The sequence below is a fragment of the Lepidochelys kempii genome, chromosome 5 (genome assembly GCF_965140265.1).
Source record: "Lepidochelys kempii isolate rLepKem1 chromosome 5, rLepKem1.hap2, whole genome shotgun sequence".
NCBI lineage: Eukaryota > Metazoa > Chordata > Testudines > Cheloniidae > Lepidochelys > Lepidochelys kempii.
Genome location: NC_133260.1, coordinates 17600978 through 18754410, shown reverse-complemented (window position 1 = coordinate 18754410; position 1153433 = coordinate 17600978). Strand labels below are relative to the sequence as shown.

The 1153433-nt window shown below is 41.1% G+C and overlaps 1 protein-coding gene across 1 annotated transcript; it reads right to left on the bottom strand.

Moving 5' to 3' along the window:
* Nucleotides 1-184006: 184006 nt before the first annotated feature.
* DCC (DCC netrin 1 receptor) lies at nucleotides 184007-1142224 on the bottom strand. The gene is made up of 29 exons (XM_073343560.1): nucleotides 1141560-1142224; nucleotides 822896-823216; nucleotides 715522-715806; nucleotides 683386-683536; nucleotides 682839-682975; nucleotides 560774-560928; nucleotides 558273-558393; nucleotides 473063-473219; nucleotides 456344-456498; nucleotides 431105-431253; nucleotides 429318-429456; nucleotides 417585-417634; nucleotides 346183-346324; nucleotides 343035-343145; nucleotides 334885-335079; nucleotides 305810-305905; nucleotides 301807-302045; nucleotides 294193-294331; nucleotides 287508-287615; nucleotides 280187-280381; nucleotides 263709-263741; nucleotides 244063-244128; nucleotides 236964-237126; nucleotides 230498-230724; nucleotides 226988-227104; nucleotides 221057-221212; nucleotides 211504-211716; nucleotides 186978-187120; nucleotides 184007-184379 (listed from the first exon to the last, which is right to left on the bottom strand). Exons 1-29 carry the CDS (start codon nucleotides 1141648-1141650, stop codon nucleotides 184290-184292), a joined length of 4344 nt encoding a protein of 1447 aa, XP_073199661.1. The 5' UTR covers nucleotides 1141651-1142224; the 3' UTR covers nucleotides 184007-184289.
* Between the last annotated feature and the right edge of the window lie 11209 nt (nucleotides 1142225-1153433).

Below are 1153433 nucleotides of genomic sequence, written 5' to 3'. Positions count from 1 at the left end.
GCCATCACTGCACTATGATAGGGAGACAACGTGGTCCAGTGGATAATGCACTGATCTGAGTTTCAGGAAACCTGGGATTGAATCCTGACTCTACCACTGACCTGCTGCATCATCTTGGACAGGTCACAAAATTTCTCTGTTGCTGTTTCCCCTCCCCCACTTTGTCTGTCTTGTCTACTTAGAGGATAACAGATTTGGCATGCATTGTCTCTTACCTACCACAGTGGAGCTCTGCTCTCAGCTGAGACTTCCAGCAGCTACAGTAATACAAATGAATAATAATCAATGGGGCTATTCCTGGTTTAAGCAGAATGACTGAAAGAAAAATCAAGCCAGCTGAGTTGTTTAGATTGGTAGCCTTTCAAAAGACAAAAAATCCCATGTTAATGCCTTATTCTTCCTTTGGCACATGCCACCTACTCTAGAGTGTTGTGAGCACCCAAAGCACTGTCTAAACAGTACATCGTTTGTATCGTTGATAGAGCAGTATAAGTGTACACACAGCCAGACTGTATTGATCTCTGCCAAATACTAGGCACCTGGCCCAAAGAAATCTAAAGACAAACACAAACACTACCAATCAGAATAGCATGCACATATTGTGAGACATGACAACTCTAGCTATCACATCTTAATGAAGAGGTGGGGATTGTTTTGAGTGGGGGGAGAGAGGTATCTTGGCGTATAATAAATAGGAAGCCATTTCTCATGTATGAAAGAAAGCATGGACTAAGGACCTGAAGCAAGGAAACATGCACAGATCATAGAAAGCAGAAGGAAATGCAGGAGGAGATAAAGGCAGAAATATAAGCAGGGTGAAGTAACAGAGAGCTTTGAACGTAAGGAGCTTGAACTTCATACAGAAGGAAAGTGGAAGCTAGTATAATTTTAGGGCCAATCTGGCAAAACAGACAGGAGTAACTTTACTCATCTGAGTAGTTATTTTACCACCAAAGTGTTTGCATAATGGAGACTTTAGAATAAAAAGTAGGAGGATTGATTCCCCCCCCCCTCTCCTATCCGGTTGGAATTCTCCTGTATGTGATTCTTCTGTCATTTATTTTGACTTGGTGTTATATATACTTTTTTCTGGAATTTCTGCATCTCTATATTCTTTTCCATATCCCCCTTTTCCTCTGTGTTGATTATAAAAAAGCACTGAAAGTTCTAAAGGTGATAAAAATCACAGCTGGTTTCTGCTAAGTTTACGAGCTTATAATAAGTCTTAATAAAAGTAAAGTGAGAAGTTCAGAATACCAGGGAGAGAAAAAATAATATATTAGGAAGGAAAATTTGATTTTAGTTGTGTTGTGAATATTTTCTTAGGGATGCTTTCAACCCATTCCAAGTAAATGGAGTGTTCAGCAGATGGATGGCTCTCTGTTGGCTGGCATACACCCAGCTGGGCATGTCTAACAAACAGGTGCTTCAGTTTATAGTTGTTAGCAGGCAGAGTGGTGCCAAAAGTTTTGCATACACTCTCCCTGTGTTTGCAAAGCGGGTGTTGGGGGGTGGAATTACTGAAGAGACATCTGGCAGTGTTATTGTTTGGTTGATTTGTGAAGTTACCTATGAGTGAGTGAGGTGAGAGGTTGGGCAAGTTGGTCATGAGTTGCTGAGTTTACAACTGAGGTTCCGGTTTGGGTCATCACTGGTGGAAGGCGGAGACAATTTATTGTTCCTTAGGGCAGGTCTACACTTACAATGCTGCATTGGTTCAGCTGCAATGCTTAGGTGAAGATGCTCCTATGCCAACAGGAGAGCTTCTCCCATCGGTATAATTAATCCACCTTGTGAGAGGTAGGAGCTATGTCAATAGGAGGAGCTCTCCCGCCGACATAGCACTGTCTACATGGGGGGAGCGAGGGAAAGAGTTAGGCTGGTATAGCTACATCACTCCAGAGTGTGGATTGTTCGTGCCCCTGAGCAACATGGTTATACCAATATAAGTGTGTTGTGTAGATCTGGCCTCATAAATTTAGGCTTCAGAGAACCCAAGAATAGCACTGGCTGGGAATTATTTTTTTCCCTGGAAAATTTCAGATTTTTTTTTGTCAAAAGCCCCCAAATCAAAAGCTTTCTGCTAAAACTTTAAAAATCCATTGGGAAAACTGAAATGGAATATTTTGTGTCAGGTTGACCTAAACAGAAATATTTTCATTTGGTGAACTGAATTGAATTGCTTAGTTTTTGGAGTTAGTTTGACATGCTCCCAATTTCCCCTGTATGCCAGGAACCCTGGCCAGATTTTATCTTCCATTGTGCACCACAATCTCAACTCATTGTGACCTACTGCGGTGTATCATAGGACTCGTACGGCTGTGATTCATCAGGGGAGATGTAGTCTGGCCAGGGAGCCTGGCCCATAGAACAGAAGGGGGACCTAAGGCTCCCAAACTACAGCTCCCTTTTGGGACCAGGGGAGTTCAGGAGGACACGGTTTAATGTTGAACCGAGCTGAAACGAAACATTTAGATTCACAAACACTGAAATATTTCATTTTGATCAAAAATATTTAAACCAAATGTACAGATGTTTCTGAACAGAAATTTTGTTTTTTGTCTGAAAACAAAAAGCTTTTTGTTTTTTGGGGTGTTTGGGTTTTTGCGGAAAAATCAATATGTTCTACTGAATGCAGCCAGTTTTAGTGAAAAAATTCATTTAGTTAGAAACCCAATTTTCCATGGAAAACACCCTTTCAATGAAAATTTTCCACCACTCCTACCCAAGATTTTAACCATAAAGTCCTGATCAACATTCTTGGGTTATGCAGGCAAGACCATGTTTTCCTCTTTCAACTGGTGGCTGATCTCCTGTTTGTAATATGATTAAGAAGCTGACATCTGATTTTTCATTCTGCTTGGCACTATATCTTACTCAATTAGTTTGCTTTAGGTCTGTGCTTCCTTTTCTTTTCTACATACAAACCAGCCAAGAATAAAAGCCTCACAAAACTAACTAGTATATAAAGAATAGAATAGGGCCTCTTGCAGAACAAGCAACATACTCCCATGTTTTTCATGTTTTTTATGTTTTTCCACTGAATGCATCCGATGAAGTGAGGTGTAGCTCACGAAAGCTTATGCTCAAACAAATTTGTTAGTCTCTAAGGTACCACAAATCCTCCTTTTCTTTATACTCCCATTGCGTGTCAATAAGAAAAATAAATCTGATGGCATTATAAATTGATTAATTATATTTAATCAGGTTGCAAATACACTGCATTTTTCTTTTTCTTAAATATAGTCCCAGACAAATAGGAAAATGAATCAGTACTAATTGTGTACATTGTATATGAAGTGAACTTGAAGACAACTAAAAGTCACACAAATCATCAATCTGACAGGTGATGATAAATGACAAAAATAATAGTAGCTGCTTTGAAATTATGAATATATCAAGTATACTAAAAGAGAAAAGTTAGTTCATGAAGTTGGTGTCACACTGCCTGGAGTGGCTCACGACCGTGAGTACCTACATCAGGACAGACTGTCAAAAACAGGGCAGACTCCTCAAACAGGTGGTATGTTCTCTCATTAGATTTCACCAAGCCAGTGATAAATGTGAACTCCTGGATCATTGTAACAGTCTTAGCATGGAATCACTGACAGTCCCCTTCGACTAGGGTGACCAGATAGCAACTGTGAAAAAATGGGACAGGGGCTGGGGGGGTAATAGGAGCCTATATCAGAAAAAGTCCCAAAAAACATGACTGTCCCTATAAAAACAGAACATCTGGTCACCCTACCTTAGACTCTCCAGTCTATCTCACCACCCAGGCAAGCTGGCCTTAGTGATGAATGGTCACCTACACCAAAAATCACAAAATATTCAGGTTGCTTCCAAGTCCATAGAGACCAGTCACTTACCCCAGATCAAGTGGTACCTGTTCTTACACCAAAGACAAAGCCTGTAGCCAGTCCTATAATAAACTATCTAAAGGTTTATTAACTCGGAAAAAGAAATGAGAGCTATTTATAAGTTAAAGTATAAGAACATGAGAATGGCCATACTGGGTCAGACCAAAGGTCCATCTGGCCCAGTATTCTGTCTTCCGACAGTGGCCAATGCCAGGTGCCCCAGAGGGAATGAACAGAACCGGTAATCATCAAGTGATCCATTCCTTGTCACCCATTCCCAGCTTCTGGCAAACAGAGGATAGGGACACCATCTCTGCCCATCCCAGCAAATAGTCATTGATGGACCTGTCCTCCATGAATTTATCTAATTCTTTTTGAACCCTATTATAGTTTTGGCCTCCACAACATCCTCTGCCAAGGAGTTCCACATATACACACAAATGAGTTGCAATCTAAATCCTATTAATGACAGAGTTGTAGAGATCTGTCAATTCAAAATATCTTTCAGGGCGGATTCCCCAGGTAACCCCGGGGGATCTCTAGTTCAGTTTAGTATCTCTGGCCATGTGAGAGCTCGAACAATAAAGAGATGACAAATTTTCATGTGTCTTTGTTTTTATTTCCTTCATTCAGGACAAGCTTCCATGCATGTAGCTTTTCCAAGGTGTGATAGGGCCATTCACTGATTCTTTGTATTGCGATGTTCCTTGATGGCCCACCTGATTTTGATAATCCTTCTGGATGGGTGTGTGGGGGGGAACACTCTTCCTATCTGAGTTTACAAGTTTAGAGTGAACATTTTCAAAGTTATAAAGCAAAACTTACAAACATTCCATTGAGTTTAAACACTAAAAACATTCTTATAAGACTAATACGTATTTTGAGCAACACTAACACATAAGTGAATTGGTCTGGTCTCCAGCTATGAGTTTATCAATTCTTAGCTAATGCCTGCAGCCTTGGCAAGAGCTGGCATCTCGCCCGCCACACTCCTGCAAGAAGAATCACATGGTTCTCTACTTAACTGGGATTGAGAGCTAATCATAGAATCATAGAATCATAGAATATCAGGGTTGGAAGGGACCTCAGGAGGTCATCTAGTCCAACCCCCTGCTCAAAGCAGGACCAATCCCCAATTAAATCATCCCAGCCAGGGCTTTGTCAAGCCCAACCTTAAAAACATCTAAGGAAGGAGATTCTACCACCTCCCTAGGTAACGCATTCCAGTGTTTCACCACCCTCCTAGTGAAAAAGTTTTTCCTAATATCCAACCTAAACCTCCCCAACTGCAACTTGAGACCATTACTCCTTGTTCTGTCATCTGCTACCACTGAAAACAGTCTAGATCCATCATCTTTGGAACCCCCTTTCAGGTAGTTGAAAGCAGCTATCAAATCCCCCCTCATTCTTCTCTTCTACAGACTAAACAATCCCAGTTTCCTCAGCCTCTCCTCATAAGTCATGTGTTCCAGACCCCAAATCATTTTTGTTGCCCTTCGCTGGACTCTCTCCAATTTATCCACATCCTTCTTGTAGTGTGGGGCCCAAAACTGGACATAGTACTCCAGATGAGGCCTCACCAATGTCGAATAGAGGGGGACAATCACGTCCCTCGATCTGCTCGCTATGCCCCTACTTATACATCCCAAAATGCCATTGGCCTTCTTGGCAACAAGGGCATACTGTTGACTCATATCCAGCTTCTCGTCCACTGTCACCCCTAGGTCCTTTTCCGCAGAACTGCTGCCTAGCCATTCGGTCCCTAGTCTGTAGCGGTGCATTGGGTTCTTCCGTCCTAAGTGCAGGACCCTGCACTTATGCTTGTTGAACCTCATCAGATTTCTTTTGGCCCAATCCTCCAATTTGTCTAGGTCCCTCTGTATCCTATCCCTGCCCTCCAGCGTATCTACCACTTCTCCTAGTTTAGTATCATCCACAAATTTGCTGAGAGTGCAATCCACACCATCCTCCAGATCATTTATGAAGATATTGAACAAAACCAGCCCCAGGACTGACCCTTGGGGAACTCCACTTGATACCGGCTGCCAACTAGACATGGAGCCATTGATCACTACCCGTTGAGCCCGACAATCTAGCCAACTTTCTACCCACCTTATAGTGCATTCATCCAGCCCATACTTCAACTTGCTGACAAGAATACTGTGGGACACCGTGTCAAAAGCTTTGCTAAACTCAAGAAACAATACATCCACTGCTTTCCCTTCATCCACAGAACCAGTAATCTCATCATAGAAGGCGATTAGATTAGTCAGGCATGACCTTCCCTTGGTGAATCCATGCTGACTGTTCCTGATCACTTTCCTCTCATGTAAGTGCTTCAGGATTGATTCCTTGAGGACCTGCTCCATGATTTTTCCGGGGACTGAGGTGAGGCTGACTGGCCTGTAGTTCCCAGGAAACTCCTTCTTCCCTTTTTTAAAGATTAGCACTACATTAGCCTTTTTCCAGTCATCCGGGACTTCCCCCGTTTGCCACGAGTTTTCAAAGATAATGGCCAATGGCTCTGCAATCACAGCCATCAATTCCTTTAGCACTCTCGGGATGCAACGCGTCCAGCCCCATGGACTTGTGCACATCCAGCTTTTCTAAATAGTCCCTAACCACCTCTTTCTCCACAGAGGGCTGGTCACCCACTCCCCATGCTGTGATGCCCAGCGCAGCAGTCTGGGAGCTGACCTTGTTCGTGAAGACAGAGGCAAAAAAAGCATTGAGTACATTAGCTTTTTCCACATCCTCTGTCACTAGGTTGCATCCCTCATTCAGTAAGGGGCCCACACTTTCCTTGTCTTTCTTCTTGTTGCCAACATACCTGAAGAAACCCTTCTTGTTACTCTTAACATCTGCTAGCTGCAGCTCCAGGTGCAATTTGGCCCTCCTGATTTCATTCCTACATGCCTGAGCAACATTTTTATACTCTTCTTTATAGTCCAATCTTCCACTTCTTGTAAGCTTCTTTTTTATGTTTAAGATCCGCAAGGATTTCACCGTTAAGCCAAGCTGGTCGCCTGCCATATTTACTATTCTTTCGACACATCGGGATGGTTTGTCCCTGTAACCTCAATAGGGATTCCTTGAAATACAGCCAGCTCTCCTGGACTCCTTTCCCCTTCATGTTATTTCCCCAGGGGATCCTACCCATCCGTTCCCTGAGGGAGTCGAAGTCTGCTTTCCTGAAGTCCAGGGTCCGTATTCTGCTGCTCTCCTTTCTTCCCTGTGTCAGGATCCTGAGCTCGACCATCTCATGGTCACTGCCTCCCAGGTTCCCATCCACTTTTGCTTCCCCCACTAATTCTTCCCGGTTTGTGAGCAGCAGGTCAAGAAAAGCTCCCCCCCAGCTGGCTCCTCTAGCACTTGCACCAGGAAATTGTCCCCTACGCTTTCTGAAAACTTCCTGGATTGTCTGTGCACCGCTGTATCGCTCTCCCAGCAGATATCAGGGTGGTTGAAGTCGCCCATGAGAACCAGGGCCTGCGATCTAGTACTAGTAGTAATAATGGATGACATCAAGCAGGCTGAGGAATTTAAGGCCTATTTTGCTTCAATCTTCACTAAAAAGGTATATTGTGACCAGATACTTAACCCAATTAATATTAACAACAAGGAGGAAGGAACACAAGCCAAAATAGGGAAAAAGCAGGTTAAAGAATATTTAGATAAGTGAGATGTATTCAAATTGGCAGGATCTGATGAAATTCATCCTAGGGAACTTAAGGAACTAGCTGAAACAATCTTGGAACCTTTAGTGATTATCTTTGAGAACTCATGAAGGACTGGTGAGGTCCCAGAGGACTGGAGAAGGGCAAACATAGTACTGATCTTTAAAAAGGGGGAAAAAGGAGGACCTGGAAAATTACAGACCAGTCAGCCTAAGTTTGATACCTGAAAAGTTACTGGAACCAATTTTTAAACAATGAATTTGTATGCACCTGGTGATAAGTAATTTGCCAAGAACAAATCATGCCAAACCAACCTAATTTCCTTGCCTGGCAGGGTTACTGGCCTACTAGATAGGGGAAAGCTGTAGGTGTGATACATCTTGATTTTAGTAAGGCATTTGAAAGTCCCATATTGCATTCTCTTAAACAAATTAAGGAAATGTAGCTAGAGGAAATCTCTATAAGGTGGTGTCAAGGCTGATTTCCCACTCTGGCACTTTGAGTGCAGAAGGTGGGGACCCGCAAGGACTCTAAAAATTAATACTTGCCACTCCAGGTTTGTATTAAATTCTCAAGGTTACAGCTTTTTCTGATCTTGGATTGGTAAATGCTCCCACCACCCAAGTACAAAACCCCTCTGAGAACACAGGAAGGCGCGCTTGGTAATTCCTTCCTGTGGGGTACCCTCAAGCCCTTTTACACACACCCCCACCACTCCAGGGAAGCGCTGAGAAAGAAAAACAAAGGAAATCAGCTGTTGCCACCAGCTAATTAAACAACATCTGCGCAAACTTCTTAGGACACAAAAACCCAATTCTGTTTTTAAAAAAGGTAAATTTTATTAAAAACAAAAAGAAAGAAAATGCTAGATTAATCATCAATTTATCATTTTTTGAGGTCCAGCTTAAAGGTTACAAGCAAAACAAAAGCATTTGGGGTTAGCACAGAGGAGTCCACAAGCCATAAAGAAATAACAGGAGATAAACCTGATCGTGTCTTCCTAGACATTTCCTGATCTACTTACATATCTGGGGTTTCAAATGAGTAGTTTCTAGGTATGATACCAATGATTTTTCATGCCTGGCCCCAAGTTTCTTACAGCATAGTTGCTCTGTGTCTGTTTCTCCCTGAGAACAAGAACAGACAGACAAAAGGGGAGGCTTGTTTCAATTTTAAAAAGTTCTAGCCTTCCCATTGGCTCTTTTGGCCAGGTACCCACGCAATTCCTTTTACCTGTGTATTGCAGTGACTTTTAACCCTTTACAGGTAAAGCAAGTAAAGAATAGCTACTAAGAGGGATTTTATAGCTAAGTGGCTGGCTGGGTCCCTAAAAGGGAGCTGCCTCCCTCCCCCCTTCCTTTATCACAGGTGGTATCATGGTTTCAGTTGAAAGACTGTACTCAAAGACTAGTTATCAGTGGTTCACTGTCAAACTGGGGGCACATATCTAGAAGGAATGCTCAGATCCTGGATCTAGTATTATTCAATATTTTCATTAATGACTAGGATTATGGAGTGGAGAGTACACTAATAAAATTTGCAGATGACACCATGCTAGGAGGAGTTATTAGCACTTTGGAAGACAGGAATAGAGTTCAAAACAACCTGGACAAATTGGAGAGCTGAAATCAACAAGATTAAATTTAACAAAAACAAGTGCAAAGTAATATACTTAGGAAGAAAAAATATAAAATGCACAACTATAAAATGAAGAATAACTGGTTAGGTGATAGGACTGCTGAAAAGGATCTGGGGGTTATGGAGGATCACAAATTGAACATGAGTTTTTGGGGAGTTAATTTGGGAATGAATAAGCTGCCATCATTCCACTAGTTACAGATGAAGGGATTAAACTGCCATCTCATCACCATTTGTACAGAGTGGTAAATGTACTTTTTTTCCCTGTATTCTATATAGTGCTGTGTTAATCTTTGACTAATCTCTGAATAAAAAATTCCAATTGAGCTGATTATTTTAACATCTTGAATTGTTATTAAATTATTATTTAATTCGAACATTTAATTCGAACATTCAACATATCATTGGACATTTTTATGAACAGGTTGGACAAACACCAGTCAAGGATGGTCTAGGTTTACTTGGTCCTGCCTCACCACAGGGGCTGGACTAGGTGACTTATCAAGGTCCCTTCCAGCCTGACATTTCTATGATTCTATGGACAGACTTCTGGGGCTGGGCAGAGTTCTGCTAACTTTACTGGGGATGCATGTGAGTGCAGGGAACTGCCCAGGAAGTTTTCTTTGCAGGATCAGGTTTTTCAGCAATTTCTGTGGTTACCATAGACTGGTAACAAAGCTAAAGATGGGGGGTGAGGTGGGGGACTGGTTTTCAAAAGATTCACTTTCGTGTCATGGGTTCCTCTTGGGAGCGAAGTAGTTTTATCTCTATTTTTACTCTAGCAATACAACATATACACAATAATAATTTGTCATGATATAGCTTACTTTAAGGTATTATGTCTGATGTAACAATATTGTAGCAGGTCTCACATTTGTGAGAGCTCAGTGAATAGACAGAAGAACTTTAAGTGCCCAGATGCCAAAAGCATATATGCATTTGTAGATTAATAAGAACCTCAAAGGTTTTCATGCTAGCTAGTTCTTTATGAGCCATTTTAGAGCAGGTCAGTCATTTTTTCATAATGGAGCTAGCTAAATATTATTGCATATGTGATGTATTCACTTAATTTTGCCTACTGTTCAATAATTATTTTGCATTATTTGACCTTCAGTTAGCTGATCAAATACTATTCATGAAGTGATTCAGTAAATATTTTTATTAGATTAGCTCTAATTATGAATCATGTTTATTCATATTAATCCATTCTTCTTGTTGCTTAGCAAACTATCTGCAAACTGATCATTGTTTACTTTGAACACATTCACTGTTTCAAAGGGTGTATTTAATAGCTTCAAGGATTGATTCTTCCAGATATGGGCTATTTGCAAACTGCTCACTTTGACTGCTTTCCATTGGTTATTCTTGTTGTGTGGTTGGTCACTTAAGTCACATTATCATTTTTGTTCTTTCTTTGAATGATTGAAACTTTTTAAACATGAAAACAAGTAACAAATATTTAATAAGGCACTTTCAGTATGAATTCATGGATGAATAGTATTTGTGCTAAGAACCCAGAGAACCAGGCGTTGTCTATGTTCTTGTGAATAAGAAATAATGTGACACTATGAATCACAACAGACTGGGTTTTTTTTGGCTTTTATTTGTGAAAATATTTGCAAATTTATTTAGTACTGTTTGATCAATTCTAGTTGTTACCAGCTAATAGCAGATGGGCCCCATCTTGCACTGGGACTCTTCAGTGGATCATAATGAAAAGCTGTACATGTGACGGCAGAATCAGTAGAAAATGGTTGGTTATGTCAATTCAATTAACACTTTCCCTCAGGGCCACAGGGTACATTTCCTGGTTGGTATGACTGAAGCGTGGGAACTAAATCACATTCTCATAACTGAGCAAGACAGATCTATGGATTTACAGCTTCGTCCTATAATTGTAAGGAAACAAAGGTTTAGTTTCAATGCAATGCTCCCTATTTCATTTTTAAGACTAGGATTTTTAAAGGAACCTAGAAGAACTACGCACCCAAACCACACTGAATTTCAACAGGAGTTGGGTCTTCAACTCCTTCGAAAATCCCAACCTAAATCATTGTTTCTAAACATACCCCAAGGAACAGCCTGCACAGTTCCTAAATAATTAGAATAAAAAACCTGGTCACAGTTTCAGAACCATGGCTGTAATATGTGTTTAAGGAAAAAAGGACTTCACTGAAATTGGTGCTTCAACTTTTTCTCTCCAATTGTCTTTAGCACATATCATTTACTGGGATATTGTGTTTCCTAATGATGCATGCCATCTGCTTTACTGTCCTAGACTTTATTTCCGAGGCAGTGATCACTCTTTCAACCTATTCAGCAGAAAAGTGGTCTTACTGCAGGGTCTTCTTAGCGAGCTCTGCCTGAAGGTCACCCTGAATATCATTAAAATATTTCTCCCTCCTCCTTTGTCAAGTTCTTAGGCTATGTCTACACTGGCGCACACACCTGAATACTGGATTGTGTTCATGCTCGCACGTGCTCCCCTTACTTATGCCGAGAGTCCACCTATGCCATACTAGACACGGGTACAATGCCATGTACATGTGTATACTCGCATCTGTGCTGCCTCTGTAGGTACACAATGTTAGTGCTACCATTTAAGGCGTGGTATCTCATGATTCTGTGCATCACAGGGAGACACTGAAGGAACAAACTTCTTTGTTGTGCTTTGTTGGTACTATTCCCTGCTTTCACACATTTGCCCATGCTAGTTCCTGATCATGTCATGCCTCACTATTATCTCTGCAAAACTGGATGGAAAACATGGAGCAACTGGATGATGATCTGGTTCCAGTTCTGCTCCTGCTCCTTTATGCTGGACAAAAGGTTATGTAGTGGCGTAGACGCTTGTCAAGATGTTGGATGGAATTTGGGCAGCATTTTCTGACACAGCAAGGATGAATTACATGACAATTCATTCAGCTCACACTGTACCGGTATAGCAAATGCTGGTATTTTTACGGTGTGCCCTTTGGTTGACTGTCGCCTTTGGTGTAGGCGAACCAGCACAGTATGGCGGGATCACATTGTTTTGGACACCTGAGATGACCAGCAGTGGCTTCAGAACTTCCAAATGAGGAAACAGACCTTCATGGAGCATGAACCAATCCTTCAACACCAGAACACTCAATACAGGGAAGTCATATTGGTGCAGAAGAAGGTGTCTATTGCTCTGTGGAAGTTGGCAACCCCAGACAGCTATTGATCCATTGCAAACCACTTTGAGGCTGAAAAGCCACTGTCAGGTCCATGGTTGTGCAGATTTGCAAGGCAGTTAACATTGTGATCTATCCATGGGTAGTTGCCATAAGAAAAGTTTCAGATATAATAGCTGGATTTCAGATGATGAGGTTTCCAAACTGTGCAGGGGTCATCGATGGTACCTGCATCCCAATATTTTGCTCACCAAAAGGGGCAATCTAGTATGTGAACCAAAAAGATTATTGTTCTGCAAGGCTTAGTGGACCAAAGATGCAGATTCATGGATCGCAATGTGGGAAACATTGGAAAGGTTCATGATGCCAGGCTGCTAGGGAGATCAGGATAGTACTTGAAGGGGGAAGGAGGGACTTTGTTCCCTAGAAACAATATGGATCTCTATGGTGTGGGTCTGTGCCAACTGTATTTTGGGTGACCTTGCATACTTACTCCTCACTTGGCTCATGAAACCATGCCCCCATATCAATGACGCTGTAAAAAGGGAATTCAGTGACAAACTGAGTGGCTGCAGAATGGCCGTGGAGTGCTCTCAAGGTAGGCTGAAAGCATGTTGGTGCTGCATTGTGCTGCTCTTCTAAGGTCTCCCATGTAGTTGCTCTATGCTGATGGGAGAGAGCTCTCTCGGTGGCATAATTAAACCACCCCCCATGAGCAGTGGTGGTGATGTTGGCAGGAGAACATCTCCCGCCAACATAGCACGGTCCACACTGGCGCTTCTGTCAGTGAAAATTATGTTGGTCAGGGTGTGTTTTTTCACATCCTTGACTCACAAAAGTTTTACCAACTAAAATGTAGACATAGCCTAAGATGCAACTGCAGCATCACCTATACCAGGAGGGTCAAGTAACCAGTCAGGGAGGGTCACCTCCTCCGCTAATTGTTTACACAAAACTAACTGCAAGCACTTAGCATTGTACAACCTAGGGAAAGACAACAGTGGACCATTAAAGTTAATGGAAGACAATGAAACGGAAAAGAAAACCCCAGTACTGGAAAACTAAGGAAGAAGAGAGTTTTCCCTGCTCTGTGTAACCATGAATTACGATAGTCTTAGGGCAAGTCGACACTTAAAATGCTGCACTGGTGCAGTTGCACCGACTCAGCTGCGTCACTGTAGCGGTTTAATGAAGACACTCCAAGCCGACGGGAGAGAGCTGTCCCATTGGCGTAGTTAATCCACACCCCCAAGACGTGGTATTCTCACGCCGACATAGTGCTCTCTACACGACGGGTTAGATCGGTACAACTATGTCACTCAGGAGTGTGGATTTTTCACACCCCTGAGTGACCTAGTTATACTGATATAGGTCTGTAGTGTCGACCAGACCTGAGAGAAAGGGAAAAAAAACCCTTGCAAACTCTTAAAAGGGAAGAGGGTTTGAAGAGAAGTCGATCAAGAAACCAGGGGCCAGCATCTAAGCAGAGTGCTGTCCAGCGAAACACTGGATCCCTTCTGGGGCAGAAGGCATGCTGGAAAATTGTTCAGAGGCAATAGGGAACTTGTATTAAAAAGTGAATTTAGTCAACACAGAAGTGTAAAGCCTGTGATTGGATCTTTATGTTTATTTTCTGTGTATATTGTATGTGTTTGCTCTTCCTTAATATTTCATCTCTGAATCTATGATTTTCTATTAAATAAACTTCTTGTTTATTTTTACCTCAGCCAGGTCTCTGATGTGCAAACTGGGTGGAATGTGGGTGTGTCAAAATGAACTGATAGCTGGGGTGCAGGTTTCATTACTTCAGAGGTGATGAACCAGAAGGGAAAAGTCTGAGTGTCTGGTAGTTAAGAAATTGGGGAGATGGATTTGGGGATCACCCAGACAAGGAAGGGTTCTGTCACCACCTGTCTACTGTAACTCTGAGTGCCTTAATGTTGTTGTGGCTTAAAGCTCTGACACCAGTAGCTAGCTTACAAGCATAAGGTCTCCAGCCTGGCTTCCCCCTGCCCCGTTAACTCCTTGCAGCATTTCCCCACTAGCCCTTCTGGTCCCAAGTCCCCCCAAATCCATCTTCCTGAGCTCTTAACTACCACTTAGACATTTCCCTTCTGGTTCAGCTCTCCTGAAGGAGTGAAACCTGCCCCTAGTTATCAGTTCACTTTACACATGTCACACAGGTTGTGACTGATGAGCTGGTTCTGGGGTCTTGGCAGCAGGCAGACGCTGTACTCTTTTGGTCCCCCATTCAATTAGCTTCTCCCTTGGGAACTTGGAGAACATAGCGATTTTCAAAGTACCAGAACTGAAAAGAGAAGTGGCTTACCACATCTGCAAAGGAGATCCGATAATCTGTGCCAGAAAGATGTTTCTGCTAAAGGTCACCCCACTGCATATGGCAGAATGGAGTGGTTTGGTCAGCTCTGAAGGTAGACAAGGCACATTTGTACTGTGGGTGAACCTGAAGAACCAGGTGGAGTTTTGCTGTAATAGAAATTTTCTGAAATATGCTTGCACGATTGGGAGATAGTTCAAATGGAAATTGACTATATTGTCAGCTACCATATGGAAATTTCATGCAGAAGGAGATCTGAACCACAAACCACCACCACCTCTGGGTTTACCAGGAATACCTGTGCCTACTTATGGACAGGGAAAGAAAGGGACATGCTGCAGCTTCATTAGGTTTTCTGAAGATTCAGCTGAGCATCGCAACCCTCACCGTAGACAACTGGAAAGGGACACTGTTTTTATCCTAATGCCAGACTGGATCTTTCTCCCACCCCTGCTACCGCTGGCTTGTGTAACATGGCTCTGTGAAGGCAAAGGGACAGAGAAAGACTTCATAATCTTCCAAGGGAGAAAAGACTGCTGTAGCTAACTTTTCCTTGGACAACCACTTGTAGGTTTTCTACAACAGCATTCTGTTCCCTTCCTCATCTGGGACCTTCCCTCTCCCACTCCATCCCCTGTTCTATGTGGCTCTTGTTTGGAAAGAGACAGGTTGATCAGAGGTGTGGGAGAAGACCTGAAACTGTGTGATCTTTAAAGGGAGAAAAAAGACTAACTTTTCCTTAAACAACCAACTAGGTTTTCTACAACTAAATTCACTACCCCCAAGTAGGATCATTCAAAACCCCTGCCCCCTGTCTGTGCAGCCTCGGAATCAACACTACCTGACTGCCTGCTGAAAAATGTGCAGACATGGGCACACTGGTTGTTTTTTTCTTTTATAAAGCTTTTGGAAAAAATATCTTTAGTTATGTAATGCTGCGGTTCACAGAAATAAATAAAGTCGTTGATTTATAACTGTCTCCCTGGAGAACCATTTCAGGGTGGAGCAGTAAAAGGGCCAGATGGAGGAAGGAAATCTGCAGGAGTCTGGTAAGAAGATGGAGCTTGACAAAGTACTGGCTTCAGCACTGCATGGCATACTATCCAGGGAAGAAAAGTCAGAGTACAGTACTTCAAATACCCTGGATCTTAAGATCAGGAATTTAGCTCCAGCACAAGAGGAGATATTGGTGCGGGGGGAGGTTGGGAGACCATTGTAATTTACCAGCCTTGAGTTCCTGCTGCAGTGTAGGGTTCTCCTCAGGTTTGTAATGGGGGTGTGTGGGGGGGGCTTCTTCAACTTGCTCCTCTGGATAAAGGAGTAGAATAACATGCTTCTCCTCCTCCAGGTCTGGGGCACCCTCTATGGTTCCTGCTGCCTCCTTATCCATGTGCCCTGATCAGTGTCCTGTTGGACAATGAGGTAGGTGGGGCTGAGGAAGGGATCATAAGCCACTCCAAGTTGTGTATTGGGACCTTGATAGCACCAGTCAAGCTCCTTGTAGAAGGGGCATTCACGATGAGCCCTCCTGGACCAACTGTTGGAATCTTTGACCTTCTTACAAAGGTTCAGTACGTTGTGGTGATGGGGATGGAGGACTATTGAAACTTGAGAGTACATTCCTGTTACCCCCGTTCACACTGCAGACTGGCTTGGGTATGTGGGCATGCCACAGCTAAGGCATGGACTTACCCACACCCCTCAGGCATGCTAGCTTACTCGCCCTCTACTCTCCTTGAGACATGTTTCAGGGGTTTAAGTGAGGATCACAGGAGGGTTCTGGCACAAGCCCACTCAGGGACATATATACAGTTGATAGTGTAGACATACCCATAGTTTGACTAACTAAAAGGCTCAGTTGCCTACGCCTGCAAAAAAATTCCAGGGAGGGGGCTGAAGCAGAGAACATCTCTGTGTGAGTCTCCTTGTGGTTTTCTGCCCACTCTTTCTGGTGCAAGAAGCAGCATTTGCCTCCCTCGGTGCCCTATTGAAAAGGTCCTGAGGCCATTCTCCAAACCCCACAATTGGATTATAGGAGATCAGTTGAAGTCTAGGGCCATTCCCACTGAGTGGCTCCACACTGGCTCTCACTCCACACTGGCTCCAAGTCTCTGGTAGAAGTTTAAGCAGAGACAAGAGGTAGCTGTGCTGACATTCCATATAGCCATGCTGCCTGTAGCGATCCTGCAGCCAGTGGTTGCCCCAAAAATGCCTTTTAAGAGGACTTGCCAACATGGAAGGGCAGCACAGACTTCTTATTCAGCCTATTGCTGTATTGTCTTTTTGTTCACAAGGCTGATGGGTGGGAAACAACATGCATTTTTCTCTGTGGCCACCTAGGCCACTCCTGACTCTCCCCCTTCCATCACATGACCCTTTGGACCTGCAGAATGGATCCCTCTGGCATGTCTCAATGGAAAATACCAACACCTCCCTACTCCTCCCCTCCCCAAAGCCAAACACAGTCCTTTCGGAATGGGAGCAGGACTGCTAGACAGTATGATCAGGTCCTGAATAAAGAACAGGTTTTTAGTTGGCAAAATGATGCCCTTTCTAGCTATCTTGAAATTATTGCATTCAGCATTCACAGCTGGTTAAACACGTATGATGTCCTGGTCCCCAACGTCCATGAATATGAATTGCACCAGTTTCATCAGGACAGTGAGTAAAGCTAACACTGTTTCAGTTCCCTTATTGGTGAAAGTGCTATTGCATTCATACACCGTGTTTCTTTACACTTCATCGTTCTGGCTGTCATTTTATGCTAAATCAGAATATTCAAGCAGTGCAAGAGGAGGAGAAAAGGGTTTCACAAGCACTTGAGGATACCAAGCAGACGTGTTATCACAGGGCGAGGAGAAAGTGTCAGGGATAGGTCCTGTGCCGGACACGTTTGTCAGCAAAAGCTGCAGCATCACAGAAAAGACACAGCATCTGGCTCTCTGTATAAGAATACCAAGCTTATACAAGGACATTCCCGAACATGGCTCTAGGGGATAAACTCAAACATATAGGAATCTAGGTGACATAAATTGTAATGTGCAATGACATTTTGCTTAACAAGTATCTAAAACAGTACTGTTGGGAGAAAGATTAAAAAATATAGTGGAGCATTCTCATCAGGTAAATAGCTTGAGGCAAATAAACGGAACAAGAGTTTGCACCAGTTGTGTTCATTGCCTTTGAATATAGGACACATGAATAAAAGAGAGATTGCCTATGTGGATTCCACCTGTGCTTACTGCCTTCCCCAGTGCCCTGACTGATTGGGGGCATAGTCACAAAAAAGAGCCCAGAAGACAGATTGCCTTGCTGTAATCAGGCAATGGGCAAGTGAGAGTTTGCTGAAACTACCGTGATCCAGAGCTGAAATTGCTTGCAACAGCAAGGAGGCTTATGTAGTTATGCTGAACTTCAAGTGGCTCAGTTCACTCTGGACAAGCATCCCAAAGTACAGATTCTTATCCAAAACTTTCTGTTCTGGAAATCAGTCTGGGAAGCTTGTGAGAATAGGGTTTCTAGGGAATTGCTAATCACTTGCTGAATTCATCTGGGTTAATACAATAGGCTCTGTGACATTATTTTAATATTTCCTGTCCTGAAAAAGAGGGCATGCAGAGGTGCACAGAGATTTGAAAAAAGGATGTGATTTTTTAAAAGAAAATTTAACCCAGAATCCTTTCTCAACAGCAATTTTGCATATGCAATTATTTGCAAGTGCAAATGAGGGCATCAGCTGTAGATCTCTAAGTACCTGATCTGCATGCACAATCAGGTTGTTAGAAGTCTTTTGTGTCTTCATTTGCCCTGGTAAATAGTTGCACTTATAAGATTGTGCTGGCCATTTGGGATATAAATTCTGGGTGTAAAAATTCTGTTTTTGAAAACAGGGTCCAAAAATTTGCTGACCTGTTTCTACCTAAAAAATGGTACTTGTTTCAGATTAAGGCATAAACTGCGGTTCAGACTTCATTCTAACAAGTTCACACTTCCTTCAACCTGACCAGCATTCTAAACAAAATTATGTTTTCTCTTTAAGGCAGTGCCTACTAAGGTCATTCCCCAAAGTGAGGCTGTCACAACTCTTTTGACATGAATTTGGCTCATTTTTCAGTACGTCATCCAGGAAGGTTTGCATTGTAATGGGACAGACTGTATGTATTCAAAGGAAGACTGGGATTAGAGGAAAGCACCATAAGTGACAAAAGCACCATAAGCACATAAGCACCATAAGTGACAAAATATCCAGGAAGGTTTGCATTGTAATGGGACAGACTGTATGTATTCAAAGGAAGACTGCGATTAGAGGAAAGCACCATAAGTGACAAAATATTCATTTATATCTCTTGAATAAGGATTAAGCAGTGAAGTTATAGAAGGTTCTGGTGACTGCAGTCAGGGTACTGTAGCTGAATGTAATACCTCTGTATTTAAACATTATTATTGGAATGGAACCAAATTGTTTGACTTTCAACAACAACCACCATCAAAAAACCCACCCTGATTTAAAGTACCTCTTCAATATTTAATCTTTTTTCTGGTGCTTTTATTGGCTGATGATTTCAATTCCTATTAATTCATTAGCATTAATGAAAAGAATCTCTTCTATTTTTAATTATTAAGTTTTCATTGGCCAAATTCTGTTTGGGGTTGCAGCAGTGTAAATTGAGAGTAACTGTAAATAATCTAGAAAAATCTAGATTTTACCTCAGTGGTGTAACTGAGAACAGGATTTGGTCCCATATTTCCAGATCCATATCAACTACATGATTTTTATTTCTCAGATCTGCAGACCGTATATTTCAAATATAAACCTGGATTATATTAGCACTGCAGACCTAGGCAGAAAGCATATGTCAAGAGGCCCATCTTTAGTAATATTGGAGCCTTCCATATGGTTCATTCTTTTTTAGCCCACATGAGAATTTAGTGCTGAGAAGGAACTAGTATCACCGAAGTACCCTCACATGTCTGCCTGTTCATTTTAATTCTGTCCCGCCACACCAATGCTCTTTTAGTCCTAGGCTATTCTTGAATTTTTTGACCACATCAGCTTCTATAAATTCTCTCATCTTTTAAATCTATAAGGGATCCTATATATTTTCATCCTTTTCTTTCTTAGGCTGCTTTCTATGGCTCTCCAAGTCTTTTTTTTTTTTTTGTTTCTTTGTAAGTCACGTACAGTGTGATATGAACAAATAAATATACTCAAAAGTGTTGAAGGCTTTCTCAGGTTAGTCATGGTCAGGTTAGTTAGATGAGTTAAGTTTAGAAGGAAAATGATATAGTCTTAACTTATTATTATTATTATTTATTAATGTGTATTACGTAGCACCTAGAGACCTAAATGAGACCACCCCCATTGTACTAGGTGCTGTGCAGATACATAGTAAAAGACAGTCCCTTTCCTGAAAAGATTACAGTCTAACAAGACAAAGGGAGGAAGAGAAAAGAAAGGCACAGAGAAATTAAATCACTTGCTAAGGTACCCACTGTGACCCTACACCCCATATTCTTCATAGTGTTATTGTTATGACACAATATGACAAGTGGGGGGGGGGAGCTGTGCATATCTTCCTCTACATTGAGGGAGGGAGCTGTATAGATTTCTATGCAGCACAAGGCAATACAATTTTGGGTTTACAACTCCAGAGCAGGTGTGCACTTGAGTGCTGGGCAATCCCTGAGCTGAGTCATCCCACACAGAGCTGATCTCAGTGTCTGTGTCCTTTTGCAGCTGGGTGTGGCCCTACCTCTGTGTGTGTGCTGGAGGAGGCTTGTGGGCCTGGCACAGCAGGACAAGGTGAGGGAGCCCAGGCTGGTGGAACAGGTGGGCTCAGTGGGACCCCAGGACATCAGGTGGCACCCTGGAATGAGGGGGTAACCTGTCACACCCTCCACTAATACCCACACCTTCATGTTGGTCCACTGAGTCTTTATTACACATTTATCTATATGGTTCCCATCACCACAGTATCTGAGCATCTCACAGTCTTAAATGTAATGTTATCGCACTACAGATGGGGAACTGAGGCACAGGTAGACTAAGTGACTGGCCCAGTGTTATATAGGAAGTCTGCTGTGGATCAGGGAATTCAACTCAGGTGTCTCGGGTCCCAAGAAAACATTCTAACCATTGGCTCATCCTTCTTCCCCCCTCACTATTGGGCTAATTGTGTATAAATTGTGCTTGATAATAGATAGCTTCCCTGGCACATGTCCCCTCCCACTCTCAGGCACACTTTCAAATGGCCTATTTGCAGTCAGCCAATAGGATAACTGAACTGAAAAAGAAGAAGAAGAAGAAGAAGAATTAGCCTGAGCAGACCTACAATTCCTTATATCACTGGGTGCCTCAAGACATGGTAGCCTGGTAAGAAATATTCTTACTGTAACATCATTTGTATGGGAAACTGTAGGCTAAAACACAATTTCTAAAAATTGATGGGGTTTGACTGGCTTTACAAAAACGGCTTGCTTATTGCATGAAACAGCATCATTTCTTCTACTACTTAATGAGAAAGGTAAAATGGTACCTTTTGAAATTATGGGATACTTGTGGAATGGTTACCCTTCCCTATTACACCTGCTATGACTAAAGTTGATCAACTTTTGTCATGCAGAATAAAGAAGACAGTGGGCATATTTTTAGGCTTGTGAGGAGATATTTTTCAAAACAGTCTAGGGGACTTAGAAACATGTAATCCATTAAAATTAATGAGAAGGATGCATCTAAATTCCCTAGACTATTTTGAAAATCTCAGCTGATAACTGCACAAAAGTTTTCTACAAGAAATAGCCTTGTCAAAGCCTGAACGTTTTTTTTTAATTTTTGTAATTTTGAGCTGAGCTGTCAGAGTTCAGAGATCAACTGAATTAAGTCTAAAATATCTCAAAAATTTGAAAACTGTCAGTGGAAGCCCAATTTTCCCAATGGTCTGTATTCCTGAAAATCTAAGAATAGCTGTGTAAGACAATTTTCTGCATTAGTAACAGGATTTTAGATAACTCTGCTAATGAACTATCTTTTGTTGCTGCAATAATGAAGCAAGTCTTTTGTAGTGTGCTAAAAAATACCACAAAAACAGTTGGGTTCAATTGCAAAGTAAAATATCGAACTTGTTGAGATAGAGTTTGAATCTATAATTCTAATGAAAAATAATTAAATTTCGGTATGTAAAAGGCCATTTTTATCAGCATTGTCTTGATAAAATGAACTGACAGCTGGTAACATTTAGCTATACCTTCAAAAATATGCAGCTTTGACAGGAAGTTTGGTTTTGTGATTATAATAAGATCATTAACAACCCTGTCTGCTGTTAACAAAGGACTGAGATTAAAAGAATTCTGGAACAATATTCACTAAAGACTGGACTTTTCTTTACTTACAGGACAAGGATCACAGCCAAGATCTTCATTCAACTCTCCCCAGTTCCCATTAGCTTCAGCCACGTTGACCTGCACCTGCCATTTCAATGGAATACCATTTGGTTAAACAATGTGATCCTATGAAGAGAACAGTTGGAGTAATGGTTGCAACTTTGGTTCAAAATGTATGGCAGACATTTCTGAGTGAAGATTGTGGTGTCAGCAAAATATAATTGGAACAGGAGAATGGAAAAGTTCTATCCACTTCAATCATTCACTATTATTCTCCATATTCCATCTGTATATGCAACCCACCTTTCAGCATTTGTTACACATCCCTATCTGTGCCTGACCCACAGCAGATCTTACTCTGCTACTGCTCTCAGCTAGAGGAACTCGTCTTTTACCTCAGGCTGTAGAAGCTCTGGCTCAGGATCAATCTCTAGTGACAACATGGATAACTGGTTAAGGGTTGAACAAGGAGATATTTTCTCCTCTCCTCTTCATCACAGGCTAGCCATGTGTACGTATGCATACCTTTGCCTTATACTAGATGGAATAATGATGCAAGCAGCAAAGATAACTGGGTGCCTAAATGTAACACACTGACTTCATTGGGATAAAAAGGCTGAAAACTAAGATACAGAAAACTCAGATTCATCAGAAATTCACAGAGAGTAAAAATGAATCCTTGTTCAACTATACATAAAATAAATAATGCAGATTTTCTGATTCCCCTCATGCTGCTGACTGTATTTGGGCACTCACATGTAGGAATTCTATTGCAGCCTGACAAAAATATAATTCTTGATTCAGTTCAATGCCTGTATTTAGCACATGAGTAATACATAGGGTTCCTCTGGCCACAATGCTGAAGAGAAACAAAGTGTAGCTATATAGTATAGATAGAAAAATGTAGGAGTTGAGACTAAGGCCTGGCCTACATTACAAAGATAGGTTGACGTAAGCCTCCTTGCATCAACCTAGTTGTGCATGTGTCTACACTTAGATTTGTCTCCCATTGATGTAAGATCTCCATTACACCATCATGGTAACACCACCTCCCAGAGTGGTGCTGAGCAATGGTTGATGTATTGAGGTCAATGCAGTGCAAATGTGGACAGTGCACTACCTATGTCAATCCTAACAGTCCTCCAGCAGCTGTTCCACAACACTGACCACACTGGCCACAATTGTAAATTTCACTGCCCAGGGATCATGAAGAATGGAAAGCTCACTCCCTCCCCTGACCCTCTCGTAAAGCCCTGCAAGTTTTAGAAATGCCTTTTCCTGATTGTCCAGCATGGTGAGCACACCTAACAGCTCTCCACTGCTGTGTGCAGCTGACCAGGCTGGCTATACACTTCAGATATGTTCCAACTTGGAGCTGACAGGAGGTATTGGATCTCATGGGTGTGTGGGGAGAAGATGCTGTGCAAGCACACCTCTGGACTAGCCATGGAAATGTGGAGCTCTACAAACAGATTGCATGAGGGATGCATGAGCAGGGATACAACAGGGATCAATAGCAGCGGCACATGAAAGTGATGGAACTGCAACAGGCATATCACAAGGCCAGGGAGGCCAACAGTTGATACGGGCCTGAACAGCAGAACTTTTACAAAGAGCTGCATGCCATACTTGGCAGAGACCCTATCCCACCCCCACAGCACTATGGATACCTCTCAAGTCACAGACCCTAGTGAGGAGAAGGAGGAGGTGGAGGAGAATGGGGGACATATGACCAAGGGGTCCAGCTATGCTGTGAGCCAGGACCTGTTTCAGACTGCACTGCAATACAGTGCATTCCAGACATCAAACATGAATGAGCCTGATGCAGAGAAAGGAACTTAGGTAAGTGTGTACATTTATTTCTCATTACAGAGATGGTACCCCCAATTTAGCAGGACACACCTATTGACTTTTCATTAATTTACTGATGCTAGAAGAGGTGTCGGTACAACAAAGAAAAGTGGAGTTGTTATCTGTTTTTCATTCCCCCTGTAGAGTTAGGCAGTGGGGCCACGTGGAGCAGTTTGTTTTTGTACACAGGGATGTCCCTTGAATCCTCCTGAGAGATCTCAATGAAACTTCCATGGAGATATTGTGCAATCCTCTCCTGCAGGTTTCTAGGAATGGAGCCTTATTTCTTCCACTGTAGTAGAACACCCTCCCATGCCAGTTGGCAACAATTTTAGCCATGAGCATTGCAGTAAACTGGCTAGCAGCATATGGGCCAGAGCAGTTCAGCACGCCACCAGGAGCTGTGGTACCTCATTGTACCTTTGTTACCCCCAGGAGTGAGCAGTTAGCTAAAAACACCACAGGCCCCATAAAATTGTGCCAGTATTCAGTCCCATCACCCTGTACTCAAAGTTGCATGCAACTGAGCAATTCCCTCCTCATTTCTTCCTCCCTGGTGGGCCATACTCACTATGGCTGAAGCTGTGAGTGATGCTGTGCACAAGCACGCCAAAGCAGAAGTGTCACTAAGCTTGTCTTGTTTAAAACTTTAGGGAGCACGAGAAGGGAGTTCTGAATCTTAACTTTTGCTTTCCCCTGTGAATATACTGACAATGGCACCTCTGTGTGTTTTATCTGTAGCTGCTGTTGTTGAGGGCTTGAGGGATTCCCCCTCCACACTCGTGGAACACCAGAGCCAGTTAAGGAGAGGAAAGAAGCGGACTTGGATGACTCATTCAGTGAGATCCTGCAAGCCAGTGTGGCATCAGACGGTGAACAGCAGACCGGAAGGATGACTATTGTAGGCTGAATTGAAAAGGAAAGAGTGGACAGGAGAAAGGCCCAGGAGTCAGAGTGGGAGATGCACCAGGACATTATGGGACTTCTCTGGCAGCAAACACAGATACTTCAGACTCTTGCGGACCTCCAGGTTCAACAATCCTGGCCTTGTCTCCCTTTGTGGTCCATGGAGAACTTAAATAAGCACCTTCCTGCACCACCTCAACATTCCATGTGGCATCAGGGGCCAAATCCCTACCTCATCACTCCACATCAGGGGACATTAAGGACAGCCACAGCTTCACATACACGGACCTGTGAGTCATGGTTGATGTATGTGTAGCTAAAATGGACATGAATATTCCTTCCCCTTCTTTAAGCTCTGTTCCATACATTTGTCAAGGATTTAATGTATTTGCTTTTAACTGGCGCAGATTTTTTGAAGTATTTTTGTTACTCAGTAAAAGTCTATTGTTTGGAAAATAATTTGCCTTTGTTAGTTTTTAACATATGCTACAGAATGCCTAGCAGTAGTGAAAGCACCCACTTAGTTGTTATTGTACATTGTGACACAACTCAGGGAATCAGTGACAAACACAGTGTAATAATCATAAATGTACAGCAAGCACCACAACTTTAATAGTTGCATTATCAGTGTTATATTCATAGATGTGCACCAAGCGCCATACAGTTCGTAACAGAGCTCCAAACTGCAGGGCCACGCAGAGAATGGTACACTTGAATGCATTACCGTGGCTTATTGTTAAAGTGCTCTTTCAAAGTCTCCCGGGGCTGTATAGCTCCACACTGAGCTCTTCTGTTAGCCCTTGTGTCTGCCTGTTCAAACTCAGCAGACAGATACACCATCTCTGCCCCTCCACCATGGTGGCAACTTCTCCCTTTGTTTCACAGAGATTATGTGGGACACAGCAGGCAGCTATAACCATTGGGACATTTTTGTCACTGAGATCTAATCTTGTAAGTAAACAGTGCCAGCATCCCTTCAATCTACCACAAGCACATTCAAGTGCCATTCTGCACCTGCTGAGCCAGTACTTGCATCTTTCCTTGGTGCTGTTGAGGTGGCCGGTGTACAGCTTCATAAGCCTGGGGAGTAAGGGATAGGCTGGTTCTCCAGGTTCACAATTGGCACCTCAACAGCGTCAATGGTAATCCACTGGTCAGGTAAGAGAGTCTCTGAACAGTTCAGTGTTCTTAAACATGTGAATGTCATGCACCTTCCCTAACCAGCCACCACGGATGGTGGTGAAATGTCCCAGGTGATCCACACACCTAACCACAGAAAAGTAGCCCTTTCTATTGATGTACTCTGGGGCAAGGTGGTCTGGCGTCAAACTAGAGATATGTGTGCTGTCTATTGCTCCTCCACAGTTCAGGAACCATCCACTATGTCCTGCATGTTGCTGAGAGTCACAAGCCCTGTGTAGCAGGAGACAATTAATGGCCCTGCATGCTTGAATGACAACAGCTCCCACAGTGGATTTTCCGGTTCCAAAATGATTTCTTACTGACCAGCAGAAATCCAGCACTGCAAGTTTCCACAGTGTGGTCTCCACTGTCTTCTTCACTGTCAGTGCAGCTCTCATACTGGTCCCCTGCAGTGAAGAGCTGGGGCAAGCTCAACACAGGAATGTGGCCTTTCTCATCCAAAAGTTCTGCAGGCAAAAGTTCATAATCCCAAGCCTGCATTACGATGCAATCCCATCAGTCAGTGCTCATTTCTTGGGCCCAGAAACAGCATTTGCAATTGCTCTGTGGACAACCTTGAATTCTTTCTTGCTATGGCCACAGCACTCTGACTTCCAGGAAATCATCATGTTCCTCACGGCTTTTCTTGTGGCTCTGCAAATAGTGGAGGATTGTGTGTCCTGTGCGTGCGATGCTCTTGACAATAGTGCTTCTGTCAGAAATGGTGGACAGCAACAAGTGCCTCGCGGGTTTGTGGGATTTTCAAAATAGACACAAAAATTATGGGATAGAGACGGCATTATGCGGTGGAGAATGTCACATGTTGGGAACTTGACCCTGCAGTACCAGTCACCCCTGCACAACTCATTTCTGTACCACCATGCATTGCCAAAACTTCCCAAAAGACAGTGCACTGGACAGTGGTATGTTGCACAGTGGGATAACTACCCCTGGTGCACTGCATTGTGCATCAAAGCAACCACGCCTGCTGATTATGCACAGTATCGGCGCAATGTACGATGTACTAACTGTGGCAGCTTTATGCCAATGTAATTGCATCAGCAAAAGTTAATAGTGTAGACACACCCAAAGGCAGAATTCGGTAGCATCAAGGTAAGGAATGCATTTTCAATACAGAAAGAGATAAAGACTTAGTTCCAATGCTGTAAAGATATTCGTACAAATTACTAAGGCCTTAAAGAAAGTGTAGTAGCAAGTAAGAGATGTGTGCTGTGAAGGTGAGCAAACAGCACACAAAACAAGCTCAAGGATATAATTGGATGAAAGATGAGAGTCTGTGATAAATGTCATTAAATATAGTGAACAGTGAAACACTATGTTGGAAAAAAGATCAGAAATGCTGCCTGAAAATAGTATATTGACATGATTTACTTGTGCAGTGTTCTCCACAGCAAACAAGGTGCTACCAGACACATGAAATGAAGCATCTAAGAGGCACTGAGCATAGCTACCAGCACCCATTTAAAAGCTAATACCAGAGTTTTCCCAACAATTGGAAAAGTTTGTTGAATAGCTGTGTTACCAACTCTAGCAATTTGATTGTGAGTCTCACAAAAGGCTGAAATATTCAGGAATAAGTTAGTTCTCATGAGACTTTCAGCCCAGCACCTTATAGTGGTTTGGATAAGGTTCAGATGAACACTTGGAATTGTGAGCACTGAACTTCACACCCTATTTTGGTTTGCCTGTGATCAGAGAGGAAAGGATGAGATTTACCCATGCATACCTGGGAGAAAGCATAATCTAGTCATCAGAACATGGGGATTTGGTTTCAAGAGTTCTAGGTTTAATTCTTGGCTCTGCCACTGACTTGCTAGTGTTGTTGAGTTAATCCATCTGTAAAATGGCTGAAAGAGTACTCACTTACCATATGGTGGATTTGTGAGACCTAGTCAATCAGTGATTGTTAGAATGCTTTGAGATCCTCAGATGAAGATTATAATCGGGGTTTTCATAATAGATTAGTTATAACCATGCAGAACAGTATTTGATTTAGTGGCAACTAGCCAAAGAACCTTACAAGAACATTACTATCTTTATTCCAAGCTCTTTGGTACATGTTTTCAATGCAAACAATGCAGAGAACTGGTGATGTCTGAAAGCCAATAGGTAAAAAGGTAACACATATGGAGAATCAGTTTTAGCCGTGGGTTAAGATAATGGATTAAATGAAAATGGAATGCCTAAAATTAGGCACTTAAATCTACATTTAGGCATCTAAAATAAGTGACCTGATGCCTGCAGCTCCCAATTAATGTCAACTGTGGTGGTAGTTTTATTATATGGATATATATCCCCTAGGAGCTAGATTAAGATATCCCAGTTTATTTCCCATTGTCTATGAAAGATCCAAGGTCTGGTCAATGTCAATCCAGTTTAATTTGAACTGGATGGGTAGATGTTATGTCCTATGTCTTATGGACTGAGACAGTCAGTCCAAATGTCTTCTTTCATCCGAGATGACATTAGCTTTCTGTCTTTCATAAACAAAGTTCCAATTCTTGTGTTGCATCAGTTAGGCCAAGGACATAGACCTGGCAGAAGTAACCTGGCAGAGCAGTATTGTTTAAACTGAGTAGGTTTTACAATATATTTACAGAGGAAATTATTCCACAAGTTCGATTTTTGTAATGGATTTCATTCTTGGTAGTGCTGGTAATAGCACACCTTTCCTGATCACTCTTGTTACAGTCTGTATGGTAACATCCATTGTTTCATGTTCTCTGTGTGTTCCCTACTATATTTTCCACTGTATGCATCTGAAGTGAGTTGTAGCTCACGAAAGCTTATGCTCTAATAAATTTGTTAGTCTCTAAGGTGCCACAAGTCCTCCTTTTCTTTTTATGGATACAGACCAACACGGCTGCTACTCTGAAACATGTCAAAAGTTTTAGAAGTTCAGTTCACTTTGGATACACACTCAAACTTCGAAATCTGGTTCCACTCAAATCTAAGAACTACAGAAATATGTCAAAATTAAAAATAAAATAAAGTCTTTACTAATTTTTTTTGAACATCTAAAAATTCTGGTTCACTTAAAATTTTTGGCAAAGTTTGGGCCGATTTTTTTTTTTTATTCAAACCAGTTTTTCCATCCCTAAACATTAATCTCAAGTGTATTCACATGGTTGTTGAAGAGGTAACTTCAGGGGTATTTCATCTGAAACACTCTTTAACTATACAAAGAAGAATTCATAGCTTTACTCTATCCTTGTGTTTAATCAATTCTTTTCAAAACAGAAACTTATTAGCAAATCCCTGGAGTAATGGTTCATGTTTGTGTTGGAAAGCAAAATAAACTTCTTATACATTCAGTGATAATGGTTTAGTTACACGCCAGGTTTTATGAAGGCCGTAATCTCTAATGTATGTCATTCCAAACAGACTAGAATATTCATTTATTTTGAGGGTGATAAATGAGTTCTAGAAGGTGACAAAGATTTGTGTCTTGCTCTGTTGATCTAACAACTCTCTGCATTTCTCTGAGCTAAGAAAAAAAAACGGAGTTTTGCCAGCTTGATGGGGGAATAAAAATGCCATGGACTAATGAGTACCAAAATGAACTGAACTGAACTGAATCCAAAGCAGCTCAAACTTCAGGCAGTTTAGACTCAGAGCAGACAACTAAAATTTGCAGTGTGACATTTGCCAGTGTGCCACATTTGGGGCCACATGGGACATGATGATTTTTTGTCACAGAGAAATGTTTATTAATGAAAAAGAGAGTTACTTCTTAGGAAACCATTTCCATACCATTTGGGATTAGTTGGCAAGGAGGATGAAGGAAGAAAGTTCCTGGGGTGGGTCAGTTTAAAATTAATTGATTTTGCTGGACCATATAGGCTTGTAAAGCATATGATACAGAATTGAAAATGTGAGATATAGTCACATATGGACAGACATTTATTAGCTATTGCCTAGCATTGTTCTTTTATTTTTCTAGATTTGCAAATGCAACTAGATTTGAGAGACACAGATACAAAGAAGGTGATTACTATAAATTATTTTTTTCCACCCTCCCGGGGAGGGGTGGGGGGTGGAAGACCTTCGTGGCTGAAATATTCAAAGCCTAATCTTTGTACAAAGATGAGGTTTTTTCCTTTTTTTTTCATTTTTTCAGCTAGCCTTGACTTTATTGGGGGGTAAAAATATACATTCCCCATTCCCATATGATAATTTCTTTCCATACAGTGTGAACGCAAAAACAGATCAACATGAAAACTTGGGGGCAGGCTGTGAAATCCCTCCTCACATAGAATAGTATCTTACTCCATGAATAGTCACATTGATATCAGTGAAAAGTACTCAGAAAAGGGTTCACAACCTGACCCTTGGAAGGTAAGTAATCTTCTTAAGAAAATATATCCACAGTTTATGTTTGGAATAATTGGTTGGAGAATAAGCTAGGGTTGCCAAGTGTCCGGTTTTCAACTGGAATGCCCAGTCGAAAAGGGACCCTGGCGGCTCTGGTCAGCACTGCTGACCGGGCCATTAAAAGTCCAGTCAGCGGTGCAGCAGGGTTAAGACAGGCTCTCTGCCTGCCATGGCTCCGTGCAGGTCCTGGAAGTGGCTGCCAGGTCCCTGCAGCCCCTAGGTGCGGCCGCTTCCGGGAGTCGAGCGGAGGCAGGGCAGGCAGGGAGCCTGCCTTAGCCCCGCTGTGCCACCAACTGAGAGCATTTGAGGTAGCACCACCTGGCTGGATCCCACACCTGAACCCCCTCCCACCACCCAGTCCCCCTCCCAGGTCAGAACCCCCTCCCACATCTTAACTCCCCCTCAGAGCCTGCACCCCAACCCTCAGCCCCAGCCCTGGGCCTCCTCCTGCACCCCGAACCTCTCATCCCTGGCCTGACCCCAGAGTCCATACCCCAGCCGGAGGCCACACCCCCTCCCAAACACCCCCTCCCATACCCCAGCCCTGAGCCCGCTCCCGCACTCCAAACCCCTCGACCCTAGCCCAGAGCTCCTTTCTGCACCTCAAACCTGTCGTCCCGGGCCCCACACCAGAGCCCGCACTCCAAGCCAGAGCCCTCACCCCCTCCCGCACCCCAACCCCCTGCCCCCAACCTCCTGCCCCAGCCTGGAGCCCCCTCCCGTACCAGTTTGATTCAAACCAAAAACAATTTTTTAAAATTTTTTTTGTCAAATTGAAATACTTGATAAAATTTTTTTTGTATCAACCAAAACATTTCAGATCAACTCAAAACTATTTTTAGGTTGGTTTTTTTTTTTCATTTAGAGTCAGATGAGTCAGAGTCAACTTGAAACAAAATTTTTTGTTTGTTTTTCATTTTGTTTTGATTTTGAAAATGTTTTTTCATTGTCTTGAAATTAATTGTTTTTGTCTTAATTTTTTTATCGAGGTTCTGCAATTTCCAGGTGTCTTTTGTTTTATTTTGTTTTTTGGATTTTTTTGTTTTAAATTGACCAATTTTGAAAACGAAATGCCATTTTGAAATGAAAAGTTCATCAGAAACATTTTTGAAAAAATGTTTTCATTTTTTCAGCCAAAATTATTCATCAAATTCAACCTTAGACTGCAAATAGTTTCACTGCCCCCCAAATGCATTTTTTTTGCAAAATTACTATTTGTTGAAATTTTTTTGGCCAGTCTTATGTGTGATTAGTAGGATCTGCTAAGGGTTTACCTAAACCTATTGAAACCCTGTCTCCTTTGTGACATCCCAAAACAGTGTGACCAGAGACCCAAAAGATACAGGGGCTCCTGCTGGGACTGGTACATGGGTGACTGTAAATGTCCCATTGAATACATATAGCAAAACCTTCCAAAAGAAGCATAAACCCTGTTTATGAAAAATTGATTTTAAATTTGCATGACTAAATGGAGTAATTGCATCACCGTTATTGCTGTAGCCCTCATCCTTTTATATCTTCCGTGTGATTTGTCACCATCAGTTGTATAACATCTAAAATAAGCCCTTTGAGGCAGGGATATGAAGGTGTAATTCTGTCTTGTGTGAAGCACCAAGCATATTTTTGGATGCTATAAAATAATAAAAATGATAGCAGAGGGTCTCTTTGAAATTCTGCTGCTCTCTCCAAACTCTAGGTTTAATATAGATATAGATATATATCTTTCCATTACCATGATAACAGGTGTGCTGGGCATTGCTTAAGCCTTGCTACATAGGTGCTACATATGGAGATGTCTGCCTATTGAGAAGCCTCATGTGGGTGTGTCTGCAGCCTCTAAAAGGGTTTCACAGCAGCCCTGCATAGCCCAGTATGGAGGGCCACATTTATGGTAGGTCAGGTAGGGGCATTGAGTACTGGCTTTTAAGGCCCAAATACTGTTGTGGGGGGGTTGCACTTCCTGTTCTAATCTATAGGCTGGGACAGTGGCTGTCTGGAAATTGCACAGCAGACCCACACCCAGGATTTCACCTCTACAACCATCCTACACTCCACCTACATACAGCTGGATTACTATGGTTCTATGCATGTGGGGTGAATCTTCTCTCTGTGATACTCCTGCCTGTGGCTGATCTTGGAACATTCGAACATGGAACATGGGTTTGTTCCACAGTATGAATAGAGAAGCTGCACAAGTTACGGTAGACTCTGTTTGCCCTGAGGGGTTGGTGAGATGGAGAATTCAGAAGAGACTTGATCCTGTCTCCCATATATATATATGCATGTGTTCTCTCCTGGTTCCATCCACCTTGCAGAGCTGGAAATTAGAGGGGTTTCTACAGGGTTGGAGGAAAGCGGGTGCATCTCATAAAAACAACAATGCCCTTTGCCTTAATACCATACGCATCAGCCAGGATCTGTAGGCACAGGAAGTCTACTGCTTGTGGGAGGGAGTGGAACATGGGGACTTCACATTTCAGCATATACTCCAATCATTCAGAGGCAGATTGTTCTTGTGCAAAATTAAATGGTAAATCTAGATGCAAACTTTCCCCCTCCACCAGCGTACTATGAGGTGCTTGTGCTTATACTAATTCATTTGTGTCAAGTAATATATTACTTAACCTGATTCGAAGACAGGTGGGTGAGGATTCCTAATAACTAACAAAATGCCATTTCTTTAAAAATGTCATCTTTATTAAACTGAAGGTGGCATCTGCAGACCCTGATCCATCTGCAGAGGCAAATGTCTTTAGTTATTACTGGAATATGACCAGAGAAGAGAGAGAGGTTGAGGGAACAATGAGTGACAAATGCTGAATGTTCAGTGAAAGAATAAGCAGCGTCTTGGCAAAAGTCATTTATTTATCCAGCCAACAGGAGTGAGATAAGGGGAATCAAATCCTCTTGATGTAGGCACATAATGCATAAATGGGCCCAGGCCTTGATCTCTATGAGAGGTTGGGGCATGCTTAGAATGTATGATTAGCCTATAGAAGGGAAGCGCTTGCTAGCGGGGCTGCCCTGTCATATAGTGTCTCACACCCCCTTTTTCATTTCTCCACTCCTAGCACAGTAATAGAGTAATTCAGAGTCAGGCCCATAAGATCCAACCATGAAGTGCAAAGTTATGGAGACTGTTACTTGTTTGCCAAGTGATTTTCAGGGCCTCATGTTATTTTCCTGCTGGAAGGGAAATTAGTGACAGAGTCCACGTAATTTTTACCATTATTTGTCTATTTACATTCATCCTTATTCTAGGAACAGAGATGGTTGCAAACTGCATATAGGCCAGTCCGTCTTGTAGAAACCTCAGCAAAGACACTGCTTTCCTTCAATCAAGAAGCAGCTGTCTTAGGTCTCTGTCTCTTTTGGGCCCTGTCTACACTTGGAAAAAAAGGTGTGTTTTTACACTGAAAGCCAACACGCTGTAAAATCCTAGTGTAGACAGCAAAGTTGCCATTTTACCTCCACTTTGCTAGGGTTCCCAGGGAGGTTCACCTCAACTATCTAAATTCAAGTAAAATTACAACTTTCCCAGTCAACAATAGGGTTTTACAATATGTTACCTATCATGATATAAAAACAAACCTTTTACCTTGTGTCACCATACACCTGGAATCCTACTGCTTAACACACATTCTTTTTGCCTTCTTCAACCCCTGTGTTTTACAACCTGGAAACAACCCTAACATAAAACCTGCTCATCTGGGATCATGTAATGTTCCAAAGTAGCCAGATGATTTATTTGTCTTTTGTGAAGCTTCTCTGCAACACACATGGACTTAAGCATGGTTTAATTGCCCCTCAAGGGATTTCTTTAACCACACACTCTCCTTAACAAAATTCTGAGTGTGGCTACTGCATGATTACTTTAACTTTTTCTATGGAAATGTTTCATCCCGAGGACTTGTACATCATTGACTCATAACCTGTGTGACCTGTTGTCATGACAATATAATATCAGTGACGATATTAATGAAACTCCATAGGTGAAGTTGAATTTAACCATAACCCATACTAGGCTGCAGAGGTGATGTGTGTGTGTGAAGGGGGCATGCGGGGTCACGTGCCCCTCCCTCCCCCTGATTTGCTGCTTGGCTTATATTGAGCATGCTCACACTCTGCCTCCCGCTCCCCCATCTGCAGGCATGGACAGTCTGTAGAATTATACTGGGATGTGCTCCATTCCCTGCTAATGGTCAGTTCAGATCCTAACTTAACTACACAGAGAAATCTTGAATTCATTTGGATACCTTCACTGATTTCAAAGGAGTTGAACCCTTCATTGATTAAACTGTAATGAACCAGCAATTACTCTGCATATACACAATTCTTAGGTCTCAGGTTGTTGGTTTTTTTAATAGCAAAAAATACCAAAATAGATCACAGGCTAAGTACTTGCCAAGATCTGCATCTGAAAATCAGCCCATATTAAAATACTAAATATATGAAATTACCATTGTAATTATTTCAAAGTATTTTCCTGCTTTCAGACTAAATAAACAAACCCAGCTCATCTTTTTTGTTATTGGAAAGGGGGATGAAATGCTCTCAGAGGATGAAGATTTCTATGGCAACTGCCAGCCTGAAAGGAACATTTTGCAGCATTATGAACCTTCTGAAAATACATTACTTTCAAACCACGTTGTATTTAATTAGTTGGCCATGCCACATTTTCCTCTATCACTTTTTCCTTTAAAAGAGGATATTGAGGTTGTAAAAGAGCAGAACATGTATAGTCATCAGATTAAATTGCAGAACACTGAAAAGGTCAAAATCATTGCAGTATAGTAATATCTTTCAGAAACTGTCGCCAAAATGGAATGGCCGTATTTGAATGCTTACTCATGCAGACATTTCAACCAAAAGTTGAAAGGGAAATATGAATTACTCCTCAAGTCGGGACTTGATCATAGGACTTTACAAGTTTCTTGCAAAGAGAATCAGAAATAATAACAAATGAAGTCCCTTCTCATTCTAGAGTGTTGGTGCCACCCCACAAGGCTTATCTTTTCTTTAAGATGTGGGCAGATCTCTTCCATTGACTTCATAGGAATTATGTTTGTTTACATGAACTGAAACTCTGCCTCTCTGTTTCTGTGTCCAAATTTAAGAGATCAATCTTACCCCAATCATTTACTGAAGCAATTTAGATAGCACCATATGGAATTTACTTGTATCATTTAGCTTCCCCAGTACAGACATAACTCTCAGAATCTTTCTTGTGTGGCAGTTGTACTTTGGCTGGGGAATGATCATTTACCACAATGGACAAAATCAAAGAACTATAGTTTGTGCATTTGTGAGTTAATATTTTCTCCCTGGCATTCACTTGGAACTGTCCCAGTTGTTGAAAGCTTGAGTTGTTTATTAGGCCAGCTTCCCTATTTAAATACAAGCTGTCACTTTTCATCTGCTTCTGTCTTAGCGGCTGGTTAGTCATTTGGTCACTTGATTATCAAGGAATGGAGGGGGAAAAGAAACAGATTGGTAAACAAATTGAACTGCTCAATATTTGAAGAAGATCCAAGGGTGAAAAAGACTCAAAATATTCTAAAATCTGCTGGCTTCCACAACATCAGCAGTCTAAACTATGTTAAAGGAAAACCAACTGTTAGGATATAGATACTCAGGCCTGTCTGCAAAGGCCTGTACTTTAAGAATTTAGGGGTATTCTTATCACTTGGCTAGTTCTAGAGGTATAAAAGAGAATCAAAATCACTGTCTGCTGGTGTAAGGGCCTTCTCTTACTGTGACAATTTGAGGCCTTGTTCTTAGGCTAAGGCCTTTGGCTAAGCAGCAGAGGCAGCCATAAGCTAGGAAGCAAACAGTCACATCCTCACATTCCAAACTAGTCACATTGAAATAAGGTGCTATTGGGCTGTCAGGCACTATCAGGACAGGATTGTATTCCTATCACCTCCAGAGAAAGGGAAGTGCCTAGAAAATGTAAAAGGAAACTTAGTTTGATAGCATCCTGTCTGGCAAGAACTCACTTATTAATAGCTGGGATGTGAAATCCTCACTTCTGTATTGTTTTGTCATTATAGTTCCCACTTTGCTATTGTTTGTCTGTATAATCTCTGTCTGGTTCTGTGATTGTTTCTGTCTGCTGTATAATTAATTTTGCTGGGTGTAAACTAATTAAGGTGGTGGGATATAATTGGTTAGCTAATCATGTTACAATATGTTAGGATTGGTTAGTTAAATTTCAGTAGAATGATTGGTTAAGGTATAGCTAAGAATATAAATTAGGGGCAAACAGGAAGTAAGTTGGGATTCGAAAATAAGGAAAAAGGAACTTGTATTTAAGCTCTCTGGAAGTTTACCCCAATAAACATCGAATTGTTTGCACCTTCAGACTTTGGGTATTGTTGCTCTCTGTTCATGCGAGAAGGACCAGGGAAGTGGGAGAGTGAAGGAATAAGCTCTCTAACACCAACGTGTTTTTAAGTATAAAGGGAGATAAGATTAACTGATTTATATGTCTAGATGAAGCAGTGACTTATACTGGAGTGTTTCAAAACAAATTGATTAATTACACCTAAGGGTATGTCCACACTGCAGCTGGAAGCATGCCTCCCATCCTGGATACACAAACACGAGCTAGCTCCATGTGAGCTAGCATGTTAAAACTGGCAGTGTGGATTATACAGCCATCTACACCTAAGCTGGGGTCAGGTAGACATGTACTCAGGCAGCAGCTGACCTCTGCTGCTGCCCATACCATAACATCCACGCTTTTATTTTTAGCGTGCTAGCTCAAGGAGAACTAACATGTGTCTATCTACCCGGGATAGGAGCCACAATCCTAGCTGCAGTATAGACCTACCCTAAGACAGTTTAGCAGCTTCTTTAGTATAAAAAGGTTTGTATCTCATTGGTTGTTCATTATGTTGTGTGAATAAACAGATTATTTCAGAGCTAATGAAAGCTTTACCTTAACAACCAAAGAGCCATAGAAGGCAGGGATAGGAAAGAACTATTAGCACAGTCAATCCTTCTCTCAGCCAATGCAGGTTTGTTACCTATGGTACATTATCCAGGGTTTTATCCAGCATAATTTTAAATATCCCACACAATGGACTTCTGCCACTTTCTTTCCTAGACTATTCTATAGCCTAATAGCTGTTGAAGCCACTTATGACGAGATAACTGGCTCTGTGGATGAAGGGAAAACAGTGGACGTGTTATTCCTTGACTTTAGCAAAACTTTTGATACGGTCTCGCACAGTATTCTTGCCAGCAAGTTAAAGAAGTATGGGCTGGATGAATGGACTATAAGGTGGATAGAAATCTGGCTAGATCATTGGGCTCAATGGGTAGTGATTAATGGCTCCATGTCTGGTTGGCAGCCAGTATCAAGTGGAGTTCCCCAAGGGTCAGTCCTGGGGGCGGTTTTGTTCAATATCTTCATTAACGATCTAGAGGATGGTGTGGACTGCACTCTCAGCAATTTTGCAGATGACACTAAATTGGGTGGAGTGGTAGATATGCTGGAGGGTAGGGACAGGATACAGAGGGACCTAGACAAATTAGAGGATTGGGCCAAAAGAAATCTGATGAGGTTCAACAAGGACAAGTGCAGAGTCCTGCACTTAGGACAGAAGAATCCCATGCACCGCTACAGGCTAGGGACCGAATGGCTTGGCAGCAGTTCTGCAGAAAAGGACCTAGGGGTTACAGTGGATGAGAAGCTGGATGAGAGTCAACAGTGTGCCCTTGTTGCCAAGAATACTAACGGCATTTTGGGCTGTATAAGTAGGGCATTGCCAGCAGATCGAGGGATGTGATCATTCCCCTCTATTCAACATTGGTGAGGCCTCATCTGGAGTACTGTGTCCAGTTTTGGGCCCCACACTACAAGAAGGATGTGGATAAATTGGAAAACGTCCAGCAGAGGGCAACAAAAATGATTAGGGGACTGGAACACATGACTTATGAGGAGAGGCTGAGGGAACTGGGATTGTTTAGTCTTCAGAAGAGAAGAATGAGGGGGGATTTGATAGCTGCTTTCAACTACCTGAAAGTGGGTTCCAAAGAGGAAGGATCTAGATTGTTTTCAGTGGTAGCAGATGACAGAACAAGGAGTAATGGTCTCACGTTGCATTGGGGGAGGTTTAGGTTGGATATTAAGAAAAACTTTTTCAGTAGGAGGGTGCTGAAGCACTGGAATGCATTACCTAGGGAGGTGGTGGAATCTCCTTCCTTTGAGGTTTTTAAGGTCAGGCTTGAAAAAGCCCTGGCTGGGATGATTTAGTTGGTGTTGGTCCTGCTTTGAGCAGGGGGTTGGATTAGATGACCTCCTGAGGTCCCTTCCAACCCTGATATTCTATGATGCTATGATTTTATGAAGTAAGGAAGTTTTTCCTAATATTCTGCCACAGTTCTCCCTTTCTTAAATTCATCGTGTTACTTTTAGATCCTTGTGTTCTAAATGATCTTTCTCCATGCTTGTTAACATTCTTCTGGTGTTTATAGACTGCGGTTCTCCTTTCTATGTTGTTCAGAGAAGCTAGACATAGTGAACTTTTCTTGTCTTTTCTCATATGTCACTTCTTCTAGAACCTTGATCATTTTGCTGTTCTACTCTGAACTTTCGCTAGTTTGTCAATACATTTCTGTTCATGTGGTTAAACTATGGTACATGGATAATGAATTTATTTGTGTGTATATACAAGAGGTGTACTAGTGACTTCCTCTGGAAATTCATATATTATAAGGCCAGAATGGACCATTGTGATTATCTAGTCTGACCTCCTGTATAACACAGGCCATAGATCTTCCCCAAAATAATTCCTTTTGAATTAGAGCATATCCAGAAAAACATTCTTTCTTGATTTAAAAATTGCCAGTGACAGAGAACATACCACAACTCTTGGTAAATTTTTTTAATTGTTAATTACCCACACTTTAAAAAAATTATACCTTATTTTCAGTCTCAATTTGTCTAGCATTATACCTATCTCTTCTCGACTGAGAAGCTCATTATCAAATATTTGTTCCCCACATATGTACTTATAGACTGCAATCAAGTCACCCCTTAATCTTCTTTTTGTTAAACTAAAGAGAGAGGCTCAAGGAGCTCAATCACTATGAGGCACATTTTATAATCTTGTAATCGTTCTTGTGGCTCTTCTTTGAACCCTCTTCAATTTATCCACATCCTTCTTGAACTGTGGTGACTAGAACTGGACACAGTATTTCAGCAGTGGCTGCACCACTGTGAAGTACAGAGGTAAAGTAACCTCTCTACTGTTACTTAACATTCCCCTGTTTATGCATCCAAGGTTTGTATTAGCCCTTTTGGCCACAGTGTCACACTGGGAGTTCATATTCAACTGATTATCAATTGGGTTTGAGCACCTGTGGTTCTTCTCTTCAGCCTCTAAGACCACTGGTGTACAGTAACCAGAGAGCCTTCTTAAAATGAAAATACTGTTTATTTTACAGTAAGAACTAAGTATTTAGAGAAAAAGCATATTAAAACAACAGTCTACATACATCTATGTTTTACCTAAAGACTTACTATACCCTGATGGTAACCTAGACAGGCCTAACTTCTTCAGACATCCCAGTTGGTGCCTATATCCCAGTCTTCTTCCCTGGAGCATCTACCCACCTATTGATAGACAGTCCCTTCTAAACTGATATAGTTCTTTTGTTTTTTTACATTCCAGGGCTTTGGCCCTTCTCATCAAAAGCAGTTTTGTAGGTTGACTGGAGCCAGAGGTAAAATTGTCAAAAGAAAACTGATCTGGTGTTGTCTCTTACAACTCTTAATGTTTGCTGAGACATGGCTTATCATGAGCCATTCTTTTTTCTTCCTGCTTATTTTTCCTGACAGCCCTCTCTTAAACTAAACCACTATATTCACACTGTAAACATCCCGTCAACAAACAATATTCATAAATTATTACAGAGCAACTCCAAATCCATCACATTTTTGAAATCTAAGGATTTGGTAGGAATGGAAACGGAAGTTCTCTGACTCCAGTGGGTACTGGATAGGGCCTTTCAACACCTTCAGTGTAAATTTCCCAGTGCTTGTTTCTTTCTCTATTTCCTTCATTAGCTTGAACTTTTAGGGATAGTGGTAACAGTTTATTCTATATCTTAATCTTAATCCTGGGCCTTCCCTGATACTAGTTCTGAATCACACCAGATTATGGTAGTTGTGTTATATGGGATACTTTCTGTATGAGTCCATGAGACACTGGACTGAGTCAGATCAAACTCATTTTACATTAGATCTTAGATCACTGTGAAACTCCAACAGCTCCAGCCTTCCAAGGGGAGCAATGGGGACAAAACATGTAAATGGCATCCAGATGGAGCTTGATAAGTTTATGGAGGGGATGGTATGATGAGACTGGCTACAAGCCATTGTAGGCAATCAGCAGCTGCTAGTAGCAAATATCCGCAATGGCCGGGGAGGGGGAACTAGATGGGGAAGGCTCTGAGTTACTAAAGAAGATTATTTCCCAGGTATCTGGCTGTTGGGTCTTGCTGAAATGCTCAGGGTTCAACTGACCACCATATTTGGAAAGGAATTTCCCCCCAGATCAGTGTGGCAGAGACACTGTTTGTTTGTTTTGCCTTCCTCTGCATCACTGGGCATGGGTCATTTGCAGGTTTAAACTAGAGTAAATGGTGGATTCTGTGTAACTTGAAATTTTTAAATCAAGATTTGAGGATTTCAGTAAATCAGCCTGAGGTTATGGGCCTATTACAGGAGTGAGTGGGTGAGGTTCTGTGGCCTGCAATGTGCAGGAGGTCAGACAAGATAATCAGGATGGTCCCTTCTGGCCTTAAAGTCTATGAGTCTGTCAACTGCTTGCAAAAGGTGACCATACTGGAGCTGATCCTCCGCAGGCGTAAATCAGCATACCTCCCTTGACTTCAACGGATTTACATCTGTTTATGACAGCTGAGGAAATGAACCACTATCTTTGAGTCCGAGACTGCAGAAGTAATTATCACTATAGGAATTGGAAAATATGTTTCCTATACATTTAAAATCTACATTGCTATTTTTCATTGCACAAAAACAGATATAAACAACTATTCTTATTTTGAAAGCAATTATAAGACAATAATTGTAGGGGGAAACATTCCAGCTGTAAATATGTAGTAGACAATGGTACATCAGACTTAGCTAAGAAAATTAATCTGTAACTTACCCAATGAAAAATTACTTCAGCAGTAGTTTAGAAACATTGCTTAGGAAAAGTTCTGTAAAGAGCAGTGACTTTGGAGTTCTGCTCATATCTGAAAATAGAGCTGGTCACAAATGGTAAGTAGATTCATTTAGTGGAAAATGTTTTGTACATTTTACAAAAAAGTGAAGAAAATATTGAATTTTTCCTCATTTTTTTTGTTCAATAAAAATGAAAAACAGTGAGAACCACTTTTTGTTTTTTGAAATTTTTCCCTCCTTGTTCCATTCCCCTTGTTTTCTCACTGGCAAAATGAAAAAGAAGGGCCTAAAGGGGCTTAAAAAGGAGAGTGAAAGAGGTATGGAAAATGGAAAACTGGGGGTGGGTGGAAGGGGGTTGGTTTTGAAAACTGAAAAAATAATTAGTTTTTTGGTTGCTGGCATTTTTGCTGAAAAATTAGAAAACTTTAAAAAAAAACAAACCCAAACTTTGTCACTAAAATTTTAATTTTTTTAAAAAGGCCATTTAATAAAAAAAATATTTGAATTGATAAATTTTGTCCAGCTCTATATAACAGTTTTTTTCAAATAATGGGGCTACTTCTACATTTCATTGAAGAGAGGCCTCTGGTTCTGGACACATCCTGGTTCTTCCTTCTGGGGGAACCCATCTGCACCACTCTGTTCACTCAGGCTTGGAGCACAGTGGAGGATTTGGGCAAAAGTCAACATCAAATACAGGGTGTGCATAAATATGCTGCCATACATTGCATTCTGGGTAATGTAGTCTTCACTTTTGTTCTCCATACTGCTCATTTAGATAACGCTTGCTGTCCTCTTTATTCTTCCAACCATTTTCCACCAGCCAGAAAGGGAGACAAACAGCTGCCTCCACAGCTGATGCCAGCATCACTCTCCTGATGCCTGGCAGGTGTCACTTATGCATAAATGGCTGCATTCCATCCCTCCAGCAAACTGGGTGCCTTAGCACTGAATTGCACTTGGCATATATTGGCCCACAATTGTTCCATCATTAATCCAGTTTGTGTGGAATTGGTAAACTCTAGTCTCTGGAGTCCAGCTGCAAGATCAGGCCACAGGTATAAGACTTAAAGCACAGAGATGGAGCTCAGAGTTCTTGCCATCAGAAACCTGATCTCATCTGGAAACGTTCTTGACCATTATGTAGTGGTTACACATAAATAAAGTTATGCAAGAAAAGATTCTCATGTTGATACCACTGGAATAATTTGCTCTGAACTATAACATTAAGAACTTTGAAAGAGGCTTATCTGCAACACTGGATGTTTCATAATACTGCAGAACTTAGAACTACTTTGGCTTTTGTCAGCCACTTAACAACCAGCGGGAGTGCTCACTGGCTCCAGTTTTGACTTAGGGATCTTAACTCCTTCAGCCAGCTACATACTATTAGATGAAGGACAAGTAATGTAAAAGAATAAATAAATCATGCAACATGGAATACACTTCCTTGTAGCTGTGAATCAAAATATTTTCAGTATTTTAATGTGTACTTATATATTAATAATCTTCCTTTTTACAAGGATTATGATGAAACAAATTCTATCCCTTTGGGCCTGATTTCCTAGACTTCAGAGGCTGAGCTCCAGCCCAAGCCAAAACTTCAAAGTACCATCTACACGGATATTTTTAGAGCTCTAGTGTGAGCCTCTCGGAACTAAGTTTGTTGACTGGGGCTGGGAGGTTCACTCCCACAGGCTTCAAACTGCTGTGGGTAGGTAGACTTACCCTCTATGAACTTAATGGTCCCTTATGGGCCTTAAAATATGAGTCCATGTAATCAAGTGTTCCTTTCACTATTACCTTTATCTCCCAATGTCACCCAGTTATTGCACCATTCAGTTACTACAGGTGGGCGGATCCCTACACCTATGCGGAACCCCTTGGAAGCCAACGGGACCTGCAGGCACAGCATGTGCCAGTATGCATCTGTCAAGGTTCCTTCCCCACTCTGAACTCTAGGGTACAGATATGGGGACCTGCATGAAAACCTCCTAAGCTTACTTTTACCAGCTTGGCTTAAAACTTCCCCAAGGTACAAGCTATTTTACCCTTTGCCCTTGGACTTCCACTGCCACCACCAAATGTTTACCTGGGTTTATTTTTATTAGGAAAGCGTTGTTTGGAAACGTCTTTCCCCCCAAAATCTTCCCAACCCTTGCACCCCACTTCCTGGGGAAGGTTTGGTAAAAATCCTCACCAAATTGCACAGGTGACCACAGACCCAAACCCTTGGATCTTAAGAACAATGAAAAATCATTCAGTTACTGAAAAGAAGGATTTTAATAGAAGTAAAAAGTAAAAAAGAATCACCTCTGTAAAATCAGGATGGTAACTACCTTACAGGGTAATTAGATTCAAAATATAGAGAATCCTTCTAGGCAAAACCTTAAGTTACAAAAAGACACACAGACAGGAATATCCATTCTATTCAGCACAGCGTAATTTCTCAGCCATTTAAAGAATTCACAATCTAACACATATCTAGCTAGATTACTTACTAAATTCTAAGACTCCATTCCTGTTCTGTCCCCGGCAAAAGCATCACACAGACAGACACAGACCCTTTGTTTTTCTCCCTCCTCTCTGCTTTTGACAGTATCTTGTCTCCTCATTGGTCATTTTGGTCAGGTGCCAGTAAGGTTATCCTAGCTTCTTAACCCTTTACAGGTGAAAGGATTTTTCCTCTGGCCAGGAGAGATTTTAAAGGTGTTTACTCTTCCCTTTATATTTATGACAGTATCTAATTGCAGCATCAGAGCCTTAAACTGTGAGCCAAAACCTGCTGTAGTCAGAGGAAAGACTCATTTTGATTCATTGGGCTTTTGAGCAGGTCCTTAAGACTATAAGATTTCTGAAATGTGGAATCTCTCTTTCATGGGTTTGCACAGCACCAGACACAATGGGGCCCTAATCCTGACTGGGACCTCTATGTGCCAGTATAATACCCATAATAATAATAATTAATAATAAAAGCCCTTTGATTAAATGCAAAATTATAACAATCTCTGTTTCAATGTAATAAAGTGCAATATATTGGGTTCCATTCTCCATAACACCTATGCGAGTGTAGGGCGATTCCATTGAACTCAGTATGGTTACTTTGAGTCTTCACCAGTGTAACTGACAGCAGAATTTGGCCCAGAATTTTTCCTCATCTTATTTTGCATCTCTGGGAAGACTGGAGGCAGCCACCCAGTTTTTAAATAAAACCCAACACAGTTATTTTTCCTTCACAGGTAGCCTCCTCACTTCCGGTGTTGATGTCATTAGGAAACAAGGACACTTCTATACAGCAAGATTTCTGTAATCACAGAAACTCGAGGCTTACAAAAGAGGAGAAAGGTAGCAAAACTATGGTAATCAGAACACATTAAAGCAGTGGCCTTTCTAATCCATTATTCCATCTGGGACTGTGGTCAGTACCAGCTGCTTCACAGGAAGGTGCAAGAAACTCTGCAGCAGGCAGTAATTGGGTAACTTTGCCTTAGGGAAAATATTCCAACTAACCCTTTGAAATGAAAGATTGTCTATGACAGTGGCTCATTCAACTGTCTTGTAATTTTTGTTTCCTTAAAAACCTTTCCACTCCACATCTATTGCTAAATTTTAGAGGTGAAGACATTTGGAATGACTTGCTCAACAAAGTGCCATTTCAATCTGGGATTTAAGACCCCCAAATGTCCATGTTTACCAGGGTTTGTTTTTTGTTTGAGTGTCTAGACTGAGAATAAAAAGTTTGCATATGTATTTTATGCCTTAATTGCCTTGAGAAATTAAGTCATGTTAGTAGTGATAGAAAGTCAATTTTCCTTTAATTAATTGTACTTTATTAGTCCCATGATGTCCTGCTATTGAATTAAACTTTACATCACAGGAAGAGTTATTATTTTTCACATTATATGCATTCCCACACCCCTCCTCCTCCTGGGAAGCCTGAGGATTTAAGTCCTGTACCTTCACCAGAGATCTTGTTAGAGAGAAATGTAATTATTTTTTGGCACATAAGTTGGACTTTTTGGGACACTCAATTACAATATATATTAAACACAAATGTTTTACTACTGATAATTTACATTTCAATTAGAAACTGCATGACTGTGCTTATTTAAAAAAAAAGCTGATTGTTAGGATATAGATATTCTGGCCTGTCTGCAAAGGCCTGTACTTTAAGTATTTAAGGGTATTCTTATCACTTGGCTAGTTCTAGAGGTATAAAAGAAAGAATCAAAATCACTGTCTGCTGGTGTAAGGGTCTTCTCTTACTGTGACAGTCTGAGGCCCTGTTTTTAGGCTAAGGCCTTTGGCTAAGCAGCAGAGGCAGCCATAAGCTAGGAAGCGAACAGTCACATCCTCACATTCCAAACTAGTCACATTGAAATAAGGTGCTATTGGGCTGTCAGGCACTATCAGGACAGGATTGTATTCCTATCACCTCCAGAGAAAGGGGAGTGCCTAGAAAATGTAAAAGGAAACTTAGTTTGATAGCATCCTGTCTGGCAAGAACTCACTTATTAATAGCTGGGATGTGAAATCCTCATTTCTGTATTGTTTTGTCATTATAGTTCCCACTTTGCTATTGTTTGTCTGTATAATATCTGTCTGATTCTGTGATTGTTTCTGTCTGCTGTATAATTAATTTTTCTGGGTGTAATCTAATTAAGGTGGTGGGATATAATTGGTTAGCTAATCATGTTACAATATGTTAGAATTGGTTAGTTAAATTTCAGTAGAATGATTGGTTAAGGTATAGCTAAGAATATAAATTAGGGTCAAACAGGAAGTAAGTTGGGATTCGAAAATAAGGAAAAAGGAACTTGTATTTAAGCTTGCTGGAAGTTCACCCCAATAAACATCGAATTGTTTGCACCTTCAGACTTTGGGTATTGTTGCTCTCTGTTCATGCGAGAAGGACCAGGGAAGTGGGAGAGTGAAGGAATAAGCTCTCTAACACTGATTACACTCACAAAAAAAGCTAGTCAAATCAAGTTAAAGGTTGACACTAATGCACAAAAGTCAGGAAATGTGTTACCAGTTTCTTGTACTAAGCTGCTGATCCAAACCCTAGCTTGATCCGATGGAGGACCTGATTTTTAAAAGTTCACCTAGGTGCATCTGCCAAACACCCTAGGTCTGATTTTCCATTGCCCTGTACCTTGTGGAGTCTTTGAAACCTGTGCAAAGTGGGTGTAAAATGCTACCAGATCAGAATGTCAGCTTTTTAGATCAAATTTGTGCTGTTGTTAGAGACTACTCAAGGCCCAGGGCAATGGATGACTATGGGTACATGTACCCCACACAAGCCTAATATGGAGATAGCTTTTTAAGTCATCTAAAGAGAAGAAGTGTGTGTGTGGAGGGGGAGGAATGAGATGTGTCTGAGTCATTGTTGCTCCACAGATGCAAAATTAGCATTCATGCCCAGAGTTTCTGGGCATGCTCAATAGGTTCCCTGTAGCTGGACTAGTAGACTCTATTGAGCAAAAGCAGACAGGGCAGCTGCTTTACAAAAGGACATGTGACCAGCATGGGTTGGGAGAAGTTCAGCTATCAGAGCAGAAAGCAGTCTGTTTTCCCTTAACTTTGAAGCATTCTGCAGCAGATTGATAATACTGTTAACTTTCCCACAGGGAAACCTTGTTAGTTATAGAAGGGGAAAATTGGGAGGAAAATTAACTTTTTTCATTTTAATTGAATACCTTGAATGTTGTTCAATTTTCACCATTTTTATCACTACGGTTCACCAACTATTTTCTTATTTAAATGTGAGATGGGGAAAGAGTCCTTTATGTTTTGCTATTCTCAGTTCATTATTTTTGTGCTGTCAAGGATATTCATTTACACATTTTAATCAATACTGATTATAGAATGAGTCAGTTAATTAGTTAGCTGATTAGCTAATTGCGTGATTCCGCAGTCCAGCAAAGGAGGAAGAAGAGTCTGCACGGGTTCCAACTGGAAATTTCTGTAAGCCAGAGTAGGGAAGCTCCTGCCACCCTGCTTTTGACCCAGCAGACTGTGTCGAGCTGATGAATAAGGACTCTGAGACTCAGGTGAACTCAACCTGAGCTTTTGGAACCCTGAGTTACTTCTCCCTGTATTTCTGCAGGGACTGACCTGTTTCAATTTATTTTGTTATATATTTCTGTATAACTGTGAAGATAATGTATGTGGATCATAAAATAGCTTTTTTTTGTAGTAGAAATTAAGCTGTTTTTTTTCTTCGCTATAAAATGTTACATAGTTGGTACTTGAGAATTAAGTGCATTCATCTTGTTTTTCAGACTTGATTGTGGGCAGGGTGACCCTCTGCAATCCTTGCTCAGAATCCTCCGTGTCTGAATTCTGGGTCTCCATGTGCTTTTCTAGCAGAGTTGTGTTGAAGCATTAGAAGAGGAGTGGTAAAGTTAACTCTGGACCACCCAAAGATTACTCACACAGTCATATACATGCAAATTGTCACAGGCCCTGCACAGGTTTCCCCTTCAGAGATTGTTTTAGGTTCTCAGAAAGGGCAGCCCATCATAAACACGTAGGCATGCACAACATCTATAAAAAATTAGATATTTCTCGGTTTTCCACGCAAACTACCTAATTTGTTCATGCACATTGGGCATTTGGGGGCTGGTTCTGCTCCCACTGAAATGAATAGGCTGTTTGTGGGCCCAGCTGAAGGGTACAGAAAAGAGTGCCCACACTTTTTAGCTGTATGTGGGACCAAACACCCTGCATTCTAAATGGAATAGTAAAAGGGAAATAGTAGCTAATCAAAACACAACCAGAACTCAGACTCCCCTGATGTTTCCCAATTATTCGTTAGAAATGTTTGGAAACCACAAGTGTTAGATCTACAGGAGGTGGTTTATTGGCCACAGAAACTGAGAATAAAGGGATATTAAATGGGGAGGCTGAGAAAAGATTTATTAGCTAAGGAAAATCAGTATGAGTAAACAGTGTGTGGTAATGAGCTAGAAGGAAGGAGGGGAAGTTTACAGAATTTCCCTGAGAGGGGGCCCTGTTTTCCAATGTGAAGAGAAGAAAAAAACATGTTGAGCAGATTGTAGCAGAGAGAGTGTGAGCAATATTAAGTGATACAATGTATTATTGTGAATAATTAGCTACATTTAAAACTTTCTCCATTAACAGTTCTTCAACTAAACGGTGACTTGGAGTTGGGAGCAACAGGCCCCCAACTGCAAGAGTGTTGTGTTGTGTGCATGTTCTCGATGATTTTTATTGCAGCCTCAGCAGAGACACAGGATCCGATTTTCAAAAGAACTGGCCTCATTCTGTTCCCATTGAAATCAGTGGAAGATTTACTATTGACTTCAATGGAAGCAGAGTTAGGCTAAAGTGGGTGAGTTTAATCCCACTCAGTGTCCAGACTGCTAAAGATATGTTGTATGAGACTAAGAGGGCAACCCCCCCAAATATCTACCAAACCCTGCATTCTCTATCTTATATATCATGTAATGGTCAATCAACACAGGACAGTGCTTCATTACAATCACATTATTTTGCAAACAATAAGGTCATGTCCAAAATCTTAGATTTTGTAAACTTTTGGGGGGCAGTGCCCTTCTGAAAAACACCTGGTACACCTCTAAGGGCTCATACATACAACTCTGTACCAACATCGTTTATAATAGGTGGTTTTGCAACAATGAGTTTGTTATTAGTTGTCATTAGTTTGGATAAAGAAAAGGAGTACTTGTGGCACCTTAGAGACTAACCAATTTATTTGAGCATAAGCTTTCGTGAGCTACAGCTCACTGCATCGATGAAGCGAGCTGTAGCTCACGAAAGCTTATGCTCAAATAAATTGGTTAGTCTCTAAGGTGCCACAAGTACTCCTTTTCTTTTTGCGAATACAGACTAACACGGCTGTTACTCTGAAACCTGTCAGTTTGGATAAGTATCCAAAATGTTGTATATCTATGTGAGCTCTGCTGTGTACCCCAATAACTGTGTACCCCAATAGGCCCTGGCTTTTCCTTGCTGTTGTTCCCTTCTGAGGGAAGATCTGGTGGCTTCCTTTCCCCCCAAAACCTTTGGGGTCAAATTGCAGTATGGTCCTTTTATGGGGCATCTCACCCTCCTCAGTCCTCTCCCAGTGTTTTCCCCTTCTCTTACTCATTTCCCTGAACTTCCATCTGGTTTGGACTCCTCTTCCCTGTTAATCTATCATACCCTCCCCTGATCTTTGTAATAAAAACATGCTCCATTCAATGGTATTCATGGCGATGCGCAACTAGCTAATAGCATGGCTTAGCTCACATAATTCTCAGAAAAAATGCTTGATCACACCATTTATCACCCACAAAGTCTGTCCTGTCCATGGTGCTATAACAGTAGTAGCAACTGACTCTTAAACTCCCTTTTCATGTATCAGAGTAACAGCCTTGTTAGTCTGTATTCGCAAAAAGAAAAGGAGTACTTGTGGCACCTTAGAGACTAACCAATTTATTTGAGCATAAGCTTTCGTGAGCTACAGCTCACTTCATCGGATGCATACTGTGGAAAATACAGAAGATGTTTTTATACACACAGACCATGGAAAAATGGGTGTTTATCACTACAAAAGGTTTTCTCTCCCCCCACCCCACTCTCCAGCTGGTAATAGCTTATCTAAAGTGATCACTCTCCTTACAATGTGTATGATAATCAAGGTGGGCCATTTCCAGCACAAATCCAGGGTTTAACAAGAATGTCTGAGGAACAGTGGGCGGGGGGGGGAGAATGAATAAACAAGGGGAAATAGGTTGCTTTTTATAATGAATCAACCATTCCCAGTCTCTATTCAAGCCTAAATTAATTGTATCCAATTTGCAAATTAATTCTAATTCAGCAGTCTCTTGTTGGAGTCTGTTTTCGACGTTTTTTTGTTGAAGGATAGTCACTTTGAGATCAGAAATCGAGTGACCAGAGAGATTGAAGTGTTCTCTGACTGGTTTATGAATGTTATAATTCTTGACATCTGATTTGTGTCCATTTATTCTTTTACGTAGAGACTGTCCAGTTTGCCCAATGTACATGGCAGAGGGGCATTGCTGGCACATGATGGCATATATCACATTGGTAGATGTGCAGGTGAACGAGCCTCTTGACAGTGTGGCTGATGTTATTAGGCCCTGTGATGGTGTTCCCTGAAAAGATATGTGGGCAGAGTTGGCAACGGGCTTTGTTGCAAGGATAGGTTACTGGGTTAGTGGTTCTGTTGTGTGGTATGTGGTTTCTGGTGAGTATTTGCTTCAGGTTGGGGGGCTGTCTGTAGGCAAGGACTGGCCTGTCTCCCAAGATTTGTGAGAGTGTTGGGTCATCCTTCAGGATAGGTTGTAGATCCTTGATAATGCATTGGAGGGGTTTTAGTTGGGGGCTGTAGGTGATGACTAGTGGCGTTCTGTTATTTTCTTTGTTAGGCCTGTGCTGTAGTAGGTGACTTCTGGGAACTCTTCTGGCTCTAGCAATCTGTTTCTTCACTTCAGCAGGTGGGTATTGTAGTTGTAAGAACACTTGATAGAGATCTTGTAGGTGTTTGTCTCTGTCTGAGGGGTTGGAGCAAATGCGGTTGTATCGTACAGCTTGGCTGTAGACAATGGATCGTGTGGTAAGGGTGAAAGCTGGAGGCATGTAGGTAGGAATAATGGTCAGTAGGTTTCCAGTGTAGGGTGGTGTTTATTTGACCATCGTTTATTAGCACTGTAGTGTCCAGGAAGTGGATCTCTTGTGTGGACTGGACCAGGCTGAGGTTGACAGTGGGATGGAAATTGTTGAAATCATGGTGGAATTCCTCAAGGGCTTCTTTTCATGTAGTCTTTCCAATACTGGGAGTTCATGATTCAGTGGTTGAAAATATTGAATTGGTTTGATTAAATCAGTTCTTGTTTTTACACTTGTATATTCTGCTTTTTAAATAATTAGGGATTTCTTTCCTGGAATATTCTTTTCTTGATCAAATGCAAAAGCGAACAATTGTCCCAAAGAATACTTAATCCCACTGACATGAGACAGAGGTGTAGTAACACAAACCTTTTCCTGGTCTATCAGTACTGGCTTCAAGCTATGCACCCCGAGCTGTTGAGTGTCTCAGTAACTTCCTTTACCTTGGGTAGCTAGGTGCAGCTGCTGCCCTGCATCGTTGCCACCTGTGTTAGACATAATTTTCAGGGTTCTTGTTGGGTTTCTCCACCTTTCATAATGCCCAAGTGATATTTCAGACCAGCCTTCATCATTGATGGCATAGCTCCAACGAGCAATCTTCTACTTCAGATGTTACACCCCTCCACAACAATAAGGTACAGGTCAGACTTGGAATGGCGGGGGATCGGCCGCGATCATGAGGCATATTATAACCAAGTGGCGGATGATGTTCAATTTGGCTTAGCCAGGGGAGACTTAAAGCTGGTACTCCACACAATCCACAACCTCAATGGTCAAGAGGTAGTCATTACAAACAGCATCCTGAACTACAGCCGGGCCATCCACATAAATCGGATGATGACATCCTCTCACATTGGGTGGAAAATTATCACAGTGCCCTGCACCAACCTCCAGCTGCTGCTTGTTCAGAGCTGGACAATTTGGCAGCCACTGTGGTTTCGGACCCTGACACTTGTACCTATGCACCAACGTTGGATGAAATGAAGGGTGACATTTGCAAACTGAAAAACGGACATGCAGCTGGCACTGATGGCATCCACCGAGAGCTGCTACAATGTGCTATTGACCCTGGAGCGGAATCACTTCTGGCCATCTTTCATCTTGTATGGAGAACTGGAACCTTCCAACCTCCCGGAAGGACAGTTTTGTGATTTCACTTTATAAGGGCAAGAGACTGTGTGGTGAATGTAGCAGCCACAGGCCGATCACCTTGTTGTCTGTGCCCTGGAAAGTGTTTGCACATGTTCTGCTGGCGCATTTGGAGCACCTGCTACATTGAAAGTATCGTCCTCAACAGTCAGGCTTTACGAGGAACAGGTCCATTTTGGCCATCCACTTGTTGTCGGAGATACATCATGAGTTCAAGAAGCCTCTGTATGTAGCATATATAGATTTTTAAGGCTGCGTTTGATTCAGTTGATCAGGTCACACTATGGGTGGCCTTAAAGGGCACTTGGACTTGACTAGTGAATGGCATAATGGAACGACTGGCTGTATACGTCTAGGGAATCAGATGTTGGCACCTTTTAAATCAGTATCTGGTGTCAGACAGGGCTACACTCTTTTGTCGGGCAATCGATTTCATAATGTATCATTCCGTCAGGTCCATAGGCATTAAGATCAGTGATCTCTTTCTCTCTCAGACCTTGACTGTGCTGATGACATTGTTCTTCTAGTACAGAACCCCAACAGATTTTGGGAGGCACTCCAGCACATGAAGGAGTTGTCCATGGTTGGTCTCCAAGTTTTACGGTCAAAAACAAAGCTGCAAAATCTAGGACCAATCTAGTCCATCTGCGACTCCAATCTCTTTGAATAATGAAACTGTCGAAGGAGTCTCCAGCTTTTGCTATTTGGGTTCTATGCTCACCAGTTCCTCCAACTCTCACACGGAGGTTCTCCATTGGATTGGCATCGCAGCGTCTGCCATGGGTCATATACAATGAGTATGCAATCAACATAGGGGAAGGGATAGCTCAGTGGTTTGAGTATTGGCCTGCTAAACTCAGGGTTGTGAGTTCAATCCTTGAGGGGGTCATTTAGGGCTCTGGGCAAAAATTGGGGATTGGTCCTGCTTTGAGCAGGGGGTTGGACTAGATGACCTCCTGAGGTCCCTTCCAACCCTGATATTCTATGACTCTATGATCATATCAGCACACCAACTAAGTTCAGGATCTATTCAAGTTGTATCCTCTCCGTACTGTTGTATGGTTATGAAACATGGACATTATGCAACTCAGCTGGAGGCTTTCCACACAAAATGCCAATGTTGTCTATTGGGCATAAAGTGGAATTACTTCATTTGTAATGCAGATGTTTATGGTCACTCTGGTCTACAGACTACTGGGGTCATTGTCCTCAGACAGCATCTTATGTTTTTCATATATGTCGCAAGAATGCCACAAGACGTTCCAGCAAATGCCATTGAAGGTGGCTTGTAACATCTGGGATAAAATTCCACCAACTGAGGGGTGGAGGCGGCCTGGAGGCCATGGGTTCATCAAGTCTGTTCCAATCTTGGACATTCGGGCCATCAAGCCTTTGCGGCTGCACCGGAGGAGACCAAATGGTGAATGATTGTTACAGGCGACTGTACAGCGTCGGAGAAAAATATATCTTTGTGAGGAGTAATCAGGATTAAAAATTCCTTTTTGGTAGGTAGTGTAGTCCTGCGAGGGAGCATAGGATTGGGACTCAGATCTGGGTTTTATCCAGACATCAGCCAAGTCATGTGTGGTGCTGGGGACTGAGTAACCGAGAGTCTAGCTGGGGCATTTGGAAGTCCTTGAGATTATGCACAGCCGGTTGGAACCAGATACTGGAACCTGATAGAATAAACCAGATCTCTTGCAAGCACCTTAAGCTTGCAAGACCCTGATCCTCAAAGGATTTAGGCACATAACTCCCCTGGGAGTGAGATGCCTAAATACCTTTGAGGATCTGGGCCTGAGAGATCACTGAACACAGCATCCTGTAACCCCTTTGTACTGTGGTTTACCCTTCTGTAAAATGGAGATGATTTATTTCTTTTTAAGCACTTTATTTTAATGTTACTGTATAATTTATAATTCTAGGTACTCATCCTGTGCTGGCATAGCTTAAAACACAAACAATAACTGTCCCCGATGCATATAACCACCCCAATCCCCTCCCTTCTCAGTAGCTTGAGAAAAGATAAGGATAAAAAGTGCTGCATAAAAAGCTAAGTAATACTGTGTATTCCTTTTTTTCTTCTTTATTTAATAGACCTCTGATTTGTTTCTTTCACAGCTGTTTAAAACCTGTAGAGGTTTATGTTTCTCTTCACCCAAATTACCACAGTGAAAATACTCTGGTAAGCAGAGCCAAAAGCAGAAGAAAGTATGTTGAAAGGTTACATGCACAGAGAACTTATGAAAGGAAGAACGTTCTTCAAATCTGCCTGCCAAGGAATTTTCTTTTGTTAAAATTCAGTCTCATTTTGAGGGGGGAAAATCCTTTTTCCAGGGTCAGAGCTTAGATTCCCTTGGGGAACTTCTAAAATTCCAACACTAAAATGGTGGCTCAGATTTCTCAAATGACATGTCTTTCTTTTTACCAGATTAGCATTTTTTCTCATTACTGAAAGGCTCACAAAGAATGCTTAAATAGGCTTTTCTAAATTTGCACATCCAATAGAAATATGGTTAGAATGTTACAGCATCTGGTGTGCCTGATGATTATTCATATACTCCAGAAAGATGACTATCACATGTGTCCTTACTGTTGTTTTTTAAGGAGTCTTTTGCTATTACATATGGTTGAACTCTAACTGGAAATAAGGGATAAATTAGGAAAAAATATTGATTTCCCATCTGGGCAAAGTCAGTTTCTGAACTGGATGGGCACATACCATATCAGGCATGAGCACCTAATGAAACTGCAGGATTTTGGGTGGGGGGGGGGTAGCAATCTTGATGAACTTTAACCTTTTGCAAGGTCCCAGTCTTTTTTTGCTTTGCAAAGTGTAGACAATAACGATTAAAACCTTGGTCTGACCGAAGTTGTTGGCAAAACTCCCACTGACTTCACTGGGACCAGAATTTCACCCTAACGGTCCTAAGCTCTGTTAGTATCTGTTGGTAAATATTAATCCTCTTAGTCCTTTTCTGCTTCCAAATCATATTCTAATTGCCTCATTTTCTCCTTCATTTTACTAACCACGTTACTTAAAGCCATGCAGGTTACAACAGACCTTGTATAGCCATACCTTTTAACTTTCTTTTTCCTTTTTTTACCTTTTCCCTCTGTCTCGTCTTCAAACAACTTACACACGTATTTCCAAGGATCACTTTCATTAATTGCTTTTAATGCAAATAAAATGGTTCCTTGTTCAGTAACAGCTTATTATAAAATCGTCCAGGGTTTTCCACTTGTCGGCTGAGATTTTTCTTATTTAACCTATTTCAAATTTTTCTTCTTATTATTAATCTTACTTTATTCTTTCCCCCCAAGGTACCTTACTGCCAAAGTACCGCAGTGTGCTATGCACGTAGGCTTTAAAACAGTAAAGAAAAACACTCTGTTCCTAGACTTTTCCAGAAAACATAGTTTGCAACCCCAGGTAATCTGGATCCAAATGATACTGTTATTGACAATCACGTTGGGGGTCACCAATTTTTTGTGTGTGTGAGTTAATGGCGACTCCAGATTGTTGAATAACAGGCTCAATTGGAATTATTTAATCAAAAATGATCAATCAGGGATTAGTAAATACTCTATAGATTACAGAAAAAATAAATACATTACCACCCTTTTCTTGTAAAATCAAGAGTTGGGTCTGTGTCTCTTCTTCATTGTAATTGGAAAGATGAATCAGGTTTCATTCTCCAACTAAATTCCAGCACCAGTGTCATTATATAGAGTTCTCAAACAAAGAGACCTTCTTTGCTAAAAGAAATATATGTTTTGATGTCATTTCTATACATTCTCAATTTACCTAATTTATGTGTGAAGGAATAATTTTCAGCTCAGAGGACTAACAATTCAAGATAATATCTTTCAGTGAATCTTTCTTCCCCTGTAATCATTCTTCCCTGTTGATTCCCTAATAGGAAACATCTGCTGTAGCAATTATCCCTTATCAGTTTCCCAGGTTTATATATGCTTATGTAAGCTGTGTGTGTGAAGGGGCTGCTTTCTCAGACTACCTTGAGGTTTAGACATAGAGATGCCATAGAATATTTGATACAGTCTAATGCACAGAATTTCTGAATAGGGTTATTTATTGTTCAAGGACCAGTGATCTGGGTCTTAGAATTCAACATACTCTTTGTTACTATCCTACAGATTTTAAAGAATAGATAATATATAAATTAATCAAATATACAAAAAGAAAATGACTAAAAAGATGAACAGTGAATAATTTACTATTATTAACAGATACAGCTTATCATTTCCAGAAACCTCCTTTTATTTTCTTATCTCATGCCTAAGCCTTGGTGGGAATCACAAAGTAGGTCTTCCATCTCAAGAAATTGCCCAAATGACTAGATTATGGGAAAATCTCCATGTATCTCCTGTTGACGCTGTTTAACTGTGTATAAATAAATACATATGCAGTGGAGTAGAGGGATTGGAACCTGAGTGTCCCACAGCCCAGATGAGTGACTTAAATATGGGGCTACCAGAGTCATTCTGACTCCATCTTCCTCTGGAAGTTTTCAGAGTTTTTTCCCATGGCCTATCTCTTCCTAGAAGGGCAGATAGCTAGAGCTCCTTGAATAATAACAGAAGTGATTTGTGGGACTTCACTCCATTGTTATCCACAGAGATATATCATTTGTTCATGATTATTTAGATGTGACTAGTTTATTTATGAACTTACTTGTGAATCCTGGAATCCCACAGTTTTTAGCACAAATGATCATTCACTCCATAGAGAGAAGTATTTTCTTGTTCTCCTAGAGGCAGAGATAGTAGCTGCAGGAACTGAAACAATTTAGGTGGGCAAAAACAATAAGTGTAACCTTGGCCCCATTCAAGTCAATAGATGTTTGCAATTGACTTCAGTTGGGCCAGGATTTCACCCAATCTGGCAAAATGGGAGAAGACTGATTTCCCTGCTGTAATGACTTGGAAAGTGTCACTATGCTATAATGACTGAAAAATCTATTTACTGGAAAGAAGAAACACCTAAAACGTTGGGTTAGCACTTGAGCATCTCACTTGACTGCTTTTAACTGCAATGCTTTTACTATGGCTGTTTATATATGTATGTACAGAGCCTAGCACTGTGAGGGTTTGATCTCCATTTGGACTGCTAGACATTACTACAATGCAGACAATTAACAATAATAATACTCAGCAGTAAAGGTCTGGAGGCTCAGACCACATATGTTTAATACAAAAGCTGCCACCCAAGGGATGAAGGGTGGCCTCGCATTACACACCACACTGAAAAAACTAGATATTTTGATCAACAACACAGACACTAAACCCTAAACAGATCCCTGATTTTTTTTTTTTTTTTTTAAGGTCAGAGCACAGAAGAGAGGGCGCAAGGGTAAAATTCACCTCCGTGCAGAAGTTCAGCTCGAGGCCTATGTACCACTTAAGCCCTGTTTTTGAGGCCTTGTGCTGGCTGTCTGCATAGAGGTAAATTTCACTTTTTATATCTCATTCAAAACACCTCCTGTACAGTGGGTGAAATCCTGGCCCTATTGAAGTCAATGGCAGTTTTGACACTGACTTCAGTGGGGCCAAGATCTTACCCTGAATACTTCAATCAGACTTACTGAAGGGCTGTGTCAGTCCTTCCAGGACTGGAACCTGCAATTTCAGGGACTCCTGGTTATTCTTACCTGATACTTAGAACACTATGTTTCATTCTTCAGGGGTGTATATTATAGGCTGTATGTTTTACCTGCTGCTATGTACACACATGTAGGAAACAGTCAGAAGGGTGGGAAAAGGCAATTTTGATACAAATTCCAAAGATTTGTTTTAGTTTTTATAGAAACAAGACATTGGAAATAAGCATAAGATTTGAAAGTTCATTCTTCATGATTAATGCTTTTGAATATTTACATTTAGCTTTGCAAGAAATGAGAATCTTTGGTTTCCTGTTAGATGGCTGTCGCACGATAAAATATTTTGAAATTGGATGTTACCGGTCATGGGTTTGTATTTATATATCCATTTCATGCTTCAAAAAATCAGCTTCTTAAAATGTAATACTTGATTACAGAAAAATGCTGCCCAGAAAAATAAATAAATAAAATCCTGATAGATGTTGTTCAGCTGTCTGATAGGAAGGGGAGGAATGTGACAATCTGGGAGAGGTACGAAAAGTATCATCAAAATAGCAGCTGCTTTAATTAAGTCATTACACTTGGCCCTTTTTAAAAACAAATAGCTAGTTCTGTTTAAAAAAGAATGAGCCCCAGACAGGTGTTGTGTCTGTAATAGTCAGATGCACAGGAGGGGCTGTGCACCACGAGAGGTTTTGAAGTGTGTAAGTGGGGGGAATTCTTGGGGCTAACTTCATTTTCCCCTCACGTCCTGCCTGCCTCCCCACTCGAGCCAGCTAAACTGTTATGAGACGCCTTTCACCTTAGGGGCAATTCTTGCTTCCATAGAAAAGATTCCTTCTCTTCCTGCTCACCTAAGATATATCCCAGCAACCCCACCCACGACTGGCCTTCCCACCATGAATGCTGTAAGAGACCTGCTGAAAAGAATATTCTCCCCCTGCCATGAGACTCATGATTGCTGGGCTCTCCTCTCGACAGATTTCCCACATTATTTTCCCTCTGTAAGACATGGGACTTGCCTCAGTGTACCAGAGCTCTACCCTGCAACCACCCCATCTTCTCACAGCTAATGAAGAGAAATGGCTGCAGCCCGCTGTGGTCCAATCCCAGACTCCAATCAAGTAAACCAAAGGCTTCTCCAACCATAATAATTTCTAAGGCCTCATCTACACTAACAAGTTAGGTTGACTCAGCTACGTTGCTGGGGGTGTGAAAAATCCACAGCAGTGAGCGAAGTAGTTAAGCTGACCTAACCCCTGGCATAGACAGCACTAGGTCGATGGAAGAGTTCTTCCACCAACCCACCCACAGCCTTCTGGCAAAGCGGATTCCCGACACTGATAGGAGAACCCCACACTAAAATGCTACAGCAGGGCAGCTGCAGATGTGCCACTGCGATGTTTCAAGGACAGAGAAGTCCTGATGTCCTCTTCAGCTCATAAAGCTCTTTTTGCCTGGTTTTCCACTGCGCTATGTGAAGAAGCAGCAAGTGTGGATGGCCACTTCTGGGCCAGTCTTTCCCTTCTGCGTAGAGAAGGAAACCAGGAAAAATGTAGCTTTGTGCAGCCCAAACTTTTCCCTTGGCCGCTTGTTGAAGAAATAAGATGGTGTAGGCGCTTCCCAGAGTCTGTCATATATTCTCGCTTGAGGAACTGTGGGAAGAGGTGGCTGCATTTAGTCTGATACGTTCCACCCCAAAAGAACTTTCGTAGATGATCCAAACCATTTTGCAGCAAAATCCTCGGTGGGAGCAGCACCACTCGAATTAATATTCTGGAGGAAGAATGAAAGAACAAAGACATCTCATCCTAGCCATCTGCTGCAAGAGAGAGACCTTTTTTCTATTACCTTCCTCTGTGCCTCATTGTATCCAGTGTTGTTGTAGGCGTGGCTGTCCCAGGATATTAGAGGACAAGGTGGGTGAGGTGATATCTTTTATCTGGCCAACTTCTGTTGGTGAGAGAGACAAGCTTTTAAGCTTTCACAGAGCCGAAGAAGAGTTCGAAAGCTTGTCTCTCTCATCAACAGAAGTTGATCTAAATATTACCTCACCCACTTTGTCTCTCTATATGCCTATTGTCGGTTAAGCTCTGAACAAGCAATACTTGATGTGGATAAGGACAAGCTAGCAAAAAGATACTTGCATTTATTTTTAAGAAGGATCTTCTTTATGTACATGCCAGAGCAACAATTTAGAAAAGAGTGTTCAACATCAATAGCTTCACCATAGCTGAGTGCTACTCCAAGGGCAAGCTAACAAGAAAGCTGTCTCTCACTCATTTCATTTCCTAGTGCCAGTTACTAAAGAAGTCTTCTCCTCCTGCTCCTCGTTTTGCTCTTGGTAATGACAAAGAGAGCAGTGAGGGAGGCTGTGAGTTGTATCGGGCTCACTATAGACCTGAGTAAAATTTACCCAATTTTGTCTAGTAAAATTTTATGTCGACATTTTCATTATTGTGAATGATTTCATACCCTTGACATTTCACTGTATGCAAAAATTTCAAGCCCTCTGGCTAATTTTATATCAAAAGAATGTGGTAAAAATGTAATTTTCCCCCTTGAAAGTGAGCCTGTTTTCCCTTGAAAACAGGGTTCCATTTCACTGGGAAAAATTTTAATATTTCTCTAAAAAATAATGTGTATATCTCAGTAAAGCTGCCTGTGTAAATGATCACATTTTGAGGACTTAAAGAGAAGTGTAAGGAAAAAAAGATGAATTTTGATTGGGTGCTGCATCTCATTAGAAATATTTCACACACCTCTCATCAATATGTGGATAAAGGGTACAATGTGTAAGGAACTGGGCTCATTTGCTTTCCAGGGAGAGGTTGTACCCGGAAGGATCTCTTTCATACCATCACACGGAATTGCTAATGCAATCAGTAGAGAGCAGCCTCACCTTTCAGCCTGATTCTGGAGGCATAATAAATTCTGAAGCTAATTTCTACTCTTTTTTCGGTGACAGCAGTTTGAAATAGATCTTCAAAGGAATCACAGCCGTACTTTTAGCCTTTGGAAATTACATTTTCCTGTGTTTCAAGTATGTCCCATCCTTAACCTCCTCCCGTGTCCTTCCTCTCATTTCTTATGCTGGCAAGTGCTAATGCTGCCACCATGTGAGTCTTTGATCCAAAGACAATCACAGACTTTGTTAAAGTCAATGGACACTCTTTCAGACTCAATGGGAGGAGCAATTAGGCCTCTTTATGTAGTGAGATAACTGGAAACAATGGAGCTACTGTCCAAGGCTGAAGCAGAGCTAACCCATGTAGATTCGCACAGCATTCCCTGACTGAAAACACAGGAGGCTCGGAGTTTGAATTTACAAGGTATCAGTGGCAGAGGGAGAAATGTGCCTGCTCACAACTGCTTCTCCAGGCTAAAAGGGTGCAGAGAGACCGATCTTCTTGGCACAGAATTCACTGAGCAGGCACCCAGGGTATTTCTGAAGAAGGAAACTACCTGCTGTTGTTTGTTTCCATTGTGTTCATGGAAACAGGACATCTTTGTAAATAAACAAGATTGCACCATAAAAATACACAACTTGAGATTTCTCAAGATTATCAATTTCTCCTTCTAACAGAAGCAAACCTCCAAGGCTCCCCATAATGGCTAACCACTGAGGCCAAAGGGTTAACATTATAATTGCAAAACAAAAATATATTAACTAAATTATGTAACAACCAGGAGATAAATGTACATATGCGTTGTATAGCACTATATATAATAAATATCTCACAAAAATGTTGCTTATTCAGTTTTTAACATTATATTAAATGGAGGTATGGAATTTCAGGCTGCTCCTGGCACCAACTCAACTTCTGATTTGCAACTTTTGTATGAGGTGATGGATTTTAATAGTAATGTTTCTTTCTGAATGTTCCTCTCACCACTCAAACTTTACATGCCAGAAGAGGACAATCAGGTCTGTCCAACTTTGATTAGATATGTACTCGTCAATCTATATCTCACTGTATAACTCCATCACCATCTAGCCTTTCCCCCAAATAACGACTTATCTTCCTATTTGGATTAATTTCAATAGCTTGTACTGATGAGTTGGCAACTAGTTCCATACATCAAATGTCCTTGCTTTTTATGCTCTTGCTTTTTAACTAGTAACTATAATATTCAGGTGATTTGCATGAATCTGTCCTGTCCTTTTAGGATCTTGAAAACCTTTGAAATTTCCCCTCTTAATTTCCTTTTGAGGTCTGATCTGCCTAATCTTTCTCCCTGAATCTGTTTGATTGTCTTCCACTAACCTTTTCAAGCTCAGCAAAGTCCTTGACCAAAACTGTAAACTACAATTCTAATCTAATCTTGGTCTTGCTAGTAGTTTAAACAGTGTCAGCAAAGCTGCTTCCAATTTATAATATATGTCTCCATGCATACATCTCAAGATCTCATTTACTGTTGCTAAACATTGTGCAGATGGTTTTAGCGTATTATTGATGATCTCTCGCCAGTCTTTTTCTTGCCCTTAATAAGTGCTGTGTAGATCTGCAGGGAGACTTTATTCACAAGGGAAAGCATTGAGAAAGTGGCTGGGGTGTGGGACTAAAGGTTGCTTGCACTCTAATTAAACAAAATCTTAAAGTCAAGAACTGGATTCTGTAAGTAACAAACCAAGTTCTGTTTTTACTACTACCAGCTCAACAGGTAAGAGACAAAACATAACTAACTCGTCGTTCATGACCAGCTTAATTATACTGAATACCAAAATAATGTACTATGTATCATAGGTATGTATGTATCATAGGTTTTATCAGATGCAATAGCACCTTTCACAATAAAATCAAGTGAAGCTTGAGTGATCAATTGAAAACATGCTTGAACACAACTACGAAAATAAAAATAAGTACTCTAATGATTTGGGGAATTCTGGTGGAATTTATGAAATTGCTGGATCAATGACTGGCTCAGCAGGTGTGGGGTCGGCCATTTCTTAACAGGGGTTGTGTCATGTGCCTCCCAGATGGGGAAATGGAAAGTCATTAACATGAATGGATCTCATTCAGGTGGGAGCGTTTTAGGAAGATGGGTTGGCTGTAGCCTAGAAAAACCAGTTGGACTATGTTTGTATACAGTGAGCGGGTTTTGCAGCAGTCCAAACCCATCCCCCCACCCCTGAAAGGGGAAACAAAGAAAGAAATCAGTGCTAGGGCTTAAAAACTCAGAGGGATTGACAGCACTAAAATGGAAGTTTGGGCAGAAGCAAGGAACAAAGGGGAATGCTTTTGTAGCAGAGGGGTTCTTTTGACTGTGGGACCAGCTAGGGAACAAGGAAGCTCTCTGCAGGAGTGAGAGATTTCATTGTTCAGCGGAAAAGCCATATTCAAGAGGGGGACTGAGGTACAATTTCTGAGTCCCAAAGAACACTCAGGAGTGGTGAGCAAGCTGAGGCAGGGAAGGGCTTGTTGTTTTTACCTAGATCTATCTTTTGTGCAATCTAAAGTAAAGAGTAATAATTGTGTTACAAAACTTTGCAAAGCTTATGTGTTTTGTGCTTCCTCTATCACATCTCCCTGGAGAGGTAGAGTGTAAACCAGCATGCTCACGTGGTTGGAGTTCTCAAAAACAATGTGCTTAAGCAACAGCGGTGGTCTTGAAGGGGGTTCTGGGGGCCTAGAGCAACCGGACTGCAAGGTCCTGCTTCTGTGAAGGGATGATAGAGTCTGTTCCCAGGAAGTGGGCCAGAAAGGCCAAGGGGAGAGAAAGTGCTAGAGCCTACCCAGACCAAGGGAAGCTTAAGAGAGGCCTGTGTGATGGGAGCCAAATGCAGCAGCCTGGTGAGTGTCCAGCAGAGGGAGCTCAACCAGGGCTGTGACAAATGCGCATCAGCACATAAATTAATCTTAGGTTAAAGTTAAGCAATTTATCTTCCATAGCTATTACAATAGCTTAGTACCTCACTTTGCAGGCAGCCTACTCTTACAAACAGAAATGGAATTACAGCGATGTCAGTGTGACTATAGTAAAGCTGGCTGAAATTTGCTGACAATCTTGGTAAATTTTGAATTTCAGGGGGAAAGTGGGATAGAAACACTCTGGAAAAAATGGTCTCAAAATGTTTTCCCCCTTTCAACTAACTATAAACGTAGGGTCTAGCTGAATAAAAGCTTCTGGTAGGAATATCATATATATTGTAGGTATGTGTTTATGGCTATGTGTATATCAGAAAACATCTATGTCCAGGCTCTTATTTTGTTAGCCTTTGTTCCTAGACAGGATTCCAAGGCTGGTGATCAGCCGGGCTTGTTAGGCTGCTCTTGCCTTAGCTCTGGTCACATACATTGTTGTCTTCTTCCTTCCTTTTTTTGGTCTGGTCAGGAGTTATCTCAGAAATCCACAAACATTCCTCCTCCCACAGTTTCCACATTTTGGAATAATTTAAAATCCTTTAGAGAAAAGGAGATCTACTCCAGTGCTGTTCATTAAAGCTGGTTGGAAAATGGTAAATAAGTGCTGCAATTTTTTCTTAAGTTTTCCAATTGTTTTTGATTAAAATCTATGGGTTTGTTTTTTTCACTTTTCATTTTCTTGGGTTTTAGGGATCTTCCCCCTTTTCTCTCCCTTTTGTCCCTTTTCAGTGGCAAAATAGAAAAAAAGGGAGGAGGAGAAGGGGAAGGAGAGTAAAGGGACAAAACAACCTAAACCAGAAAAGGCTGAGTTTTGACTTTTGTAAACCAAAACATTTTTGATTTTGTTGTTGTTGCTGCTGAAGGATTTCAGTTTTGGAAAACTGGCCATTTTACAGCTAAAAAAAGTTACGACTGGAAAGTTTTTAACAGTTGTGCTGTTAAACTATTCTTTAGCTTTCTCTCTCAATTGAGTTCTCAGGACTCAAACAGAGCTGCACAGGTTATCAAATAAAAGCTTTTTAGTTTTCTTTTTCTCTTGTAATACTTAACTGCTGCTCTTTCTTGTCTTACTGCGTTCAAGTTAACTATAACCAATTTCCTTTTTGTTATTTCAGTCTTTACTTCTGACTGTCACACACTTAAAAAATATAAGAATACCTACCAGAGATATTTCCAGTACTGCTGCTGTAATCGAGACACCTACTCTCAAGCTATTACTATGTGGGCTTCACAGTATTAGCAAGTTAGGAAAGCGAATAAATTAATATATTTAATATTAACAAATGGAAGGAAAACTTCATTTATTTTCCAGCTGTTACTCTGGTGTGGCTTTTGTGAGTCATATAAAATAAAGAATAATAGAAAACACTGTAGACATGCAAGCATCAGCCTTGCCTCTCATGCTGTGAAATATAATTAATAATATTTCTAGCATGTACCTGTCTCTCTTTTGAAAACAATTTGGTAATAATAAGTGTGACTCCTTCAGTGGCTCTAAAGAAGAAAAGTAAGGGTTAGGAAGTATATGAAAAGGGGGAAATAAATCAAGGGAGAACTAGAGAACATCAGTAAGGATGAAATGAAGCCATCACAAAAGGCCCCGAGTTTAGCGCTCAAGCCAGATCCAAATGTTTCTAAGTCCAAACCTGAACCCAGTGTTAAGGAACATTACATGCCTCTAGCATCTGTAAATACTTGTAGTTTCCTGGAGAACTGTGTGAAACATTTCATATCAGTGGGAAAAGTGAAGAAATGTGCCTTTGCTGTTTTCAGTACATGCAGAAAAATATATTTCCATCTGGATTAGTTTCACCAAGTGTGCCATAAAACAACTTATTTTTCCATCTGAAGACTGCTTTATACACTTGGAATTGTGCGAAATGCACAGCCCGCTTACAGAGGAAGTTATAAAATACAGCTGGTTGCATCTCTCAAACTTGATTGGAATGTCGTTACCTACACCCTCACTAAAGGCTACTGTTGCAACAGGAAGTCCCCAGCAAGTTAAAAAAAATATATGGATACTCGAAGTTCAGATTGTTAAAATGGACAAAAAGATTCCTAGTTTCTCTAGAGTTCTTCTGTTCATGTTATATCCCCAATTGCCAGAGATTAGCAGTAAAAGACTTTGTTGCTGCTGCTGTGGGAAATAAAGGGGTGCTGTGAAAATGTTAGGAGAGAAATTGGATCTAAGTCAGAAGAGCACCCCAGAAAGTGAGGAAAGAACACACAAAGAATAGAGCCAAGGATCATCAAAATCCTTCCCTCTGATGCAGCATATATTGATTCTGATATTTCTGCATGTGCTTCTGAGGACAATATGGGCACTTGGACAATACCAATGCCCTTAGAATTGTGCAAACAAAATTAAATTTGTCAAAAATCCAGACATTTACAGTTTGTTTAAAATGTTCAAAAATAGTCCATTTTGTGAAAACCATACAACTCATGACTTCAGTGTATTACTGTGGTATATGAGCCTGCACCTTCTGTAAAAGGGGCTACAAGTTATTTGGTAAATAGACATGGGTAATTCCCTATCACAGATATACTGGCTAGAGTGGAGTTCTTTAGGCCCTTGAAGGTGTGTACATGAAGTGTACACTTGATGTGGTGGACTGAGTGGGAGCCAATGGAGGGATTCAGAGAGATGGTTGGTTGTGGTGATGTGGAAAGAGACTATGCAACTTCATATTGACCACTGGATCCATTTCATGTTCCCAACTTACAATTTGGACAACTATTTTCCTCTACAGCACAAGAACTTGGAACTGTGGACCAACATTTGGAATTCTACAGCTGAGCATCCCACTTAATAAGTTTCTTGAATGTAGGACTGATACTCTTTGTTATATTCCATTGAGATATTGTACATCCTTGACTTATTGATTCTTGACTTATCTTAGTGGTGTTTTTTTTCTTTTATTTCACTTTTATGTGTTTGTTCTGATAAAAGTAATACATTTATTGAACAACAATGGAAGTAATGAAGAAAGGCCTAGAAAAGATGTGTATGGCTGAAATTCATCTCTTTGCAGAGAGCCAGCAAAAGGTCTATGCACCACTGAAGTTGTTTGCCTTAGCAGGCCTACACTATTTTAAGCATAGACAATAACTATACTATCTGTTTGTACCACACCTAACATATGGAGCTGTAATCAGGGCATCTGGGTGCTACTGTCATATAAATAAATAACAGTGGTGTTTAGGCTTTGCTCTGGCCTTCTGCACTGGGGTGAGTTTCGCCCTGTATGTATTGGCAGTGGGGGCACGAGCAAGAGCTATATTACTGAACATGCCATGGTGAGGCTAATTTTTTTCCAGGGAAAAGACATTGCATGCATGGGAAAATCTACTTTAAGAACCTACTTGCCAATGTGTCATGGGGAAGCATCTAACAATGAGGAACAGGTCAGAGTAAGGAAAAATGAGTCACAGAAGCAAGACAGGAGTAAGTTAGGGAAAGGCACCTAACTGAGTTTTGTACATCTATTATCTTTTTATTGTCGTATCCACTTGTCACTGCACTAGATAATAAGGGAAGCTATGTGATGTATTGGGCAGTTGCTATAAGTAAGGTGGCACCTAGCCAATATGTCTATCAGATAATACAGCCTATTGCTGAATCAATCAGAAGGATGACACACTTACCACAAGGAACACCCTGTCAAAGGTGGCTAGATTTCTAGTTCATGACCACTGTCCTAGTAAATAAGTGGCTCTTTCTGTCGTTTTGAAAAAGCCCTTACTGTAGTGAATCTGAAGGAAAAGCTGTTTGACAAGGTTGCCATGTGCTCTGCTGGACAGCACATTTGTCATAGTGACAGGGAACGTTCACATAAAAATAAAGAATCAGAGGGGCCTATCCTTCATTGTCTATATGGCTGAAACTCACTTGCAAAGACTGTAGCCAAAGCAACTTGGAACAACACAGAAAAATTCTTATGTTTAAGGCTTCCAACTTAATATCAGAGAATATTAGTGAGAAATGAAGATGAAGCTCCTTCACTATTAACTAGGAGCAGATCAATGAAAAAGACCCGAATGGCTGACTACTCCCCCCTCTTCTTCATAGAATTCTATACCCTCAACATGCTCTGGGAATGGGAGCTTGGTCTGCAGATGGTAGATGTATAACATGGTTCAAAACTAGATAAAGAACTTAGCAAAGGAAAATAGATTCCTGACCGCCCTTCCTGTGTTGGTGTGGGGGGAGCCCCGGAAGGGGGTAGTAGACTACGCCTCCACCCGCACACTAGTGAGGAAGAGTCTAGCGAGGGCACGCTGGATGATTCCAGGGGCAAAAGTGGCCCTGCGATGCGTCCATGGCGACACCCGGAGCTACCAGATGGCCCGGGTGCCTTTGGAGACCCAGGGGCACTTCCAGTGGCAGCAGGTAGGGGTAATAAAGAACTTACGCTACCCGGTCCTACTGGGAGGTGATTGGGGACCCCCTCCAGGCAAAGCCGGGAGTCGGGGCATGGATCCTGGGGTAGGGGGGAAGGAGGAACAAAAGGGGGAGAAAGGAAGTTTGAATCCCCAAAGGGGCAAGAGCTCCCCATCGCGGCAACAAAAAAGGAAACTCCTAGACAACCGGTCAAAGAACTTGGGGAATGTTTGTTATGAGGCAACAGGGGATCCTCCGGGCAGGAGTTTGGGCCCCGAGAGCCTGAGGAAGGCCAGGACCTGGAGGCCAGAGAGCCGAACCCAGAAGTGGGGTACCTAGGCCACCAACCACGGCCCGAACAAGAGTGTAAACTCTGCCGGGCCAAGGGACATAGAGGGAGGCCTGTCCCTACCGCGGAGAGGGGAGGGGGGCAGGAAACCCCAAGGAGGACCCGCAAGGGTAGTAGAAGCCCCGCCAAGGGCTGGATATGTCCGGCTGCAGAGGGTTGGGAGCAGGAGGAGCCTGGCAGCTCATTGAAGCGGGGAGACGAGTGGCAGGGCAGAGGGAACCCCATGAATGCCCTGCTAAAAGGGGCTGGCCGCACCCTGCTTCCTGGCAGGGTGGCTGGTTATGGGGGCCCAGGCACTCAGCAGGGGGCCCAGCTGCAGGCCCTAAAGAGGGCTGGCCCAGAGGAATAAGCTGAGCCAAGTGGAGGCAGCTGTGCTGAGTACTGGGATGATTATATAAACCCTGAGAAAAGCTCAGTCAGGGCTAACCTGGTAGAGGACAGGAGGGCTGTATTTCTGCCTCTGTACCAATCTAAGGACGGCTCAAGGGCCAGAAGACCCTGGGAAGGGTCTGTCGGGGGATAGCGGCTGGGGGAATTGGGGGCTAACGGGAGCACTGTAAGTAAAAACACGAAGGTGAATCAGCACAGGAGGGCATTGAGACTCTTTATTTGACCAGTCTAAGCACAGGGTGCAGCTGTGAGGGAGGGGAAGCCTGAGCAGGCCCTGCCATGATCTCTGAATCAATGGAGTATAGTAATGGAACATTACAGTCAGGAGCTGAAGTTTTAGCATCTACAAGCTAATTAGATCACATTGTTGAACCTCTCCTCTAGTCTATTTAACATGGCTTTGCTAACTGTCTACAAGGAATGGCCCCGTTTACCATTTCAGTACTTTCTAATATGTCCTTAAATATTGCTTTTAGTTCAACCAGCTTCCTGGTTGCTTAACGCTCATTGGCTCAGTGTCACACAAGTATTCAGACATCTTCACACAGGTTTTTATTATAAGCATGCTTTCACTGATTCTGGGGCCAGTGTAACTGACCAGAGGACTTGTTTGTTTACGACTGTTGTCAAACTAGTGACATTCATGAGAATGAGCATTCACCTTTCACCTTCACAAGTCATCATTAGCTAATTTAGTACACCGAGCCAAGTGAAACAGGTAATGACAATGGGGAAAGTACAGAAAGGTTATTTTGTCACAAGAACTGCTAATATTGAGATGCGAAGCTTTGTAGGATGCAGAACTGTACATTATAATCCTCAAATCTGACCTAGGTTAAACATGGTGTGACTTGCCTTTTACTCACGAATGCCCATCAACCCACAAGAAGACGTGCATTTGTTTTAATGCTTCACTGTGTTGTGACTACTATGAAAATTACCATAAATATATTTCAACATCTGGTGATTAAAACACTGTCATCTAAGTGGATGTTTGTTGTCTGAAAAATGCACAGCTTTGTGAGCTTCCACAGCTGGATTGCTGTGGTGACATTTCCATTATGGCTATGGTCTTTTGTGACTTTTTGGTTTCACTGTGAACATTTGGCAAAAGCAAAAACTGCAAGTTTCACATGTCGCTATTTCTTAGCCCTGGTATCTAACACGACTTTACAATGAACTGCAAAAGTCATTTCTTATTCATGATGGGTCTAAGCTTTCCTAATCGTTTTGAAATGTTTTCCTTTGCTTCTTTAATTTTTTTGCCTTTACATATTAGTACCGCCCCATCCACAAGTAGGAAAATAGTGGGGATATTTATCAACCTCCAAATTATATTAATTGCTTGTTATGGTTATTCATTAATAACTATTTGTATTGTGGCACAAGTCATAGATTAGGTGCTATATTAATGCATAACAAAATGATGGTCCCTCCCCTGAAGAGCTTAAGTGGAGAGTATTTTAGGACGTGCCCAAACATACCTGTGTTTCTCTCAGCAGTGCACGAGGAAAGATCTGGACCATTCCAGATTCCTCAGCCACATCACAATTCTACTGGTTCCAGGTTTTGGTATTCCTGGGCAACACAGTATGGGGAGGAAGGGAGCAGCCCTCAGTGGTGAAAATACAGGTTAAGGACTATTTAGAAAGTCCATGGGTCCAGATCTGATGCATTCAAGGGTACTGAGGGAATTGGCTGATGTGAGTGCAGAGCCATTGGCCATTATCACTGTTTTCACTAACAAGGTCAGCTCCCAGACTGCTGCGCTGGGCATCACAAAATGCGGAAGAGATGGCCAGCCCTCTGTGGAGATAGAGGCGGTTAGGAACTATTTAGAAAAGCTGGACGTGCACAAGTCCATGGGGCCGGACGAGTTGCATCCGAGAGTGCTGAAGGAATTGGCGGCTGTGATTGCAGAGCCACTGGCCATTATCTTTGAAAACTCGTGGCGAACCGGGGAAGTCCCGGATGACTGGAAAAAGGCTAATGTAGTGCCAATCTTTAAAAAAGGGAAGAAGGAAGATCCTGGGAACTACAGGCCAGTCAGCCTCACCTCAGTCCCTGGAAAAATCATGGAGCAGGTCCTCAAAGAATCAATCCTGAAGCACTTGCATGAGAGGAAAGTGATCAGGAACAGCCAGCATGGATTCACCAAGGGAAGGTCATGCCTGACTAATCTAATCGCCTTTTATGATGAGATTACTGGTTCTGTGGATGAAGGGAAAGCAGTGGATGTATTGTTTCTTGACTTTAGCAAAGCTTTTGACACGGTCTCCCATAGTATTCTTGTCAGCAAGTTAAGGAAGTATGGGCTGGATGAATGCACCATAAGGTGGGTAGAAAGCTGGCTAAATTGTCGGGCTCAACGGGTAGTGATCAATGGCTCCATGTCTAGTTGGCAGCCGGTATCAAGTGGAGTGCCCCAGGGGTCGGTCCTGGGGCCGGTTTTATTCAATATCTTCATAAATGATCTGGAGGATGGTGTGGATTGCACTCTCAGCAAATTTGCGGATGATACTAAACTGGGAGGAGTGGTAGATACGCTGGAGGGGAGGGATAGGATACAGAAGGACCTAGACCAATTGGAAGATTGGGCCAAAAGGAATCTGATGAGGTTCAATAAGGATAAGTGCAGGGTCCTGCACTTAGGACGGAAGAACCCAATGCACAGCTACAGACTAGGGACCGAATGGCTAGGCAGCAGTTCTGCAGAAAAGGACCTAGGGGTGACAGTGGACGAGAAGCTGGATATGAGTCAGCAGTGTGCCCTTGTTGCCAAGAAGGCCAATGGCATTTTGGGATGTATAAGTAGGGGCATAGCGAGCAGATCGAGGGACGTGATCGTTCCCCTCTATTCGACATTGGTGAGGCCTCATCTGGAGTACTGTGTCCAGTTTTGGGCCCCACACTTCAAGAAGGATGTGGATAAATTGGAGAGAGTCCAGCGAAGGGCAACAAAAATGATTAGGGGACTGGAACACATGAGTTATGAGGAGAGGCTGAGGGAGCTGGGATTGTTTAGCCTGCAGAAGAGAAGAATGAGGGGGGATTTGATAGCTGCTTTCAACTACCTGAAAGGGGGTTCCAAAGAGGATGGCTCTAGACTGTTCTCAATGGTAGCAGATGACAGAACGAGGAGTAATGGTCTCAAGTTGCAGTGGGGGAGGTTTAGATTGGATATTAGGAAAAACTTTTTCACTAAGAGGGTGGTGAAACACTGGAATGCGTTACCTAGGGAGGTGGTAGAATCTCCTTCCTTAGAGGTTTTTAAGGTCAGGCTTGACAAAGCCCTGGCTGGGATGATTTAACTGGGAATTGGTCCTGCTTTGAGCAGGGGGTTGGACTAGATGACCTTCTGGGGTCCCTTCCAACCCTGATATTCTATGATTCTATGATTCTATGATTATCGTTGAAAACTCATGGCGATCGTCCCAGGCGATTGGAAAAAGGCAAATATAGTGCCCATCTTTAAAAAATGGAAGAAGGAGAATCCGGGGAACTACAGACCAGCCAGCCTCACCTCTGTCCCCGGAAAAATCATGGAGCAGGTCCTCAAGGAATCCATTTTGAAGCACTTGGACGAGAGGAAGGTGATCAGGAACAATCAACATGGATTCACCCAGGGCAAATCATGACTGACCAGTCTATTGCCTTCTATGACGAGATAACTGGCTCTGTGGATATGGGGAAAGCAGTGGACGTGATATATCTTGACTTTAGCAAAGCTTTTGATACAGTCTCCCATAATATTCTTGCCAGCAAGTTAAAAAAAGTATAGATTGGATGAATGGACTATAAGGTGGATAGAAAGCTGGCTAGATCATCAGGCTCAACGGATAGCGATCAATTGCTCCTTGTCTAGTTGGCAGCCGGTATCAAGCGGAGTGCCTCAGGGGGTCTGTCCTGGGGCCAGTTTTGTTCAGCATCTTCATTAATGGTCTGGATGATGGGATGGATTGCACCCTCAGCAAGTTTGTGGATGACACTAAGCTGGGGGGAGAGGTAGATACACTGTGGGGTAGAGATAGGGACCAGAGTGACCTAGACAAATTGGAGGATTGGGCCAAAAGAAATCTGATGAGGTTCAACAAGACAAGTTCAGTGTCCTGCGCTTATGACAGAAGAATCCCATGCCCTGCTACAGCCTGGGGACCGACTGGCTAAGTGGCAGTTCCACAGAAAAGGACCTGGGCATTACAGTGGACGAGAAGCTGGATATGAGTCAGCAGTGTGCCCTTGTTGCTAAGAAGGCTAACGGCATATTGGGCTGCATTAGTAGGAGCATTGCCAGCAGATCGAGGGAAGTGATTATTCCTCTCTATTCGACACTGGTGAGGCCACATCTGGAGTATTGCATCCAGTTTTGGGCCCCCCCCCAGTACAGGAAAGGTGGAAAATTGGAGAGAGTCCAGCGGAGGGCAACAAAAATGATTAGGGGGTGGGGCACATGACTTATGAGGAGAGGCTGAGGAAAATGGGCTTATTTAGTCTGCAGAGGAGAAGAGTGAGGGGGGATTTGATAGCAGCCTTCAACTACCTGAAGGGGGGTTCCAAAGAGGATGGAACTGTTCTCAGAGATGGCAGATGACAGAACAAGGAACAATGGTCTCAAGTTGCAGTGAGGGAGGTCTAGGTTGGATTTTAGGAAAAACTATTTCACTAGGAGGGTGGTGAAGCACTGGAATGGGTTACGAGGGAGGTGGTGGAATCTCCATCCTTAGAGGTTTTTAAGACCTGGCTTGACAAAGCTCTGGGATTATTCAGTTGGGGTTGGTCCTGCTTTGAGTGGGAGGTTGGACTAGATCTCCTGAGGTCTCTTCAAACCCTAATCTTCTATGATTCTATGATGTTAGTGGAATACTCCAGATATTGTGATTCTGAGAGCACAGAGAACTGGAGAGAGAGAGAGACCAAAATGCAGGTGAGTGTAAATCAGTGGTTCTCAAACTTTTGTACTGGTGACCCCTTTAACATAGAAAGCCTCTGAATGCAACCCCTTCTTATAAATTAAAAACACTTTTTATAAATTTAACACCATTATAAATGCTGGAGGTAAAGCGGGGTTTGGGGTGGAGGCTGAGAGCTCATGACCCCCCATGTAAGAATCTTGTGACCCCCTGAGGGGTCCCAACCCTCAGTTTGAGAACCCCTGGTGTAAATCTACCTGGGGTGAATGCACTACATCAGGAGGTTAAGATAAGGGTGCCAACCTCCAGGATTGTCCTGGTGTCTCCAGGAATCGAAGAATAATCTTTAATTAAAGATTATGTCATATGATGAAACCTCGAGGAATATGTCCAACTAAAATTGGCAACTCTAGGTTAAGAGGGTGTTAAGAATTTAAGTACCCCATATTTGGAGCATTTCAGGAAAAAAATATTTTGAAGGACATTTTCAAAAAGAATGAAAAAGGTATGTGTGTAGAGAGGAAAACAGTCAAAATATTTTATAATTACCATGTGTGTTGAGTCATCTGCCCCACACTGGCCTATAAGGGGCCATAGGGAGCCTGCACAGAAAGGAGCCAATTAGAGAGGGGCTGTGAGGAGCAGCTAATTGGTGCCGGGCAGGCCCATATAAGAAGAGCTGCAGGGCAGAGCAGGTTTAATTGCTCCCTGGAGCTCAAGGAGGGACGACTGCTGGCCTTGCAGGAGGACTAAAACTAGCACCCTGGACAGAGCAGTGCTGGGCAGGATTAGGTTAGTGAAAGCGAGCTCCTGGCTTGCTGCTAAGAATGGTATGCTGGGGCCCCTAGGTAAGGGCAAAGAAGGTGTGGGGAAGTGGCACAGAGAAATAGACTGAGAGGCTGCAGGGGATGCAGCACGTGGCTGCCATCTACAGGGTCCCTGGGCTGGGACCCAGAGTAGTGGGTGGACCTGGGTCCCCTTGTCCACACTCGCCACTCAGGAAGTGGCTGGACTGTCAGACTGGTATTGTCTCCTGCAAGGGTGGGGTTCAGAAGGTAGCACAGCTGGAGGGCTCTGTCCTGAAGAGGATGCCATGGTCCTTGGAATGACACGGGTCCAGAAACGGAAGTGATAGTGGGTGAGACACCATCGAGAGTCAGCACACCAACCTGTGGAGTTGAACTGCAAGATGATGAGCAGGAGGTGCTAGTGTGGTGAGTCGCACCCCGTCACTCCATGTAACAGGGACTGATAATTGTGCAGAGTTCTCTTATAGCAGCATTAATGCCATATTTCAGAGTAACAGCCGTGTTAGTCTGTATTCGCAAAAAGGAAAGGAGTACTTGTGGCACCTTAGAGACTAACCAATTTATTTGAGCATAAGCTTTCGTGAGCTACAGCTACATCTTATTAATGCTATAGCTGAACTGCTTGCAGTGAATATAATATAACAAATGCAGAAGAAATACAAGGAAAAGATATTGCACTGCAAGCAATTTTTAAACTTTTTTGATCTTATGTACAGAATAAATAAGTTTGTCAAGCTTCCTTCCCCACTCTGAACTCTAGGTTACAGATGTGGGGACCTGCATGAAAACCCCCTAAACTTATTTTTACCAGCTTAGGTTAAAACTTCCACAGGGTACAAACTATTTTACCTTTTGCCCTTGGACTTTATTGCGGCCACCACCAAGCGTCTAACAAATATATAACAGGGAAAGAGCCCACTTGGAAACGTCTTTCCCCCCAAAATCCTCCCAAGCCCTACACCCCCTTTCCTGGGGAAGGCTTGATTAAAAATCCTCACCAATTAGCATAGGTGAACACAGACCCAAACCCTTGGATCTTAAGAACAATGAAAAAGCAATCAGGTTCTTAAAAGAAGAATTTTAATTGACGAAAAAGTAAAATCAGGATGGTAAATACCTTACAGGGTAATCAGATTCAAAACATAGAGAATCCCTCTAGGCAAAACCTTAAGTTACAAAAAGACACACAAACAGGAATATACATCCCATTCAGCACAACTTATTTTATCAGCCATTTAAACAAAACAGAACCTAACGCATATCCAACTAGATTGCTCATGAGCTCTTTACAGGAGATCAGACCTGCATTCCTGCTCTGATCCTGGCAAAAACAACACACAGACAGAGAGAACCTTTGTTTCTCCCCCCCTCCAGCTTTGAAAGTATCTTGTCTCCTCATTGGTCATTTTGGTCAGGTGCCAGCGAGGTTATCCTTGCTTCTTAACCCTTTACAGGTGAAAGGGTTTTTCCTCTGGCCAGGAGGGATTTTAAAGGTGTTTACCCTTCCCTTTATATTTATGACAAAGGTGATAAAATAATTATTTAAATTCAGGAAAAAAGAATACTAATGAAACAATCAGTGATGAGAACAAGTACAATATGTCGATGCTGGGTAGCTCTTTGTTTTGTTTTGTCTAATTTATTCTTATAGTATTTTCTGAAGTTAGATTACACACTTTAGTGTAACACCTATGGCCCCAAATGTGCTAACACATATATGTGAACATCTCATTAAGGAGACTATTCACATACTTAAAGTTACAAACATGTTTAAAAATTAAGCACATGCATAAGTATTTGTAGGATTGGGGCCGAAGCTTGTTTGAACAACCGCTGAAAAGGAAGGAAAATAGAGTAAAATAATTAATGGTGCTCCAAACATTCAGCTCCAAAGGTGATCTCAAAGACACAGCATGAAATCAAATCACCGGCTATAATTAATCACCAGACCCTCTAAAATGATGAATAAATGTGAGACTCTTGGTTTTGCTAGGAAATGATTACTAACAAAACCCAAATATCCAGCTGTAATTCGGAACACATCACTCAAAAGGCAAATGAGTACTAGGGAACTCTGAGAAAGAAAACAAGTTGGCTGTAATTGTGTGCATTTTAACAAGCAATCCTTCTCTGACATGAGATTTTTCAGGATTTTTAGTTGATGAGCCAGTTTTCCAGATGGTAGAAATCAGTGTAACTGAAATGAATTGCCATCAGTAGAGATCTGACCCATATTATAAAACCACTTATTAAACTGTACATCTCTGAAGCGCTTTTCTTTACATGAGAAAATGTTTCAGAGGTGATATCATTTCTTGTTCACTTTAGAAAGCTGTTAAAGATTGCTTTAAATTGTGCAGATGAAATAATGTTAATAGAAAATAATAAAGTAGATACATTCTCACTAATTTGGAACTCAATAGTTTGGAAGAAAAGTCAAGTAGTCTTTAGGTTACACAGATATTGCTTAATAGTCATTGAATTCTATGGATAGTTCTAGTCACTGGAGAGCTACCATATTTTTCCAGTCATGTTCTAGAAACATAATGAATTCCTTTTAATATAATAGATATTGGTGATGTGGCTGAGGAATGTGGAATGGTCCAGATCTGCAAGACTGACTTCCATGTGCACTGCTGAGAGAAACATAGGTGTGTTTAGGCACGTCCTAAAATACTCTCCATTTAAGGAGTATTCATCAGAAAACTCCAATCCAGATGCATGTTCATACTGGCAGCAGTGAGGCGGTTATGAATTAAAGAGTCATTTCTTCTCAGTCTGCAATCTGAAAGGTCAGCAACCTCTATCTTTTAGATAGCTGTTTTCTTCTCTTATTGGAGAGAGAAGCTTTTTGCTCCAGCTGGTGTTAGCCTCCAATCTGACCCCACTAGTGTTCCAGTATTGTAGTTTATTTCCCATAAGACAATGATTGCAAGATAAAGAAATGATCTTTTTTGTTCATTTTTATGAATACCTGTTGCGGTGGGCTAAAACCATCCTCCCCAAAACTCTGAATTTTCTGGTATTGGTAAATTGCTTTGGAGAATTGCAAGAACATTCTAAAATCACTGTATTAATAAACCTCCCCTTCAGTCCCAGCTGCATTCAGGACTGTAACATAGCTCAGAAATCAAAATGGGTACAAGGATTGTCCATGCTCAAACCTGTCACTTAGGCTCAGGATGGCAATCGGGTGGTTTGCCCATCCACTCCTTTGTATGTGCAGCAAAATAAAAGTACAGGTGATTGTATTAGAGCTAATTGAAAAATGGAAGGAAGGGGAGACCATGAACATTTCATAAAAATCTCTCCCCCCATCCTTCCATGTTTTTGTCAACAATTCAGCAACATTTTGGATTAAAAAAATACCACATCTCTCTCTCTCGGCCATACAGCAGCATCTGTGGCCAGAAGAGGTGCTCATGCTGGATTTCCCCTTCTAAAAAAGAGGGGGGTTTCTGAGGTCTCTGGAACTTGCTCCTACACACTATCTGAAACAGCCCGAATCTGGTGACCTTCTGGTTATGCTGCAAAAGATACCTCTGCAATACAGTTCTTGAAGAGGGCTGAGGGTGTGTTTCCTGGAATGATGAAGGAGTGCAAAGGAACTTTTAGGAAGGAGGTTGGTTGGCAGAGGGCCTGTCTGAATGATTGTTTTAATGCTGCAATATTAACATTAGGGCAAGTAAGGTGAAATGGCCCCATTGCATTCAATGGGAGTTCTGCACCTAAAGCCATAAATAGACATCCTTTTGATTATTTATATAAACATTTAAAAATATTGACTGTACAAGCAACAGTGTCACTGCCTCTGGATTTTGAACAAGAGGAGAAGAATCCTAATACCATTCTTTTGCTCCCCTTATTTTCTCTCCTAATCAAATCTTTATTTTCTGTCCTCTTCTGATTTTATTTTTTCCCTTCTAAACCTTTGTTCTGCTGTCATGCAGTCTGTAATGGGGTGTCCACCCAAGACAAGGTAAGCAGGTTAAATTAATTAAATAACCAGAGAAGCTGCGCCTAGGAGAGGGCCAGGGATTGAAAGGCTGATTGATGATGGAGTCCAGCTGAGAAATAACAAGAGGGACAGGGATGAAGCCAGGAAAATGGCAGCAGAAAGGGGCTGCACAGGAAGTAGTCTGCAGTCACTCCCTGGGAGAAGGGAGGTGTGTTCGGTGCTACGGAGTTAAGTAGTCTGAAGTTACTCTGTGGGAGTAAGGATTTTGGGCTGATAAACTCAAGGAAGAGGGAGCCAGAAGATGTCAGAAGGAGTCCAGGGAAATAGCAAAAGGTCTGGGAGCAGTTGCTAAATATAGGGTCCCTTACCAGCCCCTGGCGAAGTGGCACAGTCTTGGATGTGAAGGGAAGACTGCTATTGTTGTTAGAGAGACTTTGATACCCCGGATGGAGCGGACTATGGTGACCTGGCTGGAAGGCCAACACATGAAGAGGGAGCACCCTAAGGCGCAGAGACAGAAAGAGAGACAGACGGACAGAAGGCAGGGTGCATGAATGAGCAGTAGAAGGGAGCATTGGACCTGGAAAGCGCTAATCCCCACAGCAGCCAGGAGGAGGTGCCCTAGTAATGAGTAAATCCTGTGACGCAGTCACATCTCTCCTTTCTTACTGTGTTTGCATAGTGGCCAGCACAAAGGGGCCAATAGTGCTATGTAATACAAATAAATAATAGGGATATTTGAATTTTTTTATTACAGTTCATTTGATCTATGACTTGGACCAAAATAGATTCTGCTATTTAAATCACCCCAAAATTTTGGGGGGTTAGATTTGGACCACTCCTGGTTGGGTTTTGCTTTTTCACCATCTCTGGACCATCTCTAGTTTTCACAGAGTAAACCCCTGACTGCAGTAACATCTGCTTCAGCATAAGTAAAATACACTACGTAGCGGAGATTTTGGTCATTACTATCCATTATAAGGGAATACCAAGAAAACCTGGAACCAGGAGAAGTGTACTTGTTTGTTTTCACGAAGAACCAAACTCAGTGCAGGCTTCTGACAAAGAACCTTGCGCAAACTTCATACACACTATATATGGCAGCAAACTGGCTTGCAGTTCCAGGAATCTAAAAGGAATTTTAAAGAGCTTTATATTTAAAGAACAAAACAAAAAGGCTTGAATAGTTCTGACCAGGAATTGTTACAGTCCTTTTTCTATACAATAGCCAAACTGTCCATTTAAGTCACCTGTCAACGTGCTGGTAGAATGAGAAAACCCAAGCCTCAATTTTGTCCCTCTTCCTAGACAAGCAGGGTTAAAGAGCAACTGATTGACAAAAATGGGGGAATGAGCAGGTTCTCCATTGCTCTTTTGTAGTGGTTTATACGAGTGCAAAGTGGGTGTAAACTGTTACCACTTTCATTGAATAGTGTTTTACCTACACTGGTGTAAATGTCTCCACAGGTGCAAGGCAACAGGCAACCCAGCTCAGATTCTCTAATTTACCTTTATATTAGACCAACTCAATTCTATGTACATTTTTGTAGTGAATTTGGTAATACACAATATTTCATGCAGCAGATTTGGTGGGAGCACTACTCCATTATACTACTCCATTGCTACTTAGAACAGTAGTTTCTGAGGGCTGGTTTACACTGAAAAGTTACATTGGCATAGCTACATCTCAAAGGGGCGTGAAAAATCCATACCCCTGAGAGATGCAATTAAGCTGACCTAACCCCAGTGTAGACAGCGGAAGTGGATTACCTACAGCGAAGGGAGAACCCCTTCTGTTGCTATGGTATGTATCTACACTTAAAACTCTACAGCAGTACAATGTAGACATAAGGCTATGTCTTGTTTTTAGAGCAAGATAGTGAACTGGAGTTTGCTACCTAACTATAAAATCCTAGTAGACAGGGCGCAACTAAATATTACCTCAGATGAGGGGTATAAAGTTGTCTTGACTACCTACATTGAGGTAAAAAACTGTCTGTGCCTTGTCTCCACCAGGATTTTACACTGAGACAGCAACTTGAGTTTGCCATCTCACTGTAAAAACACACCTCTTTGGCACACAACCTGGGTAAGTCATGCCATATATGCAGCAGTGCACTTGATAAAGACCTGTGCGGAAGAGATGCAGGATTGAATTCATGCAGGGGATGGGAGCGGAGAATAGCTGGCAGCTATTCAGCCACCCCCATACAAAAATATTACAAGTTTTGAAATGCATAGTAGGCTTACTGCCCCTGAAGAAATATTTCACCAAAGATAAAATATACAGCAGCATATCCAGTGCAGAGAATGTGCCTTGGTTTCATATTAGCTATTCTGCTACCATAGGAAGGGAAGATACTATTCAGCAATATTCAAGCTGTCAAACCCAGTGCGGGCTGTCTTTGTCCCTTTTAATCAGAGATTCCAGTACATTTTTCACTTAGGAAACTAATTGACAGATAACACATTTATATGGACATATTTTAAAACTGGAAAGACACACACATTTTAAAGCAAAGCAGGGCCCTTATTCTAAATTCTGCCAAAGGCTGCATTATTTTGGGGGGTGTTGTTTCTCAAAAAATAGGGGCAAATAAGTAAAAATTCTCCCATTTGGATGATAGATAGATATAGGTAGTAACAACTCTTTGCATGAATAAACTTAATCTCAAAGCACTTGACAACTATTTTACTTGTATGTTATATCCGGTTTGGGTTTTTTCTTTAAATTTTCAGTTCTTGTGTCTAAGAACTGTCTTCCTTCATGTTTGCATAGTGTTTAGCACAATGGTGCCCTGATCTTGACTGTATTTCTTAATACAGAAATAAGAAACAATAATAATTAATAAAAATAACTAAATCTATGAAAGTTTACAGCATCCTTGTGAGGTAGGTAACTTATAGGAAATTCCCTTCACTCATCACTGAAATGCAGCTACCTCTGTAATAGACTAGAACATCTGTTTAATTGATGCTCACAGCAATATAATACAATAGTTTAGGAGAGAAGGGGTGTGTGTGTGTGTAATGTATTGTAGCTAAAATTAGAGTAGGTATCTAGGCAGGCACAGAGTAATTACTTAGGACAGAATTTGGCCTGGATATTGGTGTGAACAGCTCTGCTTTTATGAAGCATTCCATGGACTTGTTAAAGTCCATAAATAGTCAGGACCTCCTGTTTATTGCTCTCTACAATAGATGAGTTCTTTTGAGAGATGTACAAATATTGTACACATTGTATAATATCACACAGTCTAGCACCTTGGAGTGGGACCTGATGGTGCAGGCCTATCAGGACTCGAGCAGACCAGCAGAGGCGAGCCAACCCCCAATGCACCTGACTACCACTGAGACTAACATTACCTGTGAATGAAGTATTATTTGGATGGGGTTTATGGTGAGAGACAGTTCTGGACCTCCATAAGATGGACAAGTAGTATCTGGGACTTGGGGATTGACCAAATTCCAGATGTATTGATTTGGATTGCTTAAATACTTGGATGTATATATATAATAATGAGTTTGCATGTTTCTTTTGACTGTTTTCCTCTTTTTCCCCAAATAAGATGATACAGTGTTCACAAGGACTCATAGTGCTTGCGACTGGGGAAAAATCTGCAAATGTGACCAAGTTTTATTTAATGTCCCAGAGCCAAGAATAAGACTAAGGTTGTGAGTGAAGGCTTGAACCACAGTTTTATTTATTTTAGAAATGGACCACAAGATAGATTGTTGTAGTATTGGCACCTGGCAGATGGGTTACACATCTATATGAGCATGGATGATAAGAGGGGTATTCAGTGAGAGAGGCTGGCAGTGTGCAGCAAGGGTCCAGAATGCCCTAAATTGAGATGGGGGTAATTTGGACAAATTATTGGAGTGCCAGGTTCCAGAGAGATGAATGCATCTGCAAGGGTATATCTTCTGCAGTATCACAGCTTCACACATTGTTAACAAACAAGCACACTTTGCCTTTTTGTTCTGTGGCTGCTGATCAAAATGGGACAAATGCATCCTTAAGAGCAGTGGAGTTAGTTATACCAGGAATGAACTTGTCCTCATTGAGGACTATACCCATGGCAAGTTCCGAATTTTGAAAAGAAGAAATTTTTGAGTCATTAGCACACAAAAAATACTTCTGAAATATTTTGTGCCTAGTGAAAGAAAACTATGTGCCATCATTGCAGGAATAGCAAAAGAGACTATTGGGTGTGACTGCAGCAGGTATTAACAGGGTGGTCGAAGAGAGGGAGATAATGCAATTGGCTGTTCAGTGCCTATGTTTATTCCTGAGGGTCAGTCCTAGGCCAGGTCTACATTAGCGACTTGTGCCATAACAGGTATGCCGTAGAATCATAGGACTGGAAGGGACCTCGAAAGGACATCTAGTCCAGTCCTCTGAACTCATGGCAGAACTAAGTATTATCTAGACCATCTCTGGGAGGTGTTTGTCTAACCTGCTCCTAAAAACCTCCATTGACAGAGATTCCACAACCTCCCTAGGTAATTTATTCCAGTGCTTAACCACCCTGACAGGAAGTTTTTCCTAATGTCCAACCTGAACTGCCCTTGCTGCAATTTAAGACTATTGCTTCTTGTCCTGTCCTCAGAAGTTAAGGAGAACAATTTTTCTCCCTCCCTCCTTATAACAACCTTTTATGTACTTGAAAACTGTTATCATGTTCCCTCTCAGTCTTCTCTTCTCCCAACTAAACAAACCCAGTTTTTTCAAGCTTCCCTCGTAGGTCATGTTTTCTAGACCTTTCATCATTTTTGTTTCTCTTCTCTGGATTTTCTACAGTTTGTCCACATCTTACCTGAAATGTGGCTCCCAGAACTGGACACAATACTCCAGTTGAGGCCTAATCAGTGCAGAGCGGAAGAATTACTTCTCATGTCTTGCTTACAACTGTCCCATTAATATATCCCAGAATGATGTTTGCTTTTTGAGCAACAGTGTTACTGTTGACTCATATTTAACTTGTGATCCACAATACCCTGAGATTTCTTTTGGCAATACTCATTCCTAGGCAGTCATTTCTCATTTTGTATGTGAGCAGCTAATTGTTCCTTCCTAAATTGAGTACTTTGCATTTGTCCTTATTTACTTCAGGCCATTTTCCAGTTGGTCCAGATCATTTTTCATTTTAATCCTATCCTCCAAAGCCCTTGCAACCTTTCCCAGCTTGGTATCATTCGCAAACTTTATAAGTGTACTCTCTATGCCATTGTCTAAATCATTGATGAATATATTGAACAGAACTGGACCCAGGGTTTACAAAAGTGGCATGTTTTGTGTGTTGCATTGTACTTGTAATTCAGAGGTGATTTCTTTTTAGATTCAAATTAGAAGATTATTCATGGAAAATACTTTGTATTGAGAGTTAAAGATGAAATAAAAGTAATAACAAAATGTATGTGTGGTAAATGTCATATATCTTACAGCCAATGTGAACTTTCATAAAATAGCCTGAATATTGAGATGCAGGAGAAGAAGAGGAGTTTTCAATGATTTGATATTCCCTTTTTCATCACAGATGCATTTTCTGTCTAAAATTAATGTTTGATTTACTTGCAATTGATTTGATTTGAAACCTGCTTCTTAAAAATAAACCTTGACTGTGAAATAAAAGCAAAAGGGAAAATCATCTTGGTCAAATTGGTTTAGTGTTATCTGCTGCTACCTTTGTCATACTATAACCAGTGTCAATACATTTTCACTCACCCCTTAAAGCTTTACCCTTTATCACCCTCACTGTTATCCTTAAGGATCAAAACTCCCATTGATCTTTACAAGTGATTGGAAGGTCAGTGGCCATCTTACCTGATTAAAAATTCCTGGTTGGGGCCCCAAAGTGAAATATAATAATATCCATAGTTCTACTGCCTTTCCATTTGAGCAGTGCACCTTGACACAAATTTCCCCTGGCATTTAATAGGGGCTAGTATATCCTTAACTCTATCCAGTGACTGCCTGCAGTGTCTGCTTTAGTTTCTCATATGGTATAAGGTACACATATGATGTAGAATTCTTCTCAGTGAAAGTGCACTTCAGCTTACTGCAAGGAAGAACATCAAATCTTGATTTAAAAGTTGTCAGTGATGGAGAATCCACCATGACCCTTGTTCAGTTGTTCCAATGGCTAATTATGCTCACTTTTTAAAAATGTACACCACATTTCCAGTCTGAATTCATTTAGCTTCAACGTCCACATTTTGGGGCTCCCCGGGTCTCTCCTGTTGAAGCCGTTGCACTTTGGATAAATACAAAAAGAGTAGTTGGGCCAGAGAGAGAGTGAGTGGGAATGACGCTAATCCAGTGGATGGGGCACCTATCCAGGGAGGAGGGGTGCAGGAGCCCCCGGGTCAAATCTCCCTGCTTCACTCACTATCTTTATTTATCCAGAGTGGACCAGGCTCAACAGGAGAGACTGAGGAAGTCCCACAGCTCAGTGATTAGAGCCTTCTCCTGAGAGATGGGATACCCCCTGTTCAAATCCTTTCCCTTCCTCTGCCAGGGAAGGGGGAGTTGAACTTGTATTTCCCACATACCAGGTGAGTATTCTAACCACTGGACTAATGAGTAGGGCACCACCACCTCCTCCAGCTGTTTTGTGTGGAGTGAGGCAGGTGCCTCAGTCATGCCTGCAAGAAACAACATAGGCACCTAAGTCAGGAGAGGGGTTCCTGTTTGTGAGTCTTCAGCAGAGCTAGGCATGTCCCTGCATCCTGGATTTAGGCACCTATGGCTGAGAAAGTGCAGGGCTTGATACGGCATCTCCCGCTGGCTAGCTTAGGTGGGCGGCCACCTAGTGTAGGTGCCTATCTCTCCCCATTCTTTGTGGAGGCACCTCGGTGCGCAACTCTGCTTTCAGAGGAACAGCCGTGTTAGTCTGTATTCGCAAAAAGAAAAGGAGGACTTGTGGCACCTTAGAGACTAACCAATTTATTTGAGCATGAGCTTTCGTGAGCTACAGCTCACTTCATCAGATGTTTACCGTGGAAACTGCAGCAGACTTTATATACACACAACTCTGCTTTGTGGATTGCAAACAGCACTGCAGAATTGTTCCTTTGAGTTTCTAACTTTTAGGTACCCTGACACTCAGTATTGCAGCGCCTAAGTCCCTGTATGAATTCCACCCTTACTGTCTGTACTGTGACTGCTCTTATGTATAAAGAGAATTTCTGTTTCCAGAGGTATTGTGCCATCACTTTTCACCATCCCCAACTTCACTAAGAATGAGACATTATAAAATAAATTAGAACACTGCTCAGCCTTGCTTTTGCAGACTTATTTGAAGGTTACACCTAATTTGATGCAATTTTGATGTTCAGGCTCCCAACTGTGAGGAAGCCCACTAGCAGTACATCATTCATAACGAACAAGCTGCTGAGAAACCAAAAACAGCTTTAAATAACAGTTGGTATATTTAAAAAGGTGTTTTAGGTCTCTATGCAGAATAAAATGCACGTTACTGCAGCCTCTGGCTTGTCACAAACTTTAAAAGTCTGAAGATCCTGGCTCTGTGGGAAACTAACCTCTCCAGGCAAAAGATCGGCCTAATGCAGAATCCCAGTATGAAAAGTTGCATTAAGATAGTGAATGAACTCCTCTCTTCAGGCTAATTTTTGCTTATCCCACTTCACTGCTGACTGGACAGTAAACAAGAATGACAACTGAATTTGATAGTGGAATCTAGTCTTGCAGGTCATGCAAGACACAAAATCTTACATTAATATTTCCCTTCATTCTCCATAATATTCTGTATTAGGGAGCATGAGGGACTTATGTATCCCCCTCCCTGGGAATTACTATTTTTGAGAGTTATGTCTAGTCTAGCTTTAAATTGTTTGAGTTAATTATCATTACTGAAATGAATTAGGCAATTTTATAAGTAGTGTTACTGTAACATATAGCCATAACAAGAATAAAATTCAGAATGGAGGCTAAATTCCTGAGTTTTGCAGCATACATAGCTCATAAAATCTCATATTTTCTGATATTTCTAAAATGTACTGCCCCCATGCATGAGTTCAGGACTGAATGACATTTTGAATTATTGTCCATGGCTCTGGGAATTTCCTTAGCATTTTTGTAGATCCCACTAAACCTCAGACATTTAACTTTAATATTAGCCATATCATCAGTTGTTGCAAATCTGCATACTCGCATTCAAGTCAATGGCACTATGCTGTTTTACATCAGCTAAGGATCATCCCCAATATATTTGGTCGTCATGGAAGACAGGTGTCAGTGTATAGCAAATGTAATGTACCCAGCTCACAAATAAAGGACTGGATATGGAAGTTAAAGAAAGTTTTATCTGCATACAGTCTTGAGCATTAGTTCCAGCGTAAATTGTCACTGAAGAATTGGTATTTCCCAGCGCTGGTGAAAATGAAAGCAGCAAAACACCCAAATATGCTTCTAATTATGCCATGGCCTTTCTCTCTACAGGTTCTTCCCACTAGTCCTAAATGAGCTGTGACAAAGCAAGAGGAGTGAAGTACTGCTTCCATTGAAATCAATGAGAATTTTGCCATTGGCTTCAGTGGAGCCAGGATTTCATCCAAGGTGTACAGGGCTCATCTGAAGCCAATGGAAAGACTTGGGTGGGCTTTAACAGTCTTTGAATAAGGCCCAAATTCAGCAAGCTCTCTGTATGAATATGTATTTTCATTTTTTTTACTTGATATTATACATGTGGGAGCCAGAATTATTTTCATTGTTATTTGTGTTTGTTAAGGTTGTGTCTAAAGGCCAATCAAGAGTGGGGCTGCATTTTGGTAGGCATTGTACGGCCACAGAGTAGTAGATAGTCCCTGACTCAAAGAGCTTATAGCCTAAGTAGAGAAGATGACTACAAGGTGCAAGCAGAGGTATAACAAGCAAACAATGTGATGGCAGCAAACATCATGTTAGAATCCTTGAGATGCAGTCATGGGTTTGTGCAGAGAGATAATAGGTTTCACTGGGACAAGATGGCTTTTAGCAAGCAATATACACAAGATTCTGCTTTATGTTTTAAGGAAGAGATGAGCATACTCAGATCTGATAACTGCCTTCCCCCGCCCTTGCTCTGTCCCCCATATATATAGGACATATTTAAAGTCATGTTCATTGATCATCTTTCTATTTCTCTTGGCCGGTTTTCTTAGACTTGCTGGAAGCTTAGCATTCATCTTGCTGGATACTGTCTCCCTCATTTGCTTTAAATAGAGCTGTAGCTAATTGTTCATCAGCGTTGCCACTCACTTGTGGAAGTTCATGAGCTATCTGCCGTTTGTCAGAAGCTTTGCTCTTCATCATCGTCATCCTGAGTTTGCATGTTTGGCTTAACAACCTCCCTCCCATCCCCCAAAATGACCATTAAAAATATCATACCACTAAGAATGAGGAAGCTAAGCAAGCTGCTTTGTTGGTTAATGAGAAACAAAAATAAAATTCCCATAATCAAATAGGTCAGCTGATGGGCAAAATAAAGCATTTTTGAGATTCCTGGGTAAAAATATGGAGATGGTTCAGTAAGACATATTATGCCAATTTTTGATGTACATTTGATCAACATTAATTGGATAGTTTACAATGAAAGCCATTGCCTGTGATATTCTAACTCCAAAGATGTTCCAAAAAAGCATTTTAAGTGTTTCTTAATTTAGTTTCTATATATGACAGTGGTAACAAGTGATGCTTAAGACTGAAATTATAGGTTTTAAAAACTGGAAATGTTTCTAATGGCACAGGCATGGGATGCAGAGTCAAGACCAGGTTCTATTTGTAGGCAGATATTTCTCTGTGCCTAAGTTGATCCATCTCTATAATAGGTATACAACCGTAGTTATTTGTATTCACTTTTTTAAACGCCATGCATTCTTTGTTCTGTATGTGTTCTCATTTATTTTCATGCAACACTTTTTTGCAAATGTCACCAGTTCCTAATTATTGTTACAAAGGATGAAGTTTTTTATTCTAAATTTATTTTATGCATTTTCCAGATGTGCAAAAATAGGGAAAAGTCAGTACTAATGTTAGCAGTGCTGGAAGGGTCTCAGCAAGGCGCTTGCTGGAGGCATGATCCAGGAGCTCCATCTGAATCCGTATATCATGTTGGGGGTTGGTTTTTTGTGCGGTTTTGTTTCACTGATGATAGAATTGAAAGGTGGAATTTTCAGAAGTGCTAATTATTGGCCTAATTCAGCTCCCAGTAAAGTCAGCGGGAGTTTTCCTCCAAACACATAAAAGATGCTAAATCTGGAGAAGCAAAACATGATCATTTTTAGTTTTACTTTTAATGGACATCTGGACTTTAATCTAAGGTCTTTTCCAGTAACATGCAGGTGGCTGCACTCTCAATCAGAGGCTTTTTCTATCCTGAAATAAAACTGACTGGATTAATTCCAAGCAAGACATTCTCTGCACTACCTTCTCAGTGGAAAAGGCAATTGGTATTTCTCCAAAATCTGCTAAACTAAAAGCCAGGAGGGTGGCGGAAAATGATGGCAGTGCACACTTTAGGTAGTAAAATAAAATTATCTGAAAATCTCCTCTTTGAACTACTCAGGCAATTTCAAAACTAGTGAAGTGCACTGCAGCACTTAGAAAAAAATATTACGATCCCAAAAGGTAAAAGTGGCAGGTGTCCCGCTAGGGGAAGTGATTTGGACTTGTGTTCTTTTATAGCCAAAAGAACTTGAGCTAAAAGTTCTGGATATGGATATCAAGGATGATCTTGCAGAAAGCGTGTTGGGTTCCAATGTTGGAAGCCTCTAAAACACCCAGGAAGGAAGCCACGTTATCATAACTTTGTCTGGTCAAAGGGCTCAAGGCATATTTCTGCATTTTGCACTTACTAATTTTTGGGTGAGTTTGTGTGGTTGTTTGTGTTTTTCATTTTCTTTCAGGTTATTTAAAGTTACGGGGTCAGCTGAGATTGTGAGTTTGGGGACTATTTGAGCCTTTGTTCCCTGGATCATCTTTGATCAGCTTCAATCAGCCTTGTGATCACCTTCCCCCGTGTGAATAATGAGGAGGTAGGGCTGACCTAGGAGAGAAGGCCTTAAAAACCAGAGGCTAAGCAACCATGGGAGGTAGCAACCAGGGAAGCTTGTAAGAGGGAGTCTTAATATAATCACTATGGTTAGGAAGGGCCACATCACCAGTGCCAACGCTGCTCCTGTCTCCTCCACCTATGTCTGTATCTAGAGAACCTGACCATGGCTATCTCTACCCAAATCCTGGTGTGGATTTGCAGACATCGTTGCCCGCATTTTCCACTCTCAGAAAGCCAGGCTGGGGGGAGCGTCCAGAGTGAAAGGTGCCTGCTGGTGGAATCTCTCAGGGAGAGCTACAGGAGTAGGTGGCCAGGCTGAGAAGCATCTGTGTGCCCACGAGGAATTCCTCAAGAGTATTCCTATGGAGACGTCCAAGGCTGAGGAAGCTATCTAGCTAAAAAGGACTGCTCTCATGCCACCGGGGGAGGAGGAAATAGCTCTGCCACAGGGAGGACACCAGCTCTTGGTTACTTCTGGCAGCCTGGAGCCTTGGTTAGCTAGAAAGATGGGGGGATATTCTACCCTGCTTCCAATTGCCCGCTCTCTTCCAACTGAAGGGTGGGGATGCCATTCAAAACCACATACTGTATATGTTGCCGGAGATGGTATATTCTGCTACTGCAGAGACAGCAAGCCCAAGCAGATGCTTATCTTGTGGATGAGGGGCAGGCCCAGTTTGAATGCTTGATCCCTATGAGCCAGCACGGCATGTAAGAATTGGTCACTGCCCAAAGGGAAGGAGGTGCCTTCATCTGGGACTAAGGAACCAGGGTTGGAGGGGCAGTTGAGACAGTTTGTGAGTGATGGAGGTAGCGTTCCTTTTAGGTATGTGGGATTTGTTATATTCCGATTGGCTAGTCTTTAGAATGACAGTCTTTACAGTGTCTGTGCTGAAAAAGGTGTTGGGATAGCTCTGTGCTTTGGAGTGAATCCTGCAATCTATCCTGTTAGACCTATTTGTGATGTGAGCATATAAATGGTTTATATTGTGCCATTTAGAAGTTGATAGGAGGGTATATTAGGAAACTATAAAACACTTGCCCTCTGAAAACCTAAGGGGTCTTAGGTTGAATACCAAAAACTTGAGCCACCCAAAATCACTAGCCAATTTTGAAAATGTAGGCCTATAATTGATTATTTACCAAATGTTCTTTATTATAATTATGTAAAGCAGAGGTTAATTTTAATGTTAGACCACAACTTTGTCAAGAAGAATTTTCTTCTCTTCTTGGATTATGCTGACTTTTTCTCTTTTGTGCTAAGAGACTGAGCAAACTGTGGATACCACAAAACAGTAAAGATTTTGGGAGGCATTAAGGGAAAGGAAAACTCAGCCAAGATACCCTTACGTCTACTGCTACTGCCTACACCTAACACCTGTTTATGTCCTGACTTCAGCTTGCCTAGTCATAGAATCGTGGGACTGGAAGGGACCCCGAGAGATCATCTAGTCCAGTACCCTCCACTCATGGCAGGATTATCCTCTGCCTTGTAACTTACCTGCTGATTGATAATAGGGTTGGCAGGAAAAAGGAAAGTACAGTGGAGGCCCTGTGTTTTTTAAATTTTGGTTATAGTAATGAGTACTTTCAGATAGTTCTGCACCAGAATTATGTGGTTTCTCCAATGTCATGTATTTATTTTGTTTTTACTGAATAAAGCATTATTGCTCTATTCAGTAAAAATTACATAAGAATGGCCACACTAGGGCAGACCAGTGATCCTTCTTGTCCAAGTTCTATCTTCCAACAGTGGCCACTGCCAGATGCCTTGAGAGAATGAACAGAACAAGGCAATTATTGAATGATCTAGTCCCCAGTCCCAGCTTCTCGCAGTTGGAGGTTTAGGGACACCCAAAGCACGGGGTTGCTTCCCTGCCTATCTTGGCTAATAGCCCTTGGTGAACCTCTACTCCATGAACTTATCTAATTCTTTTTTTTTAACTCAGTTATACTTTTGGCCTTTGCAACATCCCCTGGAAATGACTTTCACAGGCTGCCTGTGTGTTATGTGAAGTACTTCCTTATGTTAAATTAAAACCTGCTGCCCATCAATTTCATTGAGTGACCCCTGGTTCTTGCGTTATGTGAATTAATAGATGGACAGTGGATGCTATAGTAATACTTACCTATCTCACAGGGATGTTGTAAAACTTAGTTAACTAACATTTGTAAATCACCTTGCAAATCCTTGAATTCAATGTGCTATAGGAAATCAAAATATTATTGTTCAAGTATCAGTTGGATGGAGACAGTCCCACATAACTGCAGTCAGTATTTTAAGGGAACTTTTTAATAGGCATTATAAAATGGCTCATTTAGTTCTCAAATTTATAGCACCACCTAGAACAGTGTCTGAGAATATCAAGGTACCAGCCAACTCTCAGTTTTAAAAGCAGAGGCTTTCCTTCTGAAAGGAGGAAATGTGTTCTTGATAACTCCATTTTGTCAGAAGAGGGCCACAGTTCTCCTAAAAGATACTTATGATACACATTTCTGTTCTTTGTGAAGAGGTACTAGCTATTAGCTAGGATAGGCAGGGATGGTGACCCTCGCCTCTGTTTGCCAGAAGCTGGGAATGGGTGACAGGGGATGGATCACTTGATGATTACCTGTTCTGTTCATTCCCTCTCGGGCACGTGGCATTGGCCACTGTCGGTAGACAGGATGCTGGGCTGGATGGACCTTTGGTCTGACCTAGTATGGCTGTTCCTATGTTCTTAGGAATGATTCCCCCAGAGGAAGAGGAGGAGTCCAATATGATGAAGTAATATGGTACTGAACAAGTCATATTTTTAGATGGAGGGAAAACATGAGTTGCTTGAGGAAAAAAAAATCCAGACACTTTGACTGCCCTTGTTTTCAGTTGGTTCTGGTTGCTGTTCCAGCTCCTAAGAGGAAAATGTCTCTTGTTGTGTGTCCTTATTTGGAAGGAAATGTAGAGAGTCAATGGAGTTGTAAGGAAATCAGTGGAGCTGCACCTGCTTACACTAGGGGTGCATTTGGCCTGATGACTGGTGGAGATGAGAAATACATGCCTCGTAAATGATATGTCTTGAATGACCTTTTACAAATATAGCAAGATTCTTTTGAATTGAAGAAGTGAATACATTTATGCTAGTGCTTCCCCATGGAAATGGTGATATGGAAAAAGCATGTAGTGTAATCAGGAAAAAAACAATCAGACTTTAGATTATTTCAACAAGTCAAGGTTACTCCAAGGTCGCTGCTGCAGTTAAGAAATTCAAGGAAGAAGCTAAGCACTTCTGATCAGTGAAAGTGAGTGATAAAATTTACAAAGAAGTGGAAAAATAGCTGGTGTTGAGCTGATACAACAAATAATTAGGTTCCACAGTAGTAATAACTTGCAACTAGTTTCAAAGCTATGTAGCTTTCAAATGTTACAATAAAGTGGGTGAACCATTACAATTCACTCAAGGGCATCCTGATCCTCAGGTCTTTCTCATATGATTTGAATGGGGGTTGCATGGTACCTGGGGTGCAGATATAAAATAAATTGATTACATATAAGTTTTCTTCTATTTTGGCATTTCGTGCTTGGCTGCCCCGCAACTATTATTGAACAGCTATATATGCTTCCTTACTGGTTATATCAATTACTTGGTGCTTTGCAGTTAAATTGGTGTCAGATAATGAGTTATCGATCATTAACTGGACTGAAAGTGAGGGGATGGATGGCCTGGAGGTTTATCAGGATAACCTCTAACTGCCATGTTTGCATAGTTATCTGTCATGCTATCATGAAAGCCAGCGTTTTTAAAAAACCTACTAGGTCATGTAACTTCACTACCAAAGTTTCCTACAAGAAGAGCTGGTTAAATTTTTTTTTTTGAAAGAACATTTTTGCATCAGAAATTTTTTGTTGTTGTTGAAATAGAAATATTTCATGGGAGTGTGTTGATTTCAATGATTCAAAATTGAAACGGAATGTTTTGTTTCATTCCAACTGCCTTCTTTTGTTTCAACTTTTACGTATTGTATTAATTATAGTTTATATTGTAGTTTTGAATTATTGGAAAGTTTTATTTTGATAAAGTTGTTGCAATGTTTAAACATACCAATATTCCACAATTTCCATTCTAAGACTTTTTGTTCCGATTTGGGATAAAAACAGATTTTGAAAAGTTGTTGTTGTAATTTCCCACGAGACGGAAATTCAGTTTTCCAACCAGAACTACCTACATGTTCATTGTCCAGTCTGGTAGGTATGCTGAATAGTGAGGCTTCCACCTCTTCTCTAGAGAGATTACTTTACCCTATAAGTTTATTGCTCTTAGAAAAGTTTTCCTAATAATCAACCTAAATTTTCCATTTCTTAATATCATCCCAAGGGACCGCCATACGTTTTGTTTTTCCTACTGGTTGGAATGGACTTAACTCTTGATTTATACTCCAGTTGGACGTATGCACACACTCACCAAATTATGCACAGAACCTTCAGTTTGTTGTTGTTCTGACAGTAAGGCAAACACTATCTCTTTTAAAAATTTTCCTATTGGCTGCAATGATCACTTTGAAAAAATGATCATGAGAAAGAGTACTTCCTGATGGAACTGCAGCCAAGGAAAGGACATTTTTGTAATAGCAGCTCCAACAGTCTCTGCAAACTTAGATCTACAATGGACAGCCATGCCTTCATGCTCTGTCTTCTGGACAGCTCACATTTCTAAGGCTATGTCTACACTACTGCGGTACGCTGACCTAAGTTATGCAACTCCAGCTATGTGAATAACGTAGCTGGAGTCAATGTAGTTTAGGTTGACTTACTGCGGTGTATGCACCATGCTGGGTTCACGAAAGACACTCTCCGATCAACTTAGCTTACTCTTCTTGTTCTGGGTGGAGTACCGGGGTCAACCGGAGAGCGCTCTGCCATTGATTTACTAGACCCGCTAAATCAATTCCTGGTGTACTGATCGCCAGCGCATTGATCCAGTGGTAGTGTAGACATAGCCTTTAGTAGCTACTACTCCAGGAGTCTGTGGAGCATGTAAAAATAAAAGGTACATCTTGATTCAGCTGATGAGGCGGAAGATTGCTCTTATATATAATACATGTTTTTAAACATTTAATGGGGCTTCTACAGCAGAAAAAGACTGAATGTTTTCCCCATTGAATGAATCTGTTTTGTCTGCTTCTTTCATTCTGCAGGAAATTATGTATAGCACATTTCAGTCAATACATGAAGCTGCTCTGCTTAAGTCACACATGACATGCTGGCTCTGTTTAGGAGTGGATAGAGTATGGTGTGTTTTTATTTTTGTTTTAAACCTCAGAGGAAAAAGAAACCCAATTTGTTTGTTCAGCTATTTGGAACAAAATATGAGCTGCTCTAGGCTGGTGAAAATATTATTTTTAAGCTTTTTAAAAAGATTTATTTGCGCTGTCTAATTAAAATACAGACATCAAATAGCTGTTTAACAGAATTGATACCTTATCCTCATGCATGTTTTTCATTCAGTTTGAATGAAAGACTGATCAAATGCAGCACTCCCGTGAATTCACTTCAAATCAGAATTACCCCTCGGTAAACTTTTTTCAAATCAAGCACTGAAATAAAGGATCTTTATGTAATGGTTGTGTGCAGAGATTTCTAAAAGGAGCTGGAGAGTTTGGAAAAGGAGGAAAATGGGCTCAAACTAGTACATTAAAATCTCTGAATGATAGAAAAACACTTTTAAAACAAATGAGAGTTCATTTAAGCCTGCCTGCAGGCAGCTTTCTCTTGTGTGACTTACTCCCAAGGCCCATCTGTACATAAACATGAACTACTCTTGAACAATTTCTCTAATGTAGTGCATGAGATAAAAATGTATTTGCCTGAAACCATTGGGCATGAATTTTGTTTCACCATTATTCCTCAACAAACCATATTTATTATGGCAAACACTATAAAAACCTCTGTACGCTCCTAAACTGCTGCAAAATTGCGCTAAGTGCAGAAGGTGCTATGATTTACATCAGTGTGAGGATTTGGCACTGCAAGTCTCTTTAAATACTGTACCGGTAAGACCACAGATAAAGTATCATGTTCTAAACTCCCTAGGAAGTAGTAGACAAATTAGAAATTAATGTAGAGAAGTAAAATGGACAAGGAGTTGATGGGGCAAATTCACAAAAAAGAATGATAGGATAGCATTCTGTATGTACTGAACACACATTCATCCAGTAACTCAGGAGTTAATTACTACATCTGTTATGGATGTGTTAATATGTACACCACAAGTTAGTTTTTGATATCAATTTCATCTCCAGTGGAAATCAAGAGCAATTTGATTGAACTGAATGGAATTAGGAATGATGTACTCCAGTATAATTTAGACCAGTAGGCCCAGATATCTGCTGCGCTTCTGTTGTCTAGAAGTTTCGGGAAACAGTGTAAAGGTTGTGAGAACTGGTTCTTTCCCCTGCAGTCTAATATCAGCCTTCATCTGGAGAAGTGCTGTGCTCAGAGTGATTTAGCGGTAGAGTGCTGACCTTTAGCAGTGGCTGAAGGATGGCCTTGTGATTAGAGTGCTGGCCTGGGAGTATCACACTGAGTTCCCTGCTCTGTCATTGTGTAATCCAGGGCAAACCACTCAGGGCTAGATTCACAAAGAAATGGAGGTGTGGTGCTGCTGGCATCACTTTTAAGTGCTAAAGCCTGAGTTTGGTGCTAAACTCTATGCATGGGGAGAGAGACATGGCTTAGAATGAGATTCACAAAAGCCAGCATGTGAGATGGCTCCCTACCTGAACTAACCAATGGGAAAGGCCAACCTGAGGGCTGTGTGCTGAGCCTCACCCCTGTCTTGGAGATAGATGCCTGGGGGCAGGGAGGCACCTCCCTCCATCTGGGATTCTGAGCTGAAATCTTCTCATAATGTTAGGTTCCTGTGCCATTTTAACAAGAAGCCAGGGGAGCGTGGGAAGGAGGAGAGGACTCCCCTCATAACTTTTAGCCCAGGGGTTAGGATACTCGGCTGGGAGGAGGAAAACTGCCAGTTCAGATCCCCCTCCTTCTCCTGAGGGGAAGAAGGGATTTAAACTGGGCTTTGCCACTTCTCAGGTGAGGCCTTAGCTACGGGGCTGTGGTATATTTGGATATAGGGCTTCCTGAATCTCTCCCGTTGAAACTATTCCATTGTGGGTTCAATAACTTTAGAAAATCGTTGGACCAGAGAGAAAGGAAGACTGAGGCCAACTCTGATACTGTAGTCTGGTGGTTAGAGCACTCAGCTAGGACATAGATTACCGAGGATCCAGTCCTTTCCCTGCTGCTCCTCAGAGGGAAGAATGGACTTGGACTGGGGTCTCCCACCTGAACACGCTCACCACTGGACTAAAAGTTATGAGGGAACTCCCCACCACAGCCATTTTGTGTAAGCTTCCCTATAGGGGCCCTGTCTGGTAGGCGAGGTCTGAGCACACTTACTGGATTGAGCCCCACCGGCAGGTTAGGTGGAGGAAACCTATCTTCTCCCAGATAGTGCATCACTCTTGGGCGTAGGCTTCTGGGTGCCTGGCATAGGGCTTCAGTGTGTATGCTCAGAGGCAGAGACTTAAGTGCTTAGGGAAATTTAACTTCAAAAACTGAGTGAGTTTAGGCATCTATGGGATTCAGGGAAAACAGCAAGGGCTTGTGTATCTCAGTGGGGCTTGATTAGGCAGCAGTTAGGCACCTAAATCCTTTTGTTAATCTAACCCTTAGTCTCTCTGTGCCTCTGTTCCTCATTTGTATAATGGGGATAATAGCACTTCCCTGCCATGCAGGGTTGTTGTGAGCATAAATTAATTAAAGATTCTGAAGTGCTCAGATACTACAGTAGAAGACCATGTAATACTAGAGAGTGCTGTGTTAATTTTTTTTTAATTTAAATCAAAGTTAAGTATTTTAAAGGAGATTCAAGTGGGCTCTTGGCTATTGGCTACTCTTCAATGCTTGAAATATACCCAGATTTACCCAAATGTAGCCAAACTTAAACCACACACCAAAGAACTTTGGAGAGTCAGAATTTGAATCCAGAATCAAAATGTTTTGAAAAGCTAGATTGAGCTGACCACAGTTTTCCCATCTATGGCTTACGCTAGGTTACAGCACAGTCTCTTGAAATATTTAAGACTTTGGTAAAAGTGTCAAAATTTTATAAGAGCATCTTAAGGTAAGTCTTTCCATACCATTAACCTTTTCTGTCTCTTCCACCTTCCCCCGCCTGTTGTAAAGGGACAAAAATATAATTAATTAGCTGGTTCAGAGCACAAGACATTCTATACAAAATACATAAAAATCCTGAATTGTGCATGGCCCCATTCACAGGAAATAAAACAAACTTTATAGCCAAGGAGAAAAAATGCAGTTTCCAGGAAGCTAAGCGTCTGGAACAACATTGAAGGAACACTGTCCACAGTAGCAAAGCAAATGGCATAATAGAATAAAGGACTCATTGCCTGGAATATTGAGCATCATGTTGTGAACAAATGCGAGAGAGTGTAAAGAATATATATGTGTATATATATAACTGGGGAATTGGAACTCATTGGGCAGCATTGCCAACTAGGAACAGGCACCAGGATGACGGGAGGCTAGTGCTGGCCCTAACTTGACTTATGTTGCTTTAAGTAAATTATTTAAGGTCTGTGTGCCTCCCTTTCCCCATCTGTAAAACAGGGATGCTAACACTTCACCAGATGTTAACTGTGGAGAAGCCATAATATCTCCATAGTTAAGCATTAAAATGTCTGATAAAGAGGCAACACTTTGTTATGCTGCCCCAGTAGCAGACTGGGAGTAGATTGCAACTCCAAAAAAACTCTCTCCTACTACGTGTATGTACAGCGGCTACCAGAATACATCCTTGATCTCAGCTGTAGCCTCTAATGGTATGTCTACACTACCATGAAAGACCTGAGACACTGAGTCTCACAACCCAGTAGGGTTGCCAACCTTCTAATTGCAGAAAACCAAACATCCTTACCCTGCCCTTTGCCCTGCTCCTTTCCTGAGGCCCCCATCCCTGCCCCGCCCCTTCTCTGAGGCCCCGCCCCTCTCATTCCATCCCCCCTCCCTCCATCGCTTGCTCTCCCTCACCCTCAGTCACTTTCACCAGGCTGGGGCAGAGGGTTGGGATGCAGAAGGGGGTGAGGGCTCTGGCTGGGGGTGCAGTCTCTGGGGTGGGGCCAGAAATGAGGGGTTCAGAGTGTGTGTGTGGGGGGGTCTGGGCTATGGCAGGGGGTTGGGGTGTGGGAGGAGGTATGGGCTCCAGGAGGGAGTTTGGCTGCGGGAGGGTGTTCTGACCTGGGACAGGGAGTTAGGGCAAGGGAGGGGGTTTGGGGTGTAGACTCTGAGCAGTGCTGACCTCATGCGGTTCCTGGGAAGTGGATGGCATGTCCCTCTGGCTTCTAGGTGGAGGCACAGTGAGAGGGCTCCTTGTGCTGCCCCCACCTGCAGATGCCACCCCCGCAGCTCCCATTGGATGAGAGTGTGCCTGGATTCCTGGCACTAAGCTCTCACCTAGCAGCATTCATGAGTAATGGTTTCTACTGTCTCTGGTGAATATGAGACTCTGTCTCACCCTGGTCACAACTTCACTCCACAGACACTATAGAAATTGTGCAATAAGGGTAAAGCTTGTTTGTGCAGGAGAAAGAGACTACTTTTGTATCAGTCTAAGACTGTGGAACGAACTCCCACAGGGTCTGAGGACTATCACAGACCTCACCACCATCCCCTCCAAGTGAAATATGCACCTCTTTGACCTGCCTTCTCTAACATAAACAGCAGCAAATCATGACAGGGTAGTTGCCCCTTAAGGGCACTACTGCCTATTGGTTAGTTCACCCCACTCCTGTTATGGCTCTTAAGAACTGAAAGGTCCAGTTACAGATGCAAGATTGGGCAGTGGGCAGACCTGATGGGTCTGTATAGGAACAGTGAGACACTGTTCCCCTCCACTAGTCTTGGGCTAAACTTTGGGTAAGTGTGGATAACCCCTAACTTTCCCTGCTAGGGTTACAGCAAAGTCTTCATTGGCTGACTATGCGGAAGAACACTTTACTGTCAATGGAGAGGAAGGTGATGTAGCCTTTTTCTCCAATTTCTCCACATCTTTCCTGAAGTGAAAGATTTGGAGAAAGGCCAGAGGACCAGAACAAAAATGTTTAAAGGTCTATTAAACATGACCTAGGACAAAAGACTGAAAAAAATTGGGTTTGTTTACTCTGGAGAAGAGAAGACTAAGAGGGGATATAGCTGTGTTCAAGTACATAGAAGGTTGTTATGAAGAGGAGGGTGATACAATGAAGAACCACTGATGGGAACAAAAGGCTGCAGAACTGCAGGAAGTGGCTAACAAGCAAGATCTGAAGGCCTTCTATGAAGGTGTCTGTGCTGTGTTTGGCCTGAAATTCAATGATACAGCTCCTGTCCTCACAGCAGATGGTAACCAGCTGCTCACAGACAAAGGCAATATTCTCTCTTGCTGGGCAGAGCACTTTGATAGTCTCCTGAACTGTCAATCCACTATGTCCAATGAAGCCATCAACTCACTCTTGCAGCGTCCTGTCCTGGAGGAGCTATCTGTGGATCCTGCTTTGGATGAGGCTTCTGAGGCTATCAAGCATCTGGCCACAGACAAGTCTCCAGTGTGCAAATATGGAGATGCTCACCTGTTCAGGAAAGTCAACAGCCTTTTGAAGACTAACGGGAAAAGGGAACCATGCCCCAGGAGTATAATGGTGCTTTTATAGTCCATCTATATGAAAGGAAGAGAAGCACATCTAGCTGTGACATTACAGAATCTCACAGCTATCTGTATCAGGGAAGATCCTTGTATGGCTTGTCCTCAACAGGCTTATCTCTCACCTACTTGATTTGGTGTATCCAGAGTCTCAGTGTGGTTTTTGTGCTGGCCGTGGTACCATGGACCATTTTTGCAGGCCGAAAAGTACCAGGGAAGGATCATTAAAAGAACAAGGATTTGTACATGGTGTGTGTTGATATGACCAAGGCCTTCAACACAGTGAATCACAAGGGTCTATGAAAACTCCTTCATGAATGTGGCTCCTTGGAGAAGCTGATTGCTATCATCTGCTCATTTCTCAGTAGCATGATGGCCAGGGTGTGGTGACTCCTGGCAAGCTTTCCCTGTTACCAATGGCACCAAATAAGGATGTGTAATGGCTTCAGCTGTCTTTGCCATTGTCTTTTCAGCCCTGCTCTTGTTTGCATTCCAGGGCTTTGACAAAGGTGTACACATCTGGTTTTGATTGGGTGTCTAGTCAGGCCATAGTGACTCAGGGCCCACACCAAGATAATCAAACAACTATTAAGAGAGCTCCTGTTTGCTGATGACTGCACCCTCCATTGCGCGCACGCACACACACACACACACACACACACACACACACACACACACACACACACTCTTGCGGATATTCAGCTTATCATGGATCACTTTGCCTATGCCTCAAAATGCTTTAGCTTCACAAACAGCTTGAAAAAGATGGAGGTCATGTACCAGCCAGCACCAGGCCACCAGCATCACGAGCACCATAAGCCCATCATCACAACTGACAATACACCCCTCAACTTGGTCAGGAAATTTTGCTGCCTGGATAGCTGAAACCTGTACTTTCTAGGGTGATCAGATTCTTCAGCGCCTGGCCAAGGCCAGCTTGGTATTGACAGGTTCACCCACAGGCTCTGGAGGGAGCGTGTAGTCTGCTTCAGAACGAAGACAAAACTCTATTGCACTGTTGTACTCACTACTCTCCAGCTGCAAGTCACAGATGCTGTACTGACACTGCATGAAATAGCTGGAGAGCTTCCACCTTCACTGCCTAAGATTCATCTGCAATGTCAAGTGGCAGGACAAGATCCCTGGCATTGAGATGCATGCTTATCAGGGTTCAGCTTTGCTGGGTTGGACATGTGTCCTCATAGAGGTTTCCTATATGCCAGTGGTCCTCCCTCTCCGTGCACCACAGTCTGAGGACCTCTGCTATATACTAAAGCAATTCTCTACAGCCAGCTGAGCACAGGAACTCACTCTAAGGGTCGACCCATCCTCAGCTATAAAGACACCTTGAAGGCCAAGCTCAAAGCATGCGAGAGGGACATTAAAGCATGGGAACTCTGCACTGGACAGCCTGAGATGGAGAAGTGTGTGCCATGAGGCCATGTCCACTTTTGAGGAATGGCAAATAAGGTCTCGGTGGGAAAAGAAAGCACAGCATAATGCCAACATCCCCCACCTTCCCCCAACAATGACTACACTTGCAAGATATGTAATGAAATGTGCAAATCTGAGATCAGACTCACTTCCCATGGGAGAAGCTGTAAAAATAAAATAAACCCTGAACTCAAGTCAATAGTAGCTGAACACTCCTCCGCTGAAGTGATGGGACAGTCCATCACAGGCAAGGACCCTGGAAACAGGGAGCGTTCCCAGGAGTAAGTAGGGTTTGGAAGGAAATGCTGGTACTACTGTATTTCTTTAAGGGCTCAGGACCAGGAGCCTGGCAGACAGGATGGAGCAAGGCTCTCTTTTCTCCCAGCTCACCCTCAATTGGCTGGGAGAAAAGGGGAATAAAATGCTGCCTCCCTCATAACAGGGCAGATGCCTGTAGATGCGAAAGGGAGTAAAGGGCTCCTGCAGGGTCCTCAGTTAACATAAGAACGGCCCAGAGGGAATGAACAGAACAGGTAGTCATCAAATGATCCATCCCCTGTCACCAATTTTCAAGCTTCTGGTAAACAGGCTAAGAACACCATCCCAGCCCATCCTGGCTAATAGCCACTGATGGAGCTATCCTCCATGAATTTATCTAGTTCTTTTTTGAACCCTGTTATAGTCTTGGCCTTCACAACATCCTCTGACAAGGAGTTCCACAGGTTGACTGTGCAGTGTTTGAAAAAATACTTCCTTTTGTTTGTTTTAAACCTGCAAACAAGGAACAGGAAAGTAGTGACAGGAGAAGGCTGCCAAACCTCCGAGCCTAAGGACTAAGTGGGCCAGCTGAGGATCACAAGTTGCAGCCCAGCTCCAGGAGGAGGGCTGGGGCACCTGCCATAAGGATAAGACACAGAGAAGATAACCCTGAGGGGGCTCGTAACAGAGCTTAGAAGGCAGACTTCAGAGGAATCACTTTTGAAGAAGCACTTTTTTTTATATGGGACTTTTAGTTATGGATCCTTTTGTATGAGGTTTTGTAATAAACAAGCTCCAAAAAGGGTATTATTAAGTTAAGCATCAAGAATGCCTGAAGTGGAATTATTGTCTTCCTGAGAAGGGAAACTGAGGCAGGGAGTACACACAGTGTCAGACTAACTTAGCAAGGGGTGCAACAGGGCTGGCACACCCTTTGACACATGTACATTTAGAGAAACAAAATCCCCAAACAAAACCCTACCCAAACTCTCACCTACACACGTATTTCTTTCCCTGCAGAGAGGATGAGAGAGAGAGAGAATGAACCACATGTGAAAAAATGTCAGTCACGTCACTTAAAGTACTATTGGATAGTGCTCAGATACTACCAGGATGCGGTGGCATAAGGACCCATATAGAATCAAGTGGTAGCATGCTCTGTAACGATGATCAATATTCCATGTAAAAGTTAAAATTAAAAAAAAATTGACCCCAGCTTGTCACCACAGCGGCACCATCGCTCAGTTGCCGCTCTGCAAAATTCTGCTCTCACGCCCCCAAGATCAGATAACACAGGCAATGACAAAACTGAAATTAGACCAAACAGATCTTTAGCGCAGCTTTTACTGCTTATGTCCACAAATGAGTCTTTAATAAACCTCGGCTGAGATAAGGTTCCAACGTTGCCTCTTTAGGAAACTTCAAGGGATTCGAACTCACAATATCCCCCTTTTTTTAAATGAGTGCATGTTAAGTGAGTGGGTGTCTGTAATGAAAGTGAAATATATTGTAAAATAAACGTTTCCTAGGAAAAATAAATTAAAATGGTTGGCCATATAATAAATGGCTATAGCATAGTTACCATGGTATCTTGTGAGAGCCTCTCTCTGGTCATTCTAATTTCACATCAATAGCTATCACCTTATCAAAACATTTCAGTGCCTCAGGTGGTCTGGCTATTTCAGATACAAGCTGAGAACCCTGGCCTTTTGGTCAATACGTCGATTTCAACCAATAATTTCTGATGTGTGGAAAGGATCAATATTTAACGCCATCAGAAGTACAGGATTTCACACTTTTTAACAGCTTATGCCTCAGTCCTCTAGCATCACAGATTTAAATTGTTTGGGCTAATCTTATATACCCCAACAGCAACCAAGCTTTTCACTTAGGGGAGTGGGGGGAGCTGCATCTGGCAGACCCAGATTGTCTTAGTCCTGGCATGAGCACGGGAAGGAAAAAGGAGCTATTTGTTATGCTGATCCTCATGTCAGGGCTAAAATAAGTAGCAGGCCCCACACTCCAGAGACTGCTGCTCTGTGCACCATGTGATTAGAAGTTCCCTCAAAGTAGGTAGGAAGGAGACACGGCTGGCATGCCTTTGTCTCCCCTTTAGTAGCCCATGGAGCTGGTTAGGTGAAGGAGGGGAGCATGCTTTCCCATCCTAAGGCAACATCTACACTGCACATGCCTTACAGCAGTATTTTGAGTATATACATTGCATGCCTCATCCCCCTTCCCCGGGTGGATATAAATAGCAGTGTAGATGGTGAGATATTGCTTGGGTGAGGCATGCCTGACCCCTGTGGGTCTGTACCCTCCATGTTTCTCTACATGCCCAAGCAATGCCTCCCACAGCTACACTACAGTTTTTAGCAGCATAGCGTCCTGCTGATTCCCCGCTGCTAGAGCCTTTGTCTGCCACAAGAAGCTGCTGGAGCCTTCCCTGCTGCTTCCCCCTGCGAGCACCTTTCACTGAGACGTGTAGCTTCATAGTGTAGTGTGGACGCAGCCTGCTTTTCACTGAGGCGTGTAGCTACGCATACCCTATGTGCTGCCACCAGTGGTTTGGAATGTATCCATACCTATGTGATGGTTTGGCCCACGCACTCCCCTGTATGTTGGCAAGTACCATCCTGGGAGGTACAATCCCTGGAGTTTCCTTGCGAATGGGATAACGCCACTTAATGATGCAATTTGGTGACATCAATATAGATTCTTCCTAATGATGGTTCATATAAGCAATATACATTCGTTATCTAATCTCGCAACAAAGAGTCTACAATGCAACTGTATTCTGAGACCCACACAATGTAGAAGTAAGTAAGATTGCATGAGAATAAAGTTATAATACATTTATAAGCCTAAGGTGCAGTGGTAGGAACTACAAATGGTGGACTACACACGACTGCATGTTAGGAGAATTTCCTCGTTTCCTGCCAGGAAGACCCGCTGCCCTCCCAGCAGGAAGTTTAAGCACTGAAGCTGGGAGCAGGAGCTGTGCAGAGAGGTGGCTGCAGGACTGGAATCCTGTTCTGTGTTTTGTTACAGAATAAAACTAAAACTTTGTTCCTGGTGGTGTGTCTGGTTTGTGGTGAATACACACTGGCACACAACGCAGAGCCCCGTCCCCCAGAGTTGTGTAAAAAGTCACAAGGCCCTATCTTGAGCAAATCCTACAGGGATGGTGAACAGGAGTGTGTGTGTGCATGTGTGTAGGGGGGTTACACATTGATGATAATATTTATACAGATGTAGCACCTTACATGCAAAGATTTCAACATGCTTTACAAAAACTAAGATTCACAACACCCCTAGGGCCTATGTAAGTGCAATCGCTATATTACAGATTTCAGAGTAACAGCCGTGTTAGTCTGTATCCGCAAAAAGAAAAGGAGGACTTGTGGCACCTTAGAGACTAACCCATTTATTTGAGCATGAGCTGGATGAGGCGAAATGGGGTGTAGATGGGGGGAAAAGAGGATAAGTGGCCTTGCCTAAGGTCACAGACCAAGTGAGTGATAGAGCTGGAAACAGAAGCTAGGAGTCCTAATTCCCAATCCGCTGTTCCCACCACTAAACAGCATAAAAAGAATAATTATATGAGGAAACCTCTTACAGCTGGGAACTCTCATACCAGACAGTTAGTCTGACTGCAGCATCGTATTGTGGGCTGATACAGCAGTGGTGCAGAGAGCGCACTAGCCTTCCGGCATTAGGAAGGTGTCTGATTTAGCGCTAGCCTAAAAAAAACAAAAGGGAAACACGCAGTTGGCAGTTTCTGCTCAAGAGCCTCGAGACTGGCACGGCAGGAGCGTGCAGGTGAGGATGCAGGTGGCTAGGTAGAGTCAAGGGGGGCTGTTTGTGGAACACTTGCCTCCACACGGCTCTGCCTGGTGTTATGCTAGTGGACGTGGGAAATATGTAACCCACTGGTCACTGTGTGTTACCTTCCATGTCCCCACCTGACCCTGATCCACGTAGGGTATGGCTTTGGTTCAGCTTGAGACCCATGCCCCATGAAATGGCTATGGGTAAGTAATTGCATATGAGTCTATTATGGGGTTTCTTGGACTTTTCTCTGAGATATTTGGGGCTAGGCATGGTTGTAGATAGCATACTGCACTAGAATGGCCCTGGTCTGATTCCATATGATAATTCCTGCATTCTGTTCTCCTTAGAAAAGAGACAACTAAGGGGGGATATCATCAAGATGTATAAAATCATGACTGGTGGGGAGAAAGTAAATAAGGAAGTGTTATTTACTTCTCATAACACAAGAAGTAGGGGTCACCAAATGAAATTAATAGGCAGCAGGTTAAAAAAAAAAAGCAAAAGGAAGTATTTTTTTCACACAACGCACAGTCAAGCTGTGGAACTCCTTGCCAGAGGATATTGTGAAGGCCACGACTATAACAGCGTTCAAAAAAGAACTAAATTCAGTTCATGGAGAATAGGTCCATCAATGTGTATTAGCCAGAATGGGCAGGGATGGTGTCCCTAGCCTCTGCCGGAGGCTGGGGGTGGGTGACGGGTGATGGATCACTTGATGATTACCTGTTCTGTTCATTCCCTCTGGGGCACCTGGCATTGGCCACTGTCAGAGGACAGGGTGCTGGGCTGGATGGACCCTTGGTCTGGCCCAGTATGGCCATTCTTATGTTCTAAATAAAAGCAACTGAGTGATTTCAGAGAGAGAGAAAATCTGTCCTTGCTCCTCTGCATGTTTCCGTAACATCTTCATTCGTATGCAAACTGGTCTGTCTCTTTCCTTTTAATACTTCTTCCATCGATATGCAACAGCCATTATAAAGAATCTGGTATTGGATTCCCAGTTCTCATCTTGTCACAGGGTTTCTAGACCTAGAAACTCCATGTACTATAATTCTGAATCTTGATTAGACTGATATTATTGGGAAGTGAATTTATGGCTTTCAAGAGTAATAGGATCAATATCCATAGAGTAATGGGTTAGGTAACCATGCCAACGCAATTTACCTGCAAGACTTGAGGGCAGGTTACTTTTTAAAACACTGAACATAGAAGTAATTAACTTGATCCTGACAAGACATACAAACAAATAAGGATGCACTTCAAGTCATCTGGAAATTCTTTAGATGAAGAAATAAGGCTAATGCTGAAAACAAAATGAATTCAGTAGGTGGTGTGCGAAACAAAGTTCCCCAGCTTGAGAAAACATCAGAAGAGTTTCTTTTTCTTCTGGGCAAATATTTGTCTCATATTGCGGTCTCCTTTCTTTCAATAGGTACCTGAACTTTCTAGGTGTTGTTTGCCACGCAGCAGCACCCATGTGTAGTGGTGTCACTCAGGGTATCCTGTCACTGGAATAATGGCGTGCTAGAGATTGAAGGATGGGGCTATTTCTTCTTCTGTAGTTTTCTAGAGAGGGAGATCCAGTGTCTGCCAGGAGAATTATCTCAACCGCACTTTTCACCACCCACAATTTCCACTGAAAATCAGGCCACAACTGTGAATGTCATAGCAACAATGAAGCTCGAATTCAGCCTGTGTATAAGCAGAGTCAGTGGAGATACATGTACTTACACTGCGTCTGTACCTTTACAAAGATGCATGCTGTGATAGGCTTATGTGAGTGTATGGTATGCATCTTTTGCTAGAGATGGGAAAATGTATCCGCTGAATGTCCTGTAAAATGCAAGTATCCTGTGGGGAAGTATTCTTTCTATCCACACTAAGGTGAGTAACAAATAATCACCTGCTTATTACATTGTTAGCACTGAGAAATGCTGATTTGAAAGGTTGGAGAATTGCTCTGTAAAGACAGGCACAGCACATTGAACAATTATTGTTGTTACTTACAATTCACAATACAGCAAAGGTCCATATCACTTTACACATATGGGCCAAATTCAGATGTGGTGTAAGCCAACACAACGTAACGTACTAGGAGTGGCTTTTGGCCAAAGTCCTGGCCACAAGGAACTTAGAAATTGACTCAGACCTATGCAATACTCTGGATAACAGCTAGGTAGTGATAGGTGCAGCTGTCAGTGAGAAAGATCATGAAAAGAGGAGCTTAAGGTAAGTGAATAATTAGTTTAGAAGAAGAAAGGTGCATAAGATACATAAGATGAAGAAGGCCGTTTCAAACACAGCAGACAGTGTGAAAGGAGGCACAGAGGCAAGAGTAGGTGAAGGACACAAAGGAACAGTTAGTAGGCAGCCTTGGGAGGAGTGTTGTGGGAGATGGAGACACTCTGGTGAAATGACAAAGCAGTTGTGATGAAATGATGGAGCTTCATGTAAATCCTCTATGATTCCACCTGTGTTCCCACCCTTATCTACCCATTTGTCACCACCTTATATATTCACCTTCAGGTTTCTTCTGTTTCCCCTCCTCCCCCAGCTCACTCACAAGTGATGTTTCCATTCCCCTAACCTCTGTCTACTGGCTCTGTCCCTAAATTGTGAGCATCTTATGGCAGAGATCGTCCCTTCTTGAATGTCTGCATAGCACCTAGCATGTTATGGGAACTATCATAAAATAATAATGGGGGTGCTGCACATGACACAATAACTATATAAATTACACATCGCCCATGTGGATGCAAACTTAGAACTCTGGTCCTTCAGTTCCAAAACATAGGATACTAACACTTAACATAAAGGAAGAACATCAGTAGCAAGTTACTTACCCTTTCTGTGGGCCATCCTCAAGAAGGAAACATCAAAGAAACCTACAAATCTTGACAGACAGTGATGGAGAGAGAGACATGTTAGTGAAACAAGGGATGGTATCTTGGCAGGAAAACATTTTTTTGTCAAATGCATTTTATTCTCCAGTTGTGTATAAATTATTCTGTGTAATGCTTTTGGCTCCAAACTCATGCTGTAAACATAATGCTAACAGCTGGCAAATCTGTCGTGCCCTGCTTCTGGTTTGCAGTATTGAATTTTATTTAAGAATAGCATCAGCTCGAAGCTGGCAAAGTGAATCAGAGTTATCATGTTTTATCTAGTGGGCCCATAAAATCACAACCTGGATCAGATCACTGGAGCCATGCGCGCTGGCTAATGAAATCACATTTCTTTACAATGGCCATATGGGCAGAGTTAGAAGATACAACTCTGTGTTAAGGAGGCAAAGAGGTAAATTATGAACACATTCTACTTGTCATACTTTGAATAGACATCCCCCCCAAAAGGGAGTGTTTTCCACATTTAAGACTCAACCTTGAAGTCCACGTAAAACAAAATTCCCATAAAAGTAAAAGAGATTTTTGCCTGAATAAGGGCTCCAGAATCAAAGTCCATTGCAAGCTGGGGCAGCCTCTGATCCAGATGATCTCAAGTCTGGGCAATTTTTTTTGGCCAAAACTTTTTTTCTCTGAAAAATGAAAATTTGGGTTGGCTAAAATATTTAGCCACAAATTGTTTTGGTCAAAAATATTTTTTGAAAATAAAACCCAAAATGTTTCATTTTGACATTTTAAAAATGTTTTGATGTTTTTCATTCAAAACCACTTTGTTTCAACTATTACTTTAATTTTCTTTAAAAATGTTAAACTCTAAAACAAAATGTTTCATTTTGGGTGGAACAAAAATTATTTTTTCCCCTGCTCTTTCAGTTCACAGAAGAATTCAACTACTTTTAGTTTTGGGTTGACCCAATTCCCCCCCCCCCCTTTTTTTTTTTTTTTTGGCCAGTGAACTGAATGCTGGAGTCCTTACTTTTTATCTCAGTCCTAATTCAGGCAGACATAAATTGGACTGAGCGGGGTTTGGATTTAAGGGCTTGAGTCAGTGTCCTTTGAAATCAATGGAAAGACTCCCACTGATTTCAGTGGGACTGGATCAAGTCCCTAGACCAGTATTTTATACATGTTAAGGTTACTCCTTCTCATTCGTGACTCCTAAAGAGAAATAATACTCTCCTTTCCCCCTTTAAATGGCTTTTTGCTGATCTTCACAGCATGTGGAGTAGGCTTAGCCAGTCAGGGAACCTGAACACCATATAACGAAACCAGGTAATGAAAACTATGCAAAGCAGCTTGCAAATCAAAGATGCACTACAAATAAGAAATTGTTTCTGCCAATCAGTGAGTGAAAAGCAACAGGCAAAACATTTCTCAGGACATACAGAGCATTTTCACAGAAGCGCCGCTGGACTTGAAAAGCACGTTTTAAAATGTAACAAATAGCAGAGCTCTGGAGTTAATTACTTGCAATCTGGAGCTTTGGAACACTGGACCAAGATCAAACACATTAAACTTGGATCACTGAATGCACAGAGGGGGCTTTTTAGTTCAAAGGACTTGATCGCACAATTTGTTATATGACGGCTGACAGCTGAACTCATATGGAACCCCATTGATTTGTTTTATTTTTTTACTTCAGTGTAGTGCTGTCTGGATACAGCAGTCTGTGTGCATGCAACACATTGCCGGATCAGGGCCTAAGCATCCTCTGTTCTGATGTTACTGTTTCCTGATCTTTCTCTATTACGTTTACCCCTTTTTGTGGCTTTCTTAATCAACTCTAATTCATTCTCTGAGCCATTTTTCCTTGTTTTGTAGTTTTTTCTCTCTGCGTTTTAGGAAACTGCTGTCCTCTGAGCCCTTTCTTCTATACTCTTCCCAGCTCTCTCATTTATATAACTGCTCATGCTTGGCTTTGTAATTGCCCAATCATGTACACTCTTTTTTTGAGCAGGCTTGAGGTAGAATATAAATAGATATTTCTTTAGAGTAATTTGATTTTACAAATGTAGTGTGGGTATCTGTAACATTGTTCTTCTAAATCCTCAGCTGTACCCAATATAAAACAGAAGTGTGTGTTAATCCCTTCAGTTCCTAATCCACACATTTATAAATGGTAACTTCATATTCAGACATATTCCTGCAAACATAGGCACTGATGTAGTGCATCAGATTAGTGGGCCATCTAATCCCGTATCCTGTCTGCACCAGTGGCCAATAGTAGATGCATCAGAAGAAGGTGCAATAAAACCTTGCAGTAACCAGTTTTGGAACAACCTGACCACAGGAAAAAAATTCTTCCTAACCTCTATTAGTTAGGAGTTGGTTTGCGCCCTGAAGCAAGAGAGTTCATATTCCTTTCAAAATGCCTTTTTTCCTCTTTAAAAAATAGCCTTACTGTTCTAGCTCTGCAGCTTCTTCTGATCCATATAAATGTCCCTGGTATCCTTACAGCAGTCTTGGTTAAAATTAAGAACATTTTTGGTATTATTTGGACTTGCCAGTGATTGTACAAGCATTTATATTTATTTATTTGTATTTGTATTTATTTATACAAGTTTGGAACACATTAAAATAAATATTGTAAATCACTCATGACTAATAATAATTAATAGGCATTATTAATACTCCTACACTAAAATATTTTATATCAATTTACTATTTACCATCCTAAAGGCTCACAAGACATGTAGATTACAGCTATTGTTAACCTACCTACATTACATATCAGGAGTAGGCAGTACTCTGGTCTCCAATGATTACTCTTCAGTAGAAACCACAAAGCAGTGATGCATTACTGCTCCTCTTCCTCAAAGATCCTCCTTTGTAGGGTCCCATGGGACTCAACACTATTCTCTCTTCTCTTTGGTATCTACACGAAACCATTTAAAAATACAGTGAGACATCATGGGATTCACTACTAACAATATGCCAATGATGACACTGAATTGCAGATCTCATTCTCCACTGATGCGCCAACCATTATTACTAAAATGTCCCCATGCCTACAAGAGATTGGCTCCCGGAGGAATAGCAGCTGGCTGTAACTGTACCGAAGCAAGACCAAAACGATGCTACCCAAGAGAATCAATGTTTGCAGGCTTAGAGGGTCTAGAAGAGCAAACGATTAATTATGCTTTTCAAAATTTGCCCCCTAAGAACCATATTTTGACATGAACTACTTATAATGCTTGGAGTAAGAGCCCCCCTGCCCAACCCAACCCTGTAGATTTCCTAAACAGACTACTAGACCTTGGCTCCAGAAGCATAGAAGTAAGTCAGTCTAGATGTCCACTTACTCCTGCCTTAGAACGCATGGGTTGCCTGAGACTGAGCAGATAATGGGCGGAGCCATAGCTCCAAGCCCCAACTTGCTTCATAGAGTAGCTAAACCAGCATATTGAGGAGGGTTAGTAATTTACTGCTGGCCTGTACATCAGAAGCAAAGTGGAAGCTGGGGAGGAATTTTGACTAAGGGGTCATCTAAGGGTTTCAGGGGCTAGGCCTAGGATGGCACAAGCTATGTGTCACCCTTTATTCAGGACTGTGCCTAAAGTCACAATCAAATCCACTGTGCGTGTGTATGCAGGCTAATGGGGAGAGAGGCAGTTATCAATGTCCTCTGGTTCTGTGTTGTTTTTTCTTCAGCTGTGTAGTTTATTTAGCTGGGCATTTTATGCCTGGGGGATTTTTATTTGTTGTTAGTACCATTTGTGAGAGCTGTTGTTTTTTAAGTCTGTCTAAGAGCAGCTGGCATCTTTGTGGAGCTATTGCTGCATGGATGGTTTGCTGTGTATCTCACACACTTCCAAAGCTGTGCAGTGTGATACTATCTTTATTTTTTTAAATCACCATTCCTTTGCTGCAGTTTTTTGCAATTAATCATTGGCTGTTTGCTGGTATGTTGCTCTTCTTTAAGTTTTGGTATCCATAGAGTTGCTGCTCTCGCCCTGGAAATATTTAACAGGTGGTTTAAATGTTGCGCTGAACTCTTTTCTATGGAACATTTGTTTTCTGTATCCTTGTCTCACTTTCCACTTCTCAGTGGTACCTGTTGCTAGTACTGTCTAAAGGACACTGAAGGATATATCTCCAGCTGAACTTGGTGAGAGGCAGGACAGCTTGGGCACTTGGGATTGCTTTCAATTCTGAGGTGATGAAAGTTAATAGTTCTGGACTGTTAATATTAATGGTTACATCTTTATCTGCTTTCCTGATTGACTTTTCCCTCTGCATTTCAGCACTGGAATTTAGACTGTCTTAAGCTGACTTTCAAGAACAGTAAAAGATTGAAAAGGTTAAAATAAATTATGGTTTCCATGATTTTTATCATCTTTTATGGTTCCCTGTTTATTTTCCCCCATTTATATTCCAGCCTCTTTTTTTTTATTGTCTGAGGGTATGTCTACACTACGAAATTAGGTCGAATTTATAGAAGTCGGTTTTGTAGAAAGCGGTTTTATACAGTTGATTGTGTGTGTCCTCACACAAATGCTCTAAGTGCATGTAGTCGGCGAAGTGTGTCCACAGTACCAAGGCAACCGTCGACTTTCAGAGCGTTGCACTGTGGGTGGCTATCCCACAGTTCCTGCAGTCTCCGCCGCCCATTTGAATTCTGGGTAGAAATCCCAGTGCCTGATGGGGCTAAAACATTGTTGCGGGTGGTTCTGGGTACATATCGTCAGGCCCCCGTTCCCTCCCTCCCTCCCTCCCTCCGTGAAAGCAAGGGCAGACAATCGTTTTGCGCCTTTTTTCTTGAGTTACCTGTGCAGACGCCATACCACGGCAAGCATGGAGCCTGCTCAGCAAACCGTCACCGTATGTCTCCTGGGTGCTGGCAGACGTGGTACTACATTGCCTCACAGCAGCAGTTTATTGCCTTTTGGCAGCAGACAGTGCAGTATGACTGGTAGCTGTCATCAACGTAGTCCCGGGTGCTCTTTTAACCGGGCGCCTGGGCAAACATGGGAGTGACTCAGCCAGGTCATTTCCCTTGTTTCGTCTCGTGGCGATTCAGTCCTGCACTGTCTTTTAATCTGCAGCTAGCAGAAGATGATGGCCAGTAGTCATACTGCACCGTCTTTTGCCAAGCATCCAGGTGTTGACGATGGCTAGCAGTTGTACTGCACAGTCTGCTGCCAGCAAGATGTATAAAGATAGATGAAGTGGCTCAAAACAAGAAATAGACCAGATTTGTTTTGTATTCATTTTCTCCTCCTTCCCTCTGTGAAATCAACGGCCTGCTAAACCCAGTTTTGAGTTCTATCCTTGAGGTTTTGAGTTCTATCCTTGAGGGGGCCATTCAGTTTTTCGCAAAGCCACCCCCCTTTGTTGATTTTAATTCCCTGTAAGCCATGTCGTTAGTCGCCCCTCTCTCTGTCAGGGCAATGGCAGACAATCGTTCCGCGCCTTTTTTCTGTGCAGATGCCATACGACGGCAAGCATGGAGCCCGCTCAGATCACTTTGGCAATTAGGAGCACATTAAACACCACATGCATTATCCAGCAGTATATGCAGCACCAGAACCTGGCAAAGCAATACCGGGCGAGTAGGCGACGTCAGCGTGGTGATGTGAGTGATGAGGACATGGACACAGACTTCTCTCAATGCACGGGCCCTGGCAATGCAGGCATCATGGTGCTAATGGGGCAGGTTCATGCTGTGGAACGCCGATTCTGGGCTCGGCAAACAAGCACAGACTGGTGGGACTGCATAGTGTTGCAGGTCTGGGATGATTCCCAGTGGCTGTGAAACTTTCGCATGCATAAGGGCACTTTCATGGAACTTTGTGACTTGCTTTCCCCTGCCCTGAGGTGCAATAATACCAAGATGAGAGCAGCCCTCAAAGTTGAGAAGCGAGTGACAATAGCTCTGTGGAAGCTTGCAATGCCAGACAGCTACCGGTCAGTCGGGAATCAATTTGGAGTGGGCAAATCTACTGTGGGGGCTGCTGTGATGCAAGTAGCCAACGCAATCAAAGATCTGCTTATATCAAGGGTAGTGACCCTGGGAAATGTGCAGGTCATAGTGGATGCCTTTGCTGCAATGGGATTCCCTAACTGTGGTGGGGCCATAGACGGAACCCATATCCCTGTCTTGGCACTGAAGCACTAAGCCGGCGAGTACATAAACCGCAAGGGGTACTTTTCAATAGTGCTGCAAGCACTGGTGGATCACAAGGGACGTTTCACCAACATCAACGTGGGATGGCCGGGAAAGGTACATGACACTCGCATCTTCAGGAACTCTGGTCTGTTTCAAAAGCTGCAGGAAGGGACTTTATTCCCAGACCAGAAAATAACCATTGGGGATGTTGAAATGCCTATAGTTATCCTTGGGGACCCAGCCTACCCCTTAATGCCATGGTTCATGAAGCCATACACAGGCAGCCTGGACAGTAGTCAGGAGCTGTTCAACTACAGGCTGAGCAAGTGCAGAATGGTGGTAGAATGTGCATTTGGATGTTTAAAAGCACGCTGGCGCAGTTTACTGACTCGGTTAGACCTCAGCAAAACCAATATTCCCACTGTTATTACTGCTTGCTGTATGCTCCACAATATCTGTGAGAGTAAGGGGGAGACGTTTATGGTGGGATCGGAGGTTGAGGCAAATCACCTGGCTGCTGCTTATGCACAGCAAGACACCAGGGCAGTTAGAAGAGCACAGGAGGGCGCAGTGCGCATCAGAGAAGCTTTGGAAACCAGTTTCATGACTGGACAGGCTATGGTGTGAAAGTTCTGTTTGTTTCTTCTTGATGAAACCCCCCGCCCCTTGGTTCACTCTACTTCGCTGTAAGCTAACCACCCTCCCCACCTCCCTTCAATCACCACTTGTAGAGGCAATAAAGTCATTGTTGCTTCACATTCATGCATTCTTTATTCATTCATCACACAAATAGGGGGATAACTACCAAGGTAGCCCAGGAGGGGTGGTGGAGGAGAGAAGCCCCAGGAGAGGTGGTGGAGGAGGGAAGGACAAGGCCACACAGCACTTTAAAAGTTTAAAACTTTAAAACTTATTGAATGCCAGCCTTCTGTTGCTTGGGCAATCCTCTGGGGTGGAGTGGCTGGGTGGAGTGGCCCCCCCACCGCGTTCTTAGGCGTCTGGGTGAGGAGGCTATGGAACTTAGGGAGGAGGGCGGTTGGTTACACAGGGGCTGTAGCGGCGGTCTGTGCTCCTGCTGCCTTTCCTGCACATTGGTTTGAGCCTCCAGCAGCCTCAGCATTGAATCCTGCCTCCTCTCATCAAGCTGCCGCCACCTTTCAGCTTCAGCCCTCTCTTCACCCACCACTTACTCTCTTCAGCCCGCCACCTCTCCTCCCGGTCATTTTGTGCTTTCCTGCACTCTTACATTGTCTGCCTCCACGCATTCGTCTGTGCTCTGTCAGTGTGCTCAGAGAACATTTTATCACAAGTGCCTTTTTTTCTCCTTCTAATCTTCGCTAGCCTCTGGGAAGGAGAAGATCCTGTGATCCTTGAAACACATGCAGCTGATGGAGAGAAAAAAAGGGACAGTGGTATTTAAAAAGACACATTTTCTAGAATAACGGGTACACTCTTTCACGGGAAACCTTGCTGTTAACATTACATACATAGCACATGTGCTTTCGTTACAAGGTTGCATTTTGCCTTCCCCCCAGCACGTGGCTAGCCCCTCCCCCCTCCCCGTGGCTAACAGCGGGGAACATTTCTGTTCAGCCACAGGCAAACAGCCCAGCAGGAACGGGCACCTCTGAGTGTCCCCTTAAGAAAAGCACCCTATTTCAACCAGGTAACCATGAATGATATCACTCTCTTGAGGATAACACAGAGAGATAAAGAACGGATGTTGTTTGAACGCCAGCAAACATACACTGCAATGCTTTGTTCTACAATGATTCCCGAGTACGTGCTACTGGCCTGGAATGGTAAAGTGTCCTACCACGGTGGATGGAATAAGGCTACCCTCCCCAGAAACCTTTTGCAAAGGCTTTGGGAGTATATCCAGGAGAGCCACAAATGCGAGGGCAAATTAATCATTAAACATGCTTGCTTTTAAACCATGTATAGTATTTTAAAAGGTACACTCACCAGAGGTCCCTTCTCTGCCTGGCGGGTCCAGGAGGCAGCCTTGGGTGGGTTCGGGAGGGGTACTGGCTCCAGGTCCAGGGTGAGAAACAGTTCCTGGCTGTTGGGAAAAATGGTTTCTCTGCTTGCTTGCTGTGAGCTATCTACAACCTCATCATCATCATCTTCCTTGTCCCCAAAACCTGCTTCCGTGTTGCCTCCATCTCCATTGAAGGAGTTAAACAACACGGCTGAGGTAATGGTGGCTGAACCCCCTAAAAAGGCATGCAGCTCATCATAGAAGCGGCATGTTTGGGGCTCTGTCCTGGAGCAGCTGTTTGCCTCCCTGGTTTTCTGGTAGGCGTGCCTCAGCTCCTTAAGTTTCACGCGGCACTGCTTCGGGTCCCTGTTATGGCCTCTGTCCTTCATGCCCTGGGAGATTTTGACTAATGTTTTGGCATTTCGAAAACTGGAACGGAGTTCTGTTAGCACGGATTCCTCTCCCCATACAGCGATCAGATCCCGTACCTCCCATTTGGTCCATGCTGGAGCTCTTTTGTGATTCTGGGACTCCATCATGGTCACCTCTGCTGATGAGCTCTGCATGGTCATCTGCAGCTTGCCACACTGGCCAAACAGGAAATTGAAATTCAAAAGTTCACGGGCCTTTTCCTGTCTACCTGGCCAGTGCATCTGAGTTGAGAGTCCTGTCCAGAGCGGTCACAATGGAGCACTGTGGGATAGCTCCTGGAGGCCAATACTGTCTAATTGCGTCCACAGTACCCCAAATTTGACCCAGCAAGGCTGATTTCAGCGCTAATCCCCTTGTTGGGGGTGGAGTAAGGAAATCGATTTTAAGAGCCCTTTAAGTCGAAAAAAAGGGCTTCATCGTGTGGACGGGTGCAGGGTTAAATCGATTTAACACTGCTAAATTCGACCTCAACTCCTAGTGTAGACCAGGGCTGAGTTATATTAGTAGCCATTGGCCGTTGGCTGCTTTGGCTCACTGGGTCTGAACTGACATTCCAAGCTAAAAAACAGGGAGATAGAATTGAGGAAAGGAGAAGAAAAGAAATGGAAGTGAAGTATCAACATGAATATGACATATGAAAGAAGGGAGTGACATGAGAGAGAAATATAGGCAAAAATGAAAAAATAGGAAAATATAGGTGAAGAATGGGAGAAGAGGTAACTTGGTGGATATGTAGCCAACTAGATGGCTCCTTCTCCATTTACAGTGACATTTGTGATAGCTTGGAGCTTGTCTCTTCACAGTTTGAAATAAGCAAAAGAGCTAGTCAAGAATTTTCCACCAAAATTTTTTTTTCTCTGTAAATGGCTTTTTGATGATATGGAATTTTTCATATAAATTTCTGGGTTTGCAAAAAGAAAACCACCTCAAGACTGAAAACATTGTGGTTCTCATTTGTTAAAACTTGGTTTTCAGAGAGGATATTTTTTTCCTGACAAAAACCTGGAAAATTCAGCAAATTTTTTTTAAATTTTGTTTTCTTTTTGGAATTTTTTTGTGGTAAATAAAATCAATTTTTCCACCAGCTGTACTAAGCAGGAATAGGTAGAAAGAGACAGGAGTAATTCTTTCTGAGTGAAATCCAGCTTTGGCCAAAGTAGTACATCTTACAACACTTCAGGAGTTTAATTTAATGTGAACGGCTTGTTCAGCAGCCTTGTGTAAGCATAATTATATTGTATGGAACAAAATTGTATGTTTCCAAAGAAACATGGGCAGTATCACATTTGTCTGTTTTTTTTCCAGCAGAAGCAGAAGAAAATTCCTGCAATTAAAGGCAAAATGTTCTGTAATTTTCCAGCGGGCCACTGCCTTGATGCTTTCACACATTCTGTTCTACCTCCTGTGCCTCTGGATGTTAGGGACTCCATCCTCTCCCCAGTTCACCTCCCACAGCTGGGTCTTTGCGGGGCTAGTGTGAGTGATTACATTTTCTATGCTCTCTCTCTCTCTCATTCATCTCTTTCTCTCTGTTTTGGGGCACTGTGAGAAGGAACTAGAAACATTATTTCTATATACTGCAGTGGGGTCTTTTGGCAGTCAGTATAGCTTCAAAATCAATTTCCCTGTAGGTTCATACTTACAAAGTGTTATTCACATGAGTAATATAAACAAACTGTGGTCATATGTAGTATCTATAAGCCCCCCTCTTCATCCACTAGAATTGAATCTGGGATTTTCAGCCACTGTAGCATGATCGAGCCCCTGCTCCTTTAGCAAAAGGAGAATTCCTTTAGGAATGAATCAAGAACAAGTTGCCGTAGCTGCTTGGGACAGCTAATAGAACTAAAAGATATGATTACATATGTGAGCTCAGTACAGTAGTTCAGTGTACTTAAGGACTACTCACGTGAGTTAGGTAGAGAATAAGGGTCATCTATCATACCAGGGCCTGAAAGAGAAAATTTCTGTATCCTAAAGAAGAGACTTAAGGATAATTGATTTAAACCAGGGGTAGGCAACCTATGGCACGCGTGCCGAAGGTGTCACACAAACTGATTTTCAGTGGCACTCACACTGCCCGGGTTCTGGCCATCATTCCAGGGGGCTCTGCATTTTAATTTAATTTTAAATGAAGCTTCTTAAACATTTTAAAAACCTTATTTAATTTCCATACAACAATCGTTTAGTTATATATTATAGACTTATAGAAAGAGACCTTCCAAAAACGTTAAAATGTATTACTGGCACGCGAAACCTTACATTAGAGTGAATAAATGAAGACTCGGCACACCACTTCTGAAAGGTTACTGATCCCTGATTTATACAGTGCTTTGAAATTGTAAAAGATACCGTAATGGCCAAGAAGTAGTGTTAATAACTGTTGCAATGTATTTGGAGATTTGGTTTCTGAAATTTTGAAATATCTTTGTACCAGATAGTTATGAGCTCTCCAGCAGTGATGAGATATAGCACTGTGGGGTTTATGTAAAAAAAAGACAGGATTAAATACCACTGACACTGTTTTGTAAAAGCTTACAAATAATGTAGTGCATATTGAGGCTATCCAACTCCATTTTTCAGGAGAGACAATGTGACGTTACTGGGAACAGTGGAGTCAGACGCTTTCGCTATCCAGATGGATCTACTAGAGCCTGACTACAGAAAATTACAACTTAGTGAAAAACAACTAAACAAACATCTAATCTTTCCTCTGCTTAATAAACTCACCAAGCCAAACCCTCCACACAAACCTTGACAACTCATTGGGGGTGGGAAAAAGATGGGCTCTAGCTTTCATTCTGCAGGGAGACCATGCAGCTGAAACAATACCTGTTTAAGAGTGGGAATAGTGACTTCTACCTATCTAGATACTTATCTGACCTCATCTCTCTAGTATCTGAGCACCTCGCCATCGCTAATGGATTTTATTTTCACAACAATCCTGTGAGGTAGGGAAGTGCTTGTCCCAATTTTTTTTAAAGATGGGGAACTGAGGCACAAGGTTCATTAAGTGACTTGCCAAAGGCCAGACAAGAAGTCTCTGAATGAGCCAGCAACTATATGCAAAAAGAAAAGGAGTACTTGTGCCACCTTAGAGACTAACAAATTTATTTGAGCATAAGCTTTCGTGAGCAACAGCTCACTTCATCAGATGCATTCAGTGGAAAATACAGTGAGGAGATTTATATACACACAGAACATGAAATAATGGGTGTTATCATACACACTGTAAGGAGAGTGATGAAGATGAGCTATTACCAGCAGGAGAGTGGGGGGGGGGGAACTTTTTGTAGTGATAATCAAGGTGGGCCATTTCCAGCAGTTAACAGGAACGTCTGAGGAACAGTGGGGGGTGGGGGGTGGGGAAATGAACATGGGGAAATAGTTTTACTTTGTGTAATGACACATCCACTCCCAGTCTCTATTCAAGCCTATCTCCTCACTGTATTTTCCAGTGAATGCATCCGATGAAGTGAGCTGTAGCTCACGAAAGCTCATGCTCAAATAAATTTGTTAGTCTCTAAGGTGCCACAAGTACTCCTTTTCTTTATGAGAATACAGACTAACACGGCTGCTACTCTGAAACCTGTCAACTATATGCAGGTACAAGTACATGCTAGACCATCTGTCCTAGCCACAGTCCTTCTGCATCCCTTAGACAAATTGGGATCACTGGATTAACATGTATGCAGATTCACTTAGACCAGCTTTGCTAGAATTCACAGTAAGAATCCTACGAAGTATTCATATTAGTGTTTATATAGCTAATTGAATCATCACTTTTTTCCAGTATTGCAATAAATAGATTCCTTGTTATGAAAATGGAACAACTAAGTGATACTGTCATTGGAAAGGAATGTTGGAACTGAGTAATGATTCCCGCTGAAAGGTAAATACCAAGGCATTTGGAGAAAATAAACTTGTGAGAAAGCAGGGAAATGGGTTACTGCATTTTGTAAGTGGCAAGGAAACCTTCAGCTGGGCCCAGATTTCAATTCCAGGAACATTATTGCCAATCTACTTGTTAGGGGGCTTATTCCTTCACCCACTTATTTCCCTGGTCCTTCTCACATGAACAGAGAACAACAATACCTGAAGTCCAAAGGTGCAAACAATTTGATGTTTAGTGGGGTGAACTTCCAGCAAGCATGATTCCAGTTTCCTTCCTTCGTGTCCCCCTTCCCAGCTCTGACACCACAGAGCCTTACACCTGCGTCCCTGTTCCCATTTCGCCCTTTAGCTAAACATGATTCCCATTTCCCCACCCCCATTCCCTGTTCCCATTTCCCCTCCCCACACGCACCCACACACCCACTTCCTGATTGACTGCAGACTATATAGTAAAACTTGAGTTCTGCTTTGCTATACCTTAACCAATCATTTTCCTGAAATTTAACTAACCAATCCTAACATATTGTAACATGATTATGTAACCAATTATATCCCACCACCTTAATTAGTTTACACCCAGCAAAATTAATTATACAGCAAACAGGAACAATCACAGAACCAGACAGAGATTATACAGACAAACAATAGCAAAGTGGGAACTATAAAGACAAAACAATACAGAAGTGAGGATTTCACATCTCAGCTATTGAAAAGTGAGTTCTTGCCAGACACGATGCTATCAAACTAAGTTTCCTTTTACATTTTCTAGGCACTTCCCTTTCTCTGGAGGCAATAGGCATTATCAGGACAGGATTGTATTCCTAATAGCCCAATAGCACCTTATTTCAATATGACTAGTTTGGAATGTGAGGATGTGATCGGTCACTTCCCAGCTTATGGCTGCCTCTGTTGCTTAACCAAAGGCCTTAGCCTAAGAACAGAGCCTCAGACTGTCACAGTAAGAGAAGGCGCTTACACCGGCAGACAGTGATTTTGATTCTTTCTTTTATATCTCTATAACTATCCAAGTGATAAGAATACACCTAAATTCTTAGAGTATAGGCCTTTACAGACAGGCCTGAATATCTGTATTCTAACACTACTGATTGAGTGAAAATAACATACAATAGAACAGTTCTAAAAGACTAACAGAAGAATGAGGTTGCAGCAGGAGTGAAAGCTGCTACCTGTTCCACTGCTTTTAGAGTCTGATCCAAAGTGTGTTTAAACCATATAACAACACAAATTGACTTCAGTGGACTTTGGGTAAAGGCTCCTAGTGGAAAACTCTATTGCAACTGCCTTAGATGGGACCTGGTAGGTTGGGGCAAATGTCCAGCAGTGTATGAGCACATGTAAGGCCCATAAGCTTTGGCATGCAGCTCAGTTGGTTAGTATCATCTGGGTGTACATGAATCAGCATTATTGAGCATGCACCCATTTCATTTGAGAGCTTAGACTCCTGTATTTCAGGAATAAAGAAAACAGCTTACTCATAAAAGTGCACATTACTATGCTGATCTATGTTGGCTGAATTCATCCATTTGTACAGTGCTAGCAGCCTTTCTAATCCCATTGATGTGGTGTTTGGGGAAGATAGTTACAGTGACTGAAGCCCTTTGTTTTGCTATTGCCATTCCTAAGGTACAGGGTGAATGGGAGAACTGGAAAGAGATATTTGCTGTTTTGCATACACTAGGGAAGATATTTTTATGTTGGCATATGTGGTTTTGGCTATAAAGACAATGGAGCATATAATATGGAGTCTCCATTTCATTGAATCAGACCTTGAAGTTAGTGCAAGGAGTTGTCTGGAACGTGACTGTGATGCAGTGAATACTTTAACTGACTGAGCAGAACTGACAAATATTGCACCACAGGAATGGACGGATGCTCATGGCATGGTTACGTCAATGCTTGGCAAACTATATAGCAAGGAAATAAACCTCGTAATGGCAAAATGTCAAACTTGGGCTACATCTACACTCGGAGCTAGGGTGTGATTTCCAGCTCACATAGACAAACATGTTAACTCTCATCTGAGCTAACCAGCGAAAAAAAGCAGTGTAGCTGTTTAGCATAAGCTAGCTGCCTCAAACTCAACCCTCCTTCTCCCCCGCCCCGAGTCCCATGGATACATCCTCAGGGTGGTTAGCATGTGCCGGTGCTGCCCAAACTATCACAGCTACGCTACTGTTTATAGCATTCTAGATGAGAGCTAGCATAAGTATATGTAGGCAAGCTGGGAATCACACCCCCTCGCTCATAGTGTAGACACAGCCTTGGAGTCTTAAAAGGCCTTGAGTGCATAGGAAGAGGTGAGGCTACTTTCATTGGTTATCTCTCCTCACAATTTCCATAATTAGATCAGATGCATAATCTTAAGGCTAGGATGGACCATTATGATCAGCTGTTCTGATCTACATAACACAGGCCAAAGAATCTCATCCAACAATTCCTGCATCAAGTCCCTCACTTCTGTTTGAGCTACAGCATATTTTCCAGAAAGAGTCAGGAGCCAGGGCTGCTTGCGGTTACAGTGGTTTTTCTCATCAATTTCCATCTCAATAGTTTCCGGAGGGCTGATTGGACTGAACAGTCTCTTCTTAAAATAGATGGAGATCTTGACTACAATAAAGTATTATCTTCAAGGCCCTTTAGCCCTACAGATGTCTCCATTAGCAGCACCTCTGAGGTTACAACTGTTACAGCATTTTCTATTTTTACAATCTCTTTATTAATTTTTAAACAACTCTACAAAACTGCAGAGTGGACTTGCTAAAAAATCCCCACAAGCCCACAGCTAATAGAACCAAAATACGACGTCCAAACAGCACTGAGACAAGACATAGTGTTCATTTCCTTTCACAGATAACTTCTCACATTGTTTGTCCCCTTTATACTTTCAACATTTTTGAATTAGAGAGAGACTACGAAGGTCTCCCCTACACATGTCAGCAATAGGGAAGGGGTAGCCCTATTCCCCATGAACACTGATGGACTTGGGGACTGTCAGAGAGCAGAGCTGACCTCCTGTGGCCCCAGCTGGCTACAGAGCTGGCGGGAAATCCCACCCATGCTTCCTGCCACCAGCTCTCTTCCTGTTGAAAGATGGGGATGCCATTTGATAAAGTGTTGCATGGGCTAGAGGACAGATACTACTCTAGGGAGACTGCAAGTCCAGAGCCTGAGTCAGGGCTGTTGGTCAGGTCTAGAGGGCACCCTGGGTGCGCGGCTAATAGGAACCTGCATTGCACTGTATGCAAGACTCAGGCTGAGCACAAATGTGCCCTGATTGGTGACTAAGGGAGGATTTTGGAGGGACACTTGGCCTGTTTGCTAGCAATGAAGACTGTTTGCTCACTAATAAGTGTATTGCTGTAACGTCTACAGTCGAGATAAAGTCTTCTCCACCCAGAGGGAAAGGATGGGATTGGAACAAACTACCAGAGAGGACAGCTTCCACCACAAACACATGATATAAGCAGATACGCTATTATTAGTTAATGTATTGTGAGTGTCCAGGAGCCCCACCATGGACCAGAGCCTTTCTGCTAGGTGCTGTATAACGCAGAGCAAAAAGACATTCCCTGCCTCCAAAGGGCTTACAATGCTCAGTTACAGTGGCATGGGGTGACTTAAAGACCTATACAGACATATAACTTGAAGTGCCAGATTTTCAGAGTTGTATTCTGTGAACCTAATTTACACCTTTTTTTATCTGTATTCCAGTAGTACCTACAGGCCCCATTGTGCTAGGTGTTATACATACACATGCTAAGAGGCAGTCTATGCCTTGAGGAGCTTACAGTCCAAATCAGCAAGACAAGCCAGACAGTCAGTGGCAGGGGAACCAGAAGTAGACTGACTTGCCCAAAGTCACACAGTTGATCAATAGCAGAGGCAGGAATAGAACCCTGGTGGCTTGAGTCATAAGCCATCACCCTATCTAGTGGCCTGTGCAGTATAGGGTAATAGTGTGTGAGAATGAAGAGCTATTACTACTTATAGAGCACCAAGGATCAATTCCCTGATCTGAAGAGTTTACAGCCTCTGTCCCCAATCCTGCTATGGGATCAATACAAACAGTCCCCACACAGAATACGTCAATAGGGCTCTGCACAAGTGCCAGAGTCTGTTTGCACAGATCAGATTGCAAGAGGGAGGCCTAAATTAAGACAAGAGCAAAAGGACTTAATGGCAGAGTGAGAGGGAGATGAAGACAGGACAATTTTACCATACAATTGCTTGGGTGATTAGTGCTTGCACTGTGTTGGCTACTTTTTTTTAAGGCTGTAATTTACAAGCCACTATGATCATTTGCAAATGCACTTATTGCAAACAAACATACAGTAATGGTAACAGTGCCTGGAATTTAAATACAAATACTCAGTTCTGGAAAAGTCTGGTCCTAGAAAGGTTGCGTAGAGTTGAACTAGCTGGGCATGCTGATAAGATATAATAAAGCAAGTTGGAACTGTTAGTCAAGCGGATCACTCTCCCATTTAATTACTGTTATTCATCAAGGCTTAGGATCCTACAGCATATCACAACAGTACATAGTGAGCGAGGCCAAAAGCAAAGTGATTTCAACTACTCAAAAATGCAGATTATTAACAGCTACACTTTTTTTGGAGCATGTTATTGGTTTTATAAATTGTATTAACTGTTTCTTCTCTCATTTTTGGCTCTTAACCTGTGGTTATTTCAGAAACTCAGATACCTACAGAGTTGCAATCTTGGACAATCCTTTTCTTTTTAAACACAAACAAGCAAAAAACATTTTTAAAATTCTTTTTAACAGTCAGAATTAATTCTGTAGGTAGGAAAGGCCTTGTCATGAATATCAGTGTGATCAATAGTGATCCATCACAGCCCAAGCTGTTCTGATATCCTGCATTTATATTGGCATAGCAGCATCTTAAGTCGCCAAAATGTATTGTGGACTACATGGTTGACTAGAATTGGTGCTCATGGCCATCCACAGTTATTGGGGGGAGACAGAGAGACAAAGTGGAAAAATTATTGAAACTGAACTCTGCTCACAGCTACTTTTTATTTGTGTTCTTTCGCTAGGCTCTAGCAAAGCATTAGATGCTGCACTAGTTAAAAGTTTGCTATACATAGTGGTTTGTTTATGTTCACCTCTGGATGCACGCTGACCTATTCGAGGCTTTACCATGGGGGCAACGATTGCTTCTCGAAGAAATCAAGAAAATGCCACAACTATTCATCACTGATAAAGATTTGTTTTGGTTGCAAGTGGCTTAACTCTGATTTTGGAGCCCAAAGTTCTATATCTCACAACACCCACGTAGCACATAGGGTTACTGTGAGTCTTAAATTATGTTTGCATAGCTTTTTGAGATCTCAGGTGATAGGTGCTAAAGAAATGCAAATGTCAGCATGATACAGACAGAACACAGTTGCAAATAACAACTTGTCTGTTATCTACAGTGTATGCTCAACACAACTGCCTATTTTATAGGAGAATTGACAGGTGATATCACTGTGTGAAAGCTTGTAATGGTTCTAGATTCTATTATTGTTTCCACTCAGAAACACAAGTCTTGCAAAACATAATTAAGTTGTACAACTTCCTTTGCTGTAGGAAAAGACTGTAGCCTACTAAATGTAAAACTATTGCTGTGAGGCATTGATTATGGCTGTGCTAATTTTAACTGACATTTTCAGTACTTCTGTATCATCAGTACAATGCTAATACATTCTGAGCAATTACTTCAGCGCATAACCATAACCAGTGATGGATGACCCTTGAAAGGGTCGAAAAGTTGGTACACATAAAGCAGATCCACAACTTTTTTCATTCATCTTCTTAGGCCTGGAGCAACTTCAGCTCACACTTCTTTAACTTTCTGTACTGAGGCTCCTTCTTTTAGTCAGCCTTCCACCAGTGATCTGCACCCTGGGCTTCGCTCCAGACACCGTCTCCACCTTTTAATCTGTTCAGTGTCAATGAAAGCAAATTAAAAACAACAACAAATAAACCCAATAAGGAACTACCAAAATAAGTATGTAACCTTAAACATTTCTCATGAACGTTTAACTATAGAAAAGCTCTCCTTTTCCTTCCTGGTATACGTATCTGTAGCACACATTTTTTCCTGAAAGAAAAGTTTGTAGGTTATAAACCTTTCTACAGTATTTAAAAATTCATTTCTTGTAGGTAATGATCATTGGAACAAATGACCAAGACTAGATGCCTTTCAGGAAATGAGCTTTAGCCACACAAGTTATTGGTCTCAATTCCGGAGTAACTGGATGAAAATTATGTGGCCTATTATGTACAGGAGGTTAGACCAAATGATCTGATAGTCCCTTCTGGCCTTAAAATCTATGAAAACCTCTCTCTCTCATGTAATTTATCTTTTATCTACCATCCCCCTTCTCCCTGCAGCCTACATTCTCAAAGGTATTTTAGGCATCTAACTCCCACAGAAGTTCGGATCTGAGGATCTAGGCCACAGATGCGTTTTGTTTTTCTTTTAAATGAATCCGTTAGTGGTTGTGAAAAATGCTGTATTGACATGCCTGGAGATGGCTATCTAGACTTTGGCATGAGGGCCTGGCATCAGATTGGAGTTGAGGGTGTTCAGCACCTTGCAAATCAAGAGTGGAACAGGTACATCTTAGGTAGTGGCTACTCAAGCTTCCCTACTCCTTTCTGTCTATGGACTTGTCCTTGCAGGGAGTGCCAACAAAGGTGTCTATTAGTGCAAAGGGTGATGGTAGCTTCACTCCACCATGAGCTGAACTGTGACTAATTCACTTTATACAGATCTCTGAAAATCCTTTAGAAATTAATGACTTTGAATCATTTCTAACCTGGGTTACCTAGCTGGGTTGGATTTCAAGCAGTCTGAAAGATTCTTTGGCCTGTTACCAATCCCCTGAGCAATCTCGGTCTCCAGCACACAGCAGTTTGAATTAAATAAGAAGTGAACTCATACCACATCAAACTGTCTCAGAACGAAATTGCTTGATTAAACAAGAGTCACGTCCTAGTGATCTGAACTCAGGACAGCAAGCCAGGAAGTCGTCCTGAATTTTAAACCTTCTAAACAATGACTCTGTCTGTGGCCTGGGACAAGCAAAGTAGGCCCCGATCCTCAAATGTAATCCAGAATGTTGGCACAAAAGTTGTGATACAAAACATCTATGCTTCCAGATAGACTGCGGAAATAATGGATGACTTTAACTATCTAGGCAATAAATTGTCATCAAATGAGCGCAGCCAGTCAGTCATTCTAAGGAGAATTGTTTTAGCAGCCTCAGTCATGAAGGACCTGCATAAGGTCAGGTGCCAAAAGAAGACAAAACTATATGCAAAAGTATGGATTTAATCAAACCTGTGTACTTCCAATGCTCTTATATGGGTTTGAAATATGGACATTGCTTAGAGAAGACATCAGGAAGCTGGAGGCATTTCATATGTTTCTTCGTTGCCAGTGGTGACTACAGGATATAAACTGGTTTGACTTTATCAATAGTAGGGGTGTATCGTTGAGAATGGGCCTTGAGAGGACTGCAATCATCATTGACCACAGGCTCTTTTTGGTCATGTTGTCTGCCTCAGAGACAAGGTCCATGCACACGGAGCTCTGAAGATCAGACTTGAGGTCAGGATGGGGGGGAGAGGGTCACTACCTGCCAGCAGTCATGTGGTCACCCAGGATTAACGTGGCTGAATCAGATCAGTGAGGAGCTCTTGGAGCATTGGAATAAAGCCGTAAGGCATGGTCATGGACGTTCGGTGCTATGATCCTTTGCTGTCTAACTGTATAGTTGTTACTTGATGATTCTGTACCTTTGAGGAGCTGGCCTTTAGTGCCTGATCCTGAAATTCTTACTCATCTGAGCCATTCGTACTCATGAGAATACTGTTATTGAACTCAAACTATTTTTATGTGTCGGAACTGTTAAGGATTTGCAAAGTTGTGCACTTAACACTCTCTAACATCTGTAAAATGGGAACATTAATAATTACATATATATTTTACGCAACAGCAGTTTTGCTATATATGTGCTAAGTATTCATTCCTTAATTAAATTTGTTTTTCTGACCATAACTAATTAAATCATATTCTGTCTTCAGAGCCTCTGATTTAATGTGTTTACTCTTTTATATTAACCTTCAGAAATATGAATTGATGCTCCAAGAGTTAAGTGATGAATCCATTGCAGTCCCTGTAAGTCAATGTACAATGCTGTTGCTTGCCTAGAAGTTTTCAGGGGCTACTTTGTTTTTTTCAGCTTCTAAAGAGGAGTTCAACATTTATTGCCACTTGTTTTAGCATATGTTGGGTTGACATTTTTAAAAGAGTTCCCCACTGAACTTCCAAGAAGTGTAAAGACACCCAGTTTTCTTTTTTGGAGATTTCCAGCCTGGATTCTCACTTGGCCAGAGAGCTCTAGCAAATGTAGATTTTGCTTTCACTTGCCTGTATTTGTCAAGAAGGCTGTGGTTTGAAGTATGAACCTTGGTTCCCCGACATCTTCTCACCACACTGAAGCTACGCTTTTTGATTCCAGGAAAACTTATATTTCAAACTAGAAAAAAATAGAGGGTCTGGGAGTAGTGATGTGGTTTAGTCAGTCAAAAGGCCTAGTGGTCTGGGCCTCTGATTCAGTCTTTCTGTCAGTTCAGGGTGTCCTGGCACTCAGGATGAGGTCCAAGCTGGACTGACCTCTCTGCTGGTAATCCATAGGTCTGCCTTCTGTTACAGCGACTAAGTCTCCTTTGTGACTCGCACTTAGAGTTCCTATAAACCACCATAGTTGTAAGTGCCAAGGATATTTCATGAAAATATTCAGCCTTGTCAAGAAAGCTCCTGAGGGTTAAAGCTTGGTGAAAGGGAGGGAGCACCCAAAGTTATGTCTGCAAACATTGACAGTGTATAGTGCTACTTGATCTATCACTCCAAAGGATCCCAAAATACTGTGCAAATAGTAATCTTCCTAACTTCCATGTAAGGTAGTTACTATCCTGTTTTATCGTGAGGGAAACTGAGGCACCGTACTTCTGTGTGCATTTGCTCAAGGTCACTGGGAAAGCCAGTGGGAGAAATAGTTGCAATTTTGTTTTAAATTGAAAATGTTGATGGCATTTTTTGACATCTCATGGTTTGAAATATTTTCATAATATTTGTTTCCCTGGTTTTTAACTAGTAAGGCCCAGGAGTCCCGAGTCTTGGCTCTTTGTCCTATATATGCTCACTCATGTCCTTGGTATTTTGTGTTAGATGGGTAAAGGCACAAAACAAATCCAGGTTTAGGTAACCCAGGAACAGGCTCATCACGGTATAACAATCACAGATGAGCAAACTCCCTGGCTGACTCCTGCTGCCTGCACCCCCACAGAGCCACAGGGAAGTTCAGCTCTAACAGAGACAGACATCCCAAACAGAATATTCAAACAGACTTTTTGAATAACACTGACCACTGTGCAACAGTCATTCATTCTGATAGCAGATTGAAGGAATGATATGTAAAGGAACAGCGTAGTTGGCAACAAGTCCTCACTTATTAATTTCAGGCCCAGAGAACCTCCCATAATGCAAATATAACTGCCTACCTTCCCAGTATTTTGGTTTGAGATTCATTTTGTGATCACAAACTAGCCGCAGCCAAAGGCCAAAACAATATGAAGGATAACAGCTGTGACTACAGGGGAGAGAGAAAGAGATTTTTTTTTGTTCAAGAAGCCAGTTAATATTTTTTATTTGTTCGTTTAAAATACCAGTGCATCCTCAATTCCGGCAGAGCCTGTTTTGTTTGGATTAAAATCATCAGACAGTTATATACTATATACTTAGTGTACAGAACCATATTGGCACTTATTTTCCAGAGTGTCACAAGCTGGAAGGTTAATCTCAGCATATTTAATTTTCAAGATGTAAATTTAAAGGGGCAATTATGTTTTAGTAAGCTGTAAAGCATAAATGCATAACTCTGCTGCTACCATGCATTGCCCTATCAAATCCATTTGCAGCCTTCCCCTTGTCATCTGTATAGAACTGAAGCTGCTTATGCTAGTTCTCACAATTCAGCTTTAGCCTTATTCTCTATTCTCCTATCTGTGGTACTTACGTGGACCTCACCATTTTTATCTTATTTGTCCCCAGAACACCCCTGTGAGGGAGGGAAATATTGTTATCCCCATTTTACAGATGGGTGACTCATCCTTCATTCCATAATTTACTGTTCCCATTGTGTTCTTCTCCCGCTCTTGTCTCTGTGACTTCTACTAGACCCTATATGCTTGAGATCCTGCTTCCTCCATCCTTTCCCTCAAGTGATTCCTGAAATGACAGCTGTTTGAAAGGATAGTCCAGTGATTAGAGTGCTGACTTGGGCTCCAGCCCTTGCTCTGGCACAGACTTCCTGTGTGATACTGAGCAAGTCACTTAGGCCCAATTTGGAAAGGGGTTTAGGCATTCCTGTGTCAGTAGTATAACACCTAGTTGATTTAGGAGGGTGTTAGGGGAGAAATATATCAAAGATTGTGAGGGGGGGCATCTAAGTACTTTATATATAGAAAAATTTGCCTCTAGGCTTTGAGACATTGAGGAAGGATGACCTGGGATTTTTCTAGATCATCATTAGGCACTATTGTTGTTCCACACCCATCCAGCAGACAGTATATTTAGTGGGCAGTTAAACAGTTACAAACTGTTAAAGAAAGAAGTTTGGAATAAGCCAATACGGGCTGCAATCTAAATCAAAGCTGAGTGAGACAAAGGTTCATGCTTTCTGGAATACCGCATCTAAACTAGATAAAAAGGTACTGACAAAAGTCTTTAAATAAATATTAAAGTGGACTTACAATCAATGTTGCTTTGATTTTTTCCCCGTTTCTTCTAATGCAAACACTAAAGAAAATAATGCTGCAAATATAGGTATAGATTTTTCTTCCCTAAGCAAATACTGTAGAACAAAGGTTTAGAATTTTTTTTAAAATATGAGCTTCCTCAATAAACTAAAGAATTTCCAAACAACTCCTAATATATTCAGCTTTGAAAAGGATTTCAAAATTACAAAGAAGCGATAATCTGGAATTTATCGAGCCTAATTCTAATGTACACAAAGGCCCCTTTTTCATCATTTTAGCAAAGTGAAGGATCCAAAATGTATGTGCAAATATAATTTACTTCCACTTTAAGGACTGTTGTATTAATTTAGATGGAATAAAGAGGCCCAAAATGTCAAAGGCACTAACATAATCCAGTCACTGAACAGCATTAAACAGTTTTAAATAAGATTTCGGGTTTGGTATACAGAGATCTCAGATTGCTTAGTACCACAGCAAACACACCATTAAAAATCCTTTTAAATTTTAATTAAAGATACAGAAAAGAAAGAAAAATAGTTAAAGCATTTGAAATGCAAAGTATTAAATAAAGGCTTTCATTTTAACAACATCTCTTGTTCCCTTTCCCTTTAGCTCGAAGGAAAAAACCTTCCTTTGACAATCTCTTAGATTTTATTAAAGATAGTAATAACTGTCCTTTTGGAGAAAAGAGAAGTTAGTTAAGATGGGCTGGAGTTTTTATTGTTGCTGTTGTTAAAGTCCAATCTAGTTTACTAAGAGGACAAAACAGGACAAACACATACAAAAGGGAGAGAGAAAAGAACAGCAATGATAGAAAATGCAGCTTCTGTCTCTGGTGTTGACTCTCATGTGCAACCTCGCTGCTGGAAAAAGACAGGCACAGCACACTGTCCTAACAACCACTCCAAGACCTGGCCAACTTATACAGTGTCAAGCTGTTTAGGGTGTTGCTTTTAGCTGCCTTTTTATTCACAGGCTTGTAAAATATGTAGTCTTGCCTGGCTAAGCCAGGCTCTTTTTAAACAGAAGGAAAAAGGAGAGGGAGAGAGTCTATCATCCCAGGTGTTTGAGATTCATACAGAACTGGTAGAGGTGGTGAGGTCATCTGGCTTTGTCTCTCTGGCCCAGTCTGGTCAGGACATCTCTCAGGATCAGGATGATGAAGGTCTGGGGTTGCAGCAGATGGTGGGGGTGACAGACAGGATAGTGAAACTTGCTCCAGTATCCAGTTTTATTCCTCAAAGTCTCTTGAAGGACACCAAAATGGAGTGATGGGTGAAACAGCTCATTATTTCCACCAATTAGGCCTAATTTCTGACACATCAATTTTGGTTTACTGATTTCTGGTTCCACACGTATCGTGTTTACCAAGCATGACTGTAACACAGTCCATGAGTTAAATCAGTAATCCTTTTTCTTTGGACTAATTCAGACTTTCTGTCTTGCTTTTGCACCTTTACTTATCAACATTTATTGTTATTTATTGTTTATTTATTGTGACATCTTATGAATTTACACCCACTTTTCTGCAGTAGAGCTGACAATTAGGGTAAATTTGTAGGACCATTTATCACAACAGAACCCTTTGCATTGCCACAGAGAGGTGTGAAGTAGCTTAGGGCTAGATTCACAAAGGGGATCTATATAGACACATAGAAGTAGAAGGAACCACAAGGGTCATCTAGTCTAATCCCATGCCAAGAGCCATGATTTGTTGTGTCTAAATCATCCAAGAAAGATGGCTATCTAGCCTATCCAGAGAAGGAGCTTCCATGATCTCCTAGGCAGTCTGTTCAATTGTCCTATTGTTCTTACAGTTAGGAAGTTTTTCCTGCAATTTAATCTAAATCTGCTATGCTGTAGTTTGAACCCATTGCCTTGTGTCCTGCCTTTTGTGGCAAGAGAGAAATTTTCTCCATCTTTGTTTATAGCAGCCTTTCAAGTACTTGAAGGCTGCCATCACGTCCCCTCTTTGTCTCCTCTTTCCCAAACTAAACATACCCAGTTTTTTCAGCCTTTGCTCAGATAGCTTGCAATCCATCCTTTTGATTAGCTTTGTCACTTGTCTCTGGATCCTTTCCAGTTTCCTCCAAAGTGTTTGAATCTTCCCCCCCCCCATCTTTGTCATTAGCAAGTTTTATCAGTATGCTCTCTATTCCTACATCCAGGTCATTCATAAAGATGTTAAATAACACCAGACCCAGAACAGAGCCCTGTGGAACCCCACTTGAGACCTCCTTCCAATCTGACATCATTCCATTAATAAGTTACACTTTGTTTGTGGTTGTTTAACCAGTTATGTATCCATTAAATGGTAGTTTCACCAAGCCTGCAATTCTCCAGCTTACTTATCAGAATGTGCCTAGCTGACACTTTAGGCACCTAAATTCAACATTTGGGTGTCACTTGCATTCACAAAACCACTGCTCAGCTACTGCCTAGTCCTATTTGCACTTAACCTCCTAGGTACCTAAGTTTCCATGTGTAAAGTCTCCTAGGGGCCTAAGTCCTGACACCACTGAGCTGCTCAATACCTAACTCACACCTACGCCCTGGTAGGATTCTCAAACAAGGCATTCCTCTATCTCATCTCCGTGGCCAGATCCAGCAGGCATTCTTCAACATCACCTGTCCTGCACAAAAGGCAGCCAGGAGGAGGAGGAAGAGGAGGTGGTGGTGATGTGCCCTTTACCCAGTGGCCCAGTGGTTTGGGCACTGAGCTGGGAAGTTAGAGATCTGGGTGTATGTATCTGCTCTGAATCAGATACAGATATTAATCCAGGTCTCCCACATCCTGGATGAGAGCTCTAACCCCTGGGCTATTGAGTAGGAAGGCGGAAAGGGTTGCACCACTACCATCTTCTCATTATAGCTTTGCCTGGTTTCACTCTGTACAGTGTACACGCAGATTTCACACAACCTTTATAGAAGCTGCATTGGGCACCCTGTGCATGTTGTATCTGAACTACAACAGACCCAAAGAAGGTTAGCTATTGCCAGCCAATTTCATTGCCTTGCATTCTTCATCTTCTGTCGGTGCTACCTCTTGTGAATTCCATTTGGAAGAGAAAGGATCAGATTCTCAAACCCACTAAAGCTTTGATTCTTGAAGATGTCGGCTGCATATACTTAATTTTACACATGAGTAGCTCATTGACTATAAGGTTAACATATGCATGTGTTTGCAGGATCAGGGCCTACATTTGATTTGACCTGCTCCCAGGGCCAGTTCTAGGTTTTTTGCCACCCCAAGCTCTGAGAGCCCAAGCAAAGACAAAAAAAAGGGGGGGGGGGCGGGGGGGAAGTGGCCAGAATGCCGCCCCTGGAATTGAGCCACCCCAAGCACCTGCTTGCTTTGCTGGTGCCTAGAGCCGGTCCTGCCTGCTCCATTTGCTAATGGAGGCTTTCATAAATACCACTGAATTTATGTCTCTTTTTGAATGCATCTGCAAGATATTTTGAATCCCACTCTCTTCCCCTTGAAGTTAATGGGAAAAATGCCATGAATTGAAGTTCAGTCCAAGAGACTAACTAAAGCAGAAATCTCTCTTTTGGACCAATTCAATTTCCTCATCGAACTGCACATCTAGGCTATTTTATTAGCTATTTAGAGTGGAAATTCGTCAACAGCATTCCCCCCCTGGAATGGTGCTTTCCTCATTTGCACTCACCTAATTTAAAAATAAAAATGATTCTGACTGTGGAGTTCTCCAAAGGACACTTTTACCCAGAAGGTTTCTCCTTTCTTTGCTTCAACAAAACACCTGCAACCAAATCATTATTTTGTCTTTTCAAGCTACAAGTGCTGGGTTTTTTCCCCCTTCCACTTTTCATCCACAGTGCAATCAAGCATGTAGTTCCTAATCATATGGAACATTTGAAAACGATGATTCATTGTTAGGAGCACCGAGCTGGTCATTAAAATTTAAAGCAAGGTTATCAGAGTTATTTCAGTTGTGGTCTTTGAGGTAGATTTGAGGAATGACTTCCAGCCAATTACTGCACTGCCTGACTTGTGTCTCTTCAACTCTCCACTCCTCTCATCCCTGTCTTTTTCTTAAAGCAAGCCGTTGGGATGACTTTGCCATCGGATCAAGTGAAATTCTGAAGTCTCCATCTGACTATTAGCCAACACCTTTTGTGAGCCAATTGTAATATGACAGCTCTTTGTTCATATTTTAGTGTTTTCGTTACTTTTTTTTCCCCTAGCAAAAGCAGAGTTCTCTAGCATTATATTCCCAAACACCAATAAGAGAGACTAGTGTAAAGACATTTTCAGTGATCCTTTAAAATCAACCCTAAAAACTAAGTCAATGAAGATCTTTATTCTGTCCTAAATTTGCTGCAAATATACTGTCTATGGGTTTTTGAATATCCATAATAAAATATTCGTATATATTTATGTAAAACATGCAAAACTCCTTTCATCCAGAAGGATCCTAAAGTGCTTCACAAACTATGGACCCATTGTTACAATCAGACTCAGTCCATGTACCTTTTCAGCTGCAGGGAGCCACACTAGTTAGTGAGGCTCTGCATAGGTGCAGGGGTCCTCAGTAGCAAAACTAATACAGAATGGGGCATGGACGAGTGCAGCACCAGTGAAGATGCTTCTGCCAGCATTGGCGCTGGATAGTAGAAAACTGATTGACACACAGAACAGTTCCCCCTGGTTGGCTGAGGAGAAATGGCTGATCAAGCGCCCTTAACCTTAGTAACAGTGGCATGGGATCGTTAATGCAGAACACACAGGACCTCTCTTTTTTAAAGTTTCATTCAAAAATCCATCACTAGCTTTGAAAGTGAAATAGAGCACAATGGCCACATCAATGCAAGGGACTGAAAAGTAGTTTTACCCTGGCAGTCTGAATTTTTAACCTTTGAGATCAATAGCAAAAAACCCACAATGGGGGGAAAATACCTGGGGAGAGTGTGCGAGTTCCCAACTTTGTCGTTTCTCCACAAGCCATTCGTTTGCTGAACTTTGCAAAATGAAATATTTATGCAAACACCCTGGTGGCTTTCCTTTAAAGGTGGTTGTGTTTGCTTGGGAAGAAGCACAGATGGCTCTATTCACTCAGGCTACATTCTTTGCACATCACCAGTTAATTTGCTTCATTCTCATTCCTCAGCAAGCCTTTCAGCATCTGTAGTTATCAGACCTGCAAGGGTACACCTGTGGCTGGGCACAGCTTGCTCAGTGCTTCAGTCTCTCAGGGGAAGGGCTCAGCACTCAGGCGGTGGCTGGGAAAGTGGGTTAGTGCATTCCCTGTAATCTGAACTGCATGCATACCACACGTCAGTGAATTGTAAATGCAGAAAAACAATATTCCCTTGGAGAAAGCTCACACAGCAGGAAGGTGACAGTTTGAGCAACAGCAAATATTTCTAGTATAACCCTGAAACAGAGGGGGCAGAGGAAGTAGAAAGGAGTATTGTTCCAAGAATTGGGAGGCTTTCTGTGTTGATTGTTAGGGGCTAATTGTCTTGATGAAGGGGTGACCCACAGCTGCACTGCTCCAGAAGCAGAGCACAAGTTGAGACTCATGGAAAACTCCTCTCCTGTGCTCCCTTCATTTCTTTTCATGGAGCATCTTAGTCCCCTAATGTGCCCAGCCAACCGCCTAGGCTGGCCAGTAGAGGGGGTGGAGCCAGAGCTTCTACTTCTCATCCATACCCACTTGCTTGCAGTATTTGAATAGCCCTTGTTCTTCCCCTCTCTGGCTGGAATCACAATCTGAGCAGGTCCAAGTAAGGGTGTGGGGGAAACTGTTGTCGTCCCCCTTACTCACCTGCAAAGCTGAGTAAGGCCTGCGACTATCTAGCCATGTATGGTGCAGCTGCTCTCTAAATGCTGCACTAAACATTGTTTGTCCATGCTTTACCTGAGCAGATATTGGTTGCATTAACCACAAGCTGTAAGTCAAATGGTAGTAAGGAGAAGCTACCTGGATTTACATCCCCTGTTGAGTTGCCAATGTTTTAAGAAGATTTTTCTGCTAGAATGCAACCTCTGCTCTTACCAGTGGATTACTTTGCAATCCTGCAGTAAGAACTCAGCAAAAGGGATTATCTCCAAGGACATTATCCTTGCTATGGATTTTGGAAGAGTATCCTTCCTGCATGACAGTACTGCTTGCTGTACATGAGTAATGGTTTCATGTGATTCAGTTTTTAACAGGGGCCGGAGTTATGTAAAGATAAACCTGTTGGTGCACAGTTCTCCTCAGGCAATCAATATCTGAACTCTATATCAGGGTAAACCATAGACAGGCAGAGCTGGGGTTGACTTTTGAACAGGAAAGTATCACTGAGCACCAGCTATTTGAGAAAGTTGCTCAGATAGATCTGAACTCTTTCTAGACCTAATACTGGCAAAGTAATATTGAAATGAATGAATGAGCACCACTACATAGTGCCTTCCTCCTGAGAATCTCAATGATTAAATGATAGGCTGCCAGAGACTGAATCATTACTCACACTGAGTAGCACCTCACACTGTGAGTATCCATGAAAATTAATCCGCAGAGTGAGGTGCTACTTAATACAAGGGTGTTAAGAAGGTGGCCCAAACTAAACCCTTCTGACACCTCTGTGAGAGGTTCTTATTTCCACTCAGGCCAATTGAGGCAGAGAGGCAGGATCAAAAGCAAGTTATTATCTGTATTGTGGTAGAGTCCAAAGACCCCAATCAAGAAACAAGATGTGACAATCAATAGGTGGGAAGAGGGAAGGAATAAGGAGGTTAATAGTAATAAGGTCACATGGTTACATAGGTTAGCTCTGCAAAATGTGAAGGTTGAGTCAATGGAAGAGTAAGGAACAAAACACAGGAATTCTGAGTCTGTACTCTAATCACTAGATCTCTTTTGACCTACATGTCAGTGGAGCCTTTTAATGAATACGAGAAATACTGAATATCCACACTGCATGTTTTTCAGAGGAGTGTGAAGTGTGTCCAATACCGACTGAAAGTCAGTGGGATTTGGGAAATTTACTCAGGCTTCTTTGGGTTAAAAAAAAAAAAAAAGCACAGTTAAGAGTTACTTTGGTTTGCTGATTTCCTGTGTGTATTCTGGTGGTACGTGGATCTGTATGTCAGGGTGCATCAGATTATAGTTATCTGTAGTCAAGATGAGAGCCAAAAGAAATTCAGTGTGTTGCTTCATAAGGGTTTCTGAAAATGTTCTCTTTGGTTTCGATCCACATGGTTTCACACCTTCTAAGTTTCTCTTTGTGTTTAAAGTTGTAGTGATGGCTGAACCTGAAACCCTGGATTCAAACATTCCTAAATTTGTATGGTGATTACTAATCTAATTTAGATCTGGATCAACATTTCCTAAGTGGCCTCTTTCTTTATTTTGGACAGGCCCAAAACCCAATTGTAAGTGTGATTCACCAGTCAGCCTGCCCCCTTGTAGCAGGGTATGGCACAGCAGGGTCTCCTCCTATTTGGCATGGCTGTCAGCTGACAGTCACACCAGCCCTGAGGTAGTTTGCTTCTTCTTGAGATTCGGCCCTCCATCCAGATTATATATAATCCCGCCATTCCAGGATAAACAAACAGTCCAACAACCAATAGTCCATCAACCTCCCAATTCCAGGCTCTCTAGTCCTTACCACTTGTATCAGGGAGTTTCAATAACCCTTCCCTCTTGTGTCCAGAGGCTTCCATCCTATCTTCCTCAGTCGGTCAGTAGGGAAACCCAGGCCCCAGCCCCTCCTCTGGGTTCCGGTCCAGGCACCCTTTAATAAACAGTCAAGGTCTGGCTACATGGACCCCTGACTGCCTCCTGAAGCACTTCCTATCAGCCCTATCTCAGGGCTTTCCAAAAGCCTTTCTCTGGGCTTACTGTGCATTTGCATCACTCTCACTAAACCTCCTCTCCAGGCTCACTGCAGAGCTTCTTAGTGCTTTCAGCCATCCAGCTGGTTCTGCTGCAGGAAACTTTGCTCCATTCAGAGGTGCCAACATTTCACTTTCCCCCAGGGGTGCTGGACCGCTGCTCCGCTCCATGCCATGACCCGACTCCACCCCTTCCCCCAAGGCCCCAAGGTTAATGAACTGGATGCAGGAATCATGGAGTAAAATTCAAAGGCCTGTGTTATATAGGAGGTCAGACTAGATGATTAAAATAGTTGCTTCTGGCCTTAAAAATCCATGAAAAGCCCTCCTTGGCTGGAGAGTCCAGAAATATGATGAATTTTCTTGCTGATTTACTTGGTAAGAAAATGAAGTGTTCTGTAGATCAATTTCTAACATAAATAAAAAAACAAACAAACAAAAACGGACAGCAAATAACACACAGAGAATCAAATCCAACAGATAATACAGTGCAGCCCGATTACCCACATTGTAGAGTTGGAGGCAATTTTTTCCTTTAACAGGCTCATTCCTTTGTCAGATGATATTTATATTTGGTGTATGGAAAGTTCACAGAACATACAGCACGGATATTAGTGCATAGCAGCATATCGCATTAGCTGTTCTAATACTCATTCGTGAGTCCGCCCAAGTTGCTCCATGCATCTGCAACCATAATTGAGAAATAGGGCCTAATATTAACACATTAAAACTGGGTTCCATTGCCAGTGCAGGGAATCCTGGCTGTACCACTGACTTAATCTCTGTGCCTTGGTATAGCCACCAGTAGAACAGGAAGCTTGTTTGCAAATTGCTGAGCTCTTTGCTTGACAAGTCCTACTCTCATAAGTGCAAAATATTTGACTTCTGAACTACAGCTCATGATTGAAATGTGCCTCTTGCTGGTTGAAGGTGCAAGTTAGGTAGTTAAAGGAGACAGTGCTAGGGATTAACACCACCGGGCATTCAATTTTAGCTGCAAATTGTTCTCACAAAAACAGAGGTTGGGCCTCAGCCTGAAGCGTTACCTGAAAACATTCACTTTTCAGCATATTCTGAAAGAGAGTCTGAGCTCATAATTCGTATTGAACAATGTTCAGGGAATCTGACATGACTTCCTAGGAAGGGAAAAAAGGAAGGACAGTTAGCAAACGCAGTCTCTGGTAGCAGTGGGCTGTGGATGTAGACTCAGTGATGGTGCACTGGCTGGCAGTTTTGCTGTGTGCATGTTGAGGCAATTTCTGATCAGTCCTCTGCTGGTACAAAAGGCCCTGCCTGCAACTTAAGTGGGACACTAGAAGTGGGTGAAATTTTTCCACTGAACAGTTCATATTTGGGTCAACCAAAACATTCCGCAAATTCGTGTCGAATTTGCTGAGTTGTTTCATTCAAAGCCACTTCCCCCCCCAAAAAATTGACATTTTTGTAACGAAATGTTTCTCAATTTGAAAGTTTTTTGTTCCAAATTTTACTTCAGTTTTTATTAGGAAAAAAGGTTAAAAACCTCTTTAAAACTAAATGTTTCATTTCAGGTCAGATGAAACATTTTTGTTGACTGGAAATGACATTTTTCAGTTTGCCAGCAAAACAAAAACAACCAAAAAAAAACCCCCCTAACCAACCAAACAAAAAATAACCCAGCAACCCACACCAGTTATTCACATAGCTCTCTAGGGTATTCCTTCACTGAAAGAGGGCAGTTCTTAACAACCTGGGTGGGTGATATTCACTTCCCAGGTATCCCAACCCTTGGGGAGTGCCCCAGCACATGGCTGAACAGCTCTGACTTTGGAGTAGGGCCAGCATTTCCTTGAAGAGCAGGGCCATACAGGTTGTGCTGGCCTATATGTCTAAAACTCTTGCTTCTCTTTAAAGTCCTTCTTCAGAGACTAAAATAGGGAACGAACAAATTAAAAACTACTTAGACAAGTTAGATGTCTTCAAGTCACCAGGGCCTGATGAAATACATCCTAGAATACACGAGGAGCTGACTGAGGAGACAACTGAGCCATTAGCGATTATCTTCATGGAAGATGGGGGAGATTCCAGAGGACTGGAAAAGGGCAAATATAGTACCAATCTATAAAAAGGACATAAGACAAGAAATAAGGACAACCCGGGAAATTACAGACCAGTCATCTTAACTTCAGTACCCAGAAAGATAATAGAGCAAATAATGGAGCAATCAGTTTGCAAATATCTAGAAGCTGATATGGGGATAAGTAACAGTCAGTATGGATTTACAAAGAACAAATTGTGTCAAACTAACCTAATAGCTTTATTTGAAAGGGTAACAAGCCTTATGGATAGTGGGGAAGCAGTAGATGTGGTACATCTTGACTTTATAAGGCTTTTGATACGGTTTCGCATGACCTTCTCATAAACAAACTAGGGAAATACAACCTAGATGCAGCTACTGTAAGGTGGGTGCATAACTGGTTGGAAAATCATTCCCAGAGAGTAGTTATCAGTAGTTCACAATCAAGCTGAAAGGGCATATCAAGTGGGGTCCTGCGGAGATCAGTTCTGGGTCCAGTTCAGTTCAATATTTTCATCAATAATTTAGATAATGGCATGGAGAGTACACTTATAAAATTTGCAGATGATACCAAGCTGGGAGGGGTTGCAAGAGCTTTGACGGATAGGGTTAAAATTCAAAATGATCTGGACAAACTGGAGAAATAGTATGAAGTAAATAGGATGAAATTCAATAAGGACAAATCCAAAGTACTCCATTTAGGATGGAACAATCAGTTGCACACGTACAAAATGAGAAATGTCTGCCTAGGAAAGAGTACTGCGGAAAGGGATTTGGGAGGGTCATAGTGGATCACAAGCTAAATAGGAGTCGTGTGACACTGTTGCAAAAAAAGCACACATCATTTTGGGATGAATTAGCACGCGTGTTGTAAGCATGACACGAGAAGTAATTCTTCCACTCTAATCCAAACTGATTAGTCCTCAACTGGAGTCTTGTGTCCAGTTCTGGGTGCTGTTTAGTCTGGAGAAGAGACGACTGAGAGGGGATATGATAACAGTTTTCAAATACATAAAATTTTGTTACAAGGAGGAGGGCGAAAAATTGTTCTCCTTAAACTCTGAGGATAGGAGAAGAAGCAGTGGGCTTAAATTGCAGCAAGGGCAATTTAGGTTGGACATGAGGAAAAATTTCCGAACTATCAGAGTGGGTAAGCACTGGAATAAATTGCCTAGGGACATAGGTGCTGGAACTAGTGGTGCGGGGGGTGCTGCCACACCCCCTGGCTTGAAGTTACATCAAACCCATCATATACAGGGTTTACAGTTTGGTTCAATGGCTCTCAGAACCCCCATTATCCAAATTCTTCCAGCACCCCTGCCTAGGGAGGTTGTGGAATCTCCATCACTGGAGACTTTTAAGATCAGGTTAGACAAACACCTGCCGGGGTGGTCTAGATAATACTTAGTCCTGCCATGAATGCAGGGGACTAGACTAGAAGACCTCTCAAGATCCCTTCCAGTCCTATGGTTCTTTGAATAGGCATTGTAATCACAAGAGTAAGTCACCACATTGACACCAACCAACCATCCCCTGAAATAAATCAAATCCTAAACCTAAACAAAAACCAAAGTAGCACTACCCCCCCCCCCCCCCGCCCCAGCACACAATTCCTTCCTCTCCCCTCCCTCCCCCACTTCCAAATGGTGAAGTGTCAGAGATTCTGTTAAATCCTCTTGGGACTTTGTTGCTGCTGTTGTTTTTACATTGAAGATGTTCAGATATTACAGAGATGGGCAACAGAATAAAAATTCCCCTGTATGTTTACATCCAATGGAAATGCATGAGCCTTCCGGGGTATATTCCGTAGGCAGATTTAGTAGACTTTTCACATTTATTTGGCTAGAGATATAATTTGAATGTGGAGCTCTCAGATCCGGGTATTCTAAGTATTTCTTAATGGCTCACGCATAGTTAAGGCTGATTGTAGCTATATATGTGAAGCATGAGTCACATGATCTGTAAAGCTTTATACCTTCTCCCCGCCCCCCCCCCCCCAATACTTTTTTGTTGTAACCATTTTGTTGCAGTTGGCTGGGTATTTGTGTGTCTGCCTTTTCCATTTACAGAAATGTAGCAGAGAGTATTGCAACAAACAACATTTTCAAAATGAATTAATGCTCAAATCTTCCCTTGGGGAATTTGATTATTAGGAAATTGGAAACAAAATCTGACAAGTAAATAACCAGCTTTTACTTGTATGTGCAAATACATTGCCTTAATTTAGGCAACAAGGTAGGTAGCTGATCATTCTGAACATGCATTTGAGTGTATAAACTGATAGCCTTGTCCCCTCATTTCATTCCTCCCAGCTAGACAGCTAATTTTTAATTGTATCTCATTTGGATGTGCACTACTAGATTTTCTTCTCTGAAGTATCACGGTCAAAGATGTTCTAGTACAATGAAAGCAGAATTAGGCCAAAGGACGGGGCTTTTTAAAAATGCCCCTCTCCTTTGCAGTTTAAAGCTGTGGTGTGTCATGTGTCTTTTGCAAAATGTAGCCATCAGGCATGATTTTTTAAACCTCAGCTGCCGCTTTTGCATACACAAATAATCATGGATGCAAACGACTAAGCCCACAAATCAGCTAGCTGGACATCCAAGACTAGCAAATGAAGGCTGTACAATGCGAAATTGCAAGTACATGGGGGGGGGGGCTATTAAAAAACAAACAAACAGGACCAAAATGTTGAACTGATTAAGTAATAGGGAGTGTGCTTGTTTTGCTAGAACTTTGAGACAAAGGCATTTTCTCAACCTAAGCTACTTTAGAACTGTATAGTGACCCTTGTGACATTAATTGGTAATCTCAGCATTGCTCCTTGTGGAGAAGTATCAAAAAAATATCGTGCTACTAGGCAGCAGCTGGCACCCTTATTGGTAGTCTTATTAAAGGCAAGGACTGAACTGACCATAGGAACTGAACTCTAGCCACATCACCAGGTCAAGCTGGAGAGGAGGTGAAGGACCTTGCACTGCTTTGCTTGTGCTACCTCCAGTGTGAATAAATGGAGGATTTTTTCTCCAAAGGAGTCTTTCTGACTCCCCTCATTCACAGAATATTCATTTTAAATCTCCCTACCGTATACTGTGGAGATAATAGTTTAAAAGGGTATCTGGCTTATAATGAGCCATTCTGAGTCTGACTGACCTCCTCCACCAGGCACCAGGATCATTCTCTTTGGGAAAGATGCCCAGAACGGTTGTATCTGGAGCAATTTTATTTTTGCCATCTGGTGGATTATAGATGTAACTGCAGCAGCAGGGGTCCACATGTTCCAGGGATACATTGGCAAAGTTGGAAAAAATTAAAAAAAGACACACACTCAAACCAGAACATCAGATCTGAATCCCTTCGAGTTTTGGGGAAGCCAGTTTTAGGCTGAGGTTTGTGGGTTGAGTCACCCCCCCCCACACAAGGTTTATTTAAACCTTTTACGTTTTTAACTGCGAATGAAAGTGTGATGCTCCAGCCAGTAGGACCCAAAGCAGAGAAAGCTGCATTAGGAGGAAGGAGGTAAAATGGGGCCCATTTAAGGCTACCCTTCCCATTTAAGGCAAGTGAGAACCCCCCACTCTGGTGATATTAGGGTCCAGTGGTGCATCCCCTCTGCCCTACCCTGTGGCCTTGGGGGACAACTGCAGAGAGGAGCCAGCCAGAGACTCCAGCCTTACAAGAAGCAGCCAAACCTGGGACCTCTGGGAATTCTAGTTAAAACAGTAGAATGGTCTGAATTTCCCTGCCCTGTGCTGATTGGCTGTTTGCACCAGCAATCCCAATAGTCTTCACCTCAGCTGCATGCCACACCTGCTCCTCCTTCCCCGCTCCATTCCCCTCTTCCCCCCTTGCTTCCCTTTTTTCCCCACTTAGCTGATCCCTAGCTAAGTAAACCCCCTGGCTCCCCCCAAAGAAACACTTATCGTGTAACTAACATGCTAGTCGCAGTCATCACATTGTTCACTCTGCTTGTGTTTTACAGTGGTGGTTCTCAACCTGTGGCCTAAGGGGTCTGCAAAAGACAGACTGAAAACTGACTGAACAGAATTCAACTACATATACAAACAGTAGATTTCCAAAGGGGTCCACACCTTCATTCAAAAATTTTTAAGAGCATGCAAGTGAAAAAAGGTTGGCAACCAGTGTGTTACAACCCTTCCCCATCCTGTGTCTGTCTTGTCTAGTTAGACTGTAAGCTCTGGGGAAGGGACTATTGTTACTGTGTTTGTACAGTGCCTACCACAATGGGATCCAGGTCCAGGAGTAGGGCTCCTAGGTGCTGTGGCAATACAAATAATAATCATAACCCTAACAACAACTTCTCTGCAATGCTTGCCTGCTTTTTGGTTTTTGTAAGCAGTCAATGAAGAACTATTTGTCAGGGAATGTTAAACTGTATTATACTAAAAGCAGCAAAGAGTCCTGTGGCACCTTATAGACTAACAGACGTATTAGAGCATGAGCTTTCGTGGGTGAATACCCACTTCATTGGCTGCACCCACGAAAGCTTATGCTCCAAAACGTCTGTTAGTCTATAAGGTGCCACAAGACTCTTTGCCGCTTTTACAGATCCAGACTAACACGGCTACCCCTCTGATACTTGTATTGTGCTAGCGGCAAAGAGTCCTGTGGCACCTTATAGACCAGGGGTCGACAACCTATGGCACACGTGCCAAAGATGGCACGCAAGCCGGTTTTTAATGGCACGCTGCTGCCTGCTGGGTCCGAGTCGCCAATCCCCGCTCAGTGCGCTGCCGAACCCAGGCTGGGACCCCGGCAGGCAGCAGTGTGCCATTAAAAATCCTGCCCGCCCTGGCCCGCTCTTCTCCGCCTCCACCACTGCAGGGGCAGGGTGAAGAAGCTTGGTCCTGCCAGCTGCTGCTGCAGGGCAGGCAAGGTCCCCCCACTCCCCTGCCATGCTGGATTCCTGCCCCTCCTCCTCTCTCTCCCTGCTGCCGATCAGCTGATGGCCCTTGCGAGGGAGGGGGAGAAGCGGAGCCGCAGCGCGCTCGCTGCTCCAGAGAGGAGGTGGGGAAGAGGTGGGGACGGGGCCTTGGGAAAGGGGGATAGAATCAGGGCATATCCCCTCCAGCCCCCTGCTGTGAGCCAGTCTGGGCAGGGAGCTGGGAGCACCCCCACAACCCTAGCCCACACCCACACCCCCAGCCCTCTGCCCTGACCCCTGCACCCCCCTCACACACACCCCAGCCCTCTGCCCTGACCCCTGCACCCCCCACGACCCCCAGCCTTTACTCCAGCACCCCCACACATATCCAGCCCCCCCACACCCCATGCCCTGACTCTTGCACCCCCCACATTCTCACCTCCACCCTCAGCACCAACCGGGAGCTCCTGCACCCCCCCCCCACGTTCTTACCTGCACCCCTCGCACCAAATGGGAGCTGCCCAAGTAAGCACTCCACACCCAAACCTCCTGCCCCAACTCTGAGCCCCCTCCCTCTTTCTAGTTCCTGGCCAGACCCTACACCCAAACCCCAGCCTGCTCCTTCACCCCCAGCCCTGTGCTCAGTGCACTCCCACCCTCAGCTCAGTGCAGAAAGAGAGGAAGAGAATGGGCTAGAACCAGGGAGAAGGTGGGTACCCACTCTATGTGGGCAGGGCAGGGATCCCAGACCGCTCAGCCTGCTGCCGGTCTGGGGTTCTGGCTGCCAGCCCCTTGCCAGCCGGGGTCCCGGCCGCAGGCCCCGCTCAGCCTGCTGCCGGCCTAGGTGAACGGAACCCCAGACCAGCAGTGGGCTGAGCGGGCTGGCGGCGTAAGATCAGCATTTTAATTTAATTTTAAATGAAGCTTCTTAAACATTTTGAAAACCTTGTTTACTTTACATACGACAATAGTTTATTTACATAATATATAGACTTATAGAGAGAGACCTTCTAAAAAAAGAGCGTTAAAATGTGTTACTGGCACACAAAACCTTACATTAAAGTGAATAAATGAAGACTCGGCACACCCCTTCTGAAAGGTTGCCGACCCCTGTGATAGACTAACAGACGTATTGGAGCGTAAGCTTTGGGTATTCGTCGGATGCATCCAATGAAGTGGGTATTCACCCATGAAAGCTTATGCTCCAATACGTCAGTTAGTCTATAAGATGCCACCGGTCTCTTTCTCGCTTCTACAGATCCAGACGAACAGGGCTACCCCTCTGATACTTGTATTATATTATTCAGCCACAAGGTGGCACTGTGTGTAAAATAGCAGGGATCTTATGATGACCACATCTGGTGTGTATAAGCAAGCTCTGTAGCTAGACCATATCTGGTCCAGGAACACAACATGGTGTCAGGAGTAAACTAAAAACAGAAACAGAAAGAGCAAAGGTTGCAGACAGAAGGAACAGTACCAAAGGTTGGAGGATTTCATCAATATGCCACTCTTCAATGCCCCAGAGAACTTCAGCTTTGACAAACCTTCACAATGGACAGACTGGAAGCAATATTTTTCAAGAACTGGAATTGCAAGAAAACTCCACACAAAAACTGAAAGTATACAGGTATCTTCTTTAATTTATACTATGGGGAAGCAGGCAGAGAATATCTTTAAATCCTTTGAAGACAGTCACAAAGATGATGATGAAAGCATTCTGGCTAAGGTTGATGCATACTTTATACCTGAGAGAAATGTGGTTTACGAAAAACATGTTTTCACCAGAGAATTCAGGAACCAGGGGGAAATGTTGAATGTTTTATAAGAAGCTCTGCATACACTGGCTGAAAACTGTGATTTTGGGAATGCAATACATGAAAACATCAGAGACAGGCTGGTTATTAGGTTAACATATAAAAACTTTTCACAGCAGCTACAGCTGAAGAGAGATTTAACACTAGCCACAGCTATTCAAAGCAATCAGAGTTGGTGAAACAGGAGCAACTTGACAAACGTGAAAAACCTGAAACTAGATTAGCAGCTATAAACAATCACTTGTATGTCAAAAATCATCATCATAAAACTCCTGAGGCAAGGACAGAAAACTCCCAGGGACAAATTCCAGTCTACATGCACAAAGTGTGGAAAAAATCATGTCCCAAGAAGTGATGCATGGCCAGCCAGAGGCTCCTGACATAATAATCACTTTAAATATGGAGATTTTGCAACTGTTCGATGCACCAAAGTGGTCAGGGAGATGACATATTACAAACAGACAATCAAGAACCATTCTTTCTGGGGCCTATCACTTGTGATGTCATACAACCTGCCTGGAGAGTGAAATTGAATATTCATAGCAAGACTACTGACTTTAAAATAGACTCAGAAGCTGATATCAGTCATCTCAAAAGGGATTTAAAATAATCTTCAACACCTCCCACAGCTCAAGTAAAATGACATAGCTCTAAACTAGCCCTGGAGGTATTCTTAATGGCATAGACCAGTTCATGCAATGTTGATGTAGCTGTGTCCGTCCCAGGATATTAGAGACCAGGTGGATGAGGTAATATCTTTTATTGGACCAACTTCTGTTGGTTAGAGAGACAAGCTTTAGAGCCAGTTCATCACATAAACAACTTAGAAAGACAAAAGCTGTGCAATTCAGAGCATATATGATTAAAGGACCACAGACTAACAGTCTTCTCAGCCACAGCGTGGCAGCCATGATGGGCCTAGTGAGAAAGGTGGAAGAACTCAATGGAATATTTAGTGAAATTGGACTTTTGAAAGCAGATCCTGTACAAATAAGCTTAAGAGACAATGCTGAACCATACAGCAGTGGTTCTCAAAGCCGGTCTGCCGCTTGTTCAGGGAAAGCCCCTGGCAGGCCGGACCAGTTTGTTTACCTGCCACGTCCGCAGGTTCGGCCTATCGCAGCTCCCACTGGCCGCGGTTCACTGCTCCAGGTCAATGGGGGCTGCGGGAAGAGCGGCCAGCACATCCCTTGGCCTGCGCCACTTCCTGCAGCCCCCATTGGCCTGGGGCGGTGAACCGTGGCCACTGGGAGCCGCGATCGACCAACCGTGTGGACGTGGCAGGTAAACAAACTGGTCCGGCCCCCCCAGGGGCTTTCCCTGAACAAGCAGCAGACCGGCTTTGAGAACCACTGCCATACAGTGTACATACACCTCACAGGATTCCTTTTGTTATTGCACATGCACAAGCATAAAATTATATGTGCAGATTGAAAAGGAGTGCCTGGCAAGCATATGGGCTTGTGAGGCGTTTTACAGATATTTGTGTGGACTGGAATCGTTTACACAGATAACAGACCATAAACCACCTGTAACCCTCATTGATGGACAAGACCTGGATCAGGAAGCTGAGATGCCAGTATCTATTTCTCTGGTTAATGAGATTTAACCTCATTTCTAAATATGTTCCTGGGAAAAATCTGGTAGTCGCAAATGCTCGGTCAAGGAGCCCACCATCACACTCAACTACCCATGAGCTCAAAGATGAAGTAAAGGCATACGTGTATGCTGTGGACACAGACCTATGTCTGAAGAGAGACTATTCCAGTTACAAAAAAGCAACTTTGCCACACAATTCTAAGTTACATTAGGGGTGGCTGGCGTAAGTATAATAAGAGGTCACCAAGGAAGCGCCTATACTGTGTTGTGGTGCATGGACAATTAAGTGAGTCAAAGGGACTCATGATTAAAAGCAATTGCGTCGCATTTCCAAATGAAATGAGAGGAGAAAACATAAAACTCATCCATGAAAGACATCAAGTATTAATGGAACAACTAGTCACTGTGGTGGCTGGGCATCAGCAAGGACATAAAGAATGAAGTGTCTGCATGTGAACATTGCAGAACTAACAGGCCAACACAACACAAAGATGCTTTAACACCACCACCTTTCCCAGACAAATCTTGCTGCAGATTTATGCAAATTCAGAGGACATTATTACCTGGTGGGCATGGACTATTTTTCCAGGAATATAGAACAAATGTGTTTGAGACAAAAAACGTAGCTGTGTTATCAAGAAACTGAAAAGCACTTTTGCTCATTTTGGTATTCCAGAACAACTAGTGACAGACAATGGACCACAATTCACTGCAGCAGAATTTAAGTAATTCCAAATAAAATATGATTTTGATCATATTACTAGCAGTCCACGTTACCCACAAGCAAAGGCAGAAGCTAAGAGAGCTGTATAGACAGCCAAGAAAATCCTACAACAGGAAGAGACATTCCTTGCTTGTTTGAGTTACAGAAAACCACCAGTAGCAGCTACTGGATATAGTCCAACACAACTCCCTATGGGAAGACAACTCAGAACTACTGTTCCAACTTTGGAAAAGAATCTATCTCCAAAGTGGCCACACATGAAGAGAATAGCCGAATCAGCTAAAAGAGTTTAGGAATACTTTTAGAAGAGATGTCACTCGGACAGCTGCTAATTCTAGAATACCGTGACTATGTTGATATCAAGCTTGGCAACAAGAGCACATTGTTGACTCATATCCAGCTTCTTGTCCACTGTAACCCCTAGGTCCTTTTCTGCAGAACTGCTGCCGAGCCATTCGGTCCCTAGTCTGTAGCGGTGCATGGGATTCTTCCATCCTAAGTGCAGGACTCTGCACTTGTCCTTGTTGAACCTCATCAGATTTCTTTTGGCCCAATCCTCTAATTTGTCTAGATCCCTCTGTATCCTATCCCTACCCTCCAGCGTATCTACCACTCCTCCCAGTTTAGTGTCATCTGCAAACTTGCTGAGGGTGCAATCCACCCTATCCTCCAGATCATTAATGAAGATATTGAACAAAATCGGCCCCACGACCGACCCTTGGGGCACTCCGCTTGATACCGGCTGCCAACTAGACATGGAGCCATTGATCACTACCCGTTGAGCCCGATGATCTAGCTAGCTTTCTATCCACCTTATAGTCCATTCATCCAGCCCATACTTCTTTAACTTGCTGGCAAGAAAACTGTGGGAGACCATATCAAAAGCTTTGCTAAAGTCAAGGAATAACATGTCCACTGCTTTCCCCTCATCCACAGAGCCAGTTATCTCATCATGGAAGGCAATTAGGTTAGTCAGGCATGATTTGCCTTTGGTGAATCCAAGCTGACTGTTTCTGATCACTTTCCTCTCCTCGAAGTGCTTCAACAGAGCAAACTCAAAATCTCAAATAGATGGCAGATGCAGACCATGAAGATGACGACTCTTATTCCAAACCAACTGGAGACAGTCATTGTAACTAATGGATAGCCAGATGACCAAGTTGTTAGTGTTCAGGTCGTGTAATTAGAAAACCAGTACAACTCAGAGATACTTAAGAGATTGCTACCTACTGAACTTCAAAGACAGCATGCTAGTGTAAATATTGTAAATGGTCGGAATGTAGAATTTAAGGGGGAGATGTAATGGAATGCTAAATGTATTATACTGTTGATCTGCTAGGTGGGACTGTGTGTAAAGTACCTTATATAAATGAACCTCAGTCATACCTGGCAGAGTAGTAAAGGAACTTGCGATGAACACAGCTGGTGTGTATAAGCAAGCTCTCTAGCCAGTCCATATCTGGTACAGGAATATGACACCATTCAAAAGAAGCCAGTTGTTGGAAGCAGGCCAAAAATCAGGATTATTACTGCAAGTTTCCCTTTACTGCCAGGAAGTGTGAACAAGAACAAAGCAGATGCAAGCACAGCATGAACAGCAATAATGTGCAGATGCTCCCTGTAATGTATGTGTTAGCCAGTCTCGCTGCTATCTGTGTTCTAGTAGCAGGAGACTGATGGCTCGTTAGAACTCGGCAGGGCCTTTTTGGAAGGACAATTTGCTGCGGGGAGTAGTTTAGTGCTAGGAATGATGCCTCCTGGAAAAATAGATTCAGCATGTATTCTCCCCCAAGTGGGGCTGTCTCAGCTTCAGTAATGGGTGCCTGTGGTGAAATTCCCAGGCCTGCTGCATGCTACTTGCCTCTCTAATAATATTTATCTGGGGGCTTTGGAGGGTGCAGTGAAGTGCAAACTTAAAAAAAATAAAGTAACTGGTCTGCTTTTTCTCTGCCACAAATACACAGGTGGAGATGTGGACTAGCTGGCTGCTCTCTGAAGAGAGAGTCATGTAAGAAACTAGCAGCCATAATAAGTGATGTAAAGAAGGGGAATAGAATGCCATTAAGAATAGACTACGCCCCCCTCCTAGAAGACATCTCAAGAGAGGTGGGGCCTAGGTACTATAATGGGAGGACAAGGAGTCCTCTAGTCAGAAGACAGTGGGAGGGTAGGTCATTATTCAGACAGTGATATTTGTGTTCAGAAGTCCCAATATCATAGATGTATATTTAATACCAGAAGGGACCATTGCATCTGACCTCTTGTATATCACACGCCTTTACATTTCATCCAGTTACTCCCGTACTGAGCCCAATAACTTGTGTTTGGCTAAAGCATCTCTTCCAGAAAGGCATCCAGTCTTGATTCGAAGGCATTAAGAGATAAAGAATCTACCGCTTCCCTTGGTAGTTTGTTCAAATGGTTAATCACCCTCACCATTAAAAATGTGCCTTATTTCTAATATGAATTTGTCTGTCTTCAGCTACCAGCTATTGGTTCTTGTTATGCCCATCTCTGCTAGATGAGAACCCATTACTACCTAGTATTCTCTCTCGGTGAAGGTACTTCCACACTGTAATCAAGTCACCCCTCAACCTTTTTGATAAGCTAAACAGATTGAGCTCTAAGTTTCACTGCAAGGCATTTTCTCCAGCTGTTGAATCTCCAAATTTTCAACATCCTTTTAAAAAACATGCACATGAGAACTGGGGGCATTATTCCAGTATCGGTCTCACCAGCACCATATACAGAGTTAAAAATCACCTCCCAACTCCTAATTCCCTGTTTATACATCCAAGAATCACATTAGCACATTTTTTGCCCCAGCATTGCACGGGAAGCTCATGTTGACTTGCTTATGCACTATAACGAACCTTGAATATATCAGTATACAGTAGTATTTAACCATCCTTCCTCTCTACTGAATTCAGTACAGCCTAAAATTGCAGTGGATCTGGCCTTCATGACAAATTCACATTGTCCCTCATTGCCTCTTATTTTTATACCCCCACGTATACAACCCTCTACCACATGCAGACTTGTCTCAGACAGAGTCCTTTCTTTCCTCATTGACTCCCACAAAGGTGCCTTGGTAGACAGATCTGCACACAAGCAGCACAGGGGATTACAGATCACTGGCGGCCTTGAAGGGAGGTCTCAAATCACTTTAGTAGTATTTTGTTTTTACATCTTGCAGAAATGTGCTTTTTCTTCTTTGACCTATAGCAGGCCAAATTCCACCACCCTTACCCACGCTGAGCAGTATTTTATTCCATCCGTGAAGTCAAGGGGACTCTTTGCAGAGTAAAGTTCTCAATATTACAACCTTAATGTAAGCGCAATGTGATGGCCCTGGATTGTCAGCAGCAGGGATCAGACCCAGAATCCTCTGCCTTCACCAGCATGAGTTTCTGCTGCCTGAGCTGAAAGACTGATCTGTTAGCCAATGCTATGACAGCCTCTCCAATCTCTATAGCTGGCCCAGGGACAGTGCACCACACTGAGTGGGAGTGGGTTACGCACACACCCTGGCTGGGGAAGTTCATCTTGGTCTTCAAAGTCCAAAATCATCTTGTCCCTGCCCAAATCCCACTGGAAGTGGGGAATCTCAGCTTCTACTGTGGAGTGACTCCTGGCCAAGTGGGGCAGGGATTAGCTGCAGGCCACCAGATTGATTCTGGGCCAATCATCTGCACAAGGGTAGACTGAGTGATGGGAGATACACAGCTAAAGCCTAAAGACATCTTATTTTGCAGCTGCTGGAGGGATCAGGCCCAAGAGCAGCTTTACCTATGGTGAGCAGGCCAGGGGAAGTTTAGACCTAGCACGTGTCCTGACTAGCACAGTGGCCATGAGGCTTGGCACCAGGTAGCGCAGCAGCATTTCCAACTCTGACAGTTTTATTGTGACTCTACCAATTCTGGGGTGTTTTACCTGACAACATGATGAAAGGCTGCCAACTGATGCGTTTTCCTCATTCAACATGGCCACCATCCCCTCTTACTGCCAGTGGGGTTGGAGCCAGCAAGATGGCCGCCATTTCCTTACAGGCTAGCTCGGGGTAGGCAACCTATGGCACGCGTGCCAAAGGCGGCACACGAGCTGATTTTCAGAGGCACTCACACTGCCCGGGTCCAGGGGGGCACTGCATTTTAATTTAATTTTAAATGAAGCTTCTTAAACATTTTAAAAACCTTATTTACTTTACATACAACAATAGTTTTGTTATATATTATAGACTTATAGAAAGAGACCTTCTAAAAACATTAAAATGTATTACGGGCACCCGAAACCTTACTCAGCACACCACTTCTGCAAAGTTGCCGACCCCTGGGCTAGCTGTATGTGACTGTGTGTTAGTGGGCTTCTTCCTTCACGCACTTACTTCCCTGGTCCTTCTCACATGAACGGAGAGCAACAATGCCCGAAGTCCAAAGGTGCAAACAATTCAATGTTTATTGGGGTGAACTTCCAGCAAGCATGATTCCAGTTTCCTTCCTTAGTGTCCCCCTTCCCAGCTCTGACACCACAGAGCCTTACACCTGTGTCCCTGTTCCCATTCCTGCCCTTTGCCAAACACGATTCCAATTTCCTTATCCCCATTCCCTGTTCCCATTTCCCCCTTTATCAAAACATGATTCCAGTTCCCCACCCAGTTCCCATTTCCCCTCCCCACACCTACCCACTTCCTGATTGACTGCAGACTATATAGTAAAACTTGAGTTCTGCTTAGCTATACCTTAACCAATCATTTTCCTGAAATTTAACTAACCAATCCTAACATATTGTAACATGATTATGTAACCAATTATATCCCACCACCTTAATTAGTTTACACCCAGCAAAATTAATTATACAGCAGACAGAAACAATCACAGAACCAGACAGAGATTATACAGACAAACAATAGCAAAGTGGGAACTATAATGACAAAACAATACAGTAGTGAGGATTTCACATCCCAGCTATTGATAAGTGAGTTCTTGCCAGACACGATGCTATCAAACTAAGTTTCCTTTTACATCTTCTAGGCACTTCCCTTTCTCTGGAGGTGATAGGCATTATCAGGACAGGATTGTATTCCTAACAGCCCAATAGCACCTTCTTTCAATGTGACTAGTTTGGAATGTGAGGATGTGACCGGTCACTTCCCAGCTTATGGCTGCCTCTGTTGCTTAGCCAAAGGCCTTAGCCTAAGAACAGGGCCTCAGACTGTCACAGTAAGAGAAGGCCCTTACACCGGCAGACAGTGATTTTGATTCTTTCTTTTATACCTCTATAACTAGCCAAGTGATAAGAATACACCTAAATTCTTAGAGTATAGGCCTTTACAGACAGGCCTGAATATCTATATCCTAACACTGTGATTCAGGCACCAGACTACTCAGGAGATCTGGGTTCAGTTCTCGGCTCTGTCACATTGCTGTGTGATCTTAAGCAAATCATTTAGTCTGTGTCTCCGTTCAGCTCTCCTGCTCATTCTCTGTCTACGTACAGCACAAGCTGTTTAGGGCAGGAAGTGTCTCATATTTTGTGTACTAGCAAATGGCCCCCTGATTTCAGTTGGTGCTTCGGGGTGCTGCTGTGTGTGTATATATATATATATATATATATATGGTGACAAAGTTCCTCCTCTGCCTTGGTGGGTCCTGCGCTTATTGATGGATTTGCTCACCTCAGAGGTTCACGGCAGCCCTCAGTTTGGCCACTTTCATGGGTCAAATCTGTCATTCACTCAGTTAGCCTCATCACTGGCCAGCATGGGGAAAAGGAAGAAGAACAATCCCCGCAGTCTCTGCTGATCCACCTAGTGGATCAGGGAACAGGCCAGAGACCTTCCCCTCTGGTGGAACCCACAGTCCAGGTCAAATCCTCCAGTATCAAGTAGGGAGTTGGGGGGATGGAGGGAACCTGGGCCCACCCTCTACTCTGGGTTCCAGCCCAGGGCCCTGTAGATTGCAGCTGTCTACAGTGGCTCCTGTAATAGCTGCGTGACAGCTACAACTCCCTGAGCTACTTCCCCATGGCCTCCTCCCAACACCTTCTTTATTCTCACCACAGGACGTTCCTCCTGGTGTCTGATAATGCTTGTACTTCTCAGTCTTCCAGTAGTACGCCTTCTCACGCTCAGCTTCTTGGGCCTCTTGCTCCCAGCTCCTCACACGCACACCACAAACTGAAGTGAGCTCCTTTTTAAACCCAGGTGCCCTGATTAGCCTGCCTGTCTTAATCCATTCTGGCAACTTCTTGATTGGCTGCAGGTGTTCTAATCGGCCTGTCTGCCTTAATTGTTTCCAGAAAGTTCCTGATTGTTCTGAAAACTTCCGTTACCTTACCCAGGGAAAAGGGACCTACTTAACCTGGGACTAATATATCTGCCTTCTATCACTCCGCTGTAGCCATCTGGCCTGACCCTGTCACAATATGTGTGTGTGTGTGTGTATATATCAAGGGGAAAGGACCTATTCTGCCAGGTTCTAGAATTTTGATGTTTTGGGCAAATCCCAATCAAAATAATGGAATGGATGATACAGGAATAATTAGACGAAGAATTAATGGAGATTAATGTAATTAATGCCAAGCAACAAGGGTGTATGGAAATAGATCTTGTGAAATGTACCTGATGTCTTTTTATGATGAGATTACATGTCTGGTTGATAAAAGCAAATAGTGTTGATGTAATATGCTTAGAATTCTCTAAGGCATTTGACTTGGTACCACATGACATTTTGATTAAGCAACTAGACTGGTACAACATCAACAAGGCACACTTCAAACAGATTAATAACTGGCTAACTGATAGAATATCCTCAACAAGGAACAGGAGAATCCTCATCAACTGAATGTTTCTAGAGGGGTCCTGGAGGGATTGGTTCTTGGTCCTTTGCTATTTAACATTTTGTATCTATGAACAGGAAGAAAACAAATCATTACATATAAAGTTTAGAACATAAGAGTGGCCATACTGGGTTGGACGAATGGTCTATCTAGTCCAGTATCCTGTCTTCTGACAGTGGCCAATGCCAGGTGCTTCAGAAGGAATTAACAGACCCAAATCATCAAGTGATCCATCCCCTGCATCCACTCCTGCTTCTGGCAGTCAAAGGCTAGGGACACTCAGAGCGTGGGGTTGCATCCCTGACCACCTTGGCTAATAGCCATTGATGCACCTATCTTTCATGAATTTTTTAATTTTTTTTTCAGATGGCACAAATATTGGCAGAAAATTATAAATAATGAGGAGGCAGGTCACTAATATAGAGCAAACTGGATCACTTGGTAAGTTGGGTGCAAGCAAACAATGTGCATTTTAATATGGCCAAGTATAAAGTTATACATGCAGGAACAAAGTGTAACCCATACATGCAGGATGAGAGATGATCCTGGGAAGCTGTGACTCTGGAAAAAACCTGGGGGTACATGGTGCATAGTCAGCTGAACATGAGTTCTGAACATGAGGCTAATTCATCCCCGGATGTATGAACAGGGGAATCTTGAGGAGGAGTAGAGAGGTTATATTAGCTATGTATTTGGCAGAGAGGCAAAAGCTAACGGAATACTGATTCCAGCTCTGATGTCCAGAATTCAATATGGATGTTGAGAAATTGGAGCGGGTTCAGAGAAGAGCCAAAGAATAATTGAAAACATGCCTTAAGGTGAAAGACTCAAGGAGCTTAATCTGTTTTGTTTTGTTTTGTTAAAGAGAACATTAATGAGTGACTCCGTTATAGTTTGTAGGTACGCATATGGGGAACATACATTTGATAATAGAGGCTCTCTTCACTCTAGCAGACAAAGGTATATAACCCAATCCAATGGTTAGATATTAAATCTATTCAAATTGTGACTAGAATAAAGTTCATATTTTTAACAGTGAGAGTAATTAACAATGTACCAAGGTTGTGGTGGATTCTCCAACACTGAAATTTTGAAAGCTACAAGCTGCGCTCTAATTAAAATGACAGGTTTCAGAGTAACAGCCGTGTTAGTCTGTATTCGCAAAAAGAAAAGTAGTACTTGTGGCACCTTAGAGACTAACCAATTTATTTGAGCATGAGCTTTCGTGAGCTACAGCTCACTTCATCGGATGCTGTAGCTCACGAAAGCTCATGCTCAAATAAATTGGTTAGTCTCTAAGGTGCCACAAGTACTCCTTTTCTTTTTTCTAATTAAAATGGGAATTAAATCCAGGAAGTCCTATGCCCTATGGTATGCAGGAGGTCAGATCAGATGATCACAGTGAACCCACTGGCCTTATAAAGCATGCATCTATGAGTTAGAGATCTGTTTTATACTCACACCCACATGCCTGAGTTCATGAAGGCAAACACCCCTGAGCACTAGTATGCTATTTTAGTGCTAAGCTGGAGGTGGGCTAGAGTCCCAAGGTTTGGATTTCCATCTGCAACTGAATCAGAAGTTCATCACTGTTGGTTTTGCAGGGATGTGAGCCAGATAGGAAGTTTGTTTCTATCGGATGAAGCTTGTGCTTGTTTCTAGCGTAAACAAATGAAAGAAACCTGCCCTTCCCCTCTACTCCATTTACGTATCTTCCCTTTCTTTTGGTCTTTTCCCACTCCTAATTTCCTTGCACCTATTTACTTGCTGGCCTTTCCTCTTGGGACAATCACCTGGTCAACTTCTGGTTGCCAGTAGCTTAGATTGTTATAATAATGAGGCAGTAGCTTTCCACTTTCTCCGTATGCTGTTGTGTTAGTTACTTGTCCTGCTTTAATTATCCTTTTAAAATGCCTCTAACAGCCTTGTGATTAATCTACACTGTGATTATTCTGTTTCCATCTCACACTAACTCTTCCTTGGTTACTGAAATATTCATGTCTGGAGCGGGTTGTTGTGAGGCTGGATAGCACATTGTCATAATAAAGCTATATGGATTTTACATGGTTGGTGCCATTTTCTTTTCACACATTCCAAACCCTATAGATTATGTTTACTCTTTCAAAATTAAAGAGTAAATAGTATTTTTCAAATTTTAGAAGTTAAATAATTTATCAAAAGAGTCTGCTTGTTATGAAAATTATTTCCAGTTATCAAGGATAATGTATACACCAATACGTATAATCATTTATACGTCAGAGCCACAATGCAAAGTGGAACACTAAGAACAAAGTAACTCTGACCTAAATTCATAATCACACCATTACCACCAAGATGAATCAAGTGATTGGATGAGATCTGCTCTTTAATGAAGAGCAGCAAGCTGAAGCTGAAACTGAGTAAGTCAGAAGTGATGCTCGTGGGCAGAGGACAATACTTTGAAGAACTTGCAGCCACGGTGCAGTCTCTGTTGGTTGAAAATACAAACCCACAATTGGTGATATAGTGTGTAGTCTAGAAGTACTCTGATTCCTTACTTACACTGTGCTCTCACATAGACTTGTAAGACCCCCCTGCACACATGGCAGGACTAAGTATTATCTAGACCATCCCTGACAGGTGTTTGTCTAACCTGCTCTTAAAATGATGGGGATTCCACAATCTGCCTAGGCAATTTATTCCCATGTTTAACTACCCTGACAGGAAGTTTTTCCTAATATCCAACCTAAACCTCCCTTACTGCAATTTAAGCCCATTGCTTCTTGTCCTATCTTCAGAGATTAAGGAGAATAATTTTTCTCCCTCCTCCTTGTAACAACCTTTAAAGTACTTGAAAACTTATCATGTCCCCACTCAGTCTTCTCTTCTCCAGACTAAACAAACACAGTTGTTCAATCTTCCCTCACAGGTCATGTTTTCTAGACCTCTAATAATTTTTGTAGCTGTCAAGGTTCCTCCCCCACTCTGAACTCTAGAGTACAGATGTGGGGACCTGCATGAAAACTTCCTAAGCTTACTTTTACCAGCTTAGGTTAAAACTTCCCCAAGGTACAAATTAATTTTATCCTTTGTCCTTGGAATATCCTCTGCCACCACCAAACTCTAACTGGGTTTACTGGGAAACGTAGTTTGGACCTGTCTTCCCCCCCAAAATCCTCCCAACCCTTGCACCCCACTTCCTGGGAAAGGTTTGGTAAAAATCCTCACCAATTTGCATAGGTGACCACAGACCCAAACCCTTGGATCTGAGAACAATGAAAAAGCATTCAGTTTTCTTACAAGAAGACTTTTAATAGAAATAGAAGTAAAGGAATTACCCCTGTAAAATCAGGATGGTAGATACCTTACAGCGTAATTAGATTCAAAACATAGAGAATCCCTCTAGGCAAAACCTTAAGTTACAAAAAAGACACACAGACAGAAATAGTCATTCTATTCAGCACAGTTCTTTTCTCAGCCATTTAAAGAAATCATAATCTAACACATACCTAGCTAGATTACTTACTAAAAGTTCTAAGGCTCCATTCCTGTTCTATCCCCGGCAAAAGCAGCATACAGACAGACCCAGACCCTTTGTTTCTCTCCCTCCTCCCAGCTTTTGAAAGTATCTTGTCTCCTCATTGGTCATTTTGGTCAGGTGCCAGCGAGGTTACCTTTAGCTTCTTAACCCTTTACAGGTGAGAGGATTTTTCCTCTGGCCAGGAGGGATTTTAAAGGAGTTTACCCTTCCCTTTATATTTATGACAGTTGCTCTTTTCTGGACTTTCTCCAATTTGTCCACATCTTTCCTGAAATGCGGCACCCAGAATTGGACCCAGTACTCCAGTTGAGGCCTAACCAGCATGGAGTAGAGAGGAAGAATTACTTCTCTTGTCTTACAACACTCCTGCTAATACATCCCAGAATGATGTTTGCTTTTCTTTGCAACAGTATTACACTGTTCACTCATATTTAGCTTGAAATATCAGCATCTGTAACACTTTCTACCATGTCCGCAAGGCAAGGAAACTCCACCCTTTCCTGGTATACAAAGATCTGGCCTCAGTTATTCTTACCTTCATCACCTCTCAGCTGGAGTACAGCAAAACAATATTCCTGGGCATGCAGCCTTCAGCATATAAGAAACTCCAATGATTCAGAATGCTGCACCATGTCTCCTCAGCAACACAGGCAAACCTGTCCTCTGCTCTCTACACTGGATTCCTATAGAATTTTGAATCCATTTCAAGGTCTCAGGCCTGATCTTCAAACCCAGGGCCCAGACCAAGATGTGCTATCTAGAAGATAATCTAAAGCTCTGGGATGAAGACCATGGTGTGCTTATAGCACAATGGAACTCTCAACAATAAGAGTAAAGCTCATCTGTGCAGGAGACAGAGCTTTCTCTGGAGGCAACACACAAGAATAGGTATGTTTATATTTTAAAAAAAAACCAAACCCCACATCCTGCTAACAAGACACTCCACTGCACACATTTATCTCCCTTGGGAGAGGATGAGAAAACCTCCTCACATGTGCCACATGTGTAGTCATGTTGCTTAATGTACTACTGGAAGGTGCTTAGATACAACAGTGGTTAGTGAGGTATAAAAACCTATACAGAATAGAATAGAAGGTCTTGTGATTAAGGCACTGGACTGGGGAGACTTTGATTGACTTTAGGCAAGGCACTTAATCTGAGTTCCACATCTGTAAAATGGATATAATAGTAGTAGAATTCCCAGATAGGCAAATTTGCCTTTCATGTTAGAAACGTGTACGAAAGACCTGAAAACACTGATCTGCAGCATAGCATTTGTGTCTAACTGAACGGCCTTGTCAAGCTCATTTGTATCTGGTAGCGTGGGTTCAGACTATTTCCAGTCAAACAGCTTCTCTGAAGGTTAAGAAAGAAGAGGGACACTGCTGGTATTCTGTTCAGTTCTGCCAGTCAGAGAAGCTTGGATAGAAGTGCTTATAAAGCCAAGCCATTTAAACAGCCAATGTAGCTCATCCTGGATTAGTGACCGCTTTACCCACCCTACTACATAATATATGGTAGAAGATCAAGTGAGGCCCACTGGAGACAGTACACACAATTCTTGTTCTTGCTTGAAAGAGAAAATATGTTCAAGGAGGATTCTTAGATACTATTCACTTCTCTCTCTGTGTAATATCTTGTTTTGACTCCCCAGTCACCTTCCTTTTGTCCAGGTCTGTGATCTTCTGCAAGTGTTATGACCTGCTCCGCTGAGCTGGCCAGTGGACTTAGTTACATGGTAAGGATCGACAGGCAGGCACCCATTGGAATCTGTGAGGTTCCATGCAGGCGCAGGTGTCTGCTAATTGCAGGACTGGGTAGAGCTGTTAGGAGACTAGAGAATTAGAACAGTTCAGTCCAGGCTTTAAGGAGAAAGGTGTTTCCAGAAGCATCAATTTTCATAATATTGTTAACAAGGATGGAAGGGGAAAAGTCATTGAATTGTAGAAGTCCAAAATGGTAAGAGACCTATTCTGGCATCCGGTCCATCTCCTGGCCAATGTGGGATTCACTTTCTATGGTATATCTAGCACTGAGTTCTAGCTTGTTTTAAAATATTTTGAGTGATGGGGCTTCCATCACATCCATTGATATCATTTCACAATTTGTTCAGATTTCCCCGTTTTGAATTTTTTCCTTATTTTTCCCAGTTTAAGTTGTAATTAATTTAAATATCAAATAAGATCAGTACAGCCAAATTTATCACATTGATATAATTGCCATAGTATCTGTAACAGCCTGGACATAGAAGTATTTCTTTTAAACAATGTTTCTGAGGTTATTTCACATGATCCTGACTCTCTCCTCCAAAATATGCCAACTAAACTAAGTCATTATTTTAGCACACATTAATAATGAAGCCTTTTCCTCTACAGAGGGATGGATATATGGCCAATTGAATACTCAATGTTCTGTCCTTGAACAGAGTTCATATCCATAACCATTTATCACATGCAACAACCAAACAATTTCAGTACATTAATTCTGCCCAAATCAGCAAAAGATTCATTTCTGTGTTTAGTAGATGGGCTTAAGATGGAAAAATAAATAAAACTTATCGATACAGCCCATCACAGAAATGGCCTTTATCAAGCTAGAGTCATTGAATAAAAGCAGGCATATCAGAGCAAGCATTCTTAGGAGGCATATACAGTGCCATGGGGTGATTGATTTCCTCAGAGGTTGCTGATTGTTAATGTTATTTGTGTTTGAATATTTAAAACTGTTTAGGAATAGAACATTACGAGAAGCAACTGATGATTTTGACACTCTCTGTAATTCTCCTGGTTAAAAAAAAGTGAAGGAAAAACAAAGTTAGGTTTTTGCCCAATTGTGCTTAGTTCTGGTGTGCATAAAAAGGCCATTTCCCCCTTAAAGCTATAAAGAATATCAGGAATTTTGTTATTGCTGCTAGTGAGCTCCTTGGATGACCAGAACTTTTAGTTACCATTTGAAGAGGTAAGAGCACTGAATCCCTGATAGAGATGCCCAGTCCCAACAGTGTTGCAGTTGTTTGCTTGTTGTTAACCAAAACAAAGGAAAGGTTTTTAAGTCTGACTGTGAATTCCTTCCCCTCAGTTACTCAGCTTTCCCCTTCTTTGTCTTTGTGATGTCATTGTGTAAGTTCTCCCATATTTACAGGTGGATTAGAGCAAGCTGGCTGTGTGGTCAAGGCACTGGCCTCAGATTCAAGAAATCTTTGTCTTGTCTCTGCCACAGACTCCCTCTGTGATCTTAAACTAGTGGTTCATCATAAAACAGGAACAACAACATTTCCCTTTTCTTGTCCAGTTAGACCAGTGGTGGGCAACCTGGTGGGCCACCGACAGTTTGTTTACATTGATTGTCTCAGGCACAGCTGCCCACAGCTCCCAGTGGCTGCAGTTCTCTGTTCCTGGCCAATGGGAGCTGTGGGAAGCGGTGGCCAGCACGTCCCTGCAGCCTGCGCTGCTTCCTGTGGCCATTGGGAGCTGCGGATGGCCATGCAAATGTAAACAAACTGTCTGGCAGCCTGCCAGTGGATTACTCTGACGGGCCATGTGTGGTCCATGGGCTGCAGGTTGCCCACCACTGAGTTAGACTATAAGCTATTTGGGGCAGGAATTTATGATTGTACAGGGCTAGCACCATGGGGGCCATATCTCAGTGGGGGGTCTTTAGGAGCTAGTGTAATGCAAATAAAAAATAGCAACAAGACCAGAATCTCAGATGAAAACACAAACAGAAAGAGGAAAAATACCTTACAGGCATTCTTTATACACAGCCAGCCAAAGAGGAAACCATTCCCTTTTCCTTTTGTAGGGCACCTTTAAGAAACTTTTGACCTCCCAAGCTTTGTTTCTGTATCCAAAACTGTTTCAAGTGGAGACCCAATCATTCTGCCCTGGCTGCTGAGGCGGATAATATAGTCTTCATCTCTTTCTTTGTGCCACAGGTAACTTGCACTGACAGACTTGAATCACTGGGCTTAGGACATCACTACATCTGTTAAACTGGCATGTGCCAAGAAGCCTCAACCCAACTCTTGTAGAGTCAAATGAACACCAATGACTTTTCGACTGTATGTTACCAGGGAACGCTCCAGGCATGGGACAAACAAGCAATGAGGAGATAAATTTCACTTCCTCAGTCTATCACCCCCATGAACCCTTTGCTAGTGCACTTTGTAACTTGAGATGGGAATTTTCCAAAGTTTGCCGAAGCCCAAGTGGTCCACTGCGCACTTGACCGGGGGCTCAGCATATATATGGGGACTCCAGGCCTTTTTGTAGAAACAGTCTGTTGATGTACGAAAGTCTCCTGAGATCTCCGGGTGCTGAGTGTTCCAGGAGGCTGTGCCATACATGATGTGTGCTCCTGCAACATTCACCCATGTACTCAAAGGGCCCTACATGCCCAGTCAGGTACTTCTGAGTGAGTGGTGCCAAAGGCACAACTAAACTTGAAGGTGCATGTTTAGCCACTCAAGCACCAGTCATTTGCTCATTGGTTTCCTGGATTCCCAGTATAAACAGATTAAAGGCATCAGCTGAGTGGGTGGAGGCTGAGAGAGAGTGTATCAGAAAAATGGCAGGGAACAGGGTATGTGCCAGACAGGGCAGGGAGCCTGAGAAAGGATTCCTCTTGAGTTTTGCACTTCTGGGTAGGGGCTTCACCAGCCACTGGTTTAGCCCAGTGCCCAACCCTGCTAGGGTGCATATGTGGAGTAGGAGGAGGGAAGATTTGTTCTGACTCAGAGACACAGGTGGTACCAATGTCCTCCCAAAAATGAGTCTGAGACAAGTACCAAAAGGCACTGGTAGTCCAGTGGTACAGATTCACTCTGGATGTCATCATGTGATGAGCTGAGGTATGGTCTGGAGAAGGCAACACAGGGGTCATAACTACAGAACCTCCCACCACCTCCCTGCAGATAAAACTTGTATAAGCTCATCTGCTCCCTCTTTCTAAAAGACTTAGTATTATGGTGAGAAGGGGAACACATAACACCCCCATGGACAAATATCTAGGACGCAAGAATTCATTTTCTGTCCATGCTAGACAGGGTGGCTCACTGATCAAATATGCAACATACAAAAAAAAAACACCCATGCAATCATATATATGTTATTTCCCATTGTTATTCATATAATTGGTAGACTATCATGCACATCAATTTTATTATGATTTTATATTTATATGTTGGTGAGTCCCCAAAACCCAATGTGTTAGACCTAGTGCAAGATATGGCCCCAGCGCTGCAGAGCTTCCAAAAAAGCATTCGCTTTACTTTTGTGCAATGCCCTATTCTTACTCGAAAGATTTTGTGAGGCACTGTGGTTCCTTCAAACTATGAGACTAACGCAGTAGAGCAGCTCTGTGTTCCCTGTTTGTCGCTGTGGATGACTAGATGTACACAGAGGCTCACTTGAGGTTCATTTCCTTGGGATGCCCTTAGCTCTGGGAGTTAAAAGCACTGATGCATGAGTAATTACATAGCTCTCAGTGCACAAAGTAAAGGTTAGTTTTTCTCTCGGGAATAGGGGAAAGGGTGGGGGACGGAGGGGGAAAAAGGGAAATGGGTCTTAAAGAAAAACACTTAGTGTTCCCTGGAGGACTTCCTGAGCCAGCCAGCACTATTGGAATTATTAGGATGCTGTAGCGAGGCGGTCTGGCTCCCCGCCGCCCCGGAGAGGGATGAGCTGGCCGAAGCCCCCTACAGATGCATAGGGCAAACACTGACAGGACAGGAAGCCTGTACTGGCACCAAGTACTGCAGTGACTCAACGTGCATCAGTGACTTCAAAGGATGCTGCACAAATACATATTCAGCAACTGAACTCTATGCATATAAATAACCTCCTCCTCCTCCCAAATATAAAGGTTTTACATGAAAGCACATTGATGTAACAGTGTCAAGTTTGACTTTAAAAAAACACAAACCAACACCCCAAAACCAGATAGCAACATTTTCTCTTTAAACTCTATTGATTTATTTCCCATACTGTTATTTTGTTACATGAAACTCTCAACTGGATTTAATTTATTAGGCCCAAGGGAGGACAGCATCTTTTTGTGCCTGAAATAAAAATATTCCCACTTGGCCAATAAAATACTGAATCATGATCAGTTTATTAGTGAGCCACTATTTTAAATTCAAAGTAAAACCTCACACATACAATTCATCATGGCTTGGTTTACCCTACACTCATATTTCTCTGCCCTTAAATGTGATATAATAGAAAAGGCTTCCATTAATCCCGACTGACAGTCCCAAATAGATTTTTTCAAGGACTCTAGCACAAAAATAAAAGCAGTGGTTTAGAACATGTCCTCAGGTTTGCACCTGGACCATCATTTAGAGATAATGATCCACCTCTTTCATATGCTAGGGCAGATCGGGAGTAATTCATTGAAATCAAGTTATAACTGTGTGAGAGGAGAATCTGGCCCAGTATCAATAGACAAGAACATAGTCACAGATAATGGTTTCCTGTTGCTAGGTAAGTGCTGAGGCAGGGAAGAAGAGATGGCATCAAGGCAAAGCAGAGATGTTTATTTTCAAAGCCAGGCACGTTTCTTTTGCTGATCACATTCTACTCCAGGAACTTCCCTTTCTGTCTACAGAAAAGCTGGGGCCTGACTTTCCCCACCCTTGTACCTATTTACACCAGCGTAACACGATTTCAGTGGCATTGCCACTGTAGTGTGTACTGGTGTATCTTAGGTACTTATGTGGCCCCCGTCAGCAGAGAATATAAGCACCTCACACTGCATTTATCCTCACAATAGTCCTGTGAGGTAAGGAAGTGTTATTATCCCCACTTTGTAGTTGGGGAACTGAGGCACAGGGAGACTTAGGGCTTGTCTTTGTGGACACAGTTTGCACCAGTTACTACACTCCAAGACAAGCCCTAAGTGGTTTGCTCAGGATCACATAGGAAGTCTGTGGCTGAGCAGGGAAATGAGCAAGGTCTCCCAAGTCGCAGGCTAGCATCCTAACCACTGGGCCAGCCCGTCTGTAAAGACTTACAGGCCCGCTACCTCATTGACTTAAAAATGGGTTTATTCTACTAGTTTGCAAAGTCGGAAGGGACAGCTGTGATCATCTAGTCTGACCTCCTATATAACACAGCCCATAGAACCTCCCCCCAAATATTCCCTTTTGCTTTGTGTGGTCCTTTATTCTCCTGGCTGTGTCTTACTACACTCAAAGCAAAAGGGAATATTTTGGGGAGGTTCTATATAGTGTAGCGAGACAGCTCAGAGGGCATGGTCTCATATCATGCTGGTACTTTGTCCTGTACTTACTAGCTGCCTCCTTTTTTTCCCCAACAGCAAACAAGCAGAAAGATGTTAAGACACCTGTCCCTTTGGCAGGTTACAAAATTCATGCTTTCAATGCGGCCAGGCCTAAAGTGTCTGAGCCTGCTCACCAACCAATATTTTTAAGAGCAGCTGTGGCATGGGAGAGTATATGAAAAAGACAATTCCCCTTGCCCTTACCTCAGTGGCAACCAGTGAGAATGACCAGAATAGTTCCTAGAGTTATAGTAGGCGAGTTTCCTCTTGTGTTGGTAGAAAGGCTTTTTGCTGTGACTCAAGAGCTGATGAGAAGAGTCTTCAGTTGGAGGAGATCTTGGCACTTCCCATCCTGTCTGATTGCTTTTCCCCCCTCAAGCTGCTGCATGTATGGGCTGGTTTCCAGTTTACTGCTGGTTATATTCCTCCCTCCTTCTCTCCTGCTTCCCAAACACACAAAGGGCAATCCCATGCTTTCACTTGGAATGATTTAGTTTAGATTAAAAGCCGAATAAAAGAAAAGTCTCAAACAGGGAGAGACTGTTCGTTTTGGTGGAATAGGGGGGCCCAGAGAGTTGAAGGGTTAAACGGGATCCTGTCACTGTACAAAACAAAACAGTTTAAATGGGTCAGGGTTAGGCGGGCCCAAGATGCCCCCATATTAATGCACCAGTTTGACTCCTTTGTAAGATACCCCCTTTTGATTCCGTTCACATTCTGGATCCCTTGGGGAAAGGCTGAATTTTTGCTATCCAAACTGCAGAATGCTAGCAATGCACAGTGTAGGCTAGGGATTATGGATTACTCTACCAGCTGGCTGTTGAACGAAGTAATACAGTGTCTTCCGCTGGCTAGATCCTTTCCATCCAGCTCAGCACGGGCAGAGTCAGCATGTTTGCTACACTGCACCACAATGATTCTTTAGTCTATCAGTTAAGTAAAGGACTTGTCATATAGCAATTTTGATGGCTGGAAGGGATTTCATTTAACATATCATGTACATTCCTGGGTCCTGTTTGACTTGTCCTGTAGATGATTTCCTACCCTGCAGGATAAATTCTATTGAGTAGTTCCTGTAGAAAAGTCTCTTGCAAGACAGGAGGGGCTATAAGCCTCTACAGCTGCAGCCCAATCATATTTAGCACCAATGGATGCTTCCAGAAGGAAAGTCTAAACTATCACCTCCAACCTCTGCACTGACTCCACACCTGCATTCCTGGGGCAGTCATTGACTCTGGTGAGAGATTGGGAATGGGCAGGGAACTCAGGATCATGCACAAGGTATACAAGCCCTCATTTTTCCACAAAAAAACTACAATCTTTTGTGCTCCAGAGGCTGTGGATGTTGGGCTGTGTGTAGGTGGTCAGTTCCAAAGCTCTTACTCACATAAGTAAATCTTTAATTGGCTAAGCCAGCCTCTTGGAGTCTTAAGAGTCTCAGGCATGTAGGGGAGTCATGCGGGTGGGTCTGCTACTGTTAAATCTCAGGTTTGCCTCTTGGCTACTTGGGGATGCGGAGCCTATTTCCGTAGCAGAAAACTTGTCCAGGAAGTGTCTCCTCTCTGCCCCCATTTCTCCCAGTGGCTGCTGTGATGATTGGTGCCTCCCTTGTCACTAGTGAAGTTCTGGTGCAGGGATAAGGGGAGGATGCAAATACTCCCCCAACTTGGCTGATTGGGGTGCTGGCATAGGGGATATTCATCTTTAGGTTGAGCTGGTTAGCCTTTCAAGTTACTCTCTCTAATACAGGGCCCATCACTGCGGTATCTAAGAAGCCCCACAAAACTGACATCCCGAATTGATGTCACCCAGGGACCTCACTACGGTACGCAAGTCACACACTACCCAGCTCAAGAAAGTTATGTGATTGGATGCTCTGCGTGCCTCTTGCTGTCTCCCCTCTGCCGAGGGGCATGAGAGTTGTTTTTATTCTGTTTTAAATCCAAGGACATTAAGTTGTCCCTTCTGCAAATTCCATGGTTATTTGTTTCTCTATATTAACTTTGAAACTTTAAAGTCTCCTACCAATTTGATATTATAATTTGGCACTGCTTGGTACCTGCAGCTCCTTAGCAATTATTCAGTACCTTGCATGGTCTCCAAGGCTGCAGAAGTTTGCAGTGATTGACATCTGAGAAGACTGTGTGTGTGTGTGTAAGTAAGAAGGGCTGTGGAGAATGGGCAAAATGACTAAGTCTTCCAAAACCAAGACAACTTATGGGGTTCCACTCACCACTAGGCACCTCCGCCTCTCTGCTCTGGAGATGAATTCTTTCCAATATGCCATCCCTTTCTTGCAGTTGCTCACTCGATCACTTTGTTATGACTCAATTGCTCCCTCTTTTGTGCTTGGCCCTCCAGCCAGTTCACTGTAGTTTGCCCCTTTGGGGGGGATGAGGTTGTGTATCAAAGTCTCTCTGTACCAACCAGCCAACCCAGGCAGTCTTCCAATTCACTGCCTTTCAATGGTGCCACTTCCCTTGTGGCTGGTGGGGAACCCAGGCCCACTCTCTTCTGCTGATTCCAGTCCAGGGACCCTACAATCAGCAGCTGAGGTCTGCACTGTCCCACACATTGCTGCTCCTCCCCTGGACTACTTCCTACAGTGCTTCTCTCAGGCTCTATCTCTACGCTACCCAGGTAGGCCTGTCCCTCTGGACCAAGCATCAAAGAGAATAACTACAGAACTCCTCCTTACCACCCCTTTCTGTGCTATACCTGGCTTTATATAAACCCCAACTGTTGCTGTCCAGGTGAGCTTCCTCCTTTAATTAGTCCTCACTGCTCCTTGACTGCTCCTCCAGGTGCAGCCTAGACAATTAATTGGCTCATCTAGCCACCTTAACTTTTTCAGAGGCTGGTGTTGGGTGACAACCCCATCATAAACCTTTAACAGGATACATGAACCCAGGGGGATAATGTTGTCCCTAGTGATTCCCCATCAAATGTCAGTGAAGAGAACCACAGAGACTCTGAGAGGCTTGGGGGTTTTTTTATGGATTTTAATTGGAAGGGGAAATACTAAAATACTAGAGGTGAGCGCTTCCTAGATAGTGTATTGATGCATTTCTCATGTTCATTTAATCCTAATAAATCTAATATCAGCATTTCTTTTTCTAAGGACAAGGTGGAAATGGAAAAAACTGGTTGATGCTCTAGATTATAGAATCTGCAGGAACTATTGGACTAAAGGAAAGGCTGGAAAGCAAGAAGCTTGAGGGATTTTTTCAGGGGTCATTTATTAAACTGCCTGGGCTGGGCTATTTCTTGATAGGTCACGATAGAAAATTGCTATTTATTGAGCAGGATCGTGCCATAGAGAGAGGCTGTGCTGTCTCATATAAATGCTTAAGTATTATTTTTTAGAGCAGGTATTTGCGTAAGAGCTTTCTGACCCTTATAGCAGACATTAATTTTCTCAAACAAGTTTTTCAGAATGCAAAAAAAATATTTTTTTTTGATACATTACACTGGATCACATGGCCTCAGAAATAAATACTTCAGGGAGAAAAAAGAGCAAATATTTTGTTCCACTGAAACACCTCCCCAAATTACCAAGTCAAGACAAACACTGTGAAAGAGAAGAAACACCTTTAGGAATAAAACGCTGCTTTTAAACAAGACTGAGGCTGTGCCAATGCCTCAGGAATAAGGCAAAGTGGAAAATATAATAGGAGCTAAGGATATCAAGTCTAAAATGGCTGCCTCTCCAGCTACTTCCTCCACTTTCTGGACCAAAAGTTGTCCCTGATACATTCCAAGAACTTATTGGCGATTTTGTGTTTTGCTGTATTACTTTCTCAACAGAGTCTGGGTGGTTAAAGCCCGCTCCCCATCCTGCCCCGCATTAGTACCAGGTCCTGTGTTTGAATATTTACATTGTTTGTTTTAGAAATGTTGCATATACTGCCTAATTCTGATTTGGTGGTCTATGACATCACCCCTATTTTTTAACCCTTTTAGCTTCACCCAGAGACACTCAACTGGTCTGCCTCCCGCTTCCTTCTGGCCCTCAGAACAAGAGCCTATATCCTTTATGTAGCATACAACACCTTCTCCCTTTATTCCCTGCCTATTCTTGCTGAACAAGCTATACCCCTCTACACATGCAGTGGGTATAAGAGGTGAAGGGAGGCTAAGCCTCCCCAAACAACTGGCCCACCACCTTTGGAGCACACCGCTGCTGAAAAGCGCCCCAGCCATGCTCTGCCCCGCTCCTCCTCTTCCCACCTCTGCTCTGCTGGCATGGGGGCCTCACGTGAGGAGGTGAAGAAGCGTGCAAAAGCCGTGAGTGGCCAGCCATCAGGTAGGCAGGGGGCAGGCCCTGGGAGAGGGCAGCGAAGAGGTGTGAGTGGCAGCAAGGGGGGGTCTCGGGAAGGGGGACTGAGTGGCTCTGGGTGTGACGAGTGGGCAAGGCTTTAGGGGGAGGAGGCTAAGCAGAGGCAGGCCTCAGGGTGGGGCCACAAACCAGGCACGCGCAGCCTCCCCAAATGGAGGAGTCACGCGCTGCCCATGCCTCACTATACCAATATTCCAGTCATGAGACTTAGCCCACCAAGTCTCTGCGACGCCAGTTAAATAATAATTTAGTTTATATATACCAGGGAAATGTGGTCTAGCTGAAATTACTATAAGGTGGGTGCACAACTGGTTGAAAGACTGCACTTAAAGAGTAGTTATCAATGGTTTGCTGCCACACTTGGAGTCCCCTGTCCAGTGGGCAGAGCCAGTGGGACCCTGTAGTGGGGTTAGGCCTGGGTTTAGTATTATTCAGTATTTTCATTAATGACTTTGATAATGGAGTAGCGAGTATGCTTATAAAATTTGCAGATGACACGAAGCTGGGAGTGGTTTGCAAGAGGACAGGTTTAAAATTCAAAATGCCCTTGACAAATTGGATAATTGCTTTGAATTCAACAAGCTGAAATTCAGTAAAGACAAGTGCAAAGTAGTACACTTAGGAAGGAAAAATCAAATGCACAGCTACAAAATGGGAACTAACTGTTTAGATGGTAGCACTGCTGAAAAGGATCTGGGCTATGATTCTGGCATGTTGTATATAAGACACAGAAGGTAATTGTCCAGCTGTACGTGGCACAGTTGAGACCCCAGCTGAAGTAGTGTGGCCAATTTTGGGCACCACCATTTAGAAAGATTGTGGACAAATTGGAAAGAGTCCAGAGGAGAGCAACAAAAAATGATAAAAGGTTTAGAAAACCTGACCTATGAGGAAAGGTAGAAAAAAACTGGGCATGGTTCGTCTTGAGAAGACTGGGGACCCTGATAGCAGTCTCCCAATCTGTTATAAAGAGGATGGTAACAACTGTTCTCCGTGTCCACTGAAGGCAGGACAACAAGTAATGGGTCAGAAAGTTTTTCCTCCCATGTAACATAACTATAAGGGCATTAAGCTCTGGAATAGGCTTCCAAGGGAGGGCATGGAGTCCCCATCATTGGAAGTGTTTAAAAAAAAAGTTGGTCAAACACCTGTCGGGGTGGTCTAGGTTTACTTGGTCCTTCCACAACACAGGGGGCTGGACTGGATGACTCCTCGAGGTCCCTCCTTGACCTGCATTTCTATGATACTTACCAGATGGAAAGGAGAGAGCCTACAGCAAAGACACCTCATTACAGGCTATATCTTCTGTTGTTGCTTAAAGGATCAGAACATGCCGGGAAAGTATCTAGTAAAGGCAAAGATGAGAACTAAATGCTACCTAGGAATTTATTAGAGGGAAAGGGCTAAGCTCCTAACTCTAAGGGTTGGGGAATCTGTGCAGAAGACCACGTTCTGATGTGTTCAGAGCTAAATGGTAGGGTGTTTTGAGATATTTCATGTAATTTCAGTTTCCTAAAACATGTTTATATAATATCAATCTGGATGCCTTTTTGACATCAGTTACTGCCCATGCTTAAATTTAAAACCAGCTCATCATGACTAGTAATAGGAATGAGGCAGATCTACTTATCAATTCTCATAAAGAGAAGGAGTACTTGTGGCACCTTAGAGACTAACCAATTTATTTGAGCATAAGCTTTCGTGAGCTACAGCTCACTTCATCGGATGCATTCAGTGGAAAAATACAGTGGGGAGATTTATATACATAGAGAACATGAAACAATGGGTGTTACCATACACACTGTAACGAGAGTGATCACTTAAGGTGAGCTATTACCACCAGGAGAGTGGGGGGTGCGGAACCTTTTGTAGTGATAATCAAGGTGGGCCATTTTCCAGCAGTTGACAAAAACGTCTGAGGAACAGTGGGGGGGTGTGGTGGGGGAATAAACATGGGGAAATAGTTTTACTTTGTGTAATGACCCATCCACTCCCAGTCTTTATTCAAACCTAAGTTAATTGTATCCACATCACCTTCAGCCCCCAACTAAAACCTCTCCAACGCATCAGCAAGGATCTACAACCTATCCTGAAGGACTCTCTCAGATCTTGGGAGACAGGCCAGTCCTTGCTTACAGACAGCCCCCCAACCTGAAGCAAATACTCACCAGCAACCACACCCCACACAACAGAACCACTAACCCAGGAACCTATCCTTGCAACAAAGCCCGTTGCCAACTGTGTCCACATATCTATTCAGGGGACACCATCATAGGGCCTAATCACATCAGCCACACTATCAGAGGCTCGTTCATCTGCACATCTACCAATGTGATATATGCCATCATGTGCCAGCAATGCCCCTCTGCCATGTACATTGGTCAAAATGGACAGTCTCTATGTAAAAGAATAAATGGACACAAATCAGATGTCAAGAATTATAACATTCAAAAACCAGTTGGAGAACACTTCAATCTCTTTGGTCACTCGATTACAGACCTAAAAGTTGCAATTCTTCAACAAAAAAACTTCAAAAACAGACTCCAGTGAGAGACTGCTGAATTGGAATTAATTTGCAAACTGGATACAATTAACTTAGGCTTGAATAGAGACTGGGAGTGGATGGGTCATTATGCAATGTAAAACTATTTCCCCATGTTTATTCTCTCCCCCCCCCACTGTTCCTCAGACGTTTTTGTCAACTGCTGGAAAATGGCCCACCTTGATTATCACTACAAAAGGTTCTGCATCCCCCACTCTCCTGCTGGTAATAGCTCACCTTAAGTGATCACTCTCGTTACAGTGTGTATGGTAACACCCATTGTTTCATGTTCTCTATGTATATAAATCTCCCCACTGTATTTTCCACTGAATGCATCCGATGAAGTGAGCTGTAGCTCACGAAATCTTATGGTCAAATAAATTGGTTAGTCTCTAAGGTGCCACAAGTACTCCTTTTCTTTTTACAGACTAACACAGCTGCTACTCTGAAACCTGTCATAAATTCTCATGTTCTTTTAAATTTGTGAACCCATTGGTGTAGCCAATTAGCACGAATCAGGCTGTAACAGTAGCCCTGTACTCAGGGGATGATGACTCTTCTCATGTCATAGGTCCTTTCACAATATTAGGGAGACAAATATTATTGATGGGAGATACTGGTTAGGGCCTGATTCAGAGGTACTGAAAGCACAGCTTCCACTGATTTCCGCTTTGGGTGCTCAGCACCTTGAAAATCAGTCCCCTAGATCATTTTCTCTGCCAATACAGGAATATTCACTATGGTTTTTTAATAGTGCGTTGTCCATTCTAAGGCCCCCCAACCATGCAAACACTTATTTGAGATTACTAATCTAAGTAAGACTTGGCCCTAACTGTTCCAAGCAACAGGATTTCAACTACTTCCCAGGGCGGATTCTCACCCCACTCAATTGAATTAGCTCACTGTCAAGAAGTGTTCCCTTATATTCAGCATAAATCTTCCCTTTTCTTAATTATGCGCTATTATTCCTAGTTATACCTAGTTTCCCCTATTTCCCCTAGTTATATTTATTCTTATTTCTATGCCATCCCATTTTCCCAAGTTCTACCTAAAAAGTTCCTCTCTTTCTTTAGGTCTCAATCCTGCAAACCCTTATGCACAAGCTTAATTTTAAGCATGAGTAGTTGGGTTGAGTTCAGTAGGATTCTCCGTGTGTTTAAAGAATGTACCCATGTGTTTTCTATGATCAGGGCCTTACTGTTCATAATTTTCAAAGAGTTCTTGCCTGTTATTTATCAGCAGTGTGCCCTTGTTGCCAAGAAGGCCAATGGCATTTTGGGATGTATAAGTAGGGGCATAGCGAGCAGATCGAGGGACGTGATCGTTCCCCTCTATTCGACATTGGTGAGGCCTCATCTGGAGTACTGTGTCCAGTTTTGGGCCCCACACTACAAGAAGGATGTGGATAAATTGGAGAGAGTCCAGCGAAGGGCAACAAAAATGATTAGGGGTCTAGAACACATGACTTATGAGGAGAGGCTGAGGGAACTGGGATTGTTTAGCCTGCAGAAGAGAAGAATGAGGGGGGATTTGATAGCTGCTTTCAACTACCTGAAAGGGGGTTCCAAAGAGGATGGCTCTAGACTGTTCTCAATGGTAGCAGATGACAGAACGAGGAGTAATGGTCTCAAGTTGCAGTGGGGGAGGTTTAGATTGGATATTAGGAAAAACTTTTTCACTAAGAGGGTGGTGAAACACTGGAATGCGTTACCTAGGGAGGTGATAGAATCTCCTTGCTTAGAGGTTTTTAAGGTCAGGCTTGACAAAGCCCTGGCTGGGATGATTTAACTGGGAATTGGTCCTGCTTCGAGCAGGGGGTTGGACTAGATGACCTTCAGGGGTCCCTTCCAACCCTGATATTCTATGATTCTATGATTCTTTCCCACCCACCCTTTGTCCTCACCAAGCTAAACTATCTAGTCTGATTTAGATCGTGCAAACTTTACTTATACTGGTGAACAATTGCTTATTGGAGGAGCTCAAAGGACTTCTTGGGTGAGTAAGTGCTTGCCAGTGTATCTAGGGGTTGTACTGTCATCCTCACTCAAACTCTTTAATCTTTCTTCATAAATCAGTCTCTAGCCTCCTAATTAATTTTTGTTGCTCTCTGTGAATTCAGCTGGATAAAGCTTACAGACTTTTTACCCTTTCTGTGTTGTGACAAACAAAAATCCTCACAAAGCTAGTCAATGTTCTTGTTTTCACTTTGGGTCACTCAGTGCAAATAAAAAATGCCTGAACTTTATACACCATACCACACAGGAGGACGTTTGTATCAAAACTTTATTTATTAAACAAAAAAATGCACCATTGGAATAACATTTCTATAAAAATGAATATGAGACTGTTCTACAGTGCATTACAAAACCCCCTTTTTCTTCATGTAGCAGTATACAAGAGTGTGTGTAGAAACAGTCATTTATTTTTACATCGTAAGCAAGTTTCCTTTCGCATAGAACGAGATTTACACTTAAATATTGCAGTCACTAGTCTAATTTGGTTAACAATGCTAGAATTTGACAATTTAAAGAAACTGTTTATAGGCTCAAAATGCCATTTTTAGGCCTTTTGTAACAACAAGATTTTTTTTTAAACTAAGGCTAGTTAAAGCTGTAGTGTAACCCATTTCGACCAGATTAAGGTATCACTAGTAGGATAACAATTTGTTTGAATTACCTCGCAAAGCCCTTTAAAGGAAGAGAGAGCACTGTTTTCCTTAATGTTGTAATGATTAATTAACAGTTTATGTCAGTGTTTCACAGACACCATCTTTTGTGTGACCTCAGTGGCAGATACCAGTGAATATTTAGCAAGATATCTTTGCCAGTTACTCTTGAGTATTCTTATAGTTAGGTCTGAATAATATAGTTTCAAAACACAACACACTGAGACATGGGACACAGCAGCTTTAACAGCCAACTCTAGGTTTCCAACCAGATCTCCCTTTTATCATAAATTATCCAAAAGAAAACACTCTAAATAATAAATTAAATATTACTTATAAAAAGTACACCCTTCCCCCCAACCCTCCCATCCTACACATGGTGACAATTCAAAAATGTAGGAATTGCCAGGTATATTTTACAATAATAAAAACAGCAGTTTTCCCTTCTTCTACCAACATTGCTTTCTTGCACTTCAAAATACGTGTACAGCATACAGTGAGAGACTCTGGCCTGTGCTGCTTTATGACAGATGTACTGTATTGTTATTGTTTCTCTCCAATCAAAAAAGGTCAGAATGAAGATGCTTAAAATGCTGTCTGCTGAGATCTAAAAAGAAAGACTGAGCAAATTCAACTTGAAATCAGACAGGACACTTGCTGGCCAACAGAGAGACAAGTCAAACAGATAAGAAAAATAATCTCTGAACACTTTCAGTAGTTTGTGGCTTTGCTAATAATCAGCTTCCTTTATCCAGTTTCCAGTGCTTCCATTTCTGACAGAATATTGAATGCTTTTCATCTTATCCACCCTTTATGTTACTTATTTACACTGTACAATGTGTATGTTTGTGACCTGAAATATTTTTATTTTCCATATTTTTACATGCTTATATATAGATTCAATAATGTTTAACACCCTGACTCTGAAAACACATATGCATGTGCTTAACTTTATTACCGTGAGTAGGCTCAGCAGTAAGTTACACATATGCACAAGTGTTTGCATGGGGTTGCCAATCCTCCAGGATTGTCCTGGAGTCTCCAGGAATCGAAGATTTATCTTTAATTAAAGATTATGTCATGTGATGAAACCTCCAGGAATACATCCAACCAAAATTGACAACCCTAAGTTTGCAAGATTGGGACCTAGCCATTTTTAATAAAATACAGATTTGGCATGCCTATTAAAGGATTCAGTGAAGATATTTGGCTGTCAAATAACAAGGGATAAGGGGCTACTGGAAACAGGATCAGAATGTTCTTATGGAAATAATCATTTCATTATGAGGTTGAGTCTTGATACAGTAAGAGACATGATTTTCTAAAGTATCACAACTGATGCCTTGGTTCTCAAGTGTGTTACTCTAGTTTTTGTTGATTCAATTCTGTTGATTGCAGTGAGTCTGCATTAGTGTATAACTGGAGTAACACTGTGGAAAATCAGACTTGAGAATAATATTGCATTTAAGAGAGGACATTTTTATAACGCAATATAAAACTCACCAGCTCCCACCAAACTCGATGACAAAGCTCCCATTCACTTCAGTGCTGAGCAGGACAAGGCCTTTTATCAACACAACAGTTCACCAAACGATTCTTACAATAAGGATGTGGGATTAGTAAATTATGATTTTGCTCTTCATGTTAAAAAAATTCTTAGGGCAAACTTTGAATGTACAAATAACTTGGCCATCATACTTCTTCCATTTAAGTTAATGGAGTTTTTCCTTCAGTGGAATCAGAGAGGTGCTATTTATGTTTGTGGTATATTTGTATATTAGTGGGGTGGTTTTCAGATTTCATTTGTTAAACAATACAAAGTTGTGAGACTAACCTGGGAATTGTGTTCACAACTAGGGGTGGGCTAACTGGTTTGGAGAAAATGAGTAATAACTCCTGAACTATTGGTAACATTGTTTTGAAACTCCAAAAAGGTAAATTAGGCCTTTGAGACTGCAATCTCAATCACCTGGGTGGCCGCTGTACTCATATGGAGCCACAATGATTTCAGTTTGCAATACTTTGCAATTCATGGCTTCTTCTGGTCAGGAAGCAGAAATTCCCATACACCATGGTTTGGGCAGCTTTTGCAGTATTATCCAGCCCAAACCATGAAGTAATGGAGATCATATGGGAGTACACCAATTTTTCTGCTAGTTTACCAACCAAAAGGATAAATGGCCTTAGATAGGTAACTAAATGTTTGGATGGTTTCCTGAACTAAGCCTTCCAAAAAAAAAAAAAGCCAACCATCACCAAACTAACTTTGACAGCCAAGTTCTCAAGCTAGAGGATTCTTAAACAATGAAGTTCTTGGCAGCATTTCATCTGTGAAGTCTTTCTCAGAAAAATGAATATGATACAAGATGTACAGCTGCAGAAGTGTTGACTGCAAAGTCTATCTGCTACCTGTAATGGCAGCCAAGGAAACCATTCCTAGGTGTGAATAGCTAGCTACTTCCCCATGGCAGCTTTACAAATTCGTTACAAGTTGATTTATCTTTCTTTACATTTACGAGGGTGTTTGTGGTAGAGAATGATTCAGTGTCAATAATTTTTCATTTTAAATATTCTGAAAGCTTAGGAATCAGTCAAAACTGAAATAAATTTTACAGCTGAATTCACTGCAAAAGTAGCACTATCAAAATATGCCTTTAAAGGTTCTGTGCCATTACACTCATGTGAGTCTCCCATGTTTGGATGTTTATGTAGAAGGTCAATATCTTTTGAAGTCCTAATGTGGGCGTCAGTCCTTCAAACCCGTCTGTTTAACTTTACGGAAGTGAGTTGTCTCATCTAAGTCAATACAACTTTGCAGGACTGCGGACAAAGTCTGAGCTAAAATAAATTCCTGTGTTCTCTATCCTATAAATAAACTATGGGAAAGAACAGCTCATTCTATTAGCTAATACCAAGAAATGCTAAAACTTTTCATTCTAGTTAGTAAGATGCTTCTGCTGCAAGTTGAGTTTAAAATTTGCCAGGAAAAGTAGAAGTGTGCCTATTGAATACATATTTCACATAAAAAAGTAACCAACTGAGTTTTTGGATTAATTTTTAATTTCTCCATTTTCCAAATACTCTAGCCAATTACTAAGCTATGAACATTGGTAGATTACCTCAATTTGTTCCTCTTGCCAATCCAGTTTATACAGTTTAGGTTTTGCACATAAGTCTCCTTTAAGATTTCACTTGATAGCTAAAAAAGAAGCTGTAGCCCTGTGACTTATATCAAGCTAAATGAAAATAAACTTGGGTCTACAGGAAAAATGAAGGATCTCTGGGCAATAATGCCCTTCAGAAACTTTATCAGAGGAAGTCCAGAGATTCTGAGTAGGATTATTAAATAAATAGCTACTTTATATTTGCAGGTATGACTGCAAATGCCCACAAACTAGGGATGACTGAATTACTATGTAAAATTTAAGAATCTCCTCTTCCTGAAGACTCACAGATATCTAAAACCAAACCTATTCTGAATCTTCTTCAGGTTCTGAAATTTTGCATTTCTTTTTCAATTTCCATTTTCTCACTGAGTTTAGAGATGGCAATGCTTTACAATTCACAAGAAAGGCTGTCCTCGAGAAATCCAGACCAATTTTTCAGACATACAAGGGTCTAACATTTGAATCAGTGGGAGTTGCACATTCACAAAATGAATATGATAATCCATGTCACAGGACAGCCAACACCATAACCAATGTTCAAATAAGCATCTGAATATCAGGATGCTTATCCAAACAAAATCCAGCTGTCAAAACTTTTGGGGTTCACCCGTCACATATTTTAGGTAATTTTGTACCATGGATATATTCAGTTTTGGGTTAATGTTCTATGGCTCAAAGCCCCTTGTTAAAGTCCTGTGAGTCAGATACTGTTTTCCAGAGTAACTTAGACTTATTCCAGAAGAAGGGAGTGCAGAATGTGGCCCTATGGTCCCATTTCAAAATAATTGACAATCTGTGCTAGAAGGGAAGAGGCTCTTTTTCAGAAGCTGTATTGAAACCTGCCTTGCAGAAACAAGGTAGTAGGCTGGACATTATAGAATCCAATACCAAGGCTATGAATTTGGTTGTCATCATGACAGATTTGCTTGCTTTGTTTTCAGTGGAAGTTCTTAGTTACAAATCTAACAGAACATAAAAACTCACCTTCTTAACTCTTAGGAAATATCTGACTAAAATCTTAGTCAATTGAATAAAAATATATTTTGGTAAGGAACATTTTCACAAACACACTAGAGTTCCTAATGAAGCATTTGAATTCCATCCTTCACATCTGATTTCCTCTCCAATACATGACTGTAGAAAATAATCTGAATTATTACTTCTGTTACAGTGCCATTTTATGCCAAATATTTTATTCAGGGATTCACATATAATTACCCACCTAATAAAAGGAACTATTAGGTTGTAAAGATCCCGGCCCTTCCATGCTCTTTTAAAATTATGACCTACTCAAGCTTGAAATCAAAGGCAGAACTGAATTGAGTAATTCATCTGAAACTCTCTTATTGAGTTTTGCAGCCTCCTAACTGATAAATATGCAAATTAGTTCCCTTTTGGTGATTCAGCTGCATAAACAGGGATTAACTCTGAATGCAGCTCAAAATTCAGCAATAAAAAGTATGCTCACAAAATTTAGTCAATTCAAACAGTTATAGTTATCAATAAACGCTGCAATATGAAGCTAGACTACTAGAAGAGGGAGGAAAACACTGAAAGGGTTCCTCTAAGTTCACAGCAGTGTCCTGATGCTAAATTATGATTGGTTGGTTGTTTTTTAACTATGACTGAACAAGGAATATTTTACTGCAATCAAGCACCTGTAATTTGTTTCCCAATTATGCAACACAGTTTCTGAATTCATTTTCTTGGATTTGTTGCTTCTCTGTAAAAACTGTGATATGTCCATCACTGTTAACCGATAAGTCTTATCTTTCACTGTGCCTGACCGAGGGTTGCTTTCCAATTTCTGCAGCCTTCACTGAGTTAAGGAGAAGCCATTGGTGACTGAATCACAGAGTTAATGGAACCGAGCAGTCTCAAACAAGAGGTGGAGCAGTAGAGAAAGGATGCGAGGAACTTCACCCCGTTTTCCTCTTTGCTGCTGTGAAAGGTGGCCCTGGAGGAGCTTTCAAATGTCATCACAGTGCAGTCTGGCACCAAGGCCACCCATATTTAGAAGTGTTCTATTCCAAGTTTAAGCACATCATTAGTGTGTGTCAGAGAAGATTGCATATCATATCTTCTTTTTGTAAGCATACGGCAGCTGGCAGCATGCCACCAATGCAGGTTTTTTTATGTTCCCATTCTCTGTAGCCAGATATAAAATGTTACCTATGGGAGGATTTCCAAATACTTGCAAAAATGGGTGGATTTTACAGCAACTCGCTAATGCATACCGCTTGTGCAAGATGAGTGATTGAAATGACAAAAGAAATGGGAGTTATTTGTCTGGTTTTGTGCTGTTGGTAACACTTCCAATCCTTTGGTGCTATGTCGTGATTATTTGTTACAGGTGCTTTCATGTAAAAAAAGTATATAAAAAACAAAAAAAACCCAAAGAGTGAACTTCCACCCTGACAAATTATGGCATGGTATATGTTTAAAAATACATTTGACTGACGTAAAACTAGATTTTCACCAAGAACTATACACCTCTATTAAGTAAAATGTGAGATAGTCATGACACCTCAAGTATTACAAAGGCTAACAGATCAAAATGAGCAATCAAGTGGCATCACCTTGGTCTCTGCTGTAGTTGTTTCACTTATTTGCAAGGGCTGCACTTTAATTGCTTTAGATGCTTGATCTATCGTAACGTAGCATATTTTTTGTTATTTAATTTTTAGGACTCATCAAGACTCTTCCTTACGTTGAATGAATGGTACTGCAGAAAGGGTGGTTTTATGGGGTTGTGTATGTGTGTGGCATATATGAAGTACTTGTATGCTGCAATGTTCCTGGATAACACAATTTATCTATTCATCAACAGCTGTTAGAAGGCTGAGCCTGTAATAGCGTTAAGTTGCTTCATTAACCCCTCCAAACTGGCCATTTGTTCACTCAGATCATCCTGTTCATATACCTGCAAAAAACCCAAATCAACAGTCAATGTGAGCAATAACCAAAATCTGTTTTAAAGGACACAGAAAAGACAAGGAGGGGCAGAGCCACTTGAAACAATGCATTAAAACAGTTGTTCTCAGATTCATCACTTTGCCCAACGGAGACCCCGTCACCTCCTTGCTCCCCTTCCACTGCAGTCAGCAACCTCCTCTCCTAGGTATCTAGTTGGTGAACTCAAGGACCAAACTCTGTGATGAGTCCTAGAGTTCCAGTATATGCCGTCCAGCAGAGGTGTTGCTTGCAGTACTCCAAATCTTGGATTATTCCAGACTGGCATGAGACTGAACGAAGGACTGGGAATGCAGCCATGGTGCACTGGGATGTACTACAGAGGCTGCTCCTGGAGTTCATAATGAAGGGCCTGATTCTGCCAGGAGCTGAGCACTCCCAACTCCCATTGTAGCCAGTGAGTCTTAACTCTTACCATTGCTGTTAACGGGATTTGAGGGCACCCAGCGCCTTGCAGGAGGTATTCAGTACCCTGCAGGATTAGGGTCTGTGACAACAGTGGAAGGGGAAGTACATTGGACAGCCGACTGAGTACCTGTCATGAAACCTTAAATGACCGGCAAATGTACCTATCATTGGGAACCACTGACCTCAAAAGTTATAGAGACAAGAGTAAAATGAATGATTCTCCGCTTTTGATTCACTGAGTGAGAACTCAAACACTAGTTATTTATGTGGGACTTTTCAAAGTAAATGATTTGAAAGCACTGTGGGAAATCTGCAGCCTAAAGGTCTGGACAAAGTTAAGGATCCAATAACATAATCGTACCTCTGCAGAAATAAACTTAAAAAACTCCCACAATTCACCCCTCCACCCCCAAAACTCTGACTACCTGAAGAGCCTATTAACTCCTGTCATTATTTCCACCAAGTGCTCACACACTTGCTGAGTTTGAAAAGTGTCCCTCTTGGGAAATAAATTGCGCTGCTGTTATAAGATGTTTAGAGCCGAAATAGCATTTCATGTAATCAAATGTTCTGTGCTAAATTACTCTTTATGTCAGTAATTTTACCAAGTAAGTCATTTTCATTTCTCTTCCCCCAATACAAGACTCCGTGTCCCTTATCTCCTCTCTGCGGGAGAGCCAGCAGGGCTTGGAAGAAGTTCAGAGAAATAGTAAGGCTGCAGTAATCCACAGGACTGCTCTGTGACCACATTGTTCAGTACTGGATTTTACCCACTGGTGCACTGGCTCAGCACTACCCTTCATTCCAAGCACTAGTGGTTTCAGTCCCATTGCTGTTGTAGGGTTAGACTCTAAATCATGGAATCATGTTACACTTGTTGAACGAAGGTCCAGGTGATTGCCAGAATCAGGAAAAAAAATTCCCAACTCAGCAAGGGGAGTAAAGAAGTTTGAAAAGAAACTTCTTTAGTTAGACGAGGATATTTATCTTATCTGCTTTGGAAAGAGCTTTGAGATCTGTGGATAAAAGAACCAGGGCATAAATCCTGCAAGTAAATCTTGCATTTACAAGAGTCAGTGCTAAGCATTATTATCAACGTTACAAAGAGCCACTGGCAGCATAAGCATCACTAGAAAAAAAGCTACTGGGTTAGGAAAGGGTCAGGTAATAAAAACCAGTTTTTTGGAGATGGCTCCACACTTTGACGGCCATTACTCTAACATAACATGAGACGAATTCTCTCAGAACAACACAATAGCACATTGCTTATGATACTACTAACAATAAGAGGGAACATAATTTAACTGTTCTACATTTCTATGGGCAGCAGACCAAAAATCTCTCTGTGCATGTCAAAAGCAGATTTCTTGCTTTTTCCCTTCCCCAAGGTTTCAAACATAAGAGGATTAGGTGACAAGATGCCAGATGAACCTGTCTCATGATGCCTAGTAAGCCACTCTCACATGCAAGGAAATGAAAATAGATTGTACATAACAGTCTGTCTCCCTTATTTTTTTCTTCCTATTTAGTTTCTTTTGCTCTTTCCCCACCTTTTGTGAAGTACTGCATCTAAGATTGGTATCGTTTTAAATTTTCTGATTATTTTTTCAGACATCTTTTCCCTCTGATCCTTTCTTTTCATCTTAACTATCCCTTTCACATTATTTTCTCTCTCCATTGTCTGGTATTACTTTATAATCTTTTATTCCTTAACTTATTTTTTCTGACATCAGTTTTCTCATTCATTCTCTCTTCCATCAGTCCCTTTCTCCTTCTGGATCCCATGCTTGACAACTAGAATTGTTTTGATCTGTTAGTCGGTACAAAAGAGATCATGTAAGTAACAATATGAATTATATGTGCACAGAATACAGGTTATCTGTCCATCTCTATCAGACAGAGGCCCAGATCCGAAGGCCACTGAAGTCAACAGAAAGAATCTTACTCACGCTAGCAGGCTTTGGATCAGACCTGTTGTTCCTTAACTGCTACTCACTGGTATAACCTAATACATCAAGTAGGCAGAGATGAAGCTGTTCAACTAAAATGATTGCACAGAATATGATTTACAACTATGACCCTTCACTTAAAGTTAATATGATTTGCGATGAGACTCTTGTTTTTTTAAGATTGTTCTTACGTTAGCTGGATCCTCTGTCTGTTTGTGGCCCTCTTCTGACACTTCTGGGGCTGTTGGCACCGAGACTGGAAGCAGAGGGGATCGTGCTTTTCCAGCTAATCCAAGTGATGCTGTTTTAACCTGAGCCTTGGGAAGATTAGGCCCTGAAAGAGGAAACAAATCACAATAATAATGTATGAATAATACATATAGGGGAACAATGAGGTTTAAGCCTTCTATGCAAAATGCACTTGATTTAACTGGTTATAATTGGTTTTATATTTTCAATCCTAAATACAGATTATCTTTTCCAAATGTTCTTATATTGCTTCTTTCCTGAAGGGAAACCAATGCCGATTGGAACGCTCTTGTTAAAACTCTGTCAATTAGATTTCACTGTGAGCAAGCTCTAAATCCTATTGCTGCCATATTCAGATTGTCAAGTATTTTGGGATGTCTTTGTAATCCAGATGGCAGCTGTTTTTGCCACTAGGCCAGACCACGGTGGGCTCATCTCCCAAAATAGGACTTAAAATCCTGCCCAGTACTAACACTTCAGCATTGTGGGTGGTGGGAGAAGTAAGGGTTGCTACTTGCCACTCGTCTAATGAGACATTATAATGAGGTCCCCGGTGGTTTTTCTGGTGGAAATTAAAGGTCCTCTCTCATGTTTTATCTTTTAAAACAACTGGTAATAAAACCAGTGTCGTGGTCAATGTGTCCTCTCTACATACAATAACTTCTGATGCTCATGGATATGTGGAAACTATTGCTGCTGACATAATGTCTGGCTACTGCACAAAGTGTATGACTGATTTTAAAGACACTGGAATGGTTTGAGAATGAACGGTACAATATGAAATAAAATGTACAGTATTCATTAAAGAAATTGGGCACGTATAAAGGACTCATACTATTAGAGGTGAGGTTTTCAAAAATGGTCAGCTTTGGCATAACTCTGCTCCCACTGAAGTCACTGGTAAAAGTCCCACACTACCAGTTGTGTAAAGCCAACTCAGTCCATTGCATCTACTTTATCCCTTCTCTTGAATATCCCTTAATCTGACTCTCTTCTACCTTGCCTCTATGGACACTCAACCACTGCAATGCATATTTGCTTCCTATGGTACATTTTAGGTTGATATGCCCAGGTTATCAGCACTCTCCAGATTGAAATTTGTTTGGCAGAGTACATTTCTTGCTAGGGTTGTGGAATCTCTCTCAAAGCATGGTTGCTATCAGTTGTCAGGAGATCACTGCTAATACAGATGATCCTGTTAGGGACAATGCTCCATTTTCTATACTGTGCAAGACATTTTTTTATTCAGTTCATTTGTCTCTCTGGGAATCAAAACCAAAAAAATATATGAATGAATGAGTCTGGCCCACCAGCCTCCCCTCCTTATCTCCCATAATGTTACTAGGAGCAAGGCATTTAAAATGTCTGTGTGTTTGTCTACTCATGTGTAAAATGGGTACAATAATAATTACTTACCTCACATAGGTGAATTATATCTAGATATGGTCTTAAAACCACCACTATCTCTGTAGTATCGGAGTCATGTTAGGCTTAATTAATTAATGTTTGTAAAATGCTATAAAATACTTGTATTAAAGATGCTAGGAGAAGGTGCAAGATGGCATTATATAATATTTTCTATGTCTATTACTACATCAGTTTGCTCTCCCTCCTCCATATATAGATTAAATCATTGGGAGTAAGGTGCCTAAATACTTTTGAAGATCTGGGTTTATCTTCCCAGATTGGATTATCATACCATCCAGTCTGATATCCTGCCTCTAATAGTGGCCTATGTGTGATGCTTCAGAGGAACATGAACATCCCTCCTGGCCAAATAATACACCAATAATACCATCTTCCTGATGTCCTGACCCTGGTGGGAAATATCTGACATCCCGAGGCATGAGAACTGATTATCCTATTTTAACAAGCAAATATCAGTTTTGGTCATACAACTTATCCAGCCTCTATTTAAATCCAGACTGTCCTTTCTAAATTATAGGGTTTAACTTTAATCATTCATTGCTCTTGTTCTTCCCCAATAGGTTCCAACCTGATGAGCTCAGTCATTGTAGATCATTAATAGATCATGAAGAGTAATTCTCTGGGGCCATCAGTTGTTCTACCAAGAGGAATAACTCTACTATGGTAGGAAAGGCAGCTGCTGCAGCTGGAGCAGAGAAAGTACTCCCCTACTCCAAATAACGGATTGCAGTCATGATAGCTTTTAGTATTTTTACAGCTCTAGTGAGTAGCCTGGGGACAAAAGCTGCAGATTAATTCCCTTGCATTTCAAAGAATTGTTTTTACATTTTTAATTAGTTTAAAATGTGTATAACAGAACTAAAATACCCAGGACCCACAGCAGAAGAAACACAAAAGAGCAAAGAGAGAATGAAATCCCCCCCATTAGAGACTCCCCTAGCACATTAGTTATAAGTAACTTCCAATAAAGAATTATAAGACAAAGACTAAAAGGAAAAGAGACCCATGTATCAAGCTCTTTGATAATACAAGTTTAACTGAAACAACAACAAAAAAGGAAAGTCAATACTGACTAAAAGAGATCACTAAAAAAGATACAAACCCTTTGCTTGCTCCAGTTTAGTAGCTAAAAAAGTTCTTTAATAACTGGTGCTCCAAAGTTCCCAGTACTTCAAAGAAAGAGTAGAAGTCACAGATATCTCCAACAGATAAAATCGCTTAAATGTCACAAATCCAAGTTTCAGAGTAGCAGCCGTGTTAGTCTGCATCCGCAAAAAGAAAAGGAGGACTTGTGGCACCTTAGAGACTAACCAATTCATTTGAGCATAAGCTTTTGTGAGCTACAGCATCTGATGAAGTGAGCTTATGCTCAAATAAATTGGTTAGTCTCTAAGGTGCCACAAGTACTCCTTTTCTTTTTACACATTCAAGTAAATTTTTTAAGAAAGAAAATTTGTTTAGCTTCCATTTCCTCAGAGAAAAGTGATTTTCAAAAGGAAAGAGGCTTTTTTCCCTCTTTTTTTGGCTATTAAAGGATTTCTGCTGATGTTGAAGTGAATGCAGACACCCTCATTTGCATTGATGGAAGCATTCTTTAACATTTGTGTTTGACCAAGCAATTTCTGGACCCTGGCTGTGGCATCAGAATCCATTTGACATTATAAGAAATCAGTACGTTTTGTAAGGCATGCAGAGGAAGAAGACAAAGCTCTCAAGATAAAATGAGAAACCATCCAAACCTGAACTTTTAAATTCTATTTACACAAAGAAAAACATTATGAGTCAGAGGACATACATGGGTGTATCTATATTGATTTAAATGGAACTGTGTCCATTTACACCAGCTGAGAATCTGGCTCTATAAATTATTAATACCCTTTTGTTTGTAGTTTCAAAATGCGCTCTGTAGGTATCTGTCCGTATAAAATAGCAGGAGCAGAGACCAGAAACTGTCTGAGAAGCCTGGATGACCCAAGCCCACAATACTGGGGGCCTTTCACCAATGGGTCACAGGTGTGAATTTTGCCAGTGTTTGTAGTGATCAATGTTCAGTGGTCCACTATATGTGAAACAGTAGAGTGGTTTCAGTCCAGTTGTGAAAGGCTGGGGCCCCAACTGAGCAAAGCGCTTCAGCATATACTGAACTTTAAACACATGACTAGTGACTTCAGTGTGGCACACACATATTCTGAAAGTACATCGGCCTCCATATCACAAACCCACAATTATAGCTACCACTCTTGTTGGAGGTCTCACTGAAGAGACCAATGACTGATTGCAATCACAAAAGTGATTCCTCTGGGTCCCGGCTGAGGCACAGTGAAGGGTCCTGTGCTATATCTGTTGTGAATAAAACAGGATTTCTGTTTCCAGTACTATCCAGGCAGCGCCTTTTGCAAGCTCTGAATTCAATCAGCATTTTTTTATTTATGCCTGGCTGCCCTTGACTCCTATAGGCTTTTAAGGGACTCAAGCAATCCCGGTTCAATTCCTAGCCCTGCCACTGGTTTCCTGGGAGTCTTGGGCAGGTCATTTCCCTCCCTGTGCCTCAGTTTTACCATCTGTAAAATAAGAATAATTATACTGATCTCCCTACGTAAAGCGCTTTGACATCTAGAGATGAAAAGCACTATATAAGTGATAGGTCCTCCTCCTCCTTCCTCTTCTTCCAACCAGTGCTCACTGGAGTTCAGGAACAATTTGAATGGGAACATATCCTTGATTCTGCTGATGTGGTACAGAATAAAGTAATGCAAGCCTGTTCTCCCAATATACTGTCTGTACAATACATAACATATTGTTGTTACAAGAACTTGCTTGGTCTTTGTGACCATAGCATCTGGGCCTCAAGCCATGCATCCACCTAGGTTTAGAGCTTACTTCAATTGTTTGCATGTTGATGTGCAATGCTGCTGAAATATAAAGCAGAGTAATATAAAGTGTTCAGTAATGCCTTCTGAAACAAGACACTGCCTGGAATGTGCATCTGACAGTCATATAATACATAACTAATGAGCAAATTAAGTGTTTAATATTTTTAAAATATTAAAGATTTAAAAAGGTAAAAACACAATTTAGGTGCTGGTGTGCACAGACTATCATGCTGACCGATACTGTCTTATTGTTCACTCATACTCCCTGATCTGTCTGTATCCATCTGTTGTCTCTTGTCTTATACTTAGCTTGTAAGCTCCCTGGGACAGAGACTGGTTTTTGTTTTGTGTTTGTACAGCGCCCAGCACAATGGAGTTCTGGTCTATGACTGGGGAGTCCAGGTGCTATGGTAATACAGATAAAAAATGCAATAAACTGTAAGCTGGTATGGGCAGGGACCGTACCTTCTTATACATTTTTAAAGCACTAAGAGTAACCTATGAAGAAAAAGAGTGCAACTGTGACTTCTGTAACTGTATGATTTATTTTTATTTATATTAGCACCCAAAGGGCCCAATAAAAATATATTTATTCAGATTCCTATTGCAGTACAATTTGACTGGAACCTTTGGGTACCACTGTAACATAACAAAGAATAAAACTAAACAATTGCTAGTCAGACTTGCACCATGCTTGTTTACTGGTTAGCACAGCTATACTGTATAATGTTTCTTTCAACAAATGACTTCATACTGTGACTTGCTTGATCTTCATGGATTTGGGGAGAAAGTAAACATTTTACATGGAGGAGAATGAGTTTATGTGAACTGCAGAAATATTCTGCTACAATATTCCTGCTGTAATGCATATTTGTACCTGTAAATCCCCTGGTAAAAATCCTGTTACTAATATGTAACTCATTATAGTAATTGGCCTTAAAGAGCTGCTTTTCTGTACAAAGACAGATGTTCCCTCCTGGATATTGTTAGAGAAAAGCCAAATTGACAATTAGCATTTTGTTTCCCCTTCAGCTCACAAAAACAACAGGCAATTTCTAAAGCTTGTAACTAAAATGACAACCAGAAAATGTTACTTAAGTAACCCTACATTTAAAGTTCCCCAGTAAATGTTTACAGACCATTATCAAACCACACACAGTATATAATTTCATGAGTTATACATACAAGAAAGAAACAAAGAATATTAAAAAGACCAAGCAGACCTTTCAAAAAATACACTGGACACAGAAGGTTGATGTGGTAAGTAAGCTCATATATGCAAATGAATTACTAATTAAATTAACAACATTAGTTTCTAATGCTTCCAAACCCAGCAGGACCCTTAGAAGAAAAATAGGAACTGCCAGCTCATGAAGAGAAAAATGACAGCGCTCATCAGGTGTAGTTCTAAGTAGCCACAGCATGAATTTACTGTTTTAAAGTTTTATTTCTCAGAAGGGTTATTAATTAAACACTTCATTTGCTCATTAGTTATACAACATATGGTTGCTAGGTGAAAATTCCAGCTAGTGTCTTATTTCAGAAGGCCTTATTGAGCACGTGACGTCACTCTGCATTATATTTCAACAGCACTGCACATCGGTGGGCAAATAAGTATTCTGTAACATCATTAAATGAAGATAACTGTAAATATATTGCATGCAAGAAGCAATATCTCAGATGGAAAGATAATTCCATAATTGTCCACTATAGGATTTCTTGCACTTTCTTCTGAAGCATCTGGTTCTAACCACTGTAAGAAAAAGGGTCCCTAACTAGATGGACCACTCGGGTGTGATTCAGTATGGCAGTTCCTACGTCCCTTTCTTATATTCTGTTCTTCCTACAAGTGTGCAGCCATGAACATCAATGCAGGCTGAGCAAGGTATCAGGATCTGAAAAGAGAATTTTGCTCTAAGAGGTGTATGGGCACACTTTAATGGTTTCAGTTTTTAACTTACTAATATTGAATCCACTGACTCCATAAAGAGTATTGGAGGGCAATAACATGCTGTCAATTTTAATTCTGAATGAATTCCCCACCCCCTTCTCCATTCCAGCTAGTATAGCTCATGGAATTTTTAGGGTTGGATCAGACCCTCAGTAAGACATGTAGCCAATTCCTCCGCACTCAACCCCCAGGACCCTAACATGTCATGTGTATAACTCATACATTTAGAGTCACTCTCTTTTTTTGAAAATAACTCTTTCATTCACAGACATGCAGTTATTTAAAGAGTGGTATTTTCCCTCCACCCCCATTTACACAGAGAGTTTTTAAAACTTACTTTTAAGGTTTCATTGAACAATACTGAGAATGAGAGGAAATACTATGTTTGATGAGGTTAACAATTTTTATCTATTACATATTGTATTTTCCCAGTTTCACCGTAAAGTGGGAATTTGCAATCTGGGAATCATTTTAAAGTAAGAAATTGCTAGGCTCAAAAGGCAGAAGCTGACTGAATGTTTACATGTTCTTGAGGAATTTAAAAGCTAATTAGGCAGACATTCAAAAGACCATAAGAAATAGACCAAGTGAGCTCAGGTAAAAGTCAAGCTGTTAACTAATTAACTAGCCTGTTACCATTGCAGGAAGGATCAACACATAACAGCAGGTTTCAGAGTAGCAGCTGTGTTAGTCTGTATCCGCAAAAAGAAAGGGAGTACTTGTGGCACCTTAGAGACTAACAAATATATTTGAGCATAAGCTTTTGTGAGCTACAGCTCACTTCATTGGATGCATTCAGTGGAAAATACAGTAGGGAGATTTATATACACAGAGAACATGAAACAATGGGTGTTACCATACACACTACCAAGACTATGAAAAGAAGGATTCTGGGTGGACTCCTCCTGAAGGTCGAAACAACAGACTGGACTTCTACATAGAGTGCTTCCACCAACGTGCACAGGCTGAAATTGTGGAAAAGCAGCATCACTTGCCCCATAACCTCAGCCGTGCAGAACACAATGCCTCAGAAACAACTCTGACATTATAATCAAAAAGGCTGACAAAGGAGGTGCTCTCATCATCATGAATAGGTCGGAATATGAAAAAGAGGCTGCTAGGCAGCTCTTCAACACCACTTTCTACAAGCCATTACCTTATGATCCCACTGAGGGTTACCAAAAGAAACTACAGCATTTGCTCAAGAAACTCCCCGAAAAAGCACAAGAACAAATCCGCACAGACACACCCCTGGAACCCCGACCTCGGGTATTCTATCTGCTACCCAAGATCCATAAACCTGGAAATCCTGGATGCCCCATCATCTCAGGCATTGACACCCTGACAGCAGGATTGTCTGGCTATGTAGACTCCCTCCTCAAGCCCTGTGCTACCAGCACTCCCAGGTATCTTTGAGACACCACTGACTTCCTGAGGAAACTACAATCCATCAGTGATCTTCCTGAAAACATCATCCTAGCCACTATGGATGTAGAAGCCCTCTACACCAACATTCCACACAAAGATGGACTACAAGTATCCCCGATAATGTCACGGCAAACCTGGTGGCTGAACTTCGTGACTTTGTCCTCACCCATAACCATTTCACATTTGGGGACAATGTATACCTTCAAATCAGCGGCACTGCTATGGATACCCGCATGGCCCCACAGTATGCCAACATTTTTATGGCTGACTTAGAACAACACTTCCTCAGCTCTCGTCCCCTAATGCCCCTACTCTACTTGCACTACATTGATGACATCTTCATCATCTGGACCCATGGAAAAGAAGCCCTTGAGGAATTCCACCATGATTTCAAGAATTTTCATCCCACCATCAACCTCAGCCTGGACCAGTCCACACAAGAGATCCACTTCCTGGACACTATGGTGCTAATAAGCAATGGTCACATAAACACCACCCTATCCCGGAAACCTACTGACCGCTATGCCTACCTACATGCCTCCAATTTTCACCAGACCACACCACACAATCCATTGTCTACAGCCAAGCTCTACGATACAACCGCATTTGCTCCAAACTGTACAAACACCTACAAGATCTCTATCAAGCATTCTTACAACTATAATACTCACCTGCTGAAGTGAAGAAACAGATGGACAGAGCCAGAAGAGTACCCAGAAGTTACCTACTACAGGACAGGCCCAACAAAGAAAATATCAGAATGCCACTAGCCATCACCTTCAGCCCCCAACTAAAACCTCTCCAACGCATCAGCAAGGATCTACAACCTATCCTGAAAGATGACCCATTACTCTCACAAAGCTTGGGAGACAGGCCAGTCCTTGCTTACAGACAGCCCCCCAACCTGAAGCAAATACTCACCAGCAACCACACCCCTCACAACAGAACCACTAACCCAGGAACCTATCCTTGCAACAAAGCCCGTTGCCAACTGTGTCCACATATCTATTCAGGGGACACCATCATAGGGCCTAATCACATCAGCCACACTATCAGAGGCTCGTTCACCTGCACATCTACCAATGTGATATATGCCATCATGTGCCAGCAATGCCCCTCTGCCATGTACATTGGTCAAACTGGACAGTCTCTACGTAAAAGAATAAATGGACACAAATCAGACGTCAAGAATTATAACATTCAAGAACTAGTCGGAGAACACTTCAATCTGTTTGGTCAGTCGATTACAGACCTTAAAGTGGCAATTCTTCAACAAAAAAAACTTCAAAAACAGACTCCAACGAGAGACTGCTGAATTGGAATTAATTTGCAAACTGGATACAATTAACTTAGGCTTGAATAAAGATTGGGAGTGGATGGGTCATTACACAAAGTAAAACTATTTCCTCATGTTTATTGCCCACGCCCCCACCCCTGCTGTTCCTCAGACGTTCTTGTCAACTGCTGGAAATGGCTCACCTTGATTATCACTACAAAAGGTTTCTCCTGCCCCGCTCTCCTGCTGGTAATAGCTCACCTTACCTGATCACTCTCGTTACAGTGTGTATGGTAACACCCATTGTTTCATGTTCTCTGTGTATATAAATCTCCCCACTGTATTTTCCACTGAATGCATCCGATGAAGTGAGCTGTAGCTCACGAAAGCTTATGCTCAAATAAATTTGTTAGTCTCTAAGGTGCCACAAGTCCTCCTTTTCTTTTTGCACATAACAGCAGTGATTCATCATGTAGAGAGTAGCTGTGTTCGTCTGATCTGTAAAAGTGGCAAAGAGTCCTGTGGCACCTTTTTGACTAATAGACATATTGGAGCATAAGCTTTCGTGGGTGAATACCCACTTCGTCAGATGCATGTAGTGGGAATTTCCAGAGGCAGGTATAACGGGGTTAGTTCAATCAGGGTGGATGAGGCCCTCTTCTAGCAGTTGATGTGTGAATGCCAAGGGAGGAGAAACTGCTTTTGTAGTTGGCTAGCCATTCACAGTCTTTGTTTAATCCTGAGCTGAGGGTGTCAAATTTGCAAATGAACTGAAGCTCAACAGTTTCTCTTTGAAGTCTGGTCCTGAAGTTTTTTGCGGTAGGATGAATCATAGAATCATAGAATATCAGGGTTGGAAGGGACATCAGGAGGTCATCTAGTCCAACCCCCGCTCAAAGCAAGACCAATCCCCAATTTTTGCCCCAGATCCCTAAATGGGCCCCTCAAGGATTGAACTCACAACCCTGGGTTTAGCAGGCCAATGCTCAAACCTTTAAATCTGCTATTGTGTGTCCAGGGAGGTTGAAGTGTTCTCCTACAGGTTTTTGTATATTGCCATTCCTAATATCTGGTTTGTGTCCATTTATCCACAAATCAGATATTAGGAATGGCAATATATAAAAACCTGTAGGAGAACAATTAAGTCTCCCTGGACACACAATACCAGATTTAAAGGCAGCCATCCTGCAGCAAAAGAAAAGGTATTCACCCATGAAAGCTTATGCTCCAATACGTCTGTTAGTCTATAAAGTGCCACAGGATTCTTTGCCGATCATATAGAGAGTTTGCCTGTAAAAAGGAAACAGCTTCCAACAGACTTGGCAGAATTCCAGTTAGTCCCCAGTCCAGCAAACATTTATACATGTATTTGATTTTCATGGGACAATTAATAGTAGTAAAGTTAAGCACATGCATAAATGTTTACTAGGATCGGGGCCTTATTTCCTATATAGGCTCCCGATTTTGCAAAGCATTTAAACACCTGCTTAACTATAAGCATAAATAGTTTCAGTATAGAATATTAATATATGTCATCTATAATAGATATTCTGTATACTGGGGCTGAATTAAGTCTTTAGTTTTGTAAGCACTGAGCCATTTCCTTGCAGCATTAACAGAATTGTGAGACACTCTGCAGGATTGGACCACGAAGGACTAAGTAAGGTACTACAGTCACATTAAAAGATATTTAAGCTTTCATTTAATTCTTTCTTCAGTCTCAGATGCTTCTGACTATAAAGAAGGTGACAGACAAAACTTGAATCTTTATTTTTTTAATTTGTAATAAATAAATGTAATGTTTTTATTGTTATGAATTAAATATTTGTAGAGGGGTTTCTGGGGACGGTTATGTATACTGCAATGTGAAGAGGTCTTTGTTTCCCCTTTCAGTTCCACAACAATCACAAAAGGATCAAAGACAACTAACGGGTTATTTGATACTGACTGTACTAAAGTGTGTGTTCTAGCTGTTTAAATGTAGTTCTGAGCTTGCTTGTAACTACATGGCAGAATGCCCCCATTAAGTGAGATGGTGCCTCTCAAGGGAATGGAATATGAAAGCATATGAAAAATATTTGAAGACTAGACTGTTTTACACTATAAGTAAAAAAAAAATGAAAGAAATAAAAAGATATTTACATCATCGGTAAAAATGGAGCTTTAAAAAATGACTTTCCCAGATGATAATGAACAGCGGCTTGACTCATTCTATAGGGGAGATGCTTTTAAAAAGAGCCAAAGTTTCATTTGGGTAACTTTGATATTGTGGGGAAAGAAATTCAAACAGGCAAACAGAAAAGAGAAAAAGGAAGAGGTCATTTTGTGAATTTCAAACGTACAATACCAGCTATTTCATGGAATTGCCAATTGGGAAGACTTTTGAAGGATGTTGATAAGCCTTATTTTTAATGTAATAAGTCTTCATGATAGATGTAACAAATGGTGGGTATAGAAAGGACACTTGAAGATTAAAACAATCACAGAGAATGTTAACACGTAGAAGATGAAAGTCAAAGCCTTGAAACATACGAGATGTTTGTTCTGTCCTTTCAGGGCCTCTCCATCAAAATTACAGCTATAAACTTTAAGACCATGAAGACACTCACAAATTTCAATTGGGTATTATGATGTTTTCTTACAATTCCGTTATATGAAGTTAACACATTTGTCAGAATTCCATGAAAAATCCGGTGACTGTTAGTGTTTTACTTTACATCATCACATTGATCCTCTTTGTCTTTTAATTCTCAACAAGGAAAAAGGCTTTTCATCTCTCCTCAGGAAATATGCAATGAGATCAGTGAGCTGTCAGTATAAAATGGATGTTGCTGATCAGTGATAATGAACACAATCTCAACTGCATATTCATACATCCGAAAAAGATTTTCCTCCTCCACCTTTGTGACACTGAGCCAAGCCATATTAGATTGACTCACGCTTTGAAATGTAGACTTGCATTCTTAGAAGAATTGGAAGAAGGTAGTGATTGTATTGGTCTATTTACATATATCTTGTTAGAGGTTAACAATGTAACCAGATGGTTCCTGTCTGTTCCTGTCTTTTATCTTCAACTCAACTATCTTTACCTCAGCGAGCAGCCCCAGTGGTGCTCCCCATGCCTATATCTCCCACCCTTGGTGCAGCACCCCAGGGGGTCTTGCGAGCCATTACGGCAGCACCCTGCTAGCCCAGTGGCAGCCCACCACCTCTCCAGCAACCTTGCAGCATGTCCCCCAAGATGCTTTAGCATGGTGAGGGTACCTTTGCCCATGTGTCTGCTCTGGGGACCTGTGCTCTGTACTGTGAATAGCAAAAGCACTTTGCCCAGGCAGGAGCTGGCTGCAGAGGGAACTGGACTCAGATTCTCCGGTCCCTCATCATCTGGATAAAGGTGTGACACTCTTCAGCCTCGGCACATGACGTTATGGCCAGTGGCAGCCAGGCTGGGTCCTCTGGGGCTGAATATGATGGGGAGGAAGGGGAGAAGAGGTAGAGAAGGGTAATGGGCCAGGATCGCCAGTGGAGTCATTGTTGGGGCCTGGGCTGTGGAGCCTGTGGCCCAGAGAAGGCCAGCACAGACCCAGAAGCGGGGAAGGTGGGATCAGAAGGTGCGCAGATTCAGTGTGTTTCCCAGAGAGTCTTCCCCTGACAGCAGAGCTCCTCTGGAGCCCAGAAGGAACTGAAAACCCTTGATGAAGGGGAACCTGGTGCCACTATCTGGCCTCCCCTTGGTTTGGGGGGGGAGGTGGGGGTGAGGGGGCTCCTCCAGGGCAAAGCAGCAGCAATGGCCAGGAGCCAGAGGGATCAGTTTAGAGAAAAAGTTCAAAAGAGACTGAATTTCTAGAGCTGAGCTCACAAAGGGTGGACGGGGAGTGGCCACGAGAAGTGACTGCAGGCTCCTGGAGGGTGCAAATGCCGTGGAGCAGGGTGGATAAAAATCAATTATTCTTTTTTTTAAAAAAATCAAAATCAGATTTCTTTTTTTAAAATATCATATTTAAATGAAATAGAGGTTCAATTTTTAAAAGTAAACCTATTGTAAATTAAGTTTGAAATTTAAGGCCTAAATTTATTATAATCTATTAAAATAATTTAAATTAAATACAAAAAATAATATTCACCAGTACAGCTTTGCAGCCAAGCTTTTAAGCAACTAACATTTTTAAAAAGATAAAAGTTGAGGCTGTCACTACATTTTCTTTTTTTCCAGTTAACAACCACTGTAGAACACAAATGAATCCTAATTGTGGAAGCATTTACCTATATCACAGAGATTTCTAAGTTTTATGATATGCTTTGTACTGCAGATAATAATGGTGTTGGTTACAGATCACTGTGGTCTGCTAGCAGGTTGGCGTTATGCTGAAATATTTCATAATTGACCCAAGAAACTGATATTTAAAGGCAACCTAAGACCACCTGCATGCATGCAATATGTAATTTTTTCTTACGCTAGTGTGCACACCTTTATTTTGTTATATTTGAACTTCTTGAACCACTTGACTTTTGGAAAACTATTCTTTGTAAATGTCTATTCATCTTGCAAGGTCTTTTCTTAAAATATGAAATATTTCTAAAGCAGCTTGAACAAACTTGACAGGACATTAATATTAAACTTCAAATAACAAACACTGGTTTTTAAAAAACATAAATGGTAGTTTGATAAATTGTATGAAATCTATTGTTTCCACTTGTATAATTTCCTTACGCTTATTTGAGACAGAACTATACACTTTTTAAAATTAGATTTCAAGATCAAGTTGGGGACCTTATCTGCCTTGTGGTTTTACTTTAACACAATAGTGCCCAGACCATGATGGGGCCTCTTGATGTTAATGTAATATAAATAATAACTACAGTTGTTAACATTCTGAGCAGTAAAAATAATATTTGCCTCTAAGTTGCTTGCAAGCAAGTCTTTAAACCACAATTTGAGGACTTCAGTAGCTCAGACATAGGTTAGAGGTTTGTTACAGGAGTGGGTGGGTGAGATTCTGTGGCCTGCGTTGTGCAGGAGGTCAGACTAGATGATCATAATGGTCCCTTCTGACCTTAAAGTCTATGATTCTATGATTCTATGAACTCAAACTGCTGAACTGGTGTAAGTCACTGACTAGGCACTTGGAACCAGAGTTTGCTGAAGTGGATCACTTGATGATTACCTGTTTTGTTCATTACCTCTGAGACACCTGGAATTGGCCACTGTTGGAAGACAGGATACTGGGCTAGATGGACCTTTGGTCTGACCCAGTATGGCCTTTCTTATGTTCTTATTGATTCAGAGATCAAAAGGGGATATTAATATTAAGATGGAATTTGGGTGTAATAATATCACTGTCTATGTTTCTCTTTGAAATTTGCACTCAACTGTCTATGAACTGCTTAATGGATAATTACCTTATGCCGATGAATGCAACTAATTACCTTGTATATATAGGATACAAAAGGTTTTACTTCAAAGCCACTATTCTTCACCCAATGAATATCTGCTGTCAAGAGACTATCATAGCCTACCAGAGATCTATAAAAGTATTCTAGGGCCCTGATCCTGTATCTGAGATCTACTTAAGCTTTGTCAGGAGAATTTAAGTCTCCTCAAAACTGAGCTCCAGTCTGGATCCCCCTGATATTGGACATGGTTTGCCTATTTTGGACTATAACCTGATGACCTGATGCTGAAAAGAACTTTTTGCAACTCAAAAGCTCACCATCTCTACTATGAAACGGACCTAAGAACTTTACTCATATCTGTATGTATAATGATCTTTCAACCAATACTCTCTCTCCTTTTCTTTTTTAATAAATTTTAGTTTCGTTAATAAGAATTGGCTGTAAGCATGTATTTGGATAAGATCTGAAATATCCATTGACCTGGTGGGTAATGTGTCTCATCCTTTGGGACTGGCAGAACTTTATTTTCGATGAATAAGATTTTCAGTAATCCCCATCATATTTGACTTGGATGTCTGGGGTGGAGGCCTAAGGCTGGGCTGCTTTAAGGGAGCTGTGTTTTTGGCTTCTGGGTAACCAGCAAGGTATTGTAGAAGCTGTTTGGTTGCTGGATTGGTGAATCTAATTATTAGAAATAACCATCAGTTTTGGAGATCACCTGCCACCCCATTCTTTGCAGTTTGCTCTCATTAAGCAATCTCAGTGTACCCCCCGGACCCTGGTCACAACCTGAAAACCAGGTGGTAAATAAGCCATCCATGCAGTCTTTTTATGGATTTGTAGTGGATCTTTTGGAAAAACACCCAACATTTTCAAAGAGAGTTTTTTAGAGAAGATGTAGTGATTCTCCAGAAAACCATTACAAAAAAAAAACCACCAACTTGACAAAACGTGTAATCAATCAATTTATTTCTATAGGGGCTTGATCCTGCAAAGCACTTAAGCACATGGTAAATTTTAAAACCTTAAGTAATTCCAGTATAGTCAATAGTGCTATTCAGTAGTTAAAATTAAGCAGGGGCTTAAAGTGTTTTGCTGGACTGCGGCCAGACGTCTCATTAACATGCATGATTAAACCCCTGTGATCCTTCATCACTGAAGTATCCGAGTTGAATGGAGGAAGCTTGATTTAATAAAATGACATGGGAGCCAAAAAGTTTGAAAGGGTTTTTAGGGGAGAGGGACACGGTATATGGGGGGTGGGATTTTGAACATAAATGACAACAGTCTTTGACTTCAAAAGTTGTGGTTTTTTTATCTGATGCTAATGTGAATTAATTTAGGATTCCAGCACCAAAAGGCTGTGAATATGCCATTAGTTTACCAAAAAAAGTTTCTAACATACCTCCTGCCCTACCAGTGTTTGCTGCAATCTCAAGACATCTGTTACTCTGTATTCTAGATAATTTATCAAGAGAAGAATCTAAAACTGCCATTTCCAGCCAACATTAAAAGATGAAGAACTGGAACTAGAAGGACCACAGTTTGCATAGTTTTTATGCAAAGAAGCTGAAGGCTCTCTTTAAAAACTATTAGGTGAATTGGTGGGAGTTAGAACTATATATAAAACGACAGTAGGATTTTATTTAAATTTTCCATTAGCAATGGGAAATATTGACTCTGAGGGGTAAATTTCTAAAAAAAGCACACAGATTTATCTGTACAGTTAATTAATTAGTGTCAGTTGGATTCATGTGAATAAATGCCCCTGTTCCATCACTCGATTACACCTCTCTGCTTTGTGCTTAAGTACAGTTCTGCTCCACAGGGTGTTAGATTTATAGTCTCCCCCAATTACTTCCTGATCAGATTTGCTTTGCTTACAATTAAAGAGTTGCCCTTTCCCTTGGAACACAATTAGCAGTTAACAGCTATTAATTATTATTATTATTATCATTCATATAGTAGTAGTGCGAAGGAAGCCTAGTTCTGGACCAGGAACCCCTTGCCCTAGGTGTGGTACAAACACAGAACAAAATGAGAGTCCGTGCCCCAGGAGAATCGAGCTTGCTCTCTCATAGCTTTGTTGGTTCTGCAGTGCCAACAAAAGCAAAACAATAGCAGCCTTTTGTTTGTCTGTTGCTATATTAAGCAGCTATGATTCTAAACACACAAAAGTATAATGGAATGCTAACCTGTATGATACTGTTCAGCTACTTGGTGGCATTGTGCAAAGCAGATCTTATTTAAGGTAACCTCAGCCTGTATTTGTTTTCTCTTTTAGGTATTTAACGGGGTCTGTGGAATTGGTGATGCCGCAGAAGAACAAGGTGGTGACAGTGCACGAAGTGGAGACTGCCATCCTAGCCTTATGGTTCTCGGGTAATCATGTCGGAAAGCCGAAGTGTTCTGGTACAAAGTGGATTGCAACCAAGGTGGAGGATCCTACAGCAAAAGCAACTCCCAGGAGCAGGAATATGGCCTGGGGGACCTACAGGGTGTGGTGTGTTTAAATGGAGTGCAGGTAACACTTGGAGGAAACTTTACGGTTATTTTAGTAGATCACTGAACTGTCGCCCATGAATTCGCCCACCAAGCCAGGAAAATGACTAAGGCCATGTCTACACTTAGAGCGACACAGCTGTACCGATGCAGCTGCGCTGCTGTAAGATCTCTGGTGTAGCTGCCCTCTGCCAACAGGAGAGAGCTTTCCTGTCGACGTAATTAAACCACTCCCAACGAGCAGCAGTAGCTATGTCGGCAGGAAAAGCTCTCCCGCTGACATAGCGCTGTGCACACTACCACTTATGCTGGCAAAACTTACGTCACTCAGGCGTGTGTTTTTTTACACCCCCGAATGACATCAGTTTTGCCGACATAAGTAGTAGTGTAGACATGGCCTGAGACTTTGACCTGCTCTCTGAATGTGATTAAGGACTGGAAGAGTACCACTCGTGAACATACTGGAGTAACAATGCCTCCTACTCCAGAATTGAATCAAGATGATGAACCATACCTAGAAACACAAGCAAGACCTAAAAATGGACTAACGATAAATCGTGAACATCAGATTATATATAATAACGTACAGTACCAACTGATACCAGTAGTATTGAATTTAACCAATTTTTCATCTCAGCAGCTCTGTCATGGAAAATATGTGTGCCTCTATGTGCAAACGATGCAGAGTTTCAGACAAGCAATGGATGGGGTGGAGTTGGAGGAAAGTTGGTGGTCTGAGAAGGGAAAGAGTCCGGGAAAGAGAGATAAAAGAGAGACATAGGAACAGTGTTGGGAGTGAAGGTATGGGTAGAGTCTGATAAAAGCCTGCTGTGAATGTTAAGAGTCTGTTCTGATAACATTTAACAGCGTAAGCATAAGTAGAACTGCACTTATGTGAGAAATTACAGAATAATCATGTTTGTGAGAAAAAGAAAAGATAAAGTAACTAAAAAACTAGAAAAGACCAATTTAAACTAACACTAGCTCTGTACTGACGGGGGAGGAGAGTTAACAGGGAAATGTGAGATTAATACATATGTATAAGAGAAGATAACAAAAAGTTATAAATAAATTTGTGTAAAAAAGGGAGGTCAAAACTGTACTGTCCTGTGCTGGAAGTGACTGTGATGAGATCATCCCGATGAACTTTCCACTTGTAAGTGATCACCACTTGCTGAGTGTCTTGCCTTAATAAAGATGTTAGACCGACCTGCCGAGTAAGTGAATCTCAATCCAACAATATGTGGCAGAACATTAAAGGGTCTGATCCTGAACATATCTGGTGTGTAGCTCTGTAGCCAGTCCATATCTGGTACAGAAGCCTGATTTGCTAGTAGCAGCCCTGCAACCTACTGTGTACAAGAAATACATGACAGGGAGCAGATCTGTTGAATAAGATGGTGTCACTTTTTACAGTCATTTTTCCAAACACAACAGCAACTTCTTAGGCTACAACTACACGATGAGCTAGGGGAGTGATTCCCCTTGTCATATACATGTATTTCTGCTAGCTCTCATCCCGCGAGTGGAAGTATAAATAACAATGTAGCCACGGCAGCACATGGAGGGGCAGCGGAAGCACAGGTGAGCTGTGCTGAGAATGTACCCACTGGTGTCAGGCGGGTTTGCCATGACGCCCCTGCCTGTACTCTGTTGGCTGCACTGTAGTGTTATACTCATGCTAGGCTGATAAGAGGTAGAACAAGCGTGTGTACGCAAGCAGGGAATCACACCCGAACTCATAGTGTAGATATAGCCTGTAATTATGTCTTCTCTGGCCAAAGAGGCCTTTATGTATGTGTGAGATTACTATGGCACAGGATTAATTAAGTTATATTAAATCCATTGTTTCATATTGATTTTACCTCTCATTTCTGTGGGTGTGATTTTTGTTTTTGTTTTTTCAGTTTTCTCTCTTGTTTTTCTGGTTCTTTCTTTGAAATCTTCATACAGAGGAAGAAAAGTGGCAGACACAGCAACCATCAGACTGAGCTGATTTCCTTAGGCAGGTATGCTGCGGTAACGTCTAACAAAGACAGTTAATGGGTGGCTATAACCGGGCACTGGTAGGGACTTGTACTAATGTGCTGCCATAATTTATTACTTTTTTATATTTATAGGCATGCATGCTCAACTACTTCTTGCAAAAAAAAAAAAGTTATGCCAAGAATACATGATGTCCTGACGAGCCAGAGAACATAAATCAGTCCACATTCTGTGCAACCCTCCCCTACTACTTCCGGATTATATCCAGTTTAAATCACACCTTACAGTGTGTAAGGAAGAAAACAATATCAAACTTAATTTTTCTGTACAATGATGTACTTTTTAGTTCTGTCATTTCCCCTGGCATATTGGTCCATGGGAGATTGAAAAGATGGGAATTATTACTTCTGTATATACATATTATGCAAAAAAAAGGAAAGTGGCAATAGAATACAGCACTTTTACAACTGCAAAAAAATACAAGGGCTAAAGTTATAAACCTGTGATACAGTATAAAAGGCTCTACTTAAGAGGTCACATTTTCTATCCCGCTTACAGCACACTTCCAGCTACAGAAGACAAATGGCTTGCTAATCCAGGTTCATTTAAAGTGCAGCGGATCATTTCAACAGTTAAAAGGAATTTCCACTTGTCAGGAATTTAAAAAAAAAAAAACACTCCTTTCCTGGCCATTTGTAGAATTTATGTCAGATCCATCATGCAATAAGCTCAACACTCCATCAAGCATTTTCTATTTAACCTGAAAGGGGACTAAGTCAAATCGCTTAAATGTCTATGTCCATGATTTGCAGGGAGAAATGACTGCAGCCACAGTGGAGCGTGGAAAGGAAAGATTGTGCAGTGGCTCTCATGTCTTCAGATTTAGTATTAAGAATCTGAACCAGTGTATCATAAAGCGGTGATGAAACGGTGTGATCTACTATAAAATATCTATGACATGGGCCATCTTAAAGCAGAGAGCAAACTCAATGGCCTCAAGTAAAAAGGAGTAAATTTCAGCTTTGGGGTATGTTGCATGTATGACCTGAAAAACTGGATTGTGGCCTTTTAAGTAATTTATTAGTTCCCTTATGGTAAAATACTATAGAACTGAATAAATGATGTTAATCTTTCTACAGGTTTGTATGTACTAGTTTATAGATGTTAATAGCTAATTATAACACTTCTGTATGTGTGAGATTACTATGGCACAGGATTAATTAAGTTATATTAAATCCATTGTTTCATATTGATTTTACCTCTCATTTCTGTGGGTGTGATTTTTGTTTTTGTTTTTTTCAGTTTTCTCTCTTGTTTTTCTGGTTCTTTCTTTGAAATCTTCATAAAGGAAGAAAAGTGGCAGACACAGCAACCACCAGACTGAGCTGATTTCGGTTGGCTAAAATGCCTGTAGAAAAGATCTTCTATTAGGGCTTGTTTCAATGCCCACTGGGAGGGGGGGTGTCAACAAAAAGACTCCCATTGACTTAAATGACCGTGACATTTGGCCCTTAAATTCTGTGGCCATGATTTTCAAAAACAGGGGCTTAAAGTTAGTCCCCTAAATCCACATTTATGCATATGAATAAATGGTCTGATTTTCAAAAGTGCTAACATACACAAGCTTTCACTTCATCCCAGTTCATTTAAATAGGAAGTTTCCATCACTGTTATTTTTGATGGGATAAGCCACTTGCCCAACATGTGTTTGAGAAATGAGAGAGTGATGTTTTCCATGACACTCACTTAAAGTAATAAACATTTTCCTTGCTCTAAGTCAGGGATCGGCAACCTTAGAGAAAGCCCCTGGTAGGCCGGGCTGGTTTGTTTACCTGCAGTGTCTGCAGGTTCAGCCAATCGCAGCTCCCACTGCCTGCGGTTCGCCGTTTCAGGTCAATGGGGGCTGTGGGAAGCGGCGCGGGCCGAGGGATGTGGTGATCCTCTGAGCTCCATACAATTATCAGGGACTACCCACAAATAAGCCAGTGTGTCTCCACCGTGGCTCTGGTACATGGCAGCCACCTCCTCTGGAAATGTGGATCCAGTGGTCATAATTAATGTTAACTTTTGTCTAATTAACAACACAGCCTTATACAGCGTAGGGAACACAGCAAATTCTGAGGTAACATAATTACAGCAATTTTAATGGTGATCACTGAACTTTATATGGGGACGGCTAACATGCCTTTACTTCCCCCCACCACCAAATCATGAAGATTAAGTGCAAAAACCTGATTGCCAAGTAGTTCTACTGAAGTAAGTAGGCTTATTCACACAATAAGGTCAGTAGGATTTGGCCTTAGGTAAACTTGTGGTATTACATAAGGATGAACAGACCCTAACACATATAAAAATATAATTCAGTTGTAAGAGTTGGCCAAAAAAAAAAAAAGACTTTCCAACATTGTAGGGTTTCTCTGCTTCTGTCTGCTGTCAAAAATTGAATTACCTGGTGATGGATAGCAGGTGTTCAAAGTAGAAACATGGTGCTTTTTTGGTAGTCCTGTAATCACTTACAGTTAGGTAACATATGCTGTGTGGCAAGAACACTATGTTCAGAGAGCAACATCTGAATATAGAACAGAATTCAGTAGAGCTGAAATTTCTGAACTGCAGGTAATTGTGCCAAATTGAGCAACCCACCAAACTGCACAGCGTGAATTATCAATATTTTTTAGTTCCCATCCTGCAAACATTATTCACACAGGTAGTCCTTATTTACCAGATAACGCTATTGACTTCAAAAGCACAACTTATAAGAATTATTCATGTAAGGATTCTAGGATATTGGGCTTATATATATATATATGAGCCCAATATCCTAGAATCAATATATATATTGTAAGGCTTATGTTATAAAACTCTTCTAATTTTATTGCATTTAATACAATATAGAAGAGGGGTGAAATATGGGGTGGTTTGTAGTTGTGCTATCCGAGCAGCATCCCAAGAAAGGAATCTCTTTAGAAAAGCGCAATTCCCTCTCTCTGTTCCATAGTCCATACTAGCAGCAAACAACTACCTTCCCCATGACAGCTCCAATGTGGAGATGGTGCATTGTGGAGAATGGACCTAAGATTCTACTCTTTCCCCACTTGCTTGTGACGCAGGATAGTTGGTAGATCAGGTCAATTTTTTTGGCAAATAGTGTATTTGCCGAAAAATGCAGTTTCAGTCAACATGGAACTATTTGTAAATTTGAACCAGGCCATAGATTATTTTGGGATAGGGGCACACTCAATCTCTCCTTTTGAAGCGGTTCCTCTTCCTATAAATAATCATTGGAGCAGGGATTTAAACTTGAGTCTCCTTCACCTGAGTGAGTGTCCTAAACACCAACCTAATGACTCTGTAGTGATTCTCCTTCTCTCTGGCCAAATGACTATTCAAGTACTTAACACAAAGTGGAGGAGCTTCGAAAGGAGAGGCTGAGACAAAGCCATCCCTATAGCCTGGAATAGGATGAAGCCTGGGTTCAAATGCCTGCTCCAGAGCAGGGATTCAAACCTGGCTCTCCCAATCCCAGGAGAGCACCTTAATCACTGGGACACAAGCTCTAGGGAGGTCCACCACCAACTTCTCCTCCTCCAACCACTTTCTGTATCTAGTCCTTTTAAAATGACTGGAAACAAAATATTTCAGGTCAAACTTTTGTTTGACCCAAAACAGAATTTTTCAATTTGCCAACGTTTTTTGGCATTTCTGGATTTGGTTTGATCCAAACTGATTTTTCCACTCCTATTTTTCAGAACTGCCAAGAGAACAAAAAAATCAGGTATTTGTCCATCTCTAGTAGTGAGGACTCCTGGCCCCTTACCTCTCTGCACCTGGACCCATGGTGCAGGGAGGCAACGCAGGAATTTAAAGAAGGGTCTTACTAGCATCATTCTCATCTCCTAGTGTTTTTTTCGTGTAACTGTTTTCTATTTCTTTCCATTCCCTGCAAATTTATTTTTTATTTTTAACGAGTTTGCTGTCAGGACTGCATTCCAGACAGTTTTTCTGGCAAATATACATAATCCTTTCATTATCAAGAAAGTAAACCTTGAAACAGGAGCCAAGAATTTGGCATTGGTTTAATTTATTGTAGCAAATATGAAATTTGAAACAAGACCAACTTATTCATTTGGCTCCTGATTTATTTAATTCTCCTCCCTTATTAGTTAACTCTAATTTTAAACTATTGCCTTATTCTGAATTCCCATTCCAGAAAATCCTAATGAAATGCTGGAATATTATCATAAAATTGTCTGAATTCTTTTTTCATTCTACAAGAACTTAAAGAAACTTTTTTAAGATACAGGACAGTCTATATTTTATTTCTGACAGTTAAAGCATGTCTTTTTCTTTCAAGTGAGAACTTAACTGAATTTAATGGAGCTTCCCTGTAGAGGATAAGGAATTTTAAATGTAGAGGACTGCAACTTTTAAAAAAGTCAAAATATAGGTAAGGGTTGACCTTTAATTCTACAATTCTCACCAGGATGTCACTTAGTTTCAGTTCTACAAACCGCCTCAGTCCGCAGGCACAACCATCACTGATGTCAATGATGTGACTGGCAGTGGTGTGTATAGATAGAAGGCGCAGTACATGGACATTACAATTTATAGCCAGATTGTGCCTATTAGGGTCTAGCCCAGGTTGCTGGCAGAAAAGAGCTGCTTTGTTCCAAGGGGCACCTCTGAAAGGCACTGGAAGCCTGATTTGCATTTACACTCAGGCCCCCACTTTACGCCACTTTGGAGCACTTAAGTGGGCATTAAGGACATTTATGCTCACTTCAAGGCCCCCTCCAATGGCCAGAATGATGTAAAGAAACTTTAGTGCAAATGAGTGTGAGGCTCATCCCTTAGAGTACAGCATGTGCTCCTCTCCACTGCTGCTCCTCCCACTCTCCTTTGTGGTGCGTAGCCCTCCAGGGAGTGTTGAGAACAGTCTCTGTATTTAGGAGAACACAAGGACCGCAACTGTGGCTGGCTTCTATCTGGGGTTCTGCAGCAGGAGGGAAGGTCTTTGCGTCCTTCACTTTCCTTGCACATCCATGCCGGGTGCCGGCGCAGTGCAAATTAAATGCAAAAAATAAAATGGTGGCAGTCAATGGAAAATAAGCAGAACAAAAATCAAAGCCCTACTGCAGAAAGAGGAAGGATGGTCCAGTGTCTAGGTCTTGGAATATCTGGGTTCAAATCCCTAATCTGCCCACAGATTTCCTGCATGGCCTTTGGCAAGTCACTTAGGGCCAGGGCTAGATAGGTATTTAAGCTCCTAAAGATGCAGATAAGTACCTAATGGGATTTCTCAAAAGCATCTAACTAGGTTCCTGTGGGCTTGTGAAAATCTCACAATGTTCCTATCTGGATCTTTAGGCACATAAATACCTTTAAATATCTGGCCCTTATTTCTATGTGTCTCAGTTCCCCACCATTAAAATGGGGAAAACAGCACTTCCCTGCCTCACATGGGTATTGTGAAGATAACTAACTTAAAATTATGAGGTGCTCACAAACTATTCTGAGGGCAGAGGTCAGATAAGTACCTTAGACAGTTAATCCCTGCATCCAGGCTCGGCTAGAATACTGCACCTTGGTGGCTAATAAATAATACCAGTCATTCTTTCCTGAATTATTACCTGTTTGAGACAAAAGTGGTGTATAAGGGACTTTCGGTTCTATTGCACTCATTGGTGGAGGTAGCAAGGGGTTGGCAAAGCTGCGGAGAGGGTGCGTAGGCCGGACACAGGCTGTGGGAATCGTTCTGCTTGGGGCGTCCTCATTGCTGGCATGTTCAGGCTGTGTCTGTGGCAGCATGGATGGCTGTTGTGGGACTGGTCCTTCACTCACCGCTGTAAGGGAATAATAAAATGAACTATTATTGAGATATTTTTTCAAATCCTATTTCTTACTTTTGTGATCATTTCCCAAAGAACGGGAAGTGCCAACCTTTAACCTTTGAGGAGCTCTAAGATATATGTAAACATTTTTTTTTCAAAAGATATGAATACATGAATTAGAAACAAGACATTCCTAAAAGCAGACATGTGCCAGAGTGCTGCAATAAATCTTCCTTCAAATAAAGTACAGAAAATGACATTTTTAGCTCCCTCTGTATATTTTATTTGTATACAAACTTCTTAAGTTCCCATCACTATTGGATCTAGGTGCCTTTAAATTGTAAAAATCAACCAAAATCATAAGTATATCATATGGATAGTGACACAAATCCCAGTTGCTGGAACTCATTACATTCTGCCCTATATTATTATTATAGCCACAGCTAATGAGAGTTGAAGACAAAAAAGGGACTTAATTTCTATTTAACCAAATACCAACATCATTTTTCCTTGAAACAGCGTAATATTCACTGTGCCAAAGCAGTCAGTTGCTGTTTTATTATCCTTTACTCAAAGTCAATTTTTCTGTGATTTAAACACGCCATGTCAACCTTCAAACATAAATCAAGGTTACTCTATGTTCTAGAGCGTTTCTTATAAAAGGCTCTCAAAAATTACCTCTCTCGTGAACTTTCTATGCCAGAACAGAGTTACAAACTTGACTAAAGTAATGTGAAAGAAAAATTAACAAAAAGGAAAACATTTCAGTGGATGAAATAATCTCTTTTTTTTGTCTGCTTTGTATCCAGACTGGTAATTACAACTGTTTACGCATTTTCATCACGGTCACTGAGCAACAGCATGGTCTGTTACTGAGAATATGCACATATTGCAAATGGAACTACAGAGAAGCTGCTCAGTGATGTTTTCAAAGAACAGTGTCAGGATAAAAGAGATGCCATGTGACAGTGCCAAAGCTTCTGAACACGTTAAGGGCATTTGTATTAATACTGTCAACTGGCGCTACTCAAAGTGGTGGTCCGCGGGCCGGGGCCGGCCCCCGAGCCATCGGCTGCCGGTCTGCGTGCACATTGGAAAAAAAATTGCTGGTCCCCCGCATCAGATAGCTTGAGAAGCACTGCTGTAAACCACTTTATTTGCACAGTCATGGGCCATGTGTGAAAGTGATAAATGCTCTGGGTTCATTTTTTTTTTAAACTGAAAAATTTCAGTCAAGACCCCAAACAGCTCATCCTTCTCCTATAGAAAACAATCTTCCTGACACTTAGATATCAGATCTAGTTGTTATACTGGGAATGAAAATACTCTAGAGGATCTGGTTGCTTTCAAAATCCAGAACTCATTGTCGAAATAACGTAATTACAGAGCCAAGACAAATCTCAAGGCACTTTATAATAATGAATGTCAATGTATATAAGTAATTACAACCTACTAGGTGGCAAAATTATTTTGAAAAACGGAAATGAGGGGTTTTGTTCCAGAATCCTGTTATCTGTTCCCAATGCAATATTGCAGACCTCTCCAGCAATTTGGAACTCCAGGCAGAGGAGACTAACTACAGGATGAGACCAAGGTCACAATCATTTGTAGTTTGTAAAAGTTTACTTGGATTGTAGTGAAGTTTCCTTGTCCTCACCTTCAGTGCTCTCTGAATAATGATGCCACTTCCTGGCATCTCCACTCTTCTTTCCTTCCACTCCCTTGCTATGTGCACCCTTTCTACTCTTCTTTCCTGACTGTTCTCTTTGGACTAGGATTTGACTTGGACCACATGCCAGTGCAGGAGAGTAAAAACACCCTTTAAATCTCTGACTTGGTGCACAGAGGTAAACTAGTGCTGTGGGAGCAGGCTGGGAAATAGTAGGGACAGAGAATGGGTGGAATGTTGGCTCCATCTCTACTACCTGCTGGCCAAGGAGAAACTGGAGAATCGTGACTCAAAGGTATGTGTCTCAGTGGCAAGGTCTTTGAGGGTGACTCCTCACTCACAGCGGTGCTTAAAGGAAAAAAATCCAGCCTTTTGTCTCTTTCTCCTGCTCTTGGCCTCACATTTTCTTTCATGATATTAGGAACAGCCTGCTTCTTCTACTGTGCCCAAGGCTATCATGTCCTTCAAATCCACTTCTTTTGGGAGTCTGCTGGCTCGCATGCACAGACAGGAGAGAACAGGCACATATTGCTAACCTCCACTGACCTGCCTGATATCTTCTGAGTTTATGATCTCAGAGAGAAAAACTTGATCAGCTGGCACCAGCAGTGTAGAGAGTGATATTTTTAACATTAGATTAATGGGCATTAGATATAGTTCCTGAGAAAGTTTTTGTATAAATCCAAGTGGGCTAGAAATGAAAGATGGTGATGGATATTGGAAGGGAAGCACAGTTGTAAAATCTGAAGACTACAATAACTTTTATTATACAAAAAACTTGATGGGGTTGAGCACTCCATCTACAATTGAAGGCAAGGATTCCATAAAAATTAGAAGGTTAAACTGGGCTGTAAATATTGAAAGTAAGTTGTCTGAGGAAGATGTCTAGTATTTGAGAAGGGAGTTTTAAAACAATAAAACGTACATGCTTGAAAAACTAATGAGAGCCATCAATTCGCAGTTAGTTCAGGTTCCTGAGGGAATGGAAGATGGAAGCTCTGAAAGTTTATTTAAATAATGGATGAAGATGAGTCCGTTGCTGGTACCACATGATCCAGTTACCTCAATTTCCGACTTAGAAGCTAGACATTTGTCCTTATGAAACTCAGCATGGATGTCTAATTCCAGAAGAATTCTGATTACTTGAACAGATATTGTAGTTAAAAAATAAGATTTTAATGGAAGCTAGGCTCTCAGACAACCCTGAATATGAAAATCATTGTAGTGGGTCCCAACTGTCCTCACTGCTGAAGTTAAGAGCTTTGACAAGGTAAAAAAAAAATTGCTGTACCTTGGCACCTGATCCAAATCCCAATGAAACCAATAGGAGAGCCTTCCACCGATTTCTAGGGGCTTTGGATCAGGCCCTAACTGTATGATGTCAGATGTATGAATTGTTCATTGCACATTTTTTACTGAGTGATATCTTTGAGAAGGACTCCCACTTTGAATGTGGCTGTTTGCCCCACTCTGACATGAGATAAGCCCGGGCTATCTAGCGTATGTTTAAACATGAATGGCCATCATGACCCAGAGGATGACCACGGTATCAGACTGGGATTTAGGAGGTGTGAGTTTTATTCCTAGCTCTGTATGACCCTGGGCTGCACTTCTCTGTGTTTCTGTTCCCCCTCCCATCCGTTGTCTGTCTTTTCTACTTAGATTATAAACCCTTTGGGGACAGGTTCTAGCTATTTGTACAGCACCTACACAATATGGCCATCATTTCAGTTAGGGCCTCTGGATTTATTGTTATCCAAATAAGAATCATAAATTTGCTAAAACATCAGTTTTATTCTCAGGTGAGAAGTTTAGGCATTTATATTTATATTCTTGGGGAAAAGGTGGTGTGGGTGTTGGTTTTTGGTTTTGTCTTATTTTTTTTTTTTGCATTTGCAAGAATAAGACCAAATCCAGCTTCACTGAAGTCAATAGAAATATTTCTGAAGTCATTTATGATGGACCCCCAAATAATTCATTTCTGAAAAAAAATTACCTTTAAAGCTATTTTTCTTACTTATCCAGTCGATAAAGAACAAATATAGAAAATGAGGGAGAAAGAAGAGCCTCAGTCAAAACTCAAGGATTGGGCCCACAGTTACATTGGGTCATGTCACACCATCATTTGTACGTGCAACAGTCCCCAATGAAATCACAGAGAAGGCCTGCCTAAAATAGAAGGCATGATATAGCCCAGTATTAAAGTATCCTTTCTCTCCTCTCTTAAAAAACTGGTTAAACTGAAATATCAGTGATTCAGCTTAACAATACTTCCTACCTAAAATCCAAGAATTAAATATTCACTGTTACAGTTAGCTCCAAGAGGAAACACTGTCAAGAAATAAGATTTAGTTTAATTAAAAAATGAGTATAATTCACTTTTGCACTTTGAGGTGAAGCTATTTTAGTTCCTTGCTAATCACGTATTGTTACCTCAAAATGGTGAGGACTGTTTCTTTCTTTCTTTCTTTCTTTTTTCTTCTTTTCTTTAGCTTTTTGTTTGGTTGGTTTTGGTTTTACAACTAACAATCTTGCCTTTACTCATATTTTCATATTACTCATATTTGGTGATGATGATCTGCCCCTTAGAAGGGAAGCTGATCTATATTGGACAAGTGGAGGCGTCCATATGACCTTCAGAGTCAGCCAAGTCAGAGCACATTACAATAGCTCAACCTAGAAGTGATTAAAACGTGTTGTGGTCATGTTCACATCTGAGAGGGAAGTCTCCTGGACAGCATCATTTTGAAAACTGGAGAACAGACCTCCCCCTTGCCCCCAGTTGAGGGAGACACTGCAGCTCCTACTAGTCCTTAAAACTACTTCTTCCTGACCAGTACCACTTCAGTGTTTTTCCTAGTTGAGGATGAATCATCAGGTCTCATCCAGTTGCTCATTTCTGTCATATTCTGAGACCTCAAAGGGACAGCATTGTCTGTGCTTGATGGGGAGGAGACAAAACTGAGTGTCCTCTGCAAGTTTGATGACAGTGCAGTCCACGGCATTTCACAATCTTTCCCCGGCATCCTGAGGTACACGTTAAAGAGCTCAAAATACAGACCAGACAGATTCCTCAGGTGAAGGCTAATGGTTAGGAGGAACTGCTGCACAGAGTGAAGCCACCTTAATATGGCACTGATATATTTCCTGGGAGCAAGGATAGAAAAGCAAATGTATAATAATTGGCTTATATAGATTTCACTGATAGTGTGAAACAGACAAGCAGATCTATTATTCCAGGAGGTTCTGGTTGAGTCTGATTTAGCCCTTCATTTTTTTTTTTTTAAAGTTTTCTTTTCAGTAGAAGATGAACGGTAAAACTTGGCTTAAGGAAGATTTTCAATATTGGAAGCTTTGAGGTCAACCATGAAGAGTTTCAGGAACAGAAAGAGGTGTTGGAGCATGGTCCACTTGGCAGAATGCACAGCAACCCCCTCCCTAATGACATTGCACAGGATGTATTCAAAGATTGCTACCTCCTGATCAATAGCACGTTCAGCCATGCAGTACAGTAGGTAGAATTCACTGCAAAGGAATTACTGCAGTGCATGTATTTTATTTTTTTTAACTTTTACTGCAATGGGGCAAGAATATCATGGCTTTTTCACTGTGTAGTTCAAATGGATACAAACCTACCTTATGCACCTTCCCTAGTATGATCTTCAATTGCCATTCACTGTCAAGAAAACCCCACATGATCAGATGAAGACAAAGAAGTGGGTATGACTGAGTCAGAATCCTAGATTAATTTTGCTGAAACCAATTTCTGCAGAAGAGAAGCCGTATGGGAGACCTGGTAAGGTGATCCAAACATAAAGCAGACGCTCCAGCTGCTTTTTAATGTTGTCTGCTGGACGAGCGTGTGGGAGGGAAATGTGAAACAAGGAGTACAGCCTCTCTTTCATATGATGTGTTGCTGCCAGTTCCTGTGTCAGTGGTGGCAGCATTAGTAGCGATAGCAGGTATGTACACACACACACACAAATCTATCTAGCCCCCCCTCCATTCTACTCAGGCAGAAAGCTAACCCACCATGCTGTTACAGAAAGCTAGGCAATTGCTTGGCTGGTTGTCTGCATGTCACCGATAAAACAAACAACATATATAAAAATAGTTTCTGCCTTATGGATTTTTTTGTGTATGGAGTTTTGTGGCACTTCTTTCTGTCATATTTTGCAGCTGAGTTTCCTGCATCTCTGATGGATGCTGCAGAAGTAACAATGTCTTCTTTGATTTCCCACCTGGTTTGTTGCATGTGTGGGAATTTATCCATAGATAAGAACATAAGCATGGCCGTACTGGGTCAGACCAAAGGTCCATCCAGCCCAGTACTCTGTCTGCCGACAGTGGCCAATACCAGGTGCCCCAGAGGGAGTGAATCTAACAGGTAATGATCAAGTGATCTCTCTCCTGCCATCCATCTCCACCCTCTGACAAACAGAGGCTAGGGACACCATTTCTTACCCATCCTGGCTAATATCCATTACTGGACTTAACCTCGATGAATTTATATAGTTCTCTTTTAATAACTCTCCTCACTTCTTCTACTCTGCTGTGTAAAAGCGAAATATTTGAAAGTAGTGCCTCACAATTCCTACTGGAGAGCTGCAGAAATATCTGCTTTGGCTCAAACACTGCTGTACAGAAATGCTCAGCTGCTCTCACTGCCTGCTTCGAGTGGTGATTCCAGGGTGGGCAGGTTGGTCAGACTCAATTCAAAAATGCATTTTTTCCCCAAGAAAAGGGTAAGCTATTGATCAGATGACTGAGGTGTGCTATGACATCCTCTGGGGAGAAGTCTGGCAAAGTGGGTGCCATGTAAAAGGATTGTTTGTGGATGGAAGCACTTGATGGGGTGAATGCTGTGAGAGGTCACAGGAGAGGTCTGGAGGTATTAGAAAAAAGATGAGGTAACGCCACAAGGAGGGCAAGATGATAGCAGCTGACCTAGCAGAGTTCAGAGACAGGAGAAAAGGGCTTTCTTTCAAAAGGAGGCAGTCATGTTTCAATCCATCCTGATGGAGGCCATCTACAAGATATGGGGGAAAGGACACCAGCCTCCTGACGAGTGCTCTTCAGGGGAGTGTCGAGTTTGTGCATGCCTTACTTTGTGTTATACTGCTGACAATTTATTAAATATATAATCCCTTGTGAAATGTACCATGCAATATACTTATGAAATGTACGGTCCCTGCTCCACATTGCTCCTGTGAACACTATTGCAGTGCCTATCAGAGGTGCAATTGCCCATGCATTCACATTTTGTTCAACTCTCCAGGATAAAGACTACACATTCCAATCTGTCAATCTTCTCTTCCATCTCCATGGGTAGGCAGAATCTAACACCTTGTAATGTGAAGTTAAAATTCTCCCTCCAAGTCTGGTGTCCATACATCACCGAGCTGTGCTTCCGTGTGTTAAATCTGTGATTATTTTGGGGTGAGGGAGGTCTATATTCTCAGAAACATCCAGCCAGAGTTAGTCACGCCCTCCAGAGGCAACTACCACCTACCCTTGTATTGGACCCAGTCATTGTAGGGGAAGAAGGTGACAATGATACTGGGTTCATGGATAGAACATCTAGGCCCACAGTCTACCCACAAGCCTTCTACTGAAATGTCAATTGCCAGTCCCTCTGGGCCTGACCATAATGACTGAAAGCAAAAATCAAACAGGATAAAAACCACTCATGGAATTTATTCTCCATGAACTAGCTGCACAGACTGCCAGGAATATGAAAAATGTGTGTGATAGATTGACATAAATATGTCAATAATTCATACCGAAGAGTAGAATAAAGTTAAGAGGGAATTATAAGAAAATATGAGCCCTCCAGCTATGATAATTAGCATGCAAAAGCATGGTCATAGGCTAGAACATATGACCCATGATGTTAGGACTGCTTATTTAAAAATAAAGTGTGAAGGTGAGGCTGATGGACAACTGTTGTGTGCATATGCTTTCCAAAGAGCATTATAAACTGTAAAGTGAGTACAGGACAAAAAGACCCCAATCTATTTCTCTAAAGAATATAAGTCTGGTAAATGTATGCCAAGGCAAGCAGTGTGGGCTAGTGGAGAGTGCAATAGTCTGGAACTCAGAAAACATGGATTCTATTCCTGGCTCTGCCATTAGCCTTCTGGGTGACCTTGCACAAGTCATTTCAACTCTGTGTGCCCCAGTTTTCCCATCTGTAAAATGGCAATAATGATACTGACCTACTTTGTAAAGTGCTTTGAGATTTACTGATGAAAAGTGCTATATAAGAGCTAGGTGTTATTATTTCATGCAAGACTGTTATATCCTTCCTGAAGGGTCCATATGTGGTAATATCTTTGTGGAAGATGCCATAGAAGGCAGTTTAAACTAAAGTGAGAGGATGAGGGGGCAAAGGATGGTATGAGATGCCTGAGTCTAAGAAATGCTGCTCTGTCAAACCATCAGGGACAAAGGGGCAATCTGGTAAAGTATGCATTCTCCAGAACAGTACAAGATTTCTTCCAAGTTTAATGGCATGACTTGGACCTATCTACATAAGTTGGTGCAGAGTTTAAGGCTAGATACATTATGCAGATTGCTTTTTTTTATTTTGATCCAATTCTCTTTCAATTCTTAATAAATCTCATTTTGGTACAAACCAAAGGGTCTTAAAACTTTGGGGGATTTGAAACAGATGATCCTGAATAGGTGCAACAACTTTCAACCTCTAAGAAGAGATGTGAAGCAAGGCTGTCTGGTGTCGCCCCTGATCAGTATTCTCAGTCCACCTGGTACAAACTAACGAGCTCTCTACCATAATGTTTTGATCCTCCAAATGCACAAGAATGCCTAATTAAACACAGATGAACACTGAGTTTAAGGAGTATATGATGACAGTGTTTTATAAGGAGCAAGTCTGCTGGTAAGAAAATATTAGTGCAATTTTGGCAAACCTGGGTTTAATATAGAGAATGCTGGGTGGGATTTTGAAGACCAATCAACATTGGCCTAATTCCGTTCCCATTGAAATCAATGAAAATGTTTCTACTGATGGCAATGTGAATTTTGACATTGATTTCGAGTTAGACCAGGATGGAGTGCTTTTTGAAAATGCAACCCACAATGTATTCTTTTTATATTGTCTACTGGTTAACTTTGAGAAGAAGAAATTAACTGCAAAGACCGCATGTATTCTTACTACACTTCAGAATAATACTGTACTACACAACTTCAGATATTTTCCTTTTTAGTACTGGCTCATACCAGAAAACATTCAGAGGAACCCAGTCATGAGGTGAGATGTCATTTTGTTCAAATGAATGTGTACACAAACTCTAAGCTAGTTATAAGCCTTCCTTTACAGTATACTGTCCTCCTGAAAAGAAAATAATACTGTGTTTGCCATTTCATAGATTCATAGATTCTGAGACCACAAAGGACCCATTCTGATCATCTAGTCTGATCTACTGCAGGCCACAGAACTTTCACAAAATTATTCCAGTTTGCACGAGAACCGATCTTTTAGAAAAGCAGCCAATCTTGATTTAAAATTTGTCAGTGATGGAAAATCCAACACAACCCTTGTTCCAATGATTAATTACCCTCACTACTAAAAATGTATGCCTTATTTCCAGTCTAAACACCACTTCAAAACACTTCATCAGAGAACAAACATCAAAATAAAAGGTAAGGCATTGTACTGACTTCTTCCTGTTCCAAAGGTTCGGTCAACAGAGAGTGTTGGGAATGGCACAGGCCGGAGGGTGAACTGCGGGTGTGGATATCCACATGTTGGCGATGGCAGAATTCCTGGGTACTGGGCACTTTCTAGTGTTGGCACTGGGATGGCACTGACAACAGCTGAAAAGAGAGAGAAGGAGAAAGAGAATTAAAGATCTCTTAACATTTGTAGAAAGTTAAAAATAAATGGATGGATCTCGCAGAAAACTACAAATGGCCACATTTCCAAAGCAGGTGCCTAAATTGCAGCCACAAAATATGTATTTTGTACAGTGCCTGATACAGTGGGGTCCTGATCCATGACTAGGGCTCCTAAATGCTATGGTAATATAAAAGATAAATAAATAAACAAACAAACAATGTGTGTATGCTCTTTCTAGACAAACCAACACACATACATACACCACATTTGTATACAGAAATAGGCATGTTTCATGTGACTGGGATATTTTCACATATAAAAAGCCGCTTTTATGTATGAAACTATCTGCACACATAAATGCCTGTTTCAAGGGTGCAAATTAGGCAGACAAGTTTGAATATTTTCCTGTTAAGTGACAAATATTTGAAATGGAAATGGATGAATCAAGGCTCCAAGAGCCAGGATATGATCTTAGTGACTCTACTAAAGTTATTCCTGCTTTACACCAGTGTAACTGAGATTGGCCTTACTTCCTCAGGGCTTGGCTACACTTATATTTTATAGCGCTCTAACTTGCTGGCTCAGGGGTGTGAAAAATCACCCCGCTGAGCACAGCAAGTCAGACCGCTTTAAAGCGCTAGTGTAAACAGGCTCCGAGTGCTGGGAGCTGTGCTCCCAGTGATCGGAGCTAATCCCCTCCTGGAGGTGGATTACCAGGAGCGGTGGGAGAGCTCTCTCCTGGCGCTCGCACGCGACCACACTCGCACTTCAAAGCGCTGCTGTGGGAGCGTTCCCACAGCAGCGTTTTGAAGTTTCCAGTGTAGCCATGGCCTCAGTGTGTACATTTAACTCTGAGTGTTCTAATGGGAATTACAACCAAGAAAGAGAGGAAAGAGAAACAATGCGTTATGCAAATTAATCACCTGAACATTTAAGGCTTCTCCAAAGCATATGAACCATTTTGGTTTGGAAACTGGCTCAAAACCTAATGAAATCAGGATTTCTTGTGAGTGAGTTCCAGTATGTTCTGGTTTTGAACAATCCAGGAACAAACAACCAATAACAAAAACAATGGGCCAAATTCTGAATTCCTTTACCGGTTTTTATGCACTTCTTACTCAGGGAAACTCCCACTGACTTTAACAAAAGTTTTGCCTGAGTAAACACTGAGTAGTAACTTCAGGATTTGCCCCAATGATGATATTTTTGGCTTATGTAGCACTTTTAGCACGTGAATTGCAAACAATATAATAAATATTAAAATAGACATTATTATTACTTCTAGCCCTTATTAAATCCACCACACAGAGTTGTAAACTGGGCAATTTGCCCAAGGTCACACAAAGAGTCAGTAATTGGGCCAAAGCTGATTCCTTATTACTTCTTTAAGCACTAAACAACACAGTCTTTGTTGGGCATTTCTGTACTTCCAGAGGAAAACGGGAGGTGTAGAACCGCACAAAACTTTTATTAAGAAATGATAGTCGTAATATTTTGAACGTTCAAAATGTCTAGGTTCAATTTACCCATCCTCAGAATAGAAATCTTACTATTCAAAGATTTAATTTCATCCGTGGAAATCATTTTATTCACACTTTTAAAAGGTTAAATAATAGTCTTCCTGTTTGTAACATTGTTAATGCACTGCAAAAACAATCATTCTGTATTGAGTCATAAAAAATCCAACACATTTATTGAAGGCCATCCCTTCATTCTTCTCCAAGATATAAGTAATAAGAATAAAAAAAAATCAGAGTATTCACTGTAATATTATATTTATGTAGAGAAGCTAAGGGAAAAGATAGCTTCAAGCATTTTCAAAAAGTCTCTGCAATATGACAAGAAATTTGTTCTGACATAGCCTAACAAGAGTTGAATTTGTATTTGATATGGATGCTTTAGGAGTTTGAAAGCAGAAATTCCCTTACCAGATTTTGGAGCTCCCTGATCACTGCCCTTCTGCGTCAAAAATTTTCAATATGTCCTATAAACATGTAATCTAAGTATGGCTTATTGAATTTACAAAGTAGAGATGCCAAAGCTGTGCTCAGTAGCCCAAAGTCCACAGATGTTGCCAAACACAGTATCAACATGATTATTTCCACAACTTGGGAAAACATACTTAAAAAAAATCAGTGATAATAAACCCCCAAAAGTGATTCATTCTATGAGCATATTTCTTCCTCACACAGATGTATTATAAAAAATAAATATACTGGAATTCTGTAGGTAAATCACAAGAACATAAAACTAAGTAGTCAAAATTTTTCTACCTCCTTTTTAAAAATCTGCCCTTATATAATGATACACTCTTATCAAGTTATTTGTTATCTCAGCACCTACCCTATTATAACATTTTGACTAAGCCAATCAGAAAATGGAAAATCTGCTGTGGTGATGCTAAGAAGGAGCACAGGTCTTTCACCAGTAGATAACACTCTGAATTCAACTGTCCTGTTTTCCAAGATTTTACTCCATAATTTGTCAACATTTTGATACAACAAATTGTGATATAGCCTCCTGCACAAACAGACTTGGGATCAAAATCCAGATCTTTGATTTTAAATGCTTGGGGAGAAGGAAGGTGTTTAGGACTATGTATCAACAGCTAGATTTCAGCCTCTTTTCTGGTTCTCAGCTCAGCTCTCAGCTCTTTGATCTGAGTATTTGACATCAATTGTGTTAGTTATGAATTGGAAACACTGCTCTGAATTGTTTTTCAATTTTGTCCTTGTGTGCGTCCAGGTCTTCGTTATTAATGAGATCAAGCCAGATTTCCACTGAGACTGTGACTTTAGCGTCATTGGACTGTAATCTGCCAAGACCCTATGAAACCCCCTTCAATTGCTTTATCAAGTTTAGTGCCTTCCTGTGAAGGAATTTAGAGACTTAAGAGTATCACAATGGCTACATTTCAATAACGATGATGGCTTCAAACAGTCTCACTTGTAGCATCATGAAACTCACCAATGTTTTTCCCTTTCACGTCAATACAAAAAGTTTCATTCAATAGCTTATTTGATCCTGAAGAACCCAAATAAACTGATTTTCTGTGCTTTTTAAGATCAGCTTAAATCACATCTATTTTGTCACTTAACAGTGCCAATGTGTTTATTTTACGTCAGAATAATGACCTCTTTTGATTTCTTCAGTCCTTTCTATAACTTATTTCCTATCACTTTTAATGTTTGGCACATTGAGTCAGATAAATTAAAAAAATACGATAAAGCCCCTCAAAAACATACCGCTTTTATTTTATGGAGAAAGAAACAGGTTTTTTACAACCCAGACTAAAAAGTTCCCAAATTAGACCTAAATGTGAGATCAATTTCTCCCGCGCCCCCATGTATCATTATATAATCTCTCTATTAGACATATACTAGTGGGAATAGGATACAGATAGAAAACAGGACCTCACCCTTCTAAAACTATTTATGATTTGATCCTAAAAAACCCAACAGCACATTTATCCATATACACTGACCTATAAAGCGGACTGATTTTACTTATACCGGTATTGTCCCATTGCAATTATAATGAGTTTGATTCTGATCTTGCCTACAACACGTCGACATCAGTGTAATTCCACTGCCCTTATTCATATCTCCCTTGTATCAGGTAAATCAGGAGTAATGCTACTGCAGCTAGTGCAGTTATTGCAGCGTCAGTCTAGTGTGAGAAAGAGGATTATCAGGCCCATCAACATCAGTGATGTGACTTCTGATTTTCTCTGAAGTAAATGAGATCAGAATCCAACCCACTGAATCTTTATCCTGTGCATTCTCCAATATTTTTTACGTTTACAACTCCCCTTAGGGAAAGTATGTCAGGCCGGAATGTCAAAGTGTGCATGTGACCGCGTTATCTACAAGTGGATACAGCCTAAAAAGGAGACAGGTCCCAAGAATGATTTTTGCCTCTGTATATTTAAGTACTTCCTTACCTTAAAGTACACGTTGTTCCATTGACATCAGTGGGACTGCTCATGTGCTTAAAGTTAAGCACCTGTGTAATGGATTGCTGGATCAGGGCCTTATAGATTACTGGTAATGTAACATATACCAAATAATGTCTAGATTTAATATGTGTTGCGCAGTTCTTTGAAACCAAGGGATTCTTTCCAGAGATAAACATCTCCATCCTGTAGTCCATGCTGAGAATCACACTGCACAGTAATGCATAAAGAATGAGGAGAACTTGTGGCACCTTAGAGACTAACAAATTGATTTGGGTATAAGCTTTCGTGGGCTAAAACCCACTTCATCAGATGCATGGAGTGGAAAATACAGTAGGAAGTCTATTATTGAGTGTCCAGGTTAGTGTTTTTGTTGTGTGATGTGTAGTTGCTTGTGAGTATTTGCATCAGGTTGGGGGGCTGTCTGTAAGCGAGGACTGGCCTGTCTCCCAAGGTCTGTGAGACTGATGGATCATCCTTCAGGATAGGTCTACAACCTATCCTGAGGGACGATCCCTTACCCTCACAGACCTTGGTCAGTCCTCGCTTACAGACAGCTCCCCAACCTGAAGCAAATACTCACAAGCAAGTACGCACCACACAACCAAAAACACTAACCCAGGAGCCTATCCTTGCAACAAACCCCATTGCCAACTGTGTCCACATATCTACTCAAGGGACACCATCATAGGACCTAACCAGATCAGCCACACCATCAGAGGCTCGTTCACCTGCACATCTACCAATGTGATATATACCATAATGTGCCAGCAATGCCCCTCTGCCATGTACATTGACCAAACTGGACAGTCTCTATGCAAAGGAATAAATGGACACAAATCAGATGTCAAGAATTGTAACATCCAAAAACCGGTCGGAGAACACTTCAACCTCCTTGGACACTCAATAACAGACTTAAAAGTGGCAATTCTTCAAAAACAAAAACATCAAAAACAGACTCCAATGAGAAACTGCAGAACTGGAATTAATTTGCAAACTGGACACCATCAAATTAGGTCTGAATAAAGACTGGGAGTGGATGGGTCACTACAAAAACTAAAAACTAATTTTCCCATGCTGATATTTCCCCCTACTTTTACTCACACTTTCTTGTCAACTGTTTGAAATGGGCCACCCTGATTACCCCTACAAAAGTGATTTTTCCTCCTGTTGTTAATAGTCCACTGTAATTGAATTGTCTCGTTAGAATTGGTTTAGTAACTCCCATGTTTTCATGTACTATGTATATCTTCCTGCTGTATTTTCCACTCCATGCATCTGATGAAGTGGGTTTTAGCTCACGAAAGCTTATGCCTAAATACATTTGTTAGTATCTAAGGTACCACAAGTACTTCTCGTTGTTTTTGCTGATACAGACTAACACGGCTACAACTCTGAAACCTGTTGTAATGCATAAAGAGTACATTTGTTGGCTAAATTTTATAATTAAGAACAGCAATGATTATAATAAATATAACTCTTTGTAACATGTGTCCCCAAGTACTGTACACATAGGAAATGTACACATAGGAAATGTGTGGTCTAGTGGTTAGAGCAGTGGACTGGGAAGTTAGGACTTCTTGATTCTATTCCCACCTACTGAATCATTGTGAAGCCTTGGGAAACCATGGTTTACTCCTTTGTAAAATGTGGCTAGTGCTATTTACCGTAGTTGTGTTATGAGGCTTAATTAATTAATATTTGTAAGATGCTTTGCGATCCTCAAATGGAAGAAGCTCTAGATGCACTATTGTTCTCACATACAATTGTAAGAGGGAGTAAGAGATGCGCTACTCACGAGGGTTGTTTGGTTGTGAATCCATCGGAATCATGAGCTTGGCACGAGTGGCTCTGCGGGCAGCAAGCGAGCGCTCTAACGTGGACATGCTACTTCCCACATCCTCCGTGTCAGGACCTAGTGAAAAGCAACACAGTGGCTATGTTAATAACGGCTAAACACCAAACTGTTTCCCTCTTTACCATATGTCTTGCAGTAAAGTGGATGGATATTTTTTCAGACATCTATCATTAAAACCGGTCACTTAAATGGTATCATCTCCTAATTGTTCTGCACAGACTACTTTGGACACCATTCCTGAATAAAATGGTTGTTTCTCATTTTCTTACAACTGTCTTTAAATGTAAATTTCTCCCTTTACAATCAAATCCTGGTTTAACTCCCCTTTCTCCCTGCCACTGAAACAAAAATTGCTTCATAAAAATGACACTAACCCTGTGCCTCAACATTTCTTGTTACCCACTTCCCTTAAAGTTCAAACAAAGTATCATGGCCAGATTTGGGTGCATAAAGTAGGACGTCTAAATCCATAATCTAGCACCTAAATAACTGGCCTTATCTGCAGAGATGCTTTATATGCACCCACCAAGTCCCAGCCAATTCAAATGATTGGCTCAGCAGCTACAAAAATCAGGCATTATACCTAGGTACAAAATATAGATGTAGGTATCTTCAGGTAGCCAAACTGAAAGTTTTAGTCCAATTATACTCATACAGAGATGTTTGGTGTAACCAAAGAAGCTAGGGTAACTATCTCTGGTCACGGAGGTACCTTATTTTCCGTGGTTTGGTACAGTAATTCCCAATGAAATAGAAGATACATTTTCTGGTTCCCAGATTGTATCATATCTCATATGTATATTATATTAATGTCACATAAGTAGTTAAACTACCATGGGAAAACGAGTTTATTATCGCCATAATAACATAAATTGAGTTTATTTGGTATCTTTGAGTAGTTCACCTCCATTTTACCTACTCATCTCCACAGGGCTATTACTTTCTAAACCTCTGAGCAGCTCATAAACTTTTTTTTAAATAAGTGTCTCTACAAAACTATTTCCTTCAAATTATCTTGATTTAATTTTCAGGACTAAAATCTCAGTAACTGTTTTAAGGTCCAAAATCTAGTGATTAAATAGGGCGAGGACAATATGTTTTATTCAGTTGATATTTTAGGATTCCTAGTACTATAAAAGTATTTGTATGTGGCCTAGTTGTTTGCATGTATTTGTATCTAGCTCTTATAGCGAGGCAACTGGTGTGCTGTGACCACTGATTATCTTGGGTTTGATCCAAAGTTCATTGAAGACAGTGGAAAGACTCTAGTTGATCATAATGGGCCTTGGATTAGGGTCCATGATCATCTTACTTATGAACAGATTATAAAGTCTTTGGGGCAGGGATCATTGTTTTGTTGTATGTTTGTGAAGCGCCTAGAGCAATGAAGCTGGGGCCTCTCGGTGCTAATCCAAGACAAATCAAAAAAAGAAAAAAAGACAAACCACTATGTAAGAGTTCAAACCCTAAAATCCTGACAGCAACCTCTGATTTTTAGATCATTTTAGAGGTTTGAAATCCAATTAGGTCTGCCATTTCTTTCACACTAACGCCTGTACCTCCTATGGTAGGTAAGGAATAGAGAGTCACAAACCATAGTAGCAGCTGAAGAAATCTAAGCATTTACCATCATATATATCACCAAAGAATCTGAAATACTTAAAACCCTATGTGATTTTCCAGACTAACTTGCTTCTGTCACTCATGAATGATGCACCCATGCAAACTCATGCCAAATATACTTATATTTTGAATCTATATATTGCTTCTTCTTCCCCACCGCATTACATTTTATTACTGAAAAAAGTTTCTCTAGCAAAAGGGAAGCCTGTACAGTTTAAGGATAGAAAAGAAAAGCTAGGCTGTCTGTATACTACACTGAAATTGCATTCTTTGCATTAGAGTTTTTTTTCTCTCTGGACCAAATTCTGATCTCACTTACGATGGTGAAACTCTTTTTTACTGTGTTGTCTCTCTGCTCCATTTTTCATTTGATTTTTTTTCCATTGTGTTCACCCCCACACTATGTCATTCCCTTCCTCCCCCCGCCACCAATAGGTTCTCCTAAAGTGGAATGCAAACTCACGGCTTGTCTACATGGAGACATGCATTGCAAGCCAGGAATATACAGCATGCTAGCCTGCCGTGTTCACCATGTGGAGCCTGCAACTGCACACTAAAGCACTATAGTACACTTTGACTAGCTGGTTCACACAGTAGTGTCCTCATGACCAGTTTGTATGTGCAGGCTAGGGCACTGAAGATTTACACCCCAGCTTGCGGTGTACTAATTGACCGTGCAGACAAGCTCTCAATAACGTTTGATTTCCAGCGAAGTTCTGAGCCCATCATGAAAGAATGGAGTAGAAATCAAACATAATGCATATTCTTCTCATTATTAACCGATGCAAAGTAGCATGTCATTTTGGAAAAATGAAATGTACCTGTTCTGCAGACACTATTGAATTGCTTAATATTTGATTTCTTGAAAAATCATTCTTATCCATTAAACCAATTGGGAATATTTGATTACGATAAGCTAAAACCTTCCAATATTGTATAAAATATACTCTGCTCATCAATTGTGGGTCCAGGTGATTTTTTCCTTCCCTCAGATCTCAATTTCAACATATGTACTGCTCCACTTGCATTAGAAGCTACCCATGCAGCTAGTCATGCTGTTATATTAGACAGGAAGTATCTGCCACCATGCCCAGTCGCAGTGTTGCCAACTTTCCCAATTTTATTACAAGTCTCCTGATAATTGGTGTTTGTTAGAGCCCCAGTTGCTGGAATCTAGACTGGTTATCATCTGAGAATCCCAGATTTCATTTTTTTGTGGCTACAGAGAAAAGCTTGACAGCATGAACTCTAAATACTCCAACATCAGAAGGCAAATAAACAGAACCTAAAGTTAATTATTTTTAAATCTCGTGATTTTTTTAAACCAATCTGCGGATGGCTTGACTTGTGATTTTTGAATGCCTGGAGCTGGCAATCCCACCAGAACTGTATTGGGCCTGTTAATCACTGCTGTCATTGGTGGAGGGGGCCTGCAGCAGGGGACTCCCTCAGAGGCACATTTTAGAGCAACCACCGTAGCACCCTTTACGCATGTACATTGCACATTTCCACCCCGTGTTGGCTTGATTCTGCCGGCTGCTCCCTTTGGTGGGTCTAGACTCCCCAGTCCTTATGTCTAGGAGTGCAACAATGGGAGGGTGGCAGGCCCATGTATAAGGAATATGAGCAGCCTTTTCTCTCTCAGATAAAACTGTATCTAGCTAGGCCAAATTTGGACCATAGCACCCAGATTTATTGATTTTAGGACTGACTGTGTTATTCTGCCCCCCAAAGAGACTATTTACATATCACTACAGATGCTTGAAGTTAAAAACAACTCCAGGCAGAGCTGGGACATTTCAGTGAGCACAATGGCGGTGCTGTTACCAGACTGTGAGGCACTCTTGCTGCCCAGCTGAGTTTCAGACTGGCTGTGGCTGACTGGTGTGATGTCTTGACAGCTCTGCATCGGCGAGTCTCTTCCTGAGGGGTCAGAACCTGACGGCTTTTCAATATTCTTCATCTCCATCTCTTCATGGTGTATCCAGAGGTCTGGGGGCCTCAAGTCTTTCTGGCTGCCCTTCCTTTTACCAGCACTATGGGTAGCACGCTTTCTATGGAAAAAGTCAAAATTGAAATCTAAGAAAATTGAAATCTAAGAAAATAAAAAAAACCAAAAACCTTAAATATTAAGTGATCTCAGGTTACACAACAAATAAATCCAATTAGGTTTGTCCTACAAGGCTTAGGAACCAGTTATCTTGGATCTGGCTGCTATGCCTTTAGGCCTCTAGAGATAAATGTATTATTGCGATATGTTAAATCCCCAGGGCATGGGGGTAGGTACCACCACATGTCTGTCTAGCACCAGCTGCTTGCTGATCCATGAAGTGGCACTGGCATTAGTTCCAGATGAGGCCACTTGCCAAGCCCTTAGAGCTAGACATAAAGGTGTCTCACTGACAGCATATGTTTAGGAGATGAATGAAAGGGGCAAGTGAGAGGAAATACTGCTGTTTGCTCCAGGGGGTGGACTTGGGTCTCAGCAGGGTAGGTCATCTGTGCACCAGCTGATGTGCAATTGGAGAAAAATTCCTTCCAGAAACAATAGGGGAATTGTGAAGTTCCTCTTGGGAAGACTATAATTTCTGATTTAACTACATATAGCAACAACAATTGAATAGTGCAGAATATATTCCCATAGTGTCCTGCAGGCCTCATACTTTCCATAAATGGCTACAGCATACATTATATTTCTTAAAAGTATATTAAAACATTATTTTTATCCCACAAAAGCTAAGAAATTCAGAGTGATATATCCCACAGCAACATTAACTTTCCTCCTTATGTATATTCATTACAATATGTTCTATCCTTACAAGACCACACAGTGTATGTGTGTATGTACACAAAACATGCACGCACACATATTCAGAGACATATGTGCATCTGCTGTTACAGAAAACGTATGCAACTTAAATATAAATCAAGAGCTCTCTGTTGCAGCTACCTAAAAAGTTTCACTGGGGATGCATTATTTAAACTCACTTTAAGCAATCTAAAAATATGGAAAACGTGCAGCCCCTCTGTTTTATTTTTAATGGTATTAATTGCAGAACAATCTGCCTGAGCATTCACATAGCATTTTTCATCTGCAGATCTCAAAGCAGTTTACATAAACGGATAAGTATAATCCGATTTATAAGTGAGGAATGTGAGATACACCTCGATGAGGCCAAAATTTTCAAACTTGGGTGCACATTTAGTCATCAGAAAAACAGCAGCTTGATTTTCACATGTTGAGCACTCCCAACTCTTATTCAAACTTCAGAAACAGACTTCAAAGAGAAACTGCTGAGCTATAATTCATTTGCAAACTTAACATCATCAGTTTGGGATTGAATAGGCACTGAGAGTGGTTGGCTCACTACAAAAGAAATTTTCCCTCTCTTGGTATTGACACCTCCTCATCAATTATTGGGAGTGTACCACATCCACACTAACTAAATTGGCCTTCAACATTGATTCTCCACTTGTAAGGTAACTCCCTTCTCTTCATGTGCCAATATATATTTATGCCTGTTTCTGTAATTTTCACTCCGTGCATCTGAAGAAGTGGGTTTTTTACCCACAAAAGCTTATACCCAAATAAATCTGTTAGTCTTTAAGGTGTCACCGGACACCTCGTTGTTTTTGTGGATATAGACTAACATGGCTACCCCTCTGATACCAACTCCTGTTGAGCCACACAAGCTATTCATGCCAAAATGCACTTTATACATCTACCGAGTCATCACAGGCCTGATTGAAAGACCATTGAGCCAGGAACTCCTGAGTTCTAATTCTGCTCTGCCATTTATTTACTTGATCAAGTTGCAATCAATAAAACATTTACTTACTGCAACTATCTCGCATGGGAGTCATGAACATTCATTTGTTTGTAAAGTGCTTTGAAGATATCTGGTGCTGAGTGCAACCACTATTAAATCTTAAATGTCTTTTTGGTAATTGAATTAAAAATTAAGATGTACTACTCTTTACTTTTAAACTTTCCAATACACACAGACAGAGTATGGTATTATACAGTACACCTTGTGGAATTCACTAAGACACAGTACACGTTGAATCTTTTAAGAACGCTCTTTCCACTTTGCTGAAACATTGCCTTTTGTTATGCAGACACTATCCTAACCAGCTTGGATGAGGCAAATAAGTGAAGACATAGCTGATAACTCATTAGCATCAGACCTTGGAAAGGATGTTTTGTCCCCTGCAGGAGAACAGCTTTTTGTCTCTGATTTAAACCAATTACTGTACCATATCATAAGTCTTCCAGCAGATAGGGATTCTATCTCCCAGCAGCTGTAGACAAATAAATAGAAGAGAAGCTCAATGAAGCCTTTTGCAATTCACCCCATTTGCCCTGACAGCATCGTACATATAACACTTGTCTGCACTTTTGTTTTTGTAACAGGCTACAGTAAAAGGAACGCAGCTGATATAAAGGTGCTAGTAAGAAAAAAATCTCTTTACAAATGAGAAGTGATTTCACTTTCAGCTCAGTTATTTCCTTCAGGTTACCATGAAAGGAGTGGAAATGACACGTCTTCCCTACCACCATTCACACCACCAACAAATGCAACCTAATGCCTGGCAGGCAAGAGTCAAAAACATAAGATGCAGCTAATGAGCAATGTCAAGGTGGGAGATGCAGAGAGAAAGGAAAAAAGCAGAAGACATATCCCAAGAGAAAACTGCAGAGACATACTGAGGATGTCTAGTGGCTGCTGACTTATTCGCCTGAACTTTATTTTACTTTCTTTAAGTCTCCACCTAGCTTCTCCTATCTCTGTACACATTTGCTACCATCAGTTACAATTGTACCTTGCCGGTAATCTTTATTTATTTCTCATATTTTTCCTTTACCCACTTCAGATGCCTAACATCATATTCTCTACCTGACAACTTCTGAAGGACAACCTCCTATTAGCTAGCTGCTGTGCTCTGGAGTGGCTTAGGAACAGAGGATTTACCTAACTGGATCAGAGTAGAGGTCCACCTATACCAGTACCTTGCTTCTTGCAGTGGCCAGTACCTGAGTTTTTTGAACTTCTCAGGTTTTAATTTACATTGCACATGTGAGATTTCATGGTTTTAGCTTGCTGCAAAGGCCATTAATAAGCATTATATTATACAATCTAAGCACAATGTCCTTTACCATCCAATCCTGACAAACTCCTGCAGCAGTGAAGTTCATGGATTGGCTATATACTGCATAAAGTAGAATCACAAACACATAGGGCTGGAAGGAACCTCAAGATGTCATCTATTTAATCTCTCTATGCTGAGGCAGGATTAAGCATATCTAGACAATCAGTGCCAGATATTTGTCTAACCTGTTCTTAAAAATATCCCGTGATGGGGATTCCATAACTTGTGCTTAACTATCCTTATTGTTAGAAAGTTTTTCTTAATATGTAACCTAAAGTCCTTCAATGCAAACAAAGCTGATTATTTTTTGTCCTACCCTCGGTGGACATGGAGAACAATTGATCACTGTCCTCTTTATTACAACCTTTTCCATTTGTGAAGACTGTTACCATGTCCCCCGAAAGCCTTCCCTGGTCTAGTCTAAACATGGCCAATTCTTTTAACCTTTAGTCCTAGGTCATATTTTTAATATCTTTAATTTTCTCTCTATTTACTGCCCTTTACTTTATGTAATTTTGTCTCATTGTTTACTTGTACTCCTCCATCTGTCTCTCCACCTGTTGTCTCTTGTCTTATACATAGATTGTAAGGTTTTTGGGGCAGAGACCGTATTTATATTCTGTGTTTCTCCAGTGCCTAGCACAATGGGGTCCTGGTCCATGACAAACAAATAAATACATATATTCACACATACATGTGGATACTAGGGAGATGTGTTATATATAGAAGTTAAATTGCCTGATCTTTTATTAATGAATAGTAAGGCTGCACATGAGCATGGGTCACAGGGCTGTCCCCGGCACTGGCCAATGAGGGCAAACAGATGTAGTTCCCACCTGAGGGAAGTACGAGTGCCCATGTTCTGAGTGCATGCCAGGAAACTACAGAGGATATGACTACTGAGATGTTTCAGAATTTGAGGCAATTCAACGTACTTCAAGAGCTGTATCGCCTGCTGTAGGTACAACAGAACAACGTAAACCTGACCTCTTAATCATCCCACTTTCCTGCTTTTTATAGAGGTCTAAATTACTGGAAAGCTAGTATGGCTGATACATTATTCCTCCCTGAAGTCAGAGACAGAAAATAGCTATTAGGTTTCCTAATCCATCCCTCTGTCAGTACAGTGTTTTCCTACAGTATATTTTATAGTGCTTTGCCCACTCATGTTTTAAATGCCTCAAGGATGGCCTTCCCTGCTCTTGGGAGATTACTGTACACTACAGTATTAAAAACTTTCATTGTTAGGAAGGTTTCGCTCATATTCAACATGAATCAACCTTTTCTTGATGTCATCTCATTCACAGGTTTTGAAACTTTGGTTTGGTTTTGGTTAACACAGTCTCCACATCCTCCAATCTCTTTTACACAGTAGCAATCCAATAAGAGCTCTCGGCAGTGTTCAAAGCCCATCGCAGTCAACAGAAAGGCTCCCATTGTCTTGCATGAGCTTCGGGGCCAGACTTTTCAAGAGCAAGGAACCCACAGTTGAAGCGGATTGTCAAAATAACTCAGCATTCAACATGTTGAGCTCTTCTAAAAACCTGGACACTTATTTTGGTGTCTAAATAGGGAATGATTTTTTTTTGAAAATCAGCCTTGAGTGTAGGTACTAAATTCTTTTGGAAATTTGGCTCCCAGTTACTATATTATACTATAAACTCCGCTGCCTCTGAGCTTGATAAGTCAAAGCTAATTTCAGCAGACGGTGAAACAATTTAGTCACATATTCTTATATTCTTATACAGAACAGGTAATCATCAGGTAATCTATTCCTTGTCGCCTCTGGAAAACAGAGACTAAGGACACCTACCCTGTCCATGACCATCCTTTTGTTGCTCGCACTCTTTTTCAAGCATCAACAAAAATCAATGCAATAGACTTTTGACTTGCACTTAGACTAACTATTTGTCATCCTCATACGCAAAACATGATTAAATTTTATATCAAAAAGTTCATTATTTCACAATAGTATAATTACTGTATAATTCTGAATCAATTAACTGGTAAAATCCAACTCGGTGGCAAATTAGGTGACTCCAGTGGAATATCTTCTTCTTATACCAGGGCCAGATGTCACCTTTAACTTTCTGGGACTAGAGCACCCACGGAAAAAAATAGAGCACCCACTGCCAGCCTCCCCAATCAACTCCTCCTCCTCCTCACAGCACCTCATGACCGTTGGTGGGCCCTGCTGATCAGCTCCTCCCGCTCCCTCCCAGTGCTTCCTGCCCACTGCAGTCAGCTGTTCAGTGGCATGCAGAAGGAGCGAGGAGGGGGTGCACTCTGGGGAGGGGGGCTGGAATGGGGCGGGAGCGGGCAGGGGTGGGAAGAGATGGGGCAAGGGTGGGAACTTGGGGGAAATGGGTGACGTGGGAGGCGGGGCCTTGGGCAGAGCGGAGCTTGAGCACACCCCGGCAACTTGGAAAGATGCCACCTCTGGTGCACCCTACACTGTCCCTTTAAAATATATGAAAATGGTCTCAGTGCTGTTTTCTGGCATTTTTTACATATATATGAATAACAGGAACAACAGATGTTAACTTTCTTTTGCAGGACAAAAGCCTCACAACAGGCTGAAAACTGAGCCTGAACTTCTCCATTTTTCAGCTGAATGGGGAGAGGAAGTCAAGTCAGGCAGTCTGGTACCTAGAAGGCATTATCAGGCATGCAGACAGATCACATTTTTCCTTAAATCAATGGAATTGATTGATTGAACAGAGATGGGGTGGGCCATGAGGGGGCTGGGTCTGGCTGTCTGATTCTGAGAAGCAGCCCTCGGCCCCAATAAATGTTTGAGCTACTTTTTAGCATCACCACACCCTCTCCCATTCTACTGTGTGCTCCCAATGTGCTCCATCAAGGGTAGGCCATCTGTGGCAAAGGGACTGGAGTTGGGAATTCCCATATGACAGGGAAATTCTCTCCACTGGCCAGTTGCATCCAGTTTCTGGAACTTTTGCACCCTCTAAGTGGCACAAAGTGGCTGGATCTGATTACATATTTCAGCCTGTGATGCCACATCCTCTAAATGCTCATTTGAGGACCTTGCTCATACCATCTTTGAAACCTAACAACAGAAAAGACATTAAAAAGTGGCCACTTTTTTGTCTGTTTGTTCAGGTATTTGACAGCAACATACTTCCTCTGTTGTGCTGAAGAACGCCTGGTGCAGATCACAGCCACGATCACCACCACCACCACCGTAATGACCCCAACGGTGACCACAATGATTACTAGAAGGTTGCTGTTCTTCTGAGGTGTTACACTGCCATGTGGAGGATGCATCTGCCCTATGGGAGGTTCTGAAAAAATATAAATGACGAGAGTTTCAGCAGCAAAATTTAACAACAGAATGTAAAAAAAACAGATGTCATGTACAACAACAGTTGGCAGAGACTGCTAGATCCAGGGTATAGACCTTTTGCCCATCAGATTGCCTGGATAAGTTTTGTCCCCAGTTGAGAGAGACAAGGAAAAAAAGGTATTTTATGCCACACAAATACTTCTCTGACATAATTGATGAAAGGTCATGGTTTATGAGAAATAGCCAACTTATTTCATGCAGGAAGACAAATTACTTGACACATTATGATCACAATTTACCCCCCTTCTCCTTCAGAAGCCACCCATAAAAAAAGGCACAATTTAAAGCCTGTCTGGGGTGTGTGAATTCTACTTAAAAACAGACAGTGGGTTCAGAATGGTGTCATAAAGCACTGAAATTTATGTTTCACTGTGTTTCAGTGGTATAGCAAACAGGAAAATATTGAAGCAGTAAGGACTGAGGTGCAAGGCGTTTACTGGAGATTAATGACCAGCTGCTGGGAGTTGATGGCTATCAGCTCATTATTGCTATTAGCAGCTAAAACTGAAAAAAAAAAAGCAATATGCATTTTTATTCCTTTCATAGCCTCTATTGATATTTACTGGAAAATTAATGTCTTGTGTATTAGCCAACCTGAATGTGTGATTCATCTCTCAAGATTCCATTCAGCTCATAATCAGCCACACATTATATTCTATTGTATTTATTGATATAGCTCCTCCGATGCAAGGTGTTAATCACGCTTCACTTGGAACATAATAGCAGATACAGAGGTCAATTCAATGGAATGACAAGACTGGACGCCAAATGATTAAGTTACATCATTTCAGGTTTCAGATCCCAATACCACGGACTTCAAAGATTGGGCCCTTGCTCACAAGCTTTTATGGATGCTACTACATGGTTGATGGCACATTTTTCAACTGCGTCGACAGCTTCTTGCATAATTTACATAGAAAAACTCCCCTTGCATACCATCCAGAGATGGCCCAATCATGCAGTCTTTATTTAACAAAATTTGCATTTTGGTCAAAGGAACTTTTTGCCAGAGTAAGGACTGAAGGTTCAGGATCATACATTATAGACACTAATGCAGGACAATATGAACTTTGGTTATTTTGTCTGCTAATGGATCCCATAAAGATTAAGAGCTCAGGAAAACCAAGAGATGATGACACTCAAGTTTGGAGAACTTGTCAATAACTTCATGAGCAGAGTCTGTCAAGAGTTTTCAGACAGCGGCATCATCCCAAAAGCCCATCTGTAACTTAAAAAAAAAGTGATTGTGAAGTCATTTTACCTTCATTAGAACTGAATGAGCAAATGACAAAGGTCAAAGCTTTCTAAATTGACATTTTAGCTAGTGATAAATGTAATTTTATTGTAATTTTCTATCTTCATTCTGTACTGTAGTGTCATTTCTTTATATAACAAATTAATTTGTTTAAATAAATTGACTTTTTCTCATAGTTCTTTTTCAAGCAATGGAACACGACAAGCTCTTGTGAGTTTCATGGCTTTTGTCATTAGAAGACCTAGTACAGGAATTCAGTAGTTTTTCATTTCCATATTGTGTATAAAGAATATGACATGTATAGTAAACACTGTAAAACAAATTAGCCCTTCCTCCTTCCCTAGTTCATGCATCCATCCTCTGTTCTCTCCGCAAAACTCAATTTTTCCATGAAGCCAACAACTATTAACCCAGATCCGTAAAATCCGCTAAACCAAGCAAAATAAACAAGCTGCAAGACAGAACCTTTCTGAAGGCTTTTCAGTAAATTTTGCCTCAAAAGTCTACTTAGAATATAAACTTCACAGAGCACGGACTGTGCCTTCTGTGTCTTGTACGGAGCACATGGGTGCTGCTTAAATAATAATAATTATTCCTATAAAAACAGTAAACAAATGGCAGGTCTGGTGTTCCATTCTTAACTAGTGAAGTAGGGGTAAGTCCATGGATGTAATACTAGTATAAAATTGATACAAGATGGAGGAAATTGTTCACGGCTTATTTTAATTTTTCTCTTGCAACCCAGGATAGTGATTCATATAATAAAGTACTGACTGGATTTGTCTGATCATTATTAAGGTAACAGAATCCATGTTCACACATTTTCCTCCAAACAAGATGTCCTGGACTCTAAACCCCCCTCGACCTCTTTGAAGCCAGGAACAGCCAACCAACAGGAATAGGCACAGGAAACTTCAAAAAAACACCGTAACAACTTAAAAGACATATCCAGACAGCAGTAATCATTTAAGCACACACATTACCTTTACCTATATAAACCACAAATTGATATTTTCTAGAGGCAATAGGAAGGGTTTTCTTTTTTAAAAAATTACAGTATCTCTTACATCTTAATATAACACTTGCTGAAAAAGACTAGAGAAGCTTCTATTAAAAAAGAACACCATGTTAAATAACAGCCTTCATCCTATCTTTCACACAACATAATATCCTTTAGAAACATCCATATTTTCTACAGTTTTCTCAGGGACTTAAGACTACACAGTAAATATGAATTATCTGGAATCAAGAAGCCTCAGATTGATTATTTGGATTTTAAACAAGATTGTTCAGCTTCACAGAAGTGGCATATAGCAATGCAAATGTAATTATTAGGTATTTCTGCACTTCTTCCCCAAGGGTGTCCAATGTCCTCCAAACAAGCCATTATTTTACTGTGCAACTTCTTTCTCTACTACACACTGTAGGCATGTGTCAAGGTTCCTTCCCCACTCTGAACTCTAGGGTACAGATGTGGGGACCTGCATGAAAGACCCCTATGCTTATTTTTACCAGCTTAGGTTAAAACTTCCACAAGGTACAAACTGTTTTACCTTTTGTCCCTGGACCATATGCTGCCACCATCAAAGTGTCTAACAAAAACAACAGGGGAAGTGCCCACTTGGAACCGTTTCCCCTCCCCAAATGCCCCCCCCAAGCCCTACACCCCCTTTCCTGGGGAAGGCTTGATAAAAATCCTCACCAATTTGCATACGTGAACACAGACCCAAACCCTTGGATCTTAAGAACAATGAAAAAACAATCAGGTTCTTAAAAGAAGAATTTTAATTAAAGAAAAAGTAAAAAAAAAAACAACCTCTGTAAAATCAGGAAGGGAAATACCTTAGAGAGTAGTCAGATTCAAATCCCTCTAGGCAAAACCTTAAGTTACAAAAGGACATAAAAGCAGGAATACACATCCCATTCAGCACAAATTACTTTATCAGCCATTTAAACAAAACAGAATCTAACGCATATCTAACTAGATCGCTTACTAACTCTTTACAGGAGTTCTGACCTGCATTCCTGCTCTGGTTCCAGCAAAAGCATCACACAGACAGAGAGGACCCTTTGTTCCCCCACCTCCTTCAGCTTTGAAAGTATCTTGTCTCCTCATTGGTCATTTTGGTCAGGTGCCAGCGAGGTTATCTTAGCTTCTTAACCCTTTACAGGTGAAAGGGTTTTTCATCTGGCCAGGAGGGATTTAAAGGTGTTTACCCTTCCCTTTATATTTATGAGAGCATGTAGGTAAGTCTAGTGGCCAGTAGGTTTCCGGTATAGGGTGTTTATGTGACCTGTATTTACCTACATGCCTCCAGCTTTCCTCCAGACCACACCACACGATCCATTGTCTACAGCCAAGCTCTATGATACAATCGCATTTGCTCCAACCCCTCAGACAGAGACAAACACCTACAAGATCTCTAGCAAGCATTCTTGCAACTGCAATACCCACCTGCTGAAGTGAAGAAACAGACTGACAGAGCCAGAAGAGTACCCAGAAGTTACCTACTACAGGACAGGCCCAACAAAGAAAATAACAGAACGCCACTAGCCATCACCTTCAGCCCCCAACTAAAATCTCTACAAGGATCTACAGCCTATCCTGAAGGATGACCCATCACTCTCACAGATCTTGGGAGACAGGCCAGTCCTCGCTTACAGACAGCCCCCACAACCTGACGCAAATACTCACCAGCAACCACACATCACACAACAAAAACACTAACCCAGGAACCTATCCTTGCAACAAAGCCCGTTGCCAACTGTGTCCACATATCTATTCAGGGGACACCATCATAGGGCCTAATCACATCACTATCAGAGGCTCGTTCACCTGCACATCTACCAATGTGATATATCCCATCATGTGCCAGCAATGCGCCTCTGCCATGTACATTGGCCAAACTGGACAGTTTCTACATAAAAGAATAAATGGACACAAATCAGACGTCAAGAATTATAACATTCAAAAACCAGTCGGAGAACACTTCAATCTCTTTGGTCACTCGATTACAGACGTAAAAGTGGCAATATTACAACAAAAAAACTTCAGAAACAGACTTCAACGAGAGACTGCTGAATTGGAATTAATTTGCAAACTGGACACCATTAACTTAGGCTTGAATAAAGACTGGGAGTGGATGTGTCATTACACAAAGTAAAACTATTTCCCCATGTTTATTTCCCCCCCCCTACTGTTCCTCAGACGTTCTTGTCAACTGCTGGAAATGGCCCACCTTGATTATCACTACAAAAGGTTTTTTTTCTCTCCTGCTGATAATAGCTCACCTTACCTGATCTCTCTTGTTACAGTGTGTGTGGTAGCACTCATTGTTTCATGTTCTCTGTGTATATAAAATCCCCCTACTTAATAATCCTGTATTTTCCACTGCCTGCATCTGATGAAGTGAGCTGTAGCTCACGAAAGCTTATGCTCAAATAAATTTGTTAGTCTCTAAGGTGCTACAAGTACTCCTTTTCTTTTTGCAGATACAGACTAACACGGCTGCTACTCTAAAACAAAGTAGGGTACTTAATAGCTGGATCTGATTTTGTTTAAGATACTATTACTAAGTTCCTTTTAACAGCAGGAGCTATGTCTAAAATATGAAGCATACATTTGTCAGCTGGCAAAATATATTCAAGGAAAGGTACTGAGTTCAGTATTCCCTCCCTATCTGGTCTGTGGAAAGTAATCAGTCTGACTTAATCAGTTAGGTGCCTTGCAATAATTGTGTATTTTCCAGACTGGCTTTATATAGCACCTCAGGTGCTCTGTTCTTCTCATTTGTTCAATAATGTGAAAACTAAAGCTCCATTAGGTAACTGGGGAGGAAAAGGTGTTGATTGTATATCTAAAACTCAGTTGATAGTGGTCAGATTCAGTTAATCTTTAGTAATCCACAGCTTTTCCTCTTGTGTCTTGCTATATCAGCTCAGGTTTAATTAAGATTGCATTTGCCAACAGGAGGTTTAACACATTGAAACAAAATGCCATGAAATATTTTTTATGATGTTTTCCCTTTACGATCTTTTGGTTCTCTGTTTTATTTCTTATACTTCCTTCTTATCATTGTTCTTATGATGTGAGATAAAACTAAAACATCTCCTACGAAGAAAATAGCTCACTGGTTTTACAATAAGCTTCTACTAGGGAAAGAATATCTTTTTGACTGGAAATATGACAGGGGATTTATTTATTTTTTACTTTGATGGTCAGCTTTTGAAACAGTCAAAAAAGATTTTTTTTTAATTTGTCACACACAAAAAAAGAGGACTTCCTTTCTGATATGCTTTTTAAAATGTAATAATTTCCTCTTTCTGTGGTTTACAATTGCTAAATCTACAATACATATAATAACTATTTAGTCATGGTTAGAACCTGCCAAGGGATAATTAAATTTTCTCAATTATCTATTTCATTTTACTCTTTAATCTCCTTTAACCTCTTTTCTCTTGCAGGCTACTTTGCACCAGTGCTTACAGAGGTGCCTCAGTTGGCAATGGAATGTAATACTACTGCAGGCTGCCTCATAGCAAAATCTTATCAATATCAGCCTTGTTTAAATTTCACTTAACTCCACCTGGTCTTCCTCTCTCAAGTGTACTAAGATCCATTAATGTCTATCTAAACTACAGGATCTGAAATATAATTTCAACTCATCAAAACTGTTATTCCTCTTCCTCTACTGGCCTAGGGCATACAGGGGAAGCAGCAGACATGATATATCTTGATTTTAGAAAGACTTTTGACACAGTCTCACATGACATTCTCATAAGCAAACTAGGGAAATGTGGTCTAGATGAAACTCCTACAAGGTGGGTGCACAGCTGGCTGAAAGACCGTACTCAAAGAGTAGTTATCAATGGTGCGCTGTCAAAATGGGAGAGTGTATTTAGTGGGGTCCCATAGAGGTAATTCCTGGGTCTGGTTCTATTCAATATTTTCATTCATACTTGGATAATGCAGTGGAGAGTACGCTTATAAAATTTGTGGATAACACCAAGCTGGAAGAGGTTGCAAGCACTTTAAAGGACAGGATTAGAATTCAAAATGACCTTGAAAAATTATAGAATTGGTCTGAAATCAACAAGAAGACTGAGGGGGGACACAACAGTCTGCCATTCTGTTAAGGTCTGTTATAATGAGGATAGTGATCAGTTGTTCTTCCTGTCCACTGAAGGTAGGACAAGAAGTAATGGGCTTAATCTACAGCAAGAGAGATTTTTGTTAGGACACATGTCTAATTATAAGGGTAGATAGAAGCTCTGAAATAGGCTTCCAGGGGAGGCTGTGGAATCCCCATGACTGGAGGTTTTTAAGAAAAGTTTGGACAAACACCTCAGTCAGTAATGGGCTAGGTTTACTTGGGTCTGCCTCAGAGCAGGGGCTTGATGACCTTGAGGTCCCCTTTCCAATTCCAATATTTCTATGATTCTGTAAAACAAACTATCATACTATGAATGGGATTTTGAAACTCACCCATATATGAATGGAACAATCTTATAAGTGGTGAAGAAGGTGATGGGGAGGGAGAGAGAGGATGGGGTTCACTGCTGAAAATGGACTTAATAATCAAACTTAATTAGATGGAGTCTAGTTTAGTCTATATTTACCATTGAGGCTGCTTCTGTCAATCAAGTTCGTGTCAACTGGCCAATAGGCCCCATCTCCATGACGACCTGTTAACAGAAAAGCATGTGTCAGAAACAGAATGACAGATAAACTGATCTAAGTGTGATCTGCTTCTTGAAACAGAGTCCATCTGACAACATTTAAGCCATTAGACAGTGAGGGGAAAAGTAATTCTGTATGTGCATGAGAAAATCTGTCATAAAAGTCAACTTTTAAATGAAGCTGAATTTCAAGCCTTTGAGAGGCTTGCCTTTTTACATTCTTTCTCCAACAGTCCTTGTTAAAGGGACAAAATAAGGTGAGGCAGTAGTAACAGTCAGAATGTTCTTCCTCAAAAGCTGACAGATCTGATGGAAAAGTTAGTTCATAGCACAGATGAAAGACATAATATTGGGCTTCCCTCACATTTATGCGGCTTATGTTCATTGATGGCTCCCAACTGACATTTCTTTGAGTGCAGGTAAATTGTCATTATTATTCTACAAGGTGACAGTACATCTCATCTAGTGTCTGGGTGTCTAGTATTCCTTCTGTTACTTGCCACAGAAGATAAGTTTAATATTTGATTATATTCTTATATGGGGAAAGTAACCCCTGTATAGTTTAGTTTATAAACTGATGTTCTTTGGGGTGCTATACTTAATATTGAATCAAATCAGTCAGAAGAATGTAAGAACACTGTAAAATTGTCAAATAGTATTCCACAAGATATTAAGCAAATATATATATATATCATTTAAATATATTTATTTAATATCATTTATCATATAAATATATATATATATATATATATATATATATATATCATTTTATTCCATCCCCAGAAATACTATTTTTCATGGAATTGCCATTTTTTACATTGAAAATGCAGGAATTTCAAAATGGATATGAAGTGATTATTGTTTTAAAGAAACTAAAAAATCTCCTTTAAAATTAATATTTGTTGTTGTTTTTAAGAAAAGAATATTTGCCCCATTTCACAGGTTTTACACAAACGTGGAAAATAAGGAAAACTTTGACTTCTGAGAAGTTCATATTTTGAACTTAATTTTTGTATGCTTATACCAGTAAGCAATTTTAGGGGCAAATTCAAAATGGTGGCTATGGCCACCTTGAGCCACCCAGGTGATGGATCTGTGATGTTGCCAAGGACTATGCTTATGCCTTCCCCATTCCTGGTAGATGGGGCATGTCAGGGTTGGTAGGGAGCAGGGTAGAGCTCTGCTATACTATGTTTATCTTCCACTGGTATAGGATCAATCAAGGACCATAAACCACTGGTAGAATGTAGTGCAGCTCTGGTGCAGGACAGAATCTGAGTACTTTGCCAGTCTAGGAATCCTATACCAGTAACATACTGCTCATATGGATGCAGCTTATACTAGCAAATCTGTGCTCTTGGCAGTATTACTTATTCCACCCCCATCCCTCTCAGCAAAACAAGCTGTACCAGTAAAAGTGAAATTTTGCATTTATTACTGCATTTACATTAGGGGCTTCTGCTGGCACATCTACGTTTGTCAGGGTGGGATTGCACGCTTTCACACCCCTAACCATTACAGCTATACAGCAGACACCTGTAGTATCGGCATGGCCTGAGTAATGTACTTTCCCAATAGATAGCGAGGTGACTAAGTAGATGGTATTCTTCCCTCTGAGTTCGTAATAAATCAGCATCCTAGCATGGAGTCATGGAGTCCTGTTACTTCCATTTTTCAGGTGAGACATAAAAATGAGCCGATGACCAATTCTGGACAATAAAAAACCCAGGAGTCTTTTTAGAAAAGTTGTATGGGGGCATTTAACCCCAAATGTTCTAATTAAATTCCAGCTCTGGTATCTAGTGTTTAGTTACTTCGAATCCCTCAGTAGTTGCAGCTGGAAAACATTTTCTTCACTTCCTACCATACACTATTATTATATTTGTGCATTGTTAAACAGTTGCAGCATTTCTTTCCAGAGGTAGCTGCGTTTTGGGGGAGTATGAAGTGATTCCTATGTATAATTTTGTCTATCAATTTGTAAAGTGCTTTGCAACGAAAGGAACTATATAAATGTAAGATCATTATCATCATAGGTGACTTCAACATAATCATCTTTTCAATCAGCATAATTGCACAGCAAGGTTGTACAATATTTAGCTGCAACAAGTACAGGCAAAAGTGAAATGAATGTAGGCTGCACTGTAACTCTATTTACAAAAACTGCACTGTATATAAGTAATATTCCCGGGTTTGCACTAGCAGCTTTCAATATATGGGGATAAATTGTCAATAGAACCAAGTAAATTGGGTGTCTCAGTGGGAGATGCTGGTGGGTACTCAGTATTTGTTTAAAATTTTGTCCTTACTTAGGCATCTAAGTGGGACTTGATCTCTTTTAAAAATCTAGCCCTTGCTGTCTGCTTTAACACCTCTCTACAATTTTAGATATTAGCACTCTTCAAGGCATTACATTTCACATTAATTGATGTACAAATATTTTAGAAACTGGAGGCCAATTTAAGGTTTCATGATCCTCATGAAATCATGGATTGAGTAATTGAGCAAAGTACAAACAACATGGCTATTTCAGAGTCCTAAGGCCAGAAGTGACCTTCAGATCATCTAGTCTGACCTCCTGCACATCATAGGCAACAAAGCGTACCCACTTATCCCTGTACTGAGCCCAATAATCTGAATTAGGCTACACCTAATTTACACCTCCCAGAGACTAAATTACTCTATCACACAGGCAGAGAATAGGAAGGACTGAGGTGCCACAACAGCTAAACCCCCTGCAATGGCAGGGAATTGATTTGGTGAGACTTCTTCTAAGTTCATTTTCAACTGAATTGCCCTACAGGCAAACCCTGGTGAACCTGACCAGAGTAAGAGGAACACTGGGATTCCAAAGATCAAATAACACTTACTACAGGGCTAGGTTAAAGCACAGGTAATATAGGCTTGTACCTAGAGACCCAGCTCTTGAAGTCGTATGATTATAAATAAAACAACTGTAATAGTTATTCTTGAAAATGTGACCCAGAGGTAATCAACACAGTGATGACGGTCTGAGTGGGCACACATCATGAAACAATAGCACTGAAAGGCATAAACGGCACTATACATCTTCCTGGATGTTACCGCCAAGAATTGCTGTGTAGAGGAGGGGTCACCCACTCCTGCCCTGAAGGGCTTGAAATCAGACCTAGGAGAGGGCTGCTGCTAGGGAAAGCAGCAAGCCTCGGCTGATTGGGGAAACAGCCACAGCTGTGGCCAAGCCACACCAGGGCCCAGCTGGCCTTTATAAGGCGACGAGGACACACTCTTTCTCTAGATGTTGAGAGGGAGGGGCCTAACTGTTGGGAGCTGAGCAGGGTACCTAAAGTGGAGCAGGGCTGGGGAAAGGCCAGAGGAGCTGCAGAGCTCTAGCCTGGGCTGATAGCCAATGATGGACCTATTCTCTGAGATGCTTAGGACAGCTCTGAAAACACTCAGTGTATGGCAGGAAGAGAAGAGTGCAGCCATACCCACTTACCTAAGCAAATACACCCCAACTTCTGGGGTAAATAATGGGGGGTCCTCTGCTGCCACCCCTTCCTCTCATGCTTCTGTTCTTGGGGGAAAGGAGGATGCCCCAGGATGCTCTGGTAGGGGAGGGAGAACTGTGCCACTGTGCAAGGGATGGGGGGAACAATCTTATAACTTTTCATAAAAAGAAAGCTTTCATAAAAGGAAAGCTTCTAAAATGTCTTTTTGGAGGGATAATCAGCTTCATGGCAAAGGAAAATGATTTAGTTTTATGCATGAAAGCTAATGTTTTCAAATGGTCTAACTTTTGATAAGTGTTGATTAGACTGATAACAGGGCAGAGAAATAAATAACACTTAAGCCCAGCACACAATATTTCAACAAAACTAGCTATCAGCAGTAGCTAAAATTGGATTTATGGTAATATAGATTTATTCTGGTATTAAGATAAACAAACAAACACAATTATTCAACATTTTGATTATCTTGGAAATCTACACATTTAGGAGGTTGTAAAGCTGTAAGGTAAATCTTCAACACAGCGTGCTGGAAGCTAGATGCTAAAGAGTAAATGGTGCTGGTGCAGGACTATTAATGCTGTACTTCGAGCCAACATGCCTTCTTGGAAGCTTTCTTCATCTAGCTCTGTGTGGAGCTTACCACATTCTTCCTTTTGAAAAGTAAAATGATGCACAAGTCCATTGCTACTTTGAGCCCAAGTGCTTCATTCTGGCTTCATGTCTCATTCTCCCATTAGCCTACATACTTAGTCTCATCTACACACAAAACCACCTCCTTTGTGAATCCTTCTGCACTTACAACATCACCTCCTACCTTGCTAAGCCTGCCTCATATCACTGTGATTTTTTTTCTGCCACACTCAGAACTGTTGCTATTCCCCTGTACAGTCTTCCCCTGGATGAAACCCCACCTTTCTCACTTCTTCTTCTTTAGTGGAGACCTTATATTTCCCCCTCAGTATCTGATCTATGTAGTTGGCACAAGGCTGGGTTCTCGGTACTCTGCAGTTTTTCTCTGAGTTGTGTAACGGGTGGCAGAATTCAAACTAGCAGAAATATGTTCAAGAAGTGCCAACTTTTCACTCAAATTATGCAGAAAGGATGGTTTTAACTTTGGACATCACTTCAGTGTGAATGATTTCTGACATTTCTATTTCCCATTTGTCCTCTGTCTTCAATTAGCTCCTTCTTTTGAATGCTTCTGTGACTAAAGTCCTCCACTGGAAAATGTCCTTCTCCCACAACTATAGCTGAACTACCATTATTTTTAATATGTTTTAACTTTGCCTCATCAAGGCCACAAAACTTGAAGTTCCCCCTGACTACAAATTTTCTTTTTCTTGTCAGTTCTCCAGCATTTGTAAATCTGGCATCAATCCTGCTGTAACTCTAGCAGACTTCTTCATTGTTAGCTCATTTTTCCTGATTTATGCTTCATCATTTATATTTTAACTACTGAAAATCCCTTATCTCCAAACTTCAGATATCCCAGAATGCTCTGTCCAGAGTACTCTCACTCCAGGAATTATTGCTTCCATTCTCCTTAATGTTAACTATATTATACATGGGTACTTGCTATGAAGAGTAGTGACATCATTATAGTATGTCTTGCTCTCCATGAAGGACTCATCATCTGATTCATCTGACCCAGATACATCCTTTCTTTACCAATGTTTTCAGCCCTATACTCATTTAACCCTGGGAAAATTGAGAAGTAGTCTTATTTCAGTTTACAGAAGCTGTAAGCAATTTTCCTTCCCTCCAGGAGCCATAGTTTGAGACATGATGCCAGCTATAAGTCCTTCGGCGCTGTGCATGGATACCAGCCAATGCAAGGCCGTAATATGACCATCCTATTTTACTTCAACAAAAAAACATTTCTTATGGGTCACATGATTTTCCTCCACAGGCACCAGAGCTGCCAAAACAAGCTCCAATACACTAACGGACACTCCTCAGACATAGTGTACAATGAGCAAAAGAAAATGTAAGAGAGCCCAGCTCTGCCATTTCGCGCTTCATGTTATTCATAGACATCTTCATTGCCAAAGTTAGGGATTGCCTCCTGGTTGTTCACCCTTGTATTTCCTTAGAGGTACTGACAGTTTTCAATCATAAAAAAGAAAATTATATTTAGTCAAAGATGTCTCAATTAAACCTCTTCATTGTACCAACACACCAAAAGCAGTTTTTCTGCCATAGGATTGTTAGCACAGACAGCTTTGGATATAAGCTGCAGCATCACCCATTCCAAAAGCCACTGAGTATTCTATGTGCCTGCACCCATGGGTGATAACTTGGCCATGCACTTGGTCTGAGTCTGCAGGCTTTATCATGCACAGAAAGGTCAATCTTGGGACTAAGGCACTGGACAGGTTCAATTCCTGGCTCTGTCACAGTGAGTCTGGTCTCGTCACTTAAGGTATGGCGGCACTGCCCTTGGGTGTGAGCCTCCCACCTTAAGTAGACAGACTTAGGTTTGTGGGGCTCGCGCTAATGTGCGAAAAATAGCTGTGCAGATGTTGTGGCACTGGCAGAGGTTTGGGCTAGCCACCTGAGCCAACCCTATTCCCTGGGTCTGAGCTCAGGTGGCTAGCCTGAGCCTCCACTGATGTTGCAACATCTACGCAGCTATCTGTAGTATGCTAGCACAAGCTCTGCTAACACAAGTCTGCCTACCCAGACTGCAAGGCTGACTCCCACTTGCAATGTAGATGTACCCTTAGGGGCAGATTTTTCAAAACTGATCAGCATGTTGGCTGCTCATTTCTTTTGAAAATCTGGTCCTTAGTGCCAGAATGAGAGCTGCCGGGTGTTAAGTACTATTGAAAATTTGGCCCTTAATTAGGTGCTTAAATGAAGCTGAGCTCTTAGAAAACTTGGTGCCAGTTGAGGGTGCTCAGCACTTGAAAATCTTGCCTTGAGACATAAAGCAGCTGCAAGAGAGAAGGTCTGAAACAACTGAAGCTGGCCTTCTAGTAGCTTTGGAGAGCGAGCTCAAATTGGATTGCCAAGCTGCCACCTGGGAAACTGGCTATGAAAGCCGGCCAGGTGTATATAAAAGCAGAGTAAGGAAGGCTGATGGAGAGGAAGGAGCAACAGGAGTTTGAGCATGGAATTGACAGACAGGAATTTGCAAGAGGAAGTAGGAATCTGATTGCCAGGAAACCCATCCACAGGAAAGCTACCCACAAGGGCCTGCAATAGTTTGTTGTAAACACGATAGACAGAATGTGGGACTGGAAAAGTGGCACACACAAATAAGAAGAGAGATAAGATTAACTTGCTACACTGTACAGTTCAAGGTGGCAACTCCATTAGCTGCTCTTTGTCAGGAGGATTGCTACTCCCTTTTAGACTTAGATTGTCAATAATCAATAGATTGGGAAGATGACTCCGTACTAATCCACTCAGCCAGAAAGAAGGATGCCAAAGTTACTCAATCCAATTCTTGGGACTGAGACAGCCGCTTCTGCACCACTCCAGTGGCTAACCAGGATTCCTTCAGTTTTGGGAAATTCCTACCCCTGTTGCTACAATCCTCGTGTAGGGAGCATGGCCAGGGTGTTACTGAATTCCATCTATCCTCAGCGCTTGAATGGCCTCTTAGAGGTGCTGGGCATAAATCAGGTCAGTTCTGGTGGGCCCCAGGATTAGGCAGAGGATGGTGTAAGAGACATAAATCTATCTGTGCCCCCACCAAGCAGAGTTCAACCACACCCAAGAATGAGGGCCACAAGGGTATCCAGGAAGTGGGGGAGGAGAGAGGCCACAGGGGAGAATATTCACAGGGTCTTAAGTTTGTTTTCCTTCAGCCAATTAGATCCTGATATATTTCCAGGCAGGAAACTGGAGTTTTGAGTAGAGATGAAGTTATCCCTTGACTACATTAGCTATATCACCTCTAGATTTGCTCAACTTTCAGTTTCAAACATTGTAGTGTCTCAGCAAAGCAAAAATTAAAACCAATATTCAGTGATATCTTTTTAGCTTCTTTCCCAAGAATGCTAGCTATGCATTGCTCATTAGCAAAGCTTTCAATGTCTCTCCCATTAAGGATGACTTTCTATGGGCTGCTTCATAATATTAGCCATATAACTGAATCCCTGCTGACTTGGGTGGTGGGGAGATGTTCCACAAACAAACGTGGCATTTTAATTTCTGTTTTCCTTAATCTCCTTGCTTATTATACATACAGAAACAGAGTATTTCAACCCACAGCATTATTTGTTTAGAAATAATCAGACATGCTGCCGAAAATCTGGTGCATATTAAAAGTCATCGTCCTCCCAGCACCTGGTAAAGACCCAAACCAGGCAGCACCACCTGATATTGCTGCTTTCTGTGTCTCAAAATTTTAGAGCACCTAATTTTACAGTGAATAACATGAGAGGTGGAGAACACTTTGAATGTCAAGGAAGGAGACTTTCAACAAGATCAAAGCACATGCGACCAAGTACTTGTGCTAACCACATGAATCCAAAATGGTTTTCAAAGAAACCTGAAAACAGGCACTATTTTCTTTGACCTCACTGCAGCATATGATGTGGTATGGCCCACGGGTCTTCTTGTTAAAAACTAAGAATCCTTCCACCATGGGTCACTGATGTCATCGAACTGCTACTCCAAGATAGACGGTTCAAGGTGCATGTAGGTGAGCAAACAAGTGCTTTGAAAAAACAGATGAACGGGTTGCCCCAGGGATCTGTTCTAGCCCCAACCTTTTTCAATATATACATCAATGACCTGCCACCAACCCAGTCATGGAAGTTCATCTATGCAGAAGACATCTGCTGAGGGCTACAGGCTCCAACTTTCTCTGAGCTGGAGAAGACCCTGAGTAACGAAGCTGCAAAGCTTGAAGATATGGTGCCTTCAGCCTAGCACCAGCAAGACAATCTCTGGCATATTCCACCTCCACTACGCCAACTCTAAGACGGAACTAAACATCATAATAAATGGCCAGAGGCTGAAGCATATCCAGTTTATTTAGGTGTGACCCTTGACCGAACACTGACATACAAAAGCCACCTGAGGAAGATAGCATTGAAGGTCAAGACATGCAACAACCTTCTCAGCAAACTGGCAGGTTCTTTATAGGGCACAAATGCTCCATCCCTAAGGACCTCAGCCCTTGCTATCTTGTATTCAAGAGCAGAGTACTGTACACCAGTTTGGAGACAGTCAGCACACATCACAGCACAGATTTGCTGACTTACAACTCAACTCAACAACGTGCATCATACCAGGAACTCTCTGACTGACTCATCTTCCATGCATAGATGACTTGTGCATCCTAATACTGGTGGGGCACAGTCTAAAGGGGAGGACACATGACCACCCCATGTGTCTCCTGTGCCCAAGGACCCCCCAGCCCTGAGCCCAGCCTGGGGCCACTGTGCTCTCCCCACCCCACCAAAGTTACCTGTGTGGGGAAAGGCTCTGTCCTTCTCCCACTGTGCCTCCCCGTGGCACATTCAGCCACTCTCCCTGGCAGCTGGGCCTATCTGGGGAGCAGAGGTGGTGGGACAGAGTCACTTCTCACACTGGCTGAACTAGGCTGCTCAGGGTCACTGCTCTGTGCAGCGTAGCAGCTGCCTGAGAGACAGCCCAGCCACCACTGCCACTGCCCCAGCCAGACTCTTGCAGGCAGCAGCGGTGCTGCACAGAGCAGTGAACCGAGTGGCCGGCATGAGAAGTGGCTAGTCTCACTGCCTCCACTCCCCGCCCGGACCTGGCTGCCAGGGATGGGGCCAAATGTGCTGGGGGGAAAGGCATGGCAGGAGAAGGACAGAGCCCTTCTCCTCCCTGGTTGTCTAAGCAGAACTCTTGAGGGGCATTTGACCCTGCATACTCCCCCCATGCATGGCGTATGCTTCTATGGCTCCTAGTTCTCAGCCACACTGCTCACCCTTACATAATGAGGGAGATTGCAGCTGGCAAGTTGCTTGAGAAGTTATGTGCCAACCCAAGCTTGCCCTTGTTTAATGACCTTTTTAGTCCACCAGCTATATCTCTTTCATCACGACACCTATTGTGGTTGAGGTTGCCATGCTAGGATGTGACAGCAGAGCCCTGTGGTGGGAAGACTGGTGCTTAACTTCAACCAGCAGTCAGTTCCTTGTCACAGACCCTACTGTCTGCTTGCCCGGCTTTGAACTGCCAGGTCATCTGTGGGCCCTTCTTTACCGATTCTGGACTGGACAAGGCCTTTGTGCAGCCAACCAGCACCGTTGGGGGTCTTTGAGACAATCCAAGCTGCAGCTGTGGTGCAGATCTAACAATGATATACATTGTGGAGGAGTGTCTGCTAGCCAAATCCAGCGGTGGGCTCCAAGAGCCCCACTTAGCCACTAGCAACATTATTGCTTGGCTTGGTGAATATGTAAACCGTAAACAAATAAATAAATTTGTTTAGAAAGCAGCTGTTTGAGATGCTCATGAATTACTCATCTTTTTTATCTCTGCTATGTTCACAGCTTCCAAGAGAGACTTAGGGTAGAATACCAAAAGCCTGGAGCTAACAGAAGCTTCGGCAAAAGGTAAAGAGGAGAGTTAGCTGCCTTCTGCTGTCACAGTATGGGAGCAGGTTGCTGTCTCTAGGCTGACATCAGGCTACAGATGTATTTGCAGTTGTTTTCATACTGACAGAGAGGAAGCAGTAAGCAAAACAATGAGACGGTTTATAGTTTTCAGATTAATGATATTGAACACTGGATGGTTTATGCTTCAAATAGCCAAACCGCAACATGCCCACTGTAATCCAAACATGGCAAAGGTTGAATGACAGAAAGTTAAGTTCTCAGCATGACGAGCCTGCCTTAAAAACCCTATTTCCCTGAAAGCTAAAACAATTAGTGCTCTATTTATTCATGAGCTCAAAACCACTGAGGTGTAAAGTGGTTAGGTGCAAGCCACGTGCAATGCATTCATTCCCTATCCAGAAAAGTCAAAATCCTTTGAATTCACAGGGATCTGTTTGGATGCCTTGCTGAATGCCCTCAGAATGACGAAGGCCACCATTTTCTCCAGGATTTTGAGACATGAGTCTTGGTTTTCAGTCTTGAGTGATCTTCCAGCAGTGCTTCTGATGCTAGACCTATCTGAGGAGAACTTCTTTACATCCTGCCTGATATGCTTGTTAGATCAGATACTCAGCAGGTGTAAATTGGCATAGTTCTTCTGGTCCATTGTTTTTTCAATGTTTATAAACTATAGATAAGGCAGATGGCACTCCATTGGAATTGTACATCGTGAAATTATTCCTAATGGTAGTACATTTTATACATGCCCCTGTAAATCTGTAACTCATGGGCTACCACCAAAAGGGTAATGTTATTTGAAAATCTGACTTCTCCTCAACACACAACACAATTCTAATTTGAAATAACACAGCAGTCTATACTGGCAAATTGAACCTAACCAACTCTGGAAAGCTCAAAGGAGTCATTGCATAGATTATTTATTTGAAGAAAAAAAATCTACTGAACTTCCCCCAGGATAAGGAAAATATCAACTCAAAGACTCACATGTTCCCATTGACCAAACATTACAAATCAATGATAAAACTTACCTAAGTCCACACATAAGAATCAGCTTGTCACCTGAGAAGACATGTTTGCCAAATTTGGAACCAACCTTAATTCTGCATGTAACTGCTACTATTTTCTCATTATCTACCTATATACTAATCTGCTCCTATCCAGAGAAAATATGGAATGAAGAACTTGATATTAGCTTATCATATGAAAACTGGGATAGGATAAAACAAAATAAACCAACCTCTTCATCACCCACTGTCCACTTATTTAAAAAAAAATCTTAAAGAGAAACTATTTAGACTTCAACAAGACTTTGTTACTCAGCAACTCTAACAAGCTGTTTGAAAGTATCTACACACCTCGGATCCTCTTTCATGTGTACTTTGTGCCTCTGACAAAAATTCCTTCTCATATGACCTGGTCTATAATTTTACTTTTACCTTCATATTGACAGTTATTGCCTTGGAACTTGAGCAGGCCTATAAATCTCACACATTCAAAGTAAATAAGGGGAACCTAAATGCCATTTCCAAATGCACCTAACCCATGGCACGAAGGCTCCTAAGGGATTTGGGTACATTTGTAAACTAGATTTTGGCTTCTCAGTGACTTAGGCACTTTTGAAAATTTCACACTCAATGTACATTGCCTTAAATCTCTGTGTACCTCTATCCTCTGCAAAGAGCAAGGGGGACTCCCTATTCCTGGACATTCAGGGATGGATTTTTAAAGGTATTTAGGTGCCTAAAGATACAGATTGATGTCAAATGGAATTTTTAAATGTGCCTAGGCACCTAACTCACAGTGAGAAGTCTTTTGAAAATAAGAAAGTTTTTGAAAATCTCACTAGGCCCTGCTTTTAAGCAGTTCACTGTGCTCTTATTTGTTTTCTTCATCTGCTGTGCTTCTTTTCCCTTCTCCTTTGTTGACAAGTGCCTGCCTTGTGCTCTTGCCTCTTTTCCTAGCTTGCTCTTTTGACCTTTTAGATACTGAGCAGCTGACAGCAGAAGTTAGTTGCCTAGGCTGAACTAGCAGAGTGGCTTTGACACCACCAATGCTCCCACCTACTTCACTGCATGCAGCTCTCATGTTATTAGAGCATGCTGTGATGACATAGCTGTCATTAAGGGTCATGGTTAGGTCCTGCTGAGCCATGTGAGTTTCTCATCCTCCCTCTGTCTCCTCTTTCCTGTAAATCTCTTTTTTTGCTCCATCCAAACCATAATCCTAGTGGAAGGATAGGCAGGGGGTTAATGAAACAGCTGCAGCAAAAGAAATGGGAGGGAGCACAGGCAGAAAATTGAAGGAAAAAATAATGCATGGGCACATTTCTCAGTAGCTGCTTTGGAACCTGGGGAGCAAATAGGTCTCATTATAGGCATGACAGTCTTTCTAGATTCCAAAGTGGAAAACTCTGTGGGAGAAACATTGGAGATTATGTTGGCAGGAACAATCCTGCACTAACAGTAGAATGAAGCAGATGCCCTAATAGGGTAAATTCTGTTATTCTATGAGAAGGACAGATGTGATGGAATACACACTAAGGGCCTGATCCAACACTCTTAGGTATGTCTAGGGTGCTTATCACCTTATAATCAAAACTCAGCTTCTAATTGGATTTTATCTTGGTGTGTGCTTCTACTGGGCCAAATCCTGAGATCCTTACTAAGGTTTTACTTGGTGCTTACTTACCTCCACTGAAGCCAATGTCAAAATTATCTTGACTTCAGTGGGGCCAGGACAAACTGTAGTTTGTGTAAGAATTGTGTGAAAACTGAATAAGAACCTCAGGATTTGGCTCATATGCTTAAGAAATTTATTAGATGACTTTAACGTACCTCTTTACTGATTTAGGACCTGATCCAATGCACATTACATACCATAAGATGGGATCCTTAATGACATACAATACTAAGTAGTCCACAGAAATGTGCTGTTTCTGCATGGTCCAAAAGGTGCAAAAGTCTTACTATTATCCCTAAGTGAGATATCATAGATGGATGGGAAATTAAAGCCTGGTTTTTACATAACACAGTCATAAATAACTCAAAATGGTACGTTAGAGCTACTCTGGAAACATATTTGTGTATAGGTAATACCAGAATGTTTCAAAACACAGAACATGAGCTCAGAATATCCTAATGTCTGTTAAAACAACAAACTACATTTATAATGTATCAATAATGTGGCCCAGTCAAAAAACTCCCTAAACAAACTCCAAATCGAAACAAACTAGGGTATTCATAGACTATGTCTGAAATCTCAATATTAACTTAACCCCCTGAATGTATTGGTTGCACTTGAATCTCAGAATATAGTAGATTAAAACACTTTCTGAAATCTATACCCAACCAAATCAAATTTTATTCAGAGTTTATTTAATCACATATATCACAAACATTCCTCAGATTGTTCAAGGGACCGTATTTTAGCCTTTAAGTTACTTTTAAAATTTAATTTTGTGTTCATGAAAGTTGCTGGATTGAGAGCATTGAAAGACCTACACAGGACAGTTCCAGTATGGGCAGGATCTGTAAAAATCCTGACCAGCTATATGATTCAGAGTTTTTCAGTTGTCAATCCTTGGTCTCCCTTCTGGGATTGAAAACAAGATTGCGGAAATCTGTACTCTAGTAACTGAGCTGAGACCACTAACTCATTTAACCAAAAAGCAATCCAGTGATAACACTTTTGTAGTTGCTGACACTGACTTTCAATTTATGGCCTACATACAAGAGTCTGCATCTCAGTACTCCATGAGACATCCTCAGGTTCTTGTGTAATAATGGTGATTAACTATGGTCTGAAGGAGTGTAACTTTCATGTCTAAGACAATTAAACCTAACTGATACATTTAAAATGTGTTTTGATGTTTTAAGAATAAATTTGTGCCTGCCAGTACCACTGGAAATATTCAAGGTGTCTTTCCATTCTATTTGACACAATTCAGATTGCCATGATACAGTTCACCAACAACACATCTAGCAGGAGCTCTATTGCTATGACTGGCATAGCTCTGGAACTGTGTTTTAGACTATATTTAATTTACGGGACACTTTGGTGGAGAGAATCCCCTACAGGAAGTGATTGGTGATGATGTAGTGGAAGAACAGCATGAACATGATTTCTATATGGGGTTGATGGACTGTGCTTGAAAATGGAAGTCAGAAGAAAGATACAGTTTAGTAACACGAGCCTGAGAATGGGGACCAGGAGCATCTCAAATCTAAATTCGGCTCAGAGAGAGACAATAGCCCCGCCCCGGCAAGTCACTTAGGCCTAATCTTCAAATTAGCATGCATCTAAACATGCAGGTCAGCACCCACAACTCCCATGTCACTGTCAGTTTAAGTACCTAATTTTAACTGCTTGACAGTGAGCCTGACACTAGGTAAGATATAGAGCTCCCTGCATGAGGATCTCAGAGTCTCAGTATGGAGAAAAGGAAAAACACCCCTATCTTATTCTGACTGAAAACTTGAGCTCCTACTACACCTATCCGTCAGCCTTGCTGTGCTATCTATCCATCCTGTTGTTTTTACCATATTGATATACTTTTCTATATCAACTTCTATGTGTATTATATATGGCTCTTCGAAACTAGCTCTCTCTATAAGTTATCTTGAGTTACAACTGTGTTTAGTGCCTATAATAGGACAGAAAGTCCTGCTTTCTCACTTTCAGTTCAAAAGAATCATAGAATATCAGGGTTGGAAGGGACCTCAGGAGGTCATCTAGTCCAACCCCCTGCTCAAAGCAGGGCCAATCCCCAACTAAATCATCCCAGCCAGGGCTTTGTCAAGCCTGACCTTAAAAACCTCTAAGGAAGGAGATTCCACCACCTCCCTAGGTAATGCATTCCAGTGCTTCACCACCCTCTTAGTGAAGAAGTTTTTCCTAATATCCAATCTAAACCTCCCCCACTGCAACTTGAGACCATTACTCCTTCTTCTGTCATCTGCTACCACTGAGAACCGTCTAGATCCATCCTCTTTGGAACCCCCTTTCAGGTAGTTGAAAGCAGCTATCAAATCCCCCCTCATTCTTCTCTTCTGAAGACTAAATAATCCCAGTTCCCGCAGCCTCTCCTCATAAGTCATGTGTTCCAGTCCCCTAATCATTTTTGTTGCCCTGCGCTGGACTCTTTCCAATTTTTCCACATCCTTCTTGAAGTGTGGGGCCCAAAACTGGACACACCAATGTCAAATAGAGGGGAACGATTACGTCCCTCGATCTGCTGGCAATGCCCCTACTTATACAGCCCAAAATGCCGTTAGCCTTCTTGGCAACAAGGGCACACTGTTGACTCATATCCAGCTTCTCGTCCACTGTAACCCCTAGGTCCTTTTCTGCAGAACTGCTGCCTAACCATTCGGTCCCTAGTCTGTAGCACTGCATGGGATTCTTCCATCCTAAGTGCAGGACTCTGCACTTGTCTTCGTTGAACCTCATCAGATTTCTTTTGGTCCAATCCTCTAATTTATCTAGGATAAAAGGATTATGTTTGTGCTGACAAAACCTTAACTGTAACATTACTCGTGATACTACACTTGTTCTTTGATCAGTGAATCAAAGTACCATGTACATTCTCAGCATAGACCTGCACTGAGCCTTGCTGAGCAGTAGTTCTGGGCAAATGGAGCTATTTTCCTATTTTCCTAGCAGATTTATATAAACAAACTTGAAATAGCCTTGTTCATATCCTGGTATTATATTTGCACAGTATTCAAGACCCTATTTGAATCTGTAGTAAAATGCATGTTTATTACAGTGGAAAAGGAAGTGATTAGATCTCTTGGTGATACAAGGAATGTATATTCGTATATGATACACAGGCTAGTTCTACCTTCCACTGACACGCTTATTTAGTTCTTCACATGAATTAAACTACAGCACCATTTTTCAAAGGGGGTGCAACCGGCCTCTCTGCTGAGGCTCTGATCTTTTTCCAAGAGGGACTTGGGCAAGTCTAGAGAAAATGAAAAGAAGACTATACTTTTCCCCCCTACTTATTAATTTTTTAAAAGGGCATAGCCAATGCTGTATCTAGAATATTCAATAAATGTTCCTGTATTTTTGCTGGTTTCTACATGGATACAAGCCAGCAGACAAGAAAGAAGAACACCGCTGATCCTGACTTCATATTTAAATTATGCACCTTTTTCATGGGCAGTAGCTGTGGGACAAATACAGAAGAATCCTGAACTTGAGGTAAGACAGGCCTGGATAACCAAGCTATAGCAATTTTGTACACCACACATTCAGAAATATAACTCCAATGCCCACAGAAAAACTACAGCCCTCATCCTTTAAGTAACTCTAGGAAGGCAAACATAAGCACCAGTATGGAGCCCTACTGGGGTTCCATATGGGTGCAGGTGCCTGTCTGTACAGAGCCTGTTGGAGGGCTGAGGCCTAGATTAGTTATTTGCTATCTGAAGTGACAGCTAGAAGGGCATGACACAAAACATTAAATTGTGCAATATTATGTTATATACATGCAGTTTTACATCTAACTTGAATTAATGCACCATACCATAATGCTTTGAAGAGCAACAGTTATCACTAACCCCCCCCCCCCACCACCCTTTTGTTTTCAAGCCTATTTTATGTTATATTGTTGGATTTCAAGTTGATAATCCACATTTATTATGTGGGTAGCAAGTTAGCTGCACTGTTACCAAAATGATAACTCAAGTTTCCCTCTATTTGCATTTATTTAAAATCATTCCCAAGGTATCTGAGCAAATTGGCATCTTCTTTACACTCCTGATTTTCTATTAAGATCAGAATTGACTGATTACTTTATTGCCTCATTTGTAAACTGGCATCAAAGGTAGAAGGAACATTTTGTAACAGGCAGTCCTGGAGTTATAACAGTTGGGGATCTTACTGAAAATCAAGATGCCCCGTTTGTTTTATCAGCTAAGGCAAGTCTAATGAAATATGCTGAGATTTTTGCAGAGATCTAATGGAGTTATGTGCCCAACTCACATTGTCTTTAATTAGAAGAAGAGTGCCTAAGTGGTTTAGGCCCCACTGAAAATCATAGCCTATCTACTTATTATTCTTAATTGTTCCTCAGTACTGATAATTTTATTATTAGGGCTATCAATTAATCACAGTTAACGTATGCAATTAATGCAAAACAAATTAACTAGATTAAAGAATAGTTCCAATTAATTACCATTTTAATTGCACTGTTAAACAATAATAGAATACCAATTTAAATGTATAATAAATATTTCTGAATGTTTTTCTACATTTTCAAACATATTGTTTTAAATTACAACACAGAATACAAAGTGTACAGTGCTCACCTTTTAGTATTATTTTTATTACAAATATTTACATCATAAAAATATAAACAAAAGAAATAGTATTTTTCAATTCACCTTATACAAGTCCACTCAATCTTACGTCTTGTTCAGCCAATCGCACAGACAAACAAGTTTGTTTACATTTATGGGAGATCATGTCGCCCGCTTCTTAACTACAATGTCACCTATGAGTGAGAACAAGCATTCACATGGGACTGTTGTAGAGGGCGTTGCAAGGTATTTATGTGCCAGATATGCTAAAACATTCGTATGCCTCTTTGTGCTTTGACTTGTAGGCTGTAAAGTTTTACTTTGTTTTGCTTTTGAGTGCAGTTATGTCACCAAAAAAATCTACATTTGTAAGTTGCACTTCCATGATAAAGGGATTGCCCTACAGTATTTGTATGAGGTAAACTGAAAAATACTATTTCTTTTGTTTATATTTTTTACTGTGAACATATTTGTAATCCAAAATAATTAAGAGACCACTTGTACACTTTGTATTCTGTGTTGTATTTGAAATCAATATATCTGAAAATGTGGAAAAACTACCAAAAATATTTATAATACATTTAAATTGGTACAGGCAGTCCTCGACTTTACAACGTTTGACTTACGATGAGATGTTTCTGAATTGATACCTTGATTCGACTTATGACAACTGGTTTTGACTTAATGACGCTCGGTCCCGTAATGGAGTGGATTGCAGTTCCAAGTTACGATGTTTTGACTTACAACGCAATTTTCAGGAACCAATTGTGTTGTAAGCCGAGGGCTGCCTGTATTTTATTGTTTAACGGTGCCATTAAAATTGTGTTCATTCGCAACAATTTTTTAAAATCTCATGCTTAATTGCAATTATTTTTTAAATTGTTTGACAGCCCTATTTATTGCTTGTTAGGCCTGCTTGGAAAGAACAATTATTTTAAAAAGGCAAGGGTGGGGGGTTAATTTGAAACTATTTTGCAGCCCACAATTTTTCACATTTTCCAAAACAAAATAAAATTGTTTTTTCATGTAAAAGCATGAAATTTGTGTGTTCTGGTGAAAAAACTAACATTGGTTGAAATCAAATGTCAAGTTTCAAAAAGATAAATGTTGAGATCCCTGTCCCCAAAGATAAAGAATGAAATCCTGAAACCTTAGGGTGGATTTTCAAAACAGTCTAAGGACGTATCTTCACTGGGGTGGGAGGTATGTTATTACCTTGTGGTAACTTACATGATGTAAAATCCTACTTAAGATACAGTTTATAGCTTTCACAGGTGCTAGCAAGTTGAGGTACAGACTATGGGAGAGCATAGGCTTTACACAAAGCTTACACAAGTGAAAGCTACAAACTGCATTGTCTTCACTAGGATTTTACGTCATGTTAGCTAACTCGAGTTAGCTAACAGAAGGTAACACTGCACCTTTTCCCCAAGTGAAGAGAGACCTATGGGGTTTGGATACCTTCTTTCCATTGAAATTAGTGTGAAATGGGAGTTCAAATCACCTTCTTAAACTTCGTAGCCTTAAACTTTTCAGATATCATTGTGAATATTTCCCCCTCTCAATGTTTTGAATGACATTACTTATGTGGAAGATGCTATAGTTGCATTGGAAACGGATGTCGACAATAAATCAGTTTGGAGTAAAAAGAAGATGAAAATTTCCAAGCAACAGACAACACAAATAATAAAAAAACTGTAGTAAGTTAACAGCAGAAGAAAAATGACTAGTTAGACAACATTTCATATTTGATAAACGTATCAATGATAATGCCTTGAAAAGTTGACTAAACTTTGCTTTTATTAAACAGGGGCTGCTGACTTGAGAAAGAAAATGATTCCTGATTTTTCACTGCAACACTTCAGAACTTTAATCTATAACCCATGAAAGGGTGCAAGAGCGGTCTGAATATTATGCTGAACTTAATTATACTTAACTGTGAATTATTCAGAAATGCAGCAGAGAGAGTAAAAATTTATTTCGTACAAAGAAGCTTGACATTTTAATTGGTCCTTCAGAAAAGAGACAAAACAATTTCCTCTCAAGAAAATTTACATCTTCCCCATCAAAGCAGCAGCCTTTGAGAAGCAGAACTTCATTAACAAGATTAATTATCATGCCAGTGCCTGCCTCATCAGGTGTGCAGCCCAGGTGAAAAACAGAATGCAAAGTGACGAGTAACATCGTTCCTAACATTCAGCACTGATTCTAAGAGAAAACGTGACAGATTGAGGCTACTGTACCTTGGTCATTAGCCATTTTGTCAGGGTGCTCGACTGCAAGAAAAAGACAATATCATTAGACTGTGACAGCTCCTAGTAGGCAAGCTGACATATCAAATCAACAATTTTGTTAGCAAGTTTTCATATCAAGTTGCTGCTCTCCTGCACTTTTGGCAGATTGACTGGGACAAAGAGAGATATTTTACCATTTTCCTGTTCAAAGAGATTCTGAAGAACAGACAGGACAAGTACAAGTCGCACTGTATTTCTCATCAAATGTAGTCACAAGTTCTTAAAAAAATAAAGCAGTGAAAACTATATATTTCCTAAACTTGCTGGTCTATGAACTTAGAAGTATCCCCTGGGAAGTTTAATTAACCTTGGAAGTGAAAAAGAGAAAGAGAGAGAGAGAGAGAGAGACACTGTTCCTTGAATGGTTTCAGAGTAACAGCCGTGTTAGTCTGTATTCGCAAAAAGAAAAGGAGTACTTGTGGCACCTTAGAGACTAACCAATTTATTTGAGCATAAGCTTTCGTGAGCTACAGCTCACTTCATCGGATGCATACTGTGGAAAGCATAGAAGATCTTTTTATACACACAAAGCATGAAAAAATGGGTGTTTTACCACTACAAAAGGTTTTCTCTCCCCCCACCCCACTCTCCTGCTGGTAATAGCTTATCTAAAGTGATCACTCTCCTTACAATGTGTATGATAATCAAGGTGGGCCATTTCCAGCACAAATCCAGGGTTTAACAAGAACATCTGGGGGGGGGGGTTAGGAAAAAACAAGGGGAAATAGGTTACCTTGCATAATGACTTAGCCACTCCCAGTCTCTATTCAAGCCTAAGTTAATTGTATCCAATTTGCAAATGAATTCCAATTCAACAGTCTCTCGCTGGAGTCTGGTTTTGAAGTTTTTTTGTTGTAATATCGCAATTTTTATGTCTGTAATCACGTGACCAGAGAGATGGAAGTGTTCTCCGACTGATTTATTAATGTTATAATTCTTGACATCTGATTTGTGTCTATTTATTCTTTTATGCAGAGACTGTCCAGTTTGACCAATGTACATGGCAGAGGGGCATTGCTGGCACATGATGGCATATATCACATTGGTGGATGTGCAGGTGAACGAGCCTCTGATAGTGTGGGTGATGTTATTAGGCCCTGTGATGGTGTCCCCTGAATAGATATGTGGGCACAGTTGGCAACGGGCTTTGTTGCAAGGATAGGTTCCTGGGTTAGTGGTTCTGTTGTGTAGTATGTGGTTGTTGGTGAGTATTTGCTTCAGGTTGGGGGGCTGTCTGTAGGCAAGGACTGGCCTGTCTCCCAAGATTTCTGAGAGTGTTGGGTCATCCTTCAGGATAGGTTGTAGATCCTTAATAATGTGTTGGAGGGGTTTTAGTTGGGGGCTGAAGGTGACGGCTAGTGGCGTTCTGTTATTTTCTTTGTTAGGCCTGTCCTGTAGTAGGTGATTTCTAGGAACTCTTCTGGCTCTATCAATCTGTTTCTTCACTTCCGCAGGTGGGTATTGTAGTTGTAAGAATGCTTGATAGAGCTCTTGTAGGTGTTTGTCTCTGTCTGAGGGGTTGGAGCAAATGCGGTTGTATCGCAGAGCTTGGCTGTAGACAATGGATCGTGTGGTGTGGTCAGGGTGAAAGCTGGAGGCATGTAGGTAGGAATAGTGGTCAGTAGGTTTCCGGTATAGGGTGGTGGTTATGTGACCATCGTTTATTAGCACTGGAGTGTCTAGGAAGTGGATCTCTTGTGTGGACTGGACCAGGCTGAAGTTGATGGTGGGATGGAAATTGTTGAAATCATGGTGGAATTCCTCAAGGGCTTCTTTTCCATGGGTCCAGATGATGAAGATGTCATCAATATAGCGCAAGCAGAGTAGGGGTGTTAGGGGACGAGAGCTGAGGAAGCGTTGATCTAAGTCAGCCATAAAAATGTTGGCATACTGTGGGGCCATGCGGGTACCCATAGCAGTGCCACTGATTTGAAGGTATACATTGTCCCCAAATGTAAAATAGTTATGGGTAAGGACAAAGTCACAAAGTTCAGCCACCAGGTTAGCCGTGACATTATTGGGGATAGTGTTCTTGACGGCTTGTAGTCCATCTTTGTGTGGAATGTTGGTGTAGAGGGCTTCTACATCCATAGTGGCCAGGATGGTGTTATCAGGAAGATCACCGATGGACTGTAGTTTCCTCAGGAAGTCAGTGGTGTCTCGAAGGTAGCTGGGAGTGCTGGTAGCGTAGGGCCTGAGGAGGGAGTCTACATAGCCAGACAATCCTGCTGTCAGGGTGCCAATGCCTGAGATGATGGGGCGCCCAGGATTTCCAGGTTTATGGATCTTGGGTAGTAGGTAGAATATCCCAGGTCAGGGTTCCAGGGTGTGTCTGTGCAGATTTGATCTTGTGCTTTTTCAGGGAGTTTCTTGAGCAAATGGTGTAGTTTCTTTTGGTAACTCTCAGTGGGATCAGAGAGTAATGGCTTGTAGAAAGTGGTGTTGGAGCTGCCGAGCAGCCTCTTGTTCATATTCCGACCTATTCGTGATGACAACAGCACCTCCTTTGTCAGCCTTTTTGATTATGATGTCAGAGTTGTTTCTGAGGCTGTGGATGGCATTGTGTTCTGCACGGCTGAGGTTATGGGGCAAGTGATGCTGCTTTTCCACAATTTCAGTCCGTGCACGTCGGCGGAAGCACTCTATGAAGAAGTCTAGTCTGCTGTCTCGACCTTCAGGAGTCCACCTAGAATCCTTCTTTTTGTAGTGTTGGTAGGGAGGTCTCTGTGGATTAGTATGTTGTTCAGAGATGTGTTGGAAATATTCCTTGAGTCGGAGACGTCAAAAATAGGATTCTAGGTCACCACAGAACTGTATCATGTTCGTGGGGTTGGAGGGGCAGAAGGAGAGGCCCTGAGATAGGACAGCTGCTTCTGCTGGGCTAAGAGTATAGCTTTAATAGAGACTGGGAGTGGCTAAGTCATTATGCAAGGTAACCTATTTCCCCTTGTTTTTTCCTACCCCCCCCCCAAACGTTCTTGTTAAACCCTGGATTTGTGCTGGAAATGGCCCACCTTGATTATCATACACATTGTAAGGAGAGTGATCACTTTAGATAAGCTATTACCAACAGGAGAGTGGGTTTGTGTGGGGGAGTGTGGAGAAAACCTGGATTTGTGCTGGAAATGGCCCACCTTGATTATCATACACATTGTAAGGAGAGTGATCACTTTAGATAAACTATTACCAGCAGGAAAGTGGGGTGGGAGGAGAGAAAACCTTTTGGTAGCGGTAAAACACCCATTTTTTCATGCTTTGTGTGTATAAAAAGATCTTCTATACTTTCCACAGTATTCATCCGATGAAGTGAGCTGTAGCTCACGAAAGCTTATGCTCAAATAAATTGGTTAGTCTCTAAGGTGCCACAAGTACTCCTTTTCATTTTGTTCCTTGAATAATTGCATACAAATCACCTACATATTGGAATCTAGATCTGAATTATAATGTTATTGTTTCCGCTTTTTACAAAAGAGGTTTTAAATTATTTACACGTTTTTGAATAATAATTACACAAATGATGGTGTGATTTGAAGTGCATCAGACAAGGCTTCAGAATTCAACAGACACACTGAAAGCTCTTCTGAATGGTTAGCAGCTCCCAGCAATTTATTAAATGATACAGAGTATTAACTTTCCCTTCAGATTCAGAAATAGCTATGATTATGAAAAATTATCCAATTTTCTGGTTAATAAAATTTAAGAGAAATTTAAGCTACAGGAGATTTAAAAAAAAAGAGTTTGACACACCTGAGTTTAAGTAGCTGAGTAAGTAGTCTATAAATATAGGGTGTTTTTTAAAGGTTGGTCTAGTCTCCTTTTGAAGAACACTACATAAATTCGTTACCCACCTTCATGTTATGACCACCGTGTTATCCCATGATTTAGCTTACAAGATGTTGCCATGAACAATAAAGGCCCAAGATGGTGGCAACTTACATGTAGCACAATGATATTAGTGTGTCTATTTCTGATTACGTCATCAGTACCTGTTATCATTGTAACTCCCCTCAGTACTTATGAAAGTTCCATGCTTGCAGCAAAGGGAAAACAGACACCTGAATGATCATCATGCACTCTATTATTTCAACTATGTTAACAGAGAAAAATGTACAGAGTTGTACATATTCCCTCAAAGTTTCTAGAAATCTTTTGGGGAGAATGGGTTTCCCTGCTGAGTAATATCTGGGATTATGACCTTCCCCAGAGAACAAATTAATTTATAAAAACATTAAACCCTTGATTGCAACTGCAGTTACTTCATTCCAACTATTTATAACATTTAAAAGCTGACCTCAACTTTTTCTGCCTCCTTCAAGTTATTAAGGAGATGTAACCTGTGATATCTACAGTGTTGTGAAATACTGCTGTGGTGGGTCAGTAGGTAACATTTTTCTCTGGCAGGTCATAAAGGTTCACGTTTTGTAGCTTAGGAGCAAGGATTTGTTTTTTAACCACCACTCCAATACAGCATTAGAGGGCACTGTAATGCTAGAAATGCTGCCCCACATCAGCCTTGCCAAAGAAAAATGGGACATCGGCAATATGTATTCCTGACGTCCTGCAGCAAGTCCCCAAATAAAGACTTTCCCTGCTTATCTTGGTCCAATGGCATTAGTAATATCTGACAAAATTGAAAAGCCAAGATAATTCTCTCTCTCTCTCCTTTTTATAAACAACTGACCATGTATTTCATTCATCCTTGAAATAAAGCTTATAAATGTACTGCACGTACACAGATTTGTAGAAAATGCAGTATGTGCATTTTCATATTGTTATCTATGCATGGTGGTTTATTTTTGTGTGCGATATTAATAAACAGTTCAAATACTATTATTTTATTTGCTTCATTTAAAGTTCAGTAGACAATTATGGTTTGTTTCTAAATTGAAGCTGAAATTTAGAATCAAATTATGTTTCAGTTGAAAAGGGGGTAAGTACAGTTCTGGGATTTATTAGTTTCTGCTACAGGTGAAAAACATAAGTTATTAATAAGTTAAAATTGGAAAGAATGAGGGGATCTCCTACTGATCGGACACTACTACATTCAGACTTTCTTAGCTAGCCTTTTCATAAGGCAGTCAGAAGTAAATTCCAGACTGGAGTTGCTTTCCTATCTTGCTAAATAGTTTCCAGTTACTTTGCTTCAGAAATGTATCATTTAATGTTATTAATTTACATACAGTAAATCTAGTGGAACATTGAGATTGAAGTTCTGCTCTCCCACTTGTTACTGCATGCATCTTTAACTTCTAGAGGAATCCATGTCAATATGCAGTTTAATATTTCAACATATAAAAATATAATTTACTTCTAATTTTCTTTATATTTTTTCAGGACATCTAATGAAATCAACTGGAACCTGTTCACATAAGAACTAAATAAAACCTGAATCAGGTGATTCCGGTTTTGGTCCAACATATATAACACCAAAAAAGCGACGCACTCCCTAGTAATTAATTACGGGGTAGATAATCACATCTCACACCCTCATCTCCTCCAGGCACATAAGAACGACCTGGTAATGCCTGTATCCAAGGAATTATGTCTTAAATGGTGAATATGACCATACCCAGCCAAAGAACATGCAGGCTGATCCTCAGCTGGAGTTATGACAATTTAAAACAGCTGAAGATCTCTCCTTGGATTACATTTTGTTACCAATGGATCTAAGGGGGAAAAACCATAAGCACTTTGCTCATGTGGCAGTGATATGGATGTAAGCAGTGTCAGGATGAGCTCCACCCTGACATCTGGTGGTGAGGTGTGGCAAGTTGTGGAAAAGAACTTCAGGGGCCGATCTCATTTGCATAGGCACACCCACCACGCCTAGAATGAGACCATAGCTGCCCAAATGGTCACTTTGGCTGCTGTGGGATCCCCAGTGTCTCTGTTATTGGGGCAGGAAGAATAAATTGTTATTACCCTGATTATGGGAACTGTGCTTGGAACTGTACGTGGCCTTTTGTTATGATGGAGGGATTCACCATCAACTAAGTAGCACTCGCTAGGCAAGGGTCATGGGTTCCAAAACTGTGTGAATGGAGAGAGGCTGGGGACAAGTAGTAGTACTTGGTGGCATGGGCCCCTTGGTGAGGGCCTTACATGCTGATTGCACTTCCTCCTCTCTCCACTGTGGAATATCAGAGCTAATTTTGATTTCATTAGAAGTCTAGTTATAGGCTGCTGAGCTCACTTTGGGCTGACAGTGCACCAGCACTGGGGCTCCCCTACTATAAGCTGAATTCACCTAAGAGCTGAAATCACTGAGTGTTGTGTTAAGTAGTGGGGGAGCCTGAAGATATATTGTGGAGCAGTTTGCGGGACGGCTGGTGAAGCAGTTCGACGCGGAGCAGTGTGTGGATGGCAGGAGCTGCTTGTGGGCCGTGGAGCTGAATTCGTGGGGCAGCTGAGCGAAGGAGTTCGTGGGGCGGCTGACGGAGCGGAGTGCAGCTGAGCGAAGGAGTTCGTGGGGCGGCTGGCGGAGCGCCGCTATGGGGCGGTCAGCTTCAGATCACGTAAGGTGCCTCTTACCCCCGTCCCATTTCCACCCAGGTTGGGAGGTAAAGCTCCGCCGATAAACTTTCGAACTCTGGGGCTGCCCTGACCAGGGACAGAGACTTTTGGGGCATTGGACTTTTGGGACTTTGGGTGATTTGGGGTTGCTGGACTCAAGAACCAAAGGGAAAAGGGCATGCCCCAATTTGCCTGGGGTGGGGTTGTTTTTGCTCATGGGTTGTGTTATGAATCCGGTTGGTGGTGTTTCCCCAACATAATGCCACATTGTTTCTCTCTGTTATTAAAAGACTTTTGCTACACTCAGACTATGTGCTTGCGAGAGGGGAAGTATTGCCTCTTGGAGGCGCCCAGCAGGGGTGGTATATATTTGTCCCAGGTCACTGGGTGGGGGCTCGAGCCGGTTTGCATTGTGTTATTGGAATGGAACCCCTAGATATTGAACCCGGCCCTTGTTGCTGCCAACTCTGACGGGCAGAAGGGTTACATTTTTGGGGGCTCGTCCGGGATCGCCTGGGTCAGTACCCCTCGCAAGCACCTGTTGAGTGATCCACTACATTGGGAAACAATTTATATTTTTTTTTTGTTTGTGCTTATATTTTGAGGAAATTACTGTTTGTATAATGGCTAATATGTCAGGTTTGTTGGGCCCTGGCTCAGCAGCTTCTAGCTCGGAGGCTGCAGCCTCGGCTGATGATTGGACAAAAGCTCTGGGGCAAATATTGGAAAAGGTTGTGCTGCCCCATGCTGAGTCAGACTCTTGTCGTAAGTTAAGATTATTTGCTGGGGAGGAGGAGTTTGAACCCTGGTTAGAGCATACCACTGAAATGCTGCAAGAGTGGGCCGTACCAGATGCAGAAAAGCGAAGATGCCTTATAGAGAGCCTTGGCGGCCCAGCATTAGATGTGATTCGCACCCTGAAGCTCATTGACCCTGGGGTCAGTGTGAAGGACTGCCTAGAGGCCCTTGAACACAACTGGGAGCATAGAGGGCCCTGAAGACAGCTACTGTAAGTTCCTTAATTCCCGACAACAAAAGGGCGAGAAGGCTTCAGCCTACATACAGAGACTGGAGAGACTGCTTCAGAGAGCTGTCATGAGGGGAGCAGTGACTGCTGAGCAGATGGATCAGACCAGACTGGCTCAAATTGTAAGAGGAACTCAGTATCAGAACCCGATTCTACTTCATCTCTGGCTAAGAGAACGACGGGAACATCCCCCAAGTTACTCCCAGCTGATAAAAGAGGTCAGAGAGGAGGAAGAAAGGCAGGCTGCCAGTGAGTTTTGGGAAGCCCAAACATCGGAGCCAGCCAGCACAACACCACTGCAAATGGCCAGTGTACTGATGGTGAGCACCAGAGAGGAACTTGCCCAACAAATGCAGGTCCTGACGGAACGGATAGCTGAGCTGCAAAGTACCGTTGACCGAGTTAAGACTTCTAGGAATAAGAAGCCTCAAACTGTGGCGATTGAGAAGCCCGCACTTAGAGCCACCATCCCCCCCAGGCGAAGGGGGAAAGGTCAATTCTTCTGCTACCGATGTGGTCAGGATGGACACAGTGCTGCCAAGTGCCGTAATGAAGAAAACCCCTCCTTAGTGTATGGAAAGCTGAGGATCAGTTGGGAGAGATCCGGTAGCTGCCAGAGGGTCTGGGGACGGGGACCCCCCAGGTCTGCAGGATTTGAAGATTCCCCTAGAAAAGACTGTCCAGCTGGGATCCCTGCAGGACTGATAGGGCCTCGAGCAGAGGTCATGGTGAGGATCGAAGGGGTGGAGTGTAAAGCAGTGCTTGACACTGGATCTCAAGTGACTATTATATTTCAGTCATTCTACCAACAGATGCTTAGGCACCTGCCTATACAGCCACTGACTGGCCTTGGCCTATGTGGCCTCAGCATGGATGAATATCCCTATCAAGGGTATGTCATAGTGCACCTGGAATTCCCAGAGGAGGTTGCTGGGGTAAGAGAAGAGGTAGACACAGCTGCCTTAATATGCCCTGACCCTAAAGGGACTTCTGATGTGTCTGTGCTGATAGGGACCAACTCCAGTCTCTTCAAGGTACTCGCGGATTACTGCAGAAGGCGGGCTGGGGACCAGTACCTGAATACCCTGATGATCCATACGCTTTGTGCTGAAGCCTATAGGAAAATTGAGAGCGCTAAAAGGGACACATCTGAGCTACCGCTTGGGGCACTGAAGTACGCGGGCACAACCCCCTTAGTAGTGCCTGCAAGGACGGAGCAAGAAGTGCTTGTCATGAGTACCTGTCTGAAAGGCAGTAAAGGGACGTTAGCAATGATAGAGCAGCCGATGGGAGGAGAGCTCCCTGAAGGAGTGCTGGTCCCCAGTGGAGTCATAACCCTACCTGCTGAAGCCCAGGAAAGGGTGACTATACTGATTGCTAATGAAACGAGTCGTGATATTTTTGTGAAGCAAGGACAAAAGATAGCAGACCTCTTTGAGCCTGAGTCGATTGTAAAACCCCAGTATGAAACTCCAGTTTCGGCAATAGACCCAGCAAAGTTTGACTTTGGAGATTCACCAGTGTCCGAGGACTGGAAAGATCGCCTGAGGAAGAAACTTTGTGAAAGATCCAAGGTGTTCTCACTGCATGAGTGGGATGTGGGATGTGCAAAAGGAGTAGAGCACAATATCAGACTACATGACTCTCGACCTTTCAGGGAGAGATCTAGGAAGATTGCTCTCTCTGAGATGGAAGATGTGCGACATCATCTTCAGGAGCTGGCTGCGAATGGCATCATTACAGAGTCCCGCAGCCCATACGCCTCACCCATTGTGGTAGTCCGCAAAAAGAATGGGAAAATCCGGATGTGTATTGACTACCGCACCCTAAACAGCCGTACTGTGGTCGACCAGTACACTATGCCTCGAGTGCAAGACGCCTTAGACTGTTTGCTGGGAAGCCAGTGGTTCTCTGTGTTGGATCTTCGAAGTGGATACTACCAGATCCCTCTGGGAGAAGAAGATAAGGAGAAGACAGCCTTCATCTGCCCATTAGGGTTTTATCAGTTCGAACGCATGCCCCAAGGGATTTCTGGAGCACCTGCCACCTTTCAACGTCTCATGGAGAAAGTTGTGGGAGACATGAATTTACTGCAAGTGTTAGTTTATTTGGATGACCTGATTGTGTTTGGAAGAACCTTAGAGGAGCATGAAGAAAGACTTCTTAAAGTGCTTGATAGGTTGGAGGATTATGGTCTGAAGCTTTCAATTGACAAATGCCAGTTCTGCAGAACCTCAGTGAAGTATGTGGGTCACATTGTGTCCCAAGAAGGTGTGAGTACCGATCCTGATAAAATAGAAGCACTCACTACATGGCCACGTCCAAGTAACTACAGAGAACTCAAGACCTTCCTTGGATTTAGTGGCTACTACCGCAGATTTGTGAAAAACTATGCTACGATTGTAAAGCCTCTGAATGATCTTACCAGGGGACATCAGTCCAGCAAGAACAAATCTAAGTCCAAGAATAAGGGGAGGTCCCCAAAGCCTCCTGTGCAGAGACACAATGGCCCCTTTGCACCATTTGGGCCACGGTGGGATGAGAGATGTGAAAGGGCTTTTCGAGAAATCATTACTTGCCTAACTCATGCTCCAGTCCTAGTTTTTGCTGACCCAAGCAAACCATTTATCCTGCATACTGATGCCAGTTTGGAGGGTCTGGGAGCAGTCCTGTACCAGGAAGTGGAAGGCAAATGTAAACCGGTAGCCTTTGCCAGCCGAGGATTGTCTGATAGTGAAACTCGCTATCCCACCCACAAGCTGGAGTTTTTGGCCTTGAAATGGGCCATCACTGAGAAATTTCGAGACTACTTGTATGGTGCTCAGTTCCAGGTGTGGACAGACAACAATCCACTGACTTATGTGTTAACAAGTGCTAAGCTGGATGCTACAGGGCAGAGATGGGTGGCCGCCTTGGCTAGCTATGAGTTCAGCATTCAGTACCGATCAGGGAGAAGCAATGTAGATGCAGATGCATTGTCCAGGCGTCCGCAGGCTCCAGAAGTTGCTGTGATACCCACAGATGGAGTGAGAGCTATTTGCAGTGTGAGTCGCCGAGAGCCAGAGGCCCGTGAAGACTTTCAGGGATGTGTTGCAGAAGCTTTGGGCCTGCCCCCTGAATGCATGCCTTCTGCTTCGGTGAACTATATTGCATTAGAACAATCTCCTTTGCCCATGCTCAATGCGGCTGACTGGCAAGAAGCCCAGCGGCAAGATATTGACATTCGTGATACACTACTTGCCAAAAGGGAGGGGCGAAGCCCAGCTGCGGTTGTCCCACCTAACCCGGAGGGTAAACTACTATTGAGAGAATGGACCAAACTAAAACTGATTCAGGGAGTGCTACACCGAATGACCACTGACCCTTTACAAAAACAACGAGCACAACTAGTACTGCCAAAAAAGTACAGAGCCCTGGCCATGAGGGCCCTGCATGATGACTTTGGGCATTTAGGGATGGAGAGGACCCTGGAACTTATTCGTAGTAGGTTCTATTGGCCCCGAATGGCTGAAGATGTTCGCAGGAAATGTGAGACTTGCGCTCGATGTGTTCAAAGGAAAACTCTGCCCACGAGGGCTGCATATCTCAAGAACATCACCAGCAACAAACCTTTGGAGTTGGTATGCATTGATTTCTTGTCTGTAGAGGTAGACAAGAGGAATGTTGGAAACATTCTAGTAGTGACTGACCATTTTACACGGTATGCACAAGCATATCCCACACGTGATCAGAGGGCCACCACCGTTGCTCGAGTATTGTGGGACAAATATTTCTCAGTCTATGGATTCCCGGCTCGGATACACTCTGATCAGGGGTGGGATTTTGAGAGTCACCTTCTGAAGGAGGTGCTGAAGATAGCAGGAATTAAAAAGTCTAGGACAACGCCTTATCACCCCCAAGGTGATCCTCAGCCCGAGAGGTTCAATCGAACCCTATTAGATATGTTGGGAACTTTGCGACCAGAGCAGAAGGCAACCTGGAGCCAGCATGTCGCATTTCTGGTGCATGCCTACAATGCCACAAAGAACGATGCTACGGGAGTCACCCCATATCTCTTGATGTTTGGGCGAGAACCAAGATTACCCATAGACTTGTGCTTTGGTGTATCAGAGGATGGAGATAGCTATGAAACTCATCAGCAGTATGTATCCCGACTAAGAGAAAAGCTGCGGGATGCTTATCGCTTAGCTACCACTGCGGCTCGGAAGAACGCAGACCGCAACAAACATCGATATGATGCTAGAGTGCGTTCGCAGGAGCTCCAGCCGGGGGACAGAGTCCTGCTGCGAAATTTGGGTATTGCTGGCAAACACAAGATAGCTGACAGATGGAAGGCAATACCTTACCTGGTGATGGAAAAGCTGGGAGATCTGCCGGTCTACAAGATCAAACCTGAAGACGGTCCAGGGCAAATAAAGACGGTGCATAGAAACCTTTTGCTCCCTGTGGGGGAATTGGTAAGCACCCCTTGTGAGATGGGCCACGGCAGGGCCGCCGGGCAGAACAGAGGTGCTAGACCAAAGCCGCCATCCAACACAGACAGTGGGCCCCCTGCAGCTAACTTACCCCTATTCTGCACATCTGAGAGTGAGTCTGAGGAGGAAGACACAACCCTGGTGTATCCTGGGATGGAGACAAGATTTCAGTCTCGATCAGCTGAACCAAACGAGAGTTTTCCCTCTTCCGCCCTAAACCCAATGGCGGAACTATTTAGGCCCATTTCTGACACCCCTGTGCCGCTGATGAGACCCCCGTGTGATGACACACACAGGTTATTGGACAATGGGGACAGACAGGTAGAGGATGTCCTGGGCACCTTGGACCCTCCAGCGTTAGAACTAGGAGTGCAGGGGCCTACGCCAGTAGCTGAGGGACCCTCCAGGGAAGCCTCTCCATCCGTCACTCAAGAGGATGTTCCCCCTACCTCGGCAACAGAGATTCTCAATAGACGAGACAGGGTGATAAGACCAGTGAAACGGTTAACTTATGATGCACCTGGGGTGACTAGTGAGGAGCCAATACATTTAGCACACAGGCTTGTGGAAGCTAAAGTGGGCTTCCTGAGGCCCTTTGGAGGAAACCAATGAGTTGGTATAAAGGGAGTGTGATTTGTCGGGACGACAAAGTCTCGGCTGGGGGGAGGATGTAAGCAGTGTCAGGATGAGCTCCACCCTGACATCTGGTGGTGAGGTGTGGCAAGCTGTGGAAAAGAACTTCAGGGGCCGATCTCATTTGCATAGGCACACCCACCACGCCTAGAATGAGACCATAGCTGCCCAAATGGTCACTTTGGCTGCTGTGGGATCCCCAGTGTCTCTGTTATTGGGGCAGGAAGAATAAATTGTTATTACCCTGATTATGGGAACTGTGCTTGGAACTGTACGTGGCCTTTTGTTATGATGGAGGGATTCACCATCAACTAAGTAGCACTCGCTAGGCAAGGGTCATGGGTTCCAAAACTGTGTGAATGGAGAGAGGCTGGGGACAAGTAGTAGTACTTGGTGGCATGGGCCCCTTGGTGAGGGCCTTACATGCTGATTGCACTTCCTCCTCTCTCCACTGTGGAATATCAGAGCTAATTTTGATTTCATTAGAAGTCTAGTTATAGGCTGCTGAGCTCACTTTGGGCTGACAGTGCACCAGCACTGGGGCTCCCCTACTATAAGCTGAATTCACCTAAGAGCTGAAATCACTGAGTGTTGTGTTAAGTAGTGGGGGAGCCTGAAGATATATTGTGGAGCAGTTTGCGGGACGGCTGGTGAAGCAGTTCGACGCGGAGCAGTGTGTGGATGGCAGGAGCTGCTTGTGGGCCGTGGAGCTGAATTCGTGGGGCAGCTGAGCGAAGGAGTTCGTGGGGCGGCTGACGGAGCGGAGTGCAGCTGAGCGAAGGAGTTCGTGGGGCGGCTGGCGGAGCGCCGCTATGGAGCTATGGGGCGGTCAGCTTCAGATCACGTAAGGTGCCTCTTACCCCCGTCCCATTTCCACCCAGGTTGGGAGGTAAAGCTCCGCCGATAAACTTTCGAACTCTGGGGCTGCCCTGACCAGGGACAGAGACTTTTGGGGCATTGGACTTTTGGGACTTTGGGTGATTTGGGGTTGCTGGACTCAAGAACCAAAGGGAAAAGGGCATGCCCCAATTTGCCTGGGGTGGGGTTGTTTTTGCTCATGGGTTGTGTTATGAATCCGGTTGGTGGTGTTTCCCCAACATAATGCCACATTGTTTCTCTCTGTTATTAAAAGACTTTTGCTACACTCAGACTATGTGCTTGCGAGAGGGGAAGTATTGCCTCTTGGAGGCGCCCAGCGGGGGTGGTATATATTTGTCCCAGGTCACTGGGTGGGGGCTCGAGCCGGTTTGCATTGTGTTATTGGAATGGAACCCCTAGATATTGAACCCGGCCCTTGTTGCTGCCAACTCTGACGGGCAGAAGGGTTACATGAACAATAAAACATATCTGTTCTTGTACAGGTCACTGCATAGTTAGTTACTAAAGGCATGTTACGGAGAAAAAAAAATTCAGCTGCAGTTTTATAACCGACTAGGGGTGTGGTTTCCTTGAAAGAGCTTTGTGTGCTATAATATCTTAAATCAGATAAGGGGTGACTTTATAGATCTTTGATGCTTCCTTAGTTCCTTGCGGTTTAAAATATCTTGTGATCAAAACACATATTTGCCAACAGAGCATTCATTACCATAAGTCACATGCATATCTCCTGTTAATAATCATTAAGGTCAGGAAACCAACGTTTCTGCATAATGCAGAATGCACTCAAGCCTTCAGAAGCTCTTTTCGCCTTATAGGTAGAGACAGATTTGTCAAAAAACAGCTGAATATTATTGAACATGACATATTTAGGGTGGATAACATTAAATATTCACGTCAGGGTATTAAACATAGTCCTTGTAGACTATTACAAGATGTAACAAATGTGTAAATTTATCTTTTTGGTATCTCTTGATGCACTCTGATATAGAATTTATTTCCCAAATGAATTTTATGGTACTTTGTGTAAACACTACGAAGTAGGTGATATCTAGTCCATTAATCTTTTTGTTTAGTTAGATATCTGGGTCTCTGTATCTTTTGATGTCTCATTACTCTGTCATTATTATATTTTGATTCTTTGACTCACTTTAAATTCTCTCTAACAGAGTTCTTTTACTTGGCACAAATTGGGAGCATGAAATTAACTTGGCACCCCTCAAGTTGATAGAGACTAAGCACTTGCAAAGTGCTTTCTATTCACATTTCATGGTAGTTGAGAATGAATAATCAGGATCCTACAAATAATTCATTCAGCGTGAAACCAGACTCGGACAAGTAAGTCCTGAAAATCTGGATAGACTGTGATAAGCTCTGAACAAATTAATACATTTTTTTCATTTTTCTGACTCCTGTTAATTCACTAAAACTGTTATATGAGGGTTTTCACACTTAGCCTGAATATTTGATAACATGGTCTTTATACACATAGATAATGGCTAGCCCTCTGCCAATGCTGCTGAGTGCACTGGCCAATTCATTGCAATGCTAGGGACTGACTGAAAATGGAGTCTCCCTTTCCTCCTTCAAAAGGAAAGTAGGAAAAATGACGTTTCTGTTCCAATATTTGTTAAAGGCTGAACTTGCATAATACCTCTTTCCTACAAGGAAAACAAGGATAAGATGTATGTAGATCTACAGAGTATTGCATATGAATTGCCCTTTTGCTCAGTCATTTTCATATATATGTTTAAATTAAAGATAGGCCTGAAGCAGAATATTGGATCCAGACCTCTTACTCCCCACAAATGGAATTGGATCTGAAACCTCTGATCAGAGCTTTTCAGCTCTGGCCCATCTTCATTTTAAGCAGCCTTCTGTGAAGACATTATTTTTTATACTCAAAAGCTTTGGAATTTTTGCTCTCGAAAAGCTACAGCTCTACTACATGTGACCCCAGTTTCCTAAAATAGGCACATAGCTTATGTCACTCTATTTGTTTCTTTAATTAATTGCCTTTTAAAAAAGAAGACTTTATATACTGTCATGTAACTACATAAGTGACAGTTTCAAACATAAGGCACACAATTGCTGCCAGTATCCTTTGTGCCACTTGCAGTAATATAGTCTACCTTTTCATGGCTAATAATGTAGGGGCAGATTGTGACAGATCTTTGCATTTGTGGATTATCTCTCCACTTCCACTTTCAATGGGGCCAAACATGGTTGCAGTCCAGAGTTCCTGTAAGCACAGGCACTGCTCTCCATTAACACGCACTGAGGCACAAGCCATTGAAAAGGTCCCCCTGACCTTACCTTTCCTCCATCCTGGCCAGCAAGAGAGATATCTGGCACAGACGTGTTTAGGCCGACAAATAGTTTGTTCCAAGTAAGAGAGAAAATTCCATATGTATCCAATTAGACTGTGCCTCAGACAGTGTTGCCCTGTTCTTTAATTATTTTGCATTTGTCTGATCAATTAAAAGAAGGAAATCATAATTTTGTATCCCTATTTTCTAGATATGTGAGAGAGTCACTACTAGTTCTTTACAGCCACCAACAGAGATAAAATAAATACCGAGGTGAAACAGTATCTCACTAAGAAATTGCAATCATGTGCAATTAGCTTCCTTGTTCATGGGAGAAAATGGAATGATGTCATAGTTTTTTTTACCCAATGGTATGCGTGTGAATACAGCTGCTGCATTATTATGGCGTTCATTTTTGTCTACTATGGCACTAGTTCCAGTCTCTCAATAACGGTTTCAGAGTGCCTTCTAAAACTTTTGTATTAGTGTTAGCATAAGTGACTCCTAATGTCACTGAAGTAAACTGCAAGCATTGAAGCATGAGCATGTTGTATATCTCATTAATATACAGCTATCTAAGAGAAAAATTCAAACCTTTCAGAGTCCGGAAGAGAATAGGGTCAGAGAGCGGTCCCACTCCTTTGGCATTGCGAGCTTGGATTCTAAAGTAATACACAGTATCTAGGTTGAGGTCCATGATTTGATGAGTAAGTCGGTCACCACTGATTGACTCCATAACCCAGTCATCAATTGGAGCATTCTTGTCCAAGGTGTAAAACAGAATATAAGCTGCATAAACATTGTCTTGGTTAGTACATATAGTGCATTTTACAAACTATATTTAAAATTCAAATTTCAGACAAGATAAATGTTTTTTATTTCACCTACATTAATGACAGGTCTTTCATTAAAATCTATTTTGATGAATGTTACAAGAATTAATGCATAATTTTCCTATTTCCAGATCAGAGTATCAATTGCAGTATTCACTGCAATATAAAACATAGGATTAACAATTAGGGAAATACCTAGCACGCTTTATTGTGTTATATTTGTTACTTGTACATAACACTTGTCAAATTCAGACTCGTGATCCAATATATCAGTCATAAGCCATATGTGATAAGTCTTTAGTGTTTCAGGGCTGTTATAAAACTAAACAACATTGATGATGCACATCATTCACTGGGTGCTCATGAGAAACCATGCAATATTTCCTGGTAACTATACAGTAAATCCATTTGAAAAAACCATGGTAACTCACTGTAATGCTATCACTGTATCTCACAATCCCCAGGAAAATAAAATAAACCACCGCTGTAGGTAATTTGATTTAGTCCTAAATTGTGCACAGGAGCCTGTCCAAAAGGTGAATACAGCTGACTCGCTGAGTAATAATGACCATAATATAATTAAATTTAACATCCTGGTAAGGGGGAAAATACCAAAGAAACCCACCACAGTAGCATTTAACTTCAAAAAGGGGAACTACACAAAAATGAGGAAGTTAGTAAAACGGAAATTGAAAGGAACAGCCAGAAAAGTACAATGCCTGCAAGCTGCATGGAAACTTTATTAAAAAACCATAATAGAGGCTCAAACTAAACGTATACTCCAAATTAAAAAAAAAAAAGCAGTACAAGGATCAAAAAATGTCACCAGGGCTAATTAACAGAGTAAAGAGGCAGTAAGAGGTAACATTCAAAAATTGGAAGTGAAATCCTAGTGAGAAAAATAGAAAGGAGCATAAACACTAGCAAGTCAAGTGTAAAAGTATAATTAGGCAGGCCAAAAACATGTTGAAGAACAACCAGCAAAAAGTACAAACACTACAAGCAACTAAGGACACAGAAATCAGACACAGGAATCTTGCAAAACAGTCAGAGGGGCACTGGATGATCGAGGTGTTAAAGGAGCACTCAAAGAAGACAATGCTGTTGTGGAGAAGTTAATTTTTTATTTTTTTGCATCAGTTTTCACTGCTGAAGATATGAGGGAGATTCCCACACCTGAGCCATTCTTTTTAGGACTCTTTTTTTTTTTGAGGAACTGTCCCAGACTGAAGTGTCAATAGAGGAGGTTTTGGAACAAACTGATAAATTAAAAGTAATAAGTCACTAGAACCAGATGGTATTCACCCAAGGGTTCTGAAGGAAAATGCAGAAATTACAGATGTGAACTTGCAGAACAACTAACTGTAGTATGTAATCTATCACTTAAATTAGCCTCTATATCAGATGACTGAAGGATAGCTAATGTAATTCTGATTTTAAAAAAGGACCCAGAGGCAATCCCAGCAATTACAGGCTAGTAAACTTAACTTATTACCTAATTTCTTGCCTAACTTACCAGGCAAATTGAATGAAATTATAGTAAAAAACAGAACTATCAGACACATAGATGAATACAACATGTTGGGGAAGACTCAGCACAGATTTTGTAAAAGGAAATCAAGCCACAGCAGTTTATTAGATTTCTTTGAATGTGTCAACAAACATGTGGATATGTAAAAACAATGAAGAGTCCTTGTGGCACCTTGGAGACTAACACATTTATTTGGGCATAAGCTTTCGTGGGCTATAACCCACTTCATCAGATGCATTGAGTAGAACATACAGTACGTAGTACATATATTACAGTACATGAAAAGATGGGAGTTGCCTTACTGAATTGGGGGGGGGGTCAATTCACGAGACCAATTCAATTAGAGTGGATGTGGCCCATTTTCATCTGTTGACAAGAAGGTGTGAGTATCAACAGAGGGAAAATTACTTTTTGTAGTGACCCAGCCACTCCCAGTCTTTATTCAAGCCTAATTTGATGGTGTCAAGTTTGCAAATTAATTCCAGTTCTTCAGTTTCTAGTTGAAGTCTGTTCTTGAAGGTTTTTTTTGCTGAAGAGTGGCCACTTTTAAGTCTGTTATTGAGTGTCCAGGGAGATTGAAGTGCTCTCTTACTGGTTTTTTAATATTACAGTTCTTGATGTCTGATTTGTGTCCATTTATTCTTTTGTGTAGAGACTGTCTAGTTTGTCCAATGTATATAGCAGAAGGACATTGCTGGCACATGATGGCATATATCACATTGGTGGATGTGCAGATGAATGAGCCCCTGATGGTGTGGCTGATGTGGTTAGGTCCTATGATAGTATCCCTTGAATACATATGCAGACAGAGTTGGCAATGCGGTTTGTTGCAGGGACTGGTTCCTGAGTTAGTGTTTCTGTTGTGTGGTGTGCAGTTGCTGGTGTGTATTTGGTTCAGGTTGTGGGGCTGTAAGCGAGGACTGGCCTGTTTCCCAAGGTCTGTGAGAGTGAGGGATCGTCCTTCAGGATAGGTTGTAGATCCTTGATAATACACTGGAGAAGTTTTAGTTGGGGGCTGTAGGTGATGGCTAGTGGCATTCTGTTACTTTCTTTATTGGGCCTGTCCCTTGTAGTTGACTTCTGGGTACCCTTCTGGCTCTGTCAATCAAGCATTCTTAAAACTACAATACCCACCTGGGGAAGTGAAGAAACAGATTGACAGAGCCAGAAGGGTACCCAGAAGTCATCTACAAAGGACAGTAACTATGGGGGGTGTGACTGATTGCTGGACCCAGACAAGGAAGGAGTCTAGTCTGTGAAAGAAGCTTATTGGAACATCTCTAAGGGTGAGATTTACCTACATTTAGTTTCCTACTGTATTTGGCTTAGACTTGTGTGGTTTTGTTTTATTTTGCTTGCCAATTTACTTTGTTTTCTCTGTTATTACTTGGAACAACTTAAATCTTACTTTTTATATTTAATAAAATCACTTTTTGCTTATTAATTAACCCAGAACATGTAATTAGTTCCTGGGGGAGCAAACAGCTGTGCATATCTCTCTATCAGTGTTATAGATGGCAGACAATTTATGAGTTTACCCGTACACGCTTTATACAGAGTAAAACAGATTTATTTGGGGTTTGGATCCCATTGGGAAGAGGGTATCTGGGTGCTAGAGACAGGAGCACTTCTTAAGCTGTTTTCAGTTAAGTCTACAGCTTTTGGGGGACGTGGTTCAGACCTGGGTCAGTGTCTGCAGCAGGCTAGCGTGTCTGGCTCAATAAGACAGGGTACTCGAACTCCCAAGCTGGCAGGGAAAACGGGCTTAGAGGTAGTCTCAGCACATCAGGTGGCAGTTCACAAGGGGGTTTCTGTGACCCAAACTGTCACCAGAGATGGTATGATGGGATAACATGATTCTGGCAATTAATTGGTCTTTAACTATTCATGGTAAATAGGCCCAATGGCCTGTGATCAGATGTTAGATGGGCTGGGATCTGAGTTACTACAGAGAATTCTTTCCTGGGTGTCTGGCTGTTGAATCTTGCCCACATGCTCAGGGTTCAGCTGATCGCCATATTTGGGGTCGGGGAGGAATTTTCCTCCAGGGCAGATTGGAAGAGGCCCTGGAGGGTTTTCGCCTTCCTCTGTAACATGGGGCATGGGTCACTTGCTGGAGGATTCTCTGTTCCTTGAAGTCTTTAAACCATGATTGAGAACGTCAATAGCTCAGACAAAGGTGAGAGGTTTATCGCAGGAGTGGGTGGGTGAGATTCTGTGGCCTGCATTGTGCAGGAGGTCAGACTAGATGATCATAATGGTTCCTTCTGACCTTAATATCTATGAGTCTATCTATAAAAGTCATTGTGAATATTTCTCTGAAACCATCTGCTTAAAGTGCAATGGCAATCAAAAAGGCCCACCGAATATTAGGAAAGGGATAGCTAGTAAGACAGAAAATATCATAATGCCACTACATAAATCCATGCTACACTCACATCGTGAATACTGTGTACAGTTCTGGTTGCCCCATTTAAAAAAAAAAGATATATTAGAATTGGAAAAAGTTCAGAGAAGGGCAACAAGTACAAGTAGGGATAGTGGTGTTGGAACAATTTTTATACTGGAGGTGCTGAAAGCCATTGAACAAAACTGAAAACCCCCATATATGATGGAAACCACTACACAACAGCGAGTGCTGCTACACCCCCAGCACCTCTACTTCCAGCACCCCTGATTAGCAGTATGGAACAGGTTCCATTTGAAGAGAGATTAAAAAGACTGGGTATTCATCTTGGAAAAGAGACAACTAAGGTAGGAATTGATACAGGTCTATAAAATTATGGATGGTGTGGAGAAAAGTGAATAAGGAAGTGTTATTTACCCTGTCACATAACACAAGAAACAGGGATCACCCCGTGAAATTAATAGGCAGCAGATTTAAAACAAACATAAGGAAGTACTTTTTCACATAAGACACCGTCAACCTGTTGAACTCATTGCCGGGGTATCTGTGAAGGTCAAAAGTATAACTGGATTAAAAAAAGAATCAGAAAAGTTTATGGAGGATAGGTTCATCAATGGCTATTAGCCAAGATTGTCAGGGATGCAACCCCAAGCTCTGGATGTCCCTAGAGCGGACCTCAGAAGCTGGGAGAGGACAACAGGGGGATGGATCACTTGATAATTGCCCTATTCTGTTCATTCCCTCTAAAGAATCTCACACTCGCCATTGTTGGAAGACAGGATACTGGGCTAGATGGACCATTGAACTGACCCAGTATGGCCATTCTTAAATTCTTATATCACTTATAAAATTCCACCACATAAAACCACAGTAACTGTAAAATAAACAAACAAAAATAGAAATTAAGTATTTTCATATAAAACCAAAGTGACTAAAACCACAAGAATTGTACTATGAGCAAATTGAGTCCCTGATCCTACAACCAGATCTATGACTGGACCCTCATGTTTTTGTGGACCCCGACCAACTTACATGAGACACCACATGGGTAAAGATAGGTGAGGTTCAGATTGCATTATTAAGCCTTATGGTATTATTTTAAAACATAAGATGAAAGCCCACAGAAATAGAAATTATAGTAACCCTTAGAATAACAGAACTAATGTGAAATAATAATTGTCTTTACAAATAATTTCCTTGGCTACTCTAATTCTTGGGAAACTTCTTGTGTCTAAATCCTCAGCTGGTGCAAATCGGCATAAGTATTCTCATCAATATCCCTCTATTCACTTTAAAATAAAATAATCTTTGCATGTCCCTGTTTCCAAATGAATTTGGGGTATTAATGCAGGGAAAAAAATGTCAGAATGAAAGGCCATGATTGTACTTTAAAGATTTTTGGCATTGTATGATGTTTACAGGATTGTATACAGTTATTTAGAGGTTGTTCTAACTATGAAAGTTCTTTGTAGTCATGTATCAGTCAGCCCATTTAGGTTAGTCCTTGTGATGATGATATGAGTGTCATGTGTCATATATTACCTCAACTATGTAACATATTACAAATCATTCAATGGGATTAGTCACATTAATAAAGTTACACACTTGCTTAAATATTTGCAGCTATGGAGTTTTGGTCATTTTGCCTTTGCTTGACATTTCTAAATAACATTTGGCCACTCCTGACTGCATTATAGATTTTCTGTATGTGTCATTTTTCAAACAATTCCACAATGAAGAATAGTTCTCCATGGAAATTTTCAAGCAAAGTCAGCTCTCACTTACAACACTATAAATAAGAAACTCCATTAAAGTTACTGCCTTTGATTCTTCTCTCACTTACACCTATGGAAATCAGGAGTAATTCTATTTAAGTCAATGGAGTTACACAGCAGAACAGAAAGAAGACTCAAGACCACTGACTGCCCATTAATATGACCATTTTTCCCTCTGAAATTGGGTTAATGTCAGAAAAAAACATTTTCTATGACAATGCATACCTTTAACATGCCTTTCTTTTGGATGTGGTCATTGAGTGTAAAGTACTGAATATAATGTACAGGGAAATAATGAATAGAGTATTTCCAACCTGAGGTGTATTATCCCTAGGAAATTTCCCGACAGATCCAAATATATCTTATTTTACTGGTAATACTGGACCAGATTCTCCACTGGTGTAAACCACCATAGTTCTACCAAAGCCAATGGAAATATGTTGTTCGGCACAGGTTAAGAATCTGATCCAATAGGCTTTGAATTACTCACACAGGGTTTATATTTAGAAGTATTCTTGCGCCAGCATTTATAGTTCAGGATGCTTGAGCGGTATGTGTCAGGAATTAGTAGTAGTATTGGTGACATACACAGACTATCTCTGACACACAGAAGATACGCTGCATGACTTCCAGGTGTCTATCCCAATAGTTTGTGTTAATTAAACCATTATGTGCATATTTTTAAATGGAATGATATTTGTCACAATAATTCTATGTCTCTTAGATGTCTATTAAAATCCTAAAGTGATCATTTAGATGCAAACTCTCTGATAGAACCTGTTATATTTTTCATACTAAATTAACATTATGGGCTTGTAATGGGTGTCTTAATTATGCATTGATGTTATCTGCAATATTTTGAACAATAAAATTTGTCATTGTGAAGCATCCATTAAGTTCAGTCCTTGTCAGTCAATATTAGAGTTTTTCTGATCATCAGTGCTTTAAATTGTTATTATAAAGTTAAACATCTACATAAATCCTACCATTTATGAGTTGTACTAAGCAACCTATCATTATATACCTTATTTATTACAATATTGCCAAACAAACTACTTATTATTAGTCATTTCTAATTGCCACCAGAAGACCTTTGCTCAGAATTACTACATTTAGAAAGTATATTAATACCTTCAGCAATTAAAACTAAAGGATTTATATTCTCTCAGTTCTCCATCTCACTGTAACTCTGGCACTGAATTAACTACTAATATAACTCAGCATTTCTATGCAGAAAAAAAAGAAAGTTCAGATGAAATATTATAGTGGAAACAAAGAAAGATAGAAGAAGAAGAATGGAGGAGTGAAACCAGAAAGTGAACAGAGCTGTAAAATAAAAAGATAGACATGGGATAATATAAGCATTTACCAGTAATTTTTCCATTGGCTTCTAATGGAGGCTGCCAGCTGACAATGACAGCTCGAGGCTTCCCTTCCCGAGTAATGACTGTCAAATCCTTGGGAGCAGAGGTTGGTGCTTAAAAGAATGGAAATAATAGAACACAAACCATCAGTTTCTCAGCTATATACTTGTTTTCCTTAAAATGCTATATCAGTCATTCTTTATAACTACTCATTCTGCATTTACTTCTTTTCTTAGATCCTCTGATGCATTAGAGATACATTCTCAGGCAATATATGTTGAGAACTAAAACCTCGATTCTTAAGGGAAACTATTGTATCATCCCACTGGTTATGGGTACTTCTGGAAACGTAGATCCTTTTTATCCCATTCCATTCCACTTTGGTGCTTATCTTTCACACTTCACTGTGGTATTTGAACACCTACTGTCCATGTTAGGGCCTCAAGGCGTCACCATATTTAATATTAATACCACTGCTACTACCATGTTACAAAGATTTTTTTGGTGCCCATCACCATTTATGAAATTAAATTAAATGAAAATACACCTAACATGAGACATTCTGGACATAGTAGCAAAGTCCTGGGAGTATTGTGTAACAATAGTACAAAAGGAGTCCTAAATAGAGCAATATATCCCATTAAATATAGAAGACTGGGTCTGTGAGTGTCTTGTGCCTTCTTTACACTGCATGTCTGTTGCATGTTTGCCACATAATCTTGCAGAGTGGCTTAGGGATGATCATCAATGGGATCTTCTGGTGGTGTACAGACTATCAGCAGAGTGGAGAAAGAGGGGATTGGTTATTGTTAAAGAACATGATGAGGACTGCACTGAGCTATACTGTTCCTGAGCTAGATGTTCAGTGTTTGGGGTATAATATAGTAGGTGTTAACTTAGGGCTTCCTTCACTACTGGGGTAAGTTGATCTAAATTAAGCTATTATGTGAATAACATAGCTGGAGTCGACGTAGCTTAGGTCAACTTACCTCAGAGTCTTCACTGCGCTGGGTCAATGGGAGACACTCTCCGGTTGACTTCCCTTACTCTTCTTGGAGAGCTGGAGTACCGGGGTCGACCAGAGAGTGCTGTTCCATCGATTTTGTGGGTCTTCACTAGACTCAGTAAACTGATCTCCCCGTGGTGAAGACAAGCCCTTAGATTATGTCTACACTGAAGTCTAAGGTGTGATTTCAGCACAGGTATATATAACCACATGAGATTTACCCATGCAAGTATAACTAAAAATAGCAGTGTAGATGCAGTGACATGGGCTTTAATTTGGGCTAGCATTGCAGGTAAGTATCCAGGATCCTGGAGTGCTTGTACAGCCATGCTGAAGACTGTGCCTCTTTCCTAGATTCATTCATAGATTCATGGATTCTAAGGCCAGAAGGGACCATTGTGATCATGTAGTCTGACTTCCTGTTTAACACAGGCAACAGAATTTCCCCAAAATAACTCCTAAAGCATATCATTTGGAAAAACAAACAATTTTTATTTAAAAATGGTCAGTGATGGAGAATCTACCACAAGCCTTTTGTAAATTGTTCCAATAGTTAATTACCCTTACTGTTAAAAAATTATGCCTTATTTACAGTCTGAATTTGTCTAGTTTCAACTTCCAGCCACTGGACTGTGTAATACCTTTCTCTGCTAAATTGCAGAGCCCATTATAAAATAGTGGTTCCCCACACAGACACTTACAGATTGTAATCACATCACCCCATAACTGCCTCTTTGTTGAGTTAAACAGATTGAGCTTTTTGAGTCTATCACTCTAAGACAAATTTTCTAATCCTTTAATCATTCTGGTGGCTCTTCCTTGAACCCTCTTCAATTTATCAACATCCTTTTTGTACTGTGGGCACAATATTTCAGCAGCAGAAACACCAGTGCCAAATATACAGGTAAAAATACCTGTCTACTCTTTCTTGAGATTCCCCTACATATGCATCCAAGGATCACACTAGCTCTTTTGGCAACACCATCACACTGGGAGCTCATGTACAGGTGATTATCAACCACAACCATAAAATGTTTTTCAAGGTCACTGTGTCCCAGGATAGAATCCCCCAACCTGTAAGTATTGCCTATATTCTTCAATCCTAGATTTACATTTAGACTATTAAAATACATATTGTTTACATGCACCCAGTTTACCAAGTGATCCAGATTGCTCAGACCCATCCTCTTCCTTGTTTACCACTTGCCCAATTTTTGTGTCATCTGCAAACTTGGTCAGTGATGTTTCCTTATGTTAAATAGCATTAAGTCAAGGAACTGATCCCTGAGGGACCTCACTGGAAATAAACTAACTTGATGATGATTCCCCATTTACAGTTACACTTTCAGACCTATGCTGCTATTTTTGGCTGTGCTATTGCAGGTAAATCTAATACAGGTATGCCTACACATGCTGTAATCATACCTTGGCTTGCAGTATAGACATACCCTTAGAGCAGTCACACAGCTCATTGTGAAAGGCATGTGCAATATAGAAAAAGAACAGGGCAGTGCAGTGTGACCTCCACAGCTCTATCACCATCTCCTACCTGACTTCCACTATGTGAATTTTCTGAATATTTGAAAATCTGCCTCAAAGTCTTTTTTAAAATATTGTTTCTAAAAATTTCATTGGGTTGATGTTACATCAGAAAAAAATCTATATTAAACAAAGAGGTTCTAACTGAACATCTGACCCAAAATGAAAAATATATAATGGTGCTAAATACTGTGAAACAAATGAACAACCACACACTTAACAAAGAAAGGATCATTACGATATTGAATTCAGGATTCAACAGAATACTGATCAGCTAATCTTCTAATTAATGTATCAAATGACCCTATTCAAAAAAGGATCCCAAACAATCAAGAAAGATGTAAAAAGGAAGATCACATTATAATTAATATTGATAAGTAGCTGAGACGATCATTCACTGATGTTTTGGCTTAGGCCTAATGGCTACTGGATGCTAACTTTAACTATTCCTTTGGGTTTCCTTACAGATGAGCCTGGTCATGTCAAGATTTTTGATCATTCTATTTAGTAAGGCCAAAATATTCGAACAAGGATGTTCAAAATTAGGCACACAATGCACAATTTTAGTTCTTCAAATCTCTTAACCTAGATATATTTACAGTATGACATGCCTGCACACTTAACTAGGAAAATTAGTGTAACAACAATAGCCTCTAATGGGTTGTGCTTCATAAAAAACATTCAACTCATAACCGGTTTATGACATTGGCTCATCAATTTCTGTTGAAGGGCTGAAGTTTGAGTTCTGGGATTCAACAGATTGTGAACATAAGGAATTGTGAGTAAAATTAAAAGACCAAATCTTGCTCTCAGCTCTCACTAACTCCCACTGAAGTCAATGAGAATTATCTGGGTATATCAAGGGCCAAAATTTGGCTCTAATTATTGTTTTTGTATTGTGGGTGCACACTTTCTTTCCACCCCATGTTGCTGATTTCTACTGAATTTTATATGAATATTGATATGAACATTCTTCATTAAGGGAACTTCCACACGCAGAATGGGTATAAAATAGGCATTAACAATCAGAAATACAGGTTCCCTTTAGTTAATGCAGCTGCATCTCCAGCTTAATTAATTGTATGTCAACCATATGGGAAAATCTAAAGATACATATACTTCCACTGAGTTTCCCCCTGTTAAATAACTGATGTGTTCAGCAGTTGCCATTAAAAAGTCTATATTTACCAGCAGACATTTCCACATTTGACATCTGTTGGTAAATGTTGATTTTTAGTTGTAACCATTGTACTTTTGCTGCTTCTTGTCATGTACAGAAAATATCACAGATATTACATAGTCATCTAAGTTTATATATTAGTTTATATATTAGAATCAACAGTCAGTTAAAAAGGAAAATATCATACTCAGAGCTATAGATACACTTTTTATTGAGCATGGGAAATACAATAAAGTAACTAAACAGTTTGGATCCTATCCAGCACAGTATATCTGCAGTCTTCTGAGCCACTCAGTTTGTGGAAGATCTCCCAGCTCTGCAGAAAGCCTACCTATTCAGAAGAAAGACTGGCCGACTTTGGAGTGCAAAACACAAAATGAACAAAAACAGTGAACCGGAGAGCTCAAGTTTAGTAACTGCATTTAAGAAACTTCCTGCCTGCTCTTCTCCCTATTTAGATTCTGCGGATCTCCCTATGCTGAGGCAAGGCAGCTCATTGGCTTGACTCAAAAGCAATTCTTCTGAAGAGCCTCAAGGAGGGAAGATGAATAATTTATTCTAAACACATATAGAATTTAATAGAAAATACTAATCATTCTGTAGAGCAGTGATACTCAGACCTCAGTGGTTCAGGAGCCAAATTAGTGATCAACATTACCCAAAAAAGCCACAGCAGTGTGAATTCATTGTTTCATTTGTATATTTAATACATATTATTCTCACAGCAAATAAGTGAATAACTTGATAAAAAATTTGATAACTTAATTGGTTAATAGCATAGTAAAAGCTGACTGGTTAATAACTTAGATTGGTTAATAATTAAATCACACAGTGTTTTAATATCATGTGCTGAAGAGAGCCTCAGGAGACACATTAAAGAGCCACTTGTGTTTCACAAGCCTCAGTGTGAGTACCACTGCTGTAGAGCATTGTTTTTATCCACTCAATAGAATTCTATACTTTGGGATACACTTCCCCATTAATATCATTATAATATTAATATGACAGTTAAAAAAGCAAAACCCAGAGAAAAGGTATCACTCTCTATTTTTTTAAGGGAGAACAGACTAGAAGGAAAATAGAGAGGTTGGGACCTGACAAGCTCCTTAGCTTCCTTTTCCTTGCAGACAGAAATAAAGGTCCAAGCCAGAGACCTCCTAACTCTATTGCCCTTTTAATATATGTTCATTCAGCTCACTGGAGGTGTTATCTTACAATAAACATTACATGACTGCTACCCAAGCAATACTTTTCCTCAGAGTCTTAAGTAGCCATCATAGTTGTATTCCTGAGAGCCCCCACTGAGCATCTGAGGCCAGCAGTTACATAAAATCCTTAATGTCTAATATCTATTCAATGATATAATAATAGTTCTAATAATAGGGAAAGAATAATGGTGACTAGTAGCGGCCTGAATACAGAAAGGTGTGAAGACAATGGGAGTGTCATCCAGGGCTTAAATTCTCATTCCCACTCAGGACTTGGGACTGTAACCCCATGGAGGGGGCGCCAGGGCTTGAGGCTTTAGTCCTTCAGGGGAGAAGGGGGGTGTTGGGGCTTCAGTCCCCACAGCGCATGCTGAGGCTTAAGCCTCAAGCCCCGGTGCTTCCCGTGGGGCTGAAGCCCTAAACCCCAGGGCTCCAACAGGGCTCTGGTGGGTTCTGACTGAATTTAAGCCTTGGTGTCATCTAAGGAGCCTCATCCACCCAGGCAGGGAGCCGCTGACATGAGACAAGAAGTTCTACAGGTAGAAAGTTTGTATCTGTAAATAACGTGATTTGAAGAGACTGCTCAACTTCGTTGTATATTTTTTGTTTAATTTTGTAGCTGTACCAGCTGCTGTAACTCCAATTCAGGATCTTTAATCCATCTGGGCTGGAGCACATGATTTAAGAGGAGAGGCTGAGGGAACTGGGATTATTTAGTCTTCAGAAGAGAAGACTGAGGGGGATTTGATAGCTGCTTTCAACTACCTGAAAGGGTGATCCAAAGAGGATGGATCTAGACTGTTCTCAGTTGTAGCAGATGACAGAACAAGGAGTAATGGTCTCAAGTTGAAGCAGGGGAAGTTTAGGTTGGATATTAGGAAAAACTTTTTCACTAGGAGGGTGGTGAAGCACTGGAATGGGTTACCCTAGGGAGGTGGTGGAATCTCCTTCCTTAGAGGTTTTTAAGGTCAGGCTTGATGATTTAGTTGGGGATTGGTACTGCTTTGAGCAGGGGATTGGACTAGATGAGCTCCTGAGGTTCCTTCCAACCCTGATAGTCTATGATTCTATGTAATGTCCGCATACAGACACCTCCAGAGCCCACAGAACTGCACATATACAATATAGTTAATAGAACTGTGGGCCTGTGGCTTCAAAAGCATCTTCTCCTCTTCAGCCAAAAAGAATCTCTGTTAGCTGGTATCAGTACTTGATCCATTCCCAGAGGCACTAGGGGGCTGGGACAGGATCACACACACTAGAGCCAGTACAAGTCGCCTTTTATGAATTAATAAATGAGAGAGACTAACAAAGCTGCCATCTTAGTCATAGAAGACTATTTCCATCATTGTTCTCATCTGATATCCGTTTTCTTTGAAAACTGAATACCAACTAGGTCACATCATTAGTGAAAAAGATCTTTGAAGCTCACCGTATTTATGATCCATATTATTGGAAACATGCCATTTACTAAATTCCACATTTGGCTTTGAGAAACTTTAGAGGAAATATTAAATGTCTTCTGTTTTGTTACCCATAGAAAAAAGTGAAGAAAATAAATTTAGCTTTTAATGTACACTGTTGATTTGTTTTGCTGGCATGAAATTTGACAATGCTACCAACTATATCAGCAGTAGTTCAGCAATTTCAATATATTTAGTCAGTTCCAGATTTTGAAAATTCCTAAATATATTTTACTAATATGGGCATCTTTAAACAAAATCACTTTTTAAAGCTATCAAAATATCTAGACATACCTGCTTCATATGTTGTGGCATGTGCAGTCATGCTCCACGTGCTTGACCTTCGACCTTTTGTTACCATGACAGAGAATTCATACATAGTGTTTGGCTTAAGGCCTATTACACTATGGCTCAAAGCTGTTGTATCTGCTGACTACAAAAGGGGGGGAAGAGGAAAACAAATATATGTTTAAGCAAGTAAGACTTGAAAAACGCAATCCTAGAAAACTAACTTCCACACACACTTTCTCCATATAACAGAGAAAATGGAAGAGCATAATAGAGTAACACTAAATAACCTTGGCACTGTAGCATGTATTTTAGTGGAACTATTATTAGTACTATAAATAAGATACTAAACTTGTTTTCTATCATTTAGACAGTTAACTAAGGTATGGAGAAAAAATGTTTAGCAGCCTCTAATGGAAGTTTACAAATACATATTTTCTCACCAGAATGGTTCTAACTAAGGCACTCTGGTCTTTCTACGTTTCTTGAATGAATATGTATTTAATTTCTTATAAAAACTAGAACTGTTAAGTCTTGTATTTTTGCTTGTTTAATTATGCATTATTTATCAGGCTCACTACAGCATGTTAAGAACAGGTATATAAACTAATATTGATGTGCATATTACATTTTTATAATGTAGATTTACCTGATCTCAGCCTGTTCTAAGGAATGACTTAAGAGACACAGCACATTTTTATCACATGAGTAGAGCCAGAGGAAAATTGCAGGATAAAACTGGTGAAAACTGAATGAAACCCTGTCTGTATTTTCAGAGCATTATGAAGCCCCATCATACTGGGCCCAATTTCTGAAGAGTTAGGCACTTCCAGTGAGATGTTGAGCATCTTCCGTGCCCACTGACAGCAGTGAGAGTCGAGGGCATGCCACATCCAGTATAATATGTGATCTCAGCTCATTTATCTGAGCGGTAAATCTTTAACTTGTACGATATATCTGATGGCCTAAAATCTACCAAATGATGCCTGAACCACTAGAGCGGGTGAGTGAAATTTATGCCCAGTTATGCAAAACATCTGACTTTCATCATTAGAATGGATCCTTTTTCACTGTTCGGTAGGATGTGTTTGGAACTCTGCAGCTCTCTGGTATTCACCAATAATGTCACCCATGTGTAGACATTAATCATCAGCCCTAATGATGCAAGTTAAATCTTGTAAAATGTTACAATTAGCTTCGAAGGCAGTGCAGAATACTGCTTTGCTTTGCTACTCCACAAGCATTCACACTGAGGCTTTGCACAGCTGTTAAACAAAGAAGCTTCTGTATTCAGAGACAAATTCCGTCATCTTTGTACTCACTGGGACAAATCGTAGCCCTATGCAAGATAATGAGAGATTTGCAGTTGACTTCTTTGAGACTAGGATTTCACCCATTGAGTAGTCCCCCACTCTGTGAGTAATCCTAGTGAAATCAACGTGTCAACTCATGGAGTAAAAGTGGCAAAATTTGACCATTAACTATGTGACAGATTTCCCTGTGGTGGGAATTACTGTTCACCATAAGTAAGCCACTGACTTAAGTGGGACTATTTGTGGAATGAGGTACTAAACAGCATGACTGAAGGAAGCTAAATCTTATAGACAGCACTGTAGAAATTAAAGTTATATTGGTAGGATGGCCCATGCAATGATCTTTGGTGGAAGACGACCAAGGGGGAGGCCAAAGACCAGCTATGTGGACTAGACATAAGCTGACTTTATGGAGACCAATTTGCATGACAGCCAGGCATACTATCATGAGTTCTGGAAAAAGGCTATAAAAGCCGCCGACCCCAAATAGGAAAGAAGAAAAGGAAGAGGAAGAAGAGCGCTGTAGGAATTAAACTTTCCTTTTTTTTCAAACTTGCCCAGATATTTCACATGCTCAGGATGAAGGGACAGGAATAAAACAAAGGGCAGGTCTCCACTATAGCACTACATTGGCACAGCTGTGCCCCTGTGGCACATCTGGTGAAGACACACTATACCGGTGGGAGAGTGCTCTCCCGTGGCCATAATTACTCCACCTTGGCAAGAAGCAGAAGCTATGTCGGCAGGAGAGCATCTCCCGCCGACATAGCACCAGTGTGGACAGCGCAAAACTTATGTGACTCGGAGGAAGGAGGAGGGAGAGTATTTTTCACAAACCTGAGTAATGTAAGTTATATTGACTTAGGCTGTAGTGTAGACCTGCCCAAAATGTTTGGAAAACAGGCTGGGGTTGAACATGTTCTGGACACAATAGGCTTTGAGTGAACATACATTCATTGTGACTTTTTTTTATTAAAAGTCAAGTTGTGAGATTGCTGCTTCTGGCTGAACTGGAAATAACAAAGGAACAGACTGATGTGACAGATATTGCAACTGTATGCAGACCTTGGGGGAAACATTGTATCAACATTGTATACTGTGATAGACCCAGACCAGTTGGGTACAGAAGAGTAGCCTTATTGGGATCCAGGAAGTGGGCGGGCGAAGCTCGCCCACTGCTAAAGGATTCCCCCACCCGGCCTAAGGGTGGGGGGTCCACAGGACCTGGAAAACCAATTAATTACGGGGGACAACTAATGAACAACAGGGACAAGAGTGCGGTCAAAGGGTCAAACGAAGGGAACTGGACGGGGACACCGAGCAGAGGACCCCGGACAGCGCCCACTGCTCCTCAAAGGCGTCAAGGGAGTCAGTGGATGCTGCCCAGAGGAACTCTGCCCGGAGGCATGAACGGACAGAGGATCGGAAGTAGGCCCCACAGTCGCAGGAGACCCATCGGCCAACCTCCTCACCCTGGTTTTACAGATGGCCACTTTAGCCAGGGCCAGGAGGAGGTTGACCAGGAGGTCCCACGACTTAGTGGGGCCACGGACAGGGAGTGCATAGATAAAGAGGTGAGGGGAAAAGTGCAACCAAAATCTTAACAAAATATTCGTGAGGAGCCGGAATAGGGGCTTCAGCCTGGCGCACTCCAGGTAGACATGCGCCAGGGTTTTCCTCACGCTGCAAAAGGGGCAGGTGTCCAGGATTGGGGTGAACAACGCCAAGTACACACTCGTGCTCACAGCCCCGTTAATGAGCCGCCAACTGATATCCCCGGCGGGCCTCAGGACTAAGGTGGAATATAGGCTGGCCCACTGGGGCTCCTCACCCTCTAGAGGTGGCAGGAGGTCCCGCCACTTTGTGTCAGGGTGGTACAGAAGAGTAGCCCTATTGGGATCCAGGAAGTGGGCGGGCGAAGCTCGCCCACTGCTAAAGGATCCCCCCTCAGCCTAAGGGGGAGATCCACAGGACCTGAGAAACCAAATAATTACGGGGGACAACTAATGAACAACAGGGACAAGAGTGCGGTCAAAGGGTCAAACGAAGGGAACTGGATGGGGACACCGAGCAGAGGACCCCGGACAGCGCCCACCACTCCTCAAAGGCGTCAAGGGAGTCAGTGGACGCCACCCAGAGGAACTCTGCCCGGAGGCATGAATGGACAGAGGATCAGAAGTAGGCCCCCAGTCGCAGGAAACTCCATCAGCCAACCTCCTCACCCTTTATAGATGGCCACTTTAGCCAGGGCCAGGAGGAGGTTGACCAGGAGGTCCCACGACTTAGTGGGGCCATGGACAGGGAGTGCATAGATAAGGAGGTGAGGGGAAAAGTGCAACCAAAATCTTAACAAAATATTCGTGAGGAGCCAGAATAGGGGCTTCAGCCTGGCGCACTCCAGGTAGACATGCGCCAGGGTTTTCCTCACGCTGCAAAAGGGGCAGGTGTCCGGGATTGGGGTGAACAATGCCAAGTACACGCCCGTGCTCACGGCCCCGTGAAGGAGCCGCCAACTGATATCCCCGGCGGGCCTCAGGACTAAGGTGGAATATAGGCTGGCCCACCGGGGCTCCTCACCCTCTAGAGGTGGCAGGAGGTCCTGCCACTTTGTGTCAGAGTGGTACAGAAGAGTAGCAGAAGGCAGATATACTGGCCACTGGATTAACAGTGTTCTGTTCCCTGACTGACCAGAGCAGGGGCTGCTCCAGGCTAATGAGAGCACCTGACTCCAATTAACCTGCAAAGAGTTAGGTGAGGCCATTAAGCTAATGTGACCACCTGACTCTAATTAAGGCCCCTCTGATAATATAAAAGGGCTCACTCCAGTCAGGCAGAGAGAAGCCAGAGGAGAGGAAATGTGGCTGAAGGGCTGGTTAATGAAGACACCCTCAAGTCATTGGTAAGGGAGCCCTGAGGTAAGGGAGAAGCAGGAGAGCTGTGGGGAAGTGGCCCAGGGAAATGTTGCAACTCTGGCAGTAAAAGGTTTGCTTTTTACAGCTGCTACCATTAGGGTCCCTGGGTCGGAACCCGGAGTAGAGGGCGGGCCCGGGTTCCCCCCAACCCACCACTGCAGAAGCACCTCCTGGGAGGGAAAAACAGGCCCCTGTCAGGACAGGAGGCTAAACTGTTTTAGCATGAGGCTGTAGGAGCAACAGAGACTATGGGAATTCTCTCACCAACCTCCATTGCTGGCTTATGTTGAAAAAAGCTCAAGTAGACTGTACCCCTGGCCCTAGAGAGAGAAGGGCTATGTAGTGAGTCTCTGAAGCTCACATAAACCGCCTGGAAGCGCGGGACCCACGGGGACAACTTTGGAGCTCTGCCACAATACATACAATCCCTGTGGGCCAGGGATTGTATGTATGACCGTGTCCTTCTCCACAGGGAAGTGTTACCCGAGCTGCTTCAAGAACTAAAATAGCAGGGGGTTGGGAGGAGGGGCAATTATTAAGGTGAATCACTCAAAATGTAAACTCCTCCAGAGAGATACCACTTTCTGGAGAGGTTCAATCTAGATTTTCCTGAGATTACGAGACAAATACATAGCTTTTGGCATTAAAAAAGCCATGTTTAAATTGACTCAGGGCCTTTGTTCTGATCCAGCTAATGGACAAGACTTTCTATCTTAGGGCCCCAACCCTTGCGGATTGGAAAGACTTTGGCCCTGCTAGGGCCTCAGAAGATTGATGGGTGACTTCTGGTAAGCTTTCTGCATGCGGATTGGAACTTATTGTTTTTTGTATGTTTTCTTAATGCTTTTACTGTAAGAATAAATGTGCTTGCCTAGAGAGTAACTTGTAACTGTTGGCAATACACTGTTCATAGCCCTCAGAGAAAACGCAACACACAGGGGCAAACTTTAGGCAGAGTGCCTTTCTGGGGTATCCGAGTGTAAGGCAGGGAGCTGTGCAGCCTTAAGATCTCCAGGGAGAAGGGAATGGGACAAGGGTCCTTGGTGAACGCTGGAGACCTTAGGCCTGACTGGTCACTCTAAAGCGGACCATGGAGGAGGGGATACAGATGCAGTTACCTGGAAACTGCGACAACTAGTTCATGACACTTCAGCTACAGATTGGCTAAACTAAAATTAAACCAAACCAACCAACAAACAAAAAGCCCAGAGGGGTTTGACTCTTCATCCCCCAATTCAACTGAACTTTCAATGGAAAAATAGCAGATTTGGAGACTGTCTTGAGTTCTGGATCAACTCTAATTTCCATAATTCTCCTTCAGGTGGAATCAACATGAGCCATCTCTTTTGTTGTCCTGTTCATTAAAAATAACCCTATATGATCACCTTAAGTTTTTCCATCAGGCTTGGTTGTCCGTATAGTTACTTTATAGTTACCTAAGCTTTTGTTTCCAGTCTTGACCATTCCTAGGGTTCCTTCCTATATCTATGTGTTGTAATAAGTTAGTTTCTTCAATGAGTTCCACTTATCCATTTTAACAGTTTCCCAGCAAGAAACAGGGTGGGGTGTCACAGGCAAACACAGTTAACCTGTTGAACTCATTTTACATAAGTGTGGTTACTATAAGATGACACTAACAAAGCTAGCTTTATATTTTTTGTTTGGCACCTGCAATTTTCCACTGGGCCTGCACATGATGAACACACAGTGACAATGTGGACAATTTCATAATTGTCTAAAGGTCACGATAAATAATGCTGTGCTCTTTGGAGCCTTGCTCTTACTATAGGAACTAAATTAATAAAACTGTCTCGTTCTACTGTATTCCACATTTTACTGGGAATGGGAATAAATCTCTCAATGGGTACAATTACATCAAAATACAAAACTACACTATTTCAGAAGCCTTAATTTTTCTACACTGGAGCTTACTACACTGCCAACAAGCCCCATGTGTATGCTACATGAGCGTATAAGAATTTGGTGATCTTACGGTTTAACACTGTGGCCCAGAACAGTGCTATCTGAGGTTGAGATAGCTATGATAGTAATTGTGACACCACTCATTCTGTGATACACTTGAAAAGATGTTCAAGATGTACTGTTATATAGTTAAGCACGTTTAACTAGTATCTCTTAAGACATTTAAGATCATCAGCATCTACAGTTAAAAGACAACTGGCCTGATTCTTCTCTCACTTACACTATTGTAAATCAAAAGCAGTGATTACACCAGTGCAAAACTAGTGTAAGCAACAGAAAAATTAGGACCACTGAATGAAATTCTGGCAGATGTGTTATGGTCACTACTAGAAAAATCATGTCCAGCAGGGGGAGTGAGAAAAAAAGTTTCCACAATTATTTTGTCTCCTTTCAAAATCCACTGACACAGTAATATAGCTCAGAGTCTAAGAACAAGAACCAGATTCTAAAAGGTATTTAGGTGCCAAAAGATGAAGATAATTCTCTAGTGGGATTTTCAAATGCACCTAGGTCCCTAATTCAATAAATATTTTTAAAAATCCATCCCTAAATCCACGTTTCTAATCACAAATTCATTTACTCACTAGTGGCCCTGTGATCATAATAAGAACAATCTGTACTAGAGAATTATGTTTGGGGTGGTGACCAGTCACTTATCGGTGAACATATTTACAGTGTATATGTGCAACTATTGGGAACAATTGCATGTTGCTGAAGAAGATAGCACCATATGGCAAGAAAAGTTAATCAGTAATTATGACATGGCATGACAGGAATGGTGAAGCATGTTCACCAGGAGTGATTTGGACATTATAAGATGCAGGATATGAATTGACTATAGTATGTAAATTGATAGAGTTTATTTTTTCAGATTATTAATTATTATTTTCTCTCCTATCCCACATACATTTTAATATTTTGTTGGCATTAGTGTTTGAAAACATCTTTCATTTACAAGCAGTAGGATATTCATCCTATTACAGGCTATTTCCAAATTGAGAAGTTTCCTGTTCACTTGGTGCTTTTTGAGTGTTTGTTGCTAATATAATAAAACAGGGATTTCCAACATCGTGGTTGATTTGAAATTGGCATCCCAGTTTCATTCTTGGGTATTATGCTGTCCAATCAATGACTTTCTAACTTACATACAATATGTAAAATTAAACATGAGAACCTTCAATAATTAGATTTTTAGTGTGGCATTTTCAGGCCAATAAATACTCTTAAAAAACCGCAACTATATATATTTGTGGCCCTATTAACATGCTTGCTATTCAGGACAAATCTCCCATTGACTATACTGGGCGTTTTTCCTGAGTGAAGTACAGAATAGGTAGATTCAGGTTATTGTCAAATAAAATACGAACACAAGAAATCACAGGTCTTCAATTCATATCCCTTTATAACTTCACCTTGTATTTAGCACTTGTAGAATAGCTGGTTCTCCAACGGACAGTGTAAAAGCGAACCTCAGTAGTCTTTTGATTCTTTGGGACAGAGTTGTCTGCCCAGCTGACTCTCACTGCATCATGGGTAAGTGCAACAGCCTGGACACCTACTGGTGGGAGCATGGGGGTGGAGATATCTGGGACTGAGGTAGGGAAATCATCAAGCAAAGGATAAAAATCAACTTCTAATGGATCAATGGGATCTGGGTCAAAAACCACCAAATGAGCATTCAAAAAAAATGAATAGCAGTTAAAACAAAAACAAAACAAAACAATCATCAGTGGATACACATCACAATGGGTTAAATGATGAGAGGGGAACAGGAGAAGAACAGAAAGAGAGGCATTAATTGAAAAAGATAATACCGATATATATATATATATACACACACAATATTTCACTTACATTACTGTAAATAAAGCTAACTAGCAATTAATGTTATTTTGTATGACTTGTTCAAATACTTCCAGGTGTGCTTTCTTTTCTTGGCTCCAAAATGAAGTTGAAATGCATTGTTTCTCCTTAAAATGATTTACTTTGTAGAAAAAAGAAATACATAAATGATACATTATTAAAAACACGTACAAAATAGTGTCATTCTAAAAGACACTCTGATGTGTGTAGGAGTTACCTATGCTTTTCTCTCTCTCTCTCTGCAGCTTCTTTTGTTCTTTTAATGCTATTCAAAGGAGCACTTCTACATCTGCTTAAACATTTGTCAGGCAAAAGAGAACATAATTTTAATGCTAAGATGGAGGTCCCCATTTGTTGATTTAAGAATGCCAGCATGATAAATGTGTGCATCCAGGTATGGATATGTGGATAGTTGTTTTCATCTCTGAGCATGTTTCCTCCTTGAGACATAAGCACACTTCTTTTATGCATTTGGTGATCATGCTGCCTTCAGACAGATCAATAGACTGAACATAATGATATGCAGAGGTAGGTGAACTTAGTACAACATACAGAGGCAATCTGTGGTTGGTTTTATTATACAGAAAAGTTTGCTTCCATTTCCAAAAATGCAGTTCCATATTGGAAAGCCATACTTGGCAGTTAGCCAAATGCTATCTAAAACATCATGGGCCTGATTCTCCTCTCACTTCATTGTAATTGAATTGACTTCAACAAAATTAACCCTGATTTACAACAATGTGATAGGAGAATTGGATTGCATGTCTTTTTTTTAACCTCTGAGTTTTAAGTGGTTAAAATACTACCTCTTAATGCAGAAAATGTTGGTCAGAGCAGAGTCATTATGTTAAAATGTTACCTTTTAAAAATATATATTTGCAATTTAAAAGCAAGATTATGATTTTATCAACCAAAAATTTCAGGCAGCAGTAGTTATGACACAGCACACACCACCATTTTTTTTCCAAAATAACAGACTACGTAATTAATCAAAGCACAAATTAATCTGACATTTCCCGATTGATAATTACTTCAGTTTGTCAGCTTTATATGTATGTCAAACTGCTGACACTCTTTGATCACTTTTTTTTTTGTAATTAATTATTTATGACTTCAGGAGGTCACAGACTTTGGAATAAAATATACAGGAGAAAAGCATGTTTAAAATTTTTGATGAGCAACTAGATAAGCCTTTTATTGCTGCTGTTGTTGCTGCTTCATTCATCATCAGCTTCTTTAGAAGCTTGAAAATAGATGCTTGGGAATATAGAGCAATCTGGTAGTTCACCTACGGTTCCAAAATTCATTCGGACATTCTGCATAGCAGGATGGGTTGAAACTTCTTTGCCTATTCACAAAGAATATTGCTACTCTTAAGATTTCAATTCCCAGTTCTAAACTGAAATTTTCAAGGAGATTTGTCTATAAACAGTGACATAATGAACACTTTTCATTTTTGTTTCTTTTTTGCTTACATAGTTAATGCTGTAAGGTAATATGCTTTCGGTATTTTGGCAAATAAAACACTGCATCTTTTTTCTTTCCCCATAGTGACATACTGAATTCTGAAGCTCTGTTGTACAGAGGATCATGAAGAAAGACTACGTCTTGCAAAATAAATGATTAGATTCAATCAAGATAATTCAGTTCTTGACACATGCCATCACTGAGCTGAGAAATGGTGGAATTTCTATAATCCTTTGGTGTCTGAAAATAGGTCCCTAAACACTTCCTCCACTTTTCAAAACAGAGTTATTTGCTGCTGTTCATGTTCGGACATCTGTCATTTAGAAATTGCATACCCTAGATAAAAAGGTTTCTGCTTCATTTAAATCTTATTTTACTTATCACATCATTTGAGATTATATGTTACACACACACACACGAATTTCTATATCTGTCTATATATACACAATTCTTATGCACTGAAATAAATACAGTAGTTAAATCTTCTTTTTCATTCAGGGCAAGTCAGTTCAACAACCACTCAGGGAGTTCAACTAAAATGCTTCTCACTTTGCTGAATGTAGTTTTTGAAATGTTCTTCCATGAATGACCCAATGGCACTGACCCGCTTCAGAAGCTGCATCCAGAGGGGTAAGAGATTAGATAGGAAGCTCCTTGTTAGAACTGCTCTTAGAAGTAAAAGAGAAGCTGCAAAATGGCATACTTGTAGAGAGTCCTTGGGTCAATTCACCAAAGTAGAATCCAAGCTTGACATACCTTTTTCACATCTGGATAACATTTCATTTATGAGAGGTCACATACATACATACATTAAAAAAAAATTCCCACAGGCTACACATAGATAATTCTTGATCTAGCATCAACATGAAACAAAAGGTCAAACAAAAACAACACATGGATTTTGAACCAAGTTAATCAAATAAAGATTTCAAAAGACACATACTTAATCTCGCAGGCCTAGCAGGAAGAACTGACCATTTCAGATACCACACCAGAAGCGATATTAACAATGTTGAAGTCACATGCTCACTGTTAGATATTACATCTGGATACGGTTTCTCACAGTTGTCTTTGCTTTTACATTGAATGTTTTTCCCCACCTTTAGGACTTTCCAAGATTTCTTAGGGGAATACTTCACAAAAACATACGGACAATGGATGGTTTTCCATTTGGAGCTACAGTGTTGCCATTTGATTTAATTATCCTTAATGGTTCACCCTAGTCAATCTGTCTGTCAATGGTCCTTTTGCTCTCAGTGACATAAGCTTCCTTCCTCCGAGGAAGTTCTTAACATGGTGGGTGAAACACAAGGAAAAACTACCAAATGATGGTGTCACTCCAGAGGAAAATCGTTTTTGTTTTTGTATTTTTTTTTGTTAGCTCTCTTCAGTCTCACCCACTCATCCCCCAACCCCATACACGTACAAAGATCACCAAAGGAACCCTAAACTTAGTGGCACCCTGTTTTTTTGTACGAAGAATACATCTATGAAGAAAAATGTTGCATGGTAAGTGAGTAGCCTGATTAATACTGGGTATTCTGTTTTGTGTGAGTTTATATCATCATTAATTATTTGCAATACTTTCCTTCATCTTATCTGAGACCTGGCTACCTGACCCTATCTATGTCTGTGACTGTTCTTGGCTTTAATTAATTAATTTAAACTTAGCAAAAATTATAAGAGATACAGAAAATAATTAAATTCTGTCCTTGATTTGTTACAGCAGCTACAATTTTAACCTGATCTTCAGATATTCAAATTGCTTTGGGATTCATGCTGCTCCCAAGCCAACTCAATCAAACTACTAACGGATGTGCAAGCATTACATTATTTTATATCAGCTAATGAAAATGTACTGCTGTAAAATATATTTCAGGAAAGTGTAATTAATTCATTATCTTATATCCATGTAGTTCAACCATTTAAAATGGGGTGGAAAAATAATAATGATTTATTTTAGCAGAAAGTTGGATGTTGAAGAGCTCTTTCTTTATTGGCTTCCCAAAATAGTTTGCCGAATATGTAGGTAAGGCTAATGATAACTGATATGGAACAAAATAAAAATCAACATTGCCAACTCACCTGTCAATGATCTAGTGGTGGCACTTTCATAGAGAGGGACTCCTTCACCCACGTTGTTAAAGGCTTTTAAAGAAATTACATAATGGGAACTTGGCTCTGCAGGCAAAAACAAACAAGGCATAACACACATTGTTAAAATCAATGCTCTGAATCAGACTGGATTAGCATTTTCATGAAAAATAAAAAAAATATGTCAAGTGAATGCCTGTTCAAACTAAACCAACAGCTATAGAGCTGCTTAGAAAGCTGTCATGTTTTTGGTTTCATTCCATTCAGGCTTCTAATTTAGGACCAACCTTATAGTCCTTTCTCAGTCTTTAATCAAAGTTCCCATTTAATTCAATGAAAGTTTTGCCTGAGTAAGGACTGCGAGATCAGCCTTTTCTTCCACAAGAAGTAACTACTGATACACAACTCTGCATGGAGTTCACACTCCCCCTGCATGTTGCATGGGGTTTTGCTTTGTGTCACTATGCAGTATGGATTTAGCGATACATCAGGAATTGGATCCGCTGGCCCCTATATGGAAGGAAAGTTGTCAGTACGGATGCTGTGGTTGCCATTCCATTTCAATGATAGGAAACATTCCTTTTTCCCAACCCCTGATGAGGTCCCCAGCTCACCACCCAGGTACTCAGGCAGTGTATTTGGGGAAGAATTTGAGGCCAAGATTTTAAGATTGCTAACTATATATCTGACTTGTTTTTTGAAATGCATGTCAGTGCATTTAAAATGTTCCCCCCACCACCATTTTGCTGGAGATTTTGTTCTGAACCAAAATTCGAACAACTCACATACCATTATAATTCCTATATTGCTGCTGAGGAGTATATCTCACTCACTAACTTTGTGACAGAAAATTTATTGGTAATAGCTATTTTACTACTGTTGATCTTACTAATATTGAGAATTTATCAAGCCTTGAGCTATCTGAATAATGCTGGCATCCTGACTTGAAGCTCAGACATTGTATATCACTCTGGTGTGCAGTTAGCGATTTATAATTTACTAACTGTTGTACTAATGAAGACCACTAATCATCCAGGGATATACATCCAAAGCTATCCAGCTATGCTGTAAATGTGTGGGATGTGAAGGACAGAAATACTGACATACAAGAATTAACTTTTGGCAACATGAATATTCTTTGATAGCTTTCTGTGTCATAGATTGCAATAGGAATATTCTAAATATATTCCCCCAAAGAAAAGAAAGAAACAGAATAGGTCAGTTTTGTAATACTTTTTGCTACTGTTTTCAGAAGAAAATAAAACAATCCATTCTGCTGCATGTTCTCAAGTGATACCTTCAGGGCCACATTTTCTTCAGTAGGGAAGTTGATAGTTATTGTATTGATGTAAATTTTAACCAAGAATGCTGCATGCTCACATATGGGCCAAACATAGGGAACCACTTTCTTGAGATTCTTTATTTCACAGAAACAAATGATTTTAAGTGAGGAGACATGAATTAATGTAACATTACAAAGGAATTGCTGTGGATAATTACTTTATCCACATTAATATTAAATGAGTTAGGAATGATATATGTTGTTATACTGAATGAAATAATAATAATTAACAATGTATTGTATAGTGTTGCTAGTACCCCCGAATTTTGTAATTAATATTATGTTGAGCAGAAACTGTGACATATTTGTTTAATATTCAGGTAGATGCTCTGTTCATTTCCAAAAAGAGCTAAATTTTTAAAAGTGGCTAAAGAATGACTGGAGCATTCTCCATTAATAATGCTCTACACTAAGAGTTCCACAGTGATTACTTCAATTGGTATTCAGTGTAATATCATTCGTCATGATGAAATTATTTAGTATTCATGGAAACGTAATATAGATATGCATGTGATTTCCGCGATACACTACCTTACTATCTTAGATTTCTAATCTTTGTGGGTACCTGACTTTTTTTATCTTTAGGTTCGATATGAAAATATAGTTGTTATTATAATTTTAAAAAATTGCTTAGTATTTTGCAAATTTTACAGTATGATTCTACAAGTTATTCTCTGAAACATATCATGTGATCTACATGTTGAATCAAAACACATCTTGAACCTCCAATATTGAATACTTGAAATTAATTGCTCACAAATAATCTACTGACCAAAAATTATTCCTAGGAATTATTTGGCAAACAATTTCAAACAAATTCTTTGCAGAAAAATGTGATCTGTTCACAGAAAATCCATAAACAGAAGCTATATTCATCAAACACATTCTTCCTTACAACTGTCTATCGAGCTCTAAATTATTATCCACCATCCCTTATTCTCTCTCTCTCACACACACACACACAGATGATACTTTCCTGCTTTCACATTTTAACTAATTTGGGTGAGGGTCTCATTAGCAAACATGGATCATGTTTCAAGAGAACTTGGTTTGATATTTGGCTGTGAGGAAAAGAATTATGGCTTTGAGTAACAAACAAGAAAAGTTCAGAGGTTTCAGTGAAGTCTGTTGCTAATTAGGACAATAAGTAATAGACTAGGTCTCATTTAAAAAAATAAAAAATAACATTTACCATACTTTAAATAGGTCTTCATCCTCTCTTTTGAGTTTCTGCCCAGATGCATTCATAGAGATCAATCATATCCCTTCATTTTGCTATGCTAAACAAGCAAGCTTGTTTAATCTCCTCTCATCAAATAGGATCTGCATTCTCCTGTTTATCCTAATAACTCTTCTCTGCAACTATTCCAGTTTGAATTTACCTTTCTTGCTCATAGGGTTACCAGAAATGTCTTCCAAATGAAGTCTTACCAGTGCCTTGTGTGATGTATTAATTTATCTCTACTGGAAATAACTTGCCTGATAAATTCTGGGATGACAAGGTGGGTGAGGTAATTTCTTTTATTGGACCGACTTCTGTGGGTGAAAGAGACAAGCTTTTAAGCTACTCAGAGCTCTTTAGTTCTGACCTGCAATGAAAATTAATACATTGTACAAGGTCTGACCTGAAGAAGGTAGCTTAAAAGCTCTGTGTAGCTCAAAAGCTCGTCTCTCTCACCCACAGAAGTTGGTCCAATAAAAGAAATTACCTCACTCACCTTGTTTCTCTAATACCCTGGGACCAACACAGCTACAAAACATGGCAAACATCCTGGGACCACATTTGATTTTTTTTTTTACAGCCACATTACAATGGTGGCTCATAGTCATCCTGTGGTTCACCAACACACCAGGGCTTCTTTATTCCTCTGTCACTTTCAAGCAGCTTACAGCAGAAACTCTTATTATTAAACCCTAATGCTGTGGTATTTGAGCTCAATATCAGAGCTACATCCTATTCTGAATCTAAAAAACACTACAGTAAAGTCAAATACTGTTGCATGGCTAAATGTTGCCTTTTAAATTGCACCCACTGTATATTAATATTACTTATGGGGCCACTCTGGAGTTGAGTTTTTTATTTCTGTATTCAATTTGGTTTTAAAATATAAATATTTAAAATGACACTCGGCACCCTTGACAATTAAAAAATACAATCCAAACCAGTTAAAAACACCAGTGTCAAAACAGCAACCATCATACAAGAAGAAAAATTTTTCCCCCCACCTCAGTTTCCACAAACCCCTAATCTTTCAATTCAAATCTACTCCCAAATTCCCCCTCCCACCTAACATTTCAGCTTTTCCCAAATGCTTACCCAATACATGTGCTTTGAAGAGTGCCCTGAAACTCAATACCTTTGGGATATTTCAGACTAAAGATGGAGTCTCTACTTACCCTGAAAAATGTGACCGTTTTACTGTTACCTGAGATGCACATTTTACTATTACCTTCCAACTGTGGTGGCTGAACTTTGTGACTTTGTCCTCACCCATAACTATTTCACATTTGGGGACAATGTATACCTTCAAATCAGCGGCACTGCTATGGGAACCCGCATGGCCCCACAGTATGCCAACATTTTATGGCTGACTTAAAACAACACTTCCTCAGCTCTCATCCCCTAATGCCCCTACTCTACTTGCGCTACATTGATGACATCTTCATCATCTGGACTCATGGAAAAGAAGCCCTTGAGGAATTCCACCATGATTTCAACAATTTCCATCCCACTATCAACCTCAGCCTGGACCAGTCCACACAAGAGAACCACTTCCTGGACACTATGGTTCTAATAAGCGATGGTCACATAAACACCACCCTATACCAGAAACCTACTGACTGCTATTCCTACCTACATGCCTCCAGCTTTCACCCAGACCACACCACACGATCCATTGTCTATAGCCAAGCTCTACGATACAACCGCATTTGCTCCAACCCCTCAGACAGAGACAAACACCTACAAGATCTCTAGCAAGCATTCTTACAACTACAATACCCACCTGCTGAAGTGAAGAAACAGATTGACCGAGCCAGAAGTGTACCCAGAAGTCACCTACTACAGGACAAGCCCAACAAAGAAAATAACAGAACGCCACTAGCCATCACCTTCAGCCCCCAACTAAAATCTCTCCAATGCATCATCAATGATCTACAACCTATCTTGAAGGACGACCCATCACTCTCACAGATCTTGGGAGACAGGCCAGTCCTTGCTTACAGAAAGCCCCCCAACCTGAACAAATACTCACCAGCAACCGCACACCACACAACAGAACCACTAACCCAGGAATCTATCCTTGCAACAAAGCCCGTTGCCAATGGTGTCCACATAGCTATTCAGGGGACTCCATCATAGGGCCTAATCACATCAGCCACACTATCACAGGCTCATTCACCTGCACATCTACCAATGTGATATATGCCATCATGTGCCAGCAATGCCCCTCTGCCATGTACATTGGTCAAACTGGACAGTCTCTACTTAAAAGAATAAATGGACACAAATCAGACGTCAAGAATTATAACATTCAAAAATCAGTCAGAGAACACTTCAATCCCTCTGGTCACTCGATTACAGACCTAAAAGTTGCAATTCTTCAACAAAAAAACTTCAAAAGCAGACTCCAGTGAGAGACTGCTGAATTGGAATTAATTTGCAAACTGGATAGAATTAACTTAGGCTTGAATTGAGACTGGGAGTGGCTAAGTCATTACACAAAGTAAAACTATTTCCCCATGTTTATTCCCCCCCCCCACCCTCCACTGTTCCTCAGATGTTCTTGTCAACTGCTGGAAATGGTCCACCTTGATTATCACTACAAAAGGTCCCTCCCCCGCCCCGGTCCTGCTGGTAATAGCTCATCTTAAGTGATCATTCTCATTACAGTGTTATGGTAACACCCATTGTTTCATGTTCTCTATGTATATAAATCTCCCCACTGTATTTTCTGCTGAATGCATCCAAAGAAGTGAGCTGTAGCTCATGAAAGCTTATGCTCAAATAAATTGGTTAGTCTCTAAGGTGCCACAAGTACTCCTTTTCTTTTTGTGAATACAGACTAACACGGCTGCTACTCTGAAACCTTCCAGCTATATGTCTCTCTTTTGTTTTGTCTGGTCAGAAACAGGGTCATAATCTCTTTGGGACTGGAAGATATTAATGTAATACAATGAATAAATAATAATATAGGTGAATTACAAAGCCAAGAGCCCTCAAAATGAATTCCCTGCCAACAGTACCTTCTCTCATATACCAAGGGAGTTCTAACTCCAGTAACGGCACCAATCTCAACTGTCGCAGTAAGGCACAGGGAGAATGGCAGTAGGGTGACCAGATGTCCCAATTTTATAGGGTCAGTCCCAACATTTCGGGCTTTTTTTAATTTGGGCTCCTGTTACCCTCTACCCCCGTCCCAATTTTTCACACTTGCTATCTGGTCACCCTAAATGGGAGTCTATCAGATAGGCAAGTCACAAGTCATTATGGACTTTACACATCAAACCCACAACCTTGAACTCTGCCTGAGAAGCAATGCAGATCTCAGAGTATTGGTATAATGTGCTCCTGACAAGATAGCCTGATTAACAAATAGGCTGCCACCTCCTGCTCTAGCTTCTTGTACCAAGTTGTTTTAAGATGTAGCCCTGTGTAGAACTTCTTACAGTGTTCTACTCTTGGGAAGACAAAGGCCTGGAGGATCGTAGTGAGGTCTGCAGAAAGGGCAGGTAAACTCCAGCTATCTTGGTCATGGCTGCCATATGACTGTTTAACAAGAAAAAGGATTCTAACAAAGCATCCAAACTGCAAATGTGATGAGTTGAGGGGGGCTGACCTGGATGATACTGAGGAGCTGCTTGAGGGAATTTTGAAGCTGTGCCATTGATATAATGCCCTTAGGCCCCCTTGCTTGTGAAGCGTTGCTGTAGAGACCTCTGCTTCATCACAGCCACTTACAACTCCCCTCCCATCTTCCACCTCTTCTATACCTGGGGTGGAGATGGAAGGCCCAGCTGCACAGGAGGGAGTTCCCCTCCAGCAGAGGAAAGCTATACTGGACAGTCACAGCAGAATTATGGCTCCTTTGAATCATTTGAGTGGCACAAAAGGTACATAACCTGAGCATCTGGCCCATTCTGTTTTCCATATCTTCCAGTTCCCTATCTCAGCCTGCCAACATCACTTCTTTTTCTCTGGATTGAACCTTATCTGCACCCCTTGAGTCCAATGACATGGAGAGAGAGCGGAGTGTTGTCAGCACACTGAAACACTTCAACCCAGGCCTCAGCCCTACTAACAACCCCATGTATAACTTGAACAGGATAGGGGTGATAACGTGGAATCCTACGTGAGTGATCCCTCAGGGCAGAAAATGAAGCACCTAAAATTATTTCAGAGAGAAATGAAAAAGCCACCAAAAAGCAGTCCAATCTGCTCCCATTTAGGTCTGTGAAACAACCACATGCAATGACCAATAGTATCAACATATGTTGACAAATCTACTGACATCAGCATTACATATTGCCAGAAAGAGATCATTAAGCAATACAACAAGTGCCAAATGCAGGTTGAAAACCAGATTGACAAGAGCTATGGACGTCTGAGATGTTGAGAGCCCAGGTTTGGAACAAAGGTTTCCCAGCACATGCAGCAACTCAGTAAGCTGCACCATTGTAATTTGAGCAAAAGAGTCTGAGTCACTGCCTACTTCAAGATTTTGCTCTTTGAGACAACTCAGTGTGTATCTGAAGAATGCTCTCTGTAAAATAAGGAGGAATTTCTTCATAATGGGAGGCACTCAGCTCTGGCTCCGGAGAAAACTGCTAAGATATAGCAAGTTACTCTATGCAGAATACATCTGCTCTTTGAGATGGATATGGTGAAGGCTGCAGAGCTGGTCAAGCATGCCAAGGGAATTCACTGCACTACCTGTAGGAATATAGTACTAGATGTGATTCTCTTGAGGGCTGGAAAGCCCAGGGAGGGATTCTGCTTTCTTCTTGAAGTTTCCTCTGAGGCAGCATGGGTGTGCACCACCACCACCAACACAAACATACTGAACTTGACAAACTGGAGAATTGGTCTGATATCAATGAAATGTAATTCAAGAAAGACAAATGAAAGTACTACGCTTTGGAGGGAAATATCAAATACACAAATAGAAAGTGGGGAATAACTGGTGAGACAGCGGGACAGCTGAAAAGGATCTGGGGATTATGGTGGATCACAAATTGAAAAATGAGTCAACCGTGTGATATAGTTGTGAAAAAGGGTAATATAATTCTTGCATGTATTATCAAGAGTGTCGTATGTAGGATACGGGAGGTAACTGTCCCATTCTATTCTGCACTGGTGAGGCCTCAGTTGGGGTACTCTGTCCAGGTCTGTGCATCACACTTTTGAAAAAATGCGGACAAATTGGAGAGAGACCAGAGGAAAGCCAGAAAAAATGATAAAATGTTTATAAAACCTAACCTATGAGAAAAGGTTTAAAAAACTGGGTATTTTAGTCTTGAGAAAAGAGGGGGGACCAAATAACAGTCTTCAAGTATGTCAAAGGCTGTAAAGCATACTGTGATCAATTCTTCTCCATGTCTACTGATGGTAAGACAAGAAGTAATCAGTTTATTCTGCAGCAATGGAGATTTAGGTAAGATACTAGGCAAAGCTTTGTAATAGTAAGGAGAGTTAAGGACTGGAATAGGCTTCCAAGGGAGGTTATGAAATCTCTGTCATTGGAGGTTTTTAAGAACACGTTGGACACATACCTGTCAGGAATTGTCCAGGGATACTTGATCCTGTCTCAGCACAGGGGGCGGCACTAGACGACCTCTCAAGGTCCCTTCCAGCCCTACATGTCTATGAGTCTATGTGCCTTAATGTTACAATGAAGCCCTGATTCAACATATTTTCACCGCCATTAGGTGCAGTGAGATTACAAAGAAACAGCAAGATTGACAAGTTCTCCATCTTGCACAATCTTATCCTTTCCCCTGTGAACAAGACTGAAAAGTAGACCTGAACCCAGTATAAGAAAATTATATCCTATTTAGAAACAATCTTTTAATCCTATTAGCAGCCTTTAATCATATTAGCTGTTCTCTTTATAAAATATTGTATTAGCATAGCATTAACAACATGTCATGGTGATGCTCAAAGAAGTTAATTTCTTCTTACCTAAACTTCTCCTGTAGTTACAGCTAGATAAATTAATTTTTACTTTCTGCCTTTAACTTCTGCTATGCATTGTATACAAACCACCTTCCACCTCAGAAATGGTTGCATTTCAGTGATGGATAAGATCAACACTAAAGTGAATAAAGTAGGCCAGGTGATTTGGAATTTTTGCTTGGTTGGCAAAGGAACACTTTAAGTGATAATTGTTATTATTACAAATGAAATGGAAATATATGTCTTTTGAACACATTTTCAGTAAACTAAAAGAACTACCAATATATTGGCCATTCTGTAATATACTAGAACTTGCATTTGTTTTTCATCTTTCTGTTAAATTGTATGTTGCATTATAACAGAGAGGAAATTACTGTATTTAAAAAACATGTTAGTACAATGCAATTTAAACTAGCCTTATAGGGTATACTTCAAACATTTCTTCTGCATGTCTATAAAATGTGGGTCTAACTCTCCTATTTGTTTCAGAGTAGCAGCCGTGTTAGTCTGTATCTGGAAAAAGAAAAGGAGTACTTGTGGCACCTTAGAGACTCAAATAAGTTTGTTAGTCTCTAAGGTGCCACAAGTACTCCTTTTCTCCTATTTGTGTACATGAAAAACCAAGGATTTGTGCACAAAACTGTAAGCAATGGGAGCATCTACAAATAGTGAAGGTTGAAGTTTGGCTGCAGATGTGAAAATTCAGCCAATAATATTTTCCTAGGCCAAAAGGTTTAAATTTGGTGCCCAAATTCAACCAGCTAAATACCTATTTAGGCACCTAAGTAAATGGCCTGATTTTTGAGATACTGAAGATATGAGAGTGTGAACCTCCTAAAAAAATCAGTGGCTTTTGTTTAGGTTCCTAAATATAAATGTAGGCTCCTGAATTGAGCACTCAAGCCTGAATGTTTTGGCCTATCAAAATATGACGGGCTGAACTTTCAAACCTGCTGCAGAGGATAAAGAATGATCTTATGATTAAAACGTTGGTCTGGGATTCAGGACACCTGGGCTCATATCCTGGCTCTGCCACAGACTTCCTGAGAGACTTCATTTTTCCATGCCTTAGTTCCCTGATTGTAAAATGGCATTAATCATTCTGCTACCTTTTGTCTCCTCTCTGTTTAGCCTCTTTGCGGCTATGCTCTTTGTACAGGGGTTGCCTCTCACTATATGTTTGTCCAGGGCCCAGGTGCGCTAGGCACTGGTCTCAGTCGGATCATCCAGACGCTATGGTAATACAAATAATAACAACATAATAGTATATAAACACTTGGTTACATTTAAAAAATAGTGTTTACGTTTAATTTATAATGGTGCCCAGGGACTGCAGTGTTACCATGCTGCTGCTGCCCAGGGATTCAGGGGGTGGAGAGAGGTCCTGGCTCACCTGTTTTGCAGAAAGGCCCAAGCTTGCCCTCCGTTCTTCATCCAATGCCAGTTATTAACCTAATCCACTAAAGATGTAATGGGGAGTGTTATAGGAGCAAATTCTGCAGTCTTTACTCAGGCAGGCCTCCTACTGACTTTCCTCGACTGGAGTCAGTACCACAGGATTTGGCCTCTTCTGTGACCTGTATAGTAACGTTTCACTTGGATGACTCCTTCAGCACTCTGCTTCCCTGCCTTCCGAAGACAGTCAATGAATCATTATGAGAATTAGATGTATGCATATCCACAGGGCCAGTGTGTCTTTTCAGACAACAAACAATCCTAAGGCACTGAGGTAGTAACATGACTTTCAACTGGTGAGTTTCATGATATTAAAATATTTCATTGTGATTGGCTGTTAATTGTGCCACAATATATTGGAGTCAATTGTGTATATATAGAGATACATGTACTGCCTCTAGAAATACTTTGTTTCTAAAAAATTAGGGAGTTTGATTCTCATTATAAATTCTCTCTTCTCTGTTAAACAATCATCTGCATTAATTTTAATGCAGCTCAGGAGATCCCATCAAGAGCAAATCCCATGTATACAGCAGCTTTTAAGATGTCATCTCATCATGCAATATACCTGCTCACTGATTTCTCTTGAGTCATGTCCTATGTGCATCATAACAAAGCGTACAGGCTTTCAAAGAATGACTGTAACTTGAACATGCTTAGAAATAGGTCTCCTCCCCTGTGGAGACATGAACCTTTACAACTCCCACAGTGCATTACAAGTTCAGTGCATACTGTATAAGTTATAAAGCTAAATAAGTTTACAAAAATAAATGGCATATGTGTTTGGAATTTATGTTACAAACACAGCTGAAATCAGTAAAAGTTAAACGGTGTAGCAAAAACTAAAGCAAAAGATATATGGACAAATGAATTAAAAATGAATAACTATAATCTACAAGGCATTCTGGCTTCCTCGTAAAATGCACTCACTGTGTGCGTAGTGTAAACTTGGCTTTGTGCAGGATTTCTTTAGGTACATGTACAGAAAGTAATACTGAGACTTTTGGAGCAGGAAAAGGCTGTCTGACTTCACAGAAATGGTACTTGCATTCAGGGAAATGTGAATGTATGTACTTAGGACCTATTTCACAGTTTTGCTCTGCTCTGCATCAGGGCACACCACTGTATTTGGTAGAGATAACAAATCTTTGAGAAAATTCACTTGTCACTTGATTATTACCATTTGGTAATGTAACTAAATTATTCCTTTGTGATATTTGTCTCATTTATGCAGGAAACTGGGTCCAAGGAGTTTATTCTCTGGCATTCTGCGCTGCTGCAAGGAACACTACTACTAAAATCTAGTTCTTATATAATTCTTTTCACCACTAGAGAGCAAAGTGCTTTACGAAAGAGGTAAATGTCATTCTTCCCACTTTACAGATGGAGGCAGCGGGAGATGAGTGACTTTCTCAAGGTCACCTAGCAGGCTAATAGCAAAGGCAGGAATAGAACGCAGGTCCTCTGAATTTCTATCCAGTGCGCTAGTCACTAGGCTACATTGCAGCATTGCCCTAGTCTCTTGTTCTCCTGCTCAACTTTAGTTGCCGTTCTCTTCTTTCACTCTCGCGAGGATTCAAATCTTGCCCTCGATGAGTGAGGAGACAGACTCAGCAACTGCTGCAGGATTTTGGTGCATGGGGAAGAGAGGCAAACTCTGGGAGCTCATGTGAGAAATATGGGTTTGAGGGAAAGCCTGTGCATGCTGCAGTGTCCACCTTTGGTCTACAGTCTGCCCATCCATTCAGAAAAAGGAGTAATAATACTTGCTTTCTCCCACCTTTGTCTGTCTTGCCCATTTAGATGGTAAGACCTTCAAAATGGGGCATGTCCATTATTATGTGTGTGAACAGTGCCCAGCACAATGGGACCCTGGTTTCTATTGACCCACTATTTCTGTAAAGACACTATTGCAAGCATAAGAACAATAACCAGAGTGGTAGGAGCTTGAGAGGAGATATCCAGCACGGGCTCTGTGGAGATATCCAGCACCAAGCCTCATTACACAGGTTGGCAGAAATTCACCCTGGCTGAAGGCCAGGACAAGGCCTCTGTACCACTCAAGACCAGGACTGAAGCAGCACATATGTCTTGTGTTGACCCTCTGCCCCAGAGTGAGGCCCTGTCTACACCTAAAAGAGGATGAACTAGCTCCATCACCCAGGGGTGTGAAAAAGTCACACCCTTGAGAGATGTAGTTAAGCCAACCTAAGCCATAGTGTAGATGCTGCTGGGTCTCTGCACTGAAACCAGGATCTGAGGCCACAATACAGGGAGAAGGAAAGAAGGAAGAAAAATCAGTCTGTGTAATGTTTGGTGCAATGAATCATTTTGCAGTCATTTCTCAGAGGAAGGAAATAGAATGAACAGTCCCTGGAGTTTTGAAATGCTTTTTCTTGCTGCTGCTGTGCTTTAATTTGATCTTTGAGGGAGAAAGTGGAGCTGCATAAAACATAACATGTTTTTGTTTGATTTCTACTGCTCCATTTTGTTTTAAAAAAATGTAAAGGGAAGAAAAACCCTAAACCTATAATAAAAAAAAACACTTTCATTTCCTTTCATGTCTTTGTTGGAATCCAGAACTGTCATCTGCAGAGATTAAACAAAATGAAGAGATCTCTCACTCTCGGTTTGCAGCAAACCAAAATAATCATTTGCTTCATTTATGTATGAGGGTCAAATTTAATCTAATCTGTAGTTAAAAGGGAGGTGAAGTCCTTTGATGTTCCCTATGTTATGTTCATTAAAATATAACTTCAGATCTCAAGTGCTTCATCTGCTTGTATTTGTTGATATTCTCTTTGCTCTCATTCTGTGAGCAATGATGTGATCTCCAATGTTTAATGGATAGACACAGAACTATAGTGCACGACCATAAGGGAACATGGTAGCCGCAGGAAGCACAACTCTGCAGAGATAGCTGGGCATTCCATGTGCCTCAGAAAGGGTCTCTGAACTGGCTCCACATAGGCCAGCACTGAGGCATGTGATGGGGAGAATGCTATGTGCTCCAGGTTTACTTTGAACCAGTGGCTTCAACACCCTCTGTGAGCAGGTTGGCTTGGGTACAACTGCTATTGCTACCATGAGCCTTTGGCTGGTTGGGAAGTGGATTTCACCTCACCAATTTATCTGCATTTATCCTGCCTGGATCCTGACTACTCAAGCTCTACTGGTGAGAAGCAGATTTCAGCCAAAATTAATACAATGTAAAATATAATGTAGTGTTGCAACACATTGAAGAGCGACTAAATCAAATTTAACACATCCCAGAATTTTCTTGTACTGTTCTACTCACATATGATAGATGATTAATGTGAAGGAGTTTGAAATAACTCTAATTCACTTTTTACCATTTATTTTTTATACTCTTGTTGCGATCTACACTTCATTCAGTGTAGGAAACAAAAACTATCTAGTAAGTTTCACTTTGTTTTTCTAGTCAATTTCACCTTCCTGCTCCTCACAGTTATTGCAAATCTGCAACATTTGGTTTGCAAGCACTGTAGGGGAACTAATTCCATTTAACATTCATTTAAGGAGTGAAACTCCGGTTATACATAACCACTAGTTTGTAGTCTTAACAGGGTATATTACCCCTGGGGAAATTCTGCGCCACTGCACATGCGGAGAATTCGTGTCCCCTAGCAGATTTTTTTTCCTCTGCAAAAAATACATTCTGCCAGAGAGGCACTAGAGTTATGCGTTTCACCCACCAGTGGCTGCTGTGGTGCGAGAACAGAGGATAGACGCTCACCAACCGAAACAGCTGATTGAGGAATGCAGCCTCTGCTCTCTCCCTAAGCACCGGTTTCAGAGTAGCAGCCGTGTTAGTCTGTATTCGCAAAAAGAAAAGGAGTACTTGTGGCACCTTAGAGACTAACCAATTTATTTGAGCATAAGCTTTTGTGAGCTACAGCTCACTTCATCGGATGCATACTGTGGAAAATACAGAAGATGTTTGTTTTTATAAACACAAATGGGTGTTTATTGCCCCACCCTACTCTGGGGTTAGAGCAAATGCGGTTGTATTGCAGAGCTTGGCTGTAGACAATGGATCGTGTGGTGTGGTCAGGGTGAAAGCTGGAGGCATGTAGGTAGGAATAGCGGTCAGTAGGTTTCCGGTAGAGGGTGGTGTTTATGTGACCATCGTTTATTAGCACTGGAGTGTCCAGGAAGTGGATCTCTTGTGTGGACTGGACCAGGCTGAGGTTGATGGTGGGATGGAAATTGTTGAAATCATGGTGGAATTCCTCAAGGGCTTCTTTTCCATGGGTGCAGATGATGACGATGTCATCAATATAGCGCATGTAGAGTAGGGGCGTTAGGGGACGAGAGCTGAGGAAGTGTTGTTCTAAGTCAGCCATAAAAATGTTGGCATACTGTGGGGCCATGCGGGTACCCATAGCAGTGTCACTGATTTGAAGATATACATTCTCCCCAAATGTAAAATAGTTATGGGTAAGGACAAAGTCACAAAGTTCAGCCACCAGGTTAGCCGTGACATTATCGGGGATAGTGTTCTTGACGGCTTGTAGTCCATCTTTGTGTGGAATGTTGGTGTACAGGGCTTCTACATCCATAGTGGCCAGGATGGTGTTATCAGGAAGATCATCGATGGATTGTAGTTTCCTCAGGAAGTCAGTGGTGTCTCGAAGGTAGCTGGGAGTGCTAGTAGCGTAGGGCCTGAGGAGGGAGTCTACATAGCCAGACTATCTTGCTGTCAGGGTGCCAATGCCTGAGATGATCAGGCGCCCAGGATTTCCAGGTTTATGGATCTTGGGTAGTAGATAGAATATCCCAGGTCAGAGTTCCAGGGTGTGTCTGTGCGGATTTGATCTTGTGCTTTTTCAGGGAGTTTCTTGAGCAAATGCTGTAGTTTCATTCCTACCCATGACCGCTATTCATGCCTCCAGCTTTCACCCTGACCACACCACACGATACATTGTCTACAGCCAAGCTCTGCGATACAACCACATTTGCTCTAACCCCTCAGACAGAGACAAACACCTACAAGAGCTCTATCAAGTGTTCTTACAACTACAATACCCACCTGCGGAAGTGAAGAAACAGATTGATAGAGCCAGAAGAGTTCCCAGAAGTCACCTACTACAGGACAGGCCTAACCAAGAAAATAACAGAACGCCACTAGCCGTCTCCTTCAGCCCCCAACTAAAACCCCTCCAACTCATCATCAAGGATCTACAACCTATCCTGAAGGATGACACAACACTCTCACAAATCTTGGGAGACAGGCCAGTCCTTGCCTACAGACAGCCCCCCAACCTGAAGCAAATACTCATCAAGAACCACATACCACACAAAAGAACCACTAACCCAGGAATCTATCCTTGCAACAAAGCCCGTTGTCAACTGTGCCAACAAATCTATTCAGGGGACACCGTCACAGGGCCTAATAACATCAGCCACACTATCAGAGGCTCGTTCACCTGCACATCTACCAATGTGATATATGCCATCATGTGCCAGCAATGCCCCTCAGCCACGTACATTGGTCAAACTGGACAGTCTCTACGTAAAAGAATAAATGGGCACAAATCAGATGTCAAGAACTATAACATTCATAAACCAGTCGGAGAAGACTTCAATCTCTCTGGTCACGCGATTACAGACATGAAAGTTGCGATATTTCAACAGAAAAACTTCAAATCCAGACTCCAGGGAGAGGCTGCTGAATTGGAATTCATTTGCAATTTGGATACAATTAACTTAGGCTTGAATAGAGACTGGGAGTGGCTAAGTCATTATGCAAGGTAACCTATTTCCCCTTGTTTTCCTAATCCCTCCCCCCCTTCCTCAGACGTTTTTGTTAAACCCTGGATTTGTGCTGGAAATGGCCCACCTTGATTATCATACACATTGTAAGGAGAGTGATCACTTTACATAAGCTATTACCAGCAGGAGAGTGGGGTGGTGGGAGAGAAAACCTTTTGTAGTGATATAAACTTTTTGTAGTGATACACAGTGCATCTGTGTGTATAAAAACAAACATCTTCTGTATTTTCCACAGTATGCATCCGATGAAGTGAGCTGTAACTCACAAAAGCTTATGCTCAAATAAATTGGTTGGTCTCTAAGGTACCACAAGTACTCCTTTCCCTAAGCACCCTGTCTGCGGGGCCAGAAGAGGAGGCACATATGATGGGGGACAGACAGAGTGGGGCACATGGGGCTTCTGGGGGGGCCACAGACTGTGGTTCAGTGGAGGGGGACAGACTGGGGCAGAGGCTGAATGGGAGTGGGGTGCAGGGGCACATGGGATGGGGGGAGTGGGTGCACGGAGACAGGAGTACAGGGACACATGGGGATGGAGGATGGGTGCAGGGACACATGAGGTCAGGGGAAGGGAGGGTGCAGGGAGACATGGGGTGGGGCAGAGGTGCCTGATTGAATGAGAGAGGTTAGGGTCTGCATGAGGAAGGCTCCACTAATCCCTAATATCCCTCCCCCCAAAAAACCCCCAAACTGTTCCATACTTCTCCCACTCACACCCCAAAAGCCTCCAGCTTCACACCCAGCCTCCTTCCCAGCAATTACTTCCCTTTCCCTCGGCTCTTCCATTACCCCTGACTCCCCCAAGCCTTTGCATTGCTTCTGAGGAGTGCACAAAATGTGTTTCTGTATTGTAGTTTAAAGGAATTATTACTCAAAGTTCTTTATTAATATGCCTAGTAAGGAATCCATTTGTCAAAAAAATTTAAAAAAGAACATTTCCTGAACCTTTTTCATTGTCTGTATTGTTACAGACATACTTGTTGACAGGTATTTTGAAATAAATTACCAAGATAATTGAAACTGGTATGATGATTTATTTTGACAAATAAAATATGCAGAATTTTAAAATATTGTGTGCAGAATTTTTGTGTGTGTGCGTGCAGAATTCCTTCAGGAGTGGTATATGAAAAGCATAGAACTACAGCATGTAAGTGTGGTTAAAATGTTTCTCTGTGTGAGTTTTATTAGTAGTATTGATGCTTATCATTTACAGTTTAACCCTTGTTTTCCAAACTACTGGTTAACAAAGGTTGGTTACATCCCCTAGGCTTACACTGTGGAGCTCATTATTTCCATAGATGGGCAGCTTCAGTCCTACAGAGCCATTAAGCTCTATAGGGCTTAAGAGAACCAAAAACTTCCATAGAGCTGCTCTACTCCACAGTAGTGGAGTCCCTCTTCCATCTATCCTTCTAAAAGCAACACAGGAGCTTAGTTTTGATGCTGCAAAGTTTAACTGAAACTCTCAGTTTTATGAAGTGTTCAAATATCCCTGGGAGATTTTTAAAACCAGGATTTACCTGTAGATAGTGCCAACAATGTACAAATTATTTTATAGGGAAGAATGAAGTCAAAAATAGAAGTTCTTATTTGAGCAGTTTAAATCAGAAAAAAACCCCACATTCTTTAAAAAGTCCTTATCTAGATTATGTACGAGGGCTGTGTTTTAGGAGATTCAGTTCCAGGGGTGGTGAAAAAGCATCAAAGGTTTACATTAAAAAGAGAATAATATTTAAAGGTGTGTACTCCTGTTTCCCAAAGAAACCCTTTCATGTGCTTGTAGATGAACTCCTACATTACCATCACGCTCAAGGAGATCAATTTGATTTCTTTCTTAAGACGCTTAGACATGAAGGTCCATATTTTTAAAATGTATTTAGGCATAGGTGCTGCAACTCTGAATGCAGCAAAGTCTCATTTTCACAAGTGATTTAGGTACTTATGAGCCTTTGAGATTTTGGCTCCTAAATTATGTTTTCTTCTTCTGTTCATAAATAGGTAAAAAGGGAAAGATGTACTTTAAACAATGAAATTCACATTCCTTTAATTTACTGAAATTCAATACTGTGTTCATCTGATACTTGATTAGTAAGAGTTTTTTCAACAGTTAAATCGTAACAGGTGGTTTTATATCGTACTCCTCACACATAGATCTCAGGGTATTTTACAAAGAAAAGGAAACATCATTATCAGGGAAACTGAGGCAGAGACAGTTGAAGTATCTTGCCCAAAAGTCACCCAGCAGGTCAGTTACAGAACTGAGACTAGAACCCATATCACCTGGCTCCCAATCTAGTACCCTATACTTTGGCACACACTGCCTGTCCTTTCATATGCTCACCAAAGTATTGTTTATTTGCTCTCTCACATATGGTATTAACAAAGAAATAAAGCTTTAAAGATCATAAAATGTTTCATTCAGTTTATCATAGTGAATCAGTTGTTCCAGTGCCAGACTTATTCGTTTTTCACTTACTCAAAGTTTTTGCCGATAGTCGCACATTTAGTAAACTCTGGTATGCTTCTTTCCTGTTCTTTTTCACTTTTGATTTCATGAGTAAGTTTTAACACAAAGCTCCATGGAAGTGAGCCCAGTCATCTCATTACAAGGTTTAATGCCTTTTGAGTTGCATCAGTACAAAAATCATTGTAACTTATGCGTAAAAGATTAGAATGGGCATGTGTGGAAGTTCCAGTATTGAGCATTTGTCAAAACATCCATTAATCAGGCAATAACCTTGCTATTTATAATCATAAGGGGGAAAAAAGAGAGCACATTGCAAATGGGCCTTCTTGTTCGAATTATTCATTTGGGAATCAGTCAACCACTGATTCTTTTGACACAGAAGAGGTTGAATGAGAGCAGTGGATGATTGCACCTGAAATTTATGAGACTGACACAAATATCTTTCAAACACCGCAAAAGAAAATATAACAAATTCTTCACTTACAAAGCTGAAGTCATTCCAGATTTTTATATTCTGACATGCCCAAGAAGAGTATTTCCCAGGCAGTATGACCACTTTCTCATGGGATTAATCACTCTGTTTAATTTATGCTGACTTTCAAGTGTTAGTACCCGCCAATCATATTCAAGGCAATCACCACAAGAAAGGGGACCCCCAACAATTATTAAGACAAAGTGAGTGCTGTCCTTTATGCTTTTGAAGTGATTTATTCAATATTCAAACTGTACTGCTTGGGTTACTTCTGGAGCAAGCAGCTGAAGGCTGATTAGGTAATTAAGAAGACTTCTGGGATACTAAAAGTCCATGAAAACCTGAGATGAGGTGCAGGTAGACAGATTAAGGCATAATGTTTTGTTTGGGAGATCACATATTATGAAGAACCACCTATTTTGGTGTGATATTGCCAGTCACTGAGAAAAATAAAGTAATGTATTTATTGGACCTGCTAAAATAACCTATTCCGGGAGATTGTGGGTCTTTGGCTCCATCTAATGGATAGCCCATTAAGAGGTTGATGAGTCTGCTACTGCTTCCAGCTGGTGGATTTAGGGCCAGATTTGTAAAAGTATTGAGGTATCTAATGCTGCTGATAGAAACCTAGTGGGATTTTGAAAAGTACATAGGCACCTAATCCCATTGAAATTGGTACCTATCTGCATCTTGAACAGGAGAAGGAGGAGAACACTTACTGAGGAGTTGCAGGATCCCCCTACTTTAAAAATGTCTAGCTACTTATTGGCTAACTTGGGGAAGAAGGAAGCTGACTGGGTCCTCACCCTCCCTTTTTAAACCCTAGCCTAGGCCATATGGAGCTTCTTTGTGTTCTGTTCCAGCAGCCCCACTCTCTCTGTCCTGAATTGCTAGTTCAAAGCTGTGTTTTGCAGATGTTGTGGATCTGACCAATCACCAGTTTGGGGGTCAGAAAGGAATTTTTGATTCTCAGAAGGACCAGATTGGCAGAGGCATGGAGAATTTTTATGCCCTTCTCACAGCATCTTGGAGACACAGTTAAGTTAAATAGGAACAGTATTTAATTATTGATAGTACTTGGTAAGGATGTTAGTTCATTGCAACTTGTGGCCAGAAGTAAAAAACCTGGGATTTTACTGATGGACCTTGTGCTAATGGGATAGGGATGGTCCTGTGGCCTTTGAGGGCGGAGGTTCCCCCTTTTAGTACCTTGTGCCGTGTTATAGAGTGAGTGGGTGGTAGAACTCAGAAGAGTGAGTGAGTCCTAGGGGTTGGCTGAGGAGAGCCTACCCCGAGTTATGGGTTAGATAGTAGGAGCCCTGTAATCCCAGCACTTAAAATGCCTGGTACGGGCGGGTGATTCCCTCCCCTGTGTTTAAATTTAATTAAGTTGTGGCCTGTCACTTAAAATCCATCCCTGCAATGTCTACATCAATTCCTTTTGCTTACATTTCTAATACTAAAGTTCAGCTCAGGTACTTGGTGATTGCCACTCCCCTACCTGACCATCACTAAATTTAGGGTTACAAGATATTGGATCGTAAGCCTTTCGCTAGTGCACTACTGAATACATTGCCTATTCTGCCTGTCATAAATGTAAAGGGAAGGGTAAACCCCTTTAAAATCCCTCCTGGCCAGAGGAAAAATCCTCTCACCTGTAAAGGGTTAAGAAGCTAAAGGTAACCTCGCTGGCACCTGACCAAAATGACCAATGAGGAGACAAGATACTTTCAAAAGCTGGGAGGAGGGAGAGAAACAAAGGGTCTGGGTCTGTTGGTATGCTGCTGTGCCAGGGATAGACCAGGAATGGAGTCTTAGAACTTTTAGTAAGTAATCTAGCTAGGTATGCGTTAGATTATGATTTTTTAAATGGCTGAGAAAAGAATTGTGCTGAGTAGAATGACTATTTCTGTCTGCGTGTCTTTTTTTATAACTTAAGGTTTTGCCTAGAGGGATTCTCTATGTTTTGAATCTAATTCCCCTGTAAGGTACCTACCATCCTGAATTTACAGGGGTGATTCCTTTAATCCTATTTACTTCTATTTCTATTAAAAGTCTTCTTGTAAGAAAACTGAATGCTTTTTCATTGTTCTCAGATCCAAGGGTTTGGGTCTGTGGTCACCTATGCAAATTGGTGAGGATTTTTACCAAACCTTTCCCAGGAAGTGAGGTGCAAGGGTTGGGAGGATTTGGGGGGGGAAAGACGTGTCCAAACTACGTTTCCCAGTAAACCCAGTTAGAGTTTGGTGGTGGCAGTGGTTATTCCAAGGACAAAGGATCAAATTAATTTGTACCTTGGAGAAGTTTTAACCTAAGCTGGTAAAAGTAAGCTTAGGAGGTTTTCATGCAGGTCCCCACATCTGTGCCCTACAGTTCAGAGTGGGGGAGGAACCTTGACACTGCCTAATTGGCGGAAACTTAACACTAGAGGGGAAAAATGCACAGGAACAAATTTTTTTTAATGGCAGGTGACTGACTAAAGATTTAACATGTCAGAATTAGTGAGCAGAGTGTAGGTGAGGCACTCAAACGTGCGTGACAAATCTAGTTTATCACCTGTCTCATCCATATATTACAAATATTATGTTACCACACCTTGTACATATCTATATAATGATTGCCACTGTCTGTCACTCTGAAGCTTAACGTCATGTTTGAACCCAGAGCAGAGAGAGGTTCCTGGGACAAGAGGTAGGAAAGTGGGGAGGTAGGGAAGTGTTACTGCTGGGTCCAAACAACTGGGAAGGAAGGTTGGTATGTTGCGGTTAGGTAATAAAAGCCAAAGTTGTAACATGTAATGGGTCCAGTACTATTCAACGTACTCATAAATGATCTGGAAAAAGGGGAAAACAGTGAAGTGGCAAAATTTGCAGATGATACGAAACGACTCAAGATAGTGAAGTCCCAGGCAGACTGCAAAGAGCTACAAAAGGATATCTCAAAACTGGGTGACTGGGTGACAAAATGGCAGATGAAATTCAATGTTGATAAATGCAAAGTAATGCACATTGGAAAACATAATCCCAACGATACATATAAAATGATGGGGGGGGGTCTAAATTAGCTGTTACCACTCAAGAAAGAGATTTCAGAGTCACTGTGGATAGTTCTCTGAAAATATGCACTCAATGTGCAGCAGCAGTAAAAAAAATGAACAGAATGCTAGGAATCATTAAGAAAGGGATAGATAATAAGACAGATAATATCATATTGCCTCTATATAAATCCATGGTACGCCCACACCTTGAATACTGTGTGCAGATGTGGTTGCCCCATCTCAAAAAAGATATATTGGAATTGGAAAAGGTTCATAAAAGGGCAACAAAAATGATTAGGGGTATGAAACGGCTAAGGGGGAATATGATAGAGGTCTATAAAATCATGACTGATGTGGAGAAAGTAAATAAGGAAGTGTTATTTACTCCTTTCTAGAACACAAGGACTAGGGGTCACCAAATGAAATTAATAGGCTGCAGGTTTAAAACAAACAAAAGGAAGTATTATTTCACACAACGCACAGTCAACCTGTGGAACTCCTTGCCAGAGGATGTTGTAAAGGCCAAGACTATAACAGGGTTCAAAAAAATAACTAGATAAATTCATGGAGGATAGGTCCATCAATGGCTATTAGCCAGGATGGGCAGGGATGGTGACCCTAGCTTCTGTTTGCCAGAAGCTGGGAATGGGTGACAAGGAATGGATCACTTGATGATTACCTGTTCTATTCATTCCCTTTAGCGCACCTGGCATTGGCCACTGTTGGAAGACAGGATACTGGACTAGCTGGACCTTTGGTCTGACCCAGTATGGCCGTTCTTATGTGCGTATTGCAGGTAGACAATGTGCATGTTTTGCACTTGCATTCTTTCTATGTGTGTTGCCTAACAGTTTCTTCCAGTAAGCTCTGTCGCCTCATAACACGAATTACATCCAGACAACAGTGCAGGCTTTTAACTAGTATAAGTGTATGCACTGGATGCTCGGCTAGTGATTATTGATAAGCTGTACTGGCAAAGTAGATAGGGCTTTTAAACTGTAGAAGCTGAGCTGAAGAGTGGAGGGATGGTTTTATGGTTAAGACATAAGACAGAAATTCTGGGTTTGGTTTCTAACTCAGCCAGAGACACACTGTATGATACTGGAAAGTCACTTGAGGTGAAATCCTGGCTGACAAAACTCACATTGATTTCAATGGGGGCAGGATTTCACTCTTGCGCTTTCTATGCCTCAGTTTGTCATCTGTAAAATAGGAATAACACCACTTCCTTTTCCCATCCTTTGGCATATTTTCAACTGTAAGCTCCTTATGGCAGTAATTCTCATGTACGAGGTGAATATGCAGTGCCTAGCTTAATAATAGCAAATTATAACATGCCCACAAGTTTATGGGTAAAAAACAATAGTAAGTTATCCTCATGTTTACATTTTCATTTGCATCCCATTGTCCATGTCTATCTTTTTTGACTGTAAGATCTTTGGGGCAAGAACTCTTTCTTATTGTGTATTGTACAGTGCCGAACACATAGATAGTTCCTGGAAAGAGGTTTATATATGCACACATATATGGTGTGTACAGAAGTGGTAGCAAAATTGCAGAGTCATGTGATAAACTACATTTATGTAGCACCTTTGACAGCCTCACCTATACAAGAATACTAATACATTCTACACACCATTTCTTCTACTCTTTGGTAGCCTTGCTTATCTTATACCTTGTTATTCTATCCTAATCTATTCCACACTACTCAAGTTCTTATGTTACCCTCATTACCATAGTATCTAAGCACCTTCCAATGGTACATTAATTTGTTGGTTACTTTTTCTGCTGCAACCCCATTCATCTACCAATTGATACTCATGCCCATTTGCATCAACTCTCAAATGTTTCACTTATGCCACTATGTTGCCTATTGGCCTGATTTTCAGATGGGCTGAGCACCTGCAGTTCCCATGGATTTTAACTGGAATTGCTGATGCTCAACCCTTCTGAAACCAGGCCACATGTGTGTTCCTGCTCCAGTCAGAATCCTTCTCTCACTCCCATTTCCAAGCTCTCTGCCATTCTCCCCTAAGATGTCCCTGCTGTCCCAGTTCATGAAGGTATGCATTTTTCTTCATTTAAGAAGCTCATAAAAGCCATTTCCCTGAGGCCCTCAAAAGTGAGTTTATAATGTTATTTCTATTAATTAAATTATCTCCAACCATGGATTTAGGTTGCTAAGGATTTACCACAGAAGTGAGTCAGCATGGATTTGTGCAAGGTAAATCATGTCAGGCAAATCTGATTGCTCATTAATGAACAAACCTATTGCTCTGGAATCCAAATTATACTTAATTAAATATTTAACATATTTCAAAACAACACCCAGAGCATAAACAAACCAAACACACACTACAGTGCATTTCAGTCATAGGGAGGTCAGATAAGTATTAAGTTTGAGCCCTGAAACAAAGGCCTAGATTCTCAGTTACACCGGTTGTCCACTGGGTATAGCTGAAATGGAGGGCCTGAAAGGAGATGGTTGAAGAGCCCCTATTCTGGGGCTGGATTTACAGTGGTCCCATCATAGATTAGAGCATCTTTTGGGCTGCTCTAATCCACAGTGGCTGGTAATGGCCTATACTAGCTGGGGGCACACCCACCAGGAGAAATCCTCTGTTAGGAAGATGCCTGGCCTTCCAGCTCATTTGCATCAGCAGAATGGTACAAAAGGGCCAAAATAAATAATAGGATCTGGCTTAAATAATTTAAAAAAGGGTGAGAGAAGAAATATGTTAATAAATTACGCCTTTAAAAGTTGAATTTAAGTGCTGATATTCATTATTTGGGACCTTGGGCCAAATTATGAAAAACGGCCCTTAACTTAAATTCTTATATGTACCTACAAATATACACTTGGTCATGAAGATTCACAGTCTGATTTGAATATGTAAATATGGGTTCTGAACAGACAGCCATTTTGATTCTTTACTAGGTCCTAAACTTTCAGAAAATGATTATTAGGTCACCATCTCCATGCAGAATCCTCCAGTGCAGGATCATTCTCTGTTGCACACAAGACAGTATAGGATAGTTTGAAATGTGCCAAGAGATAGGGCTTTCCAACCCTTCCACTAGGAGACATCTCTAATAATGCTCATATTCAGGAAGCTTTTTCCTGATATTTACCTATTTTCCCCTTTCTGAATTGTATTCTATTATCCCCAGTTATGGGGTAATTTCCTTTCATTATGCAAAATAATTCCTTTTCCTCCATGAGGTTTCAAAATTTAAGATACCTGTAGACTGTTACTGGTATCATGTTGCCCACTTATTTACTGCTTTGCTAAAATACATATTTATCTCCTTCACTCTTCAACACATCTGGGCTACATGACCATTTTTGTTGTCTTTTTCTAATTTGTCAGTATCTCTTTGGTAACAAGGTACCCAGAACTGAATGTGGTATTCCAGGTCCAGAGCTGAATAGGACCCCTTCCTGAGATGAGGTAAATACCTTTGACTTCTTAGCATCAGGCAGAAACATGGCCACAGAAAGTGACTATCAAGGTCCCTCTCCTGTGGTGTACATCTATATAGATGGAGCTGAAAATAAATTGCTGTAATTGCAACTATTATATCACACTGAAAAATTATGTCTAATGTTCTGATCGCTATCACCCTATGTCAGTATTACTAATTCACCAGGAGTCAGACTCTTGAGAATGTCTGGAGGACAGCATGAGGGTTTGTAGAACTGGGCAGGAGATGAAGGCGGAGAGGAGTAGTCAGAGCTGGGCAGTGAGTGGGTGAAGGTGATGCACCAGGAGAGTGGGAATGCAACAGGTGTGGTGTTTGCAGAATGAGGAGTTGGAGACATTATTTGGGACCCAGGAGAAGTGGAGTTGGGAGAGGGAGGGATGAAAGACAGTGGAGTATAGGGGAGATGGTCTGTGAATGCCACGGTTGTTGAATGGGTTAGTAGGAATTTGTTCTTTGGAGCACAGAGGGAAGTCTGAAGTTTCACCATTTATTTTAGGTATTAGATTTTTATTATCATATTATGTATTAACAATACCACTTAATATGCATGGTTTGTGGGACATTTTACAACAGTTGGGATAAGTCCATCTAATGCCTATCTTTTTTCCTTTCTGTCTGTTAGTGTATTTTGATCCATATCTTCTTGAAAACAATATTTCCATTAGGAAAAGAATTCTGTCTAATCATTTTGTAGTAATTTTCTTGTAATGGTCTCTAATAGAGTTAGGTGAATAACGTAAGAAATTTTGGAAGATGTTTGTTCTAATTTTTAAAAGCATTCTTTGGGCTCTTGGTTACATCACTTCAGGGTTAATTTTTTGTGAACATTTGAGCAACTGAATTTAATTAGCACAGTTGCTCACTAAAAATTATTTTCAAAGTTGTACACAAGAGTATTCACAGACATTAAGTATAAAAAGTACACATGCCAAAATTCACAAAGTTAAGTCCCTCAACCAATTAGGGAACAAATGCATATATCTGGAAAATCACAACTAAATAACACTGTTTACATTTTGAATATTTGTGATCAAACCAGAGTATAAACATCCAAAAAAGCATTTGTCCAATACATTTGAATACTGATGAAATCTTGAACAGCTAAAGAATGTTCAGAAAGTTAAAAAGAAAAAGAAAAAAAAAGGAAGCTACATTCAGCGAATAAGTTATTTGTAACTAAATATTTGCTCAGCTCTAAATAGTTTCCTCACATTTTGGTAGAAGTTTTAGAGTAATTTCTGGAACTACAATAAATTAGAACAATTGAAGCCGCATGATGCCATGTTATGAGGCATCTCTTCAGTTGCTAGTTAGAATATCTATAATGAAAGGTGCTCATTAAAAACTTTCAAGAATTTGGTTGTATAACCATCTTCTCCTGGGGCCTTGCCAAAGTCCAGAGAACATACTGACCTATATAACTCTGTTAATATAATTTCTGTTTCTAATACCTTCCGGTCAGTGGAGGTGAGACACTTCAATTCAATCTCAGTAAAGTTACGAAACGATTTAAAGTAGGATGATTAAATTTGGAAGAATATAAATCCATTTTGGAATCTAGAAAAATGTGTTTAATCATTAACTGTTAGACCTATACAGTCATTAGTAATCACTTTTATCCTTATGTTCCACTAACCTTCTTTGATGGCCCATTCAGACCTCTTTCCATTTTGCATAATAACTTTAATCTCCATCAAAACACTTTCAAGTCAGCCTTTATCTACATAACACTTTGAGTCTTTGGACTTTGGCGGCAAAGCTTACATGTAGCTCCCTGCAAGTACCTTCATGGGCACAATTTTGAGAAATTCTGAATATTATACATTTAAGGGACATGGAATATATTAAATGGATTCAGTGCTGTTCATATGAGTTACTGGGTTGTCCAGAAAAAAACAGCTCTTTTATCATATTGGTGCTGAGAATGGGAAAACTACAGTAACATCTAGCTCTGCATATTTAATTACTTAAGAATTAACCGTAGATGATAATTGTGACAATATTGTCATTATCATCAGTCACGGACTACCAATATTTAAGGGATTTAAAACACTCCTGAGAGATTTTTGATATACGTTTCTATATGTTAGTTTTTTGCATTATGGTTGTTTTTGTTTTTTGTTTTTTTTCTAATTTTTCAAATGACTTTGCCAAGCCAATTTACTTAAAAATACAAATGCCCTAATAGCCACAGAGAAGCCGCTTGGTGAAGTCACAGTGAGCAATTTCTTCACAGTGCCTTTTATTGTGACACCCCCCCCCCCCAAAAAAAACCCCACCCCACCAAAAACAAAAAAAAAGTCCTCCTATGTATAAAGAAAGATTTTATCTGTATGAGATTTCTCTTGAGAACAGGGTGACCACAGAAATTAATCATATCTGGTTTCTTGTGCTACTGGATGCTATTACCAAAAAGGTGTATCTAGTGATCACAGAAGACGACTGGAAGACAAGAAGTTCTATGTTCCATTCCCAGCTGTTACAACAACTATCTGTATAAATTCTAGCGAATCATTTAACTTTTGTGCCCAGCCTTAACATACAGGTGCATTATGAGACTTAATATTTGTAAAGCATTTGAGCAAGCCTAGAGCATCACATACAAATGTTAAATAACAATAATAACAAAGAAAAATAATATCCTTGAAAGAAAAAATGCTATAGAAGTAAAACAAAGAAAACTGATTATTTCTCATGACTTCATTCAAACTGTGAACCCTTTCCCCAATGCTTGAATACCAGTATTTCATCATCAAAGTACCAGTTCCCTGCATACCAGGCCCAGCATCAAGATGAACCATCAGAGTGTGCAATGAATAATGGGATAACAGAATATCTCCTTAAATCTTTTTGACAGATACAAAATATGAGTTTTGTGAGTGCCATTAAATTCAAACACTTGGGCCAGCTCAGGGAATAGCATTTCCAGCTCCTGCTCTCTTCAAAATAGGGGGCCACATGGTGAAGTGCTTATTTAGTATTTAGATTTGCTCTGAAGTGTAGGAGCCAAGCTGATATGCTACCAAAGTTGCAGTCCAAAAATATAAAATGCTGATTATATTTTGGAGTCTATCTTCAGCTCAATGAGCTTTTCATTGGATCATCAGTTAAAGGTCTACTACATGACATGACCACTTGATTAAGAAAACTTGATCCTCCCTGATCTGGCTATTATTATAGTTTTCAGCATATGGTCAAGGACAGAGAATAATTTCAACCAATCGGTGACGAACAAATAAATGCATGATCTCAGTTTAGTAGATGAATTATTTGTTCTAAATTCCATGGAGACAAACGATTTTTATTTCCTCTTTTCCCAACTCGATCATTGATGTATCTCATTGTTTTGTAAAAGCCAAGCAGAACATGATTTAGCAATAATTTCAAACACATTAAGAGAGTGTATGTGCTCATTAGAATCAAACACTGTATATAAGATATTTTATTGATTATTGTTTCCAAAGTTATAAATGTAATGTAACTAAGGTTCCATCTAGACTGTAAGTACAATTTTATTCTGGTAACCTGGTTATAACACCTTCATTGACATTCATGCTACAGAATTATAGTTATCACCTGGTTACAGGAAGATAACCAAGTACCAGTTTTGGTCAACTGCAGGAGTCAAACCTCAGTAGCCAATGCTGTTAGTAGCTGAATATTAACCATTGTTTGTGTTGGCACAAACCATACTATGGCAAACTCAGCCATTAAGTGGCTACAAATTTGGTTTGTACACAAGGACTTAGTGATAGCCTAGGAAAAGTCTCAAAAATTAGTAAACTCCAGAAGAAACTTCTTTCTTTTAAAATCACTAAAAAACAAAGAACTACCTACCCAAGTTTTCAATGGAATAGTAGCGCTGTTTGCTGTCTACTCGCACTGTCTCAGCATATGGGCTGCCCACTCCATAGCCAATGATGTATCCGCGTACAACAATGTTTGGATTCAGCGGTGGAGTCCAACTCATGACGATACTGGTTGTCAATGGCCTGACATGAAGAGAGCTTGGCTGATCAGGAACCTGAGATTCTGGGATACAAATAAAGGATCCATTAATATCCTGCTCATTGAGTTTTACCATTCACAAAGGCAGAGTTGAGATTAAGAAATATGTTATAAGAAAGTAACCAGGAATCTCACAGCTACATACATAGTCTACCTGCAATTTCCCTTCTGAACATTCAGAATTGTTTTGAACTACATTCTTCGGCAACAAGTACATTAAGCAGCTTCTTCAACATATAAGGTCTCCTTTCCTCTTTTTAAGAAAAATAGAATATCCCTCTGTTCATCCCATTTTTAGTGTATGAATACAAAGCAGATCTGAAATTATGCAGGAAAGTGGAAAATGGAAATGTTTGAAATTGATAAAAAATTTTCCATAACAAATATTGAATCTTCCTGGTTTATTTGCAAGTCAAATAAGATGCTGAAATCAACTAGATGACTTATCATGGGCCAGTAGTTTAACTACAGTATTTAATGAGCTGGTTGACTTTGTAAGTGATATAATAGCATTTATAACAGCAGTGACCTATCTCATGCCTGTGAAAACTTAATGTTAATTACGAGCAAGCAAGCTTGAACTTTCTTGGACATGCCTCTCTTGGCTTGGAGGCTGCTCTGAATAATACAACAGCACTCGGATAATAAAATGAAATAATACAATGATATCTTTTATACAAAAATAAAGGGAGTACTTGTGGCACCTTAGAGACTAACAAATTTATTCGAGCACAAGCTTTCATGAGCTACATGCATGCATCCGATGAAGTGAGCTGTAGCTCACGAAAGCTTATGCTCAAATAAATTTGTTAGTCTCTGTAAGGTGTCACAAGTACTCCTTTTCTTTCTGCGGATACAGACTAACACAGCTGCTACTCTGAAATCTTTTATACAGGTTCTCTCAAGGCATATTCATTTCTTATGTAGAACTTAATGACTTGACGTGTAACTAGCACACTTTGTCTTCAGTGAACCCATTTTTACTTTAAAGAATAGATGAATAAATGCCTTTTGTTGGAGTGTATGATAGCTACTATATCACAAGTCTCTTTAGAAGAGCAGTACAGTAGCTTGTCTTTTTGAGAGCAGAAAGAGACAAGCTACTATTTTTCCCCACTGAAGAGGCCTGTAATATAATAGGCAAATGCATGCGGGGAGTGGTACAAAATGCTGGTGTAAAACTCCAACAAAAGATATTTTGAGATTGTGAAGCATTCCCACTATAAACCTTGGAAAAGACCATAAAAAGATGAACTTAACACTTTTCAGTCCTATTGTCATATATGGTACAATGGTGTCTTTGGTATTTGATGTGCTTTGAAATGAATTCTGTTTAATGCATTTAAAATCTTTTGAAGAACTATTGAATCTGATTAGTACATTACCAGTCTGATATACAAGTTTTAAAAGTTCTTTGCACTCAGTTTTCTTAAAGTTGCTATACATGGTCATAAACTTTAAGAATGAAGGAAATGCACTGAAGAATAGCTACTGACAAAACAAAAACCAGATTACACCAGCAGTGCCACAGCAAATCAAATACAATTGTCATTCATCTCCTTCTGACCTCCAGACTTTGCTTCAATGCAGAATCTAAAGTTACTTGAACGACGGTCTTTGAATACTGATGATTTTTAAAATTACAAAAGTGGTTCTTACGTGAAAAAGACATATAGTAGCAGTTTAGCACCTTGTAATAGGAAGTCGTAGAATGAAGTGATACTGGATTCCTTGTGCATGGTAGAAGCAGTAAATCTCAAGCAGTTCATGAAATCTGAACATTCAAAAAGCTCTTGGCATCAAGCAATAATCTTTTCATCTCACTTACATAATATATAGAGATTTTAACACCAGCATAGACACCCCTAGGTAGCTGTTGGGTTCAAACAATTTTATTCTGATAGGCTGAACTGTTAGTATGAAGGAATTCAAATATACGTGTCACACAATTTTAAACAGCGGTGCTACTGTTGTCTCAGTAGGAAAAAATATAAGGAATTTACCCTTCTTGTGAAATACAGAGACAAAAATGAACCTAGGGTGAACTCAACCATTTTGGACTATTTTGCCCACATAAAAGTTTTATGAACATGGAAACACAGGACATTTCAGGGGCAGAATGCATTTTAGAGACAGAAGAATTCTATACATAATTCTAGCTTAAATCTAGCACCTGTCCTACTCCTTTTACATTGTTACTTAGATGATGCCAAAAGGTTTAGGCGAACTGCAAATGTGGTTAACCCTAATCTTTCTGAATATAGCTAAGTGCTTAGCGTTAACCATCCACTCTTGGCAGAGCTTGTTTCCTTCTGGCAAACTCATGGGAACTAAATGAATTGGTTTACTTTTGAAGGTTTTGTTCACAACCAGAAGGAACAGAAATGTAACATCACTCAGATTCTGCAAAAAACCACTGCAAATGCTAAGACTCCACCCAGAAACCTTAATTATATGCCAGGCTGTGGAATTTCCATGCACAGATGCTGGAGCTGGTAGAGCTAGGGGTGCTACTGCACCCCTGGCTTGAAATGGTTTCCCTCAGACACAGGGTTTACCGTTTGGTTCAATGGCTCTCAGCACCCCCGACTATTCAGATTGTTCTACCGCCTCTGTTTCCATGGCTGGTAGTGGTTTAATTACGACTAGAAATGATGCAGAACACAGTCCTTTTGCTTAAACTTATTATCTGATATTTTTCTACCCTGGAGTAAATGAAGCAATCTATCTACACTCCTCATCTAGCCAACTAACTCTGAAATGTATTGCCTTTGGGCTGACTAGACCCACAGTTTCTTTTTGTGATTAAACCATTTCATCACATTGCCAGCCATTATTTCTTTAGGTCCCATATCTAAAATGATCCAAAATACTTCCCCTTACACAATTACAATCCGCCTTGGATATCCAAGTAGGTTCTTTATCTGCTCAAGTAGCTCATCCCAATATCACCCATTGTCAATTCTGAATATAAGCTTCTTGGATGATAATGCACTGTAAACTTCCTTAAACACCAAATATATTACTTTAGGCCAGATCCCAAGGTGGTGTAAATTGGTGTAGCTCCATTGACTTCCATGGAGCTATGGTTGTTTCTGCCAGCTGAGTATCTGGCCCACTGTGTCCACAGCCACATTCATTCATCAATGAATACTTCCTAGTTCACCACTGTTCTCTTTATCTCTTCTACTTTATTAAATGTCTATATCTGTTTACTGAAGCTGGTCAGAAAAATTAAAATGGAACTATTTTCCATAGGAAAATGCTGTTGTTAAAACCAAATGCTTTGTAAAACGGTGTCAATTTTGTAAACATTTCATTCCAGACAAAAACTGAAAAAAGGGCCCAATGTCTTCACCATGCATTAAGCAGTGGGGCCCTTTCTCCAGATGGATGTAGGAGGTAAACTGCCCCTTTCAACTTCAGTAATGGGGTTTGTGCAGAAGCTGGTTGAAAGGGGGCCATTGCCTCTTTAAGGCTCGCCCTCCCCCCCCACCCCGACCTCCATGGATTACCTTTCCCAGGTAGCAAGCAGGAAAACAGTACAGCCAGAAGAGGTCTGGGTGGGGAATGCTGCCCCCTCCCTTCCCAGCTAGCCGGAAGGCGGGGGTGGGGGTGGAGGTTAAAAGAAAGGAGGAGTGTTTATATGCATGGAAATTCTGGAAAAGCCCTCTTTAACCTGGACAAGGTATGCAGCTCCCAGAAGGACTTAAAATATCAGCTTTGGGCATTACACTAGTCACCCCCTTTTCTTGGGGGGGCAGAAGACGGGAGCTGGGAAGGAATTTTCCCTCACCACCAAATTGGCCTAGGTGAGATGGGTTTATTGCCTTAGGTGAGTTGCTGACCTATTGAGGCAGAAAACGGGGAGGGGGGAGAGGCTGCAATGTCACAATTCATTGTGTAATGATGTGGCAGATGTCCAGTGCAAGTATTCCATTGGGAATGGATATGGATCAGATAAAAAATGGATGGGTAAAGGAGCTACAGAAGACACACTTTAAATAAGCAGAAAAAGGGGGTTTGGGGCTCTTACAATTGGTAGGGCAAGAAGTCAACTCCTCCTCCTTCATAGCCCCGCTCTCATATGAGAGGCTCAGTGGCAGAGTCCCAGCAGGAGGGTGGCTGGGACCAGAATGGAAAAGGGGAACAGATGATAGCAGCCCCCAAGAAATGATCATGGAATTACCTGCACTGTACAATTTTATCAGCCAAGTATTCCCAGGTATTTTAAAAATAAAATTGCAGCCTAAATAATACCACATTCAGGGTCTCCTGTCTTCCTCCTATCATAGATGGGCAATGTTGTAACGGAATATTTCAGCATCATTTCCAGAATGAAACATTTCAATTTTTTTCATTGTGAAGTGATTTTTCATTTTGATATTTTCTTTTTTATAATATATAATATGACCTTTTTTAAAAAGTCAAAATTGAAGCCAAAGTATATGTGGTGCTTGATTTGAAATGATTTTTAAAATCATCCCTTGGAGAATTTTTAAAAGTTGATTTTGTTCTGATTCAAAACAACGCCAAATTTCAAGATCTGAAACACTTTGTGCAGCATAATTTACATCCTTCACACAGCTCTACTCTTTACATACCTTTTACATTTAGCCCCTAGTAACTCTCACTTCCCCATCATCTTCCAGCTAAATGCATGTAAACATCTACTTAGAGCGTATAGATACATCTCTTGGTCTCTTCTTTATTGCATTTTTTTGCACTTTTATAGTCAATATCCAGTTATGCCTTTGTTTCTAACCTTTTTTCTGTCTACCTGATATTAAACATGGTGCCAGAGACATTTCCGAAAGAAGGAATCTTGAAATTCTGTTTCTATACATAAATCCTCAAACCTGCTTTGAAAGATCTCCGTTCTACTTCTACATTTGTCAACGCTTCTAACATGAATAAAGATTCCACTCTCATTGCACTCTGCAATTGTGCATGGAGTTTCTCTGACTGTAATTTGATGTCTCCTGTCCTCGTTCATAGAAGGAAAAATTCTATGTATACGTCAGCTGCTGAAGTCACTCAGAATTGCACACAAGTATCTGAAGGCTGAATCTGGCACTCCATGTTACTTGGATTCTGCATTCTTTACCTTCTGCACTATGCACATTTTGAGAATCTTAGGGCTTGTCTACATGGTGCCAAGTAGTCAAGCTAGATTCTCCAAGAAATAAAATCCTATCCCATAGTTTCACTGCATAACGTACTATCTTCTTTGTTTCATCCTTAATCAATTACTCTTTTATGTAATGGTCCAACCACATGTCTTTCATTCAGTGAATGTCGTATGTTTAAAGGTCCTTAATTCCTCAGGCTAACTGACAACACTAAGGAAGTTATTTATATTTGGGTCACTTTAGCAATTGTTGTAGAGGGTTCTCTGGAGTTCATAGTTGTATATTTTACATATTAAATTAAGGCTATCTGATATTATTTTCATTTTCTTCCTGTATTCCCACAATTCATTTTCAGAAGAAACTATACTGTAATATAGGTTTAGCTTGTCATGCTTTTAAACACTAATTCAGAGCTGAAGTTAAACTATATCACTAATATTTATAATAGCTTCCATCTGTTCAAGGCAGTAAGCAGAAACTGAAAATCCTAAACCCATTTTCCTGGAGGATACCTTTGCAAACTTGAGTCTCTTGCATCCTTGCTATTTAAATCAGACCCTATGGGGAAAGCTAAATTTCCATTTTTTAAAGCACAAAATTTGAGGCTCAAAAATAAATATTTAAAAGCTTCCCAGCTGTCAGTAAGGGCACACAAGCTTTCCAGGGAACCTTGAATAAGCAGTGATGTTTGGCTTTCTAATCACTTTAACAAAACACACTAATTAAAAAGAATATCCATAGGGGTTAGTGTAGTTCTCTTAGAAACTGTTCATCTTTGTGTTGCTTATGCCAAGCAGACATACAGTGAAGGCAAGAAAAACTGCACAAACCATAAGAGCAGAAAGGGAATTGCGGTTAACAATCTGTGCAATGGCATTTCTACTATTTAGCTGACAGTTGCAGGACTTTGCATAACTACAGTAATAAGTCGATTTCTCCCCAGAGCTTATCGAAGTATCTCAGTGGTGTATATATTATGCAACACAGAGCACGCAAAGTGTCAGACTGCTGCAGCTTCACTACAGATTTTTCACTGGTACTGTAAATGAAAATATGTGTAGACACAATATATGAAAAAAGTCTTCAGTTTAATTTGATTATCAGGGTGTTTTCATTTTCACTGCATGTCCCCGATGATTACGCTGCTAGCATCTTTGCATGCATATATATATATTGTTGGATGAAAACAAATATGATATTTTCATACAGATTAAATGCAAATAAAAACAAATGTGTTCCAAGAAATGCATTGTGTTTCATTTTGCAATATAAATAAATAAAGTCAAAGGATGTATTTGCTTTAAAAAACAACAACATGATATTAAATATTGAGACGTGTTTAGAATATATTTATTTTTACTTACTAAGATCTACCTCCAAATGAATGGCCAGCTGCTCTCATCTTGAGTAATGTGTCATTTCTGAAAGCGCTATCCACCCAAAATAGTAGTTAGTAGAATGATAGCATACATCACCAGATACCATAGCATATTGTGGCCAGTCAGTATGGTCACATCACTTCCAGAAGTGTCATCACCTCTTTAAAATGTTCATTGGAACCCAGCTGCATTGAATACAATATTTTAGGTGCCAAGTAAGCCAGATAGAGTCATTCCTGGCTCCTCCATAAAAATGGAATTGGACATGCTGGTGAGGAAAAATGCTCAAAGTAGGGCAGGCTGGTTGTGAAATCATGAGAAAAGACTCTTAGTCCAAAAAAAAAAAAAAAAAGAAAGATGACAATCTCTTGTTGCCTGTTTACTTATTGACTGTTTATTCTTTCATCCATTTTACCTTTGTTCCTCTTTAGATGTTTTTGGCTTTATTTTGCTTCTGAGCCTTGATTAGTTTTTTTCCCCTCGTTCAGTTTCCCCATATTTTCTATTGATCTCCTTCCTTACATATTTGCTTCTTGACAATTTCCTTATTTTTTCCCCTCAATTTCTATCTGCATCTTTTTTGTTCCATTTTACTTGCACTTTCTTTACTTTTGAAAGTAGGAAGATGTTTCCATTACTTTCTCTTTCTTCTTTTAGTTCTTCAAATGTCTCAGTCATTGTATCTGTCCCTTTGCTTTCAGTCACTTTTTTTCTTTTATATCAACATCTGTGCTCATTTTTACATTCCATATTTTTCAGGTTCCTGTTTCTATCATCTTTCAGTTATTATGTGCCTTCATTGCCAACCATCTGAAAACAGATACTTCAAAGACAATAATCCTCAAGACATTTGTAGGCACATTTTGTTGAGTTAGAGGCATCACTATTATTTTAAGTGTTTCTCTGATTGATTATGTTTATCGTTCATAATGTTATTGGTTCACTTCCTACTAATTTTCTTTCCAATAGTCATGACACAAGGCATGAAATTCTAATACCTGATAATTACAACAAAGACTTTTGATGCTTTATTGGTGATCAGACCAGAGATACAGCTTAAGAAATATTAGTAGTGAAATCTATGTACGCATTATTTGGTTGGTTATTATCCAAGATTGTTATTGTATATTTTCGCAAGTGCAGCAAAACTGGGGGAAAAAAAAGTGAGACTGAAAATGAGAGTTTTTAGAGTGCCAGTGTAAATGGGGGAATAAAATTAAGTTGTCTTGTTTTGTCCCTTCCACTTCACTTGTTCAGAATGCAAGCAGGCAATCTTAATAATGGGTAATCACTGAGTTCTTCTGCTCAAAAACACCCAGACAACAGCTCCTGCAGCTATAATCACTGGAATCTAACCCAAGACCTGCACAGCATCTGGTTAAAGCTCTAGGTAACAATTAGAATGACACCCGTCAGATAAAAACCTAGAAGGAATGTGCTGATAATGTCTGAAAAGAAATGTAATTACCATCAAGATCATTCTCTGGAGTTTCTGCTGTATACCAGTCCGACGAGGGTCCTGTCCCATTGACTGTCATGGCAGCTACCTGGAAACTGTACTGGCTTCCTTTATCAAGTCCTGTTAAAAACATAAGATAAACCAAATAGAAAAAATAGTTTTATCAAGTTCCAAAGTTTGCAACAGAACTAGAGCAAAATGAATAGTCTCCAGTAAAATTCCAACTTCCTTGCCACATTGAGTTGTGTAGATAAACAGGTCTGCACTAATATATTCATTTACACGAATAGCAATAGTGGGTATGTTCCTACAGACATATTCATTTACAACAGAACCACTGGTCACTCTAAATTTCTATTACTGTTGCTACTTAGTACCAAATCAGTTTAACTCATAGACTCAATTCTGGACCGTATGTGACTATGGTGAAGCAATCTGGCCACCAAACCTCCTATAAGTGTTTTATCATTTTATTTAGCCCATCCTGACCGTAAAGTACAAGAAAAACTGTTATGTTCAATTGCAAACATTCTCTGAAGAAGAATGATCAAAATTAAAAACAGCAATTTAAATTTATCAGTCATTGGAACTTACAATAAAACAGATAGCAGCCTTTTAAAATCTTTGTTGTAACTCTAAGTTACTTTGCTATTACAGGTTTCTACATTATCCTACAAAAATACCTGCCTAACAAATAGAGGATTGTAAAAAGTATTTACAACTGAATATTTAAGTCATCCATTTAAAACAACTGTACAATTCAGCTTCTCTAGCAATGATTTTATTATTTTATTTTTAATATTTTATTATGTTAGAGCCTATAATAATGCGATCTGAAGGAAGTTTTGTTTTTAAACCTGCACATTTAAATATGTATTTCCACTACTTTCCCAAAACAAAATACCCAACTTAATATTTTGAAATGCAGAAAATCTTCCACACATTGAACCCCCCCACAAAGACAACCAGCACCCAGTCCTCTATGCTAGGCATATGCCTACATTTGAGTCTCACTTTACAATTAGAGTCAAAACTTTAAGGACACTCTTTCTTCCTAAGCAATGTTGAATTTTCCGAGGTCAAGGTAGCTCTATTATATTTATATTAGTGTCTACAGTACAGTGTGCGTGCATAAGTATATTTTACAGAGGGATATATCATAAACTGATGATATCAGAGGAACACATTATGGAGTCATGTGATAAAACTCCCTTCATTATGTACCTTTGACCATATCACCTGCATTATTCCTTCTAATCCATCACCACCTGGAGCTCTTTTAACACTCCAAGTCTCTCAGCATCCACCACTTTTTATTTTGAAATCACCTATCAGGTGTTTCATTCTTTCCCAACAAACCTGACATTTGTATCTCCCGAAAACTACCTTGCTCCGAATCCAATAATCACTAGTCTTGCAACCTTTACTCACGTAGTCCCATTATCTTTGAGGCTATTTACATGAGTAAGAACTACTCATTGTTGCATCATTAGGTCTTAATTATGTAAAAATTATCTCCTGCGTTTGGTGTTCTGTGACTCTAAACAAAGTTGGTGTTTTTTCAACATAAATATAATTTTCGTCCCTGACATATGTATTTTTATGAGACAGAAATATTTTCAAATCTCAAACAATACTATTTTATTTTAAAGTAAATGGAATGGGGATATTTCAGGGGGAGAGTCTGGGTTTCACCTATGGAACTTAACTTCCTTCACAATAAACACATATTGCTGGTGCAATATGAAAATATACCTATGAGAGTCTCACGATATCCTGGACAAACTTTATGGAATTAAGATAATCTTTACTGAAAACAAGTTAAATGCTACTCATAGACTCAGACTTTAAGACTAGAAGGGACCATTAGGATTAATACTTTTGGGGGCCAATTGGTATTGCAAATGAAACAGTGTATTGTGGAATTGATGTACCTCCTTGATCAGGGAGGGGGATGCTAACGTACTTTCTCCATTATCAACCCTTTGAAGGCACCTCCCAGGAGAGTTATGCATATACTAGTTCTTCAGGATTTTTGGATAAATAGCCTGGTTTTAAACAGGATCAGTGCCGTCTTTCTAATCCAGAAAATAGACAGGATCCCGGTCCATGGAGGGCCCCAATCTTTAGGGAAGGGTTGGAAGCACTGGGCCTACTGAGGTCCATAAGACTGTGTGCTTATTCTGAGCTGAAGCTGTGAGGAACTTGTAAGCACAAGGAATCCCCTTTGGTGGGGATTTGAAGGACTGCTTCTGCCAGAATGTAATGTTAGGGTTGGGTTGAACCCTGGTAAGCTTATTAGCATGTGTGTAGCTTCTTTATTCTTTTAATGTGTTTTTTCTGTAGCGCTTTTATCTTAAGAAAAAATAGTTTTGTACAGAATAAAAAAACAGTGTGGTGACATATAACTGTAGCAATTACACCTGTTAACTATCTCCGAAGAGAAAGCAAGCAGGTGTGCTTGAGTAGCCTGCCTATGCTGGGAATAACACAGTGAAGGAAGGGAACTGTGCACCCTGAAAATTTACCCCAATCAGAAGGGCATGAGATGCAGGTCTCCACCAAAGGAAGGCAATGACTGGGGAGCTGGAAGCTTGATACTGGGTGCCCTAGCTGGGCCATTGAGGAGAAATACAGATACATCTGCTCTGTGACAACATCCTCCTCCAGAAAGAACTGAAATGAAATTATTCTTTGTTTAATTTAATGTTACCTTGAAAGTACTGATTTGGCTGCTTACACTTAGCATGGCAATTATATTTTTAAAATAGTGTAGTGTTGGGACCTGTCACACTTGGAAGAGAGATTTCCCCCCCATAAAGTACAAGAAGAGGGATGGCGAAAAAATAAGTGTGGTAGATGTCGTTGTACTAAGAGAAAGGATTTGTGGTGGACTCAGTGGTCTGAGAAACCAAGCTAGGTTTAAGATGAACAGAGGGAATTTGCTTTCATTAGGGTGATGAAATCCAGGGGACAAAATGTATGAAAAAAGCATTAAGGAGAAAAGTAAAACAAATATATAAAGGTTGTTCCTGTACAGCCCAATAAATGTCACCTGCCAGAAAAGAAATCAATGTTTCCTTGAAGTGAAAATATATTTTATTCCCAAAGCATTTAATTCATCAAAACCTTGCAAGGCTACACCATGAACACTGACCTGTGAACAAGTACCAGAGGTTGTTTGGCTCCAGTGTTTCTATCTCACCCCTGCGGGTAGTCTTTCTGTGTCGGATTTTATAGCCAGTAATAAATCCATTTTGTGTGCCTGATGGTGGAGGTAGCCAACTAACTTTGATGCTCTGTAAAAACAGGAGATGTTAATGTTGAATTTTTTGCAAAAGAAGATGAGAAATGGAGCCACAATAAATGGAATCACAAGTAAAGAAAAGTGTGGTGGGGGTAGGTGTGGGGAGGAAGAAGAAATAGATGTCAAGGCTGTTTTTTATAACAACATTGATTAATTTTAATTACTACTACTAACTTTAGAACAAACAAATGTAATTTAAACCAGGCACCAAATAAGTTTGAAAAGATTAAAACAATGATATCACAAACTACCTATTAATTGGCAAAATTAACTATACGGATGGTTGAAGCTTGGGAGATAAATAGCACGGTCTCTTGCTAGAAAACTGTCTCAGTTTCAGGAACATTTCATCTCAACAGGCCAAAGGGATGTCTCAGCTCCTTCATGCACTTCTGTGATATTACAGCTGTCATCTTTATATGTGAACATATACTGTGGCTCATCTCCACTTTCTAGTGAACCTCGAAGTTAAAAAACCACCCATGCTAGCTGTACAAATATTTAGAGACAGATTCACATCAAGAGCTTTCTACTTCCATTGACTTCTGTGGAATAATTTCTGACTTATACTAGTCCCCATCAAAAAATCAGTTCCCTTGGTTTTAATCTTATTGATGATTCTAATACATTAGAGCATTTTAGCAGAATTGTTCAATGAAGTCAATAGCACTAAGATTGATCAAAATTTGTGTAAATACATTGGCCTGCCTTTTCCAAAAATGACTTTGATTGTCTCATTTTTGGAGCACCTTAAATGAAGCCTGGTTTTCATAAATACTGACCACCACACCGTCTGAAAAACAGGTGTCTCAAACTGGACATTCCCAATACTGAGGTGTCCCCAAATCATTGGTCCCTTATGAGAACTGAGGTAGTTGCTTTTAGGATTCTTTATGATAATTCACTTTACACCATGTTATCAACAGATACAATAAAATCCCCGAAGGCATGATTGTTATCTGAAAAGTGAAATCTGAGCTACCATTTATAAGGGAGCTTTTGTTGTTCATCAGTATCTCTTCCCCAGGACCACTGTCTGGGAATTCACTCTTTGTAAGATTCTGGTCACGTGAGTACTGAGTGCCTTTAACTCCCATTGACATCACTGGACAATTAGGATGTTCAAGACCTCACAGGATCAGGGCCCTATAAAAGTAACATACCCAGTCTTCAACAGAACCTATGCAGCCAGCTTTTGGACAAAAGGAAGAGTCATCTACAGGGCAGTGGATAGTTTTTTGACCATATACAATTAATTATCATTATTGAATTGCTTAGTCCATGCACAAATATAAGTTATGGCAAATATCAAATTAATTACTGCAATATAAAAATCAATTTTGCACATCTACTGCATAGTGATTTATTGGTCCAAACCAATTATGCATTTCAAAATCAATATGTGGGGTTTTCAATCTGGTAGAACAAGCTACATTTTTCAGTTCAAGGAATGATTGTTTTTTAAAAAATGGATTTAGCAGCTTTGGCTATAAAATTGCATTCATGTAATATAGTTATGGGAAAATGCAACTGCTGAGAAAAGAGATGCTATAAACATAGACGTAATGGAGAACATAAAATAAATGCTTCTGAATTCTTTTGGGAGGTTAACAGTAATTCTGTTAACATTTGCTTAAATGAGGGATTTTAGCTCATATAAATCTGAGAACTCTGTGGGCCCTAAAAACTGCATGGTACTGTGCACCTTTGTATGATCCTGTGCATCTTTATCTCCCTCTGAAGTTAATAGTGATGGCAGACCCTTGAATGATTGGCCCCATAGGAGCAATGGGTTTGATCTCACATTCAAGGTGTAATGCATAAAACTACTTTATAGTTAGACAAGTCCCAGTCCCTTACAGCTCTACCCAAAGCTGTCACTATTATGGTAACGGTTCACTTTCACCTCAGCTCAGTCTCCATGGACACTGCAGCAATGCTTTTCATCAATAGTACTTAACATGTGACCCTTGCTTCTCAAAAATCAATGGCTAAGGCTCTGAAGTGCTTCTTCTCCTTTACTCGGTTTGAGAGAGAATAGTAATTACTCGTACTTTAATCCTTTATGTTTTATAGAAGGGACAATTTACTGAAGGAAAATATTTCACTTCTCTCGTACCAGGATTCCTAAGGAAACCACAAAAAGATTCAGCTATCAAGTTTGTTTCATGAGTCTTCTAGGCATGGCTGAAAAGAAATTTTAATAATGCACTGAAAGGATTTTTCACCACCTGTGTATTATTGCAATAATTCCACTGTAATCAGACTGTGTACACTGGCCTGCACGTCTGTAAGGTCATCACCAGCAGCACTGTATGGGTCTCAGCAGCCAAAGATATCATTGGCTTCATTCAGAGCTGCACTTTTGAAAGTCAGACCCTATGCTTATTGTGGCACAGCAATGGACATGGCACTACCCCACTCATAACGTGGCACAGATTACAACTCTCCACCATAATGTTTAGACACATCTTCAAATGTTTTCAAAGGGCCTATTCTTTTAGTGATTGCAAACTGCACTGCATGACACACATTAGGTTGACTGAGGACCAATAATCATAGAATCATAGAATATCAGGGTTGGAAGGGACCTCAGGAGGTCATCTAGTCCAACCCCCTGCTCAAAGCAGGACCAATCCCCAATTAAATCATCCCAGCCAGGGCTTTGTCAAGCCTGACCTTAAAAACCTCTAAGGAAGGAGATTCTACTACCTCCCTAGGTAACGCATTCCAGTGTTTCACCACCCTCCTAGTGAAAAAGTTTTTCCTAATATCCAACCTAAACCTCCCCCACTGCAACTTGAGACCATTACTCCTTGTTCTGTCCTCTTCTACCACTGAGAATAGTCTAGAACTCTTTGGAACCCCCTTTCAGGCAGTTGAAAGCAGCTATCAAATCCCCCCTCATTCTTCTCTTCTGCAGACTAAATAATCCCAATTCCCTCAGCCTCTCCTCATAAGTCATGTGTTCCAGACCCCTAATCATTTTTGTTGCCCTTCTCTGGACTCTTTCCAATTTTTCCACATCCTTCTTGTAGTGTGGGGCTTAAAACTGGGCACAGTACTCCAGATGAGGCCTCACCAATGCCGAATAGAGGGGAACAATCACGTCCCTCGATCTGCTGGCAATGCCCCTACTTATACATCCCAAAATGCTGTTAGCCTTCTTGGCAATAAGGGCACACATTGACTCATATCCAGCTTCTCATTCACTGTACCCCCAATAGGTAAATCTATTCAGAAAAAGTAGGTATTGACCTGAACTTTCATCCAACATTCATTGTCCTGTTTTATAAACAATGTACACATGTTGTGTGTACGCTGCAGCTGCTGCTTTTCTTCTTCTTCTTTTTCTGTCTTTTTTTTTTTTTTGCAATGCTAATGGATAACGAGGATGCAATTTTCAAAGAAAAGGTCAACTGAACATGCAAAATGTATTCACAATTACACCAACTAGATCCACAAATCAAGTAACTGCACCCAGGAAAGAATCATAGAATCATAGACTTTAAGGTCAGAAGGGACCATTATGATTGTCTAGTCTGACCTCCTGCACAACGCAGGCCATGTCTAACTTATGTCTGAGCTATTGAAGTCCTCAAATCATGGTTTAAAGACTTTAAGGTGCAGAGAATCCTCCAGCAAGTGACCCATGCCCCACGCTGTAGAGGAAGGCGAAAAACCCCCATGGCCTCTGCCAATCTGCCCTGGGGGAAAATTCCTTCTCGACCCCAAATATGGTGATCAGCTAAACCTTGAGCATGTGGGCAAGACTCACCAGCCAGACACCCAGGAAAGAATTCTCTGTAGTAACTCAGATCCCACCCCATCTAACATCCCATCACAGGCCATTGGGCATATCTACCACTAGTAGTCGAAGATCAATTAATTGCCAAAATTAGGTTATCCCATCATATCATCTCCTCCATAAACTTATCAAGCTTTGTCTTGAAGCCAGATATGTCTTTTGCCCCCATTGCTTCGCTTAGAAGGCTGTTCCAGACCTTCACTCCTCTGATGGTTAGAAACCTTCATCTAATTTCAAGTCTAAACATCTTGATGGCCAGTTTATATCCATTTGTTCTTGTGTCCACATTGGTACTGAGCTTAAATAATTCTTCTCCCTCCCTGGTATTTATCCCGCTGATATATTTATAGATAACAATCATATCTCCTCTCAGCCTTCTTTTAATTAGGCTAAACAAGCCAAGGTCATTGAGTCTCCTTTCATAAGACAGGTTTTCCATTCCTCGGATGATCCTAGCAGCCCTTCTCTGTACTTGTTCCAGTTTGAATTCATCCTTCTTAAACATGGGAGACCAGAACTGCACTCAATATTCCAGATGAGGTCTCACCAGTGCCTTGTATAACGGTACTAACACCTCCTTATCTCTACTAGAAATACCTCGTCTGATGCATCCCAAGACTGCATTAGCTTTTTTCATGGCCATATCACATTGGCGGCTCATAGTCATCCTCTGATCAACCAATACGCCGAGGTCCTTCTTCTCCTCTGTTACTTCCAAGTAATATGTCCCCAGTTTATAACAGAAATTCTTGTTATTAATCCCTAAATGCATGACCTTGCACTTTTCACTATTAAATTTCATCCTGAAAGGTCAGTTATACACCTAGTTGGCCATTTTTGAGTTCACATATGTACCTGATTTGCACATGCCCCTTGTTAGAAAACCTGGCCTTGAAAACTGTCAAAAATGTGGGGAGGGGAAATAGAATTAAAACAGGAGGACTCTAGAGTAAAGTTGTGTAATTGTGCTGCACAATACACAGACACATACTGTTAGGGGGCTTATTCCTTCACCCACTTACTTCCCTGGTCCTTCTCGCATCAACAGAGAGCAACAATACCCGAAGTCCAAAGGTGCAAACAATTCGATGTTTATTGGGGTGAACTTCCAGCAAGCATGATTCCAGTTTCCTTCCTTAGCATCCTCCTTCCCAGCTCTGACACCACAGAGCCTTACACCTGTGTCCCTGTTCCAATTCCTGCCCTTAGCCAAGCATGATTCCAACTTCCTTACTCCCATTCCCTGTTCCCATTTCCCCCTTTAGCAAAACATGATTCCAATTTTCTTACCCCCATTCCCTGTTCCCATCTCACCCTTTAGCAAAACATGATTCCAATTTTCTTACCCCCATTCCCTGTTCCCATTTCACACACCCACATGCCCACCCCCAGTCACGTCCTCATTGACTACAGATTATATAGTAAAACTTGAGTTCTGCTTAGCTATACCTTAACCAATCATTTTCCTGAAATTTAACTAACCAATCCTAACATATTGTAACATGATTATGTAACCAATTATATCCCACCACCTCAATTAGTTTACACCCAGCAAAATTAATTATACAGCAGACAGGAACAATCACAGAACCAGACAGAGATTATACAGACAAACAATAGCAAAGGGGGAACTATAATGACAAAACAATACAGAAGTGAGGATTTCACATCCCAGCTATTGATAAGTGAGTTCTTGCCAGACAGGATGCTATCAAACTAAGTTTCCTTTTACATTTTCTAGGCACTTCCCTTTCTCTGGAGGTGATAGGAATACAATCCTGTCCTGATAGTGCCTAACAGCCCAATAGCACCTTATTTCAATGTGACTAGTTTGGAATGTGAGGATGTGACCGTTCGCTTCCCAGCTTATGGCTGCCTCTGCTGCTTAGCCAAAGGCCTTAGCCTAAGAACAGGGCCTCAGACTGTCACAGTAAGAGAAGGCCCTTACACCAGCAGACAGTGATTTTGATTCTTTCTTTTATACCTCTATCACTAGCCAAGTGATAAGAATACACCTAAATTCTTAGAGTACAGGCCTTTGCAGACAGGCCTGAATATCTATATCCTAACACATACAGTTTGTATAAAGTTGAACAAAAATAAAAGAAAGAAGATTGTAAATTCAAATCATCTGCTGTGGCCACATCTGATGACTTCATTCAACTAACAGATGGACTATAGCTCTCTGAACACTCTAGGAGCAAGAAACAACTCAGTTCTAATCCCAAATCTAACTCTGACTTCCTACATGACCTTGGACAATCACTTACCCTATTCATTGAACAGGGCAGGAAATTTGGGAGTCAGGAGACCTAGACCTGGACTCCTAGGCAAACTCTTAACTTTTCTTTTGTTTCCCTGGGGATAACATTTACTAACTTTTGTAAAATGACCTGAGATTGTTGCATAAAAGGCTCTGTTTTACGTATTATTTCTGCCTCAGTCTAACCGTATCTGCCGTTTACTGATATCAACAGCAACATTGTGAAGATTAATTATTTAAAGTTTGTAAGTGTTGTGTACTGTGTGCATTAAATATTAACAATAATTTCTGTTCAAATTGTATTCTTTCAAACTGTGTACTGCACATACTTACTGTGTGCTGAAAATTCATAGGAATGTTATGTATTGCACTTTAGTACATATTCAATTTAAACAAAACTCCACTCTCCCTCAAAATGAACTCAATGTAGTGAGAGATTTATATTAAATAAGAAAGTAAGCCATCATTATGGAAAGTAGAATTTTCTGGAACAGACTTCGAAGCACCAGTCATTCTGAATTTCAAGTTTAGCCATGGTAGTTCCTTCAAAACCAGCATATTCCAGCAGAGTAATTGCATCCTGTCTACACTGCACAGTACCAGTGGTTCCAATACTTCTAGGGAATGATATCTAAATGCATAGGGTCATTACAAAACCTAAACCTAATTTCCCCAATACTAATTTCCCCCAACTGTTCCTCACAACTTCTTGTCAACTGTCTGAAATGGGCCACTCTCATTACCACTTCAAAAGTTATTTTTCCTCCCTTGGTATCCTGCTGTCAGTTGAATTGTCTCGTTAGACTGACCTCACACTTGGTAAGGCAACTCACATTTTTTCATGTATTTTTACCGGCTCCTGTATTTTCCACTCCATACATCTGGTGAAGTGGGTTCTAGCCCATGAAAGCTTATGCCCAAATAAATATGTTAGTCTCTAAGGTGCCACAAGGACTCCTCGTTGTTTTATCTAAATGCAGAATACCATTCACAGCAGACACCAGTTACAAATAATAACAATCTCCTAAACACATTTGATGGAAAGCTTTAAGATTAGTGTGACCCATCTTCAGTACTTAAGAAGGAATTGTCTCATAGGATCAGACTAGCAACAGTAGCCCAGCTAGTCCAGTATCTTCTCTCCAACAGCAGTCAATGCCAGCTGCTCTAGAGGAAGGTACAAGACATTTTTCATTAGGCTTCAGGAAAAGTCTGTCTTCAGAAAAAAATTCCTAACCAACTCCCAATATTCAGATGCTGCCTTATGCTGTCAAGCATGAGGGTTCCAATTTCTACCAAACCCTTTTTAAAAAAAATTACTATTAGAATTCGTGATAGATTTATTACCCATATAAATGTCCAATTGCTTTTTGAATTCTGCTGAGTTCTTGGCTTCCATGATATCCTGTGCCAATGACTTCCATGTGCTAACTGTGCATTGTGTGAAAAAGTGTTTCCTAGTATTTTGAATTTGCCACCATTCCATTTAATAGAATGTTCCCTTGTTTTTGTATTATCAGAAAGGGTGTACCTTTTTCATTACAATTACGTCCAAGTCTCCTGAATAACCCGATAGTTGTTGAGCCAATCAGAGGAGAACATGTAGACCATTTCCTGAATCAAGTATTTTTTGAAAAACATGTGGGACTTGAGAAGAAACAACGATTATATTTGAGAAACAAGTATAGTCTTCAGGTGTATTTTAAGGCAAGTTATTGCTTCAGCTTTCTCAAATAAATGTTTCCTTTTTGCCTGAGAACATGAAAATCAATGTATTATTCGAGCAGTAAGATGTGCTAACAGATGGCATAACTGTAAAGTAATTGATTTCACCAGTAAGTTAACCATCCTGAGGTGAAGGCAGCTTAATGTACTGACACATTGCTACATGTGAATTCGCTCACTTATGGGATAAGATCAATTTCCAAGAAATGCCCATTAGGTTTTATTTATGTGTAATTGGCTTCCATGGGGCAAAGATTAAGATTATATGCAAAATCCAAACTCTCTGTTTAGAAACTGAACTATGGTAGTCTCTGGAATTGGTGTATGATGTTTAGTAAGAAATAAGTGTGTCTCACTTTGAAAGAGGTCACATGTGCTTCAGTTCTGTGAGAATATAAATGAAGCCCAAGTATTACACATGATATCAAGAACCTCAGACTAAATATAGTACTTCAATTGAACACCCCAGTTATTGTGACTGAAAATAATTTACTTGTCCCCTACGTTTCAGTCCTTATCTATATTTATGCATATAAAAGAGTAACCAAACTACGGAACTCCCAGATCAACCAGGCTAGGTCCTGAGGCTCCTTGTGAAGGTTTGGGTGGAGGAAGCTTTCCCCTGAGGCTGCAAATCAGCTAAAAAGTTATCCCATGGCCAGTATTGTAGTCTTCAGACTGAAATAGCTCTCATTTCTCTTTCCTTTGTCACTCCCCTACTTGTGTCTGTGCACAGAAATCCCCATACAGTTCTGTACAGCACACTGGGGGGTTCATCTCCTGCACTGACTCCCCAAATCCATCTCTCTCACACATACATATACAGAGCAGAACCATGATAGTTTTGCCGCATATGGGAACCATTGAAAGCATAAGAGGTGAGGGAGGGCAGAATTCACTCCTTATCCAGTTACTTTCCATTAAAGCTGGTCAGAAAACTTCAGAAGCTGATGGAAAATAGGGATGACATTTTTGTGAACACTGAATCATTTTTCAACCAGCTCTAGCAATTCTGCTTATATATGGAAAGTGATGCAATGGATATAAAGGACCTTAGTTCCAACTGTACCGCTGAGACATCAGGAAAAAAAAATTAATTCATTATGTTTGATCTCCATAATAAAAATATTTAACCCACAATGTCTATCTTGCATCCTGCATCCCACAACATTCACTTCCTCTCTTGTAGAAGAGGTCTAGCAGTATTAGTTAAAAAAAAAAAAATAAAAAAGGAACAGACCCAAAACTTCACTCTAATCTAAACCCAAAGAGAACATTTTTTTTAAAATCCCTAAATTCAGATAACTTGCATTTTCTTCTCACCCCTGAAATCATTGCACGTCTTGACTTTGGCTGGGAGTGGAAGTGTTAAGCTACCTTGTAAATAGACTGTTCTCATGGTAAGCCTGGAATATAAAATACATTCCTTCTCACAAGAGAGCCTGTTTACTCAAGCTTAGAAACCCAATATTTAAGACATTTGGGTGTGTGTGGGGGGCGGGGAGGGGGCAGGTCAGCTAAGCCTTCCTACTTAGAGGGCGGATCAAAACTGAACCTCTGAACATTCAGAGATTCAATTAGAAGTTCAATCACTAGCCGGATGACTTATGTCCCAGGAACAACACTGTACATACAGTGCAAGACACTACAAGGGGAGGGGGCACAGTTAAAGGGGTACTTTACTCCTTGATACATTATTGTAAATGAAATGCCCTGCCTACCTTAACACATTCCCTTGCCCCATTAGTATGTGTATGCACAAGAGGCAGCGGAGGTTTCATGTTTAATATTAAAGCTGCAGTTCCTCAAATATACTTGCTGCTGTCAGATCTCAGTCCTCAATCCTCTTCAGCATCATCGCCACTCCACACCTGACTTACTCTGCACTGTTAGGGAAGTCTTTATTGTACAACTAACTTGGAAACTGAAAATTGATTTACAAAACAGGTCTGATGTCAGTGGACAGTTGCCTTGGATTCCCGCAGTTTTGAAGTCCCCAATCATGCTGTTTTTATCAAACCACTTTTGCTCCACTGTTTATCATAACAAAAAAATTATACGAGGATTTTGACAGCATTAAGACTCTGCCAGTGTGTTTTGGGTATTTCTCTTCTGCAAATATTTCCCCAAAGAGCTCTCAAATTAAAATGATACAGTTAGATATTTAATAGCGTCTCAACACCACAAACGTAAAAAAAATATATCAGGAAAAGAAGACTGATATAACACCTAGGACCTCTTCATGGTTCTCCTGAGTGGCCCAGCCCAGAAAGCTGGTGGGATTTTCCAAAGTGCAACATTGGTTTAACTTTAATTGTATCTTGATTATGCAGTTACTAAGAGGGAGAGAGGGGGGCATAACCATATACATGTGTCTAAAGAGTTTAAACAAGTAAAGAGAAGAATTATTTAGGGTGGCACAAGACAGTATAACTAAGAGTAATGGGATGACAGTAAGTATGGAAAAAAATCATTTCTAATTTCCACTCCCTATTTTCTATGCTTCTGTGATACAATTGCAGTTATTGTATATGCAGTCATATATTAGTCATTCAAATAACTAAATAAAAAAACAACAGATATTGCTCTCATTCTTTCTAAACTAGCCTACTTTACTATTGTATTTAAATACGATGTGGGTAATAAATATGTACAACTCAGTGAAGTACTCTTTGGAGGTAAAAAATATAGTATTAGAAATACTATCTAGCTGGTTGGGAATTTTTCAACAAAAATTTTTTCCAATTAAAAAAATGCTGATTTTTTTTAAAGCGAAACTTTTAATGGGAAAAGGTCAGTTTTGATTAATTTCCTGTTTTAAAAAAAATGGAAGAAAGTTTTGAGGCTGTCAAAAATGGAACTTTGACATTTTCTAAATGAAATGTTCCAGGGGTTTTTTTGGTTCAAAACAACTTTTCATTTAGAAATGTAAGTAAATTTAGTAAAATAAATAATAAATAAAATAATAATAATAATAATAATAATAATAAAGGTCAAAACTGAAGTGAAACATTTCAAAACTGTTGAAACAGAATGTTTCAATTGACCCAAACCGATTTCCAATTTGCAAAAATTTTCAAGATTTTGACTTTTTGTTCCAATTTGGGATAGGAAATTTTTTTGAAATCTCATTTTTTTTCCAAAGAGAGGAAAACCATTTCCTACCCAGCTCTAGTACTATATCACAACAGAGGTAAAATATTAGTTTTTAGTATGAACGCCTTCCCTTCTGACTCAGGTTCATTTATTCCAGTGATATTTGCTTTTTTCCCTCATCAGCATTCTAGCTTCCAAATGGCTATAAACATGTGGACTAATTAACCCCCCATAAAGGCCAATCAGCAAATTCACATTGATACTGATTGCAGCCTCCTGGCAAAATAAGAATTCTATAATTGTTTATTGACTGTCACATTGCATATGTAATGGCCCTGGCATTTGCCAACTCCAGACGTACAGGGACAGCAAAACCATCTGCAGAAAGCCGCTTGTTCTCATGCAAATAAACCTATTAAAATTCAAACACCCATTCAACAGCCAGTCAAGCCAGTTCTGATCTACAGTACCAATTTTATTCATATGAACTGGAGTGGGCAGGGCCATTGATACTGATGTTTAGAGCCAATTTTATTCTCCTACAACTCTGTAATATTCCACACCTGTAAAATGCTCAAGTCAACTTCCAGAATACCAAGAGGCATTTCACTGTTCCAAGGTCCATAGGCAAGTATCAATACTTCAGTTGAGTTTTCAATTACAGATGCAATAATTATGCATTTGATTAACAATTAGCAGCACCTGTAGTTGGCTATCATTTAATTACTGATTACACCAGTGCTGATTACTTAAATATCTGCATGAGAGCCCTATGATTAACAGTTTATAAAACAAAGGGCACAACAATTCCAAAATAATTAGGCTATTAAGATTCAGATTAAAACCAAATCTCTAAATATTTCAAAGAGATTTCCATTTTAAACAATAGTAATGTTCTTTTCCTTAATTATGCAGCACAGATCTGAGGAGCTTCCTAGCAATCACTCTAAGGGAGCTATTCGCCTGCTTCTCTCTTGGATATGGAATATGTAAGTTGTCCATCGGAGCAAAAAACAGAACAAAAACAAACAAAAAACCAGGGATCCCACCCCTTCTAATTTTGTTTATTAAATATTCATACTTCAGCAATGGGAAGTTTGATTTTTTAAATAATGCATTCTGTGATGCTGGCTGATCAGGTGCTAGCTCATGCCAATGTCCCCAAGCCTTAATGGAACACTGAAATCAGTCTCGCTCACCTGTGTGTATTGTTAAAATAGATATTAGAATTCTAAGAATGTGTTTAGTGTTTAGACTTTATAGAATGCTTTTAAGTTTCTGCCTGCATTCATCTCACCTGTAACATCTGTATCCCACATTATAAAATAATATCTGAGTGTTTGCATTGTGAGCCTCTGTCACCATGTAAATCTCTAGACAGGAAAGATACTTTAACTAGCATGAAATACCAATCTCCAGCAGAAGAAAGGCCCCTCAACACCACACAGACTAGAGTGGAACATTAAAGAGCACAAAAGACTTTGTTGTTTACCCCCATGAAGATATGTCTTGCAAGTGAATTCCTCCCATCCAGTGAATTTGCAGCTCAAAAGCAGAATGGGGAAGGGAATAAAAAACTCTAACAAGGAGGAACTGTGTCTTATTGCTGCTTGGACTCTGGGGGCAAGATTTCTGTGCATAAGGAAGAGATCCCCAGCTCCTTAGCCTGGATTAGCCCTAAAGGACATGTAGAGTTTACTTATAGAAGCTTCTATTACCTTTTGAAATTTAAGATTAAAACTCATTTTTGTACATAGGTTTACCTGCTTTAGCCTTGGAAATAACTCATTTCCTTTTCCTATTAATAAATCTGTATATATTTTATTATAGGAGTGGCTACAAGCATTTTTTGGGTGTGAGATCTAAGGTGCAATTGACCTGGGGAAAATCACTGGTCTTTTGGGACTGGACGTAACTCGAATATGACTGTGATTCACAGTGTAAAGGATCATCTATCAGAAAGTTAGGCTTACCTCAGTGGCAGATCGGAGTACACAACGGAACTCTCTGTGACTCCATGTTAAAGCTGTTACAGTGCCTAAGGAGTTTACAGTTGATAATTGTTTGGTGAAATCTAAGTGTAGAACTCACAACCAATTTGGGGTTGGTGCCCAGGTTCTTAATAGCATGCACTGAGGTTGGTACTACTGCTGTTAAGCTACTGCAAGACAGCTTGACATATTCATCAGTCATTCCTTTTCCACAGTGCTCTTGATTTTTTTGTCATCACAACAAAAACCACGTCACTGTGACCACATTAGATGGATGAGAGAGTTCTGCAGAAATCTACAATTTACTGCTTAACTAAGGCCTGATTCTGCACTCTTGCCTTATTCATTCTGAGTAGTATCTCTCTCCACAAATAATCCCTGATGACTGCTACTCAGTGTGAATAAGAGTGCCAGAATCTGGTCTATAAAGGTTAGGGCACCAATCTTGTTCCCACTAAAGTTAAAGTTAAAACTTCCACTTACTACAGTAGTGCAGGACTGAAATTTAAAACTCAGTTGTACTCTCTCTTTTCACTGCTGTAGTTGCTGCCGTGACACTGACTGTGTGTGACCTATAGAAAGTCACTTAACTTCTACTTGTCCCAATGCAGCTGTGTGCAAAATGGGTATAGTAAGTAATTACTTACCCCCACAAAAAGAAAAGGAGTACTTGTGGCACCTTAGAGACTAACAAATTTATTTGAGCATAAGCTTTCGTGAGCTACATCGGATGTTGTGAGGCTTATTTAGTGAAGGTTTATCAAACACGTTGAGAACCTCAGATATAACACGATATAGAAGTGCAAAGTATGACTATCATTACTATTTACTTATTATTAAGGCTGCGAGTCTGTCATGGAGGTCACAGATTCCACGAGTTTCTGGAATCTCTGTAACTTCTACAGAGGCCGGTGTGTCTGGCCTGGGGGCCGCCGAGCAGCTCGGCAGCCCCTGGGCCAGCTGCACCGGCTGGTGCTAGGACAGTCTCGAGCCACCCCCCCGCTGTCCCCCCCCAGCGGGATTCCCGGGCCGCCCTCCGCACCCCCCCTCCCCCGCACCAGCAGGGGGTCCCATGCTGCATGCTGCTGCCCATCACACACCCAGCACCAGCGGTGGTCCTGGGATGCGCGCCGCCAGAGCACACGCAGAGCACCTGGGACACCCCTTACCCCAGAGCATGCAAGATTTAGTCAGGGGCATAAAGTACAAGTCATGGGCAGGTGAATTTTTGTTTACTGCCAGTGACCTGTCCATGGCTTTTACTAAAAATACCCGTGACTAAAATGTAGCCTTATTTATTATCCTGGATGCTGTCTTTCTGGTTCTCTAATTCAAAGAGTATAAATGCAGTTCTCTTGTGAAAGGTGCAAGATCTATACAGGGGCACCATCTTGGGTCTCAAGAGGGGTGGGGGTTGAAGTCTAAAAAATTTAGGGAATGTTTCCCAAAATGTTATTGAGCTAACAAAAATGGCAATTCTTCAGCCTACAAAGAAGTGACAAAACATGCAAATATTATTAAATCATATTTCACTGATAAGCTGTTAATCAAGGAAAATGTCTTGTGAATGAGCTCTGTGGGACTGGGGTGAACAATGGGTTAGAGGTAGTGTGAAGGGGGCTGTTACAAGACAAGGACCACGGGGGAGAGGGGAAGGGGGAGAGGGAGTTTAGGTGCAGGGGATTTGGGCGTGTGAAGTGGAAGTGAGGGGCTTGGGGGGGAGGAGACCCTGGATGAGGGAGGAGATTGGGGCAGCCACTGGTGGGGGAGGGTTTAAGAGCCAGAGTCAGGTTGGCCAAGGAGGTAGGGCTGGGGGTGGAGACAGGCCTTGACAGATCTGATCCTGCATCACAAAGTTGAATCGGTTGGTGGGGTTGGTGCTTTTCTGAGCCGTGCCTATACTGGCAGCCTGACTAGGCCCTTCGCTCCTGCCGACACCTGGGGCTGAGCCATCCCGGCCCCACCCTGAGCTGCCTCAGGAGCTACTTGGATATGGCAGCAGAGCTTGGGCTCCTACACAGGCTGCTTAGTAAGAAAAGGCTGGCAACAGACCACCACTGCCCCCTCCCAAGAACCAGCACCCCAAGAATCTGCATCCCGCCTTCCCCCACAGCCCCTCCCCCACCCCCGCCCCAGCTCTGAGTTCTCAGCATCCTCCCTCCCCATGGGCAGCATGCAAGGAGTCCTGGAGAGGCAGCGCATTCTCCACCAGCTGGCAGCAGTCACAGCCCGCGTTCCTCCGCCACTGCCATTCTCTACAGGCAGCGGGAGGAGACCCGTCGGCATGGCACCACGCTGCCTCTGAGGCCTAACAGCACTCCCAGCCAGGGGATAAAAGTTTACCGAATGTGTCAGGTGCAAAGGGGGGGGAGACGGAAATCTTTGCTCGTTCCCCCCCATCCCCGCCTTGTGGTACCCCTGGAGGTATAGGTATCTTTGCTCATTTCCCCTCCCTCTCGCCCCAACACAATAAAGATATGTCTACACCTGGAGCTGGGGTGTGTGTGATTCCCAGCTCGTGTAAACCTACTCACACTGGCTCTCATCAAGCTAGAGCACTAAAAATAGTAGGTTTCAGAGTAACAGCCGAGTTAGTCTGTATTAGCAAAAAGAAAAGGAGGACTTGTGGCACCTTAGAGACTAACCAATTTATTTGAGCATAAGCTTTCGTGAGCTACAGCTCACTTCTCGAAAGCTTATGCTCAAATAAATTGGTTAGTCTCTAAGGTGCCACAAGTACTCCTTTTCTTTTTAAAAATAGTAGTGTAGTTGGGACAACAGGGCAGCAGCAAGAAGGTTAGCTGTGCTGAGTATGTACCCACAGGGGTCAGGCGGCTTTGTACTCAGTCCGGCTAGCCCATACTGCTTCTGTTGCCACTGGTCATGCTACCCCGGCTACACTCCTATTTTTAGGGTGCTAGCTTAATGTGAGCTATCATATGTAAGTGTGTGCAGCTGGGAATCATATCACTAGCTTACAGAGTAGTTGTAGCCTAAAAAGAAAGCAGAGTGGGACCCAGCTGCCTGCATGCATGGCAGCTTTGAGCTCTCGAAGGAAAAAAAGAAGCCACGTAACTTGCATCAGAGCAGCTGACTGAGGACAATCTACAGTGGGCAAGTCACTCTGCATGGGGCTGAACCAGGAGCCAATCAATGAAGAGGTGAAGTTACAGGTGGTGTGTACAACTGCTGCTGAAGTGCTCAAAGATATAAGAACATGAGGCTGGGAGAAGGTGACCACATCATCAAGCCTGAGGAAACAAGAAACCCTCTTATGGCTGGAAACGGCCAGGAATAATTCCAGACTATTGCACAGTTTAACCAATATTCGGAATGTGTGGTTTTGAGAATGAATGTGCAATTACACATTCACACTGTGCAAACGCATAATGAACACAGAAATGGATTTCCTACCCAACAAGACACTTCCCATGTCTTTTAAAATTTCTCTTAAGAGGCAACATTTCATATGCCAGAGTCCAAGAATACCATTAATTTCTATTGACCTTTGTAAGAACTACTGATATCCTCTGGAGAAACAAAGATGGGGAATGACAGGGCCCCAGAAGTTAATAATTAAACCTTACAGACACAGGTGCCAGCTTCATCTGGGCCCTGGAGGTGCTCAATCTGCAGCCCCACCCCCACCAGACTCCTTCCTCCAAGGCCCCACCCCTGCCCCAGACCCCGCCCCTACCCCACCCCTTCTCCCAAGCCCTCTCCCTCGCCTCTTCCTGTCCCCACTCAACCCCCACCTAGTTTTGCCCCATCCCCCAAGTGTGCTCCATCCCCCTCCTCCCACTCCACCCAACGCATCTTGCACACCGCAGAACAGCTGACCATGGCAGGCAAGAGGCGGTGGGAGGGAGGGGGAGGAGTTTATCTGCAGGGTTGCTGGTGGGCGGGAGGCACTGGGGGGGGCATGAAGGGGGGAGCTGGCTGCCAGTGGGTGCTAAGCACCCGCTAATTTTTTTCCATGGATGCTCCAGCCCTGAAGCACCCAAGGAGTCAGCGCCCCACAGATATTCTTGGGTTAGCATATGAACCAGTTTGTTTATTTCTACTCCAGTCCCCTCCCTTCACAAATGATAACTGACTCATGTCCACTCTTAACATAGCATTGTACACAGGATTGGCCTTAAACCCTTTTTGTGGGGGCAGGGAAATGAAAGGGGCTGACTGTAGGAGAAGTGGAACCTAGGTGTGTGTGCTGGGATCTGCATATTGTTTCTGAAATTTAGAAAAGTGTTTCAATGGACAATCCTCAAAACAAGCTGGGTGGTGTGTGTGCAAAAATTCACCTGAATGAGCACTTATTAGCACCACTTTACAAATATTAACTAAACAAACACCTTAACACCCTTGGGATTGGTATACAATAACATCCTCCTCTTGTAGAGGGAAAAATTAAGGAAGGAAGTCTTAGTGACTTGACAAAGACAGAGATGGAGTCAGTGTCAGAGATGGAATTAGAAGGTACTTGCAGAAGACAATAGTTAGTATTTCCATGGAATCATGGATTTTAAGACCAGTAGGGATGATTATAAACCTGTAGTCTGACTTCTGACACATCACTGGCCAGAGAATTTCACCAAGTGTTTCCTACATCAAGCCCATAACTTCTGAGCTAGAGCACACGTTTTAGAATGACAGCTTTTCCCAGCTGACCATGGGTCAAATTCACCCTGCACAGAATGCCAACACAAGGCATCTGCAACACTTTTAGACCTCAAAGTAGTGCTTAAGTTGGACTTAAGTCCTGCTTAGGCCTTTTGTAGACCCCCTGCTTGAGCGTGAATTCTATCCCATGTGAATAGTTCAAGTGGGCCTAATTTTGAGCTTTTATGAAGTTCTTACTCAAGACTTTAATGTCAAGGGAAATTTTACTTAGCTTGGTCCTTGTTCCAAGTCTTTTGAATTTAGTCCAGTTACTTCAGTGAGGTTTTCTGGCATGAGTGTGTAAAACAGAATTCAGCACTGAGCTATGCATGACTTTTTGACAGGCATAAACCCCCATGCTTTTCAATGCAGTGTTTTTACAACTTGAAACCCACAGTGACTATGGGAAGAATAAGTCCTCTTTGTTACTGCTATTCTCTGATTTCTCTGTCCTGTGTTTTATACAATGTTTTTGATATTATGCTAAATATTATAGACAGATTGGAAATAAAAGACTTCTCACACATTGGTAAAAAAAGACAGGCAAAATGTGAGGACCCAAACCTCTGATACCATCTAAAATTAAAATGTGAAGTTGGCATTTTGGTGAAAAATGAAGGTGCTCGGCCATTTTCCCTAGAGCAAATCAGAATACGTTAATCCATATTGAAGAGCAATTGGCAATCCTACTTTGGGTCTCCTTTCCCCAATAGTTTTTTGTATCTTGGCACTTTAAATCCTGCCCACAGTTCACTTCTCCACATTTTGCATCCCAAGGGTGATCTTATTCATAAATTCTTATTGAACTTTATCTATTCTTTTTGCTTTAAGCTTTTTGAATTCTATAAAACATTGGCTCTTTAAACAAAAGTACTCCAGCTATCCCATATTGCCTTAAATATCTCTGGCTGCAGGCAGCTATGAAAATACATGATCTTTAATAATTATTTTAGTGTTGATCTCTATATTTTCATCTTTAAATTTTAGATGCTGGAGGGTCCTGTAATTATCCTGGGCACCAGACACCAAATTCATCTTGAAAAGGTAAATGACTAGAAGTTGCTAGACAATGCAACACATTATATTGATTTTTAGGATTAATGACTAGGGTCATTCAGCACAGGTCTTTAAATAGTGCACCCACTGGCATCCGTTTAATTAATATTTTTTCCCCTGCTTCTTGTGCACATTCAATAACATTAAGCAGAGTTCTTAAAAAAAATCAACTTTGCCATAAAAATAGATTTTCCTTTTTTCCCCTTTAACTTTTATAGCTGCAGAAAAAAAACAACCCTCTTCAGCTGAAAAAAATAAAAGGACTATTTCTCCAATTACAAACCAATTACACTTATAAAAAACAAAGTCAGACATTTGAAAATAAATTTCACAACCAGACATTTTTTAAATTTGTAATGCTGGTTGAAGAGCAGCAATTTGAGAAGCCAAACAAACTTGTGCAGGACTTCTTTAGCTATCAGCTAGATTTTGATGGTGTCTTTGCAGACAGTCTTGAACCCATTAGGCAAACACATTCTACATATCTGCAACTGATGTTCATAAAAATTGTGAGAACACAACCCTTTCTGTCCATCGGGCTGAGTTCTTTATACGGCACCAATCAATGTAGGATGTAGTCAGGAGCAATTCCGCTTCCACTGAAGGCAATGGGAGTTTTGCCATTGATTTTAACGGAAGCTGGATTTTCAGGGTTGCCAGGTGCCTGGTTATTGACCCGAAAGTCTGGTAAAAAAGGGGACCTGGCAATGTCCGGTCAGACACCAAAAGTCTGGTTACTGCGGATGGGGGGAAGTGTATGTGTGTGCGGGGTGGGGGGTGGGGGGGCGAAGGCACCAGGTCATCAACCTATGCCAGCCCCTGCTCAGCCAGGGGCCATCTCCTACCTGCATCTCGTGGGCAGACAGCAAGCTCCACAGCAGGCTGCAGTTCCTGTCCCATCCCTGGAGCAAAGGGAGCCCAGCTGGGGAGGGCAAGGGAGATGAAAAGGTTTGAGTGACAAAGAAGGGTTGTAGGGGGAAGAGGAGTGAGCAAGAGGCAGGGCCTTGTGGAAGAGGTGGACAGGGGGGCGGGGTTCGTTTTTCAGCCATTAGAAAGTTGGCAGCCCTAAGTGGGGTTTCTTGGATCAGCACTAAAATAAGCAAATTTGAGGGATCTCTCAATATAAATAGTTGAAGTAGGAAGCAGACTTGGAAACTAGACCCAGGGTTTTCAAAAATAAGTTAAAGTTAGGTTCCTAAAATAATAGCCTGGGCGTTCCAAGTGCTGAGTACCCACAGCTTCAATGGGAATGCTGGATACTCTACACCACTGAAAAAAATGGGCATTACAGAGACTTGGTGGGACACCTCCCATGACTGGAATACTGGTACAGTGTGTTCAGGAAGGACAGCCAGGGATTATACAAGCTTGTCCAGAGCTCCAGAAGGACGTGAGAGAAGGACCAGTTGAAAGTCTCTGGGTGAAGACAAAAGGGTAACAAACAGGGGCAATGTCATTGTAGGGATTACCATCATCCACCAGATCAGAAGGAGGAGGCAGCATTTCCAGAACAAACAACAGAAATATCCAAACCACAAAACCTGGTAGTAATGGGAGAATTTAACTATCCAGACGTCTGTTGAAAAAGTAATAAAGCAAAATACAAAATGTCCCCATAGGTTCTTAGAATGCACCTGGGACAACTTTTTGTTCCAGCGGTGGAGGAAATAACCAGTGGGACAGCCATTTTACTCTTGATTCTGACTAACAGGGAGGAACTGGCTGGAAATCTAAAGACTGAAAGCAACTTGAGAGAAAGTGACCATGAAAAGATAGAGTTCATGATTCTAAGGAAAGGAGGGAGTAAGAGCAGTAGAATAAAGACAGTGGACTTCAACAAACTCAGAACTAGTAGGTAAGGGTCCATTGGAAGAATATCTAAGGGATAAAAGGAATTCAAAAGAGCTGGCAGTTTTTCAAAAAGATATTAAAGGCCTGAAATATTAATGGCCTAAAAATCAAAAAGGAATCCTACAAAAAGTCAGTTATTCACTGCACAGTCTCTCTCTCTCTCTGTCTTTCTCTCTGAGTATTGGCATGCTCCCTTTCTTTGTGACTCAGCCCTCTTGCTAGATCACAGATATATAGTCTTATATAGTCCCCTCTTCCGGGATATCAAAGTCCTTCTGGACCAGATGTCCGGTTGGCATCTCCCATACTTCTTTGCCACTTCCTAGTGGCTTATAGGGGAAACCAGACCCACCCACTACTCCAGGTTCCAGCCGAGGGACCTTACAATCAGCAGCCAAGGTCTGCACAATTTCTATCTTCTGGTCTTGCTGCTCTTTCCCTCAGCTGCTTCCTACTTTGCTTCCCAGAGGCTTTCTATACCCTTCAAGGTAAACCCTTCCCTCAGGGCCAGGATCCCAAGGCTTCTTTCACTCCCGGGTTTCCTCCCTTTCCCTCTCTAAGCCCACATTGTGACTGCTGGCTTCCACACTGCAGCCCCTTTCTGCTACAAGCCTCCTTGTTTTGTACCGTGGCTAGCTTCTCACCCACCTGGGTTTTATCACCTGGGCTTTAAATCAAGCCAGATTCTCCACCAGATGCAGCCTAGAAAGTTAATTGGCCCACTGTGTGCCATGTTAACTCATTCAGGGCTGATGTGGGGTTAAAATCCAATCCCAGGTGGGTGCAAAACTAGTTGAACGATGGTACGCAAAGGATAGTTATCAATGGTTAACTCTCTACTGGGAGGGCATATCTAATGGGATCCTGCTGGGGTCAGTCCTATGTCCAATACTATTCAATATTTTCACTGATGACTTGGATAATGGAGTGGAGAGGGTGACATCAAGTAGGGAGGGTTTGTAAGCACTTTGGAGTACAGAATTATAATTTAAAATGATCTTGACAAATTGGAGAATTGGTTTGAAATCACACGATGAAATTCACCTAAAGACAAGTGCACGTACTTCACTTAGGAAGGAAAAGTCAAATACACAGCTACAAAATGAGAAATAATTGTCTAGGTACTACAACTGATGAAAAGGATCTGGGGGTGAATCCCAAGCTGAACATGAGTCAACAGTGTGATACAGTTGTGAAAAAAGCTAATATCATTCAAGGAATGTCTTACGTAAGACACAGGAGATAACTCTCCCCTCTACTCAGCACTTGAGGCCTCAGATGGAATACTGTGTCCAGCCTTGGGTGCTACACTTTAAGAAAGATGAGGACAAAGTGACATATAAGTAAAGGTTTAAAAAAAAAGACTAAGGGGGGAAATCTGATAACAGTCTTCAAATATACTAAGGGCTGTTATAAAGAGGACTGTGACCAATTATTCCTCCATGTCCAGATTATTTTTCTGGATTACAATTTTTGGAAAATAACCCATTATAATAATAAACTCCTTTAACAACCCTGGCTGGATTCCCAGTTGCTGATCACAATTAACTTCCAGAACCTGGAAGAATATTTGAGAACAGTGAAGTACCTCAGCCTGGCAGAATTACCACTTTTGGCAATTTTGCTCCTTATTCTTTGTTACAAAGTTTTTAATACAGAAATAATGTATGTAAAGATGTATTTGAATTCTCACCATCCTCATTCACAGGGACACAATGTTCATGACATTTTAGAACAAGAACTGTTAATTTCTTGGAAAGTATAGACTAGTAAGAATTTACCAAATCACCTCATGGTGTTGTGCAAAGAATACCAATGCATTAAGCAAATTATGTGTCTGGTTTCAGAGGAAGTGCAAGCTTTATCACATCAAACTGCCTTACTAAATATTATCAACCTTTCACAAGAAGGGGATCCTAAAAGAGACTGTTCCTTCCTTCATAACATGTTAGAGTTTAGGGCCTTACTCTCTACTCCATTACACCAGTTTTACATTGGTGAAACTCCAGTGGAGTTTACTTGAGTTAAATACACTCAAAACCAGAGTGAAGAATCAACCCCTTACTTATCTTCTGACCAAATAATTATATGCATAACAAAATGCTGCACAGTGAACCATACTCAATGCCTTGTCATCACTATTCAACAAAGCAAAACCGCAGAAATATTATGATTCTTAATATTTCCATGTCCTTCTCAAAGCCTTAGTGGGCACATCAGGAGCAGTAAATTGCCAGTACATGAGCTATTCTCAGAAGTAGTGGTTTTATAAATTTGCAGAGCAAAGCATCAGAGTTATACTGGATATAAATAAAAGTCAGAGTTGGTGGTGTTGTGCTCTGCTGAGTTGAGGCACTGCTGATTTTTTTTTTTTAAACATAGTGTTTTCGTCAAACGAATGACCAAAGATTGCTCAGGAATGGTCCACAGAATAAGGGAAAATGTTCATTGTAGATTATATTCCTCAGAATTTAGTTTGTTCAATCTTTAGCACCACAACTCTACAGGAAGAAGAAAGCAGCTTAAAAAAAATCTTTGTCACATATTAAATGTGACAAACCACTTCCATGGTTTTTGCTAGTTTGCTTAGTTTTTACCTGATGTCAACTCTCAGAATATTCAGGCTGTAGTTAAGATGATAGTATAAATTAGTGTTTAGGTCCCATTTGTATTTGGCATGGAAACCTAGCTTGCAGAATAGCAAACATACAGAATAAATTGTTGTTCAACAGCAAAGAGTGACATTTCTATGAACTTCCTTAAAAGAGACAAGCTTCAATCTTGCCATCTGGGTGAAAGCACTCGTATGCATATGTGAACCTAGACGGACAGGGTCCTAGCAATGGTAATTAGGTCTTATGTAGAATTTTATAAAGAGAGATCTCAAAACGCTTTACAAAGGAAGGTAATCAGAGTTTTACTGATAAGGAAACAGACACAGGGAGGTAAAGTGTCTTGTCCAAGGCCACAGAGCATATCAGTGGCAGAGCAAGGAGAGAGTATACGGAGAGTGGGCAAAAGAAACAGTGAGGGCAAAGAATACTATGAACCCAGCACATTCACATGCAATGAGGGAAGTAGCTAGTTATGAGAGGAGGGCACAAAGAGGTCACTGGAGGCCCAGATGTAGCTTTAATCTAGTCAACTGGCAGAGTTATCTGAAGAACAGAGATGATCCAAGCCCCAAATATGGAACTAATCCAAATTTCCTCAATGTTTGGGGGTGTCTGAATCTGGGACTTTGTTTTGTACCCAGTACTACTGAAAAGTAATGAGCATGAATAATAATCATCATAAGCACATACACGGGCAGAGGGATTTTACTACACTTGATTGCCATAAGTAGATCTGTTAAAACGTTTGCATTGTCCCTTTAATATAACTAATAAAGATGAATGCAAAAAGGATGTTGTTGGAGATTCTTCAGAGGTTAAAAAAACCCAACCCTCTGAATCTGTTCCTCATGACCCACATTAGCTTAATCGAAGAAACAGTTATGCAAGGATGTGCAGCATATGTTTTTGGTCCATACACATGTGGCTTCTCTGGGTGTATGCTGTATGAATTCAGTTTCAATAGCTCATTTGGACAAGAGAAGCAAGATGCTGAAATACTGCTGTGTTTAAATGAAAAGCATCCAGAAGACACCATAAAAAAATGCAGGGAGGGATGGAAAGTAAGTAACTCCCTGAGCATTCAAAAAACAAGTGGAGAAGGGAAGAAACGTTAAATAGATTGTCAAGTGCAAAGTGCAGTTTAATACATCAGTATAAAAAAACTTACAGATGTGAAGATATTTAGCTAAACACATGATATTTAATATCTAGTTTTTGACTCAAAAAAAGGCAAATAATGTTGTATTTCATGATGATACCAGATCTACTTCTCCCTAATGACAATAAAAAAACAAAGAGGTCAACAGCATCATTTGGTTTCATTATTTAAATGGTAATATGTTATCGGTCTGGGCAGCTGTTGCAGCATCTAAAAATGAGCCAGTTTTGTGTGCATTAAACCCCATATATTTTTCACATCCAGATCCAATGCTCATTGAAGTTAATAGGAGTCTTCTACTGACTTCAGTGGGTATTGGATTGGGCCCATAAAATGGGTAATTGTGGACATAAGCAAGCAGTGAAACCCACTCTTATATACCAAAAATTCAGGTTGTTGTGCATTTGCCAATTGATGCAAACATCAAAACTTCGGGCCTCTTTTAGAGGCCAACAAATCTTTTCTATGATATGTAAAATTACCCATTGCATGGAAACTTTTGAAATATTGTGCGTACAGTAGGCAAATATGAAGGGAGCACAAGTTAGAATTTAGCTTTAGTTCAGAATTTTCCTACATTAGTTGGTTTAATTAAACTTTTACCCTTATTCAAATGTAATTTTGTGGAGACTAAAACTTCTTTGATGATGATTTAACTATTCTGGAAGAAATACAGTCGTATAATTAGCTGCACTGCATGCTGTGTAACGAAAAAGAGTTAGAGTTGTGCATAGTTTCTGTAATAAACTCAAAGATGTTGAAGCTACTGCTGCAATGCTTCTCCAGAATAACTGTGGTGTTGCTCCATGGATAACAAAGAACACCAACTCCTCTACTCTCCTCCACTTGTCCCCCAACTCGTCTCTTCCCCCAAAAAGAAAAACTCTGAATAATACTGGAAATTTCACATACTTTCTAAATTCTTGCTGAAAGATAACACTGAGTTTGTGAAAGGAGTCGATTATGCATTAAAAGGGTACTCTGACAGTTACTTTAGAAATTCGTAGGCAAAGTTTTCCTGGCATGACTGATTCCACTGAGTATCATGTAATTTAGGCCTGAAGACAAACTATACCTTTGAACTTACATGTATTCGTGAGTGTGAAATCTACACCCACTCAGTATGGCATCCATATGTACACACAAATCTACACATAGTGTGCATATCAGAAAAATGTAGTCTCTCAGGATAAACAGTCCTATCAACATGTTTGATTTAAGGGCTAACTCTGGCCCTAACTGGTAATTACAAGCAACAAAAAGCTGAAAGACCATAAAAGAATTGTAAAGTATTCAGCAGTGTGACATTTTATATTATTTTAAAAATAAATCCTAAAATGATTTCCACATTTGGGGGACAGTGGTAGTTCCTTAAATTTTTGAGATGGAAACCAATATCAATAAGAGGAACAGTTTAACTTTATTTTTTCTTTTGAATTTTTCATCCAACCTGACACCTGTCCCATAGATGACATTTCTGCTCAGACCGTCCATTCACTAATGTGCTTTTATTCCAGAAAAATGCATCGCTATTGCAAATGACGTGGACCACAGTCCATAAAGGGCAACTGCCTTGTCTCCCAAAGGTGGTCCTCACAAGCTGGCTTCCTTACTGTCCATCCATCCTCATTTTACACTGATCCTAAACGAACTCGGAGAAACATTTGGCTTTCTTCTTGCTCAAATAAAGTGGAAAATAATGCTGCTGTTAGAATCACTCAGGATATCATCGGAAAGACTCAGAAATAACATGGTAATCATGGTACATTTTAAAACTAATGTAACAGCCTATGTTTGCTGAGTGAAAGTGCTCCCGTTTCTACCAAGCTGACTTGAGCAAGGTCCAGATGTAAATGCTGTCATTTTTTACATATAAAGAGAGAGGACGTTGGGAACTTACATCTACCTAGCTACATTGCTCAGGGCTAAAAAAATCCACACCTCTGAGCATCGTAATCAAGCCAACCTAACCCCCAGTTTCGACAGCACCAGGTTGAAAGACGGCTACCGCCTCTCACGGAGGTCGATTACCTACAGCCCTTCTGTCGGCATGGATAATGTCTACACTGAAGAACTACAGTGGCACCACTACAGTGCTGAAGCTTCGCTACTGTAGCTTTTCAAGTGTAGTCAAGCCCTAAAAGAAGGAAGGAAAGACAGAGAAAATATGTGGCCCAACTAATATAAAGCTGATCTTTCTCACTGGAGACATCTAGAATATTGTTATGACAATTATATTATTCCTCTCCTTTCCAGGGACAAGGATTTAAGTTCAATTTTAACTTCTCCTTCAGGAGCATCAAAACCAGTTTTCAAAAGGATGGGTCATATTGAGAGAACCAAATTAAGAGATACACAGGAGGGTCTGGGTTTGCTAGGAGAATGTCAGATGGTTATGCTTTGTTCCTGCAACGGAAGAAGAAAGTCTATCTAATTTAGTGTGTGTGAAGAGGCAAGATTAGATGAGAGTAAACATGCATGTTGGCTGTTTGTGGTTATAAATGCCTTTTGCCTCTGGTGTAGAGTTCCAACTACTAAATAAAACTACTTTGTTTCAAGAAAGCTGTTGGTCACTGTAGCACTGGTCACAGGTTCCAGAAGACAGGACAGACAGGTGCCCAAACCCGAGTTGGACCTGCAAGGTGATCAAATGGCTGGAATATGCTGCAGAGGTGTACCAAGTTCCCAGTCTTAAAATGGAAAAATTGGTATATTTCAACCGAGACAGGTAAGAGGAAGAGGCCTTACACCTGAGGTGCACTCAGAGAAAACAGAAAGGGGGCTGGGACGCAGTTAGCTTTATATTGTGACCATGGCATGCAAGTTCCAGTCTTTGTTTTCTGCAAAACTGGGTTAACAAGATAGCAGCAATAAAGCAGTTTATACTCTTATGCGGTATCTTTGCAATGGGTGGGGACAAAAACTTGGGGCCTAACCCTGGAAGACGTTAAGCACACTTAATTCCTATAGGAGTCAATGTAATCTGAGGAAACTAAGCACTATATAGGAGATGCTCAGCACCTGTCAGGATTGGGCCTCATGTATTTTGTTTGGTTCTTTGTTTAAATGAGAGCCTAGAATATGACCAAATTTGTACCGTGTAGCAAAAAATGATAATTATGGGATCCATGATTTTTTTTCATGCCAACAAATTTTCTCTTATCCTTAATATGGATTAAAAACAAAAACAAAAAAGACTTAGGGCCAAATTTTCCCATAGAATTGGCACCTCACCTGCTTAGATGCTTTTAAAGATTCCACTAGGTGCCTAGCTGCATCTTTCAGTGCCTAAATACCTTTGAAAATCTGGCCTTTATGAGCCAAGTGGTATTGGCACTTGTTCCTAAGTCTCAAGTCTCTTTTGAAAATGGGACACAGGCAATGCTGAAAATTTTACCGCAAGCACAGAAAAGTTCAGCTCAAAAGGGGAATATTCCAGAATGTTATGAGGCCATGAAAAATGGGATTTATGATAGAAACTGATTTGTAATAATGATAGTAGGCACAACTATTGATGCCTATAATAAATTAGATCATGAAATCAGACTGGTAGCTTATTAAATAGCTTTTGTTTTAGGTATTGTTTATTATGTGTGTTATAGTGGTGCCTAAAAATCAGGGCCTGATACAGTGTACAAACACACAGAAAGAGACAGTCATTGCTCAAAGAACTTTCATTCTAAATAGATAAGTGTGAAAGTGATTTATCTAACCCAGCAGGTCAGTGTAAGAGCCAGCAACAGAATCTAGGCAGACCAGTGCTCTACCTAGTAGACAAACCTGCCTCTTTAAAGGCAAATATGTTGTAAGATTTCATTTCAAAGTGAAAATGTGTGTGTATGTGTGTGTGTGTGTGTGTGTGTACGTGCATTTTTAGTACAGGTCAACATAAATTCCTGTGATTTCTACCTCAAACACTCAAAACTCATGCAACTGCAAGAATGGAAAGTGAATTTCTTTCTCGTTCCTTACTCCCTAAAATAAGCCTCTCAAAGAAAGCTCTTTATTCTTGACAGCTTTTAATATTAATCTTATTCATGGACAAATTTACTTTAGAGACCTTTTAAATACTTATTTCAGTTGTTTGTGTTCAAATTGAAATCAAATATTACAGATGTAATGGAAGCTCCCAGCTACACCGAAGCAATAAGTCTGCTGTACAACTTTCTCGCAGGGGAATCTTTGAGAGTTTCAAGTGCTTTCTTTTTTATAACTTCAAAACAATTATTTCTGTAGTTAGAACACAAAAGAGCCTTCTATAGATGAAAAACATCTCTTCCAGGTTTATCCTTTATTAGAACATTATACCTTGGAAGAATGCCAAGGAGGAATCTAAACATCTCACCTTCAATTCACCAGATTTTGACAAGTCAATGCACATATAGCAACTTTACTTTCATCATCAGTGTTTAAGGTGCATTTAATAAAAAATGCATGTTTTGTAAGGGAATATTTCTACATAAGTGCAGAGTCTGATTTAAGCGAAGAGTCAAGGGGGAAACTAAAACAAACCTCTCAAAATCCTGAGGGTGACAATGTATTTCGGGCAAGCTCATCAGATCCCAGAACACATCATGGGTCATTTTCTACAAGTAGTGACAGCTTATCCTGTAAACTATGCCTCATCTCTGCAGCAGTAAGTTATGTTGCTTTGCTATGAGAGCGATGAAGCTTTGAGAATACATTTTTTATCCAAGGCACCTGACTCATTGAATTTGGATAATAGAGAACTGCGTACCTCTCTTGCAGAAGTCATTGCTACGGAATCCATTGTTGGGGGTCATAATTCGATATTTCTAAATGTAGTAGCTTATTCGCCCTTTTGACTCACAGGAGTCACAATTCCAGACAAAAAAATGAAGTCACATATGTATAATTTGATACAGACCTCTAAGGATCTAGGGCAGCATCTCTATCTAGCACTCAGGTGAGTACTTAAAAGGAGGCTTGGGTTCAACATTAGCCAAAATTCATGACTCCTAAGAGGCATATAGTCTGTGATTGGGAAACATGGTTTCAAAAATGTGATTGCTAGGGGCTAACAACATTGTGCACCTGGCAAGGCATTCGGCTAGCCCAGCCTGAGCCATCTGGTACCAACTTGATAGCTTATTTTGTGCACAGTCAGTCCCAACCCACTCCCTCTGCTCACTTCTGATAGGCTCAAGATTCTCCTTTAGTAATTGCACATCTATAACAAGATCTTACGTTATATAAGATAAGTAGCAAAATTATATAAGTGATTTTGCTCACTGGTCACAGGAATTAGCATGAAGAGTCCTAATATTTTCAGTGATATTACATATTAAACAAAACTATGCAGCCAAAACTAGAAAACTGTTTTATACCTGGATAAACAAATGACCAGAAAACTGCTGATAAATTTGAGGGAGTACAGAGAATAGCAATTCCAGTGATCAGCTAGGGTAGGGGAATTTAGTTATAAGAAAAAGATGACATGAACATGTTCACAAAAAAATGCGTGCATATTTGCAGACTCAGTTAATGTAATCTCGCAAAGTACCAGTTAGGTATCCAAAGTTGTTTGCACATGCAGTTTTAATGCATGTGCATGTCAACAGAATAACTGCCCACACAAATGAAGCACACATTTTTCTGAAATATATCCCTTAAAGAAATGAACATGTATAGCTTGACTAAGTGAGAACAAATGCAGGAACAAGACAACTGTCCAAAAACATATGAAGGCTATAAATGCCAAAGGAGAGGCATAACTAGGAGGAAAAGAATGAAATTAAAAATGAGAAAATTTATGCTGACATTGAAATATTAGCCACTGGAATAGCCTCCCAAGGGAAGTGAGCGATAAGCACTATCACTCAGAACTTCCAAAATTAGATGTCGATAAACACTAGAAAAATGCACGGTAGGTAACAAAGAGTGAATTAGGCAAAGAGTAGGACCTGATGATGTAATGACTCTTTCCATCTACAATTTCAACCATTCTATGACAGAATCACATAACCCAGAAGCCTTTATTTCCTGGTTCACTGTGAATGTAAAAAACCCTCTTACTCTAGATTAATGAACCTCAGAAATAAAGTTTTCATGAAGCCAAGCTTAGATGGACATGGGCTTCATCAAAGGCATTTATTGCCTAATTTGTTTTACACTGTCTCATATTTCTTTACTCTCCCATTGCTGTGCTCTTGTAATTAAAAATAACTTTTCCTAAAAAAGGCAATACAAAAGAGAAAGATTGCACTCAAGATTATGATTTAAAAACCTACAGTACAAATAAATAAATAGAATAAACCCTTATGGTTACAATTCTACAGAACTGCCCAGTCACTTCTGATCCTTTGAGAATGAAGGATTGTCCTATTATGTTCCCGGTCTTAACTGTATATTGCACTGTAAATGTTGCATTTCATTTTCTGGCCTGCTAGTATATTGTGAAAAATTATTAGAATTATGGAGCTTATGGGGAGAGCTCTCTGACAACTAGTTTATAATTGAACAGGGTATGGGAGTAGCATACCTCTCTCACCTCACTCTAAGAGATGGATCATCATCATCATCTCTCTTAAATGAATAGAAGCAGCACAGTCAGGTTCACTATTGACCCCATCCATAAGCCCATGAAAGTACACCATTAATTACAGTTAAACTTTAAACCAAGGGTGGGTACGTGAATATGTTCACTGAATATATTCTACTCTATGGGCACACTGAAGCTATAACTTTTAATCATCTGCTGAGGAGTCCAGTAGAAGAAGTAGGCTGAATGTCGGCATAAACCATGCAAACTACAGCTTGTGCAAGTGTGCAAAAGACGCCATCCATAATTACAGACCCTTCACTCTAAGAGAGCAAAATCTTGAAACAAGCGTTATCAGCGGTACTAGCTGCCTAAAGGTGGGTGAAATCATGGCTATGCCTTCTCTGGCCCAGCCAGTGGAGCTGACATGATATGGGAGGAATGCATGCTGCATTCTTTCAGAGTATAGCAAGCACCAGGTTAGTCTGAATTTTCAGAACCATTTTGCCTATCCCAGAGACAAAGGCACACAAAACATACAATATGCAACTGGTCAAGGCTGATCATTATCCACAGATGTAACAGAAAGGTCCCAGCTCTCAAAAACTGTTCTTTAAGGACAACACTGATTCACAAAATAAGAGCTGTCAACTTATTTCTTAGTGAATTCTCTGTCTGGTTCAGATAAATAATATCTTCTATTTATTCAGTGCTTTTATCCCAAATGGTTCCCGAACACTTTGCAAACTATGAACCAAATTCTTTATCCTAATGTACTTACACACATTTTGTACATGGTATAAATTACAAAGCAAGCTGCAAGGCAGTGATGAATCAGTTCCACACACACACACACACACAGAGTACCACATTTTCCGGAAGTGGTCTCTGGTTATGGACATGTAACTTTATAAGCACAAATACATGGGCAAATGGATTTAGCGCTTGTAAATTCATCTTGGCACGCGGCAGTTAGAACCTACCAACTGTAAACACTAATATTTGTGCTAAAAAATGTGTGTGCAGGTATCTGTACATTACAGATGGAGGCCCCATGCTCAGCATAAGCATCATGGAACATGCAGCCTGGTGCACACTACTACATGACACTGAGGAAGGTGGGGACATTTTTGCTAAGGTCACTTTGGCTGTGCCCATTTTCATTAGATCTTTGGGAGCAGATTTTGCAACAGTCCTCTGTATGGCCACCTTGTGTGCATGCACACATGCACAAACATTTAGCCATGCAGATGATTGCAAATTAATGTGCAAATCCCACTTGTGATTACAAATCACACACCAATGTGTGGATATGAATATAAATTGTTACTTATACACAAAAACTGTGCACACAAATGATTATGTGTTGCAAGCTGTGCATGCACAAATATAGGTCACATTTTGATAATTTAGCCCTGCATGTCCAAGGACAGACATGCCCTCCATTTTAAAGATCTTCTCCACAAGGCCAGCATACAATAAAATCCATCAATCCCTATTTCTTTTCCCTACATCTGGAATTTGCTTCCTTGGGTTCCAGAGACTAAATTTGGAGACCTTCAGAAGAAAGTTTTCTCAAGTATGTCTTTGGAAGAGTTGATAAGCAGCCTTTAACGGGGGGTTGAGTGAGGGACTGATTGGATAGCTGTGTAATCCCCACTTGGAGTTGGCCAGCTCCTGGCACTCTGTCCTGAGCCTGTTTAAGGGGTTCTACGTAATAGACTACAACAATAATGACTATCCCCAGAGGCCTCTGACACCATCATGCCCATGGAGTCAGTGGAGGGAGTTAAGTGGGGACAGAATGGACTTACAACACCGGCTGAGGCCAATTGGGAGGGTTCTGCATGGGGTGATTTGCTCAGACAGTTTGCTAGGCCTATAAAGAGCCAGCTGCAAAGCCCCTCAGTGGGAGGGGACAGCCTGACTGAGACAACAATTAGTTTTAGTTTCAGGTTTGAGCTTTCAGTTTGGGAGCTGTGAGACAGAGAAGCAGAAAAGTTCAGGAAATCTCTGATTAACTCCCCCTCCCCACAAAGTCTTTGATCTGCTGCATGGCTCCGGCCATTCCAGCCCTACAAAGTCCAGATTAGCAGAAATCAGACCTGGTGCTGGCTATCAAGAACCAGCGGAGCTCTCCACAGGACTCCAGAACAGGGAGCCAGGAGAGGACCTTGTCCTGCCAAGGGGAAAAAGACACCGTAAAGCCCTTCTCCCACTCCCGTTTTTTGTTTTATTTAGGCTGGCCAATATTCACATCAACACCCATTTCCAGATTCATCCCCAGAGTACCAGCTGCGTGGGAAGGTGCTAGGGAGGGAGCTGGGGGCTGGGAAGAGTGATGAATTGGGGAAATAGGCATTTATTGTATTATTCATGTTTCAGCATTTATTAGTTAAACTTAACCCCTTTGTTCTCTTTGTCCAGTCCCAAATAAACTCCCCTTTGCCTTTGCTAGAGTGGATTTTTTGTGTGTGCAACCACATGAAATGCCATGCTGTGTTATACTCCTTGTTAAGAGTGATAGCATTTTCCCAAGGAACACCATCCCATGCATAATGGGGGGTTGGGAGGGAAGGGTTACTTGGTAATTTCTGCAGTATCCTGTACAAATCTTATTGAATTAAATTAAACCTTACTGAATTAAGTATCCCAGGAGTTCACTGTATGAAAAAAATGTATGTGTTCATGTGGGATTGTAGATAACTTATCCAGGAGACATAGCTAATACAAACCTTGAGAAGTGTTATGAGCTTCAAAGGACTCTTTGAAACGAATGTGCTGGACAGACAAAATTAAGTGAGATTGCTAGGAAATACTTGGGAGGAGGGGAAGGCAACTTCTCACCTCCTGGACCCATCCTTTTGAAGCTGCGCCCTAAAGAGAAACCATTGTCTACCGATCCCTTGTTACATGGAGGACAAAATCAGAGGCCCACTCTAGATAAAAGAATGACCCTCGGATTCCTGGATATGCTTCTCCTGAGCAAAAGCAGGTATGAACTTGTAACCGCAGAAAACCCCTTAGGTGGAGTCTGAAGGATCATTCACCTGCCAGAGACCTTGCTGGAGTTGGGGTGATTTCAGGTAAGCTTATGCATCTAGGTTCTTTTATTGTTTTTAATGTTTGCTCTATAATGCTTTTACCATGTGAATACATATGCTTGCTTTGAAACAGCTGTGGGATAACTCAGCTGTGGCAACTGTACGATTTATAGTCTCTGAAGAGAAGACTAAACAGGCCTGCTTAGGCAGCCTTTGTTTGAAGGGGAATTCACAGTGAAAGCAGGGAACTGCAGCCTGGAACAACCCCAGTCAGGTGGGAGGAAGATGTGAGTCTCTACCCAAGAGAGGTGATGGCTTCTTACGAGTGAATGCTCTTGCTACACAGAGGGAAAACAGAGGGGCAGTCGCCCTGAACTGTGACAGAGGTGCCAGGCATCACAGCAAACCCAGGACCAACCCCTTGAAAGGAGAAGGGAGAAGCCACTTCAACAACAGATACCAGGGAAGAGGCCTGAGCCACACCTCAGGGGAGGGGCTACAGTGAACCGGGAATAGCTGGTTTGGGTGTTGGTGATATTACAGAAGGTCTTTGTTCTTTTCTTGTATGATCTCAGAGTGGAGGTCTGACCTGGAAAACATTCTATTTCAAATATTATATATAGTTTTGAACTGCAGTAAATCCTGAGATAGGTGCAATGGGTATCCGTGATTGAATAAATATCCTGAGAAGGTTAAAGGATAATATTGCACAATGCAGCTAGGGATCAGTTCTGCTGAAGACCATCACACAAATGTTACCAAGGAGTGGGTTTTCATTATTCTATGCTATTCCAAGTTGTCACTCTTTCAGCACAGGCAAGTTGTTTATCCCTTTGCAGATAAGTTTGTACATTGTTCTTTTTTTACTGTTGAAAGTAGAAATTTCCATTATGGCATTATCTTCAGAGGCAGAACTGCTGCATATTCACTTGTGAACAGGAAAATTTCAGGCACTGAACTTACATTCTGCAATAATCTAGCAGCAAAAACAAATTAAGTCTCCTCCTGTTGGATGTAAAGGATTCAAATTTAATTATAAGAAGGCCAGCATAGCTTAAGCAGGGTATTTGAAAGATTACAGTATCCTAATTCTGATTTGACCAGACTCCCTGGATCAGTCTACCTAGAGGTCTGAGAATATATATTACCAGATCACTTATTACTTCTTGGTTCTGCTTTCCTGAATGTTTCAGTCACTTCTATATTCCTTTCAGGATTTCATGCATGTCTGGGTAAAGGAATTTGAACTCAACTAAATATGAAAGACAAACAAATGAGTTTTTTGTTTGTTTTTTAAAGACACTTTGCATCTCCTAAGTAGAACCCTTGGCCATTATTTTTATTAGGTTTTGGAGAAGATTCCAATACAGCACAGCAACCCTCCAATACTAAGGGGAGAGGAGAACACCAATCCACCTTGCACTGTGGTATTGCAATCTTAGACCCTGCAGTAAGGCAGCAGCGAGGCTGGACTCCACATTATCCTGAGACTCTTTCCCTTTGTTCTCTAGCTATAGTTGCAGAACAAAATAAAGTTCTAAAGATTTTGCACAAAAACAGTTCCAGGATCCTCTCCTTTCAGATGGAGGCAGCAGGCTACACAGGCTGGAAGTAATTAAAATCCCCTCTGAATTCCTTTAGTTCCTCAGAAGACAAAAAAGAGCACAGGGGCCGATTCACCATTATCATGCTCTTAGTGTAGTCATTTGCACCAGCACAAAGTGGGTGTAAAATGCTACCAGATCAGAACGATAGCTATTTACACCCATGTGGCACTAGCATAAATGTCTACACTAAGTGCAAGGCCATGGTAAATTGGGCCTACAGTCTTTAACGCAAATTAGGCTCACTCTGAAACTGGCAGTTTCCTTGCCTAGATCTGCCACAGTCCTAGTCACATTGCCAGCCATTCCCAGCAGGCTCTAGGTGGTAGTTTGTACTTCCTTCTCTATGCTCCTGACAGGGTAATAAGCTCCATGCTTATTCTTCCCCTTCCATTAAACCTTCCCTCCATGGGAAAAAAAACCAATATGGGACTCCAGGGCCTTCTGAACCCATCAGCCCCTTGTCCATCTTGGGATTCAGGAGGGTACAGACGGTACATTGCATCACACAATAATCTAATTAGATATCTAGGTTTCCTAGACACCTGCCAAAATTCATAGCTTCTATCTGAATCACTCTGTTTTCCCACACATATCAAATGTACTTGAAGAAGCATGCTCCATACCCAGCATTCCCTAATATTATATGGTACATAGCCATCCTCTGGTGTCATTCAGTGCCTCCTTGACAGATTCACCATTACAAAAATGTATTGTTTTACTCTGCATGCATGTTTGAGAAAATGTATGTTGTCATCTCCACATAACGGGAAATGAAAAGATCCACCTATAAAAAATGGATACCTCTGATGATCACCTAGTAGAATATGTAGATTCCAGTGGTATAGATAAATTTTACATTCACTACTCCTAGGGAAAATAAGTGGCAACTAATAGATGAGTTTCAACTGTCTCCTATTCTAGGGCTTTGACTTTAATAGCATAGTACAGGTGATAATACCTGTGCACTTTTATTTAATTTTCTCATAGCTTTTATGATTGAAATAACTTTGTTTTTCTCATTCAGTAATTTTGAGTACTGGAAACTCAACTGAGCAATTTTCATCCCTGGAAGAAAGGGTACTATACTAAACAGTTACTAGATGTGCAATGTACATAAAGTGTACTATATTTTTCCAGGAAGTTGACAGGCACTCATTCATTTCAAAGGGGGTTTGTTTTAAACAATCACAAGACCTGTGATACTGTTTCAGTGAGAAGATTGTAGAAATCAACCAAAGTGAAAAGAAAAAGTCATCTCAAGAAGTACAGGTCAGATAAGTAGCAGCACTGTTGACAGCCTATTAACAACCTCGGCTGACTGCATCTCCTTCCTTTATATTTTATAGGAAATGTCTCTACCTTTTGATCACCAAAATGCTTGGCTATATTAAGTTTTGGATGCCAAAAAAGTATTTATCTCACACCTGGAATGCCCAGGAGATACAGTTCTTCAACCATAGCATCTTAGCACTAAACTGGCTTTGAGAGGCATCCTGTTATTTTTATTCATCACTTATATTTGAATAACTATTAATCACACTTTAAATTCAATGGTTTTCTTTTTATGGTATCATAGGGGTTTTCAATTTCTCAAGAGTGAAGAGATAGAAGCTTTCTATATGCTCCTAATAGAATTTTTTGTATTTTACAAAACACTTGTTTGCCCCAAAAACTTGTATTGTGTTTTGATAGCAAAATTAAGCACGTTGCTTACTGAGTTCTAATTTTACCAGCAATTAAAGGCAATCTCACTGACCCCCATATTATAGACTTCTGAGTAAATAAACAAAAAGTAGGGAGAGATAGAACAAAAGTTAGATTGATTTCTATTGAATAAAACTGAGTGCCTACAGTAAAGATACTCCCATTCTGTAGGACAGGTGGGATTTCACAGCTGTGGGAATGAATTGCTAAACCTTGCATATATTGTTTTTACCAGAGGTAAAAAATACTGAAAATGTCAAAATCATGTAAATCTATATGGTGTGCCATCCAAATGTAAGAGAGGAATTTTCTTAAATAGCATCAGTTCAATACATCTGAGAATGCTAAAAGAACATATTGTCAATGTATCCATCTGTATAAAAGGCAATTAAAAATAATGTTAAGAAATATCAGAAAAATGGAAAGAAAGACACCACTGTCTTTTTTTAACACTAAATAATACAATAAAAATACAATACCATTAAGAAACTTTGCAAATGCTGCAAAAATCTTATGACTCATTACACGCCACTGGAAATCAACAGAAGACAGACACCCTAAGTAGTTGACAACCCAAACCAAGTGTATCCAGAGACAGTGGAGGAATGAATTGCCACTGTGTTCCTGATTCAGTCACTCTTTTTATCGTGAGTCAGTGTAAACATTTCCAATAGCTCATTTTATTTTCATTGTGTTTCAGTTGAGGAAAAAAAAAAAACTTGTCATAATGAACGAACAGAAGTTTATAACAAACACCCACACAGCAGCATTTAGCAGGTTATTTGAATGGACACATCACTTTAGGTTGAGCCTTTACCATCTGTTTCAGTCTCTGATTAGCAACACAAAAAAAGAGCAAAATTCACAAGTGCATCATAAAATGAAAGCTAGTGATTGGAATACATGTGTGTGATCTCCCCATGCTTTTTTTGTACATCAGAAACAAATCACTAGGAAAATCTGCTCACTCTGCACTGGTATGCAGACTACTGTATACAATTATATTGACTGGGGAACACTACTAAAATGCTTCTTATCCCAAATTACCTGTTTAATTGACAAAGACATCATTTTGGATATCTTATCTGATGATTTCTGTAATCATAGTGGAATAGTCGAAATATCCACCAAGTGAAGACTAGCTAGAAATAGGTAACAGCTACCTAGGAAGAGTACCCAGAAGTTGCCTACTACAGGACAGGCCCAACAAAGAAAATAACAGAATGCCACTAGCCATCACCTTAAGCCCCCAACTAAAACCTCTCCAACGCATCATCAAGGATCTGCAACCTATCCTGAAGGACGACCCATCACTCTCACAGATCTTGGGAGACAGGCCAGTCCTTGCTTACAGACAGCCCCCCAACCTGAAACAAATACTCACCAGCAACCACACACCACGCAACAGAACCACTAACCCAGGAACCTACCCTTGCAACAAAGCCCGTTGCCAACTGTGTCCACATATCTATTCAGGCGATACCATCATAGGGCCTAATCACATCAGCCACACTATCAGAGGCTCATTCACCTGCACATCCACCAATGTGATATATGCCATCATGTGCCAGCAATGCCCCATGTACATTGGTCAAACTGGACAGTTTCTACGTAAAAGAATAAATGGACACAAATCAGACGTCAAGAATTACAACATTCAAAAACCAGTTGGAGAATACTTCAACCTCCCTGGTCACTCGATTACAGACCTAAAAGTGGCAATACTTCAACAAAAAAACTTCAAAAACAGACTCCAACAAGAGACTGCTGAATTGGAATTAATTTGCAAACTAGATACAATTAACTTAGGCTTGAATAGAGACTAGGAGTAGATGGGTCGTTACACAAAGTAAAACTATTTCCCCATGTTTATCCTCCCCCCTTCCCCCCAGCACTGTTCCTCACACGTTCTTGTCAACTGCTGGAAATGGCCCACCTTGATTATCACTACAAAAGGTTCCCACCCTCCCCCCCACATTGTTTCATGTTCTCTCTATATATAAATCTCCCCATTGTATTTTCCACTGAATGCACCTGATGAAGTGAGCTGCAGCTCACGAAAGCTTATGCTCAAATAAATTTGTTAGTCTCTAAGGTGCCACAAGTACTCCCTTTCTTTTAGCCACCTAGAAGGTATCTGCAATAGAACTTTTAAACCTGGAATACAATGCTTGACCTACCCAAGGTCATGAGACCTGATTCCATTTAATGTAAATATTATTGAATAGAGATCACCATTATCCAAAACCTGTGATCCAAAAAAGCCTGAACTTTGGGGTAATGAGGATCCAGATCCAAACATTGTGGTTTTGGTCCACCGATTATTTAATGAGCACTGACTGCTGCAACTGGTGTGTTAAGCCCTGTACAATACACAAAAGAAGTATCAGCACCTGTCACAAGAAGCTTGTGTTCTAGAGAAGACTTTACTCTACAAAAATGACAACAACCTGCTGTAGCAGAGGGGTATTAGCCACCAACTAAAAAAGGGAAAGTGAATCTCTTGAAAACAAAAAACAAAAAAAGTGTTTTGCACATTTGAGATGGAAAAATATAAGCCATATCAAGTTCACTCAGAAGGTTTCACTGAGTAACTTTTCTAAGGTTCTAGTTCTCTACTGAATGTATTTCCTTCAATAGCTGATAAATTAACTATGCTCTAAGCAAAATGGTCCATAGTGTCATTAAATCATAATATCCTATAAATAACCAAACACTGTCAGCTCAATATACCCTCTTCCTATACACCTGTTGCATTGGCATTTTTTAAGTAATTCTTTTTTTAAAAAAAAGTCATTGACAAACTCAATAATAACTCAAATAATGTGTTTCACAACAACTCTGGATTGAGACATGTCAGGGACAATCATAGAATATCAGGGTTGGAAGGGACCTCAGGAGGTCACCTAGTCCAACCCCCTGCTCAGAGCAGGACCAATCCCCAATTTTTGCCCCAGATCCCTAAATGGCCCCCTCAAGGATGAACTCACAACCATGGATTTAGCAGGCCAATGCTCAAACCACAGAGCTATCCCTCGTCCATGACTCTTTTTATAAACCCATAATTGTTTGCTTTACTGCTGGCAATAACTAGTTGTGTGCCATTCAAAGTTTTGTGTGTGTGTATATTGCGCACCTTTTCTTGCTGTAAACATACAGAATGTCTTCAGTCTCAGATACTATACTACTGGATTAGTATCTTTGCGATTGACCTATAAAAAGCATTAGTAATCCACAAACAGCCTACATTATATTTTCTTTAGCTTTATTGAAACTTTTATCATGCTAAGAGATTCCTATTAAATCGCTTTCTAATAAGCACTTTCTATCTATTAAATCCTCCTTGGTCTGCCTGTGGTCTGAGCTGACGGGGAAGGGTATGAACTCTAGTTGCTTGGTCATGCAAACTTCCAGTTTGTTATTATGTGTCTATATAAACTGTCAACTCTGAAGATGAAGGTCTTAAAATGGGAGACAAAGTACTAATCAGCAAAATGGCAACTACCAATTTGCATGGGGATGTCCTAATAGCCCAACAACCTATCTGTCTACTTACAAGCACATAAAACTGATACATTAATGGAAATCCATTTATTCTCACAAGTACCATTTCTGGACATTTGCATTTCCAGAGATTGTGTCCTTGTGTCAGCCTGATTAGCATCTTTCTGTGCTCCAAGTAACATAATTCCAGGAATTTTCAACTTTCAGGAAAGCTCCTACTAACCTCAATGGGTTTTGGATTGAGGGCTGAAAATATCTAGCCTACCTACAGGCTTTCTGAACACCCTTAGCATTACGACAGGTTTCAGAATAGCAGCTGTGTTAGTCTGTATCCGCAAAAAGAATAGGAGTACTTGTGGCACCTTAGAGACAAACAAATTTATTTGAGCATAAGCTTTCGTGGGCTACAGCCCACTTCATCGGATGCATGCAGTGGAAAACACAGTAGGATGATTTTATATACACAGAAAACATGAAACAATGGGTGTGCCATCATGTGCCAGCAATGCCCCTCTGCCATGTACACTGGCCAAACCGGACAGTCTCTACATAAAAGAATAAATGGACACAAATCAGACGTCAAGAATTATAACATTCAAAAACCAGTCAAAGAATGCTTCAATCTCTCTGGTCACGCGATTGCAAACCTAAAAGTCACAATATTACAACAAAAAAACTTCAAAACCAGACTCCAACGAGAGACTGGTGAATTGGAATTAATTTGCAAACTGGACACCATTAAATTAGGCTTGAATAAAGACTGGGAGTGGATGGGTCATTACACAAAGTAAAACTATTTCCGAAGTGACGAAAGCTTATGTTCAAATAAATTGGTTAGTCTCTAAGGTGCCACAAATACTCCTTTTCTTTTTGTGAATACAGACTAACATGACGGCTGTCACTCTGAAATATTTCCCCATGTTTATTCCCCCCGCCACACACTTCTGTTCCTCAGACGTTCTTGTCAACTGCTGGAAATGGCCCATCTTGATTATCACTACAAAAGGTTTTTTTTCTCTCCTGCTGGTAATAGCTCACCTTAACTGATCACTCTCGTTATAGTGTGTATGGTAACACCCATTGTTTCACGTTCTCTGTGTATATAAAATCGTCCTACTGTATTTTCCACTGCATGCATCTGATGAAGTGGGCTGTAGCCCATGAAAGCTTATGCTCAAATCAATTTGTTAGTCTCTAAGGTGCCACAAGTACTCCTGTTCCTGAGCATTAGAGACTCATGCAAACTTGACGGAACCAATTTTACTTATTTCTTTTCTGTCTGCCAGAGAAAATATTTTTCCAGTGTCTAGGCTATTTGCTGTCTACAGTTAATCCTGATTCCTAATTAATTCTCAAACCCTATAAGCTCCAAAGACAACTAGCACAAAGACTGTCTGAAAGCATCTGGTGCAGTAACTGGCCTGAAGCACATCTCAACTCCTGACTTTAAGGTGCTCCAGAGCTCTCAAATGTGGTAGCAACATGGGATGCACACTGAGGCATTGACTTTTTTAACTGTGGAATGTTTTAGCACAGCAAAGCAATAACATCAAGAGAAAATGAGATGAAAAACTTTGCTTGAACTTAGTTTTCAGACAATATAAATCTATAGTATAAGGGTATTGATAGCCTGAATGAATACATCAAATAATACTATTTGTGATTATATTCTCACAAAAGGCCTTTGTACATCACAGAAGCTGCTCTGGCAGACTCCAGTATTCCTTCTATTGCTGTTCCCTCGAACCAGGATGGCTTAATATTCCTCTTCAAGGCAAGTAACTAACTGAGTAAATATTATATTGAAACTGGTGCAAAGATGTTTTGACTTTTCCAACTACACTGCAAGCACCCTTCCACTCGGTAGTGAGCTGAGGCACATAGGAGATTGTTCAAAAGGCTTGTAATAACTATTTTAACTGTCTGATAGCTTCAGACATTCTTTTTAGCACTTTGGTCCAGGACCTGAAAAACCTTCTGAAATGGTCATGCATAAGATAATCATGTAAAAAGAAGCTGCAGTAAACTGCGAAAAGCCAGCTTATGAATATGGACGACGCTTTCACCTGGTTTGTTCCAGAACAGGTGGGGGAGCGGGGGGAACAGCTATAGTCTGAGAGTGGCAGTTAAAGAGACAGAAAGCAGAAAAAAAATTGCAATGCTTCAGATGAAAAGGACTCGGTTTACTAGTAGAATAATTGGAGGAACAAAGTCTCTTTCCTGACAAAGGGATGAAACCTGTAGAACAAAGAATCTCTTTCCAAAGAGGTAAAACCTACAGAGTTGAATTTTCATCACAGATGATCTACTGAGGGCTGACTGCACCAGCAGAAAGGTGCCTAATGGAGAGTATTTTGGAAACATGAAATACTTGGCAGAATGCCGGTAAAACAGAGCAGGAGACATATTATTCTCCCCCAAGGAGTTCAGTCAAAATTTAATTACACATTTTTTTTTAACTAGCATCATCAGCATGGAAGCATCTCCTCTGGAATGGTGGCAAAAGCATGAAGGGGCATATGAATGTTTAGCATATCTGGCACGTAAATACCTTGCAACGCTGGCTACAAAAGTGCCACGCAAACATCTGTTCTCACTTTCAGGTGACACTGTAAATAAGAAGCCGGCAGCATTATCTCCTGTAAATGTAAACAAACTTGTTTCTCTTATCAATTGGCTGAACAAGAAGTAGGACTGAGTGGACTTGTAGGCGCTAAAGTTTTACAGTGTTTTGTTTTTGAGTGCAGTTATATAACAAAAAATCTGCATTTGTAAGTTGCACTTTCATGATAAAGAGATTGCACTTCAGTACTTGTATGAGGTGAATTGAAAAATACTATTTCTTTTGTTTATCATTTTTACAGTGCAAATATTTGTAATAAAAATAATAATATAAAGTGAACACTGTACACTTGGTATTCTGTATCATAATTGAAATCAATATATTTGAAAATGTAGAAAAATATCCAAAAATATTTAATACATTTCAATTGGGATTCTATTTTTTAACAGTTTGATTAAAACTGTGATTAATCATGATTAATTTTTTTAATTGTGATTAACTCAAAACAATTAATCACATGAGTTAACTGTGATTGACAGCCCTAGTAATTTTATATATATATATATATATATATATATATATATATATGTGTGTGTGTGTGTAATTTTATAGGAATATTACACTAACAATAACTTTCAAATGACAAATGCAAAGTTTTTAATTGTGAACCACTGGCGTTTTGTATTGTGTGTGTGAATATATATATATATATGCGCAAATTTGGGCATGGAATAAATAATAATATTCACATATACAGTGCATGCAAGCACACCCAAGACAGAGAGAGGAAAGCACCTTCAGGAAGAAGCTTAAGAAAGTCAGATCTAGGAAGTATGACCCCATGCCTAACTCTAGTTATGGGAAACTTGGGGTTAGGTTATAGAGTTTCTTTTAAACTATTTAGCCTATCCAGGATATAGTTTAGTAAATATATAGGCTAAATATTATTAAAAATAATATTGTGTATTGACAGATATTTAAAATTAAATATGATGCTTAACTGTTGCCTTGTTCTTTAATAAAATATATTTTATTTACATAATATTTTTCAAGGTACATAGGAATTGTCATACTGGATCAGAATAATTGGACTATCTAGTCCAGTAACCTGTGTCTGATGGTGGCCAGCATCAGAAGAAAGTGCAAGAATGCTGAAGAGGGCAATTATGGAAAAACTTCCACAGAGAGAAAGTTTCTTCCTATCTACCCATGGTATTTATAGACTAGACATGATAAATCAATCCCCGCTGGATCGATTGCTGCCCGCCGATCTGGCGGGTAGTGAAGACATACCCCAAGGCTATGCCTACACTACCGTGGTAACTCGAGCTACACTACGCAACTCCAGCTACGTGAATAACGTAGCTGGAGTTGATGTACATTAGGTCGAGTTACCATGGGGTCTACACCGCGGGCGGTCAACAAAAGAATCTCTCCCATTGACTTACCTTACTCTTCTCATTGGGGGTAGAGTACAGGGGTCGACTGGAGAGAGATCTGCTGACCATTTGGTGGATATTCACTAGACCCACTAAATTGACCACCGGTGGATTGATCTCAGAGTGTCGATCCCGGCTGTAATGTAGACTGGATGAGGAGCCCAGGGAGGAAGATTGTGACTAGAGAAAAACTAAAGCCAGGAGCCTGAGACAGGGTTATCAGGCTTTCTAGACTCCCTGATGGATAGTGGGACTCATTTGACTCCTGAGGACTCCACAGGAGCAACCTAGGGAGTGGCTCTGTTTAATTTTGGAAAAATTGAACAGAAACTTTTCAATTTTTTCGAAACCTAAAGAATTTTCAGAACATATTTTCCACTTGAAGTTTTGAAATTTGTAACTTTTGTTCTGATTCCAATCCAAAATGTATTTGAAATGTTAGCATTTACATTCAGCTCTAATTGGGTCTGGGGCCAGTGGATATGGGGAACGTCAGTGGATATGGGTCAGGGATTGGGTGACCGAGGCCAAAGTATGTTGGGGGAGAGACAGATTAGTTGAGGAGCCAGGATGGGATGGAAACAGGACTAGCTGAGCAGCAAAACTAGAAGCAAGGAGGTGGGGGTAACTAGACAAGGAGACTCAGTGTTGGGGGAACTGATACAGAGGGTCTGGAGGGCTAACACTAGATTTGCTGGGACTGGAATGAAAAACCTAAAGTGTGCAGACTGGGACGAGTTAGTTGAGGAGAACGGAAGTGGGAGAAGGAGCCAGGGGTGAGAAAGAGGCAAATCTGGGACAGGATGGAGGGGAGGAGGAAGAAAGGGTCAGGCTTGGGGAGGAATGCACAGAAAAATCTGTGCCCATCAGAGCCTGAACGGAACCCAGGATTCCTCACCATTCCTCTGCAGGCAGCAAATATCTGTGGAATCAACTGACACAGTCTGTGTCTCATTCTCTTCTAGCGCTGGTACATGTAAAGGATGCTATTAGTTACTCAGTTAACTCAAGTGGCGAGGTCTGACTGGTAGATATAAAGTTTACAACACAGCTGCTGACCCATATGGAAAAAATAGCATGTGATCATATAATTAAAGATTGTACCATAATGTCTACGGACAAGGGGGCTGAATTAAGGTTGCACAAGCAGACTTAATTGTGACACTGTGTAACTTTTGAGTGCTTGATTTTGCAACCTTACAAATGTTCTTTTAAGAGTTTTTTTTTTAATTGTTTTGTTTTGAAGTGTAATTTAATACAGATTACACAGTAGCCTGAAAAGAGTGCTAAACAACCTAGCTATTTTATGGCTAGGACAGGAGATTAAAAACTTCTCCACCTCAATGTACTCTTCTTCCTGCCTGTCATAAATATAAAGGGAAGGGTAACCACCTTTCTGTCCCCAGTGCTATAAAATCCCTCCTGGCCAGAGGCAAAACCCTTTCACCTGTAAAGGGTTAAGAAGCTAAAATAACCTCGCTGGCACCTGACCAAAATGACCAACAAGGAGACAAGATACTTTCAAAGCTGGGGGCAGGGGGGGTGGAAACAAAGGGTCTGTCTGTCTGTGTGATGCTTTTGCTGGGAACAGATCAGGAATGCAGCACAGAACTCCTGTAAAAAGTTAGTAAGTAATCTAGCTAGAAATGCGTTAGATTTTCTTTTGTTTAATGGCTGGTAAAATAGCTGTGCTGAATGGAATGTATATTCCTGTTTTTGTATCTTTTTGTAACTTAAGGTTTTGGCTAGAGGGATTCTCTATGTTTTGAATCTGATTACCCTGTAAGGTATTTACCAACCTGATCTTTACAGAGGTGATTCTTTTACTTTTTCTTTAATTAAAAGTCTTCTTTTCAGAATCTGATTGCTTTTTCATTGTTCTTAAGATCCAAGAGTTTGGGTCTGTGTTCACCTGTACAAATTGGTGAGGATTTTTATCAAGCCTTCCCCAGGAAAGGGCTTGGGGGGATATTTTGGGGGGAAGACATCTCCAAGTGGGCTCTTTCCCTGTTCTTTGTTTATCACGCTTGGTGGTGGCAGCATAGGGTTCAAGGACAAGGCAAAGTTTGTACCTTGAGGAAGTTTTTAACCTAAGCTGGTAAGAATAAGCTTAGGGTGTCTTTCATGCAGGTCTCCACATCTGTACCCTAGAGTTCAGAGTCAGGAAGGAACCTTGACAATGCCTTATAATCAGAATGTAAGGATTAGTACCTGCAAGACAACCACCAGCTGACTGGATTCTTTGCCTATGCGGATTACTTCTAAATTGGTAGCCAGGTCTGCATCGAACAAGCAAATAGATGAATCACTGCAGAGGTGTTCAAAGAGTAGGCAGTATTCTTCAGAAGTTAATTTCTGACTGTGAATGAGGTTATGCTTACTTACCTCATGAGGGTATTGGGAGGATTAATTAGTTATATTTGTGAAGCACATTAAGAATTAATTGTAATAGCTCAATTATTATTAATCATTGAGCTAGCACACTCTTTTGAAACAGGGTTTTACTTCAACCAACATGCCTTTTAGATGTGCATGTTTGAGCATGAGGAGAAACCTAATTTTATATAGTGAAAATTATCTTAATTATCTAATATTTTCAGATAATTGTGCTTTAGAAATTTCACTGCAGCCTCCAGATTCCAGAAGTCTGCAACATAATAGCTCTAATATTTTGCATAATTTGCCATGTAGTGTCATCGTCTAAGTTCTTCTAGTGTCATCATGCAAGTTCTTCTAGTTTACATTCCTGTGATCACTGCAATAACAAAGTGGCAACTTGTGCCAATTTGCTTTATCATACTTGTTATCCTCTCACAGCACCAAAGATGTGTGTGACCACAGGAGCCAAATGAAAGGATATTCACAGCATGGTACTAAGAAAGCCTCAACATCTGATTTACCACAGTTATCAGCCAAATGTCAGACACCCCATATTTACTATGTTTGGATCAATTCATTTTAGTCTGGCTGCCACTCAATTGTGTTTCTCAAGCCACACCGTCAGAGTAAAGTGCAACAGAATTCTCAAAGAATATTGAATATTTCTACTGCAGTCAATTAGTCAGATATTGTCTTCTGGTTCCCTACGTGTGCAGAGGATTCCAACTCATGAAACATGCCTTCAGAGGTTTTCACTGTCACCTACTAAAATGACAACCAGTTTTGTTGTCAGTATAGAGGCTTTGATCCCGGAATACAGAGAAGAGGAATTCACAGTTCAGTTTCACTAGTAATACCGCTAGATATAGTAGCATCAGCATCATTGTCTTACATAAATATGCAGCAATTTAATATCTCATACTCTAATATAGCACAGAAGACTGTAGCAGGCCACACTTGACGGCAGACGGCAGCAATTATTTTCCAAGTTGCCATTGAGCTGGAATCTTGAATTTTCCTACACCCATTGATTGCGGGCTACTAAGATTTAGACATGAAATCTGACTGGCTCATCAGCGGTCATCAAAAAGTCAATAACTATGTGTTTTTTTAAATTGGATCTAACCATTCCAGTGTCATTACATGTGTAGACGCGGCAACAATTTTAAATGAGTATAGTAATTTTTTCCATAAGCCAGTCATGCTGGATAAAAACTTCCCAATTTGGAGAAATTAAGATCATTCAGGGCTACCAGTTCTATTTATTGAATTTTAGCCAAGAACATCTATGTAAGTATCTGGTAGGTGATTACACAAATTACATTAATTTCCATGTTCTCCTCTGTGAGACTGTGGACCAAATTCATACATGACATATAAAGGTGGGTATGCAGTGTAGTTGTAGCCATGTCCGTCCCAGGATATTGGTGAGACAACAGAAGTTGGTCCAATAAAAGAGGTTATTTTGCCCAGCTTATTTTGCTAATATAAAGATGGTGTCAGTTTGCCATCCTTACCCCTAACATCAAGCTACACATGTGTAAGCATCTTTAAAATAAGTGTAACTTACCTGGAGGAGTCAGAAGAAAGTGGAGTTAAAATTACCCTACCTATTTTAACCTGTGCCTTTTACCCCACCATCTAACTTCTCAGCATGTATCCTTCACCAACGTAGACCCCCTGGCATGTCAAAAGAGAGGTGTCAAAGGTGGTCTTAGAAGTGTAAGGGCATTTTAAGTCCGTATTAGGGGGTCTACATTACACCACCTTGAATGTCACATTTGAATTTTGGCCCCATTCATTTGTTCGCAGTCAGCTGTTTGTTGAACTAGTGCATGAGTGAGCAGAGGCCACTATTAAAACATCAATGGCAATATACTGGTGTCAGAATAGTGACCTCTTTATGCACACATGGCCAATATAGCACTCCTAGCTCTGAATCAGGCACAAGCAATAATGTTTGTGTGAAAAAACTAGCTGCTTGACAGTTTTATGTTTTAAAAAGTATGATGAAATTACCATATACAGTATACTCCCACTTATCCCAATAGCCTGGAGGACACAGATTTTATTCAGATAATTGAGAGTTTGGAAAATCCAAAGGGTAGGTGCTATTCAGTAGTGGGGTGGCCTCCCCAGTGGCTAGGGGCTTGTCTACCACTTTCTTCTTTTGGTCCTGGCTGGAGATTTCTGCTCTATTGTCTCACCTCTGCATTAGCGGAATCCCACCCTCATTCTCCAGCATAAGATACATGGGGGACAATAAAGGGATTTGGATAATGCAGATGTTCAGATAATGGGGAGGATACTGCATGTCCCTTCTGCAATTTCTGTATCCCCTTTAAAATATGAAAAAAGTACTACTAGAAGGATGAAGATCTACATATATGAAAAAGGAATTGAGTTTAGTGACCACAGGCTACTCTCCTTGTTTCAAATAAAAAGAGCAAACAAAATTGCAACATTTACAAGCTGGAGCTTGCCCTAAGCAAGCAATGTGTTGCAGCTGCTGACATTGATCACTATCAACTCTAAAAAAATAGTTTCAAGTTTGCAAGACAATTGTCAGCATCTTGACAAAACTGCCCTCCACTTCCATTACCTTGTACGTATGTTTGTACAGCAAACAAGCTCATCCTTCCCCCGCCCCCAGCAGTAGGCCATTATTATACTGACATTTCTGTGATGTCTCACATTAAGACACAGCCAACCATTCAGTGGGTCCAAAGTAACATAAAATCCACAGACCAAAAGTATCCTTGTTTGCTCTCAGCAAGTCAATTCAATAGTGTTCTAGATGCACGGGAAAACTGACTGCTACTTGGCTCTCCTATAATATATTTTTCTATTTGTCCTTGCTTGTGTTAGCATCTTCTGTTCTTTGTGTCTTTTCAGCTGTAATGGCAGTGTTACTCTCATTTACAATTTTGTTGTTCAATTTAAAAATTCTGTTTTTATTGCAAGATGTTTTCTAGTCAAAACAATTACAGAGCAGGCATTAGGTGCAGAGGACTAAGTGATAACAAAAACCAAAGAAATCAGTGTGGAATAAAATCCCTGGAAGGATTACAGAATTAAGACAAAATAAATTAGAGATGAGCGAATAATTCACAATGAGTAATTTAGCCTCCTTTCTGGTAAAAAAAAACATCCATGAGAAACTTGCAATTACCTCATATTTATTCAAAAAATCTTTGAAAAATGTTACTCTGATTTGATTATACACACTGCTTATCTGAACTGTGTAGATTTGCTGTGACTGGTCCTATGTGTCACATGGTATTGTTCCTGTTGCCTGAATGTGTGAGCACACAAACACTCCTGTTGCAAAGACTTGGATGTGCAAGTTTTAAATTTGGTTTCCACAGGCACTGATATATGCTGTCCTCAAAGGCTCACAGAAAAGAAACACAGCCAGAGTAGATTCAGCTTGAAATGAATATGCAAGAAATGTTCTTACTTTTGTCGCCTACCTCTAATTAACACACAGGATGAAGCAATAGGACAACAGGGAGCTGATTCTGCATAGAGAGAAATAGTTGTAACTTTTTCAAAAGCAACTAAATGATTAAGAAGTCTAGGTCCAATTTTTATATATAACTGAACATCAGGGATTTAGGTGCCTAAATCCCATTATTTTCAAAAATAACTTGGGTATTTGGATGCCAAAGTCATCTGGATATTTTTGAAAATTTTACTTAGGGTTTTTTTTTTTCAGATTGATTGTTTTGTCATTAACATTTTCCACATTTAGTGCTCCTGTCCAGTTTTACTGAGCAATACTGGAGGGATATTATCGAAACTGATGGCCAAATATCTTTACTAGATTTTTAAAACTGGCGTTCAGGAGCAATATTGATTGATAAAGGCAGATAAGCATTGAGTCCCTCAGCCAGTGGTAACTACAGTATTGTAAATGTATATCTGAGGGTAGGTTCAAACATTTTCACAGTGATCTCCAAACCACTTAACATTACTGAATTAAGCAGAACAGGACCATTGTTAAATAATATTTAAGACTGGCTGGAAAAACAAGAATTCTGTTTTGTGAAAAGATTTGAAAGTTTTCAATATTTGTTTTAATTTGACATTGGAAAAAAAAGTCTGATTTTTTTTCATTAAAAAAAAACACAGGAGACAGACCCATTCCAGAACAGCCAACAGCCCAATGGTTAGGGCATTTACTTGCGGTGTGGGAGGAGAAATTGTTGAAAGAAAAGTGGTCAACTGCATTGCTTTTACAACATTATGCTTATTAAGATTGCTATTATACTAATCTCTCAAGAGTCAGTATTTTGAGGAGATGTATAAATTGGTTTATGCAACAGGTCAAATTAAGGAGAAATTGTGTTTAGAATCTCATTGCTGATTTAGTTATGAATATATCCTATTTGTTATCCTCAATAGGCATAAGCACAAAAGGATCAATATCAGTTAAAGTAAAAAAAGAAAATTTACTGTAACTCACTGAACTGTAGAATCCAAACAGTTTTGACAGAGACAAAATAAACATTTTTACAAAAACCCAATTTACTAGTTTTTCACCAAAAATAAAAGTTTTAATATTAACTATATTTTTAAAGTCAACAACAGGAGAAATAAAAGCATACTGGAACTGTTTCAGAGGGAAAGTCATATATAACACTTATGCTCCACACTGGAGTGTCATGGGGAGGTTATAGGCTGTGGGGCGATACCGATGGAGCATTAGGAGTATAAACACACATCTTTTCTTAACAGAACAGGAGATAAAATAGTGATAAAATATACTGGGTGAAAACCACTTCCTGTATATAAAGCCTTAGTAATCAGCTCTAAACACGAGAAGTGTGAATGCCCCAGGGAAAATCAAATCTCCCTGTTTAGATTCTTAAGTTACATCCATCCTTGTAGTATTTGAGTATCTGGAAATCCACCCTCTATGTGGGGCCTAAGCCTGTGGGCTGCAGTGCAGTGCAGTCCTCCATGACTGCTACTTCAGCCTATGGGCTAAACTAGCAGCCACAGTCCCTTTGTAATACACATGAGTGTCGGGACCATATGCGGTCTTCAACTGTCCTGCTCCCTCTAACAGTGCTGGCTTAGGCAAGACTAGCTTGGAGACCATCGGGAGCGCCCCACAGCCTATAACCTCCCCATGACATTCCAAGGTGGCGCATAAGTGTTATATATGACTTTGTAGTACAGGTAAATTTCACCCTCAGGGGTCCACCAGTTGGGCAACCCACTGAAGACTGACAGAGAACAGCATTTGGCTCATACTGTATGGGGAAGGATTAAATGCAGTGACCAAAATGATTAGTAAGTTGGATGACTGGAGGGCTCACTGGGTTGGTAATGAGATACAGAGTTTGTCTTCTATCCCACCACTCAAATCCAGTTTAGCACCTGAGTTGCCGAAGCAAAAAAACAACAACTACAAAAAACCGCTGGAGCAGCCAAACCTGCAATATCGGGACAAATGGCGTCCTGACCATGCATCAGTTGGGACGTGGGACAAAGAACTAAAAATCGGGACAGTCCCAATTTTATTGGGACGTCTGGTCACCCTAAATGTAACTACTATCTAACAGCTGATCAGTTGCCCAGATGAAGTGAGTTGGCTGTTTCAATCTGCACCCAAAGGACAGGTATCCACATCACACACACAAAAATACTGCCACAATTAACACCTTTCTGGTAGCCTGAGAGCTCAAGAATGGGATGGACATGGAGACTAAACTATTCTGTAGGTCCTAGAGGTGGTCACTACAGATCAGGACTCAGGCACGCTGGCAGGATGTGTGAGGAAGCTACTGGCAGGGTGTCTGAGCAATCTGCCTCCTTTCCCCAGTACTAAACAACTGGCTTTTAAAAAGATTCTATAATAAAACTAAAACCATGGCTCAGGGCAAAGAAACATAAGAACAATAAACCCATTTACATTTTCCAGCTGCAAATGAAAAGTTTGAAGAATTCTAAATATTGTAATGCCATGGAGAATGGAAATGGATGGATGATATGTTATATTTTTCTTATCTGATTTTTATGCATGAAGATTTTTATTTTCTTGCAGAACATAGTCTCTCTAATTTACTTCTAGAGAGGAGGCTTTTAGCTTTTGTAAATTCAAAGATTTCTTCAGGCTGTTTGAAGACATGTCTTTTTCCAAGAACTCATCAGGCTTGCTAAATATTGCAGGTCACACTGTATTACAACCGTACCTGAGATTAGACTTAAACAAAACAAAATCCTTGTAGTTTTTTATATAGTTCAGCAGAAAGAATTTGGAAGAAAAATATATTAGAGCATTCAATAGTTAGCTCACTCTTCCCTGAATTCTAAAGGTAGGGTTTTTCAACCATGATGTTTACAAAAAACAACAAATAAATGTCACAGTTGTTCTCTGCATAACAAGCAGTCTTAGGCGATCCTATGCATATTTTTAGTGTGTTCAAACAATGTCACTGCACATGTTTATTCAGCATCAAGTACAGCAGTGCCCTGATCCTGATTGGGCTGTCTGGGGACTACTGCAATACAAATCATTCTTTTTTGCGGGGGGAGGGAATGGGGAAGAAGAGGTTGGGAGAGAATTTTATAAGTAGTGAACCAATCTCCAATTAAGATCAATATCTATTGAAGCATGTTAATAGCCGCCAAGGACTCCATAAATATGTGCTATGCTTCAATTTGATCTCTGGTTGTAATCATACCAATCAAAGAGCTGGCTGACTTTGAATCAGTTGAACTTTTTATCTTCTTGTCAATGAGAAAATTTTCCTTGTCAATTCCAATCTGATCCTTTGCCACATTTTATAATAGCAATGAGATCGGGCAATGTTTTTTTTCAGGACATACATTTTATTTTTTATTCTTGAAATAGTTTGTATTTGAGCAATTATATTTTCTTAACAGAGCCATCATCTCCATCATGATTTCCTATTTCAAAGACTCCAGCTCATTTAAAGTTTTCCTTAGCCACAGCCACTTTTGAGAGGCAACTGATTCCACTTTAGTGTCCGTGTAACTCTTTCACCTAATTTCCAGTAGAGCTTTCAAGCAAAGTTTTGTCTCAGAGGACCCAATCCAGCACCCATGCAAATTAGTGGGAATATTTCCATTGCCTTTAACAGAAGTAATTTAAAGCACTTACCAGTACGCCAGAGTCCTGAGCAGGGGCGTGGCCTCAACCAGAAGAGGCGTGGCCTCAACTGGAAGAGGCAGGGCCTTTAAATCAAGATTTAAAGGCCCCGGGGCTCCGACTGTGGCTGGGAGTCCCAGGGCCTTTAAATCACCCTGGAACTACCAGCTGCAGAGGTGGCTGGGAGCCCCGGGGATCAGGGGCGAATTAAAGGGCCCGGGGCTCCAGGCCCCTTACCACAGGAGCCCTGCCACCGCTACCCTGGGGCTCCGGCAGCAGGGCTTGGGTGGCGCTTTAAAAGGCCTGGGCTCCCGGCAGCGGCCCAAGCCCTGGGCCCCTTAAAACACTGCCAGAGCCCTGCTGCCACTCGGGGTAGTGGTGGCAGGGCTCCGGCGGTGCTTTAAAGGGCCCAGGGCTCCCCATAGCAGCTGGAGCCCTGGCCCTTTAAATCACCGCCGGGGAAGCCAGTCCGGTACACCGGACCGGACCGGACCAGCTTACTTGCACTTCTGCAGGATTTACATCAGGATATTAGGAAGCTCGGAATTCAACCTATGCCTAAACCAGAAGTGCCTCATCCTCCATAGCACTACACCATTTTTTAACCAATGTGACTGTACCAAAGTCCAGAATAACAATAGAGTAACACTGAGGAGTATCAGGCCCCAATGTGGTTCATGGGGTAAAATCCTCTAAAATATAGATCAGCACGTACGGCCTGATCTAAAGCCTATTGAAATTAACAGTAAGGCACCCTTTGACTTCAGAGGTCTCAGCAGCTTGCTTGCTTGTATCCTGTCTCATGCAAAGACTCTTAAGGGGCTCGATCCATAGCCCATTAAAATCAGTTTGAGTCTAAATACTTCAGTACATTTTTAGATCAATCCCTAATCTTTTCATGGTTCATATGTAACCATAATAGAACTGGAAATACTTGGGGAAGTGAGATAGTGACTATAAAGGCCAGCTGAATAATGTCATAATGAATAATTTCCACAGCAGTTAAAAGTTAATGAATAAAGATACATTGACAGACAAGAGATAAAAAGGTAGTTGTAAATTCCTTGAGTGCTGGTGGAGTATATTCAAAAAATGAAGGACCTATAGCATTGCATACTCTACAGACTTCAGAGGTAGAGTAGCAACACACAAGTCCTTCCAAATGAGTAAGAGTGACACTGTGTATAGCACCTGTTCATGAATGTAGCAAAGGGCTGACACAATGGTCAGCAAAATTTAGTGAAAAATACAACACAATGCTTAGAAAGAATCTTTAGAGTAAGCTTGAAGAGTCAGATGACCAAATCCATTAAAAGAGATGGCTATGTTGTCCACAATGTACTTAAATGCCTGGGAATGCAAAGCAGGCTTTGGGAGGTTGGACTCCAAAGACTAGAAAGGAATAAACATAGTCTGATGTATGTTTGGACAGTCTTCAGTGCCATTAAATGACCAAAATAAATAAGCACAACCTTGAACAGCCTGCTTAGTAAATAGAATCATGGCATAATTAATGTATTTCATGAAGGAAGATACAAAAATATAGCAAATAATTTATAAAAAGCATATACCTGATTTAATGCCCAAGGGGTTCCCAAACTGTGACATGGTTACCCCTGGTGGTACATGAGCTCAGTGGTCCCATTCATTCATTCTTCACAGCAATTTTTAAGAAGGTGATAATTGAAACAATAAAGTGTGGGAACTGCTGAATGGCAGCAGAGCAGCTTTCCCTCTGCCGATGCTTCAGTGGTTTACCTCCCCTGTAATCTTATTTTATTCTGTTTTTCCCTTCCCAGACCCATTGTCTTCCAAGCAATAGCTGGCTGAATAATGGAACTTGCCAGTTTTATACACTAGTGCAAAATGGGGAAGGCCCCTGGTCAAGATTTGAGAGTTTCAGTTACTGTGTGAATTTCAGACTTAGCAGAAAGTCACCACTGACTTGCCCAAGGAAAATATGGCAGATAAAATGCATTTTCCCCCTTTGCAAAGAATGAAGAAAAAAGGAATAATGGAGTGTAAGACTAACCCACTGTTCATAGTGTGTTTCATGCCCCGCACACCCATGCCTAGCCAAAAGAGGATATTAGCCTGTTAAAGCTGACAGCTAAGGGACTTGGCTCTTTAGATCAAATTGTAGAGGCTCATGCTTTTAGCTTTGGAGAGCCTGGCGGTGACCTTACAACAGTGGGGGCTTCTCTGAGATCCGAGTTGCTGGGGACCTCAGATTGTTGTATCAAGATTCCACTGTCCAAGAGAAATATGCAACTTGTTGTTCAGTGAAACTCATCCCTCTCTGTGCTGAGCCACAGAATATATGAATTTAATATAGCGGGGAAAGCCTCACCTTTCCTAGCACGCAGTTGCTAATGGTCTTCCAAGGGTTCATTAGCTCCAACACTAAGGTTTATGGGACAACTTTTCTCCTAAGCTTATGCAGTTGAGTTTCCCAGTTCCTGCTGCACTATATGGAATGGAGTAGTCACGTTCTAAGAATGCTCTTTACTGGGAAGGTGACCAGATAAGGGAGACGTAGACATACAGTGTCTCCATCAAGGTTTAGAGGATGCAACAGAGGAGTCCACCAGATACCAAGAGTAAGGAGTCCGAGAGAGCCAGCTCTCTTGAAAACAAAAATAGGTAAGAAGAAGGATCCCAAGCTTGAGTGGCGGGGCAACTGCAGGAGATAACTATGTCAAGAAGGAGTGGGCATTCTTCTTAGAAGCACTGCTTCTTTGTAGAAGTCTTGGTCCTAATTCTCCACGGCCCTGCATCTTGTGGAGTCATTTACACCTGTGCAAAGTGTAAAATACTTTTACTAAAGTCATTTATCCCTGTTTAAAATACTACCTTCTAAGAGCTTTCCATTTATTTACATCAACGTCAGCATTCTGCACTGACTTTGCACATTTCTTACGGACTACACTAGATTCAAGGCAGTGGAGAATCAGGTTCCTTACATCCAATAAATTCAACAAGAGGCTGATTTGCTGCCAGATATTGCTAATGGCCCCAACAGGACTCAGTTCACAGATAACTTGAGAACAGAATCCTCTAAGATTCTAATAGTTCTGTCTGCAACGATTTAGGAATAGCTGTGAGCTTTGCGCCCATTTCTGTTGCCAGCACGTGGAACCTTTGGAACTGGAAATTAGACAATGCATCAGCTACATGATTATTCTTTGGTGGTATATAACTGAAAAGTATTCTATGACTATTTTCCATGGCATAAATATCTTGACTAGCTATGAGACTGATTTTGATTAAGGGGGTTGTTTATTCTCAGTCCTGAGTACAGGTTTATTATCTAAATGAAATATCACTTTTTATCCTTCAGACTTTTTATCCTTTATCCCCCAAGTTGCACCTCTATACAAGACACAAAAATTGAAGAACATATAATCTCTTGTAATTCCCAGTTTGCCACAGACTGTTGACTGCTGTGCAGTACACCATGATTCTCAGCAAAGGGGAGGACAAAAGAGGAAATTAGACAAAATAAAGCTACTACCCCATTTCCAAATGTTTGTCCATTTCTAGAACCAAATCTGAATCAAACGTTTTTGAAAGTTCTGACATATTTCGCTGACTCCGTTTTAATATTCATTTTCCTTTCTGTGCCTCTGAACTAACTTCTGCTCTGAATGAAAACCGAAAGTAATGGAATGCTCACAAAAAACACCTTTGGGAAGGTCTGCAGGCAAGTTTTGCAAACACAAGAAGTTGAACTATCGCAGGCATACAAGTGTTTGCCTCAGCTAGAAGGCAGTGTAGTCTGGTGGTGAGTGAAAGGAGGTTGGAGTCAATACCGCAGGGTTGTTTCTGCCCCACTCTGCCTCTTGGTCATTGTGTAATCTCAGGGGAACCATCCAACCTCTGTGCCTCAGTTTACCCCTATGTAAAAAGGGGATAATAGTAATACTCAGCTTTGTAACAATGCTTTGAGATCCTGGGGTTTGATGCATTGTATTACTACCATCCAAACCTAAAGCATAGCTCCTAACATTTCATCGCTATAATGAATTCCAAAATCCCAGAATATTAAAACATGTAGCTCAAGCAAATAAGTACATCCACTTGGACTGAAACAATCACTCTGTATTTCTTATGTTTAAAGGAGATCATCTGAACCATCAAACTTAGGTGTTAGGTTAGATGAGTGACTTAAAATAGAGAGATTTTGGCAATGTGTCTGATAACTTCTTTACAAACTACCTTTTCCAAAGCCTGCACAGGTGTAACAGATGCCTTCAGCATAAAATCTATATGATTCAAGATATCCGAGAAGAAATTTCACTGGCTATTTTACAACTATCTACTCAAGGTCCATTTCCAAGGGTCGGTATAATCATCATCATCTGTCTTCTGTTAATGAGATTCTTAGGTATTGATAATTCTTTTAGATGGTACAATGCTTTCTTGATATCATCATTCTTAGCTGGATCTATAAATGCAATATACGGATATAGTGTACTCTCCTTATAAACAACTTGAATTGAACCTGCCCATTTGAAGGATATTCAGAAGCCTATGGGCAAGGAATTACCAAAATAATATTAGACACTGAACCACATACCTAACAATTCAAAGTCCTTGGGGGACACTGGCAGTTGTCAAAACATTAATTCAATACTTTTTGAATGTTGATGCTGAGTTGCCTAATGATACAGCACTCAGTTATAGTTAGAGGAAGCCATTATCTGATATGCCTTCCAGAGATGATACATGACAGATGTAACATGTATTTTTCCAAACTCCCTTTTTGGCACCAGGCCATTGGTAAAACAGTTAGAATTTGGACAAGAGAAATAATATTTCTAAGCTTAATATATTAAATGTTCTTGTTAAAAATGCTTCAGTCTTCATTCGATGCATTATATAATTAAATGACTTGGCTTTTTAGTTAAATTGTACCATAACCTTGGAGGACATGTGTGCATGGGTGACAGTGAGATACTAACTAAATAGATTTAGAAAATACACTTATAAAGCTAAACCTAAAGCTAAAGAAATTAAACCCATATAAATAGCTAGAAAACTCATTAACAGCTTTAGAACAAAATATTTGAAACACGGTATAATAATGCCACCCTGCTACTGAAACTTTTTCAGTGGCATAAGTGCAAAGAATATTTACCAAGAGAATGACCCACAAATGGTGTAAAGTGTAAAGTGATAAACAAAAGATATGTTGACTTACAGACTATCAGCAAATTTCTCCTTTTTAAAGGTTAAGCTCAATGTTCATTGCTATTCTTCCCCATAAGTAATAGGTTTAAAGGTTAAAGAGCTCCTGCGATGCAGTCCTCTTCATAAGCAATATATTTAAAGGTTAAACCCATATCCTAGGGGTCGCCTCTCTAAATAGTGGTGACAATCATTGTTTTCACTTTTTTGTGTTTTTAAATATTCACTTGACTATTTTATAATACATTTTATATTTGCCCCTGGATCTCATTAAAGTTTATTCATGTCGTCATGGGTCAAAAATCTGCTGAATATTTTGAATGTTTTCAAAAACTAGTTCCCATTTAATTTTATTTTATTTTTACTCTCTTTAGTTCTTCATTTTGCAAGACTGGAGTAAACATTGTATCTTTCCTCCAGTCTCAGTTTTAAAAAAAGCAGCTCACCTTTAGAACTTGTTTCTAATAAGAATATTACTTTGCATTTATGTAGCTCTTCCCAGCTTATTAGTGTTTTAGAAACAACAGTTAATTAAATGAGTCAGACACACACCACAGCAACTTCTGTGCTAAGTTCCAGCCTAACTACCCACCCAAACATTCCTACATCCTTTGATATAAAAATGCTGCATTGTAGAAGCACAGGACAACATTTTCAACTGGGGTGACTAAAGCTAATCACTGAAATTGGTGACTTGATTTGCAACAGTAATGAGCTCCCACAAGCTTCCACTGACTTGAGTGCCTTAGACAAGCCTTCCTACTGGAGACACAGCTCATATAGGCAAAATATATACCACTTACAAAATAAACTATACTGGCAAAGGGACCTTTCCCCCCTCCAGCATTATTATATTTACACTGGTACTTTTGCTGGCATAGCTACGTGGTTAGGAGTGTGATTTTTTTTTATATTCCTAACCAACATAGCTGTCCCACCAGACCTCGACTTGACCACCTGCAAAATGGGGATAACTGCTGCTTAGTGTAGCTACCTGACAAAGGTGATGTGACTGAATTCTAATTAGTTCCTGATCCTAAGACCCTCCACTCCCTCTCAAGTCAATGTATGTGAAAGGCAGTCAGCATCTGGCAGGTTCAGGCCTTAATAGATGGTCAGTGCTTTGTGATCCTCAGATGAAATAAGTGTGCAGTGTAAGTGCAAGGAATTATCATAATTGCTTAATACTCTACTGCAGTGGTCCCCAAACTTTTTCAATCATGCCCCCCCTTACCTGGTCTGTACCGCGACCCTCTCCCCCGGGAGCCAGGACAGAATGTGGGGGGAGTGGGGCAGGACAGTGGAGGCTGAGCCGTGCTTGGGGCAGGACAGGAGAGCCACCGGTACCCCTCTCACTGGAGTTGTCCCTGAGTGCTCCTTGAGGCTCCAGCAGCAGCTGCTTCTGCTTCTCCTCTCCCCACCCCCTGGTGGCAGAGGCCAGTTACTGTGGGTAACTGGACTTTTAGTGTGCAGGCAGCTGGGACTGGTTCCAGAGCAGAACTGGGAGCAGAGCTGGGCTGGGTGGCACTCTCTCCCCGCCTGGGGCTGGGCTGGGCCCACCATGTCCTCCCCAGATGTTACTTTGTACCCACACCCCACACTTTGGGGACCGCTGCTCTACTGGGAGGTGTTCAGACACTACAGTGATGAGTTCAGTGTAAGAACCAAAATAGAATATAAAAGAATAGTATAGAATAGTATACCTGCCTCATTGCTTGGGTTCAGCTGGCCTTGCAGACAGCTAGTGGTGGAGATGCACATGCTACTTCTGGTCCAACATCAGGTAGCAGAATGCATGGAGGTGGCCAGAGGGGAGGAGCAAATATGATATATGCAGATTCAGGGCAAGGACATGACCCTCCACCCCCAGTCATGGTAACCAGTGGAATGCTGAGCCACCATAAGCAATTCCTTGGTGCTTTAACATAAAGGAGAAATTCATCCTAGTAATTTCACCCACTCAGTGGCATTAAAACAGGCTGTGTGGCCTAATATGTCAATATTGTAAGAATGGTTTGGGATGGATTTACATGATATTTCAATGCAGATTTCATAGGAAAGTAATTTTAAACAGTTGAACTAAATGTGTTGTGATAGACCTGTTCATCCCTTTACTCTGCTACAGTATATAAATTCCCTTCAGTACAGAGCAGTCGCCAGACCCAGATGCCAAGCAATGAAAAAAATATTTTTCCACTGGCAAATCTGGCTCCTGTGAGTCTCATGTATGTCACACTGTATCCTACGGCATGCTTCTGATGTCTGCGTCTGTTTAAGTAGCAGAAATTAATTCCAGGAGCAAAACCAGAAACAGAAAAAGTGCAATAGCATTTTAGAGTTACAGCGTTTAAAAATGGTGGCAGCCACAGTTGCATGGAAATGATATGAACAAAGGGAGGGCACTGGCTTGGAGGACTAGAATTCCACACAAAGTGGGTGGCGTGGAAATAGGCACAGAGACATTTGTAAATGAAGCAGGCTAATGGTGCATAAATGCTGGCATCATTGGTGAAGCAGCAGCAACACGAACTTACTGTGCATAACAACCCAAATGGGTCCTATTTCCAGGTTTGGCACTCATTGTGACCATGGGCAAGTCTTCTAGCCCCTCTGTAAAATGGGGATACCAATACCACTCACCAAGCTCTGAGCAGCGTTGCAAGGCTTCAATTAAAATTTGTTATTATTTATACAAAACAACAGAGGTGCCCAGTGCTTTACAAAGGAGCTACGTACATGAGTAAGTAGCACTCAGGGTGAATATAAGTTGTAGAATTGAATTTTAAATTAGACAAAGGAGTGGGAAGGGAAAGAGAAGCAACAAACTTTCATGTGATTTTTTTTTAAAGAAAACGTTTAAAAACCCATTCTGATATTTCTGAACTATCTGTATTGTAGAGTGTTGTTTTTTGTTTTGTTTTTTTATAGGGTCCATCATCCTAAGGGCTCTTTTTCATGACGAAATGCTATTCTGATTGAACATGGTTAAGAATCAAGTTAGCAGACATGATGCTGACTACAATTTGTCCTTCCCTAGGTTGATCAAAGTCAGGCTCAACATTGCGCCAGACAACCATCATGGAACCCTTACTTCTTCAGGTTTAATCATGATTAGCTGACACAGTGCTGAATGTGATTTGCCCAGGTCTACCCTGACTACAAAGTCATGCTCAAAATCATATTAACGAACTTGATTCTTGATAATTGTATTCAAACACATGAAAATTTTGCAGTGTTGACCAGCACTCAGAGTCATATGAGTTGGAGGCAAATCATCAAGCCACAAATATATGGCTGGTGGTGAAAGTAAAGTAATTTGCTAAAGGCAGTGGACCTGATTCTCCACTATTTCGCCCCTTATGTAACCATTTAAACCTTTGCAAACTAAGGACAAAGTGACTGTAAGATGCTATCACCAGTTTATGTAGATATTTCAGATTTGGTAACATTTCACTTCAGTTTTGCCCTTTGTCAAATGACTGCGCCAGGCACAAAGCAGGGGAGAGTGGGACTCATTGAGTGCTAAGTATTATAATTATTACTACTGTAAAGTAAAAGAGACTATTCAACACTTTTGCAAATAAAACATTCAAAAGGATATTCCATTATCATCATCTCTTTATGCCAGCTATTGTCTCCTTCAGCATGGCTGCAACAAGAATCTTATGCTTGTCTTAACTTAAATTGATGAGGATGATCATATTGAAGAACATTCTTCTGAACCTTTCATATACAGTTAAACAACTTATATCTTTTCACACTTTATTAACTGTGTGAATTTTATTTGGGGTAAGATTCTGCAAACAGTACTTGACAGAGTACTTATTATCATAAGTAGCCCCAGTGAAGTCACACTATGCCTTTGTGATAAAAAATCTTTGATGGATCATTTGTGGGTCTTACTGTTGTAAATATTACACCCTAAGCATGGTTGGGTCTGATTCTGCTCTCAGTTACATCAGTATAAAAGTGGTATAACATTGAGTTTCTTCTGATTTATATTGGAATAAGAGAAGAATCAGGCCTGTTACCCCTTATCTCATCTTTTATTTGGAGGAATTATTACATTCCTGGTTCTAAGACCCATAACTATATTGTGCAGTGCCTTACTTCACAAGCAGTCCCAGTCACTTCAGTGGAACAACTTGTGGATGATAATTATTAATAGTAATATTGTAGAGACTAGGAAACCCAGTCATAGGCCACGACCCCCCTTGTGGTAGGTGCTGTTCAACCAGAGAACAAAAAGATAATCCGTGCCCCAAAGAGCTTACAATCTAAGTAAAAAGCAAGAGACAACAGGTGGCTACAGACAGACTGATGGGGGAGTAAAAGGAAAAAATGAGACAATACTGGTGAGCATAATAGGCAGTGGTCTCAGCACACCAGCTTATTGTTAATTTTTTTGTAGGCATCACAGCAAAGGAGATATTTAAGGAGGGATTTGAAAGAGAAGAATGGGAAACATGCCTCTATGTTTGCTGTACAAATCCTTGATGCTCCTCTCATACAGGTCTTTTGAAGTACCACACAGATAATGTAGACATTGAAATATAATACAACTACTGCACACTTTAGTGGCTTTAAAACTGCCAATATACGAACGGGCATCAAAGTTTCTGTGCATCAGAGAAAAATTCAAAGACTGTATTGTATTAAAAAAAGCTCCATTATAACAAAAATCAAAACAAACAAACCAAAAACAGACTAAAATATTTCTCTTCACATAGAAGGGCTCTGTTCAGACTAAAGTACTTTCCATTTTAAAAACAAAATAGGACAAATATCAACTTAATAGCTATTGCCTCTCAGCTAAAATAGCAGCTGGTCTGTCAAAGAAATCAGACTGGAATTCTGAAGTGTTTAGATCCAAGACAGGTCTCTGTCGCTCTCCAAAAGAAGAATTTCTTATAATTTTTACCCAGAGCTAGAGTTATGTAAAGAATTTCACACATATCCTCTCCCACAAGAATAACTAAGCACAGTATTATACCAAATAACTTGCTTTTAAATTAACTTTCTTGGCACATGGCACATTTGTGTAGGTGGCTCATCCTACTGACATCACATTATGAATGCCACAGGTTTTGTTTTCTTCTCCAAGATTTCCAATTTTGTCAGTAAATATGAAAAAGCACAGAGCTGTATATAACTTTATGGTCAAACACTGTTCTAGGATGCATGCTACCTCCCACTGACTAATGAAAGAGCTGCCACGCGCAGCTCTGAGAGCTGAATTTGAGCCATGTAGAAGTTAAACTGAAGGAAATACACACACAAACACTATAAATGCTTATTTTTTGTAACGCTGGGATACCACAATGGAACATGCATTAGTAGAAAAAGAAGATCTGGAACAGTCAAATATTATGTGTAAAGAAGTTATGAAATAAAATTTCATGATAAGATAGACTTTTGGCCACTTAAAAGAAACACAGGCAGTTGTGATTACGGCTACTGATTGGCTAAGAATTGCCACACACAGCTCATCTAGTCTCCGATAAAACATTCTATGATTTTTGTTACTCTGTCTTCCAATAACCCTCAGCCACTTGCTTATCTCATCCCCCAGTAATATCTTGTATTTTAGATTGAAAGCTATTTAGGGGCAGGGACTGTTTTTTACTATTCAGTACCTAGCAAAATGGAATCCTGATCTGACTGAGGCCTCAAGGCACAACCACAATATAAATGTTAATAATAATAATACTCCAAAAATCTTCTATGTAATTAAATGTTTATATCTCTCACCACTGAGGAAAAATATTACGAAGCCAGAAATCTTATTAAAGTCAGCATGAAGTTTAAACAGGTATGGGACGTGTTGAAGCAGGTTATTTTATTAGACAAGGTTGCATTATGAAGCATAGTTGCCTTGTGCAATATTTAAATACAATTTGGGAACTGTGCTGGAATAAAGTTCAGCTATGTTTTTTTTTTAATTTAATCAATTTGTGAAATGGAAGTGTTTAACTGAACTAATTCTCAGTGACTACTGTCAGGTTAGAAGAAAAGAAAGAATGATCAGGACAAAAGCTGACAGAGCGTAGTGTTATATTTTAGATCGTTGCAAAACCGAAGCAATAAAAGAAAAACATTACAAAATTCATGCAGACTTTCACAAGACTGGAAAATAATTTTAAAGTTCAATGTGAAATTGGGAGTTAAATTATGTCTTGGCAACAAATGCCACAAGAATCATATTTCTTAGCTATAAACAAATGCATTTTAAACACAGTCCATGAAACCAGTTCTTCTGCTTGATTAACTTTGTTTTTCTAGATTTAGTGAATTTACTTTTCTTTTTACTGTATTAAGATTGTTCTTCAAAAAACAACCCACATTTAGAAATCTATTCTAGCTTTTTCAAACAGTGCTCTTGTGTAGATATACATGTCTACCAATGCACTTTCTAAAGGTTGTGGGCTTTAATGATGGACAAACATGAAATGTTTCAGAAATTCACTTTGGGACCAATAAGCACTCAGAAGTTGAGATGCACACTCTTGGAATCACTCTTTTTGAATGGATTGCTCGTCAATGGTGCCATACTGATAGCTCTAGGAAGCAGAAATTCCCTATTAACAGAAGAACACTTCAGGGACTATCCACAGAATATTTCCCACACTTCCCTGCCAATGTGCATCAATCTTGACATAGTGGGAGGGCAGTTCAGATTCCATATCCAGCATTCAATCCTTTGCCTTCAGTCTCTTCAGATTGCCAAAAAGTGTGCATGTTACCAGTCATTTGGTTCTGTGATATCGAAACTTGGCCACCGTGAAAAGAACTGGGATAAATTTGTTTTGCATGGGCTACAGCACAGCAGTCCTGTAGGCCATGATTCAGCAAAGCACTTAAGCATGTGCATTAATCCATCCCCATTTAACAGAGCATTTAAATATGTATTTTAACATCCCATTGAAGCTTTATGCTTAAATGCTTTGTGAATCAGAACTAGAGTAGCACCTTCTGATTATGCCAGATATGGAAAACCTAGAGATAAAAGGCTCTATCCTTTAGCAATAGAAACATAAATATCATTACTATAGGAACAAACACAAATAACTTTAAAATGGACTTAGTCCTCCCCATTTCTGTGTAGCATTATTTCCTACAGCATATTTTCCTGTTTTTGTTTTAAATGTCTTATCACTGAATGATCTCTACATAAGGTCACCAAAGATTACCAGCTGCTCTGTGACATGTGTCTTGAGAATAAGTCAAAGATGCACACAAAGGTTTGGAATGAGATATTTCTATACAGCATTGCCTGTGGGTACTATATGTAGGAGGGTTTAAAAAGTGGAGAGTAGTACTTTTTTTAAAATACAAATTTGCATTCAAGAGAACAAGAGATGGAAAATGGAGATCAGCATGACTGAAATTTAAGTTCATAATTAACATGAGATTGCAGAAGTGTTTCCAAAACAGTAAGTTCATCCTTATTAATGAGCTTTTGAATTAACTTGTTGCTTAAGTGTCAGTGGTGCAAAAGGAAATGTCTGAAGGGCATGTTCCATTAGACCACCTGTAAATACAGATTTCACACATGGACACTTTTCCATTATGTCTGATGGCTGCTGAAATTGATAAAGTATGTATGCACATTTCTTTTAATGCTCTGAAGTGTCAACTTCAGGGTCTAAATGGACTTCCTATTGCAATGAGTTACCAAAAAAAAATTTATGTTGCTCCAATAAAACAGGGAAAAAGAACCTCCCAAACACACAGCATAATAAAATAGTACATTGCTATTTATATAATATAATGCTAACAGAATTAATACCAAACATATAAAATATCAAATGGAAGAGACATCACCAACAAAAGGTATGACTACACTGCAATCAGAGGCATGATTGCAGCACACATAAATCTGAGCTAGCTTTGATCTAACTAGCTCGAATAACAACAATGTAAGTGAAGTGACGGCAACGAGGGGTAGCAGCACAGGCTTTACAAGCGCACCAGGGACCCTGGGTATGAATTCATGTGACCAACTAGTGCTGGGACTTCACTGCTATTTTTAATTGAGCTAGCTAGATCAAAGCTAGCTCAGGTATGTCTACACATGCTTCAATCACACCTCTGAGTGAAGTGTAGACAAACCCTAAAGGCTTGCCTACACAGCAAGCTACTGCATGGCAAACTGGTGCACAGTAACTGGCCATGCAGACAAGCCTTTAGTGATCTCTTGGATTTAATTGACATTTGTGCCATTATGAAGGAATTTATTTGTCAACAAATATATTCATAAAATTAGCAAGATGGAAATAGTCATACACAGGACATAGAAACACTGCAAGCCGTGTATGTTGAACATAATTTCCTGGTGAGAGTTTTTCCAAAGGGCACATTTGCCTCTCTGTCTTCTAAGTGATTGTTTCCTTTGGTGATCAGTTATGATTTGGGATTACCTTTCAATTGTTCACCTCGGCTGCACTGACAGTGCTGTTGGCTGAATCCTGAATGAAAAAAATCACTACTTAAGATGTTTTACGATACCTTTCTCCCCTTGCCTCCACCATATTTTTTCTACATTGGATTAATTCCGTTGCTCAGTTACAACTTCTCAGTTGACAACCTTAAAATATCTGAGCAAGAGCTGGGTTTTGTAAAACTGATCAGTGATTTTATTCACTGCCTGTGGGTCTGTTTTGTCTTCGTAAACTAGTATGGCTTCTTATTGCGATTTCTATAGGGGCATGTACAGTGATTGTTTTTATGAGCTAATAAGTGGTTGGCATCAGCTGGTATTAATTCTTGTGTGAAGATCAATTTAACCCTCAGGAAATTAATGTAAGTCAGTCTAATATGTGCTAATATCTCATGTCCACGTTGAAAGGATTAGATTAAAGAACGCCCATTAGGAGATGGTTGAAATTCTGAATTTCTGTCCTGAAGGAAATTCCATGATTTCAAAATGGGTATCATCTCCAACCACTTAGTAAAGGAGAAATGTCAATTTTTTTCATGGAACAAATTATTCCAAATATTCCAATATTTCATTTTGACCTTATCCAAACATTTGGATTCAATAAGATGGAAAAGTTCCATTTCCACTTTATTATTTTGACATCTGTGTTATTTTCATATAATATAAAAGTTGAAACAATAAAATCCAAATCAACCTTACCAAAGCAAAACATTTAGATTTTATTAAAATGAAACATTTTGATAATTTCCTGAAAAAAATAGACAAAAATCAATGTTCCCATTAAATGTTTCAATTTTATCTGATCAGTATTTTTTTTGATGGGAAACTGTTCTGCTGGCAAATTTTTGACCAGCTCTGGCGCCTCATGTACAGTAGAATTTCATACCACTAGGACAAAACTCATCTGTTCAGGCTGTTTCCAGATTGTGGAGCAAACTCCAACAGGAGCTGAGAACCATCAAAAACATCACGCCCCTCTGCTCAAAGTGCAAGACACACTTCTTTGACCTGTCTTTTCTAATACAATCATATAGGAGCAGATAATACATATTTATTAGGACTGTCGATTAATCGCAGTTAACTCACGCTATTAATTCAATAAATTATTCATGATTAAAAAAACTAATTGTGATTAATTACAGTTTAAACCACACTGTTAAACAACAGAATACCAATTGACATTTATTAAATATTTTGGATTTTTTTCTCCATTTTCATATATATTGTGTTGTAATTGAAATCAAAGTGTATATTAGTTTTATTATAAATGTTTGCACTGCAAAAATGATAAAAGAAATAGTATTCTTCAATTCACCTCATACAAGTAATGTAGTGCAATCTCTTTGTTATGAAAGTGCAACTTACAAATGTAGATTTTTTTTGTTACATAACTGCACTCAAAAACAAAACAATGTAAAACTTCAGAGCCTACAAGTCTACTTAGTCCTACTTCTTGTTTAGCCAATCATTAAGACAAACAAGTTTGTTTACATTTACAGGAAATAACGCTGCCCTCTTCTTATTTACAACATCACCAGAGAGTGAAAACAGGCATTTGCATGGCACTTTTGTAGCTATTTACATGTCAGATATGCTAAACATTTGTATGCCCCTTTGTGGTTCAGCCACCATTCCAGGGTACATGCTTCCATGCTGATGATGCTAATTAAAAAACGTATGCATTAATTAAATTTGTGACTGAACTCCTTGGGGGAAAATTGTATGTCCCCTGCTCTATTTTACGTGGATTCTGCCATATATTTTACGTTATAGCATTCTCGGATGATGACCCAGCACATGTTGTTCATTTTAAGAACAGTTTCACTGTAGATTTGACAAAACACAAAGAAGGTACCAATGTGAGATTTCTAAAGATGACTACAGTACTTGATCCAAGGTTTAAGAATCTGAAGTGCCTTCCAAAATCTGAGAGGGACAAGGTAGGGAGCATGCTTTCAGAATTCTGGAAAGAGCAACACTCCAACGCGGAAACTACAGAACCCAAACCACCAAGAAAGAAAATCAACCTTCTTCTGGTGGGATCTGACTCAGATAATGAAAAAGAATATGCGTCGGTCCGCACTGCTTTGGATTGTTAGCAAGCAGAACCCATCATCAGCATGGAGGCATGTTCCCTAGAATGGTGGTTGAAGCATGAAGGGACATATGAATCTGTAATGCATCTGGCACATGAATATCTTGCAACACCGGCTATAACAGTGTGATGAGAATGCCTGTTTTCACTCTCATGTGACATTGTAAACAAGAAGCGGACAGCACTATCGCCTGCAAATGTAAACAAACTTGTTTGTCTGAGTGATTGGCTGAACAAGAAGTAGGTCTGAGTGGACTTGCAGGCTCTAAAATTTTACATTGTTTTATTTTTGAATGCAGGGGTTTTTTTTACATAATTCTACATTTGTAAGTTCAACTTTCATGATAAAGAGATTACACTACAGTACTTGTATTAGGTGAATTGAAAGATTGAAAAGCTAAGGGGACAATAATAAATAGCTATTTACATTTTCAATTTTTTTTTAGAGTCAACTATGTGTTTTTGTTTGTTGAGACAATGAGAATGAACAGAGCAAGACAGGGAATCAGGGAGTTCTGTTGAATGGCCCTTTGCAAGTCACTTAATAGTTTCCTTGTCTGTAAAATATTAATAATTACCCTACTTTGTTAAAACCTTTGAGATTTACAGTGTAATAACAATAATACTTATAACTTACAAAGTGCTAACAATGAAGCACATTCTTAAGCAGGCTGAAGACTCGATTGTAAAGTAGTCTAGGATTTATTCCTCACTTTGCTACAGATTTATTGGGCATGTCTCCTATCCTCTCTGTGCCTCAGTTCACCCAACAGTAAAATGTGAACAACATCTAAGTCACAGGATTGTTGTGAAACTTGTTTTGTGATACAGCAAGTACTATTTGTAAATAAGGAGTTTCATTATATGTGTTGAGGAGAGAGACTAAGTCACGTTCTTCAGGAGAACAGAACTTTTCATGGTTTCCAGAGAAAACTGAACTCCTTTACTAGTGATAGGGAAACCCGTTTGAACGCAGTAGAGTCAGCACTGTGTCAAACTCCAGACTGCAAAATCAAGTGCCACAAGAATGCTGCCTCATTAAAAGCATTGGAAGGAGCAATCCTCTCTTTGTTTGTTAGAATCAACAACAAGATTACAAAGTCTCATTCATTAGCAATGAATACACATTCTCATCTAGATTGTTACTGTAAGAAGTTTGTTGTCTTAATTACACCAACTCAGGTGGACACCTTGGCCTGTGGAAAGGAAAGAAATATAATGCCCACCAAAATGACTGTCACAAAAGAGAAACAGGGATTTGGAACGGTCAGTTCAACTAATAAGGAAGGATAAAAAGATGAATGAAACAAAGCATTGTGTGGAATTTAGAACATTTTCTCTAACATAAAATCTACACATAAATAGGGTGTGTATATACATGATTACCAAATATATATATGAACTCTGACAATGAAATGGTGAACATATGGCAGACTTACCCTTGAATTAACCACTTCCAAGGAGACATTCTGAGGCATTGCACTTGGTACTAAAAGGGGAGAAAAAATTGGAAATATGTAATTAGCAGCAGAGTCATAAAAGGCTATGTCAAATCTCTCTCTTATTGGAAAGAACTAAGTATGGCTTTTCCACACACTTTATAATCTGTTCTTAAATGTGTAGTTAATTCAGGTGGCACTTCAGGGGTCCCCTTGAGAGACAAAAAAATAAATACATCTATTTGTTTCTTCTCATTTTTGGTAGACCTATTAGTGAGCCCCTTAAACAGTTAGTCAGTAGATTTTATGCAGTGATACCAAGTAGCTGATTTCAGTTACTTGTTTATTTCAGTTGATATTTATAACAAGATCTTTCAGGTAATTGCTCTGCTGAGCACCAGGCTATTAGAATACATGCATTTCAGAATTCACACTGCATTAAGATAAATCCGTGCATGTTCTCCTAATTGTTACTAGTTCTGAAGATCTCCCAGAAAATAAAAGAATTTGAAGTCTTTTTCTGATATTAGTAAAAAATTATTTTAAAATATACCATCTTGCTCTAAAAGAAAAGGAGTACTTGTGGCACCTTAGAGACTAACCAATTTATTTGAGCATAAGCTTTCGTGAGCTACCGATGAAGTGAGCTGTAGTTCACGAAAGCTTATGCTCAAATAAATTGGTTAGTTTCTAAGGTGCCACAAGTACTCCTTTTCTTTTTGCGAATACAGACTAACACGGCTGTTACTCTGAAATCTTGCTCTAAGTAATATATGTAACTGGGGAGACACTGTTTATTAATTTCACTATTAATTTTATTATGTCCACACTAGTAAACATACTTTAATTGTTAAACGCAACTAATGCTTATTTAGCACCTCATCTTACAAGCTGCTGAGCACCCTCTTTCCAGCTGCTGATGCCCTTGGCTCCCTCAGAACGGAATCATCAGACCCCCACAGGAGCAGGCCTTTAATTTGAAGAAATAACTGATTCAAGTTCCTATCTAGTTAAAATTAGAACTTCCTTCAAACAATAAATCTATTTTTATTAAACATCCCCAAAGTAAAGCTTTTGTTCATCTAGGACTCATTTCTGCCATCCTCACCCACATTGAGTGATGCCATTGATATCAATGGAATAGTATTGGGGCTTCACCATAAAGGCGGTAGAATAGGTCCTTATTAGCTAAATGTTTACAGAACTGACAATTGTCTCCTTGGTGCCTGTATAAGTGAACCAGATGTGTGCTACAGATCTGGCTGTGGGAGGAGGTTTTCATATATATTTTCTCCTAGCACACAGTCAATGTTCAACCAGTAGCTTAACAGACGATATCTTCAGACATAAATTCTTGCTTTGTGGTGCCTTTGCACATTTTGTTGCCTCCTGTCACTCAGAGATCTAGACCCATAATTCCCTCTGACCTGAGTATACAAAGAGAGTGCTGGATCACATGGTAAGATGGGCTCCCTTAAATTTGAACATACATATTGATACAGCTAAATGACCATCATACATCTAGAAGCCAAGACTGTAGGTCACACATATAGAATGTGGGGGACTGTATTTTCATAGAAACATAGAAATGTAGAGCTGAAAGGGACCGTGAGATGTCATCAAGTCCAATCCCCTGCACTGGACCAAATAAACATTGACTTTTAGTTAGGAAGTTGTTTCTGACATCTAACCAAAATTTCCCTTGATGCAGATTAAGCCCATTACTTCTTGTCCTACCTACAGACGATATGGAGAACAATTCTTCATAACAGTCCTTATCTTTTGAAAACTGTTTTTTTTTTTTAAACAGTGACTAAACAAAGAACTTAGGGACCACAGTGAATAATCATCTGAAAATGAGCTCACAGTGTGATGTTGTGGCTAACAGAACAAATATGATCCTTGGATGTATAAGAAGTAAAATATTTATTAGGAGTAGGGAGCTGTTAATACTACTGTATGTGACATTAGTGAAACCATTACTAGAATACTATGTCCATTTGCATTGTCCACAATTTAAAAATGCTGTTGACGAATTTGAAAAAGGTCAGAATACAGTTACAAAAATGATTTGAGGTCTGGAAAACCTGCCTTACAGTGAGAGACTAAAGAAGCTCAGTCTATTTAGCTTAAACAAAGAAAATTAAAAGGACACTTGATTGAGATCTAACACAATAAGAATAAGGAGAAGATTTCTGATAGTAGAGAGATCTTTAATCTAGCAGACAAGGACAAGCTCCAATGGCTGGAAGCCATTCATACTGGAAATAAGGCATTTTTTTTACAGTGATGGTAATTAAGAATTGGAACAATTTACCGATGGGTGTGGTGGCTTCTTAATGTGTTGGAAGAACAGGATCATAGTAGGGAATATAAATGATAGTTTCATGTATTACCCTAAACAGCTTTGTTCATGAAACTGAGAACTTTCAAAAAAATTGTGAAAACCAGAGAGACCCACTTAAACTAGAGTACCTAATAGCTTACTGGTTAGGTCACTCACTTGGGATGTTGGAGACTCTAATTCAAGTCTCTACTTCAAATCAGGCCCAGCAGATATTTGAACCTGGTTCCCTGACATCACAGATGAGTACTATTGTCTATTCTGGGATGGGTCTCTCACCAGGAATTCCATCCTAGATCTGAGGAAAGTTTAATCAATACAGTTACATTTCTGAAAAAGTTTCAGTTTTGAGAAATCAAAAGAAATGTTGTTGAAAAATTTCTCACCAGCTCTAATTTCTATCAAAGTGTACCAAGAAATACATGTTTTGGATGTATGGTGCAATGAAGTGTTTGACAATGATCTTTGAAACCTTTCCTCAATATATAGCACATCATAGGGGTCTGCTTTGGAAAGGATGATGAGCAATCAAGCATTTGAACATAGCTTCAGGTTTCTTAAAGTGACAACGGAGTCTTTAGACTTTTCCCCAGTGCTATTGAGGTTTGGTATGGTCTTAGGAGACATGTTCTCCAAGAAGTGTTTACAACTGAATTTATGTTCTAGATTGTGGATGTCCATTTTGTGCCTTTTGCATTAGGAGACACAGTATGAACCAATGATTAGGGCACTAGAATGCGAATCAGGAGACCTAGATTCTATTTTTAGCTCTGCTACTGACCTGTTATGTGACCCTGGGCAAATCACCTCCTGCTCTCTTCTCATCTTTTATCTGTCTTGTGTATTTAGATTGCTAAACTTGATGGGACAGGGACTGTTCCCTACTGTGTGTTTCTAGCAGTTCCTCGTACAATAGAGCCCCAGTCTTGACTGGAGTCTTAGGCAGTACCATAATTCAAATACCAATACCAATAATATGTTGGTATACAAGGTTCAGTCCAGCTGCTTAATATCTAAGGAAGCTGTGGTTGCTCATCAGTTACTCCAGAGATCGTATTCATTTCTTCATTTTGACAAATTTAGAGACAGAATCTGTATCTGTATGACACTCAATAATTCAAGTCAAAAAGAGAAGTAATTATGGTATTCCTATGATATTACTGACCTGATCAGAAACAGTGAATAACTGATCTCACACAAGAAAGCCTGTTCTCATGAGCTATTTTACAGAAGCAAGAATTCAGATAACATTTCTATATATAGTATATCAGTATTTGTAACATGATCATCATGATGGTGTGTGAAGGAATTGTACACTTATAAAAACACTATGCTCGCAATCTACACAAAGACCCGATTTTTTTCTTCTCCTCTCCTGCCCAAGAAGCAGGAGGAATGGTGAAGAACAAGGATTGTTTTTTTCCCCCCTCTCTATCTTCTGCTGAGGACAAGTAGGAGTGTTTGTCTGGTTGGTTTTGTCATAGCGCATCTGTGTATAAGCATCATGGTGAGGCTATGACAAAGATGGGTGGATCTTTCACCTTCTCTTGGTGATGGTGGTCAGCATTCACATTTGTGGGTGCTTATATAATCGAAAATACTTTGAGGTCCAATCCTCACTAATCCTGAGGTATTTAAAAATGTGGGATTTTAAAGGCGATCTGATCAGTGCCAAAGCAACTTGTGTCTCCTGAATTCAGGTGGGATGTCTCAGCCCAGGCAGATCAAACTTGCATTTTTTAACTAGCACATTAAACTTCAATGTTGTATATAATTTGCTCTCCATTATCACCTTAGGCCTTTTTTGTCATTATTCCTTTTCCAAGTATTACTGCTATATTGATTGTCAGTTTCAAAAGATTCCTCACCCAAATGCATTAGCCTGCATTTCTCCAGGTTGACTATAATTGTTTTTCCTGTCCACATTGATAACTTTTTCATTATTTCTCTGTCCTCACTGTGTGCAACACCTCCCAATTTGGTTTCGTGTGCAAATTTAATTAATGTGCTGTTTATCCCTTCTTCCAGATCTTCAGTCAACATGCTAAATAAATCCAGAACCAGTACCAATCTGAGTCACCTTCACAGGAACATTGCTGATTGTCTTTACCTTTGTTTACTGTACTTCAGCCAATGAGACAGTACTTATAACTAAGATAATGCGATTTAATATTTTAGGCAAAAAAAAAATCTGTGGGTCACTGTATCAAATGCTTTACAACAGTCTAGAACGATTACAATTGCTTTATTTCCTACTTCTACCAATTTTGTATCTTGATCAAACAAAGCAATTGAGTTTGTCTGGTGCAATTTGTTCTTTATAAACGGATGAGGCTTATTATCTATGGTTCCATTACGTTTGATTAATCATTGGTGTATTATAATCTAGGTATTTAGAGACTTCTTCTTGCTCTTGATCAACCAGTAACCTAAAGTTTAGTGACAGGTTTCAGAGTGACAGCCGTGTTAGTCTGTATTCGCAAAAAGAAAAGGAGTACTTGTGGCACCTTAGAGACTAACCAATTTATTAGAGCATACGCTTTCGTGAGCTACAGCTCACTTCCTCAGATGCATATCGTGGAAACTGCAGCAGGCTTTATATATACACAGAGAATATGAAACAATACCTATTCCCACCCCACTGTCCTGCTGGTAATAGCTTATCTAAGATAAGCTTTACTTTAGATAAGCTATTACCAGCAGGACAGTGGGGTGGGAATAGGTATTGTTTCATATTCTCTGTGTATATATAAAGCCTGCTGCAGTTTCCACGATATGCATCTGAGGAAGTGAGCTGTAGCTCACGAAAGCTTATGCTCTAATAAATTGGTTAGTCTCTAAGGTGCCACAAGTACTCCTTTTCTTTTTGCTAAAGTTTAGTGAAGTCAATGGGAATACACATCCATTAACGTCAATGGTCTTTGGATTCAGACCCAAATTCTTACAATAGATTTCGCAACTCTTTCACATTCATACAATTTTAAAAGCACCAAGTGTCCTCTCCACAGGCAATTACTCTCTGCTGTGTCATTAAACTAAGCAGGTACACAGCACAAAAAACTCCAGATTAACTCTTCCTCCATATTCAAAAACAAATGCTGCCAAGTGCAATTACACTTCAGATCATTAAGCATTGTCTTTTTGCCTTCCTTTGCTGCATCATCACATTTTCCAAAACATAGTACATTACATTTATTTTTGATGTGGCCAATCAAAAACAAACTAATATAACTTCAGATTATATGTAGCATGGGCAGGGGTTGGGATTGCTGGCAGGAGTCATGACTGGGAGTCACTCTGAATATGAATATGAAACTTCTTATCATTCAATAAAAGAACACATCATGTATCTGGAGGCTGGGATTAAGCAGTTTTCTTGTAATCTATTTTTAACTAACTTCAAAATGCAGGGCTAAATTCAGGCCTCATTTACACCTGTGCAATCACATTCAGAAATTTAAGACAATGGGTTGCAGAGTTTAGGGGAGGCAGAATGTTGCCTGAAAAATCTTCCTTACTAGCATTGGTGCATGCACCAGAATGAACACATTTTTACTTTCAAATCCCAGGCTACATTTGTAAATCTGGAGGTTACCCAAAAAAATCATGTCGTATTTGTAAACTGAGAAGATCTGATATGGAATCTTTGAGAGACAATAAACTAATAACCCTACCGACCATTGCTACAGAATCTCTCTTCAGAACTGAACAGAAGCTTGTATTCTGTTTTTGTAGTGCAGACCACACATCCTAATAGACAGATTGTGTTGTGTGCCATATGGATTGCAGTTATTTATTATTTGTATTTTTAAGTGCTGACAATATGCTCAGGGCTGTGCCAAAAAGAAATGAAGCCAGGCCCTGCCTGGAAGAATTTATAATCTAAAATACAGACAGAGATGAGAGGACAAACTGGGAAATCAAGAGGATGGAGTAATTCCCCCACTTTTCAGGGAACAGACTGGAAACATGTCCCTGTGACCCACACCATTTCTCGCTGCTCCCATTGGTCGGGAATGGCGAACCGCGGCCACTAGGAGCTGCGGGCAGTGGTGCAAATGCAAACAAACTGTCTGGCGGCCACTGTCTTAGAGATTATATAGGAAGGAACTGTGAGAGCAAGGATGGTCTAGTGCTTAGGGGCGCTAGCCTAAGACCTGGGATACCTGAGTTCAAGTCCCTGACCTGCCACAGAATGTCCGTGTGACCTGGAGGAAATCATTTAGCCCTCTCTGTATCTCAGTTACCCATCTGTAAAATGGAGATATTAGCACTTCCCTACCTCACTGCAAGGTACTCAGATACTGTGGGGAGTAAAGGGGAGTCCGTATAAAAAACACAGAGAGGTCAGATAATATTCTTTAGTTGGAGCTAACTATACCCAAGAGAACTGGGGTTCAGCAGAACCCAAAGAAGTCCTAAAGCATGACATCTCTCACAGAGTGTTTGCATAGGAGAAATCTGCACTCTTGTGAGTTAGAACCACACAGATTCTGGTAATTTTCTGCATTAAATACTATGAACAGCCTGAATTTCCTCTGCCACTGTTACTTCTCCCCCCACCTGCAAGTAAACACATGAATAGCTCAAGTTATAGAGCCAGCTGTTGATATATGAATAACTTTATATGCTCAGTGTCCTGACTGTGTCAGTTTGATCCTCACTCCTTAATATTTTAAAAAAAAATATTCCTATCATCATTATGGATATTAATTATTTTTGAATCAAATATTAAAAAAGAATTAAAAAAACTGTCTGCCAATTTTTGGGATTAAACATATTTTAAAAAATTCTTAGGCATGATCGTTCAAAGCATTTCTGGAATGGCAAAAAGCCTGACCAAATATTAACTGAGCTGTATATTAAACAGAAAACTAAACATTAAAGAACCGGTAAATTCTATAAGTCTGTGATTCTATAGTTCCTGGAATTGAAGAAGCTATAATAAATCCCTGTGATTAAAGTATATTTCTTAGACTGTACGTTAGATCCCAGAGCTTCATGGATAATTTCTTCCTACAGACATGCAAGGAAATAGTATGTGCGGCTTCTTTATAACATCATCTACTGTATCATATAGTGTGAAAGTGCCACAGAATTTAACACCAGAAGGAACCACCAGATCATCTAGTCTGACCTACTGTGTATCACAGGATATCAATATAACCCAACACACACACACTAAACCCAACAACCGAAACTAGACTGAAGCACTACAGCCCACAGTGAAGGACGCACAGAAAAAAAGAACACAGGAGGTGAGGTGGGGACCTACAGAAGTGATGACACAGCAGTATTACAGCAACAAAGAAAATCAGGTAGAACAACAGTATCAAGGCTTCTTCATCATTTTAATTTTTAGTCCTGTTCAAAATAAACCCTTGGAAGACTGAAAAGGAAATCTGTTTCTTTAACAGAATCCCTATCCCCTTTTTCAACTGTACACCTACACAAGTCTGTTGTAGTATTCATCTTGGAGAAATAAAATAAGATTACATGGTCTTTGCAAAGTGATACAGGGGAAAATGTTGGTCATTAAGTTTTAGAGAGGAAGGTTTTGGTCTTGTGGTTAAAACACTGGCCTAGGATTTTGGAGACCTATATTTAATCCCTTGCTCTACACAGCCTTCCTACTTAATTTCTCTTTGTCTCTGCTCTCCATCTGTAAAACTGTGATAATAATTTTTCCTTTCTCCCACCCTCTGTCTGTCTGATCTATTTAGATCATGAGCTTTTTGGGGTGGGAATGTCTATTACTATTTGTTTGTATAGTACAGTACGTAGCAGAGTAAGGCCCTAATCTTGGTTGTACTCTCTAAATTCTACTGAAATAAAATAATTGTAATAAGTTCTGGTATCACTTTCAGCTTCGCACTCTTTAATTCCCTTCCCTCCTTCGCCGTCCATAGCATTTTTGTGGGAACTCAGATCACTGTATGATATTATACATAAAGGGCCAGATCCCAGGCCCCTCTGCCAACTACTCCTGGGCTATTGTGGCAGTGCAAAACAACTGAAAAGCTGTTCTAAAGAGGCAACCAGAAATCCCAGCATATACTTCCCCCGTTTCCCCCCCACACACACACACACTTTGGGAATATAGTAGGGGGGCAGGGCCAGAAAGCCCGGGCTCCAGCCTTTCTTTGGCCAGAAGAATGGTCCCAATGGCACCACGGAGGCTGGTATAATTTAGTCCAGTGTTTCCCAAACTTGGGACACCGCTTGTTCAGGGAAAGCCCCTGGTGAGCCAGGCCGGTTTGTTTACCTGCGTCGTCCGCAGGTTCAGCTGATCACAGCTCCCACTGACCGTGGTTCGTCGCTCCTGGCCAATGGGGTCTGCAGGAAGCGGCAGCCGGTACATCCCTCAGCCGCAGCCCTTCCCGCAGCCCCCATTGGCCTGAAGTGGCGAACTGCGGCCAGTGGGAGCCCCGATCAGCCGAACCTGTAGACGTGGCAGGTAAACAAACTGGCCTGGCCTGCCAGGGGCTTTCATTGAACAAGCAGCGTCCCAAGTTTGGGAAACACTGATTTAGTCCATAGATTGCTCTAACTTATACCAAAGGCTTAAAAGTCTCCTAGTGGCCCTAGGATCAGGGAAATGGAAAGATGTCTTAAAGACACCTTCCTCTCCTCCCCTCACTACACCAAGTCCTCAGTGTTGCAAAAAGCTACAGTTTACACCTCCCTGCAGCACCAGGGGTAGTTTTGTCTGTGTGTGCTGCAATTGCTATATTCAGTGGGATGAGTTAAAAGGGCAAAATCTAAGTTGACAGGCTCAAAATTTGACTGTCCATGCCACAGAACATTACAATAGTTTTCCAAATATCTCCTGGATACTGAAAACTCTGTTAACTCTAAAAGAAGAGGAGAGGAACCTGGGTAAAATTCTTAATTCTCTGCTGGGCAGCTCACTCCCACCAACAAAACCAAACCAAGAGCGCTGAATTAGTTTGGATTCATGATAATTTACAACACATCATCTATGTCCGCTGCCTGCCTGCTCCTTTCCTGTAAACTGAACCTGCAACTGACAAGAAGGTTGCTCTGGAGCAAAAGACTTTTGTAACTTTTAGTCACCTGCTGGCACCCAAGAATGGAACCCACTTGTGGGGACAGCATGAAGCAAATCTACTCATTTGCTTCATGTACACATATACAAAACAATGCAAAACTGGTACCAATAGGTTTCATTTCAGACCAACACCCTACCTTCTCCCCTTGCTTAACAGCAGAGAAATTAAATGCTTCTTGGGATGCCATATTCTCCATTTTGCTGTTTTCTGGAATAGTTTCATAAAAGCCCTCTCTTCAGTGACATTTTGTGCTCCCAAAGAGGTGAAATCTTCTGACAAAATTTGCAGAGGATAATTTTCAGACTCATGAATAACAATCTCTCCCTTTCTCACTTCTGATGACATTTAAAACCAAAGTGAAGAACCGAGCCACAGTACTACACTTCACAGTCTGAATTATATCTACATAAATTATGCAAAATATTCATTTTCACTTGTTTTCCTTTTGTTTTTATGATTATAAGTGTGAAGTAATTTATTCTACCAAGATCCAATCTGTATTACAAGTGATGACTGAATTAGATGGATAGGCCTAAGTAGTACTTGAAAAAATATTGAAGAGGTATCAAATGTAAAATAATTGAAAGTTGAAGTGCCAAATGAGGTGTGGGTATCACAGATGAACCTTATAAAGGATACTACAATGATGGTCTGAAACACTACAGCCTACAATAATATTATCATAGTGTTTTTACCAATTCTGTAGGATAGCAAATATTTGTTTTTTAATAAGGGAAATATTTGTAAATACAACAGAACTTGAGGCAAGCATCCTTATCTATTTAAATCTTTTCTTCCATCATAGGCACTGCCTAGATTAGGAAAAGGAAATGTTTTTAGCAAGTGTGTTAGCTAATATATTTATAAGCACCATTGTCTTTGTCTCCACTGGCTGCAAAGTGGAGTTTTAAAATGTGTTAAGTAAGTGTTCTGCTAACACGTTTGCTAAACACTTCTGTTTTCCTAAGTTTTGTCTTCACCACAAAAAATGTGTATTTTTTTTACAGCTAAGTAGCCATGTCTCTGTAAAAATGTAACAGAAACAAGGGCAGGTAAGTTCTTCATTTAAATGGAGCTAGTCAAGGTCAACTCTATATCCCCACCTGGGTGTGTGCCTTGTCTCCACTAGGATTTTACAGCAAGATAGTTACCTAGGTGTAAAAAACCACCATTTTTTTGCAGTGAAGACACTGCCCTGGTAAAGACAGCACTACTGTGAGCTTAAGTCAAACAGTGATTCAAATACAGGACAGGAGCAGAGACTGTAATTTGAATACCTAAATTCAGAAATACACAGGAAAAAACCATGGCTATCAGAATACATGCAATTATAAAAATCTCCATCACTACCCCAACACTACCACCACCAATACTAATTATTCCCTTCTAACTTTCAAGGTTCTGTTTTCCTCCAAAAAGTTGTAACAAGTTTCTAGCAGTGAAAAAAATCTACCCAGAAAAGTCATCAAGGTACCACCAGAAGGACACACACATCCATTTTTGTACACCCAATTATTGGGCTAATTCTCCTGTCATTTACACTGTTTTTACACCACTCTAACCAAATTGATCAATGGAGTTACTCCTGATTTACAAGTGTGGGAATCAGGCTCACTGACTTCACCAGGAGTCAGAGCAGCACTTACACATGAATATCAGGCATTAGATGTTTCCAAGCACAAAATAAATTTCAATTTAATACCCCAAGAATGCAGAGACACAAACCACAGTGCAAGCCATGGGACGAGTGACTATGCAATCACTGTGACAGGGAAGAAAGCAAACCAAACATTTTCTGCTCTAGTATTCCAAATATGAGGAAGATCTAGAAACCTGTTTCTTCAGATTACCAAATATAATAAAATACTTTCCATTAAAAAGTGGTGAGGACAAACCTGTGTATAACTTCAGGAACTGGAAAGGGAGGGTAGAGATAGCATCATGCTATGTAACAACCTTCTACCAAACTAGGAAAAATGAAAAGGACAAATGATCATGAGGGATATGACCACAAACACCTGTGAAACGATATAATGGGGAGACAATGAATCTATGATTTCTGCCTCTGAAAAAGACCTGAATATATTTATTTATTTATTTATTATTTTATTTAACAGTTTACATTTTGGTAGTCAATTTTCATTTAGTTTGTCGTGCCTACCATTGACTTGAACTGAGTATATAGTAGAGGAGATCCTAAATTTGTCCTGGTCCAAGGATAAAACTTTTACATAGTGATCTGTGATGTTCATCTACAAAGTGCACATTTTTCTTCTCCTTACATTGTCCATCCTGGCACCTGTAGTTCTAACTTACCATCAGAAAGCGTCATGACAGTAAGATCTTCAGTGGATACCCCAGGGCCATATCGGTTATAAGCCAGGAATCGTAAGGTGTATTCCGTGAATTTTTTCAGCCCCTCCAGTTTGTATGATAGTCCATCAACCTCTATATTCTGGGCACATAAAAATGATAATTGTTACTAAGGGGAAACATTAAAGAAGATATGACAGTAATGCTGAGGGATGAACTGATTACACAGTAGGGCTTTTCTATGTCTAAGAGGTAATGCTAAATCCTTATTTAAGTTGCTGTAAAAGGTAATTTGTAACATAGCATTGCTTGTTACAGCTCAGTTCTCAATAGATTATGATATTAAACTGCCACAGTTCAAGATATAGCTGACTCTGGTGCTTATACCTTTGGTTTAGTTATTTAAAGCACAGTAGAAAGTTACCTTACTTAAATCAATCACTCCTTCTCCCATAAGAAAGTGATAGGGAAAGGAAGAAGGGAAGAGAAGGGAGAAAATAAGGACTAGGAGTCATGGAGGAATTCCAGGAAAAAAAGGAGAGAGTGAAATAAAGAAAGACAAGAGAAGAGAGAGAAGATTTTGGGGGGTGAAGAAGCCAGATAAATCTACCCTGGGATTTATGATGCCTGTGACTGTTACAGGCTACTAATAAATTAAACTGGCTCAGATGGAGAAAAAGGGAGTCCCTATTTTACTACCCTGTCCTCTTCTAAATCTCTATTATTATTTTTTTTAAGTCACATTTCAACCACATAGCATCTTTCAATGACCTCTACAGGATCACTATGCCACTTAACTTTACATCAGCTACTGATGTACTATGTTAACAGTGTGAACTGTTTAAACTGTTTATTTGCTAGAGTGCAGGATCCTTGGAGCGGAGACCATGATCTTATATGTTTCCACATAAAAACACACAGTCATTGCAGAACACCAATAATAATGATGATGCAAATTCCCTTTGTTTATATCTCTCATTTATGAGAAATACAGATAATGCCTAGACTGGGTTTATATATTTTACACTCCTGGAATGGACCTGGCCCTGAGGAAAGGGAAAATGAGCCACTGAGGAAATAAATTAGATCATATCTACCCCCATTTCATTGGTAGAACTTCCCTTAACATCAGTAGTAGTTCTGTGTCAAATATAACAGGGATTCTGTGTCTGAAAAATCTAAAGGACTGTTATAAGGGAAGGGCTCTTTGCTTCGTTTCTAGATTTTGGATAAGAAAGGTAAACTAAGGGCTTGATTCTCTCCCGCTTACACCAATCGTATGCTGGTGTGAATCCATAAGGCCTGGTCCTGCTTCCATATTAGTAAATCATAAGACTAACGTGGATTTCAATAGGCCATCCCATTTACTGCCGTGGAGATACTCCTGTCTTGCACAGTGTAAGTGAAAGAAGAATGAGTTCCTCTATATATTAAAGTATTTTGTAATAGGCCTGTGTAATATTCAGCTAAAGTGGCATGTAAATTCTCACATTCAAACCTGCCAGGGGTTCCAACAACTTGATTTTTTTCAAAAAAATCCCGTCTACTCACTGCCTTTCAATGCACATTTCCAAGGTACTTAACCTGAGGAGTAACCACTCCAGTCTGTTATGCCATTGAAGCACCAAAATTTCCACTATCAACAGGTTTAAAGCTGCTGAACAGATATCCTCGATCACTTGGATTGAACGCTTCTTCTCCTTCCTGTCTGATTTTGTCATGTCATCCAGCAAAAGCCTGCTCTCACAACTAACTGAAAGAAGAACATACAGCTCCATTAACTTGCTCACCTGTTCTTTTCCAGTAACAGTCTCTGTGCAGAACAATCTGTAACCTTGGACTGGACCATTTGCATAGGCAGGGGGTTCCCAGGAAAGAAGAACTGAGGTAGGTGAGGTAGATACAGCCCGCAGGTTTTCCACTGGCCCTGGAACTTGCACTGTATGAAGAAAAATTGCCTGAATAAAAGCAGTCATTTATTGCAGCTCAGTTCCTTAATCATTTCGTTATCCTTTTGATTGCTCTGGCATATCCAGCCCCAATATGTGTCCCCAAAAGCGCACACTTTTCCTGCTATATATGACTGTGCAGAGTTGAATGTTTTTAACATTGGAGTGAAGCGTGTTTCTCTATGAGGAAGCATTTAATAGACTTGAATGGTGTTGGAGCAAAGCACGATTAATCCATAAAGAAGCTCCGCAGAGTGATACAACATTGCATCACAATAACCTTCTAAGTACAGGGGTGGCTTTGTAAAATACTGCCCTTCGTTTAGCATGTTGTTACAAGAAGTATGAGCTATACTTGTGATTAATTCCTAGTGCATGGAAACAGAGAAGTTGCTCTCCTTTCCCTTCCCTCGCATTCCTTCACCTTTCTGCACTTCTGCTTTTTGTTTTGTTTTTTCTTAATATTCTCTCCTGATTTTTCAAATCTATCTACCTATCTAATATGAGGTATAGAAAAAACAGTCCAAATCTGATCAATCCCAAGACTGGTTCAAGAAAAGGAGGAACTTTAGCAGACCCATTACTCTCTACTTATAAAAGAGCAAAACTGAAAGACACACAACCTAAAATATCAACACAAAACCCAGCTTTTCAGAGAAATACAACGTAGCCTTACCATACTTCTTGAATATCTATTCAAGCTCTGTATAGACTGGCTCAACTGCTACTTGTTTAAAAATTGATTTAATGCATCATATATTGGCTTGGCCTCCTATTACCAGTGCAACAATGGGGTTTTAGTATCACTCCTACTTACATTGTTGCTTCATGTCCCTGTATATTTACTTAACCTTAGGTATATTTTATATGCTTTCCTGTAACTATCTCTTTGGATCACAAATGCATGGTTGCTAAAAGTAATCATCATAATAAAAGTAATCTTGGGCATGCACTGAGGGCCAAACTGGGAACTATGAAACACACAAGTAATCCTATTGCCTTCATGGATTCACAGTTTGCCACTGAACATTGCTAATGATTGGTAGGAAAAAATGCAGTTTAGTGTGACTGAGATATAAGTAAAAACTTTCAAACCTGGATGCCTAAAGTTAGGTCCTGATATCCATATTTAGGCACTTAAAGAACTTTCAGGTTTGAATTTCTGGTGAAAGATAATTATATGAATTGGTAAGAAAATGTAGCACATCCCCAGTTCTGTTTCATAACAATGGTTTTGTATTTGTGCAATATCTAGCACTCCGAAGATGTTACTGGAACTCAATACTTATAAAACTAAAAGCAACAATAAAAGTGTTATAAACTGCAACCATCTGACAAAATCTTGCAATTATTGGAGTTAGTGCAACCAGTTCTAACAATACTTTAACCTGGAACAGAGTTATTTTCAGGCAAAGGAAAATCTGGGGCCAAAAACACAGAAAGCTGAATTATTTTCCATTTTCAGTATGATTTCATAAAATTTGGGGTAGGAGGTGAGAGAGGAGATTTTTTTTTGGCATGAACTTGCAAAATGAAATTGCCTGTTTTCTTCACAAATTTCATGGAAAAGCCTCCCCTCCCCCCAGGGTTGCACAGCTCTATGTTTTTATGTTTTATGTTTTTCACTCTTAATTATGATTGTCACACATTATTAATGTTATGCATTCACTGTTGACTTGAACTAGTTACCAAATAACAGAAGTGCTATACTTGGGAAACTCCCTTTACCACTAATAGCCATTCCATACATAATCATTCCTCACATGTCGGGCAATGAGAAGGAACCACTACGCTGACTAATACTTTCAAGTCTGTCTCTACAGTTCATCTGTCCCTTCAGCTGGAACCCAAGGAGAAGAGTAACAGATGAGAGAAAAAGGAAAAAAATTGGCAGAAAAGTCGCAGAACAAGTGGAGAACCAATTCTGAAAATGATCTAAACTCTAAAGACTGGTGTGATCAACAGTGTTTAATATATCTGAGTTGTTGTTGCATGTCTATACCTTTTTCTTGCCTGAATATGAAATGGTCTATTCATATTTTACATATAGAAAATGCCATCAGGCAAAACAAATTTGCCAGTTATTGTGCAGTTGAAAGATAGCAGCATTACAATTCCTATAAAAGGCTTTTCACAGTCAAATGAATGTTACCAGACAATTTCATAGAAGAAAGCTGTTAGGGTAAAACTAACAGGTTTGTGGCAAGTGACAGGGAAAGAACATGATACTTTCTTCTGCTAATACCTGTGTATTTGACAATATACTAAATGCAAAGTGGAGGATATCAAAAAGACTGCCACCCGGCCCAGAGTAAAGATCATGGTTGACAATTTCATTCCTCTGGCCCAAACAGAACTCTGTAATAAGGATAAACAATGGGAGACAGAACTTTCTCAGGGGCTAGACTGAGACGTGGAGTGAACTAGTCCCTCAGGAACCAAGGCTTGTCACTCTCTACTCCAAGTGTAAGGGGCATTTCTTTGACTTCTAACAAATACATAGCAACATGTGTATTAAAAAACCCAAAACCAAACAATTCACTCGGGTGCACACACTGCACCCTCTGGGGAGAGGAGGAAAAAACGAACAACACATGCCAGATGTCTGTCACATAGCTGAATGTACTACTGGAAGGCACTCAGATACTGTGGTGATGAGCATGGTAGGAGAACCAATACAGAATTTGTAGAAAGCTAAAAATCAGTGAAAGGCTGCCAGTGACATATACTTTTAAATGGCTTTCAATATTCACTCTAATATAGAATTAATACATTTTAAAAGGTTTTTTCCTTCCAGCTTTCCATTTCATTATATTTCAGTTTGCCTGACAGGCCCGCTAATATGCTAAACTTCTCAACACTTTGGCGTGCAGAAATTCTTTAGTCTCTGCTGATCCCTGCTGACAATAATGTAGGGGGAAATAGCATTTTGTTTTGGTCCTTGTTTTCCTGTTACTTTTTTGTTTTTGTTTTTTTGTTGGTGGGAAGGCTTTAGAAGTACAGCAAGAGCCATGCAAGCAGCACAAACCACTTCTCCCAGAAAAGTCATTCTCTTTAGATCAATCGGTTTCCTGGCCAAAAAGAAACATACCCAAAGATGGGAAAGAGCAAAGATTGAGTGCTTTTTGCCCCATATGGACTGTGCATAAACTGTGAAGTCATATTTATATTTGATCATTAATACTCACATGAACAAAACATGCTAAGCCTACTTATTCCATTGAGAATTTTCCTCCTGAAGTTTGAGACACTTTTGTAAAATAAAAGCTACATTAATTGTGAAAGAATTTGATTCTACTCTCACATATAGCAGTTTTACACCACTGCGAACCCACTGATTTCAGTGGAGTTACTCCTGATTTAGACCATGTAAATGGGAACAGAATCAAGCCTAAAGCTACAAGTGGCCAAATTCTATATCATTTTCAAGGCTGGCTTTAGAAATATGGTTCCGTTCAATATCTACATAAATGATATTGTAAATAGCATAGAGAGTTCACTTATAAAGTTTGTGGACAATATCAAGGTGGGAGGGGTTGCAAGCACTTTGGAGGACAGAATTAGAATTCAAAATGGCAAATGACTGCCCAAGAAGGAGTATTGCAGAAAGGGGCCTGGGGCTTATAGTGGATCACAAACTAAATATTAGTTAATCACTGAAACAAATTACCTTGAGAGGTCATGGAATCTCTGCCATTGGAGATTTTTAAGAACAAGTTGGACAAACATCTGTCAGAGATGGTCTAAAATACTTAATCCTGCCTCAGTGTGGGGGACTTGACTAGATAACCTATTGAGGTCCCTTCCTGTCCTACATTTCTTTGATCTATAATACCTATAACTGTCTTAATTTCTCCATAACTGCTGAAGGTTCCACTGTTTCTCATTGTGCCTGAGTGGAGTTAATAGGGCCCCATTTCAGCAAAGCATTTCAGCATGTGCTTTATGTCCATTCCTATTCCTATTCAGCCAAGCACTTAAGCACATTGTGCAACTTAAGCAGTTGCTTAAAGTTAGGCACATGCTTCTGGACTTCATTGAATAGGAATAGGCTGCTGAACTGGGGTGTGAGAATTTTAACATTGGTTTCAGTGCGCACAGGTTCAAACCTAACAAAAGCTGCCTTTTTTATTACTTCCAGCAGATTGTCCCCTCTGATGTGGTAGGTCAAGACAAAGGAAACGTAGGTCAGCATTTGAATGCTTAAGGAAGGCAAAAAACATTCACAGCTGCTGAAATAGAACAGTGTTTATTTTTTAAACGGTCAAAACCAATGTTTCTAGATTAGAAGTCAATTAAAAAAACTTTGTGAGCTTAATTTCAGTAGGTGTATAGAAGTAAGAGGTCCAGGACCTGTTTTTCAGTGCTCCATAAGTGCTACTGCCTACTTTGGTCATGCATAACCAGATTCATAGAATCATAGAATCATAGAATATCAGGGTTGGAAGGGACCTCAGGAGGTCATCTAGTCCAACCCCCTGCTCAAAGCAGGACCAATCCCCAATTAAATCATCCCAGCCAGGGCTTTGTCAAGCCTGACCTTAAAAACCTCTAAGGAAGGAGATTCTACCACCTCCCTAGGTAATGCATTCCAGTGTTTCACCACCCTCCTAGTGAAAAAGTTTTTCCTAATATCCAACCTAAACCTCCCCCACTGCAACTTGAGTTACTCCATTACTCCTTGTCCTGTCCTCTTCTACCACTGAGAATAGTCTAGAACCATCCTCTTTGGAACCACCTCTCAGGTAGTTGAAAGCAGCTATCAAATCCCCCCTCATTCTTCTCTTCTGCAGACTAAACAATCCCAGTTCCCTCAGCCTCTCCTCATAAGTCATGTGTTCCAGATTCCTAATCATTTTTGTTGCCCTTCGCTGGACTCTCTCCAATTTTTCCACATCCTTCTTGTAGTGTGGGGCCCAAAACTGGACACAGTACTCCAGATGAGGCCTCACCAATGTCAAATAGAGGGGAACGATCACGTCCCTCGATCTGCTCGCTATGCCCCTACTTATACATCTCAAAATGCCATTGGCCTTCTTGGCAACAAGGGCACACTGTTGACTCATATCCAGCTTCTCGTCCACTGTCACCCCTAGGTTCTTTTCCGCAGAACTGCTGCCTAGCCATTCGGTCCCTAGTCTGTAGCGGTGCATTGGATTCTTCCGTCCTAAGTGCAGGACCCTGCACTTATCCTTGTTGAACCTCACCAGATTTCTTTTGGCCCAATCCTCTAATTTGTCTAGGTCCCTCTGTATCCTATCCCTACCTGCCATCGTATCTACCATTCCTCCTAGTTTAGTATCATCCGCAAATTTGCTGAGAGTGCAATCCACACCATCCTCCAGATCATTTATGAAAATATTGAACAAAACTGGCCCCAGGACCAACCCTTGGGGCACTCCACTTGATACCGGCTGCCAACTAGACATGGAACCATTGATCACTACCCGTTGAGCCCGACAATCTAGCCAACTTTCTACCCACCTTATAGTGCATTCATCCAGCCCATACTTCTTTAACTTGCTAACAAGAATACTGTGGGAGACCGTGTCAAAAGCTTTGCTAAAGTCAAGAAACAATACATCCACTGCTTTCCCTTCATCCACAGAACCAGTAATCTCATCATAGAAGGCGATTAGATTAGTCAGGCATGACCTTCCCTTGGTGAATCCAAGCTGACTGTTCCTGATCACTTTCCTCTTGTGTAAGTGCTTCAGGATTGATTCCTTGAGGACCTGATCCATGATTTTTCCGGGGACTGAGGTGAGGCTGACTGGCCTGTAATTCCCAGGATCCTCCTTCTTCCCTTTTTTAAAGATGGGCACTACATTAGCCTCTTTCCAGTCGTCCAGGACCTCCCCCATCGCCATGAGTTTTCAAAGATAATGGCCAATGCTCTGCAATCACAGCCACCAACTCCTTTAGCACTCTCGGATGCAATGCATCTGGCCCCATGGACTTGTGCATGTCCAGCTTTTCTAAATAGTCCCTAACCACTTCTTTCTCCACAGAGGGCTGGCCACCTACTCCCCATGCTGTGTTGCCCAGCGTAGCAGTCTGGGAGCTGACCTTGTTCGTGAAGACAGAGGCAAAAAAAGCACTGAGTACATTAGCTTTTTCCACATCCTCTGTCACTAGGTTGCCTCCCTCATTCAGTAAGGGGCCCACACTTTCCTTGGCTTTCTTCTTGTTGCCAACATACCTGAAGAAACCCTTCTTGTTACTCTTAACATCTCCTGCTAGCTGCAGCTCCAGGTGCGATTTGGCCCTCCTGATTTCATTCCTACATGCCCGAGCAACATTTTTATACTCTTCCCTGGTCATTTGTCCAATCTTCCACTTCTTGTAAGCTTCTTTTTTATGTTTAAGATCCGCAAGGATTTCACTGTTAAGCCAAGCTGGTCGCCTGCCATATTTACTATTCTTTCGACACAGTGGATGGTTTGTCCCTGTAACCTGAATAGGGATTATTTGAAATACAGCCAGCTTTCCTGGACTCCTTTCCCCCTCATGTTATTCCCCCAGGGGATCCTACCCATCAGTTCCCTGAGGGAGTCGAAGTCTGCTTTCCTGAAGTCCAGGGTCCGTATCCTGCTGCTTACCTTTCTTCCCTGTGTCAGGATCCTGAACTCGACCAACTCATGGTCACTGCCTCCCAGATTCCCATCCACTTTTGCTTCCCCTACTAATTCTTCCCGGTTTGTGAGCAGCAGGTCAAGAAAAGCTCTCCCACTAGTTGGCTCCTCCAGCACTTGCACCAGGAAATTGTCCCCTACATTTTCCAAAAACTTCCTGGATTGTCTGTGCACCGCTGTATCGCTCTCCCAGCAGATATCAGGGTGATTAAAGTCACCCATGAGAATCAGGGCGTGCAATCTAGTAGCTTCTGCAAGTTGCCGGAAGAAAGCCTCATCCACCTCATCCCCCTGGTCCGGTGGTCTATAGCAGACTCCCACCACTACATCACTCTTGTTGCTCACACCTCTAAACTTAATCCAGAGACACTCAGGTTTTTCTGCAGTTTCATACCTGAGCTCTGAGCAGTCATACTACTCCCTTACATACAGTGCTACTCCCCCACCTTTTCTGCCCTGCCTGTCCTTCCTGAACAGTTTATAGCCATCCATGACAGTACTCCAGTCATGTGAGTTATCCCACCAAGTCTCTGTTATTCCAATCACGTCATAATTCCTTGCCTTCACCCGGACCTCCAGTTCTCCCTGCTTGTTTCCAAGGCTTTATGCATTTGTATATAGGCACTTGAGATAACCTGCATTCACTCCCCCCCACTCATTAAACACTATGTGTGCACATATGTAGCCAGACTCCCAAATCCTCTCAGAGCACAATCCTTCTCACAAACCTTCTCAGTTCTTTTGCTCTGCATATCACACAGATCTCCTAACTGCTACCTCTTACTCAAAATTTTGTGCATAGTCCTTAGTTGTTTGTATTGTATCTCTCAAATTCTATACCACTCTTTTTCAGTGAAAGGGTCTCATCTTCTCGAATATGAACAACAAAAAATAATCCTTTCCCATGCATCTAAATCCTGACCTGCATTTCCTTTGTCTCAAACAGTGTCAAGGTGCCTATTTCTATTTTTATTATTATCATTATGTATTACTCTAGCACTCAGGAGCCCCAGTCATGTTTATGATTGTTGGTTTGCTTCTGTTCTTATGCAACACACTTTAAAACATTTTTCTAGTGATTCATTCTTCCTTATGAGATGCAATGATGAAAATTTTATTTTTATTACATTTCACTTTCCCTTAAAACAGCTGATTCCTATGCTGATTCGCAATGAAAACATTTAGAATGTGACACATTTACGAAGCCACTTGCATTTATTGATAATAGAGTGCATGCTTTGATTGTGTCTTTGATTTTTTCCCCCATTTCCCTGTAGTTAACAGCTTTAATGATATTTCTGTAAAATCTGTTTCTGTGCTGTATGGGGAGATGTGACTTCAAAAAGCCTGCAGGCAATGTAATTATTAGCATAATGAAACCCTTACTTCCCTGCACTGTATACAGCTGAAAGATATGACAGCAGTTTGGCAAGAAATGCAAAAACTACCCTGTTTGCCTTGGCTGCTGATCCACGGGAGTTCTGCTGGACACAGGTTTTTGAAAGTAGCTGTCACTTAAAGATATTTTCACATTTTGTTCTGCTTTGCATCGAGTTATTCTGTATTTGCTTAGATGGGTGTGCAACTATATTCCATAGTCAAATATATTAACCTACTGTATAATGTTTTCTTCACATTACTAGCAAAACTATGGGCCAGATCACATATCATCAGATATGCAAGCAGCAGGTCTCTTCCACCTGCAGGTCTCCCACTTTCTCTGTAGAAAGTTGGCTTTGAGGGGGGACGTTGCCTTCCTTGCACAAGCTCTCTGTCTATGGGGATGGGGACTAATTTGTATCTAGTTAGGGGTCTTGGGAAAACACCTCTCCACCCACTTAACTCTACTGCAGGGAATCTGATTTTTTTTAAAATGGGAAAAAGGGAGGTACAGGAGTAAGTGACTTGCTTATTGTCACTGTCAATTGCAGAACAGGACATAAAAAAGAACAGAGGACAAAGTGCACACTTCATTTACACCGCTGAAACTCCCATTGAAGTGAATGAGATTAGAATTCGGCCTTGGTCTCGACTCCAAGTCCTGCACAGTAGTCACAAAACAACACATTATACTAACAAAATATAACACAAAACACATAGGAATACACACACACACACACACACACACATCTCATCTCCATGGAAGGGAAGTTATAGAAAGCTCAGATCAAAGGAAAAGACAGTTTAGATGGAAGAACTTCCCTGCTATCTCCTCTGTGAATGCATCCTTGATTAGAAAGATACAGTGTGTCTACACAGCAAACGTGCAGCTGGCCCAGGTTTGTTGACAGGCTCACCAGAGGGGAGTGTCTCAGAGCCCAGGTTCCAACCTAAGCCTGAACATCTGCAGCCTGAGCCCAAACCAGCTGGCATGGGCCAGCCACAGGTGTTTAACTGCTGGGTAGACATACACACAGAGCATTGACATCTGAAGGAATCATTACCACAGCTTTTAAGCTCAAAGGTTCCTATACTGGTCTGTGGAGAGTTGATCTGGTCACATGGGGACAGATTTTCATTTACGTACCTAATTAAAGACCAGATTTTTTTTTTTTAAAAAGGACTCAGCACCCAGCAGCTCTCCTGGTGACACTGCAGCCAGATTTTCATGCTGAGCTGTTCCAAAAAAACTGTGGGAGCTGATCTGTTGAGCATCTTGTTGGCTCTCCTCATTGTTTGCAGCTGCTAAGTTGTAGTAAGAGACAGCCTAACATATATTAAATGATGTATTAGTATCACTTTTGCACAGGAGTAATTGCTATAGTTGCCAAAGTGAAGCTACCCAGTTGCAAATGGAGGGCGAGGTGGTGATGCAATAGCGTCTGAGTCCAGGAGACAAGCTCTCTCTTAAAATGAAATTATTGTTCGTGGTTCTGTCATCGACTTCCCATGTGAGCCTGGATAAGTCACAAAATGTCTTTGTGATTCAGTTACCCTACAATAAAATGAGGAGAATGTTTTCTTTTGCCCACCTCTAGTCTTATCTATGTAGACTGCAAGGTTTCTGGGACAAGGACTTACTCCAAATATGTAGAGCTCTGTTAGGGTGTGGGATTCACCCCTGCAGCGCCACCTGCTGGTGTCCTGGGAATTAGCTCTACTTTCAGCCTTGGAGCACCCTCTGCAGGCAGGTGTCCTGCTTATGCCGGGCCCCTATGTCCCTCCTGGACCCGGTGCCCCTTGTACGCAGGGGTGCTGCCCCCTAGCAGTAACCTCTCATTTGCAGGGTCTTCCTCCCTGGGGAACCCCAACCCCCTATCGCTACCTCACCTCAGTCGTAGGCTACTGCCAGTCACCAGCTAGTCCCCAAGCCCTGGGGCAGACTGCAGTATAAGTCACTCATCACAGGCAAGGTTGGGTTTGGACCTGCTGCCTCTGTCTAACCTTCGGTTGTCCCCTGCAACCCCAGTACCTGTTGAGCCTAATACTAGGCCACAGCCTGGGGCTTTCCTGGCAGGCGCACCCCCAGCTCCTCAGGCCCTTCCCCAGCCCTGCTCCAATCTAGGTACTCTACTTAGGTCCTTGTAGCCAGGTCCCTCCCTCTCAGAAGCTAGAGAGAGTCTTTTGAGCTTCAGCCCAGCAGCCCCTTTATAGGGTCATCTGAGTCTGCCATGCTGAAGCTGCCTCCCAATTAGCCCAGCCTACGGCTCCCAGATCAGGCCTCTCTAAGGGCTGGCTTTTAAGCCCTTTGGGCCGGGAGCAGGTGACCACCGCGCTACAAGCTCCTAGCACAATGGGGCCTTAGTTTCAGGGTCTAGATACTGTTACAAATACACATGATTTATAGAGGGGACTGCTTTGATAATTATCATTATGGGGTTAAAGGGAGAATGGTGATCTTATAATGCCTCCATACCAATGCCTCCATACCATATGCAATTCAAGCATGGGAAAGAAAACATGTCAATTTGAAGCATCAACAAGGCTCTTCTTTCACTGACAACCCACAATTATGATAAAGTTTTATTTTAGTGGAAGTATTCAGAAGATAAGTTCATTACCACCATAGTGGATGTTGGCTGGTTTAGAGAGAGCTGTATGAAGACAAATAGATTTCAGCAGAATGCCATCCAGAAATAGTTTTGGAATCATTCTGAATAAGCTGAAATTGTTGTGCTCTCATGGTAACAGATAAGATCAATTTTACTTTATAGTAATTCCTAAATCATGTCAGATTACGTCAGACCAATACCAAATTAAAAACATAGGCGTGCTACTCAAGCACTATTAAATCAAAATGATTTTTGCTGGACCTGAAGACGAAGGGAGGAAATTGACCATAATCTTTCTTAAATTGCAAAAGTACTTCACATTAAGGAGACAATTTTTTCTAAGTAAACACAGAGGTTGCAGATCTTATTTAAAAGCTCTGGATGGACTGTGTTCTCTCTTAAGCAGGTCCAGAAACTGGAGAATTTATACAAATAATATAATGCCTCAATTTGCATGTTTGAAAAATATGCAAAATCTCAATTGCATATATATGCATGTACATACATATAGATGCATGTATGTATTTAAAACACTACCGCAGCATAAATGGGAATGATTCGTCTGAGCCAAACCAGAAACTGCCATATTAAGTTCATTGGTGTTTCTGACCCCACAGAAGCCCTGGTGGGAGGAGCTCTGAGATCATTCAAGAGGAGATTCTTTCTTTCTTATATTCACCTTCCCAGTTCACCAAAAGACTCACGGAGCCTGGTTTCAGTCCTAGCCCAGCTGGCTCAGCTCCCATAGTGAAATCCACCCATTAACATACAGGCACTCTATCCCCAATACAGCCCATAAGAACTATGCTCCGAGGTCTGCCGGGAAGTAGCAGTCTATACTTCTAGGCACTAGCCATGGAGCAACCTAGCTGAGACCACAGACTAGAGGTCAAATCCTGGCCCTACTGGAGTCAATACTCCCTGGGGCCAGGATTTTACTCACAAAGTGTTTGTGGGTAGAGTCTAACCCTCACTTACTGTTTACATCTAATTTCCCCAAGAGATTCAGACTCTCAGTTGGGAGGCCATGAGAGAAAGAGTATGCACAAACCTGTGCAGGTTCCTGCACACAGTTAACCTTGTCTCCTGGGTTTGGGCTGAGGAGGTGAGAAACAAATGGAGCATATCTGGCCCCGCTTCCCCATCCTGTCCATTCACACAGGATCCAGAACTTCATGGAAACCTTGTGGAAACCAATGTGAACTCTTACATTGGATTCGGTGTGGAAATGAACAACATGCCATGGAAACAGCTTTTCCCTCTTGTGGGCAGCTGGATCCATGATTTTTGGCTGCCCTCTGCTTGTGGAAGCAGAGAGAAGTGTGGGGCCCTGTACTATTACAACAATACACAAAAATACCAATAATCCTAGCATTTTCTAATGTCCTAGGAATGGGATAAAAAGCACGTATCAAAGGGGACTACACATTTCCATTGAAAAGGTAATATCGGGCACATACATTATCTTTTATATGCAAAATGGCATGTCATATAGAGTGCAAATAACCTGTATTGACGAGAGGAAAAAATGAACTAAAATCAATAGAAAAAAGCTATTTACTTCAGTCTTATTGGAATTCCCTCTGAAATTACTATAATTGACCCTGATACAGTCCATTCAACCAGCAAGAGACAGATTTCCACACTGGGAAGTTTAGGTGTACATTGATATCAGCCATAGCTAGACAGGCCCCATCAAAATGGTGTAAAGAGAGAATTATCCATTTCAATTATCACTGCAATGCAGCATCAAAGAACTGGGCAACAAGGGGAATAAAGGCTCATGCCAAGCCAGTGATTTATAACAAGGAGCAGGAGCAGATGCATCCATTTTGTTTACAGCATCTTGTGTAGACTAACTTCAATGTAGCATGAGGAAGTCTAGAGTAATTGTTCTCATTGCTACTGTTATAATTATTGATGCTTTTGTGGTAACTGATGCTGATATTATACTTAGATAACAGTTACCCTGGAAAAGGACATCACAAGAGACACTCCAGCTCATTCAAGTTCTGGGCCATTTTTATACCTAACAAAATATAAACTATTTTAAATAAATTCTGCAATAAATGTAAAAAATGACCTTTGTGCTCAGAATAGAATCTCTTTCTACTGTAGCGACAACCTCGCTAATCAGGAGCAATCCAATTAAATACCTGTGTGTCTTAACCTGTCACTGATTTAGAGGGCACTTAATAAAGTACTATCAATTCTACCCTAAGTGTGAAGCCAGGGAAATCCCTTTAGAGGATTATTCATAAATTCACTAGTAGAGAATCTCTGTATGCTTCTAATGTAAAATGTATTCCTGGGTTTCTTGCACTGTGGGACACAGGATGCAGGTCTCAGAGAGGGGATATGGAGTCACTCAAAGTAAGTTGTAATTACATATTTAATGTATCCATGTGAGTTTCTAACAAGATTGGCACTTTTCAAAGGAAACAGTAGAATGGTTCAAAAAAAATGTCCAGTGTATTATGCCAGTTAATTAAGATGAATGGTGAACAGTAAATAACTAGTTGGTGCTTCTTAGAATTAAACACAAGGCAATTAAAAAAAAATCAACTTACTTTTTGGTTTTGATGAGTTTTGTTATCTATCTCTTAGTTTACCACTGTGCTCAGTAAGGAAACTGCTCCTAATGGGCCAGATTCTGCACATATGAGGGTGTACCTTACTCCTAGAGCAATTAATATTTAGTTCTGATTCAGCAGTGTACCCAGAAAGATAATGGAGCAAATAATTAAGCAATCTATTTGCAAACATCTAGAAGACAATATGGTGACAAGTGACAGTCAGCATGGATTTGTCAAAAACAAATTGGGTCAAACCAACCTGATAGCTTTCTTTGACATGGTAGCAAGCCTTGTGGATGGGGGGAAGCAGTAGATGTGGTATATCTTAACTTTAATAAAGATTTTGATACTGTCTCACATGACCTTCTCATAAATAAACTAGGGAAATTCAACCTACATGGAGCTATTATAAGGTGGGTGCAAAACTGGTTGGAAAACCATTGCCAGAGTAGTTATCAGTGGTTCACAGTCATGTTGGAAGGGCATAATGAGTGGGGTCCCGCAGGGATCAGTTCTGGGTCCTGTTCTGTTCAATATCTTCATCAATGATTTAGATAATGGCATAGAGAGTACACTTATAAAGTTTGTGGACAATACCAAGCTGGTAGGGGTTGAAAGTGCTTTGGAGGATAGGATTAAAATTCAAAATGATCTGGACAAACTGGAGAAATGAGAAATGGTCTGAAGTAAACAGGATGAAATTCAATAAGGACAAATGCAAAGTACTCCATTAAAGAAGGAACAATCAGTTGCACACATACAAAATGGGAAATGTCTGCCTAGAAAGGAGTACTGCGGAAAGGGATCTGGGGGTCATAGTGGACCACAAGCTAAATATGAGTCAACAGTGTACCACTGTTGTCATAAAAGCAAACATCCTTCTGGGATATATTAGCAGGAGTGTTGTGAGCCGGAAACAATAAGTAATTCTTCTGCTCTACTCTGCACTGATTAGGCCTCAACTGGAGTATTGTGTCCAGTTCTGGTTGCCACATTTCAGGAAGGATGTGGACAAATTGGAGAGAGTCCATAGAAGAGCGACAAAAATTATTAAAGATCTAGAAAACATGACTTAGGAGGGAAGATTGAAAAAAAATGGTTTGTTTAGTCTGGAAAAGAGAAGATGGAGAGGGACATGATAATAGTTTTCAAGTATGTAAAAGGTTGTTACAAGGAGGAGGAAGAAACATTGTTTTTCTTAACCTCTGAGGATAGGACAAGAAGCAATGGGCTTAAACTGCAGCAAAAGAGGTTTAGGTTGGACATTAGGAAAAACTTCCTAACTGTCAGAGTAGTTAAGCATTGGAATATATTGCTTAGGGAGGTTGTGGAATCTCCAACATTGGAGATTTTTAAGATCAGGTTAAACAAACATTTGTCAGGGATGGTCTAGATAATACTTAGTCCTGCCATGAGTGCAGGGGAATGGACTAGATGACCTCTCGAAGTCCCTTCCAGTCCTGTGATTCTATGATTCTGTGATCATCCATAGATCTCAAAGTGCCTTTACAAAGGAGAGTAGGTGTAATTATTCCCATTTTGCAGATTAAGAAACAGAGGCATAAAGAAATGAAGTGAGTTGCCCAGCAGTTGGTCCTCCCATGGGGCTCTTTTTGCAGAGCTTCACAGTATAAGTCTACTACCTCCTGCCTGCAGTGCAGTACTCAGCTCTCCTTATAAGCACCTCCTCCAGCCTGTACATGTGTTGCAGGTGTGTGCCTAAGCCCTGAGCAGTTCCTAAACCCCTTCCTCTCCTATGTGGGCGTTTGTAAACTCCATCGTAGTTGCTTAAGAATTAAGTATTTTCATTAGCCCTCTCTTGCAGTGCATGTTATTTTGATTGGAAAATGGGTTTCTTTCCTCCTCCATTACTACAAATGTTCCAGAGCAGTTGCACGTCTGTGATGCTGATTTGTTTCTCCAATCTCCACCCCATCCTACCAGTGAATGTAATAGCTATAATATAATCACATGATTAAATACTGTGTTTAACTCCAACTGACTGGCAACTGTATATTGTCACAGTGTATAGGATGGGATTATGTGACTGGCATCTGTCATGTAAAGATTTGTTTTATTTTATATAATTTTATCTTTAAATTTCAGCACATGCTGAAAACATCCAGTTAGCATAATCTGTGTGGCCAAAGAGTGAATAAAAGAGTGTATATTATTTATTAGCTTTGACTTTGTCGTTCCCAAATCCAAAGCCCTTTCTTTGAAGTTAAAGGAATTGGCCTTTAGGATGTGTATTCATATATGGTACCCCTTATATATAGTGAATGAGGGGGTGCAAAAGTCAAAGAGAGGCCAGTTTTTCCACAAAGCTAGATTCTTCAAAAGAGTTCAACTACCAGCAGCTCCTATGGTGATGACATTTTTCTTTTGAAAATACCAGCCTCAATAATTAAAAATCATGAGTCAGGCCCCCCAGAATCACTAGATTGTCTTAAATATAGTAAATTTGAGGTTCTTTTTACTTGCCTCCTTGCTTTTGAGCTCTTAGAGTTTTTGTGCTTTTCTCCAACATTGACAGCTAGGAACTTATTATTTTTCTTATAATAAAACCTGATATTCTGACATAATTATATACATCTGGAAGCTGAGGGTCAGATTTTTAAAAGCTTTTTATGTGCTTTTTTTTGTTAATTGAAAGACATAAGATGCTGTGTTTCAATATAACTTTTTACAATGGAATTGAAACAATGGGAGGTAAAATTAAAATGCACAGCATTAAATCTACTCAGCTTGAAACTTTATTTCACCTACAAGGAAGTAGTATTCAGTACTTGGTCTGAATTAGTAGGGCTAGCTAACTTCACACCATTAAGCAGCTCCTGATTTAACTTTAAACAGTTAAACCTGGCTTGGCTGCCTGTGTGGAGTTGTTGGAAGCAACAGTACTCAGAGGTGGACGTTAGAGTAGAACAGGGTTGTGAAGCAGAAGAGCAGGTTCAGCTCTGTGGGAAGGTGTATGCAACTGTACCTTCTCTGGTTATGCAAACTTAACCTTTGGAAGCTTCACCTTGAGAAGGGGACCTTTTATTTTTGGGGAAGTTCTATGGTCTGAGTTATACAGGAGGTCAGACTAGATGATCACAGAGGTCCCTTCTGGCCTTGGAATCTATGAAAAATTCATCCACTGATCACTTATCCCATGAGGACAAGATCAGAGGCTCAAACTGTATAAAGGAGTGACTCACAGATTCTTGCTCTGAGCAAAAGGTGTTATGGACTTGTAACCACAGAACAAAAACCTTGGAGGTTGAAGTGCTGACACCTACCCGAGCCCTTGTTAGAGTTGGGATAACCTCTGCTTATTGGCATGCATGTAGGTTCTTTTATTGCTTTTAATATGTTTTCTCTGTAATGCTTTTGCCTTAAGGATAAATGTGCTTGCTTAGGAAAAGCTGTGTGGTACCTTGTAACTGTGGGCAATTTTGCTGTTTAGAGCCTCTGAGGAGAAAGCAGAGTAGGCTCCAACACCTGGCTCCTGACTTCAAACATGCCCATTGGCCTCTGGTTCCTGAACTCTGCACTGAACACCAAGCCTGGACACCCACTTCCTGCTACTGGTTTTCCACAGATGCTGACCCAGCATGAGGGAGTTACAGCATAGCATTTTGATGCACACACCTCTAGCCTGAACTGTGGGGTAGTGTAGACGTGCGCTAAATCTCTCAGATCAGAATGGATGCCAAGTAGTGCCAAATGTCATGCTGTTTGTGATGGTGCACAAGTCTATTAGAAGGAGGTGGGCCAAACTCACCAGTTCACAAATCATTTTGCAAATGAACATCCAGCAGAAGAGAAGGTTTTGTTCACAGCCAGCCTGAACCAGTGACCTAGAAATGAAAATCACCTTTCCTTCTACCCCACTCCCATTACCAGATCTATCCAGATGTCTGGGAAGAGCAGATTTATAAATTCACTGAAATATTTGACACCTTTCCAAAAACATCCCATGACGGTAATGCCCTGAGTAGATCTAGATGATGACAAGACAACAATCTGTTAACAGTCTCACTCTTACATGTTCTGCTTTGATGTGTTGTAAAAGAGTGAGCCCACTGCTTATCTCCTTGGCACGCAGCCACAATAACTGCAGCAGTTGTTGGTTTTGGATCATTTTTTGCCAATAATGATGATGGTTCCTTCTGGCCTTAAAGTCTCAGTATATAATGCTAGTCGCCCCAGGAATACCAGATTCCTGACATTAAGGGGTTAAGTTACACCTCTCCAGTAAGATATCACGAAAAGCTGACTGGCTGTATAACTTTGCCCTTGACCAAAAGCATACAAATATTGTAGAGCATATGTCCTGAGAAACAGACAGAAGCTTCATGTCATAAAAATGACAGATGGAGATGTAAAAACTACAAGTCCATTGACCCATCATCTACCTATACTGGACAACACATCAATCTGCACTTTCTGGTAAGATTTTCTAATGTTATGAGTTAATAATCCATAGACCAACAATCCACGCATTACACTGAGACATTCTGAAACCCGGGCTTCCATTGTATTGTTGGCTAGAAAAATATGTCATTACTGTTATTATTAATGTTGAAAGCGTGAGCTAGAAATTCTAAACATTGACACCTTAAATGTTTGAATGGGAAATAACTGTGATAACTGTGTGTTGAGCAATGTTGAACATTTGAAGCGAAGGGCCCGATTCAGCATTGCCATGTGACCCCAACCAGCCACAGACTAGGAGAGGTACGAACTCAGTCCCTCCAACAGTATCTGCAAAAGGATGAGTCTGCTCTGACCTTATTTTTTTTCCTATAAAGAAAACAAAATTTGCAAGTTAAAAGGACAAAGGTGTGTATGTGTTACATACACATACGCTTTTGTTCTTTAACTTGCCAATTCATCTCTCTTTCTCTCTCACTCACACACTTATCACTGTGGAGCTAGTTGTGGCTTGATAGTTGAAACTAGGTTCTGAAATGGGCTTAAAATGTGGCACAAATCCCTGTTTTCCCCAACACCTGACCTTTTTATGTGAAATTTCACAGTGTTATTTTTTATGCTCTTTGAATTTTCTAAGATGTTTTGTTTAGATACATTTTTAATAGCAAGTGTTTAAACTTGGTTGTGGCTTACATTGGTCTATGTCAATCTGATTATTGTGTTTATAACTGTTTTAAAATATTGCTTATCTACACAAAAATTGGTTGAGAAAGAAAGCTTGAGTAGATCTGGTCAACATTTTTTTAAAAGTAGTATTTAGGGATGTTTTAGCCATTGTTTGTTTAGTTGCAACGGACAAATAAAATTTTCTCTGTTATAGACATAAAAGGTGATATTTTCAAAAGCACTTGGGGGCAGATTTATAAAGGCACCTAAAGATACAGATGGATACCCACTGAGATTTACAAAAGCATCCAAGCAGGCAAGGGGCCTTACTCCTACTGACTTCAATTAAAATCAATGGAATTTGTAGATATATTTTTCAAAAGCATGTAAATGATTTAGAAGCTTAAATCCCACTGATTTTCAATGGAACATAGGCTCCTAAGTCACTTGTGGCTTTTGGAAATCCCACCCAAAATCTTCTGTTGGCAGCCACACATTTCTGTCCAGTTTTATTCTCTCACAACTACTGTACACTGCAGACCAAACACTGCAACCTTAATTCTGTCCCTTATGAATGTCAGTCTTCTAGCAACCCCTTTACAGACTAACTCATCCCAATATAATACGCTACCACACACAAATCCACAACTAATAGTGCTAGGAGGGAGCAGTTTGGTAGAGCAGTATGACGAGAATAATGAGGCCGGCAGGATTAGGGCCTCAGGAGCCTGAATCTCTGAAGTGCTGTGAACTGACAAATCTCACAGGATATGTGGAGACAGCGTCCTCAAAAAATCAGAGAGCTGGATTGAAAGGCCTAACATAGGCATCCAATTGTGAGAAATTTGGCCTGAGTGTTTGTCTCCTCTTGATAATACGTATGTGTGCTCTGAAATGCTCTCTGAATAATCAAGACAGTTCTGTGTTGTCATTGATGTTTGACCACATATTTGGCTCATTTCAACAGGTGGATGTTTCCCTGAGGAAAATCAAACAACAGATTAAAGACCCACTTAAACGAAAAGCTGGCTTTTCCTTGGCCTCCAGGAAAAACCTGAAAGTAGCTACTCCACACTTACTGTTTCTACCATGGGGACAAAGAGGGATTTAGAACTGAATATCACTCCCTTGATAATCACAGTATGTCCTGTCACAACAGTTATTCATTTGATTATTTTTTATAATAGAAGAAGGCCAGAACATAGAATCAAACACTTCAAGCCTGTTTTTATCTGCTTCCATTACTCCAAAACACATTTTTTTAAAATTAATGGAGATTTGCTTATGCCTAGGGTGGAGCAGACCCTGTAAGTGTTCAAATAAATTACTGCAACTCTTTCCATAATGATTTTTTTTTAGCAATCATAAATATAGTGATAGTTCATCTTTGATACTGAAAATGCAGATTTGGATGATGGATTATAACAGAGTGGATTAGCTCCTCCTGTTTATCAGTTTCCTCCTGATTTATTAGGGAATAATGGTTTTTATCACGAGGCCAAGCCTAAGGCTTTTATTCAGAGTTCGATCCTTCTCCCACTGAAGCCACTGACTTCAATAGGAGAAGGATCTGGCCTCCTATTTTTTACTCAATTGACCTGATCCTGAAAACACTGAGGACTTTCAACTCCCCTTGCAGAGAAGAAGGTGCCCTGCACCTTGTAGAAGAGATTCAGCACCTCAGAAGATCAGGTCCACAACCAATAGAACCAGAAAAGCTCCTTCATCCTGCGACTGCTCATGGAAAATATATTAAACAAATGCCAGTCCTTCCTCTAAATTACATTATCTTTCTCCTTTCTCAAATCTGCCTTGAATAGTGAGAAATGTACTGTTACAATATATTACAGTCAGCCCTGTAGCACTCTCTTCCAGTACTAAGTGACCTCTCAGATAATGGAAATGCACTGCCTTTCAGCTCTGTCATAACGAGGATCACAATAAACTGCCACAGAAAAGCGGTTACACTGCTGAGACCCTTTAAGACCTAGACTCATGGATGTAGAGATTCATATGATTATGTTAAGGAGAACGGATTACCTACAGTAATTCATCTTCCCTGAAAAACTGGCCTCCAGTCCTGCTGACAAAGACCACACAACCACTTCCCTTGATTGCACTTATCTCATTTCCAATCACAATAGATATGTACTGAGATATAGCAATCTTCCACTCTAACCGTAAAACCTTTAGTCTGTGGATCTTTATCACTCACAACATCTGTTGAAAATTACTGATTGTGACCAGTATTTCACTCTTTCATTTCTCACTTCACACAATTGCATTTCTTTAATCTAAAGCAGCAGCAGCAGGCAGTCCTACACTTTTTTCAATAATACATAGTTGATCTGCAAAGTCAGGTCTAGTTAACCATGCCTCTCTGAAATGATATGTTCATCTTACTTAATTTTATAGATGTCGGGCCCTCCGACTTCTAGCAGCAGTGCTCACAGCAGCCACACTACACTGATTTGGCAGCTAGAGGGACTTCCATGGGTGTGGAGAGGCTGGATTGGCCCAGAGTGTGCAGCAGACAGTTAATCCTGTCTCAAGCAGCTATAACTCTTCAGCCTGTGGTTGGTTTGGTTTCTGGAGGAGGAGAATGCCATATAATGCAGCCCCTCCTCCCAAACATTGAGCTCACCCACTTTTCCATTGTCAACAGACTATGTGGCTATTTTGTGGAGGGGGCAAAGTGGCTGGGCTCCATGAATGGGGGCATCCACTTAGCCACCTTCCTCCCTGTGTGGGATCACTGGCTTTTCAGTGGATTTGCTCCCTTCTGCACCATGCAGTGTGTGTGTGTGGGGGGGGGGGGGGGGTTTGAACATATGGCTACACAGATGGGCCTCTGTGCTGCAGTTAAGTAGGTATAATAATACTTCCCTACCTCAGAGGGATGTAGTAAGGCTTAATTAATTATTCCTTATCAAGCCCTTTAAGACTCTTGCATGGAAGGTTAAATGTAATTGCAAAGTAAAAGGATTCCATTAGACTGCAGATGATCAAAGGCAATGTTTACAGGCTGCAAATTACATGACAGTTAAGCAGTAAATCAATCAAATTATTTAACTGTATATTGACACGTCTCCCTATTAATCTTTTCTTTTTCCAACCTCTTCCAATACACACATCACAGAGAAACAGGGTTATTAAAAGGCATGTGTCATAAATATAAAGGGATGGGTAACAACCTTCCTGTATACAGTACTAGAAAATCCCTCCTGGCCTGAGGCACAAAATCCTTGTACCTGTAAACGGTTAAGAAGCTCAGGTAACCTGGCTGGCACCTGACCAAAAGGACCAATAAGGGAACAAGATACTTTCAAATCTTGGGGAGCGAGGGGGTGGGAAGGTTTTGGTCTGTCTGTTGTGTGTGCTTGCCAGACACTGATCAAGGAAGCCAGCAATCCAACTTCATTAGAATTAGTAAGTACTAGCAAGGGAATCGTTAGCTTATTTTTGTTTTGGCTTGTGATTTTCTCTGTGCTGAGAGGAACGTGTATTCCTGGTTTTCTTTTTGTAACTTTAAAGTTTGGCCCAGAGGGAAATCCTCTGAGTTTTTTAATCCAATTGCCCTGTAAGATTATATTCCATTCTAATTTTACAGAGGTGCTTCTTTTACCTTTTTTCTTTGTAATAAAGTTCTGTTTCTTTTAGAATCTGATTGGGGTTTTTTTTAGTTGTCCTAAAAAACCCCAAGGTTGGTCTGTGCTCATCTTGTTTATTCTCAAGCCTCCCAGGAAAGGGGGTGAAGGGGGGGGAGATATTAGGGGGGAGTAGGAAATCCAAGTGGTCCTTTCCCTGAGTTGGTCTAAATCACTTGGTGGTGGCAGCGCTACCTAATCCAAGATACAAGGGAAAATTTGTGCCTTGGGGTGTTTTTAACCTAAGCTGGTAGAAATAAGCTTGGGGGTCTCTCATGCGGGTCCCCATGTCTGTACCCTAGGGTTCAGAGTGGGGAGAGAACCCTGACACGTGTCTTAATAGCTAACGGTGGTGAAGATAATGGAGTTGGTGCCCCAGCAGGGAGGCTACCTTCAACAAACACAGAAAAGCTCAACCCTCCAAGCTAGAACTAGACAAATTTCTGTACTCTCTGCTGCTCGGCTGCTCTAATAGCATCTTGAAGAGTCAAAATAATAACTCACAAAGTCTCCACATGTGGTATGAAAAGATTAGACAACTTAAGCGGGCAGGGATTTAAATCTTGACTGATAATACAGTTGTGAAATTATACACCATCAAAAGCAGAGGAAAAGGGGTTGGAGTTTAGTCCAAAGGAAGATTTAATCTGGAGACAAAGACCTTCATATAAATCCATCCCATATATTTTGGATGATTATTTCAAAAGCTGGAACTTGTGCTTGTTGATCTCTTAAACTGATTACTGAGAAACTGTATGCACTTTTAGAAACAGTCATTGACAGACATGCATTTCAGATGTCCTTTTTCACTGGTTTTTATTTCTTAACAAAGCTAGATTGCATAATACTTCTGATATTTTCAAATAACACAGATATCTTGATATTCAATTTGTAGTGCAGCTGTATATTTTATTGTACAATAGCTACATCATGTTCCAGGAGACAGCAACATAGATACTGACTGAATTCCAGCATAGAAGAGAGTTGTTTTGAAATGATAACATCATTTTGTCAAGGGGGGAAAAATAATGATGGGAAAAGATATTTTCTCCAACCATCAAATTCTGATACTTTGGAGCAACCTTCAAGTTACTGAATAGGAGAGAAATTCTATTAAATACTGTAGGAGTCCCTATGTTATTTGAGCTTCACATACACTAAGAGCAACACTAGGAAGTGTTGGTGCATGTTTATGCAAGGATCTCTTATGAATGTGCTTTCTTGATAGATACATTATTGTAATTTTTTTAATTTATATATATATATATATATATATATATATATATATATATATATATATATAAATTAATGGTTAAAAGGAACATAAAAATGGCCATACTGGGTCAGACCAATGGTCCATCTAGCCCAGTATCCTGTCTTCTGACAGTGGCCAGTGCCAGGTGCCCCAGAGGGAATGAACAGAACAGGCAATCATCAAGTGATCCATCCCCTGTGGTCCACTCCTGGCTTCTGGAAAACAGAAGCTAGGGACACTCAGAGCATGGAGTCGCATCCCTGCCCATCCTGGCTAATAGCCATTGATGGATCTATACTCCATGAACTTATGTAGATATTTTTTCAACCTGTTATAGTTTTGGCCTTCACAACATCCCCTGGCAAAGAGTTCCACAGGTTGACTGTGCATTGTGTGAAGAAGTGTCTGTTTTAAATCTGATGCCTATTAATTTCATTGGGTGACCCCTACTTCTTGTGTTAGGTGAAGGAGTAAATAACATGATAATAACTAATTTACATAGCACCTTGCATCAAAGGATATCAAATTGCTTTTCATATTTATAAAGTGATTTTCAACCTGATTTCTCCTCACTCAGGGCTGAAATGCAGCCACCTCTGGTGGACCACAGCAGGGGAATAACAAGACAAAACAGCACTGCAAAAGAGTTTCATGGCAGGAAATGTAGAATACTTTGCCCAAACAAATCTGCAGTTCAGGAGAACTTTAGGGAAGCTGAATGTAATTTCCCAAGTTGGCATTGGTCCTGCACTAACATCCCTACTTGTGCTGTGGTGGTGGAGGGAGAGAGGGGTTGTTTGTTTGTTTGTTTGTTTGTTTGTAATGATCACAAATGAGAGTATCTTGGTTTTTTCTCCTGATTAACACACCCAGTGTGTACATGTGGTTTCTCCAGTCCATTCCAAAGACATTCCACACATGTTGTAGTTGGGCTGAAGGTAGCCCTTTCCTGGATTTGATTTTATTCACAAAAGGAATGCAGAATTCAACAGTATAAAATCCAGCTAAGCCTTCTCAAGAATCTTGGCATCTCAAGAGACTTGTCTCCAAGACCTCAGTCTATTTCCCCCCACCACAAAAAGCCACGCCCATCTCCTTCACTTAGATGGGCAACAAGTCACTTGCAACAGTAAATCAGGAAACCCCATTTAACCCTTTCCACTGAGGCAAAATGTGTTACAAACTAAAGAAGATTCCCCTTCTGACAATAAAGTTGACCTACCAATTGGTGGTGCTGTGAAAATCAAAAATTGGTCCAGCCTGGGTCCCTTTCTCTGGGACACTGATTGGCTAAGTGGGACAACCCTGACATATTGCAGAATACTCTGAACTAAAGAAAGTTTATCTTCCTTCTGAGGATGAAACATGTGTGCAAATATTTACAGCTGGAGAAAACAGAGAAGAAAGTGCAAGGCCCTGCAAAGAAGCTCCAAAATATACTGAAGACTAATAAAAATATTTCCAATTAACTATGAATAGATTAAACATCTAGCAACTGGAAAATTTTCCATGCCCTTCAAGGAGACTAGTATTTCACCCTGTATATAAAGTGTGAGAAATACTGTGTGTGTGTGAGAGAGAGAGAGACACACACAATACAAAGTCAACACACCAACTAACAATATACCGTACTGTTCAAATCTAATAAACAATTCACTGATCAGATCAAATATTTTGAAAATACATTGTAAGAACATATATTATATTACAATGAAAATAGAGGGAAGTTTATTTTGACCATCCATATGGACTCTGTTACTAATATTTATAATGAAGAATTATTTGTAAACTTTAAAGAAATTCAGCATGACAAATGCAGAGCTGCTGCAGAAGTAGATCATTACTAACTCTATCTAACTTGGAAACACCATTATACCGCATACTTACATTCAGGCTGCGTGGCAACCTTGATGGATTGCGAGCTCTCTCCTGGTCCCCATTCATTGTATGCCACCACTCGGAACGTGTAGGTCTCCTCTGGTTTCAGATTTCCCACTGTAAGCTGAAGTGTCTCAGACTGTGTTGTGTTCTGTGCCCGTTCCCTAAGTAAAGACATTAGCACAGCAAAATAACTTTAAAATTAACATAGCCTTCCAAGCAATACTTATTTAATAATACTTGGCAAGCTAGCAAAGTGTCGCTAATTCTTTTAACTCTGACTTTGGGCTATAGAGTTTCTTTTAGGTGCCTGAAGCATTATATTACAAATTAACTCATGCGACGGGGCCCAAGATAAATGCTGCAAGAACTACCAGAACCTCAGAAATGTTCTATTATAAACACTTAATAAGCAACACAATCTTCTGGTTCCTTCCCTGCCTTAATACAATAGGAAATGGAAACTGATGGGAAACAAATAGCTGTTCAATAAACAGAAACATCTGTGATCTTGAGGGTGAGATGTGTACTGGATCATAAACACTGGGCTAATGACAGAAAAACAGGTTCTGATGTTCTACAACTTGTTTTGTCAGTGCCGCTAACAGATGTGCCTTCTTGATGACAATGGGGACAAAAGTATACCACCACCCAGCTAGCAGTGCTGTGTTCAGTGGCGTCAGTTACTGTAGCTAATGCAAAGAGATCACACAGAGATGAAGTGTATCCATTTGATTGATTCCGTCTCCATTACAAAGGTCTGAAAAGAAGGCAAATTTGTAAAGTTTGCGCTCTGCCCCACTTAGCTCTTTTAGCGTCTTGGCAAAAATAGCACAGAGATTATTAAGTGGTGTTCTCATATCCTAGGAAGACAAACAGTCTCTGATACATATGTGCAATTCCCATGGCTGTCAACAGCAGTTGAGCACACAGATTAAGGGTGATATATTGCAAAAAGTATCTGGGAGTGTGGCCTGTTTACGAACTGAATAAGGATTTTAGCCTCAGTCCCATAAGATAAGACTATGGTTGGTCTTGTGCATGTACCCAAAGCTGGGAGAGAGAATAAAAGGAGTCCTTCTTCCTTCGCACATCTTCTCAGATTCTAGCCACGTTACTGATCCTGGCCTCTAAGTACACAAAGACTAAGGGTGTGTCTGTTGGTGGCACTGGACTCCCTAAATAGGGCAGGAGGAAGCCATTGTTTCATGTCCTTTCCTACTGATCAATAGACAGAAGCCAGCATCAGGAGAGCATGTTACACCTTGAGAAAGGAACTGCTGTGACCACAGCTGTGTGGAAACACCCTGCATTCTTAGAGGCATTGGGAATACTCCAGGCCCAGTGCCTCTGAGGGCAGTGCTCCTCCATACTTCCCTATGCTAGACTGTGGCTTGAAAGCCACAGAGGGATAGACTCTTCTGATTTTGAGAAACAGTGAAGGCTTAGTGGGTTCAGGCTTGGTGTTTGGGCTCCCTAGAACCTCACCTTCACAGATTCCGAGGCCAGAAGGAACTATAGTGATCATCTACGCTGACCCTCTGCATAGGCCAGGCCACAGAACTTCCCCAGAATAATTTCTACAGCAGATCTTATAGGAAAACATCCAATCTTGATTTAAACAAGGTCATTGATGGAGATTCCACCATGACCTTTGCTACATTGTTCCAATGGTTAATTACCCACACTGTCAAAATTTACACCTTATTTACAATCTGAATTTGTCTAACTTCAACTTCCAGCCACTGTATTCTGTTGTACCTTTCTCTGATAGACTGAAGAGTTCTTGTTCCCCATGTAGATACTTACAGACTGTAATCAAGTGATCCCTTAATCTTTTCTTTGTTATGCCAAATAAATGGAGCTCTTTGAGTCTATCACTATAAGGCAGGTTTTCTAATGCTCTAATAATTCTTATGAGTTTTCTCTGAACCCTTTACAATATATGAACATCCTTCCTGAATTGTGAGCACCAGAACCGAACACACTATTGCAGCAACAGTTGCACTAGTGCCAAATACAGAGGTAAAATAACTTCTCTACTCCTATTCAAGATTCCTGTTTATGCATCTCAGAATTGCATTAGCTCTTTTGGCCACAGCATTACAGTGGGAGTTCAAGTTCAGCTGATTGTCCACTATGACCCCCAAATCTTTTTCAGACTGACTGCTTCCTAGGATAGAGTCCCCCATCTGAAAGCATGGCCTACATTCTGTGTTCCTAGATGTATACATTTACACTTAGTCGTATTAAAACACATATTACTTGCTTGCGCCTGATTTATCAAGCGATCCAGACCCCCTGTCATCTGCAAACTTTATCAGTGATCACTTTTTCTTCTACTTTGGCAGGACTATGTCAACACTACTTTCCTAACCACCAGGCTGCAGTGTCAGTCTGTCTCTCTAGATTAGAGCACTTGGGGGGGGGGGCAGGTTCAAGTCCTTGCTCTGCTTCATTCAGACAAAGCACTGGTGAATATAGTCTACGGAGCAAACCAGCAAAGTCCTACATAGGAGATAGTGGGGACCATAGGTCTCTTCTAATGGTGCAAGCAGATAAAAAGCACCAGGTCAATTTCCTGTTACATGGGCCAGAGAGCTGTGGAGTAGAGCTGCTCCTCCAAAATGGGAAGAGGAGGGGAGCTCTCCCTTTGCTTTTAGCAGAGGAAGTAGATCTGTGCTTGACCAACCCAAACCCTCTTCACCCCTGGTCTCTTCCATCTCCAAATTCTATTATTATTCTGGTGGAATCCAGAACCAAGCTACTCCCTTCTTTTGGGAAATGGAATCTGTTGAACTCAAAACCAAAATAAGCCATATTCCAGGCTTATTGACCCTGAGTGCAACTCCGCTGAAGTCAGTGAGGTAGCAAGAGATTCATGTCAATGCAGAATCTAGCCCATAACAACCTTTACATTAATTCTTTGCAATGTGGGAATTCACAACAGTAAAAAATGAAGAAAAAAAATAACTTCAGTGAGCTGTGGGATGGTCAGACACGTATTGCTATTGCCTATGAGAACCACTTTTTTGTGGAGATAAATAAGTAACAGAAGAGGCCCTTCAACGCACAAAACAGTAGAAAGGAAGTGATAAAAGGAAAACAGAGATGAAGCAAAAATGGGAAATTCTATTCACCTAAATCTCAAAAAATGAAACTTCTCTTAAATTCAGCAGCTCCTCTAGAACTTTTGATGTGTGTATTTGCTTTTAATATCTGTTTATCTTCATCTGTGGCAATGCTACCTGCAGTGATGTCCATCTTACACACATTAGGGACAATACACAGCACATTAGGGATGATACACAGCCTCCAGCACTTCTGCAACAAATCTATTCCAAGTAATATGAAAAGGAAATACTTGAATTTTCTTTCCCTGTTATGTAGAACTCCAGTCAAGGAACTGAAGAGCCTATTTTGCCTGCTGAGTACCGTTATTTCCCCTAATAACGGTATAAGTGTATCAAATCTACACTTTAGGCTTAAAGGGCCTGAATCTCTGCTGCTTTACAACTTGTGTAGTCTGTGCAAATTGGGTGCAAAATGCTACCAATGGCGTGCGTGAAAATGCTGACAAAGTAGCGTTTTGTCCTCTGCAAAACAATGAAGAATCAGGCCCATTGGACACAGACCAGGGTGGGATTTATAACTATTTTGTTTCTCAGACCTACATCTCAGCCTACTGTTCACATCTTAATCCATTCAGAATTAGGCCTGTCAGAACAAGTGATCAATACGCAGATAGTGATTCTGGCTAGGACTTTCAAAGGCACCTCAGAGATTTAGGTACACATCCTCCATTGAATTTCAGTGGTATTTGGGTGTCTAACTCCCTTAGGCTCTTTGAAAAAACACAGTCTAAGGTGTTCCCGTTCCTGGCTAGCTTGCTCTATACTAACCAATACTTTCCTCTTTATATGCTAGAAAAGATGGACAGTATTATATTATGGCAGGTTCCATTATTTGTCTAATTCCTATTTTGGGGGGTTTCCAGCTGTCGTATTGAGGATGTCTTCCAAATAAAGTATTAGAAACCTGACATCTGAGTCTAGAAATGTTCTTTTTGCAACTGCAATACATAATTTTCCTATATGTCTTATATCCCAGATTAATGACCTGAGACTAGCTGATGTATTGTTTTATAAAATCTAAGGAGTGCTTTTATGCTTCCCCCACTTTCTCCTAACTTCAAAAAATAAGAAATGTACCATAGCAAAAGTAAATTTTCCAAACTTGACTGCGTAAGGACTGAGTAATAACCCAAGCAAGGACCTCAGGATTTAACGTGGGAAAAATAACAAAGAAAGAAGGGCTGAGATTCATGAAATCCATTCGGGACTTTATAATTGCTTTCAAGTTCACATGGGAGGCAACCCAATACTATGGTGATGGGCAGTAGTATAAAGCCATAAGATAGCTAGACAGACAGCTAGATAGATGTTCAAAAACCGGTGTTCTAAATTAGAATCATAGAATCATAGAATATCAGGGTTGGAAGGGACCTCAGGAGGTCATCTAGTCCAACCCCCTGCTCAAAACAGGACCAATCCCCAAATAAATCATCCAGCCAGGGCTTTATCAAGCCTGACCTTAAAAACTTCTAAGGACGGAGATTCTACCACCTCCCTAGGTAACGCATTCCAGTGTTTCACCACCCTCCTAGTGAAAAAGTTTTTCCTAATATCCAACCTAAACCTCCCCCACTGCAACTTGAGACCATTACTCCTTGTCCTGTCCTCTTCTACCACTGAGAATAGTCTAGAACCATCCTCTTTGGAACCACCTCTCAGGTAGTTGAAAACAGCTATCAAATCCCCCCTCATTCTTCTCTTCTGCAGACTAAACAATCCCAGTTCCCTGAGCTTCTCCTCATAAGTCATGTGTTCCAGACCCCTAATCATTTTTGTTGCCCTTCGCTGGACTCTCTCCAATTTTTCCACATCCTTCTTGTAGTGCAGGGCCCAAAACTGGACACAGTACTTCAGATGAGGCCTCACCAATGTCGAATAAAGGGGAACGATCACGTCCCTCGATCTGCTGGCTATGCCCCTACTTATACATCCCAAAATGCCATTGGCCTTCTTGGCAACAAGGGCACACTGTTGACTCATATCCAACTTCTCGTCCACTGTCACCCCTAGGTCCTTTTCCGCAGAACTGCTGCCTAGCCATTCGGTCCCTAGTCTGTAGCGGTGCATTGGGTTCTTCCGTCCTAAGTGCAGGACCCTGCACTTATCCTTATTGAACCTCATCAGATTTCTTTTGGCCCAATCCTCCAATTTGTCTAGGTCCCTCTGTATCCTATCCCTGCCCTCTAGTGTATCTACCACTCCTCCTAGTTTAGTATCATCCGCAAATTTGCTGAGAGTGCAATCCACACCATCCTCCAGATCACTTATGAAGATATTGAACAAAACTGGCCCCAGGACCAACCCTTGGGGCACTCCACTTGATACCGGCTGCCAATGGAACCACTGATCACTACCCGTTGAGCCCGACAATCTAGCCAACTTTCTACCCACCTTATAGTGCATTCATCCAGCCCATACTTCTTTAACTTGCTAACAAGAATACTGTGGGAGACCGTGTCAAAAGCTTTGCTAAAGTCAAGAAACAATACATCCACTGCTTTCCCTTCATCCACAGAACCAGTAATCTCATCATAGAAGGCGATGAGATTAGTCAGGCATGACCTTCCCTTGGTGAATCCATGCTGACTGCTCCTGTTCACTTTCCTCTCGTGTAAGTGCTTCAGGATTGATTCCTTGAGGACCTGATCCATGATTTTTCCGGGAACTGAGGTGAGGCTGACTGGCCTGTAATTCCCAGGATCCTCCTTCTTCCCTTTTTCAAAGATTGGCACTACATTAGCCTTTTTCCAGTCATCCGGGACTTCCCCCATTCGCCACAAGTTTTCCAAGATAATGGCCAATAGCTCTGCAATCACAGCCGCCAATTCCTTTAGCACTCTTGGATGCAACACATCTGGCCCCATGGACTTGTGCACGTCCAGCTTTTCTAAATAGTCCCTAACCACTTCTTTCTCCACAGAGGGCTGGCCACCTACTCCCCTTGCTGTGATGCCCAGCGTAGCAGTCTGGGAGCTGACCTTGTTCGTGAAGACAGAGGCAAAAAAAGCACTGAGTACATTAGCTTTTTCCACATCCTCTGTCACTAGGTTGCCTCCCTCATTCAGTAAGGGGCCCACACTTTCCTTGGCTTTCTTCTTGTTGCCAACATACCTGAAGAAACCCTTCTTGTTACTCTTAACATCTCTTGCTAGCTGCAGCTCCAGGTGTGATTTGGCCCTCCTGATTTCATTCCTACATGCCCGAGCAATATTTTTATACTCTTCCCTGGTCATTTGTCCAATCTTCCACTTCTTGTAAGCTTCTTTTTTATGTTTAAGATCCGCAAGGATTTCACCGTTAAGCCAAGCTGGTCGCCTGCCATATTTACTATTCTTTCGACACATCGGGATGGTTTGTCCCTGTAACCTCAATAGGGATTCCTTGAAATACAGCCAGCTCTCCTGGACTCCTTTCCCCTTCATATTATTCCCCCAGGGGATCCTACCCATCAGTTCCCTGAGGGAGTCGAAGTCTGCTTTCCTGAAGTCCAGGGTCCGTATTCTGCTGCTTACCTTTCTTCCCTGTGTCAGGATCCTGAACTCCTGATTTATGCTTTCAAATCCTATATTCTTACTTCAGCACCTACATAAGTGATTTGATTTTCATATGAGAAGGATGAGCATCCGTTAGGGCACTAGGCTAGGACTTCGGAGACCTCGGTTCAGGTACCTGCTCTGTGACAGCCTTCCTGTATAACCTTGGGCAAGTCACTTAGTTTTTCTCTGCCTCAGTTCTCCATATATAAAATGGGGATAATAGCACTACCCTACCTCATAGGAGTGTTGTGAGGATAAATACACTGACAATTGTGAGGTGCTCAGATACTACGGTAATGTGGGCTATATGAAGTACCACAGATAGTGAGGAGGATCCAGCAGCTCCCACTGAAATCAGGAGCCTTTAACTTTAGGCAATCAGTTTTTGAAAATCTAGACCACAACATTCATGTGTAAAATAAACAACAGTTTCTAATGTGATTCACTTGTTTATAAGATGGAGCCTACAATATGTAATTTCCAAAGGTGAATGTAGATCATCTTACATAAGTGTATCAGGGTTAATAATGCAATTACATTGTTCCCATACACCTCTTAGGTGAGCAACAAATGCTTTTACAATGTATCAAACACCTAATTAGTTGTTACAAGGTGGAAAAGTCATGTTAATGTTCCTTGCTGTGAAATGCATATTATTAATTTAATAAGGTTTTAGCACCTTAAGTTTTTTTGGTACCTCCCACTATCTTCACTCCTGGGAAGTAGCAGAAAGACATGGATTATAACAGGAAAACAACAAACATGAACAGTGCCTCTGGGAATAATTTTTAAAAACTTTAGGATGAAAATCTTTCTGGGAGATATGTGTTAGTCAGTACAGGGGTAGCTGAGTGAAATTCTATAGCCTGTATTACACAGGTCAGACTTTGATGATCTGATGGCCTTTCTGGCTTTAAGATTTTGCGCCTGTTAATTTGTGACCAAAAAGAAAAACAAATCAATGCCTTGGTCCTTTATAATATTAATGTAGGCCCTGATGTTCCCTATGTAGACCTTTACATCAAGGGGAGTCCTATTGTCTCCAAAAGTATCAATCTCTTTGCAAAATCAGGGCCTTAATTTCATTTATCAGAGAAAAAACTGAGATTTATTAATAATAACTAAGAAGAAAGATGGGCACAAACCAAAATACCAGATCCAAACACAATCAGAATTTGAAGGGTTAGAATCTAAACATGAAGGAAAGGAGTACTTGTGGCACCTTAAAGACTAACCAATTTATTTGAGCATAGGCTTTCGTGAGCTACAGCTCACTTGCTGTAGCTCACGAAAGCCTATGCTCAAATAAATTGGTTAGTCTCTAAGGTGCCACAAGTACTCCTTTTCTTTTTGCGAATACAGACTAACACGGCTGTTACTCTGAAACCAATCTAAACATGGACTTTGCTTCTTGGGCCCATGTCTAGCTGAAAATGTTGGACAGGAATATATATCACAGTATAAATACAGCATTCCTCTTTTTATTCTCCACTGGGAAGACTGAATTCTGTGAATACTGTGCACGGTTAACTAGACATATTCTGAGGTGATATTAGAACTGAATGTAATCTTTTTCTCATAATAACATGCATTAGATCAGTGGTCTCCAAACTTTTTGGATCGCGCACCCCCAGGGCCAGATCTAGGGAAGCAAAAAAAAAAAAGAAGAGCTGCCGAGAGAGCCTGCCGCCGGCCTGCCGCCAAAGACTCAGCGGTCTAGGAGCTCACCCCACTTTGGAGACCACTGCATTAGATCATGAACAAATTGCCAAAAGCAAACAGTGGGTCTGTCCTTGTGGTGACTAATGTAACACCACACAAAGATCAAATGCCTTCATGAATCAATGCCCAAACTTGTCCAGGGTCAGCCTGACAAAGACAGAGATGGGGTGTGGGTGGGGGATGGAAGATTAAAGATGAAAAGAAGAGGGAATGCAAACAAATGGCCAGCGAGCAAATCCTGCATGTTTAAATTACATCAGGAAAGATAACTGAATAAAAGTCCAATCTGGAGGCAGGTTTTAAAAACAGTTCAGCCTGAATCATGCCAACAGCCCCAGTGTTTGGGGGAATACTTGAAATCTGAACCAGGGTGTGGATCTGAATATTGAATCTAACTCCCTATTATTATGAGTGAATTTTCACAGGGAAAAAATGTGCTACACAGTGCCCAGAACAAACAGAGCCCTGCTCAAAAGACCTTGCAATCTATATACTATGCCAGACCTAAAGCCTGTGTTCAAATGCTCCTGAGTTTTGGGGGAATTAAAGAGCTGGATCTAGAGCTAGTTGCTGTGTCTTGAGTCCATTACTAATTTTAAAGACTTTGAGTAAATTTTTCAAAAGCACCTAAGTGACTTGGGAGTCTAAGGCATTGTCTACACTGCAGAGAAAAGTCAATCTAAGCTATGCAATTTGAGTTACGTCAGGGGTTCTCAAACTGGGGGTCGGGACCCCTCAGGGGGTCACGAGGTTATTCATGGGGAGTAATAACAAGCTGTCAGCCTCCACCCCAAACCCCTCTTTGCCTCCAGCATTTATAATCATGTTAAATATATAAAAAAGTGTTTTTAATTTATAAGCAGGGGGTCACACTCGGAGGCTTACTATCTGAAAGGGGTCACCAGTAAAAAAGTTTGAGAACTTAGTTACGTGAATAATGTAATTCAAGTCAACGTAACTTAGATCTACTTACCGTGCGGACCACACTATGTGATGTCGATGGGAAATGCTCTCCCATCGACCCCCTTACTCTTCTCGATCTGGTGGAGTACAGGAGTTGACAGCAGAGTGATCTGCGGTCGATTTAGCGGGTCTTCACTAGATCCGCTAAATCGACTGCCGATGCATGGATCGCCACGTGTCGATCCCCGGTAAGTTTCGACAAGCCCACAGTCCCATTGAGTTTCAGTAAGACATAGTAGTAATAGTATTTACTATTTGTATTATTGTAGCTCATAGGAGCCCCAGTCACAGAACAGGCACTGTACAAGCTGCTCACAATCTAGGTAGGCTCCTAAGTGACAAAGTAACTTTTGTAAATGGGTATATATGTCTACATGGAAAAGTTTTACAGGTTACATAGATACAGCTATCTCAGTATCATTAACTTCTTATCAGTCTAAAAGTGTCTCTTTTTGGTAAGCTTATCTCACTTGGGAAGAGGTTTGAACTGGGGCTGTTGATTAATCTCAGTTAACTCATGTGCTTAACTAAAACAATTAATCATGATTAATCACATTGTTAAACAATAGAATACCAATTGAAATTTATTAAATATTTATGGATGTTTTTCTACATTTTCAAATATATTGATTTCTATTATAACACAGAATAAAAAGTGTACAGTGCTCTCTTTATATTATTATTTTCATTACAAATCTTTGCACTGTAAAAATGATAAACAAAAGAAATAGTATTTTTCAATTCTCCTCATATAAGTACTGTAGTACAATCTCTTTATTGTGAAAGTGTAACCTACAAATGTAGATTTTTTTGTTACATAACTGCACTCAAAAACAAAACAATGTAAAACTTTAGTGCCTACAAGTCCACTCAGTCCTACTTCTTCTTCAGCCAATCGCTAAGATGAAGAAGTTTGTTTACATTTACGGGAGATACTGCTGCCTGCTTCTTATTTACAATGTCACCTGAAAGTGAGAATGGGTGTTCGCATGGCACTTTTGTGGCTGGCATTGCAACGTATTTACATGCCAGATATGCTACACCATCGTATGCCCCTTCAGGCTTGGGCCACCATTCCAGAGGACATGCTTCCATGCTGATGAGGCTCGTTAAAAAAAGAATGCATTAATTACATTTGTGACTGAACTACTTGGGGGACAATTGTACGTCTCCTGTTCTGTTTTTCCCACATTTTACCATATATTTCATATTATAGCTCTCTTCGATGATAACCCAGCACATGTTGTTCATTTTAAGAACACTTTCACAGCAGTTTGACAAAACACAAAGAAGGTACCAATGTGAGATTTCTAAAAACCCAAGGTTTAAGAATCTGAAGTGACTTCCAAAATCTGAGAGGGACAAGGTGTGGAGCATGCTTTGAGAAGGCTTAAAAGAGCAACACTCTGATGTAGAAACTACAGAACCCAAACAACCAAAAAAAGAAAATTAACTTTCTGCTGGTGGGGCCTCTGACTCAGATGATGAAAATGAACGTGTCCATCCATTCTGCTTTGGATCATTATTGAGCAGAACCCATCAGCATCATGGATGCATATCCTCTGGAATGGGGGTTCAAGCATGAAGGGACATATGAATCTTTAGCGCATCTGGCAAGTAAATATCTTGCGATACTGGCTACGACAGTGCCATGCAAATGCCTGTTCTCACTTTCAGGTGACATTTTAAACAAGAAGCTGGCAGCATTATCTCCTGCAAATTGTAACCAAACTTGTTTTTCTGAGAGATTGGCTGATGTAGGACTGAGTGGACTTCTAGGCGCTAAAGTTTTACATTGTTTTATTTTTGAAATCAGTTATTTTTTGTACATAATTCAACATGTTCAATGTTCATGATAAAGAGATTGCACTACAGTACTTGTACTAGGAGATTTGAAAAATACTATTACTTTTGCTTTTTACAGTGCAAATATTTGTAGTAAAAATAATAATATAAAGTGAGCACTGTACACTTTGTATTCTGTGTTATAATTGAAATCAATATATTTGAAAAGGGAAAAAACATCCAAAAATATTTAAATAAATGATATTCTATTATTAACAGCACAATTAATCACGATTAATTTTATCAATCATGTCATTAATCACAATTAATGTTTTTAATCGCTTGAGAGCCCTAGTTTAAACTAAACCATAAAAGCCAGAATATACTTGTATAACAATATCCATTTAAATCTGCAACCTAGTTTACACTGAACAAAGCTTTCCCATGTAGACAATGCTTTAGCCTCCCAAGTGACTCTGGCACGGTTGAAAATTTTACCATTATTTTTAAAAGTTTGACATGATATTTTCATGATATTTTAATGGAGAAGATAAACATTAGCACCCACTAACAGATGTTTATCATTACTTTTGGTCACCTGTTCCTTTGAATCATGTTTATTTTTCCTTTCAATATGTCAGCAGATAGTTTGAAAGCATGATGTCTTTTAAACGAACATATTTTCTCATGCAGATATTCTTTTGGATGCAGGTGTGTTCTGTGGTCTTTATTTATTTATTTCCTAATAGATTTAGGTTTGTTTTATCATACTTATAAGAATAAAAAACCCTGCCCTTTACCTGTAAGTGCTTTCCTTATCAGCAAGCAAAACCATTTCAGTGTTTGATCCCCTGAAGCAAGCCTACCCAAGTGCGAAGATTAAAAAGCAGGCCATCAAAAACACACCAAAGGTGAGGGTATATGATAAATGCTTCACTTCCAAAGGGGTTTCTCTTTAGAAATGTTGAGTCAGGGAGCCCTCTTGTTCAAATTGCAGCCCCACACTACACAAACTTCTCCCTCTCTTTCCCCTTTAGATGTTTTTAGTGTCTGGTAAGGAAAGACATTCTTGAAAAGAGTCCAGCTTGTTTTCAGCAATCCACTGTTCCTATTAGCTCAAGTTCAAAGACTTGCCTGGCTCTTTGGCATCCAATAACAGCATGTAATACAAGAAAGCTGATGGGGAAAGTTTAAAATTCACTTACTGGAAAGCTGGATTAGCAGTGAGGCAATAGGTTCAACCTAGCAAGTGTACAAACTGAGGAGATTTCTCAATCTGCTTCTCAAACCTGTGAGATGGATGTCACCCAGTAGTTACTGTACAACTAAAGGTTTCAGAATAGCAGCCGTGTTAGTCTGTATTCCAAAAAGAAAAGGAGTACTTGTGGCACCTTAGAGACTAACTTGGTTAGTCTCTAAGGTGCCACAAGTACTCCTTTTCTTTGTACAACTAAAGATTGGCTCTAAAGAAGTTTGATGGTATGGACTTATACATATCCCTAGCATTACTGGTACTGTCAATCGTCACACAAAATTACTGTTATTCTCAAACTGGGAAGAGCTTCTTACTCTCGAGTTACAGTAATTTGCCTGACAATTTCTTTGCATGCCTGAGGTTAATGTCAGATCCACTATTTTTGTAAGGAGAAAAATAGCTCTTCTGTAAAAATAACATATAAACAATAAATGACTCAGTAGTCTATGCAAGTGCTTAAAGGAAAACTACATTCATTTGGTTCAGCCTCACAGGCTGAAAGTTCAGAAGACCAGAGGCAGTTCTCGCCATGGCTAAACTGTGAAATTTATTTTTTAAGAAAGTTTTTAATTACAATTGGCATCTTTAAGCTAAACGCTGGAGGCTGCCATCTTGCTAAAAAGATTTTTTTTTAAAAATTTTGGAAGCATGAAAACCCTCTGCAAGGGAGTGTTAACAACTTCCATACCTGGGTTAGGGCTAGAGTCTGACACCCTCACATTGAATAATGCCTTACCCTCTGTGAGTAGTGTTACTGAAATTAAATGGAAGAAAATATTCAACCAGTGTAAGGGAATTGGAGGCCCTTACTACACAGATACAGATATAGATATGGATATATCTTGGAATCTTAAAAAAATAACAGTAGTTTTATATAAATATTTCATATTTAAATACTGAAGTATTCTTTTCAATGTTAAGCTGTTACTGGCCATTGTTGAAAACAGGATATTGGGCTAGATGGACCACTGGTCTGATTCAGTATGGCATTAAAGCAGATGAGAAATAATTGTAATAATGCTTTGCATTGTTACCATCCCTTCCATCCTCAAATCCCAAAGCATTTTATAACATCAGTTCTGAAAGTTCCCATGTGCAGTATGGGTGGTATTATTATCCCTAGTTTATAGTTGAGGAAATTGAAGCACAGATGTTAACATCCATATTTTCAAGAATGTCCATTTATTTGGGAGAATCAATTGTTCGGTGCCCAAACTGAGATAGCTAATGGATAATGCAACGATTTAGTCACAGGTATTTTTAGTAAAAGTCACGGAGAGGTCACGGGCAATAAACAAAAATTCACAGCCATGACCTATCTCATGACTTATATTATAAATACCCCTGACTAAATCGGAGGTGAGGGAGGCGCCTGGGGGCTGCTGCTGTGGGGAGCAGCAGCTGCTCTGGCCGCCCCAGGGACCGCTGCATGCTGCAGGGATGCCAACGTGGCTGGCTGCAGAGCTGCGCCAGTAACGGATGGTGTGGCAGGCTCTGTGGCCACCAGAGCAGCTGACCCAGAGCCAGCTGCTTGGGCAGTCCTGGGGTCAGCCACACTGGCCACTGCACAAGTCACGGAGTTCGCGGAAAGTCGTGGAATCCATGATAGACATGGGGCCCTACTGATGGATTGATTGTGTAACATGCTGAGCATCCGCTGATCTAAATTGGATTTTAAGAACAGTCAGCTCCTCACACAGTGGTTAGCATGTTCTAGCTATCTTAGTTACTTATATATCCCCAATTTCTGTAGTATCTAAGAATACCTTAGAATCTTTAATTGATAGGCCTGTAAATTAATCTTATTTAATGCAAGCGATTAATGCGAAACAAATTGCGACTATTTTTTTAAATCTAGTGAATCAATCACAGTTTTAATTGCACTGTTAAACAATAATAGAATACCATTTTAATTTATTATACATATTTTTACCTAACTGCACTCAAAAACAAAACAATGTAAAACTTAAGAGTCTACAAGTCTACTCAGTCCTACTTCTTGTTCAGCCAATCGCTAAGACAAAAAAGTTTGGTTATATTTATGGGAGATACTGCTGCCTGATTCTTATTTACAATGTCACTGAAAGTGAGAACAGGTGTTTGCATGGCACTGTTGTAGCCAGCATTGCAAGGTATTTACGTGCCAGATCTGCTAAACATTTGTATGCACATTCATGCTTTCACCTGTACACTCTAAAGGTTTTACTAATAATAATTCTAAATTTGTAAGTTGCACTTTCACAATAAAGAGATTACACCACAGTTCTTGTATGACGTAAATTGAAAAATATTATTTTATCTTTTTTACAGTGCAAATATTTGTAATAAAAATAATAATATAAAGTGAGCACTGTACAATTTGTATTCTGTGCTGTAACTGAAATGAATGTATTTGAAAATGTAGAAAAACATCTAAAATATGGCTAATTTAAATTGGTATTCTATTCTTAACAGTGCAATTAAAACTGTGATTAATCACAATTTTTTTAATCGTGCAATTAATTGTGATTATATTTGTAATCGTTTGACAGCCCTATCCATATATTATCTTCACAACACAAGGTCACAGAGAAGTCTGTGGCAGACCCATGAATAAAACCCAACAACCCTGACTCCTAGGGCTGTATTTTCAACAGAAGCCCATCATTCCTCTTCACCTTTATAGAGGCTCCACAGGGCTCCCACAAATGACATCATATTTCAGGAAGTTGTGCTGTGGGCACTGTGTACTTGCAGGGTATTCTGCTGAGCAAAATGGGTGCAGTTTTCCATTAAAAAGAATGGTTTGACTCTTGCTGTAAGAATTTCTGTAATAATTGTAGGTTTCTGTTTGTTCTGTGCAGTGCATAGCACTATTTTTCTTAAAAATCCTGACATTATTGTAGCATCATCAAATAAAACATATAATGCTAGAGATAAAGGGCCAAACCCTGCAGTTTTTTGCACATGCTAATCTCCAAAAGGGGAGTTTCTTCTTTGGTAAGACTGTATTAATTATTATTGATTAGTAGTATTAAAGTAGCGCCTCTGAGCCCTAGATATGGATCAGGACCGCATTGTGTTAAGCACTGCACAAACAAAGAACACACAGTCCCTGCTCCAAGAGGCTTACACTATAAGTGTAAGATAAGAGATAACAGATGGTTACAGACAGACAGGAGAGTACAAGTAAACAATGAGAGAATGGGACTGGGCCCTTCATAGCTAAGCACATACTTCACTGTGGATAAGGCATAGTTCCCAAAAGAACCCAAGGCTAAACCTAAAAATCTCTCTTTGCAGATGCTACTCCACCTCATAAAATGAGATCAAAATGTGGGAAAAGGTTTTTGGGGAAAATGACTATACAAAATGGTCCTGGGGTGCCAAGTATATTAGTTCTCAATGATTCCATTGCAAATTCATTTACTTCTCAAATCAATATAGGTTTCATTCTAATTCACCCTCAGAATCTGTGTTCTTCTGGCTCCTGCAAGAATACCATTAACCATCACACAGTTGAGGTGTATTACAAGTGCAGTTAAGGTGAAAGTGACATTTAGTAGACAATGATGTGAAGGAAGGGAAAATCCATCTTAACTCTCAGATCTCAGGCTGATTTTGCCCATTAGAAAAACAAAACTAAACTAAAAGCATCTTTTTCACATGTACCCTGAGCACATTAGACAGGGAATCGTGTGAGCAACAAACAAGACCCCCACAACATCTTTATTACAGAACAGCTTTTCAATGTACAATTATAAATACTTATGAAACTGAGGCATAGCACAGTGCAATCTCCAAAACACAACTCTGCTGTTAACATCTCAGTTCTCCCCTGTAATACCTGTACCACTCTTGCACCCATTCTTGTTACTCCATTTTACACCAGTGCTGAATTAGACATTGGCTTTTTTGCTGGAGCTATCCTCCTTTATCAATTAAGGAAAGCTCACCAAATTTACTTTCACTTGTGATTTTAACAGAATTTGAACCTGTTTCTCCAGAGGGAAATGAAAGTTAAATGTGCTAATCTACTAGCCATATATTAGACAAGAAATTAAGATGATAAAGTTGTTGCAAGTAAATTGGGATTGCATAAGCTACAATCAATATACTACCCTCCTAGCCAGAAAGGTGCTCTGTTATCAAGGTACTAAGCATGGTATATGAACTTAGATAAATTACAGTAGACAATCTCAGTCTTCATACTGGCTATTATTGTAAAGTATTGTATCCAAAACCTCAAGAATAGTTTGTGAGACACTATTAAAAACCTTGCGCAGCTTTAGGACCATGATCACCCTGATAACAGTAGTGGGCTGCTTAAGTCATCTTAGTCATTGGCACCTACCTGTTGATGCTTTCCCTGGAGAAGTAGACAGTGTATGCCAGGATATTCCCTTTAGTTTCTGCAGGTGGGCGCCAACTGAGACGGACAAATCGACTGGAGACCAAAACAGGGACCACATCTCGGGGAGCAGAGGGGAGGACACTGGAACTTGGGATAGCTGAAGGGGAAGGAGAGGAATCAATCAGAGAGGTTGGTGGAACAGGGGATTCAGGGCTGGTGGGAAGCAGTGTAGTTGGCACAACTGATGTGTTACAAAACAAAGGGCCAATGTGAAATGGAAGTGTGTGAATAAAATGAATGGGAGGGGAAAAAAAGAGAAAACTGACAGTAAAACCACACTTTAAAATACAACATTCTGTGCAAGCAATAATCCACAAAGTTCAAAAATACAACATTCTGTGCAAGCAATAATCCACAAAGTTCAACAGCAACAAACATATATTAGATGAGCTACTGTCCTGCTAATGTTCAGAGCTTCTCTCTTACATGTATGATCACAAAACTCATAAAAATTGCATTGCTCACACAGAGATTTTTAGTTATCTGACAAACAAAATTTTTTTAGCAACTCTTAAAAATCCATTTTCCACAAGAACCACCCTTATTGGACTGGGAAAGGCAGAAACTAAGAACTCTTCTATGAATTACTTAGTGGATGATTGCTCCCAAGTGCAATACAATAAAAAGCAGAATGGAAACTCAGATTTCAGTTTTAATATTGGTACATCTGAGCATCTGTTGTTGAGTTTCAAAAAAAAAAAAAAAAAGTCAAACACACCAGGTGTATAAACAGTAAAACGAGTAAATGGCTAGGTCAGGGTTTCAGGTTGTAAAATTTACAAAAGTATTTGTGTGTGTTGAACACTAAATGTTTGTCTTATTGGTTGCGGTTCCAGCTACATATTGTTTTAGCATGCAAACTCCATAACCAGCATCCACAACCTTTTTTTTCCTTTCTGACCTAATGTGAAATCCAATGCTTAATCTCCCAGGCCGGTTGCTGTTACCACAGTCACAACTTCCTTAACTGTTGTCATGGAGAAGCACAGCCACTCATAGAACACCAGCATATTCTTATAACTTTTTCAATGATCCGTGTTTCTGGTCAAGTGTCCAAAAGGTGTGTGTGGGGGCCCAAAGGGAGTGATTGTTTATGGAGGATGCAAGCTTTGTGGGGAAGTCCCCCTGGTGGGATGTGCTAGGGGTGGAGTTTTCCTCTGCACATTTATTATTGGTTTTGGTTTTGTTGTGTTGTTATTTTAAATACTATCAAATGCCCACAGAGTAGCAGACAGGCATCTTTGATATGTTTTATAAACTTCAATGAGAAAAAAAAAAAGCTGGCTCACCGTAGTATAGTACAAAATAAGCAGACCAGGAGCCTGACATAAGCCACTTAAAGAAACAGAATGCATCATTTAAAATCAGAAATTTGCCACTGATGGTGCACCTAAAGAAATTACTTTTTTCATAACTGTTCAGCTTTATTGGCCACAAAGCAATAAGCCCGATGGCTGTCCGCAACCTCTTTTTATTTTTTGGTGTGTGCTGTGAACAGTGTTATAGACATTAACTTACACTGGGCTGGTTAACAGTTCATGAACTGTGTTATCTAAATGGCATATAAAGGATGGCTTGATGTGTTCATAAAAATGCAAAAAAAAAGTAATTTGCATTGAATATTAGATCAACCAATGAACTTATTTGCATGTCCTCATCCTCAAATTCTGGAACCCTTGCTATTAACGAGATGTCCAAAATATGGCCACATCTTTTGACTATTTTCATGAGAAGAAATACTCCTTTCTATTAAATACAATACTCAGTATGGTGGGGTCCATTAAAAAGTAGTAATGCTTGAAGGATAATTGTCCTCAGTGGAAGAATTGTGAGACCCATGGAATTTCTCTATGATATTCCTCATGCACTATCTGGTGGAAAAGAAAGGCCGTAGTCTTGACAGCTCTTGACACCTGGGGCTGATTAACTAATATTATTTTATTATTTGTTCTATGATAGTTGTATTTCCTAGAAGTCCCAGTCCTGAACAGGGCTGATTTGTGCTAGGAGCTGTACAAATGCACAACAAATGAAATTCTCCACTCACATCTTACAGCGGTGCAACTCCATTTGTTGCAATGGAATGACAGCTGATTTGCAATACTAAGAGAGATTCTGAGTTTTGGTCTAATTTGTATATCAACACCAATGCCACACGCCTTAATCAGGCCTATTAATGAATGCTAGACTGCATAAGTACATTATGGAAGCACCAAGAACCTTTGCTATGTTTTTAGTTGAATGATAAGATAGAAATTTTATTAAGTTGACAGATTTTGTAAGATCAACACCAACTTTGAGTAGGGTAATGAAAGTTCCGAGGGGAAACACATCAAGGTTGGGAGCTGGAGGGTCTACCCACTCCTTATTGCTTTCAGTAAATACTGTAGTGTTTGAAATATGCATTTTCTGCTAACTCCAGTAAAATCTATTTCACTTTTATGGTTGTTAGCAGCAAATAGTAAACATGTATTTATACTTATAATATAGAAATAACCTGTTAACTTGCCATTTATCTCAACAAGTAATATCCTAAAATCCTTTAAAGTTTCATATGAATACACTGGATGAAGTCGCTTGCGTCTGATCAGGGATGAATTTGTCCCATTTGTTCCCACTCTGTAAACAGTGGACATTTCTCTACTGTCTTGGCACCTGGAGTAATCATTTACTCCTATGTAAAGTGAGTGTAAAACATGACAGTTCTGAGCCACTTTGCAGAGGCATAAATTACTACACTAGATTCAGTGGAGACCATAGCAGCGGATGAACATAGGGCCACATTGTCAAGAGAGCTCAGTTCCCATTTAGGCACCTAAATAAACAGGCCAGATTATTAATCTGGCTGAGCTCTTTTGAAACTCTGGCCCCAGTTGTGAGAACTGAACTCCTCTGAAAATTCTGGCCATAGGATCCATCCCTGCAGGACAAAAGTCCTGTGGGAAATGGGAGGTGTGTCGGAGTTAGGTGCACAGGCAGCTTTGACACAGGAAGTTCATATGAATAGGGCATAGGCAGAACCATCTGTATATCACCAAACTATTTTATAGAAATTAAGGGCAACATTTTCTCTGATCTACCCTATGCATTTGATCATGCCGCACCTTTAAGCAGGGAAGATGTTGTCCGGCTGGCTGAGGGAAAGGGAACGGGGCTCTATGGGTGTGGAGGGGAGAGAACAACAAAAGGTGTTGCAAAAGGGGGGAATGGGTCAGATGGCCATGCTGACTCCTCCCCTGGAACCGGAAGGGTTGAAAGGGGACAAGCCCAGACAGGAAAAGCAGGGACAGGGAGGTGAGGGTGGGAGAGGATTCAAACACTGCGAAGCGCAGATGGAGTGGGATTGCGGAGGTCAGTGGTAAGCCAGAGGTAGGACTCTCGCAAGAATGGTGGAAGGTTGGCCCCACAACGGGTGCTGGTGGGGCCCAGGGTGCCGTATTTGATTACCAAAGGCAGCCCCCTAGGCAATAAGTATCAACTGTGGGGGGCTTGGTGGGGTGTGGGGTCTGTGCACTATTTGTCCCTCTAAGGACCTCAGGATTGTAGAGGGTAGCTTGAAAATAAGAAACAAGTGCACCCTAAGGCTGAAAATCCAAAAGGCAAATAAAAATTATACAATATTTATTATCTTTTAAAAAATATAGCATGAATTTTAAGCCACTCTCATGAGTTTGGGGGACTTCACTCGTGATTTTTGAATGTTTGGGGCTGACAATACTGTAGATAGCACCCCCTAGAATACATTTGACCTAAACTACTCCTTTCTGAAAAGTCTAGTAGAAATAGATAAGCTTGCTGGAAAATCAACAGACTATGGCTCTGTCAAACCAAAGTTCAGTGATAAAACAAGTTGTGAAGTCAAGATTCCTTCCTGTAAATGCCTTCCTCAGTCCCAATTAGGCTAAACCAATGTTATGCCACAGCTGATCTCAGCTGCCATGGAGTCCCAGGAGGTGAAACGCCATTGTTCAAATAAGGCACTTACACCGCTATCCATTAAACCAGCAAGTTTATTTGCACCAGAACAAAACTAGCAGTTAGTGAGTAAAGATTTCAAGAGGTCTTCTACTCCAGAACCCTGCACTCAAGGCAGGATTAAATATTATCTAGACCATCCCTCACAAGTGTTTGTCTAACCTGCTCTTAAAAATCTCCAATGATGGAGATTCCATAACCTCCCTAGGCAATTTATTCCAGTGCTTAATCACCCTGACAGTTAGGAAGTTTTTCCTAATGTCCAACTTAAACTGCCCTTGCTACAGTTTAAGCCCATTGCTTCTGGTTCTATCCTCAGAGGTTAAAGATAACACTTTTTCTCTTGTAACAATCTTCTATGTACTTGAAACTGCAACCATGTCCCCTCTCAGTCTTCTCTTCTCAAGACTAAACAAACACAGTTTTTTCAATCTCCCCTCATAGGTCATGTTTTCTAGACTTTTAACCATTTTTGTTGCTCTTCTCTGGACTTTCTCCAGTTTGGCCACATCTTTCTTGAAATGTGGCGCCCAGACCTCGTCACAATACACTGAGGCCTAATCAGAAAAGAGGAGAATGATGTTTGCTTTTTTTGCAACAGTGTTACATTGTTGACTTATATTTAGCTTGTGATCCACTATGACCCCCCAGATCCCTCTCTACAGTACTCCTTCCTAGGCAGTCATTTCCCATTTGGTATGTGTACAAGTGATTGTTCCCTCCTTAGTGGAGTACTTTGCATTTGTCCTTGTGGAATTTCATCCTATTTACTTCAGACCACTTCTCCAGTTTGTCCAGATCATTTTGAATTTTAATCCTATCCTCCAAAGCACTTGCAACCCCTCCCAACTTGGCATCATCTGCAAACTTTATAAGTGCACTTTCTATGCCATTATCTAAATCATTGATAAAGATATTAAACAGAACTTGACCCAGAACTGACCCCTGTGGGATCCCACTCAATATGCCTTTCCAACTTGACTGTGAACCACTGATAACTACTCTTTGGGAACAATTTTCTAACCAATTATGCACCCACCTTACGGTAGCTCCATCTAGGTTGTATTTTCCTCGTTTGTTTATGAGAACATCATGCGAGACAGTGTCAAAAGCTTTACTAAAGTCAAGATAGATCACGTCTACTGCTTCCCCCATCCTCAAGGCTTGTTACCCTGTCAAAGAAAGCTATTCGGTTGGTTTGACATGATTTGTTCTCGACAAAACCATGCTGTTACTTATCACCTTATTATCTTCTAGGTGTCTGCAAATTGATTGCTTAATTATTTGCTCCATTATCTTTCTGGGTACTGAAGTTAAATTGACTGGTCTGCAATTCCCTGGGTTGTCCTTATTCCCCTTTTTATAGATTGGCACTGTATTTGCCCTTTTCCAGTCCTCTGGAATCTCACCTGCCTTCCATGAACACAGAGCAACATGCTCTCTGTGGGAAGCAGCAGTGAGCAAGCACAGCAACCAACCATATTCTGCACTAGCTGAATTTTCCAAGTGGACTTCAAGTGCAGCCCTATGAAGAGAATATTGGGATTTGGGAACTATAGTGAGGTCTTGATCCAGATGGAAGAGTTGCAACCATCTAGCCAAAGCGTAATTGCTGCGAGCAGTGAAGGTGCTGTAGGAACAACAAATAAAATAAACCACCTGTCCACATTTCCACAGATTTGAAGCACAGACACGTCACCTCCCTCCTTCAGACAGCTCTACTAGTTTCACGCTCATTTCAGAATGCAATTAAAAATAATCCTCTGTGTTTAAACCTACCTAATGGACAGTCAACTGTAGCTCCTGGATTTCACTTTTCTACTCTACAAGCACCATTTCGATTTCCACAATCTCGCTATGTAACAGCCACCTTCTCTCCTGTCTTGCCATGTGGAACAGCCTTTCTGTATCTCTGTTTCTTCTCCATTTCATGTATTTTCATGATCTTCATTTAAAACATCTTCCCATTCCTTTGATTATATCACTTACTTTGTCTCTCTGCTATTACATATAATTTAATTCTGGAATGCAGTTTGAGATACAGGTTGTGTGAAACAAATTTATTCAGCACGTGTCTCCTTCTACCCTATATAGCACTTTCTCTCCCAATTTTTTCTGCCCTGCTCAAACTGAGAGTGGACGCAATATCTACCTTCAGATTAAAACTCTCATTTTGGAGTGAAGTATGGTCAGTGGGCTAGCACATTAATTTGTTACCATGCCAACAACCTGGCTAATCTCATTTTTTTAATGTATCGGAGAGGGGAAATTGACAGTAAAGCTGTAAAGCATAAAAAGGGCTCATTGGCGAGAACGGCTCTTGTACTTAAAACCCAGTAAGTAGGCAAATGAAAGGAATAACTACTAGCAATGATTAATTAAGGTAATAAAAACTCATTATGTAATCATAAATCGTGGACATGCATCAACCGCCATCTCATTTACTGTCACTTTAAATAGAAAAATATTAATTTCTGGAGTTTGTGAAATAATGATGTGTTAAATATTTTTCTTAACAAAAATAATGCTTCTGCTGTGAAAGAGTATTACTGTGTGAAAAAGTTACTTACCAGTGACAGGAAACGGCATATAATTGCAGATGTTAAAATTACTTGTCGACAAAACACAAAAAGTTCGATATGCAACATACTCAAACTTTACATAGAGATACAGGAGGCAATCACTCATAATTAGGGACAATTATGCCTATTGCAATTTAGTTATGATTTTTTCTAGATCGATGGCAACATTCTATATGTCTTTATTACTAATAAAATGTACACCCCCTCACACAAAAGATAAAAACGGTTCAAATGTAATTCCAACAGTGGCCAATAACAGCAAATCCAAAAAAATAATTTAAAAAAAATCATGGCCCATATTTTCAGGAGTGACTAGTAATTCTGGGTGTCTCAATTTTTGGGTGTCAGCTTAACACCATAATGGGGTCAGATTTTACAAAACTGCTGAGCACTTAGCTTCTGAAAATCAGGCCACTTAGAGTATGTCTACACTGCAAGTGGACACCCCCAGCTGGCCCGTACCAGCTGACTAGGGCTTGCGGGGCTTCGGCTAAGGGACTGCGGTGTAGGCGTGGTGTAGGTGTTTGGTTTCGGGCTTCAGTCCAAGCTATGGGACTGTCCCACCCAAGCTCCAGTCTGCACCTGAACATCTACACTGCAGTTAAACAACTCTGCAGCCCGAGCCCCAGAAGTCCGATTCAGCTGGCACAGGCCAGGCACGGGTTTTTGTGTGTTTCAGTTAGGATATTTGAAAATAAAGGCACTCAGTATCACATTTTACACTTGGAAATCTTGTTTTTAATAATAGAATCATAGAAATGTAGGACTGTAAGCCCTGGTCTACACTAGGACTTTAGGTCGAATTTAGCAGCGTTAAATTGATGTAAACCTGCACCCGTCCACACGATGAAACCCTTTATTTCGACTTAAAGGGTTCTTAAAATCGATTTCCGTACTCCACCTCTGACAAATGGATTAGCACTTAAATCGGCCTTGCCAGGTCGAATTTGGGGTACTATGGACACAATTCAACGGTATTGGCCTCCGGGAGCTATCCCAGAGTGCTCCATTGTGACCGCTCTGGACAGCACTCTCAACTCAGATGCACTGGCCAGGTAGACAGGAAAAGAACTGCGAAATTTTGAATCTCATTTCCTGTTTGGCCAGCGTGGCAAGCTGCAGGTGACCATGCAGAGCTCATCAGCAGAGGTGACCATGATGGAGTCCCAGAATCGCAAAAGAGCTCCAGCATGGACCGAACGGGAAGTCCGGGATCTGATCGCTGTATGGGGAGAGGAATCTGTGCTATCAGAACTCCGTTCCAGTTTTCGAAATGCCAAAACCTTTGTCAAAATCTCCCAGGGCATGAAGGACAGAGGCCATAACAGGGATCCAAAGCAGTGCCGCGTGAAACTTAAGGAGCTGAGGCAAGCCTACCAGAAAACCAGAGGGGCGAACGGCTGCTCCGGGTCAGATCCCCAAACATGCTGCTTCTATGATGAGCTGCATGCCATTTTAGGGGGTTCAGCCACCACTACCCCAGCCGTGTTGTTTGACTCCTTCAATGGAGATGGAGACAACACGGAAGCAGGTTTTGGGGACGAAGAAGATGATGATGATGATGATGAGGTTGTAGATAGCTCACAGCAAGCAAGCAGAGAAACCGGTTTTCCTGACAGCCAGGAACTGTTTCGCACCCTGGACCTGGAGCCAATACCCCCCGAACCCACCCAAGGCTGCCTCCTGGACCCAGCAGACGGAGAAGGGACCTCCGGTGAGTGTACCTTTTAAAATACTATACATGGTTTAAAAGCAAGCATGTGAAAGGATTAATTTGCCCTGGCATTTGCGGCTCTCCTGGATGTACTCCCAAAGCCTTTGCAAAAGGTTTCTGGGGAGGGCAGCCTTATTGCGTCCTTCACGGTAGAACACTTTACCACTCCAGGCCAGTAACACGTACTCAGGAATCATTGTACAACAAAGCATTGCAGTGTATGTTTGCTGGCGTTCAAACAACATCCGTTCTTTATCTCAGGAGAGTGAGATAAAGAACCTCAGGAGAGGTTACTCTTTACCTCAGGAGAGTGAGATATCATTCATGGTCTCCTGGTTGAAATAGGGTGCTTTTCTTCAGGGGACATTCAGAGGAGCCTGTTCCTGCTAAGCTGCTTGCCTGCAGCTGAACAGAAATGTTCCCCGCTGTTAGCCACAGGGAGGGGGGAGGGTTGAGGGGGTAGCCACGCGGTGGGGGGAGGCAAAATGCAACCTTGTAACAAAAGAACATGTGCTATGTATGTAATGTTAACAGCAAGGTTTACCCTGAAAAACTGTAGCCACTGTTTTATAAAATGTGTCTTTTTAAATACCGCTGTCCCTTTTTTTTCTCCACCAGCTGCATGTGTTTCAATGATCACAGGATCTTCTCCTTCCCAGAGGCTAGTGAAGATTAGAAAGAAAAAAGAACGCACTCGAGATGAAATGTTTTCCGAGCTCATGCTGTCCTCCCACACTGACAGAGCACAGACGAATGCGTGGAGGCAAATAATGTCAGAGTGCAGGAAAGCACAAAATGACCGGGAGGAGAGGTGGCGGGCTGAAGAGAGTAAGTGGCGGGCTGAAGACAGGGCTGAAGCTCAAATGTGGCGGCAGCATGATGAGAGGAGGCAGGATTCAATGCTGAGGCTGTTGGAGGACCAAACCAGTATGCTCCAGTGTATGGTTGAGCTGCAGCAAAGGCAGCTGGAGCACAGACTGCCCCTACAGCCCCTGTGTAACCAACCGCCCTCCTCCCCAAGTTCCATAGCCTCCACACCCAGACACCCAAGAACGCGGTGGGGGGGCCACCGGCCAACCAGCCACTCCACCACAGAGGATTGCCCAAAAAAAAGAAGACTGGCATTCAATAAATTTTAAAGTTGTAAACTTTTAAAGTGCTGTGCTTAAAGTGCTGTGTGGCATTTTCCTTCCCTCCTCAACCACCCCTCCTGGGCTACCTTGGTAGTCAGCCCCCTATTTGTGTGATGAATGAATAAAGAATGCATGAATGTGAAGCAACAATGACTTTATTGCCTCTGCAAGCGGTGATCTAAGGGAGGAGGGGAGAGTGGTTAGCTTGCAGGGAAGTAGAGTGAACCAAGGGGCGGGGGGTTTCATCAAGGAGAAACAAACAGAACTTTCACACCGTAGCCTGGCCAGTCATGAAACTGGTTTTCAAAGGTTCTCTGATGCGTACCACGCCCTCCTGTGCTCTTCTAACCGCCCTGGTGTCTGGCTGCGCGTAACCAGCAGCCAGACGATTTGCCTCAACCTCCCACCCCGCCATAAATGTCTCCCCCTTACTCTCACAGATATTGTGGAGCACACAGCAAGCAGTAATAACAGTGGGAATATTGGTTTAGCTGAGGTCTAAGCGAGTCAGTAAACTGCGCCAGCGCGCCTTTAAACGTCCAAATGCACATTCTACCACCATTCTGCACTTGCTCAGCCTGTAGTTGAACAGCTCCTGACTACCATCCAGGCTGCCTGTGTACAGCTTCATGAGCCATGGCATTAAGGGGTAGGCTGAGTCCCCAAGGATACATATAGGCATTTCAACAGTTATTTTCTGGTCTGGGAATAAAGTCCCTTCCTGCAGCTTTTGAAACAGACCAGAGTTCCTGAAGATGCGAGCGTCATGTACCTTTCCCGGCCATCCCGCGTTGATGCTCGTGAAACGTCCCTTGTGATCCACCAGTGCTTGCAGCACTATTGAAGAGTACCCCTTGCGGTTTATGTACTCGCCGGCTTGGTGCTCCGGTGCCAAGATAGGGATATGGGTTCCGTCTATGGCCCCACCACAGTTAAGGAATCCCATTGCAGCAAAGCCATCCACTATGACCTGCACATTTCCCAGAGTCACTACCCTTGATATCAGCAGATCTTTGATTGCGTGGGCTACTTGCATCACAGCAGCCCCAACAGTAGATTTGCCCACTCCAAATTGATTCCCAACTGACCGGTAGCTGTCTGGCATTGCAAGCTTCCACAGGGCTATCGCCACTCGCTTCTCAACTGTGAGGGCTGCTCTCATCTTGGTATTCATGCGCTTCAGGGCAGGGGAAAGCAAGTCACAAAGTTCCATGAAAGTGCCCTTACACATGCGAAAGTTTCGCAGCCACTGGAAATTGTCCCAGACCTGCAACACTATGCGGTCCCACCAGTCTGTGCTTGTTTCCTGAGCCCAGAATCGGCATTCCACAGCATGAACCTGCCCCATTAGCACCATGATGCCTGCATTGGCAGGGCCCATGCTTTCAGAAAAATCTGTGTCCATGTCCTGATCACTCATGTGACTGCGCTGACGTCGCCTCCTCGCCCGGTATCGCTCTGCCAGGTTCTGGTGCTGCATATACTGCTGGATAATGTGTGTGGTGTTTAATGTGCTCCTAATTGCCAAAGTGAGCTGAGTGGCCTCCATGCTTGCCTTGGTAAGGCGTCTGCACAGAAAAAAGGTGTGGAACGATTGTCTGCCATTGCTCTGACAGAGAGAGGGGCGACTGACGACACGGCTTACAGGGTTGGCTTCAGGGAGCTAAAATCAACAAAGGGGGTGGCTTTACATCAAGGAGTATTTCAGGCAGGACTTCACGGAGAGTTCCAATAAGAAATGGTGCACCTAAGTTATTGTTCTTATTGGAACAAGGAGGTTAGTCTGTCCTCTGATTGATACATGGCTAGATTTACCTCGCTGCACCTTCTCTGTGAGTGGCTGTAGTGTGACCTAGAGGAATGAGTCCCCTAGACGGGGGGGGGGAGCAAATGAGTACAAAACAAATCTGGTCTATTTCTTGTTTTGATCCACTCCATCTATCTTTTACATCTTTGGCTGGCAGCAGACGGTGCAGAAGGACTGCATGCCATCCACATCTCATGGCTGCCCGGCAGAAGATGATGCAATAGGACTGCTAGCAATCCATATCGCCTGCCTGCTCACCATAAGACGGTTCAATAGGACTGACTGCAGGACTAAAGAGAATGACCTGGTCAAGTCACTCCAAATTTAGTTCCTGCACCCATGTCTGCCCAGGCCAGGAGCACCTTGGACATGACGATGACGGCTACCAGTCGTACTGTACCGTCTGCTGCCACAAGGCAAGGGGTTGCTGCTGCTGTGTAGCAATGCAGTACCACGTCTGCCAGCACCCAGGAGACATAGGGTGACGGTTACCTGAGCGGACTCCATGCTTGCCGTGGTATGGCGTCTGCACAGGTAACTCAGGAAAAAAGGCGCAAAACGATTGTCTGCCCTTGCTTTCATGGAGGGAGGGAGGGAACGGGGGCCTGACGATATGTACCCAGAACCACCTGCGACAATGTTTTAGCCCTATCAGGCTTTGGGATCTCAACCCAGAATTCCAATGGGCAGCGGAGACTGCGGGAACTGTGGGATAGCTACCCACAGTGCAACACTCCGGAAGTCGACGCTTGCCTCGGTATTGTGGAAGCACTCCGCCGAGTTAATGCACTTAATGCACTTAGAGCATTTTCTGTGGGGACAGACACACTCGAATATATAAAACCGATTTCTAAAAAAATGACTTCTATAAATTTGACCTTATTCCGTAGTGTAGACATACCCTAAGAGACCTTGACAGGTCACCTAGTCCAGCCCCTGGCACTGAGGCAGGACTACGTCTTACTAGACCCTCCCTGACAGGTGTGTGTTGAAGTTGTTCTTAAAAGCCTACAATGACAGAGATTCCACATTCTCCCTAGGTAATTTCTTTCAGTGCTTAACTACCATTACAATAGGAAGTTTTTCCTAATCACAGAATCTCAGTGTTGGAAGGGACCTCAGAAGGTCATCTAGTCCAACACCCTACTCAAAGCAGGACCAATCCCCAATTTTTGCCCCAGATCCCTAAATGGCCTCCTCAAGGATTGAACTCACAACACTGGGTTTAGCAGGCCAATGCTCAAACCACTGAGCTATCCCTCCCCATCTAACCTAAGTCTCCCTTGCTGCAATTTAAGTCCATTATTTCTTGTCCTGTCCTCAGAGTATAAGGAGCACAATTTATCACCCTTCTCTTTATAACAACTTTTTATGTACTTGAAGACTCGTATGTCCCCCCTCACTCTTCTATTTTCCAGACTAAACAAACCTAATTTTTTTTCAGTCTTTCTTGTAGGTCATGTTTTCTAGACCTTTAATTATTTTTGTTCCTGTCCTCTGGACTTGTAGTGTAGTGTCCAGAACTGGACTCAATATTCCAGTTGAGGCTTTATCAGTGCTGAGTAGAGTGGAATAATTATTTCTTGCATCTTCCTTATCACACTCCCACTAATGCATCCCAGAACGATGTTCACTTTTTTGGCAACAGTGTCACACTGTTGGTTCATATTTAGCTTGTGAACCACAATAACCCCCAGATCCTTTTCTGCAGTATTCCCTCCTAAGAAGCCATTTCCCATTTTGTATTTGTGCAACTGATTATTACTTCCTAAGTGTTGTACTTTGCATTTGTCCTTATTGAATTTCATCCTATTTATTTCAGACCATTTCTTCAGTTTGTCAAGATCATTCTACATTCTAATTCTGTCCTCCAAAGTGTGTGCAGCTCCTCCCAGCTTGATATTGTCTGCAAACTTTATAAGTGCACTCTCTGTACCACAATCCAAATCACTTATGAAGATATTGAATAAAACTGGACCCAGGACAAATCCCAGCAGGGCCCCACTTAATATGCTCTTCTAGCTTCACTGTGAAACATTGATAACTATTCTCTGAATATGGTTTTCCAACAGGTTATGCACCCACCTTATGGTAGGTTTGGCTAGGCTATATTTTCTTTATGCGAAGATCATGTGAGACAGTAGCAAAAGCCTTACTAAAATCAAGATATATCACATCTACTGTTTCCCCCTATCGACAAGGCTTGTTACCCTGTCAAAGAAGGATATTAGGTTGGTTTTACATGATTTGTTCTTGACAAATCCATGTAGACTGTTAACTTATAACCCTATTATCTTCTAGGTGCTTACAAAATGACTGATTATTTGCTTCAGTCTCTTTCCAGGTACCAAAAATAAACTGATTGGTCTATAATTCCCTGGGTTGTCCTCATTCCCCTTTATATAGCTAGGTACTATTTAAGCCCTTTTCCATTATTCTGGGATCTGTCCCATCCTCCATGAGTTCTCAAAGATAGTGTCTAATGGCTCAGAGATCTCTTCAGCCTGTTCCTTAAGGATTCTAGGATGCACTAATTAATTAATTATTCATTGTTATGATAAAATATTATCATTGTCATCAATATTAGTTGTTTATTATTAGGGCTGGTCAAAATGTTTTAATCTAAACTGTTTTTAAGTAGAAAACTGTTATGATATTTTCTCCAAGTGTCTGCTTTACATAGAAATTTTGTTTTTTAACTGAAATGTGGAAAATGGAAAGATGTTTGTTGTTCCCTCTGCAAAAAAACCTGAAAGTTTTATACCAGAAATGGGAATTAGAGTATCTCATGGAAGTTGTAGTTTGCTCCTTATGTCTCCATTCTCCTTTTGGGCTGGGATCTCCAGTTGGACTATGTCTCCCGTAATGTACCATGGCCAGGACTTATGTTGCACAGCTTCTCTTTACCAAAAGGGGAGCCTGTGATGCATTATGGGACTTGGACTCCCGCTGGAGATCCTCATCTACAAAAAATAATGGGGACACAAGGCATAAACTGCAACTCCAATGAGGAACTACCACATCCACTTTTAGACCAAAACTTTGGTTTTTTGGCTGAAATATTTTGAATTTGATTTTTTTTTAAATGAAAACTGGAAATTTCCTGTGGGAAATTTTCAATGAAAATGACAGTTTTTCAATTTTGTCGATATATCCACAGAAATAAATAACTTTCAGAGTAGCTCAGACTTTGTGTTAATTTTACAGAAACTGTGCTAACTGTATAGAACAAACCCAAAGATCTTGCAAGCTTGCCTTATAGTGAGAGACTTAAGATCCATCTATTTAGTTTATCCAAGAGAAGGTTAAGAGGTGAATTGAGCACAGACTCTAAATATCTACATTAGGGAGAGATTTCTTATAGCCAATGGTTCTTCAATTTATTAGTAAACGGTATACAGAGATCCAGTGTCTGGAAGCTGAAGCTAGACAAATTCAGACTGGAAATAAGGCACCTTTTAATGCTGAAGATAATTAAATAGTGGAGCAACTTAGCTAGGAACATGGTGGATTCTCCAGTGCATGTCTCTATATCAAGACTGGATTGCTTTCTGAAAGATATGCTATAGCACAAACACATTTAATGGGCTAGATGCAGGAATTACTGAATGAGGTTCTATGCAGGAGGTCAGAATGGATAACCTTTCGGCCTTAAAAATCTGTGAACCTAAGGCCAAGATCTCCTTCTAGAGACTTCAGTGAGACTCCTTGCGAGTGAACAGGTCTTTTTGTAGTATCAGGGCCAATCCTGAGAAGAGAAAAGGAGTACTAGTGGCACCTTAGAGACTAACCAATTTATTTGAGCATAAGCTTTTGTGAGCTACAGCTCACTTCATCGGATGCATTCAATGAAGTGAGCTGTAGCTCACGAAAGCTTATGCTCAAATAAATTGGTTAGTCTCTAAGGTGCCACTAGTACTCCTTTTCTTTTTGCGAATACAGACTAACACGGCTGCTACTCTGAAACCAATCCTGAGAAGGGTATCCCTGGTTATGTGGAGTCCCACAGAAGTCAAAAGAACTCTAGGCAGGCTTAAAGGTCTGTGCAGTAAGAGCCCTTTGGAGGGTCAGGGCCTTAATTTGCACGATAGGATAAACAGGATGTGACCCCCTGCTTCGATACCCAGAACTGAGAGTCATGGTATTACCCCTCTTAGTCTCAGCAAGTGAGAGCTTTGCTTCTGCTAAGCTATGTGTTAGCTCCCTGACACACCAGCTTGTCTGCCTTACCAGCAAACTCCTCTGGACTCTGCCAGTCCAAATTTTGCCTAGCAGGTAGCCATCAGTGAACCCCAATTCTCCAGTTCCTCAGTGACACCCTTCTTCGTAGTGTCCAGTCCCTCTAAATGTAGCAACCACAAAACCTTACCAAGTTTGCTGTTCATTTAAAGAGACAGTACACAGCCACTTATGACCTTAACTGGAGTTAACAAACACTGTATTTCAAAGTACTGAGTTGGTTATGCTAAAAGTAAAACAAGTTTATTAACAAAAGGATAGAGGTTTAAGTGATATTTAGTGTAAGAAAGAAGGATGGAAATGGTTACAAATAAACCAAAAGTAAAAATATGCTTCCAAGACTAAAACTCAAATTAACAAACTAGAGTTTTTAGTTCAAAGAATTTTTCTCACCACAATCATATCTTCCTTCGCAGGTGGCTAAACCTTTAGGCAGGACCCAACACATAGAGCTCAAAGTGCTTGGTTTCTTTGACTCCTTAGGTGAAGGATAATTTAGGGGTTCTCTCCCCCCAATCTTTATAGTCCATTAAATGTTTGTGATGGATTCTTTGAAAAGTAAGCCCAGACTAAGTTCTCTCTCCTGCTGGGGAATAGATGCTGTCTCCTTCCCCAGTTATTAGCTTGATAGCTTTGTTTACCTTATATGTAAATATACCTTCATTGTCTCTACTTGATGACCAGGCTGATCAGACAAGCAAATACACATTCCTTTTTTGAGGGCAGATTGGGTTTATGAATTGCTTGCCAAATATCTCTTAAAAACATAATTCTAGCACATCTTTATAACTCTTTGTACACACCTCATACATACACCACACAATGATTTTGGGATCAGTGTGTTACCAGTCTGCGTATGATACCTTACATGACATCTTTTAGATAAAGATTATGACAACAGTGTGTTAGGTGTGGTGAGTATGTTAGGCCTGACAAGAGTTGCTGACACAGTGTAATGAAACACCAATGGACTTCTGCATCACATAAGAGTAACAGAGAGTAACTAGCTAGCTACCTAGCTTATATAGCTGCCATCATCATAATACTGTACATGTGCAGGAAAGGGATGGTGTGAGGAATGACATGTTAGGTTCCTGTGACTACTCAGCATGTGCACATCTTGATGGTCAACTTAAAGTGTTTTTAATTATTTATTATTGTTGTTATTGACTCACTTCCTATGGACATTGCAGGAAAAAATGGGAGTTAAGGAAGGAATTGAGAAAAAGGAGGGTAGTGATGAGTAGTTTTGAAGCATTACAATTGAAACCTATGAAAAGACTGAATTTTTTGATTCAAGTTTCTTTTGTTAGTTTATCACCAGCAAAAATTGCCTTGATACAATATAATGGTGGTCATGGGTCACAATCTGATTTTTAAAACTTTTTGTTGCAAGTTATTCTGAATATTCACATTCAGGGGTAGATCCTCAGCTGATATAAATCAGCATAGCTCTGTTGATATTTAAGTAATGATAATGGGCACATATTTAATGACATTCATCCAATGATCTCAAAGCTTTTTACAAATATAATGTGTCACCACACACCCTGTGACACATTATCATTGAAAAGATTTATTATATTAATTTTTCTGGTGGGTATAGAGAGAGTAACTTTTTTGAGGTCATACTATGTTTGAATGGAAGAGGATGAATTTCAATGTTACCTAATTAGTAATGGATTTAAATTTTATCAAGGTGTAAATGGAGCGAAATGAAATCCATCCAAAATATTTATTCTAAATGTTTTAAATTTATAAATAGAACTGCTCCAGAGTAAAGACATCTACAGCATGCTCCCCTCACCCTTGCAATACTGCTCAGTAGTGGCTGAAAAGTTTTGAAATTCCAAGTTTTTCAGCAACACAACAACAATAAATCTATCACATAAAGGTTTATGAAAAAATAATCCTATTTTACAATCAACTCTACTGTTGATATTCTAAACACATCCAACATCCAGATGCAGAAATATGATATTTCAGGCATGACATAAAAACATTAATCTATTCCTACTTCTGAGGCCTCAATGTTAAAAGGAAATGCTACCTAAGGAGAGTGTTAGCTCCAGGAACATTAAAACACATGATTACTACTTATTAATGCACAAGAATCTATACATTGAGGAGGCTTTTGTGTACTACTGTGTTTGGAGAAGTACCCAAAATTTTCAAAACTAGTTTGACCGAACTTAAGTAAGGCCCAATTGTAATAGATACAGGTGAGGGGGGGAAAGCAAGTTGCAGGCAAAGCCATTAGGTTTCTAGAAAGTGAGACATCTTTCCATTAAAAAAAAAGTGTTAATATATATAATATCGGCTATCAGTTTTAACCCACCCTTTCATATTTTAGAATTTATGTATATGTCATAGAATCATAGAATATCAGGGTTGGAAGGGACCTCAGGAGGTCATCTAGTCCAACCCCCTGCTCAAAGCAGGACCAATCCCCAATTAAATCATCCCAGCCAGGGCTTTGTCAAGCCTGACCTTAAAAACTTCTAAGGAAGGAGATTCTACCACCTCCCTAGATAACGCATTCCAGTGTTTCACTACCCTCCTAGTGAAAAAGTTTTTTCTAATATCCAACCTAAATCTCCCCCACTGCAACTTGAGACCATTACTCCTCGTTCTGTCATCTGCTACCACTGAGAACAGTCTAGATCCATCCTCTTTGGAATCCCCTTTCAGGTAGTTGAAAGCAGCTATCAAATCCCCCCTCATTCTTCTCTTCCGTAGACTAAACATCCCCAGTTCCCTCAGCCTCTCCTCATAACTCATGTGTTCCAGACCCCTAATCATTTTTGTTGCCCTCCGCTGGACTCTTTCCAATTTTCCCACATCCTTCTTGTAGTGTGGGGCCCAAAACTGGACACAGTACTCCAGATGAGGCCTCACCAGTGTCAAATAGAGGGGAACGATCACGTCCCTCGATCTGCTGGCAATGCCCCTACTTATACATCCCAAAATGTCATTGGCCTTCTTGGCAAATAATTGGTTGTGTCTTAGTTTCACAGAATTCCTGTTTATTTTAAATATGAAATGTGTCTTTAAATCTCCAAACTCCAGACAACTCAGAAAGTTAGGGGATAGCTTTAGTTCTACATCCATTTATATTTTCATGCCTGACACAAAGAGTTTATAGTCTAATTTGACTTTACAGTTGCAATAGTACTAATATGACTTCATTATTTAACAATTCATGCTGTGATCCTAAGATGGAACGAGCTGTATTATTGTTCTCATGCAATGCCATTCATTCAGAGATCAGAAAGCATGTTGGATATATCAGTAAGCCATTACTTATATGAGGCAAGTGAATTTCACACATCAGTTAAGAGACATGTTCAGTGTTGCACAGTAAATCAGCAAGAGTAAGAAATGAGGACCAATGATGACTCCCAGTTTTTGCTTAAGTCATTAGACAATTCTCACTTTTAAGATACTGTAGATAAATTTTAACCTGGATTCTAATAGCTAGAAAGAAAGCAGATAGGAAAATACTAATGATTTAGGGTCTCATAAGTATATTAGATTAGTCCTGAAGGATCACTAGTTACGATTAGCTGAAATATTACTCTTCTCTGGATGTAAAACTCCCATTTATCTTCAGTGGGATAAAAGGTAGCATTTGGCTCTGACATTTTAAAGGAGAAATGTTCATCCAGCCTATGAATTGTGCTCCATATTTTCAAAGTGCTAAGTGCATGCACATGTTTACACTTGCCCAATGTGGGTGCAAATATGTAATATGCAGCTCAGTTTAGGTTGAGTATATGCCAAAGTGTGAGTAAATATCAGCATATCCTTCCTTTAAAATGTTAGCCTGCGGCGATGATGTTAAAGCAGTGAGTAAAAGATTGGTTCTGATTGCCACACAAACTTCACCTACTTTTGCATTTGAATGGAAATGTGTTATTTCTTGGGTCCATAATGATGTCCTTAGAACTAAGTGGTGCAGTGCTAATTTTTACTATGCCTCCTGTGTGACATTAGGGGACCTGTAAAAAATACATTATTTATGGGCCCATGTTAATAATTCCTGAAGTTACTGAAAAATGGAAAGACTGAGGAATTCACACAGCACCTCTCAGGATCAGACCCAAAGCTCTTTTAAAAAAGAAAAAAAAACAGGAAAAGGAAGCTGTACAAGATTTTTGATAGATCTACCCTGTGCTATAATAACCAGACCAAAACTGAACCATGCACCGCTTTCTCTTTTCCTCCAGCTTCTTTTTCTTAAACACAGAAAACAGAGAAGTACATAAGACTAATAGTTTAATTGCTAAGTTGTGATAGAGTGGAGGAAGGAGGCTAGTTATCTGCTGTACTCTAAAACTAGTAAACATGGACACCTCTGCAGAGAGCAATCTGTGCATTTGCTCCCACTCTTTAGCACAGATCTTACTAGGATTACATGCAGAGAAATTCTGCTAGTGCTCGGAGGGTTCTTATGAAGAGACACCAGATTTGCCCTCTCAGGGCTGTGGAGGCACTGCACCCCATTGGCGTGTTGCTATGTACGACTCTGTAACAATGCTGAAAAGGCAGCTGCCAGGGAGCAATTGGAGTTAGGCTAAAAATAGAGGTATGCTGGGAGCGTGGACTAGCAGTAGCCATTGTTCCAACCCAGAGACCTGAACAATGGGTGCATAAAGACAGTAGAATGTGCCCATGTGTTTGCTGCTCATAGTGAGGTTGAATTCCATCCCCACCAGTCCACATTTAGTGACTTCCACAAAGCCAGGTCATTTTGGTTTGTCTTGGGGAGAACAGACTTCCACCAATGACTGTTTCAGTGCTAGAGTATTAGTCATTCAGGCACCCATTGTTACTTTAGTTACAGCTGAGTAGGCAGCTCTGTTTAAGGAAACTCATCGTCTCCTTAAATTAGTGAGGGTGTGAGGACATGCTGAAGATCTGTGGGAAACAGGGACTTTAGTTTTGTCAGACACCACAATTATGTCAGAGTCAGCAGTCAGTAGTCAGGGGAATGAATTGCAAGGAAAACTTCTCCATCAGGGGTTGTGCCATAGGGTGCATACCCAACTTGGATACCATCTAGCTGCATTTTAGGTTTGCTACAGAATCACCCATGAAGCTACTGTGAGATGATGTGCAATCCCACAAGGATCACCAAGTCCACATTCATAGGTCAACATACAATGGGGATGATGCAGGCATTTTCCCCACACACCCCTCTCCCAGCTGAGGTTCCATAGCGCTTTCATCCTCTCCCATCCCTCTGCACTAGGTTTTAAAGGAATAAAAGGGAACATGGCAGACAAAGGGAGCACTAAGGCAAATGGGCTGGGCATACCACAGAGACTGGGAAGCGGCCACAGGAAATGATGGCATAGATGTGGTTTGGGGTAAGATTATGCATGGCCCTGCAGGTGTGGACAAGAAATTTGAATGTGATGAAGTAAGAGACACAATGCCCATGGAGGAAATCAAGTTATGCAGTCCACAATGTGGAATAAGATAACATTAATAGTGGTCTTTTGCACAGCCTGAAGGAGAGGGTAAAACCAGACAGGAGACAGCTACAGTAATTAATGCAGGAACAGCCAAGGATAGTGTTCTGTAAATTACAAAAAATAACAATTTGGCTGGTTAAGGGTTTTAGCAGTGCAGACTGCGAGCCAGATATTGAAGATTCAGAGGGATAAGAAATGACAAGATAACAGAAAGACAGAAAAGAGGGGAGAGAAGAGTCAAAAGGCTAAGGAAAAATACTGGACTGGTCAATGGAGTTTAGGAAAGGAAACAGCGGAGAGACTGGGAGCAATATGTAGTTCTTGAGGGCTCTTCATTGCCAACATTTACGTGGTCTAGCTGGCATCATTCATGTAAATTGCAAATGTCTGTAAAAGGTTTGTGTCTACATATTATTTACTCTGGAGGGGAATTCTGTGTCACTGCGTGTGCGCAGAATTCATGTCCCCCACAGATTTCTTTGCTTCCCTGCAGAAAAATGCAAGAGCAGTCATACACCATTCCCTAGCTTGGCAGGTACACTGTTTCAGGCACCCAGAGCAGCCGGTGGAGAGGTAAATCAATGCGGGGTTGGGGACACCCCAGACAATGGCTCCTACCCTGAGCTGGGATCAGCTGCTAGTCCCATCTGGGCTGTAGGCAGGAGAGGGTGGGACTTCCTCTTCCCCTGCAAGGAGTAGCTGAAGCTGTGTAAAACCCACTCCCAGAAACCTCCCCACAGCTGCAGGAAGCTCAGCATCCTCCCCTGCTTCCTGCCCCCATCGCTCCTCAGTTGCAGGGGGAAGGGTCACTGCACGGGAGCTGCTCCCCAATCCTCCCAACTCCCCTTGCATCCAGACCTCCTGTACCCAGACATCCCTACCAAGCCTCACCTCTTACACCCAGAATCAACCTAGTCCTCTGTACCCGAACCCCACCCCACTGAACCTCAACCCCTGCATCTGAAGCCCCTGCACCCAGACAACCCTCCACTGAGCTCCCTGACCTCAAACCCCCACCCTGATGAGTCCCACCCCCTGCACCACCCTGAACCTCCATATCCAAAACCCCATGCCACTGACCTCCAACTAGCTGCATCCAGAGCCCCAGACCACCAAGCCCCACTCCCCAGCACCCAGACCCCTCCGCTGAGCCCCAACCACCTTCACCTGGAAGCCCCTGAAAGTCCCATTGCCCCTGGAATCTCCCCAATGAGCCTCTTTGCATCCAGATCTCCCACACCTAGAACTCCCACTGAGCTGCCTGCACCCAGATTGTCTCATGCAGAATCCTCTCACCCCACACCTGGATCACCTCACACTGAGCCCTTCCCCATTTGAATCTTCCCTGGTTGAGGCTGCCTGCCCACACCTGATGTGCCTGGGGCAGAGGGGCAGAGCCCCAGGGTGTTTTTGGGGCAGGGCCAGGCCTTGTGCTGTGTCAGGGTTGGGTTCAGCCTCACCACTGTGTCCGTGTCCCAGGGGTGAGGGTGTTGCAGGGTGATCTCCCACCTTTGTGTAGTCAGTGGCCTGTGCTCCCCACTGCCATGCTGGAGCCTCTGCATTTATTTACTGACAAATAAAACGTGCAGAATTTTAAAATATTGTGCGCAGAATTTTTAATTTTTTGGTGAAGAATGCCCTCAGGAGTAACATATGTAATCAATGCAATGGAATTTTGCCAACAAAATGCTACGTAAGCACATCTCTTTTACAACCATATGTGCATGAAAAACATCTTTTCTATATTATTTAGAAAATCTAGCAATTACAAGACCCTGTAAAGTTGAATTAACCCTGGGTGATCATGGCCACTGGTTATTTTGAACGGCTAAATAAAATGTAGTTAGTGGATGATCAAATTAAGGAAGATATTATTATATGAATCACAGTTGCTAATTTGCTACTACACAGGTGGAACAATACTGTGTACAGCCGCTGCAACTGTGAGGACACATGTATCATTTATTTAAATCTGTCATGAGATACAAGCAGAGGGCTGTGACAAGGATCTAAGCAGCAGCACTACAGCGTAGGGGTGGGGGAGAAAGACAGAGAAAGCACCCTTATGGATAATATTATTTTCTTCGTTGTAATAAAGTTCCTTGTTCACTGTTAGAAAAAGTGAGTTTTCTCTGATTCTTTACCATTTTCACCTGACAGCAATTCTGTCCAAAAACTAGTGTGACAAAGTGCCTCCTCTACCTTGGTGGGTCTTGCGCTTATTGGCAGATTTGCTCGCCTTGGAGCTTCACAGCAGCGCTCAGTTTGGCCATTTTCCTGAACCCACAGTCCAAGTCGACTCTTCCTGTGTCTGACCAGGAGTTGGGAGGATTTGGGGGGAACCCGGGCCTACCCTCTACTCCGGGTTCCAGCCCAGGACCCTGTGGAATGCAGCTGTCTAGAGTGCCTCCTGGAACAGCTGTGCGACAGCTACATTCCCTGGGCTACTTCCCCATGGCCTCCTCCCAAAACCTTCTTTATCCTCAGCATAGGACCTTCCCCCTGGTGTCTGATAATGCTTGTACACCTCAGTCCTCCAACAGTCTGCGTTCTCACTCTCAGCTCCTAGCGCCTCTTGCTCCCAGCTCCTCACACACACACACCACAAACAGAAGTGAGCTCCTTTTTAAAACCCAGGTGCCCTGATTAGCCTGCCTTAATTGATTCTAGCAGCTTCTTGATTGGCTGCAGGTGTTCTAATCAGCCTTAATTGTCTCCAGAAGGTTCCTGATTGTTCTGGAACCTTCCCCAGAGAAAAGGGACCTACTTAGCCTGGGGCTAATATAGCTGCCTTCTATTACTCTCCTGTCACCATCTGGCCCGACCCTGTCACACTAATCTGCTATTATTCTTTTTAGAAACATGCCATCTGTAGTTAATATTATCTACGTTTGTTTATTTTCCTTAAATACAATACTTTCTGAAATGTTTTTATTTACACATTCAAATCCTTTTTAGACACAGTTGTGAGGAGTTTCTGTTTGGGTCTTTAATTATCAAAACATTGCAGTGGTACAGTTGGGAATGTTATACTATTTATAATGTTTTGTTTGAGGTATTTATATATTATATTATATTATATTATATTATATTATATTATATTACATTATATTATATTATATTATATATTTTTCTTCCTCTCAACAGCTGCGCAAATTGTTGTTCATGTTTGCAGGAGAAAAAAACAATTGGAAATACGACCATAATGATTGCTTACTTCTGTGCAGTGACCAGATCTTCGTAATTAACTGACACCACACTGGAAACAAAATCAATGAACAAAAACACCAATGATCAGCTCACCAATTTCAAAAGAAGGACTATTACGTAGATCCTCAGTCCTGCAGCATTGGCTTCATAGCTCAGGTGACAGCTATCATAATCAATTGGTCAACAAGAAAAATTGTGGGGGAGAAAATAGTTTGTTGATTGTAAGAAATTCAATCACTCGCAAATATTTCCTTAGGAAATGCTGCCCAGTTAATCTAGTCAACCATCTTTGATTCATTGAACAATAGCTGCCTTTCACAGTAAAAGCAGAAATAAACAAAAGATTTGTTTCAAGTAGCCATGGGACTTCCAAATAAATTTCACAGCCAAATATCAAAAGCGTTAAATAGAAAATGTAACTGTTATATGTGTTCAGTTCATCATACATAACATTGACTGTATTTATTATTTCTACAGGTCATATTCAGCAATGCTTTGGAATGCTCAGTAAAATGATATTGTGGCTGGAACATCTACCTAACTGTTCCTGCTCCTCATGAGCTTATTATGCATTGTTATATTTTTTTATTGATCACAATCATCATCCTTTCTGTGACTTTGCGCTATGTACAGGTGAGAAGAATCAGTAACACTGTAGGATCCAGGTGGGAATAGCCTAGATTGTTTGCTGCCGCGAAATAAGCTGTCCTGTGGCTGACCAAATTGATGAAAATTATGATGCTTTGTCACCCATCCACAGCCATTCTGTGACTGATGTACAGCCATTGTTTGTAACTTTCATCTCTGTTTACGCATCGCCACTGAATTTGGCCTAGATACTATATTGGGTTTTGTAGCCATATAAGTCAGCCTTCATTTTGATGAAATGGTCCCCCCCCCCCCCTTCATTGTTTGAACAGTTCTACATAAAGTGATATTTATTTGACTTAAAATGTAAGCTACTGGGACCAGAGGACCTTGAAATGCTGGTCCGATTGAAGTCTTTGGGGGCTTAACCACTGATTTCAATAAGAGCCAGGATTTCAACTCTTATCTTTTATGTACTCTATGAAGCATCACATGTACTTATGGTATTCTATAAATAATATATGATAAAATATGTTGTAATCATAGCTATTTATTATTAAGTCTATTTTTGGATGAGTGTCTCATATAATTTGCCAGTTTCACACTTCAAATCTATTGAAAGAACTGGGATCTGTGTCAAATAGAAAATCACTATTTTCTGCAGAAAATTAAGTCTATTGATCTTCTGTGCTGTGGGGGGAAAAACCCAGTGGACTTAACTATAATTAATTATAAGTCAACTAGTCCAAAACATAGACAAATTTACAAAGTCTAACATAAAACGATAATTAAAATGAGAAACATAACAAAATCACTGTAATTAATCTTGATATTCTGATTTTCATTGAAAAAAGTACTAATGAAAGGTATCTAGTATCTACATTCTGGCTGAGACATTGTAATATTGGGGCCAGTAGATCCTAGATTGGTACATACTGGCTTTGGACACAGTTTTCTCAATGTAAGCAGCTGCTCAGCCATTTGCTCACTGCTTGAGTTTGTCAATCTTCAAGTCACTTTTCAAGACTTCCCCCTTTATTCAATGTTTTCCACAGGAGAAACTGGTGTAGGGTAAGATATGAGGCCTTCTGTATTTTTAGAATTAGTTGATACTGACTGAAATGATGAAAGGAAGTATGTGATTATTATTGTTAAGGCTACGTTTTAGTCACAGGTGTTTTTAGTAAAAGTGATGAACGGGTCACAGAATCACAGAATCATAGAATATCAGGGTTGGAAGGGACCTCAGGAGGTCATTTAGTCCAACCCCCTGCTCAAAGCAGGACCAATCCCCATTTAAATCATCCCAGCCAGGGCTTTGTCAAGCCTGAACTTAAAAACTTCTAAGGACGGAGATTCTACCACCTCCCTAGGTAACGCATTCCAGTGTTTCACCACCCTCCTAGTGAAAAAGTTTTTCCTAATATCCAACCTAAACCTCCCCCATTGCAACTTGAGACCATTACTCCTTGTCCTGTCCTCTTCTACCACTGAGAATAGTCTAGAACCATCCTCTTTGGAACCACCTCTCAGGTAGTTGAAAGCAGCTATCAAATCCCCCCTCATTCTTCTCTTCTGCAGACTAAACAATCCCAGTTCCCTCAGCCTCTCCATAAGTCATGTGTTCCAGACCCCTAATCATTTTTGTTGCCCTTCGCTGGACTCTCTCCAATTTTTCCACATCCTTCTTGTAGTGTGGGGCCCAAACTGGACACAGTACTCCAGATGAGGCCTCACCAATGTCGAATAGAGGGGAACGATCACGTCCCTCGATCTGCTGGCTATGCCCCTACTTATACATCTCAAAATGCCATTGGCCTTCTTGGCAACAAGGGCACACTGTTGACTCATATCCAACTTCTCATCCACTGTCACCCCTAGGTCCTTTTCTGCAGAACTGCTGCCTAGCCATTCGGTTCCTAGTCTGTAGTGGTGCATTGGATTCTTCCGTCCTAAGTGCAGGACCCTGCGCTTATGCTTGTTGAACCTCATCAGATTTCTTTTGCCCCAATCCTCCAATTTGTCTAGGTCCCTCTGTATCCTATCCCTACCTGCCACCGTATCTACCACTCCTCCTAGTTTAGTAACATCCGCAAATTTGCTGAGAGTGCAATCCACACCATCCTCCAGATCATTTATGAAGATATTGAACAAAACCAACCCCAGAACCGACCCTTGGGGCACTCCACTTGATACCGGCTGCCAACTAGACATGGAGCCATTGATCACTACCTGTTGAGCCTGACAATCTAGCCAACTTTCTACCCACCTTATAGTGCATTCATCCAGCCCATACTTCTTTAACTTGCTGACAAGAATACTGTGGGAGACCATGTCAAAAGGCTCACAGGCAGTAAACAAAAATTCATGGCCCGTGACCTGTCCATGACTTTTACTATATACCCCTAACTAAAACTTGGGCAGGGGGACCAGAGGTGCTCTGGGGGAGCAGTCTGGGACCCCCATTGGTGCTGTGGGGGAGGCGAGTGGTGGTGCGTGGCCTGAGACCCCCATTGGTGCTGGGGAGGAGGGTTGGCGGGGCTCGCAGGCTCACTACCCAGCTCTGTGTGTCCCTACAGCTCCTAGGGGGAGTGGTGGCCAGGGGGGCTCCAAGCACTGCTTCTGCCACAAGCGCCAGCTCTACGGCTCCCATTGGCTATGGTTCCTAGCCAATGGGAGCTTTGGGGGTGGTGCCTGCGGGTCCGGGCAGCCCGCGGAGCCCCCTGGCCCCTGCTCCTTGGAGCTGCAGGGACATGCCTGTGGGAGACGGGAAGCACCCCCCACCAAGGTAAGCGCCCCCTCCTACACACCCAAACTGCTGCTGCTGGCCCAGTAGCTCCCCGGAGCCAGAACCGGCTGCTGCAGAAGTCACAGAGGTCACAGAAAGTCACGGAATCTGTGACTTGTGCAAGCTCTGTGACAGGCACAGAGCCTTAATTGTTGTACACAAAAATGCCGAGAGGCCATGGTAGGTATATTTTTATACTTCAAACGATTAAGGCATCTCATTTGTCTCCCATCATATAGTCATAGATTTCAAGACCAGAAGGAACTATTGTGATGGTCTACTCTGACCTCCTGTATAACACTGGCCATAGGACTTCCTCAAAATAACTCAGAGAGCATATGTTTTAAAAAAGCCATCCAATCTTTATTTTAATATTGTCATCATGATCTTTGATAAATTGTTCCAATGGTTAAGTACCCTCATGGTGAAAAAATGTCTCTTATTTCCACTCTGAATTTGTCGAGCTTCAACTTGCAGCCATTGGATCATGTTATACCTTCCTCAGATAGATTAAAGGGCTCATTATAAAATGCTCAGAAAGAAAAAAATCAGGTCTTGGGCATCTCACAGTGGGCACTCAACATTAGTGAATAATTTGAATCATAATTTCTCTGCACCACAGTTCCCCATCTGTAAAATGGGGTTAATAATTCACCTTAGAGGGTGTTGCAAAAATAAATTCTTCATGAAGCATTCAGATATTATAATGATGAGCATCAGAGAAAAGCCCAGGAGGAAATTAATAATTCTCTCTTTAGAGCAAGGTTTCAACTGATTTCTGTAAATAAGGCATGATGCCACGCATTGAACATCAAGGAGAAAACAATGAGAATAGATTCTCATTAAGTGAGCACCGTCCATCCTGGGCACAGAATGAGGCGCTGGCAAAAAAGCTGATTTACAATTGCAGATGCAGTAAACCACTATTAAAGACACCGTCTCTCTCCTCAGAAGAAATCAAATCTGTGGTTTGCAGCAGCAGTAAGTGATCAAATTCTAGTTTATTTTATTACAAAACCCAGTCTGGCTTAGTTGACAAATGGAACTGTCCCTGTCCTTTCTGACCAAACATATCTGCCTTTGAACTTTGCGACTATGCCCTATAGTTTGCAAGCTTTATTCTCTCTCTCAAAATCAAATCAACCTGTCTTACAGCAGTTGCCGCTAAATTCACAAGGCTCTACAAGCTGCTATACAGTCTACTCTGGCTTGGAAGGAAAATTAAACTGTTGCCGGACTATCTGACAAAAAGAAAGGTCTTTGGACTGCCCGACAGCATATTCAAACAGAGGCTTTATTTCAAGTATGCTCAGCAGTGCCCTTCTCCTTGGTTCCACCCCTTCTCCCAAAGCATCACTTGCATGGCTGGCATTCGTTAAGCCTATCCCCCCTCACCTCTGACTGGCAGTTTAATTCTTTTGCTCTGCTCAGCTCTCCCCTTGTGACTGATAGCTCAGTTTTATTGCCCTGCTCAGCCCCATGCCTGAGGCAATTCAGCTTCAGCCATCATCCTCTCAATGCTATTGTGCATTATAGTTCTCAGTCAGCTTCCCCTGCTCTCCTTGACTGGCATGCAGGAAATTTGACACTTCTACTTGTCCCAAGGTTTTGGAGGCAATAGGCATTTTCCTGGCCTGCAGGTTTATGATGATTATTGCATAGTGACCTTATCTTTGCAATGAATCTGTTTTTAATAAATTGCATAGCACCTAGCTACTATTGTTATAGATTGGAAACAAACCTATAAACAAATTAATCAAATCTCTCATAGCAATTTTCCTTAGGAGGAATTTTTAATTCCTGAGTCTGTGCAAACTTCACTTCGGCATGCTGCAAAGAACTGGCTGTACCACCATTGCTCACAGCGGAAATGAATGTTAATGTTCCACAATGGGTTTTTAGGCCTCTTGGTTAAGTGCAAAATCTGTATGCCGTTGTCTGTTTGTTTTTAATTGAACATTTACCACATTCCGACTCTGTGAATGCTAGGGAAAAAGCAAAGCTGAGCTGATGAGTGGCTTTACTATAATAAAAATGATTTATTAATAGGTGGGGATAATTTTACCCAAACAGACTGCAGTTTGATCAGAGGAAACAACCAACCATCAAGAGCAGGGTGGAAAAGAGATCATGTGATGAAGGCATTAGGTCTGGCACTCAGCAGAGCTGGGTTCGATTCCTGAGTTTGGCGCAGTCTTTTACTTTCTGTGTTTCAGCTGCCCCATCTGTAAAATGACCATAATAGTCTGTATTCTTCTTCTGTATTTCTTTTAGCATAGCACCTAGAGGTCCCAGCCTACTAGGTGCTGTCCAAATATATGAGAGACATTCCCAAAGAGTTTACCATTTTAGGGTATGTTGACACTGCAGTGAGAGGTGTTATTATAGTCCGGGCAGTCATTTCCATGCTAGCACAGCTAAAAAGATTCGTGTATATGCAGAGGCATGGGCCTCCATGCAGACTAGCAACACAAGTACATACCCAGTGTGCTTGTACAGCCTCTTCTGAAGCCCATTCTGCTACATCTGCACTGCTATTTTTAGCCATGCTGAGATCACACTGCAAGTTGAAATGAAGACATACCCTATATTCAAGTCATGATGCAATAACAAGGTGCAGTGAGGATAAGTGTATTAATGTTTGAGAGGCACTCAAAACGTAGGGCGAGATAAGTACTGACACAGATAGATGGGAATATAAGAGGCCTTCTCCCATTTCTAAGTTCCCAGGTGTCATGCTTGCTTTGCTCTTACTATTACCTTTTCCTGATGGAGGAGCTTCATGAGTTCAGTCATTTTCCATTTCCTTTTGAACCCAACATTTTATTGTAAACTCCTCTGTGTGCAAACAAGGTGGCTAAAATAAATTTTACCGTCTGTGATGGGGTGTACAATCCCCACACTGAGCAACAAGGGCTTAAGAGCTTAGTTTGGGCTCAGCCAGCCACACCTGCAGCAAATGCTCCATCTGCTGGAGGAGTTAAAAGGCAGCAAATTAGCTTAGTTGGTGAGCAGCACTGAAGGTGAGCAGATCTGCAGTGCAGAGTGGAGTAAAACCTAAAGGCTCCGAAGCAGCTGCCCAAAGGGGCCCTGTCATAAATATAAAGGGAAGGGTAAACCCCTTTGAAATCCCTCCTGGCCAGGGGAAAGCTCCTCTCACCTGTAAAGGGTTAAGAAGCTAAAGGTAACCTCGCTGGCACCTGACCAAAATGACCAATGAGGAGACAAGATACTTTCAAAAGCTGGGAGGAGGGAGAGAAACAAAGGGTCTGTGGGTCTGTCTATATTCTGTCTTTGCCGGGGATAGACTAGGAATGGAGTTTTAGAACTTTTAGTAAGTAATCTAGCTAGGTACGTGTTAGGTTATGATTTCTTTAAATGGCTGAGAAAAGAACTGTGCTGAATAGAATAACTATTTCTGTCTGTGTATCTTTTTTGTAACTTAAGGTTTTGCCTAGAGGGGTTCTCTATGTTTTTAATCTAATTACCCTGTAAGGTATCTACCATCCTGATTTTACAGGGGGGATTTCTTTATTTCTATTTACTTCTATTTTTATTAAAAGTCTTCTTGTAAGAAAACTGAATGCTTTTTCATTGTTCTCAGATCCAAGGGTCTGGGTCTGTAGTCACCTAGGCAAATTGGTGAGGCTTTTTACCAAACCTTGTCCAGGAAGTGGGGTGCAAGGTTTTGGGAAGTATTTTGGGGGGAAAGACGTGTCCAAACAGCTCTTCCCCAGTAACCAGTATTAGTTTGGTGGTGGTAGCGGCCAATCCAAGGACAAAGGGTGGAATATTTTGTACCTTGGGGAAGTTGTGACCTAAGCCGGTAAAGATAAGCTTAGGAGGTTTTTCATGCAGGTCCCCACATCTGTACCCTAGAGTTCAGAGTGGGGGAGGAACCTTGACAGGCCCTCTGTGAGGAAAGGGAGGACCCTCTGCAGAGAGGGAAGTATTCTGTGGCCCTGGACAGTGGTGACTCCCTCTTGCTTCCTTGGGATTTGAATTTTGCCATCAGGCGAAGGCCTTGGACTGAGGTGACCGCAGCGGGGGGGGGAGGGGAAACGAGAGGAAGAGGCCCAGGCTGGACAGCCGTAAGTAGTCTTGGTTGCCAGGTTACTGGTAGCTAAAAGGGCCCAGGGTCAGAGCCTGGTGGAGTGGCAGGGCCCGGGCTCCACTCCCCACAACCCCCTTGGCAGTCTGGGGCTAGGCCACGCTTCCCAACCAAACCCTGAGTGAAGACCAATACACCATCTAGCTTCAAAATAAACACATAAAACAAACAGCTGAATTCAGATTGACTGTTAAAAATTTCACTGTTTCAATCTGGCCAGCTCTTGAATGACTTCCTTCACTGCTTGTAATGCACACAACGCTTTTGGTATGACACCGGGCACAAACAGCTGGGATAACAAGATCACCAATGAAATCAGCAAACAGCTCAGAAAATGTTACCCAAAGAGCAGTTCAGGAAGGTCTACCTCTTCCAGATGTACTGGCTGCTTTATAGCTGTCATAAATATAAAGGGAAGGGTAAACCCCTTTGAAATCCCTCCTGGCCAGGGGAAAGCTCCTCTCACCTGTAAAGGGTTAAGAAGCTAAAGGTAACCTCGCTGGCACCTGACCAAAATGACCAATGAGGAGACAAGATACTTTCAAAAGCTGGGAGGAGGGAGAGAAACAAAGGGTCTGTGTCTGTCTGTAGTCGTCTTGGCCGGGGATAGACCAGGAATGGAGTCTTAGAACTTTTAGTAAGTAATCTAGCTAGGTATGTGTTAGATTATGATTTCTTTAAATGGCTGAGAAAAGAATTGTGCTGAATAGAATAACTATTTCTGTCTGTGTATCTTTTTTGTAACTTAAGGTTTTGCCTAGAGGGGTTCTCTATGTTTTTGAATCTAATTACCCTGTAAGATATCTACCATCCTGATTTTACAGGGGGGATTTCTTTATTTCTATTTACTTCTATTTTTTATTAAAAGTCTTCTTGTAAAAACTGAATGCTTTTTCATTGTTCTCAGACCAAGGGTTTGGGTCTGTGGTCACCTATGCAAATTGGTGAGGCTTTTTATCCAACATTTCCCAGGAAAGGGGGGGGTGCAAGTGTTGGGAGGATTGTTCATTGTTCTTAAGATCCAAGGGTCTGGGTCTGTAGTCACCTAGGCAAATTGGTGAGGCTTTTTACCAAACCTTGTCCAGGAAGTGGGGTGCAGGGTTTTGGGAAGTATTTTGGGGGGAAAGACGCGTCCAAACAGCTCTTCCCCAGTAACCAGGATTAGTTTGGTGGTGGTAGCGGCCAGTCCAAGGACAACGGGTGGAATATTTTGTACCTTGGGGAAGTTTTGACCTAAGCTGGTAAAGATAATCTTAGGAGTTTTTTTTCACGCAGGTCCCCACATCTATACCCTAGAGTTCAGAGTGGGGGAGGAACCTTGACAATAGCCAAGGCACAGCCAAAGTCTGTGTGTACCCAGAGCTGCGCTACCATCCCAGCACAACAGTGCATACTGCATCTGTAGTGCACGCATGGTGCAGGGACCTTTTGTGTGGTTCAATCCAGCTGAGCATAAAAGTCAGGGAACACAATAATGAGATCAGGGCAGATAACTGGATGGCAATCACAGACTGGAAAGATTGCTCATTGAAAGCACAACCACTATGATCCAAAAGCACAGATTATATCAGCGTTACTGCACATCAAAGATGGTGTGTGCCAGGGTTCTGGGGGCTTAAATGGTATCTGCGAAAAATAAGATGAGAATATGGCTATAAAGCAGCAACTTTAATTGGCTAGGACATGTTTAATGGTAAGGAAAGAATATCCAGCCAGAATAAAAAGGGGGTATTTTTCCCTACATCACAGAGACGACTGCTTTAATAAAGCCCATACATCTTTGGCAGAGTAAGCAAAATCATCACAGAACTGGAGGCCTTCCAGACGCCCTGTGCAAAATGGATATTATCCAGTAAGGTATCTCAAGAAAAGTGTTTTTAAAAGAGAGAGATTTGCAGTTACTGTGACCTTCAAGACTTTTAAAAATAAACCATATGACTGCACAGAAGGAGAAGAAAGCCTGCCTATGGGTTCTTTGAAGAGGTGTAATGCAATCAGAATGAAGTGTTGTAGTGATCAGCAAGTGACTCAGATGTCAGGGATGTTATCTGTAAGGTGGCAGGTCAGTCTCAACTTGCTGCAGTTAACTTCCTGAATGATCACTAGGGGCACAGGAAAAGTATATCTGGAGCCCTGAGTTGGGATGGGGTTGGGACTCGACTGCAACTTCCATCATCAGCCAATGTCCTTGAAAGGTCAGTGGACCTGGTTTGCAGCATGTCACAGACCGCGTAGGCTCTTACTTGTCTTTTGTTGTAGTCAGGGAGTTAGTAGCCTGAACCATGCTCTGATTCCTCCCTGAATCCAGTAACCCTTTCCCACAGGCTATCCCAAGAGTTCTGAGTGAGCACATTACCACCTCAGACGTTTGGGGCTACTAGGTATTCACCAGCGTCCCCTGATCCCACAGGAATTTCAGGGAGCAGGAAGCGGTCTGCCTAAAGACAGTAACAAAGAGTGGCAGAGGGAGTGTTCCTGTCTTTGCTACTGTGCTAGGAACTAGGGACATTCTTCCTCATTCTCAACCTTCCCAAAAGATGATGTGGATTGGGACAAATGGCAACATGAAGCTGTGAGATGGAGATGGAGCCACTCAGTGACCCTGAAATACCCTCGGGGAGAGGCCATAGGCCCAAAGGCAGGACTGTTTATTTATTCACAAACTTCATTTCTGTATAGATATTTCTACAGCTCTCATCTCCCTCACATCCAACTAAATGGACGAGTGGTGCAGTGTCGTCACGAAACCGCTGATGACCTAGGGTGCACAATGGGTTTGAGGGGAAAGGGAGATGAAGCTGTCTTGAGGGAGAAGTTTCTTGGGGGTCCAGATTCTGCAAAACTCCAACCTCCTGCAGGGAATGGATGGTGCCAAGCCCTACGCACCAACACCGAAAAAAGTCTGATTTGGTTAGCTTATGCAAACAGAACCCTGCAGGGTTTGCTCATCCCATAATAGGCAGATGTACTTCTGCCCCCTAATGACTGGCTTACAGAAAATAAAAGTTCAACTACTGTTAAGAGGTAAAGGAGAATAAGACCGTGATCCTGTAAACACTTGTGCTTACTCTTGCATGTGCTTAACTTCACACACATTGAACTCAATGGACCTGCTCACATATGTTGAATTAAGCATGTGTCTAATGTTTGAAGGATAGGGACCTAAATGATTATACCCTGTGTTTCTGGAGCCAAAAGTTAAAGGCATTAAATGAAATCTGTTCACAGTCTTCCCTTGCAGCTTTGTTTTTTACTCAATCAAAAGATCTGCATGATGTCTATGGCAGTTGATTCCCAGATTTCATGTTTTTGTTTTCAAGTATTAGTTGCCAAAATAAGTAGCTGAGAGGATTCCCAGCCTGAAAGAATTATTGCTTCAAATTTTCTACAATTCACCCAAAATTCTACAAGAAAATCAAGGTACAGTGACAACACAAAAAAGAAGTGACAGAGATTTGTAAGGTCTTGGTACGATGTGAAAAGACACGTAAAAACATTTTCTATTCTACCCTGTTCTCTACAATGATAAAATTGGTAGCTGCAGGTTCTGTTATCAAAATGACACAACGACAAAATGCATATTTTAGTTGTGTTTGCTACATGCTTTCCTAAGATAAAATTTTCCTAGAATATTGAATTTTACAGACATAAGAAGGAAACCAGCTGAGCTAATCTATACCTTAATGAAACTCACTGTGTCCCATTAGAAAAGCAGTTTATTTTAGACAACAGGAAATATATATAGCAGGTTACGACACTAATGGTTTTGTTAACATTATCTACTTTCACATAGATTTTAAAAGAATTAGACATTATAATGGTAGTGGCTGCTATCTTTAAAGTTGCTTCTTTTTATAGGATGTGGAACTTGCCAAACCAATTTGCAGCAGCCTCATCAATGAAGTGCAGACCCCTCAAATCTGGTCAGAGGGCAGTCATCAGTGATGTGTGTGACATTGTCTGTCTTTGGCCATAACCACATGTGGGATCCTCTCACTGGCCCCAAGTAGGAAGATTGGCTACACATTGACCCTGGCCCATTCCAAATCAGTTAAGCAGAGCTCCAGAGTGGTGTGGCAAATCAAAGCTGGGTACATGGTTGATTGGGTCAGTTAGAAGAGACTTGTTTCTAACATCAGCCGCAGACCATTCTTCACAGCATGTTGATATCACAGAGAAATCGGGGCAAGGCAAGTGGCCCCACAGTGGGTGTCTCAATGACAGCGCGCTCTTGAAGGGTCAAAAAAGTCTGTGTATAGTGGGAGGCTCAGTCATCTGCTGTTGTCAGGTCCAGAGACACAGATCCTGTCTTCATTTTTTTTTCTGAAATCTGTTTTTGATTAATGTTATCAAAGCTAGAATTTGTTTGCAGATGGTCTACTTCTCCAAAAACCTACTGGCTCAATGCTGAGTATTGACTCCATTTCTGGAGAGATGCACTAAAGAATGAGATGCTCCATCACCTTGAATAGCACAGACGGAGATATTTGTTGATAGCTTGCAATGTTATGCGGGTCTTTCCCCAGTTTTGGGACAGCAATTTGATATTCGCCATGTCTTCAGAAATTAATGGATCAGTGTTCTTGTTGCACACTCCATGAGTACCTGGTTTGTACTGGGGAAATTGATGATCCAACCAGTGGACCACATTTGAAGTCCTTTTTAGGGATGAATCTTGGTCACTTGCCAATCAAAATTCCTGATGTAATTCAGCTCCTCTCCCCCTCCCGTGTTTCAGCTATTAGGCTAAAGGCAGAGAATAGGGATTGTTGGCAACCAAATGGAGCATTATCAGCAATTAAAAGTTACTGAATGGTTTCCATACTAATTTTCTCCTTACAGTCACTCATAAATTTCAAAATGTTAACCTATCAGGTTGCAATTTTCCAATGCTAGCATCTGCACAACTGTGACTATGTTTTGAGGAGGAGGAAGAAGAGAGATTGGGGTGGGAAGAAACATTTTACTCATTATGGAAAAAAAATCTTCTGACCATTTTTTATTGCAATGAGTTTCATCACTAAAATTGGAGGGCCCGTAACATTGAAATTTGGCCAGGAATGAAATGTCACTGATAAGTGACTTGGAGCGTTCAGAGAATAGGGTTTTGATTAGACCAAATTATGAGGCTTTGAAAGTTACACTCCACCAGTGTGCAGCACATTTTGACTAGTGGGTGCAAAAAGCTTGTAAAGTGTACAGCTATGTAAGGCGGTGTGTACTTGATTAAGAGCTTGTCTACACGATGCGGCAAAGAACACCAGAGGGGTGCGATTTGTGAAGTGCACTAACATGCTGTGCTCAAATGGCCCCATGTAGACCCTGCTGGAGTGCTCTATCTAGTTCGTGTTAACGTAGTTCTAAACGCTGTACCTTTTATAGTGTGCCAGCAGGTCTACATAGGGCAGTCAGAGTGTAACACATTAGTGTGCTCTACAAGCATACCCCTTTAGTTTGCTTTGCTGGTGCTGTGTAGACAAGCCCTACCCTCCTGAATAGTATTGTGTACTGTACATGGGCTGAAGCAAGGGCTCCAGTGCTCTCAGGCTTCCTGAGCCCCCTTCTCATGGACTCTTCAATCCCCCAGGATACTCCTCTTGTTCTGGTTCTCCTAAATGGCTAGGAGTCCTTAGCCGTAGACTTGCTGAGGCACACAGGAGGGAAGTGCCAATTTTTAAGTTCTGTGGCATGCCACCAGAATGTGAGTAGTGCTGCCATGTTGTGATTTGAGTAATGGAGGGTTTCAACCACAGAGGACCCGCTGCAAGAAACTTCATCAACAGAATTCACATCAAGGGCGACAAATCTTATTTGATATATAATTCATATATTAGTGCAATTAATTTTTAAAGAGATGATAAAACAATTTCTTGTCCCCTCCCCTATCTCCAACTCCTTTCCTTGGAGGATCATAATCATAGTGGCTGTGGTCTGAAGTGCTGGTTTTATTTCTTTTCCGGGATAGTGCTTTGAACTGAAATAGCATTTGCTCACAGAAAAATTGGAGGATTCAACAAAATAATCCTTCCCTTTCTAAATATTAAATGTGATTTTATTTTGAACAGTGGTGTCAAAAAATAAAAGTGCTGATGTTTTGGCTGGGGTTACAGTTCCTAATCATCTAAGGAGACAGACTTAAAACAAGTCTATAATAATCAAGGAGTCTAAATAATTGAGCAGAGACACACAGATTGGGGGGATGTTTTTTGTGTAACAGCATCCCAAGATTAATTATTCATAATCATGATGATGATTATTAGTCGTGTAAGTTTCACACTATATCACTTGTAAATTACATCACTGATTCCTATAACCAGAGAGGTTAGAACAACACTGAGTTAATTTTCCTTCTATTTATTATAATCCGCCATCTAAAATTCAATATAGGAGGAAATGGTTCTCTAGCATGTGAAAAAGAAGAAAACTCCATTTATTAAAGTGACGACTTCTAGAGCTCAGGTTTAAAAATCAGATGTTTAATTATGCCCCAGATCCTTTTCCCACTGAAGTTAATGGTGGCAAATCTCTCATTGATTTCTAGGGTGCAGGATAGTGCCTATAAATCAGTATGGAATTAGAAACGACACTAAAAAATGTGATGTTTAGGGCTGAACTGTGATACCCTCATGCACATTACATCATGAATAGTTTGCAGTCAATGGGGCTACTTGTGGTATAAGCTACTAACCCTGGGTAAGAGTTGGAGGATCTGGTCCCAAGTATTTAGGTAAAATATACACTATGCTGACATGAACATTGGTAGTCAGACTTGCATGTTAAAAGGAACAGTTAAATCCATATCACTTGTTGATGCAATATACTACTTATGGGAAAAAACTGAAACAATGGGCAAGTGGAACATGATTTCATTGGTTAAAGAAAAGGAAATCTTCTCAACTGGGATATGTCAAACTGCAGCTAAAGTGGTAGATGGATAAAACAGCTTTCTTCAAATTTCTTATGAAACACAGTTCATCACAAATTGCTGGCAGGTGGAAGCGATCACAAATCCTGCCAGTAAAGTTATTTTACAGCTATTCACTGATGGGAAAAGGGCACGAGGATTTTATTGCCAGCACTTTTCCACTATTCAGCAGATAACGTAATATCTGTAATACAAACTACCATGGTCTCTGTGATATTGAATTCTCTGTGACTCTCGCAGAAAGTAACTACTCAGTTTACAATACAAGACAATGGATTATAAAAAAATTATCTAAGACACCACCCAGGTATTTATGAATGTTTGCTCCTAGCCCTGAATTTTTGAAGTCAATCTGCAACCATGTGTTGTTGGTTTTTTTGCCCCACTGACAAAAATTAGAAGAAGTTGCCCTATAATACATGGGAGAAGTTGCAGTTTTCTTTTTTCAAATGCTTTAAACAAGTCCTTGGCTTTAAGATTCAGACCGGAAGTGTTCCGAGTGGAGTAGTTAAGTCTCCTTGAGATGAAGTTTTCAAATATTTACAATTAAGCAGGGCTTTTTTCATTTTTAAACTATCGGTAAACTTTTTGTTTTTCATTTGCACAAAGATAAAAATAGCTATGCCATTGTTCTTAAAATGTTGGATGAATATTCCATTTCAAAGGGCAATGTAATACACACACAGGCTTTTGGCAAGGGAGAGGGAGGAAATAGGAACATTTTTATAAGGGACCTATATGAACAAACACAGTATTATAGCTTTAGTTTGAATAAGGTGAAATACGTAAGACATTTTCCAGTAAATGAGATTGTAAACAGGCAATTGCTAGAAAAATTAAAGATAATATTTAAGCAAACTTTAGAAAAGACAATGCATTTCATTAGCTGTGACTGACATGCCAGTTGCAAGACACAAAAAACAAAAAAAAAATAAATAAAAGGAATGGAAGCATGGTCTAACAAATAGCACAAAGAAAACCTCCATGGAGAAAAGGGAAGAACCATTAAAAAAAGCCTCTTAAGAGCACGCCAGGTAGAGACATGACAAAGGCCAACACACAACAGATGGAGTTTGCCCAGCTTGTTTTCCTGCACATGCTTGTGGAAGCATGTGCAGGAAATGTAAGAAAAAACAGGGCTTGAGAGGTTGTCTGTTGGAGCAAAGGAATCAAGGAGATAGGTAAGTCATACTTATTTTCAGGGATCTGTGTCCAAAGACAGTATTCACTGTTTAACTCAAGATCTAAAATACTATTAAGTTTAGAACTGATTCAGGAGATTAATGTAGGGACAGAGATGTTTTGTTAGAACAGTCCAAGGTAGTGATCAATAGCCTAAAAGGAGAGATAAGGTTATCTGGGTCAATTAGAAGACCATACCACCTATGGCAGAAAGACAAAGAGCATGTGCTTGTCATTAATTGATCCATGGTAAGTATCCTCCTTGACATGAGCTCCAACCATTGAGATGGGCCTCATAAAAGAGATAGAAAAAGCAAATGTGGTGTTTGGTGAAAATGTCCTGCTTAAAGGGAGAATTAGGGTGGATTCTATTGAAAGAAAGGGATGTACCCTATTTTCTCAGCACAGTATAGAGGATACCAATTCTGCTGTTTCTAAAGCGAAGGAAGAATTGGAGAAGAAGGACAATTTAGTAGAGTGCATAATTGAACCAAAGAATCATTATGGTGCCTATTATGAGAATGGAAAAAGGCTCAACTGGACTCTGATTGTTTCTCCAGGAAGAGGGTTTTTTTTTCTTTGTTTGCACCAAGAAGCTAAACCCACTGAATTTATGGGTAAAGCTCTCTGAAGCTCATGATGGGAAAGTAAATCATCCCCTCACAGGGGCTGAGATCTCTCTCAGTCATTGTGCTCCACTGGAATGATGAAACTGTTAATCCCCAAAGGTCACATTTGTGAATATGGGGCACAGAGTCTTTTCAGCAACTAGTCCAGGACTATGAATCTGCTTTTTGGCAGACCACAGAACTCATTGCCTATAGAACAAAATGTAGGACTTTATTTAGTCTACCCTACCACAAGAGTAAGAAGACAGGAGAATAAAGAGGAGACACACTCACATGTACATGTTGAAAGGAGAGGTGTGAATGAGAGTAATTCCAGCAGCCTCCTACAGAGGAGGGAAAAATACAATCCAGAAACCTCCTAGAGAGGAGGGAGAAATACAATCCTATCTTGTTTTAGCTCTTTTTCTGAGAGGCATTCAAGTATTAACATGATGGGAGCTTTTTGAAAACATAGATCAATTAGAAACTGTAGATTAGACAGCTATCCTATTTTAGCGGATGGGTTAGAAGAACTTCAGAGAAGTCATGTGCTTCTCCTTTGTTGACTGTTCATGCCTGTCACCTAGAGTTATGACAATAGAGATTGAGTCCATTGGAATCAAGACAAAACCTCTTCTTTGATAAAGAAGAGGCAAGTAAAGAGATGGCCCTTGGGAATGATTCTGCAATGGGGGAATAGAAAAAAGCACAAAACATAGCATCTCCAGCAAATGGAAATATCCCTCCCTTCTACACAACCCCAGCAACTGGAGATGGAGGGGTCTAAGCGTGTTTGCTCGTTGTTGTTGTTTTATTTTCTCTCTTTAAACAGGAACCTGCTCATATCATGAGGACAGTGCGCCTGGTTATTAATTTGCAAACATTTTTAAATCTCTTCCCTTAAGAAAGTCTGCAAAAATACACACAACGTTTGAGGTAAATGAGAACGGTAGAGTTCATTTAAACCAGAGTTTATCATGCAAGCCAGAACCTACAGGGGCTCATGCACTAGTACTGATTGCAATGGGTGTGAGCTTTCAAAGTTCAAGGTTATAATTGCATTTGGACATTTCTTTAATCAGATGTATAAAATTTCTTCATGTGTATTTCATTTAGCCCTAAATAAATGAGCTGACTTATTTTGACAAATTTGTGAATCCAGTCAAAATGTAATCAAACAGAAAGGTCTGCAGAAATCTATAGCTTTGGCCTGGTCTATTCAGAGTGATTTGAAGGTCTGACTTATTCTATACAGGAGCAACTCAGCACTTTGTGGATGATCTGCACATAAATAATCTACCACCATGGCTTGAAAGAGTGACCGAATGCTGCTCTTTTTGCAACCCTAGAGAGCCATTTGTTCTGTCTAAGACTATTGCCACAACACTCTCCCTTCTGCTTGCTTTTCAAGGATTGCTTCTTAATTTTGTACTTTTTCAGCTGATTGTTCTAAAACAAACCTCCAAAGTTTTACCATGCACTGCATACCAAAGCAGGAGAGCAAACACATTCCAGTTTACTTTATATATAGAATTACCTCTTTATGTGACTGCTGTTAGTTTATGCATGAGCTGTTTCTCTGGGGAATACATTATGTAGCTGGCAAACACTGGCTATTCCATGGAGCATTAACCATTTTACATAAAATCAAAAACAACTTAAATATTTCCATTGTTGTCGGCATCATATCTGATGTGCAGCAATAAGTGGAAACATTTCATTTAAAATGGATACAGTTCTAAATTGAGGCATTACCAAAATTTGAAACAAATGCTACCAACTGGTGCTACTAATGACTATTTGGTAGAAAGTAATTTAATCTATATGAAAATGAATATATTATGTTTTGTTATTATCACAAAGGGACATTAGAGATCACCAGCCAGTTACTTTGGTTTTTTTTCACTTCTTTTAATAACAGACTCAAAGTGTAGCCATGGTTCACAACAAGGGCATCAACAAATTTTAATCCAGGGGGAATTCTGTGCTATTGCATATGTGCAGAATTGATGTCCCCTGTAGATTTATTTGCTTCCCCATAGAAAAAAATGACTTTCTGACAGGGAAGCAAAGGGAAGGCACAAGAGTGGGCATGTGACCCACCCCAGCAGTATGTTTCAAGTGCCCAGAGCAGCTGGCAGAGAGGTAAATCACTGTGGGGCAGAGTGAGGGAGTGGGGAAGACTCCTACCCTATGCCAGGCTCAACTGCTAGTCCTGGCTGGGCTGGGGAGGACAGGACTTCCTCTTCCCCTGCATGACACCTGGGCCTGTGTCAGACCCATCCCCAGATTTCTCCCCCAGCTGAAGGAAGCTCTGCACCCATTGCTCCTCAGCTGTAGGGGGAGGGATTTCTGTACAGGAAGCTGATCCTCCATCCACCCAACATCATGTATCCGGAACCCCTCATCCCCATACCCTCCTGCTGAGCCTCACCCCCCACACACCCAGAACCCCCCTCGATGAGCCCCACTCCCCCTGCACCTAGACCACCCCAACAAGCCACCCGCACCCTGATCCCCACCCTACTGAGCCCCAACCACCTTCGCCCTGACCCCCCTGCAGAGTCCCATTACCCCTCCCCCCTACAAGCCCCAGTGCATCCAGATCTCTCCTGCGTCTGGATCCCCCACTGAGCCCCCCGTACCCAGATTGCCCCACACAGAACCCTCTCAACCCACACCTGGATTCCCCCCACACTAAGCCCCTTCACACTTGGATCCTGGCTTGCTGAGCCTGCCTGCCCACACCTGTTGCACCTGGCATGGAAGGGCAGGGCCCTGGGGTGTTTCTGGGGCAGGCCTGGTCCTTGCGCTGTGTCAGGGTTGCGTGCAGCCGCACCATTGAGTCTTTGTCTTGGGCAGGGGGGGAAGGACTGCACAGTGATCTCCCACCTCTGTGCAGCCAGTGGCCTGTGCTCCCCAGTGCCATGCTGGAGCCTCCACATTTATTTGACAAATAAAATTTGCAGAATTTTCCCGAATTTTAAAATATTGTGCACATAATTTTTTTTTTTTGGTGCAGAATGCCCCCAGGAGTAAAATTTGAAGAGGCCTGATTCCAATATCACTTAAGCTAGTATAAATTAGGTGGAATATCACTGAAGTCATCAGAATTGTATTGTTGCAAGTGAGATCACAATCAGGTCTTATGTATTTCCACTGAGACTATTAATATGTTGTCTCCAATGCAGCAAGGAAAGGCAGGGACAATAGGGAAGCTAGCAAGTATTGCTCCGAGGACAAGGAAAGTAAGATTGCAACCTACATTGGCCACCAACACAGAATTTAGTGATGCCAAATTAAGCAACATTCTTCAGTAATTCAGTAGAAAGCAATCCAAAGAGATAAGGTTGCTCCTGACTGGTTTTTCTCAGCTTAATATGCCTGCATTTAATTGCCTATTGCCAATTAAGTCCAAATGCAAGGCAGGGCTCTGATAAAGATAAAAGAACATTAAGTTATAACTCTTGGCAAAAGAGTGTATGGAAACTGAAGTAGTCAAGCATCACTGAACTGAGCAAATGACTGGACATATATCTCTAGTTAAGATATGTCTCCGTATGGCTACATTTTGTTTTCTGTGGATACATAAGGCAATTTATTTTTAGGGGAGAAAACAAAGTTTGTATAGGACAAAATAAATCTGTACAACAATATGGTGTAGGATGTTAAAAGAAGAGCACCATTTTGATGGATATTTGATAAATAGTGGGCTAGATTCTCAATTTCACCCAATATCTGTTAAGTACAGCAGTGTAGGGAAAGACGTCTGCTGAAAGGCAGACGTCTGCAGCTTCGTGATACCAGGGCCTGTTCTGTTCAGACCCCAGTATGGTTTCAAGCAGACTCAGAACTATGCTGCTGACTGTGGCTCCTATCAGCTGGGGTTCATTATGCTACAGCCCCACCCTTGCCTCTCTCTGGTATGCCCCTGGCATCCCACTACATAGAAACATAAGAATTGCCTATTTGATCAGACTCAGGGTCCATCTAGATCAGTATCCTGTTTCTGAAAGTGGTCAATAATGTAATGGAACAAGAGGAGGTAATACAGAGGCTGGCTTTGCCTGCTCTATACCCAGTGGGGACTACTCTTGCTTGGGGAATCCCCAATTGTGGAGATCCAGCCGGCTTCCACATGGGTCACACCAAGGGAGAGCATGTGGTCCTATAATAATTAACCTAAGAAAATAGTATTGATTCTCTAACTGTATTAACATAGACAAATGTATAGTCCAGGTGTGGCCAAACCACAGCTCATGAGCCGCATGTAGCTCTTTTACAGTTATAGTGTGGTTTGTGGAGCCTCCCACACCCCATCCCATTCTCCACCTACCAGACTGGAAGGGGGAGCTTGGGGCTTCTGCCCTGTGGCAGGGTGTTGGGCCTAGAGGCTTCTGCCCTTCAGGGAGGGGGTGTTAGGGCTTTAGCCTTGCAGGGAGGCATTAGGGCAGAAGCACCGCACCCCAGCAGGTGCTGCCCTGTGTGGCAGGTTGTGCGTGTCTTGCGGCTCTTGAACTTCTGAAGTTAAAAATATGTGGCTCAGAGAGTCAGTAAATTTGGCCACCCCTGGTATAGTCTCTGGCTGCACATAATATATCTAGATCATTTTGTCTGCTTTATAGTCCATTCACAGAAAAGTCTCCAAAATGAAATGTTACATCTCACTGTATTTGCATCCTGTATATATATATATATATATATATATATATATATATATATATATATATATATATATATATATATATTTAAAAGATAGAATATACATCAGCTGTTATTCTCGTTTAAGCTTAGATTTTACACTGTTTCCAAAAGTACATCCAGTGCCTTGTCATTTACTGGATTTCAAATGAATGTTTAAAATACTATTTTGAACGTTTCATTTTGAACCTGTGGAATCCTAGGAACCCATTTAATGAAAAACCTCTCATGACACAAGCGGTGCATAGTATTGATCCTATAGATCAGTCATGAGCTAGCAGCTCAGCAAGAGAAAAATTAGGCTGTGATCAAAACAAATATCTTACTTCTTTGACATGCAAGTCCGTATTCCAATCTCATTCTTGAAACTGTGAGTACAAATGGCACATAAACAGTAACAGACAATATTTGGAAAAGGAAATTTAAGTACAGAGGGATCGAGCCGGGGGTACGGATGAGGAAGTGTGGCCTTCTATACAGATACCCTTTTTTTTTCCCTTCCTGGATGGTGCTAAAATAACAATGCACAACCAAATGAGTTTGAGGGGCAGATAGGTCTGATACAAAGGGTTAAAATATTTCTATGCCTGAAAGAAGGAGTTTCTATCTGTATCTTAGAACAGTGGGAAAAATTTATTTTTCAGTTAGCTGGCCATTCGGGGGGAAAAAATTGATTCAGGTCAAACAAAACATTCTGGGTTTGTTTGTTTGTTTTTTGTAAGCAAAGCCAACGAAGGGCTAGATTCACCAAGCTGGTGATGGTGGTGCTGCTGCCACCCTTATAACCTTTATCTCAGGGGTTGGATGGAGGAGACCTAGATTTGAATCCCCACTGTTGAGGAGGGCCTTGAACCTAGGTCTGCCTCCTTACAGATGAGTGCCCTAGCCACCAGGCGATAAAGTCATTGTCTCTGTGGCCCAATGACTACTCAAGTATTTACACAAAGAGGAACAAATTCAACAGAATAACCTATGGCCCAGTGGCTAGGGCATTCACCTGGGAGGGGGAGACCTGGGTTCAAGTCTCTGATAGGGTACTTGAAGGACAGGTGGCATAACAGTTAGTACATCTGAGTTGCAGGCCCTTGCTTTTTCTGACTGGGCAGTAGAGGTGCCTGGTTTTTCATCTTTGGCTATGAACCTTCTGGCCTCCACTCACTTCTGGGCCTCAGCCCTCAAGCAGGTGTGATGGGGGACCCGAGTTCTCCCCTCCCCCAGGTTCCAGTCGAGGGCCCTGTGTGAAGCAACACTGACAGGGTCCTTCCTGCAGAGAGTGTAAGGCCACTGCCCTGGGCTACTTTCTACCTATGGCCCTTCAGTTTGGGACATGGCATCCATAGTCCAGTCTGTAGTTTCTCTATCTTGGAAGAACACCCACTTGCGTACCTTTGGCAGCATCCTGCCATGGCCTCAGGTCCCTCTAGGCAAGGTCAGATGTACAGTTGTAGGGGCCCTAGCCCCAGAATGTTCTGACAGTGAAACAGTAAAGTTGTCTCACAGTTGGGTGCTCCTCAGTCTCCCCAACAGTCTTTCTCTCAGTCAGGGACACAGTGCTTTTCTCCCAGTGGCTGTCCCAGCTCCCAGATTTGCAGTGAAGCTCCCCTCAACATACAGAGGCAGAGCTACCTCCAGTCAGCCGTGAACTGAGCTGGGTTCTCTCCTTTTCTTCCGCCTCCAGGCCTGGCATTGGCTGCAGGTTTAGCAGGGCAGGGTTAGCTGGGCCCATAGGCTCTCAGGCTCACTTGAACGCTTTTTCTGATGGTGTGAGGTTTCTCCGCTCCATCACATTTCGCTATTCCAGAGCAGAGATTCAAATAGGAGTCTTCCGCATCCCCCATGAGTGTTCCCACCACTGGGCTAAAGAGCACAAGAAGGACACTACCACCACCAGCACAATGTCTTGTGCCAAAATCCCTTTATAACTCTAGACTGAAAATTTGAAACGTTTTGTTTCAACATTATGGAGCGTTTTTCTTCTTTTTGTTAGGACAGAAACAATTTCTTGAAACGGACATGCATTCAGAAAATGTTTCTGTTGACCTGAATCTGTATTTTTTAGCAAAAAAAAATCCAACAACAACAAAAAATACACTTTTATCCAAAACATTGTAGCCAGCTCTAGGTACTAATATGGCCTAATTACTGTCGGGTCTGAATGTGTCACAATCTTTAATGCATTTACCTTCAAAACATCCCTGTGAGCTATGAAAATGCTATTATCCATATTTTATAGATGGGAAACTGAGGCACAGAGTGTCTAAGGGACTTGAAACTGGGTCTTCCAAAATCTAGGCAAGAGTCCTAAATGGCTAACTTCCTCTCACAATACAGCTACCCCAAGGGAGAGGGGAAAAGAAGAAATTTTATTGTCACAGGGAATTAAAAAGGAAGGAGTCCTAGCTTTTCTATGTGACATTCAATGCTTGCTTCAAGCCCTAGACGGTCCCAAGATAGTTGATATATTATTTAACGTCAATTTTAGATATATTTAAAATATATTAGTTACCCTTTTTTCTCTCTCTCTAAACTCTATACAATTGGACACATGGTAATTCCCTTTGCAATTAAAGCAATACAAAAAATAACCCCAATAAATTGTTTTAAACTCACTACAACATTCCTAAAATACTTTTTGATAACATATACAGAAAATATGGAAGTGTGATATGCTGTGATAGTTTTGTCAATACCCAGGAGTCCCCAGCACTCAGATGCCTCAAATGCATGCCAATAAAACCCTTAATAACTGTCAAGTGTTCAATATGGCTCCTATCCACCAAAGCCTTTAAGCATTGACCTTAGCAGGAGTCCTCACCTGTTTAAAATTAAGGATGTGTTGAATGCTTTGCTGGATTGGGATGTTTAGATATATATAAACATAGAAACAGAAGATCTATATAAATACATGAAATACACTCTCTCACACACACACGCGCAGTAGAAGGTGGTGCTTGACAATAGCTGTTAAAGATAATAACAGTGATCAACAGGGATCAGAGCACCAGTCAAATTTCATTCAGGATGTGTTGATGCTGTCTTCATATACTTTACAGTGGGTACCTAACATAATCCTATGAGGACAAGCTGCAATATAAAGCGTTTGTTTTGGTTTATTTATGAATGACAATGGAGGGAACACAAAACTATCCAGCATACACAGAACTGGCAGGTTTTCTGCTATGTTCCCTAAGTGAAAAGTGAGTGGTCTGATATATTTTTAAAATTCATATATTCAAATAAAAAGATAAGAATCTCTTAATGCAAAACACTACTTTAAACAGTAGACATTTTCTGCTTTACAGATCGTGCTTTCTTTTTCAGGTCATCAGGGTAATGTAAAAAATGGCAGGCAGACAAACTGCCTGAGGCAAAATTCAAGAGTACACCAAAGAGTACATTCAAACAGTGGTCACACTAGAATACTTCTCTGAGTCTGGTATGATGGCAAAAAGCTGAGGTGTTAGAATACAAATTGTCAGAGACTGATAAGAAAATAATCTATCTGCAGCAAAAATGCATTACATTTTCCAGGCTCCAGAAATTCACGTTACATTGAAATAAGAACAGGAGGCAAAAATGGAACCATATAATTTATCCCAAAGTGTAAAACAATAGTTTTGGTGGCGATTAGTTCCATTTAGATATTGGTTTAATTATTTTTTTTAATTTTACAGCTTATTAAGAGTAAATTTATTGTGATCCAATTGCTACAAATTGTATGTGGAAAAATTCCATCTAACCAAGAAGTATCCTGATAATTTATGAAATCTGATAAAAATAATCTGCTTTACTGCCGTTAATGGCATTGCTATACATGATAAAACTGACAGGTCATGGGGATGAAAACCACATACATGACTGTTTTTGTTATGCCTTCGGTCAGCAATCTCAATGACAGGTGTTTGGTTGTGTGTCTGTGGTATGGTTTTTTGTTTATTTAGCAGCATTTTAGACTTCTTAAGAATTTTAAGCTTAGATCAGGAAAAGTTATAGGACCTTTATAATCTAATTTTCAAAAGCTAAACGGCAATCACAAAATATTCACACAGAACTCATTGCATCTGCAATCAGATACCATTTTATCTAAGGGAGTAACTCCAACACCTTTCAGTATGGAGCAGATGCTTATCTTTACTGGTATCAGCCACTAGAGGGAGACACGATCACATGCACTAATCCAGTGTATGACATAGAATCATAGAATATCAGGGTTGGAAGGGACCCCAGAAGGTCATCTAGTCCAACCCCCTGCTCAAAGCAGGACCAATTCCCAGTTAAATCATCCCAGCCAGGGCTTTGTCAAGCCTAACCTTAAAAACCTCTAAGGAAGGAGATTCTACCACCTCCCTAGGTAACGCATTCCAGTGTTTCACCACCCTCCTAGTGAAAAAGTTTTTCCTAATATCCAATCTAAACCTCCCCCACTGCAACTTGAGACCATTACTCCTCGTTCTGTCATCTGCTACCATTGAGAACAGTCTAGAGCCATCCTCTTTGGAACCCCCTTTCAGGTAATTGAAAGCAGCTATCAAATCCCCCCTCATTCTTCTCTTCTGCAGGCTAAACAATCCCAGCTCCCTCAGCCTCTCCTCATAACTCATGTGTTCCAGTCCCCTAATCATTTTTGTTGCCCTTCGCTGGACTCTCTCCAATTTATCCACATCCTTCTTGTAGTGTGGGGCCCAAAACTGGACAAAGTACTCCAGATGAGGCCTCACCAATGTCGAATAGAGGGGAACGATCACGTCCCTCGATCTGCTCGCTATGCCCCTACTTATACATCCCAAAATGCCATTGGCCTTCTTGGCAACAAGGGCACACTGCTGATTCATATCCAGCTTCTCGTCCACTGTCACCCCTAGGTCCTTTTCCGCAGAACTGCTGCCTAGCCATTCGGTCCCTAGTCTGTAGCTGTGCATTGGGTTCTTCTGTCCTAAGTGCAGGACCCTGCACTTATCCTTATTGAACCTCATCAGATTTCTTTTGGCCCAATCCTCCAATTTGTCTAGGTCTTTCTGTATCCTATCCCTCCCCTCCAGCGTATCTACCACTCCTCCCAGTTTAGTATCATCCGCAAATTTGCTGAGAGTGCAATCCACACCATCCTCCAGATCATTTATGAAGATATTGAACAAAACCGGCCCCAGGACCGACCCTTGGGGTACTCCACTTGATACCGGCTGCCAACTAGATATGGAGCCATTGATCACTACCCGTTGAGCCCGACAATCTAGCCAGCTTTCTACCCACCTTGTAGTGCATTCATCCAGCCCATACTTCCTTAACTTGCTAACAAGAATACTGTGGGAGACCGTGTCAAAAGCTTTGCTAAAGTCAAGAAACAATGAGCCAGCGTATCTATTTGCACGCCATGTTACCAATTCTATGGGCGTAAATGCTATCACAGAATTTTGAAAATCCAGCCCTTAATGCCATTGCACAGTAAATATTATAATGTCAGTCCAAAGCCACAGCTAATTGCCAGGAAAAAGGAACTTAGGCAACAGTTGCAACCATCACTATCCATGATAAAAGCTGTCAGAAGTTGGTAACATGTAAAAAGTATTAAACAACAGAGGAACACATCCAGGGTTCAAGTCTGAAAGTATCTTTCTCCCCACCACATTTTGTCAGTGTGTTGAACGAGTAGCATGGATTGTAAAATATTCAGGAAAACACATCTCCAAAATACTGACTTCGTAGAGTAAAAGTTTCAGGCCAACACTCTTACTTTAAGAAAATAGTAGCACAGGTTTTTATTCTCTAATATGGTCATATTCCCTGTCTATGGGGTTAAAGAAGCTGCCTCTCTCCAGGCAATCAGAAAGAAGCACATGTTGCTGGAAATCCACAAGGGGTCAGAATATTTCATGTTCTACCATCTCTGTCCTAGCATGACTTTAGGCTAATGAGCTACAAACGGCCTTGTTTTCAGCTGTGTGTTAACTAATTTGTCCTTTTTGTGTCTTCAATTTATACCATTTGGCTGTTTATCTGATTATACCTGTACATCAGGTACAGTAGTCCAATATGTAGCTCACATTAATTGCACCTGCAAATTGCAGGCAAGAAAAGGGAATCCAGATTTCAAAAATCTAACCCTATCTTTTATCTTAAAACGTTTATCTTATTGTATTTGTGCTGCTTAAACCAGTCATTTTGTGTTATGCTCTAACAAAAGGTTGGAGTCTTAAAATTCCACTTGTCTGGCAGGAAATGAAATCTTTTCTATTTTTTAAAAATAATAATAGTGAATAATAATACGTAGTTCTGATATAGCTCTTTCAATAGATCTCAAAGTGCTATACAAAGCGAGGGAAGTAGCATTATCCATTTTTATAGAGAGGACAAGTGAAACAAGAGAGATGAAATGCCTTGGCCAAGGTCAAAGCGCAGGTTGGTAGCTGAGGTGGGAATTGAATCCAGGCCTCCCTTGTCGTAGCTCATTGCTTTATCTGCCTCCCAAGGAGTCAATGGCATTCATTCCATAGGGCAGATGGTATTTTAATGCTAAAATACTGCCTATAGTTTTGAGTAGCTTTGCCCTTATTTCTTTTATTGGGGATTACTGCAGTGCTGACATTACAGAGTATGACTGACAGAATAACGTGAGCAAGGATTTTAAACATAGACATAGGATTCTTACCATGTGTCCATACAAAGGAATAGTTGTGTGCAAGTCTTATACCACTGTAGTATCCAGTGATAATGAAGAATAGCTACCTTAAATCTACTATATACAATAGAAACTGGTTAGTATTCTGGAAGAATTGCCTCAGTCCACCGCCTGCTAATGTCTGAAAGCTGCCATTTCTAATGCTTTAAAAGCTGCCTCCTTCATAACCTCCACACTTAGGATAATTGCATATGCCCTGGCAATGGGTCAAGAAGGATGCTCATGTCCTATACAAGATGAGGAAAATTAATTTTAATGCCTAGAAGGAAGGAACTGCTGGCAAGCCTGATAATAAACAGAATTGATTCTGTGGCACAAGACTCCTGAAGGCAAAGCCAAAAGGTTTGGAACAACTGTCTAATGCATTGCTATCCTGGGTTGGTGAAAAGGGCATAGGAGAAACTCAAAAATCAGTAGAAAGCGGGCTTCAATTTCTTTTCTTTGCTTCACTACAAAGGTCACATTCTGCTACAAGATAGACACATCACACTCAGTTCCTAATGAAATCAACGAGAACCATGTGTAGGGCAATATTTGGTCCAACATGTTTAAGGAAAAAGTAACTGCTGGAACAAATAGCCATGCATATCTGATGTTGAAGAAAAGCCAGGGTGTGACTAATATATTGGAGAAATTGTTAAAGAGCGTTTCCTCTTTATGCAAAGATTGCCCCTGTGATTCCTCCAAGGTTATGAAGTCCTTGCATTATCAGGTCTGAAAATACTATTAGCTCAAGTAACAGATGTCTGGAGGCGGATCTGCAGATGTAACTTGTGCGTGTAATTTTTTATTTAAACATTTTGTAAGGTTATTTATTTGTTTATTTTTACCTTAAGGGTCAGTGCAACTTGCTTATTTTTTGCCAGCAGCTCCACCATTCCCTCTCACTCTGGCTCCATATAGATTTTGCATACACTATTTGCATAATGGAAGAATTTTCCATAAGACAAACACTCTCATAAAAAAAGGCCAAGCATGTAAATACCAACTGCATATACATTAGATGGGACAATTATGTTCCAGAATTTTGCAATTCTCAGTTACCAGATGAAGGATTTGGTTAGATAGATTACATTCTCTCTCATCTAGCCATCTACAATCTATTAAATCTATCTATGGACAGATCAAATGAATTATATTAAAAGAGAGGTAGCAAATCAGGTGTTTTTTGTTCACCTCAAGGCTTTGGGTTCTCAAAAAATGGTATCTTGAGGTCTGGTTAAAATGTATTATATAGAGAGCTGGATGGGAATTTTCTAGCAACTGAATTTCTGACAGAAAATGCAGTTTCTGCAAAATCAAAATTTTATGCAGAAAAATCTAGACTTTGCTGAAAAAAATTATTTTTCATTGGGGCACTCACAATTAAACACTTTATTTCTGGTCATTTTGACCTGAATAAGAATATTTCATTTTTTGAACTGACCCAGAAAATTTAGTTTTGAATCAGTTCAATAAAACATTAAATTGCATTTTCCTGTTGTGGTGCATTGCCTCATGGAAGTTGTAGTTCAAGTCCTCATTCTCTCCTATGGGCTGAGCTCCCTGGAAGACTACACCTACCATACGCAATGTGGATTTTCTTCTCACCAAGCTCTGTGTGGTGCATCATGGGAGTCACATAACTCTAGAGTTTGAATTTGTGATGCTTCCAGAGTATAAGACCAGAAGGGACCATCATATCATCTATTCTGACCAATAATTTGTGTTTGATTAAAGCATATCTTCCAGAAAGGCAGACGGTCTTGATTTGAAGACAGCAAAATGGAGAATCCACTACTTCCCTTTGCAGTTTGTTCTAGTGGTTAATTATCCTGTTTTCAGGTGTCTAATTTTTATTTGAATTTGTCTGCCTTCAGCTTTCAACCATTGATTCTTGATCATAGATTCCAAGGCCAAAAAGAATCATTGTGATCATCTAGCCTGACCTTCAACCTGACTTTCTGTATAACACAGGCCAAAGAACTTCTCCAAAATAATTCCTTCAGCATATCTTTTAGAAAAAATTCCAATCTTGTTTTACAAATCATCAGTGAGCTCATTATTAAATATTTGTTCTCCATTGTAATAAAATCATCAACCTTGACTGTAATCAAATTTCCCCTTAACCTTCTCTTTGTTAAGTTATTGATTAAGCTCCTTAAATATATCACTATAAGGCAGGTTTTTTAATCCTTTAATCATTCTTATGGTTCTTCTCTGAACTCTTTCCAATTTGTCAACATCCTTCTTGAACTGTGGGCACCAGAACTAGACACACTATTCCAGCAGCAGTTGCACCAGTTCCAAATACCAAGTTAAAATAACCTCTCTGCTCCTACTCAAGATTCCCCTGTTTATACATCTTCCTCCCAGCTGATCTGGCTCAAATTTTTTTTTAGCATTGTGAAATTGGCCCTTTTAAAGCACCAAGTATGGATAGATAGATAAATCTATCCCTGGCCTGGACTTTATTCTATTTGCACAGTATAAATGTAATCAAGTCGTGATCACTTGTACATAATTTACCAGTATTTTTTAGTACTGTGATCAGTTGCTCCTTGTCTGTCAAGATGAGGTCTAATACAGAATTGAATGAAACACTTCTTGAGTTAGGAAATTGTCATCTATAATATTTAGACTTTCCAAGGATGTTTTAGTACTAGCAGCATGAGACCTCTGACATATGTTACTCAGATTGGAGTTCCCCAGGATCACAGAGCTTTTTCCCCCACACATTACAGATAGATGTGTAAGGAGCAGGTCATCCTGTTCCCTAATGTGATTGGATGGTCTGCAGCACCCGATTTTGTGCTTTATCTGTTAAGACAGTGATCCATAAGCAATCAGGATCATTTTCTTCCCAGTGATCAGTGACTTGGAAACAGGTAATGCCTTTCTCCCCAAGATTCAAGAGTGCTTTAGTACCTGGTATTTTCTGTCCATTAAGGTACTGATACCCTGTAATCAAATCATCTCTCAAGCTTCTTTTTGATAAACTAAACAGATTGAGCTCTTTAAATTTCTTATTACAAGGCATTTTTTCAGCCCTCAAATAATTTTTGTGGATGTTTTCGGTGACCTCTCCAACTTTTTAACTTCCCTTTAAAAATGTGTACGTCAGATGCTGTATTCCAGCATTTGTCTCACCAGTGCCACATGCAGAGGTAAAATTCCATTTCTATTCACTACTCCCTGTTTATACGTCCAAGGATTGCATGGCTTTTTTGGCCCCACTGTCAAATTGGAAGATCATGTTATGTTGCTTGTCCACTATGATCCTTAAATCCTTTTCAAAGTCACTGCTTTTTGGCATACAGTCTCCTTTTCTGTACATACGGCTTGCATTCCTTGTTCCTAGAAGTATCATTTTGTCTTTGGTTGTATTAAAACCCATTTTGTTAGAATGGGCCCTGCTTACCTCGTGATCCAGACAGCTCTGTATGACTGCCCTGCCCTCTGTAGTGTCAGGGTTAGTACTAATCCCCATGGAACCCCACTAGAAATATCCTCATTCAATGATGATCCAACAATGACAACTACTTTTTGAGTACTGTCAGTTAGCCAATTCTAATCCAAATAACAAGTATTATACTAATATTGTATAGCACTGATTTTTTAATCAGAACTAAGTCAAATGCCTTATAAAACTCTAAGTATATTACCAAACTTGTAATCTCATCAAAGAATGATCTTAGGTTGCTTGCCAAGACCTATTTTTCATAAACCATGTAGTATGGAATTAACTACATCCCTATTCTTTATCGAGTAAGTCCCACATCCGCTTTTTCTTTATTTTGCTGAGGACTAATGTCAGGCTAACTGGCCAATAGTAACTGGGGTCATTCTGCTTACCATTTTTGAATATCATCACAACATTAACACTCTTCCAATCTTCAGGGATTTACCCAGTATTCCAAGATTTATTAAAAATTAACATCAGGGGGCCAGAGATCTCCTCAGCCAACTCTTCTAGGACTCTTGAGAGCAAGTTATCCAGGCCTCTGGGGAGCATAAGGCTCTCTAACTACTTTTCCCAGAGGCATTGTGACACAATGGAAAACTGCAGTTTAATGTTGAACTGACACAAAATAAGCATTTCTGGGACATTTCAACTAAACTTAATGAAACATTTGATTTCAGGAATGTTTAAATATTTTGTTTTGATTGAAATAATGCATTTCAACATTTCTGGAATCAATTTTTTTAGGAATATCTGAAAAAAATTGAAATATCAACTTCCAATGTGGGCTGAAAACAAATGTTGAAATTTTGAAATTTTGCTCAGCTCTAATGATTTATTTCTTTTAGAGAGGCATCAAATCTTTCCCTTTTCATTTCTATTTTCCCTCCAAAACAAAGTTGAATCCATACAGAAAAGATTGAAATACCAGAAATAAAGCCTGTTTGATAGTAAAAAGTATGTATTGCTTTGTTTACATCAATTCAATTCAAAACTAAGGATATTGTGTCTGAATTAGCCTAAAGTTCATCTAATGACTGCCAGGTCTAAACTGGAATTTATGAAGCCTTCATATAGTGACACCAGGCACTTCTTTGATCTTATGCCATTTCTAGCAGACTAGATAAAATAATTTTTAATTTTTAAGTCAATAAAACAGAGTCTTGCTCTTTTGAAAACACGCAGGAAGCTCAGGTACCTTTCCCACGTTTAACCTTCACTAACACTTTAGGCAGCTGCTAAGTTAATGGATAAAATGTGTTCATAATTTTCTCTTATGTTTTCTCTCATCCTCCTCCAAGGAACTATTTTTCACAATGGAAGAATGCATTACATAAATTCTTTGTTTTAAACTAGCACATTGACTCCTCCTTTAGCTGAGTGCATCTGAGGATAGTGAAGTATTATCCCTATTTTTACCTACAAGGAACTGAGGCCCAAGGTAAGTTAAGTGACTGGCTCAAAGACACATGGGAAGTTGTGCTTTAGCCAGGAATTCAGCCTTGGCCTCCCAAGTCCCAGTTTGTTGCCTTATCCACTAGCCATTTCTTCCATCTTGTCTAGCGTGGCTATTCTTCTTGCCCTTTGCCCAGTCACACCATGGCTAATACAAGAGTCTTCTCCTTTGCAGCCTTGCAATTTTCATTTTTCTCTTATCCTTCTTGAAATGTTTTCTCTCTCTTTCTTTCTCTCTCTCTCTCCTACTCTTATTTACTCATTTACCTATCATAAGAATTTGTAAGGTGGCTGTCACCTTGGTATCTCTTTAAGCATGAATATAAATTAAGATGCAATTAATTTACAACCATATTTTTCCCTTATCTAAGTCCCTTTATTCTCACCCCTTCTTCTCTCTTTCTAATATTGTAATTAAACTTTGAAACTACATTCTTTAATTCTGTAAAAATATTTTAGGAATAAGGTTTGAGTGACAGAAGCTAGATAAATATAGTATTGCACTGCACAGTCACTAGCAAAATTTTAGCATAGTTATTTGGTAATGGTATCATGGACAAGCACAAAAATACAGAATAAACATCCTGATATATTCTGATCATAGGAAAAAGTAATTAACCATTCCCCCAGCCCAAAACAATCAGTGCAGCATTTGGCTGGCATTTAGACATTTACCACACTTTATTGCTCTGTCCAATGTAAAGGACTTAAATATGGCACCTTTTACTGGCTTAAGCCTATACTGCCAAATATCTCTCTCTCTCTCATGCACACACCAGTGGCACAGACCCAATACATAGCAAAATACAACCAAACCCAAAAATGTAATCAATTTTCATCCATGACTCTCCAGCTCTCCCTAGTGGCAAATGGCAGATAGTGATAATCATGTTGATGAAGGAAAAGGTGTCCCAGAAAACCACCCACACACTGCTGGATGATATAACAGTCACTTCAAATAAGCATGAGAAACACAATAACTCTAACCATCATTAGAGCCCTGCAAACACTATAGCTACTGGGTTGGGTTGCTTTAGAAACCATTTTCAAAGCTCATTGTGAAGTGACTCTGTTGTCAGTTATATCAACCAGCACAGCTGTTTGCTTTGTGACTATTTTAGGCTGCCCAAAAGGAGATAATCAAGGCCCACCAATCCTTTGCTTTACTGGAAAACCTTTAAAGAAGATCCAAATAGGACATTGGTACTCAATTAACGAGAGGGGAGCTGAATGAGCAAGAGGAATCGCTTATCAGAAGTGGGGAATTTTTAAATGGCCTTAAAACGTCGTAACACCTCAGTCAAGATCAAGGATGTTTTAGTCCATTGTGTGAATCATTAGAAGTTGTGGGAAGCAAATTCTAGCAGACTGTTCACTTTACACAGAAGAGTGTAAGGTGTGCTTCAAAGATTTGAATTTCAGCTGGTATATAGCATATATGGTATGGTTTATAGTATGATTTTATGTGTTACAATACTCTTTACACGTCACTTAAAGTTTAAGGTTAACTCATTAGTTTGTACCAGCTTTGTCCACGATACTGCCCTATACTTTCCCACATCTCATTTTGAACACTACATTCCAAATGTTGTTAAGCCATGAAAGAACTCTCTAGCTGTACATATTACAAAGTACTCACGCATCTTTGCTTTGAGAAGCTTCCTATTTTCTAATGCTGAAGCTGACATCAGGTTTGCAGAGTTTTGTGGGATGCCTGGCATGGGTGAACCGAATTGTAGGAAGAGCTAATACATTTAGTTAACATAACTTCCCAACACCCACATATATACACTATAGATAGTATTAATACCATGCACATAATACCTATTAATGTGGTATGCCTAACATATATGTATTAGCTAACACAGGGTTTCCTGACCTTGGTGCCAAATGCAATTGCAGTTAGATAACATTTGTCCATAGAGCAAGCAGCAACACTAGCTCAAGTCTATGCTATAAAAAGGCATTCTGTTATATGCGGTTCCTCTGAACTGAAGGAGCTAGCAAAGTGCTGTTGGTGGAAAATAGTGGAATCAACATTGTATGATTTGTGGGACCTAGCATGATGAGTTAGTACACATCTGTTGAAATTCGTAGATGTTTTCAGTATAATTTTTTTGCAAGCCAGACACACATTCTACTAATTCTAGCAAACAGTGAAAAAAAGCCATTCTTGAGTCCTTCCATTGTAAACCAGTCCTTTGGGAAACCAGAATAGCTGCTATTCAGGGATTAATAATGTTTCAAGGCTAAAGTAAACCCGGGGGAAGGGCTAAAACTTCCTGCTGACATCAGGGATGTTTTTGGTGAAAAAGCTAGACTTTAACCTGCAAGGGTGAGGGGTTAAAGAAGTAGGTTAATCAAGGAATTACGAGGAGGAGGAGGAGGAGGAGGAGGGAGAAGCAAAATGACTGCAGATGATAGACATCAGTAATGCATCTCCCAGGGATTAAGCTTCCCTCATAATTTACAGATTTACATGCATACATTCTTCTCACCTCTTCATACAATAGCTCAGTTTGTCTAAGTCGATTTATTGCCAAAGTATTCTATTCCTGTTATGTAACCCATATGGAAACTACAAGCCTAAATGCATCGTCCTGTAGCTAAAGGTTTTAGCATTACAATTTACTTATTGACCCATTTCACTGTGGGATATTAACATTCTTCATGTTTGTCTGATTGTCTTTAAAATTCTCCCTTTGAAACTCCTCACATTTAGGTGTGCAGTGATCACCATTTTTTTAAAAATGTATTCTTATTCTTAAAATGGGATATTCTCTTATTAGTTATTCTCTTAGGCTGAATTGCTTCGTCTATGTTTCCAAGGCAACAGACAGGAAGCAGGAGTTAAGCAGAATCTTTCATCTGGGGAGGGGATGATGGGAACGGATGAGGGAGTTTGAGCAAGGTCAGGCATTTACCGCTGAATACAAATCTGTCACGCCTAATAGATGAAGCTCTTTAGTTTCTGAGCTACTCAGGCTGCTCCCAGCAGCCAAGGAGAAAATAAAAAGACACTCAAGCATGAATGCCAATCAGCTTGTGCTGGCAACAATGATGTATATACATGTGCCATAGCAGCTGTACCAGAGTTGGCTATGGATGAAAGGAGAAATTAAATAGGTGTCAATAATTATAGAAGGTCAGGATCTAAAGCTCTGAATATTAAATATATTTTAATAATATTGGATGAAAGAACAGGGAATAGTAAACCAACAGGCTCAAGAGTCCTGGGCCTAAAGTGCAGGGAGATTATGTAGACGTTATATTGGAAAGGCAGCCAGGCTGGCAGGTGGGAATCGAGAAAACAGAGGGACCATGAGACGTGACTGACCAGCAAGCACATGTTTAGCAGCTGCAGCTCTTCTGGATGGCCTACAGGAGGAGCTGCAGCCATGTTGGCTGGATGGAAAGGGGGAACAACATGATGGTTAGCGTGAGAAGAATTGCAGAAACTGGTCAAGGAGAGCTGGCTTGTGGGGCGCAAGGAGTGGTGAAAAGAGAGAGAACACAGTATGGCATTCATCTCCTGGCTGCTATGTGGTAAATCAGAACGAAAGGGCAAGATGGCACACAAAATATTAGGTATATTAGTGATCCTACACCAATATGGGGAGCCAGGAGTTATGCTCTATTAATGATCACACCTGGAAAACTGGGTTCAAAGTCCATCATTGTAACAAAACAAGGGCAACGAGGCTGGCAGCTCTTACATTCTCCATGACCATTTGTTAGTTGATCATCGCTATAATGATGTGATGCTTTTGCTACCTCTGAATCCCCAGAACAGAGTCCTCACTTAAACTTTCATAAAGAGGTTTTACACAGCTTAATGGCACCTAACATGAATGTCACCCAGAGTTTGTAATTCCAGATTATACTGTCTTTATTCAAAACTCCCGTGGTATTCAACAGTACATGTACCTATAAATGGCCTGTGTAAGGAATGCAGTATTGTGCCCAGAGTAGTGAAAGAAATATATTTGCTTAATTTAACACAACAGTGTTCACCGAGACTCGTGTATTAGAATTAAAATCACAACTATCAAAGAATAAGTGGATCAATTTATATTACAAGCATTTTGCAGTGACTCCCCGCCCTGCAATTTCTTTTGCGAGGAGTTTGTGAACTGCTCATGGGCTGAGATGCTTTATAACATTGAACATGAGATGCTACAACCTGCTTAGGGCAATAATATGACGGCTGACTGGCTCTTACTTGGGTGCATACGGTATGGGGGAGAGGTAGTATGCAAGCAGTATTCCATCCCATCACGTCGTGCACAAGTGCTACTCTCAGTTGCAATTCCTGAACTCCTGAACTCCCCTCTGAATCAATCCACTAAGGAAAGGATTTTGCAGCTCTGCTTAGTTCCTAATGCAGGCCAGTGGATAAATGCCACATATAGGCCCTTTATTTGGTAGAAGACTGAATGAAAAAACTATAAAATGGTGGTTAAGCTTTTTTGGGAAAAAAATCAATCTGAGTATAATCTCCATCCCATGCTAATTATAAGTGATTGCAGATGACGTGGCGGAAATGTACTAGTTAAACTGAACCTTCCTGCAGAGAAAGCATTCACTGTACTGCTATACTTTGCTCACCGATTCATTACCGACATAAGGCTGCTTCCTGCACTTTGTAGAAATTTTTTTAATGGGATTTCAGGTAATTGGAAGCCAGCGAATAAAACATTTTATGGTTTAGTTTTACAGTTTGTAAAGAAGTATGCATAGTTACATAACATAAGCAATGTCATACCACATGCAGGTTTACATTTCTGTGAAACAGCATGGTTTAAAACAAGGCATTGTTAAGCATGCCTTGAACACTGTGCAAAATATCCATGATTTTTATTATATTTAATAGGTTATTTTTGTTCTATATCACTAATATTTACATACAGAGATACATTTCACCAAGTTAGGTGCTTCATAAAGGATTGTAAAAATACTGACAAGGGGTAGTAAAAGAGATTCTGATCTCATTTGCACCAATGTAAAACCAAAGTAATTTTGCTGTTTTCAAGGGAGTTCACATCTGAGGAACTCACATCAGAATCTGACCCATTTCTTATTGCTAGACTGGTTACGCATGGATGCTGAGTTCAGGGCATAGAGAACTCTAAGGCCATGTCTACACTACCTGCCGGATCGGCAGGTAGTGATCAATCCCCGATCGCTCTGCTTTCGACTCCGGAACTCCACCAGGGCGAGAGGCAGAAGCGGAGTCCACGGGGGAGTGGCGGCCGTCGATCCCGCGCCGCGAGGACGCGAAGTAAGTGATTCTAAGTCTATCTAAGATACGTTGACTTCAGCTACGCTATTCTCTCAGCTGAAGTTGCATATCTTAGATCGAACCCCCCACACTCACACCCACAGTGTAGACCAGGCCTAAGACACATAGACCAAAACTGAGATAAAACTGGATGAGAAAAGAAATGGTGTACAAGAAAAAGTGTGGTGTTCCTCCTGCCTTTACTAGCCACCTTCAAATTCCTCTTTCTCTTCCACACCTCTTCTTCAGCTTGCCCAAACTGCATGTGAAAAGTGTGGGTATGGCACAGACATCAATACTCTTGGACTCTGGGAAAATGGCCCATGCCAGCTGCCACTGAAGTCAGAGAAAAGAGTCCTACTGACTTCAGTGGGAAGTGGATTAGGCGCCCAAAGTAAAGGAAGTTACCAAAATATTAGATTCTCATTATTCATTACATAGCATCAGATTCTGCTCATCTAACTCATGCTGAGTAGCACTGCTCCATGAGTAGTCTCCTTCATTACAATAGCACTTCTCACATAGCAAAGTATTACTCATTGAGAATAAGGAAGGCAGAAGCTGATCCATCATGATGAGGTTATCTGGTTCTGGTTTATTTAGTTCCTGTTTCTTTTGCACAGTTAGTATTTGTGACAAATATTTCAAGGTTCTCATTCCAACTGTATTAAAACAGTTGGATCCATAAAATTGTACTTACCAAACTTAAACTGCTGGCACAAAGGCTTATTGACAACAACTGGGAACAGTTGTTGCAGCTTGAAGGATGGCTATAAAGGTTTGGTAAGGAAAATCCTTCCAGTTGTTTCTCTTTAGGGAATCTTTCACATGAGTGACTGACCCAATAATCTACCATACACTGATGGAACAGACTAAAAGACTGCTAATTAAAAGATCTAGATTTTCTTATTCCTGGTTCTAAAAGAAAGAAATGTTATGGGATACAAAGAAAAGCCTTTACAATCCATAGTATGTTTTCTTCTACAATAGAATAGTACATTAGAACCTCAGAGTTATGAACACCAGAGTTACAAACCGACAGGTCAGCCATACATCTAATTTGGAACCGGAAGTATGCAATCAGGCAGCATCAAAGACCATAAAAAGCAAATGCAGTACAGTACTGTGTTAAATGTAAACTACTAAAAATATAAAAAGATATAAAGGGGAAGATTTTTTTAAAAAAAGATTTCACAAGGTAAGGAAACTGTTGCCGTGCTTGTTTTATTTAAATTAAAATGGTTAAAAGCAGCATTTTCCTTCTGCATAGTAAAGTTTCAAAGCTGCATTAAGTCAATGTTCAGCTGTAAACTTTAGCAAGAACCATAACGTTTTGTTCAGAGTTATGAACAACCTCCTGAGGTGTTCGTAACTCTGAAGTTCTACTGTAGTGCCCTTCAAATACTGTATGCTTTGACTTGAAATAGGTTGGTAGCTGTGCTTGAGATCCTGTATTACCCATAACAGAACTCTAGCTGTAGGAAACAAGGAGACCAGAAGAATTTTCAAAAACTTTGAAAGACAAAAATATTGTTTTCTACAGAGGGTACATTATTTACACTGATGAAGTTATGATGACATGTAAGCATAAAGGGCCTTATGACCTTTTCATTTATAGCATTGTAACACCAATGGCTTCAGTGCAATTACTCGTGATCAATACTGGTATAAATGTGAGAAGAATCAAATCCAAAAAATTCTTAAGAGTTGATGCCGTGGGGACCTTATTTAGTGTCTGGCTCTAAGCCAGTGAGGAAATGACCTTCCGAGTAATTTTTGTCTATCTTCTATCAAAACCTTCTGGTAGGTGTGTGGAAATCCAATTCTGCTCTCAATTAAACTAGTGTAAATCAGGAGAACTTCCCTTTAAATCAATGTAGTTACCCCAGATTTACATCAGAATATGTGAGATGAATTTACCCCAAAGAATGGTACTGACAGCCTGCCGATGGAGCTGTATCCAGCCCTCTTACCACACTGGAAAGGATACCATGGCCCTCTCTCTTTCAAGGGTGGTGGGAAGCAAGGGGAATAACTCAGATATCTCTCACTGTTCCGGCGGGGGCTTGCAGAACCCCTCAGGAAGAAATGAAGGTCTCTTCAAAGAGGAGACATCAGAACAAAGGCCTCCTCAGCTGCAGCCACAATGGCACAACGTATCTCAGGAAGAATGTGTGCACAAATTCAGTTTAAGTCTCCTTTGTGCTGTCCCAATGCAGAGTGGACTGTGAACTGGATCAGTCTCCAGGCATACATTAGCACATTTTTAGGCTATTCTATATTACACTTACCAATGGCTCTAAGGGCCCTGACAGTAGCCAAAGATCACCAGGAGATAGGGAAGGGATAGCCATCCCCAGAGGCTATTAATGGGGAGCACAGTGGTGTGGGAGCTCTAATGCCAGCTCTGTACCACTGGAGTCCATCCTCCCACGGATGGCTACATCAGCTTTAGGCCTGCCTTATGCTGGTGTCTGAAACGCAGGAAGAATCTGGCTCAAAAAATTTAATAAACATTGTAACCTAAGAGAGTTACTTTTCAGATTTACCAAGAAACCTCCACATTTCAATTTACTAAATGAAATCCTGTCCCCTTCTATACAGGTATTAATAGTAAATGCAGCTACTTATGAGCACTTAACTGAATGAATTCGTTTTCCTTCTCTTAATGGCAGCTGCAAATAAGTTTTACTCTGAATTTACATTTCAAAAGATTTTTAAAATCAGATACAGAGGTATCATGAGCCCATGAGAAGAAGAAAGATTATGGGCCACTAGAAGGAATCTTATTTCTCACACTCATACACGTGTGCGCACACACAGAGTAGCAGAGGACTAATTTCTCAATTAACTACTCTTCAGAACAGTGGTAGCTGCAAATATGAGAAAGAGATAATACCCTGTGTAAGTATTTGCAGGAAGTAGACACCAGGGCAGCAGAGAAATTCTCTGATGTGAGTAAGAACAGTTGGATGAAATTAAGAAAAGAAAAATATTAAAGAGCTTGAAGGGAAAATCCCCTAGTTGTGAGATCTACTAGCTTGTGAAAAAGTCTCCCAAAAGAATATGTGAAACAAGTGGATTAGGCTGGATGAAGACCTAGAAAGAAACATACTGAGGGAAACAATCCTGCCATGGCCGGTGGCTGAGTAATAGATACCCAGTTATACAGCCACAGCTTGCATGTGGTGAACGAAGTCAGTGTGAGTCCCTCTGCATAATCCAGTCCTCGGAAGTCTTTTTAAGAATTAACTTTTATGATTACATGAATGCTCATAGTAAACTTGGTGACAGATTCTGATCTCAGGTACAATGGTCTATGTTTAGCAATTTTAATGGATTTACATCAGTGCAACTGCAATCAGAAGCAGGTCCTCAGGTGAAAACTGTGATAATTGATGCATCTTTTTTTAAAAAAAAAATCAGAACACAAATATTCCATAGAGTATGTGGCAAGGGCACAGTTTTAGCTTGCATAACTGATAACCCCTATCTGATCCCTCCACTAACATTCCAATTAATATAATTGAAGGGTTCCGCATGTTTAATTTTGACAAAGACAGAGTTTAGATTGAGAACCTGTGGACTATAAATTCTAACCTTTGATAGCTGGTCACCTTGGCCTTCTATACCTTGCAGAATTGGAGTGTATTCTGTGCAAAGAGTGGATTTTACTGCTGCAAAGCCTCCACTCCAGGGGAAGGAATCGAAAGGCGAGAATGTTGCTGAATATAAATAGGAATAAAGCACATTATAATTACAAATCTGGCTATCGGATGTACAGCTCTAAACCCTGAAATGATAGGCTGACACTGTCATCCCAGCCCAGACACCAATTACAATTACATCTAACTGAGGCCACTGAGCCAGACAGAGGAGGGGGCTGGATGAAAGAGGCACCTTCTCAGGGTTTCATCTCCCAAACTTCCAAGGAATTTCATTCTGCAAATTATCGGTGGATCACCCAAGCTAAATAATTAATGTTTAAATAAGGTGCATGAGATTATTCCTGAGTGGTGGGAAGAGGGAAGTGGGAGGGAAGGATGGAGAAGAAAAAGGGTAAATAGAGGAAGCCTGTTTTATCTATCACTCAGAGAGAGAAGATATTTGCATTCCTGCAAGAAATGTGCCTGTTAGGAGATTGCACAAGGCTTTTTCTGGTCACTGTTTGATCCTGCAGATGTAAATAAGTAAATAAATAGACAGACAGGATGGTGATGGGTCACAGTCCACATCAGAACAAAACAAAGAAAACATCATCTTCATGAACAAGAGCATATTCTGAAATGTCAGAATGCAAGAGTGCTGTTTTGATCTTATTAAGAGATTTGCCTGTTCCTAAACTCTAAACTGAGTTTGCCCTGCAAAATCAATTTGTGAGCTCATTACGCAAATCCATATTATACTATTTAGTCTATATTTAACACTATAACAAGGATATTCAGGGTGAATTAAGTAGATTTTATTTCTAGGTTGCAGAGAGCCAAAGCTTGCCCTTCCTCTTTTAATTCTTTTCTAGGCTCTAATCTTTTAACACTAACCAAAAATCTTTTGCATGTAAAAGGAGACAGACTCTCTCTCTCTCTCTCTCTCTCTCTCTCTCTCTCTCTCACACACACACACACACACACACACACACACACACACACACACACACACACGAAATGAGAAGGGAAAACTCAAGACAGTCTTCTATCATTGGATCTTTAAGTGCTACTCAAATCAATATATAACAGTCTTCAGGGTGATATTGACGATATACTTTTTGTTTTCTTATGCTAATGTTCCCGTCCTGTTACAACAAAGTACATCATTGATGCAGTACAATCCTCAATCACTACAGAACAAATAGCCTGCAATATTATACCATATATACGGAGCGCACAAGCATCTGTTACATCAGTGGAAGATAAAAAGGCTTTTCAAGCCCATTATGGAAGAAGATGTAGCATGCTCATTTTGCAAGGCAGAACTTTGCCATCAATTATATGTTAGTAATAACTCCACACTATTGGTCTCCCATGATGAGCACTGTGATGCCACAAAGAAAGGTCTGTTCTGTTGGCTTACTCTGTGAGTAGGAGTTAGAACTCTGAAGAAATCTCCTGGGTAAATATTGCTGATTTTTGATGGGTTTCCCTTGTTAATCTATCAGTATGTGAGGGAAGGGAATATGACTTTCTGGTCAGGAGGAACTAAGGGCTTTTACTGGGAGATGCTAAAGGAAAAAGGTGGAATACAGCTGAGTGAAAATTTTCCAACAATACCCTTTTTGATGGAAAATTTTGTTTTTAATTAATTAAAAATGTTTGCAGAAAGTGTCTGAATAATTTCAGTTTTTTACTAGCAAACCAAAAGAAACAAAGAAAATTATTTTTTTTTACTGTTCAGTAACACCCAAAAATCAGTTTTGATTTTCTGACACAACATTGAAAATTCATGTGGGAATGTTGACGAAGCCAAAAATGTTTTTGTTTTCAATGTAATTTTCCACAGAACAACAACAAAAATTCTTGACCTGCTCTGATTAAGGGCAAGCAGAAGTAGAGGGATAATACAGACCTCTAGGATTCCCCCACCTACCGATGAGGAAAACCTTTGGACCCTGCCTCCTGTAGCAGACACAGTATTGGGTCCCATAAAGGGACATTTAATCTAATTTTCAGAAGGTCCCCGCTTCCTTTAATAGCTCTGCTAGTCCTGGTTGCAGAGTTACTTCACAGCTGTTCCACATCCCCCTCTGTATCATGGCATGGATCCAGTGATTCACCTTAGATTAAAATTCCTACACAGATGCCCAGGGCAAGGTGTGGAATTAGCCCAGTGATAATGATCCTGAACACTTGTGGAAGCGTTTCATTCTCAAACATTAATTCACTCTACCGAGGCTAGATGGTTTCCTCTAAACTTCTGTACCAATCAGTAATATTTTCTTTCATTTTATACCCGAAAGGATGGAGCTCAGGTACAGCTGATCATATGCTGTGAACAAACGCATCACCAGTTTTCGATCAAGCAGCATCCTAAGTGGGCAGCTTGTGTGACGGCATGCTCTCTTCTTCTAAATCTTTTAGAGTCAGGGAGCAGAGCCAGCAACTGAACATTACTGACAAAAAATGCCTAATGATCAGCTTGCTGTTTCCCCACAAGCAAAACATGCTCAGATATGTCTAAGCCTTTCTTGCCTTTGAACAAACAGCTACTCAAAAGAAAGGCTTCCAGCTTTAAATCCTTCCTTTCCCGTTGTGAGGATGACAGGCTAGAACACTAGTTATAAAACCAGTCAGTACTCGGACAGCTTGCAATGAATGTGGTGATCTTATTACAATGGGGCTTAGTGCTGCCGCTCCATCTAAGCCTCCATTAGAAACTAGCATGTTTCGGAGAAAGTGGAGGGTTAACTCTTGGATTAAATTTCCCTGAGCTGACACATGGCATGTAAAGTCAGAGCCCCAGTACATATAACTCAAGTCAGCAAAACGATGTGGTAAGCACACTTGTCTAACCTAGAAGGAAAGAAACAATTTGGAGTAAACAAGTCCACCTATCCTAGGTACTTACATGACCCCACACCTCCATTACTAGAGTATTTGGGTACCTCACAGTCTTTATTGTATTTATCGTCATCACTCCTGTGAGGTAAGGAAATGCTATTATCCCCATTTTACAAAGACTTGAACCCTGGTCTCACAAGTCAGTGCCCTAACCACTGAAAAAGTCTTCCTCTGTAAGACACTGACTGGAGAATGGAGGAGAATAGCCACATGTGGAGGTGGGAAATCCTCTGGAAAGGCATAGATCCCTTTACAAGGGCCACCAGAGTTCCAGAACAGCAAGAATTCCTGCTTCTGAGCAATTCTTAATTTTTTTTTTGAGCTTAAGGAAATTCCTATGTAAAAATCTGCATCACCCTGGAATTAGGGATGAAATAATTTATCACTTCAGCAAATAAACTCACCAGAGAACATTAGTTAAAAAAATAAAAAGTCTGGAAATTCCAGATTCAGATTTCTACTTCAGAAACAAAACGCACAGTTGATGTCAGACAAAACACCTTAACTGCCTAGCACAATGGCAGACAGTTTACAATGAATGTGGTGGGTGAATAAAATATCTTTAGGGCATACCTACTTTATCTCTCTAACATCTTGGGACCAACACAACAATAACAACACTGCATGTCACACAATGGCACTCCAACAGCAACCAGAGAGAACTTCAGCTACCCACCACAAAAGTTTACCCATTTGTGTCCTAGAAAACATTACCTGCAGTACAGTGCTGAAAAGGCAAAGTTAAGGGTGTTTGGATAATCTTGGACCCTTTCAAATGTTTTAACTTGTTTTTGAAAAGTGTAACTTTATTTTGAAATACTATAGCTTTCAAATATTTGTGTTTGTTCTGAGAAATCTACAGTGCTCTCTTAGGGATTTCTTTCATGGAAGTGATAGAATATTTTAATCTTAACTCCAGGTTAGTGAAGTTACTTTACCTGGGGAGATTAAAAATGATCCAGACAAAGCTCTTAAAGGTAGATTTAGCTATACTTGTAAACAATTTAGAGTTTACAGTTGCCTCCAATGTGATTTATATGGAAAAGTATATTACCATTTTGCACCTAGCTATCCCTACCTCTTAAATTTACAAATTATTGTGTGGAAGTTGCTTATGCTCCCTAGCCTCCATATATAATCTTTAAACTATAACATGGCACAAAGGGAAATGCTAGACTTGTTGACACATTGCTGTAATTGTGCATAAATCCTTGTTGAACCTACATTTATTCCTTCCCAACATAACCACTGAAATTTCACATTTTTATAGGTGCTTTTTGTTATTTTCAAGCCTGGGTGCAAATGTCAGCATATTCAGTTCCACATTTAAGAACTCAAGCTAGCACTAAGGCACACAAAATGGGTTTCTAACTACCTGTAGTAAATGTTAACATGGGTACCCTAATTCACCCTATTGATCAAGAAATATTTGTGGAGGATAGGTGGAATATTAAGATTCTAGGAGAACTGTGATTGTCAAGAGGGAATCTTGTGCTTTGTTTTAAATCTCCATTCCCCCCAAAAGGAGCCCAGCTTCCAAACTTCAGTGTATAAATTGGGGTACTCAAGTTAACATTTACTGTAGGTACCCAGATACCCATTTTATGTGCCTTGGTTCTAGTTTGAGTGCTCAAAAGTAGATCTGAGTGCCCTGACATATGCACTTATGCTTGAAAATTGAGATCCAGTTGTGTCACTTCCTGCTTTCAAAATAGGTTAGCAGGATAACAACAATCTCCATGATGACTCCTCTGAAACCTGTACTGGAATCACTGTTCAAGTCACATTCACCTCTACTGAATGTCAATGCAATTTCACCAGCGATGTGTATTAGCCCTTCTCCTTTATCATTTTGTTTGGTTTCTTCTCCTCTTGTCCTTTTTTCCTTTCATTTTACAGTCAGCACCAAACACCCTGCAGAAGCTAACTGTTCTGTTTATGGCTAAAATATGCTGATGCAGCTGGGCTTCCTTTAAGCACTTAATTATGTGATACCTTGAACAAAAGATGCAATGACTACTACATCTTCACTGTGTACTTGATTTCCTTTATGAGTAAATATGTGCACGCGTATATCACATGTATAATGATTGTCTCTTTGTTCTTCACCTGTAATTTAATGTAAAACTCAAAAAATAACCACATAACATTATATATATATTGCTTCATCCATGCAATCGGAAGTCTGCAGTTCACAAGATGGGAAATAAAACAAACCCATCAACCTTCTCAGTGCACATTACTTTTGAGAATTGCCACATTCAGAGATGAGTGGAAACAGATGGATAACTGTTAGATGCAGGTAGCAGTAAACATCAACAATTTGAATTCCCCAAACTTAACTGACATTATAACCTATTAAGGCTTAGCTAAAACTTGACTCAGCAAATTCTGGGGATTTTTTCTACAGTGCTAGATCGCTATGTAATATGCTATATTACTGTAAGTGAAGACGTAAAAGCCTGAGCTTGTGCCAAACCTGAATGAGAAACTATTATATGAGCTAAAAGAAAAGGAGTACTTGTGGCACCTTAGAGACTAACCAATTTATTTGAGCATAAGCTTTCGTGAGCTACAGCTCACTTCATCGATGCCCACAGTATGCATCCGATGAAGTGAGCTGTAGCTCATGAAAGCTTATGCTCAAATAAATTGGTTAGTCTCTAAGGTGGCACAAGTACTCCTTTTCTTTTTGCGAATACAGACTAACACAGCTGTTACTTTGAAACCTGTTATTATATGAGCTGTTTGTCAGTATATAGGTCTGTTTGTTAGTCTGGGATAGAATTTTGGGTTTGACTTTTTGATACTCTTATACTAATATGTGTAAACAAAGGACAAAGACACTGTGATGTTGCTTCTGCCTAGTCAAATGGATTTATTTGAACAATGGGAATAGATAAAAGCAGTTAAAGTGTTACTCAGAGCACACTTTAAGATTGCCTCAACCCCTATCTGAAGGCAAAATCAAGCAACCAGTCAGAGGGGCAAAAAGGCTTGGAGGGGAGGTATAAAACACTAAAAGACCAAAGAAATGCCCGTCCTGACCAGAGCACAACCTCACTCCTTATCCCTCCCATTGGGTACAAAAGAGGTGGGATGAAGACCCCAGACCCAAAATGGAACATGACCCCAAGTTGTAAGGGGTGGGACTGTGGGTGTGCATTTCAGGTATAATTATGCCTCCTGAGGAGAGGGGGATGAGACACTGGGAAACAAGACTCTGTGGCATCAGAGTTATGGAATACATGTTTGCTGGAAACAAACCCCAATAAACATTGCATTGTCTACACTTCAGACTTCTGGTCTTCTGCTTTCTGTCCATGTGACAAGAACCAGGGGAAAGGGTGAAGGGAAAGCACCCTAACACCGTTCAAGGAAACATTTGCTTTGCACACAAAAATTCCTCCTTGGAAAATGAGGCTTCCAGGGGTATAACAGTCTAGTCATCCACAAAATGCTTGAATCATAGAATCATATCAGGGTTGGAAGGGACTTCAAGAGATCATCTAGTCCAACCCCCTGCTCAAAGCAGGACCAATCCCCAACTAAATCATCCCAGCCAGGGCTTTGTCAAGTCTGATCTTAAAAACCTCTAAGGAAGGAGATTCCACCACCTCCCTAGGTAATGCATTCCAGTGCTTCACCACCCTCCTAGTGAAAAAGTTTTTCCTAATATCCAACCTAAACCTCCCTCACTGCACCTTGAGACCATTACTCCTTGTTCTGTTATCAGCTACCACTGAGAACAGTTTAGATCCATCCTCTTTGGAACCCCCTTTCAGGTAGTTGAAAGCAGCTATCAAATCCCCCCTCATTCTTCTCTTCTGCAAACTAAATAAACCCAGTTCCCTCAGCCTCTTCTCATAAGTCATGTGTTCCAGTCCCCTAATCATTTGTGTTGCCCTCCGCTGGACACTCCCCAATTTTTCCACATTCTTCTTGTAGTGTGGGGCCCAAAACTGGACACAGTACTCCAGATGAGGCCTCACCAATGTCGAATAGAGGGGAACGATCACGTCCCTCGATCTGCTTGCAATGCCCCTACTTATACATCCCAAAATGCCATTGGCCTTCTTGGCAACAAGGACACACTGTTGACTCATATCCAGCTTCTCGTCCACTGTAACCCCTAGGTCCTTTGCCTAGCCATTCCATTCCTAGTCTGTACTGGTGCATGGGATTTTTCCGCCCTAAGTGCAGGACTCTGCACTTGTCCTTATTGAGGACCGATTTCTTTTGGCCCCATCCTTTTAATTTGTCTAGGGCCCCCTGTATCCTATCCCTACCCTCCAGCGTATCTACCTCTCCTCCCAGTTTAGTGTCATCTGCAAACTTGCTGAGGGTGCAATCCACCCCATCCTTCTGATCATTAATGAAGATATTGAACAAAACCAGCCCCAGGACCAACCCTTGGGGCACTCCACTTGATACCGGCTGCCAACTAGACCTGGAGCCATTGATCACTATCCACTGAGCCCGACAATCTAGCCAGTTTTCTATCCACCTTATAGTCCATTCATCCAGCCCATACTTCTTTAACTTCCTGGCAAGAATACTGTGGAAGACCGTGTCAAAACCTTTGCTAAAGTCAAGGAATAACACGTCCACTGCTTTCCCCTCATCCACAGAGCCAGTTATCTCGTCCTAGAAGGCAATTAGATTCGTCAGGCATGACGTGCCCCTGGTGAATCCATGCTGACTATTCCTGATTACTTTCCTCTCCTCTAAGTGCTTCAGAATTGATTCCTTGAGGACCTGCTCCATGATTTTTCCAGGGACTGAGGTGAGGCTGACTGGCCTGTAGTTCCCAGGATCCTCCTTCTTCCCTTTTTTAAAGATGGGCACTACATTAGCCTTTTTCCAGTCACCTGGGACTTCCCCCGATCGCCATGAGTTTTCAAAGATAATGGCCAATGGCTCTGCAATCACATCCGCCAACTCCTTTAGCACTCTCGGATGCAACGCATCCGGCCTCATGGACTTGTGCTTGTCCAGCTTTTCTAAATAGTCCCGAACCACTTCTTTCTCCACAGAGGGCTGGTCACCTCCTCCCCATGCTGTGTTGCCCAGTGCAGTAGTCTGGGAGCTGACCTTGTTCATGAAGACAGATACAAAAAAGCATTGAGTACATTAGCTTTTTCCACATCCTCTGTCACTAGGTTGCCTCCCTCATTCAGTAAGGGGCCCACACTTTCCTTGACTTTCTTCTTGTTGCCAACATACCTGAAGAAACCCTTCTTGTTACTCGTAACATCTCTCGCTAGCTGCAATTCCAAGTGTGATTTGGCCTTCCTGATTTCACTCCTGCATGCCTGAGCAATATTTTAATACTCCTCTCTGGTCATTTGTCCAATCTTCCACTTCTTGTAAGCTTCTTTTTTGTGTTTAAGCTCAGCAAGGATTTCACTGTTAAGCCAAGCTGGTCACCTACCATATTTACTATTCTTTCTACACATTGGGATGGTTTGTCCCTGTAACCTCAATAAGGATTCTTTAAAATACAGCCAGCTCTTCTGGACTCCTTTCCCCCCATGTTATTCTCCCATGGGATCCTGCCCATCAGTTCCCTGAGGGAGTCAAAGTCTGCTTTTCTGAAGTCCAGGGTCCGTATTCTGCTGCGTTCGTTTCTTCCTTGTGTCAGGATCCTAAACTTGACCATCTCATGGTCACTGCCTCCCAGGTTCCCCTCCACTTTTGCTTCCCCTACTAATTCTTCCCGGTTTGTGAGCAGCAGGTCAAGAAGAGCTCTGCCTCTAGTTGGTTCCTCCAGCACTTGCACCAGGAAATTGTCCCCTACACTTTCTAAAAACTTCCTGGATTGTCTGTGTGCTGCTGTATTGCTCTCCCAGCAGATATCAGGGTGATTGACGTCTCCCATGAGAACCAGGGCCTGCAATCTTGTAACTTCAGTCAGTTGCCAGAAGAAAGCCTCATCCACCTCATCCCCCTGGTCCAGTGGTCAATAGCAGACTCCCACCACGACATCACCCTTGTTGCTCACACTTCTAAACTTAATCCAGAGACTCTCAGGTTTTTCTGCAGTTTCATACCGGAGCTCTGAGCAGTCATACTGCTCTCTTACATACAATGCAACTCCCCCGCCTTTTCTGCCCTGCCTGTCCTTCCTAAATAGTTTATATCCATCCATGACCGTACTCCAGTCATGTGACAGGTTTCAGAGTAGCCCCCATGTTAGTTTGTATGCACAAAAAGAAAAGGAGGACTTGTGGCATCTTAGAGACTATCAAATTTATTTAAGCATAAGCTTTCGTGAGCTACAGCTCACTTCATCGGAGGCATGCATGAGTCATGTGAGTTATCCCACCAAGTCTCTGTTATTCCAATCACATCATAATTCCTTGACTGTGCCAGGACTTCCAGTTCTCCCTGCTTGTTTCCCAGGCTTCTTGCATTTGTGTATAGGCACTTGAGATAACTTGCTAATTGTCCGTCTTTCTCAGTATGAGGCAGGAGCCCTCGCCTCTTGCGCTTGTTCACACCACAACACATTTCTTCTTTTTCAAGGTTTAAATTAAATAAAATAAAAACAAGGCTTTGAATTTATAGTAAGAGTTCCTATATTAAGTGATAATAATTACACTTAATTGTCTGCAAGTAACTAATACGAGACTAGGAAGTACATCATTTTTCATACTCATAGATAGTCAATTCAGTGCTATTACCTAACAAATTAAATGCTAACAAATCCTGAAGTGTTAAGACTAAGTGCGCACTTATTCATTCCATCTTGTGATTCTTCTGAAGTTACTATGTAAGGTCAATATACAGTAATGGATATTGTAATTAGCATCACTTAATACAATGTGTTAGCAAAATGCCTTCTAGTTTTCTCCTGACTATTATTTATTACTATTATGTATTATTTATTAAGGAAATAAAAAAAACATATTCATTAGATTCTGTAGCTGGGTTTAAGAAAGAACTATCAATTTAAGAGGACAACGTAGCCTTTTTTATAGTTATTTTTAAATTAAACTATTTGTATATAATTTAATAACTAATACTCTACCTTCTAAGCTATAGATAGGAGATTCTCTCAAACACTAAGTTTTCAGAATAAAGTTTGTAAAATTCTATCATATTGCTATTGGGCCTTAATGTTTTCATCTTTGTTATTTTCTAAATTTGAATTTTCAAAAGGTGTCTAAATGACTAAGGAGCCTCAGTCCTGTCAACTTTCAAACAGAATAAGGTTCCTAAGTGAATTAAGTACCTTTTGAAAATGTTACCCTAAAGCCCATTTTCAGAAGTGACTTAGGTGTCCAAGTCTCATTGAGAATCAGTGGAACTTTGGCTCCTAGATAGATAGATAGATAGATAGATAGATAGATAGATAGGTAGATAGATATAGATATATGGGCCCATTACTGTTGTATCTGAGAACCTCTCAATCTTTAAGAACACGCCTCTAATGTAAGGATGTGCTAATATTCCCATTTTACAGATGGGAAATAGAGGCATAGCAACGCTAAGTAACTTGTCCACAGTCACAGAGGAGTCCGTGACAGAGCAAGGACTTGAACCAAGGACTCCCAAAAGCAAAGCTAGTGCCCCCACCACTGGATCATCTGTCCTCATTAAATCACTTTTGAAAATGGACTCTGGAAATTGCTCCTTGTGATGGCTTACTACAGCCTGAAGTTGGCAGCCTTCAGCAAGGCACACATCTTCTATCAGGCTTTCAGCACAGATAGTTTTAGGCTGGGCTCTGTCACAAGGCAACTTAAGTGGAAATGTTTTAAACCAAAAATAATTTGGCTAACTTAGCATTTTTGCATGGCTTCATTATAAATTCACAGTCATGATATTATGGTGAAGGCCATCATAAAATACATAAACAAAATTTATATTTATCCTTATTATTACTGCTTATATGGTGCTTTACATTTGAACAGCACACTAGCTATGCATATTAAAACAAGGGCAATCAGTTCTCAAGTTTCAGGGGATAAACACGTCATGATGGGGTCAGGAAGCCATTCCCCATCTCATTTATGGTAGTGTACACCTGGCTATATGCTTTATGTTAGGATTTTTTGGCTTTCCCCTGAAGCTTCAGTTAGTAGCCACTGATGGAAGCAGGATTCCAGGCTTGATAATGACATAGTAAATTCTCAATACACCCGCCATCAATTAGTATACACATTGAGAGAGATGGCCCTAGCTCCGACCTGCCACAGGTGAGCAGCGGTGATTACACCACACACTCATACAACTCTGCCCCCAAACACCGCTCTGTCTGCAAAGAGAAGGCAAGGAGATAAAACGTATTCTTTTGCAGCGTGCACTGCAACTTATGAGAGCTCTCTTGTCATTCCCACTCCTCCTCCTCCTGTACCACTCGACCTCTGGCTAACTTACAGGAAATAGCATTGTAAACTTTGCTAGTCCCTTTGCACATCACAGATGACAAACTCCAGCTCATTCTTCCTTCCTCTGAGGAAAAATGTAAGGATTTGTCTGTTAAATATGTTGACCTGGAGGAAAAAAATGGGGAAACATGAGTATAAGGCTAAAAACAGCGATGTAGTGGGTGGATGTAGCATCACTGAGCCCGCCTGTCCCACCAGCCTGCATTCCCCTTACTCTGTGCTGCTGTGACAGGCTTTCAAGCCCCCTTCCTGCACACACACAGGTAAAGACACACCCAGATGCAGCTATATTCACACAGATGCTGAGATCAGCTCTGCATGGGATAGCTCAGCTAAGGATTGCCCAGCATGCAAGTGCACACCCCCTCTGGAATGTAAACCAAAAATTGTACTGTCTTGCGCTGCACAGAGAACCATACAGTGTAAATTCATAAAGTTTGCCCTCTCCCTCAATGTGGAGAGATATATGCAACAGCTTTCTGCCCCAAGTATGAGTTCCACATTGGTTTTAGAGACAAAACAAAACAAATATATTAACTACAAAAGATAGATTTTAAGTTGTTATAAGTGATAGCAAACAGATCAAAGCAGATTACCTTAGTAAATAAACAAAAATCATGAAGTGACCTTAACATACTAGATAGATAGGATATAAATTAGCAAATTCTCACCCTGAATGATAAACAGGCTGGCACATACTTAAGGCACAAGCTGCCTTGGCTTTTTCAGGTTTTCATACACAGGATAAAAATCCTTCTAGCCTGGGACCATCACTTCCCACAGTTCAGTCTTTGTTTCTCAGGTGTTTCCAGGTGTGTTGTTGTAGAGAGAGTGAGGTCCCCCCATGATGTCATTTCCCCCCTTTTATATCTTCTCCCCACTTTCTGAAAAGCTCTTTCGCTGTGACCTGGGTCAAACAGTTCCACTGCATAGTGCTATCTCTGAGAGGTTTCTATTGTACACGGTTCCTGGGGTAATCCTTGTTTGTGTGCATCTCCGCAATAAAACCATTAACATTGTGTGACCTTTTTACTGTCATCCGAAAGGTTGCTTGTGGGTGTTTTCAACCTCACAACATGGTTCAGTAACACATACACAGCCAAACTTCACAACTTCACATATGATGATAGCACATACAATTCAACTACATATTACTGTCTAGCAGATCAAGACTTTTAGACACCCCACAAGGCATACTTTGTATAAGGCATATCCTAATTACATGGCAGTGGTGAATATTGGGGTGTCAGGATGTCACCGTACCCTATACTAAATTGCCAAGGGGGCAACAACCAGCTGCAGCAGCACCCTCTGCCCCAGCACTGCAACCCTAAACCTGGCCTAGTTAGAAGGCAAGGCCCAGAGAAAGGGGAGGGGGAGACTTGAGTGTGGCAGTTTCTGCCCCAAGGGGCTGGGCCTGGCTTCCCACTCCAGACATTGCAACCTGGTAGATGGGTATGACCCTACCAATTTCACGGATGTGAAAAATGTGTCATGGACCATGAAATCAACCCTCCCTCATGAAATCTGATCTCCCTTGCTGCTGGGATCCCAGGGCTCCTAGCTGCTAGTCTGGCCATGCTAGGGGGCAATAGGAGTTGTCCTTCCCCTGCACTGCCACTCTTGGTGGGGCGATCAGATCCACCTCCAGAGGCAGTGCAGAAATGAGGGTGGTATATCCTCCCCTGGGGGCTTCCACTCCTGGTGGCTGCAGCTGGGGCGGGGGCAGCCCAGGCTCGGGGCTTCTTCCCCCTGCCACTCCAGCTGGGGGCTTGTAGCCCAGTGGGCTAGCTTGCCTTTATTATAGTCACTGCTTTGCGTTATATTCTGCTTTGCATTATATTCAGCAGTAATGCAACAGGTACATGAGATACATCTAAGGCTCGCCTGCTTGCTTGCCTATATATCTTTTCTTATTTTCTTATGGGCTTGATTATTTGTTTTATTATAATAGGTTTATATTATAGACTATATTTTGGCTGTAATGCAAGGGACATACAAAAAGTCCTGTATGTTGAGCTAAAGCAAAGTTAGCATACATGTTTGGGACCTTTCACCTAGATACATGGTGGTGAGCTAAAGCATGAGGTCCTTATATGGTTGTGACCTTTAACATAAAGGATGCATTGAAGTAGGTTGGCATAGGGGGCTTCCTAAATTCATACCCTATTAAACTTAACAGGTACACCACAACATGGAAGTTGGAAAGAACTGAAATAACCGGTTGGGACAGAAATAACAAATGTGATACCTAACCACAAAAGGGCCATAGTAACAAATTGACATATACGATAATAAGTTGAAATCATTGATACACTACTCTATAGAAAAAAGACACTCCAACATTAGTAAGGTGAGGAAATACAAATAAGGAAAAGGAAAAAAATCCCCTACTGAATATGCATGAAACATAATGGCATCAGCGTAACGTACTATAAAAGTGGCATCCCAGCCTAGGGGTGGTAGGAAAAAGATGTAGCTCTTGGGAAGTGCCGGAATGATGGCCACTGGTGATGAGGGAGAAGGTGATGATGATGAGGAAGATGACGGCTAACATTTCAGGTTGTTCCACAAGGGATGGTGTGAGTATATGGATGTGCAGATGTACATTCTGTAGTATCTCTATCTACTTTACTGAGAGTGTTTGCAACTGTGCTAAATAAACTATATTTGTAAATATAAAAGAGTTCTTACAGTGTAAGTGTTGCAACTGTGCACATCGGGGTTCCCAACTATATAATAATTTAAACAATACTGGGCCTGATCTTGGGACAAGAACCTGTCAACCTCAGTTTAATAACTGGGGATTCCTAAGTAATCAACATAATTAATACACAATCTAAAGATCAGGCAACAGGCTTCCTCCACTGCTCTATCTGGGGCAGCCTGGGCTCTGGGCTTCCTCTTGGGGCTTGGGGTGATCCAGTAGGGACTTCTGCCCTGGGGCTTCTTCCAGTGCTGGAGCACCCATTTTTCCTGAGGTGCCCAAACTGTCAGGGGTCCCTGCCTTAATCTGTCCCTGGTGTGGATTAGCAGCTAGGAGCCCCTGGCTGGGGCACTCCCAGCAGCATGGGGAAGATCCTACCCACCTCCAGGAACCTCCTCTAACTGCAGGAAGCTTGGAGGGTGCTGCTTTCAGAGCCCAGCTCTGAAGGCAGCACAGAAGTGAGGTTGGCAATCTTGGGATACCCCTTCAACAACTTTGCAACACCCTCCCCCCCCCGCCCATGATCTCCTTTTTGGTCAGGACACCCCCACCCACCCCCCCGGTTACAACACCATGACATTTCAGATATAAACATCTAAAATTGTGAAATTGAAGTGAAGCTTGCCAAAAGTTTTCTTTTTAACCCTCAATGCTCCATAGTCTGTAGTTTGAAACTGCCTCTCCCATTTCCTGTAGCAGTGGATGGACACAAAATAACTGATTATTAAAATATTTCCAGTACAGTATATCCTCCTTGTGTAACATAAATAGCCCATGTAGTTTCCTGTTGTCTAGTTATTTTATGTAACAGATGATTTTCTTTATCTTTCTGTTTTCAAATTAGCTACTTCTTATAATGTCTGGAGCTCCCAATGGTAAATAATATTCTCACGTATCCATGGTAAAGTGTATATCCATAAGTTAAAATTTGTTTAACAAGGAATTTATTAAAAAAACATAATTGACAATTATCCATTTATGTGAGTTGATTATTTCAGGATTATATTGATTAGTTTCTTTATCTGTTTTTGCACACTATGGAGTAAATAATTCTCCTCCCGCTGCTCCCTCCTACCCCCACCAAGCTATTTGAAGGATGGATCTGAGTGAAAGTATGGGCATTAAGATAATAATTGTTTGCAGGTTCTTTGGAGAGAATTTTCCTCTGGGATCATGTCCATCATATCTGCGGTCATGCATGTCCATGATATTTATTTTTTTAGATGTACAAATGATGTTTTTTACAGTTCTAAAAATAAACAATTCACTAACAAAAACCTCACTATTAACCATCCTGTTCTCTTCATGAAGTACATACTGGGGGCTTTATCTAGAAAACCTCTAAGGTGGACAACGGATCCTACAGATTATAGAAGGTCCACAGGGATGGTCCTTCTTTAGTGGAAGCAGGAACAAAACAGGGTAGCTTTGGAGCATAGGCGGAGGCTGAAGAACCCAGGAAAGCTGAGCTGTAGAAGATGATAGAGTTAAACATTTTGGAAACAAAGTGATTATTTATTATTTTAAGGGATACAAAGGGGATGGTTATTACAGGAGAATGATTGCAGCCTTCATTATGGAAAGAAGAGCAATTTCTCCAATATGTAATTCAAAGATGATGAAATGTTAAATACAGTGCCTCCATAACTATAATCTCAGCTAAAAGCTAAAATTTCAGTTAATTTTCCCAGGAGGCTCACTTGCTCCCCAATGTCTAACCAATATATATTTAAATAGCATTTAACATTTTAACAATTCCATCTGGAATTCTAGAAGAAAGGTTATAATCTGTGTAAACTCACTACCCATTTAGCTTGCATTACTCATTTCAGTGTTGTCTAGTTTCAACTCAGCATACCACTGTATTTACACTGAACATAATTTATGGGTCTGAATCAGATCTCACACTGGTTTTATAGTTGACATCAGTGGTGTTACTCCTGTATACCAGGAGTAACTGCTGTTTAAGTCAGCTCAGAATCAGATGATCAAGCTACACGTTTGTGTAATGACAACAGAAAGATTTGGTATCAGAGCAGGATCACAGTAACTAGAGACAGAAAAGAATCTTAAGATCTTCTGATTTACCCCCTACCAGACACTATACTGGATATCTCCAATAGACTATGCATCAGCCATTTGAATAGATGACACACCTAATTTTAAGTTCATAGGCTGGCCAAGAATATTTGCAACTAACTAAAATGCCAGTAGCCATGATTTTACGAATCTCATGGAGGATAAATGGTCATCTATTTATTTTCTCCATAATGTTACTTTAGAGAATAAAAAGATTATTAATTTACGTAGGGGCTTTTTGATAAACCTGATCTTGGCTATCAGAAAAAGAAAACTCTGTTAGCTCTTTTACATGTCTTGGACTCTGTTCCCTCAAAATTAATGGTTACAAAAAGGGGTTGGTAACTATTTATAAAAGACTATATTGAAACTTCATTAGGCTCTTGTAAATACTCACCAACAGAGAATACTGGATTTAACAGGTCATTGTCTATGCCTTAACAAGAAGCAGATTGTCACAGTTGCTAGGGGTAACCCTTAGTTTGAGGCCTGTGGACAGGCCAAAACTGAACAGCTGTGCAGTGCAGAGCTCACACTGAGTGTGAAAGATATGGTGACCGTATATTGACTAAATTTAAACAGAGAGGGCTATGTACTTCCCACCATGGTCGGCCCCAGCACTTAATTTGTATTTATAGCTGGCTTCTCTGCCATCTGTGCATGCTGGCCTTCTCAACATCTCGGAGGAATTGGAGTGGCATTGTTTGAAGATCTGATTAAATAGCTAGGAAAAAGTAATCCATCATTTATAAAGGGAAATGGAGACAGTTACAATAGTATCCCGTAGCTCTTTAGGATTTTGTCTTCATTTTCTTTTACTTTCATTCTAATCCAATGCCAAACACAATAAACACTGACCAAAAGTACAGAATTTACTGACAGCATTTGAACATCTAGGTGGAAACAGTAATGAATTCTCCCATTTCCTTCAGACTGGTCCTATTGATAAATAAAACTACATTATAGTTCACGATGGCCCCTTTTCTCCAGGGTTGCACCTGTCTAAATATATTCCAGAAGCATGAGCTAAATGCAAGATTCAGCTTTAAAAAAAATCAAACCCTTCCTCCCCACCCACCCCCACAAAAAACCCTTTTTTCCCCCCATTATGATGTTTAATAGGGATGAAGTTATTTTTAGGTACCATTATATTGTTCTGCTCCCAGCTGCCCATCTTAAATATCGGTGGGGTTATGTGCTATGTATAGTTACTGTGCCAAGGTTTTTTCTTTAAGCACCTTCTTATGTTCATGTTTCCCCCAACGGAAAGGTAACACTCTGCACAGAAGGAGAGAAATACTCATCTGGCTTGATTCTGCACTATGCAGGTGCAGAGTGCTGAGTGCATAAAGGCCAAGTAAAAAAGTGATGAGCCATACCGGGAGCACAAGTGTAGCCTGATCCTGCTGTGCAGACATCCAGTCTATTAATAGCATGAGTCAGGCCTAAGAGGAGAGTTGTACAGTGAAGTGCCTCATTACCACAATGAGGATGAAAATCATGCCTCTGTCCAGGGTTCCCATGAAGCAATGTCACTGCGTAGCTGCATCCCCTGCTAGCAGGCACAGCTCACAGTGGGGGATTACTGCACAAGGGAGCTGGCTTGGGATGTGGGCTGGGAAGTGATCCATGGCTTCCCCAGGTGCTGCCGGAGTTGCATTTTGGACATGGGTTGGTTGGAGAAAGAATGAGTGAATGAAGGAGGGATTGGATAGCAAGGGAGAGGGAATGGGAGTGACAAACTGCTAAGAGGTTTAAAATTTGAGCTCAAGCAGTTATTCATTCTGTACTCAGGAACAAAGATAGAGAAAGGACATTGGTCCTGTTCCCTTTTCTGTTTACCGTGTGTACTTGTTGTGAGGGAAATGCTATGCCAGGGACTCGAGACTAGTGAGGACCTAGCAGTTAACCCTGGTTGTGCCCACCTGGAGTTACCACTTGCATTTGCACTGCAGTGCAACTACCTGGCACATTACTGCCCACAGGGCAAAGGCTTGCAGTATCATAGCCTTTCAGGAAATCAATGGTCTTTAACAACACATTACAATGTTACTAGAGTGTTCCATATTACTTGTCTAAAACACTACAGTGGGTGGGTGTGTTACTGTAGTTATGGCCCACTAGTGGAGAACACTGTTTTTGTTTTTGTTTTTTTCAAATTATGGCAGCGTTTAAGTAAAGCTTTACAATTTTAAAATTATTCTGTGCACACTTTTCAAAACAAATTCTATAGCATGTGCTATAAAACAGGTCAAACAAGATGATGAAAGTGGTCCTTTCTGGTTTTAAAATCTATCAACAACTATGAACTGCCAATTTTCTACTTTTTCCAGTCCAGGTCAGGGTGTGAATGAACTATGGCTGCATCTACGCCACAAGCTAGGGTGGTGATTCCCAGCTGGCAAAGACATGCCTGTGCTAGCTCTCATCCAGCCAGCATGCTAAAAATAGTAGCATAGCTATGGCAGCATGGGTAGCCACCCCAAATATGTACCTGTGGGGTCCAGGTGGGGTTAGTGCTGGGGGCATCTAGCCCATGACACTCCTCATCACTTATCGTACTATGGCAGCTACACTATTATTTTTAGCACACGAGCTCAGAGAGAGCTAGCTCAAGTATTTCTACCTGGGCTGCGAATCACAGCCATAGCGCCAAGTGTAGACATAGCCTATATTTCTGAATATTCACTTGCTCACAGCTTAATGACACAATTCTACATAATTAACAAACACAGCAGAACCCACTTCAAGTAAATAACTATCATATAAAACACAGAAAGCACATTAAAGGCATTTATACATGTTTTACCTTACCTGGTTTAAAATGAATACATAGTTTTTATGTATTTACAGTTTAATATTCCATAAAGAAATAAACCCCATCGGTATTGGCACAAGAAAGGACAATTTATAATTCTTGTGAAACTACTCATTTCTGGGCCACAGAAACACACTTTTGTTCCCTTGTTGTATAAGAGACACCAGCCTTTCAATCAGTCCTCTTTGCTACCCCTACCATCACAGTGCTAAATTTCACCTACCTTTTCCCCTATGACAAATATTCTGAGTGTTCGCTGAGGAGCCATACAATATTTTATTCTCCATTCCATTTGGACTATTTCTTCCATCTCCCCCCTCCACACACACACACTCCCCCTGGCCCTTTATAATCCCCAACCTCTTCTCATATTTCAGCAAGATGAAACCAGTGGTTGAAAGGGAAGACACTGTCTTTGATTTTTCATGCTGAGATTCTGACCTCCAGTGTCACTTCAGGGATGCACCCAGCATCTGTAATTGTCCCAGTGACAGAGAGTCTCAAGGTTACACCAAGACAGACCTGCATCTCCCCTAGTGCTAAGGAACACACTGTTATAAGTCAAGCCAGCCAGCTAGCTAAATATTTTTTAACATGGCTGAGAATAAAGTGTGGGGGGAGGAATAGTAGATGCCCAACTAGGATTTATGCTAATTGTATTAATCACTGATATGATTCTCTGTGTCCTTTGTATCTTACCCGGCTCAGGGATGATTAGCTGTGCGCTGGTCTGTGCATTCCCGGCATCATTTTCAGCTACACACTGGTAAAAACCTTCATCTGACTTTACAAGGCCCAGAATCCGCAAGTTGCTGCCACCCTAGAGAGACAAAGAGGGGAAAGGGAGGAAAATAATTAGAAAAAAACTGTCAAACTGAATGTCGCTTACTAAGGAGCTTCAACAATATTTTGTTTGTGAAACAAGAGCAGAGAGTACTAGGAAACATCAGCCTCCGTTCATAATGTCTTTGTCTCCAGTGGATTGTAATAAAATGCACATTCATCGCAATCAACTGATTCTTTTTGTTCTCTTTGCACCACTCTGTTACAAGGATGGTGCTTGTGCCCTTATTCACGCTGGGACAGAGGAGGGCCAGCCCAATACCTTATGCAACAATTAAACACCATATTAAAAGCTAGAGTGGGACTTGAGTGGGGAACAGGGCTTTGTATTGGCTCTTTGCAGCAGGGGAGATAAAAAAGAACTTCCAACTTTTGTACCTTATGTATAAACAGCATTCTGAAGGTCAGATCCTACATCATGCCATGAGACCCAAAGACCAGCAGCAACAGAAGGGTCACTCATTGTGTGCTGCTGATGGGCAGGATTTCAGTTTTAGCTGCTGCTAGCACTAGCAGAATTAAGTGATGTGGCAAATGTTGGCTTCTAAGGGACAATTCTTTGCATAAGAAAATGCTGCAAGAGAGATTCCCTTGCTATAAATATTTCTTCAGGAAATAAAAATTGAAAGGATAATTCCCCTCCACATTATAATAATAATAAAGGGACTTTCCATTCCTTGGCAAGTACACTGATTGCTGTCTGATCCTCCTCATAACAAACAGTGATGCTGCATAAAGTAGCATGAACTTGTGATTCCATATAACTAACTGAGTAAATCTTCTCCACAAGAAAAATATGGTAAAAACCAACCTTTAGTCATTGGAAGAAGTTTAATTTACAGGAACATAGTCCATTTCATTGATTATAATGGGCATTCACTAGGAAATTGGCACTAAATATTGCAATCTGATCTATATGAATGAGACATGCTAACTTTCTTATACCAAAGTCATCAAAAGAAAAATATTATCTCATGGCCTGTGGATATTTTTATCATGCTGTAACAAAAGATAGATATATTAGGGATGAGATTTTCCAAAGCACTCTACAGTGTCTCAACTCTGCTCCCACTGAAATTAGTGATAAAGCTATCGTTAACTTTCATGAGACTAGTTACGCCAATGCTTTTGAGAATTCCACCATTGATGTTTAACTTTTAATGCCCCACATATAATGCTATTTGGGTAATAAAAGATGGGAATGTGACATGGTATCACACTACCTATTATGTGCTATGGCGACAAACTTGTGTCATATGATAATGGTCATGTCAAATGACCATTATCATGATTAATGTAATTGTGGTGAAAATACTTTGCATTTGAAGAAACTGATGGATCATCATTGAAAGATCAAGTTCAGCAAATATGTTCTAAAACAGATTTGAAAACAATGCAGGGAGGGATGCCAGTTGAATGTCATACCTGTGGCAGAAATATCTGTTTCACTTTTAACTCCTATGAAAAGAAATTGCTAAGAAGCTGCAAGATCTGCACACTTCTGTGAATTCCAAATGGCATTTGTTAGCTCCCTTTTAAGAGCTCTACCTTTCTCACTTACGATTACTTAAAATGCGTACTGCCGTGTATCCTTAAAACAGACGCTTAAGGATATTAAGCCCCGTTTCCCCTTTGTCCGAGTTTATCCCTGTTGTTGCATTGTGGCTCACAGCCTGTTTTCTCTAGCTAGAAAGGCCCCATGCAGATGTGTGAAGTATCGCTAACCTCCATTGTAATTGTTGATCCGCTATCTTCAAATTTAAACATATCTATTTTTAGAAGGACAGATTAAGAAGTTGTGCATTTAACAATAAGTACACTTGATGACTGACCACTGTTGTATTCTTCATCCGCCCACATTCACTTCCTTCCCTTTGTTTGTCATCCCTTACTAACTTATGTCTGAAAGTGTAATCTCCTCGGAGCAGGGATTTATCATTTTTTGTCTGTAGTAAAGCATCATACATGACACTGATGGCACTTTATCAATAATAGGTGATAAATAATAATTTAATTGAAAATATGACATGAAGTTATGGTCAATGCTCTGTTCTGGAGGAGAGCCTAAACAAAAATCTAAACCACTGTTGAATGAAAGAGTAAGGGCCTGATCCAAATCCCAGTGAAATCAGTGGGCTTTGGGTCAGATGGTAACAGTGCACTCTGGTGCTATATCCCCTTTGTCCACCAGGAGGCAGGAGAGATTTTTAATCAGTTTTGCTTAGTTTTGCTTGTTTCCTGCTTCTGCTAAACTAGTTAAAACACTGGTTATGAAAAGAAGGAACAAATCAGAAATAAAAACATACTTTAAAATAAGTCAAATAGTGAATTTGCAATGACAAAAATCAGATAATTACCACTATCTGAAAATAATCACTAGGAATGACCACTTCTCCATTCTTGATCCAATCCACGGTAGGGACAGGCTTACCAGAGACAGCACATTCAAACTCAATGTCCATACTTTCATAGGCATAGAGGTTTGAAGGGTGATTTAAAAACCACGGAGGAACTGCAAAGAGAGAGATAAAAACCAAAACAAATAGTGAGTGGATGTGAATGTAAATTTAGCAACCTAATAATTTCACTAGGCCTGGAAAATATTAGACAGAAATAGAAAACATATCTGCAAATCAAATTACTTCCCCAAGCCCTGTTTTTTTTTTTTTTTTAAAAATCAAATACCAGGGAAAACATTTATTTTAGTGAATACAATTTAACAGTCATATGATTTTTACAAAAAGGAAAGCTTAAAAACCCAGTATGGAGAGTATGTAAGATTTGTGTGAAATATACACAATAAGCACCTTGAGTAACCAGGGGTCTGATCCAAAGCTCATTCAATGGACCAGGTGCCAAAAGCATGCACATTAATATGCAGGTAAGTAGCTTTTAGATAAGTACACAGTGCAGAATGAAGTATATTTAGGCTTGAGAAAACAGTTTCATATAACCAAGTGGAACTTATGACTGGATTTACAAAATATGAGGATTTCACTAATAAGAATGAATTTTGTCCATGATGATAGAAAGAAGAAACAATCTGGATTATTTTTGCTGAGGACAAATGCTTATTAAGATAGCAATTATCTGTTGCCTTGTATTACTATAATGTATTCCCACTTTTGCAGTATGGTATATGATATGCTAATTTAATTTAATTTCATCATTACCATAATACTGGTATGATGGAGATTTGCAATTTGAGGAAAACTGTTAATAACATCAAATTTCTAATGAGATCCCTGTCACAGAAAAAACAATTCACATACAGTTCATCATCTTTCACAGGGGAACAATGTTCACTATTTTGAATATTCATAGTTGCTAGGAAGCCAGATTACATTCATTTCTAGGTAGCATCCATGGCTTCTCATTTGAACAGAAAATGCAATTGTATTTCTCAAGCAACCATTTCCAATGTCTGATTTATAATATATCTAAATCCATTAAAAGCGGGGGGGACTGACATGAAAAGACTATTAAGGTTGCAAAATCACACACTCAAAAGTTAGGAAATATCAGAATTAAGATTGCTTGTGCAACCTTAATATGACTCCTTGTGCTTATACATTATGTGTCTGTCTTTAATTAAATGGCCACAGGTCTCCTGCTTCTTTTAGTGCACAGAATGGACATGACTCGCTTTATTAGCCATTATTCAATATTTTGTTTTCTCCTCATTGTTCAACATGTGGCCCTATGCCTTTTTATTATTTATTTGGCATACGCAGTCCAGTCAAGCCAAGCCACAGAATTCTTATCAAGGATGTTCAAGGCACAAAGACCTCCAGGAAACTGCAGTTCTCAACAATGTGTATCATAGCTTGTGGCTGCCCACATTGACATAGTAGATTGTCTCTGAACCACTACCGACATTCCACTGCAGCCTTATTTACTGCATACTGTTCAAACCCAGTTCTCAACATAGAATTAAAAATTTCCTCCTGGGCTTTTCTATGGCACTCATCACTATAGTTTCTGCCCACTTCAAATTAATTAATTAATTTTCATAACATCCCTGTGAGGTGAGGGCAAGTATCCCCATTTCACAGATGGGGAGCTGCGATACCAAGACCTTTAAGAAATTAAAGGTCAAAGATGTCCAATAATTTTGGTTGCCCAACTTGCAATGCCTAGGATCTGATTTTTTTTCAGAGTATACAGCACTATATAGCACTTTACATGTTCAAAACTCAGCTTTCACAGACATCTATTGCAGTTGTGAGTGCTCAGCACTTCTGCAAATTAGACCTCAGGATCTCAAGTTGGCCACCTAGAAAATGAAGAACACTGTGGCCACCTGTGTAAAGTTTTGCTTAAGTGACTTACCCAAAATCACATAGGAAATCTGTGGCAGGCAGAGATAGAATCCAGTTCTCCAGGGTGGCATTTAATTGCCTTAACCATGAGTCCATCCTTACTCTTCCTGCAATCTCCTGCCTCACTCACTACATACCTTCAACTTGTGCAACAAAGGAAGTAATGTTATGACTCAGGAATCCTATGTTCTACTCCAGGTTCCAAGGAGAATATTATCTAGAAGTTATATAGACTCTTCTGCCCAGGACCCTTGAAACCCTCAGAACTTCTCAATGCCAGGGTTCACCATTCGATAACAGCAACTCCTATCAGACCTGATAAACTCACTACATCTAACATGACCTCCTGAGGTCCCTTCCAACCCTGATATTCTATGATTCTATGACACTTCGATATCATTTATTCACAGATAATATCAAGGCATTAAATGAAAGCCACAGTGACACACTAGTCACCATTAGCATTGTGAGATGTATCTACAGATGGTGTGTAAATTATGTGTACCTACTAAAATATATTTTAAACTGTGTAACAAGGCAAAGATAATAAACAGGTTTTCTGCCAGACAAAAGAATGGCCATTCACCTACTCCTATGTCTGATGTAAATTAAGAATTGTAAGCCAAACACAATGGGAGCTACATTTGCATTCCAAGTCACAGTAAGGATATGATGTCAACATGGGGGTCAGCACACAGGAGAACAAACAACAGAAGGGCTCCTCAAAGGTTTACTGGACTGTAAGGAGGGGGAAAGAAAAGCACTTTGTTATCCATTCATGGAGGAAATCCCTTGAATAGTGTGGGTTGTTCATGAAAATTTGGAGCTTGGTTATGACTGAAAACCAGAAACTCTGTCAAAGACTGAACTCTTGGGACAAAGTCTACTTTATTAAATAGGAGCGGTAACCATTAATAAGTGTAGACTTAGGATTGCATTTTATGTTTTTTTCTTATATGTGTAACCATTTCTGTTTCCAGTCATTATCCTTACTCATTATTTCTTAAGTCTTAATCTTTGATAATAAATTTAGGATTGTTTCACTGTAGCTATATCTCCATGGCCTTGAGTTGTACCAGTCAAGCTGTGTGTATGCTGTTCTCTTGGGACTTACAAATTACTGTGTCCAGTGATAGGGGCTGGACATTACAGAGGGATGCTTCAGAGGAGCTTAGAGACTGGGGTACACCAGATGTTAACCTGCAAGGCAAAGTAAGAGCTGGCAGAGCCATGAGGAAATTATTTGGGTGACTAATAGCCTGGTGGTGTCAGGGAGCTGACACCCAGTTTAGCACCAGCAAATCTCTCTCTCGCTAAGATGGGGAGGGGGTAACATGGTGACACTATCCTGGGCACCCCTTTAGCCTGTCCTTGTCCGTTTCCCAGTTTCTTCTCTACCTCCCCCTCAGCTCAGTCAGGGTGCTTAATGATCGGGAATATCTAAAAGAACAAGGTCCAGAACCAGGATAGCTAAATTAATGCTGATTTTTAAAAAGGCTCCAGAGCCGATCCTGACAATTACAGGCTGGTAAGTCTAACTTCACTACCAGGCAAATTGATCAAAACTATAGGAAAGAAAAGAATTATCTGAGACACATTTCAGAGTGGTAGCCGTGTTAGTCTGTATCAGCAAAAAGAATGAGGAGTACTTGTGGCACCTTAGAGACTAACAAATGTATTTGGGCATAAGCTTTCGTGGGCTAAAACCCACTTCATCGGATGCATGCAGTGGAAAATACAGTAGGAAGATATATATACACAGAGAACATGAAAAAATGGGTGTTGTCATACCAAATATAATGAGACTAATAAATTAAGTTGGGCTATTATCAGCAGGAGAAAAAAAAACTTTTGTAGTGAGAACCAGGATGGCCCATTTCCAACAGTTGGCAAGAAGGTGTGAGTAACAGTAGGGGAAAAATTAGCATGGGGAAATAGTTTTTACTTTGTGTAATGACCCATTCACTCCCAGTCTTTATTCAAGCCTAATTTAATGGTGTCCAGTTTGCAAATTAATTCCAATTCTGCAGTTTTTCTTTGGAATCTGTTTTTGAAGTTTTTTTGTTGGAGTACTGTGACTTTTAGGTCTGTAATTAAGTGACCAGGGAGGTTGAAGTATTCTCCAACTGGTTTTTGAATGTTATAATTCTTGACGTCTGATTTGTGTCCATTTATTCTTTTGTGTAGAGACTGTCCAGTTTGGCCAATGTACATGGCAGAGGGGCATTGCTGGCACATAATGGCGTATATCACATTGGTAGATGTGCAGGTGAACGAGCCTCTGATGGTGTGGCTGATGTGATTAGGTCCTATAATGGTGTCCCTTGAGTATATATGTGGACAGAGTTGGCAACAGGCTTTGTTGGAAGGATAGGTTCCTGGGTTAGTGTTTTTGTTGTGTGGTGTGTGGTTGCTGGTGAGCATTTGCTTCAGGTTGGGGGGCTGTCTGTAAGCAAGGACTGGCCTGTCTCTCAAGATCTGTGAGAGTGAGACACAGATAAACATGGTATGTTGGGGAAGAGTCAACATAGCTTTTATAAGGGCAATCATGCCTCACCAGCCATTAGAATTCTTTGAGGCTGTCAACAAGCATGTGGACAAGGGTAATCCAGTAAATATCGTGTACTTGGACTTTCAGAAAGCCTTTGACAAGGTCCTTCACCATAGGCTCTTAACCAAACTAAGCAGTCATGGGATAAGAGGGAAGGCCCTCTTATGGATCAGTAACTGGTTAAAAGATAGGAAACAAAGGATAGGATTAAATGCTCATTTTTCACGATGGAGAGAGGTAAATAGTGTGGTCCCCAAGGATCTGTACTTGGACCTGTGCTATTAAACATATTCATAAATTATCTGAAAAATGGGGTAAACAGTGAGGTGGCAAAAACTGGAGACGATACAAAATTACTCAAGACTGTTAAGTCTAAAGCTGAATGTGAAGAGTTACAAAGGGATCTCACTAAATGGGGTGACTGGATGACAAAATAGCAGATGAAATTCTATGTTGATATGTGCAAAGTAATGCCCATTGGAAAAAATAATCCCAACTATACATACAAATGGACAGTGTCAACATTTGCTGTTACAACTCAAAAAAGGTCTTGGAGTCATTGTGGATAGTTCCCTGAAAAGATTTGCTCAATGTGCAGTTGCTGTCAAAAAAGCTAACAGAATGCTAGGAACCATTAGGAAAGAGACAGATACTCAGACACAACATATTATAATTCCACTATATAAATCCATGGTATGCCCGCACCTTGAATATTTTGTTCATCCCATCTCATGAAAGATATATTAGAATTGGAAAAAGTACAGAGAAGGGCAACAAGAAGGATTAGAAGTATGGAACAGCTTCCATATGAGGAGGGATTAAAAAACTGGGGCTGCTTGGTTTAGAAAAGAGGTGACTAAGGAGGAACATGGTAGAGGACTGTAAAATCATGAATGGTGTGGAGAAAGTGAATAAGGAAGTATTTTTTACCCTGTCATATAACAAGAACTAGGGGGCACTCAATGAAATTAATAGGCAGCAAGTTTAAGACCAGCATAAGGAAGTTCTTCTTCACACAATGCACAGTCAACCTGTGAAACTCATTGCCATGGGATGTTCTGAAGACCAAAAGTATAATTTGGTTCAAAAAGAATTAGATAAGTTCATCAATGGCTATTAGTTAAGATACTCAGGGATGTAGCCGCATGCTGTGGATTTCCTAAATCTCCAACTTGCCAGAAGCTGAGAGCGGATGACAGGGGATGGATCACTCAAAAGTGCCCTATTATGTTCATTCCCTCTGAAGCATCTGGCACTGGCCAACGTCAGAAGACGGGATACTGGGTTAGATGTTCTGATCAAGAACCATGGCTCTTCTCTGATATAAGAGAATGCTCTGCTGGAAGAGCAAAGCTCATTTGTGCAGGACTCAGATCTTTCTGAGGGGCCATCGAAGGATGGAATGAACTCCTGCAGCATCTCAGAACCACCACACATCTCACCACTTGTCACTCCAAGTGCGAGGCATACTTTAATAAAAATACTCAGCAGCAGAAACGTTTCAAATCCACAGACTATTTCCTCCTCATGAGAGAGAGAGAAAGAAGAACTACATGGGGCAGATGCTTCTTTTTAATGAACTCTTGGTAGGCAATCATATACCCCAGTGATAGATTAGAATTGAAAATAGGTTGTTTTCGGAAGAAATGAAACAGAATTAATCTCCCAGAACACTAGCAGGAGAATGGAAGGGATACAGGTACGAACTGAGCCACATGCAATACTATAAGTTACTTTAATACATAGGATTGTTGAACAGAGAACAGAAATATCATAATATCATATCAATTCATATCGTATTGTATAAAAAGAGCTAGTAGCATCCACAATCTTTAATTTTGTGAAAGCTTCTTAGCGTCAGTTTCCTGTCATGCTTATCAAAATATAGGTGTGATATTGTATAGTTGTAGATAAGGTATTTATTTTAATCCTTCACCAATTACGTAGTCATAGTGATAAATTAAACTAAACTGATTCCAAAGCCCAGATTCATGGCCAGAAATAAATTAACCCCAAGTCCAGCAAACTTCAATTTCTAATCTGAGCTCCCATATACCTCACATTACCTCCAGTGATAGGCAATAATATTTACTAGCTAAAAAGCAGAGAGAAATCACTTTTCAATTCACTTTAGGAACACTGAATTGGTGTTTTGAATGAATGAGGAACAAGAATCTTTTATAACTTCTCAACTCAAATCTGTAGAAGAGGAACAACATGAGGGTAAGCCACATGACTCCTCTAAAGAATAATTTTGTAGAGCTTTTCTATTTATATGAGCAGATAGACTTATGCAATGGAGTCAAGAATAGATATTCACGTGTTTCGCCTACTTGTAAGTAACTAGAAACCATCTTTTAATTCTGGTCTAGGAAGTGGCATCAATGAACCAAAGGCTCCTTTTTTCCACTCCAGCTTCTGTTCTCTAGTCTATGTAAGGTTACGTTTCAATTGCTTTGAAATTCCAAGATTTTCCACCAGCATTTCAGAATGATCTGCTGGAGCTTCTCTCCATAGCACTTCACAGTGATGTATAAAGGACAACAGACTGCCTACAATGTAACATATGTTTTGCTCTATACAGTGGGAATATTCAGCAGCCTGTGGGCAGTTAATATAGGTAGGTGGAAGGGGGCAGTGGGATGAGAAGAGGGGGTGGGGGGAATTTGGGATGTGCAGGACTGTGGCGGCGAGAGAAAGGCGACTTTCCCCAGCTCCAGGGTTGCAGCTGCCAGGGAGAGACGGCCCTCCTTCCCAGCCCCAGCTTGGAGGCTGCTGCAGCGGGAGAGAGAGAGAGAGAGACCCCCACTCCTTCCCAGCCTCAGCTCAGGGGGCTGCCATGGCGGGGAAGAGAGGGCACATCCATCGCATTGGAAAGGTAAGACTACTGATATTAAAATATGAGCTGTGTGCTTTTATTTGTAGCACAGAAAACACTAATGATTATTATTTTTTTATATATAGCACTTTTATCCAAAGCGCTTTACAATAGTTAGCTAACGGTACAAATAACATTTGGAAAGATCATTAAGCAGTCCGCCGAGACCCGCAGCAATTTTCAAGTGGTCCACACAAAAAAAAGTTTGAGAACCACTGGTCTAGTGGGTAGGTAAATTTACTGGACTTCTATGATATCTTGACAGCTGTACTATTGACTCACTTTGTTACCTTCAGCAAGTCACAAAATCTCTCTGTTGGTGTTTACCTATATATATACATATATATATATACACACGGGGAGGGGGGGGGGTAGGGGAGGGGAAGGAGAGGATAATATATGCCTGCCTAAAGGAGTGGTGCAAACTTTTGTTAATTAAACATATAATGCATTTTGAGATTCTGAGATGAAAGATGTTCTTAGTACAATGTTATTATTATTAGAGCTGTTGATTTTTACCATTGCTTTTTCCTAAAAGTCAGTGAACATTTAAAAAAATCTCCATGCACTATTTTGTGGCTGGTTTTGTTTGGTTGTTTTAAGTGTGTGAGAGTATCCTGGCATAGTTCACAATATGGTACATGCACTGTGTGTTTGTGAATAACAAATGACAAAAATCGGATGGGTTTTCATGTGTAGTTTGCAAATTCCCAATTTTCAGCCTGTGACAGAAATATAAAGAACATATTAATATTCAAAGTCCAGGTCATGTTTGAAGCTTCAGGATTTCTATTGTGGCTTATAAAAGGAGAGTTAATAAAATCACTAGCCCCTCCCAACTGGTACTTGCCGCTGTCTATGTGCAGTGGGAGAACATCATAGGGTTGTCTCAGTTAGAATATCAGCGGCTCAAAGGTACCACACCAGGTCCACAAGGAAGCCCTGCTTTGCCTTATCCAACTCACACATTCAGCAGCACTGAAGCAGTTAATTTATTACTAAAATTAGGAGTTTCAAAATAGTTGCTGTCACTGTTCTTGTCAATCAGAAAATCTGACTGAACTTCCATGCCAGCTAAGTCTCACCCAGGACTTTGGGAGACCCAGTGTGTGGTGATTCTAGACAGCATAGGCTGCGTTCTGTGCTAGCCTGGCAGTTAGAAAATGAGATCCACAAGGTCCATATCCAGTGTCCTTCATAAAATATCCCCGCCTTTATAGTCATTACAACAGAGTCCTGAATCTCCTCAGCCACACAGGAGGCTGCATTGACCACTAGCACTGAGCTGTGGGTGTTATTTGTATACTTAATATAAACTGGTTATTTAAAGTGGAAACTTCAAAGTGGGTGAAATAGCCTGTTCCACAATGAACCCTATTACTTGCCATCATAATGAGTTTGCTAGAGTATATTCCACTTGGCATTGGGAATAGGGTTTTAAATGTAAATACTTATACACAAATAGTAAAATATTGGGTTTCTGGGCCTTGTAAATATCTTAACATGGCATGATGACACTCAAAGAAAGACAGGCCACTTAGTACTTTGCAGTTATAGTTTCTATTAGCTGCACACATAATATTTTATCAAAAACTAACTGCTATTGTATACATTTATTTTATTTTGTGGTTAACTAAATAATCTGTCATTATTATTCTTTGTTTTGTGGTAGCACCTAGTGTCCCTAGCACTATTGTGCTAGGCACTGTACTAACAAACAATAGAAAGACATCCCTAGCCCAAAGTATAAGAGCCAACAGACAGATACAACAAAACGAAGGGGGAGGTGAGGGGAGTGCAAGATAATAATGAGATAAGTTGAACTGACTGCAGAGAGCTGGGAGAGATTTAGACCCACTTATCGTCAAAGGATGAGTCTCCCAAAGAAAGCAATCCACTACTTTTATACTTACCTTTGCAAATTATAAAGATAAAGCTTTTGATCAGTGCAGCTATGTTTCATGGGCCAAATTCTGCTTTGATCCCTACTGGGCTGCTGGTGTTTTATGTCAGATTTTGGTCTAATCACTTTACATATAAATAGTTACCCACCTGTCACTCTCTGGTATCTTAGCTATAGCGGCAATGATAGTTCAAGGAACGTACAGGAGTTTAACACTGCAGACCATGCAGTGCATATATCACTAACATCCCAAAAGTCACTCCCATAAGTTACTGGTTTTCATACACAAAGATCATAATTTGATCTTGCCCCCGCAATACTACAGATGCAACTTTCAAGCTGATGCTTTAGGCACCCATTGACATTGTGTAGGTGATGTGTAAGGTGTTGTAAAATAGATTTCGTATAGACTCAGTGGATCAAATTCAGAGATGGGTGAGAATGTAAGTTGCAGATTGGTATGTGGGTGAGACACTGAGAAAGCAAGTAAATCCAACAGATTCTAAATTGTTCCAACGCACACCGTGAGGGGATCAGAAGAAGATACACCAGCTTAGACTCTTCTCCAAATTTGGCTTTGTGATTGTAGTCACTGTCATTTCTCAGGGACTTCTCAACGTGAGCAGAGCTACAAATGGATGCAGAATCTTGAGAGTGGCTTGTGAATTCTTGCTTTGTCGTTTGCAGGAGGCACCACAGACAGTGAGTAAGCGCTACTTTCAAACTTTTTCACACTGCTTTAAAACTTTACTTAAATTAGACAGCTGGGGTGCTGTGACCACTGCCTATCCTATTGACTGATATTGTCTCATTATTTCCTGGTGCACCCCTGTTTGTCTGTCATATCCACCTGTTGTCTCTTGTCTTATACTTAGATTGTAGAGAGACAAGGTGGGTGAGGTAATATCTTTTATTGGACCAAGTTCTGTTGATGAGAAAGACAAGCTTTCGAGCTTCTGAAGAAGAGCTCTGTGTAACCTCGAAAGCTTGTCTCGCTCACCAACAGAAGTTGGTGCAATAAAAGATATTACCTCACTCACCTTATCTCTCTAACATCCTGGGACCAACACAGCTACAACACCACTGTATACATACTTAGACTGTAAACATCTGGGGAGTGATAACACCTTTTTGTTGTATGTTTGTACAATGCCTGACACAATGGGGATTTGATCCATGACTGGGGTTCCCAGGTGCTACCACAATACAAATAACTCATAATAATAAAAGAAAAAGGAAATGCCTCCTGTGATTTGTTTTTCATATAAAAATCCTTAATAAGGGGAACATTGGTGAGTACATTCTAATTCAAGCAATTTGTGGTGGGGTCTTTGTTGTTGTTTTAACTGGAGTTGAAAGAAAAACACTGAGAGCAAATTTAGTGAATGTAGCTGCCTCTGAAGTCAGAGGGAGCTGTGCCCATTTATATCTGGGCTGCATCTTGGTCAAGGAAACAGCAAGAAGATACAAGACGTTTAACTGGATATAAGAGAGTTGAAGGACAAAAATGGGATAAGAGGAAATATATTCATCTATTAATTCTTTTGTCTTATTTGTCTTAGTCTAATCCATGCATTAAAGTCAAATAAAAAATGGGAGCTGTGTAGCTCACAAGCCATGAATACATTTCAGAGTCTGTCAAAATCATAAACCACTCAATCTTTGCTTGTATAGTTTATTATGATGTTACCAGAAACCCACAATGAATTTATAGACTTGTAATTCGTAGATACCCATGAGTTATTCTGTATATAAACACACAAACGCAAGGAGTCTGACCTCTACTTGTGAGACTATTCGTTTTCCACCCTAAAACAGAGTTGTTTCCCTCTCCCCCATTTTTCTTTATTGCTGTATTTTTCTAGTCTGCAAAAAACATACATCCACGTCATTAGGTCTATGAATATAACACCAGGCTCATGCTGGGAAGAAGGCAGTTAGGATACCAGGGTTATCCCCATTTATAACTATGCCAGTCAGAAAATGAAGGAAGAAAAAGAAACTGCCTTGCATTCAGTAAAGATAAGCTAAGGGAGTTACTTACCAGCCCTAAGGGTGCAGTATATTTATCAGTTCATGTTTTCCCATAAGCAAACTATGGGATCTGTACTTTTCTCATGCAAAAAAAGGGTCATAATCCAGATTACATTGTTCCGCTTCGGGAGTTTGGACTGGAGTCAGTGAGAGGTTTATGTGGGGACTGAGAGTAGAATATGGCCTGAAGTTTGTAATCCTTCTTCGATACCCTTGTATCTGCTCATCCATTTCCTTCAGCTCAGTGATGATACCTGGAAAGTACAGCGATTGCTTGATATTGTCTGATATGCTTATTTACGTGTTGAGTTTGGTTGTGTGTGTGTGTGTGTGTGTTTTATTTTGTCTAGGGAGTTTCATTTGTAGCTGGTTGTATATCTGAAGAGGTTTATATACGCACACTTTTGGTAATTTATGTATGTCCCAAATTTTAGAGAAGGATTTCTTTTTACTAAAGATGACACTACCCTTAGTAACATATATGGTTTCTTTGGCAGATACATTGTAAAGTAGTAAACTGAGAAAGATTTAGATACTATAATGAAAACCTTTAAGAATAGTTATGTGCATAGAAAGTTATTGATAGGACCCATAAATAAAAGAAAAAATAAAACAAAAGCTAAGAGCATCTGTATTGTTATTTATATTGCAGTAGTTCCCAGGAATAAAAGGTATCCAAACATTTTCAGTTATTATCTTTTCTGTTGAAATCAAAATGTTCATCTGAACTTTTTGTGGGAATGTTTCTCAAGTACAAACTGGAATTTTTGATCTCAGTCTTAGACTCATAGACATTAAGGTCAGAAGGGACCATTATGATCATCCAGTCCGACCTCCTGCACAATGCAGGTCACAGAATCTCACCCACCCACTCCTGCGATAAACCTCTCACCTACGTCTGAGCTATTGAAGTCCTCAAATCATGGTTTAAAAACTTCAAGGTGCAGAGAATCCTTCAGCAAATGACCCGTGCCCTATGCTACAGAGGAAAGCAAAAACTCCCCAGTGCCTCTTCCAATCTGCCCTGGAGGAAAATTCCTTTCCGACCCCAAATATGGTGATCAGCTGAACTCTGAGCATGTGGGCAAGATTCACCAGGCAGGTACCCAGGAAAGAATTCTCTGTAGTAACTCAGATCCCAACCCATCTAACATCCCATCACAGGCCATTGGGCCTATTTACCATGAATAGTTAAAGATCAATTAATTGCCAAAATCATGTTATCCCATCATACCATCTCCTCCATAAACTTATCGAGTTTAATCTTGAAGCCAGATAGGTCTTTTGCCCCCACTGCTTCCCTTGAAAGGCTGTTCCAGAACTTCACTCCTCTGATGGTTACAAATCTTCATCTAATTTCAAGTCTTCAAGTCCTGATGGCCAGTTTATATCCATTTGCTCTTGTGTCCACATTGGTACTGAGCTTAAATAATTCCTCCCCCTCGCCGGTATTTATCCCTCTGATATATTTATAGAGAGCAATCATATCTCCCCTCAACCTTCTTTTGGTTAGGCTAAACAAGCCAAGCTCCTTGAGTCTCCTTTCATAAGACAGGTTTTCCATTCCTCAGATTATCCTAGTAGCCCTTCTCTGCACCTGTTCCAGTTTGAATTCATCCTTCTTAAACGTGGGAGACCAGAACTGCACACAGTATTCCAGATGAGGTCTCACCAGTGCCTTGTATAATGGTACTAACACCTCCTTATCTCTACTGGAAATACCTTGCCTGATGCATCCCAAGACCGCATTAGCTTTTTTCATGGCCATATCACATTGGCGGCTCAGAGGCATCCTGTGGTCAACCAATACTCCAAGGTCCTTCTCTCTCTCATTCATATATGTGCCATAACCACCAAGCTATTCTGTATGTCTTTCTCTCATATATATATATAACACGTCACCTGGGATATAGAACACCAAGGTTTAAGTCCCTGCTCAGAATCAAGACAGACGAGGGACTTGAGCCTGGGTCTATTGAATCATAGAAGATTATGGTTGGAAGAGACCTAACGAGGTCATTTAGTCCAACCCCCTGCTCAAAGCAGGACCAACCCCAACTAAATCATCCCAGCCAGGGCTTTGTCAAGCTGGGCCTTAAAAATCTCTAATGATGGAGATTCTACCTCCTCCCTAGGCAACCCATTCTAGTGTTTCACCACCCTGCTAGTGAAATAGTGTTTCCTAATATCCAACCTAGACCTCCCCCACTGCAACTTGAGACCACTCCTCCTTGTTCTGTCAACTGCCACCACTGTCAACAGCCAAACTCCATCCTCTTTGGAACCCCCCTTCAGGTAGTTAGAGGCTGCTATCAAATCCCCCCTCACTCTTCTCTTCTGCAGACTAAACAAACCCAGTTCCCTCTACCTTTCCTCATAAGTCATGTACTCCAGCCCCCTGATCATTTTTGTTGCCCTCCGCTGGACTCTCTCCAATTTGTTCACAACCTTTTTGTAGTGGGGGGGCACAAACTGGATGTGATACTCCAGATGTGGCCTCACCAGTACAAAATAGAGGGGAATAATCACTTCCCTCGATCTGCTGGCAAGACTCCAACTAATGCAGTCCAATATGCCATTAGACTTCATGGCAACAAGGGCACACTGCTGACTCATATCCAGCTTCTCATCCACTGTAATCCCCAGGTCCTTCATGGGATTCTTCCATCCTAAGTTCAGGACTCTGCATTTGTCCTTGTTCAACTTCATCAGATTTCTTTTGGCCCAATCCTCCAATTTGTCTAGGTCACTCTGGACCCTACCCCTACTCTCCAGCATATCTACCTCTCCCCGCAGGTTAGTGTCATCTGCAATCAGGTTGGTCAGGCATGACTTGCCCTTGGTGAATTCATGTTGATATATCTTTCTCTCTGTTTTTGTACTGAAACATTTCTGAAGGTCCCCACACACACATCAGAAATCCAAATTCCAAAACCTCAATTTTTTTCATAAAATAGAATTGTTGTTTTTAGCCAGCTCTGCCTAGGACCCCTCCAAGCATGCTAGACACTGTAAGAACATATAATTTTTTAAAAAATAGTCTCGTCCAAAAAAACTTAAAATCTAAGTTGTTTTAGCAATCTAAAGAGTTCTTAGGAACAAAGGAAAGACATTTTTATCCTTAGTAACGTAGAGCTGGAAGGGACCTTGCAGTCATCGAGTCCAGCCCCACCCAGTGAGGCAGGACCACGTATATCTAGATCAGTGGTTCTCAACCTGTTTACCATTGTGGGATGCATATGCAGCTCTCTCTGTGTTTTAAACATATATACTAGCTCTATGACCCTGAGAATGTCACACAGGCCACAGCTGAATGCTGATTGAGCCACAATCAGCACATGGGCTGCAGGTTGAGAACAACTGACCAAAACAATCCTTGACAGGTGTTTGTCTAACGTGTTCTTAAAAACCTCCAGTGCAGGGAATTCCACAACCTCCCTTGGAAGCCTATTCCAGCACTTAACTACCCCTGTAGTTGGAAAGCTTTTCCCAATATCTAACCTAAATCTGACTTGCTGCAGATTAAGCCCATTTCTTAATGTCCTACCCTCACTGAACATGGAGAACAATTGATCCCCATCCTCTTTATAACACATCTTAAAATCTTAAAATATTTGAAAATTGTTATCAGGTCCCCCCGCTCAGTCTTCTTTCCTCAATATTAAACATGCCCAGTTTATTTTTTTTCCTCATAGGTTGAGTTTTCTATATCTTTTATCATTTTTGTTGCCCTCCTCTGGACTCTCTCCAGTTTGTCCACATCTTTCTTAAAATGTGGCATCCGCTCCTGGACACAGTACTTCAGCTGAGGCCTTACCAGGGCTGAGCAGAGCACAATAATTAGCTCCCCCACATGGTTTTCAGCAGTATTACTGCCCCGCCAGTTATTTCCCATTTTGTAGCTGTGCATTTGATTTTTCCTTCTTAAGAGTCCTATTTTGCACTTGTCTTTACTGAATTTCATCTTGTTTGATTTCAGACTAATTTTCCAATTTGTCAAGGTCATTTTAAATTCTACTCCTCTTCTCCAAAGTGCTAGCAACCCCTCTCAGGTTGGTGTCATCTGTAAATTTTAAAAGCATACTTTCCACTCCATTATGCAAACCATTAATTAAAAAATATTGAATAGTACCAACCCAGCACAGACCCCTTCAGCACCCTGCTAGATAAGGCTCCCCAGTTTGACAGAGAACCACTGATAACTATTCTTTGAGTATGGTTTTGCACCCACCTTATAGTAATTTAATCTAGACCACATTCTCCTACTTTGTTTATGAAAATGTCCTATGGGATTGTGTCAAAGGTCTTACTAAAATCAAGATATATTATGTCTACTGCTTCCTCCTATCCACTGAGCCTGTAATCTAAGTAAAAAGTTTTTGTTCTTGATGTTGACATTGCAGTTGGCCTTTGCATAGGGTCAAAGAAAGAATGAAATGGAATTTTAGCCCAGATTTATGTGCCAATGTCCCCACTACTAATGCTGTGGGGGACATTCAGCACAGAAATATGGACCCTAATGTGCAGTTCTGTTTATTTGCTAGTACTCTCATTGATGTAAGTGGGGCCAGTTAAATGAATAATGATTTCAGGATCAGCCTGTCATCAACTAACTTTTTAAAAACAAATACCATGGCTTCTCTTGCAGATATCTGGTGTATGTAACATCATATATTAGGACATCTAGGCACCAAAGATAACCGAGATATTTTATAGAGAGAAAAGAATTTTTAAATGGTTAGTTTATATGTTTCTATGCTGAGTGCACCCGGCAGTCTTGCTGGTGGGGTCACTCAAAGAAAAAAGCTGGGTTTAACTCAATTGTAATGTTTCTTTTGCAGTTCACCACTAAATGTGCCACCAAAATTATCACAGGTTGACAGTCTGGTTCTAAGAAAACAGTACTGCGGCATCTTCCAAAGAGTTTCTTGAAAGGACAGTCAAAGATGTGCCTTTCCTGGAGATTCTACACTGGCTTAGAATGTTGGATCTCATGTCTGAATACTGACAAATGGGGCTTCCTCCTTAAGGTACACAGGAGGATGCATTTACTACAGAAAATGTCAGAGAATCTCTGTAATGAGTCTGCAAAGGAGCCTTAGCGACTAATTGAGTGCTTGCCAGCAGGAACAGCTACTTTAGAGAGCTGCGTGTTGGGATGACCTCAATATTTCTAGAAATACCTTCTAAGAAACTATAGCTGACCTTACGACAAAAGGACACATTTTTAACTCAGAGTAATGGCAGCTTTTCCTAATGCAAAGTGTCTTCTCTTTGTATGTTTGAATAAAGAATGTGTTTCTACTGACCCAAAAAAGATAACAGCTGTCACCCACTGCCCAACCTCTGTCAACACTGAGACTGGGAAGACTCTTAAGTGCATGTAGTTAAAAGGTGGGCTTGTCATCTCATATATTCAGATCTTTTAAAAACATTTCCCTTGCATTTTTCAGTGTTAAATTGCAAAACGTGTGATTTTTTTTTAAAAGCTACATGTAAGCCAATGCACCATAGTCTAACTGTGTTAGACTGGGGTAAATTCAGAGTAGCTCCATTAAACCCACTGGAGTTACTCATATTTACAATGGTATAACTTAGGGAAGAATTTGACCCCTTTATTTATTCTCTCCTCTGTTTGTCTTCTTAAAGTCTGAATAACTGCTTTGTATCATCTGTACATAACATCATTTGACAGATCAAATATCCCCAGGTCACGAGAAGCTATATTGGACTAATGCAGTGAAACTAAAACATAGGACAAAGGAAAGCAATAGTAAGGAAATGCAGGGTTTTTAAATTGCTCTGTAGATATCAACTCTCCAAGTGATCATAACTTCAGCTGGGAGCACACATATCTGACTCTGCTTCCGACCCCCGCCACCTGCATCCATCTCTGCTGCTTGCTCCTGACCAGATAGCTCTTATTCAACCCCATCTGCACCATATCTCTTCCATGACTCTTCCACAAGGGTGGACCCTTTCGGCAGCCAGCATTCTACACTGATCTCGTGCAGCAGAATGAGGTGCAGGATCACTTCTGAAATCACTTCAGGATCAGGGTCTGAGTTTATAAAGTGCTTTGGGATGAAAGGTACCATTTAAAAGATCAGGCATCTTTTCTCCTTGGCTCTGTCCTCAAAACAGGCAGGGCTAGGTCACCACAAGATATCCAAATTCAGGGCACCTTGCAAGTAGCCTCCATAGTCAAAGTTCCTATGGATACCTGACTGGAATTTAAAGTAGTCTTTCAGAGAAAGAATACTCCTCTCCAGGTGAGCTCCATTTATGGGAGTAAAATTGGCCTAGTATTTTGTTAAGGTTGCTTTGTTGAAACTGGGCATTAACATGAGACATTTCAAGATAAATACCAGTGAGTACCCGCCCCCCCGCCACATCCTGCTGTATATTGCAGGTACACTTAATACATGAATCATGTTAGTATTCCTGCAAGGAGAAGCCTTATTACTGAAAATGGTGTTAAAATGCAGATATCATTTCATGGGCTAGCAAATTTTTTTCTTTGACAGGTTAACAAACCTTTGTTGATTTCTTTGACAGGGTGATAACCGTTGTGGATAAGGGGGAAGTGGTAGATGTGGTATGTCTTGACTTTAGTAAGGCTTTTGATACAGTCTCTCGTGACCTTCTCATAAACAAACTAGGGAAATACAACCTAGATGGAGCTACTATAAGGTGGGTGTCTAACTGGTTGGAAAACTGTTCCCAGAGAGTAGCTATCAGTGGCTGATAGTCAAGTTGGAAGGGCATATCAAGTGGGATCCCTTAGGGATCAGTTCTGGGTCCAGTTCTATTCATATCTTCATCAGTGATTTAGATAATGGCATAGAGAGGACACTTATAAAGTCTGCGGACAATACGAAGTGGGGAGGGATTGCAAGTGCTTTGGAGGACAGGATTAAAATGCAAAATGATCTGGACAAACTGCATTTGTCCTTATTGAATTTCATCCTATTTACTCAGACCATTTCTTCAAAGTACTCCACTTAGGAAGGAACAAATCAGTTGCACACATACAAAATGGGAAATGACTGCCTAGGAAGCAGGACTGTGGAAAGGGACCTGGGGGTAACATAGTGGATCACAAGCTAAATATGAGTCAACAATGTAACACTGTTGAAAAACAAGCAAACATCATTCTGAGATGTATTTGCAGGAATGTTGTAAGCAAGACACAAGAAGTAATTCTTCCACTTTACTATGCGCTGATTAGGCCTCAACTGTAGTATTGTGTCCAGTTCTGGGCGCCACATTTCAGAAAAAAATATGGACAAATTGGGGAAAGTCCAGAGAAGAGTAACAAAAATTATTAAAGGTCTAGAAAACATGATTTATGAGGGAAGATTGAAAAAATTGTGTTTGTTTAGTCTGGAGAAGAGAAGACTGAAAGGGGACATGATAACAGTTTTCATGTACATAAAAGGTTCCTACAAGGAGGAGGGAGAAAAAATGTTTTCTTAACCTCTGAGGATAGGACAAGAAGCAGTGAGCTTAAATTGTAGCAAGGGCAGTTTAGGCTGGACATTAGGAAAAATGTCTTAACTGTCAGGGAGGTTAAGCGCTGGAATAAATTGCCTAGGGAGGGTGTGGAACCTCTGTCATTGGAGATTTTTAAGAGCAGGTTGGACAAACACCTGTCAGGGATGCTCTACATCGGGGTAGTCAATTATTTTTTGTCAAGATCCTCATTTCTGGATCAAGGTATAATCAAGGTCAAGGCTCTGAAGAAAATAATAAAAAATACTAACAATAATGATAATAAGTAAATAAAAACATTTTGGGGTCTGTTTAAAAGCATCTGGTGGTCTGGATTTGGCCCACATCTGCCTATTGACTACCCCTGGTCTACATATCCAAACCGAGACAGTAAGTTCTCAATATATCTGCCATCAGACCAGCCTTGGAAACAATAGTGTCTTAAGAAAAATAATACTGATATTCTACATAAAGCCTTGCAGTTCAACCAAGTAAAGATACTTCTTGTCTTGTTTGATGCTTTTTGATTATTTTCATGCTTCTATAGTTTTCAACATAAAGGTCAGTTAGTGCAGAAATTCACAACAGCAGATCTTCACGGCTATGAAGAGGAACAGACTAGAGCCATCAGAAATGAAAATGAAATATCACTGTAGTTACACATGAAAGGTAGCTGTAGAGGATTTGGAAATATGCCAAGTGGTTAGAGCAGGCATGGGTGGTCAGGGCATTTTGAGCTTGATCCTCAATTGTAGCTGAGACATCCTCAGTGCAAGTGGGGAGGTGCAAGTGGGTGCAAAGGTTATTTTTAACCAATTGAAGTCTCCAGTTCTGGAGTCAACCAATGGTCTAGCATAACATAGAACAGCCTCGGAATTTCTCTCTGTTACACCCAAATTTTCATGATCCCAAGGGGTCTTTCCAGCAGCCAGGGTCCACCAAAGCACAGCTATGCTCAGTCAACTCATTTTTTCCCTGTGAATGCTTCCTACATTGCTACAGTTCAGGGTGGTGTGGACTCAGCTATGTCCCAGCTAGTGGAACTCCACAGCCTGGCAAATCTATCAGAGAGATAAGAGGATAGGACAAGAAATTATCATCATTTACCCCTTATTTCCTATGAAAAAAGAGTCAAATTGAATGTCACATTGACCAGTTGAGAAGCTGCCAACCTTTGCTACTGTCTTCATTATATATTGATGCAAAAATCATTTTATAGAAGGGATTATTTTCATTGTCTCCATTTTAAAATAAAAAAAAAAATACCCCTATTAATAGAAGTGCCAGGACCACACGTCAGCATTGAGGGAATATGCAGGGATCATGCCTAGCCTAGCCTAGCCGTAAAGCTCTGCAAGGGTGACCAATACTATACTAGACTTGAGAATATTTTGTTAATTAAGTCTAGACTCTGGACTGTGTGTTATGGTTTTGTTTTATACATAACCATTTGTTTCCAATATTTCTAGTTGCTGCTACTTGAATCTCTATGCTTTGTTAAATAAATTTGTACTTGATTTCACTATAAACAAATCTAAGTGTGGTGTATTAAGCAGAATAGTGAGCCAAGGTGAACCTGGTACTCTGGGGTATACTGTTTCTTTGGAAGCAATGAATCTTACTCTTCCCAGGGTACGCAGGATTGTGAGGCACATTGCTACCACATGCTGTTAGCATGAGGAAACCTTGTCTGGGCCTGCCACAGGTCAGGTCCCCAACTCCTCTGGCTGTGGACAACACAAGCTTTCCCCTCTAGGCCTCGCTGGCCATGCTTTCTCTCTACAGGTTAGTGATTGCCAAACTGTAACCCTTGAGCCCTCTGAGTGTCTCCCTGGAGCATCCAACCCCTGGTCCACTGAACACTCACAGTATTCACCAACCTGCTGCTTCCAAAGAAGCTGTACACCGTGGCGTACCAATTTCTCCTCAGATCACTGCTCCATTCAGCTCACAGCATTTAAATTTTACACTCTTTAATATTATATGCAAGATCCTTGTATCACACATGCGAAATTTCTAACATCAGCATTTCAGTCCCCTAGCCTCTGTTTGTCAGAGGGTGGAGATGGTGGCAGGAGAGAGATCACTAGATCATTACCTGTTAGGTTCACTCCCTCTGGGGCACCTGGCATTGGCCACTGTCGGTAGACAGGATACTGGGCTGGATGGACCTTTGGTCTGACCCAGTATGGCCATTCTTATGTTCTTATATTATGCTGTTAGGTTATGACTGTACACATTCTGCTCTTACAGAAAAGACCAATAGAATTAAATAAGTACGAAATCAGTTGAATAGGGATGAAACTAATAGGGATCTACACACTTTTAATAGGATATACAGAGATTACTTTAAAAACCCATAGAATATCCTTTCTGTAGATTTTATGAGCCATTGTATAGAATTCTTCAGCACAAACAGAAAAGGAGGACTTGTAGCACCTCAGAGACTAACAAATTTATTTGCGCATAAGCTTTCGTGAGCTACAGCTCACTTCATCGGATGCATGCAGTGGAAAATACAGTGGGGAGATTTTATATACACAGAGAACATGAAACAATGGGTGTTACCATACACACTGTAACGAGAGTGATCAGGTAAGGTGAGCTATTACCAGCACAAATGTAATTTTCTGTTAAATTTTAATAGAATGTGTTTTAAATCCTATGGAAAATGTATCCTTTTCTATAAGGACTTATAGAACCAATCATAAATGAATTATAAGAGCATTCTCTTCTAATAATCCAAAATATTGTAATGCCATTTTAAGCAATAACATTCTGGATCGTTATTACAGAATAAAGGTGTAAGTTTTGTTGTAATATGGAGAAGCATGCATGAGGGATTTTGCCCCTATATTCTAGGCATACAAACAGTTAAATCTCACAATACGTTACAAAAAATACTGCTTGTCCTAAGTACAGACTTCAATATGATTCTTGAATGAAGATGCCTGTTTGAAGACCACAGCAGCAGGATGTTAATAAATGTTCTCTCCATGTAATCTACTCCTAATAGGGAAAATAGGGAGAGAAATCAAAGGTCACAGTTATCCGTCACTTCATAACAGCCTGAAGATTTTATTTTAGTGCAGCCTTTATGACTTACAGTACAGACATCAGTTATTGACCATACACCATCTGCACTGTGGATAAATGTGCCTTATTTTTTCACTGTGCACTTTATACCTAACAGTGGGCAAATTTTTGCCCTTGGATGCGTGAACATGATTCCCATTGAGCTCAATAACAGCTGAGCATGTCTCAGACACCAATATGCTTGGAAGCTTCTAAGGACTGGGATTTAGCTAAATTGTGACTAGAAGATGTAATAGGAAAGAAAGATTTAACTCATAAGAAAAATTATAAGAACAGTGGAATTTTCCCAGGCTATTTTATTTTTTCATATCTTGTCTCTGTACCTGAGGATGGCCAATGACTACAAAAAGGAAGACAGACCAAAAGGGACATGAATTTTATATTAATAGAGAATAGCTCAGATATTCACTCCACAAGAGCACTGCAGCCATGGCCTTTCATGTCTTTTAAAGAAAATTTTCAAGCCTTTTCTAAGAGGACTGAAAATAAACACCTACCTCAGGCCCTTACCCCTCCTCTATGCAAGCATAAGCATCCTGGTCCCTGTGTTTTGTCAAAGCTCAAGGAGGAATATTTTTGTGGGATTCTCTTGTTAAGACACATGCACACACTCTGCAACACTTTACACTCATTGCAATAGCACTTTTCACCCAAGTATATCAAAGCTCTTTGCAGATGTTGAAAGTCACCAAGTAGTTTGCAGACGGGTGAACTAATACAGAGAGAGAGAGTGTGTGTAGAGGACTTTCTCAAGGTTGTTCTACGAATCTTGTGCTATGTATCAGTGACAATTATAAAACAGCATAATTAATCTGCATCCCTGTGTGGCAGTCTACACTTTTAAGAACGCTGCCCCTTCCTTACTGGGCATCTGTAGCCAAAGCCGTAAGTTTTTTTTGGTGGAGGAGAAGGGGTTATGAAAATCCTTTTCTGGACTGTCTGCCCCAGAATGTTCACTGTAAAACCAAGTTGTCACTGTGTCTATTACACAGAGCTGCTTGTATTTCACTTACATAATCTCAGACTCTTTTTTCTTTTAAATTGAGGTTCATGGGCAGGTAATCACTGGGTTGAGAGTCCTCCCAAGTCACAGACTCTTATTATAACCATTAGTTCCCAGCAGAGAAAGAAAGTGACCTAGGGACTCTCCTCTCTAGTCAGCTCAATAATTGAGCCAGATCTACAATGTTCTGCTCTCCCCAATACTCTGCACCAAGAGAAGAATATCAGCTGGTATTCTCATTTAATCAGAAATTAAAGAGGCTACAATCAGATGAAAATACTGGACATGTTGGGGGAGGAATAAGAGAGAGAATTTTCCTAACTGCCTCTCTCACAGTAATGTGTGTTTTTAATCTGTTGCTGTCTCTGTAGCAAGCTTTGGTCATCAAAGGGCTTTGTTTGTTTATTATTTTACTTATTTTACAACTAGCACCATCACCAGGCTGCTTCTTGGGATGCAAGTCTCGCACCTGGGAAATGTTCCTATCTCTTGTGATACTGAACGTTTTGCAGAGTAACAGCTGCAATAGAAATTACAGCAGCGTGTCCCTCTAACTCAGGATTTGGTTGATATTACAGAATGTGGCTGAACAGCCTGTGGGAGCAGAAGACAACAGGGTAGCTGTGGATATTAACTTTTTCTTTTTTAAAAAAAACTTTTTTCATTACATCTGAGAGCTATGCAGCCTGTAGCAACAGGTTGTGGGGAGATGAGAGTCCAGTGACATATAAAACACACAAGAAAGAAGGTAGTGTGACAAATTGTAATGATAAGGCTGTGTAGGTAGCTTGCAATGTAGTGAAATGAAATTTATTGCCAGTGCTATGTTCTGCTCTAAGTGATAGGGCTCTATACGGGCCTATTGTGCACACAGACCTTTATGATTCCATAATTAAGGAGTGGGAACAAGGAGTCCGGTGGCACCTTAAGGACTAACACTTTATTTGGGCATAAGCTTTTGTGAGTAAAAAAACCCCACTTCTTTTTTTTATCTGGTTTTTTATCCACGAAAGCTTACGCCCAAATAAATCTGTTAGGCCTGGTCTACACTATGGGGAAGGGATCGACCTAAGATACGCAACTTCACCTACAAGACTAGCGCAGCTGAAGTCGACGTATCTTAGGTCGACTTACCTCATGTCCTCACGGAGCGGGGTCGATTGCCGCCACTCCCCCGTCGACTCCGCTTCCGCCTCTCGCCATGGTGGAGTACAGGAGTTGACAGCAGAGCGATCAGGGATCGATCGATCACTACCCGCCAATCCAGCGGGTAGTGTAGGCGTACCCTTAGTCTTTAAGGTGCCACTGGACTCCTGGTTGTTTTTGTGGATACAGACTAACACGGCTACCCTCTGATACTTAAGGAGTGGGAGTTGTTTTCAATTTCAATCACAGAAGATGTCTTAAGAAAAATAATAGACTCTAGACCCTACCTTAGCTGATTCAGGATTGTTTCTTCTACTACACATACTAATAAACTAATGGGAGCTGAAGGAACACAGCCCCACACAGGACCGGGCTATGGGCAACGTGCCCAAGAAGGTGACATGACCAATATTACATAGGAGGTCAGGAATAGACTCCAGATCTTCTAACTCCCATTCCTTTGCTGTAACCACAAAACCAATGCTTTGTCCAATCTGCTTTTAAAATGTCCAAACAAGGAGGTATCCGCTATCTTCTCTCTTGAGTCTATTGCACAGAGTAACCAACCAAGAAGCTTTTTTTCCTGGTAGGCACCCTGTAGTTTCCCTTTCCTAATTTCATTATGTTAACCCCATGCCACTGGGTGTACCTATTCTAGCATGTCCTGCTGGCCAAGTGTGGCATTGTAGGTCCTCCCTGCCTCAGTTTACTTTAATGTCATCAATAAGTTTAACAAAGCTTTATATAGGAAACAATGCCCCTTCTGAGGGGTCCAGTTGATTTATCAAAGACCCAATGAAAATATAAGAAGGGCTTCACCCTGGGATCTTAGCTAGGAAATAGAATAATTCAGTTTCTCCATCCCCACCTGGGTCCACCACTCCCCTGCAGTAGGGTTCTCTCAGCTCGGGTCCCTTTCCTGGAATCAGGTCTCTTGCTACAACATGGGAAGAACCCTTCCACAGATCCAGGGGGTCTACAGAGATGTGTCAACTGTCGCACCTGTCTGGGGCAGCAAATAGTTGCTGCCAGCCTGGGCTTCCTGCTACTATTTGGGAGTTCCCTCTGCCTCAGAGCAAACATTCCAGGTTCTGGTGAGCACTCCTGCTCAGCTCTCCTGGGAACTTTAAGGCTAGAAGTGACCATCGTCTAGTCTTACCTCCTGGACATCACAAGCCACAGAGCTCCTCCCCTCAAGAGCTTTCTGTCTCTAGCATCCACCTCAGCTGAGACTTTATCAGGCTTATTAACTAATTAGCGAACAATCAGACACTCTGATTGGGGTATACAAAACCTACACTGGAGAAGAAGGGGTTCAGGAGCAGATCTGGGCCCAGGGGGCCCTGCCCCACTGCACCTACAAAGCCTGCATACACTGGAAGTGGAGCTTAAAAAGAGAAGCAGAGCAGCTCAGAAGCAAACACCTAATGGGAGGGAACATCCATGGAGCTCTGGCTGCCTAAAGTTTGGAGATACTGACCTGAACAACCTTGCAAAGGAGGTACTGGTGACTTGTGAAGGTCAGGAACTTTAATGTTGTGTTCAGTTCTTTATTTTTCCCTGCAGGAAGCGGGGATCCTGGTAGGAAGTCATCCAGGGAGGCAACTACATAGCATACCCCAAGATGCAAGTCTTAGCTGGCTACCATTGGGCCCTGGATTGGAGCCTGGTGGAGAGGGTGGACCAGACTCTCCTATCACCCTCTAAGGAGGGGACATTGACAGAAGTCCATCTCTTAGCAGGGAAGCTACCTGGAGTCCAGATTCTGAAGGTGCAAGGGTCCAGATGTTAAAACCCCAACCCAACGAGAGAAGCCCTGAAGTCCTTACTGACTACTGTAGATTTCTGCATCATCGGACTCTTCATGTGTACCCCAAAAGAAGTGCCCTTAAACTTGTGACTGGGATTCTGGCCTGAGTTACTGAAAGGACAGACCCCCAAACACCAGATCTATGGTGAGAAAGGCGAATGCCCAGGAGGAAGACAACCTGTCACACCCCCTGCCATATCTACAGGTGTAATTACTTCCAAATAGGTCTGAGTTGGTCCGCTCTCCCTTGCAGGAGCCTGTCACAGGTAGGCTGGGCCCTGACTTTCCTTAAACGTGCAGCCCCCATGACCCTCCAGTTATGCTATGATCTCTTTTGGGAGATCAAAGTTCCCATTTAATTTGGGCACCAGAATACTTGCAAATATATGCATTAAGGCTGATGAATGGTTGGTGGGGTGTGTAGAGAACAGGTGTGTAGAGCAAACACAAACCAGGAATCCAGTCAAAGCAGCACCATTTGCATTTGCCAAGGCAACTCTGAACATTGCAAGCCAAGTTTGTTTTCTGCCATGCTGAGGTATGGTGACAGTCTGTCAGAGTGCAAGAGCAGGCCAGAGGGACAGTGCTAAAAAAGTTATCATGTACTATTTATATGGCCCAAATCATCATAGTATCTCAGTGCCTAGATGGGCAGAAAAGGAGGAGTTGGATCAATTAAAGAGGCACTATATGTAATATTTACTATATCTAACACTTGTGTTTATGCTGTCTATGCTGTTTTACATGGGCAAAATTCTGATACTGTTTATTCATGCTAAATACATGAGTAAATAATATTCAAACCAACAGGACTATTCATGGAGGGAGGTACTACCGAGCTTGAATAAGGGTGGTTGAAATCTGTCCCACAGAAAGTAAAGTGATGGTCTCTGCCCGACAAATCTTACAATCTAAGATGAGCAGGTCAGAGACAGAACGCAGGACAAATAATCAGTGAGGGAGGAGTTAATGGAAAAGTAACAATATTTTGTCCCTTCCCCATTATTTACAAAGCTTGGGGGAGTCATGAGGCAGTCCTGACTTCTGAGTCATTAACAATGAGTCTAGACAAAGCACTGGAAAATAATACACTGTAGGGAAGAATATAATATAGTCTTTTCCAGCTCTAATTTCTCTGTCTCCCTGTTTCTATACCAGCACATGTCTCCTTTCAAAATGAATTAAACTTGGTTAGGTGTAGACTGATTTCAGTTGTGCCCAGTCAGCAATCAACCTCTTGCCTAACAAAAACCATCTAAAAACTGCAATTGGGTTAAAAAACATGTACTATGCTGGTAACTTGTGAAGTAGGGTTTCTTTTCTTCAATTCCACTAGCTTGGCCAAGATACAATATGAATAAAATTATGCAAAATGTTAAAAACACTTTCAATGGAGTAAAGGTTGTTGGAGGGAGGGAGGGGGAGTTTCTTCCCTGTTCTGCCATTCGATGCTCTGGGGACACAATAACCTTTGTTCTCAGCATTAAAAGTTAAATGCAGATAGATGAGAGGGAGTTAAACAGGCCCCCCCTCAGCTATGGACAGTCCATTACAATACTACCCTTATGCTTTGGGTGAGGCAGTTGTATTTTGATCCGATAGAAAGGAATCAACAAATTCTAATTTGATTAGCAAGGAAGAATGCCAAATAATGTTTAAGTAATCCAAGATTATTGGGAATAAAAGTGTTTCAGTTTTACATGTGGTGTTCAGTGAAGCATAATTTGACAACTATTGTTTCAACAACAGCCAGGTCATTTACTTCAGAAAACTATGTGAAGCCTTTTGTTCAGGAAATGGGCTGTCACACTTTACAGTACCAAGGGGGAAGAGGGACTAAATTGTGACCCCTCCAAGTAACAGAGTGCCTGGTCTGTTCCTGGGGAGGTGCAACTACACACTGCCTCTTATTGTGGCGTTACAATCGAGACCTAAATTACTTGCCCGAGCAAAGGTATCAAGTTAATAAAATGGCAGAGAATAGGAAGAAAGTCCTAAGTCCCTGTCTTGTTTCCTCTCTCAGAATAATAAGTGGTATTAAGATGCATATTTAGAGTATGTATTTTAAAAAAAATACTGCCATAAATCACAAAAGAAAGGTCAGATCAATACATGTCTGCTAAAACAGGAACTGAATAAAATATCATTGTTTTTTGCCAATATGTTATTTGTGGCCAAATGAAATATCATACTTTTTAGGAGCGAAGTCACACACAATGGTTCGGAAACAGTTTCCAATTATTCTAGTTCCACTGTGCATTTTCTGTTTATTGCCATCTTTTGTGTAAAAGTGAAAGCAATTCCACAAAAATTTGAAACTACATTGTGGTATCACTACTTTCCTATCAGTTACCTAAGCTACTCGTCCTTTTGTAGGCAACCTTAGGTACTGTAGAGCTCATAGTTAAATATACATATAAGAGATAATAATACATTCGGTCATATAGCTTGAATATCTTTCTATCATACTGTAGCATCTCTACACTGACTGGAAATATGACCACATGCTGTTCTTAGATACAAAATACTTTAAGCCTGTTATTAGAGACAATGTGGGTGAGCTAACATCTTTTAATGAAAGTAACGAATTTAAGTTACACTCTCGAATGAGCTCACACAGGAAAATGATAAAAGACAAAAACACCCTATCACCTGTGTGTGATTGCATTGTGAAAAGTGTTCACTCTATCTGACTCAGGGCTGTCCTTACCAGGAAATTTGGGGCGTCACATTTCCTGGTGCCCTGCGCAGCTGCATGCTGCTCCAGCCCCTGCCCCGCCTCTTCCTGCCCCAGCCCTGCCCCACTCCACCCCAGCCCCAAAGCCCCCACCCCTACTCTGCCCCCACCCTCATCCTGCCCCTTCCCCGCCCCTAAGGACTGCAGCAGAGCCAGGCCTGCACTCACCATGGGAAGTGCAGGAACCCGGCCCCAGCTGCGCTGCCGGTGAGTGCCGGGGATGGTTCCCCCCAGTCCTCCAAGGCAGTCCCACCCCCCACCAAGGGCCCCACACACACCTCCCCCCGCGCGGGGGCTGCATAGGGCCCCGGAATAGCTAGGGACGGCCCTGATCTGACCGATCAGTCCTCATCCTCAAAAGAAACCTGCACAACACTTTCAAAAGATGAGCCTGGGAACTTAAATTCATTACTCTGCTAGACACTAAAAATCATGAACTGAACAGAGACAAAAAGAAAAGGAGGACTTGTGGCACCTTAGAGACTAACCAATTTATTTGAGCATAAGCTTTCATGAGCTACAGCTCACTTCATCGGATGCACTGGTGCCTCAAGTAGATGTCCAGTACCTATCTCATGCCTAAGCATCAGGTAAAGAAAGGCAGAGCAATACTTATCTCATCTGCAGGGCCTGATCCTGTAGGCATACTCAGAGCCCATCTAACTCCACACAAAATGGCAGGGCAGGAGACCTCCTTCGTAAACTTTATCCCAGTTCTTAGGGTACTCTTATAGGATGTGAAAGACCTTGGTTCAATTTCAACTTCTGCCTATGCAGAAGAGGGATTTGAACAAGGGTTCTCCACTTATCAGGTGACTGCTCTAACCACAGGACTATGGGATATTCTGATGTGGGTTCCTCTTAATCTTTCATGCTGAAGCCATTCTACTTTATATTAAATGGGCCAGGGAAAGAATGAGAATTACTCACCCTAACCACTGGACCGTAACTTACATGAAAAGTGGGACCCCTAATCAAATCCCTTCCCCACAAGAAGAAAACTAAACTGGTGTCTCCCACCCAGGGGTGAAAGTAACTTAAAGGACTTACCAATACTCCAGAGTCCTGAGTGGAGGGGTGGCCTCGACCGGAAGAGGCGTGGCCTTTAAATACCCGGGCCCTTTAAATCAAGATTTAAAGGTCCCAGGGCTCTGGCTGCGGCTGGGAGCCGCCAAGCCTTTAAATCACCCCCAGAGCTACCAGCTGCAGAGTCAGCTTGGAGCCCCAGGGCTCAGGTGCAATCTAAAGGGCCCCAGGCTCTGGCCACCGCTACCGCAGCAGAGCTCCGGGCCCTTTAAATCTCTGCTGGAGCCCTGCCGCCGCTACCCTGGGGCTCCGGCAGCGGGGCTCGGGGGGTGCGTTAAAGGGCCCAGGGCTCCAGCTGCTGCAGGGAGCCCCAGGGGCTCTGGCAGCGGGGCTCGGGGGGTGCTTTAAAGGGCCCGGGGCTCCCTGCAGCAGCCGGACCCCCTGGCCCATTAAATCACCGCCAGAGCCCTGCTGCCGCTACCCCAGGGGCTCCAGCAGCGGGGCTCGGACAGTACTTTAAGGGGCCCGGTGCTCCGGCCACTGTGGGGAGCCCGGGGCCCTTTAAAGCGCCAGTCTGGGGAAGCCGGTCCGGTCCAGCACGGCACACCGGCTCTTGCCAGTATGCTATACCGGACCGGACTGGCTTACTTCCACCTCTGCTCCCACCTCCGAGGTGAGTACCTTAACACTGGGATAAATGTTATAAGGGAGGTGGCTTTCTCCTCCTCAGATTAGAATCATAGAAATGTAGGACTGGAAGGGATCTCAGCACATTATCTAAAAAATTACTGCAGGTAATAAGTAAGTAAGTACTTACTTCAGGTAGTAAGTAAATAAGTAAGTAAGTACTTCAGGCAGGTAGGAAGAATATAAACAAAGAAAACAAAGAAAGTTACTGGTTGCCGGTGGATGGGGAGAGGAAGACAGTATCCTATAAGTAGTTCAGGGTTTGCAGTACAGTTTGATACATCCTTTAAAATGTCCAACTCCACTAGACCAGCCAATTTTTTTGTTTTGTTTACTTGATTGCTTCACCTACCTGCTTATCCTATTGGGATCCAGAAAGTGGGTCATGGGCAGATATTTGAAGTATTGCACCTAACTGCACTTGGCAGAAACCCGAGGCTTCACTCTTTTTACGTGTTAGCCTTGTGCCTGCTAGGAAAATGAACAGTTACTGAAAATGGTTCTTAGCACTGGTTCCCAGAAAAAAGGAATTGAAAAATGATGTACATGCTAGTGAAGACCTGACAAAACTATTTTAACACCATTTCAGAAAGCATTACTAAGATTTGGTAGATGCAAGCTTTAGAAAATTCTCAATTTCCTAGTGTAGACAAGCTTATTGAGATTGGATTGAGGAAATTCTCAATCCAGTACTGTGCAATGGTAATGTAATCTCTTTTGCCTGATCTACCTTAGCACTTAATCAGTTTTCAATATAAGTTCAGAGAAATCAATGCTGAAACACATTTTCAGCAAAAGTTCATTTTTCTGGGTTCAGAAAGGGCCTTCTGGCAACACTCAGAGTATCTCATGACAAAAAGTATTTCTGAATTTGTATCTTCTCAACTCTATAGTAATAAGTGATGGACCTTTCACATTTGGTAGCAAATCTTGTGGCCCTCACTTAGGTCCTCACTGCAGAGTTAGATGATCAAGAAACAAGAAGTTGGCACCAAAAAATCTTTACCTTTTGTTATTTTACCACAGGAATCCGCCTCTAGTTCTGTCTTCATCTCTCTCTCTCTTTTTTTAAGCTTTAGTTTTCTCTCTTTTGATTAAGGTACAGAGCTCTTTTGAAAGGAGAAATATACAATGAAAAAATAACTTGAAAGGGAAAAAACCTGGGGGGAGGAGCAGAGTCATGAGAAACCTTTCACTGAAAATTAAAAACTGATGAAAGTAAAAGAAAAATGTCTCACGTTACACAAAGCCTATCAGAGGGAATTTGTTTTTTATATATTCAGTGCTAACTCCATATTATAAAAAGAATGGATGAATAAGTTGGGATAAAACACAAGCTGATATGATATGTACTGACAGCCAAAACTCAAGCTGAACTTCTCTGGTGGTTTGAAAAAGTTCGGGGAACATTTTTTTAATCTTTTTTTATTATATTTTTGTGTCCTTCCTGATGAAAGTTAGGACCAAGCCATACTTGTGCTAATTTTAGGTGAACTGAAATCAGGAAAAATATCAAAAATCTTGCAAGAAATCCTGTTCTCACTAAATTTCCAATCCAGCAGCTTCTGGCCTGCTTCCACTGAAGTCAATATAAGCATTTCCTCCTCAGTGGAAGCAGGATTCTGCCAATCTGACAAATCTATATATTTCAGATGGTTCATTACATTTTGGAGTTTATTCAAACCAAGCAGAGCCCCTAAATTAGAGATATGTTTGAGCCACAAAATTTGAATCTCCCCCAAAATTGGCAGATGTTTTCAGCCAAGGAATTAACTTCTAATTCCAAACTTTCAAGGGAAGCCCGCTGTTATTTAGCTATCAAAATGACATTTATTATTGTATAGACCAGTGGTTCTTAATCTTTCCAGACTACTGTATTCCTTTGAGAAGCCTGATTTGTCTTTGTGTACCCCCAAGTTTCATATCACTTTAAAACTACTTGCTTACAAAATCAGACAAACTTACAAAACTGGCACAGCACACTATTACTGAAAAATTGCTTACTTTCACCATATAATTATCAAATAAATCAACTGGAATATAAATATTATACTTACATTTCAGTGTGTAGAGCAGTATAAACAAGAGTTTGTACTGACTACACTAGTGCTTTTTATGTACCCTGCTGTAAAACTAGGCAAATATCTAGATCAGTTGAGGTGTTGTCGTCGTCCCCCACCCCCAGAAGACCTCCGCATACCCCTGGCTGAGAACCACTGGTTTCGACCCCAGTCAGTTAACATTCTGTCCCAGCAGCACCTTGTTTTTGTTTCAGTATACATTAGTTTTACTCTTCAAAAGGGCCTCTGAACCACATAATCCCACACTGGGACTGCACAGAGCTGCTCTCAACAGAGCAAGATGTTCTGAGGTGCCTCTGAACACCCTGCACCCCACAATCTGGATCTCCATCCTAGCTTCACTCAGTCCATGACAGAGTGTGGTGATGGAGGCGGAAAAAGGATGAGGCAACTTGTTGTAACTTGTTTTATTAACACATATAAACCAATCCTGGAATATCGGTGTGTGCAGGCAAATAGTGTGCAGGCAATCTTCATACCTGCAGAACTCTCAGCCCTTTCACCCCAACACTCATGCCCAGTTCCAAAGGATCAGTTCTGGCTCAGTTAATTGACTCTAGGTAGAGAAATTAAGGCAGTGAGAAAACACCCTCCTTATTTGCCTCAGCTCCCACAAAAACTGCAACAAAACACACTTTCAAATCTAAAACTTGCTCACATATTAAGACAAAGACTATGTCTAACAGCAGCATCTAGTGACCCCAGCCATAATATTCCTTCCATCTATGCACACTGAAGTCCACTGAACATCAGTGAGTTTGATGCAAAGAAATCACTCCATTTCTGCCCAACTCTAATGATTTATATTCTCTTCTTCTGCTGATGGATCTCAGAAACATCTTTTCTATTTTACTTCATCAAAAAGCTAAGATGATGGCCTCAAGGATTTTCCTATTATAGTCACATGTATTTTCTAGCTTGGTTCATTGCCTCCAGACCTATATCACAGATGTCTATATCACACTATGTTTTCATGCATTTTGCTGAGTCACCACAAAAACTAAGCCCTTCTAAATCTGGCTGCATTATTCCTCATTAAGGACAAAATTGACATTGATCAGAACGCAAGACCTGAACTAAAATGGAGAGCATATTGTGAAACGGAAGTCCTCAGTATAGATTCAAGGTCATAATTCTGCTTTATGTCTTCAAATTTGGTATCATCGGCACATCGAACTGTACCTCTTTCCATCCACCCTATTTAATATCTCTCTATTTCCTATATGTTATATATATACACACAAACATGACAAGGAAGTCCCCAACAAATTACCTCTTGACGTTGTCATGTTCTTTCCAGCTAGAAATAATACTTATGTATTGCCATTTTTCTGAAGTTTGACAATTTTCTGTCCAACATGCAATTTTACCCCCTATGTAGTACCATTACACTGTACCACATCTTACCAGTTATCTTCAATGTGGAACCTTATTTACATATTAAACCTTAGTAAATGGCTTTGGAAAATTTAGCATATATCTCCAACATTATTTCTCTAGTCTACCATGAAAGTAATATCTTCAGAGAACATCAACAGGTTATTTAAGCAAGACTGTCTTCTCATAAATTCATGTTGACTGTCTTTAGTCAGATTATGTTCTCACATTAAATCCCACAAAATCATTTCTAATATCTTTCTCACAGCTGATGTTACCTTCATTTTTCTACTAATACTTACTAAATCTCCTGGCTAAATGTAATATTTTGATGGCTAATTTCCTGTAATTACATTATTAATTTGAATATCTTAAATTTCTGGCCAAAAATAAACAAAACAATGACCAGAATCACATTTGATTTTCAATGAGAACTTCTCTCTAAAAAATGCACTTTATACCAGTGTTCCATGTTCTTATTCAGGGGCCTTATAGAAATTAATGAGCTGTGCATCATTGGGACTGGACTGGATCCCTCTGTGACTATATACTGTATTTGCAACTATACAACCTCATTATTCTCCTAAAAAGAATGTAGGAAGCTCTGAAGAATAAGAATATGCTACTGGAAATAATCTTTTGAATGCTACATCTCTTTTCTTTCTATCAGCTTTATGTGATGAATGAGGGCTTATTTTTAAGTTTAAACCCTCCCAAATAGGGGCCAATCTCCTGGAGAGCTGAGCAAAAACACTTGTCAGAGGCAGGCTCCAATTCCTACTAATGCAACAAGCAAGCCTTTGGAACTATTTTACTCCACTATCCCCATGTTCTAAGGAATTGTTAAGGTCTAAGATGAAAGACATGGAAACTCCAAACAGAACAACAGGGTACCAATTTCTTTAATGTCCTCATTTCCCCTCCAAAAATATTTTATATTAAAATGTTAGTACATTTTTATTTGAATTGTATTTTTATGGATTCAGGAAATTAGGTTGAAAAAAAGGTGTAGAGACCATCTTTGACTGACCAAATATTTGTCCAGAGCAAGTTGGTTTATGCAGTGATAAAGGAAACAATCTGCCTTTCAATCTCCAGGCCAGAGTTTGGTTGCACATTCCACATTTGCTCTGTCTGAGTGGAATTTCTGTTGACATTAGTAGAAGATTTGAGTGCAGAAAAAGCATGAGAGAGCCACGCTACACAGAGGAGAAATTTGCATTTCCTGTGGCTTTATATTTTAATGAATATGTGTAATATTTATCTAACACCTTTCATCTGGACAAATTGACAGATTAATTCTCCACTGAAAGAAATCTCTCCTCTGGTATGCAGTGTGAAAACTAAGTATACCACATTCTGCAGACTGCAAAGGTGGAAAAACTTTTGGCCAAGAGCCGTGGGGCAAACACAACATACTATTCAATCTCTAATGTCCACCCTCACCTTCTGTATTAAGATCCCATCTGAAATGCACACATATGCAGAGAACTGCATGGTAGTCTATGTATTTCCAAAAGATGAAAACACCAAGTCTATACTGCTAGTACTTGAATTTGTGTTCTAGGGAGTTTTGACATTCCATGCCTGATGGTCAGCCTTTAAACTATTCCCTCTCCCAGCTCTCACCTTTACTATTTGACCTGGGAAATTTCAGATTTGCTACGTCCTTTACGCTTGCATACATTCAACTCTTTTGTAAGATTTTCATACAGTAAATGACAGTCTTAAAAGTAAATGCATTTCTATACATACCAATAGCAACCAGCATCATTAACTCTCATATCTTACATGTGTGACAGACGTAATACTTTGGAAACATGGAATATTCAAAGACTATTATACGGAGATGTGACAGATGCTATGGACCCATGGAATAATCAGTGACTATTCTGCCAACTTTATAAATATTATGTGTATCTTCCTGGGAAGGCTAGCAATTACATTGCTGGCTCAGTGGGTGAGCTAAATGATTCTTCATACAGCAATTAAAGTCATTGCAGGAAGGGGTAGTTAATGCAAATTCTTAATGCAGATAAAAGTCTGTGAAAGCTTCATTTTGTGGGGAAATAGTATAGTCTGGTTTGACTTAGTTCAAGGGGCCTTGCAGACAAAGAACTTAAAACTATACAAAATGGCTGCCCCTGACCTAGGGAGGGAAGTCACTCCCACTCGAGCCAAGAGAGACAGGACCTGAGAAATGAGCCTGAAGTACTTGAAACTTCTCCTGGTCTTCATGTGGAAGTTGGATGATTGCCTAGAAAGCTAGACCGAGCCATTTATTATTTGTATATGTTTTCTCTCTAATATTTTTTGTTTGAATAAATAGTACTTTGCTTTTTGAGAACGGGTTGATCACTGGTTAACCCTGTCATTGCCCCTAAGAGAACAGGACTGTGGGTGCTAAACTAAAGTTAGACCTGCAAAGATCATCTCAGTGAATTGCAGCCTAAGTCACAGGTCTGGAGGGCGAGGATTGTGGCATCCTATCTCAAGATAACTAGAGGCCTGAAATCGAAGAGGGAGTGCTCTCAAGTGATCATGAATGGGTCAGAAGTGCAGTTACCTCAAGAACTGTGACAACATGGATGCGCGCACACACAAAAGCCAGCTTTGGCTACATCTTCCTCATGGTAAGGGAAAGAGAATGTACATAAGCTTCAGGGGTTTGCTCTGCAGGCTTTGTAATTAGCACCAGAGAAAAGAAACTGAAGCAGGTTTATGTGACTCTGGAAGTAATTGTCATCCTGCTACAGATGAAGAGCATGGAACCTTGCTGCAAGTGAATGGAGGAATATGAAGAAGCATTAATGTGCAACATCCTTGTTGAGTGGGACAGAGTAACGTCATTCTGCTAACCTGGTTCTGTAAGGGATATTTTTACTTATCGGTTGAACACACAACTGTTACATATGCTTACCATGTTACAATGTATTCAGGTTAAGTAATATTTTGATTTTTAAGTTTGACTTTTATGCTCAGATCTATGTATCTCTTTATCTAGCAAGCTATTACTATGGACTCCATCATCATAGTGCTTGAGTGCATCTTATAACAACAGCTACCTTGACATTTTTAAAGGGTGCTCAGTTGTATATTTCTTTGTTCTCCTCACATAAATATTGCATAACCACTCAACATAATCTCCTGCATATTGGTAGAAACTACAATGAGGAGCCATGTGAATACCATAGATTAGCTATGGCTTTGAGGCTTTCAAGATATAAGAAATGAGCAAACCATTTATGCCATTCTGCTAGCAGGCAAAAGGTTAGAGTTTGGTATTCAGTGACCTTTGGAGGTTAGTGTTTTCTTCAAATAAAAACTGTACTTACAGTGACTGTAAGAGCACAGACTACCGCAATTCCAATGCACTAATGGTTTGTAAGTTACAGGGAGATGCATAGCTATGACCTGCCAGATTAAAAAACCATGACATGACATTTAACAGCTGGATGGTTGGGATTCATGGACTATGGAGCATCCCTCTTGGCAGATACAACAACAGATCAAGAAAATGTTGTGTTTATCTGGAGCTATGGATATTTTGATGGGAGAAAGCTTCAATTTAATTAGTTTAGCTCCTGATTCCAAGGTTTACACCCATTCAATCTTAGGAAAGGAATGCATAATTCACCATCTCTAATGGCCTCTTTTGTTTCCAGGACTGATTTTAATGTTTTATTACTTGTGTTAAAGTATGCGGTCCAGAATCTCAGCTAGCATAAATAAGTGTAGCTCCACTTCAGTCAGTTTGCACTAGCTGACCTGAGCTGAAAGTTTTTGGGCCTCTCTCACTCTTTATCAATGAAGTAGCTAACATTAAGCACCAGTCTGTATGCTGCTTTGTTTACCACTGCTGGCATTGCACCCTCAGGGAACCTATGCTTTCAATCACAATGGTCCCATCAGTGAACACATTGATTAATTTAATCAGGGGTTCAGAAATCAAATCACAGTTTAAATCTTGCCTAAGTCAACCTATTCGTTTCAACAAGCTATTTACAATTACTGGGGCATCCATATTTATGCTCTTTTGAACTCCATTTTTATCAGGTGTACGTTATATTAGTTCGTACTTACTGATTATTTATAAAGTGGCTTGAAACTACATGTCTTAGAAGTGCTATAAAATCAGAGCGGGGTGTTGCTCATGTTAATATCTGCAATCTGTGAAAGCAGGCAGAGCACTAATGGGTTGCATTTCAAAATCTTGCTTGTGTTAAATACTGTAAGGCTCAGGAGCTTATAAATATTGTAGAATTAAATGTTTCAAGCCTCAATTGAACCTAATATAGTGTAATTTTTAAAAAATCATCTTAGTGAGCTCTAGATCTCATTGGGAATTTTCCATCAGAATGATTTGCTGATGGAAAACAAAATTTCCACAAAAACAGAATTTTCTGTGGGAAAATATTGATTTTGCTAAACATTATCAATTTTCCATTGGGGAAATCAAAATGGAATATTTCATTCTAGGTCGGTCCAACCTGAATTGGAAGTTTTTTGTACTGATGCAAAATGTTTTGTTTCAAATTAGTTCCACAAACATTAAACTGCATTTTCCTATCAGTGCACTGCCTTTTGAGATTTGTAGTTTGCTCCCATCCACCCACTGTGTCCTAGGGTTGAACTCCTGGAGGAATACATATCGCATAACGTAATGCAGATTTCCCTTGGATCAAGCTGTGTAGGAGTCACATGACTCTGGGTGCATTAAGGGAGATGTAGTCTGGTCAAGAATCCTGGCCTATAGGAGAGAAAGGGGGCAGAAGGCTCCCAAATTGCAACTATCATGAGGCAATGTGCCACAACGGGAAAATTGCTTTTAATATCGAACTCACTCAAAATTAAATTCTGAATTTTTTTAAAATATCTGTGCTGCAAAACATTACCGATTTCAACTTTTTGTCCTGATTTGGGACAAAAACAAATTTTGAACTGTCAGAATTTCTTTGGGATAGAAGTTTGAAATTTTGCTTAGCTGTAGTCAGTTTTAAAAAATGTCATCTGTTCCCCCACTACCTCCCAACATTAGAGCAAAATTAAGAAATGAAATACGGCTTGTCAGTCATGTTCTTTACCATAATCAGTGCCAAATCTACATGCCAGCTACATACCTGAATTTGAAAGTTATGGACTACGGTGGTTTTTATATAATAATGATGGGATTTGCAAAAGCAAAAGCACTGGCCTGACTCTGGGCCCATTGCAGTCAATGGGAGTTTTACCATGGACTTCAACAGACTTAAAACAACACTGAATACTTTTGAAAAGACCACTCCACTAATATAAATGCCGCTCAAGTTGGTAGCTAACAGAATTAATCACCCATGAAAGCTATTTGATGGTTTATATGAGATAGTATCCTGAAGTGTAAATATTCTTAAGGAATCAGGACAGACTAGGAATGAGCATATCTAGACATATCTGTAGCTTTTCTTTTTTTTTTTTTTTCTTTTCCTTCCGTTATTTTTGTATGTCAACAGCCCAACTCAGTTTTAGGAGTTATGGAGATAATTGGGGCAGCCGGGGGTGGGAGGGGGGAATGACAGCTAAGTCTTTATTGGACTTGTGCCAAATAAGGGAATCTGACTCTTTAATTATTTCCTTAAAGGCTAATAATATAGCTCGACCCATAGTAACAGTCTGATTATTACTAGGCCATTTGGAATCTATTACATTTAATCAGCTACTTAAAGGGTTTGCTTGCGCTTTTGAGTAAGAACGGAAAAATGCCTACATTAATGCAATATTGTAACTGAAAATGTACATGCAGACGTCAGGAATTTCCAAAGTTAAGTTTCCCTGACATATTTCAAGTGAGTAAATGCTGCTTTGGGAAATTTAGGATTAGAGATGAAGACTTAAATAAAACAAAACAAAAAAGAAATTTTCAGGATTATTGGGGTTTTGTTTTTATGATAAATTTCTGTTTAAATATATGTTTTCTAACGCATAACATATACAGACCCACAAGATCCGTGGTCTTGAAGACTGAAAAGAAAATCTGAACAATTGGCTAGCTTCTACTTTCAGCTACACCTTTGTGAATCAAAGACTCAATGTCACTGAAATCATTGGATTTACAGTGGTATAACTTTATTATATATGTAGCTCTGTAGAGGTGTATGATGCTTCAAAGAACCAGTTAATATGGATTCCCTGATCATAACACTTTTCATTCTAATTGAGAGCAAACCAAGTGCAAAACTTCTGATCCGTCTTCATGATGGTAGACTTTCCATTACACTCCCACTGTCACAAGAGTTCATTTTATGTCTTGCCTACAAGATATCTTGTCTTTCTGAAAGAAGAGATCTGAAAGCATCTGAATTTCTGATTTAAATAGTTTGCGTGCTTCTGTAGGCAATGCTGCTATTCATAGGTTTTTCCTCCCCTCCTCCCTTCCTCGGATAGATTACTTCATTCTACATAATTCATAAACAAAGAATTGTTTATGATTTATAACCATGTAAAATTACCTAATCCTTCCACAAGTGCAGTCCCTTTTCTCCAGTACTCCATCCACTACTGGTATATAAATCAATCATCAGTGTGTTAACACTACTGCACATCACAGGCAACTAAGGAGATTACACACTAAATAATACATATACCTCTAGTTGCCTTTTCAATGTAATTCAGCCATAGAATAATATATAAAAAGAACAAGAAAAAACAAATTATGTTATTTACAGACAGCACTAGCGTCTCAGGAATCTTGGAATACTCACTATCAATCCAGCATCAAACTGACACAAGAGAGAAGCCTCTATTAGCTCTTTAAACTGGGTTTCATTTATATTGATGTTGAGCCATCAAACAGAATATAAGATTTTGAAAAGACCACACCCTAAGGCCCCGAATCTCCTCTTACTTACACTTAATGACGTTGCACTGCCAAAGTTAGGACTATTTACCTTAGGTACTCATATCGTCTCCATTTCTAGAGTATCTGAGCTGCTTGCAACATTTAAAGGAGATACGTACCCTCACAGGATCCATAAGAGGTAGAGAAGTCACATTAGCTCCAATTCACAAAGGGGAAGTGAGAGTATAAGTGACTTATCAAATGTAACATGAGAAGTCTCTGGCAAACCAGGGTACTGAACCTCATAAATCCCAGATTAGTTTTTTAACCACTCTACCATTCTTCCTCTAGGTTCTGACCCTCTACTCACATTGAGTAGTATCCTGCTTAACATGTTGTCTCATTCAATGGGCTACCTCTGAAGTATGACATTGTCCGGTGTGAATAAAGGGTTTGCAATCTGGCCATTATTTTGTAAGAAGTTTGCACATTAATTGATTCTAATACTACTTTGCCCTTTCCATTTTCCATTTGTAAATCTCAAAATATTTTACTAAAACTAATCAAATAAATTTTACTATATTCCTCTGAGATAGGTACTGTATTGTTATCCACAGTATATACAGGAGAAGTGGAACCATGGAGATGTTAAATGAATTAACCAAGGTCCTACAAGAAGAAAGTGACAGAGCTAGGATGAAAACCAAGTCTCCTGACTCCTTGTCTTATCTTTTTGTTCTCTTACAGTGCCAACTGCAATGGGGCCCTGGTCCATGACTAGCCTCCTAGGTGCTATGGTATTAAAAATAAATAAATAAATAAATAGATAGATAGATAGACAAATGCTTCCTCTCAAAGATAATCGAGATACCTTGAACAGTGAAACATTTGGGGATTGATCAATGCAATCCACAATACAATCAAAGGGAGTTTCTACTTATTGACCACAGAACTGGACCTACATGGTCAACTTAAACCTTAACTACAGCCATAATTGGCAGGTTTTCACATAAAGCTAAGGTAATTTTTCATATATAACCAGTAGCAGAGGACCACCTGATTTAAATAAAGTACACAAATCAGAACGGACTGAAAACTTTGCCCAAAACTTGAACCAAAGCTTTTCTGAAGTTTGAAAATGAGTATATTTGTATATATCCAAACTATGTGCATTGTCTTTCGGCAATGAAAGAAACATAATACAATTAAGAAACAAAAACAGGTTACAAAAAGCAAGTTATCTGAGTGAGAAAACTCTCCTCCAGTCAACAAAATTAGAGCCTGAACCATTGATTCTCTCTCACCTCACCATAAGAAGAAACTGTATTTCCTTTAGTAACTGGGGAAATACCCAACCAAGAAAATCAAACATACACATTAGGATAATTGACTGGATGTTCTTCAGAGTTAGTATGTGAAGGGTGGGATCAATGGTAATGAGATCTTCTAAAGCTGTTAGTGTCGGTGTATCAAATTGACATGGTAATAACCTTGAGCCAAATTCTATTGTCATTACTGAAGGAAAATTCCACTTCAGTTAGAAGTTTTACCTGTATGGCAGTGGCTCACTAATATAGATATGGCCCATTGATTCTGGATATGGAATAGGCTGAAGACCCTGGCTTTTCAGCATCGACTCTTCTAACAATAACTTCAGAGCATTTACAAAGCATTTAACCACTGGCAAAATTTCCTATACTTATTTCCAAAACAAGAATGTATATTGAACACTGACCATGCATTATCCCATGCTTCTTTATTCTGCACAGTAAATGTTAACAGGAGAAATACAGCAAGAAAGTCTGTTCTGATTTTTGCTCTTTCACTCCCCCGTTCAGCCTTACTGGTTAAAAACTTAGAGCTTTTTGCTCATGAGAGTCTATGTTCAGCTTTAATACTTGAGAGGGTCAGACAGTTCAGATCAGCATCCAAACTTCTGAAAAAGCTACTACTTTATCAGAATCAGAATCTCCAAGGTTTTTGAGGCTTACCTATCATTACTAGAAGGCGGCTGCTGCAACACTACATAGAAACTTGTCACTTAACAGATGAAGGTTGCTGCAACACCGATAGAAACAAGAAGCAAAATCCTGGGTCTAATACTGCACTGCTTTCACCCTATGTAATCCAACTGAAATAAAGGAGATTATGCAGCGTGAAGTCATCAGATAATTTTGTCCACTGTAATTATAATGCAAAATAAAATAATAATAATAGTAAAGAGACTGCAATGAAGTTTTATAACTCAAGCACTTCAATGACCAATGACACTTAAAAGAAGTAATATGGGGAAATTACTGTAATTGCAAACAGCTCTGTTGAAACTAAAAAAATTGTTTTATACACAGATTGGGATACAGAGGAACAGTAATTAAAGTTTGTTGCTTCACATATGTTATCCCTTGGACCGGTTTGGTCCCCTAAGGCTTTTTAATGGGCTAAAAGTTATCACAGTCCACTAGTCAATTTCATGAAGTTACTAGAGCAGCCAGAAATCACTTCAAATTTATATTGCCAGAAGTAAATAGAGTACTTTCCACAGCAGAGGAATGGTTAACCTCTGGCCTTTCACCTAGAACAGTGATTATCAAACTTTTGTACTGGTGACCCTTTCCACATAGCAAACCTCTGAGTGCGACCCCCCCCTTATAAATTAAAACACATTTTTATATATTTAACACCATTATAAATGCTGAAAGCAAAGTGGGGTTTGGGGTGGAGGCTGACAGTTTGCGACCCCCCCACATAATAACCTCACGACCCCCGTGGGGGTCCCGACCCCCAATTTGAGAACCTCTGGCCTAGAATATCCTACTCAGCCAATCAGCGCACATTTATAAAAACAGAGTTCCACCCAATTTTTCTGGAACACGGATAACTCTGGAATAAAACCAACCATACAAAGATATTTCTCAATTTAACTAGAAATGATGCTGAAGCTTCAAAATGACAGTGTGCCTTTAAGTCCCTTTACAGCAGTAAGTAGGGAACTCAAGCCCTGTTGGTACATGAGCTTTTTTTTTTTTTTCCCTTTTTTTTAAAAAAATCTCCACAAGACAGTACTCGGAGGAGTAATAAGCCATAAACCCTCTTGCACTTGAATTTTTTCTCATCTCATAAAAATAGAGATTAGTCTCAATTAGGGCTGTCAAGTGATTAAAAAAATTAATTGTGATTATTCGAACAATTATAAAAATTAATTGTGATTAATCGCACTGTTAAATAATAATATAATACCATTTATTTAATTATATTTGGATGTTTTAGACATTTTCAAATATATTGGTTTCAATTACAACACAGAATACAAAGTGTACAATGTTCACTTGATATTTATTTTTTATTACAAGTATTTGCACCGTAAAAAAACAAAAGAAATAGTATTTTTCAATTCACCTAATACAAGTACTGTAATGCAATCTCTTCATCATGACAGTTGAACTTACAAACGTACAAAAAAACCCTGCATTCAAAAACAAAATGTGAAACTGTAGAGCCTACAAGTCCACTCAGTCCTACTTCTTGTTCAGCCAATCGCTCAGACAAACAAGTGTGTTCACATTTGCAGGAGATAATGCTGCCCACTTTTTGTTTACAATGTCACCTGAAGGTCAGAACAGGCATTCGCATGACTCTGTTGTAGCGGGCATCGCAAGATATTTACATGACAGATGCGCTAAAGATTCATATATCCCTTCATGCTTCAACCACCATTCCAGAGGACATATGTCCATGCTGATGACGGGTTCTGATAGATAATGATCCAAAGCAGTATGGACCGATGCATGTTATTTTCACGATCTGAGACAAATGCCATCAGCAAACGGGTGATTTTCTTTTTTGGTGCGTTGTATTCTGGAATTTCTGTATCACAGTGTTGCTCTTTTAAGACTTCTGAAAGCACGCTCCACACGTCATCCCTCTCAGATTTTGGAAGGCACTTCAGATTCTTAAACTTTGGGTCAAGTGCTGTAGCTATCTTTAGAAATTTCACATTAGTAACTTCTTTGCATTTTGTCAAATCTGCTGTGAAAGTGTTCTTAAAATGAACTACATGTGCTGGGTCATCATCTGAGACTGCTATAATATGAAATATATGGCAGAATGTGGGTAAAACAGAGCAGGAGACATACAATTTTCCCCCAATGAGTTTAGTCACAAATTTAATTAACGCATTATTTTTTTAACAAGCATCATCAGCATGGAAACATGTTCTTTGGAATGGTGGCTGAAGCATGAAGGGCCATACAAATGTTTAGTATATCTGGCACATAAATACCTTGCAATGCCAGCTACAAAAGTGCCATGCGAACGTCTGTTCTCACTTTCAGGTGACATTGTAAATAAGAAGCGGGCAGCACTATTTTCCGTAAATGTAAACAAACTTGTTTGTCTTAGCGATTGGCTGAACAAGAAGTAGGACTGAGTGGACTTGTAGGCTCTTCAGTTTTACATTGTTTTGTTTGTGAATGCAGGGTTTTTTTGAAAGCTGCACTTTCACGATATAGAGAATGCATTACAGTAGTAGGACGTGAATTGAAAAATATTATTTCTTTTATCATTTTTACAGTGCAAATATTTGTAATAAAAATAATAATATAAAGTGAGCACTGTACACTTCATATTCTATGTTGAAATTGAAATCAATATATTTGAAAATGTAGAAAAACATCCACAAATATTTAATAAATTTCAATTGGTATTGCTATTGCTATTGTTTAACAGTGTGATTAAAGCTATGATTAATTGGGATTTTTTTTAGTTAATTGTGTGAGTTAACCGTGATTAATCAACAGCTCTAGTCCCAATATTTAAAAGACTTAACATCCAAATATGAAGCTATTTAAGCAATACTTGATGTCTACAGCATGTGATATATTTAGTTTTAAATATACCATTCATTACAAATTTATTTCTACAAATTAGCTTGTTAAAAGTACTACATACAAACCAAAAATGTCACACAGCTTGCAGTAACATACCAAATGTTTGTACTTCATGGCCCAGTTCTGCTCCCAGTTGTGTAAACCAGGCATATAAATCTACACACGTCAAAAGCAATTTCAGCAGTATAAAACCTGTGAGAGTACAGAATCAGACCCCATACACGCACTACTCTTGAGATGTAGAAAGTATCTGCAATACTCCAATTCATTTCTCCCCTGCCATCTGTTAGGAAAGCAGTGTGAGTATGTGTGAGCACCTGTCTGGTGGGTCATGAGACCAGAGTTCTATTCCTTGGTCAAGCGACTGAACGAAGGAAGGTAAAATGAAATCTACAGCTACAAAATGGGGAATAACTGGCTAAGGGTGGTACTGCTGAAAAGGACCTAGTGATGCCATAGCTGGAGTATTGTGTCCAGCTCTGGGCACTGCACTTTAGGAAAGATGTGGGCAAATTGCAGAGTCCAGAGGAGGGCTACACAAAAATGATAAAAGGTTAAGAAAACCTGACCTGTGAGGAAAAGGTTTAAAAAACTCATCATGTTTAGTCTTGAAAAAAAGATGACTTAGGATGGACCTGATAAGTTTCCAAATATGTTACGGCCTGTCATGAGGAGGACTGTGATTTATTGTTCTCCATGTCCTCTGGAGATAGAATATGAAATTATGAGGTTAATCTGAAGCAAGGGAGATTTAGGTTAGATATTAGGGAAAGCTTTCTAACTATAAGGGTAATTAAGCACTGAAATAGGCTTCCAAGAAAGGTTGTGGAATCGCATAACTGGAGGTTCTTAAGAACAGATTGGACAAACACCTGTCAGGAATGGTCTAGATTTACTTGGTCCCACCTCAGCGCAGGGGTTTGGACATGGTAACTTCTTGAGGTCCCTTCTAGCCCTACATTTCTATTAGTGTGGGACAGGCCTCAGCAATATAGGGGTGATCTGAAGAACAATGTGGAAGAGACCAAGGGCACCAATTAGGTAGGGCTGCCCCCAGAGTTTCATACAGGAAGTGTGCTCCCAGGTGGAGCTCTTAACTGCTCAGAATTAGTGTGGAATGTGAGTTCTGCAGAGAGGTGCTTCTCCCAGCTTGTGTCCCTGGGGCTGGGAGTCAGTGTCTGGTTTACAAACAGAGGCAGGGTTATTAAGAGAAGAAAAAGGCTGGTAATTAAATTAAGGATCTAGAAGTCACTAGATGAACCTGTAAAAAAGGAATCCCTCTGAGGGGAGTGATGGAGGGGAAGGGGGTTTGAAGAGAGAACACAGGGACTCAGAAGAAATACAGCCAAGCCCTTTGAGCCAACGTTACATTCAGAAAAGAGGAAGATGTGAGGAGCATAAGTGAAAAGATGGGGCCAAAACTCAGGGAAGGGATAGCAGTCATATACAGGAGTCCCTACTCTATCTGTGGTACTTATATTGCCCCATCACTGTAGTATCAGTGCCTCACATCACAGCCCCTCGGTGAGGTAGAGCAGTATTTTCAAAGGTATTTAGGCACCTAGTGGGATTTTCAAAAGCACCTAGAAGGTTAGGTGCTTTGTAAACCCCACTAGATGTCTAGCTGCATCCTTGGGTGCCTAAAAACCTTTGAAACTCTGTCCCTAAGGCACTGACCTGAGGTCATACAGGAAGTCCATAGGGGTGAAGGGAGGAAAGTAGAACCCAGGTCTCTCAGCTCCCTATCCACTGGACCAGCCTTTCTCTCTGCTGCATGCTGCAAAAAAAGGCCTCTGATGCATGGGAGAAAAACCAAGAAGGCCAGTTCTCTGAGACTCCAGCAATTGGTCCCAGGTGATTGGGAAGGATGTCATGATTGACAGTATGAAAAGCCACACAGAGGTCAGGAAAGATGAAAAAAGAAAAGAAAGAAAGAATGAGTCAGATGTGAGGAGAGCACTTAACCACCAATGGGTGGCAGGTTCTGCCCTAGGCTGAGTTGTACAGAATGCCTCCTGTACAATTTTAGATTTTAATGGAAAACCATTTTGTTGTTTAATTTTTTTGTTCCGAGTTTGAGAAAATGAAGGAATGAGAAAGTGTTGTATGAGTATCGGATGTGATTATACAACAAATTCTTAGAGTTTCAGCTGTATTCAGGCCAATTTCCAGAACAAAGAACAGAAATTGCATCCAGAGTCCATAAAGTCAATGATTATTGTCATGATTTGTGTTATTCATTGGGCACCATGTGTGTGCTCAGCACTTTTCAGAATATGCCAGAAAATGTATTCCCTGAGCCATTGTATATAAGATGTATAACTCTGGATAAGATGGCTCAGATATTTAAATATGAAGTGTATAGTTATTGACCACACATGTTATCACTTGTTCACTGTGATGTTTATATCTATGAGTGGAGGCACTGATGGCAATAGAAGTTTTACTTGATTAAGTACTAGAAGATTGGACCCTCCTACTTTCTTTCAAGAGGAAGAGCTGCCCAGAGCTCCTGTGCCTGTTTATTTTCCTTTCTTGCCTGCAGTGGCCCTGATATACCTCTGAAGTCTTAATTTTTTCCCCAACTTTAAAACGTTGAATTTTTTTGGTGCTTGATTTAAAATGTTCTCCTGTGAAAACTGCAACTCAATCACTGTAATGTTGTGTTTAAGACCCTTCTGGACCCTTAGGAGTCTTAACCAGAAGTGAAAGCAGTGCTGCCAACTTTCATGATTTTGTCACGAGTCTCATGATAATTATTGTTTTCCTTAAAGCCCCAGATCCTGGAGTCAAGTGATATGTGATTTCAGCCTTCATTCTTAAAGAACCGCAAAAAAAGTGATAGAAAGTAACCTAGATTTTTTTTTCAGAGTAACAACTGTGTTAGTCTGTATTTGCAAAAAGAAAAGGAGTACTTGTGGCACCTTAGAGACTAACCAATTTATTTGAGCATAAGCTTTTGTGAGCTACAGCTCACTTCATTGGATGCATACTGTGGAAAGTACAGAAGATCTTTTTATACACACAAACCATGAAAAAATAGGTGTTTACCAGACTCCAGCAAGAGACTGTTGAATTGGAATTCATTTGCAAATTGGATTCAATTAACTTAGGTTTGAATAGAGACTGGAGTGGCTAAGTCATTATGCAAGGTAACCTATTTCCCCTTGTTTTTTCCTACCTCCCCTCCCCCAGACGTTCTTGTTAAACCCTGGATTTGTGCTGGAAATGGCCCACCTTGATTATCATACACATTGTAAGGAGAGTGATCACTTTAGATAAGCTATTACCAACAGGAGAGTGGGGTGGGGGGAGAGAAAACCTTTTGTAGTGGTAAACACCCATTTTTTCATGGTTTGTATGTATAAAAAGATCTTCTGTACTTTCCACAGTATGCATCCGATGAAGTGAGCTGTAGCTCACAAAAGCTTATGCTCAAATAAATTGGTTAGTCTCTAAGGTGCCACAAGTACTCCTTTTCTTTTTGCTAGATATTTCTACAATTGTTTCAATTATTGTATTCAGGAGTTAGTAACAAATTAAGAATATACATTAAATTTTTAAACCTAACCAGTGTCCCTTAAGTGACTTGACAGAAGATGTCAGAACATGTTAGTATTAGAGCTGAGTGGGTCTAATATTTAATTTTCTTTCTTTATATAGGAATTAGAAATTATTATCTGACAGGAGCACTGTATCTAAGTTATCTGCAAAAAACAGGGGTTTTCAGGTGCCCAAGTATCCTCTGGAATCACAGTTAAAGTTGCCCCCTCACACCAAAATCTGAAATGGCACCCTGGAAGAGACTCAGGACATGGCTTTGGGGACTGAAAGGAGCTAGGAAAACTTTTAGTCCAGTTTGAAGACTGAATGCAGATTTGTGTGGCTCTTATTTTACTGATACAAGTTTACAAATCTCTGCAGAGTTTAGATCGGAGACAGGGCTCATCCCTGACATCCAGGAACCAGATCTGAACTTCAGCTAAGTTTGGCTGATTCAAACCAACTCTCTAGCTTTGATTTAAAGCACAAGACCTTTCAGAAGAGGTTGGCAGTTTGCTCTAACTAAACATCAGCCCTCTTTGGAGGACAAGGCCTTTGCTACACTTAAACCCTATTTTGAGGACTTAAGTAGTGTATAACCCTCTGCACAGGAGTGAATTTCATCCTCAGTGAAATATTAAATAACTACCAGTGCCTCATGGACAGTTATGCTAGAAATAGCTCTGCTTCTATAGTCCATATGTCCCCTTCTTCTCATCCTTTGTTCTTCCTAACTAATGACTTCTGTCTAAAAATGGGATTTTGGTTACTAAAATGTGTCTCTAACCCCTGGTGGCTCATTTCCCTGCTCAAAGTGGAAATCCTTGAACTATCAGAACTGACTGCTGTGGAAGCAATTATGTCATTGTGAAGACAGAATTATAACTTCAGGTGAGAAATAAGCTGTAGGAGTAGATAAACATGAAAAAAAAAGATCCTGTTTTCATGCAGATGTCTTCAATTATAAAAAAACCTAGAAGAAAAATACAGAAAATATAGGACATAAAAAAAGAGTTGTTTTTAATAGAATGTTTATTGAAGATTTTCATGACACATAAATAGCTCTTTAAGTGGCAAGTTACTGGTTTCCTGCAGATTATATGCTTTACAATCCAATTGAATTATTGAAATGTCTTCCATCCACCAATTTATTTACCTTAAGTACATCGTGTTATTTTCATACTCTGATACCAGCCTTTACACAGAGTGTTTACAAAATGGGTTTAGGGCAATTTATTTATAAAAGTGACATTTTCACCAGCATTTAGTGTATATAATCCAGCCTATGAATTCTGTATTTAGTCTTATTCATTACAAAGATTAAACTTTTAGCTATTTTATAGCAGTGGAATAAAATCACACCAAAGCAGGAAAAAAAAACATAAAATGTATTGATATGCTGATAAACATCTTCCTTATTCTCATAGATTCTAAGAGCTAGCAGGGTGATCTAAGCAAGGGATTCAGAGGAGCCTGGAGATGTGGTCCTGATACTACAGCTAATTCACTATGTCACCCTTGGCAACATATGTAGGCCTAATTCTACTCACTTTATGGCCCCTTCACACTGCTATGGGTTTTAAAGTGAGTGTAAATTAAAGCTGATCAAAACGTTGATGAATTTTTCAACAAAAAATTTTGTCAAGAAGTTTTGGGCTTTTTAACCAGTGTTGGTATATTATACTTTAAGGCTCCTTTCATTGGCAGTTGTATAAAGGGAGCCTAGTGTAAATGAAAAACTGCCCCTCTTTGCCTCAGTCATGCCATCTGAGAAATGGAAACAATAATGCCCATCTTTATAAACTCATTTAGAGCTCCTTGGATGAAGGTTTATATGTAATTACTCAGCATTAATTATGAAAGTGCTCTTATTTTTAACATTAAAGGTACACTGATCAGTTTGAGAAAGGGAATCAAATTTGAAAGAATGATGGTATATATATGCCTGATATATTATGGCTGACATTTATTACATCATGCAGAATACTATACTTTCCTGAATCATTAAGAACAAATGAGGAAATGTTATAAGCACCCCAGGCCAGGTTTTCAGCTGATATAGCTTGGCATAGCTATATTGAAGTCAGTTTCAGGGCTCCTCACTCATCTCAGTCCAACCTTGTGTCACACATTGTGACTAATTACCCCTTGGGCCCCAAGGAGCTACTTTTTTTTAGGCTGCTGATGGGAAAGGCACAGAGACAGTTTGTTTCCCTGTATATGTTTCTTTCCCATCTGCATGCTTTGCAGTGAGGCACATTATCTAAATTATTGGTCAGTCCACATATAGCCTACCTAAATTCCTGCAGGTTGTATTCCATCAGGACCAGGTCAAATTTGTTTGTGCATAATTAAAAATAAACTATCTTGAGTATCATAGAGTCTCTATTGGTGGGGGCAGAGGCTAGGACAGTTTTGGCCAGGAACCCAATGGGAGGAGGTCATTAGATACTCAGATTATAGGATGGGACAGAGAGAGAGAGTCATTGGCAAAGGATGGGGTAAAGATTTCAGTGTCTGCCTACTAGAAGAGTTCTAAGCAATGCCCCTATTTTACCCAACTAACACAGTCAAGGTGAAATGAAAAGGATCATATTCATGTGTCAGTAATAATTAAACATCAATCTTACATTCACTCTAATGTATGATGTAAGGGTACATTTACTCGTTTTGCTAGACTTAAGGATTCTGGTTCATCAAAGCCCATATTGCCTCAGTGCTTATGTCCAAACAGTGAGGCATTATGTGTTGTAAAATGCCCCTGTTCCACATTTAGCAAACTATTACAAGAGAAAAAAGTATAACATTAAGAACTGTATGTGCCCTATTATGACAAACAGTCTTCATAATAATTAGATTAAATACATCAGTCTCTAGAGGACATAATTTTATCACTCTATAACAAAACACCATAAACCTGCTGCTATTCCCAATAAGAATAACTGTTCTGATTAGACCAGGGGTGGGGGTGGAGGGTTGCTGCAGTAGATTTAGACAAACTGATCATGGCATGAAAGCAGCCCAGGGACGAATTAGATTTTTGCGAAGAATAACTGCAACATTAACTAAACACCACAGAACTGGTATAAGGCAATATCATACAACTGGGCCTAATCACTTTTTAAACAAATTTAAAATGGTAATAATACTTGATGCATTTTACTTTAAAAAAGCATTTGTCATATTAATTTTAAAGAGATGCTCCTATGGCTTCACTGCATCTTCCGAGAGGATAAAGTACCACTCAGGCCCAGTGTTGACGTGACGACCAATCTCAGTGGCACTGACATTTCAAGTTCTTATTCATTAACAATTGGACAGGAAATAAGCTACTTCCCTCCAGGAAATTAAAAATAAAATAAAATATCAGTCACAACTGGGGATGATTTCAGAACTTTTGATACACTGATGTTTTCATTCAGTTTAGGGATTGTTTGCATTTTCTACTTACTCTATTAAAACATGACAATATTAAAAAAAAGTTGTCTTTCCGCTGGGTACACAGCTGAATAATTGTGATGGACCCAGAATTAGACTGCACTCATCTTCCATCGGCTACAGCTATGTTAAAAGGAATATAAGCCACACAGCTGGATGGCCAACTTGTTTTTTCTTTTAAGTATCTATTCTCTGTATGTAGTGTAGTTGCAGCCATGCCAGTCCATGGCCACTCTATCTTGAATGGTCCCTGAGAATATGTACTAACTACTTATGCTAAACAATCTGCTCTACCTTGCATTTAGCTGTAACACTTGGAGTACTTCTCCCAGACCAGAAGAGCTCTGTGTGGCTCAAAAGCTTGTCTCTCTCACCAACAGAAGTTGATCCAATAAAACAGGGGTTCTCAATCTTTTTCTTTCTGCGGTCCCCCCAACATGGTCTAAAAGCTCCACGTCCTACCTGTTCCACATCAACTGTTTTTCTGCATACAAAAAAGCCAGGGCCGGCGTTAGGGGATAGCAAGCAGGGAAATTGCCTGGGGCCCCACATCGTAGAGGGCATCACAAAGCTAAGTTGCTCATGCTTTGGTTTCAGCTGCAGGTGGTGGGGCTTAGGGTCCCGGGCTGCAGTCCTGCATGGCGGGGCTTTGGCTTTCTGCCTGGGCCCTAGCGAGTCTAATGCCAACATGCTCAGTGGATCCCCTGAAACCTGCTCATGGGCCCCCGGTTGAGAACCACTGCAATAAAAGATATTATCTCACCCACCTTGTCTCACTATTCTCTGTCCTTTTTCTATGCTATTTGGGTTTATTTTTCCCGCTTCTTGTCCACTCCCTGTAGCTCGATAGCAGTGGTAGTTCATGTGGAAATGGAAATGTGAGGCAATATTTTTACTACAAGAATTACCAGCTCCAAGGTAATTTTGCCAAACACTGAAAGGTAAGAAAATAAATTGAAATATTCCAACAATTCCTTGGCCAAACTCATTCTGACACTGTGGTCACCAACTAAGCAAACACATGGATTTGATAGTATAATTTAAAGTGTAGTTCTATTGTGAAAAGTAACTCTTCAAAAGAACAATATAGGGTTCCATGTTTATTATCTCAGTGATATCCAAATAAACTTTGGTCAGTTCATAAGTAAAATTATTCAGAGAAGGGGGTGCAGGGTTCACACTACCAGCACTGCAAATTCCCCTGGGATCTGAATGTCAACCTGCACTCTCTTCTTCTTGCACAATTTCACCAGAAATAAAGATTCTTCAGGCCAAATTCTGTCCTCAGGTAGACCGTTGGCTGCCTCATTTTCTTCAAGTTATGGTCTTGTCTTCTCCAAGAGGGTTGAGACCCACTTTCACTTGTTCTGTAACAACCTAAGATTGTTAACCTACCGTACACAGTGCAAAAACCTTCTTTCTTCACTGGTTCATGGGGAACTAGGAGATGCATAAAGGTCTAGGAGTGGTTAGAGGTAAAAATTCTGGTGATAACTTTGTTAGTGAGGTTTATTAAATGATGTTGCTGCCAAGAAAGCATTATCTGGGAGTAATCGTTGGAATCCATTAATTTTACTATATTCATTTCTAATGTTTGTCAAAGATGTATAGATGGGCAACATTGTTCATTGTAATATAGGCAGGAATAAATAAAATAAATGACGAAGCACAAAATTCAGCCCTGAAATTAGAACTAAATTAATAATTCTGTTGATGGCAAGTGAAAAAAGAAAAAAAATCTCAATTCATTCTCCTATAGCTGGTCTGACTACAACTTAACAGGAGTAAAAAATAAAAATAACAAAACCTCCACCACTTACTTTTGTCACTAAAGTTGATATGGCTCTGAATACACACAAGGAGAAAACCTCTGATCCGTTCCTAACTATACCCACAAGAAAGAAAGAATGGAACTAACAGGACATTTGCTGCCCTCATATTGTTCATTTTGCTTGTGTGTTCCACTCTTCCCCCCATCACATGTCTGTCTTGTCTATGTAGATGATAAGCGCTTCAGGACAGGGACTATGTTTTTGCTCTGTGTTTGTACAGCACCTAGCACAATGGGGGAGCCTTGGTCCATGACTAGGGCTCTGAGGTGCTATGGCAATAAATCATCATCATCGTCGTTTTCAGAGTAAAACAGCACTTTAATAACTTCTCAAATAAACAGTCCTCCATTTGAGCTAAGAACAGCATTAGCTATTGGTAGCATTATCTTTACATCCTCTGAAGGCTGCAGCCACAGTAGAGCAACACCAGGCTGAACTGGTTTGCCTATCTATAAACGTACACAGTAGTGTGAGTACCATACATTGCAGCACATCTGTTATGACAAAGGCATTGATGTGGTCAGGAAAACAATGAGACACAACACCAGAGTATGGTTAAATAGAGAGGCAGCAAATTCAATTAAAACAATTATCCACTTGGGGTAACCATCCCCAAGCTAACCAGACCTAGCACGACTGGTCCAGTGTGAACTACAACCGGCACCAATGGGGTACTACACTTCTCAGGGGTAGTATGAAGGTCATGGCCCCTCTACACCCACGAGCTGCCCAGGAACCTGCCAAAGTTGTGGCAATTGTAAATTATGCCCCCAAAATCAAACCTCCAGGATGACACATGGCAGTTTACAAATTTTGTCATAGGGGAAGAATCCCTTCTAAATCCCAAAACTGGTGATGAATCCAGGCCCTGGCACCAAAGAAGAGCCAATATACTAGTGTAAGGGTGGGGTTGAAATAGAGCCCCCCAAAAAGCTAAGGGTCTATGCAGCAAACCATAACAACTTCCTTTGTCACTCCTTCTATATCAAACTCTGTGACTTGATAGATTCCCTCTTCAAATTCTCAGGTCTTACCAACTAGTAACTCTTGAAACAACTGACAGTTGACAGTAAATGAAATGGTAAACTCTGGTTGGAATGCCATACCTGGCTTCTACATATTCGGTTGACTGACATCCCCTTCTGACATTATTGAAGATTTGCTTTTAGATTTTTCAGTGTCAATTTTGGCTATTACGTTATCAATCTTACCACTCTTAATTATTACATCCAAGTCTAGTTCTCCTCCTGTACCCCAAATTAAAATACAGTCCAATCTTGCTGCCTCATTGCAGATAGCCAAGCAAGGTATAAGTAGTTAAGAAGTTGTTACACAATGACAGAACTAACCTACAGTCCCGATGTGATGATGTGCTTGCACTGAAGTATCCCATTACAATTAGTAAGTCACACTTATGTACATCATTCCTGGCGATTTGGCACATTGAAGGCTGCTAAATAATTCCTCTGACTCTCCAGGGTCATTATCACTTGTCAGGGCACAGCACAAAATTCCTGAGACCTTGTCATGCCCTGATTGAACTGAACCAGCTGCCAGATATATATTGACAGGGTCCATGACTTAAGCTCTCTTCTCACCAGATCTGACAAGGGCAGAGCAGCTCCTGGGTAATATAATAGACCTGATCTGAACAGCTACTGTACAAGAGGGCTTTGACATCAGTCTTTGTTTCTACACTTCTTCCCATATATGTCATTTAAAATGAAAATATCCATAGTATATAAGAAAAGGAGTACTTGTGGCACCTTAGAGACTAACAAATTAAGTACTCCTTTTCTTTTTGCAGATACAGACTACCACGGCTGCTACTCTGAAACGTAGTATATAAGAAGCTCCCACTGAAAACGTACTGTCTGTGCTATGAAGATTTGCTTCTTTACTTCATATTCTTCAGTCAATTTTTGTGGTCACGGATTATCATTATTAGGTTTGTTTTCCCTTTCTGGTCATTGCACTACTTCTTTTCCTAGGCCTCTAAAATGCTTTATTTTCCAAGGTAGAGCTGCTAGCTTTGCATAGGGCTTTTCCATTCATCCTAGCTCAGCATCAACACAGAGAGAATAGATTCATACCACTGATCTTAAGCTAAGCATATTGATGCAGAGGAATAAGCACTGTAATTAAATCAAGCAATATATACCTAGCAAAGCACTAACTGTACACTTTAATCAGAACCAAAAATATATTGACACCTTTTCCAAATATTAATGTAAAGCACCTTGAAAGCTGCTGCTTTGCAGTTTTAACATGGTGTATGTAACCAGTTTGGATGTTCCATCTATTTGTTTATATGATCAAAAGGATTTGGGTGTTCAAATAATAGCCAAGAGATAACACAGCATAAAAAAGGCCTAGGCAGTCATTTTTCTATGATGGCAGAAGGCAAATGTAAACTGGATATACTAAAGCTCCAGCAAGAGCTACAGAGATAAGCTCGCCTGGGTGCACTTTCATTGACTTCATCATTGTCTCCCACCAGCAAGCTTGGCTTTCACTTAATAAATGGCACCACAGTGGGGAAAACGCCATGAGAATAGTATTGATTTTTTTCTTCCTTTCTGACATTTAAGGCACACGGGGCTTTGTTAATGGAAGAACAACAACAACAACAAAAACCCATGATTAGTGACCTCAACAGAAAAAGTACTGCATTTCTGCAGGAAACTGACATGAATTAATTCAAATCCAAATCCTATGGAAAGTATGAATAATTTTACATATGGTAGTACATTTTATTGGAATTACCTGAGACAGTACAGATTGCTAATTAAGGGCCTGGTCCAGAGAGGAGCAGAACACCTGTGATTATATAGGAGTTGTGGGTGTTTAACATACATCAATGTAACAAAGAAAGTTAACCATTAAATACATGAAGATTTCACTGTAAAGCTTTAGGCACATGAAAACTAACTAAAAGAAGCAGATCAATTAGTAGTGAATTTTTCTCCCAAATCTGCTCTCTTCCCCCTCCCTGAAATCCTTTTCAGCTTGATGGGAGCTCCAACGGCATGCTTGATATTCTTCACTTGATGATACCTATAGGAACAGAAGTTAGAGAAACGGGGAAGCACCACACAAAAAAAGCACTGAAAGCAGCAGCTTTGAGACTGAGACGCAGAACTTGGTGGGAAATACAGTTTCTGATAGTCTACCTTCAATATCTTATCACTAGCATGTACCACGACTTAAAAATAATACAAAGGTAAATCAAAGGTTCCTCCTACAGAAGTACTCCCAGTGCTTATTACTGAAAGAGAAAAAAAGGAATCTTTTGCTTCAGCCTGAAGCATACTGTGCACCAGGAAGGAGAAATGAAAATAGCGTGAACAGCAGCGGCAGGAGCTGTACCAAAACTGTTTCACCACAATAACTTTTATGTGGTCAACTAGAAGGCAACTAGAAGGCCAGAACAACAGTGTCCGCCCTATTAAGCTTATAAAAAGATACTGAGACTGTCGGTCTTCTTCACGGAGCAAAAAAGAAAGCTGACTGACCAGTGAATGCATCCAATGAAGTGAGCTGTAGCTCACGAAAGCTTATGCTCAAATAAATTTGTTAGTCTCTAAGGTGCCATGAGTACTCCTTTTCTTTTTGACCAGTGAAATTAAACCAGTCACAGAGGGCAGGAATCATACTGGAAAAAGGATGTCTTGTCTGTTTGCCAGACGGAGAGCCCTAAAGACAAAAGTCCTTCAACAACAGTACAAATATAGCATAGGAGCATTGGCAGTGCAAATTTTCCCTTGCCATCCCATGAGCGATTCCTCATTCCTGACCTGGACAGACCATATACAAGATTAGTGGGGTCCATCAGCACAAATTCTCATTCAAACCTTGGCCTCCTGAGTAAGCTAATAAGAGACAATTAATAGGGGGGCTTAAAGGAGATTAACACCTCGCCACTGAATCCACCAAACTAATTTCCATACAAGTATAGTGAATAACCATGAAGCAACTTTAGGCTGCTACTACTTTGGGGTGGCCTTAACATATGCTTAAATGCTTTGCTGAATCTGGGCCTTAGACACGGCAGGTTCCATTAGTGCTCCCTTTGGGCATGTAGCCAGCTAACAGAACAAGCTTTCCAAAGCATAGATGTAGCAAGAATCGGTGTCTGTAGTGATCATTTTTCTCACTCTTTTTGAATACTTATTTATCCAATTCATGATCAGAGCATTACTCAGTCAGGTGGTAGATCATCTCCTTTTATTATTATGCGGTCATATTTGCTCTTGTATTCTTTTCTGAGCATCTCTCACCTGCCTTTGGTAGCAGAGGAGAACAAACACCATATATGGTGACAGGTTTCAAAATGGTAGCCATGTTAGTCTGTATCAGCAAAAACAAAGAGGAGTACTCGTGGCACCTTAGAGACTAACAAATTTATTTGCCATAAACCCAAATACATTTGTTAGTCTCTAAGATGCCACAAGGACTCCTCGCTGTTTTTGCAAACACCATATAGGTGTTCTCTACTAACTATTTTCCTTTCATTTGTCCCGGCATGATGGAGAGATGCATATTTTGCAATTACCCCCTCTAAGCCATTATTATTATTACACTCCAGCATAATTATTTCCCTGCAAATTTGCACAAGAAACTACTTGATGGGAGCAGTAAACAGTGCTAGATTTCTCAACTTTAATAACAATTATTATAATTTTTGAATGTTTCTAGAGAATGCAACTTCAACTATCCTGCCTATCTGCTTAAGGAATAGCCTCTATTTTTGGGTCCGGATCCCATGCAACTTACAAAGGCAACACTCCCCTGGGAATGAAGAGCAAAGGATTAAGCCTTTTGCCGAACCAAATACATCTCTTCAAGCCTCTTTCCTACTATTTCTATTCTCAGTTCACCACTGACTGGTTCCAGGAAAAAGCACATAATAAAACAAACCTCTCTCTTGCAATGTGGTTCAGGCTCAAGCTATCCTGTTCTCTGTATTTTTGACATTCACATCTTCAGGACCCCCTACTGGTATGTTTAGCCATAGTAACTTGGAAAATCTGCATTTTTCAAAGACTCCTGGGTTTCTGATGCATCCTTTTTTATTCTTTAAAAACAATAACTAACCTCCTTCCTTGCTCAAAAATAACCCAAATTTATTGCTATAATGCTAATTATTCTCCAGGGCCTTTGAAATAGAAAGGTGAAGTGGAAAGGGTATTTATTTGTTTATTTTGTTGGCTAGTTATACTTTGTGAGGGGGGGGTTGAAGTGAAATGACTTCAATAATAATTAAAGATTTACCAAAGGCAGTTAGAACTTGGGACAGGTACCCTTTATAATATTTATAGAAATGAAAGTAAATAAATAGAGATGGGCAAATGGGTTTGAATAAAATGGGAACCAATGCAGACAGGTTTCTGGTGTTGGTAGTAAGTTAAGCTAACTTTTTGCCTCTTATTTTAAAAAAAATTAAAATGCCCGTTTGTCCTGTTTTGGGGTTTATTTGTTTTTGTTTTGTTTTTTTTGGGGTGGGGGGTGGGGGGGAGTGGAAAGCACCAAAATATTTCAAGAAAGGCTGCTTTTGATTTGTTTCTGACCTAAAGGTACTAGAAACTAAATGAAAAATCGAGAATTGCTGGTAATCATCTGGAAAGCAGCATCTTGTGAGCTTTTCCACTCAATTTCCAGACCAAAGGATTCAGATAAGTGTTCAAGATCCAAAGACTAGAAACTGAAACTAGACCAATTCAGACTGTAAATAATGTACACATTTTTAACAGTGAGGGTTATTAACCGTTCATTGAAACCAATGAACCAATTTACCTAGAGAGGTGGGGGGGGGGTTTCTCCAATACCTGAAGTCTTTGATTTAAAGAATGAATACCTTTCTAATGACAGGTTTCAGAGTAACAGCCGTGTTAGTCTGTATTCGCAAAAAGAAAAGGAGGACTTGTGGCACCTTAGAGACTAACCAATTTATTTGAGCATAAGCTTTCGTGAGCTACAGCTCACTTCATCGGATGCTTATGCTCAAATAAATTGGTTAGTCTCTAAGGTGCCACATGTACTCCTTTTCTTTTTACCTTTCTAATGGATATATACTAATTCAACCAGCAGTTATGGGCTTGAAGCAGGAATCATTTAGGGAAAATCTACGGCCTGCCTTATGCAAGAGGCCAGACCATCATAATGTTCCCTTCTAGCTTTAATATCTAAGAGTCTTTGGTTATCCCTCGATGCAAGGATGATGTCTGCCAAGAGGGTTCATTGGTGGGTTTTTAGGTGGCTGAGGATCCCAGTTGGTGCCCTGCAGATTTTCCCACAGAGGTGACAGGTATAATCGTGTGGTGGTTAGCTGGAGTGTTCCCTTCCTTTCCTCCGTTGTCACTTCTCTGTCTCATGAGCACATCTGTTCTCCTTAAAGTGGGCTGTGGTTTGGTGTGTGGTGTGGCACCACTGTGTTCTGTTCCGCACCAAGTCCTCCCAGTTTGTTGGGTTGATGCCTTCCTTTTTAAGGTTTACTTTCAGTATGTCTTTGAAGCACTTCCTCTGCCCTCCGCGTGCCCTTCTTCCCTGACTTAACTGAGAAGAGTGTTTGCTTCAGGAGGCGAGTGTCAGGCATACTTACACAGTAGCCAGCCCAACAGATTTGGTGTTTCGTGACTTGCACTTCTACACTGCTGATGTTGGCTGCAGAGAGAGCGCTGATATTAGTGTGTAGGTTTTCCCAGCTGACCCTGAGAATCCTCCTGAGGCAGAGCTGCTGGAACCTCTCCATCTTCTTGAGATGTCGTCTGTAGGTTACCCAGGTCTCACACCCACAGAGAAGGGTGGGGATGACAACTGCCTTGTAAACCAAGATCTTGGTGCCTGTTTGCAGATCCCTATCATTGAAGACTCATTTGAGTACTATTCCAAGGATGTGCTGGCACAGAGAATCCTGTATTCGATTTCTGTGTCAATGCTGGCTGTTTGGGAGAGGAACGTACGGAAAATGGTCCACTTTTTCCAGGGGTTCTCCACTGACGGTGATTTGTGGAGTATGAAGAGTAGTTTGTGCAGATGAGGGCTAGTGGAGTACCTTGACTTTCCTGATGTTCAGAGAGAGATCCAGGCTGTGATAGGCACCTGAAAAAAGATTTAGGGTGCTTTCCAGGTTGGCCTCTGTGTGTGCGAGAATGACGCAGTCATCTGCATACTGAAGGTCAGTGATTCCAATTCTCATGATCTTAGATTTTGTTTGGAGATGTCGGAGATTGAGGAGTTGGCCATCCATATGATACTCACTCCCAATTCCGTCAGGAAGGCAGTCACAGATGAGAATCAGGATCACAGCAAGGTAAACTGAGAAGAGTGTTGGAGCTATAACACAGCCCTGCTTGACACCAGTGCAAATGAAGAATGGTTCGGTCTCTGACCCATTGCACAGAATGGTGGCAGTCACCCCATCATGGAGTGGTCAAATGATAGAAATGAATTTCTGTGGGCACCTAAACCTGCAAAGCACCTTCCATAGGGCATCATGATTGATAGAGTCAAAGGCCTTGGTTAGATCGATGAATGCCATGAGCAGTTCCTGATGTTGCTCTCTGCACTTCTTCTGAATCTGTCATGCCACGAAGATCATGTTGGCTGTGCCTTGGGATGGCCTGAAGCTACACTGTGATTCGTGGAGTTCCTCGGCAAGGGGGAAAGATGGTTTAGTAGGATCTGGGCAAGGATCTTCCCTGTGATGGAGAGGAGGGCAATACCTCTGTAGTTCCCGCACAAAGATTTGTCCCCTTTCTTGAATATTGTAACAATGTTGGCGTTCTTAAAGTCAGGCGGAATTTTTTCACAGGTCCAGATTTTGTTGAGGAGTTTGCTAAGTTTGTGCAGGAGGTAAGTGTCAGGACTTGGGCCGCTTATCCAAACTTAACATTTTTTTCAGTACTTAACACAAAGGCGATGTGCAATAGAATTCATTTAAAAACCAGAGAGCTGTAGAAAGCTGAATTTTAATACTATCTTCCCCCTACAGTAGGTGATAGTCAAAATGGTTTCTATTACAAAATATGCATCCTCTCTGAGTCCTGGATGCATTCTGTGTAAAAGGTGAAAAGGCAAAACGTTAGTAATCTTATCTTTGTAGCCCATGTGTGAGGTATTACATGATGCTACATAATAATGCACAATATAGATCTCTTTGCTTAGAAACTCTTCATTTAAAACCTTTTCAATCATTTATTGATGGTTTGCTTTCAATAATCCTTTTTTAAAAATTATGCAGCAAGGATTCTTTCCAGCATTTTAAGTACTAAGTAAATGACTGCGTAGGATGTCTCAAGTACCCAAGGAACATTTGAGCTGATGGAAAGCAAACATGCTAGGTAAACTTGCTAGGTACGACTGGGCTTACTGGAAATATCTTGTGGAAGCACTGATTTAGCATTTTCTAGGTAGCTTATAGTAGTTCTGACTTCAAGATCTTACAAATTCATATTGTGCCGTGTCGCTTCACATGTGTAGATTTCCTCATACAGACTCCAACTGCAGCATACACACGCTTCCAGAGTAGTGCTCTCACCAACAGGGAACCCAACTGTACAGTGACAGAAAAATCAGAATTCTGACTGCCTTAAAGAAGCCCCATGCTGGTAGTTTATAGAGTCATGCCAGAGGATCTTGTCCCCCCCTCCCCCTCACACACATACCCAAGCACCACAAACAACAACACGCCTATGCCAACAACATTTCTAAATTAAACAAATAACAATAGAATTCCTTCTCCTTTGGTGAGTTTGAAGGCTATATGCCACTTCTTTCTTGGGTTGATGAAGGTGGCTTAAAAGTGTTAGAGCTAGAGCCCTGTGTAGGAAAGGCACAATAAAGGCTCAAACTTCATTGCTGTACTCTGATAATTCTGTGCAGCAGTGGGTGCTCTAACCCCTCTCTGGCCACGTAGTGAAGGATATTAAATCATACTGCAGAATAACTACCCAGGTATTCTAGCATGTATAGTACACATTGCTGTGAGAAAGACATTGGCGGTCTTATTGGATCAGCACTACTGGCTATACAGAGTCAGAAAATGCTATTAGTCTCATTGGTGAAAGGAGCCACATGTCTGTCTTCCCAACCAGAGGTAAGGTACCATGACAGCAGCAGCTACACAAGCAAAATTGTGCTTCTGAGGTGCAGGGAGGAAGTTCACAGCCTTTTCCTGCATATAAGCAAATTAGGCCTAAAGTTACTGAACATGCCAGCCTGGACATCAGGGAAAAGAAAATGACATATCCAGCAAAGGGTTGATATGAGAAAAACCTGAGATGAGAACACAAATATGAATTTAGAGTTCCCCTGAAATCACACTCAGCAATTCAGTATTATTTTTCATTATAGCCGCTTGATTTTGTTGTGGTAGTGGTTAATGCTAATTGTTGTTAGTAGTTCCCAAAATAATTCTTTCAGATACTCAAAAAGGGGCATTCCCTGCCCACAGATGTTCAAAATTTAAGGACGGGCAGACAATTACACAGTACTTAGTGGAGCGGAACAAGAAATAAGGAAATTTGAATATGAGAAGCTGTCCTTAGCTCATTCTGTAGCATCCTCCCATTGCTTATTTACTCTGAAGGAGAAGTTTCATGCTTGCAGCTAATGTCTGTGGGCTGCTTTTTAACATTTGATATTTCAAGCATAATTAAATAGATCACGAAGAAGATATACAAGTTGGTTAAAGATACATTCAACGTCTCCAAAGAGTACCATCCACATGGACTCTTTGCCGCTTTTATGGAGAAAATAGTTTCTCAGGGGATACCTGCCTTCTCAGTTCATGTTATTTAACAGGACCTCTGAATCAAAGGCAACCTTGATGTCCATTCTAAGCCAAGGTTCCCCTGGGGTGAGCATGATACCAAGTTGGGAATCTCTGGCACTGCATTCCTTCAGTGCTTCACTGCTATCATCCATTGTCACAACAGCTTAACTGATCACTTAATAGGCTACATCCTCTCAGCTCCTGTAAAAGTTTAATGGAATACATATTCTAACAAATATGGTATTTTAACATCAAAGCTTATTATCCTCCTCTTGAGCCACACAGGAATGTCAAAGGGAGAGACACATGCAGAATGGAGGGGGGGAAATAAATCAAGGCACGTATCCCAAATTCATTAATCAAAACAAAGGTCACACTTTATATAATTATGTGTGTGTTCCATTTACAAATACTTTATAAATGGTTAATAAATGATAAATGGATGCCATAAGCATGTTACGGACATGATTTATGTGTGCTATAGATAGTTCTAAGCACATAAGTAGGTGTTATGGATGATTATGCAACATAGTCATAAGTAACATATTGACCTTTAAGTCTCAATAACTGATTACCATTTAATAACATATATGTTAAACAATTATTAACCATTAACAAACTACAGAAATAGAACCTTAATATAAAGTGTGACCAAATTGTGTGGTTCACTTAACTCTGTTGTTCACTCGCATCAGTAGCATGCAAGTATTTTATTCAGGCTAGCTTTCAAATTTCACAAGGAATACAAAATCTTTCTGTCATATTAGACTCTTTAGTATAAACATTCGGAAATGACCTGTAATTTTATACACACAATATTATGTTATACCCACAACATTATACCTACAAGTTTGGAACCGACAATTTTGCGCTTACAACAAGCCATGGCCCCAAATGGTAGCAATTAAACATCCAACTAAATGTGTCAGTCACTTTCATTTGTTGCCGGCACCAAACACCGGGTGAAAAATCAGAAGCTGGTTTGAAGTTTGGCTGAAAGTCAGGCCTGTTTACCTCTGCTTATCTGTGGAGCCGTTTTCTTGCACGTTCACCTTCTGATCTGACTTCTCATGCTTTCTTTGCAGCATTTAATTATGTGACTTTAGCACACGACTCTGGGTTACTTTGCTTTACTAATGTAAATCCACAAAGACAATGGAATTAGCCTCTGAAGCTAGTAGATTTGCTTCAGATTCATGTTAGTATAAATGAAATAAGAATCTAGTCCCTACTAAGGTGGAATTCTCTATCATTTGAGGTCATAATTCAGGTTGCCATATTTCTTCTGTAGTTCAATTTAAACAAATATTTTATACCTATTTCACAGAAACTTGATGGAATAAGGATAATCAATGGGACACAGTAATACCAGGGTTACAAAATATATTGGAAGGACAGAACAGATTGTGCTGGTGGGGGAGTGGCACTATATGTGAAAGAAAGCATAGGATCAAATGAAGTAAAAATCTTAAATGAACCAAACTGTACCATAGCATTCCTAAGTGGAGCACAGGATCACATCCAAGAAATTAATATAGCTGGACCGCTTGGTAATAGTGATCATAATATAATTAAATTTAACATCCCTTGTGGTGGGGAAAACACCACAGTGGCCCAACACTGTAGCATTTAATTTCAGAAAGGGGAACTATACAAAAATGAGGAGGTTAGTTGAACAGAAATTAAAAGGTACAACACCAGAAGTAAAATCCCTGCAAGCCACATGGAAACTTTTTAAAGACACCATAATAGAGGCTCAACATAAATGTATACCCCAAATTAAAAAACATAATAAGAGAACCAAAAAAGAGCCACAGTGGCTAAACAACAAAGTAAAAGAAGCAGTTAGAGGCAAAAAAGGAGCATAAACTCTGGCAAATTAAGTGTAAAAATACAATTAAGAAGGCCAAAAAAGAATCTGAAGAACAGCTAGCCATAGACTGAAAAATAGCAAAAAAAATGTTTAAGTACATTAGCAGGCTTTCTGCTTCTGAACAACCAGTGGATGATCAAGATGCTAAAGGAGAACTCAAGGATGATAAGGCCATTAAGGAGAAACTACATAAATTCTTTGCATCGGTTTTCACAGTAGAGGATATGAGTGAGATTCCCAAACCTGAGCCATTCTTTTTAGGTGACAAATCTGAGGAACTGTCCCAGATTGAAGTGTCATTAGAGGAGGTTTTGGAACAAATTGATAAAGTAAACAGTAATCAGTCACCAGGACCAGATGGTATTCACCCAAGAGTTCTGAAGGAACTCAACTGTGAAATTGCAGAACTACTAACTGTTGTCTGTAACCTATCATTTAAATCAGCTTCTGTACCAAATGAATGGAGGATAGCTAATATGATGCCAATTTTTTAAAAGAGCTCCAAAGGTGACCCCAGTAGTTACAGGCTGGTAAGCCTGACTTCAGTCCAGGGCAAACTGGTGGAACTATAGTAAGGAACAAAATTGTCAGACACATAGATGAACATAACTTGTTGGGGAATAGTCAACATGGTTTTTGTAAAGGGAAACCATGCCTCACCAATCTACTAGAATTCTTTGAGGGGGCCAACAAGCATGTGTACAAGGGGGATCCAGTGGATATAGTGTATTTAGATTTTCAGAAAGCCTTTGACAAGGTCCCGCATCAAAGGTTCTTAAGCAAAGTAAGCAGTCATGGGAGAAGAGGGAAGGCTCTCTCATGGATTGGTAACTGGTTAAAAGATAGGAAACAAAAGGTAGGAATAAATGGTCAGTTTTCAGAATGGAGAAAGGTAAATAGTGGTGTCCCTCAGTGGTCTGTAATGGAACCAGTCCTATTCAACATATTCATTAATGATCTGGAAAAAGGGGTAAACAGTAAGGTGGCAAAATTTTCAGATGATACAAAACTACTCAAGATAGTTAAGTCCCAGGCAGACTGCAAAGAGCTACAAAAGGATCTCTCAAAACTGGGTGACTGGGGAACAAAATGGCAGATGAAATTCAATGTTGATAAATGCAAAGTAATGCAAATTGGAAAACATAATCCCAACTATACATATAAAATGATGGGGTCTAAATTTGCTGTTACCACTCAAGAAAGACCTTGGAGTCACTGCGGATAGTTTTTTGAAAACATCCACTCAATGTGCAGCGGCAGTCAAAAAAGCGAACAGAATGTTGGGAATCATTAAGAAAGGGATAGATAATAAGCCAGAAAATATATTGCTTCTATATAAATCAATGGTACGCCCACATCTTGAATACTGTGCGCAGATGTGGTCACCCCATCTCAAAAAAGATATATTGGACCTGGAAAAGGTTCAGAAAAGGGCAACAAAAATTATTAGGGGTATGGAACAACTGCTGTGTGAGGTGAGATTAATAAGACTGGGACTTTTCAGTTTGGAAAAGAGACGACTAAGGTGGGATATGATAGAGGTCTATAAAACCATGACTGGTGTAGAGAAAGTAAATAAGGAAGTATTATTTACTCCTTCTCAGAACACAAGAACTAGGGGCCACCAAATGAAATTAATAGGCAGCATGTTGAAAACAAACAAAAGGAGTATTTTTTCTCATATAATGCACAATTAACCTGTGGAACTCCTTGCCAGAGGATGTTGTGAAGGCCAACACTATAACAAGATTCAATAGAGAACTAGATAAATTCATGGAGGATAGATCCATCAATGGCTATTAGCCAGGATGGGCAGGGATGGTGTCCCGAGCCTCTGTTTGCCAGAAGCTGGGAATGGGCAACAAGGGACGTATCACTTGATTACCTGTTCTGTTTATTCCCTTTGGGGCATCTGGCATTGGCCACTTTTGGAAGACAGGATACTGGGCTAGATGGACCTTTGATCTGACCTCGTAGGGCTGTTCTTATGTAACAAAGATATTTCCAAACATACTGAAAGAGGGTAGTATTGTAAGTGATAACAGAAAACCTGTTCCCAATATCTTTCCAGGAAAGCACCTAAGTGTGTGTTTAAGTTCATCCCTATTTAGGAAAGCACGAATGCATGTGCTTGACTTTAAACACATGTTTACGTAACATTGACTTCAACGGGATTTAAGCACAGCTTAAAGTACTTTCCTGAACAAGGACTCTTTCTTCAACCAGAACCAATGAACATGCACATAAGAATGGCCATATTGGGTCAGACCAAAGATCCATCTAGCCCAGTATCCTGTCTTCCAACAGTGGCCAATGCCAGCTGCTGCAGAAGGAATGAATAGAACAGGTAATCCTCAAGTGATCCATCCCCTGTTGCCCATTCCCAGCTTCTGGCAACTTACACTTTTGTAAGTTTATCTGAATCCAGTCCTTTGAAGTCTACCCATCACTGCATTACATTTAAAACATGACCCAGAAGATAGCAAAACCATGACATGATCTGAAGATATAAAGTTATTTATATTTCTTTCATAAAATGCAGCATTGTATCATTAGTGTTATGCCTTTATGAAGTTTTTAATCACAGTCCCTACACTGACAGTATAAGACTGTCTCCCCTACGCTTCATCATCAAGGAAGACAGAGCATTGGCCTTGTTCCCGTCTCACTCCTGCTCTGTTCCAGTCCTGCCCTGGTTCTGCCCCTGACTTGTTCCTGTCCTGCTCCAGCACTGCATTCCCTTCCTGGTTCCTAGCGCCAGCTCCCAGTTCCTGACTTTGGGTTCAACTTCTATTTATGGTTTCTGGCTCTGGCGCTGACCCCAGCTCCTATTCTGGCTCTGCTTCCTGGCTCTGGTTTCTAACTTCGGCTCTGACCCTTTGCCCCCAACTAAGGTTCCTGGCTCCCTCAGCCCAGTTCTCACCATTGAGATGAACTGCCAATGCCCACTCTGACAACCTATAGGAATGCAGGGGTGAATGTTTGAGCTTCATAAAAATCAGTGAGTGTCATGGCTCTATAATCCAAAGAGTGTTTTCATTCAGTAAGGTAGTGGTGTAACACCGACAGACCCTGGTCATCCGCAGGCGGGCGGGATCGAACCTGGGATCGCTGAAGCGTAATGCATGAGCATCTACTGCATGAGTTAAAAGCTACATGGCTCTTAGCTAAGGCTGTAGCAGACTCACTCTTCCCTAAGTGGTCTCAGGGCCACTAGAAGAGGACAGAGCACCACACCCAGGAGGTGTGTGGGTTACACTGGTCTGGATTTAAAAGGGGGGAAATGTGAAAATTCTGTTGTTTTTAAGTGACCTTACTTGACATTTTCACATACAAGAATATTGACAACAAATTTAAAATAAATCTTTAAACTAGGTTAACAGTTAATCAACTTATTTTGGTTCCCCTTTAGCAATTGTTATTGATTCTGAAATAAAATAGTGCTATGCTATTAGTTAAAATAATGGATAGCAGGATAGATCAAATTTCTGCATTCAAAAAAAAAATCACTCAGTGAAGCAACTTGTACATTAGTCACAGAACTATTTAATTAAACAGAAATCCTGATGTAACAATGAAGTTGACGTTAAAAAAAAATACCAGCTAAAAATGGAAATGTAAGAGACTAGTCAGTAAGATTCATATGATTCTGGGACAGATACAGAAAATATATACAAAGTACCTCTCTAGAATGATAGCAGAGAGTCCCTATCGCTTTAATTTAATTAGCATAGGTATTATAATAATTGGAAGAAATAGCTTGAAGAAACATATCAAATCAACTATAAAACTTCAGGTGCTGAGCATGATGGACATTTGAAGCCCCAGTCACATGATGAGGACAAAGATTCAAATAGAAATCATAAGCAGACCTACTGTATTAAAGAATAATGCACTAAGATGCATCTAAAAACATATGAAAGTAGAACATCCACATCAGACTACATTAAGATGTGAAGGGACTGCAACCCTTTTGGGGAAAAAATGAATACCTAGAATTTAATTTTGAAATCTGTTTTACTCAAATGTAAGGTGGAATCAGCCTTCCTCAAATGTAATATTAGGTCATTAACACCATAAGCTTCAGTACCCATTATACACGTAGGAAGTGAGTCACCGATAATAACTAGTGGGTATATGTACACATGTGTGCATGTATAATAAAATACACACACATTCACATACACCCAGCAGAATTATGAACTGAATAAAATATATATAATTTCAGCTGAAACATTTAAACTAAGTAGCCATGTGATATTACTGCTATAACACTATTCTTTATCTCCCCATTGCTTGTTACCCAACTTCTCATACCATATTTAAATAAGGACCTTGTCAAGGTTCCTCCCCCACCCTGAACTCTAGGGTACAGATGTGGGGACCTGCATGAAAAACCTCCTAAGCTTATCTTTACCAGCTTAGGTCAAAATTTCCCCAAGGTACAAAATATTCCACCCGTTGTCCTTGGACTGGCCGCTACCACCACCAAACTAATACTGGTTACTGGGGAAAAGCTGTTTGGACGCGTCCTTCCCCCCAAAATACTTCTCAAAACCCTGCACCCCACTTCCTGGACAAGGTTTGGTAAAAAGCCTCACCAATTTGCCTAGGTGACTACAGACCCAGACCCTTGGATCTTAAGAACAATGAACAATCCTCCCAACACTTGCACCCCCCCTTTCCTGGAAAATGTTGGATAAAAAGCCTCACCAATTTGCATAGGTGACCACAGACCCAAACCCTTGGATCTGAGAACAATGAAAAAGCATTCAGTTTTTTACAAGAAGACTTTTAATAAAAAATAGAAGTAAATAGAAATAAAGAAATCCCCCCTGTAAAATCAGGATGGTAGATATCTTACAGGGTAATTAGATTCAAAAACATAGAGAACCCCTCTAGGCAAAACCTTAAGTTACAAAAAAGATACACAGACAGAAATAGTTATTCTATTCAGCACAATTCTTTTCTCAGCCATTTAAAGAAATCATAATCTAACACATACCTAGCTAGATTACTTACTAAAAGTTCTAAGACTCCATTCCTGGTCTATCCCCGACAAAGACAGACTATAGACAGACACATAGACCCTTTGTTTCTCTCCCTCCTCCCAGCTTTTGAAAGTATCTTGTCTCCTCATTGGTCATTTTGGTCAGGTGCCAGCGAGGTTACCTTTAGCTTCTTAACCCTTTACAGGTGAGAGGAGCTTTCCCCTGGCCAGGAGGGATTTCAAAGGGGTTTACCCTTCCCTTTATATTTATGACAGACCTCATCCTTCAATGTTCCCCCTGGGTGGGTTTCTGTGCTTGAACAGGAGTTTCATAGGATCAGGTCCCTAGTCTGTGTACTCATTGCAGCTCATTGTCCCAGTCCTGATCAGCAGAGCTACACCCAAGCTCACACCACTGCAAGTGCTCATAGCAATAGACGTACCCCAGCAGAGTACATAGCACTGTACGCGGTATGAGATTCAGGGCTTCATCCCATTTCCATTAAAGTCAATGGAAAAAAACTCAAGCTGGCAGGTCCTAAATTCTTCTTTTTTATTACAGAAAGCCCAGCACATTTTTAGACACCGTAATAATTTATATTCAAAAAACTGATCAAAATGTGACCATTAGATTGACTTTTGACTGGTGCTGTGTGTATAGCTAAGTTATATCTCCATATAATGTTATGCTACTCAAGATAATTTTTTTTTATTTTTTCCATAGTTTATTGAAAAAAAATTACCACAGAGAATACTGCAAAAAGCAGCAACAGAAAAGCCCTATCCACAGAATCGACATTGAAATAAGACTTCTATTTCTGTAAAATGTCTGTACTGTCTTATTAACAGTATCTAAATTAAAAAAATACAATACATGGGAAGTTATTTCCCATGAGTAGGCATGATGTGCTGCTGTTGCAAGAAATAGCTTAAAATATATTGCTTGTTTCATACCAAGCTTTAAAAAGCCAATATTCAATAAAAAAAATCTGATCCCATTGAAAAATATCTTTTAATAACTATACCATACTACTCACACCTTTAAGGCTACTGCATGGATTTTGCATATTTGATGACAGCACAATCTTAGAAACAATGCTTAAATCATGTAATGGCTGTCATTTCTCCAGCTAAACACCTCTTCTCATACTCATAATATCTGATGGGCTTTGTGACACAAGTCACCACTAATTGTTCCCTTCTGCAGTGCACTGAACCTTTATACTCTTTGGTGCCGTAAGTTCAAGTCCCAAATGGAAAGTCAAATTCACAGTAAGACAGCAGTGGACTTGGGGACTCCATTTCCCTTGACATACAGGTCTTTCTCCTTAGTGAAGATGAGGGAAGGAAGCAACTGGAACTAGAATTGTCCCAATCAGCTTAAGCTTGCCTCCTCCATGCATCTGAGCAAGGAGGAAGTTTTAATAGACATCAGCCAAGACAAAGGCTTCCAGTGTCTCCTACTGATCTCCCCAATGTTAGTTTACAAACATGGTATAAGCATTATAAAAAACAAACATTTGAGAGAATCTAAGAAAGGACTGAAAACAACAGCTTGTGTCATTTGCTTGCCACAAAGATTTTGGGGCAGTGTATATATCTCAAGGGTACCTTGGAAAGTGTGTGAAACTGACTATATATTTAGCAAATAAGGACAGCATTTCCTATATATTATTGTATCTCATGAATAGCAGAGACTCATGACAAGCTCAACATCATCCACACTACCTGCTGGAAGTCAGAGAGAATGCTCCTTATGCAAGAAGATAATGTGGTCCAGTGATTATAGCCAAGGACTGCATTCAGAACTATTCCTGGTTCTTATACTAATGCGTTGTGTAATCTCTCTTTGTGCAGCAATAAAATTTAGATGTTTGGTTCCCACCTCTGAAACCAGTTTGAGATCTACAGATGCAAACTCATTATCTAAGGCTGTTGTCGGTAGTAGAGAATTTAATGGGAATTAAAGTGGGTGTTGGATACCTAACTTCACTTTGTGCCTTTAAAAATCACCTCCTAAATAGTTAAGTATTATTAGTTAATTAAATGTTTGCAATTTTTTTTTAATGATAATGACACAATGTTCATTTTGGCAGCGTCACACAAGTTTATATGTGTTAAAGCAGACCCAGAATTGAAGCATAAATCTCTAACATGCAGTCACTGAAAGCCAAAATTTCAAGTGTAACTCAATTAATAAAAGTAAATTTAAATCACTTCCAAAGGAAAAGGAAAAGATGGGAGATAGAAAGCAGCAGCATCTGATAATAGGAAGAGGTGTAAAGAAGAACAATGGTGGTGATTCCCTCTCCCAGTAGACCTTGCCTTTATAAACACACTAAAATCAACTATGTTAAAAATAAACATACAGCTTGGATCAGCTGCCTTTTATTCCCAAAAAGATAAATAACTTTGTCAGTTGTGAAGAAGCTAGTAATGCATAGCACAGGTGCATAGCGTAAAAAAACATTCCCTGACATAGACTCAGTCTGAAATTGAAATGTTTTGATTCACGGGTAAACAAGATAATAGAGCTGGGCTCATGTTGCTTGCACGTAGTTTGCCAGCAGCATGCAGGGAGGCAAGAGAACTGGGCAGCTGATGTTGGAGTGCAGATTCAAATAAAGTAAGAGTAGAAGTTTTTACGGATCATGGATTGAGTGGGGGGCGGGACGGGGGTCTGAGCTACCTTCATTTTCCTGATGAAACTGGGTGGAGTAGGCACCCCTGACTGAAATTAGCCATGTGCCTGCAGGTCCAGTCTCCACAGCCGGCCAGGAAGAGAGGGATCAAACTAAGACTGGATTGTGGGGAGAATGTAGAAAAGAACCCAAGAGCTAAGGAAGGTGATCATGACTCCCAACTCAAAAGGAAAACACAGAAGTTAAGTACTTTATAACAGTACTGCTTCCTCTCTGGGTTTCACTCATCCTTTCTTCTGAAAGCTATTTTATTTCCTTTTCCTATCACGCTCTATGTAAATAGTACTAAAATAGGGCAAGCAATGCTGACCTTACCCACCTCTATGCCAAATATCAAGGTGCCCAGGTGTCTGCTCATTACCCTGCAGCAAATTATCCTATAGTATCATTCAGCATTTGTGTCTAAACCAACAGTGACAGCTTGGATCACATGTTGTAACTCATCACCGTACATGTTATAAAACATGAGTTCCACTTAAATTGTCCATAGGATCAGATTTTCAAAGACAAGAATTCCTCTGATCCTCCTCCTCCCTCCACCCCAAAAATCCTGCATCTCTCTACTAGTTCATTTGGTACCATTTGTGTACATAAGGAGCAGTGGTTTTCAACCTGTGGGCCGTGGACCCCTGGGGGTCCACAGACTATGCCTAAGATTTCCAAAGGGTCTGTACCTCCATTCAAAAATTTTTAGGGGTCTGCTAATGAAAACGATTCAAAACCACTGCTTTCAAGACAGTGTCAGACAAGAATAGGGCCTTGCTATATCACTGAACATGCTGTACCACAAAGCTTCCAAAATATGAAACACATTGAAAATGCTTGCAAACTTGTGAGTGACCTCCCCTTTCACTCTCAATTGTGTCTATATCAAGTACTTAATTAGAGAAAGCAGCCTAATAAATGATGGCGCTAGATTAAAAGGAAAAGAAATTCCAGTATATAATAGTGAGTCAATGATGCTGAGACTGACACATTGCTTTGTGATAAAATGCAACAGCATGATGTGAATGTTACCTGCAGAAAACCTAACAAAATGAAGGAGAAAATAAAAAGCAAAACAAGGAGAGAAAAATATAATTGGACTATTTGCATTGATAATACCAGGAAACAGAATATATAAACTAGAAGAAAAGACACACTTAGGGGGAAAAAAACCAAGTCTATATTATTTTTTAAATGGCCAAGTGGATTTATTTTCTAGCAGGAAAAAAAAATCATATTGCATGAAATAGGCTCCAAACAGCTCAGATATACAGTGTTTGGTTATGGGAGCAAACCATATGCCCCAGATCTCAACTCCCTCCAAACTCCGGAGCAGTTTGCAGCTAGCTACACACTTTTTAAAAAGCTGAGAGGGGAAAAAAGATCAGCTCCAAACAACTCTAAACTTTGTGGAAGCGTAGATCTGATTCTGGTCTTTGCAGGTCAGACCCAATATCTCAGTTTGTAATACCAAATCACGTCCAAAAATAAATATTACATTGAAGTTATAATTCCTTGCTCATAATGATCCAAAAGGACTTATAACCCATCTGTTCCTGTTACCTTCATTAGTGAACCTCCATTGAAGGGGACAAACCTTCCTATAATCCACAACCACAAAACTAATTTATATAAGAATTTTTAGGTAGATTTTAATTTCAGCAATAGACTCTCACTTAAAGTCCTTGTTTGCATCTATTCCTATTGCATTGCTTCCACTACTGTAGATGGATGAAAATAACCCATGAAAGACACGACAGTAAAACATCTGAAAAACTCAAAACAAAGCTCTCTTCAAGGAAATCTTCCCTCAGATACTGAGAAGAAGCTCCTATTAATTTTGTGGTAGCTATATCTGAGTATTAAGAGCAAAATCCAGCCGATAGTTTTCATGATTGTTGATTCTTCTCAATTAGACTATATGCACGCAATGGCACCAAAAGGGGAAATATATGCTTCTAGAGAAAAGGGAGAATGAAAGCAGTCCACTTTTACGAAACACAATCAAAGTTATTTGGAGGATAAATGTTGCTAGGGATACTTTCTTGATAAATATGGTCTGAAAGTCATGTGATTATTATTTATTATGCACCAAAAATGTGTGCTTAGATTCTGATCCAGTGTCCAGTGAAGTCAATAGAGAAGATTAGAGAGAGAACTGGACAAGACTCAAATACAGATCTAGGATCAGATTCACCACCTGGTTAGCCCACTTTTACACCTAAATATGCTGCTCCCTTAAGGAGCTTGCCATCTGTAAAACAGAAAGATCAGACAAGACAGAAAGATCACACAAGAATGCCTATGACTCAGAGGAAGGTGATGCATAAATAAAATATCTATTTTATTCACAAAATTGAGTTAGTTATGGCACCACAGGGGATAGCTTTTTTTGGTCTTTCAAGGAAGTGTGTTTGCAGTAGGGATGTGAATAAAGGGAGACTGGGATTGTTCTAGAATACCTGTAAGAAGGTGAAAGTTGGAGGATTGAGAAACAAGCTGAGGAGCCTGGAGTATTTGACAGAGTGAAAAGGAAAATAGGTAGGATGTTTCAAGGAAGATGACCAGAGAGGAAGGCATCATTGGGCAGAGCCTTGGAGGCAAAGAAAATAATCTTGAACTTAAATGTGGAAGATGAAGGGAAACCACTGGAGTGAGTTGAGCATGGGAATGATATGGTCCAAACGATGGGCCAGGAAGATTGTTTTGGCTGCTGCCTTTAGGATGGACTGGAGGGGGAAATCATGCTCTCCTGATTATATCAATAGGCATCAATCTGGTGGGGCCTGGGTCATGTTTCACAGTAACAACTTCAAAACCCAGCAGGAAGCCAAATTCTGAAATAACATAAAAAATAAATGCATATTGAATTAGCTATTTAGATCAAAGAAAACGAAGGTCAGAACTCAGGGGATTAAAGAACAAAAATTATTACTTCTTTATCACACAAAGGCTAATCCCTTCAAGACAAGTATGTAGGAGATTTTTTTTCCATATGTTTTTAGAAAAGGAGAAGAAAAATAAACTACAGGGAGGATTACAGAAAAGAATCATCTCTGGGACTGTCAGAGAAAAGATGCTTTTTTAGTACTTCCTCTGACCTGAATGAGTAAAATCTCAGCATTTCTAGGGCAGCCATAAAGATGACACATGTTGGAACGTATTTGCCAGCTTTCCAGCCCTGTCACTTGATTTCTCTAATGGCCTAGAAAATGCACATACTGTGTCATGGACATACATAGTAAAGGACTATTATTTTACACATTTACAAGTTTAATTCAGAAGGACAACACATTTCCATTCACACACCTCCTTCCTCTGCTGGGAAGAAATAAAGAGAGTCAGTTGAAAATACAGGTTATGTTTGTGTTGGTTCCTCCAGCATGTTCATGATATTCTTTTTTCAACCTGACCACCAGTTTCTGACATTCAATATCTCAGTAAAGTGACTACCACAGCATTTATTGGGTAGTCTACTACAGGCTATAGCTCTGTGTTTAGGTGCTATGTTCCTCTACAGGACAATAACATATGTACAAGGAACAAGAAACTCTCCAGTTTTACTCAGAGTTAACTCCTAATTCTTGAATTGGTAGGCAGGATTTACCTCCCTTGCCCCCTGGGGAAGTGACAAAGAGTTCATCTCCCAAACTTTGGAGGAGTTGCTGAGGCCCACAGCTATGTGTGCAAAGACCTATCTTCCACCTCCTTAGCAGTACAGTACCAACAGAGCTACTACTGATCGGGGCTCTTCCATTTCAGAGTGGAAACCAGGAATCCCATCCCCAGAGCAAATGGCATTTAATGATCATTCAATTAGCACATTTTTTTGTTCAAATCACAAGACCTTAATACTTATTTAGTATACATATCACTCTAAACAGGAAGCATCAAACACACAGTACAGAAATCTTCACCACAGTAGTTGCTACTAGGTGTACACTATCCTATTAAAACTCAAGAACCACTGGAGTGATTTGAGCATGGGAATAATATAATATCAAGATCCTAAAATAATAGAGACTGTATTGACAGCTGGTACTAAAAAGTATCATGTCAAAGCTGTAAAATACTTGGTTTTGAACCATATTCTAAATGTTTTCTTGTTTGATATTAAAATGATCCTGATGGATCTTTAAGGTCATTACTCATAATTAGCAATGGGTGAACCAAGGGATAAGTATCCAGAAGTTTAGCTGCTTAAGTGAACTCTCTGGTCTATTATCTGCACGTCTGTACAGTGCCTCGCACAACAGGGCTTTGATCTTGGTTGGGGTCTAAGGTGTTACTGTCATATAAATAGTAATAATAAAATTTATTCAAAGGCTGGAAGTTGAAGGCAGGCAAATTGAGACTGGAAATAAGGTGTACTCTTTTAACAGTAAGAGTAATTTACCATTGCAACAATTTACCAAGGACCATGGTGGATTCTCCATCATTGACCATTTTAAAATCAAGACTGGATGTTCTTCTAAAAGATATGTGCTAGGAATTATTTTGGGTAAATTCTATGGCCTGTGTTATATAGGAGGTCAGACTAGATCATCACAATGTTCCCTTCTGGCCTTAGAATCTATGAACACATCCCTCAAAGATTCCAATAAAACAACAAAAACAGTAAGTCACTCTGGTCATGAGAGGAATAATTCCTTTAAATTCAAACCATGTCCTGAGATAAGGCAAGCAGGATTTGACCCTGAGCATGCCATTCCCTTCCAAAACATTCTGAGCCGTATAGACCCTTACTGTATTACACAATGAATTATTGCTTAAAAAATCCTCATTAAAGTTGAAATCCAGCTGTCCTTACTTGGGCAAAACCCCATTGAAGTCAGAGTGGCTTTTGGTAGGGTATGAATGATTTGGTCCATTATACTTGCAGACAGGTTGTATGGGTCTGGACAAGATGCTATTTCTAAGAAATATAGCAGTGCATTACATACACAACTTTTATGTGAGATCCTTTGTGTTGTTTTTCTAAAAAAACATTTTTGTGCGTCTTAGAACAGATTTTAATTAAACAACCGACTGAAACACAGTAGCTTTTGGTTGTTGCAGTTTGATGGGGAACAAAAAAATTAGCCTAGTACTGCTCATTGCAATGTTAGAAAATAAAGCACAGGAGGCAATGAAAAACGACCAGTCATTTCTTTTCTCCCAGCTGATACATATCTTATTTATTCTTCCTTGTAATGTGTGAATGCTGTGCCATGCCCTATTTTGTCTTCCACCTCAATTAAAATGTTAATTTCTGCAGCCCATCTCTAATTCCAAACTGCTCCAGGCAGGGGAATTTAAACTGCTCTTAATAAAACCAACTACAGATGCTGCAATAAGATTCCTTTCAGACTCTTTGAAATCTATATTTTTAATGGTATTCTGTGTGTTACACAGTTATGTCATTGCTATGAACTTTCCCATAAGAGCAGTATTTGAAGAACTATGCATTGTAGATAAGCACTGGCAGAACTCCATACAAACATGCACACACCACTCCTTCAACAATTACTTATGGCAATTGCTCCTTTTTATACCTATAAAAGTCATAATGAAGTTAACACACTTAGGATTGTATGCCTGAGCTCTGCATCTTCAAAGTTCTCAAAACCTTTTCATGAGCCTAATCTTTACCAAATTAAGTTTTTAATCAGTAACTAACAATCCTACATTGGCAGGGAAATGGACTCAATAACTTTATAGTTTTCTTTCCCCTCTTCTCTGAGTTCTGTGATGCTGAGCTAATGACTCAGAAGATAAATGTCACTCTCACGTTTATGTGAAGCAGTCCTGATGGGTGTATTTCTAATAATGGAGGCTTACAGGAAATCTACTCAGTTAACTCCAGGAAGGGCTGAAATCCAAAGTGAGGATTCAGAATTAACTCCTGTCCACAATATTGCTGTCAGTAAGTCCTTGTGTGGACAAATCTTGACTCTTCCCCCCGCCCCCACTCACTTTTGCTGGCACACAAGAAACAGAGAAAATACCAAAAAGAAAAGGAGTACTTGTGGCACCTTAGAGACTAACCAATTTATTTACATGAAAGCTCATGCTCAAATAAATTGGTTAGTCTCTAAGGTGCCACAAGTACTCCTTTTCTTTTTGCGAATACAGACTAACACGGCTGTTACTCTGAAACCAGAGAAAATACCAAGTTCTCCTGTGGTTGCGGGGAAGGCCATGAACAAGAGATGCAGTGGTCTCCAAAACTCCTGTATACCAAAGAACAGGACGCTCTGTAGTAATAAAGTCCCAAGATCAATTCACTCCTACACAGGATGGAGAACTGACTACATGGATGCACTGCACAAAATTCCACTACAGCCCAAGAATGTTCTGGTAACTCAACTAATTTACCACGCACACTTACACATAATAATAACCCCTGCACAGTGGTCTACATTTCAAAGCTCTGCATGACACATGGCAGTTGTATTGAGAATAGAGCACCAACACTGGTATTCCACATCCTGCCAACACTTTGGAGAGGGGGCTTTTAATCCCCCAAATCCCTGAACAGCTGCATAAAAAAAATCTAGATGAGTATTTGTGGCTCTTGACATATATCGTGAAATGGGAATGTCTCTCCTCTCACTTCCTCTTTCATTCCCCCTTTTTTAAAAAGAAAAAAAGATTATTTGTATGATGCTCTGACAGTTCACATCAGCTCTGATATAAAAATGGGTGTACTTTTGCAGTCCCTTAACTGAATGTTTGTGTGTCCAACAGCACTGTCAACCTTCCCTACTGGCCTAATTCATAAATAGTCTGAAAAATAATCATTATATTTGATCACTCTAACACCTCTTCAAATGTATATTAGTCTTCTCCTTTCCATTCCATTACAATTTTGTATGCATTGGCTCCAGCAGATCTCAGGCCACTGAATTCTATCATGGACAGATCTGAGGACTTGAGAAGTATTTGGAAGATCTCTGTAGAGTACAGCTGACCTTACAGCATCTACAGATTTTTGGAAGTTTTAAGAAAAGGGAATGGGAAATGTCTGTGTTACAAATATTATTTATTTATTTATTTCTGCTTTGAATTTGCTTTCACCTACTGTTCTGACAATATCTCACCATGGAGATAACAACAATCAATCAACCAATTCTGTAAGGCACTATGCACGATCATCTCCAAGTCAAGAAAATCAAGCCACTTTGATTTAGATGCCTATTGCCAAAATTTAGACAGCCAAGTTTAAATATTAAACTCAATGCCCACAGTGTTACCCCACAGTCCATTCATACAGTTTTCTCCCAATTTATTAGTGAGTCATCTGGACCAGAAAGTGAGTCAATGGAAGAGGCTGGATTAGAAGCCAGGAGTTCCCACCTTCTACTCCCATGTTTAGCCCAATAGAACAAAGTAGTTTGCAAAGGCCCAGGATTTATAGCATAACAGATAATGGGCTCATTGCCTATTATACAAATAGCCACTTTAAAACATGATGCATATGGTGAGGCTGACGAAGCCCTTGCTGATCTTCCAACCAGGGACACTATGGCAACTACAGTGGAGATGTTGGTGCCAGTTGGAAATGGAGTGCACAAGTTCAGTACAGGGTCTGTTGGCTGCTCACAAGAGGGAGAAAGAAACATTAACTGGATTGGGCTCTTCTCAGAGTTTTCAGGGCTAAAGAAGGAAATGACACTAAGTAGCTGAAAAAAGAAAGAAGAAAAGTCAACGTGAATGAGCAGGTATAGACAGAGGGCATGTTCCCTCCCGCACTGAGTTTGTCATTGAGTTTAACGTGGGGATGACTGGGTTCAAACTAATTAAAATGAAAACCATATGAAACAATCACGTAAGAAAAGGCAAAGTAAGGAGATTTATAGATGTAAGAAGCAACACACATACATTAGAGGAGGATCAATGCAACAGTGTAGCTGGAAAGAATGGTGAGAGGAGCCCATCAACCCACTGCTACTTCCTCTGAAATCACAGAACTAGAAAAGTGTCCTATTACTTCATTTGAGTGGACAAGTTTGGAAATCATGGTTGGGATTGTAGTTTTGCTGGACACTAAAGCAGCCACCCTTTAAAAAAATCTGAATTCTGAAGCTGAGGCATACTGATCCCTCTTCCTGAGCTGACAAAGCATACTCCACCCCCACAGTAAAGCCAAAACTTCTGTGTAATTCATTCAATGTTTCAGGAAAGAGAATTGTAATAAGGAGCCAGAAGCAAGCAGCTAGATACCAATAAACCCCACCTGTACACAAAAAGAGAAGATCAGCAAGGCACCCAAAATGACAACTATGTAATTATACACAGGGCTCCATGGACACTGAGAAACAATGAGATCAGAATGAGGCAGGAACTCCTCACAGAAACATTAATTTATTTAATCACCATACAACAGCCTTCATTCTTGCTCTCTCCCTCCACACTCAAACACACACATTTGTGGATCATAGTTGAACATATGCATTGGCATGAAGTCTATTCATAGGAACTGTAGAAATGTGTTATCTCAAATGAAACTGTAAAATCAAACTGTAAAACTCACACCCATTTTAAACTGAAATAATTAAAACCATTTATAACAGTTACCACACCATAGTCTCTGAGATACCAAAGTTTCTCCTATAATTGGAACAGGAGATATCCACTGGTAAGTGTGTAGTAACTGTAGGCCAACACTGAGTTTTTAATAGCAATCAGTGAATTTTATTTTTAGGGAGATGTATGAAAGGGGCTTCATGTACCATCCCAGGGGGACATACAGCAGACAGATTCGCTGAAAATATTTAATGACAGAAGAGGACTGACAACTTGGAATTCCACACATAGAGGGACTGCTTTGCTTCTCTGGAAGTTGAACTAGTCTCACTCAATTCCAAAATCCACAGTCCTGAACCTTTCACTGTTAGTATAACTACTGTTAAGCTCATACACCACATTTAATCAATTCACTCCTACTGAAGTCAAAGACAAGGACTTAAGCACATGCTTAAACTCTTTGCTGAATCAAGGCCAGGGTTAATGATCACTGTCTTCTAAAAAAAGCCATTTATTTAAAACTCCAGTTCTGTAGACCATATGCGTCTCCCTATACTTGCAGTCAATCATCATGGGACAACTGAAATAGAACAAAGGGCAGAGATTTGTGGATCAACATTTTCAGTTATTCTTTCTTAACTGTATACAGCAACATAGTGAGGTGGGTGTTTTGAATGTATTTGTGTTTCCATAGAGTTAATCAATGTGATATCTGAGCAACGGACAAAATTTAATGGATTAATCCTCATAACACCCCTGTGGAGATCAGGAAATGTGATTCTTCCCAATCTGTAGGTGAAGATACAGAAGGTTAGATTCTCAGCTGGTGTAAAACCAGGGTAGCTTTGCTGTATTCAATCAAGCTGCACTGATTTACAGCAGGCGATAATTTGGCATACAGAAATTAAGTCTCCCAGAAATCTACAGTAGAGCCAGGTATAGGAATTTTGAGTCCTAGTTTTGTGCCTTAATCATAAGATCATCACTCTTTGAAAATGCATGTTCTTTTTCTCCTAAGACACTTATGGCAAAGGAGCCATTTGTGAATTTCTTGTCAATATGGAACTTTTTAATCATTTTCATAGTATTTATTTGCATGCTACCTGTTATAAATATAAGTACTGTTGCTACTGTTGCCCTATCACTAGATCTTCCCTGGGATAATGCCAAAGAAAACAACTACAAAGAACTATAGCCAGCCCAGTCGTGCCAGCAGCAGGCTACACTGCCAACTGGGAAACCTGATTTCCACTGGGGATTCAGGCTCTGAAATGCCAAACCAGAGAAAATAGAGCTCATAATCAAGGTGGTGCTTTCAGCTCCCATCCACAGAGATGAGGAGCATCTGTAGGTCTCGTGGTGCCCTTCATAACGATTCTAGAAAGTATTATCAGCAACAAGTTTGGAAGGAAATATTCATCTGCATTCTCAGTCAAGGAAAAGGTACATTAGACATCACCAGCATTCTGTATGTGTAAATTGAGAGAGGAAATAAAACAAAAGTAATACATAAATCAGCTTCTCAATCAATCTCAAATTGAGAGAGAATTTGTTGAGCATGAATTCACACAATATTTTTCCATGAAAATAATCTCAACCGGTAAGATGGACCTTTTGAACATGGGCATCAAAAATTCCAAGTATTTTATTTAGAAATTAATTGTGGGGCTGGTGTTAATAGATCCTTCTACTGCTGAATTTCTGTTGAATTTTGTTCAGCCCTTGAATCACAGTTTGACATTTTTAAATAGATACATGAAATGGTCTTGTCAGTAGCTTATCATTTTTGAACAACTGGCTTGGTAGTCAAACCAGAACTAAACTGGGCAATGAAGGAACAGACTGAGTTTATAAAGGCACTCCAAAATTCATAAGAAGAGGAACCAAACTTTTAACTGTGGTGGGTTTGTTTTTGTTTTGTTTTGTTTTTGCGGGGGGGGGGGGGGGGTATGGACATGCACATTTGCCACTTTGGCCAATGGTGAAATTTCAACACCGTAGTTTATTTATTTTAAAACAAATGATCCCCAAAGGGCAACAAAATAGCAAATATTTCACCCATAAAAACAATTTGTGGTTTCCAGTCTCCTCCCCCTGCACACACTATTGATATGTAACAATAAAAAGTTAAACATTTTGTGAAAGCAGAAAAAACACAAGCTTTTACCCAAGCAGTGAGGACATTCCTCACAGGTCTATTTGCTTTCCAAGAGTTCATCTTGATCTGTTTCATTTTGATTGTAACACACAAGATTTTGAACTTAAGTTTCTTCAAGTTATTGAATTTCTTTTCTGAAATTCAGTGATTTATTCCCAGTCACTACTAGTTAGGTCAATATATTAGGGACCCCAAATCCATATTCTACAGTCCTTAAAATGAGAGAAAATTTGATAAACATGACTTCTCAAGCAGGTTTTTATTAAGTCTGTTCATGCAACACAGGGTGGACAACTTCTGTAAAATGTATGAACCAAGACCACATTCCTAAGAACATGCAGCAACTTCAAAAAGATGCCTGTGAGCATACTCCATGTTAATTATCAGGCTTGCCTCATAAATGACTACAGTTTCCAATATGTCTGCTCAAGGAAAATCTACTGCAATCTTTAGGTCTCTCCTCTTTGTGTTTTTTTTTTTTAGCTTGTAAACTGTTAAAGGCTGTTTGAGACTTTTTTGGTTGCTGTGTGTTTATACGCTAATTAACACAATGGGGTTCTGTCCATGACTGGAGAGCCTAGGTGCTATCCCAATAAAAATATCATCTCAGAAGTTTTCCTAAATATCTGTGATGTAATAAGTTAATTGAGATGATTAGTGAAATTTGTGAACACTTGCAATAGATAAGTCATGATATTATCTACTGGCTCAGCATAATCCTCATTAAGAATAGCCTTTTGTCACAATTTTCTATGACATGACTAAGTTCACAGTCTTGGGAACCTTTTCTCATGATCTCATCCCAACTTCTTCTCACCATCTCCAGTTTAAAAAAGAAAAGTGCTGCATGTGTCTAGGGAAATGAGCTAAGACTGAACAACCAGGGAAATAACTTGAGACGGGACAACCAGAAAATCCTCTCTCTCTGAAGGGGAAAAACAAATAGACCATAATACAACAATACAAGCTGGATGAATGGCATCCGCTGTGACAACTTCCACCAAGTAGGTCTTTTCAGTTAAAAAGACCTCCCTATGGAGCTCAAGAAGGGTATCTCTTCCCCCCCCCCTTCTGTTTTGTTTGTTCTCTCAAATGTAAGCCTTTTCCTAATCCTACAAACACCTTTTCAATGCAAGCCCAGTGGTCACTGCCAATCTCACTTGATTATTTACAGGCTGTTGCTTTCTTAAATGACATGCTGAGATGGGGCAGCCTTCTGAAAATCAATCGTAAAGTGCTCTGAGACATCTTCAGACAAGCAATATATGGGGCCCAGTCTCTCTCTGAAGTGTGACTGAGAGATGTTTCTGCTCTGCCTTACACAATCTAGTTTCTCTTTGTTGGGGAACTCATGAAAGAAGAAGTCAGTTCCACTCAACAAGATGTGCAAGAGTTCAATCTGCTTCTCAATGCAATGAGTTGTTGACTTCATCAGTTATATACTGGTCATCAGACTTCTCTCTCCTGCCTGGGTTAGGTATCATTTTACTTTTGACTTACTGAGTACAGTCCCATTTTAGTAAATTATACTTACGTCTTTCCACACAGTGAGTTCTGCAAAATCAAAATCTGAAAGGGGAAAGGCAAAGTTTCCTACTGAATGACTTTGTTCACCTCTTCAAATGTTATTCACAAACATCAATTTCAAAAGGTGCTTGAACATAGCTTTCCATTGTAGCAGGAGACAGATGACCATACAACCTTCATTCCAAAAGCCAGCAATGCATTATTCAGAAAGAGAGGCCAACCAACATATAGTCAGATTTGAGACACCTTGTCAAGGTTCCTTCCCCACTCTGAACTCTAGGGTACAGATGTGGGGACCTGTAGGAAAGACCCCCTAAGCTTATTCTTACCAGCTTAGGTTAAAAACTTCCCCAAGGTACAAACTTTGTCTTGTCCCTGAACCGTATGCTGCCACCTCCAAGCATTTTAAACAAAGAACAGGGAAAGAGCCCACTTCGAGACATCTTCCCCCAAAATATCCCCCCAAGCCCTATACCCCCTTTCCTGGGGAAGGCTTGATAAGAATCGTCACCAATTGGTACAGGTGAACACAGACCCAAACCCTTGGATCTTAAGAACAATGAAAAATCAATCAGGTTCTTAAAAGAAGAATTTTAATTAAAGAAAAGGTAAAAGAATCACCTCTATAAAATCAGGATGGTAAATACCTTACAGGGTAATCAGATTCAAAACAGAATCCCTCTAGGCAAAACCTTAAGTTACAAAAAGACACAAAAGCAGGAATATACATTCCATCCAGCACAGCTTATTTTACCAGCCATTAAACAAAAGGAAATCTAACATGTTTCTAGCTAGATTACCTACTAACTTAACATGAGTTGTAAGGCTGCATTCCTGATCTGTTCCCAGCAAAAGCATCACACAGACACACAAACCCTTTGTTCCTCCCCCCGCCGCCCGCCCGCCTCCAGGTTTGAAAGTATCTTGTCCCCTCATTGGTCATTTTGGGTCAGGTGCCAGCGAGGTTATCTTAGCTTCTTAACCCTTTACAGGTGAAAGGGTTTTGCCTCTGGCCAGGAGAGATTGTATAGCACTGTATACAGAAAGGTGGTTACCTTTCCCTTTATATTTATGACACACCTTGATACCAAACATGAAAGCACCCCAGGCAGTTTAATACTATCATGAAGGAGGTAGCTGTCTTTTGGACTGTATCTCTCTTCTCAAAAAGAAAAGGAGTACTTGTGGCACCTTAGAGACTAACCAATTTATTTGAGCATGAGCTTTCGTGAGCTACAGCTCACTTCATCGGATGCATACTGTAGCATACTCACGAAAGCTCATGCTTGCTCAAATAAATTGGTTAGTCTCTAAGGTGCCACAAGTACTCCTTTTCTTTTTGTGAATACAGACTAACACGGCTGTTACTCTGAAACCTCTCTCTCTTCTGTTTTTCTTTTTTCTTCTTCTCCTTTCCCCCAATTTAGTGTTTTTAGGAAATGTAGGTCTGGAAGGGATCTCAAGAGGTCATCTAGTCCACTCCCTTGCACTAAGGCACAATTAAGTATACTTATACCATCTCCAGCAAGTGTTTGTTTAACTTGTTCTTAAAAGTTCACACTGAAAGGGATTACATAGTCTCCCTAGGTAACATATTCCAGAGCCGTATCTATCTTTATAGTTAGGAAAAACTTTCTAATATCAAACCTAAACCTCTCTTGCTTCAAACTAAGCCAATCATTTCTCATCCTACCCTCTGTGGCCATGGAGAACAATTGATCACCTTCCTCTTTATAACAACAACTTTTTACACATTTGAAGACTTATGTCCCCTCTCAGCCTTCTCTTCTCAAGATTAAACATGCCCAGTTTGTCAACATTCTTTACAGGTCATTTTTTCTAAACTTCTTATTTTTGTTGCTCTCCTTTAGACTCTCTAATTTGTCCATATCTTTTAACAGTGTGGTTCCCAAAACTGGACGTAGGACTCCAGCTGAGGCCCCACCAATGCTGAGCAGAACTGACCAAGTACCTCCTGTCTTGTGTCTTAAATTCAACACACCTGTTAATATCCCCAAAATGATATACACCTTTTTTGCAACTGCATCACATTGACTCATTCAATTTGCAATCCACTATGACCTCCAGATCATGTTCTGCAGTACCACTGCCTAGTCAGGTATTCCCCATTTTTAAATGTGCATTTGATTTTTCCTTCCTACGTATAGTTCTTTGGACTTATCTTTATTGAATTTAATTTTGTTGATTTCAGACCAATTCACCAATTTTTGTCAAGATCATTTTGAACTCTAATCCTGTTCTTCCAAGTGCTCGTAACTACTCCCAGCTTGGTACCAAGTATCAGAGGGGTAGCCGTGTTAGTCTGTATCCACAAATAAGTGTGGAGTCCGGTGGCACCTTAAAGACTAACTGGTTTATTTGGGCATAAGCTTTTGGCATAAGCCACTTCTTCAGATGCAAATAAACCTGTTAGTGTTTAAGGTGCCACCGGACTCCTCCCAACTTGGTATCATCTGTAAATTTTATAATTATACTCTCCACTCCAAGGCATTAATGAACATATTGAATAGCACCTGATCCAGGACAGACGCTTGCAGGACTCCACTTGCTAAGTCCTTTTTTACTTCAAACCAAAAATAACTACTCTACACCATCTCTATAGCACATCACATTCAAAGGCAGCACTGGCTCTCATATTCAAAGTAGTATTTCTCCTTACTTTATTAAGGCAATGCAGACATTAATATACATTCCTGTAGGTCACAGAGTATTTTCAATTACAGAGAAAAAATGTGAAATCTTTCTCTACCTGCTATGATCTATAAGGTGCTGATCACTCAGAGCATTTTAAAGATAATTGGCATTCTGCAAGGCCATCGGAGTTCTTTGGTTGTTTGGGGGAAATCGTATAACGACAGAGTAGTAGATAGAGATGAAATGAGGTACTGCTTCTACTGTGATTTCTCTGATTTGACTGTGATTGGATTTTGTTTAAGTTAGGGCTTCTGAGTATAGTATTATTTGTGTGTGTGCTTAAGCAATTACAGGGCTCCCAGAATCTTTGTGTGCATGCCTCCTTATTATCATTTTACAAATCCAAATAAATAAAATGTGGTGCCCAATTACTAGGCCAGCTGGAAGCTCAAAATGTATGTGCAGTTGTACACCTAATTTATGCACACAATTAAGATAATATGAGCAATTGTACCTACAGGGCTGGCCCACAACATTTTGGCACCCGAGGCAGGGAGCTCAAATGTCCCCATGTCCTCTCACTTTGGCCAAAACTTTGAAAGGTCTCAGTTCTGCTTTCTTCCTGTTCTACTCCTCTCATAGTACTGCTCTGCCACCTACCCCAATAAAGGAGAACAACTTAAAATGCCTTGTTCAAAATTTTTAAATGACAATTAACTTTCAAACACCTGAACAGCAAATATCACTTTTCTTGTCTGCATAGTAAACACTGGCATTTTTATCTGTTTGAATAATCAAAGTGGTGTTTTCCGTGCCTTCTTGGTTGCAAAGATTTGGACTGCTTCCTGCTGAAGGTCCACAGTCTGGGCCAGCTCATGCTCTGTTGAGATGGTTGCAAGGCCGACCAGCCTCTCCTGAGTCATTGTGGAGCATAGATGTGTTTTTATTAACTTCAGCTTGGAGAAGCTGCATTCTCAACTGGCAACTCTTACAAGAAGTGTTAGAAGTATGCGCAGAGCAACAAAAGCATTTGGAAAGAGGGTGGTCATCTTATTTGTGCACATATATTCCAGAACAGCCTTTGGAGTTGATCCTGCTGAAATGTATCTTGAAAGGGCTTTCAGTTCATCACCTAAATCACTCGCTTCAATATCGCATGTCATCATGTGTCAACACTGTCTCCAGTGCCCTGCATTGCTGGTGTAAGTCTTGTTCAGGTACAGTGAGGAGTTTTGGAATATCATACAACATCCCAAATATACTGCTGTGTTCCTTGAGCTGCATGAAATGTTCTTCAACTGACTGTATTGCACAATCTAGCACCTAGTTAAAGAATTCAACTTTGAATTGTTGTTTGGGGTCTCTTATGGGATTATCCCATGCCTCAAAATCAAAATGTCTTCTTCTTTGGTGACTCTTGTATTCTTGAATGGGTGGGAAAATAGCTTCAGTGTGAAGTTCCTCTGCCAACTTCTGTGCACTCTTCAGAACATTTTGAAATCCCTCATCTGACCAGTAAAACTGTAGGTATGACTCTGCTTTGTCCAGTTGTTCCGTTGCTCCAGATATATCAAGGTCAACACCTTGGAGTCTTTTGCTTACAACATTTATTTCAAACAGTATGTCATGCCACAACACTAAGCCGCACAGAAATTTGAAGTTATGTATGTTTCTGGTGACTCCATTTCCCTCTGCCACTGTTCTCCCACAAACAGTTCCCATCACAGCATTACCCTCCATAATGACAACTATGGCATCCTCTAACTTCCCAATTTGGAGTTTGATAGCCTTTATCGCCTCCACTCGACTTTCCCATCGTGTAGCACTCAGTCATTTCAGTATCAGAGAGGATGTTCCCAGACGTTGGTTCAAAATTTGCCATCGATGAGTTGATGTAGAGAAAAATACAAAGATGCTTTGAATTATATTAAAAAATTCAGCAGCCTCATTAGAAGCTGATGCTGCATCACTGACCACCAAGTTCAGTGAATGAGAACTGCATGGGACAAAAAAAGCTCGAGGGTTTAACTCTCGGATACATGTCTGCACTCCTCTGTTCTTTCCTCTCATGTTGGCACCATTATCGTAGCCCTGACCTCTCATGTCAGCTATCGCAATTCCCATATCTTCCAGCTTTTTAAGAAGCACATTTGTCATACCAGCTCCTGTAGCATCATCAATGTCAATAAATTCTAGAAAATGCTCTTTGACAGTCACCATTGCAGGGACATTTTCACTAGGTTCTGTTGCTGTTACAAAATGCACCATTAAAGTCATTTGTTCCGTATGGCTGATGTCAGGTGTGTAGTCCAGAATAACAAAATAATATCTTGCTGACTTCAGATCTGCCACAATCTTCTGTTTGACTTTTGTTGCCAGTAACTGTATGATCCCATTTTGAATTGTTTTTCCAAGATAGTGGTGTGTGTACATTTCTTGGGTGGTGACTCTTCTTAGATGTTTCTGGAGTATAGCATCAAACTCAGCCATCAGCTCCACAATTTTAAGGAAGTTGCCATTGTTTGGCACATACAGCTGATCTGAAGTGCCACGCAATGCTAGGTTTTGGGTAGCAAGCATTCTCACAATGGCAATGAGCCTTTTCAGAACATTTTGCCAGTAAAGAGACTCTGATGCAATCTTCTCTTGATGCTGATCATCTATGGTGGCCTTTTAACTTTAGTCTCATCTCAAGCTCTTTCCACCTATGGAACGCTCTCTGGTGATTTGCTGCCTTCTCCTGGCATGCCAGATTTCTAGCCAGATTTTTCCAGTCCCTATAGAACCCAATGCGGCTGCAACATTAGGAAGAATCTGCCACAAAAACAGTATGCAACATTCAGGGTTTCTGAGTACATAAGCCATGGCCTCTCCACTTTGTCATTGGAGATTTCATGCCAGTAATGTGTTGGATGGAAACTTCTATTTTCATTGTCTTTGGGAAACATGAAGTTTTTCACTTGCTGTGGCCCCTGCAGTACAAGGAAGTCCCTCAGGCTATTGCTCAAGTGCATCCACAGTCCTGGATCATCCAGATTTAAGGAACTAAACTCAGCAGCAGCTGTTTTTTGCACCTCCACCACACTCTTCTCTGATTTACACTTTTCTTCAGGAATGTGCATGGTTACATCCATTTGAGATGGAGATACGGATGCTGCAGTAGCTGCCAGGTCACCTTCACTCTGACTAACTGGAAGATCAGGCATCTCCTCACCACTCACATCTTCACTGGGGCTGGAAGGCTCACCCTGAACATTTGTGTCTATGTATCTCAGGAGAGCTCCTTCCTGCTTAGATAGAAAAGCTTCCTTTGCTTTCTTTTTCTGAATGCTGCCCCAGAGGGGCGTTTTCTTCTTTCACTCATGACTGCTGTTCTGTGCCAGCTATAGTGGCTCTCAACACTCAATTGAGGGGGACAAATAAGCAGGCTAGTAGCAGGGCCCCAGTGAGGGAAGACATCAGCGTCTTAAGGGCCTAACTGGCTCCTACTACTTCAGTTGACTGCCTGTTCTCCTCAGGTGGGTTCAGGGAAGCAGCAGGAAATAGGAAGCTCCCCTGAGAAGCTGGTGTTAATCAGTCCAAGCTCCTGGGGGTGCTAGAGAGGTACATAAGAGGCTCCTCCTCTTCTCGCTTCCTGCAGCTCCTACTGCTTTCTGTTATTCCCTCACCTCTTCTCCTGCCTGCCTGTTAGGTCTCTCGTGCCCTCCTTCCTCCAGCACAGCACTCCACCATCTCTGTGCATCTAGAGCAGAGAGAATACAGATGCACCAGCAGCAGACACAATTTTCTACACTCTGGGTCCCAGTGATGCCCCCCCCCCCCCCCCACAGTCTGGCACCTGAGGCGACCACCTCAGTTTGCCTCATGGTAAGGCCAGCCCTGTGTACCTAATTAGTCATCAGTTGTGTTGCACAATCTTCCTTTATCTTGATATCTGTTCTCATATAATACATTTTAGATTTCACTCCTTCATCCAGAAGACAAAGCAGAACCTTTGTATGATACTCACTTTGATAGATCGACATTCCAAGTCAGCTAGTGAGGGCTTCTGCTTTTTGGGGTTTGTTTTTTGCAATATTTGAGTTCTATGTTGATGTCCAAAAAACAAGGGAGGAGGGGGTTGGGGCTCTCTCTTTGTATGAGCTGTAATAAGTGATGTGTGTGTGTGTGTACACACACACACACACACACACACTACTCTTGAGAGTAGTATATACTGCCTCATGTATACCATTTGCAATGGCATTGCATGCTCTGGAATCTCTGACTTATGAGTAGAGGAAAACAACAAAAATACAAACACAATATCTAACAAATATCAACACTCTCCTTCTCACTGAAATGCTTCCTGTTTCTCAAGGATGACAATTTAAGACTTCAGTAAGCCTTTTTTTTTTTAAGCTACTATAGCACATTGAGACTTACAAAACAGCTGCTCCAAGTACTAAACAGAGCAATAAAAAAAAAAAAAAAGAAGCAGTAGAACCAGAGCCTCATAAAAGCAGGACAGTCCTATTGGTGTGGTAAGAGTCAAGCAATTCTGCATGCATGTCATTGTAGTACTAAATGTTAACATTAGGTATCATAATCAGAGATGTATTGGCTATCACATACCCCATGCAACTGGCACTTCAGAGTCCTTTCCAAGGTATGAGATAGGGTGATGAAAAAGATCAAACATTTCTACCCATTAGGCTTCACACAAAAGTGTGATAAAATTCCCCCGACGAAAGTAAAATAACAATTTTGGAATTTTTTTTTATTACAAAAGCATTATTTCCAGTACTATAATAAACAAATAATTTGTGTGGCATTATAATTTAAGTATGATATTACAAAAGGTCAATTTTCTTTTTAAAAGGTTACGGTCTTGCTGATTAGCTTTAATTTTCTTTTAAAGCCTGGAGCATTTGAACCATCTCAAAACGCAGGGCATGCAAAATACTGTGGTGTATATATCAATTTTTCAAATTCAGTTTCTGAAAATTCTGACATCATATCTGGTTTCTAAAGTTTTTCCTGAGCATTACTAGTGAAAGGGATACTATTCTGCTCTCAGTTCTCTTAAAGTAAAAATTTAGTAATTCCATCAGCTTTGCTGGATTCACTCCAGATTTACTCTGATGAAATCATGAGCAGAATTTGATCCAAAGTGTTCATTTCTTCTTGGGAATGAATTGAAACAACTTTGATGTTTTTATATGTAATAAGCTCTAGGTACAATGTTCAGGATAGTGCAGAACTACTTAACATTCATATAGAGGCATGTGTTCTGCTTAGAAATAAAAGTGTTTCAAATATAAATAAAATATAAAATGAGAACTGACTTGCGGAAGCCCTTTCTTTGTTTTTCCTGAGGCAACAAAACCATTTCAGTTAGTAGCAGTGAAAAGCTGAGACCAACAGAGTACAGAGTTGTAAAGGCCTTCCATAACTCAATATGCCCATAATTCAAAAAAATCATAATATCTCAGAGACGTATCTTCAAATGTAAAATAGGGCTGTCAAGCGATTAAAAATATGTTTTAATTGCGCAATTAATCACACTGTTAAAGAATAATAGAATACCATTTATTTAAATATTTGTGGATGTTTTCTACATTTTCAAATATATTGATTTCAATTGCAACACAGAATACAAAGTGTACAGTGATCACTTTTTATTTATTTTTGATTACAAGTATTTGCACTGTAAAAAACAAAAGAAATAATATTTTTCAATTCACCCAATACAAGTACTGTAGTGCAATCTCTTTATCATGAAAATTGAACTTCCAAATGTAGATTTATGTTAAAAAAAACTGCATTCAAAAATAAAACAATTTAAAATTTTAGAGCCTGCAAGTTCACTCAGTCCTACTACTTGTTCAGCCAATCGCTCAGACAAACAAGTTTGTTTACATTTACAGAATATAATACTGACTGCTTCTTGTTTACAAAGTCACCTGAAAGTGAGAACAGGCATTCTCACAGCAATGTTGTAGCCGGCATCAAAAGATATTTTCATGTCAGATGTGCTAAAGATTCATATGTCCCTTCATGTTTCAACCACCATTCCAGGGGACATGCATCTATGCTGATGATGGGTTCTGCTCAATAACAGTCAAAAGCAGTGTGGACTGACTCATGCCAAGCAGCCCACCATGCTGAAGACAAGAGGGAGGAGAAGCAAGAAGCAGGGGGAGCACATGGATCACTTCCGTAGTTGCTCCTGGACATGATCTCATCTCCCCCCCACCCTGAGGATGTCTCCGCTGCTCCCAGCCCCATAGAAGCCACATCCCAGCTAGGAAAGTGAGCATTTGTGTTGCTTTTGGTTTCAGGAACAGACACCCACTATTTCAGTGAGAGAGCAAAAGCCAAGTACAGCACCTAGGCTGTAACGTTTTAAGCCATGTTCCACTGGTGCTAGATGATTAATATCATGAACTTAAGAAGTATTGAAAATATTGTGTGGGTGGTAGGATCAGTGGGTATGCACAGGAAAGGTGGACAGCAATTTACCCAAGTGGACAAGTACAATCCAGTGCAGTTAACATTGCCCTGACTGAACATCCTTCTATTCCCACTGGCTGAACTATTCCTTCTTGCTTTTTTTAAAATTTTATTATGTATGCAGATACAGCACACTCAACAGTCTGCTGCCCCACATAAAGAAGATATATAGCCAAAGTGACGTTCAGAATTGTATTCAATGATGCATTTGAAGATAATGTGGTTCAGCAAAGACACAATGCAGACTTAACTACAAACACTGAATAACTATAGTTTCTGCTTTAACCCAGATCTACCAGCACCAGTGACAGATGTAATAGTGTGTGGGATTTGGGAAGAAGAAGAAGAGAGAAAACGCTGATTTAGGAAAAAGCTGCAAAAGGCAACCTAGTGGAAGATTCACTGAAGGAGAACTTTGTTCTTTTAACCATGGTAGCCCTTCTCCAAATGTTATACTGTAGTATGTATTAAGGAGTATTAAGAATTTTATATGCAATATCTTGGAAATAAAGGTTCACACCTTGCTGTCCTTACTCAAGCAAAACGTCCATAGATTTCAATGGGAGGTATGATTGTGTATGGCAAGCAGGATTTGACCCGAAGCATATGGATGATCTATTGAGGATGTTCTCCTTGGAATACTCTATTTTCTACAGTCACAAAAGTCAGTCACGCCACCGTTCTGTAGCCATTCTATTCACAGAGAATCACAGGAAATTAGGCTTCAGAGGAACAGCCGTGTTAGTCTGTATTCGCAAAAAGAAAAGGAGTACTTGTGGCACCTTAGAGACTAACCAATTTATTTGAGCATGAGCTTTCGTGAGCTACAGCTCACTTCATCAGATGTTTACCGTGGAAACTGCAGCAGACTTTATATACACACAGAAATCATGAAACAATACCTCCTCCCACCCCACTGTCCTGCTGGTAATAGCTTATCTAAAGTGATCAACAAGTGGGCCATTTCCAGCACAAATCCAGGTTTTCTCACCCTCCACCCCCCCACACAAATTCACTCTCCTGCTGGTGCTAGCCCATCCAAAGTGACAACTCTTTACATAATCAAGTCGGGCTATTTCCTGCATAGATCAAGGTTTTCTCACATCCCCCCCACCCCCATACACACACAAACTCACTCTCCTGCTGGTAATAGCTCATCTAAACTGACCATTCTCCAGGTTTAAATCCAAGTTAAACCAGAACATCTGGGGGGGGGGGTAGGAAAAAACAAGAGGAAACAGGCTACCTTGCATAATGACTTAGCCACTCCCAGTCTCTATTTAAGCCTAAATTAATAGTATCCAATTTGCAAATGAATTCCAATTCAGCAGTTTCTCGCTGGAGTCTGGATTTGAAGTTTTTTTGTTTTAAGATAGCGACCTTCATGTCTGTGATTGCGTGACCAGAGAGATTGAAGTGTTCTCCGACTGGTTTATGAATGTTATAATTCTTGACATCTGATTTGTGTCCATTTATTCTTTTACGTAGAGACTGTCCAGTTTGACCAATGTACATGGCAGAGGGGCATTGCTGGCACATGATGGCATAGATCACATTGGTGGATGTGCAGGTGAACGAGCCTCTGATAGTGTGGCTGATGTTATTAGGCCCTGTGATGGTGTCCCCTGAATAGATATGTGGGCACAATTGGCAACGGGCTTTGTTGCAAGGATAAGTTCCTGGGTTAGTGGTTCTGTTGTGTGGTATGTGGTTGTTGGTGAGTATTTGCTTCAGGTTGCGGGGCTGTCTGTAGGCAAGGACTGGCCTGTCTCCCAAGACTTGTGAGAGTGTTGGGTCATCCTTTAGGATAGGTTGTAGATCCTTAATAATGCGTTGGAGGGGTTTTAGTTGGGGGCTGAAGGTGACGGCTAGTGGCGTTCTGTTATTTTCTTTGTTAGGCCTGTCCTGTAGTAGGTAACTTCTGGGAACTCTTCTGGCTCTATCAATCTGTTTCTTTACTTCTGCAGGTGGGTATTGTAGTTGTAAGAAAGCTTGACAGAGATCTTGTAGGTGTTTGTCTCTGTCTGAGGGGTTGGAGCAAATGCGGTTGTATCGCAGAGCTTGGCTGTAGACGATGGATCGTGTGGTGTGGTCAGGGTGAAAGCTGGAGGCATGCAGGTAGGAATAGCGGTCAGTAGGTTTACGGTATAGGGTGGTGTTTATGTGGCCATTGTTTATTAGCACTGTAGTGTCCAGGAAGTGGATCTCTTGTGTGGACTGGACCAGGCTGAGGTTGGTGGTGGGATGGAAATTGTTGAAATCATGGTGGAATTCCTCAAGGGCTTCTTTTCCATGGGTCCAGATGATGAAGATGTCATCAATATAGCGCAAGTAGAGTAGGGGCTTTAGGGGACGAGAGTTGAGGAAGCGTTGTTCTAAATCAGCCATAAAAATGTTGGCATACTGTGGGGCCATGCGGGTACCCATAGCAGTGCCGCTGATCTGAAGGTATACATTGTCCCCAAATGTGAAATAGTTATGGGTAAGGACAAAGTCACAAAGTTCAGCCACCAGGTTAGCCGTGACATTATCGGGGATAGTGTTCTTGACGGCTTGTAGTCCATCTTTGTGTGGAATGTTGGTGTAGAGGGCTTCTACATCCATAGTAGCCAGGATGGTGTTATCAGGAAGATCACCGATGGATTGAAGTTTCCTCAGGAAGTCAGTGGTGTCTCGAAGGTAGCTGGGAGTGCTGGTAGCGTAGGGCCTGAGGAGGGAGTCTACGGGGGTAATATTTTGTACCTTGGGGAAGTTTTGACCTAAGCTGGTAAAGATAAGCTTAGGAGGTTTTTCATGCAGGTCCCCACATCTGTACCCTAGAGTTCAGAGTGGGGGAGGAACCTTGACATGGTGGCAGCTGTCAGGGTGCCAATGCCTGAGATGTTTAGGCATCACCTGCTAAACAGGCCACAATTCAAATTGTGCCACGACAGCTAAATTCCTAGGTCCAGTTAATAATTTTCAATTAGTAGCATGGGAGCCACAAAAGAAGTAAGATTTGATAAGATGACTAATCAGTTAGAATGTGAAAGCTCTTAAATAGAGAACTCTGGGTAAATGAAACAGTGCTTATGAAAATAAAAAGGAAGAATGAAAAAAGTCTTGATCCTGCTCCACTAATAACCATCAAGTCTCATGTTGGAAATTGTTTTTCTAAGTAGAAACCACATTAGCATATTGAAGGAATTTCTTTGGAAAAAAATTACTGACATGCCACTGACTAAATATAGCATTGATAACTGATTAGGGTTCAGGTTTCAGAGTAGCAGCCGTGTTAGTCTGTATTTGCAAAAAGAAAAGGAGTACTTGTGGCACCTTAGAGACTAACATTTGTTAGTCTCTAAGGTGCCACAAGTACTCCTTTTCATATTAGGGTTCAAACTGAGATGTTTTATATACAGACGTTCAAGCCAAGATTCGCCCCTCTCACCCTCAAGTGTGAATTGTAGTGTTTCTAAAAGGTGCTAGATGAAGTCTTCTATACATAGTTTACACAGCAACAGTGACTTCCTCATGGTATCCCACAAAACATAATATAAAGAGACAACCTGAAAGGGTAGTTCAGTCTCCATGTAAATTCAGTTCTTGGCATTTGTGCTTACATTGCTGAAAGAGAAGGAGATCAATGTAAATTGTGGTCATGACTTTTTGTGATGCAGACTTCTGTCCTCTGCAAAACCATAAAAATCATTTCACGTATGGGTACCTGACACCATAGTTAGTAATAATGTTCATTTTCCACTACCCCAGTTAAATTTTTAAATAAGGGAGATCATAGCTGAAGGTGTAAGATTAAAGATGAATGGTTCTATTTCTAATTGTATGAGCCATTCACTCTCTACTAATGCTAAAGCCACTTGGTTTTTGTTTTAGGAAGACCTCTCATGGATTATACTCTTAAAAAAAAGAAAAGGAGTATTTGTGGCACCTTAGAAACTAACCAATTTATTTGAGCATAAGCTTTCGTGAGCTACAGCTCACTTCTGAGCTGTAGCTCACGAAAGCTTATGCTCAAACAAATTGGTTAGTCTCTAAGGTGCCACAAGTACTCCTTTTCTTTTTGCGAATACAGATTAACACGGCTGTTACTCTGAACTCTTAAAAAAAAATTCCAACTTTCTTGTTGTGAAGATGCTACATCTCTTCATTTTTCAGCTGACACCAACAACTCTTTATATTGTTGATACTAGAGTTGGTAAAAAAAAAAAATCCCATTTTATTTCTGTGAAAAATTTCTAAATTGTTTTGTTCAATGTTTTTGCAGAACATTTTGATTTTTTGATGAAAATATTTGAAAGGAAAAACACATGCATTTAATTTCTTATTGCTATGTTTGGTTCCCTTTGAATTTTCATTTCATTTTGTTTTTTTGAAAGCCAAAATTAAACAAATGTGTCATTTTGAAGCCTAAAAGGTCATTCTGTTTCATTTTAAATTTTTTATTGTGAAAAAAAAATCAATTTTTTTCCTAAATCAAATGGTTTGTGAAATATTGATGAAACTACAATTTTCATTGAAAAAAATTCAAGTAGAATCACTTCAAATAGCTCTAGCTGATAACAAATAACTGGAAAACAGAAAATTGGAGGCTGTTTTCCAACACGGTATTACTGAGTTATAGCATGCCATGAGGAATTTACACATTAATGAGAGATGAGAATTTCTCCATCCTGTTTCCATCTTCTAAAGCCATTCATAAATATGGATTGGAAGATCAAGCAAAAATTTGCCCCATTAATTCAGAGGTCAGGGCAACTTTGTATGATATGATTAATTTATTCATATATATGATTTATAATATAATATATGATTCATATATATGAAACTCTTGTGCACACTGTGCTGTGTTTTGTAGAGTTTGTGCAGGCTACAAAAAGTCAAAAGAAGACTTGTATCTTCTCCTCCCCCACAAAAAATATCCCACACTCTATGTATTGGGTACCGTCTTTATGAAACACAATACTGAATTAGATTTTTCATGCTACCTTCACAGAGAAATAAGTGTCCTTTAAAATATGGGCCCACATAACCAGAGTGAGGGAGCTGGGTTTTAGGATGAAAAGATTCTGTGTGTGAAATTACTGTATCCATCATTCACATTTTAAAAAATTCCCTTTTGTCCTCAGAGACATGAGGAGAGGACAAGTTCCCCCTGTTAAACACTTATTAATGAGTTTCTGGTCAGGGATTGTTTAAACCATGAATTATCAGGAATATGCTCTTCATTTTAAGAGAAGCTGCATAAAATTCTGCTGGAATATACTGCAGAAGTTACAACACACTCACATAGGAAAGAGTGGCTGCACTGAAGAATAGAACACATTTGTATGGAACATTTCAGATTTATTCCTCTATCTAAAGGGGTCATTTTTCTTTTCTGTCTCTTTCTACAGATATTATTTATGGTAAAATAGAAAACGACAGAGAAAAATGGTTTGTGATAAACTATCTTTTTGTTGTTGTTGGGGTTTTTTTGAACGGTTGGGTGGTGAGGGGAAAAAGCTTTTAAAGCTGCAGTTTTTGCAACCAGACTGAATTCAAGAACAACTTCTGGTCTCCACATCCATTGCCATGGGGAGATTAATGCATATGTGCGGAGATAAACTACTTGCTATAAAACTCTATGCTGGGAAGAAACATGGGGAGTGAGGTAGATCCAAAAGGCAACCAATCTTAATATTCCGCTGCTTGGAGATTACTGCCATTAAAAAAAATTTTTTTTCAAAAGATATTTTTATACCCCACCCAAAATCTGTGAATTGTGCAACATTTCTGGGAAAGCACCAATTTGACAAGAGTTTAATTCCAAGCTTCTATTACACAACCAAAGAGGAATTAATCCCTCACAAACAGCACTAAAATCCCCAGAGACCGGTTTCCTACCTTGAGCGGAAAGATGGCTTAGTGGTTCGGGTGCTAGTCTCACAGACCTGTTGTAAGGACAAATTCCTTCAAGATTGTGAGGACCTCAAAAACCACAATACTGAGAGCCATGCACAGTAAAACCTCAATTGTATGAATATGGATTTTATGAGTGACTGGTTTTATTATTTTTTTCTGCCACAAATGTGAATTTGATCCTTCAGCCAATGTTCAAGCAGCTGTACAAGTTTGAAAAGAAATAGATTTGTCAGCAATGAAGGACTGCAATTCTCTCAAATTAAAATTGGGCACGCTGTATACATTTGTTACCATTCATTACATAGAATCATAGAATATCAGGGTTGGAAGGGACCCCTGAAGGTCATCTAGTCCAACCCCCTGCTCAAAGCAGGACCTATTCCCAGTTAAATCATCCCAGCCAGGGCTTTGTCAAGCCTGACCTTAAAAACCTCTAAGGAAGGAGATTCTACCACCTCCCTAGGTAACGCATTCCAGTGTTTCACCACCCTCTTAGTGAAAAAGTTTTTCCTAATAACCAATCTAAACCTCCCCCACTGCAACTTGAGACCATTACTCCTCGTTCTGTCATCTGCTACCATTGAGAACAGTCTAGAGCCATCCTCTTTGGAACCCCCTTTCAGGTAGTTGAAAGCAGCTATCAAATCCCCCCTCATTCTTCTCTTCTGCAGACTAAACAATCCCAGCTCCCTCAGCCTCTCCTCATAAGTCATGTGTTCTAGACCCCTAATCATTTTTGTTGCCCTTCGCTGGACTCTCTCCAATTTATCCACATCCTTCTTGTAGTGTGGGGCCCAAAACTGGACACAGTACTCCAGATGAGGCCTCACCAATGTTGAATAGAGGGGGAACAATCACGTCCCTCGATCTGCTCGCTATGCCCCTACTTATACATCCCAAAATGCCATTGGCCTTCTTGGCAACAAGGGCACACTGTTGACTCATATCCAGCTTCTCGTCCACTGTCACCTCTAAGTCCTTTTCCGCAGAACTGCTGCCTAGCCATTTGGCCCCTAGTCTGTAGCGGTGCATTGGATTCTTCCATCCTAAGTGCAGGACCCTGCACTTATCCTTATTGAACCTCATCAGATTGCTTTTGGCCCAATCCTCCAATTTGTCTAGGTCCTTCTGTATCCTATCCCTCCCCTCCAGCGTATCTACCACTCCTCCCAGTTTAGTATCATCCGCAAATTTGCGGAGAGTGCAATCCACACCATCCTCCAGATCATTTATGAAGATATTGAACAAAACTGGCCCCAGGACTGACCCTTGGGGCACTCCACTTGATACCGGCTGCCAACTAGACATGGAACCATTGATCACTACCCGTTGAGCCCGACAATCTAGCCAACTTTCTACCCACCTTATAGCGCATTCATCCAGCCCATACTTCTTTAACTTGCTGACAAGAATACTGTGGGAGACCATGTCAAAAGCTTTGCTAAAGTCAAGAAACAATACATCCACTGCTTTCCCTTCATCCACAGAACCAGTAATCTCATCATAGAAGGCGATTAGATTAGTCAGGCATGACCTTCCCTTGGTGAATCCATGCTGGCTGTTCCTGATCACTTTCCTCTCATGCAAGTGCTTCAGGATTGATTCTTTGAGGACCTGCTCCATGATTTTTCCAGGGACTGAGGTGAGGCTGACTGGCCTGTAGTTCCCAGGATCTTCCTTCTTCCCTTTTTTAAAGATGGGCACTACATTAGCCTTTTTCCATACACATACACATCAATGAATTATTAATAAATTAACGTATGCACCGTATGTACTGTAATTTTGAGATGTTTACTTTTATTAACTTTGATTTTATGAACACCTCACCCCCAGGGAATTAATAAAATAGGGGCTCTACAGTAAGTACTTTGGATACACAGTATGTATCTAGCCACCTCATCTCCTTATTTGCTCCCTGAAACTCAGTCCTTCAAACCACTGTTCACTTAGGAAACTGCTCTCACCCCACTGACATCATTAGAAAATCCTCAATAAACGGTGATGATAGTATATCAGTGATTTGTAAGTAAGAGATCCTAGAGCTATGCTGAACTATATCAGTGAAGAACATGCCATACATACTCTAATTATCCAAATCCTCATACTTGAAAAATAAAACATAACAAAATAAATAAAAAAGCAGCAACAAAACAAGGAGGGATGAAAGATCAACGTTTTAAAAAAAAAAACATGAACTGAAAAAAACTAAAAGGGGTGAGACACCCATAGTTCTTCTAAATATAAACCGTCATAACAACACATAGCTCTCATACAGCAATGTTCATCCATACATCTCAAAGAACTTTACAGAGTAGGTTGATATTATTATACCCATTTTACAGATAGGGCAACTGAAGTACAGTGAGATAAAGTGACTTGCCCAAAGTCACTGGGAAAACCAGTATGGAACTGGTCTCCTGATGCCCAGTCTGGTGCCTTATCCAGCAGGCTAATCTCATTCCTGCAAGACGTAGCTCATTTGGTCATCCATCATTTACTGGGTGCCTTGACTCAGCTTGCTATGTACATGTGTTTTAGGGGCAGACACTATATGCTGTGCTCTCACAAACAGCATAACACAGTCCAACCATATTCTGAAAGAGTTTTTGCCCCTCCCTCCGTCCTTGGGGTTCAGATAGTGCTTTTACTTCAGATTTCAATGTATGAGATGCCTAGCAGGGACCCAGTCAGGCTGGCAGTTAGCTCCAAACTCTCTTCTGTCATTCTGTAGGATTGTCTTCTTCCTTAATACACAGAGCTACAAGAAAAATGCAAGCTTCCCTCTTAAAAAGGCAGTATTTGTTATACCATATGCAGTATTAATTACTACTGTAATTTTACGCAGAAGCAACCATACATGGTACACATTCCCATACAAGTCACTGGGACTTTTTCTCCAATGACTGAGATTAAATAACTATTAAATTACTGTGCATGGCTCTCGGTGTTGTGGTTTTTGAGGTCCTCACAATCTTTAAGGAATTTGTCCTTACAACACCTCTGTGAGGTTAGCACCCTAACCACTGAGCTATCTCTCTGCTCAAGGTAGGAAACTGGTCTCGGGATTTTAGTGCTGTTTGTGAGGGATTAATGTTAGAGTCTTGTAACGTGACTGTCTGAAATTCCTCTTTGGTTGTGTAATAGAAGCTTGGAATTAAGCTCGTCAAATTGGTGCTTTCCCAGAAATGTTGCACAATTCACAGATTTTGGGTGGGGTATAAAAATATCTTTTGAAAAAAAATTGTTTTAATGGCAGGAATCTCCAAGCAGCGGAATATTAAGATTGGTTGCCTTTTGGATCTACCTCACTCCCCATGTTTCTTCCCAGCATAGAATTTTATAGCAAGTAGTTTATCTCCGCACATATGCGTTTATCTCCCCATGGCAATGGATGTGGAGACCAGAAGTTGTTCTTGAATTCAGTCTGGCTGCAAATTCTCCTCTCACCACCCAACCACTCCAAAAAACCCAACAAAAAAAAAAAGAATTTGAAAATGATTAGCTACCCATTCAGTTTAAAGTATATATTTATCAGTTGCTAGTGTGCTGGCATAAACAGATGACTGAGAAAAGCTGCCACGCTGCAAATTATTGTGAATTAAAGACTCTGGCAGTGAGACAAACAATATATTTGTAAGACTGTTAAAAATTAACACAGAGTGAACAAAAATGAATCCCAGCCCCATGAACCAATAAATTCAAAAACCATTTGAATAATATTTGAAACTCTAATTCTAAAGGTACTCTATGCAGTTCAACAACACTTCAATCTCGTTTAATTACATGGAACAATTTGCTTCGTAAATATCAAAAATGTATGCACTATCAATATACATACTTTTCAAATTCAGTATTTCTAGATAATGGCCAAAATTGATACTTCAATTAACTCCCATGCTAAGTCACTCAAGTAGCAGTCTCACAGATTGATTCTTTTTGAAGCAAAACTATATATACCTAAATTAGTAAAATGTTCCCCTATAACAACTAATGAACTTTACATTTGCAGACTTCAACCACATTCAGGAAACCCTCATCAAAAGAGAAGCTGCATGCTGCAAAAATAATCACGGATTTGACCACCAAAGTATTAAAGAAAAATTTTCAGAAAAATGGACTTTTTGCTCCAACTTGACTAAAAACATTTATAGTTTTGTGAAACTCATTAGACAACCCCAAATCACACGAGTTTCTTGACAGATTTGATTCTCAGCCCAATCTCATCACAAACTTTGCAAACAAACGTGAGCTAATTTAGTTTCACAACAAAACCAGTGAATTGAGACAGTTTTGACAAGTTTGCTTTGAGTTCATTTGAGTCCAAAGTTCAAAGTGAGCCAATCCACACAAACCGTGAACAAAGTATTTTTCCATGCATTGCTGTGTTTCCGTGCATTGCAATCTCTTAAATTGCAAACATGAGAAGATATCTAACTTGACTGCTTCTGAAATACAACAATAAATATATGGGCTGAAACAAAGGAAATTAACCCTTAACTCTGAAACTTTTATGAGAAAAATTAGGATCTTTTGGGTTTGGGGGAGGTTGTTTCTGTTTTCATTAAACCAGAAATTTAATGAAAGAAAGTCCAAAAAACTTCCTTGTCAAGTTGGCTAATAGGTAGCTACTACATGCCATAAAAAAATGCTTTTACTAAAATTCATGAGCTCAGTATTGCATTCTCTAGAGTTCAAAGTATGCTGTGCATACTTAGGGTGGGTTGAACTCCCAGGACTTTGAAGCAAACATTAATCTTGGAACAATCAGAGAGGTTCATAGACTTTTTAGGCACATCATATGGGGGGAAATGCGGGGTCGGGGGGGAAGAGCCACAGTGAAAAAGAGAGAGGGTTTCATCAGATGGAAAACAAGTCAGAGAACAGATCCATTAGTCTCCTCCTTCCATGGAAAAAGGGATTTGGTTTGGACTTAGCTGGATAACAGAGAGGAGGGGGCAGATAAGGGGTAAGACATGGTTAGCAGTTAGAGCAAGGAAGTGAACTAAAGTAAAAAGAGCAGGTGGACTTTGTGGTTATGGGGAGAGGGCTTTTCAACACCTGAACAAAGATTCACTCTTGGTTAGAGGGATGGTTGAAGGCTCTGAAAGGTTCTTCTTGTGTACAAGCTTATATGTCTATCCACAGTTTATAGAGTTTGCAGTGTGATTCCTAAAAAAAAAAAGCTATCAAACATCCCAACTATGGGAGATGCATCCATTCTTGCAGGAACACTGATAGTGAATAGGAACATGAAAACCATAAAATGTATATTGTCTGCACAAAACATACTGCATTTCTGGGACTGTGTAATCTTTGTTTCTGGATATTTTAAAATGTTTAGCCCTCGTAAATATTTGCATAATGTGTCTTTTTTTCCCAGATGGCTCCTTTAGAGAAATGTATCTTGTGGCATATAATCTTCTGTTACTTCCCACTGCTTTATCAAAACTATTTCCTCTCTCACTTAAAAAAAAAAAAGAGTTCATTAAAAATTGCTCCACTCATTCTTTCAACGAAACCATCAGTGTAAAAATGATAAGATTGCCAAGGGGGAAACCTTACTGCTGAAGGTTAAGATAACAGGAAGCTTCATGTGACTTTCCCTTCTATAGCCTAGCTAAAGTTCAGCGAGAGTAAGCATGTTGCAGTCTGCTGATGCCTTATTCTCTGTTCTAGCTAGAGCTGTCTGATTAGTCTGCTAGTTTTCTCACTGAGATTTAATATCTACGCATAAACAGCAGCTCTCTCCTTTATATGAGAAAAAGAGAGACCTCATTTTATGATTTCTTCTTATACATAAAAGGTGCTTAAAACACTCCTGGTTAAGTCTAATTGGCCTACAGCTATGGTTTAATTCGATAAATTGAAATAAAACATTGCTCACAAACCCCATGCCAGGCTTAACTAATATGCAAATAATAGACTTAAAAGGGAATCAGAAAGTAAATCCTAACTATATTGGTCTTTCCCAGCTACATACAACTAAAGTTATTCGGAGCATTCTAAAATGCTGCATATTTAAAAATTCGTTTCTCACTGATCACACTTGTGCTTTTTATTTTTTAATGCAGTCAAACTCTCACTTCACTTCTGGATTGTTTTGAGCACTATGTAGATGCTACAGTGTAGAAATCCCATGTGCCCGTGTAATAAAAATGAGTACCATAACGGGCACTAATTTGACAATATTAAAGCATGTAATATTAAAGCTTGTGCCAGGTGCAGTCTGTGGATGGAGAATTTCAGGGACTCTAGCAGCTTTCGCAACTTATCCTGACTCCTCTTACAAATATTTTATACGGTCATATGTAATTATGGAAAAAGTCAAAGCAAGGATGGGTTGCTGCTGGCTGTATAGTTATTATACATTTAAATACATTTAGGAATACATAGGAAGATCTTTAGTTTACTTTCCAGCTTCTATTTTAGGTGGAAGAGAAAAGTAGTGCACCTCATCCCAAAATCCACATTTATTTAGCAATCATTTGGGATTCACCTAGGTTTACTTATGCAGTTTATATGAACAATGATGTATCCATCACATAGATACAATTCAGTATTCCCCTCAGGCATATCTGAATTGTGTGCCTGAGCTAATAGATAAATGCAGATATTAACCCAGCCACCTTTTAGGAAGCCTTTGCTATGCTCCATACAACGTATTTTAGTTAACTTCACCTGAACCATTTGTTCCAACAGCTTTGAAAATCTGTCACAAATGGAACACCCATACTGTACACAGATTGACTGTACACTGAATACAGGTAGCATCTGAGTTCCCCAATGGGCACTAGCAGATCACCACTGTGGGAGCTGTAAATGACTTCAGTCTCTCTCTCTCCCAGCAAGTGGTGAATATACTCAGGAAAGCTAACATGAGGCATTTCTTCCAAGAATCTAAAGAACAAGGGATTGAAGGCTTCTGTGTGCATCATAATATGGGCTGAGATGCAGTAATTGGGACAGTTCTGACACTGGAAGTCTTCTATCCAGCCATCCATAGGGTGCAGTTAGAGGATATTATAGACCATACTCTGGAGACTTTTTTTCCTTCCCCTTCTCCCCCCCCGCCCGTTTCTTCTTCTTCTTTTTTTTTTTTTTATAAATTGAAGGTTTACAGCTGCACCGATGTGTGTTAATTGTGCTCATTTTATGCGGATGACTGTATAATCCAGATCTGATTGAGTGGAATTCACCATTCACTTCACTTAGGATCTACTAAAACCATTAAGCAAACTGAGGTTCAATCACTCTTGTCAGAGATTGAATCAAACTGGAACTTTGAGGCAAAAGGGTAGAGACTGATCCAATGAACATTGTCATGAATGTCATGTTATAATAATATATAATATTCAGGCTTTCCACAAAATCTTTTAAGTGTCATGCTTTTCGTTTTCCTGTAGTCTATGAAACTGTACACACCAAATGTGGTGCTTTAGATGTTCCATCTGAGGGACAGAATTCCACTTCCTAGAATTTTCCTCGACCAACAACAAAAATCAAACCCAATATATTATCAATTCCATTTTTTCAAATGATAATAATGAAACTGGACAACGTTTTACAGGTTTATAAATGTATCAGCCTAAAATATTTTTGTCAAGCTTTTTGCTGCAGAAAGTGCTCCTGAGCGCTTCAATAAGTGTACACCCAGAACAGTAGTGCAAAACACTTTGACAGAAACAAAAAAACACTTATCCCATTACTGTATATATTTATGCAGTCTTGAACTTCTAGCTTAACAGATCATTCTCAGAAGCATTCAGCTACAAGCACTTCTGTCCATTCTGCTAAGTAACAAAACAAGATGGTAAAAATCCAACAGGAAATTTGAACATATTAAGGTGAAGGTACGAATCAGGAAAAAACTCCTACCAGAAAAATGAGACCGCTCATCCACAGAAAAGCTTTGTGCTGAAAGAGGCCTAGTTCTCTTAGGACTCCAGCAGCCTAATCACTCCTGGTTTTGTTTGTTTTTTACAAGCTGTTTGGAGTGTCTGTGTGTGTGTGTGGTGGCATGATCTGTCACTTTTACTCCACAAAACCAGTCAGCGCTATAGGAAAAGTCCCCTTTCATTTCGTGTTTTCCTAGCTTCTTGTCTTCTATCTTTGGAATGTGCCTAGCACACCGGCGATGCTACTGCAAATAAATAAATACTATGTTAACATTCATAATATATTAATGTCGAGACAGTCCTATGATACAGAGGTTTCTAGCTTTATTATCCAACACTCACAGGAGAAGATGCTGAGTGATACAAGCCCAGCACATGCAATGCAATATTTAAGAGCCTTTTGCACTGTATTTTTGAAATTACCCTTAAGGCTAGAACTCTCAGAAAGGCTCGGTACCCATAACTGGGGCCAGATTTCAAGAAAGCTCGGTGTCTGAGTTCTTTTGACAAACTAGCTGTTATTCAGGTGCCTCAGAGGGAATGAACTCTTTCTAAAAGTTGTCCCCGATTTGGGTACTGAGCACTTGAAAATATGACCCTAAGCTCTTTTGAAAATCTGGTCCCATAACCTCTTGTGTGGAGCATGCTGTAGTGGGGATGTGGAATTCACTATAAACAGAATAAAGATGCTTTCTTTCAAGATTTATTTATTTGTTGGGGCTTATTTATTTATTTGTTTGTTTGTTTTTCAGTGAATCATTTTGGCAGCAGCTGATGCCAATAGCTCTTAACAAAAAAAAAAACCAAACCAAACACATCCACTCAGCCAGTGTAAACTGAAAAGTAATTTCAGTTTTCCTCAATGGGTCATTTTTTGGCAGGTGGAGGGGTTGGTTTACAACTATATTTAATGACTTTGCCTTTATGCAAAAATAAAAAATGTTACTTATTTCAGATACTAATAGGGAATAGCAGCATAGATGAGGCAGGTACTGACTGGGGTGTAGAGAGGTGCATAGGGCACTACCCTACGATTCTGACGTGTCTTTACTCAACTCACCTAAGTAGTGCTTCACCATCTACACTGCTATATATACACCTGTGCTCGGGATGCATACAGTATATGTACTCTACACATTACCATAAGGTTAGACATAGCCTAAATTCCCATAAATGACACTCCTTTCCTGTGGGTTAGGAGAAATTTTAAAGGGCTAGAAGTTTTCTAAGACATGTGTACTAATTAATCTTTGAAACAATGAGAGAGATAGACAGACATTCTTCCCATTTGACAGCCGGAGAAAGTTAGGCATTTTGGGTCAGAGTTGTCTTGATTTACATCTGCTGGGAATCTGCCACAGTATTGTTCAGGGACCGATCTCTCAGGCGTGATGAACTGTCCATTCCACTAATTTGCAGAGTCACTCAGAAAATATAGATCTTGCCAGTCTACAGCCTTAACCACAAAATTATCCTTCCTCTTTTGAAGGACAATTGGTATCTACACTTCCACTGTTAAGGTCTGGCCAATAATAATTCACGTAATTTGATAATTTAGGCCCACTTCCTATAATTTGTTGAACAAGCAGAGTCTGTTTTGCCCACATGCAATGAATTGCAAAATCCAGGCTCAAATCATGAAATTGTTTTCTTTTCTGACCCTTTAAAGAATAAGGAGAAGTGAGTTATAAATACCAGATTAATTACTGGAGGAAGAAAGAAAATTGGGGTGCCATTACAATTGACATTTTCTCCTGCATAATGTAGAATAGTGCAGGGAATGCCAAGAAGGCATAGAATCAACATCCATAACACAGTGGTAACCATTAGTTTTAATTTATTAGGTAGTTTGCTAACAACTATATTGTGTTCTATTAGAATTTATTACATTTTATTGTCTGTTACCATGGATGTCAACACAGGCTTTACATACTCATAACTATTCTGAGTCAGAAGCAGCAACAATAAAACTTAGCAAAATCCATTCAGTCACAACCCTAAATTGTAGCAATGTAGAAGATCGTGGAGGTTAATGAACTGACATTTTGGCCTGATTTTCAAAGATGTGTGCTCACCTGCAAGCCCTGCATCTGAGACCAGACAACCTATGGGCAAATTAGTTATGAAACAGCATACAAACCAGTTTTTAAAGTCAGTCTGAGTCAAGATAGTGTAGTTGCTAAGCAACAGCATTAAAAGAATGCATGATTTTTTGTTTGTTTGTTCCTCTATTCTGTTGCTTATTTCTCAGGGGGGGGAGACAAATATTTAAATTGGAATTTAATAACTGTTTTGCTTTTTAATTACACAACATTGAAAAATTAATGAATAATATCTGGGCTTCTGAAGAATAAGAGAGAGAATTATACAATTCAAACAGAAGAGAGAATTATACATCTGCATGCATAGTCATGGTCATCAGGGTGGTAAGCATGAGTGAGAGGGACAACAAATGAAGCTATGTGCCTGCTGTGTTCGTATATGGCCCAATCCTGCTTCTGAAATAGTGGGGAAAGTCCACCTTGACTCCAGTGTTATCAGAATAAGGCCCTAAATTTTGACCCTCATGAGCCAAACATCAATCAACGCAGAACCAAAAAAAGTACAGTGTACAGCTTAGTGTTCCTACATGGACATAAGGTATGGCCTTACATGTTAGATGAAGATAAAATTTTGAAAAACACTTAAGTAACTTAAGAACCTAAGGGGGAGATTTTCGAAGGCACAAGGAGCAGTTAGACTCCTATCTCTCACAGAAAGTTATGTGGAGTTAGGCAGCCATTCTCCTTTTGTGCCTTTGAAAATCTCCCACTGTACCATTTTCAAAAGTGACTTAGGTGCCTAGGAACCTAACACCCATCCACTTTCAATTAGAATAAGGCTCCTAAGTGCCTAAAAGCCAGATTTACACAGGTATTTAGGTGCCAAAAGATACAAATAGGTGCCTCGTGGGATTTACAGAAGATTAACTTGAAGCCTGTGGGAGTTAGGTGCCTAACCTTTTGAAAATCCCAATAGGTACTGTGACAAAGTTCCTCCTCTGCCTCAGTGGCAGATTAATGATTTTTCCACCCCTAGGCCCAGAAATAATTGCCGCCCCCCGCACCCCAGCTCACCTCCGCTCCAACTCCGCCTCCTCCCCTGAGCATGCCACAGGGTCCTACTTCTCCCCACTCCCTGCCAGTGCTTGTGCGTGAAACAGCTTCGCAAAGGAGGAGGGGAAGGGGGAGGAACGTAGCACGTTCAGGAGAGGAGGTGGGGCTGGGGCAGGGATTTAGGGAAGGGGACCAATAGGGGCAGGGAGGGGGTGGGGAATGGGGGCAGGGAAGGGGTGGAGTTGGGGCAGGGCCGGAGGGTGCAAACCGGCATCGGGGGAAGCAGCCTCTGGCTGCTATTATAAATTTGCCGCCCCTGCAAATTTGTCGGCCTAGGCATTAATACACCGCTGCTCTGCCTTGGTGGGTCCTGTGCTTATTGGCGGATTTGCTTGCCTCAGAGATTCACGGCAGCCCTCAGTTTGGCCATTTTTGCTAGTGGCTCAAACCTGCCATTCACTCAGCTAACCTCATCACTGGCCAGCATGAGAAAAAGGAAGGAGAACAATCACCGCAGTCTCTGCTGATCCACCATGTGGATCGGGGAACAGCCCAGAGACCTTCCCCTCTGGTGGAACCCACAGTCCAGGTCAACTCCTCCTGGGTCTGATCAGGAGTTGGGAGGTTTGGGGGGAACCCAAGCCCGCCCTCTACTCCGGGTTCAGGCCAGGGCCCTGAGTGCCTCCTAGAACAGCTGTGTGACAGCTACAACTCCCTGGGCTACTTCCCCATGGCCTCCTCCCAACACCTTCTTTATCCTCACCACAGGATCTTCCTCCTGGTGTCTGATAATGCTTGTAGTCCTCAGTCCTCCAGCAGTACGCCTTCTCACTCTCAGCTCCTAGTGCCTCTTGCTCCCAGCTCCTTGCACACATGCCAGAAACTGAAGTGAGGTCCTTTTTATACTCAGGTGCCCTGATTAGCCAGCCTGCCCTAACTGATTCTAGCAGCTTCTTAATTGGCTCCAGGTGTCCTAATTAGCCTGCCTGCCTGAATTTGTTCCAGCAAGTTCCTTCTTGTTCTGGAACTGCCCCTGTTACCTTACCCACGGAAAATGAACCTCCTTCATCTGGGACTAATATATCTGCCTTCTAACTCTCTTCTGTAGCCATCTGGCCTGACCCTGTCACAGTACCTATCTGCATCTTTAAACACCTTTGTACACCCAGTTCTGAGTCTCTTTTGAAAACAGCCCTTAGACTCCTAAATCATTTAATCGGTTCAGAAAATTTTACCCCAAGCCTAAAAAGTGATTCCTTTGACAGTTTCTTGAGGAGAACACATAGGCAGCTGCATAATACAGATGCCATAAGTGGTTGCCTAGAGCAGCAAAGCATCCAGTAACTGTTTGTGTGGGTGACAGCAAGTTGGTGTGATAGAGCAGTACGGATTGGCATTTGCTGGTTTGCCTATAACAGAAGAATCGTTAGTGTTGGCCATAAGGGGGATGTGTATCGGTGTCACTACAGAATATTGAGATATAAATAAAAACAGGTTTCAGAGTAGCAGCCGTGTTAGTCTGTACCCGCAAAAAGAACAAGAGTACTTGTGGCACCTTAGAGACTGACAAATTTAGTCTCTAAGGTGCCACAAGTACTCCTGTTCTTTTTGCAAATAAAAACAGAGCATTCTAGTTACCAGTATAGTTGTTGTTCTGCAGATTTGAGGACATATGTGCAGTAGATCATTAAACTATCCATACAGAACAACAGATTACTACCTGCTATTGTGATGATCTGTCCTTTTTGTAGAATAGATCTCACTTGTTATTATGCAGTACAGTTGAATCTTTTTATAAGGCTCAATATGAGCAATTTCCATTCTGATTGTTATAGAGTATCTGACTGATCACTACAGCCAGCTCTACAAAATGATATGTTTCCTAAATTAGAGAGTTATGCATAGAAGTAGCAAAGGCATCATGCCAATACTGATCTTCCTGTGCAGATGGATTCAAACCGGTTTTCCCACGGACCGATGCATTTCCATTGCCACAACAAAGATCTGGGGAAATCATCCTCAAATTCAGTATCTCCAACAATTTCCCCTAGGTCATTTTGAGAGAGCACCAACAACAAATAGCTCCTTTCTACATGCATATTCCGCTGTTGGGTTGAACATGAATATGCATATTAGCTGAAACTGGCAATAAGTGGAGTTTTATTCAAGCCTTTCCCATAAATAAGTAGCACAAGAGAGGTGTGGCCTGTGCATTTGTAAGAACCTAGCCCACAGGTGTATTGACAAGGACTACTTTTTCAGAAGTGTCTGAATGAGTTAGGTGCTCAGTTCCCACTGAAATTCAATGTAAATTAGGTGCTTATTCTTAGATTACCAAACACCGTCCCCAGACATCCTTGATCTGGGTTCATTTTCAATTCACTCTTGTGAGAGCCCTTTAAGGCAAGACACTAGCAGAATTTTTTCTATCATGCTGCTACAGACCGAACTGCTCACATTTGCACCAACAGGTTCAAGAAAGCAAGGAACACAGCAACAAAGAAAATGCTATACTGGATACAGCAGTGCTCATCTTAGTCCAGCATCAGGTCTCGGACATTGACCAGTACCAGCAGATTCAGCATAAAGCAGAGTAAAGTTATGGAACCCCACCTCAAAATGGAAAGTTTCTTCTTTACCATTCATTCATTAGATGTCGACTAATGCATGGAAACATAGGGGCTTATATCCCTACCAAAATTCTATTTTTAAAATCTTTGTTTATAACAACTCTGGATGTTTTCATTATTCATATAAAATGTCCATTCTTTTTATAATCCTACTAAACTCTTAGTTTCAATGCTACCTTCAACATCCTTCTATATTCTAGCAATAAAGTTTTCTTTCCTTGAGGCAAACTTGAACCAGAGACTCTAAGCAGACAAATCTTCATCACACCCCTCCATTTCTCCCCACACTTCTGCTTTTCTCTTTTTATTTCTGTTTCTCACCAAAAGCAAAGTTCACCTGCGATGCAAATCACAAGAAGGCTTACTTATGATCAAAACCTGTGAGGTACCCAGATTTCTCCACCCTCGGTGATACTGCCTTTATTGTGTGAGCCTTGCATGCAGGCACCCAACTTATGGGGTAAGAAAAAACTTCCATCACAGCCTTAATAAAAACAGAGGGTCAACAAATATAACTTATTCTGTATGACACAAAGTCTACAATTTTCAATTACTTAAAAAAATGCTAGAAAAGGATTTAATAAGATTTTAAGATAAATACGGGGTATATCCCCAATAGCACTGCTTTTCATAACATTTGCAGTAACTGCATCTGTATCATCTTCATCATAATTCTTCCATTTTCTTCATAAGCATGATGCAACAGTGGATGGAGTGATTCTCAAGGAAACATTACAGCCTCTCAATCAATTGCATAAAACACATTCTGAACACTGACCAAATGGGTGTTTACTAGATGGAAAATAACTGCTCCTATGGAGCCCTTAAAGTCTATTGATCGCATAATATGTATTTTAAAAATTTTCTAAATAAGAGAAAACAAAGATGAAAGGAAATATTGATCCATCCAGTTCAGCCCATCTTTTGGAATGACTAGCTGAATTTTAGTAGGTATAAAGTTGAAGTGCCAGCACTCCTCAGAGATTCATCCATTCTTTTTTATGTTTGCAGCTCTTGCGACTTCTTTGAGCACAGGCAGCCTATCCCATTTCCCAACAGCACAATGCAAAATATTTTCCAATGCCCAAGCTAAATACATTACTTTTACTTCATTCATGTCAACGCTTAAACATATTTTTGATACTTAATATTACTGTGAAAACACCAGGAAACAAAAGACATCAATGCAAAGCATGCCCTTACAGTTCCATGGAATTTAACCACACAATTCCCACTAATGCCACGAAGAGATAAATCGTAAAAAGAATGAGAAGAAAATGGACACTGCAGCATGATGAAACTGACAAGCCTCTCAGCAGCACTGAAGAGCTGGGGCATGGGGAAGCAAAAGAGGAGGGACTTCGATAATGGTAAGAGGAAATGACAGGGTGGATGAGTTATCCTCTTGCATCCTTAGTTTGCTTCTGCATTCACTTCTGATATATACAGAAGAAATTTAAAAAAAAAAACTCTGATATCCTGTATTCTACTTTTGGACCTTCACCTCATATTGATGGTAAAAATGACTTGAAGGGAGTTTTTACAGCCTTTTGGGGATTTAAGATTTATTAATTTTTTTAAAAATGGCCTGGGATAATGCATCATGGAACCATCTTTTGGATGGTCTGTTTCCACTTTAGCTTTCCATTGCATACATAAACATACAATGTTCCAAACAGAATGATAGATTCAGTTAGAGAATAAGTAAAGAGCTTCAACTGTGTTTGGCATTCAGAATAAAACACCTGACTGAACAATCTACGTCAGCTAGCTGCTGTGGGATTAGCTATTGGCCACAAACAGAACATTCAAAAATATTAACAGAACAGACTGATATGGGATCCTTAACTCACCCTACCATGCAAAGGTAAAGAGGGACAGATCCTCAACTGGTGTAAATTGTCTTCACTCCAGCAAATTCAATGGAATTATTACAATTTCTACCAGTTGAGGATCTACCCTGGAATGTTTCTGTGTCAGGGATTTAAGAACAGTGAATGATCTTTTACAATGTGGAATTATTTTACCATTGATGTTTAGTAATATGGTATATACTTGGACATATTTTTCACATCCAGAGTAGACTGAATCCTTCTTATATAAATGCTTCATGATTTGTGCCAAGCAGGGTAAGTTTAAAAGATGCTTCTGTAGCCTTAATATACAATTGACTGGCTTTTGTTCCTAGGCATGTCAAACAATGTTATTTCAACACAGGGCTTTTCCCCTAGCATTTACTCTGTTCCTAAATTATTCACACACAGGAACATGCTCCAGGCCTCCATCAGTCAGTATTTTTCATCCTTTTGATCTGTGCACACATATCCTGGCAATGGATGTTCCGCAGTGGAAATAAAACCAAACAAAGATTAGATTGACCATCCTTTGCAATACCGACTACCTCTTAGTCTTGGCAAACTAAACTAGACTTGTTGGAGACCTGGCTCATAACACCATGGAGGCTCATCTTTCTTGCTGGAAAATAAAACTGATGCAAAAAACAGTTGGTCCTGAAAACTCAATAGTAAAAGGTGCTTGTTTCCCTGGCTGCAGTTTGGAAGCATTTTCTAAGTTGTCTCTTTATAGATTACATATAACTTGCTTTGTAAAAACTACGAACGGTGTTTTTCTGTGAACACCACCTTTTGGACCCAATCTTCTGTTCTTGTTGGCAATCTCTGTCTAGTCAGTAACCTGAAACCATGCAAAGCCAGTGTGCTGACCTTGCACTGCTGTGAAACAATTCACTTCTGTATTGCTCTGTATGCGACATTTACAGGATCTTTAAATCACAGAAAGAAAGAACAACAATTATGTTATGTACAATAATCTCAACCCAATTAAAAGTAGCTTTGAGATCCAAGTGCAATTTTATTATGAACCTGAAAATATGTCACATTAATATGGAAGTGTTTATTTGATTAAAAATCTTCTTTATCCTCAAAAGACTATGTACATCTTCCTGGACTTGACAGGCACAATTCTAACTCTATGTTATTTGAAATCTGGCAGTCACATTATGTTTGCCATTGGAATGTATAGAATTTAGAGACTGTCAGGGATATGCATTCATTACAATAAATGCTTGCAAAAGTCAGTTTTGCAAAATTAAGCTCCAATCCAGTGACTGGAACTGGAAACTCTGACTCTCACTCCAGCATAACACTGTGCTGAAATCAGTGGGATTCCATGCTGGAGTAAAGACCTTTGCTTGATCAGTGCTATAATCCAGCCCATCTCAGGCCCATTCTTCCATACAGAAATGGCTAAAGAATCATAGAATCATAGAAGATTAGGGTTGGAAGAGACCTCAGGAGGTCATCTAGTCCAATCCCCTGCTCAAACCAGGACCAACACCAACTAAATAATCCCAGCCAAGGCTTTGTCAAGCCAGGCCTTAAAAACCTCTAAGGATGGAGATTTCACCACCTCCCTAGGTAACCCATTCCAGTGCTTCACCACCCTCCTAGTGAAATAGTGTTTCCTAATATCCAACCTAGACCTCCCCCACTGAAACTTGAGACCATTGCTCCTTGTTCTGTCATCTGCCACCACTGAGAACAGACGAGCTCCATTGTCTTTGGAACCACCCTTCAGGTAATTGAAGGCTGCTGTCAAATCCCCCCTCACTCTTCCCTTCTGCAGACTAAATAACCCCAGTTCCTCAGCTTCTCCTCGTAAGTCATGTGCCCCAGCCCCCTAATCATTTTTGTTGTCCTCCGCTGGACTCTCTCCAATTTGTCCACATCCCTTCTGCAGTGGGAGCACCAAAACTGGATGCAATACTCCAGGTGTGACCTCCCCAGTGCCAAATAGAGGGGAATAATCACTTCCCTCGATCTTCTGGTAATGCTCCTACTAAGTCAGCCCAATATGCCATTGGCCTTCTTGGCAACAAGGGCACTCTGATGACTCATATCCAGCTTCTCGTCCACTGTAATCCCCAGGTCCTTTTCTGCAGAATTGCTGCTTAGCCAGTCGGTCCCCAGCCTGTAGCCATGCATGGGATTCTTCCTTCCTAAGTGTAGAACTCTGCACTTGTCCTTGTTGAACCTCATCAGATTTCTGTTGGCCCAATCCTCCAATTTGTCTAGATCACTCTGGACCCTATCCCTGCCCTCCAGCGTATCTACCTCTCCCCCCAGCTTAGTGTTGTCTGCAAACTTGCTGAGGGTGCAATTCGTCCCATCATCCAGATCATTAATAAAGATGTTGAACAAAACCGGCCACAGGACCGATCCCTGGGGCACTCTAATTGATACCAGCTGCCAACTAGACATTGAGCTGTTGCTCACTAATATCTAAATGAAATCACTAAACTTAATCTCTTGAGAAAGAGATTTTGTTCAACCTTTAAATTCACCTTCCAAGATCAAACAGGAAAAATTCCAACCCCAAAAGATGAATGCTTCTAAAAGCTTAAGACAATCTAGAAAGAAGAGTTATAAGGGACACTCATTAGCCAACCTAACCATAGCAATCATCTTGCCAGTGATTGTCATCATTAAACAGCCTAGTCCTTTAAAATCATTGCCAAGCATGCAGCTGATTTATAAAGTGAGGAGGTAATATTTACTGGACTTTTAAACTTTCTACTGCACAAGGAGACACAACTGACATCCTGCCAAAAAGGATTTGTACGTGAAATATTCAGAGTTAAAAATTTGGCAACAAATATTATTTAGCCTTTCCAGCAACTTCATTCCTTTCTGCATTTTTTAGCATTATGGCCAGTACAGGTAAGGGGTTGTTTTAAGATCCTCAAGAGAAATGATACCTAGGATCTTTCCAGTGAAAGACATTGGTTTTCCTGCCAGATAGTCTTTTATCTTTTAAATAATGAAGCTTTCGCCCTATCATGTGATGCAACTAAATTTGATCTAGTATTGACCCATTCACATTGCATTCAGGAAAAGATTTAATTATTGGAGTGTTTAATTTTTTAGGTGACACATGTAAAATGCTTTGCCCGCCCTTTTCTCCAGAACATACTCTTACACGAACTGTTTACATGAAAACAATTATCTTTCTAATAAACAATGGATTCTTTACAACTAAATGTGCATTTGCAATTCACAGTTTTTGTTTGATAAATAACTCAACTTTTTCTGAAGAACATATACGGATTTATACCCCACCAATGGGAAATGAATAAACCATCAATTAATTATTACATGTCTATAAATTAGGCTAATGGTATGAGCAACTCTGGTAAACTTCTCAGAGAGTTTCCTACTTATGGAGATGAATTTAACAAATATATATGTCCAATTTTTATGAAAATAAGGATATATGGGGATTTCTATTGCCCTCCATTAGTAGGTGTGTCGTTTTTGTTGAATCTTTTACATATTCACTATAGCAATACAACATAATAATTGTTGCTAAGCAATATGATACATGGTGTTAATTTAAAGCTGCCACCCTACATGCTTATGAAAATAAATGACCAAACTTTTAAAAGTTATCAAAATTGTACTTCCAAAACTTACACCCACATTTCATTAGCTTATGTGACTAGACACTTATGCAAAAAAACCCAACCCACTTTACTTTGCATATACAATTGATTGTTTTGCATGCACAATGTTTGTATTATGCATTTTTATTATGTATTTTGCATGCATTTGCATGTTTCTGTGTCAAATTTAGATCTCGTTTTCATTGTGTCAGTGATTGTGCTATCCCTTTATGCTGGTACAGCCCCAATCAAACTGTGGTCAATAAGTAACAAGTGCCGCCTTTTGAAACCTCTCTTCTACCATTCATATATGACCATTATCACTGAAGTATCTGAATCCAAGTTTGTCCCCAAAATTGTAGTACACTCCCCGTTACATATTTCTCTCTGTATAAGCATGAAAATAAATGCAAAGTTAATTTCTATATAATGCATTTTTAGCATAACATTATTATATATTTATATAGAGTCATAGTCCAGCGATAGTAAAGTGCATTATAGAGAACAAAGACATGGGCTGAGATTTTCAAGTCCCGAAAGGATTTGGATATGAAATTTCTATTAACTTTCATGGAAACTGGATAGCCAAATCCTCTACAGAGCATTGAAATTTCAGCTTTGGCCCATGCCACAGGATCCTGCAATCTACTATAGGCGAGAAAAAAAGAAGATTCACATAAATAGCTGCAGTTCTTTATAATTTCATTGTTGGTTTCTGATCAGCATCTTTCGGCAAAGCTAAATAAGCCTTTTATCCCAGAAGTTTTCTTCCATTTCTGTGTTTGATTCTTTGCAGATTGGAAATGTAGGTTTACAATAAATAGTTAAGGTGAATTTTTTGCGATTATAAAATCATTTTTTAATTTTCAAAATGTAGCCAATAAAACAATATATTGTATTAATGTACCTAAAGCAATAGAAAGAAAGTTTCCATCATGTGTAATTACTATAACGTTGCATTATGATTTGATAAAAGGATATTGTTATACAAGCATTGAATATCCTATAATCCAACTTTGGGCTCTGTTCTCTAATGGAAGTATTTTAATGCATAAGCTTTAAAACCAGAATGCAAAATGAACAGCACATTGAAATTATGCTATTGTTTGACAAAGTATTATCTATGTAGTTTCTTGAATCTTATTGAATAATGCTAATGCAGCTTGGTATTGTTCTCCGATTAAAAAAACACAACACTTCTCAGAATTTATTATAATTCTGGTTCTATTAAAATTTGACACAATAGGGGAGAAAAGCCTGTTTCAAAATTTCTAGGACATCTTTTCACATGTTTCTCAGACAACATATTTTGTTAGTTAGCCACTAAACCTATCATCTGAAATAGAGGAGAAAACATTTTTATGTAGAAGGTAAAACTAGAGTGACCAGATGTCCTGATTTTATAGGGACAGTCCTGATATTCGGGGCTTTTTCTTATATTGACCTATTATGCCCCACCCCCTGATTTTTCTATCTGTTCACCCTAAGTAACACAGGAAATCCTCACTGCATCGTTGCTCAGTGGGTAGCATGAAAGGTGATCTTCCAAACTTGGGGGTGGGAAACAACATATTTTTGCTTGAATTCCTGATCTTCAACCCAAATGTTTTTAAAGCCTGGCCATTAAAAGCAACAACACAGGCACATAATACCAGATGCTAAAGCAAGGCCATGGAGTCATAAGAGAAAGAGAAAACAATAAATCAATTTCAGTAAGCAATACTATAGTTATGCACAACTTGCTAAAATAAGATTGCAGATCACCATTGTCTCCATTTGTGATGCCATAAACAAGAAAAAACAGCTAACTGAATGGAGCAAGCTGGGATTTGACACCAACAAATATTCTACTAGCAATTAGATTATAAGCCATAGACATCGTAAGAAGTTTTATTCTGCTGTTTTATGTTCTTCCATGAGGTATATTGATTATTTGTATATACCGTTTATAGGTGAGTGAAAATCCTGTTCAAAGAAGGGTGGGAACTCCACCAGCTTAGAGATAAGTACATGGAGACGCACAGAGGAAGGAGTTATATAAACGCTAACGGTTATCCACGTTCTTGGGAAAGCAAAGGACTCCTCTCGAACAGAGTCTGGAAATCTGTACTCACCCATAACTGTGAGCTGGGCAGAGGCACTACTGTTCTCATTCTTGTAGCTGACAATGCAAGTGTATGTCCCAGAATCGTCATCAGTCACATTAGAAATAAGTAAGTTACTGCCAGCCAATAATGAATATTTTTTGGATCTGTAACATTGACAAAAAAAAAAAATCCACGTTCACATTAATCTCCTAAGAAAAGTACTCAGGATCTAAGGTACTCCACAGAGACTTTTTGGTGAGCTAGCTCTGATCTTATAATGTTGTTATTAAATGTGATAATTAACTTTTGAATGCCGCTCTACCTGATTTAAATAGCATTTCATAAAAGAAGACATTTATGGCCAAATTCTGCCCTCAGATGTGCATGCACAGCTGCAAAGGAAGAAAACAGGAGTTTCATGTGCACATCCAGTCTCATTATTACTTAAAATGAAAGCTTGATCTCCTCAAAGCTGAACCAAATTGACAACACTTAAAATGGTAGTTAATGTTTTACCCTTACTTCACCCTGGGAAACAAATTTTCATTACATAAGAGACCCGAGTATTAAATACCTGACAGGAATAATTTCATCTCCTCGCATCCATGTGAAGGTGGGTGTGGGAAACCCAGAAACACAACACTCAAGAACGGCATCTTTTCCCTCAAGGGCTACCACATTTGATGGTCTCTGCAGGAAAAATTGCTGTCTGTGCAAACCTGGATCTGTGAAGGAAAAAGAGAGAGTTATCAGAAAATGCTGTTTGATTTCAGAACAGGGAATCAAAATAGCCTGTCACTAATGGACTCAAGGAATTCAGGTCTTCAAGTCTTCTCTCTGAAGAGGAAAAAAAACAGTAATAAAGAACTATAGAAAGGACTATGGAATGGAGATCTGATGAAGCTGTTTGTGGATGGAAGCCAATGGAGCTGCTTGATTCTGGGGCAATGTTATCTTTTTGAATAGCTGTAGAAGCATTCTTTAGAGATTGGAGTCAGAGCTGAGTCTTGGGAAGGCCACAGAAAAAGTTGCACTCAAGCAAGAAGAGACAAAGGCATGTATAATGATGTCAGAAAAGCTGGGGTCAAGGTAGTCACGGTATTTTGAAAGTGTTGATAAGCAGATTAATAAATATGAGAGGTGAGAGAGAGGAAAAGGGAAACTCTAGTAAATCAAGGAAGTCATCAAGATTATGAACCATGGACATAAACGGAAAGTCTGAATTGAGAAGGAAGTTAGGAGAAAGAGGAGTGTCCAAAAAGCTCCTTTGGCTCAAGGGAGGCTCCTGAGACAAATTTACTGGGTGATGTTGAGACACAGCTTCAAATTCAGTTGGTAGTAAGGAAGGCAGAAAATAGACAGAAAGGGTGACCAGGAAAGAGTCAAAGTAGTGAAAAGATTGGACAAAGACAGACAGATATTCCTATATTTGTTTACTGTGTATAGAATAGCAAGCATCGAGAAGTTTAACAAAGGTATCACTTTACTTTACAGGGTAGATAAAACACTTGAGAACAGAACTGTGGAAATTCCTGATATGCCATGGGGATGAGATGTCTTAAGTCTGTTCCAACTCTATTTAAAATGATTTCAGAATATATATATATATACACACACACACACACACACACACACACACACACACACACACACACAGAGTAACTACCATTACACATACTTCCATTTCACCTGACAAACACTGACACCTGCAAATCTCACTTAAGTTAGCAGGAAGCCACAACATTTAGGATCTCAGGTCCAAAGTAATGGCTCTGTTTTACCAAACATATAGCTAGAAATTTTATTTATTTGTATGCACTGGCTGATCTGTTGCTCCATGTCTACCATACACCCAGCCTTCCAAGATACACATGCCATGCCCAACTGCAAGTTAGTAGACACAGCACAGGATTTACTTTGTGAAACTCTATGCACTTCATTATGCCGGAAGTTGGATTAGATGATCAAACTGGTCGATAAGATCACTACCTTAGAAGGTGTAACTTAAAGATACAGTAGACATAGAGAAATAAAATCTAAACGCTGCTTTAAAGATGCCAATTTTCCAAGCTAAAAACAGTTGTGAACAGAACTGAATAAGAGACAATATTTGAACATAAAAATTTGAATGCCAATTACGAATTGTGACTGCTTTATTATATGCTCAGAAAAACCCACTCTTCTGCTACCATGAAAGAAGGCTTCTTTGGTTAAAAAAGTCCTGATTAAGAGGGGAGATAAAGGCAGCAGTAAAAACTAATATACAGAAAACAAATTAAAAAGTGTGGAAGCTGATAGCAATGAATACAAACCAGGAGTTAGGAAATGCTAAAAATGAGACCAAAGGTATCAATGAAAAAAAGAAAATTTGCAGCCAGTAAGCTTAAGGGCATTAAGAAATAATTCTTTAAATAGATCAAGAATAAATTAAAGATAGCACTAGAACAGGTCCGAATAACACTCAAGGATGATAAAATTATGCATCATGATGCAAAAAAGGCAGAAGTATTCAATAAATATTTCTCTTGTATATTTGGAAAGAATCTGTTTGATATATTCCTATATTACAGTGATAATTAAATATCTTTTACTCCATCAGAATCTAGGGACAATGTTAAATTTGATAATGGTTATTTAGCATCTTGTTTAGCCATTCTTAAAAAAATGTTCCCAGATAACAGCATCCTCCTTTTTCAGATCAAGCCATTATTAACTGGAGGTAACTCAATGAAGCAGAAAATAGTTTTATTTTTAAAAAACTGAAAATTTTTCTGATCTGTAATTTCTCAGGCTGTCAAGCGATTAAAAAAATTAATCGTGATTTATCACACGATTAATCATGCTGTTAAATTATAGAAAACCATTTATTTAAATGTTTTTGGATGTTTTCTACATTTTCAAATATTTTTATTTCAATTACAATATAGAATATGAAGTCTACACTGCTCACGTTAGACTGACCTCATACTTGGGAAAGCAACCCCCCCATCCTTTCATGTATTTACAGCTGCTCCTGTATTTTCACTCCATGCATCCGATGAAGTGGGTTCTAGCCCATAAAATCTTATGCCCAAATAAAATTGTTAGTCTCTAAGGTGCCTCAAAGACTCCTCGTTGTTTTTGCTGATACAGACTTACAAGGCTACCACTCTGAAAACTGCTTACTTTGTATTTATTTTTTATTACAAATATTTGTATTGTAAAAAAAAACAAAAGAAATAGTATTTTTCAATTCTCATAATACAAGTACTGTTGTGCAATCTCTTTATCATGAAAGTTGAACTTACCAATATAGAAGTATGTGCAAAAAATAACTTCATTCAAAAATGAAACAATGTAAAACTTTTGAGCATAGAAAGTCCACTCAGTCCTACTTCTTGTACAGTCAATTACTCAGACAAACAAGTTTGTTCACATTGCAGGAGATAATGCTGCCCACTTCTTGTTTATAATGTCATCTGAAAGTGAGAACAGGCATTTGTATGGCACTGTTATAGCCGGCATCTCAAGATATTTACATGCCAGATATGCTAAAGATTCATATGTCTCTTCATGCTTCAACCATCATTCCAGAGGAAATACGTCCAGGCTGATGATGGGTTCTCCTAGGTAATGATCCAAAGCAGTGTGGACTGATGCACATTCATTTTCATCATCTGAGTCAGTTGCCACCAGCAGAAGGTTGATTTTATTTTTTTGGTGGTTCAGGTTCTGTAGTTTTCGCATCAGAGTGTTGTGCTTTTAAGAATTCTCAAAGCACTCTCCACACTTCGTCCCTCTCAAATTTTAAAAGGCACTTCAGATTCTTAAACTTTGGGTGGAGTGCTGTAGCTATCTTTTGAAATATCACATTGGTACTGTCACGGTTCCTCCCCCACTCTGAACTCTAGGGTACAGATGTGGGGACCTGCATGAAAATCCTCCTAAGCTTATCTTTACCAGCTTAGGTCAAAACTTCCCCAAGGTACAAAATATTACACCTTGGACTGGCCGCTACCACCACCAAACTAATACTGGTTACTGGGGAAGAGCTGTTTGGACGCGTCCTTCCCCCCAAAGTACTTCCCAAAACCTTGCACCCCACTTCCTGGACAAGGTTTGGTAAAAAGCCTCACCAATTTGCATAGGTGACCACAGACCCAAACCCTTGGATCTGAGAACAATGAAAAAGCATTCAGTGTTTTACAAGAAGACTTTTAATAAAAAATAGAAGTAAATAGAAATAAAGAAATCCCCCCTGTAAAATCAGGATGGTAGATATCTTACAGGGTAATTAGATTCAAAAACATAGAAAACCCCTCTAGGCAAAACCTTAAGTTACAAAAAAGATACACAGACAGAAGTAGTTATTCTATTCAGCACAATTCTTTTCTCAGCCATTTAAAGAAATCATAATCTAACACATACCTAGCTAGATTACTTACTAAAAGTTCTAAGACTCCATTCCTGGTCTATCCCCGGCCAAGACGACTACAGACAGACACAGACCCTTTGTTTCTCTCCCTCCTCCCAGCTTTTGAAAGTATCTTGTCTCCTCATTGGTCATTTTGGTCAGGTGCCAGCGAGGTTACCTTTAGCTTCTTAACCCTTTACAGGTGAGAGGAGCTTTCCCCTGGCCAGGAGGGATTTCAAAGGGGTTTACCCTTCCCTTTATATTTATGACACGCCCCCCAAATCTCAGCTAGGGTGAAACACTGGCTGGGATTTCTTCCTGGAGCTCTAGGAAAACAGAGTTAATAAGACACATGCATCTCTAAATATACTACCAAGTACATAAAGACTAACAATATTTTCCACATCTCAAGGACGATTTTAACCAGTTGATTCTGGGAAACTTTCACGGGAGAGTGCATCAGCCACTTTGTTAGAAGCTCCTGAGATGTGTTGGATGTCGAAATCAAAATCTTGGAGAGCTAAACTCCACCGAAGAAGTTTTTTGTTAGTTTTTTTGACGGTGTGAAGCCACTTTAGTGCAGCATGGTCGGTTTGCAGGTGGAAACGCCGTCCCCAAACATATGGGCGTAGCTTTTCCAGAGCGTAGACAATGGCATAACATTCTTTTTCAGTGACTGACCAGTTGCTTTCCCTCTCAGACAGTTTTTTGCTGAGAAACACTACAGGGTGGAATTCTTGATCAGGTCCTTTCTGCATTAATACTGCTCCCACACCACGCTCGGATGCATCTGTGGTTACTAGGAACGGTTTGTCAAAGTCTGGGGCCCTTAGTACAGGGTCAGACATGAGTGTCGCTTTAAGCTTGTTAAAGGCCTTCTGACACTTTCCGGTCCACTGAACAGCATTTGGCTGTTTCTTTTTGGTTAGGTCTGTCAGTGGGGCAGCGATTTGGCTGTAGTGCGGTACAAATCGTCTGTAATAACCGGCCAAGCCTAAGAAGGATTGAACCTGTTTCTTTGACTTTGGGACAGGCCACTTTTGGATAGCATCCACTTTGGCCTGTAGGGGGCTGATAGTTCCTTGACCCACCTGGTGTCCAAGGTAAGTCACTCTGTTTAGGCCTATTTGACACTTCTTAGCCTTAACAGTTAGTCCTGCCTCCCTTATGCGCTCAAGGACTTTTTGTAGATGTTCCAGGTGGTCTGCCCAGGAATCCGAAAATATGGCCACATTGTCAAGGTAGGCGACTGCATATTCTCCTAATCCCGCTAGGAGACCATCTACAAGTCTTTGGAAAGTGGCGGGTGCATTTCGCAGCCCGAAAGGGAGTACATTAAATTCATACAGCCCGAGATGTGTGATGAAGGCTGACCTTTCCTTGGCAGATTCATCTAGCGGTACCTGCCAGTACCCCTTGGTTAAGTCCAAGGTAGAGATGAACTGGGCCCGTCCCAGTTTCTCTAATAGTTCATCAGTGCGTGGCATTGGATAGTTGTCTGGGCGAGTTACAGCATTTAGCTTACGGTAGTCCACGCAAAAACGTATTTCCCCATCTGGTTTGGGAACTAGAACTACTGGAGATGCCCATGCACTTTCAGAGGGGCGGATTACACCCATCTGTAACATATCCTGGATCTCCCGTTCTATAGCAGTTTTAGCTTGAGGAGACACCCGGTAAGGGTGGACCCTAATTGGGTGAGCATTACCTGTGTCAATGGAGTGGTATGCCCGTTCAGTCAGTCCTGGGGTGGCTGAGAACGTTGGCGCGTAGCTAGTGCACAGCTCCTGGATCTGCTGTCGCTGCATACGCCCAAGGGTCATGGAGAGGTTCACCTCTTCCACACCACCAGCACATTTCCCTTCGTAATAGACACCTTCAGGCCACTCAGCGTCGTCTCCTCCCTGGGCTGTAAACTGACAAACCTTTAATTCTCTGGAATAAAAGGGCTTTAGAGAATTAATATGATACACCTTAGGCTTTTGGTTGGAGGTGGGGAATGCTATGAGATAATTAACAGCTCCCAGGCGCTCCTGGACCACGAATGGCCCTTCCCACGATGCTTCCATTTTATGGGCCTGGAGCGCCTTTAAGACCATGACCTGGTCTCCTACTTTGAAGGAACGCTCTCTGGCATGTTTATCATACCAGGCTTTTTGCTCTTTTTGAGCATCCTGTAAGTTTTCTCTAGCAAGGGCTAAAGAGGTTCGGAGGGTGTTTTGTAGGTTGGTTACAAAGTCCAGAATGTTAGTTCCTGGAGAAGGTGTAAATCCCTCCCATTGCTGCTTCACCAACTGCAATGGCCCCTTAACCTCACGGCCATATACAAGTTCAAATGGGGAAAACCCTAAACTGGGATGTGGTACAGCTCTGTAGGCAAAGAGCAACTGTTGCAATACTAGGTCCCAATCATTGGAGTGCTCATTTACGAATTTACGTATCATGGCCCCCAAAGTTCCACTAAACTTCTCCACCATGCCATTTGTTTGATGATGGTAAGGAGTGGCAACCAAGTGATTTACCCCATGAGCTTCCCAAAGGTTTTTCATAGTTCCTGCCAGGAAATTAGTCCCTGCATCTGTGAGGATGTCGGAGGGCCAACCTACCCTGGCAAAAATGTCTGCTAGTGCCTGGCACACACTTTTAGCCCTGGTGTTGCTTAGAGCTACTGCTTCCGGCCATCGGGTGGCAAAATCCATGAAAGTCAGTATGTACTGCTTTCCTCTGGGTGTCTTTTTCGGAAAAGGACCCAGAATATCCACAGCTACTCGCTGAAATGGAACTTCAATGATGGGGAGTGGCTGGAGAGGGGCTTTGACCTGGTCTTGGGCTTTTCTCACTCTTTGGCACCCCTCACAAGACTGGACATAGGTAGAAACATCCTTGCCCATTCCCTCCCAGTGGAATGATCCCCCCAAACGGTCTTTGGTCCTGTTCACCCCAGCATGGCCACTAGGGTGATCATGGGCTAAGCTCAAGAGCTTGGCCCGGTATTTAGTTGGAACTACCAACTGTCTCTGAGGATGCCAGTCTTCCTGGTGTCCACCAGAAAGAGTTTCCTTGTATAAAAGTCCTCTTTCTACAACAAACCTGGATCAATTAGAAGAGCTGAGAGGCGGTGGGTTGCTCCGAGCCGCCGTCCAAGCTCTCTGGAGGCTTTCATCTGCTTCCTGTTCGGTCTGGAACTGTTCCCTTGATGCTGGAGACATCAGTTCCTCATGGGATTGTGGACCTAGGCTTGGTCCCTCTGGAAGCGATATAGGGGATGGAGCTGTTTCTGTTGACTGTGAACCGCTCTCCGCTGGTGCACTATGTTGGGATTCAGGCTCCGGCTGAGCCTCTTGTGTAGGGTTATTGGCTGCTGCCAGTTCAGGTTCGGTGGGGCCCTCTGGTGTTGAGGTTGCAAGTACTGGATTCAGTGCTGACACGGGGTCTGGTGTTGGTTGTTCGGCTGGTTCCGGTTCTGGGACTGGTTCCGTCTGGGTCTCTGGGACTGGATCCACTACTGCTGTTGCAGACATTGGCCTGGGGTCCGGGTCCATCACCTCTGACTGGGTCCTGATAGAAGTTTCCGGAACAGAGCTAGGCCTCACGGCTTGTTTAGCCTGGCTGCGGGTGACCATTCCCACCCTCTTGGCCTGCTTCACGTGATTGGCCAAGTCTTCCCCCAACAGCATGGGGATGGGATAATCATCATAGACTGCAAAAGTCCACATTCCTGACCAGCCCTTGTACTGGACAGGCAACTTGGCTGTAGGCAAATTGAAAGAGTTGGACTTGAAGGGTTGAATCGTCACTTGGATCTCTGGGTTGATTAAATTGGGGTCCACTAAGGAAGCATGGATAGCTGACACTTGTGCTCCGGTGTCCCTCCACGCGGTGACCTTCTTCCCGCCCACACTCACAGTTTCCCTCCGCTCCAAGGGTATCTGGGAGGTATCTGGTCCTGTGGACCTCTGGTGTGATTCCGGTGCAATGAACTGTAATCTGTTGGGGTTCTTGGGGCAGTTGGCCTTTACATGCTCCAGCTCGTTACATTTAAAACATCGTCCAGCTGACGGGTCACCGGGGCGAGGTGGGTTGCTGGAGAACGGGGTGGTGGGACGATAAGGGGTCTGGAGGGTTCTTTGGGAGGTAGGTGGGGCTTTGGGCGGCCCCCGGTAATAGGGTGTGGTCTGGGGTGGTCCCTTCTGGTCTCCGCTCCAACTGCGACCAGTTTTCTTCTTCTCTGCCACCTCCACCCATCTGGCTCCAATCTCTCCTGCCTCGATTACACTTTTGGGTTTCCCATCTAGGATGTATCTTTCTATTTCCTCAGGAACACCCTCTAAGAATTGTTCCATTTGCATTAGGAAGGGCAAATTTACTGGAGATTCAACACTTGCTCCTGATATCCAGGCATCCCAATGTTTCACAATGTGGTAGGCATGTCGGGTAAATGACATGTCTGGTTTCCACCTTAGGGCTCGGAACCTCCGACGAGACTGCTCGGGTGTTATCCCCATTCTGACTCTCGCCTTGGATTTAAACAGTTCATACTTGTTCATATGTTCTTTAGGCATTTCAGCTGCCACCTCAGCTAAGGGTCCACTGAGCTGCGGCCTCAGCTCTACCATGTATTGGTCAGTAGAGATGTTGTACCCAAGGCAGGCCCTTTCGAAGTTTTCTAAGAAGGCCTCAGTATCATCACCTGCCTTGTAGGTGGGGAACTTTCTGGGATGGGAAGTGGTACCTGGAGAAGGATTGCTAGGGTTTGTTGGTATATTCTGCTGGGCCTTTATCCTCTCCATCTCCTCCACATGCTTCCTTGCCTCCATTTCCCTCTTGTGGGCAGCCTCCTGTACCTCCTTCTTCAGCCGCATGAGTTCTATCTGTCTTTCATGTTCCCTTTGTTTTTCCTCAGCCTGAAATTTGGCTAATTCCAGCTGTAGTCGAGCTGAGGATTTGGTCATTCTAACCTCTCTGTTTTTAACTAACTTTACACCCGAGGTTTAGAAATAAACAAACAAAACGTGGCTGTAAAATTTTGCTGTGCTGGAATAGAATACCTATTCTCTGATAGTGACTGTCAGCCTACAGAAAAAGACAATTCCCTTGTCTCTGCTCTGGGCCCAAATTAAAGCAAAAAACCTCCAACTACTTGGAAACCTGCTTACCCAGCCCAAAGGAAAAAAAAATCCTTTTCAAACCTGTGCTCCTTGTAAAACAAAAAAAAATCAAAATCCTAAAAAAAACCCTGCCACTTTTGTCTCCAGGCAAATGGGTAGAGCACACACCCCCTATTTACTTTTAGGAAGAAAAGAAAAAAAAAAACCTCTGGGTTGGAAGACTGTGAATTTCCCTGCAGGAGTTAAGTACCCTGCCTCCAGGCAAAGAAAACCTGCAATTCACAAGATAATCCCCTTTTGTCTCTGCTTGGCCACAAAGCAGAGAGAAACCAAGCTGCTTTCAGTTTCAAAGCTGCTTCTGGACTTCCTAAAAATTCCTTTTTAAAATCTGTATTTCTAGTTCAAAAAATCTCAACTGGATCTCAAAATGATTTCAGGTTAATCCCACCACTGTGCCACCATGTCACGGTTCCTCCCCCACTCTGAACTCTAGGGTACAGATGTGGGGACCTGCATGAAAACCCTCCTAAGCTTATCTTTACCAGCTTAGGTCAAAACTTCCCCAAGGTACAAAATATTACACCTTGGACTGGCCGCTACCACCACCAAACTAATACTGGTTACTGGGGAAGAGCTGTTTGGACGCGTCCTTCCCCCCAAAGTACTTCCCAAAACCTTGCACCCCACTTCCTGGACAAGGTTTGGTAAAAAGCCTCACCAATTTGCATAGGTGACCACAGACCCAAACCCTTGGATCTGAGAACAATGAAAAAGCATTCAGTGTTTTACAAGAAGACTTTTAATAAAAAATAGAAGTAAATAGAAATAAAGAAATCCCCCCTGTAAAATCAGGATGGTAGATGTCTTACAGGGTAATTAGATTCAAAAACATAGAAAACCCCTCTAGGCAAAACCTTAAGTTACAAAAAAGATACACAGACAGAAGTAGTTATTCTATTCAGCACAATTCTTTTCTCAGCCATTTAAAGAAATCATAATCTAACACATACCTAGCTAGATTACTTACTAAAAGTTCTAAGACTCCATTCCTGGTCTATCCCCGGCCAAGACGACTACAGACAGACACAGACCCTTTGTTTCTCTCCCTCCTCCCAGCTTTTGAAAGTATCTTGTCTCCTCATTGGTCATTTTGGTCAGGTGCCAGCGAGGTTACCTTTAGCTTCTTAACCCTTTACAGGTGAGAGGAGCTTTCCCCTGGCCAGGAGGGATTTCAAAGGGGTTTACCCTTCCCTTTATATTTATGACAGGTACCTTCTCTGAGTTTTGTCAGATCTGCTGTGAAAGTGTTCTTAAAGAACAACATCATTGGAGACTGTTATAACATGCAATATGTGGCAGAATGCAGGTAAAACAGCAGGAAACATACAATTCTCCCCCAAGGAGTTCAGTCATAAATTTAATTAATGCATTATTTTTTTACAAGCATAATCAGCATGGAAACATGTCCTCTGGAACGGTGGCTGAAGCATGCAGAGGCATATGAATGTTTAGCATATCTGGCACATAATGCCAGCTACAAAAGTGCCATGTGAACGCCTTTTCTCACTTTCACGTAAATAAGAACTGGGCAGCATTATTGCCTGTAAATGTAAACTAACTTGTTAGTCAAGTGATTGGCTGAACAAGAAGTAGGACTAAGTGGACTTGTAGGCTCCAAAGTTTTACATTATTTTTGTTTTGGATTGCAGTTATGTAACAGAAAAATCTACATTTGTAAGTTGCACTTCCAAGATAAAGAGATTTCACTACAGTACCTGTATTAGGTACATTGAAAAATATTATTTCTTTTGTCTATCATTTTTACAATGCAAATATTTATAATAAAAAATAATAATATAAAGTGAGCATGGTACACTTTGTATTCTGTGTGTATTTAAAATCAATATATTGGAAAATGTAGGTAGTCATCCCAAAACATTTAATAAATTTCAATTGGTATTCTAGTGTTTAACGGTGTGAAATATTAATCACAATTATTATTTTAATCAATTAATTTTTGAGTTAATCGCATTCGTTAACTGTGATTAATCGACAGCCCTAGTTATTTCACGTGTTTTTCTCTTGCTTCAATTTTGCCTGGCCAAATTTTTGATATAGCTGAAGTGTATCAGATACACATACTTTAATGGAAACCCTAATAAAAATGATACAGCTAGATTAGTGACTTTTTAAATTGGAAAATGCTTATCTGAATGTGAAATTGCCAAATTTCATCTAAATCTGAAATGTATTCAGCCTTTCTTTGAGGATAACTTCAAATCATAGCTTAAACTATTTAGATGAAATAACTAAGATAGACTCAAAAATCTAAGTTGCAAGGAAACTTGTTTATTTATATAAATCTTCCTTAGACCAGAATTTTAAAACAGGAGGCTTGGTGCTTGAGCACATTTGCCCACCTGCATTAGCACATGTAAACAACATGATTGTGTGGACAAATGGCAACCAGCACAGGCAATCACGCGGTTTCTCAGTATACATATGTATAATACCATTGCATAATCGTGCTTCTGCTTTTTTTTCCTCCAAAATTTGTTATTTACAGTCATCCAAGCCTCATTTGTCTGATTTCTCTCACCCTCTGACAACCTATTTCCTAGCTGGGCTACTTTTTTTTTATATCTCTAGTAGTTTCTAAATTCGCATTGTTGTGCCTTAGACTCAACCCAGCTGCCTCTCTCTCTCTGTCATCTAGCTGCTTCTACTTATTAATGTACAAATTTCCTGGCACAAGAAGGAGGAACTGTGCTGTATGGTAACAAACACCATTTCAATATCTGCCCCACTAAGACCTTAAAAGTGCAAGGCAGATCTCTATCTGAACTTTTCTTTCCTGCTTAGCCACAGAAATGCTAGTTGAAAAGGCAGCATTATCTACACATCCGTATTTCATTTGCTAGTCCACTTCAAAAGCAGATACAAATTATAAATGAGTAATTCTTGAAACATCAGCAGAATTGAATGAAATCTCTACCTGAGTGAGGGAGTGCAAGGCACGGCCAGAGACTGTAGCAGAATGGTACATAAAGATCTTAATAGAAAATCAGTTACAAAAAGAAAGGATGAGGAAATCACCTACAATTTTCTGAAAAGCAAAGGGAAGAACAGAATCTTTGGTTTCAGATCCCTGAAGTCTACTTAGAGATGGTAGGAACTCCTGCACAAAGGGGGGCAAGACCCTGGAAAGTGCTGAGGACCTCCTGGAAGTTGATGACTGTGCTCTCATCTCCCATATATGTCAATAAGAGTTAAATGTGCTCAATGTTTCCCCAAAGATGATCAGCCACAGAATCAGGACCTTAGCCCTTCCTTATGCCAGCTGTATAAAGGCTATAAGTAGTTTTGGAACAAGAGGGATCAGGTAGTAGCTAATAAATTGTATTTAATTGCTGAGCAAATATGATATTTTGGGTATTGAATGCTAGTCCCACCATCAATATTTGGAAACAAGAATTGATCTGCTATCTCAGGCTATCAAACCTGACATATAATCCTAACAAATAACTGAACAAAACTCACATGTGCTGGTTAACTGGAATGTGAAAAAGAATGTCAATTTTAACCTAAAATAATGCAACTGAAAATAACACACATCACGGTGTTATACAAACTTTTTTTTTGTGCCATGAAAGGAAGAACGGCTTTTAACACACACTGATTACTTAACAATTAGTGTATTTATTACCGTTACTTTTTGTTTTTTATGTTTGATTGGGCAGATCCTCAGCTGATCTAAAAAGTCCAATGAAGTCAGAGGAGCTATGTCAATTTAATCAGCTGAGATTAGGGTCCAATATGATTTTATTAGTGATATTCAGTGAAAAAACATCTATTGATTATGAAAGTTTACTGGATTATATTTTTACTTAGCAATAAGAAGGTAAAATAGCAATAAAAATATTACAAATTCATTTCCTTTATTTTTGCCCAAATTATATGCAATTTGTCACTTGTACTTGTCATAGTCACACTCTATACATGAAGACAGAAGAAAAAAGGGAAGAAGAAAAGAATGTCATAATAAAATAAATAGAAACTAAATACTGTAATAACACTCAGCTATGCCTAAAGAAAAAGAGAAGTGGTCAAAAAAAAGAATTCACCCTGCCCCTTATGCATCCTTCACAGACATTGTAGTCTGACACACAATGATCATGAAAGCCTAGTACAGACAACCATAGCCCCCCTCTGCCCCAACCAGTTAGTAGACCTGGGATAGCATATACTGAACCATTTAAAAGGGGGTCATTCAGGCCCATGCTACCCCAATGCATGTGGATGTCTATGTTCCACTAGAGCATCTGGACGCTCGCCCAGTTCAGAGGGAGTGCACACTGAACCCTCTCAAATATTATGGCAGGGAGCAATTAGGCATGATCTTTTAATGAATCTGGAGGCCCCGGTTTAAACACCAATAGCTTGAATCTGTCCTTACATAAGAATGGCCAATAGTCCATCTAGCCCAGTTTCCTGTCTCTGACAGAGGTCAATGCCAACTGCGTCAGAGGGAATAAACAGAACAGGGAAATTATTGAGTGATCCATCCCGTCATCCACTCCCACCTTCTGGCAATTGGAGGTTTAGGTACACCCAAAGCAGAGGGTAGCATCTCGGCTAACAGCCATTGATAGACCTATCCTCCATGGACTTATACAATTCTTTTTTTGAATCCAGTTACGCTTTTGGCCTTCACAGCATTCCCTGGCAATGAGTTCCACAGGTTGACTATGCATTGTGTGAACAAGTACTTCCTTTGGTTTGTTTTTAACCTGCTGCCAATTAGTTTCTTTGGGTGTCCCCTGGTTCTTGTGTTAAGTGAAGGGGTAAATAACACTTTTTTATTCACTTTCCCCAAACCATTCAGGACTTTATAGACCTTTATCATATCCCCCTTAGTTGTCTCTTTTCCAGGCTGAAAAGTCCCAGTCTTCTTTAATCTCTCCTCATATGGAAGCTGTTCCAAAACCTTAATTTTTGTTGCCCTTCTCTGTACCTTTTCCAATTCTATATATCTTTTTTGAGATGAGGCAATTAGAATTGCACACAGTATTCAATGTGCTCATACCATGGATTTATATAAAGACATTATGATATTTACTGTCATAATATCTATCAATTTCCTAATAGTTCCTAACTTTTTCTTAACTTTTTCGATTGGCGGTTCACATTGAGCAGATGTTTTCAGAGAACTATTCACAATGACTCCAAGATCTCTTTCTTGATTGGTAATGGCTAATTTAGAACCCCATCATTTTGAATGTATAGCTTCGATTATGTATTCAAATGTGCATTATTCTGCATTTATCAACACTGAATTTCATCTGCCATTTTGTTGCTCAGTCACTCAGTTTTGTAAGATCCCTTTCTAATTTCTTGCAGTCTGCTTTGGACTTAGCTACGCTGAGTAATTTTTTATCGTCTGTAAATTTTGCCATCTCACTGTTGACCCCTTTTTCCAGATCATTTATGAATATGTTGAATATCACTGGTCCTATTACGGATCCCTGGAGGACACTACTATTTACCTCTCTCCATTCTGAAAGCTGACCATTTATTCCTATCCTTTGTTTCCTGTTTTTTAACCAGTTACTGATCCATGAGAGGACCTTCCCTCTTATCCCATGACAGTTTACTTTGCTTAAGAGCCTTTGGTGAGGGACCTTGTCAAAAACTTTCTGAAAAGTCCAAGTACACTAGAGCCACTGGATCATTCTTGTCCACACGCTTGTTGACCCCCTCAAAGAAATGTACTAGATTGGTGAGGCATGATTTCCCTTTCGAAAGGCCATGTGGACTCTCCCCCAACACATTGTGTTCATCTATGTACCTGGTAATTCTAGTCTTTCATATAGTTTTCATCAATTTGTCTAGTACTGAAGATAGGCTTACTGGCATGTAATTGCCAGGATCACCTCTGGAGCCTTTTTTTTTTAAATTGGCATCATATTAGCTACTGTTCAGTCAGCTGGTACAGAAGCTGATTGAAGTGATAAGTTACATAGCACAGTTAGTAGTTCTTCAATTTCATATATCAGTTCCTTCAGAACTCTCAGGTGAATACCATCTGGTCCTGCTGACTTATTACTGCTTTATTTATCAATTTCTTCCAAAATCTCCTCTATTGACACCTCAGACTGGGACAGTTCCTCAGATTTGTCACCTAAAGAGAATGGCTCGGGTATGGGAATCTCCCTCACATCATCTACATTGGAGATGGATACAAAGAATTAATTTAGGAAGTACTTTTATCCCCATTTCACAGATGAGGAACTGAGACCCAGACAGATTAAGTGACTTATCCAAAGTCAAACGGGAAGTCTGTGGCAGAGCAGGGAATTAAACTCTGGTCTCCCCACTCCCAGGGTAGTGCCCCTCACCATAATTTATTGTTATTATTAATCATCATTTACTGATTATTCCTTTAATCAAACCAGGGGTATGTTGTAGGTCTGTATCGTATCTTATTAATAAGGGTTGTGATGCATTTAATCTCATATCAAATGGAATTAGGCAAGAATAATTCAAATTCTGTTTAATATCTCACCCCGTAAGCCTCCCCAAGTAGGAATAACAAAGGAATTTGCAGGGAATTTGGCTCATTCAGTGTTACAGAAATGGAGAGTGCCTGGCCGGAGATAGAGACTGTCACTACTGCATTTGAGCTATGCTGTACATTACTATGAAAATGGGAACTGGTTCCATACAATGACCTATTTTGCTGGCCTGCAATACACAGTTTCTCATTCTACTAAATTACTTTTGCACTACAGTCCATTAGTAAGAGTTGTTCAGCTGAAAGAAAACTATCATATCATATATATGAATTTTGCTGAACATATTTGCTAATAATGTATATCAGGCCAGTAGAATGTTATTTTATTATTGCAGCAGTTTTTCTATTGCAAACTGCAGAACAGATTCCTTTAATATGACATTAATGTCTGTAAGTGCTCATAGTCACATTTCTAAATTTGATTAGAAGAGATAAGATTCAGACTTACTAAAACCCAATTTTGCTCTCTCCTGTCACAGAGACAAGGACAAACCAATTCCCTGACCTGATCTTACCATCACGCCTAGAGGCTGCATAGTTAATCCTACCAAAAAAGCAAAGGTTATGTGTGAACAACGATAGAGAAATCCGTCATTAAAATGATACTGATCTGTCAATATACAGACTGCATTAAAGTGTATAACCACAATGTATGAACGTGTTTGGGATTTTGCTTCCCTCCACCCCGAAGGAAATTCAGGCCTGGCTTAGCAGAGCTATAGGATGTCATATGAGCCTATGCGGATAAGCAATAAAGAGGTAAAAAGATCATAACATTCGTACGGACACCCATGAAGAATAGCCATCAAGGCATTCTTCTTGCTACAGTATTTGCAAAATACATTTACAGTCTGCAAGAGAGGCAGTGTCAACTAATGGTTGGACTATGGGATTAGGAGTCAGCTTTGCGGCTGCTTGCTGTGTGACCTTGAACCTTTGGTTTTCCTGACCTGTGATGGGAATAAAAATTTTTACAAGCCTTTGAAATAATGAACATCTTATTATTGGGATTATTACTTTTAGCTATTTAGGTGGAGAGTTTTGGGGGTTTTTTTAAATTAAATATACCAGAATTTTTTGTCAAGAAAACAGTTGCTTTGGAAAAGCTTCTTCCGCTGCGATTTAATTGTCAGTGGCAAAATGTTACAGAATGAGGAACTGTAATATAGCTAAATTAGTCCATATCCTTAATAAATTATGAATTCACGCAGTCAAGAATATATGAATGTAACCCTGCATAATTCCTTTAACCCCACTCAATATTGCTCTGTTTATACATTCAGGGATTGCATTAGCTCTTTTGGCCACAGGGCCACACTGGAAGCTCATGATTACCATTACCCCCAAGTCTTGTTCACAGTCACTGCTTCCCATCCTGCAAGACTAGCCTGCATTCTTTCTTCCTAGATGTATGACTCTACATTTGGCCACACTGAAATATGTATTGTTTGCTCACGCACACCTTACCAAACAACCCAGATCACTCTGTATTACTGACCTGTCCTCTCCATTATGTACCACTCCACTTCCCCAATCTTTGTGTCATCTGGAAACTTTATCAGTAATGATTTTATGTTATCTTCCATTAATACAAAATGTTAAACAGCACAGGGCCAAAAACCCATCCGTGCTGGACTCCACTAGAAACACCTCTGCTCAGTGATGATTCGCCATTTACAATTACATTTTGAGACCTATCAGTTAGCCAGTTTCTTAATCCATTTAATGTGTGCCATATTGATTTTGTATTGTTCCAGTTTATTAATCCAAATGTCATGTGGTACTAAATCAAACGGCTTACAGAAAACTCAGTATATTACATGAACACGATTATCTTGATCAAGCAAAGTAATCACATCAAAAAGATAAAGTTAGTTTGATAAGTTCTGTCTTCTATAAATCCATGTTGATTGGCATTAATAATATTACCCTCATTTAATTGTTGATTGACCCCTCTATCAACTGTTTCTTATTTTTCTCAGGATCAGTGTCAAGCTGATGGTCTATAATTACCCACCTAATTCTCTATCTTTTTAAAATACTGACACAACATTAACTTTCTTCCAGTTTTCTGGAACTTCCCTAGTGTTCCATGATTTATTGAAAATCATCAACAACAGTCCAGAGAGCTCCTTGGCCATCTCTTAAAATTGACAGATGCATGTTTTATCTGGACCTGTTGATTTTAAAAAGTCTAATTTTTTAACATCCTCCTGAGTTACTGTTGGAATGGAAAGTATTTCATCACCATCATATGACATGAATATATTATCTGTCTTTTTTCCCAAATACAGAACAGAAATATTTGTTGAACACTTCTGCCTTCTCTGTATTAATATGACAAATGTACTATTTTTATGTAGCAATGGAAAAGTACTGTTGTTGGGACCCCTTTTGTTCGTAATATACTTGAAACAATCATTCTCCTTAACTCTTCTGGCCACCAGTTTTGTCTTATGCTTCTCTTATCATTTTTCTGCAATTCCTAGCATCTATTTATATCAATCACTATAAAATTTCCCTTTTTTTATATTCAATATATATATATCAAATACACACACACTTCCCATCCCAGCCAGCCTTGTTTTCTAACTAATGTAATCTCTCTCAATTTTGGCTTTTTGGGTATCTAGTAAAATATATTTAAACTGTTCCCAATTATCACTTGCATTTTTCTATTTAAATTCTTTCATCCAGCTGATCTGGCTCACAGTTGTTTTCTGTTGCACCTTCCGTAGTTATAGCTGCGTCCACTATGACTTCGCCCCTCCAATCCCTGGCCCTGCCCTTACAACAGGACTTGTGTAGGGAGCCTTCTAAAACTGCCTATTGCTACCTTACTCAATTCCTGCACGGGGAGAATTCTCTCCAAGCTGGACCCTGGGTTTTTCTGGTCCCTTTACACTTCAGAATAAAGAGTCCATAACAGGAGGGAGAGGACATCCTCTGGAACCCTTACACACAGTCCCCTCTTCTAAACATCTGGCAATCCTGCCTAATTCTGGACAATTATTGGACAACTACTGGCCCCCATTACATGTTGCAGGTAAACACTGTGTGCTGCAACACTGACAAAACCTAGCCCCGAATCTGGCACAAGTGGCTATGAGTCTTGAACAGCTGACGTAGCAGCTTCTGTGCCACTCCTCCTCCCTCCACCTTCAGTGGATGTATGACAAACAAAGGTGTATGGGCTTCTTTATACCCAGAAGATCCCAGCTGTACAACACACAGCAGGTCCAGGATTGGAGAAGAGTGAAGATGAGCTTTATGCAACCTTTTCACACCTCTTTACATGCCTCAGCTGTGCAATTCTCAGCATCTAACCCAGTATTTCTAATTTTTCAACTCTCCTATGATAGAAGAAATATCTTTCATCATTTAGCATGCAACAGTTTTCATTATTAAATATGTAGTGCCATGATGTGGTGTAAAATAGCTTTGCCATTGAAAAGTAAAGGCCACTCCAAGGCTACGGCAGGTATTCTTTTTGACTGCTTTCCATGCATATTGTGCCACATTGATTTAAAGTGAAAGGAAATAGTCCACTCTTGTCTCTATCCCCGAATTTGTAAACTAATCTATTCCCCACTTATTGACAATCTTCAATCTAGTTAGATCATCCTCAATCTAGTTAGATCTCATGAAGATCATCCTGTACAATGGGTCTTCAAATAACAAATTGTATTTCAAATACATTCAGAGGCAAATTACATGATACTATTATTGCCCTTCTTCTGACCTAAGTCCGTGCATCGAATACCTTAAACACAAAACTCAATCCTACCCAAACTAATCACAGGAAAAACCCTAATCTGGCAACAAGCCAAGGAGTTTTGAGCAGACAAGGAAAAGTCAGAAGTTTCTTGGTAGCTATTTGTTATTGCACTTACAGCTCTCTCACTCCTGTTATTTGACTTATACCAGTTCTATGCAAAAAGTGATATGACTAGGTATATATGCCTATATCTGTACTTATTTCCCCATCCGTCTGCATATATGCTATAAACAGTGATATTGGTATGTTACATGTTGTATAGCCAATGGGTTGGCCTATTCAGAACAGCATCCCATTATATTCTCTAAGTATCACAGACTACCTATAAAATTGTATACCATATCTGGAAAAATATACATTTATGAGTGGATGGTTATTTACAGCCAGGACTGAAATTAAGGATACTGTTTTGTTAACGCTTAGCATAAAGCTAGCTTGGAAATACAAAACCTTTATATAATTAATGGGCATGCCACATAAAAGAGACTTTCATAATGGAAAAAAATGAAACTACATCATGCTAATGATATGGATTTATAGTTCTGTGTTGTGCTTCCATAAATTTCAATCCCACTATGACTAAACAGCAAGAAAGCCTGTCTCCCCCCTCTCCCACTTAAACCTTTCTGAAAAAATCAGCTTTTGGATTGAAATTATCCCTGTTTGGCCTCTTCCATAACGGTGAATTTTCCTCGAAAATTTGAGCAAAATCATGACTTATGAGAAGAGCATAGGTATTTTTGAAATCTAATACCACCCCCTAACCACCTCATCCATATGGCCTAAAGAATGAGCAATAACTCCAGAATTCTATTCCCACTTTTTCCACTTATTGGCCTTAAAACACTTCTCACTTGTCTAGCATGTTAAAAACACACGTTAAGCTTCACAAAACCTGTGTGAGGTACTGAATTATCACTCTGCACATTGCAACTTTGCCACTCTTCATTCAAGAAGCTTCTCTCCAACAGTTCTCGGCATTCTTGAGCATTCAAATATGTGCAAACCTGTCCTTTCAAGTTCTTATACCGCATTGTTATGAGGAGAGGCTGAGGGAACTGGGGTTATTTAGTCTTCAGAAGAGAAGAGTGATGGGGGATTTGATAGAAGCCTTCAATTACCTGAAGGGTGGTTCCAAAGAGGATGGAGCTAGGCTGTTCTCAGTGGTTGCAGATGATAGAACAAGGAGCAATGGTCTCAAGTTGCAGTGGGGGAGGTCTAGGTTGGCTATTAGGAAACACTGTTTCACTAGGAGGGTGGTGACACACTGGAATGGGTTACCTAGGGAGGTGATGGAATCTCCATCCTTACAGGTTTTAAAGGCCCGGCTTGACAAAGCCTTGGCTGGGATGATTTAGTTGGTGTTGGTCCTGCTTTGAGCAGAGAATTGGACTAGATGATCTCCTGAGGGCTCTTCCAACCCTAATATTCTATGACTATTCACCATGGTATACATTGCCAATATACTCATCATTATGTGCTATACAGTACATTGTACACAGAGTGTACACACAGAGCAGAATTCCTCTTCACTCTTTGTATTTCTGTTTCCTGCTTAAGGTATAACCAAATGTGAATAAAATGTTTAGGGTCAACAATTTTATTTTATTGGGTCTTTCATTTTTTCTCCATGAACTAAAATCACAGTTCTCCATTGAACTGTTGACATTTTATTTTATTACTCTAAGTAATACTACAATACTTACAGTATTTCTGTATACTTACTAAAGAGTGCCATGACTGACAAATTACAGAACAAATTACATGACCTCAAACACAGAGTTTAAAAATTATGTGCTAGGGTCACAAATCCACAGGATCAGTAACAGGCCCTAGTTTTGGAACAGTCTCTTGGAGGAACTTTTTCAGTGTACTAGACCTGCCCATCACCAAGGGGTCTCTCACTCTCTCACTTCCCCCAGGGTACAACAGATGGCCTCGCCACCTTCTTGATTGAAACTCTGGGGCTTTAGCACCCCTGCCTCACACCTTGAGCATTGCCCAGTGAGTCCAAATGAGACAGGCTCCTCGTAGAGACTTGTACACTCATCAGGGATTAATGCACCTCACCAAGCCTTTTCAATGATTCTCAAATAGCATTGTCAACATAGTAGGATTTATTAGTCAATTGGAACACAGCATAGGAAGTCCTGAGGGTCAGCATAGAGAACTGAAGGTTAAAGCACATAAACCATTCTGGTTAGTCCAGAACCCTGCAAAGCTGTAGTGAACCCCCATGTTCAGGATGTTTGTCTCTCTCTCCATCTGACCTACTTCATCAAATCCCAGGTGAGAGCCCTGACTCCTTCCAGCAGCCAACTTTTATCCTCCCCACCTCACATCTCTGTCCTTTGTTCTGAAGCTGGGGGATGTTGCTCAGCTTTCCTGCTAAGAGGTGGGGAAATACATCTCTCTATGGTTGCTTGGCATCAATGTCCTGGTGACTGGATTTGTCATTGTTGTCTCAGATTCTCTGTTGCTATGGGGTTGGCTTCAGCCAGTCTTTTTTCAATGACCCATTCAGGCTCAGACAGCAAGGTGATATTCATACCTGTGTCTCTTGCCTACCCTGAGAGCAAAACAATCTCTCTACCCCCCTCCCTGCCATCGTAGCCTTGCAAAAATTGAGGGAAACTGAGGCACAGATAGGTGTCAAAATATTACAGAAAATTCCCACTTCGTTACAGCGAGGCCCCCAAATCATTAGATTAAAAAAATAATCTGATGATTTTAAGTCAAATAATAAATATTGGGTTCTTTTTATTTGTCGTCTGGTTTCTGAGCCAGTGAGGTACACTTAGACTCCTCAACCATGAAGGCTAGAATTTCACTGCTTCCTCTCACATAAACTAACAATTACTTGAATCCAGAAGCTGGGGATTTAAGTAAAACACCAAATATTGCAAACCTGGTGATCAAATTGTAAGCCTCGGCTACACTGGAGTTAACATTAAATATTTACACACAGTAAATTTCAAACACATCATTAATGACAACTAAGTAAAAAAAAAAGTGCAAAATCCCTCGTGTGTAGTGAAGAAAAGAGTTTGGCAATTGGACCAGGCAGTAAAAAATAAGATTTTTTTGTATTTGCAAACTTCACAAACCCCAACATGCTTGGGAGGCAGAGGACAGTGAAAAATTCCTTTCTAACATTGTATTGAGATGAAGAGCAATATAGAGACAGTCTGCTGAGAATCATTCAGTTGAGTTGACCTAACTGTTCCATTACAAAATAAATGAATGCTCCGATGATAGGCGTGCTAAATATAGCATTGAAAAAAAGTCTAAAGCAATAATTTCTGTATCAGTATGTTGTTTGGGCTGATGCTGGCATCTCCCTTATCTCCAGTCTTTCTCTGAGTCTTTTTTTTTAAATCCCTCATCCTATTTCTTAGTTCCTAGTTCTATTTAGCTGTATTTAAATGCATGTTGTTCAAGTGAGCCAAGACCACTCGCCATCACTATTTACCACTGCACCAATTTTTGTGTCATTTGCAAAATTTACCAACACTGATTTTATATTTTCTTCCAGATCATTGACAAACATATTGAATAGAACTGGGCCAAGAACAGATTCCTGTAGCACCCCAGGGGATCAATTTAGCCTAATAGTGATGACTTTTGTTCAACTGGGACAGTAATTCCACTTTTATGAGAACACCTTCTCCCAGTGCTGTGGGTTTAAGTGGTGCTTAAGCAGATGTGAAGTTCTAATCTCTGGTCTTTTAATGTAGAAGTTACTTAACAACCATCGAAGTATATCTTAGCCCTTCATGCAATTCAGAGTGTGTCTTATTACTTCAATAGGAACAGCAACTTTAAAAAAAAATCTCTCTCATGTCGCCCTTACGTCTATGCTGCATTCACCCTCCTCCCTCTCACCCCCCCTCCCCATAAGTACAAGTGTGAACATGGAGCTGATCACTCAAAGGAAAATTAACTCTATTTTTCATTAAATAAGAACAGGTTGCAAGTTTTTCTTCATCCTTGGTACAGCACATTGTGTGTGATTTTTGATGGGGGGAGAAAGAGGGAGGCAAATTCTGCACTGTAATTCAGCAGAGGTAGACTGTGTGAGACAAAAGAGAAGACTCCAGAATAGGTAACACTATACCCATCAATGTTATCTGTCCCTAAGGACAATGCAGGGTTATTATTTACAAAAGGAAAATTAATGGTTTCAGACAATGAACTGCACAACTTATGCATTGGGGGGAAAAAAGTCATTGCATTTCAGCAGGATACAGGCTTCTCCAAAAACCAACTGGACCAATCAATTTACATCAGGGATGAGTTTGGGAATGATTTTGTATCATAGATTCTTTTCTGTGTACAATAAGATTCTTTTCTCTATATTGATTAGCAGAGTGTATGTGGTGATGTGAGTGTCTCTCTTGTTTTCTCAAGTCTTGTAGTATCTGTCCAAAGTGTCTGGTTGAGGTTATGTTTCTGGAACCTGAAGAAAAGGGGTGCATTTTAATTAAAGGTTAGGTCTGTGCATCGGGAATAAGAATTCTGGGGGAAAATGTGTGTTGGCTATTCGTAAAACAAAAGAAGAAGTGAAACAATGTAAGGGTGTTAGATCTTGGTTAAAAGCCTTTGCTCAGATAAGCATCCAGTAGTTCCAAAGCTCATCCCAAGTTTATCCAGTGATGTGTTGGAGTTTGATAGCAGAGGCTAGTGGCTCTCTTGTTGAAATTCTGCCACCAAGCTGAAGGCAAGGTTGGCTACTACTACACCATCCCATCCCTGCCAGAGATGACTTACCTCAGGTGCTCATAATAGTACATTGCAAGAGAAAATGTTTTGCCTTTGGAATAAACCAGATTGCACCAATTGGCAGATATTATCAAAAATATTCTCATGGGAGGACACTCCCAGACACCCTTATCTATTTGATATTATAAGAGTTGAACTTGGTGTCTCTGTCTTTGGTCAAGGTAATGACAGCACATTTTGTGTTTAAATGGGAAAATAAATGAATAGATTCTCCAGTCCCTCAGCTCTCCTCTCTGCCATCATACACACATCAGGTACATGGGATTTACCATAGGCTCAGAGGGATATTTACAGGATCCCCCTTGTTAAATCCTGGGCAACACATCACTGAGTTTATTGATGTTTATCCCAAATTCAGCCATGTTGACCCAGTGCTGAAGATACTGAGAACGGGATTTCTTATGAAATTTCCACTTCTCTTTAGCTTCACTGAGGTTGGAAATTCCAAGAGAATACCCATTTTCCCAGGATTTCAGCACTACTGCTTCCGGTCCCACATGGAATAAGGAAGTGCAAGAGCTCAAAGTAAACTGAATTTTTCCAGACATCAGAAAAGATTTGACTTTAGTTTGGGTTTTGGATGATGGCCTGAGACAACTTGCATTTTATCCAGACTATCCATTTCCCATATTGCTAGTGAGGATCATAGAATCATAGAATATCAGGGTTGGAAGGGACCTCAGGAGGTCATCTAGTTCAACCCCCTGCTCAAAGCAGGACCAAAACCCAACTAAATCAGGAATGTTGTTTTCGAAGGTGGAATTCAAGAGATTTCTCAGTGTAAAGGAATGCTGTCAAGACCTATCTTTCTATCAGATACTGCTCTCCGAGTTGTGCCTGCACTGAAATTCAATGAGGGCTGGAAGCACATATCTACAGGCTGAATTTGACTGAGAGTCTCTCTCACCAAGTTTTTAAGTGCTCTCTTAGAAGACTAAAGGAAGACATTTCCCTACAAAATGTTTCTTCTTTTTACTTTTTTCCCCCCATTCTGATTTTGGAGGAACACACCTTGCTTCTACCTATTTTTGTTTGGTAGTGTCTCGTTTATTTACAGCATTACTGATCATGTCACAAAAATAATTTCAGTTATAGGTTTAATGGTCTAAACAAATTTGTGCTCTTTGGTGGATAAATGGATTAAATGTGTCAAGTTTTGTTTTGCTCCCCATCCCCACTTTCAAAGCAAAAGAATAAGAGTATTTATCCATGTTTAACTAAATTTCCCTTTCTTTAAGCAATAAGGTCTATAGATTATAATGGAACTTCCACCTGCTTGCAGCTTGGGGCCAGCCAGACCTGTCAGTAACTGGCAGCAGGGGAATGCCCTGCCCCCGAAGTATCCTCCAGTTGAGAAAGTTTCCACAATCAGGATAATTCAAATACACTTTCTTAAGTTACAGATTTTGTTAAATATGCTTTGAGGAAAACCACAACAATTTCTCCTACTGCAGAAGATGGTAAATTCCACCAAAGGACAACTAACCCTAATCTTTCAATGCCAGTTTTCATCTCTATTCTGTTTAATCCACTAGTCTCCAGGATGAGCCGGATCTGTGGACCTTATTACCTGAAAAAAAGGCAATTTTCAGATAAGTATGGATAAGTTTTCCTATTCTTGGAGCCATTAAAATTATTTTTTTGTGCCAATGTGCTTCAAGAGTGGGAAACAAAATTATTCTTTAAATATGGATACCAGGCATGGAGAAAAACTCTGCCAAAAGGTTAAAAAAAATGACGCTGGCTAAGACTGGATGACCAATTTTCAGAATTTGGTGAACAAATGGCCATCTAGCAGATCTCAATACAGGAGAAAATACTACTCTGCCCTGAGATTGTCAGTGTGCTCCTAAAGACTGGACTTCGATGCTGAACAGAAGAAATATTTCTTGGATTTATTTAAGGAATAAATGTTATGATAGTTGTAAGGACCACCTATCTGAATTAAAAATACAATACGGGGCCTCATTAGAGAAAGCTCCCAACTTCAAATAAAAAAAAATCAGAATGAAAATTGTAGCCCTTGAAAGGCCTACTCCATTGGATAGAGAACATAACAGCTCCTGCAAGGGTTTAACCTAGGTAATGCTGTAAAGAGCAGAATGAGGTTCCAAGGACATGTTCTATTCCCTGGGGCTGGAATAAGGTTGATGATCAAGAAAGCATTTGATGTTGGCATTTGTACAAAAAACTTCCTTTTCTTGAACATGCTAAGAACTTTATACTATAGAGACTTGATCTTTTTGCTTGGACACTGTTATATACCCATAACCAAGCCTTCCTGGGCTGGGGTCACACAAGGATATGTTTCACTGTCTTAACATGGTAGTTAAACCATGGACTTTGCACCCTCCAATAGAATGGGTTCTATATGTTGATTTCTCTGTTGGGCTCCATGAGAGTAATCACCACTTCATCCAAGTATCCATTTTAAACCTCACTGGTCCTGCAATAGCAGAGCTCTGTAAGATAGGCATCTGAAGATCCAGGGCCAAGCTAATCAAGCCTGAGTATCATAGTCTCTACATCCAAAAAGGCATAAGCTGTATCTCATTCTGATGTTTTGTATTGTCCTGTGGAGCAGTGGAAAAGGTGAGAAGATGTAGCAGGGACCTTGCCCAGCTTTGCAAGATGCCATTCACTGCCTAAGATCCTGAGCCCTGACACACAGAAAGGCCCCAGGGCACTTTATTTTCTGTTTCTAGTTGCAAAGGAGTTGATCACCAGCCCATCGAATTACTTATGATGAGTGAGATATTTCTGGGTGCAGAAGTCACCCCGTTACTCCAACTTGTGCCATGTAGATCTTGATGCTGTTTGTCTTCCCCTTGCACAATGGCTGGGGCAGAAGCAGCTGGGCCGGTACTTTTCACTGGGCTGGGGTCAAAGGCAGGAGTCAAGACTAGTGACCAAGGTGAGGCAGGAGATGAATACCAACGTCAAGCCAAGCTGGGATCAATGGCAGAAATCAGGAGCAAGATAGGGCAAAGATGAGATCTGTAGCAAGAAAGAGTCTTCATTCCTGCTTGGACAGCTCTTTGGGACAATGTCCTAATTTAAATATTTGGTGTGGACTAACCAGGTGGCTGCAGGATTCTGTCTCTCTGGCCTCTTCAGACAGTGTTTCCTGCAGTTCCTAACCCTCTTCACGCAAAAAGAAAAGGAGTACTTGTGGCACCTTAGAGACTAACAACAGTATTTCCTGCAGCGCCTAACACTCCAATAATTGTTGGGTGCTGCTTCCTTGGTGGCTCAGGACCCTGCAACAATGAAGCACTGGAATGGGTTACCTAGGGAGGTGGTGGAATCTCCTTCCTTAGAGGTTTTTAAGGTCAGGCTTGACAAAGCCCTGGCTGGGATGATTTAGTTGGAGGTTGGTCCTGCTTTGAGCAGGGGGTTGGACTAGATGACCTTCTGAGGTCCCTTCCAACCCTGATTTCGATGATTCTATGAACCCTGATTATAACCTGCGAATCCTTACACCTTGTTGGGCAGTGCACAAGTTTGCTCCACCCAAGGCAGGAGAATCTCTCTGGGGTGGAGTTGATTATGTTCTTCCTACTTATTATGAAAATCCTATCGGACACACTGACTGCTACAACAACAACAGGTCTGTTATCCATGAAGTAGGGTGACCAGATGTCCTGATTTTATAGGGCAGTCCCAATATTCAGGACTTTTTCTTATATAGGTGCCTATTACCCCCCAATCCCTGTCCCGATTTTTCACACTTGGTATCTAGTCACCCTACATTGAAGATACAAATGCTGTGAGACTCAATGAATCTCTATGTTTTAGTGGATGTTGTAATCTCTTTCTGGTATACATTCCCTGAACTGAACTGTAAAGATCACTTTTTAAAAAAAGCCGATTCTCTGCAATCACCTGTTTCAGATTCCAAAGTCAGAAGGGACCATTGTGGTTATCTAGTCTGACCTCCTATATCACACAGTCCCTGAAAAAATTCCTAGAGTGTAACTGTTAGAAAAACATCCAATCTTGAATTAAAACTGTGCCACTGGATAAGTTGTTACAATGGTTAATTATCCTCACTGTTCAAAATGTAAATCTTATTTCCAGTCCAAATTTATCTAGTTTTAACTTCCAGCCATTGCATCATGTCATACCTTTCACTGCTAGACTGAAGGGCCCATTATCCAATATTTTCTCCCTATTTGGATACTGATAGACATGAACCACATCACCCCTTAAATGAAATAGATTGAATAAAAAGGTTAACTCTTTGTGTCTATCATAATAAGTCACATTTTCTAATCTTTTAACTATTCTTGTGGCTCCTCTCGGAACCTTCTCCAATTTATCAACCCCCTTCTTGAACTGTGGGCATCAGAACTGGGAACAATATTCCAGCAGCAGTCACACCAGTGCCAAACACGGAGATAAAATAACCTCTCTACTCCTACATGAGATTCCCCAGTTTATGCATCCCAGGATTAAATTAGCCCTTTTGGCTGCACTATTGCACTGGGAGCTCAGGTTCAGCTGCCTATGCACTACCATCTGCAAATCTTTTTCAGACTCACTGCTTCCCAGGATAGAATTCCCCCATCCTGTAAGTAGGGTCTACTTCCTTTGTAGATATACACATTTACTACATTAAAATGCATATTGTTTGCTTACATCCCACTAACCACTCACTTCAGATTGCTCTGTACCTATCTTCTGCATTATTTACCACTGTTCGAATTTTTAAGTCATCTGTTAATTTTATCTGGGATAATGTTATGTTTTCTTCCAGACCTTGATAAAAATAGTAAATAGCATAGGGCCAGGAACACATCGCAGCAGGGCCCCACCAGAAACACACTGGCTCAGTGATGATTCCCTGTTTACAATTATATTTTGAGACCTATCAGTTAGCCAGTTTTAAATCTATTTAAAGTGTGCCATGTTAATTTTATATCATGCTACATTTTAAATCAAAATATTGTGCAGTACCCAAGTCAAATGCCTTAAAGAGGTCTAAATATATTATATCAACACTATTAACTTTTATCAGCCAAACTGGTTATCTAATTTAAAAAAAAGGAAATCAACTTAATTTGAGAGGATCTATTTTCCAAAATCCCATATTGATTGGCATTAATTACTACCCCTTTATTCAACAGGGTCCATATCAGCCACTCCATTATCTTGCCTGGGATCTATGTGAGACTGACAGGTCTATAATTATCCGGTCACTCTGTTTACCCTTTTAAAATACTGGCACAAAATTAGCTGTTGTAAGAGCAGAGAATATATAGCAGAGCTAGATCTCTGTCAACAGATGAAATAGAGTGAGATGTAGATGGGTTATCTGGAATTACTGAACAGGTATTATATAAAATCTGGATCATTGAATCATGCCTGTGTATGGTTTAGAATTCCCAATAGGCTCCAATATGAACGAGTTCCATCTCAGTGATACCACTTGTATTACATTATGGCCATCTTCATATTTGTGCACATTCTTCTGAGATAAAACCTTATATCTGATAGTATTCATTCTCAGCTCAGGCCTATAATTGACTTCCCAGGCATTATATGTCTGTGTCTGTCCTAAATCCAACATATTCCAGGAAATGTATAACTTTGTGTGTTTGCTTCAGCTTTCTCTGTACAGAACCCTAATCAGAAAAATTGTTCAGAAAAAGGTAAGTAAATTTCCTTCTTCCCTGTGTTGAGTACTTTAAATATATTGTAAATATTTGATTATCTAATGCTGATAATCTGGCCTTCCTGCCCTAAGAAGGAACAATTCTATTTGTGGGGAGGGGCATACATACATGCATGCCTAGAAGAATCAGTATGTTTATGGCCTATTCTTTTCTGCATTGATCCACCATGCTGCACTCTTCTCATAAGACAGGGAACCAGGTGCTGAGGATCAGTTGCCCTGCTGCATTCCAGGGAGGGGAGCAGAGGAAACAAGGCTGATTTTATTATTCAGTTATTTATGGGAGCTTGTCCCCATAATCCTGCTTTTGATGGCGAAATGAAATTGGGTTCCGAGATTGTAATCCACTTGAAATATTTTCAGAGCCATTTCCCTGTCCTAAAAGAGGCTGGAACTACTTATGTCCCTCTCCCAAATAGGCCCTTTCTGGGTCCCAAATAGGGGTCTGGGATTCTGGGTCTCAAGTCCCCAGAATCACAGCCCTCTGTTGTATGGGATCCACATGAGCCAGATAGGTCTTGTTCTCTTCTGGATGCCTAATCCTGGTATATCAGTAGGGGGTTGAGGGGTGATTACAGAGGTCACAGCAAGGGGAGGGAGCTGGACATGAAGGCTCCTTACTGCCATTTGCAGCGTCCATACTGTGCCCAGTGCCCTCCATCCACAACTCATGGGGAAGCAGATGGGGAGGAGGTGGCTGTGCTCCACAGTGTGAAGCATGGCCAGGGCCCACGTGCAACCACGTCTGGGGTGCTGGCACTTTGACTTCACTCCCATGGCAGAGATTGGGGAACTACTTGCTCTGGAGTCTGTTCTTTTCCAATCCTGCCTGCCTCCTTTCCTGCCAGGGGGAAGGGTATCAAGGTAACCCCTCCTGGACTGAGTTGGGAGGGAGACTGCATCTACCCACAGAATTGGCCCAATATTTCAACAAGACGCTCATGGGGAGGGGCCACAGTCCACACCTTTTGCCTCTTACCTCTTTCAGCCTAGCTCTCTCCCTGAAGCCTTCAGAGCACCAGTGACTGCCCATGCCTCAGAAGAGGAAGCAGAGCTGAGGATACAATTCCTCAAATGGCAAATTATTGAGAATTGTTTATCTAAGAATTTGAAATGGAGTTTGGAATTTCCCTATGAAAAGCTCAGCAGCTGGGAGGGCTGCAACCACTGAGGATGCAGAAAAAAAACTGCAGGGAACTTTAGGAGGTGGTGTATTAACTTGCTACCAGCGAATGTTGGGTTTGAGTCTGCCCCCAAGCTGCAAGCAATCTGTAATGCATCCAGAGGAGTTGGATTTGGGAGCTATAATCCCAGTCTATCCCATGGGTTTTGCCCTGGCATCAGAATCTAACATACAGAGAAAGTCTGAATCTCACAAATCCCATTCTGACAGGTTCAGAGTAACAGCCATGTTAGTCTGTATTTGCAAAAAGAAAAGGAGTACTTGTGGCACCTTAGAAAGCTTATGCTCAAATAAATTGGTTAGTCTCTAAGGTGCCACAAGTCCTCCTTTTCTTTTTACAAATCCCATTGGCTCTGCCCATCAAATCAATGGTTTCCAGAGCCATCTACCACTCCCCAAAACAGAGAATAAGCAGAACTCTGTGAGCCATGCCCCTATAAGAGATCCATGCATGGACAGATCCATTCTAATAGTTCAGAAGTAAAATTCCGGCTCTGCCAAACTCAGTGGCAATACTCCAAGTGGCTTCAGTGGGGTCTGGATTTCACTCTGGCAATCCAAGAGACCTGCACTGTGCCCTTTGGCTTAACTAGAAGTCACATATACCTGTGATCATCCAGCAGGAAGGCGTTTCCCAGCAGATTCTAAAAAATATGATGGTTAATGTCTTTGTAGAACTTCACTGGTGTTTGCCTATAGACACACAGCACTAGAAGGCAAGGCATTTCTGCACAGAATCATCCTGCAGAGCAATCTTCTGCTGCTCAATTATATTCATGATAATATTTCTAGAAATAAAGAAGCTGGAGCTAGATGGAAGAATATTGGAGTGATGGAAAACCTGGCAGGCCAAAAGGTACATAGAGTGAGATTTGGATACAGGAATGAATATGGATATAGATACAGGAACATAAACCTTTAACTAAAATTGCATCAGCTCTCAAACCGTGGCCTATGGAAATTTGGCTAGTTACATAAGGTCAGTGACTCACCTTCACACCCAGAAGCTTCTAAAGGTCTCCAGGCTCTTCAACATAAAGAACTTGGAAACCTATAGAAGCAACTGAAAAGAAAACTTAACTGCCCCCATTAGGAGTGGCAAGGTGGGTGAGGTAATATCTTTTATTGGACCACTTCAGTTGGTGAAAGACAAGCTTTTGAGCCACTATAATTGGGGCAGCATATAAGGACAATGTAAAAGCATATGGTTCTTACCGGTCAAAACTCTGACTTCTGCTTCATTTCCAGTTCTTGAACTAGCAGGATTTTTTCCAAGGCATCTATAGATCCCATTGTCTCCTGCTTGGATTCTGCTAATCTGTAAAGCTCCAGAGGGCAAGACAGCCACTCGGGTGTCACTCGGGCTCAGGATCAGGTCTTCCAGGTTTTTTTGCCAGTGTACCATCGGCATAGGCTCTCCAACTACTTCACACTTTAACAAAATTGTGTCTCCTGCAAAAGCTGTGACAGATTCTGTCTGGGAAAGAAACCTCAATGGTCCTGCAAGCACAAGGAAAAGAAGCAATTATATAGTCACTGAAAATATAAATTGCATGCTGTTTCTATGTTGATCTGGATTTGGTTAATCATGCAATCTGAAGAATAAGTGATGTTCAGACAAGTACTTTGAGGCTTCCGTGGCTGCTGAATGACTATCAGTGTGCCACTAATGAGTGTAATTTAAAGAAGAAAATAATAGATGTGTTTATTGACATAAGAAGAGTACCAAATAGCAACCCGTTGCTTACAAACAACTTCAGGAATAACTTTTATCAAAGTACAAACACCATGTTATTCAATACAAACTATTCAGAACAGGATGAAATTCAAAGAACGATGTACTGAAATTAGGTAGGGTTAAGAAACTTTTGTTATTTTTCACAACTTTCCACCTAATGGAATCTTTCTTCCATGCTGCACATCAAACTGTACGACTGACATACCCTCTGAAAGGGTACTATTTGTTGTGTTAAAACAAGGGACGTATATGTGCATGTTATTGCGGGGGGAGGGAGCAACGCCTATATTTAGGCTGCCTACCACTCTTCATTATGAAGGATTCTTGCAGCCTATTTTTGGAGAAGTTCTAACACAGCTGTTGTTTGCAGCAGGTCTTCAAAATTCAATAGGCCCCAAGGCTTTGAGCTAGTCTGTTAAAAAAATCACCACTTCCCCCAAGGAATGCAAATGAACAATTTAAGTATCTTTCAAAGCAATAGTGGCAGCAGCACTGGGAACATATGGGAGCTATCAGAGGTGAACCCACTCCCTAGACCCGACACATGGCACCAGTAGCTCATTCCACCCCTTCTGGGACAACCACAGTCTCTTGGTAGCAACTAATGTAGTTAGTCCTATATCTGAATTGGTAGCACTCTCTGACTCAGAGTTCAAATTCTGCTGATGTATGATGGCAGGGTTACTACAGGGGTAGATACTAGAAATTGTTTGTAACTTTTCCTTAAAAAGAAATTACCTACAAAAATGCACGTTTACCAACCAAAACACTCCCCACCCAATGCCTAATCTGGCATTAGGAAATGGCAGATTTATGGTTGCCAATGCAACATTAATTCTGCCCCCTCATGCATATGAGCATGATACTGTCTTTAATGATATGATCAAACTATTCCCACCCACCCCAAGTACACCAGCCTTATTCCAAGCATGGGATACCAAAACTAAAAGGCCAGATCTGTGAAAAGTCAAGTAGGTAGAAGCTGCAAGAATTGGACCTGGCCTGAGTGATTCAAAGATAATGCCCAGATTATAGGCCTCTATGGTGATGTTATCAATGGCAACAGAAAACTGAGGGAGAAGGGGAGAGGGAATGCTCAGTTGCCAAATGATGACGAGATGTCATCAGAGAAACAGGCTGAAGTTAGGGTTTGGATAGAGGGAGACAGGTCTTTAGCAGAGATTTAGATCTGTGAACCATCAGTATAAAGATGCTATTTGAAGCCACCCTCATGGATAAGATTATTTAGAAATAGGAGGTAGAGAGAGAAGAGCAGGTGGACAAGCACAGAGCTTCTTGGAGAGGCCTATTGACAAAAGGAGGGAGTGAAGAAAAAAACCCATCAAAAGAGATTTTGAAAGCAAATTGGAGGGGTAGGAGATGACCAGTAAGAGGCAAGAGCCTCAAAAGTCAACAGAGTACAGTACTTCAAAAAGTAGGGGAATGGTCGCTGGTGTCCAAGGCCACCAAGAGTTCAAGGAGAAAGAAAATAAAGGCCCTGGCATTTTGACCAGGAAGAAGTCACTCAAAAGTTCACTGAGTGGGTAGGGCAGAAACTAGTATGGTCTAATAGATGTATTGTTAGAGTTGGATTCAGGAAACCTGGGTTCAATTCCTGTCTTATCCACATTTCCTGTGTGATTGGGGTCAAGTCACGTAATCTACCCATTGTCTCAGTTCACCACCTGAGATATTTCACATGAAGAGGGAGGGCAGGGGTGTGAGGATGAAATCCATTAATGATTGTAAGCTGATCAGATATTATGGTAGCAAGAACTATATATTATTATTATTTATACTTCCATAGTGCCTAGGAACCCCAGTCATGGTCTAGGATCCCATTGTTCTAGGTGCTGTACAAACACACATATAATATACACACATTTAGCTAAATAGTCAAGGATGGAGTTGGAGGAGAGGAACACATGCATCCTTTAACTCAATAATGAATTTTAATGACAGTAACTGCAACCTGTGAAAAAGGTTCCTGCATGTTAAAAAAAGTCATACTGCATATTGTCCAACATGTTTAGTACTTTGTAATCATAATGATCACAGTTAATACATATTTCAAGAGTACTTTGCTCTGAAAAGAGAAAGAACAACTAAACTCTACATGGTAGTTTGGAATTCCACACCACAGGTGAACAGCCATCAGCTGCACCCTTCCATAGTCTACAGAAAGATCAAAAATGCTATATTTCAAATTAAGCTGTTGGCACAGACACAGGATGAAACAGCTTTTCACACACAGCAAAGCTGAAATGAACTAGAAAAGCAGAAGCACTGAACGCTTTCCATTTTAGCTTTGCTTTAAATAAAAAATTAAAAAGTTAAAAGCAACATGAGTGTAGACAGAAAGCTTTTAAAAGCCACTGCTACATCCATGTCAGCAGAAAAGAAGGTTCATGAAAGTTTAAGAGAGCAAAACAAACAAACAAAACCTGTCCATCAAGATAGCATATGACCAAGGCTTTTGTCACAAACAGCTGGCTGTCCTCAAGAGTCCATGCAATAATCCCAAGAGTCTCCATTTTAGGCAAATAAAATAAATAAAATAACTGCAGGACCAAGGCTGATTCTCACTTCGACCTGGCCACCCTAAGTAGTGACTCCAGAACTCCTTAAGAATGTTAGGCATAATACAAACAACCATCACCCTCCATACGTCACAGATTCATTTATTGTAGGAAAGGAGGAACATGCTTCACTTCACCTGGAACCCCTGTGGCACATGCACCTTTCACCAGACACCACACAAACCCCTTTGTGAGTTCTGTGTGGGAATCCAGACCCAGAAGTTTGGGGTGGGGTTAGAGAGAGAGGAGGGTCGGAGGTCTTCCTTCCAAGCCCATACGCAAAGCAGTGCAAGTGACTGCAGACTTTCCACTCCTGCTGTGGAAAAAGTCCTTCTAAACAAGGGTGTACTGGGGACAGTGGTGGTGGTGGTGGCTGAGAGAGATATGCCTATTTCAGTGGTGAATTTGGCTCTTGTCAAGGTTCCTTCCCCACTCTGAACTCTAGGGTACAGATGTGGGGACCTGCATGAAAACCCCCTAAGCTTATTTTTACCAGCTTAGGTTAAAACTTCCCCAAGGTACAAACTATTTTACCTTTTGCCCTTGGAATTTATTGCTGCCACCACCAAGAGTCTCACAAATATATAACCAGGAAAGAGCCCGCTTGGAAACGTCTTTCCCCACAAAATCCTCCCAAGCTCGACACCGCCTTTCCTGGGAAAGGCTTGATAAAAATCCTCACCAATTTGCATAGGTGAATACAGACTCAAACCCTTGGATCTTAAGAACAATGAAAAAAATCAGGTTCTTAAAAGAAGAATTTTAATTGAAGAAAAAGTAAAATCAGGATGGTAAATACCTTACAGGGTAATCAGATTCAAAACATAGAGAATCCCTCTAGGCAAAACCTTAAGTTACAAAAAGACACAAAAACAGGAATATACATTTCATTCAGCACAGCTTATTTTATCAGCCATTTAAACAAAACAGAATCTAACGCATATCTAGCTAGATTACTTACTAAGTTCTAAGACTCCATTCCTTTTCTGATCCCAGCAAAAGCATCACACAGACAGAGAGAACCTTTGTCTCTCCCCCACCCTCCAGTTTTGAAAGTATCTTGTCTCCTCATTGGTCATTTTGGTCAGATGCCAGAGAGGTTATCCTAGCTTCTTAACCCTTTACAGGTGAAAGGGTTTTTCCTCTGGCCAGGAGGGATTTAAAGGTGTTTACCCTTCCCTTTATATTTATGACAGCTCTACTGTATATAACACACACATTGTTACAACTCATGGAAAAGATGGAGAAAGACACTATAGTTAGGATTTTCAAGAGTGCCTAAGTGATTTAAAAGCACACGACTTTGTGACCCCCAATGGGACTTGTGCTCCTAAGCTACATAGGTGCTTTTGAAATTCTACCCTGTAGATGGCTACAGATTGGTGCAGTGTGGTATAAGGATTTTATCAGTCACAGATTGGATGGCCATGTTACGTTTGCGAGGCAAAGTCACTAGTTATGCACTCAGCCCAAAGCACCACCACTCGACACCACCATACATTCTATATATACCACTTGTGTTACAGAAAAGACATTTTAGGCATGTTTTAGAGAGTTTTAAAACATTATTGGGACTTTTCATTTTTTCTAAGGTCAGGTACCTTCATTCTCAGCCCAAGCATTCAGAACACAGAGAGAGCCATAAAAAAAAAGTTTCAAAATAACCTACCATAGGCTTTTTGTATATATATAAAATGTCACGGTTTTAAATTCTGATCTCCTGGGTCCTTGCAGGGCTAGAAGCATGTGCTGTTCCACTGGAAAGCAGGGACCTTCTCTTTTCCAGTGGTTATGTACAATGCTCCTGTTTATAGGTCTCCGGGATCCCACTATAGCACACCCCAATGCTGTCACTGGTCCAGGACTACATATTGCCTGGCAAAGGCCTCAAGTCTGTACAGTTTTTATGGTGAAATTCAACAACATTATTAGGCTTTTTTTTAAATTATTATTAAGATAGTTCTTTTGAAGCTGCTCAGACGCCTGGAATGTTGTATGCTGGTTCGGGGAGAGGACTAATGAGTAGATACTGAGACAGTCAAAACATTTATCACATGGTCAGCAATTTATCACAATGTTTTCCCAGCACCTAAAGTATTTTAAATATTAGTTGCCCCAGACACAATCCTCATTACAGTACTGACATCTGGTTCAAATGCTTTAGTCTGGCGTTGATTCCCTTGCATAGTTATACTAGTTTTAAGACAACCATAAAAATAAACCACTTCACAGTTCAGGTTCATGCCATCTATGGCTTTGAATGCACTGGGCTAGCTGCCTTTCACCCACTGTCTCAGAGCATTACACCCAGACCTGCTTTTTTAATTCTAATCTGAAAATGACATGCAGGTCTGATTTGCCCTGCAGCCTGGTTGGCAGCCTATCAGGATCCACATCTTTCCCTATAGAAGGTCTAATTATTAAGTAATTAAAGTTCATTTAATAAAAAGGCTTATCATTTGGGGGACAGACCTTGGGGTCTGGAGCATGCTTAGCTATTAAATATTCAGCAATTTAGTAACAGTCAGTAAAATCCCATGAATGAGAGCTGCTTTAAGTGTTTTGTTTGTTTCAAATTAATGTCTGCAAGGTTACATAACATCAAGGCAAGACCCTTTTTTCCACTTTCAATGCACACAGTAGCTGAAGGGCAGGGAACCAAGTTAATGAAAAGGAGCTATATGCTTCTGTTAGGTTCAGGCAGCACCAAAGGAAGAGCAGATCTTCCATAAACCTCTTCCTAATTAACTCTCCCTTATTTTTATTGTTTTCATTTTGTTTTTTTAATCTTTCCTTTCCCATATTTTTATTCTACTTCATCAGAAAAACTCTCCACACTAGCTGAGCCAGGGAGTCAACAACAAAGAAAGGGGGAGAAAAGTATCAGCAAGTATTGAGTATTCATTGCTTGCAGCCAGACTTATTTGGGCTGTAATACTGTATAAATCTCACACACTAAGCTGGGTCAGGATTGGACAGTACTTGTACAAGGACCTTAAAGGATAAGTCATGACAATTCTTGCCTGTAAGTGGAACTCTTCTATTGGGATTGTGCTGAATCAGGGTGACAGAGTAGCGTTTGGTGGCACTGAGTTGCTGGAGATGCTGTCTTTTAAGAAGAGATGTAAAAATGAGGTTTTGGTCACTTATGGTCATCACAGAACCAATGACAGGGTTCCCCATCCACCAACAGTGAATGTTTTTGGCTCAGACACTAAAGTTAAGACCCTAATTCCCCTTAGGGCAATTTCTTTCTATCCAACTAAAATAACTTCTCATCTCTGCAGTTTCAGAGGGCTACGGGATTCCTTTTTCCTTCCTCTCCTAAATGGTTGTGAAGTATTGCTGTGCACCACACAGTTAAATAACGGATGTGTTCCTTCCAAAATGTTGCTGCATTTTAGGGGTTGATGAAGAAAATGGGGCCCTAAATGCTTTGGTGGAATTCTAGCTTGGGGTGAATGAATGAAAACATTTGATGGAGTGGCACTTCAGTTTGCTGAGGCAGTATGCAGAAGAAATGTTACAAAAGAACATGTATTTTAGCATATGGTTAAATAAAGGTAATTTTGTGCTAGGGTTAATTTGTATCATCATCATCTAAATGGTTCTTTTCTTGTTACAAATCACACCTTGGGAAATTGGCGGCAGTAAACCACAGTAGAGGTAGTAACATTGATGAAAAGCTTCTGGTAAAGCTATATAATTTAGATTTCTGATTTAGAAGAACCTACTGGGAGAAAATTGAAGTTAATGATATACATTTAAAAATACTTTTATAATGGAAAGCCAACCAGAGAAGATGCCTCAACCACTACAATAGAGCTATTCTGAGTCCCTTTTGTCAACCTAATTAGAAAGATTCACCAAGCTTTTAAGTTGTTCAACTTAATGCATCTTAATAGGATATTTTATGCCTATGCAATTACACCTAAAACTTAAGCACTTATGGTTTTCAAAAAAGAAAACTTGACCAGCCAGTGACAAAGGACAATGAATGGGGAAAACAGCAAAGGCTGGAAAGTGAGGGTACAGCTACACCACAGGTGAAGGTGTAACTGTAGGGCAGATGTGCACCCGAGTGAGCCCTGGGTATGTACTTGGGTTGCTTGCCCATACTGAAACCCATGCCACCATGTCTTCACTATTATTGTTAAACATGCTAATTAGATTAAAAATAGTGCAGATGTGCCTCCCCCTGTTACAATTATACCTTAATTTGTGGTGCTAATGTACCCTGAATGGCTCAAGAGCAGAGCAGGCCAGGGCTAGGAGAAACAAAGGAAGCTGGTGAAACAGTCATCTCTGCTCTGTTTAAAACTACACTCCCAGGGGAGGAAACGTTGAACCAATGTTCAAGCTTTTGCTTAATGACATTCAAAGCCTTTCATTCTGACAGGTTTTGCCTCTGGCCAGGAGGGATTTTATAGTTCTGTATACAGAAAGGTGGTTACCCTTCCCTTTATATTTATGACAAACACATTTATACTGAAGACATTTCTGAGAAGCAGGCCAGTGTTATTACCCCCATTTTGGGGAACTGAGGCAGAGATGGACTAAAGGTAAAATTTTCTAGCGGCAACTTAGGTACTTAGGAGTTCCACTAAGGGCTTTTCTACACTACAAAGTTAAGTAGACATGAGGCAACTTACGTCGACCTAACTTTTGGGGAAATCTTGACAGAAACTTTACAGGTGGAAAGGAAGCTTAGGTTCATGTTGTGGAGTTAGTTTTCAGCTATAGATAATAAAATAAAAACAGAACCCAGAAGGAGATAAGTTTGGACTCCAATTCAGGTCTATGCACTCTGCCAAGAATGGGGTGGGCATTCAACTAGTTCACACAGACCCATGTGGGAAGTTACCATTTGGCAACAAACCCTGGATCCATCAGTCTAAGGACATCAATTACTTTCAGACATTCAATTTTTCCCCCATTTAAAAAATATTTGAACAGATACTCTTTATGTTCAATATTTGCCCGCCAAAAAGTCTCCTATTATTATGCTATTCTGATGTTCCCTTAGTTAGTGCCTCTTTGTTTTGCCATCCCAGAATGAGTAATATTGCTTTCTGCCAAGAAATCAAAAGAAGTTTAAATGTTTTCAACCAGCTTCATCCCCAAAAACAAAGCATTTGGACTCACTTCAGAGGAATCAAACTGTTTTCAATCCAGGCATCTGAGGGTAAAGTGAGATGTCATTTCTGCAATTTGCATTTCACACTCTATTACTGAATTAGGAGCCTATTACTGCATTTCTGCTATAATGCCACTAAATCTTTTTCAGTAGATTCTTTCAGTAGAATTTCACCTTGGATATTTAGGGGGTCAAAATGCCATAAGGTTTGCATATTATATATCATAAGCCCACATGACATCTCTACAGTTGAGTTCCACCTGGGTTTGAATCACTTTGAGCATAGCTATTTGTCATCCACACTAGCTGAACTGTTAATTTTCAGTGACAATACACCTGTGGGGAAACAGGAAATATTACCCTTATTTTTTTTAATCCACTGACAAACCCACATACTGCTTTGTCCCTGCTCAGACAGAAATCAGAGGGTACAAATCTCTTCATCTTCCTTTCAGCACTTCTTGCCAAGGTGCTAGTGACTTGCAGCCAGTAAATGGAGTAGGCTTCCTGCCAATCACCAATGGAACAATTTCATCTGCTTCTCAAAACAGGAAGTCAGCAAGAAAAAGTAACAGGCCTGTCACTGCTGAGGGATCTAGAAGGAGCCATATTTCAAAATCTCTTATTAAAAACAATAAAAATGGAGTCTTTGTCATCCACATGCCATGCATTGGTAGTACATGTGTCATAAACAATGTAGTTTATTAAATTCAAAGTAAGTAGTTTGGAGCAGGGACATTGTTTTTATAAGTGTTTGTACAGTGACCAGCACAATGGAGTGGGATCTCTCAGTGTTATTACAAAAGAAATAATTAATAATCCATATATTTATTCTTCCCCGTAGTTAAACTATTTAGTTTCTCAATCACTTTGAAGAGACCTTTGGAAAATTTAAAATTCCTTTGGCAAAACCATAAAAGCACTTTCCTAGATCACTGACATCTTCACCTCTACTTGAGCTGAATGGCTCACAATTGTCTGCCATTAGGATGCCTGAGAGATTCCTTGAGCAATGTTGAAGGAAATCCCTAATGCTCTGTTATGGAAATAGAGTGATATCATGCTCTGGGTAAAGAGATGGTGTATAATATGTCTTGGCCTCTGAGGATGAGCAATTGCTCCTAGACCCTCACAATTGTATTCTGCTGCACAGGAGACCTACAGCATTTCCATTGGGCAGCAGCTGCCACAAACAAAACCCTGTCGAATGAAGGGCTCAAAGCTCAGGCAACCCACTACCCTAATGGATTCTTCATTGTGAGACAGTGATAGTGAGCCCAGCAAATGTAACAAAGGTCAGTGTGATTTGTGTAAAACTAATACATCTGTATCAGCAAATCCTTTTCATCATGGCTTATGAATCCAGCTCTATATTTTGGAGCTGAAGCTTTTAGAAATCTCAACAGCTGTCTAATGTGACATGACCAGTAGTTTATTCCTTAGTGATATCATGAGGTATTCCTAATATGACAGACCAGTTCTGACATGCTGAAGGTCAAACTGTTCAGTCAGAGGATTGACTTCTGTCATAACCAGCAAACACATTGCGTTTAGACTAGACTACAGGGCAGAAAATGCTTATGTACATTACCTTTCCAACCTCTAGCTTGCAGCATGGACCATCCATTTTCAATTTTTGGAAAGTGCTTGGATCCAAAACACACCAAAGATAAAAAACAGTATAGCATGCTGCTGCTGCATATCCTCCACTCTCTACAGTAAGAAGAAAAGGAGTACTTGTAGCACCTTAGAGACTAACCAATTTATTTGAGCATGAGCTTTCGTGAGCTACAGCTCACTTCATCGGGCCGATGAAGTGAGCTGTAGCTCACGAAAGCTCATGCTCAAATAAATTGGTTAGTCTCTAAGGTGCCACAAGTACTCCTTTTCTTTTTGCGAATACAGACTAACACAGCTGTTACTCTGAAACTCTCTACAGTGGCTTTCTACTGAATATTGAATCAAGTTCAAGGCTTCAGCCCTTATTTCAAGCCAGATAGGGTTTGTCTAGGGAGCAATTAAACACCCGCAGCTGGCACGAGTCATCTGGCCTTGCAAGGCTTGGGATACAGGAATGTTTAATTGTAGTGTAGACTTTCTGGCTGGAGCTGGAGCCCAGGCTCTGGGACCTTTCAGGATATAGAACTTTCTTAGATGCTTTTCCCAGATTGTTGAATAAAATTCCACAAGAATTAAGGACTGTCACAAATCTCACCACCTTCCTCTCCAAGTGCAAGGCACACTTCTTTGATCTGCCTTCTCTAACAAACGCGGAGCTGTGGGTACATATTAAAACAAAACTAAAAAACACACAACAGCAGCAAGAGACCCTCCCAAAACACTCTACACTACAAACATGATTCTTCTCATGGGGAGAGGATCAGAGAGAGAACAAACCACATGTGACAGATGTCAGCGATGTTGCTTCAACTGCTGGGAGGGTGCTCTGATGCTACAGTGATGAGGGTGGCATAATTCTATATAAAACAGAAAACACTTTTCCACCAAATTAAGCTGAGTTTGAACAAGTGTTGACTGTCATAATTATAGTGTTAGTTTTACCAATTATTACTACCTTCATTTTGAGCCCAATTCTGTGTTGAGCACCCTTAACTCCCACTTACTTCAATGGGCACTAACTTCAACAGACATTAAGGATGGCAATGTTTTGCCACTTTGGACCCATTGTTTGTTTATTTACAGCAGGGTACAAAGCTCATTGCTTTCCAAACATTCAAGAAGGATGGCTCAGAGCTCACAGTCTGAGCAGACAGACAAGCTGGCCGATATCAGGGTAAGGGGAACAGCCATGGGCAATCTATATAGGTCTCCTTGTTTCACAATAAGCAGCATGACAGAAATGGGTTTTTAAGAGGGACTTAAAGATGGACAGGGTAAAAGTCATGTGGATGAGGTCAGGGAGGTGACACCAAGCATAGAGGCCCGTGTGGAAGAAGGTACAGAGATGATTGTGCATGAAGCTGTCAAACAAGTAAATAAGGCTGGGGACACTGGTGGAGCAAAGGGGAAAGGGGATAATACAAAGTGAGAATTCCTGCCCAGTAATGTCGATTATAATTGAATTACTATCAGGTAATGCTTTTAGCACTTTGGTTCAACATAGTTCCACTGTTCACATCTGCTGCCTGAGGAAACTCTGCAGGCCACCAAGCCTGTAAATGCTAATTGTGATTCTTCAGGGGGTGATAGAATGATGGTAGTGCCCTGGAGGACCCACCTTCACAGCTCCTTGCTTGGGACAGGATGTTGTAGAACCCTGAGGCCTCCCAACAGGGGCCTTAAGGGGCCTGGCACTCTCCTAATAGTTCATTATCTAACAGTAAAAACTAGAGAGAAGTACTGAAGAAGCAAATTAGTTGAAAGGTTCATTCTGAGGAACTACACACCCAAGAATTCAAAAAATCACAGTTCAGGCCTCAAAAATCATGACATCATTGTCTTAAAATGATGAGGTGGGGAGGAGGGGGTTGTTGTTTTTTAATTGTTTTGGGTTGTATTTAGCTGTGCTTTGCTTTTGGCTTTTAGGGCTCAAGTTTATGCTTTTCTCTCCAACCATCAGAACTAGAAAATTCCTTTTATTTTTTTTTTCTACGTAAACTGAGATTCTCACATAATCACATGTATCCAAGAGCTAGGACTTTAAAGAAATCACCAAATATCAGGAGATTTGTGATAAAGCCTCAAGAGTTGGCAACACTGTATGCTTATTAATTTATACTGTGAAGGAATAGTGTAACATTACATAATCCATATTATGAGCAGTGTCAAATACTACAGAGGCATGAACATGTAAGAAACTTAGTATACTAAGCATTGTATCATTATAGACAGAAATATTTGTATAATACAATGAAATTCCTCTTATGCCCACAACATTTATATATTTATTTATAAAGATACAGTTAAATCTACTTGCTACACATGGGAAGATTTGGTCAGGAATGTATTATGGTTTTGGGATTTTTTTGGTAAATTATTAGCTAATAAAATTATCCTCCCGCCCTCCCGCAAAGAAGTTATTGTCTTGCTCATGGAAGCAGATGGAGAGTGATAGGAATTTGGGTCTGGTAGGTTGTAAGGGACCAGGGCATAAGTGGTCTGGCCTAGCGGTCACAGCTGTGCTGGGGTCCATGTCAGAGACAGTAGTGATGAGCAAGGATTGGCCTCCTGGTGGCACTGTGCGAACATCAGCTGTCCCAGGTTCTAATCTCTGGTTCCTTACATCACCCACCACCACTTCAGAGGCACCCTTCCTCCGGATAGGTTACAGACCTGGTTTATCTAAGTGATATTGATGAAACCTTTTTCCAAGTCAGGGTCATGGACATGGGCAGCAGGTTCCAAGGAGCATTCTTCACTGGTTAAAAGACATGGAACAAAGGGTAAGAATAAATGGTAAATTTTCAGAATGGAGAGGGGTAACTAGTGGTGTTCCCCAAGGGTCAGTCCTAGGACCAACCCTATTCAACTTATTCATAAATGATCTGGAGAAAGGAGTAAACAGTGCGGTGATTTGCAGATGATACTAAACTGCTCAAAATAGTTAAGACCAAAGCAGACTGTTAAGAACTTCAAAAAGATCTCACAAAACTAAGCGATTGGGCAACAAAATGGCAAATGAAATTTAATGTGGTTAAATGTAAAGTTATGCACATTGGAAAAAATAAACCCAACTATACGTACAATATGATGGGGGCTAATTTAGCTACAACTAATCAGGAGAAAGATCTTGGAGTCATCGTGGATAGTTCTCTGAAGACATCCACGCAGTGTGCAGTGGCAGTCAAAAAAGCTAACGGGATGTTAGGAATCATTAAAAAGGGGATCGAGAATAAGATGGAGAATATCTTTTTGCCCTTATATAAATCCATGGTACATTCTGAATACTGCATATAGATGTGGTCCTCTCATCTCAAAAAAGATATACTGGCATTAGGAAAGGTTCAGAAAAGGGCAACTAAAATGACTAGGGGTTTGGAACGGGTCCCATATGAGGAGAGATTAAAGAGGCTACGACTTTTCAGCTTGGAAAAGGGGAGACTAAGGAGGGATATGATAGAGGGATATAAAATCATGAGTGGTGTGGAAAAAGTGAATAAGGAAAAGTTATTTACCTGTTCCCATAATATAAGAACTAGGGGCCACCAAAGGAAATTAATGGGTAGCAGGCTTAAAACAAATAAAAGGAAGTTCTTCTTCACTCAGAACACAGTCAACCTGTGGAACTCCTTGCCTGAGGAGGTTGTGAAGGCTAGGACTATAACAGGATTTAAAAGACAACTGGATAAATTCATGGAGATTAAGTCCATTAATGGCTATTAGCCAGGATGGGCAAGGAATGGTGTCCCTAGCCTCTGTTTGTCAGAGGGTGGAGATGGATGGCAGGAGAGAGATCACTTGATCATTACCTGTCAGATTCACTCCCTCTGGGGCACCTGGCATTGGCCACTGTTGGTAGACAGGATACTGGGCTGGATGGACCTTTGGTCTGACCCAGTATAGCCCTTCTTTATGTTCTCCGTGACCATAGCCCTCCCGATTGGTTAGGTAGTACAGTATCCCACTCTGCAGTTAAAGTCAAGGATAGCATGGACTACATATTTTTCATGCCCCTGGATCTGGACTGGCAGAGGTGGTTGTTGGGACTGATCAGGAAAGGGGTCCTCTGTGTAAGTCTTCAGAAGGGATACATGAAAAACTAGATGTACCTTAAGTGATCAAGGGAGCTGCAATTTGAAGATGATGGGGTTTTTGCTGACAAATCCGGAAGGGTCTGAGGACCCTAGCTTGCAGGATAGCCTGTGCATGCAGAGGTGTCTTGCTGCAAGCCAGACCTTTTGATCCATCATGACAGCTGGGCCTTCCTGGCATTGATGATCTGAGTACCACTTGTAGTTCCTTGTCACATCTTTGAGGTTATCTTTAATCTCCTCATGGATATGGTGAATTTGTTGGATCCAGTGAGCAGCTGTTGGGTTTGGAGAGGCTGCTGGCAAGGCCAGGTGGAAGGAAGGGTGAAACCCATAACTGGCAATGAAGGGACTCTACCCCATGGAGGAGTAGTTGGCGTTGTTGTATGATAACTCAGCATAAGGAAGAAGGAAGAACCAGTTGTCTTGATGGTCGTTGACAAAGCACTTTAGGTATCACTCTAATACTTGGTAGTCCTCTTCATCTGCCCACCTGTCTGGGGATGATACATGGAGCAGGTAAAAGTGCAAACATCCATTAGTCAGAGTGCTTCACACCAAAAGTGTGAGACAAACTGTGGGCCTAGGTCTGAGGTGATATGGTCCAGAATGTACAAGGCAGCTGGCCTTTGTCCTTGCTGGAGTCTTTGTGCTGAGTGAGCACAATGAAGGTCATTAAAATGTGGAAAATGCTCACAGGCAGGGGTGCTGGAACCTTTTGTATAGTGGGGGTGTTGAGAGACATTGAACCAAACTGTAAACCCTGTATATGATGGAAACCACTTCAAGCCAGGGAGTGCAGCACCCCTAGTTCCAGGACCTATGCTCAAAAGACGGCATTCCAGTCTTCTAACACCCAGCCATCCTGCACTGCTCCTTGGCTGTGACTCTGTAGGAATATCAGCTTTATCAGGCTCAGAAGACCTGAGTTGTAGTTCCTGGATCCTTGCACAGATTTACTTACATATCTGTAGGCCCCTGGAGTGATCAGATCACGTAACTTACCTTTGAATGAGACAAATTTGATAAAAGCATCTCTAAATTCAGCCCTGAAATATAGGGCAATGAAATGAGTGTTCTCTATATGGCCACTACACAGGAAGAAGCCCAGGCAGAGTCAAATGCCAATTTGAGAAACAGATTGGTATTTTATTGAATATTAGCTGGCAAAACTAAATCACTGGATATGCATAAGAAACCATTTATCACTACTATTGTTTGTAGTGCAGCATCTCCCAGAGGCTCTGATCACTTTCATAGCTTTTGTGGTAGGTGCAGTACACACACACACACACACACACACACAAACGCAGGTTCAGAGTGTTGTTTGTATGTTAAAGATCCTATTTAAGTCCATGTCTCCTCAGATTTGACCATTACCTGTCCACACTCTTCCCCATTTTACTCTGTTCTATAAGTAAGGCAGTGGACTGACAAGAGTCTTGAAACACTCTGCATCTAAGCAAAATATCTGCTTGAAACTACCCCGTGTAAATCCAGAAGAAACCCGCTAACTCTAAAGCACAGAGTGAGGAGACTCAGAGCACAATCTGGCTCCCAGTTCTTCACCTTACTTTCACCCATGTTTACCCTAAACTGGCACTTTTGCTGAAGCACAACACCTTTGCTGTCCTTGCTGGATACCATGCAATGTCTTGCAGGGTAAGTTAAAACTTCACTGTATATGTCATTTTACTTTAGTGAACAACAGAAATCACAGATACTGGCCAGGGCGCGATATTTTCTAAAGCTTTCCCTCTCAAGAGTGTAGGGGCAAAGGAACTAGATCCTGACAGAAAGGAACAAGTCATGTATGTCCATTGGTTTACTAAATCTATTTGTCCGGCTTAAAGGACAGAAGCATGTTCTAGCGTACAGAAAAATCCTTCAACTACTGATGAATAAAGTACACACGGAGGGTCGAACCCTGCTTTATTCATTAACAAATTCCCATTGACTTGAATGGGGACATTCCTTTCTGTCAGGGTGAAATTCTCATGCTCGTAGCACCAAACTGGAGAGGGAAAACTTCTGAAGATACAACAATCTCTTCTGCCAGAGCTTAGCTTGTCTTCTTTAAAATAACAACAATGATCATAAAGGTTTCCGAGTAGCAGCCGTGTTAGTCTGTATTCGCAAAAAGAAAAGGAGTACTTGTTAGTCTCTAAGGTGCCACAAATTTATCTGAGCATAAGCTTTTGTGAGCTACAGCTCACTTCATCGGATGAATGCATCCGATGAAGTGAGCTGTAGCTCACGAAAGCTTATGCTCAAATAAATCTGTTAGTCGCTAAGGTGCCACAAGTACTCCTTTTCTTTTTAATGATAATAAAGGCTTTCCATTTATTATTCCATAATAATGGAAACCAAATGCAGCAACCTGCTAGGGTTATTTGGATTGAGTACTGTAGCATTGTTACGCTTTACCACAAATCCAAAGTAAATCAGCAGTAGCCTTCAGCACCAATAAATAACATGAATATTTTATGCTGTATCATATCTAACTTCAACTTTATTTTTATCCATAGCTGAGGATGGGTTACGTGAAACTGAACAGCCCCAGTGAATTCTTCAGTATTATGTTTTCCGTATGCTTACTGCCCCTCTTCCCCCGCCACACTCTCCTCCCCCTGAATATTATGCTCAATGTTTGCATTTCTCTGCTCTTTATATCAGGGTTAGATGGAGATATACTGTAGCAGTATTAAATTTGTTCAGTGAAAAATAAAGAAGTTACATTACAGTGCATCTTAGGTGGCCTTGATACTTTACAAAAGGAGAAAATAATCCAATTTTATGATGCACCTCTCTCCTTCCACCCTTAGACACCTCCCCCGGCCCTCCATCCCATGCCAGGAATCTCAATGGGTTAGGAAGCAGCTGCTCATCTCACCCTTTCAGCAGGCAGAAGGATAGTAGTCAGCAATAATCAAGAGCAACAGGAAAAGTAAGATGAGAGCAGATAAAAGTTGGGGCCATCTACTAGCCTCTAATAATCAAGCACTGATATGTTTTGCACTTACATAATGCTGTTTGACCAGTGCGCTCAAAAAGAGGTATAAATGTTCATCCATTCACAAAGCCTTTCAGTTCTTTTGTCAGGTAAGCAAGCATCATTTTGTCAGAGACACATTTTACTGATGGAAAAACCTATAGAAAGGAAAAGTCACTTCCCAAGGGTATACAGGGAGCCAGTGGAAAAGCTGGAAGTAGAACATTGGAGTGGCATCTCCCAGACCTCTGCTCTAACTACAACACAACATTTTAAAGGAAAAGGATGCTCGGGGAGACAGTGCCTCCTAGTGATGAGAGCCTTACGACCAGAGTTCTATTCCCAGCTCTGTCTCCGGTCTATTGGGTGGCCTTGGGCAAGTCATTTCACCTTCCTGTCACTTAGTTTCCCCAACTGTAAAATGGCGATTATGGCTCTTATCTCCTTACTGATGAAATCACTATATAACAGCTAGGTGTTATTATTTCTACTCATTAGAGGCTCTTATACGGCCATAATCACCGAAGAATCTGAGTACCCTTCAGTAAAGTGTTAACTGGCATGACTAAAATCTGCCATGTGAAGTTTATTTGCTTTAATATATTCCATTATTGTAACAAATCTGTAGCTACATAACTCTTTACGGTAGTTCCTGAGCTGCTCACCACAATCATTTGGAACAGCTGAGATTGAACTCAAGTCCCCTTCCTCCTAAAATACAGACCCCTTCCATTTAAGGAAATTCTAATTTTCTACATTAGAAGGGCTGGGGAGTGGAACACATACCCCTAGGCCAGTTCATTTAAGTATTGTTTCTGAAATAAAGGTATAAGAAGCAAACTTTTCATTTAAGACAATTAATACACTGGGTAGTTTGTTATTAAAACATTGCTACACATGTCACAACTTATTTTCAAATTCAATGGCAAAAATGTTCATTAACACAGAGTTACTGTTGCCCAGTGATAGCTCATGCCCCTACAGAATGCTAAGTTTTGCAAAACTCAAACTTCTAAAAACAAGGAAGGCCACACAACCTTAACTCTGCCTTCCTGGAGCTGGCATGAGCCACTGAGAATTATCTGCAAGCATTCTAGTTGCTTTCAGTGTTTTAGGTGTAGCTGTACTGAATGGTGGAGCCAGTAAGTGGGACAAGTTGTCAGAGGTTTGTGATATGAGGAGATCAGGGAATTAATCAGAGCTGTGATTGTGAAATGAGTAGATTTGGGTCTGAGTCATCCCCCCAACCACCTCCAAGAGTGATGAAAGGAAAGAGATGAATATGTACTTTGCGGTTCCAGACTGCACCATTTCACTACAGAATTTTGTAGGTTGTGTCAGTAGCACAAGAACTGTGGTCTTTTTACTATTGATATTGTCAGTAATGAGATGGGATAGGAGAGCGGCCTGTGGATTTAATGGTAGCTAGGGGAAAGCATAGGTTAAAGTGGTATCCTGTGTGCAAGTATAAAGGGGTGCAAAAGGTTATGAAGTGCTCGTTAAATTTTATGAGTGTGGTATTCTTTGGGGGAATGTAGGAAAAGTGTAGGTAACGCCTGTCCATTAAAGTGAAAAGGCACAGCTCCCATCCCTGCAGATCCCAGTTTATATGGATGCGGAAGGAGAGGGCCTCAAACCCCGCAAGAGGAGCAGGATCTCCCAGATTCCAGCACACTCAGCAGACAGGTCGAGGCCTCAGAGCCCTGCTGTGGGGTAGACTCCCCCAGATCCCAGCACATACACTGAGGAGCAGAACCCATAACTTCATCTGCTATCTCGAGACCCTCCCACTCCTCCTAATCCCCCATCCTCCTTCCTTGAGCCCCAAGCCCTCTTCCTTCTCCCCAATACTATAATACTCCATCCCTCACTACAGACACAAACCCCTCTCCCTCATTCCCACTTATTCTTGCACCCCTAATCATCCCTTCCCTCCCAGTGAGCATTCACCTATCTCATTTATTTTCTTTTCAAAAACAGTGTAAGCACCTTCTTATTTATTGGCTGTACTCAGATTACATTTCTCCAATATAAAATAAAATGTAAAATAGCCTTGACGGGGCAGATTTTTCTCAAATGTTTACAGCTCATTCTCAGTTCTGCCCAAAGTGGATTTCAAACTTCAAAGTCACTAAAGTCTGAGAACGTAATGAAAATGCTGATTCCCCACTACCCAGAGGCTGTACCTTGGGAACTCCTTGCTCAAAGGAACCCACCCTACCCTACACGCTCCTGAAGCATAACAAATTTCACAACAATCAGTTTAAACATGTGGATTTTAGAGCACTTAGAAGAGTCATCCTTTAAACAGGAAGGGCTTCCTAAGCTCAGCTAAATCAGAGCTAGCACTGCATTACAAGATTGTACAAAATTAGAGGGAAAATGGAGGAGCGGGGCTGCACACATCCATCAGCAACATAGCAGGCTCACAGGGGGCTAATGTGGCCCATTCACCTAAATGAGATGTTCTCATCTGAGAGAGAATGCACAATGGAGACGAATACAGCCTGAAACAATAACTCTGAAAAGGGTGAACTGCTCCATTCATATCACTGGGTGTTGCCATCCCCCCTGTCCAGTGCAGCCCCAACCCCCTACTTCTCTCCACCCCCTAAAATGCCGTTCCCCTGCCAGCAAGCATTTCCCTTCTTTAAAAAAAAAAATCCCACACCTCACAGAGACAGATTTTAGCAGTATGCTTCCTGATCTTTTCCAGATTTCTGCCCAAAGGGAACTCAAATTGTCCCTGGGTGAGGGGGGCTCAGGATCAAGGACTTAGCCTCTTGAGCTACCTAAGCTCTTGAGTCCCATAAAGCATTCCACTTACAGATCCTCTTAGCTAGGCTCTCTACACATGCTCAGTGTGATCTGCTAGGTTCTCGAGTAAGGGTCAAGTACCAGACTGGAAAACTAAACTCTTGCTCATAATTTTCTAAATTTTGTTCACCCAAAGGGCTAGTGGGTGCCATGCACTCTATGAGGTTAACCCTCAAGTCACTGAGACCCTTGTACTGAGATCAGAGCCTTGGTTTGATCTCTAGGTCAGGGGGGGATGATACACATCAAACATTGCCAGAATATGCAAACCTTTAGAAACGCTGTTAATTTTGGGGCGGCTGTATTTCAGGAACCTCTTGCTCAAATGACTCCACATTTGATTCACTAACCGTACCCCACACCTACATGAAGCACACCAAATTTCAAGGCAACTTGAGTAACTGTGCAAATTTTACAGAACTTAGAAAAGTAGAACTTTAAAATGGAAAGGGATTTTTCAAACAACTATAGGGGATCTGGTGCTACCCTTTATTATTAATATTTTAATAATAAATTATTATTAATACTAATAATAATTAATAACCATCCTAAAAGCAAGTTGCTTTAGACCCTCACAGTGTTTCTGGTATCAGCAGAGATGCAGAATTCCCCATCTTCCGAGAAAACATTAGCAATGGGCATAGAGAAACAAAAACCAGGTCTATTTCCAATTTGCTATTAGCAAGAACCTTTTAGTGGAAAGCAGCAGTAGCAAAAGATAGTTCATCTGATCAGCAGTGCTTAAACACAGAATGATCTGCTGTTTACTAAACTCTCCCTATCAAACCCATGAATAAGTCTTAAAGTCTCAAAGACATGCTAGGCCTGCTATTATCCAGTGATGATCTTTCACTAGTTTGTACCAAAACTGAGGGCTTGCTTCAAATATGTTACTGTTTTACATGTCCTGTCTCCAGTAACCAACCTGCCTCTGTCCCACGACTTATCTCCAAATTTTGCTCCCCCCCCCTTATTTTTTTTTAAACTATGTCTGCCATCCCATGCAATCTAGGCCCCTTTAAGCCTTCTCCCTGAGGCAGCTATAGCTCCAACAGAGCAGATCCTTTCTTGGAGTGGATATGGATTCTCCTTAGACCACAGGTTCTATCTACAGCGGATTCTGAAATATGAAGACTTTCTCTGTTGCACTCTGGGAGGGATTCTCCCCTCTCCTGAGAGCCATGCACCGCTTCAGTTTTACTTGAGCCTGAGGATTTAAATGGTGCATCTTCAAGGCCTCTTTGCAGGGGCCCTGATTTACACAGTCTAACACAGCTGACGACTTGCCAGGACAGAAGGGCTGAATTTATTTTGCATTAGCCTTCAGGTAATCAAAAATAAATGCACATAACTCTACTTCTGTTAATCACCAGGAACATGTTTGTTGTTTGAGATCTCCAGTAATAAAAATCTGCAGTTGATTGGCTTTATCCTCACCTTGCAGATACCTTGCAGGAGCTGTGTTTTATGGCTCTGGGCCACACAACAGGCAATCCTTATCTTAAGTATTCCACCAAGGAACTTCCAAGGTTTGCTTTTTAGAAGCATTCTTGCAAAAAAAAATACTCTTCCTAGTCCTAGTTAATATGCAACCTAAAAGCCTAGTTTGGGCAAACAGAACAAATAGAGCACAATACTATATTGTGCTGATATCTTTACTTGAGTTGTTGTCCTCATCCCCATAATTTTTCTTGAGCCAGACTTCTTACTTAATCCTTCTTATAAGCAGCCATAGATATGACGAATGTCTGTCTTCACGTTGGAGGACACTGAGTCAAACTGATTCAATCCCTTCAGTGACTTCTCCTGGCCTTCTGCACCATATACAAGCTCTTGATTTTCAGGGCTCTGCAAACTGCCCTCTTGCCTATATCTCATCAGACACCTTCCTAAATCCTTTCTTGCATGATTCATTTTGCCAAAGCCTCCACTTGACTGCTTCCTTCAACTCATTCTCCCATTTGTGCCTTCTCCCCTTATATCTGAAAAGATTTTCCTTGATCTTGTGCACCAAACAACCAGCATTCCACTACTGAAGCCTCTCCTGAAAACCTGTGTTTTCCTCAAAACCATCAACTCCATCAAAAAATTAATTTAAGTACCCATACAAATATTTATAGAATAATACAAATAAGTAACTACTGGGAAAGTTCACAATGCAACTAGCTTTTACTACCTCTCAATGCCTGTGATGATGTCTCACCTTTTCAGGAAATAGAAGGTTAGGGTGGAGGTTGACAACATAGGAGTGCTAATACTAGTTAACTAACGGGGAAGGAGCAGGAAGGGATAAAATGGGACTACAGCTGCTTCTGCCTCCTGAATATAAGGCTTTGTCTACTCCACAAAGAGTTTGTCGGCAAAAGTTATGCCACTTTAATTAAAGCACTTTAATTAAACTGCTGTTGCATTTCCACACTCGCTCCTTATGTTGGCAGAGTGCGTCCACACTAGCAGCTCTTGCATCGACACAGAGAGCAGTGCACTGTGGGTAGTTATCCCACCGTGTAGCTGGCCACAGAGTACTTTGGGAAGGGTTTGCAATGCCTCGTGGGGAGGTACAGCATCACATGATGCAGATTTCTCAATCCCATTGTTCCAGGGGCACCCTAGGAGATTGTCAGCCACTTTTCAACTGAAATGTTTGAGGGGGGGGAGAGTAGGGCGTGGGGGGCATAGGGAGCAGACAGCAGGCTGACTGACCTATCCTGAGGCAGGGGGAGGAGGACACCCCTCCCCATATCAGCCCCCGGCTCTGCTTAGTACAGCAGTCTCCCTCCGCCCCTCTTCCTGGCAGAAGCAGCCCGCTCTGCTTGCCTGTCTATGGTTCTGTGGTTCCATCTGAGTTCCCTCACATCCTCCTCAGCTGCTAGGAGCCATGTCCTGAGCCGCTCTGTGAGCTCTCCATGCTGAAGAATGTCAAAGCAGCACAGCAGTTCCTCCCCCATCCACCCGCCACTCTCCACAGCAGCAGTCTGCCTCTTGCTGTGTTCCTAGTGCAGGGCAGAACAGCAGCATTCCCCTTAATGTTCCCCAAAGGGAGCAGCAGGCTCAGCTGTCTGATACTTCCTGGAGCTTTGAAAGAGGAGAGGCGCATGCCTGCAGGGCAGCAGAGATCAAAACAGTGAGCAGAGCAGTATTGTGGGATACTGGGAGAAGCCAGTTATGTCGACATAACTAACAGCAGTGTCTCTATTCTGATGCTTTGTCTCTCTAACTTTGCTGCAAAAAGCTTTATGCCTCTCATCGAGGTGGTTTTATTTCATCGGCAAACCAGCAAAGCTTTGCCGCCAAAAGTACTTTGTAGTGTGTACACCTCCACTGTTTTGTCAGCCAAAGGCAACTTTTGCCAACAAAACTTTGTAGTGTACACAAGGCTTAAAGGACTAGCTTCCAGAAAAGGTGAGAAAGGCTTCTATAAAAGAGTGGATCTAAGGCCTTGTGTACACTAGAAAATTAGGCTGACATAAATATGTCACTCAAGGGTATGAAAAATCCACACCCAAGTGGTATAGATAAGCTGACCTAAGTCTCCATGTAGACAGCACTAGATCAAAGGAAGAATTCATCCATTGATCTAGCTACACCACTGATAAAGAAAAGAACCAGAAAACAACCCTATAATCATGTAAAGCTAGCCTCTGTCTTTTTTTCTGTGCTTTTCTGTCTTCTCTCTAAGGTTATGGGTAGAAGGAATGTGAACTGTGTGTAACCTGTACTCCCCGCTTTGGGGAAAGAATTCCTTATACAGATAAGCCTCCATGTGTATACCTACCCCAGAACTTCAAACAGACTGGGTTAACCGGCTTGAACTGGAAGAGATATCACACTGTATGTTGAACCAGGCTATAAAAGCCCATCTCTGTTCTTTGTTCGGGGCTTCACCATTTTCCTCTGTAAAGGAATTGGTGAGCCCTTCAGCTGTCGTACTTGCTAGCATTAAAGTGCCTCACTTTATCAAAGAGCCAAGACTCTGTGTTTTGTTTGGCTAATACAGAAGTCCAGGGAAGGCTACCCTCCTAACCCTAGACGGGAGGGGAAACCTTTTTCCCTAACAATTTGGGGGCTCGTCCGGGATTGCTGCTTCTCCGGACCGGTGGACGGTCGGGACTCTGAATCCTTCTTGCCGGCACCTGGGTTGCTTTAACCCTGAAGGCTTCCCGTCTCTCTTCCACCCACTGCTTCGGCGAAATAAGGCATCCCTAAAGGCACTAGGGTCCGGACCTATTGGTGAACACCGGCCGGTGGGAACTTGGTGAGTTCTGAATTTTTCCTTTGTGATTGTCTAGACAACAGCCAGAGGTTCCGTCTTTGGGAAAAGATTGGGGGGGGGTCCAGTAGAACTGTTGATCCTTCTACGCCTCTGGGCTATATGTTAAAACATTATGATAGGGATATCAAGGCCTTACAATCGGATGGCAACAAAGCTTTGTATAAGTTTATATTTCTGTGTCAAGGTCCCTGGGTGGGAATGATGCAAGACAACGCGGAACCAGGAAATCGCTGGCCGGGGGAGGGAACATTTGAGTTACATAACATTGTTCAATTACGAAAAGTATTGTATGATTTGCAACCGCGGCAACTTAAATATTCTGATGTATGGATAAGGGAGACCGAACGGTGCAAAAGCGCCAGTGTAACTCCTAGTTTATGTGCTGAGGTAGAAAAACGTAAAGCCATGCGGCCCCCGCCCTACAGTCCAGAATCTAGTAATGCTGACCGGAAGCTAAAAGCGTCAAAGTCTATTTATCCCCAACTCCCATTGAAAGAAGGGACCCTATACCATTGGAAGAATGTACCTGGCTATGGGGTGGGGTACTGCAGCCTGACCCCAATGCACCCACACCCCCGAACGGGGAGAGGAGCGGCCCCACTCTCCCCCTAGCTACCGATATCCCCACAACCGACACAGAGCTGGGGGACCATCCAGAGGCTGGCACATCTACCAGGGGGTTGGCACGTCCTGATCCACGACACCCCAGTGATGCAACCCCTGCAAAGACTCGGTCTCATGGTTCTCTAGGCACCCCTAAGGCAAAAGTCACTGGAGCTGCAATAGCTAGTGCAGTCCAAATGCCTGTGCGACAACTGCCGAGCGGTAGAGGGGGGACACAGTTGGTGTATGTCCCTTTTACCAGCACGGATCTAATGAATTGGTCATCTACTTTTCCCTCATTTCGACAATATCCGGAAGAATTTATTAAAAAGTTGAAGGGTATTTTCACAATGTAAAATTGTAATTATGATGATGTGGAGATGATTTTGAATCAAGTGCTAAATGAGGGTGAGAAGGAAACGGTGTATAAGAAAGCTAGAGAGGCGGTGCAAGGCAGGGCGGCTTATCCGCAAGAGAAACCTGAAATGGATTGGGATGTTCCATAGACCGTTCGCGAGTGAGATAAAATGAGAAAGCGAATCTTAGAAGCATTCGAGGATATGTCTAAGCCTGTGTATGATTGGGGAAAGGTAGATGCATGGGTTCAAAAGCATGAGGAGCACCCAGGGGAATTCTTCCACCGCCTTTGTAAGGTTTTGAAAAACCATGGCGGCTTAGATCCAACCTCCCCTGTAGCAAAAACACAAGTGATTGGCCAGTATGTAAAAAACTTATTACCATTCGCTCGGAAGTATGTGTGTAGTCAACCAGTTTATGAAAACAAAACGCTGGAGGAGGTGGTGGGGATAGCAGCCCATGCCTGGAGGAATAGGAAGGAATTAGACACTAGGAGGTCCGAAAAGCTCCTTAATCTGCAACTGCAAGGTTTCCAAGACAGCTCTCGGGGACGAGATGCAAGCCGTAGGAGAGGAGGCTTTCGGGGACAAGGCGGAAGAGGAGGCAGCTCTACCCAGGGATGGGGACCACAAGGTCAGAACTTCCAGACACGGCCCGGGAGGGCAGGGCCAGATGAGTGCCGGCGGTGCCGACAAAAAGGACACTGGGCTGCCCAGTGCCCAAATTACCCCCGCCAGTCAGCTGACCCTCTTATGCAAGCCTACCAGAGAGTACAGGAAAGGGGGGGAGAAAAAGGGAGTACTGATTGAAAGCTAGCTGCCCACAATGCTTCGTCCCCCTTGCCAGGAACCCCCTCCGCTTCTTGGACAGTGCAGTTGGATGCAAACCACCCGGAACTTCCAGTTGTGGTGGGAGGAAAAACTTATTCAATGTTAATTGACACCGGGGCAGATAGAAGTACTCTGCAGGACCCCAACCTTCCTACCACTTCTGCAACTGTAAAAGCTATAGGTGGCTCCGTGTGCGCCCTTCCTCTAACTGCGGAGCAAACGGCCCAGCTTGGCCCGTTATCAGAGGATCATAGCTTTTTAATTGCAACTTCCTGTCCTGCAAATCTATCAGGCAGAGACTTGTTATGTAAACTACGAGCAACTATAACTTGCAGCCCGGAGGGGCTATATATCTCAGTCCCTACTTCCGTCCCTGAAGCTACGGTAATGGCATTGTTAGCCACTAATGCCACCACAATGACACCCAGTGCCCCCCTTGTCCCGGCTGAGTTATCTGATAGTCCTGAAGCATTGTGGGCCTCGGCGTCCACTGAAACTGGACTTTTAAAGTCCGCAGAACCGGTTTATATCCCTTACCGTACAGACATCCCTCTGCCCTGAAAAATGCAATATCCATTGCCTAAAGAGGCCATAGAGGGCATTCGGCCAGTCCTACAACAGCTTTTAACTCAAGGAATCATTAAAGAGGCTACCAGCCCTTGCAATACACCTATTCTTCCTGTTAAGAAACCCAAGCCTGGCCCCGATGGCAAACTGGTTTACCGTTTCGTGCATGACCTCCGACTGATTAATGCTATTGTGATCCCGAGAGCTCCGGTTGTTCCCAATCCAGCAACTATTTTAACTGCTATTCCCCCAGGAGCTACTTATTTTACTGTGATTGATCTGTCTTCAGCATTTTTCAGCATCCCTGTGCACCCAGACTCACAGTTCCTATTTGCCTTTACCTTTGACGGATGTCAATACGTATGGACCCGCCTCCCTCAGGGCTACAGGGAGAGCCCTACCATCTTCAGCCAGTATTTAAAGCGAGATCTGGACTCTATTTCATTGACTATGGGTTCTACTTTGATTCAATACGTTGATGATCTGTTATTTTGCTCTACAGCCAAGACTGCCTGTGTACAAGACACTCGAATCCTTCTTTTTGCATTGGCCGAAAAAGGTCACAAGGTGGCACTCTCCAAGCTACAGTTTGCCCAACCTGAGGTGGAATATTTAGGGCATCGTATTTCATATGCCTCTACTGCACTTACTCAGGACAGGATTGAAAGCGCTCTGAGTATGCCGAGGCCTACCACTGAAAAACAACTCCACCAGTTACTGGGAGCAAGTGGCTACTATAGAGCCTGGATTCCGGCTTATGCGGAGTTAGCGCACCCCCTCACCAATTTGCTGCTGGATTCCGTTCCCGAACCCCTGCCATGGACAACTCTACACAACAACGCCCTTACCGCCCTCAAACAAGCATTAACTTCTGCACCAGCCCTGGGCAGACCGGATTACGCAAAGCCTTTCACCTTGTTTTGCCATGAACAATCTGGCACGGCGTCTGGCGTGCTAACTCAGCCCTTTGGGCCTGGCCAGCAACCGGTGGCTTATTTTTCGGTCCTTCTTGACCCAGTGGCTCAGGGTCTTCCGCCCTGTCTCCGCGCTGTTGCGGCTGCCGCTGTATTGGTTGAGAAAGCTTTGGGACTTACCTTGGGCCACCCTCTTCTAGTTCAAGTGCCTCAAGCCATTGCAACGCTTCTTAATCATGGATCCACGCAGCACCTCACAGCAGCCAGATTGACCAGGTACGAGTTGGCCTTGCTCGCCAATCAGGCTGTTACCCTACGCCGCTGCGAAGTCCTGAATCCTGCAACCCTTTTGCCTCTGCCTGAGGACGGGGAACCTCATAATTGCCTCCACTTGGTGGATTTGATCTCCACGCCTCGTCCTGACCTCTCCGATATTCCATTGCAGAATCCTGACCTCCAATTGTTTTGTGACGGCTCCGCCTGTCGGGACGAGTTTGGGGCCTTACGAGTTGGCTATGCAGTCGTTACCCTGATGACAACGCTTGAAGCGCATGCCTTACTTACTCAAAAGTCAGCGCAAGCAGCAGAACTCCTGGCGCTTGTTAGGGCCAGTCAATTAGCTGAAAACAAAACTGTGGCCATCTATACTGACTCCAAATATGCCTTTTCAGTATGCCACTCTACTGGACAACTTTGGAAACATTGTGGGTTCCTTACCTCCAGTGCCTCTCAGATCTCCCATGTTGCCTTGATTTTGGCCTTGTTAGAGGCTATTCAACTCCCTGCAGCTGTTTCGGTTACACACTGTCAGGGCCACTCCTGCGCCTCGGATGAGGTTTCCAAGGGAAATGCTGCAGCCGATTCGGCGGCCCATCATGCTGCCCTCTGTGGGGCTCCAGCCCCTTTTCCTTTTTTGGCACCCCTGCTACTGCAACCAGTGATGCCAGCCGTTTTGCTCTCTGCCCAGCAGACGACGCCCCCGGCCGAAGTTAGCCATTGGAAATCCATTGGATGCCACCTAAATGAGGACAACCTCTACGTCAGCCCGGATGGTCGTCCGGTTCTCCCAAGACAACTCCTCCCTCAGGTTTCCCAGGCACTCCACCTGGCCTCACACCTGGGAAAGGGGGGTTAGTGGCTCAAATGGAGAAATTGTTTTTTGCTCCGGGGGTCCATGCAGCTGCGAAGACCGTCACTGCACAGTGTGAATTGTGTCAACGGTATAATCATCAAGGAGCAATCAAACCACAAGTTATGGGACATTGCAAACTGCCTGAGTACCCATTTGCTGTGGTCCAGATGGACTTCATGGACTTACCACCAGTGACAGGACTAAAACACTTGCTTGTCCTGGTTGACCTTTTTTCAGGGTGGGTTGAGGCTTTCCCCACTCGAAGGGCAGATGCAGTATCCGTAGCAAAGTGTCTCCTCAAGGATATTCTTCCCCGCTTTGGGATAATGACTCGCTTGGAAAGTGACCAAGGCCCCCATTTCACTTCCCAAATTATTCAACACTTAGCGAAGGCCCTCGGCATAAAACAGGCCTTGCATACTCCCTATCATCCACAAAGTTCAGGAAAAGTAGAAAGGGTGAATGGGCTGATAAAAACCCAATTAGCAAAGCTATGCGAGCAGACTGGATTAAAGTGGCCTGAAGTGTTACCCATAGTGTTAACCAATCTTCGTAATACACCCCATAGGAAGCATTCGTTGACACCGTTCGAAATTCTATTTGGCCAACCCTTGCCGATTCCTCTAACCAGTGTAGACGGATTTGCCCCAGCAAAAACTTCATTAATGGCTGGGCAAGATAAGTTGGCGGGTTATCGTCGCATGTTGCAAAATGCATTGAGTGATGCGTGGGCCAGAGTAAAAGATGCGCAACCTTTACCGCTTGATACTTGTGCGCACTCTCTTTTTCCAGGTGACTTTGTCTGTGTTAAAATCCATCGAAGGAAGCATTGCCTGGAACCAAGGTGGTCGGCCCCGGCCCAAGTCCTTCTGACTACTCCAACTGCAGTGAAGGTCGAGGGCATCGATAGATGGGTGCACTGCAGCCACTGTAAAAAGGTTCCTGCTCCAACATCCCCAACGACTGCCATCACAACCGCCGCTTCTACATGAACTGTGTACCGGTCAGTCAGCAGAATTAGAAGCAGTTACAGAACTCTGGAGCATTAGTTATACTGTTACAAATATTGTATTAATATTATTTTTTTGTGTTGTTAGTAGCTGGTAGTGTTTATAATGTATGCATGGCTATGGGCGCTAACCTGGACCTCTGCCCTGGGGGCTTGGGATAAAAATACGTTTCTACAATTAGCCCAACATTTAACCAACGCATGGAATGTTAGTGATTGTTGGGTGTGTTCCCACTTCTCCTCCCATTCACTGCAAGGGTTCCCCATTTTGCCAGTTCCAGCGCTCCTCGATTCTTGGCAAAATGGTTCGGCGTGGTACGGCCAAAAGGAAAAAAGGGGAAGGGGACCCATAGATTTTAGGACCTGGATCCCGAACCATCGCCCAGACTTGCTTGTTAAGGCCCCCTTGTGCGTAGAGAAAAGGTCGCTATGCACCCGAGGTAAAACTACTCTGGGAAAATACCCAAAAACCCACTGTGAGAAAATTCTAATTTTGGGAAAAAATGCAGGCACTACTCTTTGCTGTATCCCAATGGTACTGAGGTAGCCAACTATGGCCATGCTGGAGGCTATGTGGGGTACATTTTCAGAGAAAACACGACTCAATTTGCTGGCCTTACATTATGGAAATTGGGGGGGATAGGACCCAATCCTGATGATGCTGCATCCCTGGTGGGACGATTGCAGGATGTTTCTCAGAACTCAGGGGGCAATAAAGGCAACTATAGCATAGTATTAGGAGATCACCATTTATGGTGGGTTTGTGGTACTTGGGCAGGAAAAACCTTGCCCCCAAAGTGGTTAGGAAGATGCACGGTGGCCTTCGCCTGGCCAGGAGGGATGCATCGTAGAGACTTAATAGAAATCAAAGACACAACTCGACGAACCCGTCGAGATACCAGTTATAATCCTATTGTCGAGGAAGGCAGTGCAGGCATGCGAGCCTTCCATATTCTTTTTCCGTGGGTGGGGGTGGGCCAACTTGAATACGCTCTAAAAAATATGTCAGCCGAAATGGAAATATTTACTAACGCCACTCGAGATGCCATCCAAGCCTTGCAAGAAGAAATAAGCTCACTAGCCTGTTACAATATGCAAAACAGGTTGGCCCTGGATCAGCTTTTAAGTGCGCAGGGAGGGGTGTGCACATTTCTCAATGCCACACGCTGCCTTTTTTGTGAATCAAAGCGGACGCATGGTCACGGATACTAATATAATTGCAAACGTGTCAGCCTTCTTTCATAAGCAGGCCTATATTTCTCCCAGTGTGGGCTTTGACTTATGAGGCTGGCTCACCAGCTGGTTGCCTAACTTTGGATGGCTAAAAACCTTGTTTGTGTATGGAGTGGGATTCCTTATGATTGTGGGTCTGCTGTGTGTCCAGTTGTTATGCCCTCTTCCACCGGGTATGTACCAAAGCCATGAGCCCAGCAAAGATATTATATATAAGAAAGGGTGGTGTTAACCAAGATGAAAAGCATATGAACTTGTTAAACAATGAATAATGAGCCATGTAAGATAATTATCTTCAGGCTCAAAGGGGGGAACTGATAAAGAAAAGAACCAGAAAACAACCCTATAATCATGTAAAGCTAGGCCTCTGTCTTTTTTCTATGCTTATCTGTCTTCTCTCTCAGATTATGGGTAGAAGGAATGTGAACTGTGTGTAACCTGTACTCCCCGCTTTGGGGAAAGAATTCCTTATACAGATAAGCCTCCATGTGTATACCTACCCCAGAACTTCAAACAGACTGGGTTAACCGGCTTGAACTGGAAGAGATATCACACTGTATGTTGAACCAGGCTATAAAAGCCCATCTCTGTTCTTTGTTCGGGGCTTCACCATTTTCCTCTGTAAAGGAATTGGTGAGCCCTTCAGCTGTCGTACTTGCTAGCATTAAAGTGCCTCACTTTATCAAAGAGCCAAGACTCTGTGTTTTGTTTGGCTAATACAGAAGTCCAGGGAAGGCTACCCTCCTAACCCTAGATGGGAGGGGAAACCTTTTTCCCTAACACCACCTCTCGAGGAGATGTATTACCTACACAAACAGGAGAATCCCTCCCGTCAGTTTAGGTCGTGTCTACACTACAGAGCAACAGCAGCACAGCTGTGCCGCTGTAGCGTTTTAAATATAGACAAGCTCTCAAAAGGCAATCTGAGAGGGAATAGCTTTTAGGGAAGAAGTTGCATTTCCCCCTTCCTGAGTGACAGGGATCTGTGCAAAAGTCACCCTGACAAAAAACTTGTATGCTTTTTGTTTTCCTTTGCTACTATAAAGCTTTATTTAAAAAACAAAAAACCAAAAACCTAGGTGAGTTGTGGATATCAGCTATTTCCCGTGCTTAAAGTTTACTAACATTGTACCACAATCCTCTTCCTTTCATTTAACATCGCCTCCCAGCACCCTCAGTGTCTCTTGTCCTTTTGTTTTAACCCCATTTTAAAGTAATGCCTTCCAAGAATAGCTCTTCCACCATGCATATCTCTATAAAGCACAATGTATGTCTCTAGTGCTATAAAAACAATCATTCACATTGCTAGAGAGAATTCTCCAAATCCTGTGGTTAATCCTTGAACAGTGACAGGTGCTAATCCATCCGGAATCAGAGAGGTCTAAAGGCTCTCTCAATGGGCTTCGAATGCTGATTTCGAAAGAGTGGAATCTTTTCTGTCCAGTGGTTTCAATACAGCTCTCATCCAGAGTATGTCTATGTGAAGTTGTAGCTCTGAAGTTACCAGGACGACCACAAATGAAAAATGAATAACATATGCAGTTCAGTAATCACCAAGACTGGTCAATGAATAGTATCATGGATCCCCACCCTACAGACACATATCAGGTGCAGTCCTTTTGACTTCAGCAATAAGTTTACAGGAACAGGACCAAGGTTAATATCTGCATCCTGAATTGCACTAGAAGAAAGCTATAATGCATTAGCTTTTCCTTTTTGGCTAAAGAAACTAATTCTGAAATTCAGACTCTGAAGACTCTTAAAAAATATTATTTCCTCCAAACAGCTATGTCAGGGGATTTTTAATTACAAATCGTTTTTTAAACAATTACTGAAAAACGATTTTGTTATTTATGGTCAATGTTTAGACTAAAAGAGGATGCTTTAATTACAAGATTATTATTTTCTCATTGGTAATGATTTGGCTCATTAGAATGCTAATCCCTTTCCTTCATTTTACTGACTGTTGTAACCTTTCTGGTGACTTTGATAGTATAATTACTCACTTATGACCTGATCCTGTGAGCTGCTGAGTGCTTCCTGGAGGGGGGGGGTTCTCAGCACCTTCAACATCCGTGGACTTCTAACAATGTCCAGGACACTCAGCATGTCCTACATTCAGGTCTTTCTAGAGAATATAACTGCACAGTGAGGCAATGACTAGTGCAACATTCAGCCAAATAAAAACAGTGAGCTAGCAACAAATTGTTCCTCATATTATGTGCATGTTTAATGCTTGGTGATCACTCAAGACACTTGCACTGTTTCATCTTTGTGGCCTCTTAAGGATGAGATGTTTGATTCTAATTACACAGTATATCACAGAAGTGTCTAGCCAGCAGAATTCAAATAACAACCAGCTCATATTTTCCTAATATTTCCAACCATTTAACCACTGGGACATTTATAAAACTCTGTCTTCAAGGTTTGACATTTTAAAAAGGCACATGAATCATGCACAGAAGTCTTAGCAAGACCAGACATGAAGGGAACAACTACTTTTCTTTAAAAAAAAATTGGTATGGGAATATAACTCCTGAAACAGGGTTACTCGGCAGTGTTATCACTTGCATAGCGTGGAAAGAAATAACAAAGATTCTAACCCCCGCCCCCCACGCACCTCTACAGTATAGCTTCAAATGACCACCTCAGTTTACCAATTGTCTGGCCAAAATCTATGCTTATATTTACCCAATAGTCCCAGATGTATTTTCAGCAGAAAGTACTTTTCTCATCTTTTCTATCAGACTATAGCAATTAGAAGTCACTCTCTGAGCTCAATATACACTATATAATCAAATCAATGTTCTTTGCAAGATGACATTTTAAGAATGCAATACATTTCAAAACTCTAAACTCTTTAAGGGTTCAGATTTGGGCATCCTTAATAAAAATGTACCTTAAATCTACGAGTAGTTCTGTTGAAACCTATGAGACTATTCACAGAGCATCTGATTTTGATAGCCTTGCCTCACTCTGAATAGTACCTTACTCCCCAAGTAGCCCCACTGATGAGTAAAGGAGGTAGAATCTGGCCCTAAACATGTGTAAAAAAACCCCATAAGTAGCAGTTCTAGAGTTGATGGGAAGTGGATGTTAATTTTCTGTTTATTTTCCATAAACCAATAAAAACTATTTTCAACAATAGAGTACTTGCAGTTTTAAGTATTAGCATAGTACAGATCTACAGATTTGCTTTAAAGTAATAGCTTTATGCCTAGTCGAATATTTGTCTGAAAGGAATGTATGTTGTATAAGTCCCATGGGCCCATTTAATGACCATTGATCAAGGAAGCTTGATTTATAATATTTTTCCCTTCAAATAATGAAAAAACATTTATTGCATATTGAGAGAGGCTATCTTTTATTGGTCTTATAATTCATTAGTAAATCATAACATACAAGACATCTCTACAGTGTGGAAAAATACAGGCATTAAAAAACCTTGTTAACCTTGTCTTGCTAGCAACTATCATCTGCTTTTATCAGCTGGAGAAAAAATACACAATAGAATAAAAGAAATTTCAAAATGTTTATCATCCTTCCTTCAGGATGGGCAGGAATGGTGCCCCTAACCTCTGTTTGCCAGAAGCTGGGATTGGGTGACAGGGCATGGATCACTTAGGGATAACCTGTCTGTTCATTCCCTTTGGGGCACCTGCCATTGGCCACTGTCAGAGGACAGGATACTGGGCTTGATGGACCTTTAGTCTGACCCAGTATGGCCATTCTTATGTTCTTATGTAAGAAACACTCTGAAGAGTTACAAAGATTGTAATAAGAAAAGGAGTACTTGTGGCACCTTAGAGACTAACCAATTTATTTGAGCATGAGCTTTCGTGAGCTACAGCTCACTTCATCGGATGCATACCGTGGAAACTGCAAAAGACATTATATACACACAGAGACCATGAAACAATACCTCCTCCCACCCCACTGTCCTGCTGGTAATAGCTTATCTAAAGTGATCATCAAGTTGGGCCATTTCCAGCACAAATCCAGGTTTTCTCACCCTCCACCCCCCCACACACAAACTCACTCTCCTGCTGGTAATAGCCCATCCAAAGTGACCACTCTCTTTACAATGTGTATGATAATCAGGGTGGGCCATTTCCTGCACAAATCCAGGTTCTCTCACTCCCTCACCCCCCTCCAAAAACCACACACACAAACTCACTCTCCTGCTGGTAATAGCTTATCCAAAGTGACCACTCTCCCTACAATGTGCATGATAATCAAGGTGGGCCATTTCCAGCACAAATCCAGGTTTTCTCACTCCCCCACCCCCATACACACACAAACTCACTCTCCTGGGGCGGAGGGTGAGAAAACCTGGATTTGTGCTGGAAATGGCCCAACTTGATGATCACTTTAGATAAGCTATTACCAGCAGGACAGTGGGGTGGGAGGAGGTATTGTTTCATGGTCTCTGTGTTTATATAATGTCTTCTGCAGTTTCCACGGTATGCATCCGATGAAGTGAGCTGTAGCTCACGAAAGCTCATGCTCAAATAAATTGGTTAGTCTCTAAGGTGCCACAAGTCCTCCTTTTCTTTTTGCGAATACAGACTAACGCGGCTGTTACTCTGAAAGATTGTAATAGTCACCTACAGGCAGCAAGACTGGTCACCACTTTGATTGCTAGGCAGTTTTATAGGATAATTACGTACCACACCAATGTCATTAGAGGATATTACCAAGACAATTGTGAAGTTTGCATTATCACTAGCTAGGATGACCATACATCCTGTTTTGGCCAGGACAGTCCCCTTTTTAAGCCCTGTCCCAGACATCCCAATTTTTTTTGGTAAAACTGGCCATTTGTCCCATTTGCTCTTGCCAACTGACGATCAGTTTTGCCAGAGAAGTGCGGTGTGCCCCTCTAGGGGAGCACAGAGGGAGTTTCAGGGGGAGGGGCAAGTGGTGATGCAAGGCTAGGGTGACCAGATGTCCCAATTTTACAGGGACAGTCCCAATATTTGGGGCTTTTTCTTACATAGGCACCTATTACTCCCCCATTCCTGTCTCGATTTTTCAAACTTGCTATCTGGTCACCCTATGCAAGGCGCTGGGTGGCAGGATTCAGGCGGCCAGCTCCAGCCCCAGCCCTAGGCAGCACAGGGCTCGGATGGCCAGCTCCAGCCCTGGGCAGCAGAGGGCTCAGGTGGCCAGCTCCAGCTCTGGGTGGCACGGGGCTCCAGCAGTGCAGGACTTGGGCCGGGGCGATGTCAGGTGGCTCAAGCCTGTCCTGCATGGGGGAGGAGCAGCTCAGCCCAGTCCTACGTGGGAAGGGAAGCACGGAGGGCTCAGGGGAGTGGCAACACCAGGTGGTTCAGGCCAGCTCTGCAAGGTATCCTGTTTTACTCTGGGATATATGGTCACCTATCGCTAGCTACCATCAATGTCCCCAACAGGCTTTTGGGGTATCATTCCCATCCCTTTGAAGACACTGAGAGTCTTGCCACTGACTTCAGTTTAAATAGAAGCAGACCCTTTATTCTGAAGTCTTTTAAAGGTTTAAAAAGTAACACTTCAGAAAAGATGAATATCACCTATAATTTTTACAGGTATGAAGGCTATTCAATTATCCAAATAAAGCAAATATAGGTAGAAGTGCTCTTATTCCATCACATAAATGGGACATATTTACCTCTCTGTATTACACAGTTTAATCGATTTAGTACAAAGGAATTATTTTAAATTAGTCCTGAGACTAATAGTCCATTTGCAGCTTTTACATTTTCTCCTTGTCATGGCATTTAATCAACTACGATTATTTCAGAATAAGTGACTGCAGTATTAACACCAATAACTCTTCCAAACTAATTAACATGGAAACTCCCTTGCTATCTCCCAAATAATCAAATTGCCAGCCAGTGTCCTTTCAAACTAATCTGCACTATCTCAATGAAGGCAGAGACAAGAGTTTTATCCAAGAGAAACAAAGCTCAATGGAATTTATGTGGAAGGTCCTGGGCAGTGATGAAATAGAGATAGGTCTAAAATGATCTGTGTTAAATGTACACTATGTACAACCACCTGACATTTGTGGCCAAATTCTCAGCAGTGAACTGGCCTCTTTGTACCACTAGAGACATACAAAGGGAACAAAAAGTAGGCAGATGATTGCCCCCTGTGGGTAATGCACAGCTCGTGCAACCATGTCTTCCCCACCCTGTGTATTTCAGAGGTAGGAGGAGATGAGGCTAGATTGTGGAGAACAGATATTGTGAGTTTAGTTCCAGCAGCCCTAAGGCTGCTCTAAACTGCCAGGACCAGTTTTGAACCAGCCCCAGCATCAGGGAGCCATAACTCTGTTTCTCCGTAGATTGCTCAAACACCCACTCCAAACTGGGGCTAGTGGACACTGGGCCTTTTAACTGTAACTGTTATTCTGAAAACTTAATGCTTGACCCAGAACCTTTCCTTGCTTCGTTTATATGCTCATCCACTCATGGCTTGTCTACACTTGCAATTTATAGTGCTGCAACTCTCTTGTTTGGGGGGGGGTGAAAAAACACCCCCTGAGTGCTGCAAGCTGCAGCGCTGTTAAGCACCAGTGTAGACAGCGGAGGCCGTTCTTTTAGAGCGCTGGGAGACCTCCCTCCCAGGGCTGTGACCACACAAGCCTCTGACCCAGTAAAATTCCTATGCTGGTCGCATGGTGTTCTCCAGCAGGGATTTCTCATTGCACTTCATTTTACTCCACATTGTCACATCCCACACGCGCATTTCTTAAAGCAATGCTATTAGTTTTGCTTTCCTCATTTTGTTACCTGGGCAATACTATATTCTCTTAATCCTTCAAAGCCAATCCAGACCAACACCAAATTAGAAAGATATTCTGGCATCAAAAATACATGAATGAAATTGTTGTGCAAATCAAGGCACTCTTTCCTACTTCTAAATATATTTACAACCTCATTAAGCCTGGAAGCAAATCTATCTTCTAAAAAGACTGCAAGAAGGTTCTGTTGCTCAATACTTTGACTTCTCTGAGAATAGACAGGTACTGGAATTTCTGGCTGACAGTTTTAGAAGTCACTCAATATCTTCCTACAGTATATGTGGAAAAATCACACTGAATCTTCCAATAAAAAGGATTCTCTTGAAATTAGTCCTTTGGAAGCCCACAAAGAGAGGGGGAAAAAACATCAATATGAACAATAGCCTTCATCTTGATTTACTTTACTTGAAATTTCAACTGCAAATAAAAAAATAGATATGTTCCATGCAATTTAGAGGCATTGTTCCCCTATCACTGGAACTCCGTATTTCAAGATATATTAGATTGACTTGCTGTATAGTTTAGTGAGTGAAAATAAATATTACAGGCTGTTTAATATTTTCTTGAGCCCTTTCAGAAAGGAAGAGTAGAGAATTTATTATAATCATCAATTATTTTACTAGAGCTGACTGGAGGATGACAACTCTATTTTGAAGCAACTTTCAAAGGTTTCAAATTTTGTTTTCATTCTGTGTTGGAACAGAAACAAAGCCACATGCTTGTGAGCATACGTAGCCTTTTGGGAGACCCAGCTTAAGGTCCCTGCTCTCCCCGATTCAGAGCAGAGTTTTTCATCCCGGGTCACTCGAAATCAGGCCACCAAGCTATAGAGTCTGCCTTTATCTCTTCCCCCTTCTCCCACCCAATGAAAACATCACTGAAAATGACAAGTCTCTGAAAAACATTTTGGCTTCAATAAAACAGCATATTTCAGTAAAATTTAATTTTGCCAAAAATGTTCTGACCAGCTCTCACTTTTATTCAAAACAGTGCTAAGTTCTTTACAAAAGCATTATCTTCTAATAGGAGGATATTTTCAGGTTGTTCAATATTATACAGAGATGCATGACAGTGAAGGGATAATTAAACTTGGTCTTCTCAGGAGAAATCCTTGATAACCAAGAGTCTAGTAGTAAAAACACATTTAGCTAAGGGCCCAATTCAATGCTTATTGAAGTCAGAGTCTCTTTCCACAGACCTTAAAAGACATTGGATCAGGCCCTATGTTTATGTAGACATCAACTGATGCTATCAAGTTTTGGAGATGTATATGTTCTTGAGAGGTTTGCCGTCATTTTTGGGTGGGGTATTTGTTTGTTTTCTGGAGTATGGCAAAGTACACATCATTAGTGTAAGCAGAGTCTGAATGAGCTCTCCCCTGACATCCAGTGATGAGCAGAGTGGGAAAGACTTTAGGAACAGTCCATATTTGTATAAACATACCTTCTCTACCTAGGTATTCAGCTGTGCCAAAATGATCGGTTTTGGCTGGTGTTGGGATAAATAAAATAAAAATATCTAACCCTTTTCTGAAATCTTGCTAGTCGACTTAAGACTTAAGAAAAGCAAAAAGGAAAAGAAGGGTTTTTCCACCAATGCACTATTAAAATCAGAGATTTTTTTGTTGAATAGTTTAATTGTAAATAACCAACTATAGTATTTTTAAAACTATGTTTTAAAAACCAATTTTTTAAGTTAAAGGCTAATTATAGTTCTCTGAAAATTCTTTACAAGAATGGCGTGCACCCAGATTAATTAACTTTACTTCCTAAGAACTGGGAGTACTTCCAAATTTCGACTAGTATGATTACTATACTTCCATGCAAAATGTTACCTAAAATCCTGCCTTGGTTAAATGATGTCAGAAATGCCGTTATGTATTTTAAATTTAAACACAGAAATAAATCTCCAGTATGGATTCATAGAATCCAACACCACATATCTGTCTGATTAGAGCTCACCAATTGAATGCTATTGGGACTAACCTAACTGGAGTAAAAACACATTCTTAGTAGGATAGTAGCGTCTAGAGGCCACGCTCAGCATTAGGGCCCCATTGTGCTAGGCACCATACGAACACATAGTAAGAGTCCCTGTGATAAACAGCTTATATTCTATATAGACAAGGCAGTCAAATGTGGAAGGGAACAAGACAGAACCTACCAGAAGAGCCCTGGGAATTCAGGCAGAGAGATTAAGTGACTTGCCCAAGGTCTCACAGTAAGGCTATGACAGAGCTGGGAACTGAACTTTGATGTCCTGAGTAGAGCTGGGAGAAATTTTTCATCCCACACTCTTTTTTGCTGAAAAATGCCGCTTCGGGTGGGCCAAAACATGTCATGAATTCATATTGACTTTGTCCAATTCTTTTAGTTGAAACTCCTGCCCCGCGCCGCCCCCCAATATTTGTTTTGACATTTTAAAAATTAAACATTTCAACGTTTCAATTTGAAACAATTTTCATTTTGAAATTTGCTTCAACTTTCTTTAAAATTTAAATTCAAAAATGAAAATGTTTTATTTCAGGTCTAACAAAATGTTTTGGGTTGACCCAAAATGATTTTTTCTTTTTTTGCCAACAAACTGAAAAATCAGTTACTCGTGCTCTAACCCCTGATTCCCTGTATAGGGCCCAAACCACAAGATTAACCTTCTACTTGTCTTTGTCTCATTTTAGACACTATCATATTCTGTTTTCTGTGATGTTTATTATCCATGAGTATTCTACAATAGTTCCACAGGTTTTGAGAAAAGATCAGATGAATGAAGAGCCCATGTTAAGCCTTTTGCTTAACTTGAAACAGCTGTTCTACTGTCAGACATACAGTAAATCTATGCACAGTGTATTCCACCTTCAAATATAAAATTCTGTAATGAAAGTATTATGCTAGAAATGGGACAGAGAATTTTCCAATAAATAATCAATTTATAATAGCAACATTTATGAGTCAATCCACAAAGGAACACATTATATTGCCTGTACTGTTTTTGATATTTGAATGCCATTCACAGCATTCACCTCATTTATACCTCAGCATATGTATTGTTTGATCATTAGGAAATGTTTTGTGCATGCTGCTTGATGCTCATGGTTATTGGATTTAGCATTTGTATCTCAGCTAGCAGCAATGATTAGTTATAGTGTTTTCCCTGTAGAGTTAAAGAGAAGAAAGGCAGAACTGGACAATTCAGTAAGACACTAGAATGGTTTTGAAAACAAAACTGGCATGAGCTATATATGTAGTCTGAAGAGTAGGTAGGGAATGTATATGCATAACTGACCTAAAGAGACATGACCTTGGTCAAATGCCAATGGCTGCATGATCGGGAAATATTGCTTAGAATAACTAAGGTTACCCTAAAAAGAAAAGGAGTACTTGTGGCACCTTAGAGACTAACCAATTTATTTGAGCATGAGCTTTCGTGAGCTACAGCTCACTTCATCAGATGTTTACCGTGGAAACTGCAGCAGACTTTATATACACACAGAAATCATGAAACAATACCTCCTCCCACCCCACTGTCCTGCTGGTAATAGCTTATCTAAAGTGATCAACAGGTGGGCCATTTCCAGCACAAATCCAGGTTTTCTCACCCTCCACCCCCCCACACAAATTCACTCTCCTGCTGGTGCTAGCCCATCCAAAGTGACAACTCTTTACATAATCAAGTCCGGCTATTTCCTGCATAGATCAAGGTTTTCTCACATCCCCCCCACCCCCATACACACACAAACTCACTCTCCTGCTGGTAATAGCTCATCTAAACTGACCATTCTCCAGGTTTAAATCCAAGTTAAACCAGAACATCTGGGGGGGGGGTAGGAAAAAACAAGAGGAAACAGGCTACCTTGCATAATGACTTAGCCACTCCCAGTCTCTATTTAAGCCTAAATTAATAGTATCCAATTTGCAAATGAATTCCAATTCAGCAGTTTCTCGCTGGAGTCTGGATTTGAAGTTTTTTTGTTTTAAGATAGCGACCTTCATGTCTGTGATTGCGTGACCAGAGAGATTGAAGTGTTCTCCGACTGGTTTATGAATGTTATAATTCTTGACATCTGATTTGTGTCCATTTATTCTTTTACGTAGAGACTGTCCAGTTTGACCAATGTACATGGCAGAGGGGCATTGCTGGCACATGATGGCATAGATCACATTGGTGGATGTGCAGGTGAACGAGCCTCTGATAGTGTGGCTGATGTTATTAGGCCCTGTGATGGTGTCCCCTGAATAGATATGTGGGCACAATTGGCAACGGGCTTTGTTGCAAGGATAAGTTCCTGGGTTAGTGGTTCTGTTGTGTGGTATGTGGTTGTTGGTGAGTATTTGCTTCAGGTTGCGGGGCTGTCTGTAGGCAAGGACTGGCCTGTCTCCCAAGACTTGTGAGAGTGTTGGGTCATCCTTTAGGATAGGTTGTAGATCCTTAATAATGCGTTGGAGGGGTTTTAGTTGGGGGCTGAAGGTGACGGCTAGTGGCGTTCTGTTATTTTCTTTGTTAGGCCTGTCCTGTAGTAGGTAACTTCTGGGAACTCTTCTGGCTCTATCAATCTGTTTCTTTACTTCTGCAGGTGGGTATTGTAGTTGTAAGAAAGCTTGACAGAGATCTTGTAGGTGTTTGTCTCTGTCTGAGGGGTTGGAGCAAATGCGGTTGTATCGCAGAGCTTGGCTGTAGATGATGGATCGTGTGGTGTGGTCAGGGTGAAAGCTGGAGGCATGCAGGTAGGAATAGCGGTCAGTAGGTTTACGGTATAGGGTGGTGTTTATGTGGCCATTACCCTGATGAAGGAGAGCAACAGACTATATATTCCAAAATAACAGAAAAGCTGAAAACAAGGTTTTAAAATATATGGGAATGAAACCACCTGATTATGATTGGAGTCTACTGCATAGATTCCAACATGTACAATTGCCTCCTGAGAGGAAATGTGGCCTAGTGAGAAACTCTGCCATCTCCCAAAGACAGTCAGTGAATGACTGCAGTGGACTTTTTCTTAGGAGTGAGTTCCACAACCAAAGATCCTAAATTTAAGAAGAAGAAAAAAAAAAAAAAAGACAGACAGACCTGCTCTTGGCCTAATCCAGATTGAACCTAGAGCAAATTAGCCCCAGCTAACCATAACTGCTAGACAAGGATACAGAATACTACAACCTGAATGATTTGGAATCTTGGCCAGTAAGATTTTTCCTTCACTCCTGCCCATTTTATAAAAAAATATTACCCCATTGCTGTGCATTATTTGTGCTGTTGCATCCAAGTTCCCCAAAGACCTGTCCACAACATTAAAAAAAAACAAAAAAAACCACTTCTTGTCCATCTCAGAGGAGAGTCCAGGAACTGAATGGGAGTGGAGTTTGAACTATATTCTAGAGTTGGTTCTTCCCAGTGGGAAAAAGGTTACCTGTACTCTTTTTATCTTATCGGTACAGAAAGGATGTCAGTCTCCCAGGCTAATAATATGATACTTTGTACCTAACCTAAATATCACACATCCTTTAAAAATAGAAATAAGATTTACCATAAAATTTCTGAGACTGAAGATTCTCTATAATTATTATTTACAGTATGTATTCATCTAGGAAGCCTGGAATTGACTAACAAGGTCAGATAAAATAAGAACCCCTAAAGATATGTCCAAAACTCCAATGCAAGCCAAGTATTTTAAGGTGAACGTGAATAAATTTCATGAATTTGTGTTTCTCCTTGTCCCATTTAAGTTTCATTTTAGAATTGCTCTCTGCATTGACGGATATAGTTTGAATCAGAATCAGTAATATTCCATGACTGTTCTCATGGCATTTCTCATGGGTAATATGTAAGGATAATGTATTTACAATTGAACCTCAGAGTTGCAAACACCTAGAGAATAGAGGTTGTTCGTAACTGAAATTTCATAACTCTGAACAAAACATTATGGTTGTTCTTTCAAAAGTTTACAACTGAACATTGACTTAATACATCTTTGAAACTTTGCTATGCAGAAGAAAAATGCTGCTTTTAACCATTTTAATTTAAATTGGGGCTGTTGATTAGTCGCAGTTAACTCACGCAATTAACTCAAAAAAATTAATAGTGATTAATCACTCTGGTAAACAATAGAATACCAATTGAAATTTATTAAATATTTTTGGATTTTTTTTCTACATTTTCAAATATATTAATTTCTATTACAGCACAATACAAAATGTACAGTGCTCACTTTATATTATTGTTTTTATTACAAATATTTTCACTGTAAAAATGATAAAATAAATAGTATTTTTCAATTCAACTCATACAAATACTCTAGTGCAATCTCTTTATTGTGAAGGTGTAACTTACAAATGTAGATTTTTTTTGTTACATAAATGCACTCAAAAACAAAATAATATAACACTTTACAGCCGACAAGTTCACTCAGTCCTACTTCCTGTTCAGCCAATCGCTAAGACAAACAAGTTTGTTTACATTTACGGGAGATACTGCTGCCCGCTTCTTGTTTACAGTGTCACCTGAAAGCAAGAACAGGCATTCACTTTTGTAGCCGGCTTTGCAAGGTATTTACGTGCCAGATATGCTAAACATTCGTAGGCTCCTTCATGCTTCGGCCACCATTCCAGAGGACATGCTTCCATGCTGATGATGCTAGTTAAAAAAACAGTGCATTAATTAAATTTGTGACTGAACTCCTTGGGGGAGAACTGTATGTCTCCTGTTCTGTTTTACCCGCATTCTGCCATATATATTTCATGTTATAGCAGTCTCGAATGATAACCCAGCACATGTTCATTTTAAGAACACTTTCACAGCAGATTTGACAAAATGCAAAGAAGGTACCAATGTGAGATTTCTAAAAATAGCTACAGCACTCAACCCAAGGTTTAAGAGTCTGAAGTGCCTTCCAAAATCTGATTGGGACGGGGTGTGGAGTTTGCTTTCAGAAGTCTTAAAAGAGCAACACTCCGATGAGGAAACTACCACTGATGGCATCTGACTCAGATGATGAAAATGAACATTTGTTGGTCCGCCCTGCTTTGGATCATTATCGAGCAAAACCCATCATCAGCATGGACACATGTCCCCTGGAATGGTGGTTGAAGCATGAAGGGACATATGACTCTTTAGCGCACCTGGCACATAAATACCTTGTGATGCCAGCTACAAAAGTACTATGTGAACTCCTGTTCTCGATTTCAGATGACATTGTAAACAAGAAGCGGGCAACATTATCTCCTGCAAATTGTAACCAAACTTGTTTGTCTGAGCGATTGGCTGAAGTAGGACTGAGTGGACTTGTAGGCTCTAAAGTTTTACATTGTTTTAGTTTTGAATGCAGGTTTTTTTGTACATAATTCTATGTTTGTCAGTTCAACTTTCATGACAAAGAGATTGCACTACAGTACTTGTATTAGGTGAATTGAAAAATGCTATTTCTTTTGTTTTTTACTGTGAAAATATTTGTAATAAAAAATAAATATAAAGTGAGCACTATACACTTTGTATTCTGTGTTATAATTGAAATTAATATATTTGAAAATGTAGAAAACATCCAAAATATTTAAATAAATGGTATTCTATTATTGTTTAAGCGCACGATTAATCATGTAATTAATTGCAATTAATTTTTTTTAATCGCTTGACAGCCCTAATTTAAATGAAACAGGCACAGAAATAGTTTCCTTACCTTGTCAAATCTTATTTTTTAAACTTTCCCTTTATTTTTAGCAGTTCATGTTTAATGCAGTACTGTATTTCAATTTTAACTAATTTCTCTTGCTTCTTTTTCAGTGTTCATTATCCATGAAAAAAAACAAGCCAACGCAAAAGCCCACCAATTTAAATGTTCGTTCAAATAGCACTAAAAGAAAATGCTGCAGCAAAACATACCGGCACTAGTCTTTCTAATGACATTAAAAAAGAAAAAGTATCCAAACTTCACTTTCCTGTTTAAGTACTACAGGATAAACTACGTAGACTTAAAAAAAAATCTATGGTACTCTGCTTGAGATTGCTAATATGCTTTTTTGCTGCCAAGATGCATAGCTCTTGAAGCATCATTATGTTCATTGGTGAGGCTTCAGGCTATTGTTCAAGCCACTGAAGATAGGTATGGGAAGCGCTCTTCTGCCTGCATGTGTGGGATCTTCTGGACATTCTCTCCTGCCTCACTGGCTCTCTCCTTCCGCCTAGAGTGGCACCTGGGCTGCCAGTGCTGGTGGGGGACATGGGCTGATTTAATGGGGGAGCTGCTGCTGACGAGGGGATGCCACACGCCGAGCTCCCACTCCCTGCCATCTCCCTTCCCCACTGTCTCTTCCCCCTCCCTTTTCCCACAGTTCTGCCCCATCCTCCTCCACCCACTCCCACATCCCTCTCTTCCTGCCCCATTCCCTTGTCCCCTTCTCTTCCCCGACCCTGTCCTATTCCCCTCCCTTCCCCACTGCCTCTTCTCCCACCTCATCCTCCTACCCCCATTTCCCCTGCCACACCCTGAGCCCTTGCCCAGCCTCACCGTGGGCACTCACAGTTCTACAGGACACTGGATGGTGGCCATGCAGGGCACCCAGCACACATCAGAAGGGGAAAACGACTGGTGCTAGCACCCAGGAGGTGGCATTCAGCTGCAGAGCTGTCCCACCCACTCCCGGCCCTGGCTTGCAGGGAGAGGGGTCGAGGGAGCTGGAACCTGCATGGTGGGGGAGGCACAACGTGGGAATGACAGAGCCCTCCTCCTGCTGGCAGGCCGAGCAGAGCAAGCCCTGGGCAGCTCGGAGCTCACCCACATAGTGCTGTGCACACTACCATTTATGCAGTTGAGATTTATGTTACTCAGGGGTGTGAAAAAACACACCCCTGAGCTACATACGTTTTGCCGACATACATGGTAGTGTAGACATGGCCTAAGGGTAGACCCAGGTTCATGTCTTATGATTTTGCTTTATATTGTAACCATCTGTTTCCTTCATTCTCTCTGGTTTCTAGTTAAATTTTAATTCTTCCTTATAATAAAATAAAAGTAGGTTTCTTTAAGTGCTCACAAGTGCTAGCTGGTTTACAGGAGCAGTGATTTGCAGATGAAACTCAAACCAAGGCACACTGCTTCTCTGGGGACAGAGGATCAGGGATTTCTGAGAGTAGCCAGCATCAGGGGCTGGATATCACAGAGGAATAATTTGAAGGGACTCAGGTGCACCTATTGCTAACTTGTAAGGCAAAGACCAGGATGGTATAGCCAAGAGGAGAATGCTTGAGTGGCTGAAAGGCTGGTGGTGTTAGGATGCTGAGACTCAGCCAGACCCCGACAAGACTTCTTCACACTGAAGGCAGTGGGTAACAAGGTGACTCAGTCCTGAGAGCCCTGAGAACTATCATGACGATGGTGTAAACTGGTGGGTCAACTGACTGGTCAGTGCATCAAACAGTCCCAACTGTGACAGGATTTCAGTCCCTTTTCTTCAGGGTTCTTTCCAAATCAAGACAGTTCAGCATTAATCCAAAACATAAACCCAGGGTCTCTTGCAAGAGCCCACCTTGTCCCTGCCAATGTAACTATCCACTGAGCTGTTTGTTGGACTTTTATCAGAGGACCAGGTGGCCTCACAGACTATCAACTGGTCCCTGGCCTAAGTCCCATCACTTGAGAGGCAGCTAATCAGTCACTGGTGGAGGTAATTCCAGCACCCTTATAGGGCCATCCCATCCTCTGACAGATGGTATGTCAGCAATGACAGAGAATGGGGGCAGGGAGCATGGAGAAGGTTGACTTTTCATTTTCATATTACAAACTTTAGCGGATAATGTTTAAGTGAAATATATTTCATGCTGGAATACTTTCCATCTCGCCTGGATCACAAAATAAATTATGCAGGCAGTTTAATTTATTATATTAAAAAGGCTGTAATGACATGGTTATATTTTTCACTGTATGGTATATATTCAACACTTCATGCTATTTTAGAGTATAAATTTGTACCACAGTGATCTTTTCACAAAGTGATGCTTTAGCAGTGGTACATCAGAGTTTATAATAAGGTTCCATTTATAAATGGTTTATGAAAGGTAATAAATAATTAAAAGATGTTTTAAGCGTATTACAGACATGAAAATCAGATGTTATGGTAGATTTTAAGATCATCATAATAAATAATACCGCCTAGCACTTATATAGCACTTTTCATCAGTAGATCTCAAAGCACTTTACAAAGTAGGTCAGTATCATCAGTCAAAGATGTTATAGAAGATAACAAGCAACCAACTGACCTCTTTAATAATCTATAACAATTGATTAGCTGCTTGTTAAACTGTTAACCAATTATTAACCTTATATGATTTATAAATGAAAACTAAATATAAAATGGCACCCGATTTTTTTCCTTAGTTACTTTATAGTACAGAACAATTAATGAATTGTATTCTAGGGGTTTTATGCCCTTCTGTGATACATGCACCACTGTTGGAGATAGGATACCCATCTAGATCTAGATGGACTATTAGTCTGTTCTGGCATGACAGTTCTAGTGTACCTAGGGTTTACCTGATTTCCTGCACAGAGATAATTACATAGACATCTATTCCACCCTTGGTGTCAGATGCCAATAATTTGGATTTTTTTCATACTTCAAACAAAAAAATGTGGCAATACAAGACACTGTTTCCAAGTAAATGATAAATGTTTATCTCCCCTGGATCTCTGCATACATGCTGGAAAACAGGTCAACAGCAAATGTCTAAAGGCAAATGGAGAGATGGGATGGGTGGGTGGAGAATAAATACAGCCCAAATGGACAATTGATATTTACTGACAATAATTTGGGGGTACTGTCATTGGCACATGGGGAATTAACTTGAACAAGTACCATTAGATTCTACCATTAAGACCCCACTTGTCACTCAACGTTTTTGCCCCTGAGGAGCTTAAAACTTTCATCATCAGCACTTAGCATGCTAGATCTCACTGACCTTGGCAGCATTAAAGAGGTCACACGGATGAACAGGTTTTGAACTATTTTTCCAATGCATTAAGCACACAAGGCTTCCCTCCACCATCCTGCCTATTTTTATTTTCAGGTTTGTGATGGGGAACTCTGCTAAAATATCCTGTATCCCTGCTCACAAAGTATCAGGCCTACAAAGGAAAAAGTCTTTGTTTTACACAGTAACATTCATTTCAAGTATTAATGTTACTAATGTTTATATTAGAGCAGCTCCTCCAGACCCTAGGCAGGGAGCTGTGACCCTATTGTGGTAGGTATTGTACACAGTCTCTGCTACAAAGAGATTACAATATAAGTATATGAAAAGGTACAACTCGTGGCATCAACAAACAGACCAGGAAGCATCAGGTACCATTGAGGTGATTATAAGCAGCAGGATAAGTAGTAGTCACCGCTTACCAATTGCCTGGCCGTTGTTAGTCTTAAGGAAGAATTTGAAGGAGGACAACACAGTGGCTTTTTCAGGGGATCCTCCCAATCATAAGGGGCAGCATGGGAAAAAGCAGGAAGGTGTTTGGGGGAAAATTGGACTGATGTGTGACAAAAGCTGGCATCTTTGCCGGAGCAGAGATGGGGATTTACACCTCACTATTTAAACAGATATTGTAGAGGTTGGTAATTCCAAAATTTAATTTACCTTCCCCTCCCTACCAACCCCCAAGAACTGGGCAAATAATGAATTTTTCCATTCAAAAAAAAAAAAGTTTAGTTTTGGGTTGAACTAGAAATGAAATTCTTCAGTGAATCCTTTTGACCTGACAAATTTCATTTATATTTTGGTCATTTTGACAGAGGAGGACTAGATCCACAAAATACTAAGAGACAGCAGGGAAAGACAACCTCCTTTATAACCTTTAGTCCAATGACTAGGGTACTTTCTTGGGATGTGGGGAGACCCAGGTTCAATTCCCACCACTGGCTAATGTGGAAAAAAGATGTGAACTTGGGTCTCTCACATTGCAGGAAAGTGCCCTAAGCCACTGGGCTATTGGGGGAGTTCTCGACCTCTCCTGTTGAAGCTGTTCCACTTTTTCTAAATAATTAAAAATAGTCCTTGGAGCTATTTAGATCTCCCTACACCCTTGGTGAGTGCCCCAACCCCCAGGTTATGGGGTTCTAAGAACAAATTTTTTGGTGGCCTCAGAGTGTGGCCACCAACTCTTGCTGCTGGTCATTCTCACACTTTTTCCAAAAATACATAATTAGCTTTAGGAAAAACAAATAAATATGCACACAGATATGTCCAAATCATTGTAATTTATTTATTGTTAGCTAGTAATGTCTGTTTTTAAAAGTGATCTTAACAAACATACAAATATCACTTTTCACAGCAGACTTACTTAGCCCTGGCAAACCTGGGGACAAATTAAGCCCCGGATGGGGAATCGGGGGGGAGACAGCAGGAGTCAGGGACAATTGGGATGCGGTGCTGGGGGAGACAGTCAGGGGCCAGAGTCCCATGGTCAGGGGATGGAGCTCGAAGCTGCATGGCCAGAGACTGGGGCCTGCCACTGCACAGCCAGAGTCCAGGGCTGGAGCCCAAAGCCCCACGGCCGGAGTCTGCCATGCCACCACCCCAGGGATGAAGCCCAAAGCCTGAGCCCCACCGCCCCGGGAAGATAGAGAACTCACCAGCTGCCTGCTCCAGGAAGATAGAGAACTCACCAGCTGCCTGCTCCTCCAGTGTTGTGCCCCAGTTGTCTCCAGAGGGGGCAGGGTCTGACCCCTGCTTGCAGCCCTAGCCACCAACACCAAGGTAGTTGGTGCTGCTCTCCCCCACTTCCCCCACCCCTCATCACAGCCCAGGAGGCTGTGGCCACAAGAAAAGCCCCTGATGGCCGCATTTGAGAAATGCTGATTTAGAATCATTCTTACCCTTTTCTCCCAGCATAATGACTGTCCTTAATCATTTTGATTTTTTTCAGTTCACCTGCAGTTATTTGGCAAACTTGGTACAAATTGGCAAACAGTTTTGGGGTATATATGTAGCGTAGCTGTAGCCATGTCCGTCCCATCCACCTTGTCTCTGTAAATAGTTTTGGTGTCGATGGAAACTGCATTTTTCAATGAATAAACCAAGCTACTCACACTTTTCTATCTGTGTCAACCCAGGAAACTCAAGTTATTCTTTTTTTCCAAATGAGTATTTCAATGCTGTCTTATGACAGGACAAAGCCACCACCTCAGTACTTGCAAATAGAGGGTTAGCTCCCCTGCTGTACTCTCCTGCAAATTTCATTTCAATTTTGGGGGATTTTGACAGAGGCCAAGGAGGACTAGAATGACAAGCTACCTGGAGACGGAGGGGGAAGATGGAAGGGTAGGGTAATCAGGCAGAGCTGAAGGCCCACTGGGACTTAGCACTAATCCACTGAGGCTCGCTAAAACCAGTTCCCTGTTAGCTGGAAAGAAGAAAGCCAGAGGGAACGGAGAAAGGAGGTGGAATTCTGGTACCATCAGCTGAAGTGCTAGAATACTGTCCTTTTAGCTCCTGAGGAGCCTTTTCATTTTGCCTTTTCTTTATGTTTTTTAAAAGTGTTCCTTGTTACAGCCCAGGAACCTTAAAACCGGTGAATAAAAGGGAAGAAACTCTCTTGGCAAAGAGCTGTGTTCTTGCTATTGAAACAATTTGGGCCACTCCACTAGCTTATGTTATCTTTCCCCCGCCCCATACAAATGAAGAAAATGATGCTAGTCGCAGCCCAGCATGCATGAGCAACCCCACAATAATAAACCACAGTGTGAGAAATGGAATAAAACAATTTTAGGAAGGAAACAAATTTCAGTTCCATGCACCCAAAGATATATGTATAAACAGCAGCAAGGGAAAAAATGTTTTAAAAACCATCTGAAAAGGCTTTCGTGGCATCAGCTAATGGTTGTGTATAAATCTAACTACTTAGAATAAATCTTTAAACAATCATGAACCAAATGAAGAATCCATGCTTGAGCTACTTGAAATATGTATTTGACAATATCAACTATGTTTTCAGAAGGCAGCGGGGCAGGGAGGAGCCAAGTCCTTCACCAAACATCAATCAGCTAATCATTCTGCCTAGTTGCACAATCATTTCCTCTAATGAGAGGTTTGTAATTGTCACTCATGATGACTTTACACATCCTTGCTGATTAGTGCTGGAGAGAAACATCTCTGTAACCTGCTGCTCCCAAAGTTCACATCCCCTGTTGTTGTGAAAAGTCTTTTGCCTTTCACATGTTCTAACGGTGTGTGAAGCTGTTAGGTTTGCTATTTATTGCTGGCAAAGTCTAGCACACACTCACCAAAAAAAAAAAAAAATCACCCTCAATTAGGGGATTATTTCTGCTTCAATAAAAAAGCTCACCCTACAGAAATCTGTTTTATCTTTCCAAATGTACAACGACTGTACATACGTGTTTCCACAAAGTAAGCACAGCAACTTCATAATGTGGCCTAAAATTAATCTCTTTATCTGATTTGGTTTGACTTAATCTGGCAAAATTTAAAATGAGAATTTTAAAATAAAGCATGATTTTCTTCTAGAAAGCTGATATAATCACAAAATGCAGGTCATTCCTCAGTTCTGATGCAATGGCAGGAGTTTGAGAAAACAGCTAATGCTTTTGGATGAATGCTGGATGGATTTTTATCTTTCCTTGCCTACATATCCTCAAAACAATCTATATTGTTGTTTTCAATTAAAAACAGTCTATGGCTATTTCCAGGTAAAAATATATGCCCTAGTCCATTCCCCTTTAGGTATAAAGACACAAAAAAACAGACTGTTCACTCTTATACTGTAATATATTACTTGGAGCTCTTTACAATTCTTGTCAGTGTAAGATTTCATTCTTAAATATATAGTTTCTGGTTTTTTTAAAAGTGACAAAAATCACACTGATGTCTGAAAATTTGAACCTACAGTAATTTTAGGCATTATTTGTAACTAAAAAAGAGGATTTCTTTTTAGTTTTCTTTTTCAGTTTGTTCACTTCCTGCATTTGACAGAGCTTTTGTTACAGTCATTTGCATTATTTTCTTTTTATAGGACACTTAGGCTCTGATCCTCTGAACACTTACACACATGCTTAACTGTACTTACCTGTGTAAAGTTAAGCATGTGCATTAGTCTTTGCAGGACTGAAATGTTAATTTCTTCTTTTATAAAAGACCACGATAACCAGAGGAGCAGAAAAGCATTACAAAATCTTTGTTTTTCTAAGAAGGACTTTCTTTTTTTGGATTCAAGACGTTATTTAAAGGACATGATTCAAGATTTTATTTCACATATTATCAAAAACTGTAATTGATTATAATTAGTTCATTTAAAAAAATCAGTCAGCCAGTCAGTTATATAATTGATATTTTCCAGTGTAGCCGTTTTCAAGTTCTGCAGGTCTTGAAAGCCCTTGTGATGTTAGGAAAAGCTTTGGATTATCACAAGTTAGTATCTGAACTAACTATATGGAGGACCTCATTGCTACAGGCTTCAGGGGTAAACAAAAAATATTACTCATGTATTTTTTTTTTAATTTCTCAGATATCTACTTCTATTCTGTATTCATCTGGAAGTGTTGAATAGGACCATCTAAACTGCCTTTATCAGTTTTTCATTATATAAAATGCATAATGATGGTGCTTCAAATAAAAATAGTTGTCTCGGTCATCTTTACTGTGGCACATTTGCTGGAGTAGCAAGACATCTGTACCTACTAATATTTACTAGATATGAGCCTCAAGCAAAATCTCAAATACAAACTTTAGCTATCTAAATCTATGTTTTCCCACCAGCACCTATATTTATAACATATTGAACCAAACCCCACCAGACGTGAATCTCCCCATAATGACAAAGTGTTCAAACTCTGTGTCTAAATTACTCTGATATAGGGTCATCTCTAGTCTTAACCTTCATACTGAAAATGTACAAAAGGCAGCGGCGTAACAAAAAAAAAAAAAAGAGTATGAGTGTATTCATCTACAAATGAGAAGAAAAACAGTGTGCTGTCACAGAGCGCAAGTCATCCGTCAAAGGTTCCCTTAAAATGGGAATGTAGTTTCTATATAAAATCATGATATAAATTAAAATACTGTCCTAATCCTGCATATGCTTAACTTTATGTATATTAGTAGTTCCACTTAAGCCAATAGAAATACTCACATATGTAAAGTTAAGGATGTGTGAAAGTCTTTCAAGGATCAGGGCCTTAAAAATGGCAGTTTGCAGTCTGGCTACAGCAAAGGAGCTTACAATAGTGACATGAATATTCACTAACAGATCTACTCTTATTATTCATAATGTGTATTACATTAGGTCATACTTATGTGGTACCCACTCTATGCTAGGCACTGATTTATGAACCATGGCCTTGTCATTCTTTTTGATCACAGTTGAAAGTGAACCTCATAGCAGGAATACTCTAAAAATCAATGTTTGGAATATTATCACACCTTGCAAAATTCTATTTACCCATTCATCTGGGGCAACTAAATTCTTTTGGGCAGACAAGTAAAATATCCTTTAGTTTTTTTTTTTTCCATTCTCATCAATCATCATGGCAAAAAGCAGACAAGTAGATTCTGTGACTGTGACAGATACAGCAATTTCCTACAATGTCCTTGGAAAACCTTACCGAATTAAGTTTAAATAGCTTTGGAGTCCAACGTATCAGAAATGCAAAGTTTATATATTATTATGGAATTGAATGTAACTTCTATAGCAGGGATGCATGACCACTGTAAACCCTAAGAAGTTAGAACCCTCAAAGGACTATTTGAAACAATGTTCCAGAAAAGAATAAACTTATGGGACAAAGCTAAGTGGATTTCCCAGGTAACCTCCAGGAGGAAATGAATGTGAATATGCCATCTCCAGTTATGCAAAAACTCAGACTTTTGAAGTTAAAGCCTGAGGAGGGGACTTTTTGTCTGCTGATCATCTGTTATATGAGGCCCAGATCAAAGGCCCAAGCTGTATAAAGGAAAGAATGAACCATTCACAGTTCTTGTTCTGTGAGCAAAAGCTGTTACGAACTTGTAACCACAGAAAAATCTGTGTGTCGAGTTTGAAGGACTGATACTTACCAGAGCCTGAGGTTTCACTTAGGGGTGATCTCTGGTAAGCTTATTAGCATGCATATAGGTTATTTTATTTGTTTTTAAATGTGCTTTCTCTATAATGCTTTCATTTTAAGAATAAATGTTTGCTTTGAACGGGCTGTGTGATACCTTATAACTGTGGACAGTTATGCTGTTTATCGCTTCCGGAGAGGAAGCAAAGTGCAGATGCTGACAGTATGCATCTGATGAAGTGAGCTGTAGCTCACGAAAGCTTATGCTCAAATAAATTGGTTAGTCTCTATGGTGCCACAAGTCCTCCTTTTCTTTTTGCGAATACAGACTAACATGACTGCTACTCTGAAACCTTCCTGAACTGTGAGCTCTGACTTTATCACAATAGTTACATATATTCTGTCTTCTTCAGAAACATCCTGAAATCTCTCCATTGTGGATTTCAAAAGTGTAACTATATTGCTAAAAGGGAAATTAAAAGCTACACATCAGATCAGATCAGAATGCACTCATTTGCACAGAGTTGCTGTTTTACCCCAAGATCACCAGGAGCTTTCACTAGAAGACTGCCTGAGGAGCTGATGTCCTGACAGATACTATACTGGTCTACACTACACAGTTAGGTAGACAAAGCAGATTATGTCGACCTAATTGTGTCAGTATCTATACTACAGCCTTCCTCCTGCTAGGACACCAACATCGGAACTCCACCTCCAAGGTTTATGTCCATGTAGTTACGGTGACACTGCATCCCTTACGTCGACTATTGGCTGTTTAGCCCATTTCACGGCAGAAGCCCCAGCAGCTTTCCTCCCGCCTGCTCCCAGCTGGGAGCCAGGAGAGAATGGACCTGCTCCCAACTGGGAGCTGAGGCAAGAAGCCCCACCGGCTTTGGACACACTCCCAGCTGGGAACGGGGAGGCCTTGTCAATTTCACAGCTCACTTGGTGAGCTTGCTCAGCTCCCAGTGGGGAGCAGGCGGGGCAGAGAGGGGCAAGAAGCCCAGGCAGCTGGACCCCCACTCCCTGGGGCAAGAAGCCACTTCCAGCAGGGAACAGGGAAGGGAGAAGCCCGGAGTGGGGAATGGGGAGTGGAGCGGGGAGGGGGACAGCCTGTCGGGAGCCTCTGAGGCAACTGGGCTCCCAGCAGGGAACTGCCAGGGGAGTAGAAAGACTGGGTTCTCACCTACCCACACTGCCTTTCCTAGATCGGTGGAAGCGCTCCTGGTGAGGACGCACACCACCGATGCAAGGAGGGCAGTGTGGACATGCACCACTGCAGTAATTACTGCAGTAACTAGAAGTTGACCCAATATATTGCCTAGGGAAGTGGTGAAATCTCCATTATTGGAGATTTTTAAGAGCAGGTTAGACAAACACCTGTCAGGGATGGTCTAGATAATAGTCCTGCCATGAATGCAGGGGACTGGACTAGATGACATATCAAGGTCCCTTACAGTCCTATGATTCTATGTCAGGGATGGGCAAAATATGGCCCGTGGGCCGCATCTGGCCTTCAGACCTTTTAGTCCAGCCCTTGAGCTTCCGCCGGGGAGTGGGATCGGGTGCTTTCGCCGCTCCATGCAGCTCCCAGAATCAGCGGCATATCCCCCCTCTGGCTCCTACATGTAGGGGTAGTCCGGGGGCTCCACATGCTACCCCTGCCCCAAGAGCCAGCTCTTCAGCTCCCATTAGACAGGAACTGCGGCCAATGGGAGCTGCAGGGGCGGCATCTGTGGATGGGGCAGTGTGTAGAGCTGCTGGGCCAGCACTGCGTCTCTGTATAGGAGCCGAGGGGGGACATGTCACTACTTCCAGGAGCTGATTGAGGTAAGTGCCACCCAGAGCCTGGACCCCTGACCTCCTCCTGTGCCTCAACCCCCTGCCCCAGCCCTGATCCCCCTCCCGAACCCCTCAGTCCCAGCCCGGAGCACCATCCTGCATGCCAAACCTCTCATCCTCAGCCCCCAGCCAGAGCCCTCACCTCCTCACCCCCTCCCACACTCCAACCCCCAATTTCATGAGCATTCATGGCCCGCCATACAATTTCCATATACAGATGTGGCCCTCAGGCCAAGAATTTTGTCCACCCCTGTTTTCGGACTTACATTTCTAATGTAGACATATCCTCACCTTAGGTTTAGGATGACGGTTTAGATTTTGAAGCTGAAGTGTGTTAAGTTTGGGGTTGAATGCTGAAATCTCATGAGCTGTTTTCATAATATTTTGATCCCAAAGGGTGCACATTTCACAAAAAGTGCTTGTTTTACCAGATTTAAGCTATCTTGAATTAGGGAAATAGCACTACATCAAGTTGTTCTTGTGAGGTTTCTGACACATTAGAATGTACTGAATCAGATCAGGAAATAGCTTCCTTTCAAAAATATGATTAGGAATCAACATGATAGGTTTCATCCAGCTGTACTGAGGTTGGAAACTAAACACCAAATCTTTAGGGTAAGGAGACTGGATTTGAGATTTTACTTTAGACCCACTTCTACTTTCCTTTAACTGAACTGTAGCCAATTAGTATGCACTTACATACATAAATTATCTGACGGATTCACATTTTACCAGATGTCAGCATTATTCACCTCTTTTGTAATAAATAGAAACATACTGACTTACACATGACTGTGGTCAGCCAATTGTGCGCCGGGATTTTTCTACTGTCTGTAACAATAGAATATTGGACATTCTCGTTACTGGAAAGCTTGTCCCTTCCACCAACAGAAGTTGGCCCAATAAAAAGATCTTACCTTACCTAACTTGACTGTCTCATTTTTATTTTGAAACATTTTGTATACCAAATGCCATTAGGATTAATGGAAGTCGTGTTTAACTCTAAATCATTCTGATGAGAAAATACAACATAATTTCTTTGGGAGTATTAAGGGTCTTCTGATTTAAACAATATCCTGTGGAAAATGGAGAAAATTAATCTTCTAATTTGACCTGGATGAGAATAATGTACATTTTAAAACTTATTGAATATGAGAATTGCACCCTCACGAGAGCACGTGTTGCAGTGAGAAAGGATCATTTATCAATATAAAGGTTTTAAAACATCTTGGACCACTGTGTGAAATTATTTCTGAAATCGTGTTGAGTGATGAGTTTAGTAGAAGATCCACCGTAAAAAATTAGAATGAAGAAAAGTTGATATATTATTATATCTCATATCATAATAATTCTGCTTGTTATCATTAGATGACAACACTATACCATTACTTTCTTATAATTTTTCTGTTTAGAGAATTTTTTGTGATCAAGATCCCACCACCCCCTTCCCATTTTCATAGGTAGAATGATAATTTCTAATTGCCCTGAAGGAAAAACATTTTTATCAACTAGAACTAGCTTATAGAGTCTGAAAACTACACTAGTATTTATGCCTATATGGCAACTATATTAAGTAGAAAGAGCTCCACATTTTTACTTTGAGAAGAAATGGGAGAAAAATTAGTATTCTCAAAGTATCACTCTCATTCACACTTGCATATGCCAGAGTACACCCCAAGACTGTGATCTATGTCACCTCTCCATAGTTTGGGTTTCCTTTTATCTTTAACATTTCTCTCCATCAGAGCATTAAAATGAAACCTCACAGCTTTCACCATATGTATTGTGCCTCACTCACTCCAGCAAAGCAGCACGGCTTTGTATTTACACTTTCATCACTCAGTGAAATCATAGGTGATTGATTATGTCATTTCTCCTTTCTCAAAACTGTTCATCGGGGGGAAAATAAGGATTGTACAGAGCAATGAAGAAACCATGTTTTCGGAGATGTTAAAGTTCTCATGTAAAACAAGTATCTCTCCCAGGCATCAACCACACGTGACCATGTCAATACAATTAATCTCTTTTTAGTTTTCAATATTTTCTTAGTAACAACACACTGTCCATTTTCAATGGTGCATAAAATTTAAGGGAAAACAATATCTTTTTGGAAGTGTTAAGAATAACTAGGTTTCAACAAAAGTTTTCCATCAAAACTGTCTTTTGATGGAAAATTGGATTTTGACTAAAAATGTTCATGAAAAGTGTCTCCTTTCCACAATAAAAGTTTTAAATTGTGTACTTATTTATTTAAGTTGAAAAGCCAAACACCTGAAAACTGAAATTCTTTATCCAAAACCCAAAATATTTCTGCTAAAATTCAGAATATTTTTATTTAATTATCCCACCACGGTCCCTGACAGGAGTTACATTTCACTTTCCGCACATCCACATTCTCCTCTGTTGGCTGGGCTCCCTAGACAGATTACATCTCCCATGATGCACAGTGACCAGATACTTTCATAACACAGCCACGGCCCTCAAGATAATGGCAGACTGCTCTTGGGGGATGTAGTTTGACCAGGGAACCCAGCCTATGGAGGAAAATGGAAGTATGAGCCACCCAAAATATAACTCATGGCACCATGGCAGAATGGCAGCATTTCCAAATCAAAATATTTGAGTTGTCGGCTGAAATATTTTGGTTTTTCATTTTTTCATTGAAAACATTTGTTGTGGAAAATGTCAAAGAGAATGATTTCTTTCTCTCCCTTAAATTTTCCACTGAAAAAAAGCTGATTTTTCAACCAGCTCTAATTCTATCCAGTACACAAAGCTGTGTGTTGAGGCGAGGGAGCCATACATGCAGTCACAGGTTCAAATCTGAGCTGAGAAGCTGAGCACAACAAGTAGTATATGGGAATGAACAACTGTGGAACATGACTGTTCATGTTGCCTCATCGCTTCATTTCTTTCTCCCCTTTCAGATTATTTTTTCTTTATAGCCTTCTCATTCATTGCTTCAGTCTTGAAAAATATATATGAAATAGCCCCACTTATGAGCAAGAATAGGTTTGGTTGGCACAATCAGGGCTATTTAGGTAAATGGGAAGGTGGGAAAATATAGCCAAAAACCTTGTGTTTAGGGAATTTTCTTTATTTATAAGAAATGAATTAGTGTCTAGGCACCAAATTTATTACTAAGTCTTGTAGGCAAAGATTTTAAAGGGACTAAGGAATTTGGATTTCCAGGTCCCATAATTTTAACATATAATTGCCATGTTATAATAAATGGCAGTTATACCTTGCTTAGGCCACAGGAGAATTTAATCCCAGGTGTTTTGGGGGCAAGGAAAGAAGTAGACTTGTAAGTGTTATTAAATACTGTCACAGAACCTTCAGAGTTGTGCTGAGCTTGGTACTCCTTCTAAGCTGGTAACTGGTAATCAAAGTAAAAAGGAACTCCATGGTTAAATGAACTTTTCATTCAAAGTGACTTAAATTGCTCCATTTACATGTTATTACGGGAACTTTACTTCAAAAGATCAGTGTTTCCAACTGTAAGGAAAGAAGTAGGGTATAGCCCAAATGTCATCTTATCTTAAAAATGTACATGCACACAAACATCCTGCATTAAAAAAAGACATTATGGTTACAAAGTCAAGCACTTATACCATTTATGATTTATCCTCAGAGCAGGTCCATCCTGTGCATTGAATGAGGGAGGTATCCTGTGGGGAAAAAAGAGTATGTGATCATGTAATTAAAGACTATCTGAATGTGTGTGCATAAGGAGAATTAAGGTTGCACCGGTAATCTGAATTAGGGAATTCCCCACATTTTGAGTACTTGACTTTGTAACCCTAGTAGTGTTCTTTTAATGTAGTTTTTGTGTGTAATTTCCTAGATTTTTAAGAAAGCGAACTCTGTCATGCAGTATTGTATTGCAATCAGGGGTAGAACCCTTGGATCTATCACACAGATTTCTGCCTTTTGATATAACAGAGTAGTAAATAGCAGTAGTAGGTTGTTCTCATCCCTTGTGGACCAGCATTAATGGGACATAGAGGACATTTTGCCAGTGGGTTTCACAGATGTTTGCTGACAGCATAGGAATAGTGAAATACAGGAATGTTGGGTTCCATTCCAGGCTTTGGAGGGGCATGCGTTCTATTGGTCATAGACTCTTCTGCCCATTTCCTCCAAGCATAACTTCTTCTGCCCCATTGCCTCCAACCTATCCTTGTCCCAGTACTGTCTCTTCCCTTTCCATGACTCCCTGTCCCATTTTTTTTTTTGGCCTTCCTCTGCAGTGTGGGGCATGGATCATTTACTGGAGGATTCTCTGCACCTTGGATTCTTTAAACCATGATTTGAGGACTTCAATAGCTCAAACATAGGTTAAGGGTTTATTACAGGAGTGGGTGGGTGAAATGCTATGGCGTGTATTGTGCAGGAGGTCGGACTAGAAAATCATAATGGTCTCTTCTGACCTTAAAGTCTATATTCCTCACCTAGTTCTAGTCTCCACTCCTAAGACTTCTTATTCTAGTCCCAATCTTCTAGCCCAGTGAGTCCCAGTCTCATCCCTCCAAACTGCTCATGTAAGTCCCAGTCTCCACCCCAGTCCCAAGCCCTGTTCTATCCACACACCTGCTCCTTGTCAGATCTGTCTTCCTCTTCCTCCTGCCCCAAAGGTTCTCAGTCCCAGTCTCCTCGCCAAGCCCACCCCAACTCCAGTCCGACTTTCTGCTTCTCCCACGCCCCTGGTACAGCTCTTTCCACTTCTGAATTCAAACAGGCATCTTCCTCCTCCCTGCTACCTGGGCCCAGTGGAAGAGAGTGAGGGCATTGACAACATAGGAGATACAGTCTCACTGTTGTCAGTTCAGGTGCTTGAACCTGGACCTGGCACGACCCACAGCATCCTAGAGCTACAGTTGCAGGGAATGTCCTGCTGTGCTCCGGGCTAGCACATGCCCAGCGTAGATAGACTCTTCAGAGAGTTTAGCTCTCTCCCTCTCCAAACACAAGGGGTTTAGAGGCTGATCCACAGCCAACTGAAGTCAGTGGTTATTAATATCAATAAGGCTCAGGCCTTAGATTGTACTCCTCAGGAAGCAAAAGACTGGGACCTGGAATAAATTCCTAATAGAATTTTCCTACTTGTACCAGATGGAACTATAACCGAGCACTATAATAAAGTGCTGTCCATGTGCAAAGGTTTAATTATAGACCACTGCTGACTATAGAACTCTAAGCACTTCAGGCAATGAAAAGCTTTTGCCTGTAAATGACACCTTTTTATTAGAGCATCTCTAAAACATTTTATAAACATTAGTTATGCCTCAGTGTGCTCCTGTGAGCCAGGCAAATATTATTACAGGTATCTCATAGGTGAGTAAACAAAGTGCAACGTGGTTAAGTAACATTTTCAAGGTCTTAAGCAAGAGAAAATTTGGGATTGCATCCTGATTTTCATTCCTCATGTGCTAACCACTAGTCCCCACACTCTAAACAAAAATAACTTAACAGATATTCCACTTTATTGCCATGTATATTCTGTCAGGTTGGAGGTCTCAGAGATTAAGATACCACTGCCTAAAACACACAAATAAGTCATGTTTTGCTTCTCAATGGCCACAGGCTTGTGCACTGTGACAGATGCATGATCATATCTTTAGCCAAAGATGTTTTTCCCCCTCAGTTGTTGTTGTAGTTTTTTGAATTTTAATGAATGTTGTCCTACGGTCATGCAGGCAGAAGAAGATCAATGCTACAGGGCACAGACTAGTGACATAAATTATTCCATCCATATTAATTAAATTTTCATTTGGGGCACTCTCTAAAATACTACGTTTAAATGTAGAGATTTACTCCATTAATTTACTAAAATGAATTGTTTTATTTCTGTAATTAAAACAGTATAAACTACATTTTAAAAATAGAGAAAGGCTGAGCATTTAGATTGTCTGTTTACCATTGTAGTCTCCAATTCTACAAAGTCTATGGTGAGGTTCACTACATAGATCTCCACAAGGAATTGCACTCTAAACCCCCAATCCTGCAAACACTGATGTATGTACTTTACTTCACTCATGATGATAGTAGTCTCATGCACCTCAGTGTGACTACTCTCATGAGTAAATTTAAGCACTTGCATGTTTGTAGTGTCCATTACATAGTTGGCTTTACAGTTCACCACTCTACAAAAATTGTAATAACTTAGTTGTTCAGACAACAACTTCACAAGACCTATCATTCTGGTGGAGACTCAGACAGCACTAGAAATGGAATGTTAGAAGACTGTGGGACCAGACAGTCTACAAAGTGTGGCATTTCAAGCATTAGGCCATGGGGGAATGGTGACGATGATGAAATTCAACTTAATTCCCCATACTGGAAAAATGCCAGACAAGTGATGAAGGTAGGACCAATGTGCTAATCAAGTGTAAAGGGGATGTGCCGGAATGTAGTAATTAATGACCCATCAAGTTAGTGAGTCACAGGATGAAATGGCTGGAAAGAATTATCAAAAAGACTTTGTAAGGAACTAAAACATCAAGCAAGGAAGATCAACGGTGGATGCAATGTTTTCAGCTCAAATATTACAGGAGAAGCAAAGAGAGATATGCAAAGAATTGCATTTAGTGTTTGTTCACCTTCAGAAGGTTTAGAGTTCCTAGAGAACTGATATGGTAGTGCCTGCAGTCACACCGTCTGCCTGAGATAGCTTCAGACTATCATGGCCATGTATGTGGGGAGCAAAAGGATGTGAGTAGCTGCTGCAGTGAGTAGCTGCTGCTCATTCACTGTGAGGGTAGGTCTACATCAAGGATCAGCCTTAAGCCCATTTCTATTTGTCACTGTAATGGATACCTTGATGATTATGTAAGCGGGGGAATAGTCCTGCTCTTGTGGGGAACTTTCCGTGCTTCTGCACTATCCCAGTGAAGTGGACTAGCGAAAGGATCTGAGTCCTCATTCCCACTTCCTTTACACAGTGGCCTCCCTGCCCTTAAAGACTCCCCTTCCACTCTCCTGTCTGGCAGAGTCCTCGTAACCCCAACAAGGCTGGGCCCAGGATTCCTGGGGGGCTCGACCCCCAACCCTGCTGTGGTCACCTAGGACAGGGGCTAGGGTGTCCCCACTCCGGGGTACTCTCTCTGCACTGGGCACTTCTCTGACCCACTGACCATTACATACAAGTTAAAGCAAATGCAAGTTATTTAATCAACAATTAATTTTAAAAAGAATAAGGAAAAATGGGAAAGGTTAAAGGAAACACATCACCCCGCTCTGTGGCAGGGAACATCACAAACAGTGTCTCTGGATTGTCAGGGCAGTTCACAGTCTGCTCCTTGTAAGTCCCAGGCCTTCTTCTCAGGCCCTGGCTGTGCTGCAGGGATGCTGTGGGTTGGACACTTGCTCTGGTGGTGGCCACACGCTCTCAGGCTCTAAGTGGTAGGACCCTTCTTCCCAGTGTCGCCCCCGCCCTGTTGGGGTTACGATCCAAGCCTGGCCTGCAGAGCCTCTTGGCTGAGGCGTCTCCCTGTGCTGGGCCTGCTGCCCAGGGTCCTTCTCGGTCTCCCCAGCTGCTCACCACACCCAGCTCCGGACTGCTCCAGCCCCAGCTCCACCACTCGGTCTCTGCACTGCTGCTGCTGCTCTGCCTCCAGGTCCCTGGGCTGCTTCTTTGGCCCCTCTGGCTCTGGTTGCTACAGCTCTGCTCCCAGGACAGGTCTGCTCTGCAGGCTGCTTCTGGGACTCTGCTCCCAGCACTGACCTGCTTCGTGGGCTGCTTTTCTGGCCCCTCTGGCTCTGGTTGCTGTAGCTCTGCTCCCAGGGTCAGTCTGCTCTCTCTGGGCTGTGCCTCTGGCTTTGGGGCTGCAGCTCTTCTCCCAGGACAGGGTCTGCTCTCTCTGGACTGCTCTTCTGGTTCCTCTGGATCTGGCACAGCTCTGCTCACCAGCTCAGCTTTCTCCTTAGCTCGGCCCCACTCTGTCTGACCCAGGCAATTCCAGCTCACACGGAGGACGGGACCTCCCTGGCCCCTGACTCCCTGATTAGGCTGCCCACCCTGTCATTGAGGCTGACCTGGAGCATTGGCCTCTCCCCATTGTTCCTGGGGGCTGTCAGTCTCAGGGTCCTGATTCTGCATCGACCCTTCCCCCTTTTTAGTACTGGGAGCTAGAAAACCAAAACACCCCCACTGAATGTTAGTAAGGGGGCAACAGTCCCCTTACAATTAGAAGAGAGGGTTGATGGACCATCGTTTCTGCTGATGATGCTAGGTTGTGCCATGAAGATAGGTATGAACTGAAAAGGGATCTAGAACAATGAAGGGCTGCATTAGAAGAAAATGGTTTACAAGTCAGCTGACAGAGGACAGAATACATTTGCTGTGTGGTGGAAAAATTAACCACGCATTGTGTTTGCATCAGAACGAAGCCTGAGGCTCCTTTATTGATTACAAGCGCAGTGGGGTAATAGGTCTAAGTAGCTGCCCCCCGGTGCAAAGCACACACAGCTTTTTAAAGCTTAAAACCACAGACAAATTACACATACTTTTGTCTTAATTACCTTATTTGGAATATAGCAAAACAAGCCTTTTCTGTTATTGACAGGTGTTTTCTTTGTGGTTAACAAGCTATTTCTTGTTATTGACAGGTTGTTCTTTTGCAGTTAAGGTTTCTTAAGCTGTGCTGCTGCAATAGCCTTACAATGGAATTTTCCTCACTTTATTTTTATGCTTTATATACACAGTTAGCTTGACCAAAGTTTTAGGTCTACTTGGGAAGTTTAGGCCTACCTGGGTCCACTGAACTTTTCCTCCACAGCTGCTTCACTGAGATGGACAATGAGAAGCCAGTAAAACTAGATAGTATAGAATTCATTAAACACTGCATCCATTGTTGATCTTCCTTGTATAAACCCAAATTGGTTGTTGCTTGCTTGATGTTCTAGTTCAAATACTTAATTTCATTGTTGAGCTATGATGGGAATATAGATATTAGGAATCAGTTGAAGAGCTCTTGATGCAAATTAAGGGAGTTGATGGGGATTCTTTAAAAAAAGGGAAGAAGGAGAATCCAGGGAACTACAGACCGATCAACCTCACCTCAGTCCCTGGAAAAAAACATGGAGAGGTCCTCAAGGAATCCATTTTAAAGCACTTGGAGGAGAGGAAGGTGATCAGGAACAGTCAACATGGATTCACCAAGGGCAAGTCATGCCTGACCAACCTGATTGCCTCCTATGATGAGATAACTGGCTCTGTGGATATGGGGAAAGCAGTGGCCGTGATATATCTTGACTTTAGCAAAGCTTTTGATACAGTCTCCCACAGTATTCTTGCCAGCAAGTTAAAAAAGTATAGATAGGATGAATGGACTATAAGATGGATAGAAAGCTGGCTAGATCATCGGACTCCATGGGTAGTGATCAATGGCTCAATGTCTAGTTGGCAGCTGGTATCAAGTGGAGTGCCCCAGAGGTCAGTCCTGGGGCAGGTTTTGTTCAATATCTTCATTAATGATCTGGATGATGGGATGAATTGCACCCTCAGCAAGTTCACGGATTATACTAAGCTGGGGGGAGAGGTAGATACTCTGGTGGGTAGGGATAGGGTCCAGAGTGACCTAGACAAATTGAAGGATTGGGCCAAAAGAAATCTGATGAGGTTCAACAAGGACAAATGCAGAGTCCTGCACTTAGGATGGAAGAATCTCATGCACTGCTACAGGCTGGGGACCGACTGGCTAAGTGGCAGTTCTGCAGAAACGGACCTGGGGATTACAGTGGTCAAGAAGCTGTATATGAGTCAACAGTGTGCCTTGTTGCCAAGAAGGCTAACGGCATATTGGGCTGGATTAGTAGGAGCATTACCAGCAGATCAAGGGAAGTGATTATTCCCCTCTATTTGGCACTGGTGAGGCCACATCTGGAGTATTGTGTCCAGTTTTGAGCCGCCCACTACAGAAGGGATGTGGACACATTGGAGAGAGTCCAGCAGAGGGCAATGAAAATGATTAGGGGGCCGGAGCACATGACTTACGAGGAGAGGCTGAGAGAACTGGACTTGTTTGTCTGCAGAAGAGAAGAGTGAGGGGGGATTTGGTAGCAGTCTTCAACTACCTGAAGGGGGTTCCAAAAAGGATGGAGCTCAGCTGTTCCTAGTGGTGGCAGATGACAGAATAAGGACCAATGGTCTGAAGTTGCAGTGGGGGAGGTCTAGGTTAGATATTAGAAAAACTATTTCACTAGGAGGGTGGTGAAGCACTGGAATAGGTTACCTAGGGAGGTGGTGGAATCTCCATCCTTAGAGGGTTTTAAGGCCCGGCTTGACAAAGCACTGGTGGGATGATTTAGTTTGGGTTCGTCCTGCTTTGAGCAGGGGTTTGGACCAGATGACCTCCTGAGGTCTCTTCCAACCCTAATCTTCTATGATTCTCTGTGACAAGAATATGCCAAGTAAAATAAAGAGCAAAGGGTATAAGACCATGATTAAGTCAGCCATGAACATTGGCCAGTAAGAAAGAGAGAACAACAAGTACTTCCCCCAGCTAAGATGAGAATGATCAGGTGGATACTGGGTAAGATGAGAGCTGATAGGCTATGCAATTAAATGGTATGAGCTGCGATGCAACCCCCATAATGGAAACTACATGAGAGTATTAATTGAGATGGCTGGGTCACATGAGAACGAGATTTGAGATATGTTGGCCAGAGAGTAAAAGGTCTGGTAGTCACGGGACAGAGACCGTGAGGAAAACCAAGGAAAAAGATGGTTCGAGATTCTGAAGGAGGACAAGAAGAAGCTTGGTATCAGCTTAGAAGATGCACCTGTCAAGAGAGCTTGGAGACAAAGTACAAGAGCTGCTGACCCCAATTAATGGGACAAGGTAAAGAGGAAGAATTTTCCTTCACCCTCAGTACTGCATTGCTTTCAGGTACAACACGTCATAAACCATTATACTGTTATAACAACGCATCTTAGGTCAAATCTAGGTCAAATATTAGGTCAAATCTTCAGAAAAACTGCATCATGTATTTCCTATATAATTGATGTTCACCAGAGGAGACTGGTTCCAATCTAAAACCCAGTATTATTAATAAAATCTCTAAAAATGCGTAGCACCTTTCAACAAAGGATCCAAAAGCACTTTACAAACATTAAGCCTCACAACATCCCTGTGAGGGTAGTTAGCATCAGAGTAATCATCTTGCAGATGAAGAAACTGAGTCACAGAGAGGTTAAATAATTTGCCTAAGGTCACATAACAAATCAGTCGTCCACCCACCAAGAAAACCGAGGTTTATGAGGATCCAGTCTACTGTTCTATTATGCAAAAACTCCTTCACCAGATCATTTTGAGGAGGAAAGATTCATTATTAATAAACTAGAGGCAACATTCTTGTCCATGGAGAAAAATATTCACTTCCTATTAAAATCAATCAGGCAATTTCTTTGCAATTTTCCAGTGAGTTGCTGAGCTGTATAACAAGCCTTCCACTTTATGAAATTAATACAACCCTTTACATTTTCTCACCAAACCAGTATAGCATACCTTGCTTCTCTTAATCAACTTTGGGCTACCCAGAGTACTCATTAATTTATGTACAGAGGTTATGGGTTTTTTTAACTAAAGAACAGAGTTTTTCTGCAAACACAGCATTTTTTCAAGTTTATCTTTAACCAGATATTTATTAAAAATAGTTTAATTTAAAAAATCTGTAAATTTGATGTTTTATACAGTATGTTCCACTTATTCCTCTTGGTAGACTTATTCAGGAAGTTATTGGGACATCAGTTCATTGTGATGGGAGAAATGACAATAACTGGTGCTTAATTGGGACAGTAGTAGCATAAACTCTGATACAATGATGATGCAGTTTGCCTGTATCCAGTGGTTAATTGCTGTTTATACTCTTTCTGCACTGAAGTATTGGCCAAAAAAAATACACATTTTTCATTACCTCCACTCACCTTCTCCCTAAGCCCCAAACTGGAACTCCACCTTCTTCATTACTATTGGCCACTCACTTTCCCAAAGCAAAGAAGACATCTGCCACTTTCTTACACAGCCCATCCCCCACACACTCACACACTCTCTCTCCTTGATTCCAAATGACAGAACACCTGTTCCTACCACCAACAGCCAAGAGACGCATGATCTATCTGTCATGCAGCACCATAGGTTCCAACTACATTCTGCTCCCCATTCTTTCCCTGATGCTCAGCCTAACTTGTTTACTTCACTACTCTGCTAGTTCCTAGAACAAGAAACAGGTAGAGAACAGGCAAAAAAGGCAGGTGAGTCATATTGGGATTGCAAGCTGAGGCAGAGAGAATGTCCTAGGAAGTGAGAGTGTGGTTGGAAGAAACCAGCTTCTCCCAAGAGTCTTGACCTGGCTTTGCTTTCAGGCAGCCAGAAAACTCTCCTCTTTCCTGATGCCCCTTGGGAGAACCTAGTGGCATCCATCAGGCTATAGTTAAGTTCCTAAGGGTTAACTAGATCCCAAATTCATAGCATTTATTAAGTCAGAAGGGATCATAGATCATCTAGTCCAGTGTTTCTCAATCTTTTTAATACCAGGGACCAGCTTGCTGCCTTTCTAAATTGTGGGAGATCTCAGGGACCAGTGCCGGTTCACTGATTGGTCACTGAGAACCACTAATCTAGTCTGACCTTCTGTATGTCACAGACCATTACATTTCACTTCGTTATCCTGATATTGAGAGCAATAACTTGGGTTTGAGTAAACCCAAACTTATACTGAGCTAAAAGTGTATCTTCCAAAGACACATCTGGTCTCGATTTGAAGACATCAAGAGATGGACAATCTACCACTTCCTTTGGTAGTTTGATCCAATAGGTAACCACTCTGATCGTTAAAAAATGTGTGTCCAATTTCCAAATTGAATTTATCTGGCTTTAACTTTCAGATATAGGCTCTTGTTATGCTTTTCTCTGCTAGGGTAAAGAACCATTTAGTACCCAGTATTGATTAGAATGAAGGTACACACTACAAGAAGGATGTGGAAAAATTGGAAAGAGTCCAGCGGAGGGCAACAAAAATGATAGGGGACTGGAACACATGACTTATGAGGAGAGGCTGAGGGAACTGGAATTGTTTAGTCTGTGGAAGAGAAGAATGAGGCAGGATTTGATAGCTGCTTTTAACTACGTGAAAGGGGGTTCCAAAGAGGATGTATCTAGACTTTTCTCAGTGGTAGCAGATGACAGAACAAGGAATAATGTTCTCAAGTTGCAGTGGGGGAGGTTTAGGTTGGATATTAGGAAAAACTTTTTCACTAGGAGGGTGGTGAAGCACTGGAATGCGTTACCTAGGGAGGTGGTGGAATCTCCTTCCTCAGAAGTTTTTAAGGTCAGGCTTGACGAAGCCCGGCTGGGATGATTTAGTTGGGGATTGGTCCTGCTTTGAGCAGGGGGTTAGACTAGATGACCTCCTGAAGTCCCTTCCAACCCTGATATTCTATGATTCTATGATACTTATTCACTCTAATCAAGTTATCTCAAATTTTCTTTTGGATAAGCTAAACAGATTAAGCTCATTTAGTCTCTCACGGTGAAACATTTTCTCCAGTCCTCAAATAATTTGTGTGACTCTTTTCTGCACCCTCTGCAATTTTTCAACTTCTTTTTAAAATGTGGACACCAGAACGGGACACAGCATTCCATTGCTGGTCTCACCAAAGCCTCATACAGAGGTAAAATGACCTTCCTACTCTCTTGTTTACACATCCAAGGATTCCATTAGCCCTTTTTGTCACAGCATCCTACTAGGAGTTCAGTTGATTGTTCACTATGACCACTACTGTCCTTTTCAGAATCACTGCTTTCCAGGACACAGTCCCCCATTCTATAGGTATGGGCTGAATTCCTTGTTTCTAGACATACAGCTTTGCACTTGGCTGTATTAAAACACATTTGTTGGAACTGACCCCTGAAAAGCAGAGAGTATCATGTTTATTCTACTACTTTTATTCAGTAGAAAAATTTACACTATTCTGTGGGTTCTCAGACTTTTCTTGTGATGAAATATCCTCTTTGCCCATTCACAGTGATGGATACACAAGTGGACTAGCTCAATGAAGAGGATTCTGTTGAATTAGATTAATACCGTACAGCATGCATTTTTGTTCTGTAGCAGGTTTCACTTAAAGTCTGTTTCCAGGTATCGTGTGTTAACCTGAGAAATATTCCAACTTTTCAATCTTCAGATCCTTTACAGGGTATTGTGTTTTCAAATCATCTGTGTAACAATTACAATTCTGGACTACTCCCCTTTTAATTGAGTGGTATCATGTGTCTTAATTTCTGTTTATATACTGAACTTCCCCAGCATAACAAGGGAAAGCATGTCACAGTCTAGCCACAATCCGAAGTGTAGGACAGAGTTTTAGTAACACAAAGCATTAGTGGCCATAGCAACCATAATATAGTGACCTTCTGGCCATTTAATTATGGCATCAATCAATATTACTGCATCAAAGGAAAACTGGGGCAGTCCCACAATGGCCTAGAAGAATCACCTAAGAGTATAATATTTTTTTCATCCTGTCTTAAGGAAGATTAGAAATAGTTGTTACACAACAGGATGAGCCGTGAGCTACTAATGGAAAAAATACAAAATCATATTAAAATCTTAAATTTGCAACTATGTTAAAACTGGCAGCGTCTAGCAAGGATGGGGCTAAGCACTTGTTTGTGTTGGAGTTTGTAAAATTACACAGTGTTCCAGGATTATTATGGATCTTGTCAAAACTACTCCAGCGGCAGAAGGGGAGGATTATGATGGAATTGACTTCCTCGGACTGATTTTAATGAAAAGTCAAATTTCTGAGACAACATTATAATAACGTTTCCACTTCTCTCCACAGCCTGGAGCACTTTTTTTTTCCCTGCTGCTTGTCTGTTACTAAGCTGGTATCAACACTTTGATGTTCTTTTTCTTGCCAAAGCATGTTCTCCCTGCACATCCCTTTCTGGAAAACATATGGTTTCCAACACACCAATATAACTATATTGTGTCAGACACAGATCAAAGAATCATGCTGTCACATCTGTCTGAGCAAAAGAAGCAGTTTGTACTTGATCCATAGCATCCTGTAGGACACAGATGCTTATTGTAAAATCAGCAATACTGAACACTGTAACAATTAGGTATGTTTTCTGTAGATATCCAATTAATATAGACCTATTAGATGTCCAGATGAGGAAAGAATGTCTAATTATTTTTATAACTAATGTAGTTTACACTGCTATACTGAGCAACTTAACCACTAGTAACTGAAACAAACTAAATTCTTTTGTAAAGAAATGAGCTTGTGTTCATGAAAAATATTGACTTTAATGGAGTTACACCATCATAAAATCTGTTTACGGGAGTGGAGAATCAGGACCAATAGGTAAGAATTAGTGAGATTATGCTATATTTATAATTTGCTTTTTAAAAAAAAAACCTTTAACTTTTCTACTTGTCAAAGTTGTTTATAAACTGGGCCATATAGAGGCTGACTTCTTCAAATTAAACACAGTATGTCAGTTACAGAAGCTGATTTGAACCCAGAAGTCCTGGGGTGAAATCTTAGCACCACTGAAATCAATGGCACAAGTACCAGTCACTTAAAAGGAGCCAAGATTTCGTTCCTTGTGTATCAAGGGATTGTAGCCCAATCCCTTGAGCTAACCATTAAACCACAAACTCCTTTTTTATTTGTTTATCTTCTCACTTTAATCAAAGAAGCAATAGGTGCTGCAAATCCTGTATACTCATAATATCCTGCCTGCATGGAGATCTGCTATGAATTAGGAAACAGACTTTGTCTGAACTCTGAAACCTATATGACAATTTATTATTAAATATTTCCCTTATAATTTTTAGTTTGTTTCTAGGATGTTGCAAGAAGAGAGGATACCTCTCATGTATTTATCATTTGTAAATGGTCCTGAACTATAGCTAAAAATCATTCTCTAGAGTATATGTACCTTATATGGCAAATGCCGAAAGAAGTTCAAATCCTGTGGGGATTGAGTTTTTATGAGAAATTCTTCACGTCTTTTCTTCTCTCACTACAATATGGATCACTACTCTTTTTACTCAATTATCTATATAAATCAAAAATACTCTGCATTTAATTATACTGTTTTAACAACCTTTTCTTTGAGAAACAAAACATACTATACTGTTTGGTATTAAGTTTAATTTTCCTGACATTTGATTTTGTATGCATGCAGATCTCAGCATGAACCAAGGGACACCTTAGAATGTATTGGCTCTACATTCAATTTTCCTGTTTGAGGTGTTCTTTTAAAACATACTATTACTCTGATTTATTATTTGTAGCACATAGGAACCCCAATCATAGACCATGACCACATTGTGCTAGGCATTTTACAAACAGACCAAAAGGATGGTTCTTGCCACAACGAGCATACGATAATTTATGAACAGAACAAGAGCAACCGGGTGGATACAGAGAGACAGAAAGCAGAGTACAAGGAAACAATATTGTAAATGCAAATGCATAAATGTAAAGTAATATCAGGACAAAATTAAACAGATAAGGAAGTGAACTTGCTTTAATGTTATAGGTACAGCTCATCATCCATTCTGTATCCATTGTCTTTATTTCATTTTCCTGACTTTATATTTATGAGGGACAAATCTCCCTTGATTGCTTCCAACTCTAATCTCTCCAGGTCACTCTGGAGTTTGGTTCTGTTTTACTGTGTGTTAGAACAAAACACCCAATGACGAAGATTATGAAGCAGCCACAACAGGATGTTTGGTTGTTTTCCATTTACTGGGCAAAAGCCTCTGGAAACCCTACAAAGAGAATGGGTTACAATTAGCAGGAAACACTGCTTGAAGTCTGCTCACTGTGACAGAAATAGCTCCAGTGACCACCAATGGTGCACTTACCAGGTCAAGAGAAAGTGTATTATTGCTATCATGGGGAAATGTTTCAAAAAGAAAAAAAGAGAATGGCACCAACTGAGAGTCTCAGAGTAAAAGCAGTTCCTCTGTTGCTGATATCCTTGCTTGCAGTGGTGCTCCATAGCCTATGATCTCCTAAAGTAAGCAAAGTATTGGATTTCATATAGCACATTTAGCTTTAAAGCAGGTGAAAGTTGTATTCACCTGTTTCATCCTGCTATAATGTTACAGCTTATTCAAAAGGTAAAAAAGTAGAGCTAGAAAGTTAAAGATACTTCAAAAGAGTCCAGAAGTTTTTAAGACATTGCCAAGGTTGAGCAGCACTTCAACCAATAAGTGGTCACGTTTGGCATTTCACAAGTTCGCACTTAAGCATGGTTTTACTTAAGTAAATTCAACTACAAATCAAATTCAATTTCCTAATTTTCAGTTTTGTAACTGTTTGTGAGTTAACAACTTGCACAGTAATGCTCTGGTTACTTATTTAGAAAAGAGAGAGAGAAAGAGAGAGAGAGAGGTCTTTTGATTGGGTCTCAGGCTGGAAAGTCAAGTCTGCTCTAGCCCAAAGATGTTTTACAATGGTGCTCTCCTCTCCCTCCCCTTGCATTAAACACCAATGTGCAAGGCCAAATATACCATTTTGTTGGTGCTTTTGAGGTGCATCCTCATTGCTTTGGTCCCCATACATGGTTCAAGACCATAACTATCCTCCTTTCACACTCTGTGCATACAGAATATGGTTGTCAGCTCTGTTCTGTGTCTAAGGTAAAGTATCCCCCAATCTTTAGATAGTCTGTCCTCCTGTCCTGTGCTGTATCAACAATCTCCTCCCTAGCATAAAAGTTTGCACAGCTTTTCATACCTTCACTTTTGTAAAGGGACCTCTCACGGGGTGCCTAGCTCAGTGTGTCCCTGCAACCCAGCTCTCTGTCTCAGTTTCCCTATTCCAGTGGTAGCAGTAACTCCACACAAGCTCTCAAAAATACAGATAGCCCTTTAAGGGGTTAATTTATTAGAAAAGTCCCACAACTATAATCCAGATTTTCCTAGTGCAAACGATACATTCCTTTTTCAAGTCCCACTAGTCATGAATACCCAAGTACAACTATGGGCATGTCCCAGCTCTCAGGTACAGCTCTGGCATCTGATCTCTGTTTCATTAGCAATATATCATGCAGAAATCATGCAGAGTTTTAGCAAAGAGATCTTTACTGAGCATACAGAAAGGCCATGCTAAGAGAGCTGTGTTTGTCTATCGTCAGCCTTGCCCAGCTTGCACCATTCTGCTGAAGGTATCACATCAAACTAGGTCTCCTCTTAGAACCTGACCCTCTTTCTCCAGGTCCACTCATGCTACAATCTCCAACAGTAAAAATTCTCTAGGCTGTGTTTCATCCTCACTTACACTTGCGATATCCTGCTGTATCCAAATCCTGTCCCTAATGATACTTGTGTAACCTCGTTGCCTTCAGCAGTGCACACAGGTGTAACTGACAGGGACTTAGTAAATGATTCTGTTAAAAGATGCACATGAAGGAAATAAAACCCAGTTCCCTCTCTCTTAGCTCTACACTTTTAACAAGAGTAAAACTCAGCAAATGCTTATCTTTCTCACTAAAGTCAGAAGATATGACTCTGAATATATACAAAGAATGGAGTTGTTTAGCAAGGAATTGGTGGTGTTAGAGTAAAACCACCCTTTAAGCAAAAAGAACAGGAGTACTTGTGGCACCTTAGAGACTAACAAATTTATTAGAGCATAAGCTTTCATGGGCAGCTTATATCTTTAGCTTTAAGCAGTCTATTCTCTTAACAAGTATTCAAAAGAGAAGGTTCCCTTTGTTGACAAAGTACTTTTTTGTTTGGTGCACAGAAAATGCAATAAATGAACAAATCTCTTCCCTTGACAGGTCTCTTTTGCATTGCATTTTGTCTTTTGGAACTGGAAACTTATCCATTTATCAGATTTATTCCTTTATCAGGTCTTCAGCAGAAAGGTTTTCATTGTGAGGTGGTTCCTGTGTCTGAGTCAGAATAAAGAAAATGCTTCTTTTAGCAAGCTGGTTCTTATCAGGGATTATTTCATTGGGTCTCTGGCTAGTCTGAAAGAAAGGAAAATTACTCCCCAGTAATTCCTTTCATCAGTTTCCTCTTTTCCCATTTTAGGAAGGAACATCTCAAACATCCAGTCCTAGGCAGTGCTCCATTGGAGCAAAGCAGTCCTGAACCCAAAGGACTTCTCTTGCAGAGACCTAGAACCACTGCTCCTACCCTGTCTACCGTAGTCTCTGCAAGCCCGCACAAGAGTAGGACTGAGGAAAATGGGGCATGAGCAAATTTATCCTTTGCCCTTTCGCTGGAAAAAAAATGGCAAAAAACAATGGCAGGAACTGCAGTAATACTTGACCTCAGAAACCGTAACAAGTGATTAACTAGCAGGGATTCTTGTTAAAACAGGTGGTCTCCTGGGAAGGAAGGGAGGAGAAGTATACACTACTAGGACTTAACCCGAAAGACATGAATCAGACCAAAGAATTGGAGATGTTTCAGGGTAGTTTGGCTGCCAGAGTGGCTTTTCTGCAGTGTGTTTGAGAACAAATCCTATGGTATGAATCATATTCATCTAACCCAGGGATGGAAAGGCTTCCATTTGCCCTTACTAGGGTATTCTCATTAGATACTACACCTAACTGGTTATCTTTGATTGTTAACCCACACATCATCTATTCAGCCTAGAGAGATATTTTGCTGATCCATATTCCAGAAAACAAATTTTACACTATAAGCCTATTAAACTGCAACACCAATCATTGTGTCATTTCTACCATAAAGTTAAGCAGTCCACTGAGATGGCTTTAATCAGGTTTTCTTAGAAATCAATTGCTCCTCACAATGTACTCTCAGACCTACTATTATTATCCTCCTGATATTCATGGTTTACTGGTTGTTTTTAATCATGATACAATGAAACCCTGTTGAAAGAATAACTGTGAACATGAAAATGCTAAGCTATGAAGCGTTCAGTACTGTTAGACGTAATTATTTGCCTAAAAGTTCTTCACTGTAATATCTCCTCAATAAATAGAGGATCTCTAATAGCTTTCAAGGGAAACTCAGTAATTGATGAGGACTATGAAGGCTTATTGAAAAATTCCCATGGGTGCTATTGATTCCAGAAGATGCTGCTTGAGCCATCCATGTATGCTGAAAACTGCAGAAATATAAAAGGGTTAATAAAGTAGATGCTGAATGTTCAGAGGATTAGAGGGGGCATTTCAGCTAGAGAGAGGAGAAAAAGAGAACCAGATAATACCTAATTACTTTAAAAAAAATTAATATATGGCCAGATTCTCAGCTGGTGTGAATAAGCATAGTGATATTGACTCTGCAGAATGCAGGAATCTTGCAGTAGAATGTATGGACTTCAGTGGATCCATGTTGAATTATATCAGCTGAGAATTTTGCAAGCCATGTTTTAGAACATGTAAATAGCTAAGTTTTCAATAACTCTAACAATATGCAAACCAACTGTATTCCCAAACAAAAGACCAAAACCAACTGTGTTTCCAGTTCTTGGAATTGTACTTCAAGTATCATGATTTTTCTAGAGTTCTTAAAAATGTAACTTCTGAAATCAAGAGCTTAAATCAGAATCTCAGCTGTAATTAAAAAGAAAAGTAAGTTTCTAGCCCTTATGGTGTGGAGAAAAGCTTTAAATTGTGAAGCCACTGTATCCCTGCGGCTCCACAGCCCATTTCTTTATTTTTGGGACTGAGTCAAGATTTTTGAAAGCCTGAGGTTGGCAATACTGAACGCCTATGCAATCCACAGTCAGCTAGACCTAAATTCTGTGGCAAGATTCCTGCATTCTGTAGCACTTTTATGTGGCAGGTTTGAAATTCTGTGGGGGCTTCATTTAAATTTTAAGAATGTGTTTGTTCAGTGAATTCAATGGAGTACTGAATAACACAATCAGTGCCTTAGGTCCTGTGTTATTTAAAAGAATTTTAAATTAGAAGTATTTTCCACCATCCCTACATTTTCAGTTTTCAGAATGCCAGTGTTTTTTGTATTGACAATGCAGAACCACACTGTAGAAATTGGTAAGGGCATGTCTACACTAAAAACTTAAGTCAATCTATATATTAGGCTGACTTACAGCCACCGCAGTAATTTGCAGTGGTTCATGTCCACACTACCCTCCTTCAGTTGGTGGTGTGCATCCTCAGCAGGAGCGCTTTCACTGACTTAGGAGGGGCAGTGTGGGAAGCTGAGAGCCCGGGCTCTCAGGGCTGCTCGCAGCCCCCCGCCGGGAGCCCAGCAGCTGGCCAGGGTCTTGCCTCCCCACCAGGAGCCTCAGGGCAGTCGGGCTCCCAGCGGGAAGCCAGGATTACTTAGGACAGCCTGGCTTGGAGCAGGGAGCCTGGGCAGCAGCTCCTCTGGGAGCGGAGAGGACTTTCATGTCAATTTTATAGCTTCAGTGTCCTAAAATTGACAAAAGAGAGAGCCAACAGCTGACGTAAGTAACATAAGCTGCTTTACCTTGACATAACTGTGTAGTGTAGGCCAGGGCTAAAAGTGAATATGGAGGTTTTGGCAGCTAAATAAGGGGTGGCTAAGGCTTTTTGCACCTGAAGAGGATTGGAAGTCAGTCAGGGATTGTATGATAACCACATTAGTTTACACACACGGATTTTCTCTGTCTCAAATTTCTGCTTCTTTCACACCAGATTTCAGGGCCCTCCTTTTCCTACTGTTGTGTCTTTCGCTCTTTACTTAACAAAGCATGAGTCCCAAATTACTGTGTTCACTAAATACACACAAAAGTGTAAGGTCTACTATATGTGCAAGAAGAGAGTTCATAAACTATTTACATGAATACTACCCTATTCCTATGCACTACTCGTAGCATGAACCAAAGGTCATAGCACGGATTGTAGCTTGGTTTTATCACAATGGTACCAAACGGTGGCATACTAGCAATATAGGAAAATAAGAACAGCCATAGTGGGTCAGACCAATGTTCCATCTAGCCCAATATCCTGTCTTCCGACAGAGGCAAATGCCAGGTGCTTCAGAGTGACTGAACAGATCAGGCAATAATCAAGTGATCCATCCCCTCTTGTCTACTCCCAGCTTCGAGCAAACAGATGCTAAGGACACTCAGAGCACGATGCTTCATCCCTGCTCATACTGCCTAACAGCCATTGATTGACCTATCCTCTATGAACTTATCTAGTTCTTTTTTGAACCCTATTATAGTTTTCGCCTTCACAACATTCCCTGGCAAAGAGTTCCACAGGTTAACCGTGCATAGTGTGAAGAAATACTTCCTTGGTTTGTTTTAAACCTGCTGCCTATTAATTTCATTGGGTGACCCCCTACTTCTTGTGCTATGTGAAAGAGTAAATAACATTTCCTTGTTCACTTTCTTCCCACCAGTCAACATTTTATACAACTCTATTATATCCTCACTTAATTGTCTCATTTCCAAGCTGAAAAGTCCCAGTCGTTTAAATCTCTTCTGATATGGAAGCTGTTCCATAGCCCTAATAACTTTTGTTGCCCTTCTCTGTACCATTTTGAATTCCAATACATCTTTTTTAGAGATGGGGTGACCAGATCTGTGTACAGTATTCAAGATGTGGGCATACAAGAGATTTATATGCAGGCATTATGATATTTTCTGTCTTATCATCTATCCCTTTCCGAACAGTTCCTAATATTCTGTTAGCTTTTTTGACTGCCACTGCACACTGAGTGAATGTTTTCAGAAAACTATCCAAAACAACTCAAAGATCTCTTTCTTGAGTGATAACAGCTAATTTAGAAAAAAGAAAAGGAGTACTTGTGGCACCTTAGAGACTAACCAATTTATTAGAGCATAAGCTTTCGTGAGCTGTAGCTCACGAAAGCTTATGCTCTAATAAATTGGTTAGTCTCTAAGGTGCCACAAGTACTCCTTTTCTTTTTGCGAATACAGACTAACACGGCTGTTACTCTGAAACCAGCTAATTTAGATCCCATCATTTTGTATGTATAGTTTGGGTTATGTTTTTCAATGTGCATTACTTTGCATTTATCAACATTGAATTTCATCTGCCATTTTGTTGCCCTGTAACCCAGTTTTGAGAGATCCCTTTGTAACTTTTTGCAGCTGCTTTGGACTTAACTATCTTGAGTAATTTTGCATTGTCTTCAAATTGTATCACCTCACTGTTTACCCATTTTTTTTCAAATAATTTATGAATATGTTGAATAACACTGGTCATAGAATATCAGGGTTGGAAGGGACCTCAGGAGGTCATCTAGTCCAACCCCCTGCTCAAAGCAGGACCAATCCCCAATTTTTGCCCCATATCCCTAAATGGCCCCCTCAAGGATTGAACTCACAACCCTTTGGTTTTAGCAGGCCAAAGCTCAAACCACTGAGCTATCCCTCCCCCCAATACTGTATAGTACTGACCCCTGGGAGACACCACTATTTACCTCTCTCTATTCTGAAAACTAACCATTTATTTCTACCCTTTGTTTCCAATCATTTAGTTACTGATCCATGACAAGACCTTCCCTCTTATCCCATGACTGTTTATTTTACTTAAGAGCCTTTGGTGCAGGACCTTGTCAAAAGCTTTCTGAAAGTCTAAGTACACTATATCTGCTGGATCACCCTTGTCTACATGTTTATTGACTCCCTCAAAGACTTCTAATAGATTGGTGAGTCTAGGTCATGATTTCCCTTTACAAATGCCATGTTGACTCTTCCCCAACAAATCATATTCATGTAGGTGTCTGATAATTCTGTTCTTTACTATAGTTTCAACCAATTTGCCTGGTACTGAAGTTAGGCTTACCGGCCTGTAATTGCCAGGATCACCTCTGGAGCCTTTTTTAAAAATAGGCATCACATTAGCTATCCTCCAGTCATCTGGTACGGATGCTGATTTAAATGACAGTTTACATACCACAAAATAGTATTTTTATTTGCAAGTTCTGGGAGCAGCACCAGCATCGCTATGTATTCCTGGCAGAAAAATTAACATAGTGGTAGAAGATGCAATGTTCTCCTCTTCCTCCCTGCCACCACTGACCATATGCCATCAAAATGGAAAACAGGATATAAACATGGAATTTTGCTGCCAGAGGTAAAAAACATACTGCCAATCGCCAGGAAACCATGATGGCATGCCAATGACAGAGCACTGGTAAAACAATGGTATCTGTTAAAAAAAAATCATTTAAGATAAATGTCCTCCCTCCCTGTTTGAAGACCCATCTTTCTGCTGCAACACACTCTGCTCTTAGTCTTCCCTTTCTTCTCTCCAAACTCCTCAGCCCCCTTCTCTCTACATTCATCCTCCTCTGACTCTACTCCCAATCTCCTTTATTTGCTCTTCAAACCTCTCTGCCCCAGTCACTTACAAGTCTCTAGCTTGGGATGTCAAACAAAGTCACAAATTTGAGATACAATGTGGTGTAGAAGACAAGCACCAGATTAGGAACTGAGGTACCTCAACTCTATCCTTCGCTTTGCTACTGACTTCCTGTGTAACCTAAAATCTTATATGCCAGACTTCAGCCTATGTGAGTTCTTAGAGCGGAGTTATAAACCCATAAAAATGGAGTTTATAATGGAATGCTGACAGATTTAACTATAGCTACCCTAATGGGGATCAGTATAATAAAATGAATGCAATCACTCACTTCATTTTACCAGATTTGATTGCTATGGAGAAGATTAAGAAACTTAACATCTTGCACTCCACTAAATTGCTTTTTTCCCCCAGACTTTTCCTACTGTATCTAGTAAAATGGTATGCCCTTTGTGATACCACTTACTTGTAAACATCATCATTTTTGTCTCCATATTCAAACACATACATTTAACAGCTTGCATTAGCATTCTCTTCTCTATAGCACTTAATTTCATATCAGGCCAATTTTACTCTGAATCTGATTCAAATTAAAGCTGAGTTATTATGCAAGGTGCAAAGTTTCAGTTTAAGTAAAATCAGGACCATTTTCTTTTGTTTGATTGTTTGTTTTGCATGAAAAAAATAGCCTAATAAATTTTAATCATTTCAATCTTTTCAAATTGAAAGCTTTTCAAGAGCATTTTTGCACTTAAGAATATAAGACATGCTTTCTATTTCCATTCTTAAGGCTTGTATAGAATCATAGACATTAGAACTGGAAGAGACCTTTGCGTCATCCAGTCAATCTCCTGTCAATGAAGAATTGTCTCTCTCCAGGTGAATAAGGAATGAGAGAGTGTAAGAATGATACATTTCTCCTTGTAAATCGGTGATCATCCAACATCAATTTTGGCATGCAGTGAAATCTGGAGACATAAGTTTCCCCACACCTAGCTTGTCAATCAAATCCCCAAACTGTAAAGTGCACATGAAATAATTCTATTGTTCAAATGCAGGCAGCAGTTGGGAGTAGAGAAATCTGCCATGCTTTAATTAATTTGCTTTGATATTGTGCTTTCTGAAACTTGGAGATTGACTCAATTCATATAAACATCTCCTTCCTGCAGTGACATTCTGTGGCATCTAAAATGACCTGCTTCTCATTTGCCCACCTGAGGTCACTAAGGACAACTAGAAATGTTGTAAACAGCTCCTCTCATCTTATTAAACACCACTTTTGAAATGTGTATAGATTTCAAGTATGGGAGGTCACGATACCATTAGAGAGGTTAAACTGGAAACAAGAAAGCATGCAAGTGGTCACAAGATCATTTCAAGGTACACAATTAAATTAACCTATACAAATCTGTGCAGGTGGCTACATCTATATTACTTATCTGGGACAGAGAATGAAATCCAGAAATGGGGAGAGGAATTGTCAAAAAGGAAACTGACTTCTGGAGATGAGCAAATTCCACAACGCATTGTCTACAAATATTCCTATTTTAAAAAAACGAATTTACTTTAGCTGGGATCATTCAACCTTTTGTACTCACCCTATGTGAACATTTCGCTTATTGACTTTTACTAGCATGAATGCATGGGGAAAGCAAATCTCAAAGCTATGTGGAAACTAAATTTTAAATCCATACTTCACAAGGTATTTATTCCAAACGGCCTGCATGGTCATCCAATTAGGGATCAGAAAAAAGGTAGTGTGAATTATCTGACCAACCAAAACAAAACAACACCACTCAAACGTCAAATAGAAGTATAAAATTCCTGTACTGAACTGTTCACAATTTTGAAAAAGAATATCACAGGCTTCAGCAAATATAATTTAAAAACAAATATATCCAAAGAAACGGTGATCTGCTCTTGATCATTTTTATGCTAGTTTTGTCTAAAATTATTCATTGTGAATTATTTGCTCAGCTCTATGTATTTCATAAGAAAAGCCTTATTATCTACTCTATGTCACAAATAAGGGCTTAAGATTTCAGTATTTTTGTCTCTCTCTGTGCTATAAATTGCACTGCAGATTATAAGGAAATGAATGATTGAGGAAATATCCCAAAAGGTTTATTATTAATATTTCACATGTTTATGTAACCCTTCACCCGCAAAGGATCTCACCATGCTATGGAAACCATATCAATAAGGCACTTCGGAAATGCAGAGACATCCTCTGTGAAGGGTGTCAAGCAACCACACATATAGTGCTCCACATCTGTAGGAAGATGGAGAAGTTTTCCCAAAATATCGGTGAAAATCCCTACTCTCACAAAGACTCCTGGAGATCTTTATTATGAATGCAGAGCAGACAGCCCTTTAATATCTGGCCTGAAAGACCAGCACCCAAAGTGGTAATCAGTTTATCTACCTCAAAAGGATGATGGGTTGAGCTGAATCATGGGATTTGAACCTGAGATTCTAGAGGTTTCTGAACAAAAAACTTAGATCACTAAGCTAGTATCACAGGGTGACACTGGCCCTCTAAGAGGGATCAGAGTAAGTGAAGCTGTGACTCATCAACTGCCTTCTAATTGGGCTTAAAAGAGGACACCTGGGCCATAGAGGGGGAGAGACCTGGTGAGCAAAGGTTGCCTTAGACCACAGGCAGAGTCAACAAGGAAAGGGCAAGCAAGAGCTGCCTGAGAATCAGGGGCAGGTGAGAACTGCCAGAGACCAGGGGCATGTGGAAGGTCCTGGAAGGAAGCTGTAGTTGGTTCCTGGGAAAAGATGGGGAGGTCAGGCAGCAGTAGAGGGAGTTGCCTGCTGACATCTAAGTCGGAGAGTCAAAGTTGAGGACCAGCAACTGCTGACATAGCTGAGTCAGAAAGCTGGGCCCAGGGGAACAGTGAGAGGGTCAGAGGGAACGAGAGCTGCTCTTTTGGAATGATAATTTCCCACCAGAGAGACTGGGGGAGGTTCCCACTGAAAAGAGTGGGGATATACTCCTGCTGGAAGGGCTAGGCTGGCTGTCCTGCCAGAGGGATAACCAGAGGGACAAGGACAGACACAGTCCAGGTGTGATGGAAGATGCTAGAATGTGTTATGTCAATGGATGTGCTGTCTGGGGATTTTAAGGACTATTTGTACTTGTGTGATAAATGGACTATGTTTTGGGATTTAGAATTTGGACTGTTCACACAATGATTCTGTAATAAACTAGCCTCATCCAAGGGTATTATTGAAGTAAGAAAGCATGGCATAGAGTTATGGGGGACTCTGAAGGAGGGAAACCTGATGTAGGTGGGATGTTATGCCACAGGAGAATGACACTTTAGCATGAACCAGGAAAAAATATATAAATAGGTTTTGATTTGATCTGGGCAAATAACTGATTTTGCAGTTCACTGGCAATTCTTTAAAAAAAAAATCACTTTGACCCAAACTGAATCTAAAAAATGTCAGTAAATTAGAGGGGGAGGGGGAATTTAGTCAAATGAAAGTTTATTTGCTACCCAAACATAAGAATGGCCATACTCGGTCAGACCAATGGTCCATCTAACTCACTATCCTGTCTCTGACAGTGGTCAGTGTCAGATACTTCAGAGGGAATGAACAGAACAGGGCAATTTTGAGTTGTCCCATCCCAGCTTCTGGCAGCTGGAGGTTTAGGGACACCTAGAGCATGGGGTTGCATCCCTGATCATCTTGGCTAATAGCCACTGATGGACCTATCCACCATAAACTTATCTAATTATTTTCTGAACCCAGCTATTCTTTTGGCCTTCACAACATCCCCTGATAATGAGTTCCACGGGTTGCATGTGTGTGGTGTAAAGAAGAACTTTGGTTTGTTTTAGCCCTACTGCCTATTAATTTCCTTGGGTGACCTCTGGTTCCAGTACTGTGAAGAGGTAAATAATACTTCCTTATTCACTTTCTCTGCACCATTCATGGTTTTATAGATCTCTATCATATCCCCCCCTTAGTCATCTCTTTTCTAAAATGAACAGTCCCAATCTTTTTAATCTCTCCTGATATGGAAGCTGGTCCGTACCCCTAATCCCTTTTGTTGCCATTCTGTGCATCTCTTCGAATTCTAATATACCTTTTTTGAGATAGGGTGACCTGACCTGCATTCATTACTCAAGGTTTGGGCATACTATGAATTTATACTATTTCTGTTTTATTATCTATTTCCTAATGGTTCCTAACGTTCTGTTAACTTTTTGATTGCTGCTTCACATTGAGTGGATGTTTTCCAAGAACTATCCACAATGACTCCAACATCTCTTTCTTGAGTGGTAACAGCTAATTTAGACCCCAGCATTTAGTATGCATGGTTGGGATTATGTATGCCAAAGTGCATTACTTTGCACTTATCAGCATTTAATTTCATCTACCATTTTGTTGCCTAGTCACTCATTTTACTGAGATACCTTTGTAACAATTTTCATTCAGCTTTGGACTTAACTACTTTGAATTATTTTGTATAGTCTTCAATTTTTCCCATCTAACTGTTTACCCCCTTTTCCAGATCATTTATGAATATTATACACATTACAGGTCCCAGGGCAGATCCTGGGGGAACCCCACTATTTACCTCTCTCCTTTGTGAAAACTGACCATTTTTTCTACCCTTTGTTTCCTATCTTTTGACCAGTTACTGATCTGTGAGAGAACCTTTCCTCTTATCCCATGACTGCTTAGTTTCCTTAAGAGCTTTTGGTGAGGGAGGGACCTTGTAAAAGACTTTCTGAAAGTCCAAGTACACTACATCCACTGGATCACCCCTGTCCATGCTTGTTGACCCCTTCAAAGAATTTTAAGAGATTTGTAAAGGTATCATGCCCCACCAAAGCTGAAAAAAGAACAATTTTGTTTAGTTTCTGGGTACTTAAATGTAAAAGCAAAGGCAATGAAGGGCTAGATTCACAAAATGGCTGCAGGAGGAGATGGTGCACCCAACATAACTTTTAGCTGAGGCACTCATCTGGGATGTGGGAGAGCCAGGTTCAATTCCCACCTCTGCCTGATGCAGATCAGGGGTCTGAACTTGGTGTCACACATTGAAGAGAAATGCCCTAGCAACTGGGCTATGAGATATGATGGTGTGGGGCTCTCTCAATCTCTCCAATTATCTATATATAGTCATTGGAACAGGAACATGGACTTGGGTCTCCTACCTCACAGGTGTGTACCCTAACCAATAAGCTATCAAGTCTTTCTCTCTCTCTTTCTGATTCAATGACTAAAGTATTTTATATAAAGTGGAACAGCTTCAACTGGAAAGACTACCCTTATAGCCCAAGGGGTAGGGCACTGTCATGCAGTGTGAAAAACTCATTTCTAAATAGCTGCCCTAATCTGAGGTGCTTAGATATTACAGTGAATAGATTCATAGAAATATAGGGCTGGCAGGGACCTCAAGAGGTCATCCAGTCCAAACCCCTGCACTGAAGCAAGACCAAGTAAACCTAAACCATCCCTGATAGGTGTTTGTCTAACCCCTTAAAAATCTCCAATAATGGGGATTCCACAACATCCTTTGGAAACCAATTCCAGAATGTAATTACCTTTATAGTTAGAAAGGTTTTTCTAATATCTAATCTAAATCTCCCTTGCTGCAGATTAAGCCCATTACTTCTTTTCCTACATAGAGAACAATTGATCACAGTCCTCTTTTTGTAACTGCCCTTAATATATTAGAAGACTGTTATGGTCCCCAGTCTTCTTTTCCCAAGACTAAACAGTTTATTTTAACCTTTCCTCAGAGGTCAGGTTTTTCTAACCCTTTTATCATCATTTTTGTTGGTCTCCTTTGGACTCCAATTTGTCACCTTTCCAGAAGTGAGGTGCTCCAGCGCTACATCTCAAGTACTAATACTCGCATCACACGTCGACACTGAAAGAAGATCCAATAATAGCAGGCCTTACTTTGATACTTCTACTTTTTAATTGTCTGTTACATCACTAATAGGCCCAGAGGGAAAAAAGTCACAGTAAAACTGAAAGCAAGATTAAGAGAAATTATAGACTGCAGAAGAACAAACAAATTTGTCTAGGTTGCAAAACAAATAATTCTAAAGCTGTTGGGGACTTAGATTACATAACTAGTGTCAAGGACAGCCTTAGGCAAAAGCGACACAAGTGAGCGGTTGGCCCCTGTAGTCCTACACTAACTCAGCTACTCACAGTCTGGCCTCCCAAGTGGAAGATTACGGCTGAACAAGTATAAAACTGACCCTGGGCAGTGAATTTGTTCAGATGGACAGCAAAGGAGAGCAAGAAGGGACCAAGCTATGAGCAAGAGAAGATGTTCCAGATGGAAAAGCACCTACTACAGACTGCACGTGAATTATGACATGCTAGGAACTAAGAGCAGGACCAGGCCTAGCCTTTCCTCAGTGCCTGAATGACTGGTCAAGCTGGAAACAGGATGTTGTGGGGAGGAGGTAGGATGGGAAGAACAAAAAAAGCCCCGTAATGATTCAAATAGTTTGCAGGTAACCATAGGTTTAGGGAAGTTGCCTGAGTCATAAAGGCTGTTTCTCACCAAGATAGGTGCATACTAATAGATTCCTTGCTTATTCTACCATGGGAGCACTTGTGGAGATACCCGACTTAGGAAAATTAGACCATTATATTAATTAAATTTCCTTTGTATCAGTTCTAAACATCATTCACAAATTTTAATTTATGCTTGAAAAGAAAACAGAAGAGTGACATCAGTAATGATCAGTACACCCATTTATTTTCAAGCTTAAAAGCATTATGACTATAGCACTTATTTAATTTGGGGCAATAAAGGACAAGTGGGATGAAATTAATAAAGGGAAAATTGAGGCTTAATGTCCAGGAAAACTTCCCAAGAGATTTGTACAGCAGACTTCCTAGGAAATCACATCACTTGGGACTTTTAAAACCAGAGTGGACATAGCATGAGAAAATGCACTGTAGGGAACACTAGATTGTGAGTCACCAAATCTGCTAGTTCTCTGGAAACCAATTGGTGCCTGGAGACTGTGGAGAATCAGGCCCCAAGTCAGGATGCAAGTGAACAGTCAGGCATATTATTTGGTTTCCCAATATGTCCTTCTAAGTTTCAGATCACAGCATAATTAATTTTTCAGTTTTATTAGAATGGTGCTTAATCTGCTTTAACAATGTGATAGAATGGACATTTGTATGTGTGTGTATGCACACATACGTGTAAATCTTACAGTGATAACAATGGGACATTAAACAGTAATAGCACAAAGTGTGCAATCAGGAACAGTCCATTTCATTAAGTAAAAACACAATTAAGTAGTATTAGTCATCAAGTGATATAGGAAGCACTCCTGCATGCACACACTATTGGGCCATGTAGCTTTAAAGAGAGAGAGAGAGAAGAAAAAGAAGAAAAACAAAACTTCAAGATCATCCTTCAGCACAACAAAATTAACCAATTCCCGAATGATTTCTAAGTGGTCCTACACACCAGTACTCAGTGTGCTGCCTAGGTACAAGTTTATCTTTAAATTATTCACCAACTCAATACATAATAGAACCACATCAACTCACAGGCCTTTATAACATATTGAATTTGAATAAAAGAATCATGCTTTGAATATAAAAAGAAAAATAGGGAAACGTCATTGATAAAAAGTTCATAAAAGTCCAGTCACACTACTGAATTTACTATCAGATGGTCATATTTTTCTCAGAGTTTTCCAGCATTATTGTCTCTTTTACTGAGTTACTAAGATTTAGACCTTTGTTATTTCAGCACTTATCAAGAAACTCAATTTTTAGAGAGCCACAAGGGATTTTTGGAAAGAAATTGGTTTTAGTTTTCGTCTACAAAATTATTTTAAAAGTTACTACCTAGATTTTATTAATTTCTCCGCAGTATGGCTCACTTTCATTGTTACACAAATAACAGTTTTTAAGACAAATGTGAAATCAGGGTATGGCTGCAATCAAAAAGATTGCTATGTTGGGGACACTACACCAGACAAATAGGATGCCAAAGGAAATAACACAGTCAAGGTCAGGCAGGTCTAGAGACCTACCACTAGTTGGCTAGGCATTGTATGCAGGGACATGAACAGTCTGGGATTAAGATAGGAACAATCCACGGGCAGGAATGAATGGCAATGCTCCATTGTACACATAAAGATGCTTTGGGATGAGAAGAAGAATGAATCAAATTAATACTTGACAGCTTGAGAGGTGGACATATGTTAAAGGATGCTTGCCTCCTCTATAAAAGTGAGTATCATAGAATCACAGAAATTCAAAAAGGAACAGACCTAATGCTCTCTCTCACATTTTCTAGTGCTGTCTCCAGTCTAGCATTTGCTAATATTCCGCTGACATTTATTTTATTTCATCCCATTACCCCTAGGTAATGTATAGCCCTTGTGACCCTCTAAATCAGTGTTTTTCAAAGTTCAGGTCATGACCCACTACTGGGTCACGGCAAGTAAGGTACTGGGTCGCCTTGCTCAGCACCCAGAGACCCTAGCAGCTCTGGTCAGCACCACCGACCGAGATGTTAAAGGTTCCATCAGCGGTGCTGCCCGGCTAAGGCAGGCTAGTGCCTACCTGTTCTGACACCATGCTGCACCCCGGAAGCAACCAGCAGCACGTCTGGCTTCTAGGTCATGAGGCACCGGGCACTACCCCCTCCCCAAGCACTGGCTCCCAGCCAATGGGAGCTGAGGAGATGGTGGCTGCAGGCAAGAGCCATGCGGAGATGCGAAACGAGGAGCCAGACCTGCTCCTGGCCACTTCCGGGTGCAGCGCAGTCCACGGTGCCAGGACAGGTGGGAAGCCTGCCTCTGCACTCTGGCTGCGCTGCTGACTGGGAGTCGCCGGAAGTAAGCCCATGCCCCAATCCCCTGCCCTAGTCCTGAGATCCCCCAAACCTGGACCCCCTTCCCGAACCCCAAACCCCTCATCCCTGGCACCACCCCAGAGCCTGCCCCCACAGCCCAGAGCCCTGACCCCCCTCCCACACCCCAACCCCTTCCCCCAGCCCAGAGCCCCCTCTCAAACCCTGAACCCCTCATTCCTAGCCCCAGCCCTCACCCCTTCATCCCAACCCTCAGCCCCTCATCCCCAGCTCCACTGGGCCGTGGGCATCAACAATTTTCTTCAACTGGGTCACCAGAAAAAAAAGTTTGAAAACCACTGCTCTAAATAATTCATTTTAATCTTAGTTTATTAATGCCCTAAAATAGTTGTAAATAGTAATGCTCCTTAGTCTCCTTAGCTGTTAATTAAACGTGCTGTGCCACACATCAATAGTTCTTTTAAAATTATTAGTGGGTTTAAAGTTTTAAAATTAGGAAAATTTCTCTCTCTGTTGGAGAGCTTTGATCTGGGATTCAGATTTTTCTTTCTTCACATCTATAAAATTTTAATCTCAGGTTCAGCCATGATCCTATTCACTAGCTTTCTATTATTCTGAATTTGGCAATACTGTTAGAGAAATTACAATGTGGAACAGTCCCCTGGAATGCATGCCCCTGAACCATGGATGCTGGGGGGCACTGGGGTCCCCAGTTGCCCACCATGAATCCAGGCAGGATTCCCAGGGAACCCTGTCTTGGATTTACCAAAGTTCATTGAACCAGCAATGTTTTAGGCAAAACACTTTGGACTCTAAGAATTGTGATTTTCTGACTAAACTTTCTCTTGTTGGAAAAATTCCAACCAGCTCTACTCATTAGGTGAATGTACAGTATCTAGGAAAATGCTGTCCTGTTTCTTATTGGGATTTTTAGGAACAATTTTAAATAAAATAATAACATAAATAATAATAAGTAAAAATTCACATTACCATCCCTATCCATTTGCAATATTTTAGCATTCCACATGCCACCATAATATAGCTGCTAAGAATTTTATAACTAATTTTATTTAAAACACATATTCTAAAAGAAAATTCACTGAAAGATTTTTTACAGATATTGTGATAACTAATATTTTAAGCAGAGAGGAGATTTAATCGTGCTTCTCATACTGTTATTCAGAAGATAAGTGAGAAAATTTGCAACCTGAAAGTCCCATTGTGTTTAAAAAATATTGTTCTATTTAAATTGTCCTTTGCAATAAAATGAATTGATTTGGCTTTTTTACCACTGAAGAACAAAAACTAAGCCCATTTTGAGTCACAAATGTCTAGGCATATAGGAAAACTCTTGTAGTTAGTTTGGCATAATACAAAAGACATGTTCTTTCAAGAATAAAAAACAGGTTTTGGATTGTTTGCAGTAACATCCAAAATCTGTATCTCATTCCAACTGCACAGTTACCACAAGTGGCTGGAAAGCATGAAAGACTATGTGTATGTTGTCAGAATCCAGGGTCCATTCTATTGTGTTTAGGTATTGTAAGGTGCCATACAACAGGGTTTACAGGTATCTCACATTAGTACTTGTGTAGACATTTATCTTCACTGATTTCCACAAGCAATAACATATGGCAAGATGTTCAGTTACACCAGGGTAGCCAAAAGCATTGGGTCTGTCACAAGTATAGCCTGTATGTTTGCCACATCCCTGACTTCCTTTACAAAAATTGATACTTTACTGTTTCTTCTTAAAACTCCCCTCAGTCAGCCCACTTCTGAGCAAGACTACTGCATTAATTGTATACAAGTTTGGCTCTATATCCGGTGGTGTGGAATATGAGTTTCTAAATGCTTATAAGGTTAAAGTCTGAAGGTCTATGTACCACTTAGGCTCTATAGGTTCAACTGGGGTTCAGGTTGTCCATTAGGCCATTCTGTGGGCCCTCTATGCTGGGTATCTTCTACCCCATAACTACTGAATAATATAAAAGGCTCAGTTCTACCAAAGTGACTCACCCTGAGTAGTTTCTTACTGCATGAGTAGCCCAACTGATTGCAATTGGATCAACAGAAATACAGTAAGATATTACTCAGGGTGAGTGAGGTGGCAGAACGTGTTCATAAATGATTGTTAACAGTTATCGCTTTAGTCATAATTTGCCACAACAAACAACGTAATCAAATTTTTGGATGACAAACATGCAGACTGATCAAGAAGCATGAAGCTGAAGTGCAGGAATTCTGTATAATCTAATCTTTTGTCTTATCTTTTAATACAATTAGGATATTGGGGCCAACTAGTTCAGAAACTGTCTAATTCAGAACCCTAGTTTGACACTCAAATTCCTGCCCTTCCTTCTTCAGTCTAATTAACTAATCTGTATAACCTGTCCTACCTTATTTTTCACCATTACAAGAAAAAAACATGCCCCATTGTGAGAGGGTGTACCAGGCCTTTGTGGACACTGCTGAAAGTCCCGGCATCCTAGTTCATCCCATTCCAGCAAAGTGACAGGAAAGTAGCAACGAAGGTGGATCCTCCAGGCCTAGAGCAGCCCATCAGAGCCCAGAAGGCTCAGATAAAAAGAGCTGCAGGGCCTTAGCAGATCAGTTCCTTGCTGGGACCAGAGGGGCAAGGAAGGATGCTCCTGTCTGGCCAAAGGAGTTTGAGAGATAACCAGAGATTTTTTTTTTCCTGGCTGAATTTTTCATTGCTGGGTTTGAGAGAGAGAGAGCTGAAGAACCTTAACCATGAGATAAGGGTGATGCTAAAGGGGCTAGCATGGAAGAGGCCGAGAGAAGCAGCACAACTAATTGAATCAAGCAGGAGATAGGTGCTGTTTATAGGATGCTTGGGTTGAACCCGAAGTAGCGGACTGGCCTGGGTTCCTCTGCCACTGCAGGTAAAGTGGCATAAACTCAAAAGGTGCATAGCTTATTTGGAAGCCAGAACAAAGGGCTGAATTTAAAGGGCCCAGAGTTGGGCTGAAGACCCTAGCAAGGACAAAGAGACTTTTATTTGCTAGAGTCTTTAATACCCTGGAAAGGGTTCATTCTGACTTTATAATTTGACCAGAGGCCCAAGCCACTGAAGACCAACCAGGGTCAGTCAGCAGCCCTTACGTGGCACTAGGGATGTGTAAAGGGCTGTGGTTCACATCCAGCAGCTTGGAGGTGCTCAGGAGGTGAATGTCCCATGACACCTACATGGAAAAGTTTACCCCTCTCAGATTAATCTAGTTGGTAGCCTCATTCAAAAGCCAATTGCTGCATTAAGAACAACAGACTTCCCTCAACCCCCCTCAATAAAAGAGCAATGTTTTGGGTTGGTTAGGGTACTGTTAAAGCCAGAGACTTTGGATCAGTGACCCAAGAATGGTATATGAATAGAAATCAAATTGCTCAATGTAATGTCTGTATCTGAAGACCTACCCATTACTAGAAATACCAATAATCAGTAGCCTGTTAAATTGGGACTTTTAATAAGATGTTAGAGTAGGAGGCAGCTCTTAGTTTCTCTTCGCTGCTCTCATTCCCACTTCAGCCAAGAACACTTTTACAACTGGTGAGTGTCAAGGCCTCAAGAGCCCTTGAGAAGGTCCTGGAAAATATGATTTGTGGTACATGGCAGGTTCCATGCATAAAATTTCTTGACTACAGACAGCTTTCATTTGACACATTTTCTTCATTAAATAGCACTTTAATAAATGAAAATAGAAGGGGGGAAGGGCTTTAAAAGGGCGATATACTTTCAGTACTCTTGAGCAGTTTGTTCTAAGCAAAGTTGACTGTTACCTTTTGCAAAAGGATCTGTTTAGCAACCATGTTTCTGGTATCATAACTGATCACAGAGGTTCAAAGCTCAACTGATAATATTAACCAAAGATCTATCCAGAGCTTCTCCTGAATCCTTGATATCTGCCGTATTAATTTTGATGGAATTAAATGCACATAGGTATTAACATGACCCTGTCACTGTACAAGACAAAACAGGCAAACATGGTTTTGATTACACAGACCTTGGCGTGCTCAATCCCCTCAATGGCAAATACACCATTAAAAATTATTTACCTTTTATTAAAGATACAGAAAAAGGAAAAAAGTTAAAACACTTGAAATGTAAAGTATTAAATAAGACTTTTATTTTAACAATATCCCTTATTCCTTTTCTCTTTAGCTGTAGAAATTTTGTAGAGGAAAGAAAAACTCTGCTTGACAGTCTTTTAGATGGTACTAGTAGTGGTATTAACTGTCCTTTTTGGGGGGAGGGGCGAGAGAAGAAGTTAGTTGAAATGGTCTGGAGCACTTTATTGCCCTTGTTGTCAGAGTCAGATTTCCTTGAAGTCAAAACAAGATGCACACACATAAGGGGACAGAAAACAAGAGAAAAAATAGAAAATATATGTAACCCTTCTGTCCGTCAGAGTTGGCAGCAACAAGGGCCGGGTTCAATATCTAGGGGCTCCATTCCAATAACACAATGCAAACCGGCTCGAGCCCCCACCCAGTGACCTGGGACAAATATATACCACCCCTGCTGGGCGCCTCCAAGAGGCAATACTTCCCCTCTCGCAAGCACAGAGTCTGAGTGTAGCAAAAGTCTTTTAATAACAGAGAGAAACAATGTGGCATTATGTTGGGGAAACACCACCAACAGGATTCATAACACAACCCATGAGCAAAAACAACCCCACCCCAGGCAAATTGGGGCATGCCCTTTTCCCTTTGGTTCTTGAGTCCAGCAACCCCAAATCACCCAAAGTCCCCAAAGTCCAATGCCCCAAAAGTCTCTGTCCCTGGTCAGGGCAGCCCCAGAGTTCGAAAGTTTATCTGCGGAGCTTTACCTCCCAACCTGGGTGGAAATGGGACGGGGGTAAGAGGCACCTTACGTGATCTGAAGCTGACCGCCCCACAGCTCCATAGCGGCACTCCACTCCGCCAGCCGCCCCACAAACTCCTTCGCTCAGCTGCGCTCCGCCAGCTGCCCCACGAACTCCTTCACTCAGCTCCACGGCCCACAAGCAGCTCCTGCCATCGACACACTGCTCCGCGTCAAACTGCTTCACCAGCCATCCCACAAACTGCTCCACAATATATCTTCAGGCTCCCCCACTACTTAACACAACACTCAGTGATTTCAGCTCTTAGGTGAATTCAGCTTATAGTAGGGGAGCCCCAGTGCTGGGGCACTGTCAGCCCAAAGTGAGCTCAGCAGCCTATAACTCAACTTCTAATGAAATCAAAATTAGCTCTGATATTCCACAGTGGAGAGAGGAGGAAGTGCAATTAGCATGTAAGGCCCTCACCAAGGGGCCCATGCCACCAAGTACTACTACTTGTCCCCAGCCTCTCTCCATTCACACAGTTTTGGAACCCATGACCCTTGCCTAGCGAGTGCTACTTAGTTGATGGTGAATCCCTCCATCATAACAAAAGGCCACGTACAGTTCCAAGCACAGTTCCCATAATCAGGGTAATAACAATTTATTCTTCCTGCCCCAATAACAGAGACACTGGGGATCCCACAGCAGCCAAAGTGACCATTTGGGCAGCTATGGTCTCATTCTAGGCGTGGTGGGTGTGCCTATGCAAATGAGATCGGCCCCTGAAGTTCTTTTCCACAACTTGCCACACCTCACCACCAGATGTCAGGGTGGAGCTCATCCTGACTCTGCTTACATCCTCCCCCCAGCCGAGACTTTGTCGTCCCGACTAATCACACTCCCTTTATACCAACTCATTGGTTTCCTCCAAAGGGCCTCAGGAAGCCCACTTTAGCTTCCACAAGCCTGTGTGCTAAATGTATTGGCTCCTCACTAGTCACCCCAGGTGCATCATAAGTTAACCGTTTCACTGGTCTTATCACCCTGTCTCGTCTATTGAGAATCTCTGTTGCCGAAGTAGGGGGAACATCCTCTTGAGTGACGGATGGAGAGGCTTCCCTGGAGGGTCCCTCGGCTACTGGCGTAGGCCCCTGCACTCCTAGTTCTAACGCTGGAGGGTCCAAGGTGCCCAGGACATCCTCTACCTGTCTGTCCCCATTGTCCAATAACCTGTGTGTGTCATCACACGGGGGTCTCATCAGCAGCACCGGGGTATCAGAAAGGGGCCTAAATAGTTCCGCCATTGGGTTTAGGGAGGAAGAGGGAAAACTCTCGTTTGGTTCAGCTGATCGAGACTGAAATCTTGTCTCCATCCCAGGATACACCAGGGTTGTGTCTTCCTCCTCAGACTCACTCTCAGATGTGCAGAATAGGGGTAAGTTAGCTGCAGGGGGCCCACTGTCTGTGTTGGATGGCGGCTTTGGTCTAGCACCTCTGTTCTGCCCGGCGGCCCTGCCATGGCCCATCTCACAAGGGGTGCTTACCAATTCCCCCACAGGGAGCAAAAGGTTTCTATGCACCGTCTTTATTTTCCCTGGACCGTCTTCAGGTTTGATCTTGTAGACTGGCAGATCTCCCAGCTTTTCCATCACCAGGTAAGGTATTGCCTTCCATCTGTCAGCTATCTTGTGTTTGCCAGCAATACCCAAATTTCGCAGCAGGACTCTCTCCCCCGGCTGGAGCTCCTGCGAACGCACTCTAGCATCATATCGATGTTTGTTGCGGTCTGCGTTCTTCCGAGCCGCAGCGGTAGCTAAGCGATAAGCATCCCGCAGCTTTTCTCTTAGTCGGGATACATATTGCTGATGAGTTTCATAGCTATCTCCATCCTCTGATACACCAAAGCACAAGTCTATGGGTAATCTTGGTTCTCGCCCAAACATCAAGAGATATGGGGTGACTCCCGTAGCATCGTTCTTTGTGGCATTGTAGGCATGCACCAGAAATGCGACATGCTGGCTCCAGGTTGCCTTCTGCTCTGGTCGCAAAGTTCCCAACATATCTAATAGGGTTCGATTGAACCTCTCTGGCTGAGGATCACCTTGGGGGTGATAAGGTGTTGTCCTAGACTTTTTAATTCCTGCTATCTTCAGCACCTCCTTCAGAAGGTGACTCTCAAAATCCCGCCCCTGATCAGAGTGTATCCGAGCCGGGAATCCATAGACTGAGAAATATTTGTCCCACAATACTCGAGCAACGGTGGTGGCCCTCTGATCACGTGTGGGATATGCTTGTGCATACCGTGTAAAATGGTCAGTCACTACTAGAATGTTTCCAACATTCCTCTTGTCTACCTCTACAGACAAGAAATCAATGCATACCAACTCCAAAGGTTTGTTGCTGGTGATTTTCTTGAGATATGCAGCCCTCGTGGGCAGAGTTTTCCTTTGAACACATCGAGCGCAAGTCTCACATTTCCTGCGAACATCTTCAGCCATTCGGGGCCAATAGAACCTACTACGAATAAGTTCCAGGGTCCTCTCCATCCCTAAATGCCCAAAGTCATCATGCAGGGCCCTCATGGCCAGGGCTCTGTACTTTTTTGGCAGTACTAGTTGTGCTCGTTGTTTTTGTAAAGGGTCAGTGGTCATTCGGTGTAGCACTCCCTGAATTAGTTTTAGTTTGGTCCATTCTCTCAATAGTAGTTTACCCTCCGGGTTAGGTGGGACAACCGCAGCTGGGCTTTGCCCCTCCCTTTTGGCAAGTAGTGTATCACGAATGTCAATATCTTGCCGCTGGGCTTCTTGCCAGTCAGCCGCATTGAGCATGGGCAAAGGAGATTGGTCTAATGCAATATAGTTCACCGAAGCAGAAGGCATGCATTCAGGGGGCAGGCCCAAAGCTTCTGCAACACATCCCTGAAAGCCTTCACGGGCCTCTGGCTCTCGGCGACTCACACTGCAAATAGCTCTCACTCCATCTGTGGGTATCACAGCAACTTCTGGAGCCTGTGGACGCCTGGACAATGCATCTGCATCTACATTGCTTCTCCCTGATCGGTACTGAATGCTGAACTCATAGCTAGCCAAGGCGGCCACCCATCTCTGCCCTGTAGCATCCAGCTTAGCACTTGTTAACACATAAGTCAGTGGATTGTTGTCTGTCCACACCTGGAACTGAGCACCATACAAGTAGTCTCGAAATTTCTCAGTGATGGCCCATTTCAAGGCTAAAAACTCCAGCTTGTGGGTGGGATAGCGAGTTTCACTATCAGACAATCCTCGGCTGGCAAAGGCTACAGGTTTACATTTGCCTTCCACTTCCTGGTACAGGACTGCTCCCAGACCCTCCAAACTGGCATCAGTATGCAGGATAAATGGTTTGCTTGGGTCAGCAAAAACTAGGACTGGAGCATGAGTTAGGCAAGTAATGATTTCTCGAAAAGCCCTTTCACATCTCTCATCCCACCGTGGCCCAAATGGTGCAAAGGGGCCATTGTGTCTCTGCACAGGAGGCTTTGGGGACCTCCCCTTATTCTTGGACTTAGATTTGTTCTTGCTGGACTGATGTCCCCTGGTAAGATCATTCAGAGGCTTTACAATCGTAGCATAGTTTTTCACAAATCTGCGGTAGTAGCCACTAAATCCAAGGAAGGTCTTGAGTTCTCTGTAGTTACTTGGACGTGGCCATGTAGTGAGTGCTTCTATTTTATCAGGATCAGTACTCACACCTTCTTGGGACACAATGTGACCCACATACTTCACTGAGGTTCTGCAGAACTGGCATTTGTCAATTGAAAGCTTCAGACCATAATCCTCCAACCTATCAAGCACTTTAAGAAGTCTTTCTTCATGCTCCTCTAAGGTTCTTCCAAACACAATCAGGTCATCCAAATAAACTAACACTTGCAGTAAATTCATGTCTCCCACAACTTTCTCCATGAGACGTTGAAAGGTGGCAGGTGCTCCAGAAATCCCTTGGGGCATGCGTTCGAACTGATAAAACCCTAATGGGCAGATGAAGGCTGTCTTCTCCTTATCTTCTTCTCCCAGAGGGATCTGGTAGTATCCACTTCGAAGATCCAACACAGAGAACCACTGGCTTCCCAGCAAACAGTCTAAGGCGTCTTGCACTCGAGGCATAGTGTACTAGTCGACCACAGTACGGCTGTTTAGGGTGCGGTAGTCAATACACATCCGGATTTTCCCATTCTTTTTGCGGACTACCACAATGGGTGAGGCGTATGGGCTGCGGGACTCTGTAATGATGCCATTTGCAGCCAGCTCCTGAAGATGATGTCGCACATCTTCCATCTCAGAGAGAGCAATCTTCCTAGATCTCTCCCTGAAAGGTCGAGAGTCATGTAGTCTGATATTGTGCTCTACTCCTTTTGCACATCCCACATCCCACTCATGCAGTGAGAACACCTTGGATCTTTCACAAAGTTTCTTCCTCAGGCGATCTTTCCAGTCCTCGGACACTGGTGAATCTCCAAAGTCAAACTTTGCTGGGTCTATTGTCGGAACTTGAGTTTCACACTGGGGTTTTACAATCGACTCAGGCTCAAAGAGGTCTGCTATCTTTTGTCCTTGCTTCACAAAAATATCATGACTCGTTTCATTAGCAATCAGTATAGTCACCCTTTCCTGGGCTTCAGCAGGTAGGGTTATGACTCCACTGGGGACCAGCACTCCTTCAGGGAGCTCTCCTCCCATCGGCTGCTCTATCATTGCTAACGTCCCTTTGCTGCCTTTCAGACAGGTACTCATGACAAGCACTTCTTGCTCCGTCCTTGCAGGCACTACTAAGGGGGTTGTGCCCGCGTACTTCAATGCCCCAAGCGGTAGCTCAGATGTGTCCCTTTTAGCGCTCTCAATTTTCCTATAGGCTTCAGCACAAAGCGTATGGATCATCAGGGTATTCAGGTATTGGTCCCCAGCCCGCCTTCTGCAGTAATCCGCGAGTACCTTGAAGAGACTGGAGTTGGTCCCTATCAGCACAGACACATCAGAGGTCCCTTTAGGGTCAGGGCATATTAAGGCAGCTGTGTCTACCTCTTCTCTCACCCCAGCAACCTCCTCTGGGAATTCCAGGTGCACTATGACATACCCTTGATAGGGGTATTCATCCATGCTGAGGCCACACAGGCCAAGGCCAGTCAGTGGCTGTATAGGCAGGTGCCTAAGCATCTGTTGGTAGAATGACTGAAATATAATAGTCACTTGAGATCCAGTGTCAAGCACTGCTTTACACTCCACCCCTTCGATCCTCACCATGACCTCTGCTCGAGGCCCTATCAGTCCTGCAGGGATCCCAGCTGGACAGTCTTTTCTGGGGGAATCTTCAAATCCTGCAGACCTGGGGGGTCCCCGTCCCCAGACCCTCTGGCAGCTACCGGATCTCTCCCAACTGATCCTCAGCTTTCCATACACTAAGGAGGGGTTTTCTTCATTACGGCACTTGGCAGCACTGTGTCCATCCTGACCACATTGGTAGCAGAAGAATTGACCTTTCCCCCTTCGCCTGGGGGGGATGGTGGCTCTAAGTGCGGGCTTCTCAATCGCCACAGTTTGAGGCTTCTTATTCCTGGAAGTCTTAACTCGGTCAACGGTACTTTGCAGCTCAGCTATCCGTTCCGTCAGGACCTGCATTTGTTGGGCAAGTTCCTCTCTGGTGCTCACCATCAGTACACTGGCCGTTTGCAGTGGTGTTGTGCTGGCTGGCTCCGATGTTTGGGCTTCCCAAAACTCACTGGCAGCCTGCCTTTCTTCCTCCTCTCGGACCTCTTTTATCAGCTGGGAGTAACTTGGGGGATGTTCCCGTCGTTCTCTTAGCCGGAGATGAAGTAGAATCGGGTTCTGATACTGAGTTCCTCTTACAATTTGAGTCAGTCTGGTCTGATCCATCTGCTCAGCAGTCACTGCTCCCCTCATGACAGCTCTCTGAAGCAGTCTCTCCAGTCTCTGTATGTAGGCTGAAGCCTTCTCGCCCTTTTGTTGTCGGGAATTAAGGAACTTACAGTAGCTGTCTTCAGGGCCCTCTACACTCCCAAAGTTGTGTTCAAGGGCCTCTAGGCAGTCCTTCACACTGACCCCAGGGTCAATGAGCTTCAGGGTGCGAATCACATCTAATGCTGGGCCGCCAAGGCTCTCTATAAGGCATCTTCGCTTTTCTGCATCTGGTACGGCCCACTCTTGCAGCATTTCAGTGGTATGCTCTAACCAGGGTTCAAACTCCTCCTCCCCAGCAAATAATCTTAACTTACGACAAGAGTCTGACTCAGCATGGGGCAGCACAACCTTTTCCAATATTTGCCCCAGAGCTTTTGTCCAATCATCAGCCGAGGCTGCAGCCTCTGAGCTAGAAGCTGCTGAGCCAGGGCCCAACAAACCTGACATATTAGCCATTATACAAACAGTAATTTCCTCAAAATATAAGCACAAACAAAAAAATATATATATAAATTGTTTCCCAATGTAGTGGATCACTCAACAGGTGCTTGCGAGGGGTACTGACCCAGGCGATCCCGGACGAGCCCCCAAAAATGTAACCCTTCTGCCCGTCAGAGTTGGCAGCAACAAGGGCCGGGTTCAATATCTAGGGGTTCCATTCCAATAACACAATGCAAACCGGCTCGAGCCCCCACCCAGTGACCTGGGACAAATATATACCACCCCTGCTGGGCGCCTCCAAGAGGCAATACTTCCCCTCTCGCAAGCACAGAGTCTGAGTGTAGCAAAAGTCTTTTAATAACAGAGAGAAACAATGTGGCATTATGTTGGGGAAACACCACCAACAGGATTCATAACACAACCCATGAGCAAAAACAACCCCACCCCAGGCAAACTGGGGCATGCCCTTTTCCCTTTGGTTCTTGAGTCCAGCAACCCCAAATCACCCAAAGTCCCCAAAGTCCAATGCCCCAAAAGTCTCTGTCCCTGGTCAGGGCAGCCCCAGAGTTCGAAAGTTTATCTGCGGAGCTTTACCTCCCAACCTGGGTGGAAATGGGACGGGGGTAAGAGGCACCTTACGTGATCTGAAGCTGACCGCCCCACAGCTCCATAGCGGCGCTCCACTCCGCCAGCCGCCCCACAAACTCCTTCGCTCAGCTGTGCTCCGCCAGCCGCCCCACGAACTCCTTCACTCAGCTCCACGGCCCACAAGCAGCTCCTGCCATCGACACACTGCTCCGCGTCAAACTGCTTCACCAGCCATCCCGCAAACTGCTCCACAATATATCTTCAGGCTCCCCCACTACTTAACACAACACTCAGTGATTTCAGCTCTTAGGTGAATTCAGCTTATAGTAGGGGAGCCCCAGTGCTGGGGCACTGTCAGCCCAAAGTGAGCTCAGCAGCCTATAACTCGACTTCTAATGAAATCAAAATTAGCTCTGATATTCCACAGTGGAGAGAGGAGGAAGTGCAATTAGCATGTAAGGCCCTCACCAAGGGGCCCATGCCACCAAGTACTACTACTTGTCCCCAGCCTCTCTCCATTCACACAGTTTTGGAACCCATGACCCTTGCCTAGCGAGTGCTACTTAGTTGATGGTGAATCCCTCCATCATAACAAAAGGCCACGTACAGTTCCAAGCACAGTTCCCATAATCAGGGTAATAACAATTTATTCTTCCTGCCCCAATAACAGAGACACTGGGGATCCCACAGCAGCCAAAGTGACCATTTGGGCAGCTATGGTCTCATTCTAGGCGTGGTGGGTGTGCCTATGCAAATGAGATCGGCCCCTGAAGTTCTTTTCCACAACTTGCCACACCTCACCACCAGATGTCAGGGTGGAGCTCATCCTGACTCTGCTTACATATAGTTTCTGTCCCTGGAGCTGACTGTTACGTGCAGTCTCATGGCTGGAGAAACATGGGCACACCACATAGTCTGCTCAGTCACTCCACGAACTTCCGAACTAGTACCAGCATCGGGCTACTTAGGGCATTGTTCTTAGCTGCCTCTCTCATGAAGGGCTCACAGTTGTGTTCCAAAAGACTGAATTGTCATTGCTGGCTAAGCCAGACTCAAACAGAAGGCAAAGAGAGAAATAGGAAAGAGAAGAAAGAAGGTTAGGAATGAAAAAGGACATGCAAGGGAGGAGTTGAGAACAGAAACTCAAGCCCCATAAATATCACTCTTTTCAATTCATCCATCTTCCACCTGGTATCACTATTCCCCTCTGTCTCTTTTAAGGACCCTGAACGGGTTGAAGAGTGGATTAAGCCCATCCTCTCATATTTTGTCCACCAATTAGGCCCAATTTCCAACACACCAATTTTGGTCCATTAATCTCCAATTTCATTTGCCTCTTGTTTACCAACCACACATCTCACAGTCCTTGGTACCAGTGGACATTTTTGTTTGATTTAATTCAGCCTGTCACCCTTCTCTACTTTTTTCCAAATAATGTTATTTAACAATCTGAGTTGATCTTCCATTACTTTGGACAACTTAAAGTACTTGCACAACACAAGCTCTGTAAAAGCAGCTTCATGCAGTGATTAGTGCAACTTACTGGAGTGTTAAACCTTTATTTCTCCTCTTACCCTTCTTCCCTACCCTGTCATATCTTTCATTTGCCTGTGTCTTAAGTCAGCGGTGTGCTGCCAAAATTTTAACAAGGACTTCTTCAAATATTTTCCAGCTCCCTCAGGAATACATCTGACCTTCTGTCAGCAAAATACTCTTCCCACACTTCAAATAACCCCACAAAATGTAGCAATTCTACACTCTTCCCACACCAAACAGCGGCATCAGTGATTTCACTCTCACCCACATCAATCAGTCCCTTTAACATGCCAGGCTTCCCTCTACCCTGCATCTTTCTTTCTTTTAGAATAACATCTTGGGACCCCAGTCAGGGATTTGGCCTCATTGCTGTACAAACACCACAAGGACAATCCCTGCCCCATAAATCTCACAGTCAGGGATTTAGGCCACACACAACCAATGGATAAGTTGACAGGGAACAGTAGAGACAGGTGCGTTTACTTAAATTAGTAATCAGCAGAAGTCCAACCAAAGCCAAACAGCATCTCAGAGGATCCCTTCTTAGGCAGCTGTTCCTCAAAACAGAGGTGATTGTAGCAGGCAGCTGTCCTAAAGCCTCCGTCTTGGGGTGGTTGGTCAGGTAGAGAGTGGGTTGGTGAAATGGGTGTTTTCTGGTAGGTTGGGGATGTACGCCCTTGGTTCTTGAGGTGGGAAGTTTTGTCCGACTGAGAGGGGTCTACCCCACCTTGTACAGGGATCAAGTAGGGGAACTAGGTCTCCCATTGCTATTAAGGATATTAGGTTGGGGGGTAGCTCTCCCAGGATGGTGTGGAGGGCTCAGTAAGTAAACAGGCCTTTGCTGACTGGTATGAGGAGTCAGCAGGAAAGTGGGTTTCTCCAGATGGTGTGGGCGAGTGGGTCTTCAGTGACTAGTATATTGGTCAGGTTGGGGAGTGGATGTCCCCTAGACCAGTGGCTCTCAACCTTTCCAGACTACTGTACCCCTTTCAGGAGTTGGTCCCACCACCTGTGGTGTTGAGCATGAGGGTTTTCCCTATGGGACTCAAAGAACAGGTTCCTGTATGGATGTGTAGGAGAACCCTGCACTGAGATGGATGTGACTGAAGGAAGGTCTTCCTCCTCCTTGGTATCTTCCAACTAAGGGGGCACCAGCTGAAAAAGGGTGGAGAGTCCAGTGGTACTGGAGAGTGATAGTAGTCTGGAGAATGGGGTCTCAGTACTGAGAGGTATGTGGTACCCATGAGTAGTGGAGATTCCAGTCCATCTGCCACTGATAAAAGTCTTTTGAGTATCTGATTTCGTGTGGTACTGAGTGGAAGATTGGTACTGACATAATAGCATGCTTGGCAGTTGAAGCAGACATACTGTAGATTTTGAACATACCAAAGTAGGCGCCAATGGTCTGACACTGGTTTGCATGGTTGTACTGAAGATCCTGATTGGGGAGCTACTAATGATGGAGCTGTGCTCAGTGGTACTGGTTTGGAGGAGTGCTTATCCTCCTTGTCCCTTTTAGACAGTTCCAGGGCTCTGTTGGAAATGTGTTTCTCTTAAGAGTTCTGGGATTTCCCAGACCCACCAGTTCTGGAGGAGGAGTCTTTTGCCTCTACAGTGCTGAGCTGAGAGGTTGGGGCTTCTGATGCCATGGACTCAGCAGGGGACGGGGGTCTTTTGGGAGCAGGGTCCTTATGATAACAGTCAGCAGTTCTCTTTTGGGACCCTTCATTGAGGTCTCAAGAGTTTTGCCCCTCTTAGGCGAGATCTGTGTTGAGGTCAAAGGGGAACTTGATCTGCCCAGAGACAGATGTCTGTGGGAAGGTCTTCTGACCTGACTCTGAACTGGGTCAAAAGGAGCACTCCAGCAGCAGCTTGACCTCACAGTTCTTCCTTGCTCTGGATTTAAGAGCCAGGCAAAAGTTACACTTCTGGGAGACATGTGACTCTCCCAGGCAGCTGACACACTTAGAGTGGCCATCACTGACCAAGATAGGCTCCCAACAAGAGAGGCAATGTTTGAATCCTGGAGAGTCGGGCCTGCCCTGCCAGGAGAGAAAGGCTCCCTGAAGTGAGGGAGAGGACCAAAGTTAATCCTCACACTACTTATCTACTAACTATGCAACTAAAACCAACTAACACTAAACTATAAAGAAGAAGTTCACTCAGGCATTCTCAAGGCAGACACGCTAGGGCTCTGTCTTAGGCCGAGGTGGTTGAGAGGGAACCGAGGGCAGATCGACCGCTGCAGCCCTATGTAGCCTCAGTGCATGGCATGAGGATGTATAGGCAGGTCAAACAGACACTGCAAACAGGAAATCTCTGATTAAGGATGCAAGAGACACAGATGTACCTGAAGTGGAACACTCATAGGGACATTACTCAATGAAGAATTTTTAGCCCACCTCACCCAGTCTGCTGCTGAAGGAATGGATCCCATCTGCGTTCAAGTCGAGCAATCAAGTTGCATTTTCTAGGTTTATCTTTGGAACAAGAGTGGCTACAAATTTATTTTTCTTCTTCAAGAAAAAAATTCCTTTCACATGACCCAAAGAATAGCTCCGTTAACAAGGGAGCTCTCCAGTTGCTTCAAGTACCATCAACTCTGATTCTTAGCATGACTGTAAAAAAAATACTTACCTAGACTCTCTTTCCTCCAAGGAGATTAGAGACTTGGCTGCTTTCAACCATCGTAAGACCAAGGACCCTGTGCCTGCAAGTCTCCCATAGTAAATAAAGTAAGATAGGGGAATATAGTCCAGCTCTGGATATCTACTCGCAGGAAGTCCAGTTCAAGTTCTGACCATTCTAGGCAGCCAAAACATTATTTCAGTCAGAGCCAGATCTAGTAACACACTGCTCAAGATCAAAAGAAAACCTACCGCCCTGTGAAATATTTTAATAATGGTTTACAATGATCCTACAGAAACAGGCTGAAAGCTAGATGCCATGGGATACTAAATATAACAGGGGTGGGCAAACTATGGCCCGACTGTCCTGCCTGGGCCCTGAGCTCCCGGATGGGGAGGCTAGCCCCCGGCCCCTTCCCCATATTCCCCCCCCCTGCAGCTACACTGCCGCGTGCACAGCGTGGCTTGTGCCCACCCACCTCCCAGGCTTTCAAATAAGTCTTTCCTGCCAATCTGAGCGGCATGATAAGGGTAAGGGGACAGGGGGAGGGCAGGAGGTGCCGGGAGGCGGTCAGGGGGCAGTTGAATGAGGCAGAGGTTTGGGGGAGTGGGCAGGAGACAGGAAGCATTGAATAGGGGGTGAGGTCCCAGGGGGGCCAGGGAGCGGGGGGAGGTTGGATGGGGGGGGTCCGGGGGGGGGAAGTTAGAGACAGGGATCCTGGAAGGGGGTGGTCAGGGGACAAGGAGTGGGGGAGGGATGGATGGGTTGGGGGTCCCAGGGGGCAGAGGTGTGGATAGGGGGCAGGGCAGTCAGGGGACAGGAAGCGGGGGGGGGGGTTGGATAGGGGGTGAGGTCCTGGGGGGCAATTAGGGGTGGAGGGTCCCAGGAGGGGGCAGTCAGGGGGCAGGAAGTGGGAGGGGGTGGATAGGGGACGGGGGCCAGGCTGTTTGGGGAGGCACAGCCTTCCCTACCCGGCCCTCCATATCGTTTCACAACCCCAATGTGGCCCTCAGGCCAAAAAGTTTGCCCACCCCTGAAATATAACAACACTTCATTATTTAACCTTTCATTCAAGGGTCTCAAAGCAGTTTGCAATGATTAGCTGATTAAGGCCTCACGCCACCCTGTAAAGTGGAGTACAGTTATTCCCATTATGCAAAAAGGGAAACAGACATGGAGAGGCTATTGCCTATCCTTTTAAGTGCCCACTAACTTGAGGGGACGACATTTTTGACACACCTAAAGCATTCACAAAGGCCGAGCACCTACCATCCCTTGTGTCTTCAGTTGGCACTGTGGATGCTTGGTACTTCTGAAAATCATATGTAGGAGCACTAGCTCAGGCCCCCAAACAGTGAGTCACCCAAAATTATTGGCCACCTGTAATAATTTAGGCTCAAATGGTTATCATATAGAAACTCAGTGTTAGAGCCATAATGAAACCCAGGTCTCTTGATGACCAATATTCTGTTCTCACCACTATATTATACTTCCTCCCAGGTACTTCAAAAAAGAGCTACAGAAATTAAGGCTACAAATTTCAATAAGTTGTATAATGGATTCTTGTCAGTGCGGAAAAAAAAGACCTAAACTGAAAAACAAATTATGCACATTTTACGTCCCACAGAGGTTCAGCGTTTTATTTTTTCTAAGGCTGAATTAACTAAGAAAGCAGTTAATTTCCAATTTCAAAGATTTCTTCTTGTTTTGAAGACAATAAATATGCAGCAAATATCTCACAGCAACAAGGAGCTGATTAGACATATTTAAGCAAGAATAGTTGCTTGTCAAAAATAATTCATGTGTCATGTCTGGCTTTATTTTATTTATTTTTGGGGGGAAACCAAACCACACATTTCCGCCAGAAGAATGTTTCCCTACATTTTAATGCTTCTTTAAAATTGTTCTCACAAGACAACGTTTCTAGCAGTTTAAACGACAGAAGAGTTATTCCTACCTGCTACAGTGACTTTAGCTGTCCGACTGATGATAGCCCCAATACCTTCTAAAGAGGCCTCACATTGGTAGAGACCCTCATCTGGCTTATGGTGCCTGGAATGGACTATGCTTTGTATCAAAAGGGAACCATTGGCCATCTGCTGTCTCCTTTCATCCACTGCCAGATTTAAGAAGACTGCATCTTTCTTCCACTTGATGACAGGAATTCCTTGATCTGACTCCACTGTGCAATTCAGCAGCACATTACTTCCACGCATGGTGACAGCATCTGAAGGCTCAGTCAGGAACCGCAATGATGTAAAACCCTTAACTTGTGAACCTAAAATAAGAAAAGCTTGGTTATTCATTCACGTACAGGGAGATAGATGCCAGTTCTGGTGCATTAACTCATTGAAGAGTACGAACACAAAATCCCAGAATAATGACAGGTTTCAGAGTAGCAGCCGTGGTAGTCTGTATCTGCAAAAAGAAAAGGAGGACTTGTGGCACCTTAGAGACTAACAAATTTATTTGAGCATAAGCTTTCGTGACCTGAGCTGTAGGTCACAAAAGCTTATGCTCAAATAAATTTGTTAGTCTCTAAGGTGCCACAAGACCTCCTTTTCTTTTTGAAAATCCCAGAAGACACTTTGGGTGCCTGGCGAACAGTCTGAGAATTAATTTAATTTAAAATAGCATGTCTCAGCAAATTGACTAAGGAAAACCAAGATGAATATTTTGGTGCCACCAGTTCAAATACAATATTTACAGAAGGGAGACAAATATGTAAACAAAGCAAAATACCTCTAACCACTCCCTTCCCCCCCCCCCCCCCCCCGCAAGCATTACTTCAGGAAACAAGTTCCAACGTGTTCAATTTGCTCTAGTGCAGTGGATCAGTACAAAGCCTGTGCACTATTTCAGTACCATTTTGAGGGTATAAGTGGAATTTACTCTAATTGGCTCGTAGGGCTTGTGCTGGATCCCTGCACAGAGCTGAATTTCACCATGAGAAGTTTGCAAATAGCACTTGGGTGGCTTTGTATTTATGAGCAACCTTTCAGAGGAGATTAGACAAATCCAGAGTCTGGCAATCTTCTGGAAGTGCTCCCAACTCTTTGTATATGATGAAGCTTTTCTCCCCTAACCAGAATGACACTCACATCTGTAGGAGGAAGAGAGTCTGAGACATAAGCCCTTGTATCAGAGGCCTGGTATGAGGCAGGACCTGCTCACAGAATTTGGCAAGAACACGGCTGATATTGCAGAAAAACACATTTCTAACAAGTGCTAGTCACAGAATGCTCATGCAAACACATGCCAATGTCCAGTGGTACCAGAACATCCCGATATCAAGGATGGTACAAAAATATTACCAAGGATAATAGGAACACACTGACCCATCCTAAAAGATAAGGTCAGAGTGATAGTACATAATAGAGATGTTCTGATCTAACCAACATGTACAAGATGAGTGATAACTAGTGATGTCAGGGGGCAGTAACTAACTATATCAAAGGGGCAAGACTAACTTGTTTGTATCAGGGTATAAAGATGTATCTCAGAGGTAGTATCTTTGTCTGGCCTTAGGGAGGAATGGAAAGTCCTGCCATTCATTGAGCTGGTCCATTGTTATGGGCATGCATGTATTAGTGGTCTGGCAGAGTCTGCAGGATACTAGTATCATGCTTTGTCAACAATACACCTGGCTGGGTGCCTTCATCCCTTAATGGATCTTGTGGTCATTGGGTGGTTCGCTCAAGGTCTGCCGTGCCACCTGCCTGCACAGGGCTGGGGCGGCACATAGAGGGAACGAACACACACACACAGAGCCAAACAAACATCTATCAACATCTAACCACAACATCCTCAAAAACACGTCCTCTTGACTTCTTTTCCATTCCTCTGCAATAAAGAGAGCAACGGGGGAGATACTGAAGTCCCTTGGATACCAGCTGAGAAGGTGTCACAGCAGCAGCCATTACAGGCTATTCTTACGCCATAAATGTGTGACATCAAGAATGCATGACAGGGCTGCAAAATGCAGAGTCTAGGCCCCTTTGCAGACCTGCAGAATTAGGAGGCAATGGAGAAGAAGATGGAGTGAGAGGCTTCCATGGAGGGCCCATGATATGAATATAAACCTTAACTGATAAAGACTAGAAAACTGTTAAGATGCTTAACAACTAGTAGATTTTATTACATATTCTAATGGCACAATAAAAGGAATGGAAATGGCCCTGATTCTGATTTTCTACTGGATTGCACCTTTTCCAGTCATTTACACCTGTGGAAAGTGCATGAAATTGGATTCTGATTTGGTAGCATTTTACATGCACTTTCCACAAATGTAAATTACTAGGCCACGGTCCAGGTGTGGAGAATCAGGCCCTATAATTTCCATCGATTGCTAAATGGTATCAGAGAGTCAAAACTTATAAGACATTGCATGTCTTTACAGCTGCTGACTGTGAATGGAAACAAGGCAGATATTTTCTGTTATGCAAACCTTTTCCTCAACCTTTCTTCCACAGATATGCTATATATAGCATTCCTAGCTGTTAAGGGTTGGGTTGACAGTGTGACCTTGAACTGCTTGGCTCCTGATTGACAAAGCCTCCAGTATATGATATTTCCAGCCCCTCGCCAGCTACCATCCTCCTCTCCACATTATCTTTACTCTGACCATGTTCTAAAGGAAGAACAAAATTAATTGACTGGCAAAAGATGTATTCAAGGCCTGATCCTGATCTTGCTCACGTTGGTTTAATTCCAATTGAAGTCAATGGAGCTACACTGGTTTCAGCAACCTAAGATTGCATATTGGTGGAAGGTACACTTTTGTCATGAAACTGTTGTTAGTAGCAAACAGACCCATTTACAATTTAGGCAAGTACAGTTATCTGAAAAACATTTATTGCTTTTTATTCTTCCATAGGCCTCTGGTGTTTGTTTTTAAACCACAGCTTCTTGTTGGACATTTTTATTTATACCACCAAAACACAACACATTTTAACACCCAGCTGTTTATGACAGTATGTTAATGAATTTATGTGACTAGTATCAGAAGTAAATAATCCACTTCTTCTGAAACAGTGAGGTTATGACAGATTTCAATTCAGGGATTTCATAAATTACAGAAGTTAACTTTCTTTTCATGCAATTACCCTTGCAGTTCAGTCACAATTTCAGCTATTCATATCCTTTGCAGAAGCCATAGTTATCTTAAATTGCTTTAGTGCATAGTACCTAAAAGCTTGAATAACCTGTAATGCTTTTGGAATGTGAATACAATTCAAACCCTTCTCTGAAATATTGCTCCTGGAGGCTGAAGTAGTGAGAGGTTGAAGAAATGATCATATGCTTTCAAAGACAATTTCTTGGAAGTCCAGGAAGGAGGAGGGATTAAGAGACAGGTTTTTAAAGGTATTTAGATGCCTAATGATACAGATAGCCACCTACTGAGATTTTCAGAACTGCCATAGTGCCCAACCCCTATTGAAATCAATGGCAGTTAGGTGCCTAGATGCTTTTGAAAATCCCACTCGGCTCCTATCTGGTTAGATACCTAGGAATTAGATCAAGCAACCCCCAACCAAAATATTAGATCTTGAATGCCAACCAATCTTTGGGAACATTCCAAACCATGTATCATCATTATTTTAACAAGGGACTTCCACAAACCTTTTCCTCCCTAACCTGTAGTAAACTCCGGGTACCAGAGTGCACGTACCTGCAGACAGAAAGGCTGAGGGACTGAACATTGTTCAAAATTTTTATGATATGTCCAAAGATTACCCAGATTTAGTCTTCGTTAGATTAACAGGGAACCAGATTCCAGACCAGAGCTGGACTTACAACCCTAGAGCCTGTCAACTGGAACACCTTGGTACTCAGAAGCCCAATCATGGAGAGTTTTAAGGTAGAAACTCACAACGTAAATTGCACTGAGAAACCAATATGAGGGCAGTGCAGTTTATGAAGCACATATTAAAGACATTCTATGTAACCAGGCAGCAATATTTTACACTTGCTAAAGTGTTCAAGCAGGTCATCACGTGTGGCCTTATTTCTAGTGGATTGCAGTAATCCAGCTTTCTTGTTCTTCACACACACATTTTATAGTTGGACTCCAGGTCCTCTGGGAGAGAATATAATTTCTTGATGGAGAATAATATTTTTCCCTAGTGAGTGTTTAATTAGTGCAGCAAGAGTTGAAATCGAAACAGAAAGAAAAGATGCATTTATGAATATACTTTAGAAATTCCAAAATTGAGTTTAGCTTCCCAAATGATCTTCAAACCTATTTTTTGCTGAGACCTAAATAAATTCCACTTAGAAATCATTGCTATGCACCACTTTCTCACAACATTGCAACTCATGGTGACCTTCCTTCTAGTGAGCAGCACTGGAAATAGCTTCTTCAGGGCACAAGAAGGGGGGAGGGGGGAAATCCCACAGTGTTTTCCCTTATTCTGCCAAAAGCAGAAATGCCACCTCTGAAATTTTCCTAATGCCCAGCACAGGGACATCTATTGAAGCCAATAGCAAAACGCCTGCTGGCATCAATGAAAGGAAGAGTGGGCTGTTGGGAACCAGATCTGAAGTCAAATCTTTGCATAGCAAAGCACTGTCCCGGATGATTATCTCTTCAGCTACAGCCAGTGGAGGTTTTTAATCTCGTGCTATTGGAAGATGTGAAGATGCTGTAAAACTTCTTTAGTATTTGTCCGAGTCCTTGAGAAGACGCTTCCCAGCTGTGCTTTACCTTAAATATCTCACGAAATCCAAGATGAGTTAACAATGTAATGGAAGCACCTAAATACAGCACAGTTTACAACAGGCCATTAAACTCTTCACCCCTAGTATTTGGAGGAGGGGTGGGATTTGTTTTTCCATTTGAGATGGCCAATGGGCTCATTTTATTTCTAAGAACCAGACTGATATTTTCCAGCTATGTTTAAACCTCTAGACTACTAAAACTTATGCGAATAGCTGAAATTAAGGGGTGGGAGGAAGGGGTAAACTAAGACGGTAGCTGTAGAGAAGCTCTTTTAAAGTATACTGCAATATAAAATGTCTCTTCTACAGTTTCAGTGCTTTATCTGGCACCTTTGATCACCTCAATTTTTTCCATCTTTAATTATATTTCCCTTGCAATCCCTCAGAGTTGCAAAAAGCTAAACATTAAAATAAAAAGTTTGTGATTATTAAACTCCCAAGCATTCAACATCAAACCCAATGAAACTGAATCTTGGATTTGATGTTCATCAGCGTGTTTGGAAACCCTATGCTTATGAACGTTTGGTGAATATAGACTGAGGTTACTTGCAGAGAGCCTTAATTACTTCCATGGGATTGTCTGCATAGGTAAATGCTAACCAACCTGAGTAAAATTTGTACAATTGAGTCCATGCCTGGGATGTTGCTGCACTTCTGTCACAAAAGTTTACCTCCCTTGTGACTTTTCCCCAACATGTTCCTTCAGGTTCTATGCCCCTCAAAGACATCTACAATCAGAGCATGAGATGTGTGTGCTTTTCTAATTGTTTTAAGTGTTATAACAATCATCAGCTACTTCCATTGCAGAGACAGAAGAGATTTCACAGTTGCAACAGCATTTGACCAAACAACCCTGGGAGCTTTTTTATTTTTCAAACACATATTAAGAAATAAAAACTTTTGCACACAAATTATTTGAAATCTGCAAATGTAAGGGTACCTCCATCTATCAGAAATGTGGTAGCATAATATACTAGCTGAACTAAGTCAATTATAATAAAATGCATTTATGGAAGCCCTGAGTATTTTTCTCAGGGGCCATTTTGATTTTGTCTACAGATCCTGCATTAAATTAGCTTAGTGCTCAGACTAGTAAACACTTATTTACAATTCCAGGTAGCGTACAGTATAGCAAAACTTGTCACAATTTTCTATCTGCTCCAAATCAGCTAAAACTGAAATGAGGCTTCAAATATAATAAAATTATTAAAAGGAACGACCTCATTTTAATCTAACTTGTGTAGCGTTGATTGTTGGTGCTGAGCACTTTAAATTCTAGCCCTTTTTGAATATCTGGCCCAACATGTGCATTAATATTACATGTCACATGTAGAAAGACAAGTCTGCTACCCCCAAGGAATTTACAATCTGATTCAAAGGAGCATGGTACATAGAACAACTCTTCAGGCATTATATACAATTCTGTAGTTCTCTATAGTGGTGCATCAGCTCACTGCATTTTAAAATAGTTCTCCTGTAGTGTTTTGGACTGATACTGTAGTAATTTTTATTAGGAAAATTGTGTCACTAACTACCAAGAATCCTGGTGGTTACTGAGCACATATAAAGAGTAGGTTTTCAGTTTAAACATTTAGTTTTGACATTCGTAATTTAGATTTTTCATTTATGTATTTAGTTGAGTTTAGAGCTGGTCAAGAATTTTTTGATGAAATTTTCTTTAATTGGGAAATGCCAATTTGTTGAAACCAAAATTTTTCATCGGAACATATTCGTTTTAACAAAACCTACCTAGGTTCAATCCCTGTTCTGCCTGATCCTACAATGAGAAGACAGTTTATCCATGCAGGAAACAGAGCTCTTTAGGGCCAGTCCAAGGCTGTGGCGTGAACTCCCACAGCTAACCAAGGACCATCACAAATTTTACAACTCACAGTTCCCTGTGAAAGCTGCACTTTTTTTACCATTATTTCTCTAATAAATACATAGCAGATGGACATAAACTAAAATAAAAACCCTACCAAACTAAAACACCCCACTACAGACACATTTCTCCCCTGGGGAGGGAATGGGAGAAGAATAGGCCTCATGCAATTGATGTTAGTCACATCACGGAAGGTGCCCAGATATTATACTAACAAAGGTGGTACAGGTTTCAGAGTAGCAGCCATGTTAGTCTGTATCCGCAAAAAGAAAAGCAGTACTTGTGGCACCTTAGAGACTAACCAATTTATTTGAGCATAAGCTTTCGTACATCCGATGAAGTGAGCTCTAGCTCACGAAAGCTTATGCTCAAATAAATTGGTTAGTCTCTAAGGTGCCACAAGTCCTCCTTTTCTTTTCACCTGAAGCTCAGCTGCACTTATGACCAAATATGGCCATTCTTTGGCAGCCTACAGAAACACCACATGACACATCAGGACAGAAGTTGCCACTTGGAGCTGCAGAGGAAATTCGGAGTGGCAAAGAGTTGGAATCTGGCCAACCTTAGTAGTGTGAACTACTTTGACATAAAAAATGCTCCTGGACCTTTAGTGATGTGAGTGTTATATTTCATCCAGAAGACATTAACTCAAACAGCACATGATCCCCTGGCACCATAAGGGGGCATTGCTTCCACACTGACTAAGAAGGTGCCTCATCACCTCATCCAGGGCCTACATTTTCCCTAGGTTTCTCCCATCTTAGTACTGCCCCATCCTGACCCTGCTTATATGTGGCCTAGTGAGGAAGATATAAATTCAATCGTAAAGAGTGTTACCATTTCAAAAAGTATCAGAAGCAGAACAACTCCTTTCACCCTTAACAGAGAGAGGCTGTCTTATCTTTTCATTCGAAAAAATATAAGATTATACACTGTCGAGGTCATGCCACAGACTTGACCAACTTTGCTAGGGCTACTTAATATAGTTCACGAGAAATTAAGTGTTCATCTTTTTGGGATTCAGAAGGAAAACATCAAGGATTAATTCTGTAATAATTTGACAGGTTTTTTGAAAAATCTAGACAAAGTGGTAAAATGTACAGAGCCAGAGTAATTGCAGAGAAGAACTTGCAGCTCATTCCTTCACTGCTGGATAATTTTTAAGACTTTTTATGGACACTGAATTAAAAAAACCTGACAGTTCTATAACTGGAACACACACTGCATAATCCTGTCTCTCTGATTTGTTTTTAATGTTTTGCTCATTGTAGGAGTACAAAAGTCAGCTCTTTTCTTATACACTGTTGTTAACGTCAGCCACTTCTTTCTATCTTCTGCAGAAAACTCAAAGTCAGATCAAGAATAAAGTACTCTCTACTTAAAAGAAACTCTCTTCTTAAAGGAATACTATGTCCTGCAATCACTACTAGCAGCTACAGAATCTCAGTCTCCTCACAAACTATGACTGTCCTGTAAGATTCTGTCTATGGCTGATTTCCTGTTCCCTATAGGCTCCCTGCCCTCTCATCCACCTGGCCCGCTGCTTTTCTTGACCCATCTGTGGAGCCCAGCAATTGTATCTGGCTCTCTGCTGGGGCCTCTGCATTAAAGTTTTGTGCAGTGTAGGGTTCCAGCTGTGAAAGGGACCCCAAAATACTTTATACACGGGAGGTGAGTGATTTCCAGATTGCTGGTCTCTGGGGACCACTCTAAGGAGGTACCACAACTTCTGGGCCCTACAACTTTAGCATAAAAGTTACCCTACAAACTGCTCCAAAATTTAATAAATTTTGAGTTAGTCTTAGATGCAGTTAAGTTCAGGCGAGTTCTTATTTCAACTCATCCACTGGTGGCTGTTGAATGTGATTTGCTGGTGCAATTTTGTGTTATCACCTATACTCAGGTTGTTGTCAGACCTTTTACTGCATGAGCCAAAAGGATGTTGTTGTTGTTGTTTTTACGATCATATTTAATGCTGTGCACAATAGCTAGCTCATACAAGCCCCAAGCAATTACAGGTATCTATGTGAAGTTGGAACACGCCGGTTTCCTTATGTAACCTATGCACTATGCATGCTAATTTGAACACAAAAGTTCTATGGGAAAAAATCCTGCTTTAGGTCTTTTAAAAGTACCGCAACATTTTCAGTCTTCTCCTTTTCAAAGGTCCAGATGTGCTAATTAAGTTTGCTTCTCAGGGCTAAAGGGAGTTAGGAGTAGAGGCAAAATGCTCAGGCCTGGCAAACAGCATTGCTTTAAGGTGTTTAAAAGCAACACTTCCAATTAAAAAGACACCATCAACATGAAAAAATAAAATCCCATTTCTGTCTGAAAATGTTGTACCTACTATAATTACAGGTACCATCTAAGATAACTGTCACTGAAAGAAGGTAGGAGAAAGACTTTTTCCTACAGCGTTTACTCTATTTGACAGCACTCAGTCTCTTTCATTATTCTCCTGTATAGCCATCTCATTTTCTCCACCAATAGGAAAATAGAAAATCCCTTATCAAAATGTTTTAATGCATTTCTTTTTAAAGTTCAGGACGTGCTATTTAAGGTGTTCTCTATCAGAAACCGCTTTCTTTTCTGTCTCTCTCTTTTTAGTTAGTAATTAAAAACAAACAAACAGAGTGTCTCTCTTTAAGGTGCAGTGCTATGTTGTCAATCCCATCCAATCTGCTGCATCCAAAAATGTACTGAGCATTGATTGAAACCTCTAGAACAGTGTGATGTCAGTGGGGGTAAATGTGAATGAGGGGAATCCCCAAAGAAGGGAAGCACCAATATATGAAACGTTTGGGAGGTATAATAACATGTAAATAGTTCAGAGAGGGGAAACCTGGCCTGTAGTACAAGAGAAGAAAGGGGAAAGGAAGGGGGAATCTGGGGGGATGGGAGAGATGAACTGTTTGTTTGCTAACTATGAAATAATCTAATAATCCTATTTTCAGAAGATGGGTGGGAGAGGATGAACCACCAGGATTTAGCCACAGGGTGTTGTGGGAGGTACAAGAACCCAGTTCACCAGGCATCCAGCCAGTCTGTGATACTTACTGAACCAAAAAAGAATCCACTGGGATCAAGCTTAGAGGGAAAGAGAAAGCAGGCTGGAGACAGCAGCCTGGGAGCTGTGTGCAAAGACAAGGAGATTGGTTTAATTGGTTTAATTGCCTCTGACTGGGCTAGACTCTGGCATGTTCAGTGGCTTGGGATTTACAGCAGAACTGTTCACTTCTGCATTGCAGGATCAGATTGAGCCCCCCCTCCCCCCAATCCTCCTATCAGGGCAATGCACAAGGCCAGATACCTGTGGCACAAGCTACCCTCAAATTGGCAAGATGGGTGCAGGACCTAGGCCTGTTACCCTTCCACAGCTGGCACTTTCTCAAAAGATGGCAGAATTGCCACTCCAAAATGCCTGAAGGAAGTCTATCTATTCGGAATCTGAGGTTCTCACTGCAGCAAAGTCACCAGGAAGAGTCTTGGCTTACAGCGACCAAGACTACCCTGCCCCACGTCCCTTCCTTGACACCACAATCTCCTCAGCTATTATACCATGTACTTTTCCTAAAATAGTTGAAAGGTTTAGAAAAACAACAAATATTAATTAATCTGCTTATCTCTATCACATGCTTACAGGCACACTTCCTGTATTTCCTGATGCCTCCAGGTGAGAAAGTAGCACAGTTCAAAGCTTTAATGAATTATTACCCATTTAAAAGACGATCAAGACAATAGACTACACCCAACGCTACAATGTAAGACTATATTTTTATTGACAACAACATAAACCATGAGATCAATACTCAAGTTGTATGAACATGTCAGCAGAAACAAACCAAGGCCAGAAATACAGCTTTACATTGTGCACAGTTAGGTGTACTTTGTTGTAAATAATAGACAGAGAAACCAAATCAAAACAAAGTCATTTTTCTGTATCAATCTGCCTGTTCTTTCCTGACAGAGCCACACAGTGAAGCTTGTTGCTGGCTTTATGAAAACATCCTCAATGTACAAAAACCTGATTTTTATGACATTAACTTATTTTGCAACAGGTATGTCAAGGTTCCCTCCCCACTTTGAACTCTAGGGTACAGATGTGGGGACCCGCATGAAAGACTCCCTAAGTTTATTTCTACCACCTTAGGTTAAAACTTCCCCAAAGCACAAAGTCTTTGCACTTAGATTAGGTAAAACACTGTGACCACCAAGTGTTTTAGACAAAGAACAGGGAAAGGACCACTTGGAGTTCCTGTTTTCCCAAAATATCCCCCTAAGCCCTTAAACCCCCTTTCCTGGGGAGGCTTGAGAATAAACAAGATGAGCACAAACACCTTGGATTTTTAAGACCCAAAAAACCCAGTCTGATTCTTAAAAATGAGAACTTTATTAGAATAACAAAAAAAGATAAGAGAACAACTCTGTAAGATCAGAACGGAAGATAATCTTACAGGCAGTCAGATTCAAAACATAGAGAATCCCTCTAGGCAAAACCTTAAGTTACAAAAAGACCCAAAAACAGGAATACACATTTCCTCCAGCACAGGGAATTTACTAGCCAAAACAAAGAAAAGCTAACGCATTTTCTAGCTAGATTATTTACTAACTTTACAGGAGTTGGAGAGCTTGCATCCTTGATCTGTACCTGGCAAAAGTATCACACAGACAGACAAAAACCTTCCCCCCACCACTCCAGATCTGAAAGTATCTTGTCCCCTCATTGGTCATTTTGGGTCAGGTGCCAGCGAGGATACCTTAGCTTCTTAACTCTTTACAAGTGAAAGGATTCTGCCTCTGGCCAGGAGGGATTTTATAGCACTGTATACAGAAAGGTGGTTACTTTTCCCTTTATATTTATGACAGGGTATTTTGTATGTTGTTGAAGTTTCTCCTACTACGGTTTGGGTTTTTTTGGTAACTTCTTTTTGGAGTCAGGAAAACAATAGGGTATTGTGAATTATAGGGTTTTGACTCCGCTGAGGCATGTGGTGACACCATGAGCCCTTCACTCTTCTAGTTTACGTAGAAAATCGAGGTAAAATTCTAGTAGAGCCAATTTGTAATTGCCGTTTTGTATTTTTAATGTAATATGATACAGTACATTTATGTGAACGCCCCAGCATCCCACCCCACCCCACCCCCACCCCAAGTTCATGGCCTGCATGTGTTGCTATTTCCCTCAGGCTCCTAGTGCTGTAACACATAATTGTTGTATAGAAAGTCTAGCCCTCTGCCTTCAGAGAACCCTGGTTGGCTAGACAGCTGGTAGGAAACCCCATCCCTAATTCCTGCTGCTAGCTTTTGTTTGGCTGGAGGATGGGGATGCAATTTGAGAAGAGACTGTGCAAGTGGTGCTTCTGCTGCAGGGGGGAGGGATAGCTCAGTGGTTTGAGCATTGGCCTGCTAAACCCAGGGTTGTGAGTTCAATCCTTGAGGGGGTCATTTAGGGATCTGGGGCAAAAATGGGGGATTTGTCCTGCTTTGAGCAGGGGGTTGGACTAGATGACCTCCTGAGGTCCCTTCCAACCCTGATATTCTATAATTCTATGACACAGAAGGCAGAGTGTGAGCCCAGGACAGGTCTAGGTAGCACCCTGAGCACATGGCCTATATAATAAGCCTGCACTGCACGGTAGGTGAGAACAAGTCTGAGTGCAAAGAGAAGGAGGTGCAGTGAGCAGGAACTAAGGGATCAATGTTAGAGGGCACTTTGAGTGTTTGCTGATAAAGTTGGTGGAGTGATTTCTGGCTGAAGGAGGGTTCTCCACAGAGAGGCAAGAGATGGGAGTTTGGAACAGAAGGAAGCCCTCACCATAAGAGTCTGCTGTAACTGCCCTCTCACCTCCATCTATCTAATCTGCCCGGAATATTTCTAAGGCACCTATAAACCTGACATCTGAGAATCATTGTAGCTTCCCCATTCTTGTTACTAGGGCTTAATTCAAATCCTAGTGGAGATTCCCGCTGACTTCAATGACCTTTACACCTACTGATCCTGCTTCTCTTCCTCCCCCCTCTGATAGTTGCATCTGATGCTCAGCCCCTGGGATCTTGATCTGATCTTTGTCTGCTGGGAGAACAAGAAGCCTTCCTTCTTCCTCCAAAGGGTCTTCACTTTTGCCCTAGGAGTGGGAAAGCTTGAGGTTAAGGTAAGGGGCAGCAGAGTTGCACCTGTCAAGCAAAAGGCAATACGAAAGCCTCCTTTCCTTCCCCTTTCTTTGGCCTTCAGGAGTGCTGTTGCTGAACTCTTTTATTTGGCAAAACAATACGAAAAAGAAAGCTACCTTCGACAGGTCATTTTCCTACCCAACCCAGGTGCCCCTTACTTCTTGCTCTCAGAACAACAGATCATCCTGTGGAACCACAAAAATGAGTTTTTGTGGATTGCTGATGGTTCATAGACTGTAATTTGAGAATTTCTCTACTATTTGAAACTATGGTGGATGATGGGAGGGATACAGAACTGGTTCGGATAAAATTATCCCCCAGAGCTTTCAGTAGATCTTAGACCAGAGGTGAGCAAACTATGGCCTACGAGCCACATCTGCCCCATGGGACTGTCCTGCCTGGCCCTTGAGCTTCCCGGACAGGGAAGCTAGCCAGCCCCCGGCCCCTCTCCCGCTGTCTCCCCCCTCTCCCGCAGCTTCAGCTCGCTGCGCCACCAGCGCTCTGGCCCGCTGCTCCTACCGGGCAGCGCAGCTGCAAGCTCCTGTCGCTTTTGAGTGGCATGGTAAGGGGACTGGGAGCTGGGGCGGGGGGTGTTGGATAAGGGGCAAAGGGTTCCGGGGGCAGTCAGGGGACAGGGAATAGGGGGTGATTGAATGGGGTGGCGCGGTCAGGGGATGGGGAGTGGGAGTGGGGGGGTTGGATAGGGGGTGGGATCCCAGGGGGCAGCTAGGGGCAGTCAGGGGACAAGGAGCAGGGTCGGGGTGGATGGGTTGGTGGCTCTAAGGGGGGCAGTCAGGGGGTGGGAAGTGGGAGGGAGCAGATAAAGGAGGTGGGGGCCAGGCTGTTTGGGGAGGCACAGCCTTCCCTACCCGACCCTCCATACAGTTTTGCAACCCCGACGTGGCCCTCGGGCCAAAAAGTTTGCCCACCCCTGTCTTAGACTGAAGCATTTTCTGGGATTTGTAAATAAGCCTGACTGTATTGTATCATTATATTCCTCTCTCTGCACATCTCTACTCATCTGGTTTACACATGGAATGGGAAGGCAAAGAATGCCATGCAAGAGTTTGTTCCCGTTATATGCAGGTGCCTCCTTGGGAGCATGGGGATGTAAACTTGGTCTCCTAGGTCAATCCCACCCATTCCTAAACAACATTGGCTGGCTCCATGGCAAAGTAGGGGTTTGGGGAGCTAACGCCCCTGCACCCCCCAATTCAAGGCAGAGTATCCATTTCCCGGTGCCATGTCATCATTTGCATGTGTTGTGCCAGCAGAACCCAAGGAGTGGGTCAGGCCTGTTTTCATTGTGTTCATTCTCGGCAGGCAAGTAGGGCATCCAGAAGAGATATCCACAGAGGTAGAACTAAACAGAGCTGTGGAGGGGGAGGATGACAGAGATATTTAGGGTTTCATAATTATAGGAGGTGGTAATTGATGCAAAGAGAAAAGACAAAGTCACCCAGAGTTAGATTGTATAGGGAGAAGAGGAGGGGGGACAAGGACAGAGCAAAAAGGGACACCAGTGTTGAATAGAACAGGGAACGGGGAGATCCACTGAGGGAAATGTTGAAAGAGCATTTAAAAAGTAGGAAGAAAGCCAATGCAGGACAGAATCAAGGCCAAGTTGGAGAATTGATGTGAACGTGTCAAAGGCAACAGATGGATCAAAAAGGATGAGGATAGGGAAGAGGTCCTCACCCCTGGCCAGAAACAGATCATTAGTGAACTCAAGGAGAGTGGTCTCAACGAAAGGGAAAGGACAAAAGTCAGATTGCACGAGAGAGAAAAGAGGCAATGGGAACAGACAGAGGCATTTCTGGTGAAGGGGGTGAGGGAGAGCTAGGGATTTTGGGGATTAGAAACCCAGTATCTTGCTTGAAAATAGAGGGAAAGGTGCCAAATGAAGTAGGATGGAAGGATGGATAAGAGTGAGAGGTGTCAGGAAGGTACGGGGTCAAGAGAACATATTAATAGGTTGAAAAAGGAGAACCCTAGGGAGAACTTGGAGATGAGAATAGGGTTGAAGGGGGACTCAGAGCATGGAATGTTGGGGTGCACACATGTAAAGATAGAGAATTGTTGTAAAAAACAGCTCCACCAGTGAGATCTGTGTAGTAAGCCAACCAAATCGAATTTAATAGAGAAACACCAAAGCTCCTATGCAATGCTACAGCATAACACCATTCGAACCCACACTGCACTTCCACAGTGAAAGCACTTCTCAGAGAGACAATATATTTAGGCAGTATTTTTTCTTGTTTCCATTTTTGTTCATTCTCTAAATGTGTTCCCTCCTTCCTCTGAGGCCATTTAGTAACGCAATAAATTAATTTGTACTTTAGAGTGATCTCTTTAATCCTTTTTGTTCTCTCCCCTCCCAACCAAATACACACTTGTAAATTTGCATACATTAGCATAATGAAACATTAATTACATAGTATTCCTGATTGGACAAGCACAGCGCTTCAATCAATCTCAATAACTTGCATTGGGAAGGTGAAACTGCCCAGTCTTATCAGGACAACATAATAGACACAAACACATCCACAGCGGCTGTTGTGAGTGTGATTTATATGCACCATTGGAAAACAAAAAGCAGAAAATTATAAAGAGGCTAATAAATATCAATTATCTTAATGATACACAGACAAATTGTATTCTGTTGTTTATGTTAGATTCTAGGGCTGTGTTTGCAGTGGGGGATGACAAGGGATGAGCTGGCACATCCCCAACAGCATAGGCTTTACCTACTTCCCAACCCACCACCTGCTTCAGACACTAACAATAGCTTGAAAAGCTCCTCCTGATGAGTTCAACTGGAAATGGTTCAAGTCAGAAGGGACCATGATGATTATCTAGTCTGACCGTTTGTATAACACAAGCCACGGAATTTTCTGCATTAAATCCAATAACTTGGGCCGGGAAGAATAATGGCGCCCATCTTCCCCTTGCAGAGGAGAGGATCCATATAGTATGGAATCCCCTGGCTCTCCTGCCTACCCATGACAAAGTCCCACTCATCACTGGCGCACTAGAAGCATCCATGGAAGTTAGTGTCCACCTATTGTATGGATTCATATACATACCCAGCCATACAAATTAGAACTGGATTTACCTCTGACAGCAGAATTACAAATAAAAATAGCTGTTCCCTCTTTGTGTCTGCGTGTACATTATCCCACTTTATCCGCTCTAAATTTATAAAATGTAGAGGGACAGAGCAGTTCTCCCTTTCATCCCTAAATTAAAGTGCTCCCATTTTTAGTAAAAGACTTCTGGGAGAACAGCAAAATGGTCTTCATTAACAAAACAAACTGCGCTGCTACAATAATGAATGGGAGTGGTAAGGAAATAAATGGTGTATTCTCTGCAGATGCAGAGCCTTTCCCTCTTGACACAATGAAAGTGCACGCTATAAAGCCATGAATGAATTGTTACAGCTTGTGAAAAATCTCAAAGACATTTTTAAATAAAGAGCATAACCTGAACATAATCCAAATTGTAAGACATCCGACAGCAAATGAGACTGCTGGATTGGGGGATCACCAAGTGAATATCAGCAAGCCATTACCTTCACACTTGCGGGTGCATCAGCCCTTCCAAAAGGGAAAGATTTGGTTTCATAATCAATCACAGCTTCCATGTCTCACTTTCCTTTTAACTCAATTAATCCCACAATTTCAATTAACAAAATTATCGCCTATGGAAATATAGCCTAGACGAACTTACTATAAGGTGAATACACAACTGTTTTGAAAAGTATACTCAGTAGTTGTCAGTGGTTCACAATTAAATGAAAGGTCATATTGATTGGGGTGCCACAAGGATATGTCCTGGGTCCAGTTCTATTCACTATTTCCCTAAATGATTTGGATAAAGGCATAGAGAGTACACTACCAAGCTGGGAGGGGTTGTGAGCACTTTGGAGGACAGGATTAGAATTCAAAATGATGTTGACAAACTGGAGAAATGGTCTGAAATAAATAGGATTAAATCCAATAAGAACAAATGCAAAGTACTCCACTTATGAAGGAATAATCAATTGCAGAAGTACAAAATGGGAAATGACTGCCTAGGAAGGAGTACTGCAGAAAAAGATCTGGGGGTTATAGCGGATCACAAACTAAATCTGAGTCAATGTAATACTATTGCAAAAAAAGCAAACATCATTCTGGGACGTATCAGCAGGAATGTTGTAAGCAAGACACAAGAAGTAATTTTTCCGCTCTAATGCACACTGATAAGGCCTCAACTGGAGTACTGTGTCCAATTCTGGGCACTACGCGTTGGGAAAGATGTGGACAAATTGGAGAAAGTCCAAAGGAAAGCAACAAAAACTATTAAAGGTCTAGAAAACATGACCAATGAGGAAAGATTGAAAAAACTGGGTTTGTTTAGTCTAGAGAAGAGAAAACTGAGAGGGGACATGATAACAGTGTGCCAGTAGGTTAAAGGGTTGTTATAAAGTGGAGGGTGATAAATTGTTCTCCTTAGAACAGAGAACAGGACAAGAAATAACGGCTCTAAATTGCATTAAGGGAGATTTAGGTTAGACATCAGAAAAAACTTCCTAACTGTAAGTGTAGTTAAGTACTGGAACAAATTACTGAGGTAGGTTGTGGAATCACTGGAATCTCTGTCATTGGAGGTTTATAAGAATAGGGTAGACAAACACCTGTCAGGGATGTTCTAGGTAACTTAGTCCTGCCTCAGTGTAGGGGACTGGACTAGATACCTATCAAGATCCCTTCCAGTCCTACATTTCTACAATTAGAAATATATAAGGACAACCTGCAATACACAAATTGGGGTAAACCGCAATATTAGCATTTGAAATAAATCCCCATCTTCAGATTTAGGTGATATTACAGAAATAGATTATTTGCTACCCTGAAACATAAACACCTTTATTATGTGAATTACTGTAGCACCTAGAAGACCAGGGATGGGGTAAGACCCCGTTGTGCTGTAGAAACACAGATTGTAAACTCTTTGGATCAGAAACCAGCTTTTTGTTCTAAGTATATATACTGTATTCTTTGCACCAAAACTAAGGGGCTGATTCTTTCCCCACAGGATCTGAGTAATTCTCATGTATTTCAGTGGGAGTTAGTCATGTCTTTCATGGGGAAAACTGAACCCTACCTGACTTACACACACAATTCAGTTGACTAAAACCTAAACCAGGGTCAGAATCAGTAACTTTTTCAACTCAAAAAATGTCAGGGAAAAAATTTTGAAATTGTTAAAAGTAAATGTTTTGACATTTTCAGAACAAAAACGGTTTGGTTTTCCAGCTCAAAATGACGTTTCATGTCAAAATATAAGCTAATTGGACGGAATAAAAAGTTTAAAAGAGGAGGCAAAATAATAATCACTTTGGCTAAATAATGAAAAAGCCATTGGAGCAGAGCAACTAAAACCCGAGTCTCCCGCATTCTGGGAGAGAGCACTAACCGTCAAGTGGGCACCCTTGCTCAATCTGAGTCATTTTATGCAAGCTCGCCTCGGGTGAGTTAGACAACTGGTCCCTTCCCCTGGTTTGTGAATCACAATGAGACTTAGATGATGGGAGATAGGCGTCCAGACACCCACAGGGGAGCAGAAGTGCGCACTCTCAGAGGCAGAAACATAGGCACCTAAGGAACTTTTACTGCAAAAACTCAGGTGCCGATTGAGTTTAGGTGTCTCCAGGGTCCCATGAGAATTCTGTCCATTGCAGTGGTCCTAAAACTGTGACTTAGGCACTCTTGCATTATTTTAGATGTAATATAGGAGCTCAAAGATGTTAATATAATGCAGTTACTGTCCAAAATTAAACAGGGTTAAACAAGGCTCAGGGTTTTGTTTGCACTGCTCTTAGGCTGCTTAGTACCAGGGCAAATAAAAGAATTTTTAATAGTGTAGCCTTTTATTAAAGATAAAGAAAAGAAGGAAATAGAGTTAAAGCATTTTAAACGTAAAGTATTAACTTTAATTTTAACCATAGGCCTTATTCCCTTTCCTTTTAGCTGGAGGGGGTTTTTAGAAGGAAAACCCCTTTGTTTGACAGTCTCTTAGACGGTATCAAAGATGGTAATACATGTCTTTTTGGGTAAAAGAGAAGTTAGTTGAGATGGGCTGGAGCAGTTGTTGCTGCTGCTGTTGTTATTAAATAGGGTTGCCAGCTCTCTACTTACACAAAATCAAACACCCTTGGCCCACCCCCTCCCCCTCCTCTGTGGCCCAACCCCGCCCTGCCCTTTCTCCGAGGCCCCATATCCCCTCCTCCTGGTGCTCGCTCTCCCCACCCTCACTCACTCATTTTCACCGGGCTGGCTCATGGGCTTGGGGTGCAGGAGGGGGTGAGGGCTCTGGCTGGGGGTGCTGGCTCTGGGGTGGGGCCAGAAATGAAGAGTTCAGGGTGCGGGGAGGGGGAGGGGGCTCCAGGCTGAGGCAGTGAGATGGGATGAGTGAGGGGGTGAGAGGAGTGGGGCCAGGGATAAGGGGTTTGGGGTATAGAAGGGGGCTCTGGGCTGGAGCCAAGGGTTTTGGAGTATGAGAGGGGGTCCGGGCTGAGGCAGAGGTTTGGGTTGTGGGAGGGGATGAGGGCTCCAGATCGGGGTGTGGGCTCTGGTGTGGGGCCGGGGCTGAGGAATTTGGTTGCAGGAGGGGGCTCCAGGCTGGGGCAGATGGTTAGGGTGGTGGTGGGAGGGCTCCAGTTCAGGGTGCAGACTCTGGAGTGAGGCTGGGGATGAGGGTTTGGGGTGCAGGAGGGTGCTCTGGGCTTGGATCAAGGGGTTTGGAGGGTGGGAGGTGTATCAGGGCTGGGGAATGAGGTTGGGGCATGGGGGCGGAAGAGGTCTCCAGCTGGGGTTGTGCACTCTGGGGTGGGTCTGGGAATAAGGGATTTGGGGTGCAGGAGGGTGCTCTGGGCTGGGACTGGGGGGTTCGGAGTGTGGGAGGGGGCTCTGGGGTTGGGCAGGGGTGCAGGGTGAGGGCTTCGGCTGGGGGTGTGAGTTCTGGGGTGGGGCTGGGGATGAGGGGTTTCAGGTGCAGGAGGTTGCTCTGGGCTCGTATCGAGGGGTTCGGAGGGTGGGGGGATCAGGGCTGGGGCATGGGAGGGGGTCAAGGGTGCAGGCTCCAGATAGCACTTACCTCAAGCAGTTCCCAGAAGCAGCAGCAAGTCCCCCCTCTGGCTCCTACACAGGGGCACAGCCATGCAGCTCTGAGTGCTGACTCATCCACAGGTGCCGTCCCTGCAACTCCCATTGGCCGTGGTTCCTGGCCAATAGGAGTTGCAGAGCTGGCACTTGGGGCAGGAGCAGTGTGCAGAGCCCCCTGGCTCCCCTACGAGTAGGAGCTGGACTGGGGACATGCCTCTGCTTTCGGGAGCTGCGCAGAGCCATGGCAGGCAGGGAGCCTGCCTTAGTCCCGCTGTGCCACCGACCAGATTTTTAATGGGCTGTTCAGCAAGAGCTGCCAGGGTGCCTTTTCGACCGGGTGTTCCCTATTGACCCTGGCAACCCTATTGTTAAAGTCTGATTCCATTTCATCTTAGGTGGCATCTGGAATTCCTCTGGAGCGGGTAGAGGTGGCCTATCATCTGGATCCCTCTCTCAGGACCAGGATGATGAAGGCCTGGGGTCCTAGGAAATGGCAAGCATGGTAGTCATGATAGTGAAACTTGCTCCAGCAGTCTCCGGCTGTTCGTCCATTTTTTTTTTTTGGACTAATTCAGTCTGTTTCCCTTTTCCCATCAACATTAGTTATTATAGGTTATTGTGACATCTTATGAACTTTCACATACTTCCTATAGTTGAGCTAACGATTAAGGTAGATGTGTAGGTCGAATTACCACACCAGCACCTAAACAGATTTAGGCACCTAACTCCTTTTGTGCATTCCGACTTTAACTTCTTTGTGCCTCAGTTTACCTACCTGTAATGACGACACCTACCTCACACAGGTATAGTAGACAGTTCATTAATGAAAGCTTTGAGCTTTTTGAGATCCTTAGATAGAAAGGCCATGTATGCCTTATATATTATATGCTGTGAGTTTTTACTTCTTACTCTGACAAAGCTCCCTACAAAAATAAGTAAATAACACAGCAGTGGCATGTGCAGGAAAAAAGAGTCTGAAGTCCATATAAATAGATGAGGATAAGCAATGTGAAAAGCTCAGTTGTTAAATGTGTCCTTTGAGATTAGACTGTAGAGAAATCTCAGAGGTCAGTTCACACAATTTAGTTATTCATATTAAAACATTATACCACAACAATAACTTGCGGTCAATTTTATGTTTGGAGCAAATAAATCTGAAACCCCACACTGTCCTATTATGTATGAACTGTATACCTTTGCTCATAATAAAATTATTTTTAGAAGTTTGCCAGCTCCAAGGGAAAACAGAAGGAACAGTCCTACATTAAATTATCCACTTGAATGAGTTTCCAAATTGAAATCACCAAGATTGCAAGTACAGAGTTGTAACTACACGGGAATCCATTTGAAATAATTTCAGATCTGAATATCGCCATACGGTCCTGTTGATTTCAATAGAGAAAACCTACTCAAGTGGATAATATTATGCAGATGGGACAGTGGCTTTGGGGCCTTTTGCCAAGGCCTTGTACGCTCCTGGCCACCCCTGCAGCCAAATGCTTTTTGATTAAAATCCATATGGATCACAAGTCTTATGAAAGAAAAACTGTACAGCAAAATATTTGTTACCCCTCAGTTAGGACTAATACTGCTGTTGTAGCCATATGGCTAATCTGCTTCATACAGTACTCCACACTACAATGCTCTAGACTCAATGCTCTTTGAAAGCAAAACTTCTGGAAACTGTGAAAGGCTAATAGTTCTACAGATATGAACAGAATAGGCAGGGGGGAACCACAACCTTGCAGAAATATTCAGCATTCCCCTTGATTCATACAGTGCATGAAATGTGTTAAAGACTTTCCCCCCCTCTCCAAAATATACCTTGAAGAGTATAGATTGTAACCAGTTTGTACATTTGAGCCAAGTTTTCAAAGGGGCCAATAACTTGACCTCCATTTGTTTGCAAGCCATTGTGCTTGTGCAGTTACTTGCATATATAGTGTTTGATTGAGCAAATGATTGCATTTGCAGCTGCAAATTCTGTTAGCAAATGAGTTTTAGGCATATACATTTTATACTCTGTGTGCATAACTCCAGTGGTTAAGCACAAAACTAGGAGTCAGAAAACCTGAGTTCTCTTCCCAACTCTGCCACTGACCATTGCGTGGCCCTGGGCAAGTCATTTAATCACTTTGTACTTCCATTTCTCCTCTCATAAAATAGCCCCAGTCCTGCCAATTGAGCATTTAGACCATCAGGACCTGAATATAATCCAGTATGAAATGGAAAGCCATGAAAGGCATTAGTGAATCAAACGATGTGTTGATATCATCCTGGGCTGCTGAGTAGCTGGGCTACTACATGCTGAACCAGCAGCAGCTTTTTCTAATGCCTGTGTTTTCCTTCCGTAAGTCTGTACTTTCCAAGAATCCAACCCGCAGGTCATGAAGGCCTGGATCACCGTGCCAAAGTTTGCATTAGGTTGGATGAGGAACACTCTGGCTACTATGGGAAATTAATTAGCAGCCTTTTAAACTCAGAATGGCTAAGGTAAAACACTGAAATGAGTTTGATGACTGTCTACAGAACAAAACACCATACAGGGTTCCCCGGTATCAGCACTCTGCAGAAGGGAAGGCAGCGCCTGCTCACACAATGCTTGGCTCTCACTACAGCTGTCATTTTTTCCCCCTTTCACGACGACTGAAATTTCTCAAAAGATACCCAAAAGGGGCCACCCACAGCTAAAAAAATGTAATATTGCTTCAAGGAGCACTACAGATGACAAACCTGGCTTTCCGTCTTGGTGAGCAGTCCATTTAAAATGTTGTATCATCGAACGGTTTAATGCTTGAAATAGAACACTCATTATTTACAGCTACCAAAAGTGTGCCAGGTGTTTCATGGAAGACTGCCAAACAGCCTCTGCCTCACCACCCATTTCGTTTAGTTACATAAAACCTTACACAGACCCCTCTGCCCTTGAGGCTATGTAATAGGTTTCTGCACCCTGCTCGTCTGTGCAGACACATCTTGGCCCAATGACAGACACTCATTTCTGGCTCATTCTACAGAAAACTCCCACAATGAGCCAAAAAGAGCCAGACTTTATTTAATGCTTCTTTCCACTGCCCCTCAGCATCTGACCTGATTCAGACTGGGCAAAGGCTCAACGCAGACAATTTTAGAAAATAGTCAGAACCTAATCTATCTCTGAGTGAGATGAGGGGCAGAAAATGAGAGAAGGCAAACATCTATGGTAGCAGTTTCCGAGGAAGAGGACAGGTAAGAGGTTAGAGAAAGTTAAACAAAAGGAAACTACCAAGACTCCTAGTTCTGCACCAATTTGTAACAAGGCAGGGCTTGCCACATGACCCACTGCCATAGCCTGTCACTTGTAGGCAGTTCGATTGCCTACAAACTTCAACATAACACAAACACACACAGTTCTTCACCACACCCTAGGCAGCTGGGCTATAACTCCCAGGGGATCTCTTCCCCTTTGCCTCTCACTACCTCCTCCTCTCCCAGGGGACTCTGGCAGTCCTGCTATTTCTGCTCCTGATTCCTGCAGCTTCCTAGCTCCAACCTGCCAGGTTGGTTACAGACCCACTCATTCACTCCCACTCTTCCAGTGGCCCAGGTACCCTCTTTTAAAGCTTTATCTGTGTCAGCTGATGAAGCACAGGTGTTCTGGCCCTGCTCCCACTTACAGGGTCAGCATCACCCTGAGACACCTTAATAATGTCTAGTGGTTTCTTTTAAAGGCAGATTATAAAATCACAAAAAGAAAAGGAGGACTTGTGGCATCTTAGAGACTAACAAATTTATTTGAGCGTGAGCTACAGGGTGCTACAGCTCACGAAAGCTTATGCTCAAATAAATTGGTTAGTCTCTAAGGTACCACAAGTCCTCCTTTTCTTTTTGCGGATACAGACTAACACGGCTGCTACCCTAAAACCCATAAAATCACAGTGACTATTATTATTTTTTGTATTACATTCATACCAACTGACACCAGGGCCCCACTGTGCTAGGCACTATATGAACTCACAGTGAGAGACAGCCCCTACCCTAAAGATCTTACAGTCTAGACAAAATAGGGCACCAAACAGAAGCACAGAGCCTTGGCCACTGTCACATGGCAGATGACAGGGTTAGGACTAGAAGCCAGGTTGGCTGCCTCTCTGCTCGGTGCCCAGGACATGAAAACACACTAAACCATCAGCACAGTGTGTTGAAACAGTTTTGAGCACAAATCACTATTGGAGCCACCTCTTGTGAACCCAAGCTAGCTTCAGTTTTTTTTCAGCTCAGAACCCACATGATCACTTTGGAATCAAAGCTCTCACTGAGAACCTGCCAATCTGGTTCCTTGTGTCACCACATATGCATATAATACAACCACCTCCCATATAGCAGAGCCTCTCTCTTTGCCGTTGTGAAGACTGTAAACCCATGACTCATATTTCATCCATGTTAAAAACATATCCTTAGAGATGGGACACTGGAACCTCTAGCTATAGATTCATCAGCATGGGCAATGATTACAATCATTTTAGATGGGAGTCTGTGCACATTTGATTCACATATGTAATCACATGCCTAATCTAACTCATGCTAATCTGTTAAAATATAATTAGTACTTTATATTCCCAAAGGACTATACAAACATCTAGTTAATCCTCAACAACTGAGAGAAAATAGCCCCCATTTAGCAGATGGAGAGAAAGAGTCACATGTAAGTTAAGGCACTTGGCCCAAATTCACACACTAAATCAGAGGCAAAGCCAGGATTAGAACCCAACAGTTCCTTGCTCGTCATTCTACCCCTTTACTCACTACACTAGGATGTCACTCTCTAGCTGTTACTTCCTCTTAATGGTAGCATATTCTTTCCTGAAAAGTTGTTTTGACCTTGCTTCGTTGTCTAGCTGCTAGGCAACGAGAGGTTTAAATTGATACTTTTTGGAGTCATGCCATTAACAAATTTTCATGCCCCATCATACTTTTCCTTTGCTGAATTATTAGTGCTTCCTTCCTCCATGTGGTTGTTCCCTTATACTGATACACATGTCAAAAGAAGAATCACTGAACAGTGGGAGGAAGAGAAAGCACAGAGTTCACACAAAGGCATTTCTGAATGCCAGCATGACAGATTGCATACCACATATTCACAAAGAAGCCCATTAAGATCACTTGGGGTGTCAAAATTATGTAACATGAGACGTACAGCCTGCAGGCACTCTACAGGCTAACCAATGTCTGGAAAATGCACCTAGGAAGAAACTGAATCACAAAGGAATGAATCTATATCCTGGATTCTGTGTTAATATGTGACCAGCTGAGTAGTCATAAGCCTGACTAGTCAACCACAGGGTGTACAGTATGTTCATTTCTTCAGTGGGCCTGTAGAAAAGAGGAGATTTTTCTCACACTGTGACAGACACCTATGATTGCGCAGATAGCATGGATATGCATAAGATCAGAAAGCACAGAAAATATAAATCTGTTCCTGCTTACAAGACCCTAGCTAGGAGAGCATTCAAAGTCTATATGGGCTCCAATCGAACCTCTTACAGCACATTAACACTGAAGGGAACCATGGGATTCTTCTTTATGCATGTCTGCTTCTCTCTTGCTAACAAGCACCTGGATTAAGGTGGTTGCAGAAACGCACTGGGTTAGTCTAATTCTGTCATTGTGCTCTCCATGCACACCTACGTGACTCAGACTGATTTTGTTAACACATGGGCATGTTAAGAGATGCAACTTAAGTAGAGAAGGTCTGGAATGATCAGGGGGATATTGCCCAAGTTGTGAGTCTGAGTGCCACAGAGCTAGTGCCAAGTGGTTCCTGACTTCTGAATCAGGGTCAGGCAGCATGATGAGAGATAATCATGGAAAATTATAAGGGGTTGCAGCCACTGTCAGAATTGGAGTGATAGAATGGAGAACTTTGTGAGATGGAAAATTATGGTGCAATAAGGGGTTGGTGCAAAGGGGATTCCATGGAGACCACAGGGGACAAAGTCTTCTGCACAGACTGACTTGATTCTCTTTATTCTCTCATGTGGAAGTATAAGTGTATTAAAAACATGTTGGAAACTAGAATCTCCACCTTTTCCTTCATCTGTGAGCCAACAGACAAGTCAACCCCCTCAGTGTTAAAGAGCTCGGTGATTTCATTCCACTCTTTCATTCTGTGATATAGCTTCTCAGTCTCCCAACATACAGCTTGTTTCTAGACTGGAAGAGGGGGCCCTCGAAAATTCTGTTCTTGGTTACATCGGATTAAATCTACAGTAACTCGATTGCATACAGCAGATTTACATCAGAGTAGCTGAGTGCTCAGTCCAGTCATACAACAATCCCATCGAAAGAAGAGACACCATAGGCCAAATTCTCCTCTCAGTTACACTAGTGTAAATCCACTGAAGTGACTCCAGATATATACCAAGGTATCTGAGAGCCTGTGTGAATCCAGATTATAGAAAATGGCTTGTCTCATTGGCAGCAATTATGCTATAAATGTAAGCAATTTATTGAGTTAGTCACTCTCCAACGGTTGACTTTTTCCTGGAGAAAAAGCCGTAATTGTACTGGTGCCTGGTAAGGCTGTGTCAGCCTCTTCTTTAAAAACACCATTTTTCAAAGGTTTGCAACTCAGCCATCAAAGTTGGCTCCATGTGGAAACTTGGTGGCTACATAAAGTCCCAGCTTTAAAAGCAGATTTTATGATGGCTGTTATTTGTCCACTAAAGGATGATGTGTGTTGCAAGAGAGAGGCCTACAGACTCCTAAATACACACAGTTAACCTCTTCACTGCTGCCAACAACAGTAGCTTCTGTGCAATGGAACACACTCTACACCACAAATTAGCAGTATTTGAATCAGAAACTTTCACTACCAAAGGAACCAACTTTTGATACTTGAGCTAAAAAGGTTGCTCCCTGAGCTAGCAGCAGTAGTTAACCCCTAGACTAGCCACCAGAAGGTGGAGGCATGGTGCATGCTTTACAAGGGTGTTACATATGGTTCCTATATGCAAGTAGCAAGACAGGCACATTCAGTCTAGATGGTTTTTATTTAGGATTAAGGAAAAGAAGAAAGAACAAATATAAAATCCCCAAGGGAGAGAAAATAGAACATATTTCTCACTCTGTAAAATCCTTTTGTCTTGAAATGCCTCCTAGCCCTGGCCTTTAGCAGACTTGTTGGCAAACACCTTAGCAATAAAAGATACAACACATAGCTGCATGCACAACCCTGTGTTCAGGTCTTAGAGTAAACTCTTCAGGACAGAGACCATGTCTTCATATACAGTGCTTTGCATAATAGGGCCCCTAGATACTACCGTAATACAAATGTTATTTTACATGTACTTACATGTAAAACATGTAACATTTAACATGTGATTACTGCTCCCTTTCTAAAGGAAAAACAATCTTTAGTCTACATGGTTCTCTAACAACTTCTTGATATTGCAGTATATTTTTTTAATATTTCATTGTTCTTGGAGACTCTGGTTCCATTGTGTCTTGCATAAATATGTAAGCCATAAATAAGTCATATGAACGTGTAAACACTGACGGTGCTTGGTTTGCTTGCATCTGCCTATATTTGTATCTAATGCAATAAGTAAAGGAGAGAAAATAGGAATAAAACACTCAGTGTGAAAAGGTTAGGATTCAAGCATTTTCCTTTAAAGTACTGGCACTTCTGTAAATAAACAGCATTTGGTAATTTCAGTTAGGCGCTAAAGAGGTTTTAGCCCCCAAATGGCCCATTTCTACCAATTATGCCAATTAATTAGCAAAAAAAGATGGAATAGTGGTGCTTTGGTTTCTCTAGAAACAAAAATAGGAAGAATGGAAAACCATTTAGATTAATAAGTAGTCATCAAAATACTCTGACTGACAATCAGTGTAATGGTGCATTTATGGTACATATGGTTTATAACTGGTTGCTCATTGTATCTGTTCTGCACACTCTAAAGAAAGCTGTCTGTAAACAGCTCCTCTAACATATGAAATAATTGTCATTTTCATGTTAAAAAATAGAACGTACAAAGATGTGGATGTGACTTTTCAAGAAGAACATCTAAAACCCTTTCCAATTCGGACATTGCCTCCACTGTAAAAACAGTATTCACTTCCAAGCCAGGATATACTGTCTCTCATATTTTAACACATTTAATGGTAACATCAGGAAGAAACATCTATTACAAACAGATTTTTCTTACTGCATTTAAGGAGAAATCTTCCCCTTAAAAATAGCTTTGTTAGTAAATTTAAGATCAGAATTTCTTTTGTGTCATTCCTTAAAAATACAATGAACATGCCACCACCAAAACCAATATTTTATCTTTCCCACAGAAGTAGTTCACAAATTATACAAGTTCAATAACTCCAAATGCAGCCATCTCTGGGGTTGAGGACATAGCTCACAGCCTAACAGGGTGGGGAAAGGAACTTTTGCCCGGAGGTTAAGGGGCAAACTCCTAGGACACGATTTTCAGGCTCGTTTGTGGCACAAAGAGATAAGGGCCTAGCAGAGAATTCTCCTTTCATAGGGTAATGTTTTGTTGGTGCGTTTACACTGCAACTGGACTCTGTATCTTAATTTCCCCCTAGGTGGCACGTTGGGGAAAGGGGAGAGCATAATGGAGTTCTGCTCTACTTTTTCTATCCTCAGTAGTTAGTGTCCATTAAGGACCCCATATCAACGGTTCAAATTAATGCTGCTCAGAGCCGAAATAAGTCCCATTGGGGTCAGGGCTTGGGAATCAAGAGCTATAACTGGCTCTCTGAAACAGAGCTCTGGCATAGAAGAAAATCTGCCCCGACTCTTCAGAAAAGTATCATGAGAACTACAGAGCTGAAATTCTAAAATCAGGCTCACGTAATTATATGGCTTATTTGTGTACATAATTACAGCAATTTCCATGTGCAAAAACCGGCAGTTGCATGCAAAAAATTAGGCACACGTGTTTTACAGTTAATTGGGCATCCTTTAAAAAAACAAAAACAAAAAACCCTTCAGGGTGCAGAGAGAAGAATTGTTTTTCAGGTGTCATTTGAAACACCCCCATACAATAAACCACTAATAATTTAATTTTCTACTTTGCATAGATAAAAGGGCTGAGACAAGTTTGCTAGAATTTCAGCACGTAATTCTACACCAACATTTTTGGCATTAAATACAGTACATAAATAAAACATATCAGAATATTTCATTTTAGAGTTTCCATCACCTTGGAAAGTCGACTTTACCGTGATTATATGGAACTGATTTTTGGCCATGCCTCAGCCTGTTATTGACTCCAGTTTTTAATATATAAATAATAGTGTGAGTGCATATCCTAGTGGAATAAGGCTTGCCTTTGCATTTCTGTCTGCCAAATATTTTTATTAAAGCAATTAAACAATTATTCCCCTTACTCATTCAATATCAGGTTTCCCTTCAGCAAACACTCAACCACTGCTGTGGATGCATCAAAAGCAGAGTATTTTTTGTAAAATCATACTAATATAAAAATAAACTACCCATTTATTATCCAATTTTGCTGTATCTTAAAAAATAAAGAGGTTTGCAACTTTTCTTACTTTTATTATTGTGATTTTAGTTCTCATAAAAGATGCCAGATGGAAAATGCTGAAAACTGAAACTATAGGTTTACATTTATGTACTGATTTATTTTTGCGTTCCTCCCAAACATCACATGTGGGCTGCTTTTAGAGGTAAGATACCAAGCTAAAAGGTCCAGATAGTATGTTGCTAATTGTGTTCCTAGCCTGTCCAGCTCTCACATCTCACAACTCTAACCAGTCCCCAGAAATCATAAATTTCAGACCCTCCCCTTTTAATACAGGTGATTACAATAAGTCGGATACTTCTACCAGTGAAATCAATAGGAATTTTGCTATTGACCTCAATAGGTGCCAGAGGAGGCTCAATGTAGCTATGTCTGATTCTCTGTTCCTGGAGACTGATGACTGGATCCTGTTCCGTTAGCAGGCTGACCGAGGGAAAACCTTGGATGGTACAAAGCCAGCAGACCTAGCTTTATGGCACCAGTTCTTCATATCCACTATATGTTGGGGGTGTGGAAGAGAAATGCAGTGCACAGCACACATCATTTTGCCATCTGGCACAGTGACTGGCTGCAGCTGGTGCGACTTAGAGCAGCCCTCAGGGTGCTCTAAGGGCTTGTCTACAAGGGACATTACTCCACAGCAAGCTAAGGTGTGACGCTACATCATGCTAGCTTGCTGGACAGTAACATCCAGTGTGGAACCTGCTACAGTGCACTAAAAGTTCCATAGCGTGCTTTGATGTAGTCCAATTTCAAATAGCAGCACTCCAGAACTTTTAGTGCACTGTTCACATGGGACATTACTGTGTGGCAAGCTAGTGCGCTGTAGAATCGCACCCTGGCTTGCACACAGTAATGTCTCATGTTGATGTGCACTTGCACCTGGGACTATTTTGGCCACTTGCTAACGCAGGATCAAAAGATCTAACACGTGGCTTAATGTTCTGTTTTTCCCCTAACCCATCAGCTACTCCAAGTGATTCAGTCCTTAGTAGTCTAAAAATTTTAAATGCTTATCACAGCTACTGTTATTGTGATGAAGCTGAATTTCTTAGCACAGAAAACACAGTTTCAACAAGAGAAATAAAATTGATGGCAATAAAACCCATAATGAGATTTTTGTAACTCAATTGTAAAAATAACATTTTAAAATAGCCAACCATCTATCCTATTAGGTAATTTGTTATTATTAGAAATCACCATGTTTTATTTACCCAAAATATCCCAGAAACTCAATTAGCCTTTGATCAGATCTTATTACAGCTATAATATGCTGCTAGTGATGACATTTACTATTAGTATGTGTTTGTTGCAAAGAGTCCTATATATGTTTAATTATTTAACTTCTATTGGATACCAATACGCAATTACATATGTTCAATATATTTCAATTAGTGGCACGTACCTTTTGCTGCTTTGACATCTGCATCTTTAAAAATGACCCACTGCCAACACAATATAATTACACTGTATTCCTTTAGGAGAGATGGCATATTTTGAAGACTTTTCTTTTACCAAATCCACTTAAGTTTTGGGTGGGAGTAATATTCTAATAATAATTCTAACAATACAGTGCTCTCAAATATCCTAGACACTGCATTACAGTTAATTAATTAATACAAGGGTATATTGTACCAGTCATTTAGGATTTTAAGTAAAATCTTACCTCCATGTATTCCAGTACTCTCATTGATTTTGTGGTTCTACTCAATGTGATTAACAGGGGGCAGAATATGGCACATCCAAGTACTAAAAGAGATCTATATCTCACCATATAACTGATTTTCCTTGCCCATTAATCTGACTATGGTCCCCATCTCTCATGTGTAGAATCACAGAATCATAGAATACCAGGGTTGGAAGGTCATCTAGTCCAACCCCCTGCTCAAAGCAGGGCCAATCCCCAACTAAATCATCCCAGCCAGGGCTTTGTCAAGCCTGATCTTAAAAATTTCAAAAGGAAGGAGATTCTACCACCTCCCTAGGTAATGGATTCCAGTACTTCACCACCCTCCTAGTGAAATAGTTTTTCCTAATATCCAACCTAAACCTCCCACTGCAACTTGAGACCATTACTCCTTGTTCTGTCATCTGCTATCAATGAGAACAAACTAGATCCATCCTCTTTGGAACCCCCTTTCAGGTAGTTGAAAGCAGCTATCAAATCCCCCCCTCATTCTCCTCTTCCGCAGACTAAACAATCCCGGTTCCCTCAGCCTCTCCTCATAAGTCACGTGTTCCAGTCCCCTAATCATGTTTGTTGCCCTCCGCTGGACACTTTCCAATTTTTTCACATCCTTCTCGTAGTGTGGGGCCCAAAACTGGACACAGTACTCCAGATGAGGCCTCATCAATGTCGAATAGAGGGGAATGATCACATCCCTCGATCTGCTGGCAATGCCCCTACTTATACAGCCCAAAATGCCATTGGCCTTCTTGGCAACAAGGGCACACTGTTGACTCACATCCAGCTTCTCGTCCACTGTAACCCCTAGGTCCTTTTCTGCAGAACTGCCGTCTAGCCATTCGGTCCCTGGTCTGTAGCGGTGCATGAGATTCTTCTGTCCTAAGTGCAGGATTCTACACTTCTCCTTGTTGAACCTCATCAGATTTCTTTTGGTCCAATCCTCTAATTTGTCTAGGGCCCTCTGTATCCTATCCCTACCCTCCAGCATATCTACCTCTCCTCCCAGTTTCATGTCATCTGCAAACTTGCTGAGGGTGCAATCCACACCATCCTCCAGATCATTAATGAAGATACTGAACAAAACCGGCCCCAGGACTGACCCTTGGGGCACTCTGCTTGATACCGGCTGCCAACTAGACATGGAGCCATTGATCACTACCCGTTGAGCCTGACAGTCTAGCCAGTTTTCTATCCACCTTATAGTCCACTCATCCAGCCCATACTTCTTTAACTTGCCGGCAGGAATACCGTGGGAGACCGTGTCAAGAGCGTTGCTAAAGTCAAGGAATAACATGTCCACTGCTTTCCCCTCATCCACAGAGCCAGTTATCTCATCATAGAAGGCAATTAGATTAGTCAGGAATGACTTGCTCTTGGTGAATCCATGCTGACTGTTCCTGATCACTTTCCTCTTCTCTAAGTGCTTCAAAATTGATTCCTTGAGGACCTGCTCCATGATTTTTCCAGGGACTGAGGTGAGGCTGACTGGCCTGTAGTTCCCCAGATCCTCCTTCAGTGTACTTCAGTTGACTCCTTCTCGCACACATCATGAAGTGTAAAAATCTTTTGCACACCTTCTCAGACCTAAACAACTCACTCTGGCCTACATCTCAGACTTTTCTCCCACCACATGTCTCTTCAAACCTTCCGCTCTGCTGGTGATGCCATCCTTGACGTCTTATTTGACTATTCCAATCACCCCAATCTTGGTACCTTTTCCCATGCCACCTCCTATGCCTGCAGTACCTTTGAACACCAAGTCACCGGTGTGTCCTCTCCTGCATAGCTCCTACCATCTTCCTCCTTTTATGATGATCCAAAGTTGGAAATTTATAATTATGGAAAGGATCACAAACAAATCTGTTATCCACACCCCTCTAGATTTCACAGTGTATTTTGTCTTTTATCTGTTGGCCTGTAAGCTCATTGGGGCAGGCAGTGTCCCACTTTACACTGTGCTCACTTTACAATGTTTAGCACACTATTTTAAATCTAAAAATAGATAGCAATACTATGAGCGGACCCCGTAGCTCAGTTCAGCAGGCTTACACACTTGAGTCAAAGAAAACATTCAAATCAGGTACAGTAAGGCCACGAAATCAGAGCCCTTGACACCAGTCCTGATCTCACCACTTTTGTTATAATCACTGATTGACATGCTTCTTACCCAAAATGCCACCCAACCTTAGATTAATAGCATGCTGGTATCAGCTTGTCCACACCATCTCATTGTAGAGCACTGGTATAGTATAAATATCAACTTGTTATGACTCAGTAGGCCCAATTATGATCTCACACCATTTTTTCACCAGTGTAACTCCAACGACTTTACTGGACTTTCTCCTGAATAACAGTATTGTAAATGACATAAGAAAAAGGACACTTGTGGTTCCCTATTTACATTTTGAACCTGCACACATTGAGATGGTTCGAAATTGACTCAAACTCTTTCTTCCCGTCTTGATGGCAAATTAAGTCTCTTTTAAATATCTAGTTCATTTGCAGTAATTGCAATTGTGTGATCAGACAAAACCAGCCCTGTACAAAGCACAACCAGGGGATTTTCACCTTTGAATTCAATGATTCAATGTGCGGTCATTGAAAAAAGGTATAAATAAGGCCTGGTCTACACTGGGGGTGGGAGAGAGTGGAGATCGATCTAATACGTAAATCGATCGATCTACGTAAATAAAGTAGCAGAAGTCAATATACTTAGATCTACTTGCCGTGGTGTCTTCACTGCGGTAAATCGACAGCTGATGCTCTCCCGTCAACTCCACCTGTGCCTCTTGCCCTGGTGGAGTACTGAAGTCGATGGGAGAGCGCTCGGCAGTTGATTTATAGCGTCTAGACTAGACACAATAAATTGACCCCTGCTGAATCAATCACTGCCTGTCGATCCAGCCGGTAATGTAGACAAGCCCTAAGTATTGTTCTCTGGTCATTGCTTGCCATTTTCCCAAGTCAACTCTTAGACACTCTTTTAGCACAACATTGTATTGTTCAAAAGGAATAATCATAGTTGGTTGGGTCAAAGAGTCTAGTGCTCTAACTTAAATAAAGTTGAAGTGTAAGATTCTCCACTCTTTGCCACTAACATAGTTAAATACTCCAGTACAAGCAATTTCAAAGTGAGTGTAAAATGTTATCGATCAGAATGGTAACATGGTCATATATTTATGAAAATGCCATTTCTAAACAGTTTATTTAGCATTCAGAAATGACCAATAGGTGTTATAAGCATGTCACAGATGTGTAATATACTTTACAGATGGCTGTACATATATCAGTTGAGGTATTGTAAGTGTTATAGGCAGTTATAAGCCCTTGTTATATTGACTTGCTGGACTGAATAACAATTGATTAACCATTCATTAAGATATCTATTATTCAGTTTATTAATACTTTATAAACTATTTCAAAATGTACCTTTAATTTAACATATGACCAGTAATGATTTATATGCACGTTCCACTTGTATAAATGACTACAAAAGATCTATTTACAATGGTAATTTTGTCCCAGTGATGGCAAAATGCTACCATCTAGCAGTGCTTTGCAGCCATCTTACAGGGATGGAATTGATTACACAAGGGATGAGACAGTGCAGAATCACGCTTGATATGTCAGCTACTATTTAGTGAAGCAAACTGTAGAACAATGGTAAAAGAGAATACATGGCAGAGTTTGAAAAATGGATAGATCTTAAAAACTAGCTGGCAAAAAGCACATTCAGCAATAGTCTTCACCACTCAGCAAAGAAAGGCCAATCTACTGTGTTTAAAACCACTCAGATATTACTCAATGTAGGTATTATGCTCTGAGACACATATGCTCATAAAATATAGAGATCGAAGTCTGCCACTAGCTATAGAAATAGATTATGAGTGCTGTTTCTACAGTAAGGAAAGAAACAAAGGCTTTTCAAGATAACGCAATCACTCATTGACAGAGATGACACGATATGGCTCTGCTTTTGAGACAAGCTCCAGATGTCACAATCAACTAAGTACTCTGTCAGGTGTGTTGACAAGTGAGCTTCTTGATCTCTCTGATGCTGTTATTCTGCTTAAGGAAGAGAGAGGAGAGAAACTTGAACCCGTAAGCCCACTACATTCAGGAAATGACAGATGAAAGAAATCTTTAGAGAAAGAATATAAAATTCAGTGCCACAAAAGTTCACCTAACAAATCAGAAGTTGTCAGGTCAAACAAGTCTTCAAGATCTTTTAAAGTGAAATGTTTTAAAATGAATGATTTGATATTATCAAATCAAAAAGTGGCACCTTATGAACACTGGCAACATTTGTAGGCTCACTCACTAGCTTCTTGCATAATCAGTTTGCCAAATTTGGCAGGTCTAATTACGGAGACCTGCTGAAAAGTATCTGATAGTATTTGTCCCACAGAATGAGACTAATATTAACACAGTTAACCGCTTTCTGCTGCCTGAGTTTCAGGATTTTTCTTTTCTCTTGTAAGCAATTAACAGCAGATAAAATTGAATAACAGATGAAAGATCATCACAGTTGTTTGATGAATCGGGTTCATTTGGTAACTCACAGAGGAAAGAAGAGACTCTGAAAGTTTGGAAAGGTAAGATAATCTTCTTAGTCTACTTTTTCCTTCATGCTGCTTTACTTGGTGAGGGTCGAGGTGGCAGCATAAAGAGTAGGGAAGACCAGACCTCCTTTTCCTCTGCAACAGGTGACAGCTCCTCCTGGAGGATCCCCCAGTGTTTCCAGGGCAGCCGGGAGATATCATCCCTCCAGTGTGTCCTGGGTCGGCCTCAGGGCCTCTCCCCAATGGGACATGCCTAGTATTGTTCCAATGGAAGCCCCACGGGGGGCATCCTTATCAGGTGCCCGAACCACCTCAACTGGCTCCTCTTGATCGGGAAGAATAGCAGCTCTACTCCAAGGCCTTCCTGAATAGCTAAGCCCCTCACCCTGTCTTAAAGAGCAAGCCCAGCCACCCTGCAGAGAAACCTCATTTCCACCACTTGTACCCGCAATCTTGTTCTTTCGGTCATTTCGCAAAGTTCATGACCATAAGTGAGGTTGGGGACATAGAGCAACCTGTAAACTGAGAGCTTCATCTGAGAATTCAGCTCCCACTTCACCAGAACACCATGGATCAGTACAGCACCCACATCACTGCTGCCACTGCACCAGAACAAGACCCCTAGATATTTGAACTCTTCCACTAAGGGCAGCTGCTCCCACCTCACCTGGAGAGAGCAGTCCACTTTCTTCTGGGAGAGGACCATGACCTCTGATTTGGAGGAGCTGATTCTCATCCCAGCTGCTTCACACTCTGCAGTGAAATGTTTGAGTGCACATCGAAGTTGGAAGAAGCAAGGAGGACATTATCATCTGTAAACAGCAGAGATGGCACCTCTGTGTCCCTGTACTGGATGCACTCAACAGCTCATCTGTGCCTTGATATCCTGTCCACAAAAATCACGAACAGGAGTGGGGACAAGATGCACCCTTGGTGGAGTCCAGCACCCACCTTGAACAAACTCAACTTAATGTCAAGAATCCGAACAAAACTCTCACTTCAAGAATAGAGGAACTGGATAGTACGCAAAAGCGACCCCGGCACCTCATACTCCCACAGCACTTCCCACAAGACATCTTGGGGAATGCAGTCATATGCCTTCTCCAGGTCTACAAAACAAAGTTAGACCAGATTAGCAAACTCCCACCACTCTTCGAGTATCTGTGAGAGACTAAAGAACTGGTCCGTTTTTCCATGGCCGGGACAGAATCTGCATTGTTCCTCCTGGATCCGAGGTTCAACTAATGGGTGTAACCTACTCTCCAGCACCCTGGCAGAGGCTTTGCCGGAGAGGCTGATGAGTGTGATCCCCCTCTAAGTGGAACATACCGTCTGGTCTCCTTTCTTAAAAGCGAAAGCCCAGGCTTGGGAGGAGTTTGGAGAGACCATGGGGAATGACAGCTTCAAAGGTGTTCTGCAAACCATTTGTCACCTTAGGAGGGGTCAGCGGGACGTTGCCCAGGCTGTACTTAGCAAGGTTGGTGAAACGCTGAACTCAACTGAAGAGAGATGGAAGGAGCACTCTGAGGAACTCCTCAACCTGATTGACATGCCCCCCTTTCAGGAGACAGCTCCAGAAACCTCCAGTGAGGTCGGATCTATTTCTGATGCTGAGGTTGATACAGCAGCAAAGTGCCTTCATAGTGGTAAGGCATCGGGGTGGATGAGATTTGCCCAGAGACATTGAAAGCACTGGACAATGTTGGGGTGTTCTGGTTAATGCGCTTCTTCAATGTTGCATGGAAGTCGGGTGCAGTACCTCTGGACTGGCGAACTGGGGTGGTGGAAGATAATATTTTAGATGCTTATACTCAGCAAACCTCTCAACTCTTTAAGCTTGTCCCAACTCTTGGTATTTAGATACACAAATAGAAATCATCTGAACCAAAATCCTCGATCAGATCACATTGAGGAATTATCAGAATAAAATCCTGGGTCTGGATCCAAATGTTTTTTCTGGCCCATCTCTATATTGTGGCAAACCAACATCTTGGATCTGTACATCCACAAACATTTGTGTAAAATTCAAACCCAGAACACAATTTGAAATTCAAGCCCATTTCTATAACATGCTGATGAAGAAGCAATCATGGTCCTTTTAGTAATCTCAGGCAATACACATACAATTCTTCTTTGGAGTAAAAAGATGCAGGGTCAATGGGAGCTCTGGTGCTCAGCACCTCTGAAAAACAAGGCCTTGTTATCTACAGAGAAATGCTCAAAAATTGATGCAAGCAAAATTCTAGGCCACTTATGAACAATTTAAGTTGTGGGTGTGCATAAATTATAAAAACAGAAATAGTTCACTATTCCACATTAATGGCCCAAACATTATAACACTTACTACACTGTTTGAGGCTCATTACTATACAAGACTATGACTGCAGAACAATATAATTGTGAGGTTTTTTATTTATTTATTTTTAATAAGAGGTACTTGAAGACCCCTTATTGAACTGTAAGGTGGGAAACTGAGGCACAATTCCACCCAATTTAGGCTTAATTGATTTGAGCCATTATTTATAATTTTTTAGACACAATCATTGTCACTTATAATTTCTGATCATACATTTATGACAGAGAATAAACAAATAAGATGGAACAGGTCAGGTCCCAAATTACCATGTTCTGGGGAATTGGGAAACTCTTCATGACGGTTGTCTCAGTCTCTAGTCCAGAACTTTCTGACTTGGGCCCTTGTTCATTTGTTTTTCGTATGTTAATTTGTGAATCTATGTCTACACCATAAAGCATCTCACATTACATATTCATTAGTTCTCTTCCAATCAATGTTAAGATTGTGTTTTACATAACACATACAATACACATGCACAAGGTTCAATTTACATAATTTTTGCTGTCTACGCTAATTTCCTCTTGTTTTTTCCTAACCCCCCCCCCCCCCCCAGATGTTCTGGTTTAACTTGGATTTAAACTTGAAGAGTGGTCAGTTTGGATGAGCTATTACCAGCAGGAGAGTGAGTCTGTATGTGTATGGGGGTGGGGGGGATGTGAGAAAACCTGGATTTGTGCAGGAAATAGCCCAACTTGATTGTCATGCACATTGTGTAAAGAGTTGTCACTTTGGATGGGCTATCACCAGCAGGAGAGTGAATTTGTGGGGGGGGGTGGAGGGTGAGAAAACCTGGATTTGTGCTGGAAATGGTCCACCTGATAATCACTTTAGATAAGCTATTACCAGCAGGACAGTGGGGTGGGAGTAGGTATTGTTTCATATTCTCTGTGTATATATAAAGCCTGCTGCAGTTTCCACGATATGCATCTGAGAAAGTGAGCTGTAGCTCACGAAAGCTTATGCTCTAATAAATTGGTTAGTCTCTAAGGTGCCACAAGTACTCCTGTTCTTTTTACTAATTTTCCTGTCATCATGTCACCTTACTCTTGTTTTTCCCAGTGTAGGGACTTTTTAGCATTGTGTTTTGTGTATTTTACTGTAATGATTAATTTAGTCTTATTGATGCCCTCCAACAGAATACATTCCACTAACAAAACATCACCTTTATCCTCTCAGCTCTGAGCATTACTTAAGCACACCTACGTGAGGGAGAAATTGTCAAGACAACACTCATGTCAAGCAAAGCTATGCCAAAGCCTTGGCATAAGTACTATCCTGGCCTATCCAAACTCATTCACTGTACGTAAGCATAAACTATTAACATTAAATCAAAATTGTAACCCTGATTTTTACCATTCAGACATTCTTCATCTTTGATCATCATAATTCAAAACATATGTATCATCCTAAATTATTCATTAACCTTAATTTTTTTATTTGAGTAGGAGAGTTATGGAGAACAAGGTGACCTTAATGTCAGTGTTTTCTAATCTTTTCCAAACATGGGTTTTAGAAGATTTTTTGCTTAAAGTTTGTAAATCATTAAAACGCCTTGTCAGGAATTTTGCCTGTTGCACTTTGAAGTGCTTTATTCAATTTTAAACCTGTGCCCAACAGAACCTTAGCAAAATATGAAGAAAATGTATAGTATACAATAAACGGAGGCAATAACAATATGCCAGAATAAGTCCCCAAACAAGAGCAATGCCTCCAGGAGAGCTACATGTGTGCAGTACCCATAGTAGACACTAAAATGCTACCTATCTGTAGAGGGCAAATATCTTGGGATACTATCCCCTCCCTCTTTCTTAACTCCCGTAGCTGAGTGAGACATTAAAAGTTATTGCACACTGCTGATTGACAAACACAGCCATATCACAAACACATAACCACAGTTCAACCATCACCTCCAAAGGATTCCAGCTATACAAAGCTTTTGAGGTACCAAAACTCCTCATGTTCTCACAATGATTTGGGTCTGCACTATAAATGCTCGCATCCGAGTCCAATATTAGGAGAGTAGGTGAGTGTTTGGGCACATGCTAAAACATCAAGCATTTAAATGAGGTGTACTCTACCCCCTCCAGAGCTGCAGCCAGCAGCCTTGTTTTAAAGCAATGATCCAATCTATCAAAAACAGCAATATGGCAAAAAAATATGTGGCAGGGAAAGGATAAATTAAAGGCCCTCACCATCTGGCTTTCAGGGTTCTTCCAGACATTGAAAGCTCCTTTTCAAAAGAGTGGTTAGCATTCTAAGAGTTCAGACCACTGTCTTACTACCATACCTAAAACTTTCACAGATGCGGTCCAATTCGATACACAGACAACAGCCTGGGAAACCTCAGCATTCTCACTGCACCACAGAGAACCAAATTCATCTTTCCATTGCACGGATGTAAGACCATAAGTGGGTTTGCATCCCTGTGTGACAAAGAAAAATTGAGCCCAAAGCTTTCATTCTGAATATTACATCATAATCCAATCTCCCAGCAGGTGTCACTGTGGCACGAGGAAGCACATCCCCGTGAAACTGCAGTGACTGACTACTAGCCAAGATATTCTTGGTGGTGGTGCCTCAAATCCAGCAAGCCCCATTTGTTCCTCTCAATCACTTACACACCTGATTACTGTAATCACACTTCATAGCCTCGGGGAGCAAAGTCATCCTTCCTTACATTAATTTAAGCAGTAAGCCCATTAAAAAGGTGCATGCAAAGAGTGTGCGGGATGAGGAAACAAATAAATCTCAACTGGTATTGTACTTATTCCTACTGCCACCTCTGTAAGAAGGAAGCCATATATGTTTCTGCAGCATCCCTAATGTAAATAAAATTCTTTCAAACCTAGGCATAAAATAAATGAATGGCAAAAAAGGCAACAGTAATAGTTCCTTTGCTACAAAGCCTACAAAATAAATACATGTGGATTTGTAATATTGCACAAATGGAAAAGTCCTATAGTAATGAATAGGAAACCCTAACCTTTCTGTACATTTTTAGTCATTTCTATGAGAATTACTAGGAAATTATATCCCTACTAGAGAATTTTATAGAATTACCAAAAAAATCTACAAAAAGGTTAGCATTTTCTGTTCAGTTCTATAGGTTTTGAGAATAATTTTTGTAACAAGTTTCTATAAAATCCTATTAGGTTCCATTCTTAGTAAATTCTCTAAGATCTTTCCATTACGTAGTAGATAGTCCCAGGACCATCAGATTTGGTCCTCTATAGGCATGCATCAGCCCCCGGTCAGTTGGGTCCAAAAGAAAGTCTTTAGATTTAGAATCATATCCGTTAGACACTAATTTTGAAGTGATAGGAATCTATTTCATCTTCTGTAATCAGCATTTTAGCTGGGAGCCATTCAGGAAAGCAACAGGAGGCCCCACTACTGTCAGAGCTCACCTTGCATGCAAAAGGAGCAGGATGCAGCATTACTTCAGAAAGGCTAATTACTGCCTAGTGTAATGAAAGGATTTAGTTCCTTCTGCTAACACTTCAGATGATCATGGCACGGAATTAAACTATAGCTGATCTTTACCAGCAGGAGGAGAACACAGGACTCAGTTGCTGTGCAAAGGAAATGCCATGTTAAAGGTTGGAATGCCTCAGCTACCTGATGGTTAAGTTTCAGAGTAGCAGCCCTGTTGAACACTCAAACAGCACCTACCAAACTACTCAGCAATAGACAGCAAATTCCAAAGGTGGGGGTTCATCTCGGAGTGCGCAGTTCAGACTCGGTGAAGTACAGTAGAATGGCTGTGACAGGATTTTAGCACGAATCTGAAGGTTGCAGCTAATCTCCATACAAACGTCTATTTTTTTAATAAATAAATGCAGAAAGTCATAATGGATGCTTGTATAGTGCTTGTCCTGTCCTTGACGCATAGAAATTGCTTACTGTATGAATTCACCAGCAATAAAAAAAAAGTTACAACTGATTGCCCTGCCCAGATGGAAATGTCCTACAGAATTTTATAGGTGTGAAAACTAATAAGGTGCTATAGAAATTATTCTGACAATCTGTAGACTTCAACGGAAATGGAGGTCTTTCCTATAGACTTGGGTTTGGGGGCGTTTTGTTTTGTGTTCTTGTTTTTGAACCATCCTACAGAAGGTCTATAATAATTAAATGTTATGGGATGATTAATTGAGAATGAGATCCTTTCTATATATATTTAGATTCTGTAAGATTTTTACCACAGGATATAATTACAAGGAAAGCGTAGACTTGCGTTGCATATAGTCATTTGGCTACTCTGTGGGAACTCCTGGTCTAGCGCTTGCTCTCTTGCTCCGATAAGTAACCACTTTGTTATCTAATTTTTTAACGACCTACAAAGAGAACAGCCTCCCTGAGTCTCTCTGTGCATAACACTATTTCGGTTTTAAACTCCCTTGCTCTCTCTAACCTCCCAACAGGCTCTCTCTCACCCCCAAGTAACACATTGTGATTTACTAAACCTGATATGAAGAATCAGTATGGATCAGCAGGCAAGTGTGAACAAGAAAACTCAATGACAAAACATTTTCAAAGAACTTCTTTATAAAACAAGGATCTAAGCACCTTTAAAAAGATTCAAACCAGAGGCGTCCAGCCCATGGGTTGAGGCAGGTAGCAGATAATTTATTTCTGGCATAGCTGTACTTTACAAGGGACTTCAGTGAAGTATATAACAGCCTTATATCAAAGGATAACTTTTCAAGGAGCAAACTGTATAGAAAGAATGCACTAAATCTAATGATCAAAGACACCTGAGGACACAGGGAAAGAAAAGGGTGATTTTATGGTTTCCTCCATTCCTGTAGTGCTGGAAATCATTATTTCCTTGTCAGACAGCAGCTAGGATTCCCCAGTGTTCTGAAGCGCTTGTGTGTTGCTAAAACTGTCACTTTATCAGGGTCTCAGAATGCAGGGTGATTCCTGATTCCCACATTCCTTCAGAAGTTCAAGGCAATCATGTGTTTACTACCTCCCATTTAGCAACACCCTGACCTCATTGTTAGTCCAACCAATATTATATATGCACTGTTAGAATCCATGAAACAGAAATCTGTTCTCACACACATGCCATACCAATGACTTCAGACTGTTGTTCTCACGTAAACAAAGACAAGTGTGGGGACTTCAATGGAACTTCTTTTGGTTAAGGACTATTCACATTAGTAAAGATTTGCAGAATGGAGTTCTTGGTCTGTACTGTGTAAAAAGCAGATGAAATCCTGTTTGTCTTGTCCACCCAAGTAGTCCCACTGACTTAAATGAGACTACTCATGCAAGTAAGGGGAGCAGAGTTTGGCACAATAGTAAAGGGATAGGAAACAAAATAAGGAACCAATCCTACCATCTTTCCTTATGTGAGAACTCCCTGCACGTCTGAGTAAGGCCAGCAGGACTGGGCTTTCTGTTAGCAGTAAAATAGAAAATGTTTTTGATTTGTCTGATAAATATGCAGTTTCTATTTTCAAAAAATCATACTCCAGGGGAACTTGCATGATTCTTTTTCATTAGCACTTTAAACAGATACATCCCCAATTTAAGAGACTTCTTTCAAAACAAGTTCTTATCTTAAATTAACATTTTAACCATTGTATTCAATAGGAAAAGTTGGCTCCTTTTTGGCTCATCCCTTTTTCTCAGGGCTTTAAATCAACATCTGCCAGATGGAGGAGCTCGTGGAACAACTGACAGGGACCCTCGCTTTCCTAGTTTTCACTCATGTCAGACAAAATGTCAGAGACTCCAGAACTGCTCTTGGCAATACACAGAATGGAAACAATCCAAATTCAAGCAGCTGAAGGGGCTGCACAATCACTACACAAAGGAACTGATGTGCTGAATTCTGACAATGATTACATATAATTGTATCATTACCTAGAGTGAAATTAATGGACGGAACTATTCAGGAAAATATGAAAGAAATTAGCTTTGAAGTAGCATAATGGAAGATTTTAATTGTGGAAGAAATCAGTCACTTTTTTAAATTACTGGTTATGGTGCCGTCAAACATACACTATCCAAATATCTTTGTCACTTGGACATCCATACTTTTTTTGTCTCAAATCACAGCATTATTTTACAACAGCCAAATGTTTGTAAGAAGCATCTTCGTTTTGATGTCTAAAAAAGTACATCCAAAATCTTAGTCCGAATTCATATTTGTCGGTGATGGAGAAACTGCATGTTTTCAGATCAATAAGTGAAAGCCAATATTTACTGATTGTTTCAAAATACATACATCAGAGCAAGTTCCATTCAAGCAAGACGCAAACAGCAATATTTCAAAAGGAATCACATAGCTGTAAAGGATTTGCTCTCTCTCTCTCTCTCACAGATCAAAAAACACCCAATAACTGGTTGAATAACAGTTTGCAGTCCGGTGCTGAAAGGGAGCATTTCTATTCCCAAGGAAAATAAATGAGATTTATCATCTGCAACTTGTTACCCAAACTAGCATAGAATAAGGCACAGAAGCTTTTGAGGGAAGATATGGCATCAATTATGACTCCGAGATGCTCTGGCAGTTTTAAACAAATTAACTTTTTTTTTTCCTTTTAAACAAATTAAACTCAGTTGCACCACTTATTATTGAGAAGTTCATATTCAAGGTACTGTAATGGACAAAACTCAGGCAGTCAATAAGACATGGAATTTGTGGCCCCATTAGTAGCAATTTAGTCTTTCTGCTTATATATTTACTAACTGCAAGATTGGTAGTGTTCCTACAAAGCTCAATGTTTCCAGTACAAATTGAGTTACAATTTGCACAAAAGCCTCCAACACAAAACAAGTTGAAAGCATGCTTAATGAACTCCAATCACTAACTGAGAGCAAATTGGGCTGGATATAGTTTAACTTACTATATAATTGTGTGGGTTTCTAAGAAGGGGAAGGTCCCTCATTAGAAGCACTGAGAAGAGAGTTGTATTGGTGATACAAAGACAGTACTTTACCCTCCTTGCAGTTGTGAATGGAGCACTAAGTCTCCCTGGCATGTTGGCTAATCACATTACAGAATGAGCTGGCTCAAATAACTAACTTAATTCCAAATCAGCAAAGTAGGTTTGCTTGCTTTTGGCCTCTCTGCAGCAGGTAAGCTGGATCAGCAGTAGTACTATAACTAACATAATTGGATTTAAACATAATAAAACAAGGGGAACTGGTCTGAAGGGCTTTCCAAAGCACTTCCCAGCCGGTCAGTGAAGTCAGTGGGAAATTTCCCTGAGTAAAAATAGAGTCCAGCCTTCAAGATCCGGCCCACAATTTATAGGAAAAAAAACAGTATGAACATATTCATTGCTTTATCCTTCATGACAGCCCGCTGCACTAATGCAATTCCCACAGCCTGAAAGTTGGGGAGCTTTGTCTGGACTAGAGGGGGGGAAAGAGTAGTGTCTCCTTTAAGAGTCCCCCCTAGTTTGGGAGTAATGAGGGAGGTTGGGACATGGGGATGGGGTGGGGAGAGGAAGGCAACATGATTAAGGCTAAGATTTAGTCTGGTATTTTTAGTAAAAGTCTTGGAGAGGTCATAAACAAAAATTCACAGCCCATGACCCGCCCATGACTTTTACTGTATAAATACCCCTGACTAATACTTAGCAGCTCCTGGGGCCTCTGCATGCTGCTACTCTGGGGGACCCCGAGGGGGCCAATGGTTAGCCTCTGCACTGGCCGTGGAGGCTGACCGACCCCAGCCACCCGCTGCTGAGTCCCAGGGTCCGCTGCTCAAGTGCTCCCCAGGGCCACCCCTGGGACTGCTGGTTGGCCGCTCCCCTGGGCCAGTCACCCAGGATTGCCTGAGTGGCAGCTGGTGTAGCTGGCCCCAGGGCCGCCACCATGACCACTGCTTGGGCACCCCAGGGCCAGCCACACCGGCCACTAAAGCTGCAAAAGTCACGGAATCTGTTACTTCCGCCACCTCCGTGACAGAATCGCAGCCTTAATCATGACGTGAGCTGGTGGGCAGGCTACTGGGTCTCAAGTAACCCCATTGGCACCTGCACATCTACGAAAGAGAGTATATAAATCACATCCCTCCTGCTTGAGACCCCTCTTATGCCCAGATCAGCAGCTCCCACCCTCTCACCTCTGGGATTAGTGCAGGACCAGGATTTTACTCTGCAGTGGGCATTGTGGTAATTACCTTTTTGGGGGACCCGGAAGGAATTTTTCCCTTCGTGTCAGATTGGCTGGGTGGGATGGGTTTTTCACTTTCCCCATAACAGCTCAGAGACCCAGTGGGGCAGGTCAAGTTCAAATTGTCACATCTTAGCAGGTGGGAGGTGCCCAGTGAAGTTACTCCATATTCCACAGGAGGTCCAGTTCCCTGATAAGCCAGAAGTGGAAGAGGACTTAGGGGCAGGCATCTCCTAAAGAAGTTGGGGAGTGGGGTTGGGACTCTTTATGTCTGGTACAGTGAGGAGACAACCCCTTTCCCCCAACCCCTTAACATTTATATGAGAGGAGGGAAATAGAGGCCCAGCAACAGGCTGGGGAACAGCTGTGGATGGGGTGGGGTGCCTGAGAGCAGCCCACTACTGGAGATGATTAAAAAAGGAATCATGACCTGCACTGTACCAATTATTGCCTGGTACTTCCCAGATGAGCTAAGTTAACAAAACTGTCACATAATTTAAACCACATCCCTTGCATCTTGTCTTTTTTTTCCTCAAGTCCAGGACAATGCTAAAGCTGTAATGCATCCAACATAGTGCAAAACCAGAGACAGTGAATTACACAACAACTTCCTACTATGATATTACATGGAGAGGAGACAACTTCTTCTAGTACAGTATTTACAAGCCGTATGTAACTTTACCCTGGTTTCATTATATGGGCTGCCATCCTCTTGTGCTTTGGACTGCAGCAAACCAAAAAAATTAGGCAAAACGGCAACCTGATTTTGATATGAAACCATTCATCAACCCACCTTTGTGACTCTTACTAAACCTGGTCATCCTGAGATGAATTTAGGGCTGAGCTAATTTGAGTTTGCAGGTGAGCAGATTACTGTTGGTTAATCTGAACTGACTCTTGTAATTATTACTATATTATTGTGGTAGCACCTACAAGCCCAAGTCATAGACCAGGACCCCATTGTGCTAGATGCTGTACAAACACAGAACAATAGGACTGTCATTCCTAATGAGTTTACAATCTAAATCATGAAACCCCTGAACCACCCAAATTTTGCCTGGCTTCATGTTTTATGGGGAATCCAGCTTTGACATCCGAATGTTTACATGTTATATTAGAACATCAATCAGATCCATTTGAACTTATTTAGTATAGAAATCAGTCCGTAAGTCTCACAACAGTCTCATAAGACCCTTGGTGCTTCCTGATTCCTATCAGGTTGGAAAGACCATGGCAATCGCCCTCTTCCTGGCTTCTCTGCACTTCTGTTTCCAATGCCAGCTACAGAAAGGGCAGAGGCAAGTAAAAATAGTAGGAGAAAATAAACTGACGATTGTTTCAGTCTCAAAAAGTTTTTGGTTTCGGTTGAATTTGAGGTTTGAATAAATAGTGATCCTAATAGTGATGTTTTGGCCCATCCCAGTAATTTGAGGATGTACCCACTGTCTAGCTTGCTGGGATCAACTTGATAGGTTTTTGTACCTCCTTTAAACCTGTCAAGAGTCTTATGCTTAAGGTAAGAAGGTAACCAAATCCTCAAAGGTAAAAGCAGATCCTCTGATCATAGTTCCAAAACATGGCTCCACTTGCTTATGTGCAGTCTGTCTAACACAGCTGCTCTCATCTCAGAATCCCATAAATAATATTCTTTCAAAGGAAATGATGAAGCCCTGACATAAAACTAATATTTTAAAGCTCTATCCCTTGTAGGCTACCAAACTTCCCTGCTGACCCTGCTCCCATGGGTCCATATTGATTTTTCAATTAAAAATTTATCAGGACTTGAGGAAATAATAAAGCAGCCAAGATCAGTCAGAGAGGTCCGAGGGATTGGAGGAGGGGGACCGATAGGGAAAGATAGTTGCTTTGAGGGACTGAAAAGGACCCAAGATTCGAAGAGCAGTTGATGCATGCAATATCCAAATGTAAGGCTAACATAGGTCCATTACAAAGGGAGTGAGAAAGACTGAACAGGGAGGAGGAAAATGGAGACGATCAATGGAGTTACATTCTAGTGAAAAGGTTAATTAAATCTTTTGCTGGCTTGTACTTTAGGAGTCACTTTTCCTAATGTAAATATATAAAGTGCCCTTTTCCGAGCATCCATTTACACAAACAGTTGGTGCATAGGAAAAAAACCCACAATAAATCACTATACTTTCTGAAAGGTAGAGTGGTGCAAATGTATAGCTGTTGACCTGCAAATAAATCTCACTAGACAGACACGTCTGTTGTTGCCTGGTGCATTAACTACCAGCAGGCTTTTTTTTTTTTCTTTAAACAACCACCAACGGCAGCTCACAGTATCGGAACACACTATTCCAATAGACCCAGGCAGACCAGTGTGTGCCGACCAGCATGCATACATCTGTTTGGCTAGGTCAGTCAAGCCGCTTTGCCAAAGCTCAAGGAACAGAAAACATTATAAGCAGAAGAAATTGTCACTGAACCTTTGCTGTATTTGCGTTGAAGATCACTGCTAACACCACAGCAATTTTTCTCTCTCACTCTCAACCTCGCTTGGTCACCCTGACTATCGTTATAGCTGATGAAAAAAGTTCAGGTTGCATGAGAATTGTTTAATGCAAGCGCTGGGATGCAGCTCATGTCAAGAAGCAACAGAAATAACAGCAGCACCCACAGAAGGCAGCAAAATACTTATTTTTAAGGTTCCCCTAGCAGAGAAGCTGGACAATTTATGTATTTGATTTTTTTAAACCAAATCCGGCCTCCACTGCATTTTGTCTCTGCATTCTGTAACACAGACCAACCTACAAAACTCTTCTTGATTTGTGTGTTTTGAAAATTAGAGAGTATCCATGTTACCAAAATAATTGCATTTGATAGAGTTGGAGGTGGTGGGGGGTGGGGGGGAGAGGAGGAATTATTGCCATACTTTCTTATCAACATGCCAAGATTCATAAATTCTCATATGCTTGAGGGATGCACTTTCTTCTGGGAGCTGATAGTTTTTCTCTTTTTGCCAGAAAGCCGTCTTATAATACTCTCTACTACAGTGTCATAGGGTGTTCGCACAGACTACAAGCTGATCCACAATCTGAACAGAGGTTTCCAAAGAGAGGCTTTCTCTTACCCTTACAGAGAGAAGTCATTTAGTAGCTACAGAGGATTGACCAGAGAAAATGTATTCAAAGTAGCAAAGATGACACAGGGCCAAATTTGGGCATTTAGCTACTGTCCTCTGTTGGGATTGAAGTGGCAATGCCCCCCCGCCTATGGGAAACTCAGGAAGGTACAATACCTTCTCGAGCAGACCACTCTGAAAGAGGACTGCATGGGCTGCACCAAGTCTGTGGCTGGAGAAGCCTACTTCCCTTGATGCAGCCAAGCCACCCTTCCCCCTCTGGAACACAATGCAGCCAGATACTGCAGCATCAGGGGTTCCTGAATGTAATAACAGGCTTTCACGCAGATTACACAGGGGTGGACTGAGGGGCTCCTTGTGAATTCTCCTCCCCATGTGTCTGTCTAAAGATATTCCACAATACAGCCCCAAATTTTCTTATTTTGCTTTTTAAAACCTGCTCCTATCCATGGCTCTAGACCTGTCTGCAACTCAGTCCTTAAACACGTCAGGCTGACCATATGCCAGCATTACAACCTTCTCAGAATGCCTAGGCAATACTTTCTTCCCTTTCATCCCAGCCCCTTGGGAACAGTCTGGGAAAACAGGCATTGCAGCCTGCTCTGAAGGTTACCAAATCTGGGCTTTGTTGGACCAGGAAAGGAAAAATCTCCAGATGCTATGAGCTCCTAATAAGGACTACCTACTCCTATCCCACAGACAAAAGTATCCAGAAACTAAGCTAAAGTGTCCCACTGTATCTCATCTGTCAGGGTGGAAAAAAAAAATGGAAAAAGGCATGTTTTTCACAGAAAGGAAAATGACAGCCATGAAATATGTGATTATGCAATATCAAGGTCCAGAATCTGTTGTCTTTATGTTCAGGGTAAGAAAAGGCAAAGTTTCCCAAAGGGCCCAGATTCAACCAACTGCTGTCTTCATACATAAAACATCCTGTATTTGTAGCTGGTCTAAGTCGCCTTTTGGTGTGTCCAGATCAGACCCCAAAACTACGAACACCCTCAAATTTTAGGGTATTCAAATTTAGCCTTTACCCAAGATAAGCCTTTGCTGATAACAGGCATAACCCAAACACCAAAATTTGATGAAGGAGGCAAATTGGTTGAAACTATAATAAAGAACAGCTTTATCAGACATGCAGATGAATGCAATATGTTGAGGATCAGACAGCATGGCTCTTGTAGAGAGAAATCATGCCTCACCAATACGTTAGAATTTCTTGAGGGGGCCAACAAACATGGACAAGCGTGATCCAGTGGATATAGAATACTTGGACTTTCAGACAGCCTTTGACAAGGTCCCTCACCAAAGGCTCTTATGCAAATTAGGCAGCTGTGGGATAAGAGGGAAAGTTATTTCAAGCATCAGTAGCTGGTTAAAAGATAGAAAAAGTGTAGCAACAAATGGTCAGTTTTCACAGTGAAAAGAGATAAATAGCAGGGTCCCCCAAGGATCTGTACTGGGACCAGTGCTGTTCAACATACTCATAAATGACTTGGAAAAGGGGGTAAATAGTGAGGTGACAAAATTTGCAGATGATACAACATTAATCAAGATAGTTAAGTCCAAAGAAGACTGCAAAGAGTTACAAAAGCATCTCACAAATTTGGGATACAGGGCAACAAAATGGCAGATGAAATTCAATGTTGATAAATGCAAAGTAATGCACATTGGAAAACATAATCCCAACTATACATACAAAATGATGGGGCCTGAATTAGTTGTTTAAACTCAAGACAGACATTTTGAAGTCACTGTCGATGAAAATATCTGGTCAGTGTGGAGCGGCAGCCAAAAAAGCTAACAGAATGTAAGGAACCATTAAGAAAGGGATAGGCAATAAGACAGAAAATATCAGTGCCACTATATAAATCCATGGTACACCCACACTCTGATTATGTGTGCAGTTCTGATCACCCCATATCAAAAAAGAAATTTTAGAATTGGAAAAAGTGCAGAGAAGGGCAACAAGTTTCCATATGAGGCGAGATTAAAAAGACTGGGACTGTTAAACTTGGAAAAGAGACAAATAAGGGGGGATATGACAGAGGTCTATAAAATCATGAATGGTCTGAGGAAAGTGAATAAGGAAGTATTATTTATCCCTTCACATAACACAAGAATCAAGGGTCACCCCATGAAATTAATAGGCAGCAGGTTTAAAAACAAACAAAAGTACTTCACACACATTCAACCTGTGGAACTCGTTAAGGAACGTTGTGAAGGCCAAAAGTATAACTGAGTTCAAAAAAGATTTATGTAGTTTAGGTCTAACAATGGCTATTAGCCAAGATGGTCAGGGATGCAACCCCATGCTCTGGGTGTCCCTAAACCGTATACAGTATAACTATTACTGCCAGAAGCTGGGACTAGACAAGAGCTTCCCTTAATAAATGTCCCTGTTCTATTCATTTCCTCTGAAGCATCTGGCACCGGCCACTGTGAAAATACAGTGTACTGGGCTAGATGAACCATTGGTTTAACCCAGTATCTCCATTCTTATTTTCTTATGAGAGGATTCAAAATCGAGATCATGAGCTGGGATCTACCTCACACTGATCTCTTGTTCATCTGTAGTTCCTGTTAGTGTTGTTGATTGTTATATGAACACACTGAGTAGAGAAGAGACCCCTAAAAGGTTATAGAAAATCATTTTAATTGATATCTGCACCCACTGCACAGGCAAAACCTGTATAATGCAGCAGAAAACAAAACAGCCAATTGTACACGTGGTCTGTCAATCATGCATGCCACTGGCTGTTTTGTTTGTTCAAATATCTGTTTGCTGACATGAGCATGGTCAAATTTTGAGGGTCTAATATAAGAAGCCAGTTTGATGCATAGAATGTCTCTATTGTACATTTATTGGAGGGTGGGGGGTGGGAAGGAGGGAGAGGAATTGCAGAGCACCTAAGAAGAAAAGTGTAACAAAAAATACATTTAACAATTTAAATAGTGATGAAAATGAGCTGAAAATTTCCAATCATTGGGGTTGTTCATTCCATTATCACAAATTTTAATTCCAGAAATGCAATAGTAAAAAGAGAAAATATGCGGGCACATGGAACCAAATGATGCCATTGTGATGGTAAATCAGATTGAGAAGGGAAAATGGCATCATCTGGACCCTTTGATGTTATAAAAACATATTGGAAAAACATCAAAAAGCACTACTTTGCATTTCATATGAAACAAGTTCACTAATATAACAGAGGGAACTGAGAGGAACAAGCAAAAGGCAACGTTTATGATAAATGTCTTATTTTTTAAATTGTTCAGTTTTAATCGCTCATTTCAATCACTCATTCTCCCCAAAGATTAGTGATCAGCTGCCTATGATCAGATTGATAAAAAAATAAACAGTCAGTGTCTGTCCAATTTACCTTGCTTTTCAGAAGCATATAATGTAGCCTGGAGAAATTTGTTTCTCATAAAATCAAACTGCAGAGATACCTGAATCTGATCATCATGATCCTCCCCAGCAGGGGTCACTAAATTAATGATAAATATAACATAGGCTCTACAAATTGAAATATATATTTTGCCAACAAAAAAATGCAGCAGGACTTCTGTCTGCAGAGGTTTCTTTTGAAATCTAAAAACTCTTTCTCTAATAAATGGTTAAGAAGAAAGAAAACTGATGATTCAGTTTTATGAGGCTCAGTAATAAACAAAGTTAGCATAGCTGCAAATATATATATCATCTGCAGCTTGTGGGCTTCTACTATTATATACTAAATCTACCTTTGACCTTCAGAACAATCTTTCTTAATATTTTATGTCTTTAGGATGATACTTATAAAACCTTGGTCAGAACTTCAATTGGCGTAAACCGTTGCAGCCGCAGAATCTGGCCTACTGAATTCAATGGAGGTATTCTGATTTCCACCAGCCAAGGTTCTGGCCGCTCCTCTAGATGATTAATTGCAAAGTTCTCGTGTCATTTTTGTCGATAGCACTAAGTATAACTTTAAATATTCCCAGACTTCAGGAAAAGTTCTAGTAAATAACTACATTCTAATGAGATGTTTTCCCTTAACTTCCAAAAGAAACAAAGACAAGATTTGAAAAACAGCAGCTTTTTTTCCCCTTTACTATCACCATCTTGGCACAAATTGTACTTTCTTTAATCTGCATTCTGTCTCCTCTTTCCACACACTTCAGTTCACTGACTAGATTAAATTCCTCATTTACTGATCTTTATTAAAAAATAAAGTATGCAAGTTTTTGCTTTCCCCTCAGTGGAGCTTCTTTGTTTCTTAAGTATAAATGAAAGGGAAAAATCTTGAAAAAATGTTTCAGAGTAGCAGCCATGTGAGCTGTAGCTCACGAAAGCTTATGCTCAAATAAATTGGTTAGTCTCTAAGGTGCCACTAGTCCTCCTTTTCTTTTCTTTTCTTTTCTTTTCTTTTCTTTTCTTTTCTTGAAAAAATGTGTTGCTCAATGAATATGTTTAAGTGTCGACATGTCTGTTTCCCTTTTTAATTTTTTTTAAGCTGGCACATTCTCAAAGTTGCATTGTTCACTTTGAAGTAGTTTCCATTGTTTCCCCAGCAACCTTATCAAGGACTTTTGACAGATGACCCGTCAACAGCTCGTTACTTTGTCTTCCAAACTCCTTATCACCCTTAATTTTTATTGAAAAGGGACAATCTGCTTGGCCTACTGCCTCTTCCTCTAAGAGTAGCAGTTGGTAAGCCAGGAGTCTCCATGTACCCATTGGCTTTTATGCAGAGCATGTCTGCGTCCCAATTATCCCAGGAGAAGTTCTGCATAAATTAGCAGATATTGTTACTAAAGCTGTCAGGAATAAATTGTTCTTATTTGCCACAACTGTCAAATGGAGAGAGGGGGTTCCCAGATGAGCTTTGACACAGCACTGCTGCTCAAAGGCAGAGATGCAAATGCTACCTCCTGCCAGGGTGTTGTCCTGACGCCTCCAGCCATGTCTGGGAGATTTTTTTTATTAATTATTATTATTATTAAAGCAACAGCCATATTAAGAATATCAGGTTTCTGTATATATGCCAAAGAATCATTGCCTTCTTCAGTACAGAAAGCCAATAACAGAACAGGACAGTGCATACTATTATCATTTTCATTCCCAAATTTCGCAGGCCTTTCTAAGGGCAGGCCTATAATGGAAACTTATGTCGGCAGAGCTACATCTCTCAAGAGTGTGAAAAAAAAGGTGTAGACAGTGCTAGGTTGACCTAGCTACTGCCTCTCGGGAAGGTGAATTAACTACAGTGAAGGGAGAACTCCTGTCACTTTAGTGAGTCTCGACACTGTAGCATTCTAAGTGTAGACTTAGTCCAGATCTACACTGCAGGCCTATACTGGTATAACTGCATTGCTCAGGGGTGTGAAAAATCTACCCCCCTAAGCGACAGTTCTACTGACCTAACCCTTCCCCCCTGCCCATGTAGACAGCGCTATGTCAATGGGAGACCTTCTCCCGCTGACCTAGCTATCACCTCTCAGGGAGGTGGATTAACTATGTCAATAGGAGCTACAATGCTGCAGCGCTGTATGTGAAGACAAGCCCATAGCCTAAAAAGTAGAGTTGAGGAACGGAGGGCCCAATCCTACTCCCATGACAGTCAATGAGAAATTTGCTATTGACATAGATGGGAGCACTTTGCCTTTATGGTAATTTACAAAGTGGGAGCAAAAAAGTATCTAATGTTGTTTTTACTCCACCGGAGAGTATTCATTCATTCATTATGAAAGACTTTGGACCCAATTCTCTATGGCCTCATACTTTGTCTCATTGTTCACACCAGTGAAAAGTAAATACAAATTGGGTGTAAATCACCTACCAATTCAAACATCTCTCTCACGTATGCTGGTGGTAGTGGTTTGCACCTACTTTTCACTGGTGTCAGTAACTACACAGGTTTCAGAGTAGCAGCCGTGTTAGTCTGTATCCGCAAAAAGAAAAGGAGTACTTGTGGCACCTTAGAGACTAACCAATTTATTTGAGCATAAGCTTACGTGAGCTACAGCTCACTTCATCGGATGCATTTATTTGAGCTTATGCTCAAATAAATTGGTTAGTCTCTAAGGTGCCACAAGTCCTCCTTTTCTTTTTGTAACTACACAGGAGCACCAGAGGACAAGGAATTTGGCCTGTGAACTCTTCTCACTGGAATGCGTTACCTAGGGAGGTGGTAGAATCTCCTTCCTTAGAGGTTTTTAAGGTCAGGCTTGACAAAGCCCTGGCTGGGATGATTTAACTGGGAATTGGTCCTGCTTCGAGCAGGGGGTTGGACTAGATGACCTTCTGGGGTCCCTTCCAACCCTGATATTCTATGATTCTATGTGAGACACTGGGCCCACTTACCTATCCTTTCACTTACACCTGTGTAAACCAGAAGTAACTCCACTACAGCCAATGGATTTACAGAGGCAAAAAACTGCTTTCTCTGCCTTCATCCAACTAAACTGAAGAAGGCCTTTTTCTCAGTACATAAAGTTTTATGTCTGGGAATATTAGTTGCTTGTGTGGAGTTACTTCTGATTCAGACAAGTGCAAGCAAGGGGTAAATCAACTCCAAGGACTTTCATCTTGTATTATTTTGTGTTTGGTGGTAGAAAATAGAGGCCCAATTCAGGGAACCAGTTCTTATTTTGCTATATGCCGCACAGGCATCCAATAAAAAAAAAGACAGTCCCTGTACCAGAAATCTTTAAACCAGAGACAACAAGTGATGCAACAGATAGACAGGAAGAGAACAAAGTAACAGAACATCAAATAAAGCCAATGTTGGTCACAGGAAATTTTGAAAGCCCTTTTTTTTCCTAGAAGTTTCTTGGAAACATTTTTCTACATGAAACCAACCTCCCCAACTTCTTCAGATTTCAAAACCCAACAATATTTTCAGTTTTTATTCCCCTCCTTTTTCTTCCTCCTCCACACCCATTTCCAGCATTAAGGTCAGCATATTACCACCTTCCTACCCATTGTCATTATATCTTCCAAACATAGTGAAAGGAACATCTTCCATTAAAAAAACACACACAGATATAGGTTGCTGTGGGTTCTCGGGCAGACACAAAAGGAATAACCAGACAGAAAGGTTGTTAATTCTCTGATTCTTGCCTACAGCACAAAAAATAAACAATACCTTATATGATTTTGCTATTAAGTATATTGCAACTGCTCTGAATCAACAACTCAAGATGCAAATTGATCCACTGATTGTTTCTGCTTGCACATTCTTATGCAACATTTTAAGTACAAGTGATCATATGCTGGATCTTTCTGATGTGATGGGGTGTCCACCCAATACAAGGCCTGAAGGGGTTAAGGTGATGAGGCAGACCAATTAACCACCTAATCTGCCCCTGGAGGAGAAGCCAGTGAGCAAGGACTAGTTAGAGATGAAGCTCAGCTGGACAGAAACAGGAGGTGCCTGTACAAAGACCAGTAGCTGAGAGTAGAGGGGAGGATGCAGAGAGAGAAGCTGCAGTCTCTGTTAGGATGTGGGATGGCAAGGTAGGATGTAGCCTAGGGATACAGCAGTAAGGGACAGGACTGTGCAGACCTTGGCTGCTTGTTGTAGGGTCCGTGGGCTGGAACCTAGTGTAGAGGGTGGGCCTGGGTTCCTCTACCAGCCACAGGGGAAGTGGCACTGTAAAGGGCATTGAAAGAGAAGACTGCCTGGAACAGTGGGTCCAGAGAGACTTGGCGTGTGTGTATCCCTTCAGAATGGGAAAACGACAGTGACCTGGCCAGAGCGCCAAGCCATGAAGCAGGAGCAACCAAGTCCCAAGAGAGCAAGACTGCAAGAGTGATGGAGTGAGTAACAGCAGGAAGGGGCATTGGACTGGAGGAGCTAATCCCCAGATGCGGCCAGAAGGAGGCACTCCAGTGGTGCATAGAGCATCCTGTGACAGTGATAATTTAGTACACTTAAGTATCAGGGCTGATAGGAACAAAGGTGTAATTCCAATAAATTAATAAGGTTAATCTGCTTCACACTACTATGTTACCAGTACTGTTTACTGCTTCCAACTACTGTACACACCAGCTATGCATCAAAGCTATTGTTTCTAGCAGCCAAGCCATTTCAGAGAAACCCTGCCATTTCAATTGAACCCTATTTACTTTGGAATATGTGGGTTCCATCAAAATTCAAATGCTTCATGGAAATATGTTTCAGAAGAAAACATGGGGTGGAGGGGGAGTTCAAACAATGTCAAAACGTCCCATTTCAAAATTTTTGGAACAAAATGTTTTGTTGTGGACCAACTTTTCATTTAGTATTTTTTTAAAAAAATTGTTCTAGTATACAATAAAAAACTATAAAACCAGAACAAAAGGTCTTGATGAACGCCAAACTTTTTAAAAGAAATTTTTCCATCCTAAAGAATTTTGAAATTTTTGATTTTTCAGTTCTAATTAAGAATAAAGCCAAAATCTGAAATTTCAAAATCCTTTATACAATTGAATTTCCTTTCGCTACACAGCTCTACTCTGGAGTTCAATCCTTTTCCCACGTACATTAAAGGGAGTTTTGCCATTAATTCAAAGGAAACAATATTAGACCCTGCTCCATCTTTTTTAAGCAAAGGGTGCGATTTTCAAAAGCACAGCTCAGGTGGGAAAAAATATCTTTTCTAAGTTAACCCTTCCCCGAAAATATGACTTTTTCTTTCTATGTCACATATTAAATTTCTCCTTTATGACTTCCAGGACATAGTTACTCATTCTATCTGTCAAGAAGCTTTGGTTGACTTCAGTACAGTGACAACATCCTAAATATAGTCCTAAATGAAAATAAATGTGTTTTTGTAAGAGAAGAAGCCCAGATTTCAGATTGTCCACTGTTTATGGTGGGTAATGACTCAGTTTATGACAGGTTTCAGAGTAACAGCCATGTTAGTCTGTATTTGCATCATAGTAACAATTCAGATACAGAAACGTATTGTTATACTGACACTCAATTGTTGATTTATTATTCATTTTCTGTATCTATTTGGTCTATAATCTAAATAATTTCAAAGCATTTTGACATAATTGAATTCTGCAGGAAATTAAGTTTTTCTTTAAAATGAAAGCTGAGCAATTTTCCTGAGAGTTCAAACTTTGAGATTTATCATCAAAATGTAGCTACAATTTCCTTCCTAGAGTTGTTAAAATATTCATTATGAAATCATATTCACTGCAAATTTTAAGAATTTTGTATAAAATGAGTTGAACTTATCTTCTCCAGAAGAAAGCATTAGGAGTGGGGCATTACAAGAATTTGTGTTTTTAATACTGAACCAGCTCTACAGATAGCAAATAAACTGCTGCAAATTCTACCGCTCTCATGGAATAATTCTTTGTTTATATCTTTCTCCATTATTTAACCAGCTGTAGTGCTGGTATTAAAGCTTACACCTCAAACCTTCAAAATCATCTTGAAGTCCATGGGACTATGTGGAAGTAAGGGCCCGGGCTTTGGAGGATATGAAAGAAGGAAAAGATCTATTATGGCTTGTCCACAGGAACATTTAGCTCACAGCGAGCTGAGGTGTAAATCTACTCTGCATTAGCCTGACACGCACTAACAGTTCCTGAAATGGGACTACATCAAACCACACTGAGGGGCTGTTAGTGCTTGTCACCAGGGTCCACAAAGAAAGTTAGGGTACAGCAGGCTAGCACAGGGTAGATTCACACCCAAGCTTGCTGTGAACTAAATGTTCCTGTAAACAAGCCATTAGACTGAGTCAATTTCCTTGCTAAATAAGGGTATATACTCCTGATAGGAAGAGGCATTCTGTCTTATTGGGGTGGAGAAAGATGTATGGTTGGATTGGCAGGAGAATGACCAATCCTTTGGGTCCTGGTTGGAACTGGCAAGACCTCTGGACCAGGTCTCCTTTGCTTCCTCTCTCCCTACCCAGATGTACTCAGGCTTGTGGGTGGATGGAAGCTGAAGGTGGGAAGAGTGCAACAGTGGACCGCAGCAATCCTGGAAACCCAGATATAACTATCAAAGCTGGGCTTCCAGGATTGCTGTGGGTCTAAACTAATCTCTTTTGGGATCAGGAAAGAATTTCCCATCTGGGCAAGACTGGCAAAGTGAGATTTTTTTCATGGTCTCCACAGCATCCCAGAGGCCTGGTAAGTAGCGATGATAAATATGAGAGAGTAGCCAAAAAAAAAAAAAAAGAGAGAGAGAGAGAGAGCAAGAGAGGGATAATAAATATTGGCACAACTTGTGACCAGGCAGTTGGAGACTTCAAGGGGCCAGGTTATGGGGTAAATCAGAGCACAGAACTAAGAGGGATTGATGCCCCCTCTTAGCCTGTGTGGAGAGAAAAGGTCTTAAGTCTCAGCTCTCTGCTGTCTGTCCCTCATTTCCCCTTGTAAGTGGAAGGTGGTGGGACTCAGCTTTGGGCTGAATCAGGAATTGAAGATGGGGCTTTGGTTAGGGGAGCCAACGTTCATTCTTTGGTCATATGACAAGGAGCCATTCAACCCTTCACTGGACCCAATTAATGCCTGGTAATTTGGTGGAGGGTGCAGGGAGTGGGAGCTCACCTCTCCTCCCTGCTGTTTCCTCCTTCCCCTACCCCCTTAGACATATTTCATAAAGTTGTGTCCCGCCACTTTAAATCCATTCACCCATCTCTTGTCATTCGTCTGCATGTCCAGATCAAGATTTACTGGTTATTTTACTGGCAGCATAGCTAATCGGTATTAGAAGGCTGGCCTGTAGTTAAGGTACTAGAATTTGGGCAATCTGAATTCAGTTCCTGGCTTTGCCACTGTAGTGTGAGGCCTTGACAAAGCTAGGAGAAAAGTAGTCCTAGCCCTCCTTATATATCTGCATGTGGATTTAGACTCTGATGATAATTATAGAAACACTGTCTAACCATTAAACATCACCATGCACAACACTGTTGAATCTCCTATATAGATATATATGTTTTCCAGCATTATTGTAAATCAAGATCATATTATCTAGTTGCAAATTGGCGACTTCTGGATGACTTCCAATCTCTTTCATGCACATCTGCTCTATACACCAACAAAATGTACAGCACCCAGTGCTGCAAAATTCAACATAATTTCAATATTTTGTATAATTAATTATATGTAATTAAACATAATGTAATTACATTTGTGTTGTCTGAGGGAACTTCTTTATAATTAGTGTGCCATCAACAAATGACTTTTTTCTTTCAGTTTGAAAAGCAGCTCAGAGAATGGAGACATCCCATACATTTATGATATTTGTGAAATAACCACAACACCAACCAGAAAAGAAAGATTCCAACTCATCAACCTCCAGTTTTGATTATCCTCCTTAGTAACACAGGCCTGTCACAAGCCCAGTGGCATGTCACCACAAATATTAATAACTTTCCATGTAGCCCTGGCTTAGAGTTCAGAGGTCAGACACTATCCTCCTCTGCTTTTATCTGCAAGAATGGACAGCTTGCCAGGAGATCAACAGAGACAGCAAGCATACCATCCTCACTCTAGGATATGTCAGCATGGCCAATAAAGCTATGTCTGTCTACCTGTCACACTTTCATGGGTCAGGAATTTAATTAGACTACAGTGTGGAGAAAAGCATCTGTTTAGTTGTTCTCTTCAAATTTATTTATAGTGGCAATTTTGTGGGGGGCATTTTAAACTAAATTTCCATGATGTGGACGTGGACAGTGTAACTTCATCAGTGCCATTTCAGAAGTCTTACAGTACTTAAAACTAATGGCCCATGTCATATACCAGCTAATATAGCAATGAAGAGGTTCTGTTCTGAATTCTGAATCTGGCCTTCTGGGTAACCTTGGGCAAGTCTCTTCATCTCTCTGTATGTGTCCACCCTTTGTCTTATCTATTAAGATTAGAAACTTCATGGCAGGAACTGTCTCACACTATGCGTATATACAGTGCCTAGCACAATGGGACCCAATCTCAGCTGGGGTCTTTAAGTGCTACGATAATACAAGTAATAACCATCAATTCTTTATTATACCACAGACTCATTTTCTTTCAGAGTAAGTCCTGGGATTTCATGGTAATATGCATCTTTATTTAGAACAGCCACTACTTAAAAAACAAACCAAACAAATCAGTATCTATGACATCATCAGCTCTGATTGACTGCAGCCTTTCCCTGTACGTAGAACGGGAGATCACACTGGCATCTCAGATACTGTGACATAAATGTTGTTTTTTCATAGCAATCCCAATACATTGATATAGGCACCGGTTCTCAGTTCACCCAAGCAACTCCACTGATTTCAGTGAGATTGGCCAGGTGAAAAAAGAGCAGAATACAGTTCATAATGTGCTTGTTAAGGAAAATTTACTGGCAATACTGGAGTCTTCTCTTTACCGAGACAATTGCAATATTTTTCCACACTATCCTGCAGGGTGACCTGTTGGTTTCTCTAAGACACATTTGAAGTCAATTTTAAAATGAGGCATACACAGACTGCAGCACTGGGTACCTGCACAGTGTGATAAATGTCAAGGAGAGTTTCTTTTGCTAGCTCTGGACTTTGGACTAAAATTTGTCTCATTCTGTGACATGAAATTGGTTGATGTTCTTGCTTGGTCTTTCATTCTGAGTAATTTTTTACTGGAATTCTTTTACTAATGCAGTGCATCTTGAATCCTTCTTTCCAACAGAATTTAACTTTAAAAAGGAAACCTTACAGAAAAAGTCACACTAGTTTATTTTTTAGTCCAATTTTGTCCATAACATTGTGTCTATTATTGTACTCTGTTTTTATTTTTCTTGCGACCACAGCACCCAAATTCAGCCCTATCCCATATAAAGGTCTTAAACCTGATTCTGATCTCACTCCATTTACTTCAACAGGGTTATTACTGATTTTACATCAGTTAACAATCAGATCAGAATCTATCCCTTTATCAGCTTTCCTTTATGAAGTCTATCACATAGGGTTATGATTTCAGTGTTTCCAGGCACATCATGCTGAAAAAATCTCCCCTCCCCCAAAACAGAATATCGTCATTTTGGGGCTTGATCAGTGAATGCTCAGAATTTTGCACAGGTGCTCAGAACCTTTCAGGATCAAATCATAGACCCTTTTTTGGGTGCCAAAATAGTAAAAAACAAAACAAAACAAAAAAAAGTCTTTCACTTTTAAAAAAGATTTGTACAGATTTTAAAGTTAGGCATATCTGTCTGCATGCTGTGATAATGACTTTCCTAAAATATGGATTATATGTATCTATGACACAAAAAACCCTCCTATATTTAAAAGAAATTTAAAAAAATCAGTCTGTGGCAGACAACTAGCTTTGAAAATTTCAACCTGAAAGGATATAGTGTGGCAAAAGTTATAAGCAACTGAAACAGGGTCTTTGAATGGGAAATGTCAGGCAATCTTAATTATAGGCTGCACTACCAGCTTCACCTATAATACATGGATTGCAGGCTTGAACCTCTGGTACAGCAGACAGAGCTATTTTCTGTGCTCCACAGAAGACTAGTTTTCAAACTCAAACTACTACCCTGCTAATCACAAACTCCTGTTGTCTTTCTGGAGCAGTACCTTCCCTTTCTGGGATCTGATTTACATTAAAATATAGAATGATGGTTTAATGTGACCATGTTTTAACTTTATCTTTCTAAGAAAGTGAGGAAATAGCACACAGCTTTTCTACAGGCAATCAAATGTAATCAAGCATCTTCTTGATAGAAGCTTGAGAAACTATCTTGAGAATAAAGAATATTTAAATCATTCTGGACAAAAAAGCCTTCCAATTTAGCAAGGATCATTCCAATAGGAAGTTTTGTTGCCAGGAGATCATAACTCCAAAGCATCAGGATGGTATTCCCCCCCCCCGCCCCATTTTAAATAAGAAATGTTCTACAATTAACATGCTTAACTGATAATGAACAAAGGTATCAATGTTGTATCAGATACTGAATTCAATATTCAGGCCAGATCCTCTGGTGATGTAAATCCTAAGGGTTGTACAATATTATCTAGCTCCATGTTCAGTAAGTTACATGTTCCTCTCTGTACCTGATCCAAAGAATACAGTTGTGCTACAGCTTCCACCTCGCACAGCGCTGCTCAAACTTTTTCAGTCGTGCTCCCTGTGACGCGGTATGAGTGAAACATGACCATTTATATCATTAATATTGTGACTGTTAGACAATTACAACAAATCTTATACAAAGTATGTCATGTAAGGTGTCAATGGAAAAGTAACAGTCTATCAGATAAAAGAAAAGGAGGACTTGTGGCACCTTAGAGACTAACCAATTTATTAGAGCATAAGCTTTCGTGAGCTACAGCTCACTTCCTCAGATGCATCTGAGGAAGTGAGCTGTAGCTCACGAAAGCTTATGCTCTAATAAATTGGTTAGTCTCTAAGGTGCCACAAGTCCTCCTTTTCTTTTTGCGAATACAGACTAACACGGCTATTACTCTGAAGTCTATCAGATATGATTATCTTGTTTTTATGTGTGTATCATTTTTGTATCTGAAGTAATAGATATTGACTATATACTGGCATCCTACATACGTGCGGTGTTCCTGATTAACACCTGCCAGGTAAAATCTACAGTGAAGCCAGATAGCACATTTGTGAATGGACTATTCAAGTTGATGGCCCAATCAAAGAATATTTACCTCACAATGGGTCACAATGGCCACCTTCCTGTGGACACCTTAGCCAAAGTATGGGTAATGGCTGCTCCTATGAATCATTGAATCATGCAAGGACCTGTGACTTGCTTATGTGACCTTGGACTGCATCTTGTGCCTGTAACTTTCCTCAGACTAAGAATGAGAATATCCCCTCCACGTGGGTGAAGATATAAAAGATCCATTTTATAGCATCTCCATTTTGCCTCTTTCCTGCTCTGATCTCTGGACCATGGACTTACCCTAAAAGGAGTATTATAACCAATGAACTGAGGCCCTTCCAATCTTTTAGAAGTCACCAGTGACTTCACAAGGCAGCAGTCTGTAACATCACTGCTAAAAACCCGACACATACACTGATTGCAAAGTTCTTGTATTTGATTTCCTTAACCATTTTAACTCGCTCCTCCTTTTTTCCTCTTATAAATAAACCCTTAGATATTAGGTACTAAAAGATTAGCAACAGCATGATTATTGGGTAAGATCTGAGTTATATATTGAGCTGGCTATGTGGCTGATCTCTTGGGATTAGAAGGACCCTTTAATGAAATTGGTTTTAAATAACCACTCATCATAAAGTCCAGTATCTGGATGGTGAAACAAGGGCTGGGATACCTAAGGAGACTGCAGTTTGGACTTCTTGTTAACCAGTGTGGTGAGACAGAAGTTTACTTTTGTTACTGGCTTGGTATATCTTATGGAAGAATAACCACCAGTTTGGGGTGGGTCTGCCCTATTTCTCAGAGGTTTGTCCTGAATCTGGTATCCTCAGCCACTGAGGCACAGTGACACCCCCCTCTGACCAATAATGGAATCCGTCTGCGCCCACCTCCATTACTGTACAGCCAAGGCTTCCTCAGCAGCAAAGCTTGGGCTGAAGGCAGAGCTGGGGGTGGAACTGGGATGGTCGAGGAGCTGGGGCTAGAGGCCAACCTGGTCTGGGGGTGGAGCAGAGGGAGAAATGGAGCTGCAGCTTGGGTCATAGCTGGTCTGGGGCGGAGAGGGCGTAGCTGGGTCTGGATGCAGAGCAGGACTGGGGACTGAATGGAGTTGGGGGAGGAGTGAGGCTGGGGGCAGAGCTGGTCTTGGAGGGAACAGTGCTGGAAGCATGATGCTCCCTCTCCACCCTCTGTGGGGGCTGGCTATGGCATTGCACCCCCAATCATTCCTCCATGCCCCTCCTGCACCCACTAATCATGCCTCCATGCCCTCCATGCCCCACAGTTTAGGGACCACTGAGCTAAAAGAATTAATCTTTAATAGTAGAAGACAATGCTTTGGTTCTGGAGGTCCCAGGTTCAACTTCAGATGATGGCTAATCTGATAATTTTTCTAACTGCACTATGTTTTTATAGGGGCAGTGGTTGTGTGGTTGATGGAGTTTGCAGTGCGACTATAGTTCTTTTTATATACCTGTGTGAGTACTCATGGTGGAGATGTTGCCATGCTGAACAACTCATGATTCATGCTTTTTTATTTTAAGATGAGACATGCTAAACAGTAGAGAACAAAAACTATTTTTTTGCTACATACTCTAACAGTTTATAATAAAATCTGAACCTCGCTGAGTCATTTTATGTCTGAAAGATTCTTTCCCGTAAGGGGGGGAAAGAACCATTTATATTTTCACCCCTTATAACTCTGCTGAATGAGCTCTTTAATTTATCGTGCAGAATACACTGTCCTTCCTCCACACTTAGAGAAAACACCAAGGTACTTGTTGAAAGGCAAAGGAAGTACATGGGTTAATGGAAAAAAGGCAAAGGTTCAGCTGCTTAACACGATGTATTCACCCTTTATGAATGCTTCAATTCCACTGCACAGCACAGAGGAATTTATTCCTGCAGTCTTGCATGGAGGATTTAAGGGTGGCTAGCTTGTATTTATGGCATGTTGCAGATAAACAATACAAGCATTTTCCTGACACAGATAGCGAGAGTGCTTTGTTGGGGAAATGCAAGGTGTCAGAAGGAGAGCTGGTCAGGAACTGGAAATTCCAATTCAGAATGAAAAGCCAAAATCTGTAAAATTTCCCAGGAATTCTGAAAAACTGCAATTTGGGACTTGTGAGCATTTATTTTGGTAGTATCCATTTATTTTGACTCAGCTGGAAACCTCAAGTGAAATCCTGACCCACTGAAATCAATGGCAAAATCCCAGTGACTTCAATGAGACAAGAATTTTACTCCAAGTATCCAGCATGCTCTTCTCTTCCCATTTTCAGCTGCATTAGGAATCAACATTCATAAATACCTAGCAAAAGTCCAAGTATGTTAGTTTATTGAACTATAGAGGAGAAGGTGACATTTTATATTTTTATAAGAAAAGCTGATTAACAGCAGTGAAACGTTCATAGATTTTAAGGTCATTTAATCATCTCTAGTCTGACCTCCTGTACAGCTGAATTTCATTCAGCTACTCTTGTACTGAGTCTAATAACTTGTGTTTGGCTAGCCCATATCTTACAGAAGGGCATCTAGACTTGATTGCAAGACGTCAAGAGATGAATAATCCACCACCTCCCTTGGTAGTTTGGGCCAATGTTTAATCATCTTCACTGTCAAAAATGCATGCATTATTTCTAATTTGAATTTGTTTGACTTCAGCCTCCAGCCATTGGTTCATGTTTGTGATGGCTGGACATAGTAGTCGGAGCCAGAGTCTGCAGTCATGGGACAGGAGTCAAGAGTCAGCTGGATCAGGATACCAGGAGGTCAGAGGCAGAACCATGAGTCAGGCACCAGAGTCAGGCCAGATCAGGATACCAGAGGCAGGAGACAAAATGGAAATCAGGAACCACAAGTCAGAAACCAGTAGTCAAACTGGGTCAGGATGCCAGGAAATCAAGATAGGGGAACAAAGGCACACAGGCCAGAGCAAGGTGGAGCCCAATTGTTCAGATAGCTGCTGGATTAAATGGGGCCAGTGGACAGATCAGCCACTCTGGGACTCTGCCAATCACACCTCAGGGGTAGAGCCTCACACTCAGGCTGAGCCTCAAGGGTCCCAGGTAAGTTATTGGCCGCAGGCTGCTGGGTTGGAGCTTGGCTGCTCCTGGGAACCCTGCAAGCCTGGGTTCAAGATCCTTTTAGCTGCAAAATCTAGTCACAGAGACATCTGGTGTCTTTACAAATCATCTACTTTCAGTTTTCAGGCACCAGGGTCCAGATGACTGAGCTCAGGAATTCCTGGGTTCTGTCACTGACTTATTGTGTGATTATAGCCAAGTCAGTCAACCTCTGAGTGTGAATTCCATCATCACTGAAATGGAGAGAATCACTAATAAACCCCTGCAATACTGTTGTACTTTGGAGATGTAAATGCCTCTCTGAAGGGCTACGTATTACCATCTAGGGCCCTTTTCTGTATTTTTTATCTGCTACAGGGGTCTTTAGGTACAGTTTCTGAGCTGGCTCCGGAACTTGTCTCCATCTCCTTAGCACTACTCTGTTGACACAAAGGGGACAGAGTAGGACAATTCCCAAACGGTAATGAAGTCTAGAGCTGGGCAAATAATGGATTCTTTGGCAATTTAGAAAATCTGGAAAACATAGTTGGAGGTCAGAGCAGAACCAAAAATGTTTTAAACTGTTGATGAGTTGGAAACAGTGTATTTTGGCTCAAATGAAATGCTTTGTTTGACCTAAACTGAAATGTTTTGTTTTGATTTTGGAATATTTTTGTAATGTCTCTGCATTTTTTTAAAATTAAATTAAAGGAAATTTCTAAACAAAAAGTCATTTTCAATGGAAAAATCAGAGCATTTCACTTGGAAAATATCAAAATGAACATTTAGATTTTTTTTTATCTTTGGGGCTTTTTTCAGAATCAGCAATTCAGCAAACCCAACATACAATTGGAAAAACATTTTTGGTGTCACCAAATCTTCATTTTTTGCACCCCAAATTTTGATCAAGACAGTTCACCCAGCTCTACACTACATGCTCCTGTGCAAGCACAGGGGGCATTCCTCGATGGACCAGTGATGAACCCTGATGATCCTAGGCTGGCAACAGTGGTCCCAAGTGTGCATCAGTTAGGCTGCTCTAAGTTACACCAAAAGTCAGTTCAGACCCTGGTCGGTCACAAAATCAGGGGAGCAGAGAGGTGGTTCAGGGTCAAACTTTCTGTCTCCTGCCCTGAATCCAGTTTGGCCAGACCTGAGCATCGGTCCCTATATTCAAGTCCCACATTAAATTGTTTCACATCTAGTTGTTGCTATCAGAATGTTACTCTAGGAAAGGCCCTGAAAGAAAAGACATGATGCTACCTTTCCTGTTTGTTTGTTTTTTTCCTTTTGTCTTTGTCTGCTCTCGTCAGGGGGTGGATCCTTGGCCTTTCTAAAGAGACTATTACACAGTTTGCCAATCATATCAAAGAGCAGCAATTGCTCAGTATCTTTCTGCTATGATTCCACAATGTCAGTGCCTACTGAGATGAAGAAGAAAAGGAAGAGCATGATAGTAATTTGTTTCCCCTGGCAGAAGTTGGTTGTGTTGGTCATGGATTTCAGTGCGCTGCTACAGCTCAAGCTGCAGTGACAGCAATGAAGTCACATATTCATAACTCAAAGCACAGATGGCATATTTGTTGTTTTTGTTAAAGTCCTGTCTAGTCACACTGAGTACTTGTTTCATTTCACTAGCACATCACAGGCTGCACTAGGAGCTAAAAAAACATATAATCCCTTAAACAAAGTAAACAGGAATAAATAGATTAAATATAAATTTGTTATTGGTTTTTGAGTAACAGCCGTGTTAGTCTGTATTCGCAAAAAAGAAAAGGAGGACTTGTGGCACCTTAGAGACTAACCAATTTATTTGAGCATGAGCTTTCGTGAGCTACAGCTCACTTCATCGGATGCAACTGTAGCTCACGAAAGCTTATGCTCAAATAAATTGGTTAGTCTCTAAGGTGCCACAAGTCCTCCTTTTTTTTTTATTGGTTTTTGAAAGTTCTGTCTAGGTACATTGGACACAAATTTCATTTTCCTCCCAAAGCACAAGCCACACTGACAGCACATAAGTCAAATATCCTTATCTGTCTAAGCACAACATAGGCATATTTCATTTGCTGGCATCAGGACACAGCGAACTGCTTCAACCATCTCAACAACAAACTATCAATGCGTCCTTGTCATTGTAATATTTCACACATTCTCTCTATTGCATGGGTGCTCAATTATCTCTCAAAGAAACCTATTCTCCTTAATCAACTCCCATTGGCTTTTAATCTGGAAGGAAAACTGGGCCCCCATAATGTCAAATATAACAAAAGAGAAACAACATCACAGGAGGGGAAGAATTTTCCAAAGCCAGTCATCTAAGTTCTTCTCTCAAAGTCTCTGGATTTTTTCCCCTTGATGTAGCAAGCAAATTTGTTAGAAAAGATTTTCAGCATGCATCTTGCTAGCACTACTTTTACTTATTCTCTATATGGGTGAAGAGTGGTATAAGTTCTATCACTTGAGACGTTTCATACCAAACAACACACTTCAAAGAACAAAGCACTTGAAAGTGTACCGTAAGGAACAATCCTGCTGTGGGCCACAGATGATAGTTTTCCCTCACTAACTTCTATGATTCTATAACACAGCCCAGCTATTGAAATGGTACTAGAATTCCTTCACCATTCTTCTCTACCCCCAATCTCAGGGGGAAAACAGAGTACATTTATTGCTAATGGAACTAGAACCTACAGGTCACCCTTTTCCTCTTTCCACAATCTCAACAACAAAATATTCTTCAGGATGAAAAAAATGGAGGTAATCAAATCTCATGCCTTGTGGTGCAACATCATCACCCCAAGAGTCAGTAAGGATGACTCTTATCCTTCCATTGAACAATTGTCCAGGTCCACTGATCGAAAATGTTTTCAACATCCTCTGAAGTTTGGATCACTTGCTAGAGCCAGGCTGCTGATGCTGTCTAATACTGTGAAAAAGCAGCAAGCCAGTGGCATACCCATTAGCAGTAGCTGAAAAATTCTGTTACACCTATGCTTTGTCCTAACAATAGAGAGCAAGTGGCTAGTTTGGAGTTTTTCTTATGTGCACGAGAAACTCAACCTTCTTCTTTGTTGGAGGTAGACTATTTTCCCACTAGTGTGTTATACACATTGGTTATGTTAAACGGTGGCTTTTACTGACATTCCCCACTGTAACATACATTCAATTGCGATCATGCTGATTGCATTGCAACAGACAGTAGTGGCACCAAGCTTGAAGCAATAGGCAACGGGCATCTAACTTTTTTAAGGATGAATGTGAAAAACTTCCCAGGTTTATATGTCTTTCCTTTTAATGTACCACAAATTAGATAAAACTGCATAGTCAGAGGAACTGTAGCAAGAGGAATAAATGTATATGTAAAGACTCAAGAGTGGATTTCTCTGTCTTTCTCCTACTCCCTGCAAAACATCTGAGTGTGACTCCCACCTCTGAAAACAATGTCTGATTGCCAATTCAGGATGAAACACCTGGAAGTTGGATATGCACAGCTGTCTAAGACTGATTCCTCTGCAGAGTAAGTCACACTATTGTTTGATTTATTGTGGGTTGAGAAGTGGTCCTACTAGGATGAGAATAAATCTATAGCACCATTCCAGTGACTCATTTTCTTTCCATTTCTTCCCCATTCTCTTTCCACTATGCTTCTTTTATTTCTAGTGCATACTATAGTAATGGCATGAAACACGTTATTGGATACAACATAATGGCATTTCAGACAGTCATTTGAATGTATTGAACACAATCCACATCTTTTGAGGTACCAGATAAGCACTTTGATATGAGAACATTCAGATATTAATGGGCAGGATTAGCTCAATGTGCTACCATTCTCTGGTCAACAAGCTATAGTCAATGGACAAAATCTAACAGCATGTGTGCCCTTAAAATTCAACAAAAATGAAGTTATCCATTCTTATGTTAATAAAAATGATTATATGTGCAGGATTTTTCCAGTCATGCACCAAATTACATTACTGGCATATTATTTCTGTTGCGTTTCTTACATTAAATAGATTTTAAATGTTTAATAAAATGTTTGTAGACAATAGTTAGAGGAGAGTATAAAAATTACTCTGTTAAATCTCATTAAATGTAATTTCTTTCTGAGGTATCCTAGTTCAAGACAATGGATTCCTGGTTTCCTATGAATTATGTTAAGAGACAGGTATGTTTCATAGTTAAATTTCTGAATTGTTTTTCCAAGCTTTCAAAAGCTAGTACTATACTTAGTGGTAATTTTAAAAATGTGGCTAGCAGCATCTAAAGAAGAAACTAAATAGTAATATTAAAAAACTATTGATGTAAATGTAAACTTAACTGTATGTATATGCATTAAAATAAGGTTTCTTGGTGCCTTATGTTTTCAGAAATAAGTTACTATACAAAAATTTGATAATATTCAAATTCCACAATTTTCAGCAGACATGGTCACTTATCTTCTTAAGTGCTTCTGAGTGTACGATGGCAACTTTTGGAATTGACTTTATTTTGCCTAAGGATATATAGTATCCTGTACGTCTTTCTGCTCTCTTTCTGCTTCAGAGAACCCAGTAGGGACACTTCTAGAAAGAGGTTGCCACAGGCATTTGCCAAAGATGGGATTAGCATGGGATTTGGCATTTAGATGGACACCTCAGTTACTTGTATGCAGTGTTGTTGTAGCCATGTCGGTCCCAGGGTATTAGAGAGAGAGAAGGTGGGTTAGGTAATAGTACTGTTACTCACCCAACTCAGTTACTTGGTAGTTTGTTTAACATTGAGTTAGTCTTATTTTCCAGTGCAAAAGACTAGAGATTGATAACAGATCTAAGAATAATGAAGCAAAATAAGATGGAATAAAGAAAATGAGGCAGGTAACAGGAAGTAGAGTAGCATTTTATTTAAACTAGATAGTGTTCTATGGGAAGGACCAGACACTCTTTCCTTTACCTTCATCATTACCTTTATCCTATAGATTAAGACCAAAGCAGTCTAAAAGTGTCACGTCTCCAATACTCGCTGGATACATTGATTTTCTTCTTCTTTTGAGTGATTTTCCATGTCTCTCAACAAAAGAGAAAATCCTTCATTGCTCAGAGACTGGCAGCTTTTTGTATGCTTTTTTAGGCTGTTAGAAAACACTCTGATTTGAGAGGTTTGAAGGGATTTGGTGTCCTTTGCTCTTTGAGCTCTCTATTCTGAAGCACATCTCTCTTTTTTGGGTATTTTGGACAAACATAAGGGTCACGCTTGAAATATGGATTTATTGAAAAATAACTTTGAACAAAGAAATGCAAAGATGATCATGAAAAATACAGCATAGTTTGAATTCTAGAGTTTCCATAAACATATAAAACAGCTACATATATAGATAAATAGGACAATGATACACCGCACATTTATGACGTGCCTGTTCCCTAAAAGTATGACTAGAAATATTTTATTTTTATTTCTAATTGCTATCAAGCCATAAATAATGAAAATGCCATTCATTCTTTGGCGCAAAATTTACCCTAATGCCATTTAAGCCCCAATTAAGCCCACAGGGTGGGATTTTTGAAAAGTACTCAGCACTGGCCTAACTCTGCTCCCACTGAAGTCAATGGGAGTCCTACCACTGACTTCAGTGGGGTCATCTTAGGCTGACATCGAGTGCTTTTGAAAACCCTACACTTAACATGGAGTCAGCAGATACATAAGGCTTTGCAACAGCTAGCTGCAGCAGGGTGCATTTCACCCTTTGAAAATCCGAGTTGGATTTTTCCCTCACTTGAACACTCTACTGATCCATCTTCCTCCAGCAGTGCACAATGACTGATATTTCAAGGGATGGGGAAAACACACACACACACACACCCCACCACCACCAATCTAGCCCAGTGTTGTGTATGGTAGAAAACTATACTTCCTGACCCTTGCAGATAGTCATCTTGGATTTTGCAAAGGATGACATCTGAATACATGTAACTTGCAAAATGTCAAATGTCCCTGGTGATGAAAAAGTCAAGCCTGCCACCTCAGGGTGCTGCAGAATTCCTGGTTGCTGCAGAGTACACAGAGCCTGCCTATTGGAATTCCAATTGCTGCCTTATCCCTCTTGATCCTTGCACAACAAAAGCCAGTGGTTTACTTATTATTTACACTTCAATAGCAGTTTATCTTTCTAGGTGCCCAACATCACTCAAATAAATTGCTATATCATGTGATCGATACAACAACAGTTGGGCCACAGCAAAACACGTAAAAAAGAAATTAAGCCACTGTGAACTTTTGAAGACTTTTGTCCTTCCAGTTTAACTGCTGAGGCATAAGGGCAGAATGACCCAAATTGAGTTCTGCAGCTTGCGCCAAAACACAGACTATACCTTTTCACGTTGCTCACAAGTCACTCAAAAGTGCTATACATATATTTTTGCAAAATAAGAGACTGCGATGAAGACCAGGGAGTTCATGTCTCAATGTAAACATACTAAAAAAAAAAATATGACAACACATCAGATGTGCTTTATTTCCCGCATCCCTCTCCACACCTGCACTGTATAAAGATATGCAAGCAGCAAAACCACATGGAAATAAATTGTCCAGAGACACGAAACAACCCCTCTCCCCCCGCAAAAAACAACAGCATAAAAGCCATTACCACTCTCACCAGAAATAGCCTGTGATGGGTTCTAGCAGACTAAAGCTGGGCAAAATTGGCAAACAATTTTCACAAAAGTTTGTGCATAATTTTCCATTATTGAATTTAATGTTATTTTTCCCCACCCCAAATAGCTGATTTCTATGGGGAAATGGGCAGTTTCCACATTAAATCATGTGAACAATCAAAACATGGTTTCTGTCCTGAAGTGGAGAAGAAAATTGTCCCTAGAGGCCACATGATCTAATAGACTGGGCATAGGACGGGGAGCTAATAACCTTCCTGTTCTGCCACTGACTATGTTTTGCACTTACATGGCAATTTACGTGGGTGATTTAGCTACACCACATAATACCTCGACAAAACAGGTAAATATTATTGGCCCCCTGGGGAAATGAGGCTGAGAGGGGTGCCTTTCCCAAAGTCACACAGAAAATGAGTATCAGATCAAACTCTTTTAGACTCTTACACTGGCCACCATTCCACTGACCAGTAGTGCACCCCCACATCTCAAATTTTCCCTGTATCTCAGTTTTCCCATTTAGGGGGACAGAGACACTTAGTTTGCTACATGACAGTGATACAGGGGGTGATGGGCTAGCCAGGCACAACAACTGCTATCTCCATATTGATGCAGAAGAGTCTCGCATCAGTTCTAAAGCATTTTTATCCCAGAAAATACTAAAAATGAGGCAATTTCTGAACCCCCAAACATGGAAAATTTGTCAAAAAACAACATTTTTAACAAATATTTGTCCCTACTCTGGTGGAAGTCCTCTCCTGAGTCTTCCCAAACCAAGCTGAACATCACTGGAAAATAGATCATAGGGATAATCCTGCATTGACTGAGAGGGATGGACAACATGACCTAACAGCAGAGATAATTCATTGCTTCACTGAGAAAATAAAATATGGTAATTTTACCTTCCTTGCTACAGTGTCTCTTTGGAGAAATAGGTGTTTGAAAGAAGTAGAGAGCCACTGTTATAGAAGTGCTCCATATATGTAAATAGCTACTTAGTGGATAACAGGCCCGTAGATGGCACTCCAGAATATAGAGCATATACGTCCTGGGTTTTGTAGGACTTCTTGTTGTATAACTTTTGTTTTGTAGGACTTCTTGTTCTTGAGTTTCTTGTATAAAACTTCTTGTTGAGTGCTGCCAACGGCATCCTCTTGCAGCTCTTTACATCACCATTCGCACTTGGAGCATGGAGCAGCAACTTTATTAGTTCATAAGCTAATACTACATGGAGAATAGACTCAGTTCTCACTCGGTGGCAGCAATAATGTGGATGCATCACCTACCGGAATATTTTAATACGGGACAATTTCTTATTATGTTGAAACAAATACTACGATACTATTGCATTGTGCCGTTTGTTGAATTAGTGGCATAGATCTTCCATTTCCAGGTGGAGGCAGATATCTTTGTATCTCAAAGTAGGGAGTGCATATGTATCCCACTGGTGTGTGTTAATAGTTCCCCCTCTGTGCCCAATCCACAGAGGCTGGGAGTCTGTTACAGCCCCAGTTAAAGTGCCAGGGCTCCCTAACTGAGGCTATAACAAACTCAGCCTCCGGGGATGAGGCAGGAGGGATCTGTAACACATACTTTGACCAGTGGATTACACATGTTAATAGTTTCACAGTGCAAAACCAGAAGGGACCATTAGATCATCTAGTCTGACTTCCTGAATATCACCAGCCATTAAATTTCACCCAGATACCCCTTCCCTATATTGAGCCTATAACTTGTGTTTGACTAAAGGATTTAGTCGGCAGGAGACTAAGCTGTTGTGTGCCACACACAGAGAACAGGAGCGACTCAGAGGCTCCCAAGAAGCAGCAAGGGTCTTGGGAAAGCACTTGCACTTCAATGAACAGCGTAGCAGCCACAGCATAGGGCTGAAGAGTGCTTTTAAAAGAGCCCCTTATCAAGGAGCACACATGCAGCTATGAAGCTGTACAGCCTTCCCTTAAACGTTTCTCAAGTCACCAGCAGTCCAGCAGGATTTTCAGAGAGGTAAAATCATGGATTAGAACCACTCTGATTCAGCATTAAATCATATGAGGAGTAACGCTATTAAAGGCAGCGGAGATACACCTTTGTAGAGTGAGAGGAGAATCAGACCCACAGACACTCAGTTGCAATGTTTCAGAGTGGCAGCCGTGATAGTCTGTAATAACAAAAAGAACGAGGAGTCCTTGTGGCACCTTAGAGACTAACAAATTTATTTGGGCATAAGCTTTCGTGGGCAAAACCCCACTTCATCAGATGGGTTTTTGCCCACGAAAGCTTATGCCTAAATAAATTTGTTAGTCTCTAAGATGCCACAAGGACTCCTCTTTCTTTTTTCAGTTGCAATGGTATCTTAAGTCAATGGAACTATGTGAAATTACAGTGGTGTAACAGGCAAGAAAATGTGACCCTCTCTATGTGAAATTAGAATCTCTCCTATGTTGCTTTTGAAGAATGTGCAGAACAAAAAGGAAACATCCTCAAAAGTATCAGTTGATTTACAGTGATGACTGGTCCCAGGGTTCTGAAAATTAACATCAATTCTTCAAGGAGCCATGACATGGAATATCATGAATTTTTCATGCCTGCAATATACTTCCTCAATGATTGTTCCTTCTAATACAGTTGCTAATATTGTTTGAAATTCACATTCTGAAATAGGCTATTACCATTTCCCCTACCACAAGACATAAGCCACGTGTGATATTAATATTCATATTTCCCCTCCCCCGCACACTAATACTTTTCTTACCAAATCCATTAATACGATAATACTTTGGTAATGAATTTGCAAAATGTCCACACAAATACTACATAGGCTAATACAATGAAAAACTGTGGAAACATTATACATAATTCATTAGCTTTTGTGACAAAAGGCTTCCAGAAGCAGTGTTTGGCAAACAGTAATAAATTTGAAAAGCAGCTATCTGATTAAAATGTATAGCTGATGATAGAGCCACTGCAAACACTGAACAATCTTGCTGTTCATGCACTGGCAGCCACACCAGTTCATTGACTATGCAGAGTGCCTTTCCAGGCTTCAGGAAATCGTTACAATTAAGGATTTAAAATGAAATTATTTGTGCTGGCTATAACTTTTCATGGGAAAAGTTACTTGTCTAAAAGAACCCAAGAGGAAAAGCAGGATGGGAGGTGTTTGTCTTGTTAGCCCAGATGAAAGGCCTGTAAATGGTCAAAATGTTGACAGGGAAACTAAGTATTCATAAATAGTCAGGGTATCACACCCAAAGAGGGGGATGCATTTATGAAGGACAAGCAGGATTTCTTCTGCAGAATTTTCTCAATAGCTCATACGATCAAAATCTATTCCGGTCTTATAGCGGTGGTAGGAAGTCATACAAGTATTATCACTGGAAATATTATTACTTGTATTACAGTATTCAGAGTAGCAGCCGTGTTAGTCTGTATCCACAAAAAAGAAACGGAGTCCTTGTGAGTCTCCAAGATGCCACAAGTACTCCTTTTCTTTTTGTATTACAGTAGAGGTCCCAGCCCAGGTTGGGTACCGCTGTACTAGGCATTATACATACACATAGTAATAGAGTCCTTGACCTAACGAGTTTTCAATGGAAATAGACAAGAAAAACAAGGATGGGGGGAATAAATATTACTATCCTCAGTTTACAGATTAACTGCTCACAGAGGAAGTCTATAGCAAAGCCAAGAATTGAATGTTGATTTTCCATGTCCCAATTTAGTGCCTTACCTGAAAGACTATTTTTCCTCCATAAGAAGGAGTGATAAACATGAAGGGAAAATTAAATGTGTGGAGGTAAATCAAATTCTCAAAAGATGAAATATTATGGGAATCAGCACATTTTTGACTTGAGGGATGTTACTTTTAAGAAAATAAAAGACTGATACAGTGTAGGAATGGCATGAATAGAGGGATAAAAAAACCCAGCTTAACTGCTTCCCAAACCTTTGCACATTTTGAGAACAAAGCCATTTTTGAGGTTTTGAGATAGATCTATTTAAATTACATAGACCCACACCCCTTTTCCCTTCATTTTCACATGACATTTCTGGAAAGGTTATTGCCTTAGAATATATGTGTGGAAATCTCACAAGAATGATTTCCAACCCAATTTTGCATATTTAATGGGATAAATTCTGCTCGAAAACACCCTAGGGTAAATCTAAAGTAACTCCATTGACTTCAGATAAACTTTGGATAAGCACTCATATCTTATGGATGTTTATATGGAACTCAAATTCCAAATCTATGATGGTTTGGACATCTCTGCTGCGAGGGATTGATTGTATGGAAAATCTATGGCTTGAAAGTGGAATATGCTGTATTTAAGAAATCGTTTTGACAAGCACAATGAAAATTCATTGTAGTTAGCCCAGGAAACGACACGGGAAACAGAGACCAGTGTGGTTAAGCAGGGCTGTAAAGATTAGTATAATCAATCAGAAGGCTTTTAAAAATATATTAACAAGCTTGGTTGGGATGGCGGGGAGACTATCAAACAATAAGTAGAAACAAGATAAAGGATCATTAGAGGGACAAAAAGATACTGACCATATAACTGCATCGTTCAAAAGAAGAACAATTTTGAAACATACATTGTAGCGGACATGCATCATCATCATCAAATGTATACAATGTACTGAGGACTGTTGCGCCACCCAGAGCGACCATGGTATCGTACCAGGCATTGTAGAGTGAAGTTCCCAAATCTGGCTCAGTCCTGTGAATACATGAATCTTTGGGGCAGCCCTGAGGTGACGGCAGGTAGCGTCAAAGCATGCACCCCTGGATGTGTCAAAGGAAAGTCTGAGAGGACTCTGTGCTGAGGTGTTTTTGTCCATCCTGGCAAAATGGCCAAAGAACATGCAACACCGCTGTCATAAAATAAAAGGGAAGGGTAACCACCTGTCTGTATACAGTACTATAAAATCCCTCCTGGCCAGAGGCAGAAAAACCTCTTACCTGTAAAGCATTAAGAAGCTCAACTAACCTGGCTGGCACACGACCAAAAGAACCAATAAAGGGACAAGATACTTTCAAATCGGGGAGGTGAGGGGGGAAAGGCTTTGTCTGTTCCGTGTGGCTTTTGCCAGAGACAGAACAAGAAAGCAAGCACTCCAACTCCTCAAAAAGAAAAGGAGTACTTGTGGCACCTTACAGACTAACCAATTTATTTGAGCATGAGCTTTCGTGAGCTACAGCTCACTTCATCGGATGCATACCGTGGAAACTGCAGCAGACTTTATATATACACAGAGAATATGAAACAATGTATATATAAAGTCTGCTGCAGTTTCCACGGTATGCATCCGATGAAGTGAGCTGTAGCTCACGAAAGCTCATGCTCAAATAAATTGGTTAGTCTCTAAGGTGCCACAAGTACTCCTTTTCTTTTTGCGAATACAGACTAACACGGCTGTTACTCTGAATCCAACTCCTCAGTAAGTATTTAGCAAGGAAATGTGTTAGATTATCTTTTGGTTTTGCTTGTGATTTTCTCTGTGCTGAGAGGAAGGTGTATTCCTGTTTTTTCTTTTTGTAACTTTAAGGTTTTGCCTAGAGGGAAATTCTCTGTGTTTTGAAACTAATTGCCCTATGACATTATCTCCCATTCTAATTTCACAGAGGTACTTCTTTTACCTTTTTTCTTTCTAATAAAGTTCTTTTTTTTAAGAATCTGATTGGTTTTTTTAGTATCCTAAAAAACTCAAGGCTGGTCTGTGCTCATCTTGTTTATTCTCAAGCCTCCCCAGGAAATAGCTTGGGGGGATATTTTGGGGGAATAGGACTCCAAGTGGTCCTTTCTCTGATTCTTTGTTAAATCACTTGGTGGTGGCAGCATTTACCTAATCCAAGGTACAAGGGAGAATTTGTGCCTTGGGGAAGTTTTAACCTAAGCTGATAGAAATAAGCTTGGGGGGGTCTTTCATGCGGGTCCCCACATCTGTACCCTAAAGTTCAGAGTGGGGAGGGAACTCTGACAACAGCTTTTGAATGTAATGAGTGAATGGAAGAAGGCTAGATCTCTGTAAGATTATGGCATTTCACGCAAAGTCAAACCACTCTATGCTCAGAATTTGCTACTGACAGCACATACGGAATGCCTCTAGCCACTCCAAGTCTGCCTGTAAGAGGATCCAGGTTTGATAGATTCGGAACTTCATCTCAGCACAAAGATGTTTTCATGTTATTAAAGGGTACGTTCCACTCCTGTTCTCTTGCCCTGCAGAAACTGTGCAGACTCCCCTTGTTGTGCCTTCACAGTGCCATTTATTTTGTGGTCCCTCCACCAATACCACTACAGTTCTCATGCAACGATCAATTTACAATATTTTCTGTGCTTTGGCCCTCTCATCAGGACCTGCTTAGGGGAACAGAAGTGTGCCTTACCTGAGGCCTCTGAGGGTATCTCTATACCATCCCCGCTTTCTTCTTCCCATCCTCCTATATAGTCCTGGGCTAATTGGGCTGGCTGCTGGCTTTCATTCCCCAAATAGGCAGGTTCTTTCCAGCCAGCTCCACTTTATTCACTTAAATGGGGCTGGCGTGGCAGAGGGCTGATTCTGCAATCCTTCTGCTCAGCACCCTGTCACACAGCCCCTCTTAACTCGGGTCCTGGAAGTCAACTGGAAGTATCCCACAATTCCATGGGACAACTTCCTTAGTTCTTTCTAGCCTCACAATCTGCAATCTGCTCTATTGAACATGGAAGCCAACCCCCTCTTCTTTGTGAACGGCAGCAGCTGAGGTCAGCATTCTCTTCTGATCACCTGTCTGCATTCATACTATCAAAGAATCCCCTAGGTTTGCAATGGAGAGTGAACTAATCAAGCCTTTTGCAGAAGCCAGGGGGTAAGGACAGTGTCCATTGTCACCCTTCCGGTACTGAAACCCAATTGCTGTGGATGATGTCATCTGTTAAGCAGCGGCTGCATCCTAGTAAGCAGAACATGAGCCAAAACCTTTCCAAGCACCAATAGGAATGAGACAGGCCTGTAGTTGCCACACTCAGTGTGAAATCCTTTACATGTGTACAGAGAACCTATGATGCCAATCTGCTGCTACTCTCCCTGATGCCAACTCTTTTAAAACAGCTGGCCAATGCTCACTGGTTCCAAAGAACTGTTGAGCAACCAGGGTGGAATGCCATTAGGTCCAGAAGCACATCCATTGCATAACTTTAGGATGGCCTTTTGCACAGTAGAACCTCAGAGTTAGGAATACCTTGGAAACTGAGGTTATTTGTAACTCTGAACAAAAGTTATGGTGGGTCTTTCAAAAGTTTACATTGAACATTGTCTTAATACAGCTTTGAAACTTTACTATGCAGAAGAAAAATGCTGCTTTTAACAATCTCAATTTAAATGAAACAAGCAGAGAAACAGTTTCTTAATCCTGTCACATCATTTTTAAAGCTTTCCCTTTATTTTTTAGTAGTTTATGTTTAACACAGTAGTGTACCATACAATATTTTCTCTTTTTTTGTCTCTGCTGCCTGATTGCATAGTTCCAGTTCCAAATGAGGTGTGTGGTTGGCCAGTCAGTTTGTAACTCTGAGGTTCTCCTGTACTTCCTTAAGTGTCGCAGGATCAATGTTCATCATTGGGTCTTCTGTATGGTTGCTAGGTCACACGGCTCTGGACAATCATCAGCACATGCATGCTTCAGCATTGCTTTAATAACGTGTTTTCCATCTATATAGGACCTTGTCCATTGATGAGCAGGGAAAGCCATTTGGTTTTGTGATGGGAATGTTAGAAAGCTAATTATGGCTGTCAGACAAGTATGTAAAAGCCCTGTGGCAGGATAGATTGTTGTGCTTTAGGCTGTCCTCTGTTTTTGTCAACCAGAGAGATGGTGCAGATCTCATGGTTATGTTTTGCCATAGCCCAGAAAATGCCTTCCAACCCTTTATGTTCTTGGCCATCTCCCTGTTTGTGCGCTGCTGCCTTTTTCACTAATATATCAAAGGACTCTTCAGAAAAGCCAAGGTTTCTTGTGAGACTATTGTGCAGATGATTTCAGCACTGGTGTGTGATATAGCATTATATATACACTAAGCCAGGCTATATCCATATCATCTGAGAAGGTACCAATATTACGTATGTCATCTTCAGTGGCCTATGTGTATTTCAGAGCTTGAAAAGGATCCTTGGAAGGACACTGGGCATTGTGCTGTTGATGGACATCTGGCTTGAGAGGAGTTGGAAGATGTAGTGAGAGCTGAGCAACAACTAGTCTAGGGTCTGAGTTTGCTGGTGCTTCTGCACTACTGAAGACCTGGTGACATTTCATTATGGAGTGATTTCTGAGAGGATGCAGTTAGTTTCTTTCATGACACATCTACTGTTTGAAATCCAGGTCCATCTTGTTATTGAGGTAACTATACCAGGATCTCATGACAGACAAACCTTGGCAGCACACAATTTAGAAGCCAAGCGCTGTCATTTGGAGATCCCAAACCGAAAGGGACCTATCGCAGTTTCACATCCAGTCATTTGCTTGTAATCCTTTCTAACTTTCTATCTTATATTTGAATTCATTTAAAATCCTATTTTCTTTTGCTAATAAAACTTTTTTTTTAATCTAAACCAATCCAGTGCTAGGTTTAAATTGAACTGGTTGGTAACTCCGGTTAAAATAGCCAAGTGTGCAATATTGATTCCTTAAAGGGCAATGGATCTTAATCTCTATACTGCCCAGAAGAGGGCTTGACAGTGCAGAACACATTTTTGAGAAAATTTGGGAGGGACTGGGAGTGTCTTGAGGTCACCCTGCAACTAATAACCAAAGCTGGTGGAAGCCCGAGTCTGACTGGTGTGTCGCTGACAGGTTGTTGGGATCAGAGCTGCTGGACCAGGACTGCAGCTATACACAATCAGGGTGTGACTTACACACTGGTAGGCTGTTTATGTGTGGTCCAGATTGGAAGCTACAAGAGAAAAGCATTGTGAAGCACTGAAGGTTAAGCATTGTGGAGCAAGAGGTGACACAACTTCACACTGGTCTGGATAGAACCCCAGAGTGAGACAACTTCCCAGTAGGAAGGCATTTTCATGCTCTCTGAAGATGCATAAGTTACTTTCTCATCTCCCACAAAAATAATCTTTGAAAACTCTATTGACAAAGCAAGAAGCTGGGATCAGTTTAAAGAGAGAAAGATGAATTGGGAAACTGGTAACAGGATAGAGAGACCCTTGCACCTTTAAGCTGCTAGGTAGAATGTGTCTGAGGCTGACATAAGAAGTTTTTTCAACCCTAATGGCTGTTTGGTAGCCTGTGCAAAAGGGGTTAGTGATCAGTTTTCCTCCTGTTCTTGAGGGACATCATAAAAACCCAACCTATGCTGAGTGGCATTCTTATGGAAGTTCCAGCAGAAGAGTCAAGGACACAATGTGTATGGAGACAGAGATACTCTTTCACCCTGTGCGCCCCCACAGATCAAGAATGAGACACTCACTTGGCAGCGTGGAGACAGCTGATTGAAATCACCTCTTTCCCCAGCATCCAGCCAGTCTCTATGGCTGATTATCCATTCAGAAAAAAGATAGCAAGTTTGTTCCAGTAGGTGGATTTTCAATGGATTCCTTTTGGCTCTACTTGACACCCTGGCTTTGAAGAAGAACAATGGGTGAGGTGGACTACTGATTTTAGAGCTACTAATTTGCCTGTAGAATCCCACTTTCTGCCCAGCAACCTGTTACCAAACAGCCATATTCCTTTATGGGCCTGATCCAAAGAGCATTGAAGTCAGCAGAAAGACTCCCCTGGACTTCAATGGGCTGCAGACAGGGGCAGCTCTACCAATTTTGCTGACCCAAGCAGCTGCTGCTGAATTGCCGCCGCGCGGAGCTGCCACTGAATTTCCGCTGCGGGACACAGACGGCCGCCCCATTCTGAATGCCACCCCAGGCACCTGCTTGGAAAGCTGGTGCCTGGAGCCGGCCCAGGCTGCAGATTAGGCCCCATCTGGAGCAGTACATTTCAGGGTCTCTTTAAAGAGCTCAGCTTTATCTTCCCTTAGAGATTTTCATTTTCATACTTCAGCCATCTCCTTTGTTATAAAAACCATTTTACTGCAAGGAAATAAAGATCTTTTTGTTCCCTCATTCAGAACACGTGAAACAAAGTGAGCCTTCCTCCCCCTCCCCCTCCCCCGAACACACACTTGCATTTTTCATCTTTAAAAATATGAGCACATAAAAAGGGAATAGAAATGTTAATTTATATTTAGGTCTAGAGGAACCTGCAAAGTTTTAATTACCAGATGCAAGTCTCAATTGAGAGTCATTTAATTTTTGCTGAGATTTATGAGGAAGCACTCGCTTAACAGAGTTTGCACTGGAGCATTTAAAAATGCTTTATTGAGAGAATTTCATCTTCATAATTTACTGCACGGATTTAGACTTCTTGCTTCCCCCTCCCACCACTTTCACTGTGGAAGAAATGAATCCTTGCCCTTGAAGTGGAATTCATGGTTGGGGGCGCTGGGAGGATCCAATGCACTTGCCACCCAATCTGAATGAAAAACAGGAAATTCAACTGCAACAACAGAAAACAGGGTTACTGGAGCAAAGCTCCTTTTTTTTTTTGTTAATTTATTAGTCAGGAAAAAAAAATCTCTATGTGCCTAGCACACACTTGTGCATCACTGAGTTATTCCACGGTCCTTGCTGACATTATGATAAGCCTGAAAGCAGTCTTGCCATGAAGAGGTGCTGCTTCTTACTGCCAGCAAGCTAAAAAAGAAAAAATGTGAAGGGTTGAGGAGCTGAGGGAAACAAGAGAGACAGAAACTTGAAAGTGTGAAAGTGAAAGCTCAAATATGGAGGAAGAGAAATGTCACCAGAAAAAATAAAAGGAGTACTTGTGGCACCTGTACTCCTTTTCTTTTTCGAATACAGACTAACACGGCTGTTACTCTGAAACCAGAAAAAATGTTATACGAAGTAGGGTATCCTTGAATAACCTTGTTTAGAAAATTGCATAAAATAAGTCAATCTATGTAATCCAGTTACAAACTGTTATCTTATGGGCTTTATTCACAGAGAAACTGTGTCATGAGATTAAGCCACACAAGTAAACATGCCTGGCTGTAGCTTACTGGATCAGAAGACAAAAATCCAAAATAAAGAAAGCACTAAGAGGACAAATATAATGTGGTCTTTTTTAAAGCAAAACAATTAGGAAGGAAGCTTGTGAGGTAATAAAAATGCAACCTCACTCCACTGCACAGCCCTGTAGAGAATAATTGTACTGGCTTCATTATATCAACATTCATTTCTCAATGTCTTTTATTATATGTAAAAGTTACTTGGTTTTCAAAGAGAGACACAAAGATGTCTGATTGCGCCTGATGAATCTTCATGTTTCCTCTGCTGTCAGAGAAGGTTTGTTGCCAAAACACTTTCATCCTCACTTTTCTTGTTTTTGAGCAGAAATGCATTTCCAAATGATGGTTTAAAAACAAAATTGTAGATTTTCCCTTGTTTTCTAGTTGAACAATTGGTATCGGTATATGTGACACCTCTCCCATGTCCCTTAATTGGAGGGATGTTACTCCTTTTAGTACTATAACTACCTATGTTCTACGCAAGTGTTGTGTTCTTCTGTCTTCTAAAGTAATCCAGAGCATGCAATTTAACACATTATTAGTCAAGCATTACAGACTACAGAAACCCAACCCTGCTGGAAGCCCCGCCTTCCAAAATGGAGGATGATCATTGGTCTGTACAGCCAAACATCCTTATCTGAGGACACCTGCACCACACATATGTGGTGTCCCTCACCTTTATTGTTAAATGTTATTTACATCAGAAATAAATAACCATGAAACTAAAACTATAGAAAGAGAAACTTGTAACAATGGAAAGGAATCCCACAGCATGTTAAGTGTTGGGCAGGAATAGTGTTTAGGTGTACCTCATTATGCGTCATTCCCAAAGCTGGACCTTGGCAGATTCAGCGATACAGTGTGGCTAGGTGGGGAGTCTGATACTCCTATGCAATCGAAGAGAGGGTTATGACATATCCAAGAGGGCAGAGAATTCCCCCTAATAACTTGATCTGTTGGATCATTGTTTTATGCATTGAGGTGACCTGCAAAGGTGTATATGTGAAATTACATTCGAAAATCACTTCCTTCCACAATAGTTCATGTTTCACTCTTCTTACTTGTGAAGTCATAACAGCTATGACCTCTTTAGCCATCCATGGAGTCTTCCTGAAATAACAGCGTGAGGAAACTTGAATTTCTAATTTAAAAGAGGGAGGAGCAAGGAGCCCTGCTTAAGGGGCTAGACAATTGCAGTTGCTACAATGTCCCATTCCCAAAGAGTCAGAGAGGAGGCAGCAGCTGCCTGCCTTCCCACTGCAGAATGAGGAGGAAGAACCTAGGAGCTCCATATTCAGCACAACGTGGCCCTAAGGAAAGGAAAAGGGTAGAAACATTTTTCCCCCTTTTGCACATCACTTTCAATGTCTTCGTCTCATGCATTACATACCTCTTACCATGACTAGTTCGCAGGCACTGTAGGGGCCTGAACCTACTCCCATTGAAGTCAAGGGTAAAATTCCTGTAGGATCAAACCCTAGGAGCATCTCCGCTGAACTTCCCCCACACATAGTCCTACCGCTCCCAGGAGTCCCGATCCTGCTGTCATACAAGTCAATGGCAAACTCCCTTTGACTTCAGTAGGAATGGTGGGAGCTTATCAGTCTTTGAAAATCAGGACACTTATTCAAGTGTCTGAATATGGATTTAGCTGACCAAGATGGAATGTTTTTAGCCTTAGAGCTGTGCGATTACATGAAAAACCACCTTTGGCGGGAAAGAAATCCCTTCCGTCCAAGATGCATCCAAACAGATTGAGAGGCAGCTGAAAACTCTCCCTTCAATTCATTCTAGGTCATACCTCAAGCATTTCACCCCACCCCCACACCTGACCTACTGCCTGCAGAGGGAAGCAATGCATGCAAAACAAAGCTAGAAAATGATTTATGATGCAGTTCTCTGCTCTGCTGCCATATGTAGTCAGCATTTTGCTTTGGGAGTAGAACAGCAACCTCTGTCCCTGAGCTAACAGACAGTGTTCTATGCAACTTCCAGGAGCAGATATGACCAGACAGAAAGGATTGTCCTACATGTCCCTTTTGTAATTTCCTTTAGAACTGTGCTTCAGACAGACCTACTCCTAAATGACTATGCATTCATATCACACTGCTGTTCTTTCTGCCCTAAGGGACATATAAAAGAAAACATACTTTTGGGGGGAGGGGAGGACATTGAGACAAGTAGAATATGGAGAAATTTTATCTTGGAGAGGAGTTCAAAGATACCTCATATTGAGATTTCTCAAACTTCAATAGAAGCCTTAAAACGGCATAATTTATAGTTCTTTTCTTGGACTTCTGTTCTTGGAACAGTGGGATTTAAATGATGCTGTAAGACATTTTACTGACAAAATCACAAACTAGAGGCCTGGAGATTGGTTGCTAATTTGAAGCTCGGCTCATATTCATTAAAATGTTCACCAGGCTTATGGTGAACCTGAATTTTGAAGACCATAGTTCAAGTTATATTTTTTCACTGGAAACCATAAAAAATCAGGTGGATTTGCATGGCTTTGAACCTCAAACCAGGAATAACTTGGTTCTCTGGGTTGAGTTTTGAGGTTTGTTCGTTACCCATTCAAGATGAATTCAAACATGAACAATAAACATACAACATGGCAAATGACTGCCTAGGAGGGAGAACCGCAGAAAGGGATCTGGGGGTCATAGCGGACCACAAGTTAAATATGAGTCAACAGTGTAACACTGTTGCAAAAAAAACCCCCGAGCATCATTCTGGGATGTATTAGCAGGAGTGTTGTAAGCAAGACACAAGAAATAATTCTTCTGCTCTATTCTGTGCTGATTAGGCCTCAATTGGAATATTGTGTCCAATGCTGGGTGCCACATTTCAGGAAAGATGTGGAGAAATTGGAGAAAGTCCAGAGAAGAGCAACAAAAATGATTAAAGGTCTAGAAAACATGAACTATGAGGGAAGATTGAAAAAACTGGGTTTGTTTAGTCTGGAAAAGAGAAGACAGAGGGGACATAACAGTTTTCAAGTATGTCAAAAGCTGTTACAAGGAGGAGGGAGAAAAAATGTTTTTCTTAACCTCTGAGGATAGGACAAGAAGCAATGGGCTTAAATTGCAGCAAGGGAGGCTTAGGAAAAACTTCCTAACTGTCAGGGTAGTTAAGCACTGGAACAAATTGCCTAGGGAGGTTGAGGAATCCCCATTGTTGGAGATTTTTAAGAGCAGGTTAGACAAACACCTGTCAGGAATGGTCTAGATAACACTTAGTGCTGCCATGAGTGCAGGGGACTGGACTAGATGACCTCTGAAGGTCCCTTCCAGTCCTATGCTATGATTCTATGAAAAAGCAGAAGAAAGGATTCACTCAAAAGTTCAGCACCTGTGAATCAACCTTGCTGATTTTCACAACAGTGCTATTGACTTCCAAAACAAGTGGTTTCTTTTAGAGATTATCTCACACAAGTACTAAATAAAGTTGCACAGTTTAAGAAAACTAATAGGACTTGTCCATCCTCAAAAGTAGCAAATTTGAGTACATAACATCCCAACTGTTTGAAGTTTAGAACTGGAACTATAAATAGAGTCCCTTGAATTCCTACACAAAGAACCTATTAGTTTATAACAGCTATTGTCTTACTAATATTTATGCATTGTTTGACTCAAACTTTGTGCTGTTGTGAAAGAACAGATTTCAGAGTAACAGCCGTGTTAGTCTGTATTCTCAAAAAGAAAAGGAGTACTTGTGGCACCTTAGAGACTAGCCAATTTATTTGAGCATGAGCTTTCGTGAGCTACAGCTCACTTCATCGGATACATACTGTGTTTTATGCATCCGATGAAGTGAGCTGTAGCTCACGAAAGCTTATGCTCAAATAAATTGGCTAGTCTCTAAGGTGCCACAAGTACTCCTTTTTTTGAAAGAACAGAATTAATCTTTCTGTAGCGTATATTTGTGTTTGAAGGGAACATAATATTATAAGTTCTGTCTCTTTAAAGATCAATCAGCCAGGTACAGTTTTACACCTGCAGCCAGGGACAAATGACTTGCACACCAGGATCCAATCACCTTTGCTATTTAGGTTGACTAAAGTGGTATCTGAAATGCCATCATGTTAGAGAGGAGATTGGAGGAAATACCCTTAGAACTGAATGGTGTTGCTGCTAGGAGGTACTGAAGACAATAGCGATATCACAGAGGCAATTCTATTCCCCCCAGATAGCACATGTGATCAGATGTTCCATTGTTGAGAGGCTGATGTTGACCTAGTATGTTGATGCACTTCATCTCACCTTCAATATAAAAAATGGTCACATGCTACTGGGATCCCAAGGTGCAGAGGAGAAGGGAGGAGGAGGACAGCAAGAGACACCTGAAGCTACAGGTCATATGCCAGGTATGCAACACAGCAAAAGGATCAATGATTAGAGGACAAGCTAGGAAACAAGGGTTGCTTATTTTTCTGTAATTAACCCAAAACAGGACCTTGATCTATGAATAGCTAGATACCTTAAGCATTATTTTCTTTTAACAGGATTTTTTACTTTGTCTTCTTGAGAAATCTTATTTTACAACTCCAGTGATTGTAGACTATTTGGAAATGTCACTCAAAACTCCCTGAAGAGGTGAAACAACCTCTAAGGAGCAAGAGCGAAGAAACAGTGTCTGGAAACTACCACATTCAGAACTTTCCATCTAAAGGCCACAGGCCTTCAGGAAATCCCTCATAGAATGTAGGTTGCTTGCAGTACTATAATCCTCCAGGTACACAGGAAATGCTTCATGACCCCAGATGAGAACACAGTTTCAAAAGCCTAGAGTTACAGTTATGTCAGATTTCTCCTTCATATAGAATTATTAATGCTTCAGTACAGTAATACCTAGAAGCTCTGACTGAAACAGGGCCTCATTGTGCTAGGCACTGTAAAAATACATAGCAAGAGACATTCTCTACCATTAACAGCTTACAATCATAGAATCACAGAATCATAGAAGATTAGGGTTGGAAGAGACCTCAGGAGGTCATCTAGTCCAACCCCCTGCTCAAAGCAGGACCAACACCAACTAAATCATCCTAGAGACGGCTTTCTCAAGCCAGGCCTTAAAAACCTGTAAGGATGGAGATTCCACCACCTCCCTAAGTAACCCATTCCAGTGCTTCACCACCCTCCTAGTGAAATAGTGTTTCCTAATAGCCAACCTAGACCTCCCCCACTGCAACTTGAGACCATTGCTCCTTGTTCTATCATCTCCCACCACTGAGAACAGCTGAGCTCTAGCCTCTTTGGAACCCTCCTTCAGGTAGTTGAAAGCTGCTATCAAATCCCCCCTCACTCTTCTCTTCTGCAGACTAAATAAGCCCAATTCCCTCAGCATCTCCTCATAAGTCTTGTGCTCCAGGCCCCTAATAATTTTTCTTGCCCTCCGCCGGACTCTCTCCAATTTGTCCACATCCTTTCTGTACTGGGCAGGGGGGGCCAAAACTGGATGCAATACTCCAGATGTGGCCTCACCAGTGACAAACAGAGGGGAATAATCACTTCCCTTGATCTGCTGGCAATGCTCCTACTAATGCAGCCCAATATGCCGTAGACTTCTTGGCAACAAGTGCACACCATTGACTCATATCCAGCTTCTCGTCCAATGTAATCCCCAGGTCCTTTTATGCAGAGCTGCAGCTTAGCCAGTCGGTCCCCAGCCTGTAGCGGTGCATGGGATTCTTCCTTCCTAAGTGCAGGACTCTGCACTTGTCCTTGTTGAGCCTCATCAGATTTCTTCTGGCCCAATCCTCCAATTTGTCTAGGTCACTCTGGACCCTATCCGTACTCTTCAACGTATCTACGTTTCCCCCCCCCCCCAGTTTAATGTGATCTGTGAACGTGCGGAGGGTGAAATCCATCCCATCATCCAGATCATTAATGAAGATGTTGAATGAAACAATCTGTATATATCAAACAGACAAAAGTTGGGAGGGGATGCAGAGGCACAGAGAGGAAATGACTGGTCTAAGGTCACGCACTAGTGAGCAGCTGATCCTGAATAGGATCCAGCACCCTCTGAGGTCTCTGGACTCCAGGTTCAGCGTCCTATTCCCCTAGGTTATGAAACCTTCCACATTAGCTCAAACTTTTATTCCTATACTCTCTTGCTGACATTCTTGTTTCCTTCTTTTACTACTGAAAATGGTATGGCTCTACACTAGTCTAGAAGGCACTGCTCAATGCTTGTCTAGAAGGCTAAAATATAGAAATATATGAATTGGGGTTAACTTCTGTTTTCCAAGTGAATTTCCAGGCCCAAAAATCTGCTCTCAAGGTAGCAACTACTTTGACCATAAAGGCTTGAAACTAAATGGGTGAAGCTGAGATGAAGGACTGATTTACTTTATTAAGACCCTCCAAAGATCTGAAGGGTACCAGGAGACTGGGATAGTCCCCTTACAATGTGAAGTATTCACACCAAATATACATTAGGTTCTCCCCATCCAGCCTTGAAACTGCGACTTGATGTTTCAAAGATGTTTGGGCTACCCTACATTTCCATGAAAGCGGTTGTCATACAGGTGGAGAGCTCTGCCATTTAAGTGACATTTTCTACAACACAGGAAGAGCAGTTCACTCCCATTTAGCTGTTTTAATTTGAGAAAGATCATTAGAGAATTGTTTTCCTCTCTGATGCTGGTGCAAATGATGTGTTTCACTGTTGCTTTTGTATGTGTATATGACTTCACTGTTTAAATAAGCTCACTTGAGGCTATCAGCCTTGGAGTGCCTTATAGAAATTACTTATGATAAAAATCTACTGGAATTTTGGGTTCCTTGTATGCAGAATTCATTAAATTTAAAGGCCAACTCTTGTCTTTGGATAGTCTCACACAGCGTCAATGCAAGACACTAGGAATTTGTTGTGTAAAGAACTAAAGGCACAACATACGTAACATGACAGAACCACATGGGCATAGTGGGATCCAAATAACCACGATTATTACAGGCAAAACCACGCTACTGCTCTGGCAAATTTCTGGTGGCTTCTGAAGCACAGAAGATTGAGGACCAATACAAACTATTTAAAGGGATAATACCTAATTCTTATACCCTATATGCTTTTTATATACCTCATTGCAACAACACTCAGAGGAACAAGGATTCCTCCCATATACATTTTCAGTAGCACTGAGGTTTTCTGCAGTTTCACCTCTTTAAGTACTCTCTGATAATCCTCTGTGAAATTACAGAAGCAGTAGACTTCGTATCAAGCTCCATGTTAAGTCTTATTCCTTCCACTTGTAAAGAAATCAGAATAACCCCATTGTTTCTTGTCTTCTAAATAAAACAGCTGTAGAGATCCTCTAACATTCTCCATGTTACCACCTGCAAGCTGAGGAATCTGAAACCATCTATTTCTCTCATAATGTGGTGGCACTTGCACGTCTTCCGCTTGTGCCCCAATTTGTTTCAGTTTCCACTGTGTTTCGCCTCACAGTAACAATAATTTGCATTGTTAGGCCACTTCCCTCAGCTGAAGTTCACATGATTTTTGCTCAAATTGCACTTTTTACCTGATCTATTTTATTTGTTACACACATTACATGATGCTTTTGCAGCTCCCTGGCATCTTCAGGAGCTTACTCCATTAACAGAGTCATTTCCAGAGCACACGTGAGGGTTGAATCAGCCCAAAACAACACCTTGTTTTGGATTATTCCACTTTGTATAATCACACACTGACTGGTCCCTTATCGCATCCCTATAAACTCTTTCCAAACTGGCAATGTTAATTTTCCTAACCCCGCATATACTGAGAAATTGTTTCATTTTTGTTTTGGTTCCATTAATAAAACCGTGAGTGCTCTGTAGTCAACAGTGGCTTTTGGGGATATTGTAGAATTTCCACAATCTCAAGCATTTGGTCTGCTGATTTAACTGTTGAACTGATAAACTATGCACCTGATTATAAATTTTAGCTCACATTGCACTCTGTAAAAATGTCAGTTATAGTATTAGCAAATATATATTGTTCCTGATTGTTGATATAGGTGGGTCAGTCCTCACAGAGCTATCAAACAAGACCATTTTTCTCAGTCAGTCAGATATTTCTCTCTTAAAGAGCAGTTTATGCTCAGTCATGGCGGCTTCAGGCTGCAGTTTCCTTGTCAGTTTTCCTTGCCTCTGTATAATGACAGGTTTCAGAGTAACAGCCGTGTTAGTCTGTATTCGCAAAAAGAAAAGGAGTACTTGTGGCACCTTAGAGACTAACCAGTTTATTCATAAACCAGTCGGAGAACATACACCATAAATTCATAAACCAGTCGGAGAACACTTCAATCTCTCTGGTCACGCGATTACAGACATGAAAGTTGCGATATTACAACAAAAAAACTTCAAATCCAGACTCCAGCGAGAAACTGTTGAATTGGAATTCATTTGCAAATTGGATACAATTAACTTAGGCTTGAATAGAGACTGGGAGTGGCTAATTCATTATGCAAGGTAACCTATTTCCCCTAGTTTTTTCCTACCCTCCCCCACCCCGACATTCTCGTTAAACCCTGGATTTGTGCTGGAAATGGCCCACTTTGATTGTAAGGAGAGTGGTCACTTTAGATAAGCTATTACCAGCAGGAGAGTGGGTTTGTGTGTGGGGGCGGGGGGTTAGAAAACCTGGATTTGTGCTGGAAATGGCCCACCTTGATTATCATACACATTGTAAGGAGAGTGATCACTTTAGATAAGCTATTACCAGCAGGAGAGTGGGGTGTGGGGAGGTATTTTTTCATGCTTTGTGTGTATAAAAGATCTTCTACATTTTCCACAGTATGCATCCGATGAAGTGAGCTGTAGCTCACGAAAGCTTATGCTCAAATAAATTGGTTAGTCTCTAAGGTTCCACAAGTACTCCTTTTCTTCTTGCCTCTGTAGTAACTCTCTGTTTCGCTGTATTCCTGGATTAGGATCCCATCCTTGTCACCAATTGTGGTGTTTTACTCTTTTATACAACAAATGTAACATGAAGAACCATATGGGCACAAAGAACAGGAGTACTTGTGGCACCTTAGAGACTAACAAATTTATTAGAGCATAAGCTTTCGTGGGCTACAGCTCACTTCATCGGATACCTAGAATGGAACATATAGTAAGAAGAAATATATATACATACAGACAAGTTGGAAGGCCATAGGCTCGCTTTCATGCGCTCGCGCTCTCACATACACACCACCGCTCCTGCTCTGGCAGGGTTCTGGCGGCTTCTGAAAACCATGATGTCCACTAAAGAGTTCAAAAACTATTTTAAAAGGGACACTACATAATTGTGTATACCCAAGCGTGAAATTTACCACCGGAGACCTACCTTCCGGTTTCTGATACAAGACTTACCTGAGAAATTATTTCCCCCCTTCTCATTCCTGAGGCATTTGAGAAATGAGTCAAAAGCACAGTCATTTTATAAAGAGTGATGAGATGGGCTATTATCCACAAGTTTCACAGTCCATGGAAATACTAAATAGGTAACACTTTCCTCAACATCACAAAGCTGCATCTTTCGTGTATTTGTGATATGCCAATAACAAAGTGCTATATCAGGGATGCCACCCCAAATTTTTCTCACGGGACGCACAATGCATAATAGCTCCAGGGGTTCTGGTCTTCTCCAACAAAATTCCTGCCTGGAGCAAGGAAATAAAATTGATCCACCCACCAAATCCCGTCAGTGGGCCCTCAGTAAAACCCTCTCATGTCTGCCCTCCAAAGGGCTCTCCAGCATCCCACCACATGCAGTTGCTTACCAGAGTGCTCATACTTGTTGCAGGTCCTGAAGCTGAGCAAAAGAAACACTGGTTGCTGAAAGAGGGGTGAGACTGTGCAGGTACCCAGGGGGAAGCCCTGGGGCATGAGCTGTCCCAATGCAGCCACAAAAAGGAACAGTGCTGGCCCCTCAGGTTTGGCCCTTTGAACCTCCATCATGACAGAAAGTCAGCAGGGCCAAAATTTAGTGAGTAGCATTGCGACCTGTGAACAGGAGTCATAGGGCATCTCTAGTTTGGCCTGGGCGGCGCGGGGGGGCAAACTTAATGACATTGCAACCTAGTACAGGGGTTTGCAGTCACTCAGATTTGGCTCTGTGGCCCCCACGCCCTGAATGGTGAAGCGACCCCCATGTACCAGATCACAATGCCACTCGTTCACTTTTAGCTCTGCCACCCTCTGTGATGATGAAGGGCCACAGGGCCAAACCTGAGTGGGCAGTGGGGCAGTCAGTGCTGGTGCTCCTTGCCACTGCCATGGGGCCAGCTCTGCCCCTGCCAGGGGTACGCACAATGTGTAACATACGTACTGCTCTAGGTATCCTGCTATATATATGTAAGTGGTTATTATAAGTAGTATATTTTTAACTGTCCCATGGCCTAGCCTCCTTGTTTTAAGGTGCAATTTACATCTGCCACAAATCTGAACAATTCCACCTATAAAATTTTCTTATTTGCTCTAGCAATCTGGTTGTTAGAGGTGCAACTAAGAGCTGTTTCCATTTTTAAAATGTGTGCACACATTCTGAGGTCCCAAATTGCATGTCCTTGCTGAAAATAAATCCTTAATTGCGTGACTGTTTTGCTGATTTTCCTACTTTGTTCAAATGCACATTCTAGAACTGTAACATCTCATTAGAAAGACGAGACATTGGCTAGTAATTAATGAATAAAAGTAATTATATTTATATCACTCTGGAAGACAGATCACAGTAAAAGGCTACTATTTATATAGTAAAAACAGATAGTTGGTAGAGGTGGGGAATATAATTGCTAAGGCATCCATATTTCCTTGCCGAGAAGAAAACCATGAGTTTTGGTCTGAATTTATCTTTGTCCTTTGATAGACACTGTATTGTATTTTTTCCTCTCCCCTTCCAGGGAACCGGAGAATTTTTGATCTTGTCATTGTTCATTTTTCAAGTGTAAATACTTTAGATTTCTTTAAAAATGTATCATATAAAAGACTCAACCATTCCTACAGCTGTTAATTTTTTTCCTGATGAAGAACAAAGTTACTGTTATTTTAAGCACAAGAAAGAAGGGATGTGTCAAGGATCTCGAAGGGAAGGAACAAATGAGATCGGAATGAAGAATTTACTAAACTGGCATCTGTCCATTTGATCTTGAATAGAGCTGGTTAAATTATAAAATATAAAAACAGCCAAAATTCACAAATTATTCTAGCAGCTTAGATCTTAGGTTACAATAGGGAGAGCTGGTAGTGGCCCCTATATTTGCATTGCCTAAATATTTCCCTTAGTAAAGATTCTTGTGACTATTTTTGAAAAGATCTAACACCTTTATTGTTTGCAGCAGACGTTTGAATTTCACCAAAGAGAAAGCCCTATGGATAGAGAAGTGCCTTGTCTTTGTCCCATGGAATTTGGCTCAGGTTTGGCTGAGATATAAATTGCCAATTCTCCGCTTTCACTTGGGTGGTGCACATTTTGGCAGGCAGGCAAAATAAATGAACATTCACATACTAAGGCTGGGCCTCTGCTGCTGGGAAAGTGGTAGCAGCAGGACATGCTGTACTGGGAATTCCTGAGAATGGCATATGCATTTTGATTCAGTCTGAAATTATATAATCATTCCCTCTTTTTCCACAAGACCCTTGCATCAGTCCATGCAGACACTGGATGCACAAAGGGGCAGAATGTTGCTTGCACGGGCAACTCTAAATCTGACATTTCTGAACTTTTGAGTGCTTAACTCTGCAACAAACATTCTTCTTGTAAGTAACATTAAAATAACTGTTATTAATACAACTTGTCATGGTTAAAGGGTTAGCAGCATCTCTGTCCCCTTTCTGGTCTCTGAGGCTCTCTCTTCAGGTGTCTGGTCTCATGCCTTTACCTATCTTGGGGTAGAATTTTGTAATTCTCCCACTCTTAGACAGGCCCTGGGCCACAGCAACTTGTGCATTATCCGTTCTTAATGTAGCAGGTCCAATTAATAGATTCCAAGGCCAGAAGGAATCATTGTGATCATCTCGTCTGACCACATGTATAACACAGGCCAGCTGACCTTCCCTCATCTTAATTTAAAAATTGCTAGTGATGGAGAATCCTCCACAAGTCTTGGTTCATTGTTCCAATGGTTAATTACCCTAATTGTTAAACATTTATTTCCCTGTTTATCTAGCTTCAACTTCCAGCCATTGGGATATGTTTCTCGGCTAGATTGAAGAGCCCATTATGAAATATTTGTTCTCCAAGTAGGTAATTTTAGACTGTAATCAAGTCACCCCTTAAACCTCTCTTTGTTAGGATAAGTAGCTCCTCGGGTTTATTGCCATAAAGGCACATTTTTTAAATCCTTTAGTCATTCTTGTGGCTCTTCTGTGAACCCTCTTCAATTTATGAACAGCCTTCATGCATCGTGGGCGTGAGAGCTGGACACAATATTTCAGCAGCGGCCACACCAGGGCCAGATATAGAGGTAAAATCACCTCTCGACTCAAGATTCCGCTGTTTATGCATCCAAGGTTTGATCCTCCGCTGGTACAAACCAGCATGCCTCCCTTGACTTCAATTGATTTACATCACTTTATGCCAACTGAGGAACTGGACCCTTGTCTTTTTAACCACTTAAGTCCAAGACCGCAGAAGTAAATATCACTACAGGAGTTGTGTATACACTCCTATATATTTGAAATCTCCTTTACTATTTTTCATTGCACAAAAATAGAGGTTCAGAGCTATTGTTATTCAGAAAGGAGTTGTAAGATAGCAATTGTAAGGTGGGGTGGGGAAGGGATTCCAGCTGTAAATATGCAGTAGACATAAGAACGGCCATACTGGGGCAGACCAAAGGTCCATCTAGTCCAGTATCCTGTCTTCCAACAGTGGCCAATGCTAGGTGCCCCGGACGGAATGAACAGGGAATCATCAAACGATCCATCCCCTGTTGCCCATTCCCAGCTCCTGGCAAACAGAAGCTAGTGACATCATCCCTGCCCTTCCTGGCTAATAGCCACTAATGGACCTATCCTCAATGAATTTATCTAGTTCTTTTTTGAACCCTGTTATAGTCTTGGCCTTCACAACAGCCTCAGGCAAGGAGTTCCACAGGTTGACTGTGCGTTGTGTGAAAAAATGCTTCCTTTGTTTGTTTTGGTGGCCCCTACTTCTTATGTTATGAGAAGGAGTAAATAACACTTCCTTATTTACTTTCTCCACACCAGTCATGATTTTATAGACTTCTATCATATCCCCCCTTGGTTATCTCTTTTCCAAGCTGAAAAGTCCCAGTCTTATTAATTTCTCCTCATATGGCAGCTGTTCCATACCCCTATTCATTTTTGTTGCCATTGTTGGAACCTTTTCCGAGTCCAATATAACTTTTTTGAGAGGGAATGACCACATCTACACACAATATTCAAGTACCATGGATTTATAGAGAGGCAATATGACATTTTCTATCTTATTATCTATCCCTTTTTCAGTGACTCCCAACATTCTGTTCGTTTTTTTGACTGCCGCTGCACATTGAGTGGAAGTCTTCAGAGAACTATCCACAGTGACTCCCAAGGTCTCTTTGCTGAGTGGTGGTAACAGCTAATTTAGACCCCATCATTTTGTGTGTGTAGTTGGGATTATGTTTTCCAATATGCATTACTTTGCATTTATCAACACTGAATTTTATCTGACATTTTGTTGCCCAGTCACCCAGTTTTGAGAGACCCTTTTGTAGCTCTTTGCAGTCTGCCTGGGACTTAACTATCTTGAGTAGTTTTATACCATCTGCAGATTTTGTCACCTCACTGTTTACCCCTTTTTCCAGATCATGAATGAATATGTTGAATAGGACTGGGCCCAGTACAGACCCCTGGGGGCAGGGCCATCCCCACCCATTCTGGGGACCTATGCAACCCCCCCCGCACCCTGCAGGCTTGCAGTTCCCGCTGCCCGTGAGTGCAGGCCCAACCCTGCAGCAGTTCTCATGGGAGTGGGGGTAGGGCTGGGGCGGAGCAGGGGTGGGAAGGGGTGGGGTGGAGCGGCGGGGCTTTGGGGAAGGGGGAGAGTGGAGCGGGGGCTGGGGTGGGAAGAGGCGGGGCTTGGGTGGAGGCCACAGGGAAGAGGCAGAGCAGGGACTGAAGCAGCACGCAGCTGCCTAGGGCACCAGGAAATTTGGTGCCCCAAGTTTCCTGGTGCCCTATGCAGCTGCGTACTTTGCGTATGGGTAGGGACAGCCCTACCTGGGGGACACCACTGTTTACCTTGCTCCATTCTGAAAACTGACCATTTATTCCTACCCTTTGTTTCCTATCTTTTAACCAGTTACCAATCCATGAGAGAGCCTTCCCTCTTCTCCCATGACTGCTTACTTTGCTTAAGAACCTTTATTGAGGGACCTTGTTAAAGGCTCTCTGAAAATCTAAATACACTATAGCCACTGGATCTCCCTTGTCCACATGCTTGTTGGCCCCCTCAAAGAATTCTAGTAGACTGGTGAGGCATTTCCCTTTACAAAACCATGTTAACTATTCCCCATCTATGTGTCTGACAACGTTGTTCTTTACTATAGTTTCAACCAGTTTGCCTGGTACTGAGGTCAGGCTTACTGGCCTGTAATTGCCAGGGTCACCTCTGGAGCCCATTTTAAAAATTGTCATGACATTAGCTGTCCTCCAGTCATTTGGTACAGAAGCATCAATGATGCAATAGTGCATCATTTTCACCTAAGCAAAATAGCCTTTAATCAACCCAATAAAAATTACTTCAACAATAGTTTAGCAACATTATTTGGAACAATGTTTTGTAAAGAACTATGGTTTCAGAAAGTCAAGTTGTATGAGCACATCTCGTCTGCCTTGCCTTAGCCCCTTATTCATAGCAGCACAATCGTTTTGCCAACAGTAACTGGTAAGCTACAACACTGTGCTGCATCAGACCAATAATTCAGTATTCTGTGACTACTTCTTTACCTGCTGAGTGTTGCCCTCCAGCTGCCCTCCCCGTCTCTTTGGAAATTATATGCAAAATGCTCTAAAATATACCCTTTTGTACTTAATAAACTACCAGCAGAAAATGTATTCTAGCCAAGCGCCCTCAGATTACTTTATTTGTGTGAGGCTAGGAAGTTGGATGGCATAAGCCAGTCTCTGTTTTATTACAGCACAGGTTAGTTTTCCAACAATACTGGCAGTGGCTCACTTCCATCTACCAACCGTGAAATAGCAAGCAAAGCCAAGTAACTGAGCAAACTAAGTACACACTTCTGCTGCTTGAGGGCCTCTTGTTCAGCTGCCTTCTTCCACCATCCTCCATACCAAGGCTAATCACAATCTGGAGCCGTGCCAAATTGTCCTATCAAAACCCCTGACCAGTCTCAGTGTTCATTCCAGAGCCAAGTCTTGGGTCAAGTTTACTGAGGCTGTAACCCTTTCACTGAACCTCAGTCGGTTTCTGGTTGGCATGCATTCCACACAAAAACTCAGTGAGGAACCCAGGTGCTCTCCAATCTGAAACCATTAAGAAAAGACAGTGGTTATCGTTAAATTTTGGGGCCACCAGAACCTAAAATTCAAAACAAAACTCAGAATGTGGGGAGAACAGCAATTCTTATGACCCAGAACTGCAAGCAAAAAAACACACCCCAAAAGTAACCCAACTCTGATCTCATACTATGCTGGTGTAAAAACAACATGAGTTCAGAATCAGCCCAAGGTTCATAGGAAACTCTACCAAATGAATCAGTCTAGTAATTTATGAGCCAGATTCAGGTGTAAATCCACAATAATTCTAACATGGAAATGGTGCACAGGCAGCATAAATGCTTATTTGGAGCATGGGCGCATCCTGCTGATCAACATTTCTTCATTACAGCCAAAATACTCCTTCCCTGGAGCATCTTATCTGAAATCCACCCTGCTGTTTGGAAAGGAGGTTTTAGCTTTTAAGGGACGATCCTTCAAGATCCTGATCCCTCCTGCCAGGTGCTCAGTGTCCTCAGCTCCCAGTTAAGTCAACTGGAAAGGAAGCCACACAGAACCTTCAACAGACAGGATCAGGCACTTAGAACACCAAGACAGAAGCCCAGATGTCTTGAGTTCCTTGGAAGATTAAAAGAATAAACGTCTCTTAACTTACCCAAAGCTCCTGAAAGGAAATGCTGTTTTGTTCTGAAAATGTTTTTTTTAAAAAAGCCTCTTCCCAGCATTATTGAGAACAAACTGTCTTTAAGGAAGAACATGGAGTTATTCTGGAGTTTACACCAGTGTAAATAAAATCAGAGTCCAGCTTTGTATCTTACTGGTAATGCTAAGCTTTGAATTCTTTGTCTTTATAGCTCTTTCTTTTGTTGGACAATTTTATGTTTTCTGCTAAGTCCTGATAAACAGTTTCAGCATAAAATCAGTATTTCCTTTCAGGAACTTCAGGTAAATTCAGTTGCTCTCAATTCTTTTACCCTGGGATTTTCTGCGGAACCTGAGGGAGTTAGACACCCACAAGTCTGCAGTTTGCTCACATGAATAGGTGCTTAATGTGAGTAAGAGTTGCACAAATGGCTCCATAATGTTTGTAAATCACTTTGAGATACTCAGGGAACACGAGCTTTAAGTTGAGCAGTATTTTAGTATAGTTGCCTACAATAGTAAAAGATTAGGAAAAACATAATGTATCAAACAGATCTCATGTATATATGATATTGCAGAATTAAATATATAGTTATGTTTTATATGTAATCTGTTTGATTTATGGGCTTAATGTTATATTAAAAACTCATGCATACAAAATATTTCTGTATAGTAGCAACTTGCTTATTTGCACCATTACAAATTGCTGAATTTTGCCAGACAGTAAGCAAACAAGAGAATGGGTCATGTATTACAAAATTGACTTTGTTTGCTAAGGCTGTGATTTGCAGAGGGGCCTAAAAGGAGTTAGGCATAAACCTGCAAGGTGTCTCCAGCAGCCCATAGGATTAGGGCAAGATGCTGATTGTTGATTAACTTTAATGGGAATTGCAGATGCTCAGCAACTCTCTGGATCAGGCCCATATTTTTTTGGATGCAGTTTGGTTGTGATTATTTGATAATCTTTCATCATGGACTTACAAGGCTACAATTCAGTGGACACCATTAAAAACCCTCCATATTCTTGCCCCTGGTAGCTCCTGTAACCTTAGTAATTAGACAACACTTTTGGGCAGTGGCTACAATTCATGTTATGTGGGTTAGCCTAAGGGAGAGAGCACTGGACCAGGACTCAGGAGATGTGGGTTCTATTCCTGCCTCTGGTCTGCTGTGTGACCTTAGGCAAGGTACTTCACTTCTTTGTGCTTCCGTTTCCCAATCTGTAAAACAGGGATAATGATACTCACTTCCTTTGTAAAGCCCTTTGAGCCTGTTGATGAAAAGCGCTATAAGCTAGGTATTATTACAGCACTGAATACGTTGTCACAGTGTTTAACAAATTATAAACTAAAACAAACACACTGGACCAACTTTTTAGAGGCGAACTTATCAATACACAGGTCAAAATGTGCGTGCCCTCACAGTGACTGCAAAATTCCACAATTTTTTCATATAAAATAGCCACCTGCATATGGTAACTGACATTCATTGGTGTACATGCAGAATTGAGACAGGTGAAGCATTCGATTGAAGCGTACACCATTTGTGCTCCACTTTGAGAATATGTCCGAAGGGATATTCAGCCATGCATATCTAGGTTGCTGATTCAAATCCACCCCATTGTAGAAATGACCTGACGTCGAGTTGGCTCATTCCATTTCCTAATGGATACCCAAGAACCACCACCACAATTAATGTTTTCACTGGTGGCAATAGAAAAGTTTCAAGGACTGAATAGTTATAAAAACTGAAATTCCATCTCCTTGCTAAAGGTGATCTCTTCTGACCAGATCAGAGGATCACTGGAGGAATAGCACTGCTGCTATCCATCCTGTACCCAGTCAGTGAATAAACAGAGGAGTAAAGTTTCCAAGGGCTGGCAGTCTGGCACTTTTCTTAAGGGATTCCAAAGAAAAGAGGAGAAAATTTGGCTCAGTGTGTCAAACTATATTTCTGAAATGATGGAAATCGGCCAGTTCAGTATTTGAAATCTGTTTAGCTAGAAGGATTTGAAATATCCAAGTGACATGAATACAATGTGTGCGTGGTGCACTGCCATAATTAAATGTTTCAAGAGGAGGTTACACTCAGACTGTCAACAGCATTAAGCAGCCTTGGGAAAAAGGCTACAGAAAACAAGCTACTGTAAAGAGAACTTATGACACCTATAACCATAGCTGAATTGATAAAGAAACAAGACAACAAATTCCCCAGTGGTGGGGAAAATGAAGTGAAAAGAAATGGTGGTGGCTGAATTAAGGCCCTGTCAAAGGATGTCAGATATTGTTTTCTTTTGGTCGGGGGTGGGGAGGAATGTGGTTGACATGAAAGCTGGAAAGAATATGATTTTAAAGGAGATAAATTGAGTATCACTTTTATCTCTCCCCTTCCGTTCCCCGTCACAGACACACACACTCCTCTCTTTGCTCTGGACTTCTATAAGTGAAACAACTGCCAGACAGTTTTGCTATTACTTGAAATAGATATAAACCACTTGGGGCTTTTTAACATTGTGCCTGAAAATCATGTAACAGATAAAGCTGCTGAGGAGACTCATAATAATCAATATAAAATACATTTCAGAGGGCATTTTAATTAATTTCCATCAAACATGACTCATTTATTTTTCCAGTATTAAAAACGGTGACAAACTCTGCTGTATGACTCCCAGATAGCTTGCTTTTCTTTAATTGCTATAAGACAGTAACCCTGACCCCAGCCGGCAACCTATATCATTACCACAGAGAAGACCTGACCGAATGTATTGATTGGATTTCAGAAGCAGGATGAACTGCTGGATCCAAATTTAACTACTCCCATTATCCCTAATCAGTTATGTCTTTGCTCATGAAATACTCACTGTATGACATTCAAAATCAAGTCCAGACACAATGATGAAAAAGTTGCAGTGAGGAAACAAACTAGAATCTGACAAAGTACAGTCAGATAGCATTTAGGAACAGGTATAGGAATTATGAATAAAGTGTATATTGCAGAAATGCCAGTACATCACTTCAGGCTGCTGGCTCCAGACAATTTTGAATTTGCAGTATGGCATTTTATCCATTCTCTATTGATTCTGGCTTATGATTACCTGCAATTTACTTGTGTTCTACATTTATTATACAGTACCATTTTTTACGCTGCTCACAGTGGCAATACTGAACAAGTAGCAGGTTCATCTTAGTAGTTGCATAGCAGCAGATGTAAGAGCCTAACTAATGGAGTACAATAGCTTATTAGTTATAATTGCTGTTTTTTCCCTGGTTTCAGTTGTCCCACATTAAATTGAGTGTCATAATTTTAAGATAAAATCTACCATTGCTTTATACAAACCTGTCATTAATATTAGTTTCACCTCAATGACAATCTGAGATGATGTACTAAAGAGCTTAAATTCTGAAACAGATTTTTTCTTCAAAGAAATTAAACTCATTATTTTGTGGGGAAGGGGGTTTCCATCAGCCTTGTGAGCTTCATTTGATCGTACAAACAGAGCTTTAAACACCACCATATTTCCCTCTTGAGCAGTGACAGGTTAGGCTTCGTTTGGCGTAGCTGCAAACAGTGACGGAATTAAAAATTCAACAGAAAACAAGCTTTTCATTCCAGAGAAGATATTCATAACCTGATGGGTAAACATGAAGAATGAGACAAGCTGGTTGTATGAATCTTGCATAGAAAAGATTACTCTGCTTCACGCAAGAAAGTTTAGCCGCTTTATTTTGTGTCTTTGCAGTGTTGTTCAATTCAAAAAGGGGTTTTGTGCACACAGATATTCCTGTCTTTCCTGTGCCATATCAAGAGGTAGCACTGTAGTTCTCATGATTTATAACTGTTTTTTAATCAATATGTAATTAACTATTCTGCTTTGAGAGCTCAAATACGCTGCTGACATTGTCTGATTGGCTCGGTTTGGTGAACTGCTGCAGCTGATGGCTGACCTAGTTGAGCAAGAAGCAGCGTGCATTGGCCAGGTTATGAATCCAGATAAAACTAAATCTGTGTCAATTACCATCAAGCAGCCTCTAGCTCAGTATTGACCTGTCCAGATGGGACACTGACAGTTGCCACCTGCTCAGATACTTGGGCCAGTGCTGGAGGTTGGTTGACAGATGTGGACACTTATATAGCAGCAGCTGCTGCCATGTTTTGGGCCCTTCAGAAGCCTGTGTGGGGATGTTGAGACATCAAGTTTGCTACAAAGCTGTCGATCTATAGACCCTTGGTTATACCTGTGCTACTGTATGGCCATGATACACGGGCACTGAGGAAAGCTGAAGAGTAGTGAATTGGTGTTCTGGAATTTTGTCATCTTAACAGTTATTCCATATGAAGTGGCAGAACAAGATCAAAAACAAGGATATTTGTAGCCAAACCCAGTAATTGCCTCCATCAGCACTGGTTCAGTTTCGACAAATTTCTTGGTATACATATTGGGCTGGAAGACCAACGAATTATGAAAGATGCTTACCAATGAATGTCGCTACAAGGCCAGTGATAACATGGTTGTCAAAAGCTTTGTCATGATAGTGGATCATCAGTGACACAAACTGAGTAGCCAGACTGACTATGTTAAGGATCTAGGTAGAGAATGATCTGGGTGGCACTCAATCTGCAAGGAGGCTAAGGCCTTGTCTACACTACAAAATTGAGTTGACTTAAGTAACGTTGATGTATAGCCGCCACATTAATTAAACCGCAGTTGCACGTCCACACGTCATTCCTTGTGTCAACGGTGTTCATCCACAGTAGCAGCGTTTGTATCAACACAGAGAGCAGAGCACCAGAGCTAGCTACACCACTGTGCAACTTGCCACCAACTAGCGCGGGGTGTTTTCGGAAGGGCTTGCAATGACTCATAGATGTAAACAAGTCCCTAGGGGTGGCTGGGAACATGAGTTCAGCATCCTATGGTGCAGTTTTCCCAATCCCCCTTTCATAAACCCCACTAACCCATACATTTGCCATCTCTGTGAGAAGCATGGATCCTGCACTGCGCTTCAGTATTGCGCTGAGCATTACAAACACAATGAACCTGATCCTGCAGTATTTCCAGAGCTGAGAGTCTGATGATGCCTTGGTGGATGTGCCATGGAAACAAACAATTCAAGATTGGTTTTGGCATTCATGAGATGCTGCACACAGAGGACCACCAGTTCTGGCCCCAAGAAACAAGCACGGACTGGTGGATCACATTCTTATGCAGATATGGGACGATGAAGAGTGGCTGCAGAAATTTCAGATGTGCAAGGCCACATTACTGGAGGAGCTTGCCACAGCCCTCCAGCACAGCGACAATAGGAGAGCTGCATGCATGGTGGACAAGCAAGTGGTGATCACTGTGTGGAAGCTGGCAATGCCAGACTGCTACCAATCAGTCAGGAATCAATTTAGAGTTGGTAAATCCACCGTGGACATTGCTGTGATGCAAGTGTGCAGGGCCATTATTTGCATCCTGTTATGATGGACTGTGACTCTAAGTAATGTGCAAGAAATAGTAGATGGTTTTGCAGCTATGGAGTTGCTGAACTTCAGTAGGTCGATAGAAGGCACACATCCTTATTCTGGCATCAGATCACCTTGCAATGGAGTACATCAATTGAAAGGGCTACTTTTAAATTTAATATCCCTGTGGCGAGGAAAACACCACAGCAGCCCAATGCCATAGCATTTAATTTCAGAAAAAGGGACTATGCAAAAATGAGGAGATTAGTCAAACAAAAATTAAAAGATACAGTACCAAAAGTGAAATCTCTGCAAGCTACAGGGAAAGTTTTTGAAGACACCATAATAGAGGCTCAACCTAAATGTATACCCACAAATTAAAAAAAACATTGTAAGAAAACCAAAAAAGTGCCACCGTGGCTAAACAACAAAGTAAAAGAAGCAGTGAGAGACAAAAAGGCATCCTTTAAAAAAGTGGAAGTTAAATCCTAGTGTGGAAAATAGAAAGGAGCATATACTCTGGCAAATGAAGTGTAAAAATATGTTTAGGAAGGCCAAAAAAGAATTTGAAGAACTAATGTATTTAGACTTGCAGAAAGCCTTTGACTAGGTCCCTCACCAAAGGCTCTTAAGCAAAGCTCTTAAGAATGTAGAGAGGTAAGTAGTGATGTCCCCAAGGGGTCTGTATTGGGACCAGTGCTGTTCAATATATTCATAAATGATCTGAAAAATGGTGTAAACACTGTTGTGGCAAAATCTGCAGATGATACAAAACTACTCAAGATAGTTAAGTCCCAGGCAGACTGCGAAGAGCTACAAAAGAATCTCACAAAACTAGGTGACTGGGCAACAAAATGGCAGATGTGGTCACCCCATCTCAAAAAAGTGGGGATATGATAGAAGTCTCCAAAATCATGACTGGTGTGGAGAAAGTAACTAAGGAAGTGTTATTTACTCCTCATAACACAAGAACTAGGAGTCACCAAATGAAATTAATAGGCAGCATTTTTTCCACACAGTGCACAGTCAACCTGTGGAACTCCTTGCCAGAAGATGTTGTGAAGACCAAGACTATAACATGGTTCAAAAAAGAACAAGGTAAGTTCATGGAGATGAGGTCCATCAATGGCTATTAGCCAGGATGGGCAGGGATGGTGTCCCTAGCCTTTGTTTGCCAGAAGCTAGGAATGGGTGACAGGGGATGGATCACTTGATGATTCCCTGTTCTGTTCAATCTCTCTGGGGCATCTGGCATTGGCCAAGACAGGATACTGGGCTAGAAGGACCTTTGGTCTGACCCAGTATGGCCATTCTTATGTTTTCTATAGCGTTGCAAGCTCTGGTGGCTCACCATCGTCATTTCACTGACATCAACACAGGCTGATCAAGGAAAGTGCATGACACATGCATCTTTAGGAACACAGGCCTGTACAGAAAGCTGCAAGCAGGACTTTCTTTCCAGATCAGAGGATTGCCATTGTGGATATTGAAATGCCAGTAGTGATCCTGGGAGACCCTGCTTACCCCTTATTCTCATGGCTCATGAAGCCATATACCAGCCACCAACAGCATCAAGGAATGCTTTAACAACAGGCTCAACAAGAATGATTGTTGAATGTGCCTTTGGCCACTTGAAGGGCTGCTGGCACTGTCTACTCATGAGATTAGACCTCAGTGAAGAAAATACCCCTATGGCATTGATGCCTGCTGTGCACTTCATGGTAACTGTAAAGCAAAGGGGGAGAAGTTTCTGCAGGGGCGGACTGGCTGTCTGCTGATTTTGAGCAGCCAGATACCAGGGCTATAAGAAGAGCTCAGTGAGGAGCTATTCAGCTCAGGGAGGCTTTGAAGGAGCATTTTAATAGTGAGCCACAGTAATGTGAGTTGCTGTACTGTGCTGTGCTTGGTTGTTTTTTTTTTTGTTTTTTTTTGTTTTGTTTTTTTGTTTTTTTGGGTGGGGGGGTTGCACTGTGCTATGAACCTTGTAATGAGTGATATGTGTGCTAATATAACAATGCAAAAACAACTATTGCTATTATCTTTGAATGGTGGCCACAGCCACCATACGTTAGAGATTAATAAAGATGAATTCAGTTTCCTAAGATAGACTTTTATTTCACAGCCATGCAAATATACCTGCTTCAAGCTGAAATAAACTTCTTACATACAGGTAAAAGTATCTTTAAGGGGGAAGGAACAGGGAATTCACAAACATATACACCAACCTAGTCTGTCACAGCTCGGTGGACGTGCTGCTATCACTGTATTCAGTGTCCTTCGGAGCAGCATGGTTGGCGTACTACTGTGGCCCCAAAAGAAATCTGGGCTGTGGGGGTGAGGGGAGTGTAGGGAGGTCCTGGAATGCAGTTCTGTATGGGATGCAGGAGGAGGTGAGCACAGATGCACTCAGCCTGAAGTTCAATTAGGGACTGCAGCATGTCTGTTTGCTCCCTGGGCAGCAAGGTCATCTCTTAATAAGGTGGTTGAGGTGGGGTCACCGCCAAAGATGGCAAGCAGCTCCTTGTAGAAGTAGCATGTCTGTGGCTCTGCCCCAGCATGACTGTTTGTCTCCCTTGCCTTCTAGTACACCTACCACAGCTCCTTAATTTTCATGCGTCACTGCTGCGTGTACCTGTCGTAACCCTTCTCCACCATGCCCCAAGCAACCAGCCTTAGATGTCTAAGTCCCATGGCTGGATGGGAACTGTGACTGCACAGTCTTCTCTCCCCACAGACACCACCTTAAGTGTACTCCATGCAGGAGCAGGTCTGCTGCGTGGCTCCAGCATGGTCAACTGCTAAGTTAGCTCTCCACTCTGAGCAAATAGGAAATGGAACTTCAAAAATTCCTGGGGCTTTAAAAGTGGAGGAGCATGTACCAGTGTACCTGGCTTTCAGGCAGTGGGGTCCAAAACAGTGATCAGAGTGGCCACAGTGAGGCATTGTCGACGTAAGCGACTCAATGTCTACACTGACCCTGCATCGCCCTGACTATGTCAACCTACACGCTATGCCTCTCACCAAGGTAGATTTATTAGGTCTGCATAACGGGCAAGTTAAAGCAGCATGACGAACATTGTAGACACCTACAGAATTAGGTCAACATAAGGCAGCTTATGTCAACCTAACTCTATTGTGTAGACCAGGCCTACATCCCTCTAGAATTTGCCAGGACAACAGTGATGGCAATGAATTAGCATATTACTTTTAAAGGCACCATAACTGTATGGGCTGCTATGAAGATGACAAAAAATATCATGGGTCTCACCCAAAGGGCTTACAATCAAACTCAAACTATTACATTTCACAGAACTTTTCAGGTGCTAAAAAGTACAGAGACATTGTTGGAGTATAGATCAGGTTTCTAGATACCGTGGTGATGGATACTTTACAAAAGCCATTAGATGGTAGTTATAGAGCTTTGCAAAAGAACTGGGGCTTAAGGAAGCATTGGCAATGAAGGCAGTCCTCATGTTGAAAGTCAGAGTCTGCTGCAAGCCAAAGGAGTGGGATGTAAAAGATAAAGTCAAAAGTGGATAAGGGAGAGAAAGGGAGTCTCAAGGGAAGAGGTTCTGATAATAAAACAACAAGTGTTACGCCAGCAAGAGCTCACTAGCAATTCACAGCACATATCCCTATGTTCTTTATGTCAAGAACAGGACCATTTTCCTAACAATGGAAAAGCATCCCATCGGGATCACAAAAGGGTGCTTAATCCCAGGCAATGCCCCTTTCTACACTGGTACCAATGTGTGTCTTAAACAAAACTTATGGGTCAAATACCATCAGCATAAGTGGGTACAACTGCAGTCAAACAGTAAACCTGGCCCTCTATCTTGCACCGTTACTAGTCAATAAAAGTCAGCATGCTGAAATTTTAAGGCAAAAATGAAAGACAGTGACACACTCCCTTACAGGATCTTTCCAGTTACTACTTTTGGGTAGAGTCTAAAGCAGGTTAAAGTTTCACCCTTTTCGGGGGGAAGGGAGGGTAAAGAAAACCATTTTCAAAAAAAAGAAAAAAGTGTGGAAAAAAATTACCAAAAATATCAGTTTTTTTCTGAATGTTATTTTTATTGGTAATTTACTGAAATATGTTTATGATAATGATTTTAAAATTTTCAGTTGCCACAAACTACATTTTTTAAGATGATTTCAATATAAATTTAGATGAAACGTCTATTAAAAGGAAAGTCACAAAAAGTATTGGTACAAAGTGAAAGATGGGTCTGTTCTGAATTCTGCAAAATGAAGACCACTTTTTTCCAAATTTTAACTTGCTTTATTAAAAATCAAATGTCAATTTAACTAGTTAGATATATCGTCACCTGCTGTAATTCAGCATACTGCCATTGACTTCAGTCTGCACCTATATCCTTAAAGAAATATTGTATTGAATAGTAGGGAAAGATCCTGTCTTATAGTTAAGTAGCTTAAATTTGGCTCTGAGCTACATCATTGTAGATCTGCAGTAATTCCAAATCAATGGGCCAAATTCTATCCTTTTACTTAAATCACGTGCAGTTCCATTGAAATGGGTAGTAAATGGTGTAAGTGAGGGGGAAATGTAACCCAATATACAACATGCAATGGCGTAAGAGAGCAGAATTTGGCCATGTTATAGTTTTACACTTCACAAAAGCTTTCAATGCTAGTGCCATGCCCGTTATTTCAGCATGTCCAGCTTTTTTCCTTATTTTCTCTGTTTTAAAATCTTTGGCCAGGTTTGCCAGTTAGAAGAAAGACGGCAGAGAAAAGATTCTGTAAACATCCTAATTGGTGTGATTGCATATTTTCTGCGTTGTGAAGAGTGGCAGAAGTAATATTGACTGATCACTGCCAGCTGACGGCGAAATGTCGAGACAGGGTTGCAACAATATACTTTGTGATGAACCAATTCTGAATACAAAGTTGAGCACGGAGAGCAGAAATTAAGTGAGAATGAAAAAGCATAAACACTTCTGATTAACAGCCAATAGCACCAGCTGGAACAGACAATATAACAGACCTCCTAGAGCAAAAGGGTCAGCTACGCTGATGACAGGCTTGGCAATGCAACCTTGTTAATAGCAAGGTGAAACCTCATTTGCTCACAATTTTATAGGCTGTTTTGTGGACATCTATTGCAAATTGATGTTAGTAGATGGAATTGTATTTAGCTCCGATTCTCTGGCAAAAAGAAGGATTAAAAAGAGTATTTTAGCGAGATGATCTTTGACCAGCAAAGCAGATGTGAGTTACAGCTGCCCAAACACCTTCAAAACAACAGTAACAAAAAACCCCATACAAGTCTGTAAATCTGGTTCCTGAATGAGTGGCCATGTGTGCTTTTATTAGGCTCTCACCAGAGTGCCATGAAAGCTGATAAAGATCTTCCACTACAACAAGAAAACAATGTAATTGTTGAATGCTGCATGACATTGCAGCTCAATTCAAAAATAGTTAGACAACGAAAGGTATTTTCAAACAGGACCTTCAGTAATAAGTAGAGGCTAGTTAAAGAACATTAAAAGGCATTTAAGCTTCATTGTCTAACCTCATAACTATTACACTTATTTGCACTTTGAAATTGCCATATCAAGATTTCATTTTAAACCCCAATATTAATCTCTGGTTTCTCTTCAACATTCTAGCTCTGTAGTTCTGTTTAGTTTCACCTCTCTGGAGATATACAGAATCTTTGTGAGTTATTTATAAATAAATCAAAATTCATCTTAAGAAAGGATGCATGTTTCTTTGTAAAGAGATTATGAAAAATGTGGGAACTAAACAACACCGACCTCCTAGTGTAGGACCAATGTAATATTAAATCTGGCTCTATTGAAGTCAACAGAAGTATATACAAAACAGAAGTATATACAAATATTCTAGATCTGATTGTGAGATGTTGACTATCTCTTACGACAGCTTATCATAAGTTTATGGAGGAGATGGTATGATGGGATAACATGATTTTGGTAATTAAATTGATCTTTAAATATTCATAGTAAATAGGCCTAATGGCCTGTGATGGGATGTTAGATGGGGTGGGATCTGAGTTACCCAGGAAAGAATTTTCTGTAGTATCTGGCTGGTGAATCTTGCCCATATGCTCAGGGCTTAGCTGATTGCCATATTTGGGGTCGGAAAGGAATTTTCCTCCAGGGCAGATTGGAAGAGGCCCTGGAAGTTTTTCGCCTTCCTCTGTAGCATGGGGCACGGGTCACTTGCTGGAGGATTCTCTGCTCCTTGAAGTCTTTAAACCACGAGTTGAGGACTTCAATAGCTCAGACATAGGTGAGGTTTTTCGCAGGAGTGGATGGGTGAGATTCTGTGGCCTGCGTTGTGCAGAAGGTCGGACTAGATGATCATAATGGTCCCTCCTGACCTTAGTATCTATGAATCTATGCTGACCAATGTTGTCTCATTGTTTCATTATACTCTCTTTCTCAATCCATCTTTTGTTTCTTGCCTTAGACTGTATGGGCTTTGAGCAGGAACAATCTTTTTATTCTGTTTGTACTGCACCAAGAACAAATAGTCCTGGTCCATGAATACAGCTCTTAGTCATGGACCAAAATAATACCAAATAATACCACCAATTACAAAGTTCTGATTACCTTGAACTAACTTTAATAGAGGTTGAGGGTGTTCATGTCAGAAGATCAATTCCAAGGTCCTAATCCTGGAAACACATATGATAATATTATATATTATATATTTAATTAGTCCAGCTACACTCACTGAACCAGATCCTCAGCTGATGTCCACAGCTCCATTGATTTCCAGTAATCTATGCTGATTTACACCAGTGGGGGATCTGGCCCAAAAGCAGTATATGTGATTACAGAATCAGGGCCCTAGCTCCAAACACTTGCACTTTACCTTAGACTAGCACACGGACAATAAGGTTTCTCAGCCTCTATGAAAGATAGCTTACATTAGTTGTCGAAGGCAGTGGTTTTCAAATATTTCTGGGGACCTAGTTGAAGAAAATTGTTGAGGCCCATGACCCAACAGAGCAGGGGATGAGGGGTTTAGGGTGTGGGAGGGGCTCAGGGCTGGGGCAGAGGGTTGGGGTGCAGGGGTAAGGGCTGTGGGGTGGGGGTGCAGGCTCTGGGGTGGGGCTGGGGATAAGGGGTTTGGGTTGCAGGAGCGGGTTCCAGGTTTGGGGAGACTCAGGGCTGGGGCAGGAGCATGGACTTACCTCCAGTGGCTCCCAGTCAGCAATGCAGCTGGGGTGCAGAGGCAGGCTTCCTGCCTGTCCTGGCACCATGGGCTACACTGTGCCCCAGAAGCGGCCAGTAACAGGTCCGGCTCCTAGGCGGAGGCGTGCGCAAGTGGCTTCACGCAACCAAGAGGAGTGGTTCTCAACCAGAAGTATGTGTACTTCTGGGAGTACACAGATGTCTTCCAGGGGGCACATCAACTCATCTAGATATTTGCCTAGTTTTACAATAGGTGACATAAAAAGCACTAGTGAAGTCAGTACAAACTAAAATTTGTTTATACTGCTCTATATACTATACACTGAAATGTAAGTACAATATTTCTATTCCAATTGCTTCATTTTATAATTATATGGTAAAAATGAGAAACTAAGCAATTTTTCAGCAATAGTGTGCTGTGACACTTTTGTATTTTTATATCTGATTTTGTAAGCAAGTTGTTTTTAAGTGAGGTGAAACTTGGGGGTGCGCAAGACAAATCAGACTCCGGAAAGGGGTACAATAGTCTGGAAAGATTAAGAGCCATTCATCTAGAGGTCCCAGGTTCAATCTCCACTAATATCCCATGAAGTGGCACTGGAATTAGATACATTTTGCAGTTTCTTCTCCTCCATAAACACACTGATGCTGCAGAAGAGATCATTATTGTTTATTCTCTCTAAGTCCTTGTCTACACTTGTCTCACAGCAACTTTCTCATTCAGGCATGTGAAAAAACACCCCTCCTGAGCCCTGCAAGTTTCAGCGTTGTAAAGTAGCAGTGTAGACAGTGCATCAGCACGGGGAGCCGCACTCCCAGCACTGGTAGCGACGCCCTTCGTGGAGGTGGGGTTTTTATAGTGCCGTGACTACACAGCCACGTTAAAGCGCTGCTTAACATTGCTAAGTGAAGACATGCCCTTAGAAGAAAGTATAAGTATGTCTTTTTCTAAAGTATTGGATCATTCAGGGGTGAGGATTACCTAAATTCAGAATATATGAAAGACAATGACAGCTCCAGACGTGCCATGATCACAGTTTATAATTATATGTTATCTTTAAGGTAATAATATATCTTAAGAAAGAATTACTGACAGTCTGAGGAGATAGAGGAACAAAGAACAATGGCCTGGAACTAAGAGTTCAATACTTGAGATCAGAGAAGTTCTTAAAGGAAAAAACAATTACTGGAAAAGACTTCCAAGGAAGATGGATGAATCTACTCTGGCCACTGAGTAAGGGAAGTCTGGAGCCAAGACTCCATCTATTCCCTACTCGTCTCCACGGGGAGGTAGGTAGGTAAGGTGGGTAAATAGCCTCGTTTATGACCACATATCTGAGCCTAAGGTCCAGGTGGCACATATATACACACATACTTTCTCTTACCCACTTGCATGTGTTCTCTAGTCCGAGTTACAATCTAGCCAAATGCATTTACCACAAGGGGTAGATTTTAGAGTAGCAGCCGTGTTAGTCTGTATCTGTAAAAATAAAAGGAGGACTTGTGGCACCTTAGACACTAACAAATTTATTAGTGCATAAGCTTTCATGAGCTGAGCTGTAGCTCACGAAAGCTTACGCTCAAATAAATGTGTTAGTCTCTAAGGTGCCACAAGTCCTCCTTTTCTTTTCAAGGGGGGGTAGTTCAGTTTCCAGGTCCTTTCAGGCACTGTCCTCTGTCTGGTGAAACTGCCAAGAAGGTTGCCAGTTATTGCCAATTGGGTTGCTGGTTTCTGTGAAGTTTGAACAATCAGTGTAGGCCTGATTCTTCACTGCCTTGCACCTTGTATGGTCACGTACACAGTGGTGAGCTGGAGCCGGTTCGCACTGGTTCGTGCGAACCGGTTGTTAAATTTTGAAGCAGTTTTAGAACCTGCTAAAAATTGTTACGGCTCCCTGAGATCCCAGCCAGGGAGGCTCCCCCAGCTCCTCCCCCCTCTTGCAGAGCCTCAGCGTGCTGCACCACCGGCACCAGCGCCCTGGACCGCTCCTGGGCAGCTCTGCAGCTCCAGCCGCTTTGAGCGGCATGGTAAGGGGGTGGGGCTGTGAGCTCCGGCGGGCCGCGCGGCATCCATTCACGCTGCCCTGAGCAGCATGGTAAGGGGGCTGGGCCGGGGCTGGGAGGAGGGGTTGGATAAGGGGCAGGGAGTGGTTGGAGGGGGCGGAGGTTCTGGGGGTGGTGGTCAGGGGACGGAGAACGGGGGCGGTGGGTTGGGTAGGTGTGGGAGTTCCGAGGGTCTGTCAGGGTGGTGGTGGATGGGGTCGGGGCAGTCAGGGGACAGGGAACAGGACAAGTTGGGTAGGGGGTGGGGTCCTGGGGAGCAGTTAGGGTGGGGGGTCTCGGGTAGGGGTGGTCAGGGGACAAGGAGCAGGAGTGGGGTTGATTGGTTGCAGGTTCTGAGGGGGGCAGTCGGGGGCAGGAAGTGGGTGGGGGTCGGACAGAGGACGGGGACAGGCTGTTTTGGGAGGCACAGCCTTCCCTACCTGCCCCTGACACAATTTTGCAATCCCGATGTGGTCCTCGGGCCACCTTGGTCTAGTTTATTATTTTATTAACAGGGGTCGCACTTGCCTTGATGTCATGTTGATATGCTTTTAATAAAGCAATACCTGGTTTCTATTGCAATAAACATGTAAAATATTTTTTTATTGTTAAGTCTGACTCCCAATGACTCCGTGCATTGCCACTTTTTATGGAGAAAGGTACAAAAAATACATACTGTGGCACATCCCTTAAATCAGAACTTTTTATAGGGAACCAGTTGTTAAGATTTTGGCAGCTCATCACTGCAGTGTACACCTGCAGAAGGAAGCATTTTTATACCCAACTTTCCCTTCACTTTGCAAAAGTATGGATGATTATACAAGGTGCAAAGGAATAGATAGTTGGAACCTTTTCTATCCCAGGTCACATATTTGCTACCTCTGCTCTATCGTAGAAAATACAAAAAACAAACCCATTCTGACAGCTAATAAACAAAAAAAGTGAAAACTTCCCATAAAATGTATGTTTTTTCACTAGGCTCTAATGCAGGGTCATGACCCCTCAAGGGGTTACAAGGTCGTTACATGGGGATCATGAGCTGTCAGCTCCATGGGGCTGACAGCTCCAAGCCCCAATGAAATTAAATTAACTCCCCCTCCCATTTTTAATTTATAAGGGGAGGGGGCACACTCAGAGGCCTGCTGTGTGAAAGGGTCACCAATACAAAAAGTTTGAAAACCACTGCTCGTGTGTGTCTGTCAACCAGAAACCGTGTGTCTGGGCTGAGTTAGGTCTTGGAATGGATAATGAAGAAGTAGAGAGCAAGAGAGAGCATCCACATGCTGGCTTTTCAGTAGGTGAAACAAAAATCCAGTAATGTATTTTGAGGATTATGGTAAATAACTTTCAGAGATGACCGGCCTAGACAACTGGGTATCCTCAACTTATTACAACATATAATAAACAGCACCAGCAACAATAAAGAGTAACCAGCACAGGTGTCAATAAGAAAACATACAGTTCCAGATGTAATAGTAATAGACAGTGACTCTAGTGTCCTCCTGAGAGACATGTATCCTGATGTGAGTTTCTGCATAACTATAGTTCTTAATAAAAAACAGACTTGCAGCTGCACAAAAACTCTTTAGGAATAAAGCCTGTAGCTCTGTAAAGAAATACATCTCTTGAGAGCAACATCAGATCCCAAAGCTGATTTTTACATCCAAATGCTGGCAACTATAAAACTAGAAGCTTGTTTGCTCTTATGAGCCTGTCAAGAGTGTCTGAGAAGGGTAGGAAGATATTCATTTTGTTGTAACAGTTGAAGGAAAAAACATCTGATCAGAGAACTCCTTGTAAATGACTCCTTATATAAAATGGTTTCTCTGATTTATCAGAACAACAACTCATATACTACCTGCCATCAGGAGGAATTCTGCTCTGCAGATTTCAAGTTTGATTTAAATTACATGGGTGTAAATTGGAAGTAGCTATTCTGCAGTCAGTATAGTGACACTGATGTAAAACCTGTGTAAATGACTACAGCATCAGGCCCACTGTAGGTATGCTTGGATCAATTCACCCACCAATGGAATGCAGTTATAGGGAAGACTGTAGTTAATGATTTACCAGTGACAACACCTCTATACAAAAGCTGATAAGTAGTAAAAAATAACTGGCCTGATTCTGATTGTATCAGAATGAAGAATCAGACTCAACCTGCCCAACTGAATTATTGGAGAAATACTGGGTCCACTAGAATAAAATTAAGTGATAAATACTTTGGTCAAGACACCAGGATTAAATAATTAGTAGTAAGGATTAGGGAAGAAAAATGTTCACTTATTTTATTAAAAATTGGATGATCTAACAGTTAAGGCACTGGAAAGGGTTTGATTCCCTTCCCACTTAAGTAAAAACCATTTATTCATGACTGAATATTGGTGACATCACAAAAGAATTTTGGAAGCCTTCTTGATCCATTGCTAACTTTGAATATTCATCAGATGACCTCCCAGATATTTGCTGCTCACCATTTATCCACCTCCTCACGGGTCATCCCCTGTTACAAAGACCCGACACCATTCCTTTCATGATAACTTTCTTCGGGTTATTTCCATCTCTACACCTTATGTGACCAAAGTACATAAATTAATTTCTGCCAGCTGAGTCCACTTCTCTTCAATAATATTTCTAGCCTAAGCATTCATCTTTTTTTCTGTCCAGGAGATAAGCAAGCATCCTTGTCAACACCACATCTCAAAGGCTTCAATTTTCTTCTGGTCAGCAGTATTAGTTCCCTCAGCCTCTCCTCATAAAAGTCATGTACCCCAGCCCTCTAATAATTTTTGTTGCCCTCCGCTGGACTCTCTCCGATTTGTCCACATCCCTTCTGTAGTGGGCGCCCCAAAACTGAACGCAATATTCCAAATGTGGCCTCACCAGTGCCGAATACAGGGAATAATCACTTCCTTCAATCTGCTGGCAATGCTCCAACTAATACAGCTCAATATGCCATTAGCTGTCTTGGCAACAAGGGCACACTGATGACTCATATCCAACGTCTGGTCCATTGTAATCCTCATGTCTGTTTCTGCAGAACTGTTGCTTAGCCACTCGGTCCCCAGCCTGTAGCAGTGCATGGGATTCTTCTGTCCTAAGTGCAGGACTCCGCACTTGTCCTTGTTGAACCTCATCAGATTTCTTTTGGCCCAATCCTCCAATTTGTCTAGGTCACTCTGGATCCTACCCCGACCCTCCAGCATATCTACCTCTCCCCCCAACTTAGTGTCATCCACAAACTTGCTGAGGGTGCAATCCATCCCATCATTCCAGATCATTAATGAAGATGTTGAACAAATCCAGCCCCAGGACAGACCCCTGCTTGATACTGGCTGCCAACTAGACATCGAGCCATTGATCACTACCCGTTGAGCCTGATGATCTAGCCAGCTTTCTATCCACCTTATAGTCCATTCATCCAATCCATACTTTTTAACTTGCTGGCAAGAATACTGTTGGAGGCCAAATCAAAAGTTTCACTAAAGTCAAGATATATCACATCCACCGTTTTCCCCATATCCACAGAGCCAGTTATCTCATCATAGAAGGCAATCAGGTTGGTCAGGCATGACTTGCCTTTGGTGAATCCATGTTGACTGTTCCTGATCACCTTCCTCTCCTCCAAGGGCTTCAAAATGGATTCCTTGGGACTACAGACCTGGTATTTCTGTGAGTGTTCAATGTAGAAGGGGCTGGATACTACAGACAAATGCTTTGAATAGAACCAGGAACTGGGGTACACAGATTGTTAGCTTGCATAATAAAATAAGGGCTGGCATAGCCCAAAGACGAGTGATTACATGTCTAACAGGCAGATGGCATCAGGGAGCTGATACCCAGAAGCATAAACAAGTCTCCCTCATGCTGGAGGCAGGGGGGTAACAAGAGGACTCTCAGTCCTGTCTGGGTACCCCAAGAACCATCACACCTTGCCCCTCTCTGAAACCAGTTTGCTGTGGTGGTAGTTCTGCTTCTAAACATTCGCTGCAGATCCTGGATTATGTAGAGCAGAGCTTTGCTTGTGTGCGATATCAGGGCGAGAATATGGTCGTTACTACACTCTTGTGTCTCTTTTCTTTGGTAAAGGCAGAAAGATTCCTTTCATCTAGTCATCTGGCCAATTTCTAGTCATCCATCTATCACTGCAAATTTTCCACACGAGATCTATACCACAGTCACCAATCACTTTCAGCAGTTCTGCCGGTATGTTATCTGCTCCTGGTGCTTTCCTAGGCTCCATTTTCATAACAGTTCACATCACTTCCTCTCACAAGATTGATGGCTCCAACTCCATACTGTATTCATCTTTCTATTGTTCAGTATTGTAAGTGGCTCTGATGAGGCATATAGATTTCGGTATCAATTTCTCTATTACTATTTGATATTGTCACCTTGGGTGAGAACTCTGCCATCATGATCTTTTATTATGCTTGATCATGGGGAAAACTTTTTGTAACAGGCCAGACCACTGTGAACGTATGTTTTGTATTAGGACTCTTTATAATTCTCAAGTTCCTCTCCTTATGTCCTGATGCATTCACTCTTGCCTCTCTTGTCTGCCTTTGAGTCTGTCTGCTGAATTCCATGTACTCCCGTCTATATTCTTCCATTTCCAAGCCATTCTGCATCTTTTTTTTTTTCGCCAGTTCAAACACTTTCTTGGCTAGCCACAACGCAGTCCCATGCAGACTTTTCAAAATGTGTGCTTTTGAAGTTTAAGCATAATAGGTCAATTTTCATTTTATTCCAAAGATCATTCAGGCTGTTATCCTCTTTCACCTGTGACAATGTCTCAAACATATTCTGGATGGAAATCATGACAAATTACACTGGAGAGGAGGTTCTAGCCATTAAGAGTGTTGATTGTAGTTATGATGGTGCTTCACCAAATCTTATGGGAAGTACAGTGCATGTTTGCACCAAGGAAAAGAATGACGTGAACCTTCATAAACAAATCGTTAGAGTAGGAATGTGGAATGTAAAGAGTCTGTAACAAAGGAAGTGTGCCATTGTGACCAAAGAATTGGAAACGTATAGGAGAGAAATATGTGGAATCTCAGAGCTGTGATGGAATGGTAAGGGTCATTTCATGGTGCTGGATGGATATGCAGTGTACTACTCATGATCCAAGAAAATATGGGGGGGGGGGTCTAATTTATCTTATCCAAGGAAACATTAAAATGCATGCTTGGATATAACCCAAGCAGCAACAGAACCATAACTATTTGCATTTCAGCAAAGCCAGCTGATATGTCCATCATCAGGTTTATGCTCCTACAAACAGCTGATGATAATGCGATTGATAAGAAAAAACTAACGTGCATACTGGGTCAGACCAATAGTCCACCTAGCCCAGTACAATAGAACCTCAGAGTTACTAAAACCTCGGGAATGGAGGTTGTTCGTCACTCTGAACAAAACATCTTGGTGGTTCTTTCAAAAGTTTACAACTGAACATTGACTTAATACAGCAAAACTGGAGCTCGAGCATCCAATGAACAAAGACTTTCCCAACTAAAGATTGGGCATTAGACCATTAACTGTTAGCCTCAAGCATAAAATTAAAACTTAAACAGTTAAGGCATTCAACAGGCCTACTCTGTCTGCGCTTGTCCAGAATGAATTAAACTGTCTGACTTCTTCCCACTTTACTCAAGGGTAAATCCATTGTAGCCATTGGAGTTTCTCTGATGTAAAAATGGAGATCTGGGTTTGAGTCTCAGCTTTGCCACAGACTCACCGAGTAACACACTTAACTGGTCTATGACTCAGTTTCCCATCTTTATCTATTTAGATTGTAAACTCTTCATAGTGGGGAGTGTCTCTTATGGTGTGTTGTATTGCACCTAGCATAATGGACTCTCAATCTCAATTTAAAGTCTCTAGGTACTATCATTATACAAGTAATAATTACCATTAATTATACTATAATAATACACTTCCTTATTTTACAAGTCTGTTGTGAGGCTTTAATTTTTAGTGTTTGTAAAGAGCTTCGAGATCCACAGAGGGAAGGGCTAACAGGACTGCAAACTATTATTAATATTGTCATTACATTCTGTGATTTCAGTATAGCAGGGTTAGTGCTGCTCTGTTTTTACTTTGAGTTGCAGCCTTATCATTAATTTGGGGTTCAAAATGCACTTAGCCACCAAAGAATGAATTATTAGTGAATTAATTATTATTAGTGACATGAATTAGTGAATTAACTATTATTAGTGACATGAAGCAATTAAATTAAGAAGATGATTGTTGAGACACAGACTTTATGAGTTTTATTATACCACAATCAATGTAAGCAATGTCAGACCTAGAAGAAAAAATGACAACAACAACAGCAGAGTCCACATCATATATACTCATGAATCATGGGACTCTGGGTTCACCTTAAAGTGAGATTAAGGATTCAGATAGCCACCATTCTGCTTTCCCAAGATCCTGCTGAGGGTTGGATTCGAGTCCCTTTTAATGAGCCCATTCCTTACACCTATGTATTTCCAAGACCATATATGGTTAAGTTTTGGCCTCTGGTTCATGTGTGTCATTCCTGCTACCCATTTTGGGGGTTCTGACAACTGTTGTAAGCATTTGCACAGCTAGGAGATTCTCTGTACAATGTGGTTAAGGAAGTCGGGCTAAATAAAGCCTCTGCAGTCTAGACAGTTTCTCACAAGATATATATTGCTAAATCTTCTAACCAAAGGTTACTTACTAACACTAACTTTTAGTAGGCCTAATGTGGCCTGCGCTATTACCACCACCACTAGGCCTTGAACTAAATACCAGCCTTCAGGCTAACTGCAAGGCTCATTTTAAACAAAATGTTTAAGCGTCTTTGTTTATTCCTATTTGCATTATAGTTTTAGTTTCATTTGATTGTTTACCTGATCACCTGAGCTCAGGCCATGGGTCAAAGGTCAGAGTTTTGCAGGTTCAATCAAATCCAATATTTCAAAGAGAAACTCAGATGAAACTGCTGAATTTCACCTGAGTTCAGTTTTGAAACTGTTGGGGACACTGGGCATGGCCACTAGGTAACTTGAGGGGATGGAAGACCACAAGTGTCGATGAAGCCCCCTCGCACTAGGCCCAGTGTCATTGGCCCCCCGCCTGGAGGCACACGCAGCAGCTCTGCGTACTAGGCCCAAGTGTCCTTGGCCCCCCGCCTGGAGGCACACACAGCAGTTATGCTGAGGATCTGCAACACTATGTTGCAGAGTCAGACTGCCTGAAACTAAACAAGGCCAAACAGGGCAGATATGGAAAAACAATGCTGAATAAAGCAGCTTTATGTATAGTTTAACAAATGATACAAAAAACAAGGGAACTAGCTGGTAACTGGATTGGCTGGCTATATGGATACTTAGGGCAGCTTGCTATTGGATAAGTATGCTGAAGAAAGGATGTATAAAAGCCTGTGTAACTTCCTGCTCTGTGTACAGGATTTGAGATTCTAATCTCCCTGTACCTTTTTGAAGCTTCAAATAAACTTTTCTGCTTCTCCACCCCGTTGTGATTATTGAGTGAAGCATACCGGGTAGCGAACCAACCCCTGCTGTTGTTTTACCTCTCGGCACTGGGTGCCGGCAACAAAACCTTTTGAAGACAAGTAGTCCTTGGGATTTTCGAGCAAAACAACACGTCACCTGGGGCTGGTTTGAAGCATGGCACAGGTTTGTCCAAAAGGTTTGTGAGCTTTAAATAATCTTTTGATTAACTCAGTCTTCACTACCAGTTTGTAACAAAACTAGACCCTGAATCAAGATCATGGAATCAAGATCACAGAATCAAACCTGTTCAAACTTAGGGGGTGTTTGAAACCTGGACTGAGTCTCAGACCCAATACGTAATGTCACTGGGTGATTTTGGTATGTGGCCCTTCTCATTATAAATGAATCATATCACATGCTCTAATCTCAGTCTGAATGTTCCTGAACCATGGACTAGTCAAAATCTAGATCTAAATTTTTAACCCATCTGGAAATAGGGAGCTGAAAGCAGGCAAGTTCAATATCAAAATTGTGCATACTTTTTGCACAGCTCACCTTGACACCCCCAACCCTCCAATGCTGCGATATATGACCCACAAAAGAAATGAGAACCTGGAAAAGGACTCCAATTTTGGTAACTGAATTACACTGCCTGGTTGCCAGGGCTCCAATTTCCCCAGTAAAAGATTCAGCAGACATCTATTTGTTCTTCCATATATGGCACTATGCAAATATTATGAGAGAGTTTAACTCAACATGTGAGCTCCTAATGCTTTCTCTGTCTTCTCTAAGATAGTCTTTAATTAGTCAATAATTGCTTGAAGGCGCCAATTGATTGGCATTATAAACACAGGAAAATGAAAATGGTCCTTTTATTTCAGAGCTGTATTTAAGGTTTAGTAAAATGTTAGCAGTATATCATTAAGCAGAACAGAGCAAAGCTGCCTACAAAGCACGTTCAAGAAGCATGACTAAACACCACACTATCCTACTTTACTTTTCAGATTAGGCTAGCGACAAGAAATAAAATGAGGATAATGCATGTGCTGTTCTACGAGACATCAAAATACTATATTCTGCATTGTCTTGCTTAGAAATACCCTCACACTTCAGGGGAATTTGACAAACAGCTGCAAAAGCTCAGCAGGTCTTTGATGTCATTTCTGGTGAGATTTGTGCTTTCTTTAGCTGCAGAATGCTATGTGTTCATTTTATAAAGGCAGAGATAGGTTTCATCTGTGCTTCTGTGGATTTCATTAATCTGTTGTCAGGGTTTAATGAAATACATTGTAGGCTGGTATTTCTTGAGATGTCAGCCCACATCCATTTCCCAAACCTACCCTCTTTTTTTGCCTACTTTTGAGAAACTGTAGTGTCTGAAAAATCTTAAGACTAGTCATTGACAACAAATGTAGCACAACCCCTTTAAACACTAATATCATGCTGAACACCAATGCAAATAATATATTCATGAGGTGTAAGCAGAAGGAAAGATTTGGGTACTTATTTCCTACACATCTGCATAAAAATATTTGTACTTGGGTCAACTTTAGATTTGAAACAAGTAAATAGCTAAGACCAAATCCTTGGTCCTTATTCAGGCAAAATTTCTTTTGAAATCAATGGGAAATGTGTCTTTGACTGCAATATTGGCCCAAAGGGTGTGTGTCACCAACCTCTCATTAGCGTCTCCTGTCAGCTGGTTGCAATCCTGTGCTCTTTTCCTCAGCTCCTGCTGCGCCGTTCGGCTGCCAAGCTCTCTAGGCAGCTCTTCACTGTCTCAGCCCTTCAGCCAACTCACACAGTCAATATGCATGAATGAACCCCTTCTGAGATAACAGAGGTCCAATAAGGACTATCACTGTTCCCTTGTTAGGTTTCAGAGTAGCAGCCGTGTTAGTCTGTATTTGCAAAAAGAAAAGGAGTACTTGTGGCACCTTAGAGACTAACCTATTTATTTGAGCATAAGCTTTCATGAGCTACAGCTCACTTCATCGGATGCATCACGAAAGCTTATGTTTATGCTCAACTAGATTGGTTAGTCTCTAAGGTGCCACAGGTACTCCTTTTCTTTTTGTTCCCTTGTTAGTGTCTTCAGCCTTGTCTCTGGGCTCAGTTCTCAAACATTTCTGGGCTACCTGAGTCCTGCCGTGTTCTAGAGCATTGCCTCAGGGCTTTCTCCCTGGAGATTCTTTGTCTTCACTGTTTCTCAATGCCCCAGCTCTCCAATGAGGTCATCTCTCAGGGTCAGTCCCCTTCTGGTGTTCACCAGACTGTCTGTCTGTCCTGACCAAGGTCTTCACCCCATCCCTCAGCCCTTCACATTCAAATCCTTTACTTGGGCTTCTCAATGAGACTTATCCCCTTCTTGGGGCTTAGGCCACTTCCCCAATGACTGGTGGGGGGAACCCAGGCCCACACACTACTATGTGTCCCTACCCAGGGAACCTATGAACAATAGTCATGCCCTGCTCCCTTTAACTCCTTCAATTAGCTGCTACAATTTTCCCTGGGCTTCTTCCCACTGGTCTCCTTCCTTTCACCCAGGACCTTAGGGTTACAGTTATCAGGTCCTTGCAGAAAGCAAAATGCAGCCAGAACTCAAAGTCTGGTTATCATTCAGTTTCCTATGGCCAGAGAAGAGCACCCGGCCTTGCTGCTCAGGTCCTAGCCAGCAACTGACCTGCTAAAGCCCTGTATCGCCTTTTAACTGAACCTGCTGGGCTGCTTCTTATGAGGCCTCTCTAGGAAGGTCTGGATGACCCACCTTTTCTGCTCTTCTCCTGGGGCAGGGTGTAGTAGGGCCTCCAGAGGGCCAGGTATACCCTGTCACAGGGTGGAATACATATGTAAGGTTGATACACCACTAAATAGGTATAAGTGAGACTAAGGGCTTGTCTATGCTTAAAACGTTGTAGCTGCTGCAACACTGTAGTGCTTCAGGGAAGACACTATCCATGCCAGGGGTGGGCAAACTTTTTGGCCCGAGGACCACATCTGCGTGGGGAAATTGCATGCAGGGCCATGAATGTAGGACTGGGGCAGCGGGTTGTGGTAGGGAGTGTGGTGTGCAGGAAAAGGATCAGGGCAAGGGGTTGTGGGGCAGGAGAGGGCTCAGGGCTGGGGGTTGGAGTGCAGGACGGGTGTGGCAGGGGGCTCAGGGCAGGGGGTTGGGGTGCAGGAGAGGTGTGGGCTCTGGCCCAGCTCCGCTTACCTGGAGCAGCTCCGGGGTGGCAGCGGCATGCAGCGGGGCTAAGGCCAATGGGAGCTGCAAGGGGCGGTGCCTGCAGGCAAGGGCAGCACGCGGAGCCCTCTACCCTTCCCCCTCCCCCCGGGGCCACAGGGACATGGTGCCAGCCGCTTCCGTAGTTTGTCCACTCCTGATCTATGCCAATGGGAGGGCTTCTCCCATCCACATAGGTGATCCACCTCCCTGAGAGGCAGTAGTGAGGTCAATGGGAGAAAGGTCAATGGGAGAATTCTCCCATTGACCTAGTGCTGACTGTACTGGGGGTTAGGTCAGTCTAATTGCATCATTCAGCCGTGTCGATTTTTCACTCCCTTGAGCAGCATAGTTATACTGACCCAGTTTCCTAGTGTAGAGCAGGCCTTAAGTGGAGCATATCCCTTGCGCAGGTTTTCTGAAGAAGGAGGGAATATTACCCAGAGTAAACAACTCAGTTCAGCTTACTGTGATCACACACACACACTGGAGTTGAAGTTATTAGTGGGAAGAATAAAAACCAGTGGGAAGAAAAAAAGTGACAAACAGGGAAGTGCATGTTTCAAGGTCTAGGTAATGGGAAAAATGCCTTTTATGGCTACCAGTTCAAGTCCAGACCAGGGCAATAGTGACCAAAAGACATTTTCACATGATGGCGATTTGGTAGCCTGTTTGAAATGACTTGGTGCTGGGTGGCACCACAGTTCCTAATGGATGGGGCATCCCGATAATGAAACCATAAGCACCCCAGATGGCAATTTGTCAGCAGATGACAATTTGTCAGCCCCAGAAAGAATGGGCATGAACACTAATTTATTCTCTCAGTGGTGGTCCTTCTACAGGCACAGTGAGGGAGCAGTGTGGATAAAACTTGTTTGCTGCTACCCAGATTGTAGCAGGTCTGTGAATAAGTATAGCACTTTAGTCTTCAAGGCTGTCAGTTGGGACACTTTTCACAAACACTGAAATTCACTAATGATTTAAACCAAACTAATGATTAGCAATACGATAAAATGCCCATCGTTGCTCTGTTTACGTTAGTATTTCAAAAGTATTAGGGACAGAGGAGTAAATCAGAAACCTCACTTAAATATTTTCCTGTGAACTTCCCAGCTGATAAGTATTTTCTAATTAAATTATTCAAAGCAAACTGGCTCATAATAACTGAGGTTTTGCTCACTAACATGCCTCATCTGACAGAATCCCAAATAAACTGAAGATTACAATTTTTTTGCCCAGACCAGCTGGATTCTAAATTCTTCCCTGACTAAAAAACCATAAATCAGTCCATTTTTTTGACCATCAGAATGAACCCAGACTCTTATCTGAACAAAGGAAAACAGCTAGGTAGGTGGGAGTTTTAACTCCCTCGATCTGCTCACCAGATATTTTGAAAACATTTAAAAAGCACCTGGAACTAGAACAAAACTGGAAAGTCTCGAAAAACTGCAGACACATCTATATTTTTGGTGCACGCCCATGAATACTGGATCAGAATCCCACTGACAGCATTTCTGATACACAGCGTATTTCCTGCAAAGGAGAATCTCTACACTTAGTCTCTACACTGGAATAGAAGACCCATGGAATGGCTGTGGCTGGCCTGGGTCAGCTGGTGTGGGTTCACGGGACTCGGGCTTCAAGGCTTCACAACACAAAATTGTTGTGCAGATGTTAGGACTCGGGCTGGAGGCCGGGCTCTGGAATGTTCCCCACTCATGGCGCTCCCAGAACTTGGGCTCCAGCTCAAGCCCAAAGGTCTATGCAGTAATTTAAAGTGTTTAATTGCTGTGTAGATGTACCTATGTCTTAATTCCCATAGCCACACCAGCTAAAATAAGTTCAAGTTCATTGTTTTAAAGGCATGAATCTTGCATCTGCTGTTAGTCCAGCTCTTCTGCCTAGCACTGAACCAAACACTTGCAGGAAGTTTACTTTGCTCAAGTACTGATTAGCAAGCAATTAAGCTTCAATCCCAACTCAAACCTATTTATGAATAAGAATGAGTCAAAGAAGAGCTAAATTGTTAAAACTGGCTCCTGGTAGTCACAATGACATATACTGTCACTTTATAGATAGATTAGATAAATTACTCTTGATAGATGTATAACCACTTCTAATAGTCCATTTTATGTTAGATTTCAGAGTAACAGCTGTTTTAGTCTGTATTCACAAAAAGAAAAGGAGTACTTTTGGCAAAGTGAGCTGTAGCTCACGAAAGCTTATGCTCAAATAAATTGGTTAGTCTCTAAGGTGCCACAAGTCCTCCTTTTCTTTTCATTTTATGTGTTTGCTAATGGAATCATGAATACACCTTTAAAATTGAAACCACAGCTAAAATAAAACAGTGCTTTTTGGAACAGCTAATTTAAAAAAAAAACTTGGTACAGACATCTTGGCAGCAGTGAGAAGCGTAAAGTATATTAATAAATGTAGACACATTGGGCTAGATCAATAACTAGTGTAAATTGGCTGAATTCAGTGGCGTTACATCACTTTATACTAGCTGAGTGTCTTGCTCAGCTGATATTTCTGTGCAGGTTGATCTAATGTATTGAGCTACGGTAGGCATTTCTGGAGCATGCTTTACTAAAGTAATGAGGAGTAAACTGTACTGAAGATCTGAAGAAACCAGAAAATGAAGTTCACTAGCTTTCGGATGGCGATATATATATTGTACACATTCACACACACACACACACACACACAATGGGCCAGATTTTCACAGGATGCAAATCAGCATAGCTCCATTGACTTCACTGATTTCAATAGAGCTACACCCAATTTACAAGAGCAGAGGATCTGACTCGATATTTCTTTAGTTCTAGATTTATTTATTACACATATTTCTAATGGCCCCATCGCTATACATCATGGGCATGTCTTGTTTTCCACTGTGGTAGATACAGGAACTAAACCTAGACGGACCTTTTAGATTTTTTGTCTTCAGAGAACAATTGTCCCACTTATTTACTGGCTAATCTCTTTCACAAATGCCGGTTAGACAGGAAAAGCATTCCATATTCTAAGAACTTTGCATGCAATCACGTTCTATTTTGATATGTGGATAGCATCACTGAAGGTAACTGCTGGTCCCAGGTTATTGTTTATCCAGATAATCTCCCGTAGCATTTATGTTATATTTATACAGTAAATATGCAAACGAGAACAATCTCAGATATGAAGAAAAGCCTCTTACGCTGATTTGAAGCCATGCATGAGAAGGCTGGCTCATACCAGACATCTAGATGACATGTCAATAATAAATATGCATGCATTAACTCATTGGTTTTTCAGATATGAATCAGGCTGCTGTAAAATTTTGATGGAATATTTGATAGAAAACCACCTCGCAAAATTACAGGAGTAATTGTGTCTGGAGATTAAATTGTGAATGTCGTTAAAACAACAAGCTGCCAGTTACTGTGGTTTCCTTAAGCAAATTAAGTCCAGCCCTTGACTAAGAGGTAAGTCAACATTACAGGGAAGCCCCAGAGGGCCTTTTTCAAGGAAATTTCCCTTAATTAGGGGTTTTCTTGTATCATATGAAAACACAAACAGTATTAATTGGCTAGCATGAAAAAAAAATTTGTTTTTTCATCAATCATCTATCTTTGGAGTTTTTCTCGGAGTCATGGCATTAGGGACAGCATGGCATTAGGGAAATTAGGCTGTGGAATTTCAATTATGTTTAAAATATTTAGGAAACAATGACCATGATTGGGTTGTGGGGTTTTTTTAAATGGTAAGTTAATAGAACAGGCTAAATTTTGGAGATGGCTCTATCAGATGAATTCTCCTGATGTAGCTGCAATGCAAAATGACATTATGCTTTACCCCTTAGAGGCCACTTTGATTTCCAAAATACATTTTCATAATTTCTTCCACCTATTGTACCCAAGGAACCATTCTCACAATTTGACAGATACTTTCAGATAATGGCAAGCATCTAGATATACCCCCTGTAATGAAGTCATCCCCCAGATAGTTGTAATGATAATGGAGATAAAAAAAAATGGAAGGTCAATTTGATAAATACAAAAGGAGGAAAGTGGTGTCACTTCAACTCAAGCTGAAACAGGGCTATTATAGCTAATTGCTTGAAGGCTTTATGATAAAATATGATCTTGTGGTTAAAGTGCAGGACTGGGACTTGGGAGATCTGGATTCTCTTCACAGCTCTGCCTTAGAGTTCCTGTCTAACTCTAGTTAAGTCACTTAGTCAGTCTTTGCCTCAGTTTCCCCATCTGTGAAATAACATGATTTAATATTTACCTCACAGTGGCGTTGTGATGCTCAATTACAGCTAGATCATGGCATTTTACTATAGCCCTGAATATGCTGTGACAGTAACACCCCCAGTGTGCCTCATGAGCTACATGAGTTGATGTAGAAGTGGTTGGGGGTCACAGCACTGCCTTCTTCCTGCCATTTTTGGAACCTATGCATCATCCCCAAGGGGCACAAAGCAATCAGTCCTCATTTTCCCCTCGCCGCAGGGACTGCGATTGTCACTGGCTCTTGTGTATCTGTACAAGGGGATGAGGCTCTGTGTACCTATAACCTAAGGGGGAAAGAACTTCAGTACAATAATATTTTCCATTTTTGCCTTTCAAGCCAGATATCAAAATATTTTACAAACATTAACTCATTACACTTCAAAAGACCCCCATTATAGCACATATAGTGCCTTCTTTTCTATCTAAGGTAATTATGGCTCTCTTTATTGAAGTATCTGAACACCTCACAATCTATCTTTAGTGTATGTATCTTCCCAATGCTCTGTGAGCTAGGAAAGTAATGATTATCCCCATTTTACAGATGGGCAACTGAGGCACAGAGAGCATAAAGGACTTATCCAAGGTCATGAATGAAGCCTGTCGCAGAACAGGGAATTTCACTCAGGTTTCCAGCTAGTACCCAGCCCACTGGGTCATTCTTCCTTCTTTTGTCAATTTATAACATTTATATAAAATATTGTTAAAACATTTATCCATAGATTTCAAATTGTTCTGCTTTTTCCAGATTTCCATAAGTGGCCGTTTTACCTTTCCTACGTGTCTTTTTAACCAGGAGACCTCTTTACTGATTCTTCACTTCATTTTTAGCCCATTGCTGTTTTACATCTGTATCCCAAGTCTTGTTCTGATTTCACATACAGAGAGGACAACGTATCATTTTTCAAAAGATGATTTCTAGATTATGGAAAACTACAAAAAATATAAAGTCTATGAAAGAGCACAGAGCGTGACTCTTTTGTTGCAAGCCGGAAGCACCTCTGAGAACAAAATGGCTACTTAGCTTTGTGCAAAGGAAGAATGTGAATGCTTAGAAACAAAGGTGCAGAGAACACCAAAAAACAGACATAATAGTTTAATAGCTATAAACACCACACCTGCAATGTATGTAAATATTATATCCACTTGAAAGATGAGAACATTGAAACAGAGAGATACTAACTGACTTATGAGGTGTAAGCAGCATAGCCAGGAGCAAAATGTCTTCACTATCAATCCTTACGTTCAGCAGACTAGACCACATTCCTTTTCAAACTTCTCCAGCTCTTGGAGGGTCTATATTATTAATTTATTGAGACGAGGAGAGTTTGGTAGACACACTCTGGTCAATGATCATTCTCATTTTTATTTTCAAGGATTCGGTCTTCTGTTTGCACCTGTGCAGGAATAGTCTAAAAATATTATTCCAAGTCACAAACTGTCCCCTGGGAAAACAGCTAGAAGGCAGGCTTATTGTAAGATTCAGACCTTTTTCCTGGAAGAGAATTTGCACCTGAGGGCAGAGTGAAATTGGCAATATCATAAAGCTGCAGGAGGAGCCCACAGGTTTCCATTTACATGACAGTTGTGTTTCAACCATCAGGTCAACTGCTGCTCATTACTATAAGGTTGACTGCCTCCCTATTATGACTGTTAGCAGCACTGTTAGTCTCTGCAGATGCTTCAATACTCATTACTCTTTGTAAAGGAAGTTCCTAACATAATGCCTGCTAGTAACTTTCCCCCAACTGACAGCAAAATTTGTTACAGAGCTAGGCAACCTTCCAATACTGAGGGAGAAAAAGAAAAAGAAAAAAAAACAAAAAAAAACAAAACCGCTGCTCCTTTCTGTGCTGAGCCACAGTTCAGCATTCTTGTTTCATTGTTCATACCATAAATGAATTCTGAGCCACAATTACTCACTTGTTTGTACATCAGTAACGACTCTGATAAGTTGTAACTGATTGTCCATACCTGCTTTTGATAGCACAGAACCTGTCCACCACAAAGAAGACTACTGCTGCTGTGTAGTCCTCTTTGAACTGCAGACTACAGGCTGCTTTAAAGGGCTACAAACAGGTTTACTTTAGACAGTAAACACTAAATAAAAGACAGGTCTTTGTAAAGACAAAGACAATGCATGTAAAAGGCAGGAAAACAGACAATCCAACTACCTATGGAAAATGTGAAGCCTTACTATAATGTTACCTTGTCAAAGCAGTATCTGTGCCACTGAACAGATTGTCATTTTCTCTCTCCTTTGTTTTCTCACTGCTTTGAAGATAGAAAGCATTGTGTGAGGAGAACAGAGAGTCGAAGAGATTGTCTTCTGGCTAAGACATAGGACTGGGAACCTGGATGCCTGAGTTCTATTTCTGATTCCACCACAGATTTCCTGTGTGATCTTGGGCAAGTCACTAATTTACCTCACTAAATGGCAAATAATTACTAATAAAATGGGGATATTTCCTTACATCAGTGTTCATAAATGGGGTTCGCGGGTTCATTCATGCATGCATATAAAGTACTCTGTGACCTTAAGAGAGAAAATGCTACAAGAGAAAATGCTACAAAAGTACTAAATATATGCTAGGGATTTTAAATAATTCTCTCAGCTAACCTTTGGCTCAGATTTTCTTTTTTAAAGAACAAATTAAATTAATATGTGAATGAATATAAAAAAAAAATCACATAGGAAGGATTTTCCCTAACATACTTAGGGTCATGCTACTGAAACACATCCTTCTATTTTCCACCTTTAAAGCTGTGCATCCTAATTTGAGTGGCAACTTCTGTGCAATACACTTTTTGTTTGTCCTAAAAATGTCAGTTGGAACACCTGATTAGCATGAATAAAAATCATAGAATTTGCAAACACTGGATAAACCAAAATTATTGTCTCAAATGTGGGTGTGCTATTTTGGCCATGCAAATATAGAGGAAGGTTTTGAAGCTGCTCGCACCAGCGCTCTTAAATTGCCCCTGAAAAATACATGCCTGTAAGTACAAATTATAACTGCATATGTGTAGAGTAACATCTGCTGCAGAAGGATGGACCAAAGCCCTCTACAACACTAAGTCCTGTTGCACGGCTGGGAGGCAGACTACCTGCAAAGGCAGCCCTCTGCAATCACTGTATGCCACATAGATTGGTTCTGCAACAACATCCAGTAGGCTCGAACAGAGAATGGATGTGGGGGATAGAACAATGGATGTTTGTCCAGGGATCAGTTCTCAGTCCAGTTCTGCTTGTTATCTTCATCAATGATTGAGATAATGGCATAGAGAGGACACTTATAAAGTTTGTGGACAATACCAAGCTGGGAGGGGTTGTGAGGGCTTTGGAGGATGGATTATAATTCAAAATGATCTGGAGAAATGGTCTGAAGTAAATAGGATGAAATTCAAGAAGGGCAAATGCAAAGTACTCCACCTTGGAGGAACAATCAGTTGCACACATACAAAATGGGAAATGACTGCCTACGAAAGAGTACTGTGGAAAGGGATCTGGGGTTCATAGTGGATCACAAGCAAAATATGAGTCACCAGTGTAACACTGTTTCAAAAAAAAGTGAACATCATTCTAGGATGTATTAGCAGGATCATTGTAAGTAAGACATGAGAAGTAATTCTTCCATTCAACTCCACCCTGATTTGGCCTCAACTGGAGTATTGTATCCAATTCTGGGTGCCACATTTCAAGAAAGATGTGGACAAATTGGAGAAAGTCCAAAGAAGAGCAACAAAACTGTTTAAAGGTCTAGAAAACATGACCTATGAGGGAAGATTGAAAAAACTGGTTTTGTTTAGTCTGGAAAAGAGAAGACAGAGACAGGACATGATAACAGTTTTCAAGTACATAAAAGGTTGTTACAAGGAGGAGGAAGAAAAACTTGTTCTTAACCTCCGAGGATAGGACAAGAAACAATTGGCTTAAATTGCAGCAAGGGCGGTTCAGGTTAGACATTAGGAAAAACTTCCTGTCAGGGTTGTTAAACACTGGAATAAATTGCCTAGGGAGGTTGTGGAATCTCCATCATTCGAAATTTTTAAGAGCAGGTTAGACAAACACCTCTCAGAAATGGTCTAGATCAGTGGTGGGCAACCTGCAGCCCATGAAAGTTTGTTTACATTGACCATCCACAGTCACGGCCGCCCGCAGCTCCCATTGGCCGGGAACCGTGGCCACTGGGAGCTGCAGGCAGCTGTGCTTGCGGACAGTCAATGTAAAGAAACTGTCTCACGGCCCGCCAGCGGATTACCCTGACGGGCCGCTTGCAACCTGCGGGCCGCTGATTACCCACATCTGGTCTAGATAATACTTAGTCCTGCCGTGAGTGGGGAGCCCTAGGGGGCCAGTGGCTGCTCCAGCCATCGCCAGGGGGTGGGGAATCCTGGGGGGGCGGGTAGCAGCTTGGGGAGGGAGCCCCAGGCCAGCCGCTGCTCCGGCCACCCTGGGACCACTGCCAGGAGCTGCTGAACTGTGGCTGCTCTGCCATCCCCAGGGCCAGCTGCCTGAGGCCGCCAGAGCAGCAGCTCCAGCACTGGCTGCGGGGCCACCCGAGTCCAGCAGCAGCCAGTGGTGCTGTCCCCAGGGCCTCTTTCCCATGTATTTTTCTTCCCAAACACCTTTGTGAGGTAGAGGAGTACTGGTATCTTCATTTTGCAAATGGAGAACTAAGGCACTCAGAGATTAAGTGACTCGTCCAAGGTCACTGAGAAGTCTCTGGTGGAACAGGGAGTTCTCCTAGGACATGGGAGACTGGAGTTCATCACTGGACCCGCAACCTAGCCCCTGAACCAACGAGTGAATTCCGTGCAGCTACATTGGTTTACACCATCTGATATCTAGCCCTATTTATGTAACTGCAGTTTCTTATTTTTTTCCCCACAGTGTCTTCATCTTCCTCTGAAACAAATGTTTAAGTCTTGAATAAAAATGTCTGAAGAAAATATGAAAAGACAGACATTAAAAAGCAAAGTACATGATTTTCCATAACCAACACTGATAGCATCAGATTAATAGAATAGATTGTGTTGATGAAGAATTGTGATAGTGGAAAACTCAGAGACAGTGACAGAGAGTGTACTGTATCAGCACAACTATTTGCTGTTACCAAAGGAAGCCCATTACTAGAGTAGAGGTGTTTACCTTGATTTACTCATTGAAAAGTTGGCATATTTGCCAGTAATGCTATTCAAATATGGGAGGTACATTGTCAGGAGATAGCGGTCCTTCAATGATGTATTGTCTATCCTATTATGAGCTGCATCGTGGAGGAAAAAATGTTAGTCTACCTCCTTGACAGCAAAGGACAAGGTGACTAACTATCGGTTTGTATATTTAAAGACCGTGAATCATGACAGAAAAAAAGCTACAGAGTTGTTTAGGAGAATTCATCCCCTACTCTCAGGCCTTTAGATTTTTGAAAGTTTTATAGCGTTGAAATATTCTAAATCTGAGAAAGCATTGACTTGGTGGACTGAATTTATTTCCATGAGATTTCTTGGTATATCTAAATCTGTCCAGTTTTATAATTCACTCCCAGAAATTCTTGAACTCTTCTACATTTTGGATCTTAGTAACTATAGCTCTGCCTAACAATTTATGAAGGTTATAGTATTATGTTCAAATGACGTTAAGGGAAAGGAAGTGTAGCTGAAAAGAATTACTAGCTAAAAAACTGAAGTGACTTGGAAACGTTACAGATGTTATGAATTCTATTGCAGCCAACATGGTTTTATTTGAAGGGCTTGATTTTCACCTATGCTAGGTTGGTTTTGTGGACACAGTTTTGCCCCCACAAATAACTGGGTCACATTTAAATGCCTGCAGTTAACTATGGGCAAAAAGTGCACTAGTTACATTTGTAGGTGCAAATGGGTAATTAACATTATCCTCACAATATAAATCGCAGGTACTAAAATGTGCAGGTATATGTGGGCATGAAATTAAACATGCCACACACACCCACAAATAACCCTGTAGTGAAAAGGAGTCCTTAAATGCCCCAAATTAAATACACATTTATATTTAATATTATATCACACACACACACAGAGACAGAGAACTATGGTCTTAACTAAACTGTAGCTTGTGATAGGGGTACTGGCAACAGACTAAGTACATTTTAAAGGCGTCTAATCAGGAACATGTTTTCCTATGGACTTATTAATAGAAGGGGTAGACAATGCACTGGCCAAAAACATGCAGGTATTAAGTGGATTGGTGACATACATTATTAAATTATACCCTGGGGCAAAAGGATTAATCTTTAGATTATGGTATGCAGGGTTCTCCCTATGGGAGCATGACCCTTCACATGCCTTCCTGGAAGAGATTGTACTCCTTCAATTGATCTTCCCTAACTATCTGCTAATTGATCATGCATGCTGTATATATTTAGCCTGTCATAACCTATAAAGTATAAACAGAGTCATTCCCACTGAAAAAGCCCTGCATTGTTGTAATGCCATTTTAACCTGTAGTCTTTCCCTACATTTGTATAATGATCCCCAGTACCAGGCTAACCAACTTTTGCAGATAATTTATGCTTTTAAATAACACTTTGCATCTTACATAACCTTGCATCTTGTATTAATGGCAATGAATTTTGTCTAAAATCACCCCTGTGAGTTAGGAAAGTATTAACTCCATATCGCACATTAGAAAATTGAACTGCAGAAAGTTTGAGGTCCAAAAGTTACACAGGAAGTCTGTTGTACAACCAGAATTTTGCTTTTGGTCCTCTGCTTTAACCATAGGACTGTCCTTCCCTTCTTAATGACATAAAACTTCAGTGCATCTATAAACTCACCCAAGAGGCGGAAAATTATTTTTGGACTACTATGCATATACGTTATGTGATTTCTGATTGGCAACAACATTAACAGGCACCAAATTCACTTTGATTAGTCCCAAGTTTGGAAACGTAGCAAAGTGTTCAGGTCTCCAACTGCCAAAAGCTCAGCAACCAGGGTAGGGAAGGGCGGCAGGCATCCTTACCTTTCCTGAAGTGCCCAGTTATTGCAAACATCCCTTGGAAGAGATGTTTGCTGCCCACCTTCCCCACAAGCAGAAAGATGTCTCCAAACAAACGTCTCCTAAGCTTGAGAGGAAGTTTTATACTGTTGTGACAAAGTTCCTCCTCTACTTTGGTGGGTCCTGTGCTCACTGGTGGATTTGCTTGCCTCACAGATTCACAGCAGCACTCAGTTTGGCCAATTTCATGGCTCAAGTCTGTCGTTCACTCAGAAAACCTCATCACTGGCCAGGATGGGAAAAAAGAGAAGAACACCCCCTGCAGTCTCTGCTGAGCCATCAAAAAAGAACAGTTAATTTAATATTTAGGATATTCATAATTATGACTCTCTTGAATTACCCAATATGCAGTTGGAGGCTCAGTGCTAGCCAGGAATAAATTATGGACTCAATTATTTAAATAAACTTGCTTAATAAATAGCAGTAAAATTAGCAGTGTCCAATGTAGTCCACCAGGCTGAGTTTATTTTAAAACAAACAAACAAACAAACAAACACACACACACCACTGCTCAAACTGGTTTAATTGGTAACAACCTTTGAAAGTCACATAACACTGTCTGATTTTTGCTTGCACCAACCTATGGCTATTGAAAATTGCATGCACACTTCAATTTTCTTCAACTTTTCAATACATTTTGTAAGATGCAGATACTGGGATCTGTTAAGAGACTCAGCGCACTGTAAACAGCAACAGGACAACAAAACGTCATGGAAACACAAGCGTAGAGAGGGACTAAATCCAGAACCATTTATATTACTCTCAAACCTCAATCCTACATGGTATTTTGGGACTCAGATTCAATTGGATCTGAACCCTCCTTGTTTTTTCGTTCTGCAAAACTGAAACCTAACCAACATTTTGCAAAGTAAGGAGTGGGTCAGCCTTCATTTTGCCCAGCTCTAAAGGAAGTGTTTGTGTTACAAAAATGCAACTCCATATCAATTAGTCCCATGAACGTCCTGCTGAAGTGCACGGGACTGAAGTTGTATTGAAGCGTCAGAAAAGAAGAGCACATTGACAGGGACCTTCACGAGCCTTCACCTCCCCGTTGAGCATCAGTCAGGATCAACTGGTACAATAAGAACTTTTGGTGTGAGAAATTCTCACACTTTTGATTTCTTATTAGTATTATTAATTAGTAATAATAATCATTTGTGTCTGATGGTGCCCAGAGTGCCATTTGGGGCGGGGGCAGGTGGGGCTCCTTAAGAAAGACAGGACACACAGAAAGATGGAGGATTTCAGAGGCATAAATGATCCTTCTGTTTCTATGTTTCTGAGAAATGAATAATCAATAGATCACCCTCATTTTGGACCACTATCTCTGGAATTACATTAGATGCTATGTTAATAAACAAATAAAAGCAAAATATAAGTGGTCTTGGGCAGTAGCTGTTTGGGATGAGTGAGCAGAGAATTGGGAAAAAAAATCAAAGAATGGAAAGTCCACTAAGTGGAAAGGTGTGTAGAAAAGAATATGAACTCATTACTTATAATAATCCTGAATTAAGTATTCAAACAGAACCTGATCAAGTCAAACTCTTTATCTGTTTAATGATGACCATCCTTCTTAACTAAGTGTGCTAGAAGGATGTTCATTTGGAAATCATCAGGAGGCACTCCTAGTATTTCTATCAGAATTCAGTGATCTGAACCAGTAGAAGGTATGACGCTGGCAGACCAGGTGACAGCTCTTGCCTCAGCCAAGCCCTGACAAATTCATTGCTGGAAACCAGTCTCTTTCACCTGTGTGTTAGTATGGTTAAGGTGGGTATTGGACGTATAACAAAGTGTTTAATGTTTGGTCTTTATGAAATGCTTGTTAGTTGCTGCATGCCTTGAGGTCACTTTTTCTTTATCGCATGCTATAAGGTAATATTTAAGTTTTTGCTTTGTAAGTGTAAAAAAATGGTTGCTCCGAAACTGAGCCAAGTCAGGAGGGATCAGCTCCTATCCTGGAAAGACGACCTGTCAAAACTCAATGGGCCATTGTGGGACACCACAATACAACTCAGGAAGAGGCTGTGTGCAAAAGGGCTCATCCCATCAGCTTGAATTGGAAGAAGAAAATAAAAGTAACTGATGAGAAAAGTTGTCTTCTTTTGCTGTTCGGACTCTCACAGGGCTGGAGCTACAAAACAGAAGCAGAGATTTCCCAGGTTCAACCTGGGTTAGCCCTAAAAGACTTTCAGGGGTGAGAGATTACTACAACTCTATCACCTTTTGAAACCATAGACTAACTCATTTTGTATATATTTGTTTGCCTGCTTTAACTTTGCAATAACTTTAATTTCTTTTCTTAGTTAATAAACCCTTAACAGTTTACTATAGGATTGGCTACAAGCACTGTCTTTGGTGTGAGATCTAAGGTACAAATTCACCTGCAGTAAGCGACTGGTCTCTTGGGACTGGGAGCAACCTGAGTATTTTGTGATCTTTGGTGTGTAGCAACCATGTATCACTAAGTCTAGCTTGCCTGGGTGGCTAGATAGACTGGAATGTCCCAGGGATTCCATGGTAATACTGTTAGTGCTTTACAAGTTCACATTTGTTACTGGTTGGTGAAATCTAATAACAGAACATGTAACAATTTGGGGTCTCTGCACTGCTTCTCAACAGTCTGCACCGAAGTTGGCAGCCATGATTGAAAGCCATTCCAGCCAGCATAACAGAGGGGTTTCTCAAATTTACCAATAAACATTCATCTTGGAATTATTTCTTTAGCAATCAGTCAAAGCTAAAATGTTGTATTTGTTCTATGGCTTTCACAAGTACATGGTAGTGATATTCCAGCACAATCTGTCTTCAGATTTGAATGAAACATGAGCAGCAGAAACACTGCACCTTTATCTTCATTGTCAGCTAATTTTTACAGACAGAAAACAAGTTTCCTCATTTATTGATTCTGACAACTTGAAGACATTAGGAAGGTTTGCTGCCTTATGATTTCAGCATTAGCGTAAGGAAGAAAATTTGAATGACATGACTATATTGATTGCCAATATTTTTACTTCAATTAGCATTCACTATAATCTGGAAATTAGAAATAGCAAAAGATGCATAAATATATATATTTTCATCTTCTGTCCTCCAATGATCCTCCTATTTCAAGCTGACTTTGTTGAGGGAAAATGGTGGAAGCCACAGAAATCTGAATTTGTGCACAATGCAACAGTCCATTTCAACAGCAGGAAAATTATATTTTATTCTAATGCTTGTGTCTTAACAGGAATGTATTCTATATTCTTTCTGGGAATACATTTTAATTCTATCTTTGCATTTGTAGGAATTGTCATTTGGGATTCTACTCCATGGGAGACAACCTCCAATTTTAGCCAATCATCTTGCATAATATGATAAACTAAAACAGAGAGAACAAATACTTCCTGGAGGAGTAACATTATTCTCAGTGAAAGAGTAATCTTGCTTGCTAAAATTAATTGAGCTCCTTATCTTCCCTGCAGATCTATAAGAATCCGAGGCATTTATTTTCACCAGCATTTCCTAGAATTTCTTGCTTCATTTTGGAACTGTTCTATCTTAAAGAAGATTGAATGACCACATCCAAAATAAATCGGAACCTCCTATACAAATCTATTCCAAATGATCACCCATTTTTAACACTGAACTCAGAATGTACCATTCTTCACATTCTGAAATGTTTAGCTTTGTATTGCCTCCTTCCAATCTCTTATTGGAACAAGACCTGGAAGGGTGACAATGTGAAAGAACCTGTTCTCACAGCATTTCCAAATGGGACTGGAAGCAGAGTGCCAGATATTTCATCACAAAACTTGAGTTTGTGAGATTTCCAACCTAGTTTTGCAGACCCTTAAAACTTTCAGATATGATTTCACAGATTCTAGGCCTGAAGAGACCATTGTGATCATCTGGTCTGATCTCCTGTATCACACAGGTCAGAGAACTTCCCCAAAATAATTCCTAGAGCAGATCTTTCAGAACAATCTAAGGCCTCGTCTACACTTGCAAGTTAGAGCGCATTAAATCAGCCCCGGGCGCCATAACTCCTGAGGTGTCCACACTGGCAAGGCACTTAGAGCGCCCAGACCCCACGGCTGGAGCACGCCTGGTAATTCACCTCCACGAGAAGCATAGAGCTTTCTGTGCCCGGGCTGAAATGCCGGGGTGTCAGTGTGGATGACGTGTTGCATTACTGCACGGTGATTGGCTTCCAGAAACGTCCCAAAGTCCCCTGAAGTCAAGTGGCCCCTCTGGTCATTGTTTTGAACTCGGCTGCAGGCATGCGAATGTCCCCTTTCAAAGCTCTGTTCTGACAGCTTGCATGCTTATTTGCTCTGGGACAAAGTAAAGCATTACTGTGGAATGCTCCTGCTGCAGAGGCAGGCGTGCGTGCCTGAGAGAGAGAGAGAGGCGGGTGGAGTGGGTTGATGTCAGGTTTCCCCCTTCCCCCTGCCGTTGTCTGAACTTACAAGATAGCAAGCTGACACACTCTGCATCCCAAAACACACACTCTCCCCCCGCCACATACACACAACACACTCCCTGTCATACTCCCCATCCCCTCATTTGAAAAGCAGCTGGCAGTCTAGTTGGATGCCCATGGAACCACGGGATTGGGAAACCTGCATCATGTGGTGCTGTGCCTGCCCCATTAGGCATTGCAAACCCTTTCCAAAGCACCCTGCAGCCACTTGCACACTGGGGTAGCTACCATAATGCACTGCTCTCTGTGGTATTGCAAGAGCTGCTAATGTGGACATGCTCCACAGTCACAAGGAGCACAGTGTGAACACACAGCAGCACTTTCTCTGCTGATGTCTCCAAGGGCTGGTTTAACTCCTGGCGCTCTACATCTGCAAGTGTAGACGTAGCCTGATTTAAAGATCGTCAGTGATAGAGAATCCACCACAACCCTTGGCAAGTCGTTCCAATGGCTAATCACTCTGACTGTTAAAAATGTACACCTCATTTCCAGTCTGAATTTGTCTAGCTTTGACTTCCAGCCATCGGATTATGTTATACCTTTCTCTGCTGAATTAAGAGCCCATTACTAAATATTTGTTCTCTATGTATGTACTTACAGTCAGCAATCAAGTCACCCCTTAATCTCCACCAAGAAAAAAAAAAGTTATATTAACTGTGTCATGGGGGAAGTTTGTACCCAAATGCATTCAGAAACTAAGAACAATTATTCAATGTTGTAGGCAAAACCAACTCTATTTAACTAACAAATTGAAAGAACTAGCAAGAGTCTCCTGAGTCTGCAGTGTTTGGAGCAGAATACCTAGCCAGAAGATCCTCTCAAGAATGTTAGGCAAAGAGAGCCGGCATCAGACCATTCTGGCGTGAGGATACCTAACAAGCCTGGACTTGAAGGGATGAACCTATGAAGAGTACCTTGGAGTGACTGTATGCAGCAACCACCGTCACTGCAATACATCATCAATTAGCATATGCAACATCCTCAAACAGCATATTTGGATGGCCACAAGTTTGCGAGTTAGCGTAACTTATATGGTTGTGGGGTACAACATTACTCCACACAAGCATTATAGCATATGTAAATTAAATTTATGAAAAAACCCACAAGTTTGATTAGTGAGGGAGATATAGTTATCACTCTTACAAGGCAAGATACTCTCCCTAGAAGCAAACAGGTACATAGAACTGCTAAAAATACAGGGTAACAGTGCAACATGTTTGGAGCACATTTGTAGCCCACATACTTTTTGAAACAGAAAAAAAATTTTTTTATTCTACATATTTTTTTTCACCTCATTGGGTGGCTAGGTGACAATGTCCTAAAACAGCACAACTGGAAGGCCACTAGTTCATGAGTTATCGTAACATATATGCTCACAGGATACAACATTACCTCACAAACATGGGTAAATTAAACAGATTGAGCTCCTAGAGTCCATAAATATAAGGTATGTTTTCTAATCCTTTAATCACTGTCATGGATCTTCTCTGAGCCCTCTCCAATTTATCAACATCCTTCTTGAATTATGGACACGAGAACTGGACACAGTATTCTAGCAGGTTTCAGAGTGGTAGATGTGTTAGTCTGTATCGGCAAAAAGAACGAGGAGTACTTGTGACCAGGGCCATATACAGAATACGAATGGGACTTTTTAGATATTGAAGCAGATCAGACTTGAACTTGATATCTTTTGAGGTTTACTGTGAGTTACCACAAGCCAAAACCATGCAAAAAATTTGAAAAGGATGATGCTACAGCCACACAGACTTGGGTGACTTGATTTTGCAGAGGTTTGTGCATTTTAGTTAGTTACCATTCACTTGGCTTCTTACACCCTAAATTTTTATTTCAGATTAGCATTCAAATTATCTCAGAATCTAAGAGAGAGACTCCCAGAAACCTAAGATGTGCTCAGACAACATTTTGGATTTGATTTTGGATTTTTGAAAGCCCAGAAATTGAAAGATGTTAATCTGCAGAGGTTTCATGTGAGCTCACCTCCAGTTGAAACCATTGAGTGTCACCTAGATTCACAATGACAATATAAAAGCATGATTCTGACACAAACTGTAGTGGTCTCAAATGATCCTAGGTCTTTTATTTCTTTGAAATGTTCACAAACCTCTTTAAACTTTGTCTGAGTTTTAAGTTTGTGATGAACCGCACAGACATGGGTGAGATTTCCATGTTTCGGGACTTCAGTGCAAACATTTCATAATACCTATGGAATACAGAATCTCCCCCAGTATCCTAACATTCACTCTGCTTAGTGTGTTTTCTAATTATTACAGTGTTGCATAAAAATAATTGCACCTACTGAAAAACTAGTGAATCTGCCCTTTGTATTTCTGAGTAGGAGGATTCTTTACTTCGCTGGTTTCTTCCAAAGGGAAATCCTCCTGTAGGAAAAATAAAAACTAGCATATTTTTGGCTTAAATGAAAGTAGAAAGAGGAGAAGTGTCAGAGCTGAAACAGAGTTTATCACAGTGTGTGGAGGGTGGCATTACGTGTGTGGAGGTGCACATCTTAGAATGAAAGAGGAAAAAGGAAGAAAGACGCTAGAGAAATGAATTGAAAGTGGATGAAAACTTGTTAAAGCTTCTTTCTTTCTTCACACATTGAGAAGAACTCAGACTAACTGTCAGAAAGCTTTCTGTTCTGAGAGAAACTAGTTGGTCACAAGAGACTCATGGGTCAGTAAGTGACAGAAAAAAAGCAAAGGATGCAAATGAGGACAGAAGCAGGAAAAGAAAGGGCTGAACCATATAGGTGATAGGCAGTGAATGGTGACAGCAGTCTTGAAAACAAAACAAAAAGAAGAGGTAGAAGAGGAAATATATTTTACACCTAGATACCACAGTCACTGGCACCATACAAAGAACAGTTTGCGACTCTAGAGAAGTAACCTAACACTTATATAGCACTTTTCATCTGTAGGTTTCAAAGCACTTAGCAAAGGGAAATTGGTATCATCCCAATTTTACAGATAGGGAAACTGAGACAGACAGTTGAAGTGACTTGCCGAAGGCCATCCAGCAGCCCAGTGGTAGGGCTAGGAATGTAACACAGGTCTTCTGAGTCCCAGACCAGTGATATAGCCACCAGGTTACACTTTCTCCTAGCAATATCAATGTTTTTCATTGCAAATTCACTTGAGTTGAGGTGAATTGGAATTGTCACACTTCAATGCCTTAGATCAATTTGAGACTCACTTTCTGCTTGATAATGAAAGAATTTTTCTAGACTATAATATGGATGAAATTCAGCTTGGGGTTTTTTTTAGTGCTAAAGAAAGCCCCAAGAACCACACAATGTTTCCACCTTGTGGAAAGATCTTGTGGTTAAGGAAGCAGACTTCTTCTCCTGATTCTGTGACTTTGGGCTAATCACTCGATGTCTCTGTGCCCTGGGTTCCCCCACTGTAAAATGGGTATAATAATTTCTTTGTCTGGTTAGATTGCAAACTTTTCAGGACAGGGGCTGTCTCTTACCATGTTCATTTACAACATCTAGAAGAATGAGGCCCCAATCTCAATTAAAGCCTCTAACTGCTACCATAATAGAAGTCGTTAACACTAATAATACAGTGTGCTGGAGGACAGCGGATACAAAGTAGGCTCCAGGGGAACTCTCCACTCCTTCTGTGCTATGGAGCTGGGATTCACTCCTACTTCAGATAGCTTAGTGTGCAGGAGGTGGGAGTTTCAGCAGACCAAGGGAGAGGCTGTACCTGGTATCTGGATCGTGATTATGTGGATCCAGTAATCTCCACTGAATCCTAAGATCCACTTAGTTTTCATTTCTCCTTGTGGCAGAGTCAGCTACAGAACCTATTGTTCTGTAATCAACAGTACTGGTAATCAACCACCAAAATGAGATTTTATTCTAAAATTGAGGGGGGGGGGGAACTTGCAGAGTTTGGATTAATTTTGTCCCTCTGTACGTTTTTAAATCTGGCCCTTTATTTAGACATTCCAGATCATCCCCCTTGCAGTGCAGGATTGTTGGCTAGAATATATTTTCTAGCACTTTGTCCATTCCAGTTTTAAATTACTTTAATGATGGCGTTTTGACCTCACTGGAACATTATTCCAGTTTTATAGATCCCAATAATAATACCCCTCCCCTGATGCTATCACTAGGCCTAGTGCTTTTATCTAAATTTCTCTTTCTGATCTGCTTGTGCTGCTGGGTGTATCCTTCTGGAGAGGAGAGAGCCATTGGAAGGGCATTACCAACCAAAAGCACAGCCGGTAACAGACAGAGATGAGGGGCAGGGGTGAATGACACACTACCTAATTCAAAGCACTCCTAAATGATTCATGATGGGAGGCCTTTTTCTAATTTGTTTGCTTTAGGAGGAGTACGAGGCACTGCGTAGGATAGATGAGTTAAGGAATCCTTGAGCTTACTAATAAGCCCAGAAATTTTCTTGGAGGTCCTGCTAGTATCTTTCCCCTGCTGCTTTAATTTCTCTCCCCTGGTGCACAAGTAGCCAGCAAATAAACCACATGTGCTCTCTCTCTGAGCTCTGCTTCAGTGCCCAATTCCATGAACTTTCACATGCTGTCAGGGGTGAAAGTAAGTCCAATGATTTACCAGTATGCTGGGGCCAGCTCTGGCCCCGGGAAGGGGCAGAGCCTAGGGCAGAAGGGGCAGGGCTGAGGGGGTCAGAACCAGCCCCAGCCCACCCTGTAAGGTAAGTGCCCCACCGCCTACTTCTCCTTCTCCTCCTCCCCCCCACCGGGGTAGCAGCAGCAGCCCCGGGCTCCGGGGGCTATTTAAAGGTCCTGGGGCTCCCCTGCTTCTACTGCCTTTGTCAAGGTTCCTCCCCCACTCTGAACTCTAGGGTACAGATGTGGGGACCTGCATGAAAAACCTCCTAAGCTTATCTTTACCAGCTTAGGTCAAAACTTCCCCAAGGTACAAAATATTACCCCCGTTATCCTTGGAATGGCCGCTACCACCACCAAACTAATACTGGTTACTGGGGAAGAGCTGTTTGGACGCGTCCTTCCCCCCAAAATACTTCCCAAAACCTTGCACCCTACTTCCTGGACAAGGTTTGGTAAAAAGCCTCACCAATTCACCTAGGTGACTACAGACCCAGACCCTTGGATCTTAAGAACAATGAACAATCCTCCCAACACTTGCACTCCCCCTTTCCTGGGAAATGTTGGATAAAAAGCCTCACCAATTTGCATAGGTGACCACAGACCCAAACCCTTGGATCTGAGAACAATGAAAAAGCATTCAGTGTTTTACAAGAAGACTTTTAATAAAAAATAGAAGTAAATAGAAATAAAGAAATCCCCCCTGTAAAATCAGGATGGTAGATATCTTACAGGGTAATTAGATTCAAAAACATAGAGAACCCCTCTAGGCAAAACCTTAAGTTACAAAAAAGATACACAGACAGAAATAGTTATTCTATTCAGCACAATTCTTTTCTCAGCCATTTAAAGAAATCATAATCTAACACATACCTAGCTAGATTACTTACTAAAAGTTCTAAGGCTCCATTCCTGTTCTGTCCCTGGCCAAGACGACTACAGACAGACACACAAACCCTTTGTTTCTCTCCCTCCTCCCAGCTTTTGAAAGTATCTTGTCTCCTCATTGGTCATTTTGGTCAGGTGCCAGCGAGGTTACCTTTAGCTTCTTAACCCTTTACAGGTGAGAGGAGCTTTCCCCTGGCCAGGAGGGATTTCAAAGGGGTTTACCCTTCCCTTTATATTTATGACACGCCCCCCAAATCTCAGCTAGGGTGAAACACTGGCTGGGATTTCTTCCTGGAGCTCTAGGAAAACAGAGTTAATAAGACACATGCCTCTCTAAATATACTACCAAGTACATAAAGACTAACAATATTTTCCACATCTCAAGGACGATTTTAACCAGTTGATTCTGGGAAACTTTCACGGGAGAGTGCATCAGCCACTTTGTTAGAAGCTCCTGAGATGTGTTGGATGTCGAAATCAAAATCTTGGAGAGCTAAACTCCACCGAAGAAGTTTTCTGTTAGTTTCTTTGACGGTGTGAAGCCACTTTAGTGCAGCATGGTCGGTTTGCAGGTGGAAACGCCGTCCCCAAACATATGGGCGTAGCTTTTCCAGAGCGTAGACAATGGCATAACATTCTTTTTCAGTGACTGACCAGTTGCTTTCCCTCTCAGACAGTTTTTTGCTGAGAAACACTACAGGGTGGAATTCTTGATCAGGTCCTTTCTGCATTAAAACTGCTCCCACACCACGCTCGGATGCATCTGTGGTTACTAGGAACGGTTTGTCAAAGTCTGGGGCCCTTAGTACAGGGTCAGACATGAGTGTCGCTTTAAGCTTGTTAAAGGCCTTCTGACACCTTCCGGTCCACTGAACAGCATTTGGCTGTTTCTTTTTGGTTAGGTCTGTCAGTGGGGCAGCGATTTGGCTGTAGTGCGGTACAAATCGTCTGTAATAACCGGCCAAGCCTAAGAAGGATTGAACCTGTTTCTTTGACTTTGGGACAGGCCACTTTTGGATAGCATCCACTTTGGCCTGTAGGGGGCTGATAGTTCCTTGACCCACCTGGTGTCCAAGGTAAGTCACTCTGTTTAGGCCTATTTGACACTTCTTAGCCTTAACAGTTAGTCCTGCCTCCCTTATGCGCTCAAGGACTTTTTGTAGATGTTCCAGGTGGTCTGCCCAGGAATCCGAAAATATGGCCACATCGTCAAGGTAGGCGACTGCATATTCTCCTAATCCCGCTAGGAGACCATCTACAAGTCTTTGGAAAGTGGCGGGTGCATTTCGCAGCCCGAAAGGGAGTACATTAAATTCATACAGCCCGAGATGTGTGATGAAGGCTGACCTTTCCTTGGCAGATTCATCTAGCGGTACCTGCCAGTACCCCTTGGTTAAGTCCAAGGTAGAGATGAACTGGGCCCTTCCCAGTTTCTCTAATAGTTCATCTGTGCGTGGCATGGGATAGTTGTCTGGGCGAGTTACAGCATTTAGCTTACGGTAGTCCACGCAAAAACGTATTTCCCCATCTGGTTTGGGAACTAGAACCACTGGAGATGCCCATGCACTTTCAGAGGGGCGGATTACACCCATCTGTAACATATCCTGGATCTCCCATTCTATAGCAGTTTTAGCTTGAGGAGACACCCGGTAAGGGTGGACCCTAATTGGGTGAGCATTACCTGTGTCAATGGAGTGGTATGCCCGTTCAGTCAGTCCTGGGGTGGCTGAGAACGTTGGCGCGTAGCTAGTGCACAGCTCCTGGATCTGCTGTCGCTGCATACGCCCAAGGGTCATGGAGAGGTTCACCTCTTCCACACCACCAGCACATTTCCCTTCGTAGTAAACACCTTCAGGCCACTCAGCGTCGTCTCCTCCCTGGGCTGTAAACTGACAAACCTTTAATTCTCTGGAATAAAAGGGCTTTAGAGAATTAATATGGTACACCTTAGGCTTTCGGTTGGAGGTGGGGAATGCTATGAGATAATTAACAGCTCCCAGGCGCTCCTGGACCACGAATGGCCCTTCCCACGATGCTTCCATTTTATGGGCCTGGAGCGCCTTTAAGACCATGACCTGGTCTCCTACTTTGAAGGAACGCTCTCTGGCATGTTTATCATACCAGGCTTTTTGCTCTTTTTGAGCATCCTGTAAGTTTTCTCTAGCAAGGGCTAAAGAGGTTCGGAGGGTGTTTTGTAGGTTGGTTACAAAGTCCAGAATGTTAGTTCCTGGAGAAGGTGTAAATCCCTCCCATTGCTGCTTCACCAACTGCAATGGCCCCTTAACCTCACGGCCATATACAAGTTCAAATGGGGAAAACCCTAAACTGGGATGTGGTACAGCTCTGTAGGCAAAGAGCAACTGCTGCAATACTAGGTCCCAATCATTGGAGTGCTCATTTACGAATTTACGTATCATGGCCCCCAAAGTTCCATTAAACTTCTCCACCATGCCATTTGTTTGATGATGGTAAGGAGTGGCAACCAAGTGATTTACCCCATGAGCTTCCCAAAGGTTTTTCATAGTTCCTGCCAGGAAATTAGTCCCTGCATCTGTGAGGATGTCGGAGGGCCAACCTACCCTGGCAAAAATGTCTGCTAGTGCCTGGCACACACTTTTAGCCCTGGTGTTGCTTAGAGCTACTGCTTCCGGCCATCGGGTGGCAAAATCCATGAAAGTCAGTATGTACTGCTTTCCTCTGGGTGTCTTTTTCGGAAAAGGACCCAGAATATCCACAGCTACTCGCTGAAATGGAACTTCAATGATGGGGAGTGGCTGGAGAGGAGCTTTGACCTGGTCTTGGGGTTTTCCCACTCTTTGGCACACCTCACAAGACTGGACATAGGTAGAAACATCCTTGCCCATTCCCTCCCAGTGGAATGACCCCCCCAAACGGTCTTTGGTCCTGTTCACCCCAGCATGGCCACTAGGGTGATCATGGGCTAAGCTCAAGAGCTTGGCCCGGTATTTAGTTGGAACTACCAACTGTCTCTGAGGATGCCAGTCTTCCTGGTGTCCCCCAGAAAGAGTTTCCTTGTATAAAAGTCCTCTTTCTACAACAAACCTGGATCGATTAGAAGAGCTGAGAGGCGGTGGGTTGTTCCGTGCCGCCGTCCAAGCTCTCTGGAGGCTTTCATCTGCTTCCTGTTTGGTCTGGAACTGTTCCCTTGATGCTGGAGACATCAGTTCCTCATGGGATTGTGGACCTAGGCTTGGTCCCTCTGGAAGCGATATAGGGGATGGAGCTGTTTCTGTTGACTGTGAACCGCTCTCCGCTGGTGCACTATGTTGGGATTCAGGCTCCGGCTGAGCCTCTTGTGTAGGGTTATCGGCTGCTGCCAGTTCAGGTTCGGTGGGGCCCTCTGGTGTTGAGGTTGCAAGTACTGGATTCAGTGCTGACACGGGGTCTGGTGTTGGTTGTTCGGCTGGTTCCGGTTCTGGGACTGGTTCCGTCTGGGTCTCTGGGACTGGATCCACTACTGCTGTTGCAGACATTGGCCTGGGGTCCAGGTCCATCACCTCTGACTGGGTCCTGATAGAAGTTTCCGGAACAGAGCTAGGCCTCACGGCTTGTTTAGCCTGGTTGCGGGTGACCATTCCCACCCTCTTGGCCTGCTTCACATGATTGGCCAAGTCTTCCCCCAACAGCATGGGGATGGGATAATCATCATAGACTGCAAAAGTCCACATTCCTGACCAGCCCTTGTACTGGACAGGCAACTTGGCTGTAGGCAAATTGAAAGAGTTGGACTTGAAGGGTTGAATCGTCACTTGGATCTCTGGGTTGATTAAATTGGGGTCCACTAAGGAAGCATGGATAGCTGACACTTGTGCTCCGGTGTCCCTCCACGCGGTGACCTTCTTCCCGCCCACACTCACAGTTTCCCTCCGCTCCAAGGGTATCTGGGAGGTATCTGGGCCTGTGGACCTCTGGTGTGATTCCGGTGCAATGAACTGTAATCTGTTGGGGTTCTTGGGGCAGTTGGCCTTTACATGCCCCAGCTCGTTACACTTAAAACATCGTCCAGCTGACGGGTCACTGGGACGAGGAGGGTTGCTGGAGAACGGGGTGGTGGGACGATAAGGGGTCTGGAGGGTTCTTTGGGAGGTAGGTGGGGCTTTGGGCGGCCCCCGGTAATAGGGTGTGGTCTGGGGTGGTCCCTTCTGGTCTCCGCTCCAACTGCGACCAGTTTTCTTCTTCTCTGCCACCTCCACCCATCTGGCTCCAATCTCTCCTGCCTCGATTACAGTTTTGGGTTTCCCATCTAGGATGTATCTTTCTATTTCCTCAGGAACACCCTCTAAGAATTGTTCCATTTGCATTAGGAAGGGCAAATTTACTGGAGATTCAACACTTGCTCCTGATATCCAGGCATCCCAATGTTTCACAATGTGGTAGGCATGTCGGGTAAATGACATGTCTGGTTTCCACCTTAGGGCTCTGAACCTCCGACGAGACTGCTCGGGTGTTATCCCCATTCTGACTCTCGCCTTGGATTTAAACAGTTCATACTTGTTCATGTGTTCTTTAGGCATTTCAGCTGCCACCTCAGCTAAGGGTCCACTGAGCTGCGGCCTCAGCTCTACCATGTATTGGTCAGTAGAGATGTTGTACCCAAGGCAGGCCCTTTCGAAGTTTTCTAAGAAGGCCTCAGTATCATCACCTGCCTTGTAGGTGGGGAACTTTCTGGGATGGGAAGTGGTACCTGGAGAAGGATTGCTAGGGTTTGTTGGTATATTCTGCTGGGCCTTTATCCTCTCCATCTCCTCCACATGCTTCCTTGCCTCCATTTCCCTCTTGTGGGCAGCCTCCTGTACCTCCTTCTCCAGCCGCATGAGTTCTATCTGTCTTTCATGTTCCCTTTGTTTTTCCTCAGCCTGAAATTTGGCTAATTCCAGCTGTAGTCGAGCTGAGGATTTGGTCATTCTAACCTCTCTGTTTTTAACTAACTTTACACCTGAGGTTTAGAAATAAACAAACAAAACTTGGCTGTAAAATTTTGCTGTGCTGGAATAGAATACCTATTCTCTGATAGTGATTGTCAGCCTACAGAAAAAGACAATTCCCTTGTCTCTGCTCTGGGCCCAAATTAAAGCAAAAAACCTCCAACTACTTGGAAACCTGCTTACCCAGCCCAACGAAGAAAAAAAAAAATTTCTTTTCAAACCTGTGCTCCTTGTAAAACAAACAAACAAAAATCAAAATCCTAAAAAAAACCCTGCCACTTTTGTCTCCAGGCAAATGGGTAGAGCACACACCCCCTATTTACTTTTAGGAAGAAAAGAAAAAAAAAACAAACCTCTGGGTTGGAAGACTGTGAATTTCCCTGCAGGAGTTAAGTACCCTGCCTCCAGGCAAATGAAACCTGCAATTCACAAGATAATCCCCTTTTGTCTCTGCTTGGCCACAAAGCAGAGAGAAACCAAGCTGCTTTCAGTTTCAAAGCTGCCTTCTGGACTTCCTAAAAATTCCTTTTTAAAATCTGTATTTCTAGTTCAAAAAATCTCAACTGGATCTCAAAATGATTTCAGGTTAATCCCACCACTGTGCCACCAGGTCAAGGTTCCTCCCCCACTCTGAACTCTAGGGTACAGATGTGGGGACCTGCATGAAAAACCTCCTAAGCTTATCTTTACCAGCTTAGGTCAAAACTTCCCCAAGGTACAAAATATTACCCCCGTTATCCTTGGAATGGCCGCTACCACCACCAAACTAATACTGGTTACTGGGGAAGAGCTGTTTGGACGCGTCCTTCCCCCCAAAATACTTCCCAAAACCTTGCACCCTACTTCCTGGACAAGGTTTGGTAAAAAGCCTCACCAATTCGCCTAGGTGACTACAGACCCAGACCCTTGGATCTTAAGAACAATGAACAATCCTCCCAACACTTGCACTCCCCCTTTCCTGGGAAATGTTGGATAAAAAGCCTCACCAATTTGCATAGGTGACCACAGACCCAAACCCTTGGATCTGAGAACAATGAAAAAGCATTCAGTGTTTTACAAGAAGACTTTTAATAAAAAATAGAAGTAAATAGAAATAAAGAAATCCCCCCTGTAAAATCAGGATGGTAGATATCTTACAGGGTAATTAGATTCAAAAACATAGAGAACCCCTCTAGGCAAAACCTTAAGTTACAAAAAAGATACACAGACAGAAATAGTTATTCTATTCAGCACAATTCTTTTCTCAGCCATTTAAAGAAATCATAATCTAACACATACCTAGCTAGATTACTTACTAAAAGTTCTAAGGCTCCATTCCTGTTCTGTCCCTGGCCAAGACGACTACAGACAGACACACAAACCCTTTGTTTCTCTCCCTCCTCCCAGCTTTTGAAAGTATCTTGTCTCCTCATTGGTCATTTTGGTCAGGTGCCAGCGAGGTTACCTTTAGCTTCTTAACCCTTTACAGGTGAGAGGAGCTTTCCCCTGGCCAGGAGGGATTTCAAAGGGGTTTACCCTTCCCTTTATATTTATGACAGCCTTGGTCCTTTAATTAGCCGCCGGAGCCCTGGGGAAGTGGGGGGGCTCCAGCAGCTATTTAAAGGATCGGGGCGGCAGAGACAGCTGGAGCCCCGGTGCTTTAAATAGCCCCTGGAGCCCCCACTACCCCAGGGGCTATTTAAAGGGCCCGCAGCTCCCCTGCTTCTACCGTCCCGGTCCTTTAAATAGCCCCCAGAGCCCTGGAGTAGTGGCAGCGGGGCTCCGGGGGCTATTTAAAGGGCTGGGGCAGCAGACGCAGGGGAGCCCAGGGACCTTTAAATGGCTGCCGGAGCCCCGCAGCCGTTACCCCAGGGCTCCAGCAGCGGGGCTCTGGAGGCAATTTAAAGGGCCTGGTGCTGCAGCCACTGCTGGGAGCCCCAGGCCCTTTAAATTGCCCCCTGGGGAAGCCAGGCTGCCCCAGTACGGTGCACCGGCTCTTGCCAGTACGCCCTACTGGGGTGTACCGGCTTACTTTCACTTCTGCATGCTGCTCAGTGGGATCACAGTAACGAAATTTCCATACTGTACTGTCATTTTTGCACACATGGTCTCTGTTAACATGTGCAAAATGAAACTCTCCTCCTCTAACCCCCAATCTGTTACTTCACCCTTAGTGACCTGCCCATGGTCACTCACTTATTACCCAAAGTACTGTAAAAAGGAAGGGGTTTTTAAACTGCTGCACTAAGACAAAACATTAGTTCAAAGGTATGGATTGTTTACAGTCTCCTGTTAAATATAAATATAGTCTCCCATTAAATATAGCAAATGTGGCCCAAAACTTCTTTACAAGAAGTCTGTAAATCAAATAGGTTGCAGGACTAACCCTTATAAATAGTTAGAAGACAGTAACCTCATATTTGTCGAGTGATGAGAAGGGCATATAGGATTTTTGAAAAAAATAAATGTGGTCTAGTTGGACTAGCAATTAGGAGACCCGGCTCATCTGTCCCCAGTTTGGTCATTGACTCCTGCTTTGACATTGAGCAAATTGATAAGGGCTGGTCTACATGGGCAAATTATTCCCAAGCAAAATAGGGTGTGACTGTAAAGCTCTGTGACAATTGGTCTGGTCACTAGAATTATTCTGGAATACCTACAGCAAAATTTCCTTCTCAGTGCAGGAATATTGTGAGGCTAACTTCTTTAAATGTTTGGAAACTGGTTGGAACTCTTTGGATGGAAGTTGTTAGAGAACTTCAAAATATTCTTATTTTTCTAAAAATCCCTTGTTTATCTACCAATCTATAGGTGAGGTGGGGAAACAAAATACTTTCATGTCAAGTCCAAGACAGAAGATCAATGAATTATTTAGACACCAACCAAAAATTTCCTTGACAACCAGGTGATGGGAAGAATGGACAGGCCAGCTAAAAATTCCGTGGAGACTTGTAATTGCAGAAATGCGATACTGATTTGATTTCCTTTAAAGAGTGATCTGATAGTTTTAATCAAGATTGAATCAAATGACAAATAATAAATCACAGAGAAGAGTTCATACCTGAATAAATAAACAACAGCTGCTGAGGGTGGAAGGGGGAATAAAAAAGGAAAATGTTTAAGAAATCTCAAAAAGGATTGATGATCAAGGTAAATGCCTCAATTTCTTTCCTATAAGAAAAGGAGTACTTGTGGCACCTTAGAGACTAACCAATTTATTTGACCATAAGCTTCCGTAGCTCACGAAAGCTTATGCTCAAATAAATTGGTTAGTCTCTAAGGTGCCACAAGTACTCCTTTTCTTTTTGCGAATACAGACTAACACGGCTGTTACTCTGAAACCTTTCTTTCCTATGGCATTTTGGTGATAAGGAGGTTGTGATGCAGGATGTTAACATATCATAGCCAGGTGCGTAGCTTAAATGAATACTGTATACCTCAGGCCAGCTGAGATTCTGCGGCTAATGGTCTCAAGATCTTATAAATCTTGAATGTGGGATAAAAGGATTTCAATGTACAAAAGTAGGGGGAAACCAGACTCCATTGTCAGTGCATATATTCCTGTTGCTGTTAGGATACTGGTGATAAACGTCACTTCTGTCAATAGGAAAGGAGTCCTTGTGGCACCTTAGAGACTAACCAATTTATTTGAGCATAAGCTTTCGTGAGCTACAGCTCACTTCATCAGATGCATCCGATGATGAAGTGAGCTGTAGCTCACGAAAGCTTATGCTCAAATAAATTGGTTAGTCTCTAAGGTGCCACAAGTACTCCTTTTCTTTTTGCAAATACAGACTAACATGGCTGTTACTCTAAAACCTGACTTCTGTCAATGATTCTCCCTCATTACTACTAAGGTGTGACTAGTCTCTCACTGGATTATGAAAATCTGTGCAGCTAGAAAGCCATCACTGCTGCTATCTCAAAAATAGAAGATACAGCATCTTTATAAAAAGTTCTGAAGCCAGCAAACATTCTTGCGTGCAAGCCAAGAGGACAGGGAGGAGTCTGGCAAATTGCCGTGTGTGGTGCATTTCCCCCAGGATCTCAGTGTGCATTACAAATATTAATTAATTAAAATCACACATTGCTCCAGGGGCAGGTAAGTGTTACGAGGCCAATTGACAAATGAGCACATTGGGGCACGGAAAGATTCAGGCCAAAAAGCCACTTTTTTCTTTTTCTTTTTTTTTTTTTAAATGTGGGTGCCTGGATTTAAATACTTGTATGCAGATTTAGTCTCTATATAGCACTTCTCTGGCCCCCCTCACATAGTAGCCGAGCAACTCACAAGCTTTAATACACTTCGCCTCGGAACTGCCCTCTGAGGCAGGAAGGTGCTGTGGTCCCCAAAGCACTTAGGTGAAGAACTCCCATTGATTTAAATGAGAATTAGGTGCCACGGCCCTTCTGGAAACCCCAGTGCGCACCTATCTGCTTCTTCAGGCACTTAAATCAGTGCTTCTCAAATGCAGCCACTGTGGCTGCGACCACAGCCTCCTGGGCTGTGATTGGAGAAGGGGAGGCAAAGCAGCGGCCCCTCCACCTCCCCGTTGCTCCTGGATGCACTGCCTTGGTGTTGGTTGCTGGGACCACCAGCAGGGGTTGGGTCCTGCCCTGCTCTGAGAGTGGAGGAGAATGCTGCTGCTGAGTTCCTCACCTTCCCAGAGGCTCTGGGGCTCAGGCTTTGAGGCTTCAGCCCTGGAGTGGTGGGGTGGCAGGCTCTGGCCGTGGGGCTTCCAGCTCTAGCCCTGGGCTCTGGCTGCGTAGCAGCAGGCCCCAGACTCTGGTCACAGGGCTTCAGGCTCCCGCCCCCTGCTGCTTCTCCCAACCCCTCACCCCCATCGCCCCTGGCCCCCATTGCCTCCCCTGACCCTCCATCCAGGGCTTAATTTATCCCCAGGCTTGCCAGGGGTGAATAAGTTTGCTGTGAAAAGTGATACTTGTATGTTTGTTAATATCACTTTTCACACAGACTTACTAACGAGCAATAAATAAATTACAATGATTTGGATGTGTCTGTGTGCATATTTATTTGGTTTTCCTAAAGCTAATTAAGTATTTTAGTAAAAAATGTGAGACCCCATCAAAAAAAATTGTCCTGAGAACCCCAGTTCTAAATACTTTTACAATTCTGGCCCTAAGTGACATGCCAAAGGTCACATAGGGAGTTTATGGTGGAACAGGAACTTGAACTTGTGTTTTCCATGAGACCCAAACTAGAGTCCAAACTAGGTTTACCAGGTGTATGGTTTTCAACCGGAATGCCTGGTAGAAAAGGGACCCTGGCCATTAAAAGTCCAGTTGGCAGCACAGCAGGGCTGAGGCAGGCTCCCTGCCTGCCATGGCTCCCGGAAGGAGCGGCATGTCCCCCCCTCCAGCTTCTATGCGTAGGGGCAGCCAGGGGTTCCGTGCACTGTCCCCACCCCAAGCGCCGGCTCTGCAGCACCCATTGGTTGGGAACCATGGCCAATGGGAGCTATAGGGGAGGCACCTGTGGAGGGGGCAGCATGCAGAGCTGCCAGGCTGCACCTCTGCATAGAAGCCGGAGGGGGGACATGCCATTGCTTCCAGGAGCTGCCTGAGGTAAGTGCCGCCTGGAGCCTGACCCTATCCCATGTCCTAACCCCCTGCCCCAGCCCTGGTCCCCCTCCTGCTCTCCAAATCCCTCACTCAAAGCTGGGAGCACCCCCTGTACCCTCATCCCCAGCTCCACCCCAGAGCCCACACCCTCAGCCAGAGCTCTCACCCCCTCTCGCATCCTCACCCACTGCCTCAGTCCAGAAACCCCTCCCACAGCCGGTCCTCCTCATTTCTGGCCCTACCCCAGAGCCCGCACCCCGACCCCCTGACCCAGCCGGTGAAAATGAGCGAGTGAGGGAGGGTGGGTAAAGCGAGCAACAGAGGGTGGGGAAGAATATCAGGGGCGGTGCCTCGGAGAAGGAGCAAGGCTGTTCGGTTTTGTGCAGATAGAAATTTGGCAACCCTAGTCCTAACCCGTGGATCATCCTCTCTCTCTTGGTTTTATTTCCTGGTTCTGCCACTGATTTGCTACACAGCTTCAGGCAAATTACTTTTTAGTTGAAAGTTTTTAATGTCAAAGCCCTCTACATATAGATATAAGATGCTTAAAGTTGGTCACACACAAGTCAGTGGGAAAGCCAGGAATGGAACCCAGGAGGTCCTGACTGCTCCAAACACCATGCACACTTCCCAGATAAAAGGTAGTTTCCTCAGGCGATTTATTGTACAGCTAGTTGTAATTTATAATGACTGCAAGAAGCTACTCTAGTTTTAATCACTGGCCAGTAGCACTGTATCTATCAAACTAGTATCAGCCATATTGCTGGAGGCTACATCAATCTCTCCCGACACAGAACATCTAATAATTTATAAATAATAATAAAGTATATTAGAAGCACACAGCCAGGCAGATATATTGGGTCAAACTATTGGGATATATTGGGACTCACACCCTATGGCTTTGTAAATCAGTACAAAATTTGGTCCTTCAGCAGTTTTAGCCTTTCAGCAGACAGTTAAAGGAAATGTTTTCCAGTGTGTAGACCTATTTTATAATAAACTACTCATTATTTTCTTAGACAGTCCTTCCTTCCTTCTCCTGTCTTTTTCAGAGGGCTATTTAAAGGGCCCTGGGGCAGTAGCAGGGGCTGGAGCCCTGGGGCCCTTTAAATTCCCACCGGAGCCCCACCACCACTACCCCAGGGCTATAAATTGCCATCTGGGAAAGCCAGTCCCAGTACGATGCACCGCTCTTGCCGGTATGCCATACTGGCTTACTTTCACCTCTGCTGATAGTACTTGTGTTGACTGAGTTTATGTTAACTAGGTTCCTGCTAACCCGGCCAGCCAAAAGCAAAACAAAAAAATAAGCACACATCTATAACATTTGTGAATTATCCCTGCGGAACCAAAATGTTACACTATCAATCTTTAGCATATCTATCAAGCTCTCATTTTCACAGTGCTGTATAGATATTAAGACAGAAATTTGCAAAGGTTCATAGATCCCATTAATTCCTACATTCTCTTAGACATGTTTGAAAATCCCACCATAACCAAATAATTCTCACAGTACCATGGTAAGGTAGGTAAAATATTAATTTCCATTTGACAAATGGAGAAACTGAGGCAGGTGGAATCATGTAACTTTTACTTGGTTCGGCTATTTTGTACCCTGGACAATAATGAAAATTCCAGATCTTGCTTCTTCTTTGGATTAGACAGGAATTATGATATTGTTGGATTGCTCAGGAGTGCCTGTCTTGAAACAGTTCTGACTTGTAATAGTTATTGTTTTGTAACAATAACTATATGCACCCTGTTACTCCAGTGCGAAACCCTAAGATCGATATACATGGCCAAGTGCTAACTACAAGGCAGAAATAAATCTATATGCACACACACACACAAAAGAGAGAATTGTGGGGACACTGTGAAACCTGTGGCTAAAGGCCCCCTGAGTTGGGAGAATGAAAATATGACACTCTCAGCTCTCATTTTTCTTTTAAGTAGTAAGTTTCTACCCGTTTTCCTGGTGAGGAGAACAGAGAGACATTTTTATTTGTCCATCACCATCACAACCAACCACAATTCTGAGAATCTTTATTAACTGGCAGCAGCTGAAGAGAAACACAGAGTATAAGGCCCTGGATTTTATAGGATCTACAAAATATGTAGCTATTTTCCTTGAAAACATACACCGATCACTGATGTTGAAAAGATATCAAGATCACCACATGTAGATGTAGAAGACTCAGTTGTGTCGGTGGTGTATTCTAATCTAAAGAACCATCCCATTGTCCCTTCCACAAATCTTTATGCCTGCCCTGTGAATAGCAATGTAACAGCAGCAAACAGGAGCCATGCATGTGGGGGCAGCAACCATTGTTATTCAGGCATGCTCAAAAGTGCTAAGGCTGGCTTTGACACTTAGTATATTATTATCCTCCAGCACAATTCAAAGGAAGAGAAAGGCCAGTCCCGATGCTCCATATTCAACTCAATTACTTTGTTGTCACTTACTTAATTGCTGTTCCAAAATTGTGACAGCATTGCCTAAAAGTTTATGACTGCTTTCATTTTCCAAACACACAAAGAACTGCACAGGGAGCTAAATATGCCTTTAAAAAGAGCCTATAATTTTTAACAGCAGAACAGAGCATCCATATGGAAAGGTGATGTACGATTACTGTCACAAATGGTCTGATTGATTATTGATTGCAATCATCTACTACTTTCCATGATGAAATTGGCTATAACTCCTTATTCAGCTACTGATAACGCTGTATCCCTCCGATTCAAAGGCAACATATGCATTCTGCACATGATAAATCACTCAGTGCAGAAAAAAACAACCCACCCATTCTAGGACAGCAACAAAGGTTTATTAGATGCACAATGATGTAGTACACAGAAAGCCTACAGAATTCTACTAAAAAGAAAAGGAGTACTTGTGGCACCTTAGAGACTAACCAATTTATTTGAGCATAAGCTTTCGTGAGCTACAGCTCACTTCATTGGATGCATACTGTGGAAACTGCAGAAGACATTATATACACAGAGACCATGAAACAATACCTCCTCCCACCCCACTCTCCTGCTGGTAATAGCTTATCTAAAGTGATCACTCTCCTTACAATGTGTATGATAATCAAGGTGGGCCATTTCCAGCATAAATCCAAGTTTAACCAGAACGTCTGGGGGGGGGGGAGGAGGTAGGAAAAAACAAGGGGAAATAGGCTACCTTGCATAATGACTTAGCCACTCCCAATCTCTATTTAAGCCTAAATTAATAGTATCCAATCTGCAAATGAATTCCAATTCAGCAGTTTCTCGCTGGAGTCTGGATTTGAAGTTTTTTTGTTGTAAGATAGCGACTTTCATGTCTGTAATTGCGTGACCAGAGAGATTGAAGTGTTCTCCGACTGGTTTATGAATGTTATACTTCTTGACATCTGATTTGTGTCCATTTATTGTAGAGACTGTCCAGTTTGACCAATGTACATGGCAGAGGGGCATTGCTGGCACATGATGGCATATATCACATTGGTGGATGTGCAGGTGAATGAGCCTCTGATAGTGGCTCATTCACCTGCACATCCACCAATGTGATATATGCCATCATGTGCCAGCAATGCCCCTCTGCCATGTACATTGGTCAAACTGGACAGTCTCTACGTAAAAGAATAAATGGACACAAATCAGATGTCAAGAAGTATAACATTCATAAACCAGTCAGAGAACACTTCAATCTCTCTGGTCACGCAATTACAGACATGAAGGTCGCTATCTTACAACAAAAAAACTTCAAATTGTAAGGAGAGTGGTCACTTTGGATGGGCTATTACCAGCAGGAGAGTGAGTTTGTGTGTGTGTGTGCGGGGGGGGGGGGGCGGAGGGTGAAAAAACCTGGATTTGTGCTGGAAATGGCCCAACTTGATTATCATACACATTGTAAGGAGAGTGATCACTTTAGATAAGCCATTACCAGCAGGAGAGTGGGGTGGGAAGAGGTATTGTTTCATGGTCTCTGTGTATATAATGTCTTCTGCAGTTTCCACAGTATGCATCCGATGAAGTGAGCTGTAGCTCACAAAAGCTTATGCTCAAATAAATTGGTTAGTCTCTAAGGTGCCACAAGTACTCCTTTTCTTTTTGCAAATACAGACTAACACGGCTGTTACTCTGAAACCGGAATTCTACTGAAAGTCCCTATGGTCAAAATTCTGCTCTCAATATTGAGTCCTGAAGGCATTGCTCCTTAGGGAAAGGCTTTCATTTTTCTGTAAAGCATCAGGCACGGTTTTGTGTGGTGTAACTCAAGACAGGATCTGACCCATTGTTTTTAGGAAAACCTGTAAGTGGAAGGACAAAATGCTAGCCCTCACTATAAAATCATCTTTGAAGAATGACTTGCACTGTACAGCATATTCAAAAAGTTATTTCCAGCTTGGTTACTCAGGCCTCAGTTATGCCATGTAGACCTAAATCTGTGCTGGGGTAACTGCAGCCAAAATTCTTCAGCATGGTCCAGCGCTGGAGGAGGACTCTTGCTGATACACCCTTCTGGGTAGATTTCCCTCAGTGCACTAGATCCATACTGCAAGGTGGAGCAGAGAAGGGGGAGGATCCCCACAACATCTGAGTGCAGTTCCTGCTTTACCATGAGTACAATAACAATTAATTGTGAGGGGCCCTTAAGAAGAGTACACAAGGTAGGTTGAGGCTCCTTTGTTCTCATTTCCCCACTTTCCCACCCTGTTAAGAAGCAGTCACTAACTGGCTTCAAGGAACCAAATGTTCTACCCATGTGAAAATAGTGACAAAGATGTTCAGCTATTTCCTAGCCAGGTGTGCAAAGGTTATGATGATATCAACACCTCTAAAAACAGATTTCCATTGTTGGTGTTTTTCCTACCTCTTAACTTCTCAATTCTTTGCTGTTCTAAAATTGTTTATAAATAATAATGTTTTGCACTTCATTACTACTTCCCATTAGTTGATCTCAAAATACTTAAGAAACAACTAATGACATTAACGCTGGCAACCCCCTACTCCTCCTCCAGGAGATAGGAAAGTACAAAATATTCACACACTCATTTTACAGCTGAGGAAACTGAGGCACAGAAGATGAAACTCGGGAGTATGAAGGCACCTGTATGAGTAGACTGGGTTTTAGAAGTTCTGGATAGTCACAGTGAGAGTTGGATGTGCTCATCTATGCAAATGAGATCACTTATTTAGATACCTCAATAGAGCACATTTTGAGGTAACTTGCATGAGATCATCAAATCAGTAGAAGAACTGGGGATAGAACTCAGAAGGCTGGTGGCATCTAAGTGGGGTTTAATCTCTTGGACCACAGCTGCCTTCATAGGAACGGATGTTGAAAAATATGGGGCTTCATCTCAACTATGTGCTAGCAAGGAGTCAATGTTTTGTCATGCCATGATATTGCATCAGCTAGTTCACTGATTAACATGGTGTAACGAGCACAGAAACATGGTTTTTCTACTAAAAATTAAAGTGCTGTGACTTTTTTTTTTTTTAAGACCAGACAAAGTGCTAATAGTTTATATAGCTGCCTCCCTCCAGTTGCAATTGCTGCTGCAGACCAGCAAAGCAAGCAATCTCCCTCCTGTTTGCACATCTAATGCAGACTAGGAGGCTGGTCTGACTCCAGTTAAAAGGATCATGTCTGTTTAAGTAAAACATAAAGTGAGGCATTTAGCCGATTCTTGAAGAGAGATCTCAAATTCACTCGGTGCTTTGTATTTCAGAGTTACAAGAGCAACTTTGAAGTGAGCTGTAGCTCACGAAAGCTTATGCTCAAATAAATGTGTTAGTCTCTAAGGTGCCACAAGTACTCCTTTTCTTTTTGCGTATACAGACTAACACGGCTGCTACTCTGAAACCTATAAACACCAAGTGTCAGACATTTCTCTCAGGGATTTCATAAAACAACTGAAGTTAAGACTGCAATGAGATTCAGTTTTGATTTTCACTGACTAAAGGACACTTTTATATAGCACTTCTTTTGTCATTCTCTTAGTTCTTTGTGATATTCTTCCAAAAGTCTGGAAATCATTTTTTCCTTCTCTCTTCTCATTTTACCATGCGTGGAACTGAAATTAACATGGCTGTTTGACTGAACATCAACTTTTAAAGGTTATTTTATTGTATACAAACATCTTTGTCTAGCACCCACTATCAGCTAGGAATCTTTATTAGCTGACTGCCAGACAACATAGAATATGTCTACACTGCAACTGGCAGTGTGCCTCCCAGCTCAAGGAGACAGATCACCTGCGCTCCCTCCATTTGAACCAGCACATTAAAAACAGCAGTGTGGACATTAAAGGACAGGCAACAGATAAAGCCATGTTTATACTACAGCTGCATCTACACTTGGAGCTCGGGCGTGATTCCCAGCTCATGTAGACATACTCACGCAAACACTCAGCAAGCTAGTTGGTCACTAAAAATAACAGTGTAGCCACAGAAGCAGGGGCAGCAGTGAGCGGCAGCATGGGCTAGCCACCTCAAGTATGTATCCACAGGGGCTCTCAGCCCACGCCACCACCCTGCTACCACCACTCCACTATTTTTAGGGTGATATCTCAATGAGAGCTAGCACTAGTATGTCTACTTGAGTTGGGAATCACAGCCCTAGCAGCAAGTGTAGACATAGGCTACAAGGGCAACTGTGGTTGTACCTTTAATCTAGCTAGAGCGGGTAAAATCATCGTGAAGACATGGCAGCATGGGCTTTATCATGAGCTAACAATCCCAGTACAAGCCCACTGGGGAGTCTGGGTATGTACTCAGGTTGCTAGCCTGCATTAAAGCCCATATCACAGGCCTTCACTACTGTTGTGACCTGTGATAGCTAGACAGAAGCTAGCACAGATAAGTCTACCCATGCTACAATCACACCTTCACTTGCACTGTAGACATGCCCACAGAGAGCACAAGGTATTTTTCTGTAGACCCTAAAAAGGCAATAGTCGCATGGATTTTAGTTTTCTTTTTTAAAAGTGTCTAAGTGTCTAAGATTTAACACCCTGAGCATTATATACAATAAGCCTTTGTGCTGATCCCAGTATAAAATTGTAATCTGAATGGAACTTTACAGTGTCTCTTGTTGGGTATCCATCATGTGCTCATATAGTTGCTTAGGGCAACAGAGCACTGAATGCTGGGATATATAACCTCTGTGGAACGTACCTCAGGACTGACTTATTGGCCTTATCGTCAGTGGGCTCTGGATCAGGTCCTAAACCATGAGGGCAGTTGCAGTCTACTCCATTTATGCAAGAAGTGGGCCTTGAGTTACCAACGATTTTTGGTTGAGCAAAGTTTCTGCAAACACTCACACAGCAAACCCTACGAAGATGGTAGATTTTTGTAAACACTGCTGATACTAAGCAGTTTTAGTGATTAAAAATTAATCTCAGGAAAACTGCATAAGGCAAAATATTTTCCACTTATGTTAGACTCAAAATTATCTATTTAAAATATTCTATATCTATATATATATCTACAGCTACGTTTCCTGTTCTTTTCCAAACCCCGGGGTCTCAAAGGCTTGATCTGGGTACCCCTTCACCTACGCATTGTGTGCATATTAATACATTTAAATTGCTACATATGTAAACATTAATATGCTGATTTAGCAACTACGGAACTCTAGATTTTCCAATTACCTTTATTTTCATTCACACTTCTAACAAACAATAGGACAATACCCCATCAATTAAGTATAATTAAGCTTAATAATTGTTTAAACTTGTCATCCATAAATCATGACCAGCAAATCAATAGGAACGAATTAATCACTGGTGGCATCATTAGGTATGTTTATTTATAGAGTATTTATAAAATACATAGTGTTGTAATAGGAAAAAAAAGGAATACACATGAGTTTGGAGTGATAATATTACTCATAAGTGGTGAAGCCATGGGTGAGGTCAGACCAGATGAGTCGAGTACCCATAAGATTTTTATACAACACCACACCATTTTATATGTTGTATATGCCAAACTCAGGCACCTGTGAAGCAGCAGAAGTCTAACTCACTGATCAAGTCAAAGCTGGAGGGAAAAACTGTAACTAATGAAGGTTTAGAAACAACAACAAAACTCCTAAAATTTAAATTTGATACATTGTATTGTGGTAGTGGCTAGGGGCCCCAGTCATGTCCCAGGACCCTATTGTGCTAAGAGCTGTACAAGAAGACCAAAAAGATGGTTCCTCCACCCCCTCCCGCCCCCCCCACCCCCAAAAAAAAAACACAAACAAAAGAAACAACTTAATGTCACAGTTAAGAATCAGGGGTTGGGATTTTCAAAGGAGTCTAAGGAAATTAGGCACCCAAATGCCATTGAAAATAAATGGGATTTGGGCATCTAATTCCTACTTTTGCTCCTTTGAAAATCCTAGCCAGATAGCATTTCAAGGTCTGAGTTAAATATACCATGCCTCCCACTTGAAAATCTCCCTCTGTATTTGGCCTTAAACTTGTTGCAGATCTGGGGCTGAGTACTGCTTCATCTCAGGCTATAGTACTTTTTTTTAAAAAATAGAAAGGGTAGTTTGAAGTTACTCAGAGGTTCAGAACATGAGTAATACTCCCAGGTGGGGATGGATTAGCAGATAAAGTGGTGAAAGGTGAGTGCAGCAATGCAATTGATGACTTCTCTAGTAGACATCTCTGTTCAAAAATTTAAAAAGGTTCTGCTTGCAAAAAAAAAAAAAAGTTATGAACAGAACAGCAAATCCATTGATCAACTGGTTCTTGAGATACAGGTCTTCTAGTAGAAACCAGCCAGCTGAAGGATTCTAATGGCGTCTATATAATTGTTCAAATTAATATTTCTCAGTGGTGTTCATGCCTGTCAATCCTAATATAACTTATCACATTTATAAATGTGCCTATCACCATAGTATCTACACTCATTTCATTATAGTGGTAGCTACTGATATTAGATTAACTAAATTATCATCCTGATTATATACAGTATACTCAGATTAAAATAATTATATTCAGCCTTCGGGCCTGAATCTAGCATGTTTTGAGATCAATGGGAGTTTTGCTTCAGAAAGAATTGCAGAACTGGGCCTTGAGAGTTTAATATTATATATTCTTGTATTTTACTAGATAATTTGAAGTCTTCTAGCTCTTCTCCATGAAAATAACAAATGCTTTGTTTAATTTGTATTTGTTAACAACCCATTATTAGTAAATGCTTCTTACATGAGAGAAAGAGAGAATATATTTTTCTAAAAGGTCAATATCCCCTCCTCATGGTCTGCCAGTTACCTCCAGGATGTGCCATTAACTTACTGTGTAATGATTCTGCACTCTTAAAAGCAACTAATTATGTGTATGCTGCCCAAAGTTGCACAGAGGTGTAATTGGCCCTGGAGCTAAAGGACGAGACAGAAAAACACAGGTCAGCTAAAACCCATAAATGCTATATCATCAGGTGTCGTATGTGGGTCTTTAGTTAGAACTCTTGACTGCCAAAATTATTTATGTTGACAGGCATGCTTTATTCTTCTTTGATAATTTATATAATATTCGTATTTTTGTTTAACTATGCTAAAATGTCAACTGTTACTTGAAATACAAAACGAAGCATTTGCTATGTGTTAGATCTATAGGAGTTTATAGTTCACCCAGTAAAGGCTATGGAAACTTCCACAGATTATCACTTTCATTACTCTGGCCTAGAAAAATACATCTTTTTTTTTCTTATTAAATGGTTCTCCCAATTCCTTGATATTATCAATAAACAAACTTAGATATATAAATGTTACTGATCCAATGCCAAAAAGTTGTCAGTGGTGTATAAATTAGCATATATTAATACATAATTCACCATTTGCAACATGGCTTTGTTGAAAAATTGATGAAAATTCATGAAAGAATCTTTCCAGATTATGTTACACAATAAGCATGTAGCCAGTGGCATTCATAACATAAAGGTAACAGTTTAGAGTTGCCATACGCATATTTTGTCTATTTTAAATGTGTATTTTAGACTCTCAGACACAGATTATGTATACAATGTATTGTGTATATGTAAATAAGAGGTGTGTGTGTTTATTAAACGTTTCTACTGTTTCAAAACATTCTATTGTTTTCAGGGATGTTCTCTATCTCTAATAAGGAATTCTGCTAAAAATGATAAAGTATTCTATTGTTCTGAAAAAAGTTAAGTGTGCTGACTGTATACAATATGCAAATATTGGGGCTGGAGAAAAATTGTGTGTCTATACTGTTTTTAAATGGAAATCTGGATTTTTGATGAGACAAATTTTTAACAGAAATTGCTTCCCACAGAAAATGTTGCCTTTGTCAAAAAACTGACACCACCACAAAACTTTTCAGTGAAAAACAAAAGGGTTTTGGTTTTTCAAAAAAAAAAAAAAATTTCTACATGGTGAAAAAAATCATTTACTGCCAGCTCTAACAAATATATCAGCACAGATGTGTATGGTCATGTGTAGAGTGTGTATGTAAATACACAAATGCCAATCCAAATCTCTCAATCTATTCCTTATTCTCCTATGACCACATTATCTAAGTTTCATAAAATATCTATGGCGGACAGCAAAGCAATGGTCCTCTATCTATTTGGATTTAATATATTTTGGTGAGGACTTTCTTACACAGATACAGATATAAATACAAACACAACATGCAGCATTTATGCCACACCCAGTGTTCACAAGTCAAATGTATGCGCAAATGAAGCACACTGTAGGCATGCTGGTTAACAGTATTTCTTTAAGGGTAGGGAATGAAAACAAAAGAGGTGTTGTAAAATCAGAACAGCTATTCAAGCAGCAACAGAAAAGCTGTCCTTAGGCACCAACCTTGGAGTTCATTCAACACACTATCAAGACATGGGTGCCTTTTTTATTCCAAATTTATCATCTGAACAAGGCAGTGTCTTTTTTACATATTCATACAACTGCAAAACTGATCAATTTATTTTATTTTTAGAATAGCCCTGCAGCATTCCCCCCCAGAAAATGGATTGCACTCACTCAGTACATTCCACTAGAAAAGTAAGTGTTGTCTAATTTCCAGGATTATGTACTTATTGCAATATCTTAAAGACTCCTTGTAAACTAATTTGAAATAACTTCATTGTTTAGAACTGAAAGTTTTGATTGCATTTGAATTGACCTGACTCAATGATTGATACAAGAGAGAGTTTGGATTCTTTCCAGGAATGATTTACTCATCTCCACTCCAAGCATCCTGTTCACATTGAAGATTCCCCTCTATGTGATGTCAGTGAAAACAAATATTTGCGCTCATGAACTCTAAATCTGTGCTCTAAATCAAATCAAACAAGATGCATTTAGACAAATTTAATTGTGTCTTTGCAAAACTGAGTCCCTAATAAAACTCCCTTATTGAATTTGGAGCCACAGGTGACTGCAAAGTATCTTTTCATTTTATTTATGGGACAGTGGAGATGGGCTGCATATTTTTAAAGACACATTGACAGTGAATATGAATGAAATCTAGAATGGATGATTATTCAGACTTACAATATAGTAGTACCCATAGGGCCCAATCAGACCAAAGGCTTACAATGACACAGTCCTTGCCTGGGAGAGCTTACAGTCTCACAAGACAAGGAGGGAGAGGCAATCAAATAGAAGTTATTGCATTGATAAGCTAGTGAACACAGTTGTCAATTTCCTTTCTATCTGAAGATATGTCGAAAGGTAAAAACCAAGGTGGGGGGGGGAGAGGGAGGAAGAAAAATCAGCTCCTCATGGAGAGTACAAAAAAAATAAGCCCTGGGACTTCTCTGAATTTTTCCACCCTCAACTACAAATTTTAAGATGAAAATAGACAGCGAAGCTATAAGAGGTCTTGGCTTTATACTGAAATGTAGCTGCAGCAGCTGTGAGAAACTACATCACAACTGTTAAACAGCATGCACACCTTCCTACCCATACAGCACTTACATTTTATGGGTCGGAGCCACATGATACCAGAGGTGATGGCATTACCACTGAGACCCATTTAGGGATAAAACATGAATTTTCTCTCTGTCTCTCGCTGATGGTTTCTGTCCATCACGGTTCACTAGAAGTTCTTCACCTCCAAATCAGGCCCCACTCAGCTGCCAGGCAACCCCCAGCCGGAATGGCAATTAGCCAGATGTCAGCAGTCCTATTATCTCCATTGCTCAGTTCTACATTATTTAGTCACTGCAGGATAACTGCAAGAAAAGAGAAAATTACAGGAGAGAATCCCACCAGGACTCCACTTTAGAAACCTGCAAGGAACCTGATGGAGGGCCAAAAGAAATGCCAAAGTGAGGCAAAAGTAGCTAAGCATGCTCTCTCTTTTTCTGTTGTGATTAATGTTGTTTTTCTCACCTTTAACTCTTTGCTGGAAGAGAGAACAGGCTCCTCTGGGCCATTGGGAGGATGACAATATTGCACAGAGTTCTTTTTACTTGGCATGCATCGGCAAAATTCTGTACATAACTTATCCATTTTCTCGAAAGCACTGGCTTCTACCATCTGAAAATATGGGGGCTGCCGTATACACACAGCAAAGAAGCAGGTGGAATGTGTCTCATGTTTTATTTTACAAGAGGGAAAATGTCTCTTTGATGGCAGACTAGAGGAAACTATGTTTTACGGAAAACAAAATATCAAACTTGTTTATTTGAGTCCAACACCGGAAGGGTTATTATTTTCCATCCCTTTATATTGTAAAGAGGTGATATATCTGCAAAGGGGGGGGGACAGAAATGACACAAAGATGTAATAATTGTGAAACCTCAGGAAAACTTTTATTTTTTACCTACCAATATGCCTTTGCATTTTAAAAAAAGTGTTTCAAACTGAGGGGCATGCTTGTTAGTGTTTCTGGGTAATTATACAGGGTCATCAATTAATCAGCACTTCAGATGCCCAGACAGGAGATTAATCAGTGGCCTGAGAGAAAGATAAACCATGGATGATGAAAAGCAAACATGACAGCAAGTCTTGGTAAATACTTAAAGTGTGGTTAATGTTTGAAAAGGGACTCTGTAAAAGTGACATTGCAAGGGTCCCTATTTATTCTTTGCTTGCATACAGATTAGAATCAAAAGATCTTTTTCTAACCACCAATAATCTACACACTACCCAGAGGTTGAAAATAAAGATGCCTTCTTTCTACTTCTTGCATTTTTACATTTTGCACTTCCATAGCAGCTCCTGGCTGAGAAATTCAAAGTGTTTCATAACCCTTCATGAACTAAGCTTCACTACACTCTTGTGAAGTAGGTAGGTTTTATTACTATCCCATTTTACAGATGGAGAAACCAAGGCGCAGAGAAGTTAAATGCTTTGCTGAAGCTCAAAGATAAGTGGTCCCACTGTGACCAAGGAAGGAGAGGAAGAAGCCAGGAGTAGCTATGCCCTTACTGCTGCTAAAAGAATTTAGAAGTCCAAAACAGAATTGTAAAGGGATGTTGGTTGATGAGACTGAGGGTACACTGCAATAGAACACCCATGGCTGGCCCATGTCAGCTAACTTGGGCTCACGTGGCTCAGGCTGAAGGGCTATAAAATTGTAGTGTAGACATTCAGGCTTGGGCTGAAGCCCAGGCTCTGAGATCCCACAAGGAGGGAGGGTCCAAGCCCGAGCATCTACACTGCAATTTTATAGCCCTGCAACGCAATCCCAAGTTAGCTCAGACAGGCCAACCGTGGATGTTTTATTGCAGTGTAGGCATACCTTGAGCGTAAGTTACTCTTTTTCCTCCAAGATTTCATTCTGCACTGAGTCCAGGGCAATCTACAACTCTTCAGAGAGAGTGAAGGCAGTCTCCTTTCTGATAACAGGACTTCTAATTAATGTGGGTTCTGCATGGTAGGACAGTGGCACCTTCCTGTATCATTCACACTGGTTTTACTGTGACAGGAATCTGGAGATTTTTGCAGACTAACACTGTGAACTTGGCACAGGCGATTTTTTTTTCTGCTTGGATCTGTGGTAGCTACTGGATGACTGATGTAGACTTGTAGGAAGTATAAATTGGGTCAAAAGTTCACTTGACTGCCCATCATCTATTTTGAGATTCAGAGGTTCTCTAAAGGAGCTATTGGCTTATGAGGGCAAGATCAACTGCTGAGTCCACTTTAGGCTGAGAATTCCAAGCTTTGTGGAATGTACTCTAGGGTCCAATCTGAAGACTTTTAGGAGCTTCTGGACCGGGCTAAACTCTGTGGTTGGGTCAGGCATGGCTGCCACCTTTCATTTGGAATAAATGTGAAGACAACATTGTATTCAGGTGGCTGAAACAATAGCAGTTAGCACCCGAAAACCAAAGGCACATGGAAAAGCTGAACAGAAGCTGAATCAAGTGGCCCACAGTGTTTCTAATCCAGGGGCTAGGGATTTGATTGGTGGACCTGTTTGTGTGTGCGTGCGCACACGAGAGACACTCCAGACAAGCTGATGTACAACAAGGCAAGGAGAAGCTACACAGAAGCAGTGAAAGAAAGCCAAGCAAACATAGCGTGGAAGCACCATCACGTAGTCTTGAGATAAAGCAAGAAGGAAAAAAAAAGTGTTTTGAGTACAGAGGGTTGGCTGGGAAAGCAGGCTTGGAATAGCAAACAAATGAACTGCCTCAAGCTATAAGAGTCCTCTTATGTTCAGAGAAGCAGGACTTTGTATGTTCCTTGTAAATAAATAAGATTGCATCAAAACCAAAATTTCTGACTCCCTCACCAATTCCTACTCCCAAAGCACGGTGCATTCCTCCAGCCTTGCTGAGGCTAAAGCCCAGTGAGAACACTGCGGTACTCTGAGCACTGCCCCCATTCCCTGTCTGGGAACTGCTTCCTCTGTAGCTCCTTAGGCTGCTGTTGCTGCTCCAGGCTGATTCTTTTTGCTTCTTGTTCCTGAAAAAAATCGTAGGCATAAACAACAGAGGCCTGAGGAAAAGACATGGTGCCTCAGCAAAAGGTGCCAGCTGTTCCTTCCCAGAGAGGCTGGGTACAACTGGGGAGTCTGAGGCAGGAGCTGGGGAAGGATGTGGGCCTAAAGCCAAAGCTTTGCTCCTGAGTGGAAGCCACCTGCCTGATGGACAATGAGGGAAGCAGCACCCCTTTATCCACTATGACGGCAGCCAAGCCACAGAAACAACAACAAACTTGCAGGAGTGAAGGTGCCATGATGAAGTGGAACCCAAATGAACAGTGTGGAGAGACCAGCTTTGGGGTCCCTTCCCAGTGGATGCACTGCATTCATGGAGTTGTATTCCTTACCGTTTCTGTGGCCTGTTAATGCCCTCCACACTGAGGGGATTAGAGAAAGGAAATTTTGTGAGTTTAACCTTGTGGAGTTTCATGGGCCAATTGTTCCCTCTTGTGGATGTTTCCATGGCCCTTGATTTTTTAAAGCCAGCTTCATTATCCCACTATAATTATTTTTTTTTAATATCACAAAATTGGAGAGTTTATATCTTACAAAATATAAGCACATTTTACATGTTATTAAAAATAAAACATGGCAAATACATTCTGTGTAGACTGCCTCTAAAATATACCCAAGTTCAGCTGTGATATACATATGTTAAACCTTCCAATACCACACAACAGTAGTCAGTTATTTTGCATTTGAACCTACTTTCCACTCTCCCAATAGCACAATATTTGCAAATACTACATTCATCTAGGTCAGTGTATTTTGAAAATTAGAAAGAAATTGGAAAATGACACTCCATTTCCTGTGCTCTTGCTTAGCAGATCTGACATCATTTGATATAAGTAATTAGTTAAACCTGACTGGTTTGTATTAGAAAGGAAGATAGCTAACCCGTAACTAATGATGTTATTAAACAAGTCATTCGCTTTCTCCAGATACCCGAGCCATGGACATTTTTTGGTCAAGCTTTTTCTTATGCTGAGCAAGCAGTGTACTCTTGTGCTTAGAGAGGGGAGTTAGCATCAGGCATTCTGGATTCAGCCACTTACAAATGTTATGACCTTGACCACGTCTCTTCATCTCTCTGTCACCTCCATTTATTTATATTGTCTTAATATTTCTGAAGCAGCTTCAGATCCTGGGGATGAAAAACACTAAAGAAATGCAAACTATTTTTTCACTGCTTCCAAGTATTTAACCTCTAGACATATATATAGTGTGTGTGTGTCTGTCTGTTATATGAGAATCTGTATTATGCACATTGCCTAAGCAGCTGGATTCATTACAGCATTTAAAAACACAAGTGATGCTCACAACATGTAACAAGTTAAACTAATCCCACCATTGGCCACTCTGACCCACCAGCGAACACATTTCACTAACTGCAGCTGCATGGCCAGCAGTCAGGAAAATGCTTAAAATAAAGTAATAGCTTGCAAAAATGCCCTGACGATCATCAAATTCCCACTCAGCTAGACTGGGAAAGAGAACAAGCAGAGCTGGGGACCTACCACCAGCCCTCAAGAGATCAAACCTTTAGGTCCCCTAGATGGAAAGCCTCTCCTGATATCTGGAATCCAGCTGTGCATGGAGCCCCACAATACAGCTGGCTTCTCACCCTTGATCAGTACAAATCACTGTGAGCCTAAACTTTAAATGCAATGATCTAAAAGATCAATGATTCACCTACAACTGTCACTTTAGATCATCTATCTAGTGTATTGTTAATGATTGTTCTTTAAATATTTCACTGAAATGCAGGGCAGAGGGAAAAGTTATACTGATGGCTAGAAAGAGCAAGACAAGATGAGAAATTAGCAGAGTCTTTAATTATGGCAGCATCAACAAGTAGCACCTAGGTTCTTTCCTGCTGACATTTTTAAAGTATAAAGGGAAAAGGTGGTGTTGTTTGCTCATGACCACATTTACTGAAAACATTTGTCACAGAGACTTACACATGATCAATCCAATCCTGTGCAACCGCTCAAGTGACCAACAAAAACTCAGATGCTTAATGGAGAGGGCCCTCTCATAAAGGAGGAGCAAAGCTGAACTCAGTGGGCCAGGTCTTCCAGTGGAGCGCGGCTGCTTTGCACCATACCCGTGGCACCGATGCCATCTGAAATGCCCAGGGGAAGATTATCCACTATATGAGGAATCCTACAGTAGTGCACAGAAACTCTTACACCACCCACTCACCATCCTTGCTTGGAGGAAAAGGGGACCATGTGGCAGGATCCCCTCTACTTTGTGAATCCTCAGTTGTGTTAGAATCATAGAATCATAGAATATCAGGGTTGGAAGGGACCCCAGAAGGTCATCTAGTCCAACCCCCTGCTCAAAGCAGGACCAATTCCCAGTTAAATCATCCCAGCCAGGGCTTTGTCAAGCCTGACCTTAAAAACCTCTAAGGAAGGAGATTCTACCACCTCCCTAGGTAACTCATTCCAGTGTTTCACCACCCTCTTAGTGAAAAAGTTTTTCCTAATATCCAATCTAAACCTCCCCCACTGCAACTTGAGACCATTACTCCTCGTTCTGTCATCTGCTACCATTGAGAACAGTCTAGAGCCATCCTCTTTGGAACCCCCTTTCAGGTAGTTGAAAGCAGCTATCAAATCCCCCCTCATTCTTCTCTTCTGCAGGCTAAACAATCCCAGCTCCCTCAGCCTCTCCTCATAACTCATGTGTTCCAGTCCCCTAATCATTTTTGTTGCCCTTCGCTGGACTCTCTCCAATTTATCCACATCCTTCTTGAAGTGTGGGGCCCAAAACTGGACACAGTACTCCAGATGAGGCCTCACCAATGTCAAATAGAGGGGAACGATCACGTCCCTCGATCTGCTCGCTATGCCCCTACTTATACATCCCAAAATGCCATTGGCCTTCTTGGCAACAAGGGCACACTGCTGACTCATATCCAGCTTCTCGTCCACTGTCACCCCTAGGTCCTTTTCCGCAGAACTGCTGCCTAGCCATTCGGTCCCTAGTCTGTAGCTGTGCATTGGGTTCTTCCATCCTAAGTGCAGGACCCTGCACTTATCCTTATTGAACCTCATCAGATTCCTTTTGGCCCAATCTTCCAATTGGTCTAGGTCCTTCTGTATCCTATCCCTCCCCTCCAGCGTATCTACCACTCCTCCAAGTTTAGTATCATCCGCAAATTTGCTGAGAGTGCAATCCACACCATCCTCCAGATCATTTATGAAGATATTGAATAAAACCGGCCCCAGGTGTTTTTAGCTTCTATGGTCATTGCTGTACAGCAAATGTTAGTTCAGCCCTTAGCCTAACAGAGCACAGCAGAAGAGACAGCCTGGTACAGCAGAGAGAACATTGGAGTTGGGGTCAGGAGAGCTAGGTTCTATTCACAGATTTGCCATTGATTCACCATATGCCCTTGGCCAAGTCACTTAACCTCTTTTCCTAGCTAGGAAAAAAAAAGCGGGGGGGGGGAGAATGTCTAGATGCTGAGATACTACAGTGGTGGGTGGGAGCAGCAGAACCACCAGAATAGGCCTATGCAGGACCCTAAGATCAGAGAAGTGCACAGGTGAACTTTCAGCCACCATTGCCTGCTCACTCCAATTTCCATTCTGTACAGTCTGGCGGCACCTTGGAATCTGGCCCCTCTCACTCACAATGGTTTTACACTGCACTTACTTCAGTGAATTTACTCCTGATTTACAGTGGTGTAAGTGAGCAGGAAAACCAAGCCCAGTGCGTTTGACATTTTGGGGTAGGCATTAAGGCAGGATGTGATATAAAAAGGCTGGTGTATGGTACAAGTTTTTCTGCATGTGATATTTCTGTCCCTGTTCAATTTGGGGTGAGTTAAGTTATTAGTTATCCCATAAGGAAATGATATTAGTCCTAAGAATGCAGAACCCCAAACTTTGCTGAAAATGTGCTGAGCGCACTCTGTGAAATGACGCTATCCCTTTTTTGCTACAAATGCTATCTCCGATTATTTCAAATGCAGAGGACTTCACTCACACTGAGTTTGGTTTTATATAGGCAGTAGAATCCTCTTCTAGGAACAAATCCTGAATCTCTTTACTTAGCTCTTTTATCAATGGTAATTTTGCTTGAGTAATAGAATACGAGTAATAACTACAGAGGATTTGGCCCATGGCATAGCCCTGGGGACAAAGAAAATTGATAGATTTGGGATGGATGTTGTACAGAAAGAAACAGTGGACATGGAGAAACTTAGCCCAAAGATATTGAAACCTGGTGTGACTGCACCATTTTTCAGATTTATTTATCCATGCACTTGTAATTCCACCAAACATACCACCTGACTCAAACACAGAGAGGCTATGACCATTGGCTTCATGTCATCTTAGGGGAATGTAGGACTGCAAAACACACACAAAAGCCAAGATCCTGTGAGCACATTAATACATCTATAGTTCTTATAACCCTGGCAGAAGGTGTGAACAGCGACCCTTTACAGCACACCATTGAATGTCTACTCCAGTTCTGTTAAAGAGGTCATCAGCAAGAGGTTCGAGAAAAGTATCACAGCTGCTTCACAGAATTTCTCTCTCTCTCTTTCTCTTTTTTTTTCCCCCCCATTCTGACAATTTGGTATTGTCCGTTATGCCTAAGAGTTCACAGGCTTCCTGTACTGACCATGCAGTACAGATCTTTAAATAATACAACACCTAGCTCTTATATAGCACTTTTTTAAACATACATCTCAAAAACACTTTACAAAGGAGTTCAGTATCATTATCCACATTTTAAAGATGGGGAAACTGAGTCATGAAACAAAAGCAACTTGACCAAGATCACCCAGTAGGTCAATAGCAGAGCCAAGCACAGAACCCAGATGTGTGTTTAACAAGTTGGGCACCTTATGTTTATTTAATTTCAATAGGAGTTGGGCCTGAGGGTTAGATTTACTAAAGGACATAAGCACCTATCTGCCACTTTAGGTGCCTAAATCCCAGAATCTGACCCCACTCAAATTCACAAAATTCATGCTCAGCTGCCACCAAATCACATAGGTCCCTAAACATACTCAGCACTTCTGTTTTTGCAGTAAAAGTTCCCTTGGTACTTATGTTTCTACCTCTGCACATGCATCTGGACATCTATGCCCCAGAATGATTCAGGAACCAAAATTGTTCCTCCACCTAACTCCCTTGTGGGGCCCAATCCAGTAAGCATCCTCAGAGTTTACCTACCAGATTGGGCCCTGAAGGCAAACTTGTACAAAACAGCTAGTGGGAGGGGTGGTGGAGGAGGACTTCCCTCATACCTTTTAGCCCAGTGGTTAGGGTACTCATCCAGGATGTAGGAGACCCCCACTTCAGGTTGCCTGAGAGGGAGAATGGATTTGGACAGGTATCTGCCATCTCTCAGGTGAGTGCTCTAGCAACTGGGCTATAGGATATTCTGATACAGGAGTTCCCACAGCCCCTCCTGTTAAAGATGTTCCACTATGGATAAATAATTTAAAAAGCCATTGGGTCAGACAGAGGGAGAGCAAGCATGAGAATGACTGTACCCTGGTGGTTAAAGCACATACATGGGAGACCAAGGATCCAGTCCCCCCATTCTCTAGTATTTGACAGTGTTACCTAGAAATGAGAGAAAGTTTGCTGTACCTGCATGAAGCAGCTCTAGTGAAGTTCAGAAGCACAGAGAAGAGACATTAGTGAAGGAATTTCCTTGCATACAAGCCACTTAGCAGAAGGTAACTAGCCTATCTCTAGCAGCCTCCACAAGAGGGAATGAGGTGGCTCAGTTTCACCTGGGAGTAGTTAATTCACTGGGTAACTGGGAGGCAGTTAATTAGGCAAGGAAGCACCTGGATGGAAGTTTAAGGACCTCTGTTAGAGAAACTCTGAAGAGAAAGATAGCTACTAGAGAGACAGAGAGAGGATCCCTCTGGAAGATTGGTGAGAAGCTACCAGCCAAAACCAACACTCCAAAGAGGGAGAAATGGAGCAGGAGGCTAGAGAAAACCACAGAGATAGGAATTAGCTCAGGGAACAGAAGGGACTGAGAAGGGCTGAGGAGATCTAGGCCTGATTAGCCCCTACTGAAGAGCCACACTCAACCACAAGGGAGTATGTGGGAGGTGACTGTGCCCCTTCTACACCCAATCTTAGCTCAGATGGTTTCTCTGGCTCTTGGGTACTGATTCTGGGAGGCAGGCACTATCTTCACCTAAGTTAGAAATTACATGGAAAGTCAGATTTACTTAAGTGGCAGGTTCTCAACCACAAGGGAATTGCTCAATATATGCAAAGAGGCACTCTACCTGCATGTTGAGGAAAAGTTATATAATTTAAACATGAATTTTATTCAAGCTTTATTAATAGCAAAGAAATTTGCTTAACAGAAAGAAAAGTGAACTACTTTCCCCAGTTTCAGGGGAAAATGGCAATCACTTAAAAGTTCCCTGGCTTTGCTTTACACACAGGGCAAAAGTCATCCTGGCTGTACATCTATCCAAGTCACTGATCTTATAGTAGAGATGAATTTGGTCCACAGAGATGAATCTGAACTCTCTGGGGAAATATTAATGCTGTGTGTGATAAATTAGGAGATATAGTAGGTGGAACCCCTAGAAGTAAGATTTTTTTTTCAGAGTATGTGGAAGTTTTCCCAGGCTGTGGTTAAAATAAACATCACACTTGGAATGTGCTTGCTTCTGGAGCACCTCAGTAAGATTATGTGAGTTATTGAATTGTGCTGTGTATGCAAAACTTCAGGCAATTCCATGGTAGTGTAATAAAGTATTTGTCAGGTTCCACATTGGAACAATCAATGAACTGACTATTGGCAATGCTTCTATTGATACAAGCATAATGCACAAATATTTTACTATGATATAAAATAGGCAGAATGTTCAGTTCTTACTGCACAATTAACTGGTATTCCTCATCACTAAGTGGGAATCCTATATTGTGATAACAGTGCTTACAATATGATCCTCTAAAGCAGTGGTTTTCAACCTATGGTCTGCAGGGCCCGGGGGGGGTCCACAGACTATGTCTAAGATTTCCAAAGGAGTCCACACCTCCATTTGACATATTTTTACAGATCCACAAATGAAAAAAGATTGAAAACCACTGCTCTAAAGTAACCACATAAAAAGGAAAACATTCCTTTGGGTTTCATATACAGGAATGTGCCATTAGAAGAGCATTTCTGAAGTGATGAGAACACTTCTGAGAAGTGGGGATTATATGCAGTCAACGTCAGCAGAGGTGGAAGTAAAGTAAATTAATTCCTGACTCCAAGCTCTCCGCTAGAACAGGTGATCTCACCATTTGAGGTACCTTCAGTTTAAAAAAAAAACAAAAACAAAAACACATAAAACAAATATGATTGAAAGTGTCTATTACTTTTTCTCAAGGAGACCTGAGCTTCACCTACTAGCTATTTCATGGCACCAAACATCTATTAAACATCCTTACATGCTTGTAACTCATTTTTCCTTCCTCTCTCATAGACAGTATTGCTTCATTGCACTAGGGGCAAAAATTAAAATCACTGTTCCTTTATGAAAAGTCTAATGGGAAATGCCATGTTGTTTTAAAAAGGAAAGCAGTAATGTGATGGAGTCCAGAGCGCCGTAAGATCTGCTGTGATCCAGATAGATCAGATACTATTGCATTCAGACATGGTGGTGACAATATAAAATTCTTGCAAACTAGTGATCAGAGACACCTTAGTTTAGCAGTAATTGGACGTGATTAAAGGACACGGTAGGCTGTTTTAGTGGTAAAACAGCTAGGTGCCACACAAAGAATCAGGGTTTGAGATTCATCCTCAGGATGGTAGAGGTCTGGAGTACTGCATGTACAGCCTGCTTGTTTCACAGGGTGAAAGAACCACCTTATCTTATTTATTTTCATTGTATGAAGAATACACAGTCCAACATTTTTCTCCAGCAAGATCCATTATGATATCATAGATGACATCTGTACAACTACAACAAGGAGTCCGGTGGCACCTTAACGACTAACAGATTTATTTGAGCATAAGCTTTCGTGATATCTGTACAACTGTTTCACTTTATTTTACATTAAGTCTTAAGGGCCTGTACTTCCTTCCCAAAATGATAGCAAGAGGCAAATTCCTGTGTAAAAACTACATCCTAAATTCCTAACACATTACTACCAGTCAGAGGTTCTCTGTTCTCAGTCATTTGTAATTCATGAATACTTCATATGCACCCATGCACTGCTGAAGAAGCTCTGCACAGCATTGTTCTGCAGACATTTTACAGATATTATTGCATGTAAAATGGAGAAAATAAAAGGCATTCTACCATTCTGCTGAGTTGGAACACCTTCATTCTGTCACCTGTGATGAGGCTCTTCAGCATACGGAGATGGGGAAAGGAAGGGCAATTCTGGTAGTAGTGTACTGCTACTATCAGTGAGGGCATATACTATACGTAGAAGACCTCCTGCTGAAAAGTACCAGAGACGATTGGGGAAAATCACCACATGCTTTTAGGCAATCTGTATCTCCTGGATCATTCCTTTGCCAGAGCAATATTGTTCCCTACACTATATTCTTCAGATTTTTCTGTAGCTCATTTGTAAATATTTCAAGCAATGTGGCAGTCACCACTTTGGCTGGGAAAGCTAGCATTAAGGTGTTACGGTATGAGTAAAAGGGGACTAGAATGAGACCACCATGAATTATTTTCACATGTGATCCAAGTTACCATCAGAATTTAGATTTTCAGAGATGGAAGTCTAGCCACTAACTCACAGCGTCACTTTGATATTGCTCTCGTTTTAGTGAAACATATGAACTTAACACAGATCATCAATCCAATTGTCCATCTAGTTTGCTATCCTATCTCAAATAGCAGCCAGATGCTTCAGAGGAAGGTTCAAAGTACTCCTTGATAAATAGTTATAAAATAAGCTGCCCAGGAGAGCCCCCCAAATGAGACCAAGAGTCAACCCACTGCCACCTCTCTTCCTTCAGGGTGAATTCTTCTTCCAATGTAGGTGTCTCCATGGGTGTAAAGGGGTTTGCCAGCTGCGTGCCCATTCACACACATACACACACACACAAATTGTGCCTCTGGGGTTAATCTGGCCCACAATGTATTGTCTAGATGTGTATTCTGTATACCTGTTTGGAAGCTCCATGCACTTTTTCTTCTCCTGCTCTAACTGATTGTTTTGAGGGTCTTTTGGCTAATAAGAAACCAATAGTGCCTGCAGCTCTGCACTCAGGAGCAACCCTGCAACAACAAGTCACACTGCACACATACCATGGAGGAAAAACTAAATCACTGATCCAAGGGCAGTTGTTACTAACACCACCAAGAGCAGATATTTAAAACTAATTATTAAAATGCCTTGGGGTCAGCACGATGAGGAAGCCTGAGCCAGGCTGATGCAAGGGAGAAGGCTGCTCTCCTTTACACCCGCAAAGAGCTGCTCTCCCTTCCACCAGGGGTTGTTTTGACCCCTAAAGCAACCTGGAATCCTAGTCAGGCATTTATTTCTATGCTGTCTGGCTCAGGAGATGCAGCACAGATTCTGGCCCCTTCTTATTTTTATATTGATTGACTCTGGGTCTGATCCTGAAAGTGTGCTGAGCAGCTGGAAACTCCAACTCACTTTCATGGACCAGTCATTGAAAGCCTATGGGAACTTTGCTGTTGACTTCAGTGGAAGCAGGATCATGCCCATTGCATACAAGTACTCAACACAGTCTCAGCATCAGCTTCCACCCCCTAATTCCCCTTTTTCTTCTGGCAGAAATTATCTGTCTTCTTTCCTTTTTTAATATCAAAATCTCTAAACAATTGCATTTGGGTTTGGTAAGACGGCATTTTCATCATGAAACTGACATGTACAACCTTAAGAAAAGCCTTTACAGTGAACCGTTTGCAAGTAAATATTGGGATTTAAACTGATGAGAAACAGACTGGGTGTTGCCTGTCAAAGCCCCAAAGGCCACATAATAAATGGCTAGGTAACAGCAGCTCCAGCTCATTGAAATGCAGACATTATTCACCGAAATTTCATTTGCACAGCTTATTCTCCACTGCCTCCTTAACAGATGTCAATGAATCAGATACACACATTCAGTGAAATGAAGTGCAAATACCACTGATAATCAAGAGGAAAGCGGGTGGAGGCACAGAAATGCAGTTCTGATCAGTTCCTGCCAGTGTCTGCTCCGCTACTGCAGCCATAAAATTCCCTCTTGAGTGTTTGAGGTGCCAGTGAGGAAGAGGCGATTAGGCATGATGGGGCAAAAGATTAGCATCCTGTCTCTCTGTGCCACTGTGTCATCAGACCCATAGAGAAATGTACCCATAATGTAACATGGAAAAGTAATGGGCCATTCACAGAATGCTAGAAATTAGACATGGCAAAACAACTATACATTATTTAGAGCAAAATTTTCAACAGTGAATTAGAAACTTAAGTCCTGCTGACTTTCAGTGGGCATTAGATTCCTAAATTACCTAGATGCTTTTGAAAATGTTACCTTTACTGTACCCCATTGCCAAGGCATGTTTGTTCCTACACTACAGTTAGTGCTTTCGGGACTCTTCCTTTTCTGCATGAACTGCATGGAATCATCGATATACAGAAGCTGTTCAGATACATTTGAATATCTACCCTGATTTATGTTAGCTATAAACTCATACCAAGACATTAAGAAATGGGACTGTCAGATGTTACAGAGGTTCTGTCAATTTGTAGATGTGTGTATAAAATTCTAGGATTATTTTTGCGATGACATCTCAAAAATCAGGAAGCTCTCATTCAATAAGGGACACAAAAAGGATAATTAGGGTTTTCAATTTTGTATCTAAAATTAGTGCTGAGCCCCAGACAAGACTGTGTCCTGCCATCTAAGATATTTAAACTGTGTGAGAATATTCAGAGTGCGTCTGAACCATTTGTGTGACCTTTGGCTTTTTACTCTCTGCTTTCACTCTATTTTAAAATGACTTATCTCCTCCTCATGTGTGTTTCATGGCTCATATCCATTTCTGTGCTATGGGCCAAATTCTCTGCTGGTCTCAATCAACATCACTTCTTTTAAGTCAATGGAGATGCGCTAATTCATACCAGCTGAGAATATGGCTCTATACTTGGTTTCTATTATAATTTGATTTCTTTTTCTAACAGAATGTCAAAATAGTTGTTCTTTTTTAGGCTACTTTGCTTTATTCTGTTTTTTAAAGGAATGCCCTCAACTTCAAATTCAACCAAATTTCTGTCTAAAACCATTATAGCAGTGTTACAAGTAGCACCAAGCAATACCATAACTGAAAGCCAATAGAGAGGTGGAAAAATCCTTCTCTTGTCCATGTGGTTATTTTTGTGGATTTGAGAGCAATTATTATGTAGTCAGTTTCACTGTCCCTTTTGTGCCCCAACCCCCAACTCTATGTCACTCATTAATTTTCCCTTGCTTGTGGGTCTTTCACACAGCAACAGGAGATAGAAAAATCATTTTATAATAGATAAATGGGATTGTAAAACCACAACAATTGACAGAAGAAGGTGTAGGACACAAAACTACTTTATTAAACTTAATTGTTTCTTTACTTGAATTTTAATTCTGATTTTGAAATTGGCTAGGTTTCAAAGTAATGTGTCCCTTTAAAACATCAACAGTATTAACATTAGCGGGGAAGAAAGGTGGTTAGTGCATTATCCCAGTACTTGGGATATGCAGGTTCAATTCTTTACTCCACCACAGACTTCCTGCATGACTTTGGGCAAGTCACATGATCTCTCTGTGCTTCAGTTCCCAAGCTGTAAAAATGGGGATAATATCACTTCTCTACGTCACTCTAATGTTGTAAAGATAAATACATCCAACATACTGAGGTGCATGGATAGTATTGTGATCAGAGCCACATAAGTGCTTATGATAGGACATAGGACTTGGCAGATCTGGGCTATGGTGCACCTTGTATGGTATCCTGCCTTGGGCAGTAGCCACTGTCTGATACTTGAGAGGAATGGGGGAAAAAGCCCTACCAATGTCCCTAGCTTTCTGGGAAATCCTGTACACAGAGGTAGGAGACTGATTCCTACTGACATGTGAGTAGAGCTGGCAAATTTTTTTTACAGCTTTTTTTTTTAATGAAAAATGGCTTTTCAACTCAAATGAGAATTTTTGCAGAAATTATTCATTGAAGTTAAACGTTTCTTACTTTTTAATGAAAAGCAAAACATTTGCTTTTTGAAAACTGAAAACTGTTGTTCCCCTGCCCTCACCCCCTGCATGTTTTTTGTCCCTTTTCTCTCCTTTTCCAGTGGAAAAAGGGGAGGGGAAGGCAAGAAGGGGAGAAAATAATAAAAAGAGAAAAAATGTTTTTAAAACCTGAATACGGGGGGGGGGGGGGGGAGTTTTTTGAAAACTGGAAACTGAGAATTTTTTCAATTTTAATTTAGACAAAAACCTGAAAGATTCCACCAAAAAACACTAACATTAAAATTTCCCATTTTGTTTGAATTTCCCCCCTGAAACAATATAACATTTTTCAATGAGCTCTGCCTACAAGGCAGTTCCTACACTCTGAAACAAAAGATTTGCATCCACTTCACTTGCACAATTATCAGTGTTACTACTAAGTCAGACATTTTTTCCTATGGGTTATACAAACTTGGAACAGCACCCTGAGAGGTATCTATGAAAGTATTTGATCATGTAGGCCATCAAAACATTAGGGAGCTCAAAATGCTCAGTGTGTGAATGACTGTGCCCTAAGATCTACCAAAATAAATAGCTTCATCACTCAAAAAAGTTCTAAGGGTCTAGTTCTCCCCCAATGTCCCTGCTTCCATGTAGCTCAATGGCAACGTTCCCCACAGACTTCAGTTGAGCAGGACCAGCCCTTTAGTGCCCCAAGCTTGAAAGGAAATCATTTGGGGAGAGTATGCTGCAGAGAAAAACATTTTCACTGGTCAAAAAATAATAATTAATATCACTGGAGACTTTTAAGAGCAGGTTAGACAAATACCTGTCAGGGATGGTCTAGATAATACTTAGTCCTGCCATGAGTGCAGGGGACTAAGCTAGATGACCTCTCAAGGTCCCTTCCAGTCCTATGATTCTATGATTATCGATTCATAGACTTTTGGTTTAAAGACAGAAGTGCTAGTTCAAGGGATTCTACTGCCCTAGGCAAACGGACTTTTTTTTGAATGTTTGGTATCCCAGAGGAATCCATGCTCATTTTAACAAAGTCCCTTGTTCTTCTTCTGAAGCAAAGAAAAAGATTTATTGTTAGTATAGGTCTGGGAAATGGATCAGATTCTGCTGTCAGTTATGCTACTGTAAATCTGGAGTGACTGCACTGCAGTCAGAGCAGACTCTTCGATTTTCACAGATGTAGTAGAGCAGAATCGGGGCCCTTTTCCTCCATTCTTGAACCAAGTGATTTACTTGTTGCCACTTTATTCAATGGTCAGAATGGTCAGATACCGGGCTGGGACACTGAACATGCCAAAAGCCGTGGACAATCCCTCATTTCCTTACTATTGCAAAGAGACATCCACAATACTTCTGAAGAAGTCAAAAGGACTGTCTGAGTTCAGAGTGTTTGAAGGGGCTATTAACGAACCGTTGCACTTTAAAAAGTCAACTAAACTTGGATGGTTTCACTAGAGACCACATCCTCAGCTTTAATCACGCCTTATATTATGTCCCACACCTGTGTCATTGGAACACAAATAAATATTTTAGAACAAGGAGCAGCTTTGCTCTCTACTCTTTCTTCCCCCCTCCCTTTTTGTCTCCACTGGTCTCTGACATGCCATTTTTCAACCTCGTTAAAAGCTGCTGTTATATAAATTCCTAGACCTATTAGTATATCTTAATTACTGCATCTTGTGCTACTCTTAGCCTCTTGTGAGGCACAATTGTCATGATTTATACTATACTAACAATGATATTTTTATATTAGTAAGCAATTAAAGAACTGAACAGCACCCCTGGGAAGTTCAGAAAAGCTTGGAAGATTCACCATCATTTTGAGTTATATCTGGTCTAATTGTATTTACAGAAACCTTCCAAAAGAATAAATAACTTGTCAAAATATTTGCAGTGTTCAGAATAAATGTATGTGTAAAGAGCATCATTAATGGCTCATATTTATTATAGCAGTAAAACAAAGGTAAAGAAAATGGACTCTGATGAAGTTACACAGGGAAATTGATCAATAGATTTTAGGCTTGTCAGACAGAAGAAAATAAAGCTGATTCAAATACTCTTATGGTCTTTGCAAACAGTACAAAGATGACAGATATGGTCATTAGAGCATATATTCCTTTAAGTTTAATATTACAAAAGTGACAACCATGCCATGTTAGAAGTTGCAATGCTCTGACTACAAAATATACTTGCCACCACAGATGCAATCAAAGCAGGGTTTTCCCATCAAGGCACACACCACCATGCAGATATGCCTCTATCTTGTGCAACTGTATATATCACTCAGTAATTAAAATTAGAAAAGACAGTGAAAGATACATGACTGAACTTGGTTTGTCATCAATGATAAAGTGGTTTCAAATAGCAAGACTTTGGGGGGGGGGAAGGCAGGGGGGAATCCTTGGCTGGATTCAGTGGTATAAAATAGACTATTCCTTTCATTCAGCTCCCTAGGGGTCCAGATTCAATCACTGTTGCAAACACTGATAGTGCTTTTCTGTACACATAATCCGTTGAGTGGCATGAACAAGTAGTGCTCAGACCAAGTGTAGGTGGGAGAACTGGGCTCTATGTAGCAGAAATCCTGTCTATTCATTTATTTAAAGAAAGGTTTAAGAACAAAGGTACAGAACCTTGAAGACTTTGGGTACCAGTCAGTGAAAGGTTCACTTTTACCCTGGGTAGCATAAAATAGTTTCATTGTCCCTCCACTAGCGTGATCTTCAGAAGTGCAGAGCACACAGAAGTGCAGAGCACACAGTAGCTTCCGTGGAATCTTTTGGGTGGGTGCTCAGCACTTTTGAAAAGCAGCCACAAACAACTAGTGGAAAGATGCCTGGCTCTGACTCAACTTCTCCTTTGTTCACACCTTCCGCTATCGGTGATGACTCCACCTCATAGCCCTGTCTTCAATAGCCCAGAAGAGAGTTGCAGATTAATCATAGCAGGGCATGCGGCATAAAATATTCAACACTACTGCCTTCTTCTACTTTCAAGGTGAAGGCGGGAAATAATTTTCAATCTAAAAGCTATCAATATGTCAAGCAGGTGAATATACCTGGCTTTATTTCATGGGGAAAGAAATCTGAGAACTTTCAATCTTTTGAAGTCCTTACTCAGGAAAAAAATCTGTTAAAATCAATGACCATCTGAGAGCTTATCAGAGCAAGAGCTGTAAGATCTGTCCCTTCTTATGTCCCCAGATGGCTTCACCGTTATGCTGTTTTTCCCAAGTCTATTTCTTGTATCCATATGTTGTCTCTCATTATATACTTTGACTGTTTTCTCTTTGGAGCAGGGACAATCTTTTTGCTATAAGTGCTTAGCAGAATGGGGCCCTGATCCTTCAGTGGTGTTTTTAGGAGCTATCACATTACAAAAAAAAACAACCGATTATTGTTCTGAAACATACAGATTGTGTGTCTAAAGTGACCGGAGTGAACATAAATGTGGCCCTTCATATGAAGTTAATGAGGTTATACAAGCACACAGCTCATGTTACATTCATGTAAATGTAAAACAAGCCATTTATATTGATGGTGAAAATATGACCTCTTGCATGAATTATGCTACACACACTCACACATAGCAAGGATAAAACAACTCTTCCACTGCCCACCTTCACAGATAGTCTACACAGATCCATTGTACTTACATATCTTGTACAAATAGAAATAATATATTAAGACTAGAGACCTTGATCACAGCTTGGATTTTTTCAGTTATATATATCAGGCTCTTCATTTTTACACTTTGACAGCAATTCAGAGTAAATTTTGAATATACATAGTCCAGAGTTACCTTTTAACTCTCAGTTCTTATTTACAAGGCTTTTTCAGATGAGTATTCATTAATAGCAATCAAAATAATCGTATACATGCTATACAACCACATAAATGCTAGTGCAATTAATAGTTGCTCTTTCTTTTTTAGCCTTCATTTTATCTTTTCATCCAAGTCTATAGCAATACAAAATATGGGTTTTTCCTTTCCCATATTACTATATTTCTGTTAGTCAATGGTCTAATACAGCGGTTCTCAAACTGTGGGTCAGGACCCCAAAGTGGATTATGACCCCATTTTAATGGGTTTGCCAGGGCTGGCACTAGACTTGTTGGGGCCCGGGGCCAAAGTCAAAGACTGAGCCCCACTGCTCAGGGCTGATGACGCGCTGGAGAGGTTTTAGTTGGGGGCTAAAGGTGACGGCTAGTGGCATTCTGTTATTTTCTTTGTTGGGCCTGTCTTGTAGTACATGACTACTGGGTACTCTTCTGGCTCTGTCAATCTGTTTCTTCACTTCAGCAGGTGGGTATTGTAGCTGTAAGAATGCTTGATAAAGATCTTGTAGGTGTTTGTCTCCGTCTGAGGGGTTGGAGCAAATGCGGTTGTATCGTAGAGTTTGGCTGTAGACAATAGATCATGTGGTGTGCTCTGGGTGAAAGCTGGAGGCATGTAGGCAAGTATAGCAGTCAGTTGGTTTCCAGTATAGGGTGGTGTTTATGTGACCATCACTTATGAGCACTGTAGTGTCCAGGAAGTGGATCTCTTGTATGGACTGGTCCAGGCGCATCATCAAGGATCTACAACCTATCCTGAAGGATGACCCATCACTCTCACAGATCTTGGAAGACAGGCCAGTCCTTGCTCACAGACAGCCCCCCAACCTGAAGCAAATACTCACCAGCAACCACACACCACACAACAAAAACACTAACCCAGGAACCTATCCTTGCAACACAGCCCGTTGCCAACTGTGTCCACATATCTATTCAGGGGACACCATCATAGGGCCTAATCACATCAGCCACACTATCAGAGGCTCATGATATATCCCATCATGTGCCAGCAATGCCCCTCTGTCATGTACATTGGCCAAACCGGACAGTCTCTACGTAAAAGAATAAATGGACACAAATCAGACGTCAAGAATTATAACATTCAAAAACCAGTTGGAGAACACTTCAGTCTCTCTGGTCACTCGATTACAGACCTAAAAGTGGCAATATTACAACAAAAAGACTTCAAAAACAGACTCCAACAAGAGACTGCTGAATTGGAATTAATTTGCAAACTGGACACCATTAAATTAGGCTTGAATAAAGACTGGGAGTGGATGTGTCATTACACAAAGTAAAACTATTTCCCCATGTTTATTCCCCCCGCCTACTGTTCCTCACACGTTCTTGTCAACTGCTGGAAATGGCCCACCTTGATTATCACGACAAAGTTTTTTTTCTCTCCTGCTGGTAATAGCTCACCTTACCTGATCACTCTCGTGACAGTGTGTATGGTAACACCCATTGTATATAAAATCCCCCTACCGTATTTTCCACTGAATGCATCCAATGAAGTGAGCTGTAGCTCACGAAAGCTTATGCTCAAATAAATTTGTTAGTCTCTAAGGTGCCACAAGTACTCCTTTTCTTTTTGCGGATACAGACTAACACGGCTGCTACTCTGAAACCTGTCCAGATAGGCACTCTCCTCAATCCTAGGTATTCTAAAGTGCATATCAGTACAGCATCTAACCATCAGCGCTCATGAAAAATAAAGTTACACTGTTACTGGCAGCACCAAGAATCTCACTACAAAACAATAAAGATCTGAAACTTAGTAGTCATGCTTGTGGAAATGGAAACAAAGCATCATTACATAATGTGATCGTAGTGTCACAGATTATTCAGGTTGGGAGGGAATTCTAGTGAGCAATAAAATCTATCTTCCGGCATAATGGCAGAATATTCCTAAATTGTCTGTGATACATGGTGTATGAACTTTGAATATCTCAAATTACGTGATTATGTCTTGGTAGTTTGATCCTGGCTTTGGTACTTTTGGAATTCTAAGGCTACACAAATTCTGAAGAAATAAAATCTTTAAAGCCAACTTTTCAAAAACCGGGGTCTAAAACTGATTTTCTTTGCATCTAAAAACTTACCTTTGAGTGTGCAATTCTCATTTCTGGGCACGCGTTTGGTGGTTAGACAACGAAGTGCCTGATTTGCATGTGTACCATGTCTGTACAGGCAAGTCTGAAACTTTATACGTGCAAAGTGCAGCTACCTGTGCAAACTGGATATCTGTGCATGGAACTGGCTAGTAAAGAGTCTAGATTACGTTAGTTAACAAATACACAAATAGTATGTGCAATTATGACAAATCCATACATCGATTAAGTCTGCAATTGTGTGCAAGGGGCCCTAACAGCCAGACTTTTTCTGAATTATACCTTTCGTGTCCAAAAAGCTTGAAAAAAATTGACTATTTTAACTATGCCCATAATACACGTCAATTGGGTCAGAACGATTGGTAATGACGCATGAACAGGAAAGAACACTGCTTGACTTTCAGTCCCAGAGTGAGTTTGTCAAGCAGACTGTTAGAAAAAATGACAATAATATTTTCCTCTCATAAAGAGAGCAAATTTGATCTGGAATCAGTGAGACACAATAAACATGATTCCAAATTCAATATTCAGAGTCGAACTAAACTTTTAACCTGAAGTCTAACTTCTAGGTAATTTATCAGTCAATAATTATAAATAAAAATTGGATGACTTAAGGACATAACTCCACTGCAAATAAAGCTTAAAGTGTGTAGAGTTGTAGTCTTGACCCCAAACTTGCTATTAACTGATCTAAAGCTTTCAGTCATGTCCCAGTTATAATAGGGTTAAATTCCATCGAGGCTCCAATTTTGAATGTGTTATAACTGGGTGTCCTGCAAGAATTGGTTGTACAGCACAGACAAGCTTTGTCAAGGTTCCTCCCCCACTCTGAACTCTAGGGTACAGATGTGGGGACCTGCATGAAAAACCTCCTAAGCTTATCTTTACCAGCTTAGGTCAAAACTTCCCCAAGGTACAAAATATTCCACCCGTCGTCCTTGGATTGGCCGCTACCACCACCAAACTAATACTGGTTACTGGGGAAGAGCTGTTTGGACGCGTCTTTCCCCCCAAAATACTTCCCAAAACCTTGCACCCCACTTCCTGGACAAGGTTTGGTAAAAAGCCTCACCAATTTGCCTAGGTGACTACAGACCCAGACCCTTGGATCTTAAGAACAATGAACAATCCTCCCAACACTTGCACCCCCCCTTTCCTGGGAAATGTTGGATAAAAAGCCTCACCAATTTGCATAGGTGACCACAGACCCAAACCCTTGGATCTGAGAACAATGAAAAAGCATTCAGTTTCTTACAAGAAGACTTTTAATAAAAATAGAAGTAAATAGAAATAAAGAAATCCCCCCTGTAAAATCAGGATGGTAGATATCTTACAGGGTAATTAGATTCAAAAACATAGAGAACCCCTCTAGGCAAAACCTTAAGTTACAAAAAAGATACACAGACAGAAATAGTTATTCTATTCAGCACAATTCTTTTCTCAGCCATTTAAAGAAATCATAATCTAACACATGCCTAGCTAGATTACTTACTAAAAGTTCTAAGACTCCATTCCTGGTCTATCCCCGGCAGAAACCCAGCATATAGACAGACACACAGACCCTTTGTTTCTCTCCAAACCCCTTGTGTTTTCCTTAACCGTACAGACAGTGATCACTATAAAATGGGGAAATAATTTTCTTGATATATATCAAGACAACTATACTTTAATTATTGAAAATTAGACAACTTGTATGGGTTCATCACTGATTTTTTTTTTAAGTAATACTGTGAAATCCTGGCCCCACTGAAGTCAATGACAGTTTTGCCATTAGCTTCCCTTCGGGTGCGGGGGTCAGAATTTCACCCACTGTGTTATCCATTCCATATTGTTGTGATAGATAATTGATGTCAATAGTGGTTATCAACATAAGAATGAGCAAACTGGATCTGAGTCTGTCATGGGGAAAGGAGGAAAAGGAACATGACCAGTTTTCAAAAAACGGGAAGCCATATGTGGAGTCTGGGTTTTGATGCATGTTTGTTTACTAGGTCGGGCCAATTGTTACAAATTCTCAGTAACACAACAGAACTAGTTTCTAGTAGAGGAGACCTAGAGAAGGTTTAGAACTTTATAAAAACAGTTGAAAGCAGTTGCAGAGATTCATTGATTCACAGATATATAAAGCCAGAAGGGACTAAAGCAGAACCCCGTTTATCCAGTGTAATGGGGACTGGATCCAGATTGGATAATCAAAAATTCAGATAATCCAGAGAATGGGAAAGTGTGAGGCTGCAGCACTGTCTAGCAGCCACAGGAGAGATCACCCGCGTGCTCTAATTGTTCGGTTAATGCAAAGTGCTGTTATGCCACCCGGCTCTGGTTACTGCCTCCTCATTCCCTGACACACCCATGGCTGGGAGCTGGGGGATAACTGCAATCAGATTGTCTCCCAGCTCCCACAGCCAATGGGAAGACAGTAACAAGTGCCAGGTGGCATGGGTGATGGAGAGGTGGCTGGGCCAATGAGTGCATTGCGACCTGGTTCGTGAGCTCCTTGTCCCAGCCTCCACTCTGTACCTCCTGAAAGCCTCCTCACTCTCAACACTATGGCTGATGCTCAGATTTGGGTGGGCTGTGGACTGGGTGCTAATTGCGTGGGCTATGGCCAACCCAGGTCCACTCACGGTTACGCCCCTGCTCATCTCCTCCCCCCCCCCAAAAAAATAGTATTTTCAGCAGCTTCCTATGGGTGGGCCAAATTAAATGATCAAACAAGCCACCCATCCTTGCTTTAATCATTCTCATGACTCTTCTCTGAACTCTGTCCAATTTTTCAGCATCCTTCTTGAACTGTGGACACCAGAATTGGATGCAGTATTCCAGTAGTGGTTATACCAGTGACCAATACAGAAATAATATGACCTCTCTGCTCCCACTTAGTATCCCCTTGTTGATACATCCAAGCATCGTATTAGCCTTTTGGCCACAGCATTGCACTGAAAGCTCAGATTCAACTCATTATCTACCAGCACTCCCAAGTCATTTTCAGGGCCCTGCGTCCCAGGATACAGTTCCTAGATGTATGACTTTACTTTTGGGCATACTGAAATGCATATTGGAAGCCTGCTATACTGATTATAAATAGAGGGCTGTTGCACTGCTGAAAAGGTAAAGAAGATTTTAGCACAACCCCTTTTTAAATTCCTGTGTAATCTTTAAATACTAATAACCAGGTAGTGATTAAGATCCAAGACATTGGGGTCAAGAACTCTTACAAAATGATAAAGTACACAGTTTTGAAAATGAGAATGATTTTTTTTCTCTGGTATAATACACTATGATCTGTTCTGAATACTGTTTAGAGCTGTAGCTGCTAAAGACTCCGTATCATGGGTTCAATTATTATATCCTTCAGAGAATAAATTAGACTTTTTTCACCTATTTTCTATTCATTAGTATTTTATAGTTAACTCTGGTATTATGGAATCTTGTCATGCGGGAGTCCATTTCCAACATAAACCTGAGACTAGGTTTTCAGCATAATACGTTTCTAATTATCATTTTGTTTCTGATTTCATTAGGTAAATTCTTCATTCTTATCCAACTGATTTTTCACTCCTACACAGGGAAGTGTATTCTTATCAAGTATGATTTTCATTTGGCCAAATATCCATCTTTTGAAGAAGTTCAATGCACAGTCATCAACATTTTAAAACTAGAATTCCTAGTTTAGGCTCCTAAATCAGTTGCCTGGTTTGCAGGGGTGGTGAGCTCTCACAACTTTATATCTTCACAGTTGTAAGTGCTCAGCATCCTTCAGGATTTTACAGGATCGAGCCCCAACTGCTAATCACACAAACACTTTGGCTGCTTATCTGAACGATACAAACCTTTAGAGCATGTACATTTTGGCCAGAAGTCTCACAACAGGTTTCTCAAAAGATATCTTTCTTCCAGTTAGGTCAGAAATAATGTGAGAACATTTATTTTTGTTTTGTTCGGATTTCTGGCCTTTTTCAGAAAATACAAAGGTGAATGGAAGGAGTGGGGAAACAAATTTAATTGATCATTTCAGTATTTTGAGGGTTCTAGGAATGGCCAGAAGTTTTGGAGATGGCAGAAGAGAGGATTTTTTAAACCAATTTAATCATCCCTACTTACAATCTCAGGCACTTTCTCTGCAGCAACAAAACAAAAACCACCTGTGAGAGGAGTGACTGCTTGAATTTTTGACATGCAGAAACTCAACGGATTTTGTTTCCTCTATTTTTCGTTAATGAGAAGGATAAGCTGTTGTTTCTTAGGATGGAGAACTAAGTCTTGAAAGCTACTTGATCCTATTTCAGAACTGCACAATAAGAATTGGTTGGCTGGCTGGGCAACTTCAAGGCAAAGTTTGCAACTTCAACACTTATGCAGATGATTATGGTGATATAGCTCATCCTAAGCTGGCCATGTTATATAAGCATTCTGAAGCCAGCATATCCAGCCCCAAGAGGAACATGCCAGGATTTAAGTAAGGGAGATTTCCTCACACAGTATTCTCATTATTGCACATACCATACAACAATCTGAAGCAGGAAGGTCAGATGATCACTTTGCCTAGTGGTTAGCTAATGGCCTTAGGGTTTCTGCCACTTTAGTCATCCCAGGCTGTGGCCTTAATCACTCCCTTGTGCGCCAACTACTCCCCCAGAGCTCAGTCACTACAAAGTAGCTGTGGGGAGGGTGTAAGGTAGGGGGACCCAGGCCCACCTATTCCATCGGATCCCTAGGGATTCGTCAAAGTTTCCAATCCTGTTACTGAGCTACTCCAAATTATATTTCCCCTGGGTCACTTCCCACCAGTCTGGAGCTCCTCAATTTGGGGCGTAACAGACTCTTCTCAGTCTCTTTGTGTCCTGTTCAGTCAGTCAACTTCTCTTAGGGCTTTCAAATCCAGAAGATGGGGGTGGGAATCCAAGTCCCTGCTGGTAGAGCAGCCTTCACAAAGCTGTTGCCACTCCTAGCTCAGTTTCTACCTCTCTCCCTGGTGCCACATGCAGCTCATTTCCGCCTTTTCCTGGGCAACCAGTGTCCTTTTAAACTGTTCCTCTACTGGAAACCTGCCTTGCAACTGTTGCGGGGCAGGACCTCTCTACCCCAATATTGTTCTGCCCATCACCCTGGTTCTGTGTGGGGCCTGTAGACCCCATCACATGGTCAAATTCCAGACTGGTGACTTCAGTGGAGTTGCAAGCAGTTATTCCAGGTCTGAACTTAGCCCCCGATTTGGTTTTTAAGGCCTTGTACACTGAAGTGCATGTTTATTAGAGTCCAAATAAGGACACTAATTGTCCAAAGTCACGTTCTCATTGGCTAGCTACCTGGACACTTTTCATCATAACTCTCAAAGTTACATGTAGCCCAAAACAAAAAATCTCTCTGCCCATTAAGTTAAATGGATGGACTGAGGGATAGGAAATTGACAGGGTGCACTATGAAAGAAAGTAGCAGAAGCTTGAGGAGAAAGATTGATGTTTACATTTCGCCTGTTCCTCCACAGTCCAAATCTGCCCTTTCAGGAGCAATCTGTGACATTTTAGCCACCTGTGATCCTCTTGTTTTTGTAAAGGCTACACTAGAAACTAATCACTAATAATCCAAATGTAGCCAGTTTACCAATGAAAGTATCACATTGCTGCTGAAAGGGAAGCTGGGAGTAGTGCAAAGGGGTCTAGATAATAAATGGGGGGTGAGGGTGGGCGGGAGATGACAAATAAATGATAAAGTAGAGAAAAAAATGTTTATAACCTTTTCACCGCTAAGTTTTTCCCTGATACTGTCTCTTACAATTTTTCTAGGGATTATTTTAATAGTGGAAGGACACATTTCAAAGTTCCACCTCACCTCCCAAAATGTTGTTCAGAAAGGTAGTTTACAATGTGTGAAGTTTATGAGCTATATTCTAATAGCAATAGGCCACTTCAGGGTAAGCACTAGTGGGCAAACTGATTTACTTTTTGGATGGCTGAATGCAAGGCCAGCCTACCCCAAGAACTTTATAATGCATACCCTGTTGTGGCTTATTGCTGTACTAATTCCCATTATAGCATATGCACTTAAAAATATTGAGAGATCAGTCCTCCTTTTGTTCCCAAAAATGCTGAATCAGGAATAAGCTCTATGATATGACTACCCTAATGGGAAACTCTTACAAAATGTAATGGGGCTGAAGCCAATAGGATTCTATATAAACTTATCAGATTTCTACAGATGTTATTCTTAAAAAAACCCTTGAGAATGTAATGTAGAATATCGTTTCTATTGCTTTTTGAACAAACATATAGAATTCTATACCAGAGGTTTAATTTTCTATTAAATTCTATAGGACAGCCAAGAAAAGTTACCATTCTCTATTTTATTCTGTAGGATTTTTCATAAAACTAAAGGGCAATAGAAGGTTTCTCTATGCTATCATGCTGCAATTACCCCTGCTGAATTAATAAATACGATCTTTCTATTCTGTGGCTTTAAAATTACATCCACAACTGATTGCATAGATGAGCAGCTATAAAAATATTTTAGAAGAAATATTTCTGTGCCGTACAGTTGATGGGCAGTTTGGAACTGAAAAGGATTGCAGCTTGATAGCCATTTTGTACAACATTGAAGGTCTCTCTCTCTCCCTCTCTCTCTCTCTCATTGATTTTATACTGTAGGCATGTTGGTACAGTAAAGATCAAAATAAGTTAACAGAGCATGTTGCTGGCATTTATCGTTGAACTAGAATTTAATGGATTAGTTAAGGGGAAAAAATCTTTGCAAACATAATTTTGGAATTAGCAGCAGGAGGAGGAGTAACAGACTGAAGTGAAATTAAAGGATCATCAGGAAAACTGAGTAGAATAGGGCAGCACGTTTTTCTGGGATGGAGACTGCAGAGTATCTTCTCACTATGATGAGATAACTGGCTCTGTGGATGAGGGGAAAGTAGTGGACGTGTTGTTCCTTGACTTTAGCAAAGCTTTTGACACAGTCTCTCACAGTATTCTTGCCAGCAAGTTAAAGAAGTATGGGCTGGATGAATGGACTATAAGGTGGATAGAAAGTTGGCTAGATTGTCGGGCTCAACAGGTAGTGATCAATGGTTCCATGTCTAGTTGGCAGCCGGTATCAAGCGGAGTGCCCCAAGGGTCGGTCCTGGGGCCGGTTTTGTTCAATATCTTCATAAATGATCTGGAGGATGGTGTGGATTGCACCCTCAGCAAGTTTGCAGATGACAAAGGAAGGAGAAGTAGATACGCTGTAGGGTAGGGATAGGATACAGAGGGACCTAGACAAATTGGAGGATTGGGCCAAAAGAAATCTGATGAGGTTCAACAAGGACAAGTGCAGAGTCCTGCACTTAAGACGCAAGAATCCCATGCACAGCTACAGACTAGGGACCGAATGGCTAGGCAGCAGTTCTGCAGAAAAGGACCTAGGGGTTACAGTGGATGAGAAGCTGGATATGAGTCAACAGTGTGCCCTTGTTGCCAAGAAGTCCAATGGCATTTGGGGATGTATAAGTAGAGGCATTGCCGGCAGATCAAGGGATGTGATTGTTCCCCTCTATTCGACATTGGTGAGGCCTCATCTGGAGTACTGTGTCCAGTTTTGGGCCCCACACTACAAGAAGGATGTGAAAAAACTGGAAGACGTCCAGCGGAGGGCAACAAAAATGATTAGGGGACTGGAACACATGACTTACGAGCAGAGGCTGTGGGAACTGGGGTTGTTTAGTCTGCAGAAGAGAAGAATGAGGGAGGATTTGATAGCTGCTTTCAACTACCTGAAAGGGGTTTCAAAGAGGATGGATCTAGACTGTTCTCAGTGGTAGCAGATGACAGAACAAGGAGTAATGTTCTCTAGTTGCAGTGGGGGAGGTTTAGGTTGGATATTAGGAAAAACTTTTTCACTACGAGGGTGGTGAAACACTGGAATGTGTTACCTAGGGAGGTGGTGGAATCGCCTTCCTTAGAAGTTTTTAAGGTCAGGTTTGACAAAGCCCTGGCTGGGATGATTTAGTTGGGGATTGGTCCTGCTTTGAGCAGGGGGTTGGACGAGATGACCTCCTGAGGTCTCTTCCAACCCTGATATTCTATGATTCTATGATTCACTAGCCCTGATCCTTCTTGAGCCACAGATTCCCCACCATGTGGTATGCCTGTGGAATAGCTTCCATGGCCTCTATGGGAGGAAGAAGCATCTTACAGAGATGCAGCTCACTCTTCCATGGTCCCAACCCTAGCCAGTTCAGCACATAGTAATTATCTTGGGGGGGGGGGAGTGGGATAGCTCAGTGGTTTGAGCATTGGCCTGCTAAACCCAGGGTTGTGAGTTCAATCCTTGAGGGGGCCATTTAGGGATCTGGGGCAAAAATTGGGGATTGGTCCTGCTTTGAGCAGGGGTTGGACTAGATGATCTCCTGAGGTCCCTTCCAACCCTGATATTCTATGATTCTATAGATCTAAGAGTGTTATATTGCAATTCATCATCACAGTATCTGAGAGCCTACCACACAGGAGGCATCGATGTTGTAAGTGTCATTTTTGCTAACGTTTCTCAGTGTCTCTTAAAGACAATCAGGCTAGATCTGAATAAATGCCTCTATAAATTCATTCCCCCTTGACTGCAAATGTTTTGGCCCCTGCAATTTCATGCTTTGTCCCAGGGCTCCCTTCTGCCTATGTGCATAGAGGGGAGCATCAGGAGCACAGTTATTAACTAGATACATTCTCATACTCTGATTTTCCCATGCTGCAGTCCTTACCTGTAACCTCACTTCCTTCGGTGGGATTTGCCAAGGGGAGGACTGCAGGATTTGGCCCTGCAGTTGCACAAACCAAAATCTACAGCAGCAATTTAAGATACTTCCATCCAAAAGTTAATGAGGTTTAACCTGCACTCTCTTTAGCAGTGGTGATGGTGCATGAGAAACAAAGAATCCATTTATAATTTTGAGGGTTGGCAGTTAGGATAAACATATTTTTGCTCATAACTAAAATACACTTTATGGAACCTATGACAGGCAATAAACATAGAACCTTAAAATGCCATTTTTTCAGTCACTTTTCAGAGTAGAACCACAGTTCAAACAACATATAATTCAGACCAAAAAAAGTGAGTTAAGAAACACCCATTCTATGAATTTAAAGTGCTAAATTTACAACATATTTTAACTTTAAAATAAATTACTTCTGAAAATTCATCTAGGTCCCTTTGCAGTTGACAAACTTGATTTTTAGGTATTTTTACTTGTTCTCCTCTTCCTTCAGGGTGTAGTATAGTAATGCATTTTTAAGGGCTTTCCAAAGAACATTTATATCTTTGAAAGTTTTACTGAATTGCAAGTAAATGCATATGTGGATTACTCTGGAGGGGAGGGGAGGAATGTTCTTGATAAAACTATGAAATCCATGAAATTAAAGTCCCTGTAGAACTATTCAGGAATCAAATTAAGATGAGAAAGACTCTCTCTTTTCCCACTTAAAGGGTAAGGTAGCTTTCACCCATTTCAGGCCTCTGAAACAACTATACACCAAACACAGTAACATCTTATTTATAAATGATGCTCTGTAACAATTTCATCCATCAACTTTCTAGAATTAGAGAGACAACCTGGCTAATTCTCTCTTGTGTTTTTATAGCACCTGATCCCCAAGTGTTTTAGGACCATATACACAGGAGATTACAGCTATATACACCATATGGTAGTACAGCAAATTCTAGAGTGGAACATAGCAACAATGTTACACAACATTTTAGGACAAGAAATAAATACTACTGTATCCAGTTGAAACTTTAAGGGAAATTCAGGGCTAAAAACCACCATGTTTGGGGGTAAAGTACCACAGAATCTTTAACAGTCCCAAGTCATTAGTACCTTGGATTTAAATCTCACTTGAAAGAGCACACTGCCTCCTGACATCGATTCAGTAATAAGTCAGAGGGGAAAGGACCCCCTACCACATCGCCTCCTTTTGGGTATTAATGGAGTGTTTTACATTCCAGCAGTGACCAGGTATAACCATGCTTAGCTTATAAGTAGGGCTCCATGTTTGTCACGGAGGTTGCGGAAGTCACGGATCCCGTGACTTCCTGAGACTTCTGTGACTTCTGCAGCGGCCAGTGTGGCTGACCCCAGGATGGCCCTTGGGACAGCCAGACTGGCCACTGCTGGAGTGGCTCTCTAGCCAGCTGCTCAGGTGGCCCTGCAGCCAGCTGCTGCTCTGGTGGCCCAGGCAGCTGGCCTCAGGGACTGCCCAAGCAGCGGCAAAAGCAGCTGGCCCCGGGGACCGCCCGAGCACTGGTCCCAGGGTGGCCAGAGCAGTGGCTGGCTCCGGGGCTCCCCACATAGCGGCGGCCGGAGCAGCCACTGGTCCCCCAGGGCTCCTCGCCCACGGCGACAGCTGGAGCAGCAGCTGGCCCCCAGAGCCTCCCCACCCCCACAGCGGGCCCCCTTGGGGATTCCCCCTGCAGCTAGTGCTGCAGGTTCCCTCCCTCAACATTCAATCAGGGGTGTTTATGATATAAGTCATGGACAGGTCACGGGCTGTGATGTTTTCTTTCTTGCCCATGACCTGTCCATGACTTTTACTAAAAATACCCACAATTAAATCATAGCCTTACTTACAAGATAAGATCACAGTTCAAAGTGCTATTGTGACAGGAGGTTCACATGAACATCATTAAGTATTTCCTTCCTAGATGACAGGTTTAGAGTAGCAGCCGTGTTAGTCTGTATTCGCAAAAAGAAAAGGAGGACTTGTGGCACCTTAGAGACTAACCAATTTATTTGAGCATAAGCTTTTGTGAGCTACAGTTGAAGTGAGCTGTAGCTGACGAAAGCTTATGCTCAAATAAATTGGTTAGTCTCTAAGGTGCCACAAGTCCTCCTTTTCTTCTTCCCAGATGGGATATGGAGTTTGCAGTTTTTTGACCTATTCATAACACCCACTCAATTTCTGTGCAATGCACTGTGGAACTCTTGCTAATGGTAGCCAGAGAGTTCCACACCTGTAACAGGGAGAGTAGAGATGCCATACAATGTGTGATGTCTGTTCTGAAAGTGGAAACGTTTCACAACGTGGTCCCTGGTGGGGCTTGTCTATTCTACCAGTTAGAGGCAGCAAAACTGCTTTAGTACTGCACAGAAAACTAAAGTGCTATGAACAAGAAAGCAAAGAATGAGCCCAAGAAAAGCCTGTGCAAACACCTCTTCTTCAATCTTGTTTTTTAAGTGTTTGAAATTCATATCATGGTTCAACATTAAACAGCAGCCAATAGAGACAGAGACTACAAAGGGAAAACAAATAGATGTACTGCAATTTTTTTCTGAATTGTAATATCCTGTAGTCTTAAAAATTCCACTTTGGCTAAAGGAGATTTTATGCACTAAGCTCTTTTAAAAATACATATTCTCTTCTTTCAGGATAACTGAAATATTAGGGCACTCGTTTTTGTAAGTGTCATCCTTCTTAATTACAATGTGAAAACAGAGAAAGAATGAATTGGCTTAAAGGTAAGTAACATGAGTGAAATATTGGCCCCATTGATTCAACAGTAAAACTTCCACTAACTTCAAAGGAGCCAGGATTTTCCCCCAAATTTCTATGCAACCAGAAAAGCATCAATTCATAACTATCCAACTGTGGTATTACCTAGACAGTGCTCATAATGAAAAAGTCAACATTTGCCAACAGCCTCTGACCCTACAAAGCTAGCACTGTTTTTTTCCTATTCCAAGTCACCAGAGAAAAACTAATATCTCGGGGATAAAGTGGACACCCCGAAGAACACGCCAGCTGACTTTTAGATATTTTAAACAATGTTACCTCAGTAAATGCAGTATTCCCATAGTAAGTACAGGGAAATGTAAGGAATACTGCAAACAGTAAGTTTATATTAGCTATACCTAAAAGAACACTGGCCAGTTTTTTTAGCACCAACTACACTTGTATTCACTTGCAGTCAATGTAAACAATAACCACTGTTCTGTATAGTGCCTTTTATTTTCTGAAACAAGATAAAACCTCTGCTGGTTTTCTATCAGCATAGAAATGCCATAGTTATTACTAAAACTGTTCATATTTGCTTTTCAATTCTCACAAAGGAAAATGCCATCCAATTTTTTTTTAATTTCTTAAAAAATAATGACATCATCCCAAGCCATGTGACAAACCAAGCCAAGTTCAGTGCAGAGCTGTGTGTGCAAGTCAAACGCACCCAGTTCGGTGCAGAGATGTGTGTGTGCTGCAGATTAATTAAGGGCAGAACCATTATTATTTTGCATAACATTTTTTTTTCCACAGACAAATTAAGGGAGCTGAGTCAGGTTATAATGATAGAAGCTGAAACAATCAATAGGAACTCTCAGAGCTCTAGAGTTGACAAGCTCGGCAACAAGCCACTTTCCCTCTGATCTCCCCCCACACCTCCCAGACGGGTTAAATTTTCCGCTCATTTTCATTGTCTGAGATTTAATTTGGTTCCTGCCATGTCAGTGAGGGGCAGGAGGTGGTCACAGCCCCTCTGCCTTTCCAGCCACAACCATGGCCCTGACAGCTACCAAGCCAGAGCTACAACAGCTCAGCACCCTGCCAGTAAATGAGGCAGGGCTAATGCTGTGTCAAGAGGCCATGTGGACTGCCATTAAAATTCATTACCGGCACAAGATTGAAGGCCTAAACTGATGCTTTTGACAAGCCTGAAATCAGCAAATGAGGATGGGAAGGAAAAAAAAGGCATGAAAACTTGGCTAATTTTACAGCCTGAATCTTCTTTTCTCCCTCTCCCCACTTGTTTCATTTTCCTTTTAAACTAATATAACATTAAATTAACTGCTTTTATTTCCCCCACTAAGCCTATTAGGATTTAACTATGGAAAGTTTAAGTCATTTTTTTTCTGCTTAAGTTGTCTTGGTAGTGAAAGGCTGGGCTCCAGCTGTCAGGCCCCCCAGAGGTTCAATGAGATTAATCCTAAAAGATCTTAGAGTCATTCCAAAGGCTGTAACAGCCCTGTATCTTCAGAGAAAACTGTTTTATTACATCCTATCAGTTGAGTGTGGGGTCAGAGCTGAATGTAGGCAGTTGGGAGACACATGAAGCATTGAAGGCAAGTGAATCCTTCCTGTTTTACCCTTGTTTCTGGTAACCTGAACGACACACTTTGGCTTTTGCAAAACTGAATCAACAGGCTCTGAATGAGCCCCTCTCTCAACTAGTGCTGACTACACTGGACGTACTCCTGATGTATGCTGGTGTAAACAATAGGAGAGTCAGGTCCCTGGGGTATAGAGTTACTTCAAAGGTCAGTGAATGTGATGCCCAATTCTGACATCATGCCAGCATAAATCAGGAGTAATTCCACTGACATCAATGGAATCACACCATTCTTCTTAGCATATGCGCAATGTACCTCAGGTAGCACGTGACCAAGATTCATCACCAAATCTGGTCCACCGGTTAGATCGTTAGCTTCCCAGCCCAAGCTGGGTACTGACAGAGAATGTGAGAGGAACACAGATTTACAAAGTGCTGACTCTGAATCAAGTCCACCATTTCGCTGTTCTTTATCTTTTAGGAGTTAGTGAACATGTGCAAGTTAGACATAATACTAATTTGCATTTCTATATTACTGTTAATCAAGGGATCTGAAAGTATAATACAAATTTATCTTAAATGCCATATTACCCTGGTGAGGTAGGTAAATATTATGATTCCCATTTTACAGATGAAGGAACTGAGGCATGGAAAGGTCAAGTTTCTTCCCTAAAGTCACAGGAAAAAAGTGGCAGACACAGCACTAGAACCCAGAAGTCCCACACCCATTCTTTGACCATTTACACTGCCTTGGCTTTCCCATATGCACGTAGGCATTGGTTTTCAATCTTGCAATCCAAATAAAAGATCCTACCACTCAAGCTCATTAAAAATCGTAAGTTTGGTTAAAAAAGAGTGCATATTCCCATATGTCGCTCAGGCATGTCAAAAGGGCTTCTTCAGTTTCAGGCATGATAGCATTGTGCATGAGAACCTGTGCATAAGGAAGAGGATTAGGACCCCATTCAGTGGATGGTTTGTGTCTAGTTACCCAGAGGATTTCCTTTCTCAATCTAAAGAGTTAAACAGCACCGTCAAGGAAACAGCACTTAACTTAGGCAATGAGTCAAGAGACTATAAAGCCTGTTGTAGAATTGTATGCATGACTCCCTAATCCTGTCTCATTTAATAATAACCATTAAGCCAATTGGTCAGTATTTAGCACTAAAATATATATATATTTTACTATTCCCCAGACCTTCTTTTTCATGTTGTAGAAGCGAACAGAGAGAGACAAGGCACTAGAATGACCTAAAAAGCACCACAGTGCTCCAAAAACACAGTTCTTAAGGTCAACAGAAAAATTCAACACATGCTGTGTGCTTAGTTCCTGTTTTACTTCATGAGTGATACACACACCGTTTATTTTCACAAATTGAATACACTACTTTAACCTAGAAAAACAGTCTCATTTTCAAACATCTCCTTTGTTGTTGGGACTTTTTTGCCCCCCAGAAGGTGCTCTCTCCTATTAGGCCTGAAACAAGAATGAAAAATAAACTTTAAAAAAAAAACACACACAACAAAAAAACTCTTCTTCAGTATACACTGAAGAAGGATGTTCTTATCTTCTAGTAAGTTGAACACAAACACACATATACATATTAAACAGGCGTGATGGAGGTATCTCAGTAAATAAATAAGGCAACAGAACTTGTTCACAAAGGGGCCTGAATGTGTATACCACTTCAGATATGTAGAACAACCAGTTTCTTTAATAAAGCAGTTCAGGGATATGCTAATCTCAATGCTAAAGCACAAATGAAAGAGTGTGATCCAGGGGATAAGACATGGATGGAAACCTCAAGAGACTTGAGTTTTGTTCCTTGCTCTTCCTCTGACCTGTTGTGTGACTTTGAGCATGTCACTGTGCCTCTGTATCCCCTTTCTCTGTGTCAGCTATTTAGACTGTCAGCTCATCAAGGCACAAGCTTTCTCTCATTATGAGTTTTTACGATGCCTATCACATCGGGTCCTCTAAGTGCTATTATAACACAAGTAAATAATGGGCATCAAACACTGGAGCACAATGATTTAAAAACACTGATAGTTTCAGGTTTCATACACAACAGAGGAGGCCATTTGAATAGTTGCTGACTTGGGGGAATATTCAAGCTCCATGTTTTTTCAAACTTTCCGAAAAATACTATGCCCAACCCAAAACCTTATATGCCAAGAAGGTGCACAAATAAGGGTTTATCATGTAATTGCAGAGATTATGAGCGAAATCCTGGCCTGACTGAAGTCAATGGAACAAAAATCCCATTGACTTCAATGGACCTTTTATGATCACTTTTCCCATCCCTAGCCTACGAAAGAGCCCTGCATTTTATTTGCCAGTGCTTTACCCAGGCAAGCCACATGCAGCATATGAGAGGCCCACTGAGGTACTAAAGCCTAGTGGTGGGACTTTCAAAAGCACTTAAGAGGATTAAGCACCCAATTCCCATTGAAAACTAATGGGAGTTAGGTGTATAATTCCCTTAGATGCCTTTAAATATCCTCCCCATCCACATGGGTTTAATGCACCAGAGCGGCCACCTCACTAGGTACAATGCATCTTCCATAGATGACGTGTTAACTTTTGTTCTCTGCTACCTTATGATCATCGAGAGAGATTTTTTTTTCAAAGGAACTTTAGCTGTGTAACTGCTACTGACTTTCACTGGCGGTCAGGCTCCTACCTGGCCTTTTGTTATTTTTAAGTTCACTCCCTATAAAACGAGTTATTTACTATGGCATTCATTGGTGTGATATTATTTCATTTGTATTGCAAATGTAAGTGCCTTGAATTATGAAGACATTAATAACAACTGAAACTGAACATAGAAAGCAAAGCACTAATAAATTACAAGTAAATGCTTCATATTAACAGCCAGAACTTTTGCTTGAAGACATCGGTCAAGGCTTCACCAATGAAATTAATTTTTAAAACTAGTAAGGAACAAGTTTACTAACCACTGAACAGGCTGTAGAGGATTTTCAAAGACCCAGCAAACATCTTTCAGAAGAGGTCAAGGTACCGAGGGGCTAGACTTTAAGCATTTCATTTTCATTTTCTGGGGAAATCCTCACAGTCTGATATTGAAATGACTGGTAATTATAAAGTACAATGAGGAGGATCTCAGCTCCCTCTTCAGGGAAAGCCAGGGCACTTCTTTGTTTAGCTTTGCAGTAAATCCCTATGGCCCATGTATGATATCTAAAGTTGCAGAAGACTTGGGAAGAACTACCTGGGATACTTTGGCCCTGATATTGTCGTCTTTACTCAGGAAAAATCTCTGAATTCAACAGGAATTTTGTCTGTAATTAGTTCAGAATCAAAGTCATTGTCTTCATAAGAAATGTGTTAAATGAAGGTCAGCTGTCTTGCATTACTGTATATTTTACATTCATTAAGAGCAGCTAGTATTCAGGAAGAGAAGCATACAATTTTAATATTGTTAGGTGAGACATATATTAAGAAGCAACTATCAGAAATTTTACAGTCTATGTAAAGATAGAATGTCTAAAGAACCTGGGCCAGATTCTGATCTCACTTGTATTGGAGTAAATCCAAAGTGATTGTAAGATTGCAAGTTAAGTATTTAGGGCCAGATCCTGCTCCCACTAAGGTCAACGGCAAAGCCTCCACAGAAATCATGGGCTCAATGTAATGCTCAGAGTAGAGCAATTATGGAATCATTCCAGATTTACACTGTGTAACTGAGATCAGAGTCTGCCCCACACAGTATTGAGATAGAGAAATGAGGTGTTTATCTACTCTAAGGCCTGGGCTACACTGGGGGGGGATCGATCTAAGTTATGCAACTTCAGCGAATAACATAGCTGAAGTCAGCGTACTTAGATCTACTTACCATGGTGTCTTCACTGCGGTAAGTTGATGGCTGATGCTTCCCAGCCGACTCCGCCTGCGCCTCTCACCCTGGTGGAGTACCGGAGTCGATGGGAGAGCACTCGGCAGTTGATTTATTACGTCTAGACTAGACCCAATAAATCGACCCCCGCTGGATCGATCGCTACCCATCAATCCAGCAGGTAATGTAGACAAGCCCTAAGGTATTTATATTGTGCTCATCACCCAAGTATCTGAGTGCCTTATTATAAATTAGACAGACATCACAGACAGAGATATACAGTTAGGAAATAGAAAACCCATAATAACAGATTCAGCAAGAGACATAATATTTGCATAATAAAAATATCAAGTTTTTTTTATTTTCCTTTCTCAAAGTGTTACATTTCTTTTAAACAATGAAAGTGGAAATTAAACAGGGCAAACCTAGCTACAATAGGCTGAATAGAGCCACTTCAAGCACTAGACCTTAAACAGATGCTTCTTTTGGTAAGATAAAGGGCCCTCTGGCTTCTTTAGTTAGCTATTGTTGTGCCAAGTTCCCTTGGGGGGGATCTTTAAAAAGTATGTGCTCACATTGACATGATGTGCCCATTGTGTCTTAACAACTGTGCAGTGGAGGCCTCAGTGTGGAAATGAGGAGGAAAAAAGCAGCGCACCTGGAGTCCTGCCTTCCTTGCAGCAAGGAGTCATGGGGAGGGAGTTTGGTGACGAAATGATTTAGTAACAGATGTCTATTCCCAAGCCGGGAGGCCCTCAGCTTGGTACAACTACACAGAGACGGTTAAGTCCCCTGTTGGAATATAGTTTAGTCCTCCCAGCAGACAAACGAATTCCTGGTAATTTATTTTACCCACTGCTGTGGCTTGAGGTTTCTCCTGCCTGCAGGGCATAAATTATAAAAGCACACTGGACAATCTGCTGGGATTTAACTGATAGCTTTTTGAAATTAAGGAAATAAACCCATTCCTTAGGACTCATGAAAATGTATTTCTTCATGTTTAAATATAAAAAATGAATCCCCTGAATAAGCAAAGGCGTAAAAATCTTTATTAAACCATAAAAAGTTAAATATTACTTTATTATTTAAATAGAAATTTTCATTATGTAAATAGTAAAATTTGCATAGCTAATAGTCAGCTAGCAAAAGCTAATGGGGACGACATAGATAATTCCATATACATAATGCTGTTAATGCGCCACTGCTAAGGTTTGAAAATATCTGTTAATGTTTAGCTTTATGGTAAAATATTATTATATGGGCTTGCAGCTGACCCACAGGGTTTTTCATGTATATTTTGATGTAACAGTAGATTTATAAAATGGGTCATTCTGCACCTAATTTTGCATATACAGTGACTTATCTGTCTTATAGGGCTTTTGATTGAGGGGTTGGAAGGCAAAAGAGAGTGCTGATGTTTAGTTTTGATTTTCAGGGTGGTGTCTCTTAGTTTTCAGTTAACATTGATTAATACCTTTTGTTTGGCAATAAAAAAATGGTATATGCATCAAAAGAGGAAATCGACAAGGTTCATTTTATAACCAAAAAATAAAATACATAAATGGATGCTGTACACAAATTTTGCATGTGCCAGTTGCGTGTCTCTTTGAATCTGCTAAACCCACCTTTCTGCATGCAACCCAACAACTGTACATACAAAAGGGTAAATGCACATGCAAAACAGACAATCGCATGTACAAGCCTGGGTTGTGGATGTGCACTCCTTGAGGGGCACTGTTGTGCTGTCTTTGAAGTGTTGGCCCTCAGTCTATAAAGGCTCAGTGCATACTCAGCCAAAACACTCATTCACAAGGGCAGACATTCTCTTCCAGTACTTTAAAAACAGTATGAAGGAGGGGAGAGGAGAGGAGGGGAGCTAGTATTTTTCACCATCCCTTTGAGCCTACAAAAGTCCCTCTAGGGGTTTCTAGGATTAGTGGGCTTTGCCAGCCAGAGGAGGGCGAAGGCAACGTATAGATCCCTGGAAAATCCAGAGAATCTCTGTTGGGAAATGCCTGCAAGATTTGATGCTGCTTCTTGCAGCTTTACCTCCAGTTCTGCTCCTTCTTTCCCCTCTCAGAGAAGGGGAAAGTGAATAGGTGGTGACCTAATGGTAGAACAATTACTGAATGAATGAGGGGGCAGAGATACTGAGGAGCAGCACTGAGGAGTTGTCTGTCTGCCAGATGCCCAAAAATACATGGGATTTCCCATTAATCAAAGGACATCTGCCCTCCTGCTCCCTCTGCAGACACACAAACACCGCCCTATCTCAGAAGGATACTGTGCCCATACATAATTCCTGAATACATTTTACCATCACGTGAGATGGTTTAGCCCAGGGAGAAGAATAAGAGTGCCAAATTCATTTCCACATCTGCACAGTTCTAATATCACTTCAGTGAGACTGTCTGTGCGCTTAAGTGCTTTGCTAGAGTAAACCAGTACTCCGTCTCCTGCAAGACTCTATAACTCTACAGCTCAAGTCTCCAGAGAAGAATGATTACTACACTATCATCACCACTTCCTATAGCCTGCACAGGATACATTCTAGCAAACAAGTAAATCGTGTGTTTGTTCCATTGGCTGGGAACGGCAAACTGCGGCCACTGGGAGCTGTGGGCACCTGTGCCTGCGGATGGTCGATGTAAACAAACTGTCTCATGGCCCGCTAGCGGATTACCCCGACGGGCCACGTGTGGCCCATGAGCCCCAGGTTGCCCACCACTGCGATAACCCATCTCTACTTGTAAATTATAAAGTAATGTATTAATAATTGCTCACCAGAGCTCCATTCCTGCTCCCATTTAGGTCCATAGTAATATTCCAGTTAACTTCAATGGGAACAGGAATACACCCCTCCTGTTATGCATAGCTAGCGAAGGTGTTTGCATAAAGAATGGAGACGTGAAAAAAGTAGTTTAATAACCTGGGGATAAATTACACATATTAGTTACTTAAATACAATATGTTTCTATATCCTATTTCTTCCACAGGAGGAGACAGGGAGGTTGGACAGGAGTTCTTTTACTTTGGTAGATTAAAAAGGAACAGGAATTGTCCAGTTTTCTGGAAAAAAATATTTCTAATTTTTTTTTAGCGTTCCACTAATTTTACCAAACCTTATAGTAAAACTGCATAATACTAGTTCTTCCCCTTAAAAATTATGCTAGTCGGACTTTTATTCTGATAACCTGTATTTGTTTTTAATTACAAGAAAAGATTTTATGATTAAAGTTTAAAACAAGCCAGCAGATTTGAAAAAAAGTTAAGGGAACAAAAGATTTCTCATTTTATACTCTCTCTCTCTCTGTAGCTTTGTTCCTTAATTTCTCTGCCAGACAATAGATGTACTGAAGATAGATATTATTCATAAATATTTCTGAAATAGTATCACTCAATTCAAACCCTTAAAACCCTTAAAAACCTAATAACCCTTGTTATTAAATGGACCAGAATTCCATTTAACAACAAGAAAAATGCCTGAATTTTAACAAGCTGATTCTTCTTCACCTTGTAAAACCTTTTGTGTTTACCTCCGCTTCTTATCTATTCTCCTGGAGAAATATGAGGGTTAGCATATCACATACCATGACCCAAATTCATTGATGATGTAATACTGATTAAGTCAGTGGAGTTACATGGATGAATTCGATCCAGGGTGTTTAAAGTGAACGCAGCATCCAGGTGTAAAACCCTGAGCACTGCTCACTGAGTCTGGAATTATGAGTGTGATCCATTTATTTATCAACTGCCATATGAAGCAGGCCCCACAGCTTACTTCTTTAATGTTTGTTCTATAAGCTACGCCCTGAGAGTTCAATGCTTTCTCATAGACTTTAAGGTCGAAAGGGACCATCATGATTGTCGTGTCTGACCTCCTGCACATTGCAGGCTACGGAACCTCACCCACCTACTCCTGTAATATACCCTTAAACTCTGGCTGAGTTACTGAAGTCCTCAGACCATGATGTAAAGACTTCAAGTTACTGAGTATCCACCATTTACATGAGTTTAAAACCGCAAGTGACCCATGCCCCCATGCTGCAGAGTAAGGTGAAAATCCTTCAGGGTCTCTGCCAATCTGACCCAAGGAAAATTCCTTCCTGACCCCAAATATGGTGACCAGTTCGACCCTGAGCATGTAGGTAAGACTCACCAGCCAGACACCTGCAAAATAATTCTCTGAAGCAAATCAGAGCCCTTCCCATCTTGTGTCTCTCCAATGGAGATATCTGCTGCTAGCAGTGGCAGGTCAGCTACATGCCATTGCAGGCAGCCTGATCATAACATACGCTTTCACTCTCCCTGGTATGATTGTGTCCTATTTATTTAAATTAAACATTTCATCGATGCCTGTTATGAATTGTAATTCATAACTCAAAACTACTTCTTGAGGTTAGATCTCAATGAAAAGAATTCCAGCAATGAACACTATAAGGTGGGTAGAATGCACTATAAGGTGGGTAGAAAGCTGGCTAGATTGTCGGGCTCAACAGGTAGTGATCAATGGCTCCATGTCTAGTTGGCAGCCGGTATCAAGTGGAGTGCCCCAAGGGTCGGTCCTGGGGCCAGTTTTGTTCAATATCTTCATAAATGATCTGGAGGATGGTGTGGATTGCACTCTCAGCAAATTTGCAGATGATACTAAACTGGGAGGAGTGGTAGATACGCTGGAGGGGAGGGATAGGATACAGAAGGAGCTAGACAGATTGGAGGATTGGGCCAAAAGAAATCTGATGAGGTTCAATAAGGATAAGTGCAGGGTCCTGCACTTAGGACGGAAGAACCCAATGCACAGCTACAGACTAGGGACCGAATGGCTAGGCAGCAGTTCTGCGGAAAAGGACCTAGGGGTGACAGTGGACGAGAAGCTGGATATGAGTCAGCAGTGTGCCCTTGTTGCCAAGAAGGCCAATGGCATTTTGGGATGTATAAGTAGGGGCATAGCGAGCACATCGAGGGACGTGATCGTTCCCCTCTATTTGACATTGGTGAGGCCTCATCTGGAGTACTGTGTCCAGTTTTGGGCCCCACACTACAAGAAGGATGTGGATAAATTGGAGAGAGTCCAGCGAAGGGCAACAAAAATGATTAGGGGTCTGGAACACATGAGTTATGAGGAGAGGCTGAGGGAGCTGGGATTGTTTAGCCTGCAGAAGAGAAGAATGAGGGGGGATTTGATAGCTGCTTTCAACTACCTGAAAGGGGGTTCCAAAGAGGATGGCTCTAGACTGTTCTCAATGGTAGCAGATGACAGAACGAGGAGTAATGGTCTCAAGTTGCAGTGGGGGAGGTTTAGATTGGATATTAGGAAAAACTTTTTCACTAAGAGGGTGGTGAAACACTGGAATGCGTTACCTAGGGAGGTGGTAGAATCTCCTTCCTTAGAGGTTTTTAAGGTCAGGCTTGACAAAGCCCTGGCTGGGATGATTTAACTGGGAATTGGTCCTGCTTTGAGCAGGGGGTTGGACTAGATGACCTTCTGGGGTCCCTTCCAACCCTGATATTCTATGATTCTATGATTAACAGTAAACTTCCTTTTTCATACTGTGCAGGATGTTTCATTTCCATAAACAGCAGTGTAACAGAATGAACTCTGCTCACTTCCACATAAATCAAGCACTAAATAAAGGGGAACCATACTGACGCATACTTTGAAAAAGTAAAATGCAAGAGACATTTTCTGTGGAGGAAATGGTACCAAGGATTCCACTCTGTGTATGCTCTATAAATGATACCAAAAATTTTTTTATCACCAGTCGCTCCTGCCACTGGCATCTGCATCCATTTTTCACACAATAGGAAAACATTTGAGTGGAAAGAGGAGTTGGCTTATGAAAGTCTATTTCTTGTCATTTTCCTAACAAAGGATGAAAATTATAATGTTTATATGCATATTTCTTATATATAATGCATTGTCTGTCTTGTGTATTTAGATTGTAAGTTCTTTGGAGTAGACACTGTCTTTCATTATGTAAAATGTCTAGCACAATGGGGCCTCATCCACAGTCAGTCTCTTGGCATTACCATAATAAGCAAACATAATAATCTGATAGACACAGCTTGGACCATAAAATAAAAGGATGAAACAAAAATTACCTTTATAGAGAAGGCTTATAGACTTAAAAGGGATAAAATTAATAAGATTCTATAGAAAACACTCTAAAATCCTATAGAACTGAACAGAGAATGATCTCTTCGATAGGTTTTTTTGAACAATCCTATAGAATTGCACAGCAGAAATACGGTTCCCTGTTAAATTGTGTAAGACGGTTATCTTTTTAAAAATGTTTTTCTATTAAATTCTGTAGTACATTCTTAAGTGCTCGAATACTACATTTTTCTATTTGTGATATGTGCTCTGAGATACTTTGAGACAATAGAGTCTGATAGAACACACTAGTGTTACAACTTTGTCACATATATGCCTACAACATGAAGGACCAAGTGTGTCCAGGAAATTTATAAGCCTGTTTGGGAGTTTACCTGACATTGTGAACAGTTGGGCTCACAACCCTGTTGCAAACAGGAAGAAAAAAATGGTTATACCAATAATACATTTTTAGTGCTGTCACCTAATTTGCATTCTAGGTAATAAATTGCATGATTTGGTTCATTTAATTTCAGACATACAAAAGTTACAATATACTGTGTCCTTGTGGCACCTTAGAGACATGCCACAAGGACTCCTCGTGGTTTTTGCTGATACAGACTAACACGGCTACCACTCTGAAACCAGGTTTCAGAGTAACAGCCGTGTTAGTCTGTATTCGCAAAAAGAAAAGGAGTACTTGTGGCACCTTAGAGACTAACTAATTTATTTGAGCATAAGCTTTCGTGAGCTACAGCTCACTTCATCGGATGCATCCTGGTTTCAGAGTATACTGTGTGTAAGCTATTGAAAAGAGAAAAGCTAAAAGCACAGACCTTTTATTAATTGCCTCCATTAAATGAAATCCAAGTGAATGGAATTATAAATAAAATGTTAAGATGCAAAGCTGCAGTATCTATTGTGACAGGGTCGGGCCAGATGGCTACAGGAGAGTAATAGAAGGCAGATATATTAGCCCCAGGTTAAGTAGGTCCCTTTTCCCTGGGTAAGGTAACAGGGAAGGTTCCAAAACAATCAGGAACCTTCTGGAGACAAGACAGACAGGCTGATTGGCTGCAGGTGTTCTAATCAAGAAGCTGCTAGAATCAATTAAGGCAGGCTAATCAGGGCACCTGGGTTTAAAAAGGAGCTCACTTCAGTTTGTGGTGTGCGTGTAAGGAGCTGGGAGCAAGAGGCGCTAGGAACTGAGAGTGAGAACTGAGAGTGTTGGAGGACTGAGGAGTACAAGCACTATCAGACACCAGGAGGAAGGTCCTATGGAGAGGATAGAGAAGGTGTTGGGAGGAGGGCATGGGGAAGTAGCCCAGGGAGTTGTAGCTGTCGCACAGCTATTCCAGAAGACACTCTAGACAGCTGCATTCCATAGGGCCCTGGGCTGGAACCTGAAGTAGAGGGTGGGCCCAGGTTCCCCCCAAACCTCCCAACTCCTGGTCAGACACAGGAGGAGTTGACTTGGACTGTGGGTTCACGAAAACAGCCAAACTGAGCGCTGCCGTGAAGCTCCAAGGCGAGCAAATCCGCCAATAAGCGCAAGACCCATCAAGGTAGAGGAGGAACTTTGTCACACTATGTATTCAAACATAAGAGGGACTTCTTGCTACGAACTAGGAAAATCAAGTCCTAAAGGTACAATAATATGAAGCAGCCAAAGATTTATCTTTAAACATATCCAAATGAAAATATGTGTAAGACAGTGTTGTGCAGTCCAGAGGCTTGGTTCAGTACCTGCCCCTGCTACTGACCTACTGAGTGACCTTTGGCAAGTCCTTTCACCTCCCTGTGCCTCAGTTTGTCCATCTAAAACACTTGCCTTCTGATATTATATTATGCTTATAAAAGGCTGTGAGATCTACAGGTGAAAAGCACTATGTTGAGAGCTTATTATTGTGTAGGGTCCTGTCATGGAGCCAGTGGCCCTTAGGGAGAATCAGGGCTTAGCTGACCCATGATGACCCTGTAAACCACACCTAAGAGCAGGTGGTGGCTTGTTAGCCAATTAGGAAGGGAGCAGCTGAGTTCTATAAGACTGCCTGTGCAGTACAAGCGGGAAGCTGCTCAGGTAGGAAGGATGATCTGAGGTGAGAGGAAGGAGAAGAGTTCTCTCTCTGGGGAAGGCCTGGGACTGCAGGCTACAAGGAGCCCACAGGAAGCAATGCAGGCTCCTGTAGGGGAGGAACTCTGATTTAGGGCTTGGAGGTAATTGGGAGAGCCCCAAAGGAAGTCTGATAGACCCTGGGGAAGGGAGACCTTTGGTTATTAGCTCAGGGAAGAGAGCTGGTGGATGCCTTTGGAGCAGCCCAGCAGTTTGGCTGTAGCAGGAGAGCTGAGCCACAGGAGTAGCGCTAATTTCTATCATGTACCCCAGGAGCAAGGGGCCAAGTGTTGAGAGAGCGGGACAGGGAATAGAAGAGACTCACAGGGTTCAGGGTAGGCTCCTGAGGGGGAGCCCTGAACTAGCTCTGAAACAGGAGACAGAAGAAAGGCCTGGAAGGGGCAGAGCACTTGTTTATGTTGGATTTGGATTCCCAGCCGGGAAAAGCCTGGGGAGTCACAACTCTGATGCAAGTGAGAAGGAACTGTGAGCTGAACTTTAGATCTTGTTTTCTTTTTTGCCCTTTTCAGCCCCTCTTTCTCCCAGTGACTGAAATGATGGCAACCAGAGAGCTGGGAGACTAGATAACTGTCTCATCCACCCACATATTGTACTGGTTGTAAAAGACAGAATAGTGCACCATCTGGGTTAAACACAGTGCTTTCTCCTCCAGCACTGAGGCTCTCGTCTGGGGCTACAACATGCTCATATTTTCCGTGGATTGGGCACAGATGGGACCTGTAACACCCACTTAGCAGTGGTTACATTTGTACACTCCCTAGAACAAACAGCTGCAGATACATGGTGACATTGCTGAATGCAATGCTAGAAGGTGAGCAGATACTACAGCTATGAACACAGTATAAGAGCTTCTATAGACTAGAATAGAGCAAGGGGGCCGTGATTAGGACCTGTGGGCTCTATTGCAATATAAATCATAAATAAATCATACGGAAATAATTGGTGCTCCTGCATGTAATGGGGATAGCAAACAAAGGTGATAGAACATACAACCCCCACCTGTCGATACTATCAACTGTACATACACAGATGGATAATGCTGCAAAATGAATACTCAAGCATCTGCATGTCGACAATTTTATGCACACGCACACAGTTGTCAGATGGGAGCCCCTTTTGAAAATTTGGCCTCAAAGAACAGCTCATGTCATGTAGAACTTGTCATATTGTATCAACTACAGAATTCCAGGTTCCTCGGATCATTCACAAAATTATCCAGGCAAAGCTCTATTATGTTCAGTGGAACATATTCCTTGAATGTTAGTGCCATGGAATTAATATGAGATAAAGGGATCATTAATAAAACTAGGTGAAGCATAATTGATCTATGAAGGTTTAATGACAACTCCAAATGATATAGCATAGAACATCGATACATCTCTCCATCATCATGCAGGTTTTCACTGTTCATGATGATGGATACAACTGGAAAGCAAGGTCTTATCTTCATTAATGGCTACATGTAAAAGCTTTTCATTACAAGATAGACTATTATGGCCTTGATTTATTAATTAGGCAGGCATTTTTGTAGCCCTGAATAATTTAACCAAAAGGGCAGTAGCTTTGTACTCCAATCTCTTAATGGTTCAGAGAAAGGTCCCACCTGTCTCTTTGGTACATTGAAAACCTGCAGCCATTTAATTGAAATTATAGCTAATTACTGCAAGTGAACAAACACCAACAGTTCAGCTATACTATGGTTATCAGCTAGCCAAACTGCTCTCTCTTCCTTATCAATGACATTTTTCTGGGACTCCTACCACAGAACAACAACAAAGCCTAATCTGAATACTAGGGGGACGGGTGGCAGTGAGAAGTAACAGTTATGCAAATGAGTTGTACCTTTTGAGGAAAGCTCTGACTAGAACTGATGTTTCATCATACCATCTACTGCCTTTTAATTTAGCGGTTTTTTAAATGACCTCCTTGTTGATAATCCAGCACCTCTTCCCTTCGTGGTGAGGGAAAGGGGTTACAACAAAATGTCCACTTAATGAAACTTCCATTTATTACAGACAACTTCCGTGGAATATGTAGCAAATTTTGGCAGAATCTGTTCAGAGCTCAAAATTTCTCCTGGCTAGGAATTATTAGGCTCTCAGGATCTCTTAGTTAGTCTTCCGCTAAGTGGCAAGCTCTTTGGGGGATGTTTTAGATGCAGGAGGATGGTTGTATGGTGAAAGCACAGGAGTAGGAATCAGGAAGCCAAGGTTACATTTTCAGCTCTTCTACAGATATTCTGTACGACACTGAGCAAGTCACTTAACTGCTCTGTGAGCCAGATTCTTTAGTTCAATGCAACCATTGTGTACACCTCTTTACAACCCCGTTTTAAGGGCTGTGTCATAAATGGATGCAGTATGGCTGAAACACACCTGTAATCCAATTAATACCAGCAGGTGTAATAGCCCATGACCAGCTGGCATAGGTTAGAGCAGCCTTTATGCTGCTCTAAATGACATTGGGACCTGCATAAAATTGGCCTCCGCATCAAAGAGCTGCAACACTTGATAAAGCCCTGGCTGGGATGATTTAGTTGGGGATTGGTCCTGCTTTGAGCAGGGAGTGGGACTAGATGACCTCCTGAGGTCCCTTCCAACCCTGATAGTCTATGCTTCTATGAACACTACCTTTGCAGGGCTGCCTAGTAAGCTGAATACCGTGAAAACTTGGGCACACGGGAGAATCTGACCCTGGGCCTGTGCTCCCTTATCTGTAAGTGGGGACTCTGCCTACTGAAATAGGTGTCATGAGCAGATCTGGATGAATAATTGTTTGTTTGTTTTTTGGTTTTCTGGCAATTCCAAAATAACAATTTTAAAAAATTGTTTCAGGCTGAGCCAAAAACAATTCTTTAAAAACAAATTTCAGCTAATTGAAAAGTCAAAAATATTTCAATCTAGGTAAAACCAAAATATTTTGTTTCAACCAGACTTTTTGTTTGTTTTGATTTTAGGTATTTTGGCAAAAGCAAAGAAGGACTAGATTCATAAAAACACACAGGAACATCTGAGGAGGAGAAGCAGCAGCAGCACCCCCACTTATAACCCTTAGCCCAGTGGATATGGTATTCTCCTTGGCTGTAGAAGACCCCCATTCAATTCCCCCCTCAACCAGATGTGAAGAAAGGATCTGAACGTAGGTCTTCCACGTGGAAAGAGTGTGCCTGAGCGATTAGACTATGGATTAGGCTGCTGTAGTTCTTTCTCAGTCTCTCTTGTTGAAGCAGTTTCATGGCAATAAATAATTGGTAATTGGATCTCCCGCAGCCTAAATGAGTACACTAACCACCAGCCTATGGAGTAATTCTCACTCTCTCCCTGGCCCAATGCCTGTTCATAGTGGCAATTCACTGACCCTCATGAGGATAAGTCTGGTTGTGGGAGCAAAGTTTTTCCATTTGTGGAGACTAAGGTCAAAGACTGTTTTATGCCACATGAAACAGAATTTGCTTTCTAAACCAGGTAATATAATTCTCCATAGTTAAACATGTCTCTGAAAAAAATCTATATATGTTTGTCTGGCATCAAGAGATTAATTTCATGAGCTCACAGAATGATTACAGCTTTCTGGAGGAGAAGATAGAAATAGTGATAAGATCACATTCAATCCATCCTCTCTTCCACCAAGTAGCGTTGACTAGCTTTCATTTTCTGAACATCACTGGAGGTATCAATCTCACTCATGGATTTCAACTTCCATTGATTGTGATGAGCATATAATAAAATATTAATATGATAAATTAGTTTTAGCAGTCACTTCTGGCTTACTGATGCTTCTCTGTGCATTTTTATTATGTATTGTGCTCCATTTGAATTTTTTAAAATAACATAAAAAGTAAAAGTAAATTTATGCAACACATCTCCAGATCCATTATCTGGGACATGAGATGATGCACAATTACACAAAAAATAATACACAGTAACCAGCTAAGACAAGTTTCTGAGTGGCAGAGAAGTCAGAGTAGAGATGGCTCCAAACCAAAACTCAGCATAAATGCCTTCAAAACTCTTTTGGGAGGATGACAGGAAACAAAGAGAAACATGAGTTGGATTCAAAACCCAAGATCCAAATTGTGTTGGATCAAAAAAATGGCCATACTGGGTCAGACTAATGGTCCATCAAGCCCAGAATCCTGTCATGTGACAGTGGCCAATGCCAGGTGCTTCAGAGGGAAAGAACAAAACAGGGAATCATCGAGTGATCCCAGCTTCTGGTAGTCAGAGGCTAAGGACACCCAGAGCATGGGGTTGCATCCCTGACCATCTTGGCTAATAGCCATTAAATCTGTTTTGGATTAATTCTCTTTCAGATTTAACCAAAAATGACAGAAATACTGCAAAGCAGCTGATCTTGTAAGCTTTTCACCATTCAAGATTGTAGGAAATTCATTACAATTATGGATACCATGAGAGTTTCACTACTTGGAATTGAAAGGCCATTATGTGCCTGATTTGGTTAGAATACAGAATCCCAACCCTCCCACTAACCAGGATCTAAATCTGAATTTTGGTTCTTTAGCTCATCTATATCATGTCCATAATTTTCATTCCTATTTGAAGAATGTTCTTGTATTTAATTTGAAGGAAAGTTAACAGAAAGTCTATAAAAAGACATTTTATTTCATTGTGTCTTAATATTCTATATGAGAAAGCAGACTGTGTCAAATCTTTCCATAGTCTATCTCCTTCATTCTCAAAAGAATAGAATGCATGCTTGTGTTAATCATTTTACTCTAGCTTTGATTTCACATAATTATTGTTAATCATAGATAGTATCTTTAAATAATCAAGGGATTCTTCTTATATTAGTACAGTTTTTTAGAATGTTTCTCATCTTTTCATTTTTTATCCAAACAGAAAATTTTCTATGTGACTTAAGTCCTACTCCTCATTAACCAATTTTAAAGATGTTTCACCATGAAGTATTGGTGACAATCTTGCAAACATTAGGAACCAAGATTTTCATTATTTTTTTATACCATACACAAATATTTGCCTGGTAAATTTAAGCCTAACTTGTGCATAATGAGACAGCCCAGGCGTGTTGTGACCATTTGGAATTTTGCACACTGGCACACTTAGACCCCACTCATCCAGCATGCATGCTGAATCAACTTCATCCCAGTGCAGAGGGAACAGCACCAGTCCAATCTGTCACTTAAGTTCCACCATTTTGTTTTACTGCTACTTGCTAATTTACCTGTACTAATACAGTGATATCACACACCTATGTAGACCTAAAATAATACGGTCAGTTCCCTTTGTACATTTTCTTTGCCTTTGTCTCCAAAGTCCCAAGAACTACAGGTTTTTTACATTCCCCTCTACTTGATTCTCTCCATGGACTTCATCTACAACATTAGAGTCAATCTTCTTATCAGAGGCTAAAATACAGAAAGAACCAATTAAAAATTACTTAGACAAGTTAGATGTCTTCAAGTCACCAGGGCCTGGTAAAATATATCCCAGAATATTCAAGGAGCTGACTGAATAGATATCTGAGCCATTAGCGATTATCTTTGAAAAGTCATGGAAAATGGGAGAGAGGACTGGAAAAGAGCAAATATAGTACCAATCTATAAAAAGAGAAATAAGGACAACCCGGGAATTACAGACCAGTCAGCTTAACTTCAGTACCTGGAAAGAAAATGGAGCAAATAATTAAGCAATCCATTTGTGAACGCCTAGAAGAGAATAAGGTGATAAGTAACAGTCAGAATGGATTTGTCAAGAACAAATAATGTCAAACCAATCTAACAGCTTTCTTTGACAGGATAACCAGCCTTGTGGATGGGGGGGAAGCGGTAGATGTGGTATATATTGACTTTAGTAAGGTTTTTGATACTGTCTCGCATGACCTTCTCATAAACAAACAAGGGAAATTCAACCTAGATGGAGCTACTATAAGGTGGGTGCATAACTGGTTGGAAAACCATTCCAAGAGAGTAATCAGTGGTTCACGGTCAAGCTGGAAGGGCATATCGAGTGGGATTCCACAGGGATCAATTCTGCGTCCGGTTCTGTTCAGTATCTTCATCAATGATTAAGATGATGGCATAGAGAGTACACTTATAAAGTTTGTGTATGATACCACGCTGGGAGGAGTTGCAAGTGCTTTGGAGAATAGGATTAACATTTTAAATGATTTGGACAAATTGTAGAAATGGCCTGAAGTAAACAAGATGAAATTCAATAAGGACAAATGCAAAGTACTCCACTTAGGAAGGAACAATCAGTTGCACACATACAAAATGGGAAATGACTGCCCAGGAAGGAGTACTGCAGAAAAGTATCTGGGGGTCATAGTGGATCACAAGCTAAATATGAATCAACAGTGTAACACTGTTGCAAAAAAAGCAAACATCATTCTGGGATGTATTAGCAGGAGTGTTGTAAGCAAGACATTAGAAGTAATTCTTCTGCTCTACTCCATGCTGGTTAAGGCCTCAGCTGAAGTACTGTGTCCAGTTCTGGTCACCACATTTTAGGAAAGATGGGGACAAACTGGAGAAAGTCCAGAGAAGAGTGACAAAAATGATTAAAGGTCTAGAAAATATGACCTATGAGGGAAGATTGAAAAAATTGGATTTGTTTAGTGTGCGGAAGAGAAGACTGAGGGGCAGCAGAGTAACAGTTTTCAAGGATATAAAAGGCTGTTACAAATAGGAGGGAGAAAAATTGTTGTTCTTAACCTCTGAGGATAGCACAAGAAGCAATGGGCTGAAATTGCAGCAAGGGTGGTTTAGGTTGGACATTAGGAAAAACTTCCTAATGTCAAGGTGGTTAAGCACTGGAATAAATTGACTAGAGAGGTTGTGGAATCTCCATCATTGGAGATATTTAAGAACAGGTTAGACAAACACCTGTCAGGGATGGTCTAGATAATACTTAGTCCTGCCATGAGTGCAGGGGACTGGACTAGATGACCTCTCAAAGTCCCTTCCAGTCCTATGATTCTTATCTCTCTTAAGCCTTTACAAAACTCCACCATCTGAACTAGTCTCTTAGCACATTTACCCAGCCCCTCAGCTAATGAGGCCAGCCTTGATATCCCATTTGTCAGTTTCTCCCACAACTGTCTTCATGCCTACTTCCCTGCACTGCCATGCCTGGAACACCCTTAGTGAGCAATCCTACTAATCATTTCTCCATTCCAATCTATCCTAAAGACCCACATCTACTGTGATGACTACAAGAAAGTGACTGACTGATAATGGCGAAGGTTAAAGGTAACTAGGAACAGTCTGTATGTATTTTTAAAGAAAAAGATGGAGTATATTACCACAACATGACCTATCACCCGCTTCAACACTTCATTTCTACATGGTACTCCTCAATCCTAACCATTGTATGTATTGTATTTTTAGATTGTAAACTCTAACAGTAGAACAGGGACCATGCCCTCTATAATGTTTGTACAGTCCCTAGCATATCAAGGGCACGGTCAGCAAACAAATAAAATGACCACTATAAACAATTCAGAGTAGGCCACCCTTCCCTGTTTCTCACCCAATTCAGCCACAGGTAGAGATATTTTTTATTAATTAAAAAACAAAGTTGGAATATTTTCTTAAAGTCTAGTCTTGCAAGGTGTAGACTGTGTCATATAACCAACTGAGTACCTTCAACTCTCATTGACTTCCATGGGAGTTGAGGGAATCTCAGCATTTTCCAGGATTAGGCCTCCATGAAACAATTCAAAGAATTAAATAATAATACAATATATATTTTAAGATATGTTAGCTTTTGGCTGCATCAGCCATGACTGTGTCCCTTTAACCATGATGCATTATGAATGTCTTTTAAAAGTGCGTTGATTACAAAGGGGAAAGCCACTGTGGCAAATGCATAACAAACAGCTGCATCTGAAGAGCTGGCACATGGCATGTGTGTTGTTCCATTGCAAATGCAATCAGAAGTGCAAAAAAGATTATTGCAGTCTGTCTCTGCAGAAAGAACCATGTTTGTACCATGTCATGAGAAGTAAAGAACATTATAATAATCAAGACAATCTATATTTTTCATACCCTGTGCACTTGTCAAGTCGTCTTTATTCTCTTAACAGTTGATTGGGGGGAGTGAGGGTGAGGGGGGAAAGTCACTTGAAAGGCTCTGATTTATTAAAAATGCCTTCTTTCAAACCAAAAGAAAGAGATTTGTGCTATCCGTAAAAGCAAATGAGCCATTTTTTCTAGCTTTCATCATCAGAACCTCAGAAGCCTGTGTGTAAACTACCTTCAGTATCGACTTCCAAAGTTCTATTTCCACAAGGAGCCAATTGAAGCAGAGTCACTGTAATCCCAGATCTCACTGTAATCAGCACTTTCTCTGGGCCAAATCCTGCATTCTCTGCTCAAGATTTACTAAGCTAAAGTTCTCACTGACATTAACGGAAATTCAGCCTGAATAATTCACCAGTGAGGACTCCAGGATTTGGTTCCATACACCACTTTGGTAACAACTTAAAAGGTATGTGTACAAAATAATCATTGGAGAGCATTCAGTTTTCCAAAGCTGCGTGGTACCCCATTGATTTTGGGCACACGCATCATAGTGAAAACAGCTATCGTTTAGGTTGTTTATAGGTTACAAGTGCATCAGAGAAACTCAGTGAAGTTCTCCATATCAGTACATTGGCTCTCCTGCAGGCATGTCACCACAGCCAACTTCATTAAATCAACACAATCCAGGGGAAATTTCAGACTTGTTCCAAGTCCCAGCATTTAATTCTAAATTGATAGCTATCATGTCAAAATATTTATACTCTATTGCACCAGGGATTAATCTAAAGCAACATTTTACTTACAGCCTGCCCATGTTTCCCCAACATTTAGCTAAGTGGTTTCCTCAGTAGGCTTACTGCACTTAAAACAGTATGTTTGGTTCAAAAAGTGGAAAGAAATGCTGAGAACATAACATGCTACGGGTTGAAAAAGGAATCAAATTTACATTTCTGATCCTCTTCTAATGACCTTTGAAGGGTTTAAGCTGCATTGTGGAAACTAGGTGACATAAGGTTCAGCGTGTTAATGTTCTTCAACTAAAACGTTGGGACTGGTCTATAAAATAAGTACACGGTCCCCATTCATCTCTCTCCAGCATGTGTTCTTTCACACTAAAAGAAACTAGCTGACTAAGCTACCTGTGTGTTATTTTCTGAAGAAAAATCCCAACACCTCCTATTTCTTCATGCAGTGTACTAGCTATTGCTTAGGTTCTGGTTAATCTTTGTGATTATGCCCATTACTCCCAACTCTTACTGTCCTTCTTGTCCATGCATTGTTTCTCAGTTTATAAACTCTTCAGGACAGGGATCATATCTTATTTGTATAGAGAGGCACCTGGATGCTGTTAAAATACTAAACAATAATAATGAGGGAATAATATGAAGTGGCTTAGTACCAAGGACCAGACAGTTACAAACAAGTTCTAGGGAATTCTATTGCCCACCAGGAAATGAACTCACTCATTTTTATGGGATCAATAAAATCCAAGTAGCTTTAGACACTCCAAAAGAAGTCTAAAGATAGGAAGATTTGAAATGTCTTCATTCTGATAGGGCGGGATTACAAATGACAAAATAGCCAGATCTATCCAAAAGCAAAAGAATGTGTTAGCTCTGTGATCATGAGAATGTTCCATTTAGGGAAATACTTTTCTGTATGAACCTCCACCCCTTTCAATATCCCCTTACCTTCACACAAAAGGGCACGCAAGCCCTTGTGTGACTCAATTGTAAAATGCAAATATCACCTACTAAGCAAAAATACATTGTAGAAGATTACTAATGCTTACAAATTCGAGCTTGAGCTGAAAATACTATTTAAAAACATCTCTGCATCTGAACTTTGTTTCAGGTTTGTATTTGAAGTGCATAACATACACAAATATACAGAGCTGCTTGTAAATTTTCCAACAGGTCATTTATCTCATCAGAAAAATTCAATTTATCGATATCTTATCGACCTTCAGAACCATATCCATTTTGACAAAATTCTGATGAAAACCAGACAGAACTCCATTCCTGACACTCACCTGCCCAGCTCCTTAGCACCCTGCCTTGGTCTCAGACTTAATGGCTCCTCAGCAGGCTGGGCTTCCAGCCTCCCAGCTCCTCTTAAGCCTGGAAGACTTGGCTCCGTGTGCTGTCCAGTTCCCAGAGCTCCCTGGGGAGCCTCAGGGACATTTTAAAATTCTCATCCCATGGTAAACTTCAAAATTTAATTTGTGTTCTGTTTCCAAACAATTTTTTTTATTTCCCACAGAGTGAGAATTCCAGATTCTCCAAATAGGTATATATCAAGTTTTCTACTGCTGGTTTTTCTCTACTACTGTATTCATTATTTCCCTGTAAAGAGGAAGGCAAGTAAATACATATCGGATGTAAGATTATTAATTGACTAAAATCCCTCTCCTTTTATTAGGGAAAAAAGTCATGCTGTTCTAAAACCTGATATTTTTATATGAATCAGCAGAAGAAAAATATCCGCTGCATTGGCACTAATAACATCTAGTAACTTTTGATGTCCAATAGCAGGGAATTGTTTTCTTCATACTCCACAGGGCATAGTCTGTTCTATGTTGTTTCCCAATAGATGGGGTACGTTGAATAGATTCCACTGCACTATACAGAGTGTTAGGAGGTTTTCTGTTGAACTAAAAAAAATGCAGACTTTGTTGGAATTGATCACCATTTAGCTTTCAACTTAACCCACAAATCAAACAAAGCTATCAAATAGTTTTTAAGATCAGCATAAAAGACAGACCAGGAGATCAAACTCAAGAGCATGAAGGTCTCTTTGACAGGAATTCTCCAAGATGCCAGGTTTAAGGAACAAGTAAATCATACAAAAAATAAATAATCCATGACTACTATGACACTAGAACAGGTAACAAAACCATTTAGCCTTTGTCTCATGACGTTAATAAACATAAATTTAGTTGTTCTAATCTCAGACGTAAAGGAAAATACAAAAAAACCCATCAGATTAGCAGGCCTTGGAGAAAGATGGTTCTTCTATCTCATCACTCAGTAATTTAAGGCAAAGAAATGCTACTGACACTGTTTAGCAACAATCCAGCTGCCTTTCCTCAGTGTGAGTCAAATGCTCATTATTGCAAAACTAAATTTTGGAGAGGCTCCTTTCTCGTTTTGACTTTTAACTTATGGTCCTTGCAGACTTTAGTTTGCAAAGTGATTTGGCAGTTTCTGAAGAGAGAAGAGTAAGGTTTGCCAATCATTTTGGACAGCTCCCCATGAGGCATCAACTGAAAAGTCACCATTGCAAAGCCCCTTGGAGGATGCCCTCATTAAAAGAAATGTCTGAGATGGATCAAGATTTAGATATTTGAAAAAGCCTTATTTTTAATGGAATCTAAGAGACCAATATTTCTGTGCCTCAACACAACAAAACACCCACTCAAGTCAATGGACTAGATTAATATCTCAGCATAAATCTGGAATAACGCCACTCTGTTATACACTGTATTTACAGCAATGTCAGATCAGACTCTGGCTCAAGTAGAGCATTTTGGCAGAAGAAGTAATGTATGATTGGATTTATTAGCACTGTCTGAGGGCAGGTGTAAATTCATCTTTCTCTACACTAATTTGGCTCAGGTGCAAAATGATGATATGACCAGTATGATCTGGGCTCTGCCATATCCTGAGCATACACAGAAGTATTCTCTGTGCCCTCAGAGTTCTTCTAAAAGTGGAAACACTGGCTCATGTTTCATTAATAGCAAACAGACCATGAACCCTGATTTTAATACAGCGCCATTTAGGTGCAATGCTTGCCATTTAAAGAATGCCGGAAGCATTAATAACGCTTCTTGACAGGCTAAAATCAGGATGAGGTCTCCTTTTATAACTAAGATTATTAGCATTACATCTGACATGTCCATTTTTGCATTATAGGTTAGTCTTCAGAAAGGGCAATGCCATGAATAAATATCACATATTTTTACCATGTTCTCCTCTTCCCCCCTCCGCACCCAAGGGCAGACTAATACCAAGCTCTAATACTGCTCATTCGATTGACTCTGCCCAAACAGCCTTTTATCAGGCACAAGCTACTTCTTTATGATGGATGGCTACAGTTTACGGCATAGCTGTCATTTGCAGGCACAGTTTGGAAATTCTCCTTCACAGGCAGAATTCTGATGAAGCCCACAACACCATTATCGCATACTAAACTCATTAGAGTGAAAGGAAGGAGATGGTGGGCTGGGATTTCTGAAGTATCCACTAATCTTGTGTCAGAAAATAAATTCAATTTCTCTCTGTGGGACCTGACCCAACTTGAACTTTTGTTTCCTATTAGCCACCAGCTTCAGTTAGAGGTTGCAAACCCACAAGGATGTTTGGAGTATTTCATTTTACATTTTTAAGGTTAAGGAAGGACGAGGAGACTCAGACCTGGCTGAGAAATAAGCACTCAGAAACAAACGTAGCTGCATTGATTATGTCAGTGTAAAGCAGATGAAAAATATTCTGCTAGCAAAAGATATCAGCATCAAGTATACTTGCTTAGGAAAAACAAGATGTAAGCATGCATAGATAATTGGTCCTTGAGATTTCTCTCTAGCTCTCAGATTATGGTAAGACAAAAACAACCATGACAGTGTGGAGATTTAAGTGTTTCTAATAAACAAGAGGAAATTGTAGCAACAATTAATTGAGCAAAGGGAAAGAGTCAAGATGGGGAAAACTTACACACCAATGCATTTTGAATTGTTGGATCAATAGAAACATCCCTCAACTCTAATGCATTCATGTCCTATTTTCACAGCACTCCTATATCATGTCATCCACATTTTGGATTCCATATCCTATTGTAAAGCATTACTGATCCTCTAACAAATGGCCTTGGACAAACATGGGCATCTCCTGCTCAGTTCCATCAGTTCAAAATTCCACTGACGGAGAGTGCCTCCAATTGCTCACTGATATTCCTAAAAAATTAACCGTAAAGAGAAGTTATCAGCTGTTTGCTAAATCAACAGATCAAGCAAAGCCAAGGTGGGTTAACACACGAACAAACCTTTCACTAATTTACAAACAACAGCTTCTGAAGTATTTCTACCCAAAGATACTTTTTTGGTAGTTTTTTAATAGCAGCAGCATATTTTAAATTATTTTGATTCTGCCCCGTGGTCATTCAATACAGAGCATCTGTGAGTTTGGCTCAGAAGGGTTCATGCACCCATTTCTCGGCACTGAATAAACCCAAACGCTCAAAACAAAGCTCAACTGAACTCAGAACGTTTTGCCTGGGTTGCCTGAAACTATGTAAAAATCACTGAGTATTCTCTAGATTCCACCCGAAACCATACCCCGGCCAGAGGGTCTCCGTCCAGAGTCACTGAAGATTCATGAGCCCTGACAAATTGTTGGTGACTTCAGTTTTTGGGTTTGTAACCTGGTCTCAAATTTCACTATGATGATATCACATGCAGATTTGCTTGATATTACTTCCTGTTTCACACTACCCAAAATACACAACACAAGTAGCAGCGCCAGTAAAATACAGGCGTCATCCAAATTATTCTGCGCTACCATCATGACAAATCTAACATGCATTGCCCCAACAGCTAACAAAGTCTGATTTTCCCAGAAAGCAACAGGGCTTGAATAAAATGAACATCTCAACTCTGCAATTTAGAATCCTACTAATACATCAGCTATTTAAAAAAAAAGGCAAAAATCTCTCCCTGTTCTGTGAAACATTAACCATGCACTACCCCTTTCTTCAATCTCTTCTCCCCAACTTTCAGAGAAGTGGCAGCTGACAGAGGAACTGCACCATTAAATGTGAGCACTATAATTCAAATTCAAAATGCAGGCAAACAGCCCTACTCACAGGTCTGCTTAACATGGACACATATAATGATTATGAATCTTGCCAGTCTCTTGGACTCACCCGTTTAAATGAGCTTCTTGGTGCATCCTATGGTGTTTATAAAATCTGGCACTAGTGACTAATTCATTATTTTTGACAGTTTAGGATGAAGTGTCTTTACTATAAGGACAGTAAATCAGGACAAGCCTGCAAATGTAGTTGGTTTCTTTAAGATTTAGGCTGGGACTTTCAAAGGCTCCAGTCCTAAATCACTTAGGAGCACAAGTCCCATTTACTTTCAGTGGGACTTGTGCTTAGGGTTTCCAACCCTCCAGGATTGTCCCGCCATGTCCAGGAATTAAAGATTAATTAAGTCTATTACTCTAGCAAGCGTGGACTACTTGAAAACGGGGGGACCGGATCATGTCATCAATCACTAGGATGAAATGACCTTGACTAAAGTGTCTTTGCATTTGAGCCTAACTTAGCTGAGCCTAACTCATGATCCAGTCCCTCAGTTTTCACATAGTCCGTGCTTGCCAGAGAAACAGTCCTTATTTTTAAAGTGACCTCGTTCCTGTGTTGCTTTAATGCAAACCCCATGTCATTGGAAAGCTCAGTTTTTGTTTATTTTAGCATCAGATTGAACAGAACAATCTTTTTAAAGGGATTTATGTGCTGTGGTATATGTTTGACTGCACCATATGACTAAATGTTGCCGCTTTCCCAGATGGGAAGAGGCTACATGAGCTAAGTAAGATTGCGTTAATGTGCAAAATTAATACAGTTCTCCTTCATAGGTCCAGAAGGGCACATAGTACCTAAACTACTCTTTTACAACACTCCAAGTAACCCAAGCTAATGTCTGTTTGAACACCATATGCATAAGAAGTGTTGTAGGGCTCTGCTGATTAAAGCTGAGAGATCAAACGGAAGACTAGCATTTCAGGAAGATTGCATTAATTTTGCATGCAGTCAAGGTGTGATTGCACCTCATGCAGGCTGCATTTTGAGCACAATAGAACAGGAGGCAGTGAAGAAACAGCAGGATTAAGTAACAGAAGGACTTGGGATTCGTTTTCTCTAAATGGATAATCTTGATGGAAGAAACCGTGATTTTAATAATCTATTTCATGTGCTAAATTGTCTTACTGAAAGACATAATTTCTTGTCCGATATAAATGGTAATGTTTTACTGAAGGAGGTGGAGATTCCAGGATAGTTAATCTAGCTGGAATCTGTAACAAGGGAAGTGGGAGTGGTAGAAGCCCCATCACTTGGGACACTTAAAACTGAATGAAAGAAAGCACTAATAATGTTCTCTACGCGGCAACAAACCTGCACTTGTAGGTGGGGTGGATGCCCAAAATATTTTTTGCATCTCTAATGTATATTGTTCTCTCACTATCAAGAACAGTCCAAATTCCTATCCCAGCAAAAGATAGGTTTGCTTTGTTGTTGAAAACGGCAAGCACAACTGATTTTTATTATCCCAGTATGTCTTTTTGACAGTGTTCGTTAGATGGTAATGTGAATAGCTTATTGAAACATACAAGACAAAGGGTGTACTGAGGGCAGGATGGGAATCAAAGGTGGGCAAATGATGTTGCTCTCATCTCTAGTACAGAGGGAGTAACATCCATTTTAGATACTGTGTCCACAGTCGCCAAAATAATCTGAGTCATAGGGAAAGGTACGTATCAATCTAAGCAACAGATACAATGAAAGCATAGCCTAGGAGGAGGAGGATTGTAGTAAAGTGGATTACTTTAGGAGCCTTAGTAAAGTGGATTGCTATCATTATGTTGATGTATGGGAAATTCTCTTCAACTCTACAGGTGGAGAATGGGAAACAGCTAGCTCATGTCTAGCATTCCAGGTAAAGCTCTGCAGGGTGCTTAGCACTGACAAGTGGGTAAAGATGCTCCAGCCAGTTTCCTATCTAACTGCAGACTTCAACAGAGAGTTGATGTTTAAGTGCTTTCATCATCTTTGCCACCTGTGAAAAAGACAGCATGGAAACCAAACAAATGTTTCAACAGCTGGGTGTGCAATGGATACTCTTTGGAGAATACAGCAGATGAAGCAGAGGTATTTTTCTTACACACACACACACACACACACATACATGTTTCTACTGGCAATCTGGAGTGGAAAAAAAACCAAGGAGTACTTGTGGCACTTTAGAGACTAACAAATATATGCCACAAGTGCTCCTTGGGTTTTTTTGTTTGTTTGTTTGTTTTTTGCTGATACAGACTAACACGGCTACCACTCTGAAATCTGGACTTGGAGTTTCTGCAGAGTACAGAAAAGCAATCAGCAGGTTAGTTGAGACAACTGTTGGAGGAACAATGTTATAAATGGGAAGGGCAAGTAGGGTCAGCCAGCAACTAGGTTAGCAGATTACAGAAAGGACAGAAAAAAACACCATCACTAATACTGAGCCTTGGGTAATAATATCAATGAAAAAAGAGCAGGATAAACACTTATGTGAGAGGAAAAGGAAAGATGAGCTAGTTGTAACCCCTTGTTCACCAAGGACCAGGAACTAGAACAAAAATTACACAGGCAGATTTGGATCCTGGGATTAAAATCTGAACCTCTGCATGATCTGAAAGGGTTGGGAGAGGAGAATTCAATTTTAGCTAATCTCTGCTAAGTACAAATAGCTGTCATCATAGATTTAGATTTACACACTATCTCTGGCTCCCTCCATACCTGCATTTAGAGACAAATGCTTACACCTTTACTCAGGCAAACCTCCCACTGAAATCAGTGAGAGATCTAAAGTAAATGGGAGTAAAGAATGGGGAAAACACTTAGCATTTGGCCCTTTGCAGGGTGAGATCAAATAATCCTATGCTGTACATGGTGTGTTCTGGATCAAGAAACGGTGGGGCATCCCACATAAAATTAAAAAATATGAAAAAGAATAAAAATAGATTACGACAAAAAGGTCAAGGAGAGACTTTCTCAAGAAATGAACAAATCCTCAGGACTTCTTTTTTATTTTTCTCCCTGTGTTCTCCTGTAGTGAAGAACTAATGTATTCCAGTGTCACAAAAGGTGAGACACACAAAGAATTCCTGTAGATCCTACAGACAATAATATTTTGTCTTTGCAGTATTGCATTCTTGCCTTTGCCAAATTATATCATATACCTTCCAATAAGAGAAAAGTTTTATTAATGCCATTAGAGAGCACTTAGGTAACATAAATTAGATGCAAGTGGACGGGAAGTTTCTTTATTTTGTTCCTCTTTCTACTTAAAAGGAAAATAGCACATACACATCAGAATAATAACACACATCAAGTATCTAAAGCCAGCAAATGTGTTAATATATCAAAGGAGTCAGAGCCAGTAGGGTAAACCACTGTCTTACTCTAACAACACGGACATCTCTATGCCAGATCATGAGAGCGAATGCATTATTAAAGAAACAATAACAGCAATCATACAACATGTTGAAGATAAGCGGTGGTCAATGAAATCCTGAGAAGGGTACAAGGATCAGCTAAAAGGAGATACAACTCTTTCAAGGCTCGGACAGCAGTGGAGAAAGCAGCCTGTCAAGTAGAGAAAGATAAAAGTGGTAAACAGTGCAGCAGAGGTGAACCACAGATAAAATAGGGAAAAGGGGAAATCAACAAAGGCAGTTCTGACATTTCTGACGTTCTGCTGCAATGCACTTAGGTTTCCAGGATGTCAAGGGCTGAAGATATTTTCCACAGCAAAGCTTAAAAGGATCATGCCGTGAGAGAAAGGAGGCTGAATTCTATCTCACCTTCAAATGTTTTGCCACGTAAAAGATTCATCAAATGATTCCAGATATTCAGATATTCTGGGAAGGAACTTCAGATGGAGAGGAAATCTGCCCAGTTAAGGTAGAGTCTAAGGCCCAACTCCCTTCTCACTTTTGTATGTTCATATTTCATATGAAAATGTTCTCCATGCATTTAATTAGGGTAATGATGCCCTAAGAACTCAAGCAAAGCCTCTCTGTGTCATGAAATAGGAGTGTCATAAACAGGGCCATCCCTAGGCATTTTGGTGCCCTATGCACCCACACACACACACGCAGAGGGCCGGGTTGGGGGGGGAGTGGCCCCAGGCCCCCGTGGGTGGGCAGGAGCAGGCTCCACTTCCTGCCGCCCGGTGAGTGCAGAGTGGGTCTGACCCTGCACTCACAGGGCAGCGGGAAGTGGAGAGACTCGCCCCAGCCCGCTCCTCTCCCCTGGCTCCCAGCCTTGGGTCTTGGGGGGCAGGGGAAACTGTCCCCCAGCACGCACCGGCAGTGTGGCTGGGAGCCAGCGGCATGGAGTGGGCTCGGGCAGGGTCGCTCCACTTACCGCCACCAGGTGAGTGAAGCACCCAACCCCTGCTGCAGTCCTCAGGGGAAGGGGTGGAGTGGGGGCAGGGGTGGAGCAGGGGTGGGAAGAGGCAGGGCGGGGACGGAGCAGGGCCGGGGGCCATGGGGAACAGGCAGAGCAGGGGCCGGAGCAGCATGGAGATGTGTAGGGCACCAGGAAATTTGGTGCCCCAAATTTCCTGGTGCCCTACGCAGCTGAGTACTTTGCATATGGGTAAGGACAGCCCTGGTCATAAATGTTACCAAAACAATGATAGAGAAGAACATAAAGAACTACAAAACTGCTAACCACCATAACAGTCAAATCAGATCTGCATTGCTAAGAATAGTTCTTTTTTTCTGAAATGCTCCTGTAATTCTGAAACTTTTTCCATCTGCTTTACTAACACTAGTTACATCAAGTCTTTTTAATACAAGACTCAAACCTTGCTCATGTGAGTATTGTTAACAGTACCGTTCATGCTGAGTAGGAGCGCACCATCCTAAATCCTGCAGATTTTACTAGTTTCTAACTGAGGCCCATTGGAGGCTCAGGGCAGCCATTGTAAGCCTGAATCAGATACACCAGCATATTTACCTTCTGCTGTAAATCAGCCCTTATTGCATCTTTACACATCAATTTTGCTTACCCACTTCAGTCAACAGTCAACATTGCCATTTTCTTCAATGGGAGTTACACCTCAGTAGGAACTACAGGATTTGGCAAACAAAAAGAGTGTAAAGAAAAGCAAATGTATTTCACCCAACAAGAAAAGGAGTACTTGTGGCACCTTAGAGACTAACCAATTTATTTGAGCATAAGCTTTCGTGAGCTACAGCTCACTTCATCGGATCAAAGCTTATGCTCAAATAAATTGGTTAGTCTCTAAGGTGCCACAAGTACTCCTTTTCTTTTTGCGAATACAGACTAACACGGCTGTTACTCTGAAACCTTTCACCCAACAGTCTCCCTCACGCAATGCCAGCTGCAGCTGCAGCATTCTCAGCCACCCCCAACTAAACTGAAATGTTACTTTTGTTATTTCAGATCTAATTAAGTCTTCCAACTTTTAAAATCCTTTGTGCTAAATCCAAACCCCTCTCTGAAGTAATTGATTAAGAATATAATGGAATGCAGCTTTCCAGTGCTGCAGGATATGATCTTGAGCCTGGTTCAAAGCAAGAAGGTTGAGAAACGAGACAAGAAACTTTTCCATACCCATTCAAGATAAGTTTGAAAGGCCTTGGGAAGGTCAGAAAGGGCATACATGCAGATGGGAGGTCTGGGATTTATTGAGGATGACCAGCAGTAAATCACAAAAATCTTCAGCTTTGGAAGACAAGATGAATCAACTGTGTGCCCTTCTTGCCAAGAAGGCTAATAGCATATTGGGCTGCATTTGTAGGAGTGTTGCCAGCAGATCCAGGGAAGTGATTATTCCCCTCTATTGAGTACTGGGGAGGCCACATCTGGAGGACTGCATCCAGATTTACCCCCACCCCCATCAGAAAGAATGTGGACAATTTGGAGAGAGTCCAGGGGAGGTCAGTGAAAATGATTAGGGGGCTGGGCACATGACTTATGAGGAGAGGCTGAGGGAACTGGGCTTATTTTGTCTGCAGAAGCGAAGAATGAGGTGGGATTTGATAGCAGCCCTCAACTACCTGAAGGGGGGTTCCAAAGAGGATGCTAGGCTGTTCTCAGTGGTGGCAGATGACAGAACAAGGAGCAATGGTCTCAAGTTGCAGTGGGGGAGGTCTACGCTGGATATTAGGGAAAACTATTTCACTTGGAGGGTGGTGAAGCACTGGAATGGGTTACCTAGGGAAGTGGTGGAATCTCCATCCTTAGAGGTTTCTAAGGCCTGGCTTGACAAAGCCCTGGCTGAGATGATTTAGTTGGGGTTGGTCCTGCTTTGAGCAGGGGGTTGGACTGGATGACCTCCTGAGGTCTCTTCCAACCCTAATCTTCTATGGTTCTATGAATCCAGATCTCTGGCCCAAAGTCAGAACTCACAAAGAAGTGTTTCCTGTACATGGGCATCTTCATTCATAGTAGTTGATGTTATCACAAAAGATTAGAAAAGCCATAGATACTTTGCTATGGCTTTTAAGCAGGAAGGTACACTGAGGTTGCATTTGAAGAGTATATTTACAAAGCACTCAACAGACAAGCAATTCAGAACCTTATTACAATTGGTTTATTACAAAGAAGTGCAGTCCTACCTGTTGCCTATTGATTGTATACTGATCATATTACTGATTTAGTTTCCACAATTAGCACACTGAAATTTGGTAAGTTCTTATCCCAAGATCAGGCCCAGTATTATCAAAATTACTGTTCAGCTTAGGCGTGGGAACTAGTGGTGCAGGGGTGCTGCAGCACCCACCAGATTTTCTGTGGCCACATCCTGCCCGCCATGCCATGCCTAGGGTCCCAGCACTGTGGGCCTGGCGCCCAGGGCTTTGCTCCTGACCCCACACCTGGGGTCCCGACTCCCAGCTGCAGGACCCATGCCCAGGGCTGTGTTCCTGGCCCCGCACCCAGGGCTCTGCACGCAGGGTCCCAGCTGCCGCCAGCCCCACACCCAGGGCTCTGTTCCTGGCCCTGCGCTTGGGGGCTCAGCTCCTCGCTGCCGCTGGCCCCACACCCAGGGTTCTGTTCATGGCCCTGCACCTGGAGTCCACATGCGGGGGTCCCAGCTGCTGCCAGCCCTGCACCAGAAGCTCCGCTCCCAGCCCAGCATGCGGGGTCCCAGCCTTGGCTGTCTTACCCCTGTCTGCGTGTCTCACTCCAAGCCCCGGCCCCGCTCCTGGCCCTAGCTCTGGGAGGTGGGGGTGGCACAGACAGGAGTAAGGGGGGGTGAGGTAAAAAGTTTGGAGTGGGGACCACTGGTTTTCAGCACCCCCACTGTAAAAAATGTTCCAGCACCAACGGTGTTCAGTTGGGAGCCCTGATGCACATGGTTGCAACACTCACACTTAGGAAATCACACTATATTTATAATAGTTTGGTTGACAGTTAGCAAATTCACAAACACTCCAACCCAGTAAGGCACGTAGAGGGAATACAGAATGAGCTGAGCATCCATATACTTGCACTATCCCTTGTAAAACAACCTAAAGTGTTAGTTATCATCTTCCTCATCTTCCCCCTCACCATCATCACCAGCGGTCATTTCCCAAGGGCTATAGCTCTCCCTCCCAAAGGACACAGGCTGGGATACAACTTTTACAATGGTGGGCTATCACCAGCAGGAGAGTGAATTTGTGTGGGGGGGTGGAGGGTGAGAAAACCTGGATTTGTGCTGGAAATGGCCTACCTGATGATCACTTTAGATAAGCTATTACCAGCAGGACAGTGGGGTGGGAGGAGGTATTGGTTCATATTCTCTGTGTATATATAAAGTCTGCTGCAGTTTCCACGATATGCATCTGATGAAGTGAGCTGTAGCTCACGAAAGCTTATGCTCTAATAAATTGGTTAGTCTCTAAGGTGCCACAAGTACTCCTTAACTTTTACAATGTGTTACGCTGATACCACTTGTTAGGATATAGATATTCAGGCCTGTCTGCAAAGGCCTGTACTCTAAGAATTTAGGTGTATTCTTATCACTTGGCTAGTGATAGAGGTATAAAAGAAAGAATCAAAATCACTTTCTGCTGGTGTAAGGGCCTTCTCTTACTGTGACAGTCTGAGGCCCTGTTCTTAGGCTAAGGCCTTTGCCTAAGCAGCAGAGGCAGCCATAAGCTGGGAAGCGAACGGTCACATCCTCACATTCCAAACTAGTCACACTGAAATAAGGTGCTATTGGGCTGTTAGGAATACAATCCTGTCCTGATAGTTCCTATCACCTCCAGAGAAAGGGAAGTGCCTAGAAAATGAAAAAGGAAACTTAGTTTGATAGCATCTTGTCTGGCAAGAACTCACTTATCAATAGCTGGGATGTGAAATCCTCACTTCTGTGTTGTCTTGTCATTGTAGTTCCCACTTTGCTATTGTTTGTCTGTATAATCTCTGTCTGGTTCTGTGATTGTTCCTGTCTGCTGTATAATTAATTTTGCTGGGTGTAAACTAATTAAGGTGGTGGGATATAATTGGTTACATAATCATGTTACAATATGTTAGGATTGGTTAGTTAAATTTCAGGAAAATGATTGGTTAAGGTATAGCTAAGCAGAACTCAAGTTTTACTATATAATCTGTAGTCAATGAGGAAGTGACTGGGTGTGGGTGGGCATGGGCATGGGCATGGGCATGTGGGTGTGTGAGATGGGAACAGGGAATGGGGGTAAGAAAATTGGAATCATGTTTTGCTAAAGGGGGAGATGGGAACAGGGAATGGGGGTAAGAAAATTGCAATCATGTTTTGCTAAAGGGGGAAATGGGAACAGGGAATGGGGGTAAGGAAATTGGAATCGTGTTTGGCTAAGGGTAGGAATGGGAACAGGGACACAGGTGTAAGGCTCTGTGGTGTCAGAGCTGGGAAGGAGGATACTAAGGAAGGAAACTGGAATCATGCTTGCTGGAAGTTCACCCCAATAAACATCGAATTGTTTGCACCTTTGGACTTCGGGTATTGTTGCTCTCTGTTCATGCGAGAAGGACCAGGGAAATAAGTGGGAGAAGGAATAAGCCCCCTAACACCACTATGTCTAATGTATATTCAGTAGGAGTTTCTCCTCTTTTCCTTATTTGTATTGCCTCACCCTACTAATGTTGGGATGCCAATCTCCCATAGGTTATTAATCCTTTTCCCTTGCGCTTATTAGCATATACATCAATTAGTTACTATGGCTTTCCTGTGGTCAGACATCTGCTGATAGGCCTGACTAAAAATATCCCAAGCTGCTATAAACTAGCATTTTGTGATTACCTACCAGCAATTTAGTCATTACATCTTCCTATCTTGTGATATCTTATGAGCTAGGGTTACTCTTGGTTAGCTATTCATGTTAAGGCTTTTTGGACCTCATGCCTTAATTAGTTTAACTAAGCTATTGTCTTACAGGTCATGAGGCTTGTAGGCTCATTGCAATATTGCAGGGGTGACCAGTCTGTGGCTCTGGAACCACATGCGGCTCGTCAGAAGTTAATCTGCGGCTCCTTGTAAAGGCACCGACTCCAAGGCTGGAGCGACAGGCGCCAACTTTCCAATGTGCGGGTGGGTGCTCACGGCTCAGCCCCTGGCTCTGCCACAGGCTCCGCCCCCACTCCACCCCTTCCCGCCCCCTCCCCTGAGCCTGCTATGCCCTCGCTCCTCCCCGAGCCTCCCTCCCCGAGCCTCCTGCATGCCACAAAACAGCTGATTGGGAGGGAAGGGAGGCCCTGATTGGTGGGGCTGCTGGTGGGTGGGAGGCGCTGGGAGCTGGGGGAGCGGATGGGGGGCTGCTGATGTATTACTGTGGCTCTTTGGCAATGTATGTTGGTAAATTCTGGCTCCTTCTCAGGCTCATGTTGGCCACCCCTGCATTATTGCCTTAACATATACCTATGCCTCACCAAGCAAATACACCTATACCTGTAGGCTATGCACCACATGATAGTTGAACATGTTAGTGATTGCTACTGACATCAAAGACATACCGTCATGATTAAAACAGAGACGTGCTGTAAGTATACTACTTAGAGGAATAAAAATAACTAGATTTCCTCAAGCCTGAAGAGCTGTCCTCACAGGATGCACTAGCACCAACAACTTCACATACAACTCAAGTGCTGTTGAGTATGGAATCACACTGGATTCTGAGAGCAGAACCTGGTGCAATATGTGTTGAGGTGGCCCGTAGGCTTCTGATTTATTGTGAACTTTAATCAAGCATGGAGGAAAATGAAACTTTAAAAATGGTATTCTGTTTTACAGAAATATAAAATTAGGCATAACAATTTTGAATATAAAATTAAGATTTCCACAAATATCCATTGGCACTGTAAGTTCTCATTTTGAAACCACACAGAAGAAAGGAAGGATGGTCCAGTGGTTAGGGCTCTAGGACTCTACCGTGCTCTGTATGATCTTGGACAAGTCATTTAATCTCTCTGTGCCTCCGTTTCCCATCTGTAACTTGGGCACAATAAGCACTTCCCCACTGCACAGTGGTGGTGTGAGGATGAATACATTAAAGTTTGTGAGGTGCTTAGATACTACTGTGATGCGGGCCCTATAAGTACCTCAGATAATCAAAGTTCGACATCACAATGACAATCTTTTCAAATGAGGAGAACTAGAAGAGATGGGACAAAGCCAATTCTTCAACATTCCCGCCTCTTTAGTGATTAAATAAACTGCCTCCGAGTTTTGCGTTTTATTTTTGCTGTCATTTTCTGTTTATATTTTTGTTTTATGAATTCATGCAGTTCTACGAAGCGTACCACTACAGCATCTGACGTGGGGTGAAATTCTGTGCTCCGTCTCAGAGATGGAGCACAGAATCTGTAGCACAAGTGGAAGGGGGGCTTATGGTAGCATTAAACCGCCTTTGTGCCCTCTCAGTCCTGGGCTTTTCAGGGGCGGAAAAGGTCACTGATGTACTTTACTCAGCTCTAGGGACCTCTCTAAGTTATGGCAACCTCTGTGGGCTGCCCTGTGGGCCACAGAGGTGACCAGAATTACCACAGGATTGTGTGCTTCAGCCTGGCCTAACATCCTCACATACCAGGGCTTGTGAAAGGGTCTTAAGGAGGCAGCCAGGAAAATCTTCCCCCAGCAGGAAGTGGCCTTTAAGGACCCCTTTGTGCCATTCTGGCATTTTACGCAGTGTAAAGGGGCTGGAGCAGTGGGGTCTGAAAATCTCACCCAGAATATCTGGAAGCTGGATCAGAAATAACCACAACCTCTAATGGGCCAGAGGAGGATTATATTTATGTAGGGGTTTGTTTCTGCTTCCCCTTGACCCTCATCAAGTCACCTCTGCCCTTCTGAATGCCTTAAAGGATATCTCTTTTCCGTAACTTAAGGTGGCGCTCACAGACCCGTTTTTAGAGGCAATACATTACACATCCATCTAACCCATTTCATTTTTCTGTGTTTTCTATCCTGTACCTTAAAACAAATATGAGTTTGGTTTTATCTAATCTGGAAAGAATCTATTCGAGGAAACACACCTGTACCATCTTGGAGAAGTGTAGTATTCACCTGCTTTCAATTCCAAAAGAAGGCAATGGAGGTATGTGGGAAGGAGTTTGAACAGAAAAGTTGTTGGTTGGAATAGGAGAAGAGGATGCCAGGTCATTTCACAAAAATTATTCTGGCAGAACCTAACCATAGGCTGGGCAGGGGACCAAAAGAGATACAGACCAAGCGGGCAAGAGTGGATAAACCTTTGCAGAGTTATCTTCCCCAGCTGATTCAATGCAACATTCACAGTACTTAGCCTTTGGCTTGGAAGGTGAAATTCATGGAATCCCTGGAGACCACACAGAATAAGGTTGTCCCTCCACCTTTTGCAGGGATATTTCAAGCTGCAGATTTTTGCACTGGTGTAAAATTCCTAACCCAGCACTAATGCATTGATTTTCAAAATCCTCCCATGATTTCCATGGTACCGCCATCACACTGGGTATCACCACTAATATTATTAATGTTGGAGATGGCTACTTGGTAAGTTAGATTGTTCTTCATTCCCTTTTTCTCCCCTTCTTGTGATGGAAAGATCCCAGATCTCTGCCTGCTACCAGGAAGCAAGGAGATAAAAGTCAGTGGATAAGTTAATTTTCTAGCTTTTTTTGAAGTTCTAGGCTAGAAGCTGCTATATTAAACACAAAATTATTGTGTGTTGCTGTTGCCATAACACAGAGAAAAGCAGATAGCTGTCCAGGACTGAAAAGTCAAGAGTATAGCAGAATTTTACAAATGCAGAATCCAAGAGCTGGACTTCTGTAGAAATGTAGCAAATGCAGTGACAGCAGCAATTCTAAGGATCTCAATAACCTTTCGGAGGGAGCAATTCACTACCTAACTCAGAAGCAGAGGGGAGCACCATCTTAGATACTTCAAACATATTAGCTGCATAGACATGGACCACAGACTATTAGGGGAGAAGCTTTAGAGAGAAGATGTCTGTCAGCTGAGCCCCATTACTGAGATTGTAACATCCTGTGTGGAGTTAAGGTCACATTGCTGAGTTGAGTCATTCTCTCAAAAATATTCATCCCTGGCTCTGACAGGAATCTCCACCCCAAAGGTGGCCAGTAACCTAAAGATGATAGATTCCTGGGGTTCTGCAGAAGAGAAACAAATAGGAGAAAAACTGGATGGAAATCTGTCACTGAGGAGCAGTGTAGTCACTATTTGGTGAGAGAAGGCAGAGACCTGAGTTCCAGTGTCCAGCGATTACAGTTTCCTGAAGATCAGAGTCCAAAGCCAGCACTGCAGCCCCTGAGGAGCTAGGGACAGTGAACACATCCAGCCCTATGTGGTGATTGCTGGGTTGCATCAGAAGGTTTAACATTCATATTTTGGGCAAACCCCAAAGACGAGAAAAATCTTGGCAACCACCACCACACCCTCCAGCACCCTCCAGATGAAAACGAATAGTAATATATGGATGCAGAATGTACTAGGTTTATATACTTTCCTTTCTCTGTCATTTAAAACTAATTTCAATGAGTGAGGTTGCCCCTGCCCCAAGCACAAGCAGGAGGAGGGCTGGAGAGGGGGATGAAATGCGATCCCCTCAAAATCCCTGTGCCATCATCCCCAAAAGTCAGCAAGTTTTGCTCACCACAGAAGAGGCTAACGGAATACCATGCCCCTAAAACCCACTGGTTCCAGAGGATTTGCAGAAAGCCCGAGCCATCTGCAGATGGTCCTGTGCATCCACTGAAGATCTGACCCCCTCCCCTCCCGCCCCCACCACTGTGTTGTGTGCTCCCTACCAAAGACTCCACCTGGTCACAACTGCCCTGGAGATATCTTAAAAAGAGGGAGCCTCACTCACTGTAGAGGGGCTCTGCAAGAAAGATAATGCAGCTGCATTTTCTTGTCTGTAAACTGCAGGAGGCCAATAAGCAGGATGTACACTCTCATAACCACACTCCCAATCCACTCACTCTTCCCTCATTCCCTGCCCCTTGCCTATACAGGTCTCTAGAATGCCATCAGTGCACGTGGAAGAGAGGACAGGGCTGATGTTGTGAAAGTGGCTCAGCAGAGGCAAGATCTCCTGGGTGTGGTGTTCTGTCCCATCGAGTGGCACAAGACCACTTAGAGAGAGAGAGATTAATGAGTCCACTCTACAGCCTTAGCTAAGGGACATATGGCTTTTAGCTCATGCAGTAGAGGCTCATGCATTTAGTTCCAGAGGAGGGCCCAGGTTTGATCCCACCCACCAACGACACGATCTATCGGTGTTACATATGCATGGAGGGTCACATGAAGATCAGTGTGGTGGACATGATGCTGCACACACATACAGTTAGGAGAATGCATTTGACTATAGTACCACCTGCTGTCATGTATTCAATATGCTGGATAAAAAGATGTGAACTTACAAATAGCTGCCTGAAGATGGTTTGATTCCTCCCACCCCATGCACCCACTTTAGTAAGTACAATATCCTTCCCTTATACATCTTTTCCATTGAGTATTCCAGTCAAATATTAGTTCTAATCAACAATTCTCTTAGCTTTATTATTTTAAACCCCTTTATTCTAAAAAACCCCACTAAAGTATCTTTAGAGTACACGGGGGGTTATTTTTCAAATGATTTTTACAAAGTAAAAAAGGAGTAAGAAGCAAAAATAGTAAGTAGCCAAGCGTTACTTAATTAAAGCAATTTCTGCTCAGATGAGACTCACACAATGGCAATTCTTAATAAGGTGCTGGATGTTATCAGGCAGAAAAATTAGACAGCTAATAACTATGCAGGGAAGTATGCCTGATGGTAGTAAAGCTTGTGGAGGGATGATGGTTCATGGATAGAGGACAAAAGATAAGTAAAAGTGGATTAAAAAAAGAGATAAGGAAGGTAGCATTTAAAATGCAAGGCCAGGGAAGTAGTAAAGATGTGTGCCAAGACACCAGGAAAGACAATTGAGTCTCAGGGACGTGACAAGAATGAACAGCAGGCAGACTTGTGGAGGGTTTTTCTCCTGGTTCCAGATCAGTAGTATGAAAGATTAGTCTGTTTGTCTCCTAACGTGTTAAACAAATCCTTCAGCCAACTTCTCCTGACAAAAACTATTCATTGAGAGGGAGAGAGAGAGGAAGACAAGTGGGCTCCTGGACGCTAGATGCAGATCAGGAATTAAAACAGCAAGGATATTCAAACATGGAAAAAAGAAGTGATTACTCAACTAAGTGAGTTATCAGTATCTGCAAATAAGTGGAATTATCCCTCCTTTCACAAGATAAATTATCAACTCAAAGCAAGTAATTGGTCTGAGTATGATCCATGTCCTTTCTATGCCTACTGTCTTTGGTGTGGCATAGTCATACTGATAATGCAGCCCGATCGGGTTTGCATGCCAGCTGAGGGTTTACATTCAGTTCTTTTTGTGTAACATTAGTGGCTTTGATCTCCCTTTGATCCACACTGGGGAAAAAGCACTCAGTCAAAGAAAACAGAAAACAATTATATTGCGTCTAGCTGTGGTGGAAGGAAAGAAGGACATGTTAGCAATTGATTGACGTTCACACACACACACTTTGCAACCTGTTTTCATGCACAGCAATGATGGTGCTGACACTTTGTTTCAAGTGCCAGCTGACAACTGAAACAAAATACATAAGAAGCAAGAGCCAGTGCTACTTCACAACATCTGGTGCTATAGATCCATCCTTAGCAGAAACAATCGTGTCCTTAAAACAAATGGATAAATGAAGGTCCATACATGGCGCACAGCTAGCACAGCTTTCCACTGATGATGCATAGTAAATAAAATTCTTAGATCCAAATTTTCTCCTATTGTGTAAAGGGAAAAAAAGGGGTTAGGTTGGGGGAAAAGCTAGACTTCAAACTCCTTCATACTAGAAAAATGCACAGTGCGTCCTGTTCTCTCATCAAAGCATGGGAGCTTGACACCTGAACAGCAATCAGCAAGGGTAGCAAAGGAATGTGCCATATCAGAGAGAAGCAACATTTATCCCAAATGCATTCGAATTTATGGCACCTGGGACAGAAAATACATCAGACTGCCAGTAACCACAGAAATCAACTCTTCTTTTTGAAACCCTACTATACTAAACACAGGAGTAGTATAAGGCTCTGTTGGTTTTATTGGTTACAATGGGAAACGGAAATCTAGTTTACAGGGAAATCAATATAATGTATTTACTATTTGTGATAGGAAAATAATTTTACTAGCTATTATATGTTCGCAATAAACCCATTATACCAATTGCCATGTGGAACAACTTTTTTGTTATAAATACTGGACTAGTTTCCAAGTATACCAGTTTTACAGGTATAACTAATAATGACAGGCTACCAGCATAGTTCGTACAGTGGCTTCCATTAAAGTTTTGCTACTTTTGCCTTTGCAGTTTAGATAATATGACCATTGTATCTGCAGCATTCCTTAAAATATCCCTATTATTGGAACAGGAAATACTACATAGGAATCACCATACAGGATTGGACCCATGGTCCAGCTATTCCAGTATCTTGTCTCTAACAGTGGCCAGCATCAGATGCTTCAGAGGAAGTTTCAAGTAACTCCACTGCAGTCACATGAAAGCAGGCAGACATACCTCTCAGTGTCCCACATTGAGGGAACAATCCCAGTAACTGCATCCCCTGCAGGATGGGGTAGGAAACACCTACTGGGCACACTCAAACGCTAAAGGGGCTGTTGAGAAATCGGGGCATAAGCAATTGCTTAGTCTGCTTTCACAGTGGCTCTTTTCCCTTTTCTTTCACTATGTGCTTATATTATTTAGGTAGTTGTTCATATATATTGACCAGACAATGGCAGGGAATAGGGGAATTGGAAGTACTTAGGCTTATGTGTGTATTTATAAATACATAAATACTATTTCCACAGCATATGTATATTTCTACTTATAAGTACTTCAGTAATGGTATGCTTGGCACTTTCATGTAAGTCCTTTTAATAGCCACTTACATCAACACTGGATCATATCCACATCAAACATATTATGGACACTCTCCCCCAATAGTAATGCAAAACCAAGCAATAAATGGCACATATCCCCAAAGTACATACATTTCACAAGACAAATGCTGAGTGAGAGATCATTAGGATAACAATGTCACAAACAAGCAAATTTCAATTTTTTACTGGTCCATTAGGCAACTACCCACTGTCCCAGCAAAAAGCAATGATCCCCCAACCAACACCACAACTAGATGGGAGGAAGGGAATAGGAACATGTAAGTCTGTCTTGCTTTCAGTATTTATTTCTTGCTCACTTTTTGCCTTGATATTGGAGGGGAGTATTTGATCCTGACCCCCTCTTCTTATATAGAGGAGCTACATCCATTTTTTCCACAGAGAGTCTAAAAAGTGAGCAAGGGCAAATCATGTGCTCTGCATTGCCCTTTCTGTTGCTAAGGTTAGGAGAACAGTGCAGCTTACTTTGTTGTAACTAATGTCCTTTGAGAGAATTGGTTGTAACTAGGGTTGTCAGTTAATTGCAGTTAACTCAAGCGATTAAGTCAAAACAAATTAACTCCATTAAAAAAATTAATTGTGATTAATCACAGTTTTAATCACACTGTTAACCAATAATAGAATACCATTTTATCTAAATATTTTGGATGTTTTCTACTTTTTTCAAATAAATTGATTTCAATTACAACACAGAATACAAAGTGTACAGTGCTCACTTTATATTATTATTTTGATTACAAAAACTTGTACTGTAAAAACAATAAACAAAAGAAATAGTATTTTTCAATTCACCTCATACAAATACTGTAATGCAATCTCTTTATCATGAAAGTGAAACTTAATAAATGCAGATTTTTTTAACTGCACTCAAAAATTAAACAATGTAAACTTTAGAGCCCTACAAGTCCACTCAGTCCTACTTCTTGTTCAGCCAATCACTAAGAGAAACAAGTTTGTTACATTTACGGGAGATAATGCTGCCCACTTATTTATAATGTCACCTGAAAGTGAGAACAGGCATTTGCATGGTACTTTTGTAGCTGGCATTGCAAAGTATTTACATGCCAGACATGCTAAACATTCGTATGCCCCTTCATGCTTTGGCCACCATTCCAGAACACATGCTTCCATGCTGATGATGCTCGTTTAAAAAATGCATGAAAAAATTGGATTTTTACCCACATTGTGCCATATATTTTGTGTTATGTCAGTCTCGGATGATGACCAGCATATGTTGTTTGATTTGAGAATACTTCCATTGCAGATTTGACAAAATGCAAAGAAGGTACCAATGTGAGATTTCTAAAGATAGCTACAGCACTCGACCCAAGGTTGAAGAATCTGAAGTGCCTTCCAAAATCTGAGAGGGACAAGGTGTGGAACATGCTGTCAGAAGTCTTAAAAGAGCAACACTCCAATTTGGAAACTACAGAACCTGAACCACCAAAAACCTTCCATTGGTGGCATCTGACTCAGATGATGAAAATCAACGTGTATCATTCCACACTGCTTTGGATCGTTATCAGTCAGAACCCATCATCAGCATAGAAGCATATCCTCTGGAAGGGTGGTCAAAGCATGAAGACGCATACAAATGTTTAGCATATCTGGCACATAAATACCTTTCGATGCTGGCTACAACACTTTCAGGTGACATTTTAAACAAGAAGTGGGTAGCATTATCTCCCATAAATGTAAACAAACTTGCTTGTCTTAGTGATTGGCTGAACAAGAAGTAGGACTGAGCGGACTTGTGGGCTCTAAAGTTCCACATTGCTTAATTTTTGAGTGCAGTTAAAAAAAATCTGCATTTGTTAAGTTTCATTTTCAGGATAAAGAGACTGCACTACAGTACTTGTAGAGGTGAATTAAAAATTACTAATTTGTTTATCTTTTTACAGTACAGGTATTTGTAATAAAAATAATAATATAAAGCGAGCACTGTACACTTTGTATTCTGCATTGTAATTGAAATCAATTTATTTGAAAAAAGTAGAAAACATCCAAAATATTTAAATAAAATGGTATTCTCTTATTGGTTAACAGTGTGATTAAAACTGATTAATTGTGATTTTTAAAAAAAATCTTGTGATTAATCATTAATTTTTTAATAATTTGACAGCCCTAAAATGAACATAATTAAATAGGTTTGTTTTTTATCTCTGAGGTAGATTACCTTTATGCATAACCTTGTGTCATACGGGAAGCAAACTTTTCAGGTCTCAAAGTGAAGTCCCTAAAAAATCATTCATCTAAGCAATTGTGGAATACAGAAAACTGACACTCCATAAACTGCTTAGTGGTTCTTTAGAATACTCAGGGGCTTTCCTGAATTGGTTCAGTCTTATTGATCATAAAAAGATCAATCAGTAAGTTACATATGTATACAAACAAAATACAGCAAAATATCTTTAGGGAACTGCATTACAAATATTAAAGCAAACACACTGAAATAGATTTTTTTTAAAAATAAACCCACACATTCAAATGCCCCACCCCAAACAAGATATATATGAAATGTCCCATATGCAGAGCCTTCTATAGATAGAGTACCAGCAACAGTTCAGGAGTCCGCAACTAGGTTACTACAGTGAGTGAATAAGCTCTCTTCACAGACATATTGCTGAGTTCATTAACAAAGCAATGAGGGGAAACCTGCATTGTAGCTCTCTGCAGTATGACTAGCCTGCAACACTGCAGTTTGCAGTGCTGCCAACTGCTTCGTTTTTACTGCAGAAATAATTGCTTAGAGTCTAAAAAAAAAATGCACCACCACCAGGGTTAGTTGACTGATATCCTTTGAACTGAGTGTAGGAAAGTTACTGAAAGATATTCTTAACTAAATTCTCCACTTTCAATAGCCCTAATTTTGAACAATGAAAAGTAATATTATCTATATACCAAACTCTCCAGTCCAACGAGAGTTTTGCTTGAGTCAGAAATTCAGAATTTGGTCCTGTACTAAGAATAGGAAAATAAAACTGCAGCCTGAATTGCAAGAATTTCATTTGAAGATGCTGAAAGGTCTGTAGAATACCGAGAAACTGTAATTTCTAACAAAGATGTCTGGGGGACCAGGTGGCTAAAGGAAGGTATTGCTATCAGAATATACTGAATAGCCTTTCCCCTTTACGTGGCTGGCTCAAATTCAGCCCTCATTTGTACTGTCTGAAAGTTATGCCGATACTGTAGATTAAACACATTCGAGGAAAAAATATATCTTTTTTATTGAAAAATAAAACAGAACACCAGATTCTCAGCTGCTGTCAATCAGTGTAACTCCATTCCGTGCAGTGGAGTGCTTCAATCTTTAGTGAAAGATCTGGGCCTATATTTGCAAAAAGCCATTGTAAGTGCCATTGCTTTCTGAGCTAGGGCAACCTTTGTTACTTCTACATATGCTAATATGAGTCTAAATGATGTGAAATGAACACAAGGCTCACCAGCCGCCAGAAGCAGCATGGCCACAGTAGGTAATGTAACCCAACCTATAATCTACTGATCTTTGACAGCTCACTCACACAGGCAAGCCACAATTGGTCACATTTCTGATCTTCATTATGTGTGCTGCGTTGAGACGTTTGGTATTCTACACCATGTTGCTCATAAGATGTGTGTCAACCTTTTTATTTTTTTTTTAAACTGGCTATCTGCCTCAGCACGCAGCTTAAAATGAAAAGCGAAGGTAACCCACAGAACATGAAATTTACAATGCAGAAACAGCACAGTTTCCAATAACTATTGTATTTTTCTCCTCATTTCACATCATGCAGTGCTAATATTACATGTAGGTTTGGCTAGACTCAGTAGTACAAAGTAGCTGCAGTCATTTTCTCACGTGAAGCCTAAAACAAAAAAATGACCTTATTAGACCTTATGAATGACCTTATTAGATCACCTCAGTTGCACAGAAATTACAAAAAAAATTGCAAAGGAATTGTTTGAATTTATGATAGGATTCAAAGCACATTAGTTTAATTCCAGATTGTTCATTTTTATGTGGTTTTATTTTGTCTTTTCTCCCACTAAACATCTCCATGACCTTTCACCGAGGATATCAATGGCTGCATGATAATTTTGCTTTTGCACATAGAGATAGATTTAACAGTAGCTTTATGTGTTTTGTTGTTGTTGTTGGTCTGGTTGTATGATCTTAATCTTCAGACTTTAAAAAAATTACCAAGAAAATGTCAGAAAGAAGTCTCATTCTGTGAATATTCCGAACCTTCCAGATGTGCCTTTGTTTATCTTGTTCTATATTTGCTGATCTGATCTTTAATTTGTCATTAATATAATAGCATTTGAAATTATTCTTTTAAGAGCACAGAAGTGGTGATCATTTTCAGAGGATATGATTTTTAAGAAAGGTTTTATTTGAATAGGTTCTGGTTCAGTACATCATTACAATAAGCCACGGAAAAATATAAAATTCTATAGGAATTTTCCTTCCAAAGTGTTTTATCCTTTCACAACTGCTGCTGCCACCCTCAACATTATTAATATTGTATCCATCCAGTACTTGCAGCCCAAGGAGGCTTCAGTATGATTACCAGAAAGAAGGTTCAGTAATGTTTGAAGGTTTTTTTCCCCCAAATTGACTTTACATTTCAAAGAGTGATATGTGCGGTGTTGGTTCCCTACACTGTGCATTGTTCTGTCTTTCTAAATCACCATCAGGTTAGTTTGCTTTGCATATCATTTTCTCCATTGGAGTTCCAAAGACATCATCATAGGTGATGGATGTATTCCAAAGTGTCTTACTGCCACGGAAAACAGAGGAACTCCTGCCACATTGAACTCCAAGATTATCTAACAATCATAAATTATAATTGGTAATATTCAGATGCCTCATGCCTTTTTACAGCAGATGAGATGACATTTGGGGAGGGGAAAAATAAAGACAGCTATGAGTCCAGATGGCTTGAAGCTTATAACATGAAAAACTGACAGCACTGTGGAAAAATAAAAAAAGGCGAAGAATGAAGGAAAAAAACAAAGTGTCCCCATCTGGGTGAGTATTCCATAGTGTGAAGGAAACCCCTCATCTTTAGAATGTTGAACAGCGGAATTCCACCTGCCCATACACACTTCTAAACTCACATTTGCAATTTGCTGCTAAAAGTAACAAAAAGGCTAATTTGTTGGTGTTAAAATCTTCTGCAATCTCTGCAAGCCAACTGATATCCCTGTCTCTTGCAGTGCAAGACTGTTTTTGAGAGAAACATAAACCAATTAAACGTCAGGAGCAATCAACTTCTGCATTGTTCATGCAACACGGAATGGGAACATTTTATAGAGCTTCTATTATTAAAGTTAATAAAAATGAATACACAAAGCCCCAAGGACCTGTAAATCATAGAACTTTATCTGATCACAAAATACCAGCATTAGCCACCCTGCAAGGTTACTCCAACATCCAATGAAGCACCTGAGAACCTCTTGCTCTATACCTTGCATCTCATGAAGATTTTGTATTGTGTTGTTTGAGGCACACTGGAAACTGTCTCTATTGAAATGCAGCACAAAAGAAGTTTGCTCTTCATCAGTGAATTACCCTTTATTAGCTCTGTGATTGCAGTGAACCATAGGTGGAAAAAACATTATCCTGGCTTGTGTTGATAAGCTAAGTAGATAGATGAATGACAAAGAGCAGGAGACAATAAGAAGGCTGCATTTTGTGGCAAGGTATTTGGAGCAAGGCTAGTTTTTGTTCTATGTTCATAGTACATGGACCAGTTCAAGACAGAACAAGAAGCAATGGTCTCCTGTTACAGTGGGGGAGGTCTAGGTTGGATATTCGGAAATACTATTTCACTAGGAGTGTGGTGAAGCACTGGAATGGGTCACCTAGGGAGGTGGTGGAATCTCCATCCTTAGAGGTTTTTAAGGCCCGGCTTGACAAAGCCTTGGCTGGGATGATTTAGTTGGTGTTGGTTCTGCTTTCAGCAGGGGATTGGACTAAATGACCTCCTGAGGTCTCTTCCAACCTTAATCTTCTATGATTCTAAGACAAAAGTAGTTAGAGATGAGGCCTCACAATCATTAATCTACCTGGGTTCACTACCCACTTCTACATATGACAGTGACTCACTGTGTGATGTTGGACAGATCTCTTAACCTTTATATACCTCAATTTAATCTCCTTAACATAGGTACACTAATTCTCCTACCTCACAGCTCATAGCTGTAAAGCACTTTGAGATCCCTTGGAAGCGCAACAGAAGTATATAGTCTTTCTCAGTGGAGAAAACATTAGAAATTATACTGCATGGAACAATCCTATATCGCAGGATGGATGGGAGTGCCAGGTAACCCAATATTCAATTCCTAATTCCTCTGATTTATTATTTTTTAAAAGCACTCATAAACATACACATTATGTATGTATCTTAGAGCTGAGTCTGAATCAAATCCCTATCCCTAATACCCTTGAACTTTGGGAATGTTTGTCCCCAAGACAGAAACCCAGAGCCAAACGCCTCCAAACTTTGGGAAACTTTACACCTCAGATGACTCTGTAATATACAGGGACAGACATATGCATACTAAAGAACTGTTATAAGGCAGGGAGACCATAATGCTCAGAATCCATATGCCAGCTGTAGTAATTCTGCATGTCAAGTAATATTTTTACATTTCAGTGTCCAGACTGTTACAGAATCTGTGAGTGTTGTGGTACATTTCCTCCTCCTCAACATTGTTTTAAGACTTGTTACACTCAGTGCACAGTAATTGCAGGAAAGTCACATTCTTTCTACTTCCACCAAAAGATGGGAACAATGAAGGAAATGGCAGAAAACTCTATTTGCTAAGCATATTTGCTATGCCATCGATGGCTTTGTTGAGAAAACTCTTGCTCAGGTGAATTGTGTCATGTAATCCCACTGGACAAAGTTCATCCCTGAAACAGTGGAATCTACACCAGGGATTAATCCAGCCCACTAACTACCAAATAAGAAATCCATACAACCTTTCTGTTATGCTGGGTGGTTGCCAGCTTGCCAATTTGAAAACCAGAGCCATTTTAAATATCTACTGATCATGAGTTTTCACACATGGTGTACAGCCTGTTCTCATTAGGTTAGTAGGTAGACAAATGTTTATCAACGTTTAGATAGTTCTCTAGATAAGAACTTTATTAAAAGAAGACAGAAAGACACAGAGAAATCTATTTTTAGTGTGCTTTGATTATTTATTCGTGATGCCGTCCACATGGAAGCAGCTCCATAAGCAGTATGCCATCAAATGACATTGGTCCAGACAGCATTGCAAGCAACATACATAATACCACATGGCATACTGCCTCTGCTCCAGCATATTTTAGCAGCAAGGAACATGAGTAAACCAGTTTGCATTGCAACATCTATTATTAATTCTTTTTTGTGTGTGTTTGCTTTAACAGTTGTTAATAAAAATATTGAACAGGTGAGAGCTTTCAAAAGGTTTTGAGGACCACAGCCGGCAGAATCCTTGTAAAGCAAAGTTTTTTCATATGAATCTAATTTAGAGATAAAAATCTCAATTGGAATCAAACCTGGCCCTTGAATTGCTCATGTTTTGAATAAACACACTGATGGTACACATTAGCTGGATGGGTTAGCAGGATGACCAGAGGTAAATTCTACTCTCATGTGACTTGCAGAGCTCAGATCATCCCTGTGAAATAAAACAAGCTGGTTTGGCTTAATCTAATTCATGGGGTGATTACATATAGGGGAAATAATATAAGGCCCTGAATCTGATCTCCCTTAGGCTATGTCTACACTAGAGATCTTACAGTGGCACATCTGTACCGATGCAGCTGCACCGCTGTAAGATCTCTCATGTAGCCGCTCTGTGCTGATGGAAGAGAGCTCTGCCGTCTATGTTATTAAACCACTCCCAATGAGCAGCAGTAGCTATGTCGGCGGGAGAAGCTCTCCCGCCAACATAGCACTGTCCAAACTGACGCTTATGTTGGTCTAATTTATGTCACTCCAGGGTGGCATTTTTTCACACCCTGGAGCAACATAAGTTATACTGACATAACTGGTAGTGTAGACAGTCTTACACTGGTTTTACAGTGGCATAACTCCAATGGAGTTACTCCTGCTTTATGCTGGGTGTGAGACTAGAAACAGGAGCATAGAAGTCACAAAGTATAATAGGGCTGAAAATTAGCAGCTACGTCCAAGGACAAAGCTCTACCGTTTCTCATGCTTCCCTACGGGAGAGAGTATAAATGGGCCACTTATGAGAATTGTAGTTATGTAAGAGTATCCATACACTGAAGTGCATCCCAACACTTCTTAATTTACACTTCAACCACTTCTAAAACCTCTCCTCTATCAGGCAGGTTTTCTTTGCAAGACCAAGTTTGTACCAATTTCTAGCTACTGTGCAATTATAATATACTATATATAAAAAATAAGAGCCTAGTAATCACACATTGAGCCCTGGTCTACTCTACAAACCTATGTTGGTATAACTACGTTGCTCAGAGGTGTTGAAAATCCACACCTCTGAACAACGCAGTTATGCTGACCTAACTCGGTGTAGACAGAGCTGCTGACGGCAGGGCTTCTCCTGTTGACATAGCTACCACCTCCCAGGGAGGAGTCCCATGCTGACAGGAGAACCTCTCCTCTCGGCGTAGGTAGCTTCTTCATCAAGTGACACCAAGTGCATAGAATCACCAGGGTCGCTAGGCTGCTGCAGTGCTGTAAGTATAGACAAACCCTGAGTCAGGGATGGATTAGGTCACCTCTGCCAAGAACAAACTTCAAACTGAAACAGTGCAGTACTCAAAATTGTAGTCGCTGCAAATCTCATGAACTTTAGCATCATACAGATACAGAAAAGCAATCGAAATGTTGATGCAAACTAGAATCTCTACAGAAATCGTACTTGAAAAACACTTATTCAAGCGCTTCCTTTGGAAGACATTGACCTTGTTATGCTTCAGTTTGTATTTTCATTTTAATAATTTCAAGCCGAAATATGGATGCATTTTAGTTATTGGACGATACTTTTCTAAACAAATTCCAATGCTCCTTTAATAGTATTACATGCCGAGGTATACACTGTCCCATGGAATGAGCCATAACAATCTCCCAGAAGTCAACAGGAGAAAAGGCATCCGATCTTTAAATGGAAAATTTTAGCAGAGCACAATTTAAAGTCAATGATTTTAAAATTAAAAAGTGAATCTCTTATGTATTTGGCAAAAACTACTGAGAATTTTGAATGAATTATCCCCTGCCTTCTTTTCTGCCCAGATATCAGCTTCTGTCCTGAAGCATGAGAACTTATTACCATTATTTTAACTATAAAAGTTATTTTATACACAGAACTTTTGAACTATAATGAATTATGTCCTGTGTATTATTGTCTTATACAGTTATAGTTCTATTTCTGCTATAGCAAAACTTTCCAGGTCCCCCCTACAGCAAATACTCTTATACTGGAGGTTAGAGGAGTCCCAGAAAGTTTGTCTTTGATCTGTGGGCAATGACAAACCTCACTGAAGCTGCTGGGCACACTAGCTGCTTTCCATTCAGGCTAAATGAGGGAACAATTAAATGGGCCTTTGTTTAGGTATAGCTGAAACAACAGACGTCACCAACCAAAGACAGGTTTCAGAGTAACAGCCGTGTTAGTCTGTATTCGCAAAAAGAAAAGGAGTACTTGTGGCACCTTAGAGACTAACCAATTTATTTGAGCATAAGCTTTCGTGAGCTAGCTGTAGCTCACAAAAGCTTATGCTCAAATAAATTGGTTAGTCTCTAAGGTGCCACAAATACTCCTTTTCTTTTTACCAACCAAAGACTAGACTGAATGTAAACACAGGGGGTGGGGATTGATTTGACTGCAGCTGCTTGTGTGTGTGAGGCAAAGAAGCAGAAGCAGCCTGCAGGCAGAGAGAAGCAGATAATCAGGACACAGCAAGAGAGGCAGCTCAGTGTCCCTGACAGAAAGCCAACAATATTCACTTTTTGGACAGAGTACTGGATGAAAAGAGGCATGGAACTGCGAACTGCCTCCAATTTGATTCCTACTGTGTTCAGGGAAACAGAACTTTGTGTATATTATTTGTAAATTAACAGGATTGCAGAGCAAAGAAATAATTGCACCATCAATTTCTCTTCCTAATAGAAACAACCTGCAAAGTCCCAAATATTGGTTAGCTGCTCAGGCTAAAATAGGCAGTGCATGTACAAATTGGCAAAAAAGAAAAGAATTACAATTATGCTGCACAGTCATTACTTACCAAAAATGATGCAGTCCCACTAATTTCCTTATGAATTACCATTATATGTCTGACAGGTATTATACATCAAGTTTCCTGATCCTGTATTCCTTATTCACTCAAAACTCCCACTGATTGCCATTGGCAGCAGTGGGAAAAGGCAAGGAATGAAAGAACGTGCTTCAAATATAATATTTGTAATACATTTTGTATAACACTCTTAATGTATATACATTTGCAATTTACACTAAATTCAATGAAAGTGGATCTGATGTTTCCACAACAGTTATAGAAAATATTTCTAAGTAGGTGACTTTATTTTCCTCAGCACATAATATTTAACATTCAGAAATGCTTAAAATATTTCATTTATTTCAAAATATACTGGACACTGTTTTAGCACTTTTCATTTTCATGCTCAATGGGCTTTAACTTCAAGCATCAATTTATGTAATTAATCCTAGGAATCTCTCTATGGTGTGTAAAATATTATTTATCTTACAACTGAGGATACTGAGACAGGGAGGTTAAGGCCAAAATTTTCAGTCTTGGGTGCCAAAAGATAGTTTCAATTGGATTTTTGGAGGAATGAGTTCCTGCAACTCATTCAGCACCTCTGAAAGTCAAACCGCTTATTTAAGAGCCTAAATATGGACCTAAATGCCTAATCGTAGGTCCCCTAGTTTGAAATTTCTGCCCTAAATGACTTGCCCAAAGCTACATAAGAAGTCCTAAATAATAATTTTGACTAACTCCCAGCAGTGTACTTAAACCAGTGGATCAGAACTCCTTCAAATAAACTGCCACAAACTCTCCAGCCGACACTTGCCAGTTCACTAGCAGACATTACTAATTATTATTATTATATATTACTTGTATTACAACAGTGCCCGTCTGCCCTGGTAGGGATTGAGGCCCCATTGTGCAAGGCACTAAAGCAATAAATAAAAAGATAAGAGGACAGAGTTGCAAGTATCTGCCACCTACAATCCCCAGACTCTACCTCTCCAAAGATATTGGCTGCATATCTTTAAAGCATTGATGTCAATTATTTGTAGGAATGGATCTATAATTTATAAAACAGTTTAATCAATGGAAAACTGGAAGCGAGACAAGTCCAAAATATAGACCATAAAATATACAGTATCTAGTTTATAATCTCTGAAATCTTAGGTGCATTTGATTCATAAGAATATATTCTCTACTCTTCCTCCCCTCCCCACATGTTCAATTTCCTGAGTTACCAAATGGAAAAACTCGTTAATGAAAGCTCTTTGCATCCATAACTCAAGACATAGAGCTTCTTTTCAAACCCGGCAATAAAGCACCATTTACAGTTAGGACTGGTTAGATCAAATACCAACTAATCCAAATGAAGGAAACAATGTGGCAAAAGTAATTGCTCGTTAGCAATCACCCCCCAGCTGCAGCATTTTATACTGTGCAATGAAGTATGCCATTGAGAAGCACAACTCAGCGTCAAAGGACATGGTGATATAGGGAGAAGACCCAGTAAAATCAGAATCACTGACCCGTATTTAGCATGTGTAATCCAGCACTGTAACTAGCAGGGGGGAAATTACAGATATATATGATATGATATATAGGAAGCTCAGACAATTCAACATGTTGCAGACTTGTATGAATCAAAACTATACAAAGAGTTAATAAAAAGAGAACAATGTTAAAAAACAAAATAAAATTAATGCACTCGAGACAGAAATCTTTGTCTAGTCATTCAAACTCGATTTCTGGTTACAATCCATCATATATAAATTCATCTGTTCATTTAACATACACATGTGATTAATTATATTTTTGACCATGAAAAGGAAGTTGAGATAAATGTATGTTTTTGGATTTGCAGCTATGAGCACAAAGAGTTGAATTAAAACAAGAGGATATGTATATGCCCAAAATGCCACCACCTGAAGATTTGTAGGGTGCAGTAGCTACACTTTCCTATCTGGTTTCCCTCCTCTACTCACCCAAGACTCACAGAATTTATATTTTGGAGGCTCTCCACTGATGCCAAGAATTTAGCAAGATTCAGATAGGGATTGGTTATTTACATGGATAACAAGAACATCAAGAGTTTTTATAGTTAATGCTAAAAAAAATGGAAGGGGTATGGGGATATAAACCTCATGTTCAGGGTTTAAGGCAATCTCGAACTATTAGGGATTAAGATAAGACTTTCATGGGGCCACATTTTCCCACACCTGCCTACACTGGGGTTTCTTGTATCTTCCTCAATCTAGTGCTGGCCACTGTCCAAGGCAGGCAACTGAGTTGGCCAGATAATGGATGTGATCTAGTATGCAATTACTATGTTCCTCCATATGTAAGCCACATGCTGAACTGTGGAGGCATATCTGGGGTCTACATATGACTAACATGATAGGGTGTGCAGGGCACTCGTTTTAGCATGTTCCCCACTCCTCTGATGCACCAGTTCTGTAGGGATAACTTCTGCATGGGTAGCTAGCTATGCAGGAATCATGAGGGAGCCCAGCCCATATTGGCTGCAATATGTGCACAAAATTGTGTCTAAGGTTCCAAATACAAAAGAGAGCCAGAATTTTGTCCGTATTATTTTCTTTCCCATTTGATTTGTACAGTGAGTAAAGAGATAAATAGCATGAGCTACTGAGCAAAAACAGTGAAGCTACATCTTCCTTCCCAACACCCACAGTTACATAAATATCACCTTAAAAGTTTACTAGTGATACTGCTACCAAGTGTGGCTTTGCTTATTAATACTGCCTTACTGAGTCTTGTTACCAGCAAGAATCTTACTGGCATAGACAGGCCATCTTTATTTTTTCCCTCCAGTGCCTTTTTAAGTGTTAGGGTCAAAGTGTGTCACCAGTTTTTAAGTCCACCTCCTCACTGATTCCAATGGGACATTTAGGGGGAAAAAAATCAATGGCACAATATAGGCCGTAGTTATTACTCAGCTTGTTTTGACGGGCTCTCTTCTCTTTCTATAGGAGCATTCTGAAATCAACAACTAGGCTGCTCCCACTCAAGAGGCTGGTTGCTTAATGATGCCTGTTTAATTTCAATTCATTAACTCTCTGCAATATGTAATTATTATTCTCCTCTTTTAAATATGAGGAATGATTTTAGTAATCTACAAGTTTGGGAGAACAAAGTTGAGTTTTGCTATGCAATTTATAGACTGCATCTTGGCTTTTAACCAGAGGAAGCACTGGCTTCTACTCCTTAGAGGCTCAGGGAACAATTGTGGTTTCATTCCTTTTCAATCCCTCACACTCTGTTCAAGCATCCTGCCAGCGCTGCCCCTCTTGAAATATACAGCATTTTTGTTCTTAAAGAAAATGACTATTTTTAGCTCATGAAATATGGTATAAATCACAGTGTGGGTCAATGCTTGCTAATTACCCATGACTAAATCCCTATTTAATATATTGATACAGAGAAATGCCAGATAATTATGCCTTCTCCCCCTTCTCCCTTGCTGCACAACACAGCCATAAAATATACATTAAAGAGGCCTTCTTTTAGGAGAGCAGGTGCTGAGCCTACATACTGACAAAAAGGCACTTCTGCGGTGTGAAATACGTTATTGAATTAGCAGTGAATGCATTAGTTAGGTCTGAGTTATGCTTTGAACATTTAAAACGTACACAGCCACACCATTTCCCTCCCTCCTCCTTTCAGCCCATTTTCATGGTGAAAAATTAATTCATCGCCTGATGAATACAATTTGGGACACACCAGGCAGTGGAGAGGACACGAAAAAACAAGGAGAGGAACAACTGAGATCCTGGGTGGTTTGGAGAAAATGGTCTAAGAGGAAAGATAAAGAGAATGATACATATACAGACAGGATTAAAATGAAAGTTATTGCAGGTGGGATAGGAATGGGGTCATAAGATTCTCATTTAAGGGGGGCAGAAGGGCAGGTCTGAGAGAAAAGAAACCTTGTGGGTGACTTCAATCTCTTATCCTCTCTCAGTGGCAGATTCTCCTTCCCTAAAATTCAGACAAAAGTTCCATTTAAAAAAAAAACCAAAACCCAAACCCGTTAAGGGTATAAAGTGCAGCAATGTACTTGTCTATCACATTATTTAAAAAACCTAAGCAATTAAAGCCAGGGCAATGAATAGTTTATGACATCGTAAGTCTTACTCTGCCACATACACAAACACATTTTTCTTACCCTGTATGAAGGAATGAACATTTCATCAAGCTGACCCATTGATTTCTTTTGTAAAGCATTTTTTGCTATTTTGAGGTCAATATCTAAATATTGCCTTTTACGGGACACTGTTAAGAAGGATTTATCAGCTATTATATTTATCAATTGACAGTAGATATTTGGTCAACTACTTACAATTGCTGTTTCTTAAGAATAATGGAGGGTATGGCATCTAATAGGAAGAGTGTATAATATTGTGAATACATGGCAAATTATTCATGTATGTGGTCCTGATTTGAAACTCTCAGATATATATGGATGCAAGAAAATACGTAATTACTTTATATTTCTTTTTCAGAAGAACTTTGTTTCCTGCTTCATATTCTGAAACTCCTGTCGAATGAAAAGGATTTAATTGGTGTTAGTGGTAAGGACAGTTTGTGTTTTGCTGAAATGTGTATGTCTTTGTGTTTTATGAGAAGAATGGACCACATTTTCCTCCGTTGTAAATCACTGTGGCTCTGTTGATTTGAATGGAGCTGTTGTGCCATTAGCGCCAGCTGAGGATCTGTCCCAATGCCTTTATTTTCAGTATGCGGACAGGGAAAGATTTATGATGCCCTCACTATTGTTGTGATAGTACCCAAAAGCCCCAAAGGGGATCAGAGCTCCACTGTGCTCAACACTTTACAAACACAGAGTAGCAAAGAATCCCTGCTTTGAAGAAGTTAGCACCTATGTGTTTCATTGCTTTTAAGAGCTTGGGTGTTTTACACAATGTGAAAGCTAGAGGGCATAGTTATCACCAAGTAACCACAACCGGTTTTGGAAACAAAGAAGAATTAAATTTGGGGATTTCCCGGGCTTGGGGGTGGTTGCTTGTCTCAGTGTCTTGTTTCGTCTCTCCCACCCCATACCCAGCCCCATGGTTGTCTCATCAGACATCCATGACTCTACCTTCCCTCTCCAAATCTGAGCCCCCTGGATCTTCTTTTATGTCCTGTGTCTCCAGAGCAGGCCTCCTCCAATCTCCACTGCTGTTGGGCGGGGAGGGCAGGATGCTGAAGTGTGGTGTGGTAGGCACAGTCAAAGAGCAGAAAGGGGAAGACACACTTGCCATCCCTTTCCAGTTTCCTAAAAGAAGCTGTAGTCAGAACGAACAGGTCAGATTATGAACAGGAGGCTGCCAGGCAACTCTCCAACACCACATTTTACTGGCCACTATCCTCTGATCCCACTGAGGGTTACCAAAAGAAACTACACCATCTGCTCAAGAAACTCCCTGCTATAGCACAGGAAAAAATCTACACTGACACACCCCTAGAGCCCCGACCAGGGGTATTCTATCTGCTACCCAAGATCCATAAACCTGGAAACCCTGGACACCCCATCATCTCAGGCATCAGCACTCTTACAGCAGGATTATCTGGCTATTTGGACTCTCTCCTCAGACCCTACGCTACCAGCACTCCTAGCTATCTTCGAGACACCACCAACTGCCTGAGGAAACTACAATGCATTGGTGATCTTCCTGAACACACCATCCTGGCCACCATGGATGTAGAAGCTCTTTACACCAATATTCCACATGAGGATGGACTACAAGCTGTCAAGAACAGTATCCCTGATGAGGGCAGGGCAAACCTGGTGGCTGAGCTTTGTGACTTTGTCCTCACCCACAACTATTTCATATTTGGGGACAATGTATACCTTCAAGTCAGTGGCACTGCTATGGGTACCCGCTTGGCCCCACAGTATGCCAACATTTTTATGGCTGACTTAGAACAACGCTTCCTCAACTCTCGTCCCCTAGCGCCCCTCCTCTACTTGCGCTACATTGATGACGTCTTCATCGTCTGGACCCATAGAAAGGAGGCCACTGAGGAATTCCACCAAGATTTCAATTATTTCCACCCCACCATCAACCTCAGACTGGACTTGTCCACACAAGAGATCCATTTTCTGGACACTGAAGTGCAAATAAGTGATGGTCACATAAATACACCGGAAACCTACTGACCGCTATACTTACGTACATGCCTCCAGCTTTCATCCAGACCACACCAGACGATCCATTGTCTATAGCCAAGCCCTAAGATAAACCGAATTTGCTCCAATCCCTCAGACAGAGACAAACACCTATAGGATCTTTATCCAGCATTCTTAAAACTACAGTACCCACCTGGGGAAGCGAGGAAACAGATTGACAGAGCGAGACAGGTACCCAGAAGTCACCTACTACAGGACAGGCCCAACAAGGAAAATAACAGAACACCACTGGCCATCACATACAGCCTCCGGCTAAAACCTCTCCAGCACATCATCAACGATCTACGACCTATCCTGGAAAATGATCCCGCGCTCTCACAGACCTTGCGAGGCAGGCTAGTCCTCGCTTACACACAGCCCCCCAGTCTGAAGCAAATACTCACCAGCAACCACACACCACACCACAGAAACACTAACCAAGGAATCAATCCCTGTAGCAAACCTTGTTGCCTACTCTGTCCCCATATCTACTCTAGTGACACCATCAGAGGACCCAATCACATCAGCCACACCATCAGGGGCTCATTCACCTGCACAACTACTAACGTTATATATGCCATCATGTGCCAGCAATGCCCCACTGCCATGTACATTGGCCAAACTTGACGGTCTCTATGTAAAAGAATAAATGGACACAAATCAGACATCAGGAATGGTAACATACAAAAGCCAGGAGAACCCTTCAATCTTCCTGGACATTCTATAACAGATTTAAAAGTAGCCATACTTAAACAAAAAAACTTCAGAAACAGACTTCAAAGAGAAACTGCAGAACTAAAATTCATTTGCAAATTTAACACCATTAATTTGGACTTGAATAGGAACTAGGAGTGGCTGCTCACTACAAAAGCAGCATTGCCTCTCCTGGAATTGACATCTCCTCTTCAATTATTGAGGTGGACTACATCCACCCTGATCGAATTGGCCCTGTCAACACTGGCTCTCCACTTGTGAGGTAACTCCCTTCTCTGCCTGTGTCAGTATATAATGCCTGAACCTGTAATTTTCACTCCATGCATCTGAAAAAGTGTTTTTTTACTGATGAAATCTTATGCCCAAATAAATCTGTTAGTCTTTAAGGTGCCACCGGACTCCTTTTCGTTTTTGTGAATACAGATTAATACGGCTAACCCCGGACACTTAAAAGAAGCTTCGTGTTTCTTCCACTCAATGGGGACTCTGGAATGCTTGCAAAACAAGATGATGCCTCAGAAAATATGTAATTACTTTACATTTCTTTTTCAGAAGAACTTTGTTTCCTGCTTCATATTCTGGATGCCAGTGGCAGTTGCTCCAGCAAGAGTCTGGAGTACGACCAAGAGCACAATGCCCGGCTGTGAGAGGAGGAGGAACTCGGAGTGAACAATTCTGGCTCAGGAGTGGTGGCCACGTGGCTGCTTGTTAAGTGAGAGGAGATACACCCTTCGTGTATATTGGTGGCAAGCAACCACTTTGAAATATTTGACTGTAAATCCCTGTGTACGTGCACAATGCAAGAATAACAATAATTAAGATCTGCCCATAAAAAACTGCTAGGAAAAGTAGTGCAACATGAGGGGAGTGACATTGTCTCATTAATTAGCCAGAAAACATTAGAGGTGATAGATTTTAAATAAAATCATTGCTACATTCAGCATAAATAGCACACAGATATTTTAGCGGTGGAGAGGCAGTTTGGGCTTGTGGCTAAAGCAGCAAAGAAGAAATTGGGGTTTTTGCAATCCTGCTCTCAGCTCCACTACTGATTCGCCAAATTATGTGGCGTACACCATTTGGCCTTTCTGTTCTTCACTTTCTTTATCTGGAAAAGGGGAACCATAACATTTACTGACATTTTGAAAGGCACAAATAGCAATTAGATGCCTAACTTCCATTGACTCTCATTTGTGACTTTGAAAATCTCCCCTGAAATGTTTTGGATTCATTCAGTGAAAGCTGCTATAGAAATGCAAAGCCTTCTGCGAAATGATAGTGGTCTCAGTGTGTGATTAGTAGTCTCAACAGAGAAGCTGAAGATTTCATATTCAGGGGCAGGGTAACCTGAACTAACTACCTCTGGAGGTCAGGATGAGACACATAGGTAGGACTTTGTGTGGAAGTTTTCTGCTATTAGACAGTGAAACCGACTTCAATCCAGCCTCTTTCATAAGCACTGAGTTCACTTTAATTTTTTTTCTCTTTAAAAAGAATCCTCAAAAAGGCAGCGGCCAGAGCCCCTTAAAGCCCTAATGATTCTGTAACACTCACTGTTTTTCAGAAGACTTTTCTAAAATTATGTTTTAGTGGCACTTTGAAGAAACGGTGCTACATGGAACTGCACTACAGCTCACATTATTAAATTCAACCCAGGAGGTTTATACAACATGAAGTTCCTTGACTATGATAGCCTATTGATTAGTTTGTCCAAAATGCAGCCTCATTTATTATGGTTTGATTTAAGCACCTAGAGCTCACTGGAAAAGTAATTCATTTTTATCCATTTCTGGCCAAAAAAAACAAAAACAAAACAAAAAAACCCCACTCCCTCTTTCCATTACTACCACCCCAAAGCAATGCTGTTTTAGTTTTCCCTTTTGACTCTCTGAACCACAGCTAGGACTGATGGTGCTTGTTCTGCACCCAGTTTGAGAAGCATTACACAGAAACTGTTGCAGAAGAAGAAAACCTCTCTTGATTCAGCAGAGATAGAACGCCCCGCCGCCCATTTGCTGACACAAACATCTTCGACTGTAAAATGAACATATTCAAATGGATATGCCAGTAATTACTGAAAACATGGACTAGCATATTTAGGAGACTGGGTCAGCATTTTTTGCATTAAAAGTTAATGCTCTTCAAAAAAAAAAAAGGCCATTATTTTACAACAAAACTTTTCACGAATAATTATTGACATCTAAGTTTTCCGCAACATATTTTATCAAAATCATTGTTGATTTTTTTTTGTTTATTGAAAACTCCGCTTTTAGTAAGTAAAGACCAATTTTGTGAAGCAGAAAAGTTTGACAACAATTTTGAGAATAAATACTATGAAAATTTTCACCCAGAATGGGTCCATTTCAAACCTTCTAAAGTGGAAATTAGATTTGAAACTTTTTGGCATGATTGTTTTCCTGATTTTTGACCAGCTTTGACATTTGGTTCTCAACAACAGAAACAGAATTAGAAAATATGAATTGCCATATTGCACCACCGCACCAGCCCATCTGCTCTAGCATCATGGTCCTATCAGTGGGCTTGTCTCCACAAACGCTTAGTTCATGGCAGAAGGGTCCACCTGGACACTTAATGCACAGCAGGCTAGTGCGGAGTAAATTCACACTCCAGCTTATTGTGAACTAAATGTTCGTGTAAACAAGTCCCTAAGGTTTCTAAGTGCTTAAGTCCTCTCTGAGAATGAGACAAAGGTTCTTATGTCATGTAGAAGCTTTTGAAAATGCTACTACTTCTTGCATTCAGTTTCATGGTTTTGGTTCAGGCCATCTCTATTAATATGTTATACCTCCCAAGCCATGATTTATATACTGGGGGCTCAATTTCCCAAAGTATCTGCCTCAACTACACATGCAAATCCCACATACTGTATGCATATTGGAATGGGAACATAGGTACACAAAATACAAGAAAAAGTTCCATTTGCATTCAGCCTTTAGGAAGCCACTTTGGAAAACTGGGCTTTGTTTACACAAGAAACTCAGTAGCCACTAATATGCAGCCACCTCTAGGGTGAGTTTAGGCAGCCATTTTGGCAGCAACACAATACAACACTTATGGAGAGGGGAAGTGAAATACAACTTAAATCAAAAAGTGTCTTGCCTGGCTGCTCATGTAAGAGCATATAAAATGCAAACACAGACCTAGCTACAGTTCCAGCCCAACCTGGTTGTAGCTTCAATGATCACATGCAGAAATTATGACTACAAGCTACTATTACTGATGCCAAAACACACCACATACACAGACACCCTGAGTGTTTGAAATAATTGGCTGTTTTTACTATTTTGTGAATTTAGCAGCTGCATGAGTAATACCGTTACTATAGTCAGATGCGATAAATCTTCCTATCTAAACTGACAGAAGGTCTAAATAAAATGTGTTCTCTGTGCCTCTGACTTGCTCAGAGTTTGAGAGACTCTCCCCTGCTCTAATTGCAGTGACAGCCCTCATTAAAACTGAGAGCGCAACACAGAAAACAAATACAGAGGTTGCAAGACAACACAATTTTATTTGTGTGCTGTCTTGCCCACAGACCGCATCATAAAATGCTTTATAGAGCTGCTGTTAAATAATGCAATTACAGAGTTAAATAATAGCAGAGCAATTTTAGGAGGGAGACATGAGGGAGAAGAGATATGTTTTCAGCAGAGTTCTGAAATGAGACAGAGAAACTCTGAGGCAGGGATAAATCAGAGGCTACTTTTTTCCCAGCAATGGCAAGTCTAGAGAGGCTGATGCTGGATGAGGGAAAGTAGTCGAGAAGGGTTTAGAGATCAATAGGGCAGTTTTCACTGGATTCTGTAATGAGTGGAGAGCCAGTAAAGTGACTCACAGCTCCGAAGGATGCAGTGAGCCAGAGGGGGAAGAGAAGAGGGTCATCATTTGCAGAAAAGGTCATTCATGTGAAGGAGAGTAGATTCTCTTAGAGTCGTGGACTTTAAGGCCCGAAGGGACCAGAATGATCATTTAGGCTGAACTCCTGCATGACACAGGCCATAGATCCTCATCCAGTAGTTTCTGAAGCAAACCCATAACTTCTGTTTGGGATATAGCATCTCTTTCGGAAAGACATCCAGTCTTGGTTTAAAAAAAGTCAACTGTTGGCATGAGTGCACTCTTATCAAAATCCATAAAGCCACCATCTCTTCCTCCTTCAAATCCATACTTAAGACTGACTTCTGCTGTAATCCCTGTTGTCTCACAAAGGTTTCAGCTATAAATCATAAGCCTCTATTGTGGAAATGGAGAAGAGAGAAAAGATTGAACATCTTTTCTGTATGCTTTGTCACAGTTTCATCAAGCTTTCAGGTAACAAGGTGATGGGTACCTCAGAAATACCTAAAACAGACATAAGTGATGGGGAAAGAGACCGACCAAACTAAAATCACAATACTTTTGTTGAAATCATTTACAAAATTTTTGATTTATTGAAAAACCAGTTTTCAGTAAGAAAACAGTCTTTGGTAAACTAAAAAGAATTCAACAACAATTTTGATTTTATGATTTTTATAAAAATATTGAACAACTACCATGTTCAATTTCATAAAAAAATGGAAAATGCATCAATTTCAAACCCTGCAAGATGGAAGCCACTTGAAATTTTTCAGTGAATTCCAATTTTTTTGACCAGCTCTAGGATTACGGTGTGATATGTGATCAGAGAGACCAGAAATGGCTATTTTCTCTGCATTTACCATAAATGGAAAGATTAGGAGATGTGCCATTATTAACAGGAAAGGTGAGGACCTAGGAAAAGATTTTAAGAAGGAAGAGGACAGTGACAAATTGTAGAGAAAATGTATCAGCGGGAAAAAGTTTTTGACAGTGGTGGGAGCACAGATGTGGATAATAGGATCAAAAAATAAGCATGGAAGGGGTTTGAGGAAGTGGCTGGTTTATTATGTTAGGAAAGTGCCTGAGGGACAAGGAAAAGGTAATACTCTAATGGACAGAAATGGAGGCGTCAGTATCTTACATTGGGGCAAGCACCGATTGATAGAACAAAGCCAATTCCTTGCACTTGGCTGAAGAACGGCTTGGAGGAGAAAGTAGAAAAAATGTTCCATAACAGTTGCTCTTCAAGATGCGCTGCACATGTCCATTCCACTCTTGGTGTGTGTGAGTGTTCCTCACACAGTTGTTGGAAGTTTCTCCCTCGGCATACCCATAGTGCAACTCGAGCACCCTCTGCTTCCATGTGCCACTGTGTTCAGGTACAAAGAACAGAGCCACCCCGACTCCCCTCTGTTCCTCCTTGCTGGAAAACTCCAATGCAAAGGGATAGGAGGGCAGGTCATGGAACAGACATGTGCAATGCATCTCAAAAAACAACAGTTAAGTACAGGTCAGTAACCATTTTTTCTTCATTGAGGGATTGCACATGTGCATTCCACTTGTGGTGATTCACAAGCTGTGATATCAGGAGGTGTGATCAGAAGTCTATCTGAACAAGGACTGAAGGACAACTGGCCCAAATCTGGCATCGTCTCTAAAGCGCTGAGTGATGGCATAACGGGATGCAAATGTGTGCACTGAAGACCAAGTTGCTTCCCTACAAATGTCTAGGATAGATATCTGAGCCAAGAAGATCGCAGAGGCCACCTGCGACCTTGTCAAATGTGCTGTCACTCTGCCTGGCGGGATAACATTAGCCAGGTCATAGCACAAACAAATATAGGAGGCTATCCAAGATTATATTCATTGAGAAGAGAAGTAGAGCCCTTTCATTCTGCCTGTGATAGCCACACACAGCTAGGAAGACAAATAGGTGAGCAAGAGACAAAGATGGTACCATGGATGATGAAGGTGCTGCTTTAGGCCCAGATTTGATGGTGCCTGCCCCAGCACTGGCGTCAACAGTACTGCTTTAGCAAATGAGTGAGAGAAGGAGTGCTTTGATTCTGACGGCAAGCTACTAGATTCTTTGTTCCCTTAGGTAAACTTAGGAACAGGTGATGTTTCTCTCCTGGCAGCATCCTTGGAAGCCTTATGTTTCTTCCTGGACACTGGAGAAGGTGAATGGTGCTGGGACTCAACCAACATTGGAGGAGCACTTCTCACAGAAGCTGAACTGCTCGGCACCCTCTCTGAGCAGGAAAGCTCAGAAGGTGGCCTCAGAGCAGCCTTCATGGGAGTTTCCCCCCCCAATCCTCATCAAAGAACATTCAGCCTGGCCCCCCTGTCTTTTTTGGTCCTTGGCTTGAAGTCTTTACAGATTTGACATTGATCCTAATGTGAGACTCACCCAGACACTTGAAATAACTGGAGTACCTGTCACTCGTGGGCTTTGGTTTAGAAGATGTAAGACAGGGCTTGAAGCCTGCTGACAGAAGCATTCCTTGGTACCAACAATGGAACCCCAAACTTGGGGGACCAAGAAAAATAACTTTACTAACAAAAACTTATCTCATAGACTTTAAGATCAGAAAGGACCATCATACTCATCTAGTCTGACCTCCTGCACATCGCAGGCCACAGAACGTCACCCACCCACTCCTGTAATAGACCCCTAACCTCTGGCTGAGTTACTGAAGTCCTCAAATCATGATTTAAAGATTTCAACTTACAAAGAATCTACCATTTACACTAGTTTAAACCTGCATTGACAGGTGCCCCATGCTGCAGAGGAATGTGAAAAACACTCAGGGGAAAAATTCCTTTCAGACCCCAGATATGACAATAAGACCCGGAGCATGTGAGCAAGATCCACCAGCTGGATACCTGGAAAAGAATGTCCCATCAGTGGCCATTGGAGATATTTGCTACTAGAAATCACAGATCAGCTACATGCCATTGTAGGCAGTCTCATCATGCCATCCCCTCCATAAACTTATCAAGCTTAGTCTATTACTGACACTAAAAACTATAGAAATAGGTAACTATATAAAATTATAACATGCTGAAAGAACTTGCTAAAGCAAGCAAACAAGTTCCTATAACTGCCATAGGTGGTAAGAAAACTGAGGAGGGTTGGGGCACATCTCGCCTTAATATGGCGCACAATGGTGAGCGGCAGCAGAAGGCGCATGAGCTGCCCTGATCGGTACCACTGAAGGAAACATTTCAGACAACTGTGTGCAGGGCACACACATCGAAAGTGGAATAGACATGTGTAATGCATCTAGAAGAACAACAGTTACAGAACAGGTTAGTAACTTCGTGCAATCACTCAAAGAAGAAATGTGGGCAGAGAAGAGAGTTGATACTGCTGACTATGGGATAAGAACTGCCAATGCTTATGGAAATCGGGGAGCAATTAGACTGACCAGCCCTGAAGATATCTCTGTAAAGTACCTCATGAGATAACCAGGTTTCATAGTGAACATGGAGATAGGGCATGTGCCATTGGTCTTCAAGGCACTGACTTGTGTACAGAAGAGGCCTGTGTATTATGGAAAGCTGAAGTTCAGGGACAGTGTGTTTTTGACAGAGGGGCAGGCGAAGGATCAGCAAAAGAGGGATCAGAGATGCAAATCAAGCCAGTGAGGCAAAGGTGTCTGAGAAAGCAGGGAGACAGGCTAGTTTTTGGACAGAGTGAGACAATGAAGATAGTTGCTCAGACAAAAGCAGGGGAGGTGTTGATCCGAACAACAGAAATAGGAGATGAAGTTGATGATAATGGGAAAGAGCAGTGAGGAAGCTGAAAGAGACATGGCCAAGGGGCTAGTGAATATGCTCAAAACACCAAACTCACCTCTGCTGTGACACTGGGGAAGTCAGGGGACATGCAGTAGGTATGAATTTGACTTTTTTTTAAGTGAGTGCATGGCTTTAGAGCCTCTGAGCTGTTGTTGGCATTGGTTTCCATCTCCCCTGACACATACTTTTCACTGTGTTGTTGTTGTTGGAGACTGGTGTTTAGATATTCAGGTTTGGGTGCTGGAAGGAGACATTGCCTATTAAATGTAAGATGGTAAATCTCAAAAAATGTTAAAAAGTCATGGAACCAATAAACCTACATAAGACATGGCCATTCATCACACTGCTATTCATTTCATCCCCTTTCCTCATCCTTCAGTTGTAAATTGCCAAGCAAGGCCTTGATCCTTCATTCAGATCCATGCGGGCTGTGTCTGGGCACAAGGGCTTATTCCTAGATCTGATTGTTGGGTCAAGCTGGAGTCTAAGATTTTTGGGGTAAGGACTTTGTATGTAAAGCGCCTTATTGGCACTATGCAGGTAATAATCATACTAAAGATGCTGAATTTAGATTTGATCTGCCATGTGACACAGCCTCTCAGCAGCACTGGAGATGACTACCAGAGGTTTGCAAAGTAAAATGAACAAGCAAAAAAATCTCAACCTCCTGATAACACTGAACAAATTATGCAGCCCAAAGACCATCTATCACACATTACAACTGCACCTCACTGTTATCTCAGTAATTTGCATTTTGTTTTATATAAATTTGAATTGGACTTATTTATATTATCCACTCTCCCTCCATATGTTTCCCTTTATTTTGGCTTGGGTTTTCTTCTTATTGCTTGCTCTCTGTGCTGATACAGCACCTATAGTTATAAATCATTAAAGTTTGACAGCACTGTTAATATTGGTATTCATGCGGAGTTGACATTTTAATAGCATCCGCATGCAGAGATGTGTCATACAGATTTCCTAATGGTTGGAGTTAGCTTTGTTAACATGATTGTGACTCATTTAAATACATACCTTAAGACATTTGCAAGTGTGGAAATGTAGGAGTTCCTGTCATTAGGATGGGCAATATCATATTTCAATTCTCCAAATTACACATCGGAAGCATTGAAAAATGAACAAATACATCCCCACAGCTTGCTATCCATCATTACGAAACATGCGTTTACCTGGAACTTTGGAATGGACCCAGTTCTGCAGCTTTTATTCCAGGCTCTCTTTAAAGTCATGCCTGCCATGATGTCTACAAAGTACTTGATAACGGTAAAGCCACTGGCATGATGAGCCTGCTGCGCAGATCCTGTTCATTTCACTGTTGCCTCAGCCTCCTCCCTGGCTGTTTGTTGTAGCCATGTAATCTCCTAATATACGCTAAAACTGTAAACTCTTGGGGGGCAGGGAGTATCTTTTTCTTTAAATGCGTGTACAGCATCTAGCAAAATAGAGCTCTGTTCGCTCATTGGGGCCTATAGACACTACCACAATAGTGAACAATGATCAGCATTGTTATGATAACCAAAACCAATGAGAGTTTCGCCTCAGTACAGATAGTCTTCAGGATTTGGACCCTCATATGTTTGTATGTACAGGGCCAACTCCCAAAGACCTCACTCAATCCTTGCTCAGGCAGAGCTTCCATTGACCGAATAAGGGCTTCAAGATTTGGCCCATGAAAAGCGTACAGATATTCGGCCCATGTTCTCAAAGAGAGAAACTGAATATGCATATGTGGAATACAAGCCTTTTCAATTGCCTTCAGAAACTAAATAATGCTACCTCAGACTTTGCAATAATCCCCAGTTACATCCTAGAGCAGGGGTGGGCAAACTTTTTGGCCTGAGGGGTCACATCAGGGTTCCAAAACTATATGGAGCGCCGGGTAGGGAAGGCTGTGCCTCCCTAAACAGCCTGGACTCCGCCCCCTGTCCGCCGCCTCCCACTTCCCGCCCCCCTCAGAACCCACCACCCATCCAACCCCCCCGCTCCTTGTTCCCTGACCGCCCCCTCCCAGGACCCCCCCGCCCCTAACCGCCCCCTCCGGGACCCCACCCCCATCCAACCCTCCCTGTTCCCTGACTGCCCCGCCCCCTATCCACACCCCGGCCCCCTGACTCTCCCGTCCTGGGACCTCCCACCCCTAACCACCCTCCTGGGACCCTACCCCCCTCCAGCTCCCTCTGTTCTCCGTCCCCTGACCGCCCCGCCCCCCAGAACCTCCACCCCATCCAACCCCCCTGCCCCCCTGGGACTCCCTCCCCTTACCCAACCCCCCCGCTCTCCGCCTCCTTACCATGCTGCTCAGAGCACCAGGAGTGGCAGCCATAAATAGTACACCGTAAGAAGCACATGCCTACAGGGAGCAATTTAATACACATCCAGCAGGTGCTCGCAGCCCTGCCACCCAGAGCACGGGAGGCACGGCGAGCTGAGGCTGCGGGGGAGGGGGAACAGCAGGGGAGAGGCTGGGGTCTAGCTTCCCCGGACGGGAGCTCAAGGGCCAGGCAGGATGGTCCCATGGGCCAGATGTGACCCGTGAGCCACAGCTTGCCCACCTATGTCCTAGGGCATAATTTAGATTGTAAACTCTTCAGAGCTGGGGCCATCTTTTTCTTGTGTGTGTGCATACAGCACCTGGCACAGTGGGGTCCTGGACCATGACTAGGACTCTGAGGTGGTAAGATAAAAATAATAATAAATATTAAGGTAACTATCAACTGATCTAATACAAAATTCAACCTTTTTAAAGCACTGCCATTACCCAGCCCAATTTTAAATGATCCAAGCAACTGGTCTTCCAGAATTTCTCTTGGACAATGATTCCACACTCCAATATATCACACCATGAGAAAATTTACGCAGAAATTAGCCTAAAATCTCCTTGGTATCCCAAGTGCTCCCAAGTTTACCATTCCCAATCACTCTTCTTTAATCCTGGATTTTTAAACTTTGCAAATATCATATCTTTCCTTAAACAATAACTTAGTCAAGTACCACGGTGCTGCGGATGTAAGCTGTAATGCTGCCATTACATAGAACCTCATTGTCTGCAGTTTTGTGGGAGTTAGTCCCTGGGCAAACAGTCTGGAGATGTGGTTCTCAGATATCAGCCGCACAGTGGCCTTAAAATGGATGCATCACTACAAAAGGCACTTTAAAAGAGTTATAAACAGCATTTGTTATAGTTCACTGCTATAACCGGAGCATAGAAGGGGGTGCGTAGCTGCATACAGATTAATGATTAAAGTATTTGGGACACTTTTGAGAGACAATCTTTGCCTGGGCAAAGTACATAACATAGGTAGTTTATCCTATTTGCACAGGCAAGCTCTGCCTGCAAACGCAGACTGCCAGACCTCATTGGGACCCCTAGCCTAACAATCCTATTGTTTTCCCCATAGGAGGGCATTTAACCAGCTTTTGTAAGCCTGGGTTTAGGATGGCCATCTTTCATGAATGAAAACCTTTAAAGGGATCCATTAATCACAGCTGGACTGGGCCTGCTTCACAGCATTACTGCTTCTAATTGAAGATGCAAGACAGTTTTGCAAATATGAAAAAAAACAATTAATTACTCTACTGTGGTGAATATCAAGGGCAAGCTTCCACTCAAGCCAATGGCAAGTTGAGCCATAATTGATTTTCCTGGACTACACCCTTTAAATGAAGTGTTTGTGATAAACTCCACAGACCACAAAAGCAATGCTTTCTCCTTAGCTTGACTCTCTCTGTAAAAGCCCAGTGCTAACGTCATTCCACTGTGGCCAACAGGCAGACGTATATCTGATGTGCCAACACAGTTTCCCATTGCATTTGTCATTGCGTCTTCCAAATGGGAGACTGACTTCCCTAATTTCTTTATTTAGCCTCCACAATTTTACGAAATGAGTTCCATCACTGGCCCTCAAAGGGTGAAGGACAGGATGGCTGCATAAAGTGATATGTAAATGCTTGCTATTCCTCTCTCACCCTGGCAAGCTGTTTTCAAAAAGTGTATTTTATGACGTACTATTAATACTGCACAACAGGTTTAAGTAATCTCCACACCAGCCCTAAGAGGTGGGTCACTATTATTCACATCACGGATGAACAAAGGAAGAGATGTTAAATGACGTGCCCTTGGCTACAGAGGGGAGACCGTGTCATAGACAGACTGGAACTCAGGTTCCCTACTCCTACTGAAATGCTCAGGCCGTTAACCCACCCCCTTACATAAGTGGGGGGAGGCATACATGGGAGCTGAGCACTTTTGAAAATCTGTGTATAAATAACTATATATAAATAAAAAGGAAAGGAGGACTTGTGGCACCTTAGAGACTAACAAATTAATTTGAGCATAAGCTTTCGTGAGCTAGAGCTCACTTCATCGGATGCATTCAGTGGAAAATCCAGTGGGGAAATTTTTTACCTTCAGTCCTTTTGGTATGATGTCCATCTGTTTGCATTTGGAAAGGAAGATGATGCCTGTCCGTATGAGTTTTTTCATGAAGGTGATAGATTTCCACTCCATACGGCTAAATTTCAGAAAACCTGTCATTATGCAAGGCACTGAATTTAGCCGTATGGAGTGGAAATCTATCACCTTCATGAAAAAACTCATACAGACAGGCATCATCTTCCTTTCCAAATGCAAACAGATGGACATCTTACCAAAAGGACTGAAGGTAAAAAATCTCCCCATTATATTTTCCACTGAATGCATCCGATGAAGTGAGCTGTAGCTCACGAAAGCTTATGCTCAAATTAATTTGTTAGTCTCTAAGGTGCCACAAGTCCTCCTTTTCTTTTTGTGAATACAGACTAACACGGCTGCTCCTCTGAAACCTGTATATAAATAAGGAGCCAGATTTTCAGAAGAGCTCAGTATGCTGTGTGCTGAACTCTTGTAAAAATCTGGCCGTGAGTGTCACAATGGGAGCCGGTGGGTATTGAGCACTATTGAAAATCTGGCCCCCACTATGGGTGCAATTTAAAATCTAGCCCCAAATAATAAATCAAAATAAAAACAAGAGAAAACATCTCTAACACCACTTAAATGTACTTGTTCCCTTTCTTTCCATCCCTTTTTAACTGTCTGCATATATATAAGTTGATCATCTTGAGAATTCATCTGGAAAAGTGGGGCATTCACTACAGCCAGAGAAAGCAGAAAGGACCTTTTCTTCATAGCATGTCATCCTCTCAGAACCAGATAAACTAGATTTCGATTATTAAGACCCAACAAAGGTCACTCACCTGTTGAGGTAGCCTTACTCACTCACCAAAAGGTAACCTTAACTAAAGGCCACCATATCTTCGAATGAATTTCGGACTTTTTTAGTGATCAATTGCAACAGCAAGTGTCAGACAGAACTTGTGGGGAAAAAAATCAAGATATGGGTTATAGCATCTAAATGTGAAAATAGGCACTGCACAGTATATTAATCCTGCCATTGTTCATGCCTGTTTCACGCTGATCTTCCAATCTGAATTTGAGGTGGCTGGAATTTTAGGTTGGATTTTCAAAAGATTCCGAAGGAGTCAGACGACAAATTTCAGGTAACTCACTCCCAGTCTCCTTTGAATATTCCAGCCTTAATGCTGATATTTTCCAACAGGCCAAAGTCTGACATGGCTACTTTGCAGGTTCAAGTCTGAGTACAAATGCTTCTAACTGCCTTTGTACCCAAAATACAGATGGATAAAATGAGGCACACAGAGATGTGAATGATTTGCCCAAGCTCACTGACAAGGGCAGAGTCAGGAATAGAATCTAGATCACTTGTTCTAACCTTTAAAGCAAACTGCTGCAGTGAGAGTTGCACATGGATCAAGAGCAAAATAAGCTCCAGAGAACTGCACGGTGGACTGGGCAGGCTTGGAAAGGAAAATGTTTAATCACATACCCTCTGTAGACTGTCAACTACCATATTGCCATGAGGATCCAATCCCATCTGATGTGATGCGTGATAGATGAAGACACTTGAGACCACATTTTCAGTAATTGATGCCAAACCTGTACCCTCAGAATTTGCATGTCTACTTGCAAAACCCACATTTCTTTGCAAAAAGCACATTTTTATGCACAAACCAACAAATTGCGCATGCAGCCCACACGTGGAATTACCCATTTTGCATCTACAAATTCTGACTTGCAAACACAACTTTCCCATGTGCAATGGATTTGTCTACTAATTTTTCAGGCCCATCTTGAGAATCAACCATTGAAACTTTGGCCATTGGAATTATTGTCATGTGCTTTTTCATAGCAAACAGAGCATCAAGTTGAATTTGAGTTTATGGTACTGGTGCTGTATGTTACGACTATTTAAACATCTGCTACTTAAATATATTCATTAATGTTACATCTACCTCTATAAATGAATCCATCTTCTATTATGTTCTGCAGAGACCATTCATTCTCTCTATTTGCTGTGTTATTCAGTGAAACCGCAACAGAACATAAGGGTTGGGTGGGAGCAGTTGCAGTCAGGATCATCTGAATTTGTATCTGTTTTTGTTATGAATTTCAAATAGTTTTTCTACTGGTCTAAAGAAGCTTTGTATTGATGCCACAAAACAGCTAAGTCAAAATATGTGGGGAAAAAAACATATCTGACTTTTATATTTTTCTTTAAAGGAATTTTGGGTTTCAGTGCTTCTATAACACAGTCAACTCTCCTTCAACATGGCAAATACCATCCTGACCTTCGTTAGTGCCATTAATTCTATAGATTTATTTTTTTACTGCCATGATTTAATCCCTTGGCCGCTCCTCAGTATTGTTAATGAACGGAGCCTGTGGGAGGGAGCCATGCCAAATGAAACATGATATACTCTCATATCTCTCTCGAGGTGCCTGAAGTGCATCAGAACAGCCACTGAAAATACGAGCAGGTCTGAGGCACAGTACTATTTGTACTGACAAGGAAACGAAATATGGAACAAATGACAATGTTTTCAATTTTGGTGATAGGTTTAACACAGTCATCAGCTTTGTTTTGTTATGTTTCTTTTCCTAACGCACCGTTACCAGAGAATCACAGCCCTTGAAGATAGAAAGAACCTGTTCAGTCAGTGACTCCAGTGAATCCAGTCTGGGATTGTCCCGTACATGGGAAAGCGGAGATTATTTGTATTACATTATCTTTTGGAGACCCAGTCAGAGTAAGCCCCCCATTGTGTTTGGTGCTGCACAAATGCACAGTAAAAGACCTAATCTAACCTACTTTTAAATAATCCAAACTGTGAGCCTTCCATCCTGGCCTCTGAGGAATTATTCCACCAATCTCAGCATTTCTCTGATACGCAGACAAGTATATTTTGCTTAATTTCATCCCACTATGGCTGTGTCCTCATTGTACTTACTCCCCCTTATTCCAGTTCCTCTTCCCATTGAAGAGCTACATTGCGCCTTGGACTGCATGTTCAGAGTGTAAGAGGGAGCCAGTGTGTCCCTGCACAGACTGGCCACACCTTGGGTTTTGGGGCACAGAATTAATTCATTAGGGTGCATGCGCCACTACCCCACATCCTGAATCAAGGGTACAGGGAGTATTGGGTGGAGCCTTGAAGGCTCTGACCCCCAAAATGCATCCAGTTGACCTGGCACAAAGCGTGTTGTAATCTGATGCTGGTCTAGGCCAGCTGCAAATACCACCTCCCAGCCTGTGACAATCAGGGTGCAGACACCCTAAGGGGAGAACAGGGGTTTGAACTCCGAAAAGTAAGCAGTTGAATCAACTAGTTGTATACATTAATTGTGTACAGAAATATGTCCAGTACGGTCTTTTATGAAAGCCTGTAGCGTTCTGAACTTGATGGTCATTATGAGGTATGTATATAGACTGTGGTTATGAATCTATGTATTTATGTATATAGAATACTAAGTGCATGACCTGTACTATGACATTAAATACACTTCACAGCCAGTTGTTTACACAACACCAGGTACAACCAACCATGCATGGTACAACCCAAGAAAAGACAAACGATGGAGTTAAAGGAAAGACACTGAGACACCCCAGCTACCAAGCTGAAAGGGAATTTCCTTCGCTCTGAGTAAACTTGGATCACCATAGTCTGAGCGAAAGGGGAAAAAACTGCAAACCCTTAAAAAGAAGGGGTTTGAATGAAGGCTATCCAGAAACTGAGGGACAGTTTTAAAAACAGGGTGTCTGGGAATGCTGACTCCCTTCTTAGGGGTAGGGGCACACTGGGAAACTCTTCAGAGTCAATAGGTAACTTATATTAGACAAGGAAACTTACCTAATATAGACGTGCAAAGCCTGAAGTTATGTCTTTATGTTTATTTTCTGGGTATGCTGTATGTGTATGCTTTCCCTTACTATTTTACCTCCAAATCTGTGATTTTTCTGTTAAATACATTTTTGTTTAGTTTTATCCCAAGCAGGTCTCTGCTGTGCAAACTGTGCGGGTTTCAAAGTGAACGGATAACTGGGGGGCTGTTTTCACACCTTGGGGGGGTGATGCACTGGAGGGGAAAAGGCTGAGTTTCTGGTAGTTAAGAGATCTAGGTAGACAGATTTGGGGAGACTCAGGCCCGGAAGGGCTGTTGAGGTCATCCTGCAAGGAGTTAACGGGGCAGGTGGAAGCCCGGGTGGGACCTTTATGCTGGTGGGCTGGCTATTGGTGTCAGGGCTCTGAGCCATAGCAGAATAGCGCTAAGACACCCAAAGTGACAAGGCCGACAGTGACAGGACCCATTACTGGTCTGAGTGATCCCCAAAACATCACACACACTCTTGGAGCAAAAATGGGGAGGAGCAGGGAGGGAATTGTAGCTCCCTGGACCACAATTCCTTCCCTGGGATGCGCCTGGGGTTGCCCAAGCCCCCATCCACTGAAGGCTGTGTCCATCTTGCACAACTTAGCCTGTAATGTTTACACCTTTTCAAATACTGCACATGGCTATTGTGTGTCCCATTAATCATCATTTGGCCAAGCAATTACAGAGTATAATAGACATTGCTTTGGTGATTACTTTGGTTCCAAATAGAAGCCTCTCTATCATATAGCATAACAGTTACAGCATTAAGTCTGACTTTTTTTTTTAAACTGGAACTCTAACTTACGGACTCTACAGCCCTAAAATGGCATTTTAAAATAATTAGGAACCCTTTCTCACTTTTCTAATTAGTACCCTGTTTTCAGGCATCTGGCAAAGGTTACAATGGCAAGCTGCTCTTTGCGATTTTTTATTGATCTCAGTATGTTCCCTAATGGTAGGTTTATATCATCAGCTCTGTTCATTTAAGTCTGGGCACACAAAGCCGATCCAATTCTAAAGAGGGAAAAAAAGACTCAAGAAAAATCTTTAATTTCTTTTGGGTTCCCGGGGGAGTTTCAGTGGTACAAAGATCAGGAGAGGAACTTTCTAGGATCATTGACTTTTAGACCTATTGAACAGAAAACTATTTCAATTTATCTTCTGTTGTTAAAAAGTATTTTTGGCTACTTCACTCCAGAGTTTGTGGGACCGTGGCCCAGTAAAGATTTTTGTGGCTTAGCTCAAGGGCCTCTTCCACCTGGAAAATTATGATGCCACAGATGATACATTTGGAAGAGACTTCCCGGGTTGTCTATTCAAACACCTGTATCTCCCCTTTATTTGTACTAATTCACTCCAAAACCAACTTAATCTACTTTCAAATTAGATTCTCTAATTTGCAATAACTGGTCAGTTAATTCAAAAGAAGAACTGAGTATTGTGGATGTAGGGCATTTTAATTTGAAAAAACAAAACTTACAAGAAAAGACCTCCTAGTGTAGACAACCTCTCAACTTTCTTATCCTAGCCATACTGCCTGCAACAGCAACATTAATTCAGGAATTTTAGGATATGATGTTATTATGGGTCAACTCCTGCTTCCTTATCACGTAAATAGTCTGACTGAAAACAGAATAAATAGTGTGAATGCATAAATAGTAACAGGCAATATATGAGCATGACGGAGTATACCTTATCTATCACTTGCTTTTGTTAGTAATGACCATGTACATTTCCATTTGTCCCATTTAATTATGCACTGCGGCTAGCTTTCCATATATAGCTATACCAAACTCAGCCATTCATCATTTCTGTTGTTTACATTCTATTCAGTTTCAGTTCTCCCTTGTTCTTATTAAAGTTTAGTTTGGTTTAATTTTAATTAAGTTTAGCTAAGCTTTTGTTCACAAATCCAGTCTCCTTGCTGTCATTTACAAAGAGTTCTCGTTTTCCTCGGAAGAGATTTTTATCCTCGTCTATGTCCCATAATAACTAAGCTTACATCCCAGAGGCAGCTGCTACTGAAGTAAATGGGAATTTTGCCATCAACTTCATATAGAAGCAGGATCCCTGGGAAACAAAACAGATGGGGGAAGTGGGGTTCCCGAAGGATTTTGAACCTTGGGAAAGAGCTCTGAATAGGCTGGTGCTTTTAAGAGCTATATGCTGGAGAAGTAAAAGCGGCAACTTAGGACTTCCTGTGGTTTCAAAACTTTTTATGAAAAGCTGGGAACATTTTTGACAGAAGGGTCTCCCCCCAACCATTCTCCTTTCATTGTGTCTCTCTCAGTCTACCTCCCCCACTCACTCTTTCTTCTTTCTCTGTAGCTGCCCCTGTCCTCCCCCACATTCTGAGGGGTCTATTCTCCTCTTGGTGTGTAACTCACATTAATGTCAATTGGAGTTATGCACGCGTACGAAGGGGAGAATAGACCCCTTGGAGCGGAGCTAATTAAGCTCTTCTTTAGAAGTCAGAATCTGCAATCTCACAGACATCAGTAGCCTGCTGTCAGTCCGGTGCATCCTGGTTTGTCAACCCTATGCACCTGTTCATTTCTGGGTTTCCAAGGGGTACCAATAATTCAGGTTGGGGGCCAGGCAATTGCCTACTTCACCTCTTTGGGTACAGCCAGGACAGAGTCTCACTTTTAAATCATTCCCTAAATGGACTTTGGCTATCAAATATGTTGTGCGCATTCATTTTTATGCATACTGCAGGCTAAATATTTCTCAGTTAGACCTGTGCAACTCCACTGACATCAGTGGGCTTGCACAGGTCTAAGAGAGCAATATTTGATCTTGTAAGTGTTAACCCCCTAGAAACCTTAATTATGGTTTGTAGACACCATAATATCTGCTTGGGATCTCCCCTGGAGGAACCAATACAAAAATAAGTAAGAAAGCAAGCAAGCACATTTTAATGTATATCCTATCTGGTTATGTTCCATTTCTTTCTCCTCCATTCCCGATTCAGCCACCTTTCTGTGAAATTCCATTGCTTCTAGGATCAGAGTATTAATCTCTTTGGTAGTTCCTTACCCTTACCCTTCGTACCCACTAAGGTCAAGCAGGATGCAGCTAAGTACCCTACTTACCCAAGTAAAGCCAAGTTGGTATTCAGGCATTATTCTGCCACCTATAGTCACAGTTCTTCACTTGAATATCGTAATGCTTTCTGTCATTCACAACCCAGCAGGCTTTGCACAAGCTGTTAGCTACAACAGTGTTATGTCATCATGGTAAAGAAGGGCCTAGGCCCAGATTCACAAAAGGGCTTAAGTGCTTAACTCACACTTTAGGTGCATACATCCAAAATTTAGGCACCACTGAGAGCCTCAAAACCCCTGCTTAGCTGCCACCTAACCCTGAAGGTGCCTAAAATCCCTAGGCAACTACATGTCCCATGCTAAAGTTCCATAGGTACCCAAGTTTCTGTCTCTGGGCCTGTGCACTGCTGCCTCAGTCCTGACAGACAGCACCTGTCTCATGTCTGTAGGGCCCAGTCCAGTAGCACGCTCAAAGTACTTCTCCAAAACAGCAAAATAGCCAGAGGAGGGCCCCATATAACCTTTAGTCCAATGGTCAGGAAACTCACCTGTAGGAGGAGGAGATCCCAGTTGCATTCTGACCTCTGCCTGATGTGGAGAAGGGATCTGAACATGGGTTTCACACCTCTCAGGTGAGTGTCACAATGACTGGACTATAAAGACTTTCTCACTGGTCCAATATAGTTTAACTATAAAAGTGGAACAGCTTCAACAGGGGTAATGGCGAGACCCACATCAGAATATCCCGTAGTCCAATGGTTAGGGCACTTGTCTGAGAGCTAGGACACCAATGCTCAAATCCCTTCTCCACACCAAGCAGAGGGGGGAATTTAACCAGGGTCTTCCCCCATCCCAGGGGAGTTTTCCTAACCTCTGGACTAAAAGTTATAAGGGAAGCTACTACAAAAACAAACTAGCATCCGTAGCCCAGCACTGAAGAACAAGCCAGGACACACAACCCTGAACTCTAGAGCATCTGTACTAAAATATTGCCTTGCTACAACAAATGCTGTAGTCAGAATCAACCACAAGTTGTTAGGCTAGAACAGGGGTGAGCAAACTTTTTGGCCTGAGGGCCACATCTGGGTATAGATATGGTATGGCGGGCCATGAATGCTCACCAAATTGGGGCTGGGGTGTGCGAGGGGGTGAGGGCTCTGGCTAGGGGTGCGGGCTCCAGGGTGGGGCCAGAAATGAGGGGATCAGGGTGTGGGAGGGGGCTCTGGGCTGGGGAAGGGACGGTGAGGTATGGGGGCGGGTAAGGACTCCAGCTGGGAGTGCAGTGTCTGGGGTGGGGCTGGGTATGACAGTTTGGGGTATAGGACGGTGCTCCAGGTTGGGACCAAGGGGTTTGGAGGGCGGGAGGGGGATCAGGGCTGGGGCAGGGGGTTGGGGCTCTGGGGGGGATGTCACTCAGGGGTGCAGGTTCAAGGCAGTCCTTACCTCAAGCAGCTCCCAGAAGTAACAGTATGTCCCCCCTCCGGCTCCTATGCAGAGGTGCGGCTAGACGGCTCTGTTGTGCCCTGCCCCCTCCGCAGGTGCCGCCCCCGCAGCTCCCTTTGGCCGTGTTTCCAGCCAATGGGAGCTGCGGGGGCGGCACTTGGGGCGGGGTGAGTGTGCAGGGCAGAACCCCCTGGCTGCCCCTACATGTAGGAGCCAGAGCGGGGACATGCCACTGCTTCCAGGAGCCACACGGAACGGCTCCCTGACCCTGCTCCCTAGCTGGAGAGCCAGAGAGGGGGGTAAGCCCCAGACCGCGATCCCCAGCAGGAGCTCAAGGGCCAGATTAAAATGGCTGGTGGGCCAAATGTGGCCCACGGGCCGTAGTTTGCCCACTCCTAGGCTAGAACCAGGAGTCACTGGGTGAAACCTATGGCCTGTGTCATACAGGAAATTACATGATCACAATGGTTCCTTCTAGCATTGAAAAATCTAGAGATCAGAATACTAAAATAAGTGTGTGCACATGTGATGGGAGAAAAGAAAATTCAGTTTTAAAAAAAAGTTTTTGTTTCAAGCTTCTAAGGAGAGTAGGATAAACATTGAGTGATGGGAGGATATTATTTTAAAAAGTTATAAATCATCCGGTTGGAGGTGACCTCTGCAGAATTTGAGACCAATAAGCTGTCCATGGCTCACGGGAAAACGTAAATATTCTGTTTTAAATTACATACATTTTAGATATAACAAATTAAGCATTTAAATCTCCGCCTGTAAAGTGAAAGGCATGAATATTATATCAGTAGGTAAATTCTGTATTTCATATACATTTTAATGGTAGGTGAATGGCCAAGTTAGCTCCCTAAGGCTTAAAATATAAATACGAGACCTTTAAACATGTAACTACCTTTTACAACAATACCTATATTCTAGCTGTGAAAACAGTGCAGCCATCTTCCCCGAGGCCCTTAACTATGTTTCATATTTTACTCACAGGGAAGTGTTTTGCTGTATATTGTAATGTGGCGTTTAACAACCCTTCCAAGCATTTTTTTAGAAAAGAAAATACTTAACGGTCCAAATTCACTCCAGGTGGAAGTAAGAGCAAATCCACCAAGTACAATAGAGTTAGGCCCATTTACACTGGTTCTGAATTGGACCCATTGAGTAGAAACATGTTTCAGTTTGCAGGTGGTTTGTGCAATGTTTAATTTATTTTTTTTAAATGAACAGGCAGCAGGTTTAAAATAAACAAAAGGAAGTATTTTTTCACACAACACACAGTCAACCTATGAAACCACTTGCCAGTGGTGCTGTGAGGTTAAGTTCATTGACATTTATAAAGTTAGTTGAGATCTTTGGATGGAAGACACCATAAAAGTGCTTTTCAATGTATTCATATTATTTTATCTGCAATACTTAACAAAAAAGAGGCCTTATTTTAATATTACCCATTAAGCTTTTATTTTCTTGCTGCTGCTGTGTTTTGTTTTGTTTTTTTAATTTCAGCTGTACAGTACAACATAAATTATACCAGGTTCCCATTCTTAGTGTATTGGAATAATTATAATTTTAAATGCACAAAAAATATTCAACAGCTAATTAAGGTTTGCATTTAGAGCAATTAACAAATCCTGGTGTCAAGTACTTGTTTGTAAAAATGTTCCCAAATGACATGGAAACACTAAGTCGGCCGTACTAACACATAATTCTTCATCGGAAGGGGAAAAAAATAGCTCTCTGGCCCACTGGAGCACCCCTGTTTTGTTCTGCAGGAGACCCAGGTTGAACTACCAGTGCTAATAGTTTGCTGCCTGGACCAACAGAGAACTATGCTCATCTTCCAGTACCAACATCTGCACAACTAAAAAGCATAACTGATAGACTCTAAAGGGATTGCCATTCAGTATTCACTAAGGCAGAAGGATGAATGAAGCACAACCATAAACTTAAGCTCTAGTTCAAGCAGGAATTATGTTGGGGAAGTTCTATGGCTTGTGTGAGAGAGTGCAGGAAATCGGACTAGATGATCACAGTTGTCCCTTCTGGCCTTAGAATCTATGAACAGAGCTTCTCAAAAATGTGAAGGGGAAAAATGGAGGGAAATGGAAAGGCTTTCTGCGCCAAGTCAGGGACATGGAGACCAAGTCTGGATGAAAATGGCCACTCCATTCTGCTAACCAAACAGGCAAGTTTGCTTCAGTCTAACCTAAATGATGGGAATAAGGTATATCACTCTATTAATTAGCTAAATTGCGCACATAGCTAGCCTATATAGACACACATTCTCATTACTGTAGCCCTCATCTAGTCTCTCCCAATTCCTCACTCATTATATCTTGTTTTATGTTGGACTGCAGGCCCTTCAGGGCAGGAATTCTCTATGTATTTGTACAGCATCTAGCACAATGGAGACTTTAGGCTCTACTGTAATTCCTGGATCTCTAGAAATGAAAGTAAGACTTGACTGTTGACTAATGGAAAGTTTCTGTTGCCGAGGCATTTTGGAGACATCCAATTTCTCCCGTAAGATACAAAACCAAGATTCTGACAAACCAGGGGAAATTCAGCAACTAAGATATAATGTTTGCATTTAAAAGTTGGACATTTACAATAAGTAACCACACTATGTACGTGAAGATAGGTACATAAGATATAAAGATTGCATTTAAAAGTTGGACATTTACAATAAGTAACCGCACTATGGTACATGAAATGTAAGTGGTTTAGAACAGGATTAACGATGTTATCTCGGATAGTACAGTATTGCCAATCCTAAGCACTCAAACAATCACGAGTCAGGTCCCAACAAATCATGAGATTGGCTTAGAAATCATGCAGTATTTTTAAAAATAAGTTTTGGGTTCTATTGTCCTTCTGGTTTCTGAATCTTCAGGGTACATTCAGGTCACATTTTCAAGCTTTTCTCCACAACCATGAGGGCTTGAAACTTTTTTTAAAGAAAATCTGAGATTTTCACATAATTACTAGATTGCAGGAGCTGTGGCTTTAAGAACAACAAGAAGTGTCATAAGAATGGCAAGAAAATCTTGAGAATTGGCAAAACTGATATTGCAGATTAGTAACAGCTGTTAAATATTTCATTTTTAATGCTGATTACTGTATTATTGCACCTAGGATCACAGCTAGGCTGGAAGAAAATGGAATACGGTTACAGAAACTCATGGGTTAAGTAATTGCTTTTCTATGCATGCACTTAACTAAAAGACTCTTGAACAAGTTTTGTGTTTCCTTCCTCTCTCCCTACCATACATGACACTAAGAACGGAGAATCATTAGAGATCACATGACACTTTTTGCCAGAATAGGAGGTTTGACCCAAGTGTCTGTCCCCATTCTACCTTGGATAATCACATTCTGCTGACCCAAATCCTGTGCAGAGTCTCAGAAAATGCAGCATAAACATAAAAGGAGTGTAAAACACTTACTAAATAGGAAAAAAAGAGATGGAGGTACTTGTCCTGAAACAGCCTGGTGCAAAACGACCATTTTAGAACTGAAATTGGTTGTTTCTGCCAGATTTAAAAGGCCATCTCCAAGAAAGGCATATGGGAAAGAAGTTGCCATAAGAGATTAACCTTGTACAGAGTACAGTAAACAAGGTCCAGACAATGATTAATGAAGGTGTTATATCGGCATGCCCCTTATCAACACTATATCACACAGATGTACATGTTGTTTTTAAATTTTATATCCTAAATGGTTTGGTAGTGTTCTGTGTTTTATATCTTCTGTCTTTCACCCTAGAGGTGCCTGCATTTGAGGAATAGCCAAAGTGATTCCTGTACAGTTTGCAAAGCTAGGAAGAGAAAAGTGATATAAGACATTACTGTTATTAAAAATTGCCTTTGTCAGGAGTTAGACATAGCATTTATGCTTGGCAGCAAGTGCTTGCTAAAGTTAATACTCCAAATCTATTTAACAGTAGTTGTACTAATATTTATTTTGATTTTCATTACCAATCAGAGAGATGGACATAATCACTGAACTGTTGCTTGGTGTTAATGCATCACTTTGAAAATAAAATGGTATATAGGTAATTAGACTCTACAGTTTGTAAGATGAGCCAATTTCAAGTCCAACATATTTTTGTTTAATTATTGCTGCATCTCATCTTAAAAAAATAAATAGTCTGGCTCTCAAAACTGTTTTAACTATAGCTGGTTGAAAAACAAAAATCACAAAACTTTTCTTTCAAAAAACACCATTCTATTGAAATGAATTCCTCTGGACCAAACTTTTGTTGAGAAGGTTTCTCAGAATTCCAGAATGGAATTTCTAGTCAAAATGACAGAGGGGGGAACTAGAGTCTCCCACCTCCCAGATGGCTACTTTAACCAGGAGGCTATTGGCTATTTTTAGGCCTTTCTCATTCAGGTTTTTTATGAAAATTCAGAACAGCCTCATTTTTGTTCTGCGTCAAAACAAATTTCAAAACCTCAAATTTTTTGAGAAAAAGGAATTGTTGTTTTCTGGACATCCTTTGTTTTAGCTTATTTTAATTAGCTTCTGTTTTGTATTCTGGCCTGTCCACATTAAGTGAATTTGGCATATATTCGCTCACATCTATTGGACTTTGATATCTGTATCCCCCCAATATCAACAAATATTGAGATGTATCTGTGGACTTATCCCTTGTTAGAGGATTTTTAAGTGTGCAGCCACCAAAAGGATTGTGGTTTTTTTTATAACCCAACCTTTCATGAAACTAATAACTTAAAAGCCATATGGTTCTCTTTCAACCATTTTTAGACAAATATCAGAGTTATAATTCTGAGCATGACCATTTGCAAACAGAGACAGTTCTGTCAGCTCAGTGAAAAATCAATATACAAGGGGGGGAAATAGCCTTCCCCCACATCCCACTGTGCTGTGTAAAATTATCGTTTTTAGGGAACAAGGCATTTTCTGGATTAATCCTTCGAAACCACATCAAAGAATCAGATCTGACTTCGAACTCTCTAGGGTCAAAAGAAGCCACAGCTGTCGATCGAAACAATTTATTAAAGCTAGCAAAAGATGCTCTTGGGAAGAGTCAAGCTCTATCTGTATTATTTTACTACCTACCTTCAGCTATGTGTTTTAGGGTGGGTTTTTTGTTTTTTTCCCCAGTCTTTCCATCTCTGTTTCTTCTCAGCGCTGAATGAAGTGGGTGTGACAAGAACCACTATATATTTCTCACTTCAAATAGACTAATCAGATGGCTCCATTTCACAGCCTAACCCAATAATTAAGGACTAGGTTCTGATCACCTTTGCCCTGTGGGGTAAAAATAATCCTTAAAAAATTCCACTGATGTCAATGGGACCGCTTGTGTAGGTTGGTACTACTCAACATGAGTAAGTGTATTCAGATCTGTCCCTTACTGACTATCCTTCCAGCTTTGTCACAGCAGTTGAGTCTCTTTCCCTGTTGAACTTTCCCTGTTGAAGTGATACTTGAGGAAAAAAGAGTAACCGTGGCTGGAAATGAGGCCACTGAGCAGCAAGGCAAAGCTGTAACAAATGTTGCAAATTTATAAAAACAGCTCCAAAGCCATATGGAAATGCAATGAGTGTGTAACAGGAAAACGATGTTCCCCACTTAGAGGCTGAAACACAGAGCACTAGTTCAGTAACCCACAGGGATGGCTGAAAACGAGGCTCAGCTCTTGTTCCCAACCTTGTGGAGCTGGACACTTTTAACACCTATGAAGGGGTTAATTTAGACATATAAATGCTCTGGCAGGCAGCACTGCCCTTCCCTCAACCCATGACCAGCCAGCGAAGGTACATTCTGAGGATATAATGTGTATAGTCTGAGAGCCTGCTGGCATACTTGGAGTGGGGTGGGGGCACAGGGAGGGCTGTCTGTGGACCTGGACCGAAATGGATTCTCTCTCTCGCCTGCTTGTTTGTGCAGTTTAATTTCAGAACAGTTGATTAATCTCTTACTCTCAGTGAAGTCGTTTGTTATTTTCCTAACTCTGAAACAGCCCCTAAAGGCCATTATTCCAAACAAAACATTTGATACCAAACTTAAACCCTGATTCTGGACTGCTAACAATTTTCTCCTCTTCTAGGTTTACCGCGGCCATGTGTGGTGTTGGTCAAGCGAGTCTTATGGGATGACTGAAACAAATGTCAGGCCTTTCATACCCTGCTCTGGTGAGGCTTGGCTTATATCTATGTGATGTATCCACAAGTCCCATCACTGAATGCGTCTGGACACATATACAAAGACACCATAGTTATCCAAGAGGGATAGAACCCATGACCTGCATCAAAAGCACAAGTCCTTGCCATTTTAGCTTGAGAAATAACTAATGTAGCCCAGATGATATTAAGTACCTTACTTTCAGTGAGGCCAGCCAGTACAAAACATGTTCATACACAATATGCGGGTGTATTATGCAGTGATTAATAATATATTGAGCCAAATGCTTATTTGTAAATCCTCTTAAGTTACTTATAAAAATTATATGGGGCCAAATCCTGCAGTTTTTGGTCAGCAAAAACTCCCACAGAAGCCAAGTTTATGGGCATTTTGACTGACTCTGTAGTGCAAATTTTGGCTCTATGAATGAAACTTGTCTGACTCTATAACCTAGTTATTGGTTTTTAGTCTCTCTATGCTGTCTGTCCATCACAATAATCAAGGCCTGGCATTGGAGAGTGCCATTTATTGCTCAACTCTTACAACAGAAATGACCCAAATTTAGGATCTTCATGTACTCTTCACCATGTATTGTCATTTTGTCCTCACTGATTTCAACACTGCCCTGTGCCATAAAACTCAAAGTCAAGACATATGCAGTGCTTATTGTTAAAGCTAATGCTGTCACCTGCATAATGCCTACTGATTGTTCCTATGTTTTTTTTTCATTCTTAGGAAGCTCAATATATAGATTCATATGAGATTATATCATTGTTTATAAAGGGCTGTAAATTTGCATGGCACATCACAAGAATCTAAGGAAAATAAATCTGGGCCCAGCCAGTCCTTGGCTACCATGGAACCACTTCTATCTGGGCCCAGCCAGTCCTTGGCTATATTGGAACCACTTCCATCTTTGTAATGATACCCTGTTGTGCTCTGCTAAAAGGCCCTGTGGATATTTTAACTCTGACACTCATTGGTGTGTACTGTGAGCTGTATGCTATTGCCTGATTTTGCAAAACAGGAAACACAGGCCATTCCCAGACGTGGAGTGTCAATCTATTTTTCTATGTTCCCTCTCTCCCCAGATGTGTATAGTAGAAAGCACTAGGTATAAACTGTGGTGGAATACTGTATATTGGTGGAGATGGCATTTCTGTGTTCTGGGAGAATTTTGTGTCTCAGCCAAGTAATCTAAGACAACTTCATATGTGTGTGCAGCAAATAATGGTACGAAGAGGAGGGTAACAACAATTACATATATTTATTATTTCTCTTGATGTATTAAAATGCACTCAACCAGTGCTCTGGCTATATGTACAATCTCTGTTTTAAAAAAATACACATTGCAATAAACTTGGTAGTGGAGCAATGTATAAGTGCCTCTGTCATCTTCCCCTAGAAGAGAAAATTCTCCCAGTGAATCTATGCAACTCATACATACCCTTTCCCTCCCCAAGGCAGGCTGGGTGAACAGAGAATATTTGCAGCTTCAAGAAGTGCAAGCTCATGCAAACTAACAGGAGAAGCAAATTAAACAGAGCAAGACTTGTATCTAGCTAGTTCAGATATAAGATGAACACCACTCACCCTCTTGACACCCTGAACCTTTGCCTATCCTTGGAAGCAACCCCAAAGCAACTTCTTGTTAAAAATTCAAAAAGGGTATTTCATCACACAAGCACTGCAGGGTTCTACTCTTAGGTAGATTTTGTATAACTGTCTATCAATGATACTTCTAAGGGACTTCATAGATTCATAGAATATCAGGATTGGAAGGGACCTCAGGAGGTCATCTAATCCAACCCCGTGCTCAAAGCAGGACCAATCCCCAATTTTTGCCCCAAATCCCTAAATGGCCCCCTCAAGGATTGAACTCACAACCCTGGGTTTAGCAGGCCAATGCTCAAACCACTGAGCTATCCCACCCCCCTTCAGTATCTAATTGCCAATTATAGGGCATGTACATATGCTGAGAATGTGTTTTTCACATTGGAGAGATGGGCAAGGAAAGAGCAGAAGAAAGAGAGGGATTATACCGCAGCAGGGAGTGAGTTAAAAAAAATAATCACTGCAGCCCCCCCAAGAATGACAGATAGTTCAATTCCTGGACTAGTGCCAGTGTGAACAGTAAACAAGACACGACTCACTGTCTTGCACCGATGGGGTGCCCTTGGAGCCTGCCCCAACCTGAGAAATGCCCATACATTTCACAGCATATTTGTTTTAAAGATTTTGACCACCTTCGACTCTTAGTTACACTCATTGGCTTCAACAAGTTGCCATGAATATAACTAAGGGCAGAATTCAGTGCTCATTAATTACATCTGCCAATTTTTTTTTTAACGTATGTTTCCTGACTAGAAAAAAAAGCAGCAGCTGTCTTTTCTGAGAGGGTTCAAAAGATAGAACACAGATTATCACACTTTATCTCCTAGTGGTGGAGTCCCCACCTAGTGCCTACCATGTACCACCATGTCTAACAACTGTTCTTTCCTGGCCTACCATTCTGACTTCTAGTTCACTCTGGTTATAAGTGAAAGGAATGTTAGGCCCCCCTGCTGGTCTCCAATATTGCCACTGCAGCCCGTGCCTGCCTCTCTCCTACCTTCTGGTCAGTTTTTAAACTTGTCAAGAAATTGCAGCCTTGCAATTTTACTGTCTCTGAGAGCACTATAGTTCTGATCTGTCTGTTGTACCAGTTTCAATGCTGGCGAGATTCAGCAGCTGCAGCTATTGAAGGTGGTCTTGCTAGTTCTGTTTATGTGAATGAACAGTTCACAGAGAACTGCTTATTGTCAGCTGTGGTGCATTTTTTAAAGATAATGAACATATTTCCAGTAAAGTTTGTCCCCTGTCTTCATCTTTTTGACTCAAAATCACTTAGGTAGAGCTGCTGCCTGTAGGTTATACCCAGTCAAGTAAACAAAACAGTACGTGGTCTTAAAATGTTTCATTTTTTTACCATCATTTTTAAACCATCATCTGCACAGGCGCAGTGAATCCATCCCTCCCATTCACACTAACCCAACATAACCCATTCTTCACCTTCATTCAGTGTCTTAAGCTGCATGATGCATATACTCTATAGTTCCTTTTCCATTTTTACTACACTCTGTCTTCCACATCTTCTCAAAAGCCTAGAGGGCAGAGAGGAGAGTGTTACATTTATCCCTTTGGCCACAGAGGTACTGTAAGTCCACTTCTACTCTCTCACATCCACAGCCAATTCCTCTCCAGGGACCCTGGTGACAGAAAATCTACTTCAGAAAGTACAGAGTTGTGGCAGCACAAAATAGAGACTAATTCCCATATGCCAGGGAATATAAGGGGACCATGTGGCCATGAAGTGACCATGGACAGAGGATCCACTGGTTCTGGATCTCTGCTGACAAAGTGCCAAAAAAACTCTGCTGAGAATAGACCCCATATCAGAGACCCTGAAGGAAGGCTGAAACAAAACAGTGTCTACCTATACAGCCAGCCCTCTCCTAGGATAAATCTCTTTCCAGTTCATGAAAGTTATTTACACCGTCCTTTGACAATTTTTCTGAATCTGGCCCATTGTCTGATATTGTACACAATGTACATTGCTGTCTTCCCGCTACACAACAAAGAAATCACCTGCACGGTGCCAAAAATCTGCTTTACTATTCTACCTTGCACACCTTCCCATCTCGAACCACCAATGATAATATCACTAGGAAAGATGTCCCAATTTTCTATTGCAAAATCTGGCACTTCCCCATACTGACTACTGTGCATGTGTATCAATCATTCTGGCATTTTCTTTGATTCAAATAGAACAGGGAATCGATCATTAATTCACACTCCGACTTCTCTTTTCTCCTATGGGGCTGGTGGTCTTTAATGTCATAAATTTATAACTTTTCACTGTTTATTTGGCCCTTGACATTGACTTAGGCACCAGAGGTTTGGATAAACATCTGTTAGGCATTCGTGTTTTGGAATCTTAACATAAACACACTTCCCAATTTTCCCATCACCGACATTCTCTGGCAGCCCTTGATACATACAGTTAAAGCTGTAAAACAATTTCCAAATAAACCTCTATCTAAAGCATTTCATGTTTTATCTTCTTCCTAAGATGACTGGTTTTTCTAAGCAAAGCTGGAGTAAAATTCCTTCCACCAGTTTGTAGTTATCGGAGCTCAAAAAAAATTACACTTTAAAAAAGTTCTGATCATTTGTTTTCCACTGGGTGACAACTAGGAAAAAAAGGTAGAAGTCAAACTTTACAAGTAAAAAACCCTCAGTAAGAGTACAGGCCAAACTTTGCCAATATTTCTCCACCAGAATAAACCCACTGACTTCAATGTAATGTGAGTGAAAACTACCTGTGTGAATAGGTGTTTGCAGGGTCAAGTACCCAAGTCTGTGCTGTAGAAGAGGGGAACTCTGTGTCATCCAGTGGAATTCACTATACAGCAGAGATAATTCACAGATGGAACATTAAGGCTTCAGGACTTACGCACTTTGTTTATGGGAAAATAAAGTTCTGAATATTTGAAAATACAGCACTATGTTCAGTGTGGATATGACAGGATGTCTTTCAAAAAGATTTGCTATAGCTCAAACAGACATTGGGGGCTTGATGAAGGAATTACTGGGGGAGGTTCTGTGTGGCCTGTGGTATGTAGGAGGTCAGATTAGATGCCCATAATGGTTTCTTCTGGCCTTAAAAAAATGAACTTGTGCAACAAATTTACTGTTTTACAGTAAGCAGTTATCATTTATTATTGAACGCTTACTGCTGTGACCCTTACTTTATATTTTGGAGAAAAAGTGCTACATACATTAATAAAATGAAATGTATATATAGTTTGTGCATATGGAGATAGATTTATTGTCCCCTTTTGTAAGTTACCACCAAACTGAAGGCCATCCTTGAAATTAATGTGCTGAAATCTAGTAGTCAAAGAGCTTAACAAGTTTTGGGAAAAAATAAATCTATCTCCAGCCCTTGATAAGGGAGATACACAAAATCCTGACTAGTACAGGTAAAATGCTGAGGAAAATGTGATTGTTCCTGTCCAGAGTAAGTGCTGAAGCCCTGAGTGCACACACCATCTAACTACTGAATTACTTTTGCAACTGCCCAGGTAAAATTCTAGGAAAGTTCCTGGACTTACATAGGAAAAGAATAACCATGACTGCCCATTCCCTATTCCTCGTCAGCCATCAGAGCAGGATCAGTGCATACCCTTCATCAGAAAGGCAGACAGAACAAAGACCTTGCAACTATTAAACTTCCTGAATCATTCAGCAGAATGAGAGGCCTTACCATCAGAATACCTGTAATCTTCCTGTGTATTAAGTGATATACTAGAGAAGCCATTGATACATTTCCATCAAACCTAATTAATCTAAATCAAAGTGAACTTCATGCCTATTTGGCTACACAAGACACTGGTACAGTTCATGCACAGGAAACACTAACATTGTTTACCACATGGAGCTTTTGGTCACCTAGGCATAGGGTAAAATGAGACATGGATTAACTAGGTCTGACTGTATTTAATTTACTATGCAAACAGCACAGTAGAATCTGTAGTAAATCCTCTGCGTGAGGGGGGGGGATGAAGATACCAGTTCCTCCTGATCAGAGAGTGCAAAGGTCAACACATTTTTAACTATGCTTTGGCACAAGACAACACGTTTTTAAAGGACTCTTATCAAGGTATTTTTCATCGTTTTTTCTATAATATTGTTTTATAGTGAACATCCGTGGAAGCTTGACTCTGAAATGTCTTACTGTTTGTATCCCACTCCTCTTTAATACAAGCAAGATGGGTTGTCATTTTGGGTAATGCAGTGCCCCTATATGGGTCAACAGTAGCAATGATCAACTCCAGGACCTTTGGGTTTTAAAGAATAAGCCTCAACTACCTGAGCTAAAAAAGACGGTTCAGTAAGTCAAGTCAGTCAAGCTCATCAACCTCCCTAGGCGTCCCAGCCGCCACGAGAGGGGGACAGAGCACCACACTGAGTGGTGTGAGGGTTACACTTGTCGTTTTTCTATCTGTAAAATGTGGATAATACTACTTACCTTCTTTGCAAAGCAATTTGACAGCTACTGATGATATAAAGTGCTATATAAGAGCTAGGCATTATTTTTATTGTAAGGTGCTCAAGAATGTCCAAATGCTGTTTTAGTCATTTTTGTTTGTTTGTTTTTTAGACCAGAGGGTGAAGTTCCCCTTTAAGAACAGGCATAAGTACCACATAGGTCCCACTTAAGCCCCAGTGCATAGACCTTCTGAAACAGGCTAAATTAGGGCCTTACTCACCTTGACAATGTCCTTTTAGGAAGACCTTTCAAAGAGTTCTGACGGCGTTTGGAAAGTTTCTAAATATCTGTATTGCTTCGAGTCAAGTGATCGGAGGATTCTTTCCAAACCATTGGTCAGAACAGATATTTGACTCAAGTCTTCCCACCCTTTGACTTCGTAAAGGAAGAGACTACTACATTTGTTCCAAGGGACCATGAGAGGAACGGAAATGAGCAGAGGCAAAGGGTGATCTCATGTACCCATAAACTGGTGATGATGGCTCATTTTTAAGTAACGACTAACCTAGAAATAGAAACATAACCAAACAATTATTCTATCCATCAAAATAGTCAAAGTTAATGTAACACTGACACATTCCGGTCGCAGGCGGGCAGGATCACACCCGGGACCTCCGGAGCTAAATGCATGACCCTCTGCTGCTTGAGCTAAAAGCCACATGGCCCTTAGCTAAGGCTAGAGCAGATTCATTAATCTCTAAGCGGTCTCAGTGCCACTAGATGAGAGAGCGCACCACACCCAGGAGGTGTGTGGGTTACATTAAACCTGGCTAAATGCAGAGTTCAACATGAGCTTCCAAATCCCAAGAAGGTACTAAACACAGTGCTGACGTCACGGTTCCATTGAGTAGCTGCTGGCAGAGCACAGAAAAGCCATGCATGCAGCAGGACCATGTGTCCCCTGCATGTCGTACATCTGTACTCCAAGAGACACTCTCCACAGCAGCGCAACACAGAGTTGAGGACTGGTGGGACTGACATTCAGGCCCTAATTCAGCAAAAGATTTACTCATGTGCCCAAGCCCATCCATATCCAACAAAGCACTCGAGCACATGCTTAACTTTAAGCACCTGCTTCAGCCTCCTTGAAGTCAAAGGGTCTTCAATGCATGCCTAAAGTTAAGCATGTGCTTAGGGATGGACTGTTGAATCAGGGCCTGAGTCCCTCACTACACATGTTCAGCAACCCCACTAGCTAGAGGGTTAGCAGCTACTGCCACATCTCCTGGGCTCTAAGCTCTGTGCTCAGGTTCCCTTGAAAAAGGCCGTTTATGCAGGCTTTGTGCATAGGCCCTGGATTTTTCCCAGAGAGAGTAGAGCATAAAGCAAGCTTTCAATTTGATCATGGACTGAGAGGGGGGTTTTGTTTTATATTTTAAGACCTGTTTTCAGGGTGCTGTGTTTTTCCCTACAACAGCAAACGAAGCCGCTAACACCTGAATCAGCATAGCCAGATGTAGTCCTGTGTTCCTCACACAACATTAGAAAGCAGCATAGGGGAATGAGCTCTACTGTGGGCAGGGAAAGAAAGAAATGCTATAGTACAGTGGAAAAAGTGAAAGGAGGGACTGATTTTATTTTGTACATTACTTTGATATCCGAGCACCTCGCAGTCTGTACTGTATTTATCCTCCCAACACCACTGTGAGATAGAGAAGTTTGGGTCCTTCACAGAACAACAAAGGAGAGAAACATCTTTAAAACAGGAGAATATAGCTGTAAAACCAGATAAACTGACAGGAAGACCCCTTTTTATTTTTGAATGACAATTTCAGATTGATGATATCCCTTTTATACTATAAAGAGAGCCCGGCACTCATTCATGCACAAAAATAATTGGCCAGATTTTCAAAGGAGATCAGACCCCAGTGGGGTGAACTCTTTGGAAAAACTGCCTGTAAGTGTCATAACGAGAGCTAATGGGTGCTGAGCCCTTTTGAAAAATCTGTCCATAAAAGTGACTGCTGAGACCTTGAAAATTTGGCCCAAACTCTTTTGAAGTTCTGTCCCCACAGGTGTGCAAACCTAGATCCAAAGACAATGGAAGTCTGTTGCAATAGCAGTTACTTGGGTATAGCACTTATAGTTAACGAACAGTGTTTTGGGACTTTCATTTTCACTGTCAGATAAAATTTTAACTAGATTGCTCACATAAATTAAACACCCATTTAAATGAAGGATCACAAATTTCAAACTGGGGAATACTGAAATCCAGCTGCCAAACATACTTGCCGGGTAAATATTTCCTTCAAAACCATAAAAAATATATTATATGTAGGAAACTCAACTTTAATGCATTACAAATCAATATTTCCCCTCTCCGTCTCCACATTTACCATCTCTGCACATATCAAGCGAATTGTTTCAAAAAGCACAGATGTATAAAAATTATTCCAGTTTCCTGAAAAACTCAGCTGGAAACAAATCCAATCAAATGGAATAATAGAGAGAGCTTGATGTCTCTATGGCAGCCTATAGAGCCTTAGGGACAGGTTCTGTTCTTAAGTGTTCAGCTTAAGCTGAAAGCATTGGAGTGACTGCGTTTACATCAGTGTAACTGAATGCAAAATTTAGCCCTAAAGCACCTAACTTTCTTCTGATAACAGTTTTGCATTGTTGCAACTCCATCACCTTCAATTAAGTCCCTACTGATTCACACTAGCATGGGAACAGAATCAGCCTACAGAATCTAAGCTCGTCTACTTTTTCCTACATTTATTTAAACCATTGGAAACCTTTGAATATAAGAGATCTGTGTAAGCTCAAAAGCTTGTCTCTCTCACCAAAAGAAGTTGATTCAGTAAAAGATATTACCTCACCCACCTTGTGTCTCTAATATCCTGAGACTGACACAGCTACAACACTGCATACAGGCTTTCTTAAGACATTGGCAGTGTTTCCTGGGTTTGGCCAGATAGGGAATACCACAAAAACTGCCTTTTTCATGGCTAATGAACAAGTCAACTTCTGCTGACACCTGGAAGTGCAGATACCCAGAAGAAAATTAAAACAAAGGAAAACAAATCCTAATCCTAATCCTAATCAAAGTTAATAAAGCTTTTTCAAACTTCTAAAGACATTTGGTTAAGTTTGGGGTTTTGCAAAGGCTTTAAAAGTCATAGTTCACCAAACCATAATTTCAGTGCACAGCAATTTTGATTTGCATCCAATCATTTGTTACAAGCACATTCATTCCTCATGTTAAATTCCCTGTGTCTGTTTTTTGGAGGTGAAAGTGGGAAAATCCAGGGTATAGTGAGAGTTTGCCTTAAATTGAATTCCACTTTTGAGATAACCTAGTAAATGCTGGAAATACAGGTTCTCTTCAAAACTATGTTCCCAAATAGCATTAACTATTATACTTGATAGCAGGAGTCACTAAATTTCTATTTAAAAAGTGCTTATTTAACAAATGGTTACATAATTTGTTTCATGGATACATAATTTTTTCAATGAAACATCACCTCTAAGAGAAAGTGGACATATGGATTAATTGAATATATGTTGGTCAGTGCCAATTTAAGCACAAGTATGGAAACAGTCCTGAATGTTCATAATTAAAACAACAACCCTGCAACTCTATGCTACATGGTTTCATTATTATGGTCTCTTCTTTTAATGAAGACATAGCACAGCACTTTGTTGGCCTAATTTACACTATAGATCAAAACTACATAAAATTTCCTAATACTATAAGGGGAAGAGAAATTTCTATATACATGACTTACAGTGCTCATTATTATTTTAGGTTATGAAAATAGCATTACAGCACAGTGGCAAATGATTGCTAGGATGTGCTTAATCTGGCAGCAAATTTCTGGTTCTCAGAAACCCAAATAATATTAAGGCTATTTTGTCCCTACCAGTAATAGCTAAATCTGCTGTTAAAGCTAAATCCTTCCAGCTTGTTTGCTCAAATGTTACATATCACTTTATAAGATGGGAAATAATGACCATTGTGGTGTTTATCTGCAATTTTTCTATCAGAGTTAATAGCATTTCCAGCATTTTAGGCAGCTACTATTGTTTTCCTTACTATCAGTCTACCAAACTCTCTTGCTTTCTGTTAAACAGTGAATATACAAAGGGCTATATTTTACTCTCATTTACACATGTCCAACTCCCACTGAAATCACTAAATAGAACAGTGGGCAGAATTTAGCCCACAGACTCTCGAAGGATTTGCAGGCCCATACTGAAGGATGCAAATTATAGCATGATTTTTGTCCAGTAAATTAAAGCACTCACAGCCAAGATTCCATGATTCTCACTTACATCAGTGTAACACCTGATTAATATAATGCGACTGAAGTCAGTGGAGCTATGCTGTATTCAGACTGGTGTGATAGAGAGGAACAGGTCTGACACTATTCTACTTGGGCTTTAAGTTAAGCAAATAATTATTGAAATACAGGAAACTATATTAACAGTGATATGAAGTTTCAGAGTGTTGGCAACAATTATGTATCTACCTGTGCAGAACGCTAAGGAGCCTTTCATCTGGGTGAGTGCAGACATCCAAATGCCCATTTGTCCCAGAAAGTGACAAAGATAATCAGCAAAAAGAACGAGGAGTACTTGTGGCACCTTAGAGACTAACCAATTTATTTGAGCATAAGCTTTCGAAAGCCAAGGATCATAGTGAGGTGCTCTCAGGTCTGTGCTGCGCCAGTGATATTGTTCTTATTGATGAAATCCAAAACTGTCCCTCAGGGAAGTAAAAAGAGAGCTATAGATAGTCTCTAAGGTGCCACAAGTACTCCTTATTCTTTTTGTTGATACAGACTAACGTGGCTACCACTTTGAAAGACAATCAGGTGTTTACTGTGACATTAAAACACTAAGAATGGGGAAGGGAGAATCTTTCTGATACCCGTAGGATGCTAAGAAAAGACAGAGTGCCTGTAATATGCTAACTGAATGATGTCACCCTCTAGTGACGGGGCCATAGAAAGGATAACCAGATGATCTCATACCATTGAGAAGCCCATCAATTTCCTTCCTCAGAGATTAGAGGAGGATTTATTACATATTTGAAGATACACACCAAATTAAACCCCATTACCACAAGAAACCAAGGACATGAAATCTGCTCACTTAGTTCAGAACTTATAGTTACTGGGACTGATCCAAAGACCATTGAACTCAATGATCCGTCTTTCATTGATATAAATGGGCTTTGGATCAGTCTCATTAAATATATCTACTACATGTTTCTCACCCATTATATTTCAAACATATCTTATTTAATGTTCCACTGTCCCACTCTTCCCACTCCTCTGTTCAAGTAGCCTTTCTGCCACAAGAAGCCTGCAACTTGGGTTCACAACAATACAGCAGGACAATAAAAACCTACAAAGCCATACATTGCAATATCAAAAAAGAGCAGAATGAGCTGTGCTCATTAGTTGTACCCCTTATGTTGTTAGAAAGTTGGCAATGAAGCCCTCTGGTGGGAAAAATGTGGACATTCCTGCAATACAGAGTATGGAGACAGGGTACATATGTTCCTTATTTTCTTATTTACCTTTTCTCTTACTGTTATCATAAATTTACTGTGTGGGGTTGCTGTGCATCGGGCCAGAAGGTGTGTAATGAAGAGAGTGGTGACATTAGAGGTAAAGTGGGTAAGTCACCTGTGATAGCTCATATGAATACAGAGGGGCGTTCTCCATCTGTTCTTCAGTTCACCAGGGCAGAGAATGTCAAGAAAATTATCTGGTGTGATGACAGAGGGGGTGGGGGGGGAAAGCTTTTAGCTACTAGGGAGTGTTTTTCCACTTACCATTCAAAGACCAATGGACCGAAAACAAGAACAGTTTTTTCTTCAGCGTAATAGTTTGTGAAAGACGTCGTCAAATGACTTCAACAGAAGGTTTACCTGTTATTCTTACATAATTTAAAGACCAATTACTCCCTCAGGGAAGTCACATTCCTAGGATTTTTGTGGAGACAATTATCCACTAATATTCTTATGTGCTACATTCCTCCTATATGCGAAGCAACACATGTTCAGGCAATATGATTAACAAAATCCAGCTAGCTGGGGATAAATGAAGAGAGGATAAATCCATAATTGTGCTTTTGTGGAACTACCTTTTATGTTTTATTTATTGCTGAGCTATCTCACGTGTTCATTTGGGTTGTATCAGTATTAGTAGGATTAGCTTTTACAATAGTAATACATTACATTTGTATAGCACTTTTCTTCTAAAAGAATCTCAAAGTATTTTACCAGTTGAATCCCCGACTCTGTAAAGATTTTCACACTTACTTAACATTAAGCATAGTCTCACACTGACAGCAGTCCCACCACTGCAATGGAGCTGCTGCTGGAGTGGAAGGTAGCAAAGGTGTAACAGTCCACTGCACAGCAGATGAGGAAAGGAAGTGAAAAATAATTTATCTGATTGAAAAAATGAAAGGGAAAATTAGGGAAGCAGCATGCAATTAACCAAGTTGGAATTTGGCCAAGACACAAGTAGTAACATCCCTGCTCATGAAAAGAGACGTGGCATCATTAATAAACCGCAAGTGGTTAGGATTTTGGTTTTACATTTCAGTCAAAATATGAGTATTTCCAGAAACACCATGGCCCACTGTTGCTTCCCAGGATCATGTGGGTCATTTGCCAGAATCATCTGGGTATATTCACTTAATTCCCTACTGTTGCAGGGTTTGGGGCACTATTGCCCCTTGGTCCCGCCTATTCTCTGCCTGTGGCTCGTAATAGTTTAGTTTCCTCAGGGCTATGAATTTTTGATGAAATTTTCATTGTTGTGTTTAGTATGTGGATGCCGAGTGGTGTTGGTGGACTGTGATATGCAGGAGGTCAGTCTCTATGATCTGGTGGTTCCTTCTGACCTTAACCTTTAGGTCTCTATGACCTGCTGCAGCATTGATTCAGTTTTATCTTTGAGAAAAATGCCACCAACTGAAACATCAGCCTCGCTTCTCACAGCAACTGGGTGTTCTTTGGAAGTTTCTCAGTCAAGCAGTGACCCTGGCCAACCCCGCATAAATGGTTTACTTATTTCTGACACATCACATTTGCATGTCGTACAGGAATATACTGATATAGGGAATAGTACGGAGCACAGCATAAAGTAATCCTCTGCAATTTTTGACAAGATAGAAGATGTCAGTAATAAACAAAACTAAACAGTGCCTATCAGTTAGCTGGCATATGAATGATCACACACACAATTCGTTTACAGAGGCAGACTTTGGCAACGTGAACAATAAATTACACTGAATACCCATCAAATGTAAAGATCATTTGAACTGCACCAAGGTAATTCCACTTATCCACTGTCTGAGAATTCTTTAGTAATATGGGACCAAACCACTCAATTTTTAAGCAGCATTTCCCATTAAAAAAACAAACAGTGAGGAGTACTGCTTTAAAGATAATTAACGGTACAACATTGACCATGCTTTTGCTATAACAGACTCCCAGCATTACAGCTCTCTAAGTCTCGTAGCTCATAGTGACAGATAATCTTGTTTATCCTGCGTTTTCACTGCAGTATCTTTCCTTTGCACTACTGTTGCAGCCGGAGGCCTCTGTGACACCAGTGCTTGTTGGTGTCCACCTCTGATGAGTAGTGAATGAAATAACCAGCAAAGAATCTATAGCTCTCTTTTTACCTCCCTGAGGGACAATGTTGGATTTCATCAATAAGAACAATATCACTGGCAAAGCACAGACCTGGGAGCACCTCACTATGATCCTTCTATTTTAGATTCCACTCGAGTTTTCTGTTAGGATTTAAACTTATTATCCCAAGGCTCACAGTTTCAACGCACTTTGTAATGCTAGATAGTTTGATAGCTATGTTTAACTGCTGCATCTCCCATTCTAAGGATGTACCATGAGAGCTGATGATAAAAATAGCTGGACAATGTGGCTAAAGCGTTGCATGTTTAACAGACAAGGCTCACCGCACAATGAAATCTACCTTGTCATTCTCAATTCATGGCCTCACTCTGTGATACTTCGAGAATTTGCATTAAATGGAGCTTTAGCTTAAGAAAGAGTACAAAGCCCAGTATTATTTCACTGCCTGTTAGAGATTAAAAATATTTCACTCTTGATTCACAAAGACAATCCAAAACAAAGCAACTGTTCCAAGGGATTGGGGTGGCTCTTTGCCAGCATACACGTTTAAGCAGGAAAAAAAACCCATCAGTATTGGAAAATTTGCTCATTTTAAAACTATCCATGCTTTTGTCTCATGTGAACTGTTAGCAGGGCATTATAAACAACCACAAGTGCCCACATCCTCACAGTGGTATCATATGCCATTGATTTTAATTGTGTTTTATTAATATGATACAATTCAATTATGCCCAAATCAAGATATAACTAATACTTTAATAATATAATACCAGGTCCTAACAAATTCCCTGCACAAAGATGAAAACCTGATTACGTTACTGATGCTAGAATAACCTCAGCAGTCATGTTATAACACTTTTAATATCAGTACAGCTGCTTTAGCAAAGCCTGATTAGTCTACTGTGGTTGTGAAGAAAGAGTTAATATCTATATTATGATGTGGAACATGCAAAATCATCATCAGCAAATTGCATTAAAAGGTTATTGTTCAGATAAAGATTAGCTGGTCTAAATTGGTGTAACTGCATTTATGTCAATGAAGATTTACATCAGCCCTTTATCTGGCCCCAGATATTAAGTGAATCCTTTTCTCTGTTATTATAACCTCTAGGTCATCAAAATGAACAGATTTTTTTTTAAATCTAATTTACTCTTTAATACTTAGAATTTAAGAAAGCTGCTGGAACAGTGTGGAAGTACAGCTGTTTTGTTTATGTCACGTTCCCCAACACTTTTCAGCCTACATGACCTCTATTTCAGATTAAGGAAAACCAAAGAAAGAACAAATATAGAGTCTTGATGAGAGAGAGAAAGAGAATGCATAGAGAGTCAGTATGGAACGTTATGCATCAGAACTGAAGATACCTCTGAAATGTACCTGTCATTCCATGGGACATCACTTGTTTTAGTTCCAAAATTTGGTGTGTCCCCCCTTTTATTCCCAAACGTAATTTACATCAGAAAGACTCATTAAATTGTGTTTTATAAAAGGAATAATTTACACTAATGGAATGACTTCTACAGCACTTTAAAGTTACTCAAATGAGTGATTTTTGGTGTCCTTCATTTGTAACTCTGTCAAATATTGGTTCCCACATTTGGGCAGTTGAGGGGTATTTTTTAACTATAAAATAGCAGTTGCCTTATAGTTGTCCCTGTAGCAGGCAAGGAAACTCTGTACATTTATAGGTGGCCATGGAATGACATCTTTCAATTACTGCAAAAAGGTACATAGACCATAGTTTCAATTTTACATTTCACTCATCCTAAGCAGGAAAATGAGATTGATTAGAAACAGAAGTGAAACTAGCCAGTTTCACACTGTGATTCGTAGATATGACATGACAATAATGTTCATTTGGAGTTTCCAACACTACATTAAAACGTTTAATTTATCCGAAAAAGTTTTCTTTCACCAAAAATTTCCCCAACCTCCTTTTTCTAAAGCAAAGTCTAAATCTAAGGCCTTAAAATGTACAACAAGATGCTCTTCACTGATTCAGCTGAACCTTTTCAATCTTGTGAGCAGAGAACTGTGTTGTTTCATTCTTAAAACAAAAGAGGTGAATCTGCGGTGAATAAGGGATGGGGAGTTACGGAAGTCTCCTTCCCCAAGTGCTCTTTCAGAAGCATACAGTATACAAAAGGAGGTGAGCAAGTATAAACTGATTTTTACTTTGGATAACAGGAATACTGTGTGAGAGATACCGTGAAATTTACAAATGACTATGAAATTTACAAAATGTGATGAATTGAGGGAAAAAACCCACACATCACAGCAAACAAACTACTGTGAAATGTCATATACTTCCAACTTACTTTCACACACACTACAAAGCCCAAGGGTTTCCTTGGTGAGCTCACACAAACATTTCTCCATGAGACTCATAAAAAAAAATGCTATTAAAAAACCTGAGCTTTATAGCTGTCCATCAGGAGCTTTACGAAAACACCTGCCACCAAGATAATGGCAAACAAAACCTCAACCTGAACAAGAGCCCACAGTGTTTGAATAATACAAAGGTAAAGTTCAGAACCAGGTCACAGCATCAGGGTATCATTCTGAAGATGTTCTGTTGTGTGTCATCAGCTTCGGAGAATCTGAGAGAGGGAAGGAGGGGAAAAGCTGAGGGGGCATTTTTAAGTGCCATTTTTCCTGAGCATTAGAGAGGCAGCAAAGGGCAAAGAGAAAAAGAAGAGCATGTAGACTGAGGCCCAACTGAGTTCTTTAAAATACTTTTCCCCCCGTCATGTAACAGAGAGGAAAAGCGTGGATATTCTAGATAGAACCCCCAAAGAGTGTTTTTTAAATGCTTTTTAGTCTTCAGCTAGCAAGAGGGAAAGGATCAGAGAGAACCTCAAAGAGGAAGGAGGTCAGCATGTGAATTGAGCACCAAATGAGCACTTTTAAGCAGGCATGGCTGGGGACTAAAGTACCTAACTTCCACTTGGTATGCCTGCAGGTATCCCCCAAGTACTCCACTATTTCATTAGAAGTCTGTTCAACTTATAAGGAAGCAACTTTTTTAAAAAAATTATAATTCTTTTGGAAATCTTTCCCCTAGAAAGAAGCGCTTTATATGATTATATCAATCATCCTTGTCCATGACTGCAACATCTCCTGCAATCACTGCTTTCTGGAGCCAGGTGGAAATGCCTACCAGTTTAGCTGTCAGTCAGATAGTTAATACAGTCACAGGCCTTCAGACATCCCGAGCAGAGAGATTCCGGAAATTTGTTGAACCAATTTTGGCTTTCAGATACTTTTCTTTTATCTTTATGTTACCTTAAAATATATTCAAAGATGAAAACAATGATGTCAATAGGAAAATGTTGGACTGAGCCCCTGAAAGAATATTTATAGGGCCAATTATTGGCTGCCCTCACGGTCACCCTCCCTGTCTCACACAGAATAATCCTGACAATAGCAGAGTAAATAATGTGTAATGGGACAGGTGAGGCTGCATACACAGACTATCCGTGCCTCTATGGTCAATTTGTTTAGCCTACCCAAAAGAACATCAAAAGGTGACTTATCATGGTGTATACCTTCATACGAAGAAAATACCAGGTATGAAGGGGCTCTTTAATTCAGCAAAGAAAGATGTAACAAGAACCAATGGATGGAGATAGAGTCAAACAAATTCAGATTAAATATAAGGCCAAAAAAAAAAAACTTACCAGTGAGGGTGATTAACCATTGGAACAAACTACCAAGTGGTGGATTCTCCATCTCTTGAAGTTTTCAGATCAAGACTGCCTTTTTGGAAGAGATGCTTTAATCAGGCAAGTTACTGCACTCAGTACAGGTGTAACTGGGTGAAATACTATGTCCCGCATTATACAGAAGATCAGACTAAATTACCTAAAGGTCCTAAAGGTTCATTCAAATGGATGAATTTCTTAATCTAATTCTCTGTCAGTTTGGTGGGAAACCAGAACTGGGCATAGAATTGGACAGATAAATTGTGATTCAGGATTCCCCTGTTGGCTGCAGCTTTTCAGGCATGAACAACCCAAGCCAGGATTTGGCCCTAAGCATTTTCCCTTGGAGATTTAAGACTCAGCTCTCATATCCACAACCAGTCAGGGAAAGGAGACAAAGCCAAAGTACCAGTATTTTTTGCTTACAGAATGTATCGTCCTCTACTGTACCAAAACACCAGGCAAGGAGAGCAAAATTAGCCTCAAACCAATTTACCATGCCACAGCCTCTCGCTGTTCTCCTTGCTTTTTTGTCTAAGAAAATCACTTTATTCTATCAGTCGCTGCTGCTGCTACCTCCGATCAAAGAGCCACTGTGGTGGTGGCGTAATGAAAGCTACTGGAGCAGTGGGCAAAAGTACTCTGGTGGAGATTAACCCTGAGCTGGAAGGGGGGCTGTAACAGAAGACATCAAGAAGTTTGGGGAACAGAAAGCAGCAATGGGAGCTAATGTAGTTCAAGGAGGAGAGAAAGGCAGCAAGCAAGTACTATCTGGAAGAATAGAAATTAGCTATCCATACATCCCATCCATATATATACATGGACTATTCCACCATAGTATCTGAACCCTTCATGTATTGGCAGGTGTGTACAGGACAATGGAACCATACATTATGTAAAAATTTTAAAAAATAAATTGAAACTGTATTTCTATTTTAGGGCTCTTCTGGTCAGATGAGTTTTGCCTTCAGTTCAACTCATCTCCAGAACTCAATGGTAGAATTATAGCCTGGCAATTCACAGTGATCTCCTATTTATTCCACAGTGTATATTATTACACAGGACAGCAGCAACTGCACTGTGTAGTCTATATTTTCTGTTTGCAGAGTACCTTGGACTTTGGACATCGTCTATAATTCATGACCAGGAATCCTAGATGACAAGTAATCTTCTTCTGTATTCATATTAAAAACAATTACATTCCTGATTGTATTCATTTGTGATTGGTTACTTGTAATTGTCTAGGAAATTGAGAGCATAAATCAGGTATTTTAGCTATTATGACATTTTGAAGTGTGTTCCCATGTGTTTATTGTACACTTCTCCCCAACATCCAGTTGTAAGATCATAGTAGAGGACATTGGGAAGTATCTATTTCAATAAGTCCAACTTCTTGGAAGTTCACCATATAGAACCCCAAGGGAGGATGGAGCAGATATTAAAGCAATTCATAAATTCTAAGGCCAGAAGGAACCACTGTGATCATCTAGTCTGACTTCCAATATTACACTTGGTGTTATCCAAGGCTTCAAGTCCTGCAATAAGTTGAGCCAGGAGTCCATCATGAAGCTGAAAATCAAAAGAAGGAAAGCACAACAACAATTGGTTCCAATCTCAATAGTCTCATCAGCCAGTGCTCAATTAGGGCCTTGATCCAAAAGTCCACTGAAGTCAAAAGGAGTGTTTCCATTGATTCCAATGAGGTTGGGATCAGGTCCTTAGAAAATACATGATGTTCCTGAAACTTTACACTTAAAAACAAATAAAAACATACCTTCAGAAAGTGTTACAAGGGTTTTTCTGCTTCCCAGCAGATGTTTACAACAGTCCTCTATCAGATCCATCCATCTATCTACCTCCTCATTCTCTCTGCATACATTCCTGTTTGCCTGATTATTGCTGCCTTTTCAATTTCGGCTTTGGTATTTCTGAACTGGGGGGGGTGGGAAGAGAGGAAGGGGGAGAGTACAAAAAACTTCCTGTCAGTATAGTTAAGCAATTAAATAAAGGGCCTAGGGAGGTTGTGGCATCTCCTGGATGTTTTTAAGAGCAGATTAGACAAACACCTGTCAGGAATGGTCTAGTTATTATGTAGTCCTGCCTTAAGTGCAGGGGACAGGACTAGATGGCCTATTGATGTCCCTTCCAGTCCTACACTTTGGTGACTCTATGTGAGCTCCCCCTGCAGGCAGTGTTTGAAAATGACGTTCCCATACAGTACTAGTGCTTGAGACAGGTTGCCAACTGATCAGCAAAACAGTGAAACTGAGTATTTACGAAGTGTACAATAGTACTGATTGTGTCATTTCTATGTAGTACCCCATGGATAAAGTGGTCTCAAAACTGCATCTCTTGCATGTAAAGACAAGTTATGAAGACAATTTTTCACAAACTGTTTGCTGATGATTGTGCTTTATTGACCCATAACATCAGGGGCTTTCAGTTGTTTACTGACTGCTTTGCATGTGCAGCAAAATATTTTGGCTTAATGATCAGTTTAAAGAAGATTGAAGTCATGGTCCTGCCTTGGGAAATACTGCAGCTACTCAAATTGTGTCGATTGATGATGTACCACTCAAGATCATTGACAAATTTTGCTACCTAGGCAGTGTCATTTCATGAGATACAACGACTGACAATGACATTACAAAGTGCATTGGTGCAACCCGTGATCCATTTGGAAAACTTTAGCATCTCTGGAACAAACACAGTGTCAGACTGCAAACAAAAGCTGATGTTTGGCATGCCATTACCATCACAACACTCTTGTATGGCTGAAATACATGGACTAGTTATCAATGCCACATAAAACCTATGATGTCTATGGTGGATAGTGGGAATTAAATGGCAAGATTTTATTCCAAACACTGAGGTCCTTGAGTGCTGCAGCATCACATGCATTGATGCTTTTATAATGAGAGCACAGTTGAGGTGATGTGGCCATGTGGTCCGTATGCCTGACAGTAAAATACTGAAAACCATCTTTTGTGGAGAACTGCAGACTGGAACTCATTTTATGGACAGACTAGGGAAATGTTATGAAGACACTCTTCACTGCAACCGTCAATCTTGCAACGTTGACCTCAACACCTGGGAGCTCTTAGCCCAAGACAAGATCCGAGGGTGGTAGCTCTGTCACCTCAGACTGAAAGATTCCAAAAGCTTGCATATATGGAGTTGTTTGAGGCTTAAAGCAATGCACATTTGTCTACAATTGCCTTCATCTGTGGATAGGACTGCCGGCCTGAAATTGGTCTTTGGTCTCATCAAATTTGATGGGAAACTCCTTCAATAAAAAGTAGAAAAACAGAGCAGTTTTCCCTCTTACTCTCTTTGTGTTCTAAGAGCTTTAGGGGGTATATTTGTAGCAAGAGTAGGAACAAAATTTTCAACTGGACGTTTAATTTCCATGGTGATAGTATCTCTTTAAAGAGTTTCTCCGTATTTTACCAATACTTTGGGCAACCGCTTAACCAGTTTTCAATATAGTTTGAGTATTCGTAGCATTTATAAAATTACAGTACGTATTGGTATTCCTGCTGGTAAATGATTGCCATCAATGGAGACTGAAGCAGATATTTAATTGTGAATTTTTTCATGTCTCTCTGTAGCTGTAGTTTCCTTTACCATGAGGGTATCTATAAACTACCAAATGAGATGTTCTTACATTATCCCAGTATAGCTGTAGTCTTTCACATCAAATTTGAAATTGACAAACACTGTTTAAAAGAAACAATTTTGATAGGTCAGTTATCCATTTTGTTATCTTTCAAGAAAAATATACTCTGCTTTATCAGTGTATTGATTATCAGAAATCACAGACTACTCTTTATAACTTTCAGCCATTGCCTTTCATGGAATAAAGCTAATTTGATAGCTTTCCTTACAGGATTCTATATGGAAGACCCAAAGGAATGCATCCGATGAAGTGAGCTGTAGCTCACGAAAGCTTATGCTCAAATAAATTGGTTAGTCTCTAAGGTGCCACAAGTACTCCTTTTCTTTTTTCCAAAGGAATGAATCTCTTTAATGCCTAAGACAAAGACATTCTACCAACATTAAACCAGGATATGCAAGCATCAAGCATTCTGAGCATTAGTTAGCAATTACAGTTGCTTATAATCAGAAAGAGTGCTAAAAAAAAGACAGGTTTCAGAGTAGCAGCCGTGTTAGTCTGTATTCGCAAAAAGAAAAGGAGGACTTGTGGCACCTTAGAGACTAACCAATTTATTAGAGCATAAGCTTTCGTGAGCTACAGCTCACTTCCTCAGATGCATATCGTGGAAACTGCAGCAGGCTTTATATATACACAGAGAATATGAAACAATACCTATTCCCACCCCACTGTCCTGCTGGTAATAGCTTATCTAAAGTGATTTCCAGCACAAATCCAGGTTTTCTCACCCTCCACCCCCCCACACAAATTCACTCTCCTGCTGGTGATAGCCCATCCAAAGTGACAACTCTTTACACAATGTGCATGACAATCAAGCTGGGCTATTTCCTGCATAAATCCAGGTTCTCACATCCCCCCACCCCCATACACACACAAACTCACTCTCCTGCTGGTAATAGCTCATCCAAACTGACCACTCTTCAAGTTAAAATCCAAGTTAAACCAGAACATCTGGGGGGGGGGGGGGTAGGAAAAAACAAGAGGAAACAGGCTACCTTGCATAATGACTTAGCCACTCCAAGTCTCTATTTAAGCCTAAATTAATAGTATCCAATTTGCAAATGAATTCCAATTCAGCAGTTTCTCGCTGGAGTCTGGATTTGAAGTTTTTTTGTTTTAAGATAGCGACCTTCATGTCTGTGATCGCGTGACCAGAGAGATTGAAGTGTTCTCCGACTGGTTTATGAATGTTACAATTCTTGACATCTGATTTGTGTCCATTTATTCTTTTACGTAGAGACTGTCCAGTTTGACCAATGTACATGGCAGAGGGGCATTGCTGGCACATGATGGCATATATCACATTGGTGGATGTGCAGGTGAACGAGCCTCTGATAGTGTGGCTGATGTTATTAGGCCCTGTGATGGTGTCCCCTGAATAGATATGTGGGCACAGTTGGCAACGGGCTTTGTTGCAAGGATAAGTTCCTGGGTTAGTGGTTCTGTTGTGTGGTATGTGGTTGTTGGTGAGTATTTGCTTCAGGTTGCGGGGCTGTCTGTAGGCAAGGACTGGCCTGTCTCCCAAGATTTGTGAGAGTGTTGGGTCATCCTTTAGGATAGGTTGTAGATCCTTAATAATGCGTTGGAGGGGTTTTAGTTGGGGGCTGAAGATGACGGCTAGTGGCGTTCTGTTATTTTCTTTGTTAGGCCTGTCCTGTAGTAGGTAACTTCTGGGAACTCTTCTGGCTCTATCAATCTGTTTCTTTACTTCTGCAGGTGGGTATTGTAGTTGTAAGAAAGCTTGACAGAGATCTTGTAGGTGTTTGTCTCTGTCTGAGGGGTTGGAGCAAATGCGGTTGTATCGCAGAGCTTGGCTGTAGACGATGGATCGTGTGGTGTGGTCAGGGTGAAAGCTGGAGGCATGTAGGTAGGAATAGCGGTCAGTAGGTTTCCGGTATAGGGTGGTGTTTATGTGACCATTGTTTATTAGCACTGTAGTGTCCAGGAAGTGGATCTCTTGTGTGGACTGGACCAGGCTGAGGTTGGTGGTGGGATGGAAATTGTTGAAATCATGGTGGAATTCCTCAAGGGCTTCTTTTCCATGGGTCCAGATGATGAAGATGTCATCAATATAGCGCAAGTAGAGTAGGGGCTTTAGGGGACGAGAGCTGAGGAAGCGTTGTTCTAAATCAGCCATAAAAATGTTGGCATACTGACAGCAAACTTTATGGAAAGAAAGGAGGAGAGAGGGTGCATATGCAGTGAACACACTATTTGTTATTTCATGACGATCAAAACCAATAGCAACTTGGGATATCCCCACAAATGCTCATAACGTTTGAGAAGGAAATCTTTAAGGTGGGAGTGAAAAATATTTGAAAAGAAGTCTGATACAATATGGTACAATGATTCTGCTGCTAAAATCAGCGTAACAGTATGGCCTCAACTCCACCTTTAAATTTGCACTCAACATTCTGTCCCCTGGGCTTGAAGAGTAGGGATAGTGACACCTAATTTTTGTGCACCCAGAATCTCAGGCATGCATACACAAATCAAAGAGTTTGCTTGTGCAAATCTGAATTTGGGGTGTGCAAAGCGTCCCAAAATTACAAAGTCAATAATTTACCCATTTTATTGAAAAAGCCCAGACTTCAGAGAGGTGATATGCTTTCTGTTGGGTGTTGACTCAATGAGTGTTGAAGACATTCAACAACTTGCAAGATAGAACCCTACATATGCAGATCTCACACTGGTTCAAATCAGGAGCAAGTCCACTGAAGTCAGTGAAGATACATTACTACAATTGTGGTATAGGTGAAATCAGAATTAGGCCTAACATGTTTACTAGAGATATAAAATGTAAATCAATGATTCACCCAAGGGATTATTTTAACAGAATCGTGTGAAATTCTGTCTTTAGATAATTAGTCTTGAAGGCCTCTATGAAATTTTGTCATTATTCATTTTACACAGGCAAAGCCAACATCTTCAGAAATTTGCTTCTATTTATACTACAACAAAGAGAGATTGTCTTCATTGGATCAGTCTATACCAATTCTGCATTTCAATGAGAAATGAAGTTATAAAAATGAAAATATAATCTGCCTTTGAGGGTCAAATTCTCCTACAAATTTTGCTCTTGTAAATATGGAGTTACTCTGCTGATCTAAATGAAATTACTCCTATTTACACTGGTGTAATTAAGACCAGAGCCTGACCCTTAGTTACCAGTGTAAAAAGACAGATTCTCCACTTATTTGACTCAGCATAAATCAGGAGTCACTCTACTGAAGCCAACACAGTAACACTGGTTTAAGATGAGTGTAAGAGCAAAATCAGGGACGGTTCGGTCTAGCATGTTTTTGAAGTATTGCAATGGGAAGAACTTCTTATGGTATGGTAGTAAACACATTTATTTAGTGATCTCCACAACGATCTCTTCCATTAGAAGTACAGTTGCAAAATCAGTTTAGAAACTGTATCCTTGTAGCTGCATTTGCTGTACAAACAGCCACATAGAAAACTATTTTGATTTTATAACCTCTCTTTTACTAGGCAGAAAATAAGAGCCAGGAGTTCAATGATGGATCTCTAAAGTACATGTGGATGAAAGTAAGTGCATTGTGAGACTGTGAGGAGTTACTCTGAAAGATCATCAAAGAGAAAACGTTTTATTAAAGGCAGCATATCATTGAGGGAATTCATGAAATGCCACTTATGCTCAATAAGAAACCAAACTGGGCAGCATAAAGAATACACGCACATACATATACATATCTTGGAGACTAGGTTAAAGCACAATCCAAGTGATAAGCAATATTGCAAAGTAAAGTCAAAGAGAATACAGTGATATATCACATGCACACTGCACAAATCTAATGCTGACCAAAGGCAGGATGCTGATGAGGCAGGACTGGTGATACAAAACTAGATTTTCCGCTAGCAGAGGGAAAAGACGCTGGTGTGGTGGCAGAGGGAGCAGTCAGCTACAGATAAAGGACCCACTGGGCAATTCAGACTACACTGTCAGCGTACCAGCTCTTGTCTTAGACTGATGACCCAATTATGCAGATCTTACTCAGACAAAACTCCACATGGACCTCAAGTGGGTATTTGGAGTGACTCACTCCAGAAGACTTGGTTTAAGTCTGAATAGTATGGCTGTCTATATCGTGGTGGCACTGTCATGGCTTGGATTCCAGAATAGACAGCTGGTGCTGTGTTATGTGCTGGGAAGTATGTTGGAGGGGAATTCAGGAATGAGAAATAAACGGAGGATGAAATTCTGACTTCAAATCTGGAGACACTCCATTGAAAGAATTAGTCCAGATTTACCCACGTGTAACTGAGAGCAGGATTTGGCCTTAATTCTGCACAAACTGGGGGCGGGGGAGTAAAAAGAGAAACAGAAGGCAAATAGTGTTTGTATAAACATAAATCAAGTAATTATAAAATGACAAAGCTGCAAATATATAGACTGAAATGCTTGCCCTCAATCATGACCGTCACAACTTTTAAGAATATGTAATCAAATACCCTAAGCCTAACCTAACACACTCGTATAACCCATGCGTCATAACACAGAGGGCAACTCTGCTGCATGTGAAATGGATGTTGTGACAAGTCACTGTCGATTTATACTGCACCACTCAGAGAGAAAGGGATTGCCATATTGGCCAGGCACCACAAGGTTCTGACATGTTGTACCATGCTAAACAGCATACCAAGATGTGAGAGTAAAATAACAAATAATCATGTTGGGTTTTGTTTCCCCCTCCAGACAAAAGAGTAGTTTGCATTTACTTAATTATGAGTGGCAAGCAAACTATATAGTGCCATATATGTGTTTACTTTCCAGTATTAAGTGCTAAATAGTCAGAGATTTGGTTCTAATTAATAATGTCTTTTCCTGTTCTTTTTCCAAAACAGCGAACATTGCCCGTCAATTCTTGCTCAGTAACATATGCCTCTGTGCATTCAGATTTTGTGCAGAGAAAAGAACCTTTTTTTTTTTGGATTTTACTTTTGATCGCCTACCACATAACATTTTGCATCTTACAGACAATGGAAGTGTGAATGGAAGGGACTTGAATGACTTCATTCAGGCACAAAGGTAGCATATTCCTCCTCATATGTTGACACTGTGCAACACTGCTCTTTGTTATTAAAGTTTTTAACAAATTCTTACATCTCCAAACCAGCTTTGGGGTTTAGTTAGAAAGTGTGAAAGGACACAGTCCCATTGTGCATCTCTATAAGCCCTTTGTTTCTAGTCAACAAATCTTTAAATGCCCTGCCGAATGGGAATTTTGCCAAACAGCAAACCAGCTACTTGGCTTTATTAAGGGCACCTCCTACTGGTCCTTTCATAGAGTGAATTATGCTTTCTTCGCTACCCTAGTCCCCTACTAGGTTTCTGAAAAGAGAAAATAGCTACTAAGAAGAGTAGTGGAAACTCAGATTAATGAGCAGAGGCCAAAGCCACTTGAATAACATTTCCTTAAAGACGCAGGATCTCTTATTTTGTCAGTTGAATCCAGAGATTGTGAAAAGAGGGCTCAAAACAACAATCTCAGGAAGGATCTGGAGGCTAACCATAGGGAAAACTTTGCACAATTCTAGATTGCAAAGGACAGATCAGGGAACTTGGTACAACACAGAGATGCATGTCTCCAAAAAGCAGCACGATAAATACACATTATACGCAGAGAGTGAAATGCACAACCAAAATGTACAGCTAGGAAACAACCTGATCCTGTAATGAGTTCTCTGCATAATATCAGACATCATTCCCCCCACGACATCATTAAGACAGTGTGCATCCTCACTCCCTTCCTCTCTCTTGCATGCACACATGACCCCAACTCGCCATATGCCCGCAAAGAAGTCTGCAAGTCAATCATCGTTCCAGAAGGAGGATCACTGACATGTCTCCCAACTACTAGCCTTTAAGGTGGAAATTCAAGAGACACACCTATTATCCTGCTCTGATTGCCCAAGTGCCACCTTCCATGCAAGTTATTGCAGAGGACATTGTGACGGACACACACAAACACACACACAAAATGAACCTTCTTGTATTTAACAGAAGCATCTTCCCAATTCACTTACTAGCTCTCCAAAGCAAGCCAAACAATATATATATATATATTTTAAAAGGAAGCATCATCTATATGAACAATTTAAGGCATTTCTATTTGCATACAGCTGATATTCTGAATGATACTAGTCTAGGGTAAAGATCTTTTTGCAAAGGCTTTCATATGCAGCACTTTCCCCATCATAAAAAAAGCTGCTTTAGTGGGGTGTGGGGTGTGGGGTGTGTGTGTGTGTGTGTGTGTGTGTGAGAGAGAGAGAGAGTGTGTGTGTGTGTATGGGGGTGGAGGGGGCTATCGGTTTCTATTGTTCAGCAGCAGCTGGTGTGGAAGCAATTTGTGTGGGTTTATTTTATTTATTTTTGCTTTTCATGCCTCTCTCTTTCTAAGATTGCTCCTAATGAAACCCAGCTCATTTTCTTCTGGAGAAAAAATGATCACTGGAGAATAATATTTTCCCACATACATTCTACACACACCACACACGCACACACACAGAGTCACCTACAAATCGAAGCTGCACTTTCTTAGTTCCTAACACTTCTCGATATTACTCCAATTCCTGAATTTTTTTAAAAAAATCTCTAATTCCCAGCTCTTCTCTGCCTCCAACACAGATAGCTCCTGAGCATCACAGTATGAATACCCCCTCTTTCCTTCTCTATCCTAATTCAATATACAAACCAGCTTTGCCATTTTTAATCAGAAAATGTGCCTGCCAAGTGCAAGGAGAGAGAGAGAGAGAGAGAGAGGCAGCCCCAAAGAATATCAATCAAATGGAGTTTGGAGAGCTCTGCAAATAACTACATTTTCCATCTTGCAAACTAATATTTTGCTTTTCATCATTTACCCTTCCCCTACCGTCTGAAAAATATAAATAAATCTATAGATCCCATCTCAGCCTAAAGATAAAAAACAAAGCCACAGGCAAATAAATCCAGTTGCAACAGTGGTCAGGTGCAAAAGAGAAAATACAAACCAGTGTACACACACACACACACACACACACACACACACACACAATCAGCACCTCCTTCCACATTTCTCCTTTATTTTTCTGGGTTTCTTTCCTTTCAGTTGGTTTTCCTTTTTCAGAGGCTGCTCAGGGTGCTTCTAAACCGGATTTCATCTCACTCCTTTCCAAATCTATGTCAACTACCTGAAAAACCCTACACTGATCCACAACAACAACAAAATTGAAAGGGGGGGGGGGGAAGGCCGATAACACATAAGAGATAGGCACATTCCTTAGGGTTTTGCAAAATTCACCCTTATCCATGGAGTGCAAAAGACAAATAAGGCAGTGATCACTTACCGGTGACTTGAAGATTCAGGCTGATCAGAGAAAATCCGAAGAGTAGAAAAGCCAGCTTTGGTACCCAGACACATCCAAGACTATTCTCCATATTTCAACACACACCTACAGAGATTTGGGTCCTGAGCACCAGCAACAATCACACACACAGCCCCTTCTGCCTCCTCCTCTTCTGTTTTTTCTTTCTCCAGTCCCCACTGACAAAGCTCAGCAAAAGGGGGAGTTGGGGGATGTGGAGGGAAAAAGTTATATTCAGTCCAAGAGCCGCCAAGCCTCCAGATTATGTTAGGAAACAAACTCAAGGAAAAGGGGGAAAGGTGGGGAACAGTGCTCCCACTGCTGGAAAACCATACATGGAAAAATACTGCAAAAAAAAGCGAACCAGGGTGCATCAAAAGATTGGGGGTTGCTCCATTTCCACAGCTGGGCAAAGTACAAAATATATATGTATTTATAAAAAAAAATTAAAAATCAGAAGAATACAAAAGGGAAAGCTTGTGATTTTCTTCCTTGTTGGCAGATGTTGGTGTGGGGGGGGAAAGAAGGGGAAAGAAAAAGGGGATGTAAAGCTCTCACTTGTTACTGGAGCTGTCCACCAGCAGTATGTGAGATGGGAGTTAGAGCTGTAACATCCATTGATCCGAAGAAGTGGAGGGCTGGAAGGGAAAACGTGGAGAGAAACCAACCGGATCACGGGAAAGATTCCACTGGAAAAAAAAAAACAAAAAAAAACCAACCCTGAGCCCTGCTGCTTCCAGCAGCTGCAGTCACGGAGTCTACATATGAATGAGCTGGGATGCCCTCTGTAGGTAAAGCGTGGGAAGTAACTTTTCCTCAACGGAGCTATTTAATACAGGGCATGTCCCTTCTTATGTAGCTAGCTCACCTCCTGTTAGTATAAAGCTCCCCAGTTTTGGTCTGCAAGGGGGTTGATTGGTTTGCTTAATCTGCTCCTAGAAGTCTGGTCTGCAGTGACAGGAGTTTAAACCGTTAACAAAGTCATGCTGTTTTTTAAGCTGATCAGCCTTGATTCTTCCATCTCACAGTACTGCCAACTCCAAGCATCCAAAACTCAGGAGTCAGACCCCAAATAATTGCAGTATAAGCTTGTTGATTTTTACAAAAAATTGAGTTATTTTCATTTATCTCCTGAAGTTTGAGATTTTAGGCTTCACTTTTCCATGCTTTCCACAGCAACCATGAGGACAAGAAACTTTTAAAAATGAAAGCTGAGATTTCCACAAAACAACATGATTCTGGGAGCTAGATTTTACGATAAACACCAAATATCACGAGACTTATGATAAAATCACGAGAGATGGCAACACTGATTTTATCCTCACCATATTCTTTTTATTTTGCAATATTCACCCTGGCATAGGATGGGTCAAATAACTAATTTGTTCACTCTAGTTCCCAGCATCTCTAGGCTGCCAGTACTTAGTCATCATCTTCTGCTGGTATTGCTCACCATTTTGTCCTTTCACACAGTAAGGAAAAAGCGGTGTTGTAATAATTGATCCTAGAAACATACCCTAATTGTAAGCTCAATTGTAAAAAAGTGAATAAAAGTTTACAAAATGCTCCAATCACATGTAATAATAAATGTTGATGGGAAAAGGTGGAAAAAGAAAACAAAAAGACTCGGGCCAGGTCTATACTAGCGCTTAACTCGATCTAACTTACGTTGCTCAGGGGTGTGACACAAGTTTCCTCCAAGCAAAGCAAATTTTGCACTGTCCACACCAGCGCTATGTCGCCAGGAGATGCTCTCCCACTGACATAGCTTCCACTTCTTGCCGAGGTGGAGTAATTATGCTGACAGGAGAGCGCTCTCCCATTGGCATAGTGCATCTTCACCAGTACTGCAGTTGCGTTGGTGCATCTGTGCTGATGTACTGCTATAGCGTAGACTTGCCCTAAATTAGTCCAAACGAAAAGGCCCACTAATATAATTCAAGAACTGTGCTAAAACCACACTTGGTAACCAAAAGAAATGTGGAACCAAAATTTGTGTGTCAGAAATTAGGCCTAATTGGAGGATCGACTAATAAGATGGGCTAGTGTGTCCCATCACTCCCTTTTGGGGTCCTCAAAAAGAAACTTTGGGAGGGAAAACTGGCTACTGCAACACTAGCTGACTGAAAGAAGGGGAATCATAACTTGTCACACACATATACCCACTCTCTCCCTGGGAATCCAGAATGACACTCCTGTACCTTCAACATCCTGATCCTGAGAGATGTTCTGACTAGACCAGGCCAGAGAGAGGGACCCAGATGACATCACCACCTGCTCTGGTTAAATGCCAAATATCCTCTGGAACGTGAGACTGTCACCACCCCGTCACCCCCGCCCCATCCGTCATTTTCCTTCTCCACTTAATTTCTACCTTTTCCTATCCCTCTCCTTTTACCTTCTGTCTTATAGAAGTCTGACTTAGCTGACCAAACTGTATATTTTGCAACACTGCCGTAAGCCTACAAACACAGAGGCAAGTAAAAGCAATGGCCTAAACAACCCCATACTGGTACAAGTTTGCCAGGTCTTGGAGTGACTGATCAGACCATGTGCTGTGCCTGTGTTTTTCCAGCAGCAAGGTTGCAAGTGAGCATTAATATCAAAGAAAGAAGCTGCCTTTTCTCCCTTTACTTTTCTTTTCTACCCTCATGTGTTTGTCTTGTTTTGTCTTCTAGGAAATGGGATTGGACTTTAACAACAGCAACAACCACCACCACCACAACTCCAGCCCATCTTCTCTCTTATCCCCCAAAAGCACAATTATTACTATGTAAAAGACTGTCAAACAAGCTTTTTTTTTTTCTTCTCTTTCTAAAGACTTTCTTGAGCTACCAGGAAAAGGAACAAGAGATGGTGTGAAAATAAAAACCTTACTTCATACTTTACCTTTCAAATGCTTTCACTGTCTTTCCTTCTTTTTCTTTATCTTTATTAAAAGGTTTAAAAGACTGTTAGTGGTGTGTTTGCCATGGGACTGAACAGGCTAAAGTCTCTACATGCCAAATCCTTGCTTAAAACTTTTTCACGGTGGACAGTGAGAGAGTCGTGTCCACTTTTGACTCTTTGGGCCCATATATTCCACCTAAATTAATACAACAGGGCAGAGCAAATGAGCCAGCTATATGATGACATGCACTTACCAGTTGAGATGCTGGGATCCCTAATACTATTAGCAGCCTAGCTCAGCTGGCAGCACTCTTACTACTGGACTATAAGGGCTTGTGCTCGAGACCCACATCAGAATGTGATACGTCCATTACAAGAACTATAATGGACAGTGTGCAGTAGCTCAAGGGAGGATGTTCCATTGTTAGAGGTGTTGTCCTTCAGATGAAACATTACCTACAGTTTGACATTCACACATCCCTTTCTGGTGGCTGTACATTTAAGGGATGGTGATCAGGACAGCACTACCTGAGAAGAGTAGGGTGTAACTCTTGTGGCCTGCACAGCTGTCATAAATATAAAGGGAAGGGTAAACCCCTTTAAAATCCCTCCTGGCCAGAGGAAAAATCCTCTCACCTGTAAAGGGTTAAGAAGCTAAAGGTAACCTCGCTGGCACCTGACCAAAATGACCAATGAGGAGACAAGATACTTTCAAAAGCTGGGAGGAGGGAGAGAAACAAAGGGTCTGTGTGTCTGTCTATATGCTGCTTTTGTCGGGGATAGAACAGGAATGGAGTCTTAGAACTTTAGTAAGTAATCTAGCTAGGTATGTGTTAGATTATGATTTCTTTAAATGGCTGAGAAAAGAATTGTGCTGAATAGAATAACTATTTCTGTCTGTGTATCTTTTTTGTAACTTAAGGTTTTGCCTAGAGGGATTCTCTATGTTTTGAATCTAATTACCCTGTAAGATATCTAACATCCTGATTTTACAAAGGGGATTTCTTTACTTCTATTTACTCCTATTTCTATTAAAAGTCTTCTTGTAAGAGAACTGAATGCTTTTTCATTGTTCTCAGATCCAAGGGTTTGGGTCTGTGGTCACCTATGCAAATTGGTGAGGCTTTTTATCCAACATTTCCCAGGAAAGGGGGGGTGCAAGTGTTGGAAGGATTGTTCATTGTTCTTAAGATCCAAGGGTCTGGGTCTGTAGTCACCTAGGCAAATTGGTGAGGCTTTTTACCAAACCTTGTCCAGGAAGTGGGGTGCAAGGTTTTGGGAAGTATTTGGGGGAAAGATGTTTCCAAACAGCTCTTCCCCAGTAACCAGTATTTGTTTGGTAGTGGTAGCAGCCAATCCAAGGACAAAGGGTGGAATATTTTGTACCTTGGGGAAGTTAAGCTGGTAAAGATAAGCTTAGGAGGTTTTCATGCAGATCCCCACATCTGTACCCTAGCGTTCAGAGTGGGGGAGGAACCTTGACAACAGCATTTCCAATCCTGGAGTCTTTACCAGGGCAAAATTCCCATAGAAGTCTAAAGTCTCATATAAGGGGGCAGGAACTTCAGATTCAACCTTCAACATCTCCTAGGCACAGCATTGCAAAACTTTGTCATTGATGGCTTGACTGCGTTGACTTTTGCACAAGCTTTTTCCTGGGAGGTGTGGTTGGCATGGTTTCAGACTGTAGACCCTAATGTGAACTATTGATTGGGAAGGTGAAAGGCAATACCAAACTGGTCTTTTCTTTAAATCCAGAAATCCATTCCATGATTACCTATGCCAGGCCAGGACACAGGTAGACCATGCATGGTGACAGTGTGTAGCCCATGCTGAAGTTCTCGGTCTGCAATCTAGGGAGGGTAGGAGCCATAGGGTTTGTGGATGTCCAAGAGCCTCAAAAAAGAATCCACTTACTGTTTGTTACACCTTAGACCTGTCTTTTATCTGTCACAAACAATATTACAATATTTAAGATCTAAGCATTGAATATGGGTGGGAGCTTTGACCGAGAAGATTTCCCATATGACCAACTGATTAAAGTTTTATTCTGAATTCCAAACCAATATAAAACTGTGAAATTTACCAAAAATTACATCTTGACTTCCTCATGTCCCATTCTACCCTTGACCCTCCCCAGTCCAACTTCCACTTTCCACACTAACTATTCCACTGAAACCTAAAGTCACTAATGACTTTCTACTGGCCAAATCGAAGAGGTACGTCTCTCTTCTCTTTCTCCTTTCTCTGTCTGCTGCCTTTGACACTGTTGATCACTAAATTCCTTCTTTATTTTGTCTTTTTTCTTGGCTTACATGACCCTATAATCTCTTGGATCCCCTCCTATCTTACAGACTGGTCCTTCACTGTGTGGTAACTTTTCTCTCTCCCTTTAACTGCTGGCATCCTTCAAAACTCCTTCCTATTTCCCTCTCCTCCTCTCCCTCTTTCTTGGGGACTTCTCCCATTCCCATTACTTCAATACAACCTTTCTATGGATGATTCACAAGTCTACCTCTTTCCCCATTTTTCCAGCCTCATTTTCATATAATTATATAGCTTCCCAAACATCCCCTTGACTATTCCACCACCGTATAGAACAATTAGAAAAACTAAAAGCCAAATTGTGTTTGTACTTCTGCACATGCTCAACTTGTCCAGGCAAACCCCAGTCTTCATGCTCAAAAGCACATATGTAATTCACATAAGAAAAAGAAAAACTATTGGATTAGAACAGAGGTCCCCAAACGTGGGGCATGCCCCATTAGGGGGTGTGAAGGAATGTTGGAAGGGGCCCAGCTGCGGCCTAGCCCAGCCCCTCCGGAGGGTAGAAAGGCATGCCACCCAGCTCTGTTGTCAGCCCTGTGCCCACCCACAGCTGTGGCCCCAGCCTCAGCCCTCTTATCCCAGTCCACGTCCCCTCACCCATTCCCGGAGCCCTTACAGGGGTAAGGGGGAATGTGAGGTAAACGTTTGTGGACCACTGAATTAGAAGGATGGGACTATTCATAACATGCCCTTGGCCTTATGAAAATGCCAAGTTCACTTGTTTCTTTCAAAGAAACTGCAAGTGAAAACAATGAGCCAGATCTTCAGCTGGTCTAAATCAGCACAGCTGCATTGCGGTCAATGGAGCTATAATAAATTACGCCAGCTGAGGATTTGCCCCAGTACCCTTCGAGTAAGAAATCTCAGTTGCTGTGGACTTAAAAGGGGCTCACGCAGACTAGATTAGACTTTATGGATGGATGCTGGGCCGGTTGGGAGGTACAATGATGAAAGCTTTTCCAAAAATCCCAAAACGTAGGCTATATTATTCAGACGGGATCAGTTCCTACAACAGGAGCCAGATTTTTGCAAGAGCTCAGCTCCCAATGAGGCATCCAAACAAATGGTCAGATTTTCAAAAGAACTCAGCACTTGGGATTCATGGTGGGCGCTGAGCATTTTTAAATATCTGGTCCCAATTCTGAGTGCTAAGAACTTGAAAATCTGGCCCTGAGGCCTTGCATAGGTGCTGCTGTTAGGTGGGTTAGTATGGCTGACACGAACAGAATTCTCTGCTGCTATATTGCTTATGTGCCTTGATTTGTCATCACAGGAAGGCTCGGTTGCCAGGAGAGAAGTGGGTGGTGTTAACGATAGTGGAGCCCTTTCAGCAAGAGTGGGACCGAAAGAACCAGGTCACTTGCATGGGCATGATCTTTATGACGTGAGCCTACCTCTATGATAGCCAGATCACCACCATTCCACCACCTAAACCTCTCTGAACTTCGGGGAAATCTGGACTCAGTTCCCAAATCAAACTTTGTAGCTTTGGCCAAACTATGAAAAAGGCAGCAGATGACACTGACTGAAATGTTGTTCTGCTGTGGGACTCTGACTTTCTAATTTCATATCATCTTACATGAGAGTAATTCAAGAAAACCAGTAAACCAGCATGCTCTGTCTACAGTCATTCTTTTGTCTGAAGTAGTGTGTGTTTGGCTTAGGACAGACTGTGGTCTCTACAGTGGTGAAAACATTACCAGGTGCGGAGAAACCCCAGCAACCCCTTGCTGCTTATTTGGCTGCCATCTGCCTGATTTCCCTGGAATGGAACACACAGACCTGCCACATACATTTCAGCAGATTTTTAGCTGCAGGAAAAGCATGTGTTTGGGAGGGAGCTGAAGGCTGATTACCAAAGACAACTGTATTTGCATGAAACCGTTTGTTTTAAATTAGGAGAACCCTTCCAGTCCTATGCCCTGCAACTGACTCTCTGTATCTTTCCTCTTTTGTTTTTTTCTGATCACACTTGTCATCTGTTTCTTTCCTAATCTTTGCTGTCTCTTTCCTCTCATTAGCCCTATGAGCTATCGCTCTTGCCTACATTAGAAAACTATACCCAAAGTGTTCAACATAGCTCTCAAAGTGACTAATTTCTTCTGGGTGGTAGAACAGTCAACTAGCTGGACTACCATATATGCACAGAGGAGCTCTCTGTGACCAACCTTTCCTGCTGTCTCTGCCTACTCTCCCGTCTATTTGTAATAACTGCTATGTATTGTGAGATAGATGCATTAATTTTTGTGTCTGTTCCCACACTAATTAATTCCCCAGAAGACCAACTGCTGTGATTAATAAGAATACATTTCTAGTGGATTTTTTTAAAGACTGCCCTTCCCAAAACCCTCCAGGAAGGTATTCAGTAAGGACACACTCATGAGAAGCATTACGTCCTTAGAGTAAACTCTCATTGGCTGATCACATCTTGATAATGTGAATGTTTCCAGCAGCTCCTGAAGGCTGTCTTTTCCAAATTAACCTTTTTGTGGGCATGTGCTCCAAATGCATGAAACATCATAAAGTGAAATTGGGTTTTCTGGACCAAGATAAAAGTTCTAACCTTGGGGCTGCTTTGATTTGATGTGTGAATGCAGTGGAATGGCTAGTTCAAACCCAGTCCTCCAGCTTTAAACAGAAACAAGTCTTTTGCAGTTATATAGCCCATGGACCTCTTTATAACTAAAGGGTGCTTAATAGGATAAGTAGTCCACTGAAGTCAAGGAGGCTATTTGTTTGAATAAAGTACTAGTTAGTGTAAGTAAGGATATCACCATCTGGCCCTGAATATGTGGCTTAATCAAATGTTATTAGTAGATTCTGTGAGGACAAAGACCGTCTCTCAGTCAGGGTCAGGAGGTATATTTTCTAATGTATACAAATGTGATCTGAAACATGAATCAATTATTCTCAAGCTAAAAGAGTAAATATGATGGGGAGTATTGAAGTAAGTATCATTTTAAAAGTGTTGCCAGTAAATTGCAGCATAAACTATTTCAGAATATTAGTGAGAGTTCAAATATTTTTGTGTTAGGAGCTGGAGGTTTAATCTGTTGGTTTGGAATTTTAATGTTGTATTTGTTCTAACAGTGGACACATAATAAGTCATGCTGAGTTGCCTACAAAAATAAATATCAAGGCTAAGTAAAGACAGAATAATGGAATCAACCCTTCTTTCCAAAGCTCCTGAATAGAATTATATGGCACTTGAATACCTTGTTCAAATTGTGAGTGAATTTTAGTGGAAAACTAACAGAACTGATGTGAGCAAAGCAGAAAACAGGCAGGCGCTGTGCTGTCTCCTGACATGAGATCTCTCTTATTTTTGCCTTGAGCCTCTTTGAGACCTGACTGCCAGTTGTGCGGTGTTGTGTGTTGAAGGTTTATGAGCGGCACAAATGGGTGAACAGGTTTTCACCACCAAACACATCTCTGTTTTCAGACTGAACACAGCTCCTGAGGGATGAATGGCTGGTGCAGGCCTGAAAGACCAACCTCAACAGAAACAAATATGTTCTAGCTTTCAGGAAGCAAGTATGATGCGAAGATCAAATTTGTGATTCTCCCTGGTCTCAGGATTGCTAGTGGGACATTGCATGCTGACATGAAGAGCTGGGGCATGCCCCCTAAATACTCAGATGCACTACAAGATCTCTCTTTTGACATTTGATTCCTTCCTCAAGGAGCACATGGCAGAACAATATCAGTGAATGTGAATCCTTTCGTTTTGCAAACCACACATTTGTGGTTGAATAAGAAGTAGTAAGAGGAGCACTCTGTTGTGCCTGGCCAGCAACACGCAACTCGTGACTGAAATCAGGGAGAGTTATGGGTGCTCAGAAATTCTCGGGATTAGGGAAGCTTTCCTTCCTCTTAGATTATAGAATCGTCTCACCAAGCAACTGAGTGCTTAAGGGTCCAACCCTGAGATGTGCTGCATGCCCTCAACTCAAGACTGGATCCTAACAGCAGCAGCAGTAGGTAATGCCTTGGAGATCAGCCCTGTATCAGCTTCTGGGGAGCATGGGTGGATTTAGGGCATGCATGTCTACACTGCAAGTGAAGGTGTGACTGTAGCACAGGTAGGCTTATCTGTGTTAGTTTAATCTAGTTAGCACAGGTAACAATGTAGTGCAGACATGGCAACATGGAGACTGGTTACTAGAGTACAAGCCCCCTGAGTATGTAATGCAGGTTGCTAGCCCATGCCGCCACATGTCCATTACTAGTGTTACCCATGCTAGTTAGATTAAAGCTAGTACAGATATGCCTACTGGTGTTACATCGTACCTTCATGGTAGTGCCGACATACCTAAGTAAACAAGTCGGCCTTTTCCTTTGTTGACCTCAGTGACATTATTCAATGCTCACTAGATCTTCTTAGTTTAACAAATGTAGCATGCACATAGAAATACATTACTGCATTTCTCTGAATTCTAATTCCTTTTACCTGAATAGACCTTTAAGAACACTAAGGTTCCTTTCACCCATTTTTACATTCCCATAAAGCATATGTAATACTCCATTATACACTTTAGGATTATGTGCAATTACCTCCTTCTCAAGTAATATTGTTCTCCAGAATTACCACTCCCCTCTCATTTGTTCCTGGCAACATTTCATGCACCTTCATGAATTCATCCAGCTATGCTGTAGATCAAAACATCTAATTTCACTACACTTTGCTTAAATGTCATTTAAACGTAATTAGGAAATTGGGTAAGTCAAACTAAGATTCAGTGAAATTCTGTTTTTTTCCATTGAAGCCCATCTCCCTTTTTTCCTCACCCACTAACAACTGCCTGCTCCCTCTAATACCTTGTCCAGTTCCTTCAGGTCCTGACATCCCATGCTTCTGGTCAGAGGGTTTTCTCAAAGGCAGTTTCACTTAGCTCGCTTTCCCAGACCCATATGTGATTAAAATTTCCCAGGCCCGTGTGTGATTAAAATTTAGTCCTCTTGGCTGACACACTAGGGATGGAACTAGAGAATCTCCAGAGCTGGAAGCATGTGCTGTAACACACATTGACCGGTGGGTTATATTGCACTCCTGCTTCCATCAAGGTTCTCCCCCTGGTTCCTAATCGCTCCACCATCCCTTCAGCAATTCCTGCAGTCCTGTCATTCTCAGGTGAGCTAGTCAAAGTTTTCTAATGTCAAAATTTAAATGAAAAATATCATCCAAATTTTATATTTCAAGGGAAAAATGGGGGGAGGCAGGAAATTATACACACACTTACACACAAACTATAAAGCTGGTTGGAGTGCAAGGAAATTTTTAATTTTGCAGTTTTAAATGTTAACAGACAACGGACAAACATTTCCAACATTTTTTTCCTGGTTTTTGACCAATTCTCGCTGTTGGATGAGATATCCCATATGGCTCCCAAGGATGACACTGGCTTCTAGCCTGGATCATGCCAAAGGTGCAAGGTTCCACAGCAACTCCACCATTAACTCTGCCCTTCCCTATCAGTCTCACTAATCCAGCCCTCTCTGCCCCTTTCCTCTTCTCTTCCCTCTGTTTTGTCTTTCCCAGTCCCTTGTTCTGGTGAATCCATCTCCTCTTGCCTTTCTCCCTCACCACACTACTCATTGGTTCAAATCCATTTCTGTATAGAAAAGGCACAACTCAAACCAAAGCAAAACCCGAGGAAACAAACATTTAAAAAGTTATGGCAACAACGTGACCTTTGTGAACCATCATAGCACTCACTCTCTGTGTCCCTTTTCTTTCTCTCATGCTCTGTCAGTCTCGTCTCCTGAGGCCCTGCATCTGTAATTTGCGAGAGTGGACAGACCTACATTGAACCCCACTGACTCCACATTTAAGTTCACGGGACTCTGAACAGTTGCAGCAATCCATCCACAAGCCGCAAAGTTACAGGAGGAGGATGCTGGGCATGGATTCAGGAAAGCATGTGCTTAATTTTAATAGTGCGTAGAGTCAAGCATGTCCTTAAGTGCTTTGTTGACTTGGGCTTTTGATTGTAAGCTCCTCAGGGCAGGAACTGTCAGGGGTGCTGTAACAATGTGTACAGTGGGGGTGCTGAGAGCCATTGAACCAAACTGTAAACCCTGAATATGATGGAAACCACTTCAAGGGGAGGTGCTGCCGCACCCCCAGCACTCCTAGTTCCAGCACCTCTTTGAATTGTCTCTACCGATGTGTTTATACAGTGCCTGTGTTGTTCTTCACATTAATACAAGGAAAGTGTGTGTGGAGTTTCAGAGTAACAGCCGTGTTAGTCTGTATTCGCAAAAAGAAAAGGAGGACTTGTGGCACCTTGGAGACTAACCAATTTATTTGAGCATAAGCTTTCGTGAGCTACAGCTCACTTCATTGGATGCATACCGTGGAAACTGCAGAAGACATTATATACACAGAGACCATGAAACAATACCTCCTCCCACCCCACTCTCCTGCTGGTAATAGTTTATCTAAAGTGATCACTCTCCTTACAATGTGTATGATAATCAAGGTGGGCCATTTCCAGCACAAATCCAGGTTTTCTCACTCCCCCCTCCCTTTTTTCCAAAAACCACACACACAAACTCACTCTCCTGCTGGTAATAGCTTATCCAAAGTGACCACTCTCCTTACAATGTGTATGAAAATCAAGGTGGGCCATTTCCAGC

What these genes read in the sequence shown, in the direction of transcription:
- DCC (XM_073343560.1), bottom strand. Translation starts at nt 1,141,650, where the DNA reads ATGGAGAATAGTCTTGGATGTGTCTGGGTACCAAAGCTGGCTTTTCTA. An exon ending in TGCCACAACATATGAAGCAG is followed by an intron (nt 287,616 to 294,192) that starts GTATGTCTAGAT and finishes CATTCTTTTAAG; the next exon opens with CACCAACCTCTGCTCCCAAG. An exon ending in TCTCTTCCGGACTCTGAAAG is followed by an intron (nt 263,742 to 280,186) that starts GTTTGAATTTTT and finishes TTTTTCTTGCAG; the next exon opens with TCGAGCACCCTGACAAAATG.